This window comes from Mus musculus, chromosome 15, assembly GCF_000001635.26.
Source record: "Mus musculus strain C57BL/6J chromosome 15, GRCm38.p6 C57BL/6J".
Classification (NCBI taxonomy): Eukaryota; Metazoa; Chordata; class Mammalia; order Rodentia; family Muridae; genus Mus; species Mus musculus.
Genome location: NC_000081.6, coordinates 30,152,279 through 31,187,278, shown reverse-complemented (window position 1 = coordinate 31,187,278; position 1,035,000 = coordinate 30,152,279). Strand labels below are relative to the sequence as shown.

At 41.3% G+C, this 1,035,000-nt stretch overlaps 1 protein-coding gene, 9 long non-coding RNA genes and 1 other non-coding gene across 17 annotated transcripts, besides 1 other annotated feature; 4 read left to right on the top strand and 7 right to left on the bottom strand.

The window, feature by feature from the left end:
• Window positions 1-51,429: 51,429 nt before the first annotated feature.
• On the top strand, window positions 51,430-56,257 carry Gm32070. Of its 2 annotated transcripts, XR_383901.3 has the most exons (5): window positions 51,430-51,528; window positions 51,908-51,971; window positions 52,088-52,241; window positions 53,853-55,423; window positions 55,834-56,257. It is a non-coding gene; the product is annotated as a predicted gene, 32070 (long non-coding RNA). The 2 variants fall into 2 exon arrangements; XR_875098.2 differs by lacking the exon at window positions 51,908-51,971.
• A 13,755-nt stretch (window positions 56,258-70,012) lies between these two features.
• Gm32011 lies at window positions 70,013-95,059 on the bottom strand. The gene is made up of 3 exons (XR_383899.1): window positions 94,878-95,059; window positions 94,255-94,318; window positions 70,013-70,088 (listed from the first exon to the last, which is right to left on the bottom strand). It is a non-coding gene; the product is annotated as a predicted gene, 32011 (long non-coding RNA).
• A 48,888-nt stretch (window positions 95,060-143,947) lies between these two features.
• Window positions 143,948-148,153, bottom strand: 4930430F21Rik (RIKEN cDNA 4930430F21 gene). The gene is made up of 4 exons (NR_045186.1): window positions 148,010-148,153; window positions 147,154-147,222; window positions 145,850-146,111; window positions 143,948-144,276 (listed from the first exon to the last, which is right to left on the bottom strand). It is a non-coding gene; the product is annotated as an RIKEN cDNA 4930430F21 gene (long non-coding RNA).
• Window positions 148,154-157,934: 9,781 nt separating this feature from the next.
• Ctnnd2 (catenin (cadherin associated protein), delta 2) lies at window positions 157,935-1,014,745 on the bottom strand. Of its 6 annotated transcripts, NM_008729.3 has the most exons (23): window positions 1,014,116-1,014,745; window positions 855,133-855,269; window positions 706,385-706,497; window positions 568,026-568,057; window positions 567,340-567,456; window positions 552,463-552,635; window positions 539,955-540,510; window positions 517,673-517,867; window positions 503,809-504,064; window positions 412,048-412,180; window positions 380,380-380,593; window positions 339,868-340,051; window positions 306,039-306,156; window positions 300,000-300,185; window positions 281,446-281,619; window positions 266,493-266,567; window positions 265,274-265,424; window positions 220,313-220,523; window positions 214,402-214,486; window positions 182,204-182,330; window positions 178,115-178,246; window positions 166,505-166,578; window positions 157,935-159,867 (listed from the first exon to the last, which is right to left on the bottom strand). In NM_008729.3, the coding sequence occupies exons 1-23, from the start codon at window positions 1,014,150-1,014,152 to the stop codon at window positions 159,607-159,609; spliced, it is 3,741 nt and encodes a 1,246-aa protein (NP_032755.2). In that variant the 5' UTR covers window positions 1,014,153-1,014,745; the 3' UTR covers window positions 157,935-159,606. The 6 variants fall into 6 exon arrangements, with proteins under 6 accessions (NP_032755.2, NP_001342431.1, XP_006520096.1 ...); NM_001355502.2 differs by lacking the exon at window positions 266,493-266,567; XM_006520033.3 differs by lacking the exons at window positions 855,133-855,269; window positions 1,014,116-1,014,745 and adding an exon at window positions 729,294-729,681 and having other exon boundaries at window positions 157,939-159,867.
• 9630009A06Rik lies at window positions 220,556-253,986 on the top strand. The gene is made up of 3 exons (XR_003951489.1): window positions 220,556-224,716; window positions 225,483-225,650; window positions 237,571-253,986. It is a non-coding gene; the product is annotated as an RIKEN cDNA 9630009A06 gene (long non-coding RNA).
• Gm52177 lies at window positions 254,413-258,347 on the top strand. The gene is made up of 2 exons (XR_003951490.1): window positions 254,413-254,950; window positions 256,563-258,347. It is a non-coding gene; the product is annotated as a predicted gene, 52177 (long non-coding RNA).
• Window positions 454,556-503,803, bottom strand: Gm41283. The gene is made up of 2 exons (XR_875095.2): window positions 461,827-503,803; window positions 454,556-455,947 (listed from the first exon to the last, which is right to left on the bottom strand). It is a non-coding gene; the product is annotated as a predicted gene, 41283 (long non-coding RNA).
• Gm31841 lies at window positions 504,586-514,137 on the top strand. Its single transcript, XR_383896.4, has 2 exons — window positions 504,586-512,679; window positions 513,936-514,137. It is a non-coding gene; the product is annotated as a predicted gene, 31841 (long non-coding RNA).
• Gm24487 lies at window positions 585,703-585,765 on the bottom strand. Its single transcript, XR_003951664.1, has one exon. It is a non-coding gene; the product is annotated as a U7 small nuclear RNA (small nuclear RNA).
• On the bottom strand, window positions 653,165-684,286 carry Gm41284. The gene is made up of 2 exons (XR_875096.3): window positions 663,848-684,286; window positions 653,165-663,796 (listed from the first exon to the last, which is right to left on the bottom strand). It is a non-coding gene; the product is annotated as a predicted gene, 41284 (long non-coding RNA).
• Window positions 673,317-675,829: an enhancer, noted in NCBI's record as "VISTA enhancer mm1400". NCBI's record gives its function as "enhancer in: trigeminal V (ganglion, cranial)[5/7] | tail[5/7]" and the evidence as "EXISTENCE:transgenic organism evidence [ECO:0001131][PMID:17130149]".
• Window positions 1,000,455-1,014,109, bottom strand: Gm31953. Its single transcript, XR_875097.3, has 2 exons — window positions 1,013,476-1,014,109; window positions 1,000,455-1,002,622 (listed from the first exon to the last, which is right to left on the bottom strand). It is a non-coding gene; the product is annotated as a predicted gene, 31953 (long non-coding RNA).
• Window positions 1,014,746-1,035,000: the final 20,255 nt, after the last annotated feature.

Here is a 1,035,000-nt window from a genome sequence, read left to right as displayed (position 1 = left end):
GATAGGACAAGTCTTGAAGATCTAACCCAGAACCTTAGATCATGACTCTATCTGAAGATGGGGTGAAGGCTGTTGCGGTCTCAGGTGCTCTTGAGTCAGTCCGGTTCCATCAGGATCCGTATAGAAGAGTTAGAGCACAGGCATGCGCAGGCTGACGGAGTGCAAACACATGGAGAAGATGGTCACCCAGACAACAAGACGAGAGGCTTCAGAAGAAGTCAGACACACTAACATCTTCATATTCAAGCTTCCCCGCTTCCAGGATGGTGTCTGTGGTGCAAGTCTCCCAGCCTGTGCCGCTGTGTTAGGGCAGCTGAGCAGACTCAAGCATTATTCTTGTGTCCAAGGGATTTTAACAGCTGCTAAGTTCTTTACAGTGATGCTGAACGCTCCCTGAACTCTCAGGGCCCTGCTTCTCTGGCACAAACCTTTCCTTTCTGTCCTCTCTGTATCCTGCTTACAATCCTGCTGGCTGGTTTCTGATCAGTGGACTTGGCTCTGTACCTTTTGGTAAATTATTCTCTCCACAGGAAACAGTTCTCATTTCCTAGCTCTCCCCTCTGCATCTGTTGAAACTCATCAATCCTTCAGACTCACCCCGACGCCATTTTCTTAGAACCACAGTGAATGAGATCACCATTCTGCCGCCCCTGCATCTCTCAGTAAAATTCCATGATGGCCACCAATCTTATGATCGAGATCCCACCCATCTTAAAAAAAAGATTTATTTATTTTATGTATATGAATACACTAGCTGAACTAGTGGTTGTAAGCTATCATGTGGTTGCTGGGAATTTGAGGTCAGGACCTCTGCTTGCTCCAGTCGGCCCTGCTCCCTCTGGCTTAAAGATTCATTTACTATTATATGTAAGTACACTGTAGCTGTCTTCAGATGCACCAGAAGAGGGCGTCAGATCTCATTACAGATGATTATGAGCCACCATGTGGTTGCTGGGATTTGAACCCAGGATCTTCAGAAGAGCAGTCAGTGCTCTTAACCATTGAGCCATCTCTCCAGCCCCCCACCCATCTTTTGAATATACCCAATTGCCTTCCTCTTTAACTGCCGTTATCAAGGTCAGGTCTTCCCTCCATCCATTTTCTGGTCTGTGTAAAACAGTGGGGCAAGTAGCATATTTCCCCAAATTCGGATGGAAGAAATGGCAGGCATGACTGGAATACAGGTTCAAAAATCAGGGCAGAAATGTAGACAGAAGTAGCAGGTATTAATTAAAGTGATATGAAACTTAGGACAACGCGGTGGAGATTGGGAGACTGGGAGGGAGCAGCTCTGGATAGAAGCACATTTAACTATTTACAGCTCCTGAACATGGGATTCCAGATGAGTGTTCTGGAAGGAAAACCTTTGACGTCCAGAGACATCTCAAGAGAAGCCGCTCTTGGAAAGCTGGCTGGCTGGAGTAGTTCTGAAGGGGCTCTCCTCTGAGATTTGCTTTTGAGATGTCCTAGTGGAGGTTCAGCACCAGGATTGGGCAAGGAGTGGTGTGCTCTGAGGGCTAAGACAAGCCCGGAAAACAGCAGTTCACTGTCCTGATTTACACACTGCCCAGACCGGCTGTACCTGGTCAAAGGCAGGGCAGTTGTGGAATGGCCTTTCTCTTTGTTTGCTGGACTCTTTCACTAGGGTGAAAACTTAGAGCCAAAGCGGGAGAAAAACCAGCATAAATGCTCACCCACTCTCTCAAACTCCTCCAAAATCAGGACGGCAACCTCTTTCTCACTTCTTCCTGAAGAAATGCTGTGTGAGTTTCTGGAATCTGGTAGGGAGATGGATGGATTTTTCTGTCTTAGGAAGCCTTTTATTTTATATGCATCTCTGCGTATCCATATGCATGTTCATGTATGTGGAAGCCAAAGGAGAATCTTGGTAGTCACTCCTTAGGTAACAACCACCTCTGTTTTTCTTTTTCGTGTCTGTGCAGGGGGTCTTTCATGGGCTTGGAGTTTGCCCTGTAGTCTCGGCCAGTGAGCAGCTAGCCCTAGAGATCCATCACAGATAGCTCACTGCTGTCACAAATACTTACAGCCACACCCAGCTTTTATTGGAGATCCAGGACTGAACTCTGCCTTTCTTTGTACTTGCAAGGCAAGAGTTTTATCCTCTGTCTCCCCAGCTCCCTTCACCAGAGAAGATCAAACCAGCAAGGCTTTAAGACTCCCCCTTTCTATGCCCCCCTGGCCTGACACATAAGAGTAAGAACTGCTGAGGGAAGGGCAACTGTCATCGAGGATGTTAAGCTGGAGTCTTGGAGATAGGTGTTGTGTAACAGCAGGACTAGGCAGACTCCTCCGGGCTGGGAAGGGGCTGTGGCTATGAAAAGGCCTGACTTAGCAGGCCAGCTGCTTTGAACTTGGTTCCCCTGAGTATAAGCAGTCAGGGAGCCTGTGCAAGGGGTCTTTAAAGGAAGGGCTCCCAGGAGAAGGGAAGACGAATCAGGCGTGGAAAAGTACACAAAGCTGTTCGATCAGCTACTGCCAGGTCCCAGAGAAGTTCTGCAGCATGAATCAGACCACACAACCCAGCCGTGCTGGTCATTTGTCACCGGCAGTAACTTTCCCCTAGGACGGAAGGAGCATGAGTCAGAAAAGGGAACACTAGCGGATGCTCGCTGTGTTCTTTTCTGCCTTGACTGTTACCACAAAGTAGATCTGAAGTGCTTGGGACTAAGATTTGGATATTATTTTAGATTTTGAATATTTGCATCTATATGCATGCATACACACACAGATATATATGTATTTGGAAATCTTGGAGATGTGATCCAAGTTCAAACAAGAAACCCACTTACGTTCATATATACCTTTTAAACAAAGCTTTTTAATATACGTTTCTACAGTATCTTTAAATAAGATCACATTTTGAAATCCTAGGGCTCGGAATTCCAACACACTAAGACTTGGGGTAGAGGGAGAATGACCATTTGCCCCTGACTACAGCAAACACATTTCAACAGTGTGTGTGTGTGTGTGTGTGTGTGTGTGTGTGTGTGTGTGTGTGTGTGTTGTGGAAGGAGGCTGCCCCAGACAGATGCAGCCTGATGTAATGGAAAGTCCAACTAGAGATAAATGGGAAAGGACCACTGTATGGCATAGAGTGTGCACATGTGCACACACAGTCTTTTTTTTTTTTTCAATTAATTATTTTAATATTAACTGTTCTGTGATTTTTTTTCCATTTTTTATTAGGTATTTCGCTCATTTACATTTGCAATGCTATACCAAAAGTCCCCCATAGCCACCCACCCCCTCTCCCCTACCCACCCACTCCCCTTTTATGGCCCTGGCGTTCCCCTGTACTGGGGCATATAAAGTTTGCGTGTCCAATGGGCCTCTCTTTCCAGTGATGGCCGACTAGGCCATCTTTTGATGCATATGCAGCTAGAGTCAAGAGCTCCGGGGTACTGGTTAGTTCATAATGTTGTTCCACCTATAGGGTTGCAGATCCCTTTAGCTTCTTTGGTACTTTCTCTAGCTCCTTCATTGGGGGCCATGTGATCCATCCAATAGCCGACTGTGAGCATCCACTTCTATGGTTGCTAGGCCCAGGCATACTCTGACAAGAGACAGCTATATCAGGGTCCTTTCAGCATAATCTTGCTAGTGTATGCAATGGTGTCAGCATTTGGAAGCTGATTATGGGATGGATCCCCGGATATGCTAGTGTCTACATGGTCCATCCTTTTATCTCAGCTCCAAACTTTGTCTCTGTAACTCCTTCCAAGGGTGTTTTGTTCCCTCTTCTAAGGAGGGGCATAGTGTTCACACTTCAGTCTTCATTTTTCTTGAGTTTCATGTGTTTAGGAAATTGTATCTTATATCTTGGGTATCTTAGGTTTTGGGCTAATATCCACTTATCAGTGAGTACATATTGTGTGAGTTCCTTTGTGAATGTGTTACCTCACTCAGGATGATGCCCTCCAGGTCGATCCATTTGGCTAGGAATTTCATAAATTCATTCTTTTTAATAGCTGAGTAGTACTCCATTGTGTAGATGTACCACATTTTCTGTATCCATTCCTCTGTTGAGGGGCATCTGGGTTCCTTCCAGCTTCTGGCTATTATAAATAAGGCTGCTATGAACATAGTGGAGCATGTGTCCTTCTTACCAGTTGGGGCATCTTCTGGATATATGCCCAGGAGAGGTATTGCTGGATCCTTCGGTAGTACTATATCCAGTTTTCTGAGGAACCGCCAGACTGATTTCCATAGTGGTTGTACAAGCCTGCAATCCCACCAACAATGGAGGAGTGTTCCTCTTTCTCCACATCCACGCCAGCATCTGCTGTCACCTGAATTTTTGATCTTAGCCATTCTGACTGGTGTGAGGTGGAATCTCAGGGTTGTTTTGATTTGCATTTCCCTGATGATTAAGGATGTTGAGCATTTTTTCAGGTGCTTCTCTGCCATTCGGTATTCCTCAGGTGAGAATTCTTTGTTCAGTTCTGAGCCCCATTTTTTAATGGGGTTATTTGATTTTCTGAAGTCCACCTTCTTGAGTTCTTTATATATGTTGGATATTAGTCCCCTATCTGATTTAGGATAGGTAAAGATCCTTTCCCAATCTGTTGGTGGTCTTTTTGTCTTACTGACGGTGTCTTTTGCCTTGCAGAAACTTTGGAGTTTCATTAGGTCCCATTTGTCAATTCTCGATCTTACAGAGCAAGCCATTGCTGTTCTGTTCAGGAATTTTTCCCCTGTACCCATATCTTCAAGGCTTTTCCCCACTTTCTCCTCTATAAGTTTCAGTGTCTCTGGTTTTATGTGAAGTTCCTTGATCCACTTAGATTTGACCTTAGTAGAAGGAGATAAGTATGGATCGATTCGCATTCTTCTACATGATAACAACCAGTTGTGCCAGCACCAATTGTTGAAAATGCTGTCTTTCTTCCACTGGATGGCTTTAGCTCCCTTGTCGAAGATCAAGTGACCATAGGTGTGTGGGTTCATTTCTGGGTCTTCAATTCTATTCCATTGGTCTACTTGTCTGTCTCTATACCAGTACCATGCAGTTTTTATCACAATTGCCCTGTAGTAAAGCTTTAGGTCAGGCATGGTGATTCCACCAGAGGTTCTTTTATCCTTGAGAAGAGTTTTTGCTATCCTAGGTTTTTTGTTATTCCAGATGAATTTGCAAATTGCTCCTTCTAATTCGTTGAAGAATTGAGTTGGAATTTTGATGGGGATTGCATTGAATCTGTAGACTGCTTTTGGCAAGATAGCCATTTTTACAATGTTGATCCTGCCAATCCATGAGCATGGGAGATCTTTCCATCTTCTGAGATCTTCTTTAATTTCTTTCTTCAGAGACTTGAAGTTTTTATCATACAGATCTTTTACTTCCTTAGTTAGAGTCACGCCGAGATATTTTATATTATTTGTGACTATTGAGAAGGGTGTTGTTTCCCTAATTTCTTTCTCAGCCTGTTTATTCTTTGTGTAGAGAAAGGCCATTGACTTGTTTGAGTTAATTTTATATCCAGCTACTTCACCAAAGCTGTTTATCAGGTTTAGGAGTTCTCTGGTGGAATTTTTAGGGTCACTTATATATACTATCATATCATCCACACAGTCTTGAGAACAGTAACGCTTGAGGAGCAATTAACAGCTGAAAATGGCTTAAGGTCTGTTAGTTATTTTCCCACTGTGAATTTGTTGCTAGAGGTAAGCAGCTGGGAATTCCAGCAGCCCTGCAGAGTCCCCTGTGTGGCTCCGCTGCTGACTGGATGCTATTGAGTTCTCCGTCGTAGTTCTCCCACCTTTTGATTTCTAAGGATTGTTTTTGTAAATTAATTTTGTTCTAGGTTGTGTCCCAAAGTTAAATCTACAAAATGAGATTTAAGTAAGCCTGGCTTCTAGCTCTTTGTGCACACATGGGTGGATAGATGGTTATGGATGTGCACATGCGTGTGGAGGACAGAGGTCAACATTGGCTGCCTTTGTTCACCATTCTCTATTTGACTTTTTGAGATAGGGCCTCTCTCCCAGCCTGAAGCTTGGGGATAATGCAAAGCAGGTTGACCTTGCAGCTGCAAGGACCCTCCTGACTTTGCCTCTCCAGTGTTACACGTGAGCACTGCGGTGGCCAGCTTCCCCACCCCCATCCCAACTGTGCAGCAAGCAGTGTACTGACTGAACCACCTCCACAGACAGTGGCTTCTCTTTCTTTTTTTTTTTTTTTCCTCTCTTTTTTTTAAAGATTTATTTATTTATTTTATGTATATGAGTACATTGTAGCTGTACAGATGGTTATGAGCCTTCATGTGGTTGTTGGGAATTGAATTTAGGACCCCTGCTTGCCCTGCTCACTAAGTCCTTGCTCATTCCAGCCCAAAGATTTATTTATTATTATACATAAGTACACTGTAGCTGTCTTCAGACACGCACCAGAAGAGGCGTCAGATCTCATTACGGGTGGTTGTGAGCCATCATGTGGTTGCTGGGATATGAACTCAGGACCTTCGGAAGGGCAGTCAGCGCTCTTACCCGCTGAGCCATCTCACCAGCCCGTGGCTTCTCTTTCTATCCCTTCAGTTCTGTTACCTACTCTATTCAGTTATTTCTGCCTATAGGTGACAAATGCTTATATTTTTGTGTTTAGAAGAATATAAGTGAATTCTCCATATTTCCTTCCTCATGCCCCCCCCTCTTCTTTAGTCCAATCTACTCACCAATCTCTCCTTCCTTCCTCTTCATACTTGATCACAGAAATCATCTCATAATGCACATATACTTGTCATTCTACAGAGCTGCATCGTACCTTAGCACCATGTGGTACTGTGATTCCCGGATGACTTACTGAGAATTTGGTTCTTATGCAACTGGGTTGTTCTAAGCTCTGTGCATCAAACCAAAGATGTTGCAATGAATAGCTGTTGGAACTTTTATTTTCAAAATCTTGTCAGTATCCCATTGGGTTAGATCCTGAAAGTGGGCTAACGGTACTTACCTTGTCAGTTTGGTTTTCATTAGAGATTGCAAAGGGCTGATGTTTTAAACTCAATTTATCTTTATTCATGAACTGGAGAAGGTTCCGTTGATCACATCTCTGAGTGCACCCAACGACAGGCGTTTAAGAAAGTCAGGGTGCTGGGTGAGTTTTTCCCCCTTGTTGACATTTGCTACAATGATTGGCTCTCAAGCACTCAGCACAGATGACCAAGGAAGCTTTTCTGTCTGAGTTGTTATAAGCATATGCATTTAACATCTGATACATTTCCATCCGATGGGATATTGGGGCAATTTTAATTGGCACTTGTCTTGTTATAGCAAAGCAGAGCATCTTGTTGTCTGTCAGTGAGTCAGCTGTCTTCACTTCTCCACAAATGTCCTGCTGATATTTCCACGGTTGACTGCTGGTGTTGGCATTGGTCTTTTCTTTCTTTATTAGAACTACAAATTAAGTTCATTGCTCTTTGTATTTTTCTTAGTGTATTGACTATCACTTTAACTTTATTCACATGTTTTTTTTTTTTATTTAGCCATAAAGAAAGAACAATGTTGGGGAAAATATGATCACAATATTATAACTGTCAAATATGTGTGTGAAATAAAAAGATGTTTAAAGATAATTAAATAAATTAATTTTCTATGATTTTTAATTAGTTTTTTTTTGAGATTTTGTACAATGTGCTTTGCTCATACATACTCTCCTCTATCTCTGCCCAGTCCCTACCCACCCAACTCTGTAGACGCTTTTTTTTTTTTAACCCATAAAATCCAATTGTGTTGCACGTGTACTTTTGGGGGTGTGGCCTTCACTGGAGCATGATGGGAGTACAGAATCAATACTCTGATGCTCATGAGAAAGTGGGGTCTTCCTCCCCCTGCAGATATGTTCTTTATCTCCTCTAGGTTCCAGATCATAATCAGGGAAATCGTTTTTATTCTCAAGTTAAAGAGAAATCTATCTTCTTTTTCTTTTACTATATATTTTTGTTTACACTTAAATACTTATATCATTGGACATTTATCCAAAGTAAATATTCAACTTCTCCCCCCACCCCAATGTCACCTGTGAGAAAGATAGTCTCTGCTGGTCTATGCTCAGTGAGGTGTCATTTTTTATATTATGTGGTAAGTTTTTAGTCATGTGAGTCTGTCTCTGGATTCTCTCTTCTACGCTGAGTCTGTCTGTCTGTCTGAATGACAGAGGTTCGCTCTGTGCTTTAGGACCTGAGCTGTCTGGCTGCCCTCAGCTCTTGCCATTGCTCTTCGTTCTCAATGCCAGGCTTGCTCATCATTTCAGATGAACTGTATAATCAGACTCCCTGGCCTGTGGTGGTGCAGTTTTCAAAAACATCTTCTACAGTCTAAAAGACTGGAACTTTCTTGGGACCTCACAGCCAGGGTTAACAACACACTTTGAGGTCACTTAAGACTTAAGCCCGCTGTCCTATTGTGTGCTCTGCCTGCTTATTTAACCTGCCTTTAAGGGAACAATGATACGATCAGCCTTACTTGCCTTAGATTTCACTCATAACCAACTTTTACAACCCAAGCCACTGAACAGTTGTAATCTTAACTTATGTGCTCTTCCATGCCCCGATCCAAGTGTATGTGTGTACATATGTGTGTTATGAAAACCGTTTGCTGGCCTTATAAAATGAATATTCACCATAAACACAGAAAGCAGTACTCATATTACTTGATAGATAAGAATGTGCTCTCACATGTGTGTGTGTGAGAGAGGGGGGGAGAAAGAGGGAGAGAGAGAGAGAGAGAGAGAGAGAGAGAGAGAGAGAGAGAGAGAGAGAGAGAGAAGCAGAGATCTGGGTCATTTGGGATCAGGGATGTCAGTTTTTGTAAAAATCTGTCAAGATTTTTGTAAAATATCCCCACTCCCTTCCCCATGTGATGCTTCCTCTGCTGCTCAACAAGTGAGAGAGGAAAACCCCTTTGTTAGGGACAGACACCCAGGGACAGATACACACACACAGACAAGGACAGACAGACTCACAAGACAATATTCAGGCAGGCACAGATTCAGATTCATGTGGCAGTCAGGCAGGGTGATGACACATGGGAGAGTGAAGTAGAAAAGTCAAATCTAGGATACTCTTCCATAATGTGGCACCGATACAGTATTGGGACTCGAGGTTATTATTGATGAACTCAAGCTGACTGCACCGGTGCACATAAGATCCCTGGTAACTTAAGACAGGAATCACGTTAGACTTACATATTGACTGAGAATGATTTTTTTACTTATGCAATGTTCCTATGGAAGAACAGGGGTGTCTTTGCATTTGTGCAAGTGTACGTCTGTGGTTTGCTGGATGTTTACTGGTTTGCTTCATGTAGCCTCATCCTCCTTAGTTCGAGTTAGAAACTTTTTGTATTGTTTTTCCTTGTCATAAGTGTGGCCTTCAAAGCCAGCAGTGTAGGCACGCATCCGCAGTTTCAGCATAAGGGAGGTGGGGTGTCAACTCCCTTTCATAATTACGCTTCCCAGCTTCTTAGTCCACTGAAAGGTGATGAAGCAAGTGGAAACTAAGAAACAGAGAACAAGGCAGTCAGTGACCCAAAGTGATGTCATGTGCACCGGCATGAGACACATCAGGCTCAGGGAGGTAAGTGGCGGATTATGTGAAAACTTTCAAGTTCTTGTTTGGTTCTGTTGGCCAAGAGCTCACTCATTGTTGATCCAGGTGGGCCTTGAACTCATGGTGCTCCGTCTCCCAAGTACTGAGATTACAGGCCCATGACCCTGCAGCCAACTTTTCAGTTCCTGGTATAGCATTGGCTTTGACTTGCCAGGAGATAGGAAGCCATCTTAGAGCAGGGGCACAAGAGTCCCCAGAGTCATTAGCGTAGGTTCATGGAAACAGAAGGTGACTGAGCCAGAACTTGAACCCAGTCCTTATCTGAAGTCCGTGTCCCATCTGCTGCACGCATTTCTTTCCTAATGTATTAAGTACAAACACTTAATTTCATATACCACTTATGTTTGTTTTATGCCCACCTTCCTTTTTTCCCCCTCTCATTCCAAAAGTAAATATGTATCACTGCCGTGTGTGTGTGTGTGTGTGTGTGTGTGTGTGTGTGTGTGTGTGTGTGTTGCTGTGTGTGTTTGTGTGCCTATAAATTGTACCTTGGACAATAAAGGAAGTGGACAACCATCTCCCCAGTCTCAGGAAATTTATAGTCTGCCTGTAAAGAGAAGACAGGAGTTGTATTGAAATTATTTATATTCAACGATTTTCACTTTGGGGGGATTCTTGCTTGTCTCATTTAATTACCTCAAACAAAATTGCCGCTTCTTTTTTTTTTTTTTTTCCTTCAAGAATCTTCCCAACTGAGAAGTGGAAGCAGTCAAAGAAACGTGGGATTTCCTTTTCGATTTTATGGCTTTTGCTTTCCAGCCTGGCTGTTCAGTTAGCACAGTAAAAGGCAACTCCCTGCACGCCCCTAAGCCTTGCAAACCCCACCTGTGATCGGAAAATCCAGCTGTGCGCTTTCTATTTCTCGCCTCATTGCCAGGAATAAGGATTCAGCAATCCTGGCTTTAGTGACAGAGCTGCCTGTAACACCTGCGGCAAGGCACAGACCAGCTCAGCAGTTCTTGCGGGCAAGCAGAGCAGAGCAGAGCAGAGCAGAGCAGAGCAGAGCAGAGCAGAGCAGAGCAGAGCAGAGCAGAGCAGAGCAGAGCAGAGCAGAGCAGAGCAGAGCAGAGCAGAGCAGAGCAGAGCAGAGCAGAGCAGAGCAGAGCAGAGCAGAGCAGAGCAGAGCAGAGCAGAGCAGAGCAGAGCAGAGCAGAGCAGAGCAGAGCAGAGCAGAGCAGAGCAGAGCAGAGCAGAGCAGAGCAGAGCAGAGCAGAGCAGAGCAGAGCAGAGCAGAGCAGAGCAGAGCAGAGCAGAGCAGAGCAGAGCAGAGCAGAGCAGAGCAGAGCAGAGCAGAGCAGAGCAGAGCAGAGCAGAGCAGAGCAGAGCAGAGCAGAGCAGAGCAGAGCAGAGCAGAGCAGAGCAGAGCAGAGCAGAGCAGAGCAGAGCAGAGCAGAGCAGAGCAGAGCAGAGCAGAGCAGAGCAGAGCAGAGCAGAGCAGAGCAGAGCAGAGCAGAGCAGAGCAGAGCAGAGCAGAGCAGAGCAGAGCAGAGCAGAGCAGAGCAGAGCAGAGCAGAGCAGAGCAGAGCAGAGCAGAGCAGAGCAGAGCAGAGCAGAGCAGAGCAGAGCAGAGCAGAGCAGAGCAGAGCAGAGCAGAGCAGAGCAGAGCAGAGCAGAGCAGAGCAGAGCAGAGCAGAGCAGAGCAGAGCAGAGCAGAGCAGAGCAGAGCAGAGCAGAGCAGAGCAGAGCAGAGCAGAGCAGAGCAGAGCAGAGCAGAGCAGAGCAGAGCAGAGCAGAGCAGAGCAGAGCAGAGCAGAGCAGAGCAGAGCAGAGCAGAGCAGAGCAGAGCAGAGCAGAGCAGAGCAGAGCAGAGCAGAGCAGAGCAGAGCAGAGCAGAGCAGAGCAGAGCAGAGCAGAGCAGAGCAGAGCAGAGCAGAGCAGAGCAGAGCAGAGCAGAGCAGAACATTAGTCAGGAAGAGGAGATGTGATGCACTGGACACCTCCCACTCACTCACTCGAAGCTTCAGGTGCCCTGGCTCCGCTCCTTAAAGTCATAATATATATCCCACACCTTGATGTGGAGACGTGACACATCCAATGGAGAACACAGTCTAAAAGACTCTGCTGTATCCCCGTGGCCACTGTTTGAGTTACTCAGGACTCAGACCTGACAGTGTGGCCCCTGGCTTTTCTGCAGGAGTCCTGGAAAGCACCTCTAACAGGAGAACAAACGCTGGGTACTGATTCCGGACACATGGGCTTGAGGTTGACCTTGGTCATTATCTCTCCACTGGTTGTCACTCTCCAAGAATTGAATGGTGAAGTGACCTAGCCTTGTAAGACATTGTGGGCTTTTTTTGGGGGGGGGTCTTGCAGAAGGTCATATATAGATGACTTTTATAATTTTTAAAATCCTTGTTAGGAAGTTCATTCCAATTCTGATTGGTTTGCTTCCATGGTCTATGTCAAACTCGGTCTCTCAAGCCACAGACCACAGTGTCCCACCTGTGACCCTCCCAGAAATAGAGGAATTTCACTTTAGCTAGTATGTTCCCACGTTCAGTCTTCCCCTACACCCTTTCTCTTTTCTTCTTCCTCCTCCTCCTCTTCTCCCTCTTCCTCCTTCTTCATGGATAGGGTCTTTCTATGTAGACCAGATTGGCTTTGAACTTATGATCTTCTTGCCTCTCTCTGCCTCTGTGTTCTGGGGTTAAAGGTGTTTGCTGCTATTCTGGTCAGATAAACATTATCAAACAGCTACTCCATAGTTTAGGAATGTTGTCCTTTGCTTAACAAAGTAAGTTAGACTCTCACTCTATGGTATGAGTAAACGTTTCAGTCGTTCACTCACTCACTCCATTCATCCATCCAGCCACCAACCCCCTTCATTCATTACATAAATATAAGAGCTTCTACAAGGCACCCTGAGACCCAGCACCCCTACTGCTGCGGTTTGAGGCTAGTGGTTCAGGGACTGCCATCTTTTTGCCTATTACTTCCCTGTCTCAGCGTCTCTGCTGTGATGCTCCTACAAGAGTCTTTTAAGAACTATAGCTTACTTTTCTCGTAAAGTTTTTATACCTTAGAAATCGATGCAATTCAGCATTAGATGTTGTGTTAATTAGGAAGTCTTTGGCATCTGTATGCAAAATCCTTTCCAGGAAAGGTCAACTTCCCCATCCAAGATACAACAAAGATAGAAATAAAATTATTTTAAATTTCTTCTTTCTTTTCATCTTTCCTTTTTTTTATTTCTTCATTTCCCCCTTATTCTAGATTTTTTTCACTTATTGTGATAATTTCTAGTTCTGCTCATGTTTCTTGCTATTGGTGATTCCCTCTTCGGTTGTTGAACATCGGTTTAAAACAGCCTTCTTAACACGCTACGTTTTGGGAACTGTTATCCTTTGCTTAACAATGCAGGTTCTCACGGTATTGAATGTACACTCCACTGTGTGTACACACCACACTTGCTTTCCTCACAGACCGTTGGTGACCCCTGGGACTGCTCTGTGGTAAACATTTCGAGGCTTTGACACAAATGTCACAGATACAGTGCTGATAAGTTCATTGGATGGTGAGTGATCCAACAGTGACCTGATCCCTGAGTTTCCTGAGTACTCACCTATTGTATGGCAGCAAGTCAGGGCAGAGCCCAGCTTGTTCCCCTGCCAGTGCTAGTTCCCTTTCTTTCTAGGCACAACCCAGGCATGACAGGCAGGCTTTTTACCCCCTAATCTCACCTGGCTCTTGGGTCCCATAGTAGTATTTCCTTGAAAACAAAACTTTTGTGTTGGTCCAGTGGAAAAGACATGCAGTTGCTCTATCGGGAGCCCAGGTGGAAGCAGCCGCAGCAGACGTTTGTACACATTAGAGTCTAAGAAAGTGCTCTCAATCCTTGAAGAAAACCATTACTTGGCTCACTGCAAGCTAATTGCATTTGTTCAGTCAGTGTGAAAATGAATGCAGACGGGATGAGCTATGAAACACCCTACTGTTAAATCACAGAATCAAGCCACTTGTTCAGGAGACTTGGCCTAGGATGCGACTTTCACCAAGAAGTGGGAAATTGCTTGGTAAATTTCACTTTTATGCTTAAGTAACTCTTTTAATTAATTTCTATTGACCTGCTCCTCCTCCAGCATAACAGGTGTGCAGAGCTAAAGGTAGGCTGTGGGGGTGGGAAGATGCTCCTTCCCTTTGCCCTGCACAGAGCTGCCAGGTGCTAGACCCTGAGGCTTTGAGGGCCAGCCTCAGTGGACACAGCTCAGTAGCTCCTTACCTCCAGCTCTTGTGATAAAAGCTTACTTTGGGGATTAGAGGCCATGTTGAGACTTAGAAATCACAGAGAATCAAGTTTTAATGGGAAAAAGTACACGACATTAGGGTACTGAATTTAAAGGGCAATACCGGAGTCAAGGCTCTGGTATTATCTCTCCCATCACAGGCGCCATCCCATCTTTGCTCTGATTGGCTGATTCCTTAAGTTAGTCAGCTCTTCCTTAGTAAAGAAACAGAGAGGTACCCTGTCATCCATTTACATGTGGAAGAAATTGGGGGTTGATCCCTGAGTTTTCAGAAAGGTTTTAAGGCACCTGGTGAGTAAATATAACATCCCCTGGAGTTTGAAGAAAAACGTCTCCATAATAAAGGTCTATATTGTTGTTTCATGTTCAATACTGCAGAGAAATACTTAAGATTATGAAATAGTTATTAGATACTTAATAGAATGAGCAATTTATTTTGCAAGTCATAGTACACTCTAGCACTTTAAGTGGTCTGGTTTTAGATATGTCACTAGACCACGATTTGTATTTAAAAAAATTAGTATCATGTATGGTCTTCCCAGTTAATTAGGCAGGACACAGATAACAAGGTCTTTTAATTATGTTTAAATATTCTTCATGCAGCTGACTGAGGATAATCCACAGTTAGGTACTTGAGAGTCCTGAGCCTAGCCAGCCGTAGAGGAGTCTATGTTTTTCAAGGTCACACAACTCCTTAGAGTGGAACCAAGAGCCAGGTCACCAGAACCTGTCAGGGCTGCTCCCTGAATTTTGAAAGTAGCATGGGGCTTCCTCTTAAGCATCCTAAAGGGTCTGTGGAGAAAGGACAGTCTGAAGCCTTGCAAACCTGGGAGATTATATGTGGGACAGGTACTTGAGCTGTCTCTACCATTTCCGGTAGCTTGATCCAGTTTCATGAGAAAGAGAAGTAGGTATCAGCCTGCCTGTCAGGCCAGGGCATAAATATATCTTCATGGCTTCCTCAAGGCTACATGGCTTCCTCCATGAAATACACACTACAGTGTTGGTAACGTGGGAAGATAGAGCTTCAGGGCGAGAAACCTGTCTAATCCCCCCAGTACCCAAACTGAGGTCTCCAGATACCAGCCACACTAGAATAAGGTTCTCATCCTATCTGTGATGGAAAGAAGCTATAAATTGCATCTCTCTCTCTCTCTCTCTCTCTCTCTCTCTCTCTCTCTCTCTCTCACACACACACACACACAAATGTAAAAAGAGAGAGATGGAGATGGGTGAGGGAAGATGGAGATTCTGACCCTGAAGTATTAGCCATCTTGTTAACCTCAGGGATATTCAATTACATAAAGAGAAATGTGCTCTAAAATTAACTAAAATTCTATTCAAAATGTGCACACATGCAAAATTTATTCTCTATATCATAATGTGGAGCCGATAGTGGCTTTGTCCTGCTAACTAGGTTTGACAGGCAGCACCCATGTTTCAGAAGAAAACTAGAGACTGACTGTTGTAATTTTTCTTTTCAGTGTTGTGATAACTCATCAAAGGCTGAAAGCAGGTGCTTCAAAGTGCAGTGTGCCTACAGCTCCAGAGCGCAGTGTGCCTACAGCTCCAGAGCGCAGTGTGCCTACAGCTCCAGAGCGCAGTGTGCCTACAGCTCCAGAGTGCAGTGTGCCTACAGCTCCAGAGCGCAGTGTGTCTACAGCTCCAGAGCACAGTGTGCCTTCAACTCCAGAGTGCCGTGTGTCTATGACTCTGGCTTCTTCCTGGGTACATCTGCACAGTGAGAGGCTGCTGACACTTTATCAACTGCTGTTTTATTTAAATTGCTGAGTCTGAAGCGATGCCTCCCCTCTGTTCCTGTTCTCTAAAGTGCAGAAATCATTAGCTACTTATTTGGGAAGCGGCATGTGGTACCACTCCACTTGATTAATATGTGGAGTCACTATTTTTGCTTTATTTTAAAACATTCTGATACATGGTTATTTTTTCATTTTTTCCCTGCCTCTCTTTTACTTTTTCTTTCTGGCATGAGTATAAATGTTAAATATTCCATTTCTAGCAAAAGGGGGAAAAAAACCTGGGCACATTTATTTTGGGGGAGGTGCATTCATTTATTTATGTTGCTAACAGCCTGGGCACCATAGGCTAGCCTTACTGCTTCTGTTCTCAAAGTGACAGTGACCATGAGTGGTCTCATTAATTAACAAATAAACAAAAAACAAACAACACCCACACTTCCTATATTCATTTCCAACTTTTGATCGCCCTCCCCCCATCACTCCATCTTGACCTGGGCTATGAACTTGTCCCCTACTGCAAGGACACCCTTCTGATTATTGTGGATAAATTGTTTACGGCTGATCACTGGATGTAAAATGTATAACTTAAGGAACAGTTTCTCCGGAAGCTATAAGAATCAAGAGCTGGGGTTGAATTCTACACTCTTCTTAATTACTCCTGGGTTTTGATTTACACACTTTCTCAGTTAATTTCCGCTATTGTACTAAAGAGAAAAATTAAAAAAAATAAGTTAAACGAGGTTAGGGGGAAAAGCCCAGCAAAAGTCAGAGTGAGCCATGTCCCAAAAGCCTTGTAGTGTTCTCAAAGCCTTGGGGTGCCATTTCCTTCTTGTGAGCCACACACTTCCTTCTTGACCATGTCCTAGCTAAAGTCTATCCTCAGCGAGCTGCGAACAGAGCCCCAATGCAGCTTGTATAAGAACATCTCTAGGCAAGCACACAAATAGTACAGGACCAGAACTTAGGAGACCCAGGCACGTGAGGGGGCAATGCCTGGTGCCTAAGGCAGAACAGAAAATCCCAGCGAGCTCAGCAAGCTGAGATTCCAGGAAAAGAAACTTCACTGCACAGACTCAACTCATATGAGTATTTTTGGAGGGTATAGATGTGTTTGAATAAGATTCTGAAATTAAATAGTAAAAAATGGCAGGAAAAATATTCACTGCTGTAAACTACATGGTTTTAGAGACTGACCTCAACAAACTGATGAGAGAAGAAAGAACAGACAGACACACACACATATAGAAAAGCTGGGATTGGACAGGGCAGGTACTCTGATGGGGATACACTAACATCCTGGAGACTCATTTATTGTATTGATTATATTTAGGGCTTATTTCCAACCGACAGGGCAAAATTCACTGTATTTTACAGCCCAGCTCCTGTTTAATGTAGAGACAGTTTCTTAGGTGTGGGGACCCATGATGAAGCACATTAGAAACCCATGCTCCAAGGGCAAGAGGACTCTTCCCATGTCCTGGTACCTGGGACTCTCTGTGTGATTCTATCCTCTCCAGTATTTCTCTGGGGACAGATGGGTTCTGAAGAAGTGAAAAACCAGGAAGGTAAGAGAAAGCACAATTTTCGTTGGCCCAACCTCAGATTTTCTTCAATGATCATAGCCAGGTTACCCCCAGGGTTCAGAAAGAGCTAAAAAATAATTCTTGTGCCCTTACACACACCCCTAACCACATACCTCACGTTTCAACTCTTAGTCTTGGCTTCGTCAAGTTGAATGTAGACCCCAGAATCTGCAATATAAACACACTAGGAGACAGAAGGCTGTCTGTCCATGTGCAGATGCTGCAGTTGGATCATAGCCTGCTTTAGAGAGGGGAACGTAAGGTGCTGCCTGCACAAAGACTCGGAAAAAGGAAAGCCAGAGCTCGCAGGGATCTGAGTAAATCTCGGGGATTTATCTCTGTTCTGTTCATCGCCCCGGGTTTAGTGGAGTTCAAAGGAAAAAGTGACCTTAAAGATCGGCTGGTTCAATCCCATCATTTACAGGGAAGACTGGGCCTCTAGAGGCCGATGCCTGCTCCACAGAAGATGTGGGTCCAGGCTGGGCTCCGGATTTGCACAGTTCTTTTCATTACAATGTGTGTTTCCCACAGGCCATATCTCAAGACAAGAGCCGCGGATGGTCTCTCCTGCCTGGGCTCTGTACAGGGATATGTCAGGGGATAGGAGGAGCTAGAAAGCAAGGGATTGGGAAGCTGTGAGGACCCTCGATTCTACAGACCCCTTAGCTGTGTGCTTTAACTGCTATTTTTCAAATAATCCGCCCAGGATCCCTCGTAAAACCCTGGGGGCTTTCTGTGGCTCTCTCTGTAACTACCCAAGTTCTCAGGGACTTGGTCTAAAATTTGATTGACTTGTGCATATTTGCCTAGTTGGAAGTTTTAAGAATTCTCTGATTTTGCTCAAGCAAACTGGGTGCTTTGCTGTCTTTCTCACCCCTCCCTCAATCAGTTTTTCAAGTTCAGACAGAATCTATTGCTTTTGAGATTTCTGCTCCCTGTCTCCCATGTCTGTTGAACACCAGATTCTCAGGAGGAGTGGAGCTCTGATCGATGTGGTGTGATGGAGACCCGTGCTTCAGCTAATGCTGTCCTTGTAGTGTGACGGACATGTCCGTAATGAGAACTTCAAGGTGTGTGTGTGTGTGTGGGGGGGGGCGCGGGGTTTACATCACCACAGTTTTGTTACCTGATCTGAAGCCCTGGGTTTAAGCTCTCTTTGCCCGAGTCTCTTCATCTAAAAATGAAAATAGCTCAGCAAGATCTGTTTAACTCACAGCGCTGTGAAAATGAAGTGTAGGTATCAAAACACATTTGCAGGTATCACATATTTGGCAAATATTAAATGCAATAGAGTTGGACCTTACACGAGTGCAAAAATTCCTGTTAAACTTGACAGACTTTATTATTTTTTTTTAAAGTTAAAAGTACATTTTTAAGAGCTAATGTCTAGAGCAAAAAAGAGATCCGTGCAATTTTGAACAAAAGACAATGGATCTGGTTTAGAGTTCTCTAATCTGTCCTCCTGGGTCACACAGCTTATAGCTTTGCGCTCTTCGGAGTGCTGTTGGCAGCTGGGGGAATACACAGGGGTATGGGCCAGTTCACCATAGGCTGAGATCCAGGGATGGAAAAGCTGCTGTTCTCTCCCGTCCAAGAGCTCCCGGTGTGAGGAGCTGTGCTGGCTGCCTCTGGTATACATGCTTCTAGACTGTGGGCCCCACATACCCAAATGCTCCCATGCCATGCGGGAACTGCAGGATTACAGAGCTGACCGAACCCTCCCATGTGAAACGTCCCCAAAAACCCATGTGTTAAAGGCTTGGTGTTCAGCTTGGTGCCATTCAAAGGTGGTAGAAACCACCAGCATCAAGCAGCAGTTGAGGCCAGGACTGCGTGGGTTTAATGCTCAGAACTCTGGATGTTTGGAGAGAAGGCGTAAGTAATACTCATCGTCAAGAGGCTACTGCAGGCCAGGGAGCCGGGGAGCCCCCGAGAAGCGCGAGAAGCACGGAGTCCGGAGTCCGGGGAGCGGGGAGCCCCGGGGAACCCAGGAAATAGATTGAGGAGTAGGAGGATGGACCTGGGAAGAAGTGATGCTAAATTCTGCTGCAAGATTGAGAATCAGAGAAATAATGGTTATTTTACTTAGAAGCACCACAGCCACTGGTTGAGTTCATGGGTCTCTCTCTCTCTCTCTCTCTCTCTCTCTCTCTCTCTCTCTCTCTCTCTCTCTCTCTCTCTCTGTGTGCGTGTGTGTTTCTCAGGGACTACTACACACGAGTCTTTACTGGCCTCTGCTATTTGAGGGGGGTGAAACAGGAGGTACGCAGACACTCCTTGATTTGGATGGAGTTATGTTGCAGTACAGCCACCACAAAATATCACAAGTCGCAGGTGTGCTCAATCTTCCTACAGAACACCTGCCTTAGTCACTCACACAGGACACCATAGCTAGCTAGTGGCTGTCTCTCTTCATGTCTTCACGGCTGATGGGAAGGAAGCCTGCTGATGGGGTCCAATACCAGAAATAGCATCTTATCACACATGGCTAGCTGTGGGCAACATCAAAATTGGACACTTATTTTCTACTGGATAAATTCTGCTTTGGAGGCAATCAAAAATAAAAAGGTTGAAAAATCCTAAGTTGAACTTGCACAAGCCAGGGACTAGTGTGTGTGTGTGTGTGTGTGTGTGTGTGTGTGTGTTGGAGGCTATCTATGTATGCATACACACATTTATTTTACTTTTTGAGATAGGATCGCAGTACATATCCTAGGATGTTTTCACATTTCCAGTCCCGCCTCGCTGTCCTCGGTGCTGGGTTTGCAGACATGTGCCCACATCCCGCAGAAACTCCCTCTCTCTGTGTATGTTCTTTCCCCCACTCTCTGCTACACACTGGATATTTGTTCTCCACTGGTTGATCCTCTCTTCAGTTCTGGTTAATCTGTCACCTAACCTGTCCATGGGCATGCTAGCATTTCCTGTTTTCTCTTCTGGAAACCGCATTCATCAAGAAAGCCTGCCTCTTCGTTCCTGTCTTGGTGTTCCGTGGTGCTCACATTTGTTTGTCTTTGATCATTTTTAGTGGGCGGACTTTGTTATGTCTATCACGTTTTCCCAGTCCCTCAAGGTCCCGATAATACTCCTTGTCCCATTCTCTCTTTTCCCTCTTTTAGTGACTGCTGAATCCACGCTATGACATGGATGCTCCCTCCATCTCTCCTTTCTGACATGAGAGCCCGTTCACCCTGTCGACAGGAAGCGCTGCACAGCTGTCTCTACTGGTAACCACAGGTTTTCACTGCTTTGAGATGTTGGTTGTGTTTTGTTCTATTTTGAGGTCCTGGCTCTGTTTTGATAGTACAAATTTAGACTCTACACCTAAGCTGCATACAAAATTTCTGCTTTGACTTCTCATTGAAAGACCTTACAGTTACTTTTAACCTTAATCCCCAGACAGAGATCAATATCATCAGGCCAGCTGGAGAAGTCCCTACAGCCTTTCATGCTAATTTTTAAGGGATGGGCTCTCTGCTTCAACTTCAATGCCTGCAGTGTGCTCTATGACCCCAGGGATGCAGTTCTGTAAGCCCTTTGCCACCAGCTCTCTTTTAGCTTTCCCAGCGAAGTACTCAGAGTGAGAGTGGAAGAAGGAAGGAACGAACAGACTCCACTTGCTGACTGTCCTCTTTCCTGAGCCATCAACCTGAGCCACAGCGCTCAGCTCAGTTGGCAGTGCCAGCCATAGTGCTCAGCGCAGTCAGCAGTGCAGGAGCTCTGGTTCCCACTTCCTTTTTGAGGTATCCAGTTCAGCCTCAGAGACACAGTGCCAGATGGTAGCATCCCTTCTTTGAGGTCTGGATCTTATTTGTATCGGGACCTAAATCCAGGGTGTTCGTTTTTTAATCTCATCCTTTGTCAAGAGCACTATGGTGGGCAGACCCACATCTTTCCTGTCTGTGATTGTAACTCTTGAATGTGGGCTGAATGACAATGATGGGGTACTACGTCTGAGAAGAGGCTTCAGGCTCTGCCTTCTTCTATCTTGCTTGATCTTGCCTTTTGTTTGCCCACTATCAGGGAAACTGGCTATTCTGCTACAAGAATCTCTGTGTTGAAGCCCAGTGACGAGGGACAGAGGGAAGCCTTGGTTAATGTCTGCCAATGGTTTGCAGCGGATGAAGAACTAATCTTACTGATAGGAGTGATCTTGGGAAGAAATCCACACCCACTTGGTATCTTGAAGGGAGCCTTAGAAAAGGCCCAGCTAAGCCATGCCAGGATGTACATCCTACAGAAGCTGTGAGATCATACATGATCATGGCTTCCAGCAACTCTACTTATGATAACAGAACCATATTTTTGTGGAGGCAAAGGATCTTTGAATACATGGACTAAGAGTAAAGCTACAAGGTCCAGTTTTCTGTACCTTCTAAAGATGCTAGAATTCATTCTCTCTAAACACAAACATTTAGTCCTGGCCTCACCTTTGGGCCTCAGGATCTGGGTGCTTCTTGGGTACCATGTAACCTCTTTCTAAGTGCCTAGAAGCATCTGTCCATTCCATATCCTCCCTTTCTCTCTCTCTCTCTCTCTCTCTCTCTCTCTCTCTCTCTCTCTCTCTCTCCCCTCCCTCCCTCCCTCCCTCCACATTCATGTTTTACATGTGTGTACAAATGTGTGCATGTACACATGTACATTCATGAAGTTGTGAATATGTATTCACTTACATGTAAAGGTCTTGGATCAATTTCTCCATACTGTCTACCTTTTATTTTTGAGGCAGGGTCTCTCATTGGCCTGGAGATTCTTGGGTGGAGAAAGCTGATTGACCAGTGAGCCCTAGAAATTTTACCTCCCCAAGAACTGTAAGTTTACGCCCCTCTGTCTGTGGCATGTTATTGATTGCCAGATCCCTGCTTTTACATGGATTCTGGGACCATTCTCAGGTCTTTATGTTTACACAGGGTTACTTCACCAACTACGTCATCACCCCAGCCTTTCACGAAATTTTTGAACTTCTCTTCTAAATACTTTGCACATTACCCAGGGTTTCTCTTCATTTTAAGAGGAAGTGGGTATCCCCAGAATCCTGCTTTCTCCCCACGGTCAGATATCAAAGCCAAGCAGAAGGCTCTGGCTGTTCCTACACAGGGTAATTGAGCATCAAGAAGTCTCTGTATTTTAATTCTCAACATTGAAACAGATTGATCTTTACCAGTTGTTAAAAGGTAATCTCTAGTTCCTAATATAAATGGTCTCCCAGGATGAATGCCATTCGGGCAATCTGGTGGATTAATTGCTTCCTCCCTCATGACTTATGACTTGGAGCAGATAGGAAAGTAGGATATCAAAACAAACACTCGAAGCACAAAGATAAAAAACGCTAATAATTAGTAACAGCTAGAAGCAAAATTAATTCACAGTGGGCCCATAATGCCAGCTATTTAATGCAAATTAACAAATGACATTTTAATGTAAAGGACACGAACGCTAATATTCTAATTTTCCTAGTAAGATCAATAACTCAACAAACAATAATGTGTTCTAAAAAGGAACTTAGAACCAGGGCAATAACTTTGCTTTGGAGATAAGTGAAATGCCACACAAGTTTATATTTGTGGTTCCAAAATTAGACTAAATTAGAATTAGGTGCCACAGCCTTGGAAGGAGGGCCTCGTAAAGAAGGAAAGAGCAAGCAATGCTGGTCGCAAAAGTGATGAAACTGGTCGCATAACGCCGGATAATGAGGCAATCTCTCACTTCTCTGAAGGATTAGCAAGGGCAATTCTGAATTAAAATGGTGTTGTCTTGAAGCCTTGGCATCTTGTGTCTTAAATACGAGTTTCAGAAATGAATGATGAAACAGCATTCCTATTCCTTGCCTTGGGTTGCTTGAGATGAATCGTTTTAACTTCAGGTTCAGAAACACACCCTGGCATTCAGACCAGAGGCTCACTGCGACCACAAGTGACCTGGTTTATTTTTGTCCAGTTTGTACAAAGCACAAAATAAAACTCCTCACACTGGATACCTTCTGTAGCCTGGTACCTTGTAGTGAAAAGATAAACTGTCCCGGTTTATGCCATTTCTTCCTTAAAACAAGCCTGCATGGTAGGAGTTCTTAGCCTTGCAGTGAGAGAGTTGAAACCTTGGGGTTTGCACAGGGTCATGTGTTTTGCAGCTTCACGATCCTCTTGATTTCAGTAGTGGCCTCATGCTTAGGGAACTGATGTTGCCTGTACTCCTTTCCTGTAACGCTACAGCCCCTCTACCCCTGTGTGTGTATGTGTGTGTGTGTGTGTGTGTGTGTGTGTGTGTGTGTGTGTGTGTGTGAGTGCTCTCTCCAAATGGCCTATAAGCTAAATGAGTACCTTTTACCAATTCTGCAATTTACAAAGGGTGTTGTTTCTCTGTCTGTTCTAAAGTATGTTTTGAGTTATTCATTTATGTTGAAGACAGGGTCTCCTAGGCACACACCCTCTTCCCACCTCAACTTCCTGAGCAGCTGGGATGTGCTGGCTGGTTTTGTGTGGTCAACTTGACACAAGCTGAAGTTGTCACAGAGAAAGGAGCTTGAGGAAATGCCTCCATGTGATCCAGCCAAAAGGCATTTTCTCAATTGGTGATCAATAGTGGGAGGGCCCATTGTGGGTGGTGCCATCCCTGGGTTGATAGTCTAGGGTTCTATAAGAAAGCAAGCTGATCATCCAATTGAGGAGCTGGTTCTTTGAGAAAATCAACAAGATAGATAAACCCTTAGCCAGACTCACTAGAGGGCACAGGGAAAGCATCCTAATTAAAAAATCAGAAATGAAAAGGGAAACATAACAACAGATCCTTAAGAAATCCATAACACCATCAGATCCTTCTACAAAAGGCTATACTCAACAAAACTGGAAAACCTGGACGAAATGGACAAATTTCTGGACAGATACCAGGTACCAAAGTTAAATCAAGATCAGGTTAATAATCTAAACAGTCCTATATCCCCTAAAGAAATAGAAGCAAGCAGTCAGTCATTAATAGTCTCCCAACCAAAAAAAGCCCAGGACCAGATGGGTTTAGTGCAGAGTTCTATCAGACCTTCAAAGAAGATCTAATCCCAGTTATTCACAAACTATTCCACAAAATAGAAACAGAAGGTACTCTACCCAACTCATTCTATGAAGCCACAATTACTCTGATACCTAAACCACAAAAATATCCAACAAAGATAGAGAACTTCAGACCAATTTCCCTTATGAATATCGATGCAAAAATCCTCAATAAAGTTCTTGCTAACCGAATCCAAGAACACATCAAAACTATCATCCATCCTGACCAAGTAGGTTTCATCCCAGGGATGCAGGGATGGTTCAATATACGGAAATCCATCAAATAATAATAATCCAGTATATAAACAAACTCAAAGACAAAAACCACATGATCATCTCGTTAGATTCAGAAAAAGCATTTGACAAAATCCAACACCCATTCAGGATAAAAGTCTTGGAAAGATCAGGAATTCAAGGCCCATACCTAAACATGAAAAAAGCAATCTACAGCAAACCAGTAGCCAACATCAAAGTAAATGGTGAGAAGTTGGACGCAATTCCAGTAAAATCAGGGACTAGACAAGGCTGTCCAATCTCTCCCTACCTATTCAACATTGTACTTGAAGTCCTAGCCAGAGCAATTCGACAACAAAAGGAGATCAAGGGGATGCAAATTGGAAAGGAAGAAGTCAAAATATCACTATTTGCAGATGATATGATAGTATATATAAGTGACCCTAAAAATTCCACCAGAGAACTCCTAAGCCTGATAAACAGCTTCAATCAAGTAGCTGGATATAAAATTAACTCAAACAAGTCAATGGCCTTTCTGTACACAAAGGATAAACAGGCTGAGAAAGAAATTAGGGAAACAACACCCTTCTCAATAGTCACAAATAATATAAAATACCTTGGCATGACTCTAACTAAGGAAGTGAAAGATCTGTATGATAAGAACTTCAAGTCTCTGAAGAAAGAAATTAAAGAAGATCTCAGAAGATGGAAAGATCTCCCATGCTCATGGATTGGCAGGATCAATATAGTAAAAATGGCTATCTTGCCAAAAGCAATCTACAGATTCAATGCAATCCCCATCAAAATTCCAACTCAATTCTTCAACGAATTAGAAGGAGCAATTTGCAAATTCATCTGGAATAACAAAAAACCTAGGATAGCAAAAACTCTTCTCAAGGATAAAAGAACCTCTGGTGGAATCACCATGCCTGACCTAAAGCTGTACTACAGAGCAATTGTGATTAAAAACTGCATGGTACTGGAATAGTGACAGACAAGTAGACCAATGGAATAGAATTGAAGACCCAGAGATGAACCCACACACCTATAGTCACTTAATGTTTGACAAGGGAGCTAAAACCATCCAGTGGAAAAAAGACAGCATTTTCAACAAATGGTGCTGGCACAACTGGCGGTTATCATGTAGAAGAATGAGAATTGATCCATTCCTATTTCCTTGTACTAAGGTCAAATCTAAGTGGATTAAGGAACTCCACATAAAACCAGAGACACTGAAACTTATAGAGGAGAAAGTAGGGAAAAGCCTCAAAGATATGGGTACAGGGGAAAAATTCCTGAATAGAACAGCAATGGCTTGTGCTGTAAGATCAAGAATCGATAAATGGGACCTCAAAAAATTGCAAAGCTTCTGTAAGGCAAAAGACACCGTCAATAAGATAAAAAGACCACCAACAGATTGGGAAAGGATCTTTACCTATCCTAAATCAGATAGGGGACTAATATCCAACATATATAAAGAACTCAAGAAGGTGGGCTCCAGAAAATCGAATAACCCCATTAAAAAATGGAGCTCAGAGCTGAACAAAGAATTCTCACCTGAGGAATACCGAATGGCAGAGAAGCACCTGAAAAAATGTTCAACATCCTTAATCATCAGGGAAATGCAAATCAAAACAACCCTGAGATTCCACCTCACACCAGTCAGAATGGCTAAGATCAAAAATTCAGGTGACAGCAGATGCTGGCGTGGATGTGGAGAAAGAGGAACACTCCTCCATTGTTGGTGGGATTGCAAGCTTGTACAACCACTCTGGAAATCAGTCTGGCGGTTCCTCAGAAAATTGGACATAGTATTACCGGAGGATCCTGCAATACCTCTCCTGGGCATATATCCAGAAGATATCCCAACCGGTAAGAAGGACACATGCTCCACTATGTTCATAGCAGCCTTATTTATAATAGCCAGAAGCTGGAAAGAACCCAGATGCCCCTCAACAGAGGAATGGATACAGAAAATGTGGTACATTTACACAATGGAGTACTACTCAGCTATTAAAAAGAATGAATTTATGAAATTCCTAGCCAAATGGCTGGACCTGGAGGGCATCATCCTGAGTGAGGTAACCCAATCACAAAGGAACTCTCACAATATGTACTCACTGATAAGTGGATATTAGCCCAGAAACTTAGGATACACAAGATATAAGATACAATTTGCTAAACACATGAAACTCAAGAAGAATGAAGACCAAAGTGTGGACACTTTGCCCCTTCCTAGAAATGGGAACAAAACACCCATGGAAGGAGTTACAGAGACAAAATTTGGAGCTGTCACCAAAGGATGGACCATCTAGTGATTGTCATATCCAGGGATCCATCCCATAGTCAGCTTTCAAACGCTGACACCATTGCATACACTAGCAAGATTTTGCTGTAAGGACCCAGATATAGCTGTCTCTTGTGAGACTATGCCGGGGCCTAGCAAACACAGAAGTGGATGCTCACAGTCAGCAATTGGATGGGTCACACGGCCCCCAATGGAGGAGCTAGAGAAAGTACCCAAGGAGCTAAAGGGAACTGCAACCCTATAGGTGGAACAACAATATGAACTAACCAGTGCCCCGGAGCTCTTGACTCTAGCTTTATATGTATCAAAAGATGGCCTAGTCGGCCATCACTGCAAAGAGAGGCCCTTTGGACTTGCAAACTTTATATGCCCCAGTACAGGGGAACGCCAGGGCCAAAAATGGGGAGTGGGTGGGTAGGGGATTGGGGGGGTGGGTATGGGGGACTTTTGGGATAGCATTGGAAGTTTAAATGAGGAAAATACCTAATTAAAAAAAAAAAAAAAAGCAAGGTGAGCAAGCCAGGGGAACCAAGCTAGTAAAGAAAATCCCTCCATGGCCTCTGTATCAGCTCCTGCTTTCTGACCTGCTTGAGTTCCAGTCCTGACTTCCTTTGGTGATGAACAGCAATGTGGAAGTGTAAGCTGAATAAACCCTTTTCTCCCCAACTTGCTTCTTGGTCATGATGTTCTGTGCAGGAATAGAAATCCTGACTAAGACATTGTTGTAGTAGGTAGTAGGATGGGGTTTAACCTTGATAGTTCTGGTATGACAGGCCTCTGATGGGTATCCTTGGGCTGTATGGGTCTAGATCATCAGGTTTGTTTGGTTTAGATCCACGGGTCTGATGAAGGTGGGTGTAGAGGTGGTGGTGGAGCAATGGAGTTCCAGAGTGGATAGCAGACTGCTCAGGGTAGCTTGAGGTGCCCCTGAGAGACAAAATCTTTTGGGTTCAGAATCCATCTTAGAGAACCTGACCTCAAGTAAACTGACCTAGCACCAGTTTCCAGGCTACCCCCAGCAAAACCTGAATCCAGCGCCAGTTTCCATATTATTCCCCAACAAATCTGTACCCCTGCCCCCTAGTTACAAGCTTGGTCCTGGCACTTTATTTCCTAACAACCACCAATCAGTAGGAAAACAGAAGTTAGGTTTATGGTTTATGATTTGGCTCCCAGCACCAGCCAATCACATGTGTACCAGGCTAGATACCCTTTTCTTGCCTCTATGAATGCTTGCCTAAAACTAGGCTCAGGGCTTCACCTTCCTGTGTCAGGGTTGGTGTGGCTCAAGATCGAGCTTGAATAAAGGGACCCCAATGGGATTGCATCGGAATCGGCTCCTTGGTAGTCTTTTGGGGTTCACAAACGTTTCCTGGCACAACACCCCAAGAGGACTCAGAGAGCAGGGGAGATGGCTAGGGGAAGGAAAGTTAACCTGTATGGTTCAGTATCTGCAGGTCTCAGGAAGGTGGGTAGAGAGGCAGCAGGAGAATTGAGAAGATGGACCTTCAACCTGGATCCTTTGAGGTGAGAAGATCGACCTTTAATCTGGATCACACCTTCCGCTGGAAACCTATATGAAGAACATGGGAGAAGGAAGCTTTCATTCTTTGTGTGCTTGTTCTCACGTTCACTGGCTAGTCCATTCCTTCGCTGGCGTTAGAACCTACATCTCTGGGATTCCAGAAAATTCTGAAGATCACCTGCAACATCCAGTCTTGTAGACTGAACAACTACTGGATTCTGGACAGACATTGTCGGACTAACTGGATCACAGCCTGTAAATCATTCAAATAAATCTTCTTTCTCTTTCTCTGTGTCTCTGACTCTACTCTCTCTCTGTTTCTCTCCCCCCACCCCAGCCAAATGTGTGTGTGTGTGTTTCATTTTATCAGTTCTGTTTCATTAGAGAACCCTGACTAATACATATTTCTACAAGCAAACATCTAGACACATTGTGATACCTACACAGATGAACTCATGGCACTTGCAACCCCATGTTCAGAACCTGCCCAACCCAAGCCAGACCAAATCCAGCTCAAAGAGAGGAGTTGACTATACAATCCCACCCAGGCCATAATGTTATTGGCAATCATCAGCTGCTGGGGGAGGGGGAGAGAGTGTTCTCTAGAGATGTTGATCACTCCCTGCTGAAAGTTGATCTGAACACTGGTAAGTCGATCCCTCTCCTGTGAAAGACCACACACCTGAGAATGTTTGGGTAGCACAAATTGGTCTTGAAGACTTGCAAAAATAAGGAACACAAAGTTGGGTAAGTGAGGAAGGGGATGAACTGGGGAGGAGGCACAAGTGAATGAATATGATCAAAACATGTCCTAGGAAACTCTCAAAGGACTGATAAAAAATTAAAAAAGAAAAACGTAAAAAAAATGAGATAAGTGTAGAGCATGTGGTGTCTAGTCATGGCATGTACCATATAGTGTATTATACTTATACGCACAGGGACTTCCATTCACGGCCAGGGCTCAGCTTCTTTAAAACCTAGCTGACATCAGTAGCAACTGCCTACACCCTTTTCTCAATGGTGAGGCTTTTTTCCGCTCCACGTTACTCCCTCTCATTCGACACTCCACTCTGCACAGCCATTTGCCTCTGGTTACCGCTCACAGCATCCTGCACCTGTTTGCTGTTTACATTACAACTGCTGCAATCTTCACTGATTTGCAAAGCTGAATACATTCTGATGATTTAAATAACATTTGAATGCAAGCTGTGTCTGAGGAAAAATTTCCTTAGTATATCAGAATATATTTATATCTAAATTTGACCCTGAAAATACTGACAATAAGAAAAAAAAACACTCCTTCTTTCCTTTTACCTAGATAATTCTTGAACTTTTCAGAGCAAGAACTTTGGTCTTTTTCACACAAAATAATAAGGATCAGGTGACTTAAACAACTGGCCTGTGCTCCTTACAGTTCTGAAGCTAGGTATACATAATGAGGGGGAGAACATGGCCAGATCCTGAAAACGGCCTTTGGCTTGGCTTGTAGGTGCTCACATGGAGGAGCAAAGAGGTGGGGACAAAGGGACAAGGAGGGAGGGAAAAATAAGGAAGAGGAGGAGAAGAGGAGAAGGAGGAAGAACAAGAGGAGGAGGGGAAGGAGGAGGAGGAGGAGGAGAAGGAGGAGAGATGATGAAGAGGATACGAAGAAGGAAGGGAGCTGGGTGTGGTGGTGCACCCCTTTAATTCCAGCTCTTGAGAGGCAGAGGCAGGCAGATTTCTGAGTTCTAGGCCAGCCTGGTCTACAGAGTTCCAGGACAGCCAGGGCTACACAGAGAAACCCTGTCAAGAAGAAGAAGAAGAAGAAGAAGGAGGAGGAGGAGGAGGAGGAGGAGGAGGAGGAGGAGGAGGAGGAGGAGGAGGAAGGGAGATGGGAGGAAGAAGGAGAAGAAGAAAAGAAGAAGAAGAAGAAGAAGAAGAAGAAGAAGAAGAAGAGAGATGAGGAAGAGGAAGAGGAAAAGGAGGGAGATGAGGAAGAGGAGGGAGATGAGGAGAAGGATAGGAGATGGAGAGGAAGAGAAGGAGAAGCAGTTTTTGTTTTCTGATGACATCAATCCCATCACTGAAGGCACAGTCTCATGTCTTCATGTAACTGTAATTGCTCCTCAAAGTTTTGATTTGAACACTGTCTTATTAGCAATCAGACTTTCTGCATGTGGACATTTTTGGAGAGCAGTAGAATACAAACATTCACTCCCTCTCAAGAGATAAGAAGCAGGATAGCCACTCGCCAGCTTGACAACTTGAGTCTGATCCCTAGGAGCCATATAAAGGTGAACACACACACTCACACTCACACACACACACATCACACACACACACACACACACACACACACACACACCAAGCCTCCAACACTTATGGTTCTGCTTTTCATGATTGCCTGCGCTGAGTTCATTAACAGGCAGAATATTAACCACGTAGGAAGAATTACTCTTTCCAATCAGGTACAGAAAGGGCTGCTAAGCACTTAGCACACAAGGATGAGTTGCATAGTACAGAGTGTCTTCCTTGCCACCAGTGTGTTCCGTCCCACAGGGATTTTTCCATACCTACCACTGCATTACAAAACCCTCTGGCCAAATCAGATGGACAAGGTATGGGCTGGGAGACTTAAGTGTTTTCACCAGGAACTTGTACTGTCAACAAGAGGTGACATGTGGCACTAGACACATCTATAAAGCACTGTATCAGACAGACTGGCTTCCAGTTCAACTGGCTTACACAGAAAGAGATCTCTTGACTCTCTGACTAAAACACCTAAGGGTTGGACTCTCCAGAGCCTTAGCCTGATCTAAGAGCCTAATGCATCATGTATGAAAGACTCGTTCTATTTCTTGACTGTTTTCAATGGGTTGGTGAAATCTCAGGGTTTGGTACCAAGGATGCTGCAGAAGTTCCAGTCAATGATGCCATGGTTAAAGTAAACAGGGTATATTGCATCACCAGTTCCCTAAAGTCCCATCTGGAACATCCTCCAACCTCCTTGGCTTTGCCTGAATCACCTGCCCACACCTACATCAACCCCATAGCTAGGGAACTTCTCTGCTTTGAATGTGGCTCACCGGGAGTGAGGGCTGGAGTCAAAGAACTTGGAAAATAAGGAAAACAACAGCAAGGGATTGCTTCAAGCTGCTAAATGTCCCTCCGCAGCCTTCAGGAGTCATGGGAAGACCACAGTCTACCATGGAGAGTCAGAGACACAGAAGGGTCACTTGATTAAAACAGAAGTTTGACACCAACACACAGGGAAAAACAAAGTAGGAAACAGAAAGATGCTTGTGGTCTGGTGTCTGGTGTCTGGGAATTGATGCTGGCCCAGTCTCGAGTCTCCTTGATTCCTCCGTGACTCTCTCCCGACCCTCTGCCCTCTGCATTCCCGTCCTCTTTCCATGCTCTCTCTTCTCCCTTCCTTTCCCCTTTTCTCATTAAGGTAGCCTGCATTGGTGGGTGTTGTGTTCAGCCAGAGACATTAACAAATCCGAAGAACTCGTCAGTATTTTATCACAGCTTCATCGGGGCAAACGTCTGGAATGTTGCCCAGGCTCAGGAACAGCCTGTCTAGCTTGAAATGGTAAGCGACCAAACTGTGGATTGTAATTTGAGACAGAATACTGGACGCTTGCTTTGCAACTAGTGCAAACCCCCTCCCCCACCCCTGCCCCTTGCTGGGGAACTCAGTGCACCATCATTCTCCAATGGGCAAAGCTGGTTCTCTGTTTAAGCCAATCAGCGTTTTCCAGTCTTTGGCACCAGAGAGACTGGCTTTCTGGTGGTAACCTGATGCCCACATTCGAGAAGAGTTACTTTCTAGGCTTTCGTTAGAACTACCCGTGGCCTGCTATCTTTACCTGTAGCATGAATTGGAAAGGGTCAGTGGGCTGGAATTGTGGCCAATTTCTTTTAAGATGGGCCCCGAGCACGGACTAGGCAGGACTGAAAAGTTCAGAGAAAGACGCTCCAGCCCTGAGAGGCCCCGTGCAGCCTGGATCAACCTGTGCCTGAAGCAACAGCGCCCTTAGGATTCTTCCGTTTTGTGAGCAAAGAAATCCCGTTCTTCTTTACTTAAGCTTATTTGAGTTAGGGATTTTGTCACTTGTGGCCAAAGGAGTCATAACTAATACGGTTATGGGAAGCTGGGTTTGAGGGAAAGTGTCAGGTAATCTCCAGGATGGAAAGGCTGAGCTATGAGCAGAGACAGGTTCTAAAGCTCCGCTAGGCACACGCTCTCCTTTCCCTGAGTTCATAAACCACTTTGCTTCTCCAGCCAGAGGTGGTGTGTATACATCACGCTGCCTTGAGCTGTGCTTCCAGTCTTTGCATGGTAGGTACAGTTTTCACGTCCATAGAACTCTGGTATGAAGAAATGTAACTTTCTTTATTGTTTTATAATTGAGTTTAATTTAGCTCAAAGACCTTAGTGTCGACAAATGGCAGAGAACTTTTATCTTGCTGATCCTAGCCAGTTCTGGCTTAAAGCGTAGTATCTGTTAAGGGATAATAAGTTAGTTCATGATCCTGAATAATTTTCTCCTGGCAGTGATGTGCTTTCTAGCAAGCATGGCAGGAAGGCAAAGCAGTCTGGGCTGGGGGCTGACCTCCGATGGTGGAAAGCAGGCTCTGATCCATGCAGTGGAGCTGGGCAGCCATCCTTGCTGGCTTTATCCTCTCTGTGTACAGGCTCAGTCTCTGCACACTCTGCCAGGCCCTCTTGGTGTGTACCGTTTGGGTTGCCACGATCCCTAGACTCCTAGCAAAGTCCTTTCTCCATTCTGGTTCTTGGGACTCAGCCCCTTAGCCTCCCACTTTAACACCAGGAACTTCTGTCTTTTTATATCCTACATGGGAGAGAGAGACATTGAGTCAGCTAGGTACCCTGTCAACCCAAGGTGGCTGATAAGTGCCCAGGAACCACCTGGAAGACTGCCCTGTCTCTCTCTTCTCCCTCCCTCCTTCTTTCCTCCTTCTCCTTCCTCCTCTTCTCCTCCCCTCCCACTCCCCCCCTCCTCTCGCCCTCCCTCTCCTCCTCCTTTGCCCCTCTCCTTCTCTTCTTCTCTCTTCCTCCTCCCATTCCTCCCTCCTCTCTCCCTCCCCTCTCCCCCCTCTTTTCTTCTTTTCTTTCTCTTTCCCTCCCTCTCATCTCCATGTGCACTTAGTTCTGCTTCCATGGTGAAGCTAGAGCACAGACACAGGGACCTTGTGAGGTAGCTTCCTTCCTCCTGATATTCAGAAAAGCCTTCTGTGTTCTGGGCCCTTGAACTCTCTAAGCCTACCTAAGAGTACCTGTCCTCATGTGTCCTGGGCTGGATTCTGTGTCCTAGGTTTCCTTAGTGGATTTTGTGTTGACATGAATGCACGTCCCTCCTCTTCCTTTCTTCCCCTCTTGTACCATGTAGTCACATCTCTGGTTTCCAAGACACTTCCTTCCTTTAGTCTCTATCTCCAGATGTTGGCTGTACAGATGCTATGTGAAAAGGTTAAGAGTCCACGTCACAGCCTTTTCAAGATGGACTTCTCTTGTTCCTGCAGCTAGGAACCTTGTCCCTCACAGTCTTGTTTTAATGGAGAGAAAAAATGTCAGTGCAGAAATGATAATTCAGAAGAATTCCTGAGAAGAAAGGGCACTTGGGCGCTATCACAGCATGATTTGGCTTTGGAAGCATCAGTGTTCACCCACCCTTGGGACCACTAGCTCATCTCACTCCTCATGGGGCATGCTTGTCTGTCACTGCCTCAACTGTCTGTCCATCTATCTGAAACTGTGGTACCAAATTCTGCCCACTCCACCAAGGGGCATCACCATGGAAGGAATGTTCTATCCCAGCACAGGTACCTTTTCCAGAAAGCTGTGTTTTTTAGTCACGTAAAATTGGCCCTCTTATTTCTCATTAGCAAAGTTGGTCAGAGAACCAACTTGGAGTTTCTTGCAGCATCCCCTGAGTTATGGTGGTCTCTGCATCTATGAAGAGTGTGGCCCTTCAAGTCATCCTTGTTGGTTTGGGCTAAACTGTCTGCCCCCAAAGAGAGGCTGAAGTTCTAGTCCACGGGACATGTTTGAAACAGTCTTTGCAGCTGTAAAGGAGCACCTTTTGGGAGCACCTACCACAGAAACAGATGATCTCCGAGGAAAAGGAGAGGACACATATAAACAGAGATGTTTGGGAGGAGGAAAGCAGCGTTAGAGCCAGGGATTGGAGGTACCTATCTAGAACCTGAGCGGCATGGAGCCCCAGAACCTAGAAGAGATTCTGGAGGGAGCAGGGCCCTGCCAGAGCCTTGGTTTCAGCCTTCATGATCCCAGAACTGTGAAAGAGAAGTTTACATTGTTTGGAAACCACCTGCTTTGCACTGCTTCCTTCCAGCAGCCCCAGAAAAAGAGAAGGTGGAGGAGATTACCTCCCAATCCACTTCTCTCCATCAGTTCTTGGGCTGATGTCCCGAGGGCTTGGAACAGTTCAGGAGCCACGAGGCACCCAGCTCTGTCGTCCCAACTGGTGTTCCTGGGTGCTGAACATTTGGGAGGCTGACAACTCTAAGCTGCTGCTGTATTGAAAAAAGATCTCTCTGAGGAATAGTAGCTGCCCTGCCCAAGTCTTAAAGTCCCTGGAGGGGAGGACAGCCCCCAGCCCATTACCCGCTGGCTGACCTTGTGACAGAGGTCGTTTTCTTTCTTGTAGGATGAGATTTTGGTTGAGTCCATGCTCAGCAGCTCTCCGAGGAGTCAGAACTAGATGTTCTTCATCAGAGCCTATACTCCAGTGTCCCCCTACCTCCCTCCTTCTTCTGAAGAGGCACCATTACCATGGCTCTCTCTGAGGACCCAAAGCTTCAAGGGAAGCTGTCCTCTGAGGACATAGCCCATTCTTATCCAGTGAGGCTCATTTTCCCCATCCCGCTTAAGAGTCTAAGTCCTGGGTGGGATATGAGAGCTGGCATGTCCGGCAAAGCTTCCACGGCTGTGACTGTTAATTAGGGGACCATGCTTTGAGCCTCACTGGCCTGAGCTGCCTGAGTTGATGGGATCTCACTGGTTGAATCTGGTAGGACCCATGGCCAGACAGGACAAGTCTGTGAGGAGGGATTTGCAGAAGCTAATTTGCATATGGGAGTTTCCATGCTGGGAAATTATATGGAAGCCTCCCTGTGTCTTGGGGATTGGGTATGATGTCAGAGGTTGATTTCTGAGTCTAGCCCCTGGGTCTGGGTCTCAGTTCTTAGAAGTGAACTGGGCAGAAGCTCAAAGTGATGGTTTCTGTGTAACAGAAGAGTCCCCAACATTATCCCTTTGGGCCGATGAGACAAGGTTTAATTTAGAAAAGAGGAGAAGAGGAAAGCAAACTTTCATGTGTATACACCTGTACAACTGCACATGTCTTGTGCACATGCATGCATGTGTATATGAACTAGCATGCAACCATATGCAGGAATACATGTCCACCTGAGTGTGGACATGTTTTGGGGGAGACACATATATAACACAGAGATGCAGTCTTGAAAAGTGTTTTGGCTTTACTTGGGCAAGACAAAGCCACCGGCACCTGCAGCTCTTCCACAAAGGTGACAAGAGTGCCACCCAAAGTGAGCAAACCCTGTGTGTTTGAATGCTCGCTGCACTTGAAGCCATCTATTTTTGTGTGAAAGATCTCTTTGCTGTTCTGTTCCTGAATATCTTGCGCTTGCTGCTTCCAACCTTGCTCCCCTACCCGGCGAAGCCCTCCAGTAAGCCTTTCATTGCGGCTCTGCCTTTCTGTGTGGATTACACGGAGGGAAGTTTAGAATCTCTTTTAGCTTTTGTTGCTGTTCCCCTCTCTGGCCGCTTGTTTTGAGGCTATAGATATTTTACCTCACAGAGAGGGGATCTGAGCGCTCTGAGTTCTTTGTTCACAGATAAACCTGGGCCTGGAGCCCTGCTTCTTGCAGATGCACAGAATCTGTGCCGAGCCATCTGCCAGCAGGTGGCAGAGCGCGCATCCTGCTAGTTTTGATAGGCGCTTCCAGAGTTTGCACTGAGCACTGTCTGTTCCGACTGCCCCTCTCTATTATAACTTACGAGGCAGGAGCTTGGGTCCTGAGGTTAACTGCATTCTTATTTCTGGCATGTTCCCGCCATCCCGCTGTCTGAGATCTGCTCCGTTATATTTTCTGTGGTTTTGTCCTCTCTCAGTGCCCTCCTCATTTGTCCCAGGAGCTGGCTCAGAGCGCTCTTACAGCCGCTGATTCCAGACCTGAGAGCGACCCTTGATGAGTGGTCACAAGTCCAGCCAGGACTTGTGTGATTAGTCATGTGAAAGGCCAGTCCTCTTGAGGCAAGAGAACAAGTCTGGGGGTATGATTGATGTCCCACAGCAATACCAAGAAGCTTTCCAGCCCCTCCCCCATAACCTTGCTGGTCTCTTCATCTGTTCTATCCCTTTCCTTCCTTCTTTCTCCTTGCAGGCCTTCCTCAGTGAGTCACTAAAACCTGAACCTTCTCTCAGGATCTGCTTCTAGGGACCCAAAGTAGAGCTGAATAGAATGTCTAGGTGTGTGTGTGTGTGTGTGTGTGTGTGTGTGTGCATATGTGTGCATATGTGTGCATGTGCATGAACACACATATGTGTGCATATACACATGTGTGTGCATGTGTGTGCATATGCATCTGTGTGCACAAGCATGTGTGTGTGTGTGTGTGTGTGTGTGTGTAGCTACTTGAATACTATTCTTCACGCTCATCCTCTCTGTGCCCCATTGAGCATTACATGTCTGGGACCTCTTCTGGTGCTATTTATGCATCCAGCTCTCTGCTCCTCCCTGCTCATAGTGGAGCTGTCGTTGTATACAGCCATTTACAAATGGCAGCAGATTGCCTCTTCTCTATGTGACCACAGACACAGTCTTTATGCATTTCCTTGCATGTGGAGCCTTGGCCTGGAGTGACAGATGCCTAGGTGAACAGCCACTGGGGATTCATGCCAAGACTGAAGGCAGTATGCCTAGCTTCATGGAGCCCTACAGATGGCTCCATGGCTTCGCTGGCTCTCAAGTGTGTCTCTTCTCACACCCTCTTCTACAGCTGGAGACCCATCCAGTGGTGGCTTGTATTCTGGTGCTGGGTTTCCACTGTTGTTCTAATTTTCTCCACATTGCAGGGAACGTTCAGTGTCGTCTCTATGTGCACTTGTCAGATAGCTCCCATTCACAGAAACACCTACTGGTTTAAAAAAAAAAAACAACAATTTAAAGACATTCTTTGTTTATTGTAGACATTAATCCCTTGCTGCTTTATTCAGCAAGAGTATCTCCGTCGAGTGGACCGTCTGTCTTTTTCCTTGGCTTGTGGCATCCTTTGCTGAGAGGAAGTCCTTGGGATTGCTGCCTTATGTTCTCACCGTCACGGGGAGATTTGGATGAAATAGCTCTTTTATATCTCACTTGGTATTTAGCACACTGTTCCCAATAGAAGCAGGTAGAAATCCACAGGGAGCGGTGTCAAAGGGCAGGAACACATCCACCTTTCCTACACTCTGGATTTCTCTTCTCCAAACCCTATTTGTGTTTTGGAGCCTTCATGGGCAGGGGCCCTCATGGGTCATCTCCCTGAACCCTAGAGATAGGTGTCTTGACTTACTTGAACAACAAGGACACTCCATGTTAACAAGCCATGCTAGACCCCACACCACTGCACAAACAACAGGAGCATGACTCCAGGCAGCCCTTCCTAAGAGGGATGTTTCGTCTCTGTGCATCTTGTTAGGTTCCCTGTCATTGGTATTGGTCATCAATGTCCAAGCAATGGATGCAGAACCGAGCTGCCTGTGGTGCGTGCTGGAGCTGAGGAGACAAGCTTTCTCCTTAGTCTTCGGAGACTCCTGGCGGGCTTTTAGAGAGCATTGAGCACATTGGTAGGTTGGCCTTATGAGAAAGGATTGTTGAAAGGATACCTTTGATTCCCCCCAGGAATGCCTGTAGGAGAGGCTCTCAGACAAGCAGGCACAGATAATAGGGCTGGCACTGCCTGCAGAGCTAGACCTCAGCCTGGCCTGTTGCCTGGGCCAGGACCCAGCAAGTGTTTTCTGTGAAGAGCCAGATAGTAAACACTTCAGGTGTGGATGGCGAGTCTTTGTCACAGTGATGCTTCTCTTCCAGTGCAGCACAAAAGCAGCTATAAACATGGCAATGCATGCGTGAGCCGTGGGCCAATAAAACTTGATTGACAAACCTCGGTGCCGGCCAAGCCCTGGTTATTGTGACAAATATTCATGGGGGTGCCCACACGTGGTCTAGCCACCTTCCAAGTCTCTACCCTTTAATAAGATTATGCTAGTAACACTTAAGTTTGGTGTGTGTGTGTGTGTGTGTGTGTGTGTGTGTGTGTCTCACAAGCAGTGACATTTATGGCTGTGAATTTGCATATTGTTTTTGGCTACTTTAGGAGAGTGACGGCAAGGTTGAATAGAAACTCTGGGGGCCGTATGGCCCTTCTGTGGTTTAATGCTGAAATGTCACCACAGGAGCATGTTCTGAGTGCTTGCTCTCCCAATTGTGGTGACATTTAGAGACTGTGGAGTCTTTAGAGGAGAGGCCTGGTTGGTGGAAATGGGTCATTAGGAGCAAGTCCATGAAGCTTTAGCCATATGGTTCCAGCCTGTTTTTGCTGCTTCTTGTCAGCCATTGCTGTCTGGCCTGCTGGTTTTGCCTTCTCTGCCTTCTTGTTCTGTGACCTTCTGAAGCCTTGAGCTTAGATAAAGTCCCTCCTTCAAGCTGTTCCTGTCAAGTCTTACACTGACAGAGAGAAGAAAAGTAACCAATGTTTCTCTCATTCAAACACATGACATCTGCTCTCAACCCCTTGCTAAGGCTGTCTGAGAATCCAGGGAGAGAAAGGGACTGTAAGACCCTCTGCCTCCTTTCTGGAAGCATGCACGGTTAGACTTATCTGTGACTGTAAGATCCCAAGAGCGGTGACTGGCGTGGAAGCTCTGGCTCTTGTAGCCAGCGACAAGCCCAGCAGTCATGGATGCTACAACCTGTCCCTCCTTCATTGCTGTCAGACTGAAACCAAACTGTGGGACCCTGGAGCTGTGTTGTGACAGAGTCAAAGTATGGCATGATAGGGAAGGACAGCTGCTCTGGGCACCATCCATAGGCACTGCTACCATCTTTTTTTTTTTTTTTTTTTTAAATTGTGTGTCCTGGTTAGTTTTATACCAATTTGATGCAAACTTCAGTCATTTTGGAAGAGGGACTCTTTATTTATTTATTTGTATTAGATATTTTCTTTATATACATTTCAAATGCTATCCTAAAAGTTCCCTATACCCTTCCTCTGCCCTGCTCCCCTACCCTTCCACTCCCGCTTCTTGGCCCTGGCATTCCCCTGTACTGGGACATATAAAGTTTGCAAGACCAAGGGTTCTCTCTTCCCAGTGATGGCCGACTAGGCCATCTTCTGCTCCATATGCAGCTAGAGACACGAACTCCGGGGGTACTGGTTAGTTCATATTGTTGTTCCACCAATAGGGTTGCAGACCCCATCAACTCCTTGGGTGCTTTCTCTACCTTCTTCATTGGGAGCCCTGTGTTCCATCTTATAGATGACTGTGAGCATCCACTTCTGTATTTGCCAGGCACTGGCATAGCCTCATACAAGACAGCTATATCAGGGTCCTCTCAGCAAAATCTTTCTGGCATATGCAATAGCGTCTGGGTTTGGTGGCTGATTATGGGATGGATCACCAGGTGGGGTAGTCTCTGGATAGTCCAACCTTTCGATCTATCTCCAAACTTCGTCTCTGTGACTCCTTTCATGGGTATTTTCTTCCCTATTCTAAGGAGGAATGAAGTATCCACCCATTGGTCTTCCCTCTTCTTGATTTTCTTGTGTTTTGCAAATTGTATCTTGGGTGTTCTGTTTCTGGGCTAATATCCACTTATCAGTGAGTACATATCTAATGACTTCTTTTGTGACTGGGTTACCTCACTAAGGATGATATCCTCCAGATACATCCATTTGTCCAAGAATTTCATAAATCCACTGTTTTTAATAGCTGAGTAGTACTCCATTGTATAAATGTACCATATTTTCTGTATCCATTCTTCTGTTGAGGGACAACTGGGTTCTTTCCAGCTTCTGGCTATTATAAATAGGCTGCTATGAACATAGTGGAGCATGTGTTCTTATTACCAGTTGGAACTTCTTCTGGGTATTATATGCCCAGGAGAGGTATTGCTGGCTCTTCCGGTAGTATTATGTCCAAATTTCTGAGGAACCTCCAGACTGATTCCAGAGTGGTTGCACCAGTTTGCAATCCCACCAGCAATGGAGGAGTGTTCCTCTTTCTCCACATCCTCACCAGCATCTGCTGTCACCTGCATTTTTCATCTTAGCCATTCTGACTGGTGTGAGATGGAATCTCAGGGTTGTTTTGATTTGCATTTCCCTGATGAAAAGGATGTTGAACATTTTTTCAGGTGCTTCTCTGCCATTCGGTATTCCTCAGTTGAGAATTCTTTGTTTAGCTCTGTACCCCATATTTAAATGGGGTTATTTGAATTTCTGGAGTCCAGCTTCTTGAGCTCTTTGTATATATTGGATATTAGTTCCCTATCAGATTTAGGATTGGTAGAAATCCTTTCCCAATCTGTTGGTGGACTTTTTGTCTTATTGACAGTGTCTTTTGCCTTACAGAAGCTTTGCAATTTTATGAGGTCCCATTTGTCAATTTTTGATCTTACAGCACAAGCCATTGCTGTTCTGTTAGGAATTTTTCCCCTGTACCCATATCTTCGAGGCTTTTCCCTACTTTCTCCTCTATTAATTTCAGTGTCTCTGGTCTTATGTGGAGGTCTTTGATCCACTTAGACTTGAGCTTTGTACAAGGAGATAAGAATGGATCAATTCACATTCTTCTACATGATAACCGCCAGTTGTGCCAGCACCATTTGTTGAAAATGCTGTCTTTTTCCCACTGGATGGTTTTAGCTCCCTTGTCAAAGATCAAGTGACCATAGGTGTGTGGATTCATTTCTGGGTCTTTAATTCTATTCCATTGATCTACCTGTCTGTCATTGTACCAGTACCATGCAGTTTTTATCACAATTGCTCTGTAGTACAGCTTTAGGTCAGGCATGGTGATTCCACCAGAGGTTCTTTTATTGTTGAGAATAGTTTATGCTATCCTAGGTTTTCTATTTTTCCAGATGAATTTGCAAATTGCCCTTTCTAACTTAGTGAAGAATTGAGTTGGAATTTTGATGGGGATTGCATTGAATCTGTCGATTGCTTTTGGCAGGATAGCCATTTTTACTATATTAATCCTGCCGATCCATGAGCATGGGAGATCTTTCCATCTTCTGAGATCTTCTTCAATTTCTTTCTTCAGAGACTTGAAGTTCTTATCATACACATCTTTCACTTTCTTAGAGTCACAACAAGGTATTTTATATTATTTGTGACTATTGTGAAGGGTGTTGTTTCCCTAATTTCTTTCTCAGTCCGTTTATCCTTTGTGTAGAGAAAGGCCATTGATTTATTTGAGTTAATTTTATACCCAGCTACTGCACTGAAGTTGTTTATCAGGTTTAGGAGTTCTCTGGTGGCGTTTTTGGGGTCACTTATATATACTATCATATCATCTGCAAATAGTGATATTTTGACTTCTTCCTTTCCAATTTGTATTCCCTTGATGTCCTTTTGTTGTCGAATTGCTCTGGCTAGAAGGAAGAGGGACTCTTAACTGAGAAAATACCCATAAGCCTTTTGGCGTTAATTAATGATTGACTGATTGATTGATTGATGTGGGAGGGCCCATCTGACTGGGGGTGGTGCCAACTTTGAGCAGGTGGGCCTGAGAGCAGGCTGAGCAAGCCACGAAGACCCCCTCCACTCATGGTGTCCGCGTCTGTTCCCGACTCCGGGTTCCTATCCTGTTTGAGTTCTGTCTCTAACTTCCATGAATGGTGAACAAGCTGTGAACTAAACAAACCCTTTCCTCCTCCCCCAGGTTGCCTTTGTATCTGGTGTTTTATCAAGCAATAGAAAGCTAACTAAGATGCTGTACCATGGGGGCTGGAGAGATGGCACTGACTGCTCTTCCAAAGGTCCTGAGTTCAAATCCCAGCAACCACATGGTGGCTCACAACCACCTGTAATGAGATCTGACGCTCTCTTCTGGTGTGTCTGAAGACAGCTACAGTGTAATTTTCAGAAAGTTTTTTTTTAAAGATGCTGTGGCTATTGGCTTGGTGAAGCCTGTGTACGTGTAGGATCCCACTCAGCTGCAGATAACAGAAACCTCAAATAATAATGATGTAAGCAAGATGGAAGATTAAAAAGAAATCGCAGTAGGGTGCAAATTCCATCATCATGTTGAAGCACTTCCCTAGAAGCCCTGGCAGCAAGTCCTGCTCATATCTTCTCAAGTGTTGTGGTAACACAGCAAAAACTGTACAGACAAAGACCTAGAGATGAGAGAAATGCTGTTGTTACTGCAAGCCAAGAGATGTTCAACAGCCAATACTAGCCAAAAGAAACAAGGTTTCATAGGGTAGAGTGCTTACATTTATCTTGCAAATACCTTGGTCTTGGATTTTTTTGTCCTCCAGATCTTGGAGGCAATGACAGTGCTGCTGTTTCAAGCCTCTGCACCATCATGGGGCCCTGTAAATACATGGGCATCTCATTGGCCATGTGGAGCTGAACATGCAATACCAATCTTCAATGTAAGGAAAGGTAGACGTGCAGGCCAGGGATAGAATACTGCGGCTTCTGCGACACCTGCCCTCAGATAAAGTTCTTCTCACCTCCTGATAACTTCTCAAATCACCCAGGCCATGAGATGGGTGTTGGGTCTTTCCCTTAGAACAGAAGCTATTGTTGTCCTTGCCTGATTTGTGAACTCTGTGGTCATTTCCAGGCCTTCCTGACATCCATATCATTCTGTGAAAGAAACATGGCTGACCTATAATTCTTGTGGTTTATATTCATGGCCTTCAAATAACTCATGGTCAGCAAGATGATACATCCTTTCTCTGCCTCACTCTGGCTATCAGCCTTGAGTGCCAAAGTAGCGTCCCAGAGACAGATGACCCAAGCTGGCACCCACGTGCCTCTGATTTCTGCCAACCATGAATTTCCCCTAAGGGCCAAACCCAAGACCTCCCAAACACCCTGAGCTGTGCTTTTGGGTTAGGATCTCAGGGTAGCTGTTATCAGTTGGCATCTGAAGTCACAGAGGGGATCCCCGGTCCTAATCTTAGGTGAAATGGGAAATGACCAGTGATGATTTAAGTAACCTTTTGATATGATCTACAGATATTTAGGGAAAATCCACATAGATGTGAGTTTTGACCTCTAGAAACGCAAAGTATTGTTGTTTGAATGAGGAGTTTCGTTTCCTACATTAGAATAAGAGTTGAATGTATTTGCCAAGGAAAATCTGTGGATTCTGGCTACTCTTTGTTACCCCAATTCATTAAAATACCTCTTCCCTTGGACTCAACATGGAAAGTGGAAGGTTCATACTAACACATACTCCAAATAGTTGGGCTATACCCTCTACTCGACAGGTAGATACAAATGGGATAATGTATTAGCCAACAAAACCAGTAACTTTGCTAATTCTAGGGACATTTCCATTTCTAAATTATTCTGGTTTCTATAACATAATATCATAGACAGATTGGCTTATAACCCACAGAAGTTTATTTCTTTCAGTTTTACGGTCTAGAAGTCTGGGATGTGGACCCTGGTGGCATAGTGGGCAGTGTGAGCAACTTCCTGGTTCACACAGGGCCTTTTCACTGTGACTAATGAGCTCTATTTGGCAGGAGACTGAAGACTTTATCAAGCCTCCTTTATAAGGGGACAGATCTACATCATAAGAGTTCCTGATCTCTCATGGCTCCAACTTCTAGCACTATAATCTCAAGGGTCAGAGTTTCAGCATCTGCATTTTAGAGAAACAATTAATTGGGGTGTAGCATTACATCTACTTATTACAACTAGCAGGGGACACATTTTAAAATGCTACACCAATTTTTTCTCATTCTTTTTTTTTTTTTTTGAAAATTTACAAGCTGATTTGACAGGGATATTAGCCCAGAAACTTAGAATATCCAAGACATAAGATACAATTTGCTAAACACATGAAACTCAAGAAGAATGAAGACCAAAGTGTGGACACTTTGCCCATTCTTAGAATTGGGAACAAAACACCCATGGAAGGAGTTACAGAGACAAAGTTTGGAGCTGAGATGAAAGGATGGACCATTTAAAAACTGCCATATCTGGGGATCCATCCCATAATTAGCTTCCAAATGCTGACACCATTGCATACACTAGCAAGATTTTGCTGAAAGGATCTAGATATAGCTGTCTCTTGTGAGACTATGCTGGGGCCTAGCAAACACAGAAGTGGATGCTCACAGTCAGCTATTGGATGGATCACAGGGCCCCCAATGGAGGAGCTAGAGAAATTAACCAAGGAGGTAAAGGGATCTGCAACCCTATAGGTGGAACAACAATATGAACTAACCAGTACCCCCCGGAGCTCTTGACTCTAGCTGCATATGTATCAGAAGATGGCCTAGTTGGCAATCAGTGGAAAGAGAGGCCCATTGGTCATGCAAACTTTATACGCCTCAGTTCAGGGGAACGCCAGGGCCAAGAGGTGGAAGAGGGAGGGTGGGGGAGAGGGTGGGGGAGCATGTGGGGTACTTTTGGGATAGCATTGGAAATGTAAATGAAATAAATACCTAATTAAAAAGAAAATTTACAAACTGATTTGACAGGGATTCCTCCCACTCCCAGGTCATCTCAGCAAAGAAAACAGATTTATAAATGGAACGACCTAGACGACTGCTTCTGAAAGGTAGTAATGGCCTTTCAGGGCAGGGGGCAGGGAAAGGAAGAACTCAGGGATACGAAGGGGGTTGGTTCTATTGCAAAACTACCAGATGAAGCTTCCAGAGTGCAGCTTGATAGTTCTGGCCTGCTGGGCAGAGGACAGATGATAGTGAGCTGTGTTTCTATGAACATGCCAGGTGCAACTGAAACTGGGTAAAAATGTGTCATTGGCTGGGTTCCACACTAACATACTTAACACCAAGCTACCATGCCAGGGTGTCTGTGAGGGTTCTGGCCTGACTTTATAACCCGAAAACTAAAAAGATTCTTTTTTGCAGGAGTTTGTCTGAAATTCTATGTGCTTGAAAGACAGAAAAGGAGTTTTCCAATCTATGTTTGTCCACCTGCAAAGACACTGGATTTAGGAATAAAATCTACAGGAATGAAAAGAAGAGAAGTAGTTAGCTCTCAGTGAAGACCTTTCAGCAGAGGGTCTGGGTGGTAGGGGCGGCTTTGTTTCTCTCACTTGAAAAACCCAGTAAGAATCTTGTTTGTGATCGGTATCCATCACGAGAGGTTTGGCCAGCTGCCGTGATAAACATTCCCTGGGAACCTCAACAGCTTGAAATACTCAGATCCATTTACTGCTCAAAGCACATGGAGGTTGTGGGTTTGTAGAAGACTCTGATTAGCCTTTTTGGAGACTTTGAGGTACAATGTTGCTAATTCTATAAATGTTTCCATTGCTGGGAATGACAGAAAAAGAGTTCTTTGGAATGGCCTTGAAACAGCAAACACATGCTTGTATCTAGAGGTGACAGTGGCTATTTCTCTTTGGACACATTGTCTCCACCTGTGTTGACTAGGGAATCAAAAACAATGCATTGTGGACCCAGAAGCACTAACAGCAGCTTATGACAACCACAGAGCCCCTGCCAAGGTAGAGGCATTCAATTTTTGAACCTTTATTCATTATGCTGCAATTCATTCACATTCATCCTGATTCTGGAAAGCAGTACCTTCAGACATTATTTATCTTGATTATTGAGCTTTATGGCATTCCCATAAATTTATCAGACAAGTCTCATTTTTGCTACAAATTGAGGGAAAATAGAAAATATCAGGGTTTTGACTGAACAGTTGCTTTTGTGAAAGAGCCCTGGGAAAGACCAAACCTTACAGAGTCCGGGTTGTAGCTGATACCCACGTAAACATTCACAGAGAGAGAAGCACTGCAGACCGGGGAAGGAGCTGATACCCACGTAAACATTCACAGAGAGAGAAGCACTGCAGACCAGGGAAGGAAGAGGTCAATTTGGGATGGAGGCTCCAGATTCCTGGGTGTCACTGCTCTGGGTTGCTACTTTGTCAATGTGCCCTACAGGAAGTGTTGTGTGTGCAATTTTCCCAGTGACCTTCCAAGTACATCATGGAGACAATTAAAAGCATATCCCAGAACCACAGAGTTCCGGTGATTGGATGGAGGTTAATCAGTGTGAATTGAACGGGCAGCTTGTTGGAGTAAAATCGATTGGAATCCTGATGAGCGAAAGCGGAAATTTTTGCCGCTATGCTTCGCTTCTTAGAAACTGTTTGGGCGTGCGTGTGTGTGTGTGTGTGTGTGTGTGTGTGTGTGTGTGTGTGTGTCAAAAGTTGTACCAGAATCTGTGGAAGCTCCTGTAAGTTCCCAAGAAATTGATTTCAGTAAAGATCCTGGATAGTTTCCATTTATTGAACTGTAAACATACAGCGATTTCCTTATTCTGACAGCATGGTTTTTCTTTTAACCAGTATCCCTCACATTTTGTGCTCCTGTGAGTTTCATGTGGGTGTAAATCTATAAAATTGACCCGGGTCCTCTCTCACTCTCAGCAGAAGACTGCCGTGTCTCTCTTTTCTTCTCTTTCCTTTTGGCCTATAGGCCTTGTGATGTACCTGTGGGCTTGCTTGATAAACTCCAAAGAACTCTGAAGACCAGAATTATTTGCCAGCTGTGTTTCAGCTCAGGACACAAGTGAAATATACACCCACAAATGGCTCCAGAGGAAACCCGTGTTCTTGCGTACGGCATTGTTTTACTCCTTGGTGTAAGTTAACATCCACCTAGTATCCCAACAATTGATGTGTTCACTGTTTGAGTAGTCATGGCATCAGAAAAGCTTGGCGTTTTGAGAAATACTTTGTGTAAAGCTCTTGACTTGCAATGTGCAATACTGTGGAAAAAAAAAAAAAAACAGACCTCGCTATGGCTGAGAGTCCCGGTGATAACATTATTCATTGTCATCTGGTGGGTTCACTTCCCTAACCACCTTGCTGGAGATAATTGGGGTCTCAGAGTGATGTATTAATATCGGTTACCTAGGCGTCGACCCACTAACAGGGAGCACGGATGGCACCAGGGAAAGATTCATTGAGCTGATAATGGGAAGTTCTCCTTGTAGGCAGATGCTCAAGGTAAACAAAGAATGTGAAAGGACAGAGTTTGCTTTTGGGTTACAGCAATCAAAGAACGTGTCATTAACACCTGGGCTGGATTTGAAGCATAAGTTGTTCATCTGGTTGATAAAGGGCAAAGTGAGGGAGGAGAATGGAGGCTTGCAGACCATAGGGACCATGTGGAATCAAATGCAGGTTTGATGGGGATGTCCCCAACCGAGGACACTTGTCTAGTCTACTGCCACCTCTCTCCCATCTGCCAGCTAAACCTACCTGTGACATTGAAGGATTTTCTCTGGGTACGGTGTCTCTTCCCCAGGTCCATAAACAAAAGGGAAAGTGACTGGATATATAAACTCTGTTTCTCTTTCCCAAGAGCAGCTCATGGTTCACAAGGCAAGAGGCTTCTTTCCTCAGATCTGGGACAAGCTCAACATGCAAACTCCAGCGGCCAGTGGCCAGCAAGCCAAGCCTGTCCTCACCTGGTGTGGTGCCCTTTGCTTTGCTCTCCTCACCACTTTAGGGTCCTTTTGGGGGAGGGGTTCTTCTTGGTGAATCCCTTGAGCCTGATCTCTACTAGAGGCTGGGGAAGCCTTCCTCAGTGATGTTTGCTAAAAAACAACACTGTTGGTAGAGTTGCAGGAATGGACCAGTCAGAAACTGTAAGCAAAACTATGTGACTTTGGACAGCCGATACAAAATGTTTTGTATACTGCAAAAGGCTTCACCATGTTAACAGTTAGCCACACCTAAGTTATAGGTAGAGAGCAAGGAGAGAAAGACAGGAGACAGAGAAGCAAGGAGGACAAACGGGTAGGAAAATGTTAGAGTTATTGCGACATCAAACCCGTTGGCTGAGAATTATGGCTGATGCCCGAAATGGCTCCCAGCCATCATAAACTCTTTTTAGAGAAAAGCACTCAGTGCAGTAGTGGCTATATAAAGAGTATTGTCTCAAGGCCCGGGATTTCTTAGTATTCATACACAGCCATGTAGTGATCACATGTGCTGCAAGGATGCAATAGAGACAGCTGAGTTTATACCAAAGACTAAAGCAATGTCAGGGTCAAGAAAACACCCTTTCACCCCACGCATAGGGGTATAGTTCTTGACATTTGAAGTTAAGTCCTTAAGAATTCATCTGAGCCCTGGAAACCCACTTTTGACTCACATTCCCACCCTATAGATGTGACAACGGACAGCAAGTTCTCAGGTTTGTGGGCCACAACTATCCTGTTGGGTCTTTAGCTCAGAGCATCCACTGAGCCCACTTGAGTATCCTCAGAGCATCATGCATCAGTACTCTGCCTACAGTTGCAGGTTACATGCAGATTCCTTCAAATCATCCTTTTTCCACAGAAGCATCATCTCCTTCTGGTTACCTTGTCATTTGTGTGGGGCCTACAAAGCACCTTTTGTAGGCAAGCAGTATAATCAACCAGGGTCCATCATTCTGGAATCTTCAAGCAGGTCAGTGATGTCCTGGCCCCCAAGGAATGTGCTCAAGATAATGTTCAAGATACCATCCACTGACTGCATGCTGTCCACTTTTCTTGGGCATCTCCCCTTATCCCAGACCCCATAGCCCGTAAAACACACCCATTGATGATCTGATGACCTTTGCTGCAGAGATGCAAAACCCAGAACAGGTGATTCTCCTGGAATTTGGATAATTTGGAGGAATGATTAGCAAAACCAGTGATTCATTTTAAGGTAAAGTGTGTAGAAACTCACACAATTTAGCTAGCTCCCCTCCCCTGGGTTGTATATGACAATTACCTTCAAGCTTCCCCATGAACCCCGTACCCCAATTCCATCCTTTCCTCTTTTTCTTTTCTTGTTCTTCACCTGGAACTTGACTATAACTTAGTACTACATTTGATGCTCAATTGTAAATTTAGAAGTAGATATAAAAAAGCCAGCCCGCAGACAATACGTATATACTCTCCTATAAAAGCCACTGTACCACCAAGTCTTGTCTAATGAAGATGAGCGCTAAAGGCTCACAATTCTGAAGCATGCAAGCCCTGGCTCCTGGCAGCCATCTGCACTTCATAGCTGAGTGGAGGAAACACCATGGTTCTGTTTGCTTAGAAGCAAAGAGCAAGTGACTATGCCTCCCCAGGCAGGAGGCAGAAGGAGAGTGGCAGGAAGTGAGAGCAGAGAAAGCCACAATTGGTAAGAGTTCATGAAAGAGGCTCCCTGCCACAATGGTGGTGGTCAGGCAAATTTGGCTAAACAGGAAATTCAAGTCTGAATTCTCAACTGAGGAAACTTGAAGGGTTCAGAAACACCTAAAGAAATGTTCAACATCCTTAGTCATCAGGGAAATGCAAATCAAAATGACCCTGAGATTGCACCTCACACCAGTCAGAATGGCTAAGATGAAAAATTCAGGTGACAGCAGATGCTGGTGAGGATGTGGAGAAAGAGGAACACTCCTCCATTGCTGGTGGGATTGCAAACTGGTATAACCACTCTGGAAATCAGTCTGGCGGTTCCTTAGAAAATTGGGCATAGTACTACTGGAGGACCCAGTTATACTATCACTCCTAGGCATATATACCCAGAATATGCTCCAACATGTAATAAGAAGGACACATGCTCTATGTTCATAGCAGCCTTATTTATAATAGCCAAAACCTGGAAGCAACCCAGATGTCCCTCAACAGAGGAATGGATACAGAAAATGTGGTACATTTACACAATGGAGTACTACTCAGCCATTAAAAAGAATGATTTCATGAAATTCGCAGGCAAATTGATGGATCTTGAGAATATCATCCTGAATGAGGTGACTCAGTCACAAAGGAACACACATGGTATGTACTCATTGATACACGGATATTAGCCCAAAAGCTCCAAATACTCAAGATATAATTCACAGATCATATGAAGCCTAAGAAGAAGGAAACCCAAAATATGGATGCTTCAGTGCTTCTTAGAAGGGGGAACAAAATACTCATAGGAGGAAATATGGAATCAAAGTGTGGAGCAGAGACTGAAGGAAAAGCCACCCAGAGACTGCCCCACCTGGGGATCCATCCCACATACAGCCAGAAAACCCAGACATTATTGTGGATGCTGGGAAGTGCTTGCTGATGAAAGCCTCACTCATAAGGCTGTCTCCTGAGAGGCATTACCAGAGCCTGACAAATACAGAGGAGGAAGCTCACAGACAACCATTGGACTGAGCTCGGGGGTCCCCGATGGAGGAACTGGAGAAGGGACTGAAGGAGCTGAGGGTGTTTGCAGCTCCATGGAGGGAGCAACAGTGTCAACAGGTCATACCCCCCCACCCTCAGAGCTCCCAGGGACTGGACCACCAACCAAAGAATACACATGGAGGGACCCATGGTGCTGGCCACATATGTGGCAGAGGATGGCCTTGTTGAACATCAGTGGGAGGAGAGGCCCTCTGGCCTGAGGGTGTTCAATGCCCCAATGTAGAGGAATGCCAGGGTGGGAGGATGGGAGTGGGAGGGTGGGGAAGCACTCTCATAGAGGCAGGGGGGATGGGATGGGGGATTTCTGAAGGGGAGACCTGGAAAGGGGAAAACATTTGAAATGTAAATAAAGAAAAAATTCAAGGAAAACAAACAAACAAACAAAGAAATTCATCTAAAAACCTTTATTCAGGGCAGAAATTTTAAAGAGTAAATAAAAAAAGGATTTAAAATATGTAGCTCTTTATGGTCAGTATATTCTGTTTTGATTGAATTAGGGAAAGGCTGGAAGAAGTTGAGGAGGGCAGTCCCATAGGAAGACTGCAGTCTCAACTAACCTGGACTCCTGAGATCTCTCAGCCACTGAGCCACCAACCAGGCAGCATACGTGAGCTGGTCCGAGGCCCCCAACACATATACAGCAGAGGACTGTCTGGTTTGGCCTGAGTGAGAGAAGATGCACCTAACCCTGGGAGAGACGAGTTCCTATGGAGTGGAGGCCTGGTGGGTTGGGAGACGGGGTTGGAGATGGTGGGGGAGGGGAAAGGAGGGGAAATGGGATGAGGAGCTGTCGCAGGGTGGGCCCGGAGGGGGATAATGATTGGACTGTACAAAAAGATTAAAGATTTTTAAAAAAAATAGGAAAAAATATGTTGCTTTGGAAAGGCCATTGAAATTACTTTTTGAATCTCAGAGCGAAAGTAGAGGATTGATGTGTGTAAGTAGAGGGGGCAAGGACCCACATGCGCCATGGGGCGGGGGGGAGCAACAGCAACATCTCAACTTCAAGTATAGCTTTCTTCCCATGCCGGTTCCCTCTCCTCTCCCTCTTCTGTGCCCAGCCCGGCTATGGACACTATTTTAAAACCTGTCTCCCTAGCAGAGATGCAGTCAGGATGTGATGTGGTTGGGGCACCTGACACTGACCTTCTTCACTAGGCCAGGTGGTGAGTTTTGGGTGTGTTTCCCTTTTCTTCTGGACCCTGTGGCATAGGCCCTGCAGGTATGGGTTATTGTTTTATGTGGCCCTGTTAGAGATATCGAGTCTTGTTTTTTGATCTAGAGGAAAAAAATCGATAAAGATCCAGAAAGATGAGAGGCAACGGAAAGAGCCTTGTTTCATGTGTTAACATCTTGGAGCTGGGATGAAATGAAGCGTCACAGTCACCATGGTTACATCCGAAGTGAAGAAGAGGTGGTGATAGCATGAGCTCCTGGTAAATCCCTCCCCTCAGATTCCAATTTACACGGACCTCTCAGTTTCTTTCTTCCAGAAGCATTGTTTTTAGAGAACAGCCTAGTAACTCATGTGTCCTTTCCCCACACACCTCGGAATCTCTAGATGATGAAAACACCCAGGTTTGGAGAAAGATGAGCAAAACTCGACCGCCAAGAAAACAGTTAAACCCATCACTAAGAACTCTGTTTTCAAAAGTGGCTTCCATTTTTAGGCTTTAAAAAACCATCAGAGATTAAAACTTAGGTTTTGAAAGGAGAATTTTATAAATGAAATGGGGAAACTGTAGAGTATTCATATCCCTCTTTCCTTGTACCTGAGAAAATATTTCAGATAAAAATATGTCTTTGGGTAATTTTAGGTGAAGCAAAATTGCATTATGATTACTATTATCAATTGGACAATTTTGACTCTTTCAAATGATCAATGTATCCAATTAAGAGTAATTTTAGCAGTGTATAGCAACTTAGTCCATTCATATCAGAAAAATTTGACAACTTACATTTCATTAGTGTTTAATAAAAATGATAACAAGCCAAAGAGATCTCAGTTTGTACACAGGTAATTTTAGTTAGGAAAAAAATAACCTTACTAGGATTCACACTTGCTCTCTCACAGACTCTGCTCGAAGTTTGGACATGAATCCTAGCATGTACATAATGATTTATGAATGTGTGTAGGGTTGTTTCTCATGCAGAGACATTGTAGACAGCAACAGAATCCAATCTCTGAATCCTGAAACTTGACATCCAACGTTGAGTGTCAGTGGAAAGGTAATGGGCTGTGCAAATAAAATCTCCATCTTGACAAAGATGCGACCTAGCAGCCAGCCTTTCCTGGTGGACCTACCTGAAGCCTCTGAGCAGCTTCCAAATGTACCAAGGAATATACAAAAAGGCTGTTTTTTTCTTCTCAGCGTTTAAAAAATCTCTAGAGTTTGTTTCTTATCATTACTATGAAAAGTTTCCACAACCGTCGTCGCCTTAAAGTAACACAGATTTGTTCTTTTACAATTCTGGAGGCCAGCTGTCTGAAATGAGCTACATTGAGCTGACAACAAGGTGTTGGCAGGGCCTCATTCCTTAAAGTGGTTCTAGGGGGAAGAGCCTTCTTTGTAGCCTTTGTAGCTTCTACCGTCCCCTTAAATTCCTTGGCTTATCCTTCATCTTTGAATGTTTCAAGCCAGTCTTTGCTTTCCTGATCATAGCACCTTCTCCCTATGCCTTCCTTAATGAGTAACTGTTGCTATACAAAATTAAATGATTTAAAGATTAATGTGTGGGGCTGGAGAGATGGCACAGCAGGTAAAAACACTTGCTGCTCTTGCAGAGGACCTGGGTTCAGTTTCTAGCACCTACTTGGTGTTTTACAACCATCTATAACTCCATTTCTAGGAGACCCAATGCCTTCTTTTGGCTCCAAAGTCCACCTGCATGCCCATGGTACAAATACATACATACTGGCAAGGCACTGTACAAATAAAAATAATTTTTAAAGACTTTGAATATTTAGGTTATTTTTAGGGTTTACTTTTTTTTTACTGTAACGTAATTTATATTGTGTTTTTTTTTTCTTTTTTTCTTTCATGCAGGATGAAGAGCTATTGGCAATTTATGGCTACTGATTGGAGAAGAGTCAGTTTTCTTCAGACGTGTGGGCCCTGGTATGCAACTCATATTCTAGTGGATAGTCCTACGCCACTGAACATATGTACAGCAATACTGTACTTAGTACAAAAGTTATGCAAATGTCATGGAGACTGGGCAGGGGGTTCAGGAGGAGTGTCATGGGAGGAAAGATCGAATGTGATCAAAATTTATTGTATTTTATATGGAATTCTCAAAGAATAATAAAAATATACTAAAAGACTTATTTAGGGATTGGCAGATTTTAAACATATGTATTTTTGTATGAAAAAGTAAGTTCATATTCAATGGTATATATTCAACTTCAGATTTCTCTGAATGTAGAATTTCCTCTTAATTTTTGCCAATTAAGCCTAACTTTAAACAACCATTAATATTTTGTCTGAGACAACTATAAAATCCAACTTAGTAAAATTCAGATATGAAATTTAAGAAAGACAGAGCTCAAAATAATTCTTAAGCATGTAAAAATAAAAAAACCCACAAATTTGCATAAATTTACTTATTTGCTATTATAGTATGAGACTTCTGGTTGCTCTAGGTCCTTTTCAACACATGATATTGTCAGACTTTTTCATTTTAGTCATTCTGAAGAACACACATCTTACTGTAGCTGTAATGTACATATCTCTCTGGTTACTAATAAACTCACATAAATCTGAATATCATTGGATATTAGGTTTTCCTCTTTATGAGTTGCCAAAATGAGCGTTTTTTCTTGTTCCTTTGAGTTGTCTAGGTTTTCTTGTTCCTTTGAGTTGTCTAGATTTTCTTGTTCCTTTGAGTTGTCTAGATTATCAAGGATTCTGGACACAGCTCTTTGATCAGAGTGCAAGTGAACATAGAATTTCTAAATTCACACTGTGAAATCCTAACCCCTCATATAATAAAATTTGGAGGTAGAGACTTAGGGAGTGGATTGGATGCTGAACCTTCCTAAAGCTGAGCCCTAGCATTACAGATGCCCAGAGAGCATCAGCGGGCTTCCTATAATCTGAGAACGGGGTGGACAGAAGGCAGCCAGCTGACCACTGAGTCCTCAGGGGACAGTGTCTTCAGGCGTCCTGGACTTAATCAGCCTCCAGAACTCTGACAGATGAATGTGTGCTGGTTGTAAACCACACAGTCTGTATCAACATGTTGTAGCATCCTGAAGGGACTCATGTGCCCTGGCAGAATTCTCATATTCTCTCCCTCCCTCCCTCTTCTCTCTTTCCCCTGGGTTTCCATTCTCTCTTTTAATGAATGAACCCTGCCTCCCAATTTCATCTCCCTAATTTCTACCTCATTCATCTTCTTTTGGGTGAGTGTCCTTTTTTAATGATGTTTTTTCCTTTTTCTAAGTTAGAAGTCTTATGCAGTCTCGTACTGGTACAAACTCTCTGGGATTCATTGTCTTTAAGGTTTGAGGGCATGCACTCTCTTTTTAAGAAGATGACTCCCATTGACCCACCCCTTCTTGTGAAAGCATCATCTTTCAGTGCCTGCTTGGGATGTTATTGTGGCCACATGTTAAGTAAGATGTGTTTGTATGTCTCCTTCTGGAATTTTGTTTCACTGGATGTAACTTGATTTAGAGGAAATAAGGAATTGTGACCTTTCTTACACTTGTGTGCTTATAAAAAATTAGAACCATTAAAATTTTTTTTGTTGTAGTTTTCCCTCCCTCCCTCCCTCCCTCCCTCCCTCCCTCCCTTCCTTCCTTCCTTCCTTCCTTCCTTCCTTCCTTCCTTCCTTCCTTCCTAAAAATAATGTTGGGGATTATTAAATCCAGGGTCTCAAACTGGGCAAGCACTCTACTACTGACCTCTGTACTACTGACCTCTCAACTCTCACCCCAGTAGCTTCCCTTTAGTCAAATTATTTTGAGTATTTTGATTATGCTCTTCAGTAGTTCATCCTAATTATATCCCATCTTGTTTCCAGGTTTTAAAAAGAAAATGGAATCCAGCAATGGCTTTGGAGTGGCCCAGTCTCTTCCTGGCTTCAGCTGGAGGGAAATGAGAAGTGAGCCTGGGGTAGCCACGGCCTTCCACTGACCATCAGCCTGATCTGAACTCACTTTTCTCCTTGGAGGGCCCAGTGCGATTCAACACAGTAGGCTCAATATAATGTTGCTGCTTCTCCAAAACACTGCCCCCATTCCATACAAAAGCAGAAAGAAGGCCCGTGAAAGGAGGGATGTCAGCGAGAGAGGGGATGAGGGAGAGGCAGAAAGCAAGACCTAGATGTGAACTAAGCGTATGACACACTTGAAACCACCTTGTGGAATCCGGCATTACCCACGATGAATACATGCCAATGAAAGAAATAAAAGCTATATTGTGTTTAAAACAAAACAAAGCACAACCGGCCAGTTCATTTTCCTCTTGTCTCTTTCTGGTGCCCCAGCAATGGCCTCTTCTCGCTTTTGTACTGCCTAAAGGTCATCTTGTCTGGTATCTTCTAGAAAGTCTCTCTCAAGCATGTTGACCCTCGTGGCTCCCTTTCTCCCCCGCATCTTACAGCTACCGTTATTTCTGAATTGCTTGTTCTGGCCTTCGCATCATTATTAAATATTTTATGGGTGCTTATCTATTTTTTTTCCTCTCTCAAGCTGGAGACCCAGCTGTGTGGGAGTCAAAGTCTCCCTCTTACTGAAAGTAGTTGCTCAATAAATATTTCATCAAGGAAGGAAGAAAGAGTGGGCAGGGCAACTGAGTCCTGTGCTTGGGAGGCTGAGAAGGAAGCATGGAGAAGCACAAAGGATGTTTGCAGCTGCTGAGTAATTCAGAAGCGCCCACTCTTCCCTCCTCATGCACACTTGCTGGAACCTTCACGTTTCTGAGACCCAGAATACCAGCGTCAGTTTATTGAGAGGTGCCTCAAACCCTTACTTAATGTTTCCGAATGCCTGAACCAGGAAGGATCCTCTTACAGGGCACAGTGGAGAGGAACCTAGATGAGAAGAAGATCACCCCATTTTTAGTCAAAGCTCTTTGTTGCCCAGAGTGGCCTTGAACTTACTAAATGAAGTGGAGGATGACCTTGAAAGGCTCATTGTACAGCCTCTATTGTCTAAGCACTGGGGTTATAGGCTATGTCACAATGTCCAATTTATGAGATGTTGGGAGTTGAACCCAGGACTCTCAGCGTGCTAGTCAAGCACTCATTGAGCTACCTCTAGGGCGCTCTTTGCTTTTTAATGGAAATGGGAGCAACAGCTTCCAGAAGGAGCAATCTGAACCTAGAGGAGCCTTGGGAACTGGATGGACAGCTCAGACTCCACTTCCTTAAGGTTGTTCATAGACTCCTCATTTGCATTGATAAACTGGTGCACCTGTGGCAAGGGGCAGCCTTTAAATAGCTGCTAAACGAGATCGGTTTGATAAGCCTTCCATGGAGTGTCATGATGAACTGTGCATGCAGGCTGGATGGCATGCTAGGAGAAGCAGCTGGTTGTAGGTAAAGTGAGACAGACACGAGAGACACCTCAGTGGCTTGGGGATTTCTGTCACTCACCCAAGACAGATGATTTTGGATTTTTGTCCCTGGGTCTTGACAGAAGTTCTCTACTTAACATCCTCAAGGTTTCTAGGAGAGTAGAGGGGAGATCTGTAGTGTGTTTTCCTAAAATATTGTTTTCTGAGATGTGGAAAAAGTTGGTAAAATAAATCCTGCCAACTCAGCCCTGGAGGTGGTTTCTGAGAAGTGAGCAGGGCAAGTGTGAGATTCTGATCTTGTTGGGGGATGGCAAATCGTTCACAGTCACCCATCTGCCAACCATGGGCGTGCTGTTTGCTACAGGGGGATTCTCAGGAACTCATTAATCATTCCCCACTGGGTAGTCCTTACATCCTGAATGGAGATAAAATTATGTGGGGTATAAAGTACTTCTGATAACCAAAACTCAAGGCTCATGATCCAGCAGCTAGACCACGGGCTCTCCCAGTGTGTAACGAGCCTGGCGATGTTTTATCCCGCTCTTTCTTTCCAGGCTGAGGACTCATCCCATCAGGGCTAGCTGAGACAGGCCTGCTGGGGGGAGAAGGGAGATCATGAATGGGCAGGGGGAGACCTCAGAGCCGGCTCCTGTCCACTAAAGCTAAACAGCAGGAGGAATCGTGTCTTCGATCTAGGAACATGTGACCTTCCACTCCCAGATCCTGGCTCTTTATGAGTTCCAGGCTGAGTCGCCTTCCAATCTTCATCACGGAAAAAAATGCCATATGCCTTTTGTCCTGGTCCCCTGTTCTCAAATGGTGCCATACAGGGATCCCTGAGGTATGCAGTGGGCTGTGGGTACTTTACCTAAAATGCTCAAGACCAGAAGTCGCATTTTTGGGGACTTTACATTTTGGAGTATTGGGACACTTGTATTCTAAAATCTTGGGGAAGAGACCTAAGTCTAAACAGGAATTTCACTTAAGTTTAACATGTGGTCTCCTACAATAGCCTGGATGGGACATTAGGTATGCTTAGTGCCTATGTTTTACTTCAACCTATCACGGGGTCAGGTGTGGGATTTTCAACTTGTAATGCCAGGCTGGTGCTCCAGGTTTTAGACTTTGATGCATTTACAGTGTAGGGTTTCAGGTTGGAGATGTACATGTACAACCTGGGGGGTGGAGTGGATGTCAACTGTGAGGGTGATCTGGGTATTCATAATCGTCAGTTACAAAGTGAGCACTCAAGTGTCTGAGTGACATCTCACTCACTTCCACTAACGACAGTCCAGAAAGGCCCAGAATATTTATAATGGCCATTGCTATGTTGTACCAGCAATGGGAAATACTCTTTTAAGGGACCACCAGGTGAACGTGCGGCTCAAGCTGAGCCCTGGTGACTGTGGGAAGCCTTTCACAGTAGCAACTGCTTAACACTGACAGTTTCAGGATTGCTTCAAAGTTTAATTGAGTGGCAGGGAAGGGAGGACCTAATTATTAGTGAAGTTTTTAGGGTATATTATAGTAGTTTTTTTCTATGCATGGAAAGGAAATGCTAATTGGAGTTGAGAAAAATGGGATTGTATGATTCAGGCATGATACACATAACAAGGCCAGCTTTGAAATAGACTGAGGGGTGAATAGATATTTGAAAAGCTAAGCCTGAGCTACTTCCCTGAGAGCATGCCACTGAGTCATCTGTCATTTGAGTAAATAGATTCTCATGGGGTCCCTGAAACAGACTACAGAACCTTCTTCTGGGCACGAATTCCCTCAAAAGATAATGGCAGGTTGACCTGGGACACTGTATAGTAAAACCATAAAACCGCATCGGCATAAGCAGGAAGCCATGAGGTAAGGTTGATTTCAGCTCTTCAGTTAAGAGAAGGTGATGAGTGGGAGTGTTTCTTTGGTTTTCAGATGCCTCGGAAATGTAGAAGACATTTCCCACAGCTGGCGGTGGGGATGGGCTGGAGTCTAGGCCATTATTAAAGTCAATAGCTCAATGTGCATTGCTCAGATGCATGGTGCTGTGATGTGACAGTAGGCTAAGGCTTTGTCATTTGAAATGCTCACAGTCTGGATAAACTTGTGCCTATCAATTTTCAGGGATTTTTTTAATTTTTATTTTTTTAATTTTTATTTCGGACACTGTCAAATCTTGGGATGACCACTGCAATTAGCAATTCACTCTCATGGTTCTAGGCATGGCCCTGCCAAGAGACTCCACACAGGGATTAGGACTGCTTCATGTTGCCTCCCTGACTCAGCTTTTCTCAGAAGTCTTGGTGGAAGCCTCTATAACCTTGCAATGTATGCATTCTACTTACCATGTGGATGGCGCCAAGTGTTGGTGCTAACTGAGGCAGGAGATGAATTCCTTTTGAGCAGCCGCAATTGCCACTGGCATCCTGGATGGCGAACCTAGGAAACACTCCCTTATGTTGCCTGCTTTGAACCGAACAACTTGGAGGATCTCTTTCCAAAGGAGCGGTGTTTTGTTTGTTTGTTTGTTTGTTTTTGTTTTGTTTTGTTTTGTTTTGTTGAGTCTGTTGTCTTATACACTGGAACCTGAGACTGGTGGAGCCTTGCCAAGTCCTGAACCTCTCTCAAGGCATCTTCCCTATTGTCCTGGTGCAAATTACGTTGTGTTTAAATGTTCTTGGTTGGGTGCTTTTCTAGTTGTGATAGAAGCAACTGTAGGAAGGAGAGAGGTTTCCTTTGTCTTGCGATTTAGAAACACAGCTCCCCGTGGTGAGGGGGGTGGGGGATGGTGTCTACAATGGATCAGCCTATGGTGGCAGGAGTTTGCAGTGTAACTTCTTCACACATTTGTGTGTCAGAGCTCAGGTTAAACAAAGAGGCACAACAAAGGCCCTCAAGCCAGCCACTGTGGCCACTAGCCATGTCTTTTATCCCAAGGTCCTACAACCTTCCTGAATGGTTTAATAATGGTTAAGGTGCTTGAACACATCGTGGATGGAGGAAATTTCATACTTAAACTATGAAAGACTTGAATCCCTTTAGTCCCTATGCCCTCTTTTCTCAGCTAAACAGCACCCTCCCTGACTTTCTGCTTTCTTTTTACTTCCAAATCTCAGTGTAAACCCAGCTCAAAGCTGCGACTGAGAACCACACCACAGCCTCGGTTCTGTGCTGCTTTGACATTCTCTTTTTGCCAAATTGATTAGCTCATTATTTCTTAACTCAGCCTCACCCAAAATTTCAGGATGAGGGCACTTTCTTTGACTGACTATGGGCGATCTTGTGTAAGAATGTGACCTGAATGGCCACTTTCAATCTCTTGCCAGAGTGCCCTTAAGCTTTGCTTACTGAATTCTAGGGTTTCTGCAGCCCGCATCTTGCAACTCCTCCCGGAAGCAGTTCCAAAGGCCAGGACCCATGGGTCTGGTTTAGTCACAGCAGTGAGCACACTGCTCTGGCCTTGCTTTTCTCCATTATTCACTTTTGTGCACTGCCACTAAAATACTTCATGAGGACAACTTAATAAAGACGCTTTATTTTGTCTAACCATTACAGAAGGTTTCAGTATACCCTATCAGGGAAGGCATGGCGGAGACGCTGAAATTGTGGTGGGGAATTGTGTGGTAGAGGCTTCTCACAGCACAGCAGAAGGCACAGAGAGTGGCAGGGACCAGAGCCCAGGTAAAAGACCCTCCTCTATTGAGCTGCTTCTGTCTAGGTTCCACTTTCCCAAATAGAGCCACCAGCTGGTAAAGATCCAAGATCTAAGGCTGTTGGGGATCATTTCAGATTCAAGCCACACCAGACTGGGGATGAGACTTAAAATCAAATGCCTTATGACTGTTGATTGAGAATAAAATCAGCCTAGTGGAGAGTGCAGAAAATGACATTTGCTTGGGGCTAATTAGGAAAGTAATCTTGAAAAACACAGATTCCAGCAATTGTGAAACTGCTGTGAGGTTTTACAAAGTTTTGGTGGTATTTATAGCTCTGAACCAGAAAGGAGGGGCGGAAATTATATCATTTGTTACTAAGAAATGCTGATTGGTGGCTGCCACTTTTTAAAAAAGTGAATAAGAAAAAAAACCCAGGCAAGATACTGTTTTAGTCTCTGAGGGGTTTGGAGAAAAATTAATTGTGTAGAAAGTCAAGAAGAAATTAATGAAAAAATATTTTAGGAGAAGGCCCAAAATTGGGTTGCCTAGGGTTTGAATACTGGGTATCTTCAACCCAGTTCAAAGATGCAGCTTAGACAGGATTAGCAATGCTTTCAAAAACCACTGTCAGTGAATTTGGTTTAATTCTGGGATAGATTTGCATTATTTTACACAATATATGAGATGAAATGGGAAAATGGTTTATTTTGGCTCATGGTTTAAACCCCTGTTTCTTGGTCTCCTACTTTGGACCTGTGTTAGCACAGTATATTGTGTTGGGTACATAGTAGAGGGAGTGTTAATCCCACAAGGCAAGAAAGCCAAATTTGAAGCAAGCGTTAATTAAACATTGGCCAGGTTGATGGACTCTGGCTGGTCCATTCTAGGTTTCCCAGGAAATGGCCACAAGTCATATTTTGAAAGGGCGTAAAAAGTCAAAACCACAAGGCCACCATATTTCCCATCAGGAGCAATCAGGAGCTAGCAAATACCCCGATTTACTGCCTGCCAGTATATCTCCTGCTTACATCCAATCAGAGACAAGCATACATTCTGACATACTTCCTGCCTGTGTACCTCCCACCCACTTGTGTTATCAACACATCTGGAGTTGGGTCATACAAACTTGCTTAGAGGGAGTGAAACTATGGCTTTTACCTCTCGTAAAGAATAGCCTCCAGCATTTCAGGTGTTTTCTGTCTTTGGGCTTACAGTTTACAGGCATTTTTGTTTCATGGATCTCTTAGGCACAGTGATTAAAACATAGTTTTGAGCCGGGCGTGGTGGCGCACACCTTTAATCCTAGCACTCGGATATAACCCCACATGTATATAACCCCACAGTGATTAAAACATAGTTTTGAGCCGGGCGTGGTGGCGCACACCTTTAATCCTAGCACTCGGATATAACCCCACATGACAGGGGTGGGGGTTATAGTAGCAGAGATTAAACAGGGCTCATCTCTAAATACAAAAACCAATGGAAGATTTTTTTTCCAGTTAAGGACCAGGACAGGGGTGAGTAGAGATAAAATTACTGAAAGAAAACATTAAAGCTAAGGAAATCTTGTTAGATGGATCCAGAAGGATTGCTGCTGAAGCAGACCAAGTGAGAAGATGTGGGGAAAGGAGGAGAGGAATCTCATCAGATAGAGATCAGGAGAATTTTCACTTAATGAACCCATGAGGTCAAAGCTGCAGGTCAGGACCTTGGAAGATTAGCTTGCCTTGACTAGAGCTAGGAGAAAGAGGAAACCAAAGGCTCGTGTGATCAGTCCTGGTTTCTCCAGCCTGCTCCTGGTGCTATTGGGACCTTACACAGCTGGCTGGGAGCTAGTTGAAAGAAGTTAGGTCACTAGCAGCATGGTCTTGAAGGGGATATTGGAAACCTTTCCATATCTCTCTTTGCCTCCTTGCCTTTTTGAGAACAAACTTCTGTGAGAGCCAAAACTATGGTTTTTTTTTTTTTTTTTTTCTTTTCGAGACAGGGTTTCTCTGTGTAGCCCTGGCTGTCCTGGAATTCACTTTGTAGACCAGGCTGGCCTCGAACTCAGAAATCTGCCTGCCTCTCCCTCCCAAGTGCTGGGATTAAAGGTGTGTTGCCACCACTGCCCAGCCTACATAAACCCTCTGGCTTCACTAACTCTGACTTAAAAATGATAAATCTCTGAGTTACCCAGATGGGTCATGCATCTTCAACTTCTCCTCGAGAACTATTCTACAGTGAATACCTCTTTTGTGGTTATGGTAACAGTTCCCTAGAACAATGCTGACTTCTTCTTTTCATCCCTGTTACATTATTTTTAAAAACATTTAAAATATGATTATATCATGTCACCCTTCTTTTCTCCCTCCAAACCCTTCCATGTCTCCTTCCTTCTCCACTTGCCATGCCCCACCTCACCCTCTCTCAAATTGACACCCCTTTTGCTTTGATTACTATTGCATCCATATCTATGCATAAATACATACATTCAGCCTGCTGAGTTTGTGTAGTGTGGCTTGTAGATATGTAGTTTTGAGACTTACCACTTTGTATTGGACAACCAATTAGGGGCTCATCCCCTGGATAGACTAATTCCCCCTCTCTCACCAGTCATAAGTTGCCTACAGTTCTTTGTCTAGAGGTAGGATCCCATTTCTTGGCATCAGGACCTCCCAAACCTATGACATCACATAGGTGACAGCATGACCTACAGACCTGTTACCAAGACAACAGCTACCATATTCCCAGAATCCACTTGGCTCACCTCCCACCTTTACCTGCATTATATCATTTTCCGTATAAATAAGAGAATCTCTCTCTCTCTCTCTCTCTCTCTCTCTTTCCACCTTCTCTTTCTGTCACCACCTCCCTCTCCACCCCCCAACAATAAACCTCTCACACGTGGAACTGTTTGGGCCCAGTGTGCTGTGTTTGGACACGAGCCGCTATTTTAACACACCACCATTAGATTTCCCCACTCCCTGTTAACATGTCTAGTGGCATGGTCATCACTCAGGTCTTGTTTAGCAGCCATATTGTTGAGGTGTCCTGTGCCTGTCTTCCTTTTAATTTCTAGAACTCACATTGTCACAGCAGACTTCCGTGTCTTCTGGCTTTTACAACCTCTCTATCTTCTCTTATGCAGTGTTCCTTGAGCCTCAGATGCTGGAGCAGTGTTGTAGACAATTCATTTATTTCTGCATTTACGACAGCTGCAGTTTTCTGTAATGGTCTCCGTTTGTTATAAAGAGACGCTTCTCTGATACAGGAAAAGAGCCACATTTATCTGTGGATATAAGGATAAGTTTTAGGATGCAGTTAGGGATTATGTTCATCTGGTAAAGTGGTGGTAGTAGGTTCTATTAAGATCCATGACGTCACTAGTCCAGGGTAAATGGGTAGGTTTCTAGTATGAGGCATGGTTCCCTTCCTGTTGAGTGGACTGCAAGCCCAATTATATGCAGTTGGTTACCACTGATATATGAATACTGTTTTACCGTTAGTGATATTTTGCCGTGCAGGTCATTGTTGTCCTTCATGGGCAACGTATTTAGATCGGACTGATAATTGTCACTCACCCCCTATTAGGAGCTTGCAGAGTCCGTTCTGACTTTATGAAAGCTGGACCACAGGAAAGAGGCTTTCAGGCTAGATCCAGATCAAGTTTTCTAAGTCCTATGTCAGAAGCATATGGTGCCCGCAGCTATAGGGACTTACTTTCAACCTCTGGAAGGCAGCCAAGGGCAACAGCAACAGCCTGTGCTGTTTTGAGTCTCTTGCACTACCCTGACCCACAACAAGTCAATGTATGCTTCTCATGCTTTGTGTTAGTCTAGGGCTCTTGTGGGGAACACTGTCAGCCCAAGTAGCATATTTTCATTGAAGGTATGACTTTGAGGATTCTCTATATTGACTTCCAGGGGGACGCACTACTTTGTACTCCATCAACAGTGAAGGAAGGAGGGTCCCTTGTTCTACAACCTTTCCAGCATTTGTTGTCAGTTTCTGAGTTGACCTTAGACATTTTGACTGAAGGTGAGATGAAATCTAAAGTTGTTTTGATTTGTATTTCCCTAATTGCCAAGGACAAAGAATATTTTTCCAGGTGGTTCTTAGCCTTCTTATTTCTTCTACTGAGCACTGTCTGTTCCGATCCATTGCCTACTTTTCAACTGGGTAATTTGTTTTCTTAACTCTGCTTTTGAGTTCTTCTTTATATATATTCTGGATATCAATCCTCTGTCAGATGCATAGCTGGCAAAGATTCTCCCCCACTCTGCACCAAAAGGAACTCAATCCCAGTCAAAGTCCTCACAACATTAAATAGAAGTAGAAAAAGCCCTAAAACTCATATGGAACCAAGGAAGACCCCAAATAGCGAAATTAACCCTGAGCAAAAAGAATAATACTGGAGAGTTAACTATTCTAAGTTTCAAGATGTATTATAGGACTATAATACAAACAATATAGTGTTGGCATACACACAGGCATGAAGATTAGGCAAAACAAAACAAAACAAAACAAAGCAACCCCAACCCGAGTATACACAACTACAGTGATCTGATGCTTGACAAAGATGCTCAAAACATCTAAACGCATGGTGGTGGGGAAACCTGATGACCACGTGCATAAGAATGGAATCAGGTCTGTGTCTATTGCCCTGCACAAGAAAATGACTCCAAAATGGATCAAAGATTTCAAGTTGAAACTGAAAACCTCTAAGACTGCTAGAAGAAAACATAGGCAAGTTATAGGCATAGGGAAGGACTTTCTGAACACCATAGACTCTATTTGACAAGTGGGATTTCATAAAACTAAAAAGCTCCAATGTAGCTAAAGAAGTGATCTATTTATGAAGACAAGGGCTTCTTATATTCTTGGTTGTGAGCATAGCCTTTAATGGCTCCAGCATCTCTCTAGCTTCTTAAACTGGTGGAGTCTGTGACCCTTTTTCAATCTAGAAATTGTTACATAGACAGGTGTATAAAGCAAACATTTACTGATAATAAACCACAAATGAGTGTATTTTAAATGAATTCTCTGGTGTATATAATTTTGCCATTTATAAAATTTGAAGCTAAATGTGCTTACTTGTAACATGGATACGCTTGATTATTTATGCATAATGGACTACGTCTTGGCCTAATACTTGATACCTCAGGGTGAACGTTTTCAATGTTTTCAGACTTGATTGATATTTTGATTATAATTGCCAGTGCTGAAAATTATTCTTCATATTAATACATAATACAGAATTTTCAGGGTGATTTTGGAAATTGTTGAAAAGTCTGCCCTAATCATAAGACAGAATTTATTCAATGATTTTTTTAATGGTGTGTGTGTGTGTGTGTGTGTGTGTGTGTGTGTGTGTGTGTGTGATATCCAAAAAGAGGAGTCCCCCTTTCTCAGAGGAGAAGGGGAGGGAGGAATGGAGAGAGGATCTACATGAGGGGTTACTGGAAGGAGAGGAGGCTGGGACTGGGATATAAAGTGAATAAATAAATAAATTTAAAAATATTTGAATACAGGAACAATTCAGGAGATCAATAGTTTGAGAGGGAATATGCATGTGTGTATATATATCTTGCTCTTTATTTTAACCAAAACTTTATATTACAACATAGCAGAAGATGGGGGATCCCTAGATATCTTTATTTTTCTCCCTATTGACCATATTGAACAATTTTGCTTATTCCCTCTCAAACTGTTGATCTACTGAAGGCAAGTATCAAGCCTAGCTTTCTAGGGGTCTCAGAGTCCAAGATTTGACTGGAAGATCTCTGGAAGTGAACTCTTTCCGAGTGATTTCCCAGCTCCCTCGGAGACTGGATGTCTGTGGCTGTGGGTCTTCAGAGCAGCAGTCTTTGAATCTCAGCACACACCCATGCTTTCTCCAAGACAGTGTTTTTATTTGTCAGGAAGCAGGACCCTGTTTTCAGCTCTGGCACCCACCGCTTACAGCTGCAAATCAAGCATGCACAGCTCATTTTCAGACCCCAGCTGAGTCACTCGCCCGACTCTCCCATTCATTAGGTGCCGCTGAGGGAAGCACACACTTCATTTGCTCTGTGGTTGCTGCCTTATTTCTCCTCTTTTGGTCTGAGGAGAACCAATAAACCTTCTATCTTAAAGTTTCTGAGTGGTTCTTTCCATTGCACTGATTCTCAAATGCTTTTAAACGGGAAAGTGAACAGAAAACAGGCTGCCGTTCGGGTGATTTGCAAGCCCTCTGAAATGACTGTTTTTCTGCTTCATGGGCCTGGTGACAGACAGCACCTTCCCCAGATAGTCCACCAGTCCGCCTTGACAGGGATGCTGCTGCACAAAATTACTTGAGTGGTCTTATTTTCATTTTAATGTCAGTTGCTACTGAATGAAAACTAGAATTAATTTTTCATGGGCTAATAGTTTTGCACAGTTATTATATATCTGCTGAGTTTATGGACTTTACAACTCTCTCTCTCTCTCTCTCTCTCTCTCTCTCTCCTCTTCTTCTTCTCCTGCTCCTCTCTCTCTCCTCCCTCTTCCTCCTCCATCTACTCCCACCTCAGACTCTTTGGAATTTTTCTTTCTATGGTTTAGCCCTTTCTCTGATGTACTTTGATAAGAGCAGATTCCTCTATGTGGACTGTGAGTGGGGTACACTGGAACCTGATGTTTGTGCTCTACCTCCTTACGACCCTTTCCATGCCTAGACTGCAAAGCCATGGGCTAAAGGCTACTGTATCCTGTTCTCTCTCCCTGGAGACAAAGGCTTATGCCCTTGGTTTTACTGATGTCTGTTGTGTGGAACTGCCTGTGAATTCTGCATACTTATCAGCATCCCTGGCTCCCACACTTCATATTCTACTCATCCTGCCTCCAGGGCTGAGAACCCACAGTGTTCCTATGTGTTACCATGTGCTCTCTGACAGTGATGGGCATTGCCTCCAGTGGGAGATACCCTTCACATGTACTCCTTGAATAAAACTCCTCAGGGCGAGACTGAGATGGGAGAGGAAAAGGAGAGAGGAAATCAGACAGGTTGATGATGGAATGCTTCAGGCTCTGCTGGGACCCCAGACTTTTGAAGTCATTACTTGCTAACCTTCACTGAATGTTAAAACCACGTAGGGAGGTTAAAAGTTTTCTGAACTATGGTTATGCATTTTGGGTTGCACCATGTCCATGAGCACACACAGTGTTGAGGAACATCCTAAGGAGCCTAGCTCCCTTAAGCTCCAATGTGCACACCACTGATTGATCCCCACTGCCTGTCTGCGCCCTGTATTTGGGCAATTGATTTACCCATCAACTTTACTATGCACACGCATTGTTAATGCCATCTCGAGTCTCATCAAAGAACAGCAAAATGAATAGAAAAAAACATGCAAAAATATTGCTGAAGGAATATTTGAATTATACTTTAAGACAAAACCAACAAAAATTTACTTGAGCTATCTTCTGGATACAATTAAGTGTAACAAAATTTAACAAACATTTTAGTGGGTAATCTGAAAATTTCAGGCTAATTGGGGTCTTCCTGGCCTTAAATGATTAGAACATAGCAGTGGATCTAGGGATCAAGATTGACATAAAAGTGACAAACATAGCATGGGTAAGCGTCATATAAAAGAAACAGTTAAGAGTTAAAAGATTAAAATGACTGAGAAATATAAACAGGGAGGATAAATGCCATCTCCCCAGAGCAGAGAGCAGTTGAATCTTAAAGGAGATGAAAGAGCTTCCTAGTGTCCTATCTGATGCTGTAATCAAACACTGACCCAAACCATCTTTGGGTAGAAAAGGGTTTACAAGTCTCTCCTTACACTTCCATCATTGAGGGCAAGAAAATGAGGGAGAGACCATGAAGGAATCTTGTTTACAAGTTTTCTTCCTCTGCTTGCTCAGTCACCTTTCATATAAAGCCTAGGTCCAACCACCTAAGGAATAGTACCGCCCACAGTTGACCGAGTCCCCTTACCTTGTATAGTAATTAAGAAAATGCACCACAGATATGCCCGTGGCATATCAATTTAATGGAGGCAATTCCTCACATTAAGTTTCCTCTTCCCCAGTGATTCTGTGTAGAGTTGACAAAAACTCACCAGCAGAATGAGGTAGGAAACTGCACAGCCATAGCTAGGAGAATGCATGGGATGGGATTCAGGCACAGTCACAGTGGAGCTGGGCCAGTCTGGGGACAGAATATCAGTTTATGACTAGTGCAGTCAGAGAGGATGGGGCTGGACGCTGCAAGACAAGAATATGAGTCTGATACAGTTTACATCACTTGCTGCATAGCAATAAGTCATTGCTTTTGGCCAGGGTCCTATAAGGAATATTACGTATCCGTGTGCAGGGAGGAGGTTGAGAGCCTGTAGGGCTGAGTGGAGGAGAGATTTTTTTTCACTCCATTCATTACTGTGATGTGTATCTGAGAACCACACTTTAAGGAGGAAAGATTTCTTTTGGATCGCATTTTTATCAGTGGTACACGGTTAGCTCACTCCATCACTTTGGGTTTCAAGTGAGCAGAGCATTACTGAGGCAGGAATGCATGGTGGAAGAGGCTGCTTACCTTATGGCAGTCAGGATGCAGAGAGAAAGGCAACAGTGAAGGCTAGGGAAAAACAGAGACACCTAGGACAGGCCACACCCCAATGAAGTAGTTCCTTCAACCAGATCAAGTCCCACCCTCATGACCTACTTTCTCCATCCAGGCCAAACTCCACCCCCATGACCTACTTAATCCAACCAGGCCAAGCCCCACCCCCATGACTTACTTCCTTGAGCCATGCCAAGCTGCACCCCCATGACCTACTTAATCCAACCAGGCCAAGCCCCACCCCCATGACCTACTTCCTTCAGCCATGCCAAGCTGCAACCCCATGACCTACTTCCTCCAAGCAGGCAGGCCTCACTTTCTACAGCTTTATCATTTCTCAATAATTTGTTCAAATTGATGCCACTGATTGATTCATCTATTGCTTAAGGCAGAGCCCTTGTGATCTAGTCACTCTCCCAAAGCAGAGCTTGCATGAGGGACCATACCTTTAGTATAGGAGCAAAAGTCGTGGGTTGTTCATATCCAAACCATAGGAATGTTCACCATCTCACTGGATCCTCTTTTGTCTCCATGAAAAGCACTCTGGTCAGAGGAGGACAGTCACATTTTTTGTTGGTTAAAGTCCGTCCCCCTTGAATGGTGAGAAAACCACATGTAGATTCACAATGTCAGACTCCAAGAGCCCGGATCCTGCTGAGAGCTTTAGAGAGCTGGTACTAGAGGGGTCCTTGAGTTACTAACTCCTAAAAATAACACATTTCCTGCAAATGCTTCCACACCACTTCACACTGGGATTAGTGGCTTTCTGGAGCCTTATTCTTTCTTGCTATATTAGAAAATTTGCTAAGAACTTAGCATGTGCCAGGTGTTATGTTCAGATTTGGGGTGTGCTGTTTTATTCTTTAAAACATTGTAATTGTTTTTGTTATATTCCAATGCATCACCTCACCCTTGAGAGGATGGAAGCCCAGCGAATTCAGATAACCTTTTCAATTTCACAGCCAGAAGGCAGCTGAGCTCCCATTCTGAGTGTCCTGTCTGGGCAAATTAAATATTTACTATTTAACAAAATACTGCTTAATATATTCAGATATTCAATAGTCCACCATATCTCAAGACTTCAGATACATAATTCCCATTGCAACCCCATGTTAATATCAAACTGAGACTCTGGGGGTAGGGGTGGTTTGTCTAAGACTTCTCAAGTGCAGTTTAGCGGTTTTGGTTGAACCCTGTGTAACTGGTGGTTGGGGAGTTAGACAGTGAAATCTGGATTTGATTGATTCAATGACTGAGAATGGGAGGGTATCATAATAACCCTTACCCTCTTCAAACACTCATGCATACTTTAAAAGGGCTGTGTGCACACCACACTGCCTGCTATTCCTCTCTATTCTCAGCTCTGGGAGGCAACAGTTCCCTTCATCTCAGAATAGCAGTTAGCTGATTAGGATCCTAGGCATTAGGTGCTAAGCATTGTTTTGGGTAGAACCCCATGTACACTGAGAAGCCTGTGTTTCCCCAGAACAAGCCAGCTCAATATTTGGCTACATAGGCTGCACTGTAAGGCCAGAGCGCCCCGCAAAGCCTAGCTTCCTCCTTACATACCCTCCTCCAGCCAGCTTCACAGGTTAGTCTTCTCTTGTGAATAACTCTTGCAGTTTCCACAGATAATATACCATATAGTAGTGCTATACACACACACACACACACACACACACACACACACACAGTACTGGCTCAACTGTCACCAACTATCTTCTCAGTCTGATAGCCCAATTCCCTTCAAACTCTCTTATTTTCACCCTGCTCAATTTCTTCCCTCCCCTTCCTTTTCCTTCCCTCCCTTCCTCTCCTGTCTCCCTTCTCTTCACCTCCCTTCTCTTCCCCTCTCCCTTCTTCTCCCCTCCATTCCCTTCCCCTCCCCACTCCCTTCCCCTCCTTTCTTTTCCTCTCCTCTCCTCCCTTCCCCTTCCCTTCCTTCCCCTTCCTTCTTCCCCTTTCCTCCCCTCTCCTTCCCTCTCCTTTCCTTCCATCCTCTCCCCTCTCTTTTCCCCTCCCCTGCTCTCCTTCTCTTGTCTTCTCTCCTCCTCTCAATCTTCTTTCTTCCTGCATCAACTTTCTTCTCTGATCCCACACTCTGTCTCCCGAACCCTACTTCAGCCGCCTCCCCAATCCTACTACTCTTCTCCTTTCCTACTTCTCTCTCCCAACTCTCAGCCTCTGCTGGCATTTTATATCCTCTCCTGTTCCCCGAAGTCCAAGAGCCAATGGTCACTGTAGGGCATAGGATCATTTACAGGGCCAGGCACATAGACCATTTCACACTACATTCCCCCTCCCATTTTTTTTTTTTTTTAGTTACTAATTATGTAGTTTTGAAGCTGCTTCTCAATTCTTTCCAGTTTTCTTTCCCAGTGTTCTCAAGTGTCTGATGTGCATTGGTTTGGGGCTGACTGACTGCTTGAGATTGGATGAACTATGAGGGAGCCCATCCCTGGAGAAGACTGGCTCTTTCTCTCTAAGTGGCCACAACAGCCATTAACTGTCCATAGCTCTTTGTACTGGCTAGTACCCTCTCAGCACTGTGGTGACATAAGCTAGCCTCATCAGAGAGGAGTGAGCCTCAATGTCTCCATAAGATTGGGCTGTAGACAAGACTGTAAACTTTTTTCCTAATTAGTGATTAACGTGGAAGGGCCCAGCTTATTATGGATGGTATCATTCCTGGGCTAGTGGTGTTGGGTATATAAGAAAGCAGGATGAGACCAGTAAGCAAGCTCAGAACCCTCTATGGCCTCTGTATTAGCTCTTGCCTCCAGGTTCCTTCCCTAGTTGAGTTCCTATCTTGACTTCTCCCAATGATGAACAGTGATGTGAAGGGTAAGCCAAATAAACTCTTCTCTCCAGTTTGCTTTTGATCATGCTGTTCCATCTTAGCAATAGTGACCCTAGTTAAGACACTGTTCACTTTGGTATTGGGCCTTGAGAGATTTCCCCACCCACGTTGGTATATGAACTGGTATTGCCATTGTGCAGGTATTGCTTAGTTTCTTTCCCCTTTGATATTTCATATATGCAGCTTTCTTGTCATATACAAAAGATTTAATCTCACAGCAGACATCCTTGTTCTTTGACTCTTACAATCTTTTCACCTTCTCTTTCACAACCTTCCAAAATAATGTATTAACTTATCATGGTGGTTTGAATAAGAATGGCTCCCATAGGCCAGTGTCTAAACTGGTTCCACCAAACTGGTTCCCAGTTGGTAGAGCCATTTGGAAGGTATTAGGCAATGTGGCCTTTCTGGAAGAGGTGTGTTTCAGGGTGTTCTTGGGGTTTTAGAAGATGCACACCATTGAGAGCTAGTTCTACCTGCCCCTGGCTTGGAGTTTGAGATGTGGGCTCTCAGTTATTCCAGACATCATACCTGTCTCACCATCATGGACTCTAACCCCCGGAGCTGTAAATTCAATTAAAAGCTTTCTTACAAGTTGCTTTTGTTGTAGTGTTTTATCATAGTGATAAAAGACTAACTCATAAATTTATTCCTTGAAAAAATATATAATTTCTATCTTACCTATCATACTACCTACTTCTAACTCTCTTCAGAAACACTAATGCATCTCCTCCATGACTTCATGTCTTATTTAAATATTTATTGCTATTATTATTATTATTATTATTATTATCATCATTATCAGACTCCAGTCCAATTATTTCTGCATATGTGGCACCCTCAGTCATTTTTTCAGTTATGATTAGTTTTGAGTCTTTGTATTAACTGCTATTCACTGCCAAAAGGAACTTCTATGACCAAGGTTGAGACCAGTACTAACCTATGCATCTAAACATAAATATTTAAAACATTAGTTTGACAGCACACCCATTTAGTATCTCAATAGAATACCTCTCATTATGTATCCTATAATGGGCTTTTGACCAAGTTTACAGTGGCCGACACGAATCCCTTTTATGGAGCAGGCTTCAGATCCAACCATGAAGTGGTTGGTTATTTCTATAACTACCACACCACTATTGCACCCTTAGACATATTTGCCTGGCAGGTTGGTTTTGTAACATGGAAAGTCGGCAGTGGATAAAATCACTGAGGTCCTTTATTTCCTGAAGCCTGAGTGGCAATCTCTGGATTTATGGAAGCTAAGCAGCAGGGAGAGAGCTTTCAGGTCAGTGTGAGATTGATTTCTTGGTATCTTGCTTTATTGAGCTGGCTGAAACTGGCCTCTGGGGGGATTTGGCCACTATATCTCTCTAATAAACAGCGACTAATAGGGGATCTAGAACTGCAGCATGAGTGAGTCTATTTGATCTGGGGTCTAGCCAAGAGCTCATTCTGAATAATGGCTTTGCCCATACAGTTTACTTAACCATAGCTAAGGTATGAGATCATGAAAATTTTAAACTATAGCAGCTAACTCATAGGAAAGCTCAGTCTTATGTGGAATGCAGGATGCCAGTATGGCTGCAGGACTCACAGATGCTTATACAAAGAGCCAAGGGTGAAGTGTGTAGAAGGAAAGATAAGTGACATTTTATTTGTGTTATGATTTTCTAAATTGTCTTGTTGTTGTTGTTTCTCACCCAGTATTTAGGGAAAGAAGGCATGTTGGAGTGTCATATACTAAAATTTCCTACATCAAAACACATCATCCTTCCAAGTTCTCACAAACTTTCATCTCTCTAATGAGCATCCAGCTCAAGAAATAGAATATAGTTGGGCCCCCTGAAATTCACACATCCCTGGGATGTCCTATGTGTCTGGCATCCCTAGGCTAGCTGAAGAAGAGGGAGCCATTTAGCACAGCAATCTATTACACTGGGGAAATGGGTAGAACCTTGGGATCTGTTCAGGAGATAAGTGATACCAAACAGCATCTTCATCCTCCTGTCTGTGGGACTCAGAGCCTATGAGAGACTAGGGAATGACCTTCAAGAAAGATAAAAGGTGGTGAAGAGTATGGTCCAGGAAAGATAAGGAAACCAGGAAGAGATAGTGTGAGGAAAAATGTGTGGGGGACCAAGGGCCTGGGGTCAGGAGATATGAAGACCCAGTACCTAAGACCTCATGAGATATGGATTGTCATCAAAAAGATGGGGGCCTGTGAGATAGAAAGGGGTCACACAGACCTTTCTCTGATTCTTTATTGGCTGATACCTCAGTTAATGAGAGTGGCCATGGCCATTTCCTGGTCTTAATGTCAACAGGGAGGCGATAGCTGGGATTAAGAGTGAGAGAGAAGGGTATCTTGATTGCACATTGCTTCAGGAAGGACAAGAGTGGACACCCATCTGAAGGCTAATGAGAGCTGATGTGCTGAATATGGGACAAGAAATCAGCTTCACAAAAGGAACAGAGCAAACAGAAGCTGATTGGACAGAGTCAGAGACCAATTCTGAAAGACCAGAGAGAGTAACAGAATGACATGCCCCAACATTGCCCATAATTCATTGATAATCTAGTCATATTGCACATTAAGTATTGTTGGTAATGTAAAAAACTGCTGACATACCCAGACATACTCAAGAAAGTATGTTTATAGAGCTATAAATGTTAAGAGCATATTATCATACTTATATCAACTATCAACAGTTTAAATTAATGGAAACAAATGTAAGTTAAAAAATAACTATTAACCCAAAATAAAAACAATTCAAATAATAGATGTTGGTCCATAATTATAAAATGTTATTCATGTAAATTTGTGTATGTATTTCGATATTTGGTTTTGCATGAGTGCTATACTACCAAGATACACTCCTGGTCCAATCTGATGAATTTTCCAAAGCATCATATTAAAACACATACCAACATCTTCCTGAATGGAAGAACACAACACATTCTTTCTAATGTCAGGAATGAGAGAAAGCTGTGTGTGCATTCTATTCTTAGTCACTATAATAATGCTTGCATTCTTAGCCAGAGGAATAATACAAGCAGGCGAGATACACAGAACTAATAGGAAAGGAGAAGCAGGATTATCTCTATTTTTTACAGTGTGGTTCTATAACCAAAATGCCATAAAGACTACCAGAAAAAAACTCTTAGGTCTTATGTGCACTTTCAGCAAAACCCAACAACAACTTCCAAAAGCAGAATCTTCTCCATACACCAGCACTGGGCACACCGAAAGAAAACCCTAGAAGAAGATCCCATTTGAAATATCTTCCAAAATATCTGGGATTAAGCCTAACCAAGATGGTGAAGATCATTCCCTATAACAGAGACTTCAAAACACTGAAGAGAGACATATAAGAAGACAGAAGATGGAAAGACCTTCCATACAGACAGATTGTCATAATTAATATTGTGAAAGTAGTTATATCACTAAAGGTGACTTATAGATTCAGTGTAATCCCCATCAAAATTCCAATTTCTACAGAACTAGAAAAACAATCCTAAAATTCACACGGAAGCACAAATGCTCCCAAATAACTAAGGCAATCCTGGGCAAGGAGAGAAGGTGTCATAACACCCAGTTTCAAATTACACTACAGAGTTGTGGTATTGGCAGAAAGCCAGACACATAGTCCAAGGTATTGAACAAAGGACCTAGACATTAGCCCACACAGTTACAGTCAATGATTTAAAGTGGATTGCCAAAAATATACATGAAGAAAAAAAATGTCTCCAACAATTTGTGCTATGCAAATTGGATCCTCTCAAGTAAAAGTGAAATTAGATCTTATCTCTCACCATATGAAAAAATGAATTCAAAATGGATTAAAGGTCATGACTTTGAAACTACTAAAGAAAATCATTTTAAGTTACAGGGGAAGGCAAGGAGTTTCTGAAAAAGGCTCCACTATTAAGAATATACAGAGATTATGTGGAATTATGAAGTATCTACACAGAATAGAAAACAATGAACAAAAAGCCAGACTACAGAGAGGAATCTTTGTTAATCTGTACATCAGACAGGGGGTTCATATCCAGAATATATAAACAGTTCCAAAAATTAAACATCAACCCCATTTCCAATATCTAATCAATACGTGTGTGGTAAACATGGAAAGTATTCAATACACTTAGCCATCATGGAAAATCTAAGTTATTTTGAGATTATTTATCTTATCTTTCTTAGAATCATACTATCAGGAAAATAAGCAAATGTTGGCCATGATATGGAGAAAAAGTAACCTCACACGATGTTGGTGGGAATAGGACTTCATTTCAGTCCCTGGGAAAATAAGTGTCGGGTTCCTCAGCTGAAATGAAAAGGTACCCTGGGAATAAACCAGCAGAGCAAAGGTGTCTGTCAACAAAACCTGAGCCAGAAACGCAACACACACACACACACACACACACACACACATACACACACACACACACACACAGAGAGAGAGAGAGAGAGAGAGAGAGAGAGAGCCATAAAGAGAAACAACATTATGCTACGGGTAGGAAAATGGATAGAACTAGAGACCATCATATTAAACAAATAGGGAAGACTTAGCAAAAGCAAGTTTTCTCAATTTTTAATTAAAATAGGGTTATATCATTTTTGTTTTCCCTTTTCTCTGTCCAACCCCTTCCATAGCCCTTCCTGCCATCATCTCCATTTCCCTGCTCACTCTCTCACTTGCTTTCTAACTTATTACCCCTTCTTTTTTGATTATTATTGTTAAATTTTATATGTGTGATATGATATATATGGTTCTATCTATCTATCTATCTATCTATCTATCTATCTATCTATCTATGTATGGTTATGCATATATGAATCTCATTTGTTCTTTGTGTGTATATGGCTTCAGAATAAACCCATTGTGATAGATAACCAGTTAGGAGGCTCATCCCAGGGTTTGACTAATTTTCCTTCTCCTGACAGTCATTAGATGCCTACAGTTCTTTGTCTGGGAGTTGGGTATTGTGAGACTTCTATCCATATTAGCATATCAATAGGTGTTGCCATTTTTACCATTTAGTTAGGCAATCATATTGTTGAGTTATGTGTGTAGCTCCTCTGTCATTTCTAGGAGATATAAATGTTCCTCTTCTATGTGGAATATAAGTGGAGAAAAGTCTATGTGACATAAAAGTGGAGTGTATTAGTGAAATACTCTGTCAGAAACAAACTAAGGAACAAAGGGCTTATTTTGGGTCAAATTTGAGCTTACAGTCTGCCAAGGTGGAGGAAGTCAGTCTATCATGGGGAGAATTATTCTATCATGGGGGGAGTTAGTCTATCATGGGGGGAGTCAGTCTACCATAGATAGAGTCAGTCTATCATGAAGGGTGTAAGTCCATCACAGAGGACTGTCAGTCTATCATGGGGAGGAGTCAGTATATCATGGAGGGGAGTCAGTCTATCATGGGGGGGGGGTTGGTCTATCATGGGGGGGAAGTCAGTCTATCTTGGGGGGAAGTCAGTCTACCATGGGGGTGAAGACAGTCTATCACGAGGGTCAAGTCAGTTTATCATGGGGGGGGGGATTTTACCATAGCAGGGGTTTGAGGTAATTGGTCACATTGTCGCAGCAGTCAGGAAGCAGAGAACAGTGGAGACTTATGCTCTGTTCACTTTTCTTGGTCCTATACAGTCTGGAGTCCCCTCGCAGGGAATGGTGCCTCACATGGTGGCAGAGTCTCTCCCCAATTATCCTAACCAAGAGAAGCCTCCATCCCGGAGGCCCATGTTCCAGGTGATTTTAGATTCCATCGAGTTCACAGTAAGAGTAACCATCCCAAGGGGGACTGTGTGGGAGGAGGAGGGTGTCTCCGACCAGGCAGCAAGAGGTGATAGTGGGAGATAACTGTGAGTGAAGTAATGTCCACGTAGGAAGGAAGGTGTCACAATAAAGCCCGTCTTTGTACACCAATACAAATTATACACAGTTATGACATTTGTTCATTCAAGAACATCAGAAGGGTAAATTCTTCCTATTTCTGAAAAAGCGTCTCCATCTATATGACTTAGAGAAATTGTGGTGGAATATCGATCAGTTCATTACATACAGTTCTTTGTGATTCCAGAGAGACTTCAGGAATTGTCTCCATTATTTGATAATTATGACATGGTAGGGATTGCATATGCTTTGTCTTTGACCTGTGCTCTCGTTGATAAGGAGCCGTTACAGACTGAATTGAGTCCTTTTCAAACTTCACGTCAGAGCCGTAACCTCGAGTGTCACTGCAGTTGGAAACAATGCCTTTCAAGAGAGAATTAAAGTTGAATGAGGTCATATGAGTGGGACAATGACCAAGCATGATGAATGTCTTCATGAGAGGAGGAAGAGACACCAGTGCTGGTGGTTTGTAAGAGAGACCAGGTTAGGGCACAGGGAGAGAGGCCGCAGGCCAAGGAGACGGGCCTCAGGAGAAACTTCCTGCCAACAGCCGGGCTCTGCCTTCCAGCCTCAAGAACTGTCAGAGACAAATATCTGTGATTTAAGCAGGCAGTCTGTGGTATTTTGTTATGGCCACCACAGGAGACTAATTTGTGAGTTCACCATACTCTGTCATTTCTAGAGGAGACGCCATTCACTCATAGTTTCCTCTGCTTACCTTGGTGCAGAGTGTGGAAGGCAGCTCACTATAACAATTTCAACACTCATCTTTTTTTTTAAGCCACTTATTTGGAATTTTAAAATATTTACTTTTAAAAAAAAATAATGTTTGAGGATTGCATGCACGTAAAACATGTACTTTGATCAAATCCCTCCCCCCCCCCACTTCTTCCCTTTCAACGCTTCCCATACAACCCCTCCCCCACCACGTTTCTTCCCAGTGTCCACAGATGGAATTTCTTCTTGAAATCCACTGAGTCCACTTGGTGCTGGGTACAGGGGCCAACCTCTGGCTCAAGGGTCGCCTATCACAGCCTTAAGAAAAAATAACCCTACACTTCTTGAAATGGAAACTTTGACAGTACTTCAGACTGGTTATTCTTCCTGGCTGCTTGACGCAGATCTCTGTGGACTTGTAGCTTGGATATATTTTTTTCCCTTAATTGAATCATTGAGTCATTGATCTTGACCAAAACTCATAAATGCCTTACGGTTCATATTTTTAAAGTATGGAAACTTTTATTATGATGAATGTCCTCATATCTCCGTTCTTGAAGAAGCTAGTTTATTGGAATGTTTGCAACAGCAAATAAACCAATTATTCACTCATTTGGTCGCATATTTAGGAGAAGGCACTCTGATTATCTCTGAAACTCACAGTTTGGGCTCTTTATACTTTTTTCTTCTCAGTGTTAAGGCTTGAACTCAGCACCTCAGGCATATTAATACATCCAAAACCCCATGATTCTTAGCTTTGAAACAAAATATAAATGGCAGTGCTCTGAATGCTGTGATCAATCATATTTACATGTTGCACAGAGTCTGGAGAGGAAGGAAGTGGGTAAATGACTGAAACTTTGGCAGCAGGATAGCACTTAGCAGACATGTTTTATAGTCTCTGGAATGTGAGGGAGCTGTCTAGGGTCCCTCGTGGAGATAGAAAGGCAGAGCTTAACTGCGGATGCCTCTGAGTTCTTGCAAATTGCTGCGCCTGGCTTGTTACATGTGCTATAACCTGGTTTGTTAGGATACCGGGAACACAGACGCTCACAAAGTTTCTTCCTTACCAACGTAGCCCTCACAAGAGGCTGCCTGGGCTCCAGCAGGAGAGGACCAACGCCAGTCATCGTGCCAGACTGTTGCCAGGGGACAGGAAAGCAAGCAGTGCGTTTGTTTTCTGGTTGACTTGATTGTCTCAAGAAAAGACTCAGTAAATAGGAGCTTTGGCTGCTCTTACTGAGAACCAGGGTTTACTCTCTGGCACCCACAGTAGACAATTTACAACCCCCAGCAACTCAAGTTACGGGGTATCAGATGCACCCTTCTGACCTCCATGGGAAGCTGCGCTTCCGTGGTCCACATACACAGAAGTATGCGCATACATACGCAGAACCAAAAATCAGTAAGACAAAGCTGGGAAGGCAGAAAGGCTGGGCAGGGCCCTTCTAAGATAAGTCAGACATGGGTATGCCAGTCAGCCCTACTTGAAGATTAGCATGGATTTGCAACTGGTCGATGTCAGGAGCCAGGTTGCTGGAAGAAAGGGGTTTCTCTTCCTATTCTGCCTGACATAGTAAAACTGTCTCTAGTGACAGTCTAGTCCTGTGTGAAAACACAAAGTGATTGTCTGCTTCACAGTCTTTTATGCCTTATTATTGGTCCCCAAGAACCCAGAAGTCCCTTTTCCACTGGCAGACTTTGTGAATGGTTGGCCTGTCACTTGCTAGTCCTCTGTTGGATGCCCACACTGACAACCTCTCACCCCTACCTCCTTTCTTTCAGTTATACCTTCCCTGAAGGGAAGAAGGGAGAATCTCACTCCTTTACACAAAGTTCTCATTTTTAGAGCTCAGTCTGTCCTAGTGAGCCATACTGGACTTTCCTTTGTCTCTTCTTATTCACCTCAGGGTTACACAGTTCTGCTGTGGTTTTGTAGTCAGGCTTGGGAGCCACACCCACAGCCACCCAGGGAGAACATAAGCTATGATGAGGTAAAAAGAGATTGCCTTCCCCACTATACGTACACCTTGTCAGGAAACAGGTACTCTGTGCCACTTAAGTGCTGGGGGACCTTGAGGAGTCACTTGGAGATGTTAGTCAGTGTGGCAGGGGCAGTGTGGGTGGGACCCATGAGTGACAATGACGGTGGCATGTGAAGACACAATGACTGTCTCTTCCTCTGTCTCTCTCTCCCCCTCCCTCCTTCCCTCTCTCCCTTCCTCCTCCTTTTTCCCTCTCCCCCTCTCCTCCTTTCCTCCTCTCTCCCTCTCTTCCCCTCTCTCTTTCTCTCTCTGAATCTATAAACAGCCTTTTATCCCTGGACCTCTCTTGCTGTATCCTAGGGTACCAGACAACAGAAATTCAGTGAGTTTCAGAACTCACGGGGTGTGGGGAATAGGAGGAAGAATTAATAAGACTTTTTTTTTCTGATTCATTTTGGGAGGAAATGGGAGTTGTGAGAAACTGTCTTAAGAATAACTTGGCCAGTAAGACATCTCAGGAAGTAAAAGGACTTGCCCCAAAATCTCGAAACCAGTTTCTGCTTCGTAGAAGGAGAGAACTGATACCCAAAGCTTTCCTAGGACATACGTGTGTTCTGTATCCATGCATGCTCTCACACAATGACACTCTCACAAATAATAAATGAATGAATGAATAATAAATAGCAGATATTAAAAAAGCCTAACTTGGGGAATTCTCATTCTCCATCCACGTTGTGATCACCATAAAACACCTCTGTGTCCTCTTAACTCTCTGTCTGGGAAGTGCAGTGCACCAGTGACACAGCTCAGTCTGATCTGGCTGATACCACAGCCTTCACTCCAGGACATGCCCCGCCCCTCCCTAACCATTGCTGACTCTTCTCTTTAGTCATTCCTATGTCACTGACCCACGCTGTTCCCTGAGGTTTAGCTTCTTCCTCTGCACAATTGGTTGAAATGTCCAGAGAATCCGAGTGTGTGGGAATCCAAGTTCTTGCTCCGGCATGAGTGATCAGAAAGAGAAGTGGAGCAGAACAGACATTTTCGCGACCATCTTGGATCACAAAATGGGTCACTGAAGAAAAAAAAAAAGTCTGCACGGTTTGTCTCTGACAGGCAGAGGTGGGATTTCTGCTCAGTGGTCTGCCTCGTTTTTTTCAGAAGGACAGGGTGTTTTTATTCCTTGTAACATGGATGATACCCTCCCCTCCTTAATATGCAGAACCACACTTCCCACATAGTCTTCCTATTTATTTCAGCTCAAAGGAACGCTGTGTTCCTTACTCTTTGTGTTCCCATTAGAAGAGCAGCTTCCTGCTGTTGGACAGAGGTGGCTATTAATAAATTGAAGATAACATGCACAGGGTCCAAGCCAAGGCTCCCTTGGGGAAATAGAACAGATGAAGGAAGTTAATTCCTTGCGGAGAGTGACAGGGAGGGATATCTCAGGATGCCCATCACATAAACATTAAAAATGAAATTAGAATAGCCATCCTGTAACTTCCGAGAAAGAATCAAAACACATTGAAAAATTATCCCTTATTTCTAACAGCTTAGAGGCAAGAAATTACCTCTTTCCTCTCATCTGGTTGCAAATCCCTCCCAGATGCAGTTGGGCTCTAGAAACCATCATGGTGCCTCTCTCAGATCAAGGTGAACATTCACAACAGCACACATGGTCTGCCTCTCTCGCTGAGAGCTCAGTGTACTGGCTGAGTTTGTGTGTCAACTTGACACAGCTGGAGTTATCACAGAGAAAGGAGCTTCAGGTGAGGAAATGCCTCCATGAGATCCAACTGTAAGGTATCTTCTCAATTAGTGATCAAGGGTTGGATGACCCATTGTGGGTGGTGCCATCCCTGGGCTGGTAGTCTTGGGTTCTATAAGAAAGCAGGCTGAGCAAGCCAGGGGAAGCCAGCCAGTAAGTAACATCCCTCCATGGCCTCTGTATCAGCTCCTGCCTCCTGACCTGCTTGAATTCCAGTCCTGACTTCCTTTGGTGATGAACAGCAGCATGGAAGTGTAAGGTGAATAAACCCTTTCCTCCCCAACTTTCTTCTTGATCATGATGTTTGTGCAGGAATAGAAACCCTGACTAAGACAGTTAAACAGACTGACTCCCAGGGTTGGTTCTGCAACATGAATGAGTAGGGTGGGTACCTCCGTATAGTGCTGGGTACTTAAGCAGTAATGCAACAGAACTTTGGAACAGCGACTGCTTTTGAGGTGACTGGGTTAATACTGTTGCCCTAGGTAGGTTTAATGTTGAGGAGTGAGCTTCCTGGGAAGCCCACTCACCATCTTCCCCTGGCGTCTCACTCTCTTGTCCTCTACCAAGAGATGGTGAGACAAGAGCCTCCTCACCAGAAGCCTCCAGAACCCCAAGGATATAAACTTCTGTTCTTTACAAGAATCTGAGTCTGCAGCTGACTGCTTTGGCAGAACCAGCCGGACCAGCCCAGGAGAGACATGTTGATTTGGATGCTGACACCAACGTGCCCAGTTTCAAAGTCCTGCTCTACCAGTCACTGACAGCGATGGGCTCTGTAATGCGTGAGTGCTTGCTAGTGTTTGGATGTGAAATGTGCCTGCAAAAGGCTCCGGCATTAAAGGCATAAGCCCCCAATGCAAACGGTGTTCAGATGTGGGATCTGAGGAAGTGGTCGGATCATGATCTGTTGATGGGTCACATGGATTGTGTTGCTGTGAGTTGATGGAAAGACTTCAGAGTGGGGACCGGAAGGAAGGCCACCGGAAGGAGGGCCTGCATCTCATTCCCTCCTTCCCCACCTGTCTCTGTGCTTATGTCCTCCGTGGGGTGAGCTGTTCCTCTTCACCACAGAGGTAACATTTTATCCCCTTGAGTTGTTTTTTTCTGATATCTGTCCCCACAGCTCTAAGTCCAGATAGCACAATGCCCCAGTCTGTTCATCTGCAGGGGGAGGAAGATGGTTTCTACTCACAGACTCACTGGGAGGCTCGAGGGACTTAATCTACAAAGTTGCTAGTACAGCTCCAAGCCCTGAGTCTCCAGGCTATTAGTTGGTGCTCTTATTTTAAAAACTTTACAGTGCTTGTAACTCATTTACAAAGCAATAGGAGCTGGTGGAAGAATTGCTCCAACTAGACTCTGGGCATTCTGCAACTCAGGGTTCAGTCTGCCCTCTTGTTCCATGGGAGTGTAAGTCTCCACTCTTCTGGATCCCACCCAGTCATCTGGGACCCAGGAGGAAAGGAAAGGTGGAAGAGAAGAAAGGATAAGGTTCCATTGTGGTAGGAGGCATGGCAGCGAGCAGCAGGCACAGCAGCAGGAACAGGAATCTGAGAGGTCATGGCTTCAAACGCAAGCAGGAAGCAGGGAGATCAGGCTGGAATCAGGGTGAAAGTTCATACTCCTCAGAGTGACGTACTTGCTCTAGCAAGACCACACACCTTTAGCCCCTGCCCCAGAATGCATCACCAACTGGCGACCAAGTGTTCCAGTAGCTGAGGCGGTAGAAGACTTCCTTATTTAAACCTCTACACCATCCTAAACAACTGCCATTCCTCGCACAAACCAAACCCTTTGGGTTCTGTCCCACCCATACTCCTTCTGCATTGTCTTTGCTGTGCCCTGTTCTAAAAGACTTCAAACACTGGCCTCTTGGTGCTACTCCCACTTATTCTAAACTTAAAAGTTCCGTAGGGCCCTTTCTCTCTTAAGCAGCAACATCTCCCTCCCTGTTGATACTCGTTAAGGACAAATTCTGGGCCATTCATTTCTATATGTATAGTACTTTCATTGTGTTTACAGAGTACTAGAGAGCTTAACTTTATTAAGTTGATTAATAGGCCAGCATTTGCAAGAATCAGCATCCTGAGAGCAGTCAGGACGAGCATAGCAGATGTATGCTGGCTGTAAATGCTGTTCACCCACACAGCTGTGTGTCAGCCACACATCAGCCTGTAGCTGACAACTGTGTGAATGGATGGATGGATGGATAAGGGGATGAGTCAGAGAAAAAGAAAACTGAAAACTCCCTTCCCATGTTCATTTCCCCTGATTTCCCAAAGGATGAGTAGCAGCAGAGTAAGGAAGAGGTCTTCTCTGTCTCGCCAACAGCCTTATGATAGCTGCTCTGGATGGCTCCTGCCAACCTGGCAGACAGCAGAGCCTTGTCTGTGAGCCTGTAAACCTGTGAGCCAGTGTTAATTGAAATCACCGCACTGGGTGCCATTTTATTTCCCATAGTGCTTCCGGTGAATCACTCTCACACCCCACGTGGAGTTCACACGGTGCAGTTGCAGAGTGATTTTCTGTTCAGGGAGTAATTATCAGAACTTCTTGTCAACTCGGCTTTATTCTGCAAGGATGGGAAAAGATGTATTTTGTATAAATTCCAAGATACAAGTTCTGTAGAGAATTAGCTGATGAGTGTAAGAGAAGAGACAGAGGGGTGTAATCCTCAGCAGAGGAGCTGAACCAACACACTCTACATACACTGAGGGCTCTGCACTGCATGCGCAGCAGGCACCGCGGGCACAGCATGCTCTGGGAAGATCATCAGTTCTCAAGTCATGCAGGCAGAATGTCAAGTGAGGTCTGAGGGGGTGTACTTCTTTCTACTTTCTCATTTTACTGAGTTAGCCCGCAACCCTGGGGCAAATGTACTATCTCACCCCTATTTACAGAAATGGGTCAATTCCTAGTAAAACCTTAAAAAAAAAACACCCACTGCTACTAGATGCACAACTTCTTCAAGTCCACATCACCCTGATACATGGTTCCCTCCTGCCTGGAATGTGTATTTTCTGTAATTTCTTTCTCTATCCCTGATGTGCCTAAGTGACCTTCAGTTGTTAAATGGCCTCCTCTCCTCCTCTGCCCAGTTGGCAGTTCCAGGAAGTCTTGTTCACACTGTTCCACTGGCTTTGTTCCACTGAAGGCTTGATGATGGTAATCCATTTCTACCTTCCCATGTGTCCCCTACAGACATCTCTTCAACTAGTTTTCTATTCTTCTCTTCCTCATCCTCAGCCTCCAGACACTTCAAAATTAGTTCTTCTAGCACAGGTCATATCTATGTTCAAACCTATCCTGTGGATACCTAAGATTTCCCTGGGTGATTTCAATTATAGCAGCTATAGGCCCTGGTGGAAAACCTACCATGATGTCTCTGCTAAGAGCACATGGTATTAAGCCAACTCCTAATGACATACCATTGTACCCATAGACAAATGGATCTCTCAAACTTGATCACAGAGCTACTTGTGGTCAATGATGATTAACAAGGAAGCCCACAACTGATCAAGGTGCAAAGAATAAGAGACTGTGAAACCCTCAACCCTAAGTGGGTTGCCTACATCACTTCTCTTCCTCCCAAGGCTCAGGAATCATGGTGGAAGAGGAGGCTGGCAACTCTAAGACCAGAGGTCACAGGTGACACAAGGAAACAGTGACACCCCAGAATCAACAGGGCTGTTGCAGAAATGAACTCACAAAAGGTGTATTAGCATGCACACGCCTTACACAATTTCAAATCGCCAATAACCAGCTTTGGCATCGTTGGGTGGGTAAACTGAGGCAGGTAGCCAATGGGGGTCAGTGCTTAGAGCCACTGACAGGGGCTGGTCCAGATATTGACAGAGGCTGCTGCCTAAGGAGCCAGTGATTAGAGAAATTATTCAGCAGACTTTTTTCTGAGGGGACAAAGCTTAAGTTACTGGGACTGGCATGCCTTATGGCCAGATAAAAACTCTGAAGTCTTCTTAACTCCTTGGGGCCAGTGAAGAAGAAAAGGAAAGAAAGAAAATTCACACACACATATACACACTGAGTAAATGAAGCAATTGCAGACACTAGTAACTTTATACATACAAATACATAATATATGCATACATACATACATACAGATAGACAGACATATACATATTTACACATAGTAATAGATAGAGCAAAGCTCCAGCAAGCGGGCTCCAAGAACTTCACATATAAACACATATGTACATATACATGTGACCAAGTACTTCACATATATACACATATGTACATATACATGTGACCAAGTACTTCACATATATACATATGTACATATACATGTGAATATACACACACATACTTGGTGGGTAAATGGAACAGAGTCCCAGCAAGCAGACTCCAGGCATTTCACACATACACATACATACTTATATACATACATTTAATGGATAGAGCAAGCTCCACCACACAGCCAGTTAAGCGTTACATACGCACATACATCCAGAATTAATGGATGGAACAAAGTTCCAACACTCTTTCACACAAACTTTGCACAGATACATACATACACATAGTTGATGGGTGGAAGGGACAGCAACTTTGTTCTTTCCCCTATGGCATATATATCCAAATCTTTCAAGCACTATAAAATTACAATGCAATTACACTCTAATTTTCTTCTAGTGAACGACTACGAAAAAACGGAGTATTTCCCAAAATATTTACAAGAAATAACATTCTGTAGTGTACATGTAAAAAAACAAAAAACAAAAAAAAACAAACAAAATATTGCCGAGAACCTATGTATAGTAAGCAACTTGTTACAGATTAGCAAGGCATGAGCAAGCAAGGCAGTTTTCTCAGCCAGTTTCTCCTACTGGCAGGCAGTTTGCGGCTACAAAGAAAGGAGTAAGTATTTTATGATCTATCTTTAAAAGTAATCTTATAAGAATCTTAAAATACTCACAAACCTAAACTTTTATTTGAAACTCAGTCATTTGTACTGTAAATTCCCAGAATGCATATCTACACATCAGCAATTCTTAGTAAATCCTATCAGGAAGCTGAGGGCAAAACTGGGTATGAGAAGTCAGTCATCACCAGCCAGCCTCAGTGAGAGTCACGTCAGCTGGTGCTGCTGTTCTTGTTCCTGACCATAAAAGTCCCGAGCTTAAATAATAAGACTGTGCCTTTCTGAACTTCAAAATGTTCCCTAACGTTTTCTACATCAGAGTCAGTAGCAAAAATAAAAACATCTTAACCTAGCTTCACTAACAATTTTATAATTCCAAATGCTTTCTAAGGGTGGTAGTCATTGCTGACAATCTGTATCTCTAAGTTTTTCCTAGGGCGGTGAATAACTCATGAATCTGCTCCAGCAGCAATGCCTGAAAGAGATCAAGCACTGCTTTGAGTGCCAGAGATACTGTTCAGTGAGGGACTGGAAGCCCCTTGGAGTTTTCATACAGTTCTTAGATTAAGAGAGACATGAGGGCAGCAAGCAGAGCAGAACTCTATAACAGCATGAAGTATGTAGGACAGGTAGTCCTGGATTCAGGCCTCAACCGAGTAGCACCCACTGTGGCTGTGCTAACCAGTGGGCCACATTCCATGAGTTCAAAAGCCATTTGTTGTTCTTCCTGCATGGCTTTCGGCATCAAACCATACAGTTCCTAATAGACGGGGGGAGATGATCATGAAGTGCAACCCCTAGCTGAAGAACTACTAGTAGTTGGTTGACTTTTAACATGAAAGTCCTGGAGATTCAGGATCAGTAAAACTACAGTAGTATCCAAGAGGTTGAGGTTTTTCAATGTTTCTTGGATCTTGGTTGTGGGGTGGCTTTCTCTGTTCTCTCTCTCTCTCTCTCTCTCTCTCTCTCTCTATATATATATATATATATATATATATATATATATACACACACACATATACACACACATATATATACACATACACATATACATATATACCTGCAGGTACAGGTGCACATACAGGTGCAGGTAGAGGAACAGGAATAGGAATAGGTACAGGCGCAGGTACAGAGTTATATGATCAGCAAGTCAGGGCAACATCAACCAGCATCGAAGCTTCCTTGGCGGTGCCTAGGCTGCCATCTTGGCACTGCCTGACCTGACTCCAGCTCAGCTCCTTCTTTGGCCCACCTGTCAGTCACTACATGGCTTGCTCTGATCGAGCCCCACAGTCTGCTCAGATGGACTATCACTCTCTCAGTGTTCCTTTCTGGGATGCTCTTCTGTTGCCGCCGTTGAATTCCTATCCTTCGAGGTCTGGAATGTATTCCACGGCTGTACAAAATCCTGCCCCCTTTGTCTCAGTGCTGTTTACCTTTCTTCCACCTTCCCTGGGACGTCCAGCAACAGGAAGCACCCTGGTCATCTTGACATGGTTTTCTTTTCATCAATCAGTCCTCAGACTAGATATTCAACTCCCTGCAAGCAACACCAGGTAACAGACTTCCTTACGCGCCTAACAGAATGTAGCTTTAACAGTAAATAATTGGGACATGTCATTTACAGTAAATAAGGTGACAATGGCCTTATGCCCAGTCCCTCCACCACTGCCATCAAAGCAATGTGGTTAGCTTCCTCTCCTTAGAATCTTGAGCCAGTTGAAGAGCTGCCCTGTGTTTCATTTTTGTCATTTAGATAGGTTCCGTCCTTTCATTCAGTAACTAGAGAGAATGATGTTTTAGGCCACCTACTATACACTGCCAATCCAATGTTCAACTAAGCCAGTCCCTAGAATACATGAAATCTCAGCCCCAGAGCAAAGAAGCAGAGAGTATGCCAACAAAGCAGATAATGCCACATCGTGTCAGATAGTGTCACATCATGTATTTGCTGTTTGATTTTTATCACCTAAGAAATACCATATCAGACAACATAAATTTAAAATGAGATTCTCTAATAAACAAGAGTGTTCTAATAACCAAGAAAATGCTGAGCCCAGTGAGCCGGATGACAGAAGATCCCAACAGCTTGCAGCTCAGTACATGTGCATGTTCAATCCAATCTGATGCCCGAATAACAGAATTAAACTTGCTTTTCTTGGCAGAAAGACAAAAGTAGACCTATCAGACACAGAACAGAAAAACTGTAACTTGTGACATCTGCCTAGAGCCACGAGCATTGTGCCACTAATGTTCTCTTTGTAGCAACCCAAGGCAATCCTTGGGTTTTCTGAGTAACTCTCAAGACATCCTTGGGATGTCATTTTGGAGAAAGAATTGGAACAGTTGCAGCACTCTGCTGAGGAGGAGATGGAGTTAGAGAACTACTCAGAAGACTGAAGGGAGCATCAGAGAGGAAAATCTGCAGCTCAAGCTGGCATCAGCAGCTGGCATCATGACAGGGTCTCGATATCGAGTTCAGGCTGGCTTTGAACTTACTAGTGGCCTAACTTTATCTACCAAGTACTGTGATTACAGGCTGTGCCCCTATGTCCACTCCCTTCTAAAGGAGCAGCATGATGAGATCTATTACAGTTTAGTAAGACCTTTTAAGGAGAGAGAGAGAGAGAGAGAGAGAGAGAGAGAGAGAGAGAGAGAGAGAGAGAGAGAGATCAGTTTAGAGGATACTGTTGGCTGGCTCTTCAACAAGTTCTTTTTGGCTGCTTATTCTGTTGAATGACAGGCCCAGTGCAAGGAGCAGAGAGAAAGCTTAATTGGCTCACAGTTTAATGGAAGACTTGGAACTTAGATAAACAGATATCAAAACAACTATATTTAGAAGCTGGGCTATGAGTAAGATGTTGTGATGACATAAACAAGTATGAGTGTATGTGAGTTCCATCTTTATGAGTGATCGGGACACAGCTTCCTTGAACAAATGGCATCTATTCTGACCCCAAGAGGGTGAGGAGAGTACCTTAGCGGTTCTAACAAAGGTAGAGAGCAAGGTAGTCTGTTGGGAAGATGGAGGCCCAGGAAATGTGGGAAGACAGAGGTTTGGGTTTTGGAGAAAGAATTGGGACCTACTGAGGAGGAGGTGGAGTTAGAGAACTACTCAGAAGACTGAAGGAAGCATCAGAGAGGAAAATCCGTAGGATGTGATGGTGAATTTGGGATGAGATATGGGTCAGGGAGGCTGGTTCCCTGGCTGAGTAAACTGGAGAGATATAGTCAGGATAAGTCACAAGCTGCAGAGTGGGGCTGGCGAGATGCTCACCACCCACCCAGGGAGATTCGTCTGCAGCAGGCAGCGTGGCATGGGCTGGCAATGACTTGAGTTATAGCGATGACAGAGTTCATTCAGATTTGAATGAAACCTGCTGCCATGTATGGAGCCCGACTTCGATGATCCTAAACCACCAAGCATCCTCGCTCCATCCATCATGGGGATGAGGAAATCCAAGAGGGGAGGTGAATCAATAGAGACATTTTGCTGTCATTTCTGCTCCAAATGCAAGTCAGTGTTGACGGAAAACTTTGATTCCATATGATGTCATTCTTTTCACTGGGATTCTCTTTCCTAATGCCGACTCTGAACAATGAGACTGAGGACAGGTGATGCTGGCATATTTCTAACTGCTATAAATCCACATAATTTACTACATTTTGTTTTATGCTTATTTCTTTTTTTACTTTTTTTGAGATTATAATATAATTACAGGATTTTCACCTTCTCTTTCCTTCCCCCAAACCCCCCACATTCTCTCTCTCTCTCTCTCTCATACACACACACACATACACACGAGAGAGAGAGAGAGAGAGAGAGAGAGAGAGAGAGAGAGAGAGAGAGAGAGAGAGAGGGAGAACTTGCTCTGTCTGGATAGTCTTACATTTATATATGTTTTCAGGGATGGCAACTTGGTGTTGGATAACAATAGACATGCTAAAGTAGTAAGGAGTAAGAGGAGTGAGACCACAGGGCCTCCACCCTACACACTGAACTACAGGCAATGAAGGAGTGCTGAGAGTTGGAGATATAGTCTTCCCCAGGGAAGAGCACACCAGTTGGTCATCCAACGCCAACTGGTTAGTCCCGTCCTTATTTCTTAAGTAAATAACCAACAAGTGGAGTATTTAAAAAATTTTTAAAAATTTTGATTGCAATAAAATTGAGGTATCTTCATAAGTTAGATAAATTTTAAGATATTTATTGTCTGGGCAGTTAATTTAAGGTTTCAACTTGGTTGATGAAGAGATGCACAGATAGCTAGCATTTCTAGGCAAGTTTATTAGGGTGAATTCCAGGAGAATTCCCAGATAAATCAGTGAACTAGAAAAGGCAGGTCTGTTCTCATCCAAAGGCAGCAGGCACCATCTTAGCCAAGGGCCTAGAGAGCATAACACAGAGAAAGGGCAAAATCCCTCCCTCTTCTGATGCTGGGTCACCCATCCTTCTCTGCCCTGGGTATTATAGCTCCAGGTTCTTTATCCGCTGGCTCCTGAAACTTGTATTTCTAAGCTCTAAGGTCTTCAGCCTTGGGCTAAGGTTTACACCATTAGCTTCTCTGTTTCCGAGGTCCTGAACTTGGTCAGAGTTGAACCATAGTTTTTCTCAGGTCTCTAGGTTGTAAACAGTATGCGGGGGTATTTTTTAGTCTCCAAAATCTTGTGAGCCAGTTCACCTAATAAATTCTTTCTCATATCTATCTATCTATCTATCTATCTATCTATCTATCTATCTATCATCTATCTACCTACCATCTAATGTATAATCTATCTCATCTATTTATCTGTCATCAATCTGTCATCTATATCTGCCTACCTATCATCTCTATGTATCTATCTCATCTATTTATCTAACATCAATCTATCATCTATTATCTGCTATAATATATATCTATGTATCAACCTATCATTTAATATATCATCTATCTCATCTAATTATCTATCATCAATCTATCTGTCATCTATAATCTGCCTACTTATCATATCTATCTATCTATCTATCTATCTACCATCTATCTTATCACTGTAGTCACAGGTTCTATACCACCAGATTTAATTCACTATGAATTGGTGATATTTGTAAACTTGTGTACAAGTTAAGACATCTTTTTTATCTTATTATTCTTTTCTAATAATGTACACCTTCTGTACTGTCTCGTTTTGTGGGTCAAATTGACACAAACTGGAGTTATCACAGAGGAAGGAGCCTCCCTTGAGGAAATATCTCCATGAGATCCAGCTGTAAGGCATTTTCTCAATTAGTGATCAAGGGTGGGAGAGCCCATCCCATTGTGGGTGGTGCCATCCCTGGGCTGGTGATCCTGGGTTCTATATCAAGAACCCAGCAAGTTGAGCAAGGCAGGGGAAGCAAGTCAGTAAGCAGCACCCTCCATGGCCTCTGCATCATCAGCTCCTGCCTCCAAGTTCCTGCTCCGTGTGAGTTCCTGTCCTGACTTCCTTTGGTGATGAACAGCAATGTGGAAGTGTAAGCTGAACAAACTCTTTCCTCCCCAACTTGCTTCTTGGTCATGATGTTTTCTGAAGGATTAGAAACCCTGACTAAGACACCTTTTCACATTGTATTGGATATTAACATAACCTAGAGATGATTTAAATTGTACAGGATAATGTGTGTGTGTTATGTGTAAACACCACAGCGTCTTACATGAAAGACTCAAGGATTAGCAAAGTTTGGTATTCAAGGGAGAACCTGACACCATGAATACCAAGGAAAGACTTTATGCCAAACTGGTTTTGTCTGACTAGAAAACCTTGCCATATCATTTATAAGACTTTATAAATATAAATTCTTAAAAAAATAGTTACTTCCTGACTTCATTATACATTTAGTTCCTGGAGTGACGTCTGTGAATGAGTTCTGGTGAATTAGTGGTGACTGGGAAGAAAGGACCTGGGACACTCAAGCACTGAATCTCAGTGTTCCAAGACCCTTACAGACAAAGTCTCCCTTGTGGCCACTCATTTATTCTAGAAACATACTGAAACACACTCTCAGCAGAGAAAGGGTTTCCTATGAATCTACTGTTGAATCCTCTGGGTGATGAGCTAATAAAAGAAAGGGGCAAGAGGAGAGCCCGCAAAAGGGGACCATTGCTGAGATATATGGTTAAGTGGCCTACTATTAAATGGGGGTGGAGGGTGGGGGTGGGGATGTGAACTGTGTGTAATGACTTCTTTCCTAATGTTCTCTTTGTCTTGCATAGTGGCTCATTGGTGTTGTTTTATGACTAAGGTAACTTATCCCACAGACTCATTTTCTGAGTCTGCTCATGATGGTGGTTGTCCTCGTCCTAGGGTCAAAGACTGTTTTGATAATTTCATCCCATCTACAGACTAAAGAAGAATTAAACTATAGTGGCTGATTTCAGAATTCCTTTGTTATTGCTAAAACTCAATAACATTCTTGGGGAAAGACAAAATGTGCTAATGAGATTCTCTTTCTTGAAAAAAGTTAAATAAAATAAGGACTATAAAAGATTTCTTTGCAGAGGGGAAGTCAAGGGTTGGGTTTGCATTTGCATCAAGGGTTGAGGAACACCAGGTGGTTAGGGGCCGAGAGTCTACCTGAGTCCAGTGTTCTCAAATGTGACAATTCAGGGTTCTCCAGTCTTCAATGGTCCGTTTTATTCTTAAACAAAGAAAAAGGAAAGACAGATCTTTAGAGGATGACTAGGGTAAGAAAGGGTATTCATGTATTAATGCATCACAAGATGACTTCTCCTAAGAGTGTTCTGCAGCGTCTTGATTGGCGGGCAGAACAACCAATGGGCAGGTAGGTGGAAGTGGGCGGGGGGAATCAGTTAAGAAAGGAGGCAAAGTGGGCACTGGGGGAACTAGGTCTTTTTGTATGTGGTCACTGCCCCTTGGATTTGACTTATCTTAGATGGAGGTTAACAAGTTAGCAGACCTGTACTGCTCTATGAAACAGTGGAAGAGGAAAAAAGAATCAAAGTAAATATCTTTCCTTCATCTACTAGAGAGAGAAACTAATTCAAAGTGACTGTTCTTAAAACACCTAACATGAAATAGGCCCCTTAGGAGCTAAAGCAGATAAATTCAGATGACTAGAAAAGAAGCCAGCTTGGACAATGTGTTTCAAGATTGTCTGGAAAAGTCAGAGTCTAGCTCCTGAAAAAAGGGCAGGTTATGTTAAGTAAGGACATCACAGAACCAAAGCGTTGACTCACCATTGGACTATTGAAGCTGAGTCATTCTTTCTAGATGTGAGCAGGCAGGCTGCTTCTTCCCCAGTACAGCCTGGGTTCTTCCTTCCCTCCACCGAAGGAGTTTACAAAACAGGGGTATGCTGTCTTTTGCTGCTTTAGTTTTGCCTGTGTGACTCTGAGGACCCGAAGAAGGGGGTCTCTGCTCTGAGTCTGTCTTCTTTGGAAGCTCTTGTTACATCTATTGAGAGAAACAGGGAAAGTGCAGGCACAGAGCCAAGTGGTGTCTCAGGCTGTTCCCATGTTGTCTGCCTTGGGAGCCAAGATACCAATTGCTGCTTCTTTTAGAGCATATTGTGGTATTCTGTTTTTGGCAAGAAACTCTCCAGAGCCCTGTATCATCTCTAAATAGTCTCATGAATCACCTTGTGGCTTTCCTCCACGAAGCAGCACAAGCTAATTTCTGTTCTCAGTAACTGTGGGGCCGAGTATGTGGGTATTTATCCTCTATGTATGAGTCTCAGAGTCGTTAATTTATGCACTTATTCATCCATCGCAAAAGTACAGTGTAAATATGAGACTGGTCTAAGTGCTTAGGAAGGTCCAGGTAGACTGGACATGTGGGCTGTATGTTTCTGTAGCTTTTAACCCAGATAGCCAAGTTCAAATAAGAAACACTTGAAACCAGTTTTATATCTGCTAACTCAGGCAACATTAGACAAATGGTTTAAATCTTCTGGGCCTTAGAAAACCCTTGTGAAAATAAAGATTAAAAACACCTGTCATATGTCTCTTTGTACCGGATGGAAGGGCAGGTTCTGATTGGTCACTATCAGAGAGCATAATTAAACAAAACAGGACACAGTGGTAGACTCTCTAATGCAATGTCAAGAGAGAGTAATGAGCTACTCAAGAGACCTGTTCATCAGCATGCAGCCTGCGCTCCAATGAGTTGTACATCATTATAGGCACCCAGGAACCCCTCAGGTGAACACCCCGCAGAGATGCTGCAGTGAGCTTGTAGAACCCAACGGGGCATCAGAAAACACAGGTGGATTTGCTGTGTTGGGTGGGTGGTCTTTGCGTTTGCTTACTACTTGTTTTTTAGATCGTTCATTTAATAGCCATTCAGTGAGTGTGCTGAACCAAGAATATTCTGCCCAGAGTGCAAACAGGCAGGAAAAATAGAATTCTGGCCTTCTCAGGGGCAAACATTTGCTTAGAAGATGGCATAAATCACAAGTAAGCTTGGATCCAGTGAGTGACAAGGAGCATAGAACCTTGAGAATTTGCCTTGGAGTGTGAGTGGTGTGTGCCTTCCTCGTTTTCTAAGGCCATACTTTGTGTCAGGAAACAAGCAAACGTGTATTGGGCCTCACAAGAACTGCTGCAAGTGTGAGGATTGCTGCCCACTGTGCTCTCACGCATAGCACACACGGGTGCTGTAAAAGTCTTTTGGCCCTCTGCAGCTTTCTTAAAAAACATTTAAATATGTCCCAAATTAGAAACAAGTGCAGGATTCTCAGAATCATGGCATAGCATATTTATAAATTATATGTGAGCTAAATCATGACACCCATGATGTTCACTGCATACTTTTTATTTTGAGGCTGGAGACAGAGGCTTACTTTTTAGCAGGCTAGCCTTGAACTTGCTATGCAGTTCTGCTGCTGCTTTGGAAGTCCTTGTATAGCCCACGTTAGTGTCAAATACAGTTCTCCTTCCAAAGTTTTCCAAGCACTGGACTGGTAGGCATGCCCTACCATGCCTGACTAACATCCACCTCTAGTTTGATTTGATGTATTTTGTTTTTATGAACCTATATTTCCAAGACTAGACTTAAGAATGAGTTTATATTTTGGTCCCGTTAGACTGTCTTAAAACTTTCCTGAGAATGACCAATCACCTGAGTGACTGTCATTGTAAAAGTCCCACTGGGCAGTGCTTAAAATGGCAGATGTTGAAGCCTTGCTCTCTTCATCTATAAAATTAGGGCAAAGCAATATCCTCTCCTTCTCCAGTTGAAGCAAAGAAGTAAAGGGTATGACATATGTGCAGACACCAAGGATCTTTAAAAGGTGTCTGGCAATAGTGCAAACAGAGCGTGCCTTTTCTGTATTATGGGTTTTAGTGTTTGTTTTGAATTACAGTCTCATTTAACATCCACGATGAGTTATGCTGAAAAGCCTTTAATCTAAGAGTGGCTCCCAGGTTTAAAGGTGAAGCAGGAAAGTGTTTTTTTGTTTTTGTTTTTGTTTTTTTTTAATAAATAATGCCATCCTGTGTGTGCCATGCCCCTCTGCCAATGTGTTCCTCCAGGTGGTGACCTGAACAGCTCACCTACAGGAGGTGAGCAAGAGGCTCACAGTTACATCACAGGGCTTGCTTCATGGCGATTTTGCTCCTTGCTACTCAATGACAACTCAATTCTCCTGTCAGATTTCTTTGTTCACGGTACTGTGAAATCCCTGTGAAGTCTACAGCTAGACAGTCAGGCTCTGATTTTACAGACAAGATACGGTGTCTTAGTCTGATGGGGATTTCATGTTGAGAAGACACCATAGAGCATGTACCCATCAACAACAAAAATGTATTTCTTGTGCTCTTGGGGGATGGCCAATTCACTCTAGATCAAGGGGTCAGCCAATTTGATGTTGGCCGATGGACCACTTCCTGTTTCATAAGCAATGCCTCTTAATCTAACCTCACACTGTAGAAGAGACAAGCTAACTCTTTAGGGTTTCTTTGATGAGAGCACTAATTCTTTCCATGATGACTCTTCCTAATGACCCAACCATGTCTTGAAGGCTCTACTTCCAAACACCATGACCTTGGAAGTTAAATTTCAACTTATCCACCCAGGGGGAACATAAACACCCTGCTTGCTGCACATGCTCTTCTCTGAGACCTACTGGGCTTACATCATTACTGTGATCCAGATAATAGCACTTTCAAAAGATCCTAATTATAACGAGAACATAACATTCTTGTTAAACTTGGATGAGGTTTGAAAGACTTTACTTTGGGAATTTAAGAGAAAAGATGTTTGGAATACTCTGAAAAGGCCTTTGAAGTAATATTCAAGAATCACTGGATACTAAAATATCCCTAAATAGGAATATGCTGTTTATAAATGACATTGTGTTTAGTCCTTGTTCCACAGTGGGAGCATCTGTGTGATTGGAAGACATGTTTAGAGATGAATTTGCTAACTGTTACTGAAGGAAATGGAAGACGCAGAACACTAGATGAAGAATTAACAGAGTGGAACCCGAGAAGGACTCTGTAATAACAGCAAACAAGTTCTTGCCTCCTGCCAGCTTTGCATGTTTACAGTGTCAAGCAAGACAAGCATCTTTCATAGAAGTGTTCAGATAAGTGCTAAACCTTGAACCCAAGGTAAAACAAGGTCAGGGAGGAGATCCAGATGCACACTGTGAATGAAGGGATCCAGCAGTTTAGGCTTAAGGACACTACAGTCAGTATCTCAGAAACACATAGGAAAGGATAGTGAGTTCCGGGTCTTTGCAGCTTGGATCTTAATCTATATAATCATCTCATCAGTTTTAGTGCTTCTTAACCAGGACACTTATAAAATGCTGATAGCCATCTTAACTGTCACTCATAAATTCTGCACTGAGTTAGGCATAAAGCAATACAAGATGACTTTAAAAATTCCAATTAGGCAAACGTGGAGGTGCATGCCTGTAATTCCAGCACCGGTGAGGCTGATGCAGGAGCATCCGAAGTTCAAGGCCAGTCTAGGCAACAGGGTGAGACCTTGTCTCAAAAGGAAGAAAAGAAGGTTGAAGGCTATTTTCAGCAGTATGCTTTGGTTGTGATATAGAAAGTCATTGTCCATAAATTTCTATGTGTTCACTTTGCTCCTGATAGTGTAATTGAGCTATTGATTATTTTTTTATTGTCCTGCCTAAACATTTTCAACAAATCATCTTAATTGATATCCAGTGTTTACCTCATGGTAGAATGTGTCAATAAGAAGAAGGAAATACAAGGGTTGGTATGGTTATCCCTTTGATATGCTACCAGGAAAACATCTACATTTATCTTTTGCTTCCAGCCCCAATGTTTCATTGGCTTCAGACATATTAGAGTCACATCAGTTTTTTTCAGCTCTTGGTGATTACACGTCATTCAATGTTGATAAGACTCTTAGATTTGCATTCAGCTCTTAAGTCTCTTTGGAAGGTTCTATCTATCCATCCATCCATCCATCCATTCGCCTATCTATCTATCTATCTGTCTGTCGGTCTGTCTGTCGGTCCGTCTGTCCATCCATCCATCCATTCGCCTATCTATCTATCTATCTATCTATCTATCTATCTGTCTATCATCTGTCTATCTGTCTATCTGTCTATCTGTCTGTCTATCTGTCTGTCTGTCTGTCTATCTGTCTATCTGTCTGTCTGTCTGTCTGTCTGTCTGTCTGTCTGTCTGCCTGCCTGCCTGCCTGCCTGCCTGCCTGCCTGTCTGTCTGTCTATCTATTGTGAATTGGTTTGAAGTGGGCTGTAGATCCCCTGAACAACAGCCATCAGGCCCTTCTCTTATGCCTGACAGACTGTTGTGAGCAAACTGCCCCTTCTTTGGCAGCTGGCCAGACTGCCTCCAAGGCAGGCCTGGCTGATGTAGGCACTTTTCTACCACTCTCAGAGCATTCTAGTAGCTGCAGGAGTTTGCTTTAGTGTTGGCTATGCCAGACAACCTGTGCTGTCTTAGCATACATGACTCCAGAACATGCCTTTATATTCTAAGTGACACTACTCTCCTTTGAACTTGTTTCAATCCGTCCAAGAAGGGTGCACTTCTCTTGGTCATTATGTAAGGCCTACTGTTGGTGAAATGGAATGCACAAATGCAGTGATTTTTGCAAGTTAAGTGTTGTGCTTGCATGCCCCCATACCACCTTTTCTATTTATATAGCAAGGCGGTTTAGCTTACTTTTCAGGTAAACCAGGAGAGGAGGCCACCTCCTGTGCTGTCACATAGTGTAGTGACAGTGGAACCCAATAAAAGAGTTCTACATAATCTATTCTTGCCAACTTCTGACCTTCATTGTGGGTAGAGTAGACAGAGATAGTATCTTAAGGAGAACACAGCAGCAGTGGAGGCAGCACAATGGCAGATGGTGGTGGTGGGGCGTTACTGAATGCTACCAGGTACAGAGGCTAACAGATGTAGAGAGAACCTAGGCAAGATGGGCTACCAAGAAAGCAGAAGGCAGACGTGTAGAGGAAAAGATGAACTATGAGATCCATACACTGGAGAATCCAGAGAGCTACTATGCACTAGAGGTGAAGGGTTTCAAAGTCTAGCAAGTGTAACAGGAGCCACTATACAGGCTGGAGGATCTTGAAACACTATCCACAGTTAGGTGCCGTGAGTTTTGGCACTCAAGGCTTGGGAATCATAACACCAGCTGGCACTGATTACTAAATTTAACTAGCTAGGGTTAGGTGCCAGTCAGAGCCCAGAGTATCTATCATGCCTTGGTCTTGAGCACTTGAAGCTCTAATTTCTGTCTTCCAATGTCTGAGTCAAATCTCTCGTACTCAGATATTGAAGCTCTAAGCTCCTGAGTCTGTCAGCTCAGCTCATCCTGCTTTAAAAGTCAAGAACATGGGCAAAGAGCTTTCATTTCTTAGAAAGAAGGGTACTAATCATGCTAATGTTTTGTAACATAATGTTCTGAAAATTCATTGTCAGACATATTGAATCGTCATATCACAGACAAAAGGCTGGTATTTTCTCTCCACTCTACTGTCTTCCATGTGGATAATGATAATGGGAAAAATGATGGAGGTGATTTGATATTATTCAGAAGTCTGGAAAAGAAGTTCTACAAACAAAACACGCGTACAGAAGGTGGTCAAATATGCCTTCTGTCTGCACATGAAGCATTTTGTTTGCAGCAAGGAAAATGTGTAAAATTGCACAGTATCATGGTTATGGAGCTTGGGTGATAATGCTGTGTTTGCATTTCCAAGATTGCAAGAAATTCCTAGAAATAGAGAAAATAAGAAATTGGTCCCAAGAGGACTCTACACATTCCACATCAGAGCTTATGCTCTCTGTGGAAATGCTTCCGTGTCTTTAAGGAACTGATTAATTCTAGGCTCTTCCCCTAAAGCAGAAAGAGGGAAGCTTCCCCATTACCTAGGCATGCCAGCCCAACTGTATTACACAGAGGGCAGAACAAAACTGCTCAGTCCAACTCACCTTGAATCGTACACATGCTTACTGGAGCACAGCATCAGCAGATAGAACACAAATGACTGTTTTTAAAAGTAGCACCCTAGGAGAAGGCTGCAGGAATGCAAGGATGGTTTGATATGAGAGCATCTATTGATAAAGTGTGCTGCCTAGTCTGTATTAAAAACCCAACAGGGTTTGTAATCACCATGGCAACATACTTCTGGAAATTTCCATTCCAATGGAGGGAGGAGAAGGTGGAGGGACAAGAAGGTGGGACAGCAGCCATCTCACAGTCCCATCCTTCCCAATACCCCAGGCTCTCCACTGCAGGCTAGACTCCTTCATAGACTCTGCAGGGACTTGGATGCCACCACACACTGTAGGACTTCAAGGGCTTTTACTGTAACCTAGGAGCAAATTTCCATGGAGCCTTGTCACTCTTAGAACTGCCATGTGAATGATGGCAAGTTCTGATGCCAGTTAGAAATGTAGTTGGAACATTTGGATCATGGCTACAGGGGCTTCTGAGTGTACACATACTCCTAGGTAGCCTTGCGGAGGTTTTCATGCACTGTGCTTACAAGCCCTCTTCTTTTTAAATAAAGGTGTCCCAGTACATTTCTAACTTTACACACTAGAGTCTTTGAAGAGATGGGTTGGCGTTCCTGTTACCCCAAGTTTATCACAGCAGTGACCCCTCTTCTCTATGCCAGGTTTCCTGTAGTAGTCACCTTTCTTATCTCTGGGACAAAATACCTGACAAAGCAAGCAAGGTGAAAAAAAAATATAGTTTGGGTTAAGGTTTCTTTGACAATGGATCACCATAGCCAGGAAGACCTACTTTTTCCAAGGAGGCCCTGTGTGCGGAAACAGCACACCCTCTCAAAACATCACCAGGAAAAGAAACCCAGGAACTCAAAACACTTATGAGGGTTGACTGTCTAAACTAACAGCTTATGTGATGATATTACATAAGATATACCTGGAAAGAAAAGCTTAGTTCAGAGGCAATAGAAAAAAAGAAACATACCACTGTTCATATTTTTAAGGGTACATTAAGGCAATGCTGGGGTGTCTAGGGTATGAGGAGTAAGAACTATAAACTGACATACTTTATAGGGAAATTTACATATGTTTCAAACATAAAATTATGCATGGCACAGAGACTATTTCTAGATGGTCACCAGGAAGGAAAGGAGTAAGAGTAAATGCAGGGACAGAGTGTAGTTCACGAGCATCCATTTCAGGGAGCAGACGAGACTGCATTTGAATCTCAGGTACAGGTTTCCCTAAGCCTTGGCCTTCTCAGAGTTACACCAGACAGTAATTAATCACAGCCCTTAGAGTCGTGAGGACTAAATGAAGCCGCACACGCTGAGTGCCTAATAGAACACCTGATGTATTAGCGGGGCTCGGTATGCCTCTGTTGCTGTCATTGTCACGGCTATTAAGGTCTCTTCACATTGTACAGCCTTTCAGTCATGGGAAACACGATGCAGAATTATGTTTTCTGACAGAAGATTCATTTTCAGTATAATTCATTCTTCTGGTCTCCAGCGTACAACACGGCTCATTTAGAAGAGGCTGTGTTTAAGACAATGTAGCTTTTTCTTTTTTTTTTAATTACTTTTTTCCTTTTTTAAAAATTTAATTTTATTTGTAATTCATTTTTTATACTCCATATTCCACTCCCTGCCCCCTCCCCATCTATCCTCTGACTGCTCCACATCCCATTCCTCCTCCCCACCCCACCCCTTCTTTACGTGGATACCCCTATCCCTCCCATCCCACCTGACCTCTAAACTCCCTGGGGCCTCAGGTCCCTTGAGGGTTAGGTGCTTCATCTCTGAATGAACACAGACCTGGATGTCCTCTACTGTATGTGTGTTAGGGGGCCTCATATCAGCTGGTGTATGCTGTCTGTTTGGTGGTCCAGTGTTTAAAAGATCACGGGGGTCTAGATTAACCAAGTTATTGAGTTGAGGAAGCCTGAAAGAAACTGAGGAGAAGGGTAATTCTGTAGGAAGACAATGTAGCTTTAGGCAGGACTTACATAAAATGAAGCCAGCACATTTAACAATGTTCAATGGAAATATAATAAGTTGACAGCATTCTTGATGTGAATGTGTGTGTATGTGTGTTGTCCTGTATCATGAAGATAAGAAAAGGTAAGCTGCCTTAAAGTTTCTATTGCTGTGAAGAGATACCATAACCAAGGAAACTCGTATAAAGGACAGTGTTTAGTTGGGTCTGGCTTACAGGGTCAGAGGTTCAGTCCATTGTCATCATGGTGAGAAGCATGGCAGTGTCCAGGCAGGCATGGTGCTGAAGAAGATAAGAGTTTTACATCTTGTTCCAAAGGAAACCAGGGAATCTGTTTCCAATCAGCTAGATGGAGGGTCTCAAAACCCACCGCACAGTGACACACTTCCTCCAACAAGGCCATACCTCCTAAAAGTACCACTCCCTGGGCCAAGCGTCCCTTTTTGGCCCCGGCGTTCCCCTGTACTGGGGCATATAAAGTTTGCAAGTCCAATGGGCCTCTCTTTGCAGTGATGGCCGACTAGGCCATCTTTTGATACATTTGCAGCTAAAGACAAGAGCTCCCGGGTACTGGTTAGTTCATATTGTTGTTCCACCTATAGGGTTGCAGTTCCCTTTAGCTCCTTGGGTACTTTCTCTAGCTCCTCCATTGGGGGCCGTGTGACCCATCCAATAGCTGACTGTGATCATCCATTTCTGTGTTTGCTAGGCCCTGGCATAGTCTCACAAGAGAGAGCTATATCTGGGTCCTTTCAGCAAAATCTTGCTAGTGTATGCAATGGGGTCAGCATTTGGAAGCTGATTATGGGATGGATCCCTGCATATGGCAATCACTAGATGGTCCATCCTTTTGTCGCAGCTCCAAATTTTGTCTCTGTAACTCCTTCCATGGGTGTTTTGTTCCCATTTCTAAGAAAGGGTAAAGTGTCCACACTTTGGTCTTCGTTCTTCTTGAATTTCATGCGTTTGGCAAGTTGTATCTTATATCTTGGATATCCTAAGTTTCGGGGCTAATATCCATTTATCAGTGAGTACATATTGTGTGAGTTCCTTTGTGATTGGGTTACTTCACTCAGGATGATGCCCTCCAGGTCCATCCATTTGCCTAGGAATTTCATAAATTCATTTTTTTAATAGCTGAGTAGTATTCCATTATGTAAATGTACCACATTTTCTGTATCCATTCCTCTGTTGAGGGGCATCTGGGTTCTTTCCAGCTTCTGGCTATTATAAACAAGGCTGCTATGAACATAGTGGAGCATGTGTTCTTCTTACCGGTTGGGACATCTTCTGGTTATATGCCCAGGAGAGGTATTGCGGGATCCTCCGGTAGTACTATGTCCAATTTTCTGAGGAACCGCCAGACTGATTTCCTGAGTGGTTGTACAAGCTTGCAATCCCACCAACAATGGAGGAGTGTTCCCCTTTCTCCACATCCTCGCCAGCATCTGCTGTCACCTGAGTTTTTGATCTTAGCCATTCTGACTGGAGTGAGGTGGAATCTCAGGGTTGTTTTGATTTGCATTTCCCTGATGATTAAGGATGTTGAACATTTTTTCAGGTGCTTCTCTGCCATTCGGTATTCCTCAGGTGAGAATTCTTTGTTCAGCTCTGAGCCCCATTTTTTAATGGGGTTATTTGATTTTCTGGAGTCCACCTTCTTGAGTTCTTCATATATATTGGATATTAGTCCCCTATCCGATTTGGGATAGGTAAAGATCCTTTCCCAATCTGTTGGTGGCCTTTTTGTCTTATTGACGGTGTCTTTTGCTTTGCAGAAGCTTTGCAATTTTATGAGGTCCCATTTATCGATTCTTGATCTTACCGGACAAGCCATTGCTGTTCTATTCAGGAATTTTTCCCCTGTACCCATATCTTTGAGGCTTTTCCGTACTTTCTCCTCTATAAGTTTCAGTGTCTCTGGTTTTATGTGAAGTTCCTTAATCCACTTAGATTTGACCTTAGTACAAGGAGATAGAAATGGATCAATTCGCATTCTTCTACATGAAAACCGCCAGTTGTGCCAGCACCATTTGTTGAAAATGCTGTCTTTTTTCCACTGGATGGTTTTAGCTCCCTTGTCAAAGATCAAGTGACCATAGGTGTGTGGATTCATCTCTGGGTCTTCAATTCTGTTCTATTGGTCTACTTGTCTGTCACTATACCAGTACCATGCAGTTTTGATCACAATTGCTCTGTAGTACAGTTTTAGGTCCGGCATGGTGATTCCACCAGAGGTTATTTTATCCTTGAGAAGAGTTTTTGCTATCCTAGGTTTTTTGTTATTCCAGATGAATCTGCCGATTGCCCTTTCTAATTTGTTGAAGAATTGAGTTGGAATTTTGATGGGGATTGCACTGAATCTGTAGATTGCTTTGGCAAGATAGCCATTTTTACAATATTGATCCTGCCAATCCATGAGCATGGGAGATCTTTCCATCTTCTGAGATCTTTAATTTCTTTCTTTAGAGACTTGAAGTTCTTATCATACAGATCTTTCACTTCCTTAGTTAGAGTCATGCCAAGGTATTTTATATTATTTGTGACTATTGAGAAGGGTGTTGTTTCCCTAATTTCTTTCTCAGCCTGTTTATCCTTAGTGTACAGAAAGGCCATTGACTTGTTTGAGTTAATTTTATATCCAGCTACTTCTTTGAAGCTGTTTATCAGGCTTAGGAGTTCTCTGGTGGAATTTTTAGGGTCACTTATATATACTATCATATCATCTGCAAAAAGTGATATTTTGACTTCTTCCTTTCCAATTTGTATCCCCTTGATCTCCTTTTGTTGTCTAATTGCTCTGGCTAGGACTTCAAGTACAATGTTGAATAGGTAGGGCGAGAGTGGACAGCCTTGTCTAGTCCCTGATTTTAGTGGGATTGCTTCCAGCTTCTCTCCATTTACTTTGATGTTGGCTACTGGTTTGCTGTAGATTGCTTTTATTATGTTTAGGTATGGGCCTTGAATTCCTGATCTTTCTAAGACTTTTATCATGAATGGATGTTGGATTTTGTCAAATGCTTTCTCAGCATCTAACGAGATGATCATGTGGTTTTTGTCTTTGAGTTTGTTTATATACTGGATTACATTGATGGATTTCCGTATATTGAACCATCCCTGCATCCCTGATGAAACCTACTTGGTCAAGATGGATGATTGTTTTGATGTGTTCTTGGATTCGGTTAGCAAGAACTTTATTGAGGATTTTTGCATTGATATTAATAAGGGAAATTGGTCTGAAGTTCTCTATCTTTGTTGGGTCTTTTTGTGGTTTAGGTATCAGAGTAATTGTGGCTTCATAGAATGAGTTGGGTAGAGTACCTTCCGTTTCTATTTTGTGGAATAGTTTGTGAAGAACTGGAATTAGGTCTTCTTTGAAGGTCTGATAGAACTCTGCACTAAACCGGTCTGGTCCTGGGCTTTTTTTGGCTGGGAGAATATTAATGACTGCTTCTATTTCTTTAGGGGATATAGGACTGTTGAGATCATTAACCTAATCTTGATTTAGCTTTGGTACCTGGTATCTGTCTAGAAACTTGTCCATTTCATCCAGGTTTTCCAGTTTTGTTGAGTATAGCCTTTTGTAGAAGGATCTGATGGTGTTTTGGATTTCTTCAGGATCTGTTGTTATGTCTCCCTTTTCATTTCTGATTTTGTTAATTAGGATGCTTTCCCTGTGCCCTCTAGTGAGTCTGGCCAAGGGTTTATCTATCTTGTTGATTTTCTCAAAGAACCAGCTCCTTGATTGGTTGATTCTTTGTATAGTTCTTCTTGTTTCCACTTGGTTGATTGCACCCCTGAGTTTGATTATTTCCAGCCTTCTACTCCTCTTGGGTGAATTTGCTTCCTATTCTTCTAGATCTTTTAGGTGTGTTGTCAAGCTGCTAACGTGTGCTCTCTCTAGTTTCTTTTTGGAGGCACTCAGAGCTATGAGTTTTCCTCTTAGGAATGCTTTCATTGTGTCCCATAAGTTTGGGAATGCTGTGGCTTCATTTTCATTAAACTCCAAAAAGTCCTTAATTTCTTTCTTTATTCCTTCCTTGACCAAGGTATCATTGAGAAGAGTGTTGTTCAGTTTCCACGTGAATGTTGGCTTTCTATTATTTATTTTGTTATTGAAGATCAGCCTTAGTGCATGTTGATCTGATAGGATGCATGGGACAATTTCAATATTTTTGTATCTGTTGAGGCCTGTTTTGTGACCAATTATGTGGTCAATTTTAGAGAAGGTACCCTGAGGTGCTGAGAAGAAGGTATATCCTTTTGTTTTAGGATAAAATGTTCTGTAGATATCTGTCAGGTCCATTTGTTTCATCACTTCTGTTAGGTTCACTGTGTCCCTGTTTAGTTTCTGTTTCCATGATCTGTCCATTGGTGAAAGTGGTGTGTTGAAGTCTCCCACTATTATTGTGTGAGGTGCAATGTGTGCTTTGAGCTTTACTAAAGTGTCTTTAATGAATGTGGCTGCCCTTGTATTTGGAGCATAGATATTCAGAATTGAGAGTTCCTCTTGGAGGATTTTACCTTTGATGAGTATGAAGTGCCCCTCCTTGTCTTTTTTGATTATTTTGGGTTGGAAGTCGATTTTGTTAGATATTAGAATGGCTACTCCAGCTTGTTTCTTCATACCATTTGCTTGGAAAATTGTTTTCCAGCCTTTCATTCTGAGGTAGTGTCTATCTTTTTCTCTGAGAGGAGTTTCCTGTAAGCAGCAAAATGTTGGGTCTTGTTTGTGTAGCCAGTTTGTTAGTCTATGTCTTTTTATTGGGGAGTTGAGTCCATTGATATTAAGAGATATTAAGGAAAAGTAATTGTTGCTTCCTGTTATTTTTGTTGTTAAAGTTGGCATTCTGTTCTTGTGGCTGTCTTCTTTTAGTTTTGTTGAGGGATTATCTTCTTGTTTTTTTCTAGGGCGTGGTTCCTGTCCTTGTATTGGTTTTTTTTCTGTTATTATCCTTTGAAGGGCTGGATTCGTGGAGAGATAATGGGTGAATTTAGTTTTGTTGTGGAATACTTTGGTTTCTCCATCTATGGTAATTGAGAGTTTGGCTGGGTATAGTAGCCTGGGCTGGAATTTGTGTTCTCTTAGTGTCTGTATAACATCTGTCCAGGCTCTTCTGGCTTTCATAGTCTCTGGTGAAAAATCTGGTGTAATTCTGATAGGCTTGCCTTTATATGTTACTTGACCTTTTTCCCTTACTGCTTTTAGTATTCTATCTTTATTTAGTGCATTTGATTTTCTGATTATTATGTGTTGGGAGGAATATCTTTTCTGGTCCAGTCTATTTGGAGTTCTGTAGGCTTCTTGTATGTTCATGGGCATCTCTTTCTTTAGATTTGGGAAGTTTTCTTCAATAATTTTGTTGAAGATGTTTGCTGGTCCTTTGAGTTGAAAATCTTCATTCTCATCCACTCCTATTATCCGTAGGTTTGGTCTTCTCATTGTGTCCTGGATTTCCTGGATGTTTTGAGTTAGGATCTTTTTGCATTTTCCATTTTCTTTGATTGTTGTGCCGATGTTCTCTATGGAATCTTCTGCACCTGAGATTCTCTCTTCCATCTCTTGTATTCTGTTGCTGATGCTGGCATCTATGGTTCCAGATTTCTTTCCTAGGGTTTCTATCTCCAGTGTTGCCTCACTTTGGGTTTTCTTTATTGTGTCTACTTCCCTTTTTAGGTCTAGTATGGTTTTGTTCATTTCCATCACCTGTTTGGATGTGTTTTCCTGTTTTTCTATAAGGACTTCTACCTGTTTGGTTGTGTTTTCCTGTTTTTCTTTTTTTTCTTTTTTTTTTTTAGTCCCTGCCTCTGGGGTCCTGCCTTCTCATCCTGGTTTTATTTTTTTTTATTTTTTTTTCCATTTTTTATTAGGTATTTAACTCATTTACATTTCCAATGCTATACCAAAAGTCCCCCATATCCACCCACCCCCACTCCCCTGCCCACCCACTCCCCCTTTTTGGCCCTGGTGTTCCCCTGTACTGGGGCATATAAAGTTTGCAAGTCCAATGGGCCTCTCTTTCCAGTGATGGCCGACTAGGCCATCTTTTGATATATATGCAGCTAGAGTCAAGAGCTCCGGGGTACTGGTTAGTTCATAATGTTGTTCCACCTATAGGGTTGCAGATCCCTTTAGCTCCTTGGCTACTTTCTCTAGCTCCTCCATTGGGAGCCCTATGATCCATCCATTAGCTGACTGTGAGCATCCACTTCTGTGTTTGCTAGGCCCCGGCATAGTCTCACAAGAGACAGCTACATCTGGGTCCTTTCAATAAAATCTTGCTAGTGTATGCAATGGTGTCAGCGTTTGGATGCTGATTATGGGGTGGATCCCTGGCTATGGCAGTCTCTACATGGTCCATCCTTTCATCTCAGCTCCAAACTTTGGCTCTGTAACTCCTTCCATGGGTGTTTTGTTCCCAAATCTAAGGAGGGGCATAGTGTCCACACTTCAGTCTTCATTCTTCTTGAGTTTCATGTGTTTAACAAATTATATCTTATATCTTGGGTATCCTAGGTTTGGGGCTAATATCCACTTATCAGTGAATACATATTGTGTGAGTTTCTTTGTGAATGTGTTACCTCACTCAGGATGATGCCCTCCAGGTCCATCCATTTGGCTAGGAACTTCATAAATTCATTCTTTTTAATAGCTGAGTAGTACTCCATTGTGTAAATGTACCACATTTTCTGTATCCATTCCTCTGTTGAGGGGCATCTAGGCTCTTTCCAGCTTCTGGCTATTATAAATAAGGCTGCTATGAACATAGTGGAGCATGTGTCCTTCTTACCTGTTGGGGCATCTTCTGGATATATGCCCAGGAGAGGTATTGCTGGATCCTCCGGTAGTACTATGTCCAGTTTTCTGAGGAACCGCCAGACTGATTTCCAGAGTGGTTGTACAAGCCTGCACTCCCACCAACAATGGAGGAGTGTTCCTCTTTCTCCACATCCTCGCCAGCATCTGCTGTCACCTGAATTTTTGATCTTAGCCATTCTGACTGGTGTGAGGTGGAATCTCAGGGTTGTTTTGATTTGCATTTCCCTGATGATTAAGGATGTTGAACATTTTTTCAGGTGCTTCTCTGCCATTCGGTATTCCTCAGGTGAGAATTCTTTGTTCAGTTCTGAGCCCCATTTTTTAATGGGGTTATTTGATTTTCTGAAGTCCACCTTCTTGAGTTCTTTATATATGTTGGATATTAGTCCCCTATCTGATTTAGAATAGGTAAAGATCCTTTCCCAATCTGTTGGTGGTCTTTTTGTCTTATTGACGGTGTCTTTTGCCTTGCAGAAACTTTGGAGTTTCATTAGGTCCCATTTGTCAATTCTCGATCTTACAGCACAAGCCATTGCTGTTCTGTTCAGGAATTTTTCCCCTGTGCCCATATCTTCAAGGCTTTTCCCCACTTTCTCCTCTATAAGTTTCAGTGTCTCTGGTTTTATGTGAAGTTCTTTGATCCATTTAGATTTGACCTTAGTACAAGGAGATAAGTATGGATCGATTCGCATTCTTCTACATGATAACAACCAGTTGTGCCAGCACCAATTGTTGAAAATGCTGTCTTTCTTCCACTGGATGGTTTTAGCTCCCTTGTCGAAGATCAAGTGACCATAGGTGTGTGGGTTCATCTCTGGGTCTTCAATTCTATTCCATTGGTCTACTTGTCTGTCTCTATACCAGTACCATGCAGTTTTTACCACAATTGCCCTGTAGTAAAGCTTTAGGTCAGGCATGGTGATTCCACCAGAGGTTCTTTTATCCTTGAGAAGAGTTTTTGCTATCCTAGGTTTTTTGTTATTCCAGATGAATTTGCAAATTGCTCCTTCTAATTTGTTGAAGAATTGAGTTGGAATTTTGATGGGGATTGCATTGAATCTGTAGATTGCTTTTGGCAAGATAGCCATTTTTACAATGTTGATCCTGCCAATCCATGAGCATGGGAGATCTTTCCATCTTCTGAGATCTTCTTTAATTTCTTTCTTCAGAGACTTGAAGTTTTTATCATACAGATCTTTCACTTCCTTAGTTAGAGTCACTCCGAGATATTTTATATTATTTGTGACTATTGAGAAGGGTGTTGTTTCCCTAATTTCTTTCTCAGCCTGTTTATTCTTTGTGTAGAGAAAGGCCATTGACTTGTTTGAGTTAATTTTATATCCAGCTACTTCACCGAAGCTGTTTATCAGGTTTAGGAGTCCTCTGGTGGAATTTTTAGGGTCACTTATATATACTATCATATCATCTGCAAAAAGTGATATTTTGACTTCCTCCTTTCCAATTTGTATCCCCTTGATCTCCTTTTGTTGTCGAATTGCTCTGGCTAATACTTCAAGTACTATGTTGAAAAGGTAGGGAGAAAGTGGGCAGCCTTGTCTAGTCCCTGATTTTAGTGGGATTGCTTCCAGCTTCTCTCCATTTACTTTGATGTTGGCTACTGGTTTGCTGTAGATTGCTTTTATCATGTTTAGGTATGGGCCTTGAATTCCTGATCTTTCCAGAACTTTTATCATGAATGGGTGTTGGATCTTGTCAAATGCTTTTTCTGCATCCAACGAGATGATCATGTGGTTTTTGTCTTTGAGTTTGTTTATATAGTGGATTACATTGATGGATTTTCGTATATTAAACCATCCCTGCATTCCTGGAATAAAACCTACTTGGTCAGGATGGATGATTGCTTTAATGTGTTCTTGGATTCGGTTAGCGAGAATTTTATTGAGGATTTTTGCATCGATATTCATAAGAGAAATTGGTCTGAAGTTCTCTATCTTTGTTGGATCTTTCTGTGGTTTAGGTATCAGAGTAATAGTGGCTTCATAAAATGAGTTGGGTAGAGTACATTCTACTTCTATTTTGTGAAATAGTTTGTGCAGAATTGGAATTAGATCTTCTTTGAAGGTCTGATAGAACTCTGCACTAAACCCATCTGGTCCTGGGCTTTTTTTGGTTGGGAGACTATTAATAACTGCTTCTATTTCTTTAGGTGATATGGGACTGTTTAGATGGTCAACTTGATCCTGATTCAACTTTGGTACCTGGTATCTGTCCAGAAATTTGTCCATTTCATCCAGGTTTTCCAGTTTTGTTGAGTATAGCCTTTTGTAGAAGGATCTGATGGTGTTTTGGATTTCTTCAGGATCTGTTGTTATGTCTCCCTTTTCAGTTCTGATTTTGTCAATTAGAATGCTTTCCCTGTGCCCTCTAGTGAGTCTGGCTAAGGGTTTGTCTATCTTGTTGATTTTCTCAAAGAACCAACTCCTCGTTTGGTTAATTCTTTGAATAGTTCTTCTTGTTTCCACTTGGTTGATTTCACCCCTGAGTTTGATTATTTCCTGCCGTCTACTCCTCTTGGGTGAATTTGCTTCCTTTTTTTCTAGGGCTTTTAGATGTGTTGTCAAGCTGCTAGTATGTGCTGTCTCCCGTTTCTTCTTGGAGGCACTCAGAGCTATGAGTTTCCCTCTTAGAAATGCTTTCATTGTGTCCCATAGGTTTGGGTATGTTGTGGCTTCATTTTCATTAAACTCTAAAAAGTCTTTAATTTCTTTCTTTATTCCTTCCTTGACCAAGGTATCATTGAGAAGAGTGTTATTCAGTTTCCACGTGAATGTTGGCTTTCCATTATTTATGTTGTTATTGAAGATCAGTCTTAGGCCATGGTGGTCTGATAGGATACATGGGACAATTTCAATATTTTTGTATCTATTGAGGCCTGTTTTGTGACCAATTATATGGTCAATTTTGGAGAAGGTCCCGTGAGGTGCTGAGAAGAAGGTATATCCTTTTGTTTTAGGATAAAATGTTCTGTAGATATCTGTCAGGTCCATTTGTTTCATAACTTCTGTTAGTTTCACTGTGTCCCTGTTTAGTTTCTGTTTCCACGATCTGTCCTTTGAAGAAAGTGGTGTGTTGAAGTCTCCCACTATTATTGTGTGAGGTGCAATGTATGCTTTGAGCTTTACTAAAGTGTCTCTAATGAATGTGGCTGCCCTTGCATTTGGTGCGTAGATATTCAGAATTGAGAGTTCCTCTTGGAGGATTTTACCTTTGATGAGTATGAAGTGTCCCTCCTTGTCTTTTTTGATAACTTTGGGTTGGAAGTCGATTTTATCCGATATTAAAATGGCTACTCCAGCTTGTTTCTTCAGTCCATTTGCTTGGAAAATTGTTTTCCAGCCTTTCACTCTGAGGTAGTGTCTGTCTTTTTCCCTGAGATGGGTTTCCTGTAAGCAGCAAAATGTTGGGTCTTGTTTGTGTAGCCAGTTTGTTAGTCTATGTCTTTTTATTGGGGAGTTGAGTCCATTGATATTAAGAGATATTAAGGAAAAGTAATTGTTGCTTCCTGTTATTTTTGTTGTTAAAGTTGGCATTCTGTTCTTGTGGCTGTCTTCTTTTAGTTTTGTTGAGGGATTATCTTCTTGTTATTTTCTAGGGCGTGGTTCCTGTCCTTGTATTGGTTTTTTTTCTGTTATTATCCTTTGAAGGGCTGGATTCGTGGAGAGATAATGGGTGAATTTAGTTTTGTTGTGGAATACTTTGGTTTCTCCATCTATGGTAATTGAGAGTTTGGCTGGGTATAGTAGCCTGGGCTGGAATTTGTGTTCTCTTAGTGTCTGTATAACATCTGTCCAGGCTCTTCTGGCTTTCATAGTCTCTGGTGAAAAATCTGGTGTAATTCTGATAGGCTTGCCTTTATATGTTACTTGACCTTTTTCCCTTACTGCTTTTAGTATTCTATCTTTATTTAGTGCATTTGATTTTCTGATTATTATGTGTTGGGAGGAATATCTTTTCTGGTCCAGTCTATTTGGAGTTCTGTAGGCTTCTTGTATGTTCATGGGCATCTCTTTCTTTAGATTTGGGAAGTTTTCTTCAATAATTTTGTTGAAGATGTTTGCTGGTCCTTTGAGTTGAAAATCTTCATTCTCATCCACTCCTATTATCCGTAGGTTTGGTCTTCTCATTGTGTCCTGGATTTCCTGGATGTTTTGAGTTAGGATCTTTTTGCATTTTCCATTTTCTTTGATTGTTGTGCCGATGTTCTCTATGGAATCTTCTGCACCTGAGATTCTCTCTTCCATCTCTTGTATTCTGTTGCTGATGCTGGCATCTATGGTTCCAGATTTCTTTCCTAGGGTTTCTATCTCCAGTGTTGCCTCACTTTGGGTTTTCTTTATTGTGTCTACTTCCCTTTTTAGGTCTAGTATGGTTTTGTTCATTTCCATCACCTGTTTGGATGTGTTTTCCTGTTTTTCTATAAGGACTTCTACCTGTTTGGTTGTGTTTTCCTGTTTTTCTTTAAGGACTTGTAACTCTTTAGCAGTGTTCTCCTGTATTTCTTTAAGTGAGTTATTAAATTCCTTCTTTATGTCCTCTACCATCATCATGAGATATGCTTTTAAATCCAGTTCTACCTTTTCAGGTGTGTTAGGGTGCCCTGGACTGGGCGAAGTAGGCGTTCTGGGTTCGGATGATGGTGAGTGGTCCTGCTTTCTGTTAGTAGGATTCTTACGTTTACCTTTTGCCATCTGGCAATCTCTGGAGTTAGTTGTTATAGTTGTCTTTGTTTAGAGATTGTTCCTCTGGTGATTTTGTTACCCTCTATCAGCAGACGTGGGAGACTAGCTCTCTCCTCTGATTTTCAGTGGTCAGAGCAGTCTCTGCAGGCAAGCTATCCTCTTTCAGGGAAGGTGCACAGTTATCTGGTTTTTGGACCTCCTCCTGGCTGAAGATGAAGGCCCAAAACAGGATCTTTCCCAGAAGCTGTGTTGCTTTGGCCAGGAAGGTGGCCGGTTGTCTGGAGCCGAAGATGGTGCCCCCTCAGAAGTTCTGTGGCTCTCGCCTGTACCAGAAATGGCTGGCCTCTGTATTCCATACCCTCACCCGTGCAGCCTGCCCTCCGCGGAGTCCAGGAACCAAGGTGGCTCCCGCCGGAGCCCGAGGCAGAAACCTCTCGGGCCGGGTGGACCTAAGCACAGGATTTAAAAGTAGCCACTTAACAAAATCATTTTAAGCAGCTGTATTATCTTCCTATTAAAAAGCCACTCAGTATGGAGAAAGTCACAACTTAACATGACTTAATAAGACTCTGCATGAAAATTTTACAGTAAAAAAAAAAAAATAGAAGAAAGAGATATAGTCAATGGCTTTATTTTAAAGATAAAAACAAACCCTTTTAGGGAAATTATATACTTTAGTGTATGAAAGATGTTACTGACTGATTTCTAATTCTTAAGTGAATAATAACCTAGGTTGAGTGATTCTTTTTGGCATATATTTCCTAGCCTTAAATGTCAGCTGTGAGCCTGACTCATGGTCTTTGCATGACATGTTTTCTGTCAGGGCTGTCTTCCCTCAGCTACTCATACCCACTCTCCCTAGGACATTCCTCAACTTACCCTTGCAAGCAAATTTTCTCCTCCCCTACTTCGTAGTCTCTAGACCATCTCACTTCAATCTATTCTCCACACTCTGGCCTTTTCCTTTATTGATCTGCCCCATTCATCCTCCCCTTTAAAAGGTGAGGTTTAGCTGAACAAGTGTTTGCTTTGCTCAGCTCTCTCTGTCTGAACACAGGAGTCTCAATGTAGTTGTTCATTCACATAATACCTCATATAATGGGTCTATGACAAAAAAGAATTAAAGTCAGGTTCTTAAACATGTATTTGTAATAAACACTTTCTACAACAGTCAAATGAGAAGAACAACTTGTATCACCAGACAGAGGAGGACAACCCAAAGCTGATACATAACATGGCAGACTATACCTCTATTTTGTAAGGAGGGAAATCTTGAGGCATCTGTAATATGGATGAACCTTGAGATACCATATTGAATAAGATGAACCACACTCCAGGCAAGTCCACTTACAAAAAGTAACCAGTAGCTAGGACCCTTGGGATAAGTGTAATGGTGCCTGTCACCTAATTAAGAAGGGTGGATATGTAGAATTTTGCTTAATGGGTTGGAGTTTCATTTTAGCAAGATGAAAACATTCTAGAGATGGCATGTCCAACATTACGAGTTTGCTTAACTCTAGTGAACAGCATAGTTAAAAGGGATTAAGGTGGTGAATACTGTGCCCCTGTGTGTTTAATCTCAATTAAATCTTTAAAAAGAAAGGGAGAATAAAGAACAGCAACAGAGAAAGGAAGAGGAAGGAATGTAATACGGGAGGGATGACTAAGCCATGCCTTGTGTGGTTCTGGGACATCACTGTGCTTCTGAGTGAGTGGGTAGTCAGCCGGGGTATGAGGGCCCTTTCTCTGAAAGTTATTTTTAGTTGTGTGGGTATCAAAATGCTAATATTCTTCCCTGACACTTGGCAAAAATTCAATTAAAAAAGGGACTGTTGTGATTTTGCAGTCTTTACTTTGAGTGGTGACTACAAGGACAACATGAATACAAGTTATAAAAATTTGGGTAGCATTCACGTCAGGGAAAATGAATGTCAGGAGATTCATTTTCATTATAATTTACTTTTCCAGTCGCCAGTGTACAGTGTGATTTATTTATTTAAAACGGGCTGTATTTAAGGCAATGGTGGCTGGAAGCAAGACTGACATAAAATGAAGCCACTACATCGAACTCATCATTCTGGAATCTCAGCATTGTGATTATGTGGTAGCCATTTCCAGTCATGAGTCAGCTGTGAATCTATGTTGAATGGTCTGCACACTGTGGTCATTGGTTCCTCTCAGTGGGAAGGCCAGCACCAAGCATCCTCATCACCACCTCACCATCATCGCCCAGGGGTCGTTATACTCAAGCATGTACCTGGTGTCTGGCTGGGCTGATTATCACTGTGGTCCACAAGCTCTACAGTTCACTAGAACTGCTGACTGCTTTTCTTCTCTTGGCAGCCTTTTAGCACTTTTGGCTACAATGAGACCTAGTCCTAATCCTCGGGAGGGATCTTTACCCTTGATGTCTCCAAATCCTATGCCCAAAGTGTGTGAGGCCTTCAGCAACAGAGTCTTACTTTCAAGTTCTGGGAAGACCTCAAGGGCAATAGTCATAGTAGCCTATATTGTTTTCAGGTCTTCTCAGACTCTCCTGACAACTCAAAAGGAGGTTTCCATGCTTGGCACTGGAGTTGTGTTAGATAGGCAGTTTATGGCTCTTGTGGGGGACATTATAACCCCAAGTGGTGTTGCTTCAATACACATATATTATATATATTTTAAGTGAGGATAAACTAATGTTTCCCTATGGCTTTCCAAGTCCCCTTACTGGTATTTATTTTTCTTTCAACCCTCTCTGTATTACACTTCCCCCTCCCCTGCTGTAGTGCTTCCCCATTGCTTTTCCCATTCACCCCTTCAAAGCACGTGATTTCTGTTATCCCCATCTATAGAGACACTTATACATTGGTGCTATCCAACTGTGGTCTAATTGGACTCAAGGCCCACTCAATAGGAGGAAATTGATGCCAGTACTGTAAACCTACCCAGCAACTCAGAGTTGGTGAGGTAATGAAAACCAGTATAGTTCCTAACTACACTATAAAAACTTACCCCTATACCCACAACTCTGGTCAAAGAATTTTCTTTTGAAGGGGATGCAGACTATTACAGGAATTCACAACTGATCAAAATGAAGAGAGCAGACCATAGGATGCTGAACCTCAGCTGACACATCTACAACACAGCCCCTGCACCTGACGCTCAGAATATTGTGGACACAATGATATGGGAATTTCAAGAGCCAGTGGACCAAGACAACTGCTGAGAGAATGTCTAAACAAGGCCAGCATCGCAACAGCACTAGTTGGCTTGCCAACTAAGATAGGGAGAATCTCAGAAAGTCCCACCCCTAGATCAAGAAATGTAGGCAAGAAATGGTTGCTGAGAGAGGAAGTATGTCTTCTCCAGGGATGGTAGGTCATCTGAGGTTTTCTAATTTCAAGTGGTCAGACTTAAATACATGTACATAGGAGCAACACTAAATGGATTCATCAGTGTGTGTGTGTGTGTGTGTGTGTGTGTGTGTGTAAAAACAATACTAATTAAAGAAGAGATTGTGAAGTTGCGATGGAGTTTGGAACAGAGAAGTTGGAGGAGGAGAGGGAGAAGCAGAAATGATGTAAATTCAGTACTCATGTGTGAAGGTCTCATAAATATCTTTAAAAACAATGGGCAGGTGTTTTCCAGGCTCCACTGTGTACACACTGACTCCAACAAGGCCAGAGCAGGTCTGGAGGCAGCAGAGGAATTCTCACCAAGACACGAAGATCTCCCTACACTTTTCTCATGATTCCTAATAGAGACAGTATTCTGTTGCCTGCTCAAGAGGCCAAGTGTCCAATGGGTTACATACCTGAATCCCATACTAATCAGATCAATGACTTCTGTCACTGGGTATTTTATGTGATTTAAAAAAAATTTTTTTTTAAAGATGGTCATTGATACTTTAAAAACAACTCATGTTTCTACTTAAAGTCAACTTAAAACTGTTCCCATCCCTCTTTCTAATGCTATCCCAGATGGAACAATTTGGTATGATTTTGTTATTTTTTTTTAATTTAAACATTTTAAAGAATATATCTCTCCTTCAACTTTTTCCAGATCTGCCCCACCTTCCTACCAATCCAATTTTATGATATTTGTCTCTTTCTTTCAAAAATAGAAACAAAAATCCTACAAAATTAAAGACAAGCAAACAAACAAACAAAAAAAAAAACTTGGTAAGATAACATGCCAAAATTAAACAAAAGCCCACCCCACCCCCCTATGGAGTTTATTTTGTGTTGGCCAACTATTCCTGGGCACGGGGCCCATCCTGGAGTGTGATTCATATACCCATTGACACCAGCTGTAGAAAACTGATTTTTCCTGTGCCAGCAGGGATCAATTGCAAATAGCTTCCTGGTTAGGGAAGGGATCCCATGTCTACGTCTCCCTCTCAGTGCTGAGACCCTGTCTGGCTTACACATGCAGGGCTCAGGGGTGTTGCCACAGTGTCTGTGAGTTCATGGGTACACTGGTCTGAACTGTGTCTGGAAGACACTGTTCTTAGAATCACCCTCTATGTTTGATTCTTGCTCTTTTTCCCACCTTCTCTTCCTCAGCTCTATAAACTTTGAGGGGAGGAACTTGCTGAAGACAATCCCAGTAAGATCCAGTGCTTCCAAATAACCCCATTAAAAAATGGGGCTCAGAACTGAACAAAGAATTCTCACCTGAGGAATACCGAATGGCAGAGAAGCACTTGAAAAAATGTTCAACATCCTTAATCATCAGGGAAATGCAAATCAAAACAACCCTGAGATTCCACCTCACACCAGTCAGAATGGCTAAGATCAAAAATTCAGGTGACAGCAGATGCTGGCGAGGATGTGGAGAAAGAGGAACACTCCTCCATTGTTGGTGGGAGTGCAGGCTTGTACAACCACTCTGGAAATCAGTCTGGCGGTTCCTCAGAAAACTGGACATAGTACTACCGGAGGATCCAGCAATACCTCTCCTGGGCATATATCCAGAAGATGCCCCAACAGGTAAGAAGGACACATGCTCCACTATGTTCATAGCAGCCTTATTTATAATAGCCAGAAGCTGGAAAGAACCTAGATGCCCCTCAACAGAGGAATGGATACAGAAAATGTGGTACATCTACACAATGGAGTACTACTCAGCTATTAAAAAGAATGAATTTATGAAATTCCTAGCCAAATGGATGGACCTGGAGGGCATCATCCTGAGTGAGGTAACACATTCACAAAGAAACTCACACAATATGTATTCACTGATAAGTGGATATTAGCCCCAAACCTAGGATACCCAAGATATAAGATATAATTTGCTAAACACATGAAACTCAAGGAGAATGAAGACTGAAGTGTGGACACTATGCCCCTCCTTAGATTTGGGAACAAAACACCCATGGAAGGAGTTACAGAGACGGAGTTTGGAGCTGAGATGAAAGGATGGACCATGTAGAGACTGCCATAGCCAGGGATCCACCCCATAATCAGCATCCAAACGCTGACACCATTGCATACACTAGCAAGATTTTATTGAAAGGACGCAGATGTAGCTGTCTCTTGTGAGACTATGCCGGGGCCCAGCAAACACAGAAGTGGATGCTCACAGTCAGCTAATGGATGGATCATAGGGCTCCCAATGGAGGAGCTAGAGAAAGTAGCCAAGGAGCTAAAGGGATCTGCAACCCTATAGGTGGAACAACATTATGAGCTAACCAGTACCCCGGAGCTCTTGACTCTAGCTGCATATATATCAAAAGATGGCCTAGTCGGCCATCACTGGAAAGAGAGGCCCATTGGACTTGCAAACTTTATATGCCCCAGTACAGGGGAATACCAGGGCCAAAAAGGGGGAGTGGGTGGGCAGGGGAGTGGGGGTGGGTGGATATGGGGGACTTTTGGTATAGCATTGGAAATGTAAATGAGTTAAATACCTAATAAAAAATGGAAAAAAAAAAAAAGATCCAGTGCTTCCAAGTCTCACATTCATTGTCTGCACATTGTTAAGGTAATCGGGTATGTTTTTAGGATATTCTTTTGTTTAGGAAATTTATTTAAGCACATGTACATGTGTGTGTGCATGTGTATGTATATTTTTATACATATTTTCCTTTTATTATGACAATATCAAACTAAATATTGTGTTCATTAATTTGCTGTTTCTTTTTCCTCCTCTTCCTCCTCCTCCTTCTTCTTTTTTTTATTGTTGTTGCTCCCCTTATGAACCCATAACCTCATGTTCTGTAGACAAGTCAACCACACCCTGCATCCAGCCACTTGCTTTTTATTTCTTCCCTTGACTGTGTCATACTCTCAGGACCTACACTTATGGGTTGTTTAGCAGCATGCCATGCATTTAGCTTACACAGGAAACATTGCTTTTTAGTGAACTTAGAGTGGTTATCATAGGCAGCTTCTCTGACTCCACCATTGGCTAGAGCTGTAGTTCTCAATCTGGGGCTCACAACCCCTTTGGGAGTTGAATGACCCTTTCACAGGGGTCATTCCTAAGACCAGTGGAACACACTCATACTTAGACTGCCATTAATAACAGCAGCAAAGTTTCAGTTACAAAGTAGCCATGAAAATTATTTCATGGTTGGGGGTCACCATAATATGAGGACCTGTATTAAAGGGTTGTGGCATTAGAAATGTTGAGAACCACTGGCCTTTGGGATGGGCCAGAAATCTTGCAGCAAAGGTACACAGTGGCCTCACTGTGAGCTTGTATATGGACATCACGTTTTCTAAAAACATTCACCACCAAGAATTATTAATTACTGATTTTCAATTAATAAATAAAAACTGTATGTGCTTGTAGGGAGCAGAAAGATGTTTTGATATATACTCACATTTACAGAATGGTAAATAAAATTAGTCAATATACACACTTTCTTATACTTACTATAGTCATTTGTACATGTGGTAAGAGCATTCAGATTGTCAACTTTTTTCAAGAACACAATGCAGTATTGGTAACTCTGGACACCATGATATATAAAAGACCTTGAGCTCATGTCTCCTGTTGACCTAGAAGTATGTGTCATTGCCCAACCCCCTCCAGAAGTTCCCACTCCAATATCTAGGGACTGCTTTTTTACTCTGCTTCTGTGACATGGACACTTTTAGAATATAATGTCTAAGAAGGTTATAGCAGCAACACTGTTGACATGTACCATTTTACAAACCATTGACTCCAGCCATGTTTGTGAGCATATTTTTTTTAATTAAGCACAAATTTAAGTTAACTTATCTAAGAAAATTCTTACTACCCAAATGCGAAGTTTTCGTAGGCTCAGAAGTAACAAAATAAGGCCCTGACATAGTAATTTATAACTCCTCTGTCTGCTCTGGGGCCTTTGGTAAGGTATTAGTGACAACTGTGACTTCTCTTGCTGGGAGCCAACCTATCAGGAAGGGCAGCAGACAGAGGTAACATCAGGCAGTTGAAGGAAGGACCCAGGAAGATGTATCTGTAGTTTCCCCCATGGCTCCCTTGTCTGGATTATCACATTGGAGGACAAATCAGATGTGTCATCAAGGGTGATTATTTAGAAACTCCAAAGTGGGTGCTGGGGAGACACCTCAGTGGTTAAGAACCCTGACTTCTCTTCCATGTGACCTGGGCTCAACTCTTAGTATCCAAACAATAATCTGTAACTTCAGTTCCAGGGTATCTGATGCCCATTTCTGGCTTCTGTAGGCACCAGGCATACACATATTACACAGACATAATTATAGGCAAAATACCTATACATATACAGTAATACATTTCTTTAAACAGAGAGTCCAGACTGATCTGATTATACACAAACTCCCCTCTCACTGGCAAGATCACCACTATAGTTTTAAAAAAGCATTTATAGAGTGTCGTGCTCCGCTGAGGTAATAACAAAGAGGAAAATTCAAACAGAGGGCAAGCAGAAGGCTGCCAATTAGAAGGACATGATCACGCTGTCTAAGCCCTGGGAAGAAGAAAAAGTAGCCCTTGGATGATGTGCTTGTGACATCAGCACGCGGATGCTGGAACCTGAGTGGGCTTCAGCAGGCTTCTGTTGAGACAGAAGCAAGTGCCGGTACCAGGGCCTGTGGCGCATCGCATTTCCTGTCTTGTTGCTGCAACATGATCTGTGGGTCTCCCTGTCCTTGGGCCTTTGTTGCTATGTCCTCCACCACACTCACTGATATGATTTGCTTATTTGTCTGGATTCCCTGAAACATTTACATAGAATTTAGCTGATGGAAAGAGCCGATCATTGGACTGAAGTCAGGAACCCTTATGGAAGAGCTAGGGGAAGGACTGAAGGAGCTGAAGAGGACAGCAACCCCATGGGAGGAACAACAGTATCAACTAACCCGGTTCCCTCAGAGCTCCCAGAGCCTAAGCTACCAACTAAGGAGCACACATGGGCTGGTCCAGGAACGGCTACCTATGTAGCAGAGGACTGTGTTATTTGGCCTCAGTGGGAGGGGTTGTGCTTAATCCTGTAGAGACCTGATATCCCAGGGAAGGGGGATGCTAGCCAGGTGAGGTAGGAGTGGGTGGGGGGAGGGGTGGGGGGAGCACCCTCTCAGGGGCAAAGGGGAGGGGTAATCGGGTGGGGAACTCATGGAGGGGGGACTGGGAAGAGGGGCAACATTAGGAATGTAAATAAATGAATGCCCACTGAAAGGGGTTATGGCAGAGATCAAAGCAAACAAAGAGATGGGAGCTAAGGTCAACATTTTGAAAGTGGTCAGACGGGGAGTACTCCATCTGCAGGCTGTTGGCATGGGTTGTTCTAGTCAAAGAGTCTGTTTGCCCTCCTGGCACAAGGTGATTGAGTGCCTTGCACACAGTTGTCTTCAACTAGAGGACCCAGAGAATCCACGAGGTGAGCCCCTGGACAGCATCTATCCAATTTATACCTCTAAGGCTGCAATTTAAGGGTGTCTGTCTCCTTTTCTTTAACTTCAGGGAGGATGGTGGAAAAGGGGGAGGAAGTGAGCAGTAGATACACTCACTAAGTGTATGCTCCACACGACATCGATCATATTTTGACAAGTTTCCTGGCTCCAAGCCATAAGCTGGTACCAGGCTCTCAGTTTTTCATTATATTGACTTTAATTAGAGTCACAGGCTGACAGTTTATTGCTATTATTGGCATTGTTTTTAAAGCTAATATTCTTAATAGTCATGCTCACCAACAATCATCTAGTTTAACTTTATAAATTATAAGGAGAAAATGCAGCGCATATATATACATTTGTGACAGTTGCTACCATCAAGTTAATAGTCTGGCTACACTTAGACATGGTACAGTAAAATGTACAAAGGGATCTAATAAAATACCATTCAGGAGTTTATAAAATACTTTAAAATGAGCCAAAGTTTTCACTGTGGGGAAAGAAAAAAAACCAAAAAATTTGCACCTTAAAATGATTTGGTAGATGTAAATGATTGTAGCATGAAATTTGGTGATTTGTCCTGTTTTCAAAGGTTCTGTAATCTGTTTGATGTTTATCTTAGTAAATGTCCTTTGTGTTTTCTTGGATTTCTGATTTTCTCTTCAATACTCAAGCAAAATACTTTTTTTTTTTTTAAAGCAAAGGCAGATGTATGATGAAAGCTGTGAACATAGAGAAAGCCATCCAGGCTTCAAACCCCTTATTTTTCTCCAGAACCTGCAATTTTAGAGTCAGAGATATCCAGAACAGTATACAGAACTTGCAGCGACGGTGGCCACTGCAAAAGGAGCCCTTTGCTTCAGAGGGAACCTGACCTTCTGGTAGGTTAGAGAGCTCAGAGGCTAAGTGGGCATTGATGGTTGTCTGTGGGTCATGAAGGCAGGATTAACCTGAGTGAAATACATTTTTTGGAAGGCGGCAAGCCCATGTTGTGGCTGGCATTGGTGCTTAGTTTATTTCTGGTTCAGGTTTTGCTTGTTTTCTTGCTTAGAGAAAATGCCAAGCCAGGCAATGGGTCATTGGCTGGTCTCATTTCCCAGTTTGTATCTGTTTTGTATCACCCACCTTTGGAGGATGTTTGCAATAGGGAGATGAGTCCAGGATCCAGACTGTGGGTTGATCTTGGGGCTCCCATGCTCCACATTGTCAGAAGACCGTGAAATCACAGGTAAACACGGGGCTTTCGATAAATAATATTAACAAGAGAGAAAAAGAACAGCAGGAGGAGGCACACGGAAAGCAAGGTAATTTATTTCACAATTCTGTCGGGGCCAGTGGATTGCTGGAAAAGGAGGGGAAGGAGGTGGGGCCTATGACTTCACTCTCTAGCTGGGGACAGGTGACCAAGTTAGTTTTGAATGCTGCCAAATACCTGGTCAAACAGTTATCTTCAAAATTTATTTTCCATTGGCACACCACCCAGAGAAAATGTCCTAGGATCTTTGTGATTATCAAGGGATAAAGACTCATCATTAGAGTACTATAGCCTAGACATAAGAAAGATTTTTCCTTTTTACTCAAAATGGAGGCTTGATCCAATTCCTCTTTGGAATACGGCCCTCACTTCTACAGCTCTCCGTGGCTAAATCAACCCTTCTACAAGTCACTCAGTACAAGTTGGCCATTTATTTCACAAAATTTAACGGTGCTCCTTTGTAACACCAGGCTGAAATGAGGGTCTCTGTGAATCTTGCTAATAGCAGAAAAATCACAAGGAGCAATCAGACACAGCAGGAAGAGAAGGGCTAAAATCAAAAGAGTTTCTCCTCTCCAGATGAGAAATCCCTAGAAAACCAGGGCTGTACTTTTCACAGATATGGTGGTTGGTAGATTACCTGTCCTTTCCATTAACAACAGCTCAATTAGCTGCTGATTTTAATTCACTTTTTTTGTATTTTTTTCTCTCAAATATATAAGTAAGGGCATCAAACACAGCAGTTTAAAGATAATTCTTAAAAGCACAACAAACAAAAATTCAAAGAAACCTTATCACCTCTGGAATGAGAATGAGTCTCCAGAATCAGGGTCTTATATTATGGGAAATATGACTCTCCCAGTTTTTACCATTCACCTCGTCTTCCTTCCACGTTTGGCATGATGAGGGCCCAGAGCCAGTTAGTACATTTTTGATTGGCTTTCCTCTGCTGCCAGCATGAGTCCTCAGAGAATAGCAGCTGATGCTGGCTTCTCTTGCCCTTTTGTCCTGATATGTCCTTGCCGATCCGTCTTTGCACCAAATCATAAGGAACAGCTCTGCGCTGATGGTCTCTGTAGGCCCCATCATGGAGGAAGCTGGGTGGCTCATTTCCCGAGAATCTCCAAGCACACATTTGACCTGCTTTGTGTATGTCCTAAGCGCTTTGCTATACTTCAGCTGAAAGGAATAGCATTCCCTTGATGTTAAGTATATAAACCAAACCTGAAAACCCTCATCCCTGAGGCGTGCAATCCTTCCTCAGCACCAGTGGCCATCAGCTTGGTCACTGCATTGGCAAACTCTTTCTTGCTAGGACAGACTCTCCATTGCAAGTTGCACAGCTCTTTGTAAGAAAGCACAGGATACTGACGTACCAGGAGTCTGTTAACTGTTCTCAGCCTCTCCAACCAAGGCCATTGCTATGACAACTAAATACCAGATGGCATTTGGGAAATGTTGAACTGTATCACCAATAGGCATACGGGGTTAGAAGATAGATATAAAAGCCAGGTTTGGTGGTGTGTCCATGTAGTCCCAAAACTCAAGAAGTCGACACATGAGAATGACATTTCATGCCAGCCTGGTCTATATAACAATATATAGACCTTGTGTCAATTCTACTTTTATCCAGTGAGTCAGTAGCGACCATAGGTCAGACATATTTCAACCAATTGAAGCAACCACAGATCAAGCACATCCCAAACAACTGAAGCAAACAGGGGCCAAGTATTTACATCACATAAGGAGCGTTGAGGATGCTGCATGACTTCACTAATATGGACACTGATGATCAAAATGGTGATCACAGTGTTAGTCTTTTATCTTTGTTTAGAAGAAACAGAGAAATAGCTTTTGTTATTGGCGGTGGGCACTGGCTTTCTTGCCTTTAACAACAGAAATCAAAGACACCCAAAACACAGGTTTGCAAATGGCACTTCAGGAATTTTTACGTCTTAAAAGGATTTATAATCTATAAAAAGAAAATGAAAGATTTTCTGATTTTCTTGTCTTTGGTGGAGCCTAAAACTCCATCACATTGGTAAACGTGTAATAAAAGTGACATGCATGGATTACTTTTGCACATCTATTGCTTGATTTCAAGGTTTTCCCATTTTGTAGTGCTTTTGTTTTAATCCAGTTTGGTTCAATACTGGTGGAGTACAAGGCTATACACTTTGAATGACTGAGGTTCTTCATGGTATCCTCTATGGTAGTGTGGTTTTCCTGGTTCCCTGTATGATTTTTTTTTTCAGTTTTTTTTTTCAGATTTTTTTTTTTTTTTCAGTTTACATAGCACATAGCACAGGCTGGTCTTGGGCTCATGGCCCTCCTGTCTAGCCTTTCTTAACTAGTATTGTTTGCATGCCATGCAATGCTTGGCTTCCAAATGGTGTAGTCTCTATATGGCAATTATGGCAGGCTCACTGTGTTCCAGGCAGGCTGTACGCTCAGTTTCTGGGGGAGATGATGACCGTCTGTCTGTAGCAGGTCTGTGAGTCTTTCCCCTGGATCTCTAACTTGTGCTTTCTGGTGTGAGTTTGTCTTTAATCTTCCTGGTGAACAACAGCTTTGTTTCTCTTTAGAAAATGTTTCTCTTTGTTTCTATCAATGCTTGTTATCAGTCTCCTTTGGGTCAGGTTTTCTTTTGTTTTGAAGCAGTGTCTTGCTGTGTTGCCAGGGCTGGTCTTGATACCCAAGTCAAATAATCCTCCTGCCTGTAGCTTAAGGGGTTCTTGAGACTACAGGCACATACTCTCCTGGCCAGCGCTTCAGCCCTCCAACTGTTGTGTTTTGGTTTAGTTACTGCATATGTGTCTCATTTTCAACTACATTGTGGGTAGTCAGTGAGTAGGCACACTTCTCCTTTTCATTTAGTCTTATTCTTTCTGTTTATGAAGGTGTTTTATCATCCCATGTGTGATATAATCTGTAACACATTAGGGCATTCTGTCATCCCATGTATGATATAACTCCAAACACAGGGGCATCCAGTCACTGTATTCTACATGTTTCATATTCAATTTTATTTATGTTCCTTTTTTAAAAAATTCATAATTCTTTTGGAATCTTCAAGGGTTGCTTCTTATTATTCTGCCATAACTTCTCTGGCTATATAGCCATTTAAGACTCACTTAGAGCCTTCTGTGGTGATTATAACACATATCCTTAACTCCTTTACCTCAAATCTCATTGGGTCACCACTTCCTGAGCAGCAAGGAACACACAAGTCCCTTTTAATTTTAACACTCACCACAGACTATGCCTCTGGAACTGTCATCACACGTTTTAATTTTGCATGTTTCAAATGTTATAAGATATTCTAATTATTTTATGCATCAGTGAGGTTTGCTTATATTTTATACTGCTTTTTATTTCTTATTCTATTCCTGTGCTTTGAGCTAATATTCTATTTCTTCTCTCTGAAAATAATCCTCGGCATTGTACTTATTCTGTGCTGGCATTCGTTTTGGCCTATCATTTTAACAGTGTAACTATAGTGTTTAGGGATTAAATTTCTCAGCGTTCTTTAAAACACCCCCCCCACCACCACCACACACACTTTAGGTGTGCACATCTCATATGCAAAGACTGCTTTGAGCAAAAAGTGCCATGACCACTGTACTCAGCTGTGCTGCCTTCTTTCTCTCCAGGGAGACACTGGGTGCTCTCCTGGTTTGTATGTTGAAATTAATCTTTATTCCTCTTAAAAACATATTAACTGTTGACTCTCAAGCCCACCCTAACTTCTGGAAAAATTCATTCTAGAATTTTCAACTTCATGCATCTGCAAGACCTAGACCTTGAGGTCTGGCCTGTGGGACTCTCCAGTGCTAACTATTGGTTTTGATCCAGGAAGCAAGTGTGCTTACTACATTTCTTCTTCTCTCAGATCAACTTTACTTTCTCCTCTAACCTTCACCATGTTGGCAGGTGTGCGCTTTTTCTCCTCTGCAAACCATTTAGTCATCTGAGCTCATTTTACTGATGTGCTGGCATGTCATCGCTGACACTGTGCCAAGATCTTGCCAGGTGCGATTGCACCAGCTGTCACTTGAGCGAATGGCACTCACTTCTCCACAGCGATGAGGGAAGAAGGAAGAAGACGAACTGGACAGGCTCATGCAGAATTTGTAATTCCAGAGGATAGAGAATTATGTCATGTTTGAAATGGAAAAAAATTGCACATACTTTCTATCATAAATAAAACTGTCAGTGCATTTATCTGGCCACCTCTTCTTGCCAGCAACACGTGTACAAAGCAAAGAGAGAAGTAATTAAAAAATAAAACTCTTGCTATGTTATTTACTGAGCATGGGAGGCACACGAGGGCAGCGATGGGTGGCAGTTGCTTGTGGAATAAATTGCAAGGATGCTGCTGAAATCTACATTGTGAAGAGATTCAGAGGGGGAAGTGGGCATGGGCTCTGTCTTAGAGTTTCACTGCTATGAAAAGACACCAGGACCACAACAACTCTTATAAAGGAAAACATTTCCTTGAGTCTGGCTTACGGTTTCAGAGGTTTAGTCCATTATCATCATCATGGAAGGAAGCATGGCAGCATCCAGGTAGACATGGTGCTGCAGGAATAGCTGAGAGTACTACATCTTGATCCAAAGGCAGCAGAAGGTGACTGTGCCACACTGAGCAGAGCTTGAGCATAGGGGACTCAAAGCTTATTGCCACAATGACATAATTCCTTCAACAAGGCCACACCTAGTCCAACAAAGCCAGGTCTCCTAATTTTGCCACTCGCTATGGCCAAACATGCAATCACATATGTCTATGGGGCTGCATCTATTCAAACCACCATAGGCTTGGTATCTCTCTGACACATCGAGACATTACTCTTAAAACCAGAGGTGTACATCTCCTTATAGGAGAAGCATCCTCTAAAATCCAATAAAGGGCAGTGGGGGTGGTGTGAGGCATATGGCACAGTTTCAGTGTGTCTGCTGAAATTCATATATAGGGGTACTAGCCTCCAAACTTATGTCAGGCTGTTTGGACAAGGGACATTCCGGAGGTGCCTGAGTTACTGGGAAGTCCTTGAAAGTGAGGCTATCATGTGATCCTAAGCCAATGGAGTGTTAGGGGGTGTGACTTCATTGCAAAAAGACGTTTTCAGAAGATTGGCAAATGTTCTTTATTTCCCTGTTTCTGGATTGATGAACCTAACAAGATATTCTTTATAAACTTGGTGGATTCGGATGTCTTGTTATCCCAACCTGAAACAGAGTAAGGACAATTTATTTGCCTTTGGATTTTAGAGAGTTGTGCTTCCTGTGTCACATCCGAGGCTCATTTCCAAGTTCTGTCTGAATCAGTGGACTGCTTTCACTGATGAGTTTTCCTGATACTGAGTCTTGGTGGTCCGGGGAACCACTGACCACTTCTAGTGTCCCACTGAATACCCCACCTTTCGTCTTTCTTTGTCTTTTTCACTATTTAGTAAGTGTACTGGCTAGTTTTGTGTCAACTTGACACAGTTGGAGTTATCACAGAGAAGGAGCTTCAGTTGAGGAAATGCCTCCAGCTGTGGGGCATTTTCTCAATTAGTGATCAAGGGGGAAAGGCCCCTTGTGGGTGGGGCCATCTCTGGGCTGGTAGTCTTGGTTCTATAATAGAGCAGGCTGAGCAAGCCAGGGGAAGCAAGCCAGTACATCCCTCCATGGCCTCTGCATCAGCTCCTGCTTCCTGACCTGCTTGAGTTCCAGTCCTGACTTCCTTTGGTGATGAACAGCAGTGTGGAAGTGTAAGCTGAATAAACCCTTTCCTCCCCAACTTGCTTCTTGGTCATGATGTTTGTGCAGGAATAGAATCCCTGACTAAGACAATAAGAAATCTAGATTAAGGGCTGGCGATGTAGCTCAACCAATAGTGTGTTTGCCTAGTATAAGGATCAGAGATTTCTAGAGGGAGAAACCAATAGAATGAATAGGTTGGCTTATATGATATAGGCTTATGGTAGTAGTTCAGCAATGGCTGTCCTCACAGTGGAGAGAGACTGAGAACCCGGGAGCTTCTCAGTCCTCAAAACTGGGTGCTTCTGAAGTCCCAGCATGGTTCTGAAGGCCTGGGGATTTCTGGAGAGCCACTGGTTGTTGGTTCACGTTGGAAGGCTCAGGAGATGGGTTTTGATGTCAGCAAAGGATGATGGGAGTAGCAGCAGTGGCCAAACACAGCTGTTGCATTCACAAGCAGGCATGGAGTGAAGGCAAGTGGGGGCCAGAGCAATAGCTCCCCCTTGAGCCTCATTACATCTGGGGTACCAGCAAGCATTATAGTCGTCTGGTTTCATATTCATTAGTTAATGAGCTGCCTGCCTGTGGTATCTAAAAGACACTGAAGGAACTTTTGAGAGCTAGAACCTGCTTGGTGCAGCTTATCTTGACTCTAGATGTGCCTGATCCTCATCTAAGCATGTGTAATGTGTTATAATTCCTCTTTTTTTTTCCGGGGAACACTTAAAAAGATTTGGGAGCCCCTTTCTTGTTGTTTCCCACCAGACATTTCTTTAAAACCATTTTTGTGTGTCAACGTTCAAACACTGATGAAATGGCTTCATTCTACAATGCTTCTCTCTCTCTCTCTCTCTCTCTCTCTCTCTCTCTCCCTCCCTCCCTCCCTCCTCCTCCTCCTCCTTTCCTTTCCTTTCCTTTCCTTTTCCTTTTCCTTTTCCTTTTCCTTTTCCTTTTCCTTTTCCTTTTCCTTTTCCTCTTTCTTTCTTTCTTTCTTTCTTTCTTTCTTTCTTTCTTTCTTTCTTTCTTTCTTTCTTTCTTTGTGAGACAGAGACAGAGCTTCATCTCCTTTATCCCTGTGGTTGTTCCAGTTTGGGAAAGTAAAAAAGAGAGTTTGTGCTTACCTTTTAGAAGGACCTCTGTGTGGAAGCCTATTCTTAGTGGGGTCCCTCCTAAAACTTGTACCTGTGTGCTCAGTGTTTAGCAGCTAAGGGGTGACTCTACATTGACAACTAGGTCAGATTTGCTTTGGATTCTGGAGTTAGGGATTGGTTCAGTAGCCATGACATACACAGGGCTCTGGGGTAGATGCTAACACTGGAAGCACATGCACATGTGTGCTCAAGCATGTACACACACATACACACACACACACACACACACACAGAGAGAGAGAGAGAGAGAGAGAGAGAGAGAGAGAGAGAGAGAAAGAGAGAAACAAATATTACTTCAGAAATAAAAACACTTTTTATTCCTTTAAATTCAAAACCTGATGAAGTAGTCATTAAGTAATTTTTAATAGGGAAAAAGTAATCTTAATCTAACAGGTTTTATGTGGCTGCCCTTTTTTAAATTCTAAGAGCACTTTCAAACCTTTCCCACACATTTTTAAGCAACTCTAATCCATAACCATGGTCTGTTGCTTTTTAATTTTTCCCATTTTAGTTAATATGATTATAAGCATTTTCTATATTTCAAGAAGGCGCTCTTAATTACATTTTTAATTCAAGAAATAATGCCACATACTAACAGTGCTGGATATTGTCAGTCTCAGTGACTGCTCTGCATTTCTTAGCCCAGTCTTCCCTTTTCCCCCTGTTTCCTGAATTTTCCTTCACCTTGATGTACATGCAGTTTCTTCCTGTTGAAATCTGCTCTTGGATTATGTTCTCTGAGATGAGGACCATGAGACTTTATGTTCATCTTTCTAAATGTCTTTTTTTTGGTGTCTTATTTATTAGATATTTTCTTTATTTACATTTCAAATGTTATTCCCTTTCTTAGTTTCCCCTCCAAAAATCCCCTATCCCTTTCCCTCTCCCCCTGTTCCCCAACCCACCCACTCCTGCTTCCTGGACCTGGCATTCCCCTGTACTGCAGCATAGAACCTTCACAGGACCAAGGGACTTTCCTCCCATTGATGACTGACTAGGCCATCCTCTGCTACATATGCAGCTAGAGCCATGAGTCCCACCATGTTTTTTCTTTGATTGGTGGTTTAGTGCCAGGGAGCTCTGAAGATATTGGTTAGTTCATATTGTTGTTCCTCCTATGGGTCTGCAAACCTCTTCAGCACCCTGGGTACTTTCTCTGGCTCCTTCATTGGGAACCCTGTGCTCCATCCAATGGGTGTCTGTGAGCATCCACTTCTGTATTTGTCAGGCACTGGCAGAGCCTCTCAGGAGACAGCTATATCAGGCTCCTGTCAGCTAGCTCTTGTTAGCATCCACAATAGTGTCTGGGTTTGGTGGATGTTTATGGGATGGATCCCCAGGTGGGGCAGACTCTGAATGGTCATTCCTTAAGTCTCTGCTCCAAACTTTGTCTCTGTAACTCCTAACATGGGTATTTTGTTCCCCATTCTAAGGAGGGATGAAGTATCCACACTTTGGTCTTCCTTCTTCTTCAGTTTCATGTGTTTTGAAAATTATAACTTGGGTATTCTGAGCTTCTGGGCTAATATCCACTTATCAGTGAGTACATATCATATGTGTTCTTTTGCTATTAGGTTACCTCACTCAGGATGACATCCTCCAGATCCACCCATTTGTCTAAGAATTTCATAAATTCATTGTTTTTAATAGCTGAGTAGTACTCCATTGTGTAAATGTACCACATTTTCTGTATCCATTCCTCTGTTGAGGGACACCTGGGTTCTTTCCAGCTTCTGGCTATTATAAATAAGGCTGCTATAAACATAGTGGAACATGTGTTCTTATTACCAGTTGGAACATCTTCTGGGTATATACCCAGGAGTGGTATTGTGGATCTTCTGGTAGTACTATGTCCAGTTTTCTGAGGAACCACCAAACTGATTTCCAGAGTGGTTGTACCATCTTACAATCCCACTAGCAATGGAGGGGTGTTCCTCTTTTTCCACATCCTCGCCAGTATCTGCTGTCACCTTAGTTTTTCATCTTAGCCATTCTGACTGGTGTGAGATGGAATCTCAGGGTTGTTTTGATTTGCATTTCCCTGATGATTAAGGATGTTGAATGTTTTTTGTTTGTTTTTAGGTGCTTCTCAGCCATTAACTGAGAATTCCTCAGTTAAGAATTCTTTGTTTCGCTCTATACCCCATTTTTAAATAGGACTATTTGATTTTTTGGAGTCTAGCTTCTTGAGTTCTTTGTATATATTGGATATTAGTCCCCTATCAGATTTAGGATTGGTAAAGATCTTTTCCCAATCTGTTGGTTGCCTTTTTGTCTTATTGACAGTGTCCTTTGCCTTACAGAAGCTTTGAATTTTATGAGGTCCCATTTGTCAATTCTTGATCTTACAGCACAAACCATTGCTGTTCTGTTCAGGAAATTTCCCCCTGTGCCCATATCTTTGAGGCTTTCCCCCACTTTCTCCTCTATAAGTTTCAGTGTCTCTGGTTTTATGTGAAGTTCCTTGATCCACTTAGACTTGAGCTTTGTACAGGGAGATAAGAATGGGTCTTGATTCCCCTTCAGTTCTTGTTTATAATGCTACTCTTGCAGCTGGGTCTGGATAGTTGTCCGTGTCGGGTGACAAACCTGTGATATGCTTGGTCCTTTCTGTTTGCATTTCCTTCCAACCCTCTTTTCCTCTTTACAAATGTGGAAAGCTCTGTGGGTCGTACCTAGCTTCAGGAGGGTTGTCTTTTCCTCTTTGATAGAATACTGTGTCCAGAGTGTGATGGGTTGGGTCACAGGGTGGAGGCTGCCATGGGACAATAACTCTTCCTTGGTATGATGACATCATGTTCTTGGGTTCCCTGTGGGATGTTCTGGAAAAATCTCACTTTAAGCAGTGCCTTTTGTAAACATTCTTCTTTGGAGAACATGAGAACATGGAGAATAACTCTAAATTGATCCCAGGTGACCCCATTGGGTGGGGAGCTAGTCCCTTACAGAAAGAGACAGATAACAATGTTGATTAAGCCAATTATTAGTCTAAGAGTCTCAGCTGGTGTCCAAGAACAGACTAATGCCTTGGAGTTTCTAGGTGCCAAAGCTCTGGGGTAGAGTGTTTTTTAATAATGAAAAGGTTAGGTAAGGGTCAGAGTAACACTGTAAAATTTGACAGAACATAGTAGTTTCTTCAAACTCATCATGACAATTAATTTTGGTTTATATATCTCAGTTCTTTTAGCTTGTGTTTGATCAGTATAAACATTCATCATTCTGATTAATACATATAGACCATGAATCTCAAATGTGTCATCAAGGCAAATGTGTGGCTGTTGGAGTTTGTAGAGGGCCAGGAACACAATGTGGAGTCATGACAAGATTTAGTTACTTTAGTCTCTTCAGTGACAACTACATCTGTTCATGGATCAGTACCTGGCCCCAGGAGCCGGCTCAGTGAAGACCAACACTGTGAGTCAGAGACTCTCACCCAATGACACACAAAGCTTTATACCCTATGTGCTCTGCTGTTCATCCACATAGAAGCTAATTCAACATGCATTCCCCAAGTCCTGTCAATGCCCTATGTATTGAAGGGAACAAAGCTATAGGTAGCTAATATTTAGATTCTTAAGAGTTTTAAAACATTGCTGAAGATGACTACTAGTCCCTTGGATGTGATATGAACTCTGTGTCCAAATAGATTATGATGATGTCATAAAATGCATTATTTAACTAAATGCAGAAATTTAAGTAATAAAGATATTAACCTTCCACGGAGAGCAGAATTGAAATGAAAACAAGTCTGCAAAAATGGCAAAATGGATTCAACTTAATGTCCCACACTAGCACGGGGATTCCAAATGAGCAGCTATATAGTTTTTTTTTTTCTCGTTTTGTAAATCAAGAAAAAAATTCTATTCAGAGAAATGAAGAGTTGGCCCAGTTGACAGCTTGCCTTGCCCACTTTTGTCCTTTCACGATTTACATCTTTGTAGAGAGGAGTCGCAGCGGCAACCCACAGACTGAGGAGTGCTCAGGTCAGATGGGTTTGCTGTGGGGTTGCCAGGGGGGCTTTTGTCTGCCTTCAGCCTGCAGCAAAGCAAGTCTGTAATTTTAGCTCTGGAAATAGAGCTAAATAGGAAGGTAGGATTAAAAAAAAAAGAATTATGCATCTGTCTCTTCTGAATATGTGCTGTTTTTGACAAACATTTCTTGATGTTGTTGTTCAGATATGCTCAGGCAGCCTGGAGCTGTGACCAGGGCCTTGATATTAACTCTGCAATTAAGCATCCCAGGAGAATAATGAGGGCAGTTGACAGTTAGGGTGTTTGCCCTGTGGCACTCAGGATATAAAGAGTGCTTTGCTAACATGCATGTGATGCGATGGGACACAGGGACACAGGGTAGTGATTTCTGCCATGAGTAGGATGGTAGCACCCTTTGGTTTTTGAGTATGTTGAAGACTCTGGACATAGACCCCTGGAGAAGCTGGTGGAAGTGGACTTTCAAAGAGGGCATCAGAGCAGATAAGGAGAAATCTCTACCTTATCAGTGCTAGGAACTTACAGAACATATCTCACACTCAGGACATTTTAGGTTGAATATAAGGGAAGGATGAAATCAGCTCCTCGTGGAGGGACGATTCTTGTGCTACAGTACAGAGAAACTGCCTTTCATGGATTTTATATTGGCCTCATAACTCCTCTAGCTACAATTGAACAAAAAGAGACATACTTAATTTTTTTTATCACCAATTAACCAAACAATTATCTATAAGGTTGCTTTTTTCTCCCTTCTCATCACATATATAAGCAGTTATATCAGTTAGAGCCACTACCAGGTTTCTAAGTAGCCCCTATGTTTGTTCACACCAGCAGAACACTAAATGCACACCTATCCGCACCAAGAAGTAAGTGCCAATGTCTCTGCAGTGTTCGTGAGGGGAATCTGCCTGCACAGTCTCTAGCACATACTGTTGATTTGTCTATGTGGGATGAGCTCTGATCTTCTCTGTTCCTCTCAGACCAGCCATTGTTCAATAGCTGTCAAGTGTTGCCATTTCTCTGCATGCCTCCATATTTACAATGTTGGGGAGTGTCATATCAGAATAAAAGATGAAGTCTGGGAGAATGTGATGGATAAGAATGTGTGTTGGGCAGGGCTTCTGCCTCTGAAAAGGGTCAGGGGCAAGTGGTAATGACACCTCCCTAGGAACAATCCTATGGATAGGTCCCATAGGTAAGAGTACTCATAAAGAGATTTGGCATGAATAAAAAGAGGTGAATCTCATGCCTTCTATGGTATTCTTCATCGTGGTTATTATTTATTTATAAACTTTTAATCCATGCTCACATAATACCTTAGTTTTTTTTCTGTTAGCATAAATTAATGCGGTTTCTTCCCTTACAATGCTAGAGGTTCAAGTGCATCTGTTCAGCTTGGGTGACAATCTTGTGTCATATGTGAGAGTACTATGGACAATGGGTTTAGGAGAGGTCAGGTGCTCCCTGGGATGACTTGGTCTTGTGGGGCCACCTCTAGTCCTATGAGATCTTCACGCATATCTTCCGCGGGTGATGGTTCCCTCAGCCTCATTATCTTCCATCAGGTACCACCTTTCAAAGGTCCTACCTCCTTTCAGTCCTGCCATACTGGAGAACAAGCTGCTAGCATTGAGAATCTTTGGGAGACACACGGAGATCTTATCTGACCCCTACTCACCTCCAACAGAATAACAGTTTTGAGAATGAGCTTTGCCATCATGAAGTTGGGAGACCGCTGGAATCTCCGAGGGGTACAATGTTAACCAGGAGAGCCAGGAATGAGGTGTTCACTGGCACGTCACTTCCAGGTGAAACCATAGCTCCTGTATAGTCATTACACTCTCAGTAGTGGGAAGGTGGCTTTAATTGCTACCTAGTTAGGTGGTGAATGTGGAGAGCTGTCATTTCATCGTCTTTTTGTCTCACACTGTTCACAGTTTGGGGCTTTTTGCAGAGTGAGAAAGGCATGGTTTTGAAAAGAGCTTATATTTGACAGACAGTGCATGATGGTTTTGCATCTTCATTATCTTTGAGTGAGGGTCATGGCTATTGTGGGGCTTACAGTTATCTCTGGGCCAAGGGATAAGAACTTGACACAGGGCTAAGTCAATGCTGAGCAAATCTTGATATGAACTTGGAAGGGGGACAGAACGGATTGAGAATTGGGATCTGGAGGGGGACCTTACAGCAGAAGTATAATGATATAGGCGGTTATCCTTCAATATTTAGTCCTTTTTGAAGTCTGGATTGTGGCCTACAGTATGCCAGACATCATTCAAAGTTATATGCCCCACACAGTTTGATGAGTAAGTCCCTACTTTTCCTGAGGTCCTTCTCAATGGGCAATGTTCTAAGAATGTTCAGTGATAGAAGGAAGCTGGTGTTGGATGGCTTGGTTGTGTCACAGAGCCAACGGCAAAACATCTCTCAGGGCTGAGAGATGTCTCCTCTAACTGTCTGTATAACCCAGCCTTTGAGGTACTAAAAGTTTGCGTGACCTCAGCCCCTAATTTGTGCCCTATCCCCCTTTTTACCTGGAGAACAACTTTGTAGGACCTTATCCCCTAATCTGCATCCCATATACATTTTTTTTTTCCTGAAAGCAAGCCCCGTGGAGTTCTTCTCTTGTGATTCTTTGGGCTTAAAACCACAATTAAGTTCTTACATTCTTCTGTTCTTTCTTGCTATGCCTTGGCCATGGCTCCTCAAGTCCAGGGAAATGTGCTCATTTTGTGTCACCTCAGGTCTTGTCAGGATGGGATAGTGAAACTGGGTGGTGACAGGAAGGGACTCCGAACACTACTGCGATTTCTCTGATGGGGCATGAGACCAGAGTTGATTTCCCTGCACAGGTGACTCCAGTTCTCTGAGGTAGAAATTTCTACCTTCCTGTTTATTTTTCTTTGACACTTGCTATTCTAGAAGAGCCAAGGAGGACCATGGTAGCTTTTCCTCTAGCTTGCTGCAGAGGTCAGAATTGCTGGGTGAGATGCTGCAGGTAGTCCTCAGCATGTAGTAGGTAGAAAGGGGGTTAAATACCCCATGTTCTTCGCCACTTTGGGGTTGCCTCTGTGAATTTTACCTTCTCTGGCATCCCTGATGTCACCCCTGGTCTTACCAGCATCTATTCCCCTTCTGTAATAAAGCATGAGGATACAGGAGAGCTAAGAGGTTTCCATTATTTAATTATCAGGCCACATAAGGTACCTTGCTGTTTCCAGTATCAGCAATCTTGAGTTCAGTTTGATTTCCTCACCAGAAGCTATGTTTAATTAAGTTACAGTTGTCTGGTCTCTCACTGTTGGTTTTCACTTTTTTTTTTAACCATGTGAGACCTGCCTGTAAGCAACTTTTGAATACCTTTCTTTTCACATTTAAGGCAGCAGCAATTAGACCCAGATTTGCTGAGCCTGTGGGAATCCCACAACCAAAGTGATGTTAATGGTGTTTTAATGTTTGAACTCTTCTGTTCTTATGTGTGAGGTCACAATGTGGATAAGGGTAATGGCTTTGGCATCCCGGTGCTTACTGAAGTTTGAAAAATTCTCCTGAAGGGTGGAAGGTTTGTGGGTTTCTCTTTACTAAATGAGAAACAGTTAAATCACTGGACCTCTGTCAGTGCCCATAATGCATTTTGTGTCTCTTGGTCTCTTTGTGCTTCAGGTATATTAAGATAGTCAACTAACATCAGATGAAAGAAAGGTTCTTATGGACTGGAAAACTGTGTCAACCAGGATGTAATAAGAACATGGAAATATTCCATGATTTTATTGATAATCCTCGGAGAAGAGGCCTACAGAGTAGACCCCGATATCTGATGACTTGTGACTCAGCCTTAGTTAGAAATCTTGACTGAGCAGGGGGCAGCAGTCAATGCAGAGTTGTGACTCATCAAAGTGGAGGTAACTGTTGTGCTCAGCCACAAGTGAACCATCAACTTCAGCCCTCGTATGTTTAGCAGACATCACAGAAGAGGAGGCAGAAAGACTGGAAGAGCTGGAGGAGGAGGAGGAGGAGGAGGAGGAGGAGGAGGAAGAGGAGGAGGAGGAGGAGGAAGAGGAGGAAGAAAAGGAAAGCTGTCAAACAATGTCTTCTGGACAAGACATGTGCTTTGTATTCATGAGCTCACTGTAGCTCTGTTTGTCTGCATAAGACCTGCATACAGTGGGGCCTTCAGAAACTCCATCCTGGGTCCCACCCCTCTCATAGGAATGACTGGCAGTTAGTGGGTGCTGGGGGAGTGATACCATTTCCTTGAATGGTGTGGTCACTGGCAACTTCCCTATGCTCCAGTAAACAACCTTCTGCCTATGATCATACAAGTAGCCCTAATCAGTGGGTAATCAACCAAACAACCACCCAGAGAACAACCAAAGATACATTAAATGAGGAGGAAGGCTTGATGAGAGGGAGGAGTTTAGTGACTGTGGGGAAGGAACACGTGGGATGAAAATAACCAAACTACATTACATTATGCAGGAAATTGCCAGAGAATAAAACAGTTTTAATTAAATTAAATTCACCAAAAGAGGGCTGCCTTCTCCAAATCCAAGCAAGGTAGCATCTTAGGGTTATTTTTAGGAAACTTTGTATAGAGTTTATTTGTTATTTTACAGTCTAATAAAACATTTACTGGATAAATAAAGGAAGATTTCATTGTTAATATTTCTGGATTTCTGATAGTTGCTCTGGGTAAGATATAAAGAGAGAAAAATAAATGAAATAGAGCATGTGGTCATTGTTTCCAAACATTGGGTTACTTGAGTTTGTTCCTCTTTTAGGGACCTCAAAGCTCCCACCTGCCTGGAGAAATCTCTGACAAATATTGCACCCAGTCCATAAACCTTACAAACTGGATTTCCCATTTTGATAAAAACTTTCTTTGTTAGTTGTCATCTGTGTGGCATGCTCAAGTCTTGTACAAATGTGAGTGCCTTTCTGAGCAGATACTCCTTACTATTATATAGCCCCTGTATTATAGTAGCAACTCTACCCCCCAAACTCAGCACATTTTTATGCTACCACATTTATTAACCATTGTGTTCCAGATACTTTACCAGGATGTAAAGACTACAAGATACCAAAGCTGTACTTGAATTGCTAATGAAGAGTCTAGCCTTACTATTCTAGCTAGCTTTAGCATAATAGACCCCATTTTATACCTTGACTTACCATCTTGTGTTTAGCTTGCTCCTAATTTGAACTCAGTTACTGGAAAAACCATATTTTGTTCCAGGAACCACTCCACCCTAGCAACAGCCACTATACCCTAACAACAACCCATCAGTATCAAGAAGGACATTACCTAAAATTCCAGATAAGGTTACTCAAGTTGGCCACCCATTGTTCATAGCCAGTTGAAATAGAATTGCGCCAAGCTTATGACATTTAAATGTCAACCAATCATGTAACTGCCAAGTTGGAAAGTCCCTTACCCTGCTTATAACCATTATAAAAAAAGATGGACTGCTTTACCAGTTTGGAGCTTTACCACACTCATCCACTGTGTTGGAGAGCTTGAATAAAGACTTTGCTTTTGCATATGAGTTGGACTCTTGGTTCAACACTTTTATCTTAAGTGTTGAACCACTTCGCCAAAAATCTAAAATTGCTTACAACACAAGGTGAAGGAGATATAATGGAATTGGGTCAAGTCATAGCACCAGAGAATGCTGCTCAGAGGATATGGCATTGAATCTAAGCTGTGAGGTATGAGAAGGCATTGAATGGTAGCACAATGCATTCCAAGTAGAAAGTTGTGAAGACTTTGTGTCATAACCAAGAGGTTGTCATTGGTAGTAGAGGGATAGATCCAGGGACAAAACTGAAGAAGTAACTGGAGAGGCACTTTCTGATGTGAAGACTATATCCTGGAAGGTCTTGGAAATGCAACAATGGAACTGGATTTAGGTTAAGGAGGTAAAATCCAGCATAAAAGACGACAGGCTCCAGAGGGTTATTCTGTGGAACAGAAGACACTGGAAATGTTGTGCAGTGAAACAGGTGGGAAGAAATAGGGCTCAGGAAAAGCAGAGACAGTGGAAAGATAACATGCCAGATGGGAGCATGCCAGGCTTGAAACTGATTACTGAAACAGGCAGGGCAAAGGAGGAGGGAGAACTTCAGAGGAACCCTAGAGATGGGTGGGTGGGAGTTTAGAGGCATGAGTTCACAGGGATACCCAACATGTGCATTCAGAGTTATCCAGCAGAGAGCTTTACAAGGATGTAAAGTCTAGAGTCTGCAGATCTTAAAACATCCTTTAGTAACATCATACATGACTGTGATGAATTTTAGTTGTTTTCATCTTTATCTCCTCTCTTACCCCATTCCTCTCATGCTGAAATCTTACCTCTCCCCAACATGTTGCCCCCACTTTCATATTGTGCTGTTGCCTATTGCCCATTGAGTTTGATTACTTCACTTTGCATCAGCATGGTACAGAGCTATTTATGAAGTGTGCCACTCGAGAGCAAGGTCATCTCTGGAGACAGAGGACATCTGTTCATGTTGGCAGCAATAGACAGCTGCACTGGCTAGGAATGGAAACCAGAGCAAGAAGGGGAAGATCTGGAGGAAGTTCATTGTTTAGGTATTAAACAGGAGGGAGAATATAAGGCAACATCAAGAAAGGAGCCAAGGAGTTGAGGACAGACCAAGATTACTCCAGAATCTTCAGTTCATGGCCACATTGCTTCATGTGGTGTTGGCATGCCTACCTTCTGTGGTACACATTCCATTGTGCTCCCCCCCCAACCACCACCAGGTGTTTACAAAGAACGGAAGCTTCTCCTTCTACTATACAAGTCCCTAAATCTGGATGACCTTCTGGTCTGAGTGGCTAAGAAGATGGAGTGCCATATATGGTCATTGGCAAGTTCTGTACCATGGAGTAGGCTGTTTCTTGGGGCAAGTTCTGACCACCAATAAATATTTTTAAGTGTTTAGAAAAAACTTGAACAACCACAAATACTTGAGTAATAGTTGGATTTTTTCTTTATTCATTTTCCCAATCAGTGCAATATTATTTCTATTTTCATATATATACTCTATGGGGGAACAAGCTCACCCTGGTGTTATTTATTCCTTAGCATTTGTTTTTTCTTGAATACTCATAGAAGAGTTTTCCTACCATCAGTGCTCTTATAAACCTTCTTTTGCTTTCATTTGTCTCAATTTTTAGAATATTAGTCCAGCTCTGGCTATACTACACTCTGATTTATTTTAGAATGGGTGCCCTCCATTCGCTTCTTTGTGGTCACATCATCCTCTCTATAAGAAATGATCAATGCATGTAAAGTGGTCTAAATTGGTTGCTCCCAGTTTATCAAAGCAGAACTAGTTGTTACTCCAAAGACCCTAGTCCTTTATTGCTTCTTGCTACAGTTTTAGATTCTGTAATAAAATGACAAAGTCACGCAATGGGATGTGCTGATTGGATGAACATGCCAATAAAAAAGTAGTCACACAAATTGTACTGATTGCTGGAACAATTTTCTTTAAAGGCACTCCTACCAATTTCAGAAAGATTCGCAAACATATTCAGCCCAAATGTGCAGACCAAGTAAAATTTGAAATTGGCATACCAGTGCAATTCTCACTATTACTCGATGTCCTTAAATATCCTCTAGAAAGAGGCCTAGAGGCCAGGTAGAATGGTATCTATAAGAGTTACCTCTTTTTAATGATTGCAAACTGAATCTTAAAACAACACATACATATTTCTTATATTTCTGGAGGCCAGAATCTTATAGAAATGCAGTGTGTGAATGGGGAGACATTTTTTTTTCTGAAGGTTTCAGAGGTGGCTTTACTTTCCTCCCCCCTTCCTATCGTTGTGAGACCAACGATATTTCTATTTCTGAGTTCAAGACTTCAGTTACCAACTGCATTACTTTCTAAGCCATGGAATCATTAGGACCAAAGGTGCCCATGTGGGAGGAAGTCAGCACCCACATAGGAGGAGGTCAGCGCCCTAGGCCCTGCGATCTTGCCTAGAAGGGCCCACTCTTTGCTTTTGCTTTCCCCACTTTTCTCAGCTATATTCCATGCCTCACCACTCTCTTACCTTTCAATGTTCACAAATAGTGATTGCTTTTATTCATTTTGAAAGGCCTAACACAGGAGTAATGATTACATACCTTTAATTTATCAACATAACATACAGCCTGTACCTGATAATGCACACACTCTCAATTCTGGATGAGTTATGAGTTATGAGACAAGATAGGGGAGAACACAAGGGTCGCAGTCATATGAAAAATACCCCATTGTGGAGTCACCAGCAGGCATGGTAAGTAGTTCAGGGCCACATCTCCATCGGACTTCCAGAGCAAATGCATTTTATTGAATTTTTCATGTTTAAAAGTTTTATCTGCTCAAGTGCATATTCAGTGTTTCCAAAATGATGGAAATAAAACTTCAACAGGCACAACACATCTTACAAGGTACAGAAACACTTCTGACCGATTGTGCAAGTATTAGTAGGGTCATTTATAGTTTTATCGACTTGTCAGCAAGCCTTTCTGCTTCTTCCAAGTTCTGTAAACAATGCAGGTGTCCCTGTTCAGTACAAGGATGACAGCTTTCAAAATTATACAAAGCTTGCTACCCATGGCGTTTCTTCCCACAGTGATGATTTAAAGATGTAAGAGTGTCTGTCAGAAAGAGAAAATGTGTTAATAAGCATTTAAAAATACTATTTCAATCCACATTGATAGGTGTACTCCTAGATCAATATTTTTTTACGGCACAAGTAAACTTGGTGAGGCTGTTATCTCAAGGACCATTCTAAGTGTATTTGGAAGTGTTTGTCACCTCTTTCTGCTTCTCTGTTCTCCCTAATTCCTATTTTACCACATACCCCAAATATTTATAAAGTTCTCAGGATTGCCAGAGTGCCTCAAAGTGAAGCTGCACCTGGCTCATCCTTTCAGCTGTTCCTCTCTAGAATATTCCATAAAGAGTGGGGATCTTGAGAACCATGTCACCAGATTCCTGGGAGGCACCTCCCATCTGATGACCTGGCTTTTGCAAAGGAGTCATGCCCTGTTCTCCTGCCCTGATCTACTCTTTTGGGAGGGGGGTGCAGCTGGCAAAAAGGCTGTAACTAGAATTTGTGAATTCTCTAGAATACAAGTTTCCTGACATGTTAAGAGCTTCCACCTGAGATATATGTTCAGTTGTCAAATGAACTCTGAAAACTCATGACGAATATTGCTGCACATAAAAAAATATATAATCCCATGAAACTCGACTAATGTGATTTGACAGCATTTCCCATCGTCATAAAGCCAGTACAACTGGGGAGCCAAGGCCATGCTTGGAAGGAAGAGTCTTTGAAGATGAGCTGTCTTCCTCAGGGATGGGACATATTGGGAAGTAGTCAGCATCGAGTGAGGCAGAGAAGTCACGGCTGAAGTGTGAATCTCCCTTTGGACCTCTTCAATAAAGGTCTTATGCTTTTATAGAAGGTCCACCACGTCTTCCCACTCCAAAAGGCCCCACCTGCAAATGCTATCAACTTGGGATTTCAACACACGATTCCTACAGATGTGTGTGTTTGTTGGGGAGGCACAAACATTCAGGCAGCAGTGTTGGGGCTTACCTCACTTGGTTCTTCCCAACATCTGTTACACAGACTCAGTTCCCTTTACCCAGGTTCAGCTTCTACGCACACACACACACACACACACACACACACACACACACACATCTAGTTTTCTTTTCTTTTCTTTTCTTTTCTTTTCTTTTCTTTTCTTTTCTTTTCTTTTCTTTTCTTTTCTTTTCTTTTCTTTTCTTTTCTTTCTTCCTTCCTTCCTTCCTTCCTTCCTTCCTTCCTTCCTTCCTTCCTTTCTTTCTTTCTTTCTTTCTTTCTTTCTTTCTTTCTTTCTTTCTGTCTTTCTTTCTTAGGTTTTGTTTTGTTTTGTTTTTTTTTTCTTTTTTTTTCGAGACAGGGTTTCTCTGTATAGCCCTGGCTGTCCTGGAACTCACTTTGTAGACCAGGCTGGCCTTGAACTCAGAAATCTGCCTGCCTCTACCTCCCAAGTGGTGGGATTAAAGGCGTGTGCTGCCACGCCCAGCTACGTCTAGTTTTCTAACTGTTGGAGGTTGAGACAGAAAAGCTGGCTCCTATCATTCCATTTTGGTCCCTTACAGAGAGTGCACAGGACTGGGAGTGAGGGACTAAAGAGAGTAGGGAGAATAGACACAGCAATTAAAGAGACTCACCCTGGTGGAGCACTAGGCATCCTGCCTCTTCTTGTCCTGGGTCTGTATGGATGATGGAGTGTGGGTATGATTTCCTCTGTGGCCCACGGCTGCTGTCTGTCCTGCCTGCTCCTCTCTGTGGCTGGCTTTTAGCTCCCGTGCTGGAGCCATCTCTACCTGCCCGTGTCATCAGGCTTTCCAGCATCCTTCACACGCCCCTTTGCTCCATTATCACTCAGCCTCTTACCTGAAAGACTTCTGTCTTGCTTGTGATCTTATTTGACTAAGAAACAAATCATCAACAAAGGAACTTCTAGAAAACAGAGCAGCATCTTATGAATTAAAGAAAGGCTAAATTCAAACAAGTGCTCCCAAGGAGATCAAAGTCTTCCCTTATGTGCCATCTATGTATGTCACAGACTGATGCTGAACGCCAGGAAAAAAAATGTGTAAGTGTAAATTATTTCAGGTCTTGTCTCTTCTTTTTGCCAACTCTAATACATTTTCTACCTGAAATAAAACCTGTCAGTGATTGTTATTGGATATTTTTATAACCTGTGTTGGCACTATACAAACTGTATTCTCTAAGCAAGTTTCTCTGTTTCACCAATGTCTCCAAAGGTGGACATTTGTAATCAAGGAGTGGGGTGTATACGGTTGACAAATGGCTCTCTCAGAGATTTGGAATCGTGGATTTTGTAACTTTTCATTCCTTTACATTTGTAAGCTAAACACGAAGCACTGTGTTTGTGATTCATTCTTTTGAAAGATGAACATGTCTCATGTGGTGCAGAGACCAAGGTTATTTGCATGGGTAACTGTGCATCATTTTGAAGCAGCATGGCCAGCGGTAGCTGGAAGACAAAATCCTGCTAGATGCTAAGATGTTAACTGTGGCATCTGTTGGAGAGGCAGCTTCAAGTAGCCAATGAGAGACTACTCTCTCTCTCTCTCTCTCTCTCTCTCTTTCTGTGTGTGTGTGTGTGTGTGTGTGTGTGTGTGTGTGTAGGTATGCCCGAGCAAGTAGAGGTCTTCCTTGAGTGTTCTTTGTTTTTGTTTTTTTTTTTTTGTTTGTTTGTTTGCTTGTTTATTGTTCTGAGACAAGATCTCTCACTTTCACCTTACATTCACTGATTCGCATAGTCTGCTTGGTCAGAAAGGTCCAGGGACAGATCTTCCTGGTTTTCCTTCCCCGGTACTGGGGATTACCAGCATATGCCACCATGCCAGGCATTTTAAACATAGACACTGGGAAATGAACACAGGTTCTTATGCTTATGCATCAAGCACTTTACAGACTGAACCATCTCCCCAGCCCCACTTACATCCTTTTAAAATAGATGATCTACTCCTGTCCTGTAATAGAAAGCAAATTGCAGAGTTTCCGGAGGGAGCTGTGCAGAGCAGAAGTGTATATTAAAAACCTGAGCGGAGCACTTTTCTCATCACTGAGAAGTACTTGGTGAGATTTTTATGGGCAGGCAAGGAACTACTTTGTTGTGAAAGACCTTTGTATATGGGCTGCAAATAAGATAGGGGACATTGAGGGAGCTGTTGTTTATCCTTGTACAAAATTTTGTTTTAAAAATAGTGTCTGAATTCAAAGCTATAGTAGCAAGAAAGGAAAGCACCACTGAACAAACCCACAGATGCCAGAGAGTAAATCTGCTGGGAAGGAACTTGGGAGTCAAACCTCTAGGTCAACCCTCTTCTTCTGCAGATGGGGCAAATGGAGACTCAGGCAAGAAAGTCATTTTCTGGACCAGAAGATAGCTCAGTGGTTAAAGTCCTTTGACCTATGTTGAGGACCCAAGTTCTAATCCCCAGAACCCAAGGAAAAGAAAGATATGGTGCAGTGTCTCTTCAATCTTGGCATTCTTACAGTGAGATGTAGTGGTGAGATGTAGTGGTGAGATGTAGTGGTGAGATGTAGTGGAGACATGGAGTCCACAAAAGCCCACAAGGCCAGCTATCCAGCATAAACACAAAGGAGACCCTGCTTCACACAAGGTGGAGGGTGAGATTGTCTTCTGACCCTCACATATGCAGTGTGGTGTGAACACACATGTGCACACGTGTACACACACATGCACACACACACACACTTTTCTCATTTTGCTTCTACTATAGAAAGAAGCCACAGTAAAAAATATAGCTTCCTATTAACAAAAATATTCAGACCTCAAATCTACTGGTGCCTCCATCTGAGTCTATGAAAAGAAAATACTTTTGTTTAAATCAACTGGCCTGTGGCGTCTTGGTTAAAGCAGTCTAGAAAGCCAAAGGCAAAAGGTCTAGAAGCACACTTTAAGGGTTCTCAGCACTGTAGAAACTTTAAAGCAGAGATACTGTTACTATGTATTATGGTAATTGTGATGCTGTTACTTCATGATATGGTCTTTGTGATGCTCTTTCCACATTATGTGGTCATTGCAATGCTCTCACTACATACTGTGGCCATTGTGATGGGCAACTCTTAGAGAAGTTAAGCAGATGAGGCTCACTTGGTTTCTTGGTGGCATATATGACATGAACAACAATCTTCTGAGTCTGCATGCCCCCGAATGGGCAAGCTGCTTTCTATCACGAGATGGAGATGAAGGTCTGTGATAGTCTTATAGTAAGTAGTACTATGCCAGTTCAGTCATGAATGAAGGTGCAAAAGGTGGAAAAGGATGACATATAAGTGTGGGTGAAAATATCAAGTGCATGGATGTGGGAAGAGAGGCTCTTGGTAACACAAGTTCGTTTCTGGAAAAAAAAAAAAAACCAGAACTTGAAGTCAAACCAAAAAAAGACCTAGACCTCCAGTAAACTGAGGTGTAGGCTGCATAAGAAAATGAGGTGAATCATTCAGACAAGAAACAAGTCCCAATATACAGGTCGTGATAGGGAGTATAGAGGCAGCTGAAATATTAGGGCCTGTCTTGCTGTTTACTTTATTAATCAGTCTGACAAACTAGTGTGTATCTGTGGAAAGTGCTGACTACCTGTCGAGTATCCTGTGGACCACTCTGCTTTGGACTTGGCAGCTCTAGTGTGATTCGACTGTAAGAATTCTATGTCCAGTATTGCCCTCTAAATCCCATCACTTACTCTGTGACTCTGGAGAAGTTATTTGGGTATGAGTGCATGCATATGTGTGTGCATGTGTATTCATATGGAAAACTCAAGTTTATGTCAGGTATATTCCTTAATTGCTATTCATTTTTATTGAGGCAAGATCTCTCACTGAAGCTATAGCTCGCCAGTTCCAGGCAGATACAACGCCAGGACTTCTGAGCACGGTGACTACAGGCAGTTACCATGCTTGCCTGGCTTTTTTATGTGGTTCCTGAGGACTCGAACTCTGGTCCTCACATTGTGCAGTAAGTACTTTATCCACCGAGCCATTGCCCCAGCCCTCTGGACAAGCCATTTCATCTCTCCGAGCCTCTCTTTATTGCCTAGAAGATCAGAAAGAGCAAAGATATTTCTTAGGAGTTGTTCTCAAAATCCGTTTAAGAACCGCACAGCGAAGCCTCTGGTGTGGTGCTTTGCACTTGATGAATCTCATAAAAGCACAGTTTGTGTCTTGAGAGGTTTCCATTCTTCAATACATAAGGATTCATTCAGGGATGAGCTCATGACCTGACAATAGTTAGACACCCAAGTGTTCTGCTGAGGCTTCTTGGGCTTATTCTTAATGGATTCCAAGCTGGGAGCACAAACTTCTTGGAGATCTTATTACCTCTGAACTTGGAGATGAAAACCTAGACAGCTGGAGACAGAGCTGGAGGAAAACGAGCCCAGGGTGACTTTGGTCCCCGAGAGTCTGGCCAAGCCCAAAGTTTAACCATTTTTGGACTTTTCATCTACATCTGTCAATTGATTCAATTTTGTTTCTTGCAATCTGGGTTCGGGTTTTGGTTACATGCAAGACGAGAACTGTGACAGCTGCAGTGCTCCAGAGAGACGTCCTCACATCCTTATAGCTAAATTGTCATTGTGTAATGTCAACTTCCAACCTGGCAGCTCTGTTTACTTTCTTCCATGCATGGAGCCTCTGAGAGCAAAGAGTTTCCTAATTATCTGCCTCTTCTACGATCCCAGGACAGCTGTTTTTCATACTTCAAAGATGCCCTAACCTGAACTGTGTTCTGCATAGTTTTTCTTGGCAGCTATCAGCTTGGAGATGGTGCCCTAAAAACCACAGCAGCAGCATCTTTAGTGCCCTCTGTGGGTACTGAGAGCTTTATCAACAATGAATATCTAAAATGTCTTCACACCCACTCTAGCATCTGACCTGCAGGTGCCAGTCAGTGTGAAGCCCACAGTGTGGGCCAAACAGAAGCAGCATGAGCTCAGCCTCAGTGAGGATTCATGGGATATTTTCCTTCTCTTCCCAATGTCACCTCTATGCCATCACCTACTTGCTAATTAGCTTTGGAGAACTTTGCTAAAGGTTGGGTTAAGCCTGAAGGGAAATAGCACCATACTGTGGCACCTCTGGTGAACAGGGCTGTTGCAGTCACTGCAGCTGGGCCTGTGAGGAACATGAGCCTGAAGGTTGGGGGTGCTGGAGGAAGAACCCCAAGATCCAACAGGTTTCAAAGGATGCCAGTTATTTAGTGTTCTTTCCAGAGGACCCACTTACTTTCAGTGCCATACAATTGACTTGCAAAAGCAGGAACAGTCTGCATTCCAGATTCACTTTGGGTATGGAGGTTGATGGCCTTCCTTTTTGAAGATAGTTGTCATTAGCATGGATTCACATGTGTTAAATCAGAATGAAGTAAGTGAATCAGTCAATCAATCAGTCAATAAGTCAATCAGTCAGTCAATCAAGTAATCAATCAGTCAGTCAATCAACCAACCAATCAACCAACCAACCAACCAACCAACCAACCAACCAACCAACCAACCAACTAACCAATCAATCAGAGGAAAGAAGAAAGAAGAAAGAAAGGAAGAAAGAAAGAAAGAAAGAAAGAAAGAAAGAAAGAAAGAAAGAAAGGAAGAGAAAGAAAGGGAAGGGAAGGGAAGGGAAAGGGGGAGAAGGAAAAAAGAGACAGAGACAGAGAGACAGAGTAAGAAGGAGGGCATCTCTGGCACAAAGGTTTCTGTCAGAATCATAACTTGCACCAGGAACAATCAATCATATGTGCAGATGGGGAAAAGATTATGGGATCTCAATGTTATGTAAAGAACTAGAGATAACTAAGGCATGCTGAAAGGGGGAGAAATGGTTTTTCCCAACTCATGCGCATATGTATATGTATATGTGTGTTCATATGCATATATATGAATATATTCATTCATATGAAAGTATAGTCATATACATATACTCATGTGTGTATATATATTCATAAATAAACAAATACAGCTGGCTCAGTCTGTATACTATTATTTGCATGTATACTTTCAGGGTTGACCATTTGGCATTGGATAACTTATTGGGGTACTCTTCCCTGGGAAGACCGTTTCTCCCACTTTTGGCATGCCTTAGTTGTCTATAGTTCTTTGTATGGGATTGAGGTTTGCATGGTCTTGACCATATATTGATGTCATCCCTGTCCAGGTCATGTTTAGATATTTATGATGGTGAGACTTTATGAGTATGGCTTCTGACTTTTCCAAGAGACATCCACCCAGGAGACTCCCCATCCTTCTGCCCTTTACAACCTTTCTATTCACTCTTGCACAATGCTCCTCATGCCTTAGGTGCAGACACTGCATTGTAGGTATATAAGCTGGGATTAGACTCAGGAACTCTGAATTTTGATTGATTGTGGCTTTTTGTAATGATCTGTCTGTTGCAAAGAGACGTTTTCTAAATGAGGAAGGACGATTATACTTAGCTTGAGTATAAGGAGAAATATTTAGAATGTTTGTAAGGATTATGCTGGTTTAGTAGAGTGAAGGTTCTCCTCCCAGATTCATGACTTCAATCACCCGAGGCGGTTTTCCAGGACCAGGCATGATTCTCATCTCATTGAGCTAGTCTTAAGTCCAATTAGAGAGTTGTTATTTACTGCTAAGACATACACATCATTATCACATGCTAAGGGTTATCATTCCACACTGCCTATTGTTGAGGCTCATAGCATCATAACTGGATTGGACTGTTGCTTTCTTCCCTAATTTGGAAGTTTGCATAGAACCTTCTTGTACCATAAAAGATAGTTGTATGGAGAAGTCTTTAAGGGGCCTCTTCTAGTTCAGGACTCTTTAGGCTCCATGTCTGAAATGCAATAGAGTCTTCAGTAAGAGAGACTTACCTTCCATCTCAGAGAGTGTGGGGTAACCGAGGGCAATAATAATGATCTAGAATGTGTTGGGAGTATCTTGAATAACTCATACCAGTAACTCAATAGAGGGTTTCTCTTGCCTGGTGGGTTTTTTTGTTACGTGGTCTTTGGCTTTTGTATATTTATAAACAAACTTATTTGTATATATTTTTAGGTAAAGATGATCCTCTTAGGACTGCTTTCATTGTGTCCCATAGATTTTGGTATGTCACACTTTTATTTTCATTAAATTTTAAGAATTAAAAAGAATTCTTTCTGGTTTCAGAAATAAGTAGCACTAAATACCTTTGGAAAAAGTCGTAAGAAAACTTACTACTGCGAAAGATATCAATAATATATATACATACACATATATAGATAGAGTTTTTAATGCAATTACTCTATAACAAGATCACAATGCCTCTGATAGACACTACAGGCTAACAAATAAAAATCCCAGGGTAAGGAATGGGCTACCTCTTTTGGAATTGTTGACCAGTGAGGTATCATAGGCCACCAGGAAATCCAGGCTATTGCCAACAGTATTGGTTATCCTTCCGCACTGATAGATAACGATACCATATCGTTGTAGCCACCAAATACTTGATGGAATGTGTAGAAACCAAATTGGTATTAACTGTGTGTTTAATTCATACTGACTAGCTCTACAGTGCTAGAAGGTGCTATATACTGTACCACAGGAGTAACCATCAGTCATACCTAGTTGTAGACCTCTACAAGTGGTAACAATGATTGGCCTGGTAGACATTCCCTCTGGTACAATGATGAAATAATTGTTCCAGGAGTAGCTGACAACCTTCTGATTGAATTTAAGGACCACTCCTCAAGATGACACTCATACTTGACCTTGTTATTTGAGTCAAGGCAGGACATAGGCCCTAGGGCAGTGATTCTTAACCTTCCTGATGCTGAGGACCTTTAAAATATCCTCATGTTGTAGTGAGTCTCTACCATAAATTTATTTTGCTTCTATTTCATCATGGTAATTTTGCACTGTTTAAATCATACTCTAGTTATCTGAGATACAGGATATCTAATATGTGACCTCTTCGAAAATGTCTTTTGACCTCCACAAAGGAGTTGTGCCCCACAGGTTGAGAACCACTGCCCTAGGAGCTAACCTATTACAACTACTCTGATAACAGGATATATTATTAAGCCAACTTCTAATGCTCTATTGTTATAGTTTATTGCATCTCTCAACCTCTTCAGAGAAGCTTCTTGCAGTCAATAGATGATGATTAACACAGATCTACAACTTGTCATGTGTAGAGAATGGGAGGTGATGGAATACTCAGCTTTAAACGAGACACATCAATCCCTCTACTCACAAGGCTCAGAGTCATTATGGAATCGGGGCAGAAAGGTTTTAATACTCAGAGCTACTGAATGATTATAAGGACGTGGTATTTATACATCAGGGCACGTGCTCTTATGAACTCATAAGGGTTGTGAAAGCATGCACAAGTCCTGCCCAAACTCAAGCTGGATCAAATCTCAACATGTGGAAAGTCCTACCCCTAGTTGAGGAGGTATTGGTAATAACTAGGTGCTGGGAGAGAGAAAATTTTCTTTGAGCATGTGGTCCCCCTGGTAAGTTGACCGTATGGATAATAATACATCAAAGAGTATTCAGGCAGAAATATTTGACTTGATGGGTTTAACAAAAAAAATAATATAGAATTGGGTGGACCAGTAATGGGGGGGGGTATGATCAAAATGTATTGTATGAAATTCCCAAAGAACTAACAAAAAATTTTAAAGCAACAAAAATAGTCAATGGTATTATAGTAGTTCTTTCATTAATGACAGGCTACTCAGGTGGTATACACATGGTTTTGCCAGATTTGCACGTTATTTCATGAAGATCTATGTGATTGAACTATGTGGTTATTTGAACTCCATTATGAGCATAAAGATTCTTTGCAGTCATTAGGAATGGTCACTTGCTTTCCTCCTGAATGCACGAGTAGAGGAAGCTATTGTCCCAGCCAAGAACTTCTTACCTGACATTGCAGCATGGGCTCTGTCAAGAGCTAGGTGAGATGGGTGTGAAGGGTGGGAATCTGGAAACCCATGGCAACAGCAGCCAGGATGGCAGTCACCATGATGTAGGGTGCAGTGTTAACTATCTCTGTTGAGGAAGCCTGTAGAATGATCCCTAACCCTAAGGAGCTAAGGACTGATCTTGCTCCCACTGCTACATAAAGAAGCTGTGGGGCTAAGTAAAGGGTGTATCTTGGTCACACTTTTGTCTCCATATGACTTTTGTGCTTGGTAGAGCACTAATTATATACCAAGTTAAAACATCCCAATTTTATGACTAACTATGAAATTTGTTAGCTATGTAATATTGCCAAAAGCTGCATGATAATACTGAACATATTTCTCTTTTCAAAGTGAGTCTGGAGCTCCTAGGAGACACCTGATAGTAAGCAGGACAGAGAGACAAGTGTTAAAATGGTCCTCAAGCTTAAAACACAGCAGACTGGAGGTGTGTCAAACCATCACAATGAGAATTAGCGTTGCTCCATGGTTTGCAAGTTTTCCCAGTTAACCCAAAGCGGATCTCTGTCCACTTTTGGTTGTCTCTGACCAGTGTTCGTCACTCAACTTGCCTGCTTTTGCACCCACTCTCCAAGGTTCCACATGCCCTGCAAAGGCTGTTTCTCATCCATCTTCTGCCTCACTATCCTGGGCACCTGTTGGGGAGATTTCCAGTTCCCTCTTCTGAGCGTCGCTCCTCCCCTGATTTTGACAGTAGCATAATGCTCTGTGCTTTCTCCTTCAGCCTCCTTCCCTGAAGTCTGAAGCACTTCCCCAGGACTTTCACCATTCTAGGATTCTTTCTCTACATACTTGAAACAAATGTATTTTCTACTCATGTCAGTTCTTCAACTCTCTACCCTAGGGAGATGATACTCAGCTTTGTATCTTATGAGTCTCAGTTTCCAAAGGCCTTTTCAACATTCCTCTTGGATTTACCACCACCGTTGGTGATCCAAGTATTCAAAGGGAGTGAGTTACCCCTTTTTTAAGCCTAAGGATAGGTCTTATATTGCTGGGATTTTGGAAACCCAGGCACACATCCTCAGAAGGATGTCTAGGTGCCTCCGTAATTCACTTGGCAGCCACTGCTACTGATTTACATAAATCATATTTCACACGATTTCTTTTTCTTTACTGGGTATTGAACCCAGATCCTCATGTACAGTGGTTAAATGGTTTGCCACTGAACAAAATCACATTTACTTTGAAATGGGATATCACTAAATTGCTCAGGCTAGCTTTGAACTTGTCATTCTCCTTTGTCAGTTTCCCAAGTATCTGGGTTTACAGGCCTGGTGGCACCAAAGTAGGAAAGTTCTATAATGAAAGGCGCGCATCTCTACAACTTGGAGTGTTTCTGTTGTAGTTCATGTTCCAGCAAGACAGCTTGTTCTCTTCTCCTTGTAAGGTCAAGAATAGCTCTGGCCATACCTCCACTGAGTTTTACAGAATACAGGGGGATACTCTGTGTGGAGACTCTGCCCACAGAGCCTTCTCCACAGCACTACCAGTGAGATCCTGGCTTGAAGTGCACACCAGCAGAAGCTTATCTAAAACCTGAACGAATCCTTGGCAACCCAAGGTCCAGTTCTCTTAATAAGGACTTAAATACTAGTTTGTTTGTGTGGGAACTTCTGGATAAACGAGACTCAGAAACACTCAGTTTTTCAGATATAGTCAAGTATGCACTCTCAAACGTAAGCACAGTCTGGGTATAATTTGATGTCCAAACACAGACAGGAGAACTAGTTGAGTAGTTACTAGAATGGCAAGCAGAGTCTGTGAGGAGCTCGGAGACTGCACAGGTTGTTTGCCATAAAGGAAGCTGTGTAATGGCTGGTAGTTTTAGGGATTGAGGGCTTTGGAGAGCAGAGTTATAAAAATACATTTCTCCAACCAGTGATTTCTAATTTACATCATGGGATTCCTGGAAACTTGACTTACTTTCCTCTTTGGTCTTATGGAGGATACAGCATGGCTTTCTGTTGGATGGGAAAGTCAGCTGGTAATGCTCACCTTCTGTTAATAGGCTGGCCACAGACTCCTCTGCATCAGAGGTGGAAGTGTACTGGCCATAGTGTCCCTACTGGTCTGAGGGAGTATTGATAAAACAGTGGCCATTTAGGCAAGGGTTGGGCTATCTTCCTGTACCCATGTGACAGCACCTAATTTCTTCAGACAGGAATGTTTCCTCCAGAGGCAGAATTCTCAGGAACAAGGGGAACAGCACCACAGGCTCAAAGGGGAGCCGAGGGAAGAGAAACAAGACATAAAATACACAAAGCTTTATGGGACTGTTTGTTTTGCTTCGGAATTCAAACTCTGCCTTTCCATTTTAAAAATAGCACTTCTATTACGAAAGGGGTTGTAATTGGTCAGACTTCACCTAGATTGCCATCATTGTCACGTGTTACTCTTATAACTGTGATTTTTTTATTGCTAAACCATGATTGTCATATAAGGGTCAAAGCACTAACATTACAATTGATCCAGTATTGAAAGATCTTACTTCATAGGCTAAGATTAACCCCAATGCCAAGTGCTACTTAGCTTCTGCTGATGATATTTTCAAGTGAAAAAGGATGTCTATTTTTCATACATATGGTCTGCATTTTATCTATTAAGTTCATCGAGTATATTTATTTTCTATTACAAACACTGAATAGAAAAGGAATTATTGGAGGTTCATGTAGATGCCTCGGAAAAATACCATTCTCTTCTCAGTAGAAATTCAGACTATAGAGGCTTCTCAAGAACCAAGCCGCAGTCACTTGGGATGAATGTGTCATCAACACAACGAAGCAAAATCAAAGAAGGGTCCCGCACCACCTTGATATTTTATCCAGTGCATGCCCCCTTCCAAACCATGACTCAACTGCTCATCATCTTTTGCCAAGGGAGCTCAGGGGGCTTTGGGCTACAGCAGAAATCCAAAAGCCTTCCCATGCACTTACTACCCAGCTATCCACCCACTCCCTCCTTCCTCCTGATATGGCTAATCACCCCCCCCCACCCCCCATCTACAAGCTACAAGATTCGTCTTGTACCTCTGCATGTACATATTCAAAAAAAGAAAAATTGGTTGGCTTAAAGAACTTTGATCACTCTAAATCTTCTTTTGTACCTCTACCTCTGATGCCAGAGGATCCTTTCTAAATCAATTAATCACAGTCTGGTGCAATGCGCTCTTGAAGATCCATAGATAGAGACATCCTTGATCTCAAAGAACTGCTGCTATGAGCCATGTATTCAGACTCAGAATCATAGGGACAATAACAGGCTCTTCCTGGAGGAAGGAGACTCTCAACACATGTGTTTATTTCCCACTGCTTAGCTCGCTCGGAGCAAGAAACCAAAAAGAGCAGGTCAGCCATTAGGCTACAGTACGTAGACTAATACTACACTCTCGGCTTTGAGAAACATGAGTCTTTCATCTCACGGCACAGGCAATACAAATGTCTTTATCCTCGATGCCTCTTATTTATCTTTCTGAACGGATGGAAGTACGCCTCTTGGAGGAAACCCAAAGAGTCCTTCATACACAAAACAACATAGTATACAATTTATAGGACAGTCTATATGTCTGCAGCTCTTCTCTGGACGTTAACTTTCCATTTACCAAACTCTGCACGAGTAAAGTATATCTGGATCACTGTTAACTGTGAGAAAAACCACTGTTTGCAGACTGAATAAAACCATTGCTCTTAGCTGAATTAGACTATGTAGAGAAAGGGATGGAGCAAGTTTTAAAGGAAGATGGCAGCCAATTTCTTTTGTTATTTATTTTTTTTTATTTTTTTCCAAGAACAGTTAACATTTGCCAGGCACCTGTTGGCCTCAGTCACTTGCATCTAAAGAGCAAAGCTAATTTACCCAACAGCCCACGTTCTCTGAAATGGTTAGCCTTATTTCTTAGCTCTGTTAACCACTAGTCTAACGTTAGCTTTGAGTTCAGTTTTAATCATCTAGCCCATAATTGTCTACTGCTCCCTGCCACATAAACAAAAGAACAGTTTGAAAGGGAATAAGGTGAGCAGTTTACATCTTCTATTGATACTTCAAGTAATTGGCCCCAAAGGGAAACTACCGAGTTGAGTGACCATGGTTTAGCATGTTCTGAGAGCATAAAATATGGAAGGGATTGACCTGTAGAAAAGAGTTGGCGTCCAAGAATGTGTGATCGCGTGAAAAATCCTACTTTATCTCAGCTGGCCTAATATCCTGAGCCACTAGATGGTGAGAAGAGCGGATAGATACGTTACAAGAGGGACAGACGGATGCACACGGATGCTGGGAAAACGAAGGCTGGCACACACGATGGACAGCGGATGAAACTGCTTCTATCCAGATACAACCCCACACAGGTCAGCTTTGCACATACACCGACACACCCACACGCACCCACACACGCACAGACACACGTGCAAGAATGTGTATTTTGTAAGACTGGTCCATGGAAATAGACATTCTTAGCAAGGATGGATGACAGATCAATTGTAATTTATTTTCTTTTAACACTGTATTATCATAAAGAAAACTGGTATAAATGAAAAAAATCTATTTCAAATATCTACATCTAGAATTTTAGGCAGTGAAAAAGCATTTTGTTGACGAGGGGTGTGGAATGACTTGTTAGCTTGGGAGAGACTGCTGGATGCCGCGTTTAGTTGCCACAAACAAATCACATATCAGAACGAACAATACTGCTAAATATTCCTTTTTTTTTTTTCCTGTTTTTTTTTTTCCTTTTTTGTTAAAACATACTGGGAGAAAGAAAAAAAAAAAGAAAATTGGAAACCCATACATCTTTCAAAAGTTTGAAATTGAAGCAATATTTAGAACCATTGATGAGGAAACACAGTGGCATTGGTGTAATATACACAATGCACTCTTCGTCTTTAATCTGTAATGTACATCGAATACTTTACAACAATGCATTAACAAAAGGCAAGAGACGTCTTGCTGTACAGAGGAACCCCAATGCAACTTGAAGCCTAGAGTCACACGGATGAAGAGAGTAAACAAAGCGTGAGAAGCCGTCCCCACAGTGTGTAAACTAGTCTGTCTTGTGCTTAGCGATAACCACGCCCACCACCCTGACTGTCTCCTCTCTCCTACCTTCAGCCTCACCGGACTATAAAGCACTTTCAAAATGCTATAGTTCAAACTAGAAAGGTGTTGAATGCGGTCACAATTAGGATTGCGTTTAGCTTCCTATCGATTTCCCAGTTAACTCTTGATTCATTTTAGCTTTCTAAAATAGCTCTGAGTATTTCTTCCTGGTTATCACAGCCTTCCTACGGAACAGGCTTTAACAAACTAAATTTGCAGGGAAAGAAAAAAAAAAACAAAAGAAAAGAAAAGAAAAAAAGAAACAAAATGTCCTGTGGTGTATGCATGCACATGCACTGTCCCCGGAGTGCCTCGTGTCCTGGCTCCTTACACCCAGGAGTCGGGCGAGGCCGGGTAGTGGCTCGTTTCATAGTTCAGTTCACTGTAAGGACGGGCTGCAGAGTAGAAGTCGACATAGTTGCCAGTGGACTTGAGGCCCAGGTGCATGGTGTACTCGCTGGCTGGAGGGCGGTGGTGGACCTGGTCCTCAAAGAAGGACTCATCATAATTTCGTGTGGAATTCGGAAAGGGCTGGTAGGTCTCGTAGTCTTTCCTGCTGGGCTCCTGAGGGACAGGCTGTGTGGAAACCTGGGAGAGAGAAAGCATCACGTGGTGCGTTAGTCACTCTATCACGCTGCAGAGAAAGGGGAGGAGCCTGCCCCGGGCTCTCCGCACACACTACCACTGGCTGTGTTCTTTCCATGTAATTTGCCTTTTTTTTTAAAAATTTCATATCTTTGGGCACAGTTTGATAATTTGGTACTGGTATTCGATGTGTTGAATACCAGTTCAACCTCCTTGACCATGTCTGTTTTTATTCTGGAATCTTCAACCCCCTTCTTATAGTTCTTTATAAAGTACACAAACTCACCATGAATGTCACACTGCGGTACTACGGATGCGGGTGGTCATTTCCACTGTCTCATGGGGGTCCTTACCAGCATCCTTTCTCTCTCCTCCTCTTCTTTTCAACCCTTCCCATCTCTGCTGACCACTAGTCTACTTCTTCTTCTGTGAAAGCAACTTGGGTTTTAGCAGCCATGCATAAGAACAGAACTTTTGGTCTTTCTGATGGTCTGCCCAGGAAAGATGGGGTGTGTGAAAAATTCAATAAGTGGTCCAGGGACGTAGGGAGATCACCAGGGGGTAGAGACCTTGCCATGGAATTGAAGGCCAGAGTCTGAATCCTCAGAACACAGAGAGCTGGGGAGTGGTAACACTCACCTTTTGTCCCAGGATTTGGGAGGCAGAGGCAGGTGGATTTCTGAGTTCAAGGCCGGCTTGGTCTACAGAGTGAGTTCAAGGACAGAGAAACACTGTCTTGAAAAACCAAAAAAAAAAACAAAAAAAAAAACCCACATGTCCATTTGGCTTTGGTGAATGATTTGATGCACCTCTGTCTATTTCCTTTGTTTCCTTTGTGTTTTTTTGGGGGAGGGGTTATGTACCTTGGATACGACAGCAACTCTATGTTTAGCCTTTTGAGGAGCCCCCAACTGTCTGGCCTAGCAGCTGTGACATCTTACGAGGCAAGCTGAGGAGTAAACTCAATAATAAATAAAGGATATAAAGAAATAGATAATAAATAAATAAGAATAAATAAATAGAATAAAGGGCATTTATTTTATCTTCTATGTTTTTGCTATCATACTTAGACACTGCATTATCAAGGAGGGTAGAAACGTACAAGGTCTAATGGCTGCCTATCTCCTGCTTATAATACATTCCTGTGATTATATAAGGAACTGAGGCTTCCTTGTGATTGACTCACTCCATCATTCCTACCCAAGTGACCAGGACCTCAGACAGATGCACACTCCATATTCTACTCCCTGGAAGACCAAAAGTTTCCTAAGGCTTGGTGCAATTCAAATTAAACAATGCTGCAGGAACAACCGCTTGCATCATAAAACCACACACCAGAGAAGCTGGGGCAGAAGGATGTAAAGTTTGAGGCCCTGGGGGTTCTAGGCCAACCTCAGCAACACAGTGAGACTCTTTCTCAAAGTTAAAGCTTAAAAAGGCCGAGGTGCAGCTCGTTGGAGGGCTGCACGCGGCCTTGGGTTTACTCCTCAGTGCTTCAGGGGGAATCTGAAGCTGCTCAATAGAAGGTGGTGTCTGCAGTAGTTTCTCATGCCCCAGCCTAACTCAATACTCTTTGTACTTAGCCTCTGTGGGTTACTGTCTGGTGCAGGGTCTAGAAACATTCAAGGGTCCCAAGAGCCTTGTGAGAAGTCAGGAATTTGTTCCTTCTGCCTGGCTTTAAAGAGAGATGAACAGCATTCAGGGGCAGATACTGTATTAGCTCCCACCCCAACCTACCCCAGTCTATTTCTGTTTTCACTGATTCTAAAATTCCTTGTCAGGAACCTGACCCTTCACTGTGGAGAGATGTTTATAAGGTGTGGGATGAGGGGGAGCCCATAGCCAGTGTCCATAGAGTTGTACAAAGTTCTATAGCTCGTAATAGCCATGATGTCTGCCATGGGTTGCAAAACACTCTGGGATAGACACAGTTTGATTGCTTTTCAGCAGATTCAGTAATTCCCTATTAATTTTTCTAAGGTTAAGCATGGTAAACTCCTTAAGAAATGGGTTTAGTTAATAGGTAGTGATTTGTAATTAGCAGAGTATGTGTAAATGAACACCTCTCTCTAATGGCCTGAATATAAGTCTTCTCTGGAGTTAGCGAAATGCCTTCTTTTATATATAATTGATTTATACCAGCAATCGATCAGATCTCCACAGAAGCGGTGAACTTCATCGCAGCCACCTCCCACGATGCCTGCACTTTTAGTTGGTGGCAAATGAATGAGAGTTCAGTGTACCGGTGAAAGTCTGGATGCTCACAGAGCATTAGCCTCTGCTCGCCTGAGATCCTGAGCCTGAGAGGAATTCTGGAAGCAGCTTGCAACATCCAGGTCTAGTGGGCTACAAGCTTGGCATGCTTGGGAAGGCATCCTTTCCATCCCAGAAATAGCTATGTCCTCTGCATGACTGCTGCTGTCTAAGCTCGGAGCTCACAAAGGCCCAGTCAGAAGGCTTAGAAACATGTAGAGGGCACTTTATAGAACTCCTTGCCTATATTTCAGTAGGCATCACCTTAAGTACTAAAGAAACTGTTGTTTTTTTTTTAATTCCTCATAGGGTCACAGAAGTGTGCATATATGCATGCCACATCAAGGTTGATGTGATATCTGTTCCTTCCATCTGTCTACTTACTCATCTGTCTGTCCATCTGATTCCTGCTTTGTAGGTGAGGGAACTGAAACTCTAAGCAGTTAATCAACCTCTCTAAGGTGTCATGGCGAGTAGAACTGTGGAGCTAGGACCTGAACAATTCCTGTGTTAGCTTAGTCCCACGAGAGCCACTCTGGTCAAACCCTGAAGGGCAGACCTCACTGGTGGCTTGACTCTAGGCTCCATGATAAGAAATGACATCTTCTTAGGAGAAGAGCTGTGGCTCCTCTGTGCTTGTCTTGGTGGCCAGGGTAGAGTGCTAGAGCCAGAGATTTCCTAAAGGGAAGTGACCACTGAGGATGTCCTAGGAGAAGGTCACTACTCAGGTGTATGCTTTCCTCCAAAGCGGCTTCTGATTTCAGGTTTGAAAACTCCTTTCATTTTCCATTCCCTTTACTTCCCCTTCCCCACTCTTCCTCTCTTTTTTCTTTTCCTTTCCTTATTTCCTTGCTCCCTCCCTCCCTCTCTTCCCTTCCCCCATAATGTGGGGGTTCTGAGGCAGTGGGCTCTGTAAGTGATGAGATCTGTGCTGGGCACTTGAGCTCAGCTTATAGATAGCCCCAACACTTGGGATGGCTAAGCAGGAGGATCACTGTGAGTCCCGAGGCAGCCCGGGCTTCAGGAGATTGACCGCCTCTCTCTAACAAAACGAACAATAAGGTAAAAAGCACAGGAGCCTAATGGGAGACAAGTGGGTTAAGGGGAGGCACCACCTTAGGACATGCTGATTCAGAGCATGCAGCCTCAGCTCACTGTCATAAGAAGGGGTTTGGTAAGGGAAGGCCACTAGTGCCTGGTTGTTTGTGTAGTAGCCATTTCCCCTTTCTGCCTCTCAGCCACACTGTGGAGTCAGGGCAGTTTTACAAGAGAATGAACAGATGGGGGGTGGGGTTATCTTGCATTTTCAGCTTCTCCCAAGTAAGAGCACCCAGCCTCAGTCGTTTTGTTTCAGTACCAGAAAGAAAAAGATCAAAAGGATGAGCAAACTGGATTTATTCTGAACACAGGATAAATGGCTGCTAACAACAGGATCTCCAGAGTTTTCCATTCAGGGAAAACGGAAGATTCAGAGTATGATGTGGATCAAGTCATACGGTCTTCCATTTATTCTATCTCTTGGGTCTCAATGTGATGGGAAAAATTCCATATCTATTGAATCGGAAAGCTTGGTTTGGGGGCCCACAAAGTTACAGATTCCTAGCACTAGGGGGTGGGGGCGGGGTTGAAGGTGAACCCCCTGTCTCTAGATAATCATTTCCTCCTCTTTGGTGACAATTATCCTTGTCTTCCTACCTGAGTTTGGGATTCAGGACACCAATAAAAGAAATTAAAGTCATGGTTGAAGTATACTGGTCATCAGACATGAACCCCTTTTGCTAAGAGTTTATGAACAAAAACTTCCACTGCTCAGAGAGGTATATACAGTTAGACATATTTGCATTCAAAACCATGGGGTTGATGAGCAAGTAGCTCACTAGGACTTCCAGGGAGTGTTCCAATAATGCATGTGACCTGTCACCCCAGGGCTAAAGCCAAGGATCAGCCACCTTACACTGTTGGTTGTGTCCCGTTTCTGTGGAGTCACAGGAAGAGTGGCTCAGGACTGTTGCCCTAGGCCACCATGCTAGCACATAGGTCTACTCATGCACACTTCTCTGCACTGACATGCCCTGCCTTGTCCTGGAGACCCAGCCTCCTCAGGTCGGCTGCTGCCCACCCCTTCACTGTGACTGCTTGTTTAGAGGCAGGTCAGGTTCTCATTCGATAACCCTGTCTGGCTTAGAATTCACCATGCAGCCTAGGCTGGCTTTGAACTAAGGGCGGTGGCATCCTGAGTGCTGGGTTCCTAGATCTGAGGAACCACACCTGGCCCAGGTCAAGTGTCTGCTCCCTGGTACTTTGCAAAGCTTAGTTCTCATTCTCATAAAAGCTCAGAATATAATTAAAAAAAAATATGCTTTTGAGAACATCATGGACTGTTCTATAAATGTAGGGATCTTTGGAGCTACTGTAGTCACACCATGATGTGCCAACCATGCTGGGGCTACAGCAGAGTGTGCTTTTAGTGCTGAGCACAGCAGGATTGCACAGATAGGAAGGCGGCTGTGGAGGGTGCTGCTTCTGCTGCGAGCGTCTCTCTACCTGCTCAACTTAAGGCTAATCCTGTACTCTTGGCTGAAAATAATCAAGAAATTCCTCTCATCCCTACAGACCTCTTTGAAAGTCAGAAATTCTTTCTTCCCTGTAGCTACAAAATTTCATGATATTTGCTAAATGGAAAAGAGTTGACTTCCACCAAGTTGATATCTCTAAGACACTTCGTCCTTTTCTTTATAAATAGGCATGTTTTCTGGTAAGAAAATAGTTGAGGCAGCCCTGCTGATTTTCTGTCTACTGCTTAGGGCACAGTTTATTTATTCACTGGCTTCTTTTTTTCTTTAGGCAGAGCCCAAAATGAGAGGGGGCAGTTAGCTGTTAGCAATATGCCAGGCAGACACTTGGGCCACTGCATTCATGGGGTTACAACAATACCAGATGGCTTCCAGAGTGGGTGTGCATAAACCGGAAAACAGAAGACTAGAGGCTAACTCCTCTGCTAAGGATCACATTTCCTGCTGGTGGTTGATCAGACATGAAAACCAATTTAAGTTCAAGGACAGTTTAGTGTTCTCCTACCTCTCCTTAGACATGAGACTGCACAGGGCATGTCTACCTTCTAGATGGGGTGCTGGTATTATTCCAAAGCCACACACACACACACACTCACACACTCACACACTCACACACTCACACACACACACACACACACGCATGCACGCACACACACACACACACACACACACACTCACACACTCACACACACACACATACATACACACACACACACACACACACACACATACACACCGTGCTTTCCTACTCTTGGGCATTGCAATCAGGCACATGGTGTTTGGTTATTCTGAGTAACTTTTCTGAAGTGTGGCAAGTCTGTAAGGCACCCACAGAAGCTTGCCTTGGTGAGGATTATTGGCAGAAAACAGTCACAAAGAGCCAAACTTACTCTGATGCCCACCACAGGGGCGGGGGTAACATTTATCAAGGATACCCAGCCCCTGCTTCTGTCTTATAGTCCTATAGAACTAGTCAAAATGTCCAAGTAAAGGAAACAGAGACTCAGACTACTTAGTTGTTTATAGTGGTGTTTCTGTTATTGGCAAATGTCACGTGTAACGATATTTACCAATAACAGACTTTTGTGTTAATTACAGCCGACTGGGTAATAAAGCTACTCAATCCCTGATCATTCAACAGACAATTCTGCCTTAGTTATTGGCCGCTCACAGTGGTCCATTTGGGGCTTGCTTGCTTTCAGTTCCCTCCCATATTCTATTTCTCATCAGTATCGGGGATACTGGAGGCTGGGTAGCTCTATCAAGGAAAGAGGACTATCTCACAATTCTGCACATTGAAGGACATGATGTCAGCACTGGCTCACCCTGGTGATGACTTCATGGTAGAGGGCACAGGCTGGCTCTCTAACATGCATGCATTCATGCGCGGGGGGGGGGGGGGAGAGAGAGAGAGAGAGAGAGAGAGAGAGAGAGAGAGAGAGAGAGAGAGACCACCTGCTGGAGCTGGGACTGTCCCCAGGAGAGAGGGCTCGCCTCCTGAGAAAGCTAACTCTGGGCCTCACAGGAACTACTTATCTCAGAGTTAGCACTGCCAAAAACCTTCCACAGGCCCCACTTCTTAAAGGTCTTTCTTCCTAAGCGCTGCCACACTGCAGGTCACATGTCCCACACAGGAATCCCTGGGGTATAACCACATCCAAACCACAACAGCACCAAATGGAGACACCTACTTTCAACTGCCAGGTGGGAGGGTGACCATGGAACCATGGGTTGTTCTGAATGAAGCAGGGGGCTAATTTAAAGCCTGCCACCACCCCAGAAGCAAGAATACAAACATGATGCTTGCACCTCACCTGGTTCTGTTTGATGTCTTCAGCGGGCGCACCGTATGAATTCCTGTACAAAGTTGAAACTCCAGTGTTTTGAGCTAAAAGGAAAAGGAAAACAAAATTGTTAGCAGTAAGGGCCAGATTCCGAGAACAGGATGATGGGTACTGAGGCGGGTTCTTGGCACAGAGCATCCCAAGTGGAAGGACCTCTTTGTCCCTGAATCCCCTTCTCCATATTCAGAAAGAAGAGAAGCCACTCTAGGAACCCCCCTAGCCTATCATCTCCCTCTAATAATGTTCGCACTGTGGACAGGGTCAGGGCAGGCGCGGCTAACAGATGGTCATCTTGCAAGTTTTATTGTCTTCTTTCCTGGTAAAAACCAAAGGATAATAAAAGTTTGTCATCCGCACCGGAGCATGCAGGAGCCTGAATCAGCAGCCCAGCTTTGAGCTGGAGAACGACAAGGAAGTGATTTCTAATTTGAGTGCACACACATGCTTGGTCATCTTTCAGACAGTTCATTCTGGAAGGCCCAAGGGCTACACAGACAGCACCATTTCAACATCCCGTGCACAACTGGTAGTGGACGGAATGGGAGGCTTCAGAAACCAGTTAGGTACAGAGACTGAAGTCCACACTCTATCTTCTCGTGTGCCTGGCTTCTAGGTGAGAGGAGGGAAGATATCGTGCTTCTATCATGCCACAGGCCCAGATGGAGGGTCCTATTCCCCTGACATACACTAAGAGGTCATGGTTGGAGAAAGATCTGGAAAACACTACTTGTCCAGGGCCAATAGGACAGAAAAACATTTGAGAATATCCCTGGCTTCCAAGACCTGAGAATAATGAAATTCACAAACTACCGACTCTTGTAGGATCAGTCACACCTGATCAGGACAGCCTAATCAAGGGTTAACTTCACATCGCCCAATAGGCTACCATTATTGCCTAAAGGCATGTGGTAATCCAAACCTTGGAAGATACTGCTTAGAGAGTAAGGGTGAGAACTCATCCTCGGATGTCTCTGCCTCCCATATGTGTTGCACGGATGTGGAAGTGTGGCTATGTGTGTCCCCCACTCACAAATGATACACGTAGAGGACAGAGCAGAACATCAGATGTTGTCCACCTTACTGCCTTGCCACTGAAGTGTCATCTCACCATCTTGGCTAGAATGACTGGCTATGAAGCACTCCCAAGATGGCTGTTCTTCCCCTCCCAATGCTGAAGCTACGGGCACAGGCAGCCATGCCCTACATGAGCATCTGAGAATCACACTCAGGCTCGCGTGCTTGTGAAACACATTTCTATTCATGGGGCGATTTCCCCAGACCCTCATTTCCAGTTTTATACCACTCTGCTAGCTCTCTGACTACATACACGTTTCACCCATCTATCTAACAATGGAAACAATCTCTCTCCTGGATCATCGAATCTTACTCATGGTCCCAACATCCTGTCTGTCCTGTCTTCTCTGTTCACCAATCTCCCACAGCTGTGTTATGGATTGGATTATGTCACTCTCTCTGCTTGATAAGAGTCGAGTGTTCAAACTCCACATGATCTGCCCCCACCTCACTTTCTGCCATTTTTCCTCACCCATGCTCTCCTGTTATGGAGCCTTAGCCACCCTGCTTCTCTTTGCTCCATGGAGTTAGACAAGGTTGTGTTCATTTAGGGAGATCGTACCTGCAAATCTCCCTTTATCCCTGACTCTCTGATTTGGTTGGTGGTGTTATCAGCCGAGATAACACCCTCTGCACATGGCATGCTGAGTTAACCCTTTCTACCCTGTCTCCTGTCTCCTCTGTATCAGTATCTATTTAGTATCTCATTGAACTCAGCATCATGTGATGTGACCTTGTCAGAGAATTTGTTCACTGCTGGCCTTGTTTACTGCTGGCCTTTGTATATTAGAGCAAACATCCCATAAAATCAGAAAAAATGTATTGTATCCTCTGTTTGTGTGTCTTTGGGATACTGCCTGGTCTCCATGGATCTTCACAGGGCAAGAGATATAATTATGGAATGGTTGGGTTAAGGCATGAACCATGGAAATTTATCTAACTGCCCAGCAAAAACATGCTGATAAAAATGTCCCTGCAAGGTCAAGGCGAAAGGCTGGTCTTTCCTATTTGGAATAATGCATTTTAGAGGGCATCAGTGTGGAACATGTGTACTATTATAACCTTAGCGTCTTTCCATGTTGGATTGTTGGATTTTAAGTAGAAGATGTTTCTGTTGGAAGTTCTGCCCTTAGCTTGTTGGCTCATTCGCCTTTGTAGAGGAGACTCTGGTTGAGACTGAACAACATTCACAGGCATATGAAGTGGATGGCCTCAAGTACAGAGAAGTGCCTTTCTTTTGTGTGTGTGTCATTCCCTAAACATGCAATTTCTAAGAGAAATGAATAGACTGGCTTTAAAAGGCATACAGACATTGACAAAATCAGCAGGCATCACCTGATGAAAAGGGGAAGTTCTTATGGAAAGACAGATTCCCCAGATATCCTTCAAAGTCAGGCTGTGCAATCAGGGATTAGGCGGCACACAAGAGATCCCCAGACAACCAGAGAAATAGCTGCCAGCATCCTGCATGCTTGAGCGCACAGCTGATCCTGGGACTCGGAAGGCCCCTCGGTAGCAGAGGGGAGATGGTATTCTCAGAGACATGAACCAAGCTAGAAAAGGGATGCAGAAGAGGAAAACAGTATGACTGGGCTGAAAACCCAGGCATACCTGGACATCCAAGATCCAAGTGTGGAATGACAGCACAGGCAAGGAACTGTGCCCATCACTGGCTTCCCTACATTCCAATGTTGCCTTTGAGGGCAGAGATGCTATGACTCAGTTCACACCACTGACGGAAGGAGGGGATCACTATCTTCAGGCTCATTACCTAGACCTCCACTTCCGGCCTGGCCAGCACCTTCATCTCACCCACTTTGCCTTGCCTCCATCATTACTGACACATTCACCTCAGCCCTCGACACCCCGCCATGGAACTGACCCCTGTCATCTAGCAGCCTTGCTAACACCGTTGCCTCCAGGACTTGGCATGGAAGTACCCCCACTACTATCATGGCCACAAGGTCACCAGCACCACCGGGTCCCCTTCTCTCATTTCCACAACAACCTCTAGCACCATTGCCACCACCACCATCCTCCCTTCCATGACTCTCACTTCCATCCTCACATCACCTCCACCGTCTTTCTGTCACCTCCATGCCTCTTGTTGCTCCCACCACCCTTGTTGCTGCCATTGATAGCAACCAGCTTTTATCTAAACACCCGTTGACTTGGGAAGTACTTCCTTATATAAACAAAATCAGTAAAAGAGCACGAATTTCTTCTAGGTTGTCTCCCTGACTGATGGAATTGTTCTGAATTGAGTCCTCAGGTAAGTCAGAGCTAAGCTGTTCGAGCCTCTAAGTAGGTTTAAAGAATTCCATACATCTCAATAGCAGAGTTGTCAAGATTGTGGCCATTTTCTAGGCAGGAGGGACACTAGGCAAATGACACACTTTGTGTTTTATTTTTACTATGTGTGTAGGTAAACTTTTGCACCACTAGAAGCATTTCAATATGAACATATTACTCTTAAAAGCCTTTGGGATGACTCTAGTGGGTCAGAGAGTTAAGAGCAACCCCAAACTTAAATGATGGCAATACAGTCAATCTTACAATTATTCTCGTAACTATAGTATCAATCTGTCATCCAAGAGTTCCAGTGCTGTGGCTACCTGGGGCAATAATAATTATAAACCAGACTGGTCAGATGAATTTGCTGTCACTACTAATTCAGGCTAATCAGTATGCATTAGATTTTCTGCTGGCACCTCTGTGCTCGGGACTCAGAGTCTCAACTTTCTTGGCCCATGCTCAGTGATTCTAGAGTGATGTTTATGGGGCAGGGGGAGAGCTGCAGTGGTGGACTGAATTCATTTCTCCCACTCAAGGGGCATTTCAGGATCAAGGGTGATATGTGCCTCTGTCGGGTCTGCACGTGGAGGCAGAATGTAGACCTGGGGGTGCCGTTGAGACTCGTCTGTTTAGCGGCACGCTTCCATATGCAGCTGTGCAGGGTTAACACAGAACACACTGCTGCTGGGGTAAATACATTTGTTATTGCAAAAATTTATCTTATCTGTCCTGGGTTTGGAGATGTTTAATAAATCATCCAATTTGTCTACTCTGCTTCCCTGCAGGTCTGGCCATAAATAACATCAGCGACCCATGCCCCATGCTTTTGAGGGTACTGGGATGAGAGTGTCTCTGTGACTCTTTATAGCTATGCCCTTTGCACCCTAGTTTCATCAATGATATGAGCACCTGATCTTCTCTTAAAGGCTATTACTCATGGCCTACCTTCAGGAAGGACCCATCTTTATGTCCACAAGGAAAAAATTGTGTTTCAAGTCCTCTATTAAGGTCACATTTTTTTGTTTTTGTTTTGTTTTGTTTTGTTTTTGTTTGTTTTGCTGTTTTGTTTTGTTTTGTTTTTTTGAGACAAGGATTCTCTGTATAGCCCTGGTTGTCCTGGAACTCACTTTGTAGACCAGTGTAGTGGCTATTCCTGGTTGTCAACTTGACAATATTTGGAATGAACTACAATCCGGAATTGGAAGGCTCACCAGTGACCCTTATCTGGAGGCTTGGAGATCCTTATCTGGATCTTGGTTTGAAGATCTTGAGCCATAGTGGCTATGGATTCCAGAAGATTGAATCTCCGAGTTAAGGAACACACCTTTAATCTGGGCTATGCCTTTCATCTGGGATTAAAGGTGTGGTGGAACACACCTTTAATCTGGGCTACACCTTTTGCTGGAGACAATATAAGGACATTGGAAGAAGGGAGTCTAGCTCTTGCTCTTGCTCCTTCGCCTGCTTGCCGTGTGAGACTGAGTAACTGCTAGATCCTTGGATTTCCATTCACAGCTGCGACTGAACAATTGTAAGGAATTGGGCTGCCGACTGTAAGTTATCAATAAATTCCTTTACTAACTAGAGACTATCCGTAAGTTCTGTGACTCTAGAGAACCCTGACTAATACAGAAGTTGGTACCAGGAGTGGTTCTAGAGTAACAGAAGTACAAGGATGAATCTTTTAAAATTCTGGAATTGGCTTGTTGATCCACCAGCACTTTCAACTATTGAAACCTCTCCAGATTCTCTCCCTCCTGGGAGCTCAGAGAATTTTGAAGACCCATGGTTGAAACTATATTCCGAACTTAAAGAAGCTAATGCCCTTGATTTTCTTAATGAATTAGGTGATTCAGTGCACAAAGCTTTCTACAAGATGGGGAAAAAATCGAAAAATGATTTTACTGGCTGGCTGCTCTTAGTATCTGTGGAAAAAATGATGAATGAAAGGAAGGAGTTGTGTGATAAAATCGAAAGGCTCCAGACACAAGTAAACGATCTAAAAGTTGCTAAGTGTGTCCTTGAGGAGAATCTTCTCTCTTGTAGCAATAGAGCTCAAGTTGCAGAAAATCAAACAGAAACTCTCATTGTAAGGTTGGCTGAACTACAGCGAAAATTCAAGTCTCAGCCTCAGAGTGTGTCGACAGTTAAAGTAAGGGCTCTAATTGGCAAAGAATGGGATCCTACAACATGGGATGGGGATGTGTGGGAAGACCATGTTGAAGCTGAGAATTTTGAATCCTCAGATTCTCAAGGGTTTGCCCCACCTGAGGAAGTAGTACCCTCAGCCCCACCTCTTGAAATAATGCCTTCCCCACATGAGGAAATTAATTTTGCAGAGTCTGCTCACGGCCCACCAATAGTTTCTTCTAGACCTGTAACCAGACTCAAAGCAAAACAGGCTCCTAGAGGGGAGGTAGAAAGTGTAGTCCATGAGGAAATTCGCTACACTACTAAGGAGCTTAATGAGTTTGCTAATTCATTCAAGCAGAAACCTGGTGAATATGTGTGGGAATGGATTTTAAGGGTGTGGGATAAGGGTGGAAGGAACATAAAACTAGAGCAGGCTGAGTTTATTGACATGGGTCCTCTGAGTAGAGATTCTAGGTTTAATACGGAAGCTCGCATAGTTAAAAAAGGTGTCAAAAGTTTGTTTGAATGGTTGGCTGAGGTGTTTATCAAAAGATGGCCTACTGGAAATGACTTGGAGATGCCTGATATTCCGTGGCTTAGTGTTGATGAAGGGATTTTAAGACTTAGGGAAATTGCAATGCTAGAGTGGATATATTGTGTAAAGCATAATTGTCCACAATGGGAAGGTCCAGAAGATATGCCTTTCACCAGCTCTATAAGACGCAAATTGGTGAGAGGGGCACCAGCACATTTGAAGGGTTTTGTTCTTTCCCTTTTCCTTGTGCCAGATCTTAGCATTGGAGATGCTTCTGCTCAATTAGATGAATTAAATTCACTGGGTTTAGTTGGATTCCGAGGTAACAAGGGCCAGGTGGCAGCACTGAATCGCCCGAGACAAGGTGATTCTAGTTATTATAATGGACAGCGTAGACAAAAGAATGTTTATAATAACATACCCAGTAATGGTCAGCACAGGAGAGGTGAAATTTATAATGGCATGACTCGGTTGGACCTTTGGTACTGGCTAACCAATCATGGTGTTTCCAGGAATGAAATACATAGGAAGCCTACTGCATATTTGTTTGATCTGTATAAGCAGAAAAATTCTCAAACAAATGAAAGAAAAGCTACATTAGATCGTGGTAAACAGCCAAATGAAAGAAAGGCTACATTAGATCGTGGTAAACAGCAATCTCGGCCAGTGAATCAATTTCCAGACTTGAGACAGTTTGCAGATCCAGAACCCCTTGAATGAAGGGGTGGCCAGGTTCCGCTGAGGAAGGATCTTGATAAGACACTCAAAGGTTTTGCTGTTACCCTTTCTCCAATTCTTCCCCAGAGGGACCTACGGCCTTTTACAAGGGTAACTGTACACTGGGGAAAAGGAAATAATCAGACTTTTCGGGGTCTGCTGGATACTGGTTCTGAGTTGACACTGATCCCAGGGGATCCCAAGAAACATTGTGGCCCTCCAGTTAAAGTAGGGGCTTATGGAGGGCAGGTGATTAATGGAGTTTTGACTGATGTCCGACTCACAGTAGGTCCAGTAGGTCCCCGGACACATCCTGTGGTGATTTCCCCAGTTCCAGAATGTATAATTGGGATAGATATACTCAGAAATTGGCAGAATTCTCATATTGGTTCCCTGAACTGTAGAGTGAGGGCTATTATGGTTGGAAAGGCCAAATGGAAGCCTTTAGAGTTGCCTCTGCCAAAGAAAATAGTGAATCAAAAACAGTATCGTATTCCTGGAGGAATTGCAGAAATTACTGCCACTATCAAGGACTTGAAAGATGCAGGGGTGGTGGTTCCCACCACATCTCCATTTAACTCTCCTATCTGGCCAGTGCAGAAAACAGATGGATCATGGAGAATGACAGTTGATTACCGAAAACTAAATCAGGTAGTAACTCCAATTGCAGCTGCTGTACCAGATGTAGTTTCCTTACTTGAGCAAATTAACACATCTCCTGGCACCTGGTATGCGGCTATTGATCTGGCAAATGCCTTCTTCTCAGTACCTGTCCATAAGGACCACCAGAAGCAATTTGCTTTCAGTTGGCAAGGCCAACAGTATACCTTCACAGTTTTGCCTCAAGGATATATTAACTCTCCTGCCCTGTGTCATAATTTAGTTAGAAGGGATCTTGATCGTTTGGATCTTCCACAAAATATCACATTGGTGCACTATATTGATGACATTATGCTGATTGGACCAAGTGAGCAGGAAGTAGCAACCACTTTGGACTCATTGGTAACACATATGCGTATCAGAGGATGGGAAATAAATCCAACCAAAATTCAAGGACCATCTACCTCAGTGAAATTCTTAGGAGTCCAGTGGTGTGGGGCATGCAGAGATATTCCTTCTAAGGTGAAAGATAAGTTATTGCACCTGGCCCCTCCTACAACCAAGAAAGAAGCACAACGTTTAGTGGGTCTATTTGGATTCTGGAGACAACACATCCCTCACTTGGGTGTGTTACTTAGGCCTATTTACCAAGTGACTCGGAAAGCTGCTAGCTTTGTGTGGGGCCTGGAACAGGAGAAGGCCCTTCAACAGGTCCAGGCTGCTGTGCAGGCTGCTCTACCACTTGGACCATATGACCCAGCAGATCCGATGGTACGTGAGGTGTCTGTGGCTGATAGAGATGCTGTTTGGAGCCTCTGGCAGGCCCCTGTAGGTGAATCACAGAAAAGGCCTTTGGGATTTTGGAGCAAAGCTCTACCATCATCTGCAGACAACTATTCTCCCTTTGAAAAACAGCTCTTGGCCTGCTATTGGGCCTTAGTGGAAACTGAACGTCTGACAATAGGACACCAAGTCACTATGCGACCTGAACTACCCATCATGAGCTGGGTACTATCAGACCCTGCAAGTCATAAAGTGGGACGTGCACAGCAGCAGTCTATTATCAAATGGAAGTGGTATATACGTGATCGGGCCAGAGCAGGTCCTGAAGGCACAAGCAAGTTACATGAAGAAGTTGCTCAAATGCCTATGGTTTCTACTCCTGTTACAATGCCATCTGCTGCCAAGCATGCACCTATAGCCTCATGGGGTGTTCCCTATGATCAACTGACCGAAGAGGAGAAGACTAGAGCCTGGTTTACTGATGGCTCTGCACGTTATGCAGGCACCACCCAGAAGTGGACAGCTGCAGCATTACAACCCCTTTCTGGGACAACCTTGAAAGACACAGGTGAAGGGAAATCTTCACAGTGGGCAGAACTTCGGGCAGTACACATGGTATTACAGTTTGTTTGCAAGAAGAAATGGCCAGATGTACGATTATACACTGACTCATGGGCTGTAGCCAATGGATTGGCTGGATGGTCAGGGACTTGGAAAGATCACAATTGGAAAATTGGTGAGAAAGACATCTGGGGAAGAAGTATGTGGATAGATCTCTCCAAATGGGCAAAGGATGTGAAGATATTTGTGTCCCATGTAAATGCTCACCAAAAGGTGACTTCAGCTGAGGAGGAGTTCAATAATCAAGTGGATAAGATGACCCGTTCTGTGGACAATCAGCCTCTCTCCCCAGCCATCCCTGTCATTGCTCAATGGGCACATGAACAAAGTGGCCATGGTGGTCGAGATGGAGGTTATGCTTGGGCTCAGCAACATGGGCTTCCACTCACCAAGGCTGACCTGGCTACAGCTGCTGCTGATTGCCAGATCTGCCAACAGCAGAAACCAACACTGAGCCCCAGATATGGCACCATTCCTCGAGGTGACCAGCCAGCAACCTGGTGGCAGGTTGACTACATTGGACCACTTCCTTCGTGGAAAGGACAGCGTTTTGTTCTTACTGGAGTAGATACTTATTCTGGTTATGGATTTGCCTTTCCTGCACGTAATGCCTCTGCTAAAACCACCATTCACGGACTGACAGAATGCCTCATCTATCGTCATGGTATTCCACACAGTATTGCTTCTGACCAAGGAACTCATTTCACAGCCAGAGAAGTACGACAGTGGGCTCACGATCATGGAATTCACTGGTCTTACCACATTCCCCATCATCCTGAAGCAGCTGGGCTGATAGAAAGATGGAATGGCCTTTTGAAGACGCAGTTACAGCGCCAATTAGGTGGTAACAGCTTGGAAGGCTGGGGCAGAGTTCTTCAGAAGGCAGTATATGCTTTGAATCAGCGCTCGATATATGGTACAGTTTCACCCATAGCCAGGATTCATGGGTCCAGGAATCAAGGGGTGGAAAACGGAATAGTTCCACTTACTATCACTCCTAGTGACCCTCTAGGAAAATTTTTGCTTCCTGTCCCCATAACTCTAGGTTCTGCTGGCTTAGAAGTTTTGGCTCCAGAGAGGGGAGTGCTCCTACCAGGAGCTACAACAAACATTTCATTGAACTGGAAGCTCAGACTTCCCCCTGGTCATTTTGGGCTTCTAATGCCCTTAAACCAACAGGCTAAAAAAGGAATAACAGTGTTAGGAGGGGTGATAGATCCAGATTACCATGGGGAAATTGGATTACCTCTTCACAATGGTGGTAAGCAAGATTATGTCTGGAGTGTAGGAGATCCCTTAGGGCGTCTCTTAGTACTACCATGTCCTGTGATTAAAGTCAATGGGAAACTACAACAGCCTAATCCAAGCAGGATGACAAAGGATGCAGACCCATCAGGAATGAAGGTATGGGTCAATCCTCCAGGAAAAGAGCCAAGACCTGCTGAGGTGCTGGCTGAAGGTGAAGGAAATACAGAATGGGTAGTAGAGGAAGGTAGTTATAAATACCAATTAAGGCCACGTAACCAGTTGCAGAAACGAGGATTATAAAGTAATATGAATGCCCATTGTAAATTTACTAATGCGTTTGCGATTGTACGAGGGATAGTTATATCATGTTAGGCGTATTTACAACCTTGTTATTGTTTCATGTGAACATGAGATATTATTTGTGTCAAGTTGACAAGGGGTGGATTGTAGTGGCTATTCCTGGTTGTCAACTTGACAATATTTGGAATGAACTACAATCCGGAATTGGAAGGCTCACCAGTGACCCTTATCTGGAGGCTTGGAGATCCTTATCTGGATCTTGGTTTGAAGATCTTGAGCCATAGTGGCTATGGATTCCAGAAGATTGAATCTCCGAGTTAAGGAACACACCTTTAATCTGGGCTATGCCTTTCATCTGGGATTAAAGGTGTGGTGGAACACACCTTTAATCTGGGCTACACCTTTTGCTGGAGACAATATAAGGACATTGGAAGAAGGGAGTCTAGCTCTTGCTCTTGCTCCTTCGCCTGCTTGCCGTGTGAGACTGAGTAACTGCTAGATCCTTGGATTTCCATTCACAGCTGCGACTGAACAATTGTAAGGAATTGGGCTGCCGACTGTAAGTTATCAATAAATTCCTTTACTAACTAGAGACTATCCGTAAGTTCTGTGACTCTAGAGAACCCTGACTAATACAACCAGGCTGGCCTCGAACTCAGAAATCCATCTGAATCTGCCTCCCAAGTGCTGGGATTAAAGGCATGCGCCACCACACCCAGCTGAATAAGGTCATGTATTAAGGGGAGTCTAGTTTTATCTCCTATAGGAGCATCCCATGTCCTGGTTCCCACATCCCATCTCTTACCCACATACTTAAGAGAAGCAGGGGTGATGCAGACCCAAAGACAGTTGTAAATGCCCAAGAGAAACTGTATGAAGGAGATAGGAGTTAAGGCAACACCTACTAAAAGCCAGGGTAAGCAAGGCATTCTGGGAGGCGATCCAGCAGGCACAAATGTATCAGCTTTGGCCTCCCCAGAATTCTAATGGATGGGATGGAAAGACGAAGGTCCTGACTGAGATAGGGATGAAGGCAAAAGCTCATCCATTCTCTGGAAGCTTCCTGGGCACTGCTGGGTAAGACACCGGCATCATGGCAAGAGAAGAGATGATCTCAATAGGAGTCCTGTAGGGGGCCCTTGCCTCCTTCCTCCAGTTCTCGGAACTATCAAAATCTCAAGTGTTCTGACAGTCCTCCAGGCTACAGGGTGCAGCTTTCTGTTGGAAGCCCTGGCCTCAGTGTTGGCCCTGGTCACATACACGACTGTGCTCACCTGTCATGGTGTCTTTTCTGGAGGTGTGTTCTCCTTTAGTTCCGTGGTAAGTGGCGTTGTTGCCAGCGGACTCGTAGTCCGTCTTCCTTTCTTTGAGGCTGATCATTTCCCGAGGTGAAGCTGGGGCACTTGCTACATAAACACACGAGAGAGGTTATTTTCCTGCATCTCATTTCATGCCATGCATGGCTTTCCACATAAACAGTTAACTTCACCAATACACACGGTCCAACACATGGCACTATGGGTCCCTGGATCGCTTAGATTTCCTTTACTTTTTCGGGCAGTTGTTCTTACATGCTCCCTCAGTCTTTGGCAGCTGCTGCTTTGTCCTAAGTAGGACAGTTTGACTTGGAGGCAGGCAACTAAGAATTAGCCTCCCGCCCCTGGGATCATCTTTCTTGGGGAGAGATGGCAGAGACTTGATCTTCTTCTGTAGGTGTACACAAAAGCTTTAAGAATGAAACCAGTCTTTCAAGTCCATTCTCCTGCCTCTCCCCCCCCCCCACGTTCTCTTTTAATTAGATATGCTTCAAAGGAACCGAGATTGTCTGAGCATCCCTAATTTGTAAACCCTGAGCACAAACACTTTGAAGTCTGGAACTTTCTGAGCACTGACATGACAACCGAGGTGGAAAATCCGACATATCCTACCTCGTAACACAGGCTGCACTCCGAGCCCTCAAAACAACTTAGACTTTGTGTGTGTGTGTGTGTGTGTAGGCTTGTGTTCTCTGCTCAAGATGTCTCCGTGTTATGTATGAAATTATTTCAAGCTAAAAATATATATTTTTAAAATGAGTAATCCGAAACATTTCTGGTCCCAGTCCTTTGAATAAAGGACATAAGACCACGTTGACACTGGAAACTCCCTGATGAAAAGAAACACAATGTGATGTCCACACAGAGCTGATGAGCAGCTGCCTCAGGTAAGAATGGAACAGCACCTTCCGTGTGAGGGGTCGGGGCTGAGCCCAGGTAGCCTGGGGCACGTGTGAAGAACTTTGTTTTTCCTGACAGGGCATTTTGGCTTCAGCTCTTGGGGTGACTTATCAATAATGTCTCACACACCCGCTTGTTGATTGCTGGCCACAACGGATCTACCTTAGCCTCTGCCATGTTGCTATTTCTAGAAGAGATGGATTGTAATTATAGAAAGGACTCCCTGGAGAATTTCATGCTGTTGCTGTTTGTTTCTTTCTTTGTTTCTATTTCTTTGTTTCTTTTTTTTTTTCTTTCTTTCTTTTTTGTTAATTGGCACCAGAAACATGGAAACCACAGTTAACTGGGTGGCTTGGTAGCAATCAACAGTGAGCTGGTGTAGAGATGTGGGAAGAGGGAGACAACAGTGATGTGCCACAGGGGTGCTGGCCAAGTCTGTTCCTATCTTGATGCAGACATCATACACAGTCTGAGGACCTCAGCCCGGGTGGTTTTAACCTTCCATTTTCTCTGACTTCCTGTACCCCAGGGCTATACTCCATTATCTTGTTTTACCCAAGTATCTGGTGAGTTTTGAGGGACTCTCCTCCAAATCCTGAACTCTTTGTTTGTTTGTTTGTTTGTTTTGAATTGTCCATGGAAAGGCCTTGAAACCCACTCTTGGCAAGCATACCTGCTGGTGAATAAGTTTTTCTTTTTTTCTTAAACTGGTTTTTAACATAAAGCCCTCCTTGCTAGCCTCTAAGCCACTTTCCCAGCCCTGCCTCAATTTGTCTTTCAGAGCATCATTTGCATCCTGTGCAGGGTGGCTCAGCTGCAGCACACAGGGCTTGCTCCTATCCTGCATGTACCGTTTCCACCACGCGAGTCACTGGATTCAGTGTATTATGTAGTAAACCCTGCGTGTACATCTCTGTGCCCGACACTGCAGGAGGCAGAGGCGTGATCTGGGCTATGTTTGCTAAATAGGGGAATCCCCAAGGATGCAGGGGAACAGACAGGTGAACCCCTCAGAATCAGCCCTGGAAGTACTCAGGAGTCCCATCCAAGGGCAGGGAGAGTGAACAGGGGTGCTGTTGTGCTGTCCGGAAAGAACCTCACTGTGTCTCAAACTGACCAAAATGAAAGTGGGGCGCACCGCCCAGCTCTTGCAGTGCTTAGAGGCTTCTAACTCTGACTTTGCCTCAGAAATCACTCCCCAAATTCATTAAATACAGATGCCCGAGCCCCACACGGTACAGGTTGGGTCAAAGCACCGAATGGAAATCCATGAGCATCGGGATAGGACAGCCTGCAGTGTTATCATCTCTTGGGGACACTTGAAATCTCAGTGATCTGACCCAGGGGTACAGTTCCCTGCTACACGGGGCCTCTGGCTCTTTAAGAAGGTGGATGTAGGTGAGAGACAAGGAGTTGTTATCCATTTCAGGCTGGAGAAACACCAGCTGTGCTGAGAGTACTCTGCATCTTATGTGTCTGGATATATCCTGAGCTTAAAGAAGAATGATTGCACGATCAATCTGAGCTTTGCCCCAGCTCGGCAGTGCCCAGTCCGCGCCTGCCTACTCTTGTCTCCTCAGCTGCTGGGGTCTCGCTTTCATCACCATCTACCCTCTCTCTCTTCTGCTTAACCTTTCCCTTCTGGCAAAGTCCTTCTTCTGTCCTTGTTCCTCTGGTCCTGGGTATCCTTGCATAGAACCTGGCCATTTAGGAGTCAGTGCCATCAATCAAGAAGGCACAGTATTCTGAGGCCTTTGACCAAAGCTTTTAAAATGAGAGCCTAATACTGCACAGATGGCGGTGTTTATTAAGCTACATGAAGTGTGTAATTATCTCCTGAGACCCTGCACATGGTGGTGCTTTGAGTCTCCAGTAAATCAGGATTAAGCTCCAGGAAAGATCAAATCATGCGAACAAATGTTTATTAGGTGTCTGGATGTGCCTGGCCTAGGAAATACCAAGGCAGAACACTTGTTGAGTGGATTCTCATGCTGGCCCTTGCCTGCCTACTCCAGAGATGGCTTTTCCAGATCCCAACACCTTCCCACTTCCTCTCTCACTTCATCTCCCTGACACTGATTGGCTGACTGTAGCTCTTGACTAGAGTTAACCAGCCACCCTCCTTCTGTGTCCCAGGTGCTCTTTAAGCCCTCAGAACGGTAGAGTTAGAAGCATCAGTGCCCACCTGTGTGTGTCCATATTACAAAGAGTTCCCGACTCTCATCCTACATAAACATCATTTGCATCAAACGTCCTAAGGACTACCTTGAACTCAAATCTTTGTGGAGTTTGGAGAGGGTAACTGATCTCTCTGGAACTTTCTCTCTTTGTTTCTGCTTTTCCTCCACCCTGTGGCCGACTGTAAGAATGGTGTAAAAGACTAAGGACAGTCATCCTCTGGGGCACAAAAGCCACCTTGCAGGGCAGATTTTCTATCCAACCTTTCAAGGTGGTGTTTCAAAGAAGAGGATTTCCTCAGTGGGGGTTGCGGGGCAGGGAAGGGAAGAGAAGGATGTCACAATAAGAGACACAGGGGACCTGATACAAGTAGGGACAGCTGGTTACTTAGTCTTCATCATTCCCCAGTTAAAAAACATAATCACCAGACAGGGAGAGACGAGCTTATGACCCAATACTTTGAAGAAAGAACAGTAGGACACTTACATTAATAAATAACAGACACCTTTACCTTTTGTATTTCCACCTAGTCTTTGGGAATATTCTAAATGACTGGAAAGTCATAGAAAGTATTTAGAAATGAAAGAAGTGAGATCAAAGTTTAAGTACTGGGGATTTGGCAGAATGAGAGAAAAATTATGAATTAAAGCTGGCTACGCTACAAATTTATTGATGATTCTTGGGTTATAGTCAGCAGATTGGGTATGGGATAGTTAGAGATGCTCACAGAACTCTGGTGTGTGAATTCTTGCCTGCCTCCTTTATACAATCCTTCCTCACTGAGTGCAGGACACATCCCACAGACGGAAGGCAAGCACAGACTGGGTCTCAGCCTGCCTACTCAACAGAGCTGCCACCACAACAGAACGCACTACAAAGCAGACAGCTCTTCTCAGTGTGGTGCCCAGATGAGGGGCTGGGAGGGAGTCCCTTGGCTCAGGAGGAAGCCAAGGCTGGGCTGCCTCTTACCTGAGCGGTTGTTGGGAGACACACGCACGGGAGAGATGGAGGGTGTGCGGGAGGAGGAGTAGGGCCTTTGTCGATCCCTCTCGATGGTTGAAGATGAGGCTACAAAGTGATATTGTGACCATCCATCCTGCAAAAGACAGCACACTCCTATTAAGCAGGGAAGACACAGGTGATGGCTCACCTCCTGACTCGGTGGAGTTCCAAGCATTTGAATTTGCAAAACATTTCTGCAGGTGTCAGAAGAGATTACTGGGCTCCGCACATCACCAGGGCTTAACCCAGAGGAATGGGAATTGAAGACACACCTCTTCCTCCTCCAGACAGCCTGGCTGGGAAGGCGGGTGTTTTTTTGTCTGCTTTCCCCCCCCAAATATTAAATAAATGGTTTCCATGCCAACTTGCTCTGCCCATATGTGTTATTCAAGACAGAGACGCTTCTCAGAATGTCACTTGACTCAAAACATCATCCGACTTTGCCAACCTGGCTTCAGCTTAGTCTGCTTGCTCTCTCCACTTGCTAGCGATCCTTTCTCAAATGTTGGCTTCTTCTCAGGATGGGTCTGTGAGCAACAGAGACCCAGGGCAGTATCCTGCCCCCTTTCTCATTTATCCCGTTTATATAATTTCCAACCCCTCTCTGAGTTACAGAAGCCCAACTCCCTGCCTCAGGACCCCAAGGCTCTGATAAGACACTGGATGACATATTTCCTGAAGATGCTGGGAATTCCACTTTAATCAGAGCATCTCAACATGTTTTCCAGCACATGTTCCCTAGGCTTCCAATATCCAGTCAGTGTTTGAAATGCATATATACTATTTTATAATAGGTCCCACACAAATGCACTACAAGTCATGCTGTGAATTTACAGAGACTAAAGAAGGCAATGAAAACAGCTGAGGACACAGAGCTCCTGTTGACACGTCACAGACTCTCATTCCAGTCTTTCTCTTGCAATGTCAAATGTATTTGTATCAAAGTACAGTCCCTCGGAGTTCTGGCCTAGCAAGACAAAGCAGTGGGCACCTACCCTGCTCCCAATTCCCTTTCATTTTTTTTTAAAGTCTAAATTTTATCTTTAAAAAACTGACCAAAGTGTGGATACTTTGCCCCTTCTTAGAATTGGGAACAAAACACCCATGGAAGGAGTTACAGAGACAAAGTTTGGAGCTGAGATGAAAGGATTGACCATCTAGAGACTGCCATATCTGGGTATCCATCCCATAATCACCTTCCAAATGCTGACACCATTGCATACACTAGCAAGATTTTGCTGAAAGGACCCAGATATGGCTGTCTCTTGTGAGACTATGCCGGGGCCTGGCAAACACAGAAGTGGATGCTCACAGTCAGCTATTGGATGGATCACAGGGCCCCCAATGGAGGAGCTAGAGAAAGTACCCAAGGAGCTGAAGGGATCTGCAATCCTATAGGTGGAACAACAATATGAACTAACCAATACCGCCCCCACCCACCCCCCGGAGCTCGTGTCTCTAGCTGTATATGAATCAGAAGATGGCCTAGTCAGCCATCAGTAAAAAGAGAGGCCCATTGGTCGTGCAAACTATATGTCTCAGTACAGGGGAACGCCAGGGCCAAGAAGTGAGAGTGGGTGGGTAGGGGAGTGGGTGGGGGAGCATGTGGGGGACTTTTGGGATAGCACTGGAAATGTAAATGAAATAAATACCCATTAAAGAAACTGAAAGAATTTCCATTTTTTAAAAGATAACAGTTCAACTTTAAAAGAATCTGATGCATTGTAAGGAATCATTGCAAATATTAATAGATGAAATTTAAGAACAAAACCTATACTCCTTTTAATCTTTATCTCTTTGTTTATCTGATTTTGGTAACTCCTGTTCTTACTCATACAATAGTGCCAGGCCTAGAAGTAGACTTTGTTGAAAGTGGCTGCTAACACGACCTGGGCTAGTGACTGTGTGGTAAGGGTCTCTTCGAGCAGCAGCGGTCGCCATCTTGGTTCCGGGACTCAGCAGAACTTAGGAAATTAGTCTGAACAGGTTAGAGGGTGCGCCAGAGAACCGGACAGCTTCTGGGATGGGCGGAAGCACAGAGCCGCTGAGGCAGCACCCTTGGCGGGCCGCAGACAACCGGCCACCATCTGGACCAGAGGACAGGTGCCCGCCTGGCTTGGGAGGCAGCCTCAGCCTCAGCAGCAGCGGTCGCCATCTTGGTTCCGGGACTCAGCAGAACTTAGGAAATTAGTCTGAACAGGTTAGAGGGTGCGCCAGAGAACCGGAGAGCTTCTGGGACGGGCAGAAGCACAGAGCCGCTGAGGCAGCACTCTTGGCGGGCCGCAGACAGCCGGCCACCATCCGGACCAGAGGACAGGTGTCCGCCTGGCTCGGGAGACGGCCTCAGCCTCAGGAGCAGCGGTCACCATCTTGGTTCCAGGACTCCCTGGAACTTAGGATTTTAGTCTGCACAGGTGAGAGTCTGCACCACAGAAGCTGACAGCTTCTGGGAACTGCCAAAGCAACACAGCTTCTGAGAGAGGCCCTGTTTTGGGCCTTCTTCTTCGACCAGGAGGAGGTCCAAAAACAAGATATCTGCGCACCTTCCCTGTAAGAGAGCTTGCCAGCAGAGAGTGCTCTGAGCACTGAAACTCAGAGGAGAGAATCTGTCTCCCAGGTCTGCTGAGAGACGGTAACAGAATCACCAGAAGAACAATCTCTAAACAGAGTCAACTATAACTACTACCTCCAGAGATTACCAGATGGCGAAAGGTAAACGTAGGAATCCTACTAACAGGAACCAAGACCACTCACCATCATCAGAACCCAGCACTCCCACTTCGCCCAGTCCAGGACACCCCAACACACCCGAAAACCTAGACCTAGATTTAAAAGCATATCTCATGATGATGGTAGAGGACATCAAGAAGGACTTTAATAAATCACTTAAAGAAATACAGGAGAACACTGCTAAAGAGTTACAAGTCCTTAAAGAAAAACAGGAAAACACAATCAAACAGGTAGAAGTCCTTACAGAAAAAGAGGAAAAAACATACAAACAGGTGATGGAAATGAACAAAACCATACTAGACCTAAAAAGGGAAGTAGACACAATAAAGAAAACTCAAAGTGAGGCAACACTGGAGATAGAAACCCTAGGAAAGAAATCTGGAACCATAGATTTGAGCATCAGCAACAGAATACAAGAGATGGAAGAGAGAATCTCAGGTGCAGAAGATTCCATAGAGAACATCGGCACAACAATCAAAGAAAATGGAAAATGCAAAAAGATCCTAACTCAAAATATCCAGGAAATCCAGGACACAATGAGAAGACCAAACCTACGGATAATAGGAGTGGATGAGAATGAAGATTTTCAACTCAAAGGACCAGCAAACATCTTCAACAAAATTATTGAAGAAAACTTCCCAAATATAAAGAAAGAGATACCTATGAACATACAAGAAGCCTACAGAACTCCAAATAGACTGGACCAGAAAAGAAATTCCTCCCGACACATAATAATCAGAACAACAAATGCACTAAATAAAGATAGAATACTAAAAGCGGTAAGGGAAAAAGGTCAAGTAACATACAAAGGCAAGCCTATCAGAATTACACCAGATTTTTCACCAGAGACTATGAAAGCCAGAAGAGCCTGGACAGATGTTATACAGACACTAAGAGAACACAAATTCCAGCCCAGGCTACTATACCCAGCCAAACTCTCAATTACCATAGATGGAGAAACCAAAGTATTCCACGACAAAACCAAATTCACACATTATCTCTCCACGAATCCAGCCCTTCAAAGGTTAATAACAGAAAAAAACCAATACAAGAACGGGAACAATGCCCTAGAAAAAACAAGAAGGTAATCCCTCAACAAACCTAAAAGAAGACAGCCACAAGAACAGAATGCCAACTTTAACAACAAAAATAACAGGAAGCAACAATTACTTTTCCTTAATATCTCTTAACATCAATGGTCTCAACTCCCCAATAAAAAGACATAGACTAACAAACTGGCTACACAAACAAGACCCAACATTTTGCTGTTTACAGGAGACACATCTCAGAGAAAAAGATAGACACTACCTCAGAATAAAAGGCTGGAAAACAATTTTCCAAGCAAATGGTATGAAGAAACAAGCTGGAGTAGCCATTCTAATATCTGATAAGATTGACTTCCAACCCAAAGTCATCAAAAAAGACAAGGAGGGGCACTTTGTTCTCATCAAAGGTAAAATCCTCCAAGAGGAACTCTCAATTCTGAATATCTATGCGCCAAATACAAGGGCAGCCACATTCATTAAAGAAACTTTAGTAAAGCTCAAAGCACACATTGCACCTCACACAATAATAGTGGGAGACTTCAACACACCACTTTCACCAATGGACAGATCATGGAAACAGAAACTAAACAGGGACACACTGAAACTAACAGAAGTGATGAAACAAATGGATCTGACAGATATCTACAGAACATTTTATCCTAAAACAAAAGGATATACCTTCTTCTCAGCACCTCATGGTACCTTCTCCAAAATTGACCACATAATAGGTCACAAAACAGGCCTCAACAGATTCAAAAATATTGAAATTGTCCCATGTATCCTATCAGATCACCATGCACTAAGGCTGATCTTCAATAACAAAAAAAATAACAGAAAGCCAACACTCACGTGGAAACTGAACAACACTCTTCTCAATGATACCTTGGTCAAGGAAGGAATAAAGAAAGAAATTAAAGACTTTTTAGAGTTTAATGAAAATGAAGCCACAACGTACCCAAACCTTTGGGACACAATGAAAGCATTTCTAAGAGGGAAACTCATAGCTCTGAGTGCCTCCATGAAGAAACGGGAGAGAGCACATACTAGCAGCTTGACAACACATCTAAAAGCTCTAGAAAAAAAGGAAGCAAATTCACCCAAGAGGAGTAGACGGCAGGAAATAATCAAACTCAGGGGTGAAATCAACCAAGTGGAAACAAGAAGAACTATTCAAAGAATTAACCAAACGAGGAGTTGGTTCTTTGAGAAAATCAACAAGATAGATAAACCCTTAGCTAGACTCACTAGAGGGCACAGAGACAAAACCCTAATTAACAAAATCAGAACTGAAAAGGGAGACATAACAACAGATCCTGAAGAAATCCAAAACACCATCAGATCCTTCTACAAAAGGCTATACTCAACAAAACTGGAAAACCTGGATGAAATGGACAAATTTCTGGACAGATACCAGGTACCAAAGTTGAATCAGGATCAAGTTGACCTTCTAAACAGTCCCATATCCCCTAAAGAAATAGAAGCAGTTATAAATAGTCTCCCAGCCAAAAAAAGCCCAGGACCAGACGGGTTTAGTGCAGAGTTCTATCAGACCTTCAAAGAAGATCTAATTCCAGTTCTGCACAAACTTTTTCACAAGATAGAAGTAGAAAGTACTCTACCCAACTCATTTTATGAAGCCACTATTACTCTGATACCTAAACCACAGAAAGATCCAACAAAGATAGAGAACTTCAGACCAATTTCTCTTATGAATATCGATGCAAAAATCCTCAATAAAATTCTCGCTAACCGAATCCAAGAACACATTAAAGCAATCATCCATCCTGACCAAGTAGGTTTTATTCCAGGAATGCAGGGATGGTTTAATATACGAAAATCCATCAATGTAATCCACTATATAAACAAACTCAAAGACAAAAACCACATGATCATCTCGTTGGATGCAGAAAAAGCATTTGACAAGATCCAACACCCATTCATGATAAAAGTTCTGGAAAGATCAGGAATTCAAGGCCCATACCTAAACATGATAAAAGCAATCTACAGCAAACCAGTAGCCAACATCAAAGTAAATGGAGAGAAGCTGGAAGCAATCCCACTAAAATCAGGGACTAGACAAGGCTGCCCACTTTCTCCCTACCTTTTCAACATAGTACTTGAAGTATTAGCCAGAGCAATTCGACAACAAAAGGAGATCAAGGGGATACAAATTGGAAAGGAGGAAGTCAAAATATCACTTTTTGCAGATGATATGATAGTATATATAAGTGACCCTAAAAATTCCACCAGAGGACTCCTAAACCTGATAAACAGCTTCGGTGAAGTAGCTGGATATAAAATTAACTCAAACAAGTCAATGGCCTTTCTCTACACAAAGAATAAACAGGCTGAGAAAGAAATTAGGGAAACAACACCCTTCTCAATAGTCACAAATAATATAAAATATCTCGGAGTGACTCTAACTAAGGAAGTGAAAGATCTGTATGATAAAAACTTCAAGTCTCTGAAGAAAGAAATTAAAGAAGATCTCAGAAGATGGAAAGATCTCCCATGCTCATGGATTGGCAGGATCAACATTGTAAAAATGGCTATCTTGCCAAAAGCAATCTACAGATTCAATGCAATCCCCATCAAAATTCCAACTCAATTCTTCAACAAATTAGAAGGAGCAATTTGCAAATTCATCTGGAATAACAAAAAACCTAGGATAGCAAAAACTCTTCTCAAGGATAAAAGAACCTCTGGTGGAATCACCATGCCTGACCTAAAGCTTTACTACAGGGCAATTGTGGTAAAAACTGCATGGTACTGGTATAGAGACAGACAAGTAGACAATGGAATAGAATTGAAGACCCAGAGATGAACCCACACACCTATGGTCACTTGATCTTCGACAAGGGAGCTAAAACCATCCAGTGGAAGAAAGACAGCATTTTCAACAATTGGTGCTGGCACAACTGGTTGTTATCATGTAGAAGAATGCGAATCGATCCATACTTATCTCCTTGTACTAAGGTCAAATCTAAATGGATCAAAGAACTTCACATAAAACCAGAGACACTGAAACTTATAGAGGAGAAAGTGGGGAAAAGCCTTGAAGATATGGGCACAGGGGAAAAATTCCTGAACAGAACAGCAATGGCTTGTGCTGTAAGATCGAGAATTGACAAATGGGACCTAATGAAACTCCAAAGTTTCTGCAAGGCAAAAGACACCGTCAATAAGACAAAGAGACCACCAACAGATTGGGAAAGGATCTTTACCTATCCTAAATCAGATAGGGGACTAATATCCAACATATATAAAGAACTCAAGAAGGTGGACTTCAGAAAATCAAATAACCCCATTAAAAAATGGGGCTCAGAACTGAACAAAGAATTCTCACCTGAGGAATACCGAATGGCAGAGAAGCACCTGAAAAAATGTTCAACATCCTTAATCATCAGGGAAATGCAAATCAAAACAACCCTGAGATTCCACCTCACACCAGTCAGAATGGCTAAGATCAAAAATTCAGGTGACAGCAGATGCTGGCGTGGATGTGGAGAAAGAGGAACACTCCTCCATTGTTGGTGGGAGTGCAGGCTTGTACAACCACTCTGGAAATCAGTCTGGCGGTTCCTCAGAAAACTGGACATAGTACTACCGGAGGATCCAGCAATACCTCTCCTGGGCATATATCCAGAAGATGCCCCAACAGGTAAGAAGGACACATGCTCCACTATGTTCATAGCAGCCTTATTTATAATAGCCAGAAGCTGGAAAGAGCCTAGATGCCCCTCAACAGAGGAATGGATACAGAAAATGTGGTACATTTACACAATGGAGTACTACTCAGCTATTAAAAAGAATGAATTTATGAAGTTCCTAGCCAAATGGATGGACCTGGAGGGCATCATCCTGAGTGAGGTAACACATTCACAAAGAAACTCACACAATATGTATTCACTGATAAGTGGATATTAGCCCCAAACCTAGGATACCCAAGATATAAGATATAATTTGTTAAACACATGAAACTCAAGAAGAATGAAGACTGAAGTGTGGACACTATGCCCCTCCTTAGATTTGGGAACAAAACACCCATGGAAGGAGTTACAGAGCCAAAGTTTGGAGCTGAGATGAAAGGATGGACCATGTAGAGACTGCCATAGCCAGGGATCCACCCCATAATCAGCATCCAAACGCTGACACCATTGCATACACTAGCAAGATTTTATTGAAAGGACCCAGATGTAGCTGTCTCTTGTGAGACTATGCCGGGGCCTAGCAAACACAGAAGTGGATGCTCACAGTCAGCTAATGGATGGATCATAGGGCTCCCAATGGAGGAGCTAGAGAAAGTAGCCAAGGAGCTAAAGGGATCTGCAACCCTATAGGTGGATCAACATTATGAACTAACCAGTACCCCGGAGCTCTTGACTCTAGCTGCATATGTATCAAAAGATGGCCTAGTCGGCCATCACTGGAAAGAGAGGCCCATTGGACACACAAACTTTATATGCCCCAGAACAGGGGAACGCCAGGGCCAAAAAGGGGGAGTGGGTGGGTAGGGGAGTGGGGGTGGGTGGGTATGGGGGACTTTTGGTATAGCATTGGAAATGTAAATGAGCTAAATACCTAATAAAAAATGGAAAGAAAAAAAAAAAGGGTCTCTTCATGGTTCCAGGAGTTGGACTCCATGTCATGGAGAAAGAAGACAGTGAGGCCACTCAAAGTTAAAATGGGAAACAAGTTAAAGATGTCACTATTAAAATGTGGGGATCTTCTATTGGAGAAGAGTAGGCAGAGGGGAGCCCAGAGCACTGATGTGGCTGGCTGCTTTTAAGAGATGGTATGGAGGACACTCACATCCTCTGTGTGTCCATGGGAATGACCCAACACCCAACACAAAGGAGCTAGTGACATGGGGGATAAAGGACCATCGCAGGATGATATAGGACTGGTAGGATTCAGTGAACCACAGCGTTGCTGACAACAGACTGAGGAGAGGCGAGCTGAGCTGTCCAGCTAAGATGGGTAAGTGGAGAGATTTGGGGCTAGGATGGTGAGAGCCTTCTCCCTTCATTTTGCATGTTTTCTCCATAGAAATGAGAAATAAGGTCATCTGTTGCAAGCAAGGAGCATAGATTAGATAATAGGAGAAGAAACAGGAGGGGAGTCAAGAAAGAAGTGTGTGTGTGTGTGTTGGAGGAGAGGCTCAGTTCCAGAGATTCTAGAGATAAATGGGAAGGAAACAAGGGCTCTTGGAGAGATGGCTCAGTGGGTAAATTGCTTGCCACACAAAGCAAGCTTGAACAGTGGAGGTCAGATTCCCAGCATCTATGGAAATACCGAGTAGATGTGGTGATTCACCTGCCATCTCAGTGCCCCAGAAATGAAATTAAGTTCCCAGAGCCTTGTGGCAGCCTGAGTAGCTAAATTAGTGAGCTCTGGATTGAGGTGGCAAAGGGGAACCCGGTCTCAATCTATACAAAATGGAGACTGGATATCAACCTCAGGCTCCACAGGTTTGCACGCAAGTAAAAGTGCACACATGCACACCACACACACACACACACACACACACACACACACACACACACACATTTGCACAGGCAAGCGCCACACAAACAATAGCCCTGGATGAGAGGTGACCTTTTCTTCCCTCTCATTCAGTGAGGCAGGAATGTTGGAATGGCCAAACTGGAGAACTCTGATATGGCTTCATCCGGAAAAGCCTGAATGGGACATGAAGATTTCTATTCTGATGGCACACAGCCACATTCTTACAAATGCCATGGCATGGTATAGCATTGGATGCTGGAGACCAGGATGCAGCTGGACCATGGTGTAGCTCGATCACAGCTCATTACAGACAGCTATGCTGTAATTAGTTCCTGGGAAGCTAAGCCCCACTGCTCTTACTGTTTGGACTCTTGATCATTCCATTCCTTGTGTTCTAAATCAGCTCAGAAAACCAAGAGGTATTTTTGAGTGGAATGCTATTGCTAACTGAATATGCCTCTGCTCCCACTAGTCGCGCACCTTTTTGTAATCTAGCTAGCAATAAACTATCATTCATTTACTTCTTGATGCCACTTATAAAAGGCTCAAAACTGGTTTATACACATTAACAGTGCTGGAAGATCCTTTCTTTTATCATTTGTCACTTTGCTCGATTTTTTCCCCCTGTTTAAATTTTAACTCATTCTTGGCTGAGTCTCTTCTCTTTTCTCTTCTCTTCTCTTCTCTTCTCTTCTCTTCTCTTCTCTTCTCTTCTCTCCTCTCCTCTCCTCTCTCTCTCCTCTCCTCTCCTCTCCTCTCCTCTCCTCTCCTCTCCTCTCCTCTCCTCTCCCTCTTTCCTCTCCTCTCCTCTCCTCTCCTCTCCTCTCCTCTCCTCTCCTCTCCTCTCCTCTCCTCTCCTCTCCTCTCCTCTCTCTCTTTTCTCCCCTCCCCTCCCCTCCCCTCCCCTCCCCTCCCCTCTCTTCTCTTCTCTTCTCTTCTCTTCTCTTCTCTTCTCTTCTCTTCTCTTCTCTTCTCTTCAATCCTAAGATACTTTTGTACCATCCACATGGCTTGTTGACATTAGATAAAGCTCAGGGAAGAAAAGTGGGAGACTGAGGAGTAGCCACAGTAAGTAGGGAAGAACTGCTAATCCTCATGGTTGGTGATAAGGAACTTTTAAAATGTCCATGACTCTGCCAGCTGGAGCAGTGACCCAGAAGATGTGCCCTTCAGCTTGAGACCCAGCTAAGCTGTCAAAAATGTGATATGTTATCTGTCACCTCAAATCGGTTTTTATTTTTAACACATTAAACTTAAAACTGGAGGCTGTTAAATCACTCCAAGTAGACAGAGATGGAAATACAAAGAAGTACAAAGTCATTGTGCTTCAACTTGCCACCAGAAATCACTTGACCTTTTTCACATCCCCAACTACTGTCTTCTCACCAGTTCTGGGTTATGCGACAACACTTCTTGTATATTTCTTTAGGAAGTTTATCATCCTCTGAAGCTGTAGTTTTCTACAGTGACATTTTCAGGGGTTCCAAGGGCAGAGGAACTAGGGCAGAGCTCAGCTTAATGGTCTTAGGTCTTTACCATCAATCTAGTGCTTAGTCACTCTAGCTGGCTCTTGTCGTGATATCCCTGAACTTAATACACACACACACACACACACACACACACACACACAGATTATGTACACACAGACCTACATACACAGACTGCCTGCACACACATAGAGATGCACATAGAGACATACACAGACATAAAGATGCTGATGCAGACACATACAGACAGGCACACTCAGACACACATGCACACACCCAGAATACAAACCCAGTTATACAGACATACGCATGCACACACATAGACATATATACATAGAACTGTACACACAGACATATACATGCATACACACATACAGGTACACACAGACAACTTGTACACACACAGAATACACACAAGACATACATACATACATGCATGCATGCACACACATACACACATGTACATACACATGCACACACACATGCATGCACACATACACACACACATACACACACACACACACACACACACACACACACACAGGCACTCATGCACACTCACCATGCGATGTATGCATGCATGCCCAAAAGTACAACTGTGGAGGAGAGAGGTCAGTGCTGAGTTTCTTCCTCCATCGCTCTCCACCTTATTTTTGAGTCAGGGTCTTTAGCTGACCATGGACTTCACTTCTTGCATAGGCTGGATGGGCAGTAAGCCCCAGGACTAGCCTGTCTCTCCCTCCCAGCACTGAGATATAGGTGTGTACACTGCACACCAGGCTTTTTACATGGGTGCTGATGGTCTGAACTCATGTGTCCATGCTTGTATTACAAGTCCTTTAACCACTGAGCCGTTCCCTCAACCCCTTCACTTTATGTTTTTGATCGTTTGGTAAACATTTCCAGACAGAATGTTCTTTATGGCGAGCCATTCCTGATAGGATGGGATGCAGGGTTGAGTAGCTTGCAAATTGCTTAGGACAGCGTGCATTTGCCTCATAACTTCTTATTATAGAAACTGCAAGGCACTAAACTCACATCAGCGTAGAGTTTGTTAAGTGTATTCACAGGCTGAAGCAGAGTTGCTGGTCAAGGCCCAGAGTGCTCTTGGGCCCTGTCTCCCCTACCTGACAGGTCTCTCTTATGGAGAGGCAGAGAAGGCTGTGACCAGTCAGCTCCGCTCTGCCAGGGTTAGCAGTGTGATCACCTGGATGTTCTAGTTTCTCTTCCCCCACTTTAACCCAGGGCAACAGGATTGGTGAACACAAGGGCTTCAAGAGTAGCCACACCTGTATCTCTGCCCTTGAGAATCTGTTTGCATTGTTCTGAGGAAGACCTGTGCACACTTCCTTGCTAGAGCTCCATTCTCCCTCTGGTTGATGCTATGACTCACCCCAGTGGCTAACTATTAGCCTGTGTGTGTGTGTGTGTGTGTGTGTTTCCAAAGGTACAGTTAAGTGGGACCCAGAAGTACATATACATTTTTTTTTAGGTCTACTCTATTTGGCAATGTCACATAAGGCATTCTCCACGCTGAATTCTATGGGAATAAAAATAGGTCACAATCTCTGAGCTGAGAGAGAGCATATACCCATGCGCAGCCTGGCCACACTTGAGCATGCGGCCTCTCTCACTCCGTGATTCCATTTTACACGTGCACACCTTCTAGCTCAGAGACCCAGCACAGCGCTTTGGCTTTCACAATCTGTTCGGTACTACCAGCCGGACTGACTCTGTCTGTGCCAGGTGAGCAGGAGGCAGGAAATGCAGATGCATCAAATCACAGCAGCGGAAGTATGCTGCCCCCAGGCGTGGGGAGGCTAGGAACATAGTACAGTTTCTGTTTCCCATGAACACGGCATGTGAGCTCACACCAAAACTAAGGACTGTAGTGATCCTGTCTGTCTTCCATCGGTGAGGCAGAAAGCCTTGTTGGTTTTGCAACCCTGGTGCTGGGCTTAATGCCGGAACACAGCGTTGCCTGACATACGCCACTTGGATTTTATGATGTAAGATAATAGCGGTAATTATTGTAAAACAAAGTGCTCATCAATTCCATAGGTGTTCCTGCTAGCTTCTGCAAGTCCAGTCCACACTGAAGCACACACGGGCAGCAGAGAGAAGCCACCACTGACACTGATGGAGCCACCGGGCTCTCTGTGCTCTCTGGCTCTCTCCCGAGGATGTTCAGAGCCTCATGATTTTTTTTTTTTTTTTTTTTAAGTGGAAAGCAATCCCACGAGAATCTTTCTCTGCCGATGGTCCATGGCATACCCACGGCGGGGCTGCAAAGCCACATTGGTTCAGCTGATATAGTTCAGAAGGGGGCCTTCAGCTCGGTGGCCCCATCAGGGTCCATGTTGGCTTCTCTCCGCTGCCCACCCAGACTCCAGTGTGGACTGTATGATCTTGCCTCATTTTTATCTAACCTTGAGAGCAATTCTGAAGCATCGATCCATCTGTACCTCTGGCCCCTGCACTGATGCCCATCCCAGGCACATCTTACAGAGTATGTGGCCTTGTGCCTTCATCTCTGCTGTCTCAGAAAATACAAGCTTCTGCCCACAGAGAAGACACTCAACTCTCCCCCTCCCCAGGGAGAACTGGGGATCAAAGGGTGAGAAGGGGGAACACATCACATTTCTTATTAGTTATGCTCCAGTTTCTCAAGGCTGGGTCCAGGCACTCACACCCACTGTGAGTGGGCCTAGCATACTGAGGGACTGGTTCCTGGAGGCATTACCTAGTGGGAGGCATCCTCACTGGCTAGGGAGCAATGAAGACAGACTCACACTCCAGAAGGTGTGCTGACCCTGTCATCTGAAGGGGTGGAGAGCATTGGGTGAGATGGGATGAGAACCATGTGGGGGGTTGTACACAGACTCCCAGCTACCTGTTCCCCAACTGCCCCTCCATAAGGGGAAGGACGGACAACCGTAATGTACATCAGAGGAGGAAAACGATTGGGGGATGAGTTGTCTCAGGTCATAGAAAAGAGTTTATGAGAAGGTGGAAGGAAGAGAAATGTCTCAGCAGCTGCTACAAGGCAAGTGTGGAGACTTGGTGGTCAGAAGAAAAAAAAAAAACGGGGCGACAGAGCAAATTCTTAGTAAACAGGCAAGAGTTAGCAGGGACTAGGATTCTGAGTTCCTTGTTTTTCTAGCCTCTGACCTCTGATTTGGGGAGATGAGCTTGGGAGGCCACGCAAGTGTGGAGCACATGGTGACAGTGAAGAGCCACAGCTGGGTAAGTTCAGTGTTGGTGGCCCCGTTTACAGCACTCCACAGCCAGTTTTGTTGTATTGTTTTTGTATTGTATTGTTTAGATTTGGCAAACTCTTATGATAAAGGGACATCTCTGACTGTCATTAAGCAATTGACTTTGACAATAAACACTGTTAATTTACACTGGGGACATCGGCTAGAACCCAACATAAACAGTTAGCAGTGGCTGCCCATGTAGAGTCACGGGCCCTTTTCTTTTTTGCTTTATAAACAGCTCTTATATTTTCTTCCTCTGATAAGATTTATTTGGCTTCAGAACAGGGATTTCTCAGTGGACACCCGGAAACTACTCAGTGTTGAAGAAACAAATACGAGTTTTTCGCCTTCGCTGTCCTTGAAGGTTCTACAGCCCACAAAGCCTGTCAATTCTCATTTTCTTTGAGTGACTTGAGAGAGAAAGGAATGTATGTCGCAAATCCTTTGGGCTTTTAGTAACTCGGGCTCGTCCGCTCACCAACCTCAGATACTTAGAGCTTGTCAGTCACATTCACATTCAAGACTTCTTCACTGTGAAAATAATTGTCCAAATAATAGTCAAAACATACGCCCTGGCCACCCTCTGAAGAGGTCCAAATTGTGTTCCTGTATGAAAAATGTTTGTTCAAAGATGTGTTGCTTTCTAGTTATTTCTAGGTGGAATGAACTCATTAATGTAACTACACAGAGTAGAGAAGGAAAATACTGGGAATTAGTGCAGTTCCCTCCTCATGTTTATAGAAGAGATCCTCACTTGCTCCCAAACAATGGTGGCAGCGTTTGATGCATGGTCAGGGTGACTGAAGACCAAGCCAGATTTTACATTGCAATCAAACCTTCTGCCGTTCTTTGTTGTAATAATACAAATTCTGTTTATTTTTAAGGTAAACTGTTTGTTAAAGATTCATTTAAGCTAATTCTACCAACAATTCTAGAAGCCATTAGCGTTAAATATTTAAACGAAATGTTAAGGGCCAAAAGGGAGTATTTGCAGTTAATGCAGGAATAAACGCTACCTGACAGACCCCTGGCTTTCATTACTTCGTTTCAGCTCTGTTGCTTCTAAAGAAATTTAATTAAGTTGATTTGGGTTTTAAAGGTACAGTATATATATAAGGATGTGGCTCTTCTGAAATACCATCTTTTATAAGCAAATACTTATAAATCCATTTTATGAGCCCCTTTTAAATCAATTGGGCTAATTCTGAAGACCTACTATCATCAAGGAGATTTGACAAGTTGGAAAGAACTGTATGTACTTTAGTCAAAGAAGGCAAACTGCCATTACTTGTTGGCATTCAATAGGTACCAACAGAAGAAAAACAAAGGTCTTAAGAAACAAGACCACAGGTAGTACTATGTCCAATTTTCTGAGGAACCGCCAGACTGATTTCCAGAGTGGTTGTACAAGCTTGCAATCCCACCAACAATGGAGGAGTGTTCCTCTTTCTCCACATCCTCGCAGAGGATCCCACAATACCTCTTCTGGGCATATATCCAGAAGATGTTCCAACTGGTAAGAAGGACACATGCTCCACTATGTTCATAGCAGCCTTATTTATAATAGCCAGAAGCTGGAAAGAACCCAGCTCAGAGGAATGGATACAAAAAATGTGGTACATTTACACAATGGAGTACTACTCAGCTATTAAAAGGAATGAATTTATGAAATTCCTAGGCAAATGGTTGGACTTGGAGGGCATCATCCTGAGTGAGGGAACACAATCACAAAAGAACTCAAATGATATGTACTCACTGATAAGTGAATATTAGCCCAGAAACTTAGTATACCCGAGATAAAAGATACAATTTGCAAAACACATGAAACTGAAGAAGAACGAAGACCAAAGTGTGGACACTTTGCCCCTTCTTAGAATTGGGAACAATCACCCATGGAAGGAGTTACAGAGACAAAGTTTGGAGCTGAGACAAAAGGATGGACCATCTAGAGACTGCCCTATCCAGGGATCCATCCCATAATCAGCTTCCAAACGATGACACCATTGCATACACTAGCAAGAGTTTGCTGAAAAGACCCTGATATAGCTGTCTCTTGTAAGACTATGCCGGGGCCTAGCAAACACATAAGTGGATGCTCACAGTCAGCTATTGGATGGATCACAGGGCCCCCAATGGAGGAGCTAGAGAAAGTATCCAAGGAGCTAAAGAGATCTGCAACCCTGTAGGTTCAACAACAATATGAACTAACCAGTACCCCGGAGCTCTTGACTCTAGCTGCATATGTATCAAAAGATGACCTAGTCGGCCATCACTGGAAAGAGAGGCCCATTGGACATGCAAACTTTATATGCCCTAGTACAGGGAAATGCCAGGGCCAAAAAGTGGGAATGGGTGGGTAGGGGAGTGGGGGGAATATGGGGGGCTTTTGGGATAGCAGTGGAAATGTAATTGAGGAAAATACATAATAAAAATATTTAAATAATAATAAAAAAAGAAACAAGACCACAGCAGTCTCTTCTCTGGTGTCAATTTTGGGGTATTAGGTAAAAAAGCTGACTTTCATTTCCAATTTGTGAGTAGAGCGGCCATGAACATATCTGAGCAACTATCTATGGAGCAGAATGACAAATCTGTTGGGCATATGCCAAGGAGTGGAGTAGCGGGTCATAAATGTCTTGCAACAGATGAATGGAGAATGAAAATGTGACACATATATACTTTCCAGCTATAAAGAAAAATTATATCATGAAAAAGTAATATAAATGGATGGACCTAGAAAAGATCCTACTAAGTGAGGTAACTTAGACCTAGAAAGGCAAATGCCACATGTTCCCTTTTACCCGTGGTTCTTAGGTCCAAATCATGTGATATAATGTAAGTATACAGCAAGGAATGTGGGCAGAAACCAGGAAAATATAAAGGGGTCATTCTGGGGAGGGGTCTTGGAAAGGGATGGTAGGATACAGGTGATGTGGAGTAACAAACAGAATAACTGAGATGGGGCTCAAACTAGGGAGGAAAGAGGGTTGTCACCATAGGAGAAGAAGGGACGAATCACACCAAGGTTGCTTGACAAAGTCTTAACAGATAATCTTATTTTATATTTACCTAAAATTATACACAATATTAATGAGTGTATGTGTTTGTGAGTATATGTATCTATGAGTTAAGCCACTTGGACTGTATGTTCCTCCCAAGAATCATAGGCTACCCCAGTATCAGGCAGAGATACCTCCTTTTCAGCAACTGGCTAGGGAACTCAAAGTGACTCCCAGGCAATATGGACTGGTGAGGTAGCCCTTGGTTGCTTCTTAGGAGTTGGGGGTGGGAGTTGTGTCTATTGCCAAAGACACCACTTGACATGATAACCTCCTTCCTGTGGTTTAGCTTCCATGATTCTGGTAAATACCACTCAGGCTGCCAAGGGGAGGAAGCAGCTAAGCAGTCCTTCCCAGCTGCAACACCTATGAACCGAGACAATGACCAGTGCAGCAAGATATGGGTAAAGATGCAATAAGTGCCAGGAACATATTGGTGGCAACCAAAATCATCTAATTTAATTCAAGGCCCACTCAACATGAGGCAAATCATGTCTTGTCCTGGAAATCTAGCCAGCTTACCAGTGCTAGTGAGGTCACAGACCTTAGGAAAGAATCTATTACTGCAACCTTACTACATCAGCACAATTCCTCACTACATCCTAAGCCTTATTCTTATTCCTACAGATAAGTGTAGCTACCAAGAGTAATCAAAGAGACCTCTCTTTATAGCTAATGAAGACCATCACACAATTACAAGTGGACACAAAGCAGAGGTAACTGGATTGTGGGAGTTCCGCCCCAACAGTTACATCGACATCACAGTTCCTGCATCTATGGCTCAGGGAACAGTGAGAGTCAGAAATATTGTAAGAGCCAGGATTCCAGGAAATCTGCCATGAAAGTGTCTCCTGGAAACCACTGCATAAACAAGACCAAAACAATGGCTATATCACTGAACATGTTAACTTGGAAGGGGAAATTTCCCCAGTGTCCTAATCCTAGGCAAAGAACTACAGGGAAGTAGTGACTACAAGGAAAAGGAGAATTAGTGTCTCCCAGAGATGGGCCCACTTGTTGGTTGTCCAGTGCAGAGTGGTTAGCCTTGAAACCACATAAAGACCACCAAGAAACATGGATTCAGCAGACTGTACTTATATACATCTTTACACACACTGTGAAGGTTTGTATGTGCTTTGCCCAGGAAGTGGCACTATTAGGAGGTGTGGCATTGTTGAAGTAGGTGTGTCACTGTGAGTGTGGGCTTTAAGACCCTTGTTGTGGCTGCCTGGAAGCCATTCTTCTCCTAGCTGCCTTCAGAACAAGAGGTGGAACTCTCAGCTTCTCCAGTTCCATGTGTTCCTGGGAACTGCCATGCTCCCACTTGATGATAATGGACTGAATCTCTGAACCTGGCAGCCAGTCCCAACTAAATGTCCTGATAAGCATTGCCTTGGTCATGGTGTCTGTTCACAGCAGTAAAACCCTAACACACACTCTCTCTCTCTCTCTCTCTCTCTCTCTCTCTCTCTCTCTCTCTCTCTCTCTCTCTCTCTCTCTCTCTCTCTCTCTCTCTCTCTCTCTCTCTCTCTCTCCCTCTCCCTCTCCCCCCACCCCTCACACATACAGAGGAATATGAAATAATAATAAAGCAAAAGGAGACTATCAAGTTGATCGTGAGGGTCATGGCAATGATTTGTGAGGAGATGGAGGAAAGTGTGGGAGAAGTGATGTGATTCTATTTCAATTAAAAATATTTAAAAGCTGATTTTAATGGATTTTTAACTGTGTCCTCTGTGTTCAAATTAATACTAAAAGCTAAACCTGGGATAAAATTGAACAAAGTTGAGCAATCACATGTATGGATCTGAAAGGAAGGCTCTTAGTATATCATTTTCACATTGCAAGTCAGGTGTTTTTCATGTATGCTCCTAAGCCATCACTAATTCGGAAGCTCACCTGGGTCCCACCTCCCACAGAATGCTCCACACAGGGAAAGGAGGTTGACCTTGAATATACCCCAAAACGCTTTAATCCAAAGGTAGGGAAGTGTTGATAAGTACTGAGCATAGTACTAGGTGAGAAGAGAGAATGTGACAGGTGTGGCCCCCAAGGGAGATTCAGAGGAGGGAATGAGCATTTCAGTAGAGCCACAGCAGTAGCATTTAGGCTAAGAGGCCTGGACTGAAATTAGTTTTTCCTAACCTGGGGATTTCTAGAGTCCTGAAGATTTCTTGGAAGAAGCAACAGTTAAATTGGAGTTATAAATAGCTAGGCTTGGAGGGAACGGAGGGAGAATGAAGAGTTAACTTGGATGTAGACAACGAGAAGGCCTTGGAGTGGCCTATGGAGTAGCAAGGCTAGAGAGGCTAAAGAACTAATGGGAGGTAGACTCAGAGACTAGCGTAGGATGTTACCCAGAGAAACTGGACTCTTCAGGAGACTGGCAAAGTCAGATATGGAATCAGAGGAGTGTACTCTGAAGATGGTACAGATGGTGCAATAAAACCAAGGAGGCATTGCCCCAAGCAATGGAAGAGGAAGAATCAATTTGGGGACAATACTTAATGAGGTAAGCGGGAATGGGAAGACCTTTGGAAAGGACAGCTACCCATGTGGTAACATCTCATGGGTATTTGTACAGAGAGCCTCTCATCTGCAGCTAGAGAAGTCAGTGTGGGTACCAGTTGTGTTCAAATGCATTCAGATGAGAGCCACTGGGATTGGCTATACAGGATAAGATGCAAAGCAAAGAGAAGATCAGGGACTTTAAAAAAGAAGAAGAAATGCCTTGCAAAGTAAGATCAAAGCAAGAAAACCAGAGATCAACAACCCAGAGGAAAGTGTTTCCCAGGGGATGAAGTGTTAGAACTCTATCTGCAAAGCTCATTTTCATTTTTTCCTGGACAGGCACCTGGACACTATTTCTCAGACTGTCTTGCATTTGATGGCTGTTGTTTAATACCCTTAAGGATTAACTCACCAGTCCTGGGAGTTGAACCCAGGGATTTGCATATGTAAGCAAGTACTCTGCCACCAAGCTGATTTTCCAGCCCCCTTTCTTACTTATAGTTTGAGGTAGGATCTTACTCTGTTGCTCAAGCAGGTCTTGAGTTTGTGATCCTCCTGCCTCAGCTTCTGAAGTAGCTGAGATTACAGGCCTGTGTTACCAGGCATGGTAGAGTGAGATCCTGCTAATGTAAAGGCCAGTGGAGGAGATGGCATCACCAAAGACAGGAATGGCTATGAGCCTTATAGTATACTGAAACTACGGGTTAAAAAAAAAAAAACCCATGCATGGTGGGAGAGTTGATTCACCCACTCACAAAGCCATCCAAGATGGCTACCCAAGCAGCAAATTAAACCTCTATGTGCTAGATCATTAACCACGAAAGTTGATGTTATAGTCAGAAGTCCTCCTTTGCTTGTCTAGACAATTCTGCGTTTAGAAATGATATCAACACAGTATGAGGGCAGCTGTAAGGACCACCCACAAGGGACAGAGGTGTAAAATAGAAATCTGGGAAGACACAGAGACTGAACTCCAATTTTAACTGGGAAACTTAAATGTGAGGCAGATATCAGTGTGAACACTGGAGCAAGGTAGTCAGGGGAGGAGACAGAGACAGTGCAAAGAGAATGTGCATCTACAGAGCAAGAATGAATACAGGAGGCTGGGGAAACAGAAGAGAGGGAAACACACACACACCCCAGTTCTTTTTCAGAGAAAGTAGCTTCAGAATATCAGATCATGAACAAGAGAAACATGCATCTGTTTTGGATTGAGTCCAGAGAGAAATAATTGTAAAGCATTCAAGAAATAACTGTTTAGAAGCCCAGTGATAAGCGAGGAGGCACATTCTACCCACTATGAATATGCTCACTTAGAAATTTCCAGAACCTAGAAGACAACCAAGGAAACATGAGTCCTGTTGTGCACTGAGTGTATGTAGAGACGGATGTTTGTTGTTAGGCCTGAGAGAGGGGCACTATGGGAAATCAGGTGGGAACCAGGGGAGATGCGTGTTGCAGACTGACATGGGAGAAACCTAACTGGGTTCACACATCTCATCAAGAGTTAGTCTATCACTGAGGAAATGGGGCCTCAGCATCCGTCCCTGGCATTCATGGGGACCCTGTCAAGGGGGTCACACTACCCCAGGAACACAGCACAAAAAGGCAGCATCGGGATTCTTTCACTTTACTTTCTCCTTGGCTGCTAATAATATTCTTCATACTGTTTACTCTGTGATAGACCGTCTGAGGGCTTCCTGGACTTTCCTTGTGCACTGGTCTTGTGTACGACCGAGGAGCCATGGCTGTGGGCTAGCTGTTGACATTGAAGCAACTATTAACTACTGTAGTATTTCCACCGAGTTGGGAGATGTAGGGCAGAGAGCCCATTCTTAGGAGACCTGAGCAGAGACAAAAGGAGTTTTAGGTATGTGTTCCTGAGGATGTGGGAGCTGTGGGGCCACTGTCCTGAGCAGCGTCAGCAGAGTGAGCTACATGTTGAGTGACAGAGGTGAACGGATTGTTGCTCTCGTGGCTAATGCTTCAGGTCAAGCCTCCTCATGACACCCTTCCGAAGGTTTTACATTATCTCATGACCGTAAACATTTCTTTTTAAATAGGACTTCCAAAGCTGCACTAGATATAAGGATCCAGATTTTGTATCTAGTGCAGTTTGCTTTTAGCGGTTGAGCAGAAGTCTGAGGTTAACAGACAGTACTGCATAGCTCAGTGAAGGAGTCCAGGCATGAGTGACCCATCAACGGATGTGAAAGGCTCACATCTATGTCTATGTCTCTAAGCAAAGAATATCACTGTCTCCCAGGAGAGAACAAATAGGTGACCATGTGTCCTAGGGAGAGGGACCAAAGGCAGATGCAACTCTGTTATCAAGGCTGGCTTTCCTCACCATGGGCCTATTTCTTCCTCTATTTAATCAGCTTGGCAGACATGGGGCAGATATACAAAAGAGAGAGAAGATGTACCCAAACAAACAAACCAACCAACCAACCAAAAGAGAGGAACTTAAGGTAGGTGTAACATTGCCCAGTTTATCCCAGTTTGCCAGAAAACAAGTGGCTGAGTTTTCATAAAGAGGACAAAGTGAGTTCGTGTGTGTGTGTGTGTGTGTGTGTGTGTGTGTGTGTGTGTGTGTGTGTGTGTGTGAGAGAGAGAGAGAGAGAGAGAGAGAGAGAGAGAGAACTTGTTGAGTTTTCTAGTGCTTACTGGAGTTTTTCCCCCTTGCCTTTTGTCCCTGCAGCTTTTGACTTAAAGCCATGTGGCTGAAGCTCTGTGGAAGAGTGGGATTAGTGAGGAAGTGTTTAATTTGGGCGCATCTATGTGGGTTTCCCTTCCTTGGGGATCTATTTGAGCAGGAGCTGTAATTTAGTCACTTCATGTTCAGCATCTGCCCTGTACATCGATTTCCACTTTTGCACAATTGATTTTTGCTTCTATTCCCATTTGTGCATTTGTTTTTGGACAGATATCATATGATGAGTGTCTGAGAATTGTTTCTCAGAGGTCAAGGGATCTCATGAAGAAAGACCTTCTTTGTCAATACAAACATCACCAAGCAAATTCCCAGATTTATGGAGGGGAGCATTTCATAGCTGAGGTTAACCTCAGTCTTTCCTTCTGCTTCCCTATCTTGACATCAAGTGATTCAGAAAGAAAACACACGAGGAGCTACACTTGAGGGCCTTGAGACTCGAGCTTTGCCTTAGCTATTTGTTCAATTTTAGAATCTGGACCAACAAATCTTTTCATTTTTCTAGTCATTTCTTGGAGAAGAATTTCCTAGCAGAGTAGAAGGATTAATAAACTCCCAGTGAACAAGTTCCCTAATGAAAACAATAGCTTTCCAATCTAGGAGTGTAATGGATTTTTAGGGAGGACTTATTGCTTCCCTTTCAACATCTTGGATACTAAGAAGTAAAATCTATTAGTTCTGAACATTGCTAACAGTGAAGGAGGCATTAATGCAGTCCTTACTCTCCTACTTCAAATTTGAGAATTCAAAATTTTTGAATTTTGCCCTTGCTGTAAATTTCCTTTTCAGATTCTCAAAACAGTGTTCTAATTGTACAGGAATGCAGAAGATGAATATGATGAGGGAGCATTACATATGCATCCATCGGTCCAGTTTGCATGACCAGGGCAGCTGGTCACCTGTGCATTGTGGTCAGAAGACTCCACCAGGCTGCATTACCCTGTCACCCAAGGTGATTTGGGCACTGGAGGGAATCAGCAGCATTTCCTTGCCTATCCATAATTACTTATTGATTTCTTGTTTTGTCTGTGCAATAGTGGCAAGAGCCAATGGAATGAATACAACGTCAGGAAGAAAAGAGGGACCCATGTTAGAAAGGCTGGGAAGGGCATGGCTTACTCCTGTGAGAGCTTATTATCCACTTCCTGAACAGATGATGGAAACAGAGAGTCTAGATGACTCCTTGCCATCCAGATGACAAAGGGAAGGACATCTAAAATTGGTTATGTTTTGTGTCCCATGTCAAAATATCAACAGAAAATCCTGTACCACATGATGCTTCATAGTTTCCAGCATAGATGATTCGGCTTCTTTAGAGACAAGAGCACACTATACAAGCTTTCAGTGTTTCACATGGGGTAGGGGCATTCCTAAAACAAATCCCCACCTGTCAGAAATATTAGTGGGAAGATAATTAAGTTATTTCTATTTCTTCTGATTGTCTGTAAGAATTGGATTATGGTGTTTTATCTATCTTTGGTTTGCTACTGGCATCTATGAAAGAATGAGTTAATTCTCACAGGGAGACTGAGTAGTCTTCTTTGGGGTCACTTTACTCTTAGACTAAAAGTGACTGAAGAATCGTCTATCACCTAATGACAGGGACTGACCTTACTCTTTTGCAGCACAGGGCTTGTGTTAAGGACACCGAAGAGGAGAGCTGTTAACCTTCCTATCCCTTGCCTTCTCCACTCACAAGTACTTTCACTTTGGCGTGAGGCTTCCTGCCACTTCTGCCTCCTGGTATCTGCTAGAATACTTATAACTACGAAGGCAGAAAAGGGTTGAGTGTACCCCAATATCCAAAATCAGTTACGCAGAGAAGGGGCCCTGTGCCATCATCCAAGGTGACCAGGATGATTGATGTTGATAGTGTAGTTGTTCTCCAAACACGCCAAGAGCAGCCTGGACTTCTAAGGGGCACTGGTCCTGTAGACTGGTCCTATTAGGGAAGTCCCATTAATACTCCATGACCAGATCATGGGTGTTGAGTGGAATCTGGGGCATGAGAAAGTATCTGATGAGCTAAACTGGTGTACCCCCAGAAGTGAGGAAGGAGTCATACACAAATATATTACAGGGGAACCACAGGGGACATGCTGGCTGATAATATCAGCCTAGACACCAATCCAACCAGGCAATGCTCAGGTGCCATCAGTTACAGTTCTTTTGTAAGAAGCCATTTTGTCACAACATGAGAGCAAATATGAAGCTCTTATCTGAAATTTTAATGATTAAGATCAATATAGTATTTTACAATTGAAGAAGACTTTGATTCAAAGCAATGAACTGGCTGGAGAGACAGTTCAGTGAGTAGGAAGGGTTGTTGCATAAGCCTGAGGAAGTGAATTACACACACACACACTGAGTTTGAGACTTGTTCAAACACATTTTCAGAGTCCACAGGAAGAACACATAAGGCCTTCAGGAGTGAATCTCATTATTCATTTTTTCAAACTCATATACACAACAGTAACGAACCCTCAGTCAAACTAGGTGAGTATGATGTGTTTATCAGTGCCCCATTGTGGTGGCACATGCTGACAGAGGGGGGAGTTGTCTATGTATCAGGTAGGGAAGGTATGAGAAACCTATGCCCCATCTTAGCCTTTGTATGAACCTAAAACCACCCTAAGAAACACAAAGATTTGAAGTTTAATAGAGAATAGTAAACTTTCTAAAATCTAACAACAACAACAACAACAACAACAACCAAAATCCCAGAGTCCAAATGATAAACAAGCTTACACTTTATGCTGTGTACATAATGCTTTGGAAGCAGAAAGGGCTGCATGAAATTTAAACTCAACGCCTGTTACCCAGTCTGTGTTCAGCAAAGTCTGCTAAAGTGGTTGTGAACATAACGCCTCATGAAGACCCATAAAACAGTGATCTACACTGGCTGGGGATGAGATAAGCTTCAATTTTCTATGCCATTAAACTGTGGTCTGCATCTCCACAGATACTGGTGTCTGTAAGATGAAATTGTAAGTTTGGCACAGAGAGTAATCAGAGCCATTGAGATAAAGTAAGAACTGTGACTTTTTATTAAAAGAAAAAGTTAAAAGGCAGCTCCATTACTTCTGCCCAAGACACAGCTTTGGCTTCTTTTACTGATTACAGTCTTACTTCTCATGCATACAGATGAAGTCTCTTTCGAGAGGTCTTTATGTTTGGGAATTCCTTCACTTGGTGCTTTCCATTAGGGTGGATATTAATTGTTCCAGGGTTGGAGACAAGCGTGATTTCAATGTTTATGGAGGCATAGATGAGTTGTGATGTAAATAAATTCACGGTGCAAACTCTCCCACAAGGGATATCTGAGCCACGAATGGAAACTCTTTCTACCATAAAAGCATAGATACTTATGTAGTCATTAAATGGTATAGTGCCAGGATATGGGAATATGCTTAGCCATGGGTATGAAATACTGAAAAGTAATTCAAAGTGTGAATTAAAAATAATTTATTTAAGCCTGTCACAGTTTTAACTGCTTCACATTACTAAGCAGAGCCCTCAGTTTAGATTAAAGGGAGTTCAGAAATTTTGTGTTTAAGGGAGGTAATATCAAAACTACAGGGAGAATGAAGATTGAGATGAACCGTGGGACGAAATTCAGATTTAATGGACGGTCTGGGGGAAGTTCAGGTATGGCTGCATATTTTATCCACCTTTCAGGAAGCAGAGAAGCTAGAGAAAGAGGCCCAGGTCCTGAGAAAAGAGTCAGGACCCATGTCAAGATATTTAGGCTCTGTCCTGAGGGCCATGGGGGGCCCCTAAGTCATGAATCGCATTGACCCTTTAGAAAGTTTACTCACTCCTGTAGTCCTCTGGACAGTGGAGTGGCAAAAGCCAAGTGTAAAGATAGGAAGCCCAGATAAGAGCTCAGCCCACTAATCCAGCATATGGGATGGCTGTTTATCTGACCCCGAATGTAACAGGAGGTAGACAGAGGCTGAGATCTAGAGCTCTACAACAGGGATGATGCCTGGGCACTGGTGTGGGCAGAGGGGATAGTTTGTGATGACAGAAGGGGAGGCAGAATTTAGGAGGGGCACAGTGTCTGGGATCCAATTTCAATGGGGGTACTACAGAAAAGTTTATAAGAATAGGTTATGTAGAAGGCCGAAGACATAAAGAATGGCTAGGGCTAGAGAAACAGATTGAAGTGACAGCCACATTTGGTTAACTGCACCCAGGAGGGAAGCATCTTGGCCACCCTGGGGAACTATGTATATCAGACAAGGCAGTCTCAAGCATCAAGAGTTCACTCAGCACATCGGAACACAAGGAACGAGCAGGATGATGAGCTGCTCAAGAATGGAGAAGGCACAATGGAGAGCCGGAGGCAAGATGGAAGATGGCAGTGTAATGGGAGTCATGGGAAGATGGCCGTGGATCATTTGTTTCACAACATTTCAAACTAGAAGCATGTGGGACCAGAGCTTGGAGGAGGGCTTTGCTTGAACTCATGTCTTATTCTTCCTCAGGCTTCACTCTGACCTTCAAAATGACAGTGCTCTTCAGTATACCCAACCCACCATGCACACACACACACACACACACACACACAGTGCTGACACACAACAGAAATACCCACCACAAAGCCCATGGTGGTGGTCATCTTTATGGAGTGAAGCCTTTAGCTCCACAAGCTCAGCAGCTTGTGGAGAGGATGACAGGGACAGTGAGCACCCGGTGGCATGACAGTCGTTTGGAACCACCATCCACGACTCCCTTGAGATTACTTTCACGTATACAAAGCATTATGATGTTTGACTTGACCATAAGCAATCCCACCCAGGCAGGGACTATGGCTTTTATGCCACACACGGGAATATAAAAAGATGGAGTGGGTCCTAGACACATGCCCATCAGAGGCTATGAAGGGTCATTGATGGAGGTTGAGGAAAGTTCCCAGGTCGGATATGAGGTACAGAGGGATGGCTTTGTGTAACGACCTCCAGGGTTCTGTGCGCATGCCCAGAAAGAAGATGCTGCTGGTAAATCACACACTGCAGTTGACTACTGGAGGAGGTTATTTAATACTCTGGCAACTGTCAGGAACGGGAAGGTGGAATACAAACGGTCTACTATATCTGTGTGTGGGTGTGAAGTTTTGTGCATCTTGGGTCTGCCAAAAGTCTTGACAAGTAATCTACCTGAGGTCATGATGCCAGGAAATGGTAAGGTTGTGCCTTTGATGTTGGGCCATTTGATTCTGAGTCTATGCCATTTTTATTTCTACAAGTAATACGGCAAGGCTTTTAGGCAGGAATCTGCTGACAAAGTCATTGGCAGACATTCAGTGTCTAGCAGCAGGGAAGCACGGCCTCCCTTTGTCTCCTGTCTCATGGAAACCCGGAGCCCATATTCACTCAGGAAGGTTAACTCAGGGAAGACACGTGAACGGACTCGCATGCCCATGGCCATAAGTCACTGCAGTGGCAAAGGCTTACGCTACCCTGATGCATTAGAACTCAGAATGTCTGGCCACCTGGGTGTGACCTTCTGGAGACCTGAAGACAGAGATGAGAAATTGCACGTGCTCGGTGTGGCTTGGAGGCCCAAGTTGCAGATAAGGAGAAGTGTGTGTAGAGCTAACTGTAGCCACCCTGGAGTGGAATGCCGCTTTGATGGGCCAGGTTTGCCATCAGCACTAGGAATGTCTAAACAATAAAATGCCTGCTGGAGCTGACACTGCTTTTCTTCTGCCATGGAATTTTCAAAGGGGTCATGGCAATCACGTTTCTGGACGACCCTAGCAGCTGAATGTTGGCCCAGGCTGAGGTCTAGTTCCTTGGGTGTGAGTGGGAGCTTGGCAGCTTCTGCTCTTTGCCTATAGAGCTCTTTTTCCTGTTTGTCTGGGACAAGATGGGGGTGGGAGGGGGAGCCAATAAGCTTCACTAACACAGGAGAGATGCAGGGTAACATGAGAGACCAGAGGGCCCCTGCCTGATCACGTCCGTGGCAGGAGGAGGGGTCTATTTAGATAACTGAGTCCACTTTGTAGTGACTTTGTGTACATCCATGCTATTATTGGTGACTGCTCGTGGAAAGATCACCAAGAGTCACATAGAATTTTGGCAGTTATTTTTATATTTTGATGCCCTTCTCAAACGTTTATTTCCTGTTTCCCCAAGCCAACTATTCTAAGAGTCCTCAAACATGGTCAAACAGAAGCACTCATTTTGTCAGTCCCAAATTTCTACAAAGACAAGCACTTCACAAGATTCCGTGAATCTCACAATTTCCCTTACTTGCTTTGATGAACCATTCACTAGTTGTTCACAGAGAAGGGATTTTATAGGTCTGTGTAAGGTTAGCTAAACACCAGGGCTGTTTAGAACGCTGGTGCACTATGTAATGCTCCTGTGGTAAACGCTGAGTATTTTTCCTCAAGTGGATAATTCAGATGGGCTCCACTCTAGTTGAAGGTCCAGATAACGAGTGTATTTTGCGGGCACCAAATGCATCATGAATAAATCACAGTTTTGTTTTGTTTTGTTCAGAAACCACAGAGCCAAAGGATTCTAGCTGATTAAACGTATCTCTGAAAAATAAGACAGGTAAGCTAAAAGAAGTGCATGTCTGGCCTCTGGGCCTGGCTGTGCGTGAACTGATTTAGGTCTTGTGACTCAACTGAGATCCAAATTGGGTCTCAGACACCCCAATTTCTACCTCCCAGTCACATATTCCGTCTTATAATGCCCTTACCTCAAACTCTTAATTATAAAAAATTTAAATTCTTCAAGATTTAGCTCTATAATTTTTTCCCTTTGAGCCATGCTTCAAAACCTAATGTATACGATTCAGAACGTAATAGAGTTGCCAACCATTGCTCCACCCTCAGGCCCGCAGCCATGGCCTCCGTGTTGTAAGTTTTCCTTGGAGCCTTTCATTTAGTGACCTCTAATAGAATCTAATAAGTAGATCCGAAATGAGGATAATTAAAAGATATGGATCAGACAGCTTTTCGGTGGTGTATAAATTGTCAGTGAAGCACAGAACAGAAACTGGTCTCCCTGACGATTAAAGACAATGGGAGATGAAGAATAAACGGCCTTTTCGCAGGACTTTCAAAGGGGAAGTGATTTCGAATGCTCAGCCTTGTTATCCAGAGAGCGCGTGACATTGAGCCCAGAGGCGCCTGTTTCATTTCACAACTGTGTAATTTGGAAATGATTAAGAACAGCTCTTTCTCAACATTTTTTAATCATGGACCAACTAAAAACATCACATTGATTTCTCCAGCCCATCTTTCTCGAATGTGCTCATATGAAACACATTTTAAATCAGCTCAGCTCTTGAGGTTTAGCTCCATTAAATTCCTGTCAGCACACTCTTCTTTTTATGAAAATAGAAAGACAATTACGCTTTTTGAACTCTACTACCAACAAAGTAAAAACCAAACCAAACAACACCCCCCCACCACCAAACCCAACAACTCTCAAGTGAAAAGCTCACACTACCATTCCGTAAATAGCTTGAGAGCTTCTCAAAGCTGGGTTCCCACGGTGCACATAGCATGAGCAGGTGCACTGCAGAGGAGTGGGCGTGCCCTGGATGTGAGTGCAGGTGCATTGTGGGAGGCAGTGCCTCCTGGAGCTCCTATGGCCACTGGCTCGGAACCACCAGCTTCATTCCGTTTAAGGGTAATCGTCATGTCTGCCTATCTGTTTAACAGGATGACCTTTTCTGAGGGAGATTTCACTTGGCTTCTGGAGGAGCCCAAGAAGGAGCTAAGCATAAACCATGGAGGTTAGAATTTGATGCAAAACAGAAAAGAGCCCCCAAACGTTTGCTCATTTTAAAAAAGAAAACATTTAGCAACATTTATCACCAATCTGGAATATTCCCACACCTCATAGTTTTATGATCTAAGTGTCAAATTAAGTATACTATGTCTAGAAGCACAGGAAAACTTGAAAAGAGAAGTGTGTAAGTTGCATTTTATAATCTTAAAGTGCTTAAGGGGAGAAGGAGGGTCCTTGGGGAAATCTAAAAATAGACTAAAACATACAAGAGCCAGGTATTAAATATTTCACTTTCCACAGGCTTGGCGGTGACAAAAGGTGCCTCTGGCAAGAGGGCTCTTATGCCTTCTGATGTGAGACACTGTGTGTGACTTCATGTCCCTGCTCTAGAGGCTGGTGGCCTGCTAGGGCTGGTGGCATGGGATGCACACAGTGGTGCTGGCTTTCTTAGCAGGAGGCCACTTGGCTGGTGGATGGAAGCTACCCACCTTGACCAGCTCTGTTGTCTCCTTCTGAACTCTGGTCTCCTTCCTTATACATTTATGATGTTCTCCATCTCTACTTACTAGTGAGATTTAAATTCTCCACACATGCTCAACTAGGGGTCGCAAAATCAAAAGTCCTAGAAAATATTATTAATAGTGCCCACCTGGCCCCTAAATCACAAAGAAAATGTCAGCATCCTTTCTTCAGGGGAACTCAGCCTTGAGCTACAGAGCCAACATCTCCAGAAATGGACTTTCCAGGTTTTAGCCTTTGACCACATTGAGAGTGAAGATACTTTTAAATGCAAAATGGATTCCTGTTAGCCATTTGAGCCTACAGAATAAATGCCAACCTCCTGTGGTCCATGCGGGTCAGGAAGACCTTCATCTCCATCCTCTGGGCAACCTCTTCAGGGCCTAGGAACATGGAGCAGTGACTGCATCTTGCCTTTTTTTTTTTTTCAGCTGCCATGTTCTTGAATCCCTCAATTGTTCTTGAGTTATTTGGGTTTGTTTCCATGCTGTGTTCTCTTTGCAACTACTTGTTCAAACCTGTTGATGTTGTTAATTTTTTTCTCAAAATCCCTAAATTTATGACTTTTGGGTCTACTTTGGAATATGTGACCTCTGGAAAAAAATTTTTTTTTCTATAAAGTGAATTAATATTATTGAAAATATTGTTATCAGGCATTCAAAATAGCTAGAGGGGTGAATCTTGAGGTCTTTTTTCATCATGAAGAATGATACACGCTTAAGAGGATGATTGAGGTAAATATCTGAAGTGGGGCCAATAACCAATGGATGTATGTATTGAGCCAGCATGCTGTACTCTATAAATATGTATATTTATTATGTGTTAATTACAAAATGAAAGAGGAGGATGGAGAGGCATCTCACTAACTCCTCACTCTTCCAGGAACCTCAGCTCCTTCCTCAGCATCCTCATAATGACTCAAAATCTCCTCTAATTCTATACCCAGTAGACTAGCTGTCCTCAGCCCTCTGTGGTTTCCTGCATTCACATACATACCCACAGGCACACACATGCAAAATAAACAAACAAGTAAATAAGTAAATGAACATTTTAAAATAAAAGAAATCACAGGGCTAAGAAGATGGCTTAGCAGGCAAAAGTGCTTGGTGTGCAAGTCTAGAACCCACATAAAGATGGAAGGAGAGAACCAACTTTACAAGTTGTTCTGTGCACTGTGCACTGTGGCATATATATATATATATATATATATATATATATATATATATACACACACACACACACACATATATATATATATATATATATATAAAATCTTTCAGATACGTACACACATGTAATAATAATAATAATAAATACAAATTTTGAAAAAAATTATAGGCTCTAAGAGAATCGAAAGAGATCATTTGGTGTTGTCAGGATAGTGAGAGCCTTCTTGGTATCTTGGAATATGGATGAAAAATTTCTCCTTAGCATCCTGAAACTCTTGTTTCAGCTAAGGCTTTTTGACAAACACCTCCTATATATGGGATACTTCTTACTATGGTCACATCTGGCCCCTTTGGGCCCCACACCTGTGATCCCAGGATCCTCAGGTATAAGCAAAAGCAATCTTACCTTCTTGTAGAGACTCCTCAGATCGCGATACTGCCACATGCTGTTTAGGACCTGAGAAGCAGCCTTGACCACCTTTGGAGAGTGCCTGAGAAGGAAAAGGCAGGAAACACAGATGATGACCTGGAACCGCACTGTCTTGTCACCCTTTTGGTTTTTATCTTCAGTAAAGAATTATTTCCCTAGCCCCCAGTCTCCTTCTCAGCAACATGCCTGGAAAGGTTAACAGGCAGGCAGGCACTAGAGTTTGGCAAAGAACTTCCAAAACATAAACATAAGAACAGTGACAAGTAGGGAGCAGTAGAGTCTCTGTGATGGTTTGTGTATGCTTGGCTCAGGAAGTGGTAATATTAGAAGGTGTGGCCTTGTTGGAGTATGTGTGGAGAATGTCCATGAACAAGAATCTATGAAGCCTTGTATGCTCCTCAAGTCCTTTGGATCAAGGTCATAGGAACTTATGGTTTATTAATCTTTTCTCGGATTGCCTTTGCAAATGCTATGAAGGCACAACCTCTTACCTTTTGTTCAATGCCAATCTGTATGTCAAAACAGAGACTAGGTCAGTATAGCCATATTGATTCAACTCCCATCAGATTCTTGAAGTCCCTTTGACTGGTGCTTCTAAAGAAGCTTTTTAACTACTTGTAGATCTTAGTTCTAACAGAATGGTTTTACCACCAACTGCCTAATTCTGCCATGTACTGAGAATTTTGGTTTCTTTGAAAACCACAAAATTATTATGGGAATATGTTTTAGTTTTAATCCCAGGTGTGGGATATGATGCTGCTTCAGACTGTCCACAGCAGCTGACTATGATTTGCCTCAGGCTCTAGCAGAAGCGTGATTTTGCCAACTGCAGATAGTTTTTGTGGCTGTCTGATGTTTGGAATTCTGGGGACTTTTCAGAGGATAGATAAATGCTAGGGTCCCAAGAGGTGGGGTAGGTGGTTGGTTGGTTGCTGTTGGTCATGGTTTGTTAAGTACTCATGCACAAAGAAGAAAGAAGAAGAAATTAGATATCCTGACTGCAGAGATCAAATTTGCCCCAGGGAACTCAACAACTCTAATCAGCAGGACGTAGACTAAAGATAAAATTAGCCCCTTTTCCCCCCTATCCTTTTCCTCTCTCCTATCTAGTGTTAAGGGTTGAAAGGGTGGAAGAAAAGGGTTGGAGAAGGATAGAAGAATGAAAACCCCACAAAGTAGCAGATGTGGGCTACACTAGTGGCCACCGTTGATATGGTCTACCTTACAGGCCAGTTCCGTTTTTCCTGTGAGGAGTGAGATAGTTTTGGGGGTCCTATGGTCCTTTTCACATTTAGTCAATTAGCTGTCACTCTAGCAAGAAGAAAGAATGTGGCTATGTTTCCGTGCATACAACACTGTATCACACAAAACAAGGAGAAGGTATGATGTGGGCTGTAGGCTTGTGGTCCATGTGACTCCTGGTGTTGGGCAAGATGTTATAACTAATGAGGCCTCCAAAGCAGTGAACAGTCTAGAAGCTGACTGTTATGGATGACAGAGCCACTGAAAATAATCTCTGAAGTAAGACAAAATGTATTTGATTCTTACACACTTTTCTGTTGCCTTTTCCTAAAAGTCAGAGGACCAAGACACCTGCTATCAGAAAGTCTCTTCTAATCAAGACAGGGATGCTGTATCTGTGAAATTTCAACAATATGGCTACCTAAACCAGATCTACACAATGACACCAGGTGACAAGCCAATGTGGATGTGTGTGTGTGACTCTCATAAAGTTCCACTCCTAGATCAGGATCTATAGGCAATTAATGACTGTCAAGAGAGGAAGAATCAGTTTTCTTCAGGAACAAGTCCTCTGGTAAGTCATCCAATCTCAAGTGGTTAGTCCTAAACACATGCACATGAGACACTAAGTGTACTCATTAGAATATAGCCTCTCTCTCTCTCTCTCTCTCTCTCTCTCTCTCTGTCTCTCTCTCTCTCTCTCTCTCTCTCATACACACACACACACCCCAAAATAAACTATAAGAGTCTTAAGAGATCATGAACTTCAGAGGGAGTTGTAGAATTGGGAATTGGAAGTAGGAAAGAGCGGGTTGAATTGTTTAATGGAACTCATATGAAATCTCAAAAAATAAATAAAAATCATATTTTAAATAAAACAGCCCTTGAGATTCAAAGGAGGCAGATGGTAGATGGATTGGGGTAGGCTTGGATTTAAGAAGCAAAATAAACAAACATTTTGTGGACAGGCATTTTGTAATGAAATCATGGGCTATCAGGACATGGTGCATAGTCTAGCCGCTGTTTTTCTGGGTCTTCATGTTTGTAATTTATGTGAGCTAAGATTAAAGCTTCTCCATCCATTTATAGAAGAGCAGCAGTGACAGCTACTTATTTCTGAGGAAAAAGAAACAACTTTAGCTGTATTATAACAAAAAATGAAGTACTGTAAGTTTGATTTTCTCCATAATACATTAGTTACAAGGTACCATTTATTTTATTTTACTAAGATGAATGGAGGTTTAATTATTCTATAATTTATGGTAATATCATGTCCCCTGCTGTAGTGTTAAATCCCTGTAACTTAGAGAAATTTAGACCTTTTCACGAATATAGATTAGCGCCCCTCTTGGCCTTATATAATCAAGGTGAAACAAAGACTAAATGCTCTCATATTTACACCCACTACTTAGATATTTTTCTCTGGCAATGCCCAGGCAACCATGGAGAACATGATTAAAATTCAGGTAGTGGAGGTGTGGCTGACACACTTAGCATGAAAAATTCCTCCGACACAGTGTAAAATTTTTTTTTGTTGTTTTCAACTTCTTGCTTAGTTACAAAATAGAGACTGAATGTGTAATGAAAATGAGGTTAGCTTCTTAATTAAAATGCCTGTATGGCGTGGCATTGTTATAACTTGTGAGGGTCAAAAGGAACACTTCCCTTTTCTTAGTCTTTATGTTTGATCCTTCCACTAGGCTCCTGCCATAAAAATATCTACTTGAAACTCAGTAACTACCAACTGAAGGACCAGATCACTGAGTGTTCCTAAGTAATTATAGCTGGAGCCTGAGCCTCAGTACACAGGTCTCTACTGACAAGCCACAGTTCAGTCTGTAAATAGCTTCTCTGCCTTATGATAAAATACGACATATTCAACATGATTTCCCATATAACAGTTGAGGTCATGAAAATGCGTATGTGAAACAGATGGACATGATAGAATTCTCCAATGTGTGTTTAAAAATGATGTGAAAACAGTAAGCCGTCAGACTTCAAAATTGTGGAATCGGCTCCTGTAGGTGCTGATAGCAATCCCACAGTGCTTTGAGCTTCACGGGAGCTATCAGATCAGGAGTGGCTGAAGATGTCTGTCTGAATGTGTGATTCCTCAAAGCTATACAGCTCAGTCACAGAGAAGCAGAGCAGAACACTAGCTGACTTGACTGTCTTAGCAATACTATTCGGTGTGGCACCTCACTTGTCTGCTCTGTTCATATCACTACACAGTTAGGCTCGCATGCACATAGATGCAAATGCACAGACATTTTAGGACCACAGCCAGGCATATTTGTGTTCATTTCAGGGTTTTTGTTTGTTTGCCTTTTTTCATCTGTGTTTCCATGCTGTTTCAAAGAAAAATCATATTTGGGCTGAACTTTATTCTAGAAGCAAGTTTTTAAAGAGTAGCTTAGTGTGGGCATATTTGTGGCCCTTTTATAAGTTAAATGGAACGAACTGGTATTTCTACCATGTTAGTGATCCCCAGTTCAAAAGTTCTATTCCTGAAAACCTTTCCTGTTCTAATAAAGCATGCCTAGAGGTTCCTGTGGCTCTAAATCTAGCCGTCACCACTGGACTGATTCAGCAAGTACTCTGAGTTTATGCTAAGACTCAGGGCAATGCCCTCAACTACTTTTGCTTAGAAAGCAGTGATAAGCCATGGTAAACTAAAATGCAGGTAGGACATTTGAAGTTATGAACACCTTAGTTTGATCCTCTCATTGTCAGTAGATTCATATACAAGAGAGACACAGTGCATGGGGAAATGTAAGGGCTCACTGAGTGTGACCACTACAACTCAAAGAGACCTGAGTCACTTCATTTAACACCTGTTAGTAAAGTCACAACTCCAGGCTGTTATCAAAGAAAAAAAGGATAAAGGAACAATCAGATAAACCAAGTGATCATTCGTGAAGAAATGTTTAGTCAGCTTAAATGAAACGCATGAGACCATCTACGGATACAGAACATGTGCACATTATGGCAACCAATCCTGGGCCACATCTTGCAGGGCAATTTTCTGGGTTACCAACGAGGAATTGCTTTACTTCATAAATTATTGCTTCAAAAAACATCTTTTAAATAGTTTCACCAAATAGTTTTCTTTGGCCATAAGACTGACCACAGCATTTTTTTTTTCTCCTCAGGGCTCACTGGGTGCCACTCACTGCTGAGAGATACTCACAACTTAAGGGATTAGATCAATGACCAGCTACCCAGCCCAGCTTTCTTGCCTTTCAATTCAGAGAATGTTCTTTAACCTTGAGATGTCTCATAAATACAGGCAAACGGAGTGTTGCTTTCAACTGTGATTTTATTGTGCCATTAAGTTATATGCTTAAAAAAAAGTAACAAATATATATTGGCCTCACGACACTCAAGGTAAGTGAGCACTTCTCTTTCTAGAGAAATGCAGGTCTGGAGAAGCAATGTAGAGAATACTTTGTAGAGTCCTGGCTGTGAACTGTGGTGTTTTATATTCCTCTAGACAGAACATCACCAGTTGTACATAATTCAAGCTCCAACTCTGCACTGTACAATTGCCTGACTCCAGTGGGCTTCACTCCTTGACATAAGAACAGACTCAGATTTTACACTGCACTGCTGAATGAACATCCGATTTAAGGGTCTTGGGGTAATTAAACATCTCTCCCAAAACTTTTATAACACACTGCCAGTAACCTGGGTTAAATGAAATAAGGAGACGGAATTTCCAGAGTCTCAAGGAGTGTTCTTCACCATCTTCAATAACAAAGGAAAAATTTAATTATTTAGCATTTGGATGTAAAGGAATAGGACACAGGGGAAGAAAGGCAAGAAGTAGGCAGGGCTTTGATAATAAAAAGTTCATGTATTTAATCTTCCTTGATGACTCAGAGGGACTTCTAGAAGACAAGATTTAATTAAGAGCTGAGCAGGTTTCTGTAAAGAATGATATGCTAGCAGATATACTAGTACTCTGGGTGATAAAGGTTTTTTTCCTTTCGTTTCTGTTTTGTTTGTTTGTTTGTTTGTTTTCTTTTTGCATACAGTGAGATACCCTTGTTTCTTCAACCACAGGAAACATTCACACTTATGGGGATGATGCAGCAGCTTTGATACCAGGTCCCAAGTCTTCCCTCTTTCTGCTCCATTTGGCTAAAAGCTCTGCTTTTCTGCTCTTCTTCCACTTATCTTCTCAGATTTGATGATCACTGATTCTGGGGAGGGTCTCAGGACCTGCCTGCCTTCACTCTTAGGTTAGTAAGTGAGGGCATAGTAACTTGTTAAGTGGAATAACGTGCCAAGAATCTCACAGCAAGCGAAGGAGGAGACAAGATTAGATTTTAGTTCTTTCTGAGTCCATAGGAAGGATATAGAGAGAAGACTCCTGAACCAAAGGATGGGGGTCTAGTAACCCAGGGACTGGCAACCACAGATGAGGTTCAATGGCAGGGAGATAATGTCATGTATCCAGGCTAAGCTGGTTGGCTAGCCTAAGCAGAAGGAACTAGAATGCAGACTGGGACATGACGTCTACCTTAGCAATGCAAAGACAGTGTTGGCACTGACTTACTCCAATACAAAGACAATGTCACCTCCTGACTTACTTCAATGCAAAGACAAAGACAATGTTGTCCCCTCCCCCACCCAGACTTACTTGTCTCCTTTGCTTTTAGAGATGCCGACCAACTTCTCGATGCCACCAGCATCCCGTAAGGCCTTGGCATTCTCCATGTTCTTGGTGATCACTTCATGCAGGGTGCAGCACACGGCCGTCACGGTGTCATCTGACATGGCCTTGCTCCCCGAGTTGTTGCTGTTGTTCCCACCAGGAAGCCGGTGGACCAGGTCTCGCATGGCATACTTGCCTTTAGAAAAGAAAAAGAGAAGAAGGGAACAGTAAATTTAGGAAAGGTCAAGGTGGAGGAAGATGGATAATGGAGAGACGGGAAGAGAGGAGGAAAAGAGGATGCATGCAGACACTGGATGCATTTCAAATACATACATAGAAGGAACAGTAAAGGTGCCCGTCGATGGCCACTGGGTCCAGGATATCCTTACCACCACACTGTGTATGCTCAGGTCCTATATAAAGCAGCATGCATGCCTCCCACTTCACACTTTTAATAGTATTTTGAATATTTTTCTTACTTGATTCAGTATATATGCAGTGTGAATGCAGCTGATGCCGTATTATTAAAAGACAAAATCTGCATGTGATCAATAAATATATGTGAATATTAATCAAATAGTTTTCATATACTATTGGCTGATTCCTGCCTGAGGAACACAGTACAGAACCAATTGTACTTGCTCATGGGATAGGCCTAGGATCTGGGACTCTGTAGATGTATGATCGATTCTCTTTAGGAGTAACTTTATGCAAGAACAATAGGATACCCACTATTTAAAACCATTTCAAAGATTAGATGAGAAAACCCATAGAAAGGATTTATTCCGTGATCAAAAGAGATGACAGTCTCAATAGATGTCATGCTGATAGTCATAGAAGTAAAATGTATGGTGATGGACACAACTAAGAGAGATTGGGATCTGTAATTTTTTTATTATTAAATTTATATATTTATTCACTTTACAACCCAGTACCAACCCTTTCTCTCCTCTCAGTACCCCCTTAAGCAAGTCCTCCCCTCATTCTATCTTCTCTTTTGAAGGGGAAGCCCCCCTCTGGGGGTCAACCCCCCCTCCAACATCAAGGCACATCTGCTCCCATTGAGACCAGACAAAGCTGTCTAGTTAGGGGCAAGGGATCCACAGGCAGGTAGGCAACAGGTTCAGGGACAGCTACTGCTCTAGTTGTGGAAGGATAAGGATAGAAACCCACCCCAAAAACCTTTAACACAAAATGTGACTTGCCTACAAGATGTTCGGGGACAAAGATAGAACAGAGAGAATGGGAATGGCCAACCAATGACTGCCCCAAATTAAGACCCATCCTATGGGCAAGAACCAAGGCCTGACACTATTAATGGCACTCTGTTATGCTTGCAGACTGGAACCTAGCATAACTGTCTTCTGAGTGGCTCTACCCAGCAGCCAATGGACACAGATGCAGTGACTCACATCCAAACATTAGATGGAGCTTGAGGAGCCTTAAGGAAGAGTTAAAAGAAGGAGGACTAAGGGACCTGAACAGGACAGGGACCCTACGGGGGGGGGGCTCCCAGAGACTGTACCACCATCAAAGAGGAAGCAGAGGCTGGATCTAAGGCCCCCTTGTTCATATGTAGCAGATGAGCAGCTTGGTTGTCACATAGGTCTCCCAACAACTGGGATCTGTACAATTTAACAGCAGTTGGATCACAAGCGGGGAGGCGACCTTGACAAATAGTTGAATGAGGTATCCTGTGCTCTCTGGTAGCCTTGTCTTTTCTATGAACTTTTATTGCATGGTTCTGTAGCACAGCATTCATTAACCTGGCATGTTTTTCTTTGTGTGAAAAATAAAATAAAACCCTGATCTGCATCCTTAATTCATTTTAACATCACTAATCTTGCCTCTTCCAATGATCAAGGTACTTACAGTGACAGATTTATGGAGTGTATTTAGACTACAAAGCGCTTTAGACATGACCAACAGGCCAGCAAGACAATTAATGTGTCTCACCCCCTGCTTCCAATTCTGTTCCTTTAATTTACTTCTGGAGGTAAACAAGAGCCTGCAGCAAAGTTGTCTGTCTCTAAATTTTGGGGGGCTGGAATTGGCAAATAGTCCAAGTTATGTCCCTTACATACCTCCCATCCCCCAACTAGACATATGTAGCCTAATACATATTAGGCTCATGTAGTTACATGAAATAATTTACCTGCAACATGCCTCTGACTGACTCCTTCTTCTGCTGACAAAGTGTCTAGCAAGTAGCAACATAGGGCAGGAGAAAGAATCCCATGGAAATAGGCTATATCTTAGCTCCAGGCAGTAATAAATAAAACACAGGGCTCTGTAATATGATATTTTGATATCTGCTCTTATCCTTATTTTAGCGGCTTATTTTAGCATGGACAGAAAATGCTGATGGTTAAATTACGGAAATAGAAGAGTGTCTGCATTCAGTTGATGACAGTAAAGGAGGTGTCTGACAGAAGTGCTTTGACTCAAAACCCCCAAATGTGGCAGATTTATTCTCTAATGGCGGCATTCAAAGTTTTTAGAGAGGGTGCTTTGAATGTGGATAGTCCTTGGAGCAAATTGCTTGATTTATTGATCATTAAATCGATGCAGTTCTCATGACGAGTTTGCTGCCGTTGAGCTGAGCATGCCTGTGATTCTATCTAAAGCCACCGGAAGTCAAATCTGTCGACCACTGTGAGAAGAGGGACATGTCCTTTCCACCTGCCTCTGTACAGGAAGTGAGAGAAGGAGGAAGTCCTGACAGCGGGATTGAGAGAAACGTTGTTGAGTATGTGGGACACTCACACTTACATTGAATGTGGAAGACTGGTCTGGAGACCTCCATATTGGCAAGGGTTGAAAGCAAAAAATATTGAAAGAAGAGAACTACTTGCAAAATTTCTTAGTTTTTTTTTTTTTTTCTGTTCTGACTTAAAACAATTACAGGGGCAAAGTTATAATAGCTTAGTTAGAAGAGTGCTTGTTTATCACACCTGAAGCAGGAAATCCTAGTTTGATGTCTAGCACTTGGGAGGAGGGGCCAGAAGGATCAAAACCTCAAGGTCATCCATCCTTGCAAACATAGAAAGCTTGAAACCAGCCTAGAGGACTTGAGACCTTATCTCTAAATATGCCATCAATCAATCAATCAATCAATCAATCAATACATCTATATTGGAATATGTGTGTGTGTTTTCTTCATAGCTTTTGATTTATACAAGACACAACTGTTCTGTAATCTTCATGAGAATAGGATTCCACCCCACTGGCAGGCAGCTTTCCATTCAACTCTGTAAGTCATGCCATGTGCCCAACATAAACAACACCAGGAGTCACTGTTGCTGGAACCTCATCGGAACCATTTTGTTCCCAGCATACAGCACACAGATCCTTATTGGGCTGCTAGGGGTTCATCTCAAGTTATCAGAGCTGACCTACACTTTTAACTAGCCAAGTGAAGAAGCCGATCAAGTGCGACCACTCCCAGGTAAGGACCACTTGGTTGACTTTGCTGGTTACTTTGATAACATAATGCTCTTTCAATGTCTTTGTTTCTGAGGTAAGAACAATTGAGGCCTTGTCTTACATCTGATTGGGCGGGAATACTATTGGTATGGGAAATTCGGGCAGTAGAAAAGCTTTTCAGCTCTTTCTGGTGTTTGGAAACTCAGGCTAATCAAGGGGGAAAGGGACATATGACCCACGGAATAATGACAGCCACAAGTGACCCTCTGCTCTGGGCTTGTAAGAGTAGTTTGGTGATGATAAAACTGGTTTGGCTTGAGGAGGTTGTGGAAGCCTTCTCACAGGAGGTGGACAGTCAGTTAAGAACCCTCTGTAAGCTGCGGGAGGGGCAAGGTCGGTTGGTATTTTATAGAGAGCATTTTGTTACATGAAAAGGCCAGTAAGATTGAAAGGGGAGAAACGTGGTCTTTTTCCTAATCAGGCTCTCTGACCTGGGTTCCTGTAGACACCATCAGCAGCACGACTCGAGCTAGCCTGTCTCTGAGTGCTCCACACTCCACAGCTGCTCTGACTCCCAGTGTTTCTGAACACTAGACAAAGCCATTCTTGTTATGCAGTAAGAGGAACACTGGTCCCCTCCCTTCTCCAAATCCCAGCTATTCTTTAGGGTCTGTGAGGTCTGAGAAGTCCATCTTTGTGTCAGAAACTGTGGGATAAGCTAAAGGGGGAGTGGGTCAAACATTTTCACAGTTTAATAGTATCAAGGAGATCGGATTGCTCATTTCTTTTCTCTTTAGTGATAGAAATCGACAGAGATACGTGGTTCTAGGGCCTCTTCTTAGAGAGGATGTGGCAGCAGATGGAGATCCTCTTTCTTGGAACTGGAGAGGAAACAGCTTGGAAGTTCTGCAGGAGCCAGAGACCTAATGGGTACCTGGAGTGCAGCAGCATGGACTGGCAGAGGTGAGCAGTATGCCCACTTGTGTTTGTGCATGAAATGTTACAATGTGTGTGTATACATATACACATATATGTAATTATATATTCATATTTTCATATATGTCAGGTTGTAATATATTACAGTTAAGGGACTGAAAGAATCCAATAACAGTATAGTCTCAGACTACTTTAAGTTGCTCTCTTGAAGAAAAAATATTTTCCCAAAAAACCTTTTACAAAAGAGAAATGCAGAAATGTTTCCCAATGAGTAAATAATCAGTCACACATGCCACGTGAAAAATGAGAATCAAGAGTACAAGCTGCTGGGCTGGCTAAGGCGAGGGAGGGCATGTTACTTTAAAGACTTAAAGAGGTTTCAGCATTCTTCCCCTAAGGTGCAAAGAGAGGCTGTGCATTTTCAGGCTTCTTGCTTAGTGGGATCTATCTTATGCAGGTTCCTATTTATTTCTTCATGTGAGTATTAAGAGAGACATTGTAAACTTCCACTTCCAGTCTTACTAATCTGACTGTTTATTTAAAATGGTATGAACTAATAGGGTGTTTAGGTTGAAATTTAATGACTGGAGTATTACAAAGTGTTTTTTTAAAATTATTTTGTTATAAAAAATAATTGTGCAGATTCTGTAAACTAACTTACTCCATTTGACCAATTCTAAAGTCTGTTTTAGAGAAAGTACTGGTCACTAAAGACAAATGCACACCAAACGTCAATACACTTGGTGATGTAGACTGTGTTGCTCTCAGTATGCACATTCATGTTCCCCTTCAGGAGGCACAAGAAAGACGAGTATCATCGAAAGAGGCAGTGCCAGTGGAACCCGAGGAACACAGACAGCCTCCTGGACTCTCATTGGTCTCCAGGAATAAAAACTCAGGCGCTTGTCTTCTAGTCTCTTCTCAGCCAGTGAGGAGAAAGAACACTGGACAAATGCTATAGGTGACTGGTTTAAATTAATATTTATCACAGGACCCGTGTGCACGCGCGTGCGCATGCACACACACTCACACACACATACACACACATACAAGGAAAGTCTAACACCGGGAGAGGTGTTTTTGCTATTGTTACTGCTACTGTTTTATTTTAAACATTATCACTCGGAAGCAAGCAAGCTTTACTGTCTTCAGTCACTCAGGGCTAACATTTATATCTTGTGTCCTTTAAGACCTGTTTTTGAAACTGCTTTCTCTAAATCCCACAGTCAAGCTTGTAACATGCAATCAATCAATCAATCAATCAATCAAATAAATAAATAATTTAAATGTAAACCATTTTTGGAGTTTCCTAGACACCAAAATATGTTCTACTTTACCACAGGGAATATAGGATGCAAAAGTTTAGATATGTACAGCATTTTGCAGATTTTTATGTGACAACATTTATGGTGATAATTGTCCTGCTTTAAAAAAATATATATAACAGAGGAATTGAGTTTGACAGCTCACATCCTGCATCTTAGTCCTGGGAGACTGATGTGAAGTTAGAGGCCAGGCTGAAGCTTAGAGTGAGACTGTATATAACGGTAATGATGATGATGATGATGATGAAGGTGATGGTTTGACAAATGAACAAAAGCAGAACTCAATTCCAGTTTAGCTGTGTCAGGTACCCTCATCTTAACCAGGTGTCAGCAGTAACTGACAGTGTTTCAGAGAGATGTTTGTTCCCCTTCATTTAAAGGATGGGACGATGATGATGGCCTGCCCTTTAAAACAATGGCTTGAGAGCTACTTCCTGTGGTGGTAACTGTGACATACACTTGTATGGATGAGCTGAAGAGGGCTTGGAGCTTTCTCACTCCGTCTTTGTGTCTAGAGCAGGGGTTCTCAACCCTCCCAATGCTGTGACCCTTTGATATGGTTCCTCATGTGACCAACCCTAAAGTTATTTTCATTGCTACTTTATAACTGTAATTTTGCTAATGTTATGAATTTCCATGTATTTCGATGGCCTTAGGCAACCCCTGTGAAAAGGTTTTCCAAGCTCCACAGGTTGAGAACCACTGGTGTAGAGGGTGCTTGCTCTCATGAGAGTCACTACCTAACTCCTGTGGTAGGACACTTGTCAGAGCCTTGGTATTACTGGTCAGAATGGGTATACAACCACAGATGCCCAGTTTTACTGCCAGTAAGGAATTTCTGATCTTCTTGTAAGCTTGATGCTTACTTAGACCCCTTCTAAAGTCTCAGCTCAGCCACAGTGTCCCTTTTTGAAGCATCAAGGTAGAAGTCTGCTTATAGGCTGCTCACACTTGGTGTGATAAACACCAGGCTGTTGCTCAGTCCCTCTTGTGAAAATTAACGTCATCAACAACACAGTGAGGATGTCGGGATTCTCACAGCTCATTCAGTTTCCAATCAGATCACTCTGAGAAGCTGGATGGTTTGCTAATCCAAGGCCAATAAAATAAAGATTTATGAGCAATGAATGAATCACATGTGATTAAATGAAACACATATAGCTATTGTTGACATTACATTTCAAATTAAGCTCATTATAAAGGCCTCCTTCCTACTTCCTCTGTGCTTAGTTTATTGCCTTTTTCACAGGGTGAGCTGGAAAATCTGAATGACGAGTTCAGATTCTTCAAATGGAACCCTCTTATAATGCATCCTTTAGAATCTATTGAAAAGATCCTCCTGAAAGTTCTTAAAATACATGATAAGACGAAAGATTGCTAGCAAAGACTACTACTACTATGCTTGGAAATGTAACAATATACATTGATCAATCTGGGATGGATATATATATATATATATATATATATATATATATATATACATACACACATATACATATATATGCACACACATACACACATACACACACACACATACACACAGGCACACAGGACTGGGCAGCCTGCCTGGAGCAAGAGTGACATTGAAACATGACTAAACCCTGAAAATCTCATGTCCAGACAGGAGTAAGGATTGTGCTCTCCTTGTTCTTGGCCTGCACACCCAGGTGCATGACCCCCACTTCTGCCTCCTGTGAGGCAGTCACATAGCCTATGGCCAAATTACAGGCTAAATCTCTCTCTCTCTCTCTCTCTCTCTCTCTCTCTCTCTCTCTCTCTCTCTCTCTCTCTCTCCCTCCCTCCCTCCCTCCCTCCCTCCCTCCCTCCTTCCATATCTTCCTCTCTCCCTAGCTGTCCAGCAAGCATCTGGGATTCCTCTTCAATACTGGACACTCAGGGAGTGTTTCACTGAATATTGTCTAGGAGCTGTTTTGCTGAATACTGTCCAGAAAAGCTATAACACTGAAAGTCTTGGAGAAGGCCTCCTAACCCCTCCACCCACCCACCCCAGCTGCAAGATGGATGGAGATACCGCTGACCCATCCTTTCTTGCTTTCATTCTTTGCAGCCCAGTATATAATGGTGCCTGGGCACCAAGGGAAGAAGTGGAACTCAGAGTCACACACACACACACACACACACACACACACACACACACACACACACATATATATGTATATAAATGAAAAAATATATATGTATGTGTATATGCACATACACACAGACACACACAGACACACAGAAACACACAGAAACACACAGAAACACAGACACACACACACACACACACACACACACACACACACAAAGTGCCTTTTCTACCTGTGTAATTTCCTTAATTATAGGTTTTCATGGTACATAATGAGCCTCGATCTTATCAGCATGTAATCAAGTAAATAAAATCTGTAACCATGACCTTTAAAGCCAAGTAAAATTTAATTAGCCATGACAAGTTCATTAAGGAACTAGAGCATTTTGAGTGTGAAATTGGTATCTGTAGTAATACTTAGGACAGTTGGTTTATGCCATATGGTTTAGCGGATGTCAGCCCTACAGGTAGCATGGTTAGGACTGTTGAAAACTCAGAAATGTGGAGAAATCTCTGAGCCAGGCAATGGAGGTGAGCCTTGGAAGAGGTGACTCTCATACCTTAAAGTTCTGTGATTTTGATCTAAGTAGTCAGAATGAAAAGAAGCAAGATATTTCTGTCAAAAGAAAATGACTGTTCAAACTAATAGCCGAGTCTCGTACCATATGCCTCTCAGCTTGCTAAGCACAAAACAGCCTTCCTGAATGGATCAGCACTGATTACTATCTGTGTCTATAAAATTAGGGAGACAGACCATCCAACAAGTGGTCACAAATAATACAGCAAGGCAAATGTCTGTGGTGGCGCCCACACTTCAGCATAAGAGAGACTAGTATGGGAAACCAGTCCCTAGCTTCGTCTCCCCCTGGGGCACCATGCACTTCAACATCACAACATAGAAGCTCATGGGATAAAAAAAGCACCAAGAAAAAACAATAAATGAGACACACCCTCATGTTCTTATAGCTTCATATTGGTCTCCAAAGCAACTTCATCTCTGACATGGGCTATCCTCATGGATGATGGCAAGGCTATTCTGTGCATGAACTGCTGTTTACACACCTTATGCATCATACTAAATGCGTCCTTTTTCTATTCCACACGTGAACACCAGTTATTAAGGCTGGCTCACTTCTAATAATTCATAAGTAAAATTCTCTTTTTTATTTAATCTTTTGCATATTTTATTGAAAAATTTAATTGAAAAATTCCATACAAATTATTCTGGTCATGATTTTTTTCTCTCCCAATTCCTTCCAGATCCTGCTGACCTACCCACAAACAAACAGACTGGAATATATATATGTATATATCACATAGACATAAAAACACAAAATTGGAAACTACAATTAATATTCGAGAAAAAGACCAGTAAGACATAAAACAAAAACAAACAAATAAAGCAAAATGAGACCAAAAAAACGTCTACAAAAATGCCACTGAGTTCATTTTCTGTTGGCCACCTACTGCTAGCACAGGGTTAGATTCTCAAAGCCAGGGTGTGTGTATGATTCCAAGGAATCACTGTGTTTCAGTACAACAGGACTGGTGTACACATGAACTCAGACACTGTGGCAGGAGGAAGGGGACCTGCACAGGTTCGGGTCAGATCGGGTCTCAGTGCTGATGAGAGGGTAAGTGGACATGGATCCCAGCCCTAACCAAGAGCCTATCTTCCGCTGACATCCACTTGCAAAGAAAAAATTAGTTTCCTCCTGTTCCTCTCTTTATGATACCATCTCTTCACCTCTCCACCGACTCATGGGGAAAGAGGCAGTGAAAATGTCAGCCCTATGGGTTAATCACAGAAGTTCCTGTGCTATCATGAGACATGCTCCACACATGCTAGATCGGAACAGATAGTTTGAAAGGTGCATTACTTTTTAAATGATCTTCCTTTATGTATCTGTTACTGTACTTGATCAAATACTTATTTACTAGAAGAAGAAGTGGGCAGAGTTAGGAGGGATCCTTGGGATGTGGAAATACAATGGCCGGTGTGGACAGAGCTTGAGATACATTCTAGAAGACAGGTTACAGTTTCTTATCATTTATCTAACAAGTGTGATTTTTCAAAAAAAAGTACCAAACTTATAACATACACAAGAATCTATTTCATATGCCTGAATTGATAAGCTGTTGGCCCAAGGAAATGGTACAAAGAGTAAGTAACATTTTGAAAAAGAAATACTATTTAACAAGGCGGAATCTTTTCACATTACTATGTGTGGTATGTATGCTTCCCCAAGAGTTATTTACCCCCAGTAAATAACCCTTTTCATCTCTTGGCAATATAAATTGGATTGTATTTTTGGTACCTTGATGATCTATCCAGAGGAAGACACTGAATTAGTTCTGAGGAGTTATCACACTGCTGAGTGTCAAAGACCGTAAGGAAGCGAGGGGAAATGCGGCAGAAGGTGGTTAGGTTATGCAGGCTTAAGGAGCACGAGAATGATTCTAAAAATACAAATAGCAGCTAATTAAAGGGAGACTGGCTGCGGGAGTTTGCTGAATCAGAAGTGAACTGATTTTTAGAAATATTGAAAATGATGCAAGCAGCAGATACACATTTGAACAGGATTCGACTAATTTGATTAATTATTAAGTATGATAGCCCTCAAAAAGAATCATCTCAACTCGTCGACTAATTTTAGCAGAGATGAGAATATTCAAACTTAGCTGATGATAGCTTCAGGAGAAGGGCTTCTTCTTTGTGGTTAGAACTGATATCCATCAACAATCGAAGCCTTTTCCCAAGGAAAAAAAATTAATAAAACAATAGTTTGCCCAAGACAGCATGATCTAGTATTTCCATAATAAAAGTTTGGTTTCAGGAATGGTGTCTGGTGTATCCTCTGCCCTGAGTACGCTGGGATGCTGTGTTGAGTGTAACAAGCAGCCGAATGATGGATGCTAAAAGCCCATTCCTGCATTCTTGGTTTAGCAAATTGATCTACAACACTGCCAAAATGGAAAAACAAAACAAAGCAAAACAACAACAACAACAACAACAACAACAAATTTCAATCAAGGCTACCAAGAGAGGACTATGCTACTCCTCATAGTTTGTGTTACACAGCAGTCCACTTTTTCAAGAACATTCACATCTGTCATTGGCACTTCTGTTTTGCACTGTCCTAGGGACACAGAAGGAGACATAACATTCCCATCTTACATAGAAGACAAATGCAGTTGGGAGACATAAAGTGATACATGTCAGGTTGTCTCTTGGTCCCTGCAAGTCTCATGAGCAGGAATTTCCCTCTGCACTGTAACCCTGCTCAGCTCCTTCCTAGGACAGACCTTCCAAACTCTGAGAGAGTTGTCCACCATCTTTTATTCAGTTGGGTATCCCATAGACACTCATCAGAGTTCCACCCTGTGATTGGTCTGTTGGACTTACCTTTCTGACACTGTTATAAACTCAATACCAGATACACTCTAACAACATGATGTCTACTGGTCAATTAATGAACAACTGGGAATGGACTGAGGACAAACAATGTAGGAAGGAAGAGTGCTTTGACCTCTGAGAACTGTGTCCATGCTTACATGTTCTGCTGCAGCCACCCATCTCCATGAAAAAGGTCCTGGAAACAGAATATGCATAAGATGTGGCTAAAACAAGTTCATGTAGCCTGTCTGTGGGAACTGCTGTACTTAACAGCCAAGGCATTGGCACATGATTTAGTATCAACAAGTTTAGTTCAAACTAGAAAAGTTAATGTCCTGCATTATCCCATGGAAGCCCACAAGTGCAGCTAACTAAGCTTCATCCAGACTTCTCCAAATTTGCTTGAACAGAGAGAATATGCAACCCTTCTTGAGAACTATGATGCCAGGGGTCACACAGTTGTTAGTGCATCTCTCAATCTTCACCAGAGAAGATTCATTTTTGTAGTAGATGGAGATTTAAAAAAGAAGCCCACAACTGGTCATTGTGCAAAGGGTACGAGATTAGAGATGCTCAGCTGTAAATGAGACACCTAGATCACACCCCTCTCTCCAAGGGTCAGGTGTCCATGTGAAGGGATGCTGTTGTAATACTCAGAGGTAGTGAATGTCTGCAGCAAAATGCTATTTGCTGAACCTGTCATGGCCACTGAACACACGAATGCACAGTGAGTATGAAAGAATATACAATAACTATGTAAGATCAAGTGAGAAAAGTTTCAGCATGGGTATACAAGGTGGTCATGAAGTCTCACTCCTAGCTGAGGAGCTACTGGTAAGTGGTGGTTTCTTGGAGAGTTTTCTTTAGGGATGTGAACCTTAAGAGGCTACTCCTGCTCCACTAGATGGTCTTGGACCCATGTGCACACAAGCACCATTAAGTGAACTCAGAGCGTTATAAAGAGCACATAAAGTGGAAAGGATAAATAAATAATGGGGAAGATACGGGAGAAATGTAAGGGGGAAAGAATGGGAATTGATTTGATCCAAACACTATATATACACGTATAAACTTTCAAACATTAAAATAGTAAAGATGATGGAGAAAATTTATGTTTACATTGGCTACACTGCCTTATTTCTAGATGCACTGCCTTATTCTGACTTAACATATGCATGCTTCCTGTGACTCTATTCATCCATGCCTTGTTTAGAGACATAAAGACGTATAAGGGAAACGTAGTATTTACTGAAACTTTTATCTTTCTCTTAACCAATTAAGTATATATGGAAGAATTCTCAAAGTTGCTATTCAAATGCAGGAAGTTTTCTATTTTAAATTCACTGATGGTTTTGTTGTCTGAAAATCAAACAATTGCTTTCCATGTTGGTACCTACTGACAAGCTAACCAGTGTCTCCAACAGTGAGCTTCTGTTTGTACTACGTGCTGTCAGGACCAGAGAGTCTTATGTGATGTTCTGCAACTGGTTCCCAGTATATGATTTCACTCTGTAAAACTGGCTTGTGAAAGGTTTCCTGTAGAGCAGAGACCAGCCTCAGAAGGTAGGTGGTATGATGTAGGTAGAACGGGTGGGGTAGGGGAGGGGCTGGTTGGAAAGTTACTCAATCTCTTTTCCCAGCACAAGATGAATCATAAATTACAGGCCAAATCTGCCCCAGATCTTCTGAAACCCCTGTCTCTCTCATGCTTAAGGGTTAACCACCCCCATCCTGGTATGAGGGATTGGGTATAGGCTCTTCTAACCAAAGAAATAGCTCTTTATGAGTTTGAGTTTGGGATTGTTGTTGCTGTTGTTGTTGTTGTCTGTGATAAAACACCCTAACCACTCTAACCCTGAATAACTCTGGGAGGAAATGGTTCATTTTTATCTCATGCTGCTAGGTCCCAACCCATCACTGGAGGAAGTGGGGGCATGAACTCAAGTCATCAGCTTGTAACAGAATCCATAGGGAAATGTAGCTTATTGATACTTCACTTTCTCATGTTCTTCTGGATTTCTTATATAGCCCAGGTTGATCTTCCTAGGGATGGTGCTGCCCACAGTGGGCAGTGCCCAGCCACATCCATCATCAATCATCAGTCTTTCACAGTCATAGGCACAGACCAATCTGATCAGGGCAATTCCTCAATTGAGATTCCCTCAAATGACTTGGGGCTGTGTCAGGCTGACAGCTAAGCTAATTAGAACAAGCGAGCACTGTTGCTTAAAACAAAAGGCAGAAAGAGCATCCCATCACTCACTCTTACTTGGATGGCTTTTTACTCGGATAAGTTTATAAACCTTGAAGTTTACATCAAGTGTACTGTGTGGTTTCTGACCACTGATGTATTTTGTGCTTTTTCTTCATGAGAAAAATACTTGGCATCTTTCATATTTTTGCAATACGTGGAATTTGAGAGAAAGAACATTAGAACCCAAAGATATTGAAAAATTATTTTAATAACAGTTGGCTTATGTCTTAGATATTTCTCCCAATTCCCTAGCTTGTGAAAATAGTGTTCCTATGAACTGTAAAAATGTCTTGGGCCACATAATATTGAGTGCTTCTCTGTGAATTAACCACAATGGACATTCTAAATGGCACTGCCAGCATTATTAATCTGCCAGCTCATATACTGCAGGCCTATGATGTGTGCATAAAATTAAAACTTATTGGAGTTATATTTGATGAGTTTGAAAGTTCTTTTTTGTGTGTGTTTGTGGTACAGTAGGAAACACAATAATTACATAAACTACCTTGAAGGAGACATAAAGGAAAAGAATAAAGGAGAGGCCAAGTACATATTACGGAAGCAAAAAAATGAGCTCAGAGGACAAAGAATAGATCAAGGTTTACTTCTCCTAATCCCTCTCAATCAAAACGGCTACATATGAGATCTGAGCCCATCTGATAGCCCACTTATTACAAGCAATATTTAACACTGCGAGATTCTAGGGGAAGAAAAGGCGCTGGGCAGTCCTTTGGCAATTTCTTTATTGTGGTGGGATTTCGCTTGCTGCAAAGGAGGAAGACATGATGAATGGGAGAGATTGCGTGGAAGATTAAAAAAGCAGAAAAATATTAGGCACTGGGCATCTGTGGTTCAATTGTTCCAAAGCCAAGCAAACGTGTGGTGTTTTAGCCTTCTCATCTATGCAGTCAGCTTTTGAAATCTCCAAGTGTCTATTTGTCTTGTTCGCTGTGGAGCCCAAGCAAGGGGTGGTGACACTGCCATTCACAGAAGTCTGGGAGCTAACTGGCTCAAAGGGCACTGGTCTTAGATCTTCTAGGGGTTATTCTGGAAACAGGGGAGAGCTGTCTCTGCCCTTCTTTATTTTCTTGGCTGTTCTTGAGGTTGGTAAGAATGACTGTCTAGCAATGTTATTGCCTAAAGTAGTACGGACACTAAGTGTGTGCTGCACACTGCCCTGGAATTCTCTCAAATGTATTTCAACATGCTTGGCCAGAGAACAGCAAGGAAAATAACTGCTTTTAAGGATCATGCAAAAGCTGGCACTTTGATCTACAAATAACTTATTATTATTTAACAATCATGGTCAGCATGGAAGGAGTTACAGAGACAAAGTTTGGTGCTGAGACGAAAGGATGGACCATCTAGTGATTGCCATATCCAGGGATCCACCCCATAATCAGCTTCCAAACGCTGACACCATTGCATACACTAGCAAGATTTTATCGAAAGGACCCAGATGTAGCTGTCTCTTGTGAGACTATGCCGGGGCCTAGCAAACACAGAAGTGGATGCTCACAGTCAGCTATTGGATGGATCACAGGGCTCCCAATGGAGGAGCTAGAGGAAGTATCCAAGGAGATAAAGGGATCTGCAACCCTATAAGTGGAACAACATTATGAACTAACCAGTACCCCAGAGCTCTTGACTCTAGCTGCATATGTATCAAAAGATGGCCTAGTCGGCCATCACTGGAAAGAGAGGCCCATTGGACATGCAAACTGTATATGCCCCAGTACAGGGGAACGCCAGGGCCAAAAAAATGGGAATGGGTGGGTAGGGAAGTGGGGGGGGGAGGGTATGGGGGACTTTTGGGATAGCATTGGAAATGTAATTGAGAAAAATATGTAATAAAAATATTAAAAAAAAGATAAGGTGATCCAAGCCCTTTGCCTTGATTGTACATTGATAGGGTGTTTTTGAGTCTGTGATTTAGACATCAAGCTAGTGTTTCTCTGTGATCAATTGTCTCAATATAAAGTGGAAAAAAGCTTAAAAAAAAACAATCATGGTCAGTAATCCAACAAATTACAACTGAAGCTGCAACTAAAGTTCCTTATTAGGCAAATGTGAGTGGGTGGGGTAATTTTCAATATACATTCTGCAATCCAGTATGAACAGCCCCTACTCTATTAAACTCAAAATCTTTAGGCATTTTTTTCCCATTTTTTTATTAGGTATTTAGCTCATTTACATTTCCAATGCTATACCAAAAGTCCCCATACCCCCCCCCCACTCCCCTACCCACCCACTCCCCCTTTTTGGCCCTGGCATTCCCCTGTACTGGGGCATATAAAGTTTGCAAGTCCAATGGGCCTCTCTTTGCAGTGATGGCCGACTAGGCCATCTTTTGATACATATGCAGCTAGAGACAAGAGCTCCGGGGTACTGCTTAGTTCATATTGTTGTTCCACCTATAGGGTTGCAGTTCCCTTTAGTTCCTTGGGTGCTTTCTCTAGTTCCTCCATTGGGGGCCCTGTGTTCCATCCAATAGCTGACTGTGAGTATCCACTTCTGTGTTTGCTAGGCCCTGGCATAGTCTTACAAGAGACAGCTATATCTGGGTCCTTTCAGCAAAATCTTGCTAGTGTATGCAATGGTGTCAGCGTTTGGAAGCTGATCATGGGATGGATCTCTGGATATGGCAATCACTAGATGGTCCATCCTTTCGTCACACTTCCAAATTTTGTCTCTGTAACTCCTTCCATGGGTGTTTTGTTTCCTATTCTAAGAAGGGGCAAAGTGTCCACACTTTGGTCTTCGTTCTGTTGGGTTTAATGTTTTTAGCAAATTATATCTTATATCTTGGGTGTCCTAAGTTTCTTGGCTAATATCCACTTATCAGTGAGTACATATTGTGGGCAGATAATACATCTATAAGTCAGAAGGTTCAATGATATTTGATTGGCCTGACACAATTCTATTAGTTAAGTCAAGTTTAGGAAACAACTGTTGACTGGCAAGTTGCTAAGGTCAAGCTGAGGTAAGTATTTTCCTAAATACCAAGTGGGTGAGTTCAGAATACTGAATGAAGCCTGAAGGGAAACTATCACCTGGGAAGCTGTTCGCAGGATCAGCAGCAAACAGCTGTGTTCAGATAAACTATCTAACGCAGAGGTGGAGAGGACTGAGGGACTCCAAGGTAGTGCTCCAGTTGGCAGATGAGCAGATCCTGAGACACAGGGACACTGTGCACGGGGCTCTTCCATTCCTTCTGCATTGGTTTCCTGTGACTGTTTCATCAAATGACTTGAGCAGGTTAGTGTTTCAAAGTCAGACACAGATTTCACCCTTCTGGGAGCTTTGAGTCAGAAACCAAGATAGAGGGAGAGCTGTATGCCCCTGACATCCACAGAAGAACATTTCTTCAACTCTAGCTAGAGTCTGGCAGCTTTTCCAGAGGGAGGCTGCATTGCATCAGTGTCTTTGCACGGCCTTCTCCTCTAAGTACTTTGCTTCCTTCCTCTATGTCTCAGGAGGCCTCTCATTTTTGGACTTAGCGCCCATGTGAGTTCTTCACAATGGTCTCATCTCAAGACTCTTGTTTCTATCTTCAAAAATTCCATTTTACATATATAAGGTCACACTCACAAACAGAAAATATCTATTTTTAACCCACCCAGTTAGTGCCTGCTCCCTATGGCAGCCCTAGCAAGTAAATGTCTGGGTCAATACTGAGGGTTAAGTACATGTTCAGAGCAGAAACTCTGAGCTGGAGACCACGATGTAATGGTTGCCTGCATTTTGCTTTGACACCCGTGTACATACAACCACTCTCACAGGTGATTCCGTGTGATTTGTCATTCCTCACTGCAGGCGTTTGAGATTTCCTTGTATGGCATGCACACCACTGAACTAAGGTTACTGCTGGAGACAAAACGAAACATCGGCAGTTCCACGCAAATGAGGACGCCTCAGCAAGCCCATCGGCTGCCGGATGACCAGCATCCTTGTGCTCTCCTGTCCTAGTGCACTGGGAAGCATAAGCTGTGGGATCCCTGGTGTTATCCAAGCACAGCCAGGCGAGACAGAGAGCCCACCTCTGTGCCTGCAGAAAGCCTTCCCTAGTCACATAAAGTCCATGCAGCTAGAAAAGGAGTTTAGCTTTTAACCCAGGTGACTGCTCTCCATGTTGCTTCCCCTGGGAATCTTGAAGGGGTTAATTATGTAGGTTTAATTATTGCAAATACCTCTGCGAAGCTGTGCTTTTATCAAGGAAATGCACGTGTGCTTATGGTCTTCATTCTGGAAATTAAAAGATTACTTGGAGCAGGGCTCTACTGCTTCACAGAAGCTGAAGGAACTGCCAGCGCCTGCCTTCTTCTGTCCATGGGGAAGTGTTATAGGAAAAGGCTGGCCACCTGCTCCTCAGAATACACACACACACACACACACACACACACACACACACACACACACACACATACACACATGCACACACACACATACACACACACACACACACACACATACACACATGCACACACACACATATACACACACACACATACACACACACACATACACACACACACATACACACACACATACACACACACACATACACACACACATACAGACACACACATACACACACACATACACACACACACATACACACACACATACAGACACACACATACACACACACATACAGACACGCACATACACACACACACACACACACACACACACACACACACACACATACACCATACACACCACACATGCAGGATGCATATGAGGTCACATATGAGCATGCACCTTCTTCAGATGTTTTAAGTGGTCTGGAATGTTAGTTCAGATTTAACGTTATGATGTGTGCTGTGTTGTTTGTAGTTTCTTCATGAGTGCATGTGCGTGTGTGCACGTGTGGCTGTATGTATGCGGATCACATGTGTGTGCAGGGTAGGGGTGTGGAATAAGAGTATGCATAGAGGCCAAAGGCTGATGTCTGGCTCGTCCTCCTTCACTCTTTCACCTTATCATTAATTTATGGTCTTCCAGTCAACCGTAGGGCTCACCAACATGGACGGTTTTTCCCAGCCAGATTGCTCTGAAAGAATCTCTGCCTCCATTTTACAACTAAGCCTCCATGTTCACCCAGTGTTTCCTGGGTTCAGGGGATCTGAATTCTGGTCCTTTATGCTTGTGCTAAAGGTGCTTTCGTCAGTGAGACATCCACTGGTACACACTATGTTGTTTTTTTTTTTTTCTAAAAGGATTCCTGCATACATGTATTTGTTAGTATACCGTGTGTTGCCTATGAAGCCAGTGGGAACCACACAGTAAGACATTTCTAACAGCCACATGAGTATTTCTAGAGCCCCTTCTTGTGGTCAGTCTTCCCCACCTCAGTCCTCCTAGTACTGCTCCCATATTACCTGTTGAGAATAAAGCCATTTAGGCAATTAGATGAGGGATGTGTTCAGATGTGTTATCTGGCTGGATCACACAGTAGGTCCGGTGGATTTTCTAGTTGCTATTTTCAGTTTTATGTGGACATAATCTATGTCTCCTTTAAACACAAGAAGGACTTTCGGGGAAAAGATGCCATTTGCTGGTTTTCAAGGCTTTTTAGGAGATGTTTAAGATCCCTAGTGTTGATAGTCAGTCTAAGATGCTTAGTGCTACTCACATTTAGGTAGTGAGGACTATCCTACGCATACCTAACTTCTACTGCTGGTTTATACCACTGTGACAAAACCTATTTCTAGGTATTATTAAATGTGTCCCAAGAGAATCAAACTGCTGCCTGTTAGGAGCAATGGTTTCAGAATGTCAGAGGTGGAACCAGGCAACTTCTCAATAGGTGGCAGGCAATTCTGAAAGTCACAGAGCTACAGTGTCCTGGTGTCTACTCTGTATTCCTCTCCCTGGCTCGGTAACATCATAAGCTCCAGGCACTTCATAGCTTGTGGGTTTGCGGAAGCTTTGGTGTGATTATAGGGGCAGACAGGAGATGTGATTTGCTGTAACTGACATAATACAAATTGCTTGTCAATTCCTTCTCACTTGTCTGCAGAGTGCAGCCATGGGAGAACACCTTCAGAGAGGAAAATGAGTGTGTAAGCATGCCTGGAGCAGAAGCTGTGTAGGAAAATGAGTGTGTAAGCATGCCTGGAGCAGAAGCTGTGTAGGGAAATGAGTGTGGAAGTATGCACTGGCACAGATGCTGTGCAGGAAAATAAGTGTGTAAGCATGCACTGGGACAGACACCATGCAGGGAAACTGAACCTGGGGAACGAACTTGTCAACTACACTGCGAGAATTCTTCACTGGCTCCCTGAGATACTGGCAAGCCCTGAGCTCCCTGCTCATGCAGCGTCCCCTACACTGTAGGTGTGTGTGTGTGTGTGTGTGTGTGTGTCCCTCATCTGCAAGGATTTCTGAAATTCCATCAAATTTGTAATTACTGTCCACTCTACAGGTACATGACTCTGCCCTTTGCTGCACAGTATAACTTCAATAAATAACCAGATTTTGTAGCAATTTTATAAAACTAACATAAAACATGCCTTTTCCATAAGAGAAATACACTTTACCATTAATAGCTCTTTGTTGTCATTCCCTTTAAACTATATGCTACACTCAATTTGTCATAGTGAGGATATATGCTGTGTTCTCTGTGGCATTACAGGTAAGGAGTAAGGACTCCCAAGGGAGACATTGCTAGCCTTGGGTTCGTGGTAGGGCCCAGTAACGCTTATTGGAAGAGTCATGGAAATTGAATAATGTGCTTCATCTCTACGCATATTCTTAAAAGTCATTTTAAAAACTAGTTTATGGCACAGAATTCTTGGATGTATTTTACAGCCCTGGACTTTGGAGCGTGTAGTCCATTTCTCCTTACAAAGCTTGAAGCACTCTTTCCTTCCTTTAAGCCACCCTGTGCATCTTCTTGGGCTTACTGGATTGTAGCTACGAACCAAGAGATCATGAACACTTTCCCACAAGAAACTCACTCCAAAGTGTCCACCAAGGCTGGACTCAGAAAGCCAGCCGACAGAGACCTCAGGCTGTGTTAGATGTTTTCACTGATTCGGCTAGTTCCTGTACCTTCACCATTCTCTCCTTTAAGATTCCTCTCTACTTCTACAGACAGGACCTTTACACAGAACACAAGAGGGGAGACACAGCAAGTGCCTAATCTGTTTCAAAACACCTACGTTTTATTTGTTACAACTGTAACTAACATTAATTTAAGATATGTTAGAATAAGAGCCGTGTTTTCTTCAAATGCAGCTCCCAGGGTGGGAGATCTGCACTCTCTCTCTCTCTCTCTCTCCTCTGAAAGAATAAACCTATAAATGGACAATAGCTAGATTTTGAAGTAAAACAGAAAATCGACCCACAGTCTACAGCCACCTAGCCAAGGAAACAGAATCTTATCTATAATAAATGACCTTGGAAGCTGGTCTGCTAAAACTCAGTCTTGCAGGAAACCAGAATGCTATCTCTAGGCACCATTCAGAACTTCTATTAATAACTGGATGCAAATGACCAAGAGTCAGTGGCTGACAGCTTCTCTAATTTTTGTGTTTGAGTCCAATTTAGAATTGGGGAAAAAAAAGCCAAATGCATAGTCTTCAGCACTTATAAAGAACACTGTGTGGTGTCAGCTTCCCTGGGCTCTCAGTCTCCAATCAGGGCACACAAAGGCCCCCTCTCCCAAACACACACACACACGCACAAGCACAATACACACACACAAACACACACACTTGCATAGGCACACACACACACACATAATTGCATAGGGACACATACACACACAAACACAACCATGTGCATAGGCACACACACACTCACTTGCACAGGCACACACATACATACATGCAGTTGCACAGGCACACACACACACACACACACACACACACACACACACAGAGGCACACACACACACCCACTTGCACAGGCACACACATGCATTAGAATAGCTACTGTGTCTCTATCTTTAGATGCCTGGCAAGTACAGATGATGGTATCTGGCTTCCCTGCCACAGTGAGTTCACAGCCCATGACTTTTGCCTTTCTTTGGTAGAAGTTTATACCTTATCCATATATACCTTCTTCTGTAAACTGCCCAAAGTGTCTCATGGATTTCCTCCTCACAGGTCTCCAAAGGACTCCTAATGAAATGCTATTGCCATCTCTAGTACAGAGCACGTTTTCTCAATGACCAGAGTGCCAGTTGGTTCCTCTAAAAGAACAGCACCTGAAGGGTTACCTGAAGTTGGTTAGAATCGTTGGATGAGGGACAGGTATCTATGGAATCTATCCATGATGAAGTCATGTGTGGCTTCCTGGTTAATTTTACTGATTGGATAGGAATGACAGATGAGTTGATGAAGCCCTTGCCTTCACTGACAAGAACTTGAACCACATTGAGTCACTGCTCAGTCTTGTGTACTTGTAACATCTACTGATGTGTCTACAGATCTTAGGTGCCAGGGAGAGGCTAATACAGCCACTGGATACTGATGTGTACAGTGTGTGACGGTGTTCCTCCAGGAACCAGATACATCTGCAAGTTCTGAGAGCTGGGTTATTTCCCACTTTCCCCAGCATTTTAAAGCTACAGATCCTGCAGTGTCCGCTCATCTTGAACTTCAAGAAGGGATAACAATTATTTTTCCACTCCACCAATACCCATTGACAGGCTGAAATTTTGTTGCTTTGAACTCATTCAGATGACAAATATCTACTTTTATGGGGTGAAGCTCAGAACTTGTATTATAGAGTAGCTAAAACTCAGCTTTTAAATGCAATTTAAAAACCCTAGCTGTTGCTTGCCGTTTATCTGTGACTTAGATCTGTGTATTAAAATTTTTATTTATTTTTAGAAGGTGTGTGTCTGCATGCACACTGACATCAGGGGCAAGTATGAAATCAGCTCTGTCCTTCCACTTACGTGTGGGTTTGGGGGATCTAACTCAGGTCCAAAGGCTTGGGCTGGGAGCACCTTTACCCTCTCAACCATCTTGCTGGCCCCAAAGCTGTACATGAATAAGCACGGTTATCCCTCCATGCCTGCTCTATTGTGAACTCCCAAAGCATTTTTCAAAAATGCATCTCAGTGATATAAACAGGCAAGTAGGGTTTCAAACGGATTAACGTTCATTCTCCACCCAAACAAACCACTCCTCGAGACCAGAGAATCTACCTGCAGGTTTCTTTCTTTTCAGTTTCATCAGGCTATCTATCAGTTTTGAGATGTAAGCCTCCATCCAGACTGCAGAGAACTGAAACTAAGAACCTCTCATGATTAGAGCAGACGGACTCGTGGTCAAGAAAACAGAACGTTTGGTCTAGGTGGACACCTAATGTTTCAGCCGGCCTGATTAGGTTTGGCTTTGGGTAATGGACCACCATGACAAAATGGGCTAGCTTTGAACCATGCCAAAGACCTAGGCAGAATAATTAGTCATTTTTTTTCTTTCTCAGAATTTCCAACCCCCCTTATCTTGGTTCTCTCTTTTAAGCGTGCTTTCCTCCCAACATTTTGGGCTGTTTATACTTTCTCTAGAGCCTCCCTACTTGCTGTGTGGCTGCAGGTCTATGCCAGCTTAAATGGCATGGCTGTTTTTCCTCTCACCACTAATGTCCTCCCCAAGGCTGCTGAGGTCGTATGCCTTGCCTGCATTAAAAAGAAAAAAATCTATAGTACTTACTGTCTTTGTGTTTTTGAGTCTGTTCCTGAGTTCTTTCATTAATGAGACCATGAGCCCCAAAGAGGACCCCAATTTCTCTTGCATCGCCAACTTCGCTTCCTCACTGCTCAGGTACACAGGACTTCACAACGAATTTACATGCAAGTCTGATTCTCCTCACTAACACTATTCAGTTATCATCATTAGCATGACTTGCTATTCCAAGAGATTCTGACCCAGGCAAATAGCTTGGTTGTTCCATACAGCAGGTTGTTGGAAAGACCCGCCAATGCTTTAACCGAATGCATCAAAGGATAAGCTTGTATCCTAAGACTGTCAATTCCTGCTTTTACCAACCCTGAATTCCGGCCAGTCCCAGAATTGAAAGGTCTGCCTTGTAACCAAGCTTCAGATTCTCAATCTCTGCCTTGCCATGCTAAGCTCTCCCCTCTCAATACCCAGTCCTTGGGTACTGTCCTTTGCCACAGTCTAGTTCACAACAAATTCAGCTTTGTGTTAGCAAAGAGCCCGGCAACACTAAGACCCTCATCCCTCCCTGCCACATATAGGCTTGCCTGAAGTCTGGCAAGACATGCTTCACTTCTTTGCCCTCTAAACTTGATAAAGAAATGGAGCTTGGAGGAGGGGGAGGCATCAGAGATGATGGAGTGAATAATGTGAAAAGGGAAGCCCACCTAATTGCTTCTGCCAAGATCCTGAATAGACCCTTAGAACAATACAAAGATATTCTTACAAGCAGCCTCCTCCTTGAAGGCAGAGCTTTCTGAAAATTAAACGCATACAAATCCTCTCTAGTGGCAAGAAGGAGACTGACCCTCAACACTGGGGTGAGATACTGTCCCTGTACTACCTCTGAGTTCTTCCACTTTCACTGGATGAAGCCCTACCTCCCCCTTTCCCTGTTAAATCTGTCCCCAGTTGTTCAGTGACTTTCTTATTACATGACTGAGAATAAAACTTGCCCCTTCATGGAAACCTGATATTATCACTCCACCTGGCCTTCCTTCCACAAGGCAAGTAACTTGATTCCTCAATACAGAACATTGTGTATAGCAATCAGGGACTTAATGGGTTCATGAAAGTTCAGAACTGGGTGCCCTGGGTGCCCTATCTATGCTGGATGTCCCTGGTCACAAACTGCTTATGGTAGCTTATGGTATGCTTATGGTAGCTGGAGTTGCTATAGAGGCAGCTGCACTTGGCTATGCTGTGCTAAGTGGTTTCAGACAAAGAAAAATGTAGGTGGGCTGAAGCAGGGGCTAGCGTATACCCAGCCTACATCTGAGCTTGCTCTGGGAAAGGCAGAACCCCAGCAGATATTGCCCAGGCTATGTGATCATACAAGGTTGGCTCGTGTTTGGACATCTGTGTGTTGAGATGAGGGAAGGGCAACCTGTAGTGCCAAGTTTGGTTTCAGTTGGCATCCAGCCTTTAGTAAAATGTCTGCTTCATGGTCAAAGCAGACATGATAGCGAGGGTTCTCAGACACACTCACTCCTGAATACAGAGCTCTAACTGATCCTTGTGTGTAACTGTAACACACTACGACTCCGGGCCACACAGGTGCAGTGCAGATGTTGTCTACCACTGATACTTAACTAAGTATATGCCTGAATTAAAATGAGATGTTTGAGCAACAGTTTTTACTTCTGAGAATAAATACTTCACATTTCTGTACTAGTTAGCAATTCTTCTTTTGAATTGAGAATCAAAATAGATAATGGGCATTGAATCACAGAACCTAGCCTGATGTCTTAAATACAGAAATCACTCAGTTAATGTTCACCAACTGAATTAATATGATTACTAATAAAATATTACAATGCAATATAGAGTAGATGAACTTAAGTGAACCCAAAAGACATTTAAATTTTATTCTTGTGTGTAACAATGACACAACTGTCATTCTAATTGGTTAAGTGTTTTAAACACATGAGTTTGTGGCATAATCTCAATGATACTTGCTCAAGTTTCCTCTCTCTAAGGTCTGAAAAACCTTTGTAAGCACTAAGTTAGGGCTCAAAAGATAGTATCCCCACAAGAGAGAAAGGAGCAGCGTCCTTCTGAAAAGGAAGGCTGATCTGAGTCATATGCCAGCACCTGATGCTCAGCCTGGACTAGGCATGAGTGACATCTTACACAGACAGATGCCCAGGGCCACTGAAGGAGACTCAGGAGCTCTCAGGTTGACCAGGGCATATACCAGAAACTTCTAGAAGTTTCTGAAGGCAAGCGATTACAAACTGAATGTTTTTTCTTTTACTAACTATAGCATGTTGAATCCTGTCTTGTGCTACATCATAGTGATGTCGATCTGTGATCTATAACTTTAGATACCTAAGGTTCAAATCCTAGAAATCACGTCTTTGCCAATAGCATTCTTTCATCTAAGAGTGACATCCTGGGGTGTTCTGATCAGGACTAAGTATCAGGGAAACAGTAACAGTGAAATGAGCAGAAACAGTTTGAAGGTGTACATTAGGGATCATTAGTACTACAGAGTTGAGTCTTGGTTATAAACAAACATGTAAAAGTTCTCTTGGAAATTAGAAGGCAGAGCCAACATGATGTGCTATTCTGTGTTCTCATTCCTATTCACATACATCTCTGAAAATGACTTTGGATAAAATTATATTAAAAACTACTGTGGCATACAAAGACACACACATACATGTGTATATAGAGAGAGTCAACTAAAATTCAAATGAAGTAGTGGAACACTAAATTTGTGAGAAAAGAGTATTATGGAAAACTGATTTAGCTCTTGTATGTATGTATGTATGCATGTATGCATGCATGTATGTATGATGCATATACATACAACTATATAGAGGGTGTTGAACCTTACCTAAAATCAGAACAGGGATTACACGGTTTCCTTTTCCTGAAAGATAAAGTGACCTTGACTACAAAATGCCTCTTACCATCCTCCATCAATTAGATTTATCCATCCCAGAGGCACCTGCTTCACCACAGGCTCTTCTCACGTGTAAATGTTTGTCAAAGTCTCCCACCAAGCTTTGCACTCAGCTGAGAAACAGGAGCTTATTCACAGCCAGTGCACTGGATGGAGGAGATAAGGCAGTCCTCCTCCGCACTGTTGGAGCCACTAGTCAAGACACACTCCCATTTGTATTCATTATAATACATCCCGTAGATAAATAACCCGACACTTTATATAGAGGCTCCAAAAGTAATTCCTGCCCCACAAAAAAAACTGAGTAAGACAGAATGACTAGACCACCGGTCCTTTCTATATGTATCCATCCAGTCCACAAAAGTGAAAAGATGAAGGGTAACTGCTCACACATACACGACAGATGGAATTTCACAGTAAAATATGGCCCTCTGGAATAATGAACACAGGGAAGTAAAATAATAGCCGACAAGTGAGTGCAGGCACGTGTGGGAGACCCGGACTGCCTAGCCCTGTTGGCTGATTGGCTTCTCCAGGGATGGTAAAGAAGCTAGGTCTTGGGGACTGCATCCATGAGCTCATGATTAAATAAAGATGTTGACTTCCAAAAACATTTCACAATCTAACCTACAGGTCATGTTGAAATTATGTCAACATATGTGGACTCATAGGTTTCATGAGGACCAACGCGACCGTCTTTTTAAGTTAAGAGTGAGAAAGGAAACAGTTTTAAGAAACACATCTCTGGTGAATGAGCTACAGAATGCCTGTCTACCTGTGGCTGGGCAATTTATTTATTTTTTTCATTCAGTTTCATTTTTAATTATTTTATTATACGCACATGGGTGTTTTGCCTGTATGTATGCTCACACCATGTGTATGCCTGGCACCATGGAACACCGAGGAGGTCATCAGATCCTCTGGAACTGGAGTCACAGATGATGGTGAGCAACATAACCCAGCCATCTGCAAGAACAACCAGTGCTCTTAATCACTGACCCATGACTCCAGAGCGCTGGGCATTTTATATTAAGATGAAGCTCCCTTGAGATTTGTTTCTGTACTTAGGGAACTATCATAATTAAACTTTTTAAAACCTTACAAAGGACGCATAAGCATCAGTCTTGATCTACAAATCCATATTTTTCAGGTTCCTTTCTTCATCCGCTTCCTTTTCATGTCTAATAGATACCTCAAACTTTCAGGTCGAAATTGAACTTTTGCTTCTACTAACCCATTCTCTCCCCTGTCCTCTTCCCATCCAGAGCAGTTTGCTCTCTGTCCATCAGCCCATCTCGTTGGTTCCACCGTACAATTTCCTTTCCCAGGTGTTCTTCTCCTATAGCCCTGGACCAGGGCATGAGGTCTCCTTCCTGACTCTGCAGTCAAGCCTTCCAGACCCTGCTCCTTCCATACAGCTGAGAATCCAATCCACACCCAGGAAACACTCTGATGTCACCCTAGGCTGGGCTGGGTCTCCGTAGCTAGAGGAGCAATCCAGTTCCTTACCCCGGCATGGTGCACAGCGCCAGCCCTCAAACTTTCCTTGTTCAGTTGCCAGCTATAAGGCACGCCCCTCTTCCTGCTGAATGCCACCACGGGCGTGGTATCTGGTGCTCCCTGGCTTGCACAGATCTTGAAGGTGTTTCTACGATTAGCTCCCATCCAAGAGTCTTTTCGTGAGCGCTACACTGAATGTCCTTTCTCCTTTATAATCTTTCTCCTTTATAACCTCTTTATAATCTTTATAATTGTATTTTAGCATATTTATACTAGAAAGTAAATACTGTTTGCTTGCTTGGAGGACTGGCTGAAACAGTAGACCATGGCTCAGTGAGCCAGAATACTTCATGCTAAATGCTGACTGATGCACAGAAAGAATAAATGAATTCCATTTCTTGTAAGTCAGGAGTCAAGAAGAAAATGACATGGCACTAAACTCACAACAGTTAACTGTTTTTATTACAGGACCATGACAATTACGTTAAACAGTCTCATTAGACTTTTATGGCCTAAGAACTGGACTGTGGCACTTGTATTCAGAAAGCCAGACTTCCCTTTATATCTAATTGGTCTCCAGAAAGTTTTAAATACTATCCCCCTTTTCCCAATAACGACTCTCTATGTGTAGATAAGAAATGATGATCTAGCATAAAACCTATCCTGTAGACTTATTAACTTAAAATGCAGCTCTTAAATCTCGCCCTGTGGTCTACACTCACGTGGCGGCTATATTTTCTTTACAGTGTGTTCCCTCTGAGGACTCAAGGCACTCAGAGAAATGGCTTTGGAAAATCAGGCCTCATGCCCCTGAGCGGCACAGTTTCTCAAAGTTGACCTTGGGCTGTGGAAACAAAGGGTCATAGCTACATTCTGCCAGGTCTGCTTGTTTTGGGACAGTGCTTTGTAAATGGAGTCCATGGACCCTGGGGTCTCATGCAATTTGTTTGGAGGGTCTTTGGGGGTTTAGAGAGCCCACGTCAGAGTCTTAGTTTCCCTATGCACTGTTAGCAGAAAGACCACTGACTAGAAACCACCCGGTGTGTTCTTCACGATTCTTCCTTCCTTTGACAAACCTGCTCTTTCTGTTCCAGGATGGTCCATATCTTGTGTGATGAAACTAAGGTAAATCGAAGAGGCCCACATTTAGCCTGCAAGGAACAGCATCTAAGGATGGATCACCAATGTTTTCTAGCGTAGAATTTTCCAGTCCTTTAACTTCAACAACATCAAAATGAGAGTAAATCAAGTTGCCCATTAATAGGTAATTGAAAAGGGATTGCAATGATAGACTGTAATGAGACTTTTGAAATAAAAAGCAAAGGAAGTTCAAAGAATGATGTGGTACTGCCACAGGGAAGGGCTTTGCCAACCTTAACGTTAGACACATGAAGACTGCTTCTTAAATCTATGAATCAAAGCAAAACAATAAAGAAAACAGAACGATAGTGAACTCTGTTCATTCAAGCAGGAAGAAGTGTTCGGTTTTGAATATATAAATTGATTGAGGAAAAACAGTCCATCTATTCAAGGAATGTGTTTCCAATACAATATTACTTTTATATTTAATTTTAATTAAAATTTATGACATGCATATTGCTGTGATGAACCATACTCTGCTAATATCTACTGTAACAGGTAAGGTAATAACAATTAAGACATTGATTGTTTAAGTCTGATACCATGAGAAATATCCAAAATGAAATTTTAATTTGATTTTTTAATGGAAGGAATGATCAATAAAGAGCCTTTGAAGAAAAAAAAATCCCTCATGAGTTGGCAAAATTTAGAGAGGGGATCTGTGAAAGGGGCCAATTTCCAAGGAAGTGAAATGATGATGTGGAGAGCTAATAAGCTGAATCCCATTAATGACTTGGTACATATTGTCAAGATGACAGCAGCACACATTAATGCACTGGCATGCAGACTGTATGTAGATGTATGTAGATGTAGTAGACAGCCAACAAACTCCATGGTATTTTGGCATTTTCTGTCACATAATGCTTTGTCTAGGTACTTTCTCCTCTCACCTTAGATCTTTTGCTTATACATTATGATTTCTGATACTGTGTTTTTTTTGTGGGTTTCTCTCTCTCTCTCTCTCTCTCTGTGTGTGTGTGTGTGTAAGGTTTTGTGCTTTTCTTTAGTTCTATTTTTGTTGTGTTTTTATTATTATGATTTGTTTTTATTTTATTTTCTTCCTATTTAGCTGCCTGTTTGTTTTCTATAGAGAAAGAAAGAAAAAGTCTGGATTTGAGTGGGTGGGGAGGTTGGGAGAATCTAGGAGGAGTTGACGGAGGGGAAACTATAAGAATATACTGAGGAAACTAGGAAAGGGGATAACCTTTGAAATGTAAATGAAGAGAATATCTAATAAAAAATTTAAAAAAAAGAAAAAAAAGAAAAAAGTCTATTTTCAATAAAAATAAATAAATAAATACATCAGTTTTATTTTTAGAATACCACACAGATACTCTAAAAAGAACAGGAAAAGGCGGGATGTGCTCTCTCTTATTTCTTTCCTTCTTTCTTTTTTTTCTTTTTTTTTTTTTAATCATTCACAAACACGTTTTAAACCTATTGTGATCACATCCTTCCCTTCCCCCAAGTCCTTCTAGTTCTGACCCATCTCTCCTCTTCCCTAAGACATGATCTCATTCTGAGCCCCACGATGGTGCTGCTTCTTAGTTAATTGTTTGAGCCCCAGCCTTTGTGTGTTTAAAGTAAGGGATCCCATGTGTCTTTGGAGTTGGAGAGGAACTGACCAATGACTGAAATCTGGTCACTCAGATCCCAGAGGGACCGAGGAACAAATAGAGACTGTGCTGACTCTGGGAATTTAGGGCCAACAGAGCTGATCCCAGGCTGGGGCTGAGAGGTGAGCACTCAGGGGAAGGGAGAGGAGTTTTCAGGTGGGTGTCACCCTAATAGATAACTGCACGCCCTCCCTGGTCCTTTCCTTCCCCAATCTTCTGTGTCTGTGCCCCTTACAGCAAGGGTTCATCTGTTCTACCACAAGTACAAGGCTTGTGAGCTGGGTTGGGTCTAGCCAGCTATGTCGGCTCCATGACCGAAAATTTAAAATACTCTTTGTCACACAAAATATTCCCTCCTGTAAGTTCTGCAGGATGCTTAAGGGCAAGTGACGGTTTTAGCAAACGCTTGGGTCTGGGTCCATTCAGTCACACTCTTCCTAGGTGGATTCCCTTGTTAAGTCTGTGATTCGTTCATTCAGTTCAAACAAGCTGCTTAGCTGCCTTCGGGAGACCCTGGGAGCTTGTAACTCAGAGTAAAGAGCAGGTGTCAGTTGACACTGCCTGTCTCTTGTTCCCCCTCTGCTCTCCTGTCAGAACACAGCCCAGCAATGAAACTGTGAGGAGAAGTTTTCAGAACTTGTGAGATAACTTCAAGGAAATGAGGCAAACGTCTTGTAATTTCTGCCTCTCCAAAAAGTCAGTTGTTCTTGAAATGTCCTCCTGCGTGTGCCGAATGAGAGCGTGTTTACTTCGTCTTACCCAACACCTCACCCATTATTATTCAGAATGATGTTTCTGAGTGTGAGTTGTCTTCAGGACTACATATAGCTCAAAGTCACGCGACCTTGCCCTTGTGACTATACAGCTTGGACTCCAGTGAACTTTGTTCATATGCCTTTGCATAACCCTCAGAATATAAACTGATGTACCGAATAAAGAGTGCTGTTGCGTGAGCCTTTAGTCCGCCTCATGTTTAAGCTCCACTCTCCCAGGTTCACACTGCCAAAAACCAGCGGTAACATTCTCCAAAATCTCTCTCTGCTTCCAAAACTCCTAAACTCTCCACTCCATGCCTGCGTGAAGCCTATCAGAGTTGGAGTCCCTTGGGGAGCCATGCAGGAACATGACAAAGTGGCTAGCTCAGAAGTGCTGCCTTAAGCCAACGTGGGGGAAAGCCAAAGCTCTCTCCCCTCTGTGTTCTTCCTCCTGTGCTGCACTGCTATGGATGAACCCCCCCCCCCCACACACACACACACACTTGGGGACATAGATGTACTGAAGGGAGGCTCGCTGCACTCTGCATTAATGGTGGACTAAAAGTAGGCTCTGTGTGCACAGTTTCTTACTCAGAGACAGTTACTGTTCACGCCAGAGAAGCAAGGCTTGCAGCATGGAATATTGATTCAGAGGAGGCCCCCTCTGCCGTGTAATTCAAATGTTTTTTACTTAATTCTAGTCTTTGGCTTCATGGGAAAATAACTTCCTTAGTTTCTGCCATGAATATGATTAGGAACAATATACTTCCTTCTTTATTAAAGCAACATTTGCCAGCATTTATCTCAAATCTTCCCTGTTTCCAATTTACTATCTCTTCTTCCCCAAGAACCAGTTCCATTTTGTTCTTGTTTTACTTTTTTCTTTTAGTGTGTGTGTGTGTTGTATGTGTGTAAATGATCTGTCATAGAAGGTAGCACACACCTTGTAACTCTGGAATGTTCAGTGCCACCTAGAAATAGCCAATCCAGGCAAAATAATTACTCCTTGACTTTGCCTAACTTTTTGTCATTCTTTAGTAGACTAGCAACTGTCCCAAAGGGAAGGTTTGATCTTCAAGAGAACCAATTAGCCTTGCCTAGAATCTGAGGAAGTCTCCACACTGAAGCCCAGAGATGTTCTTCACAGGATACCTGTGACCACTGAGGTTATGGGAAGGAGACAAGATGGAGGATAGTGTAAAAACCCATACCAAAACCATTCTAAAGATTTACAAAGCACACACTTCTCTGCATCTCCTCTGTATGAAGAGGGAGGGGGTGGGGAGGGGGATGGGGAGGGGAGAGGGAGAGAGAGTAATTCTGGGATGACAGAGGAGCAGATAAAGAATGACCAACAGTTGCCCATCTACATTTGTGAGTCTTCACATCTGCTGGTTCAGTAATTGAAGGCTGGAAAATACTTTCTAAAAAGCCCATGTCTGTACTGAACAGACATTTGTGTGTCAATATACTGTAAATAGCAGCATTTATTAATATAGACCATTAACTACGGTAAATCATCCAGGGAAGCTTGAGGTCTACAGAAAGAGGTGCACAGGCCACTTTCTGCAAGAGACTGTGTCTGCAGCATCCCCACTCCTGCTCCTGGCCCTCAGCCTTACGTCTGAGCTCAGTATTCCCAGCAGGTCTTCCCCATCCCTGATTAAACTTGCCTCCAAAGAGGAGGCACTCCTGTGAGGAGCCGCCCTTGCAATCGCCATTACAAGATGGTGCTGATATCCAGTGTTCTAACTGGTAAACAAATAGTCTGCGCATGTGCTAGGGTATTTTTCCATTCCTTGTGCCCTTGCCTGTCCCGTGGCGTCATCTGGGCTGATAGTGAGCAGTTAATCAGGAGCTTACACGTCACACAGAGGGGTATTTAAGCAGCTCCATTTTCCGGGTTCAGGGTCTTCCTGAGAAGTAAGCAATAAAGCTTTGCCGTAGAAGGATCTGGTTGTCCGAGTGTGTTTTGCTGGCAAAACATTACAAGGACAAGACACTCCATTAAGTGGAAAGATAAGTCAGAGTCCTTTGCTAAACTAAAGTGAATCACAGTATCATCATATATTATATGCATTATCAAAGACTATCTAGAACAAGGGCTGATGTTCTCTTGATATTCCTACTGGACACACACACACACACACACACACAGAAATATACATGTGCATTTGTGAAATGCATTAAAGTCTAGGAATACTGTCATCAGTAGCAATCGGCTGATATCGACAGTTCAGTTACAAATAATTATCCTATATAAACAATAATAAAAAGGGGGAAGTATATATAAGTTTAATTTAAATACTTTCTTTTATTGCCTTTTCTGATCAAATGTATGTGTCAGAGGAAACCAAGTTTTAAAATGTATTCATTAAAAATATTTCAAAATTGGAAGAAGACAGTTTTCCAGAAGATGTTTTGGTCTATAACGGGTTTTACAAGCTATAAATTAGTAATTCTCAGCCTTGGATATTTAGAAGTATTCAGAGAATCTTAAAATATGTGCTAACTTCTGAGGTCTCTAGGTGTGGGCTCAGATCATAGGGTTCATCTAAGGTTAGGAGCCTCATCCTATAAAGGGTGCTGCTGTTCTGACCTGGCTCACATAGTGAGGTCAGGTCTATAGTTGTATTTTATTTTATTTTTATTTTTTTGGTTTTTTGAGACAGGGTTTCTCTGTGCAGTCCTGGCTGTCCTAGAACTCACTCTGTAGACCAGGCTGGCCTTGAACTCAGAAATCAACCTGCCTCTGCCTCCCAAGTGCTGGGATTAAAGGTGTGTGCCACCACTGCCCAGCTTATAGTTGTATTTTAAAGGGGACTGATGCTCAAAGTCAGAGAGGGGGTGAAGCTCAGCAGTGCTCAGCTGTGAAAGAAGCTACTATAGAGGTTATAACCCCAAATTATTATTATTATTAAATATAATAATTATATTTATTATTATTAAATTTATATAATATATACAATATTATAATAATATTAATATTATTAACAATAATAATTAAATTATTATTATAAATTATTCTGAAAATAATTTGAAAAATCTACATTGTCAATAAAAGCTCAGTTTGTGAAATCAAAATATTATGACTACAAGTCCCTGTGTGTTCAGGTGTTGTAGGTACCCCTAGGTGCTCTGTGTTGGGGGTGTGGCAGCAAGTGAGGAAGATGCTCTGTGTGCTGTAATGGAGTTCATATGCTTGAAGATAAAATGACTCAAACTTGTACAGCCAATGTCGTGTCACATAACTTTAGGCAGTGTCCGTGCATTCAAAGGAAGTGTAAAAGGTAAAACCAAAAACCTTCATTGTTATATCTTAAAAATTGAGTAAGTATCTCAGATGAGGGGATGACCTCAGGACTCTTGATTTACATAGAAATATTGTTCATAGCATCCTGGCATGCTTTACATTCAGAGTGTGTGTAAATAGTCAGGAAAGAGTTCAAAGTTGGGAAAAGTTGGCTTTCTTGCAGGCAGTTTGTGAAAGAGAAGCACCTGGAAGTATCCCTGAAGACAGGTTGGACGGGATAGAGAAGAGGCGAAGGAGCAATTAGAGAAATACCTGAAATACAGGAGTCAAATGGGAACCAGGTGAGTGGAAACAGATAAGGGGGTGTGCCCAGTGGGCAGGAAGGGTGCGAGCTAATGAGCCTCACAGCAGAAACAATGTTATCTTGAACCACACAGTAGAAACAATGTTACTGAAGGCAGAAATGGAGGGGGTGCCCGGTTCTGAGGCTGCAACTAAATTTCACCTACCAGAGGAGAGCGGAAGAAAAAAGAACGTTGAGGATGAGAAAGGTCCAGAAAGTCAGTGCTGGGCAGGGCTTTGGAGTGTGTAGAAATCTCTGGAACCTTGCAACAGCCCTCTTTTACGTACTACTGAAGGTTAAATATTAACCCAGTCCCCTACTTAGCAACCTAATTGAAGAAATGGGGTATTCTCTACTGAAGGAGTTATGTAATTCAGTCTATTGTATTCTTTTTTTTGTTTGTTTTTGTTTTTGTTTTCCATTTTTTATTAGGTATTTAGCTCATTTACATTTCCAATGCTATATCAAAAGTCCCCCATACCCACCCACCCCCACTCCCCTACCCACCTACTCCCCCTTTTTGGCCCTGGCGTTCCCCTGTACTGGGGCCTATAAAGTTTGCGTGTCCAATGGGCCTCTCTTTCCAGTGATGGCCGCCTAGGCCATCTTTTGATACATATGCAGCTAGAGTCAAGAGCTCAGGGGTACTGGTTAGTTCATAATGTTGTTCTACCTATAGGGTTGCAGATCCCTTTAGCTCCTTGGCTACTTTCTCTAGCTCCTCCATTGGGAGCCCTGTGATCCATCCATTAGCTGACTGTGAGCATCCACTTCTGTGTTTGCTAGGCCCCGGCATAGTCTCACAAGAGACAGCTACATCTGGGTCCTTTCGATAAAATCTTGCTAGTGTATGCAATGGTGTCAGCGTTTGGATGCTGATTATGGGGTGGATCCCTGGATATGGCAGTCTCTACATGGTCCATCCTTTCATCTCAGCTCCAAACTTTGTCTCTGTAACTCCTTCCATGGGTGTTTTGTTCCCAATTCTAAGGAGGGGCATAGTGTCCACACTTCAGTCTTCATTCTTCTTGAGTTTAACACAACATAGCTGGCATACCATAACAATATGTGCAGAATGAAGAAATGAAACCCCAATGTAAGAAGAGTCATTCCAGACAAATTCGTGGTAATTGGGAGGGCCAAAGTTATGTTTTAGGTTTTAATTACCGTGCCTAAGCCATCTATAAAACAAAAATACCTCTAACTTGTAAGCCACTTGCCCAAGGATAGATTCTGCCTGAGATGCCAGAGTCTACCATTTATATAAAATAACAAGACCCTAAACAAATTTGTTTGACTCAACTGCACCGTATGTATATGACCGTAGGTGGGAGGTACTTAGGAAATATGTCAGAATATATACTTGTCCCCAACTGGGGTCTGGAATGTTTCCCCTGCCTACCAGCTTTGAGTACTTTGAAGATATCATTGTGATGACGTTTGCTCCCTATTACTTTTTTATATCTTATTCTTTGGCAAGTTCATACTTTTAATGATAAGTCATTCATGCATACAGCCGTTACCTTGAATGCATATATTTTATGCTGCCTACTATAAAGTTAACTGGTCATATTTACACTAATTTTGCCTATTTCTAAATTCTTTTCTAGGATTTAAAGATTTACCCCTTGGAGTGAAGGAAAAGGCAGGAAAAAAAATCTTCATTTCAATGCATTCTTCACTGGGAAAATGGCAGCAGGCAGAGAGAGAGAGAGAGAGAGAGAGAGAGAGAGAGAGAGAGAGAGAGAGAGAACACCAGGGTTTGAATTAGAATGTGAAGAGGGAACTTGACTGGTGGCTGAGAGTTAAAACTATTGGGTTCCTAACATTTAAAAGTAATAAGGTCACTTTTTAAATGACCTGACTCACACAGGCACTGGGTACATTTGTCTGTGAACGTAATTAAAAATTTAATACCACTCCTTCCCATTCCATGGCTATAACTTTTATTTCTGACAAGCAAATTAAACTGCTCAAGTCTCAAGGTGAGGACCACTGGGATTTTTATCTTTTCATTCGTCTTGAGCACAGGATACCCCCTAATGCCGGGACCTGCAATACTACTCTTTCCTGCTTAAAATCAGCAATCCTACAGTGGCTTCTGTCCTCTTCATCCCATGTCATTCTGTCCCAAATCTTTATCAAATGATGGTAAGGGCAATACTCTCCGTGGTTCAGAGGATAGATGTACATTAGGAAGCTCCTTTTGTGTTCTGAATTGTTGTACTCTTCAAAGTTAATAGTTCTACCTAATACTGATTTAAGGCATGCTATACAAAATTGAATAAGTAATTTTATTACCAACAAGAGAAAGGCATTTCTGTCACACAGTAAAAGATCATGGACTTCCCATGGTGTGAGAGATGAAAACCCTTCTGTACACCAGAAGTCTGTGCAAGAGTTTTCAGGAGAGCTTCAGATGGGCTCCTGGGAGCTGCCCTAGCTGCTGCCTTACCGTGCCTGTTACTAATTGTCCCACTGGCTCCTTTATGGCAGCATGAAAATAATGATCTGTTTCTTCTTGACACACTGGACTTAGGATCAGAATCGTAGAAGCTATGTAGAAGCTATTTCATATTGCTATAGTAAAGAGTGGAGTCTATCTCTCAGTAGAGTTTAGATGGAGACACATCATTGTCTCCTCCAAGAGTTCAGTTTAGCAGCAGGTCAGTCATCTGGCCCAGGACCATTTCTCTGGAAAGCAGGTCCTTCTTAAACTATGACTTAGGCAGCTACTTGGCAACATTTTACTCCTTTTGACTGGTTAATGATAAATGTACTCACCTGCTTGGTCATTCCTCAAGATCAAGCAGGGGAAATAAGAAACAGAAGCTCTGGTGGCCAAAAGAATACTCATCTTAAAAATTTTAAAGTCTTTGTACAACATTATTTCTGGCATTGGAGAGGAAAACTTAGCTCAGTGGTTAAAAGCACTGACTATTCTGATGGTCCCGAGTTCAAATCCCAGCAACCATATGGTGGCTCTCAACCATCTGTAACAAGATCTGATGCCCTCTTTTGGAGTATCTGAAGACAGCTACAGCATACTTACATATAAAAAAATAAATAAATCTTTTAAGAAAAAAACAAGAGAGGAAAATGTGCTCCCCACATGATCCAGACTGCGTGTAGGTGGCAGCCAGGATGGGGACAGGGGACAGTTCACGTTTCATTTCCCACACAGCCTCTTCGCTAAGCATTTTGTTCAAATTGTTTGGCTAGCCATTAAACGCGTGCCTAGTCAACACAAAACCCTGCCCCCTTTCTCTCTCTCTCCTCTTCTCTGAAGCCTTTAAGCTGAATTGGAAGCAACTATAAAAATTCTCATTTTTGCTTTTTACCTATGTGAAACATTTCCAAGGGATGAGCCATTAAATTCCCACCTAATAAAATAATTTTTGACTCTTTGATTTATTTATAACTACCCTGCCAAGGCATTCTTATCTTCCAGACCCAGTCACCAACATTCTCCAATGAGAGTCCAAACTTCATTAACAGAGAAGTCATGGTTTCACAGGAAAGAGAAGCAGCCTTTGGGAGACTGGGTCCTGGGGGTTAGGGTACAAAATCTGAAGATGTAAATGTTTGGCTGAAGCGCAGAGCTCTCCTTTTGCTAGGATCTGGCTTTTGAAACCAAATTACTAATGTGAGGCAGCAGAGAATGTTCTCATAAATCACCCTGTCTGGAAAAATCAGATTTCTTCTTAAAATACTAATTGAAATTACACGTGTTTTAATTAAAACAACATCTGCCCTAGGCTGAAGAGCATGTTTTGGGATGCAGAGAAGGTAGGTTTCTAAAATGTCCTCAGATCTACTTAATAAAGCGAAGTTTATACTTTCCCAGGGTTAAAAGGGTACATTGCCTCCCGCAGTGTCTGGAGTTTCCCAGAGGCTGGAGACGTTCCCTGGACTCAAGAGATTAGTCAGGGTCAAGGGAACAGATGAAGAACGTGCTTCTTGTGTGATGTGACGAATATTGCTTGTGAGGCCTGCTTCCCAGAATGGAGTTAATGTGGCCCAGAAGCCTTTGCTACATCTGATCAACTGCCACAGGTTGGGGAATAACCAATGCATGCAGGCATACATGCATATATCTGTCTGAATTAGTGGACAGAACCTTGTAGAGCTCTCTGCTTTTTAGTTCTGCCAGGAGACACAGCACAACACCATATTCCAAACAGGAATTGCATGGTGACCAGGGTGTTTCTTAATTCTAAGCTTCCAAATTCACATAGAGTTTTCACAATGATTTCAAAGGAATCACTGTTACGGAGGCCACGACAAAGGTGCTGGTATCTGTTTAGTCCTCAAAAACATACATTTGTGACTTCAGGTTTAGGTAAGAACATATGTCAAAGTTTAGCTGAAAGTAAGTATTGCTAGGTTTTGAATTCTTTAAGTGCAGATACTGGTCAAAAATTCACTCATGGGATGGATAACATTTACAAGCCATGTTTCCCCTCGGATCAGCAGTAGCTCAATGGTGATTCCCCACCGTTTGTCTTCTGCACAGCAGCTCCTCCTGCAGGCCTCCAGAGAAAGTACACCGTCTCATTGCATAAAGATCTGGTGTACGGAGAGACGAACTTGTAATCCTATGGACTACTTCTGTCATCTCCTCATTCATTTTGGTTAAATACGGAACATTTTCTGTCATTCTTTAAAGATCGCCAGCATACTCTATTAAGTTTTTAGAATGGCCAAAAATATTTTTAAACCTAAATATTTAAAATAAATTGGGACAAAGGAAGAAAGTTAGGACAGAGTAGTCTTCCATTCCCACTGATGAAAGAAGAGAGAGACTCAAAACTGAAAGACGCGCAGTGGGTTTGCAGCCTAGATCTCATTATTGTGTGGAGTACGAGCTGCATTTGCCTGCTACCCAGGGAGGGCTTGTGCTCCACTTTTGTTCATTTTTAGGGACACATGGTAGGAAACAGCTCCTTGCTGGTTTCAAAAACAGCCAGCGGTGCCTCCTTTGCTGTTAGGACAGGCAGGGAGGCCTGTGCCCAGAGAGAAGCCCCATTGGGTGACAAAGAAAAAAGTTTAGCCAAAGCGAAGAACAACCAATATAGAAAGGTTGTGTTCTCGTGGCAACACCAGGGGGTGGTAATGTCAGAGAGCAAAGGGGTCCTGGCTCATGAAGTGATGGACACACTCTCCCCTTCAGTTCAGGGAGATGTGCCAGGGAATTAGAAAGATGCTGACGGCATTCTAGACCTGGCTTGCCTGCCAGAGATGTGGCCTGGAACCATCATCACTCAGGGGAGCCAAGTGAGATACTCTGTCACCATGCTTTGGGGATGCAGGTGCCCTGCCAGCACAGACATCATCGGCAATGGGCGACTCAGTCATATGTGGAAAGTGTTGTTTCCCACCAAATCCCAAATCTCATCTAAATGAGTCTGCTTACAATCATGGATTTGACAGGATACCTGCAGCATCTCCTCAAGTTCCTGGACTTTGTAGGTAAAGGCTGGACCACACAATTCCCTCCACTCATCCGTCTCCTCACTTGGGATCCTGTAATGCCCCTCTAGATCTACTCTTCATAATAAGTAACGTACTATTCATCCATCCATCACTGATGGATGAATATACTCAGCAAATGTACTCTGAGCGCCTATTACAGGCACAGAAAAGCTCCAGGCATCATGGAATATCAAAATAAATACAACTCAGGGGTGCACCCTGACAGATTATCCAATCCCAAGCGGTCAGCTTTATGCACATACAAACACTAGCAACATTAACTGGACTCAGCAGGTGTATGCATGTACAGCCATAGTAATTATAATTATTAAACACAAAAATTTATTAAACATAAAATATGAAAATAATTAAAGAATTTATTTGCAATAATAATAATTAAAGGATTTAATTATTATTAACATTAACTGGACTCAGCGGGTATGTGTACGCACAACAATAATAATAATTAAGGAGTTTATGGCCAATAATTTGGGAGGGAGTAGGGAAAGGACATGGGAGGAGCTGGAGTGGTAGAGGAAAGGGTAGGTATTACAAAGAAAATAATCATGTATAAAATTCCGGAAATAAAATTTAAGCTTCAAAACAATGAATAATTAAACATAACTCTATCCCTAACCGATTAATCCCTGCTTTAGAGCACATGTGAAAAGTTCTGAGTCAGGGAAGTAGCTTTCATCAGGAAGGGATACCCAAGCCGGGCTTCAAGTAACATGAGAGGTCAGGAGGTGCAAGCCCACATGTGCCTTAGGGACTCTGTTCTGTTGAGTAGTGAAGGGTGAGGACTATGGGCTCCATTGGGAACTGTGCAGTTCTGGGAACTGTCCAGTGCTGAAATAAGCTTCGAAATGGAACCATAAAGGGATGTGCTATGATACAGTCTTTTCACCGAAGCTAATCTCCCCCAACCCCCGACCCCAAACCAACCTTCATCACATAGAGGGAAAATTAACATTTCTGAATGTTGCAAAGAATGTTATGTATAGGCATTAACTTTAGCTGCTGTGCCCTGTCATTAGGAAGAATCCAGGACCTTTGTATATAGCACACTCAACCTCAGTTTGCAGAGACATATGCATAGTCATGGAAACAGCCCAATGGGAAGACAAGGAACACAGAGGCAGCTAGGCTCCAGACTGTGGTACTGCTTGCTTCTCCGTAGATGTAATGGACTAGTGTGACCGTTGCTTAGTCAACCACTTCCTAATAATGGAGCCCTCTGAAGATGATCCTTCCCTCGAGTGCAAATGTGGCTGTCAGCCCACTCTCACGCCAATTAAGGGGATAGCCCAAGAGAGCTGAAATTTAAACTGAGACCTCAGAACCAATGGTGGAAAAAAGCTGGATTCCTTCTGAGATTCTAAGGGCCCACCCTCATGCAACTACAACAGTTAAGGAGAAAATGAACAGACTTTTTGGCTGTTCATAAACATGGAATCCTTTTCTCTGGTTTGTGTTTCCTTTAATTTGTTCACTTAACATTTTTCTTAAATGTAACTCAGCTATCCACTCAGCCAATATTCATCAAGTCTCTCTTAGGGGTCACATACCATTGCAGACACACAGAATACATCAGAGAATAAGACAAGGCATCCATCCCTTATTAGCTCATTCCCCAGTGGAGGGGAAAGAAACAAGACCAGTAAGCAATGTTGCATACAGTGATCCTCATTGGCTTGCAGTTATGTCACAACAAGCCATTATAAGTTGACAGTATTGTAAGCGAATGCATTTACGACACCCAACTTACTGAACATCATAGCTTAGCAACATGGCACATGGCGGAACATGAGTTCTTTCCCCATGATTTCATGCCTGATTTGAATTTGTCACTTAATGCCACTACCCAGTATTGGAAGAGAATATGGTATGACACACCATCAGCATGAGATAAAATAAAAATTCAAAATTCAAAGAAGTTTTTTTTTTCTGCATGCATATTATTGTCGTAGTATCTTAATTAAAAGGCTGTAAGTGGAAACATCTTAAATAGGGACCATTGCTATTAAGAACCAGCCAAGGAAGGAGCTACTGTGGCTTGATGGATGGTGGTGCAGCATCTCTTGGGAAAGGGGCATCTGCTGCGGGGAGGACACAGTGTGTGGACACCTCAGAAAGAGGATCCTTTAAGCTCATGATCCCAGGTGATGTCACCGAAACTTTCAGAGACAACTGACAGAAGACACAAGATGGCCACACTAGCCTTTCTTTTTAGTTGTTCTTGGCTCAATGTCATCATTTCTTTCTCCTTAACATGTAAAGTGCTGTATAGCATTTCTCTACACAAATAATCATTTTTGACACAGTATTTAGAGCCAATTAGTTGACAAGAGTAAACTGTACTATCTCTTGAACATAATCTAATATGTTGGTAAATTCTACTCTTTTCATTCACAAAAAGTTACTGTGTTCATCAACCCTGTAGGTTTGGTGCTTTCAAGCCTGTTTCTGAATGGCTGCTTCCATTTTCTAGTTGGTGACATCTGATAGCAATGGCTTAATGGACAATATGGAGCTTCAAGTCCTCCATGCTCAGAGGGACCCCAGGATAACAAGCATCAGAGAAAGAAGGGATGCCCATGAGCCAGAAGGCAAATCAATAGTTCACTATTTTGTTATATATTAATCCGACTAAAGAAATAAAACACACAACTGCAAAATACGCAGTGCTTAGCATCCAGGCAGTAGACTGATTAGCTATTGATTTTTTTTCTCCATATTATAGAGGAGTGATGAGGCTTTTATTGGAAGCCTCAGTGCTGGTCCTGTCTGGAATAACTATTTAAGGAAAGGAGAGGGAAAGTGTGTGTGCAGAGGGGTCTTTGACCTTTTGATCTAATAGCTTAGTTTAAATACGTGAAGCACACAGAATCCACAAATATTAAAATTAAACCCAAACTAAGTACAAATACCAAAACTTCACATTTACTTTCTTCTTTGTAATAATCTGATGGGAGTGCACCTAGGAGACATGGGGCCTGAAGTCTGAGCTTATTAAAAGCCAATGCATGGTTGAGAACCTGCACATACATTGGTTCTGGGTGGAGGACCAGATGTGCATTGGGACATGGCAGGGGAAAGGCTTCTAATTTCTGGATCACCGAGTGTTTACTAAGCACATCATGCCTGAGTCTTCAAATGTTCAGGAATAGAGTTTTGCCCACTTCTGCACTCATACCTCACTTCTCCAAACTTGCCAGGTGGTATAGTATGCTGCACCTTGGCTGCAGTGGTTGGTCCATCTGCCTGGACCGAAATCCATTAGATTCCAGATGCCATCCACTGATAACCATCATCTGCAAGGCTGTTGGACTCCAGCCTGTAAACTGTCCAGAAGTTATGCAAGAGGCCCACGAGGAACTCTGCCATCCCTCGATTCCAATGCCACCATTGTTGCAGTGATCTATGGGGGCTTGTGACATTTCCCTGCAGGTTCCTGAGGATTCTTCAGCTTTCAGGCATCAACCAGCCTTTGGCCTGTACCCCCTCACTTACAGAGAGAGGCACAGTAGGCCTCTCTGACCTAGGATCCCATGACTTCTGCTAGACAATCGAGGCCTCTTGAAGGCTCCAGACTTGTTCCCAGCTCCTGTTTCAATACATCCTCTGCATAGGCTGCCCCTTCAGCTTGGATTCTCTTCCTTCTAGACAGATGCATAGCCACCTTCTTTTAGGCCCTTCCTGAGATATTACCTTATCAACAACTCCCAACTAAACCCTTCATTTAAAATCATACTCTTAAAGTGGCAAGGCTGTGTATGCAGGGAAACGAAAGTGAACTCTAATCTCAGCCAACATATAAAACTAAGCCCAAAATATATTACATAGTCAAGTGAAAATTTACATAACATTTTAAAGAACACACATCGGGGAAAGCTGCACAGTTATGGTCTGAGCATTTATTCTTATAGATCCGACCCCAAAAGCTGAGCAAGAACAGTCAAAACATACATGCAGGGATGCATCAAACTAAAGATGTTCTTCTAAAGGTGCGAATGACTGACAGCACCAGAAGGTCACCAGAGGGATTGAGATAAAATGTCTCAAAGCCTAAACCTGACAAGAGGTTAACGCCAAAGCACACACAGAATCAAACCTAACAACAAGAAAACTGCTCAACTTAAAAACGAGCAAAGAATATGAATAGGTACGTCTCAAAAGGAGACACAGGTGACCAAGAGATAACCTGAAAAAAAAAAAACTCAACATTACTAACCATTATGGAAATGCAAATTAAACTATGACGCAGCGTCGCCTCACACTTGTCAGAACAGGTTTCATCATGATCGTGATGGCTGTGGGGCAGAAGGCTCCTTTCCTCTGCGTTTTGATGGTGAGATTTTAAATTAGTACAGACATCAAGGAAAATGGTATGGAAGTTTCATTTTAAAAGTGAAAATATAATTAACATATGATCCAGCAATTCAGTTTCTGGGCACAGAGCCACGCCCTGTGTTCATCAGTGGATGAAGGTATAGAGAAAATGGGGCATGCAATAGATTGTTCTTCAGACTTCAACTAGAAGGAAATGACGACACTTCTGACATCACTGATGGAACCGGGGGTATCCATGGCAAGGGAAAAATAAATGTTGAATATAAAGAATGGACTTTTAGAAGTAAAACCAGACTGTTGGTGACTGGAGGCTGCAGGCTGTGAGGGACAGGATGGCATTTGGTTGTTTTTAATTACAGAATAACATTCAAATGGTTTATTACATATCTATATATGTTTATTACCAATATATATTGGTAATACGCTCCATAAAGAAATCCGGCCATATACACAACCTGAGCAAATGACCGGGGCCCGAGGTTAGAAGACATACCAATGAGTTCCTTGTTTCTGACATCGAGGGCCATGTTCCGAAGTGCTGTGGCCACTGCACACACTACACGGTCATTGTCTATTCGGAGGAGCTCCACAAGAATGGGCAGGCCTTTCTCTTTCCGGACAGCAGCTCGGATATACACGGACCACTGGCAAAAGAGAGAAGGCAGAGGGGGTTAGAAACAGAGGTGAGAGGGCCCTATGAAGCCAGCAGCTCTGAGGGTTGTCAGACGACTGTTTGCAGGAGCCAAAACGGTTGAACTGCCATGACCTGCTGCAGAACAGGCTGAACACGTTAGACATGCATTGGAGGGTATTTGCTTCCCCTTCTGAGCATAAAGGTTCCCGGATCACTTGGTGGACCACAATTCCTTTCTCTTGAGACAATGTTTTCAGCACTTGGGGGATGTGCATGTGTAATGTGGAGGATCGTCTGTAGGATGTGAAAGTTTGGGGTAGGCAGAGCTGACCACTGATACTGAGGAGAGGGGAAGGGAGTGAAGGAGGAAGGGAGAGGGAGGGGGAGAGGGGCCACCATAATGCTAAGGTTGGTGTGGGTGGAATGTGGGTGTCCTTTGTAGAGATCTCTGAGGAGGTGGGCCACAGAGATCAAGTGTCATGCATGCAAAGGAACAGGCTCTTTGTTGCATAATAGAGAAAAATAAGTAGAAAAGTAATATAGGAGTGAGAAGAGGAAAATACAACATTGGGATGCAAGACTATAAATAGTAACTATTTTTTTTTTGAAAAAAGAGCATTAAGATAAAAATGTATTATTTCCAGGGCCATCATTCAATTTCATTCATATATATATATATATATATATATATATATATATATTAAAGACACACTTTTGTTTTAGTTTGGGGTTGGTGCCCTTATGGAACAGCTGATGCTTCCTGTTGAATGAAGAGGTATCATTGGGCAGATAAAGCCCTCAGACTCGGAGTCACTTAAGCAAACACAGGTAGCCCAGGCTTGGCAAATATGCATGCACGATTTTCATTGTTCCTCAGCGTTCCAGAGACAGCTCTGAGAAAAACCGATGGCAAGGGTTTGATTAGTTGCAATTTCATTTATGATCTGGAAAAAATACATTCAGGAAAGAGGATTCAGATTCTGAGGGAACCAGTCCTTCCCCGTCCATCCCTCCCTCACCAAGCCCACTCCAGCCCCCCCATTCCCGTAGGGGCAGGCACCCCAGAGCTGGCTCTCACCTGTGGCAGGCAGGGAGCCCCCTCTGGCAGTGAACGTAGGGCATACGCCATGCCTGCCACATCCTCAGCCCAGCCCTGCATGAAATATGAGATTAAAAAAACAAACAACTTCATCCCGTCCTACATTAGAAGTCACATTAACAATGTTCTTAACACTATCATCCAATACTGCGGGTGTCTCTTCTATCCCCTTTGTGCCTGAGGAGTAGGCACATAGATAAACTCACTGGGACATCTCTCAGCTCTTAGAGAACTACCCAACAGCTCCACAGTCAGAAACAAAGAAAACAATTGTTCAGGAGTCCAGTGACAGTGGAGAAACACCGAGGTTTGGATGCCACTAAACTCTGATAGCGTTTCCCCGAGTGGAAGTGCTCCTCCTGGCACCAAGCATCCACGTCCACGCATGCACCTGTCCCCCACAAAGAAACATGGCCTCCTCAAGACGCATTGCTTCCTCTGAGTGTCAAGCACCCAACTAGGAAAAGACGGAAAACCTAAGCTTATGCAGCCACTCATGGTTGGCCTTTTCTGTAAAACTAAGGAGAGAACCTGGATTGTGGAGAATAGGGTTCAAACTTCTGGCCCACATGGTGAAATTAAAAGGTACTTACTACTAATAAATAAGACTGGGATTATTTTGAACTGAAGGACCATTGCAAAGAGTTCCTGGTGTCTTAAGCACAGGCCTTAGAGATGGCTTCCTTCCCACTACCAAGTCTTCCAGGCTCTGTGCTCCTGGATGCTACAGTTGGGGTCTCTTCCAATTTCTCAAAGCACAGGGAGATCAGCATAATCACTGTACCACAATGGCATCTTAAATATAAAGTATTAAATAACCTCGCCATTGGAAATACCCCGTCCCTGAACCTGCTTCTCCTCGGGCTTGACACTCTTTCTCTTTGCTGTTACCTCACGTCTTACTGTTAAATTTCTGTGCCCAGACTTCACATTCTGGTTCATCCTTGGCCTCCATCCTCTCACACAGAGGCACATGGTCATATGTCCTAAAATGTCCCCACACGGCACAGCTATGATACGGTCGGAGGGTCCATCTCTACACTTCCCTCCCGTGATGGATGGAGAGATGGTCTGCTGACTGAGTGGAGCATGAGGAGAGTCCCCTTAACTCTGTTGGGAGCTTGATGGGACACAAAACAAAACTGAACCAAAATGACCATGTGGGCTTCCAATATGTATGAGTTACAGACATGTGGTTTGTGATGTGAAATGGACAAGTAGGTAATGGGTCTGATTCACACTCAGGTGACATAAGGACAGAACATTTTGTTTGTTTCTGGAACTTTTTACTTTTTTACTTCCTCTGCTGTGTATGTGTGTGTGTGTGTGTGTGTGTGTGTGTGTGTGTGTGGTGTCAGACGGAGTAGAGAGAGAAGAGAGAGAGAGAGGAGAGAGAGATATAGATAGATTTCTCATTATTACCACAGTTTATGGCCTGCCATCTGCAACATATTTAAAACATGGTGCAAATTTGGATGAGTTTTTCTTGACTTTCCAAGATAGGAGTCTGTAATACTCTTAGGCCATCAGCCTAGCAAGTCCTGGGTATGGACTGGCAAGCCACGTGTGGCCCAGCAAGAAGTTAAAGGATCAGAAGGCATGATGTAGACAAAGATGCCTTGGAGCTGTGGATGCTTCACAGGTCCGAGCCGGACAGAAGCATGAGGCACACAGTATTCCTGAGGGAACTAAGCTGCTTCTCTTTAAGCACAGTGGTGGCTTGAAAGGGTGTGAGTTGCCAAAAGCTTTAATGGGAAAGGCCATCCCAGGTGTCACTAACAGTAGAAAGTTCCAGGTTGGTATAAATAAACTGACTGGACCCCCACGTTTTGTCAGCAGACTGATGGGAATACGCACTGAACAAATCAGCAGAGTGGAGGGACTGGTGACCAGGGGTGACAGGGATGTCACTGAGAAGACTGACCCATGAGCAAGACAAGCGGCTCAGTATTGTCAAAGGCAGAGAAGAAAGAGGCAAAGAAGAGAAGCAATATCAGGGAGCAGGAGGAGGGAGAGGGATGAGGGAGAGGGATGAGGTAAGAAGATCATGAGGACCAGGCCAAAAAAGCAGAACTAGATGGCAGATTCATACTCTCTCTGACATGCTGAATTTCCAAAGATGGCTCAGGACAGCAAGACTCCCTCAAAGCATCTTCACTAACATATAACAAAACGCTCACTAGGAAATGTTTTGTTTACACGTTTGTGTGTTTGAACCCATTTAATCCTCAGCTCTGGGAAGCAGGTACCATCGTCAGCCCTTTTAACAGGAGATACAAGGCAGGAGCGGCACAATGTGGACTGGGAATGGTCAACCTGTCTTTGAACTCAGGAAGCACTGGGTCTGAGTCAATGTGCTTTATTTCTACTGTACTCTGTCCCGCAGAAGGACACTATCAATTATGGACATCTTCATCCTGTAGTTTATACAACTTCTTACAAATTAATCAAATAATGTCGTGTTTTTTTTTTTTTTATTTTGGGTTGCCAATAATCTTTTTAACTTCCTTCTAAAATCCTGAATTAATGGTAGCTAAGGACTAGGAATTGGCCTACCCGGCCCTTTGATCTATTTTGGGGGACATCTGTCTTGATTGACTAGAGCTGACACAAAAAGCCACATGTAACTAGAATATATTGGTTGTAACAGGAAAGGGCCACTTCTGTTTACATAGAATGAGACAACACTTCAGACAGTAAATGTTACTTTCTTCCCTTTCCTCCTGGGCAGAGGTTTGAACCATCGTTTGGCTCCACAAGATGTTGTCAGAGTAGGACAGAAAAGAAAAAGCAAATGGTTTATTTTTAAGACTAGCACACAACTCCTGGTAAAAGCTTGCATATATTGAAAGAGAAGTAGAAGAAGCAGAAAACAAACTGTTCACTTTTCAGAGTCCACAGGGAGTTTCCAAACTCGTGAGGAGGGACAGTATGGGAAGACTTAAGAAAGAAAACAGCACTCAAAAAGCTGTCACTGCAACCTTGGAGTGTCCAGGGGCAAGTCACCAATGTATGTGTGTGTGTGTGTTCCCTTGCCATCTCTACCCCACTCAACAAAGATGGAAGAATTGAGAGTCAACAGACTACTTCCCTTTTAGGACTATAGAAGAGGCCACACACTAACTAGTTAAGTTTTCAGTATCGACCTAGAGAAATCCATGGAGTATGGTTTGCTTCTGTGACCCCAGTGTCACCAAGGGCAGCTCTGATGGCGTCTATGGGCTGACGTGTGAAGAAGAAAAGAGCTACAGATGATTCACCTGTCTAGGAAGCCAGTGACACAGAATGTTTGTCAGCATGGAAGAGATACGGCTGCATCCAAGGATGCTCACCAGGGAGGTGAGGATGGGAGAGCACAGTGGAGCAGAGGTGGTCCAGTCACCAACCATTGTACCATTGTGTGCCCCAGACAGGAGGCACCATAAAGTTGACGTCAGACAGAGAAACAAAATCAAGGCATCATCTAACCCCGACACCATCTGCAGAGAGATGCTCACAGAATCTCAAAGTCAGCCTCCCCTGAAGTCAAGAAGATACTGGAAGACCACATGGGAGGAAGCTGTGTTTTGCTGAATTGAGGCCCTATGATGCCAGAAGATGCTAGAGTGTTCTGCATCTAGACATCGCAATGTCTAGATTGTTTCCCCCCTGTTTTGTTATATTAGGCCAAATGAAGCTCAAAAGATGAACCTAAAAGGAACTACACCAAACAAAGTTATTTCTGTCTAATAAATTTCCTTATGCCAAGGAACTGAAAGATCAAAGTAAAGTCAATGCTATTTAACCCTTTAAATCTGGGTTGTCTGATTTGACTGTAGATTTCCTGGGACTTCATTAAAAGATAGCAGCCAGAATAAAACACAAATGATGGTTATTATATCTCTAAAAGCTGCACCATGCTTAAGGTGAGACCATTTCACTAAAGGTAGGTAAGAGTTAATTTCCTTAGGTCACTCTCTCCACCTTGAAATCACAACACTGTACCAAATAACTGAAGATAATATTATCCATTAAGTATAAAATAGTGTCTTCGGAAAATGAACCTATAATAGTGCTAAAATACTGAACTGATGAATTTCATGTTCTTTCAAAAAAAATTTTTTTGTTGCTTTAGAAGTACAGCCAGCTATTAAAAGACCTTCTAAATGATCATGTCCTCACTGGAATCATCAAGGTAGACATTTCCCCAGTTTATCTCTTCACATGGTAAAGAAATGTCCCACTTTAAAACCTAATGCTTCCAAACAAAATTTAATACCCACCCCCTTCTCCATGTGAGACTAGCAGTTTATTTGTTTTTAAACATCAGTTCTGGAGAGTGATTTCAGGTCTTCAGACTTTCAAGGCAAGTGCTTTACAAACTGTTCTAGCACAGTCCATAATTAAACTCTGCAGAACACTCTAGCATCTTCTGGTATCATAGGGCCTCAATGTTTTTATTCCATAAAATGAAAAGACCTAACAACAACTTTAGTGTAAATTACAAGAGCTTCAAAATTGCTTCTGAATTTATTTATAATGCCATGTTATTTTCTAGGTGGATTTCATTAGCATTATACTAGGGCATTTTTATTACAAAGTCTTATTACAAAAAAAGAGAATGTATTAGGCATTCAGAAGCCATGTGGTTTCTGTTACATGGCTCATGTTACTACTACTGTTTAGTAGTAGTAGAAGTAGTAGTAGTAGTAGTAGCAGTATTAGTATTCTGAATTCCTAAGTCTTTATAGTTGAAATAGATTGGGATTGGTGGCTACCATAGGATTCATGGAATAGATGGGCAGTTTCAACTTTCATTGAGTGTTCTTCTGCATTGTATTCATGTGCTGTTCTTTCAGTTCAATCATAAAATAAGATTATACACTGTTGTCTTCAAAAACCCAATATTTCTTTTTGGACATGAGATCTATAATCAAAGGAAATAGTGAAAGAATGCCCTTATTAGCAAAGCCGTAATTTATAAACACAGATATTGGTTAAGGCAGAAGCTGATAGTGTGCTAAAGGTTGTTATTTCCCCCATTCATACTTTTTTATATGTAAGTCAGGCATGTTTTATTACATGTATTTACTGAAAATGCTAACTTCCAGGTAATATGGTTTCCTAGAAGGAAATGGATGCTGGTGTGCTCATGTAAGAGGTAAAGGAGGGGAGACTAAACTGATGGCCACCTAGAGACAGCTTTCATTAAGCCGAACAATTGTCCCCGACCCCCTGTCTTTGGTCATGTTAAGAGCAGCAATCATCAATTAAAACAACTTATCTTTAAACAGGAGCCTTTCTGAATTTTCTTTCAAACATTGGAGGTAAAAAGCTCTACGTTTTACTGATGTTTAAAAACGCCTTCCTGGGGAATGGATGCAACCATTTCCAGTGATAGGTCTTGCAGCCACAAAAGAACAGGCTATCTCAGGTTTCATTCCCAGACTCCCATGATTTCTTCCTGGTAGCACCTTGTGAATACAACCTTGAGGACAGGCTGACAGCACACTGACCTGTACCCAGCAGGATTTAGTGGGGGAGGCAGACTTCTAGCCACTGCACACAAGCAAGGCTGTGCTGGCCATTATATATATATGTATATATGTATATTATCTATTCAATATAAGAAAAGAAAAGTAATTTATATAGTTTTACCCTTACTCAATACTATGTCAAAAATTTCCCTTTGTTTTTTCATTGTAAATAGAGTTTCTCATGAAAATAGGAGACAGGTTTTAATATCTTTCTCCTAGAGCCAGAGGAATTTCACTTCGGGGATATTAGAACAATTCTTCTCTTGATGACATGGATGAAGGTAATCTGTATTTTGTTATGCAGAACATTCTGGAGGAGTGTTGCTGATGAAGACTTTATTCTTATAACAGTAAAGTGTAGATTCTGCAGAAGTCCTATGCAGCAGAAAAACTCAAAGGCCATTACTTTTTACTAATATAATGCTTTCTTCTGCAGTCCATAAGTGGACTATATTAATAAATATTTTTCCATGAAAAAGGTGAATTTATTCTTGATCTGGACCTTACTACAATTCTTGTCCATTTTGCTTGGGGGGGGGGGGAACTACATGGCAGTGTATGCTCCCTGGCTCCTAGACTATCAGCAGGGGACAGAAATGTCACTGTGATTTGCATGGGAAGATTTCATTTTATGCAGGTGTTTTGTCCTGCTGGTGGGTACAGCAGTGAGAGCAGCTGCCATTGAGCCACATGTTGAAGATGGCAGAACTGCTCTTAGTCTGTGTGAACTGCTTCCAGCTGCTTGACTCCGACCTTTTCTGTGATATCCGAAGAAAATAAATTCTTCCTTCTATCTTGCCTGAGCCTTTGGGTATTTAGGGGTCTGCATGTTATAGCAGCTGGCATTCCTTTAAATAACCGACTCTTGTAATCATCTGCCAGAAGCTATTTTAAGTAATCAACATCTATACTGAGGTATTAAGCAGTGCTCCTGGAATATGCTGCCCCCTCCTCTACTGCTTTCTTGTAAAAGTGACCCACAGACATCCTTGGACCTTGATGTACTCTCATCACACCATTGACAATGGACTTCTGAACTTGTTAGATCTTTATTACAGAGTAAAGGAGAGACCGAGTTACAGTCATCTTTCTTTCAATTGTCTTCAGCTTCTGGTCCATACTGGAAGATTAAAGAGTGTTTAATTGATGAAAGAAGCTGTCAGGTTTATTTGCAGCAACAAGAGCTTGTTTGTTATGAAAGGTGTCCCTGACTCCACTGTAAGGAATTATGCCTTAAAGATTGAATACACTACCACCACTGATGAGACCAGAGATTTTCAACCATTTCCACAGAAAACCGTATAGGGTCTAAGTGGTTTTGCATTCTCATGGGAGTCTTTTCTATACCCAAACTATTCCCCATAACTCAGTACCCATGTGCAGTGCTAGAACCATTGAGGCAGAGTTTATACATAGATGTTTTTCTCCAGGATAGAAAGATCAGAGTATTGAGACTGAGGTGCCATGATCAATACTCTGATCAATGCCACAGAAATTGAATTCAATCTCTTATTCACAATTTCTCGCTGTTGTGACCACACGGGTGGTTGGCCATGTCTGTTCTCAGCCTAGTGTGTTTCTCTAAAGGGCTCTGAAAGGTAGCTTTACAGCTGCTCTAGGTGAAGTTGCATCTGCCTAGGAAGTCCTTCATTCCCTTAGTCTTTCTTTGCTAGATATGCCTTTTGCTGTCCAAGGTGCTGATGTGAGACCTGCTACTGAGAGCAGCCCCATCTCCACCCAGCCTTTGTTGTTACTGCAGAGGTTGGGTGACCCGATTACCAAGAACTTGCTGTAATTTAATCAGGTTCTCTGTGTTTCGGGTCCCTCGAGCTTCTGGGGTTTGCAAGAGTACAGGTTTTCACTATATTTGGAATACTTCCAACTGTTACTATTGCCAATATTTCTTCTATTCTTTTGACCCTTCTTGCAACCTTTTGTTCAGGTGGCCCAATGATATGTGCACTGGGCCTGCTGAGGCTTAGAAATATATCCCTGTCCTTAAGTTGGTGTGCATTGTTTAACCTGCTATTCATTTCATCCATGTATACTTCATTTCAACATGGTACTTTTAACGCATGATGTTTTATTTGGTTTTTTAAACACATGGCCTCCATCTCTAACTTTCTGTTATATATGATGCCATCATAATTTTCTTGTGTTTTCTAATTATAACATCTGTCAGTCCTGTGTTTGCTTGCCCGCCCTTCCTTCCTTCCTTCCTTCCTTCCTTCCTTCCTTCCTTCCTTCCTTCCTCCCTTCCTCTCTTCCATTATGGACTGAATTTTCTTTTTCATTGACAGAGTGATTTCAAACTAAATACCAGTCATTCATAATTTTAGCTTGTATTTCGATATTCGGATACTGAAAATTCCTGCATTCCCGTGCTTTAAGGCTTTGTTTAGACTGCAGTCAATAAAATTTAACTGTTTGTGAATGTGGATCTCACTTCTAAGGCTCTTGAGGAAAGGACATAGCATGCTCAGTCCATGGTTAATATTCTTTACAGTTAAACAAGATTGTTTTTTATGAGTGTGTTATCCAATGACCCATGAATTGTGAGGTTTTCCCATATGACAGCTGGAAACCCAGAATATGCCTAGCTCATGTAGGAGCCACTTTTTTTGTCCTTGTTGTAATTTGAAGGGGACTTTGCCAGTCTTGAGTGCTTTGCTCACAGGCAAGTACTTAGAGTTCTTTGCTAAGTGCTAGAGGGGAGTTTTCTGTGTATATCTGGGATCTTTAGTATTCTTCCCATGAACTTTAGTAATCTTGACTTCAGCTACAGTGCTCACATTTTTTATTTCTTGTCCTCAGTTCTCTGTCTGTTACTAACTATAATTTACAGTATTACAAAAAAAAATTCCACTGTTCTATGTGCTTCTTTTTATTAGTTGCTTTTCCTTAGAAGAAATTAATTTGGACCTTGTCACTCTGTCTGGCATCTCTGGTTGAGCAGTTTCTCCACTTTCAGAAAGGAGTTCTGGCATGCTTGTATTCAACCTAAAGCAGACATCAGAGGATCCATCGTCAGTGAGAAACTCAGCCTCAGGCAATCAGCACAGGCTTCTCTGAGGTTGACCATGGATGTGGGTGGCATTTGCAATATTACAAATATTTCAAATACTGTTGTGGTTCACGAGCCAGGGGGAAGCTCCTGAGCTATTCATGAGTAGAGGCAAGAGTTGGCCATAGGCTTGGTCCCTGACCTCCTGCTCCTTAGCTTTGTCATCTTGCCCTCACCTCCTAGTACAGTCTTTCATACCCTATGTGTAGGCAGGAGCTTTAGATAGTCTCTGGCTTGTGACATAAACCAGGGCAAAGATAATTCACTCTGTCTCGCATGTCAAAGCATGAGTGTTGCTTTTTTATGCACTCTACCAATCTCCTCTGGTTTTTCTCTTATAATGCAGAGTGACTGCTAGACTAAGCTAAATTCACAGTGTCTCTCAGAGGCTGTCATTTCTTTCTCTAGGAATAAGTTTTAAACTTCCAAGATCTCTTACATTAAAAAGCATACAGTTGGACCTTATAGATGGAGATTGTTGCTTTTCCTTAAATTTATGTTGCTATCATGATGCTTCATAAAACATGTGCTATTATCTATGCACCTTTTAATCCTATTTATTTCTTAAAACAAATACATCGATAATCTTCCTAGAGAATATTCATATTTAAGTAGAAATTGACTATATACAGCTACCTACATATTTAGCTTCATTTCCATTGCAGACAGATATATTTATACAATACAACTCAAAGGCTGGATTTTCATAAACCCCAACTACATTTACAATAAGAAGAATCTACAAAGAGGAGTTAAAAGACCATTTACTCACACTTTGGAAATCTTTAAATTACTGTATCTGCTCATTCTAATATTGTGCCACAAATAGATTCACCGTTCTGTGAACAAGAGTAATGTGACCAAAGTCCACACTGTTTCCAAGAAACATTTATCACTTCGTTTCTGCTGTAATATCATTACATTTGTCTGATGTTCATGGACCAAGTAATGAACATTTTTAAGTTTAGAACGTGTTTAGGGCCATTAGGCAATCTAGTTTGCTAGTCAATTTGTCACAGCCAAAGAGTGGTCACGTTCTTCTCATAAAGAGAAGTTATTGTGTCAGACAAGGAGGTCTATAAAGAGCTCTCTCCATGCAAAATCCTCCAGTTTTACCTCCTCATTTCTGTTTTGTTGGATCATAAAAAGTAAAGGACTACTAAGAAGCGCCCCTAAATTTTGACAGTTGCTATAAGAACGCATTCTTAGAGAACTAGCTGGGTGAGGGGAATGTTGTGCGAAAGTCACTGTATGCCCTGTCATTATCTCGGATATTTATCATAAAAAACTATTTGTATGTGTGAATGTGCTGTCTGTATGTCTATATATTCTTATGTTTGTGTGACGGTGCACACAGAGGCCAGGAGTCAACATCAGGTGTCTTTCGCAGTCACTTTCTATCTTATTTTTTGAGACAGAGTTTCCCCTTGAACCTACAGCTCATCAACATGGCTAAAGTGGCCATGCAGCAAACCCCATGGGACTTCCTGGATCCACTTCCTGGCACGCAGCCTGCAGCAGATTTTTTTTTCCATTTTTTATTAGGTATTTAACTCATTTACATTTCCAATGCTATACCAAAAGTCCCCCATATCCACCCACCCCCACTCCCCTGCCCACCCACTCCCCCTTTTTGGCCCTGGTATTCCCCTGTACTGGGGCATATAAAGTTTGCAAGTCCAATGGGCCTCTCTTTCCAGTGATGGCCGACTAGGCCATCTTTTGATATATATGCAGCTAGAGTCAAGAGCTCCGGGGTACTGGTTAGCTCATAATGTTGTTCCACCTATAGGGTTGCAGATCCCTTTAGCTCCTTGGCTACTTTCTCTAGCTCCTCCATTGGGAGCCCTATGATCCATCCATTAGCTGACTGTGAGCATCCACTTCTGTGTTTGCTGGGCCCCGGCATAGTCTCACAAGAGACAGCTACATCTGCGTCCTTTCAATAAAATCTTGCTAGTGTATGCAATGGTGTCAGCGTTTGGATGCTGATTATGGGGTGGATCCCTGATGCAGCAGATTTTTAACATGGATTCTAGAAGTTTGAACTCAGGACTTCATGCTTCTTCATAGGGTGACAGAACCACTTCCCTCGACCTGAGATTGTCTCTGTCAAGTAAGAATTTTTCTGCTCAGTTTTTATATTAGATTTCCTTAATTTTTTTATTGTAACGATAGATCAGTGGTGGGTATAACAATAATCTCTATTTGTCTCTAAGAACCATCTATCTCTTCCCCCCCCCCCAAAAGAGTGACTAAAATGTATGGTATGACTAAAATGGTGGGAATGGGCCTGATTCCTGTGTATACAAGTAGAATCTGCAGGCATACCTACACATATCCTATCTCTGTGTGAATGCATTCTTTTAAATGCACAGAAACATTACTCAGTAGCCTTCTGCTGTGACAGAGGACTGACTCATTTGTTTTTAATTGCTAGGGGAAAGGGTTAACAGTAAAATTGACACCCTAAGAGCCAATATTCTACTTTGTCTATGCAGGATAAAAACCTTTCTAAAATTCTATCTTCCAACTGTCCTGATGACAGTGGGGTGGCCTTGTAATGATCACTCAGGTTTGTTTGTTTGTTTGTTTCTGAGAAGCAAAGGAATTGAGTTTTGGAATGGTCTCTGCCAGTTTTCTTTCATATATATATAGATAGATAGATATAGATATAGATAGATATAGATATATAGATATAGATATATATTTACATTTTCTACCTTTTCACTTTGCCATTGGGTCACTGGGTATCTACTGCATTTCTTCTGAGTGCATCTTTGTGTGTGGTTGTAAGGTGATAATGCTGCACTTTTTAATTCATGTGTGCAATCTAGTGTAGACTTGAAAAGTTCAATGGTCATAGTTCTTCAAACTTTATCCAGCTGTCTGGGGTTGTTAGCTCAACTCCCTTAAGTTCCTTTCCCTCTTCCTTACTAATCTCTACTTTAATGATTATAGAAAGTGTAGTTAACAAACATCCTCTGGACATGCGGGGATAGCCACACAGTGGGGAGAAAGAACTGTGCTGAGCTAATGTGCAGGCCCACATACTGAGAGCAGCAGAGTGTGGTGGCCAGAAGTCCTGGAGTGATGTCACGTGTCTTCCACTCCTTCCACTACAGGATCCAAGGTAGGAAATGATTTGAAAACATTAAGATAGCCAATTTTCAAAACCCTATCATTTAATCTCTCTAATTAAGTTCTTAGACTATACCCAGGTTACCCCAAGACAGAGATCAGTAAGAAACAGAATAGTTCACATTGCAGGCAGATACTGTGGACCCACGTGGCACTACTGAGCATTGCTAAGCCTAGGCAACGGGGAAACCATCATTCTCCTTAGACTCCCCTCTACCAGTTTCACATAAAAGAGCATGACAGAGGCTGACAAGATGGCTTAATAAGTAGAGGCACTTGCTGTTAGTCCCGAGGACCCAAGTTCAATCTCTGGGACCGACAGAGTGGAAGGAAAAAGAATCAACTCTTGTAAGTTGCTGTCTGACCTCCACATATGTGGTGACAAACACATGCACGTACGCATGCACACACACACACACACACACACACACACACACACACACACACACACACAGAGACAGAGAGAGAGAGAGAGAGAGAGAGAGAGAGATATGAAACTATAACAAAGTGTGTTGCTATAAGAATCAGTTGAATGGCCTGGGGAATAAGTTGTGTTACAGATACCTTATTGATACCCTAAGAGCCAAAACTGATAGCTGTGTATGGAGAAGATGTGTGGATAGAGGCTGCTGGGATTAAGCACTAGTGTTTAAGAACTTCTGCTAATCCAAGCACAGGGAAAAGGGAAAAAGTGTCTTGGCTTTAGTTGTTCAGGACCTCGGGGATCAGAACACACCCTCTTCTAGAGAAGAGCCAGTGCTCAGCAAGACCTTCCAGTGTAAAGGAATGGTTGCCTAGTGATAGTGATTGTAAGCTGAGCTTAGACGCTGTGCATTGCTTTGCATAACAATTCTCTTTCCTCTGGATACCTTTAAACATTTTCTCTTTATAACTAGTTTTGAGCAATTTGATTACAATGCTCTTTGTATAGTTTCCTTTCCTTGTGAATGGAGTTTCCTAACTCCCTTGATGTATAAATTCATTAGTTTTCATTAAATATGAAAAAGACTCACTGAATTTAACTACTCTCCGCTCTCTTCCTTGCTCTCTTCTTTATGTGGGAATCCTCACACACATCAGCATACTTACTACAGCTATGTCTCCATTATTTTCCTTCTCTGTGTGTTTCATATTCTATAGTTTCCTATACTGTCCTCGAGTCCACGGATATTTTTCTTTTTGCATTATTTAATCTTCCTTTGATTCTATTCTCTGCAGTTTTAATTTCAGGCATTACTTTCCAGAGGACTCCAGAGGCATGGTTTAGGTCTTCTACCTATCTCCCTATAACTTTCAGAACCACACGTTATACAGAATTTGAGTTAAAATCTTTACATCCAAAATCTTGTAGAGCCTGAGACATTTCTTCACTTTGTGAATGTCCTAAGGATGTGAAAATTTCCCAAGGAACATGAAAAATGATAAAAGCAGAAAAGCATATTGACAAATGCAATAATTTAAAATCGTATCTTATGATGGTATGTGATTTGCTGTCATTGAAACCTTCCTGCCTCAGGTCAGGTTTACCCCAGAGCCCCGTTTCTCAAGCTTGTCCAGTTCATGCATTGCAGGAGGGAACTTGGAAGGGGGCTGTGGGTGTGTGAGTACTCTTGTTCTCACCGAGAGACAACTGTTTGGTTTGTTCCATTTCCTAACAATTCTGTATCCAGTGCCCTGGTGTCTCCACAAGCTGCAGAGGGAGGCAGTCACAATGATCTAAGTTAAGGGTCTCTGCGTGTCATATGGCACACAGAATAGCTATAATTTGCCTAGGCTTTTATGCTCAGGAAAGACGGAGCCAGCCTAGGTTTGAACTGGGATTTGAATCAAAGTGTCTAAGACCATGAAAGCTTAGAGAACTGTAAGATCTGAGGGTTAGTTAAAGGAGCAGCTTCTTTTATTATCTTCTTCTTAAGTGTGACACGCTACGTGCTGACCTTCTGAAGTGTGCAACTCTTCTTTTAAAACTTTCCTCCCACTCTCTGCTTGAAAAAAAAGAGACAACTTCACTTGCTGTCCAGCCCAACCCGAATGCTTTAAACTCCGAGGTGCCTCATGGGTGGGAATGAAGGGATGGATCAGTTTTGGTTATCCCTATGGTCTTCAAGAGAAGGAAGAGATGAGCTTACTCACTCACAGCACCCTCAAGAGCAGTTATTCCAGCTGTACCCAGAGGTGGCATGGATGAAGAAAAGGGAAATGCAGAAGATCAGGCTGCAGCAGCAGAAGTGAAGGACGAGAGGAGGAATAAGGTAGACATGGCAAGGTATGAGCAGAACAGTATGCTTCCACATCTCGTGTGTGCTGTGCATCGCTGGCATTGAGAGTCTCAGTATGATGTGTGTCTCTGTGTCAGTGCAAATGTGTTTTTAAAGAGAATGAATGTCAATGGAAATAAAAAACAATCATGAACCTCAAAGCTTTCTGATTTCTTGATCTTTGCCCCATACATCCTCAGCTTTCTCAGTGACCATGTTTTTTTTTTTTTTTTTTTTTTTTTTTTTTTTTTTTTATTCAACAGGTTAGGCTGGCACATGCAACTATGAGTGAATATACACATGGATTTTTTTTTTTTAAATAGGGAGAATCCTTTCTACCCAAAAATGAAAGGCTAATCATTTCTTATGAAAAATCAGTCAGGAACAGTATCGGTTTGTAATGCTTTGGAGGAAAGGGGCCTCTTTCTGGTCTTTAAACTCTTGTGTTTGCTGATTCCTTTCAGAAAAAAAAAAAAAAAAAACCTATCCTTTTAAAATGCACAGGATTCTCAGCTTTAAGGGCCAGGAATGGACACAACACTGTTCATAGGTTTACATCGGTTTTTTTGGTTTTTTTAGAAACGATGTTTAGATTTATCTCCCTTGGTGGTCGATGATAATGCTTCGAAACATCAACAAATTATAATAATTCCTGAAAGAGAAGCAGGTTAACTATCCATGTAGAATTATAAGCATTTTAGAGTGTTTTCAGTGGCTGTACTTGTATCTGTGAAACCTTTATGTTCACAACAGTCTTCAAGGACACTGGAACACCTAAGAGAAAAAAAAATTAAGGGCATTCTAAGCCCAATATAATTGGTTTTTCTCTAATGTTCTAAAATATTTATTAGAATTGCATTTCGTCGAACCTACACTTGTATCGTTTATTTTTTTTTAAGGCTCGCTCGCTCATAATTCCAGATGGTTTTCGTATTGCAATGAACTAGCCATACCTTCCAGCTCCCTGCAGCCAAGTTCTGCAGGGCGCCCGCTGCCCCTTCCAGCGTGTCTGGGTTTGAGCACTCAGAGAGCAGTGTGAGGTAGGGTTTGACTATGGACGGGTGCCACAGCATCTGGATCCCTTTTGGTGGCTCTGCACAGTCTGGAAGAGGTCCTACTCCATCCCACTGGTGAGAGAAAAATGAGAGAGTAAATACCTTTAACATCTTTATGCTTCATGATGCTGCCCCCTGCACACATCACAAGGAAACACAGAAGCAGGCATTGCAGTGGCTGCTGAAAATCGATGGAGCCGAAAAGGTCAGGGGTCTAGTCACCACTAAAAACAAAACAAGAGTGCTGTTCTTGAGACAGACCTTCCGATCAAGGCTGCAGGGGATTGGGTCTTGTTCAGAACCGATTGCACCTAGCAGATGAATGGGACCTGCTTTTGGAACGAGTCCAACACAACTGCCAGAGCAAGGGAGGAAACAGACGAACTGGAAGAACGCTAAGATCAAGGTCACGTATTTTACCATTGGCATTAAGCAGACATTGTACAGAAGTTACAGACTGCCGTATCCAATGCCTTCACTTGTTTTGCAGAATTGTGATAACTTTTGCAAAACTTTGGCAAGCTATGCTTGACGTGGGCTCCATCAGCCATCAAGGCTTCTAACAAATAAGTACAATATACAAAGGGGAGAAGATTGTTATATGGTCTATGCAGTGCCATGAACTAGGCAAATGTAGTCCTGGCTATCCTGGAGCTTGCTATGTAGACCAACCAGGCTGACCTTGAACTCACAGGGATCTACCTAACTCTGCCTCCTGGGTGCAGGGATTAAGGGCATGTGCCACAGCACCAGGCAGTAAATTTAGATCTTACAGCCACCTTAACAGTTAAATTTGTTTTCTACTGAATGCAATGAATAATGAGAGAACTTTTCAATAGGTTAACTGTCCTTAACTTAACAATTAAGGCTTATATTCACAAACAAATATGAATTCACCATTAAAAATGATAGTCACAAGTACTGAAGCTACTTAAACAAATGTTATCAGTAAGTGTTAAATAAACAAAGTAAAGTAAAGATCAGTCTGGGTATTAATGTTTTATCCCATGGAAATGTATTATAAAATCCTGCAATGACCACAAAAAGCATTAATAAACAGATTCAATTTTATCATTTACATACCAAATCTTTTATCATTACTCTTAAAAATAACAATATTAAGATAATTATACTAATTTCTGATCATCTAAAGCTTATCATCTGCAGAAACCAAAAGCAGGGAGTTCAAGGTAAAACATGGTATCTACTTAAAAAAAAAAAAAACACTACAAGCCAGGCGTGGTGTCGCACACCTTTAATCCCAGCACTTGGGAGGCAGAGCAGGCAGATTTCTGAGTTCGAGGCCAGCCTGGTCTACAAAGTGAGTTCCAGGACAACCAGGGCTACACAGAGAAACCCTGTCTCGAAAGACAAAACAACAACAACAAAAAAAAAAAAAACAAAAAAAACAAAAAAAAACCCAAAACCAAACCAAAATAAAACAAAACAAAAAAACTACATTTAACCCTGACATAATTTACAGATAAAGCAATTCCTTCCGAATTGAAGTAGAAGCTAAGCTAAGCTATTTGGTTTAATGTGTACATTAATAATTACATTAAAATAAACACAGTTGGTATGTATTTAGTGTTCTTACATACATTTTATGTACATACATATATCTGCAGGTATGTCTGCAGATGAACCAACATGAAAATAAGAGTCTATTTCAGGATCGGAGTATGTCAATGGCGTGTTTAAACTCTCATCAGAGGGAGATAAGGCTAGCTACATAAAAACGGAAATGTTTGAGAGAGACTTTGAAGTTACTTAGCTGTCAAAAATAGTTTAAGGAATTTCATTACTTGCCAATATAAAGACAAGGTACCCATGTTCTCTCTCTCTCTCTCTCTCTCTCTCTCTCTCTCTCTCTCTCTCTCTCTCTCTCTCTCTCTTCTGCTATAGCTTGTTTTAAGTCAAGGCTGTGGCTTGACAATGAATGATATCCCATAGATGTATGCTGGCTAAACAATAAAATGCCCTTCCCAATTACTGTGACACTCCACTCAATTTCAACTTTATGGTAAGGACACTTGAGTATATGAGGTTTTTTGTTCTTTTCATCAAAATCTTATCTTGACCACGTCAAGATGCCTCTGAGTCTGTGAACACTGCCGGAGCAAGACATCTATACCTTTAAAATACTAGGCAGAAAGTAACCCAGCTGTGCCACCTGGCTCCTGGGTCAGTATTTGAAACTGGCTTGTTGTACTGAACAGAAAGACAGCATCTGGGAAAAAGCAGTCATCCTGTAGCTTGTCTGCTCCAATGATGAGCAGGCATGACGCAGGCTTCTCACGAGTTTAGCCTGCTATGCCGAGCCTATCTGAGAGCACAGCAAGAAGCAGACCAAGATTTCACTTGCTTTTTGTTTGTTTCATTTTCTAGTTCGTCATCTCTTAGAACATTTCAGTGAACCTTCTCACATGACACGTTCATGTTCTCAGGATTCGGAACATAAAACTTCAGCGGTGCCTGAACTAGCTTTGCCTCTGTGAGAACTAACAGGATGGCCACGGGTAGAGGGAAGATGTGATGCCATGCTTGCTATGGCGTGTGGCAGCTGACATGTGTAGGGGGATGATAGTTGGCTTCCCTTTGTCTGGGATTCAACTGGCTCTCATTTTCCTAACCTCTGTGCTAGACATCAGGAGAACTGATTAGGGCCACTAGAGAGTTTCCTTCTCCTCTGATGCATGTGCCATCTATGTAAGCTTTAAGTACCTTTTATTGCAATCATGTCTTCACTGCCTCAGAGGAGAGAAAAGGACAGCTGATGTGCATGTGGTAAATCTTTGATGGTGACCAGGGGCTGGAGTTTAAAGGGGAATCTTTGCTATTTCAGAAAGTTGATGAAACCCACACATGTTAAAATTGAAAAAAAAGGGACCATTTCAAAGGCAGTCAATGTAATGGACCTTTCTCTGAGCGCATTCTCTGAACTTTTATTGAGCCAATCAAAGGGAGAACATCAATTTTCCATTAAAAAACAGTTGGAAGCATCCTTTAAGGACTATGCCAATATACGTGACCTTGTTCAGCCAGCTGATCAACAAAACAAGGTGTCAGGCAATGGTGCTGTGGATTTAACATATGCAGGTGAAGCTATTCTAGTAGAAACACCTTATTTAATATTTTCTTTAGACTTACAATCACCATAGTTACATCATTTCTACATCTCTTCTTCCTCAAACTCTTCCCATGCCCCCCAACTCCCCCTCAAATTCATGGCCTTTTTCTTCTTTAATTATTGTTGCTGAATATATAAGAATATATCCCATTGAGTCCTATGTGTTTAGGACTGACTTCTTGGGATTAAATCACTAATTTGTCTTTGGGAAAGACAGATTCTCCACCTCACAGTAACCATTAATTGCCTGGAGCTCTTCATATAGGGTTGAGGCTTTGTGTTTGAGGCATGCCAATTGGTGCTGGTCTTGAGATTCCATAGATATAGATAGAACCCTTGTAATATACAGTTGACACTAGCTCCCAGCAGATGGTCTAGTTTCCTGATTCTTATAACCTCTCTGACCAATTTCCCTCAATAGCCCCTGAACCCCTGAACAGGTGTAGACATGAGCTGTAGATGTATCAATTGGAACTGGTATCAGTCAGTTGCTGTCTCTGTGCTTTGACAAGTTGTACATTTCTGTAGTGGTCTCCATCTTCTGGGGAAAAAAAAACACTTTCCTTTTTTGATAATGGGTGATATCTCCACTGGGTACAAGGTTAAGTACTTAGAGTGAAGTTAGAAATTAAACTGACTAGGAAAGAGACAGTAGTAGGCTCTGCTCCAGGGCCCACGACCTCACCAGCAATAGGTAGCTGGCTGGCTGGGTTTTTAAGACCAGGTGTGAAGTTTTTCCCATTGAACAGGTTGTAACTGTTATTAGACAGTTGTTGGTTACTTACAAGCTATACGTGCCATTATTGTACCCTTGCATACATCTTGCTATGCTACAAACTGTTGTGGTTCATATGCTTTACAACAAGGAGGAGTTCATTGCTTTTCTCCTTCCGCAGCTTCCTAGCCCCTTTAGATATTATGTGAGCCAGTCAACAGACAGGAACCTTTTGGGCCAGCTCCCCTGACTTCTCCAAGTCCTGTGTCCAAACGGTGTGGCATCTTCAGTGATGGGGTGTATGTTCATATCTATATTTATAAACAGCAAATGCTGACAGGTATGTAGAAGAAGTGGAACCATCATTCACAGTTTTGATTGCAAATTGGGTCAGCCACCACGGAAATGAGAATGGAGAATTCTCATGAAGCTCAAAATAGATCATATGGTGATATATAGTAGGACTAAACAGCTTCCATAGATTAGTAAGGTATATACACTATTTTCCCCTCTATTTTCTCTTTCTCCTTCTAATAGGCATTGTCTTGAACTTAGATATTCTGCCTGGGGTAAGATGTAATCTCAAAGTAGTTATAATTTATATGTTCCCAATTGCTAAGGATGCAGAACACTTTCTAAAGGTATTTCTTAACCATTTTAATTTCTTCTTTTGTGAATTCTTTGTTCAGATTTGTATCTCAATTTTTTGCATTCCGTCGTCTGTTTTCTTAGTTCTGTTTTTTTTTATTTGTATGTTCAGGATATTGATCTCCTATCATATGTAGAGAATTCCTTCCCAATCTCTGTGCTTCTTTGTGCGCCAGGCCATCATGCTCTTTGGTGTACTGACATTTTACTTTCATGAGGTCCCGTTTGTTAACTATTGGCTTTAACCCCTGCATAAATGGATTTTGATTTAGAATGTCTTTTCTTGTGCCTATGTCGTGTACAGCACTGCCTATGCTTTCTTCTAGTGCTTTCAGGTTTATCATGAAGGTCTTTGATATATTTGCAGTTGACTTTTGTGTAGGGTGACAGACCTGGGTCTAAGTCTCACTCTTATGCATGTGGACACCCCATCTTCCAAGGACCATCAGTGACCATTGATTTATTTTTTAGGATCCTTGTCAAATCAGATAGATGTAGGTTTATGGATTATGTTTTCTCTTTTATTTTTTCTATTGATCCACATGTGCATTTTTGGTACCAGTACACTGGGGTTCTTATCACTACAGCTCTACAGTGTACCATGGAATCTAGTAAGGTGATTCCTTTTGAGTTGTTCATTTTGCTCAAGACTGCTTTGACTATGTGGGGATCTTTTGACTTCTATTTAAATTTATATATATATATTTTTTTTTTAAAATTTAAGTGTGAAGGTACAAAATAAACTTATAAAAGTCAATAGTCATTTTATATTCCAATAACAAATACGACAAGAAAGAGATAATGAATGGAAAATCACTCCCATTCACAATAGCTTCTCAAAAATTATTGGGCAATAGACCTAACAAAGGAGGTGAAAACTCTATAATAAAAATATCTGTCTGAAGAAAGAGACTGAGGCAGACGCTAGAATAGAGAACAACCCCCCATGGTCATGGATCAGTAGAATTAATATTGTGAAAATGAAAATTCTGTCAAAAACCATATAAGATTCAACAGAATCCCAAATCAAAATCCCCCCCCCCCAGAAATGTTAATCCACTTCTGGGTAAGGATTTATGAGCAACTGTAGGGTATTTGACTCTTTACAATAATGGAAATATATCATCTCTAAGTTTAAACATATGATGCTGCTTCTCATTTCTGCAAACATGGGGAATTGTGTGAAGAAGTGGCACTTAGTTGGTTTTATGTTTGTTTCTCTGTTTTGTTTTCTCACTGGATTTCCTTATATTGAACATGCTGACCCCAAATTCCCCATGTATTCCAAGATGGCCTCAAGTTTACAATCACTTCCTGCTTCCATGTCTTGTGTGCTGGAGTTGTAACCACCACATGTAGCCCATGGCCAAATCTTTCAATAATCTGCAAGTGCTCGCCACGTAGATAAGTCATCCTTAGAACACAGGACTCAGTAGACAAACCCTGTGCAAGCTATGTTCTTCACTGTATCTTCAAGACAATTTACAAAATTACCTTAAGAGTTTGCAACATGAAAATGTTATGAAGTGACATGAGAGAGATTTCTACATTATAGAGGGGAGAACTGGGAAACAAATTATTTCCGAGACATGAGCAGAGGCAATGTCTACAGAGCACCTCTTGATTATATATATATATATATATATATATATATATATATATATATATATATATATGAATGATCTGTGCCACTGGTAAGTTAGTGGACATGTACACAGCATGTTGAAAAATCTATTCAGGAACAGTAGATAACAAAAGAGAGGAGAAGGGGCGTGTGCAGTGGGATAAAGCTTTTGCTAGAGTTTATCTTTTGCTAGGCTGAGGGAGTTTTTGTGAATTATTCTCTTTCTCTTCCTGGTTTCCCTCCTCAGACTTGAGAACTAGACAAGTATTCTAGATTGTACAATAAATCTACTTTAATGTGTTACCTTTCTGAGTAAAAGAGTTAACTCACTGACTTAATGTTAATATAACAAACTTAAATTTTATCACCATAAAAAAATTAAGCAAGGGACAGGCACAGTGCTCACCTGTAATCCCAGAACTCTAAGGGATGACATGGGAGGACTGGGAGAGAAGCCAGAGGAAAATCGTGAGTCCAGTCCAGCCTGGGTTACATGGTGAGTTTCAGGCTATCACAGGCCTCTGAGCAAGACACTGCTTTAATCTATTATGATTGCTTAGCAAAATGAATTAAAGTTCTAGCACCTCTATCCTTTAAGGGTTCAAATTAATTCTTGCAATTAAGCAGGAAACATACAAGAGAATGTATTTCTTATTTATTTAAAAATTATATTTGTTATTAGTGTGTGTGTGTGTGTGTGCTGTGCAGGTGTGTGTGTGTTGTGCATGTGTGTCTGTGAGACGTGCATGTGTGTGTGATGTATGTGTTTTTTGTGCGTGTGCATGTGTGTGTGTGATGTGCATGTGTGTGTGATCTGTGTGTGTGTGTGTGTGTGTGTGTGTGTGTGTGTGTGTGTGTGTGTGTGTTGTGCATGTGTGTGTGTGTGCTGTGCAGGTGTGTGTGTTGTGCATGTGTGTGTGTGTGCGCGAGATGTGCATGTGTGTGTGCTGTGCATGTGTGTGTGTTGTGCAGGTGTGTGTGTTGTGCATGTGTGTGTGACGTGCATGTGTGTGTGATGTACGTGTGTGTGTAATGTGCATGTGTGTGTGATGTACGTGTGTGTGTAATGTGCATGTGTGTGTGATGTATGTGTTTTTTGTGCGTGTGCATGTGTGTGTGTGTGATGTGCATGTGTGTGTGATCTGTGTGTGTGTATGTGTGTGTGTGTGTGTATGATGTGCATGTATATATAGAGATACATGCCACGGTGTGCATGTGAAGGTCAGAGTCCATTCTCAGGTGTCAGTTCCCTTCCTCCATGGATTCTCGGGATCAAACTCTAGCTTAACGTTAGAAAATGAGCTAGTTGTAGTCACTTCTCTGCCATGAAGGTCCCTTGAGGACAGTCAGCAAGCCATGAGTGCACATGGAGGGTTGACACCTTGGATAGTGCTTCACTCAGGGACATGTTACTAACGCTTGTCCCCCTACCTTCAAAGGTACGTGATAAATACAGGCAGAAAGTGACTTACTACATGTACTTTTAAAAACTGCCTGGAATCAAAAGTCATCAGACTTCTCATCAGACAATCAGATGACCATGCACTTTTTTTATTTTTCATTTTGGAAGAAGAAGGAGGAGGAAGAGCTGCTTGCATTTAACTTTTTGGTTGTAATGCTTTTGCTGTGACCAAACTTGGTAGCCAGAGGGTAGCTGATGACACATGGTGGCTACTGGAAGATATGTGTGTTTGTGAAGAAAACAACCTTATTCAACGTATCAGTGGGTGGGCCGTGTATGCCCAGGTGCTGTCAGGTAGCAAGGATAATTGCCAGTGTCCTAGAGCTCAGTGCGGTGATAGGAATTGGAAAGAAATAATCATACACACAAAACGGCTGGGAGACAGTACTGCCACTTTCCCTCCCGTCAGCATCCACACCCTTCCTATTTCCTTATAGAAAATGAACAGTCATGCAAGGAATATTAATAAGACCAAATGAGATAAAACATAAATAAACAAATGAACTGGGATAAAAGAAAACAGTGTAGCAGGTAGGCAGGCTCAGCACTGGGCTCCCGGAATCCCACAGCGGGGAGAGAAAGTGGGCGGGTAAAATATCCCAGCCAAGCCGCAGCTATGCACTGAGTCTGAACACACTATGTGAAAAACATCTATTTTCAATAAAAAAAAAATGAATTCAAAATTGCTTTAAAAATAGCTGGCGGCGAGGACTCTGTATGTTTCCAACATAAAGAAATGACGCATGCTTTAAAAGCAGAGTATGCATATCGTGTTGATGTGACTTACAGTTGACCAGATGGACTAGAGTATCATCATAGCCCAGAGTATGGACAATTACCGAGGGGCAGTTAGAACTATTAACACTCTCTTTGGTTGCAATGTTCAAAGTCTATTTAAAATGTGTCCACTACAGTCAGGTTGAGGATTGAAAGTAGAAGTCATTTTTCCTTTCTGTGAAGAGAAAGACATAACTTGGGGGATAAAAATCAGAAATCAGTCAAGCCAGGTCGATGTAATTTGCAAATGGACTTTGCAAACAGGGCTCTAAGAAGACGGTTGGGGGAATCCTTTTTATTACATTGCAAAGCTTCCGCTGTACACGGAGTGCTCTGGACAATTACTGCTCTTCTTTACCAGCTTTCAGTGCCTCCCTTGTCTAGTCTCTCATGCCCTAAGCTGTGTATCATGGACTTGCTAACAAATAAAAACCACTTATCATACTGGTAGAAGGATTCCCACCAAAGGAGAAGTGTCAAAAGGCTGGCCTCTTCTCCCCAAAGTGCCATAGCCTCGCTCTAGTCTCTGCCGGTTAAGTTTGTGCTCCGAAAATATGTTTTCTTGGGGAGTTGTGTCTTAGGAACACAGACAGTAAAGGCCAGCTATACTTGCAGAATATATTTCTAGTTCCCAGACTTATCTGCCAATTAGGGACAATGGTAGCCATTACATATGTGCAGGAAAGCTCTACCAAAGGAATCCCAGTGAACCAAAGAACAGGGAATGCTGCAAGATAAAGAAAGGGGGGGTTGCAGCAACGGGGAACAGTCTGCTTTTAAAATCCCAGTTTTCCTTCCCAGGGAAGTCACAGGTTGTATAATGTAGGGAGACAATGTAAGTTAGTATGCAGTCAGAATGTTTGCTCAAGCTGAGTTCGATTTAATTGGGCTGCAGCCTGGATGAACTGCCATTGTTAGGCATGGCCTGAACGGCACAAGATGATTTTATTTTCAGAGTGTTTCCTGACCACTCCCAGCCTATTGGGGATGGGGTGAGATGTGGTGGGGGAGATGGAGGAGATGAGGATTTAAAAATCCTACTTGTAAGAAGCCAGAGGAGAAAGGATACTTCGTGCTGTCTCTTGGGAATCTGGAAAGTGAGGGTAGCACAGCTGTGTGAATTTCTTGTGTGGCAGAGGCCACAGGGCATAGCTGAAGCTGGGCAGAACCAACGGCTAGTCAGCTGTGTTTTCCAGAAACTGCATTGTCCCCCATCTTTGTTTACAGAGAACTAGAAGAGGTTTGTAGCTGTATACCTCTGTCAGGGAGGAGACAGGACAGAGGGTTTTCTCTACAAAGTAGTAGTGCAAAGGCATCCCAGGATAGCCCTGTTGCTTCACCTCCTTATATGATATGCACCCCCACATCACACTGGGGGAGAACACATCCCTCAGGATGAAAGATGTGTTACTGGAATGGCTCAGCCTTCCTGGACTCATTTGCAACCCTTTCTACATTACTACCCTGGGAACATTGGAACAGCACCACTTCTTATCTCGAATTCTCCTGCTCCTAACTTCTCATCCTAGCCTAGGGAAAGCTGAAGTCTTCTCTCTGCAGAGGTTCTGTCACTGACACGTTGACATCTTTTGAAATCCTGTTGTCTCCGGTATTTGCTGATTCAGATGGTCTTGGCCAACCGGAGAGCTGTCCGTTTCAAAGGGGCAATGGGCAAGGTCTGGAAGGAGTTTGGATCCTTATAACTGGTGATGGAGGAGGTGCTACTGGCATCTACTGGGTGCTGACAAACAGTAATACATAGGACATAGCAACACAGAGAAGTATCCAGCACAAAATGTTTTCGGTGCCTGGAAACCCTGGTCCTGTAGGCTCAGTAACAATTTTGATGGCATGGTGGAGTGAGCAGCAAGGTTAACTAAGCAAGTTAGACATTTCTTTTTCAGTCTGTAGACTCACTGAATGTAAAGGAGTCCTTTCAGGTGCTATTAGATGTAATGAAGATGGAGAAGAACCTCACAAGTGGATAGAAGCAATGGAACCTTGCAGCCGAACTTCTTTGGAATGTGCAACGTGCTCCTTCCGGGACACTGGGCATGGAGTCTTGAGTCAACAAGATCCTAGCATATGGTGGGGTGAGAGCCGAGTGAGACAAGGCTGCAGCCAGCAGCGGGAGTGGCAGAAAGCAGCAGATGGTTGGCAAGGAAGTGGTATCAAGCAGCAAAATAAAATGTGGTTACTAATAAAAGGAAAACTGTCTGGGAAGGAGAAAGCAATTGTGACACTAAGACATGAACATGTAAGGCCATCCATGGGTCTATGAAGTATAGAGTCATTGGTGCTTGTACTGGCCATTCCTGGTTGTCAACTTGACTGTATCTGGAATGAACTACAAGTCAGAATTGTAGGGCACACCTGTGATCCAGATCTTGAGGCTGGAAGACACAAGTTTCTGATCTGGATCTTGGCATGGAGATCTTGAGGTATAGTGGCTATGAAAAGCTTAGGCATAGGCAAGGTAGTACATGCCTTTAATCCCAGGAGACAGAGGCAAGGAGATCTTTGAGTTCAAAGTCAGACTAGGACAAAGCAAGTCCCTGATCCAGGCGTGGTGGTACTCATCTTTAATCCGGGTCACACCTTCTGCTTGAGACATATATAAGGACATTGGAAAAAGGAAGGTTCAGGTACAGCGAGAGACACTATCCACAAACATAGGGAGTACAATTGAGGAACATGGGGCCTCCACATGTTTGTGTACATAAACCTATGTGTCAACATGTATATGTACATTTGAACAGGATCATATTTACATATGCTACACACATGCAAAAACATAAATGTTGGTTTGATCTAGGTGTTGCATGGTAGAGAATGAATCTTTAATCTAGAGCTCTGGCCTCTTCCAGGCAGAGCAGCAGCAGCTGAGATGATACCATGTTCCAGATTGGAAAGGTGAGATATGTCAGTGTTTGGGCTTTGCTGCTTCCCAGTCCAAAGGGCTATTTGCCAGGAAGAAAACAGGCCAGGCTATATCAGGTGATAGGTCGCTGGCAGTAGAACAGTGGGGTTTCTCTCCCTGCCCCCCCCCCCCCGCGCTGTCCCCATCACAAATCGGGCAAGGCAGGCAGTGGAGGGGCCATGGGAGTGCAGGAAAGAAGCGGCTTCACTCTTTGCAGAGTTTATGAACAATGAAATGACTAAAGGTTCCGTTAGGGCTACCATGTTTAAGTATTGCTCTATAACTTAAATGGTGACACTTCCCTCAGAGACATCTCCCACCAGACCTACTTAATACCCTACTGTATTAATTCACTGAGGTGAGGCTGAAGGGCGATTCACACAGGATCCTGGCTGTTCTAGAAAAGCGCTATACTTCACTCCACTCCTTAAAAGCTAAGGTGCCTAGGAATTTCATAAATTCATTCTTTTTAATAGCTGAGTAGTACTCCATTGTGTAGATGTACCACATTTTCTGTATCCATTCCTCTGTTGAGGGGCATCTGGGTTCTTTCCAGCTTCTGGCTATTATAAATAAGGCTGCTATGAACATAGTGGAGCATGTGTCCTTCTTACCAGTTGGGGCATCTTCTGGATATATGCCCAGGAGAGGTATTGCTGGATCGTCCGGTAGTACTATGTCCAATTTTCTGAGGAACCGCCAGACTGATTTCCAGAGTGGTTGTACAAGCCTGCAATCCCACCAACAATGGAGGAGTGTTCCTCTTTCTCCACATCCACGCCAGCATCTGCTGTCACCTGAATTTTTGATCTTAGCCATTCTGACTGGTGTGAGGTGGAATCTCAGGGTTGTTTTGATTTGCATTTCCCTGATGATTAAGGATGTTGAACATTTTTTCAGGTGCTTCTCTGCCATTCGGTATTCCTCAGGTGAGAATTCTTTGTTCAGTTCTGAGCCCCATTTTTTAATGGGGTTATTTGATTTTCTGAAGTCCACCTTCTTGAGTTCTTTGAAGTGTGGACACTATGCCCCTCCTTAGAATTGGGAACAAAACACCCATGGAAGGAGTTACAGAGACAAAGTTTGGAGCTGAGATGAAAGGATGGACCATGTAGAGACTGCCATATCCAGGGATCCACCCCATAATCAGCATCCAAACGCTGACACCATTGCATACACTAGCAAGATTTTATCGAAAGGACCCAGATGTAGCTGTCTCTTGTGAGACTATGCCGGGGCCTAGCAAACACAGAAGTGGATGCTCACAGTCAGCTAATGGATGGATCACAGGGCTCCCAATGGAGGAGCTAGAGAAAGAACCCAAGGAGCTAAAGGGATCTGCAACCCTATAGGTGGAACAACATTATGAACTAACCAGTACCCCGGAGCTCTTGACTCTAACTGCATATGTATCAAAACATGGCCTAGTCGGCCATCACTGGAAAGAGAGGCCCATTGGACACACAAACTTTATATGCCCCAGTACAGGGGAACGCCAGGGCCAAAAAGGGGGAGTGGGTGGGTAGGGGAGTAGGGGTGGGTGGGTATGGGGGACTTTTGGTATAGCATTGGAAATGTAAATGAGCTAAATACCTAATAAAAAATGGAAAAAAAAAAAGCTAAGGTGCCGCTGTGAAGCACAGCCCCCCTGGGTTTCAGTGATGAGTGCAGCTTCCCGGTGGGGCCCCAGTGGGAAGGAGATGCTCGTCATCTTCTTTCTCTGTTTTGACCAATGAACTGTGGAAGTGAAGGTCTCTTGGACCAAGAAGAAGAGTCCAGCATCCTAAAGATAATGGTTCTGGGAATTATATAGTATCTGCCCCCTGACAACGGTACGGTGGTCATCTGCACCTGTGGGGAAATCTGCTAGAAGGAACTTTCATGTCTGCACATAGAGTGTTATTGCCCTCTGAAGGGTCGGACAAAGCTATGGATAGATGCCAAATGGAAAAGATCTAAAATGGTGGGTGCTCTCATAGGAACTATAATTGCAAATTACCACAGAAGAGGATGCCATTGTATGCATGTGTATTTTTTTCTTGCAGTGTGCCTCTATTTTACCTACATATGATTTATCCATGATGGGAACACATAGCTGACTTTTCATCCCTTTGAGAGGAGATTTTCTTGGTGGCTCTTGGGACAGGGGATTTTATCTCTACAATTTCCTGTTGCTTTTGCTTGTTTGTATCTCAGCAGTTATCTCTGTTGGTGTCAGGCTCACGCTGAGTGAGACCAAGGTCTGCTTGGCTTGCATCCAGCAGCAGGACAGTGTGGTGTGACCCTTCAGCTAGGACTGAGCAGAACCCATGAGGGCACTGTCACCGGGTCGTTGGCCACATGCCGAGTTGAAAAATAAACCCAGAATGGCTTCTTTGTATAAAAGAGGAAATATGTTAATTTTGTCTTCTAGTTTTCCAGCTTGTCCCACTGATCTGAGATGCTAGATTGGCAGCACAAAACTGTTCTGTAGTGGGTTGGCATGTTGGGAAGTTTTAGCAAGAAAGGGACAGCAGGAACTACTGGATTCATGTTTCAGCATCAGGTACTGAGGAGAGTTAGCTCCCAAGGGCTTTATACACTTGTGTTGAAAGGCAATGCACACACGTGTGATATAGGTGTTACGACTATCAGTTCAGGCGTGTTTGCATAGTAACCACTTAATTAAATAAAATCAAGAACATAGCATACTTCCATAGTGTACATTTTCCTGAATTATCTATATTAAGGATTTTAAAAGAAACATTTCTGAGAATTTGCCTTATAATTAAGTCTGACCTGCAGAATGGTACACATTTGATTCAAAATACAAATGCCATTTTTTCTGGGGGCGGGGGCAGCATATCACTATGTAGCATTAGCTAGTCAGGAACTTGTTGCATAGACCAGGCTGGTCACAAATTCAGAGATCCACTTGCCTCTGCTTCTGGAGTGCGGGGATTATACGAGAACACTAGCATGGGCTCTAAAGGTAAATGTAAGGGGGGGTGCAAATGTATACATAATGTACAAACACAAACGTACAGAACAAAGCAGGCTCCAGGGCCATCATTAGGCCAACTGCGGTGACGTCACTGCTTTGCTTCCTGGTCAGTATCTGGCTCCTCTGGAGAGGGCAGGTCTGTGTTGTGGATAATATATATCCTCTGATTTTATATAGGCCCTACCTTGCTCTGACATAAAGAGTCTTGCATTTGTATAGTAATACATGGGATTCATTACCCAGGACCTTTAGGAATTATATATTGCAGAGTTGGGACTCAGACTCAGGGTTGTGTACATGCTGATACATTTTCTACCAGTGAACGATATCCCTGCATCTTGTTTTCATTTAGAGACAGGGCTGTTGGGATTACAGACGTGTCCCACCAGCACCCAGCTTGACCATTACTTTTAAGTGGAGTTACTAAGTGTAAGCAGAACCAGTCATCACCTTAGACCTCACTGTATTCTCTGGAATATTTTACACACACAATTTTATTATTCTTTTTGGGGTGGGGGGTTTGTATAGCCCTCACTGTCCTGGAACTCACTTTGTAGACCAGGCTGGCCTCAAACTCAGAAATCCGCCTGCCTCTGCCTCCCAAGTGCTGGGTTTAAAGCTGTGCGCCACCACACCCGGCCTTATTTTTCACATTACTTACATATCATAAAATTTAGCAGGGCTCATCTCTATCTTTGCCACCTACACATCCCTATTTGAATACACAAATGTTTTTGACACTTTTTAAGGCTTTTCTTGTGTGTTTTCTCCAAACCACTAAATATTCCTGAAGAGTCCAAGTTTGAGAGGTGGTGGTATGGCTGGGGCTGGTCACTTGTTCAGCATATCAGACCAAAAATTCAAGGCACAGTCCTGACTTTGAGGCAGTAGAGAGCCCGGGGTCAGGTGGTGTCTTGACTATTATAAAGCTATATGCCTAGAACTCTCTGGATGCTTCCAGGACACGTTTGTAACTTCCAGGCAGAAGGTAGCCTGGTTTTCTTGAGTTAGGGAAGACAGACATGCTTCCTCCTACAGAGGCCTTGGGATATCTGCATTATTTGTCCTGCTACAACTTGGTAACAGTAATGACCTGGGGCCCTGGGTCCTGCCTCTAGTTCCTGTAGGCTCCTTAACTCTGGTTTACCCAGATGGTGGTCCCAACCCCCCACTCAGGCACTACAGGTCATGCTCAGGAAAAAGCCCTGCTTAGTCCAACCTGAGAAGGTAGACTGGCCCCAGCACCATCCTCCCCCAACAGGAAGCACTACACACCAAAGTCCTCTCCCTTGCAGAGAACAAGGAGTCCACAGAGCCTTGCCTGCATCCCTCCTTTATCTCACAATCTGGAGTCACCCTGTTTCCAGTCTTTGGGACTTCACCACTGTTTTATTTCCACCAGTCTGTAACTTTAAGATAGTTTTCACTTTTGACTATTCAAAATTATACTGAAATGGACAAAGCACATTAAATTAGTTTTTCCAAGCAAGAATAGTTTTCAGCATACACCCTCATTAAGTTTGACATTAAAATTTTGGCACTTCAAAATAGTTTTATATGTATTTAGATGATAGTGAAAATTAAAAACAATAAAATTCCCAAATTCCCAAATCTATGAGATTTAAGTCTGAGGAGTCTTTGTGAACATCAACATTTCATTGCATTTTAACTTTTAAAAGGTTGAACAAAATGTTCTTCAAGAAAATAATTAGAAAAAATGAGAGCAATGAATCATAAACAACTATATATTGACTTATGGCAAAAATCATAAGAGTCTATGAATGGTGTCATTGAATTCAATGTTGCAAAGTTGAAACATATCATAGGGTGTGGCTTCATGTACAGTGTGAAGGCTGCAAAGTCCCCTCCCTGTGGCTTCACAGGACGGTGCGCACCTCAAGAGAAGGGCTGTGATTGGGTGGGGTTCCTTCTCTTCTGGATGCTCATTGCTCTGAACCCAATCAACATGGATCTCCTCTGTCATCTGAAGAGTTTGAAATTCATGAGGGGCATCAGGGAAGAGCTGGGATGGTTCTCTGCCGGGTCAGGGTGTTAGAAAGTGAGACACCACTGTCAGACTAGAGGCTCTGGCAAGGGTGTAGCTGCTCAAACCTTGGGGTGAAGCTAGATATGGGAAGGGATACAATGTCGGTCTAAGGTGTCTTTGGTTGAGACTGATGTTATTTTAGACTTGACTCCTGAAAGTGCCTTCTGGAATTACATGGTTCAACTAGGAGGCTCGGCCTTTAGGGGTTTCCCAGTACAAGCCTATGATGGTGGGAGACTTTTCTCCTATGGGCCCTTATGCTGTGGCTGATATTTCCAGGGGGAAGCAGTGTTGGTCCTGTGGTCAGAGAGCCCAGCTGAAGGCAGAGAGAATGCATTGTATTTTAAGTTCCCGTTTTAGTTGGCTCAAGGTGAGATGTGCAGAACTGTAGTTTCTGGTTCCCTAGCACGACACCAAAGGATGAGAACTAGTAAGCAGCTAGGATAATGGCAGCATTTAAATATTTAATGAGCACTGGTGATATGCCCTTTGCCACCCCATAGTGGGAGGGTAGTAAGTGGCCGGCTTAAGAATCACAGGACAGTGCTTCCATCCACACAGGAAGGAGGAGATCAGAGACAAACGGTTCTGACTTGTTACAGAAGAAAAGGTAGAACAGAGGAGCACATCTCAGAGTGGGAAGGCTCTGCTCAAGGCAGGGAGTGTGGCCCTTACCGAGGCAGGGGCATGCAGGTCCATGTGTCGTGGGAAATACCTGAGAAGTTCACATAGCTAGGACTCATAACTACAAACTTCTCATGCTGAGTCCTTCCAGGAAAATTCAAGAACAAGATTTTTAAGGGCATTCCTGTTAATTCTTACTCTAAGAAAAGCACTGTCTTTAAACTTTACTTGAAGTAAAACTATTTCCCAGAGAGTTTAGAGAATACTGTACTAGCATCCAAACAAACATCTGGATTCAAAATTTGGTTACAGAGAGGGCTGTGGCCCTGTCTCTCTTTAGCAGGTACTTCCATAGGGTTGGCAAAACTCTCACCAATGGATGCATAAGTAGAGTGTCCAGTGAAAGCCAGCCATGTGACATCAGCGTCCAGAGAAGGACACTGGTAGTGTGCCTGCTAAATGGAGACGTTCATGTCGGAGGAAAGGTGGATATGGCTGTGCAGGGCTGAGAGCCTCAGTGTCCACTGGCTGGGTGCAGTGTCTGGAAACACAACCTTCTCTAGTGCACACTTCCCAGCTGCTAGCCGAAGGGCAGCTCCACTGTTCCTTCCCCTAGAGGACAGTGTGCGAGGGATTTTATTTCATTTTTTAATCCCAGGGACCTCAAGAATGGAGTGAAGGCTGTTCTTACCACCAGCTTCAGGATAGCCGCCTTCAGACTTTTCCTGCACAGCAGGCAAAACTTACAGGTGTCAAGAGCATAGAACATTCCATGTTGAGGAAGCCTCCTTCTCAGGCTGCAGTGTCCTGAGTTCCCCAACATTGTACCCCAAGGCTTAACTTCTGACCTCAGTCAGTTGTAGCTCATGAATTCTTATCCCCACTTCCCAGAGTTAGACAAAACAATAACCAGGCCTTCAGAAACCTGCTATCAAACACATGCTACATCTCATGCCTCCTCTGTCAATGTCCCTTCTCATCTGCCTTTTCCTGTCCTGGGCATCCTGCCACCTGCATGGCAGCCTCCTTCCCCAGCCCCAGAGAGGCAGTTGCCATGCAACACAGAAGCATTAGTACCCGTCTCTACCCACACTCTAGGAACTGGGACATCAGGATGTACCAGATGGCTTTTTCTTTACTTTGGAAGTTCCTATGTTGGCTGAACTGGATGACATAAGGAAAATTTCTTAACTTCCACCATCTCAGCTGTGACATCCCTGCACGAAAATCTTGCAGCCATGCTAATGATTTTACTACACACCTTAAATGAAGAGCTGTCTGTCTGTCTGTCTGCCTGCCTGCCTGTCTCTATCTATCTATCTATCTATCTATCTATCTATCTATCTATCTATCTATCTATCTATCTATCTATCTACCTACCTACCTACCTACCTACCTACCTATCCATCCATCCATCCATCCATCCACCCACCCACCCAGCCACCCACCCAGTCATCTATCAGTGGTGATATTGTATTGAGGAAGGGGAGAACTGCATGCAGCTGTGAGTGTGTCACATCACCTGGTCCTGGGATTTCTTTTTCTTCTTCTTCTTGCCCCAGCACCCAGAACTCTCTGTGTCTTTGCCGTTGGTCTCCCCGCAGAGCAGCCCGTCCAGCTCGTCTGTGCCCATGTGCTGTCCCTGAGACGTTTCTGCTGCTAGCCGGTAGGAGAGGTTCCTCAAGATGCACACACAGTTTTCAACGGTCTGCAGCATCCCCAAAAGAAAGAGGGAAATGGGAGAATGAGTGTAAGTGAATCAGTTGATGGCTCTGCCTGTCTATTCTCCACGGACACGTTAGTCCTCGGATTTGTTCAGCTCCGCTCAGGGCTGCAGTAGGAAGAATTTGGATAAGCTTGGAAGGTCCTATGATCATGATCATTTCTCACTTGAGAGACAACAACACCAGATACTTCAACAAACGCCAGTCATGGGTCATTGAAAGGCACTTGTGAGACCTGGACACATTTGCAAATACAAGAACGCAAGCCATTAACAGGCTACTCCTGCCTGGAGTTTAAGGTGCCCAAGTCATTACAATCATAGGTTGTGGATATAGTTTGGCTCTGGTTGGAGATGTTGTTGCACACCATTTACTAAGAAATATACAGTTCAGCAATGCTGGAGACCACATAAGGGAGGCTCTGAGTATGGGACCTACAACATTTTGTCTTCTTGGCTTTGGTGGGAGTCCTAGCTCTGCCCAATGGCTGTGTGGCTTTGGCCACAGTGACTAAACCTTCTGTGCCTCTGTTTCTTCATTGGTAAAACAGTAACGATAAAAGCACTAGCTTCACAGGGCTGCGGGGAGGACAGGATAAGGTTATAGACAGGACATCACCTGTCATTGTCACCAGTGAGTTGTGGAGGTGATACAAGACAGGTTCAGACTTTAAGGGAAAGGTTCAGTAAACTGCATCCTGCAAGCTAGGACTAATCTGAGGCTTGATTTATATATAATAATGCTCGCCCAAATCCAGCACTTCTACATGTTGATGACCACTCCCAGCTGCTATAGTGTGACAAGAGTGTTCTAACAGAGGCTGTGTGACTCACAAGGCCCAAAGCATTTGTCCTTTGACCCTCTGCAGAAAGTGCTTCCTTAAAAGAAAGCTGACTTTATGTGTCTGTGTGTGTGTGTGTGTGTCTATATATTGTGTCTGTGTGTGTGTATGTGTACCACAGCACACGTGTGGAGGTCGGAAGACAACATTCTGGGGAAGTTTCTGGGATCTGTGGATCTGAGTCCTGCTGCCAGCTTTGTGCAGTAAGCATGTTTACTACCCGAGTCATATCACAGGCTCCCAAAATTGACCTTTTAAATGTTGCTCTGGGCTTAAGAAATGGGGCTGGGGAGATAGAGAAATAAAATTCTCATCTTAAGAAAGGGAAAAGAACAGGGGGAAGAAAAAAGGCCCACATTTTATTTTGAAAATCCTTGTACTCGACCATATTTCAGAAAGTCACTATGTAGGCCGCTGAAGGCAGGAAAGATAAGTTTCATGTTGCAGAGGGAAGAGTATAGGTAAGCCGAAACTGTAGGTAGCACACTGCTGAAAGCTATTCCCTTACGGTTTGGGGTCAGTGTTAGAGCAGGCAGAGGCCAAGGGACTCAGATCCTGGCCTGCTCCCTTCATTGGCTGGAAGCCAGTACAGGGCAGCCCAAGGCGCTTTACCTGATTAGGGATGTCAGTGTGACTCAGTCATGAAAAGCAGTTCTCTGGACACACTCTGGGGCCAACACCATTCTTGGCTATTTTTTGTCAGCCTGCCAAGGTTTCATGGCTGCTAATCCCACAGGCTTTGAGCCAACTTGATTTTCAGTTTCAAGCATCCTTTCTGCATCAGGAAAGGAAGGTGGGCGCAAGACAGACGCATGAAAGGCAGACGTGTCTATCCTCTAAAGGAAAATGTTATGGCACAAGTCAGGACAATCTTCAAATCATCTCCAACTGATTTCTCTTCCCTCAAGGACTTGGGAAAATACACTTCATTCTCAATGGGTTGTTTATCTCCCCTGGGGCTCTGCAGTCCCTCTATCAGGACGGGGAGACTAAATCTGCAGTTTTCAAGAAGCGCTTTATATAATTACTCTGCATCTAGGGAGGTGATATGGGGAGAAGCTGGAGGGAGACAGAGAGGGAGCTAGGGAGGGTGGGAAGGAGAGGGCTCAGAAGGCAGCCCTTGCCTCTTCTAAGGCTTCCTGGAGTTGGATAGTCTGGCTGGCATTAGGTAGGTTCCCAGCTGAAGAGCGTTCCTCCAAAGGGAATGTGGAAAGGAAGAGAACAAAGACCAGAGACGCCAGCAGAAGGCGTGTGGTGTCTGGTGGCTATGCGTGTGACATCCATTACTGTCAACGGCGCTTTATAGTGCCCCTCTTGGTCACCAGGGTCATTTTGACTCCTTATTTTCTATTAGAACGGGCTAATTTGGAAGTCATCTGTGGAGTCTCTGCCATATGCTACCCACTCAATAAACGGTCCCAATTACAGAAGCAGAGCCGCGGAGCTTGCATGGATCCAGGCTCTTGTTCATTAACTCCTCTGGCCTCAGAGAGAATGTGCACACATGTTTCCCTCTCCAACTTGTCATGGTGAGAGCTCAGAAGCGGCCAAGCTGAGGGCTGAGTGGAAAATTACGGTGCAATAATAATATGTTAAAAGTCAACAGTACAATCCAGCCTGCGAAGCTCTGTGGAGTCATTCATCACCCCAGATCGGGCCCTTCAATACTCAGGGCATGCCGTTGTGACAGTTCTTCCCATCGCAAGTTGAGGACACTTGGGTACACTGTTCTAGTGAGTAGGAAATGAAGAGGGCACTGGACGCTGTTCTGATGTCCGGCTCGGCACACTCCCTAAACATCCAGGACACGCCAGAGCTTCTCGGTCTAGGTTGGAAAAACCCTCCCTTTCAACTTTCTCTTTGGGGAAATAAAACACGGATATGAAAACAGATCATCTCCTAGCTATCCCAGGATTCTTAGGAGTCTGACCAGTCCAGCAGTCAGACAATGATGCTTAAGCCGCAGAGCATGTTGGTGCCTAAGCCACAAGTCTTCAGAGACTGGAGCGAGGGAGCATGGAGGGGCCGTGAGGCAGTAGCTTTTATTTTTATTCACCTGCAAGGTCCAGAGAGTGGGAAAGCTGTTTTGTGTCCATCACACTAACAGGCTTAGTATCTCCACGCCTCAGCCTTCTGCTCCTGTGGATATTAATATGCTCAGCCTTGCTGTGGCAGTGAGCTATTTACCAGAGCTCTTTCATAACTCATGGGCCTATTATACTAACAGGCCCCTGTAGACACTCAAGATTTCCTGACTGGTCACAATTTTAGGGACTTAATTTTCTTGTCAATGGTATTAATAGGTCTCCTATGATTATTAAAGGGCCTTTACAGACGAGGGCTGCTTAAGCCTTTATTGTATCACATTCCATGTTTGAAATTAGTAGTATTGGGTCCATGGCTGGCCACAGACCTAGTGAGCACCAGGAATGGGAGAAAAAAATGGTGTCCACAACTGGACTAAGCCAGTGTTCACAGGACCATATTCTCAAAAGATACCTTGAACCCAAATCTTCAGGGTGACAGGTTCAGACACCAGTACAAATTTTTAAATTTCTTGGTAGCTGTTATGTACAGTCGAGATTAAGAAGAGCTAGGCCAATTCACCAATAAAAGTAATCAATGGGTAAGACTACTGTATTGTTATTTAAAATTTGTTTTTATTTTACACACACGATTGTTTTGCTTGCTAGTAAGCATATGTACCATGTGTGTGCCTGGAGCTGACAGATGGTATAGGGGCATGGTATCCCTTGGAACTGGAGTTATAGTCAGTTATGAGCTGTAGCGTGAGATCTGTAAACTGAACTGAGGCCCTCTGTAAGAGCAGTGAGTACTTTCAACGGCTGAGCCACTTCTCCAGCCCCTAAATTGCTATTTCTTTATTGTTCTATTTGTCTCTCTCTCTCTCTCTCTGTGTGTGTGTGTGTGTGTGTGTGTGTGTGTGTGTGTGTGTGAGAGAGAGAGAGAGAGAGAGAGAGAGAGAGAGAGAGAGAGAGAGAGAGAGAGAGAGCTCAGGGCATCCCACAAGGACTGCAAGCAAGCACCATGAAGACTGAGCACCGCTCATTTGTCTTCCGTCTGACTTTACGACGACACTACCTTATGTAAGCTTCCTAAGTAGTCTATTTCGAAGCTCCATCTTTTCAGGCAGGAGTTTAAGCCATACTATCAACAGATCATGATACGCTTATAAATGGATAAATATTTGTGGCTAGGGCTGGGTATAGAGATTTGAAGGGTGGTGACGGGGTTCCAGCAGGGGTAATGAAGGCAATTCTGATGAAAAGTTAATACTGGAAACCATGGGATTAAGGAAGTGTTCACAGCCATACCACCCAAGCTCCTCACAGGACATTTTCCATGCTTGGAGACACCGTTGTTTGGTGCTGTGGGTTCCTGAAGAGAATATGTCTGCATGGACTGACTGACTAAAACCTCAATGACTGCAGACTGTTTGGAGTGTCACAGATCCAGAGACTGTACAATTTATTATGGGTGACATCTAACACATTACATAATAACTCTTTACCTTCTTGGCCCCTCGAACCATCAGACCTGGCATCCCCTACTCGTCAGGGCTTTGGGTTTGGAATGTATTAACAGAACTCTAGTCTTCCACAATCAAAGGACTAAGAGTGTTGTCAAAGCGCACTCAGGACCTAAAACAAAGTTTTCTGTTTTATTGTAAACCACCTCCTCTGATTTTCCTACCAGTGTATTTTTTAAAAGCCCTGTTTTATAATTTTCTGTATTTTATTACCTTGAAAGCTCCATAAAACTACCTATGGCCAACCCCTTAAAGAAAACTGAGTCCTTTTTCATCCAGTGAGAATGTGGGAACACAAACTGGACCTTTATCCCTCTTGTTTTTTTGGAGGGAGGGATAGGTCACAAGGGTGGAAGGGTGGACCTGAGAGGACTGGGAGGTGAGTATAATAATGGTTTATGATATGAAATTCCAAAATAATTGATAAAAATATTGTGAAAAGAAAAAAAAACCAACTCCATGAAACTAATTTCATGTTGAAAAATTGGAATTTGGAGTAACCTAAATCCATGTTCCCAGACCATGGCTACTCAAATCAGGTTTCATGATAAACTCTCTCTTATTCCCTTTGAGTTGAAAGCTGTGGTGGATGGGTATAGGGAAAGTTATTGGCACTGAGTGGATGGACAGAGATCAGAGAGTGTACTTAACAAGTCCAATCCACACTCACAACATGGGCTTACTCTGCTCGAAATGTCTATGACAGTGGCTCCTGAGTAGTCCTTATTAAAGAGTGGCAGTTTTTGCATGTATTATTTTAAAAGTATAGGTAACATATGGCTTTATATCAGGATTACTCTAAGATTATAGGTTTCTAGCTGTTGTGAATTAAAACTAATTTAATAAATACAAAACAAAGTATTTCAAATACTGGGAAAGACAACCCAAAACCCAATTCTCTTTGAGTCTATGAGCTAGCGCTGTGCAGTCACTTTGAGCATGCTGGAAGGCTTGACCAAACATTTTGAGAATTTAGGAAAGATTTTGTAAGATTTTAAAACATCCTTTAATATAATTAGTTATTAAAATTTAATATATAAGAATGCATAATTATTCAAATCTCACATAATTACAATATCTTTGTCTTTAAAGGTATACATACACACACACACACAAACACACAAACACACACACACACACACACACACACACACACACACACACACATTTAATGTGCAGTCTGGAGGCTCAATAATAGTTTAGACTCATCCTGGACACCAATGGTTTGAGTTACTTACACCAATCTGAATTTTTACTGCTGGTGGAAAACTCAAGTGCTACTCCCAGCTACAATGAACATAGCTTTAGACAATGTTGGAATTTGTCAAGACAGAGCTTAGAACACAAACATGAAATACCGTGGTCACTTCCCATGGCTACTAGCTCGTTTATTCTCCGGGGTTCATTTAACCTCTAGGAAGCTGAAGCTATGCAAACAGCACCAACCTTGCTATCGATCTCACTGCTCCCCAGTGCAGACTGGATCACGTACAGCAAGGCATCCGTGAGCCCATCACACTCCCGCATCCTTCGGCGGGCCTCCTCTCCAGCTGAACTTACATTCCTGAAAAGCAAATGAACATGTCAGACATCTTCACTGTGGTCTCCAAGAGAACACCCTTTTCTAAGGAAGCTCGTTTTCTTCCTGCAAACGTCAATGACAGTGCAGCTTGAATGAGAAACACATCTCGTGAGCATCTATTGCAAATAGAGAATGCAGAACTCCCAACATGGTATCTCAGAGTTTCAGAACTCTTGATAATTGGAGACTTCTAGAAATTCCAGAGATTTGCCTCATTTACAATTGAAGCTTTTAAAACATTCTTCTGTAAGGAGTCTCAAGTATTTTCACAGACAGTGCTTCCAACTTAGTAAATATTTTAGAGACTTTTGTTTTTTTCTGCCCTAAACATATACCTTCCATGGCTATGCCAGAATTATATTTTTAGTGACTCATTATAGGGATATCATGCTTCTGTGTGATTGGGATGTCTCTGACATAGCACATAGGAAGAAGATGCACCAACACTCTTCCCATGTAGCATATCCTGAGCTAAAGGCAACAGAAGGAGCTTGTTGTAATACCTCACATGGTTTCAGTGCAGATGGGTATTCCTCTAGCTCTACAAGAGACACGTGATGTTTTAGTAGGTAGAGAATCTCTGGCATATTGTTAGCGAGAATCCTTGGAGCAGTTTAGTTATTCTGTCACTTAAAGAAGGGAGCCTGATATAGCTATCTTGTATGAGGCTATGCCAGTGCCTGGCAAATACAGAAATAGATGCTCACAGTCATCTATATGATGGAACACAGGGCCCCCAGTGGAGGAGCTAGAGAAAGTACCCAAGGAGCTGAAGGGGTCTGCAACCCTATAGGTAGAACAATAATATGAACTAATCAGTACCCCCAGAGCTCGTGTCTCTAGCTGCATATGTAGCAGAAGATGGCCTAGTCGGCCATCAATGGGAAGAGAGATCCCTTGGTCTTGCAAACTTTATATGCCCAAGTACAGGGGAACACCAGGCCCAAGAAGTCAGAGTGGGTGGGTAGGGGAGCAGGGTGGGAAGAAGGTATAGGGAACTTTCAGGATAGCATTTGAAATGTAAATAAAGAAAATATCCAATAATAAAAAAAATAAAGAACATTCTCACTGTTTAAGACTCAGCTCTGGTAGAGCTTTCTTTTGTTTTGTTTTGTTTTTGTTTTGTTTTTTGTTTTTTTGAGACAGGGTCTTTCTGTATAGCCCTGGCTGTCCTGTAACTCACTTTGTAGACCAGGCTGGCCTCGAAGTCAGAAATCCACCTGCCTTTGCCTCCCGTGTGCTGGGATTAAAGGTGTACGCCACCACGCCCTGCTTGGTAGAGATTTCTTGCAACTACTATTGATAACATAGAAAGAGTGCTGGAGGATGTGTGAATTCATGGAAGGTAGGACAGTATTGGAAGAATTGGAGAGCACAATGAAGATGAGTGGAAGAGACTGAGACAGTACAATGGCGTCCAAATTTGGGAATCCTGATATTGATCTGAAAGGCAGTTATGAATTCCTCTCTGGACACTTGGATGGAGATGGGTAAAACATATCTCCTGGATAACACAGAGCATGAGATCTGAATTTAAACTCCATGGACAGATTTATTGCAGGCGTAGTGCTCTCTGCCCATTGCTGGGAGCCAAAGGAGTAAATCACAAGACTCTGTGCATTTGGACAGATTATAGGAGTTCATTCCTCGACCTTGGCTTGCATGGGGCGTTTTCATTCCACTGACAATTTCTTCTGCTGGCCCCAAACTCTTCTAAAGATAAAGGGTCTCATATCCTCACTGCCCAGAGAGGTTCTCCGAGGTGTGAATTAGTGAAAGGGATGCAGTACAACACAGGTCAGTGGAAGAAGGAACTCTGAAGGCTTCAGGGCTGATGGGGGAATCTGGGTGACTGGTTTTGCGGGGATTTTATGTTAATTAAAGGAAAACAGACCTAGTACTGTTAAAAGGCTACTGATCCTACTATTTACTTTGGTATCTAAAAGTTTTATAGGGAGGGTTAAAATAGTACTTTAATATAACACCATGAAAGGTTATTCAAGTTAAATAGGATTTTATTTTTACTTATCTTAAAATATAAATAGAAGATTTTAGTTGCTTAGAAAAGGCAAATAGGTAAATATTAAAAACATTTTAGTAAGATTTCTTATACATTTCAACCTTTGTCTCTGAGAAGACTTCTGGTGGGGAAGAAAGAGGAGAAGGAGGAGAAAGAGGAGGAGGAGGAGAAGGAGGAGGAAGAGGAGAAGGAGAAGAAGGAGGAGAAAGAGGAAAAGGAGGAGGAGGAGGAAGAGGAGGAGGAAGAGGAGGAAGAGAAGGAGAAGAAGGAGGAGGAGGAAGAGGAGGAGGAAGCCTCTTCTAGGAAAAATGTGTGTGATGAATGGTTATGCTTTTCAAACTACAAAGGACATTATAAAAAAATGTTCTAGATCATGCCACCTAGAAAGGGTTTCCACCAGGTTGTGCTTTGAAGACACATTCTTCCTGACATTCAGGAAGCTTGCAAATTTCAGATAGTTTTTCATGGCAAGATATACTATCAGGGTGGGTAGCAATAATATGTGTGACTTTTGCTTTGTGGTAGTGGTGAGGTTTTCAAATAATTGTAGATCTAGGCTCTGGATCTAATGGGCCACGTGTAGCCTACTGTCTGTACCCCCTCTCCACAGATAAACTCAGTCAGTTCTCAGTATAAGTTCATGAAGGGAGCCAACTACTTTCTTTCACAAGACTTTATAATGATCAGGCTAGGTTCACTAGTACTCAACAAATTTATAGGACCAGCCTGAGAAGTAAGAGAAATGAACAACTTCATGAACATTAGATGCTGCCAACAGTAATTACAACATTTTTCTTTACCCTAGTTTTTATCTGATTCCAGATAAGCCTTATCCAAAATTTACACACACACACACACACACACACACACACACACACACACACACACAGAGAGAGAGAGAGAGAGAGAGAGAGAGAGAGAGAGAGAGAGAGAGAGAGAGAGAGAGGCTCTTACTTTGAAATGTACAAGGTACTAAGAAATAAGAAAGACGTGTTAGGCTTGGTGGCACATGTGTTTAATACTAGTACTCAAGAGTTAGAGATAGGCAGAGCTCTGTGAATTCAAGACCAGCCAATGCCCATAGAGTCCCTAAGACCACTGCACTTAATCGTTTTCTACCTATCATAGGGGAAGCAATATCTAAATCTGTTTAGAAATTGTGCAACAATTTCTAGCCCCTAGAAATAACATATATAACCCCAATTGAATTGTGAGACATGTATAAGGGTTGCCCATTGTCAATATGACAAAAAGGCCACCAACAGATTGGGAAAGGATCTTTACCAATCCCAAACCAGATAGGGGACTAATATTCAATATATATAAACAACTCAAGAAGATGGACTCCAGAAAATCAAATAACCCTATTAAAAATGGGGTACAGAGTTAAACAAAGAATTCTCAACTGAGGAATATCGAATGGCTGAGAAGCACCTGAAAAAGTGTTTAACATCCTTAATCATCAGGGAAATGCAGATCAAAACAACCCTGAGATTCCACCTCACACCAGTCAGAATGGCTATGATCAAAAATTCAGGTGACAGCAGATACTGGTGAGGATGTGGAGAAAGAGGGACACTCCTCCATTGTTGGTGGGACGGCAAACTAGTACAACCACTCTGGAAATCAGTCTGGTGGTTCCTCAGAAAACTGGACATAGTACTACCAGAAGATCCAGCAATTCCTCTCCTGGGCATATACCCAGAAGATGTTCCAACTTGTAAGAAGGACACATGCTCCACTATGTTCATAGCAGCCTTATTTATAATAGCCAGAAGCTGGAAAGAACCCAGATGCCCCTCAACAGAGGAATGGATACAGAAAATGTGGTACATTTGCACAATGGAGTACTACTCAGCAATTAAAAACAATGAATTCATGAAATTCTTAGGCAAATGGATGTATCTGGAGGATGTCATCCTGAGTGAGGTAACCCAATCAGAAAAGAACACACATGGTATGCACTCACTGATAAGCGGATATTAGCCCAGAAACTTAGAATATCGAAGATACAATTTGCAAAACACATGAAACTCAAGAAGAAGGAAGATCAAAGTGTGGATACTTGGATCCTTCTTAGAATGGGTAATAAAATACCCATGGAAGGAGTTACAGAGACAAAGTTTGGAGCTAAGACGGAAGGAAAGACCATCATCCAGAGACTGCCCCACCTGGGGATCCATCCCATATACAACCACCAAACCCAGACACTATTGCATATGCCAGAAAGATTTTGCTGACAGGACCCTGATATAGCTCTCTCTTGTGAGGCTATTCCAGTGCCTGGCAAGTACAGAAGTAGATGCTCATAGTCAACTATTGGATGGAACACAGGGCCCCCAATGGAGGAGCTAGACAAAGTACACAGGGAGCAGAAGGGGTCTGCAATCCTATAGGTGGAACGACAATATGAACTAACCAGTACCCACAGAGCTTGTGTCTCTAGCTGCATATGTAGCAGAAGATGGCCTAGTCGGCCATCAATGGAAAGAGAAGCCCCTTGGTCTTGCAAACTTTATTGTCCCAGTACAGGGAAATTCCCGGGCCAAGAAGTGGGAGTGGGTGGGTAGGGGAGCATGGCGGGGGTGGGGGGGATATAGGGGACTTTCGGGATAGCATTTGAAATGTAAATGAAGAAAATATCTAATAAAAAATTAAAAAAAATAAGTTTTGTCCCTGCATGGAGGCTCAGAGAGATTGTATGAAGCTGTGAAGGTGCTTTGGAGTCTCCAAGACATTGGAGATGCAAGAACTACGGGACAGCTGGTGAGGAAAGCTGCTAACAGGGAGTAGAAATAGGCCAAAAGAGAGAAGGGTGTTGCAGTCAACAAATCTTAAAGGGGTTGGATATCTGAAAAATGCTTTGATACCAGACATGGAGATATAGTTTGGAATTTGCCCAGATGGTTTTCAGTCTTGTTTGGTCCACTATTTTCTTACTATGCTCCATTTCCTCTAATTTGGAGTAGTAATGAATATATGTTGGAAGTATGTGATCTGTGTTATGATTTTGATTTTACAGGGCATTACAGTTAAGAAATTGTAAGAATCTCAGAAGAGACTTTTTACTTTCGACTTTTCAATAGGATTGAGATTTTTATAAAGACTATGGGGACTTTTGAAGTTGGAGTAAATGCATTTCTGCACAATGCTGTGGCTATAGTCCTGTGGGGACCAGGGAGTAGAATGTGGTGTTTTTAATAGGTTTGGCCCCCATAGATTCACGTGTTTGAATGCTTGGTTATAGGAAGTGGCACTAGCAGGAGGTGTGGCCTTGTTGGAGTAGGTACAGGCTTATTGGAGAAAGTGTGAAGGGAAGGTTTGAATTTTTTTTTAATAAGCTCAAGTCTAGCCAGTGAGTCACAGTCACATTCTGCTGCCTGTGGATCAAGATGTAGAATTCTCAGCTCCTCCAACACCATGTCTGCCTGCTCACTGCCATACCTCTGCTATGATGATAATGAACTAAACTCCTGAAACTATAAGCCAGATCCATTGAAATGTTTTCCTTTATAAGAGTTGCTATGGTCATGGTGTCTCTTCACAGCAATAAAATCCAAACTAAGACAGATATATAGCGTGTCAAAAAAGCAAAGCAACAATATTAAAAGCTTTATGGAAAAATGTTAGCTCATATGCAAAGGTAGAAATGCAAGAATAACATCATGCCTTTCATCAGCTGCCTTAAAAGCAAGGCATGATATGCCAAGCCTGGAAAGTAATGCCAACCAAGATCACTGTATCTAGCAAAGTTGTCTTTTAACATTGGTTAAAAAAATTAACATTTCAAGACAAGCACAAATGAAGACAATTCTTGCTAACTAAATCAGCTTTGGAGAAAAAAACATCTTTACAGAATAATGTATAGGGTGTAGGAAGGAAGACATTCCTATTCAGGAGGACAGAAGCAATATAATGCAAGAGAGAAACAAATAAACAGAGACAAGTTGGGAAGAAATCAATTATGCCCAACACACCAGACCAGTAAACTTCTAACACTAACTGGTGAAGAGGAAGAGAGATGCCAATAATCTAGTCAACCTTTACATCAGCTAGCAAAATCACAGTAAATAACAAACTCCTCAATAACAGTGTTAAATCCAAGTGGCCTCAACTGACCAAGCAATACAGGCTAACTGACCGGAATAGAAAACAATACCCAACTGTCTACTGATGATAAGAAACACATACTGTAAAACCATCCAGAACATGAAAGTCAACGGCTGGAAATAACCTGCCAGGCAAAGAGAAGCTTCAAATAAACTGTTACATCATTTTTTAAATCTCATAAAATAGATGTCAAAACATAACTAGTCAGAAAGAGACAAAGGGGGCCATTACAGTTTAATAAAGAGAACAATTCATCAAGAAGATATTAAACTGTAAATATTTATGCACTAAATCTTGGAACTCCCAATTTCCTAAAGCAAACACCAAAGGTGTAAAAATATCATGTGGTTTCTGATAAAATGATACTTGCAGACTTCAATATTTTACTCTCATATTTAGAAGATTTTCTAAACTAAAACTTAGAAAAGAAAGTCAGAGATAAACATGCCAGAGATCAACTGGATATCTGCAGACTATGACATCCAACAGGCAGGGGATGAACTTTCTTCTAAACAGTTTGTGCCACTTTCTCTAAACTTGAACATATACATCATAGGCCACAAAGCACGGCTTTTTAAAACCAGTATTTGTTTATTTTTTCACTGTACCTCCCAACCACAGCTTCCTCCCCCCTCTTCTTCCAGTTCCCCCTCACATACTCCTCCCCCTCGCTACCATTCAGAGCATTAGGGAATACATTAAAAACGTATATTTGAAAATATAGAAGAAAAGGGGATACATTTCTAAACTTACACAAACTACCACAATTAAAACCAGGATATACCACAGTCATAAGAAGCAGGAAGTTTGAAACAGTAATTAGAAATTTCTCCATAAAGAAAAATCGAAAATGAGCCAGGTTCACTGCTGAATTCTAGTAAAGGCTGTAAGACCTAACAGTCATACATGTCTTACACTGTTCCACAGAATACAAAGGGAAGGAACACCCCCAAATATATTCTACAAAGCCACTATTGCCATGCTACCCCACCTTGATAAAGATGTAAATTAAAAGCAAAAAGGGAGGTAAAGGAAGAAGAGATGGGGAGAGGGATGGAGAGAGTGTCTTAATTAGGGTTTTACTGCTGTGAATAGACACCATGACCAAGGCAACTCTTATAAGGACAAGATTTAATTTGGGCTGGCTTACAGGTTTAGAGGTTCAGTTCAGCAAGCCATGAACACGGTAGTATCCAGGCAGGCATGGTATTGCTGGGGCTGAGAGTGCTACATCTTCATCTGAAAGCTGCTAGCAGAATCCTGACTTCTAGGCAGCTAGGATGAGGGTCTTAAAGCTCACATCTATAGTGACACACCTACTCCAAGAAGGCCACACCTACTTCAACAGGGCTACACCTTCTAATACTAACACTCCCTGGGCCAAGCATATACAAAGCATCACAGAGAAGAAGGAAGAAAGAAAAGAGGGAGGAAGAGGGAGGAAAGGAGGCGGTGTGGAAGGGAAATGGCAGATCAATTTTCTGATGAGCACAGATATAAATTTTAATAGCAAAATAATTTTCAAACTTAATTCAAGAAGACATTGTGACCAAATTGGTTTTATCTCAGGGATGCAGGGTTGGTTAGACATACCATACTATTTAATAAATAAAAATATCATATAAATAGTCTTAGGGGCAGAAATCACCTCAAAGTTAAACATATTTTTATGCTAAAATCTATGAAGAAATTAATAAGACAAGTCACATGTCTACATAATGAAGGTGGGGTATAACAAACTTACAGATAAACACTGAACTAAAGTAGGAAAAACTAAGAACATCGTATCCTCTATAAAATAGAACAAGATGAGATGCCCACTCTCTCCCTCTTACTCAATAAATCATAGCCATGGAAATAAGACAAGTGAAAAATATGAAAGGATATAGATAGAGAAGAATGAAGTAGAATTTTCCTTCTTTTAGGTAACACAACTCTATACTTAAAAGAAACCACAGAGCCTATCAGAAAACTTTGAGATTTTTGTATAGACTTTGAGTAGTTACAGCCTAAAACAGTAACATACAAAACTCATCAGCTTTTCTACATATCAACAATGAGTCTGAGAAGAAAGAAATTAGGAATAAGTATTCTGCTCAAGCATCTAAAAAGGAAATATTTGGACTATACCTAACCCAGGGGGTGAGATGCCTCTACAAGGAAAAGTTAAATGTTAAAAAAAGAAATTAAATATGTTCAGCGATATACTCACTCACCTAGCCTCTTGACTGATGTAATGCATTGAATGAAAATGACTGCACTTCCAAACCCAGTCTACTAACTGTGCAACCCCTATCAAAACTTCAGTGACATTTTTCACTGCACCAATACAGAAGCAGTAATGAAAACACCAAAATTCACATGGAAATGCAAAGACCACAGATACAGGCAATACAACCAGAGGCAGAAAGCACCCTGCTGGAGATACCACGATACCTACTCCCGAAGCCATGGTAAGAAGAACATGACTTACTTTTCTCTCCAACTATATTCTAAAAGTCATTATTCTTAAGTAACTTACTTGATTTCTCTTTGTAATAAATGTCAACTCATAGGAACTAGTATGGTTTAACAAATCTGAGGTGCTGAATAAAAATCATTTTCATCACTAAAAAAAAAAGAAGAACAGTATGGTATTGCAACAACATAAACAGAGACCAAAAAAAAAACAAAAACAAAAACAAAAACAAAAAAACAAACCAGAATAGAACTCACAGAATTCCCTACAGCTTTTGCTACCTAAGATTTGACAAAGCTGTGAAAAACTTATATGGGGGGCGGGGGTGGGGGAAGCAGCCTATTCAACAAACAATGTTGTCTCAATACCCATCTACAGTGGATGAAATTAGATCTGTATCTCTCCCTCTGTTCTCTCTCTCTCTCTCTCTCTCTCTCTCTCTCTCTCTCTCTCTCTCTCTCAATTCCAAAAGAACAGAGAACCTACATTTCAGCTGAAATGAAGAAACAGAGAACATGAAAGAAATGAAATGAAGAACAGAGAACCTACATTTCAGTAGAAATGAAGAAACTGCTAGAGGAGGACAGGCGAGACACGTCAAGATAGAGTTGTAGGCAAGAGCTTTTCGACTAGGAGTTCAGCAGCCAGGAAAGGGGATGACATGAAACCACAAAGCTTCTGCATATGAAATTGCAAAGAGTTTGCACCACAAAAGAAACTGTCAGAAGAGCGATCAGATAGCCTCAAGAACAGAGGAGAACCTAGGCCAGCTACCTTTAGATTGGAGGTGAATATCTAGACTATATATAAAAAATGCAAAGTTAAATACCGCTGACCTCAAACTATCAATGCATGAGCTAAGGAACTGAACAGTTCACTAAAAGAAGAAACACAAATATCCAGCAAACATCTAGGAAGTTGTTTAGTGTCCTTAGACATCAGAAAACTCGATGTTGAAAGTACTGTAAGACTCCATCACGTTTCAGTTTGAATGTCTTTCACAAAAAGGGAGGGGGATAAATGGCAAATAATTCTGCCATGAATGTGGTAGGAGGAATCCCTCCTCACTGCTGGCCTGAGTGCCAACCAGTTTAGCCACTATACTAGTGAGTATGGAGATTTCTTAGCAAGCAAAAATTAGAACTATCACATGCAACACTTGTGGACATACTGTCAAGTGACTCCCTGTCCTATTTCAAAGACACCTGCTTATGTATGTGGACTTTAGTGCTATTCACAATAGTAAGGTAGCTACAATACCAGATGTCCATCTGTCCATCATCAGAAGAATAGTCAGTAAAGGTACATATGTGTGTGTATGTATATATATATATATACACACATATACATATATATATGATTTTTATTCAGCCTTAAAGCATGGTAAAATTATGAAGTTCTTAGGAAATGGGGTCACCTTGGAAGGAAGTCATTATGCTAAGTAATATAACTCAGTCTCAGGAAGACAAATACTGCATATTCTCTCTCCAATATAGATCTTTGCTTCTAATATCAAATATTTGTGTGTGTGCGCGCACGCGCACTGTGTCAGTGTAAGTGTGGGGTGTAGCTCATGAATCTAAACAAGGGAAAAAAGGTTGTAAGGAGGCATGCACACATGTATGTGTTTACAACTGAACACACATGACATGAGAACACAAATGAGGCCCCCAGAGATGCAAAGACACAGGAAGGACGGATTTGGGATAAGATGAGAGGAGGATCAGCCAAAAACTTATGTACAAAAATTCCATAAAAAAGCTGTTACTTTGTGTGCTAATTAAAAATGATCAAAGTTTTAAAAAGCATTATCTGAAATACCAGGCATACATAACAAGCAATATTAACTATGCTAGGATTAGCCACACTTCTGCCTATTTCACTGGGGAGCCAAATTGACTTAAAGCTCCTGACTTCTTTCTCTGCCTCTCTTCTCTTTCCACAGCTGAGTACAAATGGCACCTCATCAGGGCCCAGCCAGACCTGTTTCCTGAGAATGGAGTTTCCTTAATTTTTAAGGGATTAGCATAGTCTAGCTGTTTGGATTACTGTGTGCCTGATGGTCTTCCCCTGAGGAAGGCAATTTCTTTATAAATCAAGACGACGAGGTCTTTGGTAATTGCTTTGCAGAGCTGCGGGGACAGAATGCTTCAGTGGCCAAGGACCAGCTACCTATGGTGGCCAGCAGAGAACCCTGCTGCCACTCTGTCCTCAGAGCCATCACTACTGCATGAGGTCCACCAGGGCCCCCAGGTCTGCTCATAAATGACAAGCATCAGGGGGAGATGGACGAGCTCTTCTTTCGCTGATGATTAAACACTGTCCCTTTTAAGGCTGCCTGGGTATGTGCCTTCTGCAGTCAGCCATGCATCAGGGAACATTGTTCCAGGGAAGCCCAAAGCAAAACCACAGTTACCTGAGTTGAAAGACACCCCTTTCACTCTCAAGTACTACCTGGGGCTTTAACTACATGATTCCAATTAGACTAGATGGTTGCCACGGAGTTAACTGCCCCATGAAATGTCTGCTAAAAGTTTTCCATGGGGCTAAATTACAGGGAAATCATAGGGATAAGAACACGAAAGCTCTGTGGCTAAAACCATTAGCTGGGTACCTAATTGTACCTGCGGTTCTGTGTGCTCCCCAAACACGCCCACACTGTTCATAGTACTTTCCTATCTGACTCTACTAAGCGCACAAGCTGTACTTTCTAGCATTTGCTCATTTGGTGAGCACTGCTAGACTATGGTGTGTCTCCACGTACTTCATCTTCCAGACAGTGCCCGCCTTCTTTGATTACACAAATTTACAAAGAGTTTTACTTATATGTGTGGGATGGGCTTGGAAGCCAGGGTATATCACGTGAGGAAGCCACTGTGTTAACTACAGATCTGGCGACTCTGCCTTTCTGTAGTACATACCCCACGGAAGCAAGCACGTAGACCATGGTTTAAAAAGAGCCATTGGTGGCCCGGTTGTAAGTGCAGCAACAGCTAATGAAAAAAGTCAAGGTCCAAAGCAAATAAGTTCAAAGATTGATAAAAGAAAGCATTTTCTTCCCTTTCTGCTAATTCAGATTAATCATCAGACAGATATGGTTTCATAAGAGATATCAGAAAATTTGAAATTTACACACACACACAAGTATATAATATTCACATGCATAGGTATGTAAATTAATATGCTAGCACAAGGAAACTGAAGTTCCCAGCAAAACCTACACCTGTGTTGAAGATTCTACAGTGCTCCAATGATTGTCTTCAATTTTCAACTTGAAATAATCTATGGTCATTTAGGAAGAGTCTTAATTATTTTCTACATTGATCCAGCTAGCCTGTGAGCATACTTGTGAGGCATTGCCTTAACTAAATCACTCGATGTGGGAAGACCCAGACCATCGGGCAAAGGCATTCCCTAGGTGAGGAGTCCTGAACTCTGTACGAGTGGGGCAAATGAGTATGCATGCAATTCTTTCTTTCTGCTCTTCACTGTGAATGTGGTGTGACCAGAATCTTGCTTTCACTTTTCCCTCAGTGATTAACCATAGGCTGGAATTGTGGTCCATTCAAATCCTTTCCCCTCTCAGTTAGGCTCGTGTTTTTATCACAGCAACAGACATGAAGCTAGGACACTGACTCTTTGGAACTGTGATTGCATTGCATTGCCGTGTTACAGATGCAGGGTCAGGTTATCCCGGGCTATGATTACCCTCCCAACAGCCATTCATTGCCCTTTCTCTCTGTGATCGAAAACCCTTGTAAATGTCAGGTAGGACCATTTCAAATGTGTTAACTTGGTAGATCGTCAACCCCAAAGCTAAGACTACCTACCCTCCGACAGGATCTCAGCCTATATGGGGATTTCTCCCCTTTGGAGTAACTTGATGCTCCCACACTATTGAGTTTAGAAAATGGTTTGATTTGTGAGTCTCTTTTGCTCTGTAACTGTAAAAGCCTCATGAGACCATTTCCATGTTGGAACATGGTATTCAGGCAATGTGAATCTATGTTTCCAGGGTCATGGTCACTGATATCTGGTTCAAGAATAAACTATAGCTTGTTGCTTTTGATGACACAGCTGTGCGTGGCATAGACAGAAACACTGAAGTTATACATTCTATATTAACTTCACTGAGCCTCCAGGAAGATAAGCATCAAATGACAGTATCATCCAAGTCGTTGTGCTATTAATAACCCTTCATGGATCTATTTGTTTTGTTGTTGTTTGCTTGCTTTTGTTTTTGTTTTTGAGACAGGGTCCCTCTACATAGCCCCACCTGTCCAGGAACTTACTATGTAGATGAGGCTGGCCTCAGACTCACAGAGATCCACCTGCCTCTGCTTCCCAAATGCTGGGATTAAAGGTCTACTTGTCTATATCCAGCTTTAATCCTGAATCTTCTGAAGAGCAGAAGAGCACTAGTGACCAACAGTGAACCACGGGGAACCAGCCACTTGCCTGGTAGGTGGTGTCAGGCTCTGGTTTGAAGACTCTCAGCATCTGGCGCTCTGGAAAGATAGATACTATCTAATAGATACAAACGGTGGCCTTTTAACTTCTATTTCTATCTTTCATTTCTGTTCTTTACCTAATTCCCTGTATGTGGTCATGGATTTTAAATTTATTTATTTGAAGGAAATTTTAACAAACTGTACTTCAAGGAATTGATAAATGTGGGAAACCTAAGTTGTTGTTGTTCTTTTTTTAAACGCTGTATCTAGAGGTTAAGTTTCTCTCCGGGTCTGTTTCCTATTTTCATGATTGCTTTGATCACAAACTACAAGTTTATTGGATACCAATAACAACCACAAGAACCCTGAACGTATCTTCAGAAAAAAGAACCGTGAGTGCTTCTGGATCTTACCCAGTCCCACTCCTAACTGCTGACCTCAGCATTTCCCTAACATGACTTTTCAGGGTTTTTGCCCTGCATGGCACAGTGGGAGAACTAACCCCCAGGGTAGGAGATGGGCAGTGGAAGTCCCATGTTCTGTTATTCCAGGCCACGCCCAGTTGTGTCCTCTTCCTGTGAATTTTTGTTGTTGGCAGTGGACTCACAACATTCAAATGTTGAGTTTCTCTCAAAGTGTTGATTTTAGAAGGTGACACCTTTGCTGTCCATTAGGTTATAAGCATGGTGCGTATGTAACTGAATCATTCCTCTTATAAAGAAGACTCCAGAGATCTGGCTAGCTATTTCTCTACCTTGAGATGACAGAGGAAAAACCACCATGTGTTTTTGGAACAACACACTTGTAAGAATCCATCCATGTTTGTCCTCTGGTTTCAGATGCCAAGCCTTCACAGTTGTGACACATTTATGTTGTTTATAAGCTAACCTGTCAACACACTTTGCTGTGGCAGCCTAAATTAACTAGGCCAATCTTCTTCTCTGCAGGGAGGAGGGTGGGTACTCTTTAATTTATGGTAAAAATGCTAATAAGAACTTCACTGGATCAAAAGAGCTTAAAAGCTGTGTCCAAGACAGAAGTAATTTTAAAAATATGGAATGTATCTTTCCTTTATTTTCTTAGAAATATACCCATGTCTGAAAATTCTTAAACTGCGATACAAGTTCGGAAACTCATTTGGTGGTGTTATGTGGACAAAAGAATGTCACAACAGGTAGAAAACCCAGCTTCCAGTAGATGGGCTAGAGACAATTGGGTAGTTCTGCGAGGTGAACACTGCCCTTTGGAAACAATTTGAAGTTTTAGCTAATGACAAGTTCACACTGTAGAGAGTGTATTGTCTACCCTGTGTTTGAGGATAAAGAAAGGAGAACAAAGAGGCAAAAAGTTCTTGAGTACATTTGTGCTCCATGTAAGAGAACATTGCACAGACAACCCAGGAAAACAAAAATAACATGGATCTCTTGTTCCTGAAAGAGAAAGGATATACTTTTAATTTTAATTATTGAACTATGTTAATTTTTCTTCTGGAGAACTTTCTAGAAGCAGGAGTATGATTTTGTAAAGAAGAGTCCAGAAGGGGCTCAGATGGAGGTTAGAGGGAACACTGAGATGGACTATTGTGTACAAAGTTTATTAGATGAGTTAGTAATATCATGGGCAGATGGAAAGACAGACAACAGCATGGTGGAGCCTCTGAGGACAGTTTTGGCCCTAGCACCAGAGACAGACAACATGATAGAGTCTCTGCAGAGAGACTCCAGAGCCCCCATGGCAGATGGGGGAGTCTCTTCTTATCACTTCTGAATTTGAAGGAAATTGCACATCCCAAGCCTGAAGCCAGGCTTTCCAATTTCCAGGTTAGAGTCAGGGAAGAGGGCAGGGAAGCAGGATATGTAGTTATCATACCAATCACCTTTGGTGTTAACTCACTTCCCTGAGAAGTCTGTTGGCTAGGGATTGCTAGGTGACAACTTAGTTAGGTGCTTGTCAGTATCTGTAAGTATCATGGTGGGAACAGCAGCTGGAGTCTAGCATTACATTCTTACAAGCACCATGTAGGGCTTTAAGTTCATAAACTGGTCTGAATTTCTACTTAAGAACTGGGCACTCCAGCTCAGAGCAGGAAAGAGTTGAGGAACAATTAGCAAATGATGGCTATGGGGGAAGAGAGGCTCAGTTTTCTTCAGAGATATAGCCCACAGAAGGTTGCCCAAGCAGCAATGGATAGCACTCTCTATCCACACTTAGAAGGGCAGTACCAAGTACTCCACGGAATGCTAAAGAGATAAAGAAAAAAAGGAAGGAGAGGAAGAGGATAAGAAGACATGTGGTTAGGGGTAGGTAGAGAGTCTAGAAGGAGTTGGGAAAGCAGGGTTGGGAGTGGAAACAACCTAAATTCATTGAATCCATATATGAAACACTATAGAATAAGTAACATGTTTTACAGAACGTTGGGAAAGCCAATGAGCGATTTAGTCTCTGACTCTCAAAAGCAAGGCTGCCATGAGGTTCATGTGGACTTTTCCTTCTTCATGGAAGGGGAAACTCTAAAGATGTAGCTCTGAGATTTCCAGCTCCTTGCAGAATGAAATGAACATCTAGGCATGGTAGTAGAGGTGCCTAGAAGACGGTTCTGCCAGGATCTGTGTAGCCACCCAAACGTCTTCCAAGCTGCAGAGGAGACCAAAAGAGCTGGGAGTGAGAGCTGTAGATGAAGGGGAACAGAAAAGATGTGAATCAGGATGCAGGAGGGCCACCATGGTGACTTATAGGTTAAAGGAACAAGGCACACAATGGTGGCCTCAAGGATCTTAGAGCAACTCCTGCTCAGCCACCAGAATCAGCAGCTGCCTGGAAGTGAATTTGGTCAGCAACTAGTTGAGCCTGAAAATAAGACCTTCTCAGAGTTTCTCAGGAAGAGCCATGGTGGACACCATAATATCAAACATGATCAGTTTCAAGCAGAGAAATCAAGCAAGCCTCTTGTACTTCTGTAGCACAGGACTCTGTGGCTATCACACTGTGCATTCTGTGAGCCTGGTCTTCAGTAACATGTCACGACAGCTCCTTAAAGCCTGAGACTCGCTGTGCAATGTTACATAAAGGCCCATTTTAACATTTCTGTGCAAGGACTTACTTAATGGATATTGGATGAGCATTCTGTTTCTTCTCATGGGAGCATTTTAGAAGCTCTGAGCAACAAGATGGGAGATGGTCGTTAGGACTTTTAGTTGCCTCTTGCAGCAGCAACTCAATCTGTGCAAGAATCTCACCAGTTCTAGGTAATACCTGAGAGTAGCTCCTCCCAGTTTACTGCCACCAGATGGCTGGCACTCAGTGTGAGTGTGGGATAATGGGACCTCAGGGGGCATCATCTCATTTTACTGCTGTGGCCCGCGGAAAGAGTTGTGCTGTGCAAATTCAAGGATTATAACAGCTCTGTCAAAAGGTCGGGTGCAAAGACACTTTGAGAATCTACAAAGCATTACTGTAAGCAGGTCACAGGATGGCCATCAAGAGCTGAGTTCTATGGTTAAGCTGAGGCAACGCCAAACAAATGCTACCATCTAAGGGGTCTCAGTTCTTTCACCACCCTTGGTTTTGAGCAAATACAAATATAAACGAATATTTTATTTGAAATTATACATTTAATCATTTTTTTTCTCTTCAAGAAACACTGAAAAAACAAAAGAGAAGGTGTTTGCTCTTGACACTCAGCCTAGGGTATGTCTCCCTGTCATGTCCTCACTGTTCTTTGTAGATAATTATAATTCTTGGAAGCTGGGCATAAACCACACCAAGACCTCAGTGTGGTGTAGCAATAACCTAGAAAACAGAAGCCAGAAACTCAGGGTTTTCTTAGAGTTCATCTTAATCTAATTGCCCTGATGACAAATTCTTTTATGAGTACTAAAATGGAAAAGTTTTAGAGATCTGTTGACCAGTAAAGAACACAGCCACAAGAAGACACAGTAGGTGGATTTTTTTGTGTTTGTTTAAAATGTATACTGCCAGAAGATTCTTATGTGCCATACAAATGCACAGGCTGTGGCTGCTTCTGAGAGGCACTGAAAGACTTCACCTAATCTGATAATTTGCTAAAATCCCCGAGAAACATACTGTGCCACTTTAACATTAATCACAAGCACTCAATGTGGAATAATTTTTTGTAGAATCTGAACAAAAATCAAACACACAGCATTAGGCTATTCCAAGTTCAAAGAAATTACAAACTGCTACAGCCTTCAAAGCAACAGTTCCCTGTCTTTTGGTGCACATGGACACATCTGACAGGTTGTGTGTTCATAGCTCACACTCTTTAGCAACCCTGGGTATTTTCTACATGGCTCACTGCAGTTCCATGAAGTTACAAGCAGGGGAGATGCACCATCACTCTCCATTTGATCTGAATTTTGGAAGTGGGTCACAGAACACCATCTATGTCTACAGTTGCATTGGCCAATGCAAAGGTATGGATTCTTGTGTTATCCCTTACCCTACCCCAAATTCATATGCTGAGACTAACCTCCAAGGTGAAGGTGTTCAGGGGTGAGGCTTCTGGGAGGAGATTAGGTGGAGAGTGGAACCCTCATCAATAGCATCAGTGTTCTTATAAAACAGGCTTGGAGAACATGTTTGCCCTTTCTCCCATGTGAAGACACAGCAAGAAGGCATCATGCTTGATGCAGAAAGCAACCATACTGAGATAGTGAACATGTTGGCCTCCAGGACAGAGGGACAAAGTTCTGTTGTTTTTGAATGACACAAGTGAAAGTATTTTGTCATCGAAGCCTGCACAAAGACAACCGGCCCTTTCTTCTTTTCCCTTTAGTTGTGAAATTTGCCATGGAAGCCATGGATTAAGTTAGTGACCAACGGAAAAGAAATAATATGAGGAAAACACAGACCTTCCAAGGTGTGTCTGTGGCTACCACAATCAAGAAATGTAATAGAAGAGAAGATGGGAGGGAGGAAGCAATCTGAGAGAAGGGAGAAGGACAGAAGATGGAAGGGTAGAGGGTACATGTGAGGAGACATAGGGTTGAGACTGGAGGTGTTAACCAAAGACTGACTGATTTGGGTGTTTCCCTAATGACTACTCTGTCACATGCCAGGATATCCGTCAGTTGAGCTTTTAATTCTTGACTCTTTCCCACAAAACCTCATCCAATTGTCACCGTCAGCTGCAGCTCCACAGCTAGCCACCACTCATCCTCCATGGCCTTACCCACCCACCACCTGCTGTCTCTCATACAGTCTTTCTGCTCTTCTTCCTACCTTGCTTCCCATGGAAGCTCCATGGGACTACTGCCGTGATTCTTGGAAAACACACAACGAAGTACAAGTCCTCTCCAAGATCTTCAGTTTTGCATTTGGTCAAACTTGAAGTCCTTAGCATGGTAAACAATAGGAAAATGTCCTTTATTCCCCAACTGGGTTGAATCCAATCTATGTTCCTTCAGGGTCCCATTTTACACTTGGTCCCACTTACTGCTTGTGTGTGTGTATGTTTGTGTGTGTGTGTGTGTGTGTGTGTGTGTGTGTGTGTGTGTGTGTGTGCCTGTGCATGTGCGTGTCTTTCTTGACAGTAATGCCAGTAGGGTCTAGCACAGTGCCTAGCACAGTGCACGCTATTTACCCACATTTGCTGAATTAAGAATACATCCCACTCTATCCCCATTCAATCCCTAGAAAAAGTAACACATTTATCTCCAATTTACCAGAAGGGGTTGCTGGACAAACCACATGGATAATTCATCTACTCACCAGTCAAACAGTTTTAACTTGTCAAGTGATGCAATAAATGCAAGAATTTCCTTATTGCTAATAAAATACTCAGAATAATTGGATTTCATACCAATGTGGTGAAGATGTTATATGTTGTCATATAAAGTAAGTGATAATTTGGAAGGGAATATAAAAAAAAATACATAGTCTTTCCATGCCCTGCTTGCATGAATTTCTTTGTCTTGAGGGTAGGGCTGTGATATGTACATCACTGGCTCATCCTTTAGAAATGGAGAAAAATGTGGATACTGCAGTGGTTCAAGATCAAACAGCAAGTGACTTTCCAAACAGATCTAGATTGGAGTGTCTTTCCAATACCTGACCTGTAGATATCTGAACCTACCTCATATCAACATCAAAAACAGGACATCTGACTCAAGCGATTCTTATAACTTCTAGGGTATAGTCCAGGAGAAGCAAGTAGGGTCGGTGCTCTCTTAGGTCCTACCTGCTCTCAACCAGCCTCCTTATCCACCTCTTGAGGTCCTTGCTCATCTCTCTGCTCCACCTTCCAACTGTGCACATAGCTGCATTTACACAACACAGGGAATATGGTACCTCTAACTTCTAACCATGCTTTCATGGTTTCTGGTAGTCTACAAAATAAAGAGACTTTTTCCAGATGTCCCTTCTTGAACTCTTTTTTTTTTTTTCCATTTTTTATTAGGTATTTAACTCATTTACATTTCCAATGCTATACCAAAAGTCCCCCATATCCACCCACCCCCACTCCCCTGCCCACCCACTCCCCCCTTTTGGCCCTGGTATTCCCCTGTACTGGGGCATATAAAGTTTGCAAGTCCAATGGGCCTCTCTTTCCAGTGATGGCCGACTAGGCCATCTTTTGATATATATGCAGCTAGAGTCAAGAGCTCCGGGGTACTGGTTAGCTCATAATGTTGTTCCACCTATAGGGTTGCAGATCCCTTTAGCTCCTTGGCTACTTTCTCTAGCTCCTCCATTGGGAGCCCTATGATCCATCCATTAGCTGACTGTGAGCATCCACTTCTGTGTTTGCTGGGCCCCGGCATTGTCTCACAAGAGACAGGTACATCTGCGTCCTTTCAATAAAATCTTGCTAGTGTATGCAATGGTGTCAGCGTTTGGATGCTGATTATGGGGTGGATCCCTGGCTATGGCAGTCTCTACATGGTCCATCCTTTCATCTCAGCTCCAAACTCCGTCTCTGTAACTCCTTCCATGGGTGTTTTGTTCCCAAATCTAAGGAGGGGCATAGTGTCCACACTTCAGTCTTCATTCTCCTTGAGTTTCATGTGTTTAGCAAATTATATCTTATATCTTGGGTATCCTAGGTTTGGGGCTAATATCCACTTATCAGTGAATACATATTGTGTGAGTTTCTTTGTGAATGTGTTACCTCACTCAGGATGATGCCCTCCAGGTCCATCCATTTGGCTAGGAATTTCATAAATTCATTCTTTTTAATAGCTGAGTAGTACTCCATTGTGTAGATGTACCACATTTTCTGTATCCATTCCTCTGTTGAGGGGCATCTAGGTTCTTTCCAGCTTCTGGCTATTATAAATAAGGCTGCTATGAACATAGTGGAGCATGTGTCCTTCTTACCTGTTGGGGCATCTTCTGGATATATGCCCAGGAGAGGTATTGCTGGATCCTCCGGTAGTACTATGTCCAGTTTTCTGAGGAACCGCCAGACTGATTTCCAGAGTGGTTGTACAAGCCTGCACTCCCACCAACAATGGAGGAGTGTTCCTCTTTCTCCACATCCTCGCCAGCATCTGCTGTCACCTGAATTTTTGATCTTAGCCATTCTGACTGGTGTGAGGTGGAATCTCAGGGTTGTTTTGATTTGCATTTCCCTGATGATTAAGGATGTTGAACATTTTTTCAAGTGCTTCTCTGCCATTCGGTATTCCTCAGGTGAGAATTCTTTGTTCAGTTCTGAGCCCCATTTTTTAATGGGGTTATTTGATTTTCTGAAGTCCACCTTCTTGAGTTCTTTATATATGTTGGATATTAGTCCCCTATCTGATTTAGGATAGGTAAAGATCCTTTCCCAATCTGTTGGTGGTCTTTTTGTCTTATTGACGGTGTCTTTTGCCTTGCAGAAACTTTGGAGTTTCATTAGGTCCCATTTGTCGATTCTCGATCTTACAGCACAAGCCATTGCTGTTCTGTTCAGGAATTTTTCCCCTGTGCCCATATCTTGAACTCTTAACGTTGGCATCAGATACTTTCCCTTTTTTCGGCGCCCTCCTCATTAACCATATCCTAGATAGCCATACTGAGCTCTTTGCCCATTCCAAGACATGAAAAGCAGACTCCCCTCTTCTTTTAGCCCATCTCTGCTCTGCATACCCAGAAACACCACCTTGGAGTCTTGTTAGTTAGTGTTCTTTAGGGTGATCTATGCCCCCTAAGCCAGGGAATTTCAACAATACTACGAAGGCCTTAATTATGGCATTATGTATACTCACTATTCACCAAGACTCAAACTTCCTTGAGTCTTTCAAACCACAAATATCATGTTGAATTAGTCTTTGTTTTAATGTTACCTAGCAATGTCCTTGACACATCTTAGAAATTCGTTTTATATGTATGTGGAACAAGAGACCCCCATCAAAGTTAGCTAAGCTATCTATTTAGCATTTATCTGGCTGACTTCAGCGTTGAGTGTTGCCAGCTGATTCCATGGTCAAGGCACCATGAGAAGAGCTTCCTATTTAGACTCTTGGAATGCAGGCTTGAATCGTGGTGAATGGAGGTTTGCTGCTCTGACATCCAGGACTAGTCACTTAAGCATTCAAGTTTATTTTTAATTTTAATTGGAAAGAAACATAGATTTGGTTCCTAAAGCACTGTAGTGGTGCCATTTATTGGTTTTCAGTCTGTGTTGGTAAGGTCCAATGGTCTCCTTCAAATTAGGCAGATGACTGAATAAAGAACCAAGAGTAATACAAATGAGCTGAGAGGGCAGAGATAGTTGTGTTACAGGAAAAAAAAGCATTCTGTGGCTCCTTAGAACTAACTGATATAGTAGACCTTTTAGTGGATAGACCACAAACACTCACACTGGAAAACAGGCAATCATATAGCAATAACCAAGACATGGCTCTCATGTGCAAACATGAGGTCATGCAGCTCTCTCTCTCTCTCTCTCTCATTGGGAAGATCTTCTGAGCAAACAGAAAACTTGCAAATGTCCTTGCATTGGTGAGAATGGGAGCAGAGCAGTTACCAGGCATATAGCACAGCAGCCACTGAAGGTACATCCAGCGATTCAGCCACGTTGTTGGTCACTGAGCTAGGCATTTGCCGGGTGAATGATGATATTTTAGGGAGAATGAATTGGTGACCTCAGTCATGATCCTCAGCTATGTGGCAATGCAGCTTATGATGTGGCTGGGTTTCACTGGGCACGTAGTCATCAAAGGCAGGGAAGCTTTGAAAGGGGTCAAGGAAGCCTCAATTTGTTGTGGGAGGCCTATGAATGGCAGCCATTTAAGTTGGGATGTGAAGAGGCAATTCTTGGGTCACGTGTGATGCTCATAGAGTAGACCAGGACCTAATGTTCAGAGTCAGAGCAAGGAGGCTGTTATTGAAAGCACAATAATTCAGATGGTTGGACCAATTTTTTCCCTCATCGATAAAAGGTACTTTCTTCTAAGAACTCATGGTCATTGATACGAAGCGATGGTGAGACTTACTCCGAGGCCAGAAGAATTGGATCTCTATGGGTCTCTGTGCTCCTTGCCTTGTGGAGTCTCCTGAATAAGTCTTCACAGCTCAGTGAATTTCCAAGGAAAAAGAAAGAAGATTGGAAGGTGAGCGGCAAAGTGCCTCTTTCTCCATCAGCCTCCTGCTTCCCAGTCAGAGCCTCTGTACCTTCAAGCTGTGGGGTAGGTGCTCAGATGGGCTGTGTCTAAAGTCTCCCTCTGCAGCTGCAGAGCTTCACCACTGTGTGTTTGATAGGGGATGAGAGCATTATCTGTCTGGATGATCTGCCCTCCAAAGGGAGTTAACCCTGAAAACCCCTAATGACCTGTATCCTCTCTTCCTTAAACCTATTGCTTTGGGGCTGGATAAAACTTTCAGCCCCCACACCTAACTGGGGGAGTGTTGTTCTGGTCACCTGTTCCATCTACTTAGGAGTGACAGGGGTCAAGGACAAATGGTATTTAATCATGTCTGCCAGCCCAGGAGATAGTGTTGCTCATAGTGGAAGAGAAATAAAATTCCTTTCTGTTCTAGAAAGCAGCTTAGCGGTGCTGCTTTCCCAAATGCCAGGGAGAAAGTCTGACCTTCAGGTATTGCCAGACTCTCTGATCCAATATTCCGTATCCATGGGTATTCACCCACTGTGACAGGCCACAAGCCCCGCCTCCTGGCAGGCTAAAAAAGGACACCGTGCTTTTTACTCTTACTAGAAATAATTACATCCCCCCCCCCTTTTTTTCCCCCAGTAAGCTCCATTTGCTCCAACAACCTGACGCACCCTTGTGCAAAACAGAGCGGTAAGAGCAGTCAGGACCACTTGTGCTGGCGGCACTTCCACTTGACAGGACCTGCGTCTGTTTTAATTAAATTAGCTCGCAATTAGCGACTACACTGGTGTTCCAAAATAAGGTCAGGTAAAAAACCGTCACCCCAGGAAGAACAATGGTCAGGACAGGAAAGTCTACACAGAACATTTAGGAAGCATTCTGTGGCATGATGAATTGGCTAGCCTCCCCTGGGTATAGCCATTCTCACATCAACTCTTTGTGCCAGCATAGCTTCTTTCTGGTCATAAGTTACCTTAAGAGAAGTGTAATTAATTGTAGGAATTCATTAGCTCCAGTCAGTGCCTCTGCGGCATCATGTCTTTCGTGCTGGTACAGAGCTTGTTAATGGGGGATAATGATGCATCTGCACCTCCCGGGGACAATAATGAAGGACGTGGGTTAATCGGAAGTCCCAGCATGTCTGTCCCCTTCCGTATCAGTCCAAGAGACTGAGAAGTACATTCACAACACAGACAGAAAAGTACAGGGTCCCACCAACAGGAAGAAGAAAGTATCAATGTATTACCTTATCTATAAATATTGTTACTTGCTTTTTTTTTTTTACCCAATTACACTTAAGTATTGTTATTTAACTCTTCCAGAAGAAAATGACCCTGTGCATCCATTATAAAGCCTAGACAGGATGACCCTCCTGTTGGCTCGCCTTCACTTCAAATAAAGTCTTTAATTAGTACTTCCAGAATCTTTTCTGCCTAACTTCCAGACCAGAATCAAGGAATGTGCGGAGACCCACAGCCAAACATTAGGCAGAGCTTGGGCAACCCTGCAGAAGAGGGAGAGGAAGGACTATAGGAGCCAGAGGGGTGGAGGGCCCCATGAGAATATGGCCCAGAGAATCAACTAAGGGCATATAGGTGTTCATGGAGACGGAAGTGACAACCAGTGAGTCTGATTCTTTCTCCCTAGCTAGACAGGGAGCTAATCTCAATACGTAGGAAACACAGCTCTAAGAAGCACATATTTACAACCAAATTAAAAAAAAATCAGAAAAAATTAAAAACTTTAGTTACTGAATGTAATATGGATGAGTGGCATAATGGGCTATTTTATGTCAATCATTTATATTTAAGGTACAATCATAATCACTGGCCAAGGGAAACAACATATGTTTGGAAGGAAGTGGTCCTCATTACTGGTTCATGAAACATGAATGCTGGAAAGAACTTTGGATAACTGAATAAGTCCTTTCTATAAAAGCATTGAGTCGTGAGCTAAAGAACTATATACACAGTGGCCATGTAAAAACCCAAGAGTGTCAGTGTGTGTCAATAATCACAGCTATGGGGAGACGTCGACACAAACACCCATGGGACTTGCTGGTCAGCCAGGCTGCACAGTTAGTCTGCTAGACCTTGTTTTTAAAAAAAATAAGGTGGCAAGAAACTAAGGAAGACACTTACCACTGCCTTGTAGCTTATACAGGTACAGGCACACAGATATGCAGGAACTCACACACACAAACACTATCTTGTGATACATTAATTAGAGAAAATAACCTATCTATCTACCCCCAGGCTAGACAGGCAAGGCTGCCCACTGCTAACCCTGTAGATCCCATCAATTTGCTTCACTAGCTTTACCAGAGCATACCCTCTGTGGCCTGGCGCATGAAGGAGACTCAGGATTTCAGTTGATATCACTCACTTCTTTTGTTCGACTTTCACAAGAGGCAACGTCCTGATCACACATTGGAACTTCGTGCAGCTAGTCCACAGAGAATGGAAATGCTGGTGTCGGCTCCAGGAGAGCGCACTCCTAGACTACAGAAGAAGGAGTGTCACTCACTCATAGTATCTGTCTGCTGTGCCCTGAAATCCATCACTGTGTCTGCCTTCACACCAAGGGTTCATCTCCCCTGTATGCTGGAGCCAGTGACTGATAGACCTACAGCAGTCACAAGGCAAGCTCGTCTCTGGGCAACTCGGCTCCTGTAAAGGATGACTGAGCTGAGAAACTCTCCAGTGGGTTGATGAGCTCTGTCAGGCTAAGACATTCCAGCGACCACCGCTGCATCATGGCATCCTCTCTCCTTCTCTGTCCACCTCCCCCTTCCCTTGTCTCCTCATCTGAGAGAAAACTGAACTTTGCTTTGATGGCTCTCCTGGTTTCTCTATCCATTTTTTTCTCAGAGGTGTGGCCTTTGTACAAGCACATTATGTGACTTGCTATGATGCAACTGTGTTTAAAGGCAGGGCCTTTAAAACCAGGCAATCTTGTTAGAATAACATCTTTGATCTTAGCCTGGTCTGATGGATGATCTTAAAGGAAAAGAAAATTTAGGTAGAGATGCCCTGAGAGGAGACCCCATGAAGATCCATGGAAGACAGAGACCTGCTAGTTCAGGGGAGATCCCTTAGAAGGACAAGCTCACTGGCACACAGTTGTGAGGACACGGATCCCGTGACTTAAGTCACACAGCCTATGATACATTGGCATAGCTACTGAGCAAGTCTAAATGACTTTTCTATCTTCTGCTGACTGAGCTAAGGGAAGTGAGTTGCTAGTGACAGGGTGCACAGCCCTGCTACCAATGTGGCTGCTAGCCAGGCAGCAAACTCTTAGTCTGTGAGCTCTCAGCCTCCCTAGTTCTTCACCGCTGACCTCCATGGTCTCACCCTGGGTAATCTTTGCTACTCAAGAAAACCATGTCTCACCCACATCAGACCCTCTGGCCAGTGAGGTACTGCCACTTGATGTCTAGATGTGGAGAAGAGGGCGGGGGAGCAAACAGTGTAGTATCTATCTGCTTACTACTTAGAGAGATTCCATTTCCACTCCCAGCACCTAGGTAAAGAGGGCTCCATGCAGCTGGACCATACCCACATCCTGGTGCAGATGGGTAAGCCAGCCCAGAGTTCAACATCCAACACCTTCAAACTATGAAGGTTCAGTCCTATGGGCCATGTGCTTAGTTCTGGAAGGTTGTTTGGATGCTGCTAGGGGAGACTCATCAAGAGCAGTGCATAGCTGTGAACCCTGCATTGCAGCAACAATAGCCTGCGAGGCTATGACTACCAGTGTAATTGTGGTATACTTACTCGAGTAGACAACTATTTTCTGATTGGATGTAAGGACCACCTCATAAGATGGAACCCCTGGAACCACTAACTGGGACCCTGAAACTGGATCACAGGACTAGGGAGAACACTGTACTATTTATTATTCTGTTAAAAGGACGATTCTTTTTGTGGTAGAAGGCAATTGATATGGAGATGTCTATCAGGTCAATGTGCAGAGAATATGAAACTATGGAGCTCTGAATTCTAACTAGGACATCTGTATCACATTTCCTTCTGCCAAGGTGCATAGATCATCACATAAGAGGGTTGAGAAGGATTGTATACGCCAAAGGTAAATGTTTGTAGCAAGAGCAACAATGGACAGGAATGGTAGTGCAGCTGCACATGTGAGCTCACAGTGGCTGGGGCTGCACATGGTTATGACATTGCTATAACATCGGCAAAAGCCAAGCATGGATGGGGCAGGGGCTCATGAGACCCCACCCACATCTCAGGAGTTACTGATGTTTATTACAGTGGGGAGAGGGAGAGTCAGTACAAGTGAGGGATGTGGGCCTGGAGGGGGTCTCCATGTTCTAGGACATGGCAGCAACCCATACACATAGAGGCAACACTAAATGAGCTTTAAAAGACAGCACATGAATTTGGGAGGTAAATGTAAGGAAGACAAGAGAGAGATTGGAGGGCAAGAATGGGGAGTAGATTTGATCCAGGCACAGCATATGCATGTGTGCATACAATATAAAGAACATTCATCTGAGTAGGCTGATAATGCTGGCATGATACTAACATAAAAAATAATTTTTTTTCTTCTTACCTGTGGCTAATGAGAGAGTAAACCAGATAAAGATAATGTCCTCAGAGCCTCTAGTCTCGGTGCGATTATCATCAGCATTACTTTGTGACGGGTTTGCTCAAGGTCACTCTAGAATTAGTGGCACCGTGGGATCAAGCGCTCATCCATTATATGGGTTAAAATGACTAATTGCGGGTGTAGTTTAATTACACTCATAGGCACAGGCACAAGTGCAGCTCCTTTGACAGGCTTAATAACATTCTGCGTACACAAAGATAGATGAGAAAAACTGGGGTTGTATATTGTTGTCCTTCAGGACAAGATGCTGACGTGGGAATAGGATAATAAAAATAAATAAATGACCTGGTGGCCTGGGCGCAGGAGTGGTGGAAGTTAACAGAGCCAGCCTCATGTGCGCACTTCCACTGCTGATAAAGTCCTAAGTTCCCATGACAGAATGTAGCACAGCCGCAGAGTAACGTGAACGCGCCGTCGTATGGAGCTAGTCGCTGGATTAAAAGGGAGGAAAAAAGGGGCCGCTTATCAAGGCTTTACCTAGAGCTCATTCTCAAATGATGATGATGGCCACGCCAAGGATCTTTAGGGTATTGATCTGCGATGTTTTAAATGGGAAACGCAGCAGCCATCTTTGAGAGAAAACCCAGGAAGCATATGTTCTGCAGGCAGCTGCCGGAGCGTTACAGTGAGAATGATGTATATGCATCACGTCACATGCCCTGTACAGGAACCCAGAATGACTTCTGGCTGAATACAGCCTTCTATAAATCCTAGCTGAGCTCCGAGGATGTTGGGAGAGAAAGTGAAAAGAAGGCTCCTGGGCGAGAGCAGGGCACACAGAAACCACACACCCTTCTAGGAAGCCTCCTCCTTCATGCACACCCAGTCAAGGGGCTTGGAGTCAAACCTTAGTCTGAGACAGTCACATCTGGACATGCAGACCTCAGCCCTGCATGGTTAATCCCTTTCTTCCCTAATGAGCTATAGAGGTGATTGGGTTTACACACAGACAGAAAGAAGCCCCCGCCCCCTCTGGACCTTCTGTCCCACTTTGTGAGGACTGTTTGGGAACAACGCTTTACTCATTTTTGTCCCTGTCCTGTGTCCTAAGGTGAACCCTGGCTCTGACAGTCCCCTCCGGAAACATGAGAAACAGTTGTTTTCTGGGTCTGCCAGAACAGAGTCTCAGAAAACTCATGGCTGAAAACAGTAGAAACGTATCCTCTCAGGGTTCTAGAGGATTCCACAATCCAGGTGCCAGCAGGTCCATGTTCACCCTGAAGGCGCTAGAGAAGAACAACTTTTCTATGACGGCCTTAGGTATCCTTACTGTTTCTCAGCATGTCGCTGCCTCATTGTCTGTCTGGGTTCCAAGGCCTCTTCCTCTGTGCATCTATGTATTCATGCTTGCACTTTGGTCCATGCTAATCTAACCAATCAGATCTCCCAAAACACTGTGTCCAAGAAGGGTCACCTTTCAAGGTCACAGAGACACGAATTTTCGAGGCATGTTTATCTCAGCCACTACACTGAATTGGGTCAGCAAGAACTTGCCCACAGTCAGATGAGATCTGGTCTCCTTACAGCCTGCTAATGTGTGTTTTCAGCTGAAGGTGATCATTATAATGGCCAAAGGTTAAGAGGCACATTTGATTACACAGTGCTCAGCAAAACAGTCGTCAGTACAGATCCAAATCTATTCGCAGGTTTGACCTGGTCTGCATAAAGTCATTTTTGTTTTTTTGGAGTTCTTAATCATGAAAGGAGGAAAAAAATAATTCCACTCAGATTTATGCCCCAAGCCTTCCTAATAATTGCTAACATTTTTTTCTAGACAATATGTTAAAGTGGTTTTTGTTTTATCTTGAACAAGATTTTTAAAATGGCTTTATATAAAAATAAAGTTTGGATGTAGCAGAAGTGAACAAAAGATGGAATTATAAAATAAAAATAAGTGAGAATGTGTATGAGTGTGTTTGGGATGAGGGAGGGAGGCATGGTGGTGGCAGTACATGGAGTTAAACCTTGCCCTGCCCTGCATCTTCTTGGCTCATGGTTCTAAGGCCTTCTCTCCCATCCTACGATCTAGCTAACATCATTTTTTTTTCTATTAACTCACTCCTTCAACAAAATTTAAAAGTTCTCCCTGCCCCCATTTTTATCTTATTTCATCAGTGATAAATAGGTATTTTGGGAACAAACAGATGGATCTGCCTGAGAAAAATCACATTTCCTGCACAAAATTAATTCTAAACGGAAAGGACTAAGGGCGTGGAGCCTTCACTTTAAATATCCCCTGTGCTTAAAGTTGCTGGTGTGTCCACAGGAGGTGACTCTGTCCTCTTAGGCGAGACAGAGGCTCTTCCCTGGAGATTACTCTGTGAATATGGCTTCTGGGAGTCAGGATGGAGAGGTGGCCTCTATGGACATACTGTAGCATTTTCCACTGGGACACACAAGAGCCTGGGCTGTCAATCAGGAACATGAGTTGTCTGAGACAAGAGAGTTTTCAGACTTGGGCTTCTTTAAAATTAAACTTATTTTACTTGAATTTTTTTCTGTTGAGCTTTTGAACAGTGGGGCTCAGGATGGCCTCCATCCATAAATACGCATTCATCTCTGAGAAGTAAGATCCTAATCACTTCAATCTTTCTTTGCTTCTCTTCTTGAAGTAACAGCAACAGGTCTGAGCTATGTTATGAACAGAAGTTAAGAGTGATGACCGAGGAGAATGGTCTCATGTATTCATTTTTATCTGCTATTTGCTATACTAGGTTAGGAAATCCCTTGTCATGAAACTAGTTTTTTCCTTTATACTCCATTTTATGTATTCCTAAACTGTAGTTTCAGAAACAAATCTAAAATATCTTACATGGATCAATCACAGAACAGAGGAGTCTGTCGTGACTGACTAGGATCCTCCTAAAAATATATCTACATGTGTTTGTCAAAAGCACCCATGGTCCTACATGAAGATTTAAGATGGGGTTCACTGGGTAACTGTCACAGATTTCTGCCCATTCCATACCTAGCTCTTCTCTTTCTTTTTGTATTTCTCTCCAAGAAAGAAACAATTCAGAGTTTCGGAGGCTCAGACACCAGTGCTAGGTGATGCTTTCTACTTGTTCCCTACTGAGGGCCTTGAAGTAGATCTATCACCATGGTAGCAGACATGAAAGGAATCACTTACACAGTAGCAGGGTGGATTTCAGAGGACCTGTCTCAGTGAAGTACCCGAGAGCTACCGCTGTTCCTACTGAAGGCAATGCCCCAAGTACCAGCCACCACTTGCCAGGTCCCTCTCTGAAGGTGCCATCAGTTCTCTCTATCTCCATAGTGTGGACAAGGCTTGCAGCCAATGGGGACGCAGCTCACATCCAACCACAGCAAAGACCTCAGGACTGAGAGTGGAAAGCAAGCCAAGCGGAGGAGAAGAAAACACCTGGCACTTAGGCGCCAAAAGGACATGGGCCAGGCAAGTGCCATTTGGTAAGTGACGAGAAAGGAATTAAGGTATGGCATGATAGTGTATGCTTTTGAGGCACTCAGGAGGCAGAGCCAAGGTCGCCACGAGTAAGTATGAGGTTAACCTGGATGGCAGACTGAGATCCCGTCGCAAAAACTCCAAAAGCAAAAGGGAAGGAAATGAAATGAACCAACACAACACAGTGCCCTATTCATTGGTTGGCTGGTTGTCACATGTATTTTCTGGTGAGCTCTACGGCCATAGGAAAAGCAAAAGGGAAGGAAATGAAATGAACCAACACAACACAGTGCCCTATTCATTGGTTGGCTGGTTGTCACATGTATTTTCTGGTGAGCTCTACGGCCATAGGAACCTATACATCCTCTTGGTGTGTTCAAATGGAAATGGTCTGTAGAAACTCGGGGGGGGGGGTGTCAAAATCTGGTGTGGCTCCATGACTTCACTAAGTATGAACTTAGTGAGTTTATAAAAATTAGGAGAATAAACTTCACAGGGTTATTGATGCAGCTTAGTGGTCCTCTACCTGCAGAGAACGTGTAAGGCCCTTGGTTTGACCTCAGTGCTAACAAAGAAAGCAAGACTCAATTTCGCCATTTATGGATACGTGCATCCAGGACTCTCTTGGGATTCCAAAAATACATATACACCCAAATCCTAATACAAAATGGTACAGCATCTTCCTTCTGCACTATCACTGCATTCAGATGACAGAAGAGTCAATTGGGTAGGTGTCATCTCCTTCCACTGAGTTGAGAATCACTGCATGGTACAAGCTGTGGAGGGGATCTCTGTGTTCCAGGTCTCTCTCTGGCATGATGCTCACTTAGCAAAGGCTCATGGGATCAAAGTGCTAAAAGGCAGACCCAATACAGGAAGGGATTTCTTTCATGTGAATAAAGAGTGAGTAGCTGCCATGAAGACCAGGAGTGTAAACAAGCTCACACTGGAAACTCTATGACCTCTGTAAAACATAAACACACCCAACTGGTCAGGTGCGCTGCCATCACTCTCAGCAGACAGTGGATGGATGAGCGCAACAACTCCTTGAAACCTTTTGTCTATGGAGTCTTTGTTTGATAAATTATTGTACCACTTTCCATGACCACTATGTTCCTCTCCCAGTCTAAGAGACTGGCAGTGTGGCTTGATAGGCCATCACATTTGAATGCTTACTGCTTTGTATGGGACAAAAGTTTAATGAACTGAAAAATAAAGAGCTTTGTTACACATAAATGGGTCTTGCATTATAAATCATGTAGCACACTCAGAATTGTGGTAAATCTCTCACTCTGGTTGCATCATGGCCTTAGAGAGCCTGACTTGGCTGCAGCCTATTCATCCTAAAACTAACAACCTCCAGTCTTCCCGGGTTGAGTTCACGTTCACAGAGGCAGCAGTAGGAGGGATGTAGCCTCTGTGTGTGGAGAAGTATGGAATTTCTCCCCGGTCTGATCTCACCTTACTCTAGGTCACATTCTAGACCTTCAGGGCAGTTAGAGGCCTTATGAAATAAATGTTCATATGATATATACTGGCCCTTCTGCTTTATCATCAAAGGTGTGGAACACACACTCACAGTATCTGTGCTCTCATCTTAGAGTCAAATGTCATGAAGATGCAATGATGCAGCTGTTATTCAGTGTGTCATCTGCAGAGCGGGCCAGGTCTTTACTGGTTACTCTGCAACTGAGTCTGAGGCTCCTCCTTCCCCAGGCTTTTTTTTTTTTTTAATGAATACCAACAGACTTTGCAAACAGAAGATGTTAAAAGGAGGGACATTTTTAATAGGTGCAGTTAACTGAGACAGATAACCCGGCAGGTCAGGAGTTTCTCCAGTGTCAGTTCCAGAAGAGTTAGAACTCTCATGGAGAGGAGCCTCTGAAGGATAAGAGAATTTACGAAGTCATAGAAGGATGCTACAACAGGGAATTCTGGAGAAGCTTAAATCTGGCATATGGTAGAGACTAACCAGAGAAATCATGCCAAAGGTTTATATGTCGTGTGGAGGGAAAGTGAAGGTGTCAGAGGACTCCTGTTCCGTCTCTGAGTATGTGATGATATCCACAGGCTGGCTGTGAGCCTCGCTCTGCACATACACTAACACAAGATGGCTCCTCAGTGCCAAGCCCGAGAGCACTGGTGTGCATATTCACAAGATAGTTATTGTTAATTCTTACTGAGGTGCTTTTGCTCATTCTTAGCAGAAACTAGATCCACACCAAGAAACTGGTCAGTGACAGCACAGCTAAAACCATTCCGAACATTATAGTTTTGAAATATATTTGATTAGGCATGCTCAACAAGCCTTATTATTCCTACCCCATAATTAACCCACCTGCTGGATGTTTCCAACTTTAATACAAACCTTCCCTATAAATACCGGTTGGCTTTAGAAGAATGTCTATCTTGCTTAGTACCTCCTTTTCTAAAAGTCAGTCAAGGAGTAAAGGCAAGTCTAAGGAGACTCCATAGATTTCTGCATGGTGCTTTTTTTTTTTTTTGAATGCACTAGAAAATTTTATACACTTAAAGTTTTTTGTCATTTGAAAACACCAAGTAAGACAGGCATTATTAGAGAGCTGTTTCAAAGAAGGTTACAGACTTTTGTAGTCATACAATGAAGGATGTGTGGAGTGGCCTAGAATAAAAGTGGTTCCTGGTAGTATTTAACTACATCCCTATACAGTTGTTACAGACTCTCTCCAAGCAATTGCCTAGGTGATTTTACAAGTAAAATGTCATGTCAGATTACTTATAAACCATTGTTTTCAGTGAAAGAAAGTGACTCGGTTTTGGTTGAAATGAAACTGTTTTGTTCTAGACTTAAGATTGCAGGCTAACTCTGCTAAACACTGTGTAGGTCCAGAGCAGTGGGAAATGCCTCTACCTCTTCAGGGAGAGGCTGTAGGACTTTCCCTTAGCTTTCTAATTGCATGACCATGTCTGTCTCTGCAGAACAGTGATCCTCAGGGGACGGCAATCAAAGTCACAGAACGAAGTGTCCCTGTACCAGGCTCAGCAGGGAGGGGACTAACCTTAGGCACCCAGTGGCGTTGCGCAGCACCTGTGATGAATGCAGCTGTATTTTCCGATCATCCTGAAGAGGTGAATTCTCCCAGCCCGAGTGAGGGATAATCACCGCATTGGTCAGCACTGCCAGGGCGTCCTGGATGATTGGCATTTTGAGTGCATCACATGATGAGAGGTTCCAAAGGACTCCTGCAAGAGATACACAAGGAGGGACACTGAGTGGGCACCATTCTTTTTCATCTCAACCAGCTTTTCTTACCAGAGATAGCAGTACTGGCGAGAAGGAGGGCACAGTATAGGCTGGGCCACTGAGATGACTTAGTGGGTAAGGATGCTTGCTGCTGAGGTTGATCACCTGAGCTGAGTTCAATGAGTAGGACTCAGACTCCTACATGGTTTTCTCTGACATCTATATATGTGCTGAGTCATGTATACACACACACACACACACACACACACACACACACACACACAAACGCACAGCATAAACCTAAAAAGGGGCAGGATAAGCACATGAGTCTTAGAGGCTGACCTTAATTTTAAAACACCTGTGTTCAACCATTAAGAGACATGCTCTGGAAATTGTCAACCGCCAGATTTGACATCAGAGGGTTCACAGAGGCAGGCAGTGAAAAGGGGTTATGGCCTTGGCTATTAGGATTATGCTAGTGGCAGATAGGGCCTGGTGACAGGGATGAGGAAGCCATTTACAGGGTCAGAACTACTGATGGAACAAAACTTACTTATCTGACGTTGGCAAGAATGCACAGACGGCAACTCTGAACTTTCTTTTTAAGTCTTAAGTGTCTGTACTGGCTGGTTTTGTGTCAACTTGACACAAGCTGGAAGTATCACAGAGAAAGGAGCTACCCTTGAGGAAATGCTTCCAGGAGACCCAGCTGTAAGGCATTTTCTCAATTAGTGAGCAAGAGTGAGAGGGCCCATTGTGGGTGGTGCCATCCCTGGGCTGGTAGTCCTGGGTTCTATAAGAAAGCAAGCTGAGCAATCCAGGGGAAGTAAGCCAGTAAGCAGCATCCCTCTATGGTCTCTGCATCAGCTCCTGCCTCCAAGTTCCTACCCTGTGTGAGTTCAGTCCTGATTTCCTTTGGTGATGAATAACAATGTGAAAGTGTAAGCTGAATAAATCCTTTCCTCCCCAAATTGGTTCTTTGTCATAGAAAACACTGACTAAGACAGTGTACAAACATATAAACAGACATAACCATAATATATTTGGTAAATGGAACAGAGACTCCCTGGCCTGACTTTATTCCTTCTCTCTAACCTTCTTGTATTTTCTTAGACAAAAGTTCTTTAGAAAACTACCTCATAGATAAAATGTTACACAAAAAAGGAAGTTACAGAAGTATGTTGATAGTAAGTTCAAAGCAGTGTTTCATTCTATAAGCTCATTATAAGTTCAAAGCAACAGTTTCACATGGCCTGTGGCTCATCCTTGGATCTGACCTAGAATGAATGTTTTTCATTGATTATAAATTTGTCCCAAGCCTATTTCTCTTCTTAGTGTAATTGTGAATGCTCATTGTTCTCCTTATTATGCAGCCTTTACTTACTATTCTCTGAGGAGTGGGCACATTTTATTCTTGATTGTAACTTTATTACATTTTTCTGGCAAAAAGAAAAAAAAACATCTAAAACCACCTTCTAAAACTTTCTTCCTAAATTATTTGAATCCGATCAGGAATTCTATAAACTCATTAATTTGTCTAAACAGCATTAATTCATGAATATTCATCTTCATGTTGATCTGTAGGGAGTTTGTCCAATAGGGTGGTCTGATGCCCAGGAATCATTTGGCTATATAGTAGTGACAGGAAAGGCAAGAAGCTATCCTGGGATTAAAGTCTCTAAGGACCCTGCATTCTTAGAGCACACCCATCAGAGACCACGTGAAATGGTTGGCCATCTCCAGGAAACACACTTGCATGCCTTTAGTCTTTCCTAGATGGCTTCTGACCAGAAATATGATTTTAAAAAGAAAATTGTCACAATAATTTTTCATTTTACCAGAGAGCTTGAGGGATCTGATGGAATGGAAGAACCTATAACGCTTTAGCTCAACATGAACATAATGGACCCAAGCTCCCACATTCTATCCAAGAGTGAATAGAAAGAACGATGTTCACAACAGGCTGGCAGTTCTTCATTTTAACCAAGATCTCAAACTGCTACTTTAATCTTTTGCATCTGCTTCAATATATGTAGCTGCTACTACTGGGTAGAAATGAGAATACAGCATCAGATCCACTCACTGTCAAAGGCTCAGGGAGCAATTTAAACATCACCGCCATGCCAGTGGTGATAGCTTCACCCTGAATGCAATACTCCAAGAAGAGCTGTAGAATGCTCTTCTTCATGGACACTCATTGTTCTGGAACCCTGTTCTTTGGAATGCATGAGGCTACTGCTATCTTAAAATAATAGTAGCTGTAATTGCCCCACGAGACCCTCATAAAATTGGACCAATTAATCTTCCTCTGTAGGAGGAAGTGAAAGCTCTTCAGACCCTCCCTTAAGACCCCAGCCACTCCCTCCCTTCTGTCTTGCCCCGCTGTACCGGATCGAGAGGTTCTAGATATATGGAGTTGAAGGCTGGTGGTGGGTGAAGGATTCTAGAAATGCAGCATTAGTGGACATATCATCTATGCTGGGGTGAGAGGTTTGGTGATGGAGATATTTTAGGGTCACTCATGCTACCTTAAGTGACAACTCACCCATGAATCCATAAATAAGACAAGTAAACTCATTGGTTTAGAACACTGGACTTGGGTAGAAGCATTAACTCATGGGCAAATCAATTGTCAGGCAAACTCCCTACAGATCAACATGAAGATGAACTTTCATGAATTAATGCTGTTGAGTTAATGCTTTGGTCTTTCATGGTGGCCTGTGTGGGGTCAGAAGGTGTTTTTTTTTTTCATATGTCCACATAAAACGAACACAACAACAAGAAGGATAGTGGCACTATGAAGAGTTATGACTGTCTGATAACAAGCGCATCAACAGGTATGAGAAGCCCCTTTTGACATGTTGGGTAGGGTTATCCAAGAGACCCACCTCTCCAAAACATTATAAGATAATCCTGTCACGCTTGGTTGTTCTTTAGAAACAGAAGATAAATGCCTATTGCTAAAGACACCACCCACTTTGATCACAGGATCCAAAGCACTTAAACTGGATCTGACCTGAAGCCCCCTCCCCGAGGATTAGCCTCTTTGGTACCAGAAAGAGACACAGAAGCTTCTAAAGGAGAGAAGCAACCAGTAGACCTACTTAGCTACGATACCACAGCTTCCAGCATAGCACATTATCCTGAGGGTGCAGTAATGGCACATGTACCTTTGTGGTAAACAACAACTCTCCAACTCAAAAATAGAAATCATGGCTAGTAATGAAATCTAGCATATCACATGAGGCCAGTGAAGTTACAGATTTTGGAGAACTCACAACTGCCAGTTAGTTACACTAGCACAACCCTTCACTACTTGTACCCACAGGTAAGTGTTGTCTTCACCCCTCATCAAGGAAACTTCTTGCAACAGGCAAAAACAGCTACAAAAATCATAGGCTATCAAAATACAGAGTTGTGGGGCCCAGTCCTAACTGATACATTTATAATAACTCTGCCACCCGAGGCTTAGGTATCATTGTAAAAGAGGGGACAGGAAGGCTATAAGAGATAGAGGTACAACAACTTTGTTGTGATAAAAAGTGATAAAAGTCAGAGGAGCTGTACTCATGAAGTCTCACTGTGTAAACAAGAATGACACCAATAACTATGCCTCCATGGAAGAGGTAAGCTCACAAGGCCTCGACCCCAGACACAGAACTACAGGCAAAACAGAAGCAATAGTCTTCCTCAGGAACGAACACACTAATTGGTTATACAGTACTGAATGATCATTCCTGAAAACAGACAGACATATAACACACAGTCTAGGTTGTATGTATGGGTTTAGGAATATATACATGTAAACTCAACAGTTACAGACAGAGAGGCCATGATGTACTTGAAAGAGAGCTGGGTCAGCAGGTTCATGGGAGCAGTTGGAGGGAAGAAAGAGAAGGGGAGAAATGATTATATTTTGATCTTAATGAAATTAAAAAAATACTTAAAAAAAGAAAGCAACAGAGAGTGGGAGACTGAGTCTAACAGTAATTAACGTAGACAGAGCAAAAGTAAAAATGTTGAGCAGAAAGAATATTCTGAGTTTTAAAATATGAATTATCTAAAACAAAACTAATTCCGGACAAGGTTGCAGACACTGCCTTTATGTTATGCCGTCGTTTAAAAATGCTTTTGAAATACCTGTCCTGTTTCGGTTCAGTTCTGAAGGACAGATAAAGGAACAGGAAGCTTTCGTGTTTAAGCTTGACTAGCTGCTAAACTCCAGGCCAGTCGTTTAAGGGGCCTGCGATCTTTTAGCGAGAAGAAGCATCACCGCAGCCTCTGGGCTGGGTGACCAGAACATTCCTCCTGACATTTTGATTAAATTCTTGCATCCCATGTCCTACCAAACAAAGCCACTGATCACACAAGTCCGCTTGTTAGTTAAATGAGGGACTGTAAACCTGCATCAAGACTACTTTACAGACCAACTGTCTGCAGAAGTAACATTTACTGAGAATGTTATCCAAGTGAACGCAATTATCTGGCATATGGAAACCAGCCCTTTAGTGCAGGGCAATCAGGAGAGATTTGGTTTGCCTGTTTCTACAGACACAGTTGTACTTGAACCAGCCACTGTCCATTCATTAGTCCTATCGCCGCCTTTGTCCACATACAACCTGCAATCCTGCCCTTTCCAGAAAAAAGTTTACCCACCTCCTTTGAGTGTAACAGTGATTCGCCATACACTCTGTGTGTGAATGCTTATTCTCATTATACGGAGTGTTCAATGGGAATCACTAGGTGTAGAAAGTATGTTCTGACGGGGGCTGATGTATGACACTAGAAATATTAACAAATTTATCATATTTGAAAAATAAGATAAAGCTTTTGATTCATCCATGATAGATTTTCTTTGTACTAAATTCTGGTCACTGCAATAATCAAATTGTGTACTAGCGTTCATCTGTAGCGTCACAATATCACTGTATTGTGAAGAAACTGATCTTCCAGCATTAAAAAGAATATGAAAATGAATTATATTTATCTCAGTATTTGAGCGTACCTTTTCAGAGAGCCATGTTAAAGTAGTTGTGTGCACTGTACATAAAAAATGGTGACAGATGGTGAGTATTTTTATTACCAGCTCCTGATTGAGAATACTAACACGTGTAAATTGAAACCTGTGAGTGCCTTAAAATGTGGGTAACATGTTTACTGGCAAAATATAACTAAATAATTAAAATGTACATTTTTACATATAGGGAATGTATAGGAGTCCAAAGCCACTCTGTGCTAAAAAATAGTTTTTGCTATTTTAATGATTAGAGAAGAACTGGGGAGAAGAGGTGAAAATCAAGGAAAACTCTAAGGACTAATCTATGTGACAAGAAATGAGAAGATGGAAAAAAAAGTCCTCATTGGACTGTTCGGTCTCACTCACCTTTCTTGTTAATTCATCAGTTGGTTCAAACTAGTTCAGACTTGAGCAATGGGTCGTACCTCAGTTCATATACAGTCTACCTTTCCACATTGGTTGTGCTGTGTATTACAGTCCAGGACACTAATTACAGTCCTTGGTTTGCAACTTCAAGCAGCTCACACCTGTTTTCACGGGTATCTGTGACCCACAGCACACATTCAGAAAGGAGAACCATGACTCTACCAAGTACAAGCTATACCCTGTAGAGGAAGAGCTGGGAAAATGGATGCCATGTGATACAACTCTTTTGGAAGGAGCCCAGCCAAATACGCCATGTGCCCTCAAAACATCAGTTGGGGTCAGTTATCTGAACACATGTAGAAACTTGAATATCAAACCAGGAGTTTCTGGAGACAGTTGGCACAATGGTTGAAAAACTGAGAGAGGCCAAAACTGAGCAAGAGTTGAGTCTACAGCTGACTGGCTAAAAACACACATATAAGTGGCAGGGAAGGGAGAGAAAGCATACATTGGACGAAAAGAGATTCAAGATTTGTATGGACACTGGATAACTTGTTATCTCCTCTCTGAGTAAATGACACTGGGATTTTGCTCAAATTCTCCAGTCCCCTTTCCCCCTTTCTACTGTGATGGCTTAGGTCATGCCCACAGATTTTAATAGTCCCTACAAAGGGGATTGAACAGCCAGATACTGAAGGAGAGAGAGAGAGAGAGAGAGAGAGAGAGAGAGAGAGAGAGAGCGCGAGCACTGGGCTCAATGACTTCCTGTGTCCAGCAGAGCAGGATCATACTCTGAGAGCCCACACCAGGCTCTAGTTGACTTCCTGTGTCCAGCAGAGCAGGATCATACTCTGAGAGCCCACACCAGGCTCTAGTTGACTTCCTGTGTCCAGCAGAGCAGGATCATACTCTGAGAGCCCACACCAGGCTCTAGTGCACAGCACTGTGGATTTTTCTGGATTTCCTCTGGGGTTGTTTGCTGTCCTGCAGCCTGCTGTCACTCCACAGAATCTGCAGGCCATCCACGGACAGGTGATGATGGTGAAGAGGGAGGCCTTCATCCAGCAGTCACATTACTGCACCATTTTGTTAGGTCCTCCAGCTATACTCAAGCCTATGGGGAGTTGAGCCTTGTAAATGAGCAGTCAGGACTACTCAACGTGGCTGTCCTGGATCCCTGACCCATAGACATTGTGTGAGATGCATGTTTGCTGTTTCTAGCTCTTAAATTCTGGAGTATCATCTGTTATACTCCCTTTCTTTCAACCCCTGCTGTCTCTCTTCATCCCTTTCCTGTCCCAACAAATGGGCTCACCTCACCTTGAATATCTACACATCCCCCTAGTCGATCCTTAATTTACTAAGATGCATCTGTCCTCTCTTTTCTTCCCAGCCATGAGGATAAGAGGCTGAGTGTTTGCAGGATGCAGAACACACTCAGCATTCAGCATCTATAGCACAGAGAATGTGCTCTAACACCCAGGAGGTATTTACCAGGTAGTTACTGCAAAGAAACCTAGTGAGTAACTGCAAGATACGACCCTGCAGGATGCCAGGGGCTCTGAGCATCAAGCATTTCTAAAGCCTTACAGTGCTATTAAGGTGGTGTAAGGAACTGAAAGTATAAAACAGCAGATGCAAGACAAATAATAAATCCAGGTGCGAATATAAAAAATGCTATTTAAGTGGCATTATTTGCCCTGAGTCTACAGACATTCTACTTGTAGCTGGGAGAGAAATATTTATACCTCTGAAAAACACTAATCAATAGAGCACTAGGAGTTTCATCTCTTGCAGTTTTGATCAGTGTAGTTTCATTATATTAACTTACTAATAATTTTAAATCAGTCAGGGTGATAACCGAATTGCAAATCATAGAAAAATCATGGGATAAACTGAATTCACAAAGTATAAGCATCCATGAGAAGTTACATAAAAAATGTAATTGGTGACTGGCAAATTTTAATTTACATGATGAAGGTATGCTAATTTATTTCTGATAGTAATCTGTAATAAAATTGTTTTTATGGAATGTTCCATTAATTACATCATCCATAAGCATCCTTTTATCAGTATAAAGTTATTACTGTTCCAAATATAATTGACAGTTGATTTAGTTCAGAAGAAATTTAAATAACTAATGATGTATACTAAATATATTTAAGAGACACTTTATTTTTATTTCAGGCAAAGGATGGCTTTTTTTCTTGAGATTATCATATTCATGAGCAGTAATTGGTTTATTAAAATTTCTTTAATAAGGTCTTAATTACTTTCACTTGATCCTTTATTTTGTTTTAATAGAGGGTAATTGTGGGGTTTTTTAACCTGAAAGAGATGACTATCTCTGTGTTAAAAAAAAAAAATGAAGAAAGCCCACACTTTAATAACAGCAAGTCTCAGACATGGCCTTGGTTTCTTAGGGCTTCAGTCCATTCTGCCTTTACTTTAACCTATTTTTAATTTTACTATAAGACTAGAGGAAGAATTCTAACAAAATTAGGGGTGTAAAATAATGACCAAAAGAAGTCTGGGCTTAATTTCTTTATATGCATATGTGTGTGTATGTATGTATGTATGTATGTATATGTGTGTATATATGTGTGTATATATATATTTAAAACTAATCAACTAATGAAAAATTAAGGTGTGCACTTAAAAGGATTTAGTTTAAGGAAGACTACCATGTATTTAATTTTTTGAGTGACAGTTTGTACCCGAGGAAGGGAGTTCTTTTTTTAATTAAAAATTTTAAAACATAGGCCTAAAGGTTAGGTGTGGTGGTGCACATCTTTAATGCCATCACCCAGGAGGCAGAGGTAGGGGGTTTGCATGAAGTCTAGGTACTGTTTGGGTGTTTTGAATGAATGTAGATCTGTGCATCCTAGTCATTCAATGCCCTCAGAAGCAAGAAGACAGTGTCAGAGACTTTGGAACTAGAGTTACAAGCAGTTGTGAGCTGCTGTATGGATGCTGGAACTCAAATTCAGGTCTTCAGAGAGAGTCATCAGTGGTTTTTACTACTATGCTACCTTTCCAGTCTCAAAACAGTTTATTTTATAATAGAGTCAGAGTTGGGCTTAATGAGGTTGTGTGGAGGGAGCCAAGAGGGAACCTATGGCTTCCTATCCCACATTGGTTCATTTATATCGATAGTCTGTGAGTAGGATTGGTTAAACTCCGGGCCCAAGAGTCCCTGAACCCTGTTAGGTTGTCTGTAAGTACACTGTATACACCTGAATACTGTGCTCACACCGACTGCTCGCACATCCCAATGTCCACCCAAGAAGCAAAGCCTGCAAAGGTGTGGATGTACACACCTCTCGCAGTGAGAGCCCTTCTGGATATACGACACATATACCTCGGAACTTACACAGTATTGTTTAATAAGATAATTTATCTCAACTTTATGCACACATTTATCTCAATGACACTTACAAATGGGGCAATTTCATTAGGCTCAGACCCCTCAACCTTTCTTTTGGGAGTGTAAGAGCCCAGGAAGCAGAACAGGGAGACTATCAGGTTTTCTTAATCTTTCCAAAGAGCCAAGAAAAAAAAAAGAGTAAACCTCCTCGTTCTCTGTAGTAGGGCAGAGTTAAAAGGGTAGCCTCTTGGAATTTCATTTCTCAGAAACAGTGGGGAGTAGTCAACTTGGGGGTGAAGAGGAAGTGGTCTGACCATCACCAGCATCATCAAACATTCTCCTTCGACTACTGTTGTGTATGGATTCCTGTCCAAACTCTGGGGCATTGTAAGTAACCACATACAGATAAAGGCTGAGACTAAGTCAAATCAGTTATTGATTGCTTTAAAAAACAATAATCTATATCAGTCAGTTGACTGTCTGTCTGTCATCAAATTTAACTGCAGAATGAGTCGGTCCTTTTCCAAAGTGACGCTGATGCTTACTGCACACTCTGGTTTGAGAAGATTAAGTCTAATTAGTTCCCACATGGTGTTTTAACTACTAAGCTTCTAAGATGACTTTCTGCAAAGATGCAGCCATCACAATTGAGTGGTCTCCTGTTTTAAAGCCAGAACTGACTCCAGCAATGAACTCGTGTTTGAGTTTCTGAATCAACTACATATGCTAAAAGTGTAGTCCAAGCTTGTTAGAAAAGAGACCTATAGGCAGCTAAGTTTTGGACTAATCCTTTTGAAACTATCCTTGATTTTTTTTCAAGATTTACTTATTTTTTAAAAATTTTTATGCTTGTGCTTGGCCTTCATGTGTGCATGTGTCTCATGAGTGTGTCTGGCCTACATGTATGTTATGTGTCCCATAACACATTTTAAATATGTGTCTGGTGCTTGTGGAGGTCAGAAGAAGATGCTTAGAAAACGGGATTCTCACAACCTAAGAGTTTATTTATCAACATCCTCCCTATACTGGGCCACCAATAGAAACTCTGCCCCATGCCAGAGCAACACCCACTTTTAATCATGTAGCAATGATTATGTGTGTAGCATTGGGATATGTGTGTGTGAGAGTCTGTGCGCACACATGTTGTATATGTGGTGGATGATTGTGTGGTTCATATATGTGTGTGTGTTTGCATGCTTGTTCATGTGCATCTGGAGACCACAACAGGGCACTGCATGTGCCCCTTCATTACTTCCCATATTTCCCCCAAGACCCTCTATCTAAACTAGTAACTCCTTTTCTAACTAGGCTAGCTGGGCTGTGAGTGCTCAGGATCCACCTGCCTCCTTTGCCCCTAATGCTGGCTTCAGTATGGAGGTCAGAATTTAAAAAGGTAGAATATGGAGTTAGTACTTAGATCACTGAAGGCATGGCCTAGGAGGGGATCCTGAGACACAAGCTCCCTGGCTTCCAGAATTGCCATGCAAAGTCTTGTTCCTACATGAAAGCTCACTATGGTGGCATTTATGCTAAGTTCTTAATTTAAGGCTAGACAGATAGGGTGTCAGATATTTTTCTTTAGTTTTAGTCTTCAAAACTATGAACTAAATAATATTTATAGCTTTCTTTATAAAGTTGTCTAGATTCAGATGATATGTGACTATGGTACTGGAAAATGCACTAATATTCTTTTGGCAAAGGGTGACTGGGAACAACTCTTTTCTATTGGGTCTGCTTTTAAGAATATTCTTGGTCTTAGGGCTTCAAAAGAAGGAGAGGAGGGGACGAGGGGAGGGGGAGAAAGGAAGGAGCCATCAGCCTTTATGAAGTTACATAGCAGAATAAAAACGCTAACAGTTGGAAACCAAAGACTAAAGTTAATATTTCAGCTCTCAAAATTAAGAAATAGCATCTGCAAAAGGTGTTCAGAGGAAAGTTACTGGACCATGCAAATGCTATTATGTAAACTATCCAATAAGAGAAGAGAGAGAGAGAGAGAGAGAATAAGACCAAATTAGAAAAAAAAATCACTGAAGACCAAGACATGAATTCACACACCTGCGGATACCTGATTTCTAATAGAGAAGCCAGAAATAAAAACACTGGAAAAAAAGACAACATCTTCAACAAATAGTGCTGGTCATACTGGATGGCTGTATATAAAACATCTAAATAGATCCATATTTATCACTGTGCACAAAATTCAACTCCAAATGACCTCAACATAAAACCAACTACACTGAACCTGATAGAAGAGAAAGTGAATTCACTGGCACAGGAGAAGACTTTCTGACCAGAACACGATTATCATAGACACTAAGACCAACAATAATGGGAGCTCAAGAGACTGAAAAGCTTCTGTGAGGCAAAGGACATCATCATTCAAGATGGCAGCCTACAGTATAGGGAAAATTTTTTAGCAAGTACACATTTGATAGAGAGCTAATATCCAAAATATGTAAGGAATAAAAAAAAAAGCTAAAAACTACATATCAAGAAAACAATTTAGTCAATTAAAAACAAGATACAGATCTAAATGGAGATTTCTCAAAACAGGAAACCCAAATGGCTGAGAAATACCCAAAGAAATGTTTATGACTCTTGACCATCGGAAAAATGCAAATCAAAATTACTGAGAGATTTCATCTTATACTTGTCAGAATGATGAAGATCAATCAAACTCTGACAGGTCATGCTGGCAAGGGTATGGAGGGAGGGGAACATTCCTCCATTGCTGGTGGTGCAATGGAGGAGGGTAACCTTGCAAGTTACTATGGAAATCAGTGTGATAGTTCCCTAGGAAGATGGAAATTGATCTATCAAAAGATCTAACTATACCAATTTTGGGCATTTACCCAAAGGATGCTTCACCCAGCCACAGTCCTTATTCAACCATTTTCAATGCTACTCTATTCATAGTGGTCAGAAATGGGAAACAATCTAGATGGCCCTCAATAGATGAATGAATTTCTTTATCCAAACAAAATGTGGTACATCTACACAATGAAATGTTTCTCAGCTTAATCAAATGAGATCAGAAAATTCACAGACAAGTGAATGGAAATAGAAAAAAAAAATCACCCTGAGTGAGGTAACCCAGATCCTAAAAGACAAATATGGCATGTATTTGTTTATATACATATATTGGCTGTTAAATCAATGATAACCAAGAACCACAGAGTTTAGGTATACAGTGAAGGACTGTGTGTTGGGGGTGGGGGCATGAGCAGATAGATCTCCCTAGGAAAGGGAAAGAGGATAGTTAAGGGTGGATGTGGGGTGGGGGGAGACTGGAATAGGAGAATTAAGTGGAGAAGGTAAATAAAGAGAGGCACAAGGGAGCAAATATGGGGAAAGACAGCTAAAATTCAGGGCCATTTAAGGGGTAGTATAAAAACACAATACAGTAGATGCTTTGCAAATGAAGAGGATCTAAATGAAATTGCCAAATAAATGGGGAGACGGAGCCCCAATTGGCCATCTCTTGTTATCAAATGAAGCTTCCAGTACAGAGATTGGGTTACATCTAATTGAGTTATTGACCAAAGGTATCCATTGGAATCACTAAACAATGCAGGCTGTTGCCAAGGCTATAGGTTGATTCCACAAACAGACAACAAGGTCTCACTGCTGAAGATAACAGTTACATAACTCCTTCAACATGGAGAAGTTGAGGTGGTACCTAGATAGAGTCTTCACTCCTAAGTGATACGTTTTTGGCTTTTTGTTTGTTTTGTTCTGTTCTATTCTATTGTTTTGCCTAGTTTGATAAGAAAAGAAGTCTGCATGCTACCAAAGGAGAAATATAAATCCAGTTACAAACCCTATGATCTCCAATGGTGTCCTGCCCACCTGCAATGGTAGCACAAAGCCTGTGGGAGTAGACAACCAATGTCTGATTTGACTTAAGGCTAACCCACAAAATGGAACACACACCCCTCATTGCTTGGGTGACCAAAAAACCTGAAACTAGATAGAAATGGACCTAGGAAAAAAACATGGCTGTTTTTTAAACAACAACAACAACAACAACAACAACAGCACCACAGTGACTCATTATGATATTCTGCTATACTTCTAGATCAATGCTTTGGAACACTCAGTCCTAAATGGGATGTCTCCATTCCCCATTCCAGAGCTCAGAGAATCTTGTGGAAGATAAGGTAGACATATTTTATTCATTAAATGCAGATACTATTGTGGATGCTAAGAAGTATATGTTGACAGGAGCCTGATATAACTGTCTCCTGAGAGGCTCTGCCAGAGTCTGACATATATAGAGGTGGATGCTCGCAGCCAACCATTGAACTGATCTCTGGGTCGCCAAGGGAGGAGTTAGAGAAAGGACCCATAGGAAGAACAACAATATCAACCAATCAGAGCTCCCAGGGACTAAACCACCAACCAAGGAGTACACATCCAGGAACCTATTACTCCAGCTGTATATGTAACAGAGGATGACCTTGTTGGGCATCAATGGGAGAAGAGGCCCTTCGTCCTGTGAAGGCTCGATGCCCCAGTGTAGGGGAATGTGAGGGCAGGGAGTGGGAGTGAGTGGGTGAGTGGGGCACAGCCTCATAGAAGCATGGGAAGGGAAAGGGGATAAGGGTTTTCGGTGGGTGGGCGGATGAGGAAAGGGGATAACATTTGAAATGTAAATAAATAAAATATCCAATAAAAGGAAAGACTCTATCTATCTATCTATCTATCTATCTATCTATCTATCTATCTATCTATCTATCCATCCATCCATCTGTCTATCTCTATATTAATTACAGCTTCAGCTTAGTGATTTGAGTGGGACTCCTGTGTTTGTGAATGAGTAGTTCTCTGCATTCATAATCATTTCTTGTGCTTTTCCTTGCCTTCTTTCCCTGCTGTTTGTTTTCTCCCATTCCAATGTATTTGTTTTATGTTTTATTTTATTATCATTATTTTATTATTATCACTTAGAAACCTGTTTGTTCTCTAAAGAGAGATATAAAGAGGAGTGATTCCAGATGGGAATGGAGGTGGGGAGGAACTGGGAAGAGGAAAGAAGGGGAGGAAAAACCATAATCAAAAAATATAACATGAGAAAAAAAAGCTATTTGCAGTAAAAGGAGAAATAAAGAAAAATCATTGTTGAAATGGCCAATCTCACATTTTTGAGTTCTTATTATTCTCGAGGGTCTTTGCTAAGCACCTTGTATACGCTGACTCTCGCAAACTTCTACCAATTGCCTTTGACAGATAAGAAAACTCAGAGGAAGAGAGTTGAGTCCCTTGCCCAAGAGTCATTATACTTGTAGCTGCGAGTGAAGGTCAGGTGTGACGGGGTGCATGTGAGCAGTCAGACGAACGTCAGGTACATGGATGTGAGACTTGAATTAAAGAGGTGCTGTAATTTGTCATTGTTTGGAGCAGAACGCACGGACACAGGAGGCGGTTCTGCTTCTCAGCTTCTCTCCAGTTACTGAGGTCACAAAGCTTGAGAAGTTTCAAGAAGTCATTTAAATCCTCAAAGTAAGGAACATTTGGAGCAGTAAAACTGTTTTTGCTAATAATTTTTGGGTAAACACTAAATTCTATTATCTCTATTTAAAAAACAAAACAAAGAACAATAAAAAAATAACCTACAGTAACACAATCCTAGTCTTCTGTGGTGGAAAGGTGAAGAAATAAAAGATGGAACTGGAAGTAATCTCAAACTAAATTCCATCTATATACCATAATTATGTCAACATTACCCCCGTTTTCAATTAAATGAGAACTATCAGATGCTATGCTCTACTGCGAACCTGCACTATTTCGTAAATCCGATTATAACCTAGGAAAGAAGTATAGCTGTGGGTGTCACTTTGCAGATTTATAACCAACAATTAAAGAATTTAGAAAACAGTTTCCCAAGGAGAAGTGATAAATTAGAGAGAGAGAGAGAGCTCAGATATAAATGCTGGTCCCCATGCTCCAAACTCTACTGCCCCTTAGAGATACTTCCGGATGTTATTTCATGGGAAATATATGAGAGCAGTGGATTTAACCACTAAGACAGCTGTAATCACTGGTGATCACCCTCAGATTCTGGGTTCTACTTTCACTTTTATAAGTATATAGTAGCAAGTGTTCTCCGCATTCGGTTTCCATAAACCCATCTACTGCTTCATCAGACACTTGGGGGCACTTCTGTTTTTTATGCCATTTTTTAACATGGGTTTAATTTTTCAGCAGATAATTTATGAGTACCTGCCCAAACAAGGCATTGCTAGTCACTCTGAGGAATATATAGTCAATGAAGCTGAGGCCACCTGTGGAGATAAAAACTTATGTGCATTAGGTCAGTGACAATTTGACAATGACTCTATAGGGCCTTACATAACAAAATTCATGAGCCACTGGAGAAAGTATGCCAAGAATATACAGTTAAAAACAATCTCCCTGGAAGGGAATAAAAAAAGGTTCAATGTCAGGGGTCACCTATAAGCTTACCCTTGAGTGTCTCACACAACTATCTAGGGAAGGACAGAGACATTCAGGGGAAAAGAAAGCCACAACAAAACCTGAAGTCATGAATGGGTAAAATCTTGGTGTCTAGAAGCTTACGTGCATGGTAGATGTCAAGGCGTACATTTCTCAACTAGCCAAAAATACCTACTATGTGGGCAACTGTAATCATATACTAGAAGAGTAGTTAAAATCTCCAACACAGGGACATTAAGACAGATGTGCCTAGTTTCCATCTCTCTAATGGAAATGGCCTAGGGACTGAGTGGGTACCAGCAGTATTTTACAATTACTTTTATTGTATGTGTATAAATATTTTATTTTCATGTACCTATGTGTACCGCATATGTGCCTCATGTTCATAGAGGTCAGAGCAGGGCATTGAATCCCCTGGAACTGGAGTTACAGATGGTTATGAGCTGTTGTATAGGTACTGAGAACTTAATTGGGTTTCTCTGTAAGAGCAGCAAGTGATCTTAACTGATGAGCCATCTCTTCAGCCCGGAATGCCACCATGATTTAAGGAATTGTTTAAGAAGAACCATTGAGGCTGCCCATTATTGCATCTTTGTTCTGACCAATGAATGTTCATTAACACCAGCTCCCATGCAACCTCCTGAGGAGTAGAGAAAACCTGTGTGTGCTAAGACTAAAGGATGTAACAAGGGAGATGCTTGCCCTTCAGTATCCTCCATCGTCACTTAACATCTTCATCTACTTCTAGATCCACCTTATTATCCATTTGTTCAGTAAATGGAATATTTTTCAACTAAACTCTTTGAAGTTCTAGAGAAGTGGTTCTCAGCATGTGGATTGCAAACCCTTGGCAATGGGTGTGGGAGGGTGTCAAATGACCATTTCAGAGAAGTCGTCTAAGACCATCAGAAAACACATTATGATTCATAACAGTAGCAAAATTATAGTTATGAAGTAGCAAGAAAAATAATTTTATGATTAGAGGGTCACCCCAACATGAGGAACAGAATTAGTGGGTAGCAGCATTAAGGAAGTTGAGAACTGCTCTAGAGAGAGAAATCTGTTAGAAGGGTCAGTTGTACAGGCATTCTACAGTCTGTGATGGGGCTGTGCAGAGCTGTGGGAGACAAGGAACAGAAGAGAAAAAGAGGAGACTCAAGCCTTGAGTTTCTTCATAGGGCAGAGAGGTGGAGCCAAGAGGACAAAGGCAGAATTAGTGCTAGGGAGAGCAACAACAGTGGTGCAGTAAATGGAGACTTGGGGCAGTGATACTACTTTAGAGTCTCAGGATCTCCCAAGATCAGGATGTCCAAACAGGTTATAAACATCACCCAGACAGAAAGACCATCTTCCTCAGGGGCTAAGAGATGGACTGCAGGGGAGGAGGTGTGTCAATCCCTCTATTTGATGCCTGCACTTGCTGTCAGGTTGTCAACAAGGATGTGGCTCCAAGTTGAGAACATGCACTGATATTATGTGTTATATCCCACACAAATTTCTTTCTATTTTGTGATTTCCTGTCTAGATTGACAGGCAAATACCATTCAAGGCACTGTGGCATTCTCACTGTATGGCACCCTGGTGTCTTGCTGTCTACAATCTTCTAAGGGCAAGATCTGAATACAAACACGGGTACGGGAGTAGGATGGGAAGTAGCTGTCAAGAGGGGAGTTAGCAAGAGTTAGCTGGAGAGGATGGGGAGTGTCAATCAGAGTATACTCTGTACATGGATACACTTGTTAAAGAAGTTGAAAAGAAGATGCCATTGTGTCATGATATGGAACTTCATGGAACCTCTGTCCTTCACTACACCTTCTGCCGAGGATATGGAGGGAGAGAGCAGAGAATGCTGTGCCTCTTCCTTGGCTAGGCACTTGAAGCCAAGAGCCTTCCCAGCAATGGCCCCACCTTTCTACAGTTTCCTGTCTTCCCATGCTTGGCAAACACTCTTACTTAGGAGAAACAAGCTGTCTGACCAGCCCTAAGTCAGCCCCGATCATACCCCAGGCAAAGAATCCTTTCATCAGATTATCTGGGAAATTCATGCTCATTTGCCTTTTTGCCCCCATTTTTGTCTCTACTGGGCTTGTGGTGAAAGTCTGAGAGAAGAGGCATATCCTCCAAAGGTTTCCTGTAAGTGCAGTCCGTCAGGCTATCATGATTAGTGTCTGGCTTTGTTTATTAAACACGCTTTTAATCACATTTATTTATAGTGGTGTGTGTGAGTGTTGTCTCACACTGCATGTTTGGATTTGGAGGTCAGAAGATAACTTGCAGAAGCAGGTTCTCTCCTTCTATCATGTGGGTTCCAGAGATTAAACTCAGGTCATCAGGCTTGTTAGAAAGCACGTTTATCTGCTAAAGCATCTCCTTAGCTTTTAGGTTGGTTTTCAAAGTTTACTTCTCCTTCTTCCTTCTACAAAATGAAGTACTACTGAAGTCCTGGCTTCTTAGCTCTAAGATCTAAGGTCTTTTCTCTTCTCTTCTCTTCTCTTCTCTTCTCTTCTCTTCTCTTCTCTTCTCTTCTCTTCTCTTCTCTTCTCTTCTCTTCTCTTCTCTCTTCTCTCTTCTCTCTTCTTCTCTCCTCTCCCCTCCCCTCCCCTCCCCTTCTCTTCTCTTTCCCTCGCCCTCTCCCTCTTCCCCTCCCCTCCTCTCCTCTTCTCCCCTTCCTTCTTTCCTTCCTTCCTTCCTTCCTTCCTTCCTTCCTTCCTTCCTTCTTTCCTCCCTCCCTCCTCCCTCTCTCTCTCTCTCTCTCTCTCTCTCTCTCTCTTTCTTTCTTTCTTTCTTTCTTTCTTTCTTTCTTTCTTTCTTTCTTTCTTTTTCTTCTCTCTTTCTTTCTTCCTTCTTTTTTTTTAAAGTCCAACAAATATTTTTGAGTAACTCCTATGTCTGGGACTTCCTTTTTTAGATTTTATTTTATTAATTAACTTCATGCTTTAGAGTTTTTAAACATGTATAAAATACTTCTAAAGACTCTTAAATTTTAAAGATGAAATCCCTATAAAACAGTTTACTATTTTGAAGTATACAGTTCAGAAGCATCATTCTCAGTGATGGGTATCACCCCTACCTAGAGAAGCATGCTTTTGTCACCCCTATCAAGATGTGACATTCAGGGAGGAGGCACTGTTCTGCAAGTGCTCAACTCAGAATTTGTTTCTCAGAGGTCAGAAGTAAGCAAACCAAGTTGTAGATTACGTTGTGTAGATTATACTTATGGGATAAATGTTTCAGTTAGCTTTGGGGACTGCATATCTGACTGGGCTAAGGGAGAAAGTGGGGGGAAATCAGACATTTGGGTGTTGAAAGATAGGAAGAAAGAGACATGGCAGGAAACTGTGGGCTCCAGGATGGGATGTTTTAAGTTTGAGATGCCTAAGTTAACTATCCAGGAGTGGTAGCAGAAGGCAGGTGCTGGGTGAGCCAAAGCACATGGCTAAGGACAGAAACGCAGAGGCCTCAGCACTTAGGTGGTACCTGGAGCCACAGGATAAAAAGAAATCGCAGAAATAGAGTTCAGACGAAGAGCCAACAGCTCAGGGCTGGTCCTTAGCATGTCAGCATTTAAGAGAGTAATGGTAAAGGCAGTTTGGCATCAGAAGAAAAGCATTAGAGAAGTTTCAGCTCTACAAACAGTTAGTCTTACAGTGGTATGGGTCTGAGATCTCCGCTAACCCTTCCGGTAACTTACAAGTGCTCAGAATTTTTAAAATAGAGAAGTGTAATAGAAAAGTATGTCTCCTTTTAGTGCGTATATGTTTGTATAGTTGGTACATGTGGTGAGTGTATGTATTTTTAATATGTATGTGAGTGTATGCATCTATGTGTGTGTATGGTGTGGGTACGTGTGTGAGTGTATTATGTATGTGTGTGGTGTTGGTATGCGTGTGTATAGTGTGTGGGTGTGTGTGGGGTATCGATGTGTGTGGTGTGAATCTGTGTGTGTGTGTGTGTGCGTTACTGGTGTGCTGTTTTGTTTGACTGTGATGTGTGCACTTGTTGGTGTGGATGTGCCTGTGTGCCTGTAGGGGCACCAGCATGGAAGGCCCCAGGCAGACATCATCGTCTGCTTGCTACCTTTACTTTTTGAGGCACGGACTGTGACTGAAGCTGCAGCTCATGGATTTGCAGAGGCCGGCTGACAACTCCGCAGATCCTTCTGGCTCTGCTCTGACTCTGATCTCCCCACACACTACTATGACAGGCAGCTGCCACAATGTCTGGCTTTCCCCAGGGCTTCAAGGGATCCAAACTCAGGCCCTCGTGTTTTTAGGCAGCCACTTTCCTAACTGAGCCCACAGATCCCTTTTATTATGTGCCTCCCCCTAAAATAAACCAATCCCACCGAAACTTGAGTTGCAATTGTCACTGCACACCATCTGGTGTAGGCCCATCAGTGGGCTGATTGAGGACAAAGAGATGCGAATTAGAAGGCTGATCATTACGTCAGGTTCTCGGAGACTATAAGCAGAACAAATGACAGGAGGGGAGAAAATCGCTTATTTTAGGCATTTTCTGAATCAAAGCAGCAACGACATGAGCAGAGCGTGGCCCAGGATGTATAATGACAAGGCCGCTATTATGACTGGAATGTAAAGTGTAATAGGATTTTCAGAAAACAATTTAGGAGAAGTGACAATCTTGCTTATTTAAATGCTGTGTGACGTTCAGTATTACTCCTCCAGGTAAATCACAAAATTGATAAAAAATGACTTCCAGAGATATTGTTGAATAGGCGGAACACATGTAATGCATTTATCTGTTGACTAACCCTCAGGTGCGTAGAAACGGTATTGTTTCCCAGGAACCAAAGAAAGCTTTTACTGAGCCATTATGCTGAAGTGTAGAGGCTCCGTGCTTTGTCTCCATCAAGAAGGCTTTTACAAGGCCCCTATTTTGGGCATTTCTTATTTCTCTGATATGGATAAGTAGACTGTATAATAATTTCAATTTATATTGTAGTTAATCATTATCAAATTTCAAGTGCATGCTTTGGTATATATTTTAAAGCTTTCTAAGACAATAAGTGCTACCTTATACCCTCTAACATTCAATTTAATACATGGCAAGGTTAAAACCTCCAGTGTAGGATAAAAGAGACAACACGGAAAAGAAATCCAGCCACAGATATGTAGAGTTACTAGGGCAGCCTCCTATAATCTCTTTTTGCTTAGCGGACACAAGTCATTTTACAGAAAGCAACACACATACTGCCTGCTCCTGTTTTTATATTCTGCACATAGTACCGATGTATTTTGATATCAACAAATATGTAGACATGTGTTCATTTTAATGCTTAGTAATGGTCTTTTGCATGGACAATATTACTGATTGGTTGACTGAGCTAGGAGGCAGGTTTTACTATGTAGCCTTGATGGGCCAGGAATTGGCTTTGGAGAGCAGGCTGCCTGTGAACAGGTCCATTTTAATCCAATCACATACTGATGGACTCTGAGCTGTGATTTTTTTTTCTTCTTACATCATTTCATACCATATCAACAATGTGTTTTAAATACATTTTATGTTTAATTCAACTTCATTGAGAACTTTTCTTAATATCTACTGAGTATAAATTCAAAAACTTTAAATGACTGGGTAAAGATCCCGGATACTTTAAATAGTAATAAATTGCCAACATGCTCCAAAGACATATGACAATTCAACCCAATAAAATGTTCACTGTGAGGTCTTTTCTAGCTGAACTAAGCAACTATTTTTACACTGGGGATTCTCACAGAATAGATGGTGTGAAAAGAATCTCCTTACTATAAAGGGTCTGTTTCAGCTACCTTCAGGTTGGTTGCTGGAACATCCCTTCCTAGTAGATGCAACTGGGACTAAACATATTAAACTGAAGAATGGTGGAGCCACCGAACAGTTGAGAAAGTATTGAAATGATGTGCAAAACTATTACTTTTTCTTTTCTTAATCTCTTTTTGGGGGGAACATTTGTCTATTGATATCTGTGCTCTATTTTTCACAGTGTTATTTAATTCATTTATTTTCTATAATTGACTCAACTTAAAAAAATAATCTATGGGTAATCTTTGCTATTTCCTCCAGACATGGTTCTTCCATTGGCTGAGCTGCTAATAACGAGCCTCTACAACTGTAAATACTATGAGAACACAGGCTCTGAAAACAAATGCCACTGAATTTATAATATACAACTATCAATGGGTATTCACCAATTACAGCTTCAATAACGGACTTTCCTCTGTCAGCAGAGTTTAAGGGTGTAAAGCTTTGAGCTGTTGTTATTGTAGGCATATGGCTTCTCTTGTGTTTGCAGCTTGAAGAGGGTACCGTTGACAAGGTTCAAAGCAGGATGATATTTTTCACACACTGAGCTGTTGCCTATCAAGATTAATGTTTCTATTTATCCCTTCAAGCCATCCTCTCCTGTGAAGACCAGTTTCCTTTTCCTAATTTGTAATTGGAAACCCAAGATCTGGAGTGAACTTAAATGGAGTCTTCCATCATGATCAAAATCACAATAACTGACTTTTCCTGTGAACTCTGCCTATCACAAGGCAGACAATGCCAATCCATCACACCCATGCTGTCAGATGAATGTTGCTACCATGCAAGAGGGATTCATGTCACTGCCCTACTCAAGAACCATCTGCTTGTCTCCATCATCTGCAGATTTGAGAACAAATGACAGATTAGAGAGAACCCAGAAGAGCAAGTCTGTGGGATTTGCTGATCAAGTTTTCATATAACTCCTTATAATTCTAACAAGAGTAAATGGGAAAAAAAACCACTAAAATCAACCTTTCTTAGGAATGAAAGAATAAGGTACAGGCACACAACCCTGTGACTGTGAATGTTATAACCAGAATATAAAAACACCTGCAAAGATGAATGAAGGTTAGGCATCTCTGTTCACCACAACAGATCCCAGTGCACTGTGGTTTTCAGCAGGGACTATGAAAGTTCAGTTAAGTCTCTAGTAAGAAAATGAGATGTGGATACTGGACACACACACACACACACACACACACACACACACACACGGAATCATGGAGCATTTTCCTCAGGTTTCCAGCTAGAGAAATAAGCTTAATCATAAACCTCAGGAAATTATGCAGTTTCTGATGAACTCCATCACTTATAATATTATGGCCTCTAACATTAACCAATGTTTGGTCTCCCAGTATCCAAGAGGAAGAAGAACAATAGCAACAACAAAAACAAAACATCTTAGAAAATAAAAAAAATAATAATATTTGGTGTCCTGAAAAATGCACTATTTGAAACTATTAAGTTCATTCAACAAAAATAATGATATACTTTAAAATACAGGCATTACAAATTATTAAGATACCTGTCATCTTATGAAGATTAAAAATATTTAAAGAGAGTGAGTCTTTTAAAAGATTCCATGTTTTCAGTTTATGAAAAGCTCATTAGATCTATTATATTTCTCATTATATCATGCAGAATTAACATTAGATGGAATCATTTATATAATTAATTTAAATTCTGAAAAATATCTTGCCAACATAACATCTATGATCCATGAGGCAGAGTACTTCTTTACTGCAGTAATTAGAGAGTGGGATTAATCATTTTTCCGGATATGTCATGGATAGTTGTGGCTAAAATAAACTAATCAGATGAAAAATATTATGAATTCTAATACAGAGAATTATAAAACCATGAATTTAAAAACCGCACAGAGTAGTTTATATAAGACAAATGAACACAGGTGGCACTTGCTGATTCCTGGCATCCAGTTCTATGGTGGAGTTAGCGGGGATGGGGTTAAAGAAGCAGAAGTGCAGAAGGAAGAAGACTGAGAGCTGTCCCCATACTGAAGCTGGATTGATAGTGTTGGAGAAAAGAAATGGGATTTCTGGGTACCTGTTTCCATCCCTACAAAGGTGTTAAGGCATCTACAGAAGTGGCTGCATATAACTACCTTCAACAACTGACACAGCGGGTGAGGTATTGCCGTGTAGTCAGAGGTACACAGAAGATCATCCAGCAAACACAGGAACACCTTTCTCAGCAAGCTAGAGAGTAGACACAGCAGTGGCTATTAGCTGAAGACTATGGTGAGATGTAGTCAGGCAGCCTCAGGGGAAAACTGGAGTAGAGTCTCCACCAGCTTGATCCAGGATGGTCCACTGGTGATACATCATTTCCAATACCCTTAAAGAAGTTATGTGTGTGTGTGAGCGTGCATGTGTGTGTGTGTGTTCATGGGAGAGAAAAAACCAAATATCTGCAGTTTATCTGACATATAGGACACAAAATGGAGGTATTAAATTTAACTGGGCCAAGAAGGACCATAGCATTTAATCACTTGAAGTTGAAGATAATGTAATAGTTGGTGTACAAGAAAGACAAACATGATGAGATCTTGAAATTGTTAGAAAACTACATGTCTTGGTCATGTTTTGTAGAATATAGAACGTTGATCGCTCATAATTGGATAGTACTTATTTAAAATTAACTGAGATAACAATTCATACTTTACAGTTATTAATTATAAAAACGGCATGCATAGAAATAACTAGATCATTCCTCATAGCTTTATTACATTAGTTTTTAGATGCTACATGTTCTTCAGTGTGGGGATATTTTTAAGATAAGAGATGTGAACATTTATTCTTAAAGATAAAACAGTAATTTATTATGTTTTCCAATACAAGGCTACTGTTTACAATACAGACCATCTTTTATTTTATTTCAATAATATTTTATTTATTTAATGTATGTGGATACACTCTTGTTCTTTTCAGACACACCAGAAGAGGGCACTGCATCCCATTACAAACCATGTAGTTGCTGGGAATTGAACTCAGGACCCTAAGATGAACAGTAAGTGCTCTGAACCTCTGAGCCATCTCTCCAGCTCCTAGACCATCTTTTAAGTATTTAAATTTAACTGTATATAATGCTGGCATCTGCAATATATGCAATTTAAATTATTTCACAAAGAGATAGACTCTTATAATAAACATGTTCTTTAAACTATATGCTAGCCTCTATTCTTGTCAGAGGGTCTCAGATCTGAGAACAAGTCTAATTCACACCATTCTAAAGAATCTTTAGCATGTTAAAACTGTACATATTTTTCTTGGACTATAGACTTTTACTCCAAAATGATTTTGGGGGGTAAACAAGAAGGAACAGATAGCATTAGTTTGGAAATAATAACATTAATTGTTTATATGTCTCTTCCACCAAACATGGGGATAGTAGTGGTAATCACTTCTTATTTTCTTTGAATATCAATCTAGTAGTTTTGCTTTGTGAGAAATTTCTTGCATTATTTACCAAGTCTTTGCCATTAGCAAAGCAAATTGGGCGTATGGTCTTAACATGTAAGAATTTTTTAGAAGTAGACTTTTAAGTTAATATTTAAAGCTATGTAGGAAAAATTTTTATTGATGTTTGGCTGAGAGGCTATCCCTAGTGGGAGGCCATCAAATGCAGATAATCCTACCATAGAACTAAGTCTTTTCTCAGAAAACTAGGAGAACATAGTAATAGCTATTAGTGGACCACTTTGAAATATAGTGAGGACGCTTAAGGGTAATGCTGGGGTAGAGGCTCCATCAGATTGATCTAAGGGTAGTAGTACTTCCCTGATCAGAGTCTGTATCTCCTTCCCTCTGACACCTTAAACCAAATGCTTCAGGATCTATATGGTGTTCATTGCCTAGCACCTCAAGATCTGAATGGAATTTGCTCCCTAGGCTAGAAGCCATTATCTCCTACCCTCAGCCACCATTACTCTCGTGTTGCTCATTTTTAAGCTTGATAAAAGCATGAGGACTCTGTGCCTCACATTCACAATTTCACGAGCACAATGCTTATTCAACAGTATGTTTTGCTCATGTCCCATCAGCGAAGGATGTGGGGCAGAGGGACCTTATGTGACCTGAATGATGGGGTTAGCAACAACCATCCCTTTTACATTTTTGACCAGAGGCTTAGTGGAGCAAAGCTCTCTTGGCCTGTCACTCCCTGGAAAACATTGAAAACCTAGTCCAAATCTATAGACAGCCCAACAAATGCATGCACTTGTAGTGACATGGCCTGACAATGTCTGTGAGCCAGAATGCCTCTGTCCACTGATGAGATTAGACAGTACCCATCTCTCCAGGCAGCCTGGAGACACAGGGCTGACAGAATCCACTACAGGTTTACCATATTCCTAATCTGACAACTTCAACACAAAACGTTTCTAAATATGAAGGTTTCGAGGGCTGGCACAAGGCTCGGGTGGAAAAATTAGACACCTGAGTTTATGTGACAGGTTGTAATAAAAATGCAGGAGCAGCACATGGTTTATGGAGTGTCACCAAGAGAAATTAAGGCCCACCCCCCAGGTACAAAATTATTTGAAGGTATATAAGATTATCTTCAGACAATGTGATTGAGGTGGGTATGAAACAATGATTCCATGCTTAGACTGTGTCTCATTTTGAAGATAATTCATAATGCATACTGCATAATGCACTCTTAAATATGAGAGAAAAACAATTAAAGGCACTATTGTTTCCACAAAGTTCATATAATTGATCATCAACCTGTGGTGTGTGTTCACACAGGAGGTTCTGGGCATAAAAACAACTTGGAGAATTGAGGCCTGACTAGACTGGTTAAGTGGACTGGAGAATTCCTGACTGATGGAGCAGGAAATCTCCTGGGAGGAAAATTGATCCAAATAGCATTGGAAATGTAAATGAGGAAAATACCTAATAAAAATATTAAAAAAAAAAAAAGAAACCAGTTACTAGATTTTAAGAACAGAATGCAGTCCTGGGTGTGGAACAGGCATGGAAAGACTAGAACAAAGTCTTCCCCAGCCCAGCAATGAGAGCATTATTTCATCTCAGGGGAAAAGGCAGAGATAGAAATCTTTGTTTCCTTCATGCTTAGGGCCTCGGGAAAACTCTTCAGGGATTTCTATATAAACCATATTGTAAGGGGGCAGCAAGCCATTCTTTTTCGGTCACATAACAGCTTGCAGGTACAGCTCTCTGGGGACTTGAGGTTGATACCCATGGGGCACTCTGCCTGTAGAACAGCCAACAGGACCTTAGCAACTAGCAGAACAGCAGTGTACAGTGGCCTGGAAGGGGGGGGCAGTGACAATCAGAGGAACAGCCTGCAGATCTTCAGTAGCATTGCAGAGGATCTGCCAGGCCTGGTGTGCAAAACTGATGTAGAAATAAAAAGTCAGAAGTCTTGGAATAGAAGTCTTCCAAATAAAGAACTTCATCTAAAGAGGCTTATAAATGTATGACAAACCCAAGGTCACTCTGACTGGTGTGTGTGTGTGTGTGTGTGTGTGTGTGTGTGTGAGAGAGAGAGAGAGAGAGAGAGAGAGAGAGAGAGAGAGAGAGAGTGTGTGTGTGTGTGTGTGTGTGTGTGTGTGTGTGTTGGGGTGCACACAGCTATGTATGCACAGCTTGGTATGTCTACACATGAATGTCTGAGTATGCCTATATTGAAAAGGCATGATTAAAGGCCCATGTAAATATATACATGTGTGTGCACACATGTGCAAAAGCATGGGAATTAGTCTTGGAGTTGATAGATGTACGGGAGATAATTGCTGGCTTGAAATTTTTCTTTATAGAATTTCATATATGAGTACTATATTTGACATCATGTTCTGCTTCTCATTGTTCCAACTACTTTCGTGTTATCTCCTGCTCCACATCCTCTCATGTTCATGGCCTATAATTCTTCTGTTATTGTTGCACACTGCTAATGGCTCTTGAAAATCCTGATTGTAGCCCATAAGGAAGTGATCAAAGCATGAATGACAGAGATCCATAAGACCATCATGTAGGCAGTTCCTCATCTATATATATATATCAACTAATGAGAGATAAGTGGGTGAGGGGGAGATCAAAGGATAGCTATGAGGTAGAGTACCTATAAATTCCATGTTACACACACTTACAATTACACTTTTTTATTTGAAAGGTCTTTGCATAGAGCTGACTGTTACCATAGCAAAACACTGTCTCCTCAAATATAAATAACATGCAGCCCTAATGGATGCTAGCTACTTGGAGATGGTGAGGGAAACACTCTGGAGGTAAAGAGACCTAATAGTTGGAGGCTGCATTAACTTAATGTTATTTTGCTGTGATACAATACCGTAATTAAAGCAGCGTATTTGGTCCCTGAGAGAGGAGTCTGCTGTGGTGGAAGGCACAGCACCAAGCAGCCAAACACACACTTCCTCCAGGAAGGTCACCCCTTCTAAACCTCCCAAACAGTACCAAAAATCTGGAACCAAGTGTTCAAATCCCTGATCCCATGGACAACACTTCTCATTCAAACCACCAGGAGGTTGACTGGCAAACAGGAGACTATTCTTTCCTGTTTACTGTTTGGCTTAACGAAGCTTTGTGTTTGCTGTGGGGGTGGTTCCTCTTCAGAAACCACAGTTTTTGCTTTTCAATCACATTTTTGTCAGATTCAACTTGCAAATAACATGGCATCCTCAATGTGAAGTTTTTCCCCATGACAATAAAACTTCACATCTGTGTTTACACACTCCAATAACTAAGTTAATAGCAAAGACAGTTTTGCAGAAAGTTATTAAATTGATTAACTGCTCAAAGAGCTTAAATGATCCACACTCATCTCAGAAGCACAAATATGTGTTAAATTCAAATCCCTACATCCTGTGAGTATAAGAAAGAATCAGGAGTCTCCTGAAGGCTACGTAGAGTGTAAGATTCTGCCACAACATCCTTTTAAAAAAGTGTGGATGTAATCAGCTGTATATGGTAATTACACAGCATAGAAAACACCCCTGGAGTCAAGGTCAATAAAGCCAAGAGAAAGAGAGAAAAGCATTTCACACTTTTCCCAAGTTACTTGGGAAAGCAACAGAGGAGCCAAGGACTTCCTATGTGTGCACACCTGTGTGTAGACACCTGTGTTTATGCATGCCTGTGTGTACAAGCCACTGGACTTCTGTCTTGGAGGAGATGGGTGTCCAGGACATTCCAGAATGCCTTCACTTTAACTCCAAACCCTCTTGGTTTTCTGTTCTTTGCTTCTCACTTTCTCATTCTTTCTTCTCAGTGCCCTGAGAATGCTTAGCACGAAGCATCTGCTGCATTAAAACTATAGAATGATCGAAAGAGTAAAAAACCTAAAACAACAAACTAAAACAACAACAACAAAAAACAATAACAACAACAAAAGAACCCATCATCAACACCAGCAAACTGCTACTTGTCATGTCCAGGATCCTTGTTTATTCATGTCTCTATGTGTGGTGATTCGTATTTCTTAGCCTTATACGTCAGAGTTCTTACTGTGTCTCATTAACCACAAAAAGAAGTTTCTAAATCGCAAGAAAAGGATAGAGGGTAGTTCTTTACCATCTGAAAACATCATGCATGTGGCTATATACAGGAACAGGGAGGGAGCCTTGTCAGTGCACCCGTGAGACTGTTCAATACTGGATGCCTGACTGGAGTACAGGCTCATCTCTGCTTTCATTTGAGCAACAGTTAATCCTAGGGCATCGTGTGGGTGTGAACAGAGCAGGCACGCCACTTGAAAATAGAACTGAACTCTTCAATTAAAATCCATTTTGCTGAAATAAAAAAAAAAGATCATAGACTAAAGCCAAGCAACATGTAGGCCAAGTGTTTATTTGTGTGAAGTAGGTCAGGATGCACACTGTCTTCTTGTCTCGCCTTCTAGGGAGAAGTACAGAGATGAGACTGGTAGTGGGCACATATTGAAGAGGCGAGAAGACCAGGCTGAAATATGAAGCATTAGGACTTGATCAAAGGAACTGATAGTGTCAGGCATGAAGAAGGTTCCTATTCAGTTGGAATGAGGGTACAACTGTCAGTGTGTGCAAGTTTGCACATATTTACCAAGACAACCAAACATTCTTGCCAAAGTAGCTCATGGGGGTTGGTAGCTGTGATCTTCCTGACTCTGAGTGTCGTTTTCTACTATGACTACCTTGAGGTATAAGCACTGTTAAAATATTGCTAAGATCTATTAAAATTAAAATACATTAAATGATCAGTTAGTGATGAATTCTATTACGTATGATGTAGGTTTCCTTTCTGCTGCTCATTTTCCTGCAAATCAATGAAAATATTGAGAGAGTAGCAACTTGACTTCCTAATTATCAGCTGTTGGACTCTCTTGCTATCTAGGTTACAAAAAAAGGACTCAGTCTAACATCAGGTAGACTTCCCTTAGCACCAGCCATCTGGAACATTCTGCAGATTCCCTGAGACAGCCATGCAAAGATCGCCCCGACCCCAACTTCCCTAGTTCCTGATAGTGAACAGTCGGAACTAGACTTACCCAATCTCACATTCTCGTGAGTCATTTTTATTTTGGTCATAGTGGGAGTACTTCCCTTGGAGGAGAGACAATTATCACTGTTAGGAAAATTATGGCTGCTTTGTAAGCCTTCATGACTGATTGGTCCAGGATCAAAGGTTATCTAAACAATAGCTTTGACTAGTGGACATATTCCTTATCCAGGTATATGAGCATGCTGCTTAATTTACTCCATGAATTGGTTGAGAGCTAATCTCTTGTTACCTTCCATGTGTTGTCATATCTGGTTCAATAAAGGTTTATCTCAAATGGTCTTGAGTTGAATGAGTGCCAGATTCACTTCAATACAGGTACCAGCTTGATCTCACAGGAGTTGTTCATGCCTCCATACAGCTTGACAGCTGAAGATCCGGGTGGTGCTACCCGAACTTGAGGTGATGACCTTCTGATACTACTTTCTATAACATCAGTGACTTCTAAACAGCCCAGAATGCTTATCTGGGCTCCCCCCCTCAACTGATCTTGACAGACAATAGGCCCAAGGGCTTCAAAGGTATCCAGCAGTTAGGGCCCCATTTCTGGTACTCAGTACTGGGCTCCCAAACAGCCCTGTTTGCTCCCAGTTCTGTATTCCCAGTATAAAACATGGGGAAATACTGCTGAGAGCAGAAAGTCACCCATGTAGACTTCAGATCCACCTGCCAGCAGGTTCAAATTCATCTGGTGGGCTCAGAGTGGAGCTGCTTCACCCAACAATTCAATGATCACACAGAAGGCTCCTCCCAAGCAGTAGGAGGAGACTGCTTGAACTTGATTGCATTTTGCCTAAGCCAATGTGTAGTTCCTGAGCAGCCCTCCAAATGCCTCAGCTCCTGAATGCTTTCCTGACAGAGTCAAGGAACCAAATCATCTTGACAGCAGTCATTACCAACTAAAGCTGAGCATGGAGAAAGGAAGAAGAAGCAGAGAGAAGAAGAAGGATTCTGGAGAGCTGGTCAAAAGTAGCAAGGAGCCAGAGGGGAGAATCTTCAGGCTACAGTCACTAGAGATGCTCTAGAGAAATGGCAAATTTGGAGAGCAAGGGATGGAGATGCCTGGCCTGAGATGTTAACACTGGCCATCAGCAGGGACTAAGGATTTGGATACCCACAGCTGGCACAATGACCACAAGGTTAGAGGGCAGCTCCTGCTGCTGCTTCTAGCCTGCTGCTGCTACTTACTTCTGTCAGACACTGGGGAAAACATGTTACTAAAATGTAGAACGTAGTTCTTGGAGAGCTTCTTGCCTCTCCACAATATCTATTAGAGGTAGGCAAAGAGCCTTTGGCCAACTGATTGGTGATGTTTGCCATTCTAAGTTTCTCTCTCCTTTTCTCACTGCTCATCTTAGGGAAATGGATCCATTCCTCTCAATGACTACTCCTTGAGGACAGGGCTCACATCTCCCATTTTTCTTTATTGTCTACTATACCTTGACTGAACTGTGTGAAAAGAGCGAAGAAAGACAGAGAACAGGAAGACCAAACCTTAGACCAACTTCCTGTTTCTTGAGTTCCTAGAATACAGTGCTTGTGCTAAGATGTTATTTCCCTGAGACCATTTCCCTAAACCTTCCTTTGAGGACACACGACTGATAGTCACCAATATGTAATGCCAATCATGGCATCAATGAGAATGCAGTCCACTGAAGAAGCAAGTCACTAAGCAAATCTGGCATAAAATCAGCAAAACTGAAGCTTTCATTCTGCCAGACTAATTTTGTCTTCTAAGACACAGCATGAAGGATGTTTGTTCTGGATGCCTTATTCTAAGTATAGAATGAAAACATCTATTAGGAAGGAAACCAGGTGTCGGGCATGGGATGATGACACTGTGTGCTTTGCCCCTCATCTCCAACATCCAGTGGGAATTTCTGTGCTGTGTTTGTTAACACTAGTTAATGGTAATTTTTGTGATAATTGTAGAGCAAATAGAGTAAACTCTTAGATATAATTAGAGAAGAGTGTATCTAATTAACTTATAACGCCTGAGTTGCAAAGTAGAGATAGAAATCAGTTAGCCTTTATCAGGCCAAGGAGCACGAACGCACTGTGGGTGCACAAATGCACTGTGGGAGTACAGATGCACTCTGGGAGCACAGATGCATGCTACATTTGAAGGTTGGTGAGCCAATGAGAACCAACGCTGCTCAACAATGGTTTCCTGGGAAGCTTTTTAAGATTCCAGCATGTCTGGCAGATACGTGTAGGAGAAGGTTCAAACCTTCAGTAGTAGGTCTCTATCACTACTGGTCCTGGAGATGAATATTGTGTGAATAGTGGAGGTAACCTCAGACATTTCAAGAATATGTAGAATGGATAATGATGATCACCTAATGTTAGCCTAAGGGCATAAAAACTCTCCCTCCCCCCCCCTTCTCTGTGTGTTTCTGTGTGTCTGTGTGCAACAGATGTAGATGTTGGTTATGTTTCTCAATTGTTCCTTCACCTTGATACTTTGTTTTGAGACAGGGTCTCTCACTGAGCCCAGATCTCCCCAACTGTTTGGACTGGACAATCCTGCATCCTTGTTGCCCCAGTGGCAGAATTGCAGGCTTGTACTGATCTATGTCCTGGGGATCCAAACTCATGTCTTTGTCTTTGCAGGGCAAAAACTGAGCCATCCATCCAGCCCATACAAAGGATTTTGATAGACCTTTATAGTGCCTTTAAGGTAAGTAAAGGATAGATAACTGTAAGCATACCATCAGTGATGTTTGTTTACATGTGATAGCTTACATTACAGTTAATACAGAAAGGACATAAGATTGACTTGTCTAGATACAAATACCAACAGCCTAATCGTACCATGATATAAACTATAACTCTTGTAAAATTTTCATCAGAATCTCTTACTTCCTGAGGAATATAATCTTGGTCATCAGTAAGAGAGACATACTGTTGAGACAGGGGAGTCACAGCTGTGAAGAAAGACCAGTCTTAAGACTCTAAGAGATTGATCTGCATCATCATTCTGAAACACTCCCTCAGAGTTTAAGTGTGAGCAAACAGAACTCCCCTCTTCTCTAATGTTTTATCAGTCAGAGCTTCATTGTATATAATAGCCCTTTCTGATCTCAGGCAAACAGTTCCCTTGGCTTTTCATGGCAGCTCTTCAAGGTACTAGATCTGTTGCTTTGGCTTACTGTCTGGTTTGTCTACCATTGCACAAGATCCACGAAGACAGGATCTGCTGATTAAATTTAAGGTCTCTGCTAATACTCTTCAAGCCAAATGAAATCATATTTGCATTGTTTCTCCAACTTAAGTTCAAGAATATCCTTTGTCCAGATACTCTAGTGAACAGAATGATATCCATCAGAGATATTCTCATTTTGGCCCCTTAACTGTGACTACACTCCCCTTCGATTTGATCTAGAGCACACAACAGCAAGAGTCCGCCGTTTTAAACTTCATTTTTTTTAACTTTAATGTCTTTGGGTTTTAACACGAGCAGGTTTTCCCCTTGGATTCTAACTTCTTTCTGGGAATCTGCTATCTCTGTACGGTTGCCCAGTCCTTCTGGGACACACTGTATCCTAGGGCTTTCACTTTCTCTTCTGGCAGAGGCAATTGTTCTCGGTGCTGGACAACACAGGTTGAAACGGTTTGGAATAAGAAATGAAATTGGCTTTAATTTTGGATCCCAAGAACATGATAGCTCTGAATTTGATTTAAAGTCTGTTCTTCTTACCCAGTTCCGTGACTCTCGATGTGATGTATGAACTGTTTGGCCATGATTATAAGTGACCCTCTCCTTCAAAAGCCTAAGATGTAGGAAAGACTATTGTGACAAACTACTTAGTTCCTACCCACCCTTAGAGTGTGAAGAAAACTGGGTAAAATAAGAAGAGCCTTGGGCTAGGGATGTAAGTCAGTGGATGAAAGTGAGTAGATATAGGTCAGTGGTAGAGTATAATGGTGTGTGGCTTCAATCCACAGTAATGCTAAAAACAAACAAACAAACAATGTCAACAGCCCAGAAGGTGCTGGTGAAAATGTGTTTTCTTCTTTCAAATGACCCTTGATATGCAGCCTGGCTAATTAACTTTCAGCCTGGACATCTCTTGAATTAGTAAGCTCAATTAGATGCTATGCCTCCACCTAGTTTCTAGTGGGAAGTCAGATAAGATTCACTAATATTTCCACTTGGCTTTATCTGTCAAACTGTTGGAAACTCATGAAGGGAAGATGTTATTCGTTAGGAACCTCATGGAACTAGAAAGAGAAAAGAGAATGGAAAGATGAAATCCAGTGGATGAGAAATCTCAGTCCATGTGAGCAACAAGCATACAGAGGGAGTTCAGTGGACTAGTCCGGCTGTAGGGGGAGCCAGTGAGTGCTAGGGTCAATACAGGGGCCTCTATTCCCATGTCTGGCTGTCGTGGTAGACCTTTAGGAAGGTTTTCACAGAAGGTAGGCATGTGGCATATGGAAAGGAGATAGGGAATGAGAAGCCATGAAGGGTTTGGATAGATGCGGTGGCCTACTTCCTGTTTCACCACAGCTGCATAAGTGTAAGGAATACTCACAGTCAGGAATCCATAGGCCAGGAGAGTTTACAGAGAGAACTCCAAAGAACTTCAGAAAAAAAAAAAAGGAAAGAAAACTGATTGTACAAGGGAGGGCTAAAAATCTTCCGTAGGTAAAATTCAGTCTTAAAGAAAAGCAGACCTAACAGAGACACTTGAAGACTATTCACCGCAGAGTGTAGCCTATTAGTTCACCTTGAGTAAAAGTTATGCACACAGCTAATATGCTTCACTGGTGTGCACGGAGCTCAGCAAACGTCAGTGTCCTTCCATCATAAAGGCTAACAAGTCTAGGGTCACTGTCACAGCCAAAGCATGCCTGCAAAACTGATGAGAAAATCATGCCCACACAGAAGACAGCACTAGGGAAGAGAGAGACAGTTCACGCTGTGGCGCATCCTTAGGGAAGTCATTGAACAGCATTATGAGGAAAGCATAAACTGAGGCTCTGAGATGAGAAAGGGCCTTCTCAGACTAACGCACTTAGATCATCCACTCTGTGACCCTCCTCCCCACGGCTCACAAAAAGGAAGGAAACCCCATCATGTTAGGCAGGGCAAGTGTTCAGGGATTATGTAATAGAAATGGCAAAGATCTCCAAATTACATAAGAAAAAAAATAACTTGAGGGTCAAAATCTGACTAATTACATAGAGGACAGAGAAAGGAGGCCATGGGAATTAGGGTTTTTAAAAAGGTAATATTTCAGCACCGGAGAAGGTCACTCTTCCAACTGCAAGTGTTCAGCACCAAGGAAGACTTGTAAAAGAAGCACACACCTAAATATACCAGCATACACCTTCACAGAATCTTATGATAGCAAAGATAAAATTGAGTTTGTGAAATAGTCCTAAGAAAAATAATAATTTTCTACCTTAATTTCCACATCCAATATAGTCCAATTACATCATAGACTTTAAAACTGATACTTTGTTAGTTACATCTCCCGAATGCCCATTTTCAGGAATATGTAAGACAGTAAAACACTTGAGAGGAGAGTATTGAGATCCAGGAACAGATGCTATAAGTTAGGTTGCTGTGTATTAGATCTGGGGAACAAGGCCCTGATGGCACCAGATGTGTGGGGGCTTGGGATACAATGTATGGGGCAGACAGGAGGGAATCAATAACCACAGAAATCAGGGGCAAAAGTTACAAACCAAATATTTTATATGTTTTGTCTCATGTCCAGGACTTAAATTTGTGTGTGTGTGTGTGTGTGTGTGTGTGTGTGTGAGAGAGAGAGAGAGAGAGAGAGAGAGAGAGAGAGAGAGGCAGACAGAGAGAGAGACACAGACAGAGACAGAGACAGAGAGAGACAGAGACAGAGAGACAGACAGAGATAGAGACAGAGACAAAGCCAGACAGAGATAGAAAGAGACAGCGACAGAGAGAATGAGCACATTTAGGTCATCTAGTCAGATAGGGTACCATGATTAGAGAGGCAGAGCTCTTAAGGCGAGGGGAGGGAGAAATAGAGCAGGTAATAGAATACATGATATGAAAGAAAGGGGGACTATTTATGTGGTGGAAATAAATAATTTAACAAAAGGAAGGTGGGTCTGGAGAGAGGGCTCATCAGTTAAGAGCACTGGTTGTTCCTCCAAAGGACCCAGGTTCAATTCCCAGCATCCACTGACAGCTCACAACTGTCTGCAACCTTGGTTGGATCTGCCATCCTCACACAGACATACATGCAGGCAAAACAATGACTATAAAATAAAATAAGTAAAAAGAGAGGAAGGTGAAGGAGCGGGCAACAGTGTGGGTTAGGATGAATAAGAATGTGGTCTATGCCATGACAGACTATATATGAAAATGATGCTGTGACACTCATTCCTTTGTATGGCAACTTAAAAACCGAAAAGGGAAAAGAAATCACTGGCAGGGCTGAGTCAGTCGCTGGTTTTCTTAATTAAAAGGAAGGACCATGTGGGTACCCACAGCATAGAGAGAATAACCCCTACGGTTGGAGGAGTGAAGCTCCCAAGGACACTTGCTTTAAACCAATACAGCACTTACTAAACAAGTTTTATGCTTCAGTAAACAGTGCTTTGTTGTGATTTGTGAAGCATTCTCGAAACTCCAGTTGTGCATTTCCCAATTCATGTTGATTATTTCCACATTTGGAGAGAGAAAAACCTTTTACATTAGTCAAGCCCAAAGGACACGCAACATTTTTAACTGGATCATTGGTCCCAGGCATTGTGAGTGATGGACAGCAGAGAATAACTTCAACTAGGGTTAAATATGATGGCAATCATTACCTCATCACAATGATTGCATATGAGGAAAATTATGTATTCCCAGGCCTACTAGGCGTTGACAAAATCTATGGTGGGATGAGGTAGCAGCATGAGCAGGCAGTTGTTTTCCAACATATATGGTTGTGTGTTGCAGGCAGAAACCTTTATTTTTAATATTTTATTATTGTTCCAACAGTTTTTCAAGATTTATTCAATAAGTAATTGAGGACTGCAAGATGATTGCTTATATTGTTTATAGCCTTCTATTGTTTGCCTTTTGGCTCCCCCTGGTATCTGTTTTTAGTTGGTGTTTCCACAATCCACGTGGTAATGCATTTCATATGGACATTTTTATGCAAGTGTGAAAGGAACTTGACATGTCATGCTCTGGCCTATCCTTTTCCTGTCCTGTGAGTCCCTTTTGTTCCCTAGAGAGTTCACTTCTATTTTTCTGCCACATATACATATTCAATTCTATATATCTATATAAATTCTATGTTCTATACGTAAGAGAAAAGGTGATAGTTTTCTTTCTGGATGTGATGAAGTTTGTTCATATGATAATCTCTAGTTGCACCTGATTTCCTTTGAATAACATAATTTTCTTTCCTGAGGAATAAAATTCCATTGTGTATATATACACCACTTTTTTCTTTACTAATTTCTCTGCTGTTAGACACATAGGCTGATTTTTAAGACTTAATAAGTAGATTTCATAAACCATGTTAAAATCACTAAATTAATCATCTTACAATTTCACACATCCTAGTATATAAATATATAAATATATAAATATATATGGAACAAAGCTAAAGAACCCCCTTCTCCTGTCCCTCTAACCTTTTCCAATGCATTTTATTCCTATGTATGAGCTCAGTGGCAGAAGGAAGGATGAGAAAGAAATAATTCCCTTAACCTAAAGAAACTCCTATAACACACCATGTCATGAGTCCTTGATAGATTCTGTATCATGCTTCCTGGAGCACTGAGAGGCACAGCTTTATTTAATTCACACATGGCCACTTGACCTCATTCCCAAAAGGAGATGTGGAGGCACCTTGGAGCAAGCATCTCTTCCATTCCCCTCTGCCCTCCACAGACACTGGCTTCTTCATCGCTCCTCTAGTAAGTTTATAAAATGGACAAACTTGTCAGGATGTGTCTTTACGTATTTAGCATTCAATAATGTCCATTCACTGGTCATTCAGAGCAAGGCTTCACCCTGGCAGTGAGTTCTAGATGGAGAATTAGCTAACTAAAATGGCTTAGCAGAACACCTCACAGCTGTACACTCTAAAGAGCTTGAGAGATGAACGGAAGGGAAGAAGTTCTTGAACACACAAAGCAGGATTACTGTACCAAAGAGACCACTGGACTTGGGTAGAGACACGTTTCTCAGAAGAGAATGAAAGAGAACAGAGGAAGGGAGAATCGGAGGTTTCAGTGACCTTCAGGTTAAACTCGGTTACTGAACTAAAATGCTGAACTCCTCAAGCTATCTGGGAGCAAAGAGAATCAACGCTTTGAAGCTCACCTTGGCAGATGACCACGGACCAGTGATAAAAATGAAAATTTGTCTCTAAGGTTCTCTAAGATACATCTAACGCACTTCCTTTCCCTTTCCCTTTGGCAGGGAGGGAGGTTGGCTTGTGATGACTCAACAGAAGTCAGCTGAGTCCTGCAGCCTTCCTGGTGCCCTTGTCTCTGCTATTGGAGAAACTTAGAAGGCTCTGTGCTCCCGGCACCCATGAGGGCACAAGCCTGTCATAACACATGTCTCCTTCCCATTCTCTTCTGTGGGATGGTACTGGAGCCAAAGTACTGCCATTTCATTAACAGCACCCTACAGTGCTAACTCCACCTATTGTAAGAATATAAGCCCTTACCTCTGAGAAGGCAGCGAACATCTACAATGAACTTTGATTGCTCATAATTGATTCACTGACTTTGCAAAGGCACTGTTCTTTTTCAGGGAGGGAAGTGAAGAAAGCTTTGGTCACAGTGGGGGACAGGCTTGCTTGGCTCTCCTCTGGAGAAATGGAGTAAGAAGAGGTCTCCATCTGGATGCCAAGTGCTACATCCTTCCCGCTGCTCAAGCTTCACCACAGTGGAATCTCCTCGACCTTCTAAGGGTGTATGCTATCCATCTTTGTTAACGGAGAGTCATTTCTATCATTGTTTCGGCTTAAAATAATGGTCTCCAAAATCTTCCAAAAACAACTAGGGAATGCTTTATTTCTCTCAACTCCTTGATAACCACCTCAAATGCCAGCAGCAGCTCACATGCCATGCAGAGGGGCCCTTGGGTTGTTTTACCTCCTTAAGTCATCAGCCGTCTCAACCTTTCACACAGTTTCTTAGGTAATGGGGCAAATGACACTGAGGTGGCTTTCAGATAACGGTTTTGTGTTGGAGCCAATACAAAGTTGACTACGTTCCACATCTTCTCTAAGCATGAAATGACAGGCACAGCATTTACAGAAGGAAGGCATTCTGAATGGCTTCCATCCCCCTGGATTTGTGCATCTAGTAGCGTATTCTGTAGGCACCAATTATCTTGTTTCCAGCACACATACTGAATCCTTTTCTTCTGGGTACAACCTTACACATGACCCATGAGAATAAAGAAGGGCTTGCATAACCATAATGGCAGGGAATATGTTAAATTATGTAACTCACCTCAAAACGGTCCTCGAAATCACAAAACCACGATAATGACCACTTTACCTTGCCTGACCCGTCTGACTTTAGTATGAAACATTACTTTAATAACACTCCAACCCTTGCCAATAATTATTTCCACAAGGAAAACTCTCTGCTTATAGAAAAATGAGGAGTAAATAAAGCCAGTAATCAAGTAAGGGTCAAGCAAGCAAGGGGTACAGGAGAGGACAAGGACAAAAGGGAAACAAAAAGAATGAATCAATTTGAGTCTAGTTTAAACTTAGCAGAGAACAAGGAAGAGATTCAACAACTCCACTGAAGGAAGGAAACAAGGAAATGACCTGAGACTGGGAGCCTTCTGAGCTGATCCTGTAGTTTGAGCTATGCATCTTTCCCATACGTCATCAGGGATACAGGAACATTTAGGACCTGAGACAGAGGGTCAATGCAATGGTACAGTGGATAATTAAGAGATCTTTGGGAGAGTCGTGTTTGCAATTCATTTGTCAAATACTTGCTTACAGGGGTACTTTAATGAACCAGAATCCAAACATCACCTACAGCAGCAGTCAGCATAATGAAGAAGAGGGGACTTCAGAGCGATTTGGAGTCCCACACTGGGGACATGTATATCATTAGGACTGCAACAAGTTAAGACTGCACACTTACAAAGTGAGGGGTGAGGGCTAATGGTTAACGGTTGCTCTGCCCAATTATTCCAAGAAAGATACAGGCTGAATGCTTTCAACATTCTCAGTCCTTAAGTCATCATTGCCCTACAAGCTACTATGATTAAATCCAAAACCCAAAACTCTATGAAAGTGGAAAGGCATTCAGATAAACCTTCAAACAATCCTTTGATACCCAGTAATATAACCCTAGGACTTTGAGCATGCATGGGGTGTTTTTACTCAGTAATTAACACTAAAAGTACAATATGCTCAGTGTTCTTACAAACCAGAACATATGGCTTATTGCCAATAGCTTGAATGGCTTGTCCTTCTACCAGCTATTTTAATGTTACTCTAACGATGGCCTGTGGGTTCTATAAGATACTCAACTACTTCTAAAGCAAATGACAAAGACTGAGCTAAGATCATAAAAATTTTAGTGATAGCTACACTTAACTGGATTCTAATGATTGAATATGATCAACCTATGTGTGTTTTGATGGTATTTTACTCAGTCATTTGTAAATCCTAGTGGGGAATGACTATGTCATCAGTATTGAGAGGCTCTGACTTGTAATACTTGCTTCATACACTTGCTAATGGGTTAGATACCGAAACAAGTATCTTGAGCTAAAACAATCATTGAGTAAGATGGTCTAACCTGTGACCAGCTCCCGGATCTCCAGGTCTGTGGTCTTGCGAAGGAGTCTCACCAGCGCTGGGATACCACCACAGTTTTTCAGGGCGATTTTGTTATCATCATTGGCCTTCCCATACACCAGGTTCCTCAGAGCCCCACAGGCACTACGGTGGACTTCTGTCATTCGGTGATCCAGCAGGTCCACCAGGAGCTGTATCCCTCCTTGTCTCCTTATCTGAAAGAACAAGGGACACAGCTTTGGCCTCGGAGACTCAGGTTCCACTGCCTTAGCCCAAACACCGTTTTCCTCTGAAAACCCGCTGAGGGGAGCCCAATTAAGGCTTATCAAAGAACAGAAAACTACTACGTGCTCTTCTTAGATTGCATTACCTGCAACCATCCTAGTATGCTACCAGTAAGAAACTGAACACGGTACCAATAAGAAATTTTAGTGCACAACTATAGAATCTTGAAAGATGATTTTAACTTCATAAACGCTGCCTCAGACATTTCTTTAAAAAACAATAGTTGTTGCATCTTCACGGACTTAGAATGATTCCCGTTCCCGAGACTAAATTTTACTGCTGAGTTAAAGGCCAGAGGTATTGATATAGGAAACTCTGAAACAATTCTACTTTGCAGGAAAATACTGAGAACACACAAAAGATGCTGGAACTAGGTGAGACTCTCAAGTAAGAGACAGAGGGATTTTTGTCGCAGGAATTCTAGGGGCATAAAAAGGTCACTTGGAATGGGAGGCACAGCATGGGTGACCAAGAGTGGCATGTCTTTGATTAACAACAGTGAAAAATACATTACATTTTAGTGTTCTATTTGTTGAAAGAAAATTATAATCTTGTAGATGAATGCAAGAAACTATGCTTTGTGATATGTTTCCAGATACATGTACTTTTTGCTGTCCACTGACATGGGGTGTGGGGGACTTAGGTATTTAAATTGAAAAGAGAACAAAGCAGCTAATTAATATCCAGACCCTTACATGAAGCGATCTGAATGCTGCCGCTGTTGTGTGGAGAAGTCACCTGTTTCACTCTTCGGGACTTCCTCTTCCTTTCTTTAGACATCAGTGCTACGAGAGATTGAAGGACTGATACCTCCACCATTTAATTTTCATATTCTGGAAAATGCATTCATCCCACAGATATGCTAGGACACATGGCTGCATCCTGGCGCTCTCTCCATGGTGCTCAGCCACAGGGCTCTAAGCTGCAATCCGAGCCCACCTACTCCCTAAGCCAGCATTCCAAGGTCCTGTAGGTAACTATGTATGTACTTCATTTGTTTCTCCAGCATGGTTTTATCTCAAGTGCAACGCCATGCTCACGGTAAATTCTCACAACATAAACGGTGGATGAATGACGAGGCTTAATTAATATATGACTTGCTGCATTTGGGTTCTACAGATTTGCTAAAATGCTACTTTTCAAAATTGAGTAATGCGCCCTGTTAAGGAGAAAAAAAAAATGGTCCTTTTGTGAACAGTCAAGGGTATGCAGCAATCTCCTGTGGCATTTCCTACCCCAGCTCACACACATAAGGAGGGCAGGCTTCAGGCATGTAGGGTGGAGCACTGATGATTCATGAAGAGCCTACAACAAGTGTTTTCACTCATCCACAGAATGCGAACATAAAGAGAAGAAAGCAAGCCTTACAATGCTCAGAGAACCCAGATTCTTCAATCTAGGAAGCATGATGCGTGCCGTGTGTATTGTACCTCCCATGAGAAAAGCCCTAGAGAAGAGGGAGGGAAGCCTCTCAGAGCACAGCACCTCTGAATGAATGCTATTCCTCGAGCTATGTGCACAGCCTGCAGGTGGTTAGGATGCCCTGGGAAGACATGGGACCAGAAACAATGTCCCAGTTTAACAATGTTACCCTGGGCTGGGCTGGCAGCGTTGGAGAGAGCTGTGTGTGTGACATGAACGGAGCACAGCGGTATGATAGCCCAGCCACTTATTACCTCACCTCAGAGGGTACTCCGTGGTTTCAGAAAGGGTCAACGGAATGTCCTTTTGTCCTTCTCTGTGTGTGTCCTTTTTTCCTTCTCTGTGTGTTTACATGTGTGCTCTGTGCTTTACAGTTCTCTCAAAGCATAGTGATGATGATGATTGAGAAAGGAGAAATGAATCTAATCAGAGAGTGAACCTGTCAGGCATAGATCATAAAAGTGCAGGTAAATCAATCAGCTAATTAATTTTTAATTCTGTAGCCATCTTTAATTTGTGATAGTGTTCTTTGCACTTATGTGACTTAATAAAGTAAAAACAAAAATATTATTTCAACTCACTTCAAGGGAAAACAAACTCAAACGAATGTACTGCGAACGCCTAGTAATACAATGAGGGAAAGTCTTTTCTGTTTAACCCAGATTAATGCCATACACTCAAACTTACTATTAGATTATATGTTCTAATTTAATCTATGTAGAGAAATCCAAGTTGGACAATGATCTTTTGCTTTTGCTATTTTTATTCGGAACATCTAAATGAAAAGCTTTTGCTTTTTTAGAAGCTGAGTGTTTTCTAGAAATGATAGGCTCTTGTTGTTGGAATGAGAATGGCCCCCACAGATTTATGTATTTGAAGACTTGGTGCCAGTTGGTGACATTGTATGGGGGAGATTATGGAACCTTCAGGAGGTGGAGTCTTGCTAGAGGAAGTATGCCACTGGGGGCTGGCTTTGAGACTTTACAGCCCTGCCCCACATTTCAGTGTGCTTTCTTCACGTGGCTGAAGAGGTGCTGGCTCTAGCTTCCTGCTATCGTGACTCCCTGCAATTACAGACTCCAAAATTCTCTCTCTCTGTCTCTGTCTGTCTCTGTCTCTGTCTCTCTTCCTGTGTGTGTGTGTGTGTGTGTGTGTGTGTGTGTGTGTAGCTGTAGGACAAAATAAAAAATAAAGTTTTTATTCTATAAGTCACTTATTCATGGCATGTTTCATCGTTGCAACAGAAAGTAACTGAAACAGGTTCCCATTTGACCTGTCTCTGGCCTAACTTAGAGTTCCTATTTGTAATCCCTGAAGTTGAAAGGCAGGTCCTTGCTTGTGTTCTTTGTTCTCTTGCCTCCCTTCTTCCAAGAGGACCTAAGTCTTGATTGGCAGCTCCACCTCTCCCTCCCCACACCATCCCTTACATTTATTTCCTCTCATTTTGTCTCCCTCTAGCCCAGCTTACACACAAACCTTCTCCCTTCTTCTTGTACCTAACCTGAAAGCATTTAAAACTCTAAACACACCCATGTTAAACAGTAATAAAAGTTTTACTCTGAACAACTCTCGGGAAAACTCTATGTATGTATGTATGTATGTATGTATGTATTATTTTCTACCCTACAGAGTAATTGGCAGTCCAGATTCCATTGATCATTCCTCACTGGTCACCTAGCCTCCATCAGACTAAAGTGAGGTTTTCATCTGCACACTGTCACTGCAGGAGGGTTAACCTCTCCTTCTACTTCTATAATCAATTCTGTTTAAAACTCTGGATGTGCACATGTGTTACACACATATGAATGTGTGGTGCTCAGGCCAGAGGGTGAGGTTGGGTGTCCTACTCAATCACATTTCCCACTCTCTACAATATGTTTTGAGACATGCCCTCTAACTGAATATGGAGTTCATGGATTCAGCTAGACTGACTGGCCAGCAAGCCTAGGGCCTGCCACACCCTCCCAGGGTTGAGATTACATATGGATATCCCTATACCCAGCTTTTTATGTGTGTGCTAGGATCCGAACTCAAGTTCTCATGCTTGCATAGCAAACACTTTACTGACTGAGGTATCTCCCCAACTCTCTCTGCATGAATCTTTAAAAGCCAAATCTTCAAAGACTAGGTGTCAGATTATTACAATGTTATGTTAGCATATATATAATGTTTTACATATGATAACAATAAAATAAAATTAACTTGGAAAATATCTATCACATTATTTGTGAATAGATATTTATTATGGATTAAAGGATAGGATGGTATATGGCATGTCCAAGATGGATCTTTTTGTAGCAGTTGGTATGCGTTTCAGGTTCCTTTCTGCCTTCTGCTGCCTCCATACATTTTTTAGCATTGAATTACATTTGCAATTCTGGATATAGTACAGTGAATTTATCTGCTTTTCTATTAGACAGGTGCTTATTATATTGGTTACCTCCAAGTTTTTGGAAATTATGTATAAAGCCATCTCAACATATGCTCAATTTTGTATGTACTCAACTTTTGAATTCCTCTGGGTAAATCCAAGAGAGTGATTGTTGAATCTTATGAAAATAAGCAGTTTTGTAAATGCAGCCAAACAGCCCTGGCAAGCAGCTGTCCCAGTGTGCACAGCTTCCTGTCACTCCATGACTACAGAGCATTTAAAGTTCTCAGGGCTTAGATTCTCACTACTCCATAAGTGCGCAGTGCAATGACATTGTATTTCCCGTCTTTTAAGATTTCCTGCATGACTCGGATTTATTTGCAGCAATGCAAATGGCTGAATCAAATCAATATTGACATACAGATGGGATGATCATAGATTCATTTGAATAGACTACATCTCTGAACCTGATAGAATCAGAAAATGATTTCAAAGGGTTTTTATTCCTCAGCCAGATAGGCAGCCTTAATTCACTTATCACATAGATCTTTGATATATGATATGTTTGGTCAGTGGTTTCTATGTCAATATCTCATATCTATTTCTCTGCTTAGTTGGGATCTGGTCCATGAAGAATTAAAAGGGTAGAGGCAGATGGCCTTGGCCCCCAGTGATAAAGTGTAAATTAGCCAATGAAAGCAAAACTATGCCCTATTATCCTGAAATGTCCTGTTGGGTTGTTGACAGACAGGATATACTTTGTTCTTTTTTTTCCCCTTTAACTTTTAAGTAACCCAGGCTGGTCGTGAACTCAAGATCTTTATGCTCCTGAATGCGGAGCTTATGGGATTAAATCAGTGAAGCAACAGATGTCTCCAGAGAATCTGAATTAACATAGGTCCATGTACTTACCTGTGAATGATAAGAAGGCATACTACAAAAAGACCAGACTATGCTGTAGTTACATGCTAGAATGCCTTTTGAAGAATTTGAGAGATTCCATTTGCTCTTTCTCTCCCCGCAGCTACGTGAAACTGTTTGCTTCCTTTTCCTAATAGGTAAGTCAAAATGAGTTATATTTGTTTTTAAATCATGTACCAGAGATGGAGCACAGTGTGAGGATTATGCTATCCCAGCATCTAAATTGTGCTTCCTTAATACCTTTCTAAAAATGTGTTTGTCCATAAACATGACATCACAGCAATGCTTCACAGAGTTGGTTTCAGGATCAAATGAGATATAAAACGTGTTCAACAACGTACTCAGTAATTATTCTCTGTCTAGGCAACACTGTTTTCTTCAAGCCATCCACCATCTCGGCTCTGATAGTTTTTCCACTTGCTTTTCCATGATGGTCCCGGATACCCAGGAGAATTGGGTGTGGTGTGATAAAGATGTACCATTTGGACTAAGCCCTCTGTAGGCTCCTCTCATTCCCCCCACCCCTGTCTCCTTTGTTTTTGTGTCTCAAGACAGGGTTTCTCTATGTTACCCTGGCTGTCCTGGATCTCTCTCAGTAGACCTGGGATTCTAAGATCTCCCACCCTCTGCCTCCTGAGTGCTGGGATTAAAGGTGTGTATTTCCACAGCCTGGCTTCTTATTTTCTTCACACTGACTAGTTTTAAGTCTGCGTGTTAATGACTATCTACTGCAAGTAGAAGCTTCTGTGACCAGGGTTGAGAGATGACACTAATCTATGGATATAGTAATATGTTACTATGACAGCATGCCAAGACCTGAGCAAGCTCTAGCCAGGCAAGATTCTGGCACGGAGCAGGTTGAGTGGGCATGAAGTATTACGGCTGGATGAGGATCTATTGTCAGCTGATAGGTAGTGGGGAGAGAGTCAGGTAGCTTTAAAGACATGACCCTGGCAGGTCAGACCGCCATGGTCTAAGGGATGGCCCTATTCCTAAGAGTTTGAGGAATAGGACAAATTAGACTTGATGATTTTTTTAATTACTATTTTTAAAATTCAAAGATATAAAGTGAGATAGGTAGAGGTAGGTGTGGGTCAGGTGTCATTGGGAAACAGGCAATACCATTAGAATACATAAATCACAAAACTCTTAAGGAAATAAAATACTTACAAAAAGACTACCTTTCAAGATCCTATAACTGCAAACCAACTTGTTAAAGGGTCTTCTTATGAAACTTATTACCGGGTGTACTGGCTGGTTTTGTGTGTCAACTTGACAAAGCTGGAGTTATCATAGAGAAAGGAGCTTCAGTTGGGGAAATGCCTCCATGAGATCCAACTGTAAGGCATTTTCTCTATTAGTGATCAAGGGGGAAAGGCCCCTTGTGGGTGGGACCATCTCTGGGCTGGTAGTCTTGGGTTCTATAAGAGAGCAGGCTGAGCAAGCCAGGGGAAGCAAGCCAGTAAAGAACATCCCTCCATGGCCTCTGCATCAGCTCCTGCTTCCTGACCTGCTTGAGTTCCAGTCCTGACTTCCTTGGTGATGAACAGCAGTATGGAAGTGTAAGCTGAATAAACCCTTTCCTCCCCAACTTGATTCTTAGTCATGATGTTTTGTCCAGGAATAGAAACCCTGACTAAGACACCGGGTCAATATGTAAATTAATTTATTAATAGAAAAACGTAACATTTAGTAGTCAGTGAAAGGAATAAAGCTTCTAGATATATCTTTATAAAGTGGTTTTAGTGCAAGTTAAAGATATCATCTAATACATCCAAAATCACATGTGATATGTAATTAATGAGACCAATAGGGGCTTTATTGTATTGATTGTATTGGTCATTTAAGAAATAATTGTACATATACAAATACCGTCCAATTACATTGTTTTACTAGCTATATTTCTACCATAAAAATGAGTTAATATATGTTTTAAAGGGTATTGTAATACTCACTTTTCTTGTTATGATAACAATAAATTTTCTTAAAGGCATTTAAGTAATTTTGAGCAACCCTGGAATCTCTGTATAGTTAAGAAAAGCATTTCCTCACAAGAGCTGGGATTACTCAAAAAGTACTCAGACTCATTCTCAGGGTGTTTTCTGTTAAATAAAATAATAGGAGAAGGAGATAAACACTTTTCATTTCATTAGCAAAGTAACTTCTAATGAGTAGATGAGAAAACAAAACCATAGCAACTGATGCCCACAATGAGAATGTAGATAGCACAGAAGGGTCCTAAGACCTCCCCAGGCACTGCTCACCTGCCTTGATGGTGGGCGCACAGTGCTTCAAGTTTAATCTCTACATGCATTTGGTACAATTTGTTTGATTTTTGCAGTGTGTACTTCTGCCCTACCTACTCAGGGAATCGTGCATAAGCCAAATGAGACAGCCCAGGGGTGCGCTAGAGTAGGAATCAATTCTACAGATGCATTAATATTTGTTATTTCTTTTCACAAAAGCATCCACTCGAAAGTCCCCATAATTCACAGAGACCTTGTCACCCTGTACAGGTTTCAATACACACTCTAACGTCATCAGGGTGTCCTTTGTCAGCTGGCACTGGCATCAGATAAGACCACCAGAGAGGCTGCTTTGGGGACATGTGACAGAAAGAATACCTTGGAAAAGAGGTTATGACATTTTTAATCTTTTAAAAGTACCTTTCACTTAAAGGAAGTGGCTGCTATTCCAATAAATATTAGTAAAGGTTTCTGACTATAGCTGGGTAAAGAAAACAATTTGTCATGGGAACCTCTGAAATGACCTGTTTTATTGCTGTGTTAACTTTCAAGTTCACATCATCGCAGTGTCCCATCGTTTATGGAGATAAAGAAGAGGGGGGAAACCCTGTATTTGGGACCGAACATGAATCACTGACTTCCACATGGTGATACATTTATAGCAGACACTTAATAGGCACAAAAAAATACTTGCAACAAAGAAATCCTTTCCCCATCCACTGCGGGATGTTGCCTTCCATTCACTAACAGTGACCACAGTGAAGGTTTCTGGTCAGCTGCACTGTGTGGGAAGGAGGTAAGGTCAGGTGTGAGCACAGGTGTGAGCACAGCTGTGAGCACAGGTGTGAGCACAGCTGTGAGCACAGGTGTGAGCACAGGTGTGAGCACAGGTGTGAGCAGGTGTGAGCACAGGAGCAGTTGGCTGCCCGCCAGTGAACCAAGCCCAGGGGTCAAGTGCAACTCAAGGCATCTTCCTGGGGGCTGTGAACTCAGGTCCTCCATGAAGCCCCCAGTGACCATTATTACTGAACCCCAAAGATGGTCTCAGCTTTACTTATTCTTTAAAGCACTCAAGGAAGGACCTCCTTTAAAAAAAATACAAGAAAATATATTAGGTGAATCCCCAAGTTCTTTTCCCAAATGTTATCTGAGGAGGGTTCAGGGCATCTCATGATAGGATATCTAGGTTCTTTGAGGGTCAAACAGTAAACTGGAGAGAATGCATAGTAGTATGTGTATACTGTGTGTGTGTGTGTGTGTGTGTGTGTGTGTGTGTGTGTGTGTTCTTTTCAGGACACAGGAGAAGGAAAGAGGGATCCCCAGCAGGGACAACAGGGCGAGATTTTAGTGACTGACAGATGGGCTATAACTCTGCATAATCTGTCATCTAATACTTAGAGTCATATACTCCCTGTTCTCTTCTGTATGTGCAGAACATAAGAGGGCTTTGTCCTTGGCAGCTCACTTCAAGGAGAGACATGACCTTATTGCACTTATGCTTAATATGGGTTTAAGTCTTCCTCGCTTATCTCCCCTTTTCTTCCAGAAGACTCCTGCCTCCAAATTATCCAGGGTCCGAGAGCTGCTGGTGTTGCCCTACTAGGAAGGACACACACTTTTGGGACTGGGATGGTCCTAGAGCTGCTTTATCCGAGCATCAGTCTGGGGCTTAAGTTTGCCTTTGAGAGCACTTGCTTTAGGGCTCAGTGAGCAGACCCTTTAAACTTTGAATTTGACATAGCAAACATCACTACTAAGTATTTACACACCACAGGAATTATCCTCACTTCAAATGAGAAACAGTGAAAATTCTTGGTGACAAAGCTTATCCTAGCGTTGTGATATGGATGTAATGGACTGAAGAAAGAGAAGTAGGGAAATAACTCTACTGGAAAACAGATTGACAATTATCACAATCAACTGAAAATGCCCTAGGAATTACTTAGAGAATCCAGCCAGATATAAGCTTAATAAGGTTGAAAACGGGATACTTTCATTATCTTACTGTGTCTGTCTCAACAGTTATTATATATTTATGTGTATTAATAAGAACCAGAGTTTCAATAAAGAAAGATGTAGACATCTGTAGAAGTAAACCAAGATTGAGGGCTTTGTATCAGGAACCTTGAACATATATATCGCTGATATATAGATACAGAGAGTACCTGTGAGTCAATGTGTCTGGAAGACCACACTCCTGAAACCTTTCATGGCTGTTAGACATTCCTTTGCTCACATGAGGATAAAATTGTAAAGCTCTTCCAATCCAAAGTCAATTCATGTTTCAAAGCTGTTTTAGACACACTGACAGTAAACATCATAACGAAATTACAGGACTATGGACGGATGAACACAGTCTAAATCACCAGTCGGCAGAACAGCATGGCAACAGACCAAGAATGGAGAGCAAGAAAAGAAAAGATGAGCAGGAACCCCAAAAGATCCTCATATTTTAAAAAGTTAAGATGTGGTCCTGAAATAGGTAGAGGTATCAAGGTATGCATTTGGTTTAAGCTTCTAATGCTCACATATCCACAAAGGGGCCTTGGGGTGGTACTGTGATGAACTTACTTGCATTTATCACAAATTATGTTGGTGGTATTTATTTGAGCAAAGATATAAGTGGTATTTATCTCCAAACCAAGTGACCACTCCGTTTGCATTTAATACCAGGAATGTGGTCCTGTAATGTGTAAGTATATACTGCAGGTTCTTTTTGTACTCTCATGAAGACAGACCTTTTTTGCTGCCTGTTTTTGGTATACAAGCAACAACTGCACAGAGAAGACATTTTCACAAATGCTTGGGGTGAGTGGGTTAGCGATTTTGCATGTTCAGTTGATATGGTCTGAGAGGTCACAATAATTTATACTGTATTTCAGTGAAGAAGAGCCACTCTATACCATTCACTACTTAAAGGTCCTTTTCACTCCCCCAATCTACTTTATACAAAACGACATCAGTTTTAACTATTCATCATCCCCTTACTGGTGAGGATGAGTCTCCGAATAACCACATGGATGGAATTAGAAGGCTTTGCTAAATAACCCAAGCAAATACTCAGATGAGGCATGGAAAGGCTAGATATTGAAAAGTCAACATTTGCCAAAATCTATGTACAGTTTTAACATTTAGATCAAAGTTTTTATTTTTTTTTATTTTTTTTTGGAACATAGCGTGACTTTGATCTGTAGTCTCCACACATCATAAAATAAAGCCCATTTCAATAAGGAGGAAGGAAAAGGATTATTTTATCTCATGGATAAATACTGTATAACATTTCCATAAATAAAACATTAGGGTACAGATGACAAAATCAAAATGGTTGAGGGATGGTTGAGGAAGAAAGCTGGCTGCACTTAGAATCTACTGTGCGATCAAAGGCGATAGTAACACCCGATACGAGAGGATTGAATTGCATGCCAGAAGGCTCATACAGGAGGTGGTCATGTGCCATGGGTACCAAGAGCTAAATATATCAAAGAAAATAAAATTAATTGGCATGAACATAAAAATGATTTCAAAGATAAACAGGGAATCCTCCAAATGCCACAAGTAACAATATAAATAACTTATCTGGCCCCCTCAACCATGCTTGTTTGCAGATACAAGGAACTGCCCCAGTGTTTGGGAATCCTAGGAGCACTGATATTAGAAGTGTGCGTAAGACTGCAACATAAACTGCATGCTGAGCTGAGGAGACACCCTCATCTGACTCATGGCCCAGATCCCTTTTCGCTCCTTCCCTTCCTTCCCTGTCTCTTGGCACCAGTGTGGGCAATGCTGCGCATGTCCATGTTTACAATCCTCTTCAAATTCTGATCTTAAGGAAACACATGAGACATCTCCTCTGAGTCTAAACATTTATCCCTTCAAATTAGCAATTACAAACAGTTGTGCATTTCTTCATAGGAAGTACACATACTTTCACATGTTTGTGTATAGGACACTGAAATTCGCATGTGGTTTAGCATGGAACAGAGTTCTGAGCATGCACTAGTGTGGTTTTTGAAGATCCAAACTACAAAAGGTAGAGATACAACCTAACGACCCGAAATTTACTAAACCATGTCAGAATATAGGAAGGTAGAGATACAACTTATCTGAAAACTACTAAACCAGGTCAGAATATAGGAAGCCCGCAGATATTCTCCCCAAGCCTTTTGGGTTTTGTAAGTGTCAGGCCACTGTTTATTTGATCCATCTTTCGTTCTGGTGTTTAGAGGAGGGTTAGATGGTCAAGATTTTCCTTTTGAGGAGGCAATATGCCTAGCTAGCCAGGGCTTAGAGCCTAAGAAGCCATAAAAGAAGCAAATGTGACAAATGAACAGTGGGACTGGGGGCAGCTTTATCTGGAATCTGGCCATCAGCTAGACGTCATTTTCCATGGACAGTTCCAATACCTGGGAGGTAATAACCCAAGCTAATAGAACCAGAAGGGAGGGTGTGGTCAGCAGACTGCTTCAGGGTTATACAAGCAGTGGAAGAGGGAAAGTGATGAGGGTCACTGGGATAAGCATGGAGGCCAGAGCCCTGGGACTGCAGGAGGGAAAGACAGAGTAAGGTACTATGAGGTGGTATCAAGCTGCAGGGCTGGGTCTGAGGGCTTCGGTGATTACTGGGCGCTGGCTTTACTCTAAGCAAGGAAGAAGCAGAGTTGCTCTAAAATATTACCTCACCAACTAGTGAATATGAATGGGAACAGAAGAGGTACCAGGCAAAGACCCTAGGACCACCTCAGTGAGAACAACCCAGCAGCTTCCCTATGACTGACAGGAAGTGCAGGGTCGGATTCCAGACCTGCTTGGTAGATATGGTTGTGAGTATGATATCTGAGTTAAAGGAGGGAATCACAGCTAACTGTGATCTTTGGCTTTTTTCATTTTTCATAAACAGGCATGCTGTTGATAATCATCACAGCCATGCTTTCTGGTTGACTGACAGCTTGCAAAGCACTTATGAGAGACATAGCCCCTCATTTAGATTTCATTGCATTGACACAAAAGCATGCATTTAAAAAATTACTATTCCCTTGTCTGTGCAAAATGGAAAAATGGCATCTCTCACAAAAGATGATAGAGACATCATTTTGTATCTCAGATAGCCCGCAGTTTTAACTGATGATAAATACTAAAGAAAAGGAAACATATCCCACTCAAAGAGCAATGGTGGATGCCTAGCAAAAATTCCCTTCACGGTCATTTTATTTTAAAATTACATATCTTTTTTAAAAAGTGCTGCTTCGAGTAAGATTTTCGCTAAACCTCCTGAAATCGTATTGCACCCAAAATAGGCTTTATTATATGAATTACAAGATTGAAAAGGTCTTCGTGTTACACACTTATTTATTTTCTCTTGCTGTGTGCAGTTATGAAGCATCCTATATGTTCCAAAAAAACCTTTCGTTTTTGGCATACTAATATTCAGGGGATTAAATTATGGTGAGAAAGAATATTTATTAAATATTTGTCTAGGACTGGTGGATCCCACCGTGAGCGTAGAAACTGTACCGTAGAGGCCACCGAAAGTCCTTCAGAGAGGCCAACCATGTGACACTAAACTCTAACATGCTCACAGTATAGCAGGTCCAGACTTTATTCCTTTTACATTTACTCTTTGTGTTCATGGGAGTATGTGTTTGCATGTGGATGCACACGTGTTAGTGTATATTATGAAAATCAGAGGATAACCCTGCAGGAGTCAGCTCTCCCCCAGTGCCATGTCAGTTCTGGGAGTTTGAACTTGAGCCTTCAGACTTGACAGAAACAGCCTTTACCCACGGAGCCACTTGGGTCCATCCAGAGAGCCAAACATTTGTGTGGTGTACCCGTGAGGTAGGCTTGGGGAAAGGGTCTGGCATTAGTGTTAGTATGTTCTCTTGATCTTCCAATTTGAAAGTTGATATGTGACTGGGGATGCTTTGGATTCTTCGTGGCATAGGATTCAGGATTCATAGGTATTGTAAAAGAAAAGCAGAGAAGCAAATGAAGTCACCGGGGTTACAGCAAGCACCTTTGGCTAGCAGCCCCAGTGCCTCGCTGTCTGTGTCCCCACTGAGTGACTTCAGGGGTGGAGAAGAGACAGTTGGACTCATGAATGGCATCAGGCTAAACAGAACATTTCCTAGAGCTAGACAGCGAGGGTACAGGAAACAGTAGGGAGATGCTGGCATCCACACAAACATGGAAATGTTGGAGGTGCAGCATGAGAGGAGCAGCCTCAGGCTCCTGAGTGGAGGGTGTGGAACAGCAGAGGAGGTTGTAGCATCAGGGATGACAACTCATCTGGGAAGGCATGGCAGTGACTCCAGTGATTTTATTTTACAATGTGTAGATATGCGTCTTAGAGTCTATTTCCCCACCCTTCACATCTGTGATTTTTATAAATATTAATACAAGCGTAGGGCTTCCCACACATCTCAAGTGTGTAAACTATTATTGCTATTTTTAATTCGATAGTCCTGTTTCCAGAGCACAGAAGATAAAGATAGAGCCTATTGGTGACTCTTCTCTGAGCTCCTCCACTGGATCTGGAGGGACAGTCTGCAGGGAATCTCAAAGGGTGAGCAACAGGAAAAATACTGCCACCACCCCTGCAGGGCTTCCTGGGGCTGCACCAGACTCATCCTGCTGTGAACAGCTATGCTCAGAATCAATGGACCAGATGCCAGCCTTGCTTTTCCTGTTTCTCTTGAACACAGAGAACTCTGTGATTTAGAACACCCTCATCAGCACCGGGTCTAAGCAGGAGCCCTCAGTGGTGCTGGTGGACAGATTTTATCCACTTATTACCGTGTCCGTCGGCCCAAGTAGAGCATTCATGTCACACTAAGATTTTGACACATTTTTTGATGCACCCATGACCTTTGAAATTAAAAAGAAAAAAAGGACTAAGAAACCCCATCAAGCACATTGGCTCTTTTATTTGTTACTTAAAGAGAAGGAAGTTTCGTTCTGAGAAATATGTAAAAGAGTTCTGCAATTTGCCTGATCACTTTAAAGTCAGTAATACTAATATACATGTGTATATATGTAAATATGCATATGTATACATATATATGAATGTGTGTATGTATGTATGTATGTATTACAGTGGATTGAGTAAGGGTGCCTTGCATAGGCTCAGATGTTTGGATAATTGATCCCCAGTTGGTGGCCCTATTTGGGTGTGTTTAGAGGGTGTGGTGTTGCTGAAGGAAGAATGTCACTGGGAGGCAGACTCTGATGTTTTAAAAATCATGAGATATTCCAGTTCACGCTTCGCTTCCTGATAGAGGTTCAAGATGTGGACTCTCATTTTTCCTGCTGCTGTGACTGCCACCTGCTGCCATGGTTCCCACCATGGTAGACTGATCTCTCCGGAACTGTATGCCCAAATAAACTCTTTCTTCTCTAAGTTGCCTTCACCGTAGAATTGTATCACACCAATAGAAACATAACTTTCATACATATTTATAATTATATAATAAGTAGAATTATATAAATTGTACATATACATATATGTATTTATATTAATCATATGTGTACAGATATATGTATGTATATATAATTTTAAAAGACAAAATAGGAAAGGCCTCTGCTTCCTCACCATAATGAGAGTGACTCACTTATTTTGCTTCAATTAAAAATGTGTAACATTGATATTCTTTGTTCTTTTAACTCATCACTTGCAAGGTGCCAGAAGGGTGCAGCTTCCCAACAGAGAGAGAAGCCACCAAGGCTGAGAAACAATTATCTCTTTCCATTGATAACTCCAGTTCAAAGACATTCACTGGAGGTGACCAGATTAAACGTCTGCAACCAACATTCTAAGTAACTAAATGCTCTGAATTCACTCTGCCTTCAAACCTCACCTCTTGAATCATGTAGTTTATCAAGAACTCAAAATTGTTAACGTTCAAAATCGTGTGCTTAAGCTATCAAGGTTCTTTCTTTAATGATTTTCTGGTTTATGCGTTTAAAGGAGCATAGCCTAGACAAGTGACCTGCTTTCTGTTTTTAATTCATCAAGGAACTGTCCAGTGAGATCTACGTGCTGCTGAATGAAGTTTCCCTCCAAGCTCCAAGGCAGGCAGTAGTTCACACTGGGTTTTTAACTGCCTGATGGACCCTGAGGATATGTCACGAAGCAGAATGGTGGCACAGAATGTTTTTGTTATAAATTATGGATACAGTCATTACAGCTGTTTTATTTAAACACACATAATCAGACATGTCCATCACTGCTAAGAATCCTCCACATCCCAGTTCAGAAGAACATCAACCCATGACCTGGATCTGCCCACTCTACTCTGCCTTCTCCCTGCCGTCATCTCTTTTTGACTACATATGGCTTTTGTTGCTCTGGGTTCTGGACACTGTTGCACATGCAGGCATGGTCCGCAAGGGCTGAAGATCGGCTCTCCCTCCATCATAAGGATGGAGAAACTACTGAGAGCTGGAACTCCGTCCCTGGCCTTAGGTCTCCTTCTCTAGGCCTCATTATGCTCCTGACTTATTTCCTGATTACATTTTCTATGTGCATCGCTGAACTTCTACTTCCAACTCAAGTCTAGGGGATATAAGCATCATGAGAACAGATACTCCCTGAAATCATAATCACAATTCTTCAGGGTCCACAGGACCATCTGGCATGGAGCAAACATTCCATGCTCATCTGAAGAATGGCGCTTTAACCATCAACTTGGAAACTTTATGATCATCTCTTTGTCCAGTCTCCCCTTCTGGAACACATATACCGAGCAAAGCAGTATCTTACAAAGACTTCAGTGCCCATAAAGCTATTTCAGAGTTATAGAATATTATACAACCCCAAAAATGTAGCCAGAGCTCAGGCAAACATTTTACGTATGTAGAAAGCCTTTTTCTCAGAACTTTTTCATTTATGAAGCAACAGTAATTTCCCCACAAGTAAATGCCACCACTGTGCTTGTGTACGAGGTGCACCTGCATCTTGTTTATAGAGGCTGATCCTGAATATGTTATCTAATTATAGATATGCAGATGTCTTGTTTGCCATAATGTAAAAATATATGAAATCATGGGAAATCGGTCCCACTCAGATCTATACTTGAATTCTGATTTCTATGAGGTGTGCCTGGGTCCTGAGGTAGAGAGACAGAAAAAAGTCAGAACAAGAGAGATTATTCATAATGAACAGTCTTCACATTCCACTGTCACTCTTCTGAGTCGGAGACAGAATTAAAAATATTAAAACAGAGAAATTTGAATTGCAAAACAAATTATCATCTATTGATTCATTTCTTAGGATGCTCGTTGCAGGAAAAAAAAATCTATCTAGAGCCAGAGAATCTGGCAGGGATAAGAAAACATCAGTTCTAATTTTTTCTTGGAGATATTAAAAAACAGCATGGGGTTTGTTACTACAGACTTCCTTACGGGGGTGGGGCACGGCAAGCTCGAATGTGAAGATCAAGGAAACTGATCATTAAGTCAAGTCTTTGAAAGGGGGCTTTTCATAATGAGTGTTGAGGTACATGATCAATGCAATTAATGCTAAAGACCACACATAGTCACCACGGAGGAAAAGACTGATGCCCATACCCTACTCAGGGAGTCCTGATCATTATCTGAGAAAAGGCAACGCCACAAAACAAGGCCACAGGAGATTCTTCTCCCCGGGCTCATCCTAATAGAAACAATTCTTTGCTCTAAGAAGCTGCACAATGGGTCCTATTCGTGGTACCATAAGGTCTAATTTCTTGTGACTGTAAATATGCTACTTGACAATGGAGAGTTCATGTTACTAATGGAATGAGGTAGCTGATCAGCTGGCCTCAAAATAAAGACTTATACTACAGTACTTTGATGGGTCTGATGGAATCTCAAAGTTACTTTCAATGTAATTGTCTTAGTTAGGGTTTTACTGCTGTGAACAGACACCATGACCAAGGCAACTCTTATAAGGACAACCTTTAATTGGGGCTGGCTTACAGGTTCAGAGGTTCAGTCTATTATCATCAAGGCAGGAGCATGGCAGCATCCAGGCAGACATGGTGCAGGAGGAGCTGAGAGTTCTGCATCTTCATCTGAAGGCTGCTAGTGGAAGACTGACTTCCAGGCAGCAAGACTGAGGGTCTTAAAGTCCACGCCCACTGTGAGACAGCTACTCCAAAAGGGCTACACCTTCTAATAGTGCCATTTCCTGGCTGGAGCATATACAAACCATAACAGTGATAGAGTAAGCTAAAATATTTTGAAACAGGGAGATAACAGTGTAAGGAAGATTCAACTAGAGATTGCAGGACTCAAAGAGTGAAGGTGCTATGAATCAATGAAAACTAGTGGAAGTCAGATTAAAAGAAGAAAGGGAGGAGGAGGAAGAGAAAAAGAAGAAGAAGTAGAAAAAGCAGCAGCAACAAATAACGTCTACACAGCAATTCCTGTGGAAAGGAACAGAAAACTTGCTTATTAAGCAGTAGGTTTCAGCTTAAAGAGGCCAATTTTGGACTTCTGTCCTCCAGACCTTTACGATGACAACTTTATTTAATATGAAGCAGTTGGACTTGTGGTAATTTGTTATAGCAGCAGCAGGAAGATAATACTCCAGGCTGTGGTTAAGTTCCAGTTTATGCTTTCATGAGCAGCACTTGTGCCTCCATAGGTTTAAAAAAAAAAAGCAGCTCTTTTATCTGCACAACTGTGGACATCAGGAGACTGCTGTGCCCTCTTGTTCTGACACCCAAACTCCTGTCTCCATAGTAGTGACCTATACATCATCTTCCAGTGCTCCAACCACTGGGGTGCTTTGGGAAGCGAGAGGAACTAATTTGCAAGTGGTATGGCTGAACGTAGGTCTGGGAGAATGGAGACAAATGATTATCTGCTCTCCGTGAAGAAGTATGAAAGTCAAGTCGTTCCTTGCTTGATTTATGGTCATGACATTGACCAACGCCAAGAGCTGGTGATTGTTTTCAAGTAATCTCAACGCGGAAAGACAGAAAGCCTTCCCAAGAAGATTGCACAGTGGATGGGTGACTCTGCATCACTTATGACATCTTTGCAGACAGCTCATGCAGAAGAAAACAGCCTGGACATAGAAGATGTTGGTGATTTGATTGTCAGATGGAGAGAACGAGGTGGCTCTTAAAATAGTTACATTTTTCTCTGTGCTCTCATTTGTATGTCTTATTGTGGTTGTGGTAGACGATCATAGGATGGTGCTACGCTTTGGGCAGGAAAGAGGACAGATCATTAGAAAGAATCCAGGGCAAGCTGGATGTTCAGGCTACTCATCCATGTATTTAGTGGTCCAGTCAGATTTAGGGAACTGCTGAATAAATCTCTGCATTTAATCAGCAAGTTGGGTGGGCAGCAGGTCCTTTCATATGTTGATGTTTCTTGGTATATTCCAGAATCTGGTAGGAATTTCAGATCCGAAATGAAGCATCTCCACCAGTTCATAACAAGCCTCTACTCACCTCTCACAGGCTTCATGGCTCAGGGGAGTAGGAACAGGGGTCATATGTCTAAACTTCAAGGCTGTCATTCTGTGGACCCTCCATGTCCTTCAAGCTCGTTGGATATCTGCTGCTGTTTGGGTAAGGGAGGATAGATCTTGAGCATCCAGGAGTGTGCCTGGTAATGTTTAGCTGTGAAGATCTTGAGACACTTTTGTGGTTTGGAATCATCTTTAAAAAATTACTTTCTTCCTTCCCTCCTCCACTCTTCTGCGTTTTGTTCTCTTTCTCCCTTGTGACTCTTTTGGTCCTTTCTCCTGTCTCCTTTACTTCACGTTTCTAATAGATCTTAAATCCCTAGCATATGTCATAATCTCACTTCAATCCATGACTCTTTCCTACTATTCACTGCAGGATAGCATCCAGGAAACACATCTGATGAGTTGTGAATCGACTGTGGTTCTCAGAGTTTTCCCTGTCAGTTTCTGTGGCCCTGAGCCCTTGTCTACCCAGCTCAGCTCACCACCCAAATCATACTCTTTACGTTCAGTCACCCTCCTCTCCTGTAATCATGACAGCATCAAATCCACATCTTGGAACATATAGTAAGCCCAGGTCCGGTCACAGGACTTTTTGACTGGGAGTAGGATACTTAACACATCTATGAAAACCTTTAAAATAGACTGTAAGTTTCTTAGATAAAAAGAAAATTGAGATTGGCTTTTTCTCAGACATAGATTTTTTTTTTTAAAGAAAGAAGAAAAGCAGGATTCCAGATTGATAATTGCCCTGTAAACCTTTGATATCTATTGAGCGTCTTCATTGTCGTGAACTTCATTGGCTCAGATACTGTCAGAATCTCGGGAGCTCTACTCTATTCAGATGTTAATAATCTATAAAGTTGACTTGGATGGCTGACTGCTCTAGTCTAACAGGTCGTTTGTGTTGAGAAGTGTTGTGAGCCATGGGACCAGCTCTGCTGCTTCCTCTGTGAGCAGAGACATTGCCAGAATCTTCCAGGAGGTATGTGCTATTTTTGTCTCAAGATTGTTGGGTCTTGCCTGTCAAGTGGTTCACGGTCAGTGTGAAGACTGGCTTATATGACTTCTCTTCTCTTTTCTTCTCTTCTCTTCTCTTCTCTTCTCTTCTCTTCTCTTCTCTTCTCCTGTTCCCTCCCCTCCCCTCCCCTTCCTTTCTTCCTTGTTTCCTTCCTTCTTTACCCAGTCTTCCTCTCCTGTCATGTGATGAGGCCAATTGTATAACAAAACAATACAAAATAAATATACAAATGTCTGCCTGCCTGCCTGCCTGCCTGCCTGCCTTCCTTCCTTCCTTCCTTTCTTCCTTCCTTCTTTCTTTTTGATCTCTTTAGCAGATGTTTATTGAATTGCTGGTGGATTACAAAAATATGGAATGATTCTATCTTCCTTCCATCATTTAAAATGTAAACATAAGCCTACACGAATTTATTACTGACAAATAACTGACAATTGAGCATATCCTGTAGCCTCAGGATAAGACACAGTTAAGTAGTTTTAAAGACCAAGGACTCAACTGTTGAGTGGCTGGAATACTTTGATATTTACCTGTAAATCAGGATGATGAATATTAAATTTCTTTTTCCAAAGATTTATTTCTTTTTATTTCATGTGCACGGGTGTTTTGCTTCCATGTATGTCTGTACACCATGTGTGTACTGCCCATGGAGGCCAGAAGAGGGCATTGAACCCACTGGAACTGGAGTTAAAAGTAGCCTGTAGGTGGGATAGGAATTCTAACCTGCTGTTTTGCAAGAGCAACAAGTGTTGTTAACTGCTGAACCAACTCTCAAGCCTCACTATGAAGATTAACTTTCTGGTAACTTTGAGAGTCTTTATCTTGAAGCTCATATTTAATAAAAGCATCCTCAGAGCTAAGCTTTTTTTCATTGTTAAAGAACTCCTATCCATCCTCTGAGATCCCTCCAGTTCTTTCAAACAACATTCAATACAATTACAAGACTAAGCCCAGATGTGAACATGGGGCCTAAGTCCCATTCTTGTCAACAGTCCCCAGATGCCTCCAAGTAAGAACAAAGAATTCTGTGGGATAGTCTGGGGCATAGTCACAATTTCCTAACCACAAAAATTTCAACTTCCTCCCAAACAACCCGAGGGTTGTGGCCCATAGGCTGTGTATTTTGAATGTGGTACTCATACACCATTTAAAAGCATTAAAAAGTTCTCAACTGTGCAACAGCCAAGGAATAATTGAAATTCTAGTGTGTACCGAATCCAAGGCATCCCTGGCAGTGTGTCCCTGGGCTGCACTGCACAGCTGCACTGCACAGCTGCACTGCACAGCTGCACAGTAGCCTTGGCTCTGAACACACATGGAACGGTGTAGTATACATGTCGCCATGGCACTCAGTGCCAGCAACTGCTGCCCTAGCACTGCAGCACAATTTTGAGATGGTAATACCTCACGAATCATACTTTTCATATGTACACAGTATCCTGCTCTCAAAGAAACACCATGGTTCAATTATGAAAAACAATGTTTTTTGTTTGTTTGTTTTTTAGTATTTCTTAGTATTGTTCCTCAGTGATTAAGTATTAGATTAGTGTATCTTTGAACTGGGTTGTGTTAGAAAGTCTGATTTTTAGAATGATGTCTGACTTGGGATTAGGAAAGAATTTTCAGTAATTTCTGAAATGATTCTGAACATACTTCTTAAGCATACATATTTATATAAAGAGGTGAGCTCAACAATAAAAGAATAACATCAAAAGACTGATCAACTCCGAAAAATATAAACTACATCTGCATCCCACACTATTAAAGATTCAGCTACGATTTGTTTATGCAAAAACAAATAAGCTCATCTGGCTCATTCGTATGGAAATGTGTTAATGTTACAAGCCTATAAGAGAATTGTGTTTAAATAAATGCTTTATCACTGCATATTTTACAGAGATCTATTTTATAAAATAATACAGACTGTGGGATTGGTAAGAAATCCTCAGGTGGAAAGGAGCCAGGAGTGGGAAAAGCCAAGGAGCTCCCATCTACAGGATCCTTTCTAGCATCAAAGACGATGATTAATCATTCTTGTGAATGACCGTAACGCTATGATATAAGCAAGGAAGGCCAAAGTGATGCTTACGAAGGGAAGGTTTTATTCTTGGTTATGTTTCCCCTTCACCTACTAAGATCATTTACAGATTATCAGAACTGAAGGTAAGTTTGTGTTGCATATGAAAGAAGGAAATCCTTGCAGTTCCTTACGTACGCGATAGGAATGTGAGACCGAGGTTCTGAGCAGGTGGCAGTGATAGAAAGGATTTCAGTTACTCTAAATAGAATGAACTAAGGGTCCTTGTTACTGACAGATCTGGCATTCACTGCCCCCTTTCTCCCAGTAGTCCTCATGAACCCGCCGACTCCCACAAATAATGACTTTGCCAACATATCCTTGATTCTCCTTGTCTGTCTTCGTTGTTCTCCAGCCTGTGTTCTAGATTACAGATTAGATCACGTGTAGTTGTCCACACATACACTCCAAAACTCATGAAGACATCATGTGAAGGCCATGATGTTCCTTGAGATTAAGTGCTTGCAGAATTCCCACTAGAACTATCACAATCTATTCTTATAACTACACAGATATTGGATATTATAGTATTATATCCTCTTAACTAGATTTCAAGGGACATTCTGACTTGACAAGGTTCCAGTGGATTCTATTGGAAAGCTTGTCTCTTCCTATATCACCGTCAACCAAGATAATACATTCAGTCATAAAAATTCTAATTTTTCCAAAATTATTACAGTTATCAAAATTAGAAGTAGCCTTGTAGAGATCCCCGGAAATTGCAGAAAGCACCTTTTATACACATTCATAGCAAACAGCTACAGAGGAGACAAACACAAGAGGGCTCACATTGAACCAAGGGCACAAGGTACTTCCAAATGGGCAGTGTAACCAGGATGAGGGGATCTGAGTCCTCTGATTTAGAATGAAATGCAGTGATAACACCAGCAGATTTGGGAGAGTATTTGGACCTCAAGAATGAGGTCAAGTTCACTGATTGGAGACAGATTTATGAAAGCTGGTTACAAGGCATAACTGCTTAGCACAGATATGCAATGGGGTCCCACAGGACAGGGCACTTTGCATGGATCAAGCATTCCGAGTCTTTCTGTGGTGTTACAACCACTGCTTTGCTAAAATGTTTTCCTTAGCTCTGTGCTAGGCAAACCTAGAGAAGTTTTAGTAGAGAAAACCAAAACGATGACAGACTAACAAGACTCTCCCTCCTTGGTTTGATGACTGCAGATTTCTGGTTTAGCATGGAAGCAGGGCCTCAAGGTCATGAGTCAGATGCAAGAAGAATCAAATAGCAGGTGAGAGGCCAGGTATTTCCTGCTATTGGTCTCAAAGACAAAAAAACATAATAAAATAAAAATTAGAAAATAAAAAAGTAAAAAGTCTAAAATGCTGGGTGAGGCAGTTTAGTTTGCACATAAAGGTGATCACATTCTGAGATATGGACTCGTGCTTCGGATATATTTCTACTTAAAAACATACGAAACAGTTCATCTACAGAAATGTAATATGGAAAGCTAAGCATGGTGCTACATGCCTGCCCTTGGGAGGTAGAGGCAAGGAGAATGAGGAGTTCGAGGTCAGCTATAAGACATGAGACCTGGTCAGAAAAAGTAAACTGTACCAAGGATACAAACTCTCATGAGAAATCCCTTTGCAGCACACATATGTGAACTGACTGACAAACATTTAGGCTGGCCCTTTATTTCTCTTTCTCATAAATGTAAAGACCAGAAACTATTTCAAGAATGGGAAGGTAAAGAGGAGGATCTACTAGAATAGGAGGAGAGTGTGAACCACAAAAAAACCAAACCAAATCGAACCGAACCGAACCAGACCAAGGCAAACCAAAGCAAAGCAAAGCAAAGCAAACCAAACCAGACCAAAGCAAGTCAAACTGAACCAAATCGAACCGAACCAAACCCAAAAACCCAAAGTGAAATTGAACAAGCTAAGACAAGAACCATCACAGGGCATAAGATACCACCTCCGCAGCTGCACCTGTCCCACCCAGCTTTTGAGGTGTCTCTCACCTCATTCCTGTCCTGCAGAGAGAACACATGCACTTGGTGATTTGAGTCATGTCTCTTGCCCTGACACCTGATTGCTAAATTCCACAATACTGGCCTGACTGCTGAGACTGCTGGTCTCAGTGCACTTACACAGACTCAAGTCTGACCTTGTTTCTACTTGGAACCCCCACCCGCATCTCCAGCTCCATTCCCAGAGTAGGCTGGAGGCACCTCAGGACATGTGCTTCATCCTTCCTTCTTGCCCCATTTTTTTTTCTCTGCTGGACTGGAACAGAGAATAGCATATTCATTTATGTAAAGGCAGGCCATGAGAACAGCATCTTTTCTGTGGGTCACCCGTGATGAGGTGGCTTGTGGCCACAGAAGGGCCTGCCTGAGTTTCTGGGGCTCTCTGGTGCCCTACACCAGGCATCTTGCATCTGTGTCTGTCATGAGCCCAAGTGCTGTGATCCAGAAGGGACACATCTGACATCCTGTTTGCTCCTCGCCTCTTCTCCATAACCTTGCGATGGTGCGCCTTGAAGAATCCTGAAATTTTACAGCAGACTTAGATACCCAGGACTAACTGCATCCTCAGCCAACTCTCCCTGTGGTTTGGAACTACAAGGCAAGTCACCAGCTCATATGTCAGGCAAAGGAAGCTGGGCCTCCTATAAAAACCACGGTCCTTCCATCCTTCCATTTCTCCTCTTTTTTCTGTTCCCAGTGTAGTTTCTGTCCACAGTCATGAAACCACTGAAGAGACTATCAAGATATAGTTCTATATAGAACCGGGTCCTTTCTGAATTAGTCCTGGTCCTTATGAACTCACTTTGTAGTGGGTGTGATAATTGCTCACATCTGTATGCTGCGTTGTCTGGGATGGTGAGAAGTACGAATTTGACAAGTCACACACACACACACACACAAAGTGTCTTGCTGGTATCTTGGGTTTTCAGGTCACCTAAAAGGAGGACCTCTATCAACTCTTAGTCTCTTTAGTCCTTGAGATAAACTCCCAAAGTCAGACAACCCTGACTGGCTGAGGGATGCTCTGACTGGTTCAGGCCCAGGAAAAAAAGGCAAGAGAAACTCCAGGGTTCAGGAGATGGCCATGGGAGGGTGGAGGTGTTCCAGAGCAGGGGGCAAAGTGATGCATGTGACAGGGAGTGCTAAGCACCTCCAGGCCCCAGGCCTCCTTCCTTAAGAAGAGCCTCTTAGTAACCAGCACCTGGTATCCCTGGATGTCTCTGCTTCTTTCCCAATGTTCCAACGGGTTATAATTCCTCCCTCATGTGTCATGCCTTGGTGGAACCATATTTGTCTCTTTCTTTGTAATTCTGCTACAGCCTGTTAACAATCTTGCCGACCCATTATCTCCTCCACTGGGGATGAATTGCCATCCTTTCCCTTTGAGGCTCCATAACTGCTGCCCCACCTCCTCCATCATCTTTCCTGTGTGAAGGACCAGGCTTCCAGGGAAATTTTTTAAAACTGTATTGGTCACCATCTCCACTCACTGCATATTAGCTCTGGCAGCCTGGTATCACAGGGGGACCACACACATCATTTTCCTCCTGTGTCCTTGAGGACTGTGGTCCTTGCAAGCTTCAGCTTCGCAGGGCACTAACCCCAGACCCAGCTGTTATCTCTAATCATGTTTGCAGTTCTTACTCCTGCCTTGGTGGTAGCTGATGGGATTATGGATCTCCTTGGAAACAGGTTCCATGGCATTATTCATTAACATCAGCACCTCCTTTTCAGCATCCCCTAGCTGATAGGAGCAGATCCCAGGAGATGGACAAACTCAGGGTGTGGCTAAAACATGCTTTTCTGAAAAATCAGAAACACTAGTCTCACACTGAACTACTATAAGGTTTCCCAGTTGACATCTGCTCTGTGCTGTCAGCAGAGTCAAGTCCCTGCCACAAGCATACAGAGTCCCCAGGCCACTGTGCAGTCTGGTAGTCTAGGACTCAGAGAGGCAAGGCATCCTCTCAAGGTCACAGAGCCACACAGTAGTATAACAGCCAGGGTTATCATGCCAGCACCAGCACCCTTTCCATGAGAGCAATGCCATTCTATTTCCTGATGCCTAGCAACCAAATGCAAGCCCCTTAAAAAAGAAATGAGGAACAATGTACAATGAGGGTAGAGAAGGAATCATTCAGAGGCAATTGAGTGAAGAGACAGATGGAATGTCCCCTTGAATTACGTGAGTAGAAAGAATCAGGAGGGAAATAAAATCATGAAACACTTTACATGTAGTAGACAGGAACGAATCCCAATTTCTTTAACATCTGAAATGTGTTAAATCAGTCTGAATAAGACCTACATTATGGAGAATGGGACATTTATACATAAAGATCGATTTCTTTGTTCCAGTTAAATAAAGACACGTTTAAGTTGGGGGAAAAAAAACCAGTATATATGACACAAATTGGACATTGTGTGTGTGTGTGTGTGTGTGTGCGCGAGTGGTGACACACATCTATGGGTCTTATATAATCTTAGCACTCAAAAGGTTGAGGATGGTAGTCAAGGCTAGCCTGGGCTACTTGGTGAGCCCTAGTTCCAAGAGAAAGAAAAAAGAGGTGTCACACATGAACAAACTGTCAGGGCCAGTCTAGAGACCTCTTCTACTATCTCTACATGGGTATATTGTTGATAAAACTTTTTTGGAAACCTCTGATTTTCTCGTTTTGTTTTAACTTGGGTTAATCATCACTGCAGAAAGCAGAGAACTTCCTTACTGGCCTTGAAGCACTCATTCCAAGTCTGGAGCTGTAGGCTGCCTTGCCATGTCTGTAAGGCTTGGTGTTACAATGCCCTGCTTACATATGCTTGTCTGGTAGGTGTGCATCTTTAACCTAAATAATAGTAATATTTGGATCTCCCTTTTAACACAAGCCCAGCTGTTAGTGGCCTTTCTCTATCTCCACTAGACACACCTTTCTCTATCTCCACTAGACACACCTTTCTCTATCTCCACTAGACATACCTTTTCTATCTCCACTAGACACACCTTTCTCTATCTCCACTAGACACACCTTTCTGCAACAATAAAACCTTGCTTTAGGAGCTAGAATGGCATAACTGGGGAGAGGTCGGTTGGGGGTAGGCAAATACCTCAGGATTGTTTTTCTGGTGCTATTTCTTTCTCTTGGGATGGGGGAAGTTTAGTGGTGGATTCTTCAAATACTTCAGTTGCATATTTGACAGTCAAGCTAATTTTTCTTATAAGGGGGATTAGGCCAAAGGTCGACATTAAATTTTCACTGCTGACAGATTCAGGCCATTTGTCGGTTTCTCCCACAGGTGAGGGTACATTACAACATTTGAGTTTCTAGAAAAACAGCATGCTCATGAATGATCATATATTCAAGGGACAGCACATCCTTAATTTAAACACTTAATACTTTTATTAAATTAATTTAATTAATTTCATTGCATTTAATTTCAGTAGAAAGTAGAATAAAATATTAATGTTTTTATTATTAAAAACAATCCTTTGCCATGACTGAGAAGGGAAGGGGGCTTTTCAGTCTCGAGGACGTGGACTACTTAAATGACACACACAGATGGAAAGTTCTCCATGTGCGAACAGGAAAGCTCATCTTCTTGTGCACTCAAGGGTGCATACAAAAGAAGCCACGGTAGAAACTCAGGAAGGAAGAGCAGTGATAAGCCATGTGTCACAACTCACAAAGACTTGCGTACTATCTCCAAATCAACGGGATGCTCTTAGCATGCTTAACTGAAGGAGGCTTCCCAGAAAGAATGAAACAAGGCTTGATGAAAATGCTCAGAAGTTAGCAGTACTAATGCATCTCCTGGGCCATGCTTGCTGGCCACACTCCTGAGCAACCTTCCCTGTCCCATGCCCCTCTGACTACAAGCTAATTTACGGTGACATCTTCAGCCATTTAGGGCACGTGGTAAGCCTTGTTCACACACTAGTGTCATCCATCCATGCTGTTGCAGCTCCTGCCCATTTAAAATACTACCCACTTAGATGTCAGGAGCCTATTAGCTGCATAGATATGAAGCATTGCCAGCAGTGAATGATAGCTCTCACACACTACACTGTGAGAGCTCAGATCCTCTCTTCATCCCTTCTGCGTCCTCTTCTCTACTTTCATGTTTCTTCAGCTGCTCCTTTGGTGATCCTCCTGCCTTAGACTCTGAAGGAATTCTGTGTAACCCTCCCATCTCTCCCAGTCTTCAGGTGCTTGCTGATCTTCAAAGTATAGCCACTTACATGTCCTACCCTGGGTTGGGACACCTGGAGGGATGCAAAGCTCACTTTAGTCATTGGACACTGCCCAGCAGACGCTGCCCAGCAGACGCTGCCCAGCAGACGCTGCCCAGCAGACGCTGCCCAGCAGACGCTGCCCAGCAGACGCTGCTGAGCACAGACTCCTCAGCTTTCCTGTGCGGCAGGGAACTTCAAAGATGCTCACCCTCACTGTCAGCTTCATCTGCTCCCTAGGAAAAGGTAGATGGCCGGCTTTCATCTGTTGATTTAGGGAAGTGAGTCCAAGACTTTGTACTGTAAGTTCCAGCATCATTTTGAACAAAACTGAATTTCTTGACTTCATTATTGTAAAAAACACCATGATAAGGAATGGGGGTGGGGGGAGCTATGATTTATGGCTCTCTGTGTAGAGGAGATTTAATTCTGCCTTCTGCTCAATGGCCTATCCATTGTGTGAGCAAAGTCAATACCAATAATGAAATGTAGACTGAAGGGCTAAATCAATTCCATAAAATGCAATAGAAAGACTAGAGGACTGAGTAAATTTGGAAAGGCTAGTGCCTGCCAGATTAGTGTTTGGACAACAGGTAATTACAAAAATCAATACCTGGATATGAAAACATGACAGGCAGCCATCCATCACGAAGGGAGGAATAATTACTAACAGTCTGGACTCTAAATAAGGAAGAGAGGACAAAACAAGCCTGCATAGAATTCCTATCAGAGTTTGCACATTTGTGTGTGTGTATGTTCATCCACACACGCGTATCTCTCTGTGTGACTGCAGAATGGGGGCCTGCTCCACTTCATGTTCTCAGAGCAGTCAAAGTCTGGCCCTCAGTTCTACACCACCCTGGTGTTCCTTCTCATCCAGCTCCTGGGAATCAGAGGACAACCGTCATGGCCACCAGGAATCAAGGATGGGAGGACAATGGCGAGGAGGAGTGCTCCAATGATGATATGAATTATCCTTCAAGTACGAGCTGTTGGAGAAAACTCCAAATGCTGAGACTTGGCACAGGGAGCTCAATGACTGACACAGCAAATGCTAAGAGGTAGCAGAGGCAGCTCAAACACAGCAAAACAAGGAACATATCTGTCCATGTGTGCACACACGCACATACATATAGACTTGCTCAGACTTCCATAGACTCATGCCCACACTGACATATTTAGACATACAGAAAAATATCACTCACACTTACAGGTAGACAGGCATAAGCACATACATGTACACAGACATACTCAGGCCTACATATAGACTTAGAAGCACACCGGCATATAACATAAACATGCACACACTGACACACACATACACGTTTTCACACACATTCTCACATGGACATACATTTTTTCTTGCCACAGAACAGGGGATGAAGTATGTTTACTCATGAAGCTGTGTGCACAAATCAAGTCACTCCATCCTATAAAGGCCCTCCCGAATACACAGTTCCAGCATCCTTAGTTTTTCCATGCATAGATCTCTTTTAAAATTTCCTTGTATTAAAACGTAATTACATAATTTCTATGCTCCCCATTCCTTCTCTATTTTAAAGATAAGTCAAGAAGTTCCACGAGACAATAGCTTCCGTTCCAGATGACAGGCTTGGCCGCTGGCACCAGAAGCTTCTGTCTGATATGAAAGACGTGTCGGTTACCCTTCACTGCACAGCCTTTGCCCACCACAGGGTGCAGAGGGTAATTCTGATATAGCTACAAGTAAGTCTGAGCTCTGCGGTATGGCTGCATGGCAGCCAATAGGCCTTGAGGTCAGTCCACAGAGCATGTATGCAAGCTAGTGAAACAAGCAAGTGTAGATTTCCCTGGGCCATGGTATCGGTGCAGCCTGACTGGATGGCTTCCTTTTCTGAGAGCTGTCATTTCTCTCTGTCCCTTCTATCCCTTATCTAAACAGCCTGGTGTAAAGCACAGACATCTCCTCCCCCTTCAACACCAGCAGGAGATTTGAACCAGAGGAGGTCCAGTCTGTAGGTAAGAATCCACCACCCAACCATTCCCAGTACTAAGGCGCTGTCTTTTCCAAAGCTTTTGCAAGCCACTCGTGGACTAGCCGAGAGCCACGCTGTTCACGACAGAGAGTCTCGGCATGTGAGCAACATGCCTTGCTACACATTCCTGGGTGTGCATGATGCCAGTCATCTCAATTCCAGCACTGGATTGGGGACAGAAACCCAGCTGGCTTGGGACTGACACGTCAAGTGCTCCTGAATCAGCATGTTGCCAACAACAGAATGAGAGAGAGAGACTTTCCTGGCCTTGAAACTCAGAAGCTCTACCGCTCAGAACATTGCCAGGACACGGTCCATAATCAGGAGCCCACCCTTCACTTTGCATAATGGTTGGGTATTGAGGAGCTATCAAAGCAGGGGTCTTAACATGGTGTCTATATGGAATATCAGTTATATAACTTTAATGTGATTTAGGTCATCTTAATAGTGTAGGCACATTTTTACATTTTAAATTTACTCTTGCTGGTCAACATGCTTCCTTGTCTACACTTCATCCATCTGAGCTAATTTTGTAATTTTGTGCCATGTGTAGCTACTCTCTGCATTACAAGAGGCTGTAGTAGTCCTAGTCTCTTCCCTCTGGGGACCAGTTCCACCAGGAGTTCCTTCTCTAATTGTGACAATTCAAAATGTCTCCAGCCACCAACATAAGTGAAGGACCAAATCAGGTGGCTGAGAACTACAAACACATGCGTTTTTACCAATGATAGGCATGAACTAACTTCTTAAATGAAAATCTACTGGCCGACATACTTCCAAAAGCAAGCAAGACAAAAATCCAAAATAAATTGCAATGCCATCTCAAATCTTTTCCTTCCACTGTTAAGCCAATTTGGAGTCATACTCAAAGTTGCTAACATGTTACAGAGATGACTCATTACAGTTTATAAAATATTTTGAAAATTCGATTACTCAGCTGCTTGCCTACGAATGTGTATCCTCTATCTGAAAAAAAAAAAAAAAAGAGTTTGAGCTAGCTGCAATGATCGTGGTAATTTTCCAGAAATAAAATACACTGCAATGTACTCTGCACTTTAGGGTATTCTAAAAACATGGGGGCATTTTTAACAACCATTTATGTGATGGACACACACAACAGTTTCTTTAATGGATCACATATATCTATATTATATCTGTTGCTGCTTTTGTAAATGGCTCAGAACAGTTGGGTATGAGGTAAAGCCTATGGTGATCTCCTAACAAGTTCTCAAAGATAGATGCGCCCTCATGAATCCTAACTATAATTTCAGGAGATAACAATTGATGTCTTTTTTAAGTCTTGGGAGACAGAGTATTTCCAAAGATAGAATTAGGAAGAGGAAGACAAACCCTAGCAGCATGAGGCACTGTGAACTCCACTTCTCAGCTTCTCTAAGGACAGACATGCCCTGTCCTTTGTCCTCAGGATTCAAACAGGAAAGGAACATGAACACATACACATATGCAATTAATCACACGCAAAGTGCTATGTCTCAGTCTCAAAGGTGACCCTAGAAGTTGACAATGAGAGTTTGCAATTTTCATTCTCCTGTATTTATTCTGTTGGGCATGACTCTGAACATGCCCAAGTGCTTATGAACACAATACCATTCACTCGATGATGCCACGAGCACTTACCTCTGCCTTAATTTTATTGTCTCCAAAACAGAGGTGTTGCAGGTAAGCTGCAGCATTGGACTGGACTGAAGGGAACTGGTGCTGTAACATCTGTATCACTTCAGGCAGCTCCGGGTCTCTCCATCCAAACTCCCTGGATAAAAGGAAGCAGGAGACCATGAGGGACAGCCCAGCACACACAGCACTCCTAATACCCACTAAATGTGCTTAACAGTCAAGACAGCATCTCATAACAACTGCTTCCTCGTGCACAAATGGGTCCACTGCAGACAGCATTTCTGAAAAGATCTTACATACCAGCTTTTAAGTATCCATAAGAATATGTTTATACTCCACGAATATTACAGACATGTGATTTGAACTTCCTGAAAATTTATGAAAGATTGGGAAAATATGAATTAAAATGCCCTCCTTGTCTTTTAACTTGGCCTCAGATGGGTAGAAGATACATTTCTCTAATATGTGACGTCAAAAGACAGACACATAGCATTTGCTGAAATTATCAGATGAGAAAAAGACTGAGTATAATCCAAAATGTTGCAACAGCAGGTGAGTATGTTGATATTATTTTATTACTGTTTTTCATAATAACTTCTTTAAAAAAGAAATCATCCCCAACACTGGAAAATAACACATGTATTTAAAGACAAAATAAAACCAAGACAGAATAGACTTCATGATCTAAGGTTGCAAGCGTAGCAGTCCGATGACTCTATGAAAGTAAATTATTCATTTAAAGAGCTATTCAACGCATATTAGCAAATTTTATGTGTTCTTTCTTTCATTCTGTATTCTTTTCCTCATAAGAAGTAAAAGCCAGTCCAAGAAGCTGGCTGTTTATTTACTTTCAAGATAATATTTATGTCTATTCTAAAACTCATTTTTTGAATTGTTCATATGAATGCTCTTCTATAAAATCTCTCAGCTCCCTCAGGTAGACCGCATGGCCGGAATTCTGTGGGTTCTATTCTTACAGCAGAAAGCTGATTTGTAACAGAGTACTAAAAGGAAGCCTCTTAGACCACAGACAGAAAACTGACTTCATAAGTCACAATGAGGCCTATTTATCTGAAAGATGCGCTTGTGGAGAGATGGGGTGACTTTGCGGCCAGCCCTGTTCCTGGTGTACTGACTTAGAAGCATACAGCTGACTGCTGCAGGTCAAAGCTGTAGCCTGAGCAGAGGAGTCATGAAAAATGGGGCAGAGAAGGGAGAGTCAGAGGTTAAAAGTTCCCTGGCAGATCCTAACCTGTTCTCTTTATCTTTCCTTCATCACAGCTGGTAGAGCTGTCAAGCGACCCCCAAAGCCTGCTGGTGCTGAAGGCAAATGCGGTAGAAAGAAAGGTTTTTGAAGATGGCTAGTTTTTATTGGTAGAGATAATAGAGCATCTGACTTCACGCATAGGACGATGTCAATAAACTTGCATTCTGTCTTATGCTGACACACTTCTCAAAAGAAATACAGCACATGTTTGCTGAAAATATGCCTTCATCAGATGAAGGAGAGAAAGTAGGCCTACGGGATCACAGAAGGAAATAATTGTAGGCTAAAAAAAAAAGAGAAGTGGGTTTTCCTATCAACTGATTTCCATTTGTTGCATATTCCAAATCACCTCTGTAAAGTTTAAAAAAATTACTGTACTCATCATACTAGCCCAGTAGAATTATGTTCCTTATGTAAATGAAGCCTAAATCTATAGAGAACCCATAAATGGAACTTCCATGAAAAGATACTGCATGGCTAAGATGAATTTATGTAAACTTACACTTTCCGAAAGCAATTAGTAAAAAACTAATTCCGGCATATTTTATTAGCCAGATGGAATTGCTCTATTAGGCAATGGCTTATGGGACATGAGCATACATCAAGGACACCTTTTGAGCAAGAACTCCAAGAAGGAAGTCTTAGGGTCTCTTGAACATCTGTGTATACATGCACCTATGTACACACACACACACACACACACACACACACACACACCAGACTCAGAAGTGGAAGGTAACTATTTCAAAGCCTTGTGATTCCGTAAGACCTCCAAAGTGTTCTCTGACAGATCAAAGGTAGGGTGAGTAGGTTCCTCATCCCACGTCCTCAGGCCTCTGGGATCACTTCTAGACAGTCCAGGGTGGATCTGACTGCACTTGCCTGGTTCAAACCCTCCAAAGAGTCCACTGTCTAATATAGGATGTTTGCATGTCCCCCAGTCCCTTCTATGCTCTGCCAGATCTGTACACTGCTGTAGTGGGAGGCACTGGTTATGTGGATGCCCACTGAGCCCATCTGTCAGAGTGGGATAATAATGCCTACCTTAGAGAATTGGTGGGATGGTTAGCAATAATAGTTATAGCTGGCACCCAGTGCGGGCCCTCTAGAAATGTCAGGGATCCCATATAACTAGATGAAGGAGAGAAGAATAATAAATAAGAACCATCTATAATTCCTAGAAGGTGAAATCATACCTCTCATGTGTTACTGGGCTTTACCCTAAATGCTAATGGAACCAGAGAATATGCAAATGTAACCTTTCCTCTATTAAAGCTTCTCACATCGACCAACAATATTGTGACTACCCCCTCCCGTCCCGTGTATGGACGGTTTGCCTTGTTAAGATCACATGGGTCAGCACAGAGCTGAATGGCTAGCAGTTTTGACAGGTACCAAAATCAAAGAGTTGGTGAGCTGTCACAATGGACTACCAAGATCCCCTGTCCCAGAAAGAACCGGAGGACACCCTGGTCCTCACAATTCAAAGTTCACTTTTGGCAAAGCTTCCTGTTGGATGCTTTCCCTCTGACTGCAGCATGATGAACTTGAGTGGTGCCTGTTTAGATTAAATGTCAAAATTCTCAATCATCTATGTGTGTGTTCACATGCACATGCACGTGTTGGTATATGTGTGTGTATATATAAGTGTGCAAGCACACATGTGTGCAAGTGTATGGATATCAGAAGTCAATATTAGGTGATCTCCTTAACTACTCTCCACTTCGCTTTTTTGAGGCAGTCATTCACTGACCCATTGACTAGGTTAGGCTGGTTGGCCAATCAGCTCTGAAGATTAAGGCCACAGCTCCTCTTACCTACAGGCTCTGACATCTCTCTAGCATGTTACTACCCGCACTTTCTGTTTTCATGGGAGCACTTGGAATCCAAATTGAGTTCTTCAGACTTGCAGGGCAGGCATTGTCTGATCTAAACCATCTCTTCTAGGCCTACAATCATTACAAACTTTTGAACTCTAAAAGTTTAAAGACTCTACTAATTTTAACTTTCAGATCCAGAGCCTTGAGGTAGGCTGTTTTGTTCTGTATTTCACTTTATCTGGGAGAAGTTGAGAGTGGTTCAGAGATGATAGAATTAGAGAGTAGGCAGAAGGCTTTCATTAATAATAAAAAGGAGATATTTCCATTTTCACTAACGATAGTGAAGTTATCTGATGATATTCACATGAAAGAATTAAAGCCATCCACTTATATTCTTGAGTAGTTTGCAATCCCAAACAAAAACCTGCCCCAAACCTGCTAATTATATTTTTTAAAAATCTTTACTTTGATATAGATAGTACTAGAATTAGGACCATTTAGAAAGAAAAGTAAATTGTCATAATTTTGTACAGAGAAGTAGGCTTCTTCACACTGTACAGTTTTTGTAAAATGAATTGATTCATCCAGCCATATCACCAGCACACATTCCCTCTGCCATGACTCCTGGGTTCGGGCATCATGACTGGGCAAGCTACCCAACCGTGCCTAGGTCATGAGGGATAGTACAAGTAACCATGGCAATGGGAAATAACAAAAATTTAAAGATGCATTTTTTTTATTTAAATGGAATAACTGAATTCCAGAAGGCAGTCAAGAGAGAATGGTCTGTAACATTCTGTACCTGTCTCTGTGTGATAGGTCTCTGGCAGGGCGACATGGTGATTTGAATGAGAATGTCCTCTTTGAGCTCGGATATGGGAGGGCATGGTTTATTGAAGCTATTTGGGAAGAATTAGAAAGTGTGGGCTTGTGGGAAGCGGTGATTCACTGGGGCCTGAACTTTGAGGTTTCAGAAGTCCATCCCAACCAGTTAGTTCTTTCTCTTTCTGCATCCTGCATATGGATACAGATGTACGTAAGCTCTCAGCTACTGCTCCAGCACCATGACTGCCTGCTGCCGTGATTCCCACCATGTATGGCCACCGACTTTAATCTTCTGAAACCATAAGAACCAAATAAATTCATTCTTTTATAAGTTGCCTTGGTCAGAGTGCCTTAAGACTGCAATAGAAAAAGTAAGGAATGAAAAAGATATTGTGGAAAGTCACATCACAGCCTCTGACATCCTCCAAGCCCTGGCTGTTGAACTCTGGGAGTGCTTCCTCATCTGGAAAAGCAGTGCTGCAGATGTGATGCAGTGAAGGGCTCTATGAGGGATGGTGGTTATTCTGAATTACCCATTGTTCTCTGATGCTAATCGGAGCATTCTTAAAAGCCAGAGGGGAGGGAGGCTTGCCACAGAAGTAGGTGACAATGGCACCTTGAGATAAGGTAGGCTGATGTCTTCAGGAATGGACAAAGGGGTCAAGAGCAATGGGGTGGCTGGAAAGGACTTTTCAAAGGCAAGGGAGGAGATTTTCCTTCAGAAAGTACCCCTAGGCTGTGGCAAGCTGTACCTAAATTTGGGTAATGGTGGGCTGTTTTAAGTCCCTGAACACTGTGTTGATTTGTAGTAGCAGCAAGGAATGAATTCAGAAGTATAGATTCTAAAGCACAACCCAGGGAAGCCCGAGAGACTCCCCACTATTAGGGCAAAAGGGTAGAGATAATTGCCTGGCAAACCACAAGGGACATCATCTCTCATCCTGAGTGTCTTCCCTGTCATTTCCAATTATGAGCACGGATTATTGATTTCCTGTGACTCCCTTACCACTTCTTGAGTATCTATATACGTGTAATCATAGTTTTCTTAATCTTTATTACTATAAAACCTTTTAGCCTAACTTCTTGTGTGCCCATGTCTACATGCCTGCTTTGTCTTAGGACCCACCCACAAATCTACCTACTCCTTCTGACAGGGATTTTTGCATATTCGTAGATGATCTAGTCATTGAGGTGGACCAGAGCCACTTTTTGTCTTAAGTTACTTTCAAATGGTAACTGATAATTAACTGTCAATAGAGTAAAAAAGCTTCTTTAGCAGATTGTGGTATATGTGTAGTGTGTTAAGTAGTGTTTCTCATGTGGTACATTTACACAATGGAGTACTACTCAGCTATTAAAAACAATGAATTTATGAAATTCTTAGGCAAATGGATGTATCTGGAGGATATCATCCTGAGTGAGGTAACCCAATCACAAAAGAACTCACATGATATGCACTCACTGATAAGTGGATATTAGCCCATAAACTTAGAATACCCAAGATACAATTTGCAAAACACAAGAAAATCAAGAAGAAGGAAGACCAATGCATAGATACTTCATTGCTCCTTAGAATAGGGAACAAAATACTCATGGAATGAGTTACAGAGACAAAATTTGGAGCTGAGACCAAAGGACGGACCATACAGAGACTGCCCCAACCTGGGATTCATCCCATAATCAGCCACCAAACGCAGACACTATCGCATATGCCAATAAGATTTTGCTGAAAGGACCCTGATATAGCTGTCTCTTGTGAGGCTATGCCAGTGCCCGGCAAATACAGAAGTGGTTGCTCACAGTCATCTATTGGATGGAACACACGGCCCCCAATGGAGGAGCTAGAGAAAGTACCCAAGGAGCTGAAGGGGGTCTGCAACCCTATAGGTGGAAAAACAATAGGAACTATCCAGTACCCTAGAGCTCGTGTCTCTAGCTGCAATATGTAGCAGAAGATGGCCTAGTTGGTCATCATTGGGAAGAGAAGCCCCTTGGTCTTGCAAACTTTATATGCCCCAGTACAGGGGAACACCAGGGCCAAGAAGTGGGAGTGGGTGGGTAGGAGAGGGGGGGTGAGGGTACAGGGGATCTTTGGGATAGCATTGGAAATGTAAATGAGAAAATAACTTTGTATGCCCCAGTACAGGGGAAAGCCAGGGCCAAAAAGGGGGTGTGGGTGGGTAGGGGATTGGGGGGGTGGGTATGGGGGGCCTTTGGGATAGCATTGAAAATGTAAACGAGGAAAATACCTAATAAAAATAAATAAATAAATTATATATATTAAAAAAAGAACCCTAGTGTTTCTCCAAATTCATGTTTAGGTGAAACCTTTGAAAGAGGTACTTAAGGTAAAGATTAAGAAAAATAACCATACAGGACTAGTGTGGTCCCTATGTCTAAGGAAAGTGTCTTTATAAAGACAGAAATGGACATAGAAATATATATAGAGAAGGAAGACTGTGAAAATTGAGGCAGAAATGGTGTGTGGTGCAAGCCAAGGATGTGAATGTTTCCTGACAGCACAGGAGGTGGGTCCAGACTCCCCTGTCACCTATGGGAGGAGCCAGCTCTGCCAACGCCTTAGGTTCAGTCACCTGATATTCTAGATGCTAAGAAATTGGTTCCTGGTTTTTTGTTTTGTTTTGTTCTGATGTTTTGTTTTATTCATTTGTTTGTTTGTCATTTGTGGTCATTGTGTTACAATGACCACAAGGAATTCACGTAACAGTTCCTGGGGAATTAAACAGCAAAAATATTACCATGTAGGCCTGTGAAAGTCTGGGGGTATTATCATCATAAACACAGAGTCTGAGATGACACTGGAGAAGAAGAACCCGGGGCAGGAGTGTGCACAACACATCAGAGAAAGGGCAAGAAGGGCATTGGGGCACGGGGAGCAAAATGTGAGCCTCGGTAGGTGAGGTCCAAGGGTCCACATAGAGTAGGACCTGCTAACCAATGTAGTCCTCGACTGCTGCATGGAGAGATGTGGATGCCATTGGAATGCTTGAGTCTGGCTCACAGTTTGAAAGGATCACTTTAAGGGAAGGGGGGGAGGTTGTATGCATCTGTTAACATTCACAATCTGCCGGGAAATGTGTCGGTCACACCTGGATGCTGCTGAATTTATGAAAGGATCTTTCTGGCTGCTCTGTTGAAAACAGAACTCACGAACTACGCAGAAGTGGGGAGTGTGGCAGAGGAAAGCAGGAGGACTGAGAGGCAAGTACTGAGAGGGAGTACTAATATATAAGTACTGAGAGTGAGTACTGAGAGGTAAATCATGAGAGGGAATACTGAGAGGAAAGTACTAAGAGGTGAGAGGCAAGAACTGAGAGGGAGTACTGAGAGGGGTCTAGTGCTTGGTGCAGGCAGAGACATCAGGCTACCCTGTTGCTTAGGGCAGGCCACCTGTTGGGCCCTGTGATGTATCACCTCAGACAGGGATGGTCAAGGTTGAAGCAGCATGTTTCCTAGTGGATACTGAAGTAAAGAGAGACAAATAGTATAATAATGAGAAAACTTGATTTTTCTGAACTATTTGGACTCCAAATATTTGACTTTAAGCTTAGCCAACCATGAACTCCTTCTTTGAGCTCAGTTTATTAAGAATTGAGAAGAAAAAAATGGGTCAGCAAAATTAATGTGATTATTTACTACCTTTAATTACAGGTAGTTTAAAATCAACGAATTTCTGCTTCTATTAAAGACCTAAATATTCTAAAAGATCACAAGGCTATAAAAGATATATACATTCATTATAATACCTCTGTGATATGTTAATGATCCTTAAATGCTATTTATACATTCATTAATGTTATTAAATGGGTTCAGTTCTAAATGTTCCATGAGGAAAATTTAATTTCATACACACACACACACACACACATATATATGTATATATAAATATATATATATATACAATATACACTTATATATATACATTTATATATATATGGAATCAAATTTTATATTATTTATATATTAAATTATATATATACATATGCATATATACACACACATATGTGTGTGTGTGTGTGTGCGATAGAGACATTGAGGGATGGAGGGAGGGAGAGAGGGAGGGGAAGAGAGAGAGTAGGGGCACTTTGTTGTCTTAGCTAGTCACAAAGGTTTCCCTTGGTAAAGAAGCTCAATGGAGAAACTATCATTAGGCCATGAAATTTACCTTAGGAATTATGATGATTTCATGTAGAATGCTTAGATTCTGCCTCTAGACCCAAAGAAAATTGCCTGAACCCTCATGTCTGAATGGAGAAAAGGGATCTGAGATTCGGGAGTCTCACATTAGGAGTGTAGGATTTAAGGATGTTGGATCAACAGTTTTTCCTCAATAATTTGAGAATAAATAGTAACAAAGCCTTGGTTTCCTTTGAAATGTTTATGTGTGGATTTTTTTGTATGTAATACTTATGTATATATGTGTATTCATGTATACGTGTTTCTATATGTGTGTTATACATATATTCATCCCCATAATACTTGACTATATATTGTATATGTATGTATTCATGTATTTTCCTATAATGTGCAGACACATATAGTTTTTAAAATATTATATAGTAGACTAAAAATCCTATGTATAAACCTTAACTGCCTAGTTATCTCCTGAACAACAACAACAACAGACATGCTGAAGTAGACTTGAAAATCCCATGAGGCCTCAACCCTCTACAAAAATCTACAGGCAACTGAGGGACACTGAAGCAAAAGAAATAGTCTTCCCTGGGGACTAGCAAATCAATTGATTATCCAATACCAAGCAGTCAACCCTGAAAACACATATCCAAATAATATTACTCAGAAATAGTAGCTTATATTTCTGTACTTAGGAACATATGTATATTAAATAATATATTACATAATATTTATAATTATTATAATATAATATATATTACAACAATTAATGAAAAAGAAGACATGGGTTTGAAAGAGAGCAAGGGGGTTGTGGGAAGGTTTATGAGGTAGGAAAGTAAGGGAGAGGGAGGATAATACATTATAAACTCAAAAAAAATTAAAGAAACAAATTAAGTAGCCATGTCATCTGCCAATTCTCAGTACAAAGTGGTGCATTTGATGAGTCTTACTTAGGAAAGCTTGGAGCTTCTCTTAGAAGGCAAAATGATATGGCTAGACACACTCTAATTACAAGATCTTCCTTGGTATTCCACCCTGGGCTTTGTGACTTTGAACATAAGGATCTGTTTGTTCTATGACACCAGTCATGGTGAATTTATCATGGAAATCATAAACACAAACATAGGGGCTGTGAGGTCATCTGCTGGCCTGACTGTGGCCTCAGCTATGAGATACATAACTGCATCCATTGTTGTGTTGACTCTTACAAAATATCTGTAGCATGCTTTCTACATATACATTCATGTTTATCATCATGCTTTAGTTGTCTAAAGTATGCTATCTCTACTTAAGAGAACATCCAGGAGAGATAATCCCTTATAGAAAATCTCAGGAGAATCTCACCAGATGTGCTGTAAGAACTGGCATGCACTATCATTCTCTAACCCTTGCTTTCAGATTATTGTCAGGAACTGAGGCAGCAGAATTATATAATATGAAATGCATGCAATCCAAGAAAGAAGATAGGACATTTCTTCACGACCTATGGGTTACTTTATTGGTGAATATAGATCTTATATGATCATACTCTGGAAGAGTAAACTTCAAAAACACATTTCTAATCATATTAGTGCCAAATCAATATATTTTACCAAGAATACCAGCTCATACCTGTAGTTGAACACAGTTGGGTTTTAATGCTCTTTGCATGAAGAACCCATGCCACAGAGACTGTGCGGCATATCCTTATGCTGGTGCAGGGAAAGTTATATAGGATGCGGCTGTATCGGTGACCTGGTAGGATGGTTTAGTTCTACATTGGCTGCTACCATACATGCATAGAAACTGTGCTCGTGTGTCTTAAAGACCCTTACCCAGAAGGGAATAGAGAACAGCACTCACCCTGTGGCTGACAGAACCTCACCCAGGAGAGAGAAGAGAACAGTGCTCACCCTGTGACTGACGCAGAAATATCAGCCATTCAGGTAGCATAGGGAGACTGGTGCTCACATTTGTGTTTTAGATGACATGCCCTATTTTGTCTGTTCTCAGACATGATTATGGAGTGTTTGGCTTTCGTTAGACAGTCACCTTGCCCGTGGTTGGTGAGCTACAAAACCTTTAGTGCTCAACATAACCGCTCCAAGACCTGCTCATGGTGGAAACTGCCAGGAACCTACTTCTGCTTCACACTCTGGGTTGGGGCTGTCCAGAGAAGAGATCTTGGTAGACTAGGAAGAAAGAAGGAAATGCCACCTAGAAACATCCCACTCTAGAGCTGTCTGCCTCCACTCAAGTATCATGCTGGGGGCTAAAGTCATGTCTCAAGCCCTTGGCACATCATAGCAAAATTACAACGTTTATAAAGAAAGGAACACTTATATTTTTAGTTGTGAACTTAGCCTTTAATGGCTGAGCCATCTCTCCAGCCCAGGAGTTGAGGAGGTTTGCAAACCCATGGGCGGGGGGTGGGGGGGAGCAACAGTGTCAACCTGCAAGATTCCCCAGAGCTCCCAGGGATGGACCACTAGCCAAGGAGTAAACATGGAGGGACCCATGGCTCTGGCCTCTGAGGCAGTGGCGATCAGACAGATGGCAGAGGTTTCATTGCAGGTAAAAAGAAAAATGGCAGATAAACACGGACTTACTTATCCAAATCATCAATGTGTATATCTGTCATTTTCTCAGTAATTAAGACTGAAGCTTTGCATCCTTGAGAATGACCTAGTTTTCAGCTCATCTTCTAAAGACTAGTGTGAAAGTCCTCAGAGTAAGCACGGTGGCTCTTTAGGGACCTTGTTTGAGGTAACTGTTCCAAGGCAGACTTGTGGAACTCTACATTTCATTAGTGTGAAGTGACTGAATAAAGAGGGCAGCAAATTCCAGGTGCTTTTGACCTGGTGGCACTAAGTAGCCCCTAAATAAGACTGGCTGACAGGGTCGTTGGTGGGTCGGTGCTTCATGCCAATATGTGTGACTGAAAGTTTCATTTATTCAGTGATTGGTCCGAACAACGTAAGAATTACCAGTGTCCCACAAAATTAAAGGTTTTGGGCACCAAACAACTAAAACCTTGAGGAGATTGTATTATCTTCCTTTCCTCCTCTCTACTGACAGCAATTTTTTTGTTTTTTAATCATAGAAACCTCTGAAAATCCAATTTTCAAAGTGATGACTTATTTAAAAAACAAAACAAGTCATAACCAAAATTTGAACTGTACTGATGAAGTTCATATGAGTGTCACTACACACCTGGTATTGTTATATTTTCTCAAAACATTTAAAATAAACCACTGTCCCTTTGAAATTTGTGCATGTCCCTTGAGCAAACTTAGCACTAGGAGCAGTCTGGGAGCAAGGACAAGCCGAATGTACCTATAACCGCTATTACTTAAGTCATAGCGAAGAATATCGTAATGAGTAATTGTTGGAGGAAGGGCAGATTATTTGCATAGGAACAGAAGTCAGCCTTGTAAAGTTTAATATTAGAATTTTAATTAAATGATTCACCAGAGAAGTCAGCTGAATATAAATATTTGTCCACTGGGGGAAAATAGATTTCCATTCATTCTGAGAATTTTCCTCTGATTGTATTTTGAAATATGCTATTCATGGTGATGAAGGACACACATCATAGCATTTCGTAATGAGTGTAGAACCAGAAGCGAAGGTGCTCCCTGCACACTGGCCCCAGGGTCCGTCCTCCTTCCCCCTTTTCTCCCAGTGTGCTGGGGTAGCAAGGGCGGGGAAAGCCTGGCAAGTGAGGGCTCTGCGTGAGCCCACACCCCTCACACCACACCAGATCAGGCAAGGAACCTTTGGTAACTCCCTGCTTCCTTCCAACTATGTCAGGAAAATGCCCAGGCACTAGAAGGTGGAGGCCATTCCAGCCTGGAATGGTTTGAGGTTAAATATGTAGTAAAATAAACTTTGTCCTCTGGGTGAACTTTTAGGGGAAAACTCCTACTAAACATTTTTGGGTACATGTGACTGGTCATGGATATGATTAGAGTGAGATGCAGCAAGGGAAGAAAAGTTTCCATTACTCAAGCCTGTCAATCAACGCAGAAAACCAACCTCCTTGGCAATCAGCTCCTTCTCTTGCTAGACCCACAAGGAAGTGCCAAACAGAAACTTGATGCTCTTGGCACTCTAACTCCAGGGAACTGATGCTCTTCTGCAGTGTGTATTGTGCTGTCTCCTTAAATACAACTTCTTGCTGCTTGTGATTTGTGTGCACTTTTCTAGTTCTTTGAATCAGCTGCCAAGAACCTGGAGACACCAGACAGAGACCCCTGGTAACAGAACAGTCTAAGCATCATGCCATATGCACTACAAAGCACCACTTCAGTGGCAGCTGTCAGAGAAAACACTTCTTTGATTACATACAACATGCTCTGCACAGTATAAAATTGGACTTAACATCTTCAATCTTATATTTGCTCTGAAGGGCTTTCCTCCCTGCCCTTTCTCCAGAGCCTTTGTTGGGTTGTGATGAACTTAGATTGCAGAGAGAGAGAGAGAGAAGTCACAGGAGAGAGCTGAGAGCCAGAGAAAGCAAACAAATTCAAGGCGAGCAAGCTCAGCTCTGAGGTCAATGTAACAAGCAATTCCTCGTGGATTTGACTGCACTCGAGTGATAAGAAAATATGAAACAGATCTCTACCACCTGAGACACGATTATTAGCTAATTATTGGATGTATTGTCTGCTGGATGCTGCATTACTTCCCAGCAAGCGCTGACATACTTTCCTTCCACACAGACAGAAATCACCTTAGTAAGAAGTAACATGTACTGGGCATGCTCTGTGCAGCTGGGAACTACATTTATGTCTTGCCCATTAATGTGAACCCATTTCCATCAGGATGGTACATTAATTCTCCCACACAGATGCAGTCACTGGGGGTTTAGAGGCACACAGCAATTTTCCCAAAGGCCATAATCGGGTGATTATTGTGCCTGTGACGACAACCAAGATGTCCACTATCTCATTAAACTTTTTAAAAATTATTTTACAAGTTAGGTACAAGAATAATTTGTACCCCTTAAAAATTCCATTAGGATCAGAAAAAAAATACTGAATCTAGTGCACACACAAGGTATACTGTAATTTTAGACCTAATTTATAATGAAAAACATATATTATTCACTCATATGGTACCATTTTCTGTTACTGGCTTTTATGCTTTCTCAGAGGTCCAGGACCATGACAGAGCTTGGAAAGATGGTTTCTCTCCACCAATGCCTGTACAGCTTGCTTCCTTCCTATTTGCGATCTGGTCTCAATTCTACAGTGAGCTTACTTTTCCAGATTCCCTCCTAATTTATGTTCTTTGTATCTCTTGTATTTCTTAGTCATCTGCCATTTGTTTAATGAATTGCCATGCCAGTCAAATAAAATGGACTTGCCTACATTATCTGTTTCACTAGACAACTGGGCTACTTGTCAGTCAGTGAGAAAAAAATCCTCCAGGTAAAATACTTTACCTTAGTTTTTTACTCTTAGTATTTTCATATTTAAGTCTTCTAAAAGGGATATTTTTCCAGGCAAACCAGAATCTGCTGGCTGAGGTTTAAAGCTTACAATTTTCTTTAATCATGAGTTAATATATAACATGTTTAAAGTCTCAGTATTTACCTGTTTAATATGTTATTTTGCCCTAGAATTTTTTTTATTAAAATCTATTCTTATGACTAGAAAATAGAATTGACATTCAGAAAATGTTGACTGCCTAGTTATCAAATCTAGCAAGCTAAAGCCTTAGATGGGTGGAAAGAAAAAAAGTCTCCAGTACTTGCAATGTAGCTGCTCAATAAAACAGTGGTCAATTCACTATTCTTCCTGAAAGGTCTGTGAGTTCGTTGCTTTGGATGTTCCTATGCCCTGGGGAAGACCTTGAACAGCAGAGAAGTTGATTGACTTGTCTCTAGGTGAAAAAGGACCCCAAGTTCATGAGTCTCCATTCAGTCTTCCTGGACTCAACCCTCAGCTCCATGCACAAAGCCAACCCCATGGCAGCTGAGGGTCTCAACCTTGGTAAAAGATGCTACATTGCTTCCTATATACAGTGAAACAATTTATTCCTAAGGAAGTCAGAGAACCTTGCTCCTGTGGTACACAAAGAGACCTGAACACCCCTCATTCCTCTGCTGTCCTTTGACAAGTGTTTTGACTCTATCTGTCAGGCAACCGAGGTGCAGACTGGGCTGAGAAGCAAGAGGGAAAAGAAGAGGTTCCACTGGGCCAGGGAAAGGTGTATTTCCTAGACTTAAGAGAACCCTCAAACTCATTCAACCCCAGTGGAGGTAAACGTTTGTTTTTATCTGCCAGGGCAAGGGAAACGTCTACATAGGAAGAGTCGATTGTGGCTGTTCTTTGCACGAGAAAGTACTAATGTTTTATTAAAATATAATGTACATTTTATTGACCTAGAACATAAACCGGAAGGGACTGAACACAGATCATCAGCTCTGGCAGTGAGCGCCTTTATCCACTGAGCCATCTTGGCGGCTATGTACTTACAGTTCCATCCCAAGCATGCCAGAGTTGAACAGTTAACGGCGCATTTTAGATGTGCTCTGTACTCCATCTGTCACGCTCCTGTTATCTGTAATTTTTTTCTAAATATCCCTTGACCTATTTACATTCAAGCCTTTGAATATTTGAAATTTCAAGTTTACTGTTTATTTTGGAAGTTAATATTTCCTTTGTAGTTAAATCAAAGGGAGACTGCTTTGTATTAAAAAGGCAAGGGGTTGGCGGAGACCACATATTATTTCAAGTAACTATTCTGCTTTTCTTTTATTAACCTGACAGCTGTGGCCCTAGTGGTGGGCTGGAAGGGAGGACTCTTCTTTCTGCCTCTGGGACAGCCACACCCCCACCTGTTTCTAGGCATCCTTTTCAGAGAACAGACAGTACACAGTAGCCAACCAAAACTTCAAGAAATGTAGGACACAGATGCATGCTGGAATCCTAGCATGTTTATGTTCATTTGACAGGTAGGAAAGTTTCAAATTTTATTTTGTTTTGAGAAACAATTAAAAAGAACTATCTTAGAATTAAAATTCGGGATACTGTTACATAAAGCAAAACTGAAGCACATCTGTTTTCTCTTTTTCTTTGAAATGCAAAACTCAGGACATTGTTATCACCATAAAAAGACATGGCAACGGTGAGAGGAGAGGATTGTCCCCAAGCAGCACACAATTCAAAGGACTATTACTTCAGTAACAGCTGGATAATTACTGAGAATAAAAGAAAGGTTTGTAACTTCTAACACACAGTCAAACAGCTATAAACTCACTTTCCATAATATTCCTAAGGCCTCAATGCTTTGGAAATGTGAATATTTTTCTAGTGGGCTTTTATTCCAGGCTGTGTCTCCTTCCGTTGATCCTGTATAACATGGCCACTGCAGGCTTCTAAAGATGAGCACCAGTATCCCGCTGACCTGCCAGCAGCCATGGCCTGTGCCCTGTCGCCCCCGAGCTTTACTCCAGGACAGCCTCACATTCTAGAAATTCTTTACCAATGATGAACAAATTGATACTAATCCTATCCATACGGTGAGCTGTCAGGATGAAAATGCTTCCTGTAAGTCAGATTTACTCCGAGAAAAACACTTCCTGGTTCTTGACATCATGGAAGCTTCCCTGGCCCTTCCTAGGCAATAAAACACCAATCCTAGTTTTTAAAATATTGAAGCTTTAGGCTTACTGTGTAATCATGGAGTAATGTTTCCTCTGCATGTTCTCAGAGGTCAGCCTCTATGTTTTCTAAGTTCGACATGTTTGTGTCTGATGGGCAAATAGAACTAATTCCCAGGACCTTGAAAATAATGGGGTGGTGAATGACATGTGAGGCGTTTTACACAGCAGATGCTCACTGTCTCCTGTATCCTGTCCTTGGTACCCCAGTCATTCACCAAACATGGATTGCCAATGAGAACTAGAGAATATTCAAAGGTCATTTGCCATCCCCAGAAGCAAGGGGCTCTTGGCAACTATGACCGAATGGTGTCATATAAGCACAAGGGTTCTTAGACTTAGCACTACATAAATTTGGACCAGATACTTCATGGCTAGAAACAGGAGGCTGCCCAACACTGTAACAAGCTAAACAGTATCCTTGGCTTCTACCAATTATGTACCCAATAACATATAGTCCACTCACACAGTCACAGCTGAAAATGTTTACAGCTATTGAGAAATAATTTGTGGGTGGCGGGAGGAGAGTGTCATACTTGGTTAAGGAGCACAGTCACGAAGTAACTTTTGATGTAGCTTTCTGAAGTAGCAAAAGAAAGGCCCAACACACTCATCACCCTCAGCCATATTTTACAAGCAATGTTAAGTACTCATCTCTTGATAGTAGTATTGCCAACGGCAGGGCAATTTTTGTGCACTAGAGCTCAGTGAGTTTGGAACCACAACTCTGGAGGCAGAAGAGAGAGGGCACGGAAAAAGTACAGTGATTGTGTCTTGTTACCATTGGCTCATGCAACCCAAGTGACTGACTAGCCATGGGCACAGAGGCAGAGCATGAGGACGAGGACTCTGTAGGTGTAGAAAATTTGTAGCACTCATCAGCCACCCCCAACAGCAACCTAATGACTGATAGGTCTTCTCGGTGCTCAACAAATATAGTTGAGTGAATGACTAAGTCAACTCTGTCTTTTTCCAGGGAACAATGCAGTATGCACACATATGTGCAAAGCAAAGGCACCAAGAGTCACCAAGCACCTTAACATTGTTCCCACCAATCAGGTCCTCTTCGGTCAGGAGCTGAGGTGGTGTAGGGTTTCCCAGTGTCATAATCAGATGGAACTAATGCTCCTCAAATGTTCTGGTGTCTCAGTCAAATTTAAATATGGCTGAAAATCTGGCCCCTTTCAGCATGGCAATCAGGAAAACAGTTGTCTGAAGGTAGGTTGGTACCTCAGGGTTGATGTGTTTCTTCTAACAAACCCAGACATGGGAGAAGCACAGATCCCTTCCTATTGGGGGGCCTGGCAGTACTTCAACCGTGACAGTGCCTTCCACAGAGATGTGGCTAGAATGCAAGGTGAAAATTTGACCAGGCTGAGGGCGTTTAGCAGGGCAGGCTCAGCCCTACTCCTTTGCTCTCCTCAGAAGCACAGTGTCTTCCATCTGGTAACCTCCAAACCTTCCAAACATTTACTCATCAGCACTGCAACTACTCTCCACAAGCATTTGCTCTGCTATAGTTGGTTCAAGTCAAGACAGAAAAAGACATCTAACTTCCATTCAATAGGAAGGAACTCATGCCGGGTACTGTAAACACAGCCAACTAGGGGGTCATGCCCCCCCAGGGGAGGACTCATTCCTGCTACTCTTCTAAACGAGTGCCATTCCTGATCATACTGTAAATGCCCGTGTTTCTTATGCCACAGATGAGTGCAGCCTCCTCCTTCATTGAAGAAGCTGATGAAGAGCAGCTGTGAAGAAAAGTCCAATCGAGGCAGTGGATGCATCTGGGAAGTGGGGTGCTAAGCAAGTAGACCCCAACAAAGACAGAAATCACACATCGTTGTCGAAAAAGAATTGGGACTGGGCAAGAAGGCACATGGCACATTAAGGAGGAAGAGTCTGGGGGAGGTTACAGAGTAGAGGGCACAGTACAGGGTCTGGAGTTTGTGGGACAGACCCACAAATATATCTTAGCATGGTATGGCACATAACAGTATGTCATCTGACATAACAGTATGAGATAATATACTGGTTTAGAAGAATTGAATTACTAATTGCTGTAGGTGCCCTCAGTCCACTTTGGGCCATGCCATCTCTAAGAAGATGGGCCTAGGCTATACATAAAGGCAATGGAGCCAGGCAGAGGAAGGAAGACCAAAAGCAATGTTCTTTTCTGCCCCACTTTCGCTTCTCTTGATGATGGACTAACCTATAAGCTTTCTTCCTCACTCAGTGTTTACCACAGCAGCAGAAGAAAAACTTGGTCATCTCCCTGTGCCTTCATGAAACAACCTAAATGAGCACCCTAAGCCTCGCCTGTGCAAGGAATGAAGGGAGGCTATCAGTCACCTTTCTTTAAGCCACTAAGCTTTGGGGTAGTCTATGATACAGCAACACACAAGCAGAACACAGGATTAGCTATTGCTATGTTGTTCCCAAACCCAAATTATCTTTTCATTTGTTGCAACCCAATGTATTATTTATACTAAGGATATACTGAAAGCTATTAAACAGATGAAGGCAACGTGTCCATACAGTTATTCAAATAGGTTACAGTCTTTTTCATCTGGCAAGAATAAAAGGTCTTCCAAGAGTCTTTTGAGACAATCTCTTTGTTGTTGATGACTCCTCAATGATAATGTTGAACAAATGTGGCTCACCTGCACCAAGACTGTGGATCAAAGGAAGCAGTTCGCTTTTTTATGCCCAGGAACTAGTATTTTAAAAGAGATGAATGCAGGAATGGAGATATGGTTCAGTCATTAAGAGCACTGGCTATTCCTCCAGAAGACCCTGGCTTGATTCCCAGCTCCACAGCAGCTCACAACTGTCTGTGATGCTAGTTCAAGGGGATCCTTACTTTTTCTCTCTGACCTCCATGGATATCAGGCAGTTACACGGTACACAGATATGTGAGCAGGCAACACACCTATACATATCACGACATTCGTTATGATTATCTCCCTGGAAGGCCCTATTCATACCATAATATGAAAAGAGTCATATTTTTTCAACAATTAAAGAAGTAATATAAAATTTAGTGTTCCTGGGATATTGATGAGTTAATGGGTAAAGAATTAATTCATGCAAAGGTTACTAAATTAATTCTGACATATCTAATTAGAATGGGCCGAGAGAAGGGCTCTGAGTACTTTAACTGTCATTGGCTCACACAACTTGGAGTGGTAAGTCTGTTGTCAGGTCACATGACAATTTCAGGCATGGGGTTAACATTTCCAATATGATAAACAGCTATGGCCATGGATAAGCTTGTACACAATTTTTCAACAGAAAGTATTTTTAATGTTTCTTTTAAAGAAAAAAAATAAAAATATGGTTGTTCATCATGCAAGTATCAACACAAAGAAGACAACCAAAATCACACTCTAACATCCTATATCTGACCACCATAAATTAAAATTATATATCAACAATAACAGAAAGTTTACAATCTCATAGAAATGGAATGAATGAAAAACGGGTCAGACAGAAATTAAGAAATAAATGAAAGACTTTGAATATTTGATTGAAAATGAATTATACAACCTCTCCAAACGTATGCCATACAATAAAGGCAAGTTCATAGCACTAAGTTGCCTATATAAAAAAAAAAAAAACTGGAGAGATATCATGCTGGCAATGTAGAAGCATACTGAGAACTCTAGAACACAAAGAAAGAAATCACACCCCAAAGAAGTAGACAGCAAGGAAAACAAATCTAAATCGGGGCTGAAATCAATAAAATGAAAGAGGAAAAACAGTACAAAGAGTCAGTGAAACGAGCTGTTGGTTCTCTGAGAAAAACAATGACCCTTATCCAAATGAACTAAGATGAGGAGAGAGAATATCCAATGTTATTAAAATTAGAAATGAAAAAAAAGGGGGCACAACAAGACATATTTTAAAAACCTGTACTCCACTGAATTGAAATCTAAAGGAAATGGGTAATTATGTAAATAGATACCACTTGCAAAAGTTAAATAAAGATCAGATATGCAATTCAAGCAGACCTATAACACCTGGTGACACAGAAGCAATAATCCTAATTCTCTCAGCAAAATATGCCCAGGGTCAGATGGTTTTAGCACAGAATTCCACCAGCCACAAAGCTCGTAGAGTAACCCAATCTGTTTCTGACTTGACTTAAGGCCTAATCCATGACACGGAACACATACCTTACACTGCTTGGGTTACCAAGAATTAGAGACTAAATAGCCCAGGGACCTAGGGTAAACCCAAATAAATATACAAGTCAGTAATAAAATGACTCCTAATGACCTGCTAATGTAATTACAGATCAGTGCCCTGCTCAGCCACCCAAGCTTTCTTCTGCAACAGAAGGGAACAAACACAGAGACAGACATCATATAGAAAGTGAGAGACCTTGGAACACTCAGTTTTGAAAAGGATATCTTTGTCAACTCTCTCTTCTCAGGGTTCACAGAACCCCGGAAGAGGAGGTGCAATGACTGTAAGAGCCACAAAAGATTAAGGAGACGAAGAGAAGGAGGCCCTCTAAATCAACAGGATCAATTCACATGTGAACTGACGGAGCCAAGGTAGCATGCACAGGGTCTGAACCACGTGTGGCCCTAGAGCTTAAGAGGGAAGTGGAAGCCACAGCAGCAGCGGTCGCCATCTTGGTCCGGGACCCGCCGAACTTAGGAAATTAGTCTGAACAGGTGAGAGGGTGCGCCAGAGAACCTGACAGCTTCTGGAACAGGCGGAAGCACAGAGGCGCTGAGGCAGCACCCGTTGTGGGCCGGGGACAGCCAGCCACCGTCCGGACCGGAGGACAGGTGCCCGCCCGGCTGGGGAGGCGGCCTAAGCCACAGCAGCAGCGGTCGCCATCTTGGTCCGAGACCCGCCGAACTTAGGAAATTAGTCTGAACAGGTGAGAGGGTGCGCCAGAGAACCTGACAGCTTCTGGAACAGGCAGAAGCACAGAGGCGCTGAGGCAGCACCCTGTGTGGGCCGGGGACAGCCGGCCACCTTCCGGACCAGAGGACAGGTGCCCGCCCGGCTGGGGAGGCGACCTAAGCCACAGCAGCAGCGGTCGCCATCTTGGTCCGGGACCCGCCGAACTTAGGAAATTAGTCTGAACAGGTGAGAGGGTGCGCCAGAGAACCTGACAGCTTCTGGAACAGGCGGAAGCACAGAGGCACTGAGGCAGCACCCTTTGTGGGCCGGGGACAGCCAGCCACCGTTTGGACCGGAGGACAGGTGCCCGCCCGGCTGGGGAGGCGGCCTAAGCCACAGCAGCAGCGGTCGCCATCTTGGTCCAAGACCCGCCGAACTTAGGAAATTAGTCTGAACAGGTGAGAGGGTGCGCCAGAGAACCTGACAGCCTCTGGAACAGGCAGAAGCACAGAGGGGCTGAGGCAGCACCCTGTGTGGGCCGAGGACAGCCGGCCACCTTCCGGACCGGAGGACAGGTGCCCGCCCGGCTGGGGAGGCGACCTAAGCCACAGCAGCAGCGGTCGCCATCTTGGTCCGGGACCCGCCGAACTTAGGAAATTAGTCTGAACAGGTGAGAGGGTGCGCCAGAGAACCTGACAGCTTCTGGAACAGGCGGAAGCACAGAGGCGCTGAGGCAGCACCCTTTGTGGGCCGGGGACAGCCAGCCACCGTCCGGACCGGAGGACAGGTGCCCGCCCGGCTGGGGAGGCGGCCTAAGCCACAGCAGCAGCGGTCGCCATCTTGGTCCCGGGACTCCAAGGAACTTAGGAATTTAGTCTGCTTAGGTGAGAGTCTGTACCACCTGGGAACTGCCAAAGCAACACACTGTCTGAGAAAGGTCCTGTTTTGGGCCTTCCTCTTCGGCCAGGAGGAGGTCCAAATACAAGATATCTGCGCACCTTCCCTGTAAGAGAGCTTGCCAGCAGAGAGTGCTCTGAGCACTGAAACTCAGAGGAGAGAATCTGTCTCCCAGGTCTGCTGATAGACGGTAACAGAATCACCAGAAGAACAATCTCTAAACAGAGTCAACTATAACTACTAACTCCAGAGATTACCAGATGGCGAAAGGTAAACGGAGGAATCTTACTAACAGGAACCAAGACCACTCACCATCACCAGAACCCAGCACACCCACTTCGCCCAGTCCAGGGAACCCCAACACACCTGAGAACCTAGACCTAGATTTAAAAGCATATCTCATGATGATGGTAGAGGACATCAAGAAGGACTTTAATAAATCACTTAAAGAAATACAGGAGAACACTGCTAAAGAGTTACAAGTCCTTAAAGAAAAACAGGAAAACACAATCAAACAGGTAGAAGTCCTTACAGAAAAAGAGGAAAAAACATACAAACAGGTGATGGAAATGAACAAAACCATACTAGACCTAAAAAGGGAAGTAGACACAATAAAGAAAACTCAAAGCGAGGCAACACTAGAGATAGAAACCCTAGGAAAGAAATCTGGAACCATAGATTTGAGCATCAGCAACAGAATACAAGAGATGGAAGAGAGAATCTCAGGTGCAGAAGATTCCATAGAGAACATCGGCACAACAATCAAAGAAAATGGAAAATGCAAAAAGATCCTAACTCAAAATATCCAGGAAATCCAGGACACAATAAGAAGACCAAACGTACGGATAATAGGAGTGGATGAGAATGAAGATTTTCAACTCAAAGGTCCAGCAAACATCTTCAACAAAATTATTGAAGAAAACTTCCCAAATCTAAAGAATGAGATGCATATGAACATACAAGAAGCCTACAGAACTCCAAATAGACTGGACCAGAAAAGAAATTCCTCCCGACACATAATAATCAGAACATCAAATGCACTAAATAAAGATAGAATACTAAAAGCAGTAAGGGAAAAAGGTCAAGTAACATATAAAGGCAAGCCTATCAGAATTACACCAGATTTTTCACCAGAGACTATGAAAGCCAGAAGAGCCTGGACAGATGTTATACAGACACTAAGAGAACACAAACTGCAGCCCAGGCTACTATACCCAGCCAAACTCTCAATTATCATAGAGGGAGAAACCAAAGTATTCCACGACAAAACCAAATTCACGCATTATCTCTCCACGAATCCAGCCCTTCAAAGGATAATAACAGAAAAAAACCAATACAAGAACGGGAACAACGCCCTAGAAAAAACAAGAAGGTAATCCCTCAACAAACCTAAAAGAAGACAGCCACAAGAACAGAATGCCACCTTTAACAACTAAAATAACAGGAAGCAACAATTACTTTTCCTTAATATCTCTTAACATCAATGGTCTCAACTCGCCAATAAAAAGACATAGACTAACAAACTGGCTACACAAACAAGACCCAACATTTTGCTGCTTACAGGAAACTCATCTCAGAGAAAAAGATAGACACTACCTCAGAATGAAAGGCTGGAAAACAATTTTCCAAGCAAATGGTATGAAGAAACAAGCAGGAGTAGCCATCCTAATATCTGATAAGATTGACTTCCAACCCAAAGTCATCAAAAAAGACAAGGAGGGACACTTCATTCTCATCAAAGGTAAAATCCTCCAAGAGGAACTCTCAATTCTGAATATCTATGCTCCAAATACAAGAGCAGCCACATTCACTAAAGAAACTTTAGTAAAGCTCAAAGCACACATTGCGCCTCACACAATAATAGTGGGAGACTTCAACACACCACTTTCACCAATGGACAGATCATGGAAACAGAAACTAAACAGGGACACACTGAAACTAACAGAAGTGATGAAACAAATGGATCTGACAGATATCTACAGAACATTTTATCCTAAAACAAAAGGATATACCTTCTTCTCAGCACCTCATGGTACCTTCTCCAAAATTGACCACATAATAGGTCACAAATCAGGCCTCAACAGATTCAAAAATATTGAAATTGTCCCATGTATCCTATCAGATCACCATGCACTAAGGCTGATCTTCAATAACAAAATAAATAACAGAAAGCCAACATTCACATGGAAACTGAACAACACTCTTCTCAATGATACCTTGGTCAAGGAAGGAATAAAGAAAGAAATTAAAGACATTTTAGAGTTTAATGAAAATGAAGCCACAACGTACCCAAACCTTTGGGACACAATGAAAGCATTTCTAAGAGGGAAACTCATAGCTATGAGTGCCTTCAAGAAAAAACGGGAGAGAGCACATACTAGCAGCTTGACAACACATCTAAAAGCTCTAGAAAAAAAGGAAGTAAATTCACCCAAGAGGAGTAGACGGCAGGAAATAATCAAACTCAGGGGAGAAATCAACCAAGTGGAAACAAGAAGAACTATTCAAAGAATTAACCAAACGAGGAGTTGGTTCTTTGAGAAAATCAACAAGATAGATAAACCCTTAGCTAGACTCACTAAAGGGCACAGGGACAAAATCCTAATTAACAAAATCAGAAATGAAAAGGGAGACATAACAACAGATCCTGAAGAAATCCAAAACACCATCAGATCCTTCTACAAAAGGCTATACTCAACAAAACTGGAAAACCTGGACGAAATGGACAAATTTCTGGACAGATACCAGGTACCAAAGTTGAATCAGGATCAAGTTGACCTTCTAAACAGTCCCATATCCCCTAAAGAAATAGAAGCAGTTATTAATAGTCTCCCAGCCAAAAAAAGCCCAGGACCAGACGGGTTTAGTGCAGAGTTCTATCAGACCTTCAAAGAAGATCTAACTCCAGTTCTGCACAAACTTTTTCACAAGATAGAAGTAGAAGGTATTCTACCCAACTCATTTTATGAAGCCACTATTACTCTGATACCTAAACCACAGAAAGATCCAACAAAGATAGAGAACTTCAGACCAATTTCTCTTATGAACATCGATGCAAAATTTCTTAATAAAATTCTCGCTAACCGAATCCAAGAACACATTAAAGCAATCATCCATCCTGACCAAGTAGGTTTTATTCCAGGGATGCAGGGATGGTTTAATATACGAAAATCCATCAATGTAATCCATTATATAAACAAACTCAAAGACAAAAACCACATGATCATCTCGTTAGATGCAGAAAAAGCATTTGACAAGATCCAACACCCATTCATGATAAAAGTTCTGGAAAGATCAGGAATTCAAGGCCAATACCTAAACATGATAAAAGCAATCTACAGCAAACCAGTAGCCAACATCAAAGTAAATGGAGAGAAGCTGGAAGCAATCCCACTAAAATCAGGGACTAGACAAGGCTGCCCACTTTCTCCCTACCTTTTCAACATAGTACTTGAAGTATTAGCCAGAGCAATTCGACAACAAAAGGAGATCAAGGGGATACAAATTGGAAAAGAGGAAGTCAAAATATCACTTTTTTGCAGATGATATGATAGTATATATAAGTGACCCTAAAAATTCCAACAGAGAACTCCTAAACCTGATAAACAGCTTCGGTGAAGTAGCTGGATATAAAATTAACTCAAACAAGTCAATGGCCTTTCTCTACACAAAGAATAAACAGGCTGAGAAAGAAATTAGGGAAACAACACCCTTCTCAATAGCCACAAATAATATAAAATATCTCGGCGTGACTCTAACGAAGGAAGTGAAAGATCTGTATGATAAAAACTTCAAGTCCCTGAAGAAAGAAATTAAAGAAGATCTCAGAAGATGGAAAGATCTCCCATGCTCATGGATTGGCAAGACCAACATTGTAAAAATGGCTATCTTGCCAAAAGCAATCTACAGATTCAATGCAATCCCCATTAAAATTCCAACTCAATTCTTCAACGAATTAGAAGGAGCAATTTGCAAATTCATCTGGAATAACAAAAAACCGAGGATAGCAAAAACTCTTCTCAAGGATAAAAGAACCTCTGGTGGAATCACCATGCCTGACCTAAAGCTTTACTACAGAGCAATTGTGATAAAAACTGCATGGTACTGGTATAGAGACAGACAAGTGGACCAATGGAATAGAATTGAAGACCCAGAAATGAACCCACACACCTATGGTCACTTGATCTTCGACAAGGGAGCCAAAACCATCCAGTGGAAGAAAGACAGCATTTTCAACAATTGGTGCTGGCACAACTGGTTGTTATCATGTAGAAGAATGCGAATCGATCCATACTTATCTCCTTGTACTAAGGTCAAATCTAAGTGGATCAAGGAACTTCACATAAAACCAGAGACACTGAAACTTATAGAGGAGAAAGTGGGGAAAAGCCTTGAAGATATGGGCACAGGGGAAAAATTCCTGAACAGAACAGCAATGGCTTGTGCTGTAAGATCGAGAATTGACAAATGGGACCTAATGAAACTCCAAAGTTTCTGCAAGGCAAAAGACACTGTCTATAAGACAAAAAGACCACCAACAGACTGGGAAAGGATCTTTACCTATCCTAAATCAGATAGGGGACTAATATCCAACATATATAAAGAACTCAAGAAGGTGGACCTCAGAAAATCAAATAACCCCCTTAAAAAATGGGGCTCAGAACTGAACAAAGAATTCTCACCTGAGGAATACCGAATGGCAGAGAAGCACCTGAAAAAATGTTCAACATCCTTAATCATCAGGGAAATGCAAATCAAAACAACCCTGAGATTCCACCTCACACCAGTCAGAATGGCTAAGATCAAAAATTCAGGTGACAGCAGATGCTGGCGAGGATGTGGAGAAAGAGGAACACTCCTCCATTGTTGGTGGGATTGCAGGCTTGTACAACCACTCTGGAAATCAGTCTGGCGGTTCCTCAGAAAATTGGACATAGTACTACCGGAGGATCCAGCAATACCTCTCCTGGGCATATATCCAGAAGAAGCCCCAACTGGTAAGAAGGACACATGCTCCACTATGTTCATAGCAGCCTTATTTATAATAGCCAGAAACTGGAAGGAACCCAGATGCTCCTCAACAGAGGAATGGATACAGAAAATGTGGTACATCTACACAATGGAGTACTACTCAGCCATTAAAAAGAATGAATTTATGAAATTCCTAGCCAAATGGATGGACCTGGAGAGCATCATCCTGAGTGAGGTAACACAATCACAAAGGAACTCACACAATATGTACTCACTGATAAGTGGATACTAGCCCAAAACCTAGGATACCCACGATATAAGATACAATTTCCTAAACACATGAAACTCAAGAAAAATGAAGACTGAAGTGTGGACACTATGCCCCTCCTTAGAAGTGGGAACAAAACACCCATGGAAGGAGTTACAGAAACAAAGTATGGAGCTGAGATGAAAGGATGGACCATGTAGAGACTGCCATATCCAGGGATCCACCCCATAATCAGCTTCCAAATGCTGACACCATTGCATACACTAGCAAGATTTTACTGAAAGGACCCAGATGTAGCTGTCTCTTGTGAGACTATGCCGGGGCCTAGCAAACACAGAAGTGGATGCTCACAGTCAGCTAATGGATGGATCACAGGGCTCCCAATGGAGGAGCTAGAGAAAGTACCCAAGGAGCTAAAGGGATCTTCAACCCTATAGGTGGAACAACATTATGAACCAACCAGTACCCCTGAGCTCTTGACTCTAGCTGCATATGTATCAAAAGATGGCCTAGTCGGCCATCACTGGAAAGAGAGGCCCATTGGACACGCAGACTTTGTGTGCCCCGGTACAGGGGAACGCCAGGGCCAAAGGGGGGGAGTGGGAGGGTAGGGGAGTGGGGGTGGGTGGGTAAGGGGGACTTTTGGTATAGCATTGGAAATGTAAATGAGCTAAATCCCTAATAAAAAAAAAATAAAAAAAAAAAATAAAAAAAAAATAAAAAAAAATAAAAATAAAAAAAAAAAAAAAAAAAAAAAAAAAAAAAAGAGGGAAGTGGACACATGCCCTCACCCCTAACCAAGAAGCAATCTCCAATTGATAACCACTTGCAAATGAATATTTGGTTTCCTCCTAGGGAGTTTTCCTGGGACACAAGCTACTCTTAGGGCAAGGATGAGTGTCCAGCTGTGGATAGCTAACAGAAAATGACCTCAGTGGTATTTCTGCAGGTTGGTTGTCTCATAATGTCATACTAGGACTTTTCCTTTTTTGTTCCTCCTTTATCTGGCTATTTTCAATTGTATTTCATTTATTTACTTATTTCAATTTACTTACTTATTCAATTGTATTCCATTTCATTTATTTATTCATTCATATATTTTTCTTCTTTCTTTTTTACCATACAGGCCCTTTATGTACATATGGTTTCCAATTCATTGTTTTTATGGACTTTTTGAGTGTACAAATGAATGTCTGTCTGTTTTGGGGTGGCCTTCTCTTGGGGTATTTTTCATCTGTTTTGTCCAATTCCAAAGTGTTAGTTTTGTTTTATCCTATTTTATTATCCTTTAGAAGCCTTTTTTTGAGAAGCAGATGGGGGCAGATCTGCGAGGGAGGGGGAGGCGAGGAGGAACTGGGGGAAATACTGGGAAGGAAACCTATAGCAGACTATACTATTTAAGAAAAATATTTTCACTAAAAGGAAAAGAAATATGTGACCTAATGAGACAAAATGACTCATTTCCAAGAGTTTGACACTAGAATACTTTCCCCAAGTTTTAAAAAGAACCCAGGCTGCTTCTCCTTGTCTTGCTTTTAAAATTACAGGGGTGTAGTTTCCAGGCTGTTTATATTCCAAGGTTTCCTCCCCCCTCCTCCCTAGAACCTGCTCTCAGAATTCTATCTGTTGTTTATTGCTGCTGATACTGTGTTTGGATCTGGCAAGCTACCCAGTGTCATCCTGTCAGCTTGCAATTGAGACTGACAAACAGGCAGTGTTAGTCTCCACTAGCTGGGCAGGCCGTTGGTTCTCTAGTAGGCAGAGCCACAGTGTTTTTACTTGGTTTTGACTTGGCTTCTATATCAGACTGGAGAGCAGCTTTCCCAGCTTGCCACAGTCCTGCTGAAGAAACCAAGGACTGCTTATTACTCTGGCTGGTGGGACATTCTGAAGGCACAGTGTCCCATTTCCATTCTCTCTGATGGCTGAGAAGCAGCTTCTTGTCACTGCCAACTTTGGCCTTTCCAACCCCCCAAAATGATGTTGATTTGGTCAGTGGGAAGGACAGGGAGACCAAGGAACATAACGGGTTTTGTAGTTTTAGACTCACAATTTTCCCTATCATGCAAGTCAACTTTGGCTTGAAATAATGACCTGTAATACAACTTGAGTACTTACACAAACAATGTTGGGCACTATTCAAATTTACACATGAGTACACACACACACACACACACACACACACACACACACTGAAAATGTGCTGAAACAATACACATCATCAATTTAACTCCCAGTTCCTATGAAGGATGTCAAGAGGATGGAGGAAAGAACCTGGCCAGGATGAAGTCACTCAGACTGAGGGAGTCCATCGCCAACCTGAACTTGAGTTGATGTATACAATCTGGCCTGACAATTAGAGAGACGATGGTTAATTTCCAGACAGGGCAGTTCGAAAGGAAACCGAACAACCGCAGATATTCACAAGTACGTAGCAAGAGGGGTCCTAGTCACCCTGAGCCAACCCTATATGGATGGACTTCTAGCTTACAGCCACAGAAGGAAAGTCACCTGATAATGACTGACACCAGCTTTGTGTAATGCCGCTCACTGGAGCAGCCACTGCTGCCTCACGAAGACTGATCGTTCTCCCAGCAGAGCAACTTTCCGTTTTGTTAAGTAGATGCTGCCTGGCTCATAAATCAATACTAAAAGCCAATTAGATCTCTGAAACCACATTTGGCGAGATTTTTTTTTCTTTTTTTGTTGACATCAGTTTTACATTCACAGACTGAGCTCTGGATTAGCTTGATCCTTACAACTCCTTTCAATAACAGGCTTTTAAAGAACAGGCCCTGAGAAAAGACAGGTTTTGTCATAGGATCGCACAACTTATTTACAGGATCTTCAGAAGAAACTCCCAATGGTGCTCATGCAAACAGAACATCCGAGAACAAAAATCTGGTACCTACCTGAGCCAACTTTTACCTCAAATAGAAACTTATAAAAACAACCCACAAGAACATGTACAGGACAAAGATTTCTTTTCTAGTAGTCACCCCATGCTCCTTTCAGGAAGATTCTCCTCTTAATTCTTCTCTATTGACCAACAAGCATCCTTCAAACCGCTTGGCTCTACCACTGACATCTCAAACTGACTCAGCTAGGTGATGGGCTCTTTCTAGGATACATTTCAGTAGTTAATTTAAATGTATTTACGCTACAGTGATTGAAGGCACTATCATGGAGAAGAACATAGAAGGTCATTAAAAAGGACGTTCAGAAATTATATTTCACAAATGGGAAACTGTCAAGAAATGATAGAAAACAAGACTCAATAAAGAAAATAATCTCAAATGTGTGCTGGAGGAGCAGAGAGTGAGAGAGAGAAGAAAGAGGAAGAATTGGCAAGAGATATCGAAAGCCTGGTGGATCGAGGAACAGGAACGCTGTGGCAGAGCCCATCCCGAGTCACTTTGAGAGCTTTTACATTCCAACACAGGTCTTCCATGTATGCTCTAGTGCTTCACCGCGCCTCTCCCGACCCACAGTGTTCCCATCTTATTCTGTCAGCACACAGTGTTCCACCCTTGGCATGTGTTTGGATGTGTCTTCTCCAGTCTGCACATGTGTCTCTGTTAGAAACTGACCCAGCTGTCAGGACGTGGCCAGCTGTGACATGTGGCCAGATGCGGGGGGCGTGATCAGATGTGGGGGAGTGGCCAGATGTGGGGGCATTGTCAGTTGTGAGGTGTGGCTCAGGGATGTGGATAAGGGCACTTTGCTCTGAATATCTCTTTGTACCCACATGTCTAAAGTGACATTCTCTCTCATTGTTTCTCATCCATAGCCTCACCTTTACCTTCCAGTCAAGGAAACATAGATACTCTTTTACAAATACGTGTCGCTAACGGGATTTTCATCAGCCTTTATTTTTCAGTTATCAGGCTACCTGACTGAAATGCTTAGTTTGATCATTTGTTTTGATCTAACATGTAGTCTAAAACTCTTCGTCGTTCTTCTGAACAACAGTTCCTCAGGGTGCAGATTGAATAGCATCACCCAGAAGGCCATGTTGCAATCTGCATCCCTGTAATTTGTGGATTTGACCCTATGTGGATAAATGCACTTTGTAGATACATTAAGTTAATATATCATAACGGTGTGACTGAGCTCTGATCTAGTGACCGGTACCTCTCTCTCAAGAGGGGATTTGGGAGCCAGATCTCCTGAAGATAGGCAGATGAAAAAGGCAATGTGAGTTCAGGGCAGACACTACAGTGACACATCCTGGCCAAGGAAAGCCAGGCTCCTCTGCCCAGGGAGCCGGAGGAGGTAGCTTCCCTAAACTGGAAGCAATCTTCCTTGAACCTTTGGAGACAGAAGGACCATGCTGACACCCTGGTTTCAGACATTTGCCTTGAGAGTGTGAGATAAGAAATCCTGTTGTTTCTACCACCCAACTTGGCAGTATGACTTAAGCAGGCCAGTGCCTGACATACTTGTACAAGTGCCACCACACATATTTTAACTATCAAATCTGCTTAACTAAGAGACAAAAGCAATGAAAACTTAGTTTATAAAATATTTTCAAAGAGAAATATTTTAAACTTACATACTTTTCTGAGAACTTTCATACTATTTCATCTGATGCCCTCCACAACTGAGCTTTGAACAGGTAAGTTAAACTAGATTTAATGAAACTATAATAATAGATACTTTAATGGATAACATATATAGATTATTTATAATGTGTCAGGTCCATGATGAAGACTTAATAACTATACTACAGATGCATATGTACATGCATAAGATTTACACATATGAAGAAGTCTTTTTCTTGTGGACAAATAATAAGTATTTTAGACTTTACCCGCACAAAGTCTCTGTTACAGTTATTTAACTCTGCCCCTGTGGCAGAAAAGCAGCCACAGACAGATGCAAACAAATGGGCCTGGCTTTGTGTTAATAAACCTTTATTGAAACAGACAGCAGGTGGGGCGGATTTGGCCAGTATACTGTAATTTGCTGACATAAGCTGAAGCTATCTGGGAAAGTTATATAGTGTTCACAGGGGAGGGAACTGAGATTGAAAGGCAAAAATCTTCTGTGAAATCATACAGCTTACACACAGTACTGGGCATCTATCAGCTGAACTCATTGGTGTAGCCACTCAGTCGTATGATCATCCAGGAAAGAACAATTTCCCACTTTGATCAAATGCATGTTCATTAACCAATGAACTTTCCAAAGTACTTCTGATATCTTTATTGTCCTCAGCAAAAGAGAAATTCAATGGCTTGTCAAAATAAAAACAAGTCCAGGCTAAGTTTTATCACGTCAGAAAAGAAATTAGTGCAAATGTCCTAAAGAACTGACAGACACTGCCAGAGAAGATCTAGGGAATGAGAAATGGAAGCTGATGGCTGGTCGTGCTTCAAACACTTTATGCATGAGACCAGAAGAAGAACGTGAGTGAGAGAAATAGGAAAACAGAAACTGAACAGATCATTCGCAAAACACAAACTACAAATGGCCAACGAGAAGGTGGGAAGTGTTCAGCATCCTTAGTCAACAGGAAAAACCACACTGGTACTGCAGTGAGGCTCCATCTTGCTCCGGTCTGAATGGTTATCATCGGAAAGATAGACAACAGGGGGCACTGTGAGCACAACCAGTATGGAAGTCAGTTTGGAGGTTTCTCAGTATGAAGAAGGAAGATCTCCCACGTTATATAGCTATGCTCCTCTTGGATATTCACACAGTGGAATCTAAATCATCGCCCACATAGATACCCTCACATTCATGTTTACTGCCACCCTATTTATAACAGACAGGTATCAGAATCAGTCTAGGTACCATCAACACATGGGGGTGGATAAAGGGAGGTGCGTGTGCACAGTGGAGAACCATCAACCCAAAAGGAGAGAAAGACGCCATTTGCAGGAGAATGGGTGAGACAGAGATCATCATGTTAACTCACAAAACAAATAGGACACTTTTTCTCATATGTGGAATATAGGTCTCTCCCCACCCCCACCTCTCCTCTTTGTCCTCCCTGCCCCCTGCAAACATACACTAAATGGGGAGTAGGATGCCAGAGGGCAATGGGGTGGATATGGTTACTATCTTGAAATGCATTTGCTTGTACAATGAAGATAGTCTAAACGTCTATTAAAGAAATCAGGAAAAGCCTGGTGTACATCTCCTGGACTCCACTGGGTTTCAAGCTGTAAAGCTAGCATAAGGACGTCTTTAAAGCTCAGTAGTATCACTAGAAATGGATATGCTTTCCCACAACGACGTCTCTTCTTTCCCTGCACAGGGGTCAACCTCTGCCAGCACTTACAGGTGTGGCCTTTTCTGTTGTCAGCACAAATGCTTTAAACAGCTGGATCTGTCGGATCTCTGTTCCCTTCATAGAGGAATTCCCCAAACTCCCCTTCAGTATTTGGCTGGATATCAGTCATTCTCAGAAGACATGTAAACATTACATTTTCTGATACTACTTGCAGAAACATTCATCATTCTCCCTATGTATGCTAGCTTTTAAAGCTTTCCTCTTAGTTAGCTGGTACTGGGGTGGGGCTTTCATAGTGCCACTTTACTAGTAGGTTTCAGAAATCTTTATCTGGCAGATATAGATAACTGATGTGCCCTTCATGTCAGCGCAGCAGGCCACCAATGCCATTCTTGGAACTGGTAACTTTGAAGACCACTTGGATTCTGTAGTCACATGTAAGTAGAATTTGTTTCTTGGAATACATCTTTGGCTGAACATTTGAAGTTGTGCCAATGGGTATTTTTCTCATTTCCATAATTATCAGAAATACGCACAAAAAAGCATAAAGCCTAAAAAATTAACTCCATAACCATACTTAGAACTTACAGTTGCTAATTGCCACAGCATGTAACTACCTTCTGTAGTGAATGCCACAGACTAGTGGAATTAAATTGATTAACCAGTCACCAGTGATTATTTTTTGTGCCATATTGAAACTGTGTACCCAAATGGATGAAGAACACTCACTGCAGGGTTTCCCCATACCTGGGCTTTCTGGGTACCTTCTGCCTGGGACCAAGCATCTTTAAAAGATGGAGTAACTGATTACATCTCTGCCTCCCCTTTACCTTTCACAATTAGCGGCACACTATTAACTTAATGCACATTTATCTACAACAATTCAAGTCAGACTGTGAGAGAATCTTCCTAGTCTATAATTACACTCCAGCATAATTAGCATAATTTCCACTGCACATATTTAATAAAGAAGCTGCCATCGCAGGTTGGCTTCCCATGTGGAATCTCTTCCAGAGAACAACACCAAGAGGAGACCAAGCCTCCTACTTTTAGCTGCCACGGATACGCCAAGCAGATCTGACACTGCTTTCTGTGAGCGATGAATCCTCATCATCGAAGAGGATGAGTGTGTGGGGATGGGGGGGGGGGGAATGGAGTTCCCCTAACAGGCCACTGTCTACCGAGGCACGTACAGCTGTGGGCCTGCTCTCAGTAGTTACAGTGGTGGCTAATGGGCAGAGAACAGCATCACTAGATGCTGGGAACTGACTACCTCCATCTGCAAACGCCAATACTACAGCTTCCTTTGGCTGTGCCTCTCCAGCATAGCCATGAGTGCCACAAACCCAGTCACCACCAGTGACCACTAGATGTCACCAGTCGTTAACTGAGACACAAATAAAGAAGCACTTTAAGAGATTTCTACCAGCCACCAGCTCTCTTGCGTGCGTACAGCCCCCTTGTGAGAGACTGATTAACAAAGAGAAGGATCCAACCCATTTGCTCAGACCTGAAATGTCAAATTCCCACCATGAAAATTTAAAAGACTGCATACATTTGGTACGTGTGTGACAAGTTTGTCCTGATAATAAGCAAAGCAAAAAAGAAAACCTGCGACATAAATGTCATGTTTCCCACGAACATTCTGTAAAAGGACTTAACAAAAAAGGGCTCTCACCAGTGGGGACATTTTAGCGAGATTCTTTCTTATGTCTATGGATTTAATACTCAGAGAAAACAAGAGACATTTTACTCTCACGGTGGTGAATGTGAAGTCGTGTACAAGAGAGAAGGAAGAAATCCCCATGGTGGGACAGAAAAATCCCAGTCCCTGCAAAGGAGTTATAAATGCTTGAGCAGTGGCTGTAAAGTTCCAGAAAATGCTGCTTTGAATGTCAGCATGGTCACCATTGAAGGTGGGATGCAGAGAAGGTGGACGAATTGGGTCTTCAGAGACATGAAGGGGCAACAAGAGTGTAGGTCTCCTCTGTGTCCTGCACATTGGCTCTTCCAGAGGCACTGAGAAGGTAAATCATGCAAATCCGTTAATGGCGACCAATGCACGCATGGAAGCATCTAGAAGAAACCACTAAGGCTTCAGTAAATGTGTGTGAGCATGCTCAGAGGTGCATGCGCATTGTATGCGGGTGTATGGGGAGGTTAAAGGTCAACCCCGGGCGTTGCTGCTCAGTGATGCTCACCTTCTTTTTGAGACAGGATCTCCTTTTTCCCTGGACCTCATCAGTTTGACTGGGGTCAAAAACCCTTTATCAACCAAGCTATCTTCAAAGCCCTAATAATTATAATTCTGAGGAATAGACTGAGTGAGTTAAGGAGTCAATTCTGTCACGTTTCTACTTCCTTAACTTTTAAAATGGCCTAGGAAGCACATATAAAATGTTACATAAAAGGTGCTATAAAATGATGGCCCATTGATATCATTATGATCTTTACTTTTTCTCACAGAAATACACTTCAACACTGAGAGTTCAGAAGCCTGTAAGCACTTGCATTGGTGGCCTGTCCTGGAAATTATTTTTTTTTCCTTTTAATATCCAATTTCCATGACACTGAGTTGTGTGTATTTTGACTCTTTTAAACATTTGCACTATTGCAAGTGCTTGCTAGCAACATGCTCACAGGTCACTGGGGAGAGAAACCAACTACGAATGTTTGCTTTCCTCGGTGATGCATTTCATACTCTACTGCTTTCTTTGAGCTTTAGTAAACATTTAATTTTAAAAAGTTATGTATATGTATATGTGTATATATATATATATATATATATATATATATATATATATTTGTGTATACACACACACACACACATGCATGCACACACATGTGCACATGTGAACCTAGTAGGATTTTTTCCATTACATTTTTTCTTGAAGTTTTGACATCCAACTATTCATGTGTATGACCAGAGACTATATGTATGTGTATGTGCATGTGTATGTATATGAACATATACACGCACACACACATACATACATACATACATAAACACATACATACAGTCTGCAAAGGGTAAATACATATCTAAAAAAAACACCTCTTGTTGGAAAGAGTTACTGTCTGAACTTGCTCTCTGCAGCTCCTTACAGAATGATTCTTACAGGAATAATCCCCATGCCCCACAAATGGCAGACATGTTCAGAACCACATACCCACTCCGAACTCCATATTATAAAACCATCTACTGATGCAAATTTTAGACGTGGAATCTTGAGCCGTGTGACTGTGTAGATCCTGGGAATACTCTCCACGCAGCAGTTAATGTCAAAACATTTTCCACTGAACCAAAATCAGAAAGTAAACCTCCACAATGAAACGGACGAAATTTGAACTATGCCCTCAATTTTGAGTCAACTTTCCATGAATACTAGGATATACTTGAATTAGTTCCTTTAGGGACTTCCTCTAAATGGGGTCATTTTTATTTTTATTTTGCTCATGAGCAGAAACTGTGAGTACAGTAGGGGTTTTCTCCATTATGGTTTTTTTTTTCCCCTGAAGTTCTGACATCCAGATACTCATGTGCATGCCCAGAGGCTCACACACTGAAGTGGTATGCTATATAATCAATCTATAGTAAGCCTAATTGCTGGAGAAATACACCATACAACATGTGACATGGGCTGTCAGATATATGATTGTATTTCTGTAAGACCATTAAGTATGTCCAAGGAAAACAATGTAGTACAAAAGGGAACATAAACCTGATATTCTAATGCTTAATTTCACATTTTCTTATCCTTCTCCAGTGTCACATTTCTGGTTAGACGGATTTTTACATGTCTGGGAAACCAAAGATAATGCAAAGCTCATGGAAAATACAGGATCCGGCTTCAGTACAGGGCACCGTTAGAAGCAGCTTCAGGAGGGATCAAGCTCCTTTCTCCTTAAATGGGTAACCAGCATTGTGCTTCTGGGCTGTGTCTCTTAATACTTTCTTTGTGTGGCTTTATTGGATTATTGCAACCCAATCCTTATTCCTTATTATCGTGAGAAAGCTTAAAACAGCAGATAAGAAGCCTCCAATAATAACACACTAGTAGACAAGAGCTAACCAAATACTAGCTGGCATAAGTACCATGTTTAACCAAAATAAAAAATATTTTTATTTTAATTAAATTGTGTTAAGTAATATTCCAATAATTACTAGGCCTTAGCACTTGGCGATAAGATTTTAAAACATGTAAGCTAAGAAAAGGAGCATGTTTTAGTATTTTAGCTTTATGTTTTAAGGTATTTAAACGGATAAGCTAAATATGAAATATTAACACTGTTGCTCAACTTGCCCAATCTTACATTTGTTAACGTATAATTAAGTAAAAACCAATAACCTAGTGGGAGTGGTACACTGAAAGGTTCTATTTATGCGGTTCTAAATCAATTTTGAATCACCTTTTGTGATTATTTAAAGGGCTTCACTGCCTTTGAATGAGTTGAAGTTTACAGTTTAGAAAAAAATACAAACAAATGCTTACATGGATGTGTGTGTGAATACATGTGACCTGTGTGAGTGTGTACTGACCACTAACTGTCTGAGAAGGTGGGCAATAATCTCTTTTAAAGAGTAAAGTTAGATTAAGAGGAAAAAAGTTTTATGATTTTAATTTTAATTAGTGATTTTTCTGAGTATTTGCCTTCCTTACGTCCACACATATTACATATTTCCAGAAAACAAACAAAATAAAAACAGCAGCGATAATGGTAACATTGTCTGCTTTGATATAGAGCATAATCTCATAATCCACGGGGGCTTCATTGCTATCAGATTTTATATTCTGATGAACAGAGACTATTGGACTTAGATGATACATTGAAAAGGATCATAGTATGTCTTTGAGAATATGATATTATTTATAAAACTAGGTGTAATTAACAAGTGGGTCCTCACCTAGGTATAGAGGGATCCAGCAACATAGTTGCTCTGGCAACGTATAACATGCAAATACTTTGTGTATCTATGTGATTTGGCTGAGATACAGACACCATGCAACACACCTTTAATCCCTATAGCACACCCTTAATATACACCTTTAATCCCCAACAATGAAAGTAATGTTAGTTTATGGAAGGAAACAGCCATGTTTGAAAGTGATATTTAATAGAGGGCACACAAAGTGATGAATCAAAGATTTGACACAATGAGTCAGAGATAGAATATGCTCAACTTTCACAAGAACAGAACAGGAAAGGGAGGAGACTTAAGAAAGCAGTGCAGAAAGGAAGTCAAGGAGGAGGAGTAGGGAAGAGGAAAAGAAGGAAGGTTTGTTGTGTCAGTGTTGCAGAGACAGATTACAGTTGAAGACAGAATGAGCAAGAGAATAAGAAGGAGCCAGAAGATTAAAACAGATCACCAAGAGTTAGTTTGAGGCCAAGAAGAGCAATTCAGAGAAAAGCTGAGAAAAGCCAGTTTGAATCAGTCAGCTAGGAGAAGAAGACCTTTAACCAGGACAGCTGAGTTGACACAGCCAGCTAGAGTTCAGAAAGAGCTAGAAAGGGTGATATTATTCAGCAGTAGGCCTCTGAGATGATTATACCCAGGGCTACCTAAGAGTAAAGGAGAACAAAGAAAGGAGGGGGGTGGGTTCTGAGATTTAGCCTAAGAGGACAACCATTTCTGCTGAGTGAATTCAAACTCCCTAGTCTCAGATACAATTCCTAAACTCTTGTCATAATGTAAATTAGAATACCAAGTATTTTGAAATGTTGCCAAAATAATAATGCACTAAATACATCGACGATCGCAGAAAACAACCAGAGCAGCATGAGGTTGCTGCCTGGTCAAATCACATTGTTTATCTGATTTCTCACCAACCAACTGGATATACCACCATGACCATGCATGTGATTCTGTACTTACTGATGGCACTCCACATTACTGGTTCTTTATCTAAATCTTGGAGATACTTTCTGAATATAATACTTTTGGAAAGGCAAATGTCTGTGAGTCCATGCATATATATGTGTTGCATAGAGACCCAAAATTAAAGTCTATTCCCTTTTCCAAATCACCAAACCAATTATGTTTGTCCTATGGTGACATTTATGTGTTCTGTCCTGTTTAATCTTTTCATGACTAGTAAGAATGCTCTACACTAACTTGAACACTCAATACTGAGTAGTCCTTACATTACCAGATGATAGGCTCTTGTTGTACAAGTGTAACTATCTTGTGAAAACACCTCTAAATTTTATTTGTCTCAAGAAGATTCAAGTAAGTATCATATGAAAACATGGCAAGACAGCTTATCTATTTTTTTCTAACTCTAAGAAAAATACTAGAATTACACTCATGAACCTTATGGGTCCATGAAAAGGGGATTGGCTATTGGTCATATTTGGGCCACCTCCACTTTTTATATGGCTTGTAACCTAAATAAAAAAGGGAGGGGGGAACTTCACACAAGCTTTCAAAGCTTAGAGATCATTGAGGAGGGGGTCTGAAAGACTATAAGACCCAGAGCTTAAGGAAGACCTGGACAGAACTGTGGTTTCTAGAATATGATTGCCTGCACATCAGCAAACCAGTCTCATTTCAGAATGGATGGGCAAAGGCCCACAAGTCCTGCCCCTAACTGAGGAGCTATTTAGCTTCTAAGAATGGAGAGGTAGTTCTTTGAAGTGTGTGGTGACCCTGGTAAGTCAACCTTCTGCAGTGGGGGGCCCCACGCCCATGAATAAATGGGTACTAAGCATAAAAATAGAGCAGATCCCAGTTTGGGGGAGGGGATATGTGAGAAGTTAGTGGAAGGAAGGAGGGGAGTATGATCAAAATCAATTGCCTAAATTCTCAAAAAATAATTCAAATTGCATGTTTTTTAAAAAAAATAAATACTGAACTAAAACAATATAGCATTCATATATGAACAGTGGTGACCAATCTGATGAGGAAGTGTACAATTTTGAAGCCCTATAAGGCAGCAAGATACCTTCCACTAAAATCCCATTCTTCAGATTATATAAAAGATTATATAAAAGATTTTCAAAGCTGTATAAGATTAATCCCTATTATTTTTTTATAGAATAGTTATGCATTTTTAAAAGATTTATTTATTATTATATGTAAGTACATTGTAGCTGTCTTCAGACACACAAGAAGAGGGCATCAGATGTCATTACAGATGCTTGTGAGCCACCATGTGGTTGTTGGGATTTGAACTCAGGACCTTCAAAAGAGCAGTCAGTGCTCTTAACTGCTGAGCCATCTCTCCAGCCCTAATTCTTATTATTAACACTCACTTTTTAGCTTCATTAGTAATAACTGTGAAAATTACTTTTCATTTGTTGGACGAGCATCTTCATAATATTCTCGGGTTGGCCCTTTTGTCCACAAAGCTTAGAATATCAGGCTTCTCACTCTGCAGGGAGCTTACTCACTTACATATCTGAGTTGCCTTCAGAATGTCCACAGTCATGCATATGTTCCCACACCAGCTTACAGCGAGCTCACAGAGCAGGGTGAACACAACCTTTAAGGTATCTAAATGTCTGACAATGGAGTAATGGAAAAAGAAAATGTGGTACGTTTACAACAATGATAGTACTCAGCTGTTTTAAAAGATGACATAATAAAGAAATTTGTAAGAAAATGGATAGAGCTAGGGGGAAAAAATCAGCTTTAGACCACAGACCACAGACACAGCAGGTACTAGCTAATATGTGGCTATTAAGTATGTGATAAGCAGGCCACATTCCAGATAACCATGGAGAGTGGGTGTTGAGTAGGGAACTGTGGGGAGAGAAGGGCCTTCCTAGAGGGGATAATAGAATCAAGAGGTACAGATAGACTAAGAAGGGACTTGAGTGGGAGGAGCAAATGAGGAGATTCAGGGAAGAACAGGTAAGGGAGAGAATGCAGGAATGCAAGAATTGCTAAGACTAAGGGCCATTTAAGGGTCTTTTGGAAACCCAATACAGCAGAGTAGGAGCTTCTTAAAATCCATATATAAGCGAAACCTAAACAGATTCACCGAAGCTCCAACTGAACATCTGGAGGAGGTGTCCAGGGTTGGGAATGGTACCATCTAAGCAAGTCTCTGGTCAAACTAGGTCCTATGAAAAATCCCTAAACAACCTTGGCTAGTGCCAAGGCTATCTGACATTAAGGTCCTGTTGTTGAAGACAAGGACTGCATAAATTACTGAACCCAAAGAAGGAGAGCTGGTGCCTAGCTAGAGCCTTTGCCTCTATTGCCTAGTGTTCATGGCACAGGAAGGTATTCTGCAATCTACCAGAAGAAAAAGGAAAATACCAACAGAGCAAAAAACAAAACAAAACAACAAAACAAAACAAACAAAACAAAACCCTCTTAGATCTCCAAGATGCACTAGTGGTATAGTAACAAAACTTCTGAGGTGTAACCAACCAAGATCTGATTGGATTTAAGACCCACTCCATCAGATTTAGCCCATGCCTGAAACTGCTTGTGTAATCAAGAACCTGAAACTAGATAGGGTACAAACCTAGGGTAAAACCAAATAATACCATGTAATACTTTAATAAGCGTTTGCTGCAAGGACCCTGATATAGCTGTCTCTTGTGAGACTAGGCCGGGGCCTAGCAAACACAGAAGTGGATGCTCACAGTCAGCTATTGGATGGATCACAGGGCCCCCAATGGAGGAGCTAGAGAAAGTATCCAAGGAGCTAAAGAGACCTGCAACCCTGTAGGTGCAACATTATGAACTACCCAGTACCCCCGGAGCTCTTGACTCTAGCTGCATATGTATCAAAAGATGGCCTAGTCGGCCATCACTGGAAAGAGAGGCCCATTGGACACGCAAACTTTATATGCCCCAGTACAGGGGAACGGCAGGGCCAAAAAAATGGGAATGGGTGGGTAGGAAAGTGGGGGGGAGGGTATGGGGGACTTTTGGGATAGCATTGGAAATGTAATTGAGGAAAATATGTAATAAAAAAAAATATATATATATAAAAGTAAGAGAGAAGCCTGAATGGGGCAGGGAGCTAAGGAATTTTATGAATAAAGGGGTTGTTTGAAAAAAATTAATAATACTTTAATGCTAAAGAAATATAGCAATCAAGTGGCTCCTTGTGACATTCTGCCACACTCACAGATCAGTGGCTTGCTCAGCCATCATCAGAGAGGCTTCCTCCGGTAATTGATGGAAATAAATATGGAAAATAAATAAATAGTCATAGCTAGACAGTGTGCAGAGAATAAGAGGCTTTGGAACTCTCAGCACTAAATGTGATGTCTTCATCAAATCCCTCCCTCAGGGCTCAGGGAACTCTGTGAAAGAGGTGGTAGAAAGATTGTAGGAGCCAGTGAGGATGGAAAACACCAAGAAAGCAAGGTCTTCTGGACACCACAGGCCTGATACTCTTGTGAACTCAGAGACTGTATCAGAACTCACAGGGCCTGCCCAGCACAGGGCCCGATGCTGAGAGTGGAAGTGGAAACAAGCCCTAACACAGAAGTTCTCTCCAGTCCAGTTCATAGCCTTTTGCAAAAAATAAGTATTCGTTTTCTCCATCAGAGTCTCACTGGGTATACAACACGTTATGCTTAGGAGGAGTTCCCAAACACAGCGGAGCCTTCAAGCTCAGTCGCGGTTTGTAGGTTTTCTAATTGATTGATCTTACAGGTCTTTTGCTTAGATATTATGGTTTGTTTTTTTTTTTTAATGAGATTTCTATCTTATGAATGTGTTCCTCCCTGCGTCTGTATGTGTTCCGTGTGCTTTTTCGTTGGCTCTTTGTTTTCTCCCACGCTGGCCTGCTTGTCTATATTTTTATTTTTGGACACCTGTTTGTTTTTTAACGTAGAGAACAGGAAAGGGTGCGGATTTGGGTGGGCGGGGAGGTGAGGAGAACCTGGGAGGAATTGGGGGAGGGGCAATCCAGTCAGAACATACTGTACTAAAACTTTATTTTCAATTAAAACAGAAAAATACAGTAGACGCCTATGTGGATTCATGTGAAATAAATATGAGAGGCTGAGCTAAAAGAACTCACATCCTTCTGAATGCCACCTCCCAAATGGTCTCCACTGGCCGGAGGGAAGACCCTCCTCTGACAGGAGTCCTTTTCAGCTAAGGTGAGGTAGATGTCTTTGTTAAAAATAACTAGGTACCATTTTTTATTAAGAGTCATAAGCCCAAAGGAAAACTGGTTTTTTTGTCTCATAAAATTTCTATCTAACGAATTCTCCTGACCTCCTGGGAAGCTGGGCATCCCTGCGGTGGGAAGCATTCCACCTAATGAGCATCCCAGTGTTTGCTTCCTGCTTTCCTGTCAAAGGCAGGAGGATCTCAGTAGCTGCTCTACTCTAGGCCCAGTAGATGATATGATTATGCAGCCCAGTGTTTATTACAGCCAATCGTCTGCTTTTCTGTTGACATAAAGCATCATGACTTGGCTCGACACATTATTTTCTCTCAGAAAAAAAAAAAAAAAAACAAACAAAAACCAAAAAACCAACCAACCAACAACAACAACAACAAACAAAACCAAAAAACCACTTTGCTTTATTGTGTCGATTTCCCAACAAGGATGCATTGGTCTCTTGGGTATTCAGGTTTTAAAATTTAGCACCTGGAAGAGAAGGCGCAATCTGATGCCTGTGTAGACTTCCCGGGGAGTATTTATGCTTTTAATTTTTACTCTATTATAATGTGATTCCTATTCCTCCCTCCCCTGTTCTCCCACTCTCAGAAATCCATCTCTACAGGACTCCTTGGTTAAAAAGCTTCACCAACAAGCCATGTTGAACACCCTTCAGTCACTTCCTTGCTAACTGTAGGAGGAGACAAGATCCCTTCTTGGAATTTCACTGAAGCTGAAGTTATCCTGCAACGAGTGCTGTGCAGCTTTGTAAGACCCAGACTTTCATGAGGATGGTGTCCACTAATGCCTTGAGCTCAAGGATGCTGGGGGTCTGTGGGGCTGCTTTGAGCCCTTATTAAGTTCTGTTGGGGGAAAAAAAGTATGTCTGTTATAGCAAAACCAAAAGACTTTGTCATAGGAAACTTGTATCAAACTGTCATTTCCCATGGTCACACTAGGTACTAAGTAGTCTCTATCAGTAAAAACATTAGACTGTCCCCAATGGCTGTTTAGGGTCAACAGTGGTGTAGTGGCTATTCCTGGTTGTCAACTTGACAATATTTGTAATGAACTACAATCCGGAATTGGAAGGCTCACCAGTGACCCTTATCTGGAGGCTTGGAGATCCTTATCTGGATCTTGGTTTGAAGATCTTGAGCCACAGTGGCTATGGATTCCAGAAGATTGAATCTCCGAGTTTAAGGAACACACCTTTAATCTGGGCTACACCTTTTCATCTGGGATTAAAGGTGTGGTGGAACACACCTTTAATCTGAGCTACACCTTCTGCTGGAGACAATATAAGGACATTGGAAGAAGGGAGTCTAGCTCGAGCTCTTGCTCCTTCGCCTACTTGCTGCGTGAGACTGAGTAACTGCTAGATCCTTGGACTTCCATTCACAGCTGCGACTGAACAATTGTTGGGAATTGGCCTGCCGACTGTAAGTCATCAATAAATTCCTTTACTATATAGAGACTATCCATAAGTTCTGTGACTCTAGAGAACCCTGACTAATACAAGTGGTGAAATAAGGAGGGGAACCTTATCCCTAAAAACCTTTTCTATTGCTCTGGTTGACTCAAACCAGCCAAATTAAAACCTAATATTCTGGGTTTGAATTCTGGCAGATGGATTCCTAGGCAGGTACCCCCTCCTCTGTCTCTGTCTCCTTCTGTGTGTGTGTGTGTGTGTGTGTGTGTGTGTGTGTGTGTGTATGTGTGTGTATGTGTGTGTGTGTATGTGTGTGTGTGTATGTGTGTGTGTGTGTGTGTGTGTGTGCATGTGTGTGTGTATGTGTATGTGTGGGTGTGAGTGTGTATGTGTGTGTATGTGTGTGTGTTTGTGTGTGTGTATGTTTGTATGTGTTTGTGTATGTGTGTGTGTGTGTGTGTGTGTGTATGTTTGTGTGTGTTTGTGTATGTGTGTGTGTGTGTGTGTATGTGTGTGTGTTTGTGTATGTGTGTGTGTACATCAGTGTATGTTAATCCCCTTTTCCACCGCTGCTAAGGAGGAAGTGTAAGATGTTATCCATTTCACTGCGGTTCCATTCACCAGTGATGAAGGAGACCTCATCGTGAGAAAGCATTGAGTCAAAGAGAAGTCCCACATTCTTTCCTTCACACTGCACCAGCAGGGCCTTTGTTGGCTCCTGCTATTTTATAAACTCCCGCAGCTCGACTTTTAAGGGAAATGAAACTTTGAAACAGGTAGAATTAAAGACTGACATGATTTCAAATCAATCAGGATGCTCTTTTGTGCCAACCCATGGGGGGATGCGTTGAATACAATGTATTTCTTCAACAGACATTTTAGTAATTGTGTTTTCTAGACAATTTAATTCCATCAAGGGAAACATATAATTTGCAGACTGCAGGATATTTGATTTTAATTTCTATGTCATCTGTTTTTTGTTCATGGCTTTAAAAATACAGTTAAAACACAGTCTTGCTTATTTCCTTGAAACCCAAAACAACTTTTGTGTGTGTGTGTATATATATATATGTACATATGTGTATATATATATATATGTACATATGTGTATATATATGTACGTATGTATGTATATATATATATATATATATATATATATATATATATATATATACTATTTTAAATGGTGTGACTTTCCAGAACATAAAACAATGGCCTGTTGATCTAAAGCAAAATGTATCACAGATCACAAAAGCCATGTTCAGTAAGTTGCAAATCTGCTTACAACAAATAATATAACCCAAGTGCCATTCCTAGTAATTGTTCTTGTGTTCATGCCAATAAAATCATTTTAGGGTAGACTCAATGACTGGTACCCCTACAAGAGAAAGGATGGGGGAGTTTGGGATACAAATATAACTAGCAAGGTCACATGAGACAAAAGAGAAAAATGGAGCTAAGATAGCGTTCTGAGCCCTGCTCATGCCTCGACTTTAGTGCCCTGGACTCTAGGGATGTGAGAGGAGATCTTTTGTTTGACTTATGCTTCATGTATCATGGCAATTTCCTTTTGACAGCACTGGGAAACAAACATGCTCTGCGTTTATAGATATAAGCACACAATCAATGTGTGTAGTATATAGTACAACTTGAATGTGGCCCCGTGCCTCTGTCTATTTTCTTCTTCCTGGGGCAATCAGAAAAAATACTTTTAATTACACTTATTATTTGATTGTAAACGTGTGGAGGCGGTGATGGGGGAGACACTTGTATGCTCCAGGGAAAACGTGCATGCAAGAAGATGGCTTGAGGAAGGTGGTTCTCTATTTTTGTGACATGGGTCCTTAGGACTGACTTCAGGTCATCAGGCTTGCTGGCAAGTGCCTTTATCTGCTTACCCACCTTGTCATCCCAAGAAGAAATATTGGTGAAATTATCTTCTAAGCATGATCTAATCCTGCAAAATTTACGAGAAGTTTGAGCACTATGAAATATCAAGAATATTTTAAGTTTCTAAAGTGGTTACTGGTATTGAGGACAAAAACCAATTTTTTTTCTCAATTTTACCATTTACTTTTTCAATTAAGAGCAAAATAATTGATTTATAAAATAATAACTTACTCATTAACTGAAAAAAAATACCTAGGAAGTAGGAGATGGTTCAATAAGCAGCGCACTTGCCAAGCAAGCTTGAGAACCTGAGTAGGCATCATATCAAATTCCAGAAACAAAAGTGCCTGCATTCAATACAGGTTCTGGGGAGCCAGAGACAGGGATCCCTGGAAATCACGGGATAGATACACAGGTTAGTCGGATTAGTGTTCTCAGTTTCAGTGGGATACACTATCTTAGAAATCAAAATGCAGAGCCACTGTGGAAGACAGCTGACACTGACCTCTGGCCACTACACATATAAGCACATACATGCACACAAATGCATATGAATGAACACCCCTAGAAATGAGTACATACAAAAACATCTAAAGAATTTCACAACACTTGAGGTATAGAAACTCCAAGGCCCAGTGGCAAGCACTGTTTCCCATGGGCTACCATGTCTTCGTTTCCTTGATGCCGTTTGACATGCGATGAAGCACACCTTCCTCCATGTCTTACCTCGGCTCTGTTCACTCCTGTAAACTAACAGACCTGGCAGGATACTGTGCTTTGAAAAAGTTTCTACTGGAACCCACGGTAAGTCCTAATTCCTCATGTAGCAATGTTGAGAGGCAGGGTCTAGTAGAAAAACATTAGGTCACGGGGACAGCTCTCATGAATGGACAAAACCCTTTCATGTGGGCTTGAGTTCTCACTAGCATAAGACTGGGTTAGTGAGCAGAAGAGTGGATTGTTGACAGGCAAGCCTTCACTTCTGCATTCTCCCACATGTCCTCATGCCTTCATCTTATGCGCCAGGTGTTATGCAAAAGGCCCTTGTCAGCCCAGGCTCTTAGACTTCCTAGACTCCTCCATCAAGAGCCAAAAGGAACCTGTTGCTATCTGTCTATGGAACATCCAGTAAAAGTAATTTTTATTCTCCTAAGCAATTGTCCTTAGGCTCACTGCCTCCATCTGCTAACCTAGCTCTAGTCCTGGAGGCTTCTAGCCTCTGAATAATCTACTCTAGGCCTAGGAAGTAATCAGCCTCCGGGACTTGCTGCTCAATAACATCAACCCTTCCTGATTCTTTCTGACCTCCACTGGCTCAAACTCCTCTCCAATCACACATACCTGATTCTATCTGGCTTCTCTCAGTTTCTCCTGAGTTGCTCTGCCTGGCCTCGAACTACTTCTAGCAATCTGTTCTGATCTTCTGGCTCCTTCTCACTCTCTGGCTCCTTCTGTCTTCACCTTTGTCTAGCTTGTTCTCTCCTTAACCTGTCTCTGTACAGCTGTCCCAGTAAAACTGCTTCTCTCAAAGAACTTCCGTTTCCTCTTTCTTGTGCTGAGAGTTGGGCATGTCCAAGCTCATCAAAATTTTTTTTGACTCATCCCTTTGTCTGCATCTTAATTCAGCATCACTTTTAAATATGGGTGCTTCCTTCTGCAAACTAAATTTAGCTAGTTGTTTGGGATTAAAGGTGTGAGCTAAGGGCATGCTTGTATTGCAACCAGATGGCTAAAGGCTGAGCCACACCACAAGTAGAAACTTTAATCTCAGGGTTGACAGTGTGATCAAACATCCTGCAACAATATCTCCTAAAGGCTCCTGTGTTGAAAGCTTGGTCCTCACCTGCTGGATTCAATCACAGAGAGGTGACTGTATCACTTGGGGTTTCCCCTTCTCTATTCATTACATAGATTCATAAAAACTTGCAAAAATTTCTGAGGTAAGGGGGTTTCTTGACTAAGGATACAATATGAGCTACCAGCTCATGTCCTTGCTTTGTCCACCATGATAGACCAGAGATTAAAGTTTCTACTTGTGGTGTGGCTCAGCCTTTAGCCATCTGGTTGCAATACAAACATGCCCTTAGCTCACTTAAACTGTAAACAAATATAACTCTTCCTCCCAGAAGTTGTTTATCAGGTATTTCCTTACAGCAATGAGAAAGTAACTAGCACATGGCCCATGCCTGATAAAGTCCTGCCGGCTGATTGTCAGCCAACCTGTAACGCAGCTAGACGCTGAGATCCCAGTTCCTATCATTCATTGTGTTAAGTTCACTCCAGTAGTCATTCAAACGACTACATCCATGTTCACACTGAATCTCTCTGTCATGTCACCCAGCTACATGCCTGCCAGAAAGTGGACGTTAAATACTGACTACTGGACAAAGACGGTATCCTCCATAGGTTGACTCCACGAACCTGAGGATGCTGACACCCTCCTTCCGAGAAGAGAACTTGTGATTTAGGTGTGGGATGGGAATAGTCAAGTGTTGCTGTGGAAATCACTGCACTGTTGTTCGGTGATGCCCCGAGCCCCATTCAGGTGAATGTGATGGCCTTGGTTAAAGACAAGCTTTTACTGCCAGCCGGGCCCTGCATTCTGCTGCACACATGATAGAGAAATGGCTGCTGGTCTCTGGTTGCTAGGCAATTAAAACTGATGAAGATCACTCAGGCAGGTTGATTTGCATATCTTTTTTAATCAATTAATTGTGATTAAAATTAGGCTTTCATATGCAGATTTTCCTTGCAATTAATATTTACAGAGCAATGAACCATGAGTAAATTTAACACTATTACTATTTTAATTGTTCTTATCAGCTTTAATTCAAACATTAAATGCCATGCCTACTACTGTTTGGCCCCCTCAGTAATACATTTTGCTGAGAACTTTTACTCCAAACTCAAACAAACCAAAGACACATTTCTCCCAATCTAGTGTTCTCGCCTCCTCTGATTTGTTAAGATAGAAATCTGATAAATGAAGAGCTTGAAGCTATCCTAAGAAGCTCAGGGGGAGGTCATGGTGTGAGAACTGGTCTTTCAGCTCCTAGAAAATGTTTTGCTACGTTTAGAGTTATTACTTGTTTTACCATGTGTGTTTGAGAAATTCCAAAGAACTTTTACCTACACTCTCCCTACACTCTCTAATCATTAATCAATTCTAAGAGAGAGACCTGATTTTAGTTAGATAAAATATAAAATATGGATGTACCTCTGCTCTGGTAATACAACTGAAGTCTATTACCCATGCTCAAGGTGTTGAGGGGAATGTCTAGAACGCTCTATGCTATAAGCATCATTAAACCAAGACTAATGTTGAATTTTTTTTAAATCACTAGACGGCCAATTTAAACAAATGTGGGTTAGACTGTTCGGAAATTTCAAAGAAATAGGAAATAAGGAAATCACACTTACCTGATTCTGTACTGAGGATATTTCTACAGCATTTGGGAATCAAATCTCCAGTTAGAGGGTAACAGATGTTTAACACTGATGTAAGTTGCTCTGAGGAGACACGTGGCTCCTCACAGTGTTGAGAGAAAGTTGACAGAGAACAAGGAATTAGAAAAAGGAAAAGATATGTTTGGGGGATTCTGACAACAAATGAACAAAGAAATAAGGATTTCGATGTCAAACACAGCCGGTTTTTGAAGTTAACAGAAGTCACAGAGCCGAGGTGGAATGTTGACCCAGTTGAGGACCACAGAACTCTCTATGAAACAGGAGGAAGAGTGCTGGCAAGGGTCAGAGGAGAATCTAAGTAGCAGCCTGCAATAGTGGGTGTGATCCCACTGAAGGCATTGAGTTCCACAGAGATAGAGCTCCCCTCCCCCCCCACCCTTCCCAACCTTCTCCATCTTCTTCCAGAACACAAAGCTCTTCTGCCTCTTAGAAGTTTGGGACCCTTTCCTGGTGCACACAATGATGATACATGAAGTACCTGAGATCAGAAGTCAGGATGGTGACCTAGGAGATGGTGAGGCAACGGTTATTCTAACAACCATGAAGGATGCAGAATGTAAAGCAAGAGTTGGTAACAGCATCAGGGAGTGGGGAGAAACATGGATGGCATAGGATATAGGCAGAGTAGTAACAAAGATCAGAAAGGCAAAAGTACCGGAAATTGAGTGTAACAGGCACAGCAACAAAGGACTGTCAGCATCTCATGTGATGGGAAGTAAACTGAAAACCCATTCAAGAGCAATCTAAAGGATTAAGTATTAAGAATTCTAATGAGAACACAGAGAGGGAGGGAGGGAGGGAGAGAAAGAGAGGGAGAGGGAAAGAGAGGGGGGGAGAGAGACTAAAGCTCAGCGTGAAGGAAGATCCCTCAGACATAAAAAGAACAACATTGGAAAATGTAAAGATTTAAAGTTACTAAAATAAGATGAGAACTGTCATAAATAAAGAGAGTAGATGAGGATAATGAGTTAACAAGACTGTGTAGCTATTCCCATGTCCCCATGTCCACAAGTGATGGCTTTCTCTGTAAGCCAAACAAGTTCAAGTATGTTGCAAATACCTTTTTTATTTTTGAGTAGAATAGAGCTGGGGAGATGGCCCAGTAGTTAAGAGCACTGGTTGCTGCTCTTCCAGAGGATGTGGGTTCAATTTCCGTCACCTGCACAGTGGCTCACGAGTGTATGTTAACTACAAATCCAGTGGATCTAGTGGCCACCTCTGGCCTTGAACAGGTACCAGGAACTTAACTGATGCATAGACTACATGAGGGCATAACACCCATACACTCAAAACAAAAACAAACAAAAGAACTTAGACCAAGGAAAAGCCTGGAGATTATGGCTCAGTGGAAAAATGTATTTGCCTCAGAAGCCTGGGGAATCTGTGGTCAAATTCCTAATAGCTACATCAAACGCCAGCAATGGCTGTCCATGCATATATCCCCAGTATTGGGGCAGAGAGAAGCAGATCTCAAGATATCCCTGGCTAGCTAACTTAGCCAAAACAGTGAGCTTCCAGTTAGTAAAAGACTCTATCTCCAGCCAACAATAAAGAAAACAATACAAAACACTCAATGGCCCTCCTCTGACTTCCTTGGGTATACACAGGCATGTGTGTGTGTGTGTGTGTGTGTGTGTGTGTGTGTGTGTGTGTGTGTGTGTCTGCGTGCGCATGTGCACCTTATACCCAGGTGCCCTACCTCCAACACCACTATTCAAAATCCAGTACTAAATAGGTTAGGTAGCCATGAACAATTTAGATACTTCCTGTTCTCAATAAATGCTAACCATAATAGAAGAAATGCAAATTGAAGCAACTGGCTCATCAAATGGATAAGAATGAGGCTGGCTAAACAAATTGAAGCAACCAAACCATTAAAGTTGTAAGTACATGAAGGCTGTCTAAGGATTGTCACATATGCTGAAATAGGAACTGGAGTAGGTTTATAGCACATACAAAAGTGGAGCAACAATTTCAGAAGATAATCTAAAGTAACCCTTCAATTTGAAGCTGGGTATACCTCTATCCCTACAGTTCTAATGCCTGAGGGAAGTACTTCAAAATTTGCCTAAGAACAAGTGCTCCTTGTCAAACATCCATTTTTTTATTACAGTGATAAAAACATCATGGTCGGAAGCAATTTGCGGAGGAAAGTATTTATCTCATGATAGCATGTAAGTCCATCACGGAGGGAAGCCATGACAGGAACGTGGATGTAGACGCGGAAGAGGAGGCCATGGAAGAATGCCCTTTATCAACTTGCTTCTCAAGCTTGCTCAGCCTGACTTCTTATACCACCCAGAACCACCAGGCAAGGGGTGGGTGGCTCTATGTAAGGGAGTTGGGCCCTCCCACATCGCCAATCAAGAATACATACCACAGGCTATCCACAAACCAATCTGGTGGGGGCATTTTCTCAATTGACTTTTCCTCTTTCCAAAAGACTCTAGGTTGTGTCAAGTGGACAAGCAAGACAAGAATGATAAACATAAAATAGCTACTGGTCTGAAAACAGACAATGAGCTACAGCTTATACACCTGATAAAATAATTCAAAGCAGAAAAAAATAATGAAATAAGCATTCCCAATCCTTAATGAACAGATCTCCAGAGGGAAATTTCTAGTATATGTGGCGTGATAGTTAATGCAAATTGTCATCTAGAGTAGACCCCAGAACTCAGAGATCTCTGATATACTTTGCATAATAGCCAGTGTTCTGTGCCACTTAGAATAAACCACAGAATTAAGACCTTGGTCAAATATTACTTTAGCTGTTTCTATGAAGGTATTGTTTAGATGAGACTGCCATTTAAATTAGCAGTTGGGTAATGTAGATTACCCATGGCATGGCTAAGCCTCATTCAATTAGCCGAAGAAAGATGTTCTGCTTAGAAGACAAACTTCTGCCGGCAGACTGTCTTCACGCTTGAACTCTCCCATAGATCTCTGATCTACAAGCCTAGCTGCAAGTGTGAGCTTGCTCACATTCTACAAACTCATGAGTCAGTTCTTCAATATAAATATCTTGCAGTCTGTCTGTCTATGTATCTATCATTTATACCTTATGTGGGTGGTTTATTCAGAGAATACCAGATAACGGATTTTAGATGATGTATTTAAAAAACACAGAGTGACTGACAGGCAAATATGTGTCTGGATGGCTTAGAACCGGGATTGATGGTATGCGCTTTTTGTCAATCAACACTAAAACAGTCTACCTACAATCTTTCCAGCCTTGCTTTAAGCATCTGTCTCCCTAGCATGTAACTGCAGGGGACAGGTTTAGACAATCCTGAGACTTGCATTTCAAGTGAACCTCATTTTTTTTTTTCAGGAGAGTGACTCTGCCTCATTTCTAGCACATGAAGATGAGTTGATTTTCTTCAATTACAACAGTTTTGAAAGCTAGAGAGAAGTGTTACATCAAAGCAGGAACTCTGTATCAGTCAGTTATTAGAGTAGTTAAAATTACTATTTTCTAAGATGTTGTTTTTACATTTTATTTTGTATCAGCAAGTAATTTGTATTTTGATGTGTATTATAATTTATAATTATATGTTGTGAGTATGAGTTAGCAAAAAATATGCTGTCCTAATTTGTAAATCATGTCAGACATCATTCAGTATGACAAATTATTCAGTGTCATCTCAGGTGTGACTTTACCTCAGCCAGATCCATTGATACAGCTTTTCCTTCTTTCTTCCTTCCCCCCTCCCTCCTTCCCTCCCTCTTTCCCTCCCTCCCTCCCTCCCTCCCTCCCTCCCTCCTTCCTTCCCTCCCTCCCTTCCTTTCTTTCTAATAAACTATTACCTCCACATTTTAAGGTGGTATGACAGGTCAATCATATGCAGCATATTTAAAGTTCTATGAGATTAGGATTCCAAGGAAAAGTAACATTAAATGACATTGATATGCTAAAAATCATCTGCACACTTAATTTTTATTGTTATAAAAACAGCTCATAAAACATTTCCTGCTATACCTTCAAGTGATGTCTTTAAGGCCCAGGAAAAACAATTGCTAATTAATTTTAACACCATGTCGATTATGCTAACAGATTTCTAATTAAATCCCTTGTTATGCAAATCAGTCCGTCAGTGCCTCTCTGAGTATAGAGATTATGTAGGTTGTCAGGCCCCAGATCCTTACTCACTCATGAGCCTATACCATGGGCTTTGTTGTTATAGATCTGTTTACATAGTTTTTATCAAGATGAAACAGATGCTTAAGATGGAAATCAATCACTCAAGCAGGACAAACATTTGAAAAGCAGCTTTCTAAAAGGGCCCTACACACCTATCTATCTATCTATCTATATATCTATAATCTCTCTCTCTCTCTGTCTCTCTCTGTCTCTCTCTCTCCCCCTCCTTCCCTCCCTCCACCCCCTCCTGAAATACAGGGTCCCCTGGTTATAGAAAAGACCTGTGCCTTCAAGAACTTTGAAATAGAAACGGTAGACATTAGTTTCTTTTGTTGACTCAAAAGACAGGGTAGAAATCAACTTAAGGATACGTTTATTTGGTTCATCCTTTCTGAGGTTGTAGCCGTAGTTGTGTGGCCCTGTTGCTTTGCGACTGCTATGAAATAGACCTATTAGTGGTCAGTGCCATAGCTCCTCTTTTGAAGATGACTGAAGAAGAAGGGGAACAAAGGGGGGTAGGGAGAGAAAGAGAGAGGGAGGGAGGGAGAGAGGGGGGATGTCCTTGCCACCTGGATGTCAATGTCCCTGCCAAGGGCAAGAACATACTCCCAATGACCTAACACCTTTCCACCAGGCTCCTAAATAGTCTTCCTTATAGTGTGTTATCAGCTTATACTTAAAAGTCTTGAAGACATGATGAGCCACTGGAGCACATTAAGACCCCAACCAAACTGTCAATAAGATAAATATGTCTGTTACAGTCTCTAGAAATACTATTAAGCAAGGACACAAATACTGTCTGGAGGAGGAGGAAGAAGCTGCTTGGCAGGAATATATGTAGCATTCCAGGATGTAAAACACAGTGTATGTTGTGCTATGATGGGCCTCTTACCACAGCTGAGAACCAAGAATGGCTTTCTAGAACAGTCTTCAGGTACCATGGGTTGACAAAGAGAAGGATGCACACAGCTTTACACTGGGAGCATCTTTAAAGATGGGACAGCTATCTATGCTCTGTAACTCGAGCTTTGCCCTTGGCAAAAGGGTATCAATAAAAGCGAAAACAACAAAAGGAAGCAGTAACAAGACCACAAGGAGGCTGATGCCCACCATAAACAAAAGGACTGATATAGAGAAGACTTTCCTTTCATTAACAAATGAATTTTCTGGGCAGCAACCATTTATGGATGACAGAGGGCTTTATAAGGATAATGAAAATCCCAAGCTCCTCTATCGGACATGTATGACATGTGAATCCATCCCTACCTAAAATCAGAAAATGAGAGCCCAAGACTTGCTTCTATATCTAAACAGTCTATAATTAGAATCTTGCTGTTCCTTTATTCCATCCAGAGAGAGGAAAACTTGGACAGTTAATCAGAATGGAAGGCACACTTTATAGCACTGAGTCTTCTCTGTGTTCCCAAAAACACTTGTACATGGTTCTACAGTCAGAGCCAACAGGCCTGATGAATGCATGCTGTGGGGAAGCCCAGACCAGGCTAGCCTCCTTCATAGGAAGACCCACTTGGGAATCTATCCTGTCCCCAGGATGCACCATCACCAGGCTGCCTTTACTACTGGATTCCTGACAGGATCGATTCTGAGATGCCAGGGATGTAAATGAACCTTTATACTCAGCATTCTTCAAAGGAAATTAAATAATTCAAATGAGATAGAAAGGATCATTTTCTGCACAGAAAACAAATAACTTGCCTGTGTAAATACAGTTTCCTATGCTATGAAATAGGGACACTCGAGGGACTATCAGGCAAATTAGTTTAACAAAAGAGAAAGGAGCTAAACAGTGCTGGCAGCAGTATGGGTGAGTGGGAGGAGGCACAGCTTCAGGGATCTGAGTGTTGGATGCCATTCCTGGCTGTGTTGTTTTCACTAGAAAGCACCCAAATGCTTCCTCATATGACAGACATCATTTATTTGTTTGTTTGTTTGTTTGTTTAGTTAGTTTTTTTCGAGACAGGGTTTCTCTGTATAGTCCTGTCTGTCCTGGAACTCACTTTGTAGACCAGGCTGGCCTCAAACTCAGAAATCCACCTGCCTCTGCCTCCTGAGTGGTGGGATTAAAGGCGTGAGCCACCATGCCTGGCAATGACAGACATCATGAGGACCACAGGGTAGGACAAAAGAGGCTTTACAATCCAACACTCATGTGAATTGACACTGCACAGGACCTTCCCTGTGAGCTCCGGGGCACAGCTGAGCATTTTCCTTGTAGTTTTTCTGCCAAGAGCCTCCCCCTAAGCTACAGAAACCATCTGCTTCCACCCGAGTGCAGCCCAGAAGTACAGGGAAGTTAAGGTTCCTAGGACAAGAAATACCAGTGGGAGCTGGCTGGTTTAGAAGTCTGCCTTGGTAGACCAGAAGTCTATCTTGGTAGAACCACAAGTGAGAAAAGAGGGAATCTGCCTGTTTCTTCTGAGTGCAAACAAAGCCAGCCCCCACTCAGTGCGTACAGGCTATGTGTGCCCTCTATACTTTCTAAATATTTAATCTGCACACAAGCCCTTGTCTCAGGTTCTACTGGCAAAGATGTCAAATTAGGGCATCACAAAAACTCATTGCCAAAGTTGCATAGTGATTGGCGTTTACTAGGGAGAAAAAAAGGAATATCCCTAGCAAAGTGGACTTCAGGAAGACAGCATGGGAACTGATAAGGGCACAAGGATGCACAAGGGTGCTGATGTGTGCATATTAAAGAAGTTTCTAATGTAATGATGCTACAAGGCTCACTGACAGGTTATAATCTGATGACGTGAGATGGAATTTGAGACAGCCAAAGTCAGATCACCTTGGGCTATCTTTTAAAGCTTGAAAGATAAAATTCAAGCCCTAAATCTGGCCAAAAGAATACCTTCAGAGGACTGAGAAAATAGTATACTTGCAGAGGAACACATTATCCTGCAGGTCAAATTACTGAGGCAATCCGTTACCACTAGGTAGAATCCTCTTCTTTGTAAATGAGAAAGACCCACAGGACAAATATCAAACCAACTAACCAACCAACCAGTAAATGAACAACTTCACTACAGATCTCTGGGTACTCAGGAACATTGAAACCTTGGAAAGAGCTGACTCAAAGGAGTCTCAGGGGGACTCACTTCCCTGTCATGCCTCGATGCTTCTCTCAGTGTTGTTTCCCATCACTTCAGAGGCCACTCTGGGCTCCATTTCTCACTGTTCACCATCAGATAATAAACCCAGATGACCCCTTTTCCCCCCATGTCCAAAAGCACCAGGAAAAGGACCCTATTGGCTTAACTTTGACTAAGAAACTAAATAGTGAGATAGTTACTATCACTAGGATGTGGGGCTTCCAGTCATTTGTGGGTTAATCATGAAGTCTATCCAGAGTCGTGAAGTGCCTGGGTCCTCCTGCAACCCTTTGGGCCAGCACTAGAGAAAGTTGTTATTGAAGCATGGAATTGTACTGTATTTGACTTATAAATGACAGGACATGAGCTACATGCTTCCAAGCTATATCTCCATGCTCTGCTGTATAAAATACATTAATATGAGCAAAATGCTCTTTGCTTATGAGAAAGGATTCATTACTTTAAAGCATAGGTCTCTTTAAGTAACGTTAAAAGTTCTGCATGCTCTCCCTTAGACTAGATTAAAAGCTCTATGGAAACAAAGCCAACTGTTAATTTTGTCTGTGGCTCCTGCAAGGAATTGAAACAGGATGCTAATTGTACAGTAAGAGTTAAGCCTTATGCACTGGAGTATGTCTATTTCTTATGAGGACAATTTGTTGCTCAAGTCAAGATGGTACAATCTGCAACACCCACTTTCAGTTCCAACAGTGAAAGTGTCTGCTTGCATTCTACTAACTCTGTCTTCATGATGCCTTTGGGACTTTATATGATGATTGCTTTATGTGTGTCTACGTATATGCAGGTAAACGTGTGTGAATGCACGTGGAGGTCAGAAGTCAACCTTAGATAGCCTTTCTTACATGCTTTCCATCTTGATTTATTGAGACAGGGTATCTCCCCGTCCTGTACCTCAGTAACTGACCTCAGAGCCCACCATTCTTTGTCTCCCCAGCACTGAAGTAAAAGTGTTACCTGCTGTGCTGGCCTTTTTTTCTGAGTGTCTTGGGTGATCTAAATTAGGCCTTCTTGTTGGTAAGGTGAGCATTTAGCCAACTTAACTCCCTTCTCAGATGTAAATGTGTATGATTTTTATGTTTACAATTATATTCTGGTTGGTGTGGTGAATGTCTGAAGTTCTGGCACTCCAAAGGTAAAGAAAATTGGATGAAGGGGTTCAATAGTTATCATGAGTTATGGGCAAGCTTTGACTTAAGGCCCTGTCTCAAAAATATGGCTTGGTTGAATGTGAAGGATCTTATACAAATAAATACCTATTGTATTAGTCACAGTTTTACTGCTGTGAACAGACACCATGACCAAGGCAAGTCTTATAGAAAACAACATTTAATTGGGGCTGGCTTACAGGCTCAGAGGTTCAGTCCATTATCATCAAGGTGGGAGCATGGCAGTATCCAGGCAGGCATGGTACAGGCAGAGCTGAGAGTTCTAAGTCTTTATCCAAAGGCTGCTAGTGGAAGACTGACTTCCAGGCACCTAGGGTGAGAGTATTAAGCTGACACCCATAGTGACACACCTACTCCAACCAGATCACACTTATTCCAACAAGGCCACACCTCCAAATGGTGCCACTCCCTGGTCCAAGAATGTACAAACCATCACACCTATCATTCCACCATGTCTGCTGAAAATGACCTTGGGTTCCACTGTAATTGACCTTCAGAGGGGGCTTTTTAGAAAGTATAAAGGAATTCTATCAAAGAGAACACTTTATTGAAAACATCAATTTTGCCCATTATTGGCCTTTCTTTTATGATCATGGAGGTCGCTTGGTGCTTTGCTGTGAACCTCTTGCTCATATTCCTCTTTTACATTAAAAGAGATGGATCAAAAGTGAAGTCTTTTCATAAGAATCCTCCTGTTTTAACATAAAGTAACCATCGTTATTGCTCTAACTGAACATAGCAAAGCAGAGCCCAGGGGTCCCTAGAAAGGATTCCATGATGGAAACCAGTTTTGTGAGATTCATTAAAACTACTGGAATTAACTGAGTCCTAGGAAGTTAGAGTGTTCCATCAGAATGGTGACAGAGAGAAAGAATTTGAGCACACGAACAGGAGGAAAGATAAGTGGTCACATATCAAACAACTTCAATGAATAGTGTTTCTTAGTTCGTATCAAGCACTGTTCCGTCTTCTATGTGCAGAACCCCTGGCCCAAACCCATCTATCTTCTTTAGGTGGGCAGTTCATATCAATCAAAGGCAAGTGGTCTAACCTAAGAACTTATACAAGTTTCCCTTTCTTTCTTGACAATTTGAAAGATAGACATTTATTCCATGTATTTTTAGCAACATAGCATGAGACTCATCATCTTTCTTTATTGAAGTCCAGAAATGTTTTTATTCTCACTTTGCCTTGGCCAATCTGAATCGTCAGCACCATTACTCTCAAGCTTGGGTACCTATAGAGTAAACTGAGATCACTGCTTAACCCAAGCTCACTACACTGGGCCAGGCTACCTGTGTGGGCCTCAATGAAAACTATACCCCATAGACTCAGGTATTGAACCCCAGGACTCCTTAATGGCATCTGCACAGCACACACTGATGGTAGGCCACTCTTTTCCTTTTGACTTTACTCATGACTTTACTAAAGAAGCCGTGGTGCTGAAATTACTGGGCACTGAGCATGGATTCTGGAGTAACTAACACCAAACTTGACTTTCAGTGATGCTACATTAATGCTGATACACCTGCAGAAAAAAACAAACAAGCAAGCAAGCAGGCAAGCAGAGAAACACAAAGCAAGCCACCTCCAGTTGAGTGATCTTGATTGTATAATAAAACTGGCCAATTTTATGGAATATGACCCAGGAAAGCCAGTCTTTTTAATGCAATGACTGACAGATAAGAGTACACAGAGCCCTTCGTTGTGCCATGACTTTCTCTTGTAATAGCCTCTGTAGGTACTCATCTAGTCAGGTGGTTTTTGTTTTTGTTTTTTTTTTTCTTGAATGTAGTTATTTACTTTGGGGAATTTGCAAGTGATTTTCTTGAAGGTGAACAAAAGAAACTATCTCACTTCAAGGAAAACAACCCAACAGTCAGCACTGTTCACCACTGCTCAAGCATGAGCTTGCAGAAATACTGAGTGGTGGAAACTCAGAGTCACCATATGGACCTGGGAAATTCCCCAGTTCTTAATGATGCCCGATGCACTCATCAGTGATATCGAGAAATGGGAGCTTTAGAAGCTGTATAATAGAAGTCAGTAGTCAGAATATCTGAAAGAAAATTATTGTGGAATATGCTAACATCACACAGGATTTTAAAAGATCCACTGATACCTCTGGAGAGGCTAACCTATTTATTAGCATCATTGTTGGTGGGTTTTCTGTTAGCAAAAAAAAAAAAAAAGCCCACGACAATCACACCATCCCTCTCCTTTTTGAGATCCCCTCTGCTAAGGTGCGTCTGATCCCAGGGGGTGATGCTCTGGGGGAGCGCAGACCTTCTTCTAGGAAGTATTTCTATAGGCTGCGTCTATCATACTGCAGAGTCTGTGCTTCATGCTTAGATCCCTTGAACATGAATAACAGGTGATTAACTTGTTCTTGGGAGGAGGGATTCATTTTCGCTTCCAGGATAAGGACTTATAGGTAGCGGTCCTAGGGAGCGAAATGCTTGTGGGAACAAGGCAGATGAAGATCAACGTTGTCTGCCATCTTGGATGGTTATGCACAGCAAGCTTTTTGTGTAGCTATCTAGCTCTTGTTTGTCACTGGCAACCACACGGAAACCATTGTTCACACTTAAAACATTTGGGAAGTGTACGATCCACCCTCCTCAGGCATCCATGTTCCCTGGAGTTCCTGCTACTTCTGCTCTCTATGTGATGCTGAAGCTTGTAGTATTCCCCTACACTGGGGCATCGAGCCTTCACGGGACCAAGGAGCCTCTTCTACCATTGGTGCCCAACAAGGACATCCTCTGCCACATATATGGCTGGAGCCATGGGTCCCACTTTGTAGATTTCTTAATAAAAATCATATAGGAGTCCTGACTAAACATGATATCTCAGTAAACTACATTTTAGTTGAGGTATATCTCAGGTAGAATCGGGGATGGAAAATATAGCTGTTGTTTAACCTGGAGTTCAACCTAACAGGGATTCTCTTATTGTATTTAGCAACGCCAGCTCTTCCTCGAATCATACACAATTCTTTTGAGCATCTCCAGATTCCTGATCCAGCCTCTTCAGGACACAGACTTCCCAACATGGAAACAGGAAGATGCTCTCCTCAGAAAATATCGGTCTGCTGCTCATTCCTCACTGGGTATCAGAGAGCACCAAAGATGGTGGCAGAAGACAATGAAACGGAATTAAACAAGAACTCTTGCTATGAGGTCTTCCTCCAACTGCTTCTTTATTCTAGGGTCTAGTGACCAGAAAACAGCTCTGAGGGTCTCACCTCAGAGTAGGTGAAAAGGCAAGAGAAAGAGAGAGCCCATCCCAGCATGTGTTTTCCACACTGTGGGGTGAAGTATTCACCAGGAAGTGAATGTATCATTAGATTTAATTTTTTTTATAAGAATAGCCACAAATAACTTATTTCTAGAACACATCCTCAAATGTTATCATCTTGGCTTACCTGTTTCCTAGGACTCCACTAAGAAAGTAAACATTATTCTTCCCCCTAAAGTTTCACTGTTGATAGAAAATAAATTACATTTATAAATTCTTACTTTTCCTCTGCCCTACAATAAAGTATGGCTTATGAGAAGGCAGGGAGCAGGTAAGAACACATTATCCTTTGTGTTCATTTCAGCCCTAATATGTACATTGTTATATTAGAGTTACGGAACTATATCACCATTATTAACAGCAGGGACTCTCCCCATTATGTTCCTTTCTAGTGCCGAGTTAAAGATTCATTTCTTTTGGGAATATTGTCTTGGGTCCCCCCCTCCCCCTGCAAACCCTGTTTTTTCCCCCCAGTATGACAGTGACACTTCTGGAACCAGAATTTCTTTTCTCCCCAAGTGGGTCATAGCCCCCTTTTCCTCAAAGGCTGTCATAACATCTAACCTTTTCCAAACCATTCTGTGTAAGGAATTTAGAGAGTAAATAGCCTACTTTGCCTGATAGCAGGCCACAAGACCCTTCCTCTCTCTCAGAAGAGGTCCTGTTTCACACCTAAGGAAGGACTGCTGCACAGAGGTGCCAAGAATCTAGACAAGCTTTGTTAGATTTCATCACTTAGACTAACACACAGTAGCCCATACACTTTTCATCCAATACCATCTCCAAACACCTATGCAACCGTCAGTGAACCTAAATATAACAGCCATGGTCTTTGAGTTTTCAATCTGAAGCCTTCCATGTCGCCCAAAAGTATGATCAAATATATTCTATGCTTAGCCAGACAAGCTATGTCTCTATGACAGGCCAGAAGTGGATCACCACCTTTGGTCCTTCTCCATCTTCACCTATTCTGCCCACTCATGGATGGACAATGCCATGTGTGCCCCATGGGCTGGGGTTCAGTGAGGTCAAGACATGGATTTATGAACTGCTGCATCCATCTCTAGTTTCTTGCAGCATGCTGGGCTCTGCTCAGTTTCCAGTAAGCAGTCTTAGAGGCATCTCTGGCTGCAGCAAGGCTTTCTACAGCTTCCTGATCATCACAACATGATGTGACATGATGATCCAGCTCTTACTACTTTTGAAGCGCTGTTCAAAGTGCCTTTTAAATAGCAGCTCTCCTGTGCCTTACAACCTGGCTAGGAAGGTACTATTTCATTGTTTCAGTTTAGCAGATAAAGAATCCAATACCAGGATTTAAGTGGATTCTCCAGGATCACATAACAGGAAGGGGAAGATTAAAAACAAAAAAATAGACCTCAACATCTGGCTCAATGTCCAGCATTCTAATCCTAGGCTGCTTAGCCCTTCTTTTCCACTTTCTCCAAATGCCTATGCTTCGGACTAATGATTTAATAGCCTGTGAATCGTCACAGTAGCTTCACCAGATGGGGCTCCACATGCCTTGTGGTGTGCTAACTTTCAGATGTCATGTGTCCGCTCATCTGAAATGTATCCCGCCTGAACTCAGCACCATGTCTCCCATGCTGTCTATAAATGTATTTCTTGGTGTCTAGGAGGAGCGTGCTAATGATTCATGCAATGGAGTGCTACGGGAAACCCCAAATCAACAAGGAACACATAGATCTTGTGTGCTCTTGGGAAGTATGGCTGGATGGAGGATGGAAAAATTAAGGGTGATAGGAAATCTTTCAACGAAGTGAACTTAATCTGGTTAAGAGGGGCAAGAAGACCTAGTGAGCTCTGAGAATATGTCTACCCTAAGTAGGACTTGTAGAGTGACCAAGAAAGATGACCCTGCAGCACGGTTTGGCGGCCTAAATGAGGTTGGTCCATTTAGAGTCTTGAACTAAGCTAAGCATGGAAGCTGGGTATAAAGCTCACAGGGAAGGGGCTACATAGCTTGTTCAGTCTCTGGCTATGCAGGTAATAGATAATTAGGTCCCTACATTTCTGCTGTTTTGAGTGAGTTCATGCCTTACAAGTGACTTTATTATCCTGATAGGGCGTTCATCAGAAAACGGTGGAGTTTAATGCTCTCACTTTATGTTCTTATCCTTGCTGTTCTCCATCACCTGGGGATGCTGCAAGCTAGCCATTGTCAGATAGCAGCCTCTCTATCAGGCTCCCTACCCTCCAGAGGATGAGTCAGTGTTTTCCTATTCATTACAGAGGACCCTAAAAGAGCGAAAATACCACGCACATTAAAAACAGTCTTTGCACATAAGCACATTCTTCTTACATTCTCTCTGATCCCACTTCAATTCCTTTTTTTTTAAAAATAGCCTTGTAATATTTTTTGAGAGTTTCATACAGTGTATTTTGATCATATTCATCCCCTTTAACGACTGTTTCCAGATCCACCCCCACCTCCCTTGATTTTTATTTTAAATAGTGGAAATTTTAGAATAGCACTGTGGCTTGAGTGCAAAACCCAGGTATCCAGAAACAGCAATTGCCACGACTTCAGCATCCTCCTCGAAGTTACCTACCCTTCTTCTTCATTTCAGGAAGCTCGTGGGTGCCTTCTGCATGGCCCAAGATGTCGTTGCTAACAGTTCCCTACCGTCAACACTGACTGTCCTCTTCATCCTGCCTCTGCCTCCCATGCTTCATTTTACTTCTCTAGTTTTCATATTGTAATATATTTTCTCTCCCTTTCCTTTCCTTCCTCCAGTCCTTACCATATACTACCCTTGATCTTTTTGAAAGTCATGGCCTCTTTTCCCACTTATTAATTGTTCTCTCTCTCTCTCTCTCTCTCCCTCTCTCTCTCCCTCTCTCTCTCTCTCTCTCTCTCTCTCTCTCTCTCTCTCACACACACACACACACAAATATACACACACTTCTATACTCATAAAATATATAAGTATAAATGGTTCAGCCTGTATGGTGTCTCTGATTTGCATATTTTCAGGGCTGACGTTTGGTACTGGATAATGAAGTATTGTGTTCTTTCCTGGGGAAGACTGTTTATTCTGCTCTTAGCATTCTTTAGCTGGCTGTAATGTCAGCAGCTACACCCATGAATGTCACCAATGGGGCTGCCTAAGCATGACAACAAGCAAAGACAATAATGGACATGCTAACATGGATGTAGGACAGCCCAGGGGGCTTCACCCTACACAAAGTCCCTCAGCTTTTTGTTTCTGGTTTCTACTCATCCCTCAAGGCTTAGTGGCTGTAGCTAACCTGTGCCTTCCTAACTCTGCAGTGTGCCTGATTGACATCTTTTACTTTCCTCCTTCAGTGTATAGTCTCAAGGTTTTATAAATCAATCAGTAAGACATTAAACCTGATCCTGCACTACTACATAACTGGTATGATGTTATATTTCCTGCAGTCTTCCCTGTGCCTATACTTTCTGTCTTTATTTGTTCCTATAAGAAATTAGAAGCTGGAAGCTGCTTCCATCAACATTATTAGGGCATCTTTTAGAAACACTATGAGGAAAACAGGCCCATGGGGCAGATCCTGGGATATCTGATTTCCTACAGACAGTTTTCAATTGAATAGGTACAAGAAGTATCACACTGTCCAGCAGATTAAAAATCAACTTATTTGTGATTCTGTTGCCTTGGAAACAGAAAATCTCTGGCCTCCTTGATTTGCTATATTTGCAGAATTTCCAGGCTGACCCTGGACCTTGGCATGTGGGGCCCAACTATCTTTAAAACATATGAGTTTGCTTTTATCCACACCTGTGGACGGGGTGTTTGATGCTGTCATTTTCAACCATGTCGCTGAGTTGAAATGCCAAAATACCTCAAAGGTTCAGCTTGTATTGTGCTCAAAAGAAAGGCAAAGAATTGAAGTTGGTCTAAAATTCAGACAATCCAGTTTTCTGTCATTAGTGACAACTGTCACAATATGCCATAGAACAGAGCTGACTGCCACACCAGTGAGGATGGAGGTCCCTTCTGTGTGCAGTGCTGACAGTGCCCCAGTCTGAGTGCTAGGCTAACCTTTGCACTTTGGAAATTGTGAGCCAAGTTTCTGAGGTAAAGGGGGAGTGATGGGTGCCCTGCAGAGTGGACCCTAAGGCCATGGTTTAGTTCAGTGCAGCAGGCTCACACAAAGTGCAATGCAAAGCATTTTCTGACTTGTGCTCCAAGTCATTTATCCATCCCCATAGACACATTTGTCTTCTTGGCTATGGCAATTCTTTCCACATCATTGGTTTGGAAATGTCATCCCTCTCTCTGTGTGTCCGTGTCAGTAATGAAGTGAAGGGACATCAGAGGCCTTTGTCCCCAAGGTTATAGCCCAACCTCTGTGGGGTGTGTGAGTGTGTGTGTGTGTGTGTGTACGCACGCGCGAGCGCGAGGGCACGCACACGCTCCTGTGTTTGCATACAGTGCTTTAACTCATGAGTCAGGCTTGCAAAGCATGCTAGGCAAATTTAGAAGGCAGCCTGCTGGGAGAAAAGACCTATTCTTAGCATGAGACAGACCGTGTGAAGCCATTTTGAGGACCTGCTTTAAGAATAGGAGCCAGAGGGATGAGAGAAATTTCACTGGTCACATTTTGCCTAGCTTTTAAAGAATATTCTTCCTCATAATTTACACTAGATCATCAGCTCATGAGCCGTTGAGATCACAGGATCATTTTATGGTTTTATTTGCCTCTTATTGCTTTTGCTTTCTGAGAGGCTTACTCGGCAGCCTATTCTGATCTGAAATGAGCCCATGTTAGACCAAGCTGCTTCTAAACACAGAGCAGGCTTGCTTCCTCGGCCTCCCCAGTGCAGGCATGGTGGGCATGATCCACTTCATAGAGTTGTGAAGCTCATGTTTACCAGTATTAAGTAAATACTTTTCCAAAAATAAAACTTTGTTCATTTGTTTGATTCTTTAAATAAAATCAAACAAACAAACAAACTCTGGGTAATAGAGGAAAACATACAAATGACGGATGCTCAGGTTAAAATGAAATGTGGTCTTCACACTGCTCATCGAAGTAGCTCTGTGCTGCTCCTGTTGACGATTGGCTGTAGTTAACACAAAGAGGTGGGAGAGGGCTCACTGTGGGGTGAAGGCTCATGTTGCTTTTGGATGTGTATGTTGAGTTCCTTGTGTGAGATCATGAGGTCATAGTGCTCTTTTGAGAGTTCTTTAACTTTTTTATGCTACATAAAGGACACAAAAGATGACTACTGGCCATTGACAAATGATGAGACACTGAATTTGGGGTACCCTTCATTTTGGGCTGCTCAACCTCCAGGTGTGTAAGAAAACATTTCTCTATTTCTAAGCCACCTACTTTATGGTAATTTGTTCGGGCACCACAGCTGAGATTGCTAGATTTTCTATCCCCTATAGAGCATCACCTCTGAGTAAATATTTCAGTCTGCGAAGGATGATCTCTCTCAGCCAGTCCGGTTGTTCTGCTGTGTGAGCGGCCACTCACAATGTGTTAAGAGTTGAGCATGACAAGAAAACGTCATTGAAAAGAACGCTTAGGAGCCAGATCTTCTCTCCTCCAGCCCTGATTTAGAGAATGGGACTTACTTCCTTTGAGGTTCTGTTAGCCACAAGTGCAGGATTAGAGATAACACAAAACAAGTTAAGTAGGTCCAGACTGTTTATCTGGGTTTTAATTTTATTTTTTTTAAAGCAACTTTAGCTTCAATCAAGGCAAAACACATGGGAAAAATTGAATGGACACCACTGCAAATCCAAGGAAAAGTTTTCATTGCTCAGACAAGATCTTTGTACTCGGATGTAGTCGTCTTTACTAATACACATTTGGGTCATCATCTTACTCATTTCCCCCCCAAGCCCCTCCCAGTGCTGAGCACAGGCCTGGCTTCTAGGAGCTGTTTAAAGCATCTCTGTTGACCAAGAGGTTGCCATATTCTGTTTAACATATCATAAGTGAATCCTTAATTTCCCTCAAACTCTGGTTGCCTTCCTACCCCCATTGCTTCTATTTATAACTCTGTTTTCTACGGTTTAAAAATTCCAAAGTCATCTCTTGTGACAGCTCCTAGATCCATCTCTTCACTCCATCCTACACATGAAAATCACTGTAATCTTCCTGCAGCTTCGCTCTGATTCTGCCAATCTTTGTTCGTAACACCTGGGAGCTCTTGGCTCTCAGAAACACAGGTCCTTGCCTCTTCGTGGGAGTCTTTTCATGGGAAAAAGACTGACCAGTTCTTCCACTGAGCTTCCCACCAGAGGGCCCGTTCTCATGTGCAAGACACTCTACCCTACACACTCAACACACACACACACACACACACACACACACACACACACACACACACACACACACACTTTTTGCTCCTTATATACACACATGCATTCATTTGTTCTACATACCCTTAACTTCACTCAATCAAATAAACTCTTACACATGCCTCTTTACCTTCTTAAACACATGTGTCAACAGTCACACATAAGGACACTTTCCCCCATACACTGTGTCCCTTACAGACACACACATGGATGCTCAGTTTCTTGTATATTCACACCCACAGTAACATCCGCCATCAAACATCTCTCTTCACTCTCATCCACTCTTACACACTGCAGACTCAGTCCCTTGCACTAACAGGCCCATTCTCACACATACCAAACCCCACAAATTCATTTAAGCCAGCCACACTGCTCAGACTCCACGCCCTTTGCACATACTGTTTTCTGGGTGAGCTTTTGCTTTTGACATTCTCTCTTTCCAGAGCATTTTTTCCTCCGTTTAAAAATGCTTTAAATGATCTTAAACTCTGTCTCTCTGGTAGTGCTTAGAATCTGCAGCAGTGTTTGTCCTTAGCACTTCTACTAAAGCAAGGGGTGGGACCTGGATGTCACCCAACCTTTGCACAGAATGCAGCCTGCCTGCTTTGTCTTACTGAGTTTAGACTGCCCCTGTCCCTTTTTTTCCACTTCTTCCCCTATCCCTCTCTTCTGCCCTCCTCTAATATATCTTTCTTCCTTCCTTTTCCCCTCACCATGACTACAGCTTGGCTTTTACAAAACCAAATCTTCCTCTCCCATCCGCATTGACCTAGAGGCATCCCCCTCATCTTGGTTCTCCTTTCCTTGGAGAAATTTGCCTGGTGCATTGGGGGTTGGGGGGGGGGAGCTGGAAGGACAGCTTGAGGGAGACGGCTAGGCCCACTTGAATTTTATACAAATAATGAATAAATGTAGAAAAATCATGTTCAAAATGTTTTAGCAAACATGCTAGAAATTACTTCTGGCCTTCCTGGAATTCAAATATAACTGAGTGGCGTGTATATTAAATTGCTAACAGGAATAATTCTTTACAATTACCCAGTGATTCTGTTTCATTATGGAAACAATAAGAGTGATAAAATAAAAGCTAATGGCTCAGGGTTCGCTAGGAATAAGTTTTCAAACTATAATGCTTTTTCCGTCTTGTTGTAGAAGGAATAGACCAAAGACCCTGGATGATTCAATATGGTAACCAGTGTCACTGAGTGTGGCATTTTCTGTTACTTTGTTAGTGTGAAGAGGCTGCACTGTAGGCATAGCAGAGACCTTAAGTTATTTTATATTCCACATCTCAGAAACTATTAAAGTAATTTATAAGTAAGCCTGTGCTGCTGATGCCACTTTGCCCAGTTTAGAAAACCCCCTTGCCCATTAAAAACTGATTTCAAGATAGGGCTTATAGTATAGTTTCCATTGCCAGGACAGCCTAGTACAACTGTGGAACTATAACTAATGACATTTTCCTTGAAATAAATTACCAATATTTGAATCAATGTGAGTGTGTTTTTATGTCAAACATTAGCTTTTCATAACCAGGAAATAAAAATGTGTTTCTTCACAGATCTTCTTCTTAACAGAGCTGAGAGCTAGCGAATTCTGTAAAGGTCGTAGAGTTCACTGACAGAAACTCTGGGTTTTAGTTTCTTAGTTTAATGACAAGTTCTCAGTCTTACAGGTGAGAATTGGATGGCTGAATTTTAGGGCTCTTTGGTTGGTAGGTTACCACAAGCTCAATAGCACAGCTTGAACTGTTTAGAATATCCATAGTATTGGATTAGAATTCACAGTCATCAGCTTCTTCAGGTTCAGGTTGCCAACTACATGGGGTGGTGGTGGATGCAACTAAAAGTGGGATCATGAGAAATTAGGCAACAATAAGTTTTAGGAACCCTCCACTACCAAAACTTAATCAAATCAGACATATGATACCTGAGAGTGAGCTGAACAGTAATAGCTATGTTATATTGTGAGGTCTTGAAGTATGTGCTGTCCCACTATGCACCAACAACCTCAACAAGGGTTAGACTGCAGACCTACTGTGTTACAAACTGCAGTTTCTACTGTACATACAAGTTTTCTTTTTAATAGAAAGATGACGGTTTAATTGTGAAAGCAGACTTAATATTTCGCTGCCATCCTTCCTCCCCATGCAAAACAAGGACGACTTTCAATGGTGCTACAGTAGAATGCCTGGCTGTCAAGGATGGCTGTGAGTTGCTGACTCAAGGTTCATACAAACTGCTTACAAGAGTGTTGGCTTAGGATTAGAATAGAATGGACAACTATCTCTGGAATGGCCCTAAATATGCCTTCACCATTTTATAGTATCTATGCAAACTGGCACTCTCACCACCGGTATTGATAAAATCAAAATATCAATCAATCCAGGAAATATTGGAGATGCTTTATATGCTTCACTATTAATTGCTCAGCTAAATTTTCTTTATGTAAAAATAACACGTGTGTCCTTTTACTGAACAATTACATGGAAAACAGAGAATTGATTTTAAAGTGTTTATTTAAAAATTATTAGCAATGAGTGTTTGACTTCATATTCTGGGTCACAGAAACATTTCTAGTGCAAAGAGTGTCAGCAAAGGAGAAGACTTTAACAAGTCTTAAATAGTCAGCGAGTACAAATTAATTCCTCCTTGTGCTGGGAGCAACCACTAAATGAACAACTCTCACCATTCCCTAGCCAGACTAAGCTGCTTTAAGAGACCAAGAGGTAAACTGTTTACGCCATTAGTTATGGTTGGTTTATGGTACTTTTACTAACAGGAATTCTACATAGTAATATTATTTCCAAGGCCAATTAGGCTACAGTAAGGGAAAACAGGTTTTGTGGAAGGAAAAATTAGGATAAGATTTTTTTTTCCTCACTTAATATTGAAAACTGGGATCAGTAGCTGCCACTGGTTGAACATTTAACTTGTCGAATATTTACTAAACACCTTTTCCTTTTTCATTTAATTTTGACATTTTCATATATGAAAAGTAATGTACTGTGAATGCATTTACCTACAATTGTTCCCTCATGTCTACAAACCACTTTCTTCTCTCCAAATTTCACATCTTTCTTATCATCTATCTATCTATCTATCTATCTATCTATCTATCTATCTATCTATCTATCTATCTATCATCTATAATGTGTATGTATGTATGTATGTATGTATGTATGTATGTATGTATGTATCTATCTATCTATCATCTATCCATCTACCTATCATCTATCATCTATCTTTATATATACATCTATATTATCTATTGTTCCATCCACCTGTCTATCATCTGCCTGTCATCTATCTTTCTGCACTGGCTAGTTTTGTGTCAACTTGACACAGCTGGAGTTATCACAGAGAAAGGAGCCTCCCTTGAGGAAATGCCTCCATGAGGTCCAGGTGTGAGGCATTTTCTCAATTACTGAACGAGTCGGGGAAGACTCATTGTGAGTGGTGCCATCCCTGGGCTGGTTGTCCTGGGTTCTATAAGAAAGCAATTCTGAGCAAGCCAGGGGAAGCAAGCCAGTAAGCAGCACCCCTTCATGGCCTCTTCATCAGCTCCTGCCTCCATGTTCCTGCCCTGTGTGAGTTCTTGTCCTGACTTCCTTTGGTGATGAACAGCAATATGGGAGTGTAAGTTGAATAAATCATTTTCCCACCAACTTGCTTCTTGGTCAAGATGTGTGTAGAAATACAAACCCTGACTAAGACACTTTCTATCTATCTATAATATCTATGACTAAGACACTTTCTATCTATCTATAATATCCATCTTCCCACCTATTATCTATTATCTACCTGCCTATATGTCCATCCATCCATCCATCCATCCATCCATCCATCCAGTGCAGGTCATGTTTTGAAAGCCATGTTCCCTGTGTGTTCATGACTGTAATGGCCATGCCATATCCAAGAGATAGTGTTTTGTAGGGCTCCTCTCCGATCTCCAGCTCCTCCACCATTCTGTCTCCTGTTCCCTGATGGTCCCTGGGTCACTAAGAAGGTGATACAGATGTGCCACTTAGGGCTGAGCACTCATAGACATTCAGTCATCATTTTGACCACTTATGAGTTTCTGCATTAGTTGTCAATCACGCGAAAAGCAACGTATCTAGACATTAACACCTTTCTTGATCCCCAGTGAACCCTACAAAACAAGTGCCATCATTTTATCCTGATTTTTACAGGTTTAGAAACTGAAGCACAAGTGAGGTTTATGACATAGGCTGTGCCATAGCACGTTAGCATTAGTCTAGTCTGTGAACTCTGTCAGTGTCCTCATTACTTTGGCTGCTAAACACCACAGGCTACCCTCCCTGCTTACTGCCCACTGTGGGTTGGTAGTGACGGCGGCACCATTAGCAAGAAGAATGGGCTGAAAAGGATGCTGCACTCTTCATGTCTTAAGTATTTCTACATGGTGCTTTCACTTCTCACCTGTGTGCTGGATTGTTCATGTCAACTTGACCAAGCTGGGGTCTTTTGAGGGGAGGAAACCTCAACTAAGAAAATGTCTCTGTAAGATCCAGTTGTGGTCAGGCCTGTAAGGCATTTTCTTAATGACTGCTGTGGGAAGACCCAACCACCATCTAGGCTGGTGCTCTTGGGTTCTCTAAGAAAGCAGGCTGAGCAAGCCATGATGAGCAAGACAGTAAGCAGCATCCCTCCACGGCCTCTGCATCAGCTCCTGCTTTCAGGTTCCTGCTGTGCTTGAGTTTCTGCCCTCACTGCTTTTGATGATAAGATGTTCTTTGGAACTGTGACAAAAATAAACCCTTTCTTCCCAAAGTTGTTTTTGGTCATGGTGTTTCATCATAGCAGTAGTAACCCAAACCAAGACACCCTGTAATAAACTCGAAATTACTCTTTATATAGTTCTGTATGCTATTTTCTCCACTTAAAGTATTTTTTTGTGCTAAATATAAGTGCATTTAAAACCACCTTTCTATTGGCACACTTTTGGATGCTGCATGTACTATCAAGGAGGATCTATTGAAAGGTGGAAATGTGAAGAGACCCATTCAATGTTTTAAGAGTCCCAGATCTCCAGTGCAGAATTAAATAGAGTATAATATTGTTTCTTTGTATCAAAGGCTCTGTCCGAACTGGAGAGCCCTAAACTTAGGAGTTTAATCAAGTGCTGTCTGTCTGCTAAGGAACAAATATAAGATGTGTGGATGGTTACCGTGATGCTTAAGGAAGTCTCTGTCAGGGCAGAATTTCTGGTTGAACTAGTTCATTGCTCCTGGCTGTGAATACTCGGGGAGCCCAGCTCTTTCCCTATTAACACAAAATAATTCATAAGTATGCTGACTCCACAATCTGTGTACTGTCTGTGGCTCTTCAGATCCTATCCCCTTGCCTGGGCTCAGAGTTGGGTATAATGAAGGTCTTTACTGTCCATTAAGTCTGCCTGACGTTGCTCCATTGCCATGCCTTTGGGATCTCACCATGCCAAGTCTACAGTCATTCATCTCTACTCACCACTCAACCCTGCCTACAGCACCACCACCCTGCCACACTCCAGATATTGACCCCACAGAGGCTCCTCAGACTTCGAGACTCCAGCTCTCTCCTCACGCTCACCTGAGATACTTGAAATTCTTTCCCTGTGTGAAAACAGAGGACGATGCTCACTTCAGATCCTTCATCCTGACTGAGCCTATTTCCACTCACTCAGACCTTTTTCTTGTTAAAATAGTTGAAATCATCCCATTTTCCTCGGATGCCACTAAATCCATCTTTCTGCCAAACACAAACACTTCTCACAATGACCCTACCTTCACCCCACACTGTATCAGTCTGCTAACATTTTATCCAGCATCTAACTAAGAACACGATAGCAAATCTGTTACTGGAAAGAAAATACCCTCCCCCAGGCTCATCTTTAGGAAAACAACTGGAGGTGTCTTTGATAACAATGCTGTATTGGTAAAGACAAATCCCTATATAATGTCAGGCATCGTTTTACGCAGTTTGCACATAGCAACACAACAATTCTACAACTGATAATAAAACGTGAGGTTTATCATCACCATATTAGATACGAACAACTGTGGAATATACGGGTCATGGTTTAAGGTCGCCCATGGAGATGATCAGATTTGAACCAAGGCAGCCCATATTCCTTGAATTTATACTGCACTGGCTTCTACACTTGATAACTTTATTTCTTCACCTTCATGTGCTGGTAAGTCCAGCAAAGCTGAGATTTATCACCCGCTCCAGATCCCAGATCTAAAGCTGCAGCCTGTGGTGGTTCATTATTCGCCTCTGTACTTAGATGGCACAGCGGCAGCTGACCCAGGCTTGCCCTTCCTCTACCTGCTTCCTTCCCTTGCTTGCCTCGGTTGAGTGCCCTCTTTGATCTCCTCCTACTTTCACGGTTGGCATCACTTCAGTTTTCTCTGCCAAATTCTCCTCTCTTCAAAGCTGTTTGCTGGCTTTGAGTGGATTGTTCAAGTGTCACATTAGGATAAGAATAGCGCTTTCCTTATTAGGAATCATGAAACTGCTGTGACATGGGCAACAACTTAAACCAGTGTCTGACCCATGTAGAGTCCCAGGCTTGGGATGCCCAGGTCTTCCTTCCAACCTCATCTGTGTTCTGGGTCTGGTCCACATCTGTACTTAGACAGAGATGGATAAGCCTCAACCTTTGCATGGAACACCCCGTGCATCCCAAACTGGATGTCACCTGGAACGGCTCATCTTGAGAAACAAATTCTTCCCAGCAGTTCAGGACAACACCATTGCAGCTATCCTTGACCCTTTCTCTGGCAACTCCGAATTAAATTCTTTAGGGAACTCTGTGGATTCTACCTTCAGTACTTTCCCAATCTGAAGACTTCTGATAAGCATCCATCCTACTAACTTCGTGCCTGGACCATTTTCTTGCCGTCTGGGTCTGCAATGCCATCTCCAAGGTATCACTGCTCCTAGCCTGTCTCCATTTAGGATCATTTTTACTCAAAGCCTCAAGGATCCTTTAAAGTCTAATATCCATATCTATAAAAGACGATGAATGACTCTCCATCTGATTTGACATATACCCAATCTTAACAGGGACACCCCACAACTGTGCCTTGCAAAAACCTCCACATTCTTGCTCCATCTCTCCAGGTTAGTATTTCCAGATGCCCAGATCTCCTTGCTGCAGTTTCTCAGGGTCTTAGAATTTTGGATTCTCTCTGGCCCTTAGCACTAGGTTCCTGCTGGATGGTGCTCAATGTTTATTCAGGTTTCTGTCCAGATGTGTCTTTCCTTGGCTACCTTGTGACCACCTACATACCGTGTATAGAAAACCGACAGGCTGTTTGGTAAGTTTTAAGTGCGACAAAGCACAGTATAAATCTGTAATTGTATCTGATTTTTCATACATTCAGAATACCTGGGTATGTCACATCTGATTCTGCAACAGATGACATGCTCTTGATTCCCACGAGGCTTTCAGGGATGCTTCTTAGGCCTTTATTGAAATGGCAAGGTGTCCATCACGGATCTAACACCTCGGAACACTAATGGAATCTGGGCTGGGAATGAGGCTGAGGGCCTCTGATCATTCCACAGGGTTTGCATCCTACCTAGCTCCTTTGGTCACAGGTCTGGCTTAATTGCATTTGACTGCCATGGGCCAAGTGCTAAGGTCAGCACCCATCAAAAGTAAATGAAGTCAATTTCAAATACAACATTCCATCTAACTTTTTTTTTTTTTCTGTTAGTTTTTATAAGGCTCAGTTGACCGATTTTGGCAGAAACAGTAATGTTCCTTGGGAGCTAACACCTTTCCTTTTCATGCTCAGAAGAACAGTAGCTGCAATTCTGCCTTTCCCATTAAGATTTTTGTTTATCTAAATATTGGTGCCCTTAAACAAACGAGCAACTATGTCACGGTTTTCAAAAAAGGCTCTGTGGGTGAGGGAATTGGGTGGAATACTAAGCATCTAATCAGCTGAGCAGGAAAAGGAAAATGAGTTAGAGCAACGCTGAAAACAAGAACTGTTTAATATTCAACATTAATAACATGACACCAATTCCCAAGAATGGGCTAACAGAACTTTCCGTCCATTTATGTAACCTGTCCTTTAGCTTGATAAGCAAGAAGATGTTCTCAAAACAAGTACACCACAAATTATGTTTTTATAAATTCAAAACTTAGCACCTCTCATTCTTCTTTTTCTTGATCAGATGCAGAGCTCAACCTACTTTAATATTTTAGATAAAAGCTTTATCTTCTTTCCAATTGTATGCAACATACAACCAAACGGATAATGAACCTGCCACCAAGAGACAGAGAATCAAAACTGTTTCAGCTATTAGAGAAACCAATGTAAAATGGACAGTATTTTACAAAACAGTAGAAAAAAATTGAGAAAAGGAAACTTGTGCTGTTACTCTGCAAGGGAATTTAACTATCCATTTGTGTCGCCTGTATCAGGAATGAAGGTCATTATGTCAAAGCAATGTTGCAGTCTGGAGAACTGCACTATGGCTAATGGCCCAGTATCCTAGTTATAGCTCCATACATCTCCCAGGTGATAGTAGGAACTGGACAGAGTTTAAAGGATCAAAGCCCAGCCTCTGGATGAGAAATACAGTAACAACTTTGCTGTCATACTATGTTGCTTAGGAAATCCCCATTATTACTGCAAAGCCATCCCATATTATAGCCCTATCAACACATGTTACCTTGAAATGACGTAAGCTGGACTTGTGATATGCTCAAGAGAGGCAAAGTTCTGACCTAAGAGAGGAGAAACACCAGGACATTTACCAGCAGACTCATGAACTTTAAAAAGATGAGATAACTAATCCTACAGTATGTGCTCACATGTATACAGATGCAGTTCCTTTTCATTCTTCCCTAGGGAGTGTGAATGTGGATGTTGATGGACACATAGCCCTCTCATGTACGATCCTGAGGCTGATGGGAACTTCATAAACCTCAGCCCCATTTCCTACCCTTGGGGCCTTGATTGGGAGTATGAAAAAGACATCTGTGTACACCACCTCAAAAGGTCAAAACTCACAAGAATGTCAAGTTGAAAACTGGATTCTACAGAGTACCTTCCCTTCACATCTCTGTCCTCTATGCTGAGTGCTTAATGCCTTCCTGGACCTATAGTGCTTTTGCTTTGTGGGAAATTCATCATGAGCCTCTCCTGGGGGACTGGTTATCTTCCAACTATGTCATAGAGTCTGTTCTAGAAAAGGGTCAAATATTTGAGGCGTTTGAGATGTTTAGCTCCACTGCCTTAGGTGTGTTTTGACATGATCTGGGTTGTCACCGGAGCTTGGAATGTCTGAACTTGATTCTGTGTATAAGGGGATTCGCAGCAGATCCTGGTAACCCATTGCTGAAATTGGCAAGGCAAACACCCATGGAACCGAAACAATAATATAGATTTTGGCTCCATCACCATAGTCTATGAAATAGAACACATTCCTAGGTGTCTAAGGTACTATTCCCCCAGTTAACACTGGAACAGCAAGGCAAACCTTAAAGTGAAAACTTGAGTCAATGATCACAGGCAGGCCCAGTTATTTCTTGCTAAAAATTACCGATGGAGCTTTCCCCATTAGCTTCAATAACTGTCAGAAAGGCCAGTGTCTGACTGGACAAAGAATCTGGGAGGTATTTGAACGCATCTCCTGTGGCTACTTCATTTTAGCAAACAGTAATGGGACACTAGATGGCATCCATTCCAACAAGGCCGGGGCACCTCGGGTTACTGGCAGGGGAGAATTCTGGCTTTCCTGAAAAGATGAAATGTGCAAGTCTTCTCCATTTGAGGGCAGCGTGCCATCGCTGTGACAGTGTGTCATTGAAGGTGAAGAGAACCAGGTTGGGAGAGTGTATAGATGGCATTGTTTCTAAGGCACTCCAAGCATTTTCATTTGTCATGTATTAATTGAAAGACCCCATTTGTTTTGAGACTTACATCTGAGATCTGCTAAGGAATGGGTACTGATTTCTCAAAATCCCCAAGGCCAAGTTTCATTTTTTTTCCAGCTTTCAACCCAACACATTATTCTGTTTTTCTAAAGAGTAAAAGCCTTAAATGGAAATCAAAGTCTGTAGCTAAAGAACTGACCCCTTTTTGCCTGAACTGGGGTTTGAAAGGGGCCTGGACTGTTTCCTTTCTTATTTCTGAGAAACTGGCTCAAAGGTGAAGCCTAATGGAAGCCTCTAAAGTTTTATTTTCCTTCATAGGCCGAATGACAGAGTCAGAACTTAACCCAATAAAATGTAGATTATGATGCATTTCCGTACTTTAAAGGGACCTCCATGTTTTATCCCTTTGAAATGATCAAAAGTGTACTCTGATAATTCATTAAAGCATACACACCTATAACTATGCCTATGTAATTCATATCTTTGACACTAAAGATCTAATTTTTAATTTTTGAGTGAAGTGGTTATTATGAGTAGTAGTATACACTTGGAGAAAAATATGTAGTAAGACATAATATATTGGCATATAATTATGAAATAAATAGTACAATTTAAAAAAAATACAACTTTTGCTGAGATGGTTTTATTTATGTCAATCAATGTTCTACAATGGGACAGGTTGTTTATCCACCCATATTCCTATTTTTGTTTACTATACATGGAAGTTTTTGAAATGCTATTGCCATAAAGTGGGGTTTAAAAGTGGGAGATTGTTCGCTGCTCGTGAAGAAGGGGCAGGAAATGGTGACGGGGACTTGGAAGGGGGATTTGCGGAATGAAGGCTATGGAACCTGAGGAGTCATCTTACTCTCAGATACACCACCATAGCCTGAGAACTGCTCGTCGACCACTCCAGGGAAGCATTCCCTAGGGCCAATCTCGGAGAACATCTAGTCTAGTCACACAGCTTGCATGGCTGCTTCCTTCTAGAAGCACTTGCAATTCTCTCCTCTGATCTGCCCTTCATCCTCAGTCCCTAAGAGTTGAGCCCCAAATCAAAACGTGTGCACCATAACAAGTTATATGAAACGTTGCTACCTTCTATTGATAACTCAGGAGGAAAAGGGCTGGGCAATACTGATTTTCCAATAGGAGCTTCTTATACTTTAATGAAAACGAGTCGATGTTAGGTGATCCTGCTGATATTGGTCTGTAGGTCTGGGAGTGGATACAGGACTCTGCAATCCTAACAGGAAGTTGCAGGCTGCAATATGATAGATACGCTTGGCCGAAGACAATGACTCGAATGTTCTTCTACCCTGATAAGATATTCATGACTGAACTTCCTGAGGGGCATCTATCTGATGGGAGACAGACCAAATGCTTCACCCGGATGGTGAAGATTGCCCATGCAGGAAGTGTCCATGTCTAGACTGAGTGATATCAGAGTGGCGAGAGATGCTACTGCTAAGATGCAATCAGAGGAGACTGGATGAGGTCATTTCACTGGGACTGATGACAGTCAAGGGCATGGCATGAGGACAAAGAGTGAAACAAAGCATTATAGAAATGATAAGGCTCTAGCAAGGATAAGTAATCCTGAGATAAAGAGTTCAAAGCTCCCTCATCAGACTGAGAATGGTTCAATTGGAGAAAAATGAGATATTTAAAGGATTTGGCTAGGGAAAGGGAGATGGGAACATATAAACCTTTGAAAGGCAAGAAAAAAATTTAGTAGGAGAAAACTACCTTTAAAGTCTATATTCTGATATTTTAAATGGTGGGTTTACATTTGATGGGTCATAATATGAATTTCATGGGACACCTGGCTTCTCAAATTCAGACATTTTATCACTTAAGAAACACTCTGAGTCTATAAAAATAAAATAATCCTAATATTTTATTCTGGCACAACACAGCAATAGAATGTCAGGCACATTTAACACGGCCCAGTCAGAGTGACATCTGAATGCTTTTGTTTGGTTCCTGGAATAAACTGGGTGTGGCGTCTGAAAGGTGTTTCTGATAGAGTCGGTGACGATGGCAATCACATGCACAGCTCTCATTTTGGGGTCTGGTTAGAATGCAGACCATGGTGTCTGAGGCATGGAGTAAGGGCCTGGGATTCTAAATTTCCCACCAGCACCTATGCTCTGATCCACACACTAGAACGCAAGCCTCTAGGTGCTAGTAAGTTTTGCCCACTCTAGAACTTGTTTGAGTAAAATAATATGTTTTAATGCAAAATTCAAAATTTTAAATTTTAAGTGATTTTAAGTGATGAAATGACCATTAGTTTCTAGAAATCAGTTTACTTCTATTGCTGGGCATGCCCATGTATCAGGATCATTTACATACATGCACAAAGACACACAAATATATATGTATATACATGGAAAACTATAAAACTGCCCATTTTCAAATCTCATTTTATAGAACCTTTATATTCATTTTCAAATTTTATAAAGTTGATAAATAGATCTATATTGACCTGCATATTGCATTTTAATTTTATACTTCATGAATCTTCAGGAAACCACATCTATGTGGAAAAGTGTTGGGCCTGCTAGACCGGCCCCTCTTTGGCCTTCCTAGAAAAGATATCACAACCACAGTTCACTCTACCTTGATCCTTCAGAGCACAGCTCTGTAGCTTCCTACAGAGTTCCACCACAGCTGAAGACTTTCATCCTCACACTGCCCAAAGAGACCTCTGCAAAGCATCAGGCAGATAATGCAAGCTCTGAAAAACCTCTCTCCAGCTACACACCATACCATCACCATCATGGCTGCTCACTGAAGATCCTATCCCAGCTTAGGCTGTGGTGATAAAATGCTAGCTCCTGAATGCCATTCACAACCTAACACAAATTTTCCCACTGGTCTGGAAACTGGGGCCCAAGGTCAAAGTGCTGGGAGGTTTTCCTCCTTCAGAGGCCTCTTTCCTCAATTTGCAAGTGACTGGATTCCCAGTGTCTGCATACAGTCTTGCAAGTCCGTCCTGTGGGGTGAGGGCCTCAACCCAGGGGTGTCAGTTTATCTTTAATCACCTGCTTGGAAACTGTTTCTACACATTGTGAGTCTAGCAGTTAAGACTTCATCATAGGAATTTAGAGGATGGTATTGCACCCATGACATATCTCTTGAGCAAGATTGAACCCCGGGTGCTGGAGAGTTCTGCACATAGAAGACAGACTAGAGGCCTAAGGCAGAGCCCAATCTTTAGCCTAATGGCCCCAGCAAGTAGAGCCAAAGAGAGGAATGGGAGGGAGGTAAGGGTGAGGGGCAAGGTGGCAGAGCAGGGCAGGGGGGCCTAGACCTCTCACCACAGGCAGTGAGGCCCAGGGCAGGCTGATTCCATCCACAGTGCCATTCTCAGAGATCCTGCCCGGTTTCCAAAAGCTTCTATTGTATCTGAGCCTGTGAACTGGTTTTCAATGAGGCCCTCCTGGCTGAGGCTGCTGGGCCCATTTCCTGTCTCTTTCATACCTCTCTGGAAACTTAACAACAAGCTCCTATTGAGCGAGCTTGCCACAGTGCATTCTCATTCCCTGCCACTTGTAAGTGTTCGCTGTGCAGAATGAGCGAATGCAGCACATTACACACAGGCGCTTCATCCTGGAGCATGGGCCGGAATGGCAAGTGCACAGGCCTGGCCCAGGGGCTGAAGGACTTCTTCTGCACTGCCCAGTTTGCCTCCCTTCTCAGTAACCAATGATGTCAGTAATAAAGCTGGAACTGCATTGCAATTTTGAAGAATGCAAATGTATTCTTTCTGAGGATTTGGTGCCTTGCCCTTGGGGTTAGAGTTCTGTTTAAAAGCATCCAGACAGACATAGGTCTGATTTGTGTGTGTGTGTGTGTGTATGTGTGTGATGTTTGTGTATATATATCTGAATGTGTTTTAAGTGTCTCTGTGTGTGTGTGAGAGTGTGTGTATATATGTGTTATGTTTGTGTATATGTATCTGAACATGTTTTGAGACACTGTGGATATTTGTGTAAATATGCCCACCACGGTATTTTACACATTACTCAGGGACACACAGTATTTGTCCTGCTAAAGCTCCATTTGCAACACTGACACCGTCATTTTCCTGATACTTTCCATCTGATTCATGACAAATTTAAATGTGTCAACCTTTCAGTCGTTCTCAGGACAGAGGACAATGAGCACATTATGAGGCGCTGATGGAAACACAACAACTCACCTAAAGATGCCCAGGCATTACAACAATGCAGAGCCCTTCAATGGCAGAAGTGCTCCACTGCGACCAACTTCATCTACCTGAGTGAGCTGTTTTCTAGCAACACCAGGCCTGGCTTGAGCCACGGCAACATCTTTGTGAAGAGACAGGAGAAGAGTCCTAATGGCTCTTGGGAGAACAGGATGCCTTCCTATTGGATTCCTTGATGTTGGTTGCAAGCTTCAGGGTTGGGGGCTTTCATGGTGACCTGGTGCCTCATCCTCGGTATGACTGCAAACAAACTGAGTCAGGGGCTGGGGCTCTGAAGCCAGCAGGCAGCACGAGGAGGACTGACGTTATTAAACAGAATTATATGCTGCATAGCATAAGCAGTGACTAAGGGTGATTTTAAATAAAAATGTAAGAGCTAAGTCTTCAATTACATTTCTACTCAAAGTTGATAGGAGTTTAAGCATGACTGTTTCCTGTGTACTTCCTAGTCACTCTTTCGCCACATCATTTACTTGATGCACATGTCTTTCGGTATCCAAAACAGCGCCTGACCGTTCGCTCAGTAAGTCTTTGCTGAGTAAAATCACAAAATGCCCAAAACTGACTCTGATAAAGATGCTTAAGTGGTATGAACAACTCTCAAGTGGTGTGAATAAGTGTTTTTGTTCTCTAGAATAATATGGCATCTAATTTTAAAAAGCTACTTTACGCTCATTCTTTAACATGGTATTGTGGTTATTATAATTAGGAAATATGTTATTACAGTATGTTTATAGAACTTAGTGGCCCATTTGAGGAGCAGTGCAAAGCAGCAATGCTGTGGTAACCTACAGAGAAGTGGCTTCTACAATTTTCTATGAGGTGGCGGGAGGCACAGCTTGGAAACTGTTACAGTCAGGATCCACCTCATGACCCATTCTCTCTCTGGCTTCCTTGTTCTGCCCCTAGGTAGGCTTCTATTTAAAAGAAGCAGTGCCTGGCCAGCATTTTGTTGCCCGTTACCCTGTGAGTGTGCATTTATGCATACACATCAGGATCTGTGTGTATGCATGTGTGTGCACATATATGTACAGGTATGTGGGTACATGTCAGACCCTGTGTATATACATGTGTGTGCACATATGTGTACAGGTATGTGGGTACATGTGGAGGCAAGACATTAGGTGTCTGTCTCAATTGCTGTACTCCTCGACGTTTTAGTCATTCATTCATTCATTCATTCTTCATTCATTCATTCATTTGTGTGTGTGTACTTGGTGCTTGTATAACTTTTTGTGCAGCTTGTGAATACAAATGCTCGTGCACACCTATGGATATTGGATCCCCTAGAAGTGGAATTAATGACGACTGTCAACTGCATGATCTGGGTGTCAGAAATGGAGCGTGAGTCATCTAGAAAGCCAGTTAGCATTCTTAACCACTGAGCCATCTCTTGTTGTGTGCCTTTTTTTTTTTTTTTAATAATAAGATAAAGTCTTTCACCGAATCTAGTACTCACCAATTTGGCTAAGCTGGTTTGTCAGCAAGTCCCAAGTATCCTCCTGCATGCCTTCCCAGTGCTGGACATCCCACCACATCCAGCTTTACAGAGAGGTTTTGTGCATAAGAGCTCAGGACCTCATGGTTGTACATCTAGCGCTTTCCTGGCTGAGCTGTATCCTACCAGCCCCTTTGATTACCTTTCTGTCATTATAAAATATACCGAGATTTTACCATTCTAGTTATTTCACAGCTAGTGTTATGAAGCACATTCACAAGTTCTGTGCAAACCTTTCATAACACAATTTTAGTATATCCTCATTCCAAACATAGAGGTTCTGGTCATTACATATTAACTATCATTATGACACACCCCCTAATCACCAGCATTCTAGCTTATGGCTCTGTGAATTTGGTACTGCCTTATGGAGTGTACCTACTGAACAATCTGCCATCTTACACTGGGCTTATTTCACTAATAATGTCCTGAGCTTCATCGATATTATAATGTATCTATACTTCTCCAATCCATATCAATATTGAACACTGTGTGCATATTCTTTCTGTATTTGGTTGGTCCATTTGTGTTTTGGTGAACATACAGGTTGTGTCAGCTTCTTTACTATTCCCCTTTTCAATAGCAGAAAATAAAGGAGAGACACTGAAATCAAAGGTTGATGGTTGGCAGAGAAGTGACTCAGTTCAGTCTGACAGCTCACCCTATGACAGAAACCTGCAATCACTATAGTTATTACCTCATGGTGTCTTTGCATGGGAACCCACGACAAGGGGCATCAGAGATAGTCATCTCAACTCCTCCATGCCTGAGAGCTAAGCTGGCAGATCCAGAGGCTCGACTGGAAGCTGACCTTCAAATTGGGCTCACAGCCCTGCCTGTGTGTCCCTAGAATTCTGATTTTCTTTCTGTTTTCCCAACCCACAAACTTCCTCCCTGCATAATTCTGCTATGCACACAAACTCAATTGAATTGAACATGGACAACGGTGATAAAAGACAAAAACAACAGAAGGCAGTGCTACCGAGAGTCATGTGGGATGCTTGCTATCTCCAACTTCATTGCTGTTAATTTTATACAGTATGGTACACATGGATATAGTTTTTTTGGAAATGATTAAAAGTAAATACTGATTTTAGGGAGAACATAAGATATATTGAGAAGAAATATTCTACTTCTACTCATTATTCATCAAGAATACTCAAAACAGGGCTGGTGAGATGGCTCAGTGGGTAAGAGCACCCGACTGCTCTTCCGAAGGTCCAGAGTTCAAATCCCAGCAACCACATGGTGGCTCACAACCATCCCTAATGAAATCTGATGCCCTCTTCTGGAGTGTCTGAAGACAGCTACAGTGTACTTACATATAATCAATAAATAAATCTTTAAAAAAAAAAAAGAATACTCAAAACAGTTTATTTAGGTAAAGCAAATAAAAGGCCAGATTGCACTTCTTCACACACTCAGGGGTGGAGATATTCATATATATATGAATGCCTTAAAGTGCGTTTACCGCTCCTGTCTTCAGAAAAGTGATTGCTCCCTCAATGTGGCTTTTAAGTCAGTGGTTTCCAAACATTCTATCTTTAACCAACTTTTTTTTTTCTACAAGACTACTTTTATTCTATTGAAACACCTGTCCTACATTCAAAGTCATTTCATGTCTCTCTTCCAGGTGTCTTAAATGACTGGGGATGCTTCAGGGCCATGTAAAAGAGTGGCCACTCTCTGTTGGTACCCACAGAGCTTTCAAAAATAAACTGATGTGTGGAGTCAAAAAATACTGGGGCTCATCCAGCTAACTTTGAAAGTCAGGAGACCCACCCCTAGCAGCACCTTTTAGTACACAGAAGCTGCATGTGGCAGCATGAAAGCTGTGCTTCAGGGATTCTTACAAGTGGCCTGGTTATCACAGTGTGAGACTCTTCAATGTGTGTCCTATGCCTAAAGGGGCTCCCAAGCTGGGAGCTCAGCTCCAATATGGACGTTTAAACAACAACTATGGGCAAAGGACAAAACACATATGGAAGAGTCTTAGGAAATTGAGAGGGTGATTTGGCAAGGATATGAGAATGTTCTTTCCTTCCTCCCATTAAGGCTTCATTTATATAAGTGTGCCCCACTGCTATACCTGATGCTCTTTCTTACTCGTTCTGCCTCCATTTGTGTGTGTGTGTATGCATGTATATGTGTGTATGTATGTATGTATGTATGTATGTATGTTTGTTTGTTTGTAGTCTTCTTAACACATTTACTACCTGATAATGCACATCTACTGCAGCCCATTCAAGTGGTTAGGATGATGCTCAGTAGATGGAAGATTTTTAGTTACTGGTCTTTTCAAGTTATGTCATGCACAGTAGAACTTCACACTAAAATGTACTGTTCTGTGAATGCTAATCTCTCTGCCAATGCCAGAACCTCCAAATTAATGACCTTAATTCACTGCAGAGTTTTCCAATAGGCAATGGAAATTAATTGTCACTGATTAACAACTGACAGTCAGCTACTACATGTCTGGCAATGACAAATACTTTGAGGGTTCCATTTTTGTGGACAATTAAATGTTTGATGCAAGATGGTAAAGAAAAGCGACTTATGACATTAAGTGACACACCAGAGCAGTTTGTGTATGATAGAATGAGGGGAATTCACATCTTCACTTGTGATGGAATAACAAGGTGGGTGGAGAGAAAATATTATCTCAGAATTTTGCTTTAACCTTTCCACCTAAAGCCATCTCTATGTCTTCTTTCTTCTGTTCCAGAAGAACATTATCTTTCTCTTGACTCAAAAACAGCTGAGTAGTTCCCCACACTAATTCTATTATCATGAAAACTCATCATGCACTCAGTTGGCGACATTAAATTCAATGGTTTCAACCAGTAGTTGAGGTACCGTGAATGAGCATAAGTCAGAATTCTGAAGCTTCAAGCCACTTCAGTCCTGCCCCCAGACTTGGACTTGGAGAATAAACAATGACATTTCTAATGAGTAAAATGAAGAGTCATTGGTGACATTATATTGCGAGTGGGTCATACTGAAGCAAGATCTGCAGAATGCACAGAGTTACACCGTTAGGGATGATGACAGATGGGCAGTCACGGCCAGGAGCATCTTTAACATGACGGTTAACTGGTAATTAGAGGGAGTCATACCACAGACATCTTGGAATGATCACACTAAATCATGGGTATAAAACGCTTAACACCAGACACGAGTCATACTATCAATTAATTTTGATTATTTTGGTTGTTATTTATTAACATTATTGTCATTTAACCAGCAGAAAATAGCACAGTAGACGTAGGTAGCCCAAGATAACTTTGATTCCCCTTCTACAAATAATGCTGAGGTGTGGGGCAGACAAGAGAGCCAGACAGGACAGTGAGAGGCTAGGAGAAGCTAGAAGAGGAACAGAGGGTCTGGCCATTTGGAGTAGAGGGTGGTGGTGAAGTAAATATCTCCAAAATTGTTCTTTGAAGAGGAAACTGTCACATTCTCCTGTATTTCAAAGAGAAGACACAAGACCAGAGATCGTACCTATAGGAGATATAGACTTAGTTTCAACATTTATTAGTGTGAAGGGCTGGAGATGTAGTTCGTTTGTAGTGTGCTGGTCTAGCACAGATGAAGTCCTGGATTTGATTCTCAGCATAGCGGAAAACACGACACAGCAGTGTCTACCTGTAATCTCAGTGTAGGGGCAGCAGTACGAGAAGTTCAAGGTCATCTTCAGCTACATAGCAGGCTTGAGGACAGCCTGGGCTACACGGGACATCTCCAAAGTAAAGTCCATAAGACAACAGCAGCAACCATTAAAATCACCAATGTCACTGGGATTAGCATATCCTACAATGACTCTGTACATGGTTAGGTTTGAAAGGCCATCTGCAGGGGCCGGGTGGGACAGAGAAGGTGTCTTTCTATCGGATGAAATGAATAATGAATGACTTTCAAACTTGGAAGTTCCAATTAGGTGAGTGATGACTGGGTGTTGGAAATGGATATTAGGCTCTGCAGAGATGCATAACCCAAGAGAAGTAGATCATGGGAATGTTATACATATTTAGTTGCAAACACCCCAGCAATGAGACTTAAGCTACTTAATAATCTAAACTACACAGTAATACTGTGTAAGCATTAAAATAAAATAAAAAATCTAACCCAAACCCTTATAGAAGCATCATTTTAGAATTCTATTTTTTCCCTGAAGGTGTGTGTGTGTGTGTGTGTGTGTGTGTGTGTGTGTGTGTAATGAGTGTGATACACACTGATGAATAATGAGAAAAATATTTGAACATGTTCTTTACTGAAGTTTAGTCATTGATAAGATATGGATAAAAATAATGTTTGAGTCAATATAATGTCTCACATAAAATAATTTTCATAATATCTCACAGGAGCAAATAACACAGTAGTCATAAGTATATACTTTCCTAAAAGTGCCTATTTTATATTATTGATCAATGTTTCAACTTAAAACAATTCCAAAGGATTGCAACATACAATAAAATGCAGTTGCTAATTTGGGCACAAAGTCTTCACTAAAAATATGCTACAGTGTGCATTTCTCTCTACAAAAACCAAAACCAAAACAAAATTGCATTTATAAATGAGATTTTTCTTTTTTTGGCACTGGAGACATGGTTCTGCTGATAAAGACACTTGCTGTACAAGTGTGAGTAGCTCTACAAGTTTCTAAAATTCACATAAAAAGTCACATGTAACTTTGTAAAGATCTAGAAACTCAGCCCTATTAGGAGAGGGGTAGACACAGGAGGATTGCTGGGAGTTGTTGGCTGCCAGCCTAGACCCAGCTTCGGTATGAGATCCTGTTACAGGGGAATAAGGTAGAAACAACATACCAGGTCATCCAGTGTGTGGCTACTGTGAGCACATTGGAATGTGTATCTCCATGTGTGTCAACATCACACACACACACACACACACACACACACACACACACACACACACATTTGTTCAAGTCTACAGTTAAAAGCAGAAAAGACCAAAAGATTGCAAAAATCTGTGTAACTGAGCCCAGTATTATCAAGAAGGAAGTTCCCAGCCTTCAGGAACAATCTCTGGGGCTTTAGACCAGAGAGCAAATAAGACTCTCTTGACTTCAAGTTCTTATGTTAAGAGTCAATATTTGCCTGGAATCTTCTTACTGAAGAATACTATAGAGCTCTTTAATGGAAAATAAATTGGTCTCTGTTAATATCAAAGAATCAGATGCTGGAAAAACTGAATAACTGTAACAAAAACCACACGTCTCAAAATAGCTACCCCAGAGCCACGGGAACCACTTCCTTGTGCTCCCTGCCGCTGCAGCTACTCAGAACTGTGGACCACACCTGAAAAAGCCAGAGAAGATGCAAAAGGAACAACCTGCTCATAGTGGCACATGCAATACAAAGCTCACAAGATGCTCTCATGATGTCAGCAGTAAGTTTATGGACTTGGATACTGGACAGCATTTGTAGGTATCCTCAGCTTATGGGGCTATAGGTTGTAAACTGAACACTGCTTCTAGTCTAGTGAATACTATGGATAATAATAGTGTGAAAAGAGTCGAGAGGCTCAAAAGATTCTAGTGAACAGCTTCTAGTGGCAGACTAGATATCCCTGAGCCCTGAAAGTTAGATGTCTCTGTTCTAGCACACATAGTTCCAGTATACAACTAGAAGCAACAAGAAATTATCATTTGAGTGAAGTATAAAATATCTCTACTTTGGACTTGGAATTGCATGGTTCTTGAGTCCATAACAACAATAATAAGAGTGTTTCGCTTTAAGGATACCCTGCACAGAGACATAACTATATTTTATTCTTCATTCCGGAGATCAATGGGTTTGTCTTTTATATTAAGAAAAACTAATCTATGCTGGTCCTTGGCATGATTCCCTGCTTTTATTCTTTGTCTGTAGGTCGGTGCTTAGCATGCTGGGACTTTTCAGAATTTACACAGATACTTAAGGCCAGGATGTAGCATTGTTGAAAATAAAGGTGAAGTTGCAGTCCACATAGCACTCATTCACATACAACTTTACCACGCACTAATAAAGATTAGTGGCCAAGGTTCCCTTATCCACTCTCCCCTTCCTACCTGCTGCTTCTCTCTCTGGTTTACAGCAGGGACTGCATAAATATAAGTGACATAATCCATAACTTGTCAGAGCTGTGACAACATACAGAAAGATACAAACCTATAAAGGTGACAGCAATATAGAAAGGGAAGGATATTCCGTTGAATAAAATAAAATGCTTTGAACACACACCATAAAACACTAAACCGCATCCAGAGAAATATAAACTTAGTTCCTTATTAAGCCAAATTTCTTTAATATGAGCATTTAAATCCTTTTTATCACAGATAAAATCTTACTCTCATGAGGTTGCTCGTACTTATAATCTTTGCACTTGGGAGGCTGTGGCAGGGAACCATGAGGTTGAGGCTAACTTGGAATACATAGTGAATTAGGGGACAGAGTCACAGTGTCACACCTGCTTCAACTGAGAGTATATTCACCTTTTGAACAACATGACACAGTTTAGAGTCGTCTGAGCGCATGTTTCTCAGATCAGTAACTGTTTTTATCAGACATCCTGTGGGCATGTCTGTGGGAGAATTGTCTAGATTATTCATTGATGCAGGCCTATCTTACCATGGATGGCACCATTCCTAGACAGGTGGTTCTGTGCTGTGTATGAAGTTACCCATTCTCTAACCTGTGAGGAAGCAGAGAGCCAGCAAGCAGCACTCTCCTTGGGTTTCTGCCCTAAGTTCTCCAGTGATATATTATGACTGGAAAATGTAACCAAGTTAACTCTTTCTTCCACAAGCTCCCTTTGGTCCCTGTCTTAGAGCAACAGGAGGTTGATTAGTATATATATATATATGTATATATATATTTTGTATATTTAACTTGCATATATATATACACACACACACACACACACACACACACATATATATATATATATATGCAAGTTAAATATACACTGTTGAAGTCAAACAGCATCAACTCTTCTGTTTTCACAATTTTTTAAAACTTCCATATATTTTTACCTATTTATGAATAAAAATGATAATCGTTTCTGAAGAATGTTCCAACCGTACATGCTTTAAAAATGAAGGGCAGGTTTCCGTTCAAAGACTTTTGATGGCGGTGAAAGCTTGAAGTGCAGATAGCAGCACTGAGCACCTAGGATGAGCTCCGCTTTCAACCTCCTGCAGTCAGGGCTGAGGGTTTAGTACAATCCAGCTTTACAATGCAGACTGCACCAAGCACAACACTTAGCAAGGGTCCTACATGTGGGTTTCATTTGTATGGGGATGGCTATCTCAAGGCACACTATGAAATGATTCCATTTGCGTTTCATGTTTGAAGAAGCAATTTCTGTTTATAAGGAAAACCATGCAAATTCTCGATAGAGCACAGAAGAAGCTGTGTGCTCTGTCAGGGAAATGCCTGGACATTCATTTCAAACTTCTCATCACACCCAAGCCCTGCCCTGAACCAATACCAGATTCTCAGCCTCTCTAGAGTGTTCATAGGTGAGGGTTACATGTGTGTGAGCACACACATCTGCATGTTTGCATACATGGGACAGCATCTCCCTAAATTCACAGGGAGTCAGGACCAACTTCAGAAGCAGGGTACCCCATAAGTCCCTGCTGCTTCTGGAAACAAGAAAGTGAAAGAGGCGTACGCCCCAGAACCATTTCGTTAACAATCCACGGCGAATGCCTTACCATTCCCTAAACAGCCCACCCTAATATCTTCAGACTTAAAGAATGGAAGTGATAGAGAACTTCTGACTTCCCGAATTTTAGAGTAATATGGACGGGTACGCTTTACATTCTGATAAGCAGAAAGACAGCGGATGGCAATCAATCCTCTCTCTCAGACAGGAGCACATGTGGACCATGACACGCAAGGTCAAGTGAGGACTTTGCCCAGCTCCTGCCCTCTGCTCTCACTTCACCAAGGATATCTCCAGATCAAATTAGATGGCTACACCCACAGGCACCCAAAGCTGTTCTTATACTAGGTTTTTATCTAGTACCCATACGAGATTCTAGGGGTCCATCCTATATGTTCATACTTCATATCAAACAAAAATATCACAAAGCCATAGAAAAGCCAACCTTTTCATTCTCAGCCAATAAGAAGCAGGCAGTAACAGCTCACAGCGTGCCGAGAGGAAAGTAGGTTACAAAACCACTTTATACATCTCAGAGTAAAGAAACATGGTTTTACCCACCTGGGGTCTTTCTGAATGCTGTCGATGGATGGGGATCTGGCCAAGGTGCCTTCGGGTGGGAGGGCAGGGCCAGATTTGCTGTACGGAGAGTCAACGGAGGCACAATACTGCAGCTGTCGGTAGGGGTCTGCGTAGTTGGAGGCTGGGCCGGCAGCATAGCTGGCCCTCTGGAAGGTGGCTGCGGCGGCATTCTGTGGCCCGTGTTGGCTGCCTGTGCGCTGCAAGGGGACGGAGTCGACACCAGGGGAGGACGGGGCTAGGACAGGAAAGTAGGGACAAAGTAAAAAATTGAGGACCTGCTCACAGAAACGGTTAACCAGGTCTAGGCAGGGAGGGAACGTTACACACATAAGAAAAAAAATAGGGGTTCGAAAGAATAAAACAAAATTAATCTGTCACAGGTGACCCAATGTAGTCAATGGTTATCTAGTCAAATGTCAATGCTCATGCTGTCTCAGAAGTAAGCTGAAAATAATGAGAGGGCACACACACCCGCTGAGTGTGCACTGCTAATCGACATCAAAGGGAAGGCACACACATCCCACACATGAACACTGTTCAAGACGAAAACCTGGGCTTGATGAGTGACTCTGCCTCAGTGTCTGCTTGATGTGCATAAGGCCCTGGGTTTGCTCTCCAGCAGAGGTTACGCTAAAATCCAGCGGAGAATACTTTATAAGGAAGCTCAGACAATTAGTTCTTTATTGTTCTAGCGGAGAGCATTCAGAATGTGTTCAGATTAACTTTGTGAAGTTTGTAATAAATTTAGCAGTCAAGTCATTTTCCGGAGCAGAGGGAAGGGAAGGCAGAGTGTATAACTGGGGGTGGATGGGAAAGAAGAGGGCTTGAGATGCATAATTAGTACCGCAGCATCCGTGCTGGCTCTTCTCCTTTCTGTAAAGTAAATCCCTAAAGGTTTCGTGTCCCTCTTTCTCAGAAAGCTGTGACAGGGACATATGCACTAGGGAGCCGGTAGATGTGTGTGTGTGTGGGGGGGGGGGAAGCCATCCAGCAGCAAGGAGCTGATGCAGCTTTTCCTGGAGTCTTTGCACCGCTTCAACATGTCTAGGCTGCTTTGAGATTTCACACGAGTTACTAAAATCAGTTCCACTGTTTCCAAACCGAATCTCCATTTTCGTTTCTTTCCTGAGGTCTTTTTAAGATGATGTCGGGCCACTGTTTTTTATCTGTCTCTCAAAAATATTTACATCGAATGTCAAATTGGGAGATTAAAAGGGAAATACAATCTTTCCTATGTGTGGGAGGTGATGAGGTATTTGCTGTTCTTGCCATTGTCAGCCACAATCACTAAGAGCACATTCCCTTGGTGACATCATACAGACCATGAGTTATGTAAGTGCCTAGATACGGGATGCCACACCCAAGTGTGCTGTATAGAACTAGACTCAAGTTCTGAGACACAGCACAATCCTGAATTCCCAAGAATTAGGTTGTCATATTTTTTTGGCATCTTTTCTCATAAGGGCCATATATCAAATGAGACATAAAGGTGATTATGTCACATCAAAGAAACAATTGCTAAGAGCACTTTAGGAATTCTGTCAAAATAACAAATGTTCAAAGTAAAGGAGATGAGAGTCTCCTGTTGAGGTACGGATTTGAACTCATGACTTCAGTTTGAGGTCAGGGTTTGAACCCATGACTTCAGGATTTTACTTTAGATTAGAAAATCAATTTTCCATCCTTTATGATAACAATGGGCAAACATTTTAGGAAAACAAGGATAAATGACAATGAAAACTGCTGTTTTCAGTGATGGAGAAAAGGCACCCACACTCCCTAAGAGGCAGTATGCTACAGTGATTGCTAAACACAGCTTTTCAACTGCATTTGACTGAAGTTGTGGCAGGCGCCCATTCTCAATCTCCATAAAGATATAAATGTCATTAAAAAATTTAAAATAGCATTAACAATACCCTGTACACTATAATTAAAGCACACTAAGATCTAGATAACACAGACACAAACCTAATTTCCATTGAGATTTATGATAAGCTAGTAATAAAATCAAGGACAAAAGGAGAAACAGTATACTGCCTCATTTTCATAGTGGTACATTCTTCATTCGGAAAACCAAACGTCAGTGTTTATTCTCACTGAAAATTATTTGCAGGTAAAAAATAAATTCTTTTCTAAGCATATAGTTGCTGTTAATCCTGGTGATTCACAAAAAAGCACATATAGTAGAGACCAAGAAATAATATTGCAATGTAAAGAAGCCATTTTGGTGGCTGGGAGACAATCAGTTGGTAACCATGTGCTAGTTGTGAAGTGGGAGAATCTGAGTTGGGTTCCTGGACCCATGGCTTGAAGCTGTGCATAGTGGAGGCTACTTGCCAGTCCCACGCTGAAATACAGAAACAAACGAATCCCTAGGGCTCCCAGGGATGCCAGTCAGGGCTAATTGGTGAGCTCCAGACCATGTCCCAAAGGCAATCAACACATAAGCTTGTTTCCCAAACCTACATGTACCTGCTCACACAGCAGATACACACGTCTTCCTGCATAAACATGAACATGCATGCCCAAACTCATATATCACATGCCCACAAGGCCATTTTTATGTTAAGATAGTTAAGACGAACAAAATGACTGTCCCCCAGTATGTCTGAAGACACCAAGTTAAAGCAGAAAAGGGAAGGGTTTGGGGGAAAGATGGATGAGTAACAGCCCCAGACCTGTGAAGAATGGGAGGAAATGGGCTCAGAATGTGCAGTAGTGTGAAATTCTATTACAGCAAACCAGAAAGGCAATGCCCAGAATTACGAGGAAGGAGTGATGGAGACCCAAGTCCGTACTTGGTTTGGTGTTTTGTTTAGATTAATTTTATTATTTTTGTGTATATGAATGTTTTGCCTGCATGTCTATCTGTGCAATACATGGGTGCCTGGTCCCTGCATATGGCAGGAGAGACCAGCAGATACCTTGGGACTGGAGATATAGGCAGTTGTGAGCCACTATGTGAAGTGACAGGTCCTGGGCAAGAGGGACAAGAGCTTTTAACCCCTGAGACAAATCTCCAGGCTCCTGCTTGGTTTTCATTGTGATCTTTGACAGGGAAGGACCATATAGCTCATTGGGTGACTGGTGTCAGAAGTCAGATCTGGACTTCTGTTCATCGCTGTCTCTTGGACAAGGTAATGGTTTCTCCTAAGATGAGACTGGAGTTAACAGAAGGGAACAGATGGCCTCCTGAGATTATTGTTTTGTTTAATGCAGGAAAAACATCTGATATATAATACCCAGAAAATGGTATACTAATGAGCAGTCCACTACCAATGCTGAAATCCACATCACCACACAAAGGAGCTGTGTAAGGGGCCTCAAGGGGAAAGGTCCCTTGTCCTGGGCATCAGAAGGCTCCTGCATCACTGTATCAAGTCACACTTCCTCAACTACCTGTTAAAGAAGAAGCATGGCAGCTTTACCTTACAGAGGGGAAACTGAGGCTTGGAGAGATGAAGCTGTCTATCAGTGTTGTCTCTAATGGAAAACCAATTTAAGTTCTCATAGCTAGTCTCTGGATGTTATGCTCATAACCAATTCCTAGACTAGGCTGAGACAAATACTTGTGAGTTACTTAGAATGAGTAAATTTTAAATAATGGCAAAGAGATTAGAATGAGAGGGAATGTCGACTAAAGGTCGAGAAAAGAGATGGGTTAATCACAAGAATCAAACACCTGAGTATCAATCACACTGAGATAGATTGGTGTGTGAATTAGTTTATGTTATTTTTATAAAATTGCAATTATAAGGATATGTAGAAAAGTTATATAAAAATATTCCAAGCATCTGACTTTTTCTGATGTGAAGAAGTCACATGTAAGAATGAGTATAGTTGTCTTAAGTTTAAAGTGTCTTGATTCTGGGTCTCACCAACGGTCTTACTGTGTTGGGCTATGGTGCTGTGAGCTATAAGATCTGAGATGGATTAGCAACCCTGCAAAGTCCTCATTTTTAAAAAAATCGTAATGACTTTGAAATTAGGCATTTTGACATTGATAAGTTGCTCCCCTGAAGTATCACCCATGAATATGGAGAAAAAGAGGGAGAGAGAGAGAGAAAGAGATGAGAGAGAGAGAGAGAGAGAGAGAGAGAGAGAGAGAGAGAGAGAGACAGAGAGTGAGCGAGCACATGTTTGCTTGTGAAGGCCAGAGATCAACCTTCCGTGTCTTTCCTCAGGAACAGGCATCCTCACTTAGACTTTATTTCGCAGGGATCTCTCACAGGACACAGGGCTGGGTGATCCAGCATGGTTGGTTGGTTACTGAGCTTCTGGGACCCTACTTTCTCTGCCGGCCCAGTGTTTGTTTGAATAGGAGTTACACAGCACCAACTAGCCTTTTCTCCAAGGGACTCAATCTCAGGTCATCTTGCTTAGACAAAAAAGTACTTTACCTACTGCGCTATCCAGGAAGACCTTAATGCATATTTAAATCTCTGTGTAGCTCCCAGTGAGAGAGTTTCAAGATAAAAATTCATAATTTAAGTTTATACTGTTAAATTAAAATCTATACTATTAAATTAGAATGACATAGCTAAAATATAAAGCATCTATCAGTGTCAAAAGAGCTGATATATAACTATATAATCATATATATCTGATATATAATCATATATAATCACATTATATATGATAAATATAAAGAACACATCCTATGACTGTGGAGAACAAACTATGTGAGAAGCTATAACCCCCAGCAATGCAATGGTGAAATTCCTTATATTTAAGGCAAATGTGTTAAATATTATCCCACAGGATCACAGACTCACAGTGTATTTTAGATATCGGGTACACAGAGAACACTGAGTGAATGGACAGTTGTAGTCATATTAGAAAAAGTGAAATTGGTTGGGGATAGTGATTGACAACTCTGTCCTTGTACCCAGAAGGCTGAAGCAGGAGGATTGTGACTTTAAGCCCTACCCTTGTCTACACTGGGAGTCTGAAGTCATTCTGGGCTACGGAGCAAAACCTTGACTCAGAAAAATAAGTGTCACAACTGCTATTTCACGGGGTGGGATGGCTGGTACTGGGAAAAGACTGTAAGAATCAAGGCTCAATACTACCCTCTGGCTTGCCAAGATATTTAGCTCTCTTTACATCTCTGACAAAGCAGACCTATTTGTAAACATGGATAAATAACTACTGTTTCTCTATGAGAAGTCTTTCATTTAATTCACCTTCTCATTAATTTCTGCCATTAAACACTTTCTCCCACCTGAGTTACAGAGCTCCATCCACCCTTCAGGTGACTCCATCCAACAGAACACCCTCCTGCCAGGCATCTGGAGGAGTTGGCACTTCATCAGCTCCACAAACATGTTCCTCTCCTCTCACCTCCTCTGCAAACAGCCCCCTTCCCCCCCATGACCCCTCAGGACTCCATGAACTGCATGGCCAGCCTCTCTGGGATTTAGCAAGCTGCACCTTCTGCAGTGGACTTGACACTTTGACAGACACCTGTGCCATTTGCTGAAATTATCTGTTTGTTTTCTGCAAAGCTACACAAATAAAACCTTGGTTTGTCAAGGCAAAATAGAGATGCTTTGTGTGCCACACTTGAGAGAGGAACAATGTATTCTTGTTAGTAAATCCAAATATTGCTTTGTGAAAGATGGTTACTGAAAAGAAAAAGAAGAGGAAGAGGAAGAGGAAGAGGGAGAGGGAGAAGGAGAAGCAGAAGGAGAAGCGAAGGAGGAGGAGGAGAAAAGAGGAAGAAGAAGAAGAAGAAGAAGAAGAAGAAGAGGAGGAGGAGGAGGAAGAGGAGGAGGAAGAGGAGGAGGAACAAAATAAAATCCAGGAATCTGGGCACATGGTAAAATACTGTTATGAAGAATAGAAAGTGGAGTTTAGCAAGGAATAAGAAAAAAAATTCTCTTTTATGTATGTTTGTCTTAACCCTTGATTATATATATTCATTTTACTTTACATGTATGAGTGTTTTTAACCCACGTATGTCTGTGTATCATGTAGGTCTCTAGTGGTGGCAGAGGCCAGAAGAGTGCCTCAGGACTCCTGAAACTAGAGCCACAGATTGTTAGATTGTTGCAAGTCACCGTATAGATGCTGGGTAGTGAACTGAGATTCCATGAAAGAGTAGCCCACATTCTTAACCACTGAGCCATTTCTCCAGCCTCATGTTCTGACATGTATTTATATATACAGATAAAAACCATGAAAACACAACATATATTTACACGTGTTATCTAGATAATTCAATAGAGAAGAACCAAATAAGAAGGCAATTAAGGGATTGTGCTTCTAATTAGAACACGAAGATCACCCATTGATAGTGTGGCCAGAAGTTCTTCAAGTCTAACACTTGAGGGGTAAAAAAAAATCTTTGCCTTTTAATATGAACTATTCTTGGCAAAGCTGTTATGGACTTGAACTGTGCCTTCCAGGTTTCTGCACTTAACACTGGTTGAACGCAGCGATAATCAACGGGTAACTATTCAAGAGTAAATACAACATGGTATTGTAACTTCCAATGTCATTATCGCTTTAGAGAGAAATGTTTCCAAGAGAGGGCCCACTCACAGTGGGATTCCCATGACCAATGTTCAGGCTTTTTATGCTGCTTCTACGAGAAGCAGAGTATCAGGGTCCCCTGAAATGTGTGAAGAGATGTAGGGGTGCCAGAAGCATGAGTGAATATTACGTAAGTTTGAAATAGAAAGGGGGACAAACTTTAAACAGCTGACTAGTTTTGTTCTTTTTATATCACACAGATAATTAAAAACAGTGCGTTAGACACAGTTGCTTTATTTCATGTGCTTGAAGGATTTGCCTGGCTATGCACCACATGAATGTCTGGTGCCCAGACGTTAGAAGAGGTATTGGATGCTCTGGAACTGCAGTTACAGATGACTGTGAGCTGCCATGTGGGTTTTGGAAGCTGAACTTAGGTCTTCTGCAAGAGCTACAAGTGCTCTAACCACTGAACCTTCTCTCTAAGTTCAGCTCTAAGAATTCTTGTTTTTTTTTTCAATATCCAGAAATGTCTACTTTTGCTTATCAGTCCTAGTAGCTATGTACAGTAAATTCCAGTAGCCTTGTAGAATTTGTTCTAAAAATTAAAATGTGAACAAGTGAATAGACAAACTAGAAAGTGAATGAATCTACACTTAGCCTTTATATACAGGATCTATATAATTTTATATGCATATTTAATGCTACACATATTTATTTCCTCTCATTTACACCATGTGTGCTGGAATGGATTATAACAGAGCCATGTGTTTTATACCCTAACCATATTTCAGTTCTGTATGTAATCCTTCCCTGCCTAGAAGTGAGGAAAGCACAGTAAACAATATTATCACCATGCAGACTTTGCTTTTGTGCAGAGATCATGTGATTACTTCATTTACAGTGAACAACAACCTGTGTGAATCGAGCCATCCCTCCATGCCAGCTCTTCATGCTACAGAGGAGACGGTGCAAACAGAGCGTGTAAAACAGGGACTAAATCCCAGGCTGACTGACCTTTCTCTGCCTGATTCAACCCATTTGGTCTGCTGGATACTAGATATTAGTGTGGGTCTAGAAAATACAGCCTGCATGCATTTAAAGACAATATGCTTTGCAGAGAATCCAAATAAGATTAAGATGCAAAGTGATATACAGTATGTCTGGATAAACCTTTATGACCTAAATGAAATACTCTAAATGGGCATTTAAATACTCATCATTAAATGTTCACTGCAAAAGAAAAAAAAGTGCTAAAGTTTGCTTTCAAGTGAAAATTGAATGGGCCTGAAGATTTTGGGTAGTATTTTCCATGACATAGAACAGGGCATAGTTGGGTGTGGAAATGTTAACATACACATAGTGGGTGTGAGGGTCATGTCTACTACCTAGGGTGACACAAAGGGGTTGAGGAGGGATGTGAATAGATTTCCTTGCTGCCCATCGCTAGAAAGTTAGAGTTGATCCTTCATTAGATGACTTCATAGGAGTCTCAAATGTGGAGCTAGGTCTGCCTCTAAAAACTAGGTGGATGCAAAACAGATTCTCCATGATCTTAAGCACTGATTGACTGTACATCAAGTATGTTCTTGTGACTTAAAGGTCTGTTATATTCTCTATGCACACAAGGATATATACTTGCCGAACAAGAAGTTCAAGGAGAGATTATGCGAAACCTTAACTACCCAAGCAAAGTCTCTTAGGTGACTGAGAGCCTGAGGCAAGGTAGGAGCCTGGAATCTGGTAGACTTGGGGCCACACGTGTTTTGGTCATTTTGTATTATTATCAAACAAACATGTCCTCTTCAAATGTATGCCATGCTCTGATATTGAGCAATTCATTTGTCTACAATTGTGAAACACAGCCAAGAATTGGAATGGCCATAAAAATTAATTCTAGAGCGTTTTAACCATTTGAATTGATAGACAATGTCTTGAATGGAGGGCAGAAGCTGCCACTCTGTAATTATGGGTTCACAGAGGCACATCTTCTGCAGACATCTTAATTGTTCTTGTGTTCCAAGTTCTGGCTCTGTTAAACGTCATACATGACGTCACAGTCACTGTTCAGTTGACACATCACCCTTGGCTCTAATCTTTCCAGCACTGCTCTGTCTTCTGATATGATGCAAATATGAATAGAGCTATACTCAAGACATTACTATGAACCTTCCTGGAAAAGGCTGACTTTATCACTTGCCAGTATGCAGCCCTCTTTACTTGGCATCTCACCACCCACATTTGTAGGTCCTCAAGGAAAGATACTACTCTCTGGCAGCCTAGTTGGCTCAGAGACACTGCTGCCTCCGAAAACTGTGGCTTCTGTACTTCTAGAGTACCATGCCGATGTCTGCCTATCACTGCTGCCTTTAGGTAAGGGGATGGATAATGGGCTTTCTTCGTGTATCTCTAGTTATTAGCACATCTGGGACCAGTGATGCATCCAAGGTCATCCTTAAAGCCTGCAACCTTCTACTAGATTGCAAAAAGGAGTGGGCTCTGCCCTGCAGTGGCCTGGTGTTCCTGGGAAAGACAGTGCTGGGGCTGAGTCTGTGTAGGGGTTGGTGGAGGATTCCGCAGGGCACGTCCTCTGATATGGCTTTAATGCACTGTGTTTGGCTCTGTAGAATCCAAATAATGGCTGTGTGAAAAGTGAACTGTTCATGGGTTTCACCATCCATAAGCTCACAGTGGAGGCAAGATGAAGAGAGGGACTTGGGCTTTCTGATGCTTCAGCATGGACCTCTTTATGAGGCCAGTCACATGAGAGTTGGAGAGCCCATGTATGGCTCAGGAGTCTGGGGACAATCTGAATACATGAAAGTAGAAAGGTGGCACTGTCTAAGCTGGTATCTGAGACAGTCCCCATATAAAAGTAACTCACATGGATGACTTCCATGTGGAAGGGGGAAAGAGTGGAAGGAGGTTGGAAAGAACAGAAAAAATGGTAGTGATGAATGGGGACAAGAAACTCCTGAGACATCCCTGTGATTGCAACATTTGTAGAGCCTTAACCTCAACATCTGAGACATCCCTTTGATTGAGATGTCTGTAGAGCCTTAACCCCAGTGTCTGAGACACCCCTGTGATGGAGATACCTCTAGAGCCCTAACAAGCTTTACCGCCAATGTTCAAGACATCTTTGTGATGGAGATATCTATAAAGCCTTAATGTGCATTGCTTTCAATGTCTATTGGAAATCTGCCGTTACCTGATTGTGCAGTTATCTCCCTACAAACCTCTCTGTTTAAGAGTGGCTTATTATTCACATTAGCTATAGGCAGGCACCACTGTGGCCCTCAAATGAGGTCAGCATATAAGAGGAAAGGGCGTGGAGACGGTTGCCATGGACGCAGTATGATGCTTAGGAGAGCCAGCAGGTTGAAATCACATCCGTAACGCTGACCTTTCTGACACTCCCATCCTCGGTTAGACACTTTCTTCTTCTGCCTTTAGGCAGCTGTGTGAAATGAAATGTGCTCACGCAGTAGCCTGTAAGCCACGCTGGATAAGCCAGTGTATCCAGCAAACAGTGGATCTTAGCAGACACAGCTTTAATAATGGAATGTCCAAAGCCATTAAGCTCCATGGGTGAAAATAAATCTGTTTTGTTTTCAAATGGTATTTAGAAACATGAGGTCAAACAAGACCAGGATCTAGGATAAGGCAGCTTGGGTGTGACCTTTCAAAGACTGGCTCCAAGCAACCTATGTGACTTCGGATGCAACATCTTCACGTCTGCCTTATGATGTAGGGGATGTGCCTTAAAATGTAGCCCAGCCACAGGATTAGTAAATATATTAAATGTACTAAAGAATGTCCCTGAAAGTATCCATTTGTTCTCTATTGTTCTTAAGACCCCAACCTTGGCTGGGCAGTGGTGGCACACGCCTTTAATCCCAGCACTTTTGGGAGGCAGAGGCAGGTGGATTTCTGAGTTCCAGGCCAGCCTGGTCTACAAAGTGAATTCCAGGACAGCCAGGGCTACACAGAGAAACCCTGTCTCAAAACAAAAACAAAAACAAAAACAAAAACAAAAACAAAAACAAAACAAAAAAAAAACCAAAAAAAGATCCCAACCTTGGTTCTTAACATTCCTTCTCACTCCCTAATTATGGAGTCACCTTTCCCTCATCCGCATTTCCAAGTGTGGGTGTAGTGAAAGAGACTGATCAGATTTCTGCTTCACTAAAGCATTGTCTGAAATGTTTCGGGGACAGAACTGAATGAGCTACAGCGGGTTCTCTGTCACTGAAAGGCAGCAAGGTAAGCCTGCATGCTCATGATGCCTCTGCCATCAATCAGAGCCAACAATGGGGGACAGAAGTATCTCTAACCTACAGGCCTCAGTGGAACGTGACCTCTTCTCCCAAGGTTCGTTATTCTAGCCTTGGATGTACAAAACAGGAGACATGAATAAAACAACCTCAGATACAAAGAAGCAATCTTAGTATATTTTGTTATGGCTATTTGGTAATTATTTTAACCCGTACTTTTAATAACTTCCAGTTTGGGGTAGATGCTGTAGTAGATATAGTTGTTTATTATTATTATTATTGTTGTTGTTGTTGTTGTTGTTGTTGCTGTTATTGTTGTTATTGTTATTCTTTTCTTTTTTTTCACTTCCAAAGCAACTTAATTTTTTTTAGTTAGGTATTTTCTTCATTTACATTTCCAATGCTATCCCAAAAGTCCCCCCATACCCTCGTCTCCCACTCTCTTCCTCCCCCCCCCCCACTCCCACTTCTTGGCCCTGGTGTTCCCCTGTACGGAGGCATATAAAGTTTGCAAGACCGATGGGCCTCTCTTTTCAATGATGGCTGGCTAGGCCATCTTCTGATACATATGCAGCTAGAAACACGAGCTCTGGGGGGTACTGGTTAGTTCATATTGTTCCACCTATAGGGTTGCAGTTCCCTTTAGCTCCTTGGGTACTTTCTCTAGCTCCTCCATTGGGAGCCCTGTGACCCATCCAATAGCTGACAGTGAGCTTCCACTTCTGTGTTTGCTAGGCCCCGGCATAGTCTCAAGAGACAGCTATATCTGGGTCCTTTCAGCAAAATCTTGCTAGTGTATGCAATGGTGTCAGCGTTTAGAGGCTGATTATGGGATGGATCCCCGGGCATGGCAGTCTCTAGATGGTCCATCCTTTTGTCACAGCTCTAAACTTTGTCTCTGTAACTCCTTTCATTGGTGCTTTGTTCCCAATTCTAAGAAGGGGCAAATTGTCCACTTCCAGTTTGGGGTATATGTGTAGTAGATATAGTTGTTTATTATTATTATTATTATTATTTTTTGAGACAGGGTTTCTCTATATAGCCCTGGCTGTCCTGGAATCACTTTGTAGACCAGGCTGGCATCGAACTCCGAAATCCACCTGTCTCCTGGTGCTGGGATTAAAGGCGTGCACCACCAAGCCCAGCCTATTATTATTATTATTATTATTATTATTATTATTATTATATGCTTCTGCTATATTAGTAAAATATATATGTATACCAAAGACATCATTTTAGACATTCAGGCTCTAGAGCAGGGGCAGGACTGGTGGGGACATCCTTTTGGAGACAGGGGAGGAGGAATGAGATGTTGAAGGGCAGAACAGGAGGGGGATAATGACTAGACTGTAAAAAAAGATTAAAGATAATTAAAAAAATAGAAAAGTAACTGATCACAATGGCTTCCTCTTAAGCGTGAAGACCTTCTACTGCTTAGAATGTGAACTAGGTACATGGCAGTTTTCATTGTAGCTATTTATTTTGTAACTAATTTTCCAAGTATTCACTAACAAAATACAATTTTAAAGGCATATGTAGAAACAAGGTGCTTAATAAACTTCTTTTGTTTTACGTTTTTATTCGAATTAAGTGTTTTTCACAAGTGGCATACGTGAAAATATAATTATTTTAATTGATAATTTGCAATAAATAAATAAATACTCAAGTGGCCCGACTCCAGAGAGCAGCAGATGTAACAGGCTGAGGGTGAGAGATCTGACAAGTGTAAATCAGTATAGTTTCTTATCTAAATCTAAATATATGTTATTAATATTGAATGCCATTTACAATGTCACAAGGAGAGCATTGAGCCTTTCCTCTTGCGATGCGGTGGAAGAGTGGAATGTAGATTTCCATAATCAACTACAAGAGTCGCTTCCCCTGCCTTCAAAACATGTTATTCAGCATCTCATGCAGTTTAACAAAATCACTGCACTGCACTTGGTGATTAGCTCAAGCTACAGTTTGCTGAGGTTACAGAGATCTACGCTAAGCTTGTGAACAGAAGGATGGCTGTCCCTCGCCTCGGGTGTGGTTAGCAGCATATACTGCAGTGGAGGGGTAAGCTTTATCAGCAGGAAACCAACAGATCCATTTCTGCCGCTTACCTGGCTGGGTGAGGTTTTACCAGGAATGCCCCAATCAACATGTGTCTAAATTTTCTGTATTTATTATTAAGGTCAGTGTCACTAGAAACATAATCATGACTTCAGACTATTTTATGAATGGCTACAGGTCATAGGAAACACTTGACCTTCTCTGTGTGTCCTGTGATTAGGTACAATTTGAAAAAAAATACATATTTAATCCTGGAGAGCTACACCATTGATTGAGGGAGGTCTCAATAATTATCAAGTTTGGACATTTAAATAACCACTATGGATGTTCTAGCCTATTAGTGTGTATGACACACATCCAAGTCCATCTTTCAAAATATGTCACATTTTAAACAAATATCTTGATCCTGAAGTTTGCTAAAAGGTAGACTATATCATTAAAAAATGACTTACCATAATATTTTTATCACAGAGGTACTGATTGCTTTTGTGGAGTACTTATAGTCATTAAATAAACTACTGAAGGGACTGAAACCATCAGTCATGTTTCTGTGTTTTTCTATTTGATAAAGTAACTCTACAATTCTCTTTGTATTTTTACCACTTAGACCATAACTAGGTAGCTAAGTTGGAGTCAACAATCTTCTTTCAGACATCATCAAAGATACTGATGATAGAAGCAGGCCGTAAGGCGTGACTGGAAACACACAGACACACAGACACAGACACAGACACAGACACAGACACAGACACAGACACAGACACACACAGACACAGACACACACACACAGACTCACACACACACACAGACACACACACAGACACACACACACAGACTCACACACACACACACAGACACACACAGATACACACACAGATACACACACAGACACACACAGACACAGACACACACACACACACACACAGACACACACACACACCTTTCATTGAGGAACAATGGTTTAATTTCCAAGGAGGTCCTCCATGCCCCCCATTCCCACGTTCAAGCCTGAAGGTGTTCCCAATACACACCTGTGCTCGTGCGGAAGGTGCCGGTATGTGCTGGCGGCAGAGGATCCCCCTGGCTCTGGCTGAGACTCCTCATAGGGGGCTTCTGATAGACACGGTCTTCATAGATGGGGTCTATGTGGTGCTCTGGGGACTGCAGGGCCCGCAGCTCAGGGGCCAGGTGCCCATGCTGGCTGCTATACGAGGCTCGGGATCCAGCTGGAGAGAAATGAACATGGGAACATTAAAACTCAGCCAACATCTGAACAGTATTGTATCCAAGAATTTGTGAATGGAAGGGTATAGAGATCGAAATCTCCAAAATCCCCAAATGAAGAATATCAAGTGGTAGCAACACGCCAGGCTAGTCTGCTTATCACCCTGTCCAGCTGCCTTGCTCTGTTCCCAGAGCCCGTGTCACTGGATGGATGCTGGGGTTTCTCAAACAAATCCACAACAAACAGGACCACTGGAAAAAATATATATATTTTTTACATGCCTGATGAATGTAACTTGCCTCTTTACCAGACAGATCTGAGGCAGAGAGACAACCTTCAAAGTCCGTGCACCATTTCCATTTAGCACTACAGAACTTATTCTAAATGGTGAGCAAACGAATACGCTCCAGTTCACTCCTGATATTCACTCCCGAAAACTGAACCAGAAATTGCTGCTATCAGCAGGTTTTGCCATGGACAATGGGTAAAGTAAAGTGACCGAAAGCGGCCGTTATTCCTGCGAGAAGCAGATATTTAAGGATAAGGTGGCTATGTCCTGTTTCCCTTTCCTCTGGCTAACCAACTGAAGCATTTACATTTATTCTGCCTCCCTCTGGATATGTACAAATGCTTGTCACTAACTGGCTTATGTATCCATTAGAAGTGGTTTGGCTTTCTGGCATTTGTGAAGCCTTATTTGCAGGCACTCCCTTGCATAGCCTGGAAAAAGTGTCCCTGTGGAGCAACACTACAGAACAGTGGGCCCTGAGGTAGTTTCTTAAAGACAGAGGCCTGCCACACCAGGAAATGAGCTTACACTGGTTGCGCTGGCTGCCGATGAATGAGACACTGATTTACATCCAAACCAAAAGAAGAAATGTCAGGGCAACACAGTCATTAGATTGTCTTGGGGCAACAAGGGGGCTGCCATGTATTTATGGTCAGCAGAGGGTGCCCATCAGAACAAGAGGAACCTACACTGTATTACAAGGATGGTCTAACATTCACCCACACACCCCTCACTGACACCAACCAGCCATCTTGGGAATTAATTATAAACCGTCTTTCAACAGCCCCGGTTTGGTGCTCATGAAGAGGGGGCTAGGGGGATGCATGGGAAGGATTGGAGGGAGGAAGGGGAAGAGGGAGATGATGTCATTATATTTCCATTTCAATAAATAAATAAATATAAATGAAAGCACTGGGTTCCTTTCAGGAAGGGAAGGATCAGGGGCAGGCGAGCTCTTTCCCTTTGTTGATCATTAAATAATCTCAGATTTAGATACGAGTTGTGATGAATGACAGATTGGAAGTAACTGGTTTGCATAATTAGGTTCACTGCATCTGATTTTTCCAAATGCCAGCACACACATACACAACCCTCCCCACTTCCCTGAAGCTCAAGTTTAGATTTCTCAGGAATATATTTAAGTACAGTGTGCTTCCAGTTCCTGATGTCAACTCTGCCTCCTGTAGGCTCAGTTTATATTGCTGAGATCCCCAGCGTCTAAAACACAAGGAGACAATAATTTTATTCTAATATTATCTGAGTGACTACCATTAAGCATGACTGGAGGACTTGGTGGTGGCTTTAATCATCAGTTGTTTGCTCCGCATCTCACAAGAACCTGTCCCAGCCAAGATGGACACCCAGGATTGCTGCTGAACTTCGGTGGCAACTTTGGGACATGAGTGCAGATGCTTCGTAAGACGTATGTATTAACTCTTCACCAAATTAGCAATCTGGGTGCTAAGCAAGGAGCCAGCATCTTAAGAAGAAGCCTGTCTTTATGGAAATCATACTTTCAGTGTGACATTATTACAAGTATTATCATTAATTAACTCAGAGACCAACAACTGCGCAGTCTGAAGAGAATAAGAGAGTGCAGAGAACTGGGCTCTAAATGAGATGTCTGTACCACAGCCTCTCCTCCCAAGGCTCAGGGCTCACCACTGAAGAGGGGTCAGAAAGGCTACTGTAGGAGCAAGAAGCAGTAGATGAGTATAGTAAAAAGCTGACTTTTCAGAATCAATAGACCAGTGGCTTTGATGAACTCACAATAGCTGTGATAGCATACACAACACATATACAAGATCAAGCCAGACAAAGTGCAAGCATGGAGCAGTGAGCAGTTCTGAAGGTCTCATCCCTAGCTGAGGGGTCTTGGCAATCAATGGTTATTGGGGAAAACATCCCATTTAAAGATGAGCACTCCGCAGTTTCTTATTCTCTTCAGAGTTCATTAGTGATAATACTTGATATTCTGGTTTTGTTAGGGATGTGGGTCCTGGGAAGACACCCTGCTCCTAAAGATGGCCCTAAACCCTGAACACACCTAAAGCATTAAGCTACTTCAGTGGGCTTAAAAGAAAATGAAAGGGAAGATATGAAATGGAGAGGGAATATGTTCCAGAAGACAGAGGAAAAATTGGAGGGCATGGAACATACCAAATCTATCCCATGCACGTTGAAATTCTCAAGCAATAAAGAATGCAAATGGTCAGCAGAAACATCTAATAGTGGCATTATCGAATATTAGAATATCATTGGTAATACTAACCGCTCCCACTGTTTTCCCATGAGAACTGCTGTGCCAGAGAAATTCCACATTTAATCTGTATACAGAGCACTGAGAAAGCCTTTCTCAAAAGAGCACTGTTTGTACTCTGTTTTATCCTTTGTGGTCAGGTTTAAAGACCTTGTGAGTAGACACAGTTATTATCAAGACAAACAAAAAAGGACTGTGGACCAAAAGGGAGAGCAATGAATCAAGATAAAATGATTTTTCACCGGCTTTGCTTAGGGGAAAAATGATCATCAGATACATATAAATATATATTTTTGCCTTGGCCATTATGAAGGAAAAGATTTACATGGAATCCAATTGTAGGACTATGCATCCGAATCTCACTAGATACTTTATATATCTTCTGACTCACGCAAAATGTACTTCACTTCCATAGAAATTTCCTTCTGTCATCACGGTCTACTTGACAGTAGTTCTGAGCACCATAAAGGATGCTAACCACCACTCAGGAACACTTACATCTTTCCCAAGAACTAAAACTATGCTATTATAAGAAGAAACATGCTGGGAAAATTTCTGACGGGGTCTTAAATGTCACTAATGTCAAGGTCAAGTGCCCTTACCAATTATGTTGGTAGCAAACAATTCTGGGAACTCGACCTTAACCGAGCTTGGGAGCTCAGAGCTGAAAAGTAGCAAGATGCAATCAAAACGTGATGGACCAAAGAAAATACCAGACCAGTTGCATGGACCGTTTTCCCTGCTATTGCAGAAGAAGTACATTTTTGCAAGGGTAATGCCAATATGCAGCATTTATAACTTACTTATGAAGTCATTTAGCATTCAGGTTTCAATTCTACCATGTGCCCCCCCACTCACTGTATTTCTTAGACAAACTCAGAAGCCACAGAATTCAGTCCCTGGCTATGTTGTCAAACAATATTCCTGAAAGTGTGTTTGAAGACTCCCATTTGGAATGTGAGCATGTCACACAGGATTAGTGATGTAGAATAACTACAGTGTGTCTTCCATGTGTGCTGTAAACAGGCCATAGCTCCCAGAGGTGAAGCCCCAGAAGAGGTCTATAAGGCTGACATAGTACTGGGGCATGGCAGCTCTTACCAGAACTACCTCTGAGCTCCCAGCTACCTTTTTATGGTTGCTGATGGTTGGTTCAGATCACTTGACTGTTATTGGAGGTAGGGAGGATAAAGTCCAGTTCTAGGCTAGGAACACTAGAACCTTGAGAGTTGGTAAGCCGGACGGCCCAAGACTTCAAGCATCCCACACTTCTGTGTTGACCCCATTATACCACGGCTGGCACTCACAGGCATAATCATTATTTAGAAGTCTGACAGTGTCTCGTGGCTTTAGTATGTTGGCCACGGCGATGAAAATTTTGACACAAACAGAAACAATACTTTAAAAAAAAAAATTCCCGTTTCAACTGTGTTAGTTTTGGAGCTAGAAGCTGGAATTAGCCATGGATTCTGGCCCAGACGTGACGCTAATCATTGTAGTGAAAGAATACAAGGCACTAAACACTCTCATCTGTAATCTCCTCAAGTGTATGTAACAGAGGAACACACAACAGCCTGAATAAGGAGGCTGTGGGCAAAAGTGCTCTGCAATTGACAGCAAGCGCTGCCATCGATAGCAGCAGCTACTCCCGGCCACCGAACTCCAGACCGTGACACCAGCCCTTGTATACCTATAGGTTGATTAAAATAAAGACAGCTAAATACTTTTCCTAACACAAACCTGGACATTTAATTTTGAAACACTCTAAGTGATTCAAGTGTTTCTGATGACTGTTGTGAAATGGAAACCTTACAGTGTTTTCCTTTGCTTGAGGAACAACAACAACAACAACAACAACAACAACAACAACAAACATGCTTCTTGATTAAACTCAGAGGAAGGTGTGATATCTGGATAGGACCAGTTAAAGATTTAATATCTAATACTGGTCAGTCTCAGAATCTCAGAAGTGTACAGCAATGTAAGTAGATAGGGAAACAAAGACTGAATTGTGGAACTGAAGGGAAAAAAAATCATTGGACTGAAACTCCAGAACTGATCTCAAAAGAAAATGTTTAGGCATGAGCTTTATGCTGGTGCTTAGAGAATAGGCAGGAAGTGACTCCACCCAAGGAGGGTAGGGGCTCATGCTGGAAACCCCACCGCCAAAGAGGTAGAGGCAGGAGGCTGGCTGTGATTTTCTCTGCAGCCTAGGATCCTGAGTAAGTATCATTCCAACTAGGGAAAGCTACAAGAAATACAATTTAAAAACCCCTCTGTAGCGGGGCAGTGATGGCGCATGCCTTTAATCCCAACACTTGGGAGGCAGAGGCAGGCAGATTTCTGAGTTCGAGGCCAGCCTGGTCTACAGAGTGAGTTCCAGGACAGCCAGGGCTACACAGAGAAACCCTGTCTCAAAACAAACAAACCAAAAACAAAAATTCCCCTCCTTGCTCTTCCTTCTGAACTCAGTTCTTTTCTTGAATTTGGAATCGGATCCAAATGGGAAATCCAAGGTTTACCTCCTACTCCTGTGCTAATTCAAACATTAATCTTAGTATTTAAAGAATTCCAGCATAATCCTCATGTCCTATGAGTTAAATTCACGGAACAAATTTTATTTGCAAATGAATAGCGACTCCTTGGACTCACTTGACAATGGATCTCGTGTGTTAGAAATGCAAAGCTCTGTGGGTACAGGTTGCACTGTAGACTAAGAGCCATACTTCAGATCAATGTTGGTGAGAGAGAGAATTCATTCTTATGCATCCAGTGATAAAACTGCATTGCAACCTAATAATCTCAATGTAATGATACAAAACTACTCCTCGATAGTTTGGGTTTTGGAGAGAAAGGGTACTTTCTCCCTTCCTCTATCTCATAAAAACTAGATTTTCATATTCTCTATGCCATACAGCTTGCTGCTGTCATGGAGGCCATGGAAACTCATGGGGCCTTGGAGGTATACAAAGTGGCGGTGTGCACAACCCAGGTCCCCCACCCCCAATCACTTTCTCAATGAGATATCCAATACAATGTTCTATAATTACTTCATTCCATCTGCCCCTTTCCCAAATGAATATTGTCACGAACTGTGACTCAAACACTTTCTGGTAAAACTAAAAACAACAACAACAACAACAACAACCAACAACAAAATTCATTGGAATCATTGGCCAAAATCACTGGTCTCCACAGCACAATGACTATGTCTATGTGATCTAAACTCTTGTCAAGCAAAGGTCCTTTGATCTTACACCTGCTGTTTAACCCAAGCATTCTTCTTTCTTTTAGGAAAACAGACTTCTTTTGTTTGATTCCTTCAGTGGCTGGCAGGCTTTTGCAAAGCAGGAGTGATGGAGAACACAAGCAGTGTGACCTCCACTCCTAAGATGGGCCCTTTGAGCGGCTGATGGGCACGTTTTCACTTCCCACTGTGAAATGAGGAGTGGACTGTCTAAAAGGTCCTGGATGATGCAAACGCTCCAGGTAAACAGCGGTGAGGGCACTCTCCTGTAAGCCCATTTTTCTCCTCCCGAACAGGTATGTGTTTCATGGAATACCATGCATAGAATGTCCTGATTGAAATTCAGGTTCGTCCTCAGTTTCTGAGGGCCTGAGGTTGGGCATCTTAACAGACTCTCAGAGGAAGCTCCTGCTATTCCTGTGGTAGAGGAGACAAGAGCTTTGGGCTTATCTGATTGCTAGAGGAGTTCAATTAAGACACCAGTCTTGAATACTAGAGGCTGACACATCAATGCCATAATCTCCCCTGCCCTTTTGAGCAAACACGAGTGGCCTCAACAAAGACTCAGGTGTAGCTGGATACTGGCCATGCAGGTGCCCAGCGGCCTAGCACGTCAGCTCGTGCCCCGATGACTACAATGACCGATCCTGTAACTGCTGTGTGTCTCTACAGGGCCATACACCAGGGGGCCACAGATGGTTTTCTTTTTCTACTCCTAGAAATGGTTCTTTCTGAGCTAAGGGAAGGACTGAAGGAGCTGAAGAGGACTGCAACCCAATAAGAAGAACAATATCAACTAACCTGACCATCCAGACTCCCAGGGACTAAACCACCAACCAAAGAGTACCCATCAGGAGATTTGTGGCTCCAGCTACATATGTAGCACAGGATGGCCTTATCTGGCATCAATGGGAGGGGAGGCCCTTGGTCCTGTGGAGGCTTGATGTCCCATTGTAGAGGAATGCTGGGGCAGTGAGGCAGGAGTGGGTGGGTGGGTGGGGGAGCACCCTCATAGAGGCAAAGGGGAGGGAGCACGGCACGGGGAGTTTGCAGAGGGTAAACCCCAAAGGGGGATATCATTTGAAATGTAAACAAATAAAGTGATTAATTACAAGAAAAAGAAATGTCTCTTCTTCCAGGGTATGGAAAAGCTAGGGCTAAGGGTTATCTGGAAAAGAGTCACTTCCAGAAGGGTTAAAAAAAGAGAGAGAGAAAGAAACTTTAAAAAAAAAAAATCAATCAGGCTTTTTATAATTGGATGGGCTGGAGTGTTTTTTGTGGAGGTTATCTTGATTGTGATGTGGGCTTAGGTTTCCTGTGCTGCCTCAGTGCACACACCCTGCCTGCCAAACAAAAGGGTCCTTGATCTTCCACTTTCTTTGTAAGCACACGTCTCCACCCAGGGAAAATATGTGTATCATTTACCTCTGAGACAAAAAAAAAAAAAAAAAAAAAAAAGAAGCTTCAGTAGGAGGCCCTTCCCTGGCAAGGACCTCAGAAGACAACCCAGTGAATAGAAGAATATGGCATATGGATACCTCTGAGAAGTGACCTGGCTTTAATGGTTGCTGTGGAGTGAAGGCAAGATGTAGGTGGGGTCTTCTGCACACAATCAGGGCTTAGTCTTTGGTATTTCCTTTAGTCGGGGAGTCAGAAGAGCCCCGGGCACATCCATTCCTGAGTGGCTATGTACAGAGGCCCTTGCAGGGGGGTTAGTTTCCCTGATGCTTTCAGAGAAAGCTAGCAATGCTCTTGGATGGGGATAGGGGGAGGGTATGGGCTTTGCCTCAAACATGCCTTTACTCTGTGATGTGTCTTGCCGGGAAACCCTAGGACATGGCAGGCAGCCTTCTGGCACATTGTCCCTCCCGCCCTCATGTCCTGTCCTTCTGCAGTTCTAGGATAAAAAACTTTGAGGGCTACGGAGACCAGGGTGTAGCAGTCTTGGCTCAGGAATGTCCTGAATCTGCAGCGTCCGTCCTTCCACAACAGCCTAAGACTCAGCCTGGCAAAGGGACCTTTAGAAGGACTCTGCCCAAGCACCTCAAACATTTGCTGGCAAGGCCAGGGCAAGTGGAGTTACTGTACTTCTATGTAGGGCAAAATAATTAGATGTAAAATGTGTAGCTAAAACATTTGGACATCTACAAGCAAAAGAAGCTCAACATATGAAATCTAATTTTTCCCTCGGAGGAGCCTTGTAGTTATTATACTTGGCTTCAGAATTTGTTGTGAGCAGGAATGGACCACAAGTTAGGCTCACTCCTCTCTTCTTATTGTCCTAATGACCTACTGATGAAAGCAATCTGTGATTTGCTGCTATCTTATTAATTAGTCCACTTCCCAGAGTTTTTAATGGTCAGTCTTACATTGACACCCAAACTTGTCTTCAGCAACAAGGAGGATAAAACTCAACAGGTGTCGTTTTGTTTCTCAGCAGCTCCTTTTGATATCTCTTGGTCAGAGCATCTGCACTGTCAGGTTTCCAGACCTCATTGTTATACATAATCCCCAGAGTTTTCATAGAGAACGTTCGGAACAAGGTAGGCCTGGTACATCTTCATATCTAAGCAGCACAGGCAGGCTGAAGCTTCAAGGCAACTTTCATTAGCTATTCAAAGCGCCACTGGAACAAAGCTGTCTCTCTTTTGGGTTCTGTGGCTTTTGCCCAGGGCCACAGAGGAAATTCTCAGTGAGGAAAGAAGAGTTAGCTCAACAAAAGGGGAAATAAGCAGGCAGGTGCTTCCATAAATCACAAGGTTGTATCGTGAAGGCCCTGGCTGGACTGAATCTCACTATGGAGACCAGATTGGCCTTGAACTCACAGACATCTGCCTGCCTCTGCCTCCCAAGGGCTGGAATAAAAGGCTTGCGCCACCACACTGAGCTGCAATTTTTAAAAGACATGACTCGAGATGGTTTGCATTCTGTAACTTAAAAGCCTTTCAGTTCGATTACTTTCGATATAGCATACATAGGCTGTACAAAGTTCCTTTAAGAACTAGACACTGAGTTTCATAAACATGGTGTAATGCACTTTCTCTATCATTTTTCTGTAGTGGATTTGTTAGCAGAGAGGATTTTGTGGCTTCTATAGGAAAAAGACCCATTAGCTTACAACAAAATTTACAAAGAAGATATACGCTTTGTAGATTCATTATTCCTATGTTTACATTGTATAACCTTTTTATGTATTAATATTTTATTATTTATTCTAATTCTTCTCATATGGAGTTTTGTATATAAAAAGGCTTTGATAAGATAAGAATTATACTGTAAACTATGCAGTTTCCACTAGGATTTAGCTTTTGGATTTTATTAATTTCAAAAAAGCATTCTAGTATGTGTTTATGAGCATGTGTATTTTAAAGCTCAATTAATTTTGGGGTGGAGTATGCACCATTGTCATTTGAATGCCCATCACCCTTGGTAAAACAACTTCTTCATCGCATACATAAAGGACACCAGTGTCCAGCTAAAATGGCCCCCTTTCGATGTCTCTGTGAGAAAGACACTACTGAGCATTGGAGAGGAGTGTCCTACGGGGCCATTGATGCTTCTCCAGGACAGAAAGTCCCACAAGGGAGTAAATGCTACTAAGAATCGTCAACAGGAGTGGCCTATTTGTCAGTATGTGATAGCACCAAGTTCATTGAAAACTGTGGTATTATGTTTGTGTCTTTCACTAGTTCCCAGGTTCAGTCTCAATTCAAGGTATTAACAGGGACGGTACAGAGCCCTCACTATTGAGATTTTTGGTCCCTGTAAAACAAGCCCTAGAAAATTCTCTCAAGTCTCTTCCACCATGAGGAGGAAAAAGCAACAAGGATTCCTCAGTTAACCAGAAAAGTCTTCACTACACGCAGGATCTACTACCACCTTGGTCTGTCTGTCTGTCTGTCTGTTTTTTGTTTGTTTGTTTGTTCGTTTTGTTTTGTTTTGTTTTGTAGCTATCAGAATTGTGACATGTAAATTTCCATGGTTAAAAAAAAATCATGATATTTGTGGTATTTTGTTATAGCAACTCAAATAGAATATACCAACATGAAATAAATAAAAAAGACTATGGGATTTTTTTGTCTAGCCAGATGAACTTGAATGAGTGTGTGTGTGTGAGACATGTATGTGGTGCATGTTTGGATGTGTGCTTCATCCTAGGAGAAGGGACAATGACTTCTGTTTTTTCACACTAACTCTTGCCATGGCTACTTCTTTCTCTTTAGGGAGGTTTTTCACCTAACACCACTTTGTCAGTGTAAGCACAGAGAGCTGAGGCTGGAGTCAGAAACTATCCTTTGAAGCTCGGGACTGACTCCACCTCTATAGTAACCCAGTACCTTGAGCTCAGAGGCCATCCAGGAGGACCAGCAGACAGAAACCACAGCTGGCGCATCCCTTTGAAGATGTTTGCACTGTAAGCAGAAACTGGAATGGCTTGCTCAAACTCGCCCCTCAGTCAAATTATTGAAGCTTTTCTTTAGATTCCTTTTGCTGTGTGCTCCTGAAAGGTCTGCAATACACTGACTACATGAAGTCAAGAAATAATCTGGAATGGGTATTGTCTGGTTTTATAATCTTCTCTTCCAGGCCTATACTTCTGACTGTTCACGTGATTGGTAAACCTACAGTATTGCATGGCCTGCTTTATAGACATCCATACATCCCACATCACAGACCTAAGAAAGAGAAACATTTTCTAGAGAACCATGAAGTGCTGAAGGCACAGATATTCTTTCTTTTATTCCTTGGAGTCATCCTTTTTCTGTTGATTTTTGTTGATTTCTATCATTTTGCTCACTTTAGGCAGAACCTACGTGATAGTTAATTTTGGTTACCATGTTGATTGGATTAAGAAACACCAAGGAGATCAGAAAAGTACTCCTCTGGCTATTTCTATGGTTTATTTCCAGATGTATTAGATCGCTGGATCTCTGAGATAATAGATGTTTAATTCACTGAGAGATTAAAATTTTCAGTAGTAGCATGGGAGGAGAAACCGTGGAAGGTGAGGCATAGCTGAGGATGTAAGACATTGGGGTGTTTCACTGGCTGCGACTTCTGACTCCGTTCCCTACTATTCCTGTCTTTGTGCTCTGTCTGGTGAGGTGAGCTACTCTAGGGCTTTCCCTCATATGGTGGGGTGGGCAGAAAGCTCTGAAACTGAGAACTAAATAAATTTCCCCCTTGATTTTTTAAATTTTATTTTAGGTATTTTAACTACAGTAACATGAATTCTGACGAACGCAATCTGGTATCTCTTTGTATTCACGTTTTGGTCGATATAAATGTGGCTTTTGGTTATTTGCCAACTACAACCATTTCACTCGCAACTATGTTTACCATAGCCAGCCAGTGTAGTGGCAGACTTGACATCAGTTAGGAGAGACTTGATAGAATGCTTTCGATGTGTAGAGATCCCATTAGCTGTCTTTCTGGAGCCTGAATGAACACTACGTACATTTTTGGCCGTTTGTTTGTTTTGATTGCCAGAAATTTCAGAATTTCTTCTTGGTGTCAAAAGTCAGCACTTACCATAATGATAAATATAATATAAATATATATAAATATAAATATAATATAATATAAAGAACCACTGATATTAGAGACTTTAGACACTTCCGTTTTAGTTAATCTGCAGTGAATATGTGTGCTTGTTCTATTTTTTCCTTTGTGTCCCATTAAATTAATCTTTCTAAGGCAAAAAGCTCTGAAGTTAGAAATAAACTCACCAACAACCCCACCATCAACTAAGCCTTCCCCACAGTTTGCTGTTAAGGAGCCAAAGCGAAACCTCAGGCATGGCTTTCCAGCTACCCACAGCTTCCTATCTCTAAGTCTTTCTGTTCCCATCCTGTGGTATCTTTCTGCCATTCCAGTCTGTACAGAGAGCATTTCCCAGCAGATGCTTGGTGTACTAGCTACCTCTCTGTAGCTCTGAAGAAACACTTACAGTACCAGCAAACCACGGGGCTCACTCATCAGGCAGCCTATTTCCCAAAGGACAAGGAAATTTCCGGGCATTTGGCTCAGTTTTTGGTTCCCAGAAGCAGCTCCGTTTTAATTGATTCTTCTTTAATTTTCTCATATACCCTCACTTTGCCTCCAGTCTCCGACGCTGTCAGCATTCATTCATTGCCCTGGGGACCCTTAGAGCAATGTGCGAAGAATCTTATCTGGATTTCTGTGTAACTCATTCTTTCAGAAATAAAAAATGGGCCTTGCTCTCTCTTTTTTTTTTTTTTTTTTTTTTTTTAATGTATGTGGCTCCTGTATAGTTTGGATGTAGTTTGTCTCCAAGGGTCATAAGTTGGAGGGTTGGTCCTAGGAGTGGGTGTGTGAGGGTGGAAATGGTAAGAGGCAGGGCCTAGGTAAGGCCAGTCACTGAGGATGCAACTGTTGGGGATCTTAATGCTGTGCTTGTGGGACCTGGGTTAGATGTTGAGGAATGAAGGATGGAGGGAGGGAGGGAGGGAGGAAACCTAACTCCTGAAACTAGTGTTTCCTATCTCACTATGTGACTTCCTTCCCATAAGCTATCTTTCTGAGGTCACCTGTGACATAGTGTCATAACCTGAGGGGCTTTCACCAGAGGCCAAATCGATGAGGTAAACCCGTCATTGTCTTTCAGCTTTTGAAACGTTGATATAAGTTACTCTTCTGTCCTTGCAGAAGACAAGGATGTTGAAATAGCAACAGAAAATGAATGAATGTAGTCAAAAACACTGTACCCAAGTCTCACGAATCGTCTGCACACTTATTCATGTGTGCAGGGTGAACTGTATAAATGCCCCTGTTATGCACATGTGACACAATGTACCTGGAACATTTCAACATTCCTTTCTTGAACCCTCTCCCCATATGGGAAACCTCTTCTCTTAGGTTTCCCTCAGTCAGATCTCTCCTCACATCAAGCTGTCTTAGACAAATTTGTTCTGACTCTCTAGTACGCTGACTATTATATCCTTGGTTCCTACCGTGTATATTTGGATGCCCAGAAGAGTCAGATATGATGTTCTTGGTAACAAGACATAATTATAAAGTCTGCTTAACCTGTAGACACCCTAAACAAGGGACATTTGCAATCTTATAAGCTCTTCATGAAGACTGCAATTGTTATTCTTATCTTTTTCCTGTCCTGCAGAGCAAGCCAATGATGTGAGAAACCCTATTTTGCATTCTAACGGGCAGTGCATGATTTTCCTTCAGACCTCTTGGGTTCAATGTTTCCTTTGCCCCAGACACTGTTCTCAACTTGTATGTCCTTTCTCCTTCTTCAAAGGTTTGCTCCAAGGATACCCTCTCTGTGAGGAGTCCCCCGCTGCTCTGTTTCTGACCTCTGTATTCCCTAGTCACTACCCACAGTTTTCTCTTCTAACCCCTGACAGAATTATCAGTGCTAAGAACACCAGGGCTTTGGTCCCTGCTGCTCACAGGTGAGTCGCCAGCCCCCCCCACCCCCACCCCTCCAGGAGTGCCTGGCACGAAACCCATGCTCTCTAAATTCTGCTGGCTTTGGTGAAATGGCATGGCCTTACAGAGCTAAGAAGGGATGGAACTATATGCTCACACATCTGTCTAGCTGTTAAATCTCTCAACAGCTGCCTTCTGGAGTTATAGAACTCTGCGGAGTATAGCAACTCTTTCTACTGCATCTGTAATGAAGCTCATTGCTGTTTTGAGTTTTCTGGCCTTGGATTATGACATCACACAGATCCAGTAGGGCTTGGATGGAGTATGCCTTCCTTTGTCTCCTGCCCTGCTGCTTGGGGCCTTCTCCTGGACTTCTGCTACCCAGTATGCATTATTTCTGGATACCGTTTCCTCCTGTTTCTTGCTTTTATTTAGCTAGGATCCATCTTTCAAATGCGGTGCTTTTCTAGGCCAGTGTGCCTACAGGATGGATTTCCTGAGGCGCCTCTGCATGTTAGAGCATGTTTGCTTTTTCCTTGACGATGGGAAACAGGCTGTGTGGAGGTTTCCAGTTGAGAATGACTCCCTCAGCCGCGTGCGCAGACAGCACCTTGTGTTCTCTGCTGTCCAAAGCTGTGACTGCTTAGTCAGGGAAAGCCTTTTATTCCCCTCCAGAGACACTGGGGTCTTTTTATCTTGGTACTTTGAATTTTCATGATGTAGTATAAGGAACACTTTCAATGCCTAGCACGAGGTGTTTCTGAGGACGGCCTGAGCCCTGAGGAATTCTTCCCCACAACTTTGATAATTTACCTTCTCGACGCCTTTTCTGAGACCCCAGTCACACATTACATCTCTGGAACGTGACTTGGCTCTTCCTGCACCAGTCTTCTACTTTCTGCCTCTGTTTCTTTACTCCCTACCTTCTGTGTTAGCTCCTTAACTATTTCCCAGCCATTTCATCAATTATTGTTTTAGTTTTATGAGTTATGTTTTAACAGCCTAGGAGGATTTTCACATTCTTTTGCTCCGTCTCCATATCCCATTCAGTTTTTATTTAATGAATTCAAGATCTTCCTAAATCTTCTTCAGTGCTAGACTCAAAGCTTTTGCTTATGTCTTTTAATCTCTTACATCCCTTAAATGATCTGTTTCTTCTAAGGGATAATTTATTTTTCTATTTTAGTCTCCTTTTCAAGCCAGCAAGTCTCTCCCATTCCTCTGTAATCCTTGCTAACTTATCATATTTGAGGAAGAAAAAAATAAATTAAAAAAAAAAAAACAGGGGCAGATTTGTTCTGTCGTATGAATAGAAGCGTTTCCCACTAGGTATGGATTCCAAATGTAACTTTATGACAAGAGGAAGGGTAACACATGGTGGCCATCTTCCTTCAGAGTGACTGGTTGTGAGCAGTATCCTCACTCCTTCCTCCCCTCCTGTATTTGCTTACGTGACTTAAGCTTCACCCAGGAAGCCAATGCCTGAGTCAGGAGTCTAACTCTCACACGGTTTGCGGTTTAGTTAAGACAGCACTCCTGTTTCCTTGGAGTTTGCCCTAGCCACTCAGGCAGGAGTGAGGACACAGAGGGAGAGAGGGATGAGAACTTTCCACTCCTCCTCCTCCTCCTCCTCCTCCTCCTCCTCCTCCTCCTCCTCCTCCTCCTCTTCCTCCTCCTCCTCTTCAGCTCCACATTTCAGAGTCCTCCATCTGACCCAGAGCCCAGCTCTGCTCTGCCTCTTAACTTCCAGTTTCTAGAAAACACTTTATTTGCTTCTCAGTGATAATGGACTCTGTGTTCTGTGTCACTTGTGACTTCATTTCCCACTGTATTCACATTTGCACTGGGGGATGCTGTGTGAGACCCCAGGCAGCGAATATTAGGCGGAGGATGCCTGCTGAACCACAACTGGTGATTTCAATTGAGTTTTTGGTTTATGTTTCTCAGGTAATTAAATATGATATAAGTAACTACTGGTATTATTTCAAAAATTTCAAAACGTAGATACCGTTGTCGTTCCCCTAACAAGTTAATCTATATATCACATTTTCACTGGCTAGGGATAATGGGGGTGAGAAGGGTAGCTGAGTAGATAGTGCTATCTGTGAGTCAAATGGTAAAAAACAAATACTAATACAATGATAGCGAGGCCTCTTGGACTTCTAGCAACATGAGCTGGGTGTCAAGACTCTGGCCGTGAACTTCCAGGAAGAGGATGTGGAAAGCAGGGTTTTCCCTCCTAATGTTTCACCTGGATATTGATCGGGTAGAAATTAGATAGCAAGAACCGTGTGATGCAGATGCTACAGCAACTGCTGTGGAGCGTTTGATTCTGCTGTGATTTCTGGACGGCTGGTAGACAGAGACTCTGACGGGGTTAGCTTGCACACAGGAAGGACAGTGTGCTGGAGTCAAGTGTCTGCTTCCCCGAGGATAAGGAGGGCAGATGACAGGAGCCTCTAATGTGAGGCAGTTAAAAGCATGGTTGCTACTGTAAAGTGGAGGTGCTGAGTTTCTGAAAGAGAAGGTTAGTGTGTGGTAAACGGCCTTCCTGCCCCTGGTAGGCTGAATTATAAAAACAAAACAAAACAAAACAAAACAAAAAAAACCTCAGAGATGTCCACCATACATGACAGAGATGTGTTCTGTACAGATTCAAATGTTCCAGGCAGGAACTGGTCTTTACAGTGAGAACACCCCAGGGGTAGGGTGTGTGGGTTTGTTGGGTGGGGCCTAGGCATTGGAAATACCAAGGGTCTGGTTGTCTTGGGTAGCTGCCCAGGTGTCCCTTCCTAAGCCATCTGCTGGTGTTACTGATGAGAGAAGTCTCCTTACCCAAGCTAAGGTATTGATTAAGATGGCAAGCTGATCAAATAATAAGCAGAGAATGTAAATCAGAACAGGGATATTTTTTGAAGGTTGAATTTTCAGTGATGTCTAGAATATGAGGAGGCAGGTGTTCGTGAGAACCATCCTTGCTCTTATCTACAGGCTAGAAAGCCCTCAGCTCCAGGAAGAGAAATGTGACAACAGGAGCCAGGCATCTCACTGCCTCTGAACTGTATCCGGAGCGGAGCTTTAAACACTCACTGTGAACTCACCAAGGGACCATGCCCGTCTGCTCTGGGACCATCTCCTCCAGGAAACATGCAGGGTCCAGCAGAGCCTACAGGGTCTTTGGTTGACACTTTCCCTCGTATAAACTGGAAGAGTGAGATGTGAGAGCCACAGGAAGTCAGAGGTTGAATGACGCTCCAAATAGTTGAAACACGGAGTTTACAGTGCATGGTCCACTCTATGTAAGACAGCTCGTGTCCATTTGGCTGGAGTATAAGTCGATCACGCCCTGACTAAATAACTCTCCTTATAAGGTCAGTTCTCGTGGAAACCACTGGTCAAGAATTTACATTTTACATGTCATTTCTCTCTCAAAGTAAGCTTCTAGGGCCTGATAATTCCAATACATATTTATAGCTTGCATTTGTATCTCCAGCAGAACTAATTCAGCTCTAAACTCAGTAAATGGAAGATGGTCTTATTTTAGAGTAACAAAAATTGGCATGCGTGAAACCATACTCAGTAGGATTTTGACACTCATGTGAGACACTTTTTATTTCTTCAAAATTGCTAGAGATTCAATAAAAACTTATAATGGTGGGCAAAACAAAACAAAATAAACAAAATAAACCAAAAAACCCACCCAACTTTATACTAAATACCTATGGCCTTCCTATTGTCCTTTAGTGACAGAAAAGGATGCTGTGTACTCATGGGGTTATGTATAGCTTATACTATAAAGTATGTATATTATATTATACTATAAAGTATGTATAGCTTATACTATAAAGACTCTACTCAAAATTGTCTAGGTTAGATTCCTGTCACCTGCAGATTTGGGAAAGGAATACGTCACTGCTGAGCCTCCGCTCAAGTCTAAGGGACAGAGTTAAAGATCACACTGCCTCAATCTGATGTTGCGAGCCCACGTGATGTGCAAACAGCAGAGTGTGCCACTCTAAGCCATGCACGGCAAGTGTTCTGCAGTATAATGTGTTTCTCAATATAATTTTGTTCATCGTTAATATTTAATGTGTTCACTCATCATGATAAACACATTTAACTCAACGCACAGACAATTAAGTTAAGCGACGGAGACTGTCAGTAGAACAAAGTAAAAGGCAAGTTCTATCACTTGGAAAGCTTTCTCCCTCTGTCGTTGATATGTGATCCCAGCACTGAGTTTCTCAACACCCCTCCCCCGCCCACCCCACCCACCTTTGAAAAAAGTAGGAGACAATTGTGATGCTTACATCTATGAGGACAGGACAGTTTCAAGGCCTCTCTGTCTGCGTGCCCATTAGTCCTGACCCATCTCCAGCAAAGTTCCCAGAACAGTTGCTAACATGCAAAGATGGACTTGCCAGCTATGCGCAAAGATGGTGACATCACAAGCCCTGTAGTGTGGGATCCATTTCCTCTTGTGCCATCTTCTTTCATCGCTTCCCTGCTATCTCTCCTCACTCACTCATCTTTGCTGAGCAAACATGGCCATGCTGGCCCTCTGTCCTCTGCCCCTTACTACTAATAGATACCTATGCTTTGAGTTAGTTTCAGGTATGTTTCTCTGGGGTGGTCTCCTAAAAGAAGCATGCTGGGCACACATGTGACCTCACTAATTTGTCACTTGTGGTTTTTCCCATCAAAACTAAGCTCTGTCTTACTCTACACTGGCTTTAAAACTGAAATTGGAGCAGTTGTAGCAAAAAATTGAGAATGGTGGGTCATGACTGTAATCCCTGCACCTTCGAGACAGAGGCAGAGAGATGGCTATATGTACAGAGGCATCCTGGGCTACACAGTGACTTCTAAGTCAACCTGGGCTGCAGTGTGAGACAGTGTTTTAAACCCTCCTCAACTGAAGCTGTGCATGTGGAACACAGAAATGACAGGTCCTTTACATGCGAACCGTGCGGCGGCATGTTTTCCAGTTCACTAGAGCTGCCTTGTGCCTATGAGAAAAGTGCGTGACTTCTTTCTGGTACATTTCTAAGATCCCAGGTTGGTTATCTGTTAAACAACCAAAGTTAACATTTAATGATTCAGGAATACTACTTAGTGTCATGGAAGACAGTAAGAGTACATACTATAGTGACCCTCTCTGCAACATGGAGTAGACAGCTAATATGCAGAAAGTTTGGGACCTCCAAGGATGGCAAACTGGTTCCCACTCAGCTTTGTGTAATAAAAAGATGTATAATTGCACAAGAAAAGAAGTAATACTAAGAAACCCTGAGTGTCTAATGCCTTGAGTTTCGTAAACGTAACACTTTTCCGAGTTTAACCCAGATTGTGACAACTCTGAAATCTTGGCCTTGTTTCTACCAAGCTCAGTCATGGGGAAGATCATGTTGTAGAGAGGGGGATATGTTTCTTCCTGCCCAAGTGCTTTCTGAAACTGACAGCCTGACATCCTTCGACAGCACTTGAAACCCTGGACAAGCTCTTAGCTAAGAAAACAAGTCCTGGATAAAAGACTGACCCATATATCCAATTTTCTATGAGGTGTGTGTGCTGGGATTTTGGCAGAGTGCCATCCTCTGTAACTAGCTGGGCCTTAGTGTCTATCCACACTTCCTAAACCTATGCAGGTGCTTCTGCAACGTGCTCCAGCTGTGTCACTGAAACTCCGTTCTCTTGTTGATCTTCTTTCTTACCTTTTTCACCTAGTTCACAAAAATCACAGTGGCAAGCATCCGTGTATGTGTGTGAGTGCGTGCGCTCGCTTGCACACATGCACACACCCCTATTGTTCATCACCTTCAGTGTGAGTATATTGTTTCCGAGGTTAACTTTAACTTAGCTTATTGTAATCACGCCCAATGGACATCCTTATTTTGCCTTTGATCCCTGAATCAGATTGCTAACATATCAAGTCAGAGTAAGCCTGCTGCAAACGAAGCCAGACTATGTCAGTTATGTGCCTGCCCTCATTGTGTTGTAAGGCCTCCGGAATCTATCCAACCTCAGCAAGGGCCAAGCCCTCCTCCTGCTCAGAGCTTCCCTTTTGTGCATGGCAGGCACACTCCCAGTCCCCAGCCTCTGAGCTCGCCCTTCCCTAGTCTTCACAGGGCTGGTTGGCTCACCACTTCAGGGAAGACTCAAAAGCCACCTTCTGAGTCACCCCGTTGAAAGTATTGTATTTTCTGTCCTCTCTGTTTGAGAGGAGTCGGGAACTTTCAGGGGATGTATTGTCTCTAGCAACTGACTTGGTGGTGGTATACAGAGAGAGAACAGCGAAGACCTGAGACCTTAGCTGACAGTGAGCATCTCTATCCTCTACCGATACTTCTGGTTGTCAGTAACAGATCTCCCGATTCACAGCTCTACTGAGACAAAATCTATTCTGTAATCTCAATATATATATATATATATTTTGCCATTTCATTTGGCAAGCCAGGTGGCTCCAAACTTTATGATACTTGGAAGAGATTCAAACACAGGGCATCAGATGCAGGGTATGTAAGCTTGGCTGTCTGTGAGCTCACACATACTATAGTCCATCTCTGATAACTCTCTTTGGCCATGGGTCATGATTTTCCAAATGGAACTCGAGATCTTACTCGAATCCATCCTTCATATACTCTGACAGGATAATTCTGAACTCAAACCCACCAGTGGCAATTTGCATGAAGAAGTCTTTAAATGAATATTTTAACATGTATGTTAAACAAATGAATTCAAACATTTAAAATGTTCACTGCAACTCTAAAATTATGTCTCTTTGATGGCATATTGAATATTTTTTCCTCACTAGGTAGCAAAAATGTAATATGGCAAGAAAATATGAGGAACAGATGGGAATGTCTTGGTCAACTAGAGCTCTCTTTCTGACTGGAGAAGCCTTCACCTCTAACAGAAAGAAATGTGACTGTATACATACCATCAGCACCTGTAGCAGCACCAGCACCACCACCAGCACCAGCACCAGCACCAACACTAACACCAGCAACAGCACTAACACCAATACCAGCACCACCACCAGCACCAACACCAGCACCAGCACTAACACCAGCACCACCACCAACATCAGCACCAGCACCAGTACCAGCACTAACACCAGCACCAGTACCAGCACCAACACCAGCACCAGCACCAACACCAGTACCAACACCAACACCAGCACCAGCACCAGTACCAACACCAATACCAATACCAACACCAGCACCAGTACCAACACTACACCAGCACCAGCACCAACAACAGTACCAACACCAACATCAGCACCAGTACCAGCACCACCAGCAGCACCAGTACCAACATCAGCACCAGCACCCCACCCCGACTGACTGCCATCAAAGCCTTTGAAACATTCTTTGCAGCCCTTAGAATATAAGTCATTTTCAAAATATGCAAGGAATGGTCGCATTCTTGGTAACTGTATTTCCATTCCCTAAACCTTTCCTCAAAATTCTACACGTTCTGCTATCTGGCCACTCTCTGCTTCCCCACAGGTATACAGTGTGACAGCACATGTCTGTCACACATCAGCAGGTGAGGGAAGAGGTGGGACCCCCTCCCTCAACAAACAAACAAACAAACAAACAAACACCACCACCAACAACAAAACCACCCTTCTGTTTTCCACCAGGCAAACACAGAAATGCAATGGGCTTTAGAAGTCTACAGACCCCTAACTCCTTGCATCTTCTCTATGGTGGCTGGGGGATGACCAGGGTGACCTCTCACCCCTCTGATTCTTGGTATGATCTCATAAACATAAAGCTTGTTGCCTGTTTCCTAAGATGCTCTTCAAACTAGTGGCTACCTTAGAAGACATAGCTGGGCATTAATGATTGGCTACCTCCAAAATCCCACTCTCCAGGCACAGCAGTGAGACAGATTATTCTCTGCAAACAAACCGAGCACAGTCCTGTGGGCAGCATATCCCAGCCTGCATCCCACTAAGCCAGCTAACCAGCTAACTAGCTAACTAGTCTTTGCTGGTGATTACTGTGTTTGAATTAAAGAAGTCCTTGGCCACCTGCCTTGTGCCTGTGACAAGTTCCCTTTTTTTTTTTTAATCCTATTTATCTTCACAGTCATCTATTTGTGTCAAGACAAGAAGCATACGAGCACAGCATCTGTTACTAGAGTCACAAAATTACCAAATACTTCTAGAAGGAAAGAAATAGGCGATAAATCCAGATTACATGTCAGGTGTCTTAGGAGGGAGCATTAGTCTTTCAATCACAGTGTCTTGTTTAAACTGAGCATATGGCATTGACAGCACAGTCGCCAGCTCAGCCTGGTCTGTAATAGGGACAGGCACCACAGAAATGTCACCTCTTCTGATTTGGCAGAAGAAAGCAGCCTCTCCAACTCAGACAACCCCCGTCCCCCGCTGAGCCCCTATAATGAAGTAGGTAACCATTGAAGATGCTTCCCGTTGGTTACTTTTACTCTGCTGCTGCTGCTGCTGCTGCAACCTATGTAAATTCAGAATCTGATTTGGGGGGAAAATATATAACTTTTTGTGGCAACTAATACTGATCATACCCACTGGGAGAGCTACTTGATTTCTTTCTGCATGTAAGCAACAGGTCTGTGTGGTCCTACTAAATTAACCTCCTTGCTGGGTTTAAGTCTTCAGACTTTAGGGAGGGACAAGGGAAGGCAGTCAGGTGTTAGAGGCAGACAGACCACATGATAGGCACACCTGAAGAGAGACGCTGACAGTCTTTCCAGACAATCCCTGACAACCCGACAGCCCCGGAATCTGAAAACTGGACCCAAGACATGCCCAGCACTGCTGCTTGGATCCAGTCTCCCTGGTTCCCCGCCAAGCGTCCATGTGAGCCACACCAGAGCGCCCAGCCCCTTACCTGCCAGGCTGCCCGGCCTCTGGAGGGTGGCGGTGGCATACAGCTCCTGCGAATGCTTGCTGTACTGCTCAGACGCGTGGACCAGGCGCTTGGTGGGCGACAGGGTGGCGTAGGTGCCGATGGTGGAGCTCAGCTGGTGGATGGGCGAAGAGGAGATGGTGGACTGCACGGTGGGGGGCGAGGTCACGCGGATCGGGGACAGGCCGGCCGAGGACACGACGATGTTGATGGGCGAGCTGGTGCTGTAGGACTTAGCCAGGCGGCTGGGCGACTGCTTGGGCGAGGAGCCGCGCGGCGCGGCGTAGGCGGCACCCTCGGGGGCCGAGCCTCCGCGCTGCAGCTTGGTGGGTGAGCCGCCCTGCGTGGTGGTCAGCGGGGAGCCCCCGCGCGGCGGCGCGGGCAGCGTGGAGCTGGAGTAGTAGAGCGCCGCGGCGGCGGGCGGCGCGTCGGGCAGGTGGAAGGCGCTGCCCAGGCTGGGCGCGAACGGTTCCCGCGGAGGCGGAGGCGGTGGCGCAGGCTCGGAGCCCGCCAGGTGCCCCGCGCGGCCGGTCGTGCCCTGTGCCGGGAGGGAGAGCAGAGAACAGGCGCGCTCAGAGGTGGAGAAGCAGCCGCCCGCCCGCCCGCCCCGCCCGGCTGCAGAAGACAACTTCTGCGCCCAGGCTACGCGTGGAGAGGGACGCGAACCCACGCCCCAGCACGTTCCCAGCCCGGTTCCTTTCCAAGGAGGGAAAGGAGCGGGTTAGCAGAGGCCCGCTGACAAAGAGGCGAGAGGCATGCGTCTGCTCCGAGTTCCAAGAGGTTTTAGTCACAGGAGAAACATTTAAAGGCCACCCAACCGGTGATCTCTCAGAACGCCCTCTCTCTCTCTCTCTGCTAGCTTTAATGAAAACTCCAGGCATTAAACGCTCCCATTATTCCAGGAGACACACTTTCAGCCACCGAAAACTGACCGAATTGCGTACTTAGACCGGGACATAAAAGATGCACTACTTAGAATTTATTCTGCTGTCTTGCCGTTAAGACTTTTTGGTCAAGAGTTAAACGGAGGGAAAAGTGCTACGTCACGAGAGTAAGCTTGGTTTTTCAGTTAAAAAAAAAAAAAAAAAAAAAAAAACTAGAGGAAACAGATCAATTAAAATTGGAAACACTAAAAGTGCTTCCTTTTCTGGTTATTAAAAGTGTACTCTAGATGTCTCAGAACAACACCTCTGCTGTTGTGTCTTTCGACTGAAAGCCAGTTGCTTTCTTTGACTTACAAGAACACAAAAGACCAGGGCTGGGGTGGAGTTAGAAAGACAGTTTCCTCTAATCTTGCTCAGAGACAAATCTGCATTAGAATGAAAATACCCAATTGTCATCTACTTATGGGCAGAATGACTAGATTCTCCAAGCTTCACCCAGGGCAGGAGAAAGGGTCTGGGGGAGTCCCTGGTGTGAAAAGCTAGTAGCATCTCACACTGTGTGAGAGAGAAGCTGTCATGGAAGGGTATGGAAGGAAGAATGCTGGTTGGGCTGGGAAGAGAGCAAGGAAATGAAGGGAGGGGGGAAGAAGAGCTGATAGATGCTCTCCACAGGAAACTTCCGTTGTACCTCTGCCCTTTGGGGTGGTATTTGGCAAGTGGGAGGCTGGGCACTTTATCTGAGCACACACAGCATTCCAAATTGTCTGGAGAAACACTGAGGATGTACCGAGGAAGCATCAAGATACTGAATTAAGAACAAGTTGGGACTCGGGGAGACATCTTAGTAAAATCTTGTCTCCTAAGCCTGATCCCTGGCACCCACATTTCACTGGGCAAAAGGGGTTAGTGCTACACTGCACTAGGGAGGCAGGCAGTCTGGCTGTTACTGGACAGCCAGTTTAGTCTCTCTTTTAGAGGTCAAGACCAATGAGAGAGACTTTTTTGGGGGCCAAGGGGTGGGGGTGGGGGTGGGGTGGGGTGGGGTAGGGGATGGGAGGGTGGGGTGTTGGGGTGTTGTAGTGTTGATGTACAAAACCCAGGGAGGCTGTCTTCTGACCCCACCCCAACATGAGTAGAACATGTCAATGCACCCTCATGCACGTGTACACAAACACACACTAAGCACAGCATTTTATGAGGGAGACAACTCTTTGCTGAGAGACACTCTCTGTGGGAGGTATATATGTGTATTTCTACTACACACATTTGTTTATATATAATGTATATGTTTAATATAAATTTCATAAGTGCATTACATATCCCAATCTGAACTGGAATTATTTTAAGCTTACCACAAGGTGTGGGATGCGAGCTCCATGCGCTTGCTTACAGGAGTCTCTCTAGCAACCACAAGAGAACCTGATCCACAGAGAGACTGCAGTGACGTTTACTCAATCAATGAAGGAGTGATTCATAAATTTGGCCTGAGGTTTTGGCTTTGAGAGTTTGAAGAATGTGCAAGCTCTGGAGAACTCCTGTGTCTTCCTGAATCCCATTGCTATGGTCTAATATCAAACTAAGAAGCGTGGAGTTGCTCCCTTAGCAGGACCATAAGAGACCGGGCTTCTGAAACTAAACTATAGGTGAAAATTGTCAGGGAACTTCTCAAAAATATTGGAACAGCTAAGATTTACCCTAGACATTTAATTCCGAGCCTTTGATGGTGGTACCTAAGCATCAGCTAAGTAAGCCAGCTTCCCAGCAATGCCCAACACACATGAGAACCAGATCTCAGAGTGGTGGATTCCAGAGTGCGCTGTCTATTTACCAAACAACAGCCTCACTGCCTTGAATAGAACAGAATCACTGGTGGGGGCCAAGCTACTTCTGTAGGACAAGCTGTCTAGGTGATTGAAGTCTCCACCAAACTTTGAGAACCAACAATGGCAGACCATCTGGTTCTGGGCATCTGAAGTGGGTCCTGGGGTTGATAACAGTCTGTCAAGGGAGGTAGATGGTACTGATCCTAAAAATTCTGACAAGCACACAGACATTTTCCCTCTGAGGCTCCACTCTGTTGTTGACTAATATCTCTATGACCTTGTATCTGGCTAGCGAGTGGTGGGAGAGCCTCACACAGGAAGATAATGGCGGAAACATTAAGAATAGGGAGTCCCCTGCTTACAATAAACTCTATTATGTCTTCTATGACACAAATAATGGCCTTCTATTATATTAACAATGGCATTAGAGAGGGCATTCTTTTTTAATGAATAATGATAAATGTGCCTAATTTAAGTGCAGCTGTCTTTTTAGTGGTGAATGGAGGTTGATACAGAGATTATATAATCGGTCACAATACAAAGAATAAGTGATTTTGATCTGCTCGGTCCTGAGCTGTACTCCACCGCCTCCTCTCAATACTCAGGAACATCATGGAAGAAGGAATGGAAAGATTCTAAGTCAGAGAATAGGGAAGAGCGTTATGTGATAGTGTCTTCTAGCCACAACAGGGACATCCCAACAGTAACTCACAGAGGCTGTGGCTGCCTGCACAAGACCTTAGTAAGATCAAGGCAGGCTCAGCATGAACAGGAGAGTATCCCAAAGGGTTCCACGCAGGAGATGCTGAAAGGTAATTCTTAGCGAGGGATGGAGGATCTGTGTTCTTCTGGGGTATAATCCTGGCAGGTTGTCTATGCTCCAGTAGATGACCCTACATTTATGCTCGTATGAGCAGCACTGTCCCGACTGGTTGGGTTGGGTTTCAAACAAATGAGAAGGGGACAGAGATGAAGTTGGATGGGATATGCGGGGTTCTGGGAAGGGGACGGGACAAATAGCTGTGAAGGTGGGGAAGGGGTACAACTGTAAAACATTGTGTGCATGGATGGAATTCTCAATGGAAGCTAGTGTCGAGACCTACAACACATCAAAATGCATAGCTAAAGGACTGTGCTATGCGTAGCCCCACATGGTAAAGCAGCCCTTCCATTTAAGGCCTCAGGGTTGTTGCTGGAGAGAGGTGGTAGGTTTGTAAGAGTCAAAGGACAAGACAGGACATCAGCTAGGAGACCATGTCTTTTATGTGACAGGGAAACTGCACCCGTGAACTCTCAACAGCATGGCTGCCTAAACATGACCTGAAAAATGAGTTGACATCCCAACACATCAGTGAGGATGGAGGAAATCTCACACAGCCACAGCCCTAGATGGAGAGCTACAGACCGCTGACAGAGGGAGGCTTCGTTCTCTCCATGGCTGAGCTCCTGGCAAATTCAATCCTAAGTGGTTATCCCTACGTGTGCATAGAAGCACCACTAGGTGGACTTGGCCATGCGTGTACATGCATGCGTGCATGTGTGTATAAAACAATAATAATTAAAGAAGAGGAGGTTGAACATTTGCGATTCAGGAGTTGGGACATGGAGAGGGAACAGAGGAAATAATGTAAATACAGTTAGTTCACTTATGTAAAAGATTTGAAAAAATAATTTAAAAGGAACTAATTTAATTAATAAGCTAATTTACCAATAAAGTGGGATAAGTACTCAATATTTATGTATTTGACTTATGTGTATCCCAGGAAAGCTATGGTTTGTAAATACCTTGCCAGGTTTTTTGTTTGTTTGTTTTTGTTTTTTTGATCTGCTGGAACATGCAATTTGAGAGTACTAATTATGTTGGATATTAGCATTTACAAACTTTCCTTAAATGTTCCTCAAATCTGTAGAAGTTTTGGAAAATGCCAGATGACCGTTAGACATTTTGAATGTCTAAGTCAAAAACAGACATATAGGAGGATCTTGGTAAAAAGTTTATAGAATTTTTAACAAGAAAAAGGGAAAGGAGAAAGAAGCGGTAAGATTTTATATTGTCTCTGAGGCAGTAAGCGGTGTTATTCAGTGTGTGTGTGTGTGTGTGTGTGTGTGTGTGTGTGTGTGTGTGTGTGTGTGTGTAATAAAATACAAATTTAACCCAGCCTGCTGTCTCTGTGTGTTTAAACACCCCTATCACTCAGCAGTCTCACTACACAAGCCTTATTGGTACCCATTGAGCAGCATGGTCCCATCCACTTGCTTTAGGCCTGGTAATGTCCCAAACTGGCATGTCCCAATTTAGCACTCACTAGCCAGACAGGCTCATTGAGGGCCTCAAATGCTGCTTGTCAATGGAAGCACTGGATTTAGCGTGCACATGATTAATCCCAATTCACACAGCCACACGTAACCAGGGTCTAACTTATTGGGCTGCACAGCTGCACCAGCTCATCTATAGCTCATAACAAATGGTCCAGGAATGCTGTGGTCCATCACTGTGGCTGATGGAGTAATAAATGTCGAAGAGCAGCTCATCATTTGCACAAAAAATGGGAACCTGGGAGCACACATTTGCTTTTGTTTCACTGTATAAATTCATTTAGTGCCTCTTGGCCAGTTTGGGAGACATAAGGCTATAGTTTAAGTCTACTTCACAATTCATAGGATAGCTTATCCTAACCCATTGTTGACTTAAAAAAAAATACACACACAGTAGATGGAAAGAACTTAGTCCACTCATCTACGGGTTAAGCTGTACCTCAAACATAATTTCATACAATAAAATTGTAAGTCTACTTTTCAAATTAGATTTCAGGTAAAAATTAAGGGCTAGACTCCTTTTCATAGTGATATTTGACCATTTATCAGTAAAGAGAATGGGAAGAAATGTGTTATTGTTGAAGAGGACCCTAAAGAAGAATAGTGACACAAAGTATTTCACAATAACTTGGAGCAAAGTGGTCCTGATGCTGTCCCTAGTCATGGTTCTGCTGGCAGGAACCTGTGTTCTTCCTTCCTAGTTCCTTAGATCAGTCCCAGAACTAATGTCCCTTTGTTGCTGAGAAGGTGAGGATCTGCTTCTTTGGAACTCAGAAGGAAGTAGCTATCGAGTATGTGATATGACTCAACAGGCTGGAGCTGGGGATACGTTCGGTGTAACCCTGTTTTATCTTGTTAGAAAATCCTCAAGAATAGAAACCATACACTCAGAAATGCTTTGATAAAACAAATATATCATGTCTTTGTATGTAAGTTTTGCTTAGGACAGACTTAGGATAAACTATAGTTATACATTTTATTTTCCACTTTTGTGTGTGTGTGTGTGTGTGTGTTACTCATTTGCTTATTGTGACCTTTTATGTAATTGTACTGTGGATTCATGCCACTGTGATAGAGCTGTTTCATAGAGGATATATTTTCAATACAATTGGATCTGGAAGGCAGGCAATGCACACATGGCTCCCAAACAGGTTTTAACTACACAGAGCACAAGCTTGATGTATCAGGTCACTAGCACCTACAAGTCACTAAGCAGAGCAAGTGTCCCCAGAAAAATCCCAATGCTTACAGCCAGCTCTCAAGTGACCTCACAGCCAACACGCTCTCAGGAATCCTGAGTCCCAGTCATGAGTATACCCTGGCTCTAAAAGAAACCACATTGTATAAAACAGGTCCCTGATTTAGGACAGTCCTTGTGAGGACACATTGAGACTTGCCAAGTTTGCTGAAGCAGTCAGCAGGGCCCCAGCTCTGAGAGAGGAATGACATTTGCTCAGGATGCTAGGGAGCTAATGCCGTGAAGTCAGGAATGGACAACTGACGTCACTACCTGGTGACTACCCAAGATGAGCAAGCTTCGTGGATCGCCATCAGTCTGGCAACTCCTTTTTACCCATGTTTTGCCCCTTCTCAGTTTCCTGTGGTTACTTGAACACAGGGGTAGATCTGTCACTTGAGGTGTCCCCGCTGAAGACCATTCTGACTCAGACTCTGTTGGCAGAAGTGCTTTTGGGTCAGGACAGGGTCATGGTCAGTAAAGGGCAGAGAGCGCGTTTCAAAGGAAGCAGAGCTTCCACCTTTGGGCTGTTAAGAGAGGTGCAGGAATGTGGCCATGGCTTACATCAGGAAGGCTGAGGTCTGGCATTTGCAGAAACTATCTTAACACCGTGTGGTCTACATAATGACAAAGTAGAGAGAGTAAGTTAATGACTGATGTGTCCTCTTCCAGGGACTCAGGGAAGCCGGAATGAAGGAAGGCCTTGCAGGGACCACTCCAGAGACACTGATGTCTCACTGAGAACCTTCCAGTGAGATAATTTAGGGCCATCAGTTCTGTGCTGACTGAAACTTTAGAGAAATGATTCTGCTTTCTTGGGATATGTGTGTGTAGAGCTCAGAAGTTCACACAAGTATGGACAAAGCTGTCCACTCTCGCCTTCAAACGGGAGGAAATTGTCAACCCTTCAGGTTTTTTGTTTGCCAAATGGTTTCACTGAATTCTTGTATAAAATGTAGCCCAGGGGGGCACATCTACATCCCCAAATAAGCTATGTCCCCTGAGTTTAATCTCTGTCTTGTATCAAATTTGCTTCTGCATTATAGTCATGGTTCACAGGAGTCAGACAACTTTTCCTCTACACTGGTCTCTAGAAGGGGGTGCCAACCTACAACTTCAAAAATCCTGGTACTGTAAGAGAGACTTGAGTTTTGGACACAGTCAAGTCAAATGATGTGCTGCTTGTCTAGCCATCCTCCAGAGGGGCTCTGGCTTTGATGGAAACTGATAAATAACATAAAGAGAAGAGACAGTGTTTATGCATAGGGCCTGCGTTGTTCCTGAAGGCATTAACTGCCAAGGTGGTGAGCATCACTGGGAAAGGAAGGGCTAATAAAATTGTGGGTAACATCTCACTGACAACTTCAACTTTACTGAAAAAAAAATGAATATAGGTTTTTCCCCTCAGATAAAGGGTCCAAAGGCCAAGTATCATGGTGTGCATCCTCATGGAGGCAACCCTTATTGCTTCCTCCTTAACTGAGGGTCCCAAAATCATGGAAAGTATTGAAGGGAGGAGAAGAAGGAGGACGAAGAGGAAGAGGACAGGGGAGAGAGGAGAAGGTGCAATAAGAAGGTGTGGAAGAGGGAGAACACATATTGTAGATATTGAGAGATCCTACAAGCCACCTGCCCCTAGCCATGCAGACAGGGGATGCCAATATTAAAATTCTATTAAGTATTTCATGTAGAGCCATTTCTGTAAGTTCCAATAGAAAGAAAAGTGGAGACGAAAACACAATACAAGGACACAAAGGTCCTACAGACAGTTATCATAAATAATACATAGGAAGGGTATCTCGGTGGCAGATCTTTTGAAAGTCTACATGAACACTGGTAAAAATATATATCCATGAAACTTTCACTTCGGCATGAAGCTCTGTCAGAACAACTTTAATAATCTAAATATTTGCACAGAAAAGGGAACGTAAGCTTGGAGCACAAATATAAACTCCTTGCCATACAAAACGCTTTGATTGTCAAAGCCAGATTCAACATATTTATGCTAGAGAGAGAAAATGGGGGAAGACTTGAAAGCAAAGCTAGGAGGAATGCAGATTTACAAGAAGCAAGCATTTTAAAACTATCTGGAAAAGAGAGAGAGGGGGGAAAAACACTTGCCAGAACCCCACAGGTATGCCAAGGAAAACACGTAAAACAACATGCCCTCTCCCCTGAATGCCCATGCTGGGTGCATTCTGTGGAGTCTACACGGCATCTACATCTATGCAAAGCTGTGTTTTCTAAATGTACCACTATTACATATCTGTGGACACACCCTGGAACAGTGGTACTGGAACTCAGACACTTTTTTTAAAGCTACTCAGATGTTTCTAGGAAGGACTAAAGTATGCTATGGAAATCTGTGCGATTACCATACCTTTTTTTCAGTAAAGTTGATCTTGTCAGTGAGATGTTACCCGCAATTTTGCTATCTCAATTACAGTACCAGTATTACTTCAAGGCAATTTATTTTATAATTAAGCAAGCGAGAGTGGCCTTCCCCATGCGGAGATCAATACAATGGCTGACTATTAGGAACTTTCTTTCCCTCTGTACTATAGGCGAGTTTATGGTCTACCTTACTACCACTCATAAAATAGCCATCCAAGTGTCAATGGTCCGATGATCTACTCTTCTGCCTTTGGGAGACAGGAACATCAACATATTCATAATTATGATATAGCTTGCACGGGGACTTTTAAGACATGAAGTCAGTATAACATTAAACAGATAGGCCAGATTGAAAGGAAATGAAGAATTTCTTCTGTAGAAAAACTTTTGGGATGTCCACTATTGTGCGGCTTAACCTCATATGAATGTCATACGATTCTCAGTTTCCTGCAGGTCCTTTCCTCAGAGAGCCGGGTAAAATTTGGTGGATCCTGGACCGAGTACTGCAGGGGTAGAAATGATTTTCTGGAGGTGAAGCTTTGCATTGAATCAAACTAAGGGGAGCCTTTTGTGCAACAGTATCTGGCAGGACAATGATTCAATGTATCGTCAGGCTCTGCTTGGGACTCTCTACTTCTCACTGCATTCAAAAGTGAGTCCTACCACTGATCCACTAAGGCTCCAGACACTTTGCAAATCCCCGAACCCTGCTCTGACTGCCCTGACCTACATGTTGTTTTGTTAATATGCCAGTTAACTGCGGCTGGAGACCATTAGGCTCACCACTCCACAGATAGCCAAGAGCCTCTCCCATGTGTCCTTACCCAAACATCTCCTTTAAAATGTTCCATGGTGTTTTATTTTCTTCTCTGAATATCATCCTATTCTCTGTCCATATCCTTCCCTCAGTGGCCATCATCTTTAATATATTATAAATGTAATATATTATGAACATATTATATGTCATAATCTATCTACATAGCATAATCATTATTGTATTAAGTAACACAATCTAATATGTTATGAATATAGTCTATGCACTTTGCTTATTTCAAGTGTTGGTTTTCTAATTTTCATGCCCACTGCTAGAATAAAATCTCCCTGAGGACAAGGACCATGTCCATTTTCCATACTTCATCATCCTAAAGATACAGGCTCACTACACCTCCAGGCACAGTTAAATGCCTTGAAGAATCAATGAATAATCGGGTAATAGATTAAGTACATGGGGGAAAAGTGCAATTCTATTGGGAGTGCTTAGAGGAGCCAACTGAAAGGCCAAAGTTGGCTGAAAAGTGAGTAGACAGGGAGAAGTAAGCCACAGCCTTCTTAAAAGCTATGAGAAGTGTTCAGCTTGGATGGGCAGAGCCTTTGTGGTGGAGAAGAGAGAGCGCCATGTGAATCAGGTTACACTGCATCCTGAAAAAGGGCCCGTCTGTTTATCTTCTGTCCTTCACTTCTACTTCATGAACCACCTTAGCGTTTGAGGAAAGAGTAGCCAAAGACACAAGAGAACTGTCTGACAGCAGTGTCTGTGGCTGATGAGACTTTAAAATGGATACATTGAGGTTTCCAGTCCATCCCCAAGGCCTCCTGGAGAATTTGGTAACGGTCACTCAGCAAAGCCCCAGGGTGCTGAGTAAACTAGAGTCTGTCTAAGAATGGAAACCAGCATCTTAGACATTTATGATGCTACTTCATATTCTTCCCACAGGGATGTGATTTGTGAACTAGACAGAAACCACTGATATCCCTTTAGAATTACAATCCTTAGAGAGAAAGAATAAATATTTTTCAGCTAGTCATTGGTCTTACTCAGCTTATCATCCATTAACCACAACTTGGGCTTACTATGTAGCACGTAGCCCATGTAGAAGTTGATGACAACAGGCCATCCACAACATTAATCTCTCCTGGGGAAATGTTATACGATTTAGGATATTGGCAAGAATATTTCACATGGGTTTTGTAAATCCAATGGATCTGAATGAGATGCCACTGAAACGGGACCTGGATGCTTGATTTTCAAAGGTATAACATTAATTGTTTGGCTTAATTGCTAGTTTTCTGGTTCGAGCATTTCTATGCTATTACTTTGAAGTTACAGGTCCTATGGTGGTATTCAGTGAATCAGCTCTCCATATACAACACACAGCTGGAGTTTGCCATGTTTCCAGTCACAACAACCACTGAACTGTTCTGAGTTGAGGTGGTCAACTCCTATCTCAGCTCTGCTGGAGAAAGTGCATTAGTCCATCAGAGCCCGGTGTGAGTCTTCAGACATCTTGATCCTACCTCTCTACTCCACAATATTTAACTCCTGCTAAAGTTATCTCTTGAGTGCTCACACTCCATTGGTGTCTTCATACCACAGCTCTGGTAATTCCAAAAAACATAACTGCGCCATCTTTACAATGTAATAACAATCTCTGATGGAGCGTTCATGGGAGGCAGAGAGCCAAGCGTTCAAGTCCATGAACTGCTTCACAATTCTCTTTTATCTGCGCTGTTACAGCCTGGCTCACTAGAAGGTAACATTTACAAAGCCAGAGCTGGCAAGACTTGAGGGAAGAAGTCGTTTTTAAATACAGTGATCAGGATGGTGTGACTTTAGGAAACGAAATGCTCAGCGTCACTTGATTGCTGCAGTGGTTACACCAGACCGTTCTAATCTAAATCTCTCTGCCCACATTATCTAGGTACACATGGCCTACAAGGTCCTACCACTACATAGAGGAGAGCCTGCTTTCAAGCAGCTCTCAGGAAATCAGTAAACGAGATGGGCTAGCGGCCTACAGAACTCAGTGATGGGTCCTGGGACTTGGGAAGGGTTCCTGGTAAATGTGCTACTCAATAAGTGCCTAAAGAAATAAACAGTCTCCTCATTTCAAAGATGGGAGTGGTTGGACCTTCATTCCAGAGTCAAAAGCACAGTAGTTCAGAATATCTTATACAGCTGGAAATATGCCCAAAGTTTCATTAAAGAACATATCCCTTGAATATATTAATTCTGGTGGATTGATTGAATATATACTACATACTACAGCCAAGTCATAAAACAAAAATGTTACACACACACACGATTTTCATTTAGGTGGCATAAAAGTTTTCAAAGGTGAATGTGTGTGTGTGCATCTCTGTGTGTGTGTACATTTGCGTGTGTGTGTGTGCGTGTGTGTGTGTGTGTGTGTGTGTGTGTGTGTGTGTGTGTGTGTATGTGCCCTCTCTGTGAATTAACACCCCCATGCATTCGACCTGGTTGCTTCTAACTGAGTTGTTTTTAAGGACGGATAATGAATTTGTTCACTGAATTTAAAAAACACTCTCATGCCTTAAAGAAAACAAAAAATTAAGGCTCTCCTTCAAAATCTGACTTGACAAAGTGTAACTATTCCTAAACTTAATACAATTATCTATAGTCTAATTCTATACTTGTGATTAAGAGTTTACACAATTCCTTGATAAGATTAACTTCAGAGAATAATTGCATGACATTCCTTTTAAACTATTTTCTTTTCACCAGGTGAACTAAAAAATTCAGAATGTCTGGTCTACTAATAACACAGATAGATGTAGATATGGTAACTATATGCCCATTTACTTATTCATACAGCTAAATACACACAACAGAGATACAAGATTTTCAACTCGCAGGAATACTTTAAAAAATGTTTCCCATTTTGTATTACTCTCCACTCATATTTTGCCATTTCTTTCCTTCATACACAGCCGAGGACCTTTTGTAAGTTGTACAACACTCCCACAAAAACCATCTGGATCCCATGTTCCCTGTGCCTCTCTGATTCTGCATCCACACAAAGAGCAAGGACCCTTACCTGGCTGAAGCTCTGGCCGGCAGCTCGGGCTTGCGTGCTGCGTGCTGGGAGCTGAGAAGGGGCTGTGTCACCCAGGGCCAGGGTCTGGTTGCTATGGTAGCTGGCCGGATACTGGAAAGACCCTTCAGGTTTAGAATTGAGCTGAAGTGCACTCTGGGAGAGCAGGCTAGGCCCTGGGATGAAAGTCATTTAGAACAGTCAGTGACAGTCTCAGTGAAGCAGAAATGACATGTATTATTTATTGAGAGTAGCCTAGAATTATCACATGCACATGATTCCAGCCATCTATGCTTTGAATTCTGAGAACTAAAATGACCATATAATTCAGCTCCAACTCTCAGATGAGATTTTTCTTTTTTCTTTTTTTTTTTCCTTTCTTTTTCCGGTGGCTTAAAAGTTCTCTGAGGAGTAGATTTTTCAAATGATCTCATCCTGACCTACATAGAGCTATATCTTATGAGGCAAATTAATCAAGTGGTTATTTCTGGATCAGACGATATCAGAAACATTTGAAATAATGTTTAAAAAAAGTCCACCCTTTTGTACATGTTAATTGCATTAATATAATTATATCCCATTTCATGACTGGCATGCTAAAACACTCAAAGCCTTCCAGCCAGTGACAGATTCTATTGTATAAATAATGATGTAATACCACAGTGCCAGAGAGCAGACAGTATTTAAAATATTAATAGCTGCTCATACAATGTAAGATTCACCCTGGTCCCCGAGGACTAGTTATCTTTGCCATCACAGCAATGCTCAACCCGAGAACAAAGAGAAAGCCAGGGTGTTAAGACTGGTGCTGTTAACATGGGGGTGAGAAAGGATGGTCAAGTCCTGGCCTTATGACTCAGTTACATTCTGCATGTACAATTTGACTTTCTCTTCTGTGTTCCACTTAACTGGCATTCTTGCGAGAGTTTACACACACTGTTTTAGAAAAAAGATTAAAACTCAAACTTAATATTCACTTCAGGAACTTAAGCCCTCATGGAGAAGTGAGCACTTATTTGCTAGTTTCCCTTGAGTGTGTTTGAGAGATGGCTGGTGTGGGAAGAATGATGGAGGAGCAAGAACCTGTGAATACAAATGTCTTCATGCTTTCTTTCTTTCTTTCTTTCTTTCTTTCTTTCTTTCTTTCTTTCTTTCTTTCTTTCTTTCTTTCTTTCTTCTCTCTCCCTCTCTCTCTCTCTCTCTCTCTCTCTCTCTCTCTCTCTCTCTCTCTCTCTCTCTCTCTTTAGCAGTATGATACAAAGCCAGTTCTTCATTCATGCAGACACAGGACCTATGGGACAGCCCTGGAACATCCTTGATACTTTCTTTGCTTTTTTTTTTTTTTTTAAATAACAGTATTATTTCTGGAAAGAAATCACAGGGTCCTGACTTGTCTTTATACATGGAATTCTTTTCCAAAGGAAATCCTAGATTTGACCAGAAACAGTCTTGAACAACTATAATGTGCCTATTTTTAGTAGAATTGGTTAGGAACCTTGTCATTTATGGTCTCTGCACTCATTCCCTCGTGGTACTTCTAAGCGGCATGAGCATAACATTTAAAACTCCGGAGCTCTTGTCTCTAGCTGCATATATATCAAAAGATGGCCTAGTCAGCCATCACTGGAAAGAGAGATCCATTGGACTTGCAAACTTTATATGCCCCAGTACAGGGGAACGCCAGGGCCAAAAAGTGGGACTGGGTGGGTAGGGCAGTGGGTGGGAGGGTATGGGGGACTTTTGGGATAGCATTGGAAATGTAAATGAGGAAAATACCTAACAAAAGGTATTAAAAAACAAAAACAAAAAATAAATAAATAAAAGTACATACACAGCAAAAAAAAAAAAAAAAAAAAAAGAAAGTATGTGTACTTTAACTTCCATAGTGGCATAATACAGGCCAAGTAGGTTAACCTAGTTTGCATATTCATGAAGTTTTAAAATCAATGACAGCTTCTAAGAGGAGACAAACTTATACAACTGTATTCAGCTTGAATAATGTCAGATAGTAAGCATTGGAAATAAAGAGAATATAAATCAAAAAAAAAAAAAATCATGTTTTCATCCAGCCCCGACTTCATCACAAAAAGTATCAACAAAGCACAACTCTCTCTCATTTAATACAAGCTCAATCCCAGGGAAACAGTATGCACCACACAGGCATGGCTTCAGAAGCTGGCAGAAGGACCCTGGAGTCTGTACTCCAAGTCTAATTACCAGAATGATGGTGCCTCTGTAGGGGGACGTATCCTCTTTACTGGACACCAGGACTTCCTTATTGATAGCGGTGGGGGAAGCACCTGGCACAGCAAAGACCAGAGCTGCTCTCTAAGTTCTAGACAATGGGCAGACAGAGTTCTGGAAAGCCTTTTAGAAGGCAAGTAGAAACGGTTGGTTGTGGTAGTGAAACATGGGGCTATCCACCGAGAAGAGACAGGGGGCCTCACTGCCAGAGCATTGATGTCTGGCCAAGTGCCTTAGTCCTGGTCCTTAGTGGAGAGAGTGGGCACAGTGGAAGAGCAATGGCTTTTCGTAATAGTCACTGGTATATCTGAAACAGGAAGCTGCACTGCCTTATTTTGTTAATTCGTTTAGGAAAGGAGGTGGGCACCTAACAGCCTGTGCTGGGCACCCCTTCCTCCTACAGCAGTGTACAGGTAAGGAAGGTTATAGCAGATGCATCAACCGTGCACACAGTTGGGAATCTCAATAAAGTAAAATAAAAGAGAACCTGTACTTTCACATCACTTAACAAAATCCAAAAAGCAAAACGGCCACATGTTGTAATTATTTGCCTTTCAAGAGAGCGTGAATCTGCTCCAATGAACTTCCCTGAGTAGCGAGTTAAATGACTTTGTGTTTTATGAATAGATTCATACAATTATCCCTGGAAATGTACAAATCTGCTTATGCAGGATTTTCAAATAATGTCGTCAGGTTCTTTTGCAAACAGAATTTCAATTAAAACTACTGTTTATGTGCTCCTGAGAAATGCATCGTGGGGTAATCAAACCTGCCCATCATTTACAGAATCAGCCATGTACTTGATCAATACTCAATGAAAACAAATCAAGATTCCCTATCTCATTACTCCGAGAATACATCTCAAGCGCTGAAAGCAAGAAGTGCTTTGACATTGGTAATTGCACCAACAAGCGGTATATCATGGCATCAAAGCACTGACTTGTCACCTGCCAAGGATAAAACAACCGGAACAAGAGCCCAGACCCTGTGTGTGTCTTACAGTGACTTTTTCACTGATCATTGGGATTCAAATCAACAAGATCAATTTTTTCCAGTTTTGGAGAACATGTATACATGAAAATGGTAAAAAAAAAAAAATCACACAACGTCCCTAAATCGCTTTAATAATGGAAGTCAAATTTGCATACAAATTTTCATTAGTTGATTAGTAAGACTGTGCATTGAGGCAGAAAATATAAAGTTGCCAAAGACTTTTAAGGAATTTAGTTTAGGGATTAATTCTCTCTCTCTCTCTCTCTCTCTCTCTCTCTCTCTCTCTCTCTCTCTCTCTCTCTCTCCCCCTCCGTCTCTCCCTCCCTCCCTCCCTCCCTCCCTCCCTCCCTCCCTCCCTCCCTCCCTCCCTCCCTCCCTCCCTCCAGAACTTCTGGGTTTATATGTAGGCTTGCTTGGGCTATAGGCAAACAGAGGCAATAATCTTGAGGAGATGGAGTGTATGCACAGGAAGACGATGGGATGACGTGGAAGGTGTAAGTGAGGGAAGTGGAGGGCATTTTCTCTCTAAATTCCACACATGAAAATATTGCCTTCTGTGCAAATAGCTGCAGCAGAAGACACCCGAACTCCCAGCAGCAGAGGAGGAGGATTTTTGTCCTGGTGACAGAAAACTGAAGTGATATTCTGGATACACACTTTTAGACCTAAAAGTTCAAGAATGATTTCTGTAGAGTTTGCTCATCATAAAAGAATTCTGAAAATGAGTCTGGAGTCAGCTGAGAAGGACTGTTCCTTGCAGGCCAGGAAGGTGGGTGAAACTGTTTCTTGATTAGCTGTGGTTTAGACAGTCTTTTTAGAGAGTCCTTGCTCTGTTCAATGTCCTTGTTCTGACAGGACAGAGTAGGGAATTGGCCAGGAACTACCCAGTTCGTGCAACTACATATATGAGATTGCAGCAAACACAGGCTACTGAGTGAGGTGTTAACGCCTTAACAGGCTCTTGCATGTATGAACTGATTTGAAGAGGACACAGCAACCTGCCAGGGAAGTTGTACTTTAAATTTCCATTATCCCAGAACATGAACAGAGAGAGACAGACAGACTTAGAGCTGTCATCTCAGGCTTAGGAGCTGGAGATGACCTTTCTCTATCTTTTTCCAGGAACGGTTATCCTTTAACATCAAACTCTAAGTCTCATGTACACATGAGCACTTTAAGGACGAAAGGATCTTACAAAATTGACATTCTCTAGCTGCAGAAGAAATCCCCACTTCTCAGATTACACTACTTCCCTAGTGAACTGCTACTTCGAGGTCCCATCACAGGCTGGCTCAGTGTCCACTGTTGGTGTAACAAAGTCAACCTCAGAAAATACAACGGTTGAAAAGTTATATTTTACATAAAGCATTAGGCCTACTTACTGGTTATATTAACATGTATTTACTATGATACAAGTTACTTTCTTACAAAATTAATTAGATTAGATGCTCTAAGAGTATCCTTGATCATGTGTGGTTTATCATGTATATATGTTTGCATGGGTTTAAAGAGACCTCATCTGGAATTTCCAGTTCTTTTCTGACTTAGCTGAACATCTGTCCCACATACATCAAATCTGAATTAAACTTCACAGTGCATAGTAACACAGGAAGGCCAGGGCCCTCCTAAATGACATTTGCAAGCCATCACTTAAGTCACAAATGTGTTAACAAAATGATGGGGTATGTGGTGAAAACAACCACTCCGGAAGCACAAGTCAGCAGATGTGGGGTTTGTCCTACTACACATTTACACAGCCATGGATGCTGATGGCGGCTGTGGTGACGGAATTTACAGATGTTCTTTAGTAGATCTTTACTAGAACTGTGCCGAGTGCTTTACACCTATTGACACACTGAAGTTTAAAAGAGACTCAGCAAGGGATCGAACACCCAGTCCCTCTGCTGCTGGGGCATTCCTCAGCTGACAGAGCTACCCTAAGGATCTAAGGACGCCTCTGGATTGAGCACTCTTCTTCATCCAGACTTTACTTCTGCTGCTTCACATTTAAATCTGTCCAAATGTGAGTTTAAAGACTCTCGACAGAATGCAAGGACTTTATGTGAATTATTTTATGCCACATTAGTATGATCATTTATTACCTTTATTGTCATTATCATTATTATTGTTATTATCACAAAGGTAATGGTAAAAACCTGGCTGGGATTTGTCTTTCTGGAATAAACTTGCTATAGCGATATTTCACATAATGCTTATAGCTGTCTCTCAACATCCTTTACGATTTTGTGTTTTTGGTGGAGGTTATCGAATGAACCCTTCAGCAAAGCAGCCTGCTGCAATAAAAAAAATTATGAACAAACAGACATCTATTGTCACAGTTAAGAGATGAAAAACTGAAAACCTTGGTATCAGGAAAGAGTTGTTCTTGTTTTCTCAACCTGAAATTTCTTTCTCCGGAAACTGTGACGCTCATTCTCGAATGTCATGTTAAGTAAAGACTACTTCCTCAGTGCACCTCGCCCTGACCTCCGACTGTCCAGGGAAAACTAACCCTGTCCTACCACACCACCTTAATTCTATAGACCCAGTCACTAACGCTTTAACAGTCCATCAGCTAGATGCATGGGTACTGTATCTATCCCATAATAAAATGTTCTCAGGAAGAAGGGAAGAAAGCTGAAGCTACAGAAACTTGGATGCTCCAGTGGCAACATGGGTTCGTGTGTGGGACTTATAGAAAACTGCAGACATTAAAAGTGATGAGAGGACTATGCTTAGAGGCAGGAGGGACTACAGGGTGACAACAGGGTGAGAGGAAGGCCAGCATTTAAGAGACCCGGAAAAAAAAAAACTGAGCAGGACATGGGTGACTAAGCAGGCTGGGGAGGGGAGCACATTCCCCAAGGATGACATCTCACTTTCTCAGAGGGTCAGGAAAGTGAGAGTGGGACCCAGGGCTTCCTGTTTCAGTCCTGTTTTAGAAGACGGTGGGAACTCATCTCAGACTCTAACTGAGCTTGATGCATGTAATATATTATATCTTTCATAATTTCCCAAGTAACTGAAAAGCATATTTCAGTCATATGGAAATAAAATTTTAAAGCAGCAGTATGGTTGTGAAAGTCACTTGTGGAGGAGTGTCAAGACTCTAAGGGACAAGGGTAGGTCTCCAAAGGACAGAGGTTAGAGTTCATTTCAAAGAATTATTTACTGTTGTCAAAAATGCACTAAGAACAGCAAAACAACAAGAACGGCACTAAGAAATGCACCATGCGACATGCAAAGGCACAAACTCGAAATGCACTGAGACATCCAAAGATGCACCAAGGAAAGAAAACCAAACAAACTAACACACAAACAGAACCGAAGAGGACTGAGCAAGCTTTGAACAGATGCCCAATGAGATAGATGATTTGTGAGAATGTTAATTTAGGATAGTCAGCAGAAAAGTAAACATGCAAATGATGCACAGCCTTGAGAAGGGAGGCCTCTCTCACTTGCACATCCCAGGAAGGGAGGCCTCCCACTGTGAGTAGCTTTGGTTAAATTTAAGCTTATCAGAGAGGACGGACACATGTCACATTCTTGGGTTAAACTGTTTCTTACAAGATAATTTTTAAAAAGAAAAACTTCTTTTTTATGCAAGTCATGAAAATAATTTCTCCAAATCTCACACACATTTGTAATAATGAAGAAATTTGCATTTATTTCTGCCTTCTTGTTACTTATCTCTGGAGAAGGTTTAGAATGATTTAAAAATGAATAACTTTTTTTTTTTTGGTTTGTGTTAAATGAGAATAAATTCTTACAACAATACCAAATAAAAAGGGGGTGGAGAGAGCCTGGCCTATTGAAAATACCAGGAAAGGTGATGTGAAATCAGAGGTAGTGATTATGTATTATTATAAAGTATAAACTAAAGAAAATACTGATAGTTATTTGTAGAATTATGATCATAGTAATCACAAAGTGTTCTGCAGAATATTATCACTGATTTTGTTAGAATAAACCACACATCCTTCATCTATAGCAGAGACTTCTTCTTTATGCATTCTAAGAGAACTTGCCATGGAGAAGACAGTGGGGCTAACCTGGTTATTTTCTCCCAAGAGTCACTAGTAACTTATTAATGAGTACCATGGAGGAAGTTTCCTAGAAATAGTAGTCCAACATGCCCACCACCTCAAAACAACTGAGGGTTAAAACTCCCGGGCTTTAGACAAGTTGGGCCTAGAGTTCAGAAGCCTGCTCTATGAGCAGAGAGGCATTGAAATTTTATTTCTCTCTATATATCCAGAATACATATTATACCTCGTCAGCTGGTTCCAATGTGCACAATGATTTAAGTGAGAATTAATGCATTAATGGTCCCAAGAAGACTGAATCCCACACATTGCCTTTACACTGACTTAACTCCAACAAACATCATTGTCTTGTTGCTTTTGCAGGCTTGACTGATACACAGGCAGAGACCCAAAGTTGATAAGGGTCTTACATAAGGAACCTAGTCTGTTCCTTTAGATAGGTACATGAAAGAGGGGGCTGAGAAAGTGTATTTGTCAAACACACAAAAGCCAAATATATAACGTTAGTTTGCAGTGCTTTGATAAAGAATTTTGCAGCTCCTGGAGTGTAAGCATAGAATAGTGTTTTTATTTCACATTACAGTGCCCAAGGGGTTCTTCATAAAGGCTTATCTCTGTTAGGTATTCCTATTGTGTAACGAGAACAAAAATACTATCTATAACTTATATATTTTTATAAGTTAAGAATCGAATGAAAGCAGACTCGACTCTGAAGGCCAGTAATCTTAAAAAGAAGTGGAAAATTAATGGAGGCCAGTTATGAAAGAAACGAAACTTAAAAACTAACTCTAAAAATGTAACAGCCAGTGTCTGGGTCATACTGGTTTATGATGATGTCATAATGGTGGACCCATCCCTGTCACAGGGTATACTGCCTGTTTGTGAGCTTTGTTCCCATTCCTTATGATATATTTTCTTACATGGGGATATGTTGATGCTCTGTCATCTATCAATTCTATCAGCTCTCTGAGGGTTGGTCTCACAAACCAGTTGTGCCCTTATACATTACTGAAGATCTCTAACAGCGTTTACTGATATGGATTATATGCTGTGCTATTTGCTGGAATACCTAAAACAGAATGCTGGGCAGCCAATAGTTCCTGTTATAGAATGGGTGCCATCCTATGCCCTGTGGTCACAGGAAAGTGTCCCTGAACTGTCACGCGTGAGAAATAAAATCATTGATCTCTAAGCACTGTTGTGACAAGCAATGGACTTTGAGGGTTCTCTGCAAGAGTCTTGGTGCACACCACCCCTTCCAAGAACTCCCAAGTATACTTTGAGGGATCTTCATGCTTGTGGCTGGAGTATCAGTATCTCTCCATGTGAGAAATTACGTCATAAGGAACAGTGACAAAGTTCAAAAGGAGGCATGTAGAGCTTAAGGCTTTTTATCTTGTCGAGTCTAGACTTGGTCTCCATGGCAGACAACAATAACAACCCTTGACCATGGCTTTCCCTGTGCTGAAGGAGTGTGATTCATGTGTTTCATCTTGATTGCTATTACTTGTATCTCTGTTGTTGGTGTTACGTCCTGGGATTATGAAAATTCACTTCACAAAATGCATCTCCTGTGAAGTAAGTATTCTCAGAATGAAAAGGACAGACTGTAGTTCCACAGTGAATAACACATCCCTGTCACCTCACTACGTGGCACCAACCTGGGTCCCATCTGCTCTGACTGGGATTCTATACATGACTGATTCCACAGAGTTTATTATACACTGATTTGAAAGCTCAGAATTATATACATTTTAAAGAAATTCCTCATGTATGAGCTCTCACAGGCTACCCATTGAATGGTAGAATTGTACATGATGTAGTAGAGCTCCAATTCATTAGTACACCAAATAAAAGAATAATTACTCTTTTAAAATACATGAGCCAACTTAATTTCTGGTTAACGTAGATGTCATTTCCTCCCACGCTGTCCTGTAATTTCTGTATTTGCCCTCAGTTTAGTTCTGATTTTGATTGACAGTATTTTTATTAGTTCCTGGCTGAGATACCATTGCCCTTATCTCTCTTAGCTCTGAGTTTGTATCTCCAAGGATGCATAAGGCAAATGAAGTCCTTGATCAATGTCCATTCTGTCCAAGCTATGCTGGACACTGAGAAGTTAATGGCTCCAGGCATCCATCAGTAAACTGTTCTTGTTGCTCATATGTTCTGTTATTTAACTAAAGCGACCCCCATTTCTGAAGCCACTGTCTAGTGACTGACACATATTTGTTAGACTTGAAATTAGATAGCCATGAAAAAATGACAGGGACAGGGGTGTTGGCAAAGGTTATCCACGGCTCACATACTGTTTAGGATAGTGTTTTTTAAGAGGTAGAGTTGGTAAATATTTACTACTATCACAACATAAAGTTAGCATAGAGAGGCAGTTACAGGTCACCATGGTATTCTGACGCCATGAGTCACCACTTATTTTTAATCACTCCTTGGGAAATAAAAATAACAAAACCTTAACTATAACACTTTAAGTTCCACTTGTTCAGGCACTGAAGTAACTTTCTATGTAATATTTTTTTCCAGGCTGATTTAGACTTACTTCTTGTTGTCTTAGTCCCTTTTGAGTGGGGACTGGTTCTCAAGAGCAGGATGCCAAGTTCAATTTAGCATTAGCTTAGTTCACAGCTATTCCAGCTAATGAAGCCATTGATCGAATAATCACAAGGGACTCCCCAAATCTGATGTGCTTTCATTAATTAGATGGATGTATCCAAGAGCTCTACATATCTACGTTCTGTTTCTAGTCCAAGGGCATCTACATCGGGTACTACAGCACTACACAACAGATCACTGTGCTGGCTCAACTTTTGACCCCCACAACTCCTTTCCTACCCCTCCATTGACAAGGAAGCCAGGCATGTGGATTTATTTGGCAGGAGGAAGAAACCTGGGGAAGGAAGATTAGTTTTTTCTAGAATGGCATGCCTGCTGCTCGGCTCTGCCTGCTGCTCGGTTCTGCTCCTACCGGATCCAGCAGGTTCCTTCAGGTCCAAGGATGGTGATAGCTTCTGTCAGTTCATTGCTAACACCTGGGGGTTTCAGCATGCACTGCCTGCTCATTTAATCTTGCCTACCTCTTTGTCAATCGTCTCTTAATTAAGATGCTTTTAGCTATACTCCTGAATAGAATAGTTATCCTATGTTGACCCCTAATTGATAGACATACAGGAAATAACTGACAGTTTTCAGATCCTTCCAGCACTTGACATTAGCAATATACTGATATCTTAAACGGCAGTGATGTGTTAAATATTTTCAAAATGTTTTCCTATACTCTTAAAAGTGCTTCTGAGATTGCTAAGAACAAATGTCCCGAGTAGCAACATTCCCCATGTGGCTGTGGCTCAGAAATCTTTGGTACAAAAGTTTGGGCGCTGGGTCCATTAGCAGGCACTTTAAAAGTATAAACGTGTGTGTGTGTGTGTGTGTGTGTGTGTGTGTGTGTGTACATATATATGTATGTGTGTGCACATGTGTGTAGTATGTATATATGTACATATATACATATATAAGTACATATGTATGTATGTACGTACCTAGGTATTATTTTAATGGTACAAATTAGAAAACAGCCAAAAGCAATCAACATTACACAAGACAAATAAGTTGCAATACAGTTTCAAAATGGAAATCTACTTGCTACTGATAAAAGTTAACGACCGTTTTCAACAAAATAGAGCAATCTCACAGTCAGGAGGCAAAGCAAAACAAGTAGATACTATGTGAGTGTGCTTGTATGGAATCCAGAGACCAGACTAGGGTCTGAAAAGCTGCTTCCTTGCCAGAAGGCAGTGGTTGGTTTGAGTGCTTGTTTGCTTTAGTTACTTTCTTTAAAGCTGGATTCCAGAGGTCAGGAGAAAATCTTAGCCTTCTTTCATCAGACTACCCAATACTTTATAGAAAGTTAATAATCTTCCCTAAAACACAGAGCAAGTACAAGACATATCTGCTAAAAGTAGACCGTTTAACTGCCCTGTGATGCACTCGAGTGAGCATCACGCCACTTGTGGAGGGCTTTGGAGCACATACCGCAAGTGAAGAAACTCGTCCACTAGACATCCTTTGAATGTCCTTTAAATCTCCCAGAGCTTCTCAATGGAGAAAGTCACCATGGTAACTCATTACAGTAAATGCCCTGCACATGCGTCTGTTCTCATTTCTCTTTCAACTCTTTCACATTATATTCTTTTACTTCGGAAATACTTTTACCGTTTTCCATCTTTCTTGCTGTTTTTATTTATTTAGCTTGTTTTTAGTTATTTTTTTAACGAAGTGTCTGTATGTGTGTTCCTGAGTGGGAATATGCGTGTGTGTGTGTGTGTGTGTGTGTGTGTGTGTGTGTGTGTGCAGGTTCCTACAGAGCACAGAGGACAGAATCAGGTCCCTGTGGCATGGAATTAGAGCTAGTTGTAAGCTTCCTGCCACGGGTGTTGAGAGCCAAACTGGAGTCCTTCGCAAATGCTACATGCACAGTGAACTACAGTGCTTCCTCTCCAGCCCTTATTTGGCTCTTTAAAAGATTTTTCCAAAAATAATTACATTTCTGTATTTTAAAAATAAAGTTTAGATTTCCACTGAAATACAAGTTTTTTTATGAAATATTGTTCATTTTTTAAAATAGTACATATTTTTTTGTGTGTATCAATGCTGTCCAGAAGGATATTTCCTATATATAGTTACAACATTATTAGATTTATTATCTTAATTTGCTTTTAATTTTAGTGAATTATATTCAGTGGATATGACCTTTGAGTTTGATGTTTTTATTTTCTACCTCACCATTTTGTTAAAATTTCTTAATTAGAAATTTTTGTAGTCATATGAATAAGAGTTGAGAATATATTCAACACGTCCATTTTAGAAATATTTACTTACTTGCCTTTTAATGATTTAGATAGAATCACATGTAGTTGGGCTGGCCTCAAACTCACTCTATAGTTCTGACTTTCTGACTCTCCTGTCTCCATGTCTCAGGAACTGAGATTTGGAGATGCACCATCCTGGGGGATTGAAGCCTGGGTTCTGTGTGCGCTGCATGAGAGCAGTCTGTCAATGGGGCCACTTCAAGAGCCTCTCTTCCTTAATTGTAAGGTTTAATTTTCTTTTACTTTTCTTTTAGCTTTTTATCTAAATATGGATCAAAAAGGTCAAAGTTATACTTTTTACTTCTTGTTTTTATTTTTGAGATTATAATGACGTCACTTATCCTTTCCTTTTCCTTCCTTCAAATCCTCCCATATCCCGCTGCTTGCTCTCCAGGCCTCTGTCTCCATTAGTTATCATTACATCCACACACTCAGACACGTACATTCCCAAATATAACCTGATCCGTCTGTGTAATGTTACATGTATGTATGTTTTCAGGGCTGACTACTTAACTTTTGTTTTAGCACAAGGAGTCTGTGCTACTCTAGTCAGTTCCTCTATAGTCTTAGGTTTATTACATGGTTGTAAGTAAACACAGCTCTGCTGCCTCACGGTCCTCTTCGAAACCCAGACTGCTTCTTTTGTATTAATTTCTATTCTACACTAACAGTGTTATCGAGCCTGTGTTAATTCTCTTGCGTCTCACTATTCTCTTTCATTCATCTTTTCTCTGCTTTCTGTTTATTAAGTGTTCCAGCACTCATAGTCAAATGTGCCTCTCTGTCATATGAAAAGGAGACATGGACTTTCGTGCCCTCCTCTGAAGAAGAAGACATGCTGTGCTGTGTGCCGCTTTCCTTACTCTGTGATAAGGTGGTGCGGGTCTCAAATATCAGTTAAACAAACTTTGCTACCAAAAGAGCAGCGACAACTGTGCACTTTAACATAGGAATATGGAGGTAAGTACATTGGCAAGCTTGCATCTTATGTATGAGTATAAAATCAGGACTTTTGCTTTGAACATGTCTGGTATGCACAATGACTAGCTACCATGATAGTGGTATCATGTACTATAGAGACATAAGCTAATATGCACATTAAAAAATGTTTAAAAAAACAACTATTATATTTTACTCTTATGTCTTCCTTTTATGACAAACCTTGATGTGTATTCAAGACAATTTCATTTTATTTCATCTTTTTAGATGCTTCATTGATTTCTTTTATAAGATAACTTTTTTTAATAGTGTGATACAGTCATTTGTGAATTTTTTTCTGGGATTAACAAAGCATTTTTTTTCAAAAATTTTCAGGATTTTTCTTTATTTACACTTCAAATGTTATCCCCCCCACCCTGGTTTCCCCCCTGGAACCCCCTCTCCCTAACACACCCCCCTGCAGCTCACCAATTCACCCACTTCCACTTCCTGACCCTGGCATTCCACTACACTGGGGCAAAGAGCCTTCACAGGACCAAGGGCCTCTCCTCTCATTGATGTCCGACTAGGCCATCCTCTGCTACATTTGTGAAATTTTATTAGAGTAAGCCCATAGAACTTTACAATTTATTAAGAACCAGTTTATTCTACTGCCTGCACTCTTTATTTCTAAGCTTTAACCTTTCTAGCTGGAAAATGTAACTATAAATAAATAAATAAACAAACAAATCTTTGAGTATTATAGAAATAATACAATTTACTAAGTATATTAAGGTAAGGTTATTGCATATTGCATAGTACAAAGTAGTCAAAAGTGATTATATTATATGGAAAGCCAATCTTGTTATATAATTGCATATCATGAAGAGCTCTGCCAACAATGATAGGTATGTGTGCGAGTTCATTTAAAGGCAGGCATTGTGCTGGTTATCTCTATCTCTATCTCTATCTCTATCTCTATCTCTATCTCTATCTCTATCACATATACATATACACATACACATACACATACACATACACATACACATACACATACACATACACATACACATATACATATACACATACATATACCTGAGTTCACAGACCGTATTTGTCTAGATTTGGGAAACCTGGTGAAACACCTGGATTCTGAGTGCTGATTCAGGAGGGTTTGTGACTTTGTTAGTGTGGCGAGAACCCTTGGGACTGAAGAGAAATCAATACATTATGAATGTTTTTATTATAGATGGCTTGTGTGGTGGATTGAATGAGAAAAGTCTGCACATCAGACATTTGTTCCTCAGTTGTTGGCACTGCTTGGGGAGCCTTAGGACAGGGAGACTAGCTGAAGGGATTATCACTGGGCAGGCTTTGGGAGTGTATAGGCCTGCCCCACTTCCAGGTTGCCCTCCATGTTTACTGATACTATCATAACATGTGACCAGAGAGCTTCCTGCTATGCCTGCCTGCTGCCCAGCCCTCTCCTATGTTATCATGGTATTCTACCATAAAAGCAAATAGTACTAGCATAACCTGTAAAGATGTTATGTTGTGAAAAGTCACCAGACTCTTGGGGTTGCTGAGGCTGGGGATGTAGGTTACTTTGTAAGGAGCTTGCCTAGTATGACGCTTGCAGTCCATTCCCAGCACTGTGCAAGCAGGGTGTGGAGACATACGCCTATAACCCCAGCATCCCAGAGATGGCAGAATTAGGACCAGAGGTTCCAGGTCTGTCTTGGGTATATGCATAGTAAGAAGGCAGCCTGGGCCACAGGAGTCTGCCTTTGACCTACTTTCACTTGTGGAGTAATCCTGTGGGTCCAGAATGCCTGACTCCTGCAGAGAGCGGATACAGGAGTCCACCAGCTCAAGGCCCGTTGTAAGTTCATCTTCGATATCTTTTTGGCCATCTGAAAGGAGATACATTAAAGTGGTAAACAAGGTAGGTTAACAATAAAGCTTTAGGTCAGTGGTTCTCAAGCTGTGGGTTAATGGGATTCTAATGACCCTTTCACAGGGATTGCATATCAGATATCCTGCGCATCAGATATTACATTATAATTCATAACAGTAGCAAAATTACAGCTAAGAAGTACCAATGAAATAATTTTATGGCTGGGAGTCACCAGGGCATGAGGAACTATATCAAAGGGTCACAGCATCAGGAAGGTTGAGAACCACTGCTTTAGGTTACCATGTAACAATCAAACACTATCTCTATTAGACAACACATTTACAAGCCTTGACATCAAGCACAGAAGCCAAAGTTAAGCACATGTATCTTTGGAGAAGATTAAGTTACCAGAAAATTAAGAGACGTTAACCTCCTCAGCCCCAAATCATGAGCTAGCATAACTTCATTTAAGTTTTTCTTTTTTTTTTTGTAATTCACGTCTAGAAATCTAAAGTTCAAAATGAAAATTATTCAGTAGAGGTACATATCAAAGGGGTAAGATTCCATCAAGAGGCCATACTTTACCTTGTGTCTGCCAGTGAAACTGCTCTGCTGAACTGCAAGAAAGAGAACACACAGCTGTAACGCTAGTTAGCAGAGAGTGTAGTCTAAACACAAGACACACAGGGACCCCAGAACAGGACAGCTGGATTCCCGGAACCTTTCTCAGTCCACACAGAGCAGAGGGGTCCATTGAGACGGAATCTTAATTTCCATGCATTTGCTGTATACGCCCTTTTGATTTGCAGGTAATACTGTGCCATCAATGAACACTGTTCAGTAATTTTCATAAAGGTAGCTCATTTTTTCCCACAAATCCAGTCCATTTAGCAATAGCTTATGGTGAATTCAGCTTTACTCAATTTTAGTTACTTTAAAATAACTAAAGTCTGCATAGCATTAGACATTGTAAAGTTGCCTAATAAGGAAATACAGATTCCCTTTTATTAAAAACAAGATAAAATAACTTTTTGCCTTTACTTCAACATTTCCTATGAGTTCTCTTTCTAGGTGATTGTTGTGACTTAAATAAGGTGACTTAAAATAATAACATATTAGTACCAACTGAATATACATTTTGAAATTCTCTCCTAACAATATGGATAGAGCCAAATGTTGTTCATATATATGCATATATATATAACAATATATATGCACACCTGCACATCATATATGCACATATGCACACACACACACACACACACACACACATATATATATATATATACATATATATATTATATGGCTGTAATATTTCAGAGTAGGCCTGCAAAGATGACTGATTTATTTTGTATGACTTATTAAATATAAAATAGATGAATACATTTAAATTTTTTGGGTGTGAACAACTTCCTTTGTATGTTCTTCTAATAGTGCCACCATTTCCTGTCAATATCTGACGAGCAGTAAGAATAGCAGTGACAGATACCATTTAAAAATGGTTTTCTACCTGTATTTTACCAGATCTTTGCCTTGATCAAGCAGCTTCTATGAATAGCTCATCAGTCCTTTAACAGTAAGTGGGTTTTAGACCCTTAATTTGCACCTTAGAGGCAGCTTCTGAATACATTTACGTGGGAAAAGGGAATTCTGGTATAAATCAGCACTCAGAAAAGCCATGATTGATGTAAATGAGAACAAGAATGGTCCCTTTAGAACCGAATGACTATTATAGGGTGTCTTGCTCCTGAGCCAACTCATATTAGCAAAATGGAAAGGAATTTTATAATGCTAAGAGCTAAAGACAGATCTGACACATGAAAAGGTAACTGCAAATTCATTTCCATGATGCTCTTACATCCATTAAAGAGATATGGTATTATCTAAGAGCTATATCTAACTACAAAGTTCAACCCTTACCATAGGAATGTAATACACACGTCAATATTTTAAAAATGATAAAGCAGCTCCCCTTAGTAGGTATCATTACATATGAGGTTGTTCCATATTAAAATTCAAGCCTCCCCAGGATACATCTGAGCCATCACCACCATGGCTATGTTAATCCTTTAAGAATGTTACTTATCAAGCCTGTGCTCTCATGATCCTATTACTATGCACTGGTACCATTGCACATTTTCAGAGACTGCACTCGAACCTGGGTCTTCTGATTCTGAGTAATTCTAAGTGCATATTATTAGTGTCATGATCATGTGCAGCCCTTCTTAAATGTCTAGGTGACAGCCCACCGGAAGCCTACAAGCTCAGAAAACCTGTATGCTTGGCTGAGTGTCTGCTCTAAATAATAAAATTATACACTTCTTGTGTGCTATGAATGTTAGATTCACTAGGTAAGACTCGTTGCCAATGTAATGCTAACCCAAGCTCTGTTCTTCTATATCGGCAAGGCTGGACAAACTCCCAATGTGGCATAACCTTTTAAGTATAGATGTCATCATCCATGTAAGGACAGAAAACATTCTCAAACTGTACTGGGCTGAATATCAGCTTTCTCCCCAAATAAACTCTAGATCAAAGCTCTGGGACTTGTGCACACTCAGCTGTTTGGACAGAGGGTTTCAAGGCTGTATCAATGGTTGACTGTCTTCAGACAGGTCATCTGCAGGAGGGATCTGAGTGAGAGATATCCTTGTAAGAGACTGAAAGAACCTACACAGACATGGAGATGGCCCGGTAAAGATGAGGGTGAAGACCAAGTGACTCAGACACAAGTGAAGCCCCAGTAGAAGCCGCACAATAAGGAAGCAGTTTGAGAGGAACTTCACCCTTGGTCTTGCTAGGAACTGTCTCCCAGCTGACACACTGACATCAAACTTCAGCCCTCCAAAACTGCGAGAATAAGTTTGCATTGTTTTAAGCCAGGTGCATGTAGTACCACTTATGGCAGTCTCAGGGAATCACATCATTTTTTCCTGATACAATAAAGAAATTGCCACTTCCTCCAAACTACTACAGGCCCATAGCAATTCAGATATTTGGTTCTAAGGTTTATAACATAGTAAGCCCTTGTTATTTCTCAACACTTACCAACTTTCTCTTGCTTTTGGGAGCAAAACTTAGTGATGCTGAGGAATGTGACCACTCAGCTCCTAATAGCCACATCAAAGCTTTGAAGAGACTTGCACAACACTGAATGCAAACTCCTCATCCACAAACTAAAGTCACTCACTGGGGTGAGGGGTATGGCTTCCTCACATCTAAAGCAGTGCAAGTGAGCCACCCCTGGGCTCAGTGGTGTTCTGGTCTCTCCCTATGGAACACTGTGATGCTCATCTGCACAGCCCATTATGTGTAGACAGGGCTACGCAAAACCCCGAGGGAAGAAGTGTAGGGCGTCATTTCCTGTTCAAGCACAGAAGTGCAGGCATGAATTTCTAACCTTTCTATCAACTTAAGCCCTGTGTTTACATGGGTCCATAAGAATGGACACTATGCCAGCCCATGCAGAAAGGTAACATAGTGCAGCCCATGCAGACATACAGTGTGGTGGTGTGGAAACTCTGAAGCTGCAGGTTGACTCGGTAGAACTCATGTTGCACCAATCCATAGGGATATAGGCCATTGTTGGTGTTCACAGCTGTTCTTCCTTCTTGACTTTTCCCTGCACAGGATGGGGCTGGATGAAGGTATCCCATGGCAATCCCCACACAGAAAAGATGGGGCCCATGGCTTTGCTCATATGGGAGTTTGTCTGTCCCTCTACAGGTGAATCACTGCACAAGACTCAACATCCAGCCAGGCAGTGGTGGCCCATGACTTTAATCTCAGCACTTGGGAGGCAGAGGCAGGCGGATTTCTGAGTTCAGGGTCAGCCTGGTCTTCAGAGTGAGTTCCAGGACAGCCAGGGCTATATACAGAAATCCTGCCTTGAAAAACCAAAAAAAAAAAAAAAAAAAAAAAATCAACATTCTCATATTACCATATAGCTATTTTTTGGTCCTTCTCTTTCTAAATTATTTCAGTTTTATGATACCATAGAATTGAGAAGTAGCATTTTATTATTATTATTACAGTTGAGAGAAAAAAGCACTACTGACGGTAATGTAGAAATGTCCTCTCAGGAAAAAAAAAGTCATATTCCTTTGGGGCAGACAAAAGCATTAATCACTTCAGTGGCTTCCTTGACTCCTTTCACACAGTTAAAATGCATTAGCAGTAATCCCGATCACAGAGTGCACACGTCCCCAGAGGAAACCGGTTGGGATTTGGTTTCCTTAAAGTGCGTACTTTCACTTCTCTGCCCTGGGATTCCATGAAATTGTATGTTTGTTTGTGTCTCTCTCTCTCTCTCTCTCTCTCTGTGTGTGTGTGTGTGTGTGTGTGTGTGTGTGTGTGTGTGTGCTCGTGCGTGTGCTTGATTTCTTTCTTTTAAGAAGTGCTATAAGGTGTATTCTTTAAAAAACCAAAAAGCAAACAAACCTAACTATTCATTACATCATCACAGACTAGGCCTGCTTCTCATTATACTCTCATGTCCAGGGTTAGGAATGATCTGCAGTCAACATTCTCAGTGATGCAGCTGAATGTAGTGCAGTGGAATAATCCACATTAAGAGAGACACAGTTCACTGCCCTCCAGATCACATGTGAAGAAAATGACAGAACATCTCTCTGACAAATTATTAAAGTAGGGGTGTTGGAACATTTCTAGTTAGCCAGCAATACCTGATAGCTTCATGTTCTTTGGGCATGATGGATGTGTGCGTGTGTGGCAAGGGTAGTTTAGACCAGAGGGTCACCTTGAGCTCCTTGCAAAGTGGATTCTACCATTGCCTTTTCTGACTATCATCTCTCTCACCCATGGGCCATTTCTAATAAAGACCATATATGAAAGTTCATAGCTTTTCTTAATGCCAGCAAAAGACACAGAGCAAGCCACTTGTATTGACACTCTCTGATGGACTGGCTCAAGTATATTTTCTTTTGTGACTTCAGATGCCTGTAGCACTGGGCTCCACCCTGAACCAGGTGGAGCATTATTGCTCCTGACTTCTTTTAAAAGGAAATAAAGGTACGGAACGCTGAGGCTATGGTTAACTTTGCTTTGAAGCTGAGCAATGCACCTAAAACATAAGCCAGGGGAAGCCATTGTAAAAGTAAATTGCTTCCAAGCTAATGCTTGATTCTACCCTACAGGAATAAAGATACTCGTATTGATGACATCTGTATGTCTAGACCTTGGTTGTAGCAGAAGAGAGCTTTTAGAAGTCAATTTCACATGTGGAACCTCACCCTAGAATGTAGTGATTGCAAAATCAAATGAGCTTAGTCAAGAATCTTAGATACAATGTGAATAATGTGGGTATGGGAAAGATGAGAATTGGTCTGTTGGTGTGTAGTGTTTTGCTAGAGGCCTCTACTGCCTGTTATGTGTGTGTTCTATTTCCTAGTCTGCTATGGTGAGTAGCTCTTTTCCCCTTCTGTTACTGCTTTGTGGCTTCTGTTCCTGAGATTGCCCCAAATGAATAGTCACAGTCTCCCCCATGCAAATGACACATTGATTTCTTTCTTATATCACAAATCTTTCTGCCTTGGTTATTTCAACATCATATATATTATAGAAACTATAGACATCTTCATAGGGCTACAAAGGCTACTGTTAGGAATACGTAGCTAAATCAGGATGCCCTGTGTGCAGCAGTGGACAGGGTGGTCTCTAAAACCAGGCTCTGTGTGGCAGAGCCCGGCTCTGACAGGTTCAGTCCATAAAATGGCAGGGAATATTTAAACTTGTGAGGATTCAGTCAGTTCCTATAATTCAGGTGTTTAAATGTGTGCTGATTAGCGGCTTAGTGCACTATGGAATACGGAATGGAGTAAAATTGTTTATAAACTACAGTTGGCCATGAGTACAATCATTTACTGTAAATGACTGGTGTCAGTGTCAGTAATTATAAGTTGATTGATTATGCCTTACTTTGTGTTTTTTCTTTGTAGTACATGGAAGTTGTCTGTGGGAGGGTCTAAATGGGAATAGTCATGGGAAAGGTGAGCAGCTGGTACAAGAGAATGCCATGCATGGCGAATTTTGGACGACAGCACATTTTCTCGGTGGGTACCCCCTTGTGGCTCTGAGCATCCAGAAGGGAGACATCACAGGTTCTCCATGACTTTCACTATGGCTTGCTACTTGAATGTTCTCAAAGGCCCATGTGTTAAAGTCATGGTCCTAAGGGGACATTATAGAAACACTGTGGCCGTATTAAAAGATAGGGAGTTTTTAGATCATTGACCTGTAGTTCTCAAACTGTGGGTCCACGACCTCTTTCACAGAGTCACCCAAGACCATCGGAAAAATACAGAGATTTACATTATAAGCCATAACAATAGCAAATTTACAGTTGTGAAGTAGCAATGAACTATAATTTTATGGTTGGGGTAACCACAGCACAAGGCATTGTGTTACATGGTCTCAGCACTAGGAAGGTTAAGGACCACTGACAATTGAGGATGACTGCTAATGGGGGCTGTGGGACTCTTGCCCCTTCCTCTCTCTTTGCTGTCTGACAAGAAATTTGCCTCATCACGTGTTCTCATGGACATGTGCTTAGTAATAAATTCAATCAGTCATTGAGAGAAACCTGAGGAGTTGGGTGTCCAAATAACCATTTTACTCTGTACATTATTTGTCTTGAGTATTTTGTTACAGTGATAGAATGCTCATTTACATAAGTGACAATGGGGTAGGGACATTTAGAGTCACATGCATAGAGCTGGAGGTAGTACGCTAAGCCGCCTCCTGTTCAAAGCCTTTGTATGCAGGTCCAAGGACTGTAGACACATTGCCTGCTGTCTAGGCAGCACAGTTTCCTTTTTGGGAAGACAGGGATATCTTTTTCATAGGAATTTTATCAAAAGTAAGAATGTAAAGGACTTAAACCCACAGAACAGTGACATGAACTTGACATCATGAGGGAAGTTGTGAATAGAAGCCAAAGGAGGGAAAGCTGGAGAAAGAACTGCCAATTCACAGAACAAAATGAGCTTCCACGGGATAGTAACACAGAATCCACCGTGTCTTTTTATCTGTCTTGAGGACAGATAAAATATTATCACACTAATATGTCATGGGTTCTAAAGAATTTATGCTTTCTTTCACCAAAACTATAATAGGAACTAAAAAAGGAGTATATTCTTTGAAAAAGAAAGATGGCTTGCTTCTAAACCCTAAGTCTGTCCATTCAGCACCTTTTAGACAGTCTCTCCTGGAGTTTGCCATCATTCTTGCTATAGCTAACACCAGGAACATTTTCTGTTTTCAGAATCATGTGTGAGAAAATATATCTACCTCAAATTTCTATTATGAATTTCTTTTCAGTTTGAGGCAGAAGAAGTTCACAGCCCTAACCTAATTTTGTTGGCTTTGATGACTGGCAAAATATGCAAGCAGTTGATACAGCAAAAGACTAATGCTCCCACAGGGGGGCCTGGACGTAAGTGGCTCCTGTGTGTGTCACAAAGGACCACAGTACTGTCCCATGTGGGAAACAGCCACTTAGAGCTGTACAAAGCAGAAAGAGCATGTATTCAGTTTGGGTTTAATTCTCTCTAAATAAATACTCCAGTTTGTCACAAACACAAAGAATTAGCCTGAGGCTCCATCATCCAAAATGTGCTAGCAATACAAAAGCCAAGCTTTTACCATGGGAAGGAAACACATTCAAGTTTCTCTTCTTGAAATTAATTTTATAGATTCAGAGTTGACCGTAGCTATATTACAAGAGGCATATTATGTATAATATCCAATACTGGAAGGAGCAACAAATGGGGTTCTATAAAATATGAATTCCTCATACTATATTTCCTTTCACAGATTCTTGAGAACCTTCTCATGCATGGGCTAGGAATTATTTTTAAACAATTTTACTAGTACAGAAGGCATTTATTGTAGTTGGAGACATATATCTAACCACATTAGAAAATAAACTATCATAATATCTCTGCCAGTGGGCATTCCACAAATTGGAATAACATAAGTCGCAATCTTTGATCACTAGGGGTACTATTGTAAAGTACTCTCCAAAGCATTTAATTGAACCATTGTGCTGTTTCTGTGTCAGCTCTACTGGGCTGCTCACTGCTACGCTGATCAGTCAACTCTGACATCCTCTGTACCTCGGTCAGATGTTGATGAACTCCAATGCTTCCTTTCTGAGCATTAGCAGGAGCGGAGGAGAGAATTCTCTGCATTGGGAAGCTGGGTGACCACTACTGTGGTTTAGAGTAGGGGTGGATAAGAGTAGTTGCTATTTGCTAATGGCTGTGATGCCCCCAGCAAGGTATTCCAAGTGTTACCCCTCTACGTCTCAGCGAAAATACCTCCGTACTCCGTGAGTAAACAGAAGGTTAAACTCGTGTTTTCTTGTTTCCTGTGACTGTGTATGAGTCTGAGTAAATCTTGATTCTGGAGGGTGTGTGTGCCTTTGTATATGAAGCTATGAAGGGGTGATGTGTGTGTGTGGGGGGGGGCTCACTTTGCTGTTCCTTTAAGTCACACAAATCTGCCAGATTTTCATTTCCCCATTCGTCCTTCCCATATTGATCTGCCTGCCTGTCTACCTGTCTGTCCTTCCATCCGTCTGTCCATCCATCCATTCATCCATCCATCTTACCTGTTGCAAACATGTTAAAGCCTGGTCACATATTTTAATGGAATAATTAGTATACATGAAGTTTACTCCCCTTAGATCTTCAACGGAAATATATGAAAGCAATGGTCTTATATCCCTCAGGAAAGAGAAAAGAAATTTGAGTAACAATACAAAATTGGTAAAAATTAAATTTCACTTTGACTTTTTCAAGACAGTTTTCTCTGTTTAGCCCTGGCTTTCTTGGAACTCGATTTGTAGACACAGGCTGGCCTATGAAGTCAAAATCCGCCTGTATCTGCCCCAGGAAGTGCCTGGATTAAAGCCCTGCACCACAGCTCAGCTCTTCTGACTAATTATGAAACTCCCTTAAAGGCTGAAGACAAGAGGAAGTGCAAACAACAGGAACTGGAAGTTGCTCTGGAGAACCGCGGTCACAGAGCTGCTTGCACTGTGGCTTCTTCCTCTGAGCCCACTTCCGCTTACAAAGTCACCGTACACTTTGACTGTTTATAGAGCAGAAACCACAGGGTATCCATAAACACCAGTGGCCATCACATCTTCTGTCTTTACAGGCCGAAAGGCAGTAGCAGCCTTTTGACCATGTGAGCCACCTGAACTCATGTAATGTTTAGTAAAAGAAAAAAAAATATCGATGGATGTATAAATCTTCACCACAGATTTATTCATAACTACCAAAGGCTAGAATATCAGCCAGACATCCCTCAGCAGCTGAGCAGTGAATGGCCTGACACAACACACTACAGAAACCTCCACAGCAAGGGAAAGAATGGCTTTTGGTACACAGTAGGTAGTGATCCTCAAAAGACTAAGATGCCTTTAAAAAGAAGTAATAGTCTTGAAGTACAATATTAGGGGACTGAAGAAAAGATCAGTGACAGCTAAGGGTTAAGGATATGTCAGGGGATAGTGCAGGACGAGGTAGCCTTTCTGTGATGGAGTGGTTAGAATATTGATATTGGTGGTACAAACACAAAGCCATTTGTTTGATGCAGTCTCATAGAACTAAGCACACACACAAATCTCTCTCTCCTTCTCTCTCTTTCTCTGTGTGTACAAACACACACACACACACACACACACACACACACACACACACACACACTTGCACACATGGGAGGTGTATATTGAAAGTAGGAAATTCTGGATTATACCAATGCCTTATATGTGGGCTAGGCATAGTTACAGGGAAACAGGCATAGTTACAAGTAAGCTTTCTGTATAATTTATTTTGTATTTTCATGAGTCTATAAATATTCACAAATAAAAAACAAAACAAAACTAAAGTGGTTTGACCATGCTTCATTTTTACACTCTGACTTTTTTTTTTGTTTTGTTTTGTTTTGTTTTTGTATACAAATGCTGTTAGTTTATTCTCTCATGTAATATAAGCTAGAACAAACTGAAGATAGGGGATATTGGAATAATGACAGAGAAGGAAGAGATGGAGATGGTATGATGGTTTATAGATGCTCAGCCCAGGGAGTGTCGATATTGGGAGGTGTGGCCTTGTTGGAGTAGGTGTGTCACTGTGGGCATGGGTTTTAAGAGCCTCATCCTAGCTGCCTGGAAGTCAGTCTCCCACTAGCAGCCTTCAGAGGAAGATGTAGAACTCTCACTCTCCAGCACCATGCCTGCCTGGATGAAGTCAACCCCAATTAAATGTTGTCGATTAAAAGACTTATAATGGTTATGGTGTCTGTTCACAGCAGTAAAACCCTAAGACAGATGGGCATACAGAAAAAAAAAAAAAAAAAAGAAAAAAAAAAAGAAAAAGGAATGTGTTCACTTGTGAGTATCCTTTTGTTCTTTATTCTTATCAGAGCTGACTGGACTTGCCCAACCTCATTGATACTTTGTTCCTTGAATGAGCTGTTAGCCCTGAAATAGAATATAGGAATCACATAGCCAATCTTATGCAAGAACTACCCTGTCATTGGTGAAAAGGTCATGGGTTATACCCCAGATTCTCTGCTCATCAGATGCCCAAAATTCTTTCTATTGTCCTGTGATTTGAAGAAAGATTTAAAGTGATATTTGGCTCCATATCCTGGAGCAAAATGCCAGTTTTTATGCATGCACGTAAAATCCAGATCTCATATAATGCAATGTACTCCCTCTCTGCAAACACTGATAAAACATAGGCTGTTGCCTAGTAGGTATGCCCCTATTCTTCTGCTAATCTGCAGAGGAGTGACTGCAGAGGGAATTTGTGTGGATGTCTTACAAACAACTCTCCCAGTGCCTAGAAATTGGTCTCTTTGATTTGTCCACTGCTTTCCATATATATTATGCTAAAAATTTAAATTACACATTTAAGAATACTCTCCAAAATTTTATATAGAATAGCTGAAATTGAAAGATTAGATTAGACCCCTTATTTTATGTAGGGGCAAAGCAACAGTTCTTTCCGAACTATTATGTTCGGGAAGAAATGAGGATTTTTGAATAAGAGTTCTTGCTAAACAATGGTAGTGCTTGCATAAAAAAATGTTTCAAATCTTTTATAGAGCCACAAATGAAAACATCTTAAGATATTTAAAACACCTTCCTAGTTGACATTATTTGTGCTTATTTTTCCATTATAAATGACATTTGGTGTCTATAATCCTAATGGCCAGGGCTAGAACTTTGCAATGCCTCTATATTCTCTATACACAGGGCTCTGTACAGGTGCGACTCACTCCGTTCAGGAGATGTCCAGGTGTGTGAATGAAAGAGCTATGTACAACCCACACCATAACTTCTTACTCTGCAGCTCATTCACACCCTTTCCTGCTGGAGCCATGAATGAAACTCAGAGCACACACCACGTGTGTATGTCATCTTAAGTACAAAGTAACCGGGAGTGTCAACAGATCCTCAAGGCCAGGCTTTGCCTCTGAATCATGGCTCTGTGTAAGGAAGACAAGCTCTTCTCAGAAACAGGAACTATTAAGGAGTTATGGCATCTCTTCCTCACGTTCCTTCCCTTGTCCACCAAAGCTAACATGATGAGACCCAGTAGCCATGACTGGGCTTTATTTGGACTTTTGTAACTCCTGGGTAAGAGAATGCTGAACCTCCTCATGTGAGGCAAGTGGGACAGAAACAGGGAACAGCTTTCTGCAGTGTATCCATTGAGCCTAGCAGAGCCAAATGCACACACATGCACAGGGCACAAACTATGTGCTCCATGATTTCAGTGATTCACCACCTAGATTACCCACTCGGGCATAGGACAGCATAAACAAAAAGTAAAATTTTTGCTTATAGTTTAAAATTCATATTCTTCCTCCCCTATTTTTCTCTGACTTCCCATGTTCAGTATTTTCAATACATGTGACCATACACAGGATTGTTTGTTTTTTAATGTGGGGTCTAAGGGATTGATACTTATCTTGTTGTGTTTGCAAGATAAGCCTGGTGCTACTAACTGGTCCATCCCTCAGGTCCCTTACCTACCTTTCATAGCATCTTTCTCTGAGCGTTTCACGTACTATATCTTATATGTGGAGTGGGCTCTGTACATTGTGTCAACATGATGGATGGCTCATACAGCATGGTAACTAAATGATGTGACATCCTGAGGGGCAGAGGATTAGCAAGCCTTCATGCTTCTCTTCAGTTTCACTACACCTCGTCAAGTTGCTCAAGCTCAAGCCTGGAAGGGGGTGGGTGTGTGTGACTCGGCTCTGATCGAATATACACAACATTCCTGTCATTGATGCTGCAGAATCCAATCATAATCTTAGCTCACAGGTGGTCAGAGACTGTCCACGGATGGAAGAGCAGAACCCAGGTCTTCTAGAGAGCCTGGTGGGCTTACAACCTGTCCTGATCTCAGCTCTGTCTCGGAATGTCTGAACCAGGCTCTGCATGGGTTGAGACTCTGCCCTGTTTTATTACTTATCAAAGCACATTGACATAGTTTGTGTTTCAGTGCATGGAGAGTTCAGGGATTGGCTCTCATGCATCATGTGCCCATGTGTAGGAATCACCATAGGGAAGAGTGTCCTCTTACTATTCTAAGGGACTACCCCCCCCTTTTTGAAGAATTCTATCTTCTTTGGGAAATGACTATGATAAAAGTGAGTTTATTATATTTGCCATAAAGCACTATGGGAATAACTTACTCCTCTACTGAGTGAATGTTTTGATTGGCACACCTTGTCTAGAATAAAAACATTCACCAGTCAGACATGCCCTGCTACCCTCCTCCCTCACCCCCAATCATACTAGGTGGCCAATCCTTTAAGAACACTAACTACACTTAATAGTGTACCATCATTTACATCAACAGTGAAATTTTATTTTTATATTTTACACATCTAAGTTTACATGGCCGTTTTGTCTTTTGGGTTCCTTATTATTTATTACTTGAGAGTTCTACACACCAACACACACACACACACACACACACACACATACACACACACACACACACACACACACACTGTATTGATTAAACCTACTCATTCCTGCCTTTGTGTTCATGGGTACAGGGCTATCTCCAGAGTATGGGTGGCCTCCGTGAGCTCCCATCTCTGGAGAAGAGCGTATTCTTCTCTCAGCAGCCATTGATTACCAATGTCTTCCCAGGTAGAGCTGGGACTTTGTGATGCTCTCTCCTATCTATTCTAGGATGTTTTCTGGCTCCATCTTGCAAAAGTCTTGTTCGTGGGATCCTGGCTGCTGTGAGTTCACACACATCTATATTACACTTCCTCTCCTGAGGCTTAGAGATCATCACAGAAGGAAGAGGTGGCAGAGCTGAAAGGAAGGGGCAGAAAGACTGGAAAAGCCAGAGCGATGGGGGATGACAGCCATTTTCTCTTACAGTCAGTATATTCCTTTCAAAGGAGAAAGTGAAATTACTTCTTCATGTCCCCACCAAAGGTTGTATTTACATATGCAAAAGAACATACTTTGCAAATACCAATGGATTTTTTCTTTTTTACTGGATATCTTTTGTTTTCAGTTACGTTTTGTCCAATGTTTAGACTTGAGTGAACTAATTTTCCTCTCTCTAATTAAGCCTATTGCAAGATTTCACTCACTCGAGCTTCCTGTTAAATGAAACATTATTTTCCCTTATCAGTGTTCTGTGATGTGTTCCTAGTAGCTTCTAATTGGGGACAATTATAAGAAGATAAATCTAAATTCAGCAGTGGCAGTTGTCATTAACAAATCCCTGCTTTGCTCCTGAGGACTTCCTGTTTGTGTAAGACAACAGGGAACTCACACTCCAGAGTGAGGCCTGTTGGAGCAGCACAGGAAACAGCCAGCAAGGGCAGCCTTCATTTTAATTTGTTAGTTTAAATTGGCTTGAGAGGAACCCACAAAATCCTCCTCACCTGATGTGCCTAATGACCTTAATGCAATGAGTGGGTGGTGTTGACTTAGTTCTTTCCAGAACCATTGCCTCCCATAGCCCTGGACAAATTGCTGGAACAAGCCGTATCCTCAGAAAAGGCACCACATGCAATGATATGCACGTATGTTATAACAGAACCTAGTGTTTTATACAGTAATTTTAAGCAACTTAATTTAAAAAGCAAGAGAAAGGGATAAAGTTGAAGGGAATTTTCTTCATCGGAGACCCGAGGGAAGGATCTCTAAGAAGCAGGGTAAGGTTGAAACCAGTGTTTGTCTACCAAGAGAACTCTGCCTCTCCCCACGGCTCAGGTTTTCTTCACTTGGCTTTTAGAGCCAGGAAGAAATAACAAGAAAATCAAATGTGACTTTTGTCGTCCTTCACTTGTAATTAATGGGCCCAATTTGACGTCTCTATTGACATATAAAATGATCCTTTGAAACCATTTCATTAATATGAAAAACTCAGATGTCATGGAATAAAATGCTGGTAAGAAAACTTTTAGTTAGCATATTCATATGTGTGCATACATATGTGAGTGTCTGAGTACACACACACACACACACACACACACTTTAATTTAGAATGGAGACATCTGAGAAATGTCAGTATCTAACCCTCAGGTTAATGATGCACGAGGAATGAAATTTCAGTTTGTCTGGGTGATATACACTGAGCTTAAGGGTCATACTTCATGCCTCTCATTTTCTTCCTTTGTAGAGATTCAATCAGGAACTCTTCATGCTATCAGTCTGAATTGTATACCCTGTGGGGACGAGCAGTTGAATTTGTGAGCGGTTAATGGCTCTCACAACTGTTTAAAGGAGAGAGTAAGCATGATCTATACATTGAAGTATTCAGAAATAATATTTTTTCTGTAAAGTCAACAGCACCCATCAGCTGTTCTTTACTGAGATGAAGCTACAGAGCAGGGGCTTTGTATAGATTTTCTCCTTTGCCCCCACCACCCCCTCAACCGCCCCTCCTAGGATCGTATTTGGAAGTGGGTGTTAAATTACTTGCATGGCCCTAGTTTGTGTTCTACAGTATAAAGTGAAATGTGACCAAAAAGCTTATGGAGATGGACTCAGCTAAGCCAACCATCAATCCATGGACTTGTCAAGAATTCAGATCATAACTGTTAGAGCGACACTCCAAAGCTCCAAGGAACCAGTCAATCCTGATAAAACAAGTCTAACTAGACAACTAGACACACATCTAATAAGCAATGCCAAGGCACATTAAACAAACTGGGAACACTCTTGCCATCGCCAGCCTTGAGGAAGAAATGGTGGTTTCTCTTCTTCCCCTTGAGACTGGCTGCCCAATGACCTGTATCTACTAATAAAAGGGAGGAGTTGGGATGAGGGAGATGTTAATTTCTAACTCCTGCAGGATGGATCTTAGGCGACCTCCAGCTGTTAGTCCTTTCCATAAATGAAAGTACCGATGGGGCTCAGGCTTCCATATATGATGTTTGGCTACACCGTGACACCCATACTGTGAAAAAGCCCAAGCTGGCCAGCTTGAGAGACAGGAGCTGCAGGGACTGGGCAGATGTGAGAGAAATGGCCTTGAACTTTACTTCTGAGCTTGGCTGCTAGAGTGAAAGACCTTGGCTGGTGGCACAAGGAATAGGAGAGAGGCCTCCCCCAGGAGTATTCTCTACACACAAGCCCTGGAGGAAGCACATCCATGCCCCTGAGCTTGGAAGGTTTGTTAAAGTACAATCAATAACTGGAATAGTGTGCACGGCACACAGTGCTCCTCTTCAGCCAACACTAAGTGAAACTGGCCAAATGGCTGACTATCAAATGTGCAAGTCATACTGAATTTCTGCAAGGGAATTTTCTCCCCAAGAAAAAGACAGACAGATACAGAAACACTGGGTTCAGCATGATGTATTATTTTCATTGCATAATTGAGTCAATGTTGGACTTTATTTAATTCTCCCTCTCTCTCTCTCTCTCTCTCTCTCTCTCTCTCTCTCTCTCTCTCTCACACACACACACACACACACACATTTGGATTTTATATAATTCTTTTCAAATGGTTAGAGAAACTCCATATTCTGGATTCCTGAAGTTGAGATTTAAAACAAAGCTGTTAAAGTTTGAAGTCTTATGACTTTGAGAAAAATTATAATTTTTCAGAATGGAAACAGCATGCAAACTATTAATGGGTGATGGTGTAGACTGCTGTAGTGGTGTAGTTGGCTTAGGAACCCGCAAAACAGCACCTATTGAATGCGTTAAGACCTGAAGCAGAGAGCAATTTACCCCGGATTTTCTGCACCAGGATGACACATCTGTGCCCAAATGTGATATGAGCCAGGTCTTGAATGAAATGATGGGACAAAATTCAACAGAAGGAAAGAAATGGGATTATATGGGAGTTTTGACCTGGCAGACTTCTGACATGAGACAAAAATGAAAGAAAAAAAATCAATAACTTATTTAAGCCAGTTTAACATTTCTAGATGAAGCTCCAGGTGGACGGGAATGACTGTGGAGGATGTAATTTGGGTTTTGAGATACACCCATTTTGCTGTGGTGCTAAGGAGGCACACAGGTCACAGTTTCAGACATATTGGGGAACTGGGAAAAGTGCATAAGAGTGGGTCTCTGCCATGGGCGAAGCCAAATGAAATGATAAAACAGCAGCCACAAAAGGTACCGAAATGAGGCTGTGCTCCAGGGGCACTGGGTATTAGATCCCTATAATCCTCTGTATGTCAGGCATATATATTAAAACAGCATGTATCTGAGGTACTCCTACAGAGGATGCAGCTGCGATTCTTCATGTAATACAAATTGATGGAGGGAGGGGATTTCTTATAAGTAACATAATAGGTGTGTGTGTGTGTGTGTATGTGTGTGTGTGTATTCCTCACCAAATGTTTATTGTAATTTTATTTTAACAGAGTCATTTCGGTAGTAAACACCAACATTATAATAATTCACAATAACAAAAAAATCCTCAGCATCATCAGTCATCAGAGAGAGGAACATTAAAAGGAAATGCCTTGTATCTAGTTGGAGAATTATTTTTAATCATTTCCTTTATTCTTTGAAATTACAATATAATTACACTCTTCCCCTACGTCTTCCTCCCTCCACAACCTCCCACATGTGATCTCTTTCAAATTCATAACGTCTTTTTATTAATTGTTGTTATGTGTGTGTGTGTGTGTGTGTGTGTGTGTGTGTGTGCGCGCACACACACACACACACACACACACACATATACAAATATATTCCTAAATACATAAGTACAGCATACTCAGTCTGTATGTTACTTATATCTATGTTTACAAAGATGACGAGACAACAATAATAGACATGCTAATGTACACAGAGGAAAGCCCAAGTGGCCTTAATCCTACACAAAGAAGTCAACTAAGAAATGCTGAGATTAGGAGTAACAATTTTCCCTGTGGAAGCTTGTTGGTTATCCAATACCAAATGGTCATTCCTGGAGATTAGTTTTTAAGCAGACTGACATTACCAATCTTTGCAAAGGTGTGAAGTTATAGGAATGCAAATTGTACAAACATATGAAGGATCGGCAGGAAGTTTCTCTATATATAAAAACTACACCTAACCAACCAATGGCTGAGTGATTTCAATCCAAGAACTTTTGCAAGGAAATACAAAGGACAAAAAGATTGATAGAAGAATGGAATTCATTGATTTTCCAAAGTGGGAAATTTCCCATTCTTTGTCCATAAGTAGAGTGTGACCATGCAATGGAAACTAAGTACGAAAATGGAACATTATACCAGATTATAAATACATGTGGCCTCAAGGAGAGATCTCAGAGCTGCATCCTCAGTAGATGAAGCTCTGTAAAGGGATGCCTGTCACCTACTGTCATGCTGTCCCTGACATTATGGTCTCTCTTAGGAACCAAAAGCCAAAATAATACTCTTGCCAAAGACCAGCTTGGTTGGGGGTCCTGAGGAAAGGGTGTTTGGGAACTACTAAACAAAAGACTCAAAGTCAATCATGGAAACAAGCTGACAGCTCTGTAGACTGCTTAAGATGGCTCCCTAGACAGCTCTCTGTAGACAGCTCTTGGCTCTGTAGTCTGCTAGAGATAGCTTTCTGTTCAAACCAGCTTTTTCTTGAGATAGCTCTCTCTCCTTGAGACAGTATCTCTTGCTAGAAAAAAAAAATTCTAAAGGCTCTCTGGATAGCTCAATGGGTTTTCTGACTAAAGTTAGAGAAGCTGCTGGAAAAATTCTGAAAGACCTGTGTTAGCTCTCTAAATAATCCTTGGGTTTTCTGACCAAGGTCAGAAATCCTGTTAGAAAAATTCTAAAAGAGCTGTGTTTGCTCTCCAAGCAGTTCTCTCTGGGTAGCTCTCTCTTGCAAACCAAAGCTCAGTCTTTTACTCATATATGAATTCATTTATTCCCAGGTTCACTTTTGATTATTCCATGAATCAGAATTTTGTGACCTTAGCCCTAAATTCTTAGAAAAAGACAAGTACATTTTTTTTAAAAGATTGCAAATGAATTCAAAGATCTGCCTGCCTTTGTAAGCACAGAAAATAAGATAGATGGGTGAGATCCCATCCTCAGATTACCATTTCCATCCTGCCAGGACCTAAACTTACCCTTTCCCAGGCTGATCTTGAGCTTAGGAATCTGCCTGCCTTTGTATCTTTCTGACAAACTGGCTTATTACTGCAGCTTTGTTTGTCTTTTTAGGTCCATTAAATTCCTCATACAATTCATATTACCTCTTTATATTGTGCATAGTTCAGAAATTATATATTTTTGAACTCATTTTTTTCAGAGTTCTTTCCTACAGTCTTAAGGGCTGTACTTAAGGTCATAGTGTTTACCATTTTGCTAAGGATATTAGACACACCCTCATCTCTCAGACTCCACTTGTGATGTCTCTGGTTATCATGAAGTCATTAACCTTGGAAGAGAGGACATTCCCCAATAACCTTGGAAGGGAGACAATTTCCCGAAGGAGGAACATAAAGTAAGTTATGTACATTATTATACAAACAAGCCTCGTGCCTATTGAATGCCAATACCCATGGAGGCCCACACGCTGCTGGCTCTGCGCCAGGGAGAGTGACTGTGTTATACCACCCCTTCTGTAGTGGCTATGGTCATGCAAGATTCAGTATACTCTTCCTCTCAGAATTTAACTTTGTCATGGTGTTTCATCCCAGCACCAGAGAAGCAATTAGTAGAATACTCTTAATATTTGTGCATTTCCTTACATGTAAATTATACCTCACAGGGGAAAAATGGAGCTGAAAAATAAAGATTAAAGTCTAGGCATGGCTACATGTGAGGAAATGTTTAGGGGAAGTACGCCGATGTCTATGACTCTATAAAAAAGGTAGCGGCAAAATGCAGTCAGTAAGTGTCTGGAAATAGAGATGAACAAATGAATATGTGATCATCCAAGAATATTAAATTGTGATGGAAAAATGCAATTAGTAATCATGTTATTTTTTTCACAAGTTCCTTGTTCAATTATTTTAAATTAATTTAATAGCTAACATTAAAAACATCAAATATTAGAAAATAATTATTTACAGTATTGCTAAAGTTCCTGGCTCAAATATTTGACAAGGCATGTCAAAAGCAACATGTTCTCTATTGCACCAGATGAATTTGTTAGCTCTGTGGAAAACAGTATGCAAGAATATAACACAGTTGAACAATACTTAGCAAAATGAATAAAATTATGTTTTCTGGGCAAGATAATGTGCAAAATAAATTTCATTCTATTGCAGACATGACCAAAACATTCATATGTACAGAGATAGGGACTCTGCATGACTGCAAATGGCCAGATACTTCAATCTGTTCCAGATGTCTTTGTAGCGGTTGCACAATTTTGGTGTTATAGTTCAAAGACACAAAAGCAGCCATAGAGATAAATCAAAACCAAGCAAACCTGCAAGCCAACAAAACCCAAACCACGGGCAGCAGCAAGTCATTGTAGCTCACAGGGTTCATGGTGGGGTAAGACAATGCTTCTCCCCTAGCAGCCGCTTCTGACTCATTAAACAGAGCATGGAGGAGGCTTTCAATGAGAGGGTCTTACCATGCAGTTCTGGTGTTCAAATGAGAGCAATGGCAACAGCTGAAGTGTTCTGAGTAACTCAAGGGCCTCACTGGCCAATGACTGGTACCCCACACCTGACTCTGATACTCTCATCATCTATGGGTTCCCGAGAGGAGCATTATCCACCCATGAGAGTCACCTCCATCCAAACATTTCTATTGCAGTTTAAAATAAGTTTTGAAAACGATAGGTTTCTACATGGCTTTTTAATGCATCCTCAAGTTTTCCTCTGACCCATACCTGCCTCTCCCCTTTCCACCCAACTCCCATCCCAGCCTAAACCTTTCCACACCTAGTATGCCCCAACTCTAGTTTCACAGTTCCAGAATTCTCTCCCTCCCTTAAGAGTTCTTCATTTCCCTCTCCTCTGATGGCTTCTTGTCTAGTTTCGTGGCTTCAATATGCATTCTAAGCTATAGACACTAGCCTAAGAAGTGAGAGGTTGCAAATTGGGAGGGGGTGGGGATGGTGGAAGAAGGGAGTAGCATTTGTCTTTCTGGAAATGGGTTACCTCACTTTGATCGTTTATTATTATTGTCATTTGGTTGACTCGAGAGCCCAGCTCTCCATTCAAATTTACTAAGTATCAAATATTTACAGTTCCGAGTTGCCTGAGTGCTTACTGAGTGCACTTTTCGTGGCCATGTATAGTCGTGACAGAGAGGATAAAGCAGTAGCTGCACATTTTGCTCACTGATCAAGAAACGGGTGTGGAAGACAGGAAGGCATAGCAGGACGGAGGTGGGAGGAGCTTGTCCTGATGGCCAGTGATTCTTACAGATATCCTTCCCCATTGCGAATGGCTCAGGGATCCACCTTCTAGGAATTCACAGTGTTGGTGGATTGTGGGCAGTGGACTAATGGGGAACAGATATTTGAGTGAGGACAACAGTCATAAAGACCTTCCTAAGAGACACAGTAAGAGCTTAATTTTATATTGGGGAGCAGATAAGCTCAGCATCTCTAGAAATATTAAACAACAAATATGTAAAGCCCAAATCTGACACATCAGATCACTTTACAAACTGAACTTCATACTGGATGTGAGAAAAAAAAAGAAAACTAATAAATATATATGGTAAAAATTTTTTGAAAAATCAGTAAAGTTTAAAATATATTAAACATTCAGTACTCTGTAGATCACAGAAAATCTTTATGGATATTTGGCTGCATTATTTCCAAATACTGTATGCTAACATATTGTTATTAGCTATAATTTCTTCAGAACTTGAATAGGTCAATTTTAGTGACCTTATACCAGACTGCTATGAATGTATTTTCATATTCCCTCATTTCTTACATTTAGTTGATTTTATTTTGATTATATTTGAGAATTGATTTATGTTACCTGAGTTCTATCTACATTTCTGTGTTTCTACAATCAATATTCTCGTGAAATTTTTCTTCTTTTCTTTAGGCATATTTCCAGAGATGACATTGGAAGGATTTATTCAAGAGATAAATCTATTTTATTGTTATCAACTCTTCTTTCCCCAAAATACAATGTTGAGAAGAAGTCTGGCAAGTATACACAAATAAGTCACCTAAGGTTTTTCAGTGTCTGGATTTAATATTAAGATATACATAAGTCAACAAAGGTCTTAATAAGTTAGCTTATTTATTGTTTAAGAGATATTAACATGACTATATAAAATCGATAAGTTGTACACTGACCAAGTGCAAAATAGATTGGAATGTGGAAAATTCTACACGTTAATAGAGCAATGCATATTAATTTTGTTGTTCCAATTTTTTCTCAAGTAAAGTATAGAATTAACCTTCTTAAATATTAAAAATAATATCTACATATAAGTGGCTAATTTATTTTATGATGATCAAATGCTCTTAAATAGAGCAGTAAAGAACAACTATATTTCTCAGCATTCTACAATTCTATCTTCTCAGAAAATACTTAGAATATTTTCTGGGGATGAATAATTGAAAAATCACCTTAGCTATTCTACTCTTAATGTCTTTATATTGGTTTTACAAAAATATAAACTTTTAAATCTAATTAGGATCCCATAAATCTCATAATTAACAACTCAATTTCTCTTTATATTAACATATATATCTATCATACAATAGATATAATTTCTATATCTATAATTTCTAAGGAAAATGATTGAACAGTGTCCTGTATTGATAGAGCTTTCTCAAGCCTGTTACATTCTGAAGAATATCTCACAGAATTGTTATTAAGGGTAACCAGTTAAGTTGTGTTGAATGTTGTTATTATAACAGACTATACTGTAGCTACATCTGTATGTGAAAAATATGCATTTATGTAAATCTCCAGTGTAGGAGTTGTGTCTGAGTATAGGAGAAACATTTGCATATACGCTAAATTTCATTGTATTGGTTTAATATCTCATAAAGCACATGTGTGTGAATATTTATTTATTTATTTTTCAGAACGGAAGAAGTTTTTAGACGTAATTTCAGTACTTCATGACTTTGGCCCTGAGATTTGCATGAAATTGAGACTGTAATTATATCTTCTCATTTACTGTCATTTCCATGGAGATGTACTTCACTACATAAAACCTGTTAAACACATCTTCCTTTTAAAGCTGGGGAAATGGATAAACAGACACATTCTACATATGAGCAGTTCTTTTGTTCAATAAAATGTGGCAATAATATATTAATTTTACTGATACAATTTATATATCGAGTTTTTATATAATTCATTTCTGTATTAAAAAGTGTACAGAGTAGCTGTAGAAGAGTTTTATGTGTGAGAGAATAGAAAATGTTAGTATTTTGTGAATACACACAACACATTTTGTGTAGATTTTGTCTAGTGACTCAGTATTATGAAATACACTAAAATTAATCTTGAACAAATAGGCATAGAAATATACATTAGTGGAAAGTAGTATAATTTGGTATAATAAATAAAAATATTAGTTCACTCTTGGTGGCAGGAAAAGTATTGTTTTAAATTATGTTTTACTCATTGAGGATCTGGATGAGAAATGTGTTTCTCTTCTATAGAGGACTTCTCTGCTCCAACTGGGAACACAGGCTAAACATCAGATGCACTGTGTTCTGGCTATGAACTGAAATCAATTTTGAAGTTTACAAAGACACTTTAATGAGAGGTATTGTGAGAACAAGTGATATATGATACCTTTACTGGATTGGAATCATCCATTTCTGTCTGTCTGTCATCTATCATTATCTATCATCTATCTGTGTGGATGTACATACATGTACAAGTACACATACACACACACACATTCATATATTTTTTTACTGTTCACACACACATTATTTCAAGATATTCTACATTTCTAACCAGCTTATAAAGAGGACACAAAGAAGGATGTGGAGGGGGATAAAATGGTATATATTGGTTTTTACTGCTATTTTCTCAGGTATGTATTTGAAGAATATGCATTGATTTGACTCAGTGAAAAGACACTGCTCCTGTAGAATTTGTATAAACCAGAGCCCCTGTTTCTAACAGTAAATCCAGACTTGCCTTTGATTTCACTCTCCAAGTATGTGTGTGTGTGAAGGGAGATGCACGCATGTGTGAATCTTTATACATAAATATGCAGATGTATGAAGATCAGATTCTGTAGCTAAAAATCCTCTTCTAAATTTATTTTCTCCCCTATTTTGATTTCTTTCTTACTTATCTATGTATTCCCTTCAGTTATATACTGTTACCCTAAGGAATAAGTAACCTTAAATAATGGAAGGAAAATCAATGCTGTAAGGAGATATTTGGAAATCATAGAGAATCAGGTTCAAATTTCATTTTCATTATTTCTCCACTGTGTCAACTTGAGAGAGTTTCAAACTCTCTGTGATTTACAGATGCCTTCTCCAGGATGACATTATAATAAAGTTACAGTTGGGCATGAGAACAACTAGGCATTGGGTAGGCATTCGTTTCTTTATACTTAATCCATTTATTCCACATGCATACCACCTGTCCATTGGCTGCTTGACAATGGCACAATTTCACTTATACATATGGATAAGTGAAGTGATTAATTACTCTCCATCAGCAGTGTAGAATGCTGGCTTTGTGAGACTCACTTCAGAACCAGTAATTTGGAAAGATGCTAACTGTGCTATCTTAGCATTGACTTAATGCCAAGCTTCAGGGCAATTAAAAGATGTAGAAGTATGCAGCCCACAACTACTGTCTGAATGCACTCTGTAAGTGACATGGGCCCTGGATAAATTACTACATGTCCTAGTTATGTACCATTGCTGAAAACAGTCTGGCCAAAAGCAACTTATAGGACAATGGAGTTTACTTCATTTTATAGGTTAATGTCTATCACTGAGGAAGGTCAAGGCAGAAATTTGAAGCAGAAGCCATAGAGAAACCCTGCTTGCTAGCCAGCTTACAGTATCTTGGGTTACTTGTTAGCTTTCTTATACAGCTCAAGACCACCTGACTAAAGAATGGTACCACCCACACTTGGCTGGGCCCTCCTACATCAACATACCACAAAGACAACCTTCTAAAGACAGGTACCAGATCAATCTGGTTTGGGGAGTCCCTCAATAGAGACAACCTTCTCAGTTGACTCTTGGCTGTGTAGTTGATAGTTAAAGCTAATAGGATGCTAGGCTATGGAAGAACTGATCACTTAAATAAATTATTGAAATTTGAGATTTATGTGACAAATGCACAAAGCATTTTCCATTTTTAAAGATTGGTTGACCCCCAAATCATTGACTTAAAAAAGGTAATCCTTTTTGACATGTCCAGCCCTAACTGACAAAAGCAAGCAAGCAAGCAAACAAACAAAAAACCAAACAAAAACAAAAACAAAAAACAAACACTGGAAAAAAGCTATCAAGCTTATTATGGATCCATAATTTTTTAAGTGTTCATTCAAATGCTCACTAAACATACGTAACCCCAGTTCTTCCCAAGCCAGATCAGATGCATGCAAAGCATTTGTGTGTTCACAGATCCTCCCCTGGTGCTCAGTGATGTGGGATTCATTATATAAATCAGGGAAGAGTGGCTAAACATGCTGGGGTCTGCCTGCGGCAGAGAAGGCCCATCCATCTCCAAATGAGTGTGTGAGTTCTGCTTACACTCAGAGGCAAAACAGAAGAGTTTGAGTGTCCTTGGAGCAGCATAACCACAGGCATGCATGTTCTCAGAATTCTTCAGGTTGCAGGTCTGAAGGCATCAGGTAGCCAGGCTGCACTCCCTCCAAGGGCTTCAGAAGAAGGTCTTTGCCTTGTCTTTCTTAGTGTCCTCCTTGATGGAACTCTTCCCTCTCTACATTGCATCACTGCATTAGTCAGTGTCAGAAATCTCTTTGCATATCATAACACCACTCACATTGAGGGACTCTATAATCATTCCAGTGGGATTTCACTCTAACATACCTTCAATGACCCTGTGTCAAGTTAAACCAAATACTGTGATAACCGGAGACAACTGTCCACTCGACAGAATGTAGATCTCGTCTGTGAAGATTGTCTTCATTACATTAATTGATGCAGAAAGACTCAGCTTATTTGTGATGGGGCCATTCCCTGGACTGTGGATCTTGGACTACATAAAATGGAGAAAATGAGATGACCACTTGCATGTGTTTGTCATTCATTGTCTGATTCCTGGTTTATGGATGTGACTTCAAGGTCCTGCATGGAATTCCACGGAATGATGGACTGACTCCTTGAACTGTGAGCCAGGATAAACCTTTCTCTCTTAATTTGTCAGGTTATTTCATCACAGCAACAGGGAAACGTACTCTACATATAAACATATTTTAGGGGACACGATTCAGTTTATCATGGGGATTAAATAATATGATCTGTCTCCACTCCCCCATAAGCTGTGAAAGTACTGAAGTCTCCAAAACAGTGAGATTTCTGGGACTGGTAGTCTGTCTGCCTTTCCAGGCTTCATGTTTGATTTCTTCACAACAGCTAGAGTCCTTGCCTTGTTGATCCACTGACAGTGATGCCTAATCAACAGAGGTCTCCCAGTGACAAAGGCCCATCAGCAGAAGCCTCCATTCAGAGAAGGTCACTTAAGAAGATGATTGGAACAAAGGGAAATGAAGTGGAACTTCTGAAAGACAGAGTTGAAAATAAGAAAGCACTTCACACTGCCCGGAGATTCTGCTGACAGAAAATTCTATAAATAGCTGTAAAACCGATTTTCTAAAGTGAAATTTCTCTCATCCTCAACAATCAAATGCAAATGTCATACGAGGAAGGTTGTGCACAGACAAAAAAAAAATACTCCAAGATTCAATATCAAGCAAGGAGCAAGCAGATACTTAGGTTTTAGTGAAGAGCGGCAGGACCCTCATTCCTTCTGGGAAGCTCCACTGCCTCCAAGCCAGTGGACATTCTTTGAGAGGACCCAGAGAACTTGACCCTCACTCAAACTGGAGAAGCTAAGAAAGATGCTCTTTGGCTACAGACTGTGCCATTGTATGGGGAAGGTTTCTGAACAAGGTTCAAGCTGTATCAGAGAGCAGGTTGGCAAAGGAATATGGAGCTACTGGACCAAATGTAGATTATAAGCAGTGGCTCAAAGTTTAAGGGTATCTGGGCAGAGAGATCCAGGGCATGTAGGAGTAGGCAGTAGGCACCTGGGGCACATATCACCAAGAGACTAGGGATAACATTTCCTTACAGATGTTCGTCTTGATGCTGGGATGGTGAACTGCTGGTATCAGGGGGCCATTTACACAGGATTCCAGAACTTTTCCTAATCTCAACACCTTTTCAGACATATATGTACATCTTGTTCTCTCAACACTCAGTGAGTTGCCCCATCATGGGTCCTGGAGGACCCCATAATCCCTCCAGCTGTTTTTACAGAAAAAGAGTAAAATAGTTTGTGAATTTGAATGAAACTGGAATTTTTGAATTCTAAAAAGTGCCAAAAGTTACAAGTAACAAATTGGGAACTGGACATGATAATAGTTGCCAAATATTAAAAAATCTAATGTCACTGAGCACCAATCTACTCAGCAGATACCATCACTGTTACAGATAATATACCAAGTCGCCTTTTGTACCTTCTATTTGCAGAACATGAGAATTCAACCTGATAATGGGAAAGACACTAGGGTGCCCATCACTGGTATGCATGGATATGGTGACTCAACACAGATGGCAGGTATCCACCCAGGCACAAGAGTGAATACTTCAGTGAGTGACATGGTTGTCATGGACAGAGTGTCCAAACAATGGACTTTCTTAAGTGGAATCTGGATTACAGGAATAGAGGGAATTGGGGACAATGTGTCCCCTGCCTTGTTTATTCAAGGCACTATTACATTATGTAAGTAACTAATACACTCAGAGAGGGTCTATTGTACAAGGTTACGGCATTTAGTTTTCTTGACAAGGATTAGAAATTGAAGTGTGAAAATGGCCCCCAAGTCAAGCCTTGGGAAAGTAATAGATAAAAGAGAAAGCATCTCCTGAGTGGAGCAGAGGAAGGTAATGGTTAGTCAGTATCATTCTATTTATTTCAAGTCATGTAAAGATATGACATTTCTTTAAGAAGCAAGCTATTGTCTTGTCAATCAGTTCGCTGTCCCTACTTTGATGGCATATTAATTGACTGACTGCTTCCAATGAACTGTGAAGCATCTTCAGGCTTTGGCAGTCACCATGTGACACTGTATTGTCATTGGCTGCCCAGGCATCTGACAAGATTTGGAACATCTTTTCAACAAGATGCTAGTCTATGTTACCCCACATGACCTAGCAGGGTAGGGGGTCCTACAGATGCTTGGACCCATCTGACAAACTCAGGAATGGAGGTGGGCATTCCCATGCCATAGACCAAATACAACATGGAGTTGAGTTTTAAACCACGTGGTTTTTCTAAATAATAAGGACCCAGCTGACTGAACACCAGCCTTGACTCTCCCCCAAAGGAAAGTGACTTAATGAGTTAATAGGGTGCTCTGAGGTATTGGATTTTTCCATACATGCAACTGATGGCATCGTGATGTGCTTTTAATAGTCTTCATGTGTGACTGACTCTGGATTCTATATTAAATTGAATTACTTATTGCTCGGCTATCTATTACCTGTTTCCTTCACCAGAATATGACCTCCCTAAGAGTGACGGTAGTGGCTCCCTCCATTCCTGCTGTATCTGCAACATCTACCATCACAGTTGGCAAACAGGCATTTAATAAACACCAGCTGTCTAGAAGATAGCTGTCATTGGATCTCTGATCATAATGTCAACCTAAGGAATTCATCATCTATATGGTTTCCAGATAGTATTATTTGCTATAATATTACTCCAAAGAACTTTTAGAAAGCCCTTTCTCTCTCAGAATTAGCATAAGCTGAATGTAGAATGTCCCTCTGCTGATTTAGCAAGGGCTATTTTGTCTGGACGATATAACACCCTATGCACACATCCCTCCTTTGCCTTTCTAACGCAATCTCACAACCTGAGTGGTGTTGAATACGGTGGGTTACCTGTTATACTCCAAGCCACACAGCACGCATCACTACCAACATTGCTAGGGATGAGATGCACGTCAAACTTGGATCACTCAGAGGTCCCACTGGTTAAAAGACAAAATCTTCACAAAGTGTCATTCCAGATGGCATTCCTACATTCCTGTTAACTACAGTGTTAAGCTGAGTATCACACTCTGCAAGGAGCACTCAACACCTCCAACTATGGTGCCAGGGAGTACACCTAAGCCTTTGAGAAGTGACTCACAGTGCCAGAGAGAGTCACACTGACAGTTATCACATGCATTATCCAGTGTGTTAGTACAGAAGACAGGAAGCCAACACGTCCTGACCTAGCTCTGCTTAGTCAGCGTACACGACTGTCCTTACCGCAACTGTCACACAGCGACATAAGTGTAAAGATCTGGAAAGATTTAAGGTCCTACAACAAGAATCCTTTAAACCGGCATTTGAATCATGAATGTATTCAGTCAGTGTGGTGGTTTGGATGAGAAATGTCTTTCATAGTCTTGCGCATATGGATATTTAGTCCTTAGTTGGTGGCACCGTTTGGGGAGGTTTAGGTGTTAAGGTTTTGCTAGAGGAATTATGTTACCGGGATAACTCCAACAAAATCCTATTTATATACAGCTTAACTGGAGATAACGTGTTTTTTTTAGGTAAATCTATCCATTATGTGTAGTGTTGTGCATTTGACACCTCTGTTGCTATGTATTCTGCATCCTCGTATTGCACATGGCATGCTTAATGTCTTGCTCTCATCCATAGTTTGGTAGCAAAGCTATATATAGCAAAAGGAGCTCTAACTTTACAACTATAATATAGTTCTCTTCTTCCACAAATGCAACTGAAGATAAAAGAGTATGAGTGCCTCATGGGTGGTGATGTTACCATTGCACCAGGGTAAAATACTGACTTCTCCCATCTGTCTACTAACCAGGATTGAGTCTGCTTAACTTCTGACTTAGCTGAGTTCAAGTGCATTCAGGATGGTATGGCCATACCAAAATACTGAACTCTCAGGGCATGTTGGGAATCTGCACACCCCAACCTGAAATATGGCACTTCTGCCTGCTGTCTTTAATTAGTTAGGAGACCTCAAAAGTAATGTCTATAAGCTTATCTGCCCTCTTATCTCTTGCCACTCCTTCTTTACCAAAGAAGTACCAGAAGCCACAGCTTTATTTCTGCAAAGTGGGTCATAGATACTCCAGGCAAGCCATACTCCAAATCATGGTCAATGTCTCTCTTTCTTTTTCATCCTTAAACACCCTCACCCCAGGGCTCCTTCCTCCACACAGAAGAAGAGAATGCAACACAGAGGTACAGAAGATTATGAGCAGATAGGTCTTGCTTACTGTTCCCCAGTCTATCCCTGCCAGATCCTAGCAGTCTTCAGTGACATTTCTCCTCCACCATCCATTCTTCCCACTTATATCAATACCATGGTTCTTACTTGTGTTTTTACTTCTTGTCTCTCGACACATGCACACACACACACACACACACACACCTTGGATTGATTCAATGCATCACATTTTTTTTCTTTACTTGGCTTTTTCAAGCAATGTTGGCCATACTAGATGACAAAGTATGACAAATTTCTTCTCCTCGGGGCATGTTATCCAAAATGGAAAGCTTAGTCAACATTATCATTTATGTGATTCACATATTCAGGATCTAATGTGTTTGCCTAAATCCTATTATAGGCCTATTTTTAACTTGAAAATATAACTGATGAAGACATATTCAGATGAACAATACATGTGGATATAGGCTATTCTTGAATTAAAAAGTAAAGGCTTTGGCATATGCTCCTTGGTACCCATATTGCTAAGTTAGCCATCCAATACTTACATAGATGCAACCAGTAACCATGACATTCTAATGATCAGTCAATGATATCTATTCTATAGTCATTACAACGGTAATCCTAGGCATAGTGGTAAAATCTAAGGCTGATTGTGTTTCAGAAAGGACTTGCAACATAGATTAGTTTATTTTAACGATGTCATATGTTTGCATGGATAAGAATTCTCACATCCCTCTGGGCTATGTACTCAATGCCAGTAGAGACAAGATGACAAGCCAGGAAAGAGAACAACCATAAAAAGGGCACATGAATTCAATATTTGCTTTCTTTATCCTAGTCTTTCGACTATTATGGTTGACATCATTTTATTGCAATTCCCTGATTTAATGAAGAGAACATGCTGGTAAGTAGAAATGCATTTTATGCTTCACAAAGAGAAATTGAGTTGCTATGGAGAAATATAAACTAAGGCCAGATTAAAATTTTATGGTATGTCTTTAAAAATTCAGAAAACAAAATATAATTTATAAACTTCTTTTAAATGCCAGGTATTCTCAAGATTCTCAGAAAGTCAAACATTTTGCGTCATATAATTTTAAAAAGTTTTACTGCAAACAGGGAAGAGCTAGAAGAATCTTACTGGGTTTTGCCTCCCAGGAGATTATTTCATGAAGTTCAGTTTTGTTAAAACCTAAAGCCTATGTGATGTTTAAAGTATAATTACAGTGTTTGAGTTACAGTTTTGTAATTTTTAAAATAACTTAATTTTATTCCATTAGTAAATATGTTTATTTCATTAACTTATTTAGGTAGTCACTATGTGTTTTTCTGAGTCTGTGTTTGTATGTTTCTCTGTGTGTGTGCACACACGTGTGTTTGCACATGCATGTGTGTGCACATATACATGTGTATGTGTACATGTGCACATGAGTGTGTGCACACACATACACATTACATGTGTAAGCAGAAGGCAACTTTTGTGTGATGTGCATCTCTCCTGTCATTTGCAGAGTGGATTTCAGGTCCTCAGACATTCTGGAACCTGAACTATCTTGCTACAGTGGCCTGTATTTTTATATTTTTGTTGCAAATAAATATGTATGCCACCTGACTTTGATACCATTACAGTGGCTTGTCCATCAAACAGTGTTCAACTTTGTATTCAGTAAAGCTTACAATACCATCTTGTCTTGGGAGAAACTTTTCAAACAAGAAACCTAAACTGCTTGTGGGACACATGGCTCTACCTGCATATGTAGCAGAGGATGGCCTAGTCGGTCATAAATGGGAGGAGAGGCCTGTGAAGATTATATGCCCCAATATAATAAGGGCTTTTTAGGGGACTTGCAGGGCCAGGAAGTGGGTGTGGGTGAGTTGGTGAGTAGGGGGAGGGAGAAGGGATGGGTGTTTTCAGAGGGGAAACTAGGAAAGGGGATAACATTTGACATGTAAATAAAGAAAATATCTAATAAAAGAAGATAAAAAATAAACAAAAAAGAAAAAAGAAAAAGCTTTCTCAAATTTGAAGAAGTTTTGAGTGCATACACATATTTGTTTCAAGGGCCTGTTTAAAGTACATCAATGTCAGACTGAAGGGAAAACCTTCCAGAGGACAAGATTATAAGCAACCACTGGTGAGCCTTCCTTGTCAGTGCTCAAGGACCTGACTGCCTGCTGCCTTTTAGGCACTTCACAGACATCCCAGATGCTGCCAACAAGCCTGAGGAGAAAGTGGTACTCTTGCCACTTCATACTTTAGGAAACTAAAGCCACTTGCCAAAGTCCTCACAGCCAGAGTGGCAATGAAGTCTGGCACTGAAACCTAGATGCCCAGAACTTCAAATGCTGGGCCCTCGGCATGTGGCCTGTTGGATTCTGACAAGCATACCACTCCACTAACAAATAACAGTGCCATCACAAATTAACACGCAGATGCCAGAGAGCTGATGTTAGAGGCTGGTTTCTAGTACTGAAACGCATACATTAACCATGATAACTCAGCCACGAGAATCCAAGCTGCCCAGTGTTTTTCGATAAGGTCTTACTGGAGAAGGATACACTGAGGATATACAACTAAGTCATCTGTGAATTTACTGACACGTCATCACAATTTCTCCTAATTGTCTCATAATCCCCCATCACTGCAATATCCATCATTCTTTTTATATACTGTATGAGGTCTCTTCCAAAATACTCAGACTCTCAGACCAGCAAGGAGCCAGCAATCAGTTGGGACAAATAAAACAAACTGTAGTCTGAGAAGGTCTGTTCTTGTCCTAGATTTCAGGACCTTTAAAATTACTATTTTTTAACATTACCTTTACTTTTATGCCTTCCATCTCTGTCTCTCCCATATACACTTCCTTGCTCTCTTTCAAATTCGCAGCCTTTCTCTCTCTCTCTCTCTAGCTCTCTCTCTCTCTCTCTCTCTCTCTCTATATATATATATATATATATATATATATATATACATATATATATATATATATATGTGTGTGTGTGTATGTTTATGTGTATAAATATGCATAAACTCTACCCATATGTCTCACCGACATGACTACATAAACATGAATTGAACAAGGACAGCAACAACATACATCTTAAAGTGGGTGGAGGAAAACCCAGCAGCCCTCCATACTACAAAAAGCACTAGAGGCAACTAAGCAGGAGAAAGTCTTCCCCAGGGAAGAGCACGCCAATCGGTTACCCAACACCAAGTCGTCAGCCCTGAAAGCTTTAACATTTTAAGGGAAGCAACAGAAAGAATTGAGTTCTTAATTTCAAACTCTTTGTTCTCTATGAATATTTTCCATTGTATTTATTAGTTATATCAGTGTTAAATATAATTAGCATGTGTTCATGTGCTAAAAATAAATTTTGTTTATCTTCAAATCAAGTCTATCCTTTGGTGGAATCTTTTGATTACTCCTAGCTACGTGTTAGGATACAGCATAGCAGAGTATAGATAACAGAAGACTTTGTGCATATTTTTTATTAAGTGACATTTTTAAGTTATCATAAAAATAGTGTCTTTTTTATAGTATTACCTTTTTCAATCCTTTCTCAAAATAGGGTATAGTTTATGAGTATGAAAAGAGTTTGTTCCTCCTTTTCCATCAAACCCCAATGATGGTAGATTGAGAGCTATTCAAGGCTTAAATGGGGCAGGCCGAGAATCGGTAGTTGGGTTTTACTTTGGTTTGCATTTGGAGCTGGCTTACAAGAATGCATAGCAGCCGTGCCGTTAAGACATTTGACTGTACAGGGCTGAAGGAGAACTGAATTGCAGGAGGGAGTTGGATTCAGAAGCAGAATGGGAATCAGTATGCTCCCTCTGTGTCCATGGCGAAGCATGGTATGGAGAACCCTACTGATTTGCTGTCTTGACATACTGTCGCAAGACAACATGTTGTCTGGACCCCTTTCTGGCTTTTTCCTGTTTACTAAATCATGGGATTACATGCTGACCATGGTCTTTCCATGGTTAGTGGGGAAAATATCTAAATGGCTTTTTGGGAGAAGCATCGTGCCAACACAGAATGAATATGTCCTATTCTGCTGTGGAGAGACTGCTCTCTATTTAGACTTTAGGATATGCCAGGGATTTCTGATTAAATGCTAAGAGGTGGTGCTTCAAGTCCCTCGGAGACAGCTTAGAATGTTCTGTGGTACCCAGTTCTTCCCGCCTCATCCCTCTCGTCCTCCATCCTGACTCTTGGTTTACAATCTACCATGCCATTCAAGGCATGGTTATTTATTTCTCACAGGAGAGAGATTAAGAACATGAGGGGAAAATGACATTTTGCTTTAAATAATAGTAACTAATGCTTATCAAGGAAGGTTTGTTCTGCTCAAAATTAAAGTGACCAGATGAAAAAAGAGCTTAGCATTTTGATTTCCATCCAAAACCAGATTATGCTTGCTCAGGAGCCTTTGAGAAACAATATTAAGTCTGCCATTAGATTCTATCAGCATAAATCTTCCCCATTGGCAATGGGCACGCACTTCTTTTTTTTTTTATTTTTTTTCCCATTTTTATTAGGTATTTCGCTCATTTACATTTGCAATGCTATACCAAAAGTCCCCCATAGCCACCCACCCCCTCTCCCCTACCCACCCACTCCCCTTTTATGGCCCTGGCGTTCCCCTGTACTGGGGCATATAAAGTTTGCGTGTCCAATGGGCCTCTCTTTCGAGTGATGGCCGACTAGGCCATCTTTTGATGCATATGCAGCTAGAGTCAAGAGCTCCGGGGTACTGGTTAGTTCATAATGTTGTTCCACCTATAGGGTTGCAGATCCCTTTAGCTTCTTTGGTACTTTCTCTAGCTCCTTCATTGGGGGCCATGTGATCCATCCAATAGCCGACTGTGAGCATCCACTTCTATGTTTGCTAGGCCCAGGCATACTCTGACAAGAGACAGCTATATCAGGGTCCTTTCAGCATAATCTTGCTAGTGTATGCAATGGTGTCAGCATTTGGAAGCTGATTATGGGATGGATCCCCGGACATGCTAGTGTCTACATGGTCCATCCTTTTATCTCAGCTCCAAACTTTGTCTCTGTAACTCCTTCCAAGGGTGTTTTGTTCCCACTTCTAAGGAGGGGCACAGTGTTCACACTTCAGTCTTCATTTTTCTTGAGTTTCATGTGTTTAGGAAATTGTATCTTATATCTTGGGTATCTTAGGTTTTGGGCTAATATCCACTTATCAGTGAGTACATATTGTGTGAGTTCCTTTGTGAATGTGTTACCTCACTCAGGATGATGCCCTCCAGGTCCATCCATTTGGCTAGGAATTTCATAAATTCATTCTTTTTAATAGCTGAGTAGTACTCCATTGTGTAGATGTACCACATTTTCTGTATCCATTCCTCTGTTGAGGGGCATCTGGGTTCCTTCCAGCTTCTGGCTATTATAAATAAGGCTGCTATGAACATAGTGGAGCATGTGTCCTTCTTACCAGTTGGGGCATCTTCTGGATATATGCCCAGGAGAGGTATTGCTGGATCCTCCGGTAGTACTATATCCAGTTTTCTGAGGAACCGCCAGACTGATTTCCATAGTGGTTGTACAAGCCTGCAATCCCACCAACAATGGAGGAGTGTTCCTCTTTCTCCACATCCACGCCAGCATCTGCTGTCACCTGAATTTTTGATCTTAGCCATTCTGACTGGTGTGAGGTGGAATCTCAGGGTTGTTTTGATTTGCATTTCCCTGATGATTAAGGATGTTGAGCATTTTTTCAGGTGCTTCTCTGCCATTCGGTATTCCTCAGGTGAGAATTCTTTGTTCAGTTCTGAGCCCCATTTTTTAATGGGGTTATTTGATTTTCTGAAGTCCACCTTCTTGAGTTCTTTATATATGTTGGATATTAGTCCCCTATCTGATTTAGGATAGGTAAAGATCCTTTCCCAATCTGTTGGTGGTCTTTTTGTCTTATTGACGGTGTCTTTTGCCTTGCAGAAACTTTGGAGTTTCATTAGGTCCCATTTGTCAATTCTCGATCTTACAGAGCAAGCCATTGCTGTTCTGTTCAGGAATTTTTCCCCTGTGCCCATATCTTCAAGGCTTTTCCCCACTTTCTCCTCTATAAGTTTCAGTGTCTCTGGTTTTATGTGGAGTTCCTTGATCCACTTAGATTTGACCTTAGTACAAGGAGATAAGTATGGATCGATTCGCATTCTTCTACATGATAACAACCAGTTGTGCCAGCACCAATTGTTGAAAATGCTGTCTTTCTTCCACTGGATGGTTTTAGCTCCCTTGTTGAAGATCAAGTGACCATAGGTGTGTGGGTTCATTTCTGGGTCTTCAATTCTATTCCATTGGTCTACTTGTCTGTCTCTATACCAGTACCATGCAGTTTTTATCACAATTGCCCTGTAGTAAAGCTTTAGGTCAGGCATGGTGATTCCACCAGAGGTTCTTTTATCCTTGAGAAGAGTTTTTGCTATCCTAGGTTTTTTGTTATTCCAGATGAATTTGCATATTGCTCCTTCTAATTCGTTGAAGAATTGAGTTGGAATTTTGATGGGGATTGCATTGAATCTGTAGATTGCTTTTGGCAAGATAGCCATTTTTACAATGTTGATCCTGCCAATCCATGAGCATGGGAGATCTTTCCATCTTCTGAGATCTTCTTTAATTTCTTTCTTCAGAGACTTGAAGTTTTTATCATACAGATCTTTTACTTCCTTAGTTAGAGTCACGCCGAGATATTTTATATTATTTGTGACTATTGAGAAGGGTGTTGTTTCCCTAATTTCTTTCTCAGCCTGTTTATTCTTTGTGTAGAGAAAGGCCATTGACTTGTTTGAGTTAATTTTATATCCAGCTACTTCACCAAAGCTGTTTATCAGGTTTAGGAGTTCTCTGGTGGAATTTTTAGGGTCACTTATATATACTATCATATCATCTGCAAAAAGTGATATTTTGACTTCCTCTTTTCCAATTTGTATCCCCTTGATCTCCTTTTGTTGTCGAATTGCTCTGGCTAATACTTCAAGTACTATGTTGAAAAGGTAGGGAGAAAGTGGGCAACCTTGTCTAGTCCCTGATTTTAGTGGGATTGCTTCCAGCTTCTCTCCATTTACTTTGATGTTGGCTACTGGTTTGCTGTAGATTGCTTTTATTATGTTTAGGTATGGGCCTTGAATTCCTGATCTTTCCAAAACTTTTATCATGAATGGGTGTTGGATCTTGTCAAATGCTTTTTCTGCATCTAACGAGATGATCATGTGGTTTTTGTCTTTGAGTTTGTTTATATAATGGATTACATTGATGGATTTTCGTATATTAAACCATCCCTGCATCCCTGGAATAAAACCTACTTGGTCAGGATGGATGATTTCTTTAATGTGTTCTTGGATTCGGTTAGCGAGAATTTTATTGAGGATTTTTGCATCGATATTCATAAGAGAAATTGGTCTGAAGTTCTCTATCTTTGTTGGATGTTTCTGTGGTTTAGGTATCAGAATAATAGTGGCTTCATAAAATGAGTTGGGTAGAGTACCTTCTACTTCTATCTTGTGAAATAGTTTGTGCAGAACTGGAATTAGATCTTCTTTGAAGGTCTGATAGAACTCTGCACTAAACCCATCTGGTCCTGGGCTTTTTTTTGCTGGGAGACTATTAATAACTGCTTCTATTTCTTTAGGGGATATGGGACTGTTTAGAAGGTCAACTTGATCCTGATTCAACTTTGGTACCTGGTATCTGTCCAGAAATTTGTCCATTTCGTCCAGGTTTTCCAGTTTTGTTGAGTATAAGCTTTTGTAGAAGGATCTGATGGTGTTTTGGATTTCTTCAGGATCTGTTGTTATGTCTCCCTTTTCATTTCTGATTTTGTTGATTAGGATTTTGTCCCTTTGCCCTCTAGTGAGTCTAGCTAAGGGCTTATCTATCTTGTTGATTTTCTCAAAGAACCAACTCCTCGTTTGGTTAATTCTTTGAATAGTTCTTCTTGTTTCCACTTGGTTAATTTCACCCCTGAGTTTGATTATTTCCTGCCGTCTACTCCTCTTGGGTGAATTTGCTTCCTTTTTTTTCTAGAGCTTTTAGATGTGTTGTCAAGCTGCTAGTATGTGCTCTCTCCCGTTTCTTCTTGGAGGTACTCAGAGCTATGAGTTTCCCTCTTAGAAATGCTTTCATTGTGTCCCAAAGGTTTGGGTACGTTGTGGCTTCATTTTCATTAAACTCTAAAAAGTCTTTAATTTCTTTCTTTATTCCTTCCTTGACCAAGGTATCATTGAGAAGAGTGTTGTTCAGTTTCCACGTGAATGTTGGCTTTCCATTATTTATGTTGTTATTGAAGATCAGTCTTAGGCCATGGTGGTCTGATAGGATACATGGGACAATTTCAATATTTTTTGTATCTGTTGAGGCCTATTTTGTGACCAATTATATGGTCAATTTTGGAGAAGGTCCCGTGAGGTGCTGAGAAGAAGGTATATCCTTTTGTTTTAGGATTAAATATTCTGTAGATATCTGTCAGGTCCATTTGTTTCATAACTTCTGTTAGTTTCACTGTGTCCCTGTTTAGTTTCTGTTTCCACGATCTGTCCATTGATGAAAGTGGTGTGTTGAGGTCTCCCACTATTATTGTGTGAGGTGCAATGTGTGCTTTGAGCTTTACTAAAGTGTCTTTAATGAATGTGGCTGCCCTTGCATTTGGAGCGAGATATTCAGAATTGAGAGTTCCTCTTGGAGGATTTTACCTTTGATGAGTATGAAGTGTCCCTCCTTGTCTTTTTTGATAACTTTGGGTTGGAAGTCGATTTTATCCGATATTAGAATGGCTACTCCAGCCTGTTTCTTCAGACCATTTGCTTGGAAAATTGTTTTCCAGCCTTTCACTCTGAGGTAGTGTCTGTCTTTTTCCCTGAGATGGGTTTCCTGTAAGCAGCAGAATGTTGGGTCCTGTTTGTGTAGCCAGTCTGTTAGTCTATGTCTTTTTATTGGGGAATTGAGTCCATTGATATTAAGAGATATTAAGGAAAGGTAATTGTTGCTTCTTGTTATTTTTGTTGTTAAAGTTGGCATTCTGTTCTTGTGGCTGTCTTCTTTTAGGTTTGTTGAGGGATTATCTTCTTGTTTTTTCTAGGGCGTGGTTCCCGTCCTTGTATTGGTTTTTTTCTGTTATTATCCTTTGAAGAGCTGGATTCGTGGAGAGATAATGGGTGAATTTAGTTTTGTCGTGGAATACTTTGGTTTCTCCATCTATGGTAATTGAGAGTTTGGCTGGGTATAGTAGCCTGGGCTGGCATTTGTGTTCTCTTAGTGTCTGTATAACATCTGTCCAGGCTCTTCTGGCTTTCATAGTCTCTGGTGAAAAATCTGGTGTAATTCTGATAGGCTTGCCTTTATATGTTACTTGACCTTTTTCCCTTACTGCTTTTAGTATTCTATCTTTATTTAGTGCATTTGGTGTTCTGATTATTATGTGTTGGGAGGAATTTCTTTTCTGGTCCAGTCTATTTGGAGTTCTGTAGGCTTCTTGTATGTTCATGGGCATCTCTTTCTTTAGATTTGGGAAGTTTTCTTCAATAATTTTGTTGAAGATGTTTGCTGGTCCTTTGAGTTGAAAATCTTCATTCTCATCCACTCCTATTATCCGTAGGTTTGGTCTTCTCATTGTGTCCTGGATTTCCTGGATGTTTTGAGTTAGGATCTTTTTGCATTTTCCATTTTCTTTGATTGTTGTGCCAATGTTCTCTATGGAGTCTTCTGCACTTGAGATTCTCTCTTCCATCTCTTGTATTCTGTTGCTGATGCTGGCATCTATGGTTCCAGATTTCTTTCCTAGGGATTCTATCTCCAGCGTCGCCTCACTTTGGGTTTTCTTTATTGTGTCTACTTCCCTTTTTAGGTCTAGTATGGTTTTGTTCATTTCCATCACCTGTTTGGATGTGTTTTCCTGTTTTTCTATAAGGACTTCTACCTGTTTGGTTGTGTTTTCCTGTTTTTCTTTAAGGACTTGTAACTCTTTAGCAGTGTTTTCCTGTTTTTCTTTAAGGACTTGTAACTCTTTAGCAGTGTTCTCCTGTATTTCTTTAAGTGAGTTATTGAATTCCTTCTTTATGTCCTCTACCATCATCATGAGATATGCTTTTAAATCCAGGTCTACCTTTTCAGGTGTGTTCGGGTGTCCTGGATTGGGCGAAGTGGGCGTTCTGGGTTCTGATGATGGTGAGTGGTCCTGGCTTCTGTTAGTAGGATTCTTACGTTTACCTTTCGCCATCTGGCAATCTCTGGAGTTAGTTGTTATAGTTGTCTTTGTTAAGAGATTGTTCCTCTGTTGATTTTGTTACCCTCTATCAGCAGGCGTGGGAGACAAGCTCTCTTCTCTGAGTTTCAGTGGTCAGAGCAGTCTCTGTAGGCAAGCTCTCCTCTTTTAGGGAAGGTGTACAGTTATCTGGTGTTTGGACCTCCTCCTGGCTGAAGGTGAAGGCCCAAAACAGGATCTTTCCCAAAAGCTGTGTTGCTTTGGCCAGGAAGGTGGCCAGTTGTCTGGAGTCGAAGATGTCGCCGCCTGAGAAGCTCTGTGGCTCTTGTCCGGAAGGAGGCCGGCCGTCTGGAGCTGAGGATGGCGCTGCCTCAGAAGCTCTGTGGCTCTTGCTGGGAAGGTGGCTGGTTGTCTGGAGCTGAAGATGGCGCCACGCAGAAGCTCTGCGACTCTCGCCCGTCCCAGAAACGGCTGGCACTCTGTATTCCACACGGTCACCCGTGCAGCCTGCCCTCCGCGGAGTCCCGGAGCCAAGAAGGCTCCCGCCGGCGCCTGTGCCACAAACCTCTCAGGCCGGGCAGACCCCCGTGCTCTCACCAGGAAGGTGGCCGGCTGTCTCGCACTTCTTTATTATAAAAAAAGCAAACATTTTACAGGCCAAGTGAACAAATAATCTAAATTAATACAGTTAAAAACAGTAAAACTTTTATCTGGTATTACATATTAGTCTGTGTATGGTACAGCAAGCACACGGATGCAAATTATAGTTCAGTTTTTACGCAGTTGGTCAAATAAGCACTTATTACCACCACTCACTCACAAGCTAATTCAATCATCTAGATGGTAGATTTTAATAGGGTCTACTTCTTGATGTGCCTCAAGGGATTACAAATTGTTTGCATCACGGGGGCAGCATTGGTTTTAGCCATGCATAACTGTACTCAGCCCTGAGTGTTTGCAAAGGAGGGAGGGCTCAGTGGATAGACTCAAGAAAACTTACAGGGATACTCATTTCATTTACCTGATACTCCTAGTGATTTCGAGATGACCTTGGCCATATTAGGATATATATACTCAGAGCTCTTGTTCCCCTGGTCCCATAAACAGAAAGGATGATTGAATTATGTGTGATTTGCCCATGTTCCAATGCTGCTTCCCCGACCTGTCTGCTCAGGCAGGGACCTTGTCTCTCCTTAAGACAGGTCACATCCACATATCTAGTGGGGAGCCACACGTGCTCAAGGCCTGTGTAGAAATACCCTTAAACACTCAACCCTAGGGGCTCCTGATTATCAGGAGACTCGGGTATAGCTTGGGTAGATACTACGGGCATACTACTGACTCCTATGTAGTATTAGAGGTAAAAGTCTAAAGTGATCCATTTATTTATTTATTTATTTATTTATTTATTTATTTACTAGTGCTATTATTTCACTACATAATTTATAGAGTTAAGAACTTTAAACAGGTTACAGGAAGGAGGCTCATTCTGATAAGGCACTTGTAGACAAATGATTATCAGGACCATGTTGTGGAAAGAGAAGCATGGAGGATTCGGGCCTCCACAAGTGGGCATAGCATTTGTATGAGAAACACACACATACACACCCACACCCACACCCACACACACACACACACACACACACACACACGCTAAATACATCTTTAAAAAAGAATTTAAGTAATATCATACAAATTTCTTTCCTGGACAATAATAATTGGTTTTCCATAGCATAAACACTACAACCCTAAGTTCTCTTTAAACCTTTGTTTCTGTACGCACAGTCATGGGATTAGTTATTACTTTTTGTAGAAAAATAAGGAGAGGTTTTATTTTGTTTTGTTTTATTTTGTTATTAACATGTTGAATTAGAAAAGGGTTTTTTTTCTCCCTCTTTACGGGCAAGAACAGAAACACCAAAAATCCATGTAGCTGTATTGCATGCTACGCAGGAACACACACTGCCAGGTGCCTCTGTTCTAAGAATGGAACTTATATCTGGGTTAGTCATTTACTTCTACACTGAAACATGCAGGAATATAATAATTAATATTTAATGATAATAAAAATATTCATACATCATACATTTCTATATGGAAAGAGCATAGGTATACATAGCAGTATACATTTAATAAACATTGTATTTCAGCTTAGCTCTTCATGGCTGTACAGATAAGTTAAAGCCAATGTCACATTGCAACTGCCCGTAACTAAATTTAGATAGATTCTCACAGGTAACACACATGGAGTTGGCGCACTGATGAAACAACTAAGACTTAACAAAATCTAATCAAATTGTCTTCTTTTTTTTTTTCATTGTAAAAGCAATACTTGCAATTTTGACAAAGCTGGACCTTTCTCACAAAGCACTATTTCAATGCTCATTGTTTTTCAGAGAGCTCTCAATCCTTCAGCAACAGGTTTAGTTCTTGACTTAGCTATTTGTATCCCAAATAGCTCATTTATAAATATAGTTTTCTCTCTATATCTATCTATCTATCTATCTATCTATCTATCTATCTATCTATCTATCTATCTATCTATCTCTATCTATCTATCTATCTATCTATCTATCTATCTATCTATCTAGGTAGGTAGATAGATAGATAGATATAGATATATAGATACACACACACACACAAATGTGTATAACAAATATACAAGATCAGCAAGACCAAAGCATTCCTTACCATGGTCTACAAAATCTTTTTTTTACTATTTATTTATTTATTTATTTGTTTATTTATTTATTTATTTATTTATTTATTTATTTATTTATTTATGGAGACATGGTTTCTCTGTCTATATTTGCCTGCCTTGGAACTCACTCTGAAGACCAGGGTCCACCTGCCTCTGCCTTCCAATTGCTAGGATTAAGGGCATGTGTCACCATCGCCTGGCTGGCCTAATCTAATACTACATAGAGGTAATAGGATGACTGATAGACTTCAAAGCATCTTTGGAAACAATAGTCAAAGAAGAAATAGAAACATGGAACAGCATGGGAACAACTCAAAAGGAGACATTCAGTAGCCAAGCTTGGACTTTACATCTAATACTGTGCACCTGCTTCTATAACTCCATCCGATTTAGAAATTTGATTTGATTTGTATGTGTATATAAATGGTGACACACTAAATTAGAGACTACTTATATTTTAATACTGACAGCTGTACTTCTGTATGAAAACTCAAAACATAAGTTTTCTATGTCGTTAAAGGGTGAGGGGCTCTATCCAGGCTATTTCAGGTTCACCGCTCTGCTAGAGTCCTTGAGCCTTTGTATTTGTTCCTTCAAAGATGGATCACTGCTCTTCTTCCTGTAGAATCCCTTGCTCAATAGTTACTGCTACTGACTGTTGTGCACACAATGCAACCCTCCCTGGCTCTCATTTCAAGTTCTGTTCTAATGTTCTTTGTAGTTCTTCACTTCTTTCTAGGTGCAGTCCTCAAGGTAGGGGCTTTCCTTCTTGTTTATTGATGGACCACAGAACAAAAGCACATCTGATGGACATGTAGCCATGTGTTGAATATATATGAGTCTGACCAGAACAGTGCACCATTTTCCTATGTACCTTCAGATATGCTTGGAGTGCAGAGAGCACAGCTCACTACAAACTAATTCATTGCTATGTTATATTATGTTATGTTATGTTATGTTATGTTATGTTATGTATGATGTTAAACAACTAACAACAGAAAATCAGAATAAGCCAGATAGAAAAGATTTCAGTAAGAAGATGGTCAGGGGTTTCTTATAAAATTAAATTGGAACTGAATGTACCCCCAACAAAACAGTTTTCTTACCTTTAGGCTACTTTCATTTAGAATGTTGTAAGGTCAGAGGTCAAAGGTTATGGTTACTATGGAATTTGCTATTGACCCAACTCACAGGGAGCATATTTTATCTCCAATGAGCAGATATCATAAAATCTTTCCCTTTCAAACTGCAAGTTTTATTTTTGATAATTTAACTAGAACTTCTCACAAATGACTAAGTCAGATAAATGTATTTAGAGAACAATCAAATCGTCATGCTCACAATTGGGTGAAATTATTTTCTAAGCCATGATTGTAGATTATAACGATGGGCTTATTGTTTCTGGGAAATTCTGTAAGACATTTATGTAGATTAGAGATAAAGCTGAATATCTATCCAATAATATAGTGGTATTAACTTTACTACTTCATAATTATTCTCCAAATGATACTTCATGCCCGAGGTGACGGCAAGTTCTATGGTTGTGTTAGGTTCAATGGTGGTGGCTGACATCCCAAGTGGTAAGTAGGGGAGAGGGTGATTTCACAGTCTTCATAGAGGGTTACTGGGGCATGAATGGCCACCCTGTAACCAGCACTATAGGCTATTAGTGTCTGAAGGCATGGCTTGATACTCATACCAAGCCAAGGACATAGATGCCCGGCCAAACCAAACAGCTGAGGGCCACAAAGACCACAGCTCCAATTCTGAAGTATCATTAGTGAGTTCGTTACTCCTCACTTTTGATGCTCAGTTGGGCATAAGGCTCAGATAAGTTCTCTCTCTCCTCGAGGCATGGCATGACTTCTTAGTGTTCAGTCTGAATCGACCGACTACAGCACACTGATAAATGCCAGACATTTCTTGCCCGGGGCCCTGGACTGGTCTCCTCTGGCTCTTCTGCCCTTTGCTGCTCATTCCTTGTTGTGGTAGTAAATTGAAATCTGATGGGTGACAATGTTTGCCATTTGTAGCTTCAGGCTGTATTCTTAGGACATCAGAGTTACATCCAGGAATGAAGTATTGTCTAATCTTATTCTACAGAACAATCAGGATAATATAGAAACCGGCTACAAGAAAAATATCAAAAAACATTCTATGAGACCAAAAAGAAAGGAATAAAAAGAAAGACAATGTTAGAAATATAAATGAGAGCTAAACTTTATTACAGGGATCTGAAAAGTACTTTATTTTGATGATATGTCCTGTGAATATCGACAAAGAAATGAGCTTGTATGATTCTAATCTGTGTCTTTCTTAACACAGGTCTGTAGCAAACAATTATAGCCCAGAGAAACAAGAAAATCACAACAAACTTAGCCAACCAGAGACTACCTCTGTCCCACATGGACTTTGCCCATATGTCTCCCTCTTTCCTTTTTTGCATGGTCTTCAGTCTTGATTTCAAGTGTGGACCATCCATCAATCTTGGTTTTACACTTAAAACTCAATAAAATATGCTTGCCATTCCTCTCAAAGATTAATCACACAAGTCCAGCATAATAGCTTTGCCAGTTTAAATGCTTCATCTTCAACATTTCATTTAGAATGGACTGCAATTATATTCTACTGCTTCTGGCCAAGTTAGAAAAATATATTTAAATAATAACCCTATTTTGGTATGTGATACACTCTTAGGAGTGTTTCCCATGTTGATTTATGTACAAAATTGAAAGTGGACTTATAAGTAACTTCAGAACTCATTTATTCAGTCATTTATTTATTTATTCACCCACCCATGTATCTCTTAAACTGTATAGTCACATAAATATGAATAAATTCAACCCCACAAATAATTGTTCTTGAATTGTTTTAGCTCTTTGTATTCCATCCTTCTGTCTCATCTTTCACTTTTCATTTGTTTATTTGTTCCAGTTTGGTGGTGCTCATCATCAAAGCTGAGGTCTGAGCATATCGGGCAATATTCTGTCAATGAGCTACATCCCAATCAGACCTCCAATTTATATTCATAAAGAGAAAAATTACTGTAGACCGTTGCTCTCTCAAGATCATTACCATGCATATGTTTAAACATGCTTCCCATGATATGGGACTGTGAACCATAAGATCTACTTACGTTTATATGATCCTCCTCAGTGTGAGAAGAAAATGGTGTTTGGCCTCCCTTCCTACGTCCCATGTCTTGGGTTAGTCATTGTTAGAAGGGCAGTACAGTTAAATCAAAGGCCCATCTTTTGGAATAGCTGTGCTGTATATCCCAGAATACATGCATACATGTGTTTTCGATATTAAGAAGTAATTGATCTTAAGCAGCTTTTATACTTCTGTGACTCAGCAAGCAGAAGTACTGGCCCAGTTTTTTATGGTTTTCCAAAAAAAACTGGAAAGCACTGGGCAAAACATGCAGATGTGTATAAGCTACAGAGTCAGCCAGGTCTGAGTAGTTAGGAAATGTTCCGAATGAACAGGATTTTATTTGTAAATGAGAGTGAGGGATTTCTGGTTTCTTCCATTTCCTACTGATTCCTGGGATAAGTTCTTTGAAGAGATTGCCAATATCAAGGTCAATCCTAAAGAAATTTGAAGTAATCACTTTGGGCTAAGTTTTGATAATGAGTGGTGAGCTGATGCTAAAATTGACTTCTGAGCATATGTGTGAAGAACATTATTAAAAATTACAATGCTAAGTATTTCATTCACTCATTAGTCAGATACTGACTGATTGTTTAACATGTGACTAGACTTTTAGTCACTGGAGAATTGTACCATAAATAAAATAGGCAATACTACTCCTTTAACCAGGAAAGAAAATAAATGAATATATATATATATATATATATATATACACACACACACATACATATATTAGAAGAAAGTGCTTTTAAAACAAAAAAGGGACAGTAGAGTCAAGGGTTTGGTTCTAAATAAAACACAGCCCCTGCATCTATAGCTCAGGAAACATTTCAGAAGGGGTGCAGAAAGACTGTTAAGAGCCAGAATATGAGGGAGTGCTGTGAAATGGTTCCTCCTAGAAACAGCCACATAAAAAAGACTGGAACAATAGGAGCATCAATGCACAAGCTCACATGGAATGGTTAAATTTTCATGGGGTTCACCCCTAGAAAAAGAACTACAGGTAACTAATGACTGCTGGGAGGAAGAGAACGTGTCTCTCCCAGGGATGAGGAGAGCTTGTAACTCATCTTTCCCAGGGAGGAGGCCCCTTATTGGTTGACCCAAGCATAGTCATCAGCCCTGGAACCATATACATACAAACAACAAAACAGACTCAGCAAGGCATATTTACATAACTGTGTATACATATACACAATATACATACAAGCATATATGTATCACAATAATAACCAAAGAAACAGAGGCAATTAACTAGAGAGTGGGGGCATGAGAGGGGTTTGGGAGAGGTTAGGTGGGAGGAGCCAGAAGGAAGGAAGGGAGGGGATAAAGTGAGAGAATTCTATTCCAATTAAAAATATTACATGGTATGTGGGAGAGAGGCTTTACTGAGCAGAGATATTAGGGAGAAGATAAGGCAAGCCAATCATGGCAGAAGAAAACTCTTAATTGTCTTTGAAATTTCCCAGACCTCAAAATGCAATGGGTCTGCAGGCTAGTGTTGTCCACCATCAGAAGATGACATCAGTGGGCAAAGGCTTCAGGCAGCTAGAAACAAGGGTGGCCACTGCCATGACTTTCCCAGGTACTCTGCTCTTAGGGAGCCAGAATGCTCCTGGCAATCTAGCTAGTGAAGAGATCCAAGGTCTGTTTTGTTTGCTGTTGTTGCTGTTGTTTTTGTTTTTTTGTTTTAGAAAAATGAATATGCTTGTGCTGAAGCTCACAGGGCGTTCTGGAACCCAAGCACCTGTGCAAGTGATTAGTGAGAAGTGGCTGGTCCTGGACAGACACATGGAAACAGGGCTGGCAAGATTGGCTACTTCATAAAATAGAGTTTAAGAAGTAAAAATTGGCTTGTTGTAGGTTGCCCTGGTGCTGTCTGAATTCTGATGTTAATTCTGCTTCCTCAAAAGGGGCTGCCCCAAGGACAAGTGGATCACATTCTCGGGTGATTTCATGTGAAACTTCTCCCCATTCTAACTGGCCAAATAAAGGCTAGAGCCTATGATTGGGCAGAGGAAGGGAAAGGTGGGGCTGGAGGTTTTAGAGAGTGGGAGAAGAGAGGGAAGGAAGGAGGAAGAAGACAGAGAAAAAGGAGGTGGAAGGAAGATGAAGCAGAACCACATGGGCTGTAGAGGCCACAAGTAGCAAGGGATCTCATAGGTAGGGAAGAGCTTAGTCTACTGGTAGTTCTGGCACTCTAGGCATACAACTTATAAATGTAATAACTGGGTTGTGTGTGTTTCTATACGGGTTTATTTGGCTTGGAGATTACTGCTACATTGGCTCATAAATCCTACTAGCTGAAAGTCTGGGGACACTGTAAGTAGTGACTTTGAAATGAGAATTCACTCACTGTGACTTTATTTTACAAACAACAACATGTGGAAAACAAATCTGATTATCTAGGTACTAGGAGTGAGGGAGATATCTTCCTGCTTTGCTTTTCCGAAATGTTTTTCTCCATCCTATAGTTTTCATTACGTTTTTGAAAGCATCCCAAGTAGCTTACATCTTGAGAGAGAAAGAGAGAGAGAGAGAGAGAGAGAGAGAGAGAGAGATTTTTCTTAAATGATTTTATTAAAATAGTTAACATTCTTTTCTAAGGGCTTATTTTTTATTAGTCATTCCATTTGTTTATATCTCAAATGATATCTCTCTTCCCAGTTAACCCTCTACAACCCCTTCCATCCCACCTGCTCTCTCTCGCCTTCCTCCCCTTTGCCTCTGCAAGGGTGCTTCCTCTACCTACTCACCGACCAACTCCCACCAAACTGTTCCAGTCGGTGTCCTCCTATACTGGGGCATCAAACCTCCATTATGTGGCTATTGTTCAAGTTGTGAGCCTTTGTTGTCATTTGGAAGAACTGAGGAAATTTCTTTAAAAGCCTATCATGAGTTGGCATGGGTGCTAGTGGTCTTCCTGACATAGTGCAAATGACCCCACAGTACCCTGTTCTTTGGCACTCTCTACCTGCCCTGCATGCATGTAGAACTGCATGCATGTAGAACTGCATGCATGTAGAACTGGGGACTTTTCTTCATATTACCTATAGGATGCATGTTCTGGCAAGTGGTAAAAAATAAATCCATAATTATTGCAGGGACTCTGCACCTGGGAGTGCGTCCCTGATCTGTATTCTAATATCGAGGCTCGATAATTAAATAGACAAAAACCAGGCACCATTTCTGTCACCTTCGTTTTTGCCAGACTGACTAGAACGGAGATCACTTCTGACTGTGTGCATGCTGATCTGTAAAATTCCGGCAGCAGCTACTTAGAAGCTCCACACTGTGACTCAGCATCTGCTTCCCTTTCCACACGGTGCAGACTCTGAAAATATTAAAACCAATTACAGCAATTAAATCCACTTAGCAGGCTGGTCTAGCTTATCCTTTCCAGAAATACTGGAGAAAAGATGACCAAACGCATCTGAAGTTTGCTGTCACTTCTTAGAATTTCCTAATAAAAATGGGGATGTTGCCACAGCCTTCACACTTGGCTAACTCAGTGAACAGCTCTTGAAGACAACAGTCAGCCTAAATCTAGAGGGGGCAGATGACATATTTGGGTAGCTTTCTCTAATGGCAGATTTTATGGAAATAGACTAGTCATGCAACTACAAGTGAACTTCATGGAAGGCTTGTGATTCCTTTACAAAGATAAAAGCACTTTTCAACACAGGGCTTTGCCCTCCAGGCATTCTCCTGGAAGCAAGCACACATGTGGGACAAATAGCAATTACACTGAGTTCTAAGCCTTTCATCTGTGCCCTAAGTCTGGTCTGTCAACATACAGAGTCCCTTCAATGATCCATGTTTGAAAGGGAAAAAATGGCTAATGCCTACCACATCCTACAAAAATGCAGCCCTACATGAATGGGGCACATCATGTTTAAGAAAAGTTTCTAAAAACTGAAGTGTAAAATGAAATTTTATATCTTGCCACTACATTTCTAGGTGGTTAAATACTCTTAGAACCCTTTTTTATCTTGGTGTACCCTCACAAAATTTGCCCTTTAAATAGGATAACCACAAAATCCTTTTGATGACAATGGTGCTCATCCCAACTCCTGCGACACGTAGGAGACTGTTGCTAGGAGACTGTTGCAGTTTGTTTGCTCCAGAAACCTCAACGTGAAATTTCATCCTTGCTTTCAGTATTATGGGATAGAAATTTGACCTGAATAGTGTTGAAAGGTAGAGTTATGAAGAGATGAGGATTAGACAAAATCACTGGGCTAGGGAACCCATGACTGAATTCTTGGTGGCTTTATTCCAAACCCACACACATGCACACTCCTCTCTCTCTTTCCCTTCCTTCCTGCCTCCGTTCCTCCCTCTCTTCCCCTCCCTCTTTCCCTCTGAGGCTCTGCCCCTTCTCTGTATATGTTTCCTCCCCCTCTGTTTGTCTGTCTCTCTGCCCCATCTCTCTAATCTCTCTCTCTCTCTCTCTCTCTCTCTCTCTCTCTCTCTCTCTCTCTCTCTCTCTCACACACACACACACACACACACACTCACACACACACTTCCCATTTCTTGTCATAACATAACATGACTTGTGCTGCCTCAGAGTTGTATCAAAAAACTGTAGCCAGCAAACCATTGAACAGAACCATGAGCCAAAATAAGTTGCTTTTCTTTACAACTTACCAATTTATGGAACTGAGCTCTCGGGGAGGAAAATGGCTGAGATAATTGGATAATACTTCCAACATCTTTGTAACCACTCACGGGACTCGGAGGAACCTTCAGCATCGAGGCCACTGTTGCCTTATTATCATCTATCCCATCTATACTCACAACACAGAAATCAATTCCTTTAAACAAATGCCTAAATTGAGAAGACAATGTTTCACACCATGGTCATATTCTTACACATCCATCAGTCTCCTCTTGGCTGCCTTTGGAACAAGAGGTAGAACTCTCAACTCCTCCAGCCCCATGCCTGCCTGGATGCTGCCATGCTCCTGCCTGGATGATAATGGACAGAACCTCTAACCTGTAAACCAGCCCCAATTAAAAGTTGTCCTTATAAGATTTGCCTTGGTCACGGTGTGTCTGTTCACAGCAGTAGAACCCTAAGACATTCAGGCCCTGCCTCCTCATCCCAGTGGACTCTGCTTGGCCTCACTAGGAATGGACTGGCTTTGTGATGCCTCACTGTCCTTCACTTATGTCTGGTGTCAGTCTTGCGATTCCTCCATCTAGCCCTGTCATAATGGAGGCCCCAAGTGGGCAAGCCTGGTGTTTCTGTCACAGATGCATTATTTTCAGACCTCCTTGTGCTCCATCTTGCTTCTTTCTAGTCCTAGTGGCCTGACCTTCAGCAGGATAAGTCATAGGTGTATGTCATCTGCAACATATTCTGGCCTTTGAAATACACTTTTCCCCTCTGTGTTTGTATGTGTGGGTGAAGGTCTATAAGGCTAGAGAATAAATATGTATTAAATAGAGGTTAGGAAAAAGTAACTTGAGCTTTATGGGGTATGGTTTTACTCATGGAAATCTCAGTTATTCAAGTATCAAATATTGGAGAGGGAAGCCTAATTATATAACAATGGGTTTTATGATACAGTTCACATGTGTGTGTGTATTTAGGTCATAATCTTCCCACTGCTCTCTCCTGTCCCCTCCCACTCCTGGTCCTCTGCTTTCCAGAGGAGGAGATATAAATGTCATGTTTGGGCTCAGTGCTCATCCCTGACTTTTTCTCCCCTAACGTAGAGCTGCGTCTCTGAGTGCCTTTCCTCGTTCCTTTCAGCTCGCTCAAGTCCTGCTCAGTGACTTCATCTCATCGTTTGAAAATTTCAACTCTGAGCTCATTTTCAAGAATAGTGCTCTCTTTTCCTGTGGGATTCTTGCATAGACTCCTTGGTGAAATGGCCAATCAGAGACATGACACCTTCTTCTCCTCCTAGGCTGAGACTCTAAGGGTTTCTTGTGATCTTCAGGAAAAGTTTCTGGTTTCCACATGATATAGGTTTCCCCATCTTAAGTCTCTAAGAAAGGATATTCTGGAGACAGGACAAAGAGGCTCAGGACACAACTGACGTCACATTCACCTCTGTATAGCCATCCACTGTTCCTCCGACCACAGAATTCTAGGGTATGAAATAGGACATTGGTTTTGAGTTTCTAGCTTTTCTGTAGTTGCTGGTGCCCAGGGACAATGGGCACAGAGATGCTTCTTTGGTACCCCTCTCCCTTGGCCAGGCTAAAGCTCTCTCTTTGTGTAGATGATGGTCCATTACCTGTAACTCTTATTCTTGGGTGGTAGCTGCATCTACAGAAGCAAGCGCAAGCCCATCAGCTCTGGATGCTCTCATTCTCCTGCGTGTGTGTGTGTGTGTGTGTGTGTGTGTGTGTGTGTGTGTGTGTGTTTTCTTCCTTTTCACAAAAGTTGTGTATTACTATTTGGGAGACTTTCCACTGGGTTGGTTTCTGGGTTTTGTACATGTAGGAGGAAGGCCACATGGGATCAAATGCATCAGAAACATTGTTTGAAGATGGGGAGATTGGGTTTTATCATAAACTCAGGGTCCCCTTCATTTTTTGTGCTCCCCCCCACCCAGTGCATAACTGTTGCACTGGCTGAAGCAGCATAACACTGATCTGTATGATCTCTGTTCAGTACCAGAAAATTCAACCTTGTATTCAATTTCACGTTGCTGGCACATGCTAGCCTCTGTGCACTGCACCGATGGCATTCTCAACAGACATTAGTTTTCCCAAGAGGATCTTCAACATCTAATCTCTTTAGCTGACCATGTCAATGATTTCACCTCTCCATCTTCGATTGAAGCCCGGTGTGGGAGACGCTCTTCCCTTTTGACCCTGCACCCTTCAGTCAGGTCTAAGAGCAGCCCAGTCTACAGCTATCCTACCTTGGCTTCCAGTTCATTGTCACTGCGATTGCCTGGTTCTGGCACTTGACCTTGTCTCTTCCAAATTCTGCAAGGCCCTTCCTGACCTGAGATATCTCAAGGCTACCATAGTACCTACTTCACCACTACTCCAAAAGGGGACTCCAGGCTCAGACTGGACACATGCTCAGACTCGATACCTCCCATTATCATTCTGTGCTATCCATCCCATTCTGCTCTTGTAGCCACTATGCTATTAAATAGAAAGTCTATTTTTATGTTTTAAGACACTAACAGGAAGTTTCTGTGTGCCCCACACCTGACTTACCTCCAACAATTAACATTTTATATGATATGCAATACTTGTAAAAATTATTGCATAAATATTGCCATATCATTAACTTATGTATTTGGCCTCCTTAGACTTATTTTCTGTCCGACTGACTGTCTTATACCTGCTTCAGATGACATGTGGAACTCCGTATTATACTTCACCATCCTGTCTCCAAAGGCTCCTCTTGGCTGTGGCAGTTTCTCATTGTTTCATTTTAGTGATACCACTGGCAATTTTGGTGAGTGCTGGTCAGAAGTTCTATAAAATGTCTACTGCTGACATGCTAGGTTCTACTGTAAATGTAGTTGTGGAGAGACAAGATCAATTTTTGGTGGTATGTTTGCAAGACTGCAAACCACAAGCAATGCTTGTCCCCGTGGATGCCAACTTTGATCAATGGTGCAGGTCACAGTTTCCTTTTTCTTTGCCGATTCCTGGTGCCTGACAGTTAGGATGAGCATGGGTACATTTTATCCCATGATTAGATGGAAAAATCTATAGTTTTCATGCATTCTTAGCTTTTAATGTAGCCATGTGTTTTCTTATTATAATATTTCCATATATATTTTCTAGTTCTAGGACTGAAATTAAGCCATTTGATTATTTTTCTACTGTATTAAAGAAGTGTAACCCAAGATTGGACTGACTATACTCAGATAGTATTGATCCTTACTGTTCAAAACTCACATTTATTTTATCAATGTTTGTAAACAGCAAATTCTAGGAAGAGAATATTGGTTTTGATAAAGATATTTACCTACAGTGAATGCTAGGCAAATACTGAACTCATGTGGTTAATTGATGTGTCCTGCTCTATCTGATGGACACATATTGACGATGACTTTTTAAAGCTCAGACATTTCGTCCTCTAAAGGCCAAAAACTGGTCTGTTAAATATCACATCAAAATCACTGTGAGGAAATTTTGACACAGGAGTTTTCTGTCCTTGGCAAGGATTGATCTCTAGGCAGGAGTTGCTGATGCCCAGGGAGCCCATGCGACTTCCAGGAAAAGAGCTGTGCTGAACACAATTCTCAGATTGAAACAACAAAGTCTGGATATTAGTGCTGTTTCCATGTTGCTGTGGCTTTGGGGTGATAAGGAACAAGCTGGGAAGACTTATGCTGAAATAGAGGCTGGTGGGAAAGCTATACTTGGCTCCATCCTGTCCACAAGACAGGGTGGTAAATCCACTTGTGTTCATCTAATTACTATATACAGAACGACCCGATTTTTAGCATATTTGCAGAAGTAAATGTTGTAATGTTCAAAGAAGTTCTAAAACCGTATCTGTTGCCTGCCATGACCATCATCAACAACATCATCATCAATACTGTTGAGACAATGTCTCACTACGAAGCCTATTCTGACATTGGACTTGCAATTCTCTTTCTCAGCATCCCTACAGCTCAGCTACAGGTGTGCACCAGATACAGAGATTACTTTTAAAATTAAAAGCAAAGCAAAGCAAAACATACAAAACCAACAAAAAAGTGCAAAACAAAATAAAAGTTGTCATTGTTAAGACTTCAGTCTCCACAGATTTATTCGCCCTTCCTTTCATCCAAGATAGATTCTCCTTTATCCTTGTAACTCAAGGGCAACTTTAAACTGAATATAGAACCCTCCCAACTGTTAATTCTTTCATAGTCAATGATACAATTGCCAGTTTCTCTCATTAGAGTGTGCATATGGCTGTCCAAACTTAGCACGTGATTCCTTGCTTCAAGGCACTATCTAGATCTATGGAATTTAGATTTTTTGCTTTTAGCATTGAAGGGAAATTTCACTTCTTCTAATGTTTCCCTAAAGCTTTTTAGTTTCACTCACTGGCTTTTCTGAATAAATTTTAGATTAATTTTTGTCTTTGTGGTCTCACCTCTTCCTTCCTGCTCTGTGTTTACATCAGGGTTATATTCAATATATAACTGCATTGAGCAATACTGACAAATATTTTGTTAATTATACTTTTTTTTGTTTTTTAGCCACTTCCATAATTCTACTTTGACTTTCAGATGGTTTTTCTTTTAATTTACTTCTAAAAGTGTAACAATTTTTACTTTTTTTCCAGTTGTATTTCGCAGGCTTTTAGTGTTGGACTTTCTAACAAGTTTGGCAGGCAGGACTGCTATTGATTTTTCCATTATAGTGTATTTTCTGGTTTGGAGCAGATATACAAGAGGAAGTGTTAGGCTGACCAGCAATTATGTGACCTTGAGGTTCCAAGAGTGAAATGAATCAAAATGAAATGTTTCCTAGTCTTTCCATGATGAGGGACGTCTACTGCTTAAATCTGATCAGTGCCAACTCTCAGTATTCAGAGCTAGCTGCAGAAGTGCACCGGGAGACACAGACAGGCGGAGCTCAAAAGCTGAATTAATGGGACTCATGTAGTCACTGTATAGGAAGATCACTGAGTGCAGGACTTACAGGAAAACAGGTGGCTACAGAACTTGCAAAGGCTTTATGGCTTCCACATGAGACACCCAATGAGAAGAGGGAAGGGGCTAATGCAAATTCAGTAAGAAGTACCCATACTAGGCATTGAATGGTCATGTACTTTGTTGTAAGTCCTAGATCCTTCTGGGCCAAACAATAAAGCCTTAAGCAATACAGGGCATCCTGAGGCAATGGACTCAGCTCCAAAGTAGACACGGATGCTTGAAGAGGGCAGCACTGGTAGAGGCTTGCAGAGAAAAGGAAGAGCCTAGCTGGTTTGCCCTCACTGGTAAATATTCACTGGTAAAATCAACAGGGGGAATGGCTTCATGAGTATTTTCAGAAACATTAGTCGAATCAATGTAAAGTTAAAAGCTCATCCCAGATCATAATGAGAGAGTGACAAGGAACAGACAACATACTGAGACAAGACACATTAACAAACCAGAGAGGAGAGGACATAGCAAGACACCCCAGGGAATAATACTGCCACACAAAAATATAAGATTCCAGGGTCAGGGGTGGGGTGTTGCCCTATGGAAACCATTGATGTTTCAATAGGGCATCAGCCATATACTCAGTGTATGAGGGGGGTTGTGGGCTTCCAGTGAACCTGCTCTGACAGGTCTGATGTGGCATTAATATTGATAAAGCACGTGGACTTGTGGCTAAGTGCAACTAGAACTGGCTTATTGTATACTCATAAGCAGACAAAAGCGTCTTCAGAGAATTCATCTGTCTGGAGCAGAGTCTCATAAAAAGATTCTCATAACAGCACTAGTACTTAGGAAGAAAAACTTCAGTTTTTATTAGACTATATAATGACACCAAACTGGGTTGCTCCTTTTTTCCTCCCCCATCACCTCCCCTTATCTCCTTGCATCTCTATCTACTCTTACCTCATTATCTCCTCCCAACATTGCCATTCTCTCTCTCTCTCTCTCTCTCTCTCTCTCTCTCTCTCTCTCTCTCTCTCTCTCTATTTATATAGCCTGATGAGAACTCAAGATTTTAGCTGCAGATTTTTGCACCCCATCCACCTCAAATTGGGAAGGGAGAATCCAACATGGCTTCTATGGTTAAGATATCAATGGATTATTTATGTGGACATATTATAATGCACATGACTTATAATTCAGTTGATTGGTAGCTTCAACTCTCCAGTTGGAATCTATGTTATGATTCTCCTTACCTAATCTACATGAACAGGCACTGTCAGGGAGCGTGTAATCCATCAAAGGGAAACAATATACTTAAGTGTTGTTATTGAAAAACATTCTATGTCAGTAAGACTTACTCTCTCTGTTTGCCAGTACCTGTGAGGTAAGCAGCTTCCATCTGTCGAGCTCTGACACTCTGATTCCTCTATCTTGCTACAGGCCTCAAAAGCAATGAATCCAGATGACAATGTTCAGAAACTCCTGAAGCTCGGGTATTTTTGTCACAGTGCTCCATCATGACGTTCATGAGTTCCCAGTGTCTGCCAATACACACCTGCATTTTATAGGCTCGGCGTTTAGAGACTGTGTGTTCCCCTAGTTTCTTTTCCATTGAATGAGAAAAGTCCATGTCCTACCTCCACAGCTCCAATATTCCGGACTACTATTGAAGGCTCATTTAGATAGAGAACACACACTAAGCATGGCAGGCGCTGTCACATTCTTTGCAAACTGAGGGCCAGTTGGCCCAGGGGGTCTGTTTCCCTTTTATGGCCTGTGAGCTATGCTAAGAATGTAGACTCAGTAGCAGTTGTTTTTGACAGCTAAAGCATGGGGTTGGAAATGTCTCTTCAAACTTACATTTAAGCTTTTAGACACTCAAGGAACAGGGAGATGCTTGTGCCTATTCCTATTTACCCACCAGCCTCCCCAAGCCAACGATGAACACGATACATAAGGTTTTCTGGTGTGGCTGATAGTGTTTATTGTGCATTCAATTGAGCATGAAAAACCAAACCCAGTTTCTCACATACACACACACTGCAAACAAAGAATCAGCAGATCTTGAATTTCTCATACTCTTCCTGCTAGGTAAGTTAGAACACATAAATGTATGAAAAATGAAGTCTAATGAAGATAGAGCTAATGTTGAACTCATATGAGCTACAATTTCACTGAAACATTGAATTCAGATCCAAAAACAAGACACAGATGTCCAGTCAGATGACATATTCTAACATGATTCAGGGCTGAAAGAATCAACTGATACTGGTGGGCAGGACAGGGCCCCATGAAATGAAACTTTGATTTTCTATCTTTAAAGTAGAGTTGCTACAGGCATTTTATGTCTTCTATTCACATAAAGGAAAAAAGTCAATGAGTTTATGTTGCTAAACATAACTGGACTTAAAGTAGATGATTCGGGAGCTTAATTAACTTAGAAAATCTATCTCAGTACTTGGAACCCTGTCAATAACCTGGCATTATTAATGACTCCTCAGAGTCTTAGGATGCTTCTGAATTCACCTGACCCTTCAGTACTCACCTATAATTACTCAGACAATTTAGTATGCACCATGCAACGTGCCATGTGAGCACTGTGTACAATTACAATCAAATTCCAGAATAATAATGAAAGAGAGGAATTATTATTATTATAATTATTATTATTCATATTTTTAGGTGAGCAGAAGGGAGGCTCTTTTGGGCCAGGAAACTGAGCAAACCTACCACTTTAGAGATGAAGCAGAGATGATGAGAAAACTTCACCTATAAAAATGCCACATCGCCATGAAGTTGACAGTCTTTCACCATGAGACCACAAGTTGCTATTTCTGTGATCATCACACTTATTTCATATCATATCTACCCATAGACAATCATTTGGCAGAACAAGAGACATGAAATAATTTCACATGATAATTTTGGAAATAATTTAACATATAGATCAAAGCAATTAACATGGTAAAGTACAATATGAGAATAACGTATTTTATTTACTTTAAAATGACTAATTTATCTTACTTTATGTCTATGTGTGAGTGTCCCCATGTATGTCTGTACACCATGTGCATACCTGGTGCCCACAGATGTCAGAAGACAGCATTGCATGTCACAGAGCTGGAGTTGGGGCAATTGCCAGCCTCCATGTGGGTGTTGGGAACCAAACCTAGGTCCTTCGTAAGAACAGAAAGTGTTCTTCGCCATTTAGTCACCTTTCCAGATCCAAAACTCAGACATTTTAATAATGACTATGAAGAAAGCATACCACTGAAGTGATTACTATGTTTATGTTGTTTTTATATTCGTCTTTTCCTTTAACTAAATTCTACAACTAGCATGAAGGGATGATTGGATCACAGTTAACTATAGCTGCTCAACGTCAAGCATCCTACTTTGATCTGAGGATCCCTCTGACATTAGAAATTGGAGGCCCCACTAGTAGGGATATCTGATGATATACATAATAGGCCTTTTGTGATGATTTTGTTCTTTTTTGGGAGGGGGGGGAGTTGAGACAGGGTTTCTCTGTGTAGCCCTGGCTATCCTGGAACTCACTTTGTAGACCAGGCTGGCCTCAAACTCAGAAATCTGCCTGTCTCTGTCTCCTGAGTGCTGGGATTAAAGGCATGTATCACCACACCCAGCATGATTTTGTTCTTAACCAACTGGAAGAAAATGAAAGTCAGAGGGAGCTACTGAACGAGCACACTGTGAATATACTCCTTAGCACTGTAAACAGATCTTTATGTCTCAGTGACTCCCTAGCAGAGACTGATATATTCTCCACTTATCATCACATTTAACTTCCATGAACCAAAATTGACTCTCAACACTATGGTACCTTCATTTCATTTTTTCCAGCTTTGTTTTTAACAAGCATGTTTGTGTGATGTTGTATTGAACAGACACACACTGGTTAGGGATGTAGGCTACACTTTTTCATCATTTTCTTTATTATTCTGATAGATCACATGGCAGATGCAGCTCCCTGGATTCATTCTGATTTATGATTTGACAAGGGCTGCTGTCTATCGGGAAGGAGAATGCATGGTGGGTACAAGAGATCCATCATGTAACCAGAAGAATGAGACAACCAGTTACACGCAGCAAGCAGAGAGGGAAAAACAAAACAAAACAAAGGGCCACATGCAGAATCAAGCTGGTATCTTCAAAAGCCTCAAGTAAGAAAGTCACCTAGTGTGAGCACCCTGCCTCAGAGCCAGACTTGCATACACATGAGACCTTCAGTCACACTGCAGCTTCAAACTATAACTCAGATTCAAGCTAAGAAGCACTCTTGGTGAGTTGAGCCTGCTTACCCTACGTCTACACTACCACAGGACCCTTCCACAGGACCCTTCTACCATTTCATACTGACCTATGAAGACGTTCTTTTCATAAACTGTGGCATTCACTCCTTCAAGTAAAAAGCTGGGGATGAAGACATCAGATAGGGAGTTGGATGTCATAAGTCAGACAGCTTTGAGCGAGTCTCTCCCCAAATTTATGTAAAGATCAGGGACAGTGTGACTCTCTAGTAAAAGCCAGATGGTCTCCTCTAACGTAGTCAATAGAAGTATTTTAATATGTAGGATTCACATGTGGGTTTTGGTCTCCTGTGTGTGTGTGCTGTGTGTGTGTGTGTGTGTGTGTGTGTGTGTGTGTGTGTGTGTATTTGTGTCTTTATGTTTTTCTCCTATTTTATGCATGTCTACGAATTCTTTTTTCAAATTTCCCACTATATTTTAATCAACCCATATACACTTCACCATGGGACTACTCCCTTTGCTGTGCTTGAGGGACCCATGAATTTAATATCTATTTTACCAAAGTGCTTTTTATCTCACAGTTGATTGAATGTAAAATCTTGCATTTTACCCATGTCTCAAAATTGCCCATGTCCCCTGCACTCCTGTAAAGTGCTTTCATTTCCTCCGTGAGGCCTGTGAAATCTGACAGTGAGACTCTGGAAGGCAGGGGCTGCTGGAGAAGTGGCTTCTCAGCCTTGTAAGCAGCTCGCTCTCGGAGGGCTTTATCATAGTGAATCAGGACAGATCCATCTGCTCACTTAATGTCAAGTGCAGGAAACAGCTTTACTCTTAGGAGCACCTTCCGCCAGGCATACGACTGCTTCCTTGCATCCTGAAGATGTACGCCACCGTTCCCCTAGATGGTCAGAGGGAAGCACTGACCTATGTTGATTGTGCATTGTAATCCACGGTTTTGTGGAGTTTGCAGTGGTTTCTGAGTACCAAGCTCCTGAAAGCAGTGATAGCCATCAAGGCAATTAGTTGTAAATGTAGAAATAGTTCACATGCCCAGAGGAGCTTAGGGCTGACTATGAAATCTGCACTTGGAGACGTGGGACAGAGACTGTACAGTGTCTTTTTTGTTGTTGTTGTTAACTTTTTATGCCCCATATTTTATTGCAATTTAAGACTCACAGAAGTTAATTAAATACATGATATTGTGAGGTCCTATGAACCTAGTGATTTTTTTAACATGTTATATTTGAGGTAATATATTTTTCATTGTATATTTTATTTATTTACATTTCAAATGTTATCCCCTTCCCTGATTCTCCCCCCTAGAAACCCTATATCCCATCCCCCTTCCTCCTGATTATATGAGGGTGTGCCCCCCAACCACCTATCCACTCCTGCCTCCCTGCCCTAGCATTCCCCTACACTGGGGCATCGAGCCTTCACAGGACCAAAGGCCTCTTCTCCCACTGATGCCAGACAAGGCCATCCTCTGCTACATATGTGGCTGGAGCCATGGGTGCCTCCATGTGTGCAGTGTCTTTACTTCTCTTAAAACTGTACAGGTCTAGGGAGACTGGTAAGTGTTAAAATGTGAGGACTGGAGTCTAGGACTCCAAAACTCATGTAAATGCCAGTGGGGGATGGGGCTCAAACATAATCTTACTGTTCAATAGACCTCAGTGCACTGAGCTAGCTAGATTAGCCCCTGATAGATTTCTTATCTCTCTAACCTTAATCCTGGATTTATGATCAGACATTAAATAAATAAATAAAGATAGATAGATAGATAGATAGATAGATAGATAGATAGATAAAACTAGGCTCGAAGGCAATTTGTTTGAGTACCTCATATAAAGAGGAATAGAGAAATCAGTATTATGTGATTTTAAGTGTCAGTTCTGTATAGGATATTGGATTCCTTTCTGTGGGTCACATGTAGAAAACTGGACAGCCAATGAACTAGAAACTCTCAAGCCAGAGCACAGAACCCAGAGAGCTTTTCTATGCTGTTTTTTGAATTACTTTGCATAGTCTTTTGATTGTCAAGTCTGAAAAACAGAGAACAGCCCTGAGGTCAGGAAGAAAGTGCATGGCCCCTTGCTGCTGCTTTTCTGGGTTTGAGGCATACATCTTTGTAGCAGTACAAAAGCTATTGGAAAGTTTAGCGCTCTCCCACCATTGAAGCTCACACTCATGCATGAACTCTAGACACTATGGCACTGACCTCAATATGACAAGAATTGGTATTTTGTGGTTTCCCAGGACACTTTGTGTGCAGACGGCCATTCATCACATCTTTCTGACACCTTCACCAACTGAGGGGTTTTATACCCACGATATATGGCAGGCCTTCCCAGATGATGCCCAGATAAGAAGTTCCCAAAGAACAAGCTCCTATCTGAATGATCAATATTCATCCCAGAGTAAAGTTTTATTGAGTAGGGAGCTTCTGGAATGCCTACTCCTTGATTAAATAAAGAAGCACAGAGTGCCTTTTCGATACTGAATATGAAGTAATGAATAAAGAAGCCCAAATCCTTGGTCTCAAGGTGGGGACATTCTAATTAGTGAGGGGGTCGGGGAAACACCTAGAAGCAAGTATGAGTGGAATTGAGAAATGCTAGGGCCAGAATGGTTAGCAGAGACAGTGATCAGTGGCAAGAAATTCAGTTGAAAATCTAAAAGTCTTCCCCAAAGAGTAGGTTTCAAAAATCAACCCCAAAAGCTAGATAGAGATAAGGGAGGGAGGGAGGTGACCTCAGAGAGGTGAAGGACAATTCACACTAACGATGCTGGAGCTTAGACAGAATATTCAGAACCAGACAGGAGACCAACATGCTAAAGCTGAATCAGGTCTTGTCCTGAGCCGTGGGGAGAGGCAGAGTTCTCTTGGTAGACAAACACTGGTTTCAACCTTACCCTGCTTCTTAGAGATCCTTCCCTGATCAGGGTGGGGTCAAAGCAGAAGGCGGGGGGGGGGGGGGGAGAAAGCAATGTCAGAAGGCAAACAAAATAAGGAGCAACTATGGGGTTCAGGCACTTAGAGGCCATTTTAAAAACAGCCTTTAAGATGGGCAATCCCAGAGGGACAACAGGCAAAGGTTTGAGTGGATTGAAGCACGACCTGGTTTAACCACACTGACAGTCTCTCTTTGGCTGCTTTTGAGACAAGTGGGTGGCATGAAAGCTTGGCACACACGCATAGGGAAGAAGAAATAAAGTTGGCGACAGAGGAAGCACGAGGAAGAGGCTAAACTCTACCTTGTTCTAACTGGACGCTTTATAAGATAAAATGGTATCTGTCAAAGACAACACTGAGTTTTAATATCTAAGCATCTGAAGTTGTAGAATCACCATTTCCTGACCAGAATGATGAGCAAGGAAGATTAAGTCTTATTGAGTAATATCAAGGTTCGCTTTTCAGTGGGATAAGCATGAGGTATCTATGCAACATCCTGGCAAACATGGCAGAGAGTTTGGAACGGAGGAGATGGGTAGCTGAAGGCTAGCAGAAAGCAAATGGCAGTGGGTACAACTGTGTGGTATGCTTCAGTTCAATGCCTGGTGTTTTAAAAACAGGAAACGTATGACTTTCAACGATGCTCATAACCTGGTTTCCACTCCACCCCTCACTTCTGTTTTATTCCCATCTCTACTTCATTCATGGATGATGCTTTTGATCTTCCTAAGCTCCTCTGAAGCCAGGACCTTGGTCCTGAGGTTCAACTATGCATCGTGTGTCTTGCAATAATAGTAAGTTCTGAGGAAATGATTCGCAATTCAATAAATCATTCTGGAACAGAAATGGAATATATTTAACATAGTTTAAGGGAAAGTGAGTTCCAACAAGCATCCTGGAAGATTACAAAGGGAACAGGGAAACTAAGGCAGGAGCCATCCTATATGGAGCTCCTCCTGCCAGGCAAAACATGGGTGGGTAAAGAACTACATATAAAAAGTACAATGACTCAAAAGGAAAGCATGGGCGCACAAAATAAGCACAGGAAAATCCATTATAGCCAATGGAGTCAGCATGCCAGCATGCACTTGGTGGGTTAACAGTGGTTAGCATGCATTTTTTGGTGTCAGATGCTGGATCTCACCCAGTCAGGCATTCCAGTTGCAATGTTAACTCATGCTCAAAGCTCCGGGTACCACAGTAAGGACCACTTCATATTCCACAAACACACTAAGTTCTTTCACATCCTTTTAGCTTTAACTGCATCCTCTCTCTCTCTCTCTCCCTCCCTCCCTCCCTCCCTCCCTCCCTCCCTCCCACTCCTCTCTCTCTCTCTCCCCCTACACCTACATGCATTTATCTATCTATATTTCTACAGTCTCCCAGTCAACCTGAGAACGTCCTTTAGATATCAGAGACCTAATCAAGAATTCTGCTTTTGTACTATCACATCTTTACTTCATAAAGATTAAACACTCTATCATAGCATATGACATTATAATTGGAACTGGCTCCAAAATGGCTCCCATATATCCTTACCCCACTCTCTAGACCCACCATGATCCTTATATAAAAGCTGTTCGATGTGCATAATGCTTGATGTCACAATGGATGCAGAAGTAAGGAAGTGATAAAAAAAAATGTAAGGCTAGTCTGTTATGGGAACAAACTACATGCAAAGGGACTTGCCTATCATTGATTCACTTTATTTGACAGGAAACATAACAGATTTAATCTATAGAGAACAGTTCTTGGATTCCTAGCATAACCCTGGGAAATATCACAAGGATCAACTACTTTCTACACCCTATGCTTGATTTGGCTTTGGTTTTTAATCATGTTCACAACACAATGATATGTTTATTTATTTAATTCTTCATAGCTAACTATAAAATAATTCCTTTGATTAAAGATAAATATTTGTTTAGAGGGTATGCTTTTCATTTTTAGATTCATTTGTAATATGAAGTATGGCTTAAAAGGCAGCTTTTTTTGTCTGGGTTAAGTTTGACCATAGTCAGTATTTTGAAAATGAGTAAAATGAGTTTCCCTAACAAAATCAAGAATCAGAACCTAGAAAAGAAGTAAGAAGAGAAAGTAAGGAAAGTTTTCAGTGCAATCAACCATAAAATATACTGTGCTTCTCATTGGTAGACTATGAGTTTTAAGACACCAAGGTAAATGTAGGGTGTTTCAGACTCTTTTAGGCTAATAGAGAATGCTACAGCCAATGGAAGAGAAGAGAAAGCCAGACTATATGTCCAGCTTTGTATAACTGAAAGGATTCAGGGGATCATTAAAAACAAAACAAAACATCATAATGTATCATGAGGGAGAGGTTTAGAATGAGATCCAATTTTAATTTTAAGATAATCACAGCAGAAATCTTAATGACAAATAATGTTTACTCAAGAATGTCAGATGGCACACCTTGAGGTTTTCATATATTATCCAATGCAATCTTCATAGAACCTATAAGTGATGGAAGTTGTTGTTGTAGACTGTGCTACAAAGACCATAAAATGGCTTCTAAGAAAAAGCAAAGGGCACAAGATCAAACTGTGAGTTGAAGGTAGGTTAGACATTTAAGTGCACACCCTTCTCTACACTGAATGACCAACTCATCCTAGCTTACTGGGAAATGTCCACATTCCCACTGTTCTTAATGCCAATGATGTCATGTGTTATACCGCATAACTTTGAATGACAGAAGGTGTCCACAGGTATTGTATGAAACAAGCATAAACTTGTAAAAGCCAGACACACAGGAATCCTTCTTCCCAGTAAACAAAACTAAGAGGGCAAAGCAGAAGGGGTAACACTAGCCAGTGGCAGGGGGCCTGGAGGAGGGGGAGGGGTAGAGGCAGGAGAGGAGGACAAGCCTAGACATGTGTGCCTTGGAAATGTGGTCACCAGTCTCCTAGTTCTATGTGCCACCCAAGACTGATTAAAATAATGCAAAGAAGGCAAACCCCAGCCAAGCAAACAGCAGCTGAGCCAGCGCAGAACACAGTTTGGCTAGGCTTGCTCTCATGTCTCAATACTAACATTCACTGCCTGCCTGGCTCTCACTGTCTGAGACCTTAGGCAAAGGTTCCAAATGGGTTGCAAGCATGCTAAGGGCTTCTGATTTACTCATACTTGATTTCCACCTATACCCAAGAGAATCTAAGCTACAAACTAAGAAAAAAATCTTTAAGAACCACCTATCGTGGAAACCGGTTGAATAGGAAATGGTATGCACCAGAAAAGTAATATTCTGTAAGTGTTTAGAAAAGGCACATTACAGAGGAAAAAGGTTCTCCACAGCCTTGCGTGGTATAAGATTTCCAGAATGGATTCAACAGAAAAGGTAAGGGAAATTTAGAATTACATTAACTTATTTGATTGTAGGAAATATTCTATGTACTCAGGAAACAAGATATTTTACTCTTGAGTAAAAAGACACGGTACTCTTAAAGTACCACTTCTAACCAGTATGTGAGTGTGTGTGTGTGTGTGTGTGTGTGTGTGTGTACGTGTGGATTCTCTTTCTACTTGAAAGCACAAGTGTGGATGAAACTGTCAGCAGACTTGCAGATGACCTAAATACTCGCTTTAACAAAAGAAAACCCAACTAAGCATCTTTAAATACAATATCTCAAATTCCTTGTAATGAGGGCAGATGCAGACACTTGAAGGAATAGGGACATGTGTGGGAGTCCAGCTGATATCAGGAGCATGTGAGAACTTAGTAAAACATACTACTTACAAAAGAAAGCATACTGTTCAGCCCATGGAATTAAAAGCATAGTATTTTCATGGTAGAAGGAAAATGAATGACTGTCTCATGCAATACTGAAAACACCTGAGCAAGATCAGCCCACTGGAGACTAGTCAAAACCAAATGAGAAATAAATAACTGTGAGAGTAGTGGTGACATGGACTACCCGCGGGCTTTACCATCAGTTGACATATCTAGCAATAACTTCAAACTGTATAATACGTAACATCACTTACTTCTTTTAATATCCATATTTATGCTCACATAAAACAACTCTTGGTTCAGTAAAAATATGAAGTGAATTAACTATTTTTATTTGTTTGTACACAAGTAAGTTTTCACTTTTTTTCAAATTGAACTATCCATGGCCAAATAAGGGATATACTTGAGGCTATAAAGGATGATGTTGGGCATAATTTAACAGGGATAGAATGAGACATAATGTTTGTTAGGATTTATTCTTTCTTTTACTGTTAGATTTTATTTTGTAAAATACAATCTAAGTTTCTCTTGTCTGCCCTGCACCTTAGTTTGATGGTATAATACATTCATACACACAGGTACACTCAAAGAGTCAATGTTCTTGATAAAATATTCTCCTCTGTGTTCAAGAAAAGGTGATTATTTTATTAAAATTAATCATCTGATCATATTCTTATTCTCGTATAACATGTTCTTTTCTGCTGTGTATGATATAAATGGGAGGTTGTCTCCACAAACCATAATGCACTCAGTTTTCTCAATTTTCACCTCATCGCTGGGCTATCATTTCCTCATATATTTATTATTTATAAACTTGCAGAAATGCTTCTTGAAAATCACTCTTTTTACAGATGGCCTTCTTTCAGGCAACACCGTGTATGAATTTACCGATATGATGTGTGTTTTATACGGATTTAAACACTCACAGAATAATTCATTTCACAAACGGAGATGTCCACCGAACTCCGCACCTACTCACCCATCGGAAGCAAACTCTACCCAGCTGTGGTTCTCTCTGTTTCTCAAGGTTCTGAAGGGCCAGGCTCTTCAAGAACTTGACTTTATTATGTATTTCAATTTTTGAAGTTTTCATTGATGGATCTTTTTCTAAGAATTTTAGCTTTTGAAACAGCTTATATTGGGGACAATAAACCTCTCTAAATACCTCATCATAAAAGTTATATGTGTATTTATTGTATACAGTTGTATGAATTTTAACAAATGTGTGCACCTCTCCCTCCCCCTCCCCCTCCCCTTCTCTTGTTCCCCCTCCCCTTCTCCTCCCCTTCCCCCTTCCCCTCCCCCTCTCCCTGTGCCTGGTGGCATTCTCAGCCTCACCTAACCCTTCCCTCATTCCTTCCTTGACAACCTTCACAGTGATGCCGCCGTAGAACTACACATGCACATATTTTTCCTGAGTGGCAGGGGTGCTGCTAAGATTTCTAGAAGTTGCGGTGCGCATCAATCGGTGGTCCTTTCACGGCACAGGTATGTCCTACGATGTGCATGACATCATGTAAAAATTAAAGGGATGGGCTTACTTTTTCCATCATCCAGAGAAAACAAATAAAGCTAACTCCTAAGGTTCCGGTACAGACTCTGCGGCACAGATGCCCAGAGGTGAGGTTCTGAGCTGCCTGGAGCGTGTATCTGTGTAAGAAATTACCAACTTGTCTGTCTAGACTCATAGCAGGTCTTATTTATTTATTCCAGTAATAACTGAGAGCTCCAGACTCTTTACATTCTAATGGTAATATGCATTGGGTGGGCAGCCATGGGGTTAAGTGGCTCAAGCTGATGTGAGGATGCTGCCTCCTTGAGTTCTGATGCTCTTCAGCATCCATCCACAGGATTTGCCATCCTTGCATTCTTCCTGGGGAAGTGTCTCTTCAAGTCCCCTCACTCTCACCTTCCACTTTCAACACCAGGGAACAGATGCATAGGTGAAAGTTACAGTATATAAACCAGGTCTGAATTTGTTAGTTTACTTCAATTTCTTAGGCCCTCAACTGGCTTCCCTTTCATGGAGTGGAAAACAAAAGCAACACAAATAAATTATGATCTGACAACCACAGAGGAGGAGTGAACCTTTAAAACAGAGGATTTTTCGGCCCACGCTCTTGCTTCCTTGCAGTGAAATGAAACAGACTGTTTAAGGAGATGCGCGGATCACGTGACTCGATCTGTAGAGATGAGCTAATGGGTAATAATGCACCGGCTGACTGACGCACAGTTGCCCATCACTTCCCAGTGGCGTGTGAATTTGTTCTCTGTGCCTGCTCACCGAGGTGTCCACACACACGTCCACTCGTCATACTTTTTATTTATAGTCTTTTTTAAAAATCTGGATTTGTTATGAGAAAGGGATTTTATCATCTGCAGGCACAGCTGTGTGTGAAATGCAAGAGAGGCTGCCTGTAAATCTAGTTCTAGGCTTACTGGGCGCAGTCCAGGGCCCTGTGTCGCTTCCTGCTCAAGTAATGGATCAGATCCGTATTCCAGAGAGATTTGTGCCACCATCTCAGTACCTTCCCCTGTCCAGCCAACAGGGCAGAACTGTATAATCTGACCTGTGAATTCATGCTGGCGAGTGTTGCAGGCCAACGCCAGGGTCAGGCACACTCTTAGCACTTGACCATCTCCATCTCATCTCCATCTCCTGCTTTTTGGTGTTGACACATGACACGTTATATGTCTTGGGCTGCACAGAACTTTGAATTAAATTTTTGTTTAGTTTCTCCTAGAAGTGGCAGCAATGACAAGGTCAAAACAAAGGCATGTAGGGTTCCAACTACAGACAAAGAACTACAGGTAATTCATCAATAGCGTTTCAAGGAACTCTAACTGGTGAGACTTTCAATGGACACTGAACATTTTAGAGTAAAAGATTTTTTTTAAAAGGGGGTTCCTGATAAGAAATGATAATATATTTGAAGAACGTATTTTATATTTAATATGATACTTGTAACACATAAACCTAAGAACAAGATAAAATTTACTCGTCCTGCTATTAATTTTTTTCATAGCTTCGGGAATTAAATGCAAGTTTATTATGCAGTTAGTTTTTGGCAAACATAGATTAGGCAGTAACTACAAAATCTAAAAGATCCACAAAATGCCAGACAGATTTAATGGAACTACTTAACAACTCAAGCCATTTCATTTACAGTTTTACGGTCTAAATTTTTTTTCCCGATAAGTACTGATTTTAGGAAATAAAGAAAAAGAATGTATAGTTTACAGACACACGCAGATACATACCTACCCAACGCTTACACAAACACACTCATGCACACTTTTAATTTTGGCTTCACACAGTTTACTGTGCCTCACAGCAGCAAACATAAATAAACATATCAGGATGCACAACTGCCAGTTTATCAAAAACCTAGTGTAAGTTTTAGTAATTCCTGTCCTTGGGACAAAATATGCAAAATAAATGTGCATTAAAATAAAACCAGGAGGCTGCTTATGATAGAAGCTGTAATTATGATTAAGAAATCAGAAAGTCATGAATATGATTAGTAATTTTCAGATTTTGAGGAGGCAGAATGAATTTTTATAAGGGCTGAAGCAGTTAAAACCTCAGAGCATTACAAAGCCATGCTGATTGCTGTTACTGCCTAGGATCCAGCTATGTTAGCACTGGGCTGCACTCTTAGCAACACATGGAAATGCCCAGGCTCTCTAGGAGGATATCTGTATTATGCCAACACAATTTGGGGTGCTCGATGGATCTTATCATTTACTCTAAGAAGTGCAGAGAGTTAAATAGCCTTTTCTGGGATCTAAACCACAGCCATCCTAGCTGCTTTGCCATACATTATCTCAGGAGTGCCTCTCAACTGCACTGGGAGGGAAGCACAAAACAGTTATTGAAGAACACATTCAGTGTCTGAAACCTAGGACAAACCACAGCTGTGATCCCAAGCAAAATCTTTTTTGTATATTTTAATGTGTGCATGGTGTTTGTACATGTGTGTATGTGTGCTTATGTCAGGGACACATATAATTTATGGATATGCTTTAATATGTGTATATGTGTCTTCATGTAGGATACATATCTCTTTGTGTGGGTGTGTATGCATGTGTGTTCATATCCAATGTACATGTGTATGTATGTACATATGTATCTTGAAGTAGGGTACATGTACATTTGTGTGGTTGTACATATACATGCTTGTGTTCACTTGGGGTAACATGAATCCTATTCGGAAGAATTGGGGGTGCGAGAACTACTCTGTCGTCCGAGCCTTTTGTCCTACGAGCTGTAATACTTGGGAAGAGATCTGCTCTCCTGAAGTGTCACCTGAGACTCTGCCATACTCCTCACTGGCTAGTGGGCAGGGTGGCTTGGAGTTACTGGAGTAACCTGGAAGGCTTGGCAGAGACAGAGGTAGAGCCAACCACCGCAGTGGAAGCAGGAAAGAGACTTTCCCTCCCTCACCTGCACTAGGTTCCCTTTTCCAGAACCCTGGCACCGGAAACCTGGCCTGGCGAACAATCTCTGTGAAAAGCCTCTGTTACTCAGGCCCACAACACATGAACATGTACATACATGCACACCTACACACATGCATACTCCACATGAACAAAAACACATGTGTACCTGACTTGAACACACAGTAACACACATGCATGTATGAACAGCCACACAAACACATGTGCATTGGATGGAAACACACATACACACATACACACACACCCACACAGACAGAGGCATATCATACATGAAGACCTCCCAAAGCAGCTATTGATGCTAACATGGAGATTCTAAAGTGGCAAGTGTAGTTTCCAGGCAGAGCTCAGTTGGTGTTTTAAGTAATGCATTTCAGACAGAATTCAACGACTCAGCAACTGTGTGTGATGCTTTCTCTCTAATTGCCATAGAACATTTGGTTCTCTAGACACTCTGCTGTCACTAAACCACCGCAATTTCATGCATGGGGACTTGCTTAGCAAAAATATTTTCAAAAAGAACAAGGACAGCTGTCAAAGATTATCGTAACCTTTGCAATGTGAAGAATCATGAAATCCGCTACTGGATATCTTCAAGGGTGAGGTGGGAACCAGTTTTAACACTTCAATATTTACCTCAGGCTCTGTAATGTATCTATTCTCTTGCATACATTTTGTACATGGTGTAGCCCGTTAATAAGCCATGCTGGCTTGTATGGTTTTCAAAACCTCTACTCTCAGGAAGTAGGGCAGGGGAACATCCATTTTTGCTAATTCTTCTTGGAGAAGACAGAGCATCAAGGATGAAGCGTGAGAACATAATCCAGTGTTAATGCCACTTAATGAATGAGCTTATGAATTTGTGTGCTTTCCATCACAGGAGGGCTTACAGCCTTCACTTCCTTGGGACTTGGCTCAAGGGAAAGTTTTATTCAAAATGTGGGTATGACATACATATTTATAAATATCAAAATGTATCTGGTGATAACTGTGCAGATGTCTGCATATAGGATCCTTCCTGTGAGCTGAATTTCATCTACATTTCTATCAGCATTTAGACTTTCTCCAATCAGATATTTTTTTTCATATGAAACTCAAAAGGGATTAAAATGAAGTTTGTCATATATGTACATGTATCACTGATGTAATATCCTTACAATTACTGCGTGATACTTCCTAATTCCTGTGTCCTTTGTCCACATGCTTAGATGGTCACATTCTGACTTGCCATTTGGAAAGTAAAGCTACTGATTTAAAATGATATAATATAAGAGCTGGGGTGGTAGCCCAGTTGGTTAAAGGTTGCAGTGCAAACTTAAGATCTTGAGGTTGAATGCCCCAAACTCACATTAAAGAGAAAGTCAGATATGGCAGTGCACATGTTGTGAGCTGGAGAGACAGAACCTCTTGGGTTTACTGGCTAGCTAGACTAGCCTCCCTGACCTTTAAGGCAGTAAAAGTATCAACAACTGTGGTTTGAATGAGAATGCTCCCCCCCCCATAGGCATATATATGTGAATGCTTGGTGCCCAGTAGATAGAATCCTTTGGTAAAGATTAGGAGGTAAGGTCTTGCTGGAGGAGATATACCACTGGGGATTGCTGTTAAGGTTTCTAAAGCTAATGACATTTCTAGGTGGATGCCTTCAGAGTTGTGGCTCAAGATGTAAGCTCTCCAATCCTGCTTCAATATCACCCCTACCGACCTGCCTGCTGCCATGCTCTAGGCCATGATGACCATGAACTCTAACCCTCTGGAATCATGAGCCTCAAATTAAATGCTTTCAGTTATAGATGTCTTGCTGATGACATTTTGTCATTGCAATAAAAAGTATCTAAAACACCTGAGATTGACATATGTCCCCCCCCCAACACCCAAATACATACCCACCCACATCTACACACATACCTCAAACCATACACACACAGAGACACAAACAGACACACACACACATCATACACACACACACAAAAACATACATATGAGAGAGGAGTGGAATAGAGACGGGGAGAGAGATTGCCAGTATCATGAAACATAATCTGTCAGATCTTATGGTTAAAGTCTCAGGAAGACAGAGAGGAAATGGAGATCAAAGCTTGTGGCACACTTTTTTTTTCAAATTTTTATTAGATATTTTCTTCATTTACATTTCAAATGCTATCCCAAAATTCCCCTATACCCTCCCCCTGCCCTGCTCTCCTACCCACCCACTCCCACTTCTTGGCCCTGGCATTCCCCTGTACTGGGGCATATAAAGTTTGCAAGACCAAGGGGGCTCTCCTCCCAGTGATGGCCGACTAGGCCGTCTTCTGATACATATGCAGCTAGAGATACAAGCTCTGGGGGTACTAGTTAGTTCATATTGTTGTTATGTGGCACACTTTTAAGAAACTTAAATTCCTTGTCTGGGCTGCCTTATAAACCAGCCTTCAGAAAAATAAAAACCACTAGAAATTTAATATCGAGGCTGTTGTTTAAACCTCTTTCACAAGATGTAACAATGTCTGGCCTCTCAGCGTTCATATAGATGTATGTTTTAATAATTAATGACTAGAAGAGATATATTAATCTTCATATTTGTGTTCTGACAGCCATCTTTATTCACTATGCATCTTTGCGAAACATAAATATAATATTGGTACTTTATTGGAGGTGACTAATTGTCTGGAGGTCATTTAGAGCAGTTTATAATTAACATGTCAGAGCAGAATGTTGACAGAAGCTGCCACCTAGGGAGCTCAGCTTTAGTTTAAAAATGCAACCTATGAAACACATCTACTGCTTCCAGACTTCAATCAGTGTGCTTCAACTTAGTGCTTCAATTCAAGAGGGAGGACTATTATTTTAAGAAGCAATTCATATGCTATCACTAAGTAATAAATTTATTAAATGTAGGAACAAAGGCTAAAAAACTGAAAATATCTAATCTGGGAAAGATGGAAGCGTGTTATTTGGATAATTTAGGATTATATTAATTATTTTTAAATCCGAACATTTTATATGTATAGAGGATATGTATATGCATATGCTTGTAGTATGTGTAGAGGAGATATATGGGTGGATGGATAGATAGATAGATAGATAGATAGATAGATAGATAGATAGATAGATAGATATGTCAGAGGGGATGTACATATATGTATAGACTTTATTTTTTAAAGGGATTGCTCACTGAATCTGGCGACTGTCTTTTCCACTAGAGTGAATGACAAGAACCCAGCCCAAGGATCAGCCTGTCTCTGTCCCTCCAATGCTGGGGTTACAGACACCCACAAACATATGCACATGCAGTCACACCCAGGTTTACATGTGTGATAATCTAAACTCAGGTACTCATGCTTGCATAGAAGGCAATCTACTAGTTTCCCTTGTGACACTGGTGGCTTTAGAACATAGTGATCTAATGTAATTTAAATACATATTTAACATTAAAAATTTGTCAAATAGTACAGTGATTTACCCATATTTTCATGAAACCTACGTTAGAGTTGGGGCTTAAGGAAGACAGGGTCAACTGAAAGACTTGTTAATCCAGTATCTACCATTTGGGGAAAAAAGGATTTATTTGTAATCCATAACAACACACTGGTTTCTATAATATCCCAATGAGCAAGATTCTAAGCACTGGAGAATCTCTGTCGTTGATAGTGAATCATGGGCCGCAAGGAAACTTTCCAGGCTAAAGATGGAGTCAGGTCCTGCACAGCCACCCCATGCATCATTTCAGATTGCACATGTGTACACATAGAAAGTAACAAATTTGGGAGCAAATGCTTGCAGAAGCTCAACTGGATTGAGCTATTTTGACATGTTTTATTTGCATAGAAAAGAAGATTTTTAGTCTACAAATGTATATCATCACATGGCTCAAAAACCAAATCTGTAAGTAGTATTTAGAAGGAAAACTTTGATGTGAAATAAATGTTTTTTAAAGATGTACTGCCAGCTCTTGGCAGCTGTTCTGAGAGGCGTCTCTTCAGGATCATCAGTCATGTGTCCTAGGCCATGCAGTGAAAGGACCCTGCAAACAGCAGAGCAGTAAGCCACCGCATCACTGTTTCGGATTTGGATGCTCCCACCATTTCTGATAGGTCTCAGAAGAGACTTATTGGTATGAAGTCATTTTTTCCAAATGTCAATATATCATTTTCCAGAAAACATCCACTTCAGAAATGGGGAAGTGTTCTGTTTTACAGGAGTTGAATACATTAATGCCCCCCACCCACCCACCCATGGCACCATTAAGACAGACAGCAACAGGTCATTCGTAGGTCTAAAAAGTCTATTTTCAGTTTTGTCTTTAAGATCAGAGTTTCAGTTTGTTACCAATTGTCAAGGCTGTGGATAGCTTTTCTCTCACAGCCTGTAAGACAAAAAGAAAAGAAACTTCCCTTATGCTCTACATCTAAGAGACAGCATCTATAGGGGGAGTGACTCACTGACTGAGGTACCCTTGCACTTGGATCAATAATTATAACAAGATTAAGCTTTGGATTTTCTGACAAACTCACTTAACTCTCCCTGATTTGAGGTTGGGAATGATTTTGTAAGTTCATTGATCAATTTTATTTTTTTTTTCTTTCCATTTTTTATTAGGTATTTAGCTCATTTACATTTCCAATGCTATACCAAAAGTCCCCCATACCCACCCACCCCCACTCCCCTACCCACCCACTCCCCCTTTTTGGCCCTGGCGTTCCCCTGTTCTGGGGCATATAAAGTTTGTGTGTCCAATGGGCCTCTCTTTCCAGTGAAGGCCGACTAGGCCATCTTTTGATACATATGCAGCTAGAGTCAAGAGCTCCGGGGTACTGGTTAGTCAATTTTATTACTAAAAGAAATGTTTTAATGTATTACGAGTTACAAAGTTAAAAATTATTTCATTTAAAGATGAACACTATTCTCAACAGCAAATAAGTTCTGACTAGTATCAATTAACAGAAGAATGAGCAGAATTGTGTGTATATATATATATATATATATGTATATATATATATATATATGTCCATATGTATATATATATATGTGTGTGTGTATATATATACATACATATATATATATATATAATTATATATATGCAACTTTATTCACCATTAAAAAGAACACTGTTATGTCATTTGCAAGAAAGCACATATAACTAACAACCAGAGATTATCATTTTAAGCTGAACAGATCCCAGAAAAATTATATTATTTGTGTATCCTAGGTCTTACATTGATGTATAAGATCATGTATATATTGGACTTGGAAGTAGAGGGGACATTAGGGAGAAGAGGTAGACTGACATGAGGAAGAAGTGAATGGGGGAAGATTGGATGTGGGGGAAAGATGACCAATGCACATTGTCAGTCAGCGTGAAAGTGACCTTGTGAAAGTCAAATAATGAAGGTACACTTGCAAAAATTGTATTAAGGGACGTGCAATGGTACTGTTGATATTTTTTCATGTTTTATTCATCACCTTTAAAATGATCTCTGGTTAAATTAATGATTTAAAAACCAGACTTCAGGTGTTAAGACACTCTACATCTCTACAGCTTTGAATAAAAGGATTAGAGGATTTTGGTGTTGATTTCCTTTTAAGCTTTCACTAGTATCTTTATTTTTCTTTAAAAAAATTATTATTATTCTTTAATCCCTTTTTACAGTCTAGTTGTTATTCCCCTCCCAGTCCACCCTCCCACTGTTCCTCATCCCATTTCTCCCCCACCTTGTCTCCAAGAGAATGTTCCCACTCCTCATCCCCACCCCATCAGACTTCCCTACTTCCTGGGGCCTCAAGTCTCGCCAGGGCTAGATAGGCCTTCTCCCACTGAGGCTAGACCAGGCAGTCCTCTGCTGTGTATGTGTCAGGGGCCTCATATCAGCTAGTGTATGCTGCCTAGTGTATGTTGGCCCAATGTCAGAGAGTCCCGGGGGTCCTAGTCAGTTGAGACTGCTGGTCTTCCTATGGGGTGGCCCTCCTCCTCAGCTTCCTCCAGCCCCTCCCTAATTCAACCACAGGGGTTCCCAGCTTCCCTCCACTAGTTGGGTGCAAGAAACAGCATCTGACTCCTTCAGCTGCCCTTTGGGCCTCTTGGAGGGTAGCCATGCTAGGCTCCCATTGAGCCCCTATACAATGATCCAAAAGTCAGTGACTTCATTGTTCTGGATTCTACATAGATTTTTCCAATAGAAATTCTGTTTTCCTTTATAAACTTAGCTCATAATCACTGTAGTGTCTACGATGGCTCTTGGCCACACCCAGCAGTTGGCACAAGAAGATTCTAAAATCCTTGTGATGTGGGTTGAGAATCACACTCAGGAGAGAAGAAAGATCAAACCCATCTTCAGTTGCTAGTTTTGGCTGCTTGGTGCCAACATATCATTGAGATAGAAACTACATCCCCTATCTAACTAGACCTCAAAACTATAGCCAGAGTTAGAAACATAAGGTTATTAATACAGGCACAGAGAAGTCCAGGCACTCAGTGAAGGATGAGGGCTTATTCAACCACTAGAAAGGGGCTCCAAGTTGTGCTGGTCTATGGGTCTCTACACTTGCAGACTCAATCACCTGACAAGTGAACATCTAACTTGCAGGGTATGAATTCAATAACTCCAGCATTTGAACATACATTTTTAAATACACAAAATTGAAAGTATGCTCCGATGAAAAGTGGAGAGGAGATGTCCTTGGTGCATCACTGACAATGTACAATGTGACAAACAGGTATGATCTATCCAGAAACTGTGGTGAGCGATGAGGGAGGAAGCCAGGTGTCCTGAGTGTAAGGATGTGGAAAAGCAGCTGCATAGAGGGGAAGGGATGCTCAATGGGATTGGGACATAAAAGATATCTTGGAGGCCTGAAACATTTGCATGGGGAGAATTTGTAAGGGTAGGCAAGGGTGGGGGCACTCTGAATAGCATCCTGAAAAGGCAGCAGACTTATATTAGGAAAGCGTCAGTCAAATTACAATCAATCCTGGGGATTATTTTTGGACATTGATTTGCATGTTTGAGTCAAACATAAATCTAATGTGTTTATATAAGACATTATCCAGAAATTGAGCGAGAAGAATTAATGACGTGCTTGTGTAATATTGTGTGGTGAAACGGTTTTGTGATAAATTCAATTATCTTTTAGCATCTGTCTTCCTCCTCTCCCCACTTCCATGGAATAGTCTACCATGCCCCATCAGTGTTGGACTTGGATGGGTGACTTAATTCTGCCAGTATAGGAAGTGAGACTATGTAGAATAGATTGCCAGATGCTATGGCAATCCATCACTAGTAACACAGGCCCTTCATCCTGGACCCAAGATGCCGGCATATACTGCAGTTGTCTCAACTATGTCTGAAGCAGTCACGACCTGAATCAGGGATGCCTAGCCAAGACCTGGCAAGGCTTTGCTTCTGACAGTGTACACAAATGTGACTATATGTATATTCTTGGCACTATATATCACTGAGTATTCATACAGTTAATTATGCAATTTTGTTGCAGCCACAGCTGATAAGTATAAAGTTTAACACATTCACTCATTTGCATGCATGCCCACACACACACATACACACACGTGTACAAGATCAGCTCAGGACCAGACTTGGACATCATAATAAAAAAAGAAGACAAGCATTAGGAGCGGAGACAGTACAGGAGCTGCACTCTTGAACTGTAACAACAGCCAAGAAGAGCTTCTAAGCCTATTGCTTTAGGCTTCCTTGCAATCCCATTCTACAGAAAACTTCATAGTGTAAAAATCAATAAAAACTAGCTATCAATTACCAGAAAAGTTATGGTTTATTTTTTCTTGAAATAAATAGATAGATAGATAGATAGATAGATAGATAGATAGATAGATAGATAGATAGATAAACAAACAAACATGTCTGGAAGATACAGTGACAAAAAGATCCATTACTGTCTTCCATTTCAGGCTACAGATTCCTCCAGTGCTCCCTGCAGCCAGGAAGATGCTGTTACACAGTTCTCTCGTATATAGCTGGATTTCTATGCTGCCCTCATTCTCTCCACCATCTTTCTTTCTTTCTTTCTGAAGCAGGTCCTTTAACAATGAAGTTTTACTAATTAGATTCTGAGATGACACTGAAGGGCATCTATTAATATTCTTGGCCACTGTGTCAATGGCTGAGCCAGTCCAAGTCCTCGATGTGATTTTTTTTTCCTGGTAAATGTATTTGATGTCTCTTGAACATTTTTATTCTAAGAATCTTAATACATTATCATGCAGACTTCAAGAGATCTGGAGTCCTTTAGACTGTTCAGTGAGTTCTTAAAATAGAACAATTAAATTTCTTTGTCAAAGATACATGAGTTTACTGACTTTCAGAGCTAGAAAGTACTTCACCACTCCTGTGTAGCCCATGTTTTCTGGATAAGGATTCCCTTTGAGGTTCCAGAGAAACCAAGAAAATACACACACACACACACACACACACACACACACACACACACACAGAGAGAGAGAGAGAGAGAGAGAGAAAGAGAGAGAGAGAGAGAGAGAGAGAGAGACAGACACACATACATGAAGGAAAAACAAAAATAGGCCTCCAGTCAATGAGGAAGGAGGAATGAATATCTCAGAACACGTTCTTTCTGACTGCAGAAAGTGCACTTGGATACATCTAATACCTATCTGCCTTTTACCTCATTGCCCAGTTCATTCCTCCCAAAATTGTGTATTCTAGAATACACACTGACCACCAGGCTTTGAGTCTCGAGCATTATATTAATCTCTGAGTGGATTCGTATCTTTGTGTACCAGAGTACATAACATTTTTCTAAAGAATATAAACAAAATTGATGTATTTTTAATTCTGTGGGGGTAAATCCAAATTTACTAGTCAAGGAAAACAGAGGATGATGATGATAATAGTGAAGAAGAGGAAGAGGAAGGAGGAGGAGGAGAAAGGAGAAGGGGAGGAGGAAGGAGGAGAGGAGGAGGAGGGTGAGGAGGAAGAGGAGAAGGAAGAAGGAGGAGGAGGAGGAAGGAGGAGGAGGAGGAAGGAGAAGGAGGAGGAGGAGGAGGAGGAGGAGGAGGAGGAGGAGGAGGAGGAGGAGGAGGAGAAGGAGAAGGAGAAGGAGAAGGAGAAGGAGAAGGAGAAGGAGAAGGAGAAGGAGAAGGAGAAGGAGAAGGAGAAGGAGAAGGAGAAGGAGAAGGAGAAGGAGAAGGAGAAGGAGAAGAAGAAGAAGAAGAAGAAGAAGAAGAAGAAGAAGAAGAAGAAGAAGAAGAAGAAGAAGAAGAAGAAGAAGAAAAGAATTATATTACTATATTGAACAACACTAATAAACTATGGCTTTAGGTAAGGAATATGATGGGGATTCAGCTAATGCAAGAGAAATCACAGTCATTATCTCCAAGCTCCTTAGAGTTGTTCTGTTCTGTTTGTTTGTTTGTTTGTTTGTTTGTCTAATCTCCTGAAAACATTCCTGAGAACTCACGGGAAGCAGAGTCTCAGGAGCCTTCAAGATTGGCCGCCTCACGAGAAGCCTATTACAATCCTAAGAAAGAATAGAAATGACACTCTAGAACTGTTTGGTCCTAACCAAACCTTGCCAGTGGGAAGTAACAATGGATCCCCTACAGCAGTAGCTCTCAACCTTCCTAACGATGAGCCTCTCTAATACAGTTCCTCATGTTATGGTGACCCCCAACCATTAAATTATTTTCACTGCTATGCCATAATAATGTTGCAGCTGTTATGAATCATAATGAAGAAAGTTTTGGAGATAGATATTTGCCAGGGATGATGCCACTCACAGGTGAAAACTACTGCGCAGAAGTGGATGCTACTAGAGTCTTAGGTCCAAACTCAGAAAGACCTTTGTAACACAAATTGAAATCATCATTACAGGTTTAATATAATTTGATACATATTTATTGCAAAGAACTGAACTTTAAAAAATGTGAGTATTTGGGGATAGTTGGGTCAAGAAGGGAGAGACTCCTGAATATAATCAGTGATTTAACAGAAAGATGATAGTACACTAGCATGCTCTATTTCTCCCATCTGAGGACCCAACTAAATAGTTTAAATCCCAAAGAGAGTTCATACCAAGAACAGAGCCCTGTTTCAACCAGGATCACAGAATTCCAACCTCTAGAACTGAAAGGCATGCATCTTTGCTAAGCTAAGGAAGTTATGATAGTCTGTTGCTGATGCCCAATTAGAGCATGATATTAAATATGCAGCACTATGAAGTGGGCATTTTCTAGGTACTGTCTGTACAGTGAACAAACTGATTTCTTGCTTCCAGGAAAGTGAATTCAAGGAATCTGATGGAGACAACAGAATCTTACATAACTCTAAATACATGATTAGTTTCAGCTATTGCTCTGAGTTTAGAAAGGAAAGTCTGGTCAAGAGATCTGACCTTGGAAGTAGCAAAATATAAAACTAAAGCAGGAGGTACACACTTACCTATCTGGAAGGTGTTGAAACTATGACCATGAGTTAGTTCTAAGTAAATAACTTCAACTCTATGATCTGCAACCCGCATATGGAACTGTCCATGAAGCCAAGTACCTAAGACTTTGATAAGTAATAGGCCTAGGGGGAAACCTAATACTTTTATTTTGATACATGAACAGCAATAAGGCAAAACCTAATGGGATATTGCCATATTCATTGTCTTGGTTAGGGTTTCCATTACTATGATGAAACACCGTGATCAAAAGCAACTTAGAGGTGGGGGAAGGATTTATTTTATCTTACAAATCTCAGGCCATTCGATAACTGAGAGAAGTCAGGCCAGGCACTCCAGCAGGGTAGGAAGGTGGAGACAAGAGCTGAAGCTGAAGGCATGGGAGAGTGCTGCTTACTGGCTTGCTTCTCATAGCTTGCTCATCTTGCTTTCCTACAGCATCCAGAACAACTTGCCCAAAAGTGGCACCACCCACCATGAGCTGGGCCCTCCCTTATCAATCATAAATCAAGGAAATGCCTCATAGACCAATAGACCAATAAAACTGGTCTTCCCTATAGAACAATCTTACGGAGGCATTTTTAGGATAAGCTTTCAATGATCCTAGTATGTGTCAGGTACACACACACACACACACACACACACACAGGGAGGGAGGGAGGAAGGGAGGGAGGGAGGAAGGGAGGGAGGGAGAGAGAGAGAGAGAGAGAGAGAGAGAGAGAGAGAGAGAGAGAGACTAGAATACCCATATATCAGAACATAATTTAACACTCATCAGAGAAGCTACTTCTTGCAGTTGGAGGTAATTAACACAGAAACCATAGCTAGAGAATGTGCAGAGAAAAAGCATCTTTAAATGTTCATCTCTAAGTGCAATGTCTATATCACACACTTCCCCTCCAGGTGTAGGTATTCATACAGAAGAAGGGCAGAAAGACTGTAAGAGTTAGGTGTCTAGTTAGATAGATGGCTTCAAATAAACAGTGCTTGCTAGACACAATGGGACAGATATACCCACGGACTCAAAGACTGTGACAGCACACAAAAGACCTGCGCAAGCTTAAACTGGACAAAATCCCAGGATGAAGAAGTGGGCACATACTCCCAACTCTGGTCAAAAAGCCATTCATAATTGATAGCTTCTTGGAGAAGAAATATAGTGACATTGGATACATCAACCACACTCCAGGGCAGTCCCTGTGTTCAAGAGTAGCCATGGAACCCTAATCAGTCTTGGTTTTGCTTTTGTTTTTAAGAGAGAGAAAGAACATGAAACTGTAGGGAGGGAGGGAGGTGGGACAGATCTGGGCAGAGTTGGGAAAGGGAAAAGAATATGACCATTGCATATTGCATGACATTCTCAAAGAATGAATGAAGATGACATTCGAGAACGAATGTTTCTAATTCATATGAAGAACATGTATAGAGACTTAATTTAAAACAAATATCCATCCTTACCTTCCATAGCTGCCATACTATTATCCCTTGGCTCATCACTGCATTCTGTATTGAGCCCAAGAGGGGTTAACCGTTCATTTCTTTCTTGCTCTGATCACACAGCACAAAGCCCAGCCCCAGCTTCTAATCACCATATCCATATTATTTTGCGTAGTCTGTGTCTACGTCCATCATGTGCCCTTACTCGTTTCTTCAGGCTTCCTGCTGTAGTCTAATCTACTGGGTCTTCCCAGAAAGACAAGTGGATTTCACATAATGGAAATGTAAGGTCATTCTTTGCATTAAAAATATTTTTTTTTGAGATTATTCACCCCTTCCTCTTTCACCCTTTGAAACCTCCCATGAGCCCCTTTGCTTTCTTTCAAATTTATTTTTTCATTGTTTTTGGTGGTGGTGGTGGTTTGTATGTATGTGTGTGGTATGGCTGCTTGTGTATTCCCAAGTACATAAATAAAACATTCTCAGTCTGTATAATATTATTTGAATGTACGTCTTTAAGGCTGACTATTTGGTATTATATAAACAACTGGTATGTTCTTTCCTGGGGAAGACCAGTGTCCTCCTTTTAGCGTTCCTTAGTCCTCTTGTCTCCGGTTGAGCTGAGCCCCCTCACACAAAGAATGTCAGAAGCTACACCTTGAAATCTCACCAGCATAGCTCCTTAAATTGCAATTGATCTGGTTTAGGTTCACATTTTAACCAAACATGAAGTCTATTGAGAGACTCTGGAGTGCTCCGAATTATCACCAAATTTACATAATGGGTAAATAACTGTATTATGTATACAACTAAAGGTTTATCAATGAAAGAAACTTACATTGCAATAGGAATAAATACATAGATTGTAGTGATTGAATATTTATGACACTGTAGGAACCAGGTTATCTCTGCCTGTTCCGCATTTTCAGAGGAATCTATACAATCAGCATATACATAAAGGTTGGTGCTAATACAGACACAATGAATGAAGACACAGATGATCAAATATTCTTCACTAAGAATGTCTGAATAATGTTAAGAGTTTAGTGTCATGCCTACTGAAGAGTACATATCTTAGTTTCTGTTCATAAACCATTCTGATTAAAACAAGGAATGCCAGGGCCAGGAAGCAGGACTGGGTGGGTTGGTGAGGGGGGGGGGGAGGGGGAAGGGAATAGGGCGTTTTTAGGAGGGGAAACCAGGAAAGGGGATAATCTTTGAAATGTAAATATAGAAAATATCTAACAAAACAACAAGCAAATCATGATCCAAATTCTAGGGGTTTTCCACCCGATTATATATATTTAGCTTGAAAGCTTGACTTCAGCTTAAAGGCCTACTGTCTCTGTTACCCTAAAAGTCACAGGCAAATTCCTTGAGGTTTTCCCATTTAAAGCTTTTGCTTTTGCTTTGAACAGTTTTCTTAGGCTGCCAACCATATGGTAATAAGCTTTAATCCATCAAGCAGTGAACAAATCATTTGGTCTTTGCTGTGAATTAAATGTTCTCAGATTATCCAGATATTGTGTTTCTCCCTGAAATCAACAGTCCCTCACATGTTTATTGACTTAATACAAAGGGGGTCTTCTTCCATGTTGACAGGAATACCAAAAGAATTCAACAAACTCTACCCAAGCCAGAGGTGATGTGCACAACAGAATTTATATTTATTTGTCTTTATCATTTTTTTCTGTACATTTGACATTTATGCTTGTACCTTCCATAATCCTTTATATATATCATGTGCTATTTACAGAATAAATACAGGTACTACATGAACACAGACTACAAGAAAATATCTAATCCTAAATATAGTCTTGTTCCACTTTTTTCCTACGTCTGGTCTTGGGGGGAGGAAGCCATGGGGTATACCTCAGTGAAAGAACATATAGAATAAGTTTTACAAAAGAACAACTCCATGATTCATCAAAAAATTAATATTTCCATTTAAATGGATTTACTATTACTTCAACCTGAAAGGTAATTATAAACATAAAAAGGATATGAATGGGAGTGTGAAAGACACATTAAATGTATTAATTGGGATTCTCTTGAAAATCAACTACATTTTGGTCATTATTTGTAACATTTACATGTTAATAGGATAAGTACAAAGCATGGGCAGCCTACTTGGTTCACCTACCTTGTTCTCCATTCTCCTTTTGGGCTGCACTCAGTACCTGCATAAAATATGGGCCAGATAGCTCCCCTTTTCATCTCATATTTAATTCACGTAGAAACCAGAAGGTTTCCATATGGACTTTTTCATATACTCCAGGTTTTGGTTAATTCCTTACCATCATTTTCCAAATCCTCCCAGCACCCCCCCACAATGCCTAAACCTTTCCATTCTCAATACTCTCCATCTCTACTTTAATAGCATTTGTGTGCTATTTCTCCCCTTGCATCATCTCTTCAACGACCCCTTTGTAATTTCTCAGGTTTTGCAGGTGTTCCAGGTTAAACCAACAAACAAATGATCTGCAACTAGGCTACACATATGAGAGACATGTGCCATTCATCTGTCTTAGTCTAGGGTACCTTGTGCACTATATTTTTTCCAGTTACATATATTCATTTTCAATTTTCAAGTTTTTAATTTTTCTTGGGGCTGGTAAGATGCTCCGGTGTCAAAGGGAACTTGTCACCAAACCTTATTACCTGGGTTCAAGTCTGGGACCCACATGGTGGAAGGAAGAGTACTAACTACCCCAAACTTTCCTCCCTGCTCCACATACACACAATGGCACCAGTTTCCACTCTTCTCAGACAAATATATAAATATAAAAAGAGTAATTTTTAAAATTCATTTTTCCTTATGGCTGGATAAAATTCTATCACATATATTCTCCATATTTTCATTACCCATTCATGAGTTGATGGATATCTAAACTTGATCCATTTTGTAGTTTTTTTTTTTTTTTTGAATGGAGCAACAATGAAGACAGATGAACAACCATCGCTGCAGTAAGATATGGAGCTGTTGACTAAACACTCCACTTATACTCAAGAGTAGTATAGCTGGATCATATGTTAGATCTCTTTCTAGCTCTGAAAGGAACCTCTCACTGATTTCCCTGGTGCCTGCACTCCCACTACAATGAATGATGGTTCCTCTCTCCTCACGCCCTCCCTGGTCTTTTCTGTCATTTGTCGTATTGATAATAGCCATTCTGACTGTAGGGAGAGGGAATTTCAAAGTAGATTTAGCTTGCATTTATCTTATAACTAATGATGTTGAACACTTTTTAAAATGTTTATCAGCCTTTTGCATGTCTTCTTTAAAGGGCTCTGTACAGATCTATAGCCCATTTTTAAAATTGGGTTTTTTTTTCCCGTAAGTTCTTTGTGCATCTTAGATATTAATTCTCTGTTTGATGCATAGCTGGCAAGGATCTTCCCCCTATTATAGGTTGTTGATTCACTCATTTGACTTATTCCTTTGTTGTATGGAAGGTTTTTGTTTTAGATCCATGATATCTTAAAAGCCATAGATTCTAATATTTGTTTAATAATCATTAAACCAAAATCCTGCTGCCAAGTGTGGGATATAGCTTTTATGCTGTTGGTCAGTGAAGCTTTAAAGGGCCTTCAAATAATGCAGGGTCCTTCTGGACATTCCTCTGGATTGTCCTGAAGAACTAGACTATCAGACCCTACTGCTGAAAATAGCACATACTTTGGCTGCAAGATTTCGAGAAATCATTGTAACTCAGATAGAAGTGTCCTCCCTGGTAGCTGGTTTTAGCTGACTTTCATAATGTCAGAAGTCATTATGCAGGCACCTGGGCTTGCAAAGGAATCTCCCAGCTGTGAACACTACAAACTACAACACTAATCTGCTAAGCAAGATGTCTCCAGTGCTATATGGCACAACCCACATTGCTCTGATTAGATTTGAGGCCTGCATCATAGGAAGGAATCAAGGTCTAGTACTGTGAACTTAGTAAGTCTATAGGTAGGAAGACCATAGACTTTCAGGAAATTTCAAATACTGTTGTTTAGTTAAACTGACATGGCATCAAATCACTTCTAAACATTTATATTTGTATCCATAGACAAAATCAACTCCTAACCGTGATCAGAGAAGCTAATTAAAATAACTATCAGTGAATATAGAAACTCTTGACTGACTAAATGCTCAAAATAAGGGATGGTTTGCTGCTCACCCCTAAGGAGGAAATTTATGCTATGTTTTCTATACGCAGAAAACACCTTAGAAGAAAGGGCTGAAAGAACACCAGGTCAGAAGATGGGAAAAGGGCATGACTATCACTGCAGTCATGATCTCAGAGGACCTGCACAGCACAGGATCTGAGAACACTCATAGACAGGAGGGAGACTTGGGAATCCCCACCCCCTTCCCTGCTGAATTACCAGCTACTGATGGGTTCTAGGAGAAGTGAAGTTATTGTCTATATTTCGAGCATACTGGGAGCCCACCCAACTTCACTGGATAGTTCCAAATCTATAATCACATAAACAATCAATCCTGGTTAAAGTCAGAAGGCCACAAAATTCCTGCTTAGTTTTCCCATTGTCTTCTAGACATGTTTTCTTCTCCTTTCAAGCTGTATATAAGTATATAACTTTATGTGTTTATATAAAATTTAAGCGGCACAAATGAGAGAAAAACATGTGTGGCATAATTCACTTAATGTGATCATCTCTGTTTACTTCCATTTTTTGCGTGTGACATATTCTATTTTTTGGGTCAAATTTTTTTATATACACTAGAAGCAATAAGACATCTACTGAATCCCTTCTTGATTCCTGTGCTACTTAGCTTTACTTAAGTTTTAAGATTAAGTGCCCTCTCTCCAGAAGTGTCTACTCAATGTCCCAATCAAATGGCTATTGGTTTCTGCCTATTCCTTCCTCTTGCTCACAAATCTCTGCCTCCACAGGAGAACTTCATCTGACAACTGTAGGTGGAGCCTATGTACCTCTGTCCATAACTTAATGCATTTTGTTTGGCCACTGATGGGGTCTCATTGAAAGCTAATGGGTTAAAAAGCCAACTTCTCAAACCAATTGAATGAGCCATGAATTAGCTACAATCTCCAAATCTACAGCATAGGAGTTGACATACGTTGTAGTGGCATGAATGAGAATAGTCCCTAAGAGATTGTATGTTCGAATAATACTTCTTTAGGAGGCATATGGAAGAATTTGAGTTTGATCACCAATACAACAGAGGTGATAGTAAAATATGAGAAGTGATGGGTGAATTTCTATGCCATAGGTTTTATTTCCATCAGTATTCACCATTGAAACCTCCAATGTAAGAATCATTTAGGCCAGAGAACATGCAGTAGTAGCCATGTATAATGAGCTGTCTCCATTACTAATGCATAACAATAGAGCCATAATTAATAAGATTGCACCAGATAAGTAGTGTTCCATTGTTCTTGATAATTATATATATATACATGTATTTAGACATATACATTACATATATACACACATATATACATACAAATATATATGTATATGTATGTGTGTGTATATATATATATATATATATATATCCCCAAAAGGAAAAAAAACTTTTGAAATAATGCATGTTCTAATTTGCTTTACTATAATAACCATTTACTATCTATCCATCATTATTTATCCCATAAGACCATTCTATCTATCTATCTATCTATCTATCTATCTATCTATAGCTTACATATATAGAGTCACATTTCTTTCTTTCTTTATTTTTTGTTTTACAAAAATGTTTTAGGTGATCACCATTTGGAGGAAACCCTGTATTGAAAACATAAGCTATTACCTTAAACTAGGTTTTGTTCATTTTATTCACAAAATGCCCTCATCTTTAGCCACGGAGACTACTGATCAGTCTTGAAGTCATTTGGTACTTCTCAGTTCTTGGGTCCAGTCCAGACAGTGGCCAAGACTTGCCTCCTTCTTACATATAAACCAACAGACTATTTGAATCTTAAAGCATCAGATAGTGGTCTTCTGTGTTCTTACCTTGTCACCTGCCCATTTCATGGTTGCGGCATCTTTATCTGCCATGCATAATGCTTCTAAACAATATTGGCCACAAAACTTTACCACCTCCTTCTACGTCCTCACCCAGCTCCCAATGATGTCCCTATGGGATAAGGTCCTTAAATGGATTGTAAAATTCCAAAGGCTGGAAGAACAAAGCCTAGGGTCTATGCAGAGGGGCTGTGAGCTCTTCTTTTATTTTACTCTTTTTTTTTCTTTTTTTTTTATTTATTTTTTATTAGGTATTTTCCTCTTTTACATTTCCAATGCTATCCCAAAAGTCCCCCATACTCACCCCCCCCCCCGATCCCCTACCCTCCCACTCCCCCTTTTTGGCCCTGGCGTTCCTCTGTACTGGGGCTATTCTACTCTTTTAACTACACTAGTTTTTAGGTGCAGGGCAGCCTGATTATTTCAATGCTACATTTTCTTCAGTTCCAGTCACTAAGATCTCTTAGTGCAGATACCATGTATATTATAAGTCCTTTTACTTTTCTCAAGGCACCACTAATAAACTATTTTGGAAGTAAAGACTTCCGTCTACACTTGTTCATGATAGTTCCCAAAACTGTTTTAAAACACTTATTCTACTTGTGTAATATCTATGTGCTATATTCAATAAAAGAAGAGTGAGCTCACAGCCCCTTCTGCATAGAGCCTAGGGTTGGCTCCTCAAGCAGTAGAAAGTCTTGGGAACTTTCTGATCCATGTAATATAATATACTGTAATGTAATGTAATAATGTATCCTTACTGAGTATTTTAAGGATTCAATATGTATAAATGTGTTATGCTTCGCATAAATCTAACTATGAGAGACGTTATTCAGAAATGTGTTACAAAATACATGGCAGAAACCACATAGTTTTCAAATATACAATGAATACCAGAAATTCTTAGCCAGTGTGGGATTATTCAACATTTATTAAAAATTCAGTATAATCTAAATTAAATTCTTGTTGAAAAAAAATCAAGATCACAATTCAAATAATCTTGAGTTAGGCTAGTTTGGCTATAGATAATTCTTCTATGACTGTTACAGGGACATTAGTCCCAAGAAATATACAGGTTACACTAATCGTAAATAATGCCTGTTAAATGTCCCTCTGTCTCTCAGTAGGGGCGGGTACTCAATGCTTTGTCAGTGCGACTGGGTTTACAATAGTTTCTAGCCTTCTATTTAAACACAGTCACAGTCTGGAATAAGGAACTTACTTGACACTTTTGGTTGTATTTTTCCGTGAGATTTAACCCTTAGCACCCCACACAGTAGTCATGAGACCAGCAATATGTGCCAATCTAAAACTGCAGAGAAGAAGTTCTCTTTGGGAGCTTAGAATCCTTTCTCTATTGGATGCCTGGAGACTGCTCACCTGACACGTGCAAACACTCTGCAGCATGGTATTTTGGAGTGACTCCCTGTTTATGAATAACAAGCTACGAGCTGATCCAAAATCCACTCAGATGAGAAAGATAAGGCTTAGATCATTGCTTAAGAAAAGCCATGCAGAAAAAGAGGTAAGAAAACCTCATCAAAAGGTCCCCATAGCAGGGAGACTTAATTATAATGTGTGTGCAAGGTTCAGTGAACATCCACCACCTTATTAAAGAATATAGAGACACAGACTGTTTTGATTTTCTTTCTACCCTTTATCCAAACCAATGCACGTGGATTTCTGGGCTCTGTGTAGACAAATCTCCCTTTCAGTCCTTCCTCCAATGTGGCTAGGATTCTGTCAACTTTAACTAAGCTAGAGTCATCCATGATGAAGAAACTTCAAGTGAGAGGCTGTAGACAAACCTGTGGGAATATTTTTTCAGTGAATGATAGATGTGGGAGGACCCATCCTATTGTGAGTGATGCTACATCTGGGTTGGTAGTCTTGGATAGTATACAAAAGCAGGCGGCAGCAGCCACGAGGAGCAAGCCTGTAAGCATCACTCCTCTACTGTCTCTACACCAGCCCATCCCTAGGTCCCTGACATGAGTCCCCTGCTTTGCTTTCTCTCATAATGGACTGTGATTAGAACAGGTAAGCAGAAATACAGCCTTTCCTCCTCAAGATGCTAAGACCACGCCCAAGCCAAAGGCCCCTTCTGTGGAGACTGTCATATGAGGTTTTGATGCCTCTTTTTCTGCGTGGCCTTTCTGAAGCAATGGTCTAAGCCTTATCTTTCGCATCTGAGTGGCTTTTGGATCAGCTCGTGCCTCGGACTGTTGACCTGTGCTTAGTTTCACACCTTCATTCTACTATTCAGCATCTATTTGTGCTTCATAGTCTGACTCTTAGAAAAAGTTTTTGAGCTCTGCGGGCAACATAAACTATTTTCATCATTCATATGTGAATCTCTTGCTGGTATTAAAATTCTCAGCGCAGAGGCTTAAGAACATCAATGCTTAGGGGATGGCTAATGGAAAGAACAATGTTTGATATAGTTTAGATGGCCAGGATTCAGACTGCCTGAAGAGATGCTCATCCTTCACTGACTCTTGTTGCAGAATCCTGAGGTGCCTGGCTCATCCTTGCGGAATATGAGACACTTCAGAAAAGGCAGTCAGATTCTTCTCTTCCTAACGTGTATCCTGGTCTAATTGTGGTGTTCTACTTCCATCATGATGACAGTGTGCTGGGGACGAATCCTGGGACTGTTGGAGCTACGGCCCTACTACCATAAGCACAGGCTGAGCTGAACATGTAGCTGACACATGGAACCTGGCCTGTGCTGAGGTTTGATCTCAAGGACAGCAGGAGACTGTGGAGACGGTAACCAAGTATGCACACAGCAGATTCCCTGGCAACAAGTCTAAGCACCCTTTACTAATATGAACCAGAGAGAGAGAGAGAGAGAGAGAGAGAGAGAGAGAGAGAGAGAGAGCTAGTTCAGTAAGCTTCAAATCGTCCTTCTTCATGAAGATATCCTCAAATATCCAAAGACTTCCCAAAAGATCCAATAAGTGGGGAGGAGGGACAAGTACTGTAGAGTCTGATTTTTAGCTGATGGCATTCAAGGAATTCTGCGGTGAGAATATATTATATTTTATTCTCACTCACCTGGAGTTCATGGCTAGAGTCTCACTCATTTATTCTATATTATTGGTCTTATTGGAAATTCTACAGTAGCATCCAGAGTGTGCCTTGAAAACATGGGGAGGGGATTTTGATGGAGAGATCTCCAAGTCTACCATTCAGAAGAAGAAACGGGCTGGATTTTGGAGTGGGGATGTGACCTTTTCCTTGCTCAGTGTTACAAGAGAAGTGACCCCAGGCTCTCAGCTACCTAAAGCAGCTGAGAAATGCTGAATGGGATCAACCATTCAGATAGTCTCTCTGAACTTTCCCAGAGCTATCTATGCGATATGAACGAGAGGAGGCAGGGTGCCATCCCACAGCCTGCTGCTGCCAGTTGAGAGCCACTGAACAATGGGGGAAAGATGGCTGTGCCTATACCTCAGGCCAAGAATTTTGAGGAGCAAGCAGCTGAAAGCCAAGTAGGGGTGACACATGCAATGCTCCGAATCACTACATGCCAAGGCTGAGAGGTCTGGCGATCTGGACATATTTACCAGTTGGCTCATGTTCGGTTGCACTAATGACTGGGAAAGATGATATATAATTCCAACCTTTCTTCCTTAGACCTCGTTCTATATGGTTGTATCTAGGATTCAGAGTGACTTCCGGTATATGAAGTGATGCTCTCTACTCCATCGAGTCCTTCGAAGAAGATAACTCATCAGCTAAAAATGACCGGGGCTCCCCTCTGTCAGAAGTAATTTTCATTATAAACTAACAACTCAGAGTCTGTTTTACTGCGGAGGATCACTCATCAACAGATGCACCTGAAAACAAACCTTAGCCAGAGATGGGACCTGGTGCTTCCCCTTGCATTCCAGTTGATGTCTATTGAACAAACAACTGCCAGGTTGCTGGGATATAACGTAGAAACAGCAGATGTGGCGGAGGAAAGAGAAAGAACTTCCCTTCTGCTTCTGACATAATAATGCCAATGAGGAAACTAGTTTCTCTAATGTGGCCCCAAATGCCACATATCAACATACTGTGAAGTGAAATAATGTCTGTCAGATTGTAATATAAAGAAATTTTAATATTCATGTGAAAATAACAAAACTGCTTAATAGCAGAAAAGAAAAATAATGTACATATTTCTGAGGATCCAGCATGTCTTCCGTACCTCCATTAAAACTACAGACCAGATAATCTAACTACTGGAATACAAGGGAAGAAATAGAGATGTAACTGAGTGAGGTCTTTAAGGTATTCATCTGACACTCCTCTGATATGTGTAACTTTTTACTAACTTTGCATTTTGTTAAAATGAAGACTAAACTCCTGCTTTAAAATGCAAGAGTGCCACAGAGATCAAATAACCAAGTGTTAATAAAAAGGAGCACGCTGCCAGACAGAGGTCTGGCTCTCCAAGGGATTCTCCCTAAGGCACAGCAGCACTGAACAGATTTTAGCTTTATTGGCTAAAGGGAACAGTTCTCTGTAAACACAGCCATTTAGACTTATAAAAGGTGCTTATAAAACAGAGAGAAGCTGCAGGAGATTGCACACATTGTGGAGCTACTAAAAAATAAAAAATAGATAAATAAAATTAAAACCATTTCCCAGAATGCTTTATAACATTTATTTAGTTCAAAACAAGTTGATATTTCTCTAGTTTCCCCCGTTTAAACCTTTCTTTTGGGGAGGATGACAAGGCAAGGAGAGAAAGCAAGCATGGAAAACAAACACTATTCTAAAACCCCGCGATCATTAACAAGTGGATCCTAGGAGAGGAGCTGTTAAATATTGACTATGGCAGATGGGAAGACTACGCCCCAGAGGTGAGATGCCCAAAGTGTTTCAAAGACAAAGAAATAGGAGAGGAAAGAGAACACAATACATAAATACAAGGTAGCTAGATGAGAAATTAGTACAACATCTAGATGTATAATCTGTAACTCATATAATATCTGAGGTAGAAAAATGTTGAAAATGGGTCCAACCTCTTTTCCTATCTTTGACAGAAATGGATTTAACTTTAGCATAGAAAGCCTCCAATCAGGGATTATGAGGGACTGTACCAAACTTCCCATCCTCTTTTCTCTTCATCTTTATTTTATAAGCAGATGGCAAACGTTTTATTTAAAGAACCAATGAGAGCATCAGGATAATTTTTAAATATTTCTTTACTGTTAACTCTCAAAGAAATCGGTTTATTGATCCACTTTCATATCCGTGTCTTCTTCCTGATGCCCCTCACTGCTGTCCCTATCTTGTCTCTAGTTGGCTTGCCAGTCCTCTTTCTAAGACCACACCCCCTCCATCTTTCACTGATTCCTTTCCTCTCTCTTGGTTTCCCCCTCTTCAAACCTTGTCTTTCTTCTCACAACCCTCGTCCTATCACATTTCCCACACACTCCTTTCCTCTTTCATCTTCTCTAGGTGAAATTCCCTTTGCCTCTAGACAGCAACGTCACCTGTTCTTTTGCAGATAGAAACAAAGTGGCACAGGTCAGACAGAAATGAGACACAATTGCTTTCCTTTCTGTCCCACTATCTCTATCCTTAACAGTCTAAGTGTGGTCCATGTTTTCATCCTCTAAGCAACCTGTTTGCAAAGCAACATCTCGCCCCCTCTCCCCAAGCTACCCAGCTGTAACTGGCATCGAAGATCACTGAGCCCCACATTCAGGGAAGTTAGGAATTACTTATCACAGAAATTGGTAGAATAGAGAAATTGGCCTGGTTTGAGTTCCATTTTTGGCAAGTTTTGCTCTATAGTCCTGCCAGTGTGCCTGAATAACCTTAAACTGTGCACATTAGCTATCAGTAGAGGATACACACACACACACACACACACACACACAAGAAGTAAAGTTACGAGCAAGGAAATATGACCAACTTTCAAAGACATTCGAGAGAAAATATCGCTAGCGTTCACATCAAATCTGGAAACGGAACTGATAGAGGTTTCCACATGACAGGGCAGGAGGCTTTGACGATGTAGTGCTGTACCCAGGAATTTGAACTTTATGATAATCAGGCCCCGCACAGTGGAAGCCCTGTGGCATTTCACATCATCTCCCTGAGAGAGGACTGGGGTTACTCTTTAAAGGAATCATTACACCCAGCATTTCTGTCATGTTTTCTTAGAAAATGTTAAAGGTCTTTTTGCTTTCTTAAGGAAAAAAAAATCTAATATTAAATGAGTCACATGCATAGCATCCTAGTTGGTGTCTATCTGTAACAGGCAAAGATCAGAACCAGTTTTAACCCGGATGTGTAGGGATTAGAATAAAGACCTAGGGCCATGTTCCAAGGGAGACTGGAGCCAGTATGCCTCCTATATGAGGCCAATCTTAGCTGTAGGATGAAAGAAGCTGGGACCAGGAATACAGAAGATATTCTATATCACATATATGCATTCTCTATCACTTATATATGCTCAAGCTTGGTGAGGGGGGAGCCAGGAGGGATACCCCAGATCTTCAACTACAGTAAGAATGACAAAATCATTTTCCGTTCCCCAAAACTGTGTGAGTGACCTGTCCATTTGGAAATTTGGGGAAATTTTCTCAATTTGCAGTAAAATTATGCATATTGTTTCAAATATTTATTTTTTTTCCTTTTTTTCTGTTAATCACTCATATGCTGAGCACTAAACTTGAGGCTAGAATATTAAGAAATAAATCTTATGGACAAGTTCCCACAGTAGGAGATGTTGTGGAGTGGTGGATCATTTGAATAGAATACACAGATATCACTTTCTATCTTCAGCACCCCTGACCGAGTTCCTCAAATTACAGCAGGTATGACACATAACCTGTAGCCTTGCTATCCCAGAACTCTGTAATCTGAAGGAGGAAAATAAAAAGCCTGAAGTCTTTCCAGAATACACAGTGAGACTCTATCTCACAGTAAAGATGTTGTACTATATTTTAATTCTGACGTCTCACAGTCTGTAATCTCATCCAGCTTCAATCCCATTCTACCTATATCTTCATGTAGTCTGCACAGGCATTCTGTAGCACATATATATCACTACACTTAGCTTTCTTAAAGCTTCACTCATATTTGTGGGCTAAAGATTTACTTTCTGCCTGTCCTGGGCATTTCTGAAGAACTGTTTCTGTTGAAGTCACTTCAGACTTATTAGAGAAACTCTATCTGTACTATACACTGGTGGACTAGATTGACCTACTGAGTTCAGTCTCATTTAATGGGATGCTGGGACCTTCGTGAATTTAACTCAACTAAGGTCATGTGATCCACACAATCTCACAGGACCCATACCCAGGAGGACATGGTATTTGGTTTAATTCTCTGCTGCTGCCATCATACTTTATAAATTCCCACCTGTTTGTTTGTTCATTTTGAATTGATTTATGTAAGGGTGTTGTGGTCAGAGAACACCTTGCAAAAGTCAGTGGGAAGGGGGCACTTCTCCTTCCATTATGTGGACCACAGGAGTTAAACTCAGGTCACCAGCCTTGGTGGGAAGTCTTTCCAGAATACATAGTGAGATGGACCTGTGAAATGGCCTTTAGCTGATGGGCCATCTCACAGGTCCATCTTAAGACCCTCAGTTTTAGAGAAAGGTACCCACACTTCATTTTTAACTCAACCCTGTGAGCTGCATAACTGATCTATCCCCAATTGTATAAATTCTGTCCTTCCTGTTGCTTCTCTCTAGTCTGTCCCTCCACAGAGAAAGTAGAAATGCTTCCTTGGGTTTATACAGTCTGTTCACTAAGGAAAACATGATGAAACAGAAATTCATCCATTAGGGGTTGAGGCAGGGCTAAGTGGTTAGAGCGGTTGCTGCTCTTCCAGAGAACTTGAGTTGGTTCTAAGTACTGTTGTCAGATGTCACTCAGCCACCTGAAATGCTAGCCAAAGGGGATTCATTTTGACCTCCTTAGGGCACCTGCACTTGAGCATTCATTCCCATAAATTATTCCCATAAATTCCCACAAAATTCCATTCACATACACAATTAAAAATATCTGCCTTGTGATTTCCACAAGAATAACTGTACAGTAAGGATCATGAAATTGTCAATATGTAACTCTGTGCAAGGGGCTGCCTGCTCTGACTGCCTGTGACGATGCTAATGTTACATGGACTTGGGCTTGCTCCTTACATTTGGCACATAACTCATTCATTAAGCATCATTTATAAGCATGTGGTGTGGGGGCTCTTCTCTTAGCCTTCATGCAACCACTCTGGGAGGTGGTATTAATAAGAGCAATGGTAGCCCTTTCATTGATGCAGGGATCTCTGCTGACCCAGGATTTCTTCATGGCAGCACGTGTGGTGAGAAAAGGTGAGAAGACAGGGATGACAGGCTACATGAATTAATTACCTTGGCTTTGAATACAAGTAGATGAACCCAACAGATCCTTCAAGCACCCTAACTCAAATGAGGTTTTGTAAAAGTCCTAGATTCCCTCTCCCTTTCTGTTCCTGTGGTCAGAATGAACCTGTCTACTTCCAAAGAGAGAAAACTCCATTCCCACTGCTGCTTTCTCTACGGCGATGTTAGTCTGCACAGGGATGTTCACTGCAGGCATATATGAGTGGGCATGGGCAAACAGACCAGTGTGGGGACTGCAACTCTGCCTGTCTACATCCCAGCCATACATAACACTCACCACACCACAGCCACGTTCTTACAGGTATAGACAGGTCTAGTTACTACTGAGTTAAAATCGACTAATGAAAGATGAGTAGAACATACGCAAAGGCATGATATGGATCAACCCCAACTGGTATTGCTGATTTTGTCCCTGATTTTCTAGCTAATAAATTGAAGAGCATTTTAAGAAGCAATCTATTCTATATTTCTTTATCTAGTGCAGGTTCTTTTCAGATATTTAACAACCCCTAATATTTCTGTAACATTTAATATATGTTAATATCACATTACATAATATAAAAGGCCACATTTAATATTATTATGTATATACCATTAAAGATCCAAAAATGCATTGCCAATCTAATTAGAGAGATACTAAAAAATACATGAAGGCCAAAAACATAGCTCAGTGGGTGAAGGTACTTGACACCAAGCTTGAGTATTTGAGTAAGATAGTTGGGATGACAAGGCAGAAGAGTATAGACTCTTTCAGGTTTTCTTCTGATTTCCCATGTGCACTGTAGAACACACACCAACATAGAGTACATAGATTGGTAAATGTTCTTTTAATCCAAATACATGGTGATACAAAGTATGTAGATGTACTGGCCAGACTAAAGACAAGTACGCATGTGTGCACATATTTGAAATGAATCCCACATCTTGGTTCTAAGAAAATGATCTAGATTTTATGAACTAATGTTTACAAGTACGTATCTTGTTCTAGAAGGAGGTCACTTATCTTACTCTGTTTGTGAGTATTGCCTGTAGGTAGTCACATGGAAGATGCTGTATGACTCAAACTAAATGTGCATGAAAATAACACTAACATTTAAAATTCACTCTGCCTGTGTGCAACTACACAGCTTGCTTCACCTGTGACCAGCCATCAGGTTTAGTTTACTCTCTAAAATGTCTAAAACATTACTTTTTTCTTGTCTTTGAAATGCCATGGTGTGACCTCCAAAGTCAGTGGAGCATAAGTGTGCACAGGCTCTGGCACAAAAGTATGGCGACTGGGATGTCTGTGGGGAACAACGACCTGGAGCCGCCTGACTGAAGACAGGTATATACATAGGCAGTGCTGTCACTAGGACACATATTCAAATACTTTTGGATCTGAAACCATGTGTAAAGACTGGCTGCCAAAGTTTGTTCCACATACTTTTGTACATGAAACAGAATCAGTGACATTTCCTGAAAGGAAAAGCAAGCAAAGGGCCTATAAACACTCACCCTAGTGATCCACACCCACGAAACAAATCCTCTAATGTACAGGAGGTCCCCTAAGCTCTGCTAAGCACTGCGGTCATCATTCTCTGTACTTTCTCAGCACCAGGGACACTGCAGCATGTTGCCTGAGAAATTAGCCCATCCATTTCCTTGTACAATAAAAATGACACAGCAAAGTTAAGGATGTGAGACTCTGCAGACAGAACGAAGCTATATCCTCTTTGTATTGCCAAGAGCTCACTACTGCAGTATGGAAAATCAGGAAGAACGGAATTGTGTCTCAGGTGGAAATCAAGTTTCTGATGTCCTGTAACCAGAAGGGACTCTGCTCCAGGAGGTAGCATGTGTTACTGCATATGGTTATTTAATTGGCACCTAAGAGGGTTCGATCGTATACTCTACAAACATGTTTAGTTGGCTTGTATCATGTTCTGTGTTATAATGCATCTTCAAATTTCTTAGAATTTGAGAATCCCTGACATGAAAACAATCCATAAGTGTGCCATTATGTGAGTGTTGCAATACTACATTGTATGCCTTTTAGTGAATATAGCACTACATTGAGATTTTAAACTACAGTCCTATTTGAATTCTAGCAGAAATGTGTGTGTTGCCTGTAGGGAAAAATCTAAATATTCAAAGGTGCAACTTTTCTGAAAAGGGTTTGAAGTAGCTACAGCATCTATAAAAATCTAATTATGGAACCTTTTACCATAGTGAGTAGAAAGCTTATTAATATTTTAATTCAGTTAAAGCATCTGCCTAACATAAAGTGTAACAGCTACAGAGCAATTCAATAATGAAGAGAAAAAAAAACAGGAAGTGCCCGCACAGTCCTCATTTGTCATTTATATGTAATTATGAGTAATCCCTCTTACAGCACATTATAATCATAAAGGAAGGGCATACTCAACACTTCCATTTAACACAGGGAAGGAAGTCCTGACCGAGGCAATTAGGCACGAGACAGAAATAACAGCATCTAGACAAGAGTGTGCAAGAATAAACGTCTCCCCAACTTACAGTTGATATTATCTTGAAAATAATAAATGCTAAAAGTACAGAAAACAAAGCTCACACTGACAAATCAGGCTCAGCAAACTTTCTGATACCATTATAGAGAAAAAACTATTTTAACATTCCAAAATGAACGCATCCAAAAATAAAGATGAAATATGATTTTTACCCAAACAAGCATCAAAATATTTAAAAGTGGATTTACTAAGGTATGTGTAAATTATTTAGCATGAGAATTTTCATGAAAGTGTTCAAAAATTGAAGACAATCTAGAACAATACAAACACTGATCGTGTCCCTAAACTGGAAAATCCAGTTCTGTAACGATGACAGCACCCATTAAGTAAACCTACAGATGGATTACAATTTCTATGAAAATAGCAGGGATTTCCCCCCATGTTTTTGCAGAAAGTAATAAGCTGGTTGAGAAATGTAAATAGAGACGAAATAATACAGAAAAATTAATAATGTGGCAAAGAAGCCTAAATATGCAAAACTGAAAATTCCAACATTTAAACTTATTAAGGTTTATCTACTTTTTACATATTTATTTATTTATTTTTGGTTTTTTGAGGCAGGGTTTCTCTGTGTAGTCCTGTCTGTCCTGGAACTCATGCTGTAGACCAGGCTGGCCTCAAACTCAGAAATCCGCCTGCCTCTGTCTTCCAAGTGTTGGGATTAAAGGCATGCACCATCACTGCCCGGCCTTATTTTTATTTTTTTAATGTTAATTTTTTATTAGATATTTTCTTCATTTACATTTCAAATGTTATCCCCTTTTCTAGTTTCCTCTCCAAAAGTCCCCTATACCCTCCCCCTGCCCTGCTCCCCAACCTATCAACTCCTGCTTCCTGGCCCTGGCATTCCCCTATAATGGGGCATACAACCTTCACAGGACCAAGGGCCTCTCCTCTTATTGATGACTGACTAGGTCATCCTCTGCTACATACATTTTTATAAACCATTAAATATATAGTTATTTTTACAAAAATTATAAAATGATTTTATGTCAGATGCTTATGTGAATGTACACAGTCAGGCAAGTGTATTATTATAATTACTTTCTAATGTTAAAATGAATTCCAGAATTCTTGATTTTTAATAAGAAGTATTTGACCACTTGTAGATACATTCCCTATGAAATATGTCAATTATACACTAAGACCTGAGCACAAACACACTTAAATCATGTGCCTATCCTATTTCTTAAAATACTGACAATTTCATGTTCAAAATTTGTCTATTTTATATATACTACTAAGAATCTTGGTAGTAAATCTTGGAACAAGAATTTTTTTTTTTTGAGACAGGGTTTCTCTGTGCAGCCCTGGCTGTCCTTGAACTCAGAAATCCTCCTGCCTCTGCCTCCCAAGTTCTGGGATTAAAGGCGTGAGTCACCACTGCCCAGTCAGGAAGAAGAAATTTAAGAAAAGCAAATTCTTGTACCTACCCACACGAAAACTAAACAAAGTAAGCATGCAAAATTACATTAAGAGATTCCTCAGATGGTTTACATTCTTAAATTTCTGATAGTATAGCTCTAGTTTAAGTGATTTTTGTACTCAAGGAAAATCTTCTGAATAAAATAAAGAAAGTATACATATCAAATGTATCCAAACACATGCTCTCATAAATATATACATTACAACACCGAGTAATTAACACATCCGTAACACATACAGTCATAGTTTTCTTTCTACTTTTTGTGTGTACGTAGTAAGAATATGTAGTGCCTACCCTTGTAAGAAGTTTCAAGCCCACAATATGGCATTATTTTCACCAGAATATCTTACATGAGATACACACACAGACACAGACACACACAGACACACACAGACACACACAAACACACACACACACACACACACACACACACACACCAAACACTGATTGATTTACGATCTCCAATATTGAAACTCAGAGAATAATATTAGGGCAGTGATTGCTAGGGTCTAGGGAGAAGCGGTCTTGGGATGAGTCAGGCTGTGAGTGCAAAGTTTCAGTTGTAGCATATTGAGAGAAAAAAGAGAAAATATTGAGCTAATCGTGGTTCCTCAGAAGCATAACTGATGCTCTCATTGCTTGTGTGATGTCACTGGACCAGTAACGCTTGGCAGCCATTCCTTCCCAGTACAGCCAGCAAGCACACACTCACAACAGCACCACTGGACTTGTGGACAGATCTCGCCTCCACAGAAACTGTTCACATACTCTATTACAAAAGAGCTTTCCAAAACTTTCTCCACTACTTAGGGTAAATGTCAGGGTCTTTAATTGGACTTTTGTCCCATGGTTTTGACGACCTTGGCAATGCTTCTTGCTGGCATATTTAATATTTCCCAGACATCACTCATCTGTTCTAAGCAACCCTGGAAGTTCCCATCCTTGGTCACCATGACATGAAGGCTTATTTACTTATTTTTCATTCATTCTTTTTTTTTTTTCATTCTTTTTTTTGTGGCTTTATTCTTTCTAGTCAGCTTCTAGTTAGCACAGGACTAAGACCTAGAACACTGGCATCATGGCTTCCTCCACAGAACTTTCTGAAGCAGCGTGAGTTACACTTGATATCATCTGGACTTTACGTCCTTACTTGCCAGATTAATTCTTGTCTCCTCAGAATAGCATGTAAGCTCAATGAGCCACAGCATACAAAAAGAAAGTTTAAAAGTAATTCCCTGGATTGCTGAATAGAGAGATGGATGGAGAGTGAATGGAAGGAAAAGCAAGAGTGTGGGACCGAGGCATAGAGGCATCAGTCCCTCATTCCCTCCTATCCCCAATGGCTATTTGTGTAGTAAAGAATGACAATAGGGAGACAACATGTTGTGATCACTTCCAGTACATAGGCAAGGCCCCTGGTCGAGGGAAGGGGCCATCCATCCACCTCAAAGTTTTTTAATCCAGAAATGCTCCTGTCCAAAGGAAGAACAGTGACAAAAAAAGGAGCAGAGACTGAAGCAAAGGCCAACTGGGGACAGTCCCACCTGGGGATACATCACATCTGCAGATACCAACCCCCCCCCCACCTCACCTAAATTAATTTTATTCTTATGCAATTTACCAACAGCTCTTACTTTGGGTGTTCTATTTTGTTATTATTATTATTTCTTTTATATTGGTTATTTTATTTATTTGCATTTCAAATGTTACCGCCTTTCCAGTTTCCCCTCTGCAAACCCCTATCCCCTCCCCTCCCCCTGTTTCTATGAGGGTGCTCCCACACTCACCCACCCCAACCCCCACCTCACCTCCCTAGTATCACCCTACATTGGGGCATTGAGCCCCAACAAGGCCATCCTCTGCTACATATGAGGCTGGAGCCATGGGTCCATGTGTACTCTTTGGTTGGTGGTTTAGTTTCTGGGAGCTCTGGGGAGTCTGGTTGGTTGATATTCTTGTTTTTCCTATGGAGTTCTAAAGACTGAAGAAAATAATCCACACAACAGCCTGAGCACAAGGCTTGGCTCCAGGTAACTGCTCATGGAATGCTTGTCTTCACCATCGTAATCATCACATGCACAGTTAACTTTCTTTTACTCTTGTAAGCGTCCTTCAACAGTTTGTCACACATGTTTAGCTTCAAGTAAAGTTCTAGAAGAAACTGGGCATCATGTTAATACACACGAAGTGTTGGTTGTCAAGCAAGGGTTATGCTGTATTCCCACCAAAGCTGGCACGAGGCTGTTCTCGGAGTGAAGGCTACAATGCCAATGTTAGATATCCATTAGAAAACAATTAAGAGTTTTATGCCTTCTACAATGCCAGTGATATCAGATAAACTTTCAATAAGAATAATTGAGAAACTGTACTTCATTGCTTTCACTGGTAAGCACATTTGAAAAACAGGGCTCAACCTGTGGTGGTGATAGCAGATGTAGGCAGCTTCATAAAGCAAGGTAAAGAGAGGTCCATCTTACATCAAACACACACTGCATGGTGACTATTAATTATTGAGGTGTCCCTGGAGAATGTTTGCTTCTTATCTTTTGTAATCATGCTATATATTAAATATTCAATATGGCCAGCATTTGTGGATTAAGAAAGCAATGAAGATAGAACCATGGAATTTAAAAAAATTCTATGCATTTAATATCATCTAACATGACAACTCCAGCCTATAACATAACCCTGTCAAATAGTTCAATTATAACTTTTCATAACTTCCTGCTTTTAGAATTGTCAGTGAGACATACATTTAAAACAAGTTCCCATCATTTACTTAGATTTTAGCTAAAATGTGTATATATTTCAATTCAATAATCTATGTACATGCATAGCATGTAGAGATAGAATTTATCACACGGCATTTTTCATGTATCCATTTTTTTTTCTCCTTTACCATCCAAGAGTGGTGTATTTTCTATATGGAATAAGGGGATTCAATTATTCTTGAACAATGGAGTCAGATACCTGCTGTGGCCCTGCCTGGCACTCTGCCACGAGCTGGCTGTGGAGACAAGGAAAAGGAAATCCAGGGTAAGATAGCTCTGGACCCTGTGCAGTTTCAATTTGCACTGACAGAGTCTCATTCACATGGAGACAGAGCTGACAGCTGTATGCAGTCCACCCTCATTGTGAGTGCTGATTTGATATTGTCTCCCTGCAGATAGAGCCTGGGTGGGATGTTCTGACTTGGAAACTAGAGTTGATTGTGGTTCATGCCGGTGCGTTGGGAGGACAGGAAGACAACAACAGATTGTGTCGGGGGATTGCTATTAGAAACTTATGATTCTGTAGCTATAAGGATACTCACTAATTTCAAATAAGAACTAAGGCCTGTCTGTAAGATGACCTGTCCAGAATCAAAGAGCCAAGACAGACTGCTCTTGTGTTCCCTTCCAACTCTTACCCTTTTCATTCATCCATTCATTGCCGACACTAACTAGCAAATTACACTTCCATTATGTCTGCCACACAAAATTTACATGCTATCCCCACATGCGCAGACACAGAAATTTGTTTGTGACAACTTTAGACTCCATGCTGTGTAATACCTGCCTTTCTGTTTGATGTTTATCATTTTAACCCTCTCAGTCTGTGATGAAGGAATTAATAGTCACCATGCAGTGTGTGTTTGATGTAAGACGGACCTCTCTTTACCTTGCTTTATGAAGCTGCCTTCATCTGCTACAACCACCACAGGTTGAGCCCTGTTTTTCAAATGTGCTTACCAGTGAAAGCAATGAAGTACAGTTTCTCAATTATTCTTGTTGAAAGTTTATCTAATATCACTGGCATTGTAGAAGGCATAAAACTCTTAATTGTTTTCTGGCCATATTGAATATTTAATATATAACATGATTACAAAAGATAAGAAGCAAACATTCTCCAGGGACACCTCAAGTTCTAATTCAAACCTGTCTTTACTATTTGGGTTAACGAGGGAAAGGATATTAGTGTTGATTTTCTCACTTCATGGGAGATCATTTTTTATAATCTCATGACTTTGGTTTTGAGCCTTAAAAAGATTTCTTATTTTTAACTCAAGAATACAGACATAGCCACAAAGGTAAACGTAGGCACACATATGCATTAGAACAGAACTGTAGATACAGAAAGATGCATGGTAACTGTTTGTGAAGGCACAGGAAAGGCCATCAAGGGGCAAGTCCTGCTCAGGAGAACAGAATCAGTGGCCTGTGTAGAGACCTAACATTCCAGATGGATCTGCTCTATCATTTACCCCAGGGAGCACTCCAAAGAAGGTAGGTTCACCTTAAATCATGCTAAAGAGATGGGGGTCATGGTTATTTCTTTAATGAGATAATGTACCTCTCCATCCCATGATCTTTCTCCCACCACAACACATACAAACACATACCCACACAACTCACTCAGTCACACAGTCAGACAGACAGACAGACAGACAGACACACACACACACACACACACACACACACAAAGAGTTATCACAATTCTTACCAGGCACTATGAGGTAGTCATGAGTTCCACTGGGTGTGGCCAACAATAGTCTCCCTAAGAAGGATACACCTTTCCCTTTTCTTTTTTCTTTTTCTCTTTCTTTTCTTTCTCTTTTTCTCTTTCTCTTTTTCTCTTTCTCTTTCTCCTTTTCCCCTTTTTCTTCTTTTTCTTTCTTTCCTCGTCCTCCTCCTTCCCCCCTCCTCCTCCTTCCTTTTTTTTTTTTTTTTTTTTTTTGGATGCTGCCCAGAACCTAAGTATATTTTTCTGGTACTTTGGATTCATTCCTTTCTTCTACAGTTATCCTTCCTGCCATGTGGCTGTTTGTCTATCTTGTGTCTGCCTGCTTAACTAAAGTAGCCGCTGCTAAGATGTACAGCTTCTTTGCCCTAAGGTTTCTCCTTTAAACTAAACCTAACTGTACTGGTGCTTCTGTTTGAGTCCATTCTTGAATATTTTTATTACCGAAGCTAAGAATCACAAATGTAGACATCAGTTTCCCCATATCATTTTACAACCGTGATCAGATTTCCCATAATTCCAATAACATGGTGACTCTAAACTTTTGCACACACACAGGGACCTTCAATGCTATATTTGAATGTCAGAGCTCCTGACCAGGGTAATCACACATTTATTGGTTCAGCTCAGGGTGTTATAGGCTACAGGCCACACCTCTTAAGAGAGTAACTTTGATGACTATAACAAAGGACAATCCCCTGTCATTTCAGGGTAGGATACAATGAGACTATTCACTGCTGTCTATAAAGGCAGTACTTAGCAGGCTTTCTCTTCTGCCTCTGAAGGCTTGGCCTCTCTTTATGTTTCCAAATCCAGACTCTCTTCTCTGCCCTGCCTGCAGCTATCACACAGTGAGCTGCCTTGGCTCTACAGGGAGCTGGATTCTCTGGGCTTCACATTCTCTCTCCACCATGTGTTGGCTGAAGGGAGGCCTCCAATCATGGCTCTAGGTTTCTGGTGCTTTATCTATGCTATTGTGAATCTTCAGCTAATTAATCCCCTGGTTATACAAATCCAGCCATGTTTCAAAAGTGATCCTCATAAATCACCATAGGCAGAAATGCTTGTTCAGGAAAAGGTGGGGGGGACCTCTTAAGGAAGGGCAGGCTCTTTTAGGAACTTCCTCAGCTAAAGGCAAAAGGAAAGGGGAGGAAGCTGGAAACTCACTCTGGCATCTTTAATCCAATTCCCTGGCATTTCACACCTTAAATGCCTCCCCACCCCACCACCACCTACCCCTGACTCTTCTGCGCAGTCCCTTCCACCAAGACTCTCAGAACAGCACATGACCTCTCACGTCTGAATGAAACAGGAAGGATTTGAGTTGTTCGCTGGACTCACTACACCCCAACTCAAATGTAATCACACTGAAGCCGGGACCCAAAAGTGCATTTGTAGTAAGCTGCAGGCAGACTGAAATACTTTTGTTCCTGGAGAAGGGAATTTGGCATCAGCAACCAAGGGACTTTAATTGTTCATTTATGTCTGGAAGGTCTGATGAGGAACATCCCAGTCCCCTAGGCTTTATGGGGACACGGATGGTGACACAAAGAGTGCTGCTTTAATTGTCTCTCTCCTCAACAAATCCTCCACCCTCAAAGGGATTATAGGTAATTTGAAGTCTGAGCTGGAGGCAAATGGAGGAGAGTAGCTTTTGTCTAGTCTCCTAGACAAATTCATCTCTACTAAAGCCCACCTTTTCCTTTTCTTCTTCCTTTTCAACAAACCATCTATTCATGTTAACACAGTTATTGTCCCTAGTACACTAGGTGGCCTATAAACGTTTTCTGGTGGCAGTGCACACTGATGCTTCTGTTGTACCTCAGTTGGTGCTTGCAGAGTTAATTCAGTTATATAAAACTTCTGTTCCTCGATGGTCCTGTTCCCTGAATCAGCTCGATGCTGTGAATTCATTATAGTTCTCAGAGTCTCTTATGGATAGTAATTTGATACAAAGAAACTAAAATGGAATATTTGACTAAATCTTACTATTTTAGTAAATCAGGTAGTCAGAAAAGGCAGACAGGATTTTTTTTTCTTTTGTAAGTTGACCTTTGTCCAGTGACAGGAAATAAGTTATTTCAGGATCAACTTCCACAGGAAGAACAAGCTGGGATGAGCATCCAGGCTTGTTGGCTGTGGCCATACTTGCAGGTTTGAGTTTCATATTAAAAAAAAAAAGTTTCTTATGCAGGCCAACAACCATTTCAAGTTCAATGTGCTGTGTGTTGAAACCTCCTTCTCAGGACACTCCCTTCAGCAAGAGATGCCTGTCAACATGTGGGCTGCTTCAGAGAGAGAGAGACTTGTAAGCTGTAAAAGCTGATATACTATCTTTGTACATGATAAATTAGCATTTATTAATTCAAACATATAGTCACATTTTATTTCCTAAAAGAAACCTGGTGGAGTATACATTTAACTATTATGATTTTGCATCTCAGTCATGGGTAAGTATGATCAATGAGCTACCTCATCTGCTAGAACTATCCAAAGCTGAAGGAATAACAGTAATCCTGAAACCTCACACAGGCAAAAAGCATGGCTTCTTCCAGACTGCAGGCAGGTAAGACAAGTATTGCTCTGTAGACGGTGTGGATGACATGACGCCATCTATGGGTGCTGGCTAGGACCAAGTCAGAGCAGTCAATGCTAACCTATACTTGAGCCAGCATGCTAAACGTTCTGTATGAACCAACACTTAGTGCTTTGAATATCACTGCCTGCCAGGATCACCTATAGCTTCATTTTAGCCAGAAGAAAATTTACATGCAAGGTGAAATGCAGTATGGTCTTCAGTCCAGTACCCATGAATATACACACAAAAGAACCAAGGGCAGAGACTGAGGCAGTATACACCTGTATACTAATACTCATATCAGCATTCTTTGCAATAAGGCAGAAGATTAAAGGGAGCAAATATCTAAAGATAAAATTATACAGTAGCAAAATGTGGCATTTACATATTTAACTGCATAAAGATTTATATTAAGTATATATTACATATCTCATATATAAATATATGTATATAATATCTAAGTGTATATATGTTTTCATAATATATAATATTATATAATTCATAATATATAAATAACATAAAAACAATCCTTATATTTTATATATGATATATGGTATATTACATACTATCTATTTATTTAATTTTTGTATTATGTAACATTATAATTATATGCTATAAAATATATATTATGTATTACATGCTACATAGTGTTATATATTGCACATTTTATCTATTATATATAGATAGATAAATACACACACACACACACACACACACACACACACACACACACACACACAAGCATATTTTAACCTAGGTTCCAGACTTTTGCATTTGCTCCACTTCAGCAAGCTCCCTTTATCCCTCTCCTCACCTCTAGGTGCTGAAAGTTACCTTTCAAAGTCTACTTTATTTGGATGGATAGAACCAAAGGTGGGTGCCCACAGTTATTGCAGTGCGACTGAGACATTTGATTTCTTTCATTCTTTCTTTGTTTCTTTCTTTTGTTCTTTTCTTTTCTTTTTTAAAGCCCCGCACACTCAGGCCCTACTCCAGCCATATTTATTTCATATATGTAGGTACACTGTCACTGTCTTCTGACACAGCAGAAAATGGCATCGGATACCCATTACAGATGGTTTTGAGTCACCATGTGGCTACTGGGAATTGAACTCCGCACCTCTGGAAGAGCAGTCTGTGCTCTTAACCACTGAGACATCTCTCCAGCCCTCTGGTAGTTTCTTACTAAGGATGGCATTCTTTGAAGCTACTGTGTATACGTAGCATTTCATATAAGCCTGACTTGCATATATTATTGTATATTCTCAATGGGAAAGGGTGAGACTGTGCTTGGTATCTCCTCCACTGTTTTCAGAGAACAATGGACACATAGAAGGCGCATCAAGCAAGGGCAACATGCATGTCTTCCATGGGTACCTGGGGCGCAGTCAACACAATGGGCGTGGCATTGACAGGAATTCGGAAATTCAGATGGTCGAGAGGATTTCTCTAAACAGAGGTTTTTTTTTTCTTCCTAGTAAGTAAGCTGTGGTAAATGGTATTATACCACAACAATACTAATAGAGTCGACTCTTAAAACACTCTGTGGAATCCGTGTTCAGAAAGGCACGTTGGAAAGCTCCCAGTGGGACTGATCAATCACCATCACTCCCAGAATTGGTCTCTCCACTCAGGCATCTCATACAGGGTTCACAAAGAATGAACATATTGTTCCCCCTGCAATTGTACTGTGTGTCAAGTGACAGTATCATCCATCATGGCAGAGTCAAACTAACTGGAAGCTCAACTTGCACAAGTTGTACTCACGGGTTCTTTGGATCTGTGATGACTCGCAGAACCTTAAAGCTCTTAAAGAATGACTTGCTGCAGCCCCCATTATGTACCCATGCATAAAGGTTCATCACACAGAGTGCGGCAACTCTGGAAACAAAGAGCTTCTATTGCCAGTGGTTTGTGTTGGAAATGAACTTTCTTTATTTGTGTGTATGTGCATGTGTTTGTGTGTGTGTGTGTGCATGTGTGTATATGTATGTATATCTGTGTGTATGTGTACATATATGTTCATATGTTTGTGTATGTCTGTATATGTAATATGCATGTGTATGCATATGTGTATGTACATGTTTATATATGTATATTTGTATGTGTGTGTATAAGAATGTGTGTGTATGTGTGTATATATACACACACACATGAAGAAATTTCATATATATTCAGGAACTGGTCCTCTATTTGGGGGCATTTTAGAAATTCACCATAATTTAAATAGAGAAAATCTGACAGCTCTGATCAGAAAGAGAATTAGTCTCTAGAAAGTACCCCAAAAACATACAGAGTCTGGGGATAGTGACAAAGGCTTCCATACAGTATCTTAGAACTGATTGGGACCTTGTCCTACATGTCCACTTACAAAATGATGCTGAACTCTGTTCAACCCTTCCTAAGCATGTATCAGAGAAAACAGCCTTGACAACTGGACATGCTGGCTGGCCACTGAAACACAGACTGAAGAGAAGGAACTATTCTTGTGAGGTAGGTATCACCACTGGTTTAAGATGGAATACCAGGCTTCCTCTTAGCTGCAGGAAGGTGGCTGCAAAGGCGTCTGGGACAAAGAGGAGCTCTCTGGCATTGGCACATACTTAGTGTGTATTGGCTGTAAGAGATTTGCCTAAGATCACACTCATTTTATGGGATCTCTCCTTACTTCAGGAGCAAGATGAAAATATTTTGGAAAAGAAAACCGAACATTGTGGAGCATGTGTCCTTCTTACCAGTTGGAACATCTTCTGGATATATGCCCAGGAGAGGTATTGCGGGATCCTCCAGTAGTACTATGTCCAATTTTCTGAGGAACTGCCAAACTGATTTCCAGAGTGGTTGTACAAGCCTGCAATCCCACCAACAATGGAGGAGTGTTCCTCTTTCTCCACATCCACGCCAGCATCTGCTGTCACCTGAATTTTTTATCTTAGCCATTCTGACTGGTGTGAGGTGGAATCTCAGGGTTGTTTTGATTTGCATTTCACTGATGATTAAGGATGCTGAACATTTTTTCAGGTGCTTCTCTGGCTGAGAATACCATTCGGTATTCCTCAGGTGAGAATTCTGTTTAGCTCTGAGCCTCATTTTTTAATGGGGTTATTTGATTTTCTGAAGTCCACCTTCTTGAGTTTTTTATATATATTGGATATTAGTCCCCTATCTGATTTAGGATAGGTAAAGATCCTTTCCCAATCTGTTGGTGGCCTTTTTGTCTTATTGACAGTGTCTTTTGCCTTGCAGAAGCTTTGCAATTTTATGAGGTCCCATTTGTCGACTCTCGATTTTACAGCACAAGTCATTGCTGTTCTATTCAGTGATTTTTCCCCTGTACCCATATCTTCAAGGCTTTTCCCTACTTTCTCCTCTATAAGTTTCAGTGTCTCTGGCTTTATGTGGAGTTCCTTGATCCACTTAGATTTGACCTTAGTACAAGGAGATAGGAATGGATCAATTTGCATTCTTCTACATAATAACCACCAGTTGTGCCAGCACCATTTGTTGAAAATACTGTCTTTTTTCCACTGGATGGTTTTTGCTCCCTAGAACGAAGACCAAAGTGTGGACATTTTGCCCCTTCTTAGAATTGGGATCAAAACACCCATGGAAGGAGTTACAAAGACAAAGTTTGGAGCTGTGACGAAGGGATGGACCATCTAGAGACTGCCATATCCGGGGAGCCATCCCATAATCAGCTTCCAAACACTTACACCACTGCATACACTAGCAAGATTTTGCTCAAAGGACCCAGATATGGCTTTCTCTTGTGAGACTATGCCGGAGCCTGGCAAACACAGAAGTGGATGCTCACAGTCAGCTATTAGATGGATCACAGGGCCCCCAATGGAGAAGCTAGAGAAAGTATCCAAGGAGCTAAAGTGGTCTGCAACCCTATAGGTGGAATAATATGAACTAACCAGTACCTCCCCCCAGAGGTCGTGTTTCTAGCTGCATATGTATCAGAAGATGGCCTAGTTGGCCATCAGTGGAAAGAGAGGCCCATTGGTTGTGCAAACTTTATATGCCTCAGTACAGGAGAATGCCAGGGCCAAGAAGTGGGAGTGGGTGGGTAGGGGAATGGGTGGGGGAGCCTGTGGGGGACTTTTGGGATAGCATTGGAAATGTAAATGAAATAAATACCCAATTAAAAAAATAAAAAGTGTAAAAAAAAAAAAGCCACGGGGCTCCAGGGAAGGCTCAGTAGATAGACACCGCTTGCCAAGCTGACGATTTGAGTTCCATTCCCAGAACTCACAGGATGGAAGGAGAGAAATGATTCCCCCAAGTTTTCCTCTGAGCTTCATGCACACCGTGGTGCACGCATATATTCACACAATAATAAATAAATATAATAAAAACTTAAAACACAAACAACAATAACAACAAAAAGAAAACGGAACATTACATGCATGGTGCTTATCTGGGCAATGGGTGCTGGCAGTAAGTAAATGGTGCCAAAGAGATATTCTGCAGACACTGCTACTGAGACCTGGGAAATCAAAGGTACTAAAATTTATGTATTGCTATTTTATTTATTTATGTGTTTTGGTAAGGGGATTGTGTGGGTTCTCCATCACGAACTCTGAATATGATCTTGTTCAAATATCAAGGGTTACATGCCTTGCCGAAGGCACAGATATCTTCATCTCACTATGACTGCTTAAAAGAAAATCAGATTTTATTTTAAAAGACTGTTATTTCCGCAAGGTTACTAAAGAGATTATTTAATTTCAGTTAAAATGTCAAATGGTTGGACAAGGAGAAGCCTCTTTCAGTGAAGATCATTTTATTTGTAGCTGCTCAGAAAAGGAGACAAATGAGGACAAACCTTATGTAGTTCATAAACAAGAGATGCGCACTACAGTTCCACATGATTTGAGCCATCTTTGATCTATTTTTAACTCTGCTTCGGTGCTTAAGAGAAACTCACGGGGAAAATGATTCAATAAGAAGCAATATCCCCAAGGGACTAGAGTTAAACAGCTGAGTTTGGAAACTGGTTGCCTGTGCTAAACAAAGGGCCAGGCTGGGTTGGTTCGGTAAGTCTTTAGCATAACTATGACTATGAATGGACTTCAGAGTCAGCGTGATTATGGAGATATCTTACATTGTATTCAATATAAAAATTTCAAACAAACTTAGAAATATTTTATTTAAAAGGGTGGTTAAAGAGATTAATGGTATTTTCAAACAATCTGAAAACAGAAAGAGATCTTGCTTTTATTGTTAAAATTATTCAATATATTCACTTAATATCTGCAGTAGAATTTAAAAAATCATTTTTTCCAAAATAGATCTATTATTACTATTATGTAGAGATAGTCATTTATATTAGAAATTGTATAACATGCGCGATAAGGTTGGTTTCTTAAAGCTTTTTTTACCCTGAAATTTATGCAGTATTTTACCTTGTTAGCAATCTTAGATTTGTATATAAAACTGCTTCTGTAAAAGTGGCATACGGCATTCTCTTGCAGTGTAGAAATAAAAGAATAAGATCTTTCTATGCACAGTGGCCCTATACTTGTTTCTAACTTCACATCACATGTTAAGCTATTCCATTATACTTCTCATTCGAGCCCACCACATATAAAACACAGCAGTGAATGACCACACACAGCCAACTCATACCACAAAACTTATCATAACACACAATGCAAATATGTATTTTTAACACCCCACACACATTATAGTAATTATAATCAATGACTATAACTATGTCTCTTTAACCATTTATTTTCAGTCCCTTGGCAAAGTAGATGATCTGTAGTAGGTGCTCAATAGTTTAATAAAAATTTAGAGTTCAAAATTTTTAATATCCTTTTATTTGAGAGATTTTAATAATTTGGAATTGAAGTTGACTTGAAAAAGTTTCAATAAACAATCAGAGAGTAAATATCTTTGTTTTTTAAAAAAAATTATTCTGACTCCCCAGAAAACTGACTTGGCTAAGGATTATAACATGCAAGCAGATTATTGAGGGTACTCCGGGGATCAAGACAGAAAAGAGAAGGGGAAAGGGAGGCAGTGTATTAGTTAGGATTCTCCTAAGAGACCTAAAGGTAGAGATATAAGATAGAGGGTAGATAAACTGGAAACATATATATCACATCAGACACATTCAGGTATAGAAGTAGGTATAAATTATAGATAGATGCAAAGGAACTTATTAGAGCAGTTGGCTCACCTGACTATCGAGGCAGAGAAGTTCCATTATAGGCTATCTGCTAGCTGGGGACACTGAGGAGAAGTGACAAGTTTCAAGTCCCAAAGGCTTAGACATTTGATGCTAATGATTTAAGCATACTCAGAGACCAAAGGCTGAAAACTCAAGGCCATTTGTTTAAGCCACAGAAGTCAGAAGCCAGAGATCATATATCTGAGGCAGGCAGAAACGACTCTCCCTGTCTTCCAAAGAGAGAAGGAGAGAGAGGAAGTAGCTTTCTTCACACTATATCTGGGTCCCAGCCAGGTGCATGTCACACCCGACATTGAGGAAGGATCTTCTCCACTCAAATCACAGAGAAAAGCAGTCTTCTGTGGACACACAATCACAACCCCAGAATGAATGTTCTGCTACTTGGCCATTCCTTAATATAGTTATGACAACACCTAATGTTAGCCATACCAGGAAAGACAAGGAGGGAGAGGGAAATTTCTTTCTATCTATCTATCTATCTATCTATCTATCTATCTATCTATCTATCTATCTATCTACCTACCTACCTATCATCTCAACTGTGTTAAATACTCATAGGAAAGAAGGCTGGAAGACACAATGAGAATGTTCAGTGTTATCTCTGGGTGACTTAAATTTTGCCTATATCTTTCCTATGTTAACAGTGTTTATCGAGTGGCAGTTTCTCATCTGACTCTGAGAGGTGACTGCAATGGCCCCAGACATGCCTTCACTCATTCCCGTATCTCATCTATATGACTTGTTCCTGTGGCTCTGACACTCCTCACATGTTATTTGGCAGGCATACTGCAGTTCAGATACTTGGTTGAACACTCTTACATATTCAAGTTGGCTCTGACCTCTGTTGTGAAGTTAGAATGATCACCTCTAACAAGAGCCCAGTGTTTCCCATGGCTCCTTCTCATCTGTAAGATGACTTCTTCATTGCTTGTCCGGAAAGAAAGCCATGTGCTATATTGTCTCCAGAGTGATTTACTTTGAAGATGCTAGAGAACAAACAGGGCGTTGTTATATGCAGAAGCCAATGTCAAAGTTTACATTGTTGTTGATGGAAAAGCTCTACTGAGGGGCCATGTTCTGGGTATGTTCCCTGGGCTCTGGAAAACAAAGTTAGGTTTGACTGTTAGTATAAGAAATGCTAGAGGTATTTAACAACTGACAGAATTAATAAAGTTAAGATCTTTGTGTGGTTAGGAAGACTGCCATGACACTAACACCCTTACGTGAGAAGTGTCAGATTCCGGAAAATCCTTCATTTTATTGTTTCAAATGTACTGCTGCCCAGGGTATAAGCCCTATGGGTCCCGTACCTGCATTAGAAAGGCTGTGTTTCCTGACCTGACCTGAAGATGGGTTGTTCCTGCTACTTACCTATCTTTGGTGCAGCTGTCCTGATGGATGTTTGTCCCCTTACTTAAGCAGGTGTGACTCTTGTAACTAATGCTCTGAAAGTAGGAACAGGGGATTTGCTATAGATAGGCATGGTTTGTGTGGTGTTGGTGACTGCCACACCAAAAAAATATTGGAAATGAGACTGCAATGCATCTATAACTGGATTCTCTTAAACCAATGTACCATTGTAAGGATAGGATCCAAATAATTCATTTCTCCACCGATTTTGACATTCTGAAGCTATCCATATTTATCAAAGAAATTTCCCTTGGCATGCACACTATAGATTTAGATACGACGAACCATTCTAGCATGTTCTTCTCATGCCTGTTTCCTTACTCTAGTTTCATCAATGACTTTGATCATGAAAACTTTAGGATGTTTACCTGGAGAGTTAAAACTAGATAAACTGATCTGGGCAGTGCTGGCGCATGCCTTTAATCCCAGCACTTGGGAGGCAGAGGCAAGCAGATTTCTGAGTTCAAGGCCAACCTGGTCTACAGAGTGAGTTCCAGGACAGCCAGGGCTATACAGAGAAACCCTGTCTTGAAAAACCAAAAAACTAAAACTAAAACTAAATAAAAAATAAAAATTAAAAAAAAACTAGATAAACTTAAAATAATAACAAAAAATCATCAAGGAGGGGATTGGAGAAATCAGATACCTAGCAAACTTTGATGAAGGTGTCAAAGAATAAATGTACCATTATAAAGCAGAAGTCCAGTGCTATAGGTAAATTTTCTACACCATCCCAGAAGATGAACTTACTCTCTCCACTGATAGGAAAAAGAAAGGAGTGTATAGGAATTGGGGTTGGAAGATTTTTCTGACAGGAGCCTGATATAGCTGTCTTCTGAGAGGCTCTGCCAGTGCCTGGCAAATACAGAAGTGAATGCTTACAGTTATCCAATGGACAGAGCACAGTTCCCGCAATGAAGAAGCTGGAGAAAGTACCCAAGGAGCTGAAGGGGTTTGAAGCCCTTTAGAAGGACCAACAATATGAACTAACTAGGACTCCCAGAGCTCCCTGGGACTAAACCACCAATCAAAGAAAACACATGGTGGGACTGGTGTCTATAGCTGCATATGTAGCAGAGGATGGCCTAGTTGGTCATCAATGGGAGGAGAGGCTTTTGATCCCGTGAAGGTACTATGCCCCAATACAGGGGAATGAAATGGCCAGGAAGCAGGAGTGGGTGGGTTGGGGAGCAGGGGGAGGGGGGAGGGGATAGGGGATTTTCGGAGAGGAAACTAGGAAATGGGATAACATTAGAAATGTAAATAAAGAAAATATCTAATAAAAAAAAAGGAACTGGGGTTGGGACACAAATGGGAAAGAATTAGAATATTCACTTGCACTAAAAAGAGTAATAAATTCAGAGGAAAGTGAACATTATATTAGCAATTAATACTTCTTCATGAAATAATAAAGCAATTAGTACGGATGTCAACACGGAAACTAGCACTCTGAAGTGGCAGCCAGGGAGCTAAAAAGAGTAAAGATGGAGAGATGATTTCACAAAGGCTCTCAAAGTGAAGAGGATCCAAGAGAAAATAACATCCAGCAGTACAGGAGGCAGCTCTCTCTTCCCAATAACACTTTGAACTAGCATTACTTTCTGCATTAAACGCAAAACCTCCGATGAAAGACAAGGGACATGGTTTTCAGGACACAACATGCAAGAAAGTGTTGATATTTCTGAGTGAGCAGTGAATGGTGAGGACTGTGGGCTCCCCACAATACTGAGGAAGGTTTCTAAACTTCGAAGTGGACTTGACCTCATGACTCCCTCCAACTGGGATGGTACTTGATAGTGTAGACGCTACACCGTAGTGCTTCCCAGGGATAATACTGTCCAACCAGCTTCACTGGGAGCTACATCGACCTCAAGCAATGTGCAATCTCAGCCTTGTCCTCAATTCAGCCATCTATCAGGAGTCTGAATTTATAGGATAGCCCAGCTTGTTAAACCTAACCACCTTTTCATGGTGACACAGAAAGCACTCAACATTAGAATCACTTCCCATGCAGCTCTAGCTCATGGGAACACACGGAGATAGGTTTTCACCATCAGTAGGCCACTCATAACTGTTATTTAAACCTTGATTTTTTTTCCAATGCTCTCAGGTCCTGATAAAATGTAGTCTGACCCCTGAGTCTGGGTTGTAGGCTTTCATTCCTAATGTCTAACAAGCTCTCAGCAGGCATCAATGATATCTTAGCTCATAGCCTCACTTTGGGTAACTAGGGTTTAGAGGCTTATACTGTCAAGCATGGGGGTCATCCCCCATCATGCTGGTGAAGACCTATATTCACATCATGTACAAGAAAACATGTTGTGCTGCCTTCAGAATTTTCTCATGGAGCTTTCCCTTGATGTCGCCCCAAATTTAAAACAGCAGCAACATCTGTCACTTCATTCTCAAATGGGAGGAATAAAAAAATAGGCTTTTATACTGTTTTTGTATTGTGAACCATTTTCACTTTCCTTATTTAGCTAATGTCATTGGAACATCTTGCAGAGAAACTGAAGACCACACAGCAGTTTTGAGAACCCAAGGACTCCCACAGTCTTCCTTGCTTTTGTAGACACTAAAGTCTCACCTTCTTAGAGTGAAAGCTGAGAATACCATGACTGGTATAAGTAGAAAGTCCAAGGGTTCCTCTTTTCCTCTGTGGTCTAATGATATCTATTTAAAAACTGTGCAAATGGAAGTTATACCGCCTTCTCTTTGTGGTGTTATCAGGAGGATGAAATGAAATGTTGGGTCCTGTCTATGAGGCACACTCACTCAGAAACACATTCCCTCAAAGGCTTTTGTGACAACCATTCTCTGCTCAGACTTCTCCTTCTTGAGTGAGTGTTAGAGTATGAGACATTGAAGGGAAACGGTTCTCACTTCTTACGAAGTGTTCATTCAGGGAGTTATAATGATTAATTCACTTTTCCATCCAAATACATAAGTTGTACGACTTCTGTAAAAAAATCCTTAGCTCGACATGCCATGTGATCTGTGCTTCAGAACAGAACCAAACAATCCAGACCTCTCTCCCATGAGTGTTATTGGTACATGCATTGTGTTTCCTTTCTCTTCCCTATATACACAGTGTCACTCTAAGCAAGAGTTTTCTTTGGTTTCTTTTCCTCTCTATTGTAAAAGAACATTTTTGTCACAAGTGTAATCTTGAAAGTTTTTCCTTGTGTATTTAAAAATTAAAGGAAAACTGAAAGCATTTCTACATCTGATACTGCATGGAATATAGTGTTTCCATGCTTGACCAACCTAAGGAAGATACAATCATAGCATATAGCCAGCCACTCGGGAAAAATACATCTAATAACTATGGGTTGCAACACCAGTTGCTGCTGGTGTTATAAGCTTGACGTGTGGATCTAAGGTACTGGGTTTAAATCTAAGATCTGCCACTTAGTACTTACCACATGATTTAGAAGCTTTGCTAAACACCCAACCTTCTACTTATCTAGAAGAAAAGAAGCTAGTATCAGAGCCTATCTCAGAGTCTTATAGACTAAATATGATTTCTATATAAATTGTTCAATAGACTTTATTTCACTGTGAATGAATATCGATGACATATATTTGTATCTCTGTATAAGTATGTTAATATAAAGATAGATGCATAAACATATATACATATATCTATATCTAAACTATATCACCTATATTTCTCTATCTATCTATCTATCTATCTATCTATCTATCTATCTATCTATCTATCTATCTATCTGTCTATCTCTCTATGTCTGTCTCTGTATCTCTATCTCTACATTATCAAGTTTGCAAACCACTGATGTAGAGGGAGAATATACCACTGACCTATCCATAGCTATGAGCTGCCAGTGATTTCCAACTTTGTTTTATGTACTAACTAAATGGTGCAGTAGGGGAAAGACTACTCAGTATTCCCAAAACATGAGGCACAGATGCTGCAGCTTTCTCAGTGCTGCTTCCAGACTCTTTCAAATCCTCAACGCCCTGCAACACAATTCTTCTTCAGCCAAATTCATCATTTCAAGTATAATGTTGAAATTATTTTGATAGAATGTATGATCATTTGAATTTAAGGATAGGATAAATTTTAATGGTTTATCATATAGAATAAGCCATATAATAAGGAATAAAGCAGTGTATATTTCAAGTGATAAATGAGTAGATGTTAAATAGTTTCACCACAGAAATAAATAAGTACGTGAGATGAATTTTTTCATTCATATTAAAATCCCATCCAAATTTCATACTATGTCCCATTATAATAAAATGATTATCTGTCAATTAAAAGTAAAATAATTTGACCATGCAAATCTCCTTCATAAAAACTGGCTCAAAATGGTCACTGAGTAATAATTATATTTAACTGAAGTGTCCAGAGCTGAAATCTACAATTATTATAATGGTGTGGTTTAGATATGTCCAGTGTCCCCCAAAGCCCAAATGCTTGGAAAGGCCTGGACCCCAGCATGACATTGGGAATGTGTAAGAAGCTGAGTGTAGGGCCGAATCCTTAAGTCACTGAGGCATGCACTGGAGGACTATGGAAGCCTGGTTCCTCCTACCTTCCTCTTCTTCTTCCTGGGCCAATCATGATGCTTGAGATCCATCCTGCCATATTCTCATCAAGTCCTATTGCCCCCATCATAGGCTCAAAGTGACAGGGTTACCAGATCTTTGCCTGAACCTCCAGACTGTGGATGGAAATAAACTTTTCCTAGTTATGATTGTTTATTACTTCATTTATTTCACTATACTATTGCATGGTTAATATATGTGAAATTAAAGTTTGCCTATAACCTTGAAAAATTAAAAGCAGAAACGAAAACTAAAATAAGTTTGAACCTACAGAGCTGAATGAAGTCTATATACACTAATACAACTCATAGCTTTACGAACATATTCACTCCCAAACATTCTTGGCTTTTAAACTAGACACTGGCATTCAAATGACAGAGAGTCACTGGCATTCAAATGACAGAGAGTAACTACTTACCCTAATATATTTTTTTAAATCTATGTTTCTACACATGGAAAAGAAATGTCAAACGAAAGATAGACTTCTATAGGGAAGTGGTATAACACAGGCCTAGGAACTGGGCATCCTGGGGAGTAACTAATCACTGAGCACAATTAAAGAGTGGTGTTCCTTTCAGTAAATAGAAAAATTGAACGTGTATCCTGGCACTCTATAAAAAGATATAAAAGAAACAACTATTGAAAATACCCATTTGTCATGATTTTACATGATTTTTTTCATTACAAACTTCTGGAAAATGACAGGGAATTTGGAATTTAAAGTCCCATTTTTGAGTTCACTAAACACCAGCAGAAGATTGCCTGTATTACCTAACAATAGTCGCAAACAATCTGAAGCATTTCCAGAGACTCCCTACCATTTGGTGGACTCTGTGCAAAAAAAAAACAAAAACAAAAAAAAAAAAAAACCAAAAAAACAAAAAAAAAAACATCTGACTGAGGTACCATTCTGGAGGAAAGTATCCATTCTCGTACTGTTTGGTTCCAGCGGGATGATAGCCACATACCCATAAGGCACTTCCTTCCCCAGGGATACCTAAATGACAGCAGTTCCAATTTCCATAAACTTTAAAAAGACTTACTTTTAAATATCATCAGGATAGTTTAAAAAGTGAGAATTTTAATATAACAGACAAGTGGGGCAAAGGGATAATAATGTCCATTCCACTGTCTGTTCTCAACAAAGCATGCAGACTCTGCTAACTCGCATTAGCTTTCTGTCAATGAGATGGCTCTTCTAAGGAGACAAGGCTCAGCATTTTTATTAACTGTATCAGTTTCCCCTTGACCATCAGGCATCACGCTTTCTACTATTCTTAGCATACTAAAGTAATGAAGGCTTCAGTGAACAGGTAAAACAATATTTATCATAACATTTTCTTCTCATCCTATTCCAGGATTAATTGGCGTTCCTCTCAGCATTTCCATAAGCCTTTTGAATGTTCAGGAGGCCAGCAAGACGGCAAATTGGGCTACTTCATTTATTTTATATATCCCTTCATTTCTTAGGGACATCGAGTTTGAGGTACACATGCTTAATGAGGGGAAACATAAGCATTATATTCTTGTCTCGTTAGTTGTTGTTTGTGAAGAGTTTTCACCTAATCAGCCTGGCTGGGAATACTTAGGTCAATGTATTCTGTTTTGTAGAGCACCCTGGCAATTCACAGGATGCTGTTTTTTAACAAGGATGTTCTCATACAGAATATACAATGCCTTCCTGGTAGAATGATAATATTCTTCACTTGGATAGCTACATTAAATGTTAACTGGATAAAAATGATGTGTTGCATGTGCCTTTTCAAATCTTCTATTGCATTTAAGATTTGTTACAGTTTTCCATTAATACAGAGTGTTTATTCCCAGATGTCTAGATGTTTGGTTAACACTTAGGGCCAATTTAACTGGTCTTCTATGCTCAGAAAGGAAGGACGGCGCAGTAATAAAAATACCAGGGCCTACTCTCTAGTTTTTGGCAAATGCTAGAAATAATATTCCTGAACTATAACATAATATGAATTGTATTCTTTGACGTGAAAGTCACTCCGAGTAACCAAGAAGTGCATCTGAATTGTTGCCCTATACTGGCAATCAATGTTCACCCATCTTTCCCTCAAGGCCCTGTCTGTGATCTGCTGTAGTTGTTCAGACCCATAGGCCTTTCCCTAGAGTTCCTGAAGATGCTGAGCTCACATTTCAAAATCTCCGTTGACCTCATCCAGCATCCAGCTTCCAATCATCTCTTTCACCTGTCACTCACATGTGGCTGAAGGATGATTGAATTCCCCAAGATAGGTTCTTTTAAAGGACCCTCAATGCAGACCCATGATATAAATGAGCAAATCATTGAACTCCACGGATTATTTTGGTGTGACATTTATACAATCAGTAAGCCTTGGTCAATGCCACGGGTCAGTGGGATTCACAGCTATACTGTGGGAGATGCTGTTTGTTAGAGAGCGCAATGCCCCCACAGCTCATGCTATTTCATCTATCCTAATTGCCCATTTAGGTTGAGCCAAATAGAGTTGCTATTACAGTAAGCCAAACTGCAAGATAGCAGCAACATCATGTATTCTCTCTCACATTGGTAAACTACACACACTGTGTAGCCTTCCACCAGTCAGCGCTCCTTTTGTTTTATGGCTGTTAAGAAAAAAAAAAAAAAAAAAAAAAAAAAAAGAAATCTTCTTCCCAAATGTTTCTATATTGTGATATGTTGACAAAAGTATTGAAGTAGATAAATATTTAAAAGTAAATGAGCAATTCTTTAAATGTACTGCAGACATGAAGGCATGTTATAGATGTTATGATACGGTCTTTTATATGTTTGGCAAATATCATGTCTGTACATTTTTCCTTTATGTTAAATAATAAATCAGCTCAATTCTTAAAAAAAAAAAAACCTGTTTTCAATCTTCACATAATTTAAGAAATTAAAGCAATTCCTACGGGGTTACGCCCATTAACTGTAAAGCTATGCTTTTTCTGTTACAATCTCTGATATGGTATGTTTGTAGCTGCTTTTCAATTATGCAGATCAAGACTGGTGTCATTTCATTTTCTTTCTTTCTTTTTCTCTATGAACACAAGGGATTGTGTCAACACTTACTCCTCAGTTGACTTCTCTGTTCCTCATAAACTGCATTGCTATGTCGTTATTGTGACAGAGAGACTTTTCTGACCCTCTGTTCACATCATCCTATGCCAAATAAGATATACATAAGCTTGTCTATGTCCTTTCGCCTTTGCATGAACACAAGCCACAATGGTACCTAATGCTTTTTTTGGCACCATATAATTAAATTAAAACAACTACAACAAAAATCTTTTGTTCCCTTAAAGACCTATGTCCTCCAAACCACCGATTAATTATCAAGATTAGAGGCACCTCGTGATTTGGTGTTGGCAGGGCTATCATCAGGAATACAACTGACAAGAGGAATACAACTGAGGATGGGGGATGGAGAAGAAAAATATACTGGTGGTAGGCTTGGAATGTGTCTAGTCCTGTGAAAACCAGAATTATAGTTCTGAAAAGTTTTCATCTCATGTATTGTAATAGTTACACATTTTACCCCAAAGTGTCAAAGCTGGGTTACTACAGCAATCTTTGCACTGTCATATTTATGGCAACATGCAGAATAGCTAAATGATGGACTTAGTCTAGTGAACAATCAAAGGATGAGGGAAAGGTGGCACAGTATAGACACACAAGGGAGTTTTATTGAGCTATAAATGAATGGGATAGTTGTTTTCAGGAAGATGGATGGAACAATAGATCCTATGAAGTCAAAGGAGTTTCACAAAGACAAGTAACTGTCATGTTTTTTCTCTTCTATGTAGAATATGGAATGGAAAGCATGACATGGAAAGACAATGACAATCAGTGATGTGGAAGGAAACATAGAAAGAGGAGCCATGGCGGGAGTGACCATGATCACAGTGTATCCCTGTATGTGTGTGAAAATGCTACAATGAAACCCCTTATATTGAATAATTAACATATACTAAAAGGCAAAGTACACCTTAAATGACTTTCTCTTTTAGGTTTCCTATTGCTGTCATAAAACACCACTGACCAAAATCAACCTGGGGAGAAGAGACTTTTGTTTTTCAATTTATTATTCCCTAGCCCAATCCTTTACTGAGCAAAATCAAAACAGGAACTCAGTATAAATCTGGAGACAAGAGTTGATGCAGACTCAATGGAAGAATGCTGCTACTGGCTTGTTCCTTGTAGTTTGCTCAGGCTCCTTTCCTAGACGACCAGCAGTCAGGGTTGGTAACATTTAGAGAACTGGGACCTCTCACATCCATTGTCAACCAAGAATGTACACCACAAACTTGCCCATAGCTAAACTAACAATTTCTCAGTTGAAGTGCTATCTTCACCAATGTCTCCAGCTGTGTCAACTTGACATAAAACAAGTCAGTACAATGGATTAGTTGGCCGAAAGCATGGACTATGAGGTTGCTACAAATAACACAGCCCAGCTCCAGTCTCAGGAATGAATTGAGTGAGGTTGTAACCCAGAACCTGTATAATGCTGCAGGCAACTTCCTGTTGGGACAAATCGACTTTCATGGTAGGAAAGCAAAGACATGAACTGTTTCAAAATAAAGAATGACTAATGACTAATAAAGAATGATGGTGGTCTAAGCTCCACCATCTTTTAAACAATACTTCCATGCATTTTTATGGCCAAGTCTCTAAATGAGGGTCATGGGCATTATCTCTGATTAGTTTTGAAATAATTGCTAATATATCTAAAGCTACCACTGTAGGTCATTGATATAAACCATCCACTAATACCAAATGTTCTGTTACTAACTGTGATCAATGACACATAGAGTATTGCCATTTAAAATATACAATGAATGTTCTCACTTTGTGAGGGCAAGTTTTAGAAATGAAGAGTTTATATAATAATCCACTTGAGAAGGCACAAAATGAAATCAATTTAAATTTGTGCTTTTCAAAGTCAATTCTCAAAAATCTCAAGAAAGACAGTTGAATGTGTTTTTAATCTTACATTACCTATCAAGTGAAAGTCCATGCCACATCTTCATTATCTCAATTAAGCATCTCCTGACCTCACTTTATTTTATATTAAGTTTGTTTCATATAAGTGGGAGAACATAAAATTAAGAGAAAACATGATATATTTGTCTGTATCTGACTTATTTTATTTAATACAATGATCTGCAATTGTAGTCAATTATTGGAAATAGCATAGTTTTATTCTTGAATGCAATTCATTGTATAGTGGTGTGTGTGTGTGTGTGTGTGTGTGTGTGTGTGTGTATGTGTGTGCACTTGCGCATGCAAGTGCATGTCTTGTCCATTAATATGTTGATGGATTCCATGGCATAGATATTATGAGCAGTGCTTTAGTAAACAGGTCTCTGTCAAATCTAGACTTAGATCCCTTTGAATATGTACCTACTGTATAAGATTAGTAAAGCTGTCCTATGGTAGTTCTATGACATTCTCTCTCTCTCTCTCTCTCTCTCTCTCTCTCTCTCTCTCTCTCTCTCTCTCTCTCTCTCTCTCTCTCTCTCTCTCTCTCCTGTGAGAAACTCCCATTGATTTCCACAGTGACCAGGCTAGTTACCTACAATCCTATCAGAAGTGCATAAAGATCCTCTGTGCCCCTCATATCCTCAGTAGAGTTTGTTGTTATTTGTTCTCTTGCTGATAGCTATCTTAACTGGGGTGAGATAGAATCTTAATGTAGCTTTGATTTGCTTTCCAGGTGGTTAAGAAGTTGATTTTTTTTCAGGTTTATTAGCTATTTATACTTTGTCTTTTGAAAAGGAAACATTTCTTTGATCTGTAAATTGACTGGACTATTTAATTTCTTGCATCAACTTTTTTTTTTTAAAATATATTCTCTACATTAACTAACTTGCGAACAAACAAGGATTTATTCACCAAGTATGTAACCAAGTGGAAGCACCCACTGCTCATGAGATGCTTAGCTAAGCGCTGGCTAAAGCAAGCCCCACTTTGCAGGCCCACATTTGAAGGTTGTTCGAGGCATCCAAGATGGCTGGCTTCTTTTTTACTCCTAACACTGAAAATGTCTGCCCTCACTTGAGACTGTAGCATGCTGACACGGAAGTATAATCAGAATGGTTATAGCAGTGTAGTTCCCGCTCCAGAGAAAACATTCTTTAAAAGGAGAAAGACCCAGAAATGACCCAAGGTGTAGGGTAGGGAAAAGAAAACATTTCTTACCAGAGAATAAAAGCAAGACTGATTTTGCTCATAAAGGTCATGTTTGCAACAAGATGGAGAGTTTTGTTACCATGAATATACTTTGTCACCTGTGACCCACTGAAGATAACTGACAAACCACAAAGCTGATATATACTTATTTATACAGATTCTGTTTAAAACCATAGTGTATCCAGAGTCCTACCCCATCTGAAGTTGTCTCTCTCCAATTCCAGTTACATGTGGTCATACAATATTATTTAGGCTCATTGAACATATGGACCAGCAGCAGAAGGCTAGTAGCAGCTGACCCGCAGGCCACAATGCATACATCCTTTAATTTGTGCCTCTTCAGCACAGTCACTGTAGCATCTCCCATCATCATATGAAGGGGACATAATACAATAAGATATTTTGAGTGATAGAATGAGAAACCCAATTTAAATAGTTTTTACCATATTGCATGCTTTACATTTTTTTCCAGGTCTCTATTGCATAGTGTTTTCATTCTTTCAGCCTTAATGTGCCCAATTTATAAGCTAAATTTGAGATAAACTCTCTATGTAGGAGAACACCATGACTTCATTATCCATGGCGGTGCTGTCACCAAGAAGAGAGGGGCTATACTTGCCAGTGGAAATTCAGATGACATGCATCCCTTAACACCCGAGTATGAACAAAAAGGAGAGTCAGGCATTTCAGAATGATAGGGGTTTTGCTTCTCTGGGCTTGGTACTGAGTTTATATTCTTTACTATGCTCTCCCAGGACAGACTGACAGTTTAGTTCACAGGCGTGAGAAGTCAATAGTAGGCATTCGTGATTGGAAGAACAAACACAACACAAATATTCCTGGGAATGCAATAATTGAAATTCAGAACTCTGTTAATCACCATGAAAACATTCTAAGGGACATGAACCCAATGACTGGTTTGAAATGTTTACAGGGTACAGGATAGTGTGTGACACACACGTGAAACTACTTAATGAGGGAAGGGAACTTTTAAGGATATGTCTATAAATTCCACCAAGAGACAAGTTAAAAGAATGAAATAAATGGGTGTCTTGTTCATGAGTTGGATGACTTATAGCATAAAGTATCAATTTCCCAGAAGTAGATCACACAGCTGTGGAAAAAAAAGTGATTCATTACAGAGACACCACTGAAGTTTAAGGAGCACACTAAAGTCTACTGAAGAGTGGCTGTTGAGACAATTAGCTGTTTACATGGGGAAAGAAAAAGAAAAGAGGAAAGGAAAATCAAATCTATATTGATATGCTGAGTTTAAAACAATCAACAGATTGCTACATATGTTCTCAATGAATGGGGGAACTCACATAGACCACTGTTTTAATCCCTTAAATAATTTAAAAACTCAAAACCAAGTTTCTAAAAATAAAACCCAAAAGAAACACTGACTGAGTACCTTAGTTATGGTTTCTATTGCTACAATGAAACACCATGACCAAAAAACAAGTTGGTGAGCAAAGGTTTATTTGGCTTACTCTTCCATCAGTACTGAAGGAAGTCAGGATAGGAACTCAGACAGAGTACAAATCTGGAAGCTGATGCAGAAGCCACGGAGGAGCCAGATGAGGGATGGCACCATCCACAATGCGTCCTCCTCCACTGTTCACTAACTGAGAAAATGACTTACTGATGGATTTCATGGAGGCCTTTCCTCAACTGAATCTCCGTCCTCTGACGACGCTAGCGGGTGTCAAGTTGTAACCATATAAATATTAAATTGGTCTAATTTTAAAATTAAATATTATAGGTTGGGTCTGGAAAGTTCCTAGGAAACACAAACCTAAAACCAAGAAGGAAAGACACAAGCTAGTAAAAACAAAAACAAACAAACAAAACACACAAAAAACAAATAAACAAAAAAAGCCAACAATCTGTCTATCAAAAGGTGAGACAAGCAGGTGAATGAAGCCAAAGACTTCAGAGAACAAAACTGTAATATGTGCAACAAGCAGAACCAAATATATTAAGCATGAAAATACCTAAGTTAAAATGAAAATATCAATATAAAAATATGCAAAATGCATGAACAGCATTTAGGAGCATTGTAAACATCAATAGCTAATAGATGTGTTTAGTCTTCTATTAGAGCAGAAATTAGAATAATGAAGGCTTGAAATGCACCAGATTTAGAAGAACAAATAATAATTCAGAAACCATTTGCTGAGAGTACGTGGGAAGAATTGGAAAATTTCTCAGCCTTACGCCCTGGTTCTTTTTCTTCATCCCATAACCACGAGAACGAATGCTTGCCCACACCATGAACATCATTCAGCTATGTTCCCAGCCATTTGTTTACAGAGTTCAAACTTGTATATTTGAGAAAATTCTGCATACATAACACATCCCCTGGAACATAGTCACATGATGACATAGAAGGTATCAGCTAAGAAAATGCACATGCTACAAAGTGTCCACACCAATATAAGAGATCCCGGAAAGTAGAAATAAGCTCTTTCTCAAAAGCGGCGTGCAAGATATGTATAACATATATGTGGAATTAAAAAACAAGAAAACTAAACATTTTATATATTAAATGAGTCTATGTGGGAATATAAAGAACTTAAGGAAATGATAAAATGGGAAATTCAGAAATGCTTTGGTCTGACCTCCCGAGGGAGATAACAGAGAGACAAAGAGGAGTTATTAATAGTTATTGGCCAGAGACACTTTCTTAAAAATCATGAACTAATAAATATTATATATTCAAACTGCACATGCTACTATCTTGAATTATCACTCCTGAAAATTATATTTATATATCCTAATTTTAAATACATTCTTTTTACATTAAACTAAAGCCCTGTAATAAATGGTAACACTTTGAAAAAACTATGTAATTTAGTCTACTATATGAAAATTTCTTTCCTTGCAAATATCACTGGATCTAATTAGCATCTCAGAGCTTCGGTCACTTTGTACTTTTCTGACTTATAATGAAAGAATTCTCCATAGAATGCAGGCAGTTAGATCTTCTGTGAAAATCTGGAGATCCAATCCCCTGACTTAAACACCAATTGTTCCTCTATACTTTCCTTAAGATTCCCTTATCCTTTAGTTTTCGTTATTTCTTTAAAACCATTCAAATATTCTTTGGAGCTTTGTTTCTTCATTAGTCTATGATTCCTCTGTTCTGAATCCGAGTGTTGCACACACACAACAAAGCTTATGATTAACTTTTTCCCTCTGGAATGCAGTTCATTAACCAATCTAATAAATACTTGAAATTGTCAAGGTTAAGATTAAAGTGTACTTCAGTAGTACTGCCCTGAAGGAAAGCAACCAATTTAATTTCTTTCCTTCCCATTTTGATCATCTCTCTGTGTGTTCTATTGGGAAAGAGTAGTCTACAAAAAACACAAATCTTACCTCAACAGACATTGTGTTGTGAACATTTAAGAGAACCATACTTACATGAGCAGGATGCTGTGGTGAAGGAATTGTCATCCTTAAGACAGCAGTAAACACTGAGGGCCAGGCCAACCAAAGCTTTCCCAGAGGCTCCCACAAAAGCACGAAGAAAACCTAGATCCATGTCTTTGCCCAGGGGCAAACTTGGCAGAATTGACTCTGGGGATGGGACCAGGGCCTTGGAATCTTGGAAAGTCCCCTGCAGAGACTGGACTTACAAATTCCAAGCCTGTTGAACACTTGGTATATGATATCCAGCTCACCTGGTGCAACATTGCTTGATTAGCCTGCTGCGGACTTCATCCCATTATATAATAACTTTCTGTAGGCTCTGTCCTATTTCTCCCTTGCAAACCATATACAAAATGCTGTAATTCTTAATGAACTTGGCTGGCATAATAAACAGCTTGTGAAAGACCTCCTGGCCCCAGGCTTCCTGTTTGCATTGTTTTCTGATGTCCAGCTCTTTCCTTTAGGTAACCTCTCACTAAACAGTAGCCAACAGGTCTAGATCCTTAAGACTGCGCCTCGCATGTGAGAAGGCAAATTTCCCTTCTTATATGCAGCTGTTTTCCAGCACATTATATTGTGAGGCGCATAGTATGCCCAAGACTTGTATAGACTGATGGATATATAATAGATTCTCTACATTCCCGCTCTTCTCACTAGAGGAGAACACAACCCATGTACATTTTTTTTTTTATTTTGCAGTGCTCTTGGCACATACCCATATACCAATAGGCAGAGCTCTTTTATTTTTATTTTTTCCTTTTCTTTTGGTTGAGAGGGGGCACAAGTTCCACACAATGCCTTTAGCTTCCATAGCACCTCAAACAATTCATGGTATTCAAAGAACACTAACAATTCTGAGGTTTAAGTTATAAAATGACTTTTATCTATTCTCACATTAATCTCTTTGGTACAAATCTTTCTTGGTACCAGGTGGCTGGAAATTAAATACACTTTATCAATATTTTAATAGTGACCTAAGAATTCACTCGGCATGAGCAGCAATCAACATGAGAGTGACTACAAATTCCATATAAAAGATATCATTCAAAGCAGTATTATATTTCAATGTGGCCTAGCCACATCACCATACACCTACCACATCTGTAACTTTACCATAGTGTTCTTGTCCAGAAATGGCAATGGTTAGAATGCTTTAGTTTGGTGTAGTTATAATCTCATATCAACTAAAAGAAAAACATTTTCTCTGTGTGTATCTGTGTATGTATGTGTGTGTGTGTGTGTGTGTGTGTGTGTGTGAGAGAGAGAGAGAGAGAGAGAGAGAGAGAGGGAGGGAGGGAGGGAGGGGGGAGGGGGGAGGGGAGAGGGGAGGGGAGGGGAGGGGAGGGGAGGGGAGGGGAGGGGAGGGGAGGGGAGGGGAGGGGAGGGGAGGGGAGGGGAGGGGAGAGGAGAGGAGAGGAGAGGAGAGGAGAGGAGAGGAGAGGAGAGGAGAGGAGAGGAGAGGAGAGGAGAGGCATTTTTTCCTTTTTATGAATGTCACATGAATACTGTCATACTACATTTGGACCAATTAAGTAAAAGTACAAAACTGGTCCATATGTATCAAATAATCTTTGGAGTGCCAAAGATTATAGTTTTCTGAGTTTCTATAAGGAACCCTTGTAACAAACCTAAAAAGGTAAGCATTCTCCTAAATTCAAGTAGTTATGGGACATGTAACAATAGGACCTGCATGAAGCTGGTCATATAGAAAGCTGACATACAACTCTAGAACTCACAGGTTCTAACTCCACAGTCTTCACCATCACCCTACAGGAACTCCTTAAAAGAAAGCCAAGCATTGGTCAGAAATTCATGATTTAACAGGCAATATGTGAGTCTCTAAAGACACAATTTAATGATTCACCTTAAATGGGGCGTGTTAAAATGACAATGAGTTCTCAACAGGTGGACACCATCATTCACACATTAGAGAAAGAAGGTTAATTGCTAAATTTTGAGAAAAGCCGGCAGTCAATTCCTTGGACAGATCTTTTCAATAAAGTCTTGCTGAGAGCTACATTCTCAAATAAGTCCATAAGATTAAGCAACAATGTGTGGCAGTTTTTAAACCTCTTCAGTTCTTAAGGCACTAAACAACCAGATGTTTGAGAATCCTGGGCCTTATAAATCCTGCTGCACTGTCAACAAATTAGGAAACATCTTCGCTGCCTGCTGCTAACACAGCAATCTCGTACATCTCAAATTTTGATGGTTTCTCCTCAATAAAAGAGCATTAGAATACATTCACATGCAACGTAGTAAAACAAACCAAGAAGCCTTTGTCTGAAACAGTAAAGCTTCTAGAACAAGCTAAGTGTATAGCATTGGCCTAGCACATCGAATGTTTTTAAAAATATTTTAAATAAAAAAAATCATTCCCCATTCCTTTCCTCTATCATTTTACTAAAGGGAGGTTCCAGTAACTCTCTACCTAACTCTGAAACCTTTGGAAACACGATTTCTCTTGCTTAGCTTCACAACCTATCTCCAGAAGGAGGGGCATTATCAGATCCCTGATGTTTGTTTGCTCGTCACTCTAGCCTACTGTGTGAGCTCCAGATTCAGGACGATTTGGTTTCTCAAAAGTAAGATGGACATCACTTGAAAAAGACACCCAACATGAAACTCCAGAATCTATATACAGACATGTTCCTGTGCAAGAGCACGTGTACAGATTCACACATGCAGAAAAGGAAGGAAATATTCATTTTCTGACTGCAAAAGGCAGTGTGAACAAGATGAAGAACCGAAGAGGGAAAGCTGGACCAAACCCAGGACCCGCTGTTTTCTGATGTACAGGTAAGGAAATACCCACGGATCCCAAACGCAAATGAGTATCTTGCGCATATGTCATACCAATCCAGCTCTAAAGAGAACAGCAGAAGGAAAGCTTGAGCCCAAAGAGCAGGTTAAGTACACCCAAGAGGACATGAGGAATAATATTCACAGAACAATTACCCCTAAAAAGTCTAAACCAAGCAAAAAATGCCAATAACTTTATCAGTAACAGGAATTAGTAAGGATTGCTCATTAATAACTCTAGCTATTAATGTTCTCCATTCCCCAATAAAAAGAGACTTGCAGATTGGATTAGGATACAGGAACTATCTTTTTGCTGCCTCTGAGACACATGCATCACCATCACTGAGAGGCATTGCCCTATGGCAGAAGGATGGAAAAAGGAATTCCAAGCAAAAAGATCCAAGAAGCAAGCAGGAGTAGCTATTTCACTGACAAAAGAGACTTCAAACAAAAACTAATTAGGAAGTGTATGGAAAGACATTACATGGTCATTAAAGAAAATATTACATTTATGCACAAAACACAAGTATTCCCAAGTTCATAAAAGAAATAATACTACAGCTAAAATCACATATTGAACCTGACACAGTAATAGTACGTGACTCCAACTCTCCTAAGCCTAAGGAACTCACTACTGAATAAAAGTTGGGTCAAGACAGAAATCAAGGAGGAAATTAAAAAACCAAACAAACAAACAGACAAAAACCCTTTTAGGACCAAAGGAAAACACAATATTACAAAATCTCTGGGATACATTGAAGGCAGTTCATAGGAAAGTTTATAGCTTGAAAAAACAAACAAAACAACAAGAAAGAAACAACCACAAAAAGAAACAAAAAAAGGAAAAGAAAACTGGAGAGATTTCATAGAAATAAGAATAATACAATAAAAGCCAAGAATAAAGATGATGATGTCAATGACAATGAAGAACAAGAAGAAGAAGAGGAGGAGGAGGAGGAGGAACAAGGAAGGAAGGAAGGAAGGAAGGAAGGAAGGAGAAAAAGAAAAAGAACAAGAAGAAACAAGACCCAAAGGGAGTCAAACAAAAGATATAAAGCTCAAAGCTAATATCAGTGAAACAAACAAACAAACAAAAAACAAAGCAAAAGGAAACAAAGCCCCCATACAATCAACCCATAGGGGGAAATGGTTCATTGTAGGTTCATTTTGTGAGTTTTCTTCCATTGCATCTTGTCATTTTCTGAGTGTTTGTTCTAGATTGTGAACACAAATACTGTATTACCCGATACATATTTTTGTTCAGAGTGAAAGGAATGTTGGTTTGAATAATCTGTGTTGCTCAATAATTAAGAAACAATAAAACAGTTCTCTGTGTGTTTGCTTAGAAAGAAAGCCATATACGATTGACTAGGGATGACAACCTATGATGCTCAGAAAGAAAACCATATACGATTGGCTAGGGGTGACAAACTACGATGCTCCTTACTTACAGTCTCCCCTTTATCGTTGTAAAGATATAGAAAAGCATTGTCACAATTTGATAGCTGGAAAACATAAATTCAAAGACATCAAAAACATATTCCTAGGGAAAGCTACTCAATACCTAGAAACACAATAGACCGGTGCTTATTTTTGTTTGTATTGGGTGATAGACTTTGAACTCAGGGTCTTATGCAGGCTACCCATGTACAACTACCACTGAGTCACATCCTCAGACCAACAATGGTGAAATTTAAATATAATTTACGTAACTAAAACCTCATCATTTCACATCTCTGAGGGGGAAAAAATGTTCCGAAATAGAAACATGCAAAAATAAATCTTCTAGGCTAATTAAACGTTTACAGATTTCATTTTGCTCCCAATCAAAATGTTATATTTCAAAATTCATTATAGTTCTCCTCTACCATCTGTTTTATGATAAGATATCTGTGAATAAAATTTTGTGAATTGATTATTTTTAGATGAACTATACGTACTAGTTCTTTGAAATGACATTTTGGAAAGAAGCTTGGTTTCAAAAATGGTAGAAAGCTTTAGACACGTTATCACGTGAAGCTACCAAGTAACTATATATGCTAGGCTTTCAGACTTTTAAATGACCTACATCTCTTCCTCAAAGAGATGACTACTGTTAATTTTAAAACAATTGACTTAATACAGTATCCAGTTTTACAAACACAAATTTTAGTAAATTTATTAACTGGCCATGGACAATCTGTGAATGAGCCAGAGCCTCACAGGAGAAAATTGAATGACCTCTCTATATAATAATGATACTAATAACATCTTATCTCACTTGAGCAAGGATAAGTCTCAGAAATATATTTAGATGAATGATCTGAAGATAATCATCATTGTGGCAGATGAATAAAAACAAAAAAGCAGAAAGTCAGTTAAAGGGTGTTTGTGTTCCTAAACGGAAAAGGACAGAACATACAGAGAAGGTTCTGTATATGACACAAGACACTCAAGACAGGCAGAAACTGTGTGATAGCATTTACACACATGCATTTGGGGAAGAAGGATACCAGGGTCCAAAAATTAGCATACATCTTTTGAATCTGAGAAAATATTTTCAATGTCTTTATCTGCCAAAAAACAAAAATTAAAAGTTATTCCATAGGGTACTTAGAGTACATTATGTGATTTATTTGAGCCCTACCGTGTTATGCCTACTCTATGGAATTTGCTCAATAATTGTTATCTTTAATAATTTTAAAATTACTGCAATTATTATAATTTTAAAGCCATTATCATCCTCTCGACATCAGAATACTCTATAAGCCTAAAACTCACATAAGTCTACTATTACATCCAACTATACCTAAACTTCCAGGTAATTATTGCTTATGCAATTGCTAAGGCAAGTAGTTTTCACAAAGTCTAACTAGATTGAACAGTGAAAATATTCTTATATGTTCTTATTTGAAAATGTCAGCTAGTAGTTTTCATATATTGTAATTATATGCCACAAAAATAATAGTCTCATATACTCATGGCAAGGATGTGGAGTCCTGTGTTATTTAACGGCAAACATACACACTAAGAAGTGCATAGTGAAGAGAGTTGTATTACTGTGTAAACAACACTATATGTACTTACACCAACTGAAATGATGACATCAAAAAGGTTTTATAGTCCTATGGCATTGTGGCTCACTGTTGACTGAAAGGATGTATGTTATGTATGATCACATTATGTACAAATATATAACCTAAAGAAAAATGGCATAAGATAGACTCTAGTTTGCAGGATGGAAAGTTTTCTATGTGCTAAGATGGACAGAACGGCCAAAACAGTAACAGCAGCCCAGCCGAGATGTAACAGGTTTTCTGTGTGACCTGTCACTATCTCAACATTCAGTTACTACTTGTGGCCATTGCCTGTGTGTACACTAAAGATCTGGCTTGGAAGGCTTACCTGTATACTAGTGGAGGCAACAGAGGATCAACAGACATCTACTTTAGTGGTTGAGAAACCAATGCAAGTTACTGTACTGTGTCAAGTTAGGACACGGCAGCTTTAAGCTAATTTATCTTTGCAGGTATATAGATATGATTCTAGATGGTTCTGTGTAGTAACCTAAGACTCTAGCCCAAATGAGAGAGGATCAGAGAGCTGACACTGAGGAAAAGAAGGATTAGAGGAATATGTGCTGGCCCCGTTCACTAACTGTACCCTTATAGTTTCTGGACAAGAAAGAGTTGATTGGAAAGCTATGCATAAAATTGATGTGCTGGACCCAGAATCATCCTAGAATATTCCTCCTAACTTATACAGAGTTAAGAAAAAAATGGTAATAAGAAATGTTAAATGAGTAATTTTAGGATTGAAATCGAATACAATGTACATAAGGATAGGAAACTAGAAAAGAGATCAAATAGAGAGGCATATTCATTGAAAAGCATAAAATTAGGAATGTTTGTGGTGGACACGTCTGCTTCAAATTTTGTATTAAAAAATAAAAAAGTAAAAGAACTCTTTTTTTTTAAGTGTCAGTTCAGAAAAATAACTTCATAATATGTCTACAGTCCTTGTATTTTCTCATAAAAGCAAAGCGTATAGTCTAAAATGGCTTAGAAAGGCTTTCTGCAAAAGTGACTTGTGACATCAACACAACAAACATGTTTTCTTGCTTAAGGAAATGTATATACCCTAGTTGGAAGAGTAACACTGTATGCATATCCAAATTGATTATTCCCTAGAAAAGGAGTCAAGCAATGTTCCTCAGGATGGAGAATGTGAATGGACAGGTAAATAGACCAAATTACAAGACTTCAAAGCAAAACAGATGTCAACTTAGTGAGTGCTTATAGACCTACTGCATCACAGGCTTATGGGCCTCTTAGAGGGTGTTACACTTTAGCCCAGAGTTCTTCAGAGACCCAGAACCACGTGATAACATGGATACATGCTGATTTCTCTCTTCACCATTGATGCACTCTGAAACAACCTTGCAAAACCAAAGTAAATGCAGCACACTAGGCCTTTCCTTCCTCCTAGTGCTTTGGTGAGTTTGGATTCTTAGACATTTCCCAGGTGAGTTTCAGAAACAACAGAAATACTGGTGAGCAGCTACACACACCAAAGCATGGTGGTTAATGTTCACTGTCAGATTATGGGTAGCTAATGAAACAGGAGGCTTGTTTTTTTTTTTTTTTTTTTTCAGAGCTTTATTGAAGAGGGGAGACCCACCTGAATGTGGATATCACAATCTCATGTACTAGTATGCCAGATTAAATATAAAGAAGAAAAGAAGGCCAGCACAGCAGTGCCCACTTTTATCCCAGTTTTTTACCCCGGTCTGTGGTCACATGTAGCCTCATAATCCCACCTCTTCCTTTCCTGCCACGACTTGGGACAAACTCAAATTAACCCTTTGATACTGTAGACTTCTGATGAGTTCTCTTTCCTAAGTTGCCATGGTCATGGTGTCTTATCACAGAAAAAAAATGTGACTAAGCTACATACCTTCAAAAAGTCTTTGGGCATAGAAAACAACATTCTACCCATAATGTTAACCAAGCTCACAGACATAGAGTGCAAATATTTCTACCAATTCTTTTTAAAATTCAGAAGAGAATAATGCCAGAAGCCTAGTGACACTATGTATTTTAATTCTCACCTTGGAACAGGGAACAAAGAGCCAACCAAAGCCATAATGTCACTTTCAGAATAAAGTGTCTGTAGAGCCTAAGAACAAAATCTCCCATCACCCTTCCACCCATGACGGACTATGGTGCTGGCTCTCACAAGTGGACCTTAGAAGCAATGATGTAATTGGGGTTAAGTCCATAAGGGGCGTCACACATGCTATGGAAGAGAGGAAGCCTGTATACAGTCTCCCTGCCTTGGTCTAAATGCTCTTGCATTCCTTCGGAGAGTTGTTGGAATCCATTTTCCCATAATGGTACCATTTCCTTAGCCATGAAATCGTCCTACAGATGAAAAGTACCCAAAGTACAACATGAAACAGATGGCATAGGAATACACTATGTTTCAGAACAGAAAATTAAACCTTATGCATGATCTCATTGAGGACAATTTATTTTATTACAAATTATTTTATTATAAATATATTTATAGTGGATATATAATAGTAATCAAGTGAGTACAAAAATGGTTTAAAAGGTATGCCTCACACTAACTACTTGACCACTTTCAGCCATAAATTACTAAATATTCTTCCATATGCAGTTGCTTCTGAAGGAGTAATTGTTAACATTATGCATTATGCATTAGCAAACAATTTAGATGCTATCACAACATCCATCTTAGTAACCTGCAGTTCTGTATCATTTGAATGGAAAAAAATAAAAACAAAAATTGGTGATCTTCTATCTTCTGATTCCCAACAATTTCACTGCAGCAAAACCTCCCTTTGTGTAAAATTATACAAAGTTTGTATTCGGGACAAGTATTAATTTTGTTAAGAAGTGTTTCAAGTACAATTCCAGCTACTCTGGACACCCTCTGAATGACATAAATCTTAATTCGGGCCCCTTAAACTTCTTTCCCACGTCTAAGTGTCCCAGTTCCCTGGCTAGCTTTCAAAGGAAGCAAACACAGCTACTCGCAATGGCAACTCCAAGTAGAGAAAACAGCGGGAGCGCGGAGCCCGTACCTGATACTGCTCATGCTTCCTGTCTCCGAGCCAAGCTTGCATCGCTCCAGCTGGCTGGCTACGATCTGGCGTTCAGCCTCCAGCTCTCGGGTCAGCCTTTCAAACTGTAATTCCTGAAAGAAACACACCGAAAGCATGAATGGTAGCATCTGTATGGAACACAAGCTTAGAACTGAGACGACCGGAGGATGGGTGGAGAGAGCAGGAGTTTTCAAGGTGGCAACTTTGAGAAATAGGGTGTGGCTGGAGAATTAGACAGGGGCTTGAAAAGTCGACAGATGTGCAGTTACTGGCCTCAGGAGACTGATATAAATTATTTATTATCTGTTTCATCATCTTTAAGATGGGCTACAATACCCATTTCATAAGCTGGAAGCAAGAATTAGGTGAGATCGATACCCAGTGAAAGTGGTTTTGCTACTTAATTTTACCCAGTTGTTTAACAAGTAAAATTATAAGAACTGGTGTATTCAAGAAAAATGTTAACAGTTATTATTTATAATTTCATACTTATTTCAAAAATTAAATTATGTGTACAGTTATATTTTGAGAATTAAACAAAGGAAAATAATATTGCAATCTAAAGATAGGGAAGAGGTAGATTTTTGGAGAACTAACTAAGGTTAGGGGGTTTGCCTTTCAAAAGAGTACACTATCTTATTAGTGACCTCGAGATATTTGTGCAAGACATTTTTACACCAAGGGTTGTGATGGCTCCTTTAGTATTATTTAAAAATATGTCATCCATAAAAGTGGAATGTGTTTAATGATTAAATTACAAGACTCTTTGCAAACGAGAATTCCCTCCTCTTCTCAGAGTGAGAAAGCTGAGGACATGTGGATCAAGTTCGGTCTTTCCTTCTAATGATCTGAAGGCACCAACTACTTCAGCTACAAAGTGAACATGAATGAATCTCAGACTTGTAGCTTGGCCGCCTCTCTAACAATCAAATTCTTTAGAAGTTTCTCCTCACATCAATATCTAATTGCTCATGTCTAGTCTTAAATCTGCCCAGGTTACAGGAAGCCAAATCATACTTTTGTATTGAACACACCTTTAAAACAATGAAGTTCAAGATTATACAAGATTCTTCCTCGCCAGACAGAAATCTGTGATTTGTGTTTAAATTGCTGTATTATGGTGACATGGCACAACAATCTACTCTACAGTTCAAAATCAAGCTACACACGCCTAGGACATATAGTCAGCTTGTAGTTGCTCTCGTCGTGTACTTTCTACATGCCAGTCTGACAGTCAGGAACAAAGGCAGACCGTTACAGCTCAACAGAAGACAGTCAGCAGTCAGGAGGGATAGGAACCAGTTAGGTGTTAAAAGTGAGGCGAACCACTCGACATGCAGAGCCATGGGAAACAGGATCACAGCCAGGAGTGATGGACAGTCAGTGATTGTGAGTGACCACATACAGTCAGTAGTCAAGAGCAAAGAGAGCCGATCAAAGGTTGAGACTCCTAGTCAGGAGTGACAGGAGACAGTAAATGGTTAGGAGGGATGGGAGACCATGTATATGAGACAGTGACAGATTTTCATTTGAAAACAGCTTCAGGAAGAGATATCAAGAATTTCGAGCAGTCTGCATCCCTTTCTATAGACACAGCATCCTTCTCTCAGAAGAATATCCTGAATATTTCTTACAGTGTACATTCTTTTAAAGAGAGAGAATACATTAAAGTTAACAAGACTTGAGTATGTCTTTATTTTGCACCCCTTTTATACTTTTGAGAATTTCGTACACAAGTACTGTACTTACATTACTTCCTCTTCTCATTCTCCGACACAACAGCATTCATGACCCCCCTCACCTTACTGACCTCATCTTCAATTATTATTGCTAAATACATATGTACATAAATAATCTGCTAGGTACATTTAATGTTACTCTTGTCTGTATGTTTAGGGATGACCTATACTACCCTTAGCTTATGCCCAACAAATTTAACATCATGCCACACAAATGATTGCTTATCCATGCTCTCTGGAACTATTCTCACAGTTACAAGGAAATGGAGACAACCTTAAAGTCCTACAACATTAAAATGGATAAGGAAAATGCGATACACATGCATGATGAAACACTCTTCAGATGTAAAAAAAAAAAAGTGATCTCAATTTAAAGTTATTTTTCCACCGTAACTCTCATTTATATTGTTTTTAACCCTATTTTTATAAAAGTCTGCATTTGCCTTAACTTTATAGGATTATAGATAAGGTATTTTCTCCCTGCCTCCACAGTTCTTTTCCCTATCATGGGTTATGTGAATCTTGATAATGTTCCTTGACGTGATTTTTATTTAGAATTCACCGAGCTGCTCAGGTTTGTGGACTGTTAGCTTCTATCATACATTAAAAGAAAATGTAATCATTATCTTTACATATTTCCTTCACTGCTTTTTTTCCCTTCAGTGAGAATACAGTGTGTTACTTGGAACGGACCCACAACTCATAAATTGTTTATTTAATTTTTTTTGTGTTTCATTGTGTTTTCTGTTGGTGTAGTCAAAGTTAAATAGTCTTTTCTTGTACATCATTCCATATTTCATTAATTCTGTACAGAGTATTTTATCACAGACTCTGATAAATAAAAATCCCAATACCATTGTTCGGGACATTGAACTGGGCTTCTTGTTAACATGAAGGGATGCTGCTACTATTCTTATGTCTGTATCTGTTCGCAGCAGCATCTTGGGTCAGATCCAGCTGGTTGACATCTTTTTGTCAGTGTGGATCTCAGGCTGGGCTCCTCTACACACAGAGTGACCTTTGGACATTAAAATGTCTAACATTTTCCTTTTCTGGGGTTCTAAACTTCTTCATATTTCTATAAATGTTACCACTTCTGAGTCAACATGAAGTCACTGGAAGGTAATTTAATTCTTTGGACACTTTCCTTTAAGATTTGCTCACAAAAAAAAAATAGGGCATTTAACCTATTAAGTGCTAATTAAGGTCCAAGAGCCTCTCAGAACTCTATTCAGTATTGCATGAACAGAGGAAATTCATAGCCCCTCTGTGGAAGGCTGGCATGTATTTCCATCTTTAACTGAATACCAAAACCCAGTTTCTCTTGTGCCTTTAGATAGTTCTTTCTCTGCTCTGCAGTAACTTTTGTACAAGGATTCCGTTCTCTACTCTGCTACATAAGAGACTCTGCCCCTGAGGAAAACCCTTCCCGTAGATTAGCCTGGAAATTTCAGTGGCATTCATATACCTATTTCCTCACCACCATTTCTGTCTTCCTGTGTAATTTCTTCCCTTTCCCCAAGACAATGGTTCAAATAGCCTTCCTTAAGAGGGAGGCTACTTCCACTACAGTGTACCACTTCCCAGATGTGGGAACTCTCAGGCTATATCTACTGTATCTTGGAATAGCCTTATCTTGAGATTAACCACTGAGTTGGAAAGCATTTTAACTAATGGGACATATAATTGACCATTCAGTGGAGGGTTCATCTCTCCCTTCACCTAGGTCCCCTTGTGACCTAGATAAAACAGCACCTAGAGCATCCACTACCTTCCTAGACCCTGTGGGCCTGGGAGATACTGAAAGGGTTGTGGGGGTGGAAAGATGACAGGCTGCTGAATCAGCATGATGTTTAGCATGAGCACAGACCACCCAGGCCTGCATAAACTCCCAGGTTAGGTTTTTGTCAGATAATATGAGTTGGCAAAGCAGTCAAGAAGACTAATGGCTCTAGTCAGCCCTGCAGAACATCCAAGATCAACTGGAATGAAAAGAAAAGTATGTAGAGAAGTAGCCAACACTAGCTGTCCACAGCTCCATGCTGCTGAGCTCCTTCAATGTGGACAAAACATCCCTGAAAGACAGGCAAAGATTTTTCTTTTCTGGATTTGGAGAATAAACTAAATCATAAAAGTAAGGCAGAGTGGGATCTAGAAAAGTGGAGAAGAAATGATGCAAATTAGGTTATAAAATATGTACTGTGGAAACTGGCCAAAGACACCAGGATATGATGAGAATTTGTACAAGGGTATGATCAGAGAGAATGACCTGCAGTGTAGACATTTTAAGAAATACAAACTAGTACTAAATATTCCTTTTCTATGATATATAGATGTTACTGTGATTCATGAAGGACAAACATTTGTGAAGACATTGGATCTATGACTCCAAGTTTATTAGAATGTATACCAGCAGCTATAAATAGCCTTACTTTTAAAACAGCACATCACTGATTCATATAACACATTTGAATTGTTAGGAAAATTATCATATAGTTTTATAACTTTGTCCTGAGGAGCCTAGATTAATAATTTATTTCCTTTAATTAAATAGTTTATTAAATGTTTTTAAATGTCTAAAAGCATATAAAGTCTCCTGAGGGGGCCTGGAAGATACTGAAAGGGTTAGCTAGTCAGTTTGGAAACTGAAATCAGAACACTCATGGTTCATCTAATTTCTGCAATAAATGTTTTATGTAGCATTGTGATGGAGCTTCAAATGGGAAGGACACACCGACTTGAGGGCACTGAAACTTTAGACTGAGTCATGAATTAAATAATAAAAATAATCTTGTGATGATTTTACTCATCTGGGAAGATCAAAGGCAGAACAGACATTAGAATGGAGGAGAGAAGACAGAATAGACACCAGGATAGAAGTGATGTTCATACTACAGTGTGGATGGCTGGCAGGAAATAAGTGACATGAGATTCAAACCTCCAACAGTGAGGCTTGGCACTAGAAGAAATGGGAAGGTGGTATGCAAGCATATCGGGAGACTTCCTATGTGCTCTTACGAGCTAAGCTATTAATGTTTTGATTGCCTTCTTTCTACCATGAAGAGGAAAAGAATTCCATGCACAGGACACCCACCCCCAAAGAAAAACCTCATTACAAGTGATGAGAACCATCATTATGTGTTCTGAGGGAGGCCTGAGGGTGAAGTGTAGAACGATCTAAGGATGATGCATAGTGCCACATTAGTGAGGACTCAGGGAGTCTCCCCACTACACTGTAAGGGAAACACTCCTCCTGATGTGTCTAGTTGCATGAAAATGGAAAATCCACTACTATCAGACATACATACATATATACATACATACAATATACATGTATATATATTGGATAGGATCCCATAGTGTGTGTGTGTGTGTGTGTGTGTGTGTGAGAGAGAGAGAGAGAGAGAGAGAGAGAGAGAGAGAGAGAGAGAGAATAAGAGAGAGAGAGGGAGATCACACACACACACACACACACACACACATATACATGCACACAATGGGATCCTATCCACTCTTTAAAAGAATGGTAACTGCAAAAATCAATTGGCAACATTTTCCAATGAAGACTGTGTTAAATAAAACAAAGCAAACACAGACAAAGTGTTTTGTCTAATCCCACTGTTTTGTGGAATCTAAACTTGAACTTTTGGAAGTTACCTTGAACTGTGTGCCATGACACAGATTCGGGATCTGGCCAAAAGACAGCAATTTTCAGATATGTAGGAGGGACAGGCTCAAGCAAGTATTCTAATGTATACTATGGCAGCAATAATTAGTAACGCCATTTATTCTTGATAGTTGATTAAATTAGATTTGGGTTCTTATCACAAAATGCAAAAAGCATGTGAGGAGATAGAAGCTGTATTGAATTTAATCCATCTCAGGATATATGTGGACTTCGAAAAATACCGGATAACTGAATTACACAACTTGGTCAGTTACAACAGAAGCATACAGTGAAGATAACGTATGATGAGATCACGTCACCCGAAGCCCCAACAATGTAAACTCTGTGGCTATACCTCATCTATAATCATTACCTATTCAGTATCTGTCCCTTCAAGATGGGAAAATCACGCAGAATTAAGCACTAAACTGTGATTTACCTCCGAGAAGATGCCAGCCTGAAGTTGGATTGGAACATGTTTGCTTATGACTGAGCTGACCAAGGTCACGAGCCATAGCTTCTTGGGTGTTAAAGTTGGTTGATTCTGCTGTAGAATCATTCAAAAATGGGTGGCTCCCCTGTCTACCACTTTGTTTTATGTTTTTAGCACTGTTGCAGCCTTTTGCTGCTGTTCTTCCTTCGTTGAGTTGTCTGTGTAACTATTATAAATCCAATCCAACGTTCTTCTAGTACCTAAATATACCTCTCATGGTATAACGTCTTTGAAAAGATTCCAGCCAACAGTGTGAGAGAAGCCATCGATGGAAGGTATGGAAGAAATCTTTGGCAGAGTCCCTGGCTTGCTCAAACTTTCATGTCTACATATGGCTGGATTGCCAGGCTTTTGCATCTACTATCTCCTGTCTCAGCCTCCTGTGTGGATCTTTCTTCTTTACTTCTCCTGATTTCCTCTCTTGACAAAATATCTCCCAAGACTGAATGGATGAGAAGCATTCTTGTAAAGACTTTTTAAAACTCTCGATTTTAGCAAGCAGGTGCCTAGAGAATTATAGGGCTGGGTATGAGAGTAGTGAACTCCTAGGAAAGAAGCTATTTCTTCTCAAAGCATCAAAATGGATTTCGTTATCTCTGCTTGGTCGGTGTTGCTGTTGAGAATGTGAACAGTTGCAAGAGGTATTAACTGGAGGAAAATCTTTTTCTACTTTCTCCCAGGATGTGTGCTGAATCTCCTCTGGACTGCTCATGTGACAAACTTTTGGATGATTTTTCTAATCTAATAGCTATTCTTAGAAAACCTGATGGATATTCTGCAGAATTTTCTGTGAATTGTGCATTTCAGTACAACCAACCATTCTACTGTATATTTTTAGTGCTTCCTCTTCTTATTTTAGAATTCTTCTTTTAAATGGTGTTTTTATTATTGTTTCCTTGTCATTCACAATCTAAAGTCACTACCTGTTCCCAAGCTGCCGCTCTTAACCTTTCTCTTCTACTTTTTCACTACATTATCTCACTCTTCCCTGTTTTCAAATATTCCTTCCTTTAAACTCAGTTTGTTGCTCTTCTTGGGTTTATAGTTTCTAAGAGATAAACATGTTATGAAAGTTCCCTTCCTTGTCATTTGGTATTTAATTTATGAAATTATTTCTACTTTCTATTATTTCAGTGGCTTCATTCTTTCTAAATTTCATAGTTACTTTCTATATGTGGTGGTTTCTTCCATGAAATAGCATCTTTGAAAATATTCTAGTTCTATATCCAGAAGGTCATGCTTGGGTACTGAGGATAGAAATGTGGACACAGTCTGAGTGGAAATCCTGGGTTGTGTTTTGTACAGATAGTTCCTAGTGTGCATAATGAGACCATCCCATGAAAGAAGGATATAAATAGTTAGCTGTCCTCTTCCTCAAACACTGTGCTATCCTCTACCATCTTTATTGGTTATTTTATTTACTTACATTTCAAATGGTATCCCCCCCCTTCCCATTTCCCTCTGCAAACCACCTATCCCATCCTCCTCCCTCTGCTTCTATGAGGGAGCTCCCCCACCCACCCACTCCCATCTCACGACCCTAGCATTCCCCTATGCTGGGGCATCGAACCTTCATAGGACCAAGGACCTCCCCTCTCATCAATGAGGCAACCCTCTGCTACATATGCAGATGGAAACATAAGTCCTCCATGTGTACTCTCTGGTTGGTGGTTTAGTCCTTGGGAGCTCTGGGGGTGGGGGGTTTTCTACCTCTACGTCTATTCTCACACACCTTTGCCGATGGATTCTGTATAATTCCTTATGACTTAATTTCTCTCCATTCTTTGGAACTCCATTTTCTTGATTGCGATGAGTAACTTGCTACTTTTTCCATCTCCTCCATCACTACCACCTACTATGAAGCTTTAAGATATTTTCCATGTAAGGCCTTTAGGTTTTACCATTGTTTCTTTTTTCACAGGGCTAATTAAAGTTATTCTGCCAACTGATGTTTCACAGCCTTGGTGAATCATATTTGTTTACCCATCCTGTCTACATTTATACATCATATTCTCTTAAAAAATGTTTCTTTGCCTTGTGAGCCAGGGAAGAGGGGGTGAATATGCATTCAATCCACCTTGTTTATTGAGTTTAATTTCTAAAAGAAAGTTGAGAATTTAGGAGCAACGGAGGACAAAGGAAGACACCTAAGAGGAAGGGTGAGCCTGTGACATTGCAGGACTTTGTACTAACTGTGGAACTCTCTGAGCTAGAATATTCTCATTTGAACAGGTTGGTCCCTATGATCTCATTTAAAGCATGAACACTTCCTACATCAAGGTGCTTGCCACATTCCTGGTTTAGAACTTTTTTTTTTTCCATGAAGTCTGATTTGGTCAATTTTCCTCCTGTGTCCTCTATTTCTGGAATTTGGGTTCATACTTCATTTTATTTTGAGCAAATCAGTGGGTGAGAAATAAAGATAGCAGTCAATTTTCGGGCATGTACTCTTTACAGGAGGAATTTTAACCACTCAACCTTTTGTGGGACCAATGCTCTGTCTCTCCATAGCCTTTCTGCTCCAGCATTTGACACTGGATTTGCCTATCTAGTGATTTAGATTCCTAATGCACCTCTTGCTCCAGCCTGACCTCTTTCTCACTCCTATCTAAGAACATCTAATTCTATCCATAACTAAAGCTTTTAACCAGATCTCAGAGGATTGTCCATTTCTTCAGACATCCCAAAACACACACATAGATTCAATATTTTCTCCATTGTTTCCATGTACCGGTCATTCTGTCTCCAGATGAGAGCCCGTTCTTCCAACCACCAGTGTTAACACAGTCAATAAGCCTCATGTAAAATGAGAGGATAAAAGACCATTGTTGTCTCTGCCTTCAGGTACTAAGAAAATGATTTCAGGGTCTCTAACAGTAACACACTTTCACTCAGGGCACAAAATGGTGGCTAATGAAATTTTAGTCATTATTACTAAAGACAGCATCTTTGGATGCAAATTTATCAGGGAGGAGATAACAATGGAGGATGGTGGTCTTTCTATCTTAGTATCTCATGCAAATACAATAGTTTGCATCCTAGTGCCTCTTAAGTGTACCCACTGAGAGTTTGAAATAATCTTCAATGACCTTCCTTCTTATATAACACCCAATTCCCATTTCACATGAATGAGTTGACTTCATAGCCACCACCTTCTGGCAATGTTAATTCCATCCCGCTGAGATATGTGCAAGGCACGTCTGAAGAGAGGGTGGTGAAATGACAGGGTGATAATAGGAATCTTACAGCCAAGTGTCCAGCAAATGTGGGGAAAACAAGCCATGATGTCAAGACAGAATGGAACAAATCAATGCCAGCTGTTCAGCTGTGTAGACCTCATTGGAAAGTCAAAAACTATGGCAAAGAGCTGTCTACAAAAGTTTACGAAGCTGACAGATAGATGCTTTAAACAACCACGGTGTCATTCTGGGTCACCTAGCAAGACAGCAGATGACAGGAATCAGCACACTGAAGCAGACTCTTAGGCACCTTTCCAGAGCAGTTGCAGTGACATACGACAAAGCATCCTTTTCTGACCAAGTCTTGCACTGAGCAGGCTCTAATCTTTTTGCTCTGTACTTTATCTCGGCAAGAGCCTTGTTAGCTGTTTCAAGTATCTTAGTAAGTAAATTATGATTCACTTAATTCAGCTAAGAGACAGACACCTGGGAACTAGGAAGACCATGTTTCTGAGTAGTTCAAGGTGATGCTGGTTCCATTAGGCCTGATTAAAAGTTTAGAAATACTATTATGTTGATGATGTTAGCTATACCAAGTAATTCCTCAAAAAATTATAATTACATGTAAGTATCTTAGATGACAGACTATAAATTTGTAGATGACAAGGCTCCAGAGTATGTACTTTGAGTCCTCCCCCCCCCCCCGCCCCACGCCCCCAGGTTATGAGTTGGATGTGCCTGTGCGTTAGGAATGCCTATTATACCTTTGGCAATGGCATATAAAAGTGACAGTCAACATCTTAAGTATTTGCTCACATGCATTGGTCCTAGTTTCTGGTACCACAGCCTTCCCGAGGACAGTGAATATAAGCAGTCTTGGAGGTTACTGAACTCACTTAACTCCATCACTATTTTGTCCCCTTGAACTGCATCCATTATCTTGAAGACCATGCTTTAACCAAATATTTCTCCCGACTTGGTGAGGAGATGGGTCAATGACTAGAAAACCATTATTTTTAGCTGAAAGCCTCACATGACTTTATTTACTCATTCTTCGTATTACACCAACAAAGTAAGCATTTAATTATTTGAGACATCTCCAAAATACAGAGGCTAAGTGGTTTCCACAACAATAGCCAGTCCCACTGTTTCAGATCTCTAAGCCTAATCCCATACATTGTTTTTATACAGACTGCTGACTCAGAAGTCTTGCAGCCATAACATAAGACTCATCTTTTCATGCTCTCCTTTAACTTTTTCTCCCTACCCTGCTCCCCCACATCTGAAAATAAAATGACAGGGTTTCCTAGACATTGGAAGAATTTCCACTGCAATGTTCAAGTTCACACCTCAATGGAAGTAATTCCTTCTAACAACAATACTTAACCTTTAAGGGAGTCACTGTCAAATCTGGGAATATCTAACAAAGGCAATGGCAAGACAGAAGTGTCCTTCTCCAACACTCTCGCAGTAGTAGAGAAAGTAGCCTTCTCATATTTAGTGGGAGAAAGGAAAGACTGGCTTCAATGAAAACCAAGACACCCATATTCTCAAAAGGACTTTGCATATGCTCATTGGCCCTCACTGCTCCCAAAGCCACTCTCTCCTCTCTGTGTCTCCTGATCCCAGAATCAAGAAGACTGACTCTGCCTTTCAATTTTATGGCAATAAATCTCATCTCTGTATCATGCTCTGTGTAGGTGCATTTCTCATCTTAGCCTGGGAAGAACTGACTGCCAGTCACACCATTGATACTTTCTTGTATTGACTTAACTCTCTAGGTTTCTTCTTTAACTGTTTATGTCCCAACTGTAGAATCCATATTTAGCTGTATGAATTTTCTTTCACCTAATATAGAATATATGCAATTAACAGTGAGCGAATAGATGGCTGATAAACAAGGAATCTTCTGAACAATTTTCTGAGTGAAGGCAAACTTCTCTGGACATGAGAACATCACCCGGGTGTGTTCTTCTTCCACTGACCAAGTCTCCTCTCCCAAAGTCCGAGGTCTAAATTGTGAATTCCACATTTAGAAATATTGTTTTAAATACTGTTTTGAGATGCCTTCCTACATACTATTATCTTACCTCCCTTTTGCATCAAAACTATCCATTTTCCCATAATTTTCCCTCTTGATGACTAAAATTATTTTTACTGGTAGCTGTTTGTTTGTAAGAATGTCCTAGTCTCTTATAAGAAGGAAATATGTTTTGTCTTTTTTGGTGACACCACAGTTTCTAAGAGCTCTGTCACTGGATCAATGGAAACCAAAATTTGCCTGTAAAAATGTGGTACTCAAGAATTTTTCTTTCTTGCTTAAACTCATATTAATGAAATGTCAAAGAAAATCCATCTTTATAGTGCTAGAAAACACATCTACTGACTTTTTCATCCCTTTTTGCTAGCAATGAATGGCAACATTGTATCTTTTATATAATATTTCTTATTCAAAAGCAAAATTACATTACATTCACAGCTCTTGCATCTACTCATATTATAAACAAATAAAGACTGTTAAAAGAAGAAACTAATAGGAAAAGAAACAGACGTACTTAAAGGATTCTACATGGTACTGAGCAATACAGGCAGGGAAGAAATAGAAAATGAAGTCAAGCTCAGATCCTGCTGATGAGCTTAATCTAGTGAGAGAGTTGAACTCTACTCGAAGTTTACTACAAATGAGGATGTTAAAGTAGAAAGAAAGAAATAGAAATGAAACTTACAGAAAACTTTTCAGAGAAGAGGAAATTACTCAGAGGCCAAGACAGGCATGCATACACGTGGTCATTTGGGGACAGTAACAACTTACCACTGATCACGAGTAAGAGTGGAGGGATGCCAACACATTACAGAAATATGATTATAAGTTACCACACTGTAACAGGAAATGATGATGCTGCATGGGTATATGACAGAAAGCACAAGCACTTGTCCCAGGTAATTGAGTGAAGCAGGGGCTATACTATCAGCCAAATGGGTCACTTGGCAAAGAGGTTCATCAAGGATCCTGCTTTTCCTAGCTATCGAAAGCACTGGAGTGGCTCAGTTACTTCCATACTATTAACAAAATCCCCTCAGTAAGTTTTTTAGAACTCTTTGTTTCACTGACAAATACGTAATGAGAATGGCTATTTGGGGAAATCTCAGGATGCACAGTGTAAACAAACGTGGCCTATGCACGAAGCCACTCTATTACAGTCTTAATTGCCCATTCCTACACATCATTGCCAGATGCCATGCTTTTTCATAACCAAGTACACAGTGAAATCCTTCATGGGCTTAGAACATAGAACTGTTGGTCATTTTAGCCACAGAAACAGCCTCACTTCCTTCTGTTTCATTTCTGTTCCTCCTGATAATACTTCATTCATTTGGGATGCACAAGGTTAGGAGCCTCTTTTCCCCATGACCCCATGGTGATTTTGTTCATCTGCCTGCTTTGGGTTTTTTTTTTTCATGGAATAAAACTATATTTTGATTCAATCTGTCCATTGAATCTAAATTAATCACGAAGTCTATCTACTGAGCTGTATGCCCTCAGTTCCAAATGCATGCACACTTTATATAACTTAACACCTGCACATAAATCATTGCCATATAAACTAAGCACATTTCCAGACACATTTTTCCTGCTACTGTGATGCCTGATATTGACTAAAGGGTCTCAGGTCATCATCAGAGCAACACCAGATAAACCGAGTCACTACTGTAATTGTACCTTGTGTGATGATGTTTTGCCATTTAGGTAACAGCAGCTACAGTCTTCCTGAATTTCCTTCTGTGAGCCCCAGTGAAAGACTGATAATGCAAAAAGTATTAAACTAGTGTAAAGGGGGTGAACTGGCACTCGGGGTTAAGTAAACAATTTAAGACTATTCAATGAGTCAGTGGTACAGTATGAAAGAAAGCCAAGAAAGACAGCCTAGAGCTCTTTACCATTCTTCATAAGATAATTAATATGCATATACATGTCAAGTCTTGCTTTTCATCTGGGAAATCTATTTTCCCCACCTTAGGAGACAGCAGTCAAAACTCTGATATTAACATGTTTAAATCCAAATAAAACAACAGAATCTGATGCACTGTTCACTTCTGCACTGCTCTGGGTTCAGTGTTAAAGTCTCTTTACTATCGTGGCTTTCATGGTTTGAACATATCAGTGTGATCTGTTCTCAGATCAACATCAAAAGACTGAATTTTAAACCTGGCTTCAAGCTGTGACGGTTTTTACTTTCTTTTCCCTTTATTATGCTCCCCCATTTTGAAATCCCTCTGCCGGGAACAAACTAAGCATGGTTCGACAAGGAGTATGTTCATATTTGCCTCTTGATAATCAAACAGGAAGTTGTAGGGATGCTGTGCTGATGAACGTGCCACAGTGTGAATCATTTACATTGCAGCTACATGAACTGTGCCGGTGCCTCCCCGCTCCACAGTCTCCATCTTTCCACAGCCCCCGGTATGTGGAATGCCTTACTGGGTGTGCATCACTGAGCTCCCAGGCTCTTTCCAGTTATCAAGAACAGCTTACCAGATGTTCCCGGTACACTGAATTTGTCACACTGCAGACAAGCTAATATCATTATGTGAGACCACAGGGGGAAAAGTAAAAGACTCCACATTTAATCCATAGTAAGTACCATGGGACCCATCAAGGCAGTTGGGTTTGCTCAGGATACAGCAGCTTCGAGCAAATGAGGGCCGCATAACAACTTAGTTATGATGGGCGGCAGGATCCGACACCATAAGCTCGGCTCCATTAAAGTGGATGCAAGTACATGAATTCATGTACAAAGTATAACCTTAGCATCTGTCTGTGCGCAGGCAACATTTTGTGGATGCCTTTTTAGGAACCGTCACATCATCCTCCTGTCCCTTGAAACCAGGTACTAAAGTTTCCATCAACCGCATGCAGCTCTACCTGACAGGAAGGACAGACTGGCATTAGCCCCCTGGGCTGACGCACAGGGCTGCGGGCTGCTTATGATTTTGGCAGCTATTTCATACCTATTAGGCCAATTTTTGCCCAAACAATTTTCCCTTGCTAATCAAGTGGGGAAAGCAATAGTCTAGGAGGAAATTAAATAGTCAACAAGATATGTGTACCTAATAAACACTCCAGAACCGGTATTTAGTCAAATCAAATGATTTAATCCGATCCTGTCTCACTCAGCGTGGAGGACCTAGTTTAATAAACTTAAGCAATGCATTCTGCCATAGAAGTAATGTCCCATTTTCCTTCCCCAAGTGATACAAATAATTTGTAGGCACAGAAGAAACAGTATCAATATTTTAACTGCTACTTCTGTTTTACAGACAGGGAACAGGACTAGAATATCAATATGGTTTTATATATTTATTTAATTAAATCTATTTTCATGCAGTTTTGTGCACAGGATAGTTAAGTATTTCTGTGAACAATCTAATTTTCTTATCACTTCCACAACTTATTGAGAATGCATCTACCAATCTCTGGAGTATGTTTTTACCTTCATAGCTCAGCCCTCCCCTCCAGAAACCTCCAGTATGCATAAAATTGAGTACCATAAATACCACTTTAGATTTATTATTTTATGTGTATGTGTGTGTGGGTGCACATCTGTACGTACATATGTGTGGCCATGTGTGAGTGCGCAGACGAAGAACAAGGTCTTAAGTGTCATTGCTTAGAAGCTGCCTACCTTGCTTTTGAGTCCGTATCTCTTACAGACTCTCATAGGCCTGTGGCTCACTGAATAAGGTAGTATGGAAGGCCAGCGAACCTCGGAGATCTGTCTGTCTTCATCTTCTCAAAATCTGGCATTCTGAATGTGCAACACGACACTTGGCTGTAACAGTTTCTGAGAACTGAATTTGGTTCCTTCTGCCATCAAAACAAGCACTTTGTTTACTATTTCTCAAGCCTGGAATTCAAAATTCACACCACTGAATGTCATGTGACCCTTATTAATCTAGGCACCATGCCTTTACAGCCTTAAGTTTGGGTGGCCTCTAGAAGATCATGTAGACGTTGGAGAGTTACCAAGACCAGCAGCTCAGATCTACCAAGCGCCAGCCTTAATCCTCAAAATCACAGTCTCCCTTCTTGTGAGAATCTGTGGCTCCATTCTTGCTTGCCATCAAATTTACCACAGCATTATGCTTCTGCTCACAGCATTCATACCATGCAGTGTGAAATCCTTTCGTGTTCTGTGACTGAGACAGGGCCCTTCATCATGGTTTGTACAGGTCTTCCAATTATGACACATCTGTTGTCTTTCTTGTTGGTTGAATCCATTTACCTAACTTTGTAATCACCAACAGTTCAGATACTATTCCAGACACAGCATGGCACGTATAAAGTCCACAAGTCCCAATATGTGTCTTACCATCTGAATTGGACTCCCTTTGGAGTAAGTTATGTTAACGTAAGTTTTCATAACTTTGACAAATATCAAATGAAACCTCAAACTATTTTGTAATATTCTGCTGTACCAGACATCTCTACACTGTGTACTCTGCAGTTGACAGCTTTCTGCCTACAGAGAAGACTGCACATATAGTCTCCCGTTTTTTATATCTTCATTGTTATTTCATAGTTTTTAGCATTTTGTGTTCCTCTCAAAACATGCTTGTATCTAATATATGCATATCATCGATTGCTTGTGCTTACTTCAAAGACATTGGTCTGATTCTTTGATTACAGATTTGAGTAGAAATCAGGAAGAGCTTATTGGTTGCTGACACTTTCCTACCGAGAATGATTCCTTAGCAGTGCATTACTGTGAATCATAAGCACATGCCCAATACACACCATTTGTACATCAAGGTCAGCACTAGTTGCATGGTTCCCTAGCACCTGCATGGAGTGCACTATATGTGTCAGTATGGTCTTGGTGGCCTTCTATCTGCAGAAAGTCAGGCAGTCAGTTATATGCTTATTTGCAGGCAACAAGCAATTGTTCACAACTGTATGGCAATCGTCTTTGGAGGCTGTCAACTCAGACTGTGATTAAGACAGAAAACCTCAGAAGACAAATATCCAAACTCTATCCATGGCCTGTTTCTCATACCGCTGGCTGAAATTGGAGTATTATCTTCCTTTTCATGCTGAGCCATCCAACTCAGTCTGGGGGCAGCAACTGTCTCTAGACCGAGCTGTACACAACAATCCCATGGAACATGGACACAAAGGTTCAAACCTTATCAATGTATTGCTATTAGACTTTAAAACACTAGGTTATTTTCTGACATGCAAATGTCAGTTGAGTGGCACATTTATAACCTGTAAAACTCAATGAGAACATAATATATGTTCTTGTTCAAAAGACTTCAGTCCAACGAGTGAAGTAGCTCGGGGGCTGCCGGATCACAGACATGAAGAAGTTAGGCCAGGGTCTCAGGTGACAGTTCACCTGTGCCAGTCTGGCTTGCTCCTCCTCGGCTAAAATATACTTTCCTGACTTGTACTGTGGAGCCCCACAGGAAAGACAACAAAATCCTATTCATTTATAAGGGATCAGAAAATGGGAGCTTTTAATTCTGCAGTTATGGAAACGGAGGTGGAGAGGGATCAAGTGACTAGACTATGGAGTTTTAAAGCCCACATGGGACATAACCAAGGAAAAGAGAAATGAAGTAAAGCTAGTACCAGAGCTGGTTCTAATCCGTTCTCAAAATATATTACCCCAATAGGGAGGCAAACCAGTAAATGAAGTACATTTACTGTACAACTGCCCAATATAAAAGTAGAAAAGGAAGATGCTAGAGAGGGCAGAAAACAGCTCTTGGCCTCTGCTTTGTTGACCAATTTTCTGCAAAAGTATTAATACTTTTAATTAAGTATTGAGTATTAAGCATGGTAGAGTAACATGGCCTGTAACCATCACTAAACTCAGCCACGCGCGTTCTTCATGGGGAATGCATGTGTAATTTGAGGCTCTTATATAGCTGGCACTCAAAAAAATTATAAATAGCTACACTGTTCAAAGCAAACAGAGTAGTACCACAGCATTAAAAAAAAAATCAAGGTTTATCACTCCAATGGCTCTGAGCCAACGCATGTGCTTTCCCTTGGCCAAAAATATCCAGTGATATAGTGATATACCTGGAGCTTGCAAACCAATTCAAGGTCCAGGCCAGTCCTGGGCTGTTGCCAGTGTCATCTCCTAAGAAGAACCTCAGAGCCCTTAGACAAATGGTCTCAGGATTCCAGGGTCACTGACCCCAGTTAACTCGATGCCTCATTCTTTAACTCTGTCCCATCCCCACCTCTGTAGTTAAGCTTTCTAATTTTTTTTGGTGGGGGGGGGCAAAAGTACTCCATGATAATGTATACACATTTGATCTTCAACCTCAGCAACTAAATTTAATTACATTTAACAACTCAACACTGAATATAGTATCTCTTGAAAAAACTCTATTAATGCTGATGAAAATTACCAGAAATTGGTGCAGAAGAGCATGAGAGCTTGAAATTAAGTGAGGCAGATGCAGTTCCTAATGAGGGAACATGTGACTAGTGAGGAAGCTAGACATTGAGGACTCCTATCCAGAATGTCTCTTCTTATAGAAACATGCCCTCTCAGGTTACATCCTGTGTCTAAATGGCAGATGGCACTCTCTGGGGCAGGGGGTGGGGTGGGGTGATGTTACTGTTTGCTTTGTAGTCAAACAATCAGGTGACAAACACTTAAAAAGAGCTTTTGTTTTTAAGCTTTAAATTTTGTGGTTGACAGTTTTCCTGAAAGTGTATATGCAATACTGGTGCACTTGGTACCCACAGAGGTCAGAAGACAACATCAGATCCCGTGAAACTAGTGTGATATATGGTTGAGAACCACCATGTGTGTCCAGGGAAGTGAACGTGAGTCTTATGCAAGAAAAACAAGTACTCTTAACCACTAAGCCATGTCTCCAGCCCCCAAATTGGCATCTTTTTTACTTCTTTTTACCTTTTTAAAATTTTTATTGGATATTTTATTTACATTTCAAATGTTACCACTTTCTCAGTCCCTCCTCCAAAAGCCCCCTATCTCACACCCCCTCCCCCTGCTTCTATGAGGGTGTTCCCCAACCCACCCACTCCCCACCCTAGCATTCCCCTACCCTGGGGCCTCTAACTTTCACAGGACCAAGGACCTCTCCTTCTATTGATGCCTGACAAGGCCAATCTCTGCTACATTTGTGGCTGGAGCCATGGGTCCCTCCACGTGTACTCTTTGGTTGGTGGTTTAGTCCCTGGGAGATCTGGGGGTTCTGTTTGGTTGATATTGTTGTTCTTCCTATGGGGTTGCAAACTTATAAAAAAAAATCTAAAATAAAAAAGTGGTGTAGGGATTTGAAGGAGAATAAAACTCACAGGGTTCGTATTGTAATACTTGCTCCCTAGTTGGTGAAAGGATTTGCAAGGATTAGGAGGTGTGGCCTTATTAGAAGAGGTGGATCATTGGGAATACTGTGGTTTCAAAAGTCTATGCCATTCCTAGTGATGATCTCTCAATCTCTCTCTCTCTCTCTCTCTCTCTCTCTCTCTCTCTCTCTCTCTCTCTCTCTCTTTCTCTCCTCCACCCCTGCCTGGAGCTTATGCATCAAGATATAAACTCTCAGTTGCTGCTAGAGCTCCACACCTGCCTGCCTGCTTCCATATCCCTCACCAAGACCACCATGGACTCTAATTTCTGAAACTGTAAGGCTCTAATAAACTCTTCCTTCTATACGGTTCCTTGGTCATGGTAGAAAAGTAACTAAGATAAAAAAACAAACAAAACCAACCCTGTCCACCAAAAGTCACACACACCAATTCTGTATTTTTATTACTAGAAAAAAAATCTCTCATATCTCTGCATAATATATACATGCTGTGAAAAAGTTACTGTGTAATTAGCCACAGTGTGATGTTTATCAACTTCCTAGAGCTTGCAGTTTATATTAAAATGATGTACATTGAGTACAATCTAACTTATCAAATCTGGTTAGAGAGATGGCTCATGAGAGATGGCTCAGTGGTTATAAGAACTTACTTCTTGTACAGAGAACCCAATCAAGTTCTGCTCCCACCACCCACAGAGGGCAGCTCACAACTGTTATTACTTTGACTCTAGGAGATGCAACACGCTGTTCTGCACTCAGAGGGCATTCAGGCATGCTTATTTACACATAGGCACACACATTTCACACACTGTAAAAAATAAAAATATCTTGAAAAAAATTATGTGTGTTCTCAATAGAAGTCTACCTGATGTTACACAGTGCTGAAGCAGGGGCTACATTTGTCACTTTGCCTTATCTGAGGGTACAATGGTTTCAGCATGACCAGTTCTCTCTTACAAGATATATTGGGTTGTTAAATGATAACCTTGAATATTCATTATTTCCCTTGTTTTTAAAAGTCTAGGAAATGAAGCCCAACAACGTTTAAGTGTATATGTGTATATGTACGTATATGTATACACACACATTTATGTATATTATATATACACACACACATACACACACACACACGCATACACACACCCCTTCACTTACTCATTCATCAAATATGCCAGGCAAAGATACAGATGATGAAATGGAAAAAAAATCAGACAAAAATCCCCACCCTCATAAAGTATATATTCTAAATGGATGGAGAAATCGGAGAACAACTTAGTTAGGTTTTCTACTGCTGTGATGAAACATTATAACCATAAAACATGGTAAGCAGGAAAGAGTTTATTTGGCTCACCCTTCCACACTGTACCCCATCCATGACGGAATCCAGGATAGAAATTCAAAGGGCAGGAACCTGGAGGAGCTGATACCGAGGTCGTGGAGGGGTGCTGCTTACTGGCTTTCTTAGCCTGCTTTCTTAGAGAACTCCAGACCACCAGCCCAGAAACGGCACCACCCAATAGGCTTGTAGATCCTGCATTAATTAGTAATTAAGAGCATGCCTGGCAGCTGCATCTCATGGAGGCATTTCCTGATTGAAGGTTCTCTCCTTGTAGATAACTCTAGCTTGGGTAACAGTGAACAAGCCAAGGAGGGATGTCTAATGCTTCCCAGAAATAAAGGCACAGAACAATAATTCAGGACAAAGAAGATGACAGGGAAGGAACCTCGAGGATCCTCTAGAACAATCCTAGGGAGATATGAACCACGATGTGAAAAGTTGGAGAGAGGAAAGTAGATCTTTCTGGACCAAAGACTTGAGAGAAGGGAGCTGGGATAGCATTGCAAATGAAAGTGCAAAGGCAGAGGCTTAAGGGCAGAGTGTGCCCCAGCAAAGCTTCCCCTGCTCAGCGAACTAGAAGCACACCCAGCAGGGAGTGGGCAGAGCTCAGGACGGAGGGAGAGCTAGGAGGCAGTTGGAGGACTGGTGGAAGCCCTTTCTACTCAAAATATTCATTCCAACATCGCTCTGGAGTGATAAAATGGCAAATTTTACAGTCTTTGTGGGATTTTGTAGGCTTCTCTCTGGAAATAATTTTTACTAACATTTATTATCAGTTACTTTGTGCAAGTCCACTACGGCACCATTGGTCCGAGTTCTGATATCTGGATCCCCATTGGACTTGTTAGTTCCTTCACCCTAGATAACATTGTTATGCATCTAGATTTTCCTACTGTATCTAAGCACAGAGAAGGGTTAAAAGTAAATTTGTTGAATATAAACTATTACAAAATAGACATATGGTGAAAGAGATGCAAAAGCCCTAAACTGATCCAAATGGCTTTTGTCACTTTCCGGATAGGACTCTCCAGCTTGGAAGAGTTCAGCCACTTGGACCAGACTGTGACTGTCAAGCAAATGGTGTTTTAGACAAGTGAAAGTATCTCACTCGCTTTCTTAATTGTGTGGATAACATAAACAAACAAGCACCTGCACAGATAGCATTTTTCAACTTGGCATTTGGGAAGCCTAATAGCGTGTTTTCTTTTTGGAACACACTCAACTGGGATCACGCTTTCAAATGCTGAGAACTTCGTTTTGTGTCTTTCCCTGTATCCACCTGATAAAGAAACTTGCATTTAAAATAATGTTCAAATTACTTTCTCATATCAAATACCTATGCTATATAACATGGAGAAAATAGGCAACTATTTAATTTGTTAAAATTAACCAATCACATACATATATGTCATACAGTTTGAAGGGTTATAGTCATTTAAAATATATTATATTGATTTCAAAAATTTCTGTCTATTATATGTACTGAAAATGAAGCTTCATGGGTAATTATTCTAGTATTTTGATAACATTTATTAAATAACAATTAACATAGAACATCTTGCAAAAGGTTAAAGCCTTTTAAGATTAGAACTCCTTTTTGTTTATTACTGCAGTGCTGGGAATGAAATCCAGGGCCTTGTGAATGTTGAGCAATGGCCCTGCCACTGAGCCACATCTCCAGCCTTTAAGTCTTCTCAATGACACAGCCAAAAGAAAAGGTCTTCTTAAATGTAATATAAACTTTCAAGTTTTAATTCAATGAGATACTGAGCTAAAGGCATGCCTTCAAGAGTATATGAAAAGACTTCTGTGTGAGATAAAAACACATCTGAGGGTGAGGGTGAGCAATTAAAATCTTAAGATGTGGTGAGACTATGCTTCTATAAAAATTTTATTGAAGTTTTAATAAATGTGTTTACAAAGACCCTCCCAACCAAAAACTAAAAAAAAAAAAAAAGAAAAAGAAAAGAAAAGTTATGTTTACATCTCTATGGTAATTCTTCATCTTAGTGCTACATTAAAGAAGTCACTTAGGATTCTCTGAAACAGATAACTAACTCCAGGAAGTAATTAGGATGCCTCTATAACCGGTATCATTGATCAGAAATCATTTCCTGTCTCCATGAAAGGTGACTCAGAGATACTGCCGTTTTAAAGACAAGAGTGTAAACACTTTCTGGGTCTCCATGGAACTTCAGTCCCAATTACGTACTACGCATGCATGCTACAGATGTGACAGTTTCCTGTCTGATTCCCTCTAGCAGTCTGTCATGCTGATCACTGTCACACTGCCTGTCTGCTCTTAATTGTTTTAATGACCTGTTAGTATTTCAAAAACTTTCTCAATAAGAATGGTGGAACAGCTCAAATCTGAAGCTGTTGTCCGGTTGGGGCAATGATCCCCTCAATGAAGTACCTGAATCAAAGCCAGTTGGAGACACTTGCATGGTAATGGCTTTCTATAATTACGGGATGCACGCATCCCATTCACACCTGCACCATTTCCAACGACCAAAACATGTGATTAGTGTACTGTGGTTCTAATGTAAAACTATGAGAACCAAGCCTCCTCTGCAACAAGTGAGTGACTGCTGCAATGCATTCTTGCATTGACTTCACCTCTTTACTTTGCCTGCAGATGTTTACTGTATTTATTCTCCATGCATATTTTCTATCCTGCGCATTAAAGAAAATTTTAAAACAAACCAAGTTCCCCAATAAAACCACGCTTAACAAATTAAGAGGTTTCTTTTACATGAATAACCATAACTTTCATGAAATCTAAAACACACATCTACGACACCCCCCACCCCCACCAAGTATTACTAAACACAATCACTGAACAGACACAACGATTAGTGAGATGGGAGTCAGTCGGACAGCGGACAGCAGACCTCACATCACTTTCTGTTTAGCTCCCCTACGTGGCTCTCCCAAGTTCAGTGCCCATATACTGAATAAACCGACCTTTGTGAGGTCAGGAGTAAATTCTTTTCCTATACTCTAAACAGGACTCCCAGGCTTCAGTTACACAACTTGAAAGGCATTAAAAACAGCAAGAGTAACAAGGAAAGCATTGGAAAGTGAAGTGAGGTTAGTGTTTATTGTTTCTTTTACCTTTGCTGGACCTTTGGAAATAAAGGGTCCTTAGCAACTTGAAAGCAGTGGTCCAGGAAGGCAAGTCCACCAGTCCCAAGATGAAGAAGGGTTCCTCCACCCTCCCCGAGGCACAGAGTGTGCTGTTCTGGCTCTCAACCCACCTGCTCCTCCCTCCTGGAAAGAAGGCTAAAAGCAAGCGGAGGAGCTCAAAATCCAAGAAGGCGGAGAAGAGTGGTCCAGAAAAAAAGTCAGGATGCGCAATTTCCACACTCTAATTTCTGCTTCCACTAGCAAACAGTGTTCAGCGAAAGCAAAGCGGGATGCATCAGATAGCACAAGCCTAGTGGTGGCTGTCTTAAAAGAGAAAAGAATAGAGTTCAGCCAGGCACAAAGGTCTCCATGGCAACAGTGAATTTAGACCCCCACCGGCATTATTTATGCAACATTTCATCACAAAAGGACCCTCCCACTAGCCAGCACAGCAAATCCTAGTTTTCCACTCTTTCTTTCCTTTGCCCCAGATTTGTACCTGCATCTTTTAGCTATCCTTATTTTAATCTGAAGAAACAGAGCGAAAAGAAAAACAGCATCAACCAAAAGCACAGATGACAAAATAAGATTCTCAGACCAATTCTCGATGTTGGCTCCTGGGTGAATTAAAAAGACTGGACCTACTTCATGTTATAGTCAACAGAGCATTGGTTTCAAAGATGGGCAGTTGCTGGGTACACATGTGCATATTCTAAATATTTTTACTTGTGAAATGAGGTTGCAATTCAAAAGATAAAATGAGGTAAAATCTAAGGTGCTCAGCAGATGCACAGAAAGGAGGCTTGTTTAGATGCAACTTTGGGGCTATATTTTGTATATTGAGATAATCCTTCACCCACAATAGCTGCTGTACACCCCAAACACAATATTAATCTTTGAATTTTAACCTCAACTTTAAGAACAAATGCTGCAGTCTGAAAACATTTTTAATTTAACTGTGGGCCAAACTAATAGCAGGTCAAATCTATGACTCCATGAGCCAGAGAAAGTCATTTGAAACTGAGATTGCACACCTATGTAACGAGGTTGCTGTGAACATACACAGGCACTTGCTTCAATTCTATGACTGTAGACAACAAATTGTCAGGATAATGTCGGTTGAAGCATAAAAGAAACAGTACCAGTACCCATCTAACAGATACTCAACTTAAGGTCAGGGTTACACAAGCACTTAGGTGGTAAACTGGTTATTTTTTTTTATGGCTGTGATGATAAAACACCATGACCAAGGCAAGTTATGAGAGGAAGAATTTAATGAAGTTCATGTTGTAGAGGACAAGTGTCCTCGACCATCCTGGCAGGGAACATGGCCAGCAAGTGGCGATGTTGCTGGGGCAGTAGCTGAGAGTTCACATCTTGAAACAGAACCACAAGGCTGAGAATGGCATGGATTTAGAATGGCATGGGTTTATGAAATCTCAAAGCTTGTCTCTAGGTGCACACCTCCCCCAACAAGATCACACATCCTGATCCTTCCCAAACAGTTCTACCAATGGGGGACTAAGCATTCAAATAATCTACAAATGCCATTCCCATCAAACTGCAACACACGGTAAACTTGTAAAGTAAAATTCTGTGTTTTAAAACAATGCAAGGTTACTAAAATGTCAAAGTTTGAGAGAATGTTGAGTGAGTAAAAGGCCTGTAAAAGCAGGAAGTCTTGGGTTTGAATACCCATAGCCCATGATAAATTCAGCGGGCAAGTAGTTTATGTCTGGAATTCTAGTGATAGTCCTAGTCATGGGTGGGGAAGACAGGCCAATTCCTGACAGTTTATCGTCCAGCTATCCTGATGTTCACAATGCAGCAGCAAAGGTAAATACAGCCTGCCTCAAACATGGAACGAGGTAAGGATTAACACTCAAGGCTATGTGCTGACATCCACATATGTGCTATGCATCTCTGTGCTACACCCCCCCCCACCCGCCTCTCTGTCTCTGTCTCTCTGTCTCTGTCTCTCTCTCTCTCTCTCTCTCTCTCTCTCTCTCTCTCTCTCTCTCTCTCACACACACACACACACACACACACACACTCAAGGATGCAAGATAAATAAGTTGTAGAACACTTTGGTAGTTATCAAGACCTTAAATTTAACACCCCAACACCACAAAAAATAAAACAAACCAACAAAACAAAACAAACAACAACATAACAACAAGCATCACATTTCCACAGTGTTTAAACATAATCACATGTCTAAATCTATACTTCTTGTCTCAATTTAATTCTTGTTTTATTTTGCATTGTTTTCAAGAAAGTATTGCAAAACTGGTCCAGACCATGTGTGAGCCTATTATCTATGGTTGCCCATTGGAGATAGTTTTCTGTCCCCTGCCAGGAAGGCAAATGCCTTTTACATAACCACAGAAAGGAAGAGTGCCTTCCACTCTCTGTGAAATGTTCCTGGGACCCTTCCCAGTTTGATAGGTGCAGGACTCAGAAGTGTGCACTTAGAGTCTCCAGCAATTCTGAGGGACTCGGGCAGATGCCTTCCAACACTTAACACTGCAGAAAAGATATGCAAAACTGGACTATTTCCCCCCTGTAAACAAATTATCCAGGTAAGGAATGTTATAACAGCTAATGTGCTTTTCCCAAGCCAAGTCTTGTCTTGTCTTTTCCTTTTCTTTCTTTTTTTTTTTCTTTTCTTTTTAAAAATTAGATATTTACTTTATTTACATTTCAAAGGTTGGCCCTTCCCTGTTTTCCCTTCCTAAAACCCCCTATCCTCTCCCCCATCCCCCTGCTCACTAACCCACCCACACCTGCTTCCTGGTCCTGGCATTCCCCTACACTGGGGCATAGAACCTTCACAGGACCAAGGGCCTCTTCTCCAATTGATGACCAACTAGACCATCCTCAGCTACATATGCAGCTAGAGCCATGAGTCCCTCCATGTGTTTTCTTTGGTTGGTGATTTAGTCCCAGGGAGCTCTGGGGGTACTGGTTAGTTCATATGTTGTTCCTCCTATGGGGCTGCTAATTCCTTCATCTCCTTTGGTCCTTTCTCTAGCTCCTTCATTGGGGATTCTATGCTCCGTCCAATGGTAGGCTGTGAGCATCCACTTCTGTGTTTGTCAGGCACTGGTGGACCCCGCCAAGTCTTTTCTGTGTCTGTTAGCAACTTTGAGCTACTTTTCTGGGATGTTTCTTCCCCTGCTTTGCTTTCCCAGCTTCCACTTTTCTGGGACTTGTTGTCCCTCTTGATGCTTCTGAGATGACTTCAGTTGGGCCGTGGGTTTCTCACTTCTCTGTCTTATTCTATTCTCTGTGTGAGTTCAGTTATCCTTTTCATACCTGGTCTTACATCTACTTGGATTTGTATCTTCATGGTTTTGAAGTTTGTTAATCTACCATAAAGAGCTGGTGAACCTTCTCATACAGTCCCAGGAAGTAATGATTTTGCTCCTGAGTTATAATTTCTTTATAATTTCTGGACATTTTGTCTATCACTGAATCTCCTCTCTTTCTGATTGGTTTCCCCGAAACTGTTATAACTAAGTCCTTTTGAATTCGTATGTCAGTATTTGCATTGTGCAAACTTTATTTTAGCTGATACCCATAACAACAGATTAGGAAAGGGAGGCACGATGCTCAGTTCTAGGGAGCAGCTAATGCTGCCACGTCAATTACAGTTCCAGCCCCAGCAGTGTCCTGCCTCGCTGGAGTCTGAACCGAGGCTCTCTGCCTTTGTGTCTCCATCTTTGTGTCTTTATAACTTGGCATTACAGCTAACGATTCAAGTTAGGAATCTAAGTCTCTCCTTCCGATACTCTGCTCCTGTGTACTCCACTCCACTTTTGTAAATTAAATATACATTTTCATGTTCTCAGGAAGATACACTGAAACTCAGCAACACACCATTCCAGGGACATTCAGTTCCTTGCGTGATTACAAATGGATTCTTATACTCCCATGTTGGTATTTAGTTCTCTTCAGTGTGCACAGAAACAGGGTAGAATTAACTCAAACTTATGAGACAGCAAAAAACAAACTGGTTTAAGGTAAATCCTAAACACACATTATATTTATTTATGACAAACTCAACACAATTTGTAATGAAAAAATAAACATTTAGTGGCTGGAGGTATGTTACATGGCAGAGCCCACACTCAGTATACAACATAGGTCCTGGGATCGAACCCCAGGCATCACAACACAGGAAGACAAAGTGACATTGGCAAACTAGGCCAACAGAAGAATCCCTGGATTTGATGGTGCTGATGCAATAGCTTAAGCCATGGAAAACAAGAACAATGTACAATTTCTGTCTTGACGTTTCTCTATGCTAAATTCGAAGGTTCAAAATACATAACTTTTAAATAAATTTGATGAATTAGGAAAAAAAATGACAGTCCATAATGTGTGTAGCAGTACTCCAGAACTCACTCACTGTGATGCTTCCAACAGTCTTTCCAGTACAGCTCTGCTGTGTCTCAGAACTACAGTAGATCCAGAAGGATGTGTGTGCACAGTGGATTGCTACTCAGCAAAGAAACCACATCAGCCAAAGCCACACTGGAGATTAAGAGCGAGTCTAGACAAATAATAGCGAGACAGCAGCTCTTGATGACTTATATTTCTATGCTATACAGGGAAACGCAGTCTCAGGGGAGGGAAGGTGGTCACGGGTATTCAGAAGCGAACAGAGTCTCTGTGCGTGATATCCTTCTTTGAAAATGTCTTCAGTAAAACGCATCACTATGAACAACAGATACATGCTAACAAATAATTTTTATAACTACAAAGGGACTTAATCATGCTAATTGCTTGGTACTCCTAGGAGTTTGCAGGTGACCCAAGATACATTCCCAAACGTTAAAGCACACAGCAAACACTCCACAAACATCAGTGTCTGAGGACACTGATCTCTCAGTATATATAAAAAATTATATCATACACAGTTTGACTTTACGTACTAAAGACTAACCATGTCCTATAAAAACATTAAATCCTAAATTACTTTCAAAGCTAGATTTGTGGGCACTGTAACAGGAAGGCACATTTAAAAATGAGAGCAATACTTAGCTACTAAATAATGATGACTCAAAAACCTCAGATATTTTCAGCAATATCACTGAAAAGAAAATAACTTTAGTTTTTAACCCTGTGCTCAAGGGTAGCGAAATAGCTATGTCATACAGCATCATTAATTTAAAAAATATTTTTTTAATTTATTAAAAAATAATTTAGCATGCTGTGGCCTTCTTATACTATGACAGATACAAAGATATAGTTAATGGCTTGGCTGTGTTTGTCACCTAATAGTAAAGGCACAGTGGAAAGGGAAGCAACACGAACACAGAAGCTCTGCCACTATAAACAGGTGGCTTCGCTGTGGTTTACAATGAAGTGTCAGATCCTCACGTAAATTTTCTATTTAGTAAAACTTTTGCTAATTCCAAGATTCTTCTTTAAACTCATTTTGTCTTTTCATCTTCTGTGATAATAAGTATTCCAGTACAAGAGCCTATAATTCTACTTATTATCCTTCCAAAGTCTAAGTTACAGAATGACATGGGTTGGACAGTCAAATTACCGAGTCTGCCTTCCAACGGCCATGGAGAAGCTCCAGCAGTAAGAAGTTGTAGCAATTAAATAATTGCAAGGAGTAACCGTTTCAGAGCTAGCTCAGCTTTTCCTGTGTAGGACTGCAGTTATCTTTGCTGTCCATGGCCAAAGCAGACTGTGTCAGGAGGCAAGGGGAAGAAAAGGAGAAAGGGAAGAGGAAAGAAACTGCAAACAGGGCTGGACCTCTGCCTGGGATGTGGCAGTGACAGCTTCTCACACAAACCCAGACCTCCAGTGCTGTCCTGCTTCCCTGAACCGTGGAAAGCTGGTTAGACACAAAAGGCAAGCCTCTTGTTACCGAGCCTGGAACTGCATGCCCTCACACACTAGCTCACATTTGTCCATCAGTATAAACTTGAACTCTATCACGAAGGATGAAGAGAATTGTAAATCTCACTAATCAAATGTGTTCCGGTTACTACATGCTCCATCAAGGAATCTAGGCACCCGCACTAAGCAAATCACACACCCTCCTTCATTTTATCTCAACGTAAAGCTACGGCAGTGACAGACTGAGACCAGACGACTTTAGCTACCCCTCTCCATCCTGGCATGAATCTAATTTCACTGTCTTAGGAGCATTCTGGGTTTTTCAACAAGGTTGCAAGTTTGACCATCCTGGCGGTAGTACTTCGATTCCTGATGTTGCAAATAGTTACACTATAAAATCTATGACTTGTGTTTTGGGGAAAAATAGAACTTGGAAGCTAGAATCCCTAAGCTAATAAAAACATTGTCAGCAAGGGAGTAAGGTCAGATCATACTTGAAAATACATTAATGAAGGAGATGGTAAAATAATAATAATAAAAATGATGATGATGACGACAGTAATAATGTACAATAGCTGTAGGCTTACTCTCAATAAGTCAGAAATAAAGCAAAGCTAGCTTTCTCATTTTTAAAGGAGTCTCTCTCCCTCTCTGTCTCCTCTGACACACACACACACACACACACACACAGAGAGAGAGAGAGAGAGAGAGAGAGAGAGAGAGAGAGAGGCATGCAGGCACTAGGAAAGTAATGGCAGAATACAATGCATTTTAAGTTACAAAAGACAATTTTCCTCCTGGCATAACTGAGCCCATTTTTTTTGTTGTTGTTTATAACAGGTAAAGGAAGCCTACCGTATTTTTCATGTTGTATGTCTGAAGTATACACTTAAGATGTTATCTTTGCAGAAATAATTCATTTCATCTGATTGCTTAGAATTACATCTTACGATCCTAGCATTAAAAATAACACTTGTTTCAGTTTTTCACATACTTAGAGCATCTCTTTATTCTTATATTCTCCTAACATTTATATAAATTCACGATCATGAATAATGCCTTGTCAAAACAGAGTGAGCCCTGTTTCTTTGGTTGGACTTACGTATTATGCCAGTGCCCTTGGTCGAAGGCACCAGAGGAATACCAATAAGAAAATGCACATGACTAAGCATTTTAAGTTCTTCACACAATGTGCTTGGCTAAGACACAAGCTAAATAGCCTACTTGAAAACTACTTTTGCATGCAGGCGTGCGCGCACACACAAGAACCTACAGTAAAATGAAAGAAACCAGTAGAATGTTTTAAAACAAGTATGAAAAAAAAGTTCTTGAAATAACACTACCACTCAACCTGTCAAATCCTATTTATATAAAAGCATCTGTAGAATTATCCTCCGTAGGTTATGCTGTACTTGAGTAGTATCACAGATTTCGAAGATGGATGCCAGGACTTTCTGTCCTCTATCTAAGAGTTAACCTGAACACTGGCCACCTAAGCATGGAAGGCTGTAGTTATAATGTGTAGTCATTACGGTAAAGAAATGAATGGAGTGAGGGTGGCTCCTAACAACTGCCATTTCTGTAATTCCTGGACTTTAGACTTCTCTTTCTGCTTTAGGTTGATGGTCTTTAGTTAAAAATAAACATTATCAAAATACTCAGTCCTTCCCAAATTCTATCCCTTGTTATATTTCATCTCAGGTAGCTAAGATCAATCTTTACGTGCATTCCCTTCAGTCTCTCTCCTAGGAGCCACACCTCAGAAGCACTGTATTATGAGGCTCAAACTTCCCATTCCCCTTCCCTCTGAACAGAAAATATGAGAATCTCTAGTTCCATCTAAATCAACCAAATTCCCCTTGGTATGCATAGCCTATGGCTATCTCCCTTCCCATCTATCCACTAAGCATTTCCCCATAGAACATGATTTCCTTGGTCATGCTAGACACAGGGAAAGCCCATGACACCCCAAAATGCTGACCCTGTATTTTGATTGCATTTGAATGGTACAGTTACATTTCCTTAAATAAAAGGAAACATATCTCCCTTTCAATAAGCCTTCTGTGGAAAGGCTTACAAATGAAGGAAAGGCAGGTAGTATTGATCAGATAGCTCTTTAAAAGTGGGACTGAAGATGAAGAACTGAATAGCCACTGCTAATTCTCATGAAATTATGAAGATTCAATCAAAATCAGTAGGTGTCTTTACCGTATCTGTTAATAACTTGCTCAAAAAAAAAAAAATCACACATCAAAAGGACGTGCCTCGACAACAAACATACTCATGTCAGTCTGTCTCGCAAGTCAGAATGCTACTACAGTTTTCTGCAAACCTGGAAGGTAAACACATTAAGGAAGAGTTACCCATCCAGGTTTCACGTGTAGCGGACATTTTACCGCAAATAGATCTTTTACAACACTTGTGTAGCTACCAAATCTACGTCTCTTAAGCTTTGGAAATGTAGTCATTTAGGGTGAGCACATGCTTTGCTATGAGACGGGCAGAGTAAGCTACTCCCTGAAAACGTGGAATCTCCTCCTTCCCCCAGCTACTCCCTATAAACGTGGATCCCATGTTAATTCAGGGATCGCCATCAGATCAGCAGATGCACTGACACGTGCCACTGTCCAAGCCACTTCACCAGCCGTACATATTCCAATCATAAAGTTATTTGGGGATTTTCATTAATTTATTGTGTGTGAAACTGGTGACATCCCAAACATATTTTTTGTCATGTGTTTCACTTTTTTCAAAGTACCTGACCCCCCCCCCCCATGTAATTTTAAAAAACTTTTTCTTTACTTTTGGCAATTCCTAGTCTATCCTAAAATATCAGAGCCTCCATTTATTTAGGAGATTAAGAGGGGGTCAAAGATAAGATGTGCCTGAGAATGCTTCCATGTCCTCAGCAGTCGAGACTTGAACTGACTCAGGACAGCCTGGAAATTAAGGAAAGACGAGTGCACAGAGGCACATACAGAAGGGCAGAGGTTGGGACAGCCATGCACGCTCTAGTAGAGCACACCTACTATGGACCACCCAGAACTTGACTTGAACATGCTTGTTATGTTGGGAACAGGGAAACTTAACTAGATGTTGATAGGCAACCTGGAAACCATGATGTCTCAAGGCTAGAATCAACTGGAAGGAGAAATCTGCAGTTTCTACAGTTGCTGTGTTTTACACGCACTGCCAGCACTCGCACCCAGACCAGAGGAAGTTTGTGCCAATTTCCTGTGCGTCTGGGGCTCATGTCCATGTCGAGTGTACTCACTCACTAGGACCTCACCTGCCCTGTACACACTCATTCCAAGCTTTCTGGACTCCCCACAGACCACAATTCTTCCAGGGCAACAACTTCTCACTTGGGAACTTAGGCATGATGAACTTAAAGCACTTCATCTCTGTAACTGAAAGCTAACAGAAGTTCATGTGATACTTGTGTTCGTGTTTGTACAAAAGGAGCCTGTGTCAACATGTTTTAGGTGTTTGTAATACTGACCAACATACTAGTGAATAACCGTGGATTACTTTACTTCAGTGGTGAGAAATGGAATACAGATGCAATCATCTACTCTCTTGAGTGTCATACTCTGCACCTGGGAACCTAAAGCTGGAAGATTCCTGTGCTCTTTCGATGCCATTTTCTTTCTATCAGGTGACACTTCACTTCCACAATGAGGAATTACCATTAAGATTCAGTTTCATATGAATCGATTATATCTAATTTAGGAAGTCTCAAATAATGACCATTTTTTCCCCTGAAGAATAAGTGTAAATATTCATCTGAACTGGAATGATCTACAATTGAAACTTGTGACTCGGATTTCCTCATCTGGTATTAATGGATGTCCAGGGCAGGCAATGAGGTACTTATTATCAAGATTGTATACAAATATACACAACTCTAGAACAACCAGGAACCCGGACATTTTAATTATGTACAAGATAGGGGGAGGAGTTTACACACACACACACACACATATTGCTTATATATTAGTTAATGCATGTTAACAAATATACCAACATTTGTTAACATGCATTTATGTGGTCCGAGACCCGCCGAACTTAGGAAATTAGTCTGAACAGGTGAGAGGGTGCGCAAGAGAACCTGACAGCTTCTGGAACAGGCAGAAGCACAGAGGCGCTGAGGCAGCACCCTGTGTGGGCCGGGGACAGCCGGCCACCTTCCGAACCGGAGGACAGGTGCCCACCCAGCTGGGGAGGCGGCCTAAGCCACAGCAGCAGCGGTCGCCATCTTGGTCCGGGACCCGCCGAACTTAGGAAATTAGTCTGAACAGGTGAGAGGGTGCGCCAGAGAACCTGACAGCTTCTGGAACAGGCGGAAGCACAGCGGCACTGAGGCAGCACCCTTTGTGGGCCGGGGACAGCCAGCCACCGTCCGGACCGGAGGACAGGTGCCCGCCCGGCTGGGGAGGCGGCCTAAGCCACAGCAGCAGCGGTGGCCATCTTGGTCCGAGACCCGCCGAACTTAGGAAATTAGTCTGAACAGGTGAGAGGGTGCGCCAGAGAACCTGACAGCTTCTGGAACAGGTGGAAGCACAGCGGCACTGAGGCAGCACCCTGTGTGGGCCGGGGACAGCCGGCCACCTTCCGGACCGGAGGACAGGTGCCCACCCGGCTGGGGAGGCGGCCTAAGCCACAGCAGCAGCGGTCGCCATCTTGGTCCCGGGACTCCAAGGAACTTAGGAATTTAGTCTGCTTAGGTGAGAGTCTGTACCACCTGGGAACTGCCAAAGCAACACAGTGTCTGAGAAAGGTCCTGTTTTGGGCCTTCTTCTTCGGCCAGGAGGAGGTCCAAATACAAGATATCTGCGCACCTTCCCTGTAAGAGAGCTTGCCAGCAGAGAGTGCTCTGAGCACTGAAACTCAGAGGAGAGAATCTGTCTCCCAGGTCTGCTGATAGACGGTAACAGAATCACCAGAAGAACAATCTCTAAACAGAGTCAACTATAACTACTAACTCCAGAGATTACCAGATGGCGAAAGGTAAACGGAGGAATCTTACTAACAGGAACCAAGACCACTCACCATCACCAGAACCCAGCACACCCACTTCGCCCAGTCCAGGGAACCCCAACACACCTGAGAACCTAGACCTAGATTTAAAAGCATATCTCATGATGATGGTAGAGGACATCAAGAAGGACTTTAATAAATCACTTAAAGAAATACAGGAGAACACTGCTAAAGAGTTACAAGTCCTTAAAGAAAAACAGGAAAACACAATCAAACAGGTAGAAGTCCTTACAGAAAAAGAGGAAAAAACATACAAACAGGTGATGGAAATGAACAAAACCATACTAGACCTAAAAAGGGAAGTAGACACAATAAAGAAAACTCAAAGCGAGGCAACACTAGAGATAGAAACCCTAGGAAAGAAATCTGGAACCATAGATTTGAGCATCAGCAACAGAATACAAGAGATGGAAGAGAGAATCTCAGGTGCAGAAGATTCCATAGAGAACATCGGCACAACAATCAAAGAAAATGGAAAATGCAAAAAGATCCTAACTCAAAATATCCAGGAAATCCAGGACACAATAAGAAGACCAAACGTACGGATAATAGGAGTGGATGAGAATGAAGATTTTCAACTCAAAGGTCCAGCAAACATCTTCAACAAAATTATTGAAGAAAACTTCCCAAATCTAAAGAATGAGATGCATATGAACATACAAGAAGCCTACAGAACTCCAAATAGACTGGACCAGAAAAGAAATTCCTCCCGACACATAATAATCAGAACATCAAATGCACTAAATAAAGATAGAATACTAAAAGCAGTAAGGGAAAAAGGTCAAGTAACATATAAAGGCAAGCCTATCAGAATTACACCAGATTTTTCACCAGAGACTATGAAAGCCAGAAGAGCCTGGACAGATGTTATACAGACACTAAGAGAACACAAACTGCAGCCCAGGCTACTATACCCAGCCAAACTCTCAATTATCATAGAGGGAGAAACCAAAGTATTCCACGACAAAACCAAATTCACGCATTATCTCTCCACGAATCCAGCCCTTCAAAGGATAATAACAGAAAAAAAACAATACAAGAACGGGAACAACGCCCTAGAAAAAACAAGAAGGTAATCCCTCAACAAACCTAAAAGAAGACAGCCACAAGAACAGAATGCCACCTTTAACAACTAAAATAACAGGAAGCAACAATTACTTTTCCTTAATATCTCTTAACATCAATGGTCTCAACTCGCCAATAAAAAGACATAGACTAACAAACTGGCTACACAAACAAGACCCAACATTTTGCTGCTTACAGGAAACTCATCTCAGAGAAAAAGATAGACACTACCTCAGAATGAAAGGCTGGAAAACAATTTTCCAAGCAAATGGTGTGAAGAAACAAGCAGGAGTAGCCATCCTAATATCTGATAAGATTGACTTCCAACCCAAAGTCATCAAAAAAGACAAGGAGGGACACTTCATTCTCATCAAAGGTAAAATCCTCCAAGAGGAACTCTCAATTCTGAATATCTATGCTCCAAATACAAGAGCAGCCACATTCACTAAAGAAACTTTAGTAAAGCTCAAAGCACACATTGCGCCTCACACAATAATAGTGGGAGACTTCAACACACCACTTTCACCAATGGACAGATCATGGAAACAGAAACTAAACAGGGACACACTGAAACTAACAGAAGTGATGAAACAAATGGATCTGACAGATATCTACAGAACATTTTATCCTAAAACAAAAGGATATACCTTCTTCTCAGCACCTCATGGTACCTTCTCCAAAATTGACCACATAATAGGTCACAAATCAGGCCTCAACAGATTCAAAAATATTGAAATTGTCCCATGTATCCTATCAGATCACCATGCACTAAGGCTGATCTTCAATAACAAAATAAATAACAGAAAGCCAACATTCACATGGAAACTGAACAACACTCTTCTCAATGATACCTTGGTCAAGGAAGGAATAAAGAAAGAAATTAAAGACTTTTTAGAGTTTAATGAAAATGAAGCCACAACGTACCCAAACCTTTGGGACACAATGAAAGCATTTCTAAGAGGGAAACTCATAGCTATGAGTGCCTTCAAGAAAAAACGGGAGAGAGCACATACTAGCAGCTTGACAACACATCTAAAAGCTCTAGAAAAAAAGGAAGCAAATTCACCCAAGAGGAGTAGACGGCAGGAAATAATCAAACTCAGGGGTGAAATCAACCAAGTGGAAACAAGAAGAACTATTCAAAGAATTAACCAAACGAGGAGTTGGTTCTTTGAGAAAATCAACAAGATAGATAAACCCTTAGCTAGACTCACTAAAGGGCACAGGGACAAAATCCTAATTAACAAAATCAGAAATGAAAAGGGAGACATAACAACAGATCCTGAAGAAATCCAAAACACAATCAGATCCTTCTACAAAAGGCTATACTCAACAAAACTGGAAAACCTGGACGAAATGGACAAATTTCTGGACAGATACCAGGTACCAAAGTTGAATCAGGATCAAGTTGACCTTCTAAACAGTCCCATATCCCCTAAAGAAATAGAAGCAGTTATTAATAGTCTCCCAGCCAAAAAAAGCCCAGGACCAGACGGGTTTAGTGCAGAGTTCTATCAGACCTTCAAAGAAGATCTAACTCCAGTTCTGCACAAACTTTTTCACAAGATAGAAGTAGAAGGTATTCTACCCAACTCATTTTATGAAGCCACTATTACTCTGATACCTAAACCACAGAAAGATCCAACAAAGATAGAGAACTTCAGACCAATTTCTCTTATGAACATCGATGCAAAAATTCTTAATAAAATTCTCGCTAACCGAATCCAAGAACACATTAAAGCAATCATCCATCCTGACCAAGTAGGTTTTATTCCAGGGATGCAGGGATGGTTTAATATACGAAAATCCATCAATGTAATCCATTATATAAACAAACTCAAAGACAAAAACCACATGATCATCTCGTTAGATGCAGAAAAAGCATTTGACAAGATCCAACACCCATTCATGATAAAAGTTCTGGAAAGATCAGGAATTCAAGGCCAATACCTAAACATGATAAAAGCAATCTACAGCAAACCAGTAGCCAACATCAAAGTAAATGGAGAGAAGCTGGAAGCAATCCCACTAAAATCAGGGACTAGACAAGGCTGCCCACTTTCTCCCTACCTTTTCAACATAGTACTTGAAGTATTAGCCAGAGCAATTCGACAACAAAAGGAGATCAAGGGGATACAAATTGGAAAAGAGGAAGTCAAAATATCACTTTTTGCAGATGATATGATAGTATATATAAGTGACCCTAAAAATTCCAACAGAGAACTCCTAAACCTGATAAACAGCTTCGGTGAAGTAGCTGGATATAAAATTAACTCAAACAAGTCAATGGCCTTTCTCTACACAAAGAATAAACAGGCTGAGAAAGAAATTAGGGAAACAACACCCTTCTCAATAGCCACAAATAATATAAAATATCTCGGCGTGACTCTAACGAAGGAAGTGAAAGATCTGTATGATAAAAACTTCAAGTCCCTGAAGAAAGAAATTAAAGAAGATCTCAGAAGATGGAAAGATCTCCCATGCTCATGGATTGGCAGGACCAACATTGTAAAAATGGCTATCTTGCCAAAAGCAATCTACAGATTCAATGCAATCCCCATTAAAATTCCAACTCAATTCTTCAACGAATTAGAAGGAGCAATTTGCAAATTCATCTGGAATAACAAAAAACCGAGGATAGCAAAAACTCTTCTCAAGGATAAAAGAACCTCTGGTGGAATCACCATGCCTGACCTAAAGCTTTACTACAGAGCAATTGTGATAAAAACTGCATGGTACTGGTATAGAGACAGACAAGTGGACCAATGGAATAGAATTGAAGACCCAGAAATGAACCCACACACCTATGGTCACTTGATCTTCGACAAGGGAGCCAAAACCATCCAGTGGAAGAAAGACAGCATTTTCAACAATTGGTGCTGGCACAACTGGTTGTTATCATGTAGAAGAATGCGAATCGATCCATACTTATCTCCTTGTACTAAGGTCAAATCTAAGTGGATCAAGGAACTTCACATAAAACCAGAGACACTGAAACTTATAGAGGAGAAAGTGGGGAAAAGCCTTGAAGATATGGGCACAGGGGAAAAATTCCTGAACAGAACAGCAATGGCTTGTGCTGTAAGATCGAGAATTGACAAATGGGACCTAATGAAACTCCAAAGTTTCTGCAAGGCAAAAGACACTGTCTATAAGACAAAAAGACCACCAACAGACTGGGAAAGGATCTTTACCTATCCTAAATCAGATAGGGGACTAATATCCAACATATATAAAGAACTCAAGAAGGTGGACCTCAGAAAATCAAATAACCCCATTAAAAAATGGGGCTCAGAACTGAACAAAGAATTCTCACCTGAGGAATACCGAATGGCAGAGAAGCACCTGAAAAAATGTTCAACATCCTTAATCATCAGGGAAATGCAAATCAAAACAACCCTGAGATTCCACCTCACACCAGTGAGAATGGCTAAGATCAAAAATTCAGGTGACAGCAGATGCTGGCGAGGATGTGGAGAAAGAGGAACACTCCTCCATTGTTGGTGGGATTGCAGGCTTGTACAACCACTCTGGAAATCAGTCTGGCAGTTCCTCAGAAAATTGGACATAGTACTACCGGAGGATCCAGCAATACCTCTCCTGGGCATATATCCAGAAGAAGCCCCAACTGGTAAGAAGGACACATGCTCCACTATGTTCATAGCAGCCTTATTTATAATAGCCAGAAACTGGAAAGAACCCAGATGCCCCTCAACAGAGGAATGGATACAGAAAATGTGGTACATCTACACAATGGAGTACTACTCAGCTATTAAAAAGAATGAATTTATGAAATTCCTAGCCAAATGGATGGACCTGGAGAGCATCATCCTGAGTGAGGTAACACAATCACAAAGGAACTCACACAATATGTACTCACTGATAAGTGGATACTAGCCCAAAACCTAGGATACCCACGATATAAGATACAATTTCCTAAACACATGAAACTCAAGAAAAATGAAGACTGAAGTGTGGACACTATGCCCCTCCTTAGAAGTGGGAACAAAACACCCATGGAAGGAGTTACAGAAACAAAGTATGGAGCTGAGATGAAAGGATGGACCATGTAGAGACTGCCATATCCAGGGATCCACCCCATAATCAGCTTCCAAATGCTGACACCATTGCATACACTAGCAAGATTTTACTGAAAGGACCCAGATGTAGCTGTCTCTTGTGAGACTATGCCGGGGCCTAGCAAACACAGAAGTGGATGCTCACAGTCAGCTAATGGATGGATCACAGGGCTCCCAATGGAGGAGCTAGAGAAAGTACCCAAGGAGCTAAAGGAATCTTCAACCCTATAGGTGGAACAACATTATGAACTAACCAGTACCCCTGAGCTCTTGAATCTAGCTGCATATGTATCAAAAGATGGCCTAGTCGGCCATCACTGGAAAGAGAGGCCCATTGGACAGGCAGACTTTGTGTGCCCCGGTACAGGGGAACGCCAGGGCCAAAGGGGGGGAGTGGGTGGGTAGGGGAGTGGGGGTGGGTGGGTAAGGGGGACTTTTGGTATAGCATTGGAAATGTAAATGAGCTAAATACCTAATAAAAAAAATGAAAAAAAAAAAACATGCATTTATGAAAGTACTCAATGACTTTTAAAGGATTAAAAAATGTTTAAAAAAAAACCTTATGTACAATATACTCCAAATTTTCCTATACATATATTGGATATGTCTTGTGCTTTGTTTTTTAAAGTCAAAAAGACCCCAAAACATGCCAACCAACTGACACATAGTTTCACACTTCATCTAAAGTGAGGACTAGCCCTGGGCATTGTAATTTCAAAATGATTGAGCAGAACATTTCCAGACAATGATACACCTAATGAAAGGCTTGATCTGGAAAGAAATGTCAGCAATTGCCAAGGCACAAAATGAGGACATTGATGGGGATAGAACTCAAGGGGAATGTGTGGGCAGGCGCTGTGAAGGGATCTTCCAGCACTTGTTTCAGATGCCAGTGGAAGCCCAGACACAGTCTAGATCAAGTGAAGAAAAACAGAAAGGAAACTATGCCCAATGACTACAGGTTAGATAATCTTCCTCCCAGAAATACATTTTAAAGCAACTCATCTCTGATATAAAGTCTAAGTAAAGAATTTATAATATTATGCTCTGGTGTGTACACATTAGAATATGTGAAAACACAATTCAAGTTTTCATAATATTGACCAGTATACAACTGATAAATACAGAAAAATAGTTTTACCAGTGATTCCTTTTATCCATAACAACATGACAGTCACTCTTGAACATATGAACTAATAAAATGATTAGTGTGTTATCTGTGCACTAATGATATCTCTCATTACTGGGGATAGTGAATGGTATGTTTTACATAAATTTTGGTTTTTGTAGAAAATTATTTCCTAAAAATTATGTTAATAAATGTAACACATTTTATTCAGGTTATTAAAAATAAAATTTAGATGTTAAATTTTAATGTGATCTGTTATTGAAAATTTCTAATCATTTTGGATCTATTTAAATGATTTTATTAGTTTTAGTTGGAAATGTTCAATTCTTTACTCCTTAGAACTCATTATGATTTTAGCAAGTTATAATTTCCTAAATGAGAAAATATATCATTATGATACTATTTAAATATATCTCCTGCCTCATGGTTTACAAAATGATCTTAAATAAATCATCACTTGATATTCTTAATAATCTTTTAGCAAGTTATTAATATCTAAAACCAGGAAGTTATTAGGAATATAATAACAATTTATACGACCATAGCATTTTCTTTTATTAATAACAGATGCTTCTCTCCTACAATGCATCTAAACCACAGGATCTCCCCACTCTGCTCCTCCCATTTACCCCCACCCCCACCCCCATCTTCACCATTCCCAGGATCCACTCCCCTCTGACTCCCTTCAGGAAAAACTGGAGGCCACTAAGAGACAACCAAATAGACAAAAGAAGCTTCAATAAGACAAGGCAAAAGCTTTCACTCTGAGGTAAGACAGGGAAACCCACCAGGAGGAAAAGTGTTTCAGGAGCAGGCAAGAGTCAGACTCATCAGATCCCACAAGAAGAGCAAGGGAACAGCCTGACCTGTGCACAGAGGACCTGCTGCAGACCAATCGCCACAACACTCTTATTAGGGAAGCTAAATTGCCAGGCTAATTACAGAAAATACTCAGGCACCTACTAAAATATACCTTAGGTACTGAGTCCGCTTATTGAGAACACATTTAGTTACTATTATCTCTTACATACACCAGCTGCCTTCAACCTCATATACAGAAATCTCCCAAAGAGATTTTTCTACACGATGAAAAGGGAACCCCTTCTTTCTAGTAACATCTCTTCCCAAGATTCTGGCAGATAGGATCAATATTCTAAAGATTTGGACATCCAAAAAACACTAAAGGATTCTAATTTTTATGAAAATTAAGAACATTTCTTCCTATCCATGTCATAACTATAAAGGACCTCACCATATTAATTTAACGTATAATTCTAGAAATTACAGCAATGCCCCCACTGGTTCTGTGTTAACATAGTCATGATTATAAATTATAGGGAGAAGTGTATGGGAGCTAGTTATTTTCATTGTTGGTACCAAGAATAGTTTCACGATTTTTGTCATCTGGAAAGATCTGGAAACTCAAAGCAACACAAAAGAATATTTCTTTTCAGGCAAGTTCCCCTGGGCCATGTGTCAGTACGCATAATAATCATGGTGACACACCATAGTGCTATTCAAACACTTTCTTGGCAGTAGCAGGAAGAAACAAGGCCACTGCCCTTTGGCCAGGGAGACCAGAGTGTCTCTTCCAGTCGTCAGTCCAGATGGAGTAGTGACATGCTAAGCCACTGGGAACACTAATGGAACAGACTTCCGGAATTCAGAAATAAGCGAGAAAGCAGCACACAAATTCACTTTCTTTGTAAATACCTAAATAAATACCATTGAACCAGAATTCTGATTTTCACTTATCGGACTGATTTTATACAACATCAGTGAGAGGCTCATCTGGCACATGACATCATAGGAAATGTTAAGGATTCGTTGGAATGTCTTGATACTTATAAATGCATCTGCTAGCCATTTAAAAGGAAAGCTAAACACAGCGGGCTATGTCTCCCTCTATGAGAAGCAAGAGAGGAGATAAGGCTTCACAATGGGTGTATTAACATCCAGAGCAAACTGTTGAACATTTATTCAGAAATGGAGCTCACACCCACTATCAGATGGGACGGTTGCTATGTCATCCATCACGTTTCCATTTGTACTTAGCACACTGAAAAGGTAACCACCTAACTTATCAGGGCTACCACTGTCAGCTGTGTACTTCACTATTCTACATGCCTAGGTTCTCAGAATATGTTGCTAAATGTCGTAAGTTTCAATACATGCCAACAAGCCATCCTATGCAGCAAACACAACTAGTTTACCTGCATTTTACTTACTAATACTCTAGTTGCTAACTGTTTACAAATTTAATAACCCTTTTCAGTGTTGTTGTGAATACATGATGTACTACAGGACTCCCACAACTTTCTTTGTCCTTGCATAACCAAGATTATCCTCCATATATCCACTTGGAATTGAAGTAGACTGAAAACCCAACAGAATCCAGAGGAATGGCTAATTATAGATCTTGCTGCATGTGCTTTTATTATCACATTATTTTATTGTGAAGTGTAAAACCCAGGAAGATTATGCTTCTTAAAAAGAAAATGCAATGGAAACAAAGCTTAAATTTATGATAAAATATAAATATAGAAGTCTATTATATAACCAAATAAATTATTAGTTTAAGAGAATTTGTCTCTGTCATTCATTCACAGATATTAATGCCCTAATTTGTCACCTTACTGGTGAGACAAGAACATGGACATGGGCATCTTATGGAGGAACAAGGAAGTTTCCAGATGTGACCACACTTCTGCACAGTACATAGTCCACTTTAGCTTGCAAACAATATCTGTCTCCCACTGCTTCCTCTAGGAACTGTTTTATCTCTGCTAAGTAAGTCAATTTGTTTATTTCTACACTGAATTTCCTCCAGTTAAAAAATTAATTATGATCCAACAGGTGAAATGAGGATTTTCCTTTTAAATTGATGAATGTAGAGTACTAAAACATAGCTCACAAGTCAATCATGTTGATTACTGTCCTATCATATATAGGCAGTAGACATAAGAAAACAGCTACTGCAGTGTGTTATCATGCATTCATATTACCAGGCTGATTCTCCTTTGTCCCTGGGGTCTCCGTTGCTTTATAAAGAAAGCAGAAGAGATTCCTAAGTTTTCCAATCTATAGATATTGTCTTTGAAAAGGATCAACCCAACAATTACTCATAGAAATCATATAGGGAATGATAAGGACCTTACTGTAATTACCCAGAAACAGTGGGGACTGGAAATAGCATGGCTGTGATAGAGAAGGTACAATGTATCAGCATGGAACTAATGAGAAAGGGCTTCAGTTAGTGGGAGAATCATGTCCTCTCACTCACAGTTTGACCATTAAACATGCACCTGGGTTCTACTGTGAAGGGGCTTGGAAATTAGCTTAAGACTGCCTGCGTGCTAGTTGACGTATGATAGGAAGACTTTAGAAACATCCTGGTTAATCAAATTAAATCACAGGAGCCCACAGACACCAAAGACTCTCTTGCTACAGCAGAGGAATGGAGAAAAGACATGAGTTGACAGAGAGGGGGAAGTCAGAGAGATTCAGAAGGGTGGATGGAAGCCATCAGCCAAAGAACACAGGTCATCTCTCCGAGTGGAGATGACACTTAGCTAGGGAAACAGAGACGTCCAAACCTGCATTGGATGACAGGGCTGAAGTCATTCAACAGTCTCAATAATCTCAGGAGCAGGCTGTGTTCTAGACATCCATAAAAGAATCTAGACATGTTGCACCTTGAGTTCATTCCAATGAGGGACACGGTGGGCTTCAAAGAAAGAAATCTTTATTTGACCCAAACAGGATAGTTACAGCTAAATAAATCAGCAATACAAATCCAAACAGCAGTAGGGTCATACTGGAAAGGACTATGGGGACGAGGCATTTGGATGCTTCATGACAAAACCGAATCCAGGGACTAAGAGGGTTTGAAGCTGAGCTGGTGGCTAACTGTGGGAAGAGGACACATCAAAATTAATTTTGAACATCCTGAGCTTGAAAACTGTATATGCTAAAGATGAGCTGCACATGCCCTCCAAGCAATCCCGATGAAGAGAGAAATCTCTCAGCATGCGTGTCTTCGGGAAAGCCTTTCACATCAAGGATGGGAAGAGGTTACACATTAGAACAGACTAAATTATAAGGAGAAAAAATATCTTGTCATCCTGATCCCAGGACATGTAAATGTGGCTTTATTAAGAGATAGAGTCTTTATAGATGTAATAAAATTAGAAGAAGGACATTAGGTAGGTCAACATCCCAGTACATAAGCAGTGTCCTTGTAAGAATGAAAGCGAAGAATGGAGACTTGCACACAGGGAGCCTGTTCCACCAATGTGACAACGCAGACCATCACAGTGCTTCTACAAGAGGAGGAATGGCAGCAATGGCAATAGACCACCAAAGGCCAGAGGATGGGGCAGAGGCGGGCCATGGGATGGGGCGGGGCGGGGCGGGGCGGGGCTGCGGCAGGGCGGGGCGTGCGGTGGAGGTGGGGCTGATTCACTTTCACAGCCTCAGAAACAGACTTACAGATGCATATTAAACTGGATTTCTGGCCTCTAGATTGGGATGCTAAATCGCAGTTGTTTAAGCAACCAAGGGACAGGTAATTTGTGGTGGCAGCCCTAACAGATTAATTTTGAGACAGTGTGGATAATCTGGCCACTGAAATAGCCAGTCAGTTTTGTTTGGAGCAGAATGCTTTTTTACCCATGTTAAAATAAATGGAAGAGATAAAAATATGACAATGTAAAATAATGTGTTTACTAAATTACAATAGTAATCATAGTTTAAAATGTTCACGTTTTAAGAACAGAAAACATGCATTCGTTATCAAGCATAAATTGACTTACAAACTAAATCGTTTTATTTCCTGATCTGTGACAAAATCTATTGAGATTCAGTCAGTACAAATAGCTATTAATCCTCTATAAAAATTGTGGAAAGAAAACTGCTCATACTCCTAACTATGAAGTCATTTATGCATGGTGGTCTTTGTGTTTACCCAAGTAATGTTTTATTTAATTTAGAACAGTTAAAAATGTCAAACCTTCAACAATCCAAGTGGCATAAATTCAAAATCTGAGCCGCAAGTCTGTGAACACTGCAGGCATCTAACTCCCTCCAACTTGAAAAGGAGTATGCCTTCTGCTATAGGCAGAAATTGATACCTAATTAGGCCTCATGCAAGGAATGTTTAAGGTTGACACTATGCATTATAATAAATTCTCAAGTCCATTATAAAGTGTGAGAAAGAAACCCGGAGGGAAAATACTCTCATAAAAAGGAGCAACTCTAAATTTTATCAACAATATGCAACAAGCCCTGAAATAGAAGCTGCCACCTCAATGTTTTGTGCTAAATGTACCACAGAAGATTCTAAGTGATGGAAACTATGAAGAGTCCTGTTAAGTTCTGAATCACTGTGATTCATAGAAACCCAGAAAATACCTAGTTAGAAGTATAAATTAATGCAGAGCAGCCTCTGACAGGCCTAAGGCTTTAAATATCATCTATATGCTGATGGTTCCCAAGGCTTTCATCTCCTTTCTATGACCCCATGGAGCTCTGGGCTCATTGACTCAACTACCAACCTCCCCCTTCCTCTTGATATTTATCTATCTGACTTCTTGAAGTTCATTCCCCAGAATAGATTTGTTATTTCTCTCATTATCCCTGTCCAATCTCTCCTAGCCTTTCTAGGTTTTAATCATCCCCACCTCTGTAAAGGAGATCTTCAGCACATAGGCCTAGAGGACAGAAACTTCACAGAAGAGTTAAGTTGCTTCTCCTTACACGGCGCAAAGATTCACCAGGAAGATTTGGTTCATTTCACTCTCCTGAGAGATGTATCTTGAACACATTCCTATGATCTCTACTGATGCTGGCTACCTTTCCACCGCTGGCCTGAATCTCCAGCTCGGTGCGGTACATATCTATAGACACGGCCTCAGAAAAGGCTGAGCTCGAAGGATCAGTTGAACTCATAAGGTCAAGAGATCACCTTGGGCAACTGAGTGATACTTTATCTCAAAAAGTAAATACAAACAAAAAATAAAGTCCAATCCATTGGCTCTACTTTATTATCCACAGAGTAGAGTTTTGTTTTTAAATTTTGATCTCATAATTGTATTCTTTTGCATCGAATATTGAAATAGCTTCCTTGTGAACCTGTTTGGAGGTTGCAAAAGAACAGTGCAGCGGTTGATACACCTTTAGCCAAAAAGGGTACTCCTCTACTTAAGAGATCCTTGCCTTTGAGTGCTGATGGTTTCAGGAAGAAAACACGCTGAGTGCTGAACTCTGAGTGGTTGGTATTTAACACTATTTTTCCTACTAACTGCAGAAAAACTAACTGCTCTTAAAAGTATGACCTTCTCCCTAAATCCATGGCATCTGCTACCCCTCACTAGGACCATCACCCTTAAGTGAAAATGAATGACTCATTGCTCACTGACCCCTCATGGCGGAAGAACATTTCTTGAACTTTGGAATATATAACACTCAATTTAAAACAAAAAACAACAACAACAAAAAACCTTTATAGTGGACGAAATCTCAACAATTTCCTTTTTCCATAGTCTAGCTGGTAATATGTACCTCTGGCCCATGAAGTGGCAGGAAGGAACATTCTGTGAGGCTGTGACTAGACCAAGGTTGTCTTAGTACATGTTGGGTGAGAGCTAAGCTTTAACCTGAGGTGGTAGCCTCCCATCTACATTTCATGGACTCAAGGTATTAAATGGATGAACTTCTTCCCCTTGGCCAGGCTACATTAACCTTTTATCACTGTAGGTTTTCATCCTAGCAAAACCACACTGAGAATCCTTTAACCTACACCATGACCTTCTTTAAATATGAGCAGAAACTTGGAACTGATTTATTTGACGTCAATTTGGTTTGAGTCCTAGTATTTGCTATATTGATTTATGATCACAATATAAGTGTCCATGACAGACTTTTACTGCTTGTTCTGGACACGAAGTGCCACTTTACATGCCTATATGCTGAGTTCCCTCTGTAGCACTCCACTAAAATCACTAGGTCATTCCACGAGATTCAAGCTCAGTTAAACGTAGCCAATCCAATGATAGTAATGACCTTCATAAAGTGATCTAAAGCAAAAGCTCAATACCTGTCCAGTGAAGGCACATATTTCACTTGGATTATGGAGGAGATGATGCTAAAAAGCTTCATCGAGCCCTGTGTATTGTATCTTAAAATGCCAAACATTTAGAAATGTATACTTAAAAGTGTTGAAGATGTTAATAAGGAGATAGTTTACTCTGGAGTAAAAAATTAGTAGCTGTGGCTTGGAAACCAGCATGTAGCGATCTACAAATTCCATGTCCAACATGGCAATAGTTTCATGATTGACAAAAAAAAGTCATAAGTTGGGGTATTTTTTAAAGATTTTGGAGAGAACGTCAGGTAGGCTGGGTGTACTGGTGTGGAGGAGTCTCTCCTATAGGTCTCAGATGTTGCATGGTTTCACTCTTAGCCTTTGAGTTGGTGGAAGTTAGGGTCTGTTTGCACAATCCAGAGAGTTTATTTGATAGTTACAAGGCTACTAGGTCAAACAAAGAGATGAGAAACAAATGGCTTCATGGAATTGAAGATAACCTGAAACATTCCCACTTGCCACAATTCTCAAAATTCTAGTGGGTCACTCGGTCATATAGAATCTTTTACAAAGGTGTACATCCTCCCTCTCCTGTGAACTTCAGTTCAGAAACAATATATTTGTAAGAACAGCTGATTTTGACTGTATCGCCTTACCTAGTCAGTGTAATCATATAAAAGAACAATAGTATTCCCGTTTGGACATGGATCAACTGAGAAGAAAAGTAACCACACCAGACTGACAAACCAGTAAGTGTTAATGTCTGAAGCCAACTGAGTTTCTTTCGCAGCCAGAGAAGCCAGCTTTCAATAACCTACCCTCCTCCCCTTGCCTCACAATAGCAAGCACTGTAGGTTCTAGTTGACGGTCCATAACTTTTAAGCAAAAGAAAGTCATCCTCACAAATGTTGCCCAAGTCAATTATAAAATGCATTGCTGAAAACATCATCCACACAGTTCTACTCCTCAAAAATGGTATGAAGTCATAGTTTTGAGTCACTGACATATTTCTATTTGGCTACCCTGTTGTTTGTTGAAATATAGCTGCATGTTTACTTAAGCTCACAAGGATACTGTTGCTTAGTTTCTGGTTCGAGAAAAAGACACTTTATTGAAGAAACACAGCTTAGATATACACCAGTTTGGACTCAAGAATTAATACATACATTTGAGGGGTAAGTTGTTGTGTTAGGAAAAGTCTAACAGAAAAACATGCTAACTCACACTTTCATGGAGTTTTACTTTGAGGTAGACTTAGAGTTATCTTGTTATCTGATCATGGAATCCACATAATATAATCTCGTGCCATGTTTATCAATATGCAATGATAAATATTTTCCCTAAAACAAAAACTGGTGTGAGTACATAGTTCACGTGGTCCCTTGCATGGCACATAGTCCTGGGTACCAATTTGCCTCTGTGATAGCATCCCCTCTAAGAAGACACCTCCATGTGCTCCCCTCATCTATGCTTGTGCTTTCTGCATGTGCATCTCTAGCCAATCACCACTTGCTATCCTGGTCTAGAAAACCTCATTTCTAGATCAAGATCAAATGCCACAGAGAACAGTGCTTGCTCCTCCCAAGAATTACCAGGTAGTGACTATGTGAAGAAGACACTACATACAAGTATGAAAACATCATAATAAAACCATTTTTTGCACAACTGTATATGTTAATGAAAATGACTTTTATAGACCAGTTATCATGGCATGCACCTTTAATCTAAGTACTCCAGAGACAGAGGCAGGTGGTGTTCTACTCAAGGCCAGCATGGTCTATGCATCGAGTGCCAGATCACCCAGGGTTATATAGTGAGCACTCAACTAAAGAAATATGTTGAAGTTTATAAAAAGAAAGATGATTTTACAAAAGGAGAACTTGAAGATGAATTGTTTTGCTTGGTTATATGTTCTTTTCTTTCAGTAAAATTATGACTCAGGCTTTATATTTGGAAGCTTGTTTTTCATAGAAACAGGAAACTGTCAGGAGTAATCACTAATTATTTTTGAAGAACAATATCAAGCCTGTCTGTCTCTGTGAAAGGTTCTTAAAGAACTAATATCTAAAGTGAGCAGAGCTGTGCCGAGATACACGGAATCCTAGCTACATATCCTCCTACAATTCCAAGGTAAGTGCATTAAGTAAATTTAAGTATAAAGAAAAAAATTTTTTTAAATTTTTTTAAATTAGGTATTTAGCTCATTTACATTTCCAATGCTATACCAAAAATCCCCCATACCCACCTACCCCCACTCCCCTACCCGCCCACTCCCCCTTTTTGGCCCTGGCGTTCCCCTGTTCTGGGGCATATAAAGTTTGCGTGTCCAATGGGCCTCTCTTTCCAGTGATGGCCGACTAGGCCATCTTTTGATACATATGCAGCTAGAGTCAAGAGCTCCGGGGTACTGGTTAGTTCATAATGTTGTTCCACCTATAGGGTTGCAGATCCCTTTAGCTCCTTGGGTACTTTCTCTAGCTCCTCCATTGGGAGCCCTGTGATCCATCCATTAGCTGACTGTGAGCATCCACTTCTGTGTTTGCTAGGCCCCGGCATAGTCTCACAAGAGACAGCTACATCTGGGTCCTTTCGATAAAATCTTGCTAGTGTATGCAATGGTGTCAGCGTTTGGATGCTGATTATGGGGTGGATCCCTGGATATGGCAGTCTCTACATGGTCCATCCTTTCATCTCAGCTCCAAACTTTGTCTCTGTAACTCCTTCCAAGGGTGTTTTGTTCCCACTTCTAAGGAAAAAAAATTATCCACTAATGCCAAAGCTACAGAAAAGCAGAGATGAAATTCCTTATTAAGATTATTTCTAAGAATAAAAAATTACAAACTTCTAAAGAATTTTATGGTCAACTGACATCAGCCTATGTTCATGACTCCACTCCTCTAAGGCCCAGGCATTCTCTCCCCATTGCAGCATGCATTACTTGAATGGATGCTCTTCCTGTTTCATGTTGGCAATGCCAGTGAAATATATCAGTGGTCCAAAACACTTCTCTGTGACATCTCCTAAGAAGATTCATCAATGTCAAAACACTTCCATTAAAATCTGTTTTGGTTTTGAGTCATATTTATTTTACTGTCAAGCATCTGTATACCAATTACAGCGTGTGGAAGTAATGAGATTAAAGCTTAACTTTCGTCTTCCCCACAATCTTGTGGTATATAAATACCATTCAGGAGGTTTACATTGAAATAATATTTCTAAAAGTCACTGATTAATGATTATAAAAGCCATTTATGACAGTTGCAAGTCAACCCCGTGCTTCCTTCAAAGTGATAGGAAAAGGAACGGTATAAAGACCAAAATTCTGTGGGTTTCAGAACCAAGGCACAAACCGGGAACTGAGGGACTGGCCATACCTAAGTCCTTTTGGCATTCAAAATGATGCTTTATTATTTATGCATTAGATGAGCTTTCTCTGTCAAGAAATTCACTGCCCCTGTGTTGAATTTAATTCTTGTATGCACAGTTATTAAGAGGTAACTGTCTTAGTTACTTGTTGGTTGTTTTGCTAATACATCATGACCAAGACAACTTTTGAAGAAATGGTTTATTGGAAGCTTAGAATTTCAGAGGGGGAGTCCATGACTATCATGGCAGACAGCATGATAGAAGGCAGGCAGGCCTGGCACTGGAGCAGTGACTGTGGGATTACACCTGAGATACAACTATCAGGCAGGGAGAAAAAAAGAGCTTCCTAGAAAGATGTGTGTGTAGGGGGTGAAAGCCCAAAGCATATCCACAGTGACACTCCTACTTCACAAAGGCCATACCTCCTTACCCTTCCCAAACAGTTCTACAAACTGGGGGCTGAGTAAATAAACACATGAGCCTATGGGAGCTACTCTCAGTCAAACAACCACATTCCACTATCTAGACATCATAGACTTAGGATCATGTCATAATGACAAACGGCGTTGGTACAGTTATCTAAAACCCCTAATCTTTCAGTCTCAGTCCAGTTTCAAAGTCTAAAGTCTCTTTTGAGACTCAAGACAATCTTCTATTTGTAGATTCCTTTAAAGTAAAAGTGGAAATTACTACAATACACAGAATTTACATTATTATTTCAAAGGGGAGGAATGGAGGCATGCGGAAGAAATACTACACCGAATCATGTGACTATAACCTTGCATACTTTCAAATCGGGGAGTTCGTGGAATTAGATGTTGCTGCCACTGGTTCCTCAGCTCCAGCTTCTTCCCTACTACTCTCCATAGCCTAGGATAAAATTTTGATGTCACAATAGTACAGTTGTCTAACTTCCTATAAAGACACCAGAGTCTGACAACTTTCTCCATTCCCTTGCCTCTCAACAAAAATATTTATTCACACTTTATCAGATAGACTAACTCCTTTCAGTCTTGAACATTGCTGTATATAAAGTGACTCATGGGAAACATATTTTAAACATATTGGTAGTTAAAAATATATAGCAGTTGAAAATTCATACTTATTTTCAATAAAAAAAGTTTAGGTAATTTCTAAAAATGCATTTTTGTTTGTAAAAACAGTTTAATTATTTTAATTATTTACAGAGGTCTTGATTCTTGAGAGAATCATTATACATCTGATTGGCTATATGCCTCTCACTGTTTAAAGAGGCTCTTGCTATGTAGTGCATGCTGTCCTTGAACCACCCTTTCCTGCCTCAGCCTTCTCGGCTACAGGATATGCCTACTAAGTTTACCTATTATGTAGATACTATATTTAGTGAGTTAAATGAACTATTCTTAATTTTGAAAGGTACATACTGATGCTCAAAACTGTTTAGTATGTTCCTGATGTCTGCTTTGTTATGAGGGTGAAGAAAGAAGAACACTGTATGCCTTTTTTTCTTCCAGCCTAATGATTCACTTCCATTTCAGTCGACCAAGATGGCGATGGTCCAGTGATGTAGGAAACAAGACCCAACAGAACCATTTCTATTTAGATATAACTGAAGAAACGACTTTGGAAAATAATTTGGTGTTTACTTATTCAGATGAACTTTAACTCTTGGATACATATGCAACATATAAAAACTTAGAAAGTGTGAACCTTCATATACGTAAAGGCATTTTATTTTATTTCATTTATTGCAGTTTTTGAGGAAGGATTTCTCTGTATAGCTCTGGCTGTTTTGGAATTTACTCTGTGGAACAGACTGGGCTGAGACTCAGAAATACTCCTGCATCTGCCTCCCAAATGTTGTGACTTAAGGCATAAGCCACCATGCTCAGATTTAAAGGTTATTTACACAAGCAGTGTGTGGAACAGCAGTCTCACTAGGGAATGTGGATCCTGGGAGATGTAGTTTTCTTTATAGCCTGCTCCCACTACTATCTTCCTGGGTACAGATTCAATGTGACTAATCAAATGTATGTTTCTGCCACCACACTTTGTCTGCTTGCTGCTAAGTCTTCCCTACCAGGATGGACTGTATACCCATGAAACTGTAAGCCAAGGTAAACCCCTTCCTCCTTAAATTGCTGTTTTGGGGATACTTGACCACAGCAACAGAAATGAACTGAGACAAACAGCAGAAGCTAGGAAATGAGTTAGGTGATTATAGGAAGATGAGCAAAGTAGGACACAGGTCACAGGATGGAACGCTCTGGACAGTGCACAGATTGTAACATGTGGGCTTCTGAATCCATGTGCTGTCATTTGCATGCAGCAGTATGAGACATGGAAGCTGAGACAGAGAGCATCCGTGTGAATGTGGCCGTTGCATCACCACTTTGTTCCTTACTTCATTCATCTCTACAGTGGACAGAGTGGTGTCTGTTTTATAAGGTTGTTATAAGAAGTGTGTGTGTGTGTGTGTGTGTGTGTGTGTGTGTGTGTGTGTATACTAAATGATCGGAATGAGTAAAGATGGTGAATATGCATTTGTTCTCAACTTATGTGTCTGTCAGAATATAGAAAGATTAAAGTAAATACTCAATATGTGTCATTTTCATACTTTTGACTCTGCCTATGAGATAAAATTTTTGTGTCTCACAGAGTAAGTACATTGTTCTTTACAGTAATAGATCTGTTGATGGGTTTACTTTACAAAAGTAGCACTGGCACATCCAAGAGCACACGTCAGCTATGACTCTGCATTCACTTACAAGGATGCTGTGTTCATTAACCACCCCTGGAAGTAAATTCCTCTAGCGCCCTCTATAGCTGGGTCCTGGTACCATTCCATTCTCCCATGTACACAGTCCATACAGCCCATGGATGTATGGATGTGTGTGCAGGTAAGACCAAATACTTACAAGGGACTTCATACTTGAACCCCCTACCCCTTACCCATATGTTTTCTGTCAGTTGACCTGTGTAGGTTTATTAGTGTTTGCTTACAATTCAAGTGTAGATGCAGGAATTTGACAACAATAATTTTGTGTGATGACAATCATTCTCCAAGCTGTTATTTTTTTATGGGTTCATCATAGTGCCAAATACAAGTGGTAATACAATATGAATACAACAAAATGGCTCATAGCCTTGGTTCTTGCTTAACATGGACAGGCTGAGAGATACAAGCCATTTCCCAAAACACCTTGTAGGAGAGTATTTCCACAAGTGGGTGAGAAATTGAGCATACTGAAATTTACCATAAACTAAATTTTATCACAGCTGAAGTAGAACAAGATTGACTTTATTACCTGAACATTAAAGCCATTTATACTTTAACGGACAGTGTAAATTTCTTAGAAAGAGGAGGATGAACAAATCCCCAAACTGCTTTACCAGGGATTTAGCTCTCTTTTCTCTGACTGGTAGTATGTATATATGTGTAAGTATGTCTCTAGTGAATGTTGTGTATATGCATGTATAGGTGTATGCATGTGTGCGTATGTGTCTATTTGTTTATAGATGAATGTGGTATATGTGTGGTTTGTGTGTGTGTGTGTGTGTGTGTGTGTGTGTATGTGTGTGTGTGTGTGCCTATGTGTGTATGGATAGATGTGGCATGTATTTTGTGTTTCTGTATGTATGTACCTAAGTTTATGGATAGATGTGGTGTGTGTGTGTGTGTGTGTGCAAATGGATGCATATACGCATGTGTGTATAGATACATGTATGTGCACATGAATGTATGGATGTGTGAGCACACACATGCATGTGTGGTACCTACATATGAATTAAGAAACTCAGTTGTACTAACAAACTGTAAAACAATGTCTACTGCTCATCAGTCAGTCTGTTAAGGGTTTTTTCTTTGATTTACACATATCTATACATAATCTCTACATCCTTTATCATGTGTGCTCTCTTCAATCCATGACTTTTATTCTTCCATTTAAAGCTGGCCACACTCAACTGATGGTGCCTACTTCAAGTTATCCTAAGAGTAGTAGAGTGACGTATACTCCAGCAATCATGGGACCACGGTTCCTCACACTGCCTGCCTGGAGGTAGATAAGCCCCTCTGCTGGGAAGCTGTACACACAAGTGTATCGCTGTGCTATGACACAGGGTTGAGGATAAGCACCAAGAATCACTTCAGTGAAGGCTTTGCAAATATGTGTGCAAGACACTGACAATACCAAAAACAGCTTCATGCATGTTAGTGTGAGATTTAGACTCAAAGTAGAGGACTTGGTCACTGTCTCCTTCATACCTCACTGTCATCTCGGCTGAGCAGTTCAAGGATGCCTCTTCACAAGATTCTCTGCACACATGTCATATACACACCACACACAGAGTACACACACAGCGTACACACACAGCACATACACAGTATCCTCACATCATATACAACAGTATACCTATAACACATGTCACACATACACACAATATCCCTAACACATACCATACACACCATGTACTAATTGCACACTGTATATAACAAACCTTATAATGCACACACACTGATAACACAACACCATTTGTATACCTACAGCACATAACACAAAGATATACACCAGAAACACAGTATACTCACACTACACGCCAAAAAAATACCACTTACACACACACACACACACCACATACCATACTCAACTACACTCCACACACACACAACACTTTACACATTATAACCATACCATATGCTGCACACACCACATACCACACACAAACTCAGAGACCATATATGTTGCATATGCACACATATACACCAAACTCACTATATCCATACAACATATCAAAATATAAACTACATATTAATATCACATTACCAATACACACACTCACACAGATACACACTTCTCAAAGATCTTGGACTCAAATGATAATATGAGAAATTTCAGAAAAAATTTACTGCCTAAGACTTCTGCTTTTTTATACTTTTGAATCATATGATAAAACACCAAATCATGAGCGTTCACCTAGAGAGTTTAGGACAGATACATGCTGCTGCTGAGTCTTCACAGTCAGTACCTATAGTCTATCCCAGTTAAAAACAATCATGACCACCACAGCAGGACTGAGACGAACGTGTAGTTATAGATGAATATTCTGAGTCCTCAGTTTTATAAAAAATCTGATTTAAATATTCTCTAAGATACTGATTTTAGACAGAGCAACAGAAATTCTAATAAGCACGTTATCCAACAACTGAAAACTATATCATGCGCATTCACTATCCTTATGTTTGAAAGTCAGTGCCTTCTTTAAAGAGTTTTACACTGTGACTTACACTGTGACTACACTGTGGCTTAACCTTGACTATTCAAGTGGCCAAGCGTGGTGGCACAGGCCTGAAATTCCAGCACTTGGGAGGCTGAAGCATGAGAACTGCCCCAGGCTTGAAGTGAGCGGGAGGCTAGCACATCATATGGCCTGCCTCAAAAATTAAAATAAATAAATAAATAAATAAAGTCCTAAAACTGAAGAGTTCGAAACTCATTCTCAGGGTGCTCTCTTTTTCTTACCTGGTCCTACGTGCAATGTAAGGGTAGAGCTGATTGTGGCACAGAACCACTGTTTGTTACCTAGTATTCGTATTCTTAAAAATCAGATGAGCAAAAAGAATCTCTGCTGATCAAAAGCAATCTGCACTCCCAACACGGGCTGCAATTAATAGGTTTTAAATTTTGAGTGTGTTCATATGAGGGCTGAGCGGGAAATCTGAGCATTCCACCCAGATGGCGCAGGCATTCTGGCTTAGGTAAGGATATAAAAATGACATTATCTGAAACATCCCGGCTTCTTGATGCTGCACAAGTAGCTGGGGCTCTCTAATCCCCTCTACTTATCTCAGCTAGAGTCATAACCCTCCTCCATTAACTACTGGTGCCATCTGTTGGTTCGAACGGAATGGCATCCAAACTGGTGGGTGTTCGGATGCCTCACAGAAGGAACGTCTTGGGAGTCACCTTAGCGTTTGAAGTTTGAAATGATCATCTCTGAAGTTCTCCCTGGCTTGACCTCTCCAGCCTTCCACACAGAGCGTGCCCTGCTGGTGTCTTCTCTCAGGATGCAGCTTCCAGTTTATTTTAATTTGAGTTGAGAACAAATATAGAACACTTTATGATTTTTTTTGTTCTTTTTCCAAAAGCTGTCTAAAGTAATGTACCAAAGGGATTTTAAGATGAACACAAAGATCTTCATAAATGATAATTTATATCTTTTGATTTTTACGATATCATAAATCTTAAATGAATGCTTTTAAAAATAGAAGTAATATTATTATCACTTTGCTTCCTGGAGAGAATACTATGAATCAAAGTTGTGTCAGTTATATATTTTTAATTCTGATGATGCCTAGACAGTCTTCAGTGAACCTGGAGGGCTGTTGTTCCTCCCACAGCTAGCCTGCCCTAGAAACAGTAATGACTAGCTTCCATAGGGTACCCTCTGTAAGCGAGCTCAGCAGTGCAGCAACCCCTCTCCACCACAACCACTATTAAAACTCATATTTAGAGCTGTATGCCCAAACCTCCGTAATCCAACACAGTAGCCTGGAAACCAAGAGAATTCTACCCCTCAGGGCCTCATGAGGTTATTCAAACTACCCCATGTTCACCCTACCTATCAGGCCGCCCAACTGTTTCTGTTCAAATATGCAATGAGGTCTCTTGTAAATATTTGCTCCTTGTTCCCTCTACCCACGGACAACCAGTGTTTACACACACACACACACACACACACACACACACACACACACACACACACAATTACACACATTCTATGTAGTATCATATGCTATCTCTTGAAATTTTGAGTAATACTATTTTATGGTAGTAATTGTCTCCTAATCCATTGGAGTCACCTTGATGTTTGATAGCAAAAGCAACATTCAGCACAATAGATCACTGGGTCCATTTCTAATTACCAGATTCTGGGTCAGTTCCCCTGTACATCTAGAGCACGAAACTGTTCTAAATCCCAGAAACCAGGTGACAGGTGGTTCTGATAGTTCTGCAGCATTCCTTGATGCCAAATGCCAGAATGGTCTACACAATGCTCAGGGAATACCGATGCCAGTATAATTTTACACTGTTGCTTGTAGCTACAGAAAACAATACCTCAGAGAAAAACGGGAAGGGAAGAACATATCTGCCCTCTTGGAGATTCACTAACAGTTATTTAACGCAAACTCTGGTAAGAAATCGTGTTCTAGAACCATAATCATGATGGTGTCTAGAAAGAAAATATGTTTTAGTGTATTATGTTTGTATACAAATACTTTATTTGTGTGTGGTGTGTGTGTGTGTGTGTCTGTGTGTCTGTGTGTCTGTGTGTATATCCATGTGCTTGCGTGTGTGTGCACATGAAGACATGTGCCCTCAGATGGCAGAAGAGAACATGAATCTTCAGGCCCTGGAGTAACAGGCAGTTAGTTAAGAGCCTTCTGACATGGGTTGTGGGAACTGGACCCAGATGGACTGCAAGACTAATATGTGCTCTTAATTGCTGTGCTCTCCTCTCTCTCCATCCCCAAGAGAGATATATTGAATCCTTCCTGTTTCCCAAACTATAGATTACTTCCGATGAAATAATACAATTACCTGAGTTTACTTTCTTAACAATATAAAAATAATTAATATTGATTGGGGATAAGAGTGAAGCCAGCTCAATAGAAAACACATGTATATACATACATATACAAATATCTAATACTTATACAAAAAGCACAACAGTCATATAAGATATTTCTGATTGTTTTCTTAGAGAATTCTTGTCTGAAAGACTGATCTCCTTGGCATTCGTGTGGGTTCAAAAGAGAAGCAGTTTTGGTTATTTAGTTTTATAACCCCATCCTAAAAGACAACTCTATAAACTGGACTGACCATGCAGCTAAAATGATCAGAATGACAGATGTAGCTCTCTTCTACGGCTCTTGTGAAAATGAGATAGTCTGAAAAATATGTTTGTCCCTACAACACAGGACTCAGAATCATTTCCTATCTTTATGCAAGACTAACCACTAAACTTCTTCATAGTATCTATTATTGCTCTATCTATCTATCTATCTATCTATCATCTATCTATCTACCTATCAATCACCTATATATCTATCATATATATACATATATATACGCGTATATATGACATACCTACCCCCCCCCCCCTCTCTCTCTCTCTATATATATATATATATATATATACCTATCATCTATCTATTTTCTTTCTATCTATCATCTATCTATCTATTTATCTATCTATCTATCTATCATCTATTATTTACCATCGATTCCTGATTCGACAGGATAAAGTTACACCAATGTAGGAACCAAACAAGGAAATAGTCCTATTACACCTCAGATTTACATCTCAGAGAAACTAAAACATTTTTGCTCCTAAACATGTATCATTTCAACGTCATAGTCTCTTCTGACCTCCATTATAGATGCTCTTTACAGTAAAACATACCAGGAAAGAAGTGTCCAGGCATGACTCCACTGTTGATTATTTCTGCTTCCCCATGGCAGGTAAAGAGATGGACATCGAAGGGCACACACATTCACATTCTGAGGATTTATTATATGTTATGTGTTGAGCTCTGTGAAAGGCTTTCAGAGTAGGTCTGATTGGGGTCTCTGGGTGGATCTCTCCTTCTCTGTTCTTTAAAGTTAAGGCTCCTGAGCTCAGGGAGATCGTGCAAAAGTAAAACCCACTGGGGATGCAAGGCTGTTGACCCGCACTGGCACTCAGGAACCATGCAAAGGTCTGACTGTGTTTTCAGTCCTGACGCCTCTTTGGCCAGTGAGGACAGAGTGGGGCACTCCCCTAGAGGCTATGAGCCAGAAAGCCTGTCATATGCAGGGTAGATTTGACAAGTGGGAGTTCTGTCTCAAGCAAAACGGAAGAGAGACTGACACTCTGGGCTGATCTCTGACCTCCACGTGTACACTGTGGCCTGTATGGACCCTTATACATGAACATGCATACATACACATACACTCACATATGTAAACATTTTTAATTTTGGGGGAATTCCATATATTAATACAGTGTTTACATCATTTTCCCCCAATAGCTTTCCCCTTCCAACTCCCCATTAATCTTGTAACCTCTTCTTTTATAAAAATAAGTAAAGTATTATTGAAGAGATAAAGTCACTAAAGTTCACTGCAAGCACATCTCTTGAACTAGGGCCAACATCACTTTCATTGCAAAGAAAAGGCTCCTGTGGGTTAGCTCAATGACAGGGTAGAGGCATGCTGCAAAGTGAGTATTTGAGGGGAAAGTGCCGTGAATAACCCTAGTGTTTTCCTCTCCAGGACACTACGCATAGTTTCTTTATTATTTGTTGACAATGGTGTTACTGTACTCATTGACAATGATCTGTCAAAAACAACTGTGTAGGTTGTACTTTATTGAACATATTTAATGTAACATGATACTTTCATAAACATGTAATTTCAAACACAATGCTGGAAGGAGACTGAAAAGACCTGGAACAGCGACCAAGAAAAGTGTAATTTTCCCAAGAATGAGATTCTTAAAACAGGAAGCCACTGTGAGTTTTTTACAAAACCCAAAACATTTATTTCCCCAGTTAAAAAATTAATAGTTAATGATTATTCTTTACCCTTCACCAGCTTAACAACCCCATCATTATTTTTCATTCCCAAATTAAAAAGAAGTTGTGATCAAGTAGGTGTGGTAAAACAAGCCTGCAATCCCATCTAAGTAGGGGGATGAGGCAGGAGAATTGCAAGCTCAACTCCTGCCTGGCCTACAGAGTTACTCAAGATGAGATTAGGCAAACTGAGTTTCTCTGCTGGGGATTTAGCTCAGTGTTACAGGACTTGTCTAGCTTACATGAAATATTAGGGTTTCCACTCCTGGTTCACCAAGAAATAAAAAGGCAAGCCATGTTAAACAACCTAGGTTGTATTGTGAAAATTTATATAGTAAATTGTCTTGTAATATATATTTGTCCTTTACATTTTGTTCCTATAAAGAACCCTGACTCATATAGATGGCACTGTCAGAATAGGGGTCATCATTGTGACGAACTGGATATCTGGGACTGTCTTATGGAAGGACTGAGAAGACGACCTTAGAGTTTGGGGTGGGAAAGCCCTTGAGTGCTCTCTGCTGACTGTTGATGTGATTGGACTGTTGCTGCAAGCACTTGCCTCCTTCCCTTCTCTATAATGATGGACTGGAACCAGGGATTATGAGACCATATAAACAAACCCTTTCTCCCTTAGGACGACTCTTCCAGGGTATTTTATCACAGCAACAGGACACAAAGGCAAGATAAACAGCAATCTACACCCTCTAGTAAATGTTTTTTGTAAAGTTAAATGAACTCTAGCAATATTTACTACAGATATACATAGAAATAGCCAGATGCCCTGAATCATTAGAACATAATGGAAGGTTAAAAAAAATGAGTTAAATAGCCAATAAAAGAAAACTTTTATGAATAGTGTACTATTTTTGTTTGTTTGTTTCTAGCTTCTAGTCTTTAATGAAAAGTTCTGCTATCAAAACTTCATTCTAACAGTGTGTGTGTGTGTGTGTGTGTGTGTGTGTGTGTGTGTTTGGTTCTTGGAATGAAAAGTGTCATCATGGAGAAGTAATAGAAAACAGGTCATTGGTTCCAATGGCAAGGGAATTGCAGGATGTCATTGTCCTCCCAGGGACACAAGGGGGCACACAGGCTAACAAGATGAGGTATCATCCTAACTGTGATGATCCTAAGTGGTTACATGAGTCTTTCAAATTGTAATGAACAGTATTGCTAAAACTAGTCAGTTTATCAGCACTGGCCCTGTTGTTAGTCAGTCAGATATCCAAAAGACGTTCAGGGACCCCAAGTCTCCTTACTGAATTACTGATAGCTAGTGAATTCTGGGAAAAGAGCATTTGTTGTCTTCATTGGTCTAACTACTGGTAACTTGTGTGTAACACTAGATCCAATGAGGGCCTGGTTATATTTAGTGGGTCACAGAGCAAAATGAAAGAATATGAATGTGGGAAAGGGACCTGCGGAGAGACTCAGGACAGAGTAGAGAGTAAAGGTAACCAGAATGCATTGTGTACATGGAATTATCAACAGATAAAGCTAACCAACCGGTGTGCTCTTCCCCGGAGAAAGAGTATTTCTCCCTCTTTCCATATTCTTTAGTTGCCTGCAGTTGTCGTGTTGAAGCCTCTTGGATTTTCAACTGTCCACATGAGCACATCTATTGTTGGTGCCTTTGTTCCGCTCATGTTTAGATGGTCATGTTGGTGAGCTTTGAGAGGCCATGAACTTGGGAGAGTCTCAGGAGGAGTATAAGGGAAGGAATGGGAAGAGGGTGATGTAAATATGTTATAATATCAAACAATAAAATAATTGTAAATAATAAGTATTTTTAAAAATCAAATTTTGTTTACTTGTTGCCAGTTGCGGTTGATTCTACCATAGGTCTCTGGCCTAATCAGCTTCTGGGAACAAGAGGGACCAAGCTGAGGTAGGACAGTGGCAGAGACAACTGGAATCTGGGGTTATCTCTGGTATGAGTTAGAAAGCTAGTGCAATAGAAACACCCAGAAATGTATAAGGGTGACCCTCGCAAAGACTCCAAGCAATGGGGTTATGGAGCCTGAACTCACCATCTGTTGTAATCAGGCAAGACTACCAGTGGAGGAATTGGGACACCAACCCAGCCACAAAACCTGCAACCTAAAGTCTGTCCTGTCTATAAGATGTGCTTGGGTAAAGCCGGCACAGAAATTCTCAAGTGACCAATCAATGACGGGTCCACTTGAGACCCATGCTTTAAGAGTGAGCCTACCCCTGGCACTACCTGGAGGTTCTGGTTCCAAAGGTTGGATAGTCCGGAGAGCAAGGATAGAAAATGATTCCTAATGATATTCTGCTCTACTCATAGACTGGGGCTGGTCCTAGATGTCATCAGAAAAGCTTCCCCCAGCAATTGATGGAAACCAGTGCACAGACCCATAGTCAAACATTAGGAGGAGCTTGGAGAATCATGTGAAAGAAGAGGAAAGGATTGTAGGAGCCAGAGGAGTCAAAGTCACCACAAAAGAATAAGAAGGAAGAGGAGGAGGTGGGGGGGAAGGGGAGAGGAGGAGGAGAAGAAGAAGGGAGGGGGAGGGGAAGAGGAGGAGGAGAAGGAGAAGGGAGGGGGAGGGGGAGGAGGAGGAGGAGGAGGAGGAGGAGGAGGAGGAGGAGGAGGAGGAGAAGGAGAAGGAGAAGGAGAAGGAGAAGGAGAAGGAGAAGGAGAAGGAGAAGGAGAAGGAGAAGGAGAAGGAGAAGGGAGGGGATAGAGGGGGAGGACCTCAGGAGGGGGGAAGGAAGAGAGGAAGAGGAAACTGCAGTCAAGCAAAAATTTAAAGTTTAATATATTATTTTTTTTAGGGCAGGGGAAATGGCTCAGTAGTTAAGAATACTTGCTGTTAACTTTATATGCCCCAGTACAGGGGAACTCCAGGGCCAAGAAGTGGGAGTGAGTGGGTAGGGGAGCAGGACGGGAAAGGGTATAGGGGACTTTTGGGATAGCATTTGAAATGTAAATGAAGAAAATATCTAATAAAATTTTTTTTTTAAAAAAGAATACTTGTTGTTCTTCCAGAGTACCAAGATTTAGTTCTCAGCACCCACAAAGCAGGACATAACATTTTGTAAGACAATTTCCACACGATCTGAACCCTCTTCTAGCATCTATGGGTAACTGGTATGAATGAAGTATATACACATCCATACAAAATCTTCATAATACATAAATAAATAATCCTGTGAATCAATTTTAAATATTGGTTAGTTTTACAATTCATAGATGATGTTTCAATAAAGTTCTTTAAGAAACTTAATGGCTGGGGACAAAGAGATGATTCAGCAACTAAGAGCACTGAATGCTCTTCCAAAGGTCCTGAGTTCAATTCCCAGCAACCACTTGGTGGCTCACAACCATCTGTAATGAGATCTGATGCCCTCTTCTGGTGTGTCTGAAGAGAGCAATGGTGTACTCATATACATAAAATAAACAAATAAATCTTTAAAAAAAGAAATTTAATGGCTTAAATGTTTGCCATGGAATTTAGCTGTGGATTATAAACAAATCTAATTTGATTTAGTCTTATGAGCATATTTTTCTACCTCAATTATACAGCATTTCTGGGAGTACATATAGAAGAATATGATAGGTTCACTCAAAGACTGAATATAAAATAAATAAATCGCATGGCCCTAGTGCAGGTACAATGGAAGGAAACTGTCAGAGCTCATTTGATCACAGAGCACTCATTGCAACCTCTGCAGAGACAGCAGCCCCGCTCAGGCTGGGGTTGCATGTTCCCAGCAGCCTTTCTGCTTCCCAGGATACCCGCAGCAGAGGTTTTGCTTCTTACTCTGTGTGACTGCAGATTTGGGGTTGATTGCTTGTTGTGGCCTGCTGATTACTTCATTGAAAGGTTTTAATTACATTGTCTTCAGAGTGAACAGTATACCATGCATGATATTTAGTAATGAGGTGAGAGAAGTAAAACATAAACTTCCAGGTAAGGTGATTTGCATAATTCATTGCGAGTACAGGAAACACCGTCATATTAGGAAGGTACACACAGCTAATTACAAAATTATATTCCATCTGCTAGCACAAATTGTGGAGTCAGGGTATTTAAGTCTCAACAAGTTGCTAAGTGGTTGAGCCTTGGAATGTGTTTTCATCTTTGCCAGACACTCTGACTTTGTCTGGTGTCTAGTGGCTGCCACTGTGTAATTAATGTACTTTCTTTAGAGTAGCGGAGGCAGCAAGAGGAAGATTATCTCAGGTGTATCAGACACTGCACCACACATACACCCATCACAGTACAGCGAGTTATGCTTTGTTTAATTTTTCTTTCCCTAGTACAGCTAAAAAAGAAAAAAAGAAAAAGAAAAGAAACTCAGCTCAAGTGCCAATTCAAACCCAAAGGTATAGGAAGAATCTATAGAGTCTATACAGTATACAAACACACAAGTTTGCAAAAACTATGAGCTAGCACTAGTGATGGCCTTCTACGTCTTAGGAAGAATGCCGGATGGTCTTGCTTTTTCTTTCTGTGATTTCAAGGCCCTGGCTGATTTTCTTAACGCAGAAACCTGTGTGGTCTGTTTTTAGCTGTCAGGTAGCTGATGTATGATGAATACATCCGACGTTAATTCACAGAGGTATCTGCAAAGCACATGAAAAATTGCTTCTGAACACTAAGCATCCAAATTGGGGCATGAAGAGTAAATCCCTCAAGGCTGACTGGGTGTTTCTGCTAGATTTATGAAATCTGAAAGAACTGGGGAATCTGGTAAAACAATGCTCTCAACCTTCAGGCAAAGAAGGCTGGCCACAGGGTCCTGGGATGCCCTCTGACTCTCAACACTTGTGATCATGCTTCAAGATGTCTCCTGAGGTCAACAGCTCTGCAAAGAGGACCATGGTAAATCCCAGGAGACAGTGCAGGCGCTCCTGCAGCTTTCAGGGACAGATGCTTTCCACCCCAAACCAGCTCTGCACTGATGCTTAGAGCAGGTTGGTTAATACCAGTCTCTTCCAGAACAAGATGCTACAGTATCAGCCAATTCTGGTCCATATTAAGGTTTCCGGTAACAATGAATAGAACGTGTAGTTAAGGATCAGTTAAAAGTCTTGACAGGCAAAGGTGCATGTCACCAAACTGAGGACCTGAGTTCAATCACCAGAATGGACATAACAGGAGAGAATCAACTCCTACTGGTTGTCCTCCTGCTTCCACATGTGCACAATTCTCTGTGTGTGTGTGTGTGTGTGTGTGTGTGTGTGTGTATGTGTATGTACATACATACACATACACACACACACAAACATATACATATACATACACACAAATACACACAGATACACACACATACACACAGGTACATACATGTACACACAGGTATACACAAGTACACACAAACATACACACACACGTACACAGACATACACACAGATTAACACAGATACAGATACATACATGTACACACACAGGGACACACAAAAAATCAAACACACATGTACACACATGTACACAGACATACACACATACAGATACACACACATACAGATACACAAACACACACATACACACACAATCTTCAAGGAAAGTTACCTGACCACGTGAGTAAATTTAAACATTTGTGGGTCTTGTGGGCATGTTTGAATTTGAGCCAATACCCTTATAAAACTGTTATTTGATGAGAGCAGAGTTACACAGACTCACACATGTGCACACACATACAAATACATCTACACACATACACATCTACTAAATAAATGCGATTAAACACTTTCTTTAAAATCTGTAGTTAGCAGCATGCAGAAAAAGAAGAAAATACTATGTATAAAAGCAGATACAGGTATACGCCCAATGATAATTTAGACACCTAACTATGTCGACTGATGAGAAATTACTTGATAACCTCTAAGTTTCTGCTCAAATTTGGAATCTGGATAGAGGTCATTCTCTACCACTTTGATCCTAAAAATAATTCCGAGTTGGAAAAAATGAGCAAATCCTAAAAATTGAGGGTTGAAATTTAATTAGGATGAATAAAAATAAGTTAACGTCAGTGTAAAAAGGTTTATGGCCCAAGATCAAGAGATGGAACTGTAAAACGCACTTAAGGCTGCAGAATAATGGGTAATATATCCACTGATCATGTGTGCTGTCTGCATTTAAGTGCTGAGCAGTTTACAGGTATCACATAACTCAGTCCTCAGAGCACTCTATGATAGGGAGAACAGAATTTACAGGAAAGGGTGAGGAGATTGCAACTCAGAGGGTTTAAGTAGCATGGTCAAGGTCACACAAGGAAATAACATGGACACCATGTATCAGCAGCAACCTTGGCTCACCCATATGCTTGTCTCTTACAAGCTTCTAGTTAGTGTGTGAACCAGCCCTTAGTACACACCTTTAACCCCTTTGGCTGAAATACAGACCACTCTTTATACTCACCTCTAATCCCAAACAATGGAGGTAAAGTTTTAGAGACAGATTGAAGAGAGAGAGAGAGAGAGAGAGAGAGAGAGAGAGAGAGAGAGAGCTAGACACAGGTAAAGACAGAATGAGCAAGAGAATGAGAAGGAGCCAGAAGATGAGAAAAGATTCCTAGAATTAGTTTGAGGCCAAGCAGAGCAATTCAGAGGCCGAGAGAAAAGGCAGATTGAATCATTCTGGGAGTCAGAACAGCTGAGCTGAACCATCCAGCCAGAGTTCAGAAAGAACGAGAAAGGGTGAAGTTATTCAGCAGCAAGTCTCAGAGGCGTAGATTAGATTGTATGGAGGCTTTAAGCTTCCAGGACTGGACCTAGGTTAGCAGACGGAGGCAGTAAGCCTCCCAAACAACAATTAATCCAGGCAGATAAAAGGTACTTTTACACTTGTCCATGAGGCCATATTGACTGTCAAAGATGCTAAAGTGTGATTTCGTCCTTTTGCAGGGTGAATACAGCTAAATGCTGCGCTAGGAATCCTAACACTATTCACTACACCTTGACTTTTGATGGCATTATAGTTATGTAAATCATAGCAGCTCCATAATGAGAAAGACTATAAAGAAAATAGAGTCAAAATTTTTTAGAAGGTTAAGAACGTGACAGTGCCCTCGAATGGACTAGAACTGACACATGTTGTTGTATGGCTAGGACATGAGTTAGGAGCTGACAGAAAACCACATTAGCAACTGCAAGCATCCAAAATTAGAACAGACTAATAAAACATCTTGAAGTCAATTCCTCTCTGCAGAAAAATCACAGGAAGTTGGGTGGGGCTGACTTGTTTGGTAGGGGTGCGGGAAGTTATTTCTCTTGTGATGGAATTCACAACTATTTGCCACTCATCTACTACTTATCAGAACAAATGAGAATGCTAAAGCTATGATTTCATGAGTTAAATGTCAACTTTTTTTTAAATAGCACACATGTAGTCTTTCTTTGCATCACTGAATGTCAGCTATGTCCCCACTATCTAACTGAGGAAAGAGAAAAGGTAAATGTTGAGTGAATTATCAAAAACAAGCCAACACATTCCTGTTCTAGTGCTAGCACTGGTGGGCCACAACACTATGCCCCAGCGGGGTTCCACCAGCTCTGCCCACATTCCAGTACCCACACTGAACCTTCAACCTAGCAGTTAGATATCACAATACACAATAACCTGGTAAAATCAAAACTCTTAAAGCTTATAGTTAACCAATCTGATTTACGTATCAATAAAATCACAATTTACAAGATGACAATACAATAATTTCAGAGCCGATTGATAATGATAAAAGCTTTATCCCAATTATTCCAACCTTATGATATCATAACTACCTGTGGCTGGTTCAAGTCCGCCTCCATTCTCCATCTCCCTCTCCCTCCTGAGACGCTGCCCCTTCAACCTCAGCCCTACCTCCCTTTTCCCTGTCCAATCACAGGCCTCCTCTGCACTAATGTAATTGGACAGGGAAAATCCTGCGACAGGTGAAACAGCCAATAATCACCAAACCAAAAGGACAAGCAGATGATAGGACTGGTGCTCAGAATGACAGCTGCTCTTCACCAGTCCTTCACAAAAGACACCTGCCCGTTTCCATGCAGATACCTTGAGATTCACCAGGCTGGTGCCATGACAGCTCATGCTAACACCTTTCCTTTGGAAGTACTCCCAGGTCTATTCCCAGGCATTTCAAGCATACCAAATTAAAAGGTGCATCTTCGTAAGTTCACATCACTTATCCTTCAAGCATAATTTGATTTTTTTTATTTTATTGTATCATTGCTTTCCAAATAAAAAGGCTATGATATAATTTTCTATAATTCAATTGTTGGGAGAGCAATGCTAGTTACAGTGAACTGGATGTTCATGTGCCTCATTTGTATTGGCAAAGTAAACTTTATTTTATATATATTTTTCCCTCTGTTGAGATCTGGCCTTTGGTCTGTAAATGTCATTTCTTTTTGCATGTCTGCTTTTGTGTGTTTTGTGTATATAATATATGTATGCCATCCTCAATTCAGTCAGCTTTTCCTGATGCCCTGACAGTAACTAACTGCTATAAATTAATGTCATTTGAATTCAGTGTCAGTATGGTTTGCTCCTTGGGCATCCTTAAAAAGTGAAATATGTCTTCTGTAAGTCTGCTGTTATCATTTCAGACTGTACCTGTGTCCATGGCATTGTACCGAGACATGATAATTAGGCCAGGCAAATTCATGAACTGTACTTCACTTATTGTGAACCATTCTTCACTTATCCACTACTGGAGGAGCTCATGGCCTTTCTTTTCCCAACAATGCTGTGCTGAATGGCCCTTATCATCTTGTAAGCCATGGGAGAATATAGTATACATCTCGGTGGACTGGAGAACACTGAGAAACAACCTGAATCACACCATGATAATCACCTTAAGATTCTCATGGGGGCAGCTATCACAACACTGTAGCAGTCTTTGTGTCATTGTTGTTACTGTAATAAAATACCTGAGCCGGCTACTTTATAAAGAAAAGAGGTTTATTCTGGCATATGTTTTTGGAGCTGCAATAGCCAAGGGGCACTGATGGGTTCTGCTGAGGTGCTACCAGGATTATATCACATGATGGCTTCTTTTAGTTTCTTATAAGAACTATCAAGATCTAAGTTGAAGGATTAAATCTAATCCCAATTTCTTCCCAGAGGACCCATCAGACGTGACAGTCTGATAAAATTATCCTCCGAGGGCACTTCAGCTCCTGTGGGAGTTTGGGGACCATCCATATTCAAACCACACAAACAACTAGGCGTGCAGCTGAGAATTCTTCTCTTCTTGTCTATAGATAACACTGAATACCCAAGACCTTGCCAAACTGATTGGTTCAAATGGGACGTCTTAGTCCTAATTGAACTGAATCCACAAACTACCAAGAAGGGTTGCTGTCTTCTGCCTTGCAGCTTGAACAGCAATATCCCTTGCCACTTTCCAGTAGGAAGCCAGGTTCTTCCCTACTTCATCTGTATTGTTTCCCTATTTACTCTGAGAATTAATTCCTTCTGCTAAATAGCCATTTCTCCCAGTCACTAAATGGATTTACATTGAGCAAGCATTTGCCTTGAGGATTTTTTTTTCCCAAATGGATAAAATGCTTAAGAAAATGTTTCCTTCCTCAGTGTCACTAAAACCACCTCCTACAAGTCTTCATTCCATCTCCCATGAGGCTATGTTACAAATTACAGGTTAATGTCACCTCAGAAGTCCCTGTGCAGGAAAATGATTTCAGGGCAGTTGGTACTCAAAGAATATGGAGCCCTTGAGAGACAAGGCTCAATGGACAATTCTTAGTAAAAAGAAGTATGTCCTCAAAAGACATTTGTCATTTCCAGTGGGATTTTGGTTAGTTCTGAAGAGAGGGCTGTTACAGAAGCCTCACTCTTCCCCTATGCGCTGTCTTGTGTTCTCATTAGTGGTTTAATTAATCACTTCTACCATGGCCTTCTACAATGATGGATGAATGGAGGGTTTCCCCTACATCAGAGTTAACATGAGCACCATGCTCACTCAACCTCTAAGTGTGAGCTAAGTAAGTTTCTTTTATTTCATTGGTGACCTGAGTCGGGTGTTTTGATATAAAAACAAAAGGCTAACTAATTCAGATTGTCTGCCACATTTAGTTCTTTAAAACAGAAGCTTAATAGGGTTGTCAAACAGCAAGCCAAGTTTCTATGCAAGCGTGTTGTTGTTGTTTTTCATAAATCCAAGGTTACATATATGCATGGTTCTTCTCTCTGGGCTCTTCTATACCAACCATATGCTTGCTTATTCATAAAGAAATTCAGATTTTATTTTACTATGAACATTTTTCTATTGTTTCCCAAGAAGAAACTCTGATGTTTCATTTATATACTAAATATCAGATGTCTACATTCAAACTTTGGCTTCGGTGTTTTTCAATATCTAATGAAGGCTTTACATTTCTGAGAACACTAAAGCCATATTAAAAGAAATAGCATTGCCACTAAGAAGCAATTCAAGCATAGTCACTGATAAAGGCTCATCATATTTATCCTAAAGATTAAGCTTTCTAGTACAAAAAAATATTAGTAAAACCCACAGACTTTCTTAAAAAAAAAAAAACCTACTAAAATGCAATACTAAGACCCATGTTTCTTACTTTAAAATAAAATGGACAAGTTGATGTTGAAGGTCTGTTTAAGCTCTAAAATTTTTATGAGACTATAAAAGTCACCCAGATAGAAACTTCAGTGAGAAAAAGGCAATTTCCTTGTCTCCATTTTTGGACAAATTTCCTAGAAGGAAGGCTTCGGTTGTGCATTCACCTTCATGCCTTGCATCAGATGCCATGAGAAGGCCAGCTGAGGCATCCGCAACATCTGTTGCTGCAGAGGTTCTTAACAATGAAAGAAGGAGGCTGACACGGAAGAATGAGACCCACGTGCAGCTAATGTCAGCAAAGGCTTCTCAACAGAAAAGAAGCAACTCAGTGAGACGGGAGCGGGAAAGGATGAAACCCACCTCATAAGCTGTATCAGTATCTCTATGGAAACAGTCTCATTATCACTATATATGGGTTTTCAACATTGCTCAGAATGTCACTTAAGAAAATCCTGATACACTGCAATTAAATCAGTCCTCCCCTGCCCTCAGACAAATGTGAGTATCTTCAGGTACCATCGAGAGAATCCATGGTGACTTTTGAAAATAGAGAATATTTTATTTGGAGCCAATTAGAAACAGTTTCATTATCATAATTAAGAAATGAGAGAACTGGGGCCAGACATAGCTCAGCCATGAAAAGTACCACTGCTCTGGTTCCTGCCAGGCAGGGCACGTGGTTCACAACTCTACAGAGTATCTCTAGCTCTAGGGGATCTCATGCCTTCTCCTGTCATACACTGCATTCATGTGCACAATCCACCCATACACACATACACATAGTTAAGAATATAAAATCTGTAAAAGATAAAGGACAGGGTATTACACAGTCACTAGAATGTGTAAAACAAAGAGTGATAACAACAAATCAGTCCAGGGTATGAAAAAGTGACCCAATATTGCTGATAATCCTTCATAACACAGCCATCAAGAAAGTAGCTAGGTGGATGGCTAAAAATTAAATATGCACTAGGTATGCCCAGAAATTACAGTTCTATCTTATGAATCCATGAAATATTTATCGTTTCAAGGACATGGGTGCAACTGTCTGTAGAAATACTAATTGTTTCACAGTTTCCAAAGATCAATGATATAAATATTCATTTGGTGGTAAGTAAGAAAACAAAACATGAACTTATCCTACAAATTGAATGCTTCTTAGCACCTGAGAGGAGTGAGCCATCCATGCCCAAACAGAAGGAGAAATAAATGTCTCTATTTTTATTTTTAATTTATTTATATATATTTATTTATTTATTTTGTGAAATTTCTGGGAAAGCAAAGGTAGAGAGGCAAAGGGTACATCAGTGGCTCTTTATGACTCAACACAGACACAGGACTTACTCGCAAATGACATAAGGGAGCAGTGTAGAGCAATGAGGAAGTTCTTCAATGAGGACTCTAGTAGAAAACCCATCAGTGATGACCGTCAATAAGCTCTAACGTCTTCTTCCCAGTGTGACAACCACAGTTGATATGAACTGATTTTTAAAATAAAACTATTAAATACATACACAGACCATCTAAAAGGAACATAACAAATGTGGAAGCATTTTTCCAGTGAAGACGAAAGGCACCCTCACAATAAAACACCTTGATATCTTGCCTTCTGCCACCATCATCAGATATGCTGCCCAAATGGGGGCGGTGAATGGACAGAAGGGTCCAGAGCTCTCTTGAGGGCACAGGTTTTGAACCAGAACATGGAAAGGATAAATGCAGTGGAGACCTGCATGACTTGGGCACTTAAGTCAGGATTGGAATAAGTGAAATGGCTTCATGATTAGAGAGAAAGCTATAGAGAGAAACAAAGAAAAGGAAAGCTATGAAGTTCCTTCTTGTGGCCAGAATGAATTACAAAGCCTCACATCTAGAGCAATCAGGAAAGAGAAGCACAGTAGAGGCATAAGGAATAAAGTCAAGCATCAACCATGGGGTGTCCTCAGAGGGGAAGGAAGTAATAGAGTCTGAATACTGTACATGTGACCCCAGAGACTTAATACAGAAAAGTAAGCATTGCAGAAAAGTTCTTCTCATTTATTAGAAAGAGTAAGCAAGACTGGCACACCTGGAACTTGAGAGGTGACAGAAGGGGGGCCAGGGGCCTAAGTTATCCCTACAGAAAGGTTGAAACCAGAATTGGCAATGTGAAACCTTGTCTCATAAGACTAAAGCCACAACACAAACAAGCAAACAGAAGACCCATGCTAACAATGACAGTGGCACTCAGTTATCTAAAATGTCTAGTTTTTAATCAAACTACTTACACAACATCATAGAAGTATGACAATGTAGTTCAGATAAAGAGATAAAAGATGAATACTACTGGTCTCTGCATAAGGAACTCGGGGCAGTTTTAGCATCTCATCACCCAACTGTACTAGAAAAGGCCAATAATTAGAGTGAAATTTTTATCAGAAAACATTGATAATAGACTTAAGCTAACAAAAGAAACTTCATGGAATGGAAGAGAAACTATTACATGACATAAAACCTCAATAGCAGAGAGAAAAGAGACTGGAGTAAATTGAACTATATATATATATTTGTCCCAGAATTCAGTGAGAAACCTCAACCTACACATCCAAAAACATCAAAAAGAATAAACAGAGAGATCCAAGCTAGGCATATTACATCTAAAATACTGTTAGGGCCATGGTCCCACATATACAAAGGAAAGCCAAGAAAATCAACCATTGTTAAACGGTGAAGGACAGAAGACAGTAGGGTAAAATATTCAAAGTTAACACAACTGCCAATAGTACAGAGACCATCGAATACACAAAGCAAAAAGAATTGGAACTGAAAAGAAACATGGACAATTTAGCAGTACAGATTTGTTACAAACTAAGTACTAGTGAGAGTAATAAGAATAAGTAAACGATTTAAGGTAGCAGACGAAAGCAATTGACACAGTGTTTGATCTGTGGAACAGAACTAAAAGCCAAGAAAGAAACAGGACATTGTAGCAAAGGCTCTATAATGTTTCCTGCTGGCTCTGGAGTTTCTCTGATAGTTCATTCTGAATCCATACCATTCTTCAACCCCTTTCTTTGAAACACTTCATCTTATCCATTGTTTTAGAAGATTTCATTTTGACAGAAATATCTTCCTTTCTTGGCGAGGAGTGTCTTTGAGGCTCTAGGAACTTTGAGTGAAATATGCCCATTTTATTCTTGAGTATTGCTCAAGGATACAGATTTTTTTTTAAAGAATCCATCATTTAAACTATCTGACTTCATTCATTGTATATAAGCTCAAGAAAAATCCTATCAAGATTGATAAACCTCTAGTTCTGACCATTGCGACACATTCAAAAATTTGTAGATGCCTGCATTAGTTGGGTGAAACTGGACACTCGTGAGGGAAGGGTCCCAGGCAGAACTCACAAGCAGAACCTTGCGAGATGAGTTTAAAGTTAAGTTGATCAGATAGGGCTTATGGGTCTGACATATAAACATGTAAGACTCAGTCTCATGCAGCTTTTCTGATCCCATGTACTCTTTTCTGTAACTCTTATGACAACGGTCATAATGAAACACACATAATGAATCTATTTCCAAGGGACCATGCATATACCAGAAGCAGAAAACCTAACTTGGTGGATATAACAGCACATTTCTGTAGCATCTATCTTTAACACCAGAAGCACAAGAAGAGGTACAAACATGCACATGACCATCTGACAAGGCACCTGAGTTCACACTGATGCCCAAAGGCAATTCAGAACCTTGGACAGTGCCACTCCCCTTGGACGTGCAAAAGAGCTACCTGATATTTTTCCTCAGTCTATTCATTGGTTCTCCAGTTCTGTCCTCATGCCCTTTTGTAATGATCAAGTAGTCACACAGTTCTCCACATTATGCTGTGTCTCTGAGATTCTCACAATGTGGAAGAAAGACCAAGAAGATGAGGATTGCCTTTGTGGTAAAGAAGAAGCAGAAAGCATCTTAGCATGAAATGACTCAGAAAGTATGTGCACAATGACCAAAGGATTTGAGGAAGAATCACAGGACATTATAATGTTAAGGAAACATGGAAGAAATGAACCAAATACAGATGTGAGATGAAAAACAAAAGAAACATCAAGGGGTAGAGAAAGAGGGAGAGAGGGAGGGAGGGAGGGAGGGAGGGAGGGAGGGAGGGAGGGAGGGAGGGAGGGGAAAATCCAGAGTAAGATTTTCCTTCAGGTGTAGCCCATGGTATCAGATTCCACGAATATATCAGGTGTGTTAAGACATATTAGAGACCATTACTTTCAGCCAACAGGAGATCATGAACTTTTATGACAATTTTAATGTCATACTGCAGGCAGGAGTTGAACGATCAATAAAGAAAAAATAAGCTAGAGAGAGATTTAATAGAACTCCTTTTAAGACATTTGATGGTCAGTGCAAGGAATGAGTAGTGAGAAAGAAAATAAAATGCTCTGCACCCTTCAGTGTAGAGTTGAGGCAGGATTTTGCTAGGTGTTTCAAAGGGAATGTGTAGCTTTAAGAAGAATGGTTTCAATTTTGAGAAAAAGGAAAGTACAGAACCAAGGTTCAAATTACATCACAAAGTGACCATGGGCATGGTTCAATGCTGCCTTTAAGGAGGACAACCCCTAAGTGATAAGTAAGGAGCAGAACAAGCAGAAATTGAAGTCCTAAGGTTACCTACTGAGCACAGAGGGGCAGGTAGGGCTTGAAAAGTGGAGTTCAGGGGATGGGGCTGGAACAGAAGACTGGAGTCTAGAGAGATGGGGCTGGAGTAGGGAAGTGAACCCAGGAGAAAGAAAAGTGAAAGGAGAAATGAGTCAAAAAAACACGATTTGACAACAACAATAGATCAGTTGCGATAGAAAAGGATGAAAATCAGCATTCCCAAAGAGTTGCTTTGGATAACAATAAGCTGTAACATTGATTTCTATCACACTCTATTTTGTTTGTTTGTTCGTTTTTTTGTTTTTTCGAGACAGGGTTTCTCTGTATAGCCCTGGATGCACTCTAAATTGACAACAGTTCGTTTCCAAATTTTCCTCAACTTTTCCATCAGAACTCAAATCCTTAATTAAATGTGCACATTTTATCTCCTATATTCCCATAATTTTTGTGACTTCATCTTACTGTACCACCACACCAGTCTATCCATTATAGGCAGGAAAGAGTGTGCTAAAAACCTAACTGGGACAGGTCATCTTTTCACATGGCGTAATGGCTCTTTTGATCTTTCCTTGTGTGCACACTGCCTGGGGAACTCATGGCTGCTCCTGCCCTGACTCCTTTTTATGATCTCTCTTCCATTTGTTTTATATCATATATCAAAATTATACCATAAATTTAATTTTTCTACAAATACTTTCAAATTCCTCACACCTTCCTCACAGCAATGGCTTATCCCCCTTTTTAACTACCCGTGATTGAACAGAGAAAGCTAAAAATAACAAAACAAAAATTCAGCACATACCCATTTTAACCTGTTTATAAGTTGGATATAGGACATTTTAATAGCTAACCCTTGTCAATCTCAATCCTGCTCCTATCCAAGCATATGTGCACACCACAGTATCTGAAGACATCATTGCATTCATGTCACCTTCCTTTGGAAATCAAAACCTCTATCACAGTAGGAAGTAATTATGTATGAAGGATAACAGTATGGTTCCACATCCGTGTAGATCGTTGTTACAAAAGATACTTTGTGTCCTCGGTAACTATGTAAATTAAATTTTTAGTGTAAGATAATAGGGAACTGCAGTGGTGGAGTTGTCCAGATAGCTGAGCTATGTGTACAGTTAGGTAAGGGACAGCAGTACAGCTCCCATGTGTGAGCCTTTCTACCCTGTGGTAACTCTCATCCTCCAACACAGCCTTGCCAGCTAACTCTACTGCCCAGAAAAATAGAATGCTGTTAATCAAAGGATACCAGGTACAATGCACGAGATACTTCTGAGACATTATAAAGTGTGCCATCTTGGAAGCAGCCCGAGCGCAACCATTTGGAGCAGATCTATTTATCAGCATGCCCAGGGAGCGAGCTTAAGGCTTGGCACATTGGTGTTGAATGGAGCATGAAGAAGGAATGGAGGAGGTCACATAAATACTAAGCGATGACCTTCCGTTTGGGAGTTAGAGGCAATTCCTCAAGCACGGTTTTATGCCTTTAGAATTTATTTCTCTGGGTTCTAAGGTGCATGTGGATTGTAATACGAATGAACAATATGATCTGAAAAACTGTGACAAGAACAACTAAACACAACAAAACCCATAGCTACTAGCAAGAAATAAAAATATAAAATAAAAATAAGGCAGATGGGAGTTTCAGAATAACAAGGCTGGCTCTTTCACTTAGCAGTTCATAGCCTTTGTAACTTTAAACCCTAGAATACTTAACGTTATCAGTCTCTATGGCAGGACTTTCATCCACTGAACCCTCCAGCTGTCACTACTGCAGACTTTTACGTGCATAAGTTGATTTTACATAAATGGCTTAATATTTGTTTATCAAATATTTACTTAATGTGGATTCTATCTCTTTAGCCTCAGAACAAAAGCACTGGAAGTATGAGTAGCATAGCACAATGCTGAGCAATCACTTCTAATTAATTCTGAACATTATGATATTTGTAAACCCCCTCCCCTAATACTGATCATTAAAAAGCCATCTATCGATACCTTTCATAAAGTAACTTTGTAAACAGTGCATTCATTTATTAAACTGATCCTACAAAACTGTCATTTCCAATTTCTCATTCATGCCTAATTTGGTCTCTCTGTCCTTCAGCAAACCCATTAGAGAGTGGCTGAATCATGGTGTCATGAAACTGGATGAGCCCTTAGAGATCATTCTATCTAAGCGTCACTTTATAGACCAGGATATAAGGCCTGGGGAACTGATGTAAATTGGATGCAGGATTAATCTACTTAAGAAAAGTAATACCTTGTAAGAAGCCATCAGTAAAATCTAATGTAAAGAACTAGTCTCCAAAGTCTTTGATTTTAATGAGAAAAGATAATAGCATCTCTTTTTTTTTGGTCAAATGAATTAGTTTCGGGTTTATTAAAGTTTTAATATATTCTCTCAACTTTAGATTGGTTAAGGCAGACCAGACGAAGCATTTTCTGTTCCTCTCTGCCCTTCTGGGAGTCTGACAGCTCAAGACTACACAGAAACATCTCTTTTCCTTATTTTATAATGAATTCATTTGCCTCTAAGCAGGACCTTATTCCCAAATCTTCAGTTTATGACCTCTTACTAGAGAACTCAGCTGTTTCGACCCTAGTAACAATGCAGTTTTGGTATCTCAGCATATGGCTACCATTCTGTCATTTTTCTTATGATTATGCTTCTATTTTAAATTTAAAAATGACATAAGAATCGACAATTGTCAAATGGATAGTTTGTGTGTGTGTGTGTTTCTTATTCATTCATTCATATAGACATACAACCATGAAGCTATCTAGTTATTAATGGTTTTGTTGATATTGTTTTAATTTGTTGCTGTGTTGAATAGCACACCCAAGGCCTTGTACATTTTAGGCAAAGGCTCAATCACAAAGTTAAACTCTCAGCCACTATGTATAATAGTAATAATAATAATAATAATAATAATAATAATATCCTTTATGACTACCAACTTAAAAAAAAAAAAAAAACTTCCTAAACTGGTTGAGCTTCTCCATCGAAGGTGAGATCCTGAAAAGTCAGAAGACAGACCTGTTGCAGGAAAATAATGAGAAGCAATAATTCTTTTCCTGGGGCAATTAAATTTTGTTTATCATAGCTCTAGTGAGAATTGCTAGTCATAGAATCATTAATGGCTCAGGCTAAGGCCAGCAGAGAAGGATACAGAAAGGGAGTATCTAGAGGCCCGGCTATGAAGAGTGAAGGATAACACCACCGATCTAAATGTTAAGGATAACAACACAGATCTAAATGTTACTCCTTAACACCGCTGGTCTCAAGCATCTCTGCTTCTTACATGGGCTTCTTAGAAGACAGTTATGCCCATCACAAATCTACTCGAATAAACCGAGGTAACACTGATGCAAGGGATTTTTGAAGTTTGAGAGCACTGACTGTATAACACCTGGACAAACGTTAAATATTCTAAAGCAGCATGTGTCTAGTAGCCCCCAGAGAGTACCATTTTCTTAAAGAGTAGACTCCTTGTAGCAGCACCTCCTCTCTAAGGCAACATTGTCACTGTTCTGTGTGAAGCCAACAAATGGATTACAGAATCTCTGAAAGGCTCCTGCACCCTAAGAATCTGTTGGGGGGAGGACATTACGTGCATCGTTCCAAAATTTATTTAACTATAGAATCTATTTTTCCCCAGAGCAGTTGGTAAGCTTAGGGTTTTACAGAACACAGTTTCCTTTCTCAGTGTGGAAATAAAACAGTAATCGAATACATTCGAACTCCTTCTAACAGAGGTTTGAATCAATTCTCCTCGAGGATGGAGGGTGCCCGAACAAAGGACAGCACCAGAGCCCACTAGCGCAAGAACAATTTGATGCAAGACCCTAAGAAGTTCAAAAGAGGAAAGTAAACCAGAACAGAGGAGAATCCTGCAGTGCACTTTTTCTCATATACACAACGCAAGATGCAGGAAATAGCCAGGACAGTGTCCGTGAAGATGTTGAAAGAACAGACTAACTTTAGGGCCGGGGTAAAGTCCCATCCTTCAGAAGCCACATTACAGACTGTCCTGCCGTCCAGACTCTTTAGCCCGGTATGGAATAATGAACAAATAATTTAGCAGGCAATTCTCAGAAGCAATTGTGAAAGAGAAAGGAAAAAACATTTAAGTGACTCATACCGTTGACGGTGACTTTATTATGCACATAAATTATACACAGTCACAGGCTGTCTTTTCTCATCACTAATTATATTAAGACTTATTGAAGATTTCCCTAATGAAGGCACTTGCCTCAGAGTAGACAGTTTTGCAGAACCATGAGCAAGTCCCCAGCAATTAGCAATTCCTTAGGTTGTCACACACACTGGGTTTGTGCCCCTGACACTTCATGTTGATATATAGTTATGCATATAGATGGAGACTTAAGAGTTTTTAAAAAAAAAATTAAAAAGGTAACCACAAAAGGTGTTCCTGCGTATGACTCAGGACTTGAGCGTGCATCCCTCTCCCCAAAGTAACAAGCTCCCACCACAGCCAAAGGGAGGAAAGGGGAATACTTGTGAAACCTTATGTAAAATGTGGTATGAACTGCATGACCTGAAGGAAAGTACACAGGCAGCCTCTTCAGAAAGCCCATGAGCAATCACTAAGGCAGGGAGGGAAGAGAAAGAAAATGAAGGGGGCAAGGAAGGGAAGCAAGCCATGTTGATGCTTTTCATGAGCTGACTGTCAAGGAATCCAGCCCAAGGAACAACACTGGCTGAGAAGACAGCTGACGCATGAATGAGTCATTTTAAAAGTGGGAGGGTTGGAAGCTGGGTAGATAAGTCCTAAGTCAACGGTGTATACTGCTGCTACAGAGGACCCCAGTTCAGTTCCCAGCAACCACACCAGGCTGCTCACGATGGCCTGTACTACAACTTTAAGGGGGTCCGACGCCTTCCTTTGGCCTTTATGGGCATGTGCACACATGAGTAATTACGAATACATGCACACACACATAAGGAAAAAACAACAACAAAAAATAATGTAAATTTTCAGATTACTGTCAAAAAGAAATATTTCTCTCATATATTTTCTAATATATGTAAGAAATGAAGATATTTTCTACTGCAAATGTTCAAATATTAACGAGCCATTCTTAAAGCACAATGTGTGAGTTCCATCCCAGATATTTTTCAGGGAGCCTCATTAAGAAGACTAAGTCTGTGTTTATATCACAGACATCAGAACTACCTTGCAGCTTCTGACTTATAGTGGCTTTCTGCTCTGATTCTACCCAGTTCACATCTGGAACCAATCTATGATGTTATTTGGCAGAAATGGAAAAGTTTCTTTAGCACCCTTTGGGATGTAGCTTCTTAAGCCACCAGATGCTATGGTGTTGGGCCTTATTCGGCCAGATACTGAGACCTAGTGAGGAAGCCTGAGCCTTTGCTCGACTTTCCAGACCTGTCTTGCTCACTTCCAAACTGGACTGACTCAGCACGACCTGCTTAAGCCTGCCTTTGCCTAGCTACCACTGATGAAGAATAACTTTATTGGCCCTGCCAGTCACTCCATACCCTTCACCACCCTTCCCTGTCCCCTACTGTCATCTCGCTCACCAAAAATTCCTATCCCCTTCCTCAACCCTATATAAACAAAAGACTGACATAATAAAACGAGTTCCTGCTTGATAGACTCCCAGCCCCTGTGTGTTTGTTTTGGGCCAGCACGCTCACCATTCCTCTCAACCTCAGAGAGACTCGGCTGGACCCGATACTATGGTTTCTATTAAACAGTGAAATTAGGACTGCCCCTGTGTGGGGGACAAAAAAACGGGGTCCTGTGTCATCTCAGGGCTAGGACCACTGGGCAGGACTCGGGAAGTCTGACTACGCTGCAGACCCCATGAAACCACTGGGTGGGCATTGGATTATGAGAAGCCACAGGATCCTGCTCCAGGGGTGAGGAAAGGGCACTGTCTGGGGTCCCCGCTTTATTGTCAGAGTCGGGCTCCGACTCTCGGGCACCATAGAGCACTGGGTACCATGGAAGAGCCGGTTCTGGGGTCCCTGGGCCACATGGAGGCTAGGGATGACAGGTTCTCTCGCTCTGGGGTATCCCAGACGCCACTGCAGGTGCGGAAGAGCTGAGAACAAAGTGGAAACCCTCGGGGGACTCTGGCCTGGGGGGCTGAAGGAAAAAGGGAAGGAAGAGCTCTGGCAGGTTAGCACGGAGAGGAGAGTCCTAGGCTTCCTCAGGTGGCTAGCTTGGCTGGTGGCCATGGCTGGAGCACAGGGAGGCTTCCCGGTGGGAGGCTCTTTAGAGGGAAACCTGCTTCATTGCCCTAGCACAGAGGATCCTGATGAGAAGAGTCAGGCCATGGTTTTAAGGTGTTTACTGTAGAAAGGCAGAGAGAGGGAGAGTAGAGAAGCAGAGGGCAGCCAGGGCCATGTGGAAAGAAGGGGGAAGTGAGTGGGGAGAGAGGGAGCAAGATATAAGATACAACTTGCCAAACGCATGAAATTCAAGAAGAACGAAGACCAAAGTGTGGACACTTTACCCTTTCTTAGAAATGGGAACAAAACACCCATGGAAGGAGTTACAGAGACAAAATTTGGAGCTGTGATGAAAGGATGAACCATCTAGTGATTGCCATATGCAGGGATCCATCCCATAATCAGCTTCCAAATGCTGACACCATTGCATACACTAGCAAGATTTTGCTGAAAGGACCCAGATATAGCTGTCTCCTGTGAGACTATGCCGGGGCCTAGCAAGCACAGAAGTGGATGATCACAGTCAGCTATTGGATGGGTCACACGGTCCCCAATGGAGGAGCTAGAGAAATTACCCAAGGAGCTAAAGGGAACTGCAACCCTATAGGTGGAACAACAATATGAACTAACCAGTACCCCGGAGCTCTTGTCTCTAGCTGCATATGTATCAAAAGATGGTCTAGTCGGCCATCACTGCAAAGAGAGGCCCATTGGACTTGCAAACTTTAGATGCCCCAGTACAGGGGAACGCCAGGGCCAAAAAGGGGGAGTGGGTGGGTAGGGGATTGGGGGGGTGGGTATGGGGGACCTTTGGGATAGCATTGAAAATGTAAACGAGGAAAATACCTAATTAAAAAAAAAGGAGGTCAAGAGAGAAGAAAAAGAGTAAGAGAGCAAGAGAGCGAGGAAGAAGCAAGCAGCTCCTTTTATAGTGGGCTGGGTCATCCTAGCTGTTGCCAGGTAACTGTGGGGGTGGAGTCCCAGACAGAATACCAGGAGCTTGGGGCATCCACTACTTGACTGATGGCCACAAACCCCTCTGCAGGGGCCTGTGGGATGCTGTAGCTGTGACAGGAGCCAGGGGCCCAGGAGGTGTGGCTGAAGTCCTACTGTCCCATGAAGGTAGAAGTCATCACACAGGTCGAGAGGTCTGTGCTCGACCTGGAACCAGGCTGTCTGTGCACAGTGCACCGTCCCTCACCTGTGGTCCTCAAGTATGTCATAACCCTTACATAAGAACTTTCTTTTTTTATATATTTTTTATTATTATGTATTTTCCTCAATTACATTTAGAATGCTACCCCAAAAGTCCCCCATACCCTCACCCCCCCACTTCCCTACCCACTCATTCCCATTTTTTGGCCCTGGCATTCCCATGTACTGGGGCATATAAAGTTTGTGTGTCCATTCGGCCTCTCTTTCCAGTGATGGCCAATTAGGCCATCTTTTGATACATATGCAGCTAGAGTCAAACTTCTCCCATGCTTAAAATCTGTTCTTTAAATTGTTTTAATGAGTTTCAACTCTGGTTCATACCAGCTCATCCTGGATTCATTTTCTATGGGGAAGTATTTGGCTCTGCTGGAGGGGGGGGTGGCTTTGAAAACACACACACACATGAACACTCACACTTGCATACATGTCTGTATGTGTACAAGCCTTGATATCCCTCCACACATACATACACATATTCCATTCACAGCTATGATTTTAGAGTTCTGATCTCTATTTATGGCTCCGGAGTTCTGAAACTCTGGCTCTGTAAGTAATAGTGTTTGTCCCCCGAAGCAGGAGAACCTAATTGTGGATCCCTAGAACCAAAGTAGGCCAGGTACGGTGTGTATATCTGTAATCCCACAACTCCAATGGCATGATGGGAGGTAGAAATGGGAGAATTCAAGGAATCTCCTATAAGCCCACTAGTGTGGTAAGGTGAAAGGCAAGAATCAGTATCTTATGTAGACTTTATTTCCATACACATGTTGTGGCACATACACAAATACACAAACACACACACACACACACACACACACACACACATACACACACACACACACACACACACACACACACACACACATGTCCATCTCTAAGACTTCCTAGCTATTCAAACACCCTTGGCTGCTAAATAGTCAATTTGATCAAGCAAGCCATTCTTCTATGAGTAATGAAACATCGGGTCAATAGGTGATAAGGGGCTGATAAGCCAAATCAATCCTGCTGATCAGTGAAGTAATAAAAGGCCAGAGACACACAACATGAAAGACAACATTCTTGACTTTTATCCAACCTGTCCTAAGTGTTTATACTTGACAAAGGGTGGGTTCATGGTGCTGAGAGATTTCTTCTAGCAGCCTTGCATGGCTCCAATTCATTCAGAGTACAGGCTTTTGGAAGCGGCGAGCCATCCTAGCTTCCTGAATTCATGTATAAAAGATAAAGATTTTTAATCATTTAAGATTATAGCAAGTGTGATGATGACATCTGCCTCTCTCAGATTTTTTTCTGATGTACGTTAATAACAGAAACAGCTCCAGACAAAGAATAAGAGAAACCACGCCAGGCTCCCAGCTTTAGCCATTTAAAAGTAGAAGAGATAGCAAACATCTTTTAACATCTACCTCCTTCTCAGAACAAGAATAAAGGGCATCTCCCCCCAACTCACAAGGTAATTGAAAGTATTCATTTAGGCCATGTAAGACCATTTATACGGTTAAAGATGATAAAGCTGGCCTCTGATTCCATTGCCTCCCCAGCAGCGTTCTCTTTATGGCACATAACTGAATAACCACTTTCTCTCTCACAAGGCTTAGGGCAATTGTTATTTGCTTTTCTCGGTGAATAGGTGAATATTAAATTGTAGGAGTTTCACTGGTGAGATTAGAGAAATCATTCCTTAAAAGTGCAAAAAAAAAAAAAAAAGATGCAAAGTCTAGAAAACCTATTTTAGCCATAGTTCCACCCAGTGAAAAGGTATCCTCAATGACTGTGCTCAGAAAGCTGGATAGCCCTGTGCTGAACAGCGAAATCCAACACAGCCTGTACTCTGTACAACAGGCAAAACTTTAAGGTAAGGCCTGAAACCACAGAATGTAGGAAAGTAAGAAACTCTTAAAGAAAGTTTTTACAAGCAATGGTTTTTCATAGGAGTCACCCCAGCCGCAAAACTCTCGTGAACACTGTTGGTAAGGATATTGAAAAAGATAACTCTCATACACTGTAAGCAAATGTATAAAATACTATAGCAGCTGTGATGGTTGGTGTCAACTATCAACTGGACAGGATCGAGAGTGTCCGAGGAGACAGTTTCCGGCACGGTTGTGAGAGATGACTTAGGTCTGTTAGCTTCTGGGCATGCCTGTGGTGATGATCTTAGGTGGTGACTGATGCCAGGAAGACCTGTCCACTGTGGCTGCCACCAGTCCCTCAGATGGGGATTCCTCTGGCTGTGTAACATGGGGATATTTACCTGAGCACAGCCACTCATCCCAACAACAAATGCAGTGTGACTTGCTACATCAAGCTTCCATGATAAGCCTATTATTCATTACGGATTACAAGCTCAAACCACCAGTCAGCATTAAGCCTTTCTCCATTATGTTGCTTCTGTTGGAGGTATTTTATTAGATCATCAGGAAAAACTACTAAGACAGCCACTAGGTAAAACAGTACCGAGAATCCAGTGGTGAAGTAACATTAAACACAGAGCCCTCATAGGATCGGAGGCTCTACTTGGCGGATGCATCCAGTATACACCTAAAGGGCCCCAAGGCAGCGTGCAGGAGAGACACTTGCCTAATGGTCTTTATTACAGCACTATTTACAATACACATTATATAGAACCAGGACATAAGTTAATCGACATATGAAAAGATAAATAAAATTTAAATTTTATGTATGTACAAAAGACTGTGATTCTGTCATGGAAAAAAGAACAGCTAAATAAAAGAATTGTAGAACACTGAATTAAAAACAAAACCAAACAAATATAAAAAAAACAAGCAAAGTAAGTAAGGCAGATGGGAGAAATAATTATTTCACTTTATCTCTTACACATGGAAGTAAAAAGTTGATATGTAAGTACAAACTACTAAGTATATGATTAATCTTCACTATCAACCTGGCTGGATTAAGAATCATCATGGAAACATATCTCTCTCTTTTTTAAATTTATATATCTTATTCATATACATTTCGAATGCTATCCTGAAAGTTCCCTATACCCTCTCTCGTCATATGCTCCCCTACCCACTCACTTCCACTTCTTGGCCCTGGCATTCCCCTGTACTGGGGCATATAAAGTTTGCAATACCAAGGGGCCTCTCTTGCCATCTTCTGCTGCATATGCAGCTAGTGATATGAGCTCTGGGGTACTGGGTAGTTCATATTGTTGTTCCACCTATAGGGTTGCAGACCCCTTCAGCTCCTTGGGTGCTTTCTCTAGCTTCTCCATTGGGGGCCCTGTGTTCCATCTTATAGATGACTGTGGGCAACCACTTCTGTATTTGCTAGGCACTCGCATAGCCTCACAAGAGACAGCTATATCAGGATCCTGTCAGCAAAATCTTTCTGGCGTACCTCTTGGTGTCTAATGAAGATGTTTCCAGAGAACAGTTACTGATGGGGATGAACTTCAGCTCATTAGAATTAAGTTCAGGGTGACGAGAGACCACGTCTGTGCTCAGGAGAGCAAGAACACCAGGCTGGGAAGTGCACTTGATTTTAATTCTAAGGCAGGTGGTAACTGGGTCTTCTCCTCAGTGGTTGGGGTCAGATCCCACACACATTTTCTATTGCCTAGTTTTTTTTTGTTTTTTGTTTTTTGTTTCTTTTTAAATTCTTTGCAAAGGAAATGAATGAAGGCAGGGAATGCTTGCCACTTAAATCACTGAACTTCCAGAATATAGCAAACCTTTGTGCCAACAAGGTTTTTTACCAGTCTGGGGGATTAAAACATTTCCATAAAAATCTTTCAAGGTGGAGGGGTTAAAACAATTTAAATTCCTGGATGTAAATACAAGTTGTAGAGCATTTGATAGAAAGGATTAATAGTTAATGTTTCTTCCCTGGCTGACACTATCCCAGGACTCGATATACATAGAATAATCTTACAGCATTCATTTCTCTGTTTGCTGACCAGATACAATGTGTCCAGTTGCTCCATACTTGTACAGCATTTATTTTGCATCTGGATACAATGTAACCAGTTGCTCCATACGCCTATAAACAATAGCTCCCCTTAGCATGAGATAGGCTTTACCCCTTTATCTACATTGAACTCTTAGTCCCTTAAACTGCTTTAATCTGCTACTTTGTTCCACAAAGAGAAAAGTAACTAATGTACTTGGGAATGGGAAGTTGCTGGGGTGGATCAAGGAAGAAGAGTGAGAAGGGGCAGGGTGGGCAGACATGATCACTATAGGCTGTGCACATGTATTGGAGTTTCACAGTGAATTTCACAGTGAGATGCATTGATCTGTACAGTTAATATATGTTAACAACAACAGAACTGATAAGTAGTGGTTTGGATGAAAATGGCACTCTTAGGCTCTCATGTTTGATTATTTGTCCCCCAGTAGACAGGACTGTTTGGGAAGGTTTGGAGGTATAGATTTGTTAGAATAGCTGTGCCATGGGGATAGGCTTCTAAGTTTAACAAGGCTATGTATGCTTCTCCAGTTCCTTCTCTCTGCCTTGCTCCTATGGATTAAGATGTGAGCTCCCCGTTACTGCTCCTGCACCACATCTGCCTGTATGTCTGCCTGATGGGTAACTATGTTTCTAGAAAAATTTCTTCCAAAATGCAGGAATAAACACTGTAATAATCTATTTCCTTTTATTCTCCTGTAATATCATTTGTTTTATTATCCTGGGTATATAACTAAGATGTCAGAATGTCCCATTCCAAGCTGTCATTATTTCCTTTATGGTTACAGTATTATCCATTTGACTTTATGATTGCTATTGAAAAGAACTATTTGAATAGAGGAGAAAATCTTTCTAAAGACTCATACCAACTGTCAAATATATAAAGTAAGTCACAGGTTGGAAGCCTGCCTTGATTTCTCTTTTCCTATATAGTCAAATGCATGAAATACAATAGGATTACTTAGTATGAAGACTGACTTTACTACCTGGCTGTTTTCTACAGTGTGGGTGTTTCATTAAGAGAAGAATCAATGAGCAGATCAATAAGGAAAAGTGAAAACAACCAAAATAATAGTATTTGAAAATCTGTCAGGAACATGCCATTCGAGACACAGTATTACTGTATTATATACAGTATTATACAATACCAATGATACCTGAAAAGAGGACAGGAACACGTCATTAAACAAAGATAAAGGTGGCAGCGTAAGAGCTGTATTTCATGACTAATTATTTTCTCATTTTAAACATCCACAACATTTTAATGGCAAACAAGGAATTATCCAATAATAAAGTCTCTGAGTATCACCCAGCAATATATTGTCCTGGCTTCAGAAGAGCAGAGGAAGTCAGTGATAGCTGCCTCTCACGGGCTTACTGTATTGTCACCTTCACGCAGTCAAGAATGGATGTCAGTTCAAGAATGGATGCTTATCTCATAGAAATCAAACTGAAGATAAACAGGAACACAGATTCACTTTGCAGACAATTGAAATTGGACATATGAGAGAAGAACCATGGTTTAAAGGAAGAACTGATGATGTGGCCCAAAGCCGTATAGTAGCAAAATGCTAAATAGGTTTTTGGTATACAGTTACAATTCATAACAATTCATTCAGCATATGTATTAGATTATTCAATAGTCTGATACTGCTATACAGAACACAGAGCTACATACCAGAAACTCTGATCATTTTACAACACTATTTAAAATATATGACGTTAAATTACTTTTTCAAATTACTGAATCTAAATTTAGCAACACACTCAAAATTTTACCCAGATAGATATAAAAATTCTATGTGCTTCCAACAAATCAAGAATCTTTTTTATGCAAAAATGAAGAAAACAGTCTTAGAACTTATGGCCATGTTTACTATATTACTCTTGTATAAGTTGTTTCATTTTAAATGGAGAAAAACACATTCCTTTCGTAATCATTTATGTATATAGATCTTTACTTACAAATTTTTATGAAAGTAATAAAAATAAAAAACCAAATAATACCATTTGAGAAAATAGTGACTTCATTTGAACATACACTTACTATTTTATAAAAGTTAATAACTCAACAAAAGGAAAATATTCATACTACACGCTTATATATTTTATTTTTAAATATTGGGTACTTAAGATCTCACAACTGTACCAGTCAATATCCCAAGAAAATGATAAATTTTAATAGTTCTATTAGTTCAAAATAAGTGCATGACGTTAATGTTCTAACGAATTTGAACTAATAGAACTATTGGCTCGTATGGAGCATATCTGTTCTGACAATGATCTGTTTATAATTAAAGATTTTATAGATTTGTGTTGCTCTAAACTTGAGCAAAGGATCTTATTGCAATGGTATTTGTCCTTCACGGGAGACCTGCACAGGCTCAAGCCAGTTAAAATTTCCAGCACGGTGAGGAGGAAGAGGGACTCCCAGGGACCCATGCCTACTGATGACACTTTTTATTCTACTGGGAGAATGAAAGTCACTTTCCCTTAGAAGTGTGTCTGTGGCAAGCTTCATCATGCACCAGTGGATGACAGAAGCTCGTGTGCCTATGGGCAGCAACTAATTAAACATCATGGGTCAAAATGAGTTGATTGCTTAATTAATTAAAAAGGAGGACTTGAAGTTGGAGTTGGAAGGATGATGAGATGGAGAGTTCTGGGGAGGGTTGGAGGCAGGAGAAGTGAGGGTTAAATATAGTCGAAGTCCATTACACACATGGATGAAAATTTCAAAGAGTAAAAATTTAAATATCTCTCTCTCTCTCTCTCTCTCTCTCTCTCTCTCTCTCTCTCTCTCTCTCTCTCATGTGTGTGTTGTGCCTATCATATTTTCATTATTCATTTACCCATGATGAACTCTGGATTATTTTTTCCATGTCTTACTTATCATTAATAATGCTACAAAAAAATCATGGAACTATAAGTATTTCTTCAACACACTGACTTTTTCCCCTTTGGATATATGCCCAGGAGTTGGTCCACTGTAGTGTAAAATATGATGGTTTTTAGTTTTTGGGAGAACTGATGTACAGTATTGCATAATGGCTCTATTGCTTCATCACATCACTACACAGTGATCCTCTTCTTCACACTCTTGCCAACACTTATCATCTGACTCTTTGTTAATAGCCTTTATCATCAGGTATGAAGAAATATGTCATAATAGCTTTGAAGTGCATGCCTTTGATGATGAACAGTGTTGAGCACTTTTTGATAAGCCATTTATTTATATGTGTTCTCTGAGGGGGGGAAAAAAAGAGTGTCTTCTTTTAGTTGAGTTGTTAACGAATGTACTGAGTTATATAAGTATTCTTGTATGCTTAAACATTACTCGCCATTAAATATTTGATTGGCAAATACTCCCTCTCACTACGTAGCTCACCTAGTAAAAGGAATGAATCCATCTGTAACAACACAGCTTCTACACATCAGGGATGTGCCGTGGTATTGGGCATTCTGAGTCTATCTGCTATTCAGAGTGGGTCAGATTCTGTCAAGTCAAATTATAGAGAGCCAACAACTAAACCCAATCCATTATTGCAAAGCTCTTATTTCCTGGCTTCAAGAGCCATGGGCATTGCCATAGTCAGTCGGAAACTCGCTAAACTGAAAAATCCTGACATCCCTCATCTTTGTCAAAGCCCTAAAAACATTACAGTGAATGTCTTGAAGTCACTTAAGCCCTCCAGCTCCATGAATTCAGCTTGTAAGCTTTCCACAAATGACAGCTGATGGCTGATGGGAGGAAGTGATGAATGAATTAAAAATTTACACAGAAGATATGAATCCATTTCTTACAATCAGCATTATTGACTATTAGAATGAGTTTGAAAAAGAGGTACGGAACCAGAAATTTGAAAACTCACAGCCTTGTCTAAGAAATACAAATATCTCCCTTTATCTGTAGTTTACAAAGGATGAGTAAAAAGCATTTAAAGATGCATTATGAATTAAATAGTATCATAAAACTGATTATAATTATAGAGTATTTATAAACCATTTAACAGTTTAATAAAAGATTTTAAAAATTCATTTTAGTAGACTGCTTTGTAATAGATAATTTCTCATGCTTATTTCTAATGTAGGATATGCTATTAGGGTGAATCTTTAATTCCAACAGACTACAGTTAGGTGAGGTCTTTAGTATTGAAAGTTTTACTTATTCTTTTTATGTATGAGCATATACATTATCATAAGCATACATCACCAGAACAAAACCCTACATCTGGAGCTGGACTGTGATTTTACAAAGGACCATGAGGACCAGGCCTACTCATTCTGTTCAATGGAATGACCCTACACAAGTACCATGGCCCTTACATGGATTCAAACACATGCCATCCTAAGGTCAAACGACACTACATCACAGCCATCACATCTCATCCTAGCTCTTGGTACTTGAATATCTTCCCTCCTCTCTCCTTCCCTCCCTGAAATTTCTATATTTACAGTGTCATGCTGAAATTATTGGCTATCACATTGATGCTATCATTTTGACTGAGTGGTAGTTTGCTTTTCTATTGCTGTGATTAGATGCCGTGAACAAAGCAGCTTACAGAAGGCAGGGTTTGTTTGGGATTATGCTTCCAGAAGGATAAGTGGGAAGTCACGACCATGGTGGGAGCACATGGCAGCAGGCAGGCATGGGGGGAAAAAGAGCTAACAACTCACAGTGTGAAACACAAGAGGCAGAGCTGCACTGTGCACTGGGAAGGGTGTGTGACTTTGAAACCCCAAAGCCCAGTCCCACTGACATACTTCCTCCAGTAAAGCCACACACTTTCTAAACATGCCCGAACAGTACCACCAACTAGGGACAAAGTATAAAGACGTCTGAGAATAGGGGAGACATTTTCGCTCAAATTACCACAGCCTCTGATTGTTGCTCCATTTTAAGCTTTCCTGACTAAGGGTCAGACTTACTGGGACAGGATTAAAATTGTTCAGACATCTGAACTAGCCTCAACATATCACTTTGGTTTTAAAAAAGTAAAACAGTGTGAAACTGATTTTCTCAACTTCATTATGTTTTGTTGACAAAGAGTGCGCTCTTGCAAACGTGCGCGCGCTTGCGTGTGTACACACATGCACACACACACACACACACACACACACACACACACACACACAGATACCCCACAGAAACTCACAATGATTATTCAAGCATTTTTTGAGTACTGTTTTTCCTCATTTGTTACATTAGCTACTGAGTTTGAGATGTTGACATCTCCAGCTACCAATACATCTTTTATCACTGAATTTCTTAGCCTCCTAAACCCTGGGCTTACAGTCACACTCCACTACACACTGCTACATACTACACTGAGTTAAACAATTAATTCAAAGGAAGGTAAACACATAAAATAGCCCAAATGTTCCCATTCTGTACTAACTTAGGACAGTAATCGGCAGAACATGATTTCAAAACCAGGATTAAATTTAGCAATTCATTTAAAAAAATAAAGAAGGCACTGAATGATCTCAAGCTATTTTCAAGATATCTTTGAGGCAGGGTCTACATAAAGGCAATACACACACTAAGATGGTCTTCCATGCCTCTGTGATTTGTTAAATAAATAAACATAAAACTACAAAAGAATATATTTGCAAACCTTTCACATCCATAGCTTATCAATGTAAATCACGGATGATACTTACATAAATTACATTGCTTTAATGAGCAAGACAAAGATAGTCTTGGAAGAAAATGATGCTTGTTTTTGAAATATACTTCCTTTACAACAATAACCAGGAAAGCCATTAAATTATAATATATTCCTGACATTGTGAATTCATTATGTGCATATAAATACAGATCATATATTTTCATTAACACAATACTTTTTTTTTCCTCTTAACACCATCCTAAAATCCAATAGCATTGTTACAGGTATGAGTAGCATACAGAAATAAACACACATTTCACGTCATAAGAAGTAAGAAGCCAGACATTGAGTGTCAATAGCCTGGAGACACAGATTTAGGTTTTCCCAAATTCCACGCAGAAATGAGGCAGCAACTTCATGAACTTCTTATAGTAACAGAATAAAGTTGAAGCAAGAAACCTAGATATAAACCAGAAATCTCAGCTGTAAACCTCACATCCTATCAGCTAGCATCCTTAGCCCTTTCCTGGATCTACAGTAACACATTATAAAGGTTTTACTCTGTTTATCAGAACGTTAGGTTCAGCTTTACCTACTACTCATAGGATATCAGGATGCAAAGCAGCAGTGGGCTCTTTAGGGGCTGAACAAAGCAAAAGATGAATTGTAATGAGAGTCTGGGCCTACAATATGCCAACCTTCCTTAATCATGGAAGCTCTTATCAGCCAATCAACCATTGTCCACAGATCGTTTCCAGCAATTTGAAGCCTTGAAGGCCTTCGAGGGTGGATCCCCTTCCTCAGATAAATCTTTGGGTCATAACCTCTCTGTTTCCCTGGTAACACTAGAAATGAAAACACCACGACTCCCCATGCAAAAAGGTGGAGATCACAGCGCTTTGATGCAGTCCTTCAAGGGAAAGCTGCTTTTCATTCTGGTCAGAAGAATGCAGTCTTATCTTCTGCGTCTGGCCCCGAGTGGGGCCAAAGATAACAATCAGATCTGCTGAACATTACATACTATCCTCTTCTCTCTTAAGCTGCTAATCCATCTGGGCTTGTCAATCACCCTGCTAGCAGCCCATCCCTCTGGAAAGCAGAGTCATCCAAAGACATTCAAAGAAGATGGGCACAATAACTGTGCTCTTCATAGGATAATGTACTTGGGGTTTTAGTATTGCCTAATACAGATGTTTAAAGTACGTCCAGATGATTCTCTAACGCTCAGGGCTGCTGCAAAGTCCACTTTTTTGTGTCTAATTGTGCTCATTTGGATCTTCCCTCCGGCTTTGGTTAATTGGGCTACGGTGATATCAATCTTGTTTGTTTTCTCTAAGAGACAACTCCTTCCTTTATCTATTCTTTGTCAGGCTGTTCTTGTTCTTTCCTTTTTCTTTTCTATTTCATTGATTTCAGCCCTGAGTTTGATTATTTCTTACCATCTACTCTGTTTGGGGGTGTTCTTTCTTCCTGTTCCAGAGACTTCAGATGTATCATTAATTTACTATTATGAGATCTCTCTATTGGATGTACACAGTGCTATGAACTTGCACATGAGGACTGCCTTCATCACGTCACATAGGTTTGGGTATGCTATATTTTCATTTTCATTCAAAGGTAGAAAGTTTTTCATTTTTTGTCTTGTCCCAGTCTTCATGCAATAGTGACTTCTTCAGTTTCCATTAGTCACTCAGTGACAGTGGGAATGTGATAGCCAGCCCTACCCCTATGGCACCCTGTTTTTGCTTGCATAGAAATTAACTGCTCTAGCTCAGTTGTTAGAGTGCTCTGACCTGGATAATAATTTACCCTGGTCCCCTGTGATGACTACAGAAACTTAACATCAAAAGAGCCAGGTGTGACTTAAGAGCCATTGACAGTTTACTCTGGAATGCCTGGGAGTTCTAGTGGCCTACAGGCAGGATAAGAATAGGATAAAGGGCTATGAGGTATTAACAGCTGCTTTTGCTTTTGTAAACTTGCTTAATGCTGTGAGAAAGGGATAAAATGGCTTGCTGTTGGTGTTTGTTTGTTTGTTTGTTTGTTTGTTTGTTTTTATTACAACAGAAAAGTAAGAAACCGCTGAAGGCACTCAATACTTCAATTAGACATCTCATACCTCCAAGAAAAACTCAGTGCCAGGAATTGGGTTCCATCTTGTTGAGTCATTGGCCAAAATCGCCCCATAGAGCCCCAGAGATACCACAAGCCATTGCCAAGGTTATTGGTTGTTCTCCAGAATCTGGTGATAAAGACCTATTGCTTAAGACAGCACTGAGGTGACTCCTAACGAGAAGTGTCATCTCTAAGAACTGTGCTCATAGTTCTGGAAGGCACCCTGTATGCTATGAAAGGAAAAAAAAAAAGATTAATTATCAGTATTTCCCAGCTACAAATACTGTGGCCTAGACTGGCAACCTTCCTGGTGCAATAATGTCACAGATGTTATGGAGTTAACCAAACACTTTTTTTAAAAAGTAAGGCACACTACATGAGATGGAACCTATATCTGAAACCATTAACGATCCATAATCTAGTGCCTGAGAGTAGATAGGTCATGGGCCTAGGGGAAAACCTTATCTGGTCCTCCATCCCCAGAATGAACTGCTTTAGTGTGACATGTGCAGAAGACACTATGAAGACAACACAATTGTACAACGGCAGCAGAGTAGTTGAAAAAAACGCCATGGTGAAAGTATCCAAGGAAGACACATGACTTCTTGTCCTGAAAAATCACAGACAGGATCCTTTTGGTAGCCTCACTCGTGTTTACTAAGAATCTAGGATTAAATATGTTAGTGATTTCTGATCAGTAAGCAAGAGGATGAACTGAAGGTTCATTGAGGTTTGCTCTTCTGTTATGCATTGCACTCCTAAATACTGACTCCCAAGCCCTGGTTGCTCCCAGAGAATCTACACATACAATGCGGCCTTGCTCCTTAACTTAAAACTACTGGTTAAATAAAGATGCTGACAGCTGATGACTGCTGGGCAGGAGATAGGCAAAGTCTGGGGTTCCTGGGCTTGGGGTCAGAGGAGAACCAGGAAGAGAGAGAGAAAGGTGAAGAGAGGAGATGATGCCATGGGATATAATCATAAAATCACCACCATGAGGGCCGGCCAATTGGAATTCAGAGTAGCCTAGAGGGAACACAGCAAGTCATACTGTGGGGTTATTGGCAGGGAAGCAGACATAATAGCATAGAGGACAGATATCTGCTCAGCTCTAGTGCTGATTAAGGCTTGTTATAAATAATAAAAGCTATGTGTCTTTTATTTAGGAATCAAATGTCAAAGGTGAGGTAGAAGCCCCTAACTGAGATTAATTTTTTTTACAACAGATTAATTTCCCACTAATAGTTCCTTAAGAATAACTTTAATCATTAGTTTACTTTACAGGGAGCCAGGGTAATGTGTACGACCGGTACATGCTAGCTCTTGTATCAGAGTATACCAGTGAAATTACATAACTCTGTATGTGTGTGAGGGGGGAGGTGGCAGGGACAGTGAGTCTGTAGACTATCTGGCAGCCTAGCCTATGCATCTCAGGTCCACCACTTAGCAGTTGTAAAATGACCATTCAATCTGGCTGCTTTGCTGCTGGAATGCGGGCAGCGAAACTGATATTAAAAAGTTGTATTTCCATTTCATACACATTGTTCTGAATGTCACCTAGTTATACCATACAGAGGATCACTAAGAGAGAGAGAGAGAGAGAGAGAGAGAGAGAGAGAGAGAGAGAGAGAGAGAGAGAGAGAGAGCGCCAAGATTCTTGCAAAATTCTTTCGACATTTCTCCAACACAGAAAAACTATTGTCTTTTGGGATTTCCCATGAAGGAAAAACAGGTTAGGCCATCAAGGGCTTGTTTCCTTTCCAAGGGATGCAATTTTCATTTACTCTTCATGCTTCATGGGGCAGTCTGTGCAAGTATGCCTACCTGGAGGCAGTTTTCACATTATAGAAAGGCATGTCGTTATTCGTCTATTGAGTAAATGATGCCAATTTTTTATTCTGTACTTTATACTGGCATGGAACTGGCGGTGGGTGGGTGGGTGTGTGGGGGGAAGATGTGTATTTAGGAACCAGCTGAGTGATTAGTGTTGTAAATTAGGTGCTTCACCAACCTGCCTCTCAGCAACTCAGTGGTGGCAACTGCCTGGGTCATTGCTCACTGCTGCCAGGTACATAAAATGCCCAGCCACACCAGATCTCTCTTTCTCTGTCTTGCTTGTTCTGTCTGCCTGCCTGTCTGCTTGGCTGGCTGGCTGGCTGCCTGCCTGTCTGTCTGTCTGTCAATCTGTCTGTCTGTAATTCTGTCTGTCTGTCTGTCTGTATCTCTTTTGCATGTCCACACTCCAAGATGGCCTTTTACTCTCCGCATCGCCAATAAACCTCCTGTCCTAGATCTGTGCCTGGTGGCACACCATGGAATGGCCCACCAAAGGTGGGCCCCTCCCCTGCTAATAATGAGAGAACTAGCAATTATGGCTCTAGGTTTTTCAGTCACACCTTGAAAACAATGCCTTTTTTTTTTTCTTGCCAAAGCACCACTTACATATATTCCCATTTTACAAATAAGGTTTCCTACTTTAAATGGGAAAAAAGTAAATATATTATATTCTCCTTTTACAATAGCTAATAAAGTGCCACACTGTTTCAAGTGTAGAAGCAGATATAGAAGGGAGGGCTTCATTAGACTTGCATGCCATACCTCCACTGGATAGTAAACTTAGTTTAAATCGGATGGCTACGTATTATAAAATGATAAAGATGAGACTTAAATCCCAAGTATAAGCGAATAAAGGTATGTCTACAAATATAGTCTCTTGACTGCCTGTCTGCAGTTTACACACTGCCTGAGCCCCAGTGTCCTGGAGCATAGGAACTGAAGCGATCTCTCAAGTCAGCATGTTTGGCTCATGCTCAAGCCATAAGCACTTTAAAGAAAGTGCAGACTAAGGAAAGAATTATTTACACTGCACCCTTCAGAGAGGAAGATTTTAAAGAGTATTCATACGTGGGATCATTTTAACAACTAGAAATTACAAAATAAAAAAAAAATCTGAGACTAAGTTGAAGGAATATATCCGGGTAAAAATAAAAGTGCAGTGTAATGAAATCAGAGAATGGAACTAATTGTGCCTCATCATGGGGAATTGCTCTCTTTTGCATTTGAGTTGTTGAGCCGGGCTTGCTGAGTGGCACATTCCTGTGGGTTACAAAAGAAAGGGAGCACTTGAGATCCTTAACTACTCTTTTGTGATGTAAAGGAATGAATTCCACACTTCAAAAGGAGAGAAAGTGACTTCCAGGATCTGATAAGGAGCGAGGGAGCCTGCTTTTAAGGGAGGCCAAACCTCTTCCAAGAGAGGGAGCCAGGAAGTCTGGGGTCCAGTGTAGAGAGCAGGAAGTTTAGACAGTTCTCACAACGGATGCCTTTCTTATCTAAGGAGTAATAGAAAGGACCTAACGTGTCTATGCAAGATTTTTACTGCCTGCATTTATTTTATGTAACTATTGGTGTATTGATCTACACACAGATATAATTTTGGCACTGGCATGACCACAAAAAGATCTGAATGTCACTGTTTTAGAAATACATGTTGGTGGCTCTCAAAGGTTTTCTAAAAAAAAATGTTTTAATGTTGTACTCAGACTAATACAGCAGAAAGCAAGATTCCCACTTGAGGCTTGTAGCGTTGATAATAAAAGAAATTATGAATAAACTCAAAAAGAAGCTCAAGGATAATTATTAGAGTTTAGAAGGAAAAAAACAAAAAAAACAAAACTCGACAGAGCAGGCTATCCAAAAATATTAAAGAGAGCACACTCAGAGATGAGACAGAAGAAGGAGAACAGGTTTTTCTGACTCCTTCTGAAGACTGGACTGATTTACAGTCCTACATGGCTGGGCCCTTAAGCTACTGTGCTAAAGGCAAAGATTCTGAAAAGAAACAGCATCCCAGTAAAGGATTAATTATTCCACTCATCTCTTTAGCACGGAATAACGTGAGTGTGAGTTCACCTTCCTAGGAGTGGTCCCTGGGCTAAGTGAATGACAAAGTCCGACCAAAACCTTAAGCTAAGGATTATCTTGACCTGGAGACTTTGCTGGAACAAGACCAATATAAAACTACAGTAAATAATTATTTAGATGATTTTTTTAAAATGTGACAAAATTAACTTGGGGAGCTCCTGCTTTACAAAGAGGAATCCAGTATAATACGATCTTTCCTCTACATTTTTCAATCTCTCTCTACACTGTATTTTATTGGCTTTGAAAGTTCTGCAATGACCTCATTAAGGTCCCAAAGTCACTGAAGTAAGACCCCAGACTCAGATAGCATGAAAAAACAAAGAGCGTTTATTCTGCAGAAACAACCAGCATAGGGGGTCAACCATTACAAAGGCACACAGGCCTTTTTATAGGGAACCACGGGAACTCTCTAGAAGGACTGGGTAATCTAAAATTTCATTGGTGGGTGCTAGAGATTGTCAGTGTTCTGCATTCCTATGTCATGAACACTTAACCATATGATGCCCAGCACAGATGACCCATTCTGAAATAAGATATTTCTTCATTTTTTGTGGTTCTCCCCGGGCTGTTCTCTGGGATGGGGTCTTATGATCTTGTTCTGAATCTTATTTATGGTCTGTTCCTAGAGCTGGTGTCTTATGAGTTAGTTTCGGGGACTTGTAGTCTATTCCTGAAGCTGGTGCCTTACAGCCTTGAAACCAGGCCTGGTCCTTAAATGGAGACAGATGGGGTTTATGTTGCCTTTTTAGCCTCCAGTGAAAAGCATCAAGGATCCAGTTGGCTACAGTAAGCTGACTTATTTATTCAGTATCAGGAAGTCCGCTTACTATTGGCAATGTAGGCACAACTTCTGGTAGCAGAACATGAGACAGTATTGTAGTTGCTCCAACAGCGAACCTGATTGGCTGAGCACTCAGAAGCACTTCCAGTAGTTGTATTGTAGAGAGCACTTCCAATGGGGGAATGAGATAAGGTGGGCTCTGGACTGAGGGGTATTTATATGAGGGCCATTTAAATAAGGGGTATTTAAATTAGGGAGACTTAATTGAGGGGTATTTAAATGTCCTGAAGAACTCACAGTGTGATGACATCTTACAAGGGCCTCATTCAAGAAGGAAGGAGGTCCTTTGGGCCACATCCCCAATGCTTCTATTTTGACCTGTGTCATTCTTGTGGGCTCTGCTTCTAGGCTCTCAGATCCTTCTCTTCCATACACAGCTTCTCCACATGCTCTCACTGCCCCAATATTTCCTGCCTTGTCTTGCGCCCACAATCAACTGATCAAAAAACGATTGACTGAAATTTCTGAAATGAAGAGTTAAACAGAGCCCACCCCCTTTATTTATGCCTGCTAGTACACATATTTTGTTACAGCAACAGAAACTAACTAGTACCAAGGACATTTGTTTAAAATTGCTGTTAGCTTGAGTCTATCATTGTATAGTTCACAAGTCCTAAATTTGGAGCACAGAAAATTGGAATGTGCTATAAAGTGTGGGTTTTGTTTTCTGACATCCATTCTGAACCAGAATTATTACTAGTAAATTCAAGATGTAGGGGAGATCAATTCAAACTAATGTGAGAATTTTCCTTCCATTTAAGAAAAATGAAGTCTTAATAATTCACAGGCAATTATCTAGTTATCAGAAAAAGTATCAACAAATTATAATAACTAAATGAAGTAATCTTCATCTTCTAAAGAAGTATATAGAGTTTGATTAGTGTGGGCATCAAATAATCTCCCACTTAAGTTGATAACAAAAGAGCATCATGATGGCTATTGCCTAGGAATAAGAGTTAATATGAACATGTGTTATGATAAAAAACTGGAGAGAGCTTTGAACACAGTATTTAAGACTCCAGTGTATAATAAGTATATTTAGAGAATACAGTTACATAAATCCCAAATTTACAAAAATGTACATATCATCTTTTATAAGCCCATGGAAAGTGGAAACTTCTAGTTTCTTTGGAAAGTTAGTTATGTCAAATGTTAGTTTGCTGGGGGACGAAAGGATGTCTTGCTAAAGCAAACACATGAAAGAATGTTTTCCTGAAGCAGACATAGGTGAAATGATGTTTGAATATAGCAAACACATGGAAGGATGCTTGATGAGGGAGTATAAATATGACCCCACAGGGTGGGAGATGAGCTTTGGTTTGCTCCATCTCACTATTCTTTGCTAAAAACATCCATGTATCAGTTCACCTTACGTGGTATTGTTATGCTCTACTGAACTTGTCATATGCTGTCATAGAGAGACTCATCCAAGGACTGCTCGTGAGGGTCCAGAGCCAGGTTGCTGTTTCCAAGGCTTCCCTTCAGGCAAGATGGTAAGCCTGGTGGCTTCATGTTTTGGTTGGACTTTGTCACCCACTTAGCCCAGAGACCACTCCTAAGAAGGTGGACAGACTCATGTTATTTCATGCTAAAGCGATTAGCAGAATATTTAGTCCTTGAAATAATTAGTCTTTAATGGGACACTGTTCTTTTCAGAATTCTTGCCTTTATCACAGGGCAGTGCTGGAGAGCTTACCCTGGCTAGGTACGGGTGCAAGAGCTGGCGAGCTGGCAGGCTGACCAACTCGACTACCACCCATGCACTGATCCAGGGCTTTGAGTTGGCCCACCCCTGCATTTACCTCATCTGTGAACTACTAGAGCATGTGAACAGGCTAGTCCTATAGATCCAAACCTGCAGGATCTCCATGACACAACCAGATAATCTGAGAGGAGTCCCAGTAAGGATCCAGGACTGATGGTGTCTCAGAAGCCAGAAGCCTCAGACCAGACCAATGATTCATTGCAATGAATACTTGCTAGTAAAGAAATGTGAACAAAAGGGTATATTGTGGTACATTGCAACTTGTACGAAGAGATGTTACTTATGTTTCATTTTGTTTATTTATTTGTTTTTTTATTACTTGTGGGAGAAAGTTGCAAGGGCCGAGGGTGGATACAAAGAGAAGGGGAGGTTTTTTGGGATTGGGGTTCATGATGTGAAACTTGAAACAAAGAACCAACAAAAACTTTTTTAAAAGAAGAACATAGGATAGACTAACACAACACATATCCACAAATGTAACTTCCAGATTTCCTGAATGAATTATTAGATAGAAATTAGGCTTTTCAAAATGTAAGTTAAAAAATAAAACTGTATCTTTTCTAATACAAGTTCCTTCTTACAGGTTAACCTCAATCTTAAGTATACTTGACCTTGGCTTCTATCTTGCACCTGATCAAGGATGTTATAAGCAATTTTGACTCTTTAAGAAATGATACACCTTTGATTTTCACCAGGCACAGATAATAATGGGATGATAAGAGTATCAGAAAATATAAATACTCATTTTTTGAGTAAACCACCAATTTTATATCTGTACAGAAATCTTAATTATAGAGTCATGTATCACAATATAATTACCACTGGTCATAACATTTAGATATGTGTTAGAGCTGGGTGTCTAAGTCCCTTATACCAATTGGTTTACACAGACCAGTTAGAAAGGCTGAGCTTGCCAGCTACCCGTGAGGTTACTAATTACCTGTGAGAAATCTACTCACCTATCAGGAATGGGCTGACATTTCTCAGCAGCCTCCCCATGGTCCCCACTGGAAGTAATTCTCACAATGCGGGAAGACACACACAAGCTGTCTGCATAGGAGAGTCCTGGAACACCATGCTGCCATTCTATACAGGTAAGTGCCAGTTTGTTTACCCTGGGTATCTGGTTATAGCAACTGGTCTGACTCTAACTTCCTATGGCACAGTCACAGTAGAAAGTCTGACAGCATTTGAATTATCTCTGCTTCATAAGAGAAGCTGTATGGGATGCTATGCTTTCTCTTAACACAAGGAAATTTCATATTGTCTTACTAGACACTCCAAAGCTTATGTTACAGGTATCCTCCATATGTAAAACCTGGGGTATATATTTTGGGCTGGTATTTATTAGAAAACAGTGCATAGAAACAAGATTACAGGGACCTGACCAGAAGTTGAAGATTTCACTTCCATCTCAGTAGGCAATATTCCATAAGTGCTAAAAGTCACTTAGCAGTCAGGCCCGTTGGTCCATATCTGTGATTACAGCTTTTCAGAATGCTAACACCAGAGGATCTTAACTTCAAGCGCTGCCTGGGTTATGGACTGAGTTTAATGAAAGATTTTGTGGTTTAATAGGAGACTGTTTCAAATATGGAAAAAAAGAAAATGGACACAAAAGTAGCTTAGTGTAGAACATTTGCCTGGATTGGGCTCCAAAAGCATTACAAAGAACAAGACACTGTGCTTAGAACAATTTCTAACCATACCAGTAGCATCTAGGTGTTCTTACAAATACATAAGAATGTCTACTTTGTATGGTGAGTGTATTCAAAATAAAAAGATTCCAAAAATTTATACTGGATGAATATTTATTTGAGTAAATTCAAGGGAAAAGAAGACTTTTTTTCTCTCTTGTAGTAATACTTGTTATATTTACAATTCAGAACTATGTGTCCTGATTAGATTATATTTATAATAAGTCTTAATTGGTTATCTAATACCAAGTACTCAGCTCTAAGATCACATATGTGGGAGCACCGTCCAGGAGTGGACTCACGTGAGAGTTCTGAGTGCTTGTGAGAAAGCTCCAAGAACACAAAACAGCTGAACTCTCATAACCTCAGTTTCTTCAAAACCCAGAATTATTCTTGGAATATGCTTTTGTGTTCCTCCCTAGTGTAGCCGATAGGAGTGAGTGTATTCTGATTACTCATCGCTGCTGGCTGCAGTTAAATGCAAGCAAACGTTTAATAAAACTACACTTTATACTCCTCCCTGGAAAAACATGTTTTTGTCATGTCTGTCTGGTTCTTTGATTGTACTCCTCTTGAACCCATGAGAACTTTACTCGTGTGGTTTCTCTTATATCGTACAAATGATTGATGCTCTGAATAAAGTTGGCTACTGCATGAGGGTGTAGTCTGAATCATTTATTGGCTCCATTTTCCCAGGTCTTACCACCTCGAAAATGGTGCAATATATATAGATATATCTTACATATAACATATAGGTATATCTGTTAGTATTTTGTCAACATAAGCCAGTGTCATCTAGGGCCCTAAACCATGATGAAACCTTTATCACATGATCTTTTAGACACTGTTGTAGATCCTGCGCACCCAGCTTTCAGGAGATATGGTGACTGCAGGTAATAGAGGTGGTCCACCCTTTTGGGAGAGGTACGAAACACAACAAAGCCAGGGGTCTTCATGTGGACACAGGCATTCTGCAACACAGTTAAGAGAGGGGCTTGGGAGACGCTCAGCTCTTAGGAGCACTTGATGCTGCTCCAGAGGACTTTGGGTTCAGTTCCTGCCACTCACATGGCAACTCCCAACCTTCTATAATTCTATTTCCAAGGTATCTGGTGTCTTCTTCTAGCTTTGGTAAACACCGTGCATACATGAAGTGCATGTACATACATGCAGGCATGTACTATATTTTCTACTGATTCAATCTGCCATGTTAATGTGTTTATGCTAATATTTTACTTAACTAGTTTATAACATTCTTTAATCCTCAGAAATCGATGGAGAATCAAAGATACTTAGATAGTTTTTGAAAAAGAAATTCAATAAATAGAATGCTAAGCTTTCAAGTCAAAATGCAAAGTACAATGAAGGAATAAAAATCCAACCAGAGGATTTCAATGTCTTAGCTTTACACATCAGCTTTCAAACTGTAGCAGAAGATAGATAGGTTTCATTTTCTCTATAATTCTCTCATAAGCTACACTTTAAACTTCAATTCATAATCCAAAATAATAATAAAATTAAACTTAAAGCAACTTAAAACTGTTTTTCTCTTTTTTCTTTTTAATTAATTATTTTTTAATTTACATTCCAAATGTTGCCTCCTATCCTGGTCCCCCTCCCAGAGTTCGTCACACCATCCCCCATCCCCATGCCTCTGAGAGGGTGCTCCCCTCTTCCCTCCTTGACCTCCTTGGGGCACCAAGTCTCTTCAGGATTAGGCACATCATCTCCCACTGAGGTCTGACAAGGCAGTCTTTTGCTACATATGTTCCTGGAGCCTTGGACCAGCCCATGTGTGCTCTTTGGTTGGTGGCTTAGTCTCTGGGAGTTCCCAAGGATGCTGGATCCTGTTGGCCATCCTATGGGCTTGCCATCCCTGTTCAGATCCTTCAACCCTTCCCCTAACTCCTCCATTAGGGTCCCCGACCTCAGTCCAACGGTTGGCTGAATCTGTTTCAGTCAGCTGCTGGTAGAGCCTCCCAGAGGACAGAAAACTGTTTTTGTTTTTGTTTTATTTTTTTTTCAAAATTTAATTTTATCAGTTTTATTGATTCTTAGCACAGCCTGTTATCCCTGACACTCTTGCCTCTGCCTTGAATGGCATTATGCAATGAGTAGCACGGTTACTCATTTTTTCTCTCACACTGCTCTTCATAAAGTGCTCAGAGAGGATGAATGCACACCCCTGAAGCCTGAGGACAAGGATGCCTTGGACACAAAGTTTCTGATTTCTCTCCTTCAAAAAGCCACGCAGAATCCCATTTGGTAACTTGAAAATCTGTGGGGATCCCCACAGAGTGACAACATTCAGAGCTCCAGGCTTTATGACTGTCTCTGTCACCATGATTGGGTGACACTTAGGTCAAAGCCCCAAGTCACAGTGTCCTGCCCTGTCTCTGCTCCCTTACTGCAATGTAAGCAGTTTGGAGGACATAAACTCCAGACTCCCAGTAGTTCCAAGATGTTGTGACAGCAAAATCATTAGGATTTTGAGCTTTGAGGAAGGAGAATTAAGAGGATATAGATTTAATAACACACCATCACAGGGCTGATCTACTCTTAATCAAGAGAAATTGCCACTACTACAGTTTGATACATGGGTAGTATAAGCAAAAGAGCTCAAAATAATTAAAGAGAAAGAGTTTTAATGATCCTGTTTTATTGAACCAATTGACTATTTTAAACATGAGCAGGACATTCTCATAATTTCCTTTATGCATGTATGTCCAAAAAAAAAACTGTACGAAGTGCATTAAGGTACTTATGAAGACAAATGTAATGATGGGCAATTACTGTTCGCACTTGCCCTCCTATGTCCCGAGTTCCTAGCAGAAGGCGTGAGAAGTCAGAGTCTGAGGTTATGGGTCAAGAGGATGGCTCAGTCTGCATAGAACTTGACTTACAACCCTTATGACCTGAACCAAACCCCCAAATCCATGTAAAAATATTAGTCATGATGGTGCGCTTATAATTTCAGCACTGTGAAGGTGGAGCCAGGAGGATCCTTCCGTGTCAGCCAGTCTGGCCTAATGGATAAGCTTCAGAACAGTGCGAGATCCTGAGACAGCCGTCCTGAGGGTGACACCTAAGGGCATCCGCTAGCCTGAACATACTGACATACTCACATACACAGAGGCACACAGACATACTCATTCATGTATACACACAGGCACCTGCATAACACTAATACACACACATAAAGATCTTCCATGCTTTGTGGGTGTATTTATGAGGGGTATAGTTGTCCTTAAGTGAGGCAAAAAAAAAAAAAAAACTATACATATACACAAAACATTATTCATAGTGGCATCCTCTCTCTCTCTCCCTTCCTCCCTCTCTCCCCCCCTCTTTTCCCACCCCTCCCCCCCTCTGCTTTTTAAACAGTATCTTACCACATGACAGGATTAAAGGCCTGCAGCACCAGGCCTGGCTGAACAAAACGTTTTCATGGAAAAAGAATACAACCCTCCATTACTTCAATTAAAATCTCGAAAGAAATGCCCTGTAATGCATACTGAAAAATTGAAGGAAGGGGCTTTAAACATGAAGGACTTGCTTCTCTGTAATAAATCACTGAGCACACTCAACTTTTAAGCTCCCACCCGAGTATCCCATGTTGAAAGTAAGTGAACGACCAAGAAATAAACGGTAAGAACAAACACAAACGACGCTCAGAAGGTCTCTGTGTGGGGAAGGGAGCTGAGGGATTTGTTTGAGGAGATTTCTGAGTAAGTATAAGACCAGAGTTCATAATGACTACATAAAATCAAGGTGTGCATGGCTGTCTATCTAAGGTCTTTGAGGCCGTCTGGCTAGCTGACTAACTGAAGCAACAAGCCCCAGGTTCAAGTGAGAAACCCTGCCCCAATTTATTAAGTGGAAAGTAACTGAAAAAAAAATATGACATAACATTACTCCCTGGCCTACACACACACACACACACACACACACACACACACACACAGCATGCATCTGTAAATTAACAGCCTTTGTTGTTGCAGTTTTGGCGTTGAATGCTGTTTTCTTCTGCTCGCTCATTTCACACTGACTGTGCTCTAGTGACTGGGATGGGAACCTGCTTTTGTGGCTCTCAGTGAGGTAGATATCAATAGAATGTGTTTGATGCAGCAGAGAGACTCTTAGACAGAGAGCTGTCTCATTTTCTTTTCTTTTCACTTAGAAAATACCCTTCCAATTTCACATGTCATGACAGCTTCCAAGGTGCCAGCTGGGCTGGCTGTACCCAACCAAGCAACTAGTGGGCATGTTTAGCAACATTTGCGAATTCACAGTTTGATTTTTCTTAGTGAAACAGATGACTGGAAGGACAAACGGAGGCCTGAGGAGAAGCACTGCCATAGAAGGAAGAGAGGATGGAGGCAGAAAAGAAGCCCGGGGTGTCAGGCTTACTGCAGATAGGAAGCAAAAGCGGGAAGCAGGCTGCAGAAATACTCAACTCTTGTTGGGAAATGCTGTCTCAACAGTGTCTGTGCCTCTTGCCTTCTTCACAGGGGATGGATGACTGTGTGAGCTTCCTCAGTGTCTGAGTTAGGGTTTTACTGCTGTGAGCAGACACCATGATCAAGGCAACTCTTGTAAGGACAACCTTTAATTGGGGTTGGCTTACAGGTTCAGAGGTTCAGTCCATTGTCATCAAGGCAGGGAGCAGGGCAGCATGCAGGCAGGCATGGGGCAGGAATAGTCAAGAGTTCTACATCTTCATCTGCTGGCTGCTAGTGGAAGAATGGCTTCTAGGCAGGTAGATGAGAGTCTTATAGCCCACACCCACAATGACACACCTAATCCAAGGCCATACCTTCTCAAACAGGGCCACACCTTCTAATTGTGCCACTCCCTGGGCTGAGCATATACAAGCCATAACACTCAGTCTCCTAGGTAAATCAGCTCCTTGGAGCTTTTAACTGCATCAGCTCTTACTTTGCCTTTCTTAAGATGGAAAGTTTTATTTTACTTGTTCTTTTCTAAAACTCCTTGAACTTCGTTGCTTAGAAGATTTTCCAGTAGCCATAGTTAAGTGAGTCAGAATAACACACCTACCCTACCCTCCTCTCTACCTGTTAATGTGCTGCCCACGAGATAACATATCACTTAATAACTAAATAGGACCTAGAAATATCTATGCAACAAAAACCTAGGCACATGTCTAAGGAAGCTACTAGACTGGGTGGAAGAGGTGGACAACTCACCCTGAACATGAGCAGTACCATTCCGCTGAGCCCTTGCCTTACCTCAGCCACCTCACGCTCTTGCCATCATGGCTGCGCCCTCAAAGTGTGAGCAAAGTAAACCCTTCCCTCCTGGATTTTCTCGTTGTCACAAAGGAACATCGCCATTATACTGTTTATGGTCTAGCCCCCTCCCCTTCATTTTGTTGGCAGGTGAACTGAACAAACTTAGTCTGTAGCCTAATTCATGTACAGGTATCCATTCTGTAGGGTTTAACTAGGTATATATTCCTTTTTTATTAAAATGTATTTTTAAAAGTTCAAAGATGCCAGGCGTGGTGGCGTACGCCTTTAATCCCAGCACTCGGGAGGCAGAGGCAGGTGGATTTCTGAGTTCGAGGCCAGCCTGATCTACAAAATGAGTTCCAGGACATCCAGGGCTACACAGAGAAATCCTGTCTTGAAAAACAAAAAAACAAAACAACAACAACAACAACAACAAAAGTTCAAAGATTTAAGGAAAAAAAATCCTCAGACGAAGCCATGTATTGCAGGAGACTGGTGATGGTGTTGATGGTGAAGGTTATGATGTAACATTGGAACATGGACAATTTTGATAGGGAGAATAGGAGGGCCTGCTATACCTGGGCATCTCATTTGAAATGTATGGCCAGAGTACTTCATTTTCAACAATCTTTCTCTTCCAAGCATTTAGAAAAATAGTGCTTTCTAGGAAGAAATTACTGAGGGCCTGCCAGGAATGATGTCTACTTGGTAATCCTGGATCGCAGTATCTCCAGCAAAGAAGAACACTTGTATTTCATGTCTCTATTTCCAGAGGCTCTCTCAGGATGGAGAGAGATCCAGCAAAGCATCCCTCCTGTGCCTCTCTGGCTCTCAATGAGCCAACACTTCCAACTAAGGTACACTGCGAGGGGAGGAAAGAAAGCGCATTCCTAGCTAGAGCGTTTCACCATAGATAGCATTTATATGATCAAAGCTCAGCATCATAGAGGACTAATACAACATAAATATATGTTCAGGATGCATTTATCTATACACAGTATAGATAAAAAGATACTATATAATAAAATATGCGTGTGTGTATGTGTGTAAATGCCATTTAAAGACATACAATATCTATATATAGACATATAAGTAGTATATTATTAAACAGTATACTAATTACATAAAAATGTTATAAAGAATATACATATATAAATGGATATATTTATATATTATTACATAATATATTTGTATAAAATATATTTACATGTATTTATATAAATAGATATTATCTATTTATATCTATATATTTATATTTTTATGTAAAATATGTATTTATATGAAATATATACTTTTTATATTTTTACATAAATGAGTAATATCCATTATCCATTTTTCTAACTCAGAGTTAAAGGAATAGAACAGTTTCTTTGTTCCATTTCATCTCTTTAGAAATGTGTGATCTGAATGGATTCTCTCTTTCTTTCTCTCCTTCCCTTCCTCCCTTCCTTCATCCCTCCCATTTATTCTTTATACTACTATCAAGAGTGATTTTCCTACTACACAATCACTACTCCCATTAAACCTTCACAGATTGCCATGGTAACCACACTATACTGCAAAATCAACAAAGCTACCTGCCTACTTCTCTAGCTTCAATTCCCAGCAGGTCCAGCCACATTCTCCACACATGACACGAAATGCTATTGTCATGCCTCCAAATGTGGTACATCCCATTTCCTATTATGGTCTTGGGTTCCATTTATGTGGGACCCCTAAGAAGTGCCACTGCCACCAATGTCCAACAATCTATGTGCAGCACTCCTGGCCTACGACCCAGGGCAGCTCACTGTACCTCTGGAAGCTGTAGTTCCTCTCAGCCCCCAGGTCTCTGCTGCCACACAACAGTCCACTCCTCTCCTGTCAGGTATTGTAATCACACTTTTAAATCCTTCCTTACTTTCTGGGAAGCCAGGCTTGGTATTCATCCCAGTTTTCAAGAGCTATGTCTATTAGCACAGAGAAGGGTCCTACAAAGACTATATTGAAGGAATCAGTGAAAAACAAATGAATGGCTTTAAACACATTAACACACAGGCACATACACACACATTCACACACATACATACATATGCACACTTATACACATATACACTCATACACACAAACACACACACACTCATACACACACACACACATGCAAACATACACTCACCCACATACTCACATACATACACACACACACACACACTCACACATACACACACATAAACATACACACACTCTCACACACATACATACACACATACATACATTTACACATGCACACACTCATATACACACACTCACACATGTACACACAAATGCACATGCATACAAAAGGCCTGATGCCACACAGAGCTAAGAATTCTCTGGAAAAAAGTCTGAAAATAGTGACAGGAAATAAGCACACTCTGTCCCCTGACGTCATATTTTCAATTTTACACAATGTCAGCACAAACTCAGCAGAGCTCGGCTCTTTTGCTAAAATCATTCCGTGTTATAATTTTCAAAATTCTAGCATGTGTTATCTAAATACATTTCAAAAATAACCTTGTGATATTTGGATTTAAACATCTCCATTTTCCAAGAAAGGAAAGCGAGGAGCAAACTATAAAGCAACTAATGAAAATTCAGTCCTGTGACCAGGGATCCTGCAGCTGCTTCCTAGCCTGCACCCTCTTCCCAGAGCTGCATCACAGTGAGCCCGCGTGGGGCAGGCCAAACATCACAGGCCAGGGAAATAAAGAATTGAGGGGACGGAACACAGTAGTAATAATTCTCCTCTGTTCACTGGTCACAGATGTGTCACCCTGTGCTGAACATCAAAGGCCACAAATCAAGACCTGTTGCTATGAGAAGTCAGGATGCCTCGGACTGAACAGCATTGAACGAACAACACCATTGTAGCTGCTGATGAAGTCTAATCTCCATACTGCTACTTCTGAATCCTGTAACGTTTGGGGACTTAACTGTTTCTTTTATTTTTAAATTATAATGTAATTATATCATTTGTACCTTCACTTTCCTCCCTCCTAACTGTCCAATATGCCACTCCTCAAGCTCTTTCAAATTCATGGCTTCTTCCTTCATTAATTATTGCATATATATGCATACACACACACATACACACACACACACACACACACACACACACACACACATATATATATATATATATATATATACACACATAAATATAACTTGCACAGTATGTACAATGTTATTTATTTTTTCATGGCTGACCATTTTGTATTGGACAATTATGATCCATTAAATGGAGGAAAATAATGTTAATTTATAGTGCACAAGCAACAATATGTGGGACCATCTTAGGTGTGGGAAAGGGAAGGGAAAATGATGTAATTATATTGCAATCTCAAAAACAAAGATTAATATTAAATATAATAAATTATTAATATTATTAAAAATAATAAAAGGATGTGTTTTAGAGTACACGCTATGGCAGAATACTGAAGAGGATGAAGTGTTTTAGAAAGGCAAGACAATATAATATCTCTCCTCATACATATCAGGATTAGTTACTCTGGCTAAAAATTAGATAATCATGTTATGATTAGAAATTATGTTTTCTCTATCATTTATATAACCATTAAAAGTTAAAAGCAAAATAATATTTTGAGCTCATTAATATCTTTTTTTCACACAAAATAAAACATATTTATTATGCTAAAGAACAGATTTTATTATTTTCCCAAAACACTAAAATGGCCCATGGCATAGTAATTTAGGACACAATATAAATGACATATACAGTCAGGTCCCCCAACTCTCCCATGGCTGTTTTTAACTCTGTCTTGGGTAGGGAGGCTTTAAAATGTCCACTCTTTAAATGACCTTTATTAAAGTTACCAAACCACAGAGGGAGGGAGGGTCACTTTGGAAAAAAATCTTAATGTAAAAGAAATCACAAGTCCTGGGCCGGTGTAAAGGAAAACGCTTCATTGCTTTGTTTGCCTTCTGTGTTCTGTCAGCAGGAAAGCCTCAGACTCTTCTGTAATTGTAAATTATCCTCAATTTAATATTGCAACTTCTCCAAAGTGCCTCCATTAAAAACTGCAACTCAGGCGGAAGGAGGGGGATATGTGAGAAGGGACCACTGGCTGCAGGTCACCGAGTCAGTACAGTGCAGAAATGGCAAGCAAGACTCTTCATGACCGAAGCAAGGCTTACAAGAAGTGGAGGGCGTAGCCTACAGGCCTCCACTTCCATCAGATGGCCAGAGGTGGAGCTCATTAATATCTTAACATCACCTTTTAGCATATGAATCAATTTGTGGTTGCCGCTATAGAGAATATAGGGAATTGCTTATTTTAAAAACAAACAAACAAACAAACAAACAAACAAACAACAGATAATGCCACAGTTCTAAGCAGCTAAGGCTATTGTATTGCTGAAAGAGTACAGTAAGCATTTTACTCAGCCATGCTGGCCCTGTATTTTTATGGGAGCCATGACACATGGCCTGAGAAGGCAGTAAGAGTCTATCACAGAGCAACATGGAATGAGTTATATGATGTCACCTTGAAGCCTGAAATAATAGAATTGACTTGATCCAGCTTAGTGTGAGGACCAGGATCCTATCACATGATCTCGGCAGTGCCCAGTACCACACAGTGGCCATCATTACAGCAGCACTACAATCCATGGCCCTGAAGAGGGGACAGTGGAGTGGTAGACTCAGTGAATCCCCACTCTTCCTTCCAACACAGGACTCTAAAGAATATTTTGCAGCCATTGAACATGGGTGGAAGGATGGTTTGTTGTTTAGAAATAATAACCTGGGTCTAAGTGTTAATACATTATCATCCCAAGTTCCAGGACTCTCAAACTGCCTTAACTAAAAAAAAAGACTTGAAAGATGAGAAATTCAAAGAAAATTGGACTTTAATGAAATCACAATATCAAGAGACAGGGACAGGCTGGCAGTGAAGAAATTCAAAGTGTCCCAGGAATTGAAAACCAGGCACCAGTACAAGCTGCAGCATAGCAAATATCCAACTATAGCATACAATTGAAAATAAAGGTAAAAAAAAAAATGTTAGACAATTTATGTGAAAAAAAAGTATCAAGTAGAACTTACATGACTCTGTAGTGTTCCTCAGGCTCTTCAGTTACAGAGAGATGTGAAATTAACCAGAATCACAGCCCTGCTATTCACCCCTGCCCTCACTCACGCAAGGACCCTGACTTCAGGGATCCCTGCTCCCATGAACGTCCCCTTACTAAACAAGAGCTGATGACTTGTAATTGTAGCATTAATCCCTGCTGTGATGCAACTGACAAACACGTAGAGGAATCTGCACATAACATATCCCTGTGTTATCCTGGTGTGCTGTGATAAAGACCATGGCTGAACACAACGTGGAGACAAAAGTGTTTACGTGGCTCATGCATCCTGACCACAGCCCACCTAAGGGAGACATCACAGGGACTCAAGCAGAACAGGGACCTGGAGGAAGGAATCAAAGCAGAGACCACGGAGGAGTTCTGCTAACTAGTTCGTTCCTCATGCCTTGCTCAGCCTGCTTTATCACACCCCCATGACCAGTATCTCAATGGTAGCACCTCCCACAGTGGGCTGAGCCTCTCACATCAGTCATGAACATTGGAAACGTTCCCACAGATCTGCTTCCAGGCCAATCTGATGGAGGTGTTTTGTCAGTTGTGGTTCCCTCTTCCCAACTAACTCTATATTGGATTAAGTTGATAAAAAAACATCAAGCCGCAAACATGGTGAAAAAGAGAAATATAATTTTAGTTAAGAAAACACTCTATTTTGACAATGATTAGCACCTACCCTATTTTTAAAAATTATATCAGACAATGATGACACCAAAGCAAAATAACTTGAGAAGACATATAGCATAAATTTTGAAAATTACAGTCTCCTCCAATATAAAAATATTTATATAATTCATTAGTGAAACAGCCTTCATCTTCAAAAAAATTCAGTTCAAGCAGGAATTCTTTTTATTCTTTCTTGTGTGTGTGTGTGTGTATGTGTGTGATGTGTGTGATGTGTGTGTGTGTGTGTGTGTGTGTGTGTGTGTGTGTGTATGTGTGTATGGGCACGTGTGTGTTGGCACAGGTATCATATATGTGTATGCATATAAAGCTATCAACATAGAATGTCTTCTTCACATACTCTCCATCTTTTGAAATAACTTATTTGTTTATTTTAGTGTATGTATGTATATAAAAAACATTAAAACATTATGATGGAGCAGTTAAATATGTTATTTTTGTATGGGCATTTTTTTCAAGATACTTGTAAATGTTAATCTTGATTAAATCTTGTCATGGAACTAGGGTTTTTTTTCCCCCTCTGTTATATTTTACCTAGTTTAAATTTTTTTACACACAAATTTTAGCTACATGGTAAAGGAATTAGATTCTCTATGCTATCCCAAAAATATAAAATTCAAACTGAAAAAATATTGATTAAATATACTGCATGTTGAAAGGGGGGAAGCCAGAGGACTGAAACTTACTAACACATGGGAAGCTTCTGTGACAATTCACCAATTAGAGTTCATCTTATCATGCAGACAGCGAAACAATCTTCAGGTCTGAGAAGAATCCTAGAGAACTGGTTCAATTGAAAAGGCTACACAAATGCTAAGATGACAAAACATGCCATTATGAAAACATTAAAAACCTGCAGCAACATTTAAAAGAGAGCTGTGGAAATTTCAACTGTGAGGTACCCGATCTCCTCAAAGCATTCGAAGCATTGTTGCTTGTACATTTTCCTGGAGACTTATACAGGCAACACTGGAGAGAGGGCAATTCTACCTAAGTCCAACATGGCAATCTATTGAGTTTGCTGGGCATGGAGCATGAGTAACTCCCAAAGAAACTACTGGAAAAGTTTCACCACAGCATGCATGATGACTTCACTACAGCCAAGCATTTCCTGAGAGCACACGTCCATGTGTTGCTAGGACAGAATCATAGACTGTGAGGAGGAACTTGCAAAATAGCTGGAATCACATGTGCGGAGCTCCAGCCTGTTCCTAGCTCCTTGGATGCAAAGGGACTGCAAACAGATACAATAGATAAGTACACAATGTTAAAGCCATAGCTGCTTTAACATTGAACCAATGGCCAATACTCTGTATCTCAAGCCAAACACAGCTTGTCTGTCGCAGGCTTTCTCCCCAAGAGAATGTGTTGATAAAATGTGGCATTACAAGGACGATGAACAGGGCTTTGTTATCTACATGAGCTGAAGGGAAGCAGACCAGCACCTCTTTGGAGGAATCCACATGTCCACATGCAACATGGGACTTTAAGAGCACACTAATAATTGGTCTATGTATTTTAGCAAGAAGGCAAGCTCAAAACACTGAGTCACACTGAGACAAAGTGAGTGGAAAGAATATTGAGAGCTCCTGTCTTCAATCAATGGTTATAACTAGTTGGACAGATAGATGCTCCTGCACCCCCCCCCCCCCAACACACACACCAAGGGCTTTGCTTTCTTCCTTTTAGTTACCAACAATAAAAGAAAAGTAAGAATATATTAAAAGGAAAGCTTTAGGAAAAAGCAATTCATAAATTTTAAATGGCATGATTGCTTAAATACTATGCTTAAATCTCATGCCTTAATGTTCTATTATGCTCAGAACTTGAACTTTTCCAAATTCCCCCCTCACTACACTGTATATGTTATCCACCTGTAGATCGCTTAATCTTCATAGTTACAAGATATCATTGTCTTGATATCACTGTGTCTGTGTTCAAGTGACCATTTTCTTACTTAACTATAGGCTTAAACGTTAAGAATATTAATTGTAGAAGAAACCTGGGGGTATAATTTCTGGAAGTACAGATGGTTAGGTACTATTTGAGTTTCTGAGCATCCACTTTATGTGTGTGTGTATGGGTGTGTGGATGGTAGCTCTTAAAATATACCCCCTGTAGGTCAGGAAACTATTGCAGTCATATATAGAAAGCCAGATCAAGACGAGATGTCTAGAAGCTAAGTGATAATACAATGGAAGAAAACTGTTCTCACAACCTCTTATTTAAAAACATCAATTTTATCACACTGTGTCAAACAAGTTATTGTTCAAGACAAGTATTTAACAAGTGGCCTTCTGGGAAATTGATATCGCATCATTATCTACCTGATCTGTTGTTTAGTGGCAATGGTAATGAGGGGAAAGTTCTTCTGTCTTGGCAGCTCCTGGTTTATTGCTTTTCCATTCACTGATGCTCAAGGCTGAGTCACTGTCTACAGACTCATTAAGGACAATGCACAGAACATCTGACCTTTTCCTTTTGGTCTGCTAAACAGACTGGATAAACAAGAAGCCATTTGGCCTGTTTTTTCCTGTTTGTGGAATGCAGAAATGCTTTTCTATCTCTTGAAAATAAATGAAAGATCCTATGTTTACTCCACAAATGAGGAACCACACAAAGCTTTTCTTTACTAATCATTGACATGAGTTTGATGGTTCATGCTACGGTGTGGGCTAATTATTTTAAATATAAGTAGGCCTGTTTACAAATGTCAGACAACTAATAAGACTACTGTTATTCATAGTCTCTTAATCTGTTCCATAAATTTCTTGCTTTAAAACACCCCCACCAATATCATATATGCACATATTCAATAATGATAGTGATGATATTATCTATTGAGTCTTGTATTTGATTACTTAAAAAACTATCTTTGAGACAGGCTTTCACTGTGTAGCACTGAGTGGCCTAGAATTTTCTCTGTTGAATAAGCTGTCCTTGGAGTCATAGAGATCAACCTGGCTTTGCTTCCTGCGTGCCTTTCCTGTGTAGTATTTTATATCATTTAAAATATACTGAATATTGTCTAATGTCATAAAACACTCTTTGAAATAGATGACTTTGATGTGCCTAACCATTTCAACATTCACCATAGCTACTGTAAATAATTTTACACTTTTTCTAAAGAGATATAGATATATAGATATATAGATAGACAGACATAGATATATAGACATATAGATATATAGTGTTTTAGTTTATTCCCGGACAAAACATCATGACCAAGAAGCAAGTTGGGAAGGAAAGGGTTTATTCAGCTTACACTTCCACATTGCTGTTTATCACTAAAGGAAGTCGAGACTGGAACTTAAGCAGGTCAGAAAGCAGGAGCTGATGCAGAGGCCATGGAGGGATGTTCTTAACTGGCTTGCCTCCCCTGGCTTGCTCAGCCTGCTCTCTTATAGAACCAAGTCTGCTAGCCCAGAGATGGTCCCACCCACAAGGGGACTGAAACCCTTGATCACTAATTGAGAAAATACCCCACAGCTGGATCTCATGGAGGTACTTCCCCAACTGAAGCTACTTTCTCTGTGATAACTCCAGCTGTGTCAAGTTGACACATAAAACCAGCCAGTATATAAGATATACAGATATACAGATATAGATATTTCATTTCCTATAAAGTAGTTTAAACAAGGGAGCAGCAAACTGAATGGTTTATGTAAATCATGATGCCTCTTTGGTACGCATCCAATACCATCATGGTGGTGCTTAGAAGTGCTGCTGAGACATGAATAAATGAATGTGTTGTGTCCCAACAAAAATTCACTTGGAATTTCATACAATGTTCACATGACATGTAATGTTTATCTTCTTCCAAGTCTTTGTAACTACCCCAAATATGAAAACCATTGTTTCCTCACAGGCATAGAAAAGTAGGAGCAGACTGGATTTTACTTTACTAGTTACATTTTACAGATCTATTGTATAGGTAGTAGGCTTCGTGAGCATCTTTTGTTCTAGGCTAGGTCAACTCTCCCTAATTTATTAGGCTAATATCTATTTGACAAGAGTTGGCTCTGTTGAAGCTAGTTATATTTGGAGGTAGCGACTAAGCCCTCTATGGCCATTTAACCTAAATTCAACCTGAGTACCGCCTGTAGCTAAATCCTAATGGAGGCCAGTGACCGCTGGAACTGCAGCCAGAACGGACATTGAGGTGGGATGATCACAGGTTTATAGCAACCCTGGGGATACATAATGAATTTGCTGATGAGAAAATTAAAAACAAGCAAACAAAATGATTAATAAAAGTTACAAATCAGATTTTGTTAGGATGGTAGTTAGCTATGAAAACCATGCAGTCTGTAGGAGATGGACCCCTCCCTCATAATCTACAGCTTACAAACCCAGGAATTTCATCTGCAGGAATCTGATTACCCAAATGGAATCTGAGACCTCTTTCAGTACAGGCAGTAAAGTAGAGACATGATATTCTGGGCTGCCTCATAGATCATTAACAGATAGCCATCTAAATCCTCTAAGATTGCTATCTAGATGGAGGATTTTAGTAAAGATCAAAGACACACCATTGCCCTGTCCATTGAGTTCATCCAAATGGGCCTGTCAATCACCTGAGCAGGACAATGGCCTTCAGGAAGGACTGTCAATGTAGGGACTTTAGAAATAATATAAAGCCTGCCTAGAATCTCTCTGGTCATTGTCTACTCTCACTGAGTGAGAGTATGCTGCTTTGCTGTGATCCCGTTAGCCATTGTGCACCCTCACCCTTGAAAGCAGTTCACTTTAGTCTCTAATAAACTCTGCTTCCATTCTACACTATGTCTCTTCTGAATTCTTTGACCAGAGATCATAAGGAGCAGTGAGCGAGCGAGAGAGGGCAGAGTGAGACCCCAGTGGCCATCTACCCTTAACAGATCAATCTGGCTGCTGCACAGATTGGATGATAAAGGCAGGGAAACTGGAATGTAGAGGGGAAGGCTAGAGATTGTATGTGAATACAGCAGAGAAAGAGTGGAAACGGCCGCATCCTCTAAGGAGACAGCTCCCTAGCTCCATTCCTCAGCCTACCTCTCTGGGCCACTTCTCAGTAAGGACAGACAACGCTCGGATTCCTGTGAGTGCAGTACAGTCTCCTAAGGGAAGGGCACTTGAACTTGATCTTAGACCTGTCTCTCAAGGGACCTTGAAATTGAGTAAGGGGATGAAGTGTAACCTGTCCTTATCCAGGTAGGACTCTGGTTATGTCAACAGAAGTGCTGCTAAGGCCATTACCTTAGTATTATCACAAAATCTGAAGACTTGTAAAACATAAATTACTATTCTGATCATTTCTTTTTTGTTAAATAAAGTCATCAGAGAATTAGTAAATATACTTGATTTGCTCTAAATTATAACTTCTAGGCTTTTCCAATCAAACTGTTATCAATAAGTGGATTGGCCATCTTTTATTAACACTATGCTATACTAGTCTTAAAATGTTTTACAATGTGGTTTAGTTTGCCACCTTTATGGGATGTGCTCATGAATGCATATAGGCAAACATAAACACAAGTTTGTCTCCCTATCTATCTAATTATGCTTTTAGAAAAAGAAACTTCAAAAATATTTCAACAAAGTATGTAAATTTCACCCAGTAAGTGGCTACAGAATACGTTTCTCATACACAGTCGTAATATTAAACACTAGGAAAACAGGTTCAGACAGTTTTGGAGATGTTGCTAGTTCCTTCAATTCAGGGTAGTGGCTCTAGGCCCTCTGAGAGGTCAGTGGGAGAGGGGAACGTGATGGACTGTATCTGAAGTGAAGCCATGGTGGACACGGTCGGAAGAATTAAGAGGAAAAACCCAGTTCTTGCTAACTAATGAGCTGTGCCCCGTGAACGAGGGGAATCATCACTCCTCTAAGGACCTGGAGGACAGAGAATTCAAAATGAAATGACAGGAGGAAAAAGCTGGAAGCGAAGAGAAGATCAGCCATGAGTATGTAGAGCTCTTCCTGTCCAGGGGGCATGATAACTTGAAAGAAAACAGCTTAAATCACTGAGCATGATTAAAGCAAAGATTGTGGGTTTTTTGTTTGTTTGTGTTTTGTTTTGTTTTGTTTTTGTTTTTGTTTTGGATTTTCAGCTTTTAAGTCCACTAAGACGGAGGTAAAAATCTTCAAGAGAAGAAGGGCTAAGACAGAAGAGATACTTAAAGAGCAGACACAGAAAGCTCACCTACTTTCTTCCTTCTAGCCATGTATTTTACACCCTTGCCATTTACATATGGGTAGCCTGAAGCTTCTTTTTAGAATGAAATCTTTGTTTGAAGGGTTCTAACTTGTACCTGTAGAAGACATTTAATTAGTTCTTTATGAAGGTAGAAATTACAAAGCTGAGCATGAAATGAGCTTGATGCCCCCAAGTGTGAAGTTGATCAGTCTCCTGAGGCGGGTTCTCTCTTTGGTCCAGTAGCAAGTATCCATCAGCAGAGGACACTGGGTCCTTTGATGAAGCCCACTCGAATAATCTTAGAAGCTTCATACAATCACTTGCATATTGGCTTTAAACGTACCCATCATATGTGTGTGTGTTATTCTAAGAATATCATCTATGTCAAAGATTTAAACATGAAGTTGACTGCTCCTGCCTTAAGGAGATTCCAGTTTATTTCTGAACCAGATACTTAAAAGAATCAATGCCTTTGTTTTCTAAGGTGTTTGGGAAATAAACCCCAGTAAAAGTGTGCTATACTAGGAAGCTTTTACAGTCTCCACTGCACGCACACGTGTGCACACACACACACACTGAGGCTTCCTCCTCAGCTGGGATTCTTTTGATTTTATGTTTCCTGTTGACTCAGTGAAGGCAACAGTCAATAGAAACATCCTGTGAATAGAAGTTTTTTTTTTCTAGAAAGAATACTCTCAGATCTCAGAGCATTTCTAAAAGATACAATAGGGCTGCAGGCTTAAGAAAAGAAGAGATAAGTTCCTTAAATAAGACCCTTATTGAACAGCTGAGATAAAGAGAGAGAAAGGCCTTAGTGAAAGCAAACGGTCTACTTGAAGTTGACGATTTAGGCAACAATATGCACCCCTCCTGTTGAGAGAACACTCAAGAAGCATTGAAGACAGGCCCTGCTAACTCAGCACGCCACTACACAGATGATCCTCTATTGGCAACATTGCACACAATCAAGAGCCAGATGCTTCATTAAACAGATGTTCATTTTGGTTGGTAATCTGCCACACAGTAGATACAGAATAACTTTTTCAGGTGCCTAAATCAACTTTCAAAGCTCTAAAAGGGCTATAAAAATAACCATGGGCTATAGGTGGAGATTTCTCCCCTTTATTTCAAGGGAAAACAGGATGCCTGGGTATCCATCTCTGCTTTCATAAGACTTGATTTCATAAGTCTCTGATAGAATTCTCCTGAGAGGATCCCCCAGCAATGCCCTGCTTGTCATGAGCCTTCAGTGCAAGGCTTCCATTGTCTGCCTCAGCAGTAACAGTTACATTTCAACCAGGCTGCTGGAGCCTCTCAACAACTGTCTGTTAATTCTCTCAGTCCAAACCGAAGTGAAAGAACAGTGGAGTACTAAAGGCAGCTTAGCCAATATACACCTTGCACAAAGTGATTATATACACTTATCAAAATAGGCATGCATTCAATGTTTATATTCTATATTGAGCTAAACTAACAGACTTCTGAGACATTAAACTGCTATCAATGCATCTTGTTATAAGATTTCATAAGTGTGCAGAAAGTCTTAGGATGAAATTTTATTCTACATTTACTATGCTACTTTATATATTAAAACCTAGGCTATGCCTGATGGAGCATGCTTGTATTCCTGTTGGTCAGGGAACAAAGACAGGATGAGACCAAGCCAGTAAACTCTGGCATGAGTTCTAGACCAATCAATGCTAAATAACGAAAACTGTCCCAAAATACTAAAATCCAACCAACAAACATAAACCTATTTTAAGATAAGAATATAACTAAACATACCTGCATACTTAAGAATGAAAGTATAAAGCAGTCTTTTGAATAGTCTTAAGTTATCCCCCTAGATCAAAAATAGGTAATTTAGTTTTTAAAGGTCTTTTAAAAGTAATGCTAAGAAATATCTGTAGGGTTCTGGAGATAAAGTTTGCTACCAAGTCGTGCACACTGGAGTTCAGCTTCCCAGAACCCGCATTGAATCTGCCCCCACCCCTGTAGTTGTGGTGCATGAGAAACAGAGAGAGGGTGCCCAAGGAACATGGCTAGACGGAACAGCTGCAGTAGGTGAGCTCTGGGTTCCCGACTCAATAAATAAAGCAATTGAGCGATCCCGATTCAATAAGTAAAGTGTTCAGTGAGTGAGGAATACACATGAAGTGAAGCTCAGGCTACATGCATATTTCACATGTTCACACACACATGTAAACATACGTACATACATACATGCACATTCATATCACATACATATAGACATGCCCGAAACAGAAATATGTGCACCTTGAAGATCTGTGACATAAAAATAACGATGAGGAGATATTTAAGAACTCATGACAGTCAAGCTAGGGTGAACTGTGCAGTGACAAGAATACCCTAAAGGTATTATGGCATGAGCAACAAGGGTTGGATGAGAATTAAATTCACAGTGCCGTTCACAGTGTCCAAGTCTTATACTACCACTGAAGGCAGGCAGTGGGGGAAGGAGGATGCAGGTGAGGGCTGATGGGCATGTGGCCAGTTTGGATTGTTTGCCTTTCCCTGTACCCACCATCATTGTAGGAGTATGTACAGATAGGCATCCCGAGTTATTGACAAGAAAGAGATTCAAAGAGACTAATGTGTCACCATTCAAACCCATTTCCTGGAGCTCAAAGACTGCCATACTATACTCATAAGGTAGAATCTGAGGGGGAGAGAGTTGTCTGCTAGGCTTTCATCCTTTTACATCCCACAGATGTCCATTGAGCCCTCACCGAATGTGGTTTGTTAAGCAGTTTCTATGCAGAGACTAAGCCCTGTCCCCTCATTCCACTTAACTTGTCTTAGGATGCTTTAGGGCACTTTACTTACTGTAATCTCTCTCTAGATATAAGCTGAGCATGACCTTATGAACTCTACATAAAGCCAGAGGACCAAATACCCACTCAACTTAAAGGACAAGCTCTGTATTTGATAAGGTCAACTTTAATAACTGACACCCCTGATGTCAAGTCTCCTAAGTGCTATCCCATAAACAATGGAAGAAGTAAGGGTATTGCAGAGGAAGAGGGCCAAAGACTGAGAGTCAGAGGACCAGGAAGTCTGATGTAGGATCATGTCTTCTAGAAATGACAGGGAAGCTATCCATGAAAACTCAACAATATGGCTGTCTAGACAGGACCTGAACAATGACACCACAAACAATCATCCTACTGTAGAAGGAAAAATATTCATGGGGCCCCACCCTTAGTCAAAGAACTCTAGGCAACTAAAGAACAAGGAGGAAGGGAGGGAAGGAGAGAGAGAGAGAGAGAGAGAGAGAGAGAGAGAGAGAGAGAGAGAGAGAGAGAGAGATTGAGAGAAAGAAATTTAGTCATCCCCAGAGCTCCCTAACTGGTTATGCAATGTGGTCAATGCTGACATTTTATATACACAAACAGCATTAAACAGATGGCAAGGGGTTTTGTAGGATATACTGAGAGAGAAAGAAAGGAAGAAAGAGAGGAAGAAAGGCAGGAAGGGAGGAAGAGAGAGGGGAGGAAGAAAGGAGGAGAGTGGGTGGGAATGAGAAGAAAAGAAGAAGAGAGGGAGAAAGAGAAGAGGAAGAGGAAGAAACACTGACAGAGACACAGTGAGAGAGCGCATATAGAGATAATCTATTGGAGAGTCTGCAGAGAGTATGAAGGTCAACCTGAACCTCTTCAAGACCCAGCACGGGGTGGGGGCTGAGACTAACTAGAGTCTTCTTGTTTTATTCAAAGGTGATAAGAGCTACTCAATTTTAGTTAATTCATTGCAAAACAAAAGGATTTTGACCACAAACATTTAGTTTTTATTTGTTTGAAACAGAATGTCCTATAGTGCAGACTGACCTTGAACTTGCTATGAAACCAAGTGTGGCCTTGAACTCTTGATTTTCCAAACTATATCTCCCAAATGATAGCATTACATATATGGGTCTTCATGTCCAGCTCCAATCTGGTAAATTTTCATGAATGCCAGTAAACACATAGTTAAAAAATAATTTTTAGAAAAATCTTAATCTGCTCTGTGGGAAGCCACATGTGCCCTTGCAGAGTGGCGCTGACTACTGCTGGCCACCACGCATAAGTTTGGACAAACAACCAATGTGTACATATGCAGTAAAGTTTTTTGCAAAGACACTGCCTGGCCCGGGCATGATAATGAGGCTTTGAGAGTAGCCAATCAGATGAGGAACATGCAAATGAGGCTTAGTGCATAACCAATCCGGGTGTGAGACACGCCTCTCCTAGGCCTATATAAACAGCACCAGTTCTGGGCTTGGGGTCTATTCGCCTCTGCAATCAAGCTCTCCCAATAAACGTGTGCAGAAGGATCCTGTTGCAGCATCGTTACTGCTGGTCAGTCCAGCGTGTGCAAGACTGCTCCAAAGGAGACTAGTCTGTAAAACACATGCACAGGTTTGGTTGGCTTGGTGACTCCAGGGGTAAGTGCTGCGTCACAGACAGCAGAGCTGGGTGGTATCTGCAGCAACTGAGAGCACCCCACTTTCATTTCCCTTTAACTAGGAATTGAGAATCAAAATGATAGAGTAGAACAAAAATGTCATAACTTATTATTGTATATCACCTGTCAATATTAAATGTAATAGAAATAAGCTATTAGCCATCATTCTCATGTTTATTCAGCAACTATTAGGCTGAAGGTAGAGCTTATAGTGTCTTGAATATTTTGAGTAGAATAGAACACTGTCCAGGTACAATGCTGAGGGTAGCCTCAGGAGGCAAAACAACCATTCCACAGGAATACTTAGTAAAGAAATGGAGAGGTTACTCTTGGTCTGTTAGGTTTGGAGAAAAAAAAACACAAAACAAAACCTAATTTTACAAATTATTTCCTTGTAATGAAAATCAAACAAACCAACACTTGGAATAAAAATATTGCATTAGCCAGTTGTTCTGTTGCTCTCACAAAACATTCAGCAACAAGGACTTCAGGGAGACAGAGTTTGTTTTGGCTTACAGTTCAAAGATTCTGTCCATCACAGTGGCCGGAGCTTAGAGCATCCGGTTCAACTGCATCCTTGGGAATCAAAGAATGTCGGAGTATTCATTTCAAAGCATAATTAGCTCACAGTCCAATAACTTTTGTACCTTCTATGAAGTATATATGGGAAGAACTTGATTTTTGACCAAAACTTGGCATGCACCATTTTAAAAACTATGACTGGAAGATAATATTTGCTTAAACTAATTCCAAATTTATTATCTGAGAACCACAGTGTTCATCCCATCAATCTATCTTGGTCCTGGACTAAGATGGTCACCTATGGACTTGTAAAGACAGTTCCACTTTCAAAACAGATCCAATGCATGGCACGGTCTGACTTGGACTTCATGAAGATTAATTAACAAGGCTCCTCACAGCGAAGAAGGCCACCTAACAACAGTCAAAATGACAGGTTCCATTTTTCACTCGGGTCAAGACATGATGACACAGTAACAGATGGTTAACATGAACCTGATGAGAAGGAGTGAGTGTCAGTCAGGTCCCACCTGGTGTGGTACTGAAGACACATCAGGCATGTGGCAGCAAGCTGGGCCTAAGCCCTGACATCAGATGCTACTCAAGTCCCAGGTTACAGACAGGCACTAACATGGGTGCAGTTCAATTTGTTTTGGGGACTGAATGTGTCAGCAATAGATAAGTTCATCTATTTTAATCTTAATAAATTTCACCTATCATTTGATTAACAAGACCAGATGCACTTCAAGTCTAGATAAATGGAGGTACAACTTGTTTCTTTGGAGGCCTTCTGTCCACTCCAATTATTGTGTAGTTCTTTTCCCTTCGTTGTAGTTTTCAGTTAGAAAGAAGGAAAACTACACATATTTGTTTGGCTCTTTCCTCAAAGCCACTGGAACACAGGAAAATAACACAGTCACCCTTATTAACATGGGAAATATTTACAATCCTAATGCAAACCCAGGGAAAGAGAACGGAAGCAGCAGAGAACAGATATACTTCTCTGCAGAGCTTCAGCAAAAGGCAGATGTTGCTAGAACTAAATGGGAAACGTCTCAACCAAGGATCTTACAAACAAGAGACAATTTCTTACAATTAAACTAGACAAGCTATCTGATGATAAACCCAGAGGGAAAAATGTTAGAGAAAACAGCCACAAGCATGTTTAGAGTTGACATTTGTCACTGGGGCATGAATAAATAATTTCCAAGTGGTAATTCAAATGCCTTTAAGGTGCAAACACTGTGTGGAACCCCTACTAGGGTATCTGGCTGTTCTGCCCAGGGTAATGTCTCCGAATGTCTGTGTAGAAAAACAGAGTACAGATGAGCAGACCATCACCCAGAATACTCCACACCCACTGGCACCGACCAGGATTCAGAGAATCAAGTATAAACCAGAGATCTTTTCAATGGGTAATAAGATAATTTTAAAAAATCTGTAATAAAATATATGGATATTTTAGCATATAAATACAATATTGTCTGGAATAAGATATCCAAAACTATATGGTATTTGTAGGAGTAATAAAAGTGTGTTGTTCCTTCTTAGAAGAACAAAATACTCACAGGAGCAAATATGGAGATAAAGTGTAGAGCAGAGACTAAAGGAAAGGCCACCCATAGACTGTACCACCTAGGGATTCATCTGATATGCAGTTACCAAACCCAGACACAACTGTGGATGCCAAGAAGTGCTTGCTTAAAGGAGCCTGATATAGCTGTCTCCTGAGAGGCTCTGGGAGTGCCTGACAAATACAGAGGTGTAGGTCAGTAGCCGACCATTGGGCTGAGCGTGGGGTCCCTAATAGAGGAGTCAGAGAAAGAACTGAAGGAGCTGAAGGGGTAGGAAGAACAATATAAACCAACCAGACACCCCAGAACTCCCAGGGATTAAGCCATCAACAAATGATTACACATGGCTCCAGCTGCATATGTAGCAGAGGATGGCCTTGTCAGGAATCAGTGGGAGGAGAGGCCCTTGGTCCTGTGATGGCTCAATGGATGCCCCAGTGTAGGGGAATGCCAGGGAGGGGAGGTAGGAGTGGGTGGGTGAGTGGAGGAACACCCTCATAGAAGCAGGGGGAGTGAGGATGTGATAGGATGTTTCTGGGAGGGAGGGAAACTGGGAAAGGAGATAACATTTGAAATGTAAATAAAGAAAATATCCAATAAAGACAAAATAAGTGCAGGGAGAATAAAATAAGTGCAGGGAGCTGCTTCTAGGCTTTGCTTTATTCATATAGTTATGGTTTTGCTTCACTAAAATATAACTTTATAAAAACCGGCATGCAGCATATCCTCCAAAAATGTAAACAACTCCCAACAAAGCATTACAACTGTCTCCAAGTTGAATATCATCCTGCCTCCACTTCCACTGATAAGTTGTCCACCTAATACAGTCATGTCGATAGTGTCTCAGAGTAAGATCATCCACTAGACTGCAGACAGAGTCTAGGGTGTCACCCAGGATGTCTACTCTTAGTGTCAAACAGTCGCCCATCCTGTGGGTAGCCAGGGCTTGAGACCTGCTAAGAACAACAGAATGAGGGGCCCATACTTCATCATACATACTGCATAACAGGGACTGCATTGCCATCGAATTGGATCTTAGCCAGGACCTTAACCTCTTGGCCAGGATGCTTAAATCAGTAAGTTGCCTTGCTGGGAAAGCCAGCAGTGCCAGGAGCTATGTGAAACCTTCAAGAGCCACAGGAAACCCTAGGAGCCATGAGTGCACTCCACTCTTGGACAAACAAGCAACTGAGAAGAACAGGTCTAAATGAATACTGTCAGCAACCTGAACAGACACAAAAGCAGAACCTTCTCCATTTGACCTTCAAGGAAACCCAGCCCAGCTGGTCCCTATGATGCTACTGTAGCACCCTGAGCATAGGAACTTGCTGTGTGTCCCAGCTCACACACTGGGGATGACACATATGTGTTGTTTTAGACCAAATCTAAGATGAGTCAAATTCCAACACTATTCCAGTGGTGTCATGGGGTCTGAAGGAAGTATGGTGGCAAAATCTGAGTGGCACTGTGCTCTTTGGATGTTTTCATGAGTCTACTGATGTTCTACTATGTAACATTCACTACATACACACACACACACGCACGCACACACGCACACACACACACACACACACACACACACACATATATATATACTTTAAACAAAATTGGACAGATACATATAGATGCATGTCACCAGGTCAAGGAACAGAATGTTTGATCAGTACCATCCCCTTGCACCATGCACATGCTAACAGATTCTGTATATAATGGCATCTATTTGTGGAGTCCACAAATTGGGCAGCCTGTCCTCTACCAAACAAGGCTTTTGAGCCTCACATCAGTTGGTACCCATGTGTCAATAATTTTGTTTGTTTCTGAAGTTTCTTGTCAGAGAATACGATACAAAATAAGATGAAAAGAAAGTGTGGTGGTTTGAAATTGCTTGGCCCATGGGAAGTGGCACTATTAGGAGGTGTGGCCTTACTGGAGGAGGTGTAGCCTTGTTAGAGGAAGTGTGTTATTGTGTAGGTGAGTTTTGAGATCTCTTATGCTCAAGCTTCATCCACTGTAAAATGAGACTCTCCTCCTGGCTGCCTGCAGAAGACAGTCTCCTCCTGGCTGCCTTTGAACCAAGATGTAGAACTCTAGGTATTTCCAGCACCATGTCTGGCTGCAACTGCCATGCTTCCCATCATGACAATAATGGACTGATCCTCTGAAACTGTAAGCCAGACCAAATTAAATGTTTTACTTTGTAAGAGTTGCCATGGTCATGCCGTCTGTTCACAGCAATAAACACTCTGACTAACTGAAGAAATCCAAAACACCATCAGATCCTTCTACAAAAGGCTATACTCAACAAAACTGGAAAACCTGGACGAAATGGACAAATTTCTGGACAGATAACAGGTACCAAAGTTGAGTCAGGATCAAGTTGACCATCTAAACAGTCCCATATCACCTAAAGAAATAGAAGCAGTTATTAATAGTCTCCCAGCCAAAAAAAGCCCAGGACCAGACAGGTTTAGTGCAGAGTTCTATCAGACCTTCAAAGAAGATCTAATTCCAGTTCTGCACAAACTATTTCACAAAATAGAAGTAGAAGGTACTCTACCCAATTCATTTTATGAAGCCACTATTAGTCTGATACCTAAACCACAGAAAGATCCAACAAAGATAGAAACTTCAGACCAATTTCTCTTATGAATATCGATGCAAAAATCCTCAATAAAATTTTCGCTAACCGAATCCAAGAACACATTAAAGCAATCATCCATCCTGACCAAGTAGGTTATATTCCAGGGATGCAGGGATGGTTTAATATACAAAAATCCATCAATGTAATCCATTATATAAACAAACTCAAAGACAAAAACCACATGATCATCTCGTTAGATGCAGAAAAAGCATTTTACAAGATCCAACACCCATTCATGTTAAAAGTTTTGGAAAGATCAGGAATTCAAGGCCCATACCTAAACGTGATAAAAGCAATCTACAGCAAACCAGTAGCCAACATCAAAGTAAATGGAGAGAAGCTGGAAGCAATCCCACTAAAATCAGGGACTAGACAAGGCTGCCCACTTTCTCCCTACCTTTTCAACATAGTACTTGAAGTATTAGCCAGAGCAATTCGACAACAAAAGGAGATCAAGGGGATACAAATTGGAAAAGAGGAAGTCAAAATATCACTTTTTGCAGATGATATGATAGTATATATAAGTGACCCTAAAAATTCCACCAGAGAACTCCTAAACCTGATAAACAGCTTTGGTGAAGTAGCTGGATATAAAATAAACTCAAACAAGTCAATGGTCTTTCTCTATACAAAGAATAAACAGGCTGAGAAAGAAATTAGGGAAACAACACCCTTCTCAATAGTCACAAATAATATAAAGTATCTCGGTGTGACTCTAACTAAGGAAGTGAAAGATCTGTATGATAAAAACTTCAAGTCTCTGAAGAAAGAAATTAAAGAAGATCTCAGAAGATGGAAAGATCCCCCATGCACATGGATTGGCAGGATCAACATTGTAAAAATGGCTATCTTGCCAAAAGCAATCTACAGATTCAATGCAATCCCCATCAAAATTCCAACTCAATTCTTCAACGAATTAGAAGGAGCAATTTGCAAATTCATCTGGAATAACAAAAAACCTAGGATAGCAAAAACTCTTCTCAAGGATAAAAGAACCTCTGGTGGAATCAACATGCCTGACCTAAAGCTCTACTACAGAGCAATTGTGATAAAAACTGCATGGTACTGGTATAGAGACAGACAAGTAGACCAATGGAATAGAATTGAAGACCCAGAAATGAACCCACACACCTATGATCACTTGATCTTCGACAAGGGAGCTAAAACCATCCAGTGGAAGAAAGACAGCCTTTTCAACAATGGTGCTGGCACAACTGGTTGTTATCATGTAGAAGAATGCAAATCGATCCATACTTATCTCCTTGTACTAAGGTCAAATCTAAGTGGATCAAGGAACTTCACATAAAACCAGAGACACTGAAACTTATAGAGGAGAAAGTGGGGAAAAGCCTTGAAGATATGGGCACAGGGGAAAAATTCCTGAACAGAACAGCAATGGCTTGTGCTGTAAGATCGAGAATCGACAAATGGGACCTAATGAAACTCCAAAGTTTCTGCAAGGCAAAAGACACCGTCAATAAGACAAAAAGACCACCAACAGATTGGGAAAGGATCTTTACCTATCCTAAATCAGATAGGGGACTAATATCCAACATATATAAAGAACTCAAGAAGGTGGACTCCAGAAAATCAAATAACCCCATTAAAAAATGGGGCTCAGAACTGAACAAAGAATTCTCACCTGAGGAATACTGAATGGCAGAGAAGCACCTGAAAAAATGTTCAACATCCTTAATCATCAGGGAAATGCAAATCAAAACAACCCTGAGATTCCACCTCACACCAGTCAGAATGGCTAAGATCAAAAATTCAGGTGACAGCAGATGCTGGCGTGGATGTGGAGAAAGAGGAACACTCCTCTATTTTTGGTGGGATTGCAGGCTTGTACAACCACTCTGGAAATCAGTCTGGCGGTTCCTCAGAAAATTGGACATAGTACTACCGGAGGATCCAGCAATACCTCTCCTGGGCATATATCCAGAAGATCCCCCAACTGGTAAGAAGGACACATGCTCCACTATGTTCATAGCAGCCTTATTTATAATAGCCAGAAGCTGGAAAGAACCCAGATGCCCCTCAACAGAAGAATGGATACAGAAAATGTGGTACATCTACACAATGGAGTACTACTCAGCTATTAAAAAGAATGAATTTATGAAATTCCTAGTCAAATGGATGGACCTGGAGGGCATCATCCTGAGTGAGGTAACACATTCACAAAGGAACTCACACAATATGTACTCACTGATAAATGGATATTAGCCCAAAACCTAGGATTCCCAAGATATAAGATACAATTTCCTAAACACATGAAACTCAAGAAGAATGAAGACTGAAGTGTGGACACTATGCCCCTCCTTAGAAGTGGGAACAAAACACCCATAGAAGGAGTACAGAGACAAAGTTTGGAGCTGAGATGAAAGGATGGACCGTGTAGAGACTGCCATATCCAGGGATCCACCCCATAATCAGCATCCAAACGCTGACACCATTGCATACACTAGCAAGATTTTATCGAAAGGACCCAGATGTAGCTGTCTCTTGTGAGACTATGCCGGGGCCTAGCAAACACAGACGTGGATGCTCACAGTCAGCTAATGGATGGATCACAGGGCTCCCAATGGAGGAGCTAGAGAAGTACCCAAGGAGCTAAAGGGATCTGCAACCCTATAGGTGGAACAACATTATGAACTAACCAGTACCCCGGAGCTCTTGACTCTAGCTGCATATGTATCAAAAGATGGCCTAGTCGGCCATCACTGGAAAGAGAGGCTCATTGAACACGCAAACTTTATATGCCCCAGTACAGGGGAACGCCAGGGCCAAAAAGGGGGAGTGGGTGGGTAGGGGAGTGGGGGTGGGTGGGTATGGGGGACTTTTGGTATAGCATTGGAAATGTAAATGAGCTAAATACCTAATAAAAATGGGGAAAAAAAGAAAATATAAAAATAAAAAAAAAATAAAATAAAAAAAAACTCTAAGACAGGAAGAGTCTCATTCTTGCAACTTAACCATTGCTGACTTCAGAAACAACAGGCCTGACAAATAGAAAAGCTAGAGGTAGCTTTCTCTCAAAGCACATGGACCATGGGTGAATGGCTACTGTCTGACTTCCCATGTCTATTTACAAAATAACAACTCTCAAATTACTTCTGCATTCTCAGTTTTATGCAAATAATCTAACTGCTGAAAACTGCATCAGGTCCAGGGCCTGAACAAAAGGCAGTTTTGGAAATGTATTGTCAATACTCAGTTCTTCTTGTATCTCAGATAGAGACTCCAGAGAAAGGCTATGGTAGATGATAAATGATAACATATCACAAGTCAAACCAAAATGCATGGCATGCAACAGCCTAGCACATGGGGACTGTTAAATGTTCAAGCATTTTATAGAGTGAACCAAGATGGAAATTTTAGTATTTTCCCACTCTACAGAAATCAGAGAAATCTCTAACCCCTTAGAGCTTTCATTTATACAACTGTAAAACAAAGAGACAAAATTAAGTATTTATGAAACCTTTCATCCTCTATTTCTCTAATTCTAAATTTTAAGTTGTGATACTACATGATAACTCATTCATATGAAATACACAAAACTAAAAATATTGTTGAACTTGTAACCTTTTTGAAACATAAGGGTGAGCTGAATTAATTTATCAGTGGTAAAATGAGAAACTACCCAGTAGAGCCGACTGTGCATATCTTGTCATAAAATGCGCCTCAGTTTACACAGAAGAAGGAATTGTTAAGCACCACTGAAGAAGAGCAAGAGATTATATACACTATATGTGTCTTTACTGACCCACCAGAAGTGTTTGCAGAGACTTGGAAAGATCAAAGTGGCATCAAAGTTGTTATTCTTAAGCATTCAAGCATTAGCAAGAGAGCTGTCTCCAGCCCCCAGCACCCCAGAGGTGTCAAGAATCTCTTATTCAGTGACTCTGAGAAAACAGAGCTACACCATGACATGACTTGTATGTGTGTTTCTTTGTCTAATTTAATCATGTAAAGGCATCTCTATTCTCCAGTCTGTTAAGATGCTTGTCAAAATGTCACATAAGGAAGATGATGAATGAACACTCTATTCTAAAATTATACAAAACAATGGAAAAACACTTTCTGTGTTGTTTTTTTCCTTCTTGCTAAGAACATACAGTGATCTGCAAACCAATGTAAAAAGTTGGAAATATTATGCAGAAAGCAAAAAGAGCAGCACAAAGAGAATTGCTCCCTTCATTTAAAAAAAAAAAGTGTAGACAAAGGATTCTGAAGGCTTCTAAAGTATGCAAACAATGTTGGGAAGTTTGAGAGTGGTTATAGTTTAACAAGAAGAGGGTTTTTTTTTTTTAAATACAAAACAACATTAACATTAAATTTATGTTTCAATAGCTAAAATATACTATGCTGAGGTTGTCAGCAAAGCATGTGCCCATCTGACTAGATTAGATGAAGATAAGATAAAAACTAACTTTTTATATTATTCCATAGGTGATGATTTGAAGACCATAGTGTTTCATTTAAAATCCATGGATGCTGTGCATTCTATGATATATTAAAGACAAAGCATTTAAAAAAGACATGGAAAGAAAGTTTTACACATTGATAACCCTAATATCAACACGGGGGGAGTCATCTAAATATCTTGGCTTTAGGGGAGCAAGAATAATTCATCTCTGTCTCGACCATTTCCCCTTTTCTCCATTTCCTATGTCAGATGAAAGTTTAAAAGCAACCTCCAGGCTACAACCACATACGGGAGGTTTCCCATGTTTGTCAAAAATCATTTAAATGCGACAGAACAATTCTTGTTACCTATAGCTCCCTCATATCCTACTTCATTTCCCAGTGTTACTCCTGGGATTGAAATATTGCCTGTCTCCTACCACAGTTCAAAATCCCTTATCCTTTCCATTAGCATCTACCACAAGTCTACTGGGGCCATGGTTTTCCCAAAGAGCAATCTGTTCACTGTACTTCCTGCTTTAAAACAGAACCATAGTTACTATATGTAGGATGATAATTTCATTTGAGATAAAGCCTTCCATCTGAGAGATAAAATTTAAGAGACAGAATGTTCTAAAGAGAGGCAAAGCATTCCATTCTGCAGGGTTGCTCTTTAAGCTCAGGGTTAACTCAATAGTTTCAGGAAGTCCCTGAAACTGATAAGATTTCCTTGACCCCCTCCTCCCTCCACAATAGTATATACACAGTAACAGCTACAGCTACCTAGAGTAGGCTCAGACTAGCATACCATCTTCAATTAAGCAAAGACCAGCAGAGATACCTGAAAAAGAGGAGCTGAGCTGCCCAGTAGAAGCTTAAACCAACTGAGTTACCTGGAAAGGACAGTGTCTTGCAGGTTGTGTGTTTCAGGTTTTTAGCTCTTTTGAGCCATCTCCCATCTTAGGGTAGGCTTTGAGTGTTAAATCTGTCTTTGAGCCATTTCTGCTTTCCTTAGTAACATTTCACCCATATCCCTATAGGTAATGCCAATAAAACTCACTGGTTCACAGAGTTGGAATTTAATCTGCCATTGTCTCCTGTCTTGGGTGAATAGACATTTGCTCATATTTTCTCCTGGAGTAGTGTCACACAAGAGCAAAACCATGCCTTTGTGGTGTTATTTTGTTTTCACTGTCTACATGATGGAATGAAAATTCCTGTGTCTGAACATGTCTTTCCCGATTACTTGAAAATCTGTTCTTAAGTCAGAGTGGTAAAGAAGATGATTCAGTCAAGAGAGAGTGAAGGGCTGGGTGGTTGTCCTCTTAACTGTCCGTGTCACCACAAAACTACACTGGCATCATTTTCACATAAATCTTTAATTCTGTGTACCCAATTCTTCTCCTGCTGTCTCCGCCACTAGACATACCTGAAAGTCAAGGCAGGAAACCGCCCGGACAGCATTTTCAATAGGCAAGAAGAGACAGGTAGAGTTGAGCCAACTACTTGCATTAACATTCTGCTTAATAATCCATTTGTCCTCTGTCATGGAAAAATAACAGCTTACTACTAGACCCTGCAGAAACTTTAAAAATGTAAAAGATAACAAGTTGTCATCACCTGCCATTCTGAATATTTACACAGACATTATTAGTCTTTAAGTGCTTCAGATATTTTTGTGTTGATCTAGATCTCAAAGGGGAGTCCTTGAGAGACACATTCTTCATCTTACTATTGGTAATTTGATGGCATTGCTCTTACACTTAGTTAGCTAGACTTTAAAGTGATACACTTTGCAAACACAACAGAATTGTTGTGTAGAATTTTAATATGGAAATATCTAAATGTCCATTCCAAGTTTTTTTTTTTATATTAAATGCCCTAGTTTCATTATTGTATTTCACATAAAAACAGATAATATAACAACAATACCTAACATAATCCCATGCATTCTTTCTATGATAAATGATCTTAACCTGTTATTGATGTTCCATTTGAATTTCTCATAACTCTTAATGTCAGACATTCCTGATAAATAAGGAAACTGGGGCAGAAAGAGGTTAAATAAATATAACATGTATCTTCCAATACTCCCATTTTTGATAACAAAGAAGCCCTGTGAAGTTCTGACTTTTGGATAATCCTTCTATCTTGACACTTTCTATATAACGGCCTGAGGACTGGTTTTAGCAAGCTAAGTTTCTCTGAGGAAGCCTTACCTATGAGCCGTCTGTGTGATTGGGTATGTTTTAAAGTGGAATAAGACTGTGTGAGTAACATGGTCCCTGGGTCAGGTCAGAGAACATCTTCGATGATTTTTAGTTAATACTGTTATTAGTAGAAGCTCAAACCACAGCCAACAGTTAGAGCTTATAGTCCATGTGGGCTGACTTAATACCATTGGTTTCTCAGTTTCTGGCCCTGTGCAGTGAGATTAGCTAAATGTCCCCTGAAACCACATCACTCAGTTCAAGGTCAAATTGAACAATGTTTGCAGAGGTACTCAGCAAACTCTATCAGCTATAGCAACCATCCTTTTATTAAGTCAACAGGGAGAAAATTGCCTCGACCTCTTATTCCACAATTACCTCTTCAGAAAGCTTCAAGGTCCCCAGGCTCATGTGAGGGCTCACACTGAGAAAACTTTCCCTATGTTTTATAGCAAAGTGTGGGTGATCTATAAAACAATTTCAGGAGCAGCTGATATACAAATCAGCTCCTCTGAGGTTTTACAGCGCACTCATCAACATCCATGGACAAAATCTAGTAAATTTCAGTTTCCCTACAAATAACGCTAAAAGGACATGAGGATACTCAAATATCTGCAATGTTTTGTTCTTAATTCACCAAGTGATACTGATCAAGATAAAAATAATTTTATAAAATGCTTTAAATAAAAAAAAATAGTGGTTTGTACAAATATCAAGACCTGTCATTAGCACTCAATTACTTATTTAACAATTTCCAAAAATGCTGAATAAATTGGTATAATTTAAGTAATAGTTTTCTGGATTAGAGGATACATGCATGACTTCAGCATACATTAAAGGTGGTAAAATAATACTGAGGGTTTACCATTTTGTATTCAGAAACATCCAATAGGATCATGCTTGATGGCTTAAGACAAAGTCAAGGGCTGAAAAAATGGCTCAGTAGATAAAGAAAATGCACTATTCTTTCAGAGGACGACCCAAAGTCCATTCCTAGTTCCCACACCAGGCACCTTACAAAGACTACCTGTAACTCCAGCCTCAAAGTATCCGACCTGACCACGGAGGCAACTGCATTCACATATTCAGCTCCCCTACCACTCCCATGCATACGTGCACACATAATAAAAAATAAAAACAAAGAGCCACACGTGGATGCACCTGCCTTAAATCCCATTACTCAGGAAGCAGACTAGAACTCTATAAGTTCAAGTCCTGCCTGAACTATATTCAAGACAGCCAAGGCCACATAGCAACATCTTGTCAAAAAAAAAAAAAAAAAAGGCAAGGAAATGACATAAATATACATATAAAAGCTTATAAGAGAGACAAATAGGACTAAATAGCAGCCTTTGAAAGCATAATTATTTCTCAGTGTTAAAGTCTCTGTCAGCCTGGAGGAGACACAGAATAAAGGAAAACGAAGGTATTATCCCATTCTTAGCAAATAAGATTATATAATATCGTGTACATGGGAGAAAGGAACAAGTACAGCATCTTAAAATTGTCCAGGGACAGTATTACTGGCTCTCACCAGAGAGAAGCAGTAAGTTGTTGCTGACATGGCCGTCCTATGCAGAGGATCCATGTTAAAATCATCCAACCTTTGTAGAAATATTTAGCATGCATCTACATAGCGATGTCAATTATTCACATGCATACAACACTTTCCCATGGAATATTTCTTTGAAATAGCATTTCAGTGTCCACACAGGCTGGTCTCATGGGTAGTGTCCTTATGCCTCAGTCTCCTGAGTCCTGGGACGATAACCAGGCACTTTTTATAATATTTTCATTATAAAGGTTTTCTACACAAATCTTAATAGCATTCAAACACTTTAAGTTTCTTTCAATGGGGAGAAATGAAATGTGCTGCAAAGCAACAACTCCTTAATGTTCCCAGCACACACCGATGGAAATCGTGGTCAGTTAAAAGAACTCATCCATTGAACGAAACAGCATCAGGAGTGAATGGGATTCCAGACCTGTGTCCTGGAGGGTTACTGAACCAGTCAGAGAGAGCAATGAGGGGGCACCCTGAGGACTCCACAGTCACAGACATACAAGCAGGGCATGCCTTTACAAGACTGTGGGGTCTACAGCAAGTTTAGTATTGGTTTAAATGAGAATTACACTCTACAGCTAATTTCATTACATGGGGTGTGTACCTGATGTGAGGGATGGAGTATTTTATTCTTCAATGGAACTTGAAAGATTTTTCTCACGAATCTATCTGAAAACACACAGAATGGATCTGGTAGAAGAATGTCCCTGCTGGACTAAAATTTGTACTGAATTGCAATGATAAAATGGGGACCCCCCCAAAAAAAAATCTGACGGTAGTTGATCTTACAGAGAAACAGATCTCTCCCTCAGTCTGTAAATGTTTCTGCATTCCTAGGGAGAATAACACTTTTTTTTTTTTGTTTTTAACTGTCATTTTGTTTTGTTTTTCCTAAAGACCAATGACTGAATCTCTATCTCCTTTCCAATACTTCTTCATTCATGAAAATTTGCAAAGCTCAGGGAAGTGAATTTGGTCTTAAGGTAGGGAAATTTAATTTTGAATCTCAAGTGGAAACTTAATAGTCTATGACCCTATATATATACAGAATCTCTCTCAGCCCCATCTTAATTGAAATATGGGTACATTGCCATCTTCCTTATGATGGAAATAGTAAGGATTCAGGGATATAAATACGGAGGTATTTTCATGCATAGCTGTTAGCGATTCCTGTCATTATTAAACAGAGCAGCAGTCACTATGTGGAAATAAAATCCCTCATGATTTTTTGTTGCGGATTGACTGTCCCTCATGCCCATAAGTCCAGAGTAGCTGGGGACAGAGAGCTCTTGTCTCTATCCCGTCCAGTTTCCTATGTAGGGAAGATGATGCTGTCCTGTGCGTGTTCCTCATGAAATGCATCTTACTGAGGACTATCTCAAAGGGATGCCAAATGCCTTCTTGTCACCTCTAGTCTGTGCCTGCTCTCTCTGCATGGTAAGGAAGGACGCAAAGCAAACAGGGTAGCAGACAAAGGCTCCTTTTCAGTCAACCCTGGCTGGTTCCTGGGAATAACTTCCTTATAGTAACTGACTTAATTGTGGACCTTACCTATGAATAAATGAGCCATTCTGCTTAAGGAAATAGCCTTTAATTAACAGCAGAATGCCAGCCAAGTCACCGAAACCTGGAGAACGCAGATTACTCTTTTCTGGGAAGTCAGTTCTAGGAGGCCTTGCCAGAAGTCTATACCCTGGAATGTTGCCATCCATCACTAAGTTTTTAAAAGACTCCTATATTATTTCAAGGACAAAAGATGCCACGAGTGTGTCTTCAAAGGCATGGTGTGTCACATTGTTTTATAAAGATATACTCCTCAGATCCCATATATGCAACATAGGGAGAATCAGTTGGTTGTGCCAGCTCATTGTGAATTACTCTAACCAACCAACCAACCAACAGAAGTGTCCTTTATATAAAGTATATCAGTTATACATATGAGTACATTGTATCTCTATTCAGACACAGGAAGAGAGCATTGGATCCCATTAGAGATAGTTGTGACTCACTGTGTGGTGCTGGGAATTGAACTCAGGACCCCTGGAAGAGTACTCAATGCTCTCAACCACTGAGCCATTTCACCTGCCCCCAAAAGTGTCCTTTAAAACAAACTAAATCAAACAGGAAAGACTTTATAAAAAACATTTTGTATATCTCACTAACTCCTTGAAAAAAAATAAAATCAAACAACCAAGCACTTTGCATTTTACTTGGAACAAAACAAGGCGTCTAATTGCCCTATCTTTTTCTCCAGCTCAATGAGCTCCACTCAGTGCACAGTGTGAGACAAAAAGACAGCAAAACTCAAATGTTCACATCAGTTCACTTGGCCACTCCCAGGCCATCAATCCTTCATGGCCAGCTTGAGCTTGAGGCAATGTACCCAGTATGAGCTGTTAGGGTGAAGGTGTCTCCTGCAAAAACTTCTTGACCCAAAGTGTGTCTTGGTACAAAGTATATCAGTTATTTGTCTCACTGCATGGACAAACTGCCATGAAAAGAAGATACTTACTAAGGGAGGAAGGGTGTATTTGGGCTCATAGTTTGAGGCCCTAGCATGGCAGTGAAATCCCGGAGTCCAGAGCTGGCCATGTTATATCCAGTCTCAGGAAGCAGAGAGAGATGAGAGTCTATTCTTCTCCCTTTCTCTTCTTTACTCTATGAGACGATTAGGGTCAGTCTTCCCAACTCAATTCACCCAATCTAGAAAATTCCTTACAGAGGGGTCTACAGATTTGTCTATAAGATGGTTCTAGAGACTGTCAAGTTGGCAATCAAAATAAACCAGCACACCAAGGTAGATATGATACTGCATCAATTCAAGATGCTTCTTGAAAAGTCAGGTGTGGTAGCACATGACTTTATTCCCATACTTGGGATGCAGAAGCAGGCAGAATTCAATGAGTTGGAGCCTAGCTCAAAGAGGTCAAGAAGTGAGATCCTGTCTAAAATGAACAAACAAACAAGGCCACACCTTCAGATGGTGCCACTCCCTGGTCCAAGGATATACAAACCATCACAGGGTCTTAACCCAAGATAAATTTTAAAAAGTCCACAGAAAAGCTCACAAAAAAATATTTACAGCATTGTTATTTCAGAAAGAGAAGAACTGTTTGCATTTGCAGTAAGGACTGCTGAGGGTCTGTCTCAGACAAGCCTGGCCTAGGAGTGGCTCAGACAGACCAGGCTTCCTGCAGACTGAGCACTGAGCCCCAGGATTCCAGGTTGGGGAACTGTGCCCCATGCTGCAATGGGTTTTGTAGATTCAGCTGTTTCTGAGACCTCTTTCCTTTATCAGTAGCCCCCACTCACGTTCCTGTAAGCCGCCCTGTAGAACTCATTGTTTTCCCAGGTTGGACTTGGATGCTATCCGCACCTTGGTCTGTCTTTGCTTCCCTATCTGGGGTGAGCCGATGTTTGCTTAAACCTCCAAGGCATAGTTTCTTGCATGATTGTTGAGTATAGATAGCTAAAGAAACCAAAATGACCTTTAACAGGAAAGTGCACCAATGAAGTGAGAGCTGTGTTGACACGGAAATATAATTTGGCCACAAAAGTCGGGAGGATCTGTATGCTTGCCACAAAATGAATTAATTAGCCTGTTTGTCCTGAAATGATAGTTCTTATCGATTGCTATTACAAGTTCATCGGCACTGTAGGTCCACTTCCAATTCTATTTAAAATATTAAACAGTCAAGCCATTGGAAAGGTTTCCAGTGCCTGCCTTCTATGCAACCTATCAAAGCTCCAGGAATGGCTATTTCTGATCTTGCATCATCGTATATGCGGAGGAGTCCTTTTCCTCACAGGAATTATCAAAGCCAAGTTCTTGGACAGCATTCCATGGAGGGCTGAGGTGCTGTTCCCAGTGTGAGCAGAGCTCCCAGAAGAGAGAGTATTTTCACTCTCAATTATTAATTTTAAGAATAAATTGCCCATGTCTTTTGACGGGAGGTCGATAGCAGGCAATTACTGAGAGCAGGCAGTATTATTTGCTAGCGGTGCTTTCTTTGGATAATATGTGAGGTGAGCATCATGCAGACCTCTTTGGGTAGAGGACTTCTCTTCTCTGTCATGGATTTGCCAGCTTCAGGGAACAGCACACGGAGCCTGCAGTGTCACCTCTAACAGAAGAGATGAGTGTTAAGCTTACACATGAAATCGTTTGTGTGGTTGCCTGAAATAATTCTGAGATCATCTGAAATGGACATACTCCCTGTTAATTCTTCATTTGAGCATAACTTCCTCACCCAGGAACATAAAATCCCTGTTGTGTAGGTTGCAAAAGCATTCCCACATGACTCAATCTATTGACTTGGTAAAAGACTCGGTTTAGCCCTGTCTGTCTAAATGTGGAGGATCGCATGTCAAAGCAATTTTTTTCTTGTTGCCTTAATGGTATTTATTGAGTTGTTTCAAAAAAAATAATAATTAGGCAAGCAATCCAGCTGATCCCCAAGGCCACCAGTAGAGTGTGGATGTCAGAATCTATCATTAGTGAAAACAGAGAGTGCTGATCTTCACATTCCAGTGGCAGCAGGTCACAGGGCAAGCTCATTTCGAGACCAGGGCTTGAACCTGCCCATGCCTTTTATGATTGTAGCCTAGTGACAGCAACTTGAACATGATTGATAGCCTGCCGCAGTTATGTTTACCTACAGATAACTGAAGTCCAGAACACTGAGTCCCCACAGCAGGAATGTTGCAGTGAAGCAGAACCATTATCTGACTCTCTGAGCATCACACACTGTCCGCAGGTAACTCGGTAATCATGAGCTGTCCAAGTGCTAATTAGAGCCTCACTAACTACCCCTTCAGATATTGCTGATCAAACTGCTGGCCCCTCCCTTTCCCTAGCAGAGTGGAACTCAGACCACTTCACCCAAGCAGAACCTTGGTGCTAGGAGCATGCTCCCTCAGGAAGGGTAACAGACAACATACCACGAGTCTATTACTAGTATGTCATAAATGAGACTGTTCTGTTGCGAAAGCAATCCTTAATTCACAGCTAACACTCCAGTGACTCCTTTAGGTTTCCCAGCAATCTCCTTAAGCAGAACTTTTAGTAGGTAAACTGAGCAACTTTTAGTCTTAGGAACTTTTGCCCTAGATGAATCTAGTAAGCAAAAAAAAAAAAAAAAAAAAAAAAAAAAAAATCAAAATCAAAATGTTCTTTTTAATTATATGCCTGAAAGAATTGTCTGCATGTGAATTCGTAAAAAAATACATAATATGTATTTTACAAAATAATGGAATTTAAAAGAAACATAATATATGCTTTTTTTAAAAAAGGATTTTAATTTGAGATACTGCCTATAGTTGCTGCCTTGCCCTATAAGTCATCACAATCATTCCTACCATATATTTGAACTGCTGAATAGACACATCCTAAGCCGGCAGAATTTTGGTGCTGTTTTCCTAAGGAAAAAGCACTTTCCCTGTTTATTCTCCCTGGAATTCTATTTGTTCACTTCTTACTCTGAGAAAACCACTCACAAGGCATTGACTTTTACACGCCAGGAGTTCGGGCTTTGTTGTCTTGCTCGAGGCCTTTATCTGTAATTAATTATGATATATTTTCCCAGTGAGTCTGTAAGGGTCATTAAACTCTTTTTTTTTTCAAAACTTTGCTGCCGGCAGCCTCTGTCGAAACAGACCCAATGACTTGCGTACAAGGAAGTATGACATGCTGTTGACTTTTTCATGCTAACAAAATAGGAACAACCAAAAAGACCAACAATGCTATAAAATTCAAATAAATTTATACTATTAAATGATTCACAGTGATTCCATATTTCATATCTAGTAGAAAATGGTTAAAATGAACATTTGATGATATCAAAAACACCACTGATGCCTTAAATGAACAAAGATAGTTTAAAATAGTTATCAAGTGAAGCAAAGCATTGTAACCCCACAATCCCATTTTCATTTAAATCTCAGAGAAGGAAATCTTGGTAAGTATTTGTAGATTTCCCATAATCTGCAAGAGTTGTCTTCATCATAGAACCATAAAACACTGAAATATCACACTTAAAATATTTAATGTGATTTCACAGGATAGATATTTAACAATGATTTCTTTTGAAAAATATGACAGAATAATGAGGGGCGCTAAAACATTTTTCAAAACCCTACATGCTAATAAATGCTTCCTTCCCAGCTAGCAGGCGAGGCTGCATCGTCTCATCTCCAGTGCTGTGTGAACCCCACAACTAACAGTTTCAGAGAAAGGGGTACAAGCCAGTCCAATGAGTTCACTCTTAGAATGGAGCTGAGGTTTTCAACGTGATGAGCAGATACAGAAATGTCTTGAGGAGAGATGTACTGGGAAACTTTTTGAGAAAATATGTTTTAAGAGACAAAGAGAAAATACCTCAGGGGAAGCAACAGAGTACGCCTAAGGGAGCTGAGAATGCTGTGGAGTCAAGGACGTGTCCACAGTTTTAGAGTGAGTGTCTCATGACTGATGCTGGTAGCAAAACATCCCAAGTCCCTAATAGCCTGTTACCCCTATTTCTCCCTCATTTCTAGGCTTGCCCATCCCCTGACTGATGCACAAATCAGTAGGCTCATCCTTCTGACATTTTCTGACTACATTCTCTTCCCAGAGTGGAAGCTTGGCAATGCATTCATCGCTGTTTTCCCCTCTACTGGGCTGAATAGTGTAAGCGACTATAGACACAAGAAGTGTTCTTGCTCTGAGGTTCTGTCCTACTTTGTTACAAACTGTATTTTAAACTATGGAGGCCCTGCTGTGCAGGCTCCTATCCATGCCTTCACACCTTGAAAACCACACTGTTCCCCAAGCAGCTGCTGATCTAGTAAGAAAACATAAGGGCAACCTTGCTTTCCTTATTTCTCCCTTGAGCCATGCGACGCTTGAGACAAGATACAAAGTTTAAAAGTCAAGAAATAAAGTAACTTTCTCTTTTAATTTTGACACGTGGAAGCATTTCTCTGCTAGCATTCTGGTTTGTCTAATCCTTGCCATTCTGTCTAAATGAATCTAAAGTTCACTGGTCTTTGCAGATAATCCTCTCTGTTCTTGACCTTTCCCAAAGGTGTTTTAATTTCCTTTTCCCCATGGATAATAATTCTGTTATTACTTTCGCAAAATACTGTTTGGAGGACGCTTAGCAGTGCCCTGCCACCCTCCATACTGTGTGAAGAGAGCAGCAGCTGTCTTTGCAGCAACACTAACCACATCAAAAGATCATGCAATGATACGCAAGCGTGGAGAACAGTAATCAAGAAAATATCGTATATGCGTGAGAGATAATCTTATCTTTAAAAATAGTATTTGTCTTTATGGATTTCAAGTTTCTCAATATTATAAATGTAGAAGCTATGAAAAAAGGAAGTGTGTCAACCTCTGATGGATCAACACAAAAAGACAGAAATTTCTTTTAAATTTCCATATAACTAGAAAGGTTCTGAATGTGAGTTGGAGTTGGTTGGGAAAAGTGTTTCACAAGTACATCAATCACGGGGTTCGACAAGGAGATAACTACTCAGGGGAAGAATCAGGATGACCCAAGCATGGGCTTGGGCTTCTCAGGGCTGAGCCACCATAAAGCACTGAGATTCTCAAGTAAGTTAAAGAACACAAGTACGCAGTGGAGTGATTTGGCAGAGTGGAGGCTTGGCAAAGCCTTCATCCCTGTCTTTTCCTTTGCTGAGTAGGATATTGTAAGTGACTATAAGTATATGAATGTTTTGCCTGCCTGTATGTATCCATACCATGTGTGTGTGTTTCCTGCAGAGGTCAGAAGAATGCATTGGAGGGCACCTTAGAACTGCAGAGGCCATTCCAAGCCGCCATGTGAGTACTGAGAACTGAACCCAGGTCCTCTGCAAGAACAGCCAGTGTTCTTATCACACTGAGACAGTGCTCAACCCACTTGTCTACTTTTTAATGTTAAATTTACGTTACTATCGTTAATATTCTGCGGCCTCACACTTCTTATGGTCCCTGATAACTTGCATTTTCTGCCTACAAATCCTCTTCACCATTTCCCTTGGACATTTTTCTATCTGGTGTAAGTCAATAACTTTAATTTTGAGCTGTTGATCCACACGGGCATCATTTAAGTCCTCCTCTGTAGTAAACTGCACTACTAACTGGAGAGGAACTGGGTACTTGCCCGAATCTGAATCTGCTACAAGCCCTTCATCATGTCCTATGCAGACATAACTCATTTGAGTCCCATCCATTTGAGTATTGCTGTGATTAGTGTGTCTGGTAAAGGAGATTCTATCCCTTTTTGAACCTACAAATATTGATATATCCATAAAATCATAAAATTATCATTTGTTAACCAAACAACCAGAGAGATGACACTGGTTACAATTGCTTAAAGGTAGGCAGGGCACGTAACTCGGTAGAGTGCATTCCTAGCATGCAAGAGACATGAGATCTGATCCCCAAAATCTGATAAGCCAAGCATGTTGGTACATGCTTGTAATTCTAGCCCTTGGAAAGCAGAGGCAGGAGGATCAGAAATTCAAAGTTGGTTCCTTCAGAGTCATAGTTTATGCCCAGACAAGGTTACATGAGGCTATGTTAAAAGTACTAAGCCTTTGTCTAACTGTATTGTGACTTTGGGAGATAGCAATACTGCGATGAGCTGAAGTTTGTCTACACAGGACCTTGGCATGTCTTTCCACTCATTCTGAGCTATATTATCAATGAATCCTGTGACAAAACAGGACCCATCAGACACATTTGTCCTGCCCTTCTCTTGTTAAATTGTCACTGCTCCTTTTGTATTTTATCACTGAACTAAAGTCAGGAAGACTTCCAGTTCAAGGTCAAATTAGACACTGGGCTAGGTCAACTGTAGTGAGGAAGTACCTTGCGTTCCAGGACTAGCAGTAACCCCTTCTGGGCTCCCATCTCCACTATTCCTTACACAGATCAGAAACTTCACGAGCAGGATTTTCACTAGAAGATTCATGGAGCAGAACAAGCTCCTACTTAACACTCTCTCACTCTAGACTATTAGATCGATTTACTCAGCCCTCCCCTGCAGCCCTATTTAGCCACAAACTTCCTGAAGCAGGGGTTGGAGGGACATTTCTGAGAGGATCATTGATCTTTGCTGTCAATGGCATCTCCTTTAGCTTTTCTGATAGACTGACACAGAGGTGGCTTCCTACGTTTATCTAATCAGCCCCTCTTATTACACATTATCTGCTTCCTCTTCAGCCTTTCATTATGCATACAGAACAGCAACTGTTCTTAATTGCCCCACTTTAGCACTGTGCTCTGACACAGAATTCCTGCCGGTAACCAGGTAAATTTCCACAATGCTTTTGCTAAGCTCACGGAACAAAGCACCTCAAATCCAATGGCAAACAGAGAGAAGACCAGAGAAATGGGGTATGCAGGAGCAGTGAGGCTGGACAGAGAGGAGGGTGTGTCAGGACAGTGATGTAGATTAGAGAGGAGGGTATGTCAGGGAAAGTAATGTAGAATAGAGAGGAGGGTGTGTCAGGACAGTGATGTAGAATAGAGAGGAGGGTGTGTCAGGGGCAGTGATGCAGTATAGAGAGGAAGGTGTGTCAGAGGCAGTGATGTAGAATTGGTAGGAGGGTGTGTCAGGGGCAGTGATGTAGAATAGAGAGGAGGGTGTGTCATGGAGAGTAATGTAGAATAGAGAAGAGGGTGTGTCAGAAACAGTGAGGTAGAATAGAGAGGAGGGTGTGTCAGGTCAGGGATGTAGAATAGAGATGAGTTTGTGCCAGGGGCAGTGATGTAAAATAGACAGGATAATGTGTCAGAGACAGTGATGTAGAGTAGAGAGGAGGGTGTGTCAGGGAAAGTGATGTAGACTATATAGGAGGGTGTGTCAGGAGAGTGATGTAGAATAGAGAGGAGGGTGTGTCAGAGAGAGTGATGTAGAATAGAGAGGAGGGTGTGTCAGGAGAGTGATGTAGAATAGAGAGGAGGGTGTGTCAGAGAGAGTGATGTAGAATAGAGAGGAGGGTGTGTCTGAGAGAGTGAAGTAGAATAGAGAAGAGGGTGTGTGAGGAACAGTGATGTAGAATAGAGAGGAGGGTGTGTCAGGGGCAGTGATGTAGAATAGAGAGGAGTGTGTGTCAGGAGGTGTGATGTAGAATAGAGAGGAAGGTGTGTCAAAGACAGTGATATAGAATAGAGAGGAGGGTGTGTCTGGACATTAATGTAGAATAGAGAGGAGGGTGTCACAGAGAAGGTGATATAGAATAGAGAGGAGGGTTTGTCAGGGGCAGTGGTGTAAATAGAGAGGAGGGTGTGTCAGGACAGTGATGTAGAATAGAGAGGAGGGTGTGTCAGGGAAGGGATGTAGAATAGAGAGGAGGGTGTGTGTCAGGGGCTTAGGTTGAACCCTGGACAAAATATGGAAGAGATTGTTGTGAGGCTCGACAGCATCAAAGTGTAAATAAAGTTTGCAAGAATTCATCATTAAATTCAAATTAACTAGTTGAAAATAGCCTGAATTCACACTATAGTTCTAACTGCTAAATATCCCATTTCACATCATGGGTAGAAGTGCTTAATTTCACATCTCTAGATGACACATGTTTTAAGTTATAATACTGTACTCTCTAAAGTACTAGAGTTACATGTCCACTGCATTTTTCTTTAAAACTCAAAATCTCACTTTACTCCCTAGATCAGAAGAAAATACGAGTCTAGATCCAAATTTCTATAATTGCTTACCATCCCTGATTTATAAGGAATACAACTTCCATGGAACAGTTCTTTTAAATCTCAGCCTTTAATTTTATGTATTTATTCATTTTTAGAGTAATGTCATGTTTGAGAAGTTAATTAGATTTTGATGACTTTGACAGGGAAGGGTGTATAAAATTTTTCTGTGCAGTAATTAACATGTTTCATATGGTGAATTTTATACATTTTCATCGAAACCTTAAATTTTAGGCCTCCACACAGTCTTTAATATACCAGTGTGATCTGGTTTACCCTCCCCGCCCCCCAAAAAATAACTCATCATAAGAAACACCTGGAAGGGCAATTTTGCTTAAACTACTGAGATTCTCAACATATTCTTAATTTTTAGCTCTCTGGATAAATGCTGACAGTTTATTAGACAATATTTTCTGCACATCAACTATTTGGCCTGAAACTTTCAATAATTACACATATCAAGTTGATCAATATGTCCTCTAAAGTTTCACGTACAGGAAAGTGTTCTGGTCCTTATATGGAGTATGTTGGACTATGTTACAATATGTTGCACTATGTTTCAGTGTTTCCAGAGGAACAGCATGAAATCAAGAACAACTGTCACCCTACTTTAGTGTTACTTATGTAATAAATTCTAACACAGAACCATTCTCAAACAAAGTAACCATCAACGTTCACCTAAAGAAGCAATGGTCACATGCCCAGACCCATGAGGACCACATTCATGGAATGCGCCTACCTGTTCTTTGACGGAGGCAAGGATAGCAGAGGTGGTTTCCGTCTCAGAGCCATCACCATTGGAGGTGTTTAAGCCTGGGCTCAAGGAGCTGTTCTTCTCTGAGGCTGATGGAGGCTGGTCTGGGACAGGCATAGCTCCTGTAACACAAGAAGACAAGCTCAGACCAGCCAGACATCAGTGTAAGCAGACATAGCAATGAAGGTTACAGTTGGATGAATGAAAGTTAGAAACTGTCTGGACAAGTGTGATATAATTCTGTAACAATGAAGTCAAACAACATGTCACCTTGCATCAACCAACCCCAAACAAATCTGAGCTAGCACAGGCACACCTCTGTGCTCTGTTATCCTGGACAAGGGACAATAAATCATGATACGGTAGAATCAAGATTAGAAGGATGAGAAAAAGGGATAAAAGCACTGAGTCTAAGAATCTGTATAACTTCAGTTGACATCTATTTTATACAAATGCATTACTGTTTCCTATTAGTATTTTTCAATTCAGAAGACAATCTATTACACACACCCCTTGAAAGGAAAAAAAAATCACACAACATCAATGACCAATTATTACCAATATCTAAAATAATAACTCAGAAGAAACTTGGTTGGTACTGTGAAATACAGAAAAGAACTGGTCCATCCCACAAATAGTTATGAAGTTCATACCTCAACAGTGAGCATACAAAACCTTTTAAAACTAGTAGAGACAGAGACCTTTTTCTTTTCCAGTTGATTTTGTTTAGCTTTATGAAAGAAAACAGAAACTCAACTCACATTAGCACCAATACAAAACAGACAGACTGATCTAGGCTAAAAATAAGATGCTCCAAAGTTATATTCGCTCCATTCTATTGATGGAACTCATACACATTCAGATTTAACCCTGTAGATCATGGTGTGAGGTAGTGAGATCTTTGGCAAATGATTAAACTTTTGGGCAAAATTGTTCATGAGCTTATTGGAGCTGTGATAAGGAAGACCAGAACGGACCTCTCCCCCCTCCCACCAAATGAAAACATTGTAAAAAGTATTATCTATGAACCAGGATATAGGTCCTTAGAAGACACTAACTTAGTCATGCCTTGACCTTGAACTTCTTGATTCTCTATAACTGTGAGAAATAATGATGATGATGATGTAATGATGATGATGATTTAATGATGATGATAGTGATGATGGCGGTGGCGATGTATGTATGTATGTATGTACACATATATGTATTTTAGTAGTGCTAAGGATTGAACCTACGGTCTTTTGCAGAGTAGGTAAGCACTCCATCACTGGCAGCACGATGGATTAAGAAAAAGACTGCTCTGTCAGGTATTTTTCTCCTCTTTCAATGATCAGAAACACAGAACGCATTGGAGAACTAAGACCATGCTTATCCACAACACCCTAATAAAAGACTAAGGATGATTAAAAGTTTTTACCATACCCACACAACTGTATTACATGTCCCTCTGGGACCAGTGCTTTTCACGGATTCGAAAGTATTATTCCATTCCAAACACCCTAGCTTTGATACTGAAATAGAAGTTCTATAGATGTTCTTATTCTATGTGATGTGTTACAGTTGTTTAATAATAGTGGGATATAAAAACCTAAGTAAGCCCATGTATGCACTATTTCACCCAAAATATGTAATAAAAATGTGTCATTCAGACTCCTCACTGCACCTTTTGACAACAAACTCCTGGAGGTCTTTATTTGTTAAAGTAAATTACTTTTAATATCACGGGAGGAATCAGGTTAGCACTGGGAAATAAGTCTGTTGCTAACAGAAGGTATGAGAGAATTTAGACAACCATGAACAAGACACAATTTAAATACATAATAATGATCAGCACAAATGCTGAGTAGCGGAGATACAGCCATCGCTGATAAATTCAAGACGTCTATTGGGAAGGATAGACAACAACAGCATGGGTGATTCCTGAATAACTGTGGTGGGGTGTTGTAATCACTTGAAACATATCTATGCATTCATAGAATTTCTCTAGTTGGTCTTTTTTGTGATTGGGTCCCTTGATCATGAAGGATGTAAAAATTCAGGTCAACACACGCACCCAGATAAAGTAGCTGAGAGGTGTTTCAGAAAGGAAGGAGGAAAAGGCACAGAGGAATAAGGCAGAAAGTGCCATGTCTGAGTGACATCACCTCCGAGCCCTCAGAGACCCATCTCTGACCTTGACACTTGACCCTCACCAGTGCCCATGCAAGGGATTATACAGAAGCATCCAGCAATGAGAAAGAAGGAGCCTTGCACACTTCAAATCATAATTATAAATTTTAACCTCCCTAAATTTTATCTGACCCACATTAATTAATGTTCCAGGCTAGTATTATCATCATTAGGGTTTCTGACAAGAAACATTGTCTATGGTAGTGGTTCTCAATTATGCTAACACCGTAACCCTTTAATTTAGTTCCCTTTGTTATGGTGATACTAAGTGTAAAACTATTATTATTTTTGCTACTTCATAAGTGCTATTTTGCTACTTTTGTGAACCATAATGTAAATATCTGATATGCAGGATATCTTATACGCAACCACCGTGAAACAGTCATTAGACCACAAAAGTAAGAGGTCATAGGTTGAGAAACATTGTTCTAAGGTCTCCAAGTTAGTAAGTAGCATCAATGAGTTCAGAACTCTAGCTTTTTTTTGTCTTGCTATTCCTACTTTAGAGGCTTTGGAGATGATTCTATTTCCCACAATCTGTAATCCCCCAGAAATGCCAGTCTATTAATTTTTATTAAGTATATTTCTTAAATGTATGACAATGATTTATCTTAAGAATTAAGGTTTACTCTGGAAATCAGTCTGGTGGTTCCTCAGAAATTGGACATAGTACTACCGAAAAATCCAGCAATACTCAGAAGATGTTCCAACTTGTAATAAGGACACATGCTCCACTATGTTCATAGCAGCCTTACTTATAATAACTAGATGTGGGAAAGAACCCAGATGTCCCTCAACAGAGGAATGGATACAGAAAATGTGGTACATTTACACAATGGAGTACTACTCAACTATTAAAAGCAATGAATTTATGAAATTCTTAGGCAAATGGATGGATCTGGACAGTATCATCTTGAGTGAGGTAACCCAATCACAAAAGAACACACATGATATGCACTCACTGATAAGTGGATATTAGCCCAGAAGCTCAGAATACCCAAGATACAATTTGGAAAACACATGACACTCAAGAAGAAGGAAGACCAAAGTGTGGATACTTCGTTCCTTCTTAGAACGGGGAACAAAATACCCATGGAAGGAGTTACAGAGACAAAGTTCGAAGCTGAGATGGAAGGAAGGACCATCCAGAGACTGCTCCACCTGGGGATCCATCCCATAAACAACCACCAAACCCAGACACTATTGCATATGCCAGCAAGATTCTGCTGATAGGACCCTGATATAGCTGTCTCTAGTGAGGCTATGCTAGTGCCTGGCAAATACAGAAATGGATGCTCACAGTCATTCATTGGATGGAACACAGGGCCCCCAATGAAGGAGCTAGAAAAAGTACCCAAGGAACTAAAGGGGTCTGCAACCCTATAGGAGGCACAACAATATGAGCTAACCAGTACCCACCCCACCCCCAGAGCTTGTGTCTCTGGTTGCATATGAAGCAGAGGATGGCTTAGTAGGCCATCAATGAGAGGAGAGGCCCTTGTTCTTGCGAAGATTATATATCCCAGTACAGAGGAATACCAGGGCCAGGAAGCAGGAGTGGGTGGGTTGGAGAGCAGGGCAGGGGGAAGGTATAGGGGACTTTCGGGACAGCATTTGAAATGTAAATGAAGAAAATATCTTTAAAAAAAAGAGTTAAGGTTTAACCTTCCACATTTGATCCAGATGGCATAAGAGATACCTAGTGTTGTTTATCCAGTCCCCGTTCCTCTCATTCTTCTGGCACAGAAGCAAGAAGAAAAGTGAAATATTCAGGGTTTATTCTGCCATGTAGAAAGTCTCAGCTATGACCAGAGGCAGCTTCCATGCCTGAATGCAAGGGATTCACAATAACTTCTACACTGTAATGTTTGCATCCAGTAGTGACTTAACATTGCTCACTGCTGTGCCTGCGAAGCAAAGACTGTGGACACTTGCTCCCAAATTTCTTAGCTTCTGATGTACAGAGAAGAAATAAAGGAAATGTGGAAAAGACCAGCCTGAACAAGCCCTCAAGTGCCTCAACCTGAGTATAAAAGCCTAAGTAAAAAGGGAAGGAGGAAGGGAAGAAGGCAGGCAGGGAGGAAATTAACCTTCAGCAAATCTACCATCCCAAGTACAGAAATATATTTGCTTTAATGAGGACATGAGTACCTGGTTTTTATATAACACATTCCATATTCAAATAGGAAACTAAGGTAGAGGTTGCATTATTCAGCAACATATTCTAAATAGTTCCTTGAATCCATAAAAGTATCATATAGTTTAATTGTGCAATGGGTACTTAATATTTGGTAAGCATATACTTCAGAAATGACTTATCTCGTGCTTATGTGTAACATTTGTCCCATTCGAATCTAATGGCATTTTTAGGAAATACAAAATTTCCTAAATGTAAAAAAAAGAATATGGGAATGAATGCCATATTATTTGTATTTCAAGTGTTCAATAGCCACTTTGCTCTACAACTACTACATTGGAGAATAAAAGATATTATTAATGTCACACACAGAGTTTTATAAATGATAAAACCTCTGATAAACCCTCCATAGTCCAGTCTTGGATGCAAGGCAAGTCTGTGCTAAGATCCTGAACAGGAGAATTTGAGAGGAATTATTACATTTTGGGTATAACCTGAAGGAAGAGTTTTCAGGAAGTGAGAGAGACAAGACTAGGTTAGCTTAGAGGACTATTCTTAGCCAAGATGTCCTAATGCGGGCAGGACAGACTTTGGGAGGGAGGACCATGCCTATACACCTTCAACTGATTTTCATGATTTTCAACCCATTTTCATGTTACAAAGGCCTCCAGATGTACAGCAAAATGCCTGAGATACTTAACCTATACAAGAAAAAATATTTATATGACTATTCTGGAACTCTGACCCAAAGACTAAGTAGACCTGCTGCTTTTAGATCTCAGGTCACAGGCAAAGTCTGGAAGAGCTAACTTCTCAGCTCACGATCTAGGGAGCAAGAAGCAGAAACGTCAATGTTCTACAGTCTCCATCAATAGCCCGTGGACACCCATTAGACACCACTTCCTAAAAGTCCTACCATTTCCCAATGTGTCACCCTGGAGAGCAAACCTTTCCCACTTGAACCTTTGGGAAACACTCAGGACACAGCATACAACATAAGGTGACCTTGCATGAAACCTTCAAACCTACATCCCCTGTCCTTGATTCCTTGTTTGATGCCAAGACCTGGACAACTGAATTCTTAGCCAGAAATCAGATTTTCTTTTGAATTGTGGAATGAAGAACAGGCAGATTCTGACCAGTATGCATCATGTCTGCAGGTTTGCAGTATTTTTCTTTAATCCAAATAAGTACAGTTTAGAATCAGCAAGGGTGTCTATCCATCTTCTGACACTCTTTACTCTACCCCCAACGTGATCTCAACTCTATAAAAGCTATATTGCTCTCCTGGTCCATTCCTCACACCATGCCAGAAGACCCTGTGTTGCCACTTGCAGATCATCCCCCTCATGACCACGCCCTGCCTGTGTGCTCTAAAACACAAACACACTGTCAGAGCACACTGTTTGTTTTACTTCTGCCACTCGGCCCTTTCATAGTGTACCATCAGTCATACTAAATTAATACTAAATAATGAAGTACTTCAAGTATTGCCATTTAAATATGCATGGAAACGAGCAGCTCGACATTTCAAAGTTTAATATGTTTCAGTGGTTGATTTTATACTTCTTACCCCACTTGCAATACTCCAAAGACTTGAAGAATGAGTATCACTGTTTCTATGAAGAGTCACCTGTATAGAATCCACAGCAAGGCAAGGGTAGATTAGCAGCACCAACACTGAACTCCTCGTTTGTGTAATCACTGTGGACACTCGAGCTGAATCCTAAATGTGTAAATAACGTGTCATTACCGAGGGGAGGCAAAGCACAGCCCTCTGTCAGGTGTGCTCTGAACCCAGAAAATACAGCTATCCTGTCCTCTGCCTTTTAAAAGAGAGATTCAAAATAACTGCTTGTCATAACACAGACAAGATCGTAGTCAATCCCTGTCAAAGCCGAGTAATTAGGATAGAAGTGTGATCTGTCCTGAGCTGTATTCAATTCACCACACCTAGATCAGTAGTTGATGTATAGCAGCTAGTTAATATCTGTTGAGTTAATGTAAGAACTATTAGAGTAAAATCAATAACGGCTGCTTACTAGAGCATGTAACATAAGCAAAATGGGCTCTTCATTGGGAGCACTTCTCTGTACAGCACTTGAGTGATTTATTTTGACTTAGAAAAGATTTTCAGAAATCCTCAGACTAGTTGAAGGCTTTTGCCTCGGTCGACTCCCTACAGTTGGGAATCCTGGGTATTTGGCTACTAAGGTACAACCGTCAATCAAGCAGGCCTGAGAATTGATATAGGGAAAGAGAATCTGAAAAAAAAAAACAAAACAAAACTGGACACAGCATATGATTCAGGGACGGAAAACACTAGCATTGGACTATATTCAGAACACAGAGCAGCAAGAATGCAAAGGCAGGAGGTGGAGAAACGGACACTTTCACACAAGAACTTGAAGCGAGATGCAATGGGAGGTCAGGAGCACAGCTGTAATGGAACCTGTGATGGCAGCACGGGGACTTCCTGGGTTGAGTGCTGAGTTCCGTCACCTGATAAACAAAGAAGAGATGTTCTCTATGTGTGCTCAGAGACATTAGAACTGTGGGAATCATAGTTCAGAGGGCCACCAGAGACATCTGCTGCACGAGCAGAATCTGGTCATCGAGAAAGATGGAAGCAAACTGAGCACTGCCATCGACTTAAGACCTGTAGTATTATTATTCTTAGTGATATAAACTCCATCTGTAGGTCAAAGGGCAGTGCCTTCGAAGGCTACAGCAAAGACTGGCAGCTCCCCAGCCACATTCTAGTACAGCAAGGACTGTAAGAAGGCAAAGGCCCCCTCTCCTCTCATGCTTTTCTTTTTAAGAACGAGATTGTTTACTTCCTCATTGCCCAAAGGAATTCATCAACAGTGTACCCAAAAATATTTTTCAAAGGGTGAAAGCCAGTGAGCAGCTGCATACCTCAAAACCTGTTCGGGGTGAGCCTACATCCTGAGATGCCAAATGTGAGACCGGAGGTAGAGCAAAGTCAACAAGAGGGAAAGTTCACAGTGGGAGCTGACAACGTCCTCTGGCGCAATCGTGACGCTCAGAATCTGAGCATCCAGCGAAAAGGCAAAAGAAGACAGAAGGTTGCATGACTTGGAGTAGAAAGTGGAGTATGGCACAGAAGAGAGGACCAGAACAGATACACGAAGTAAGATGAGAGGCTCACGGGAAAGGAGCCCCTGAGCTGGGATTTGCGGGGCATCAAGACAACTCTCAGAATGCTAAGAGGGAAGGAAATCCAAAGCAGGAGTCAAGAGACCCTACACACACACACATTCACACAGTGACAGCCTTGAATTTGTTAATGGTTGAGAATTTGTCATGTTAGACAACTATCCATTTGTAGCATCCTATATATATGTAGGGTTCCAGCATGCAGCCCACTGAGACAGAAACCCCAAACCTTCACATGATCTTCTGTGAGTAGTACAACCTTCTGCAGCATGTCACCAGACTTTGTGTACACTTGACTTTGGCAAAGCCAAACTCATCTGAGGCTGGCTATGCAAATGATGGCCTGGAAGCTAATTGTGAGCAGAACACCAACATGCATACAGGTCATTTTCTGTTATCTCCTGCTCCCTGGAAACCCCACAGACACCAAGCTCAGCACATTTTCTTATCTCCTAGTAGGAGAGTAACAACAAGCATCCTGATACATCTGTTTGCCTACATCATGGCCTCCTCTAATCACAACCTTTATCAAGAGAGTCGATTGCCTCTGCCAATCATCTGGTCATTACAGGCTGATTTCTTTGATTCTGTGAACTCTGCCAATTGAAACACAGCCTTCCATTTGATACAGAAGGTATGTTTTAAATTGTCACCCAATAACACATAACGCTGTTTTAACTTTTTAAAAAATTCATCAAACATAAATAAAAATGCAATGTGATTGGTTACTTTCTCTATTTAGTTTCTTTCAACTTCGTTTAAAATGTTAAGAGTGGTACCAGTAAGCTAGCTCAGGTAAATATGTCTGATGCTAAATGCCATTGCCTGTCCAATCCCTGAGACCCGCAGAGTGGGAGGGAGAATGGACTCTTGCAGGCTAGCCTCTGACATCTACATGAGCATCGTGGCACACACATCTCTCCTTCACCCCACCCCAAATAAATAAATGACATTTAAAACAGTTGTCCCTTCTAAACTGATGGAAGTAAACTAAGCAGGAAAACACTGGTATAAAATTTAAATTGAGGCTATGGCAGTTAGTGGTCCTGACCTGAACTATGATTGTGTTATTGAGACTAGCAACAATCTCCCCCCCGCCCCCACACACCTTCTTGGTATAGATACAGTATTTACATAGTTCTATGAACATCTTCTATTATTCACTTTATTTTACTTTAGTGGTGTGTGCATGCATGTGTGTGTGTGTTTGTGTATGTGTGCATGCATATGTGTTCATGCGGGTGTGCATGTGTGTGTATACATGTGTGTATATGCATGTGTGTATGCATGCAAGAGTATGCATGCAAGTGTGTGTATGTGTGCATGTGTGTGTGCATACAAGTGTGTGTGCATGTGAATCTGTGTGCATGTGTATGTACATGTGCATGCATGTGTGTGTGCATGTGTGTGCATGTATATGTGTGTATGTGCATGTGTGTGTATGTGTGCATGCATATGTGTTCATGTGTGTGTGCATGTGTGTATACATGTGTGTGTGCATGCAGTGTGTGCATGCATATGTGTATGTGTGCATGTGTGTGCATACATGCATGTGTGTGCATGTTTATGCATGTGTATGTACATGTGCATGCATGTGTGTGTGCATATATGTGTGTGTGTATGTGTGCGTGCGTGTATGTGTGTGTGTGTGTGTGTGTGTGTGTGTGTGTGTGTGTGTATAAATATAGGCACATGCATAACAGAGAAAGTATGTGTTCAGAGGAAAACTTCCAGGTGTTGGTCCTCTCCTTCCAAGGATAAAACTCAGGCCATCAGACACTTTTACCCACAAGCTCGTCATTCCAGTGCACCTTATCACACTGAATCTTCCCGACAGAGCCTCCTCCTGCCTGTATGAATCATCACAGAGACTATTACTTCCTCTTTGTTCATTTTATCTGTATTTCTCCTTCTGCAGCCCTTGCAGACAACTCCAGACAACATGAACCACTTCCTCCTCACTGCTACCTGGCTGTGTGAGCTCTCCTCTGGCACTGCATTCATCCCTGTGAGATCTAACAATCTTACCTTTCCTGGAATGTATTTGTTTTCAAATTTACAACCATTTATTCAAGTAAACATCAAGTTCCAGTCTTCCTCAATAAGTTAAAAGCATTCAGTTAACTAAGAAATGAAGGAAGTGATGCACACGTGCCTAGCACGCTGTGTTCTGTGTATATATTTGTGTGCTGAAGGACATGTCATCTCTAGACCATGAAGGAAAAAAAGCATCATCTTTAAGTCATCCTTCAAAAACCATGGGAAGTATAATTCAAGCCATTCCGATGGTTGTGGATGTTAACACTCATGTGTTCATTAACATTTTCCATAAGCACAAACGAATCAAGCCAGTAAAAATGAAAACAATTATCAAAATACGTCGTGAATCTTACATTGGACATCCAAATAACATCAGTTATAGCTTTGTTATACTTCCTACAGTTAGCAACATTTTAATATTTGAACACTGAAAACAAAACTAAGACCTTTAAAAAACCCTAAAATTAAGAATCAATCAAGGAAAACACTATGCATCAATGCTGGTTAGGGCCAATATTATGGTAAGGTTACAAAACAATAGCTTTTAATATCATATTTGGGGCCCTGCTTTACAACATTACATATTGTTTATGCTTTTTCTATATGCACTGGTTAAACTCCTGGAATAATTTTTTAAAAACATCATTTAGTGTTTTTGAAATTGGGACAATACGAGATATGGCTATGGTCCCTTTCTCCTTTCCATTATTTGAATAGATTTTTATGTCACTTGTAACTAAAACTGCCACTAAATCAATCATACACTTAGACTTGCAGAAACATTGTAAATTTACATTTTTGTCACCTAGTTAGGCCATGGATTCTTCGAGCTCAGAAACTGTGTCTCATTCCCATTTATGACCCCAGTGCCTAGAATCATGCCCTGTAAAGTACTGACATGATATCACTTATTGAATATGTCAAAGTAGGAATAGGGGGGAAATTCATCATTAGCCTCATTTAAAAATGTCAAGAAATTCTATTCCTCAAACACTGATTGTTATACATTTTTCCAGGTTTGTGAAATTGACAAATGAATGAGTTTGGGCAATCCACAGACTATTAAAGTATTCAAGCAGTGTATAATTTTGCCAACCACACAGCTGGTTGTGCCTCCATTTACAACATGTCTGAGTGAAAACAATAATGGTGATATAACAATAGAAAACATTTCATGTTCATACTACGCAAATATCAGAGTTGTCTGCCGCTGGAATCCATAGCCACACTCATTCCCCAAGACAACACAGCAGCTTTTCCCAATCCGACCAAGGCTGACTAAGCTGTACAGACACCTCTCATGGAGACAAGGAAGACAATGCATGGGATGCTAGAATGACAATCTCACCACAATGACAATGGGACAAACAGAAAATGGGCTCTCTCTTATATGATGGGAGGTAATTCTGAACTGTATAATGAAGACTCTCAGGTCAGTTGAATGATTTCAGCTGAAACCTCAGAGAAAAGGGGGAAAGAGCTCACCAAAGGGCATATCACACAGTGAGTGTCCAGAACAGATTGCCACCGTCTAAGAATGTTGAGAATTCCCTTCTCAGCGCCTGGAATCTGAAGGCCCATCTAAAACTAGGATCCATGCAAGATGCTGAACAATCCAAGCTTAACGTGCAAAAGGGCATGGCTTCCAAAATCAGCTCTTTAACCATATTTTAAACAAATAGATATTTCCATTCTAGTGCTAAATGGACTTGCATGATGAAATAAATCTCGGTTTCAAAACCAAGTTCCACAATGCAAAGTAGCCAGTCCTCAAAAGTTAAAATGGTGAGAATGACCAATTCTGACCGTCTCTATTCATTAGATGGAAAGCCCCAAATGCCGGCACTGCACTGTTCAGTAACATTCTCCTACTGTGAGATACTTGAAAGTGTCCACTGAATTTGCAGCAATTTGCCCTTTACATCAATCACAAATATACATGTGATGCTTCACGATTTCTCTGGATGCTGGAAGCCACTTGATCTCCCCTCCACAACCCCCTGCATGACTATCAGTGAGCTCTCAGAATTCACACTGTGAGAAATATTCATTGTCAGATAAGATACTTAATATTTCTAACAGGGTCCATTGCCAATAACAGGGCACAGGGTCTCTACTAATCTTCCACAACTTCAGTTGCTATGACTGGTTTGGAATATGTTTTCAAAAATATTCTTTTATGGCTTAGAGATAATAATGGCTGGAAAATAAGCATAGATATGTGTGTGTGTGTTTGTGTGTGTGTGTGTGTACTCACAACCATAAAATGTCTAAATCTTAAGGTACATAACTTAAGATTTACTACTTACTACAACATATAATTTCAAGAAAAAAAATGAAGTGAGCTTTAGTTTAAGTGCTGCCTTCAAACCTTAACTATATAGAAAATTTTCATTCGCTGAAAAATTCCAAAAAATTTTATAATGTATCCTAATAATTTGTACTCATTGTTCCCTTACAAAACCCTCTCAGATTCTTTCCAGCTTCCTCCCAGCTTCATGTTCTTCTAATGATTAATTAATTAATGGCTAATTATTTTAATCTACTGAGTCCAGTAAGTGGTCTCCATCTCTTCAAGTATATGGTGTTATCCATGGTTTGTTTCTCTCATAAAAGTTACTAAATAAGGAAACATTATTATTTTTGTATGAGAATAAATACACAGACATTAAATACTATATTTTAGATACTTAAGGATCATACTCTGTAATCAATATATAATTTTAAATTGAAAAACAGTTGAATGCTGCAGAAAGGTTGCAATCAGTCGTTAATACTATCTTTGAAATCTGTTTACTCCACCTTCTAATTTCTCAATTTGCAAATATCATTATTGCCATCAAGCATCTAGAAATTTCCCTCTTGTAATAAAAAAAGATTCTTAGTTCCATTCTTCAATTTCATCTACCTATTACTATTTATTATGAAACACAGTCTAAAAGATACAGACAGATGATCAGGTGAAGAGGTTAGGACCAGGTTGAAAGGGTTCTCTGTGGAGTCTATAGTATGGAGTGGGACGTGGGACTTGCTAGGCATGTGTTTCTTAACCTAGAGATGCTGTAACCCTCCTCATCTGGGTTCTTTATAAATACCCATTACAAATCCATAATATATTAACTCATTTCACCATCAAGCAATTGAATACTATTTGTTCCCTGGGACTGGTGGTTAACGTGGGCTTAAATTTCTATTACTAAAGTCAAATAGGTGTTTCCTCTGATAGTCAACTCCCATGCTGAAGCTATCTAGGGATCCACAAGAAGTCATCTAATTAGCATAAAGTAAAGTATCCTTGAAAGTGCTTTTAAGTGTTCTTGGTCCAGAGAGTGAGGATCAAGATCAAATTTGCATCATTTCATTTAACAACATAAATAACAAACATCAAATCATAATGTAATGACCAAATGCAGTCACATCGTATCACACTATTCTAGATTCCTACTTATTCATAGAGACACCATTTGCCCATGGAAGCGTAGGTCTGCTATTCAAGAACAATGCTAACTTTTGTTTCTTTATTTCAATTCATTTTTTTCCTTCACAAGATTAACGTGAGCTGGGCCCTCAAAATTGACTGCAATTTTTAAAGGTTTAAGGTTATAAAAACTTTCAAGAAAGGGAAGTACTTCCTGGCTAAGTGCTGTCCTGTGTGCTCTAGACAGTGTCTAATACTTTAGGAACCAACACTCAGCCCCTGAATAATCTTTAGAACTTGGAGCATTGTTGTATCTTTAAAGATGAGGTGTCATTAATGCAACATGTCATAAATATGAATGTATCAATTAGGTTGTGGTTGTTTAAATATGCTTGGCCCAGGGAGTGGCGCTATTAAGAGGTGTGACCTTGTTTGAGTAGTTGTGGCCTTGGAGGAAGTCAGATGTAGAACTCTCAGCTCTTCCTGCACCATGTCTGCCTGGATGCTGCCATGTTCCTACACTGATCATAATAGACAGAACCTCTGAAACTAAAGCCAGCCCCAATTAAATGCTGTCCTTGGTCATTAATTAATTAAGAGTTGCCTTGGTCATGGTGTCTGTTCACAGCAGTAAAACCCTAAGACAGTGATACTTCCACATATATTTTATGTGCAATTGTGTTCAAAACATGCTCTTAGGTTATTTGGGAAAATGTAATGACTTTAAAATATGCTGACAAATCCTTTGGTATGGTTGTCTTCAGAGAGTGGAGTTTAATTCACTGTCCATGAGAGTAAGAAATATTTGGTAACTTTTTCAAAAATGGTGGAAAGGGTGATGAGTGATTGTGACACCGAATTATAAAAATCACTGTGATTTCTGTCTGTGTTTGTTTGCTCTTGGAACAAGCTGCCATGTTGAGAGAAAAACATCCATTCCCATGAAGTATAGATAAACAGACATAACAGACTCCTCAACAAGACCCATTAGCTCCTTTTTGCTTTGTTTTTATTTTATTTTTAAATTTATTTTTGATTAAAATTTTACCATTTCCCTCTTCCTTCTCATTCCTCCAACCTCTCCTATGCAACAAGTACAAAGCCTATTATTACTATACCCTCCAAACACAGAGATGCTCCCACACATATACACACATATCAGCAATATCATACATACAAAAATAATAGACACAGCCTGCTAAGTCCACCTAGTGTTGCTTAGGTGCATGCGTTTTAGGGATGACCACTTGGTATTGGATAACCAATTGAGGTGTTATCCAACTCTGTTAGAAACAGCCTCTGGGATCTCAAATAGGCATTGCCTAGAGAAAGCCATTGGGGTTTGAGGCTGTTTGTTATTCCACCATTCTAAGCCTGTATGACGGGCAAACCATCCAGAGGTCCAGCCTATAAGTCTGGCACACCATCCTGAGGTCCTGATGAAGCACACTTACAAAGTTTCCTCAGGGGAAAAAACATGGGAATATGAATTTCTTTTAAAGACAAATTTTGTTCTTCCTTTTTATTCTCTTTTCCTTTAGGCTTGAAAAACAATGGCTGCAATTTGTGACAAAGGAACTGAAAGTGATCAGGTTTAATTACCATACCACTGGGAAATACACTCACATGGCCCACTATAATTGGCAGAACAGGGAATAATATCTGTTCAAGGATTTTTGTCAGTTTCAAAGTTGCTCTCATTGTTATACTTTGAAAGTTATGAAGTTCTCAACTAGGAATTAAAAATTATTATTAAATCAGTTCTAAGATTTAAAATAATCTCTATTAAGTATCATTTATGTTATCTTATATGTTAGATATAATCAATAGTTACTGGTAGATGAATGATAATCACATATATTATAGTACATTAGACATAAAAGATGCATTTGTAGAGATGAGAATATTTCTAAATAAAGCAAGGATGTGCTTCCAAAATTGTTATGAGAAAATCCAGGGCACACAGGTATTCACATCATCATCATAGCAGGCAATTAAAGCAATGTTCTTTTAATATATACTTGAACTCCTTTAATAAATACTTTGAAATATTCAAAGGTAAATGCAAAGTCCATATACCATGCATCTTGCTGGTAAGCTTACAGCTAGCCAACACTACGGTTCTCCCCAACGCTCATAACTTTTGTGGGAAAGCCAGCCTTTATGCATCAACATCATTATACCCAAATTTATGAAAAACATTCATAAAAGAATGCAAATTATTTAGGGAAGTTTCCCAAGTGTACACTGCAAATCTGTGGTAACAATATGAAGCTGTTGCTGAGATGCAGGAAACTATACACTTAGCATTTAACTGTAGACACACTGCCATTCACCCTAGGATTCTAGTCCTGTGGGTGTCTTTGCCAGTGAGATGTGTTTCTTTTCTTGTCTTTGCAGGTTTTTTTCAGATAAATATTTTGAATTGGGGATACAGTTTGGGTTTTTTTTTATTGGATATTTTCTTTATTTACATCTCAAATGTTATCCTCTTTCGCAGTTTCCCCTCCAGAAACTCGTATCCCATCCCCTTCCCCCTGCTTCTATGAGGGTGAGGGTTCTCGCCAACCTACCCACTCCCACCTCCCCACCCTGGCATTCCCCTACACTGGAGCATTGAGCCTTCACAGGACCAAGGTCTTCTCCTCCCATCACATGCATACATGTATCATTTTAGAGTAGATACCTAGGAAATTTGTTGGGTATAAGAATATGAACATGTTCAGCAGAGATAAATAATGCCGTTGTCCCCTAAGAATTTTTCTAGCAAAGGTCCATCTGCATCAGAAAAATAAATGGCAATTTTCATGTACGTTGACAAATATTGATGAGTGATCTTCGTTGTTTTTGACAATGTGATAATTAAAATGTAATGTACAGTGTCTTATGTGGTATGATCTGGATTTTTAAGCTGAGCAATCTGTTAGACAAGCAGCTGATTCCAGCCACAGAGAACAAAAGTCATTCATTTTCCCTCATGAGTTATGTGTTCTATGTCTTTACAGCACTTATGCATTTCTCTACCGCTAGTGCTGAAATTATTCTGACTCCCAAATCAAAGTACAAGGTATTAACCACTCTGTTTCACAAACGGAAAAATAAATGGGACTCAAGAAAAATAGTGTATATCTTTTCAGCACGCGGTCAACATCAGTCGTCCAGTATTTTGCATTGATTTTCTGGTTATTTTGAATCTTTATTAATGCTTCAGTATAGTAAATCATTTCTTTTTACAGTGTGTGCATGTGTGTGTGTCTGTGGTCATGTCTGTGTAGGTGTCTATATATATGCATGCAAACAGATGTGGATTAAAAGGCCAGCCTCAGGGAGTCATACTAAGAAAGGATGCTCACCTCTTTTGAGGCAGCCCTTCTTAGTCTGAAGCTTAATTCCACTAAATTGGGTGGTCAGCATCCCTCAGGAATCTTCCTGCCTCTTCCTCCCTAGCAAGTTGATATCAAGCCTGCCTAATTATGTCTGGCTTATTCTTTTCTAACCAGGGATCCTGGTTCTTAGAGATTGAATACAAGTCCTTGCACTTGCAAGGCAAGCATTTAGTGTAAAGAGACATCCCTGATGTCATAAAAGCTGTAATTATATTACATTATAAATCCCACTTTAAAATTCATTTGTTGAACAGATGCAAAACCTTGTGGTATCAAGGAAGTACACTTCAATGGAGCTATAACTGAGACTGCTTTTTTCCATTAAGTCAAGATGTTCTTGATTTTTTATACCCAGGAAGGCCTTGAACTTGGTCAACCAATCTTTGTGTTCCATGTAGCAGAAATTATAGACATGCACTGAGATGCCAGTGTGTGTGTTTGTGTGTGTGTGTCTATGTGTGTGTAAGTCTGAGTAGGGATGTACTCTTAAGATGTTAATTGCTTTTGAAAGCCAGAGATAGGCTTTTTAACCACTACAATATCAGTTATATTTTAAATAAAATTCTAATTAAGAAATAATATTATGTTGTGTGTGTGTAAGTTTATACGCTAGACTATTACATTCTTACCTATGTTAACCCTGTAGAATAGAATGATCTGAAAAAGATAATTACTAATTTGCCTGATTTTTTTAAAGATGAAAACATTGGGAACAGAACATGCATTATAATTTTATAATTATAGCACTGTTCTGTACAATAAATCCCTAAAGTATATCCTGAGACTTTGAATCCGATGATGAACATTTCAGCTTTCCTAATCTGACGTGCCTCAGAATCTAGTAAGATGTTCACTACTCGGAAAACCTTCCCAGTGTTTGTGAAGTCTATCCATCACCTTTGAGAGACTCACATTGGCCAAAACTTGAAAGGCAAATTTCAGCAGTTATTAGAAAAGCAAGTTCTTCACACAGGCACAACTGTTTTTAAGTAATCACATTACATTCCAAATCATTGCTGAGTGATAAAATTTTGGAATATTATTTACTCAAAGCTCAATGTTGATATCTAGAATGTTAAAATTCATTTGCACCTTGAAATCTGTCTTTTCCAAGCAGTGTATAATGAATGATTCCACCTTTGGGAAGACTCTCCCTCTGCCCTTAGGTTTTCTACTTCCTTATTTGTCCTCCTTTGTATTATTTTCCATTCCTCACACAATATTGTTTTTTCTTGACAGCGAGCGAGGTCCAGTAGTTAACTGGATTAACTAGGTTTTTGTTTGTTTGTTTGTTTCTACCTCTATCTTGTTGATAAACTTTCCCTATCTCTAAAGATGACTGGTAAATAAGGATTTAATCAATAAAGCCATTACTTTTAAAAGCATGAAAGAAGAACACGTTGGCATTTTTCCAGTGTGAAAGCCTTGTAAGCCTGTGTGTGCTATCAAGACACAGTAGAAAATTTTTGAGGTTAAAATTTGTTTGTTTACACAACTGTCCAAGAATCTGAAGGAAATCATATGTCAAAATTAACAGGCACATTATAACTCCTTGTTTATCTATGAATTTAAAATTCTCCATTATATAAGCACCTAGACTGCTTGCATGAATCCCTGAGTTCAATTTTCAGTACTGGATAAACCAGCTGGGCTGGTGTGCACCTGCAATTCTAATACCTGGGAGATGGAGGCAAGAGGATTGGGAGCTCAAATTCACATGCAGCTACACAGCAAGTTCAAGGCCAGCCTGGGATGCCTATGACGCCATACATAGTTTCTAGAAACCTAAAAATAAAAATAGACATTGTTGATTATATACGGATTTTGACTTAAAAATGCACAAAACATTCAACAATATATCCTTTTTGTTTGTTCCCAGAAAGGTCCGATATCAATCTTTTTTTTTTTCTTAGAAGAAGGCAATTGAAAATTTGCATTTGTGGTGCCATCAGCCTTAGCAGCTATCCTAAAAAATATTATGTGCCCATAGATGGGTTTACAAATGAGACAAAATAATTTTATAATTATAGCACTGTTCTGTGCAATAAATCCCTAAAGTATATCCTGAGACTTTGAATCCTATGATGAACATTTCAGCTTTCCTAATCTGACATGCCTCAGAATCTGGTAAGATGTTCACGACTCGGAAAACCTTCCCAGTGTTTGTGAAGTCTATCCATCACCTTTGAGAGACTCACATTGCCCAAAACTTGAAAGGCAAAGGTTTTATCTTTTATTATTTTTAAAAAGTTTATGTGTATGAGTGTATTTCCGGCAACTATATTTGTGCGTCATGTGCATGCCTGGCAGAAGAGGGCACCAGATACCCTGAAGCTGGGGTTACAGCTGGCTAGAAATGATAGGCCTCAAACTCTGGTCCTTTGGAAGAGCAGCTGATACCCATAACCACTGAGCCTTCTCTCCAGCTTCAATGCTCATAGTTTTAAGTTATACAAATACTTTTCTGGAAGCCAGTAAGAGTACTTACTATGCACCGGGCTGAGCTCTTCCATTAACACTAACTCATTAACAAGCAAGCCGAGGCTGATCTGTTGTTACACCCTACCCCCTCACCAAACCCTTTCCAGAGAGCAAAACTGGGAACTGGAGAAGTGACTCCTACAGAAACTCTTGAGGGGAGAGCTGGTGCCTAAACTATCTTCTTCCCTGCCGCTAGCCTGTGCAGTAAGGTCTCCTGATCCCCTTTACTGTTGGACACCAATGAAGAAGACAGCTCATTACTCAGAAGCAAGCCAGGTCCAGAATGAGCCAGTGCTGCTAGATGCAAAAGCTAAGTTCCTCTTCTTGGAGAAAATGTGCACACACCGACTGGACAGAGCATTCAGGTATTTGTTTGGAAGAGGGAAAGCGAACCAGCAGGGGAGCTCTTCACCAAGCTTAGTATTTAGGCGTTTCAGTGTCTACCATGACAATGAGAAAACATGTTTTTAAAACACTCTCAATTTGCTCCATCAAGTCTTCGTTGCTCTCCAGAGCTCTGGGCATCTGCGGTCACCTGCCTGCTTCAAAGAAGCCTGGGGCCTCCTTCATGTAAATGGCTAAGGGGCATGTTACCAAAGGCTAGCTATGCTGCCTCAAAATCCACTCATCTCCCTTGAATCCATAATTTTTCAATTAACTATTTGCAAATCAAGAGAACATAACTATATCAAGGAGAGGGTTTTCTTATTTTGTGGTTAAATGTCTGCTTTGATAAAACCCCTTAAAGATAAACTATTAAAACACCGTGAAATTAATTACAGAGGAGCCAATGTTAATGGCAAGGGACACATTAGCAATATGGAAATGATTCTTTCGTCAGCATGCTTCACCAGTGCTTTAGATTCCTTGCTCTCTTTAAAGAAACAGAAACTGAAAACCTGTGGGGCAGAGCCATAGTGTTCATCTGGAATGCACAGGACCTGACTCTTATTTTAGAACACGACGTGGTTGTTATAAGGTTGGTGAGCCAAAAGAAATACAGCAAGAAGTTTATGATTCTCTATGGCTTCACGAGGAGCAAAAGGCATTTGTTTGTCAGTTCATCTATCTGTTTGTTTGTTTTTCTGTCTGTCCATCTGTCTGTTTTCCAACCAGTGTGTCAATATTATCTGTGCAATGAGTGATGGACAGAATGAGTAGTGAGTAGCTTGACCCTGTTCAAACCCATTCTGTTCCCTTTGTAGTTTTTCTAGTTGATCTTTTTCATAATCTGAGTGTGCATTTTTTGCTAGGATCATTTACTTATTGGATCAACTAGTCATTTAGTAACTTATTTAACAAACAAGTGGCTACTGACACTTGCTGACGTCAGTAACTCCTCCAGAGGAAATAAAGCCTAGTTTGGAAGGGCCCTCTTGTGTTACCTGGGCTCTGCTTCTGCTCCCTGGGGAGGGTGTGTTGTGCATGACATCCACAAGAGGCGACACAGACGGGCTTAGTTTATAGAGTGGTAATTACTCTCAAAACGATGCTAAATTTAAATTGTACAAGTGACTGAATTTCAATTTCGAATAACCAATCTACACATCATCTTATTGGCAAATCATTATCTAATTTCTACGCACCACACATATAATTTGCACAATTGAGAAAAGATGTCTCTCATTTAGCTATTTGAAAAACGTGGAGCAGCTCTCTGAACTCTAAGCACAATTTTAAAGTCCCAGGGACACAGCAAAGAGGTTGAATAAGGTGGGAAGATGAGCATCAATTACAAATTTATTTGCAAGTTTTATTTTCAAGATATCAAACTCATAATTAAGTTGCTATTTAACTGCATGGATACCTAGAGAAGATGAGTAACAAATATTAAATTTTATATAGCTAAATTTACAACAGCATATACAAATACACTGATAAATCCAAGTTGCCAGCATTCTACATGACGTGGGGCCAACACTATTATAATCCAGCTGCCTCTGATCACAGTGAAATCTGTCTTGCTTATATGAAAGCTCACCAGAGAGCCACACACCTTCAGTAGGACATACGGACAGTTATTTCCACAGACTATTTTACACTGGACAAAGTGTATAGGTTACATTGGTCAAAAGAAAACTGACAGTTTAACATTAAAATGGGCTATATTAGTAAATAAAGAGAAAGAAAACTACATTCTGCCATCATTAGAAAACTGGAGAATAAAAGTCCATGAACTGGCGTGAATGGAATCAGTCCCAAAGACAAGTTACCTACATATACAAGTGACTTCATTGGTTCACTTTTCTTTGTCAGACAGGGCCTTCTTATGTAGTCCCAGGCTGACCTTAGCAAATGGCTGGCTGGCCAATTGCAGGCATCACAGGTACAAGTCATAATCTCTGGCTACATGCATGATTTCTAACACATTTGGATCCTCTCTCATACAGGAAGAAATGCAGTTTTAATGTGAAAAGTATTTACTGGTTTGATGAGGTGAAATTTCCATTTTCCCTTGTCAATTCTTGAGTCCCCTTAAATAATGGTAGTCATTCAACACATTGCTTCTTTGCACAGAACAACGAGCTCAGAAGCACATGAGTGGGCCTTGAACAGCCCCAGGGAGAGGAAGGACTCTTTGGGAAGACAATGTAAGTACGAGAGTAATGAGGCATAAAAGAATTAAGTAATATCCTCAAGGTCATACCCAGAGTCTTTAATGGAGTAGAGAACAAGACCATAAGTTTTGGCTGTTAGATATGAACTGTAATGTCCAGGGGATGTTTGTAATATTACACTCTTGTAAAAGCAACAAAAGGAAGCAAATGAAGCATTTGGTCAGCAGTTGAGATACACACACACACACACACACACACACACACACACACACATACACACACACACACACACATATACACACACATATACACACATACACACACGTATACACACATACACACACATACACACACACACACACACATATACACACACATACACACACACACACACACACACACACACACACACACACACACATGCATGCAAACACTTGCTTATCTAATATGCTAGACGACCCCAAAAGGGAGTATTTTAAAAGTCAATGAGAGACAGCATAGACAGTGACTGCAATCTTCAAAGGAAATCCAGCCAATAATGGAGAAAGGCAGGCAATCACATTTGCAATTTGGTTGCTTTTACTCTTATTTTGCAGCGACTTTGTGCACTTATGTAGATGGTCTAATTTCAAGATGGAAATTCTTTAACTTGTCTAAACCAACTCCATTTTTGAGGTGTGGCTTCTGCATGAGCACAGGGGAAGGGGGAGCTACTTCTTCCTGTCCTGTTCTTCACTCTGGCTCACAGAAGGGTCTGAATTAAACCACAGTTTGATGATAATAATAATAATAATAATAATAATAATAATAATAATAATAATAATAAATTTATCAACTGGATTCTACATGTTCTTAATCTAGGCAGAGATTGCCTATTCTTACTGCTAGTTGCAGTTTAGGAAAACAGCTAGAGAAATAGGAGAAACTGGTCACTCTTAGTCATCCCATTCTCCAGTCAGAAACACAAATCTAAGTAATGCTAGGAAAATGAACAATTGACTAAAAGCTCTTCAGGTTATTTTATTGCCAGGTAACCTGGTTATTTGGTTTGTTTGTGTTCAATTTGCCTATGGCTCGGTTGGTGAGCAAAGGTTTGTAGAAGAAAAGCCAACTTACCTTAATTAGTAAGTGGGCTTTTTATTAAAGACATCTTTATTTTTAATTAAGTGGGGGTGCGTGTGTCTATGTCTCTGTGTGTGTCTGTGTGTCTGTGTGTGTGTATACATGAGTTCCAATGCCATGGAGACCACAGATGTTGGACCCACCTGTGGCCAGAGTTACAGGCAGTTACGAGCTTCTCAATAGGAGTTCTAGAAACTAAATTGAAGTTCTATGAAAGAACAGCACATACTCTATAACACTCTCCTGGTTGTATGGTTGTTTGTTTTGTTGTTGTTGTTAACTTGACAGAAGCTTTAGTTATATAGAAAGAGGTGTCTTAATTGAGAAATAGCCAACATAAGGCTGACCTATATGCAACCCAGTGGTTCATTTTCTCAAATAATCTTTGATGTGAAAAGACCCAAACCACTCTTGGTGATGGCAACCCTGAGAAAGTGATTCTGGGGTACAACCTGGGCAAGCTAGTAAGCAGCACTCCTCCTTGGCTTCTGCTTCAGGTCCTGCCTCCATGTTCCTTTCTCAAGGTCCTATCTTTGTCTTCTCCCAGGGAAGGGGTAAGACTTGGGAGCTGTATGATGAAATAAATCCCTTTCTCCCCAAGTTCTCAGACTTTAATTGCTTGTTACAGTTGGACAAAGAGTGTTAAAGACCTTCTGAATTGAAAGATGTGGAAATAGGAGGGAATGCCTTACTTGAACAATATTTTAAACATTTCCTCACTTCATGGAGAAACACCATTAAAACGACCTCTTCGGTAGCACACACAGACAATATAAATGTGAATGTGTAGTGACAATTTGAGTTCATTTCTTGTATCCAGCTTTCAAATGCAAGTTAACTATATCTCTATATGTCAGCATGCATTTCGGGTGATTTCTAACAGAGGGTTATCATCTATGTGAAACAGACCAATGGACCTCCTAAATATCACTGTTCCAATGTCCAGTACCTGTGGCTATACTAAGGAGGCCAGGAGTCAAGGGATGTTCACAGCCTACAAATATCAAAAAAACACAAAAACAAAACAAAGCAACAACAACAACAACAACAACAAAAACCCCTTCAAGTAAAGAAACTTTCTCCTGCATACGCCAGAACAACGCAGCCTCACTAACATCATGACTTTGGCCTAGACATGCCAATTTCAGAATGCTCGTGTCAAAGAATATAAAATAATAAGGTGGTGTGTAATCACTGTACTCATGATAAGTTTTCACAGAAACCAATGGAAGCTAACCCAGGCCAACTGCAGGTGGGTCTTAGCTCAGTGGGGAGCCTGCTTAAAAGCAGGGGGAAGAAACACAACCCCCTAAGTGGCAGTCTGTGACTCTGCAGTGGCACCGGGCATCACTCCCTGCTGCTGACATCCCTGGAGTTCTCCTGAGCCTCCACAATCCAGACTTCTGGATATTTCTGTCTGTCTATCTTTCTTTTTTTTCTATCTTTTTTGTCTTTTCTTTTTTTTTATTTCCGTATACAGTTCCCACAGTTGACTTTTCTTTTTCTCCCTTAAGCAAATCTCTTTTCTTTTTTGTCTGTATCAATATATGCTAAGTGTCGTGGTTAATTCATCCAGTCACTTAGCCTGACGATAGCAAGATTTTGGGTTGGTTATGCTGTTAAATTACATTTTTCAGAGTGTCAAATAATAGCTCGGCTGAGGTATGACAAAGTCAGCAACAAGAGCAATTTTAACTACAAGGTGCTTACAGTGTTGTAGCCACACTGTACACTTGAATCATAGAACATTAAACTCATACCAGAAAAAGGAGTCCTAGTAAACAGAAATCATATTTCATGGTACCAATTCAGGTTTTAAATTTCCCAATGTTTGCTGGTCCTGGGCTGCTGTGAACATTTCAAGGTCTGTCTTGAAGAAGTACGTTTCCAACATTTTCACTAGGTCCATCATCCTTTCCAACCTCTCTCCCTTCTTTCCCTCCTCCCTCCCTCTACCCGTCCTTCTTTTGGTCTTTCTCCTTCCTACCTCTCTTCCTTTATCCCACTCTTCATCGCCCTTCCTTCCTTCCTTGCTTCCTTCCTTCCTTCCTTCCTTCCTTCCTTCCTTCCTTCCTTCCTTCCTTCCTTCCTTCTTGCATGCATATCTATATATTCGTTCACTATAAACTTTGAATTAACTTCTTAATGATTAACATTATAACAGTCATGGAAAAAGAAGCTTGGGTTTTGCAAAAGGCATACAAACCTGAGAAAATCTTATAGTGTGCATTTTGCTCCTGCAATGATAATTTAGTCATATATGATGGTATTTTTCTCACTTAATTTAAGCTGAGTGGTATCTCCTTTCATTGGGCGTTCCATACCTTTTCAGCGGGTGATGAACACAGACCCATGATGAGAATGAGTCGAAAGTGTGGGTGTGAACACAAATTGCAATGGCACTGGTGTGAGTGAGTCACATGCACAGTAGTCTCACGTTAGCCCCTGGTGTGGTCTGGGGGTGGTTTAAGTATATGTCCCTAAGACTTAATCATGTCTGAAGCACTGAAAAAGGTAGAAGAAGGTGGCCTTTGGGAGGTGGTAACGATGACACCAGGTTGCACCCTCATAATGGAATCCTATTGGCTGTTTTTAAAAAAAGGGCAGAAAGGTCGCATTGTCGCCTCTGTCTCAAGTTATATGATTTCATGCTCAGCCCTGGGACTCTCCCGGCAAGCCAACTATCACGAGATGAAGGCAGAGCTGACAGGAACCATTTCTTTGGGAGTCCCCAAGGTGGTGGCATTCCGTGATTGGCAATGGAAGATGAACGAACTCAGGATTGATGCGATGCAAACTCCACTTCTCCTCTGTCCTCAGCACAAGACCTCAACCATACCCGGCAGTGGAGAGAACACCCGTGGATGAGGCGCCTTCCTAGCACCCACCTCAGTCAGAGGACACGGGAGGCTGGCTTGCTGCTACTCCATGCAGCTGGGACCAAGAATCATCCCCATTGTTTCTGGATCCTTGCCACATATGCTAACAGCTGAGAGCGCAGCAATGGTAGCAAATACCCACTCTCCCCACACTTGCTGAATAGAACTATGAGACCAAGAGCTTTGTGTGGAGTGTGGGATGTGTGAGCTGATCTCCCTGCGCGGCACAGGCACCTGCAGCTCCTCAGCCTCTGTTGGGTTTCTAAATTACTTCTTTTGTTAAACACTATTCTTCAGATTATAATGTAATTAAATCATTTCCTCCTTCCCTTCTCTGCCTCCAAACCCTTCATATGCCCCTCCTTCCCCTCTCAACTTCATGGTCTCTATCCTATCTTTCATTAATTTTATATATCTATTTCTATATCTATATTCATATCTACACTATCCATCTGGTGTGTGTGTGTGTGTGTGTGTACACAAATTCAGTGATGTTTTAATGCAGGAAAACTGCCAGCTATACATCAACTATTAATTACTATTGTGCCCTGAGATGTCATGTGTATGGTGGTAGGCGTGCACATATGTTCATCTGGTCATAGACAAGCATTGAAGCTTTGCAGTCTCACCTCCTGCTTGACTAGCAACATCTAGAAAATAGGAATTTAAAAAAAAAAGACCACAGAGTGTGTATGCTACATTGCATTCAAGGGATTATTTTAAATATAAAAAGTAGGTGTCCCCTCACTAGAGGGAGTTAGATGGGTGTCTGTGTGCTGCCTTTTAGTACCTCTGCTATATTTCAGTCTGGTTTAAGCACTTTGAGTGTGGATTCCAGAGCTCACACATCAAAGCAAACTGCCATAAGGCGTATGTGTCCTTGACTCTGTGTTAGTTTTCAACTGACTTTTGAAGGTATCCCTAAAGGATACTTAGGAAGGTCAATCTTTCTATTTGACTGGCTGATAAATAGCACTGGGAAGTATGTTTACTGATACTGCATTATAGCCACCTTAGCTACTCTATCTCTTGATTGAGCCTGTATTACAACACCTACTACCTACTTCTCTTGTTGACTGAGCCTGTATTACAGCACCTGCTACCTACTTCTGTTGACTGAGCCCACATTATAGTACCTTCTACTTACTCTTTCTGCTGACTAAGCCTGTATTACAGTATGCTACTTTGTCCTACATTGTTCAAACATTATTTGCCAAATATAGGTCAAAGACAAAAAAATATAGAAGTAAGTATTGTGCAGGCTCTCCCAGGCTTATTTGTCAACCGAGGCAACACTCTAATCACTTTTTTCACTAAGTCCCTATCCACAATGCAAAGACTCTGAGTTGAGTGACAGGTTCCTTACGTCTATTAATGATCTGAAATAAGGTTGACATGCCTTGTCATACTAAGTTTTTCAATGCACTATTAGTTATCTAAAAGCTTCCATTTGAAGCTTTGCAGTTAAGGGCAGTAGGTTGTCAATAGACTCCTCATTAGTGTGTGGCCTTTGTGACAGGTGCCCTTCACTCTGCTGTGGATATATTGTGTTCTACTGAACATGGCAATGAAGGCAAACCAGAGCCAGAGAGCATCCATGCCATGAAGGAAGTCCCAAAGAAAACATGGCACAGGGGGCCATGAGGAATGCAGACAAGGTGCCTGTAAGCTATGTGTGGCTAAGCCTGGGCAGAACCTCACACACACCAGCTCATCATGAGATTTTTCTCAACAACAAACAGGTCATACTGACTTTTACAAAGAGAATATTTCAAGCTTACTTTAAAAAAAATAATAAAATATCCACAATTATTTCTGAGAACCAATAGGAGTTAATGATTAATGAATCAGAGGCCTGGAGGAGAAACAGACTCCTACAGTTCTGATAGACGGGATTCCCAGCATCCTGATAGGCACGATTCCCAGCATCTTTAGGACTGAGTCCTGTCTCCAACTGCAGACCCCATGGAGAATGCAGTGGAGGAAGTGCTACCCACAATGCACTGTTCTGCGCAGACTCTGTTGCTACGTAAAAGAACTCCCTTTGCTGACAGTCAATTACCCTTACAAGGATTAGGAAATGGTTTCTCTTCTTTCATTCTATACTCTAGAAAGCACATCTTTCCCTCTGAATCTAATCAGTGGGTCACAAACTTCAGTGCACACCAGAACTCTAGGGAGCATGCTCAGAATATCTGATGTATAAGTTCTTGAATTCCTGTAAGACCACAATCGTGATTCCTTTTCGCCCTGCACCTCACATGAATGCCCAGACACAAGAAGAGAAGTTGAATTGGGGGCAGGTTTGTGAGGGTTGCAACAATGCCCTCCAGAAGGCCCTCAGTGCTGATGGTATTAGCTGAAACTGCCATGAGTAGCATATCTATGTTCATCATTAACTCCTATAACAGCTTATCATCAGTATACAAGCATTTCATTCTAATTTTAACAAATACGTCCTTAAAGAAACTTAGTTTAATATGGCCTTTGCACACTTAACAAAATGTACAAAGAGTGAATTGTACACCTTATTAAGATACTGTTTATCATAACATTCTTTCAGAGATTTAAATGCCAACTCGTTTTACTACTCATTATTTTGCATCCATCCACCTATAGCAATGAAGTGGACACTCTGCTCTCCAGACTGAGTTATGGTAAGAAAGATTTATGCTAACAAGAGAACCTATACAATCATCTATCTAAATATGCAAATATCCATACACATACACACACACACACACACACACACACACACATATATATATATATGTGTGTACACACACACACACACAAAATCCATGCGGCAGGATAAGGCATTCAGTTGAAATCATTACATTATAAATAGTTAATAATTATATTTTCAAATCCTAGTAATAAGATGATTTGGACATTCATAAATATGTATAATCTTTCTGTACCAACACTGTCGACATAATTTGTTTTCCAACCCTACTGATTTTCTCTAGGCAGATGTATCATTTTCCAATTATGAAATTAAACATTCGATTTGAAAATATGTTGGCAGTCTAATTCCAGGTTTAATAACTTTCTGTGTATTTTCGGGAATATACACTGCTAAGTTTCTGGAGGAAATTATAAAGCCTAAAATGGTTAATGGTTTTCAAAGAATGTAATCAGCTCCTGGGTTAAACTGTTAAGGAGAAATGGCTAAGGAAGTCTTTGGAGAGAAAAACCACAGACAACTACAGACTCAGACACCCTGGGCCTGAACGACCAGAGCAGAGGAAAATACAAGAAATACTGAAGATGCAGATCTTAGACTCAGGGATATTAGTCCCAGAGCCTGAAAAAAAAAAAAAAAAAAAAAAAAAAAAAAAAAAAAAAAACCTGCCTCTGTCCTCTCACGGTGCACATCCTGTACAGAAGAAACACCGTGTAAAGCTAATGCAATTGGAATATGTCCTGCGGGAGCATTAGGGGGCATCAGTGAGTCTGTTCAGCTCCTTTCTTGGCAAACAAAACAAAACAAAACAAAACAAAACAAAACCCAAACAATTATGTCCATTTAAAACCAAACCAAACCACCTCCTTTTTCAAATGTATATGAGTTGAATTATGTCATAACCATACAACCCTGCCAATATGATAACTAAAGTCTCAAAACATGGAATAAAAAGATGTGCATTTTAGAAAAAAATACAAATAATGATGGGTTTGGTTCCTAGCACACATTTGACAGCTCACAACCATCTGTGGCTCCAGTTCCAGGAATCTTTTGCCCTCTGCTGGCCACTACTGGTACTGTGCTAATTCGAATTAAAAAAAAAAAACCAACAAAATGATTGTCTATAAGAGAGAGTATAAGACAAGAAGCATAATTAATCACAGAATAATCACATTCAGATACCTATATGCTGTTATTTCTCACAGATACATGTATAATGTTATATGATGCTGTCTTGTATCACGTGTTCTTTGACTAATACATCCTCCTGTCCCCTTCTGTACTGAAATCATTCATGTTGTCATTTTAGTTGTGACATAGTTTCTCCTTAGCTGGTGCTTACAGCTTACTTACCTGATCTAGTGTTCTGCATAATTAGGTGCCCCCCACTTCCCATTAGGGACCTCAGAGGAAGCTTTGCTAACCTGTTCACTTCAGGACGGTAAATTCTTCAGAAAGAATGGCTGTCAAAATGCCTCAGTAGGTAATGCAGTCAAAGACCCTGCGACCAAGCCTTGTGAGCTGAGTTCAATCCCCGGGACCCCCAGGGAGGAAGGAGTTAACTGACTGCCACGAGCTGTCTTCTAACTCCCACACAGATGGTCGGCACCCCAAATATACAGAAACAGATTTCTTTGGGCTGATTTCATTGTTTAAAGACTGTGACATTTTAGCGGTTCTGAAACAAGAAAGCATCCACCCCTCTGGAGAGTGTTGAGCAGAGCAAGGGACAGTTCAGCTCCCAGCTTCCTCTTCCAGGTCAGAGGTCAGTGAAGCAGGTCCGTTCTCAGTGGAGAGGACAGTGAGCATTTGCACCCCTCTGAACATTTTTTAAACAAATAAATAATTGTCACACGAACATATATGTCAGGTATGTTATGTGTGCACGTGCATATATATGTGTGTGTGTGTATACATGTATACATATATATGTATATGTATACATACATACATACAACTAAAGAAAAAGAAGCCATGAATTTTCATAAGAGCAACAGGGTACATGGGAGGGGTTGGAAGGAGGAGAAGGAAGGGAGGAAATGATGGAATCACATTTTAATCTCCTGGATATTTCTATTTCTTACTAAGCAGTCTATGCATTAGACTTTTTATCCCCTTTCAATTACAGAAACAGCAATTTTCTTACAAACATTCCCCTTATGCGTATTCTAACCAACACGTATTATCTATCACATATCTATCACATATCTATCACATATCTATCACATATCTATCACATATCTATCACAGTTTTCTCTTATTTTCCTACATAGTACATTTACAGAGGTTTTTTTCCACATAAAAGTTCTGTTTTAAGCTGAATTAAGTATTTAATAGTCTTTATTTCACTGTCTTTGCTCTACCAAGACTACACAAATTTTTATGCATAGCTTCTTTAATTTCTGAAATTTTATTTAGACAAGATCCAATCTGTGGAGTCCATTTTGGCAAAGAAAAGGGCATAAGGTTTCCCACTCCAGCTTTTATAGTGGTCAAATAAAATGTTAATAAAAATATCAGATTCAGAAAGAGTTCATACTGTGGAGCCTATGGAGTAGCTCACAGCGTGCATTATTTATTTGTCTCTGGTGTTTATCTATTTACTAAGAAGTTCCAGGTGATTTTCAGGATTCTCTGAGAGGTAAGTGAACCCTAAGAATGTGCAGTTTTTCTTTCAAGTCGAGCCCGAGAACTGCCCAGCAGGCCTTTCCTTTAAGACTATAGCACATCTCTTAACTTAAGAAGGGCAAAGGCCTTTAAAGTCTTTGTTCAATGAAAAGTGCCCTCACTCTCACCCTCAGATAGAGAAAGAGCAAAGTTCCATCACACAGCCTAGAATCTACTGCAGAATTAAAAACAAAAAATGCTGGATACAGCATTCAGACACAGCTTAAGGTAGGGCATGTCATCAGAATTCATGTTCTTCCTTTAGGTAAAAGCAAGACTACCAAACTGTAGTGTAGACTCACCATGGTTATGGAATCTGAAATAAATTTATTTTGAATGAAATAAGAGAAATGAGCAGTTGGACTATGAGGTGACTCAGACCAGTCCTCAACAAGACTAGAATCCGTACAAAGTCAGTTTGATGACCCCAGGGATGGTTTGGGTGCAACAGTTTCTGTTGATGTTTATAAAGCTGACCCAAACATCAGTGGAGGAAACTGAATGCCAGTAACTTACCTTAATGAGTGACTTAGTCTCACTCACTTGAGCTAGTAAGTGACAGAAGAAGAGTAAATCTGCAAACACGTTCCAACATCAAGAAGTAAGTTCTGTTTTCCTTGGCTTTTCTGCTTTGCACAGGATTACAAACTGAAAAGAGCCGGGTGTTATTTAATGATCTCTTCGGCCTGGTGAGTTTGAAACTGTCAAAATGCAAACTAAAATGTAACTCTGGGTTCAGATGCCATGTACAGGCAGAATACTGAAGTTTTTGTTTTTATTTCACTAAGGGACCGTATATTAGGATTTAATAAGGAAGTGCACAGGAAAGGCATAAATCTAGAACCAATCTATTAAAAAATCGTGATGTAGAAGCCAATCATCATCATCATCAATAACAACAGCAGCAACAACATTCTGAATGTTTTGTTACGGGACAGAAAACAGTGAACAGGTAGCCAAGCCCAATGAGAAGCTACATTAATAAGTAGGCTCTTGTCTGTTTATCAAGTGATCCCGAGGAAAAAAGAGATCCAAGTCATAGCTTGATTTGCCTGAAAAACCATGCACAAATGTGTTCTTTAGGATATATTCCAAGAGCATATCACTTTGCTCATTGATAGAAAGCAAATGCTTTTGATCCTTTCTGAAATACTGATTGGCCGTCCTGGTGGCCATAATGGCTACTAGTCATTTACAGCTTCATCTGTGCGTGGAAACAAAACCCATTTCTTTCCTGATGTAAACACTATGACTTCATTTACAAAGGGCATAAAGTGTCTAGTGCCCTGTCCCCTTCACTGGTGTATCTCAAGCATGCTCATCTCCATTAGTGTTTCAAGCCCTTCACAGACTTCTGACACAGGGAAGTGGGGTATATTGACTTTGGTCAGTCTCACTCCAGAATCACAGAGTCTTAGCAGAAGATCTGAAAAGAGGAGAGGAGCTTTCTTTTCTGACCATTAGTAGGAGCTGTAGGAAGGAGGGAAGTGAATGGCTGACAGGCAAAACCAGCAGCCATCATTGCACAGCAAAATTATCCTACCCCCAACATCCAGCATTCCCATGTGGAAAGAAAATGGAATCACCCTGACCTTGGCTCTGTGAACAGCTCAACTCCTTGTTCTGAGCTCTCTGCTAATACTGCCGAATTAGTCTGACACACCCTGCTGGTTGACATTCCATGGTCTATTCTAGAAGCACCTCTCTTTTCATGAAGGGATGGTCTCAGCATATGATTTTTCAGAGCCTAAAAACTTTTATTTTTTATTTGACGTTTTGAGAATCCTGTGCATAGGGAATGTATTCACACCATGGGAACTGTATTCACACCATGGGGACTGTATTCACACCATGGGGACTGTATTCATACCAGGGGGACTGCATTCACACCATGGGGATTGTATTCACACCATGGGAACTGTATTCACACCGTGGGGACTGTATTCATACCAGGGGGACTGTATTCACACCATGAGGACTGTATTCACACCATGGGGACTGCATTCACACCATGGGGACTGTATTCACACCAGGGGGACTATGTTCACACCATGGGGACTGTATTCACATCAATGGGGACTGTATTCACACCATGGGGACTGTATTCACACCATGGATACTGTATTCACACCATGGGTACTGTATTCACACCATGGAGACTGCATCCAAACCATGGAGGCTGTATTTATACCATGGGGACTATATTCACACCAGGAGGACTGTATTCACACCAGGGGGACTGTATTCATACCAGGGGGACTGTATTCACACCAGGGGGATTATATTCATACCAGGGGGACTATATTCACACCAGGAAGACTGTATTCACACCATGGGGACTGTATTAACACCATGATTCACACCAGTCCCACCCTGCTCTCTTGGAATAAGAAACATGGCATTCACACATCCGTGCTCCATTTGTCCTAGACCACACACAGTCTCTGGCTTTTCATTTGTGGATCAAAAATCCATGATCTTAGGTTCTGAATGACCAGAGTTTTCTAAACCTGACAAAGATCACAAACACTGGCCCATGGAACATGAGCAACAGCAACCCAGACATGTTAGTTATCCTGACACACAAGCCCATAAAATGACCTGATGAAGCCATTTCATGAACTTTTTCCCCAAATTCATAACTCTAGACTAATCCTGAGGGAAAAATGGGACATATATCAAATGAAGAACTTTCCATAAAAATGCCTGAGTAGTACTCCCAGTAACTGCCAAGGTCATCAAAAGTGAGCAAAGGCAGACACTGTCACAGTGATGAAGAAAGGCACAGAGGAAGGGATGTGACAGTTAATCTAGTCTCCAGCCAGCCCTGGATGGAACTTGGACAAAAACACTGAGAAAGTGGAGGAGGGCTTGGTAACCTGAGGCTTTAGAGGCGATCATGTATCAGAGCTGGGTTGTGTATCATGACTAATGTATGACATTCTTGGAAGAAACGAACAACAAAGCTAACAGAAGGTGAGCCTGTGGGGACTCCACTATCCCCAAACCCTACCACGCTAACACGGTTGTAAAATTCAAAAGCTAACAGAAACTCAGTCAAGGCAGTGAAGACTGACAAAAGTGGATACATCCTTCACATGTTTTATATAAGACATAAACATTTCCAATCCTCACCTCCCATCTTTTGTATGATCCTTTCTAGACCTAAGGCTTGGCATCTGGGGCCACATCATGTCATCCATAGGAACACATAGGAGGTATAGACTCTGTGGGCCTGTTTTAATTTAAGGTAAAACCAAAACTCTGTATTAGATTGAGGGCAGACCAATCCAGGACTTTCACCACTTGTTTAAAGGCCCATTCTTCCTTTCTCATGTCACTGATAATCCTACAGCTCTGTGGAGAGGCCCCTTGGTCTTGCAAACTTTATATGCCTCAGTACAGGGGAACACCTGGGACAAGAAGTGGGAGTGGGTGGGTAGCAGAGTGGGGGGGGAGGGTATGGGGAACTTTTGGGATAGCATTGGAAATGCAAATGAAGAAGATACCTAATTAAAAAAATTTTTAAAAAAACCTGTATCTATTTCTGACAGTCACTAGGGGCCTGAAAAATACTTCAGTCCACCTTCCCAGTAACAGACATTAAACACCAAAGCTTTTGGAGGGAACCAAGTAGTAAAAAAAAAAAAAAAACAAAAAACAAAAAAAACAAAAAAAACAAAAAAAACTAAGTTGTACCCAACTAACTTGTGAAAAACAACAACAACAACAAATCTACCTTTCCAATTTCATGTTTGCATTTTCCTTCAGTTTGGATTTGTTCAGGCTTTCATCATGAGAATTATACCTATGTCATTTCCCACCTCCCTCCCATGTTTCTATTTTTATTATAGCACTCCTATCTTTAACATCTTTAAGATGAGCTGTTGTTGAAAACTGAGTTTATTAGATAAAGCCAAGGTCTTTTCAAGCTGCAAAGAACGACTCATATCTGAAGAACTTGCTTGCTAATAACTTGGGTTGTGTTTTCTGTTATATCTCAAATGTCTTTTGCAGCAATTAATTATTATTTTTTAATTTGGAGAGTATGTCAGAAAATCACATAGCAACTTGTGAACACACATTAAGGCACACTATATAATGAAAAGTAAGATGCAAAAGAAAATCTCGACTTCTCTCTGCAATGTACTCAGCTGCTAATTTACACAATAAAATAATTTGCACTTATTTACACCTGATTTTCAACTGTGAATACAGGAGAAAATAAATATCTATTGTTCATCTTTTTCAAATTTTTCCATATAGCATTACACTCACAACGACACACAATGAGATTCCATTTAGTCTCATATTCTCATTTTCTAGCTGCAAAAGGCTTTCTGTAATGTATGTCTTCTAAGTTACAGCCGAGTTCCTAAAACAAACTAACATCTGAGATGCAGAAGCAACCAGAGCACATTGTGGTCTGGGCTGTCGAACTAACATTAAGAAGCTCAATGGTTGCCAACCACTGTGCCACTAAATCCTAAATAAAACAAGATACGCGTTTGTAAACTTAGTACATTTAGAACGTTTTTTGTAAGAAAGTGAAATTGAGTCAAACATGGCGACACCTTGTAATCCTCCCACTTGGGAGATGTCAGGAAGATAGTTTTAGTTCTGCCTTAGCAATCTAATACGTCATGAGTCCAGCCTGGGCTACATATCCGAAGTACATATATTAATGACGACTGGGAAGGTTTTAGAGAATGACCATGGCAGACATTTTGTTTAAACCTCATCCAAGAGTATGCTGCAGCCACACAGAAGCACAAAGACTAGCCTTCATGTGTGTTTTCCTTATCAAATTTTATCCTTTGTCATCTACTACTCAAGTATTTTAATAATCATTACATATCAGGAACACAAACTCGTTCCCACCGATTCTCCCCAAATAATTCATTTATGTTTACTGTAACCTTTGCTTTGGGTCGGAGAGTGGTCTCTGTTAGTTGGAAAACACTCAATAACCTACACATACTTTTACTGTAATCTAGCATGAGACCCAGGTTTCCCTTTTTCTACATGTTGAATCTTACTTCACACAATAAGAATGAATTTCCCAGAAACCATGTTTACATTTCAGAGAACCCAGTAGACTGCTACCCATATCATCTGTCCCAGTTCAGAGCCAGGAGACTGAGGAAGGGATTTTGCAGACCTTTTGTATGCTGGCTTAACCAACTTTGGAGAATGAACTTTAGGGCCGTGATCCATCAGCACCTAAATGCCAAAGCTCATGTATAGCTGTACCAACAAACTTAGGACTTTGGATCGTCTGCATGCATTATTGAGAGGATAAACTGAAGGCAGAGAGCAAAGAGTGGGGTGTCATGCACGCTCATCTCCTTTTGGGTTCCTAATCACCCAAGAAAAAGAAGAATGGGGGATCATGAAAACTTGCACAGATTTCCTGAGTGTGGTTCCCTCACAGACAGAGAACTCCTGGGGAAAGGTCCTTTCTCCTTGCAGGCCTGATGACAGGCAGCTCTTTGCATATGCATCCTCCAAGGAAAAACATCCAAGGGTAGGGAATATATGCAGCACTAAGATGATTTTAAAGGTATAAGAGAGGAAAACAGACAGCCCTTATCACAGGGAAGAAGTTCATGATGTCCGTTCTACTGTTTTCAGAAGATCTTTCTTGAAAATGGAAGGTAGACAATAAAAGGATGCCCAGAAGACAGACTGGTGGATATAATGGGTATGGCAGTGTTTTATGACAAAGATTTAACAGATAGAATTAAGACTCCACAGCACAGGCTGGCACTGGGACAATGTGTGCACCTGTTTTTTCCCTTTGTCCTTACCAATAAATTAAATACATATATGTATGAGTACTTTGTGCCCATGTTCATGCCAGGCAAATAATACTGATTATGCTTTTTTCTAGTTTGAAATCCTATACCGCTATGCATTTCTTAACAGTCACAGATTCAGAGACACGTAATTATATTCCCACTACATTGGAATAGAGAGGATAAGCATAGGAGGGTTCCCTTTTTCTGAAGAGAGAGGGAGGAGGAGGGGATGGATAAGGCAGGGAGGTGGAGGGGGGAAGGACTGGGAGGAGAGGAGGGGAGGGATTTGGATATAAAGTTAATTAATTAATTAGATAATTAATTAAAATGCAGAGCTGTGGAGACTAGTGCTTAACTGATACAACTGTAAAACAACTCCCACACCTAAGATCCAGTGGTCACGGCAGAAGAGGAGGCAGAAAGACTGTAAGAGCCAGAGGATCTGGGGATTGATGTAAGACTGCATCTCCTAGGAACAGCAGAAGCTACACCGAAGTGGGAAGTTTGGTTTCTTTTAAAACACAGAAATGTTACAGGAATATGTTATTTTTTTTTAATCCCAGGTGTGGGATATGGGACTGCTTCATATTGTTCCAGCAGCTGACTATGATTTGTCTCATCTTCTTGAAGGGGTGTGATTTTGCCAGCTGAAGATAGTTTCTTTACATTTGGAACTCCGAGGTCTCTGATGATCTCCCCACTCTCCCTCCCCACTGATGCTGCTACTTACTGTCCTCTGGTTGAAGATATCCTGCTGATGAAGACTGGACTTGCCCCAAGGAACTAGATGTCCTTAATCAGCAGGAAGTAGTCTAACAATAACTATGCCCCACTCCCCTCTAAACCTTTTTCTCTCCTATGTAATGTTGGGAGTTTGGAAGGGTAGAGAAGGGTGGTAGGGAAAAGAACCTAATAAAGCAGCCAAAAGTATGGTTTCAGTACACACATAAAATCGTGCCAACATGACTGTCTACACAGAGACATGTTAATGTGGAAATGAAAAGACCCAAAACGCCTCACAACAGGTATTAAGAATGCCAAGAGCGAATAAATATGCTTATCCGGGGAAGAGCACACCAACTGGTTAGCCAATACCAAGTGCTCAGCTCTGAAGACCTACATTCAAGTAACACACAGGCTGAGCAGATTATATTTAGGAATCTACTTACACACATGTATATAATAACAATTAATGAAAAAGAGAGTGTGCATTTGAAAGAGACCAAGGGGGTGCATAGAAGTGTTTAGAGGGAGGAAAACTGTTCTAATCGTATTATTGACCTTGACAATAAAAGAAATAAAATCCTTAAGGATCAGTACATGAAGATTAGTCTATACAGCATACAGCACTTCTTAACGTGCCGTGAGGCAAGCAAAACGCTGTGAACTTTCTCTTCATTTCCTGCTACCAATATGCTTAAACGTGCTTTTACTTCTGCATGAAAGTCAATGCAGAGGGGTATAGAGAAGGCTTGTACTTATTTTTCAAGACATCTCTTTGGAAGCAGCTTATACAAAGATTTTAAATAGGAAGATCATAAATAATAATGACCAAGGTAAAGAAATTAATATAGATTCTCAAAACAGTCACTTTAAGTGCTATTCAGCAATGTGAACATCAAATATATATATATATAATTCTTCAAAAAATCTAAGTTCCAGTTTAAAGCGAATAAAATATGAGTCGGTTGCATAATATATGTCCATCAAAATAATTCTACCGAGTTTAACAAGTAGAAAGCTGGGTGGAAATGTGCTGTAGACATATTTTTAGTACAGAGAAGAAAAAATGAAAAGGCAGATTCCACTCTTGTGGTTTCAATAGTGTAAAACTCTTAAGTATTAGAATTTATCTTGCAAAAGAAATTGGTTTGGTTGAGTGTCCTACTTAAGATTTGAATGTCAACCCCTAAAAAGTGAGTTCTCCATTGAGGGACTGCCCAGATCAGCTTGTGAGTTTGTCTAGATTGTTAATTGATAAAAGCATATCTGGATTTAAGCATCTAGGTTTGCTTTCTGTACCTTTCTACTGGTCACGAACCATAACAACTTATAGAGGAAATGGTTATTTCCACCTTATAGCTTAGAGTCCACTTCTGAAGTGAAGTCAGAAGAGGACCCTAGAGGCAGGAACGGAAGCAGAAGCCATGGATGGGAGCTGCTGACTGGCTTGCTCTCTGTGGCTTGCTCAGCCTGCTCTCTTATACCACTCATATGATGTCAATGACTATAGCAAGGCGAGTTCTTCTACATTCACCATTAATTAAGTAAATGTCCCACAGACTTGCCTACAGGCCAATCTAATGAAGGTGTTGTCTCACTCAGTTCCTGCCCTGATTTCCCTCCATGATGGTCTGTGATCAGGATGTGTAAGCCAAATTAAACCCCCTCCTTTCCAAGTTTCTTCAGTTCCAGATCTTTATCACAGGAACAGACAGAGAGAGAAAGCAATGTCAGAAGATTCAGACCATTTTGAGTGGAACTGTGCCCTGGGTAGATGGTCTTGTGCTAGTTAGCAATGACAACAGGTCTGAGAGTCATCTTGTAGGGAAAGTGGGTAGTTACTCCCACGATGTCCATGCCACTACTGCCCAGCAGGGATGTCTCTTCAGGCCCGTCACTGCCGCAGTTTGCAGAGTTCACAGCTGAGTATGGGTCATGATTACTTTTCTCTTCCAGCGGCTTGCCCCTTCCGGCACTAAGAAATGTGGCCGGTAGGAACGAAGCTTCTGGCAGTACTAGATTAATAGTCATATTTTATGATTCGGGTACATGGAGTCTTACAAAAAGGGTCTCACTGTGACATTCTGGAAAGTAACAAATAACACTGACAATAACGATGAAACCACACTCGACAACAACTCAGAGGAAACCCTTTTTTGACTTTTTGTTATCCTGTGATGTCTCATAGAGGCATTATTAATAATAGGGTGATTATATTTAATTCTCTCTCTCTTTATCCCTCCCTCCCTCAATCCCTCCACTACCCCCCCTCTCCCCCCCTCCCCCTCCCCCTCCGTTTATGATGGGCTAGCACCTAGGCTGAGCTGTGGCTACCCGGGTAGCCAACTCTTCACAGACACAGCTTAGCTTACTCAGTCCTCTCTGGAAGATCAGGAGATTTTTTTTTCCCTCTCAAAGTAATCCTGGCACACTTCTATAGCTGTCACAATTCCATCTTAGAAAGGCAAAGTGGAAGATGGCCCTCTCAGAAGGGAATTCTTCAATGTACATAGTTCCTGGAGATTTCTTTCACATATCTATTAATTTATTAACACTCTTTAAAGCCAGGCAGCTTCCTACGACTTTTTTTCTGTCAGATAAATCATTGAGGTGGTTATAAATAAAGCATTATACCTTAAATCCCTCAGTTCCTAACCCAGAAAGCTAAGTGCCATTGGGTTTCAGAAGAAATGTTAGGAAAACTAATTGATGCTGATATTTCAGTTCTCCTCTAACACTAAAAGTGCGGGAGCAAGGCAGTTACAGAAAGTCTCTCACACTAGACAATGAAAAGGAAAACTCTGTATCTATTCTAGGAACTCATTTTGGACAAAAATCCACTGACATCTTTTAGAGAGAGAGAGAGAGAGAGAGAGAGAGAGAGAGGGAATCAGATAGAAGGAAGGAAAAAGGAAAAGAAAAGGCAAGTCCTCCTTGGGACACTTTTCCTTCTGATTTAGCTGGTTTTACGGTAACAATATTTTAATGTTATTATACTAAATGATATTCTCCTAATATTCAAATAGAGTTTCAGGAAGAAATAAGATCATTAAGATGTCCAAGGAATACTAAGTGTGATGATATTGATGTTCAGATTGTCAGATTCTTGAATTAGTTAGGCAACAAGTCCACAGGCATACCTATGAGGGACTACAGAGCCTCTGAGCATGCCTGTAAGGGACTATGGTGAGCCCGTCAAACTAGGGTGGAAAGACTTACTCCAACAGTATTCAACACCATACCCTAATTTCCATTCCAGGACTGCACAGACCCAAACCAACAATCCAGATTGGCAGTGATTCCTCACTCTGTATCCTGACTGTGGACGTGATGTGACCTCTGCTTTTACAGTCTCCCGCCACCTTGACTCACCTGCCATGCTGGGTGGTACCCTTAAACTCTGACAAAGAATAGAGCCTTGCTCACTGACATTCCTTTTGTCCAGAATATTTGTTCACAGCAACAGACAAGATAACTAACTTCCACAGAAAGTGACATTACACAAGTGACAAACCACAATCTATTTCCTGCAGAGCTGGACGTTTACGGCTGTTTGAGATGTTGTGGATGGAATCGATCTCACGATCCATGCATAAGACCTCTGGGCTATTCACTAGTAGGCAGGTTATTGAGACTCGCAAATGGGAGAGAAGAACAAGATTGTATCAACATCTATAATGGTTCCAAATTTAAAGAATGATATTCTTATACAATCCCCAGGATAAATGGAGCAGAAACTGTTCAAGCAATATCATTAAATAATGCTCCAGTCAAATACAGCCAAGCATAATTGTTATGCAGCTATACACTGACATCGAACCATCTGTGAACAATCAAGACATTCTAAATGTCTTCATGTTCAATATGAACTCAGGGAAAGTGTTTTAAAAATGAACATAAATCACAGGGTACAGATAAGGGAAAAGCAGCAGCTCTAACTTGTGATTTATTTACTGCACTTTAACCAGTTAACCGAGGAACTAGTTACACACTACACATGAGCCTTAACCCAGGGGCCCCATTCAGGACTAGGCTGATCCTCCTTGTGTTAGCAGAGGTTCTTGTGCTGAGGCCCTTAGAATATTTACTTTTGCTTCTCAGTAGAGCCTTTGAGCATCTATGTTTTTAAATTAAGAAGAGTTACTGGATAGTATTTTACTAATTATCTTAGAAATCGTCAGACTTACTTCTAGCACTTAATTAAGACAGGTTATGTGTGTCAGCTGTGTTTACGTACATGCCTTGGTAATCTAGATTCTAGGCTGAAGATACATTAGGAAGGATTACTACTAGGCAGACTATTTACATGGCTATTCTCAAAGGTCCAATAAGAAAAGTGAGATACAGGCACAGTTTTGGGGAGGTGAGGATATTTGTGTTTCCTGTTGACAACATGTTTAAGTGATTTTACTTGAAACTGAAAATAAATGGGTATGTGTGTGCACAGGGCACATAGAAGGCTGATTTCTAAAAAGGTGCACAGTCGTTATTTATGCGCAAAATATTATCCTTCAAGATTCCTGTTTGTGGAGCAGTTAAAACCCAAGAGATTTCTCTCATGAAAAATTTCATTTCATAACATTTTTATAGGATTTCAAAACTAAGTCAATTAAATGTATACATATGTTATAATTTATATGTTCCTGATCACAAACATTTCTAGTTATGGACAGATGGTCAGATAGACAGATGGAGGACGGATGGATAGATAGATAGAATATATAGATATAGAGAAGTACATATTTTATTCAAGTCTCAAGACTTTCCCTGTCTGGATATTAAAGCTATTCCTATACATTGCACCTCAATTAATCTACTTAGGTCCTACCCAGCACAGTGCTAAGGAAGTTATGTCCCTTCAGTAAAAACTGTTGGAGGGATGTTATCCATTAACTTGAGCATAGACCAAATTATAGTAACCTAAAAACATTTTGTAACTTAAAAACATTGAATTCCAGGTCTATATAACCTAGAATTTGTATTTACAGTATGAAATTAAAAGTCCAATCCTGCCTTGCTTCTGTAGACAAATACTTGATTCCAAACACTGTACCAGGGGCACTGACTACAAATGTCTTCTTTCACTCCCAGAGAGCAAACGCTCTCACGTGAGTCTATTGCTAGGCTGAACTGTATGACATGTGACATGATGCATTATAGTTCTCAGAATGGAACTATAATGAGTTTAACACAGAATGGAAATAAGCAATGCATACATATTCTGAAATTGTTTTGGATTAATTTGTTCAGGTCTGTATAATATTTAATGTTTGAGTCTTTCCTGCCACCCTGAATTACCTTGGGATCTCTGATTATCACATGTTTATTGAGACTAATCCTTTTACACAAGACTCATGTCCCAAGACTCCCCATTCATGAAGCAGGTATAACCCATTTATTCTTGTTTCCTTTATGAACTCCAATAAAATTTAAAAAATTTCTCCTAGAACAGTTTTTATAATTATGTTTGGATTTTACCTGTGTCTTATCATTTTACTCCCTTTTGCAAATACAGTTACATTTTATATTTTCTGGTTATGGGAGCTATGTACAAATTTCTGGTTTTCTGTTTTAGGATTTCATCTGGGTATTTAAAGGCACTCATGAGTTAGTTCCAGGAGTCTACAGGGTGTTCCTCTAGGTGTCTTGGTGTATTATTATACAGTCTTAATAACACCCCGTGCTTTTCCATCCTTTCTCCTCTGTTGCTAAGGATGGGTTACTATTTTAGTCTCGAGTGTTGTCAATTATGTAATGTCTATGATTCTAGAATCCAATAGAAATATTTCCACTATTTCACTACTGAAAATATTTATATTGGTCTACCTTAACAAGTTAAGTAATTCTGCCTATTTTTCTGGTCAGATAATTATTTTTAAGACATATCTATGTATAATAAGTTTCTCGAATGTATTTTTGATATAATATGGAATGAAAACAAAGCTTGGTCTCTGGTGACTATTAACCTGCTAAGTTTAATCCATTAGTTTTCTAAAATTGAACCATCTTTACCTTTCTGAAAACTGACTCGATTTCCTATGATTAGTTTCAGACCTTGTTGTGAGTTTTGTTCTGATGATGAACACAGACAGTGATCTCCAGTTTTATTTACTATTTATTCTCCATTCAGCTGAGTCTTGCATTTAAAAATAACGTAATAAAAATGAATTTCTCACAAACATTATTTCTTGGCTTAACTCAAGTTGACTTATATCATTTCTTTTGCTTGCCATTCCTAACTCCCATCCTCCAACAACTTTTGTTTCATCCAGTAACTCAGAGCTGCCTAGGATGATGGGTGATCATCAGAACAGTCTAGTGTGCCCTAGTCCAGAGGCCTCTGAGTGAGTGGTAGTGACCTTGATATGTGGAGTTAAGTGTGAACCTTTGGTTTAGTTCTGACCAGAGCTGCTATGGTATGAACTGAGCCTCTTCTTCATGTTCTCTGTGAAGTGGGTATCTCTCCTCTTCGCACAGCTGTGGCTGTGGAAGGCTCAGAGTGTTTCTGTAAATAATGATGGCCGTAGCTTTTCTTGGTGAATGGAACATAAATATTTGTTTCTCTGTCAGTTTTGGTCTCTGCATGAAACACAGTGCTTATGTAGTCGATACAAACAACATTCAGCTGCTAGGTCACTTTTTTCAAACACAATTGGTTAAGCTTACAATAAAGAAGCTGGGGTTACCTCACTCAGGATGATACCCTCCAGGTCCATCCATGTGCCTAGGAATTTCATAAATTCATTCTTTTTAATAGCTGAGCAGTACTCCATTGTGTAAATGTACCACATTCTCTGTATCCATTCCTCTGTTAAGGGGCATCTGGGTTCTCCCCCCCCCCCCCCGAGCTCCTGTCTCTAGCTGCATATGTAGCAGAAGATGGCCTAGTCGTCCATCATTGGGAAGAGAGGCCCCTTGGTCTTGCAGACTTTATATGCCTCAGTACAGGGGAATGCCAGGGCCAAGAAGTAGGAGTGGGTGGGTAGGGGAGTGGGGGGGGGGATGGGGGACTTTTGGGATAGCATTTGAAATATAAAATAAGAAAATATCTAATAAAAAATAAATAAAGCGTGGTGGCGCATGCCTTTAATCCCAGCACTCGGGAGGCAGAGGCAGGCGGATTTCTGAGTTCGAGGCCAGCCTGGTCTACAAAGTGAGTTCCAGGACAGCCTGGGCTATACAGAGAAACCCTGTCTCGAAAAACCAAAAAATATTAAAAAAATAAAAAATAAATGAAATAAAAAGAAAGAAAGAAAGGAAGGAAGAAAGGAAGAAGGAAGGAAGGAAGAAGCTGGAGACCCTGCAGCAGTCTTTAACCCACACATAATCTGAAGTAATCTGAAGTGAACTGTGATACACTTTAAGTGACTTGGGGGTGGCATGTAATCTTTGATCATTCTAATCCTACACTCTCTGGGTAAGGCTTTCTTTCATACTTCCCTTTTCCTGAACCTAGAGATACACCCTTGTATGCTAGGTAAGTAGTCTACTAATGAACTGCAACAGTGCCTATTTTAACTTATATTTCATTTCCAGACAAGCCTCTAGAATTTGACTAAGTGATGTTTGAGGTTATTCTAGAGCCCAGTCAGGCACTGAACTTCTACCGTTCTTGCATCAGCTTCCCAAGTCAATTGGGTCACAAGCCTGGTCTACCAGTTTACTCCTTTTGAATACTTACTGCATAAAGAGCTATCCTTAATTAAGCATTACATACTCACTGTCCATGTGTTGAGAATTTCATCCCACATGAGAATGTACTGGGAAGTTGGTAAGTTGTTCACCCAATAAAAGCACCCACTCTACTAATATTTCCTTGGGAATTACTCCAAGTGTTCTCCTTCACAGACTCTTTTTGTTCCTTTGATCCTCGGCATTGCTTGTATTATGAAGAGGGTGAATATATTTTATTCAGTTACCAAAACATTCATATAAGAAAGGCTACTGGTATTCTTATGAGAAAAAACTGGAGCCATGACCCTGATGGAGATATGGAACAATCTTGCAGTATAGAGTGGAAAAATCTTAGGTTAAAATTAACAACCTAGGAAGGCAAGGGCACAGTGTGGACCAGCATTCTCCATGAAGAAGGGGGTCTGCCTGACTCCACAAGATCCACAGATAGGACAGTCTTTGGAAATAGGATGTTTGCAGATGCCACTGGATAAAATGGGATCACCCTGGATGAAGATAACCCCATCCAGTGGTTAACGCTTTCAAAGGATAGTAGTACATAGATGCTAGAGGAAGAATCTGCTGATACATCTCCTAATTACGAGGCTGCTAGAGGAAGCGAAAGGCACTAAAGAATCCTCCCTTACAGGCTCTGGATGTCTCGCTGCACTGCCAACACCCAGACTCCAGACCCCTGAGGCAAGACACTCCTGTTATTCTGAAATGCCCATTGGTTTGCTTTGTTCGGGGAGTAGTGAGGGAGGCAGTGTGGCTCAGAGCCAGGAGAGGACACAGAGAGTCACCATGTCAATGAAGTAAACAAGGAGCCAGATGGTATCGCCACCAGCAACAAGCAAATGGTGATAGGAAGTCAAAATGATATCCCAACTGGGATGAAAACGGGAGCAGGTTCTGAGCTGCGTGCAAGCCAGATCAAGTATAAAGTTATGGATGGAAGGGGGCAAAAGCACGTCCACTTGAGGCACGATGCCTACATGTACTAAAGTGACGACTGTTGTAGCGGACAGTTTTCAGTTCCCTGGGTAGTGCTCTAACTGCTAAACAAACCCGCTAATGTGGAGAATAATGCCATAGAAACTAACGCCATGGGCTGTAAAACCCAGGCATAATCTGCAGTGTATCTAGGAAAGTTGCTCCTGAAAACACAACATAGCCATGGCAACGTAAACTTCCTGTCTGCCCTCTGCTCCCTCAATCCTATACACAGAAATCCAAAATTACTCTCGGAAAGCACCGCTTGTCCTTCAGAGTTCTGTTTGTCCAACCCCCCTTTCCTGATTAATGAGTAAGGAAAAGTCAACTCGTGTGTACTGATCAGACTCACCGGGCAAGCAAAGAGAACAGGATCGGCAATGCAGACGGCTTGCCAAGGAAGGGGGAAGCTGCAACTAACACTCCGCAAATAGAATTAATTGACTTGATGTCCAAGTCATATGATGGAGCTATTCTAAATCTGGGAATGGAACCAGAATTTCTCCCCATCAATTCTCCTTTCTCCTCACTAGACCATGCAGTCTCGAAGTTTTTATTCTCAGATGATAATCAATTTAAATGAGGGAACTCCTGCCAAACTCAATGCTCTAATTACATAGTCAGGAAGGACTGATAATAATCATGGCAATGTTCTACACTTACAAACCGTTAGGCGATGCTGATTTAGACACCAGGATCCCATTTTCTCTAAAATATATTCATATACATATTTTAAAAGTCTGAATATGTCTATTAAAATTCATCACTAATAATCACTGCAGCCCAAATTTTAACTATGAAAATTAGTTTGCATGGTTATATCGAGTTTTTGATTTTCAAGTAATTCAAAGGTACCAATAAAATGATAGAACACTCTGGCAGAAAGATCTCAGGGTCTCCTAGCATAAGAGACAGGAAAAGTCTTGAACACCCCCTTTCCTATATCCTTCTGTGTAGGCATGAAAACTTGTAGACATTCAAATACAATTACAGCAGGGGTCTAAAGAGAAAGCGCATCAGGCCAGTGAATTGTGTGTTTAAGGTATCACTCATGCTTGACAGAGCTTTTTAAAAAATTCTCACTTCCTGTTGCCTAAAATTTTGCTCATTCGTCCTTTTAATTATCAAATTCCATGGTTACTTTCACCAATAAAACAGCAATGTCCTGTTGAAGGAAGAATATTCTAGCAGTTCACAAGGCTTCTATTCTTCTTGCACTTCCTCATCCCCTCAGGGAAGCTCTTCTCCCGGAGCCCCATTCATGGCCCACAAAACCTTGCCAAAAAGGCTTGAAATGGTAAACCAGCTCATGGATAAATACATAAGCTATACTCTCGAAGGGATACAAAGCTAAATTTGCCAAACAAGAATCGGACACCATGCTTGATTAGTGATGCGTGTCACTGAAAGTTATACTTTACCTCACCAAAATCACTCCTGTAATTTTTCTCTACAGAGAGATATTGGGTTATTAATGGAGTTTTTAAATTAAATATATAGTTTATGGTTTATCATTTGGTAAGTACTTGTGATACTCTGGCTCCCAGTTCAAACAAAATACACTTCACATGGACACTTCAAGGTCAGTCATGCTAAAGCCCAGCCGCTGACAGAGAGCTAATTTGATCTTCCCGATTTTCTCGTTCCAGTAAGTATTCCACCTACTCTTCTAGTCGCTCCTTCTAAAAAGCCTCACCCATCCCTGACTCCTTTCTTAGTTTTTCCATACTCCACTGGCTCTATTAAACTGGACTCATTCCTAGGTTAACGTTCTAACCCCCAGTTAAACCGGACGTGCTTGTATTTGAAAGGGGGTTTTTATAGATGTAATTATTTGAGGGGTATTCACACTAGAGTACTGTGAGCCCCCAATCATATACAGTTGTTGGCAGAGATAAGCATGACAGCAGAAGACCATCTGGGATTGGGAACTGGGCACCACAACTTTGGAGTTTTGTTTTTCCAACGGGATGGAAACCTAAGACCCAGGCATGAATCAGATACCCAAGCAGCTTCAGAAAAGCCCAGCCCTGCTGTCACCTTGGCCTCAAACCCCTGGCCTCTAGAATAGGAGGAAAGCTCTCTGCTGTTATAAGCTCCCGGGTCAGCATATTAAAAAAGGACACCCCAATAAACCTGGGCTGTATTCAATGGATTGGCCAATACTACGGAATCTCTATACCCATAGGAACAATTCCTTATAAAATGCTCACTTCTAGTAGGCTTATTCTTAGACTATCACGATGATATTTTCTGAGAAACAGATCAACTGAACCCCTATGCTCATGCCATGGTTATTTCACTATTATTAGTGAGAACTATTAGAAGGTACCTCGTGTGTTTCTATGCACATGGTATAGTTATTTCAGATTCACTACCAAGAATTATTATAAGACACCACGCATGTTTTTATGTCCTCTGTACCCTTGCTGGCCTGCAATGAACATGCTCATCCAACCACTCTATGCCCATCATACAGCAGGCAACATTTATCCTGGATCTCTCCAAACAATAAAGCTATTATTAATCACAAGCCAGGGATGAGAATGTGGCCAGCGAAGTTCTCAAGCTTTGTGGATATTCATATTTTATTGTTTGGTTTGTTAAAAATTTAGAAACTGAGCTAATCTTATAAAACAATCAGCTGGTTACTGAGCAAGACACTATGTAATTAGGTGCTGGGCTGCGGGCACACGTGTTCCACCCTGTAAGAGATCAGAGCAGCTTTACATCAGTGAGTGCTGGCCAGAGCAAAAGAGTCTTGCTCTGTGCCTTTGTCTCTCTCTTTGGATTTCTTTGTTGTCTGTAGCTAAATCTCTGCTTGTGATGCTAAGTACTTAGAATTCATTTAAAATTTGGAAGCATACTTAAACTTCTTTGTCCACGAAGACCACTTTTAACAGAACTAAAAGATGAGAACGTTCCATCCTTGGGGAACAAGAACTGTCAACAGCAGCCATTGACCAAATTAGACTTTACTCCACCTATCTTCCAGCAAACGAGTGACTGATGGGTTATGGAACATAAATTTAGCATCCTTTGGAATAGGTTTTCCCTATTTGCTCTGGTTTCCTTCTCTACTTGGGAGACCCCATGTTTTCACAATGGTTCAAACCCTTGTAGGAATGACTGCTAGGCTTGATTCAGTAACTCATGCTATCATCCCCATGGAAAATTAATGCAATGATATCCCCTTTCAAACACCATTGTGCTCATACTTATTAATTTTATATCTTCTTCTATGCCAATTTCTCCTCATCATGGCCTTATGAAATTGGAAAGAAAGAAACACAATACTCTTCAGGAAAAAAGCGCATTCAGTCGCTCAATCTTTTAACCACAATTTGCAAGGCTGTATTGTGCAAAATACCATGTGAGGTGCTGTAATTCTGTTGTAAACCTTAATGTCCACCAACGGAAGTAGACACAATGGATGACAGGGAGAGCTGCTTCTACCTATCTATTTACAATCCTGTTATTCCCAGAGGACACAACCCAAGACTCATCAGTGGATGGTGAAACTGAGGAAGGATCATACCAAACTCTACTCGCGCTGTTTCATCTATACATTCACACCTGTGTTATTTTATTTTTTGTCTAAAATTTATTGTTTATATATTGTATACTTAATATATTTTATATATTTATATAATATAAAATAATTTTGTATATAATTATAAAATAATGTTATATGTAATATAAAATAATTTTTATATAAAATATAAAATAAATTTATATGTAAAATTATTATTTTACATATAAAATTATTTTACATATAAGATATAAAATTTTATTTATAAATTAAGCACACTAAAAATTGACAAGAATAATGAGTTGGGGCAATTATAACAATAAACATAAAAGTTATTTGAAATTTACATATTTATTTTTTAAATTTCCAACTGGGTGTTCTTAATTTTTTAGATTATTTTATTATTTTTCATGTGTATGAGTATTTTACCTGAATTGTACTTATGTGTATGATATATGCAAAGGTCACAAGAGGGCACGGGATCTCCTGGCCCTGGAGCTACAGATGATGAGTTGTCACAAAGGGGTTGGGAATAGATTCCAGTTCCTCTGCAGAAGCAATAAGTGCTCTTAATCTTTAAACCAACTCTCCATCCCTCATCTGAGTATTCTGGAATATCTTCCTTAAAAATTTAAATAGAAATTCACTAATCACATTTCATGTGAAAATGTTCAGAGGTATAATCATAGAAATAATAAACTTTTCAAATATGCCCAGCACTAAATATTTGCTAGAATTTAGGAAATTTAAGGTTCACCATTTGGGGTTTAAATTTTAATTATTTTCTTCCTACTATATATCTCCATGATATTATTTTATAACAAAGCTTCTAGGTATTCAACACAGAAATCTAATACAATAAGAAATAATAATAAAGTACAGAAAGATAACACTAGTTTCCTCTCCCCCTCAGTGACCATAAAATGGCATAATGTTTAATGTATGTTTATATGCAATTTCCTCTCAAACTCAACTTTGAATCCAGCCTCAATGTGTCAACAAAATTAAAAGTAGAAACAGAAAATGTTTTAATAATTTGTGTTTCTTCCAAGCAGTATATTAATTTACTACATTAATATGTTGGATGTTATTCTCATTAGTAGAAATTATTTTCTTATACATTATTCCAGTTGCACTTGTGATAACTAAGTATGCACAAATATTGGTGTGACAGTGTCATATAGATAAAGACATTTTTTTACAGAAATAGAGGATTTGCCCAGTTATAAACACCTATACTTTCAAAGACAGTCTGAAGTAATACTTAATAGAAAAATAATTTACTCTAAAACTCTCGTAGTAATTGTGCATTAAACATATTATTGAGTGGGCCAAATAATGTGATTCACAGAAAGTGGTTGTCTTTTATAGTTTAAATAACAAATGATCATGAATTTAATCTACAAAATTAGGGGAAGGGACAAACTGCCATGAGTGTAAATGCTCTCTCTGAATGTGAAATAGCTGAAGCTGACTTCTGGTTCTTCAGTATTTTGTTTTCCTTGCTAATCTACCTTGGAGTAGCTTAACCTCTATTAACCTGTACTTTTATTTGTAAACCCTTAACATATTAAACATTTATTTGGAATTTAAATAACAAAGAATGTGAAGAGATAATTAACAGGTCATATGAATTATAAAATATATCTTCCTCAAACAGACAATTAAAAGTAAGCTTATGTTTCTATTTCAGTATTTTCATTGAACAGTATGCTTTAAATATAAACACTAACTAGATTATCACTAATAAATGTAGGTAAAAGGGCTCCACATGCAGATTTAAATGGCATAAAATTAGGTTAAAATAATTGGTTTTGTGGAGAAAAAAATGTGATACTTTGATGTATATATTTTTTAAAGATTTTATGTATTTATTTATGCATATGTGCTATTTGTGTCTACATGAATTTATGTGCACCATGTGAATTCAGGACCCTGAGAAGACAAGACAGCATGGGAAATGGGGTTACAGGCAGTTGTTAACATGGGGAACTAAACTCAGGTCCCCTGAAAGAGCAGTGAGTCTCTCAACCACTGGTTGGCCTCTGTAGACCCCTAATGTGGGGGATTTGAAGGAATGATTCTTGAAGTGGAGAACAAATTTAAACAGGCAAGGGTGTTTTTGTTGTTTTGTTTTCACTGAAATCCAGCCATTTCCCACTGCCCCCCTGCTCCTGGATGATGATAAAAATCTTGTAACATTTTGTGCATAACTCTGTGAAACTTTTTCTTAAAAAAAAAAAAGATTTTGACACACTGATCAAAAGTAAGCAGAGAAAATATTTTAGTAACTTATGTTTCTTCAAACAAAGATCACTTTTACTATTTGATGCATTTTATACATGATTTTATTTTTGCAGAAATTGTTTTGGTATATATTACCCTTGTAACTACTGAGAAGTAGGTATGTTTTCTAATACTCTTGTGATAAGTACTGAGTAGGCATGTTTGTGTGCGAAAGGGAAAAAATCATGCAAACACATGACATATTTACTTTGTAGCTTTTATTTTCTAAGTCGTTAAGCCAAACTTCTAAACAAGTATTATTTTAAAACAACTTTGACTGCATATGTAGCAGAGGATGGCCTTGCTGGGGCATCAATGAGAAGAGAAGCCCTTGGTTCTGGGAAAGCTTGCTGTCCCAGTGTAGGGGAATGCTAGGGCAGGGAGGTGGGAGTGGTTGGGTGGGTGCAGGAGCATCTTCATAGAAGCAGGGGGAAGGGGGTGGGATAGGGGGTTTCCAGAGGGGAGCCCTGGAAAGGGGATAACATTTGAAATGTATATAAACAAAATGCCCTCCCCCAAAAATCAAGTATATTAAATAAATAAAAGCTAGCTTTCTCATAAAACATTAACAAGAGCATTCAAAGCCAAGTGTGAGCTTTCCTTTAAGAATTTTATCTTCATCATTGTCCCCCAGGAACTTGGCACCACACACACTACAAGAATTTCACTGCTCATGTCTCTCTCAGTAGGAGACAGGCAATGGTTACACACACACACACACACACACACACACACACACACACACACACAAAACAGGCTCAGTTTCAATATAATTAGAATGTTTAAACTTTAAAAACCTATGAACTTTATTTTGAAGCCCTTTCTTAAACAGAAGTACTTAAGATTCTAATCATTATCATTAGAGGGAATTATTTGCTAACAATTCCGGTAGGTAGTTACAATGTCAATTAGAAGTATGCCGGAACACACAGGTTCCCAGGAACCAAGCAGCGCAAGGCAAGAGGTTGGCTGGTTTAGGAGGGGGATTCACCCATCCTGTCATTCAGGAATCACATGTGAGTGCAGTAGTCTACCTTACTTTCCAAGCCCATGGCACACACAGAGCAAATGAGTGCAGGACTCTCCCTTGATTTCAAAGCACAAGATACGTACACAGCACAGTTAAGCACAAGGGCAAATGTTACGGGTTATACCCCCAAACACTGAATAAAGAAACAACACTCACTACTTAAATGTTTTATAGACCACATGTATAATTGATGGTAGCTGGATTCACTAACAATTACCTCATGTTTCCATGGTTCCAGTGGGTGACCAGTCGCTATAAACATGAATGCTTCAACTGAGTCCTCATAACACAATGAGAGAGAACATGTGAAAGAACCCTATGCTGGAGTTTGTCTTGACCCATTAACAAGTCCCTTTGGGTACAAATGGAATGTTCACCTGATGATTATGAACTATTGACAAGCATTAAAATCTTGAGATACTGCTGAGATAAGCCTTGGACTTTTCAAGTATTTTTCGGATCCCCTAGTTCTTATTTAATGAATGGCATCATTATTGTATTGCATGGCTCATGAATATTCGCCATTCATGTATTTCCACACCAACAGTGCTGCCTTCCATTCAAGAGTGTGTCTAATGTGTTAGAGAGAGAGAGAGAGAGAGAGAGAGAGACACTCTGCGAAGAAACATTGCCATTCACCACATCAATTTGTCTTGGTATAGCCTGAGAATACATGGAAAACATAACTAACATGTTACTACTGATATACGCATCTATTTAGTGATCTACAAAATTCATGCTTTGATGTTTATAAATACTATGTCATACTGACCATTTTACACAAAAACTAAAAATAGTTGATTCGTATATTATACAATTTTTGATTAATAGTTTATAATACTTTATATTCCATTTTAAACAGGAACAGGTATTTGCTTTGTATTGTTTTGTGGTTTTAACTGGAAACTCAGTTTCTCTTCTGTTGTGTATGTACATACATTGCTGTCTTAGTCAGGGTTTTTATTCCTGAACAAACATCATGACCAAGAAGCAAATTGGGGAGGAAAGGGTTTATTCAGCTTACATTTCCACATTGCTGTTCATCACTGAAAGAAGTCAGGACTGGAACTCAAGCAGGTCAGAAGCAGGAGCTGATGCAGAAGCCATGGAGGGATGTTACTTACTGGCTTGCTTCCCCTGGCTTGCTTAGCCTGCTCTCTTATAGAACCAAGACTACCAGCCCAGAGATGGTCCCACCCACAAGGGGCCTGAAACCCTTGATCACTAATTGAGAAAATGCCGTACAGTTGGATCTCATGGAGGCATTTCCTCAACTGAAGCTCCTTTCTTTGTGATAACTCCAGCTGTGTCAAGTTGACACAAAACTAGCCAGTACAATTGCTATTTCAATTATGTCTTCCTCGCTTTTGAGAAACAGCACACCTGTCAGATCCAGTTCTTCCCATTTGTCATCCACTTGGTTTTCTTTTAAACACTCTCCCTACATCCTCTAGTTAGTTTATGGCTGATTTTCAACTCCACTGCTTTGATTTTCCTATCTGTATTTAATTACTACAGAAATTCTGTCTCATTTTCATTGTATATTATTTTACTTACTATATTTCTCTTTTCTATGTTACAGTGAAGGTTCTGGTTACTTACTGGTTACTCTGTTTATTATTTCTGTGTCACAGTGACATAGATTATCCAATCTCCAAACTTATGCTGTCATGACATCTTGAAAGTATGAGTTTAATTTCAAAACACTTATTTATCTCCTATGGCTTTTGTTAAGACTTCTCCTACATCATTTTGACTTATTGCTTTATCTTCAATGCACTTATTTCCTCTTGGACAACATGTATACATTTTGAAAGATTTAATGTATTATATTATACATTGGTTCTATAATTCTGGAATACTCACCTTTCTTTGTCTAGATATTCCCTTGGCTAAAGAATGGAAAATTATGTTTTATAGGGTCTAATAATATCTGTGTAGATAATAAGACAGTGTGCAAATAGTATGGTAGATAACAGATACTATTTCTGTGCCAGACAAGTCATCATCTTTTAAGGGACATGAGTTTGAAAGCATACTTTGCCTCATTGTCTTAAACAATATGCAAACAGCAGTGCTTACATTCCAAAGTTGACAAAAAAATGTACTTCCTTACATGTCACCACTTGTCAAATTATTCCAACATGGCACTGGCTACCAGGATAAAGCTCATCATTTCAGAACTATGGATTTCCAAGAGTGACTATGTATGACTGCATCAGATGAATGAACGCTTCTTAGTCCCATGTGTAGTTTTGTTTTCAAACTGAATGGCAATGTCAAGCCAATGGGTCAATATGATGATAAAGTAATATAAAGCATGGGTAAATGCTGCCGCACCATTGACACTGAGTAAGTATTTCTTGGGTGTAATATAAGTCTTCATGTAAGGAGCTGCACTACTAATTTTTCTGTCCTTATTTGGATCGTTTTCAGATGAGTCAGAGGCAAGGGTACTTTTGGCACATTGTGGCTGAAAGATACCAGGGTGCTGACTCATGGGAACCACATGGGATTAAAAGTGCTTCCTGGTATAAACGCTGGAAGATTTTTTTCCTTCACACCTCATGTGAATGTAATATACTTGCTATGGTGACCAAGGACTCGTGTGACACCTATGAAGGGTATCTGTAAGTCCCTGAGCCTGTTAGCACAATTACTGAAGAGAAACAGATCAACATAAGAACCTCTAATATATTCCTTCACACATGGGATATTTGCTGTGTCCTGTCTTGTGACTGAATAACAAAGGGCAGAGGGGCAGATGTCGTACTTTTAGCCCATTGATGAAGCTTTTATAACTATGCTTTCATTGTGTTCTTCAATATGTGAAAGAGTGATTGATAAAAATGATGCCAATTGAAATAATTAAGCAACGACGGCTCCTTTGTAAAGCAAAATAATAGCACCTCCTCATAATAGTTTCAAAGCTTTGGAATCCTGAACAGCCTCATCTCAAATTGAGTCTTACATCAGAAGACCAAATACAAAGCACTAGACACCTAACAAGCTATATTTATAACCCATGTAAACATCGTACGATTCCCATCTCCTACTCAGTGTGTTCCGAAAGCACTGCCGCTAACACTCCACAGTGTGAACATTTCTAATGAGGAGGCGCAGACACTGTTTCATGACTGTTTCTTGAGGATCATCTTTACATCCACCTGTGATAAAGAAAGAATGGATTTAAGGATCTCATCTCCTACAGCAATAATATAAGGCTTAGGCACATTCGGGGCTGCTTTTCCACAATTATCTTTTCACAATTGTATTTCTCCAAATGAGCACATTCATTTGTTGTTGTTGTTGTTCCCTGTGTTCAATAGCACGCTGGCAGAATGTCTTGCCAGCCGACAGGTACCAGTTAAGCCTGGCGCTTCTGTGTAAGCATGCACAGTGGTTGCATTCTCTGAGCCAATACAGAACAAGTGTATTAATGAGAAAATTCCTCATCACCTAGGGTAACCGTGATGACTACATTTACCAAGCACACAGCACCAGACTGACAGTACAAAACAACAACAGAAAAGCCTTTTCTTCAGTAGTTAGCAGCTTAACTGAGTAAGAACAGAAACTGTAAAATGAAGGCTTTGAGTTTTTCTTATCTATGATAATTCAACAATTACCGTTTCCAACTGTACAATGCAACCATGATTGGCACCCTCCAGGGGTGCAATGGGAACTCCATAGGCAGCAATCAAACTTATTTTCTTTTGGCATCTGCTTATAGGAACTTAACTGTACTATGCAGGAAGAACTTGGACCTTCACTGCACATGTGTTAGTATAAAAATAGTCCAGAAAGATAATCAACCTACAATCTGTAAAGCCAGAGAAGTTAGATATAGAGGAAGGGATGACTAGAGAGGAAACCTAGATCTCCTGGGAGGGAAAAATAGAATAGATTTTAAAAGTGGACTGGAGGCAGAGGAGGGGAAAGGGGGGCAACAAGATGGGGGGAGAGGGGGAGGAGAGAGGGATGAGGGAGGGAATGCAGGGAGAGACAGCTGGAATTGGGCATTTGAAGAATGCTATGGAAGCCTAGTGCAGTTGACACTTTCATAAAATTTGAAGGTGCTTCTAATGAAGTCTCCTAGTAATGGGGTAGATGGAGTCTCAACTGGCCAACTCTTTTCACCAAGCAAGGTTTCTATTACAGTGATTGGGTTACATCTAATTGAGTTGCTGGCCAAGGCAGGGGTCACATGGAAATTCCCCAACAACCCAGGCTATTGCCAAGACAATGGGTTGATCTCCACAAACTGACAACTGTGCCTGTGGCTGAGGACAACACTCACACAATTCACTGAAAATGAAGAAGTCAAGCCAGTGCCAAAATGAAGTTTTCACCCCTATATCCTAGCGTCTATGGTGTGGACAGGTAATCGGCAGGCTACCAAAACAGAAATATAAGCCCATCGACAAAAAGCTTTGTTCTAAAATGATGTCCTGGCTAAAAGATATGCTAGGACAATGTGGCACAGAACTTGAGGTACAACCAATCAATGTCTGATTTGCCTTCTTGTCCACTCCACGAGATGGAATCCATACTCAAGACTGGTGACAAACAACCAGAGACCAGATAGCACAGATAACCTGGGTAAAACCAATCTCTACTGCATTTTTAAAATGGTATCAATAAAATGACTCCTGACGATATTCTACTATTCTCATAGATCAGTGCCTTCTTCAACCATCATCAGAGAAGCTTCCCCCTGTAGCAAATGTAAACAGATGCAGAGACCCACAGCACAGCCAGATATCACACACACACACACACACACACACGCACACGCACACACAGAGAGAGAGAGAGAGAGAGAGAGAGAGAGAGAGAGAGAGAGAGAGAGCGCTTAAACTCAGGGAACCTCAAAGAAGAGGAGACAAAAAGAGTTTAAGAGCAAGAGTGGATGGAGGACACCAGGAAAACAGGGACCTCATTGCCTAGCCATGCCTTGATGTGATGGTTTTTGTTTTCTTATATTTTATCATGTCATGTATTGCTGTTTTCTCTTAGAAGCCTATTTTTTCTAATGAGAGATAGAGGAAATAGATCTAGAGAGGTGGGGTGTCGGGAAGAACTGAAAGAAGTAAAGGGAGAGGAAACTTTAAACAGGATATATTGTATGAGAAAGGCATTTATTTTCAATTAGAAAAGCACTGTTTTAGTATCAAAATAAATGTAATCCTAAAACATCAAATAAGTAGGTAAGAATGAGTAATTCTCAGTTAAACTCAGTTACCCAGAACTATATATTAATATTTTCCATTAAAAAAAATTCCGTGATTAATCATATATTATGTGAAACATAAAAAATATGCTTATGCTAACCTGGCAATTTGAATAATTTACTCCAGATTTCTGTAATCCCATTTTTTTTATTGCATCACATACACCTATGTATTTATTGCAAGATCTTATAGAGTGTATAATTTATTAATTTAATATAATTAAATTATAATATCAGCTGTTATACAGCAATCTAATACATGGCTTTACATTAATTTCATTTTTGAAAATAATTTCATAAAATATATTACTATGTCAGCGTCTCCTTCCCCAGCTCCTCCCACTTCTACACTCACCCAATTCCATGCCCAGTCTCTCCTCTGTCTGTGTGTGTGTGTGTGTGTGTGTGTGATTCTGCCTTCCTCCCTCCCTCCCCTTTCTCTTTCTCAAAACAAGCACAAAACAAATACAAAAAAAACAGAAATAAACCTAAAAAATCAAGTGTGTGTGTGTGTGTGTGTGTGTGTGTGTGTGTTGTATGCATGTGTATGTGTGTGCTGAATACACTTATCTCAGTGGTTGTTGGGAGAATGTGCTCATAAACTACTTAGAGGCATCTCTAACATAATGAACACAAGCATTAACTGCCACTATGACTCTGAATTTCATCATTAAGATGCTATCCTAAACAAAGAGGTGGTCACTCCTCTCATCCCACTATTATTACATAAGCTATGATGGGATGGGGAAAATGGAGCGAATTGTAATTACCTTTATGTGCTCAGGTCATGGGTGATACTATTCATGCTGCCCTGGCATTTTTAGCCCCCAGATAAATACACATTAACTTATAGCAGAATATGCACTTAAGGCCTAAGAAACTACACTTATACTCTCTCCTTGTAAACGCTATCTAATGATAATAATATGCACATGAATTTAAATAGTAACCATTCAGAACTTTTTGCTGAGAATCAATTCTACCCTGCCCTCAAACTTTGATTCTATCGGTGCTTATGGTTTTAAAATGTTTTCTGTTTCTGTGGTTTCCACTCATTACCTCCACATCTCTCCATAACGTACCGAGAACAAAGATATTCATGCTTTCCAGTTGGATACTGTCCTTTGACTTCCCACTTAGATAACTGCAAATTCAGTTTTCCTTTTCATCTGCCTCCCAAGCTTTGTTACTGACAAAGTCTTTATATTTCTTGGTTTTTAAATGTTTTAAATAAGTCTGTGGGCTTAGAGATTTCACCACGTGTAGGGAGCAGAGCCCAGAGAAATAAGAGTATGTAATATACCTAAAAGGTATGAGATGTGGCAGCCCTAACTGGCAATCTTGGAAACATTTATCTGCTATTAATATAACCCAGGAACTGTTAACTAGAAGAGCATAACAAATTTAAGCTTGTAAGGCCATCTCCAAAATAGTGGGTCTCCATTGTGAACTTTGTCTGTGCTTAGCTGCAGTAATGGAGGCATACTGACTGCTCCTGTCCATGCCATTCCCAGGGCCCAATGTGTTGTGGGAAATATTAAAAAGAACAGCAAGTTCCAGCGCTACACTGAGCACCAGTGAGCCACATGGTTCCAGCAGGGTGTTCCCAGCTTGGCAGACACTCTGGCCTGGAGCCCCGAGATGACTCCACCCAACTCTTTAAGTTCCCTTGGTGGGCCACTGCCTTACCAACCCCATGCAATGGCCGCCCACCTAGCGGTTAGCTGTCAAAATTCCCAGTAACCCAGGAAAATCAGAACTCTAGAAGCTTGTAATTAATCAGTCAGATTTATATATCAATAAATTCTCAACTCACAAGATGCCCACACAATAATTTCAGAGCCAACTGATGATGATACAATCTGCCCACCTAGATTAAACAAGTTATCCCATTTATTCTATCCCTATATAATATTATAGCTACTGGCGGCTATTTAAAGCCATGGGGAAACCGAATCTTCCTGTTTGTCCTCCATTCTCCTCCTCCTCTTCTCCTGTGTTGCTCTCTGTCTCTCAACTCTTAGCTCCACCTCCCTTTTCCCTGTCCAATCACAGGCTTCTTGTTGTATAATAACTGAATCAATTGAACAGGGAAAATCCTGCTATATCAATGGACCAAAAGGAATACAGGACATTGCTCTACTCTCTAACAAAGATTAAAATAGACATTGTTATTCAATCTCTAAGCCCACAGACTTAATTTGATCATTCATTAGTTTGTTTGAATAAGATGTGGATCTCTTCCCAGCAATGTTTTTCACCCTTGTTTCCTTCTCAGTCCTAAAGAAACGTGGGAAAGAGCCTATCTGTCATACTGACTGTGTGTCAACAAATCGCAGCAGACGTAGCACACCCCGACTGCAGTGTCATAGGGAAGCTTGGGTGGGATCTCCTAAGCAGTGAGGCCAAAGGAACTCTTACCTGGCCCTCCAAAGTGATTCTCCCGAAAGGTCTGGGAGCAAAAAGCCCTTCCTTTCCTTGCCCCAATTGTGACACTCTCATTAAATTTCAAACATTGAAAACGTGATGTGCAGATTTGAAGTTGTGACCCTAGCTAACCATATTTCATTCACATATTGACAAGTAGCTAATGAACACCCACCACCTGCCGGATGATGTCTGAGCAGAACACGCCCTCTTCTCCAACCCCTCCAGTAGCACAGACAGACTCTGCCCACGCTGACAGTCTAGAGAGGGTGCGGAGATATAAACAGGCAATTACAACCTTGCGAAACATGAACTGAGATCAATTATTACTCAAACTAGCCCCAGCTCCCACAGGGAATTCTTTCTTTTGGAATCAGCTCCTCTCAGGATTTTTCTGTAGCTCTGGGTCTTCAGTTTCATGCCAACTGTTCAGTGGTGTTATTCATAGCTGCCAGAACTTGAAGTCTGTTACAACAACGTGGTTTCTATTCTAATTCTCTCCTTCCAGCTGGTCTGTCGACCACCTCGGATGCACCTGCCTCTGTTTTTCTCCAGCTCTCTAGCAGAGACCCAGACACTGAAAAAAATATATATAAATTACAGTCACTCAAGTCTTAGACATATGTAGCAAATTTCTGCATTCGCTTTAACCATGGTAACATTACTCTGTGCCTCATCATGAACATTTCTTTTCTTTTTTCTTTTTTTTTTCTTTAGTAAAATCAACTACTTTAAAAAAAAAGAAAGAACCATGGTTTTATTTCATTTTATTTCTTGTGTACAGGTGTTCATCCTTCATTGATGACTGTCTGAATACTACATATGTTCTAGGCATTTGCAGAGGCTAGGAGAGGGCTTTGGATTCCTTGAGACTGAAGTTACACATGGTTGTGACCCACCATGTGTGTGCTAAGAAATGAACTCATATCCTCTGGAGAAACAACTTGTGTTCTTAACTGATGATCTGTCTCCCGAGCCCAAGATGAACTATTAAATTTCACCATCTATAACCTCCATGCTCTGTGTGTCTATGGGAATCCTTGAAATTACATGTGGTCCCATGTGCAATTGTTTCTGTATAAATATAAAATTATCATTATCTAACTCATAGTAAGGTCTCAAGTGACATATGAAATCAATTAACAAGATTTATATCTTTCATTCTGTACAAAATCAATTCAAAATGGATCAAAGACTTATATGTGTGATCTGAAATCCTGAAGTCACAAGAGAAAAACATAGGCAAAACACATCCAGATTTAGGTATAGGTGTTCATATCCTGCAAGGAAGCCCAATGATATAGGAGACATCACCCCCAGGTATTTACAAAAGGGATTGAATTAAATTAAACAGCTTTTCTACAGAAAAGCAAACAATAAACAAAGGGAAATGACAGCTGACAGAATGGAAAACACCCTCGCCAATTATACACCCAAAAGAGTTTTCATATCTAAAATCAACAGAGAACTAAAAACAATTAAATTCACACACAGTCTCCAGATCAGTAAGTTCTCAATGAAAAAAAAATATGAACGGCAAGTAGATAGTTTTCACAAATACTTAGCCTTCAAGAAAATAAAACTCTAGATGATACTAGTTGACAGTCACATCCCAGACAAAATAACTACTACTAGGAAAATCAACCAAAAATAAAATGTAAGATGTAGGGAATGAAGAATCCTTGTGCATCCCTGGGGGCATTAATTTGTGTAGCTGGTATGGAGACTGTTAATGAGGTGCACTAGAAAGTAAAACAAGCGACATGTATATGTTCATTTTATATGTGATACGAAAGCAGATATGGCCTTGGGGTATAGGAGGGAGAAATAATAGGGGGAGGGGAAATAGAAAAATAGAGTGAAAGTGATGTAATTCTATTTCAGTTAGAAATGCATTGCTTTAAAAAAAAGGAGAAGGTAATGCGGTACAGAGTATAAACTGTGGGTGCACGCATGAAGACGTCCCAATGGAACCATGTTGCATACACTTATTAGAACAGCAGCAACAACCCTAAGAATATTAACAACTACAAACAAAAGAGTCAAGAAGATACTGATAGACATACTCGAACCACTGATAGCAGAAATGCACTCGGAAGAAAAGCTGTTACGATTATTCCTGTGGGTAGAAATAATGAGAAAAGGGGTTCTTGGACTGTAATTCACTGAAGAGATACATTAAACACTATACCGAACTGTAAATGGTTGTGACATGTGTGGAAACATGGGTCTCTCAGATACCGATGAGGAGACTGGATGCTCTCATAATCTAGTTTTTGATGGTGGCTACCTTATTTTAATGCCTCTTGGGATAGTGAGACACCATCACATTCTAAATGTGTATTCACTAATGCCAGCACGCCATTCTATTAATGATGGTAAGTGATACACAGCACCAGAGTGTGTGCGTGCACACACACACACACACACACACACGCACACACACACACAAACATCAACACACACATACACACACAAACATACACACACACATACATATACACACACACAACTTCTGAATGTGTCTTTAACATCCTGAAGCCCAACGTTCTAAAATCGAATGTGTGTAGCAGTGAAGCGGTGCAAAGCTGAATAATCACTATTTAGAATGTGTAGGCCCGAAGTGCCCATTTAAAAGTACAGACGCATGATCCAGATTTAATGAGCAATCTCTGTGCCATGATCCGAAGCTCGTAAGCATAAACCTCACAAATAAATGAGCCAGTTTACAAACGTGGCTATCATGCCAGCAAAGAGAGTGACTGAGCCAGGGACTGTCACGGGACTCAAGATATCCAGTATAACTTTCTAATCGACCCCAAATAGTATTTAATCACCAGACATACAGAGGGCCTGAAGCTCTTTCTCTGTCAGGACATAGTGATGATTCTCAGTTTATAGATGTCTCACAGTTGGGTTAGGTGCACATAATGGTATCTTGTCAAATGAACAAATGATAATGATTCAGTGAATGGGTGGATCAAGGAGATGGTAATTATGGCCTGCAGTCAAAACAATACTGTAATAAGAGGGACAGCCTGCAGGACTTTTCATTTGAGGAAATCTCACGCTGCATTCCAAATGTAAATATTCATCTTAATCATGGAGGAAATGTACTGAAGAAAGTGTTGATGCCTAAACAAGAACATCAAATCTGACAGTTCTTTATACTGTAAATGGTGAGAAGCCCTTGTACCCTGACCAACGTGGTATTCAAAGTATAAGAATTTACACATAAGATAGCATGTATCCACTCTGTACTTCGTATTTCTTAATATCTGTTGGGTTTTAGTTGTTTCGAGAGAGGGTCACTTGTAGTGAAGCTGACCTCAAACTCATGTAGCCAATGATGGCAATGAATTCCTGATTATCGTGCCACTACCTCCCGAGTATTGGCATTCCAGGTTTGTATCACCACATCTAGCCCTTCTTCCTTAATATATAAGGCCACCCATTTCCAGTGCCTATGGAGTCAATTTTCCATAGTGCTAAGTATGTTTCTAGAGCATTACTAATGTTGCCATTTGAGCCATCATGTTAATTTAAGTTGTTGTGATTATGACATAAGCTTAAATAGTAATTAAGTGTAACTATGACACTGTCTTTGACAAAGGAGAAAGGCCTTCATTAAAAATGGGTATGAAGTTTGGGATGGTGTTCATATTTTTATCAAGGATTTGCTATAGCAAATTAATTTTTTCAGCTTAATCCTGAAAATCAATCTTATAATTGTAAGTAAATGTCAAACCTTTGCCAGAAGCAATGTTTTGAAAATTAAATGTGCATTGAATTAAATGTTTTAATGTGGATTACTACTTTTAACAAATGTTGATTTATAAATTAAAAATGAGCATATTTTCTACTCACTATAAAACATGATTTGCAATTACATCAATTGTGTCATGTCAGAAAAATCATTAACTTGAAAAACAATTTTGCTTCTAATGCTGATTATGAGACAAGAGTCATTTGGAAACCAACCAAATTGTTGGTGTGCCTGTGTGTGTGCATGTGCATTTATATACAGGTATTCCACTGATTAAAATGAAATGCAACACACCACTTAAGATAGTTAATTCATTATTGTCATATCACCTTAAATGAAAGATTAAAATCTGAGTAGACTACTCAACACTTCATTTTACCACCGAGAAAACCATTTTTAAATGAAAGACAAGCATTATGTTATATGACATAAAAGATACTTGTTAAACAATATTGTTATATTTTGTACACATCATCTGAAATGCAATACAATGTGTATAATGTCATATATGTTCATGATAATGTAAGCCTTAGGAAATCAAATTAATTAAAAACAAAATGTTTGTATTTAAAAACCAATATCCTAAAGTTACATGAATCTTACAGTTAGCCAACACATACTGCCTTGGTTTCTTAGTGGGCCACTAGATTTGGGGTCTATATAAGACTAAGTCATAGCACACATCATTCAAACCTCCTCACATAACTTTCAGCTGAGCTCAGCCTGCTCATGGCCTTCCCAACTAAAGCATCCTTCTCTCTCCTTAGAAACACAGCCTGTCTCATAAAGAACTGGGTAGACACTATTAAATTCAGAAAGGTTAGTTCAGTTCTGCTTACAGCATCAATTCCAGGTTACTGGATATAGGGACATTGAAGCTGCAGGTGGGATTAGGCTGTTTCTGACCATCCTGATTTCCCAGGTGGAATGTTCATATCTAACATGACTTATGTAACTTGGGTTGAAATTTTACAGGTCTTTATCAAACACTGTCCAAACAAAGATAATGCTCATCTGCATCTGAAGGACCCATGAATAACAGAAGAGGTTTCAAAGGCTTTATACATGTCTGTTTTGTGTAGTGCAAATCTATATCTACAAATTTCCAATATTTCCTGGTTCTGTCCTTCCTTCCTTCCTTCCTTCCTTCCTTCCTTCCTTCCTTCCTTCCTTCCTTCCTTCCTTCCTTCCTTCCTTTTGTCACTGGATTTCAATAATGTGATGACAAAAGGAATTAACTTTATAATCTATTTTTCACTTTGAAATTTAAAGTAAAGCCCACCAATGGCCATGCATTTCCTGTGTTGATACTGTGAGGATCTGGCTAGCAAGACTCTAGCACACTACACCAACAGGTGGTTTATCCTCGACTGAAGAGAACATGGACATCTTGGGTTAGACATGCCAGCAGGAGAGAAAAAAAAACATGCATTTTCATATATAATGCTCTTTAAAGTATTTTTCTAAAATGTCATTTCCCATAAACTTCAAGTTTTGCTACCATCATGCAATGAATCAATTCAGAGGAACACACCATGGAGTGATCACTAAGCGCCTCATCTCATGGAAGAACTGCCTGTGAACAATCAGAAGAGTCAAAGATCCCTGCCTGTGTGCAGCTTATCTTCTAAAGAGGCAAAATAAACAGGGAGAACTAAATCAGTAAAGTGTGTATATCCCAATGCAGGTTGAACTTAAAGACAGATGCTACGTGAAGTGCAGTGGGTCATGTCCTTTCTGAAAATGTGTTACTAAGGTTACAGTAGCAATTGAGGGGCAGGAATCTGAAATTCTATATTCATCTAATTCTTTCTTTCCTTGCCTCATTTGTAATTCCTGTTATTCTTCTCCTCTTTTGCTTGCAGGTTAAGCAGAAGATACTGGAAAACTAAACTCTTGTTAAGAAGTCAGCTTGAATTGGATCCTTTCATAAAAGGGCTAGCTGAGAAACAATCCTTAGCTGTCATGACATGGCTCATCTTGTTTTCTAGGTGCCCTACTCCATATTCTCTCCTCAAGAACAGGCTTGTTTCTCCTACAATGGCCCATGTTCTATTTCACTGTCAGTGACCACGACATTTGCATTGAATTTAATATATATATATATATATATATATATATATATATAAACCACTGGGGTTTTCAAGGGTAGGGATCCAAGCAAGTCACACAACTGAGCTTGTGAACAGTTCGGGTGCAGAAAGTTAAGACAGAAAGTGACTGTGATGCTGAGCATTTTATTAATGGTCAGGAAAGAGAAGGTTCCTTGCTTGGGTCAGACCACATTTCAGCACATGAGAATCAGCGCTGAGTTAGCCTCTGCCTTACGACAAGGGGATTGGGCTTAGGATCAAACTGCCTTTTAGCACAGGGGAGTATGATCACAAAATGCCAAAACCCTACAGTGACTGAAAAATTGCAGACACGTCACAGAACAAATGTCTATGATAAGTTAATGCTACATAGTTTCCCATTTATGGGTTACAAAAGATTCCAAATTACCACTATTCTATAGGGCCACACACACACACACACACACACACACACACACACGGAAACACACAGGATACATATGCACACAACCAGCACCACCACCACCACCATTAACGCAGCACCTACACAGTTACATTTTTGTGAACTATATTCTTCCAGAAGAGATAGAAATATTAAGTTCTGCCTCATCTACCAGACCATGAAATAACTCCACAATCTGAATCAGGTCATTTTTTCATTTTATAAAATTAACCCTCTCCCCGCTCCACTCGTTATAAAAATGAATTCAATTATTTCTGCCCTTAGCTGGGTTTTTCATAATCTAAAATGTATATCCACTCACCCCCCACATGGCACCTTCCTGTAACTTTCACGCCAGCATCCTCTTTTTAAAACAGTCCACATCTGTTTTGGAACAAGGGTTTTAGTAAGTATTTTAACTAAAAATCAGCAGGACTCTAGAATGAAGCTATAATTTTTCACTCTTCACTGCAAATCAATGAAAGTCACACTTATTCACTGATCTGGGGAAATCCTATAAGAATATGCATAATTATTTGAATGTATAATCAATCATGGCTGTGATAATTGCTAACAACACAGAATTTCCATTTCTAGACATTTTTCTTTATGCTTGTTATTGTATCTTGCATTTATTTTTTTAGAGACTAATGGTGATTCTCTGTAAATTTTGTCTGCCTGCATGTATGTATGTGTGTATGTACATATGTATGAGTACTTCATATAACTAGTGCCCATAGAAGCCAGAGAAGGGCATATGATGCCTGAAACTGAAGTTACAGGAAGGTGGTGAACCACCTTGTAGGTGCTGGGAATAAAACCCAGGTCATCTTCAAGAGCAGCCAGTTTCTTAACTCTGAGCCTACTCTCCAGACCCCTGGCCTCTTCTATCTTCTACATATTTCATGCACTTGTTCTATTGGTGTAAAATGTCATTTTGAGAATGATAAAATTCAAACCCTCAGGGCTAATTCAATCACTCCTTACATTGTAACTCATGACAAAGTAGATTTTCAAGAAGCACTCAATTCATCTATATTTTCAAACTGTACACATTTTTTGTACCTATAGGGAATGATCTGAAATCCTGTGCAAGAAAATAAAGATACCTTTGCCTCACAGAATACTGAGTGTCCAACGGACATGCATTTATTAAAAGATGTAAGGGCTGATGGAAGTCCAAGTCTACATGGGTGGGGCACCATTAAGGAATGGAAACATTTACATTTTGATGGGCTGGTTGCTAATTTACACAGTTAAGTCACAGTTCTTTAACATCAAATCTGTTAGAGAATGTAGAAATGATATAGATCAGGTATGTCTAAAATTGACATTAAAGTTTGTAGCAATGACAACTGCAAGCAGATATGTGGAGGAAGCTGTATAGAGCTACAGTAAAGTAGTGCAAAGAGCACCTGGTCAGTGGAAAAAGAAGTCCACCAAGTAAGTAATGAGTACCTGCTCATCAGAGCTAAGGTGTCGGCACTCACATTCACGCTCAATGTTGTAATGGACAAACGACAACAGTCTTCCTACCCAAGCCCCAGCCTTACTCTAAGCCAGACCACAGTCGTCCAAATGGATAACTCCTTGGGCTGATGGTAAAATAAAATGTCTGGCTAAGCCAAATACAGAAGTGGATGCTCATAGCCATCCATTGGAATGAGCATATGGTCCCCAATGAAGGAGCTAGAGAAAGTACCCAAGGAGCTGAAGGGGTTTGCAGCCCCATGGGGGGAACAACAATATAAACTAACCAGTTCCCCCAGAGCTCCCAGGGACTAAACCACCAACCAAAGAGTACACATGGAGGACTCATGGCTCCAGCTGCATATGTAGCAGAGAATGACCTAGTCGGACATCAATGGGAGGAGAGGCCCTTGGTCCTGTGAAGGCTCTATGCCCCAGTGTAGGGGAATGCCAGGGCCAAGAAGTGGGAGTGGCTGGGTTGGTGAGCAGGGGGTGGGGGGGAGGAGATAGGGTAAGGGGGTCTTCAGAGGGGAAACAAGGAAAGGGGATAACATTTGAAATGTAAATGAAGAAAATATCCAATTAAAAAAAAAGAAAATGTCAGAGGAACATGCTACACAAATAGTTTTACATATCTGGCTGTGAAGTCACAATATAGATTGTGCTTAAGTCTTCTAAATAAGATAAATGTGCCCAGATTTCTGTATTCAGGATCAATGGGAATTCAGGTGTAATTTAACACAGTAGATATGTATTGTAGACATAAAAGCTATTTGAAGAATCTCTTTTAAAGCTCTTCTCTAAAGTTAACAGAGATTTGGAAACGTCAGGGTTATACTTACTAAAAGAATTCCATCTAAAATTATACACAAATAAAAAAATCCCTATGAAATGAAGATTCATGAAGACAAAAGAAATACTATTAAGAAGTGACATCTAGGCCAGCAAGATGGCTTAGCAGAAAAAGGCATGTAGCTCTGAGCCTGAGTCTCATAAATGTCTTGTGACTTTCACACATGGGAGGATTGCGCCTAGATAGATATAGATACATAGATTAACATGCAAGCAGAGTAAGTAAAAATGTAATAAAAATAATATGCCTGGAAAAGTAACATATATCCAGATGTAGAGATTACAGGAAAAAAAAAAAGCCGTGGGTGGAAACAAAGTGGAAAATAGTTTTCAAATTAATTCAAACCCATGGAGAAATGTCATTTTCTGTGGCAACAAATAACACATACATTAAATGTTAATTAAAATGAATCTTAGTGCAGAACTTTCACTGATATTTTGTAACTTGCTCTGCATTGTGAAATGGGAAGATAAGTACTGCCAATACGGCTACTTTTGTCATCTCCTGAGCAGATGCTTATCAAAAAGATACCATCTCACGAATTCTATTTTAACTAATCGACCATTATTAAGAAATTTATCTTAGAGATACTTAATTATAGAACAGTTATTCTTCTTGCTACAAAATAAAAGTGCACCAGGATTCTATTTTTTCTTTTGTCTGTCTGCTCTATTAAACTGTATCACGCTTTAAGTGGAAAGCAATGGTATTTAGCAACAGCTCTGGACAATTCAAGCATGATTTTAAGTTAAAGAGCCTGGGCCACCAATTCATTAGTAAACCAGGATGAAGGACTGAGCTCTCCTGTTGCATGGACAGTTCAGCAAATGTCCAAAGCAGGTGCTCATTTTCAGGAGCACATCTGAGACAATCGTGATGCCTTTGCTACTGGGAGATTTGAATTGTTTTTTGTCAGAAGGGGAGAAAAACAAGGCTGTGCCACTAATCTTCAGGCCACCAATGGAGATTGTGAGACAAACAGTGAGCTCTATGATGGGTGGGGCTGAAGGCAGTATTCTATTGCAGAATCTCGCTCCCAGCTAAGCTGCAAAGTCTATGGATCAGAGTCTGTGCAAAACTTCACAAAATACAAAAAGGTGACCCCTGTGGGATGCTTGTCACAATGGACGGGTTGCTGCTGTATTATGCTCTCTCCTCCTCTTAAGCCAGAAAAAAAAAGAAGAATAAAAGTGAAGGAGATGAAGAAAAGGAGAGAGGGAGGGGGGGGGGAGAGAGAAGTGGGAGAAGGAAAGAAAGACAGAGAGACACACAGAGAGTTAAAGGGACAGAAAAAAAAATTCCTTAGGTGAAGCCTGGGTTGAGAAAGAAAATGAAGACCTGGAATGCCACTTTGATTTACATCATATAAGCTCTAAATCAAACAATTCTTGAACATCATAAGCTTATTAATATCTGACTGATTCCATCATCTAAAATAGAGGTTCTGTGCTCTGTATTTGCAGATGGGAGACACAGTCAGGGATTCCACAATTGTGCTGAAAGAGGTGGACAGAGGCAGGTCTATAGGAGCCAGTGGAGCTGAGTCCATTTGCTTGCTGGATGCAAGCACACAGCTCAGTTAGGGTTCTGAACTCATGTCAAGCATCAGTGGAAGCAGACTCTTTGCCCTGAAGGGAAGCAAGATTGTAAAATAAAATTTAAAAAGATCGATTCTTGGGTACAATCCAAAAGCAGAGTTGGAACCCATGAACAAAATTACAACTCCAATCAGAAAAAATATTTCTGGGGAGTTTCAAGTTTTGATTAAGGGAAGATCTGGGTTACAGGGAAGTGGTGTGTATCATTTCTCCTCAATACAACACTAAGCCTTCATCATATTTCTTTTCAGAGAATAGATGTGTCAATAACTTGGAAGATGAGTGTGGTTACAGTTTATAACATGGGAATCAATTAGCAGTAGTTAAGAAAGGGAAGAATAGAGAGAAGATGGACAGCATCTATAGTGATCATTAGTATGATTGGAAAGGTTTGTAGCACGAATGTAAGAATTTCATAAATTCATTAATGTTCAGAACACACAGCTGAGAAACAGAGGAAATATGACAAATCTGAACTGTTAACCTCCACACCCTGTTACAATGAAGGAGCAAAGAAATATTGAAACACACATGTTCAGCAGAGTAAAACAATGCACCCAGACAAGAGAGTAGAGAATACACACCCACGGACAGAAAAATCCATCTGTCATCTAGAGTTAACCCCTACATCTGAGTTACAAACACAATGAAATTAAAACAAAAGGAAGCACAGGGTGTTCAGTCAGAGCTCAGTTCCCCTAAAGGCAGAGGGCTGTGGTCATGATGGGAGTGGGGGGGGGGGGGGAGGTGGTGAGAAGATGGGAAGGGGAAGGGGAGTCAGAAAAAGGCTAGAACTGTTTCCAGAGCCCAGAAACTTTCTCCTATGTGGTACAAATGGCCTTTGTTTGCCTTGCTTTGCTCTTTCGCTGGTTGTTCCTTATACACAGGCTGTGTGAGTTAGTCTAGGAAGTCCCTATATAAACATATCTGCACAGTGATAATCCAATAAATATTTAAGTAGTTGCATGATATCAAGTCTTGGAAATACAGAAGAATAAAAGGGCATGGAATTTAAAAGAAATGGAAAAGTCTTTTTAAATCTATTTTTTCCTTTAAAGATTTATTTTAAATGATGAGTATGTGTGTATGTGCATGTGCACATATGCACATAGGCATGCAATTGCCTGCAGAGGCCAAAAGAGCACAGGAGACCATCTGAGGCTGTCCTTACAGGTGGTCTGTGGTGACCTGATGTGAGCGCTGGAAACCAAACCCAGCCTTCCTGGAAGAGCAGCATGTGCCCTTCCCTGTGGCACCATCTCTCCAGCCCCACTTTAAACCTCATAATGGAAAAACAAAACAAAACGACAACAAAAACCAAAATCCATGGTACAACTGTAAGGAACGTTTTCCCCAATACTGAGAAAAAGTGGGAACTAGGTTGGTGCAATTACCTGTGCTCCGCTCAGTAGGTCAGTAGGTCAGTAGGTCAGTAGGTCAGTAGGTCACAGGCAACAGCAAGTCTGCCTCCCCATCTTGGCCTTTTCAATGATCTGCTGGAGAATGAGGGTACCCAGAGGGGTTTAACAGCAAACTAACCCCCAGTACTGCTGTCGGCATAAGCCTGGGTAGCTGGTGATTGTTCAATCCTCTGCCTGGTGAGCTCAGAGTAGATCACTTCCCTGCATGGCTGCTGAAGCAACTGTTGTCATGGTCAAAGAGTCTGGATAAAGCCAAGACAAAGAAAGCACTTCTGCCTCTTTAACCCTGTCCCCTTCACCAGGGCCCTGGCAGCCATCTTGATACACTCCAGGAAACATCTCAGTAGATTCCCACTCCAACCTATGATTTGTTACTAAGGGAACCTCAGCAGAGCAAAGAATGGATAAAAACAGTCCTACACTTTCAATGGTGTCTATCTAACATACTTAGTTCACTTTGTCTCAGTTGGGTGAATTCAGTGCCCCCAATTACTGGCTTTCCCCTGACCTCATGGCTCCATCCTTCAGGACAGAAGCATAGCTACGGTGATGCACAATTCAGTTTGCTTTCCAGATATTGCTCCATCCCCAACTGCAATCCACCCCCTCTCGCCACAAACTACAGAGACCAACCTGAGTCCTCTCCTTCTTGTTTGCTTAGACTCAAATCTAATACGTGATATAGCCTAATCTGATAGTATTTATTACTGATTTGGTGCATAGATGATAAGGAAGTAGGGACATCCTTTTATGGCTATCTACCCCCATGGCATTTATGATTCCATCATGCTAAAGAAAGTCAATCTGAGCTACAAAGTCACGGTGGTGCCTTGACCCTTACTTAGTGCAATTGCCCATCTCCCACTGCACTGTGCCCAAAAAGATAGAGCTTGGGAAGTGTACTGGCTAGTTTTGTGTCAACTTGACACAGCTGGAGTTATGGAGAAAGGAGCTTCAGTTGAGGAAATGCCTCCATGAGATCCAACTGTAAGGCATTTTCTCAATTAGTGATCAAGGGTTTCAGGCCCCTTGTGGGTGGTGCCATCTCTGGGCTGGTAGTCTTGGTTCTATAAAAGAGCAGGCTGAGCAAGCCAGGTGAGGCAAGCCAGTAAAGAACATCTCTCCATGGCCTCTGCATCAGCTCCTGCTTCCTGACCTGCTTGAGTTCCAGTCCTGGCTTCCTTGGTGATGAACAGCAGTATGGAAGTGTAAGCCGAATAAACCCTTTCCTCCCCAACTTGTTTCTTGGTCATGATGTTTGTGCAGGAATAGAAACCCTGACTAAGACAGGAAGGAAATGGCAGTGGGGAACAAGTTCATAAACATTACCTAAAAGAAATTGCTTTATTTCCAAAACATTATCTATCCATGGTATACTACTTTCTTCTCTTCAGTGTGTGCTCATCTATCATATTTAATTCTGTGTTAAATTAGTGTGTGTGTTCAGAGACAGGATCAAATGAAATTCCCATGGCCAAGACTGTAACTAAAGATTTTTCATCCAGTAAGAGGAGTTACCTACAAATCAGTTTTTTTTTCACTTTGGCCTATGAAATATATACAACTTTGTAACAAATTCTCTCAAACTTGAGGATTTATAGAATGTGGGCTTCAAAAGGTATCCTATGAGGCAAAGCAATGCGAGGCTCCTTCTATTGGGGTCGTCCATCATAACCTCACGGGGTCAGTATTATTTCAGGAAGGGAAATTATTCTGAACAGGAGGCTTAAAGAGGCATGGACAATGAGACACTGATGGTAAAACTGCTGATGTCTGTGGGAGTATCTGAAAATGTCTACTATACATCATAAAATAAATCGTATATCCGTAGCATTCTTAGTGAGAACATTACTGTCCAAACATTTTAACCCATTACCAAAACACCATCCCCTTGTTATCACGCTGGCTGTTACCTGTAAGATATCCTGTAAAGACTCAGTATTAAAATCCAGAACATGAGTTGGTACAGAAGCTAAAATAGTTAATGTCCAGTATGGGTACAGGCAGCAAGCACCAACAAGAGATTGGTGTGAGAGTAGAGGACAGAACGAATCAAAATGTAGAAGAGTTAACTCAGTGGCTTACCACTCATAGAAAAAAGGTGTGCACCTGCTCTCTAGAAAATTCAACATTCTGCAGTGTTAAACTTTATACAACAAAATTCTAAAAAAGTTTCTTTTTTTTTTTTAACAGTTTCATAAAGCTTTATTTCATGTCTGGTTTCTAAAGTCCAAAAAAATATTAGTATACAGTTTTATTCATTTAAGCAATAACTTTAAAAGCTATAAATATATTTTTTCCTGACTGAATATTGACCTTTTAGTTATTTTTAAAAATTATTTATTTATTTATTTTTTCTTTCCATTTTTTATTAGGTATTTAGCTCATTTACATTTCCAATGCTATACCAAAAGTCCCCCATACCCACACACCCCCACTCCCCTACCCACCCACTTCCCTTTTTTGGCCCTGGCGTTCCCCTGTACTGGGGCATATAAAGTTTGTGTGTCCAATGGGCCTCTCTTTCCAGTGATGGCCGACTAGGCCATCTTTTGATACATATGCAGCTAGAGTCAAGAGCTCTGGGGTACTGGTTAGTTCATAATGTTGATCCACCTATAGGGTTGCCGACCCCTTTAGCTCCTTGGCTACTTTCTCTAGCTCCTCCATTGGGAGCCCTGTGATCCATCCATTAGCTGACTGTGGGCATCCACTTCTGTGTTTGCTAGGCCCCGGCCTAGTCTCACAAGAGACAGCTACATCTGGGTCCTTTCGATAAAATCTTGCTAGTGTATGCAATGGTGCCAGGGTTTGGATGCTGATTATGGGGTGGATCCCTGGATAAGGCAGTCTCTACATGGTCCATCCTTTCATCTCAGCTCCAAACTTTGTCTCTTTAACTCCTTCCAAGGGTGTTTTGTTCCCACTTCTAAGGAGGGGCATAGTGTCCACACTTCAGTCTTCATTTTTCTTGAGTTTCATGTGTTTAGGAAATTGTATCTTATATCTTGGGTATCCTAGGTTTTGGGCTAATATCCACTTATCAGTGAGTACATATTGTGTGAGTTCCTTTGTGAATGTGTTACCTCACTCAGGATGATGCCCTCCAGGTCCATCCATTTGGCTAGGAATTTCATAAATTCATTCTTTTTAATAGCTGAGTAGTACTCCATTGTGTAGATGTACCACATTTTCTGTATCCATTCCTCTGTTGAGGGGCATCTGGGTTCTTTCCAGCTTCTGGCTATTATAAATAAGGCTGCTATGAACATAGTGGAGCGTGTGTCCTTCTTACCAGTTGGGGCATCTTCTGGATATATGCCCAGGAGAGGTATTGCTGGATCCTCCGGTAGTACTATGTCCAATTTTCTGAGGAACCGCCAGACGGATTTCCAGAGTGGTTGTACAAGCCTGCAATCCCACCAACAATGGAGGAGTGTTCCTCTTTCTCCACATCCTCGCCAGCATCTGCTGTCACCTGAATTTTTGATCTTAGACATTCTGACTGGTGTGAGGTGGAATCTCAGGGTTGTTTTGATTTGCATTTCCCTGATGATTAAGGATGTTGAACATTTTTTCAGGTGCTTCTCTGCCATTCGGTATTCCTCAGGTGAGAATTCTTTGTTCAGTTCTGAGCCCCATTTTTTAATGGGGTTATTGGTTTTCTGAAGTCCACCTTCTTGAGTTCTTTATATATGTTGGATATTAGTCCCCTATCTGATTTAGGATAGGTAAAGATCCTTTCCCACTCTGTTGGTGGTCTCTTTGTTTTATTGACGGTGTCTTTTGCCTTGCAGAAACTTTGGAGTTTCATTAGGTCCCATTTGTCAATTCTCGATCTTACAGCACAAGCCATTGCTGTTCTGTTCAGGAATTTTTCCCCTGTGCCCATATCTTCAAGGCTTTTCCCCACTTTCTCCTCTATAAGTTTCAGTGTCTCTGGTTTTATGTGAAGTTCTTTGATCCATTTAGATTTGACCTTAGTACAAGGAGATAAGTATGGATCGATTCGCATTCTTCTACATGATAACAACCAGTTGTGCCAACACCAATTGTTGAAAATGCTGTCTTTCTTCCACTGGATGGTTTTAGCTCCCTTGTCGAAGATCAAGTGACCATAGGTGTGTGGGTTCATTTCTGGGTCTTCAATTCTATTCCATTGGTCTACTTGTCTGTCTCTATACCAGTACCATGCAGTTTTTACCACAATTGCTCTGTAGTAAAGCTTTAGGTCAGGCATGGTGATTCCACCAGAGGTTCTTTTATCCTTGAGAAGAGTTTTTGCTATCGTAGGTTTTTTGTTATTCCAGATGAATTTACAAATTGCTCCTTCTAATTCGTTGAAGAATTGAGTTGGAATTTTGATGGGGATTGCATTGAATCTGTAGATTGCTTTTGGCAAGATAGCCATTTTTACAATGTTGATCCTGCCAATCCATGAGCATGGGAGATCTTTCCATCTTCTGAGATCTTCTTTAATTTCTTTCTTCAGAGACTTGAAGTTTTTATCATACAGATCTTTCACTTCCTTAGTTAGAGTCACTCCGAGATATTTTATATTATTTGTGACTATTGAGAAGGGTGTTGTTTCCCTAATTTCTTTCTCAGCCTGTTTATTCTTTGTGTAGAGAAAGGCCATTGACTTGTTTGAGTTAATTTTATATCCAGCTACTTCACCGAAGCTGTTTATCAGGTTTAGGAGTTCTCTGGTGGAATTTTTAGGGTCACTTATATATACTATCATATCATCTGCAAAAAGTGATATTTTGACTTCCTCCTTTCCAATTTGTATCCCCTTGATCTCCTTTTGTTGTCAAATTGCTCTGGCTAATACTTCAAGTACTATGTTGAAAAGGTAGGGAGAAAGTGGGCAGCCTTGTCTAGTCCCTGATTTTAGTGGGATTGCTTCCAGCTTCTCTCCATTTACTTTGATGTTGGCTCCTGGTTTGCTGTAGATTGCTTTTATCATGTTTAGGTATGGGCCTTGAATTCCTGATCTTTCCAGAACTTTTATCATGAATGGGTGTTGGATCTTGTCAAATGCTTTTTCTGCATCTAACGAGATGATCATGTGGTTTTTGTCTTTGAGTTTGTTTATATAGTGGATTACATTGATGGATTTTCGTATATTAAACCATCCCTGCATCCCTGGAATAAAACCTACTTGGTCAGGATGGATGATTGCTTTAATGTGTTCTTGGATTCGGTTAGCGAGAATTTTATTGAGGATTTTTGCATCGATATTCATAAGAGAAATTGGTCTGAAGTTCTCTATCTTTGTTGGATCTTTCTGTGGTTTAGGTATCAGAGTAATAGTGGCTTCATAAAATGAGTTGGGTAGAGTACTTTCTACTTCTATCTTGTGAAAAAGTTTGTGCAGAACTGGAATTAGATCTTCTTTGAAGTTCTGATAGAACTCTGCACTAAACCCATCTGGTCCTGGGCTTTTTTTGGCTGGGAGACTATTTATAACTGCTTCTATTTCTTTAGGGGATATGGGACTGTTTAGAAGGTCAACTTGATCCTGATTCAACTTTGGTACCTGGTATCTGTCCAGAAATTTGTCCATTTCGTCCAGGTTTTCCAGTTTTGTTGAGTATAACCTTTTGTAGAAGGATCTGATGGTGTTTTGGATTTCTTCAGGATCTGTTGTTATGTCTCCCTTTTCAGTTCTGATTTTGTTAATTAGGATTTTGTCTCTGTGCCCTCTAGTGAGTCTAGCTAAGGGTTTATCTATCTTGTTGATTTTCTCAAAGAACCAACTCCTCGTTTGGTTAATTCTTTGAATAGTTCTTCTTGTTTCCACTTGGTTGATTTCACCCCTGAGTTTGATTATCTCCTGCCGTCTACTCCTCTTGGGTGAATTTGCTTCCTTTTTTTCTAGAGCTTTTAGATGTGTTGTCAAGCTGCTAGTATGTGCTCTCTCCCGTTTCTTCATGGAGGCACTCAGAGCTATGAGTTTCCCTCTTAGAAATGCTTTCATTGTGTCCCAAAGGTTTGGGTACGTTGTGGCTTCATTTTCATTAAACTCTAAAATGTCTTTAATTTCTTTCTTTATTCCTTCCTTGAACAAGGTATCATTGAGAAGAGTGTTGTTCAGTTTCCACGTGAGTGTTGGCTTTCTGTTATTTTTTTTTGTTATTGAAGATCAGCCTTAGTGCATGGTGATCTGATAGGATACATGGGACAATTTCAATATTTTTGAATCTGTTGAGGCCTGTTTTGTGACCTATTATGTGGTCAATTTTGGAGAAGGTACCATGAGGTGCTGAGAAGAAGATATATCCTTTTGTTTTAGGATAAAATGTTCTGTAGATATCTGTCAGATCCATTTGTTTCATCACTTCTGTTAGTTTCAGTGTGTCCCTGTTTAGTTTCTGTTTCCATGATCTGTCCATTGGTGAAAGTGGTGTGTTGAAGTCTCCCACTATTATTGTGTGAGGTGCAATGTGTGCTTTGAGCTTTACTAAAGTTTCTTTAATGAATGTGGCTGCCCTTGTATTTGGAGCATAGATATTCAGAATTGAGAGTTCCTCTTGGAGGATTTTACCTTTGATGAGTATGAAGTGCCCCTCCTTGTCTTTTTTGATGACTTTGGGTTGGAAGTCAATCTTATCAGATATTAGGATGGCTACTCCAGCTTGTTTCTTCATACCATTTGCTTGGAAAATTGTTTTCCAGCCTTTTATTCTGAGGTAGTGTCTATCTTTTTCTCTGAGGTGGGTCTCCTGTAAACAGCAAAATGTTGGGTCTTGTTTGTGTAGCCAGTTTGTTAGTCTATGTCTTTTTATTGGGGAGTTGAGACCATTGATGTTAAGAGATATTAAGGAAAAGTAATTGTTGCTTCCTGTTATTTTTGTTGTTAAAGTTGGCATTCTGTTCTTGTGGCTGTCTTCTTTTAGGTTTGTTGAGGGATTACCTTCTTGTTTTTTCTAGGGCATTGTTCCCGTTCTTGTATTGGTTTTTTTCTGTTATTAACCTTTGAAGGGCTGGATTCGTGGAGAGATAATGTGTGAATTTGGTTTTGTCGTGGAATACTTTGGTTTCTCCATCTATGGTAATTGAGAGTTTGGCTGGGTATAGTAGCCTGGGCTGGAATTTGTGTTCTCTTAGTGTCTGTATAACATCTGTCCAGGCTCTTCTGGCTTTCATAGTCTCTGGTGAAAAATCTGGTGTAATTCTGATAGGCTTGCCTTTGTATGTTACTTGACCTTTTTCCCTTACTGCTTTTAGTATTCTATCTTTATTTAGTGCATTTGTTGTTCTGATTATTATGTGTCGGGAGGAATTTCTTTTCTGGTCCAGTCTATTTGGAGTTCTGTAGGCTTCTTGTATGTTCATAGGTATCTCTTTCTTTATATTTGGGAAGTTTTCTTCAATAATTTTGTTGAAGATGTTTGCTGGTCCTTTGAGTTGAAAATCTTCATTCTCATCCACTCCTATTATCGGTAGGTTTGGTCTTCTCATTGTGTCCTGGATTTCCTGGATATTTTGAGTTTAGGATCTTTTTGCATTTTCCATTTTCTTTGATTGTTGTGCCGATGTTCTCTATGGAATCTTCTGCACCTGAGATTCTCTCTTCCATCTCTTGTATTCTGTTGCTGATGCTTAAATCTATGGTTCCAGATTTCTTTCCTAGGGTTTCTATCTCCAGTGTTGCCTCACTTTGAGTTTTCTTTATTGTTTCTACTTCCCTTTTTAGGTCTAGTATGGTTTTGTTCATTTCCATCACCTGTTTGTATGTTTTTTCCTCTTTTTCTGTAAGGACTTCTACCTGTTTGATTGTGTTTTCCTGTTTTTCTTTAAGGACTTGTAACTCTTTAGCAGTGTTCTCCTGTATTTCTTTAAGTGATTTATTAAAGTCCTTCTTGATGTCCTCTACCATCATCATGAGATATGCTTTTAAATCTAGGTCTAGGTTTTCGGGTGTGTTGGGGTGCCCTGGACTGGGCGAAGTGGGAATGCTGGGTTCTGATGATGGTGAGTGGTCTTGGTTCCTATTAGTAGGATTCCTACGTTTACCTTTCGCCATCTGGTAATCTCTGGAGTTAGTAGTTATAGTTGACTCTGTTTAGAGATTGTTCTTCTGGTGATTCTGTTACCGTCTCTCAGCAGACCTGGGAGACAGATTCTCTCCTCTGAGTTTCAGTGCTCAGAGCACTCTCTGCTGGCAAGCTCTCTTACAGGGAAGGTGCGCAGATATCTTGTTTTTGGTCCTCCTCCTGGTCAAAGAAGAAGGCCCAAAAGAGGGCCTCTCTCAGAAGCTGTGTTGCTTTGGCAGTTCCCAGAAGCTGTCAGCTTCTGTGGTGCAGACTCTCACCTGTGCAGACTAAATTCCTAAGTTCCAGGGAGTCCTGGAACCAAGATGGCGACCGCTGCTCCTGAGGCTGAGGCCGCCTCCCGAGCCAGGCGGACACCTGTCCTCTGGTCTGGACGGTGGCCGGCTGTCTGCAGCCTGCAAAGGGTACTGCCTCAGCGGCTCTGTGCTTCCGCCTGTCCCAGAAGCTGTCCGGTTCTCTGGCGCACCCTCTAACCTGTTCAGACTAATTTCCTAGATCCTGAGGAGTCCCGGAACCCAGATGGCGACCGCTGCTGCTGAGGCTGAGTAAAAAGTTTCTTTTAAAAAAATCACTGATAAAAATTTTAATGTAAATTGTACCCAAGCCTTAATTTCATATCCTCTACGTGTGAACCACTTGGTAGTTATTACTTTAGGTAATCTGTTTGGGAAGTTATTCACTGTCTTAGCTGTTTGAATTTCTACATGTGAATTACCATATCTCCGTTATACAACACTTAGGAATCACTTGTATGCTAAGTGTCAATGTCAATGACCCAGTGTCAGCATCAGAGACACTTTAATTCACATAGTCCTGTCAGTTAGAAATGTCAACATTTCTATTTAATTGAGAAAATCTAAAGCCATTCAAGTTTAACTCATCACTACATTATTTTAACCATCTAATTCAGCTATGCACATTCTGGAACCATGTCTTAACAATCTATTTCAGGATCATAACTGTCCCTAAATAAGCGAAGAATACATTCAGCATTAGCTCCATCATAAAAACAAAACAAAACAGAATCTTGATGAAATAGAGGAAAAAGTGGCTGGTCAGAAGTTTGAATTACACATACCTACATTGTATCTATTTTATTATCCTAATAACTTGATCATTATACACACATATGTGCACATGTATGCATGTACATTACCAGCAGGGCTCTTGTGTACTTAAGGGGAACTTGAACTTGGGATGCTCTTACCTCAGCCTCTGAGCTGCTGTAATTACACACAACCTGGTCTATGTCTTACACCACATTTTGTGGGTCTTCTTCTTCTTCTTCTTCTTCTTCTTCTTCTTCTTCTTCTTCTTCTTCTTCTTCTTCTTCTTCTTCTTCTTCTTCTTCTCCTCCTCCTCCTCCTCCTCCTCCTCCTCCTTTCTCATTCTCCTTCTCCTCCTCTTCCTCTTCCTCCTTCTTCTCCCCTCTTCTTCCTCCTCTTCCTCCTCTTCTACTTCTTCCTCCTCTACCTCTTCCTCCTTCTCTGCCTCCCTCTTTCCCTACGTCCTGCTGCTGCTGATGTTGCTGTTGTTCTGGCCTGGCTTTGAATTGCTATGATGCTGGAGATAATGTTGGCCTTCTGATTTTCCTGATGCTGCCTACCAAGTATTAGGATTACAAGTGTGGGCCATGACATTCCATTTATATGATAGGAAGGATCAGACCTAGGGTTTCATACATGCCAGGCAAGCATTCTATCAACTGGACCACATCCTTTGCCCTAGAGGTTATATTGTGGATGAATAATAGTATCTTTGGCTAAGATGAAATTTTAGTGACATATTCAAAAACACTGTTAAATAGTATATGAGTTGCAATTTTTCCAGGCAATTTAATTCTAATGTGAAGAGCATCAAGTATTGTAAATAAGTAGACAGGTACTCCCAGTATGGTAGGAAATATTTTATGATGTTTAATGTAGCATAAGCCATTGAGATGGTCTCCAATCACTCTACAGCCTGGCATTCATCACTTCTTGTGACAGTTTCCCTCTGAGGACCCTCTCTCTAATGAAAGGATTGTATTGACAACAGATTCTATTTGGTCCTTGTTGGCTCCCCTACTTTGACAAGGCAAACTGCTATCCTGGAGGAGAAAAACATAGCAATGAACTGAGGGAAATCTCTAACCAATGGCGAATGAAGGTAAGAAGATCTCAGCCCAACAAACTGTTTTGTTTCTAAAACCTACTGAGGGATTATAGAAGTAGATCCTTTAGCACTCAGGGAATCAGATGGAATTACAGATCCTGATCCTGACATTAAGAGAACATGAAAGAGAGAACCTACCCCAAGCCATGCCCCCGAGTCAGCACCACAAAACATTTTCTCAAAGATTTATTTTCAAGTATGCACATGCATGTGTGTCTGTGAGGGTGTATGTGCATGTGAATGCAGTTGCTGGGGGAGGCCAGAAGAGGGCATCTGATCCCCACGAAGATAGAAATAAAATCATTTGTGACCCACCTGACTTGAGTAATGGGAATTGAACTCATGCTCTCTGCCAGAGCAGTAGGCATATTTAACCAAGGAGTCACCTCTCCAGCCCCTAGAAAGTTGTTAAAGGCCACTAAGATATTGTTAACAATAGATTTCTCATAAGTCAGCTGCTATGTTAAGATGACTCATATACTCTTGCTATTGACAATTTATATTATAATTTTCTTGAATCCATATTATATTTATAACTTTAATACTTCCATCAACAATTCAACATTTTAAATGAATGTAATGTTTGAGACTATTGGATTAAATGAGGGCTACAACTACACAGAGTAAATATTTCAAACTGACATTTAATATCCCACAAACATCTAATGGAAAGAATGATGTAGGAAACCATTAACAGATATAAACATTTTTAAATTATTATGATTTGAAGTCTTCTCTGGGTGTGTGTCACAAAAAGTGTTATAGTCTTATTGGAAGCCTGTTCTTCTCTGAAGGAGAATGGAGGAGGGGTTGATCTAAGGGGGAAGGGAAGGAGGGGTTGGGAGGAGTGGAGGAGGGGGAAATTGTGCTTGCATGAGAGAAGAATCCATTCTCAGTTTTTAAAGTGTTACAGTCAATCAGGAATTTTCTTGACTTGAATCTGTCCCCAGATACTGGTTTTTGGTTAGTTTGCGTTTTTTTTTTTTTAAAGTCTGATCCTGAAAGTGTTACAGCTACAGCAAACACACACACACACACACACACACACACATACACACACACACACACACACACACACACACACAAAGCCAAATTATAATCATTGAATTTCATTGCTGAATTAAATAAAGAAATATGAGTAATTATTAAAATGATCATATGTTAATCCTACCTATGCATGGGAGATCTTTCCATCTTCTGAGACTTGGGAAAATGGAGGCACCCAAGAATCCATGGGAATGACCTTAGCTGTGACTCACAGCATTGTGGATTTGGAACCTGAAGAGGCCTCCTCCTGTAGCCAGGTAGGAATCCCGGTGGACCTATAGACCACCAACCCACCCACAAACTTTTGACTGCAAATTTTTGCTGTCTACAAAAAATGTAGGCACTGGGGATAGAGCAGAGACTGAGGCAATGGCCAACCAATAACCAGCCCAACTTCATACCCATCCCATGGGTAAGCACCAATCCCTGACACTATTAATGATACCCTGTTATGTTTGAAGATAAGAGTCTAGCATGGTTGTCCTGTTAGTGGTTACACTCAGCAACTGACTCAAAGAGATGCAGACAGCCACAGCCAGTGAATGGAGCTTGGGAACTCTTATGGAAAAATTGGGAGGATTGCAGACCACAAGGGGATAGAACTCCACAGGAAGACCAACAGAATTGACTAACCTGGACCCTTTGGGATCTCAGAGACTGAACCATCAAGCAAAGAGCATACACGAGCTGGACCTAGGCTTCCTGCTCATATGTAGCAGACATGAAACTTGATCTTCATCTGAGTCCCAAACAACTGGAGCAGGGGCAATGCCAAAAGCTGTTGCCTGTCTGGGGGATATTCTTCTCACTGGGCTGCCTCAGTGGGAGAGGATATGCCTAGCCTCACAGAGACTTGATATGCCAGGGTGGTACTAGGGGTACCCAGAAGTCCCTACCCACTCAGAGGAGAAGGGGAAGGGGACACAGAGGGAAGAATTCTGTGAAGGGGTGACCATAAGGAGGGCAGTGAATGGTATGTAAAATGAATAAATAAAAAATAAATGAATAAAAATTAAAATAAAAGTTGTTATTTTTAAAAATCATATGCTCAGCTTGTATATAGCATGTTTTTGTTACCAAAGTTACTGGTACACTCCTTTTTATCTGATGAATATTTCTTAAGGTAGAACAATGCTTTCATGTCAGAAAGTGTGTACGAAAGCCATTATTCATTGCAGTGTTGAAAAGTCTTCTAGGTCATTAGGTATCACATTAGTAACAAAGCACTCAGCAGTCCTTCTAGAATTAACTCCATGAGAGAGTTATGAGTGGTATGTATTGAAAGTTCATGTGACCAGTGAGATATTCAATGTAAGACTCAGTATAAACTCAAGAAAAATATTCTTAATAAAAATCATTATGCAAATATTCTCATATCCAAGTGTTTTAATCATTTAAAGAACTATTAATAACAATTGACTAAAAAGGGGGGCTTGGTACACAGGAGGAATGTGTATGAAAAGCATGACACAGAGTGTATAATTAATGAAATTATATTAATAAAATACAATGATTAAAAGTATATTATTTCTAGTTCCCTGAAATATAGAATAAGTTATGCCATAAAATGTGAAGTGGACTAAGTTACAAACACATACAGTACCATATAGCAACCAGCTAATAATGATAAAAGAAAGATGCATAACTAATAATATATCAGTGGTGGTGATCAAGCAACACTTTGAAAGGAACTCCAATTAATCCAAAGCAGGGAAGACAATACAACAGCAGGAGCAAAGGTTTCCTGTGACCCTCAAATCACAGAGCTCCAAACCGAGAAGTTCCTCTCTGGCTTTCTTGTTGCTGGGAGGAATGGTGTCTATTCTGCAGAACGCAGGGTTTTTGGCACCTTGACTTCTTCTGGGGAGCAGAAGCTCTCAGTCAGCTATATACTCATAAGGAGAAACATCAACACCTCGAGCGTGCATTGTGGCCAGTTGTGTCTGAAGACAGGTATACAATGATATTATGTGAGACAGTAATTACAAACCAGGCCTTGTGCATCATCCAAGACTGGGCAAAGGACCTTTAGAGTGGTAGACATTCTGCTGAACAGGATAGCTTCCAAAGTAATAAGTACAGAGATTAATTTCAGATGATCAATGCATCAAGAAGACACAGGAACAGCTAATAGTTCATCACCTAGCATGCAAAGACACTGGGTTCACTCTCTAGTTTCTTCATCATCATCAATAACAACAACAATAACAATAATAGACATAAGAATGTTCCCTATATACTGGAGCAAAATTCAGATCTGTATATAAAATAAACGAAATAGAAATGAAGGAAGAAAAGGAAAAAAATCCACTGCTTCCATTATGGAATTCAAGAGTTCTTTCTAGCAGAAAAAAGGACAGATGCATAGATTAATAGATATAATCCACATGGAAAAAACCCACAACTAAATTGTCATATTACTACATAAAAACCACCTATAACACAATTTAAATAATGCAAATCAGGAATAAAAGAAAATATGGTCAGTCAAAGCAGAATTTCAGTGGTTTAAATTACGGGCACAGTGCTGATGATGAGGGTCTGAGTGTGAGCACTTAGTGATAGATATATCAAGAGCCATCAGTCTCACTGCTACTTTAAAGAATGAATGAGTAATCCATCCTATTAAAAAAATGAAAAGGGTGCATTGTTTTAATGGGAGAAAATAATAGAAATTGTTCACAAGCAGTACATTAGGTAATGCTCTCAAAGAATCTATAAAAAGGTTAGTAGAAGAACAAAGTTGCAGGACAAATCACACACAGACACACACAAAAGCCCTGTGTTTTAAATATATACTTATAACTATGAGCTACATATTGAGATGAACTGAGATTATTTATAACATTAAACCCCATGACATATGTCAGGATACATGTAATTGAAAGATTTACCAAAGGTAGGGTTCTGAAGCAACAGTTTGAAGAATTAAAAGGCAGTCTATTCACATGTGTAGATGAGTGTGCTGAACTCAAAAGACTCATGTTGGCTCTGCAGTGATTCTTTCCAAATGGCTCCTCCTAGCATTCCATGCAATCCTAGTCAAAATTCAAGTCAACACTGCCACATAAACAGAGCAGATGATGCTAAACTTCACATGGTAAGAGAGCATTTTCTCATGTATAAAAAAAAATGAAATGGTGAGGGTCTTGGGGTGGGGGAGAGGGTAGGAGGCAGGGGGCAGGGAAGCGTGGGGAGGTAGCAGCAAATTTGATCACCTCGCAAGTCCCCATTGGAGACTTAAATGAATCAAGATTTTATCACTGTAGCATAAGACAAGATTTGTAAAGTAAGTGTTTAATGAAATTTCTGAAATATACACATTCATATAGGAGGGTCAGGTGCTTTTAGACCAAGACCTCACAATATGGGCAAGGTGTTCCCAATAACTTGAAGGTAGACTTATAATCTATCTGAACAACTTCTTAGGCAGATGAACCAAAGAATCTCACTTTGTACATAACCAGCTTCATATTGCAAGGACTTGATGATATGATTGGCAAATGTTTTTTAAGAATCAAAATTACAAGTAAAAAGTTTTCAGATACAGGACTCAAAATTCAGCAATCAGAGGAAAAAAAATGAGAATGAGGAACACCAAAATAAAACACTTGTTCTTTTGAAATATTATCTCAACGATGAAAAATTAAGGCACTGGCTGAAAGAAGATAAAGCCAAACCCTCATTAAATGAGAGAATGGATCCAGGATAAGGATACAGAAAACAAAAGCTCCCTATAGGGAGAATGACTCAATTAAAACACTGAAAAAGGATCCTGACTCACACCATGAAGGAAGGATGAAGGTCACAGGCTGCACATTGAGATGTTCAATATTAGTGCCCATTAGAGATGGACTGAGGAACCACAATGAAATACCACAACCCATGAACTAGAATGAATGAGATGCAAGTATAAAGGAACTACAACACGCCTTCGAAGATTTGGAGAAGTTAGAATCCATTGGCATTGCTGGTAAAAACAGAAGCATGTCTAGAAATTTGGAGGGGTATGATATAATATCATATATAGAGATTTAGAGGAGTATGATACAATGTCATATATAGAGATTTAGAGGGGTATGATACAGTGTCATATATAGAGATTTAGAGGAGTATGATACAATGTCATATATAGAGATTTAGAGGGGTATGATACAATGTCATATATAGAGATTTAGAGGGGTATGATACAATGTCATATATAGAGATTTATAGGGGTATGATACAATGTCATATATAGAGATTTGGAGGGGCATGATACACTGTTATGTACAGAGATTTAGAGGGGTATAATACACTAGGAAATACTAAATACACGTAGAAATATGAATCCAAGCCAGGATTGGGAAACCAGGTCAGGAGGATCCCATTGTTTACCTAACCTACAAGGTGAGGTTAAGGGCAGTGTAAGCAAATTAGTGAAGCCCTACCTCAAAACAAACAAAAACAAACAAACCAAACTCAATTAAAATTTGGATGAGATACAGCTCCATGGTTCAGCAGCTGTTTGGCCTTTACAGCATCCTCAGTTCAATTCCCAGTACTACACACACCGATGAACAGTACCCCATTTCTAGCATGCAGCTGAGAAAAAAAACATTTGATATCTATCTGTAAGGAAATATATATTACAAATCTATTTGTAATGGCTATACACCAGAAACAATACAAAAGCCCATTTCCTAGTAAGTGCATAAGTAAGTGTGATATACTCACATACTGAATATCAATCAGATGTTTTTAACGCCTTACTGGTGTACACTACAGTAAGCGGTGTATTGCAATTTCCAATGCATTATGCTGAGTGACAGGAACCCACCATTAAAAAAAAAAAAAGCTAAACAGTGTAATTCTACATACACTAAACTCTGGAAAAGAGAAATCATGGAGACAAAAGTCAGATAGGGTTCCCATGTTTGTGGAGGCTTAAGGCGACTGCCATAGAAAGAGAAGGGTTTATTTTAGCTTACAGTTTGTAGTCTGTCCCTGAGAAAAGCCAACGCAGGAACTTACCATGGAAGCCATGTTTCCCCTGACTTGCTTAGATACCTTTCTTATACAGCTCAGCAACTGTGCTTAGGGTTTCCCTGACCCTCACCAGGTTGGGTCATAAAGAACATCATGTGTTTTCATGTATTTAAATATTTAAACATTTAAAAATATAACACTACTTTTCCAGGCAGCTAAGATATTTTGCATTCTTACCAGGAACCTGCCCGGCTCCTGGGTGTCCTTGGTCTCTGCAGCTCATGTTAATTATTGTTGTAATAACTTATTTGAACCATTCTATGAGATGTCTAAATTGAAATTCATGTTGGCTTTCATTTTCATTTCCTTAACGGTCAAGTTACCTTCAGCATCTTTTTGTGATTGCTATTCATTCTGAATTATCTGTCATGTGATGCGACTTTTCATGAGGAGAAGTTTAAAAATATCAATTTATGCTGGTTAGGGCACAATGAACAGACCCAATTCCACCCAAGTCTAGCTTGGTGACTATCTGGTCTCATTGGGATTCCTCACAGGGGCATGGTGAGCCAAGGGCGGTATAGCACTAGAAAGTGCCAACATGTATGAGTGTTAAGTCACAAAAGCTACATCCCTAGAGCATTGGTGGGCAGCTCTATTGGGGATGCTCTTTTTAGCAGTTGTCTACTGCTGTTTATAATCTTGGAAAGGATCCTTGTCAATCATGTAAGCATCCGCGCTTTCCAAAGCCTTGGAACCTTCCTTAGCTTGGTGAGTCCTATGAACCCCCTTCTCTCTGCAAGAGGGAACACTTCAATTTGAAGGGGAGAACATACAACACCACAGCATATCATTTTTGGTGACATGCTATTCTGATTCGTTCACTTGTCATCAGTGTCATCATCGTCATCGTCGTCATCATCATCATAACTGTTAAATTTTGAGACAGGATCTTACTGTTTGACCCAGCCTGGCCTTAAGCTCCTCCTGACTCAGCCTCCTAAGCACTTCAGATAGAGGCACGCATCACTAGAGTAAATTTTAGACATCATTTAACTGTATTGTTCCTTACCCATGAGCTTCGTCAGTTCTTCATGCAGAGGATACAAGTCCCTTTATATGCAGGAGATGAGCAAACATTGCTCGGTGATCTGTGACTTTTCTTTTTACACCATCAACACGCCACCCACGGGAAAGAATAACTTTGCTAGAGGCCATTTATCAGCAACCTTTCCTTTGGGTATGAATAATTTCTCTCCTGTATTTTCTACAAAATCTATAGATTTATGTTTATAGGTATGAAACACTTTTATTTAATTCTGTCAAATTTAAATACAGGGATTTTCTTTTACTCTCATAAACATGCTGATCAAAAACAGGTTATTACACTTAGTGTGGCAGCAAGTTCACGGAAATCAAATGGATCCTTTCACCCACAGCTATTACTAGAGTCTGTATTCTGTTTCGGTGATCTATTTCCTTCCAATACTAACGTGTCTTGATGACTGTATGTGGTTAAAAAAGCTTAACATTAGCTACTCTGATTCTTCAACCTTAACTTACTTTAGCAAAAGGATAGCTAGGGGAGTTTTTCCATATAATGAAGATGCTTTGTATCGGCATCTGCAAAGGCTTCTGCAAAGAATCGTGGTAAGAATTGCAGTGGACCCTGTAGATGCATTGACAGCACAAACTTTCAATCTCACAGCATGCAAGCGGGGTCTCTTAGTCCCTCTATTGCAAATACTCCCAGATTCTCTCTTAGATACTTTGTGAGGTTTTCAGCATGTAGGTGGTTTGCTCAGAATTACATCCACACGTTTCTATTAGAAAAACTAACGAGTTAGGTTTTTAAAAAAATGTTTACAATTGCTCCTTGATGGTGCACTTAAATATCATGCATTTGTATATGTTGAGCCTGCATCTGCTCTCAAGCTCCCCGTAAACTACTTGAACTGTTCTCTCCTCTGTAAGAGCCTGTTTTTTTCCCTCCATAAAATGTTTAGATGAATTTTGTGCCATTACTGCACAGGCTATACACTCAGCAAACTCCATGCTACCGACGTTGAGAGTAAACGCATTTACTTTGTTTCAGTCCTAGGGGAAAATGTGCATTTATATGTCTGTTGTCATTTGCGACATCAAACAGCTGTAGGTTTTTTGCCTATGGCTTTTCTTCAAATTATAATTTCTCCTATTCATATTTTAAGATCAAGAACAGGTACTGTTTTTTTTTGAAAATGTTATTTATTGCATCAAATGATGAAATTATGTGAGTTTCTCTCATAAGACATATAATATATGCATTACAGTAATTAGTTTTTAATTGTGGCCCAACTTTGTAACATGTGATAGAGACAAGGTCATGACAAATTATTCCTTTCACACATTATGGATTTGATTACACAAATTTTGAAACTTACCTACACCTATCCTAATGAGCTATTCTGACCTGAAGTCTTTCTATGTTACGTTTGTCTGAGTTGGTATTAGGATAATGTGGCTTCATGAAATTAGTTGGTATGTTCTTTCTCACTTCTATTTTCCACACAAAAGAAGATATTGTATAAATTGCTGCTTTTTCCACTTTAAATATGCTTCATAAATCCTCATTGGAACAATCTCAGGTAGGAAGTTTTAAAATATGGGTTCAATGTTAGTATCAGCTGCAGGAGTATCCGGACCATCTATTCAAGTACACCTTTGTGTTGGTAGTTTGAAAGTCTTAGGGATTTGTTCTATTTCATCAATCTCATTTCCCCCATCAACTAGCAGAGCGCTGTCCATGGTAGCTCTTCTTTTATTACCTACATGATCAGAGTAACATTTCTCATTTGTTTTCTAGTAATGGTAATTTCTGTCTTCTTGTGTTAGAAATCTTAATCATAATGGTCATTCTATCCCACCTTGGATTTCAAATGTGTCCCACAAATCCCCATAATGAAGGATGGTTTCTAGCCTGTGGCACAATTAGGGGAGAGGAAGAAGTAGGGCTTTGCAGAGGGCATACAGATATCCGTCTCTTCTCATATTTTCTCTGCAAACATGTTCCACCAGACACTCTTCATCATGATATTCTGTCTGCACCAGTCAAACAGCAATGGACTGAACCCTAGGGATGGGTGAGACAAAGCACACTTCTCCGGCTTCAATTCTTTTTTTCACGTGTTTCACAATCCTAAAGACACATCCAGTTTATCATTTACACTAATAGTTCTGAGACCACCCATTGCTTTTCAACATTATTTCCACTATATTTTCATTTTAGTTGTTCTACCTCCTCTTTCTCTAAGTTCTTTACCTGAATCTGGGATATGTCTTCTTTTGCATTTTATATTTATAACACCGTGGTGCTAGAAGTTTCTTTCCCATTGTTGTCATTTTTGTGCCCACAACACTTTGGTGTGATTCATTTTAACTTCTATTTGGCTAAACATGTCTTATTTCTTGTGGACATTTCTGTTCGATCCAGGAATCCATCAGAAGTGTGATATTTAACTTTCAAAAGTTTGGAGGTGTCATCCTTCTTCAGGTCAACAAACAGAATGGTCTGGATCCTATCAAGAACAGAATGGACGGACTTTTAAACTCCAACTTTATAGGAAACTTAAGACAAGGTGAAGAGTAGATTGGCATTAAGTTAATCCCAGCTTCCAGAAAAGTCTCACAGAAAATAACTTTGGAAGGTAGGGGGTTGGGTTTTCTTGTGAAACCTTAAAATACAGAGGCATGCTTCCTGTATTGATAGAAAGCACTTAGTTCATCAGAATGAGCAGTGGTGAGAGAGAAAACACAAAGGCTTTCTGCCTCCTACTAGGTACAGATGCCACCAATTGACTCTGTGAAGCCACACTCCCCTCGTTCTGAGAAATGAGAGAGCATTGCTGAAGAGACACAAATTGAAAACAAGAAAGGATGCACCTGAACTTTTATGCCCATTGAGAAAAAAAATCACATAAATTAAAATTAAAACAAAGAAGGGAAGCCCCAAAAAGAAAGTCTCTGCACCTAAAAAAAGAGATACGCTGTATCATTTTTGATGTTCTTTTAAATCCCCTTACTTTATAATCATCTAATAAATAACTTTCTTTAAAGTCCTGAGATATATGGGGGAGGGGAGGTGAGAGGGACTTGGGGGAGAGGAGGGAGGGGAAGCTGTGATCAAGATATTAAATAAATAAATAAATAAATAAATAAATAATTTTTTAAAGTCCTGGAATAGATTTGTTTGAGCCAATGCATTTCATTGTTGTGCCATGTTTGGTTTTACCAAGTATAGCCATGAGGGCTGTAGACATGGATGAAAGAAAACACAGGCAACTGACAACTTACATGATGTGTATGTATGGGTGTGTATGCAAGGTTACCCTAACCAACAAACACACACACACACACACACACACACACACACACACACATACACACCTCTTCAGGGCAACAGGAAGAAATTCTTCCAATTGTAAAAATGTCCATTTCCCAAAACAGGTCATGTTCAGAGGCCCACAGCTCCAGGTGGAGGGACATGGGGAAGGTGGTGAGGGGCACAGAAGAAGAGTTGGCACAGAGCCTAATGACCTGCATAGCAAAGGGAAGAAGGATGTCTCAGAAGTGTCAGGAAACCAGCATCGCCCCACTTCTTAACTTCTTTTGTATGTTTGCATCTAGTTAAGCCACCTTTATTCGTAGGGTGCCAATTTTCTTAGCAGGACTTGGCAATAAAGAAAACTGGCAAACTTCAGGCTTCTGCGAACTCTCTTCCAGCTACAAACCATTATTCCATGTGTACTAGATAACGGGTCTCAACATCACAGGGGAAACCAGTAAGAAAAAGGAAGAGCAAAGAACTCGAATTAAAATACCTGAGACCACAATGAAGTAAGTGTTAAAGGTGGGTGATAGTCGAAGTACCCCAGGTTGACTAATAGGAAGTGTATGAATGTACGACCTCATTACCCTCTGGTCATGATTATGACTGCCAGGAACGAAACAAACATGCTAAGCGCAGAGCAGTGGATTGGTTTATTGCCTGTTTCTACACACTGTTACTTGTATAGTATGACAAGCTATTGACATAAAATTCATCTTATCCAATAGGAAAGAATTATTCAAACATTGATAGGATAATGTAAGCAGAAGTGCTTTGTGAATCATAAATACAGATGGGCATAGAACCACCACTGATTAGTATGTGAAGGCAGAATTAGGAAGGATACCTTGTAGCTAGCATAGCAGGACTGAACCATCCTGAACATCCACCATCCATCCATCCACGGTGGACATCTCCACCCTGCCCAGATGTTGAGAACATAATTCAGTTCTGAGAACAAGCAGGTGCGTGCGGAGTCCTGATCTCCTTTATATTCCGAGTTCTTCACTTCCTCAGTGCAACAGCGACTCCTCTATGGTAAGCTCAGGATACTTCCGTCCTGCAACCTGACCATGTAGGTCCAAGCACTGACTTCAGGACTTAAGCCTCCTGCTGTGCTGGGACTATCAAGTCTGTGTATAGCTAATCTTTAAAAACACCCAACAGCCCTTGCATATCCTCTCTGTTGTATCCCCATGCTCCCTTCCTAAAGGATTTGCCCTTTCCAGGATTTCAAAAGAACAGTGGTGATTATCAGTTTCCCGATAACATACTTCTACCTGCACTAAACTACAGTCCCTAGGCTGACCTCTATGTTTTGTGAAATTTTCCTCCGTTCCTAAATCTACATGTTTCGCTTCCCCTACCTACCCTTTAAAAAACTGAAGTGCACTGTTTCTCTGACAGATGTTGTATGCACTAGAATACTGGTTCTGACACCTTGGTGGGTATCTGAGTCACCTGGCAATTTTAGTGAAATGACAAGTACAGACTGTCCATGATTTAGAAGCACTCGGGGTAAGGACTGGATATGTATTTATATACAGAAGGCACCACTGGGATTAGAGGTAACACGGCTCAGCTGCCAGAGAGAGCAATTCCAATAGCCTCCTTACATCCAATGCTTTCGGATGAAGGGTTCACTCAACCCATGGCCACCCTGAAGTCCATCTTTTTTTTTTTCAAATGCTCTTTGCTACATATGAAATATAAACATTAAGTATTATACTGAATCTACCAAAGAGAGTATGTTTTCATATGTGATTGTGTTTGATATTAGTTATGTCTGAAAATTCACATCTTCACATCACGACCCTTCCTTCACATCACTGTTTGTAATGTAGACTGGAATGGTGAATCTTGCAGTCAAATTTTCTCAGAGTCAAGTAAATACAATAGCAAACTAATCCTACTTGAAATTAAAGTAAGAAAGGAAGCAGTAGTAAAATCATCTACTATTACAAAATTAAGGTGATCAAAACAACGTATTATTGAATTTAGTCATATATGTTATACTTATGTATGTCAGATAAATAATAGATGATAGGTAGATAGCTACATATAATATATATACATATATGTATATGTATATATATACATTCATCCACGTGACTTCTGAAATATGCTTTTATTTTTAGAGAATTTAAAGTATACAAAGTATTTTGACCATATCCACTCTTCGCTGTCTACTCCGATTCCTCTAAGAAGGCCCACCATATCTCCCTCTCAGATTCATGTCTTCATTTTTTTTTTTAAATTCACTGAGATACATTAGTGCTGCCAGGACCATGGGAAGGGCCATCCACTGGTACATAAGCAACTTACTGTGGCCAAATCTTTGAAGAAAATTGACCCTTACTTCCCTCAGGAGCCATCAACTGCCAATAGTTCCTTAGCTAGAAGTGGACTTTGTAAGTCCCTGCTCCATCCACACTGAGTCTTAATTGACCGTGTAGGTCTTGTGGAGGCAATCCCATCCACTAAGGTTTCGTGTATACAATGGCCTTGTTGTGCCCACGGAATTTTGCTTAGCAGCAATTGCTGACAACCTCTAGATCTTTCAGTATTTCCATCCCCTCTTCCACAAGGTTCTCTGCACTGTGGTGGGGCAGACATAACCTATGTAGGCCAAACCCCACTACCTGCTGAACATTTCATAGTCACCTATTCTCTGCATTTCATATTGTGTCTGATCAAATACGGCAGTAACATTTGTTTCTTCTAATGGTCAATTTGGTCTCGAGAGCTGGGGAAGGATAGGGTAAGGCCTGGGCAACATCACACCCATGAATTGTTTCTTGATCTGTGCATCATAAAATCCAGGTGGTCGTGAGAACCCTACAAAACCGGACTTTTCTGGAGTAACAAATGATTCAGAGTTGGTGGCACCACACAGATATGGTTACATGGGTTTGGATATGTGGAGTTCACTTAGGATCTGCAGACAAAGCAAAGGCGTTGGGTTCCAGAAGTAGCTCCCAGGCCTGGTGCACAGATGAAAACACTGGAGCAGCTGGGGTTGCAACACAGGATCTGATCGCTGCTTTCAATCCCTTCCCTGAGCTAAGGAAAGTCATATGTCTTGGAGGTAGAGTCAAACCTCCAAATGGAGGTGGGGGGCAAAAAGGAAAGGAGAAAGAGGGGAAGGTAGGAAAGGAGGAAAGAGGGAGGAACAGACACCCTGAGTATCGATGAGGATGGTAGAGCTCTTGAAACCTTTCTCAGCAAGTGGGACAGGGAGGAGTCTGTCCCACATTGATTACAAATAAGTAACAAAAACCAGCCTTTAGCCATATAAGATAACATCTTAAATTAATTGATAGTTTTAAACCACCACGAAGCAGAATTTGAATATAGATAGTTACTCTTCGACGACTTAGTTCAAGCCTTCTATTCATATTAAAATCTACTGAGAAAGTTAGAAATATATTTTTATCTTTAAATAAATTATAAAAGTCAAACGCAATGTTTCTATTTAGTAGAGAAAGTTCATCATATAAGAACATAACTGGTTTCTTACGCGCAAAGTATTCTGCAGACACAAAAACACATGTTCAAAAACACTCAGACATGTGTTACACACTGCACAGCACCCATGCTGCGGAGCACTCATACTGCAGGGCACACACGCTGCAGGGCACACATGCTGTGGGGAACCCACCCTGCAGGGCACCAATGCTGTGGGGCACCCACACAGTGGGGCACCCACACTGCACAGCACCCATGCTGCAGAGCACCCATGCTGCAGAGCACCCATGCTGCAGGGCACCCATGCTGCAGAGCACCCATGCTGCAGGGCACCCACACTGCGGGGCATCCACACTGCGGGGCATCCATGCTGCAATGCAGCTGCACAGTCATGAATATTTTGGCAGCAAACTTTGGGGGAGGAGACACGGAGGTTGGTTGGGGTGGATTTGGGAGGATTTAGGGAAAGGGAGGTTAAATATAATCAAAATATATTACATAGCATTCTCAAAGAATTAATAAAAATATTATTAACAGGAATCATGACTACATAAACCCAAGGCACCTTGCTATATGAGGGGAAGTGTTTCCAGAATTAGCGCTCTGTAACAAACGGCCAGTGAGAGTAAGCAGGCACAGGGGACTGCCTTAGGCTTATTAGGAATGAAGGTTGGTGAATAATGACTTTAATTTTAAAACAGAAATTATCTAATATCTGAAAGTCCAAGGAATTACTTCAGGAACTACTTTTCACTGTATATACCTCTCATACCAAGCAGCCACAAACAAACTTTAAAACACATTTTCATGTTATCAGGACTGTATTCCTTATTAGCACTACAATAACAACTCGTAGTTACTTGTCTCATTGTTGCAACAAACGGACACAAGCAACTTAAGAAAGAATAGGTTTGTTTTGGTTCAGATTACAAGGTCTAGTCTATTACACAGCGGCAGGGGGAATGAGGCAGCTGGTCACATTGAATTCACACTTAGGAAGCAGAGAAAACTGAATCTGAAGGCTCAGCCCCTCAAATGCAGACATGAAGTGGTTTCAACAGTAGTTTTCAAACTATTGTTTGCCATACTGAATATTTTATATAGTCCAGAATCCCAGCCCAACTCTGAAGGTGGGTCTTTTCATCTCAATCTAATCAAAATAATCCCTCATAGACCTTCACAGAGATGTCTCCAACAAATTGATGTTAACTTCCACAAGCATAAACCCAGTACGTTGTATCCGAAGCACTATACGATGTCAAGAGGACACTATTAATCTCTAAGTCCACACAGCTGGTGACATTCCTTCTACTCTGGGCCCGAGTCGCCCACTGTGCAGATTACCCGGCTCTCACAATGATAAAAGGTCACCTGGACTCTTCTCATTAAGCAACAAAGAATAGAAAAGTAGAGTAACTCCTGTGTGAACATGTCATCCTCCTTCCTGGTCAGCCTTGGTCACCTTTGCACGCATGACTGTCACATTACAAGCACAGCATCTGGGCACACAAGGCTCTTCCTGATCGGCAGCTAATTAATTTTAGATTTAAAAAAAATCATATCCCCATTAGTCTGTTATAGGTAAAGGTTTTATCTACATTTTTAATATAGATTCCTAGATTTAGGCCATAAGTTGACTAAATCAATAAAAATAGTGTCTGACCACACATGTACGCACTCTGTCAGGCATTAAGGTAAAACATTCAAAGGACAATATTATATTTATGTGTTTGTTCATATTCTTCTTATATGTATACACATGTTATTACAGATGTGTGAGCCAAGGTGACAAAGTTTGTTTGAAAACTACTGTTGTAACCGCTTCATGTCTACATCTGCTGATCTATAAAACTTGAGACTGGACTTGAGGGGCCCAGGATGTAAATTCAGGCTCTGAAATCCTGTTGACTTGGCACCTTTCATCACGAGAAAACCTTACGGTGACCAGCTGCCCAAACAGTGTCCTAACCATATCCCTTTCCACATATCACCTTCCCCCAGCAGGGAAGGGCTTCTCCCTTCTCCTCAATCCATTAAGACTCAGTAGTAAATATTTAAGCACGAAAGACAATGTATTTCTAAATATCACCAAACAGGTTTTCAGGATTCCACATGGGCAGGGGTTGAATTTCTCCGTAAAGATGGTGATATAATCTATTTATTAGTTACCGCCCAAATTCTCCCAACGAGACAGATATCTTCTATTCATTGTCAGTTCAAAAGATATTGACTGATTTTTGGCATAAAATACCACATGCTGTTCAATGCATCAATTAATAGAGAGATCATTTGGAGGAAGGAGCCAGTTCTGTATACATCAATTGAAAAAGACACACAGTGGCCTCTCACCCTTGATGGACTGAATCTCGACAGACACACCAGTAACAGATGCGAAGTTCTAAAGCTGAGTTTAGAAAACCAAATACATCCGAACTGTATGGAGACCCACAGCTCAGTTTCAGCATATATGGAGAACGTGTTCTTAGTAGTTTTAGCAAGACAATGTATAATGCAAAAGGTCACCCAAAATGACATAAGCCCAGGCTGCTACTAACCAGTGTGGTCTCTGGTCCAGCTGTGTGAGAATTACCAGGGAACTCCGAACACAATCTGGTTCTATTACTTCCAGAATCAGTCCTCACAGGTATCAAAGGTGTAGTGTGCACACCCATTTGAGAAGCAGTTTCTAAGGCTCACTATTCAGTTTTGAAGCGTTGATCTAGAATGGACCCACACCTTCTACCAAAGCCCCATATACACAATTATGACACCGGTCAATTGGACCAGCTCAGGAACGAGTCTGAACAGCTGGAACAATCAAGAATATCCCCAAACTTGGAATGTTTAATTTATAATATGTTACCAATATGGAGGCCCTAGTCATGTTTGGCTTTCAGCACTTAAAAGCAGGATAATCTGAGTAGGATGGAATACACCTAAAATACACCAAAAACTGTGGGCCACCAGGAAGAGAAAGCAACTTAAAGTATGCTTCAAATGAAATATATTGGATCTTATAAAATGTTAATAGGCAACTAAAATAAGTTTACTTGTTTTTATTTTTGTTGTTAATGTAACTACCAGAAAAGTAAAATCATCTCTGTGGAACATGTTTTATTCTTACTGGAAAGTTCTGCTTTTCAGTCAGGCAGAAACCCGTAAGTGAATTCTCTTCATACTGCTGAGTAGCAGAGACCAGGATTAAATCTGGTCTAAGCTTCGATGCTGCTGTATGAGCTAAAGCAAAAAAGAACCGCTTTCCTCCCTCAAACCGCAGGTGAACAGTGTAACGGCAGCAGACTCATCACTATCTACCTGCTCACGAAAAGTTACATCACCTATCTTTTTAAAAATTCTAAACACGTGGAAATGGAATGAGAGTCAAGTGTAACTGTCCACCAGAACCAGCTGTTCCTAATCCACCCTCCACTTGACCCCTCTGCTGAAGGCACTATCGTTGAGTGTGTAGAGAATGGGGCCTGGATAGACAGGCAACCACCTTATCAGAGGAAAGTGGTGTTCTTAATGGCAAGGGAACATACTCTTTCGGATGCCTTTTCATCTTGCCACATATCCTCATCTATTTGTTGTGTTGAAACTAACCAGCTTCCTGAAACTTCTTTCAGTGTCAAAGGGGGGGGGGGGGAACAAATGAATAAAAAGTCACCCCGTGTCTACCATCCTGACCTCAATGAAGTTATGTTCAGACTGACACCAATGTTTTACGAGAAATAACACAAGTGTCATCATGTTGTTATGTGTGATCATTGACAAGGATTGCCAACATGACAGAGTCTACAGTCACCTGAAAGAATGACCTTGAGCGTGACTGAAAGGGATTATCTACTTCAGGTTCCCTGAGGTAGCAAGATTCATGGTCAGAGGGAGTGGGCAGAACCAACCAATGGTCTTGCAGGACGGAGCAATCTGCGCACCAGCGTTAATCTCTCTCTCCCTCCCTCTCCCTCCCCCTCTCCCTCCCCCTCCCCCTCCCCCTCCCTCTCTCCCTCTCTCTCTCTCTCCCTCTCTCTCTCTCTCTCTCTGACTGTGGATACAATGTAATCAGCTGCCTCACACACCTGCCACCATGACAAGCCTCTCCTCAGAACAGAAACAAAACTAAGCATTCTTCCCTTAATTTGCTCTTGTCAGTAACTGCTGTGGTTTAAGTAAATAACTCCTTCACTCTTATTATAGTTAAAACCATACATTTTTGCTCATACCTCACGAATTCTAAGGCACTTTATCTTCTCTTTAGAAGCACATTAGACATGCTAATTGACATTTCCCACTTACTGGGTCAATGGCATTTTTAAAAGATTTACAAGCTTCCTAAGCCTTCTAATGTTAGTGAAACTCAGTGTGCTATCACAACAAACACACACAGTAGGCACTGTTTCCTTACCATCCTTCTTCTATTCTATGTCCCACTTTAAATGTTCCTCAGTAATAATAATTTGACTTTCAGGTCAAGTGTTTTGTTTGGTTTCCACATACAAAACCAAGAATATGATACTTTGACCTATTTCCAGATTATGAATCATCAGTAGCCATGATTGGGTAAAACATGATTATCTTCTTAGATAATCAGTTGGGTACAAGGGAATTCAAACAAAGCCCCCATTCTCATCACTCTCAAGCTGATTCTGATGCAGGCATGTTGCTGAGCTTCCTCCAAACTCTAACTTTCTGTATTCCATATGTTCATGTAAATAGGCAAAGTGTTTAATGGCTTAGCCAAACGCCTGTTATCTACTCAAATAAAAACCGGGTCACAGTTCAGATCAAACGGACTTACAGAAGGCTTCCGGTCTATTTTTAAGAAGCTTGCATATCTTCCCAAAGACTTTTATTAAAATACAGTTTCTATAGTGATTTGTCTTGAGTGCATTTTGTGGGTCTCTAAGTAAGGAACTTAGGACTGGAACACAAACCACTTTCCTAGACAGATTCCAGGCAACTCCTGATGCCAAATGAGGATTTGCAGTTGCAGATCCCATCTCAGTGAAGTCAATCTCCACATGTAATTATCTTACTCATTCAAAACTTTCCAGAGTGTGTCCTGTGTAAAGCAGCCCTGGCCAGAGCTTCTGTTTCTCTTTGTGTTGATCATAGACACATGTCAGTCCATGCAATGTTTTGTTCACTTAACATGGGGCATTCATAGAAGCCAGGTATATTCTACTGTCAGGTTTTAGAAGATTGAAGAGGCAAAAAAATAAAATAAATTAAAACCTCAACTACTTTTTAAAAAAAATTATAACTAATCACTACATTTATCCAGGGAGCCAGTTTTAATTATTATTTATTATTATTTATTTTATGTGTATGGGTGTTTACATGCACACACATCTGTGTACTGCATACATGCCTGGCAATGTGGAGGTCAAAACAAGGTGTTAAATACACTGGAACCAAAGTTACAGATATGTGTGAGCTTCCATGAAGGTGCTGAGAATTGAACCTGGGTTCTCTAGAAGAGCAGGTGGTGCTCTTCACCACTGAACCAACTCTTCAGCCACAAGAAATTACTTTTTACTCCTAATATCCATGTATAAGAAGTTCAATAAGTGCTTGTTGATAGGAGCTTGATATAGCTGTCTCCTGAGAAGCTCTGCCAGAGCCTGACAAATACAGAGGTGGATGCTCTCAGCCAACCATTGGACTGAGCACAGAGTCCCCAATGAAGGAGCTAGAGAAAGCACCCAAGGAGCTGAATGGGTTTGCAGCCCCACAGGAAGAACAACAATATCAACCAACCAGACACCCACCATCACCATCAGAGCTCCCAGAGACTAAACCATTAACCAAAGAGTACACATGGAGCAACCCACGGCTCCAGCCACATATGTAGCAGAGGATGGCCTTGTTGGGCTTCAATGGGAGGAGATGACCTTGGTCCTGTGAAGGTTCGATGCCCCAGGGTAGTGGAATGCCAGGGTGAGGAGGTGAGAGTTGGTGGGTGGGTGGAAGAACACCCTCATAGAAGAGGGGGATGGTATAGGGGGTTTCCAGAGGGGAAACCAGAAAATGGGATAACATTTGACATGTAAATAAATAAAATAGCCTTTAACATCCTTAGTCAGTGTTCTTGGGAAGTGTTCATGTGTATCACCTAAAAGTCAGAGTTCACTTTAATGTACACAAAACGCTATGATATTCATGACCAGGCACTACTATTAGAGTCATCAAAACGATGTGTCTAGGAACCTGACCTTCTGGGGCTGAACAGCTAGGGACAGAAAAGGAAATCGGACTCATGTTAGGAGGGCAGGTCTAAGTACAGTAAATTTGTTCATCAGCTTCCAGACCTGGGTAGCCAGAAGGTTACCTCCTCTTTACCACCGAAAAGTTGACTTGCTGTAAGGGAGGGAGGGCCTTAACCTAACCTATTTCCTGTGAACATTGCACACTTCATCCTATTGCAGGACTATGTAGACAAGTAGCAAATATTTGTTCAATAAAATAAACCTCGTCCACTCAATGATAACTGCTTTGAAGTGATGAATTTCCCACACACTCACAAAATTACAACATGGATGCCCTACATCATCAAGACCTCAAAATGTCTTATTTGGAAATATAGGGGTCACTGCAATGCGGGCACCAGAGTGCAGAACTAGGCTGGCACTGCACATGACCGGTATCCACATGGTAGAGAATATGGCACCAAAAGATGACAGCAAAGCCTGAGAGCAGTGCCACCAAAGGCTGCCATATGGAGCTGGAGAAGAGCAGTGACATTCCCCTCTTGGTCCTGGAGGACACCTGGACTAGACTTCTGAGCTGCGGAACAGGACGGGGAAGTGCATTCAGGAGGCCTTTGTTAGAGAAGGTCTGGCAACAAGTAATACTGCCTAGACAGTCTATATCTTGGTATTTATAGAAAAGAACTAGGATTTTTAAGTTATGTATGAAGAGAACTGTGTTCCAAGGCTAAGAGAAAATGTCATATTACACATTGTTAAGATTTTATATCTAGATTTTTAATGCATAGCATCTGTTTGCTCTCAAAGAAACAAGAACAGATCAATTAAATTAGCCAAGGAAAATTAACACAAGCCCTTTGAGAAGAAAAGAAACAGAAGTTTACACATCCTTAGAAAGAAAAAACAAACAAGTTATTATAGTATGTCTAAAAATGATCATGATTTGTCCAGTGCATGACAATACAGAAAAGAATAATTCAAAATACATGAGCAAGTGAAATACTAACTCCATGAGATACTAAAAATCAGAACTTAAAACTAGGGGAAAGGATGAGAAACTATTATTTCTTTACCAGTTCTACTTGAAGCACTTTTGTAATTTTATTATAAACTAACACTCTCTCTCTCTCTCTCTCTCTCTCTCTCTCACACACGCACACACACACACACACACACAAACACACACACACACACACACAAACACACACACAAACACACACCAGAGGAAAAATAATAAATATGCTTTATGTTGTCGGTGTGGCAAAAATACAAGCATACAGGGGAGTTTTTCACGTGTAAGAGAACTATTTATGAAATTTTAATTCATATTTTGCAGGTGGCAAGTTCCTATGTTTTTTAAAAGCTGATTTTTTAAAAGGTACCATGTGGAAGCAGATGATGCCCTTTCTCAATAAAAAGGGTAACTTGCCAATACATATACAGTAACTTTCAAATTAATTACTGAATAGCATTGTTGGTGGGCATAAAGAAAATATTTCAATAATCATAATTCTGTTAAAACTAGCCATTGTTTAGAGCTCTAAAGAATGTATTAGTGCTTACCTTTACCACAGCTTGATATTAATGGAAATCAAGATCATTTTAATCCTAGGTGCTCTTATCATTTTTACACTTCATCTTCAGGGCTGACTTCTCTAGAAGGTACAATTCTGTGCTCTATGCCTTCTACCTACTTATTTTAGTTAGAATGGATTTTTAAACTGTTTATCAAATTACTTTCCTCTACTCAATTATTGCCATGTTTTATAGAGAACAAAAAAAAACTGCATGATCCACAAAATCATGTCTTTCAAGAAAAATAAAAGAAAGCATTCAGTTTTAAATTACACTTATTACAGTGTCCAAATCACGCACAACTCTGGAGCTTTTACTTATGAGAGTCAACACATCCCATAATCCCAGCTACTCTGATTTAAATTGTTTTTTTTTTTCTCATTCTTAATAAAAGGAGCCTCAACTATCCAGAAAGCACCCAGGGAAGTCAGTATAGAGTCTGATACTTACGCCTGGTTGGATATAATAAAGGGTTTAGATTTATCCGGATTGCAAAGCAACAGGTATACTCCTGTGGATGTGCCCTGACCTCAAGGTTCAGGGGTATATATCAGAGCACACAGGAGGTTTTTCATAGCCTTTGCCAAATCCTTTCCTGTGTCTGGAAACAGTGAGAAACAGAAAGGGAAGAAAAGGCATTTGTGACCACAGAGGTACAACCCACTCATGCCCAGCAACCTGGAATTGATTGATCAGTAAATCAGAAGTCCGGGCAGAATGAACAGCCACCTCCAGTCAGCAGACACAGGGTGTCCCCAGCAGCCAGAATACAAGCAAGGCACATGCTTCCAAGTATGCCAAACAGCTGGGAGGAAGGGATACAGAGAATGCGACAAGCTAAGCTGATAACAGATTTCTTTGTACTCGAAGTGCCAAGCACAAGAACATCATAGAAAGGTCTGTATCTCCCTCCTACCAAAACCTTCAAGGCAAAGAGGGGCATGAGCGAAAGGAAGAATGGGTTCTAGTTCTGTGTCAATTAAAATTGATGAGCATATTCTGTCTCCTGAAGAAAAAAATAATTCCACAGAGACACAATTCCAAGGTAATAGATGGGTGATACAAACGCTAATAAGGATCAGCTTCTCCTTTATACAGAAGCAGGGACGCATCTGCATTATTTACATCAAATAAACACCTTCTGTCACTTGTGAACACTAGTTTTATACAACTAAACATCTCTAATAAATAGCAATCATATTGGCAGAGCATAGTGCACTGGAGAATATGAATGATGCCAAATGACATTAATGCAGAATGGTGGGGGCTTTATTATTTTTTATTTTTTAGAAAAACAACAGGAATTTTTCTTCATTTATTTTTGAAATCCTTTATGACAGTGCACAGTAATGGAGATGACAGCTCCAAGTGCCAAATCAAAATCTCAGCACAGTCCCTACGCGTTTGCATTTAATTTAATAAAGAGCATGAAGTGCATTGCACATCATATGAGATATACTTCTTTAGAGGCCAGACATGGAATCTCTTTTATAATGTAAACATATCAGGAGCTTCCACAATTATTTACTATGATTGAATGTGTCAGCTTGGCTAGGTGATGTACCCAACAGCTGGCCATTTACAAGTGCAGAGACAAGCCTTTGCCCTGTCCAAGGTTACTCTATGTTGTCTAAAGCCAGTGCTTTTCAACCTAGCCTGTCCTCTAAGATAATTCACCTATTAAGAAGATTTTTCACTACATCCACATAATGAAGGATGACATTGCATCTTGATGGGGAATGGAATGGTACACCTGTCTAGCAACACCTACATGGCATATACAAATAAATAACTTTTTGCTAACATTAGAAAGGCTGACATTCCATAAATATGCCAAAGTCCATTGGGATTGTAGGGGTTATGTGTATATTAATATCTTTTTATTGAATTTTGTATTAGATATTTTCTTCATTTACATTTCAAATGCTATCCCCAAAGCCCCCTATACTCTCCCCTCCCCCTGCTCCCCAACCTGCCCACTCCCACTTCCTGGCCCTGAAATTCCACTGTACTGGGACATTTGATCTTCGCAAGTCCAAGGGCCTCTCCTCCCATTGATGCCCAACTAGGCCATCCTCTGCTATATATATGCAACTAGAGACACAGCTCTGGGGGGTACTGGTTAGATCATATTATTGTTCCTCCTATAGGGTTGCAGACCCCTTTAGCTCCTTGGGTACTTTCCCTAGGTCCTTCATTAGGGGTCCAGGCACTGGCATAGCCTCACAAGAAAGAGCTATATCAGGGTTCTGTCAGCAAAATCTTTCTGGCATATGCAATAGTGTCTGGGTTTGGTGATTATATATGGGATGGATCCCCATATGGGGCAGCTTCCTTCCATCTCAGCTCTGAACTTTGTGTCAGTAACTCCTTCCATGGGTATTTTGTTCCCCATTCTAAGAAGGAGCAATGTATCCACACTCTGGTCTTCCAACTCAATTCTTCACTGAGTTAGAAAGGGCAATTTGCAAATTCATCTGGAATAACAAAAAACCTAGGAGAGCAAAAACTCTTCTCAATGATAAAAGAACCTCTGGTGGAATCACCATGCCTGACCTAAAGCTGTACTACAGAGCAATTGTGATAAAAACTGCATGGTACTGGTACAGCGACAGACAGGTAAATCAATGGAATAGAATTGAAGACCCAGAAATAAACCCATAAACCTATGGTCATTTGATCTTTGACAAAGGAGCAAAAACCATCCAGTGGAAAAAAGACAGCCTTTTCAACAAATGGTGCTGGCACAACTGGCGGTTATCATGTAGAAGAATGTAGATTCTGAACAAAGATTTCTCACCCTAGGAATACCGAATGGCAGAGAAGCACCTGAAAAAATGTTCAACATCCTTAATCATCAGGGAAATGCAAATCAAAACAACCCTGAGATTCCACCTCACACCAGTCAGAATGGCTAAGATGAAAAATTCAGGTGACAGCAGATGCTGGCGAGGATGTGGAGAAAGGGGAACACTCCTCCATTGTTGGTGGGATTGCAAGCTTGTACAACCACTCTGGAAATCAGTCTGGCGGTTCCTCAGAAAATTGGACATAGTACTACCGGAAGATCCAGCAATACCTCTTCTGGGCATATATCCAGAAGATGCCCCAACCGGTAAGAAGGACACATGCTCCACTATGTTCATAGCAGCCTTATTTATAATAGACAGAAGCTGGAAAGAACCCAGATGCCCCTCAACAGAGGAATGGATACAGAAAATGTGGTACATTTACACAATGGAGTACTGCTCAGCTATTAAAAAGAATGAATTTATGAAATTCCTAGGCAAATGGATGGACCTGGAGGGCATCATCCTGAGTGAGGTAACCCAATCACAAAGGGACTCTCACAATATGTACTCACTGAGAAGTGGATATTAGCCCAGAAACTTAGGATACCCAAGATATAAGATGTAATTTGCTAAAAACATTAAACTCAAGAGAACGGAGACCAAAGTGTAGACACTTTGCCCCTTCTTAGAATAGGAAACAAAACACCCATGGAAGGAGTTACAGAGACAAAATTTGGAAGTGTGACGAAAGGATGGACCATCTAGTGATTGCCATATCCAGAGATCCATCCCATGATCAGCTTCCAAAGGCTGACACCATTGCATGCACTAGCAAGATTTTGCTGAAAGGACCCAGATATAGCTGTCTCTTGTGAGACTATGCCAGGGCCTAGCAAACACAGAAGTGGATGCTCACAGTCAGCTATTGAATGGACCACAGGGCCCCCAATGGAGGAACTAGAGAAAGCACCCAACGAACTAAAGGGAACTGCAACCCTATAGGTGGAACAACAATATGAACTAAGCAGTACCCCGGAGCTCTTGTCTCTAGCTGCATATGTATCAAAAGATGGCCTAGTTGGCCATCACTGCAAACAGAGGCCCATTGGACTTGCAAACTTTATATGCCCCAGTACAGGGGAACGCCAGGGCCAAAAAAGGGAAGTGGGTGGGTAGGGGAGTGGGGGTGGGTGGGTATGGGGGACTTTTGGTATAGCATTGGAAATGTAAATGAGCTAAATACCTAATAAAAATGGAAAAAAAAGAATGTGGATTGATCCATTATGTCCTTGCACAAAGCTCAAATCTAAGTGGATTAAGGAACTCCATATAAAACCTGAGGCAATGAAACTTATAGAGGAGAAAGTGGGGAAAAGTATATTAATATCTTATTATGAGAAACAATATCTGAACATTTATTACACACAACAGAAGAAAGTGCAACACCTTCATCCTGCCCTTATTAAGAAGTAGTCACTTGCTTAGCACTGGGATGGCGCTGGTCTTACTGACATATCTTCTTTCCATCCAGTGCATATCTCAAGGGACTAACATGAGAGAAACACCACTGTCTCAGAGCTTTAGTCTCAGTTCCTACAACTGATGTGGCCTACTCAAACTGCCTTCTGTCTATTCTGTTTACCAATGAGGACCTGCCTTCCACCCCTTTGCCCATTCAATCATCACAATCTAGATCTGTCTCTCACTGGTGCAGCCTGTACCACACCTCAAAGACGGAGCTCATCTGTGATGCAGCAACCAGACTCTACCAGCAGAACTTTAGGCTGGAATAACTATCATATGTCTATAGAAACTCTGTTTGCACCTCTTTCACCGTCAGTCCCTTGGGCCTCTTTCAAACATTTTGAACTCTTATGGGACATGATTAAAGCTTTATAACCATTATGTAACATAGGTAGGTAGATAGGTAGGTAGGTAGGTAGGTAGGTAGGTAGGTAGATAGGTAGGTAGGTAGGTAGGTAGGAAGGAAGGTAGATGATAGGCAGATACCTTTACTGTATGATGATAGTGCATGAATCTGAGAGTTAGTAAGGAATATTGGAATGAAAGGCCTTACATTTACTTGCCTTGATCAGCTATCAAAGAAAGTTGGATGATAGTGAAACTGTTAGTTTTATTTTTTTTTTTAAAAAGCACCTCATTAATTTATTGTTATTCAAGAAATTCTAACATCATGGAAAGGTCTAAGGTGTTCATATTATTATGTCTCTGACACCGTGTGCTCATGACAGATGTATACCACAAAAGGACTTCTACCTTGGGATTAAACCTGTGGACAGATTTTACCCTACACTTTGGTCTTTAACTTTTACCTGAATTTGAGGTCTGTTTTCTTGTCCTATAGATTCTATATTTGTCAGTTCTCATATTTTGGTCAACTTTTAAAAATAATATTCTATCTTGGTCCGGGACCCGCTGAACTTAGGAAATTAGTCTGAACAGGTGAGAGGGTGCGCCAGAGAACCTGACAGCTTCTGGAACAGGCGGAAGCACAGAGGCGCTGAGGCAGCACCCTGTGTGGGCCGGGGACAGCCGGCCACCTTCCGGACCAGAGGACAGGTGCCCACCCGGCTGGGGAGGCGGCCTAAGCCACAGCAGCAGCGGTCGCCATCTTGGTCCCGGGACTCCAAGGAACTTAGGAATTTAGTCTGCTTAGGTGAGAGTCTGTACCACCTGGGAACTGCCAAAGCAACACAGTGTCTGAGAAAGGTCCTGTTTTGGGCCTTCTTCTTCGGCCAGGAGGAGATCCAAATACAAGATATCTGCGCACCTTCCCTGTAAGAGAGCTTGCCAGCAGAGAGTGCTCTGAGCACTGAAACTCAGAGGAGAGAATCTGTCTCCCAGGTCTGCTGATAGACGGTAACAGAATCACCAGAAGAACAATCTCTAAACAGAGTCAACTATAACTACTAACTCCAGAGATTACCAGATGGCGAAAGGTAAACGGAGGAATCTTACTAACAGGAACCAAGACCACTCACCATCACCAGAACCCAGCACACCCACTTCGCCCAGTCCAGGGAACCCCAACACACCTGAGAACCTAGACCTAGATTTAAAAGCATATCTCATGATGATGGTAGAGGACATCAAGAAGGACTTTAATAAATCACTTAAAGAAATACAGGAGAACACTGCTAAAGAGTTACAAGTCCTTAAAGAAAAACAGGAAAACACAATCAAACAGGTAGAAGTCCTTACAGAAAAAGAGGAAAAAACATACAAACAGGTGATGGAAATGAACAAAACCATACTAGACCTAAAAAGGGACGTAGACACAATAAAGAAAACTCAAAGCGAGGCAACACTAGAGATAGAAACCCTAGGAAAGAAATCTGGAACCATAGATTTGAGCATCAGCAACAGAATACAAGAGATGGAAGAGAGAATCTCAGGTGCAGAAGATTCCATAGAGAACATCGGCACAACAATCAAAGAAAATGGAAAATGCAAAAAGATCCTAACTCAAAATATCCAGGAAATCCAGGACACAATAAGAAGACCAAACGTACGGATAATAGGAGTGGATGAGAATGAAGATTTTCAACTCAAAGGTCCAGCAAACATCTTCAACAAAATTATTGAAGAAAACTTCCCAAATCTAAAGAATGAGATGCATATGAACATACAAGAAGCCTACAGAACTCCAAATAGACTGGACCAGAAAAGAAATTCCTCCCGACACATAATAATCAGAACATCAAATGCACTAAATAAAGATAGAATACTAAAAGCAGTAAGGGAAAAAGGTCAAGTAACATATAAAGGCAAGCCTATCAGAATTACACCAGATTTTTCACCAGAGACTATGAAAGCCAGAAGAGCCTGGACAGATGTTATACAGACACTAAGAGAACACAAACTGCAGCCCAGGCTACTATACCCAGCCAAACTCTCAATTATCATAGAGGGAGAAACCAAAGTATTCCACGACAAAACCAAATTCACGCATTATCTCTCCACGAATCCAGCCCTTCAAAGGATAATAACAGAAAAAAACCAATACAAGAACGGGAACAACGCCCTAGAAAAAACAAGAAGGTAATCCCTCAACAAACCTAAAAGAAGACAGCCACAAGAACAGAATGCCACCTTTAACAACTAAAATAACAGGAAGCAACAATTACTTTTCCTTAATATCTCTTAACATCAATGGTCTCAACTCGCCAATAAAAAGACATAGACTAACAAACTGGCTACACAAACAAGACCCAACATTTTGCTGCTTACAGGAAACTCATCTCAGAGAAAAAGATAGACACTACCTCAGAATGAAAGGCTGGAAAACAATTTTCCAAGCAAATGGTATGAAGAAACAAGCAGGAGTAGCCATCCTAATATCTGATAAGATTGACTTCCAACCCAAAGTCATCAAAAAAGACAAGGAGGGACACTTCATTCTCATCAAAGGTAAAATCCTCCAAGAGGAACTCTCAATTCTGAATATCTATGCTCCAAATACGAGAGCAGCCACATTCACTAAAGAAACTTTAGTAAAGCTCAAAGCACACATTGCGCCTCACACAATAATAGTGGGAGACTTCAACACACCACTTTCACCAATGGACAGATCATGGAAACAGAAACTAAACAGGGACACACTGAAACTAACAGAAGTGATGAAACAAATGGATCTGACAGATATCTACAGAACATTTTACCCTAAAACAAAAGGATATACCTTCTTCTCAGCACCTCATGGTACCTTCTCCAAAATTGACCACATAATAGGTCACAAATCAGGCCTCAACAGATTCAAAAATATTGAAATTGTCCCATGTATCCTATCAGATCACCATGCACTAAGGCTGATCTTCAATAACAAAATAAATAACAGAAAGCCAACATTCACATGGAAACTGAACAACACTCTTCTCAATGATACCTTGGTCAAGGAAGGAATAAAGAAAGAAATTAAAGACTTTTTAGAGTTTAATGAAAATGAAGCCACAACGTACCCAAACCTTTGGGACACAATGAAAGCATTTCTAAGAGGGAAACTCATAGCTATGAGTGCCTTCAAGAAAAAACGGGAGAGAGCACATACTAGCAGCTTGACAACACATCTAAAAGCTCTAGAAAAAAAGGAAGCAAATTCACCCAAGAGGAGTAGACGGCAGGAAATAATCAAACTCAGGGGTGAAATCAACCAAGTGGAAACAAGAAGAACTATTCAAAGAATTAACCAAACGAGGAGTTGGTTCTTTGAGAAAATCAACAAGATAGATAAACCCTTAGCTAGACTCACTAAAGGGCACAGGGACAAAATCCTAATTAACAAAATCAGAAATGAAAAGGGAGACATAACAACAGATCCTGAAGAAATCCAAAACACCATCAGATCCTTCTACAAAAGGCTATACTCAACAAAACTGGAAAACCTGGACGAAATGGACAAATTTCTGGACAGATACCAGGTACCAAAGTTGAATCAGGATCAAGTTGACCTTCTAAACAGTCCCATATCCCCTAAAGAAATAGAAGCAGTTATTAATAGTCTCCCAGCCAAAAAAAGCCCAGGACCAGACGGGTTTAGTGCAGAGTTCTATCAGACCTTCAAAGAAGATCTAACTCCAGTTCTGCACAAACTTTTTCACAAGATAGAAGTAGAAGGTATTCTACCCAACTCATTTTATGAAGCCACTATTACTCTGATACCTAAACCACAGAAAGATCCAACAAAGATAGAGAACTTCAGACCAATTTCTCTTATGAACATCGATGCAAAAATCCTTAATAAAATTCTCGCTAACCGAATCCAAGAACACATTAAAGCAATCATCCATCCTGACCAAGTAGGTTTTATTCCAGGGATGCAGGGATGGTTTAATATACGAAAATCCATCAATGTAATCCATTATATAAACAAACTCAAAGACAAAAACCACATGATCATCTCGTTAGATGCAGAAAAAGCATTTGACAAGATCCAACACCCATTCATGATAAAAGTTCTGGAAAGATCAGGAATTCAAGGCCAATACCTAAACATGATAAAAGCAATCTACAGCAAACCAGTAGCCAACATCAAAGTAAATGGAGAGAAGCTGGAAGCAATCCCACTAAAATCAGGGACTAGACAAGGCTGCCCACTTTCTCCCTACCTTTTCAACATAGTACTTGAAGTATTAGCCAGAGCAATTCGACAACAAAAGGAGATCAAGGGGATACAAATTGGAAAAGAGGAAGTCAAAATATCACTTTTTGCAGATGATATGATAGTATATATAAGTGACCCTAAAAATTCCAACAGAGAACTCCTAAACCTGATAAACAGCTTCGGTGAAGTAGCTGGATATAAAATTAACTCAAACAAGTCAATGGCCTTTCTCTACACAAAGAATAAACAGGCTGAGAAAGAAATTAGGGAAACAACACCCTTCTCAATAGCCACAAGTAATATAAAATATCTCGGCGTGACTCTAACGAAGGAAGTGAAAGATCTGTATGATAAAAACTTCAAGTCCCTGAAGAAAGAAATTAAAGAAGATCTCAGAAGATGGAAAGATCTCCCATGCTCATGGATTGGCAGGACCAACATTGTAAAAATGGCTATCTTGCCAAAAGCAATCTACAGATTCAATGCAATCCCCATTAAAATTCCAACTCAATTCTTCAACGAATTAGAAGGAGCAATTTGCAAATTCATCTGGAATAACAAAAAACCGAGGATAGCAAAAACTCTTCTCAAGGATAAAAGAACCTCTGGTGGAATCACCATGCCTGACCTAAAGCTTTACTACAGAGCAATTGTGATAAAAACTGCATGGTACTGGTATAGAGACAGACAAGTGGACCAATGGAATAGAATTGAAGACCCAGAAATGAACCCACACACCTATGGTCACTTGATCTTCGACAAGGGAGCCAAAACCATCCAGTGGAAGAAAGACAGCATTTTCAACAATTGGTGCTGGCACAACTGGTTGTTATCATGTAGAAGAATGCGAATCGATCCATACTTATCTCCTTGTACTAAGGTCAAATCTAAGTGGATCAAGGAACTTCACATAAAACCAGAGACACTGAAACTTATAGAGGAGAAAGTGGGGAAAAGCCTTGAAGATATGGGCACAGGGGAAAAATTCCTGAACAGAACAGCAATGGCTTGTGCTGTAAGATCGAGAATTGACAAATGGGACCTAATGAAACTCCAAAGTTTCTGCAAGGCAAAAGACACTGTCTATAAGACAAAAAGACCACCAACAGACTGGGAAAGGATCTTTACCTATCCTAAATCAGATAGGGGACTAATATCCAACATATATAAAGAACTCAAGAAGGTGGACCTCAGAAAATCAAATAACCCCCTTAAAAAATGGGGCTCAGAACTGAACAAAGAATTCTCACCTGAGGAATACCGAATGGCAGAGAAGCACCTGAAAAAATGTTCAACATCCTTAATCATCAGGGAAATGCAAATCAAAACAACCCTGAGATTCCACCTCACACCAGTGAGAATGGCTAAGATCAAAAATTCAGGTGACAGCAGATGCTGGCGAGGATGTGGAGAAAGAGGAACACTCCTCCATTGTTGGTGGGATTGCAGGCTTGTACAACCACTCTGGAAATCAGTCTGGCGGTTCCTCAGAAAATTGGACATAGTACTACCGGAGGATCCAGCAATACCTCTCCTGGGCATATATCCAGAAGAAGCCCCAACCGGTAAGAAGGACACATGCTCCACTATGTTCATAGCAGCCTTATTTATAATAGCCAGAAACTGGAAAGAACCCAGATGCCCCTCAACAGAGGAATGGATACAGAAAATGTGGTACATCTACACAATGGAGTACTACTCAGCTATTAAAAAGAATGAATTTATGAAATTCCTAGCCAAATGGATGGACCTGGAGAGCATCATCCTGAGTGAGGTAACACAATCACAAAGGAACTCACACAATATGTACTCACTGATAAGTGGATACTAGCCCAAAACCTAGGATACCCACGATATAAGATACAATTTCCTAAACACATGAAACTCAAGAAAAATGAAGACTGAAGTGTGGACACTATGCCCCTCCTTAGAAGTGGGAACAAAACACCCATGGAAGGAGTTACAGAAACAAAGTTTGGAGCTGAGATGAAAGGATGGACCATGTAGAGACTGCCATATCCAGGGATCCACCCCATAATCAGCATCCAACGCTGACACCATTGCATATACTAGCAAGATTTTATCGAAAGGACCCAGATGTAGCTGTCTCTTGTGAGACTATGCCGGGGCCTAGCAAACACAGAAGTGGATGCTCACACTCAGCTAATGGATGGATCACAGGGCTCCCAATGGAGGAGCTAGAGAAAGTACCCAAGGAGCTAAAGGGATCTTCAACCCTATAGGTGGAACAACATTATGAACTAACCAGTACCCCTGAGCTCTTGACTCTAGCTGCATATGTATCAAAAGATGGCCTAGTCGGCCATCACTGGAAAGAGAGGCCCATTGGACACGCAGACTTTGTGTGCCCCGGTACAGGGGAACGCCAGGGCCAAAGGGGGGGAGTGGGTGGGTAGGGGAGTGGGGGTGGGTGGGTAAGGGGGACTTTTGGTATAGCATTGGCAATGTAAATGAGCTAAATACCTAATAAAAAATGGAAAAAAAAAAGAAAAGAAAAAAAAAATAAAAATAATATTCTTTCTTGGAATATATATATATATATATATATATATATATATATATATATATATATAATGTATGTGTGTGCACGTGTACAGAATACAGTCACACATCATTCATTTTATTTAAGTGTGTACACCTGTTCTCTTTCTCAGGAATGCTCTCTTCTTTGTGATACTGAAATAAAACTGCAAACATGTTGGCTGGATTCTCCTGTTGAAGTTTCAACATGAAATACCCTCTATGGGCTTATGTGCTTGAATGTTTAGTTCCCTGATAGTGTGCATGTTGGGAAGCAGGTAAGAGGTGGATCCTCACTGGGGGGAGTGGGTCAGTGGGTGCTGGTAGGGTGGTTTTATAGCCAAATCCCTCTTCTTGCTGACTCTCTGACTCCAAACTATAGGTGAAGTACACCCAGCTATCTCGCTCCTCACTCCATGCTTTCCCCCACCAATAAGGAATGAGCATTTTGAGATACACACAATAATAAATCCTTCCTCTCTTAAGTTGTTTCTTGTCAGGCATTTGGGCACAGCGACAGCAAAAGAACTGATACACCTGGTCTCCATGAGAAGTGTGAGTTTTTCATGACTGAAGGAAATGGAACAAGGTGATCACCGTATGTGCCCTCAGTCACTGTTGGACTTGCTGGTAACTTACTTCACGCATCCTCCAGCCAAGAGTCACATGCTTTATGAGGTCATCTTCCCACAGAGTCTGTTCAGAAATCCAACTCTACCCAGGTCCTGCTGTCGTGTGCTGTCTTCTGCCTGTGGCTCCCCATCAGGCTGCAGGCATGTTTGTGTTTCTGGAATTTGCTTGGCCTGCTGTTGCTGCCAAGTCTTCACTTGGGCAATGTGGGTTCCATTTGTGATTTTGGTAAACACAATATGTTTAAAAGGTACTGATGGGAAAAGGAATCCCAAAAAACTGTCTTGATATTCAAAAACCTGGCTAGAACAAGCTATTTATTTTTCAATCAGCATGAGACAATTTGGTGAGGACAAAGGGCAGCTGAATTCATTCCACAGATTTCTAGAAAGGGCAAGGAAAAGATACTAAGTATATTTCCAGTCAGCTAGCTATGATTCATTTTGTTCTACCTGAAGTCGTTCATGAGTTTTTTCTCTTTGTTTACTTCTGCTCTCTTTGTATACACTTAAAATCAGTTTCTTCCTCTTAACTGTTCTAAATTCTTAGATATGCACAATGTGTGTATTGCCCACTTTTTCTGGTCCTGTTTTTATCGTTGTTAGTTTACTATTTGTTAGTTTGTTAGTCAAGGTTTGATGTCATTCAGATTGGTCTTGAATCTGTTATATAACCTAGACCGACTCTGAACTTCTGATCCTCCTGCCTTCAACTCCCAAGTGCTAGGATGAGATTGTGTACCGCTGGGGATTCAACCCAAGACTTCTTGAATGGCAGGCAAACACTGCCTACTAATGCATTTCTTCATCATCACTATGTCTGTCAATTTTCAGTTGTTCATTTCTCAATGACTATTATGGCCCAGACTATAACCTACAAAACACCAAAAGGATGTTGCAAATGCCATAAACAAAATAGATTATTTAAAGACATAAAGAGCTGGAGTGCTGTAGATACCTATGATAGAAGCATGTGGGAAGTAAGCCTCATCCTCAGCTACAGAGTGAGTGCGACTGAGTTTGAAGGTCAGTCTGGGCGACAGGAGACTATTGCAAAATAAAGTAAGCCCCAAACAATAAAGGAAAAGTGAGATCTTTTGAAAGTCTATTCTTCAAACTCAAAACAAGCTATCACAGACACCCTGTTTTGCTATCTTGACCCTAAGAAACTCTAGTGGCAGAAACAGAAACATGACAAGAATTTCCAGGGAAAGTGAATCAGATACAGAGAGAAGATTCACTCGTGTAAACCCAGGGCACTTCTATATCCAGTAAAACGAAAGCATATCTGTGACAATTTGCACTGGGAAATTACCACCACCATAGAACATAAGCCCTTGGGGGTTATCCAAGTAGTAGCCACTCCACACACATAGTGAAAATTTCAAAAGTATTTGTCATGGGCAACAATGTCCTAAATACTGAAACCATACTAGTTAGAGTGTACATTCGAAACATAGTCAAGAGACAAAGAAATGTAAAGGGTGGCCAAATAGATATATTTTTTACATTCTGTTCGTAAAGACTCTGTTAAATTACTTACCAGAAGAGAAGAGGAAGCAGGGAATGAGCAGTGCTCGTATGTTAAGCCATGCTCTTTGAGAGATGAGAGCCCTGCTCACTTCTCAGAATCACTCCTTCAGTTTCTCGAGGAGTATCTTTCTTACCTACTTCTCTGTCTCTCTTCCAGTGTTTTTGTTTTCCTCTCTGTTGTTAAATCAGCTTGAAATAAGGGAGACACATTTACAGTTGGAGAACTTAAGGCATCTCGAAACTGGGAGGCGGCTATAATCTGTGAAAAACACACCTGTTCTGCAAACCACCCCCACCCAACCCAGTCTCCCATTCTATGGAAAACTTACTCCAAAACACTTCTGTGTCTATCACTTAACCTAACTCCATTTGTCATGAGGAGTTGGGACACTGTCTCCACAAAACACTGCTTGGGGAGTCTTGCTAATTCTCAGGTGTTCTCCTTGATGCTGCCTTTACTAGTGTATACCACCCAGGCTCATTGTCCCTATTAGTTCCTCCCTATGTGTACTTACTTCCACAAGGGTAGCACACAATCTGGACTGTCTAAATATAATGCGCATATAAATGAATGCTTCGATACATACATATTCTACACAGTCTTGTTACCCATAGGCCTTCTGAATTCAAAACCAATATTATAAGTTTCCCCCTTGGTTGGTGCCTACACTACCGCTGACCATCCTGACCTTAGTCTTCTCTCTCTTTCATTCTGTACCCAATGGGCTAAGTGACTCAGCAATGTCTGTCATCCAATAGAACCAACATGAGGTCACCTCTTTCCCTTACTGTCCCTCCTAGCATGAGCCATCACCTGAACTGATCACAGATTTTGTTATCAGGTCTCCCTGTGCCCATCATTCCTTCCTTATCATAGATGTAGACCGACTTAAGGCTATGTTGGCTTATTCACTATTAGTTCAAAACCTTCCCTGGCTACAAGGGCCTATAACATCGAGCTGGTGATTTATTCCCTGAAGTGTCTTATATTGCTTTCCTTATTTCCACTGCATCCAAGACACTAGTCCTAAAGGAGTATGAGCAGTCCCACATGTGGCCCTAGGTCCTTCCAGCACCACACTCCAAACTCTACAGAAATGGGTGCCATTATGTTTTGATCACTGATATATTCCAAGAAGCTCCAAGACTCTCTAACTTAAACAAGAAACTCAGCAAACATCTGTCAATCCAAAGAAGAATCAAAACTCTACCAACTGCACTAATTGAAAAACCTCTCCTAAACTACATAAAATTAAACATTACATTTCATGGCCAACATCAGCTAGCCCAGAAAACCCTCAGTGAACTGGAATGCAAAGTCTGCAATGGGCTTGGATCCAGGTTTTATACTTTAGCCTTGAAGAATTCCTGCGACTTCTCTTTCACAAAATTCTTTCTCTATAAAATCAGGACCACCTTCCACGGCTTTTATTGTTTTGTTTTCAAGATTAAGCCATGCTGGGGGAAGGTTATATGATGACCGTGATGACCATCCACTATTTTCTTCTGAACCTGGCCCCGTTGTGATGGGCTGTCACTTTTCATAAAGCAAGTGTTAAAAATACACCATAATTATAATGTGCAGCTGCATTCAAAGCCCCAAATAAATCTTATTAAGTCACAGTTCCTTAAAGAGTGATGGTTACTTGGGCTTTCCCATTCAAGCAGAAAAGCTTGTAATGCCCAGAGGGCAGCCTTCAACCAGGGATTAATAGGAGATGCCAAAAGAATCAGGGGAAAGACATCATTTCACAGGATAAAACGGGGACAACGGCAGCTTGTTTCAGCAACAGAGAAACAGAAACGAGAGACTCCATCATGAAGTACACAGTCCCCAGGCCCAGGCTAGCATCTTGGTTCATCACCCTCTCTTCTGCAGAGCACAGTGAACCACTAGCCTGACCTTCCGTCGCTGAAAACAGGTAGAACCCACAGGATCCTTGTGAGGATAAGTGGACAGCCACGTATGAGTGAAGTTACCTTTTGAGCAACAATTGTTTTGGACAAATAAGCATGGGAAAACAAAAACAAGTTTCACATATGTACATTCCAAGTTAGAGCATTGTTTCCTCCAAGTCAGTAATGATGGGTGAAAGGAAGGTTGTATGCAGATTCTTTGTAGGTAGAAATACAAAGAAAACATGAAGCTGATGAGGTGTATGATATGCATCCATGATTCATGTCTCACATTTTCCCCAAATACAGCCTTTCTATATAGTCAAGGCTGACCTTGAACTACGAAGCCCCTCCCTCAGCTTCTTATGTTCTGGGATTGCAGGTATGTTAGTGCATGAGTGCCTGCTCTCTGACTCAGAACCTTTGAAAACCAATGCCTAGTAACCCTGGCAGTCATAAACCCAGGTTCTCTGGGAAGAGACGTAGCAGATCCGTGCCTGGGTCACATAGCATCGCCTTAGACATGCCTGCTTTTATTTAATTGTGCATTTCATATGTGGTTGTGTGTTTGTATACAAACAAGCCACAACACACGTGTGGGAGACAAAGGATAAATGTTTAGAATTTGGGTCTCTCCTTCCAACAAGTGGCGTCCTAGGTTTGTACACAAGTAGCTATGCTTTTAACAAGTTCCCTTACCTACTAAGTCATCTCACCAGCCCTGAGACATACACTTCCTTAAGCATCTTTCCAGACCAAATTAGCCAGAGTGTCTGAGTCAGGAGTTTAGCCATTTCAGTTTAAAAAAAAAACTTAGCAGATGAAGAAGACGTAGTCAAAAGCAGCCTAAGACTTCCCCTCTGAGAACACGACACCACTGGGAGAGAATTTAGCGTGACAACCTATTGCTTTACCCTAAATCATGAGCTTATAAAGTATGGTCACAAGAACAACATAGTTGCAAAAGAGAATTAACATAATGTTCATTTAAAAGGTCACACTGTTTGGATAGTATATAGAATCCTCAACTGAAAAAAAAAACCTACAACAACAACTTGTAAGAATTCATGCCACAACTAGAGAAAGACAGTAAGCAAAAAAGCTTAAATCACTAGATCAACAAACAAGCGTGGATTCCCCATGGAGAATTTGTAATAGTAAGAGGTAATTCAAATACAGAAAGAATGGGGAAAATACAAAAGATAAATGCAAATTCTGCTGTAGCAGCTAAGAAATGAGTGAAGCTCTGGGTGACTCAAGATGTGACCGAAGATCCAATAGCAGCTCACAGTCTGGGGACAGAGAGAAGGCAGCAAGGGCAGTTATGGGGCTCAAGACGAGTTTCTGTGCTCGAGAGATATCCTGAGTAGTGTGGTCTTTATTACTCTTGGTACAAAGAAACCAGAGGCTTAATGAATGCCTGTGTTTCTCTAAACTCCAAAACCTCAGCCGCTGGTGGATTGTATCAGCAGCCTCAGTGAAGAACCCAGAGATGGGAAGAATGGAAAATACCCAGAAAAGATCTGACAGGGGGGAAAGGAAGTCAACATAGCAGATAAGAATGTGAAACAATGCCCATTTCCGGGATGCACTTCTGCACCAATCTGTGTGACTATAGAGTTCAAAATTAAAAGGGAAAGTAAAGAGGAAGAGAGGGAAAAGGAGAAGAGAAAGAGGAGAGGGTGCACCAACCCCCCCCACACACATACAAACATTCTCTTCATCACATGACATGAGACACAATCCACCAATAATATGGAAGAGCTATTTATAGCTCTTCCAAGTGTATACTTAACATGAACAGATTTAAGTTTCAATTGATTAATGACTAGCATAGGAGTAAAAACTAAAATCCCATCAATTTGGAATGTCAAGGCAATAAAGAACTAAAATTATAGAAATCTATTTTATATTAACAAGGACTGTTTATTCTCACCAAATTCTCACAAAGCCCACTTGTGATGGTAAAATCTGTCTGGAAATATATACCGATATTCAATTAGTAGAGTTAAAAAATGTGATTTTGAAAATTAAAATGTTGGCTACACGTACTTAAAAACCTTTTATTTATTTTGTTTTTGTTTTTGAGACCATGTAAATCTGACCTAGATTGGCCTCAACCCCAAGAAATGCCTCTTGTGTGCGGAGATAAAAGGCATGCACCATCACGCCTGGCTTTAGAAGCCACTGCTAGATCACTTTAGGTTGTATTCTCCGTGTCCCATCTGCACAGTAAACAATGTCTACATCGACATAATGTGCTCTCATGTGACCAACACAGCAGTGTCCTCATGGGAAGAGTTCTCAGTGGGGCTTAAGATGGTAAGAGCCACGTGTCAAGACATTTCCATGGGGGAATCAATGGCAGATACTGAGGTACTGACGCAGCCATTGACCTGTGTTGTGTGAAGCAGGAAAGATTAATAAGGCTTCAGGCGTAGCTTTGCAGGACATGTAAGAGATTCTCTTGGTCCACAGGAGGGCTGGCGCGGGAGGGTCCTGAGCAGGAAGATAATAGGATTGTGATTGCCCCTCGCCAATGGCTTCACCTCTGTTTTCTAATGAGACCCAGGGTAATGTAGAGTTCCTGACTCTTCTGCACGCCTATGAACTTTGTGGTCAGCAAGCAGCAGAGCTAATATGCATTAAGTATGGGTTAACCTACTTGGTGCTATATTTAATAAATCTGACCTATGCCTATCTGATCAGGGACACACGTGCTATTAAAGAAATACAGTCTCACTATAAGGGAAGTTATGCCCATCTGCTCTGTGGTGTCTTCTGAAATAGTGCACACGCATGTGTACAAAGGAAGAACATAAAAAACAACAACAACATATATCATTATTTCAGCACAATCTTTCCAACAATAATCCCCCAAAACCTGAGAGGGTTGTTGCTCAAGGTCAGCACATCCTAAAGGGAAAAAGACAACTATTTTAGAGAGGAAGGCACACATTGTGTTTCCTCAGGAGTGGTTCTTAGGGGCCAGGGGCAAGGCTGGCACTCTTTGTGGCACTGGTGTAGCAGTCAGACCTTTGAGAGGCTGCAGAAGGACTCCGCCCCAGAGAGCTTGCTTTCACACAGCCACATACCTTATCTGGGGAAGGCTTATCCTTGTTTTCCACCCACTTCCCTCTAGGTTTAATTTGGTTTTTCTTGTTACCATGGTATCTCTACAAGTCTTCTTAAAAATCTCCCCCAAACACAGGACTCTAATTAACAATAAAAATAGATGGCTCCTTCTAAGTGATGTCAATATGCATGCAAACAGAGAGAGTCCCATAATTTAAAAGGTAAATTTTCAACTGAGAGGAAAATGGTTTGTTTAAAAAAAAAATAGAAGGGTGGATCATAAAAACTTGAAGTGTTTGTGAAATAAGTGAGCCAAAATTTCCACGTGCAATATAAGGTTTCAATGTTAGCAAAAATACAGAAATATTGCCCCGTTTTTTTTTCTAACCTTATCTTCTAGTAGTATACACATTCTATTGATCTACAGTCTTATCACAGACTCATAATCTTATCTCCAAAACTATAAATATTCTAGGACCATCTAACCTTTCTTTTATCTACTTAATTGAATTAAAGAACAAAATGACAAGAGCATAAACTTTTAATGTATTTATTTTTCATTCAGCTTCTATATGTTGTCTTCAGATTAAATGTCTAATTGTGTCATCTATTTAAGAAATGCAATGATGTAAGCTCTACTCTGATCAAGTCTGAGGCTGAGTGTTGGAGCCCTGTGCACCCTAGGCCTTCATTACAAACGCATGGCTAGTGCCTGCCTCAGGCTCTTCAGCTCGCTCACACCCTAAGCTCCCTCCTTCACAGCATCTTCAGTTCTCTTCAGTGCTAATTTCTTTTTTCTATGAATGACTGGTGCAGTTCACTTCTGAATTATCCTACAACACTCTCTCTACAGGAGTTATGTTCCACATAACAACCTCCCTAGAACAGATTGTGCAAGGCACCATGACGTACACTAAACAAAATAATGGCAATAATGAACTGTCTCTCCATCACTCAACAGATCCAAGGATTATGAAAATATTATAGGAACTAGTTCCTCATTCAGAGCATAAAACAATGTATTTTACACAATGGAAACCCTGGATCTCTACACAGAATCAGGCCACCATCTTTCTCCATCCCTCTTCCCATTCAAAAACTGCCTCAGGTGTTTTTATGCTTGTTTCCCTGCAAACTCCCTTCTCTTAGTTTGTCCCTCCACTCACCCCACTAACTTCTTTGAATACACTGTATAGGATATTAGCTTTTTATCTCAATATTCACTCTTCTTCCCTAAGTTTCTCAGTATCCCACATTCATTCATTATAAGATAAACTCTTGCTGTAGCTAAAATTGAGCATCCTGTGAGCCGAAGCTTGGTCTACTTTTTAAAACTCCAAATGCATGAGCTACCCTCAATATTGTCATTAGGTACTTTCTACCATGAATGGAATGGCCACACACCCCCTAATCTTTTCTTGGTCATTTATTTTAAGAAACATCACAATGCATTCATGACTCAGTCAGATTAAATCTCTCTTAAATCAAGACTCAACTGGATTACTAAGATAATAGTATGAAAACCCAGACAACTTTATTGGACTGTAAACTTGCAAATTCATTGAAAGCCTAGACAGTGCACTATTGGTTGTGGTTTTAGTGACTTAATCTAATACGATCCAAATGCTTGAGGGAGGGTGATTCTATCAGTATTTCCCCAAAGTCGCTTCAATTTCTCATGAAAACCTTAACATACAAGAGTTATAAAGATGAAAAAAGAATTGCAAGTTCTTATAGGCGATTTCCCCTCTAGAGCTTCTTTTCACCAGTAGTGCTCATGGTACACTGTGCTTGCTCACACTGAACCTAGGCAGTGTGTGATCGTATTAAGTACTCATGGTATTATAATATTTCTGAATCCTTAGATAAACAAAGGTGTTGATTGTAATGATAATATCGCAAAATTTTATAAGACAGATGTTTTATAAGCAAGATACATCTGCCATAGCAGCAACTAAGTCTTATTTTAATTCTTCTGTTGATAAGCACTTAGATGTTCTGATCAAGAAAGCAACCGTTATTTCATACAAACAGTTTGGTTTGTTTGCTCATTTGTGCTTATATCCAACTATTCCAACACCTGTATAAGTACATGAACTGGACCACTCACCTCTTAGTAAATAAAAGCTTTGTTACAATGACTACGTATTAATATCATGTTTTGGAATACTGCAAAAAACAAATGTACTTTTCTTTTTAACTCTGATTTGCAGCAAACTAAAGAGCTACATATCTCTAAGTTCATTTCTAATTTTACCATTTCAGCAATTTCTTTTAATTGAATATTGTATGATCACAGCTAAAATTATCTAAAAGAGGTGAGAAATATACCAATTACAAATTAGGAAAAGAAGCAAAACTCCTGCACTGGCTTTTACTGTTAGACTGTATCCTATGGGAAACGGCAGTAGATTGGTTGCTTTTGTACAAATGTGAAAATCTACCTTGCAATACATGTGTAAAGATGCTAAACCGACTAATTTAGAAAGCAATTAGAACCTGCAATTTACTTTTATTAAAACAAGGACCTCGGTGACCGCAATGTGGTGTGTAAATATGTTAGTTCTTAAAGACAGCTGCCAAATCTCCACTACTTCAAGGCTTTGTATAAAATGTTCCACCCTACCAATGTAACAAGATTAAGTCATCTCAGTACATCTCCCTAAACGGCCATCAACACATCACTACTGTGGTCATATGCATCACTAGTGGATGGATGTCCAATTAGCACAATGCAGGATAATTTGATCGTATTCTAAAGGATTCCTTCTAAAATATACACTGGATTATACCTCTCATCAAAACCCCACAAAATGAAAGCCTTCTATAAAACTTTCATAGTGAATCACAAAGGCAGCTTGGTTTGACCTTTGACCTCCCAGTTTAACTCAACATCACACATCACCCCGGCATCTCTTATTATGTGCCCTCCCCACACACTCCAGCCAGTTGATCTCCGTGACATTCTACATGTTCACTCCACAGCCTCACTCTTCAGGAAGCTAAACTACTGGTTCCCTGCCTGTCCATTCGTCATCTCCCCATCTACTGTCTATGGTCCCACCTTCCCGATATTTTGTACTAAATGACATCTTCTCAGTGAGCATCTCTGACCACTCTACTTACAACTACAGAAGACAGACCTTCCCTTCTGGTACACAACACTTACAAGTTGCTTTGTGACTGCTAATGACACACCACCTCCTGAAATGTTCTACACTCAAATCAAATAAAACTGGGTCTAGTCAAAAAGGCTTCTTACACGTGTAGATTTAACCATATTTTCATAGGTGTGTCTGTTAATGTGGGTCATTAGTTGTGGAAAAACTCTTCAAATCTTCTTTATATGCTATAATATTTTTTTCTTTGAATATATAAAGGTAGTTTCAACCATAATTTATATTTGCTGAAATATTTCGCAGACAGAACTCCTTGGAAATACTGAAGTGTCCACTAACCACATTACCCCAGTCCATTTCAAGAGACCCACGGTTTTGAAAAGGCTAAACAGAAAATAACCGTCATATTTCATGTGTTGAAAGAACTCACAATGCATATAAATGTTTAGGAAACTTAAAACTTTGACACATTCCTTATCCTTAACACTAAAACAGTCATTTAGTCCATTAGCTACAGTTGGGAAAAGGGTGAGCATTCTGAAAAGCGACTAAAAACACACAATAGCCATCCACCTTGAGTGACTGTTCTTTCCTGTCCACACTCCAAGCCTCTGTCAGAGGGGGCTTCTGTTTATCATAGCTATTAGGCCATTGCTTCTAGGCTTAACTCCAATCTATTTCCTTCCAGACACGAGGAAACCCTTCCATTCTCAGCCTCTTGACAATTCTCAAACTGCTTTATAGTTATTGTAAATCCATTTTGAATATATTTAAGGTGATACAAACAAGAGCTACATTAAATTGAACATGAATGAAACAGAGTGGATATCATTTGGAGACACAAGTTAAAGTAAAAAGCCCTCCACATCCAATTCAGTAGGAAACTTAAGGCTAAAATAATATATTAAGTCCATTCAGACTTCAAGAGTGGAAGAACAGAGCTCAGAATTAGATTCTGAAGCTTGGTACAGTACACCCCATTCTACTTCAGCAACATAGCCAGAAGTCATCTCTTCTATCATATTTCCCTTGAATTTTATGTTTAAGTGGTTTCTTCCTAATAAAGATGAAAACTTTCTCTTCAAGAAAATGAATCATAGGTCGATATTCATGTGCATTCTCCATGGTACCCAGCACATTGTTATGCAAATAGATACTCAATAATAAAACTGCTGATTGCCAAACAATTGCTGTTTCTTAGCATGAATGTTGTATCCTGAAAATATTCTCTTTTAGAGCTTGAGGGATGTAGGTCTCAAAGGATTTTGCTCAACAGGAGTAAATCAAATTACAGGGCCAGAAATATCACACCAGGACCTTAAGCACAATAGATCCCCTAGCTAAGGAACCAATTATTTTTGATTGGAATAGGCATTACATGGGCAGATGCTACTAGGACAATAAAATTATTAATAACTTCCCACAGTAAATTCAATTATTCAGATAATAGGTGCTTACATATAAGCTATATGGGCAGAAAAAGAATGGAAGGGAGTTTTTTCCTTTTAATTTTGACTTTTATAAAAAAAAATAATAACAATAAGTCCAAGCCCAAGAAATTGAAGTTAACAATTCCTAAGCAAACATCAGTGTGCCCTAAGCACACAGTCAGCATATATCAGTGTGCTCTAAGCACACAGTCAGCACATATCAGTGTGCTCTAACCACACAGTTAGCATACATCACACACAGTCAGCATGCATCAGTGTGCTCTAACCACACAGTCAGCAGTCAGCATATATCAGTGTGTTCTAACCACACAGTCAGCACACATCAGTGTGCTCTGAGCACACAGTCAGCATGCATCAGTTCTAAGCTCTAAGCACACAGTCAGCACGCATCAGTTCTAAGCTCTAGGCACACAGTCAGCCTGCATCAGTGTGCTCTAAGCACACAGTCAGCACACATCAGTTCTAAGCTCTAACCACACAGCATAGAATTCAAGCTGTCATTTGGGCTCTGCTTCTCCCATAAATGTAAATTTCTGTCCAGTTCCAGAATATTGTAATCATATATATGAAGAAAATATAAAAGAAGATAATATACAATTAGAGATAGTAAAGAAATCGAGTAAAGAAACCAGGTTGCTTAAGACAACGGCTGAATTCACAACAATAAATTCTAGAATTCTCTTCAACAATTCTGTATGAAAGCCTTGTGAGTATTTGAAGTCAGAAGTGCACCTAAGCTAATAGGCACTTATTTAAGGTTTCATCTGCGGTCCACCTGGGACAGAACCTGGAGTCCTTTCAACAGCTCCGGGCTGCTCTTCTTGTCCCTCACCGCTCTATCAAACCCTGACCATGAATGTGAAGTAGAGCATGATGCAATAACTTTCTTAGAGCTCAGAGCAGCTTCTCCAAGTCGTAACTGCTGCTTGGTTCATCAATAACCGATAAGATAACATTTTCCTCAAAGGGGGGGCGGGGGAGGAAAGTTCCAAGAGCCAGGTCACAGGAAGACAGAATCGAGTAGTCATTTACAAAGGATGCTACAATTCCTAGAGATCCATACTACATCATTTGGTGCAAATCACCATTGTACTACAAAAGAAATACGGAAGTAACATCAAGCAAAGAAAGCACTGCGTGATAAATTTAGAAATCCCTTGACTGTGATTCATAAAACTTGAGTGCACTTGTAGCGGGGAAAGTTACTGTTTCATCCCAAGGTGGTGTCACCTGGAAAGAAAAGCTTCTTTCTTCGTCTCAAGTCCCCTGGCACAGTCTGGCAGTCTCCGCCGTGGCTTCACAGTTAACTTGACTGGACTGACGCACTTGTCTACACACAATCTGTGTTAACAGACTCACACAACTGTGGATTAGATAATTGTTCACCATGGAGGCTCTCCTACACAAGGCAAGACACTGGCGACTTCTCTGGACTCTACAGCCTAGAGGTCATTAGCAGTGGCATCCCTCGTACCCAGCTGAGAAAGAAAAACAAAAACAAAAAACAAAAACACCAGCCTCAGCCAGTGACTAAAAAGTGACCCACAGAGCATCAGCATCCACCATTGAGAAATTACCACAAGCAGCCCATGGAGCCTCAGGTGATTTGTTGCTTTAAACACTGTAAAAATGGGTGAAAAAGAAGATAGTTTAATCACAGATATTCCTTTCGGGTTGATCATCAAATTGTTCTGAAGTTCTTTGTTACTCCCTACCCCCAATTTGTAGCTCTTTTATTAGTGAGGAAAAGAGATTTCCAAAGAACTCAGAAACACTATCTGGTTTGAGGGAAAAAAAATGTATCAACTCAAGAAAGAATGGAGAGTGAGAGGGGAAGTGAGACTTACAGAGGATGTAGAAGGCAGGAATGGGGAGGACTTAAGTTATGGTCTCTGGCTTTGAAAGAGAAGAGAGGGGTAGGTCAGTCAAGGAATGTGGCCACCCCAGAAGGTGTAAGAGGCAGGGCATGGACCCTCTCAATAGGTTTCCACAAGTATCACCACCTGGATGGTGCCTGAATTTAAGTGAGACAGAAGGTAGACTTCTGGCAGGCAGCACTTGAGGAGTGTATGTATGTGGTGTTTTACAGCACTGTGACATGGTGACCTCTTACACTGATGACAGGTGGCAGATAACTAATGTTCTCCTATATAAGACACCCAGTGAAGACTAAGCCAACCATCAAAAATTAACAAAAACTTCCCAGTGCAGAATGCTGAAACTTCCACGGTTACGTAAATGTCACGGAGTCACGTGAATGCTCTATTTAAAAATCAGAATTAGATAATGCCTACAATGCTCAAGTTCTTTTATAAAGAAAAAATCACTGCAGGAAGCTACTGGGAGAGTCTGAAGAGATTCTGAATCTAAAATGTCCGGTGTGGTGCCTGGCACATGCTAAGGTCCAAATAAATGCTTGTTGTATATATTCTATTGTGTTTCCCCACAGACAAACAGGGAACCTTTGTCCCAAAGGTACTCTTCCCTGTGTTGAATTAATCACAAACCACACCAGTACCCATGCACAATGCACAAGCAGACAGGGAAGTCACATGCCACTCCATTGCACTTAGAAGTCTTAGTACAATTGATAGCTGTGTGCTCCCCTATGTGGTCCCGATCAATACGTGATTCCAATCATCATGCACACAATCCGAGCAGCCTCCTCTGTCTTTGACGCCTTTCCAGGAGCTGGAGATAAGCTGAAACAATCTTCCCAGGTATCTGTAAGTGCACCTATCATGGTGACCGATGCATGACATGGATGGCATCATGCCTTCTCATCCAGGCTCTGCGTCGATACCACAGTTCTGTCTATAGGACCACACAATTCTGATCTGGGCTGCGGTTGCATGCTCCTCGGACTGCCAAAGCATGGTGACCTCGCGGAGCATGCCCAGCTGGTTGGCCAAAGCAACATGCGCTGAAGCCAGGGAAGGATTCAACAAGTCAAGTTATTCCAGAAAAGCACCAACTTGCGAAAGGCTCAAGTGCTAATTTTATATCAAGTTAATTCTACGCCAGAAAAAAAAAAGAAAGAAATTGCCCTTTGCTCAAGTGTTGGACTCATTTCAGAGAAAATGTCCAATGATTATTTGAGGCAAGAAATAATTGCTGGTTTTGTTTTTATTTGAGGGGGAAGAAAATACAAATCACAGAAAACATTGCAGGCTCAGAAGAACATGTCAGATTATTATAATCAGCCAATCAGGGCCTTAATGAGCTGTTTAAGATTTCCCTTCTCCCTTCCACATGGAGATGATGGCAGTTCAATCTGGCAGAAGATGCTGGGGCTACTATGTGAGCAGTAAGTGATCAGCACTTTTAAAATTACCATTTATTAGTGCTGAAAGGAGCTCCAAGAGCCAATCCCTTTGGCTGTTGGTCAGAGAATGGAAGAGTTCATTGTTTAAGTCCACGAACCTAAGTAGCGCCATAGCACCGAGGCATGGGGAACAAAATAAGAAAAAAAAAAGAAGAAAGCAAAAATTATTCTGGATACAGAATACTCTGGATACAGTCACTAATTGGTATTGGCACAAAGATCTCAAACTTCCCATCTCACTGGAAGATGACTGTGGTGGTTTGAATAGGAATCGCACCCACAGACTCATGTGCTTGAATACTTGGTCTATAGGGAGTGGCACTATTAGGAGGTGTGGCCTTTTTGGAGTAGCTGTGCCTTTCTTGGAAGAGTTGTGTAACTAGGGGGTGGGCTCTGAGGTCTCAGAAGGTAAAGCCTGTTCACTTCCGGCTTCCTGCAGATATCAAGGTAGAACTGTCAGCTTCTTCTCCTATACCATGTCTGCCTGAATGATGATAATGGACTAAGCCTCTGAACTGTAAGCCAGACCAAAGTAAATGGCCTCCTTTATAAGAGCTCACAAAAAGGGACCAATCATGACTGCCCTCTGAAAGACCCAACAAGCAGCTGAAAGAGTCAGATGCAGATATTTGCACCCAACCAATGGACAGAAGCAGCTGCCCCCTGTTGTTGAATTACGGAAGTCTGAAAGAAGCTGAGGAGAAGGGCAACCCTATAGGAAGACCAGCAGTCTCAATTAATATGGACACCTCTCAGATCTCTCAGACACTGGACCACCAAACAGACAGCACACACCAGCTGATATGAGGCTCCCAACACACATACAGTAGAGGATTTCTGGGTCTGTGTTCAGTCAGAGTCCTCTCTCTCCCTTAAGAGACTGGAGGTCCCAGGGAGTTTAGAGGTCAGGTGGGGTGGGGGTGGGGGAGGGGGACATCCACATGGAGATGGTGCTGTGGGGAGGAGATATGGGATGTGGAATAGACAGAGGGTGGATCAAGGGGGAAGGGGAATAAAATATGGAGTGTAAAACAATAAATTAATTAAAATAATAATAATAATAATAAAATAAAGAGTTCCTGTGGTCATTCTACCTCTCCACAGCAATAAAACCTTAAAAATGACAAGAACAGGTCTTGCTGAGGCAGGATATCCAACACACACGTGCACACATACATACTGAGTGACCTGGGGTAGGAAGCGGTCATGTTGTAGGGGCTGCATGCAGCCTCACACCCTATTGGCAGGAGAACAACAGGGAGCAGATGCAGGGCATGGTCTCCCACAACAGCTCTTTACCTATGCATCTATGATTTTTCTCTCTGGTGGACATATGGCCATGGCTATGGACATCATTAGCTATGACAACTGGGGATGGAATCCAACAGTCACTTGGTGAATTAGAGGTCTAGGGTGTTGCTAAATGTCCAGCAATGTAAAGGGTAATTCGGTTATCATTAAGTCCATGTTGTAGATGGTAGACAAAGTTTAAGCTATAGGGAAGCAGGGTCTGTTAAAGCTTGCTAATCCCATTAAAAATGGAACAACAGAGACACAGTGACCAAGCTGCACAGTCAGAAATATCAGAGTCCTAAATCTGCTTATAGCAAACATGCTTTCGCAACATCCCCTTGACATAAACAGGCCTGCTGATAAATGAAAGCTCTTTGGATTCCCTCCTCTGTACACAAAGTTGCTAAAAATATTTCCAGAGCCAGTCTGGCTTGCAGGGCACAGCAAGAAACATGTGACTTCTCCATCTCCTAGACAACAGAGAATCTTTTCCTGTCCACTGCTACAATTCTGATCACTTGGTTGTCACCATCAGCTGGCCTATACACAAGCACTGACTGAGGTGAGGGTGTCTGCCAGAGAGCCCATCCCTTCAGAGCATGTAGCAAGTCCAGTGAGGGTGTTTGCCAAAGATCCCCTCCTTTCTCCATGCCATCTATTTCTTGAAGAACTAACACATTTGTAATCATCAGGAGCTACTGACAATTGGTGGCTTCCAAAGGGTAGGAGAGCATTAGTTTTCTTCATGATATGGCTTCTGGTAGTTTGACCATGCTCTAGTGGATGTCTTCACCAGCATCTGGGCAGCATAAATTGAACTTGGTGCCAGTGGTGGTGGTGGTGGTGGTGCTGCTGCTGCTGCTGCTGCTGCTGCTGGTGTGTGTGTGTGTGTGTGTGTGTGTGAGAGAGAGAGAGAGAGAGAGAGAGAGAGAAAGAGACAGAGACAGACAGGCAGACAGAGAGAGATATTCAATTGGGAAAAGGTATAGTGATAAGAAGTTGGAAATTAGATCAAGGAAGAGATAAGAGGAGTATTATGGGGTGAAAATGATCAAAATAAATAGTATGCATATTTTAAATACTCTAAACAGGTAATTGGGTGTTGTGATGGCTGACCATGGGGTGTGTGGGGCTTTGCATGGTAGTGAGAGGTACTGGGGGGGGTGGGGTGGGCACTGGAACGTTGGCTGGCAGAGAAAGCACAGAGTTGAGAGAACCATTCCATGTGTGGGCTGTGTTGTCCACCTGGTACTGGCACTAGAGAGGAAACATGCTGCCACTCTTTTTTTAAAGACACGTAGGACCATGAAATATTAAAAAGTCGAGTTTTCCTGTTATCAAGAAGCATGTCCCAGAACTTCTTACAACCTCACTTTCGACTCTAAACAGCCTTAAAATATTTGTTTCCTTTTTGGGATGATGTTCATATCATATGAAATTAAAATATAGCATGTCTTCAACACTCGTTCAGCAGCTGGAGTCTTGATTTCAGACCAGTTAAAACAAGTCCTAATGACAAGAGGAAGAGTTTTGCTCTGAACTTGTCAGGAGAAGGAAAAGGACTGGTATGTCTCCGCAGATACTTTTTGGATATATTTTCTAGAAAAATCTACTCTCTTCAGATAGTGATTCAATTGATTCATCCAGGCTCCTTCACACACACACACACACACACACACACACACACACACACACACACACTTGGAAAACACACATACGAGTATTAAAAACAAATCTAAAAATAAAGAAGCTGTAAACAAAATCGTACTTCTCCCTGAAATGGCCAGGCTTCAGACTGACGGATGAAAAACCCCATCTTGTCCCAGCTGAACAAGACAGTGTAGAGAGGGTGGGACTATGGAGCAGTTGTACTTAAGTCTAGCTAGTGAATGATATGAAGAAATGCATCCTAGGAGGGAGAAGGCTGCTTGTCATCAGTAGTATGTATTTATCTTCCAATGTAAAGCAAGTCACAAAAACTTAATTTTTAATTGATAGTCCCTGAGATAACACATTCTCATAATACTAAAATCAATATGAAAATGTAGTATATAACACACCTCTTCATTCTCAACCAGTCAAAAAATGTAAGAGTTGAAAATACAGCATCCACTGTATTACTGATGGAGCCAAGCCACCAGCTTGGGTCAGAAGACAAATATGCATGCCTACAACTTGCCTTTCAATGAAACCCTCCCAAATGAGGAAGGCTCCAGGATAAGTCTGCCCCTAGGATAGCAATTCACATGGATGTGACCAGAGGGAGTGTGTGCACAGCCCAGTTCCAGCCTTGCACAACAATCTAGCTTTCTACTTGGCTGGTTAACACAGTGGGGCTGGTGGGTACTGCTTCAGTGTCAAAGCAAAAGTATAATAACTGTTAGCATTTCCTCTAGGCTCTGCCCAACAGTCACCTAGCAACAGCCAGGCATGTACCTGGTTCACCATAAGGAGGACCATTCAGTGCTAGCTAGCTAGAGTGCTCTCTCTCTCTCTCTCTCTCTCTCTCTCTCTCTCTCTCTCTCTCTCTCTCTCTCCCTCTCTCTCTCTCTCTCTCTCTCCTTCCCTCTCTCCCTCCCTCCTTCCCCCATGTGTCCCCAGTCAGCCTCTTCTCTTTCTCTTTCTTCTTTCATTGTATCCTTCTCTGTCCCCCTTTCTCTGCCTCTACCCCCTTCCCAATAAACTCTCTTTTACACTAAGCCTGTTGTTCAGCTGATTTCTCAGAGGAAACACTTCAGCATGGGCCCACCCAGGAGCTGCCTTCCACCACCTCACCACAGTCATTTTATAAAACACAACAGTAACCTCTTCTTATCTATGGTCTATCTAACTCTAGTTTTGACTACTTTTAAATAACCAAATTTTGAAGAGTCTAAAAGGAAAATTCTAGGGAGTGGAGAGATGGTTCAGTGGGTAAGAACGCTAGCTGCTCTTGCAGAGGACCCAGGTTTAATCCCAGCACCTGAATAGTGATTCATAACCATATGCAAAGTTAGTTTTCGGGGATCCAATGCCCTCTTTCTGATAGGCAGCAGGAAGTATGTGGTGCAGACAAGATTGTAGGCAAAGTATCCAAACATATAAAAAAAAGTTTTTAATGTAAAGGGAAAGTTCTAGAAATAAACAGTTTGAAACTGCACTTTTTGTTTTGACAATCGTGATAATTTCTTCCATCTAAGTCATTCCTCCCTAGATATGAATCATCCCTTTGCTAAAAGCAGTCATGTTGGGGCTGGAAAGAAGACTCCGTGATTAAGAGCACTCGGTGCTCTTCCAAAGAGCCCTGATCCAATCCCCAGCTTCCACATGGAGGCTCACAACCGTCTCTAACAACAGTCCCAAGAAATATAGTTCCCTTCTTTGTCCATGGCACAGCATGCATTTGGTGCACAGACACTTTCAGGCAAAATACCCATACACACAGAACATACATACATACATACATACATACATACATACATACATAATCTTATGCAAAAGTTAAAGAGTGGCCATGCTGTATGTACCCCCTATCTGTCTCACAGCCATTCAGTGAAACGATCGCTTCTCTGATACACTTGATTCAGTATTAGCCACAGGCATGGGCATCTACACCATGTTGGCTTTTGCAGAGAAAGAGAGATGAGATAAAGGAAAGGAGGGAGTTTTCTACAGAGAAGTGGAACAGGGTGGAAAGGAAGCACCCCCCAGCCCTCTTTCAGAGACTGCCAATTCACTGGTGAAAAGACTATTCAATAGCAAAACCTCGAAGGTCTACCCCTCACCTGCCATTCAGCGAGGACAGCTAGATTTAATAAGACTTTCTTTCATCCTGAACACTACGTCATGAGAGATACGTCGTAACCTCAAACCACACAAAACAGAGAAGTGGAATCAAGTATCCCAGAGCCGGGGAGAGGTAATGATTCTGAACAGGAAATCAGCTCTGTAACTTGTACTAAAGCAGGGGAAATCCTCTTATTAATTTTGAAGGGAGGCTATGACCCAGATAGGTTTAAAAGTAGGTATGAAAGAATGTTTAGTATTAGTAACTAATTTGAATATTCCAAACACTCATAATAATAACAATTATAAGTCATTTATCCCAAATTGGTTTGTACAGATAGAATACAAGTATAATTTTTGGCCTCAGATAGTATTCATGGCTGTATTCCCTTACCTTAGGCGGATAGCTTAATTTTTTTTTTTTTTTTTTTTGTATAAAAGTACAAAAGCCTTATTCTTTCACAAACAAAGGTTTCCACTTTGTTGAATCATTCTGGGAGAAACCTGTGTTCTTTTGGGTTTCAAATCTTAGATCCAGACTAGCTATTAGTCTATTATTGTATTCAGTTCTTCAACCTGAAATTATTTCCCTTGCCCACAGCCTCAGGTCTTGCTTCCTAACTCCGTAATTCATGGTTAGATTCATGCAAACATACCCACCACTTCTTATGGCTGTTAGTCTAAGAACGTATAATGCTATTCAAAACTTTCTTGCCTAGAAAGAAGAGTGAGTGCTGGAAAGCATTTTCGACCCTGGGACCAGTGACTAAAGTGGGCTGCATGTGACTCCTCTTCCCCAGGTTCAAGGATCACATTGAACTCCCAGTGTGGTGATACTGACAGATAGGGTTTGAGAGAAGGAAGTTAGGTTTACAGAATTTTACAAACTTAGGGGTCTTGTCATGTGGTTGGTGTCCTTACAAGAAGAACAGACACCAGAATGTGTTCCATCATGTTTTGCTACAGTAGCCCAAGGTGCTAACACCATGGCAATGGATAGATTCTGATAGGTCTATAATGATGTAAGACCTCAAAGGCTGGTTCTCTGACATAGCTTTCTTTGCTTCAACACAGTTATATAAAGAACACCCTTGGTGATAAATTAAGCAGATAAAGTAGTGAAATGTACACAAGCTTTACATTTTCATATCATGACAGGTCAACATAATCAAATAACATCTATCTATCTATCTATCTATCTATCTATCTATCTATCTATCTATCTATCTATCTATCTATGGTTGCTGGCTTGATGTTCTGACAGTGGGGATGTCTCTGACTCTTTTGCGTGTTCTCAGGACCCTTTTTCTCCTACTGGGTTGCTTCATCCGGCCTTGATATGAGGGTTTGTGCCTAGTCTTATTGAACTTTGTTGTGCCACGTTCAGTTAATGTCCCTGGGAGGTATGCTCTGTTCTGGGGGAAGACTGGGGCATGGCTCAGGTGGGAACCATGTGGGAGAGAGAGGATGTGGGGAGAAATCAGAGGAGTAGAGGGAGGGGAAGCTGTGGCTAAGATGTATCGTATGAGAAAAGAATAAATAAAAGTTTTCATTTCAAAAAATAGTTCAACACAGTTATATTCACCAAATATACCTAAATACAACTAAAATAAATCACTAAATATGGGGAGAACCATACCAGATATTTCTGGGCACTTAATAATGTTACAGATTGTGTGCTAAAGCAGAGCTCTATTCTGATCTATACTCTCCCTGTGGTTTCTAACTCATTTCTCTTGCAGTTTAATATTCAAATTATGAATATTTTTAAACTTCATTATTATATAGTCATCTTAAATATAAGTCAAACTCTAAAAAAATTAACAACTAACACTGTATTATTAAGATCAGGAAATTTTCTGTTTCATTTTTAGTTTTTATAATCCTCCTTCAGAGTTTTATATAATTTTACTAATGAATTTATAATTTTTAAAAATTTAGTTTTATGTAATTTTAATAATTTTCTTCAGAGTTGTATATAAATATCCAACTAATCAGCTAATAGCTTTTAAGTTATTGGTTTCCTTTCAGTCATTTGCTTCTTACATATTTTTCTGGTTTCAATGGTCGAGGCTAAGGAAACTATTTAAGTATATATGTAAATCATGATCAAAACAGTACCACAATTTAGGGTTCAATTCGAGTTGAGAATATTTTCTTAATTTTCCAGTATACTGAGTTGTTGATTGTGCATAATTTTGGAATTTGTCATATTTTAGACATTGATTGGAAGTGTTAGCTGGTCTGTCTCTCTACATTCCTCACTTCCACACCTTCCCCTTCCAAGGTTTTCCCCCTATCATGGGACTGCCATGTAGGCAGATCTCTGTGGTTTTGTGTCAACGGGATTCTAATTGACTTTATCCACTTGGAAGAACAGAGAGCCACACCCCTATTGTCTTCTCATCTCTGCCTTCCTCAAACTCTGAGCTGGCAGCTACACAGCCCCCGTGATGTTCCTGGGTAGCTGGTAGATTATGGGGACTGCCCTCTAGTGTCTTCTTGGCCATCATTTCTCTGTTAGCACACCTAATGTTCTGGAGACCCAGAGCCTCAGCAATGTAGGACTGGAGTTGAGGACCATCTCTTCTGTCTGTAATGAGATTCAAATAACGCTTCTGCCTGCTTATGACCAACAGGATTACTAGAGAGGAAACTGGTGGTGGGGACCTCAATATGGCCCCATGTGAGTACCAGTGATAGAAGCTAAAGGAGGCAAAGTTCCTCTTAGATTAGGTCCTAACTAAGTTCTACATCCTCTCTTTTGGCTTCTGGGCTTTCCTATCAGCTGTGTATCCAACATGCTCCTTTAAATTCTCTCTGTTGCAAATCCTGAAGTGACTTGTAACTGATTTTTTTTCTTAATTTTTAAACCATTTCTAGGTTCTTAGGAATGATAACAGCACAGGTATTGGCAATGGCCAGTTGCCCCTGCTTTTCTTCATTTGTTCATATTTTTCTTTTTCCCATATGCCTTCAGATAAGCACATGACTCATTATTCATCAGACATTTTTCCTGTCCAGTACATACACTAAATACTGTCACATGTCAGTACTGAGAAGGTATGTTCTTTGAGTTATATTTCCTTTCTGATGGAAATTACGGTACATGGTTTCTACAAGCCTTTGTGGTATCTCAAAGTTACTTTTAAAACTTTTGAATTAGTACTGCAAATCAGATTTAACTCGTAAAACCTTTTGAGATATATTTATCAATTACCATTATTATCAATATTTGAATATCCTTAGAGATGCTCAGCCTGTAACTCTGAAGTCATTTGTTGTGAAACATTTACTTCATGTAACCATTTAATCTATGGAAACAATACTCCTCACATTCAATGATAATCTGTTTATTGTCATTATCATAACATTAAGGTCTGTTTGATAATGTCAATTATTTGTAAGTCAAACAGCATAACCAAACATTGAAACAATGATTACGAATATCCCTTATTTCGCTTTAGAGAAATTTCCACAGTACAAGTAAAAGAAAAGTCACTTACAAATTATAGACAAGTTCCATATACATATTATATATTATTTTATACATATTTGGTATTCACACACATCTATTCACCTAATAACTGGAAATATTTTAAGCACCACAGAATATTAAGCAAAATTAGTGTTTTCTGATATTGAGATTAACAAACGGAATATTATAAGAGAAGAAATAATGAAACAATTAATTACCTTATATTCAAGCTTTATCTTTTTAAAAGTTCAGTGTACTATAACCAACAGTTTCACAAATGGGTATGCAAAAAGGAATGAGTTTTAGAAGCAGTAAGAGACATGATCAATGATAAATCTTTTCTAATTGCACTTCGCTTTGTTTTGAAAAACAACAGCGCTATCCACTGAGAGGCCCAGAGCAACAAATGGATGCAGGGAATTTACTATAAGCTGCAATATAACTACTGTACATTGTCCTTGGACGCAGTCCCCAAACAGTGTCTCCCCACCGCTCTTTGCTCTCAATCTTCACCACGTTGTGCCATTTCTTGTAAGCATTTGTTAGCTTGTCTCTGGGATGGGCTCCTTGGAGAAAGGTCAGTCAAGCAAGCAAGGTTGAAGAGAGCGCAAAGAACTGGCAGTTTTTTCTGAAACTTGCCTCCCATCTTGAGGACCAATGCCCAAAGGACACAGGACCAGCAAATGTTTGAGGCTGTTCTGTAGTCCAGACCTTATACAAAGAAGAAGTGATTCAAATGACTCTGAAGTGTGTACACTAAGGAAGTGGCAACAGCCCAGAACAGCCACTGGCCCTTGCTCAGTGTTCAATCTGCCATCCATATATATAAAAACAAAGTAAACCCACCATGGAAGAAGCATGGAGATTTGGGAATACTATTATTTGCAAGATGCAGATGGTAGATGGGTCTCCCCTGGGAACCTCACCATGAGCTGGACTAGCTCAAATTAATAACATTTTTTCCCCAATTCAGTCGTTACAATTTCACCAGAAGCTTTTTCCATGGCTCTTCAAGGCCCCCTCACTCTTTGATCGCTTCTGCCAGCCAGCATCAGCTATCCAGCATGGCCAGCTGCCTGTGGAGCAGCCTGGGGTTGCCATGGAGACTATGCCAGCATGACAGAGGGAGGGTGAGGTAGATGCCAAGTGTAGCAGGGACACGTGATTGCTAAACCACCATTCTTGAGGTCCATGTGACAGGCGAGCAAGATGCAGGTAGAGGTGAGCAAGAGGAAGTGAGAGAGGAAGGAGATGTTTAAACTGAGCAAGTGTTCCTGGATGTGATCCATTGCTTCTATCAAATGAGACAATATGCTAGGTCTTCGTGAATGTTCAAATATCAAATCTACTGGGGCTGGAAGACGGCTCAACAGCTAAGGGTACTTACTCTTCTTGCAGAGGGCATGTTTGGTTGCCAGCACCCACATGATAGCACATAACCTCCTGTAACTTAAGCTCTAGGAATTCAAGTTCCTGCGGATCTAAGACCTTCTCCCGCCTCCTCTGGCCTATGAATACATGTGATGTCCATAAAACACTCTCATGAACACATATATGTACAAATAAATAAATAAAAATGAAGTGAAATCCATTAATACACTCATCAACCTATCAGCCAAATACACATAAATATGTGTTTACTATATGCATAGGCACACACATTCACACAAATGTCTTTGCTACATATAAGATGGGTCTGGATTTTTTTAATATCTGGGAACAGTAATTCTCAAAAGCCAACAAGATTGGAATGTGTTACCGCTTTATTTGAGCACATTATCATAATATTGATCATCAGTCATGATTCACATTCTATTCTGTGCCATTGACAAATGATGCTTTGACATTTATTTTTCTTACTTCTGTATAAAACCCAAAGCTCTGCCTTATGTACAAACATTCTGAAACCAGGCATGGGTTTGTGGATAGAACTACAGGCTCCAAAGGAATGACCCCTGAATTCAAGGCTCTAAACTACCCAGCTCTCCAAGACTCTTCTGCCTCTTTAAGTGGTTTTCTTAGAGCCACTCACCACTATCCTAGTTCTCTCTGTCTCTTGGCACATGATAAAACTGGATGGCTCTGTAGTCTGCTTTGCCTTTGAAATAAGGCTGTGTAATGTATGATTTCATTTAACACTTCATCCATTTCCCCCAGTGGCCATGGAAACCTGCACAGGTGGAGAATCCATTGGCTAAATGCCCAAGTTACCAGTATTATATAAGACTCCATTTCATGCCCTTGATAATCCAACCTGAGAATGCACAAAGCTCTCTTTTTATCTACTGAAACCAGGAACTGCTCTCTCAGACCACATAACTCAGTTTACTCTCACTAATATGCATCCTCCTTGTTAAGTTATAAAATACTTGATTGAAGATATTGTTATCCATTACCACTAGGAGCCCAGGGAGCTGTGACAGACTCTCCTTTCGATGTCCACATTAACGAGCACATAATGACCACCAGAAGCAAGCAACATGCATAAAATACTCTACAATAGGAAGGAAGTTTCTGTGTGAGCTCCATAGAGGGTAACGTTGTGACAGGATGAGTTTTCACAAGAAAGTGACACTTGAATACCAGTTGTACTGAAGAACTACTACACAGGGAAGCTCCTGATACAACAGTGGGGGTCTGCAGAAGGGAGAGAAGGGTCCAGCGCCAACATTAGCAGCACCAGCCATATCAGCATCAGCAGTTAAGGGAAAGAACTGCGACTTTGCAACCAAAATCTCTACATCTTTAGGATACGTTAAATTTGGATTTTTTTAGGTGGGGGGAGTCAATTTTTCTCAATGTATATATCCAACACAGTAATTTGGACTGTTACCCTTAAAATATTAGAATAATAAAACTGAAATATATTGCTTAAAGTCTTGTTTTACTTGCATTTCACCTGGCTTCCAATATTTTCACTCACTGACTGTAACCATCCTACACGTGGATATAAAGAACCTAGGGACTGGATGTATTGCAGGACGGGCTACTTAGAGACTAAGGCTTCATCTTCAAGTATTAGAAAAATCATTCACAAAATACAGACTAATTTTTTTATGTCTTTTGTGGGGGTTATATGTGGAAGGAAGAAAATGTCCCTAATAATCGGTTAAAGTTACTTCAAAAAAAAAATTAACAAAATGACTTTTCTGTGAAAGGCCTGCTCTAAAACCGAGTTGAGGAATTCAGCAACTTTTGAGTTATCTTCTTCCCACGACTATAAGCAGCCATCAAGATGATAGGGAAAAAAATCCACTGCTATAAAACAGTTTGGGTATTTATTTTCCTTTTACGGGAACAAGAAATCTATAACATAACTGATTATAATATGTACATTATGCTGATTGGTCACTTAATAGACAGCAAGTCAAATTTGAATGACAAGCATCAAATCTTAGAGCAGAGTCCGAGACTATTCAAATGAAGCAAGCTGCCCCATCCTTACTCAACTCTTGTCAAACTCTGAATAGGAATGTTTGAACTTCTAATATAGAAGTTATCTTCTAACTCTCAATTTACCCTATATGTTACAGTGCATTTTTAACGATTAATAATACTTAAACATTGCTATTAACTAAAGCCTATTGTTAATTTAAATCTATCTCATCTTTCCCTAATGTCCTCTTATTTTGAGGAGCCCACAAGGGACTCTGCACAATATTTAGCTATCCCACCTCTGTGGGCTCTTGTCCATATCTTAGACTTCTCTTGTATTGAAGACCTTAACAATTCTAATGGCATTGTTCCTATAACACATAAAATGTTTCCTACATTAGCCTGATGTCATGAGCATCTCACAGGAACACACAAAGGACAAGTGCTATTCTCAGCATGCTTTATCAACAGCTCAAGCTGGAGCATTGTAACTGACAATTTTAAAATTTGCTTGCTCATATTCTTGAATACACAACTATATTTTAATGCCCACAACTTGGTACAATGGTCCCTCCCTATTTGTAGTGTACTGGTCCCAGCATCTGCCATGGTACACTCAAGTCCCTTAGGTAAAATAGTGCAAGGTCTATATGACCCGTTCATGTGGTCTTTAGGTTTATAACAGCTCTTAATACCACAGCTTCGAAAATAATATAAACACTATGTGATCAGCCATCACACCGAATTTCATAAACATCAACATAAACAATGAAAATCACTCTGTGTATACTCAGTATAGATACTAAGAGTTGTTTTATTTTTATGTTTGTTCAAGTTTGTTTGAGCCCTTGCTTGCAAAATACCAGATACAGAAACCCAGATTCGTCATCAAAATATCCCAAGTGCCATGGACTCTTGGACAAGAACTCTTCACACACATAAACAAATTGCAGAGGTTCTCTCTTTCCACTGTGTATCCCAGGACTTCAGTCAGATTGCCAGGCTGAGTGGCAAGAGCCCTTACACACCAAAACATATCACCGGCCCAAAGTTATTTAGTTACTTTTAAAGATTTATTTATTGATTTATTTCTTTTATGTGTATGAGTACACTGTAGCTGTCTTTAGACACACCAGAAGACTGACATCAGATCTCATTACATATGGTTGTGAGCTACCATGTGGTTTTTGGGAATTGAACCCAGGACCTCTGGAAGAGCCGTCAGTGCTCTTAAACTCTGAGCCATCTCTCAAGCCCCACCACCACCACCAAAAAATTTATTTTATAAGTAGTGACTTATATAAATTATAATTTCATTTCAAATATTCATTAATAACTTTCACTTGTAAATACCTTTTCTTCCTACTGGGTTGCCTTGTTGAGCCTTGATAAGAGGGGGTTTTTTTGTTTGTTTGTTTGTTTTGTTTTTTTGTTTTTTGCCTAGCCTTGTTGTGCCACTTTCACTTGATTTCCTTTGGAGGCTTGATCTTTACTGAAGGGAAACTGAGGAGAAGTGAACTTGGGAGAAGGGAGGTGACATGAGAACACGTAAGAGTGTAAGAGGGGGAAAACTGTGGTTAGATAAGAATAAACCTTTAAAAAGTAAACAAATAAGAAAGGAAGGGGGAGGGGAAGAGGGGAGGGAAGAGAAGGGAGAGGAAAGGAAGGAAGGAAGGAAGGAAAGGAAGAAGGAAACACTAAGCTCATAAAATACAATTTTCACAACAACAAGAAAAACCCATTAGCATATTACAATGATATTTGAATTACGTTTTCTGGAGATTTTACTACTAAACATATTATAGCTGGGTATAAAAATACCAGGATAGATAGAAGTGCTTTTGAAGATGAGAACAGTTGCCTATGGCAGAGGGACTCTTTATCCCTCCCCAGAGCCACACACATAGCTTAGTTTCTTGAGTTGCTTGGGGGCTTCACATAACTCTTTCCAGCCACACTAATGTTAATCGAATCACGAGTCCCCCAAGACCTAGCAATTGGCATATCTCAGTGTTTTGAGAACACAGGAGGATTTGAGTGTCTTACTTGGTAAGCCACCAAATGGAAAATTTCAGTGGAGAAAAAAAAAAGAGTAAACATTGTATTTAAATTATTAATTAGCTCTTCAATTAAGGAGAACAAAAATGATTAGATTGAAACTATAAATTTTATAGACAAAAGATGGATGTCAAAATATGCATGGTATCTCATACCTATGACGTCAGCACTCAGAAAGTAGATGCATAACTATGAAAATTTTAAGGCCAGCCTGGGCTATAAAGTGAATTGCAAACCAGCTCATCTATAGTGTGAGACCCTATTTCAAGAAAATACAAATGGAAAGAAGAAAAGGGAGGAAAGGACACACAGCAGGGATCCACATGGTCCTATCTAATACCCTCAGGAACACTGGGTTAATACATCCCAGAGTGTGTATTATACAAATTCTCAGAATAACTTAAACAGGAATATCTCAAAAGCATGAGATGCCTTTGGCAAATACTCAGGGGTTGGGGTTGGGGGTGAGGGTCCTTTTCTCACTTTCTTTGAGACACAAAGCCAAGATCTGAAAGACCATACAGATTTCAATCGTTCACATGGAGGTTGTAAGGAAAGGTCCTGATGTGACCAGCCTCTCAGCACAGCTTCTGATAACACACACTAATCAGGAACACCAGAACCCTCTCTAGAACTAAACTGAATCAGGGGTAATGAAGACATAACTGAGTGGAGTATCCAAAACCCATGATGCATGAGCACAGAACCACTGCAAAGCTGTGAGAGGTAAAGGCTCTATCCACACTGCTCTTTGAGTGGTGAGCCAAAAAATACAATCTCACAAGGAAACTACCTTACAATACACTTAGCAGGTCAGAAGGACTTCTTCCAGTGTAATACCACATTTCGACAATAACACAGTGCAACTATAAAAGTTTCGTGTTTGAAGAGAATTCATTCAGGCATAGGAAATTTAATGAGGCAAGGAATTTTGTGGCAAGAAAGTCCAAATGACAAATATGAATGTTTATAAACACAAATTTATTATATTAATTCTGAATTACAAATATGGATAAAAGTGTACATGAAACTACAAGATCTACTCTTAAAGTCACCTAGTTAGGACCTAAATATTTTAATTATGTTGCAGTATCCAAAAACCATAATAACCCAAACACACTTAAATACATTCCTTATAAATGAAAATTCAATGTGTTCCACATGTAGGAATCAAGGTCTTACCTCAGAATCAACATTTGGACAGTGATAGAGTTTGAAATAATTTACTTTACAGTTTCAATATTCTAATGCATAGACAGTATCTGAAATTTACATCTATTGGGAAACACATACTTTGGGAAAACAAGTCTGATCTTAATAATTAAATGTGCTAATCAGTTCTAATGTTATCATTTCTCCTCTCACTTATCCTTCAAATGATATTCACAGAAGAATGCTCTCTGAGTTCTTAGGCAGAGCAGCATCTCCCTTGTGGTTCACAATGTAGAACTGAATGTGTACTTTGAGGTAACACTTTTCCATGAAAATATGAAGTTGGTGAAGTTCTATAAGTATGTTCAACATTATTCTGCAGCACAGTATCTAGGATCTTTGAATCCTACTCACAAGGAGGTAATCTACCTTTGAGAAATAACCTGCTGTGTCTAAGGATGCCTGGAAACACAAGGCAGGCAACTTAGCAATGGAAGCATTGTGTACAATCTTTTTATGGAAACTCAGTCACCTCTTGGTAACTACCATATTCATATCCCAGCCATCTCCAGCTAGGTGATCTGCTTTATAAATTCCTCTTTGATGTCAATACATACTTAAGGTAGGCTTCAGCAATGATGACATCATCCCTATCCTCCATATCCTCCATCAATTGTGTATCTAGAAGCCCGGCATGCTTTAACGTTCCTATGGCAATTTTGTGCTGTATCTAACTATGCTTCCTTTAAAATAGTTTAAGGATCAACCCTCAAGGATAAACACATGGAAACAACCTTGCTAACTAGTAAGTAGATGAGGTGACTTCAAGTTCACATGCATATTGTAATGGCAATTAGATTCTAAAAATACTAGAAGAATGTCTGCGTTAGCCTGGAAAAAAAAAAAAGGCAGAAAGATGTTCAAAGTAGCTGTAGCTGAATAAATCTAAGACATGGATGGAGTGGGGGAAATGTGACAGTCAGAAGATTTGGTCCTTTACTTGGTCGCCTTTGTAGGTAGCACAGGCAAAGAGAAGATTTGAGCCTTCTGGACAACGTGAAAAGGATGGCTTGGAGGGAGGCAGAGTGAAGGCAAGTGTTCCTGCCATCAGGACTCTGCAGCAGATAACTAAGATGGAGGCCCTGGTTGAGAAGTCAAGTAAAGAGAAGCAAGAGATTCAATCAAGATGAGGAGCAGCCCTCCATATTTAACCAATACATGTAAAAGTAACTTTGCAAAATCTTGATAATCCACATGTGTCAAGTACTCCAAAGCATCAACACCTAGAGTTTGTAAATCAAAGCCAAATATTTAACAGGAACTGAAGAACAATTTTAAATTAGTCAAAGAACTGCCAACGTTGTCTACTGAACAGTCTCATTTACTCAGGAAATGGATGGCCTTCTTGGCTGTGCAGAGCTTGCAGGCTTTGTCCTGCCCTGGAATGTCCCATCATCCCGGCAAACATGCATCCGATGTAGCCTGAGCCTTAGAGATGACTGGATTGGGATCTGTGGAAGGTAAGTGGGGTTACATGAAGTCACGGAAGTGGGATCTTATCCTTACAAAACGAAGGATAAAGACACATACAGAATACGAGTGTGTATCGGTTCCTCCAGCTGAAACATGAGCAAAGAGAAGCTCCTGAGACTTGTACAACTCACAGGAAACATAAGATTCACAAAACCCTTCCCATGGTTTACAGAATACAAATAACTGCCAGCCAAGGAAAAGACCTTTGGAGGAGTAACTACCTGCACACTACATGGGGATTCTGCTAACCCAGCTTTTGTGAGCCACTCACCTGGGCTGGGATGGATTTTTCTGGGGTGCAGTTACCTAACAGTCACAGATGCTCCAGGTAAGTAACGCTAATGAACGCATTGATTCACCAAGCTTCTCAGAATGAATTATTCCTTCAATCTGCCTTTGAGGTGGATACAAACAGCTCCCAGGAAAGGCCAGAGAGCGGAAGACCCTGTGAAGGAAGAGACAAGAAGGCTGTACCTGAACTAGAAAGAGAGCCCTGACCAGAAACCAAGTGCGGAATTTCTCAGTCTCTAGATCTATTGTAAGAAACCTTTGGTCTGCGCCACCACCCTATGGCATCTTGTTTTGATGCCAGCCTAAGCTGTACCCAGAGTCTTTTGGGATTTTGATTAATGAAGTTCCCCACCCAAAACCAGGTAGGACCACTGGCAAAACACCCTTTGGCATGTTGTTACCTGATGTGGGAAAACATGGTATGTTTCTAGGTCCTGATTTAGGTCTAATTTATGCCATTCAGCATTCTAGTCAATCTGCAATGTTACAGATCAACCACAGACAACTTTGTTAAAACACCATCTGTTCCCTGCCATCCGTAAGATCTTCACGAAGTCTTCTGGCGTCACGGGACTCTGCACATCCCACCACCACACACTGAAACTTCTGAAACCCAACTGTGGGCCTATATTTGAAGCCAGTGTGCATGGGCGGCTTACTTCCTGACATGATCATGGGAGTTTCCAAGTGCTGGTAGAACCGCTAGAAACTGCTGGACAGCAGGTGCCTAACCCAGAATGACCATCTCATCTTGACTGTCCTTCTTGACGCCTTGCAAGGAACCCAGAAGTAGACTTATTCTTTCAAAATGACCTGGAGCAGTCACCCTCAGAGATACACCAGCAATAAACACCTAGGTAGCAACAATGTGCTATTCAGTAGAAAAACTGCAATCACTCTTATAGAATGTGTGCATTAATATAAATTATTAGTACGAATGGTGAGCCTTAATAAGCTACAGAAAAATTTTAAAAACGAATTTATAGTCCACATAACAGTTTGTTTTAAATACAAGAATGAGTAGGAAGAAAAATATGCAAGAGATACAGTTGTGTAAACATGAAAGATACTGACAGAGATTGTAACGATAAGTTAGCGCTAACATCTTTGGACCAGAGTTGTGAATTTCATCAAGTCACTGAACCCTGACCCACCCCGCCTAGAAAGCTCCGATGATAAATGCCTGGAGATTGTATCCTGCTATCTGCAATCAGGTTGGTATTGTGGAAGGGTATACTGAAGACCTGTGTGCTCAGTAAGTTCCACTGGACAGAAATCCACTGTGCTGCTTTCAGGATGGCTATAATTTTTAAGTGCTCGAATATGGAAATACACATGTAAAAACTAACGTGCAGTGAGAGCCCAGTGAATAACTTTGTTTTTAGCTTCCCCAACAACCCAGTTCAAAGAAAGCCAGTGCTTCTCGGCTCTGACAGCAATTCACCCTCTTGCATCTTGGCATCGCCTGCCACTCTCTGTGTACAAACTGGGATGCTGTAAAAGACAGTTTGTCAGCCTATAGGAAAGACATGTCAGCTCATCGTGCTACACTGTGGGAAGGAGAGAGTACATTTAACACTGAGGGGTCTGGAGGCCTTGTGGAAGGAGACTATGTCTGACCGGATAGAAAAATATGGCTGTAACACCATTTAAGATTTTTTTAAATTATTAATTATGGTTTATTTTATTTTTTATTTTTTACACTCCAGATTTTATTCCCCCTCCCTGCCCACCTATTCCACTGTTGCACAGCCCATTCCTCCTCCCCACCCCCCTCTCTCCACGATGATGTCCCTGCTCCCAACTCCCCACCCCACCTGACCTCCAGTCTCCTGAGGATTAGGTGCATCATCTCTGACTGAACACAGACGCGGCAGTCCTCTACTGTATGTGTGTTGGGGGCCTCATATCAGCTGGTGCATGCTGTCTGTTTGGTGGTCCAGTATTTGAGAGATCTCAGGGGTCCAGATTAATTGAGACTGCTAGTCATCCTACAGGGTTGCCCCCTCCCCCATCCTTGGCTTCTTTTAACCTTTCCCCAAAACATGATTTTGAACAGGTGAGTTGTAACCTTTCACATAGAAAAAAGCCCCACACCTTAAAGGGGAAGACAGCCTATCTTGCTCTGTAGGGATACACCCAGAATGTGTTGTGTGTACCTCTTATGGCTTCTTACTCTTATTCTGCCCAGTTCAGTGAAAGTACCTTAAGCTACTCATTCACTCTTTTACAGTTCTCAAAAATGTCTTCACATTTTAACCAAGCCTCGAGCTCAGTGTTCACTACAACACACCCCGATCCAATCTACCAAGCAAGAGGTGTCACCTAACTGCTCATTATACCAACCACCTTCCTGTTGCTTCCTTTCACAGTCTGCTTCCGTCTAACATCCACCAAGTGCAAGAGAAGATCACCCCTGTACATGTTCTGAGTGCTCAAATACCAAGAACGGCACCGTTCTACAATCCCTCATGCACCTGAGATGAAGAAAAACGACTTTAGATTTGTAAGGGAAATAAAACACCATGCCTAAAATAAACAGTACCAAAAGCATGTCTTCCCAAATACATAAAAACCTCGCATCTCGCTAAGTAACATACTCCGTAGGGACTTTTAATTTCCCTTCCTCATTTTCTTCACGCATTTGGAGACTGTGTAACAAACTAGCATTTCATAGCCTCTCTTCACTTCTTCCTATTGGCAGGCTACAGTTGGAGCGATAATCTCTGCAATCCTATTCAAAGACTTTTTAAAGAAATATACTGAAGACCATATATATATATATATATATACATATATATGTATACGTATATGTGTATGTGTGTGTGTGGAAATATATATATATATATATATATATATATATATACACACACACACACACACATACACACACGTATACATATATATATGCATGTATATGTGTGTGGAAGTCCAAACACAGTCATGCATCTAAACTGTTCTGATAAAGCCTCCTCAATGCCAGACACCGCAGCCCCCCTCTCGAGACAATAACATTCTAGAGGTAGCTTGACAGATTTCACTGTTGAGGAGCGATAGGGGCTTCACACTAACCCCCCTTTTAAAGTTACTAATTTTTGTGCAAGAAGAAAAAAATGCAGGGAAAAATTATTGACTCCACGTGAGATAACTTTCAGTACTTAACGTCACACAAAGGACTAAGAAGTAGGTTGCCACTGAGCTGCCTTCTTTTGTGCACTGCCCAGCGGCATGCCACACCGCAATCATGATAGCCATTAGTGAAGAGAGTGTGCTGTAACTGTGTTTGTAACGGAGCTCACATTCTGCTCTACAGGCAAGAAAAGATTTTCTATACCAACTCATAAAAATTACCATGTTATTAAAGTACATCAGAAGTTCCAAAGACCATGTTTCACATTAATTGTGGCATCATCTCCACAAACCCCTGAGAGTTTCATCTCAATAGGCAAAGACAAGACAGGCCCAGAGGTCAGGTAAACAGAAATCCCCAATGCCACTGTCATTTGGATGGCTGAACTAGTAGAACTGATCAATTGTTTGTTTGTTTGTTTGTTTGTTTTTTCCATAAGCTCTTAGTGGCCAGTATCCAAAATCAGCTCAAAGCAAACAACACAAAAACTTTGTGAAGGATCACGAACCAGTTTAGCCAACAAAACCAAGGTTGTCCTTGCAACTTGCCATGGTTAGCATATTTACTGTGTGACAATCACTAGTTAAAATTTGGAGATCAGTGATAAAATAAATTCCCAAATGGAGTAACTCTGGTAAAGAGGCTACTATGTATAACAGGGAGGGGGTAAGCACATGTCTCTGGGGGAATAGAAAAATGTAAATAAAGCAATGTATTTTCCTTAGATTGGTGCCAAATTCTACTTCCCAAATGAGCATGCACCTGAGACAATGCATACTATGCACAACATTGAGAAAGTGTCTACAATAGAGACAGGTAAGGGAAAGTTGAGAACTTTCCCTGCACTTTTTTCTTCTTGCACAAAAATTTGGTAGTTTAAAAAGAGGTTAGTGTTGTCATGGTTTGTATATGCTTGGCCCAGGGAGTGGCACTATTAGAGGGTGTGGCCCTGTTGGAGTAGGTATGGCCTATTGGAGTAGGTGTGTCACTGTGGGCATGGGCTTTGTCCTAGCTTCCTGGAAGCCAGTATTCTTCTAGCAGCCTTCAGATGAAGATGTAGAACTCTCAGCTCCTCCTGCACCATGCCTGTCAGGATGCTGCCATGCTTCCTGCCTTGATTATAATGGACTGAGCCTCTGAAACTGTAAGCCAGCCCCAATTGAATGTTGTCATTTATAAGACTTGCCTTTGGTCATGGTGTCTGCTCACAGCAACTTTTAGAACCCTCTCTAAGCCCACTCCATTGCTTCACTTATCAACAAGACACAGAATCAGTGAGTGCTAAACTGTTCTCTTTCATAAAAGCCACAGACAAGGCTTAGAACCATGATCCCCAATCAGATTTCATCAAATAAGGTCTACGGCTGTTAGAACATGGAAAGAGGGAAGATAAACACGGCAGAGAAACTATTTCAATCACTAAGGAAAGAGGTAAGTAGAGAAAAGGAGAAATGGGTACAGGGGAGAAACATAGGATTCACAAAAGAAAAGTATACAAGCTAATGGAATGTTTAGCCTTAACAGTATTTTTAAATGAAGCCAACTAAATCTCAGGAAAATATGATATTCCTGCAATCGTATGGGCATTTGCTTTGCAATTACAATGCCCATGGTTTGTCAACATCATGGGAAAAGATATCTTACTTTCTCTATGATAAAATATTAATGATACAACTTCTTTGGAAGAACCTTGACAACATCTGAACAGTTCTCAGGCAGTCCCTTTGAGACTCAAGAATCATGCTCCTATCTATGAGGACTTCTTAAAAGCAGAGAGCTGAATTATAGCTCTTTTCTATTAGCACAACTTGGTTTACTGTTGAAGAATTGTTCTTTCTGGAAATTAAATTACTCTAAGTTAAAGAGGATGACTACTATGTTACTCTAATATTTGAAGTACCAATAAAATATTTGATGAGGATTAAAATTTGTCATAAGATGTGGGCATTTTTGGTAGAGCAATCATACCCAGAATCACATAAAACATATTTATTTTTAATGTAATTATTTCTAACTCTGCCCATGATTGGGCCTATTGGTACTGACACATTAAACACCAATTAGACTCTAAGAAACTTCACTGGGGTAAAATATGCTCTGCATAAGAGCTATCTTGGATTAGTATTTATATGTGGTTTGGGAAGTTAGCTTCTGACAGGATCCTTTTCATGGTCAACATCACTTACAAGGCCATCCAATTAATTTTTGTTAAAAATTAACATGGAGTTTAAGAAAGAAACCCTAAGGACAAGTCACTTTAGAGTTAGCCATTCATAACTCAGTTGAATTGCATGGATCATCCTCACTATAAATCAGCCAGGGCAGTAGGCACTCCCCTGACAATTCCTCAGATAGTGACAAAACAGAATGAAATATTCAAAGAACTCAACTACTAAATGAAATGTTGTGAATGCTTCTATGTTCTGAACTCTACAATGCAGAATCCTTTTAGGTCATGCCAAGAGGGAACACTTCTTTATTACTTCTGATGCTTCTTTCCAGGTGAGGGGAACTTAATTAATGAAACACTTCTGGCCTCTGTCCAACCTTTCACTTCCTCAGCCTCTGAAGAATACAGGAACAGGTTGCCTGGCTGCTTCTTTCTTCCCCTGGAGATAACCTTGTCTGCAGAGAGCAAGACTGGGATCTACCAACTCGAGGAAGACAGATGATGGACCAAGGACCTGAGATGTCACTCAGTTGTCACATAAAGCTATGTTTAGTCCTTGGATGGAATTTCTTTATTATCTTTTCTCCTTCCAGTTTCCCAACCTGCTTAGAAGTCAGGGTAGGGATATTTATTTCGCTCCTTAAAGACATTACTAATCCATATTAATTCTCTGCATTTCATAATTTTAAAATAAACTATAAATATTCTCTACTAATGATGTTATGTGTTTAAATGATAGAAGGTATTTTGGTAGACATGAAGAGTCTCCTGAACCAACAGAAGTGATATGTATCATGTTCATAGATGTATGGTAACCAACATACATCTTTTAAGTCTAATTTCTAAGGTCAGTTCGTGTTGCTACAATTATTAAACAAATAAAACAATACTAATGAGAAAACCCTGGCCCTTACCTATGTTGGATAACCATACTTAGTCATTTCAATGGCATAACTAACAGTTCCCCTTGACCTAATGCTATGAACCATTGCTTTCAGAAAGTTGGATACTCATGTCATTCACAATTTGTGGAACTTTTTGACACACACACACCCATACTGACTTAACCACATATAATTGGCTCACCTGTTTACTTTGCTCAAAAAAACAAGCTGACACCTCTTGCTATAACATTCATTTTACTCTGAAAACATAATTGGCAGTTCCCACAACAAAACATAAATTTGAATATAAATAACTATGTTGATTGTCAAAACTCTTCCTTGACTGAAGATAAATTAGTCTACTGTCACAGGGGTCATTTTCTGTAACAAAGTCTAGGAAACATCAGAGTGTGGTGACCAGATAACATATGCCACAGAAGGTAACAGCTACACCAACTTGGGAGAACTCAGGGATACCCAAGGAGATCAAACCTGGAAGAGCTGACACGGCTCACACGCCTGTTCTCACTGTAGCTCCCTGGAGGAGCGAATCCGTGGAAATGACATCTGAAGTTCAGCAAGGCACCAGTGCGCACTTCAGTTCTCTTTCTGATGACATCATTTGGAGGAAGTCGTCTCCTATCCATACACTTTTTGCTGCTTACGCTTCCTTTTCTTCCCTTGCAATGATTTTCTGGTGAGCACTGAGCTCTCTGCTTTTACCCTGAGCAGCTGTTTCAGATCTGACCTCACAGAGTGGTGCTGATTAAACAGTTTACTCACTGTACAACATTAATCTTTGTAGAAAATTTGATCTTAATCAGGAGGCTGACATAACAATAATAAAGAATAGCAAAGTCTTGAGATTTCTCACTACTGGGATATAACACGTGTTGAAAGAAATGGTGCTGGGAGATAGAACTTAATTTCATTTACCTTAATGGTTATATATTTCAATACATAAAGGAATTACATATTTTGAGATAGAAAAATTGTCATTTTGATGCCAATCTACAACATATAATATTACAATGGTCTATCTATATAAAAATAATCTTACAATAATGCCTATTATCAGAGGGCATGGGAATCAATGTTAATAATTCAATTAATAACATATGTCTTAATTAGTAAGCATAAGTTTGCAAGCCAGGTAGTCACATACTCTATATTCAAACCAACATTTTGAAATATTCTACATTACTGTACCCAACTTACAGTTTAATAAGCTGGTTTTGATGGTCACATAAATGGCCAAGGGAAAAGAGCTAAGAGACAAGAATTGGCATTCACTAAGAACTACATTATAAGTGGCTCACACATTGGAGAACACGAAGACAGCATTACATTATTGAAATTTACCTTTTTTTGAAATTTACTTTTCCAAAAGCTTTTATAGAATACCACAAATATATAGAAAAAAAACTGGGCCATTTCCTACAACCTGTGTGTGATTGCTATATGAATTTAAAATAGTGGAATATATTGCAACATGTATATACACATACATGCACACACACATATAAACATATATAAACATATAAAAATAAGTTTAGCATTCAGCACACAACCTGATTAGGGTAATAAATGGGTGAATGCATGTTTAAGACAGGAGTTTTAGGAACTACTGTCTCACTTATCTGGTTACTGTTTGTAACCTGTCTATATAGATGTGTGTGTGTGTGTGTGTGTGTGTTCATATACATATATATGTATACATATACATATGTGTACATATACACATGCATATATGTATACATGTATATGTATACATATACATATATGTATATGTATATGTACACATACATATATAGAGATAGAGAGAGAGAAAGAGAGAGTATAACTTCAATATCTTAATGTTGATGTACCATTTCCTACAAATCAATTAACCAAGATACAAACCTTGAAGTCACCTCAACTGCCATGTGATTAAAAGGTGAAGAACTAGAATCACCATCATCATCCCACCTTTTATGAGTATTTTAATTTAATTTAATGGACTAAGATCATAGGATGATAAAATATTCCTATGTGTTTCCTGTGTTGGAGGTACTGTTTGTGAATGTAATTGGATTCATTAAAACTAACCAGGCAGTTTATTAATCAGTAGGCTGGGTTGGCAGACAATGTGATGGAAACTATTTATGTATGCCATGTTTAATATTTTATAGTCATATAAAATGCTGCGAGTTTGGCATGTAGTCAGACAAACTTGAAGCTAACAACAAGAATCGTGAACTGTTTTTCTGAAATCAACTTTTCACACGCAACAATAGACAGCTCATATATCCATCAAAGGACTTTATCTTTGGAATATGGACAGTAATATGGCTTATTACTTATTAATAAGTCACTGGGATAATTTGGATTTTAAAGTTTACTTACCTGTAAGTAAGTTAGCAGAACAATATTATGCAACACCTTTAACAAATTGGCTTAAAAACTAACTGCAACGTGCCTGATTGAATTTTATTCATAGTTTGAATTTGAGTTTAAATATGTCCAGCTATGTGGAATCTTTTCAAAGTGAAAATTATGTCACCAAGAGTGACACATGTGTCACTTTCCTTTAACTTGACAGCAACATTCCCAAAGAGAAACACTACAAAGGGTGTGTTATATTCTATTCATAATGGGGGGGGAGCATTCTGGGGAAGTTGGAAATATAAACATATTTTAGGCTGGCTCCAGTTGGCTTTTACAACTAGATGTACTGGTCCACACAAAGAATACACAGTTTTATAAACAAACTGCTAGAGGTCATTTCAAATTTAAAAGTAATGGTTTTCCTTTATGAAAGAGAACCTGCAAATATATTTAAAAAACAAAAAACAAAAAACAAAAACAAATCAAAACTGTGCAGAACTCTTCAACAATTCCATGTGCATGCCCGCCAGCAAAGTTACATTTTGGGAAGAGGCAATTCACATTCAATTACATGCACAAAGTAAAATTCATTTTTCACTCTTACAGTCCATTATGAAAGTGGTATTTTACTTAGAAAATATTTAACGAAACTTCCATTTGCCTTTCCCAACTAATACTTTCTGAATTTCATTTTCCTTCTCTGTGATGATCCACCAAATGGGAGGAAGAATTGGTGATTCTATTGTATTGCGAAAGATGTGTGGTAGCTAGTAACACTGTCATTTGACTGCGCATGACTTTTATGACAAACAATGCAAACATTAATGACATCTATGGTGATTTGGTTTTACAAGTGCACACACACACACACACACACACACACACAGTTAAATAACCCCTTTGCACAAGACTAGGACAATTTCATTAGAGCACCAACCTCATGCACTTGCTAAAACTGCCATTCAGTCAGGTACTATCATTTTCAACCCACAATATAGCATAAAAGTCTCATGCAGAAGCCATGGAGTTTTTCTCACGCCCAGCAGCTGCTCTCTGGAGGCACACACAGGCACACAGTGTTGTCAACTCGTCTGTAAGAATCATGGTTAAAACTGAAACACTAGACTCAAGGAAAGGAAAGGAAAGGAAAGGAAAGGAAAGGAAAGGAAAGGAAAGGAAAGGAAAGGAAAGGAAAGGAAAGGAAAGGAAAGGGGAAAGTACACCTCCTTCATCTAAGGCATGCTTCTGAAAGAAATTTTACATTGATATAATGCAAGGGCTCCAAGAGTGTGCTCAAAGCGCTCCTGTAAAGTTGCCTGAATGTGAATAAAGGTGAAACTACAGCAGTGTTGGCAAAGGAATCGCAGCGTTCCCTTAAGCCAAGCAGAGTAGCCTCCGGCGGTGCTTTTCCCACGCTCGCTTGTTATTAGTAAAATTACAGTCCTTCTATATTCCAACAACTAATTCCAAGCATAGCCCATCTTCATTCAAGCTTTGGACCTTGTAACCCACAGACCAGTACGGATACTATTCAACATTAACAATGGATTCTGCTTGGCACAGAGAATCACTAAAGGAAGAGGCATCTGGCTGTTGAAAGCAGCTATTCCATACACGAGGATTCTTGCCTCTATTGGCCATACCTCCCATATATCAGATCCCCCAAATCATGCACTGTTCTACGTTGGCAATCCAAAAGGAGTCATATCAAACAATCTTCCACTGGATTTTAGTAGCGGGGCTGGGGAGCCTTCCAATTATGTTGATACATGCTCACCAGCGGGCACATCAACTGAACTACCACCAGTGGAAGTGTGCAAAATGAGGTAACTCATGGGCAGGGGCAACACCTCCCCATTTTCATGGAAGTCAATGCAGAAAATTCTCGGCGTCTTAAATATCAGTCACACAGTTCCTAAAAGTGAACTGTCCGTCATGCTTATCGGGCCTGATTTTTGCTCATTACATATCTCTTTTCTAAGCCAACATATCTCTTAGAGAACATTAGGCATGCATACGTATACAGCCTTGCAGAGTTGAAGCACAGCAGATCAGTTCAAATGAGGGAAATACAAACCCCTTGCAAGCACAGCCTCCCCCTCTATTATCCTCTTCTTCCACACCCTTCATTACCCCGGTGTTTACAGTGAAAACGCAACTTTGGGTATTTGAGAAATAAGTGGCTCCTTGTGGAAAATACAGAGATGCACATCCCTCTAAGCCCCCAAGTCTGTTTTCCGACCCCCACCCTCCGACCGAGGAGGTTGCACCTCCTTCCTAGAGACTTTACTCTGAACAGAGTGGCTCAACATGCTGAGTATCAATCGATGAAAACACATTACACACAAGAAGAAGAGGAAGGGGGGAGCGAAACGCAGCTTTGCTTTCAGCCATTAATTACGAATCACCCAAATATCGCTACGCCTATCTCCCATGCACAAGCACCCTTGCCAAACCTGGCTGTCAGGCAGCGCTTTCCAGAGCCTCGCTATCTATTGTCAGGACAGAGAAGCCCCCGGAAGCCTGTGAATCCCTCTGAAAATGCTTCCTCGGAAACGCTAAATATAGACCAAAGGGGTCTGGGTCTGGCGAGCAGCGGGAGACTGAAGAAACGGCCATGGACGCATATGACTAAGTCTTTCCATTTTGTTCTAGCCAAACATCGTAATGACATTGAACATAAGGGCAAAAGACTGGAAGGAAGTCTTCCCCGCCCCCACCCCGTCTTCTCCGGTATATTAGGGACGTCATGAATGCAACCGGGTTGCTCTGGAGGGTGGCGGGGAGCAGTCGGTGTTGCCCTATATACGCGTCCTCCGAGGTAGAGGGGTGGCAGGGAGGGGAGCACGCGGAGAAGCCACTTGGTAACCGCTCCAAGAAAGACACTGACCCCGGACCCCGTTGCGGGGAGAGCCGCCTTCCAAGAGGGGAGCCGGTAGGATCGCGGTCCTCCCCCGGGGCAGACAGCACCCCACTGCCGCCCGCCGCCACCCCTAGCCCCGCTGGAAGCGGAGGACCAACCCCCACCGGCGGTGAGCAAGAGGACGACGCCCGGAGGATGCGCCCGGCTCCAGCAGCTCAGCTAAGGCAACTCACCGAACGGCGCGGCGCCCGACTGCTTCCTGGCGAACATGCACCCGCCGCCAAAGACAGCTCCTCAGTCGGGGGAAAGGCGTGCGCGCCGCCGCCCGGCTTCAGAGCAAGGTCCTGACCTTGCCCAGCTGCAGCATCCTCCGCTTTTGTTGTCGGAGCGCGGCCGCGGGACAAGTGATGCTGGCGGGGAGCAGGGGCGAGCGCGGCAGGCGAGAGGCGGCTCCCGACGCGAGTGCGCAGCGCCCGGCCCGGCCGCCCCTCCGAGCGCGGCGAGCGTAGCGCCCCCTGCCCGACTCGGCGGGCGCCGCGGGATGCTCAGGGTTCCGCGGGGCTCCCCGGGCTCGGGCCGGGCTACCGAGCCGCCGCGCCCGCCGCTCCGCTCGGCCGGTTGCCGCCGCGGGCGCGAGCCTGGGCCGCCCTGGCGCCCGGCGCCGAGCGCTCTCGAGCTGCGCCCTGCGCGCCGCCCGCGCCACCTGTGTCGCCGCCGCCGCCGCCGCCGCCGAGAGCGAGGCTCCTCCCGCCGCGCGCCGCAGCTCAGCCTCCGGCTCAGCCGCGGCGGCCGGCTCCGGCGCTTGGCTAGTGAGCGAGCGAGCGTCCGCCCCACCACCGAAACCTGCCCCGGGTGCGGAGCATGCCCAGTGCCGCCGAGAGAGCGCGGCGCCTCGCCACGCGAATTCCACTTCTGGTTTTCGCGGCGGCAGCAACAGCAGCAGAGATGGGAGGAGGCGGCTCAGGTTGGGAGAGGGCCGCGCATCCCCGGGAACAGACAGCACCCGAGATAGAGCCTACGCGGAGAGTTGATTCTGCGGGGCAGATGTTGGTCTGCAAAGGGGCAGCGATTGAGGGGTTTTAGAGTAGCTTGTGAGTTAAGGAGAGCACCGGGCCAGCCATGAAAGCTAGTGGATGGGGGTGGATGTTCTTGTAGATTCTAGGGTTCCAAAGCAAAGAACGCATGACGTCTGTGAAAGGTTCTTTCGTAGTGTTGGGGCCCCATCTCCACCACCTCCTGCTCTGATTATGCTTTATGCAAACTCAGTCTGGTTTTAAAATCTGGAATATGAGTAAACTTCCTACAAGGAAGACCCTTGCTGGATCTAGAGCTTTAATGAATTCTCTTCGTCTTCCTGTCACGTCTCACCCAGTTGTCTTCTTGGACACCTCCACGACTGTTTTCCTCTTCTCTTCCATTGTCCCGTGCTAAAATGAAAACTTTGCTCCTCCTCCACTGACCGCGGTGGAGTCTGTGAAGCTTGCTCCATTTCCAACTGAGATTTCCGAATGTCTCTCAGTTAGTCAGTCATTAGGCAACACAGAGTGCTAAATCTAGCAAGCAAAGTCACACTATGAAAAGTCTTGTTGGAAAACGAAACCCATGCCAAGTTCCAAGGCAGGCAGGCCCTCAGGACCTTCATCTATGTCCCTGTGTGGCTGCAAAGTCTGTCAGTCACATGCAGGACAAATACGTCCCATAATTATTCCACCAAAGATCCTTACTTTGAAGCCAGCCCACCCCACCCTACTCTTTCCCAGAGCCATTTTCTGAGACACAGATAAATGGACCAGGAACCCCGAACTTGTAATAAGAGGGGTTCCAGCTTCAGTAATCTCAGGGACATTTCTATTCAGTTTGCAAGAGATTATCCAACAAGGTCAAAATGCTTGCATTAAATCTGAGATAGCCTCTATTATTCTCTGGAGTTAGTGAAAGGCTGAGGCAAGTGGAAAGAAAAGTTAAGCAGACTAAATATGTAAAGGAACAGACAAGAGATTGAGTAATGACTGTTCACAACAGGGAAATGTGCACCGTCAGTCATTCCATCTACCTCTAGTAGGCTCAGTCTCACTCCCAAAAGTTGTTCTCCAGTGTAGGTTCTCCTTCGAAGCTGGTGTGACATTAACATAGCCTGATTCCTGTGAGGGAAGATATGTGGTCATTTGCAGGTTTGGTTTTTTGTTTTTTTGTTTTTTTGTTTTTTTTTTTCCCACATCAGCTTCAGTTGAATCTGGAATTTGGGGCTTGTAAGGCACACCAGCTGTCACATCTCGTGTGTGTGTGTGTGTGTGTGTGTGTGTGTGTGTGTGTGTTACATAATAAAAGATGCGCTTAGCCTCTGTGTGTCTGTTTCTGTTTGTACTTGTGTGATTTGTATGTGCTAGCATGTGTGAGAGATACGTGTATGTATGTATGTGAGGCATGTGGTCTATGTGAATATGTGTGCTGATGCCCGGAGACCAGGGAGAACTCAATAATGTTCTTTTCTGTCCCTCTTGGCTTTATTCTTTAAGACTTGGTCTTCCACTGAACCTGTGAACTTAGAGGCTAACAAGCCCCCCAAAACCTCCAGTCTCCAGGTCCCCTCAAGACTTGATTTACAGGTGTGTTACATGGCCTCACCAGTCATTCTATGGGGGTCCTGAACTCAGGTTCTCAAACTTGCAGAACAAGCACAATTACTGAGCCATCTCTCTGGATCCCTGTTTTTCTCCTTATGAATTTTAAGGAGTCAGTAAGTCAGTGGGGACAGGGAAGAGACTAAGACAAAATCAGATATCGTAGTAGGTGCACAGATCCTATCCTTATAGCATATACATATGTTTATATCCAAAAAGATCCAGTATGAGAGAAAAGTTGTTTGCTTTGCTTTATGAGAAATCGCAAAATTCCCATTGATTTATTGATCGCTATGGCAACACCCATGATCAGTCCCTGAAGAACTTCTTGTGGTAGGTGTGGGATCTTTAAGAAGCAGACATGCCCTAAACAACAAGGATTTCATTTACTCTTTGATGCACTTCGTTGAAACATTTATGATTTCTGTCCTTCCAGATTTATTTGTAACTGGAGATATTATTAAGTTCACAATTAGATAATGTGAAAACTAGGGTGAAGTGTTCCTGTGTGGTGCTGAGCCTTCGGACGACTCGCTGCTGCCATCTTTTGCTTGCTGCTTCTGACAGTTCCAGTGAGGAGCAGAATCCTAAATTCACACATCCACTCTGAGTCCAGAAAATTGTTATTCTGGTGGTTTCGAATTATATTGATCAATGAATGCTACATGGCAAATCGTTATTGTCCCTCGTCTGTTTGCACATCATTAGAGCAACGCAGTGTAGAAATCACATCTCAAAGCAACACGTTTCTCTTGATTTTTCAAAATCAACTTAAAATATGAAGCAAACATTTTTACATGGAAGTTTGGCTTAAGTTTTGAGAATAAAATGTATTAATGAAACACATTTTGTAAAGTCATATGTCAAGTTTTAGAGTTCAGATTGTGTTGACTTTAGAAGAAAATCTCTTTATTGGTAAAATATCAAGATAATGAAATTTAACTAGGAAATGGTGGTTTGACATTTTTAAAATGTATTACCTGTTGATGTTTGTTGAAATTTAGAAGTATAACTAGATGTCAACAATTTTATTTCTGTCCTGTATTTAAGTACCAATAGTTGTGGTAATTTCTTAAAATTTGTAATTTATAGGCAGGAGCAATGTCTCAGAGGTTAAAACCACATACTGCTCCTGGAAAGGATCTAACTTTGGCTCCAGCACCCATGTGAGACAGTGTACAACCACCTATAACTCGTTTAAAAGATTGGACACCTGCTTCTAACCTCCACATGTACTGTATTCTCATGCAGATACATATAGACATATAAATGATTAGAATAAATCTTTTTTAAAATACCATTATTTAAATTCTACAATGAAGTTTCTGTAACAGTAACCCATCTGTGTAATATGACATCTGACTTATATGATGAATATTATTAATAACAAGCATAAAAGATACAGCATGTTACTTTAGAATGATACTGCGAAAGAAAGAGAGAGGGGGGGAAGGGAGGAAGGAAGGAGGGAGGGAGGGAGGGAGGGAGGGAGGGAGGGGGGAAGGAAGGAAGGAAGGAAGGAAGGAAGGAAGGAAGGAAGGAAGAAAGAAAGAAAGAAAGAAAGAAAGAAAGAAAGAAACAAAGAAAGAAAGAAAGAAAGAAAGAAGCGATTAACTAATCTCCCTTAGCCACACTTGCAAAGAGCAGGGCCAGGGTCATTTGATTAAAAACTTTGCACTCTGAGTAGACTCTCTTATTACACTAAAGCTCATATGATGGGAACATTCTTTCATTCTTCTATTTGTTCATTCAGAAAATGCTTATTGAGTATCTACTGTGGTTACTACTGGGATAAGTTTATAGAATCAATAAGGAACAATAGAGCAGATGATGAATTCCCTATGACTATAAACTAGGGTTATTGAATAAGAATAGAAGAAAGCATCCGAGGGGGAGATCCAGCAGAACTTATGATTGAAAACATGCTCATCCTCACCCCGTGTCCTGCAGCAACTCCACACTTCCTTATCCTTCCCAAGCAGCCACCAAGTGGAGTCCAAGTGTTCAAAGGTCTGAGCGTATGGGTCCATTGTCAATTATACCCCTGCAGGTAGCATGGGGAATAAATAGTGCCTGAAGTCCTAACACAAAACCAGGAGAGGTCGTATTCGGTAAGAGCTGAGTTCTTCTGATATACAATGAAGTCAGGTCTTATACTGACAGAAAGACTCGGGGCTCAGTGAGGGGTATAATAAAGTCCCTCACAGGTATCGAGGTCACGGTTTGTTCTGAAATCTCTGAATTCTATGTGGCCTGGTAGATGTAGAAAAGGACACACACCAATCATCAGAAATGGACTGTGGATCAGGGGTCTAGGCCAACAGAAATGGATGACTTCGCTACATTTACGAAAATACATCATATTGCAGAGATGAGGCTGGAGAAGAAGCTCTCCTGGATGCTGGAGCATAGCCTGTGGTGGTCACTCTTGCTGTGATAATACACCATGACCAAGGCAACTTACAGAAGGAAGGATTTATGTGGGCTTATGGTTCCAAGGGGTTAGAGTGCCTGGTGCAGCAGTGAAGGCATGGTGGCAGGAAGAGGACAATTAAAACTACCTTGAGATGCTAGCTTACACCTGTCAGAACAACTAAGAACAATAAAACATCTGACCACCCATGCTGGTCAGGATGTAGAGTGAAGTGGAACACTCCTCCCTTGCTGATGGTAGCACATCTTTGTACACCCACCATGGCAATCAGTGTGGCAGTTGCTCAGGAAGATGGGAACCAATTTTCCTCAAAGATCCCGCTGAGCTACTCCTGGACATAAATCCAAAGGACTCTTCACCCTACTGCAGGGGCACTGCGCTACCATGCTCATTGCTGTTCTATTCACTTATAACCGGAAATTAGAAAAAACCAAGATGTCCATCAACAAATGAATTGGTAAGGAAAATGTGGTGCATTTACATAATGGAAGACACAGATAAATGGGTTGAACAAGGAACAACTCATACTGAGTAAGGTAACCTAGACACCGATAAACATGGAATGTATTTATTTATATCTGGATGTCAGTAGTTAATTCATTGCCATATAGCCACAGAGGTTAGGTAGACAGCAAGAGAGTAGGGAGGAGGGATGTATTTCCCTAAGGAAAATAAATAAAGTAGACAGTTGTGGATGCATGAGCGTGGGGCAGGAATAAGAGAATCAAATTGGTAAGTGGAGGGAAGAAGAAGACAGGCCCAGCTAAAACTGAGGGACATTTTGAGGGGTGATATTGAAATATATAACAGTATAAATTTACTTTAAAAACCAATTTAGGAAGACAATTGAAGTGAAATTGCCCTAACTGTCCATCTCTTGTCACCAAATGAAGCTTCCAGTGCCAGGAAGGAATGAGTTACATCTAACCAAGTTGTTGGCCCAAGAGCCCCCTTTAGAATGCCCAAACAACCCAGGCTATTGCCAAGGCTCTTAGTTGCTTTCCTCAAACTTACAGTTAGGCTCTATTGCTGATGGAGACATCTATATAACTCATTAAACATGAAGAAGTCAAGCTAGTACCTAGCTGGAGACTTCATCTCTACTATGCAGTATTTAAAGTAATGGAATGTGCTCCCTCTGCTACCATTGGACAAAGTAAACACCAACACAGCTAGATAGTCTTTGATACGCAGTAATGATGTACCTGCAAGATACACAGTGCATCGGGGGCCCAAAGCTTGTGGGAGTAACCAACCAATCAATATCTGATTGCATTTAGGAGCCACTCCATAAGATGTAACCCATCCCCTATGCTGTTCAGGTGGCAAGAACCTGAGACTGGACAGGCCAGGGACCTAGAGTAAAACTAAATACTAGTTTTCAGCTAAAGAAATGTAGCCATAAAGTGACTCCTAATAATATTCTGTTGTGTTCATCCATCAGTGCCTTGCTCAGCCATCATCAGAGAGGCTTCCTTCTGCAGTAGATGGGAGCAAACATGGAGACGTGATGATATACAGAGACTGAGAGTCTTTGGAACGCTTACTCTTAAATGGAATGTCTTCAGCAACTCCATTCCCAAAAGGTTCAGGGAATCCTGAAGAAGTGTCAGAAAGAATTCAAGGGCCAGTGGTATGGAGGTTACCAAGGGAACAAAGCCTTCTAAACACAGCAGGACATGACCAACTCACAGAAGCTGTGGTAGCATGCACAGGGCCTTCATGGGTCTATGCCAAAATGGGGTCCCAGTGCTGATAGAAATGGACACAAGTACCCTTCTGTAGGCCACATGAGATTTCTAATTTACAATCACTCACAAGTTGAAGAAGAAGAAGAAGAAGAAGAAGAAGAAGAAGAAGAAGAAGAAGAAGAAGAAGAAGAAGAAGAAGCAGCAGCAGCAGCAGCAGCTTCCTCCAAAATTCTCACTCGGTACAAACACTGTTAAGATTTAATGAAGTTTTAGTTTCTGTGCCCACAAGTAGATGGCCAAATACAAAACAAACCCAGTGTCATCTATGGAGGTTCTTTGCCTTGTAATGTTTTGTCAGGACATCTACCTATCTATCTATCTATCTATCTATCTATCTATCTATCTATCTATCTATCTATCTATCTATTTATCTAATATATCTATCCATCATTCATCCATCTGTTTTACTGTACAAGTCCTCTGTGTACATATTATGACTGTTGGTTTTGCGATTTGTATGAGCTTCCTGTGTGTGCAAGTGTGTATCTGCTACTGTATCCATTTCTTATGTTTTATTTTGCTCTTTTTATTCTGTGTGTTTTATCCCATTGTGGAATTGTTTATGCTTTCTCTTATTTTATTAGTATTCTATCAATCCCTGTCTGTTGTCTAAAAGGAGACAGAAAGGGTGCAGATGTGGCTAGGAGGAAAGATGGGGAGGGTCTAAAATGAATTAGGGGAGGGGGAAGCGAGATGAGACTATATTTCATGAACAGAAGTGTTTTCAAAAAAAGAAAACTAGGGAAAAAGCTTTATCGGGTGGAGGTTTCCTGTAATCTCTCTCTTCCTCTTACTAATGATATATCGTGGGAGTGCTTTCTTCACATGGATTTTCTCTTAAATTAAAATTAAACCATTTTCAGTGAAATAATAGTTGGTATGGTCCGATATCTCATGGAACAGTGGATGCCAGTGACCAGCATGGGATGTGGCATGTTTGCTAACTGATTCACAGATGAAATCTCATTCAGAACTTTGTGTAAAGAGCCCACTTCAGTGATTATTTTACCATCTCCCCAAATGGGTAGGTGTTTTTTTTTTCTCAGACTTCATGTTGTCTACCCATTCAAGTGTTACACTTAAGGTAAGCTAACAGACCACAACATGGGGCAAATCTACTTGTTAAAATAAAGCCCTTGAATGTTTCATTTTATCATTACAATAAATGAATGCTGACCCCTGATCTTCTGTGAGTGAATCAGCCTATCACAAATAGATGGTACTGTGCCTGGGCATGGGAATGGTTAATAATAAATGGTTGGTGGGAGTGGTGACATCACAATGCCCTCCACTGCTGGTGACTTGGTCTACCTCTAACAAAATACACTTACTGCCTTTTATCTCTCTCTCTCTCTCTCTATCTATCTATCTATCTATCTATCTATCTATCTATCTATCTATCTATTTTGGCCTTTATGACACAGATGATATTACAATGAAGTAGTTTCATATTCACTCATCTCAAATAAGCATTGGCTGAATTTCTCCTACATACTGGCAACTGTATCGTGCAGATTCCTATGAAATTTCACAACCAGCTCCACTGTGTTAAGCTCCACTGTATCTCTGTTACGTGCCTTCAGTGAATGCTAAGCAATTAAAATGGGCAAATCTATGGCACAGCCTCACGGAGCTTTCCTTCCTTGCCGTATTCCATGGCATACGTCATTAGACGCTTTTGTTTGCTCTCTATGAATTCGACCACTCTGACTTATTTACAGATACATTATCACGTGAGATTCATATTTTAAGAGAACTTGGTCCCTGCACACAGGATACATTGAATTGATGTTTTATATTTCTTGAAGTCAGTTTTTTTGCAGTGTATATACTGTATTTTTATATACTTCCTAGCAAGTTCTAACCTAATATAATGGAAATTTTAGAAATTCGTGAAAAAGTAAGACCACCTCCTCTTACAACACTCTGACTTTACTTTTGTTCATATTTTTTTCTTACATTTAGATATAGAATAAAATGCCTATCCGTGTATTCACTTAAAACCATTTCTCTGTACTTTTTAATTGTTTCTAACTTACTTCTATTCTAAGACAAGATTACCCCTAAATATCCAGTTTTCCATTTCATACGTTGTTTTATTTGTCAACAGCATTTAATGAAGTCTTTTCACAATTATTTTAAAAGATAAATGTTTCACTTGTGAAATAATTTAGATTTGTCTTTCTAAGTAGGATGGATTAGCTTGTGGCAGGTGTCCCTCTCTGCTGGAGGATAAGTAGACATCATGAATGTAGAACAGAAATATCCCCACAAATTGTCTTGCTGAAAAAAAATGAACCAAAGGAGGAAAGATTCCAGACAACCAAATGTGTTAATAGTACATTCTTGCTCTCACTCACGGCCTCTGCCAGTCTAGAGCAGTAGAAGAGGCTGGCTCCTGAGGTAGAGAGACATGGTTTGAGAGAAAGGTTGGCAGAAGTCTTGCTGTGGAATAAATAATAATGATATATGTCTATAATGGGTCATCTCTAATGAGTAAGGTCCTGAATACAAAGTGAACCCTTCTGCCTGGCAAAAAATGGCATATATATATATATATATATATATATATATATATATATATGGCCTACTACATAATAAGGACCAAACACACACATACAGACTGGAAATAGACACATGAGTGCTGTGGAAGATGGAATCAGGAGACACTGTGTTTAGAATGATATTGATCCAAAGTAATACAGAAGTTACAGAAGTGATAAAGAAACATAAACATCAACAAATTCACCAAAACACTGGAATTTGTGAGGCTTTCTTAAGTCCAAGAATGTAAGTGTAACAATTGAAGCTAAGGTGATGTTATTCAATACCTTAGATAAGAATATTTTCTAAACATTCAGCAAAGAAGCATCCAGTGACTTGTGAGGAAATTTTCAGGAAGTTTTGTGTGATTAGACTTACTGAGAATATATTCTCAGACAACACTATAATTAAGCCAGAAATCAATACCCAAAAATGATTGAAAACTTTGCTTTAGTATTTTAATTTAGACTGTTTTTAAAAGACCTAAAATAAAAAGATTGTATTATTTGAATGTATAATTTTTAAGACCTAGATTTTACACCCTGACTTTATACACTTACCACACTAGGAATCATGTGTGTGCTCGCACTAGGAATCAGGCGTGTGCTCTGTTTGGTTCTTCACCTTTACATATCACGATTAGGTCTCTGCTCCTAATTGTTGGCTTCTCCAGTTCAAATTCTGTGTTAGTTTACAAAGGTTGTCAAGGGGAAAAAAACATCAGTCCATGTGGACCGAAGTAGAAGATCAAGGTGTGTGCAGGTTTGGTTTCCATGGAGACCGCCCCTGGCTTTCCAATGGCTGCTCTCTCGCAGTTTCTTCTGAACTGTTGTTTTGTTCTTTTTCTTATTTTGTGACTTCTGAGTCCTCCACCTCTACCTCTGGTTTTAATGCAATTACATTCCTCATGTGCCTGTCTCCAAAAGTAGTCATAATCTAAAGTACAAGAATTAAGGCTTCAATTCGTAAGCGGGCCACAATTCTACCATAAGAGTAAGAGTGACCATCTGCTGGATGCCTTTCATGGTAATTGAGGATTTAGATTTCTAGCTCACCCTGCTAATTCATTATTCATCCATTCATTAGCTTATCAAATATTAAGTGCTTATTCAATCGTAGGCCATGCTGTGGGCCCAGGAGTGGCAGGCATCACCACTTTCCTGGAGCTAACACGCTAAAGGAGGACAAAGGCAATGGGCAGAGGGAAGGACCTCTCTGTATTGTAGCATCATATGCCATTACTGAAGTCCAAAGGACGTGGAAACAGGTACTAGAGCTATAGAGCACATTAGTTTTCATTCTGTGTCCAGGAGGCACATCTCTGAGTCGATGACATTTCAGGTCTGAATCCATAGAAGAATCTTGTGAGTATCTTGGATGCATGTGTGCCAAATAGAAGGCACAGCAATGGCAAGAGCTGTGTGGATGTTGCAGCAAATGTAAAGGATAGAAGAAAATGAATGCAGCATGGTCAGGGACAGGATCATGCTGTTTAGATCAGAGGAAGACATTGCAAAGATAGAAGGGCATAGATGAATTTTGACAAGATCCTTCCATTGTCGGATCTAAAGTCTTTGTATGATGTTCTATTTGCTATGTGGCAAACACTTGGAGGAGCAAATAGTGTGATGATGCCCATGTACAGACCAGGTCAAAGATATGGGTAGCAGTGGGCATGGTAAGAAATTCCAGGTCCAGAATTCCCCAGGCTTGACAATGCTGCCAGTCCTTCTCTGCTGTTGGTAGTGATGGGAGTAAGAGCTTTGCTGAGAAGTTATTCCCTTTTTCATATTTACATGTTTTGAACAATTAGGTAGGGCTTTATGGGAGAATGTCATAGGGAAGTGGTTAAATGCTCAAAGCTTAGAAAGTCTGTTATAGCCCAAGGTCCCTTTGCTTCTCGTCTCTCTCTCTCTCTCTCTCTCTCTCTCTCTCTCTCTCTCTCTCTCTCTCTCTCTCTCTCTCCCTTCTTCCCTCCCTCCCTCTCCCTCCCTCCCTCCATCTCTCTCTCTCTCCCTCTCCCTCCCTCTCTCTCTCTCTCTCTCTCTCTCTCTCTCTCTCTCTCTCTCTCTCTCACACATACACACACACACTAACACACACATACTTTCTCTCTCTCAGAAGAGAGACAAATGTAATAAGCATTGGATTTGGAAGACTGAAAAATACAGTATTTTAGTTTTACTTCTACCATAGATCTTGGATTAGAAAATATATCAACACTATAAGGTCTCTCCTAGAGGCCACATACACAAGCACAAACCCAGAAGAAAGGGAAGAGGCACAGAGTGTTGTCAATATGTCAAATGACAAAATGACAACTTGTGACAGGTTCATATACAATGCAATACATTTGGGAACTGGGTGGTTTTTTTTTGGGGGGGGGGGCGGGAAGGGTTGATTCTGTTTCCCAAAAATGTTATTCAAAGTTCAAATCAGCAGTACCTCAGAATGTGGCTACCTTTGGAGGTAAGGTCTTTAAAAGAGACTACTAAATTAAGTCACTAAGTTTGGACCATAATCCACTCTAACTGCCACCTTTATTATTTGTTTATTCATATTAGTGGTGCTGGTACTGAACTCATGGCTTGGCCATAACAGACAAGGGCTAAACTAAACCACTAAGAATAATCTCCATTCTCAACTGTGTCCTAATAAGGAGAGGTCAGAGCACAGCCACTCAGTTCTTAGCCTCTGGGGCTCCTGGGAAGTAATCACATATAATTTAAAGTCCCCAGGCAGTGACACTTTAGGCAAGAGATGATTGCAAGAGAATGGATTGTATACGAACTTGTACTGTGGTTCTCTAAAACCTCAGGGTAGAGATAGTAATTCAGAACATTATGCCAAAGGGCTGTTTGGGGACCTCTGGATTATGGATACTGAGGCATTGTGGTCTTGTAGGTTGTGAATGTTCTTCAGTTTGGTTATTCTCAAGTCCTACCTGTCACACACCTGACTGGAGAGTCAGAAATGCATGGCTCCTGTTGTGACTGGGAGAGCCCTGCCCTGGGAGGTATGTGGACTGTCTTAGCTCTTTTCCTATTACTGTACAAACAAAGACTCTGACAAAAACCAAGAAAGAGACAGTTTTATGTACAGTCCATACCTCTGGGGAAGTCACAGAAGCAGGAGCTGGAGGCAGCTGGTCATACCGCATCCACATTCAAGGACCAGTTAATGAGGGATGCTGATGCTCAGTTCTCTCTCTCTCTCTCTCTCTCTCTCTCTCTCTCTCTCTCTCTCTCTCTCTCTCTCTCTCTCTCCCTCTCTCTACATCTCTCTCTCCCTCTCTCTCAAATCCAGTCCAGGACACCCCAGAGATGAGTCTGGAGGCTAACCTACCCTAGATAGTCCTTCAGAGGAATATGCAGAGGCCTATCTCCTTGGTAATTCTAGATTCCATCCAGTTCATGAGTGAGATTGCCTACAATACATCCATTCTGACCAGTTTAATTCCAACTCAGAGTGTGTCCTTCCCATTTGGGAAATGCACATCTCCAAAACATGGTGGGTTGTGAGAACAGGTCTGGGGATACTGATGGGTGCAAGAACAAGGCAGAAACTGTTTATGGGGTTTTAAAAGTTGGGGGGGGGTGTATGTATTATTCAGCACATGGCAGTTTCCTTTTGACATGAGAAATGGGTTCATAAATCCCTGTGCTCACACGCATGGAAGGTTGTATTCAAGTTACTATCCCTAATGAAAATGGCACTGAAACTCTGAGACCCAGGTGATGGGAAATGTGGAGAGGAGAGAGAGGGCTGGAATGAAAAGGAACTGCTTCTTAAACAACCACAAGAAACACATGAACATCAGGAAGTAGCAACCTTGATGAATTTTCTAAGGATTTCCAGGTTGGCTGTGAAAGTTTTCTTTGGCCCGTCTCAGTCGACCACTGTGCTGCTAACACATAAGCAGATACTGATACTTTCCCCCTTAAAGTTGTATACATCTTGTTAGGTATTAGTTATTAGGTTTCCATAACAGTGCTTGATAGTCCCAGTGCACCACTGGAAAGAAGTAATAACAGCACAATCTCACCTTGATCCTGACCATAATTTTTTTTTAAATTCTTAGCTTGAATTATAACAACTAGTACAATATTTTCTACAATAGTTTACATCACAGGACTGCTGTTTTAGATGTTATCGTTTTTATGGTTCCTCTCTGTGTATAATGTTCTTCAACTCATTTCCCCTTTCACCTGATTAGGGTTCTTGGGCAAACACAGATTTTTGTAAGATTCAGACTAATGTTGTGCAGGATTTCCTTGGGTGCCTTGATGGACAATTCTGGCATATGACACTTGATAGTACCAGTCTGTGTCCCTGTGCTTTAGTAATAGCTTCCACATACGTATGTTTGTGGTTATGTTATCCTTTTAAGGTCCCTGCATCAACAAGCAGTTTATGGTACTGTGTGGAGTGAAAGCCACGAGTTTGTATGTTAGAAGTGGTTATAATCCTCAGAGTGTCTATGTATGAGAGGTGCTAGGGTTTGAGCTGTCTAGGGGAGCTTGACTTTATTTCTGTTTCATTTCTCCTGGTTTTGGATTTGAGTGATAAACTCCTAGATTTCCATAGTATAAATATTCAAGGCAAGCCCCAGTATTCTTCAAGCACCATTAACACATAAAACATTTTTGGGTTTTTGTTTGTTTGTTTGTTTGTTGTATACTCCATTTGTTTAAAAGAAACACCTCACCTGGCCTTATGTGGAGCATGGGGAAAGCATACCACAGAGCTCTGGTAGAGATGAGAAAGGGTGCAAATAACAGTAGAGAGGAGTCTGAGTGCTCATGAAGGTTCATTTACAGTCCACATTACAACACAAACCTGTGGAGTCTCAGAGCACACCATCTACATGACCACCCAGGGGCAGCTACATTATTTTGAAGATTATTTTCCAAGAACAGACACAAACAACCTTTTGACAAACCTACAGGCTGAGAGCAAAGTGGGTAGTAGTTATAACTTCTGAAATCTCAGCTCTGCTTGTATAGGAAGAACTTCTAAGGCCATCCTTATTGTGGTAGAAGTATTATTAGAAAATCTGACCCATGTATCGATGCAGGTTTTAATATAAGTCCTGTGTAACTCAGAGTAAAACTTTATATATTTCACAAATATAAAATATTACCCTCCTGCACTGAATTATGTTTGTCTATAGGACCATATAGGTCACCAACATGATTTACAAGCACAAAATTATCTTCCTCTTTTATAAGGAAGTTGCATTTTCTTTGAACTAGTAAGATATCAACTAAATTTGTCAAAACTCACAGAGCTAGAACTCCAAACTAACCAAAGTATATACAAGTCAAATGCCAATATAAGAATATAAACAGAAATATCTGGAAATATATTGACATTAACAACTGTGTAATACAATCACAGAGTACATATTTAGAGATTTCTTCAATTTTGTTGTTGCTACGCCCACTCCAGTGAAGTCTGCTTGACAGGCTGAAAGGCCTGGAAGCACTTACAAGGCAAAGAGTTTCAAGGAAACTATGCCTCCTGGAACCTTGGCATTCCCATATCCCATATACTCAAACCCTGTCCCTGCGTTAGTCTGGTATATGGATCTGTGTGCTCTCTTTCAGTATTGTTTTATTATAACTATCTTTAAGGATTGATTTTTTTTGACATAGCTAAGCCTCCACCAGTGTTCCAATGGTTCCTGGATAATCCTTGAAGCAGACAGTGAGCTTGAAATTCAGTAAAAATGTTACCTATTCAGTAACATTCAAATTTACTTCTAGTAGAGACAGTGAAACTAATTAAGCATTACAAGGAACAGAGCTAGAAAAGCTTAGGGCCAGTCTACATAGTGATTACTTAGGACAATAGCCGAGTCTCACCCAAACACAGGAATACACAATGGCCTAGGAAATAGGTGGGTTAACCATGCAAGAGTTAGTGGAATGGAATTTCCCTGATACAGGTTTCTTCACTAGTCCCAAAGGAATAGCATAATCAGGTATTTACTAAGAACTCCTGGTGATGGGTTTAACTATAGACTAGCATTACATCAGAGCATTCACCTAGTTCCATTTTAAGTGGTAAACCTGGCCTGGTCCCCGCCATCTTTTGATATATGCATTCCTTTAGTTTTGTGTCACTGTAATTTGGCAGATGTTTTTGCCTGGCTTCGTTTTTCTTCTGTATAAAAAAATCTGGTGTTCGTTTGGACATTATATTCAGATCCAACACACTGTCTTGTGTCTGTCTGTCAATTCTCGCCGACTCTTTGCCCACCTGCAACCAGAAACCCATTCTGTGCAGATAGGAGACCCAAAAGTGGTTAGTCTACAGCAGGTTGTTTTACTTTATTTATGAATTTCTATTTGCCTAATGGCCAGAGTCAATTAACACAGCTACGATCATACCTTGAAGTGGGTTAAATAGTGTAGTAGTTTGAATATGCTTGGCCCAGGGAATGGTACTATTAGGAGGTGAGGCCTTGTTGGAGTAGGTGTGGTCTTGTTGGAGGAAGCATGTCACTGTGGGTGTAGGCTTTAAGACCCTCATCCTAAATGACTGGAGGGCAGTCTTCTCCTGTTTGCCTTCAGAACAAGATGTAGAATTCTCAGCTTCTTTTGCACCATGTCTGCTTAGAAGCTGCCATGTTCCCACCTTGATGATAATGGATTAAAATTCTGAACCTATAAGCCAGCCCCAATTAAATGTTCTTTAAAAGAGTTGCCTTGGTCATGGTGTCTGTTCACAGCAGTAAAAACCAAACTAAGACAAATACTTTTTCTCTGTATTATTCTCCAGAAAAATAGAATACAAACACACACACACACACACACACACACACACACACACACACACACACACCTTGATTTACAGTGGGGTTCTATCTCCATGAATCAAAAGGAAATTAAATATTATATTTGATGGAAGTAAAATATTATTTGATGGAAAATGTGTTATATATGTTTCTGAAAATTTAGGTTAGCCAGTTTTAAATCCTGTAGGACCAGTGACCATAGGGAAAAGTTATCTATCACAAACCCAACTTTATTAAGTGTAATTTGCTGATTACTTCAGGGCAAAATAGAAATAGAGCAGTTATGTGGTGTGTTTTCACTCTGATGTAAAATAGAAAGATCAGAAATCATGCCACTGGAAATTAGAAACTTAATAACATGAGAGGGATTGACCATATAACCACAGAGACTCTTCAACACCTCTCCTGGCCAGCCCTAAGCTGGAGACTCTGATGTGTAGGTCTTGTAGCACCGTCTAAATGCTAAGGCCTGAAAACCAACAGAGCCAATGACAGAGAGTCCACACTGAGGGCAGGATACATGTGTGGAGATGCATCCAGAAATTTATGCAGATATCAAACAATCCGGTTCTTTATAACATTTATATTTTATAATATATCTTATATAACAGAAATATATTAATTACAAATATAATGTATATTATATATATGCATACAATAAACCATCATAGCCCCTGAAATTTATCTCTACCTATAACTTCAAAAGGGCTTATGCTTGGAAAAAGGATTTTTGTAAATACAAGTTAAGAGAGTTAAGATAAAGTAACATTGGCTTTAGGTTAGCTCAATTCTAAAAATAGTGTCTTTATAAGAAAAGCAAATACACACAGATATATCAAAGGAAAAGAAAAACCACGTGAGATGAAGCAGAACTTATAGTCAAGTGATTAGAAGCCTAGAAAGTCTTGGAATTAGGTCTGGCCTTTCCAGGGTGGGAAAGACCAAAGAATTCCTCCTGGGAACCTTCAAAAGGCTGGGGTCTCTTTCATTGCTTTGATTTTCGTCTTTAGAACTAAGTTAGACACTATATTCATGTTTCTTTGTAGTGACTTGTCATGACTTCCTCTGAAGACCTCTTTACTTCTCTATTCTTCCACAAAGGGCCAGGAGATAGAAGAGCTGATTCCTGTAGTGAGGTGCTACTTTCTAAGGTCTAAGGCTTTGGGTATCATGGGAACAGAAAACACAAACCCACAACATGCAGTTGGTTTTGAGTTTTTAAAAAAATAGTGAGTTCCAGGACAGCCAGGGCTATACAGAGAAACCCTGTCTCTGACTGAGTTAATGCTTGTACCCCCTGTTTTGGTTTTTAACCTGTGATTCTTGATCCCATATATGCTTTTTTCTAAGTGTGTGAGTGTGGCACCCAGAAATATATGCCTTTGACTCAAAGCATAGTTACCCCTACATGTTTATGTTCCAAGATATCCACTAATAACAGAACCAATGAGTTCTCAATTCTCTTATATAGGATGGCACAGAATTTGCATGCAGCCTTCATAAATACTTCCTTCTACTTTAAATCATCTCTAGATTACTCAAAATACCTAATGTTGGGGAATCAAGCTACTTAAATAGGAAGTCTACCATGTCCAGATAGTTCCTCTGAGTGATGGGGAAAGTGGAGAACTCCCTTTTTCCAGCAGGGCTCCCCCTTCTCTGACCTTATCTGGAGAACCTGATCTCCACACGCTCTACCCAAGGAAGGTCATGTTGCCTTTGACAAACTTACAAGGTCAGCTTCGTCTTTCCTAATAAAAACCTGCTCAGCAAGTACCTGGGATACCTGAAGTGACTCTCCTTCCAAATGAGATACTCATAATAGTTTAAATTCTATCCAATGATTTACATTCAACCTGAAAACCCCTTCCCACCCCCAAGGTCCATCTATAGCCCTTGATCATCCCAAATAAAGTGTCTGTGCACCAGCTGTTTCACTGAAGATCACTTAAGAGAGTTGTATCATTGACTATTCTCTAAGAGAGCTATAACACTAAAATCCTCCAAGAAGGCCTTCCTAGGACCAACAACACCCCTGCCTCAAGGTTCTCACTCCCAGCTGAACCAGGGTCCTGCAGGCTCCACCTGTTCCAGACTGCACTTCATCGTTCCAACCAGGTGCGTAGTGATGACTGGATGAAACCGAGGACAGCTAGTCCCCAACAGAAGTACTACAGCTGGAGCCCAACAAAAGTACAGACCTATACCACAACTTAATACAAAACACAATAAGTTATGGTTTAGATATGAAGTGTTCCCTCAAAACATACATGAATTAAAGGTTTGGTTTATGCAAGGAGTGTCCATAGATTAACCTTTGAGAAGTGATCAATCATGGTGGCTCAAGTTTATCAATGAATCAACCCATTGATGTATTCTTAATTTGATGATGTTATTGCAAGCTAAGTTAACACTTAGGAGTTGCAAAGGTTTCGGAGAAGATTGCTGTGAGCATGCCTTTGAAAGAAGTCTCTTGATCTGTCTGCCTTCCTGTTTCTTGACTACCATGAAATGACCACCATTTTCCTTCTTGTTCCTGGTACTCTGCCTTACCCAGAGTAATGGAGGTAGGTAACCAAGCACTGAGACCTCAGAGGCTGTGAGTCTAAACAATTCCTTATTTTCCTGACTTCCCTGGGTATGTGACAGAGTGGATGAAATCCCTGATGACTGCACCATCTTGTGTCAAAGTTAGGTAAGGGACCCTGTGTCACCTAGGAATAACAACAAGCAAAACTTTACTTGTCTTCAGTGCACCATTTAAAACTGTCTTCCACTGAATGTTGTTTGCACTTGTGACTGTGGAGCCTGCAGATCTGGAGAACCAATCACACTGCTCCAGGTAAATGGTTCTTGCATGGGTACTGCCTCTAGGCCCAGTTCAGTATCTTCGCCTCTGCTGCTCCATGCCACTGTTCTTCCTGTCCTGTTACTTCTGGGTCATGCAGAATGTGACAAGATGTGTTTATCCCAAAGATAAGTGACTGTTTTTATGCCTCCTGCGGTCTTTTAGTGGATCCTTCAGCCACACCCAGATAATGTAAAATCCCAGGTTGAAAAGAGTGGTAGGGTCTAAGATTTAGTCAAGACATCAAACAAACAAACAGACAAACAAACAAAAAAAACAGAGGAAATAATGCTTTTCATTTATCTAACATATTGCAAGAATTATAATTTAAATAATAGTACAATTATTATTAAGCACATGTTTCTACTGATGAATAAATGAAGAATTTAACAATCAACCATGTCATGGCTGTGTTTATCACTTCTCCTAGAATGGTCCAATATAAAAATTATTATATTTACGACAATGAATTTTATATTATGATTAAAATTAGATGTGGGTGATACCCTATTCAATGCCCACAAAATGGATTTTGTTCTAGCTTAATTCAGTCAGAATTTATATTTAATATATTGTTTGAAAGAACCATTTAAAAAGTTGTAACACTTAAGCAAATAAACAAATGGAAATAGTAATATCCATTATCGATCTACTTGTTCATATGGATTAAGATTTGACCCAGATGTAGAGAGCTGTTCATCTCTGCCCTAGCTGGAAGTTTGATAGAAGTAATGATCTTAGGGTCAAGGTGAATGGATAACTCAACCTCTGTGAGTCTGGACACAGTACTACCTATCTTCTGATACCCTAGATGCCAATATCTGGTGGATATCTCTGTGCATCTTGGTTATTTATTTATTTATTTATTTATTTTTACCCTGTGGTGTTTCCATGACAGGCCTCATGTGAGAACAAAGAAAATATTAAGCAGAGGCTGTGCTCTGAATGACTGCATAGAAACACAGACATTTTACAGGAGTCCCTCCTAATCTGGAGAGCTTCAATCTAGTTGCTTGATGCATCAAAGGTAGTACTGAAACTTCTACGATTGCAATTGATCTCCTATTGCTGTGAAGAGACACCATACCCACCACAACTCCCATAAAGGAAAGTTCCGAGTTTTAGTACGATGTCATCATTGTGGGAAACACAGCAGTGTGCAGCCAAACATGGTGCTGGAGAAGGAGCTGAGATTGCTACCTCTAGATTAGCAGGCAGAGGGGGGGGGGGGGTGGAGAGAGGGGGGAAGAGGGAGAGGGAGAGAGAGGGGAAGAGGGGGAGGGGGAGGGGGGGGAGAGGGGCAGGCTTTGGTCTTCTCAAATCCCCAAACTGGGTGACACACTTCCTCCAACAAAGCCACACCTACTAATCAAGGCTGCACCTCCTAATCTCACTCAAGTAGCACACTGCCCCTCTCTAATAGCCAGTCATTCAAAAATTGAGCCTATGGGGACCATTCCTATTCAAAGCATCACATCTACATACTGTATTTTCCCCATGTATCCATTCCTATAAAAGCTTAGTCTATACACTAAGCATGGTAAGACAAATAATAATAATTAACAATGAAACACTATACTTAGTGTTATTTAAAATTTATGAATTATTTTCGTATAGAATTTTCTGTTTAGTATCTATACAGTGTAGTTGCCGATGGTTCATTGAGAGCCCACAGCAGAAGCTATAGATAGGATCTCCCATCCTCCATAGATAATCCCAGACAGTGTTGCTAGAGAGACACAGATGGGCCTGTCTGTGCACAGATTAAAGTCCCCTCTTGCTAAGAAAAGGTGTGGACTTGCAAAGTGACCTGGTGTGGTCACTGTGCAAACATGCCCTGAGCTGCATAGAAGAATTCACACGCATCCCATCTGCACAAATGCTGGAGCTTATCTGAATGGGTTATACACATTGCTTGTAGGATTTTTGTAGTGCATTCCTGAGGCAAGTATTAAGAAATGCTCTTCTTTCTCTTCTGTACTTAGTCAAGCAAAGCTTGCATGTGAATAGGCTCCAGGAGGAAACCTGAGACGGCAAGTGTATTGCATTTCAAGCCTTGTACTGTCAACAGAGTGGCTGTGAGGAGGAGCTGTGAGGAGCCATGGGGAGCCATGGGGA

What these genes read in the sequence shown, in the direction of transcription:
- Ctnnd2 (NM_008729.3), bottom strand. Translation starts at nt 1,014,152, where the DNA reads ATGTTCGCCAGGAAGCAGTCGGGCGCCGCGCCGTTCG. An exon ending in AAAAGAAATCCCAGGACCAG is followed by an intron (nt 281,620 to 299,999) that starts GTGATGTGACAC and finishes TTCTCTCACCAG; the next exon opens with TGGGATGGAGTAGGACCTCT. An exon ending in GGGCTCCCTGCCTGCCACAG is followed by an intron (nt 265,425 to 266,492) that starts GTGAGAGCCAGC and finishes CTCTTTTGCCAG; the next exon opens with TGGTCCGTGTATATCCGAGC.